The sequence below is a fragment of the Aspergillus oryzae genome, chromosome 2 (assembly GCF_000184455.2).
Source record: "Aspergillus oryzae RIB40 DNA, chromosome 2".
Taxonomy (NCBI): Eukaryota; Fungi; Ascomycota; class Eurotiomycetes; order Eurotiales; family Aspergillaceae; genus Aspergillus; species Aspergillus oryzae.
The window spans coordinates 4,289,782-5,168,576 of NC_036436.1; the positions used below are offsets into that span (position 1 = coordinate 4,289,782).

The 878,795-nt window shown below is 48.9% G+C and overlaps 263 protein-coding genes and 5 non-coding genes across 268 annotated transcripts; 134 read left to right on the plus strand and 134 right to left on the minus strand.

Moving 5' to 3' along the window:
* Positions 1–2,217: 2,217 nt before the first annotated feature.
* On the minus strand, positions 2,218–6,060 carry AO090003000821 (DNA-binding E3 ubiquitin-protein ligase SNT2; the record flags this gene model as incomplete). Its single annotated transcript, XM_023235050.1, has 1 exon — positions 2,218–6,060. One exon carries the CDS (start codon positions 6,058–6,060, stop codon positions 2,218–2,220), a length of 3,843 nt encoding a protein of 1,280 aa, XP_023090108.1.
* Positions 6,061–12,720: 6,660 nt separating this feature from the next.
* On the plus strand, positions 12,721–16,096 carry AO090003000822 (DEAD/DEAH box helicase; the record flags this gene model as incomplete). Its single annotated transcript, XM_023235052.1, has 10 exons — positions 12,721–12,777; positions 12,834–13,643; positions 13,701–13,883; positions 13,942–14,425; positions 14,482–14,653; positions 14,721–14,882; positions 14,933–15,379; positions 15,427–15,847; positions 15,896–16,010; positions 16,032–16,096. 10 exons carry the CDS (start codon positions 12,721–12,723, stop codon positions 16,094–16,096), a joined length of 2,916 nt encoding a protein of 971 aa, XP_023090109.1.
* A 310-nt stretch (positions 16,097–16,406) lies between these two features.
* Positions 16,407–17,494, minus strand: AO090003000823 (uncharacterized protein; the record flags this gene model as incomplete). Its single annotated transcript, XM_001819905.3, has 2 exons — positions 16,407–16,768; positions 16,927–17,494. 2 exons carry the CDS (start codon positions 17,492–17,494, stop codon positions 16,407–16,409), a joined length of 930 nt encoding a protein of 309 aa, XP_001819957.1.
* A 1,525-nt stretch (positions 17,495–19,019) lies between these two features.
* AO090003000824 (CORVET complex membrane-binding subunit VPS8) lies at positions 19,020–23,893 on the plus strand (the record flags this gene model as incomplete). The annotated part of the gene is made up of 3 exons (XM_001819906.3): positions 19,020–19,349; positions 19,399–19,834; positions 19,893–23,893. 3 exons carry the CDS (start codon positions 19,020–19,022, stop codon positions 23,891–23,893), a joined length of 4,767 nt encoding a protein of 1,588 aa, XP_001819958.3.
* A 323-nt stretch (positions 23,894–24,216) lies between these two features.
* Positions 24,217–26,373, plus strand: AO090003000825 (glycoside hydrolase family 16 protein; the record flags this gene model as incomplete). The annotated part of the gene is made up of 4 exons (XM_023235053.1): positions 24,217–24,587; positions 25,184–25,540; positions 25,610–26,033; positions 26,116–26,373. 4 exons carry the CDS (start codon positions 24,217–24,219, stop codon positions 26,371–26,373), a joined length of 1,410 nt encoding a protein of 469 aa, XP_023090110.1.
* A 129-nt stretch (positions 26,374–26,502) lies between these two features.
* On the minus strand, positions 26,503–29,227 carry AO090003000826 (putative capsular associated protein; the record flags this gene model as incomplete). Its single annotated transcript, XM_023235054.1, has 5 exons — positions 26,503–26,526; positions 26,950–28,261; positions 28,311–28,738; positions 28,788–28,934; positions 29,003–29,227. The coding sequence occupies 5 exons, from the start codon at positions 29,225–29,227 to the stop codon at positions 26,503–26,505; spliced, it is 2,136 nt and encodes a 711-aa protein (XP_023090111.1).
* A 2,116-nt stretch (positions 29,228–31,343) lies between these two features.
* AO090003000828 (ribosome biosynthesis protein KRE33) lies at positions 31,344–34,618 on the plus strand (the record flags this gene model as incomplete). The annotated part of the gene is made up of 2 exons (XM_001819909.3): positions 31,344–34,345; positions 34,414–34,618. 2 exons carry the CDS (start codon positions 31,344–31,346, stop codon positions 34,616–34,618), a joined length of 3,207 nt encoding a protein of 1,068 aa, XP_001819961.1.
* A 354-nt stretch (positions 34,619–34,972) lies between these two features.
* AO090003000829 (putative disulfide isomerase) lies at positions 34,973–36,512 on the minus strand (the record flags this gene model as incomplete). The annotated part of the gene is made up of 2 exons (XM_023235055.1): positions 34,973–36,230; positions 36,355–36,512. The coding sequence occupies 2 exons, from the start codon at positions 36,510–36,512 to the stop codon at positions 34,973–34,975; spliced, it is 1,416 nt and encodes a 471-aa protein (XP_023090112.1).
* Positions 36,513–36,948: 436 nt separating this feature from the next.
* AO090003000830 (F-box protein) lies at positions 36,949–38,499 on the plus strand (the record flags this gene model as incomplete). Its single annotated transcript, XM_023235056.1, has 1 exon — positions 36,949–38,499. The coding sequence occupies one exon, from the start codon at positions 36,949–36,951 to the stop codon at positions 38,497–38,499; it is 1,551 nt and encodes a 516-aa protein (XP_023090113.1).
* A 3,103-nt stretch (positions 38,500–41,602) lies between these two features.
* frdA (putative FAD dependent oxidoreductase) lies at positions 41,603–43,144 on the minus strand (the record flags this gene model as incomplete). The annotated part of the gene is made up of 1 exon (XM_001819912.3): positions 41,603–43,144. The coding sequence occupies one exon, from the start codon at positions 43,142–43,144 to the stop codon at positions 41,603–41,605; it is 1,542 nt and encodes a 513-aa protein (XP_001819964.3).
* Positions 43,145–44,268: 1,124 nt separating this feature from the next.
* Positions 44,269–46,488, plus strand: mfs56 (putative MFS multidrug transporter; the record flags this gene model as incomplete). Its single annotated transcript, XM_023235057.1, has 9 exons — positions 44,269–44,289; positions 44,340–44,493; positions 44,527–44,887; positions 44,940–44,952; positions 45,007–45,042; positions 45,089–45,485; positions 45,538–45,645; positions 45,718–46,343; positions 46,408–46,488. The coding sequence occupies 9 exons, from the start codon at positions 44,269–44,271 to the stop codon at positions 46,486–46,488; spliced, it is 1,797 nt and encodes a 598-aa protein (XP_023090114.1).
* A 1,289-nt stretch (positions 46,489–47,777) lies between these two features.
* AO090003000833 (cysteine-rich secreted protein) lies at positions 47,778–48,856 on the minus strand (the record flags this gene model as incomplete). Its single annotated transcript, XM_001819914.3, has 2 exons — positions 47,778–48,295; positions 48,358–48,856. The coding sequence occupies 2 exons, from the start codon at positions 48,854–48,856 to the stop codon at positions 47,778–47,780; spliced, it is 1,017 nt and encodes a 338-aa protein (XP_001819966.1).
* A 4,149-nt stretch (positions 48,857–53,005) lies between these two features.
* AO090003000834 (RNA-binding protein VTS1) lies at positions 53,006–54,986 on the minus strand (the record flags this gene model as incomplete). Its single annotated transcript, XM_001819915.3, has 3 exons — positions 53,006–53,062; positions 53,119–54,410; positions 54,485–54,986. The coding sequence occupies 3 exons, from the start codon at positions 54,984–54,986 to the stop codon at positions 53,006–53,008; spliced, it is 1,851 nt and encodes a 616-aa protein (XP_001819967.1).
* A 1,483-nt stretch (positions 54,987–56,469) lies between these two features.
* On the plus strand, positions 56,470–59,941 carry AO090003000835 (uncharacterized protein; the record flags this gene model as incomplete). The annotated part of the gene is made up of 5 exons (XM_023235059.1): positions 56,470–56,756; positions 56,821–57,844; positions 57,906–58,758; positions 58,791–59,006; positions 59,055–59,941. 5 exons carry the CDS (start codon positions 56,470–56,472, stop codon positions 59,939–59,941), a joined length of 3,267 nt encoding a protein of 1,088 aa, XP_023090115.1.
* Positions 59,942–60,583: 642 nt separating this feature from the next.
* On the minus strand, positions 60,584–61,495 carry AO090003000836 (glycerophosphodiester phosphodiesterase family protein; the record flags this gene model as incomplete). The annotated part of the gene is made up of 1 exon (XM_001819917.3): positions 60,584–61,495. One exon carries the CDS (start codon positions 61,493–61,495, stop codon positions 60,584–60,586), a length of 912 nt encoding a protein of 303 aa, XP_001819969.1.
* A 5,088-nt stretch (positions 61,496–66,583) lies between these two features.
* Positions 66,584–67,148, plus strand: AO090003000838 (uncharacterized protein; the record flags this gene model as incomplete). The annotated part of the gene is made up of 3 exons (XM_023235060.1): positions 66,584–66,588; positions 66,626–66,811; positions 66,962–67,148. 3 exons carry the CDS (start codon positions 66,584–66,586, stop codon positions 67,146–67,148), a joined length of 378 nt encoding a protein of 125 aa, XP_023090116.1.
* Positions 67,149–67,613: 465 nt separating this feature from the next.
* On the minus strand, positions 67,614–69,824 carry AO090003000839 (patatin-like phospholipase domain-containing protein; the record flags this gene model as incomplete). Its single annotated transcript, XM_001819919.3, has 2 exons — positions 67,614–68,327; positions 68,385–69,824. 2 exons carry the CDS (start codon positions 69,822–69,824, stop codon positions 67,614–67,616), a joined length of 2,154 nt encoding a protein of 717 aa, XP_001819971.1.
* Positions 69,825–76,263: 6,439 nt separating this feature from the next.
* Positions 76,264–78,766, plus strand: AO090003000840 (leucine-rich repeat domain-containing protein; the record flags this gene model as incomplete). Its single annotated transcript, XM_001819920.3, has 2 exons — positions 76,264–76,305; positions 76,403–78,766. 2 exons carry the CDS (start codon positions 76,264–76,266, stop codon positions 78,764–78,766), a joined length of 2,406 nt encoding a protein of 801 aa, XP_001819972.1.
* A 5,059-nt stretch (positions 78,767–83,825) lies between these two features.
* Positions 83,826–85,047, minus strand: sar1 (Arf family GTPase SAR1; the record flags this gene model as incomplete). Its single annotated transcript, XM_001819921.3, has 6 exons — positions 83,826–83,866; positions 83,946–84,245; positions 84,372–84,437; positions 84,547–84,586; positions 84,720–84,823; positions 85,029–85,047. 6 exons carry the CDS (start codon positions 85,045–85,047, stop codon positions 83,826–83,828), a joined length of 570 nt encoding a protein of 189 aa, XP_001819973.1.
* Positions 85,048–85,773: 726 nt separating this feature from the next.
* On the minus strand, positions 85,774–87,939 carry AO090003000843 (uncharacterized protein; the record flags this gene model as incomplete). The annotated part of the gene is made up of 1 exon (XM_001819922.3): positions 85,774–87,939. The coding sequence occupies one exon, from the start codon at positions 87,937–87,939 to the stop codon at positions 85,774–85,776; it is 2,166 nt and encodes a 721-aa protein (XP_001819974.1).
* Positions 87,940–94,692: 6,753 nt separating this feature from the next.
* Positions 94,693–98,800, minus strand: sha1 (putative calmodulin-binding protein Sha1; the record flags this gene model as incomplete). Its single annotated transcript, XM_023235061.1, has 6 exons — positions 94,693–94,730; positions 94,800–94,831; positions 94,981–95,081; positions 95,114–95,279; positions 95,774–96,089; positions 96,139–98,800. The coding sequence occupies 6 exons, from the start codon at positions 98,798–98,800 to the stop codon at positions 94,693–94,695; spliced, it is 3,315 nt and encodes a 1,104-aa protein (XP_023090117.1).
* Positions 98,801–99,881: 1,081 nt separating this feature from the next.
* AO090003000845 (cytochrome P450) lies at positions 99,882–101,378 on the minus strand (the record flags this gene model as incomplete). Its single annotated transcript, XM_001819924.1, has 1 exon — positions 99,882–101,378. The coding sequence occupies one exon, from the start codon at positions 101,376–101,378 to the stop codon at positions 99,882–99,884; it is 1,497 nt and encodes a 498-aa protein (XP_001819976.1).
* Positions 101,379–104,597: 3,219 nt separating this feature from the next.
* Positions 104,598–107,223, plus strand: AO090003000846 (proliferating cell nuclear antigen; the record flags this gene model as incomplete). Its single annotated transcript, XM_023235063.1, has 5 exons — positions 104,598–104,625; positions 106,244–106,284; positions 106,348–106,777; positions 106,863–107,149; positions 107,206–107,223. 5 exons carry the CDS (start codon positions 104,598–104,600, stop codon positions 107,221–107,223), a joined length of 804 nt encoding a protein of 267 aa, XP_023090118.1.
* A 1,823-nt stretch (positions 107,224–109,046) lies between these two features.
* On the plus strand, positions 109,047–109,748 carry AO090003000847 (M24 family metallopeptidase; the record flags this gene model as incomplete). The annotated part of the gene is made up of 1 exon (XM_001819926.1): positions 109,047–109,748. One exon carries the CDS (start codon positions 109,047–109,049, stop codon positions 109,746–109,748), a length of 702 nt encoding a protein of 233 aa, XP_001819978.1.
* Positions 109,749–111,032: 1,284 nt separating this feature from the next.
* On the plus strand, positions 111,033–111,686 carry AO090003000849 (uncharacterized protein; the record flags this gene model as incomplete). The annotated part of the gene is made up of 2 exons (XM_001819927.3): positions 111,033–111,070; positions 111,125–111,686. 2 exons carry the CDS (start codon positions 111,033–111,035, stop codon positions 111,684–111,686), a joined length of 600 nt encoding a protein of 199 aa, XP_001819979.3.
* A 1,154-nt stretch (positions 111,687–112,840) lies between these two features.
* AO090003000851 (alpha/beta hydrolase) lies at positions 112,841–113,873 on the plus strand (the record flags this gene model as incomplete). The annotated part of the gene is made up of 2 exons (XM_001819928.3): positions 112,841–112,997; positions 113,098–113,873. The coding sequence occupies 2 exons, from the start codon at positions 112,841–112,843 to the stop codon at positions 113,871–113,873; spliced, it is 933 nt and encodes a 310-aa protein (XP_001819980.1).
* A 4,524-nt stretch (positions 113,874–118,397) lies between these two features.
* Positions 118,398–119,574, plus strand: AO090003000852 (uncharacterized protein; the record flags this gene model as incomplete). The annotated part of the gene is made up of 4 exons (XM_001819929.3): positions 118,398–118,480; positions 118,544–118,982; positions 119,036–119,230; positions 119,284–119,574. 4 exons carry the CDS (start codon positions 118,398–118,400, stop codon positions 119,572–119,574), a joined length of 1,008 nt encoding a protein of 335 aa, XP_001819981.1.
* Positions 119,575–120,465: 891 nt separating this feature from the next.
* Positions 120,466–121,055, plus strand: AO090003000853 (SEC61-beta family protein; the record flags this gene model as incomplete). The annotated part of the gene is made up of 3 exons (XM_023235064.1): positions 120,466–120,522; positions 120,608–120,956; positions 121,021–121,055. The coding sequence occupies 3 exons, from the start codon at positions 120,466–120,468 to the stop codon at positions 121,053–121,055; spliced, it is 441 nt and encodes a 146-aa protein (XP_023090119.1).
* Positions 121,056–122,574: 1,519 nt separating this feature from the next.
* On the plus strand, positions 122,575–124,942 carry AO090003000854 (sodium:solute symporter family protein; the record flags this gene model as incomplete). Its single annotated transcript, XM_023235065.1, has 6 exons — positions 122,575–122,693; positions 122,766–122,938; positions 122,993–123,499; positions 123,553–123,651; positions 123,700–124,318; positions 124,378–124,942. The coding sequence occupies 6 exons, from the start codon at positions 122,575–122,577 to the stop codon at positions 124,940–124,942; spliced, it is 2,082 nt and encodes a 693-aa protein (XP_023090120.1).
* A 2,827-nt stretch (positions 124,943–127,769) lies between these two features.
* Positions 127,770–130,638, plus strand: mrd1 (RNA-binding ribosome biosynthesis protein MRD1; the record flags this gene model as incomplete). Its single annotated transcript, XM_001819932.3, has 4 exons — positions 127,770–127,997; positions 128,098–128,859; positions 129,095–129,367; positions 129,424–130,638. The coding sequence occupies 4 exons, from the start codon at positions 127,770–127,772 to the stop codon at positions 130,636–130,638; spliced, it is 2,478 nt and encodes an 825-aa protein (XP_001819984.1).
* Positions 130,639–131,806: 1,168 nt separating this feature from the next.
* AO090003000856 (uncharacterized protein) lies at positions 131,807–132,404 on the plus strand (the record flags this gene model as incomplete). The annotated part of the gene is given in 3 exon segments (XM_023235066.1): positions 131,807–132,035; positions 132,085–132,261; positions 132,277–132,404. 3 exon segments carry the CDS (start codon positions 131,807–131,809, stop codon positions 132,402–132,404), a joined length of 534 nt encoding a protein of 177 aa, XP_023090121.1.
* Positions 132,405–132,574: 170 nt separating this feature from the next.
* AO090003000857 (uncharacterized protein) lies at positions 132,575–134,059 on the plus strand (the record flags this gene model as incomplete). The annotated part of the gene is made up of 1 exon (XM_023235068.1): positions 132,575–134,059. One exon carries the CDS (start codon positions 132,575–132,577, stop codon positions 134,057–134,059), a length of 1,485 nt encoding a protein of 494 aa, XP_023090122.1.
* A 640-nt stretch (positions 134,060–134,699) lies between these two features.
* AO090003000859 (aldo/keto reductase) lies at positions 134,700–135,717 on the plus strand (the record flags this gene model as incomplete). The annotated part of the gene is made up of 2 exons (XM_001819935.3): positions 134,700–134,844; positions 134,903–135,717. The coding sequence occupies 2 exons, from the start codon at positions 134,700–134,702 to the stop codon at positions 135,715–135,717; spliced, it is 960 nt and encodes a 319-aa protein (XP_001819987.1).
* Positions 135,718–135,835: 118 nt separating this feature from the next.
* Positions 135,836–138,643, minus strand: AO090003000860 (putative protein phosphatase PP1 regulatory subunit Sds22; the record flags this gene model as incomplete). Its single annotated transcript, XM_023235069.1, has 7 exons — positions 135,836–135,879; positions 137,313–137,715; positions 137,772–137,846; positions 137,911–138,207; positions 138,282–138,353; positions 138,415–138,446; positions 138,508–138,643. 7 exons carry the CDS (start codon positions 138,641–138,643, stop codon positions 135,836–135,838), a joined length of 1,059 nt encoding a protein of 352 aa, XP_023090123.1.
* Positions 138,644–139,996: 1,353 nt separating this feature from the next.
* psrA (putative general stress response phosphoprotein phosphatase Psr1/2) lies at positions 139,997–141,402 on the minus strand (the record flags this gene model as incomplete). The annotated part of the gene is made up of 3 exons (XM_001819937.3): positions 139,997–140,209; positions 140,265–140,363; positions 140,419–141,402. The coding sequence occupies 3 exons, from the start codon at positions 141,400–141,402 to the stop codon at positions 139,997–139,999; spliced, it is 1,296 nt and encodes a 431-aa protein (XP_001819989.3).
* Positions 141,403–146,802: 5,400 nt separating this feature from the next.
* AO090003000863 (metallophosphoesterase family protein) lies at positions 146,803–148,376 on the plus strand (the record flags this gene model as incomplete). Its single annotated transcript, XM_023235070.1, has 4 exons — positions 146,803–146,832; positions 147,010–147,693; positions 147,747–148,057; positions 148,115–148,376. 4 exons carry the CDS (start codon positions 146,803–146,805, stop codon positions 148,374–148,376), a joined length of 1,287 nt encoding a protein of 428 aa, XP_023090124.1.
* An 856-nt stretch (positions 148,377–149,232) lies between these two features.
* Positions 149,233–151,695, plus strand: pxa1 (putative peroxisomal ABC transporter (PXA1); the record flags this gene model as incomplete). Its single annotated transcript, XM_001819939.1, has 1 exon — positions 149,233–151,695. One exon carries the CDS (start codon positions 149,233–149,235, stop codon positions 151,693–151,695), a length of 2,463 nt encoding a protein of 820 aa, XP_001819991.1.
* Positions 151,696–153,430: 1,735 nt separating this feature from the next.
* Positions 153,431–156,626, plus strand: AO090003000866 (uncharacterized protein; the record flags this gene model as incomplete). Its single annotated transcript, XM_023235071.1, has 7 exons — positions 153,431–154,865; positions 154,895–154,964; positions 155,038–155,106; positions 155,178–155,200; positions 155,333–155,491; positions 155,556–155,708; positions 155,773–156,626. The coding sequence occupies 7 exons, from the start codon at positions 153,431–153,433 to the stop codon at positions 156,624–156,626; spliced, it is 2,763 nt and encodes a 920-aa protein (XP_023090125.1).
* Positions 156,627–156,769: 143 nt separating this feature from the next.
* On the minus strand, positions 156,770–159,030 carry AO090003000867 (putative lysyl-tRNA synthetase; the record flags this gene model as incomplete). The annotated part of the gene is made up of 4 exons (XM_023235072.1): positions 156,770–157,512; positions 157,579–158,004; positions 158,061–158,264; positions 158,808–159,030. The coding sequence occupies 4 exons, from the start codon at positions 159,028–159,030 to the stop codon at positions 156,770–156,772; spliced, it is 1,596 nt and encodes a 531-aa protein (XP_023090126.1).
* Positions 159,031–159,270: 240 nt separating this feature from the next.
* AO090003000868 (putative Sin3 complex subunit (Stb2)) lies at positions 159,271–162,485 on the minus strand (the record flags this gene model as incomplete). Its single annotated transcript, XM_023235073.1, has 2 exons — positions 159,271–159,370; positions 159,997–162,485. The coding sequence occupies 2 exons, from the start codon at positions 162,483–162,485 to the stop codon at positions 159,271–159,273; spliced, it is 2,589 nt and encodes an 862-aa protein (XP_023090127.1).
* A 2,103-nt stretch (positions 162,486–164,588) lies between these two features.
* AO090003000869 (ubiquitin-protein ligase RMD5) lies at positions 164,589–166,074 on the plus strand (the record flags this gene model as incomplete). The annotated part of the gene is made up of 4 exons (XM_001819943.3): positions 164,589–164,709; positions 164,830–164,957; positions 165,029–165,796; positions 165,856–166,074. 4 exons carry the CDS (start codon positions 164,589–164,591, stop codon positions 166,072–166,074), a joined length of 1,236 nt encoding a protein of 411 aa, XP_001819995.1.
* Positions 166,075–167,229: 1,155 nt separating this feature from the next.
* AO090003000870 (BTB/POZ domain-containing protein) lies at positions 167,230–167,667 on the plus strand (the record flags this gene model as incomplete). The annotated part of the gene is made up of 2 exons (XM_023235075.1): positions 167,230–167,236; positions 167,351–167,667. 2 exons carry the CDS (start codon positions 167,230–167,232, stop codon positions 167,665–167,667), a joined length of 324 nt encoding a protein of 107 aa, XP_023090128.1.
* Positions 167,668–168,932: 1,265 nt separating this feature from the next.
* Positions 168,933–170,584, minus strand: csn12 (the record flags this gene model as incomplete). Its single annotated transcript, XM_023235076.1, is given in 5 exon segments — positions 168,933–169,019; positions 169,038–169,509; positions 169,559–169,830; positions 169,884–169,956; positions 170,013–170,584. The coding sequence occupies 5 exon segments, from the start codon at positions 170,582–170,584 to the stop codon at positions 168,933–168,935; spliced, it is 1,476 nt and encodes a 491-aa protein (XP_023090129.1).
* A 386-nt stretch (positions 170,585–170,970) lies between these two features.
* Positions 170,971–171,939, plus strand: AO090003000872 (60S ribosomal protein eL20; the record flags this gene model as incomplete). Its single annotated transcript, XM_023235077.1, has 3 exons — positions 170,971–170,974; positions 171,360–171,721; positions 171,781–171,939. The coding sequence occupies 3 exons, from the start codon at positions 170,971–170,973 to the stop codon at positions 171,937–171,939; spliced, it is 525 nt and encodes a 174-aa protein (XP_023090130.1).
* An 871-nt stretch (positions 171,940–172,810) lies between these two features.
* On the plus strand, positions 172,811–173,952 carry AO090003000873 (cytochrome b5 reductase family protein; the record flags this gene model as incomplete). Its single annotated transcript, XM_001819947.3, has 4 exons — positions 172,811–172,855; positions 172,917–173,196; positions 173,250–173,327; positions 173,384–173,952. 4 exons carry the CDS (start codon positions 172,811–172,813, stop codon positions 173,950–173,952), a joined length of 972 nt encoding a protein of 323 aa, XP_001819999.1.
* Positions 173,953–174,012: 60 nt separating this feature from the next.
* Positions 174,013–174,625, minus strand: AO090003000874 (uncharacterized protein; the record flags this gene model as incomplete). The annotated part of the gene is given in 3 exon segments (XM_023235078.1): positions 174,013–174,041; positions 174,057–174,137; positions 174,226–174,625. The coding sequence occupies 3 exon segments, from the start codon at positions 174,623–174,625 to the stop codon at positions 174,013–174,015; spliced, it is 510 nt and encodes a 169-aa protein (XP_023090131.1).
* A 474-nt stretch (positions 174,626–175,099) lies between these two features.
* AO090003000876 (uncharacterized protein) lies at positions 175,100–177,007 on the minus strand (the record flags this gene model as incomplete). The annotated part of the gene is made up of 4 exons (XM_023235079.1): positions 175,100–175,103; positions 175,190–176,377; positions 176,515–176,729; positions 176,789–177,007. The coding sequence occupies 4 exons, from the start codon at positions 177,005–177,007 to the stop codon at positions 175,100–175,102; spliced, it is 1,626 nt and encodes a 541-aa protein (XP_023090132.1).
* A 6,037-nt stretch (positions 177,008–183,044) lies between these two features.
* Positions 183,045–184,478, plus strand: AO090003000878 (uncharacterized protein; the record flags this gene model as incomplete). Its single annotated transcript, XM_023235080.1, is given in 9 exon segments — positions 183,045–183,063; positions 183,099–183,360; positions 183,374–183,594; positions 183,636–183,724; positions 183,752–183,907; positions 183,936–184,018; positions 184,052–184,068; positions 184,129–184,306; positions 184,358–184,478. The coding sequence occupies 9 exon segments, from the start codon at positions 183,045–183,047 to the stop codon at positions 184,476–184,478; spliced, it is 1,146 nt and encodes a 381-aa protein (XP_023090133.1).
* A 6,595-nt stretch (positions 184,479–191,073) lies between these two features.
* On the plus strand, positions 191,074–193,939 carry AO090003000879 (urease Ure; the record flags this gene model as incomplete). Its single annotated transcript, XM_001819951.3, has 6 exons — positions 191,074–191,094; positions 191,213–191,299; positions 191,368–191,772; positions 191,828–193,504; positions 193,559–193,618; positions 193,679–193,939. 6 exons carry the CDS (start codon positions 191,074–191,076, stop codon positions 193,937–193,939), a joined length of 2,511 nt encoding a protein of 836 aa, XP_001820003.1.
* Positions 193,940–194,256: 317 nt separating this feature from the next.
* Positions 194,257–195,090, minus strand: AO090003000880 (putative DNA repair protein; the record flags this gene model as incomplete). Its single annotated transcript, XM_001819952.3, has 1 exon — positions 194,257–195,090. The coding sequence occupies one exon, from the start codon at positions 195,088–195,090 to the stop codon at positions 194,257–194,259; it is 834 nt and encodes a 277-aa protein (XP_001820004.3).
* A 3,717-nt stretch (positions 195,091–198,807) lies between these two features.
* AO090003000883 (uncharacterized protein) lies at positions 198,808–199,686 on the plus strand (the record flags this gene model as incomplete). The annotated part of the gene is made up of 1 exon (XM_023235081.1): positions 198,808–199,686. The coding sequence occupies one exon, from the start codon at positions 198,808–198,810 to the stop codon at positions 199,684–199,686; it is 879 nt and encodes a 292-aa protein (XP_023090134.1).
* Positions 199,687–200,687: 1,001 nt separating this feature from the next.
* AO090003000884 (nitrogen permease regulating protein NPR2) lies at positions 200,688–202,489 on the plus strand (the record flags this gene model as incomplete). The annotated part of the gene is made up of 4 exons (XM_001819954.3): positions 200,688–200,730; positions 200,798–201,226; positions 201,298–201,434; positions 201,488–202,489. 4 exons carry the CDS (start codon positions 200,688–200,690, stop codon positions 202,487–202,489), a joined length of 1,611 nt encoding a protein of 536 aa, XP_001820006.3.
* Positions 202,490–202,836: 347 nt separating this feature from the next.
* AO090003000885 (histone acetyltransferase NGG1) lies at positions 202,837–204,975 on the minus strand (the record flags this gene model as incomplete). The annotated part of the gene is made up of 3 exons (XM_001819955.3): positions 202,837–203,823; positions 203,874–204,322; positions 204,447–204,975. 3 exons carry the CDS (start codon positions 204,973–204,975, stop codon positions 202,837–202,839), a joined length of 1,965 nt encoding a protein of 654 aa, XP_001820007.1.
* Positions 204,976–206,906: 1,931 nt separating this feature from the next.
* On the plus strand, positions 206,907–207,644 carry AO090003000886 (uncharacterized protein; the record flags this gene model as incomplete). The annotated part of the gene is made up of 1 exon (XM_001819956.3): positions 206,907–207,644. One exon carries the CDS (start codon positions 206,907–206,909, stop codon positions 207,642–207,644), a length of 738 nt encoding a protein of 245 aa, XP_001820008.3.
* Positions 207,645–208,273: 629 nt separating this feature from the next.
* AO090003000887 (uncharacterized protein) lies at positions 208,274–209,295 on the plus strand (the record flags this gene model as incomplete). The annotated part of the gene is made up of 2 exons (XM_001819957.1): positions 208,274–208,650; positions 208,845–209,295. The coding sequence occupies 2 exons, from the start codon at positions 208,274–208,276 to the stop codon at positions 209,293–209,295; spliced, it is 828 nt and encodes a 275-aa protein (XP_001820009.1).
* Positions 209,296–209,749: 454 nt separating this feature from the next.
* AO090003000888 (uncharacterized protein) lies at positions 209,750–210,597 on the minus strand (the record flags this gene model as incomplete). Its single annotated transcript, XM_001819958.3, has 4 exons — positions 209,750–209,943; positions 209,994–210,306; positions 210,360–210,505; positions 210,561–210,597. 4 exons carry the CDS (start codon positions 210,595–210,597, stop codon positions 209,750–209,752), a joined length of 690 nt encoding a protein of 229 aa, XP_001820010.3.
* Positions 210,598–214,487: 3,890 nt separating this feature from the next.
* Positions 214,488–215,432, minus strand: AO090003000890 (uncharacterized protein; the record flags this gene model as incomplete). Its single annotated transcript, XM_023235082.1, has 2 exons — positions 214,488–214,553; positions 214,848–215,432. 2 exons carry the CDS (start codon positions 215,430–215,432, stop codon positions 214,488–214,490), a joined length of 651 nt encoding a protein of 216 aa, XP_023090135.1.
* A 3,967-nt stretch (positions 215,433–219,399) lies between these two features.
* On the minus strand, positions 219,400–220,291 carry AO090003000892 (uncharacterized protein; the record flags this gene model as incomplete). The annotated part of the gene is made up of 2 exons (XM_023235083.1): positions 219,400–219,416; positions 219,631–220,291. The coding sequence occupies 2 exons, from the start codon at positions 220,289–220,291 to the stop codon at positions 219,400–219,402; spliced, it is 678 nt and encodes a 225-aa protein (XP_023090136.1).
* A 543-nt stretch (positions 220,292–220,834) lies between these two features.
* AO090003000893 (tetratricopeptide repeat protein) lies at positions 220,835–222,095 on the plus strand (the record flags this gene model as incomplete). Its single annotated transcript, XM_023235084.1, has 3 exons — positions 220,835–220,984; positions 221,157–221,263; positions 221,978–222,095. The coding sequence occupies 3 exons, from the start codon at positions 220,835–220,837 to the stop codon at positions 222,093–222,095; spliced, it is 375 nt and encodes a 124-aa protein (XP_023090137.1).
* Positions 222,096–222,305: 210 nt separating this feature from the next.
* Positions 222,306–225,839, minus strand: AO090003000894 (HECT-type E3 ubiquitin-protein ligase; the record flags this gene model as incomplete). Its single annotated transcript, XM_023235085.1, has 4 exons — positions 222,306–223,225; positions 223,275–224,336; positions 224,829–224,978; positions 225,425–225,839. 4 exons carry the CDS (start codon positions 225,837–225,839, stop codon positions 222,306–222,308), a joined length of 2,547 nt encoding a protein of 848 aa, XP_023090138.1.
* Positions 225,840–227,207: 1,368 nt separating this feature from the next.
* On the minus strand, positions 227,208–228,152 carry AO090003000895 (60S ribosomal protein eL15; the record flags this gene model as incomplete). The annotated part of the gene is made up of 4 exons (XM_001819963.3): positions 227,208–227,348; positions 227,411–227,637; positions 227,712–227,868; positions 228,066–228,152. The coding sequence occupies 4 exons, from the start codon at positions 228,150–228,152 to the stop codon at positions 227,208–227,210; spliced, it is 612 nt and encodes a 203-aa protein (XP_001820015.1).
* A 1,296-nt stretch (positions 228,153–229,448) lies between these two features.
* On the minus strand, positions 229,449–232,160 carry AO090003000896 (PSP1 family protein; the record flags this gene model as incomplete). The annotated part of the gene is made up of 2 exons (XM_023235086.1): positions 229,449–229,971; positions 230,029–232,160. The coding sequence occupies 2 exons, from the start codon at positions 232,158–232,160 to the stop codon at positions 229,449–229,451; spliced, it is 2,655 nt and encodes an 884-aa protein (XP_023090139.1).
* A 5,742-nt stretch (positions 232,161–237,902) lies between these two features.
* Positions 237,903–238,625, plus strand: AO090003000897 (uncharacterized protein; the record flags this gene model as incomplete). Its single annotated transcript, XM_023235087.1, has 1 exon — positions 237,903–238,625. The coding sequence occupies one exon, from the start codon at positions 237,903–237,905 to the stop codon at positions 238,623–238,625; it is 723 nt and encodes a 240-aa protein (XP_023090140.1).
* Positions 238,626–240,338: 1,713 nt separating this feature from the next.
* AO090003000898 (uncharacterized protein) lies at positions 240,339–241,334 on the minus strand (the record flags this gene model as incomplete). The annotated part of the gene is made up of 3 exons (XM_023235088.1): positions 240,339–240,408; positions 240,704–240,769; positions 240,940–241,334. 3 exons carry the CDS (start codon positions 241,332–241,334, stop codon positions 240,339–240,341), a joined length of 531 nt encoding a protein of 176 aa, XP_023090141.1.
* Positions 241,335–242,789: 1,455 nt separating this feature from the next.
* On the plus strand, positions 242,790–243,450 carry AO090003000900 (uncharacterized protein; the record flags this gene model as incomplete). Its single annotated transcript, XM_023235089.1, has 2 exons — positions 242,790–242,849; positions 243,103–243,450. 2 exons carry the CDS (start codon positions 242,790–242,792, stop codon positions 243,448–243,450), a joined length of 408 nt encoding a protein of 135 aa, XP_023090142.1.
* Positions 243,451–247,846: 4,396 nt separating this feature from the next.
* AO090003000901 (putative Ras guanyl-nucleotide exchange factor RasGEF) lies at positions 247,847–249,402 on the plus strand (the record flags this gene model as incomplete). Its single annotated transcript, XM_001819968.3, has 3 exons — positions 247,847–248,785; positions 248,836–249,264; positions 249,319–249,402. 3 exons carry the CDS (start codon positions 247,847–247,849, stop codon positions 249,400–249,402), a joined length of 1,452 nt encoding a protein of 483 aa, XP_001820020.3.
* A 402-nt stretch (positions 249,403–249,804) lies between these two features.
* AO090003000902 (LYR motif-containing protein) lies at positions 249,805–250,134 on the plus strand (the record flags this gene model as incomplete). Its single annotated transcript, XM_001819969.1, has 1 exon — positions 249,805–250,134. One exon carries the CDS (start codon positions 249,805–249,807, stop codon positions 250,132–250,134), a length of 330 nt encoding a protein of 109 aa, XP_001820021.1.
* A 429-nt stretch (positions 250,135–250,563) lies between these two features.
* AO090003000903 (putative PP-loop ATPase superfamily protein) lies at positions 250,564–251,817 on the minus strand (the record flags this gene model as incomplete). The annotated part of the gene is made up of 1 exon (XM_001819970.3): positions 250,564–251,817. The coding sequence occupies one exon, from the start codon at positions 251,815–251,817 to the stop codon at positions 250,564–250,566; it is 1,254 nt and encodes a 417-aa protein (XP_001820022.1).
* Positions 251,818–254,024: 2,207 nt separating this feature from the next.
* Positions 254,025–254,840, minus strand: erg2 (C-8 sterol isomerase ERG2; the record flags this gene model as incomplete). The annotated part of the gene is made up of 3 exons (XM_001819971.3): positions 254,025–254,362; positions 254,468–254,494; positions 254,558–254,840. 3 exons carry the CDS (start codon positions 254,838–254,840, stop codon positions 254,025–254,027), a joined length of 648 nt encoding a protein of 215 aa, XP_001820023.1.
* A 900-nt stretch (positions 254,841–255,740) lies between these two features.
* Positions 255,741–256,515, plus strand: xgeA (putative endoglucanase; the record flags this gene model as incomplete). Its single annotated transcript, XM_001819972.3, has 2 exons — positions 255,741–256,063; positions 256,116–256,515. The coding sequence occupies 2 exons, from the start codon at positions 255,741–255,743 to the stop codon at positions 256,513–256,515; spliced, it is 723 nt and encodes a 240-aa protein (XP_001820024.1).
* A 1,966-nt stretch (positions 256,516–258,481) lies between these two features.
* On the minus strand, positions 258,482–261,958 carry AO090003000906 (GNAT family N-acetyltransferase; the record flags this gene model as incomplete). Its single annotated transcript, XM_023235090.1, has 2 exons — positions 258,482–258,758; positions 260,526–261,958. The coding sequence occupies 2 exons, from the start codon at positions 261,956–261,958 to the stop codon at positions 258,482–258,484; spliced, it is 1,710 nt and encodes a 569-aa protein (XP_023090143.1).
* Positions 261,959–262,474: 516 nt separating this feature from the next.
* On the minus strand, positions 262,475–263,875 carry AO090003000907 (putative proline utilization protein PrnX-like; the record flags this gene model as incomplete). The annotated part of the gene is made up of 2 exons (XM_023235092.1): positions 262,475–263,367; positions 263,572–263,875. The coding sequence occupies 2 exons, from the start codon at positions 263,873–263,875 to the stop codon at positions 262,475–262,477; spliced, it is 1,197 nt and encodes a 398-aa protein (XP_023090144.1).
* Positions 263,876–264,569: 694 nt separating this feature from the next.
* AO090003000908 (uncharacterized protein) lies at positions 264,570–265,865 on the minus strand (the record flags this gene model as incomplete). The annotated part of the gene is made up of 1 exon (XM_001819975.3): positions 264,570–265,865. The coding sequence occupies one exon, from the start codon at positions 265,863–265,865 to the stop codon at positions 264,570–264,572; it is 1,296 nt and encodes a 431-aa protein (XP_001820027.1).
* A 911-nt stretch (positions 265,866–266,776) lies between these two features.
* AO090003000909 (DnaJ family domain-containing protein) lies at positions 266,777–269,809 on the minus strand (the record flags this gene model as incomplete). The annotated part of the gene is made up of 3 exons (XM_023235093.1): positions 266,777–267,955; positions 268,005–268,387; positions 269,779–269,809. 3 exons carry the CDS (start codon positions 269,807–269,809, stop codon positions 266,777–266,779), a joined length of 1,593 nt encoding a protein of 530 aa, XP_023090145.1.
* A 1,045-nt stretch (positions 269,810–270,854) lies between these two features.
* On the minus strand, positions 270,855–271,283 carry AO090003000910 (uncharacterized protein; the record flags this gene model as incomplete). The annotated part of the gene is made up of 2 exons (XM_023235094.1): positions 270,855–270,909; positions 270,952–271,283. The coding sequence occupies 2 exons, from the start codon at positions 271,281–271,283 to the stop codon at positions 270,855–270,857; spliced, it is 387 nt and encodes a 128-aa protein (XP_023090146.1).
* A 930-nt stretch (positions 271,284–272,213) lies between these two features.
* Positions 272,214–274,078, plus strand: AO090003000911 (F-box/WD repeat-containing protein; the record flags this gene model as incomplete). The annotated part of the gene is made up of 2 exons (XM_001819978.1): positions 272,214–273,289; positions 273,343–274,078. 2 exons carry the CDS (start codon positions 272,214–272,216, stop codon positions 274,076–274,078), a joined length of 1,812 nt encoding a protein of 603 aa, XP_001820030.1.
* Positions 274,079–274,527: 449 nt separating this feature from the next.
* On the minus strand, positions 274,528–275,999 carry AO090003000912 (nucleolar and coiled-body phosphoprotein 1 family protein; the record flags this gene model as incomplete). The annotated part of the gene is made up of 2 exons (XM_023235095.1): positions 274,528–275,625; positions 275,970–275,999. The coding sequence occupies 2 exons, from the start codon at positions 275,997–275,999 to the stop codon at positions 274,528–274,530; spliced, it is 1,128 nt and encodes a 375-aa protein (XP_023090147.1).
* A 660-nt stretch (positions 276,000–276,659) lies between these two features.
* Positions 276,660–281,353, plus strand: AO090003000913 (GTP-Rho binding exocyst subunit SEC3; the record flags this gene model as incomplete). The annotated part of the gene is made up of 4 exons (XM_001819980.3): positions 276,660–276,741; positions 276,969–279,175; positions 279,258–280,375; positions 280,426–281,353. 4 exons carry the CDS (start codon positions 276,660–276,662, stop codon positions 281,351–281,353), a joined length of 4,335 nt encoding a protein of 1,444 aa, XP_001820032.3.
* A 2,637-nt stretch (positions 281,354–283,990) lies between these two features.
* Positions 283,991–290,356, plus strand: AO090003000915 (guanine nucleotide exchange factor DCK1; the record flags this gene model as incomplete). Its single annotated transcript, XM_023235096.1, has 2 exons — positions 283,991–284,335; positions 284,462–290,356. 2 exons carry the CDS (start codon positions 283,991–283,993, stop codon positions 290,354–290,356), a joined length of 6,240 nt encoding a protein of 2,079 aa, XP_023090148.1.
* Positions 290,357–291,149: 793 nt separating this feature from the next.
* On the minus strand, positions 291,150–292,194 carry AO090003000916 (metallophosphatase domain-containing protein; the record flags this gene model as incomplete). The annotated part of the gene is made up of 2 exons (XM_023235097.1): positions 291,150–291,162; positions 291,203–292,194. 2 exons carry the CDS (start codon positions 292,192–292,194, stop codon positions 291,150–291,152), a joined length of 1,005 nt encoding a protein of 334 aa, XP_023090149.1.
* Positions 292,195–292,690: 496 nt separating this feature from the next.
* Positions 292,691–293,361, minus strand: AO090003000917 (40S ribosomal protein eS8; the record flags this gene model as incomplete). The annotated part of the gene is made up of 2 exons (XM_001819983.3): positions 292,691–293,219; positions 293,288–293,361. 2 exons carry the CDS (start codon positions 293,359–293,361, stop codon positions 292,691–292,693), a joined length of 603 nt encoding a protein of 200 aa, XP_001820035.1.
* Positions 293,362–294,254: 893 nt separating this feature from the next.
* Positions 294,255–294,932, minus strand: AO090003000918 (DUF2470 domain-containing protein; the record flags this gene model as incomplete). The annotated part of the gene is made up of 1 exon (XM_001819984.3): positions 294,255–294,932. The coding sequence occupies one exon, from the start codon at positions 294,930–294,932 to the stop codon at positions 294,255–294,257; it is 678 nt and encodes a 225-aa protein (XP_001820036.1).
* A 3,091-nt stretch (positions 294,933–298,023) lies between these two features.
* AO090003000919 (uncharacterized protein) lies at positions 298,024–298,851 on the plus strand (the record flags this gene model as incomplete). The annotated part of the gene is made up of 1 exon (XM_023235098.1): positions 298,024–298,851. The coding sequence occupies one exon, from the start codon at positions 298,024–298,026 to the stop codon at positions 298,849–298,851; it is 828 nt and encodes a 275-aa protein (XP_023090150.1).
* Positions 298,852–299,426: 575 nt separating this feature from the next.
* Positions 299,427–302,413, minus strand: AO090003000920 (putative plasma membrane phosphate transporter Pho87; the record flags this gene model as incomplete). The annotated part of the gene is made up of 5 exons (XM_001819986.3): positions 299,427–299,572; positions 299,629–300,406; positions 300,461–300,805; positions 300,863–302,093; positions 302,331–302,413. The coding sequence occupies 5 exons, from the start codon at positions 302,411–302,413 to the stop codon at positions 299,427–299,429; spliced, it is 2,583 nt and encodes an 860-aa protein (XP_001820038.3).
* A 1,332-nt stretch (positions 302,414–303,745) lies between these two features.
* On the minus strand, positions 303,746–305,021 carry AO090003000921 (mitochondrial 37S ribosomal protein uS7m; the record flags this gene model as incomplete). The annotated part of the gene is made up of 3 exons (XM_001819987.3): positions 303,746–304,168; positions 304,258–304,596; positions 304,683–305,021. The coding sequence occupies 3 exons, from the start codon at positions 305,019–305,021 to the stop codon at positions 303,746–303,748; spliced, it is 1,101 nt and encodes a 366-aa protein (XP_001820039.1).
* A 731-nt stretch (positions 305,022–305,752) lies between these two features.
* On the minus strand, positions 305,753–307,157 carry AO090003000922 (calcium/proton exchanger; the record flags this gene model as incomplete). Its single annotated transcript, XM_001819988.3, has 3 exons — positions 305,753–305,825; positions 305,876–306,714; positions 306,780–307,157. The coding sequence occupies 3 exons, from the start codon at positions 307,155–307,157 to the stop codon at positions 305,753–305,755; spliced, it is 1,290 nt and encodes a 429-aa protein (XP_001820040.3).
* A 2,582-nt stretch (positions 307,158–309,739) lies between these two features.
* AO090003000923 (glucan endo-1,3-beta-D-glucosidase) lies at positions 309,740–312,129 on the minus strand (the record flags this gene model as incomplete). Its single annotated transcript, XM_001819989.3, has 4 exons — positions 309,740–310,052; positions 310,132–310,193; positions 310,244–311,971; positions 312,022–312,129. The coding sequence occupies 4 exons, from the start codon at positions 312,127–312,129 to the stop codon at positions 309,740–309,742; spliced, it is 2,211 nt and encodes a 736-aa protein (XP_001820041.3).
* Positions 312,130–314,461: 2,332 nt separating this feature from the next.
* AO090003000924 (UTP14 family protein) lies at positions 314,462–317,444 on the minus strand (the record flags this gene model as incomplete). The annotated part of the gene is made up of 2 exons (XM_001819990.1): positions 314,462–314,644; positions 314,721–317,444. The coding sequence occupies 2 exons, from the start codon at positions 317,442–317,444 to the stop codon at positions 314,462–314,464; spliced, it is 2,907 nt and encodes a 968-aa protein (XP_001820042.1).
* Positions 317,445–317,763: 319 nt separating this feature from the next.
* On the plus strand, positions 317,764–318,202 carry AO090003000925 (mitochondrial 54S ribosomal protein mL41; the record flags this gene model as incomplete). Its single annotated transcript, XM_001819991.3, has 2 exons — positions 317,764–317,946; positions 318,011–318,202. 2 exons carry the CDS (start codon positions 317,764–317,766, stop codon positions 318,200–318,202), a joined length of 375 nt encoding a protein of 124 aa, XP_001820043.1.
* A 912-nt stretch (positions 318,203–319,114) lies between these two features.
* On the plus strand, positions 319,115–322,850 carry AO090003000926 (HECT-type E3 ubiquitin-protein ligase; the record flags this gene model as incomplete). The annotated part of the gene is made up of 2 exons (XM_001819992.3): positions 319,115–322,120; positions 322,179–322,850. The coding sequence occupies 2 exons, from the start codon at positions 319,115–319,117 to the stop codon at positions 322,848–322,850; spliced, it is 3,678 nt and encodes a 1,225-aa protein (XP_001820044.3).
* Positions 322,851–324,257: 1,407 nt separating this feature from the next.
* On the plus strand, positions 324,258–326,681 carry pab1 (polyadenylate-binding protein; the record flags this gene model as incomplete). Its single annotated transcript, XM_001819993.3, has 3 exons — positions 324,258–325,763; positions 325,823–326,454; positions 326,522–326,681. The coding sequence occupies 3 exons, from the start codon at positions 324,258–324,260 to the stop codon at positions 326,679–326,681; spliced, it is 2,298 nt and encodes a 765-aa protein (XP_001820045.1).
* A 721-nt stretch (positions 326,682–327,402) lies between these two features.
* AO090003000928 (transcription factor domain-containing protein) lies at positions 327,403–327,936 on the minus strand (the record flags this gene model as incomplete). Its single annotated transcript, XM_001819994.3, has 1 exon — positions 327,403–327,936. The coding sequence occupies one exon, from the start codon at positions 327,934–327,936 to the stop codon at positions 327,403–327,405; it is 534 nt and encodes a 177-aa protein (XP_001820046.3).
* Positions 327,937–330,076: 2,140 nt separating this feature from the next.
* On the minus strand, positions 330,077–331,213 carry AO090003000929 (uncharacterized protein; the record flags this gene model as incomplete). Its single annotated transcript, XM_001819995.3, has 2 exons — positions 330,077–330,906; positions 330,964–331,213. The coding sequence occupies 2 exons, from the start codon at positions 331,211–331,213 to the stop codon at positions 330,077–330,079; spliced, it is 1,080 nt and encodes a 359-aa protein (XP_001820047.1).
* Positions 331,214–333,173: 1,960 nt separating this feature from the next.
* On the plus strand, positions 333,174–334,672 carry AO090003000931 (putative aspartate aminotransferase; the record flags this gene model as incomplete). Its single annotated transcript, XM_001819996.1, has 5 exons — positions 333,174–333,500; positions 333,569–334,049; positions 334,120–334,362; positions 334,415–334,504; positions 334,560–334,672. The coding sequence occupies 5 exons, from the start codon at positions 333,174–333,176 to the stop codon at positions 334,670–334,672; spliced, it is 1,254 nt and encodes a 417-aa protein (XP_001820048.1).
* Positions 334,673–335,228: 556 nt separating this feature from the next.
* On the plus strand, positions 335,229–336,260 carry AO090003000932 (metal-dependent hydrolase family protein; the record flags this gene model as incomplete). The annotated part of the gene is made up of 1 exon (XM_001819997.3): positions 335,229–336,260. One exon carries the CDS (start codon positions 335,229–335,231, stop codon positions 336,258–336,260), a length of 1,032 nt encoding a protein of 343 aa, XP_001820049.3.
* A 2,040-nt stretch (positions 336,261–338,300) lies between these two features.
* On the plus strand, positions 338,301–340,991 carry AO090003000933 (5'-methylthioadenosine/S-adenosylhomocysteine nucleosidase family protein; the record flags this gene model as incomplete). The annotated part of the gene is made up of 3 exons (XM_023235100.1): positions 338,301–339,321; positions 340,410–340,624; positions 340,956–340,991. 3 exons carry the CDS (start codon positions 338,301–338,303, stop codon positions 340,989–340,991), a joined length of 1,272 nt encoding a protein of 423 aa, XP_023090151.1.
* Positions 340,992–343,498: 2,507 nt separating this feature from the next.
* On the minus strand, positions 343,499–344,425 carry AO090003000935 (FG-GAP repeat domain-containing protein; the record flags this gene model as incomplete). Its single annotated transcript, XM_001819999.3, has 1 exon — positions 343,499–344,425. One exon carries the CDS (start codon positions 344,423–344,425, stop codon positions 343,499–343,501), a length of 927 nt encoding a protein of 308 aa, XP_001820051.1.
* A 566-nt stretch (positions 344,426–344,991) lies between these two features.
* On the minus strand, positions 344,992–346,236 carry AO090003000936 (uncharacterized protein; the record flags this gene model as incomplete). Its single annotated transcript, XM_001820000.3, has 4 exons — positions 344,992–345,443; positions 345,499–345,885; positions 345,942–346,080; positions 346,132–346,236. The coding sequence occupies 4 exons, from the start codon at positions 346,234–346,236 to the stop codon at positions 344,992–344,994; spliced, it is 1,083 nt and encodes a 360-aa protein (XP_001820052.3).
* A 54-nt stretch (positions 346,237–346,290) lies between these two features.
* AO090003000937 (TFIIB-type zinc finger domain-containing protein) lies at positions 346,291–347,049 on the minus strand (the record flags this gene model as incomplete). The annotated part of the gene is made up of 3 exons (XM_023235101.1): positions 346,291–346,479; positions 346,594–346,665; positions 346,945–347,049. The coding sequence occupies 3 exons, from the start codon at positions 347,047–347,049 to the stop codon at positions 346,291–346,293; spliced, it is 366 nt and encodes a 121-aa protein (XP_023090152.1).
* A 652-nt stretch (positions 347,050–347,701) lies between these two features.
* On the minus strand, positions 347,702–348,467 carry AO090003000938 (Eukaryotic translation initiation factor eIF-5A; the record flags this gene model as incomplete). Its single annotated transcript, XM_001820002.3, has 4 exons — positions 347,702–347,772; positions 347,823–347,955; positions 348,018–348,284; positions 348,450–348,467. The coding sequence occupies 4 exons, from the start codon at positions 348,465–348,467 to the stop codon at positions 347,702–347,704; spliced, it is 489 nt and encodes a 162-aa protein (XP_001820054.1).
* A 583-nt stretch (positions 348,468–349,050) lies between these two features.
* Positions 349,051–351,241, plus strand: AO090003000939 (putative GARP complex subunit (Sac2); the record flags this gene model as incomplete). Its single annotated transcript, XM_001820003.3, has 4 exons — positions 349,051–350,224; positions 350,276–351,060; positions 351,110–351,145; positions 351,200–351,241. The coding sequence occupies 4 exons, from the start codon at positions 349,051–349,053 to the stop codon at positions 351,239–351,241; spliced, it is 2,037 nt and encodes a 678-aa protein (XP_001820055.1).
* Positions 351,242–351,638: 397 nt separating this feature from the next.
* On the plus strand, positions 351,639–353,010 carry AO090003000940 (NAD(P)/FAD-dependent oxidoreductase; the record flags this gene model as incomplete). Its single annotated transcript, XM_001820004.3, has 3 exons — positions 351,639–351,737; positions 351,802–351,927; positions 352,015–353,010. The coding sequence occupies 3 exons, from the start codon at positions 351,639–351,641 to the stop codon at positions 353,008–353,010; spliced, it is 1,221 nt and encodes a 406-aa protein (XP_001820056.3).
* A 1,669-nt stretch (positions 353,011–354,679) lies between these two features.
* On the minus strand, positions 354,680–357,588 carry AO090003000941 (uncharacterized protein; the record flags this gene model as incomplete). The annotated part of the gene is made up of 5 exons (XM_023235102.1): positions 354,680–355,614; positions 355,839–355,893; positions 356,225–357,302; positions 357,405–357,459; positions 357,513–357,588. The coding sequence occupies 5 exons, from the start codon at positions 357,586–357,588 to the stop codon at positions 354,680–354,682; spliced, it is 2,199 nt and encodes a 732-aa protein (XP_023090153.1).
* Positions 357,589–359,686: 2,098 nt separating this feature from the next.
* On the plus strand, positions 359,687–361,199 carry AO090003000942 (class I SAM-dependent methyltransferase; the record flags this gene model as incomplete). The annotated part of the gene is made up of 6 exons (XM_023235103.1): positions 359,687–359,755; positions 360,031–360,153; positions 360,209–360,366; positions 360,426–360,482; positions 360,560–360,914; positions 360,969–361,199. 6 exons carry the CDS (start codon positions 359,687–359,689, stop codon positions 361,197–361,199), a joined length of 993 nt encoding a protein of 330 aa, XP_023090154.1.
* Positions 361,200–362,057: 858 nt separating this feature from the next.
* On the plus strand, positions 362,058–363,796 carry AO090003000943 (3-oxoacid CoA-transferase; the record flags this gene model as incomplete). The annotated part of the gene is made up of 5 exons (XM_001820007.3): positions 362,058–362,319; positions 362,378–362,572; positions 362,625–363,011; positions 363,070–363,414; positions 363,471–363,796. The coding sequence occupies 5 exons, from the start codon at positions 362,058–362,060 to the stop codon at positions 363,794–363,796; spliced, it is 1,515 nt and encodes a 504-aa protein (XP_001820059.1).
* Positions 363,797–364,125: 329 nt separating this feature from the next.
* AO090003000944 (uncharacterized protein) lies at positions 364,126–364,644 on the minus strand (the record flags this gene model as incomplete). The annotated part of the gene is made up of 3 exons (XM_023235104.1): positions 364,126–364,240; positions 364,269–364,346; positions 364,505–364,644. 3 exons carry the CDS (start codon positions 364,642–364,644, stop codon positions 364,126–364,128), a joined length of 333 nt encoding a protein of 110 aa, XP_023090155.1.
* Positions 364,645–365,073: 429 nt separating this feature from the next.
* Positions 365,074–368,656, plus strand: AO090003000945 (uncharacterized protein; the record flags this gene model as incomplete). The annotated part of the gene is made up of 2 exons (XM_023235105.1): positions 365,074–368,022; positions 368,486–368,656. 2 exons carry the CDS (start codon positions 365,074–365,076, stop codon positions 368,654–368,656), a joined length of 3,120 nt encoding a protein of 1,039 aa, XP_023090156.1.
* Positions 368,657–369,355: 699 nt separating this feature from the next.
* Positions 369,356–370,114, minus strand: AO090003000946 (SDR family oxidoreductase; the record flags this gene model as incomplete). The annotated part of the gene is made up of 1 exon (XM_001820010.1): positions 369,356–370,114. The coding sequence occupies one exon, from the start codon at positions 370,112–370,114 to the stop codon at positions 369,356–369,358; it is 759 nt and encodes a 252-aa protein (XP_001820062.1).
* A 2,328-nt stretch (positions 370,115–372,442) lies between these two features.
* Positions 372,443–373,068, plus strand: AO090003000947 (ubiquitin-60S ribosomal protein L40; the record flags this gene model as incomplete). The annotated part of the gene is made up of 3 exons (XM_023235106.1): positions 372,443–372,456; positions 372,482–372,662; positions 372,871–373,068. The coding sequence occupies 3 exons, from the start codon at positions 372,443–372,445 to the stop codon at positions 373,066–373,068; spliced, it is 393 nt and encodes a 130-aa protein (XP_023090157.1).
* A 377-nt stretch (positions 373,069–373,445) lies between these two features.
* Positions 373,446–374,543, minus strand: AO090003000948 (Yip1 family protein; the record flags this gene model as incomplete). Its single annotated transcript, XM_001820012.1, has 4 exons — positions 373,446–373,548; positions 373,612–374,317; positions 374,392–374,443; positions 374,499–374,543. 4 exons carry the CDS (start codon positions 374,541–374,543, stop codon positions 373,446–373,448), a joined length of 906 nt encoding a protein of 301 aa, XP_001820064.1.
* Positions 374,544–374,876: 333 nt separating this feature from the next.
* AO090003000949 (TBC domain-containing protein) lies at positions 374,877–376,243 on the minus strand (the record flags this gene model as incomplete). Its single annotated transcript, XM_001820013.3, has 3 exons — positions 374,877–375,763; positions 375,816–375,938; positions 375,988–376,243. The coding sequence occupies 3 exons, from the start codon at positions 376,241–376,243 to the stop codon at positions 374,877–374,879; spliced, it is 1,266 nt and encodes a 421-aa protein (XP_001820065.1).
* A 1,263-nt stretch (positions 376,244–377,506) lies between these two features.
* On the plus strand, positions 377,507–378,079 carry AO090003000950 (uncharacterized protein; the record flags this gene model as incomplete). Its single annotated transcript, XM_001820016.3, has 1 exon — positions 377,507–378,079. One exon carries the CDS (start codon positions 377,507–377,509, stop codon positions 378,077–378,079), a length of 573 nt encoding a protein of 190 aa, XP_001820068.3.
* A 1,963-nt stretch (positions 378,080–380,042) lies between these two features.
* Positions 380,043–380,801, plus strand: AO090003000951 (uncharacterized protein; the record flags this gene model as incomplete). Its single annotated transcript, XM_023235107.1, has 3 exons — positions 380,043–380,090; positions 380,143–380,722; positions 380,788–380,801. 3 exons carry the CDS (start codon positions 380,043–380,045, stop codon positions 380,799–380,801), a joined length of 642 nt encoding a protein of 213 aa, XP_023090158.1.
* Positions 380,802–380,865: 64 nt separating this feature from the next.
* Positions 380,866–381,576, plus strand: AO090003000952 (uncharacterized protein; the record flags this gene model as incomplete). Its single annotated transcript, XM_023235108.1, has 1 exon — positions 380,866–381,576. One exon carries the CDS (start codon positions 380,866–380,868, stop codon positions 381,574–381,576), a length of 711 nt encoding a protein of 236 aa, XP_023090159.1.
* A 616-nt stretch (positions 381,577–382,192) lies between these two features.
* Positions 382,193–385,551, plus strand: AO090003000953 (putative mitochondrial translation initiation factor IF-2; the record flags this gene model as incomplete). Its single annotated transcript, XM_001820017.3, has 3 exons — positions 382,193–382,636; positions 382,714–385,247; positions 385,308–385,551. The coding sequence occupies 3 exons, from the start codon at positions 382,193–382,195 to the stop codon at positions 385,549–385,551; spliced, it is 3,222 nt and encodes a 1,073-aa protein (XP_001820069.1).
* Positions 385,552–387,734: 2,183 nt separating this feature from the next.
* On the minus strand, positions 387,735–389,568 carry erg5 (C-22 sterol desaturase erg5; the record flags this gene model as incomplete). Its single annotated transcript, XM_001820018.1, has 4 exons — positions 387,735–387,770; positions 387,827–389,066; positions 389,132–389,282; positions 389,409–389,568. 4 exons carry the CDS (start codon positions 389,566–389,568, stop codon positions 387,735–387,737), a joined length of 1,587 nt encoding a protein of 528 aa, XP_001820070.1.
* Positions 389,569–391,663: 2,095 nt separating this feature from the next.
* Positions 391,664–393,779, minus strand: AO090003000956 (signal recognition particle subunit SRP68; the record flags this gene model as incomplete). Its single annotated transcript, XM_023235109.1, has 4 exons — positions 391,664–391,673; positions 391,820–392,320; positions 392,375–393,514; positions 393,589–393,779. 4 exons carry the CDS (start codon positions 393,777–393,779, stop codon positions 391,664–391,666), a joined length of 1,842 nt encoding a protein of 613 aa, XP_023090160.1.
* A 501-nt stretch (positions 393,780–394,280) lies between these two features.
* On the plus strand, positions 394,281–398,141 carry AO090003000957 (putative translation regulator (Cya5); the record flags this gene model as incomplete). Its single annotated transcript, XM_001820020.1, has 1 exon — positions 394,281–398,141. The coding sequence occupies one exon, from the start codon at positions 394,281–394,283 to the stop codon at positions 398,139–398,141; it is 3,861 nt and encodes a 1,286-aa protein (XP_001820072.1).
* Positions 398,142–398,632: 491 nt separating this feature from the next.
* Positions 398,633–401,756, plus strand: AO090003000958 (MCM DNA helicase complex subunit MCM3; the record flags this gene model as incomplete). The annotated part of the gene is made up of 7 exons (XM_023235110.1): positions 398,633–398,705; positions 398,845–398,918; positions 398,997–399,043; positions 399,098–399,203; positions 399,264–399,527; positions 399,590–401,652; positions 401,720–401,756. 7 exons carry the CDS (start codon positions 398,633–398,635, stop codon positions 401,754–401,756), a joined length of 2,664 nt encoding a protein of 887 aa, XP_023090161.1.
* Positions 401,757–402,330: 574 nt separating this feature from the next.
* AO090003000959 (Spo7-like protein) lies at positions 402,331–403,716 on the minus strand (the record flags this gene model as incomplete). The annotated part of the gene is made up of 1 exon (XM_001820022.1): positions 402,331–403,716. One exon carries the CDS (start codon positions 403,714–403,716, stop codon positions 402,331–402,333), a length of 1,386 nt encoding a protein of 461 aa, XP_001820074.1.
* Positions 403,717–404,174: 458 nt separating this feature from the next.
* AO090003000960 (putative alpha/beta hydrolase) lies at positions 404,175–405,872 on the minus strand (the record flags this gene model as incomplete). Its single annotated transcript, XM_023235111.1, has 2 exons — positions 404,175–405,671; positions 405,729–405,872. The coding sequence occupies 2 exons, from the start codon at positions 405,870–405,872 to the stop codon at positions 404,175–404,177; spliced, it is 1,641 nt and encodes a 546-aa protein (XP_023090162.1).
* Positions 405,873–406,401: 529 nt separating this feature from the next.
* On the plus strand, positions 406,402–409,422 carry AO090003000961 (TatD family hydrolase; the record flags this gene model as incomplete). The annotated part of the gene is made up of 2 exons (XM_023235112.1): positions 406,402–406,445; positions 408,243–409,422. 2 exons carry the CDS (start codon positions 406,402–406,404, stop codon positions 409,420–409,422), a joined length of 1,224 nt encoding a protein of 407 aa, XP_023090163.1.
* Positions 409,423–410,477: 1,055 nt separating this feature from the next.
* Positions 410,478–412,943, plus strand: AO090003000962 (uncharacterized protein; the record flags this gene model as incomplete). The annotated part of the gene is made up of 3 exons (XM_001820025.3): positions 410,478–410,541; positions 410,616–411,789; positions 411,854–412,943. 3 exons carry the CDS (start codon positions 410,478–410,480, stop codon positions 412,941–412,943), a joined length of 2,328 nt encoding a protein of 775 aa, XP_001820077.1.
* Positions 412,944–413,728: 785 nt separating this feature from the next.
* On the minus strand, positions 413,729–414,890 carry AO090003000963 (nuclear transcription factor Y subunit beta; the record flags this gene model as incomplete). The annotated part of the gene is made up of 4 exons (XM_001820026.1): positions 413,729–413,980; positions 414,074–414,201; positions 414,268–414,378; positions 414,734–414,890. 4 exons carry the CDS (start codon positions 414,888–414,890, stop codon positions 413,729–413,731), a joined length of 648 nt encoding a protein of 215 aa, XP_001820078.1.
* Positions 414,891–417,370: 2,480 nt separating this feature from the next.
* On the plus strand, positions 417,371–422,520 carry AO090003000966 (putative mRNA splicing factor RNA helicase (Prp16); the record flags this gene model as incomplete). Its single annotated transcript, XM_023235113.1, has 4 exons — positions 417,371–417,465; positions 417,995–418,038; positions 419,620–422,114; positions 422,170–422,520. 4 exons carry the CDS (start codon positions 417,371–417,373, stop codon positions 422,518–422,520), a joined length of 2,985 nt encoding a protein of 994 aa, XP_023090164.1.
* A 1,715-nt stretch (positions 422,521–424,235) lies between these two features.
* AO090003000967 (putative C6 transcription factor) lies at positions 424,236–426,717 on the minus strand (the record flags this gene model as incomplete). The annotated part of the gene is made up of 2 exons (XM_023235114.1): positions 424,236–426,101; positions 426,175–426,717. The coding sequence occupies 2 exons, from the start codon at positions 426,715–426,717 to the stop codon at positions 424,236–424,238; spliced, it is 2,409 nt and encodes an 802-aa protein (XP_023090165.1).
* Positions 426,718–428,117: 1,400 nt separating this feature from the next.
* AO090003000968 (putative mannosylphosphorylation protein (Mnn4)) lies at positions 428,118–428,763 on the minus strand (the record flags this gene model as incomplete). Its single annotated transcript, XM_023235115.1, has 2 exons — positions 428,118–428,189; positions 428,527–428,763. 2 exons carry the CDS (start codon positions 428,761–428,763, stop codon positions 428,118–428,120), a joined length of 309 nt encoding a protein of 102 aa, XP_023090166.1.
* A 3,123-nt stretch (positions 428,764–431,886) lies between these two features.
* Positions 431,887–431,960, minus strand: AO090003t00007. The gene has a single exon. It is a non-coding gene; the product is annotated as a tRNA-Asn (tRNA).
* A 1,157-nt stretch (positions 431,961–433,117) lies between these two features.
* On the plus strand, positions 433,118–433,891 carry AO090003000970 (putative C2H2 finger domain protein; the record flags this gene model as incomplete). Its single annotated transcript, XM_023235116.1, has 1 exon — positions 433,118–433,891. The coding sequence occupies one exon, from the start codon at positions 433,118–433,120 to the stop codon at positions 433,889–433,891; it is 774 nt and encodes a 257-aa protein (XP_023090167.1).
* Positions 433,892–435,403: 1,512 nt separating this feature from the next.
* AO090003000971 (MFS transporter) lies at positions 435,404–436,959 on the minus strand (the record flags this gene model as incomplete). Its single annotated transcript, XM_001820031.3, has 3 exons — positions 435,404–435,981; positions 436,040–436,397; positions 436,447–436,959. The coding sequence occupies 3 exons, from the start codon at positions 436,957–436,959 to the stop codon at positions 435,404–435,406; spliced, it is 1,449 nt and encodes a 482-aa protein (XP_001820083.3).
* Positions 436,960–438,036: 1,077 nt separating this feature from the next.
* On the minus strand, positions 438,037–440,480 carry AO090003000972 (M28 family metallopeptidase; the record flags this gene model as incomplete). The annotated part of the gene is made up of 3 exons (XM_001820032.3): positions 438,037–438,093; positions 438,157–439,529; positions 439,601–440,480. 3 exons carry the CDS (start codon positions 440,478–440,480, stop codon positions 438,037–438,039), a joined length of 2,310 nt encoding a protein of 769 aa, XP_001820084.3.
* Positions 440,481–441,156: 676 nt separating this feature from the next.
* AO090003000973 (RTC4 family protein) lies at positions 441,157–442,738 on the minus strand (the record flags this gene model as incomplete). The annotated part of the gene is made up of 3 exons (XM_023235117.1): positions 441,157–441,430; positions 441,495–442,329; positions 442,393–442,738. 3 exons carry the CDS (start codon positions 442,736–442,738, stop codon positions 441,157–441,159), a joined length of 1,455 nt encoding a protein of 484 aa, XP_023090168.1.
* An 822-nt stretch (positions 442,739–443,560) lies between these two features.
* Positions 443,561–447,147, minus strand: AO090003000974 (uncharacterized protein; the record flags this gene model as incomplete). Its single annotated transcript, XM_001820034.3, has 2 exons — positions 443,561–444,910; positions 444,973–447,147. 2 exons carry the CDS (start codon positions 447,145–447,147, stop codon positions 443,561–443,563), a joined length of 3,525 nt encoding a protein of 1,174 aa, XP_001820086.1.
* A 2,762-nt stretch (positions 447,148–449,909) lies between these two features.
* On the minus strand, positions 449,910–452,295 carry AO090003000975 (uncharacterized protein; the record flags this gene model as incomplete). The annotated part of the gene is made up of 2 exons (XM_023235119.1): positions 449,910–451,194; positions 451,244–452,295. The coding sequence occupies 2 exons, from the start codon at positions 452,293–452,295 to the stop codon at positions 449,910–449,912; spliced, it is 2,337 nt and encodes a 778-aa protein (XP_023090169.1).
* A 2,233-nt stretch (positions 452,296–454,528) lies between these two features.
* Positions 454,529–456,763, minus strand: AO090003000976 (uncharacterized protein; the record flags this gene model as incomplete). Its single annotated transcript, XM_001820036.3, has 1 exon — positions 454,529–456,763. One exon carries the CDS (start codon positions 456,761–456,763, stop codon positions 454,529–454,531), a length of 2,235 nt encoding a protein of 744 aa, XP_001820088.1.
* A 2,326-nt stretch (positions 456,764–459,089) lies between these two features.
* On the minus strand, positions 459,090–459,684 carry AO090003000977 (carboxymuconolactone decarboxylase family protein; the record flags this gene model as incomplete). The annotated part of the gene is made up of 2 exons (XM_023235120.1): positions 459,090–459,092; positions 459,175–459,684. The coding sequence occupies 2 exons, from the start codon at positions 459,682–459,684 to the stop codon at positions 459,090–459,092; spliced, it is 513 nt and encodes a 170-aa protein (XP_023090170.1).
* A 1,812-nt stretch (positions 459,685–461,496) lies between these two features.
* AO090003000978 (DUF5427 domain-containing protein MTC1) lies at positions 461,497–463,090 on the plus strand (the record flags this gene model as incomplete). Its single annotated transcript, XM_001820038.3, has 2 exons — positions 461,497–462,061; positions 462,117–463,090. 2 exons carry the CDS (start codon positions 461,497–461,499, stop codon positions 463,088–463,090), a joined length of 1,539 nt encoding a protein of 512 aa, XP_001820090.1.
* Positions 463,091–463,482: 392 nt separating this feature from the next.
* Positions 463,483–465,285, minus strand: AO090003000979 (5'/3'-nucleotidase SurE; the record flags this gene model as incomplete). The annotated part of the gene is made up of 4 exons (XM_023235121.1): positions 463,483–463,552; positions 463,620–464,229; positions 464,886–464,929; positions 465,278–465,285. The coding sequence occupies 4 exons, from the start codon at positions 465,283–465,285 to the stop codon at positions 463,483–463,485; spliced, it is 732 nt and encodes a 243-aa protein (XP_023090171.1).
* A 2,775-nt stretch (positions 465,286–468,060) lies between these two features.
* Positions 468,061–469,895, plus strand: AO090003000980 (uncharacterized protein; the record flags this gene model as incomplete). Its single annotated transcript, XM_001820040.3, has 4 exons — positions 468,061–468,690; positions 468,750–468,858; positions 468,909–469,234; positions 469,293–469,895. The coding sequence occupies 4 exons, from the start codon at positions 468,061–468,063 to the stop codon at positions 469,893–469,895; spliced, it is 1,668 nt and encodes a 555-aa protein (XP_001820092.3).
* A 1,714-nt stretch (positions 469,896–471,609) lies between these two features.
* AO090003000982 (GPI anchored serine-threonine rich protein) lies at positions 471,610–472,398 on the minus strand (the record flags this gene model as incomplete). Its single annotated transcript, XM_001820041.3, has 1 exon — positions 471,610–472,398. One exon carries the CDS (start codon positions 472,396–472,398, stop codon positions 471,610–471,612), a length of 789 nt encoding a protein of 262 aa, XP_001820093.1.
* A 2,839-nt stretch (positions 472,399–475,237) lies between these two features.
* On the minus strand, positions 475,238–476,847 carry AO090003000983 (aldehyde dehydrogenase; the record flags this gene model as incomplete). The annotated part of the gene is made up of 4 exons (XM_001820042.1): positions 475,238–475,382; positions 475,434–475,876; positions 475,927–476,320; positions 476,384–476,847. 4 exons carry the CDS (start codon positions 476,845–476,847, stop codon positions 475,238–475,240), a joined length of 1,446 nt encoding a protein of 481 aa, XP_001820094.1.
* Positions 476,848–478,888: 2,041 nt separating this feature from the next.
* On the minus strand, positions 478,889–479,876 carry AO090003000984 (protoglobin family protein; the record flags this gene model as incomplete). Its single annotated transcript, XM_001820043.3, has 3 exons — positions 478,889–479,339; positions 479,406–479,676; positions 479,759–479,876. 3 exons carry the CDS (start codon positions 479,874–479,876, stop codon positions 478,889–478,891), a joined length of 840 nt encoding a protein of 279 aa, XP_001820095.1.
* A 4,795-nt stretch (positions 479,877–484,671) lies between these two features.
* AO090003000985 (LysM peptidoglycan-binding domain-containing protein) lies at positions 484,672–485,990 on the minus strand (the record flags this gene model as incomplete). The annotated part of the gene is made up of 3 exons (XM_023235122.1): positions 484,672–485,010; positions 485,066–485,318; positions 485,380–485,990. 3 exons carry the CDS (start codon positions 485,988–485,990, stop codon positions 484,672–484,674), a joined length of 1,203 nt encoding a protein of 400 aa, XP_023090172.1.
* A 389-nt stretch (positions 485,991–486,379) lies between these two features.
* Positions 486,380–487,507, minus strand: AO090003000986 (uncharacterized protein; the record flags this gene model as incomplete). Its single annotated transcript, XM_001820045.1, has 2 exons — positions 486,380–487,414; positions 487,481–487,507. 2 exons carry the CDS (start codon positions 487,505–487,507, stop codon positions 486,380–486,382), a joined length of 1,062 nt encoding a protein of 353 aa, XP_001820097.1.
* Positions 487,508–488,572: 1,065 nt separating this feature from the next.
* On the plus strand, positions 488,573–488,968 carry AO090003000987 (glycoside hydrolase family 18 protein; the record flags this gene model as incomplete). The annotated part of the gene is made up of 1 exon (XM_023235123.1): positions 488,573–488,968. The coding sequence occupies one exon, from the start codon at positions 488,573–488,575 to the stop codon at positions 488,966–488,968; it is 396 nt and encodes a 131-aa protein (XP_023090173.1).
* Positions 488,969–489,072: 104 nt separating this feature from the next.
* Positions 489,073–489,768, plus strand: AO090003000988 (uncharacterized protein; the record flags this gene model as incomplete). Its single annotated transcript, XM_023235124.1, has 2 exons — positions 489,073–489,088; positions 489,167–489,768. The coding sequence occupies 2 exons, from the start codon at positions 489,073–489,075 to the stop codon at positions 489,766–489,768; spliced, it is 618 nt and encodes a 205-aa protein (XP_023090174.1).
* A 597-nt stretch (positions 489,769–490,365) lies between these two features.
* Positions 490,366–492,434, plus strand: AO090003000989 (SGNH/GDSL hydrolase family protein; the record flags this gene model as incomplete). The annotated part of the gene is made up of 2 exons (XM_023235125.1): positions 490,366–490,794; positions 490,863–492,434. The coding sequence occupies 2 exons, from the start codon at positions 490,366–490,368 to the stop codon at positions 492,432–492,434; spliced, it is 2,001 nt and encodes a 666-aa protein (XP_023090175.1).
* A 1,296-nt stretch (positions 492,435–493,730) lies between these two features.
* Positions 493,731–495,012, plus strand: exg1 (glucan 1,3-beta-glucosidase; the record flags this gene model as incomplete). The annotated part of the gene is made up of 2 exons (XM_001820049.3): positions 493,731–494,169; positions 494,234–495,012. 2 exons carry the CDS (start codon positions 493,731–493,733, stop codon positions 495,010–495,012), a joined length of 1,218 nt encoding a protein of 405 aa, XP_001820101.3.
* A 295-nt stretch (positions 495,013–495,307) lies between these two features.
* AO090003000991 (putative C6 transcription factor Prf) lies at positions 495,308–498,182 on the minus strand (the record flags this gene model as incomplete). The annotated part of the gene is made up of 5 exons (XM_023235126.1): positions 495,308–496,363; positions 496,422–496,913; positions 497,004–497,523; positions 497,586–497,874; positions 497,948–498,182. The coding sequence occupies 5 exons, from the start codon at positions 498,180–498,182 to the stop codon at positions 495,308–495,310; spliced, it is 2,592 nt and encodes an 863-aa protein (XP_023090176.1).
* Positions 498,183–498,879: 697 nt separating this feature from the next.
* AO090003000992 (mitochondrial 54S ribosomal protein uL2m) lies at positions 498,880–500,557 on the minus strand (the record flags this gene model as incomplete). Its single annotated transcript, XM_023235127.1, has 2 exons — positions 498,880–498,924; positions 499,454–500,557. 2 exons carry the CDS (start codon positions 500,555–500,557, stop codon positions 498,880–498,882), a joined length of 1,149 nt encoding a protein of 382 aa, XP_023090177.1.
* Positions 500,558–502,307: 1,750 nt separating this feature from the next.
* AO090003000993 (B-type cyclin nimE) lies at positions 502,308–503,868 on the plus strand (the record flags this gene model as incomplete). The annotated part of the gene is made up of 3 exons (XM_001820052.3): positions 502,308–503,519; positions 503,580–503,718; positions 503,771–503,868. 3 exons carry the CDS (start codon positions 502,308–502,310, stop codon positions 503,866–503,868), a joined length of 1,449 nt encoding a protein of 482 aa, XP_001820104.3.
* A 1,112-nt stretch (positions 503,869–504,980) lies between these two features.
* AO090003000994 (uncharacterized protein) lies at positions 504,981–505,612 on the plus strand (the record flags this gene model as incomplete). Its single annotated transcript, XM_023235128.1, has 2 exons — positions 504,981–505,260; positions 505,344–505,612. 2 exons carry the CDS (start codon positions 504,981–504,983, stop codon positions 505,610–505,612), a joined length of 549 nt encoding a protein of 182 aa, XP_023090178.1.
* A 160-nt stretch (positions 505,613–505,772) lies between these two features.
* AO090003000995 (tRNA (guanine-N2-)-methyltransferase) lies at positions 505,773–507,443 on the minus strand (the record flags this gene model as incomplete). The annotated part of the gene is made up of 4 exons (XM_001820054.3): positions 505,773–505,933; positions 505,999–506,204; positions 506,265–507,154; positions 507,330–507,443. 4 exons carry the CDS (start codon positions 507,441–507,443, stop codon positions 505,773–505,775), a joined length of 1,371 nt encoding a protein of 456 aa, XP_001820106.3.
* Positions 507,444–508,031: 588 nt separating this feature from the next.
* On the minus strand, positions 508,032–509,714 carry AO090003000996 (putative histone deacetylase SIR2; the record flags this gene model as incomplete). Its single annotated transcript, XM_023235130.1, has 5 exons — positions 508,032–508,214; positions 508,280–508,459; positions 508,524–509,078; positions 509,135–509,448; positions 509,537–509,714. 5 exons carry the CDS (start codon positions 509,712–509,714, stop codon positions 508,032–508,034), a joined length of 1,410 nt encoding a protein of 469 aa, XP_023090179.1.
* Positions 509,715–510,189: 475 nt separating this feature from the next.
* Positions 510,190–511,443, minus strand: AO090003000997 (ACL4 family protein; the record flags this gene model as incomplete). Its single annotated transcript, XM_001820056.1, has 2 exons — positions 510,190–510,823; positions 510,887–511,443. 2 exons carry the CDS (start codon positions 511,441–511,443, stop codon positions 510,190–510,192), a joined length of 1,191 nt encoding a protein of 396 aa, XP_001820108.1.
* A 442-nt stretch (positions 511,444–511,885) lies between these two features.
* Positions 511,886–512,646, plus strand: AO090003000998 (RWD domain-containing protein; the record flags this gene model as incomplete). The annotated part of the gene is made up of 2 exons (XM_001820057.3): positions 511,886–511,952; positions 512,012–512,646. 2 exons carry the CDS (start codon positions 511,886–511,888, stop codon positions 512,644–512,646), a joined length of 702 nt encoding a protein of 233 aa, XP_001820109.1.
* A 2,236-nt stretch (positions 512,647–514,882) lies between these two features.
* AO090003000999 (E2 ubiquitin-conjugating protein MMS2) lies at positions 514,883–515,549 on the minus strand (the record flags this gene model as incomplete). Its single annotated transcript, XM_001820058.3, has 5 exons — positions 514,883–514,943; positions 514,997–515,076; positions 515,137–515,262; positions 515,330–515,409; positions 515,477–515,549. The coding sequence occupies 5 exons, from the start codon at positions 515,547–515,549 to the stop codon at positions 514,883–514,885; spliced, it is 420 nt and encodes a 139-aa protein (XP_001820110.1).
* Positions 515,550–516,075: 526 nt separating this feature from the next.
* AO090003001000 (putative endosomal peripheral membrane protein (Mon2)) lies at positions 516,076–521,465 on the plus strand (the record flags this gene model as incomplete). The annotated part of the gene is made up of 6 exons (XM_023235131.1): positions 516,076–516,153; positions 516,210–516,284; positions 516,328–516,511; positions 516,558–516,764; positions 516,824–516,912; positions 516,963–521,465. The coding sequence occupies 6 exons, from the start codon at positions 516,076–516,078 to the stop codon at positions 521,463–521,465; spliced, it is 5,136 nt and encodes a 1,711-aa protein (XP_023090180.1).
* A 438-nt stretch (positions 521,466–521,903) lies between these two features.
* Positions 521,904–523,719, minus strand: AO090003001001 (vacuolar protein sorting-associated protein 26; the record flags this gene model as incomplete). The annotated part of the gene is made up of 5 exons (XM_001820060.3): positions 521,904–522,112; positions 522,577–522,693; positions 522,807–522,831; positions 522,903–523,375; positions 523,500–523,719. 5 exons carry the CDS (start codon positions 523,717–523,719, stop codon positions 521,904–521,906), a joined length of 1,044 nt encoding a protein of 347 aa, XP_001820112.1.
* A 2,463-nt stretch (positions 523,720–526,182) lies between these two features.
* AO090003001003 (gluconokinase) lies at positions 526,183–526,928 on the plus strand (the record flags this gene model as incomplete). The annotated part of the gene is made up of 2 exons (XM_001820061.3): positions 526,183–526,410; positions 526,476–526,928. The coding sequence occupies 2 exons, from the start codon at positions 526,183–526,185 to the stop codon at positions 526,926–526,928; spliced, it is 681 nt and encodes a 226-aa protein (XP_001820113.1).
* A 1,003-nt stretch (positions 526,929–527,931) lies between these two features.
* AO090003001004 (uncharacterized protein) lies at positions 527,932–528,504 on the minus strand (the record flags this gene model as incomplete). The annotated part of the gene is made up of 1 exon (XM_023235132.1): positions 527,932–528,504. One exon carries the CDS (start codon positions 528,502–528,504, stop codon positions 527,932–527,934), a length of 573 nt encoding a protein of 190 aa, XP_023090181.1.
* A 163-nt stretch (positions 528,505–528,667) lies between these two features.
* On the minus strand, positions 528,668–530,335 carry AO090003001005 (uncharacterized protein; the record flags this gene model as incomplete). Its single annotated transcript, XM_001820063.3, has 1 exon — positions 528,668–530,335. The coding sequence occupies one exon, from the start codon at positions 530,333–530,335 to the stop codon at positions 528,668–528,670; it is 1,668 nt and encodes a 555-aa protein (XP_001820115.3).
* Positions 530,336–530,891: 556 nt separating this feature from the next.
* Positions 530,892–533,261, minus strand: AO090003001006 (FAD-binding oxidoreductase; the record flags this gene model as incomplete). Its single annotated transcript, XM_023235135.1, has 5 exons — positions 530,892–530,984; positions 531,066–531,241; positions 531,302–532,540; positions 532,791–532,960; positions 533,197–533,261. The coding sequence occupies 5 exons, from the start codon at positions 533,259–533,261 to the stop codon at positions 530,892–530,894; spliced, it is 1,743 nt and encodes a 580-aa protein (XP_023090182.1).
* Positions 533,262–533,807: 546 nt separating this feature from the next.
* On the plus strand, positions 533,808–535,022 carry AO090003001007 (lactate 2-monooxygenase; the record flags this gene model as incomplete). Its single annotated transcript, XM_023235136.1, has 1 exon — positions 533,808–535,022. One exon carries the CDS (start codon positions 533,808–533,810, stop codon positions 535,020–535,022), a length of 1,215 nt encoding a protein of 404 aa, XP_023090183.1.
* A 919-nt stretch (positions 535,023–535,941) lies between these two features.
* On the minus strand, positions 535,942–537,560 carry AO090003001008 (uncharacterized protein; the record flags this gene model as incomplete). The annotated part of the gene is made up of 4 exons (XM_001820066.3): positions 535,942–537,021; positions 537,085–537,156; positions 537,208–537,311; positions 537,386–537,560. The coding sequence occupies 4 exons, from the start codon at positions 537,558–537,560 to the stop codon at positions 535,942–535,944; spliced, it is 1,431 nt and encodes a 476-aa protein (XP_001820118.1).
* A 351-nt stretch (positions 537,561–537,911) lies between these two features.
* AO090003001009 (phosphatidylinositol-specific phospholipase C) lies at positions 537,912–540,042 on the plus strand (the record flags this gene model as incomplete). The annotated part of the gene is made up of 2 exons (XM_023235137.1): positions 537,912–537,947; positions 538,561–540,042. 2 exons carry the CDS (start codon positions 537,912–537,914, stop codon positions 540,040–540,042), a joined length of 1,518 nt encoding a protein of 505 aa, XP_023090184.1.
* Positions 540,043–540,485: 443 nt separating this feature from the next.
* AO090003001010 (mitochondrial 54S ribosomal protein uL10m) lies at positions 540,486–541,550 on the minus strand (the record flags this gene model as incomplete). The annotated part of the gene is made up of 1 exon (XM_001820068.3): positions 540,486–541,550. One exon carries the CDS (start codon positions 541,548–541,550, stop codon positions 540,486–540,488), a length of 1,065 nt encoding a protein of 354 aa, XP_001820120.1.
* Positions 541,551–541,896: 346 nt separating this feature from the next.
* Positions 541,897–543,254, plus strand: AO090003001011 (anthranilate phosphoribosyltransferase; the record flags this gene model as incomplete). Its single annotated transcript, XM_001820069.3, has 2 exons — positions 541,897–542,223; positions 542,286–543,254. The coding sequence occupies 2 exons, from the start codon at positions 541,897–541,899 to the stop codon at positions 543,252–543,254; spliced, it is 1,296 nt and encodes a 431-aa protein (XP_001820121.1).
* Positions 543,255–544,553: 1,299 nt separating this feature from the next.
* On the minus strand, positions 544,554–545,532 carry AO090003001013 (CDP-alcohol phosphatidyltransferase family protein; the record flags this gene model as incomplete). Its single annotated transcript, XM_001820070.1, has 4 exons — positions 544,554–544,728; positions 544,788–544,960; positions 545,016–545,392; positions 545,448–545,532. 4 exons carry the CDS (start codon positions 545,530–545,532, stop codon positions 544,554–544,556), a joined length of 810 nt encoding a protein of 269 aa, XP_001820122.1.
* A 643-nt stretch (positions 545,533–546,175) lies between these two features.
* Positions 546,176–547,939, plus strand: AO090003001014 (putative C6 transcription factor; the record flags this gene model as incomplete). Its single annotated transcript, XM_001820071.1, has 3 exons — positions 546,176–546,372; positions 546,440–547,460; positions 547,568–547,939. The coding sequence occupies 3 exons, from the start codon at positions 546,176–546,178 to the stop codon at positions 547,937–547,939; spliced, it is 1,590 nt and encodes a 529-aa protein (XP_001820123.1).
* A 133-nt stretch (positions 547,940–548,072) lies between these two features.
* On the minus strand, positions 548,073–549,887 carry AO090003001015 (sugar porter family MFS transporter; the record flags this gene model as incomplete). The annotated part of the gene is made up of 5 exons (XM_023235138.1): positions 548,073–548,983; positions 549,057–549,383; positions 549,487–549,597; positions 549,679–549,759; positions 549,815–549,887. 5 exons carry the CDS (start codon positions 549,885–549,887, stop codon positions 548,073–548,075), a joined length of 1,503 nt encoding a protein of 500 aa, XP_023090185.1.
* A 587-nt stretch (positions 549,888–550,474) lies between these two features.
* On the plus strand, positions 550,475–553,246 carry AO090003001016 (glycoside hydrolase family 78 protein; the record flags this gene model as incomplete). Its single annotated transcript, XM_001820073.1, has 1 exon — positions 550,475–553,246. The coding sequence occupies one exon, from the start codon at positions 550,475–550,477 to the stop codon at positions 553,244–553,246; it is 2,772 nt and encodes a 923-aa protein (XP_001820125.1).
* A 323-nt stretch (positions 553,247–553,569) lies between these two features.
* On the minus strand, positions 553,570–554,881 carry AO090003001017 (sialidase family protein; the record flags this gene model as incomplete). The annotated part of the gene is made up of 4 exons (XM_001820074.3): positions 553,570–554,001; positions 554,056–554,104; positions 554,173–554,289; positions 554,349–554,881. The coding sequence occupies 4 exons, from the start codon at positions 554,879–554,881 to the stop codon at positions 553,570–553,572; spliced, it is 1,131 nt and encodes a 376-aa protein (XP_001820126.1).
* Positions 554,882–555,889: 1,008 nt separating this feature from the next.
* Positions 555,890–555,978, plus strand: AO090003t00008. Its single transcript has one exon. It is a non-coding gene; the product is annotated as a tRNA-Asp (tRNA).
* A 1,147-nt stretch (positions 555,979–557,125) lies between these two features.
* Positions 557,126–557,214, minus strand: AO090003t00009. Its single transcript has one exon. It is a non-coding gene; the product is annotated as a tRNA-Asp (tRNA).
* A 544-nt stretch (positions 557,215–557,758) lies between these two features.
* Positions 557,759–557,847, plus strand: AO090003t00010. Its single transcript has one exon. It is a non-coding gene; the product is annotated as a tRNA-Asp (tRNA).
* Positions 557,848–559,296: 1,449 nt separating this feature from the next.
* Positions 559,297–560,160, plus strand: AO090003001018 (uncharacterized protein; the record flags this gene model as incomplete). The annotated part of the gene is made up of 3 exons (XM_023235139.1): positions 559,297–559,505; positions 559,565–559,688; positions 559,765–560,160. The coding sequence occupies 3 exons, from the start codon at positions 559,297–559,299 to the stop codon at positions 560,158–560,160; spliced, it is 729 nt and encodes a 242-aa protein (XP_023090186.1).
* A 643-nt stretch (positions 560,161–560,803) lies between these two features.
* AO090003001019 (nucleotide triphosphate diphosphatase NUDT15) lies at positions 560,804–561,465 on the plus strand (the record flags this gene model as incomplete). Its single annotated transcript, XM_001820076.3, has 3 exons — positions 560,804–560,912; positions 560,993–561,198; positions 561,295–561,465. The coding sequence occupies 3 exons, from the start codon at positions 560,804–560,806 to the stop codon at positions 561,463–561,465; spliced, it is 486 nt and encodes a 161-aa protein (XP_001820128.1).
* Positions 561,466–561,887: 422 nt separating this feature from the next.
* On the minus strand, positions 561,888–563,783 carry nar1 (iron-sulfur cluster assembly protein NAR1; the record flags this gene model as incomplete). Its single annotated transcript, XM_001820077.3, has 2 exons — positions 561,888–563,603; positions 563,676–563,783. 2 exons carry the CDS (start codon positions 563,781–563,783, stop codon positions 561,888–561,890), a joined length of 1,824 nt encoding a protein of 607 aa, XP_001820129.1.
* Positions 563,784–564,351: 568 nt separating this feature from the next.
* Positions 564,352–565,212, plus strand: AO090003001021 (uncharacterized protein; the record flags this gene model as incomplete). Its single annotated transcript, XM_001820078.1, has 1 exon — positions 564,352–565,212. The coding sequence occupies one exon, from the start codon at positions 564,352–564,354 to the stop codon at positions 565,210–565,212; it is 861 nt and encodes a 286-aa protein (XP_001820130.1).
* A 139-nt stretch (positions 565,213–565,351) lies between these two features.
* Positions 565,352–566,516, minus strand: AO090003001022 (putative formamidopyrimidine-DNA glycosylase; the record flags this gene model as incomplete). The annotated part of the gene is made up of 2 exons (XM_001820079.3): positions 565,352–565,868; positions 565,924–566,516. The coding sequence occupies 2 exons, from the start codon at positions 566,514–566,516 to the stop codon at positions 565,352–565,354; spliced, it is 1,110 nt and encodes a 369-aa protein (XP_001820131.1).
* A 1,881-nt stretch (positions 566,517–568,397) lies between these two features.
* AO090003001023 (peptide alpha-N-acetyltransferase complex A subunit NAT1) lies at positions 568,398–571,217 on the plus strand (the record flags this gene model as incomplete). The annotated part of the gene is made up of 4 exons (XM_023235140.1): positions 568,398–568,479; positions 568,544–570,502; positions 570,558–570,711; positions 571,202–571,217. The coding sequence occupies 4 exons, from the start codon at positions 568,398–568,400 to the stop codon at positions 571,215–571,217; spliced, it is 2,211 nt and encodes a 736-aa protein (XP_023090187.1).
* A 468-nt stretch (positions 571,218–571,685) lies between these two features.
* Positions 571,686–573,023, minus strand: AO090003001024 (Tim22-complex subunit TIM54; the record flags this gene model as incomplete). The annotated part of the gene is made up of 1 exon (XM_001820081.3): positions 571,686–573,023. One exon carries the CDS (start codon positions 573,021–573,023, stop codon positions 571,686–571,688), a length of 1,338 nt encoding a protein of 445 aa, XP_001820133.3.
* Positions 573,024–574,855: 1,832 nt separating this feature from the next.
* On the plus strand, positions 574,856–576,583 carry AO090003001025 (serine/threonine protein kinase CBK1; the record flags this gene model as incomplete). Its single annotated transcript, XM_001820082.3, has 4 exons — positions 574,856–575,013; positions 575,098–575,601; positions 575,731–576,207; positions 576,271–576,583. 4 exons carry the CDS (start codon positions 574,856–574,858, stop codon positions 576,581–576,583), a joined length of 1,452 nt encoding a protein of 483 aa, XP_001820134.3.
* A 749-nt stretch (positions 576,584–577,332) lies between these two features.
* AO090003001026 (spliceosome assembly protein PRP11) lies at positions 577,333–578,117 on the minus strand (the record flags this gene model as incomplete). The annotated part of the gene is made up of 2 exons (XM_001820083.3): positions 577,333–578,037; positions 578,106–578,117. 2 exons carry the CDS (start codon positions 578,115–578,117, stop codon positions 577,333–577,335), a joined length of 717 nt encoding a protein of 238 aa, XP_001820135.1.
* Positions 578,118–578,345: 228 nt separating this feature from the next.
* On the plus strand, positions 578,346–580,392 carry AO090003001027 (putative tubulin-specific chaperone; the record flags this gene model as incomplete). Its single annotated transcript, XM_023235142.1, has 4 exons — positions 578,346–578,517; positions 578,604–579,057; positions 579,108–579,201; positions 579,256–580,392. 4 exons carry the CDS (start codon positions 578,346–578,348, stop codon positions 580,390–580,392), a joined length of 1,857 nt encoding a protein of 618 aa, XP_023090188.1.
* Positions 580,393–581,102: 710 nt separating this feature from the next.
* On the plus strand, positions 581,103–581,787 carry AO090003001028 (putative formin binding protein; the record flags this gene model as incomplete). Its single annotated transcript, XM_023235143.1, has 2 exons — positions 581,103–581,595; positions 581,777–581,787. 2 exons carry the CDS (start codon positions 581,103–581,105, stop codon positions 581,785–581,787), a joined length of 504 nt encoding a protein of 167 aa, XP_023090189.1.
* Positions 581,788–583,440: 1,653 nt separating this feature from the next.
* On the plus strand, positions 583,441–584,695 carry AO090003001030 (uncharacterized protein; the record flags this gene model as incomplete). Its single annotated transcript, XM_023235144.1, has 2 exons — positions 583,441–584,430; positions 584,504–584,695. 2 exons carry the CDS (start codon positions 583,441–583,443, stop codon positions 584,693–584,695), a joined length of 1,182 nt encoding a protein of 393 aa, XP_023090190.1.
* Positions 584,696–585,079: 384 nt separating this feature from the next.
* On the plus strand, positions 585,080–586,101 carry AO090003001031 (putative C6 finger domain protein; the record flags this gene model as incomplete). Its single annotated transcript, XM_001820086.3, has 2 exons — positions 585,080–585,173; positions 585,236–586,101. The coding sequence occupies 2 exons, from the start codon at positions 585,080–585,082 to the stop codon at positions 586,099–586,101; spliced, it is 960 nt and encodes a 319-aa protein (XP_001820138.3).
* A 565-nt stretch (positions 586,102–586,666) lies between these two features.
* Positions 586,667–587,955, minus strand: AO090003001032 (D-mandelate dehydrogenase-like dehydrogenase; the record flags this gene model as incomplete). The annotated part of the gene is made up of 5 exons (XM_001820088.3): positions 586,667–586,765; positions 586,827–587,066; positions 587,153–587,562; positions 587,624–587,838; positions 587,903–587,955. 5 exons carry the CDS (start codon positions 587,953–587,955, stop codon positions 586,667–586,669), a joined length of 1,017 nt encoding a protein of 338 aa, XP_001820140.1.
* Positions 587,956–588,849: 894 nt separating this feature from the next.
* Positions 588,850–591,014, minus strand: AO090003001033 (putative cell cycle control protein (Cwf19); the record flags this gene model as incomplete). The annotated part of the gene is made up of 2 exons (XM_001820089.1): positions 588,850–589,677; positions 589,734–591,014. The coding sequence occupies 2 exons, from the start codon at positions 591,012–591,014 to the stop codon at positions 588,850–588,852; spliced, it is 2,109 nt and encodes a 702-aa protein (XP_001820141.1).
* Positions 591,015–591,346: 332 nt separating this feature from the next.
* Positions 591,347–592,628, plus strand: AO090003001034 (putative ATP binding protein; the record flags this gene model as incomplete). The annotated part of the gene is made up of 2 exons (XM_001820090.3): positions 591,347–591,389; positions 591,457–592,628. The coding sequence occupies 2 exons, from the start codon at positions 591,347–591,349 to the stop codon at positions 592,626–592,628; spliced, it is 1,215 nt and encodes a 404-aa protein (XP_001820142.1).
* Positions 592,629–593,173: 545 nt separating this feature from the next.
* AO090003001035 (uncharacterized protein) lies at positions 593,174–593,710 on the plus strand (the record flags this gene model as incomplete). Its single annotated transcript, XM_023235145.1, has 2 exons — positions 593,174–593,213; positions 593,418–593,710. 2 exons carry the CDS (start codon positions 593,174–593,176, stop codon positions 593,708–593,710), a joined length of 333 nt encoding a protein of 110 aa, XP_023090191.1.
* Positions 593,711–596,099: 2,389 nt separating this feature from the next.
* AO090003001036 (S8 family peptidase) lies at positions 596,100–597,476 on the plus strand (the record flags this gene model as incomplete). Its single annotated transcript, XM_001820092.3, has 4 exons — positions 596,100–596,423; positions 596,474–596,918; positions 596,978–597,066; positions 597,123–597,476. The coding sequence occupies 4 exons, from the start codon at positions 596,100–596,102 to the stop codon at positions 597,474–597,476; spliced, it is 1,212 nt and encodes a 403-aa protein (XP_001820144.1).
* A 1,983-nt stretch (positions 597,477–599,459) lies between these two features.
* AO090003001037 (putative MFS multidrug transporter) lies at positions 599,460–601,239 on the plus strand (the record flags this gene model as incomplete). The annotated part of the gene is made up of 3 exons (XM_023235146.1): positions 599,460–599,668; positions 599,952–600,281; positions 600,336–601,239. The coding sequence occupies 3 exons, from the start codon at positions 599,460–599,462 to the stop codon at positions 601,237–601,239; spliced, it is 1,443 nt and encodes a 480-aa protein (XP_023090192.1).
* Positions 601,240–601,776: 537 nt separating this feature from the next.
* AO090003001038 (uncharacterized protein) lies at positions 601,777–602,475 on the plus strand (the record flags this gene model as incomplete). The annotated part of the gene is made up of 3 exons (XM_023235147.1): positions 601,777–602,049; positions 602,161–602,348; positions 602,442–602,475. The coding sequence occupies 3 exons, from the start codon at positions 601,777–601,779 to the stop codon at positions 602,473–602,475; spliced, it is 495 nt and encodes a 164-aa protein (XP_023090193.1).
* Positions 602,476–602,702: 227 nt separating this feature from the next.
* Positions 602,703–603,772, plus strand: AO090003001039 (glutathione S-transferase N-terminal domain-containing protein; the record flags this gene model as incomplete). The annotated part of the gene is made up of 3 exons (XM_023235148.1): positions 602,703–603,044; positions 603,134–603,456; positions 603,520–603,772. 3 exons carry the CDS (start codon positions 602,703–602,705, stop codon positions 603,770–603,772), a joined length of 918 nt encoding a protein of 305 aa, XP_023090194.1.
* Positions 603,773–603,889: 117 nt separating this feature from the next.
* Positions 603,890–604,351, plus strand: AO090003001040 (uncharacterized protein; the record flags this gene model as incomplete). Its single annotated transcript, XM_001820095.3, has 2 exons — positions 603,890–604,238; positions 604,290–604,351. The coding sequence occupies 2 exons, from the start codon at positions 603,890–603,892 to the stop codon at positions 604,349–604,351; spliced, it is 411 nt and encodes a 136-aa protein (XP_001820147.3).
* A 155-nt stretch (positions 604,352–604,506) lies between these two features.
* On the minus strand, positions 604,507–605,529 carry AO090003001041 (uncharacterized protein; the record flags this gene model as incomplete). Its single annotated transcript, XM_023235149.1, has 3 exons — positions 604,507–605,134; positions 605,244–605,359; positions 605,464–605,529. The coding sequence occupies 3 exons, from the start codon at positions 605,527–605,529 to the stop codon at positions 604,507–604,509; spliced, it is 810 nt and encodes a 269-aa protein (XP_023090195.1).
* A 246-nt stretch (positions 605,530–605,775) lies between these two features.
* AO090003001042 (uncharacterized protein) lies at positions 605,776–606,411 on the plus strand (the record flags this gene model as incomplete). Its single annotated transcript, XM_023235150.1, has 1 exon — positions 605,776–606,411. The coding sequence occupies one exon, from the start codon at positions 605,776–605,778 to the stop codon at positions 606,409–606,411; it is 636 nt and encodes a 211-aa protein (XP_023090196.1).
* A 6,029-nt stretch (positions 606,412–612,440) lies between these two features.
* On the minus strand, positions 612,441–613,483 carry gldB (putative glycerol dehydrogenase (GldB); the record flags this gene model as incomplete). Its single annotated transcript, XM_001820099.3, has 2 exons — positions 612,441–613,010; positions 613,076–613,483. The coding sequence occupies 2 exons, from the start codon at positions 613,481–613,483 to the stop codon at positions 612,441–612,443; spliced, it is 978 nt and encodes a 325-aa protein (XP_001820151.1).
* Positions 613,484–615,183: 1,700 nt separating this feature from the next.
* Positions 615,184–616,644, plus strand: AO090003001046 (phosphatidyl synthase; the record flags this gene model as incomplete). Its single annotated transcript, XM_001820100.3, has 1 exon — positions 615,184–616,644. The coding sequence occupies one exon, from the start codon at positions 615,184–615,186 to the stop codon at positions 616,642–616,644; it is 1,461 nt and encodes a 486-aa protein (XP_001820152.1).
* Positions 616,645–618,122: 1,478 nt separating this feature from the next.
* AO090003001047 (uncharacterized protein) lies at positions 618,123–618,980 on the minus strand (the record flags this gene model as incomplete). Its single annotated transcript, XM_001820101.3, has 4 exons — positions 618,123–618,303; positions 618,367–618,473; positions 618,609–618,778; positions 618,938–618,980. 4 exons carry the CDS (start codon positions 618,978–618,980, stop codon positions 618,123–618,125), a joined length of 501 nt encoding a protein of 166 aa, XP_001820153.1.
* A 5,889-nt stretch (positions 618,981–624,869) lies between these two features.
* AO090003001049 (Leucine Rich Repeat domain protein) lies at positions 624,870–626,962 on the plus strand (the record flags this gene model as incomplete). The annotated part of the gene is made up of 3 exons (XM_001820102.1): positions 624,870–625,074; positions 625,155–625,484; positions 625,545–626,962. The coding sequence occupies 3 exons, from the start codon at positions 624,870–624,872 to the stop codon at positions 626,960–626,962; spliced, it is 1,953 nt and encodes a 650-aa protein (XP_001820154.1).
* A 702-nt stretch (positions 626,963–627,664) lies between these two features.
* On the minus strand, positions 627,665–629,072 carry AO090003001050 (cytochrome P450; the record flags this gene model as incomplete). The annotated part of the gene is made up of 2 exons (XM_001820103.3): positions 627,665–628,679; positions 628,744–629,072. The coding sequence occupies 2 exons, from the start codon at positions 629,070–629,072 to the stop codon at positions 627,665–627,667; spliced, it is 1,344 nt and encodes a 447-aa protein (XP_001820155.3).
* Positions 629,073–630,265: 1,193 nt separating this feature from the next.
* On the plus strand, positions 630,266–632,267 carry AO090003001052 (TFIIH subunit TFB1 family protein; the record flags this gene model as incomplete). Its single annotated transcript, XM_001820104.3, has 2 exons — positions 630,266–630,407; positions 630,520–632,267. 2 exons carry the CDS (start codon positions 630,266–630,268, stop codon positions 632,265–632,267), a joined length of 1,890 nt encoding a protein of 629 aa, XP_001820156.1.
* Positions 632,268–632,398: 131 nt separating this feature from the next.
* On the plus strand, positions 632,399–633,001 carry AO090003001053 (uncharacterized protein; the record flags this gene model as incomplete). The annotated part of the gene is made up of 1 exon (XM_023235152.1): positions 632,399–633,001. One exon carries the CDS (start codon positions 632,399–632,401, stop codon positions 632,999–633,001), a length of 603 nt encoding a protein of 200 aa, XP_023090197.1.
* A 917-nt stretch (positions 633,002–633,918) lies between these two features.
* Positions 633,919–636,085, minus strand: AO090003001054 (putative PHD finger domain protein (Ing1); the record flags this gene model as incomplete). Its single annotated transcript, XM_001820106.3, has 5 exons — positions 633,919–633,977; positions 634,033–634,593; positions 634,673–634,881; positions 634,948–635,630; positions 635,708–636,085. The coding sequence occupies 5 exons, from the start codon at positions 636,083–636,085 to the stop codon at positions 633,919–633,921; spliced, it is 1,890 nt and encodes a 629-aa protein (XP_001820158.1).
* A 600-nt stretch (positions 636,086–636,685) lies between these two features.
* On the minus strand, positions 636,686–641,108 carry kgd1 (alpha-ketoglutarate dehydrogenase KGD1; the record flags this gene model as incomplete). Its single annotated transcript, XM_023235153.1, has 3 exons — positions 636,686–637,224; positions 637,276–639,694; positions 641,007–641,108. 3 exons carry the CDS (start codon positions 641,106–641,108, stop codon positions 636,686–636,688), a joined length of 3,060 nt encoding a protein of 1,019 aa, XP_023090198.1.
* A 3,863-nt stretch (positions 641,109–644,971) lies between these two features.
* Positions 644,972–647,617, minus strand: AO090003001056 (uncharacterized protein; the record flags this gene model as incomplete). The annotated part of the gene is made up of 1 exon (XM_001820108.3): positions 644,972–647,617. One exon carries the CDS (start codon positions 647,615–647,617, stop codon positions 644,972–644,974), a length of 2,646 nt encoding a protein of 881 aa, XP_001820160.1.
* Positions 647,618–651,048: 3,431 nt separating this feature from the next.
* On the plus strand, positions 651,049–651,484 carry psf3 (DNA replication protein PSF3; the record flags this gene model as incomplete). Its single annotated transcript, XM_001820109.3, has 3 exons — positions 651,049–651,174; positions 651,246–651,354; positions 651,417–651,484. 3 exons carry the CDS (start codon positions 651,049–651,051, stop codon positions 651,482–651,484), a joined length of 303 nt encoding a protein of 100 aa, XP_001820161.3.
* A 997-nt stretch (positions 651,485–652,481) lies between these two features.
* AO090003001058 (uncharacterized protein) lies at positions 652,482–653,749 on the plus strand (the record flags this gene model as incomplete). Its single annotated transcript, XM_023235154.1, has 3 exons — positions 652,482–652,652; positions 652,697–652,911; positions 652,957–653,749. 3 exons carry the CDS (start codon positions 652,482–652,484, stop codon positions 653,747–653,749), a joined length of 1,179 nt encoding a protein of 392 aa, XP_023090199.1.
* Positions 653,750–656,172: 2,423 nt separating this feature from the next.
* On the plus strand, positions 656,173–656,679 carry AO090003001059 (uncharacterized protein; the record flags this gene model as incomplete). Its single annotated transcript, XM_001820112.3, has 2 exons — positions 656,173–656,242; positions 656,342–656,679. 2 exons carry the CDS (start codon positions 656,173–656,175, stop codon positions 656,677–656,679), a joined length of 408 nt encoding a protein of 135 aa, XP_001820164.3.
* Positions 656,680–656,745: 66 nt separating this feature from the next.
* AO090003001060 (uncharacterized protein) lies at positions 656,746–659,022 on the plus strand (the record flags this gene model as incomplete). Its single annotated transcript, XM_023235155.1, has 1 exon — positions 656,746–659,022. The coding sequence occupies one exon, from the start codon at positions 656,746–656,748 to the stop codon at positions 659,020–659,022; it is 2,277 nt and encodes a 758-aa protein (XP_023090200.1).
* Positions 659,023–659,864: 842 nt separating this feature from the next.
* On the minus strand, positions 659,865–661,325 carry AO090003001061 (uncharacterized protein; the record flags this gene model as incomplete). The annotated part of the gene is made up of 1 exon (XM_001820113.1): positions 659,865–661,325. The coding sequence occupies one exon, from the start codon at positions 661,323–661,325 to the stop codon at positions 659,865–659,867; it is 1,461 nt and encodes a 486-aa protein (XP_001820165.1).
* A 317-nt stretch (positions 661,326–661,642) lies between these two features.
* Positions 661,643–662,611, minus strand: sod2 (superoxide dismutase sodB; the record flags this gene model as incomplete). The annotated part of the gene is made up of 4 exons (XM_001820114.3): positions 661,643–661,730; positions 661,783–661,850; positions 661,904–662,310; positions 662,482–662,611. The coding sequence occupies 4 exons, from the start codon at positions 662,609–662,611 to the stop codon at positions 661,643–661,645; spliced, it is 693 nt and encodes a 230-aa protein (XP_001820166.1).
* A 356-nt stretch (positions 662,612–662,967) lies between these two features.
* AO090003001063 (putative G-patch domain protein (TFIP11)) lies at positions 662,968–665,277 on the plus strand (the record flags this gene model as incomplete). The annotated part of the gene is made up of 1 exon (XM_001820115.1): positions 662,968–665,277. One exon carries the CDS (start codon positions 662,968–662,970, stop codon positions 665,275–665,277), a length of 2,310 nt encoding a protein of 769 aa, XP_001820167.1.
* A 450-nt stretch (positions 665,278–665,727) lies between these two features.
* Positions 665,728–665,799, plus strand: AO090003t00011. The gene has a single exon. It is a non-coding gene; the product is annotated as a tRNA-Glu (tRNA).
* A 472-nt stretch (positions 665,800–666,271) lies between these two features.
* AO090003001064 (membrane morphogenesis protein VPS13) lies at positions 666,272–675,958 on the minus strand (the record flags this gene model as incomplete). Its single annotated transcript, XM_001820116.3, has 4 exons — positions 666,272–666,312; positions 666,378–666,794; positions 666,845–668,465; positions 668,525–675,958. The coding sequence occupies 4 exons, from the start codon at positions 675,956–675,958 to the stop codon at positions 666,272–666,274; spliced, it is 9,513 nt and encodes a 3,170-aa protein (XP_001820168.1).
* A 1,340-nt stretch (positions 675,959–677,298) lies between these two features.
* Positions 677,299–678,382, plus strand: AO090003001065 (DUF3429 domain-containing protein; the record flags this gene model as incomplete). The annotated part of the gene is made up of 4 exons (XM_023235156.1): positions 677,299–677,322; positions 677,424–677,648; positions 678,180–678,271; positions 678,337–678,382. 4 exons carry the CDS (start codon positions 677,299–677,301, stop codon positions 678,380–678,382), a joined length of 387 nt encoding a protein of 128 aa, XP_023090201.1.
* A 3,572-nt stretch (positions 678,383–681,954) lies between these two features.
* On the plus strand, positions 681,955–683,852 carry AO090003001067 (glycerol kinase; the record flags this gene model as incomplete). The annotated part of the gene is made up of 4 exons (XM_001820118.3): positions 681,955–682,226; positions 682,309–683,303; positions 683,362–683,528; positions 683,589–683,852. The coding sequence occupies 4 exons, from the start codon at positions 681,955–681,957 to the stop codon at positions 683,850–683,852; spliced, it is 1,698 nt and encodes a 565-aa protein (XP_001820170.1).
* A 1,964-nt stretch (positions 683,853–685,816) lies between these two features.
* Positions 685,817–688,497, minus strand: AO090003001068 (i-AAA protease YME1; the record flags this gene model as incomplete). The annotated part of the gene is made up of 3 exons (XM_023235157.1): positions 685,817–686,224; positions 686,277–687,973; positions 688,443–688,497. The coding sequence occupies 3 exons, from the start codon at positions 688,495–688,497 to the stop codon at positions 685,817–685,819; spliced, it is 2,160 nt and encodes a 719-aa protein (XP_023090202.1).
* A 2,895-nt stretch (positions 688,498–691,392) lies between these two features.
* On the plus strand, positions 691,393–692,736 carry AO090003001069 (mannose-1-phosphate guanyltransferase; the record flags this gene model as incomplete). Its single annotated transcript, XM_023235158.1, has 5 exons — positions 691,393–691,399; positions 691,458–691,501; positions 691,588–691,734; positions 691,787–692,663; positions 692,717–692,736. The coding sequence occupies 5 exons, from the start codon at positions 691,393–691,395 to the stop codon at positions 692,734–692,736; spliced, it is 1,095 nt and encodes a 364-aa protein (XP_023090203.1).
* Positions 692,737–693,469: 733 nt separating this feature from the next.
* Positions 693,470–694,922, minus strand: AO090003001070 (3-keto-steroid reductase; the record flags this gene model as incomplete). Its single annotated transcript, XM_001820121.3, has 2 exons — positions 693,470–694,769; positions 694,855–694,922. 2 exons carry the CDS (start codon positions 694,920–694,922, stop codon positions 693,470–693,472), a joined length of 1,368 nt encoding a protein of 455 aa, XP_001820173.1.
* A 566-nt stretch (positions 694,923–695,488) lies between these two features.
* On the minus strand, positions 695,489–696,428 carry AO090003001071 (alpha/beta hydrolase; the record flags this gene model as incomplete). The annotated part of the gene is made up of 2 exons (XM_023235159.1): positions 695,489–695,507; positions 695,539–696,428. The coding sequence occupies 2 exons, from the start codon at positions 696,426–696,428 to the stop codon at positions 695,489–695,491; spliced, it is 909 nt and encodes a 302-aa protein (XP_023090204.1).
* Positions 696,429–714,586: 18,158 nt separating this feature from the next.
* On the minus strand, positions 714,587–715,738 carry AO090003001075 (sucrase/ferredoxin-like domain-containing protein; the record flags this gene model as incomplete). The annotated part of the gene is made up of 2 exons (XM_001820123.3): positions 714,587–715,303; positions 715,385–715,738. The coding sequence occupies 2 exons, from the start codon at positions 715,736–715,738 to the stop codon at positions 714,587–714,589; spliced, it is 1,071 nt and encodes a 356-aa protein (XP_001820175.1).
* A 371-nt stretch (positions 715,739–716,109) lies between these two features.
* AO090003001076 (DUF4129 domain-containing protein) lies at positions 716,110–717,339 on the minus strand (the record flags this gene model as incomplete). Its single annotated transcript, XM_023235160.1, has 1 exon — positions 716,110–717,339. The coding sequence occupies one exon, from the start codon at positions 717,337–717,339 to the stop codon at positions 716,110–716,112; it is 1,230 nt and encodes a 409-aa protein (XP_023090205.1).
* A 344-nt stretch (positions 717,340–717,683) lies between these two features.
* Positions 717,684–719,450, minus strand: AO090003001077 (pyridoxal phosphate-dependent aminotransferase; the record flags this gene model as incomplete). The annotated part of the gene is made up of 4 exons (XM_001820125.3): positions 717,684–718,288; positions 718,341–718,626; positions 718,720–719,195; positions 719,369–719,450. The coding sequence occupies 4 exons, from the start codon at positions 719,448–719,450 to the stop codon at positions 717,684–717,686; spliced, it is 1,449 nt and encodes a 482-aa protein (XP_001820177.1).
* Positions 719,451–721,021: 1,571 nt separating this feature from the next.
* On the minus strand, positions 721,022–724,238 carry AO090003001078 (Rho family guanine nucleotide exchange factor CDC24; the record flags this gene model as incomplete). Its single annotated transcript, XM_001820126.1, has 4 exons — positions 721,022–722,361; positions 722,420–722,606; positions 722,951–723,199; positions 723,264–724,238. The coding sequence occupies 4 exons, from the start codon at positions 724,236–724,238 to the stop codon at positions 721,022–721,024; spliced, it is 2,751 nt and encodes a 916-aa protein (XP_001820178.1).
* A 3,740-nt stretch (positions 724,239–727,978) lies between these two features.
* AO090003001079 (F-box and WD domain protein) lies at positions 727,979–730,593 on the plus strand (the record flags this gene model as incomplete). Its single annotated transcript, XM_023235161.1, has 4 exons — positions 727,979–728,174; positions 728,285–728,590; positions 728,849–729,939; positions 730,474–730,593. The coding sequence occupies 4 exons, from the start codon at positions 727,979–727,981 to the stop codon at positions 730,591–730,593; spliced, it is 1,713 nt and encodes a 570-aa protein (XP_023090206.1).
* A 2,676-nt stretch (positions 730,594–733,269) lies between these two features.
* On the minus strand, positions 733,270–736,101 carry AO090003001080 (involucrin repeat protein; the record flags this gene model as incomplete). Its single annotated transcript, XM_001820128.3, has 1 exon — positions 733,270–736,101. The coding sequence occupies one exon, from the start codon at positions 736,099–736,101 to the stop codon at positions 733,270–733,272; it is 2,832 nt and encodes a 943-aa protein (XP_001820180.3).
* A 1,952-nt stretch (positions 736,102–738,053) lies between these two features.
* AO090003001081 (putative cell surface receptor/MFS transporter (FLVCR)) lies at positions 738,054–739,758 on the plus strand (the record flags this gene model as incomplete). Its single annotated transcript, XM_001820129.3, has 4 exons — positions 738,054–738,194; positions 738,293–738,405; positions 738,463–738,811; positions 738,916–739,758. 4 exons carry the CDS (start codon positions 738,054–738,056, stop codon positions 739,756–739,758), a joined length of 1,446 nt encoding a protein of 481 aa, XP_001820181.1.
* Positions 739,759–740,313: 555 nt separating this feature from the next.
* Positions 740,314–741,134, minus strand: AO090003001082 (cytochrome b-c1 complex subunit 6 family protein; the record flags this gene model as incomplete). Its single annotated transcript, XM_023235162.1, has 2 exons — positions 740,314–740,630; positions 740,834–741,134. 2 exons carry the CDS (start codon positions 741,132–741,134, stop codon positions 740,314–740,316), a joined length of 618 nt encoding a protein of 205 aa, XP_023090207.1.
* A 2,070-nt stretch (positions 741,135–743,204) lies between these two features.
* On the plus strand, positions 743,205–747,137 carry AO090003001084 (putative glycerol-3-phosphate acyltransferase Sct1; the record flags this gene model as incomplete). The annotated part of the gene is made up of 5 exons (XM_023235163.1): positions 743,205–743,265; positions 744,652–744,899; positions 744,969–745,563; positions 745,618–745,886; positions 745,938–747,137. 5 exons carry the CDS (start codon positions 743,205–743,207, stop codon positions 747,135–747,137), a joined length of 2,373 nt encoding a protein of 790 aa, XP_023090208.1.
* A 755-nt stretch (positions 747,138–747,892) lies between these two features.
* Positions 747,893–749,292, plus strand: AO090003001085 (undecaprenyl diphosphate synthase family protein; the record flags this gene model as incomplete). The annotated part of the gene is made up of 2 exons (XM_001820132.3): positions 747,893–748,117; positions 748,306–749,292. The coding sequence occupies 2 exons, from the start codon at positions 747,893–747,895 to the stop codon at positions 749,290–749,292; spliced, it is 1,212 nt and encodes a 403-aa protein (XP_001820184.1).
* Positions 749,293–749,693: 401 nt separating this feature from the next.
* lys9 (saccharopine dehydrogenase (NADP+, L-glutamate-forming)) lies at positions 749,694–751,526 on the plus strand (the record flags this gene model as incomplete). The annotated part of the gene is made up of 6 exons (XM_001820133.3): positions 749,694–749,745; positions 749,840–749,893; positions 750,076–750,362; positions 750,428–750,466; positions 750,535–751,359; positions 751,431–751,526. The coding sequence occupies 6 exons, from the start codon at positions 749,694–749,696 to the stop codon at positions 751,524–751,526; spliced, it is 1,353 nt and encodes a 450-aa protein (XP_001820185.1).
* Positions 751,527–751,956: 430 nt separating this feature from the next.
* Positions 751,957–753,185, minus strand: AO090003001087 (AHA1 family protein; the record flags this gene model as incomplete). The annotated part of the gene is made up of 4 exons (XM_001820134.3): positions 751,957–751,975; positions 752,096–752,751; positions 752,822–752,904; positions 752,963–753,185. The coding sequence occupies 4 exons, from the start codon at positions 753,183–753,185 to the stop codon at positions 751,957–751,959; spliced, it is 981 nt and encodes a 326-aa protein (XP_001820186.1).
* An 8,823-nt stretch (positions 753,186–762,008) lies between these two features.
* Positions 762,009–763,152, plus strand: fbp1 (fructose 1,6-bisphosphate 1-phosphatase; the record flags this gene model as incomplete). The annotated part of the gene is made up of 2 exons (XM_001820135.3): positions 762,009–762,136; positions 762,213–763,152. The coding sequence occupies 2 exons, from the start codon at positions 762,009–762,011 to the stop codon at positions 763,150–763,152; spliced, it is 1,068 nt and encodes a 355-aa protein (XP_001820187.1).
* Positions 763,153–763,792: 640 nt separating this feature from the next.
* AO090003001090 (H(+)-transporting V0 sector ATPase subunit a) lies at positions 763,793–766,563 on the minus strand (the record flags this gene model as incomplete). Its single annotated transcript, XM_001820136.3, has 4 exons — positions 763,793–764,692; positions 764,746–766,214; positions 766,285–766,363; positions 766,438–766,563. 4 exons carry the CDS (start codon positions 766,561–766,563, stop codon positions 763,793–763,795), a joined length of 2,574 nt encoding a protein of 857 aa, XP_001820188.1.
* A 564-nt stretch (positions 766,564–767,127) lies between these two features.
* On the minus strand, positions 767,128–773,137 carry AO090003001091 (proteasome activator BLM10; the record flags this gene model as incomplete). Its single annotated transcript, XM_023235165.1, has 3 exons — positions 767,128–767,190; positions 767,250–772,650; positions 772,707–773,137. 3 exons carry the CDS (start codon positions 773,135–773,137, stop codon positions 767,128–767,130), a joined length of 5,895 nt encoding a protein of 1,964 aa, XP_023090209.1.
* A 732-nt stretch (positions 773,138–773,869) lies between these two features.
* AO090003001092 (DUF409 domain protein) lies at positions 773,870–775,337 on the minus strand (the record flags this gene model as incomplete). The annotated part of the gene is made up of 3 exons (XM_023235166.1): positions 773,870–774,263; positions 774,320–774,884; positions 774,992–775,337. 3 exons carry the CDS (start codon positions 775,335–775,337, stop codon positions 773,870–773,872), a joined length of 1,305 nt encoding a protein of 434 aa, XP_023090210.1.
* Positions 775,338–778,870: 3,533 nt separating this feature from the next.
* Positions 778,871–780,423, plus strand: AO090003001094 (uncharacterized protein; the record flags this gene model as incomplete). Its single annotated transcript, XM_023235167.1, has 2 exons — positions 778,871–780,311; positions 780,368–780,423. The coding sequence occupies 2 exons, from the start codon at positions 778,871–778,873 to the stop codon at positions 780,421–780,423; spliced, it is 1,497 nt and encodes a 498-aa protein (XP_023090211.1).
* A 547-nt stretch (positions 780,424–780,970) lies between these two features.
* Positions 780,971–784,003, minus strand: AO090003001095 (aldo/keto reductase; the record flags this gene model as incomplete). Its single annotated transcript, XM_023235168.1, has 4 exons — positions 780,971–781,477; positions 781,578–781,934; positions 782,040–782,190; positions 783,975–784,003. 4 exons carry the CDS (start codon positions 784,001–784,003, stop codon positions 780,971–780,973), a joined length of 1,044 nt encoding a protein of 347 aa, XP_023090212.1.
* A 531-nt stretch (positions 784,004–784,534) lies between these two features.
* On the minus strand, positions 784,535–785,785 carry AO090003001096 (carbonic anhydrase; the record flags this gene model as incomplete). Its single annotated transcript, XM_023235169.1, has 2 exons — positions 784,535–785,163; positions 785,779–785,785. The coding sequence occupies 2 exons, from the start codon at positions 785,783–785,785 to the stop codon at positions 784,535–784,537; spliced, it is 636 nt and encodes a 211-aa protein (XP_023090213.1).
* A 632-nt stretch (positions 785,786–786,417) lies between these two features.
* aarA (L-aminoadipate-semialdehyde dehydrogenase) lies at positions 786,418–790,869 on the minus strand (the record flags this gene model as incomplete). The annotated part of the gene is made up of 4 exons (XM_001820142.3): positions 786,418–786,718; positions 786,780–787,104; positions 787,168–790,444; positions 790,498–790,869. 4 exons carry the CDS (start codon positions 790,867–790,869, stop codon positions 786,418–786,420), a joined length of 4,275 nt encoding a protein of 1,424 aa, XP_001820194.3.
* Positions 790,870–791,565: 696 nt separating this feature from the next.
* AO090003001098 (uncharacterized protein) lies at positions 791,566–793,440 on the plus strand (the record flags this gene model as incomplete). Its single annotated transcript, XM_001820143.3, has 2 exons — positions 791,566–793,262; positions 793,365–793,440. The coding sequence occupies 2 exons, from the start codon at positions 791,566–791,568 to the stop codon at positions 793,438–793,440; spliced, it is 1,773 nt and encodes a 590-aa protein (XP_001820195.1).
* A 619-nt stretch (positions 793,441–794,059) lies between these two features.
* Positions 794,060–798,313, plus strand: AO090003001099 (putative xanthine dehydrogenase HxA; the record flags this gene model as incomplete). Its single annotated transcript, XM_001820144.3, has 4 exons — positions 794,060–794,293; positions 794,351–794,554; positions 794,614–796,571; positions 796,630–798,313. 4 exons carry the CDS (start codon positions 794,060–794,062, stop codon positions 798,311–798,313), a joined length of 4,080 nt encoding a protein of 1,359 aa, XP_001820196.1.
* Positions 798,314–798,761: 448 nt separating this feature from the next.
* On the minus strand, positions 798,762–800,930 carry prm1 (pheromone-regulated protein PRM1; the record flags this gene model as incomplete). The annotated part of the gene is made up of 1 exon (XM_001820145.1): positions 798,762–800,930. The coding sequence occupies one exon, from the start codon at positions 800,928–800,930 to the stop codon at positions 798,762–798,764; it is 2,169 nt and encodes a 722-aa protein (XP_001820197.1).
* Positions 800,931–802,856: 1,926 nt separating this feature from the next.
* AO090003001101 (uncharacterized protein) lies at positions 802,857–803,389 on the plus strand (the record flags this gene model as incomplete). Its single annotated transcript, XM_023235170.1, is given in 3 exon segments — positions 802,857–803,130; positions 803,146–803,184; positions 803,337–803,389. 3 exon segments carry the CDS (start codon positions 802,857–802,859, stop codon positions 803,387–803,389), a joined length of 366 nt encoding a protein of 121 aa, XP_023090214.1.
* A 98-nt stretch (positions 803,390–803,487) lies between these two features.
* On the plus strand, positions 803,488–805,626 carry AO090003001102 (uncharacterized protein; the record flags this gene model as incomplete). The annotated part of the gene is made up of 1 exon (XM_023235171.1): positions 803,488–805,626. The coding sequence occupies one exon, from the start codon at positions 803,488–803,490 to the stop codon at positions 805,624–805,626; it is 2,139 nt and encodes a 712-aa protein (XP_023090215.1).
* A 379-nt stretch (positions 805,627–806,005) lies between these two features.
* On the minus strand, positions 806,006–807,755 carry AO090003001103 (kynurenine--oxoglutarate transaminase; the record flags this gene model as incomplete). Its single annotated transcript, XM_023235172.1, has 8 exons — positions 806,006–806,296; positions 806,366–806,812; positions 806,911–807,064; positions 807,116–807,188; positions 807,245–807,350; positions 807,408–807,492; positions 807,553–807,604; positions 807,668–807,755. 8 exons carry the CDS (start codon positions 807,753–807,755, stop codon positions 806,006–806,008), a joined length of 1,296 nt encoding a protein of 431 aa, XP_023090216.1.
* A 480-nt stretch (positions 807,756–808,235) lies between these two features.
* On the plus strand, positions 808,236–809,819 carry AO090003001104 (ssDNA-dependent ATPase MGS1; the record flags this gene model as incomplete). The annotated part of the gene is made up of 1 exon (XM_001820149.1): positions 808,236–809,819. The coding sequence occupies one exon, from the start codon at positions 808,236–808,238 to the stop codon at positions 809,817–809,819; it is 1,584 nt and encodes a 527-aa protein (XP_001820201.1).
* Positions 809,820–810,661: 842 nt separating this feature from the next.
* cdc31 (putative cell division control protein Cdc31) lies at positions 810,662–811,501 on the plus strand (the record flags this gene model as incomplete). Its single annotated transcript, XM_001820150.1, has 2 exons — positions 810,662–810,928; positions 811,019–811,501. The coding sequence occupies 2 exons, from the start codon at positions 810,662–810,664 to the stop codon at positions 811,499–811,501; spliced, it is 750 nt and encodes a 249-aa protein (XP_001820202.1).
* An 843-nt stretch (positions 811,502–812,344) lies between these two features.
* Positions 812,345–816,902, minus strand: AO090003001107 (uncharacterized protein; the record flags this gene model as incomplete). Its single annotated transcript, XM_023235173.1, has 3 exons — positions 812,345–814,609; positions 815,026–815,293; positions 816,469–816,902. 3 exons carry the CDS (start codon positions 816,900–816,902, stop codon positions 812,345–812,347), a joined length of 2,967 nt encoding a protein of 988 aa, XP_023090217.1.
* Positions 816,903–821,386: 4,484 nt separating this feature from the next.
* Positions 821,387–825,307, minus strand: AO090003001108 (C2 domain protein; the record flags this gene model as incomplete). Its single annotated transcript, XM_023235174.1, has 4 exons — positions 821,387–822,841; positions 822,902–824,386; positions 824,444–824,848; positions 824,990–825,307. 4 exons carry the CDS (start codon positions 825,305–825,307, stop codon positions 821,387–821,389), a joined length of 3,663 nt encoding a protein of 1,220 aa, XP_023090218.1.
* A 1,611-nt stretch (positions 825,308–826,918) lies between these two features.
* Positions 826,919–828,047, plus strand: AO090003001110 (uncharacterized protein; the record flags this gene model as incomplete). The annotated part of the gene is made up of 3 exons (XM_023235175.1): positions 826,919–827,054; positions 827,134–827,883; positions 828,043–828,047. The coding sequence occupies 3 exons, from the start codon at positions 826,919–826,921 to the stop codon at positions 828,045–828,047; spliced, it is 891 nt and encodes a 296-aa protein (XP_023090219.1).
* Positions 828,048–832,012: 3,965 nt separating this feature from the next.
* Positions 832,013–834,287, plus strand: AO090003001112 (acetate--CoA ligase; the record flags this gene model as incomplete). Its single annotated transcript, XM_001820154.1, has 5 exons — positions 832,013–832,051; positions 832,135–833,379; positions 833,452–833,712; positions 833,763–833,892; positions 833,950–834,287. The coding sequence occupies 5 exons, from the start codon at positions 832,013–832,015 to the stop codon at positions 834,285–834,287; spliced, it is 2,013 nt and encodes a 670-aa protein (XP_001820206.1).
* A 912-nt stretch (positions 834,288–835,199) lies between these two features.
* On the plus strand, positions 835,200–837,063 carry AO090003001113 (uncharacterized protein; the record flags this gene model as incomplete). The annotated part of the gene is made up of 5 exons (XM_023235177.1): positions 835,200–835,262; positions 835,327–835,421; positions 835,456–836,073; positions 836,128–836,466; positions 836,526–837,063. 5 exons carry the CDS (start codon positions 835,200–835,202, stop codon positions 837,061–837,063), a joined length of 1,653 nt encoding a protein of 550 aa, XP_023090220.1.
* An 852-nt stretch (positions 837,064–837,915) lies between these two features.
* On the plus strand, positions 837,916–843,410 carry AO090003001114 (uncharacterized protein; the record flags this gene model as incomplete). Its single annotated transcript, XM_023235178.1, has 4 exons — positions 837,916–838,006; positions 838,682–839,563; positions 839,915–841,814; positions 843,392–843,410. 4 exons carry the CDS (start codon positions 837,916–837,918, stop codon positions 843,408–843,410), a joined length of 2,892 nt encoding a protein of 963 aa, XP_023090221.1.
* Positions 843,411–845,620: 2,210 nt separating this feature from the next.
* AO090003001115 (NADH-quinone oxidoreductase subunit NuoF) lies at positions 845,621–847,270 on the minus strand (the record flags this gene model as incomplete). The annotated part of the gene is made up of 3 exons (XM_001820157.3): positions 845,621–846,778; positions 846,840–846,911; positions 847,010–847,270. 3 exons carry the CDS (start codon positions 847,268–847,270, stop codon positions 845,621–845,623), a joined length of 1,491 nt encoding a protein of 496 aa, XP_001820209.1.
* A 267-nt stretch (positions 847,271–847,537) lies between these two features.
* AO090003001116 (SET domain protein) lies at positions 847,538–849,795 on the minus strand (the record flags this gene model as incomplete). Its single annotated transcript, XM_001820158.3, has 3 exons — positions 847,538–848,784; positions 848,835–849,094; positions 849,161–849,795. The coding sequence occupies 3 exons, from the start codon at positions 849,793–849,795 to the stop codon at positions 847,538–847,540; spliced, it is 2,142 nt and encodes a 713-aa protein (XP_001820210.3).
* A 1,013-nt stretch (positions 849,796–850,808) lies between these two features.
* Positions 850,809–854,868, minus strand: AO090003001117 (SAPS family protein; the record flags this gene model as incomplete). Its single annotated transcript, XM_023235179.1, has 4 exons — positions 850,809–851,498; positions 851,984–852,661; positions 852,715–854,142; positions 854,203–854,868. 4 exons carry the CDS (start codon positions 854,866–854,868, stop codon positions 850,809–850,811), a joined length of 3,462 nt encoding a protein of 1,153 aa, XP_023090222.1.
* Positions 854,869–856,626: 1,758 nt separating this feature from the next.
* AO090003001118 (putative SNF7 family protein (Cta1)) lies at positions 856,627–857,358 on the plus strand (the record flags this gene model as incomplete). The annotated part of the gene is made up of 2 exons (XM_001820160.1): positions 856,627–856,692; positions 856,774–857,358. 2 exons carry the CDS (start codon positions 856,627–856,629, stop codon positions 857,356–857,358), a joined length of 651 nt encoding a protein of 216 aa, XP_001820212.1.
* A 234-nt stretch (positions 857,359–857,592) lies between these two features.
* On the minus strand, positions 857,593–859,442 carry AO090003001119 (NRAMP family metal ion transporter; the record flags this gene model as incomplete). Its single annotated transcript, XM_001820161.1, has 3 exons — positions 857,593–858,406; positions 858,467–858,738; positions 858,798–859,442. 3 exons carry the CDS (start codon positions 859,440–859,442, stop codon positions 857,593–857,595), a joined length of 1,731 nt encoding a protein of 576 aa, XP_001820213.1.
* A 1,630-nt stretch (positions 859,443–861,072) lies between these two features.
* Positions 861,073–863,782, plus strand: AO090003001120 (uncharacterized protein; the record flags this gene model as incomplete). Its single annotated transcript, XM_023235180.1, has 3 exons — positions 861,073–862,125; positions 862,215–862,795; positions 862,849–863,782. The coding sequence occupies 3 exons, from the start codon at positions 861,073–861,075 to the stop codon at positions 863,780–863,782; spliced, it is 2,568 nt and encodes an 855-aa protein (XP_023090223.1).
* Positions 863,783–866,190: 2,408 nt separating this feature from the next.
* Positions 866,191–867,577, plus strand: AO090003001121 (3-ketoacyl-coA thiolase peroxisomal A precursor; the record flags this gene model as incomplete). Its single annotated transcript, XM_001820163.3, has 3 exons — positions 866,191–866,200; positions 866,274–866,724; positions 866,779–867,577. 3 exons carry the CDS (start codon positions 866,191–866,193, stop codon positions 867,575–867,577), a joined length of 1,260 nt encoding a protein of 419 aa, XP_001820215.1.
* Positions 867,578–867,820: 243 nt separating this feature from the next.
* AO090003001122 (RraA family protein) lies at positions 867,821–868,843 on the minus strand (the record flags this gene model as incomplete). The annotated part of the gene is made up of 5 exons (XM_023235183.1): positions 867,821–867,997; positions 868,067–868,165; positions 868,229–868,545; positions 868,626–868,701; positions 868,787–868,843. 5 exons carry the CDS (start codon positions 868,841–868,843, stop codon positions 867,821–867,823), a joined length of 726 nt encoding a protein of 241 aa, XP_023090224.1.
* A 1,705-nt stretch (positions 868,844–870,548) lies between these two features.
* AO090003001123 (putative histone acetyltransferase) lies at positions 870,549–875,586 on the plus strand (the record flags this gene model as incomplete). Its single annotated transcript, XM_023235184.1, has 5 exons — positions 870,549–870,685; positions 871,911–871,945; positions 872,095–872,602; positions 872,693–872,772; positions 872,963–875,586. The coding sequence occupies 5 exons, from the start codon at positions 870,549–870,551 to the stop codon at positions 875,584–875,586; spliced, it is 3,384 nt and encodes a 1,127-aa protein (XP_023090225.1).
* Positions 875,587–878,795: the final 3,209 nt, after the last annotated feature.

An 878,795-nucleotide genomic window follows, 5' to 3' on the forward strand; every position in this document is an offset into this window, starting at 1 on the left:
AGACTAGAAACTCGACAGAACTGAGCTGAGCCACAAACGAGGGGACACGGACGCACAAATCGGGCGAAGGTTCGTAACAGGTTAGAAAAGGAAAAAGAAAATATTATTAAGAAGTGACCAACACTGGCGAGATAAAGTGAGCGGAGAGAGTGGAGAGGATGACGCTTAAAGCAAGCGATCTCATTAGCTCCTTGCAATATACGTGGGTTTTCTAGAATGCCGGCTGAATTTCCTAATCACCACTAAATCTATCGTCGATTCAATGAAGGATTGTAATTTCCATTACTGGGTAAATCGTTACCGGAAGCGTTTGGTACGGATTTATTGAGATCATCTACTTACCTAGGTACAGTACCAGTACTACCCTAAGGTACGTACTCTCAATCTTTCTGTCTGTTCCTCCCCCATCCTGTGGTACATTACAGATTGTAACTTAAAATTCTGATATGTAATCAACAGAAGTTGATCATCTTCTAGAACTTCCATGCGCATGGCACATAAGCACTTTCTGCGCTGTAAGGACTCAACCTTAGCATTGCACACGAAAAGAAAAGTGGAAAAAAAAGGGTGGCAACCAACCACTGACGTCGACCACCCACCTCAAGAATGTGGTTCCTATGATGTGATGGATGATCAACCGAACAAATAAATGAGATAACCACAATTTTGATTCCCTCAACCGTTGTGACAGGTGGCAAAGATTGCGCGCGCCTCCTCCTCTCTGCAGCCTCTTACGTGAGTAACCTTTGTCAATAACCTTATCGAAGATCCGGGGAAATTTTAGGATCCTCCTGTTCGTCTGAAGATGATTTTTGATGCGCTGATATTGTTTCCCTGCCTCTCGGCAGCAGGGTATCGGCCTGGCTGTTTTCCAAGTGACTCAAATGGAAATCCCGCCGTGCCCATTCGTTCGGAAAATCCACCAATCAAAAGGAATCCTTGGACATGGAAAAAGAGCCCCACGGGAAGTTGTCGTTGTCACATGGTTCCATTCCAGGTCGCGCATGGAACAGGTATGTATCTGTATTATGTATCAAGTGTCTCGCGTGAGCGAAATGTTGTTGGAATGCGGTTCATGCATTCTACGTAGGATCGACGACGTTAAAGTTCTGAGCTTGACGCAAGGACTGGGTCTGCCGTACATTTATGCATATTCATTGCTTTCTGGAAGTTGGAAGGTAACGGATATTTTACACACCGAGGGGCATTCCTCCAACCTTACTCCGTACACAATTCTAGAACTGTCATGGGGAACAGACTGCATGTAAGAAAGGAATAAATCGATCAAATGGCAGACCGGGTCCAGATTGTAGATTCCGTCCTTAGTGTGTGCAACTAACCTCCAACTAAGTGGGAATTGTCAACCTACTTAACTCGGGAGCCACCAATATCAAACTAACAATGGAAAGCACCACTAATAAGCACTAACCACTGACCACAATCCTTCCATTTCGCCTTTATCTGAGGCTCAACCGCAGACAAATCAAACAGCCCAGTGACGATCCCCTGGCACAGTCCCAGTGCATCAGCTGTCCAACAGTCAACTACCTTCGGCGCTCGGGTCGATGGGAATGACCAGGGTCCCATCGCTTCCTATTAGTCCCTCGCGTCCGGGATCGTCCCCGTCGATCCATACCACGAAAGTAGAAAAAAGACTCTGGGAAACGGCATACTAAGTATTATCATTTGTAGTCTCTACCCCGCTTCTCTTCTATCAAGGGTTCTGTCGCCTGCCGACCGCCCAACGGAGCCTCGTGTTTTCATAGGGACGATACATCGGAAACCGTGAAAAAACAATTCTCAACGCTAATATATGAAACGCCCAGTCCATGCCACCCTGAATAATCTTGGGCCATTGCGGACAGCGGTGTAACCCAAATATATCATGCTCATAATGTAGGAACCAAAAAAGAAAAAAAAAATAAAACAAAACAAAACAAAATAAAAGAGGCAAGGAAAGGGAAAAAAGATGCATACAGACGAACGGGGAAAGAATAATAATGAAAAGACAAAAGAGCAACGGATTAATCTAGAACCACGCTGATGGCAAAAACCCAAACCCCGTTTTTTAAATGCCACACGGTCCAAACAACACAAAGGAGATGCCAAAGTAGAGTAAGAAAAAGGAAAGAAAACAAGAACGTAATAGAGCTATATCATACATTCCCTAAAAGTCCTTCTTCTAAAGTTCTGCAAGCATAGAACCTGGAATAAGGCTTAAGAGAGTAAATTCTTGAGAGATGGGCTTGCGCTAGCGCCGGAGCCGCCATTTGTCCCGTTGACATTCGTATGCCTGATGCTGCTCGTCGGACCTGCGGGCGCGGTGACAGGTGCATCGTCTAACTTTCCGGGTGGCGTCCGACCTCGTGGATCAACATGTGCTTGCGAAACGGGAGGTGACTGCGTTGGCGCACTAAGAACGCGTTCGACAGAATAGACACGTGCCGGTGGTCCCCCGTTCAATGCACTGAGTGAGTGCTGTGGGGAGTGTCGAACCATTGTAGAGTGCACATCCGGAGGTGATGCCGATGGGGCGTATGGTCGAGGCCCAGCTGGGTGAGAAAGATGAGGAGAGGGTATAGAGACTGGCCCATAGGGGCTCTGATGAGTAGGAAACGGCTGGGGAGGTGGAGGAGGATGAGCTCCACTCGTGTAATGATGCGGGGGGGCATGGTGTGAAGGAGCGGGCTGGAAGCCATTCATATGGTGCGGTGGGGGTGGTGGAGGTCCTCCGCGGTAGGTAGCAACTGGAATGCCATTGCGAAGCTTATCCCCATAATCGCCGGGACGCTGTTCATATCCCGGATACCATTCAGGCCCATTGGAAGGCGGCGGACCAAGAGGCCTAGGCAGCACCCCGGTTTGTGGAGGATGGGCATGAGGGCCGTAAGAATGATTGTGATATTCTGGAAGACGGGGGGCGGGGAGGACTGGCCGCTGAGCCGAGTAAGGAGACGGCCGAGGCTCTGGAGAGGGCTGGGCAGGTATCTGTTTGAGATGGCATTTATGACACTCGTATGAGTCCTGGTTCTGTTGGTCCAATGACGCTTCGGGATTACTCGCTAGTCCATTCTTGTCTGCAGAATTGAATTCACCGTTGAGCTTCATGAGGGAATGTTGAGAGGGGTTTCGATGAATATATGGAGGGCTTGCTGAGGCCGCAGGCGGAAATCTTGGTTCATTCATCCCAGCTCCGTTGAGTAGAGGTGGCCTGTGATCAGCAGCTGTTGTTCGTCGTGACTTATCGATAGGCCACCACCGAGGGGTGTATGCGGTAGAGCAACGCGCACATTTTCTTGTTGCATCTGTGCCAGTGACCTGGGTCGGTGCATGATTTTCGGAATCAATGGCCATCTCGTCCGTAGCTTCCTCAGGGGGCACCCCTGTATTCTTAGAGGTATCCTTCGTTGTAGGCGGAGGAGCGGTAACGCCGTTGACAGCAGATGCCCGTCGGTGTCCGGCCGATGTCGCACTGTGTTGTGATGCGATAATAGACTGCTGAACATACGCCGCTCTACGTAGAGTCCCAGTCAAGGAAAGGTCGGCTTGTTTGTAGTTTTGGACGAATCGCTGGAGGGCATTGATGCCTTCTTCCTCCGTAGGCTCGCCTACTGCATGAACAACAGACGGTACTGTATGATGAGGGCACCAGATTCCCGCAGAGGCCACTCCAACCTCATCCTTGAGCCGCACACTCTGCACGGTATCTCTCCTAGAGCTCTTAACGGGCGTGATATCGAAGCCAAACGTGTACTGCGCCTGGAACGCGCAACCAACATGGAACTGAACATTGCAGCCACTGAAATGGCATGGTACACAAGCACCATTGTTTGACTTGCAAATTTTGCAAACCTCACGGTACTTGTCTGCGGAAATAAGTGCAAATCCTTCAGCAGGTTCAAGCTCTTTCGCGTTGGCAAACTTGATCTCGGGAGTCCAAACCGCACAAGCGACATGGACCCAGTTGTTACCATCAGTCCGCTTCAGCGGTTCCCGAGGACCGATCGGCTTGCCTACGGCTTCCTGCCTTTGTCGATAGAGTTTGATAGCTTCACTAACCATCTCCTTCTCTAACCTCTCCTTTTCCCGATCCCGCTCAGTCTTCTTCTTGTGCGTCGACCGTGGAGCTTCCATCAATTCATGCTCTGTCCAGGTCACAGGGCATAGAACACACTCGTAACATGTCGAGAACAACGGATTTCTGTCATTGGTACACATGTCGCACAGCCATTTAACGCAATTCCGTGACGGGCTGACTCCATAGCAGCTTCGGTGAACGGTTAGCCGACAGTCCCTACAGGACAAATGTTGATCACCCATAGGTTCCATCTTGTTACAGACGGCACAAGGAAGTGTCTTAGCCTTGGGTGGATCGGGGACAATCGGTGCCGGTTCCGGGGCCTTCTCTGGTGCTGGCTTCTTCTTTGGCGCCGGTTCCACGGATGTAGCAGTCGAAGTCGCGCCACTGTCTTTATCGTTGGTGCGTCCCTTCTTTTTTGTGGTCTCCTGCACTTGAGGGTTGGCTGCTACAGGGACACCAATCGAGGCAGCAGTCGCAGCAGTCGCACTATTGATGCTAATCGGAGTCTCGGTGGAAATAAGGAGCTGTGTCAGTAGTTCTTCATCAACACGCCGGCGCCATGACTTGTTGCCACTTTGGGAGATCTTCTTGGCGACTTCATCTACATTCTCCCACTGAATCCCATACTTTCTCCATAGTAGAGCGCATCGTAAGCAGAGAGCCACCGTAAGCTGCGGCCCCTTATCTCGTTGCTTCGATGATGGTTCGCTTGGGGTTGTAGTCCCGGGCGGGATCCCAGGGGCACGCCGCCATTGGCGTGAGGTACGTGTAGAGCAGAACTTGCACTGGAAACCACGCTTTTTCTCAACAGCCTTCTCATTGTCATAGGCTGAATCATCATGATCGTCTGCCACGTCATCCACGAGCTTTGCAGTGTGATTTCGCTTAGCTTCCTTCTTGCCTCGCCTACCTTCATAATGATCCCAGATCTGGTGACCGCGGGCTGTCTTCTTCCACATGTAGTAGAACCGCACGATTTGATAATGCGGTACAGTACCGACATGTTTCGTCAGGTTCCGCCACTCCGATCCGTACTTCGCAACGCCCTGCTCGAACGCTTTTACTTCTTCAGGTCGCAGATGGGGCTCCTTTAGATCCTTGTACTTGTTCATCTGCTTTAACTTGGAAAGAGCAGTCTCGACATCGAAACTATTTGCATAAAGCAGCTCCAAAGCCTTATCCAGAAAATTCGTAGAGTACTTTTCGACCCCAAGGTCAGGCGCTATCTCCTTTGCTCTAGCCATATAGTCGTCGATAAATCTCTCTCGATCCGCAGCGCTAAGATCCGCACCAGGCGCATCGTCTTCGCCCCGAGAGGGTATTTGGGTCGCAGTGGGCATCTTGAACATTAGCTCCGCCGTACGCACCTGCTTACCGTTGACGGTAACCGGCTCATCTTCACCGCGCCGTACATATCCCTGCGGCTCATCCATAACCCATTTTGGTCTGTTTGCCTTCTCTTGCTTCGCGGCCTCAAGTGCAGCTAGGGCCTCTTTCGAGAGCTTCGAGTCCTTGCGACCTCCAGAGCTCTTCATATATTTTTTCTTGATATCGGTTGGCTTGACATATTCCACAGGACGCCCTGGCCAAGGGTTTACGATTGCCTGGAATCGCGGTCCCAACCGAGAGCTCGCCCGAGGATATATCCGGTCGTCATAGTCTAGCGCGTCTTCAACACGGCAGTGTATCCCTAGATAACGATAAGGCCACATCCTGGCCTGCGCAACCTGCTCTTCGGTGGCTGGCCGAGGGGCTTCTTCTTCGACAATTGCAGGAGTGCTGCTTGATGTGCCGTTCGCACCGTTGGGTTCTTCCTCCTCCTCTTCGACAACTTCTTCTTCAACTTCCGCTTGAGATTCGCCAAGGATCGGAGTGTTCCGAGCCTCAAGTTTTCGCTCTTGGGCACGACTGCAGGCCGCACAGGCCCATGCGAACCCGCGGGCGGGCTTTTTGGTTAGAACAGGCCGTACACAATACATATGATACGTATCGTGGCACACAGCGCAATCCACGGAATCGGTGCTATAACATATGAGCATATGATAACATTGACTCACAGGTATACTCATACATACCTCGCAGCATACAAACTGCAGCGCTTGCAGGTTTTGACGGCGCTGGTCAATTCTTTTCTTTTGCCGATCTCGACAAGAACAAATTTCCAGCGATCGTCAAGGACTCTCTTGACATTCGCAGGGACGTTGATCACTCTTTTCGTAGGGATGACCTCATAGTACCGATGAATATATCTGTCAAACATCTTGTCATACCAAAAGCAGTCCCGAGTCTTTCTATACTCTTCAAGATCGTCAATCTCCGAGAGATGCTTGATTTGACACTTTCCCCGTAATGAAGTAAGTGGACATGTATCGGAATGCATGGATGCAAATACAAGTCTCGTATCTGCAACTTTGCGCTGTATATCACGAGGTCTGTAATACCAATTTACGCGCACTGCCTCGATGGGGCCAGAAGGCACATCCTTGTTTGGAATAAACTCCATGATACGTGCCAAGTAATACGGTTCTCCTGGGGGTTCACAGATAAGGTAAACGTGGTCTATATTCAAGTCTCAGTAACTCCTGTGATGTTGGATGGGTTCCATAAGACGAACGAATCAGGACCAAAAAGGAAAAAGAAAAATAGAAGAACTGACCGTTTATAGAAAAGGTTGTGCCGTCGTCGGCTGTCAGTTTGCCATCTTCCAGATGAGCTCCTCGATTCTCAAAAGATACCATATTCGAGTTTGAGTCATTATGCCCTTGACTCGCACCGGGAGGCGTGGTGAAAAGCTTCTTAGATGCGCTCCCATTTGCGGAGCTGGAAGTCGTAGCGCTGGCCGGTTGCTTTCGTTTTCTTGAATTTGAAGCACCATTGGCTTCTTCTAGTTTTGCAGAGAAGGACGATGTTCCAGGAATTGAATCTTTGGCAGCAGAAGCGGGACTAGTTCCATTCACCGCCGTTTGACTTTTTCGAGAGTTCGAAGATGGCGCTGATTTTTCGCCATCTGTTTTGGTGCCATTGGCAGATTGGTTAGGCACACCGTTAGTTCGCTTCGCAGCCTTTGTTGCGGGTTGAGCGATTTCCAGGTCCATGTCGATGTCACGATCCTCTGCGTAGTTGGGGCGGGGAGCCGCATTACGACCTCTGGAGCGCGTTCCATAGGGCGCAGGAGTGGCGGAGGCACTAGGCGGCTCCGTACCCGCAACTTCTGAAGCTGAAGTGCTGGTAGTCATGGGTTGGGACTGCCGTTCGTTGAGGGTGGCGAGCCCTTGGGGGGTAGGAGAGTCGGCAGAACCCGTTCGGGATGACTGGCCAGGGGTGGGCATGCGACGTTGACCCGCGGCAGTTGCTGCAGCGGAAGAGGAAGAATTGGGCCTCACGTGGTGTTGCTGCGACTTCTGGGGCGGTGACCTATCCGAGGCCATGGCCAACCCTCAGACGCGACAAAAACAAAAGCTAAATCAGGATGGGTTGGAGGGTGACATATAACCCCCTCAAGTGGCGGCGTCCAGGCCTTGCAAAACTGCTTACAACGCGGTGATGTGAAGTTCAGCAAGAAGCCGTGGCGGTTAGTCGAACCCTCATAAGCGTTGCTTTTGCAAATGGGGCGGAGGTAATGGTCGTATGGATCAACCGAATGGAATATGAAGGGGGAAAACGTAAAGTCGGAAGGGAGACGAGAAGGCCCTGTGGTGCGGTTGACCGCACTAAGGACTGAAAGTGATACTTGACGGCGGATCCCAGTTGTCAGCAGTGACTTTCCTCTTTTCTTTTTTTTTACCCGTTAAGACTCCTCTTATTCCCGCAAGGAAGTTTGGAAAATCAGTGGTTGTGCCAATGTCAGAAAATGAAATGCTCCAGATGTGCGGGAGGAATATCAAGATCGACAGGCCCCGAAGGATGACAATAGACTACTAAGTGGACGTAAAAGAAGTCCGTGGCAACAGTAGGGGAAGCGGAACACTAATGTGTGGAAGACGTAGAGAAGCAGATTGCGATAAGGTGAAGAAACCGAATGGCAATCAAGGAGGTACGAAGAGAAGGAGAGACAGAAGGGACGCTGAAGCTGTCAAAATAGTCAAATGAAGGTAGCGGCGGTAGAAGAATCAAGCCACTAGGGCGGACTCGTGGGGTGAGCGCTCCAGGTAGAAAATGGATAAGTAGGTCGTAACCAACAGGACGGAACTAGTTCGTAGTTCGGCCGTAGTTAGAGAGTTTGACCAGGGCTACCGAGACGACGAGGGCCGAAATGATATAGGCACAGGAAAGGGAGAAGAGAAGAACGGAAGATGGTAGACTAACATAAGTAGAATCGGGACGAGGGAAACAAGCAGAGAAAGAAGTGGGACAAGAATGGGAAACGCGACAAGCCCAGAGAAAGAGAGAGTAAAGAAGAGGGAAGAGAGAAAGAGACAAGAAGAATCAGGAAAGCCGTCCAGGATCCCGACCAGTCCACGTCCTCGCCCCTAGTCCCGATATGTTAATATGACGGATCCTCCATCCACCAAGAACCAGAGAAAAATCGCGATTACTCTCCTTTCCCTTTCGTTTTATGGTTTAATACATGGCCCAGTGTCCCGGTGCTCTGGCTAGCCTTCCCGCGCCGCTAAAGGTTTTTTTCTTTTTTCTTTTTTCTTTTTTCTTGGGGTGGGTAGTAGTGCCTATAGTATAGCCATTACTTTGTTCCCCTTACTCTATTAACGCGGCGTTGTGGCCCGCTGGGTGATCTACGTGGTTACTGGGTTTAGCGGGAATACATTTTAGCAATATCATGGATGCTTGTCGCTGGTCTCGTTAGAAAGGGATTGTGTGGGCCGAGCGACCCGATGTGAAGAATGATGTTGATACCCGGGAGGGGCCATGGAAAGGATCAATTAGGACGAGGATGGGGCTCGGTGGAAGGGGATAAAGCCAGGAGGACTCGTGGAGAGTGTCATGAAGGGGAATTCGAGAAGAACAAGAAAGAAAGAGACGAAAAAGAAAAAGAAAAAAAAAAAAAAAAAAAAAAGAAGGATGGGAAGAGAAATTTCTATGTTTAAATATAAAAGAGGGCCTAAACCAGACTAGCATTTCTGTTGTCCATTCATCAACGTATTCCCAAGTTTGAACTTTGTACACCATTGATGAAAATTGATAGGCTTTTTTTCGAAAATGAAGGAGAGTGGAGGGGACGGATGATCAAATAAAAATAAAATAAGGGAATAGAGAAAAAGCGAACGGACATTGGAGACACACAATCTGTGGCAGGAATGTTGTCACGTAGGGCAGCGCATGCGCGGATCTGGAAAATCCCAAATGCCAAGTCTATCGAGGGAAAAGCAGGCGCAGCAAGCCTTGAAGCGGAGGAGAGGCAGTAAGTAGGTAGGCTGACTCTCATGTTCATATAATTACGAACTAATATTACTACGGCGCACTAAGATGATACTAAGTTGTCTGGATCCATGATAATCCTATCTTACCGGGGATAAACTCCCAGAAGGCAGACGGTAAGATCGAAGTAGGGGTACTATACGAATAGGTGATACCGCATTATTACTGCAGGTCATTTTCCTTTTGGAAATCTGCCCACGTCTCAGAATTTGCAGAACAAACCAACTTGATCTCTCTCTTTTTTTTGGGAGGGGTTGATATCATCCGATGAATGACGCCGGGTCAGAGCACGGAGTGATGTTAGTTCGCACAGATGATTACCCTTGAGAACTAACTACTAGACACGTTAGGTATACTAAAGATTAACTAGGGACTTACGTATTGGTACGAACATGGCCATTTGGCCAAAGACAAAGTTTGTCGGACCTATTTTCTCCCTAGTTGTTGGTTAAGTGACGGTAATAACCACCTTCAACCAAACAACTAAACCGAATAGTACTTCGTACCTTGAATAATATTTTACGAGGGGGGATGTGGAGGGGCGTATTTTGTAAAGTGGTTTGTACAACCGAGCGATCAGAGAAGGAGGGCATGGATGGATACGTATCTCTGAAAATGGTAAGGTTCTAGCTACTACTTAGGTCGAGTGGACGACCGAAAACTCGGTTCAAAAAAAGACCATTAGAAAAAGGGAGCATGGTGCAGGTCCCATGGTTCCATTACCTGCAGGCTAGGCGGTTAGCGGTGATTAGCAGCTACACAGTAGATCCTCAAACATGGGGTTCTTTATGTAGACCACAGCTGATCTGCCACGACAATGAGATAACCTGTCAAGCATGATGGCATGCCGGTACTGACGGGAGGTAAAACAAAATCAATATTGGTTCGTTCGACTAAAAAGGGGGTGCCATTGCAGTAAGGTTGAGGTGATGATAACACATTCCGGTGGCCACGGACGAAAGCCCTTAGCGTCATTTATGATTATGTACGGAGTAGGGTATCGAAGTCTTACTGGGGTCTCCCCCGCGAGGGCGGACCTTTCCTGGCTCGACTTTTGTCTTGGCTTATCCTTCTCTTCATTATGCAACCCAACGGTCTTATCCACAAAGACAATCCGCATATCAATCGGGTTAACAGCCGACAGTCCGTTAATATGATCAGAATTCTATCTCCCCTGATCCAGTGCGCTCTGGTCGCTCCGGTCGTAGTCGTCCACTCAAAGCCGCGTTGAGCGACCTACGTTCCTTAGGTACTTGTTGGATCATATACCACCATTGACTCGGGCCAATGACAATCACCGTAACAAGAGAATAATTCTCCACGGCCGATGATTTGTTGCCCGGTGATTGTCCTGGCCTCTGCGTTGCCACATTACAACCTACGGCTAGTCTGCCACACGACCGAAACAAAATGTCCGTCTCGGGTAAGGGCAAAATTGGAGGGTGTGTCGATAATATTAGTAGTATCAGCAGCAGTCTAGCGCCTGTTGCATTTTCGACTAAGAAGAAGCCTTGACGCCGCGTATCCTCTTGAGTTTGACTGAGTGCAGCCTTACATCAAGCAGTAAGTGATTGAATCTATTACTCTTAGCTATGTCATGGTTCAAGAGGGCCAATGCTAGGCTGTGAGTATGATTGTACCAAAGAATATCTATGGTCGCTTACTGTCCGGTGTTGAATTATCTCTCGTCATCTGACAATCTACCCAATCACATCGGATCTTAAAAACCTTAGCTCGCTAGGCTTAAAAAAATAAAAATATGTTGGCAATATGAGGATCGTGGATATCCTCTCAAGCAGAGGTGATAGGAGCTTAATTGCTTCCGAGGAAAGAGAGGAGAATATAATTTTCTTTCAGCCATTTCCCCCTGCTTACCTTGGCAATGAAAGACATTTGATTACGTCTATGAGTCGTGCGAGCATAATAATAAAAATAATAATACAATGGAAGTGCTCCGTACGGAGTAAGAGTATTACCCAGTAGGACCTTAGTAAAAGGTTCAATTTGCTACTTAGTTTCGGCCGTGGTGGTCACATCTAAGTGGACCACGGATGATTTTTTTTTTCCTTCACCTTTTTTTTTCCCTCTTCTGGGAACCAGGGCCTTTCGCCCGACTCACCCGTATGTGGTAACAATAAATTTCCACTTTCCTTTTTTGCAATACCTGAGCATGCAAAAGGGAAAGAAAGAAAAGACCAATCTATCTAGATCCTTCTATATTTATTCACCTTGGGGAACTAGCAAGTTAGAGAAGTGAGGGGATAATGTAAAGAAGACATCCGGCGTCAAGGGGGATGTCAATAACTAGTACGGAGCACTGCAAGCCACTCGTGTACATAGTTGCGGAGCATAACAACCAGGGCAAATTAGTCAGAAGTGGGAGGGAAAACATCATCAGGTGATTAATGGCAACGCATTGTGCAGGGTATAAAGGGCCCCTTCAACCTCTCAACCCGAATAAAAGCGACGCAGAGGAAGACTGAGTAATATAAGAAAAAGGATATGGCAAAAGCCAAAGTTGTCTTGACACTCTATATTTACAAAATTTGATAGAATTGTTCGTTATTCACACACTTACCCGTGTAATATTTTATTCAATCTTCAGAGGACACGGAAAATAGAAGGCATGGCGAATGGATTATGTCTGTGCTTTCCAACTTACTGGATCCAAGGGTGGGAATCGGGTGGGTTCTCATTAGCCCTCTGCAAACATGGTGGACAGGTAGTTAGATTACCGCGTTGGGTACAACTTATCCGGGTGAATTATTGGACTAAAGCAGGCCAATCTTTGTTGGGTTAGGCGACTGCCGCGACTCATCCCTCAATGGGCTTGCTGATCACCAGGGCTCCGGTTAGCGGATGAGACGATCCAGGAACGTTTCGCGCTCGGAATTCGCTGCATTTCCGATCGGCCTTGAAGCCTTAGGCAGAAAGGACTGTTCTGAAGTTTGTTTGTTGAAGGCGTTCCGGAGGCCAATGATAGTCCCGAAGGCTTTTTGGCCTCAGGCTACGGCGGCTGGGGCTAGGTGCAATATCCTAAAACGACCGCTTGCGCGTTGCTGCCTTTCGTTGATCGTAATTGTTACCTAGTACCTGAGTACTAAATTTTCTATTATTACCAGCATCTTGCTTCCAGGGAGAGCAGGAAATTTTTTAGAACGCCTCGTTTAGGCGAACCATAAATACCCAGCATAGAATTTCTTTCAACTACTATAGGTACTAAGGTGAAATACAAGAGCACGCGCTGTTGGTATGTGGGACTACAAATGATTAACTTCCAAGCAGCTGTTGCCCTCCGTCTGCCCTACCTTTTCACTGAGGCTGTCATCTGTATTGGGCATTTTCATGGTGCCTTGTTTACCATCACACCAGTTGTCAGGTGATATCTGACCAAGGCATGTCAGCGCGGTCCGGTCAGCCATTTCAGTTCCATGGCTTCCAGACCACCATTGATGTTGCTCGTCAGCAAAATCATGATGTAGCTCCCTTAGCGGGGCAAAAACGACTTCCAGATCATAACCCGGATAATGCTCATAAAGTTTCCGTTCTAAGTCACCCTACCTCCACCAGCCACTTGAGTTCTCGTCCAGTCGATTTTGTCCGGCCTTCTGTGGCCCCTTTGAAGAGTCGTATAACTGCCAGTGAGATCCGTTCCGTGGCGGCAAGTATCCCAGAAAAAGAACGGGAAACAGCTACCACTGAAGACCATGTCTATGACCCTTGTCAATACTTGAAAGATCCCCGATATGGATTGTCACCGGCGCTGGTAGCTAACTTTGCTTCTGTCGGGGTCAAGAGCATCTATCCATGGCAGGCTTCATGTTTGCTTGTCCCAGGGCTACTTGAGGGTAAGAAGCATCTGGTCTATACGGCCCCTACGGGGGGAGGAAAGTCCCTTGTAGCTGACGTTCTGATGCTGAAACGTATCATCGAGAACCCTTCACGCAAAGCCATTTTGGTTCTTCCATACGTCGCACTAGTACAGGAAAAGTTGAAATGGCTTAGACGCATTGTTCAGGATGTTGAAAAACGCATCGACGACATCGATGATCAAGCAGCTGGCGTGGAGCCATATCATCAACGTTGGAAGAAGCTACAGAAGTCAATCCGAGTCACGGGTTTCTTCGGAGGTAGTAGGACAACTGCTACATGGGCCGATACAGATATTGCGGTTTGCACGATAGAGAAGGTCTGTCAGCGTTGTATGCAGTTATATGCAGGGTGAAGTTTAACAAGCATATATTAGGCCAACTCATTGATAAATACTGCTATTGAAGAATGCAACATCGGAGATCTGGGTGTAGTTGTCTTGGACGAGCTGCATATGCTTGATGATGAACACCGCGGGTATCTTCTGGAGCTGATGGTCACCAAGATACTTCTACTACAGCAGGATATCCAGATCATTGGCATGAGCGCCACTCTGTCGGTATGGCTATCCCTTTCACCAATGTCGACTCTGAGAAATCAGGCTGACAGACATCCAGAACACTGAATTACTTGCAGAGTGGATGAATGCAAACTACTACATCTCAACATATCGGCCCATTCCGATTGATGACTATCTCGTATACGAGAACGCGATTTATCCCGCAGCAACCTCGAGGCAGCTATTCCAGACGATCACAAGATTGGCATCGATGTCCACCGTATCCCTTACGGACACTATGCCTCCCCATCGTATAATCCAGCCCCCGGCGTTTCGAGAACTTGCAAATCCAACCACAAATGCGATGGTAGCTTTATCAGTCGATACGGCAGCTGCAGGATATGGTGCATTGGTTTTCTGCGGTAGCAGACAGGCTTGTCAACTTCATGCCTCTATCATTAGTGAAGCCATGCCAGTACCAGCCGCAGTAGATCCAGAGGAACTAAGCAGACGATTGGACCTGCTCGCTGAACTACGAAGCCTTCCTAGTGGTCTTGATCCGGTCCTCGAGAATACGCTGGTCAGAGGCGTAGGCTTCCACCGTGAGTAATCTGTGTCGACTACCGCCTCTCATTAATATGTACTGACTTTATTATAGATGCGGGCATGACAACAGAAGAACGTGAATTCATAGCGCAGGCTTACGATCAAGGCGTTTTGAGAGTTCTCGTGGCCACTTGCAGTCTTGCGGCCGGAGTCAATCTTCCTGCCAGGAGAGTCATTATTAATGGTGCTCGTATGGGACGTGAGTTGGTGGGACCGGCAATGCTGTAGGGACACCCCCTTGCACATTTCCAAAAAAGACAAAAAAAAAAAAACTCGAGCTAACCGTCAAAGGCGCCAAATGTGTGGGCGAGCTGGTCGCAAGGGAAAGGATGAGGCAGGCGAGACCTACCTCATTTGTGGAAAGTCCGAACTACAGGCAGTCTGTGATCTGCTGGAAGCTGATATGCCAGCAATCGAGAGCTGTCTAGCGCCAGAGAAGCGTGGTCTCAAGAGGTAGATGACCAAAACGAATGATAAATATTCATGAGCTCATACCTGCCCAGGGCGATTTTGGAAGCTATAGCCACTGGCCTCGTCTCTGGTTTAGAAGCGATCAAGGAATACGTGAAATGCACCCTTCTTTATCGGACCATGGACAAAAAGATAGCGTACAACATTATGAAATCTGCACTCCAAGAATTGGTCAGCGAAGATCTGCTGCATCAGAACGATGACGAATCATATGTTGCGACGCAACTTGGCCAGGCTGTTGTTGCATCTGCATTTACACCCGAGGATGGTCTCTTTGTTTACGAAGAGCTAAACCGAGCGTTACAGGCTTTTGTGATGGATGGTGACATGCATGTCTTCTATATGTTCACTCCTCTCCAGGTAGCGGCAACCACACAAGTCGATTGGCCCATCTTTCGAGACCAGTTAGACAACCTTGACGAAAGCGGACTGCGTGCTTTGCAATTTATTGGTGTTCAGCCGGGCTTTGTAAACAGAATGTATGTTGATTCGAACATGACGCAAGAGCGTACTAATAAGGCCACAGGGTTCAAAGCGGTGCATCTCTTAAAGAAGACACCCCCGAACAGATCAAACTGGCTGTCGTCTACCGACGTGCTTACACCGCGCTTCAGCTTCGTGATTTGAGTAATGAGGTTCCTCTATCGGTGGTCGCCAGTCGCTACCGGACCCCTCGCGGGGCAGTCCAGACATTGGCCCAACAGTGTCATGGGTTTGCCGCTGGTATGGTCAAGTTTTGCCAACGCATGGGCTGGGGAATGCTCGCGGCAGTCCTTGATCATATGCGGGATCGTTTGGAAGCCGGTGCTCGCGCTGATCTATTGGAGATGGCTCAAGTCACTTATGTCAAAGGCTGGACGGCTAGGTTGCTTCGAGACAACGGGTTTCGAAACTTGAGGGCGTTGGCAGAGGCCGATGCAAAGGACCTTGTTCCCATATTAATGATGGTAGGATGAATGTCGCTCTGAATCAGAACATTAATTGACTTGCACCAGGTAAATCCACGAAAAGCACAGAGAAGCCAAACCCACACCTCAGAAGCGGAACGATATGCTAAAAAACTGCTTGCTAAAGCAGAAGTAATTGTTGCGTCAGCAAATAAGATTTGGGGTACGTATTAACAGTACGCAGCATTCGGTGTCCAAGATCTTGACAATGCCACAGAACGTGAAATGCAAGTCGAATTGGATGAGTAAAGCATGATGATACTCTCGCGCCTATGAGAATGAATTATACGGCAAAATTTTGGAACTTTCACGAACACAAGATCGCTCATTCTTAGCTATTAGAGGGCATATTGAGAGGGATAACTAGCGTATATATATACAAGGCCATGGCGTGCATTCTCACGAAAAGTTGAGACACTTGGGTGTACAGTCATTTACTGTGATATCTAGAGTACTGAACCTATAGAAAGCAGATGTCTTCTAGCTAGTGAACATGATACATGACTACAGTAGTAATAGGAGCAACGCATTGATCCCAAGAGAATTCAATACAACTAATCTAAACCCCATTTAGCGCATTTTGAGCTTTCATCACCTCACCCTGATCTACAAAATCCGCAAGAACCACATTAGGCAGCCGTTTGTACAAGGAGCGACACAATTCGGACTGTGCCCCGATACTCCCATTGCCCGAGACAGCATTGGTCTTGGGCGCACGGATCCGATCGGGCACCAGGACCCCCAACACATTGACATCTAGGAAATGATTGACAATATACATGCGCCCGTCCGCCGATGCGCCAGAAGGCCGATCGATACTACAATTCGGAAACGAGGCATCCGTCACATCGTAGGGCGTCTCGAAGAAGTAACCGAATTCGTCCAATATATATGGAACGGACTTGGTGTCGGCGCCGTAATCTAGAAGCAGTATCCATGCTCAATATACACACCCAATCGGAGCAAGGCCAAAAAAAAAGGGTTTCAGACACATAGTGGAGATTATAAATCCACTACATATATAGGTACTACCTAATTGGTACATGAAAGAAAACGAAAGGAAAGACACGTGTACTTACCCAAAAATACCACAAGTCGCTTCCCTGTACTAATCAGATCTCCCAATGTCGGCCACGAATCCATGGCCAGCACATCCGGCGATGAGCTCGGTACAAACGCATAATCCTTAATCCTGGCACTGGTGAATACCTCGTCGAACCGTGATACGGGAAAGCCATCGCCGTTTGTAAGCAGCAGTGTTACCACTTCATCGGGGTGGCTGTCCAGCCAGGTCTTGACCGTGCCCAGGAAGGACTCGAGGGTCCCAGCGTCCTCGAGGAGACAGGATGTATGACATAGCTGGATGGTGTTGGCATTGTCAAGGGCTTTATGGGTCTGGCCCTGCAGGAAGCGGATCCCCAGGTCAAGTTGTTCTGTTACCTCCAGGTTTTGGTTATGCTGTGGGAGAGGGCCGACGAAGGGGCTGTCGTGGGCGCCCAGTTGGGTGATGTTCGAGTACTTGCGGGTGCAGAATGTGGATTGGCCATTGCAGGCTGATGGGGCGCATTGGACAATTTGAATGGTGGAGAGGGCGAGAAGGAGAGGTAATAGTATGTAGGAGAGGATGGGATGTTTGTTGGAAGGCATGCTTAAATTATATATGAAGAGCTACTGGTGTTGTGAGGATATCATGTCTTGGTGCTAGACTTGGAAGAATATTATCGTTGCTTTATCCATTTCTATATTAGTGAAGAAATTTTGATTATTTATATCTCTGAAATTTTTGTCAGAACTAGGATGAGGGCTGGATGCTACCAAATGATCAAATCATGCAGTGCTGAAGAACGAATGTATAGCATGTGGCCAATCAACCCCTTGTGACTTGCCTTGTGAGAAGCGCTATAGAGAAAGTGGAGGGAAACAATATAGATAAGGTTAATTAGTATATCTTTAGGAGGATTAGTGTCACTACAGGAATGGTACAGGGTAGTACTATGCCGTCGATGACACAAGGATATTAAATGAAAGAGTTGATCTTGTCCAGTCGATGTAACCCGGGGTCTGCGGGTGAGATGAATAGTAAATGGACTAAGGCACCACAAGGCACGCTGGTCACATGCTGACATTGATAACCCACGCTTGAGCAAATTGCTGAGGATATCCCTGGATGAAGTACATAATGACTAGATCACGGTAATGTCATTCATATCAATAAGGATAGTCATTTGGGGCAAACCCAATCAACCTAAGTTAGAAGCTCGCTTGATACATGCCTATCAAGGAATGCGATATATTCTAATCATTGAATGAGTGGTACAGTATGTACTGTTTAAAAGACTAGCCAAGATGACCCCCATCTGTAATAATTTATGGTTTACACTTAATATTGTGGTGAACCAACAGATTACTATCCTTTGTCATTGTTGCTCTGCAAGCTATTTTGTTTGCGGGACCTGTCTTACAACACACTGCTTTGCATACAACGATCATAGCATTTTGATTGGTGACTTTGGTATGATAAGATGCCCAGACTGCGGCAGATGAAGAGGGGATATCCGATAGAAGCATAATGATTGCGCGAGGATAAGGAGACGCTCACTTGGAACAAATTCCGAGCGCCATATAATGTGTCAACAATGACATTATTATGACCGACAAGCAAGAAAGGATGAGTTGTTGTTGTTGTTGTTGTTGTCGTTGTGTACTTGAGTGCCACCCGTGGCTTGTGGGGCACCGCCTCCCCCGGAAGCCAAGCAAAACCAACCAATGTTGACCTGAGGCCGGAAGGAACTCACAGCCTTCCAGCTTTCCTCGTTATCTCCCATCGATGATATTCATCTTCCCCGACTTGCGACAAAGCCGAGCTCGTGGGTATTCTTGCTCGGTTTACACTACCACTTGCCAGTTAATTGCATCCAGATCCTGACCCAGTCGTCCATCGGAAATATCCTCCTGCCAACCAGTCGGATTGTCGGCAACCGCTACTCCGTTTTGTGTTTCGCACCTAAGGTATCCATCTATCGGCCCGCACTCGGCCAGTCGTCCACTGAAGCTCTGTGGTCTGAGGTGACAGTCATCAACCAGAACGTATCGGCGCCGCTCTTAATCTTGATTCCTTGACCGCCTTTTCCTGCGATAGTGTCGAAGCGATGGTCATTCGAACATTTTGCTGATGAGCTCCATGATTGAGGGCAGTGATGACCGGGCACGAGAGGATGAGCTCGACTTGGGGGAAGAGGACGAGGGAGATGTTCAGCCAAAGAGTAACGGCGTCTCTGTCGATGAGGTGTCACCTGAGGGGTATGCGGAGGGCTCAATGGCATACATCGAAGAGGATCTCCCCGATGTAGCCAGCCCAAACAACAACTCGTTCGATAGAAGGAACCCCCAACTCGACGCCGGTACGGGCAATGTACCATTGTCGCCCCGTATCAGACAGCTTGGTACTCCCGGAAGTGTCGATGAGACAGCTTCCACACCGGATGATACTCCTTCTTTGCATGTGTGTTGCGACTGTCAGTTTCAGCCGTGCTATTCGCTGATCGCTATAGGATTCTCTCTTGTCGTCGCAAAGTAGCAATGCTTTGGTCATTCGAGGCTCATCTCGTGCCAGTCCAAGTCCGTCGCATCGCCCCTTCGATCTCCGCTTCCAGTCCCGCCTCTCCTCTCCGTCTTTGAGCGGGGCTCGACCGTCCTCGCCTTTCTTCGCTCACATCCACTCCCGGAAGTCGTCGCTTACGAGCCGCCTCACTCCGGGTACCGTGGATTCTGATGCCGAGACCCCCCTGGGTCCTTGGGATGTTATGCGGTGGACTAAATTAAGAAAAATAACTGGCCAGGCATTTTCAGAGGTCGGCAAACGTAATTTTGGCTATCCCACATGTTTGGCGGTCTCCACCACCATAGTGATAGGAACGTCTAAGGGAATTATCCTGGTGTTTGACTATCAGCAAAGTCTCAAAGCGATCATTGGACAGGGGACTAAAGGTACATTTGAAGCCTGCTTCGCCTTATTGTTCTGATCTCCGCTAACTTCTTCATATAGCTACCGAATGTGGAGCAATCACGTCGTTGGCACTATCCGCGGACCACACGACGATTGCCGGGGGTCATGTTTCGGGCGATATATTTACATGGGAGATTGTGAGACCGGCGCGACCTTTTCTTCAAATACCACCTCTCTCCGAAAGCCAGGTAGATACTCACACTGCCGATGGCCACGTTCCCGGGTCGTCTGTTATTCATGTAGGCTTCCTCGGTACAAGGCGCACTGCGCTCGTATCAGCCGATAAGTCAGGGATGGCCTTTTCACACCTGGCAACTCGAGGTTTGGGGGCGATGGGACGGACAGTGAAGACGACGAGGATCTTGGGTCGTTATCCTCAACATATAGCGCACGGCAACCGGCCGCGGAAGCCAAGCTCTGTCCTTGCATTTTCACCTCTCCCTCTCGGAAATGTCGATCAGCCAACCGATTCTTTGGGCTTGGTTGCGATGCTGACACCATATCTCCTAGTTATTGTCTCGACAACACCTGTAGCACAGACCCAACATAAGGCGCCACGCCCAAAAGAGGTTGCCGCTCATGGCGCAATGACCGGAGCCTTGGCCTGGTTTCCAGCGATCAAGCTCAAGGGCAAGGATGCGCAAACTTCGAAAACAAAACTTGTTTATTGTTGGTCAAATGTATTGACTATCCTAGACGTGTCTGAGATTGAAGCAGAGGAATCACCGAGTAGGGACAGACCACCTAGCCTGGAGTTTAAAGCGCGGAGCAGATGGAAGGCCGAGGAAGCAATTGTTGCTGTGCAATGGCTGAGTCGCTCGGTCCTGGCAGTGCTGACTATAACGCAGCAATTGCTTATTCTCGAAGATCATTCTATGCGTGTAACGGATAGCATTGATCTTCTTAACAAACATATATACCATGCCGATTTGTTCTCCTCCCAGCTTCATTCTCTGGTCGAACAGTTTAATGAAGAAGATACCTCAATGCATGGCGTGGTAGCCGATGCGTTTTATATGAGCTTTCGCTCTTATAAAGGGCGCCTGTTCTTGTTGGGCTATAGCGATGCACTTGTTGGAGCTCTCTCCAATTGGGCAGACCGATTGCTTGCACTCATGGAAGCCGGAGACTTCATCGGGGCCATTCGTCTAGCAACATCCTTCTACAAAGGCAGCGGAGAAAAGCTTACCATTGGACTGCCTGATGAGGATGCACTGAGACAGCCTATCGTGCAAGAAAAGCTCCTGGAAATGGTGTCAGCTTCGCTGAAGTATGCCTTTGGCCGGAACCAGGAAGCTAACACCGAGCAGCTGGGAAATCAACAGCTCGAGGAATTGGCCGAGGTCTCCATCTCAGCTTGTGTCTGTATGGATGATGAGGACTTCCTCTGGGATGAGGTATTTAACTGGTATGAGGAGCACGACTCTCAGGGTGTCTTCCTTGATGCCCTTGAATCATACATAGTTGAAGGGACAGTGCGCACTCTCCCCCCTACTGCCGTTAAAGCGCTTATCAGTCACTTTGCTACGAACCATACTGCCAGCCGATTGGAAGAAATAATCTGTCTGCTTGACACGGCCACGATGGATATTGACCAAGTGACGACTCTGTGTAAACATTATAACTTATACGACGCATTCATTTACGTCTGGAATCGCTGTGTAGGAGATTACGTGGGGCCACTGCAAGAACTCTTAGCACTAGTCCCACCTCAAGGCACTTGGGTTAACGGGGGCTCGGTGGATGAACTTAAACGATATACGAACGCGATGAAGATGTTTCCATATCTCTCTTTTGTCTTAACGGGCCGTGTATACCCTACTGGGAATGACATGGATGACGACGAAGCTACTCAGGCTAAAGCAGCCTTGTACGAATATCTGTTCTCTGGGAATCTCTCTGGGGCGGAATCAGGGGTTCATACCGAACCGAATGGCTTGTTCTCGGATTTACAAGCTATCCTGAAATTCGATACCCCCAGCTTCATGAGCATGCTCAATGAAGCATTCGAGGATAGTTTTCTGAACGAACAAGAGCCAGACGAGACACCTTTCAAAGGGATATCCATCAATCGGCAATACTTAATCAGCATTCTGCTCCAGGTCATGACACCATCAGCTTTTGCTCCATCTGATACCATTTACCTAGACATGTTCCTTGCTCGGAACCTTCCTAAATACCCTCAATACATTCTACTCTCTGGAAGTACACTCCACCAGGTTTTGGAGCGGTTGTGCCGATACCCAAGCCAAGATATGGCAGAGGATTGTGAACTCAGCGCGGAATACCTCTTATCTTTCTATCACCCTCCAGATATTCAGAGCATGATCCCACTCTTTCAGGAGGCGCGCTTCTACCGGATTCTAAAGTCAACCTATCGCTCCGAGAAGCAATTTCCTGAGTTAATTCTGACCTATCTGGAAGACCGCAGTGGGCAAGAGGCGATCTTTACCTGCCTACAGGATTGCCTGCGGGCCGGTTCCGGCTTAGGGAAAAGGCAAAGGCGAGATGTCATCGAAGTGATTAAAACCCACGCTGGCCAGATAGCAGGTATAGATGTCCAGAAGGCCGCTCAGACAATACAGGATTATGCTCCTGAAACGCATGCAATGTTTCTCCAAGCTCTGGAAAACGACCCCTATGAGCAGTACCAGTACTTGACCGTCGTGGTCGACCCTACGACGCATCCCGGCGCTGAGCGGCGGCCTTCTAAACCAGTAGACAATTGGATGATAGAGCGCTACGTGCAATTGCTTTGCAAGTACAACCCTTCACATGTCGCTGATTTCGTTGATGAGCTGCGAGTTGGCGACGTTCGGCTCGAGGAGCTGCTCCCTTCAATGGAGGAAAGTGGGGTAGTGGATGCAGCTGTCATTTTGCTGGCCAGACAAGGCCAGATCAGAGCTGCTATGGACCGTCTCATTGCGCATCTTAAGACACTCGAGTCGGGTCTCGTTGGCATTCTTCGAAGTAAACAGGAGACCCCAGACTCCGCCAGCACGGCAGAAGCGATTGACGATCTTGTTGAATCTCTTAACAAGTATGTGCGTGTTGGTACATGGTTGTGCCAGGGCCAGACGAAAACAGCTCAGAAGCCACGAACTGTCGAGAGGAATGGAACCGGCAAACATGCTGTTGACCAGCCTCTCTCGTTCGATGAGAATCTCTGGCTCGACCTTATTGAGGCTGTCGTCCGTACTGCCAGTAGTGTGTTTGCTCTGATCCAGAAGGAGCACGCGGAAAGTAAATTGACCCAACTGGCACCAATGACTTCGAGGATGGGGAACAATGCAGCTCAACTGATGTCATCTGTCCGTACACTGGTACAACAGGTGTTCACGGCGCTGCTCTCCAGCACTGTCCGGGTTGGGGGAGCCTCAACCGAACGCAACGATGTTGCTTTCCTCCGAATTCTACGAGCATTCCTCACTCGTGCGTCCCATTGGTCTCCTTCGCTTCTTGAACTCCGTGCCGTCCTGGCTTCTATATTCTCGGCTTATACTTACGAGAAGTCACTCCTGGCCCTGGCTAACGGGATGCTGGACCGGGATCTCTTTGTGCATGTGGACGAGGTAACGCGACTGCGTCAAAGGGGGTGGCGGCCGCGAGGCCAGGTGTGTGAGGTCTGCCGGCAACGCATTTGGGGACCTGGGGTTGGCTCTGAATTCTGGGAGGCTTGGAAGCAGAGGCAGGCGGATGCACATCAACGTCGAGTGTCACGACAAATTGAAGGGCGACTTGACCCTGCGGTCGCCCGTGGGAAGGGCAAGGCGGCGGCAGTGGCCGAGGCGGGTCAGGCGGCACACTACCATGACAGACATGCGGACGTGGAGCCAGTGGATGACATGCGGGGATCTCCAGAAAATGGCAGTGAGATGCCGATCGGGCCCGCGGTGGTCTTTTCCTGTCGCCACTTGTATCACCGACAGTGTTTGCTGAACTTGGACCATTCTGCGCATACTAGTAAACCGCATTTCCGACGCGAAGGGTCTGACTGGGAGTTGTTGTCATGCCCTATCTGTCCTGTACATAATGAATGAGGTCACGATTTCAATCAAGCCCTTGTATGTATCTTTGCTTAATCCCCACTATGTGATTTCATGAGTGTTTCCTTTATTCCCTTTTCTCGTCATGTCGGGTAGCAACATGAGGACTGTGGTAGTTGATAGAACCAATGATTGAAAATTCTAGAGGATTTAAAGTGAGACAAGTTTGGAGGTTAAACTTTATGGCGGCGGTTAATCGAGTTGCTTAATTAAGCCAAACAAGTCTCTGAAGTTCATGAAGATGGCCAAAAGCGGGACGATTTGGTTTCCAACTAATTTGCTCCCGATCAGCTGGTTTTAAAGTGATGTATCACAAGATGAGACGAGAAATGCCAATAAAACTCCCCAAAGAGGAACAGTCGACATCACATGGCCTCCTTCTCGATCTCTCGATGGACGTCCATCTTCAGCTTTCCCCACTCATCATCATCTTGACCGTTGAGAGAACCCTCGATCCTTGCGATCTGATTGACCCAGGTGTCTGTCACACTAATCCATGGTGCGAAGCTGACCATCATCGGAAATTAAACAAAAGGGAAAATTCCCTGATATACTCCGTGCACGGCGCGTCGCCTGTGCATCGATCTATAAACTTGACCTTTGTGAAACGACTTGCGATAAAATGGAGATCTTCTTTCCCTTCTCTAAACGCGCCCTCTGTTCCACGAACCTTGTGTCCATCCAACCAGTTTGAAATATCCACGCCTGATGTTACCGTTTTGGAACCGTCTGTGATCCAGGAACACCCCTTTTATCCATTCCATTCCAGTCCACACTGGCCGTGACTCCAATCTGCCGCTCACATGCTTCTTTCATCTGCCACTTTCGGTACCCACGCTACTCAAGAATATGTCTCTTCAATGGCTTCCCCTTAGGTCTCAAGGCCTAGTCCGGTGGGCATATCATGGCTGACGCCACTTTTCACTAGTTGGTGAGTTTTAAGTTTCTTTTTTGTCTCGGTGTGGAGTCGTTATATGTGTATGGGGTAAGGGTATAGGATATATACATTCTGCAAGGCTATATATTGAACCTCCGACACCAAGGAGGAAACCCAAAAGCATGAAAAGAAAGCCACTCTATAGCACTCCTTTATCCGTCCAGCGTTTTTTCACTCAAAGAGTGGCTTTGACGTTGCCCTTCCTTTATGTTGCTTGAACAATACACCTTTGAAGACAAAGCACATTGTTCGAACACTCCTTATATACCAAACATCACTCCCTGCCTCTTCACACAGCTTCTCACATACACTGTACATTCCTTTCTGTCGTGATCATTCAAGTCAAGAATGCACGTACTATCTACACTCACCCAGGCTCTAAGCCTCTGGGCTCCCCTCGCCGCAGCCGCATACACACTACAAGATGACTACGGCACAGACACAACTTTCTTCGACAAATTTAGCTTCTTCACAGGCAGTGATCCAACCCATGGCTTCGTCAAATATGTTGACAGAGGAACAGCTCAGAACACAGGCCTAATAAAAGCCGATGGAACCATCTACATGGGCGTAGATTACACAAACGCTGCTCCAGGCGGCCGCCAAAGCGTCCGAATCAGCAGCAACAAAGTCTACAATCACGGTCTTTTCATCCTAGACCTAGCCCACATGCCCGGCAGTATCTGCGGCGCCTGGCCAGCATAGTAACGTCTCCCCAAATGCCACCATCTATTCCCAACTCAAGGAAAGAAACAAGACTAATGATACTAAAGCTGGCTCCTAGGCCCTAACTGGCCCAATAACGGCGAAATAGATGTCATAGAAGGCGTGAACGACCAAACTAACAACCAGGTAGCCCTCCACACCAGCGACAGCTGCACAATCAACAATTCAGGCTTCTCGGGCTCCCTCCTTACAAGTAACTGCTACGTCAATGCCCCCGGCCAAGCCAACAACGCAGGCTGCGGTATTAAAGATAACTCGGCCCAGTCTTACGGGAATGGGTTCAATAGTGCCGGCGGCGGTGTGTATGCAACCGAATGGACTGGCGAGGCTATCAGTGTTTGGTTTTTCCCGCGTTCGAGTATCCCTGGTGATATCAGTAGCGGAAACCCGAATCCGAGTGGTTGGGGGACACCGTCAGCGAGGTTTGCCGGAGCCTGTAATATTGATTCGCATTTTAAGGACTTGCAGATTGTATGTGTTTCCTACTTTCCTTTCCTCCTTGTTTTTAAGGCGATGTGGGCTGTTGGTGGAATATTTACTTACCGACGTGTAGATCTTCGATACGACCTTCTGCGGAGACTGGGCTGGTGGTGTTTGGGGGTCGAGTAGCTGTGCCTCGAAGGGGTCTTGCAATGATTGGGTGGCTAATAACCCTGCTGCGTTTAAAGATGCCTTCTGGCGTATTAACTCGCTGAAGGTTTATCAGGGCGGTGCTGCGAGCGTTGCGAGCAATGTGACTGAGTGGAAGATGGATGTAGGTATCGGAAGACGTTCCTTTATCAGACAGCGGAGGGAGAATTGGGGAAATTGATCTTGTAGGTTTGAGGATGGTGTATATCCCAGGTGGGATTTGATATACCCCGTGTTTTGTATGGATTGAATTTTTACTTTCGTTTATTGATGTACATAGGGATTTGATAGCTGTAAATGGCGATATTCTTTATGCATTTAGCCCCAGTAAATACTAAACAATGAGGTAAACCATGCCAGGGTGTGAGGTATATCGAACGGTATATATACATTGTGTTGCAAATATGCACCATGTGCGCCTGCAATTACACCAAGGAGGCAATAACAGTCGATATGTTGTCCGCTTATTGCGTTGTCCAATCGTGGAATGTACGGGACGTCACTCCGTGTATCCAAGTATATCTCTCTGATCATCAGTCAGCCGGCCCCATTCTAGAAGCAACCGGAAAAAATAAATCTCCATATCTTCTTTTCGTAGAGCTCGTTCAGCCCATTTGCGGCCTTCTTCTGCTATCCAGCGCCCTTGAAGATTGTGTGGCTCCATCATGGCTTTGGGTTGACCATTGTCATCCACACCGACAGGTATGTTCACGCCACCAAAGTAAGCCAAGGTACTCCACATTCCGTGGAGACGAACATCGATGGGGACAAAATGTAGCCAAGCTGTGACCCGTGAGTCGAACCACTGTCGAAATAGGCCGGTTTTGAATGGCAGGCTGTGACTTTGCAGGAAGGGAAGAAATCGGCCGCTAAAGCCAGCACCGTCCGCATCAAAGAGAAAGCGATAATTCCAGTGACTTTGAAAGTCGACCCGACCTGCTGTGCCTAGCTCCTGCTTTTGGTCTTCGCAGTCCTTTCTGCAGCGCACGATCGGGTCGGTAACGTGGACAGAAGCATTCAAGCCGAGCTTCTCTGTGGGAGCCAAGCCATCTAGAATCTGATATGAATATGTACCAGGGTTGTCTGCAGGCAACAGCACTGAAACCTTGTTATATGTGTTGTTGTTAACTAAATGTGTCAGGCGTTGACGCGGCATTCCTTGCCATTGACCGTCGCGACTCACGCCTTCCGACGTGCCGCCAATCCAAAAAAGGCGGTTTTCTTTTTCCACATAGTCCAGATCCGGGTGCTCTTCAGAAGGCTCGTATTTTATCTTATCCACGTAGTTCCACGGACTAGGGAAAATGATGTCGCCAAATCCAGAAATTGTGCTCTGGCTAAATACTGGGGCAAGATCTTGGGTGACCTTGAATGATGCAGGCGACACAAAGAATCCGTGAAAGGATGCAAGGTCAGGTTGGTGGCATATATCAGTAGCCACCGTCCAGTTCGAAGGAAATTGTCCCATGGAGTGGGGTCGAATACAGCCTATGCATATGTGGTGTCGGTCCCACATTCGTCGAGATCGAGCCTTTGACGAGTGAGGACAAAGAGCGCCTACATAGCGATCAAATATATTCACAAAGGAGCTGTCCGTGAACATGGTCTCTGTCGTCTGATCTGCCGGCTCAATAGGCGCCCATCCTTTACTCCGGTCGCTCGACCACCCATTTGTTAAACCCTCACTAGGAGGAGGTGCTTGAGATCTGGCTTGAGCCCTCAAAACAGACATCTTCTCCCAGGGCACAGAAACTCGTGGCTCGTCGTTTAAATTGAAGGCTAAGTCCATGTCGGGGAGGTGCTCAGAGAATTTCTCAATTATCTTAGCAGCACCGATAACCATCCAGGCATGTGTTGGCTTGATACCCTCTTGAACTCTTGCTGTCCCATTACGTATACTGATTGCGCCAATGTCGTTGTAAGGGTTTGTGGCAAGTTGGTGAGTCAATTCCCTAATCTTTTCCGGCGGCAAGGCACGAAATGGCAGTAGATTGTCGTATATCTGATCGAACTCATCAATGACAACAGATGATCTACTAGTGGCATACTCATACCATTTGTCGAAGCCTCTATCTCGAGAGTCAGTACGCGTATGGTGTGTCTTCTTGGTTGACTTACGGTGGTGGATGTTGATTGTATCTCGCTCGGTACTGGGCAACAGCTCCTGCCAGATTCTTGCTGCCGTTGGCGCTGGATTTCCAGCGATCATGATGCTGTCTACCCTCATAAATAAGTAGGTCGATTGGGTGTACATTGGCTACACTGGGTTGGTGAGCGACCAGAATCAACACAATACCAAATATGACTGAGAAGAATATCCGCATGAACACGTTGAACCCGTAAAGGGACTGAGGTTCCTCTTCGGAAGCCGTTTGGCCATAGAGATATAGCATCACACCCAGGAAGGTAAGAAGTAGTGCAGCAAAAGCACGAGAGGCGAGTATCAGTGGGAAAGCCTGGCCGTTGAATAAGGCCGAGGCCAGCATGAAATTAATGGATACCGAGCCTGCCAATATAGAGATCCCAACCGCACCGTAAAAGGGCATCTGGAGCCAATCAGAGATAGGTTTATTTGAACTAACATATGATACTTACTAGTTGGAATGCGGACAGTACTGTAAAAGCAACTAATATGCCTTGGCCTGCTGCGCTTCGTAAATAATGGGAGTTGACAAAGCCGCCATCACCAGGCGCCACCTTTCTGAGGATGAACGCCGCGATTGTACAGATCACAGCTACCCCCTGTGGAGTATGGACAGTTAGGCGTCCATCTCAATCATGCACCGTCGATCACAATTAGGCAGACTTACAAGAAAGCTGTAGCCCCAAGAAACCAACGCTTGCTTTTTCCTTCCATCCCGGGATCTGTTACCCTCCCGACAAAGCTCAGCAGCACCGATTAGAATCAAGGTATCTAATGTAACGCCGAGAGACATATAGGCCCGGAACCGTGGATGTAGTCCAGAGATGATAGGGCAGATGTATGTCGATTGTCTGCCTTCATCGAACGAAGTCACGAGAAGACCACCTGCCATGAGGAATACGGCTGATAACACATTCCTTAAGCGGCTGCGACAAACATAAGAATGCGCGCGGCTGACTACAGCAACGAGCATGCGCAAATGCGCATTTGACGGCCCTTCCGGCGCAGTCCATTTCTGATTTGGTCGGCCACGCTGATTGCGCCAGTAATCGTATAGCGCAATGAGGAAAGGGATCATGTACTAGAAATTGGTCGCTCAATATTGGCATGTGTGTCGTGTGTCAGGCTCTTCGTAGGTATACTTACAGCATATCCCGCTGGCGCGCACTCATTGTTGACATTGACTTGGTGATATAGAGCGATTCGTATGCAACCCATGCCCGAAAGTATACAAACTCCAACCCACCGACTCGAACCGAGTATTTTTCGACTGGGAAAGTTACCATTGTGGTTACTCGGTGAAGATGGCTCTTCTGCGGTGGAAAGGCTAAGCTCCGTGAGGGGTATGGCGGAATACTTGTGTGCAGGAGACGATATCGTGGGGAAAGAGTCGGCGAATCTGCTCGTGATCAAAAGAGAGATAGCTGCTAAGAAACAGGCTAGGATAATTGATTCGAGTGGATGGTCTGGTCATTCCGTTGTGTTAGCCGCATACTTGCGTACTCCGTATATGCTATCCTTTTTAACGCCCAAATGCCGTGCAGTACATTCCATTACACCCCATTTCGTTCTTAGCGCGAGTATGCATAGGATTGACTCACCAAAAGCGAATGTGGTGGTGTAAGAAGTCGTAATGAAAGTGCAGCTCAATAAAAATGCCCTGCGCGCCTGGTTAGCTACTATGGGGTAAAGTATGCAGTCACTTACACCACAGAGGCCTTGAGCCCCGATTCGGCGGAGAAAAGATTCATTGAGACAGAATACGATTATGTGCAGTTAGCATAGGAAGCCATTACAGTGACCAATTGCCAATTTGCATCATGCTGCGCCGACCAAAAAGCGCACGGAATACTGAGGAACAGGAACTTGGAGCGGCTATGGAGCGACTATCGAACTAGTTTAAACTGACTGGGGAATTTTAAATTTGTTGAGTGGAGACGTCAAGGGGCGGGAAGGGTCGATTCGATTAAGTTGTAAGGCAGGGTAGTATGTGCTTTGAAGGTCATAACTGCGAAGCAAGAGACCCGAGGGAGGATATTGTACCTGACCCCTCCAAGGTTACTCCGTATTAGGGGTGCGACGGTATCAAGCCAGTGGGTGAATTGCGTCAACGAAACAAGATCGACCATGGGTGATTTGCCCGTCTTTGCTGGACTGGGAGAACTGAGACTGTCCGCCGTGGAGCCAGCCAGGAAAATCAAACGCACGCCAGTGACGATCATTGAACGAGGCCTCTTTTAGCCTTGGGTGCCGTGTCATGCCAAGTTATTTTTGGCTGGTGTTGAGCACCCGCTGAGCAAATCATATCACAGAATTGAAGCCCCAAAAGTTGTTTTCTTTGATGACGGTTGATCGGAAATGATAGGTAGTTCTCAAGTCTCAAAACTGCCGTGGCTGCCTAGTACTCCATTGCATTCCATTGAATAAATCTGTTAATTGACAGAGAACTAACCGATGAAAGAGAGACCAATGATAGGATTCATGTATCGTATCATATGCAGAGACAGTCGAATATTCGTCATCCAGATGATGAAGCAAGCTTCAGCGATTGATGGAGTCCAACTAAATTAACGCAACTTTAATGCCCGGTTCACTGACTTCCCTTCTCCTAATCTGGATCAGAGACTGCTCTATTCCTGAAGAGGAAAACCCACGGATTATGTAAGCTCACGAGGGCGGTGAATTTTTCCTAGGCGGTGGCACTTGGCAGTACGGTCTCCGCCTGATAACTTTTTTTTTACTTTTTTTTTGCTGCGTAGAAAAACGTCGCAGCACACGGACGACAGTTTACAATTCCAGACCCAGTCGCCGGAATCACTTTTCATATCACTCATAAAGGGTCTGGTCTGCGGTCTATAAAAATTCAGGGCTGTGTGCGGAGTGCGTGGTCAGTCCAGGAACTTTGACGATATCTCCGTACCCACACAGTTTTTACCTTCAAAGGATTCACTTTTTCTACTCATTCATTGCTTAGGTAGTTGCAATAGCCAGAGGAAGCTCCAACCACGATGCCGCGTAAGGCGATTGATTCGCGCATTCCTGCGCTTATCCGCAATAACTTGCAGGAGAAGAAACGAAGCTTTTTCGTCGTTGTTGGTGACCGCGCCAAAGATGCGATCGTCAATTTGCACTACATTATGTCGTCGCACGATGTCAAACAGAACAAGTCCGTTCTCTGGGCGTATAAGAAGGATCTTTTGGGATTTACCAGTCACCGCAAGAAGCGTGAGGCAAAGATCAAGAAGGAAGTGAAGAGGGGCATCCGTGAACCGAACCAAGAAGACCCTTTCGAATTATTCATCACTCTCAACCAGATTCGTTACGTCTACTACAAAGAGACGGAAAAGATCCTCGGTAATACCTATGGAATGTGTATTCTCCAAGATTTCGAAGCCATCACACCGAACCTGCTCGCGCGAACGATCGAAACCGTGGAAGGAGGTGGAATCGTGCTATTGCTTCTGAAGGGCATGAGTAGTTTGAAGCAACTCTATACATTATCGATGGATATCCACTCAAGATATAGGACAGAAGCACATGACGATGTGGTCGCACGTTTCAACGAGCGGTTCATTCTTTCTCTTGGAAGCTGCGATTCGTGTTTGGTTGTCGACGATGAACTGAATGTCTTACCGATCTCCGGAGGAAAGAACGTTAAACCACTGCCACCACCAGACTCTATCGATACATCTAATACTGGCACAAAGAAGGAATTGAAGGAAATCAAGGAGAGCTTGGCAGACTCACAACCAGTCGGGTCATTGATTAGCCTGGCTCGCACTGTTGATCAGGCGAAAGCACTCCTGACTTTTGTCGATGCAATTGCGGAGAAGACGCTCCGAAGTACGGTTGCTCTGACTGCCGGAAGAGGACGAGGAAAGTCTGCAGCTCTTGGTGTTGCCATTGCAGCGGCTGTTGCGCATGGTTACAGCAATATCTTCATCACGTCTCCTAGTCCGGAGAACTTGAAGACGCTGTTCGAATTTGTGTTCAAGGGATTCGATGCTCTTGGCTACCTTGACCATGTTGACTATACCATTCTTCAATCCACTAACCCCGACTTCAACAAGGCTATTGTCAGGGTTAACATTCATCGGCAGCACCGTCAAACTATCCAGTACATCCAACCCCAAGATGCCCATGTCCTAGGTCAGGCGGAGTTGCTGGTCATTGATGAGGCGGCAGCGATTCCTCTTCCCCTTGTTCGCAAATTGATGGGTCCTTACCTTGTTTTCATGGCGTCCACTATCAACGGTTATGAAGGTACTGGCAGGTCCCTCTCTCTGAAGCTTATTCAACAACTTCGTGAGCAATCGCGTGGAGGACTTAAGGCCAGTGGCGGAGAGGACATTGATGTCGCTGATCGTGCAACCGGGAAGGCGGCCAAGAACACAGATAAGAGCCTGGGTGGACGGTCTCTGAGAGAGATTACCCTGTCCGAACCTATCAGATATGCACCAGGAGATTCCGTAGAGAAATGGCTGAACAAGGTCTTATGCCTCGACGCGACATTGCCGAAGTCCAAGATGAACACGCAGGGCTGCCCGCATCCCTCTCAGTGTCAGCTGCTTCAAGTCAACCGCGATACCCTGTTTTCGTTCCACCCTGTTTCTGAGAAGTTCCTTCAGCAGATGATGGCTCTCTATGTTGCTAGTCACTACAAGAACACACCTAACGACCTTCAGCTCATGAGTGATGCCCCAGCGCATCAGCTCTACGTTCTTGTTCCACCAATTGACGAGGATGCCACCAAGCTTCCGGAGCCTCTGTGTGTTATCCAGGTTGCGCTGGAAGGTCGCATCAGCAGACAGAGTGTCCTCAACAGCTTGAGCCGTGGTCAACGTGGTGGAGGTGATCTGATCCCATGGCTTGTCAGCCAGCAGTATCAGGACGAGGACTTTGCTGGTCTCTCTGGTGCCAGAATTGTCCGTATTGCAACCAACCCAGAGTATTTGAACATGGGATATGGTTCTCGTGCTTTGGAGCTCTTGGTTGATTTCTATGAAGGCAAATTCACTAGTCTTTCTGAAGACATTAACGAGGCACAAGAAGAAATGGTCAGAGTAACGGACGAGGAGCTCACAAACTCCAACCTTCTGGATGACAACATCCATGTTCGTGACATCCGCTCCATGCCACCCCTTTTCGGGAAACTGTCCGAACGCCGTCCAGACGCTCTTGACTACCTTGGTGTCAGCTATGGCTTGACACCATCCCTTCACAAGTTCTGGAAGCGTTCTGCCTTTGCCCCTGTGTACCTCCGTCAAACACCAAACGATCTAACGGGCGAGCATTCATGCGTGATGCTGCGCACTCTCTCCTCCGGACCAAATGATTCCAGCTGGCTGGGTGCTTTCGCACGGGATTTCCACAAGCGTTTCCTTGCCCTGCTATCATACCAATTCCGCGAGTTTCCCTCCGTGCTCTCTCTCAGCATATGTGAATCCGCCAACGCAGGTGCCAAACTAGATCCCTCCATCACCTCAGCTCCCCTCACGAAGTCTGACCTCGACTCCGCCTTCTCCCCCTTCGATCTCAAGCGTATCGACAGCTACGCCAACAACCTCCTCGACTACCACGTCATCCTCGACATGGTCCCCACCATCGCAGAGTACTACTTCTCCGGCCGCCTCAACGGCAAAGTCAGCCTCTCCGGCGTACAACAGTCCATCCTCTTGGCCGTCGGCCTGCAACACAAGAGCATGGACGACCTCGAGAAGGAACTGAGCCTGCCCTCATCCCAGCTCCTGGCCATGTTCCTCAAGATCATCCGTAAGATGTCAACCCACTTCCGCTCTGTCATCGAGGGCGCCGTCGCCGAGACTATGCCATCTGAGCAAGTCCCCGTGACCCAGGCTTCTACCGATGCGCACGACGACGTGGTCGCCGACGAGCGCTTCAAGCCCCTGGAGACCGGTCTGGATGAGGAGCTCCGTGAGGGAGGACAGCAGGTGGACGCGGAGTTGCGCGAGAAGCAGCGGGCCTTGATTGACGCTCTTCCTCTCGACAAGTAAGTGATTCCCATTAACAAATATATACTCGTCATTGAATGAACAATAACTGATTTATAGCCTTCAGATACGAGATCAACAACGGTAGTGCTGCGTGGGAGGATGCTGAGAAGCAGATCCGGGCTGGAGGCGCCTCGACGGTTAGCATTAAGTCGTCCAAGCCCAGCAAGCGGAAGAAGGGAGAGTCGGCTCGTGAAATTTATGACCAGGAGATTGATTCGAAGAGACAAAAGATCATTAAGAAGGGAACGGAAGGCAAGAAGAAGCACTAATGATCCGCGACTGTTTATATAGGAGCCTGGCGTATGCGCCGTAGAAGCATACTTGTTTTCTTGCGTTGTTCACATAAAAAAGATGGTGTTTATCTGGCAGTTTGGGGATTCTGTCTAGAACAAAACTGATTTCAAGTGATCTCCTTACCCTCTTGTATATACATGACCGATTTCTATATTAAAAAAGTTCATTGGAATTCAACTATATCTGTTGAAAAGCTACATCCTATTGATTGACTAACCGTAACGCCTCCGCTCCAAGCTACTTGAAATAAACGGCCATCTGCTAAGAAAGGAGTGTAGACGTCCACCAACTCTAGCTACGGCCTAGATCCAGCTGCTAACAGCTTTGACTTACAGCTCGTCGTGATCGGCGGTTGGTTTCTCAGGCTCCGCCTCAGGCTCGACCTCAGTGACGATGACCCCTTCAGGAAGCTTGCTCTTAGAACCTTCGCCCAAGCGAATAGCGTCCACCCAGGACTCAACACGGGCCAAACTGTAGTCCGCGTTGTCCGATGGGTCGTACCTCCGCCACCAGCCTCTGCGTCCGTTCAACGCGATGATCTCCACTGACTTGCTATCTTCAGGAAGACCGAGACCAGCACGCAGAGTTGCGGCCCCGCTGTTAATAGCTGGGATACTGTAGAACGGGAAGAGGTGCGCCTGGCGCACCGCGTGCTTATGTACGATCTCGGATAAACTGACAACGGCCTCCTTGGCGGAGCTGGGGATGTCGGCGTCAGCTTCGGTGGATTCTGGAAGAAGAGCCAAAATACAAGTGCCGGATTTGGGGGTCAGACAAGCAGACTCCAGCGCTTCCACAGTAGGAAGGGAAGTAATGGGGGGTGCCTGAATGGGGACCTGTGCAGGTTTCGATTCCTGAGCATTGTCGGGGACAACTTTGGGGTCAGGAGACTCGGTTGGCTTCAAGTTCTCTGCTTCATCATCTAGAACCGTTGTAGACTGAGAGCGCGCGGACGATGACTTGGATGGCTTTGATGACTTGGAGCTTGTGGCAGAGGGAGCAGCGTTGGGGGCCGCGACTTGGCTGAGGAACTCAACCATTGGCTTCTTTTTGAGTTCCCCATCATACACAATGTGCTCCTTCTCGCCTCTGGGGAGGAGGACAAGTTTTGGGAACTCCTCAATGCCAAATCTCTCTACAGCATCGGACTCCTTGCTACGAATCTGGGCTACCTTGATTGATCCAAGGAAGTCAATCGCAAGGGCTCTGATGAGAGCACTCGTGGTGCCTTTCTCGGTGAAAAGGATAGCTTTCGGGGCTTTTTCATCTTCGGAAAGCCATTTGTCCAGGTCCTTGTCCGTAACCCTCTTCACATGGTTTGGGATGCGGTCCACCACTGCATCGACTATAGCTTTGGCGGTCCTCTGGCCCTGGTAATCTTCCACCCTTGGTGCGCCAGGTTTCTTGGAAGGTGTCACTATCTTGAGGGTCGGGAAGCCCTGTATACCCAACCGGCCACACAGAGGTTTGTTTTCGTCATCGTCACAGTTGACAGCGGCAACGTTGGCCAAACCGTCCAAGTTCTTGGCTGCTTTCTCGTAGGCAGGTTTCAGATTTTGGCAGTGGCCACACCAGGGAGCGTAAAATCTGGTGTAAAAGGACACATATTAGGAATTGGCGATCAGGGTAGGAGGGGGGAATAGAGCGCTTACTCTACGATCTGTGAGATGGTTAACACTGTTGTTAGCATTGATAGCCAGTAACAGTTCACCTTACCGATGCGTGATTGGACTTGGCAATGAGCCGATCATAAGACTTGTGATCCACCTGCAGCACAGGCGATTTTTTAGTGTACAGCCCATCAGCGTTGACTGGGAGAGCAGTGAGAAGTGACGCGACAAGAAGAAGTGCAGAGCTTGGCTGCCACATCTTGAGTACTAAAGCGAGTGACTTTCTTTGGAATTATATTGTTTTTGTTTGATGGAAATACTATCACTGGTGTTATAGTATGTAGTAAGTGATCAACTCCCCAGCAAGAGAGGAAACCGTATTTATGGTTGGGCAGAGGTTGAAAGAAAAGCAATGAAGCAATGTGTCCTAAAGACGCGCTCTTGGCATGTGACCGGGGAAGCTTCCGCTCCGCCCATAAATACCCTTACTTAATGATACAAAACTGCGACGTGGGGGTGCAGTCATGTCACCCCCATGCCCTCTCAGAAACCCTTCGCCTTTCAGGGGAACTTGAGAAGTTACTAACTCAGGATTGTCTCGCTTATACGTATGAAAATGAACTTGCATTTTCTCTATGCTTGACTCTCCTCTGCGCTCGTGAACAGAAGCTCTAGAGCCCACCCCCACGTTCACCATGGCAGGAGGCATGGTTGACACTCCAGCAACTGGTCAGGCCCGTGAGGCTCTGGGAATGTCCATGTTACCACGAGAGATTTTCTGGATGATCTTGAACTATCTCAGTCCCAGAGACGTTGTCCGTTGCCGCCGTGTTTCCCAATCTTGGAGTCAGAGCTTCGGAAACCCCGCAAATCTCATCCCACTCTTGAGGACGTTCTTTCCTTTGGCGAAAGAGGTCAGGGAGCTTCATGGTAAAGATATTGACTGCGTGCTGGAGACTATAGAAGACGAGATCTATTGGTGTAGGCTCTTCGATCAGCTTGCCTCTAGGTATGATCATCTTAGCCAAGGGAAACCCAAATCTATCCAGAAGCACAGACTTTGTGATGATTTCGGCATATCTGGGGAAAGGGAATGGTTCCACGTGCAACCCTGGGAAAACCATGCTAGTCACCTGATGCAGCGCGTTGATTGCCCTTTCCCAGAGTCGTTCTGGTCGTATGAGGATGGCCTGGTAGTGTATTCGAGCGCTGACCACTCATGCCTTGTGCTCTTGGACCTAGACAGTGACAGGAGATTCATGGTTCCTTTCATTATCACAGGCAAAGTGATTCGCAGAATTCGACTACAGAAAAGAGTTCTCGTTGTGGAGTGGGCAGAGCCCAAAGCCTTCCATTGGTTAAATGACAGTGACGGAGTGCATCGCCACTTTGCTTCGTCATTTGACGTGACAGAGACTGCGAGTGGATGGAGCGTCAAGTTTCGAAATGAGTGGAAGATCATGTTTCTTGGTCACCCACTCAGCGAGAGGGATCGCTTCTATTCCACTCACAGTGAGACACATTATGCTATCTATATTGGGCAGCCCAATCGCAGCTTGTACACTGCAGATGACGATGCTCCGATCGAGTCGCTGTCGGTCTGGGATATCTCAAAGCCATCAGATTACCGGCCTTCCTTGGACCCAACCGGACGTCTGCGAGAAGCAGGCCAAGACAATGGTCCGTCAATTATCACGCGTTTTGGGTTTAGGGAATTAGGGTTCTACTCTGTCAGGCAACGAGGGTTCCCGGGCGTGCAATGCTTGAACATCAGTGAGGACAACCAGTCTATAGATATCGTCGAGAACTTGTGTACAGGGCCAGTCGATCGCCTAGTTGCGCCGACAGAGTGGACATCACAGGTGCAAATTACTAGCATTCCGATATCCGGCGAGGGGCCTTGCTGGAGGCGGTTCGATGGTCAAGTTCTGCCTCCCTACCGTGGGAACAATAGTCTACAAACACAACCTCTTAGCTTTGCCATCTGTGATGAGCCATGGTATGCTGTCGTCTCTGAGGCATTTGATGAGAAGGCCGAGGTTGGATTTTGCCTCCATCTGTCACCTACTACATGGCCGTTTGATCTGAAAATGTTCCTGAGCATCCGAACTCCATCGTCAATTAAAACACTGAAGCATGAGGAAATTTTCGAGCTCATAGGTAAAGGGAGGATTTGCGGAAATGAAAGGCACTTGATTGGTGAGAATGCGAACCGCGAACTTGTCATCTATAGGTTTGATAGGTAAAAAGAGAAAAAAAAAAAAAAAAAAAAAAAAAAAAAAAAAAAAAAAAAAAAAAAAAAACCCGGAAAAGAGAGTTTTATGTCTATATTTGAAATGCATAGCCATGTTACATAAATGATATAGACATTGAGCCGAATAATTATCATCGGCTTTTCTAGTACCCAAGTCAGACCTTCAATCTCCCGACTTACGACCGGAAATGTATCATGAAGGAGTGAAAGAAAAGCACCGGTATTGTAACAGGGAGTTTCTAGGTGAATTCTTACTGATCAAGGATGCCGCATGGCCTCTTAAGGAAAGAATATACCTATCTACCACGTATAACTGGTTCATTGAGAGGGGGAGTCAATCATCGGAAGTGAAAACGATGTCTCTGGATAAGTTACTCAGAACGAGATAAGACTCTCATATTAGACCCTAAGATTAACTACTGGGGAAAAGTGTGCTACCATTTTATAATGTAACAGGTTGTATAAGAGGTGCTCCTTTCTGGAGGCTAATGGGGAAGATTATCAGTACATATAGAGCAAATGACACCCTTTGACGACATCAATGATTGAATTAATCCATGAGAAACGAATTCAGTAAAAGACAACTGTCGAAAATTTGTCCCTCTTCCAAATCTTTACCTTTCAGTGGTTTTCTCTTACCTCGTCCCATCCCCATGGAAAAAGTTTATTAGAGTAAAATCTTAGCTTTCGTCGAAGTCTCAGCATTTTATATCGGTTCTCATACCTGTGAACTGAACTGTAGGAAAAGATTATCTTTTCACACGGGTTAGACACGCGATGAGATTTAACAGATTTGCCGTCTGTAGTCGGATCCAACCTGACTAAACTTTCAGATCGAAATTCGACGATTTGATGTGCGAAGTGACTCATACAATTTTGTGGGGTAAGGTGTGACTAGTATAGAATACTCCGTAGTGAGTCAGTGACTACCATCTATCAATACAGCCTAGTGTACTCCATTTTCATCCCATCATCCATTTTATTTTACTTTCTGTTCGCCCATCAACCATGGACCACCTGATATTTTAACAACTCGACGGACCGCCAATGTTTATCTTATAAACTTGCCAATACAGTATATAGCCTAGTGAGATGATATATCACGTCAAAAGCAAGGCGCTAGTCTGAGTCTCTGTGACATTTCCATTGTCCTTCCTCCAGCTCCTGGCGAGACCTGTGATATGGCCAGTATATTAGCCTGGTGTCCACGGACCACAAGTATATCTGCTGCTGATTGACTATGCCGTCTGCTCATTGTCCACTGTAGCCGGAGGGAGCCTCGTAAAGCTCACCCAGGATCTTCCAGCCAACTGGAGGAAGACTTTGACCGAGCAAGTAGTCTAAAAGCTGATACTTACTAGTTTTAAAATGCTTCAGCTTGGGCTTCCGGACTTTCTGTAAATTAGAATATCGTGTTGTTGAGTCCTTAGTTGGTGAATCTGTGAACTGTTTGGATGGTCACATTTATATGCACGTTGGCTTGGTTTGTGAGAAACGAACAATTACCTAGGTGTGGCGATACATAGGGTCTAGGCTATGAGGGGGATTTTTACATTTACCTAGGGTAGATAGCGCAGGGCCTACTAAGAAACCCCGCCTAGTCTGATGTTACTACAAATATCCATCCTCTTTACTTCTCTTCATCTTTTCCTTTACCTCCTTCCAACCGGCGCCAGAAAGTCGGAATGGACCTGGACACGCTTTGGCAGCAACATAACATAGAGAAGCCAAGACAGAAGGTGTTAAAAGAGATTACGAGTCATACTGTAAGATCTTTGCTCCAGATAGCCCAAATTTACGACGAATTGAATGCAACGGATTGATATCAAACTAATAGGTAACAAAGATCGAGTCTTTCGCAGAACGCGACGTGACACCCCAAGATGTGAAAAAACGTCTGGCATGCATAAACACACTTTGAGGGCTGCTCAGAGAAATCATGTTAGGAAAGACAGGTCAATCTGGATAACATGGATAAGTTGACCTGTATAACGTCCTCTTGGCCTAGGGACACTTTGATATAGATCATGGTCCACTTCAGAGTGTCACGGAAGTCTCGGCCGTGGGCATGCCCTAAGTCCGTTAAGCCCGGCCCCGGTCCCCAAAGTGGCCCCAATCGCGGTGGGTAAGAGCGTACCAGGCTAACACAGTGCCAACTAAGATGCCACGGGGATAGGCACAGAAGAAGAATAGTGGCCCTTGGCAGCTATGTGGAAGAGTATATGAAGTTGAACTCCCCACTCCTCCACCTCTTCCGGGTCAAATCTTCAGATCAACACAGGAAACCCCGACTCGTACCACAAGCTAGTTTGTGACCTCACTTTATCACGCCCACGTCTCAGAGAATCCTACGACAATGACGCTCACTGTCCACCATCTAAACATCTCCCAGTCAGAGCGTGTTGTCTGGCTATGCGAAGAACTGGCCATCGATTATGAGCTGAAGACATACAAGCGGGCGCCCCTCCTAGCCCCACCCGAGTACAAAGCGTTGCATCCACAAGGGACCGCGCCCATCATCCAGGACGGCGACTTGACGCTGGCTGAGAGTGGCGCATGTATCGAATACATCTGTCACAAGCATGGTGGAGGAAAGCTGTTTTTGCCCCCGACGCACCCAGCCTATGCCGACTTTCTGTATTGGTGGCACTGGTCCAACGGTACCTTTATGCCCACCATAATGCAGACTATGTCGCTGCGCGCTCTCAACGCTAGTCGGGATAGCTTCCAGATGACCCTCACAAACAGCCGGTTTAAGAAGGCATTCGCAGCGCTCAATGAAAGACTACGTGGCAACCAGTGGCTTGCCGGTAGCAATTTCACGGTGGCGGATGTGATGGTAGTGTTTGTGCTTACTACGGTACGGTATTGGGTCCCCTATAGTCTGGAGGAGTATGAGAATGTGGTCAAGTATCTGAAGCGTGTTAGCGAGAGGGAAGGGTATCAGAAGGCTATGAAAAAGTGTGAGCCGGAGTTAGAGTTAGCATTGGGGGTGGAACCGCCGACAAAGGAGTAATGATTCTGCATGTATAATAATCATCGCTCATGAGTAAGAACTAGAAAAGAAATAAAACTCCACTACCTAGGAATCATTATCAGGAAGCATAGTGCTTCTTATAGAAAGCCGCGGCCTCATTGCCCGCTATCCTTCCGAAGACGACACACTCCAGAAGAGACGACCCTCCCAAGCGATTCTGACCGTGTAGGCCACCAGTGACCTCTCCTGCAGCCCAGAGACCCTTGATGGGGGCTCCATTCTTATCTAGCACCTGACTGCGCTTATCAATTGTAGCTCCTCCCATCGTAAAGTGGGTAACAGGAGTGACCTTCCCAATATAGACCACAGAATCCGGTGTCACATCCTTCAGAGTCCAGTTTCCGAAAGCTGCACGGCCAAACTCATCTTGTTGTTTGCCTGAGACAATGTCTGCATATGTTTTGATAGTTTCGAGCACTGGTGGATCAAGTTCGTGCACCGTTGTCTTACGCATTAGCCCTTTCCACAGATAGAATCCCATATGCGAGCCTAAGGCGGCAGCGGTCCCTTCGTCCAAGAGAAGGCTAACATCCCATTGACGCGCATCTGTCTCCAGTGGTTTCGCTGAGCTCATGATGACATTCGTAATGTGCTCGCGGGTCTCAAGCTCGTTCACGAATCGATTTCCATTATCCAAAAGGAGAATTCCACCTTCTCCACGGAGTGCCTCCGCCGCAAGAATCTTAACAGACGCCGAGGGTTCCTTCTCATCCACAAATCCGGTCGGATGGATTTGAACTTGTTCCATATCCACTAACCCAGCGCCTATATTCTCGAGAAGAGGCTGTGTTCCCTCAACAGCCTGGTTCGTCGAAGGTATCCCAGCCAAATCGGGCCGATACTTGGCAAGCAGTCCATGCGCATCTCCTGCAAATCCACCGCTTGCAAACACAACCGGCCCATTAAGCGTAGTGGTAGTATTGTCCTCCGTTTCAGTCTTCTCACCACCTGTATACTGGACCCCTAAGACCTCATCCGCCTCGCGCAACACCTTCGTAACCCTAGCCCCCGACCGAAGCTGAAACAGGGAACTAGTCTCCAAAGAATCCAAAAGCGTGCTAACGATAGAAATCCCAGGCGGTCGCTGACCAGCCCCACGATGCGTCCGCGGGCGACTATGTCCCCCCAACCGGCAAACCTTGCTCAAGTCGACACCTTTCTCATCCGTGAGCCAGTAAACTGCCTCAGCAGACGAAGCAGTGAGGGTGGAAATAAGCGATTCCCGCCTTTTTTGTTCCTCAGCCGGGGAAGATGCGAAAACATCTCCTGCCGATTTAATTGTGTCGGTGAGAAAAAGCTCTTGGGAGTCATTGGTATCTTCAGGCTGAAATTTCGTCGGCGCTCCGTTTATTCCTGATGAAGCTTTGATACTATTGCCACCGGGCTTTTCGGCCCTGTCGAGCATTATGACAGGGACTTGATGTGAGATGAGTTGCGTCGCTGCTGATAATCCGGCGAGTCCGGATCCAACCACGATTACAGGCTGGGGTTGTGCCAGTGACGACGACAGCGGGTACGGTGAGGTAGTCATTGTTGTGAAGAATCTGGAAATACTATTTTGTAAAGGGTGAAGTAGTAACTGGACTGGACGTATATTCATATTCCAATTGTCAAGATAGGAAGTATGGCTATGGTCGTGGTATAGATAATATACGAGCTGGTTTGGGGAGGACAAGAATCGTATGATATCAGATCATTCCACCCCCGCGGATCTCGTTTGTTCCGTGTCACCCATGGATCAGACGCATGCCATTCCACGTTTGGGAGATTCCTGTTCAGTTTAATTCAAGTAAGGATAACTTAATGTCAATTTGTTGGCCTGAGGCGTTTTATTCATATCATGATCTGGAAATTATTGCCCTAACGGTGTTCCCAACACCGTCTGGTCCGTCACTTTTCCTCACAAAAACCAGCTTGAGTAGTATTGATCCGATATGGTCAAGTGTACCAGATCAATCATTATCATGAAACGGACAAGCACTTCTATTAACCATCAAGGGTCAGTGACCAGTTAATGGGGTTTATGCCCTAGGTTTCTGCCTAAGGCGCGCATGGCAACACCTTAATGTGACTATGAGTTGTACATTACTAGTAGTATAGGCTGTGTCTGGTAGATGATATCACCTCGTATTCTCCTATCAACCAATAAATGACTAGAACCCTTCGTAGAATGCAGGTACATGGCTTGTAGGGCAACATTTAGTTCGTGATTCTAGGCCAATGGGGCTGTGCTTCGGAGATAGTCCGCCAAGAGCTGGAACCTTTCTACAGGTGGTATTCGGGCAATTCATCCTTCTAACTTTCTCGGGTTTAGCTCCGAAGAGCTTTCCAAATTCGTCAAGATCGTATCCGGTAATGGATCTCACGGACCAATCCGAGCCCTATCTTACATCTAAAGCCTCCACGCTGTGGCTTATGCTGACCCTGTCCGACGAGCATACCCAATTCAGTTTGATATCAAAATCTGCCTGGTGTTTTCAAATGGCATATAAACACAATGGTCATGCACTTTGTCTCTGGATCAGATCCAGAAATTCATCGCGTTTCGTTCTTGAAGTTACGAACTTGCCGAAATGTTCATAGCAGCAAAATATATACATCGAAAGATAAAATCAAGGAATCAGAGTCCGAACGATGATTCCCCAAAGCCTGTCACTGAGACAAAGCCATGCCCTCACTCGCGGCCTTTTCAGGTCGAGCTTAGGAGCAGGGCGTCTGTTGAGAATGCCCGGACTTCTTCTCAAGGTTCAACCATAGAAGAGGATAGGGTGTTAGTACCTCAAGATTTGCCAAAGAGCGACGAAAAGTGTCAAGTCTGCAAGAAACAGAAACATGATGCTCGCGTCTATCGATGGAAGCTCATTGCTGGGCTCTGTCTGCCGTTTATACTCGCAACATTGGACCTGACAATCGTCGCTACGGCGTTACCGTCCATAGCCTCCCATTTCAGTGAGTTACTGTTCAACGTCGATCAAATATGAGGACTGACGGTAATTATTGCAGATGAGTTTGACGAGCTAAACTGGATTGTTACTGCTTTTACGTTGACATCAACTACCTTCATTCCCATGTTCGGTCAGTTCGCCGATGTCTTCGGGCGTGGCGAGACCCTCCATCTCTCTTTGTTTTTGATGATCATTGGAAGTGTGTTGTGTGCGGCTGCGCAGACATGGGGCATGCTTCTACTAGGAAGAGCTTTGCAGGGTGTGAGCGACGCCGGACTGATGAACGTTGTGATGATCATTCTTTCAGACAAAGTGTCTCTGAAAGAAAGCGCAAAGACTAAGTCCCTCTTTACCCTTGTTGGGGGTATAGGCTACGCCGTCGGACCAACTGTCGGAGGGTAAGAATACCAGGACTCGACTTTATAACAGTATCTTGCTGACAATCACAAGATATCTAACAGATGTAAGACATCCACCAATGTGGTTCACACCATGCACCAGTAACTAACTAGACCAGGCTAACTGGAGATACTGCTTTGTGATATCTATACCTGTACGTTTGACCATTCTGTTCGAGACATAGTTGCTAATCTAAATAGATCGCTGTTATCGCCCATATACTAGTCTTCATCTTGCTACGCAATGAACTCGTCGAAGGGACAATGTTCAAGAAGGGCTCTCGACTGTCAGGGATTCTCCCAGCTCTCGCAACTGTCGACATCATCGGCTCCATTCTCTTCATCTTCGGTGTTGGACTCATCATCCTAGCCACTGCATGGGGTGGAGCTACTTACTCCTGGTCAGCACCTCAGGTCCTGGCACCATTGGTAGTGGGCAGTATTTGCTTCGTCTTATTCTTCGTCTACGAATATTTCCTCGAGCCAGGCCGCATATTCGCCCGAATCTTCCCAAAGCAGGTAGCCATGCTCCCATACAGCATGTTCGCTAGAAGAGACACGATCTGGCTGGCAATCGTGCAGTTCTCTACTGGAGCAGGTAAGCATTTCCATCGATCCCAAAAAGTCCACAAATATTCTGACTTCCACAGCAATGTACTCCATATTCTACTACATCGGAATCTACTTCTCCCTAGTAGAAGCCTACCCAGCCTCAAAAGCAGGCGTGCAGTTACTATACTACATCCCCGGAATGGGAGGTACGTATCTACCCACCAACCTGACCCCTTATATCCATTCCCCAACGATTGACTGACCCAACCACCGTATAGTCGGCGTCTACATCGCCGTCTTCCTCTGCAACGTCTGGCCAGCCCAGAGCTTCTTCCCCCTTAACATCGGCACAATCGTCAGCACCGTCGGCCTCGCCATGGTCGTATATGCCATCCACACCCAAAACACCAGTCTAATCAACGGTATGATGGCCATAACGGGCGCGGGGACAGGACTCCGCTTCATGCCCGCCACATTGCACATGGTAGGCGTGTGGCCGGAGAAGATCGCGCCCGCGCAGTCGTTGATGCGGTTCGCGCAACCGTTCGGCGGGACTCTCTCTTTGACTATCATGGGGAGTGTTTTCAATAACAAATTTGCGCGGGCGTCGGTTGTTTCTGGGGGCGGGGGGCTTGATGTTCATGATACGAACTCTTTGGCGTTTATTGCAGATTTGCCGGAGGAGGCGCAGAGGAGTGTGAGGTTGGTGGGCAGGGATGCCATCATGTGGGCTTATATTGCTGTTTTGCCGATTATGGGGCTGAGTCTTGTTACGGGGTTGTTTATTGGGAATGTGTGGATCAAGCCGAAGTCGAAGGTGGATGAAGAGCAAAGGGAGGGATTGGAGGATGAGGGCAGTCATAGTGAGGTGATCTATGTGCCTTATTTGTGGGCGTTGTTGAAGGTATGCTCCCCTTGTGTTTCCTCTCACTTATCGATTCTGTTTAGCAGGTACTAACGCTCTACAGGGCAATATCGACTCCTACAAAAAGACCAACAGGATCATACCAGAAAGCAACAGCAAGTCCGCCGATTTGAATAATTCATAATATCCTCACATTCAGGATACCAAATAGAATAAAATAGACAGATAGTCATATAATCAAACACATTCCACTAAGCAGAGCACCGCCTGCCCAGCTCATTAACCTCCACAAACAGTAGAACAGAAAAAGATCACCTCAAAACACCCCCAACACCAGCCCACCCAAGCACAAACCCGGACAGCGCCTCCCCAAAAACACCACCCCCAAGCCACACATCCCTCCACGAGTCCTTCCTCCTCATTTGCCGCCCAGAAGCCCACACCATACCCTTGTCATTAATCCCCTCGATCTCACCCACGTTCGGACCGGGGAAGAACACGCCCGCGCCCTGGCCCTTTGAACTCTGCAGTAGGAAGATGTGGAAAACGCCGGACACGAGAACCGTCCCGGCTAGGTAGAATAGGAATCCTGTGGCGGACTGCAGGGCGAGGATACCGGCTGTTAGACCGAGGAGGAAGGAGGTGATGGAGTGGAGGTTTGCGAGGATCTGGGTTTGTTAGTTTTCTTTCTCTTTCTCTTTCTCTGTCGTTCTCGTTCGGGTGGTTGGATATGTCTATCCGTGGGACGACATGACATCTCGGGATAGAAGAAGGGACAACGTACTCGGTTATTATGCTGCACATTCTCCGGAACCAGAGGATTGATCAAAAGAGAGATTTCTTGTTTTGTTGGTGGCATTTTCGATCCTCCTTTTCTCTTTCAATTGAATCTTCGTCCTGGGTGTTTGTTGTTGCTTGACGGAGTGGGTTTGCAGATAGTATGCACTTTCCCGGTATTTCCAAATTAAAAGCTAGCTATACGCCCAGTCTCAGGATGGGAGTTTGGTTCAATTGGCTGTAGTACTGAAATACAAATCGGAGTCGTGAGAATTAAGACTCGGGATCATCGCGGGATTGGTGATGATGTCGCGAGTTGGTCTGTATTCTGCTGCTTGTTTCCGCCTATGTGGGTCTGGGGTTTGCTTAGTCAGTGGTTTTATGGGTCGGTGCCTTAGGCTTGTTAGGGCTTCGTAGAATGTATATTCATGTGTTAATGTTGGGGTATGGTAGCTACGTCTTCCTTTTCGGATGCTTTTACTGTAGTTATCGTATGAATTGAGATATAGGCGAAGATACGCAAACATGTAAGTAGTAACTAACACCCTCAATTACTCATCCAACAGCTAACTACGACTATCACCTCGACTATCAAGACCCCGATAAAATCTCCAAACTGTGTCCCCCATTTGCTACACCAGTAAGACGCAAGTCACCTGTGGAGTACGTAGCTGATCACACCCGCTGTGTAGCCAATCACAGACCGCAATCAACCTTACCACAGCACTGGTTCTTCCCACTCTTCCAAATACAGTTATTGGCAGGCGCCTTAATATCACAAGGGATCTCAGTGAGATCAAAGGCAGTACACATCTGCGGATCCTGTGAGAAGAAGGTAATCGCAGGTGTCAGAGAAGGACAAGCGGGACCGACACCCCACTCAACGCCTCCAAGACAGTACTTTCCGCATGGCCACTTGCTCAAAGAGAATTTGCCGGCTGCGGCAAAGTCCTTGGTCTTGCCGATATGGGCGCCATCCTTTGCATTGTTGAGCCACTGGCCCTTGTTCGCGCCGGTCTTGACGTCGCCGTACAGGTCTCTAATGTACACTCCGTCCTGGGGGTTGATGGGGAGGTTGCCCTCGCACTTCTCGTCCAGACAAAGCTGGAATTTACCATAGTGGAAGTTCATGTCGTCGGGTTTGGCGTAGTAGATTCCGTCGGCGCCGGAGCCTAGGGTGTTGCCATTGGGTGCGGTGAAGGTGTAGCATTTACCTAGAAAAGTTGTCAATGAGTAGGTTAACAGAGTGTGAATGTTGGACATCGCAGAAGCTTACCAGATGTTAACCCGGAAGTGCAGATTTGTTCATGGCAGGCCCCGTCCAGACCTTCGACTGTGTCTTTCGGGCAGACACACTTGCCGTCGACAAGAACTTTGCCATTCGCGCATACCGGCTTGCAGATCAGGCCGTCATAGATCTGTCCAGTTGGGCAGCACCTATAGCCAACTTCTCCAGAGCCAGCAAGGTCATGGCCTTCGGCACAGCAGTCGAATGCTGTCTCAGGGCTACCAAGAAGGTTCAGTCCCTTCAAGCAGCAAGAAAAGTACTTCTTGTCGCCGGTGAGGGTGGGAACGGTACCCGGCGCGGCACAGGTCTTGCTTGTTCTGCATGTAAACCCGGGATCACAGTCGGGATCATCGTACTCAATCTTGTTGTCGGTGATGACCACATCAGGGCCAACTTCGAATGTCGGGACATTCTTCTTGTACGTCTTGGCCTGAATGGAGGAGGCCTGGAAGAGGAGGACCAGCAGGCTGAGTTGAGAAGGCTTCATTTCGAAGAACTGAGAGTGATGGTGTTGATTGAGCAGTGTTCAAGATGATGGTTGGAGCTTTGGAGTTGATTGTGCTGGACTCGAGACTCGATGCTCTTCTTATAGAATTGTGAGACTTGGATATTTGGAATTGTTGGGGGTAGGAACCCCCCATACCATACTCTCAGCTCCACAACATCTCGCACCCTTCAGCTATGAAGATGACAGGATGCATCTGTTCGTTTGAAGGTCAGCTGAAAAGATCCTGTCATGGTCAATGTGTCGTCTCTAGTAGTATAAGGCTAGACGCCGATGGACAGAACCAATTGAGAGCGCCACTAGCTAGACAGACCGCAGGCCCTTGCTTCATTCAGTCAGCAACTGTTGTCTATTTGTCACTATCACAGGGGTAGATACTTGATGAGGAGGACGGGGGCACTGGAAGACCGGCCCGCTTAAGAACCCCGTTTAGTCCAAGGGATTTTGAAAGGTCCAGACCGATCTAAGATTCTCCACTGGTACCCAGAAGAATAGAAGGATAGACTGAATACGCAAAGCAAATCATGCTGTGTACTGTAGCGCCAGTATGTAGAATATCATCTCAATATCGTGCCAGGAGAGGGGACGTTTTGTTTTCATAATGTCAAAAGGTGAGTTTTCGCTGCCAGTAACCCCAACGTTTCCCCTCAGAAGTAGAAGGTATGACAAGAACGGTATGCTTCGCAAACCAAGCGAATTCTGTCTTACTACCACGCTAGTAGGAGTGACACAAGCACAAGCCTAAATGTGAAGCACGAGATGTAAAGCATAGTCCAATTAGAAGCCCGACTGTCACTGCACATAAGCAAGCTCAGCTTAGCTGCGAATTCCGATTGCGTACTTCGGCAGGAACGGACCGATAGTTGAGTGGTTGTAACTGAAACATGGCTGCAGATTACTACGGCTATCGCCCCATGTACCCCAGACAGCGTAGTGCTCGGGGAAGTCCGAGTCAGATCCTTGCAAATCCCGCAAGCCAGGAACGACTTCTGCAATCCGTAGATCCCGCTTATGGGGCGAGATCGCTGCAGAAGACCGCAATAGTGGAGTCGACAAAGACACTATTTGCAACCCCGGTTGGGCACATGAGACAGTTGGTGCTACGGTTGTATGAGGCTGGCTGAGGTGTTTGTCAAATTATCATGAGTCCAGCTCTAACCGGTAACTATGCCCTAATTCAGTGTCAAAGTCAAGTGACAGCGATCCATTATTACCCCATGATTTCACTAACTAGAAGGTACACCCTGGTTATTAAAGTCCATGATAGTTATCTCAGAGTGAAGAAAGGCAGTGTATTTGCTACTGATCTGGTACTGTACTGATTCAAAGTTTGGGTACAATGTCAACAAGGGAGATAAATGTGTACAATATCTAGAAGCAAGAGTCAATAGACGCTGCTTTAGAATTCAGAGTACTTTACGCATAGGACCTTTGCAAATTTACATACTAAAGAAGCAAGAATAAGCCCTAGTGCTAGTCCGATCACTTGCAGATACGGTAATCCTGACCACCTAATTACCCCGCCTGAACATCATGTTCTTCAGCCGTACTGTTTTGCATGAAGTAAATCACACTCCGGACGCCCTTGCCCCTTACGATTAGAATATGCGCTTGCTTCACACCTTGACCTTTGAAACTAGAACTTTTCCGGATGGCGAAACCCCACCGTATGCGATTTTGTCACACACTTGGGAGGAGGAGGAAGTAACCTATGCCGACTTGCAGGATTTGCAAGGTACCCATGCCACAGAGAAAAAGGGGTTCGAAAAGATTAGATCAAGCTGTTATACAGCAAATACCAATGGCTTCGATTACATTTGGATTGATACATGCTGTATTGACAAGACATCAAGGAACGCTGATCTGACGGAGATAGTCGGTGCCATCAATTCTATGTATCGCTGGTACGGTGAGGCTACTATATGTTATGCATACCTAGCCGATATCGTGTCCAGAGACGAAATGGAGGGTAGTAGATGGTTTACAAGGGGATGGACCCTCCAGGAGCTTATCGCTCCGAGGAATATGGTCTTTCTAAATAAGCATTGGAAGGTGCTTGGAACAAAGTCCGAGTTACGAAACGAGATTTCTAAGCGTACTAGAATTCCAATCGACATCCTCATGGGAAAGATGGACTTAGAGCAGACCAGTGTTGCACAGCGAATGGCCTGGGCAGTAGGAAGACAGACGTCGAGAATGGAGGACCGAGCCTATTCCCTGCTAGGTATATTTGGAGTTAATATGCCACTACTCTATGGAGAAGGGCAGATGGCGTTCATTAGGCTCCAAGAGGAGATAATGAAGGCCACGGAAGATGAGAGTCTTTTTGCTTGGACTTCAAGGTCCGATATACATAACCGGCTTCTTGCAGCTTCCCCAGATGATTTCAACGAGTCATCTGATGTTATTCGCAAACCTGAGGGATATTCAATGACACCCAAAAGCCCCTGGGATGTGAGCAACCGAGGTGTGCGCTTAGAGCTTCCTTTTTTAGCAACGAGCGAGTGTGGAATAGGGCTTGCTATCCTCAACTGTACGAGACGAGGGAAAGAGAGCCAATCCGTGGCGATATATATAAGAGACATTTTTCTGACATTCGAGCGCTTTCAGCGCATTGATTGCAAGAGACTAGCACTAGTCGACCTGAGCCTATTCCGACCAAACCAATATCCATCGCGACTGATGACTTTCCAACACCAACGTGTCGCGGGTGCACGGATGCCGGACCTGAATTGGAAGCCCTGCCCCGACTTATCTTTATATCTGCAACTCAATGCTCGCTCCGAGGTGCTTAGCATGGAGGTGGTGGCCCCAATACCTCAATCACCGCGGCTGAAGTTTATCGATCATAAAAGGTTGCTACATGCGGTGGAAACGGAAAATGCGGGACAACTACTAGACCTCCTCAGCTATGTTAATGTGAAAGTCAACCCGACATATAACGAGGGTCGAACGCTGCTGTCGTACGCGGCAGAGAAAGGCAATATGGAGATCGCTTGGCTGCTGCTGTCTCGGCGTGATATTAGAGCCGATAAAGAAGATGATCAGGGACGGACGCCGCTATCATATGCAGCAGAAGCGGGACATATTAATATCGTCTGGCTGTTATTGAGTCGAAGCGATGTCAACGTATCCTCAAATGATGCCTCGGGCTCGACACCATTGTCATACGCTGCGAGAAGCGGCAATGTTCCACTTACCAAGATCCTTCTATCCCAGAGCGAAATCAGACGCCATATAAAAGACGGTAATGGACGCACCCCGCTATCTCATGCTGCTGAGTGTGGGAGGCATGACCTGGTTCGGATGTTGCTTGACATGAGCGATATCGATGCCGATGAGCCGTGCAAATCTGGTCAGACACCAATATGCCTCGCGGCTGCAAACGGTCATGCGAACATTGTCGACCTATTGATCACCCACGGTGTTGACGTGTATTCGAGCAGTAACGGCATCAGTGCAGCAAAGCTCGCCGCAGATCATGGGCATCTTGAGGTTGAGAATGTACTGATCAAGAGGGGTGCTTATCTACCACCGGATTTGGCCCGAATTCACGCATTACGGGATTTTTTTTTATGAGTTATTAACTGACTAGGTCGGATGGAATGAAAAGAAAGTGATCCATATGTGATATTGTTTCTATTTGGTCAGGTAGATATTGTCAAGACATGATCAGTGCAGTCATGGAATCACTTCCCACTCCGTATAGATGGTAGTCGTTAATTAATCAGTAATATACTTAACATAACATCAAAGCTTCAAGCCAATCAGTCAAGCCTCATTCTTGTCATAAACCATTTTCCTGGCCTCGTTCCATCTGGGACACAACCGGGTCTCCCATCGGCGTCAAGGGTTCGGGAACTGTTGAAGGCATCCCAATAGCCAATTCCATCAAACAAATACATACAGAGTTTCAGTCACTCATCCAAAGTCGGGTCAGACAACGTCTCGAATCGATTATTACACAACTCTCCTCCCCCAAGGGTCATCCAATGATTCGCTCATGGATATAATCGGATCCTGCCACTTATGCCCAATCTCAATCTAATCAAATCAAATTAATGCAATGGAGAGAATGTTAGAAGGATAAAAGAACGGAAAAACAAAGACAGAGGTACAGTACGTCCTCCGTCACAGAATGTTGTCGAGCTTGCCATCAGTCTTGGCCTCCCGGACCTGTTCGAAAACCTGTGCTTTTGTTAGAATACCGAACTGTACCATACTACATCTGGTGTTTAACTCACCTTGAGCATCTTGTTCCTAGCGCCGAGAGCATTAACGCCACGCTCCTCCAGAGCTTTGTCGTCAAGCTCAACTAGCTCAGTCCATTTCAGATCCTTCAGGTTCTCGGTATACTTATGCAAACGCAGAGACCTCAGCCAGCTGGGAATGTCCTTCAACAAAGCAGGGTCGGTGGGGTCCTCTGGTGGCTTCGAGCTACCACGACGGCCTCGTGGCGAGCGGCCGCGAGTGACCTCCGAGTGATCGGAGAGATAGCCTTCATGGCCGCCGAGGCCAAACTGTCCAATGCCAAGCGCGCCCAGTCCATTGCCCATGAGAGGGTTATTCGGGTCATACGCCGCCAAGAACCCGTTGTTCTGAGGCGAAGTGAATCCCATTGGACCGAGAGAGCCTCCTTGCATAGCAATTCCTGGGGAAGTTGGGCGAGAACGCCGACCTGCCATAGCGGCCTGCTGCTGCGCCTGGAGCGCTGCCAGCTGTTGTGCGTTCAAAAGTTGTCCAGCAACAAGGTGATTGGGACCTGGGAGACCGGGGCTTGCGAGGCCGCCTTGGGGCATGTTCTGATTGGCGTTGTGAGCGTTAGCATTCTTTCCCTGTCCGTCGTTGGAGCGGGCACGACGATATTTCCGAGCATCGTCAAGCGCAATACGGTTGTTCACAGTCGAGAGAGCAGCCAGCTTCATCGCCGTCGCATTGGCGACCATATCAGCCTGCGAGTTTTGTTGCTGCTGCTGCTGCTGCTGCTGCGCGAAAGTAGCTGTCATCGGTGTGTTGGTCATGGAAGCCCAGCTGGCATTACCAACATTGTATGGCGACAAAAGAGGAGCCTCAATTTCGGGTGCAGGAATCGTGGCAGTCTGCGGGAGGGGAGAACGGAGGCCAGAAGACGCCTGGCTGAACTGCCCCATGGGCTGATGGCCAGAGGACGACTTGGGTCGAGCAATTGGAGGCTGACTATCGGGACCCCGTTGGGCCCACGGAGATACAGGGGGCTGACCTAGGTTGTCCGTGTTGTTGTCTGGAGCGGAGATGGTAGGTGCAACGAACGAAGTCCGATCGCCGAATACAGCGCTGTTACGGTTTGAGGGGGGAGCGTTACCAGTCTGCTGGGTAAACTCGGCCTTCTTCTTCGCAATGGCTGCAGCGGCGTCAGGGAACATAGCATTGATGGTTGAGGAGTCCAGCCCCGAGTTGCGCTTGGCACCTGGAGAGGGCGGGGGACGACCCAGAGAGTTCCGAGAGCTGTCCACGTTCAGTTTGGACATAGCATCATTCAGGCGGTTAGACATAGCATCTAATCGGAACACGACAGAACGTTAGTGACGGACCTAAACATGATTCCCTAGGACCAACAAACAGTCAACTTACCCTTTTCTCCGAAGTTCGCAGGTGACAGCAATCCCGACATGGGGTGGCTCTTGGCCATTTGCTGCAAAACCTGGATAAAGAAACGGATCTGCACCTGAGTAGTTTGCTGAAGTAGAGCATACAGTGCAGCAGTGCGTTCAGCCTCGCTGAGCACACGGAACCATTGCTCGATCGCACTGAGCTCATCCTTGAAGTCCTGGTCAAGCGTTGCAGCGGCCATCTCTTCTAGCGTGGTTTCGTACTGATCGATATCCGCAAGCCACTGTTGGGCCGCACGATCCAGAGGGTCCTCTGCATTGTTCGACGCTTGAGACTGCTGATTGAAGTACACCTCCGATGAGGGGCGGATGCTGCGGGACGACAAGGGGGACGGAAATCCCGACATATCGGCCGACGCTCGAAGCTGATGCGAACCTAGGTTACGGGAGGACGACGGGGGCCGGAGAGTGGATTTGGAAGCGTCCGGAGTGCTATTGCGATTACCAATGATGTGACTGGCCATGGAGCAAGGAATGACGAGGGTGTCGATCAAGGAAAAGTCGGTTATTGGCTTCTCTTTCTTTTGCCTTCAGGCTTCGATGTATAACAAATACAAATAGAAGAAGAATAAGATATTACTGCAAAACACCTGCAGCGCCTGCTGAGTTTGCGTAGTATCGAGAGGAGCCTTGATCGAGAGGGAGGGCTCTAGATTGACAGTCGCACGGCCGTTAACAACAAAAACCGGTTTTGGCCGAAGAAAATTCGCACAATCTCTCTAAGGACGGAGACGGTCTTATTCTTTTCTGAAGCGTGATAAACCCAACCACAATTGACTCTAAGCGACGATGATCGAGGCACAGACCAGTCCAGTGGCTGCACTACGGGATTCGAGTTCTGACGAGGGATTCGAATCAAAAGAGCATCAAAGGATTTTGTCGGAAGGGTGAGAAACGTTCGGTGGGTTCGCGGAGTGGGCAAAGCGGAGCGTTTAACGGGTATAAATTAGGAAGTGTGGGCTTTTTTTTCCCTTCTTTTTTTTGGGTTTCTTTTTTTTATTGTAACGAAAGGATGTCAGGATCAACTGCAATAGTGTGTCAAACACAGCAAGCAGAATGCCTGAAGCATCAAAAGGAAGAAAAAAAAGGAAGGTGAGAAAAGAGACAAGAGGAGGATGGAAGGGAAAGGCAGCGATGAGGATGGGGAAACAAGATGAAGAAGATTGAGAGGAGGAACCGGAGAAGGCAAAGAAGCGAGAAGAAGTCAATGAAACGGCGCTTTGCCGTTTGGGCGCGGGCGGAAGTCACTGGACTTCCCGAAGGAGAAAAGACTCTCAAAGTGTCCCTCCATCAGAATCCAAATCCATCCTCTCGGTTGCTTCTAAAGACTCCACTGACAAGGGTTCTTGACGGAGTATTCGCACGACACCCTTAGTTCGTCTTTTTTCCTGCTCCGATTGCTCGAGTTCGAGTCCGACTCCATCAAAGGCGACCTTGTCCGCGTCTGCACAGACTGCTCTAGCCTCTAGCCTCTCTCTGCGCCGGTTGGTCTTGGCCTAGCGTTGACTGGCGCTTAATTGTTGCTATGAATAAAAATATTTTGCGCATCTGATATCTCTCTTTCTTTCATCTTTGACTTTTTACTATACTCCCCTTGATTTATTTATTTTTATTTTTATTTTCTATTCACCTCCCAATCCCGGTCCGAGTAAAAGGACCATCTATATCATACTCTACACGCACGAATGAGAGTGGACTCAAAATCAGCTATGATCGGCCCTCGTCCTCGGCATCTTTAAGTTCCACGCCCCAGACTATCGTTCTATTATTTTTGTGACGGTGCCGCACAAATTTTGTGCAACCAGTAGCTTTAAGACTATTTGTTCGTGAGAGTGCGTTGGGATTCTCGAGAGAATCCACCGTTTTTTTTTTATGGGCAATTGGCCTCAAAAAGCGTTAAGCAAGACAAGAGACCCTGGTGGATAGCCGAAGACCCAAATTGTAAAAATGGATTATCTTGACCAGTCCAACCATGATACCCAAGCCGGGGAGGTCGCGTACCCTGACATTGACGAGACGATACATTATCCGTGGCAAGGACCCCAGCAAACGGCCCAGTCCGACCCTATTCATTCAGTGCTGGATCCCCGTTTGTATAAGGACTTGTTCCCAAGCAATTCTTCGCAGTTACCAGAGGAAATACTCGATGAAGACGAGGGTGCCGAAGAATATGCTGAAATTGATGACTCTGCGGAGGATTCTACCTATGAGTTCTCACCAGAAGAAAGCTCGACGTCAGTATAAATCTCGGCTGTTGTTGTTTGTCGCCAAATCATCTCAAACTAACCTTTGATATAGCGATGAGGAACTGACCGATGAGGGTGATGAGGGTGATGATGATTCGTATTCTCGTCGGAGAAGACGCCGCAGAGGTACGGGGCCTTTCTCTGGTCGTTTCGGTGCGCGTGGTGGTAAAGGAATCAAGCGCGGGCCTCGCAAACCATTAGAGCCTAGCCCCGAATTTAAGATACTGCACTCGGAGGCTACATCGGCCTTTATTGATGGTGATTATGACCGTGCTATCGAGTTGGTAAAACAGGCAATTCAAATCAACCCGGAGATGTTTGCTGCCCATTCTCTCTTATCAGAGATTTGGTTAGCACAGGGCCACAAAGACAAAGCATTGACCGCTTTGTTTAGCGGTGCACATACGCGCCCTAAAGATCCGACAGTCTGGGCCAAAGTGGCACGAATGATCCTGGAGCGGGCTGGAGAGGATCGCCAAAGCGCACTCAATGATGTTGTTTACTGCTATAGCCGTGTCATTGATGTCAACCCAAAGAACTTTAATGTACGCTTCCAACGAGCGGCTATCTACCGGGAATTAGGCTACAATGGTCGAGCTGCGACGGAGTACGAGCGGATTCTCAAGGAATTACCACATAATGCCAGGGCTCTGCGACATATTGCAGAGATCTATATTGACCTGAACGATGTCCAAAAGGCAGTTGACCACTGGGCAGACAGTGTGGAGTATTTTCTATCTCTTGACCCGGAAGAAGCCCCCGAGTTTTCCTGGTCAGATGTGAATATCTATGCTGAGCTTTATGGCTACTTAAGCCAACCCGAGAAAGGGCTTTGGGCCCTGAAGACGCTCTCTAGATGGCTCCTCGGCCGCAAAAACGACACGATGTGGGAAGACTTCGATGAGGACGATCGCGAATGGGATGTGAGTGATTCGCCTCGGCGCATCAAAGCTGATGGATACGAACCCGGGCGATGGCCACGAGACTCCTATGGGCTGGGTCTTCCTCTAGAGCTCCGCATTAAACTTGGCCTTTTCCGTCTGAGAATGGGGTATCAACATAAGGATGAAGCTTTGGTGAGTCTCTTGTATGGATGGAATCTTTAGCACGCGTCTGGTTCTTAACACAAGCTTACAGCATCACTTCGGATGGCTCAATCCAGACGACACATCCGAAGGAGCCCGACTCTATGATTACGGGGATCTCTTCCGAGAGGTTGCAGACGCACTCAAAGAAGTAGGACTATTTGAAGATGCACTTCGGTTCTACATGCCACTACAGCAGACAGAAGAGTATGCGGATGTCAGTTTCTTCATGGCCACGGGAGATTGCTTCCGGCATCTGGACAGGCTTGAAGACGCCGAAAATTGCTATCTTACAGTCGCAGAGCATGACGCGAGAAATATAGAATCTCGTGTACAACTGGCGAAGTTATATGAGGGCATTGGCATGACCGAGCAGGCACTCAAGTATGTAAACGAAGCCGTTCTACTTGGAAGGCAAGAAACCAGGGGAAATCGCCGACGGAAAGACACAAGGCTTGAGCAATTAGTAATGGAGTTCAAGTTAGCTGACGGTGAAATTGCGGCGCCCGGCTTGAGTTCAGCTTTGCCACACCCTGTAGGTAATGATGGAACAGCACCTACACTCACCACTAAGCCTGCAGCTGTGTTCGGTCGAAAGGATTCCCCGGAGTCTGAAAATGAAAGGACTGAAAGCATCCAATTCCTCTACACTAAACTACTGCAGCTGCAGCCAAAGGTCAAGGGAGGCGATCTCGAAGCCACAGAGGATTGGCTGGATATTGCGGATGCACTGTTGCGCGAGTTTCGATCCAACCGAGTATTTTATCCGCTACAGCGCAATGCCATGTTTCTTGGCTATTCACGAGATGCCCACAAAAAGGCTGGAAAGAAAACGATGATGGATGAGATGCAGGAGATGGCTGGCCGTCTCCATGAGTCTCTAGGTACGATAAAACTACTAATGTGTGTGTCTCCTGTGCAACTAACATCCGGGCAGGCACTATCACCGAAGAACCTCTTCAAGGGGCTATACCGACCGACTATCATGGTATAACTTTTGATGAGTGGCTTGACCTGTTCCTTCAGTACGCCCTTGTTGTGGCAGGACAGGGTGAACCAGAAGAAGCGTACGACTCACTTGCAGCAGCAGCGGATGCCAGTATTTGGTACCATTCCAAACCCAGCACTCGCTTGATCCACGTTTGCTGGTTCAGTGAGTACCCCTTTTGCCCGTGCTCAGTTCATAGCTGACTTGATATAGCTTGTGCTCTTCGAGCGCAGGACGAGGAAACCCTTGCCAATGAGGCACGCTGGTTCATCAAGGAATATCAGTTCGTAACCGATACGTATCGACTTTTCTCCATGCTGAGTCGGCTTTGTGGGGACCCCCACCGGTCTCTCTTCCATTCATCAGCAAACATGAAATTTATGTTGCGACAGATCAAAGCTATGGACTACACGATCCCGGACGGGACCACAGGCTTGCGGTCGAGTAAGCCCGTGAGAGAATCAATCTATCAGGAGCGTGCACGTTTATCGACGCGTGATGAGAACGGAGAAGTCATTCCAGCAGAGGCTATGGACGTCGCTCTACTGGTACTGTACGGTCATATACTTTATTCTGGTAACAGCTTTCTGCCGGCTCTGAATTACTTCTTCCGTGCGTATGCCTTGGACGACCAGAATCCAACGGTGCTTCTTTCGATCGCCCTCAGTTATATTCACCATTCCCTCAAACGTCAGTCTGAAAACCGTCACTTCATGATTATGCAAGGACTCGCATTCATGGAGGAATATCGACGCGTTCGAGAGCGGCCAGGAAGTCTTCTACAAGAGCGACAGGAAATGGAGTTTAACTATGCCCGGGTATGGCACATGCTCGGCTTATCTAATTTGGCAGTAGAAGGCTACCAGCGTGTATTAGAACTGGGGAAGCAAATACAGGCCGAAAGTCGGGGCGCAAAGCCGGTGGTACAAATCACCAGGCATGTGGATGACGATGTGGAGATGAGAGATGCGGAAATGGACAAAGAACCTTTCGTCGAAGACTTCTCTCCCGAGGCAGCATTGGCCCTACAAACCCTCTATGCTCTAAGTGGGGATTTACACCTAGCTAAGGATGTGACCGCGAATTGGTTAGTTATATAGCAGGTTGCTGGACCGGAGGCCACCAGCAGAATTGATGCAAGAATGCCTTGCATTTCCCAGTGGCACCAATGTTCGTAAAATACCCCACAGGGTAAATCACTCATGGATTCAACGAGATGTAACGTCTAGTTAGTTATACATCGATATATGTAGTAATCAATCTCCCAATTCGGGTCACGCGACCTCCTTCCTTGAAGCGGTTAGTGTCCATTATGGCGGTTATGAATGCTGTCGAGTCATGCATCTCGAGTTCAATCAATTGTTCAGATGGAATTCATTCTACACGGATGGTGCTAGCATGGGTATGTTTACCGTTCCAGTAACTTCTATAGCAGTTGGAAAGAAATGGGTATATACATTGTTTGACCATTCATGCCTTCATTAACCCAACGCTTCTGTTCTTCGAGCATTGCACCTAGTGAAACTGGAGCTGATTATTCTCAGAGAACCCATATACGTGCACGCCCTAGTCTCTCCTTGGAGCAGCCTGTTAGGCAGGCACAGAGCGTCGGCGGTCATGGCATTGAGTGTCGAGCGAAGGAGGAACAAACACCGGAAGCCGCAAGAGCGAAGATATAATCATAACCGGGGTTTGTACAACAAAGACTGCAGTCGACAGTAATGATCCAACCACAAGATCACCTACCAAGGTGCGTCGTCCGCCGTCGCCATTCGAACAGCATCCGGATTAGCCTTCACGAAGTCAAGAATATCCCAGAAGGCATTCCTAGTACGGGCTTCATCCTTATAATCATGTTTCTGACTTCCATAGATAATCCCGTCAACCTGAGCGACACTCAGCAAATCGCTCACATATCTTGTATCCCCCTCCGTGCTAGTCCAAGCGAATATTTTCCCCAATTGACCCCTATTTCGAGCCGAGCGCCCATTGCGCAACTCCGAGCACGTCGTCCCCCCACGCTCATGACAATCTCCAAAATTCTTCTGAATATTGACATCTCCATGGTCCATGATCCTCTGCTTCACCGGCAGCGACCGCGAAGTTGTAAAATACATCTCAAAGACATCCCTGGCAGAGCCACTGAGAGAAATAGCCTCGTTCTCATTCAGCGAGTGCAGGATCTCCTTATAGCCCTGGCTTTCTTCGGTTTGGTAGAAGCCATACAGGGCTCGGATACCTACCGGCTCTAGAGTTTCGCGGACCAGATCCCGCAAGGCCTGGATGGAGCATGGTTCGTGCTGCGGGCATTCATCGGGGTTCTTGATGTCCAGCCAGATGAAGGTGATGTTGGCGCCATTCCTCCGCTCTTCGGCGATGAACTGGAAGAGCTCGCGGGCCGTGTCGCCGGCGCTGTTTTTCTTGCAGTCGTGATCAGCCCACCATTCATCCGTGCCGTGGAGATCAACTTCTAATGCGTTGGCACCGTGGGAGATCGCCGCTGTCACTGCTTCAGTTCGGAGAACTCTGTGTGCGATGGCGTAGATCGGTCGCGGGCCGTTGGTTAGAGTAGTCTGCACGGACGGGGCGGCGGCTGTAAGGCCGAGCAGGGCAATGGCACATAATGTACGTAACAGCGATGACGGTGAGGGCATTTTCGAGTGCTATCTACCCATATATTTCAGATATACAATCAAATAGGGCAGTAAGTAATAACAACAAGATTCACGACATTGAGACAGAATCAAAAAGCAGAATAACCGGATCCTCTTCGAACAACTCAGCCGGTGCGCATATACTAGTCCATATGCTAGTTTCACCCTAGCAACAATGAAAAAATATTATGCTAACATAAATCTTCCAAGGCATTGAACATAGGGCTGCGTGCCAAGCCCCCGGTACTTCTTCTACCCCAATGGGATTGCGTTTCACCAGATCTCTCCATCATGGGCACAGAATCCTCGAAGATCATTGCCTACTTCTCAGACACCATTACGGGTATGACAAGGGTTAGGAAAGCCAACAGGGCATAAACGACCATTTCCGATTGGACTCCCTCCGCTCCTCTATCTTGGCGTGGTACTGCACATGAAGTAACCAGTCTCCTATTTATAAACGGTGGTACCTGGGAACTCTTGGGTGACAATGGACAAGGCGCTAGAGTCGAACCATTTTGTTTTGGTCCTTCGGAAATCCGGTATTCTTAGTAGGCTCCACATTAAATGCGGTGCTATAGTAACGCCCTAGGCTGACCCGATCCCGAGCCCTAACATAATGCAGTCTCCCGGACTTTACGCAATGAGTTGGAGGGTGAGATGGAAAGAGGGGAAGTTTCACGGAGCCTGTCAGATTCACAGTAAGAATAATCCGGGGCTCCTCCTGAAAGACCAGAATTTGGAATAAAAAAGACATAAGACCAACGGAGGACATTTGCTGTTTCGAGTCACAAGTTTCGAGTAACTAGCCCTACCACCGAGTTGATTATCGTGTACTAGTAGTATGTAGTACCAAGTTCCAATATTGAAACACAAAGAACAACAACACAACACTGCCAAGACACCGGGCGCGCTTACGACAGAGGCTCAAAGAGAGACAATTAACATGTCGATGTCGCATGTCCATATTCCCGATACGGTGCCATAAATATCCAAGGAGTGTCCTCCAGTCCCACCCATTCGCAGTCCCCATAAGCATCTTATAACGCCATTTTCCTTCCAGTGGGCTTTGTTCGGTCATATAACTTTAGTTAATGATGACCAAATCGTGATAAAGATTGGCTACTATATCTACATACATTGCCAGATTCTGGCAGAATAAATATTAATATGAAACGGTACCGCAAAGGTTGCGAAAGGGTAAATGCTGTATCTCCGAATACTATAATACTGTCTATTCTCAACAGTTGTTGATCGTGCTCGGTACTGACGTGCTTTCGTAATCAGGCCTCCTAAATTCGAATGAATGGCTCAGGCTCAGGTGAAACAAGGATATAAGAATAGTATGAGCCTTGATTTAGTTTGTCAAATTGACTGCAGTATTTACTTTCCTCTCTGGTTCCTAGAAGTACTCCTGTAAGGGTAGACAAGTAGATGGACCGGTTATCCGCTAAACCAGTCTCTCTATCTCCTACTTTGCAGCACGATAGTAACCAGGATTCCATGTCGTATTGTACGAGCTATAAATCGAGTGTCGAGTGATAAAGGGACATTCAAAGGGACTTTCTTTCTTGCATGATAGATAATGATCGTCTTACGACTTACGAGGCGGGGTTGATATTGCCGTTGGAGATCGTTTGATCACAGGACTGGTTCCCTGATGATTGAATATCGAAAGTACTTATCAGGAGGAGTTCTGTAATATTTTGAAGGTCACCTATTAGAAAAGGTTAGGTGGGAAGAAGACGGTGCTAAACTCCTACATCCACAGCGGTTTGAGCCTATTCACCATATGTCACATATGCAACCAAAAATCTGGTGGGTATGTCCATCTCAAAGAAGCGATTATGTCTCGCCGAAATGTTTTGAAGTATATTATTCAGGTAGAAATATACATATGATGGCTACTCGTGACTTACTGTTTTGCTGTCTAGATCGGATGCTGTCGTCTAACATTCCACGTGTAGGTGGATTAGCCAATATATAAAATCCAACGCAGAGAAGCATTGACATACTGTAATACGAGTGATCTGCACGTCACATAATAAACTCCATTAAGAGGAATTCAAATCGAGATTCAGTCGTTGAGGGATTTTTCTAACCAATAATGTCCCCAGCTGGATTGAAGCTTATCCAGGATAAGCTCCTGTATCTAGTCCAGGACCTCGAGGATGGATCGTTTTTGCAACTTAATCGACACCACTAAAACTTATAGTATGAGACGCTTCACTGCAGGGGCATGTCAGTTTTTGTTTTATTTTGTACAATGTTTTATCAACAAGGGCTGATGTTGCAATACTTTGACAAGTCATGGGTGGGAGTGGCCAGGATTTGAGGTAGGGTTAGCTACGCTTTGCAGCTCTATTAGGTGAAGGTGTGCAGGCAGGTATCTGTCAAAATAGCTATAGTATAATTACTCAAGTACCCAATTACAAAATCATGGGAATACTCCACGCTTACCATTTCTCTGATGCAGTATATGAACCTCAAGTTCACACATGATGTTAATGGTTCTTTCTGAGTATTTACATATTTCTGTGCTTCACTCGTACTATGAATGAATGCGTTGAGTTATAACTAGAGACTATTCTAATCATGTCTCATTCCCCTATCATGGGAATGGAATGTTACAGTGACTCTAATTACACCTAGCAATGGAATATCTGATTCACGATCATCATACGATGCTATGTATCTTCAGTTTCCTTTTTCTCCATCCCATAGAGTCTCAATGTTAGTTTAAACCGCCGTTCTTACATACCTCTTGGCCAGCTTCAGGAAATCACTATATACTCCCTTCTCTATCTCTAAAAGAGGAATAAAACTATTGAGAAGAACTGGAAGAAACTATACAGCAAGCCGTGCTATGAAACAGTCTGCGTGGCCATAACCAGCGTCTAGAAGAAAAGACACCAAATAGTAAGACCAGCCCATGGATGTGACGGAGATTCTGACGCCGTTTGCGGAAAGTATGCAGACATACATCTAACTTGTGACAACTTTCATTTCCGTGCTCGTGCATGGTATGATGATGGAGGATAAGAGGAAGGCCAAGAAGAGGACGGTCCTCACGCTTTTAGTTCGCAAAAGACCTGAAGCCCATGGTTTGCAGCTGGTTGACAACTTCAGAGTGTCTTAGAACAAATACAGACGCACATGGAATTATACAAGCGCATGTGTTGGGGTCTTATGCAGCCTGGGACAAATGTCTCTCTATGACACATCACAACGATATATCGAAATTACTAGTGCAAAGCAGGATGACTCTCTCGGATTCCGGAACTCTGAGGACTGAAATCTGATCCCTTTACGATGAACGGCTTGCACGTGGCCGCAGTGGTGGTGCCGAGATTGGAATCCCACATGTATCGACGCACGAGGACGATGTCATACACCTTACCCTATTATGGAGGAATAAAGACTATCAGACTCAACGTCCGACGCTAAGGCCAGACCAGATACTAGGCCATCTATTCATTTACACATTTTCCCCACAGGCTCTGGACAGTTGAGTTCAAACACATCCAGCCGTTAATACCATTGCTTGGACGACACATGGCCGCTACATCGAGTCGGACTCAATCACTGAAATGCAAAGAGAGGCGGCAGCTAAATACTGTGATGAAGATGATCGCCACTCTCTATATGTGTATATACACATCTGAACGAAAGGAACGAATTGAATCGAAATAGAGGTTGCTATTGCGTTAAACTAAAAGAAACGCTATGGACCATCAAATCCCCCTACGCTATGCTTCTTCCTATTTCTTTCAGCTTTCTTTCTTTCCTAATAATACCCTATGGTATACAGATTTGAAGCACAACGCCGACCAGCAGTGGTTCATAGCCTGCTGGATCCGACGTTGTACAGACGCCATGCTTACTGCAACTAATGTCAAAAGAACTTGCTAAGAACTCAAGACCAGACTACCCAGTCTCGACGATGCATCAGCTGCGGATCCTAAAGACTAGCACGCAAAGTCGTCAATGTGTGGGTCGGGTGCTTGAATTTACGATACCTAGAACAACAGCGGCAAAAGATACGGTATTGCGATAGGATGCGGATTTTTACAAGCAGGGCAATATTAAACCTCACGAAGCACCCGTGAACGCTGCCTTGGTCTCATTGATAGATGAGCAGACACTTTTACCGGAGCTGCAAATCAATATAGACATCTTGATTCATAGCGTAATCATGCGGTATATATGACTGATGGGAGAACAGAGAAGTGCATCAACGCAATATTGTCAGGGGCTCAATTAGGATATGAAATGCTCTTAGAAGCATAATCTATGTCATAATGCATCGATGATGTTGTTGTTAATTTTGCAAACTATCTTAACAACGATATTGCCTGGAGGGGCCCTATGCGTGGATTTTGGCTACCCTGACTGGCTTTGTAACCAGTGAGGATCCCACTGGTGGTCAAATTTGAAGATAAGCCGTGACGACTCAGAGGCGCAAGTCATTCCTTTCTTTTTTATTACTATTGTTTCGTTGATCCTCCTTGGGGGTTCAAATCGAGACCTGAGGTGACAACTCAGAGGTGCGAGTCATTCCAGAATCGCATCACTGGAATATTTCGAATGGGAAGCGGACTATCTAATGGGACTATCCTTTCGAGGTATTTTGCCTCATAAAGCTTTATACAGGGGTATTCGCCGAAAACTACTTACAACCCCCGATCAGCATTTACATTGAGGATGCCGCGAATCCAATGAAATGCCGCATCGTGACGATGCATATCCATGATCTTTACTCCCTACCACGCTGGACTGACCCTTCTTGTACTCCAATGTGCCGATACAAAGATCAGTGTAAAGCAGATTTATTCGGACACAAATACCAGACGTTAACTAGAAGTCTGGGCCTAAGCTTAAGACTAGGGCTAAACTCAAAGCCAAAGTCAATGCTAAATCTAATCCAAGGCTAGGTTCAAGAGAGCAAGGAACGAATATATTACAAATGAAGTCTCTCATACACGATCCTCCCTGACCCAACCGATGGAGAAAGGAAGACTTGGGGAATCAGCGTCCTATGACGAGAAACCGATCAATTTGGCTAACTTGACTAACTAACTAAAAGATATGCGGTGAGCTCTACGTGCAGGCTGTACTGATGAAGGATAGACTCGATGCGTTGTTGGACAATGAACTCTTCGACTGGGACATTGGAAACGTCGCCGACGGAAGAGATCTCATAACCACGAATGCCATTCAAGGCGTTACTGCCGACAAGGATGAAATCGCAGTTTCCCTGTCCTTACAAACAAAACTTCCATGGATAATTGGCGAGTTTCCTTTCCTGTGGTACAGGTAAAGAATTGTCCGATACGCAGTTTGTGCTAGCACGAATCCTAGCCCTATCCGGAGCTAGGTAGATATGCCGCGGGCCCAGTGATACAGGCTGACTGAAGTCATAAACATCATCATCAGCTACTTATTACGTCAAATGGATTCATTTAGTATATCCCTATGCCGTGCTACCTCAACTCAAGACCAGGTATCCCTACCACTCGGAACAATCAGCACCATGCCTGTTCTGCGGAGGCCGTTCAGAGATAGCGTACATCTAACACCAGGAACCCTGGAACTACTACTAGTGCTCCGATACGGTACGAAACGCGTCAAAGTGGTCGTGTATTCGCTGTAATAGATATCGGTACTTTTTCGAAGATCCGGTATCTATGAAACTAGGGTTGGTTTTAGAATGACCCCCCATAAACATCTAGATATCTACGCATGATGGTCAGTACGACTGTCCCATCTGCCTCTGTTTCTTGTAGAGTGTCTTAGGGAAGTTATCGAAAGACGTACGATGATGGAAAGATAAACCATGGGATACTATGACCCTTGAATGTGACTGGTATTATTATAGTGACAGACTATATTTTTTAATGGAACGCCTATTGTGCGTGGCCACACCTTGAGAACATATGTATTAGGGAGAAGTACACATGGAAACTCTTCTCAACTCTAATACAAAATAACTAATGTACACAAAATCCAAGGGATAGTAAACACTGCTCTAGACAAATGTGGTGGTATGAGGTAGTTCAACGCCGCCTAATGCAAAGGGTGAAAGGAAATGATAGAAAAAGAAAGACTATATAAGCGATCACTCGACCTTCTTGTCATCCTCCGCGTATAGATCCGAATCATCGAAGAAGACAGCTGACTGTCGGCGCATCTCCTGGAAAATGTTGCCTGTGCTTCTCCGTCGGTTGCGTCGGTTACTCGACGGTTGTAGACAAGAATCCCGAGATGACACATTGGAGTCAATACCCGAGCTATCGGATAAATCCTCTTTGTTGTCGGGCTGACGATCGGGGAGATTATGGTCAAGACGTTCTACCATCGGATCCGAAGGCTTGCCGGCATGACCGCGTTTCCGACGGGACTGCGCCGGTGACACCGCGGGGGAGTATTGGTGTAGCCCCTTTAAGATCGCATTCTCGATCTTGAGCCGGTTCTTGATGAATTGTATCATGGGAAAGGCGCTCTGCTGGCCCACGTTAAGCATGCGTGCCAATCGCTCGGGGGTAGGGTCCGAAAGGATATAGTAGAAATCGGACGGGATGGTTTTTGGCCAGATTGTTATGGTCCCACTGAATTTTTGCAGCCAAATCTCGCTCCAATCTTGGCCCAGTGGTCGTGGTAACAGTTCTAAGTGTCGCAGGACTCTAAGCCATTTATTCAAATCCAGCTTAATATACTGTTCTATAGCAGACCCCAAGAAACCGCCGCGCCACCCTCGGCCTCTGCGATGTGTAACCGGGCGACCAACGGATCCTCGAGAGCTGAAGAAAAAGAGATTGATATGAGGGTTCACCTAGTAGATGTTAGTATCTCTCCACTTTGACGGGTCTTGCGAGAGCAATTGTCTTACCTGTGAAACAATAGGGAAGTTGACATTAAAATGGAGGTTTAACGCTCTAATAGGGATATCGGTGCGCAAGCTACCGTCTTTCCACTTATGTCCGAAGGAGTATGGAGCGAGTGTACCGTCGCGCTTCTTGGTCATAAGAACAACGGGATTGAGTATACCAGGGACCGCGGCTGAGGCCAGCACGGCGCTCCAAATGACGCAATTTGGAGAAGTCAGGTAATTGGCCAAGATTGTAGGAGAATGAGGGTCGGACGGCACACACGAAACGTTCAATATACGTCCTGTCCGTTCATATGCCTCTTTGAAGGTAGTGGAGCCTCTGCAGAACCAACTGCACTCACGAGCCCATGTAATAGTGTCAAACCGAGCTCCTGTCCGCCACCAACGCCAAATCCATGAGGCCATGCCTTCACTGCTCGCCCGTATACGATGTGCCAGAGCAGGGACAAGGAGTTGTTTCAATTCTTCATCGGTCCTGGTCGCGATTAACGCAGCAACCAAAGCTCCGCCCGACGTTCCCGTTATGATTTCAGGCAGGACTCCATTATCCAGCAATGCTCTAGCCACGCCGAAATGATAGTAAGCAAAAGTAGCGCCTCCAGATAAGCAAAGGGCAGTCCGTCCAAAATTGGTATCTAGATGCTTGAAATGGTGATACTTGTCTTCATTGCTGACCCATTTGTTGTTCGATACCACCTGGATGCACTTCTCCACTTCGTCAATATACTCTTGCACAAGGTTCTTAGTTCCAGAATATGTTTCACTATAGAGTCGAGGATTTTCCACCCCTGCGAAGTTGTTCTTGACACAGCCCTCCAGCAGCGCACATAGTTCCTCAGTCGCGGGGATCACGGTCGAGCTAGAAACTCCATTCCGCATCTGCAGTTCGACATCTGTCCGCGCCTTTCTTAACTGATTGACCAGTTTGTTGATAGTAAGATGATCATAGTACGCATATTCATCGATCTCCTTCCACTGTTGGTTTCCCAAGTGATTGTCGAGCGCTTGGGCGGCTTTCAACCAATTGTTGTAATCTGTCTGCTTCCAGAGTTCCCGCCTGAGAGATTCCTTCTTGCCCCTCCAGGAGACCCATCGCTCATATAATACAATATAAAAGCGAGTCAATGCGTAGGCAAAGCCAAGGACGGTGATCCAGCCAAACACAATGAAGAGAAATGGCCATTTTAGGACTGTGTACAGGACGCCTTCCCTCGTTTCATCGGTGGTTCGACGAGGCTTCTTTCGGCGACCGCGATTCTTGCGAACTCGTTGATAGATAGGTCGCCAGTCGTTGAGGGCTACCAAGGAGTTGGATTCGTTGTCGTTCAGCGCATTCTCGAATTGGCGCAAGTCATCAGGGTCGATAAATTCTCGGTCATAGTCCGGGATCGATTTGGGATCGTAGATGTCGCAAGCCGCAGACTTCTCCGGGGAGTTCATTGTTGGATATGGTTCATGATGGATGGTAAGATGATAAGTATGGTTCGAGAAAGGTGTTGGGATCTGGTTGAGCAACCAATGGATCCAATGGCACGGAATCCTTGTCAGACCAGGCAAAATGTACATGTACGTCGACGTCACGTCAGAAGTTACACCGCCTCATGGGGCCACCAGCCACAGGTCTCTGTGGCGAACGGGCTTAGAGGGGCTTGGCATTCTGGCTCTAATCGCCACGAATCTTCCTTAGAAACCGTTGGTGTCCGTTGTTGGTGTTGTTGACCCCGCGCTCGTCAAGACGGACCGAAAACAGAGAACCATGGGTCCCACCAGACATGGGTTTAATCTTCTTTGACGAACGGCTTCCAAAGTTACACCGAGTTTATAAGTGCCTGTACATAATTACGTTCATACATACTTACATACATACTTACATTACCTTCAAAAGAATGACCATGATGAATTATCAACAATAATTATTATCCTGGGTCCCTTTCTTTTCTTTTCTTTTTTCTCCCCGAAGGATTCTTATCACTTGCATTTCGCTTCCTACCGTTGAGACAAACAATATGCAGAGTCATACCGAAGGATCAGACCATCACTGCATGCAGATTTGGTATCTGCTCTATCATCATTTCAACTCCTTACCACAAAACGGCAATCAAACCTTAAGAGAAATCTGATACATCTTTCAACCATGGAAATCAATTCACCCCTGTACGGAGTACACAGTATTCTCCTACAGCCACCGCGACAAAACGTGCTGACCTAAATGGCCCGTGACGCTGATAGATCGACATTACAGTGAAGCGAAGGAGACAATCCTTACCCAAAGTATCGCATGATCACCGGGCGACGGGTTAAGTTCGAGCGAATTACATAACAAAGTGTAGCCACGTATTTCAATGGAATGAAGCATGTGTCGCTGAAATCCGGGGAGCATCGGTATGCGTCCTGTCCACGCACACCAACGTTCTGCGTGGGGGAGAAACACGCGGGATCGGCCCTATGGATTGACTGACCTACCACGTTCATAGAGATATTGAATCATGGATGATGTCGAATGCGCAATCAATGTTGACAACTCCGGCATTCCTGTACATACATCGTATCACCTTCAATAACGGAGGCCATGGAATCCCGATGGCGATAGGTAGGGAACACTTTCCCAGTCGTGTCTTCATGCTCAGTCTCGTTTCGACCATTTGGGAGAAGTACCACCTCTTCCAGAAGCACTTCACAGCATTAGCGGCCTGAATCTCAATAGTACCGTCCGGTTATACTGTATCTGCGACCGTGTGTATCACCTCTCAGGGTTCGAGACTGGGCCAACTATACGGCGTTGACTATATTGCAAACAAGCCTCTTGGAAACATCGAGCATTGCATTGCGGGGTAAATCTCCAGTCAATTCGGAGATTTTTACAAGTGGCAGTCTAGGAGGGGTCGTGTTGAAGGAAGCTCCTAATAATAGTTATAGAAGAAACAGTTGTTCGTCAAGATTACAGGAGATTTTTCTTTGGGTCCAAGGCGACAAAAACAAGGCGGGTGGATGATTTGCAGCTACTGCTCGATATGGTTGGTCTGACTGCACTCCAGCGGACTTAACCAGTCCGAGTATGGGACGATGGAGACTCAACTACTTAGTACTTACTAGTTAGTAGGACTCGCTTGGGTGCCGCCGGAAGACTTTACTATCATGCAATAAAAATGCATGGGGAACGTGACCACAGCAACAGTTGCCTGATGGGGACATTTTTGTAAAAACTCACTTCTGACATACAGTAGTTGCGATATTTTCTTCTCTCTTCTCTTTCTTTCTTTCCTGATTTCACTTGCCCTCGACTCGAAACTTTACCTCGGATTACCTTTGGTTGTGTTTCGTTCCACCAATATGCTCTTCCCGATCCAAGATGAAGCGATCCGCTCTACCAGGTTTTTTAAACGCCGAAGATTTGGATATCTCGGCAAATGAAGACAATGTTTGCCATTTTGGCGGTCTACCTAATTTATTTTCTTTCCAATAATAAAAATAATCATTGTAATAAAATAAACTCCTCGCGCGATAACCGCTTAATGTTTCATAGTCGGCTCGCATCCTTGGGACGTTCGCCCCCTTTGTCCTTGGGATGGAATTCCTGAGTGAATCAATCGCTCTCGTGGCTTTCCTAAAAGGGGAGGCTGCATCAGGGCTAATTTTAAAAAACCTTTTTACCCCAACACCACCACCTTCATCTTCGCCCTTGTTCTCCCGCATTCTCTCTAATGCATGACGATCGGGGTCGGTGTTTTTTTCCACTGGGTACGTGTGCCACACACACACACCCCCAGGGTGCACACACCAAGATACTACGCCCTTATCGACATCTCTGCTTGGCACTTTCTTAGCCCTTCGTCACTTCATGAACGCAAATGCCTACTCGGACAAATATGATTGGTAGGAGACTCGGGAGCCACCCGTTGATCATTCGAGCGGTTGACTGCCTTTCGGTGGAGACCCGCCTCGTCAGATCTTCCATATCCACCAATCCACCAACTAATCACCGGCTGGGTTGCCCCTTTGGAGGATTCAGTTTGAGATGGTTTCCTTTCCTTTCTTTCCTCCTTTCTTTGCTTTGCTTTGCCATGGAGACAACGATGTCATAAATTGATGATCATATGAGTGGCCCGGGGCTTGATTGGTGACGGGTAGAATAACGAGTCCCTATGACCCCATTCCTTCCTCTATGTATTGGATATACGGAATTCAGGATACGCATACGGAACCACCTATTGTTCAGCTTTCTGGCACTGACGTAGGTAGACGGAGGATGTAAGAAAACAAATTGCTACATCGAAAAGTGGAGGAATCATCAGCCCCAGCATTGGTGTTGTCGCCAAGAACATTCTTACCCCATCGTGTCTTACACCATGATGCAGGGATCTTGGTCAACAACCCCAGGGAAACCTACTCCTTGCTTCATGCATAATATCGAAAGGTTATATGCCAATCCGCCAATGCAGATTACTCTTCCTTTTCGTCCTACGCTCTTGTGCAGGACTCCTAGCTTGCTAAGCTATGCAGAACCCGACTTGAAAAACATTTTTCCTATTGGCGATACCGCAGGTCTCACGGTACAGGAGTGTGTACATGCTGCAAGTCAAGAACATACAGCTGTAGTTCGCTCGGCATCGGTAGGTTAGCCGTCCAGTTAAATGGCCATGCACGTCCACGGACAATAAAACTTGTTTAACACTTGATACTTCTTCGCCTGCCACCTCAAATCTATGGGAACATGTTATGTATCATGTTTGAAACATGGATGAATCGCCTGAGGTATCATGTGTATCCTCCATTCAACCTCCATCAGTCACTTCTGAAGATGCGGCACGAAAGGTTGTCTGTTTCCATATCCGGGGGGCGGGTTGCAGTCATGTACCAATCATGGGCGTCAGCCTTTCAAAGCCACTGACCAATATCCTTGCTACGATCGGTGTTTCTAAGAGATCACACGAACATGGGCCGCTGAGACGAAGACAAAGTCGAAGAAGGCCAAAGGAAGAGGATGGGTTGGACCCGTGGGTCAGTTATGATGTATGTTTAATGACCTATTTTCCGATTTGGGACAATGGAGGGATGGAATTACCAAAGAATGTGTGGTGTGATGATGGAGCATGAGCGGTGTGACTGACAGGCGGATCCTCTTTAGTAGTAGTATATCGATGATACGATCGGAACTAGTCTTATCGTTTTCTCCGATAGCGCTTGAGTCACAGATCTGTATCATGCTCCTTTATCAATCATGATTCTTGTCGATTGAGATATTAGTGCTAGAATGCACTGACTCAGATGAAAGATGTTGAACTCATGAGTCAAGGGCAAGAAAATAGCGATCGTCCATATACCATGACGCTTGATGGCTGAATTTATCTCGGTCCGAAGTAGGCTGAGGTCATTTGATACTAAAAGATTGAGGAACTAACAAATTAGCGCCCTCCACTTGAGCCTCCGAAGAATGTCAACGTCAGTGCGAGATACCGACGCAGTACTCCGGCACTGATAGGAAACAAAACTGCGGGAGGTACCTCCAGGAGCTTTTTGTTCCGAGTTTCGTTTCTGGTAGGGTAGTAGTAACCGTAGGATCCCATGCATACAAGCGCCATGGATCTGCTGGGACGTTTCTAGACCTCATCAAAATGAAGCCACTACTGTATGGTCTTTTTGCACGATACCTATACTTAGGAACGACAAGAGTACTAGGAGTAGTTGGTACTACTAAGGTACCTAAGTACTAGTGATACCTCTATTGGCGCCATTCCTCTGCATGCGCCAACTTCGAACACCCCCTAGAGCCTCTCTACCCGGTAAAGCGTCATGCAGGTGACCAGGATGTGTCCGTGATTCGTCCAGTACCGACCAACTTGAAATGCCCGCCAGGACGCTATCGGCTGCACGTTGTGCCCCACCACCAATCACGATGTGTACTACTCGTACCAACGGGTGGGTCCTCTCAACCTTAGGTAACGAAAGCACGGGTCACCCTACATCCTTCCAACCATTTCCCACCCCTCCAACACAAAAAAAGTAAAGGTTAAAAAACGCAGAGTGCAAAAAAAAAAAAAAAAAAAAGAAAAAGAAAAGAAAAGGAAAGAAAAGAAAAAGTAAAACTTTTCACCGACTTGCAAATGGAAGGTTGAAGCCTTTTTTGAATTGGTTACAAACAAGAGGAATTAATTGTTAATGATCAGCTCATCTGCCGTCATGGGAAACTACATATACGAATCATACTGCGAATTACGAATTACCCGTTAGCTTGATTCATCGATAGCCTTTTGGTCGTCTTCGTGTTAACCTCTGATCAATAAATTGTTTTTAATCTATTCTCGCATCATGGTATTCAATGTACGTACTGGAAAGCGTTGGCCGATCGGGATACCCGCTCTCGAGGGACTCGGAAAGTTACTCCACCTTACAGAGCCGAAGAATGTCACTTTCTGGGTTGGATGTTATGTTGATTGATGACATGACACTCCTTTCAATCTGAAACTGATAGATATTTGCCGTTCCAATGGTTCGCCAAAGGGGCCAAGAGCCATTCCCAATTTTCGGATTGCGATAGGGAGACCAGAGAAGGTTCGCAACCCCGCCATCGGAGATACCCTCATTCCCTTGGTCAATCTTCCAGAAAAGAATCGTCTTGATGATTTGATAAGGACAGATGAGCGGTCGACAAGCTGAGTAACGACTAATTTATACGAACCATTGTGGCCACCAGTGAGATTAACAGATAAAGGGGTAAAGGTTAAAAACAATTAAAAGAAAAAGAAAGAAAAGAACTAACCATGGATGCATACGAGGTATACCGCATACAGCGTAGTATTCACTGTACCCGGCTGCGGCCGTACCGTACGGTACGTATGCAAGTACGGACCTTGAGCACGGGTACAGCGGCTCGCCAACCAAAGGGAGATCAGAACACCGATAAGAGGGTATCATTTTATATACGATAATTAATTATATTAGTATATCGCCAGCCGCTGTTCCCTCAGCATTTTCCCTCTTCCTTCGCTTCCATCTTCTTCCTCTCAGCCCCCCTCTTCTCTCACAAGTATATATTCATATATCAATGAAAACAGATTGGGTGGTTCTTCATCGACATTGATCCGGATACTTTCTTGGAGTGTATTAAAAAATTACCTTGCTTCTGTTAAATTTTTACATCTATTTTATTTTTATTATACATTTTTTTCTCCGTTGCCTGCTTGACATTTTTCTTGTTCCCCATTTTAACTCAAGCTAAATTACCCTGTCATTCGCTGCTGACGCCTCTCAGCCCCTCTCAGCTGATTGATCGAGTGCACATCCATATCCACTGTTGCCCCCCATCATCCACCACCACTAATTCCACTAGGCAGTGGTTCTCGCATTTAGCGCCCTCGGATCCTGTCTTTTCTATCCCATCCCATCCCGTTTTCTCCTTTTGGGTGGTCACTATTTTCAGCACGCCTCATCTTCTCTATCCAGGCGACTACATCTCTCCCCAGCTGAGTACTGAGAATCAAATCGTGTCTCAGCTCTCTCCCTCTCAACTATTCATCAAGCATTGTCGTGGTTGGAGATCTTGTGAATTAGTTCCAGGTCTCTCCATCAATTATTTTAACCCCGGAGATTTTCCAGGTATGCTCACCTCTGCCTCAGCTTTTTTTTTTTTTTTTTTTTCTTTCTTTCACCCCTCAGTCCGGTTGCGATCCCCAATAGCCCTGGGGTCACTACATAGTCGTGCTTCAGTAATCGTTGCTGACTGTTTACTTCCCCTGACGTAACAGGTCCTCTCGCGTCTCACTTTCTCTGGTTGTCAGCAAAATGTCGACTTCTGTTTTGAACACTGCGAGTAGTTGTTGAGCGCTCCTCTTCAAAATCCGCCTGACGTGATCGTGTCTCGTTGGGCGAGGCATTGTCCGTAATGGAGAAGCTGAACAATGAAGATGGACAGCTTTTCATAAAGGTTCGTATCCCTTGCGTGACACGAATTTTGTTCATTCTTTGTCATAGCTCGTCAATAGACTGGCTTCTTTATCCACTAACTCGGGACTGTTATGTAGAATCTCGCCAGTTTTGTACGAACCCATGAGAAGGCACTCGCCAACGCGCTTCAGTTGAAACGTCAGCCTAGCAAAAATGCGTCCACTCAGTCGAGCTCGTCTACGAGCTCGGCCTCATCGGCTTTGGCAGCAGCCTTGTCATTCGGTGCCTTGAAATTCACCTCTCAAACTATCAAACCCGCTAAACTTACCCTGACCCCTCACCACCTCTTCTATCTCCTCTCCCGATTCGAAGATCTCTCTATAGCCGTGGGCCCTATGAATGTTAGACTGGAGAATATTCATACCGACGTGTCGCAGTCCTATGTTTCGTTCCTGAATAAGCCTCAACGGTCCAGGGGCGACAGGGATTCTATCCACTCTGTATCAAGTGTCCGTAGTGTCATGTCTGGTATGAGTGCTCTCTGGTCGTCATTTGGGCTAGGCTCGAAGGACTCCGTCTCCAAGTCAGAGAAGGCCAAAGCAGCCCTAGAAGCAGATCTTAAATATCTATACTCTGCTTTTACTAAAATTCCGTGCTTGCGTCTAGCCCCTGACCGTCGTGCCCGCCTGATCCGCGGATACGAAGAGTTTCCTTTTGATACCGCTGTCCCTCTCCACTCCTTTAAAAACTTGGGTGGACTAGAGATAATTGATATAGACTTTCGCTCGTTTTTCGGCTGGGACCGACTATCCGAGCAACTACGCACCCTTACTGTGAAGAGAGCCAAGATCGAGGACCCCGCGGATCTGTTGACGGGAATAGTGTTGGACGACATTGACAAGCGTCGGCGCCGGTCGTCCAAGAATCAGCAATCGCCTGTCCTGGGGTGGAGTGGGAATACATACCCTCAGCCGGTCTACAAGTCCGACATCCCTGGCTCCCTCTCTGCTCCCGGGTCTCCGGTGGCTGATACGGCGTTCGGTACCAGCACCAGTCCCCAGGCGGTCCCCATGCTTAGAGTAGGATCCGAAGGTGCTAGAGGCCATGCACGAACGGGAAGTATTTCGCCCACGCGCCCGACAAGCTCCAAACACTCTTCCCACCGCCATAGCCGGCGCATACGACGTACCGGATCTGGTAGTTCAAACTCGAGTGATAACACCGGTCATCGTAATGGAAGTTCTTCGAACCTCGCTGCTGGCGGTCTTCCGCCGTCCAAATGGCAATTTTTGCGGCATCTGGGTCTCCCAGATAACTCTTTAACCTCCGTCACGGCCGCCGGACTTGCTCCGGTTGCCAATACGCTGTACTCTCTTGATCTGTCGGCGAATCTCTTCACCGAGGTCCCGGACAGCCTCGCAACGCTAGTTGCTTTGCGAGCCCTTAATCTCTCCAACTGCATGATAGAATCTCTCCACTCACTGTCTCGCAACCCTCTTCCTGCTATAACTGCTCTTAACCTTCGCGGCAACCGGCTTCGCTCGCTTGCGGGCATTGAAAGGCTACTATCCCTGGAAAGACTGGACCTCCGAGACAACGACCTGACCGACCCCACTGAGATTGCCAGGCTAACGAGTCTCCCTGAAATACGGGAGATTTGGGTGTCTGGGAATCCTTTCGTGAAAACGCATTCTGGCTACCGCATTGTAATTTTCAACCTCTTCCGTCGTACTCCGGGATACTCGGAAGACATCATTATCGATGGATCCGGCCCAGGGTACACAGAGAGGAAGCAGCTAGTTGATCGGGTTGCCGAGCCCGAAGGTACACCGATCATACGATCAGCTGCCGCGGACCACTCGGCCGTCGTCAGCAAGCCAGCCACCACCGCAGTACCGGGAGCCGCAGCTGCCGGGCCCGCTGAGGGAGAAGATGGTTATGCACGACGAACACCACAAAATGAATATGGCGTTGGGTCTACTCGTCGGAAGAAAGGTCATCGAAGGAGGATCGTCAACACGTCTGTGGAGAAGGCCTCAACTGATGGTAAAGAAACCCCAGGTGCGATGGTGCCTTCTGTCCTTCCTATTCAGCATATTCAATTACCCGTTGATCCATTTGTGACACCGTCTTCCGACCGTCAACGGAGATCTGATGGTGGACCTCAGGTCGGACCTGCGAAAGTTCGAAGCCCAGAAAGGGTCGACAGTGATCCAGACCTCCCCAGCCAGCCGCTGAACGAGTCTCTTGTCATACCGCGGGTAGTCCAGGAGCTGGACTGGAACGCGGATGGCCAGTTCTACCGGCGGCAACTGGAGGCTCTGAAACACGACGTCGGCAACACCTGGCTCCATGCGCTGGGGGACCGTGGCTGGGATCAGCCACCACGGGACATCAACATTCCTCGCACGGGGGTGAACCTCGGGGATTCAGCAATTATCCCAGCGGAGGCACTTACCCGGGCAAACAACCTGCCCATTCTCAGCGGAGGCCGACCCTGAGTTGCCTATCCGTATCTACTGGTTGGCGTACCGCCAAGCAGCACAAAAGTCGTTCAAGTTGGCTCGTTTACCTGGTTCCTTTAGCCCATCAATTTTTTCTTCACTATTACCATCACCCCCGTCACGTTTCCTACTTGTGGCAGTGGCAGTTGGCCACTAAGTGCATTTGGTGGCGTTCTATGGCCTTTCAAGATAGTGGGCCGGATGTCTGAACATTTCTGCTTTTTACGACTACGATATTTTTATCCTCTCCCAACTCTCCTATCTACCGTACACCTTGCATTCGACCGTTTCAGGCTGGTCCATGTTATGGGAGGCAATTATTTCCCGAGATTCACCGTCTCTAGACCGCATGTATTATTGTATTTGGTGAAGGGTTTATGGTGTTCACTGGCGTTTCCAAAGCTGTTTGTTTTCTATTTTTTTTTTTTTTTTTATCGTGCCTTTTCATGATGTCCTGGCCCTTTTTTTTCGTCTCTTTTTTTTTAACTCTTCTTCTATTCTTCATCCTCTCTAATGATTGACTGAGAGGGCTTGACCGACGCATGTTGAGATGCCATTGTGTTAAATTGCTTGATGTATACCTCTTGCCTGTTGTTTCCTTTTCTCCTATCATTCCAGATTACCCCGCCTGCTCGAGTTTCGGAGTTACGCAGAGCAGTGATGAAGTTCGGATCTAATGCATGAGACATGAAAAGAGCAAATGTGCGACGAGTCATTGTGCGCGCGAGAGAAGAGAGGGAGGCAAATCTCTCCGTGAGTTCATACTAGCAGCAGCAGTAGTAGTTTAAATGCAATAGCGCGTTGAGCGTTGACGAAGATGCACTGCGTCATAGATATCGCGTAGGAGTAAGAAGTGTCGTTGGGATAAGAATGCTAGGAGACTAAGGCGTGGAAGTGGTGTATGCACAACATCTGCTGACAGGAGAAAATTCGATTCGATGGGCTGTCGTGGATCCTATGTCACTTTTCTCCTACTGGCGAGGGAGGGTCTGCGCCATTGATGAGCGAATGCGAGCGCGATCGGAGCAGGGTGGCGATAGAGGAAGATCAGAGGGGATCAGATGGGAATTGATCGCATGTAATCCATGTCGATGTCGGGTGGAAGAGATCTATTCAGGATACTGTTAGTGGGATGAAGGAAAGAAAGTCCAGTTAGTAGTCATATTCATGATTGTTGGAATGAGACCGTTGAAAGAATTCAAGATGAAGACCAAGTTGAATGAATGAATTGGAATGGATGAAGGAAATCCAACCACGATGGACCAATGAGAGGGCGAGGATGGGCGGGCGGGCGAGCGATTGAAGGAAACCTTTTCTTCTGCTTCTCTCGTCCTTTTCTCTCTCTCACTGGTCAACCTGCCCTCTCTGGTGAGCCTGCCCTTTGATCTCCTTCCCCGTCTCGACCCTTTGCCCACTCCTCCTCCTCCCTCCTCTTCTCGCTGCCTCGCTCTTCTCCCTGAAGAATTCAGCTTAAGGATAAGAAGCACAAGAAAAAGGAAAAATCCTCATTCTCATTCTGCTGCCCAAACAGATCCCAATCTAGGCCGAATTATCAAAAATTTTCAGCCGTCCGAGCGGAACAGGAAAAAGATCCCTTGATTGCCGACGCTCTCGCTCTCGTTCTCTCACTCACTCTCAACAATCCCTTCCACAACAACCCCTTCACGCCACCACAAGATCGCTTTCGCTTTCCTGGCAAGCGTTTCCATCTCAACCCTCCGATTTACACGGCTTTTCGGCCATTCCATCGCATCCTCTCTCCCCCCAAAAGGGAAAAATAATCGTCCCGTCGAGTTTTCCGCCAAAGGCTCCTGGTCAACAACTTATTTTTTCCTTTTTGCTCATCCACCGTCTTTGAGGCTTCGTCTCATCGCCCGGAATTTGCATCACCTCGTCCTCACCGCGCGTCATCTAGATCTGAAGGGGAGTGTTTGATTTTCACACCTTGTCTGGCTCCTCGCCAGATTCCCCGATTGTACGAGGCCGTTTGGCCTGTTTTCGTTTCCCTATCTTGTTGTTCCCTTTAGATCCGTTTGGTAAGCGCTCCACCCCTCTTTCATCGCTGCCTCAACCACGACGAGCCAGAAATCTTCCGAGCGCATTGTTCACGCGTTTTTCGCCGGGCCCTGACCAGACCCATCGAAATTTTCTATCCGTCATGACCGGAGAGGGATGCTAATAGTTTAGTTATCACAGTATAGACGCCGCGTCATCGTAACAAGCGCCTCGCGAACTACTTTATCCTTCCTTTTCTTTCCTTTTCTTCTCCTTTCTTTCTTTCCATCGTTGCTTACGCCTTGTGTGCATTATCTACTCTTTGTTTTTTCTGTCGCTCCCGCCGTCTCTCGTTAGAGCCCCGTCGCCATGGCTGATCAGGAAGTGGATTTGGACTCGATCATTGATAGATTGTTGGAGGTGAGGGGTAGCCGTCCTGGCAAGCAGGTTCAGCTGTTGGAATCGGAAATTCGCTATCTCTGCACCAAGGCTCGGGAAATTTTCATCTCGCAGCCCATCCTGCTAGAGTTGGAAGCGCCAATCAAGGTAACGCCGTGGCCCTGTCTCCTGAGCCGGAATCTCGGGTAACAATGGCATTGTTCCTGAGGGCTAACACGCTGGCGCGATCAGATTTGCGGTGATATCCACGGCCAATACTACGACCTTCTGCGTCTTTTCGAATACGGTGGATTCCCGCCCGAGGCCAACTACCTGTTCCTCGGAGACTACGTGGACCGTGGCAAGCAGTCCCTCGAGACCATTTGTCTACTCCTGGCATACAAGATCAAGTACCCTGAAAACTTCTTCGTTCTTCGTGGAAACCACGAATGCGCGTCCATTAACCGTATCTACGGCTTCTACGATGAATGTAAGCGGAGGTATAACATCAAGCTCTGGAAGACTTTCACCGATTGCTTCAACTGCCTCCCCATTGCGGCCATCATTGACGAGAAGATCTTCACCATGCACGGTGGTCTGAGTCCCGATCTGAACTCTATGGAGCAGATTCGTCGTGTGATGCGTCCCACTGATGTAAGTGCCCCCCGGTTACCCCACCCCCGCCCGTCCTGGTTCTCTGTTGGAGATCTTTCTGTGCCCTCTTGCAGTTCAACCAGGTATCACGATGGGTTGTCCCGATTTATCCGAATCCTTCTCGCCTGGCTCCTGAAGCTCAAGGCTTGGCCTGCTAACGAGAACAGATTCCTGACTGCGGTCTCCTGTGCGACCTTCTGTGGTCCGATCCGGACAAGGACATTACGGGCTGGAGTGAAAACGACCGAGGTGTCTCATTCACGTTTGGTCCCGATGTCGTCTCCCGTTTCCTCCAGAAGCACGATATGGATTTGATTTGCCGTGCACACCAAGTAGTCGAGGACGGCTATGAGTTCTTCTCCAAGCGTCAACTCGTCACGCTTTTCAGTGCCCCCAACTATTGTGGAGAGTTTGACAACGCTGGTGCCATGATGAGTGTCGACGAGAGTCTACTCTGTTCCTTCCAGGTATGTTGCAACTCGCGTTGCCCCGCTCACTGTGACGGTGCAGGCAGCTAACCCGTCAATCGCAGATCTTGAAACCAGCAGAAAAGAAACAAAAGTACGTTTACGGGGGCATGAGCTCAAACAGGCCCGTCACTCCTCCGCGAAAGCAAAAGAAGAAGTAAGACATACGAGCTTTTCCATGTGCAGCAGGTTCGGACGGAGATAAACACAACATACCCACCCACTCATCACCACACGAGACCGGATCCAGATCCCCGCATCATCGATGGCCAGTGCATTAGACGGTCGGAAGCAGCAGATACAACAGGTCACCCGAAAGAGCCTTACGATATGCAGAGCGTCATTTCCTCCCCCGCATACCACCTCCAGCGACTCCGAGTGATTTCTTTTCCTTTGCGCTGAATATGTTATTTTCCCTATCTCTTTATATGGAAGGTACTTGTGCTCCCGTCGGGGTCGGTGTTTTACTCTTTTCTTCTTTTTCTTTACTTTCCATTTCCTTGTTTATCTTCACTTCCTCCTTTTCTTTTCTTTTAACTCTTGTCTTGTCCGAATTATTTACAGAGGGAGGGGAAGCGACGGGCTGCATCTGGTGTTCTCCGTTTGCGCTTTTTTGAAAATCTTCCTGTGAGTGTAATGCCAACCAAATAAGCAACGACACGTCCATGTCTTTGGACTTCAAGACCCATCCCATCCTTCAATAGCCGTCCTTGCCTACTCTGCCCTTCTACCCTCCATAACCCTTCGCCCAATGGACCCGTAATGGATCTCTCGAGGTTCTTGTGAAGCGGCCCCGTGCGTGAACTCGAATGGATTGGATGACTTGGCGATAATGAACACCGCATGCCATCATATCAGCATATCATGTCTTCCATATCATGTTTATGATGAGCTCATGTTATCGATTGATTAATGTTTTCATCTAGCGGCAACAGAATATCGAAACTGGTGCGATAACAGTCTTTGTTACCCGTCTCCCTTCCTCTTCCTGGCTCGTCTGTGCAGAGGTGGTGGAGGATCTTCAGATCAGTCCGTTCCATTCAATGTATTACTGTATTTTAGAGGCATAATTATCGCACTTGTTGATCTCTTTCATTTTTTCTCACTTTGCTAAAGATTTCGTATTCGAAATGCTTTGTTCAGTACTACATGTATGCCTCTTACTGGTGGTATACTTTAGTACTCGAAAAGTAAGGGTTGTTTATCTTAGCTATCTACTCAAGTCTTTGAACTGCTACCTGGTCTTCAAGGCTTGAGAATCTGATAAGTTGTGGTATCAAAAGCTCATTGTATAACGATACGTTCGTACGATGATAGGAAGCAAAACGATTGGAAAGACCAAAGGAAAAGAAAATTAGACCTAGTAAATAGCTAATTCGAACAAGCTAAAATCGATTGACGATTGACCATAATCAATTACATGCCACCGAAGCCAGGAGAGACGATGTGCGAGATATCAAATATAGAAAGAAGTACTCCGTCCAGTCCATCTACTCGTGAACTCCCTCCCCCCTTTGTAATGTTTCCGCTCAAGCTTACCTGCGAGTTTTTGTTTTTCAAGCTTAAACGTATTGGGACAGCCACCTGATACCCTCGCCGTAACCTGTGATTGATTAGTTGTGTCTCCATGGGATGTGGCGGATAGATTGGGAACGGGGCTGAGAGGGCTTGGCAGGACTCACCCTGTCTCATCACAACACTGCACATGAAGACCTCGATCGGTCGGATGCCCTCAAGTGGCACCTTGCCCTTTCCTGTGGTCTGGTAGAGTCCCAGCTGGTGTCTCAGTTCGTCCTCGCTGACGGCGTCGGGGTGGTCGATCTTGTTGCCGAGAATGAGGAAGGGGACCTTGGCGAGCTCCTCCATGGCGAGGAGAGCGTCGAGCTCGGCCTTGGACTCGGGGAAACGCTCGTGGTCCTTGGCGTCAACGAGGAAAACGATACCGCTCACTTCGGGGAAATAGTCCTTCCAGAGACGTCGGGCTGCAGTCGGAGTACGTTGTCAGAAGTTGTTCTCGATGGAAGGTGTATATGACGAGGTGATTCGGCATAGAGCGTAGATATGAAGAGGGATAGACAGGTAAGGTAAACTGTGTCTTATCCACTTACCCTGCTGGTGACCACCCAAGTCAAAGGTAGTGAAGCGGTTGTTTCCGATAGCGAGCTCCTCCGACGCTGTTGTTGGTGCCCAGTTAGCCTTTGTGCCAATTCGCCACCCGATCCTATCCCCCCAGTAAATTGACCAGTGCCACGTCCACATCGTTTTCAAATCAAGGATACATACTCGGATGAGCGGTGGGCTGAAGAACGGCAACCCGGTCGTTCTAGAATTTCCCTCGCGTTAGCATATGATTTCCCATCTTTCGTTTCGTGGGCCGCAATTGAACGGCCCTGTCACACTGCGCCTAGGTGTACGAGGGCGACAGCGGGAAAGGACGTGCATGGGCAGGTACACACCTTCAACATGTGCAGAAGGGTCGTCTTTCCGGCATTGTCGAGGCCGAGGAAGAGGAGCTTGGCGTGCTTGTTGAGCAGGCCGAGGGAGGCCAGGACATCGTAGACTGTGCGGAGGGACCATCAGCGACTGTATTTCCTTCATAGACGGTGCCTTAAGGAAGAAGACGGCCAGGTAATGGACGGGACCAGAAAGAGATCCTTTCCGAAGGGGGCAGGTATAATGGAGTTTTGTATTTGGGTATGCAGATCGACTTTGTTCAAAAACAAGCGGCCGACCGGGCAGACAGAGAACGGGGGAGCAGCACGTACACCAGTTAATGATCCACATGGTGAGATCGATCCAGTCCGAACGGGTTGGTACTGAAGATCGGTGATATGGAGTGCGAGGTTTGCGAAGGCTGGAGCGCTGGCGGTGAGGTTTGAAGAAGATAAGACACGGTTGCGGTGGTTGACGTTGGCTTTCGCTTGCCTGACGCTTAGCGCTCGGCTAAGCCAACCAGAGCGCCGGGAGATCAGCCGGGACCACGTATGTATCTCCAGTTAGTAGTACCTGAACCCTGGCCTTTCTTTCTCGTCTCTTCCATTCCTACACAAGTCAACTACAGGGATGCAAGTAAGTCTCTTGTTTTGTATGTATATTTTTTCATTTGTTTGAATTTCGGATATTCTGTGGGATCAGCACACTGATCAGTCGGTTGGAACCTGTATCTACAACGTCGCGCGCAACAACCAAAAGGGGGTATACACTTCATGAACCGCCTCCATGCAACAAAAATAAAACAAAAACAGACCAAACCAGAGTCCCGACCAAAAACAGAGGCCGCCCAACAGAAGGGATGTCATAAAAATAGTAATAAAGGGAGTGCGGGTAACAAATATGTATCACAAGAAACGAAGAAGCAAAAGCGATCGCCCTGTAAATGCAAACAAATGTCCTCCGAAGCAGAAAGTCATCAGCCAGGTAGGAAACAACAGTCAACGAGTGGGTGATCGTTAAAAATAATCAATATTTACAAGAAAGGCATGTATCCCTTCTGATGAAGAAAGGAAGGGTCTAAACAGATAGGACGAGCTGTGCGTCTTCTCCGACGCCATAGGCTCGGCACCTCTCAGCAACTGCGAGGCCCAGGTCCTTCATCCGTTCAGCACCCTTTCCGGGAATGGGTCGCCGTTCCATCTGCTCCTTGGCAGCTTTGCGGCAGTGTTGACGCCAGTACTTTTCTTTGCGCTTCTGGCGCTTTTTCTCGAGACCCTCGACAATATCGATGGGGCCTCGAGTATGCACTTCACGAGTGCGGGATAATTCACGCTCAGGTGACTCTCGGAGGGGAACAATACCCGTCCAGCGATAAGAGCCATCCTGTTTAGCGAAGAAGGGGTTAGGTGTCCGAGGCAGCGACTTGGTACGAGCAACGTGCGGGCGTTGGACCAACTCGCTGATGTTCATGCCAGGGGCCTGAAGGTGGGTGGCCTCATCGCTGGCAGTCCGTTCGACTCTAACCGGGGACTTCAACTTCATCGGTGGTGGTGGGGAGCGTAGACGTCTGGGGGAGGAGCGGCCATGGCGACGAGGAGGTGGTGGAGAGACCATCCGCTTGGGAGACAAGCGAGGAGACTGCTTGCGCATCTGGTCAGCCCCAGATCTTCCTCGAGCCGGTTCGTCGACCATGGACTCCGCCAGATCGTCGTCCTCATCATCGTCCTCCTCATCAAGATCCGATGTCGGGAAACTAGGGTCGATGTCTTGGGGGATGATGATCTGTTTGGAGAGTCGACGCTGCTCGATGCAAGACTTGTAGGCAGCTTCTAGAGGTCGATCTTCGTCAAACGTGCCACAGACGAAGTCTGTACTGTCAGGCAAGTTGGGAGTCCTAGGACGCATCTTCATAGGTTTAGCACGGTTGATGCCTTTGCCCGAGAGCGCAGGTGGCCATCTCCGGCTCAGATCATCATGACCAGAGTCAAAGGACGTGTTCGAGTCCCTGCGAGGGAGGACAGTAGGAGGAACCTCGAGTGTCAGAGGACTGGTAGCGGCAGTGGTCGAGGCAGGTGCCCAGAATTCATACTCGGAGCCATCATCGCTCTCATCTGAATCAGCAAAGCCTGCCTCATTATCTGACTCGTTACCATCATCTGATGAGAGAGTTGACTCGTCGTCATCGTCATCCTCGTCATCATCCTCCTCATCATCGTCCTCTTCTTCGTCCTCAAGAGCCTCCTCCTCTGCTTCTTCGCCAAGTTTCCTAATCGCGATTTCTTTCTTCATACAATCACTCATGGTGATCTTGTCCGTGTAGTCACCAGACTTAGTGACCCATTCATCATCTTCCTCCTCGGAGCTAGCAAACTCATGGAAGCGAGTCGCCTCGGATTCTTCAAACTTGCCCAGTCCGCTCGTAGGTACACCCCTCTTCTCGGTGGCTGGCTTCTCCTGATTCTGGGCGACTGGAACCATAGCTTTCTCAGGGGACGCCTTACGAGCGATGGGGGCAGGTGATCCACGAGGACGTGATCGTACACTGATACCACGGCACGGAGACCGTTCTCGTTTCGTCTCCGGGTCACGGGCTGGGCAGACGAAAGTGAGGACTGTCCTCCGCTTCGCAGGCTCTGTGGAGGTAGGATTGGTATCATTCTTCTGCGCGGTCGGTCGTTGCGGTGTAGGTGGTTGGGCCTTCGACTCCTCCGTTTTACGACCGCATGCAAAGCTGATGCATCTCTTGCGTCCCAGGTTGGCCTCAACAGTCGACTCGCTAGTCTGGACAGTCAACTTCTTGCTGCTGCCCATTGACGGAGCTTTGCTGGATAGCTGAGCTGGCAGAGGTGGACTGGGGGTGCTGGACAGAGATGGACTGCTCAGGCCTTCGTCGCTAGTCAATTCAGCAGTCGACACACCGCTAACGTTGCTATGAGGGTACGAGCGGTAGAAGGACCTGTCACGGGGCGAGGGAAGCTCTTCGGACGGGCTGTGCCGGAGGGCACGGGTGAGGAGGGATTCTTTCTTATCACTCATGGCGGTGGTGGACTTGACGTAAACCACACCGTCGTCAACGTTCATTGGGGCGGTATTCAGAAACCGGTGATCGGGAGGTTCATCGATGTCCTCAGTCATTGTGCTTTCTTGCGGGGCAGACTTGTTGGACTGATGAGGTGAGAGTAGCATCTTCAAGATGTGTTGTATCGACGAGAAAGGTCGGTCACCACCACGGAAGTTGGCCATCACTTTACGATTAAATTAATACTGACGACAAAAGAGTATGTGAGAGAAACAAGGTAAGTGAGGATAGAGAGACAGTTCGGTAGGTAGTAGTATGGTGAACGGTGGAAAGGATCGTGGCGACGGCGAGGATTGGAGGATTCAATTGCTTGGAAAGAATATAATCCGATAATTTCATCAATCAAATATAATGAATAAGAAGATACTCTCTCAGTATCGATCAATCGTGTAACCGATCGAGCCAGAGGGCAGAAGAGAATGGGGTCCCAAAAAGGACGAAGACGGTCATGATATACAAGGCATGGTGTTGAGGTATGGCGCAGCAGGGAAAGGAGACAATGGCGTCTGGTATGCGGCCAAGATCTGCGATCTACGCCTTCTTCAATAGATGGCAGCTCAAAGAGCGCCAGAAGAAGACGCGTTCAAGAAAAACTCCAGAAAAAAACAATGTGTTGGCAAGGCTTTGAGTTCGAGATGGAGGAAGAAGGAATGTTAAGAGGAAGTCGGAGAATAAAAAATTGATATTTGGAAGGGAGGGGAGGGCAAAAACTGTATTTTAATAAAAAAAAAATAGAAATTAAAATAAGAAAAATTAAATAATCAGAAAGGAAAATAGAGGAAAAATTAATGATTCAATGGTTAGCAGCCGGTACAGTAAGTACGGCGTAATTTAGAGGGGTGGGAGGGTTTAATGGGAAAAAATCATAATTAAAATCAAAATAAAAAAAATCCTATGACGGGGCGCGGGAGAGCGGCACTGGGTTTGGCTTTTTGGGGGGGTGGGAAGCCTTGATCGGTCAGGGTAATCACTGGTCAGGAGTGGTCGCCACACTGTCAACGACACTTGAACAACTACAATTAGTCAAGGCAAAAAAAAAATTAAAAAGGGAAAAGAGATCTTCTCTTGGCCTTCTTTCCTTCTGCAGACGCTTGGTCCAACCAACCCCGCCAAGACGGACCCACCCTGTCGCTTTACTCGCCAAACTGATGCATGCTTCTGTTCCTGCGGCTACGTGACGCTGGCTGAAAATTACAGTATTCTTGTCATTTGTGTAAGCTGACGGTGTACTGCTTCGAACCACCTCGTTGAGGATAATTTGGCAAGAAATCCTTTCTCAAGATAGGCTTTCTCAAAGGGAATCTCCATATCCACTGGAAGCGAGATCATCTCGTCTAATTGTCTGAAACTGTGTAGGTTAGCCCTAAGATTCAAAGGACTGAAAGATTGATTGTTACGAGCCGGTTTCACCCATCGGGACCGGACTCATGCCGAGTGAGAGAGATGACTATGAGGCATTTTGGAAAGGTACCCTGGAATTACCTGAAAGGGAAAGGCAGCTGCCGAGCTGACTAACCCGCGCCGGTAATTTGCCCAACAAAAACTTCATCTTGAAAAGTACAGACCGAGTTTATGCTACTAAACTAAACACACCACACACAAATCCGTCGGAGAGTATTATCAGAAAAGCTATAGATCCTATTCTTCTAGAAGACTAATTGCTTGATCCTATTTCGATCTGACCCAAAAAGGGATGCTACTAAATCTCGACAAACTATTGATGGACCCCGATCCATGCTGTACTACTGTAAGTACATTTCACTTCACCCCCACGAGGACGGATCCCAGGGCGGCACGAGCTGCAGCAGCACTCGTACTCCGTAACGCCGTCCCAGATGTTGCCCTATCGCTTGGTCGGCCCTCTTGCTGGACGAGAGACAAGTAATGTAACCGTAAGTTACCCGACCATCGCAGCCCCAGGACAACGACAAAGACAGCCACTGGCACTTGGTTTCAGTGACGAAGGAGATAATGATGAAGAAGACCAGGATGACTCGAATACGCATATGATTATGGCTATTATGACTAACAGGCGAAGACAACTCTCCAAAGTGCCACTCAACCTCGACCGCTATTCTGACTCTTACCTAACTAGTTACTGGTAACGTACCAACCGTAGCTCCGTGTCTGAACCAAGACGGGAAGGGTAATGGTAACCAACCTGAACTCAGTCGAAACTTGACAGCCTGAGGCTACACTCGGCCAAACTACTTTCTTGGATTCAACCGGTCACTAGGACGAAACCGGCTCCCCAGCACTAAATTAGAATCAAAATCAACCCTGCAAACTCTCGCGCTTTGCGCGCCTTCATCTTCGAGTTAAAACACAATTTGGGTCTAGTTGATTTGACTCTCTCTCTCCTTAATCACTATGGCGTACTATTGGTGATATCTTCACTTCCAAGACTTGAATAGTTGATGTTGAAACGAAACCTTCAATGAATCATTACCTACGTTCTCGCCGAGCCCGTTCCTTACTTGACAGCACAGTTCATTCGTTCCTGATCCGTAATCTTGGCTCCTTTTTTCTTTTTTCTTTTTCCCTTTTTTTTTTTTTTTTTTTTTTTACCCCTGCTAATGTGGTAAGTTGCAGTCCTTCGGGAGCTTTACAGAGATACTACATGTAAATACCGTACCTTCGAACTTGTCAAACCTAACATAATTAAAATTAAAAGTACGGGGAAGGGATAAAAAGGTCACGACCGAGGAATGGAAGCTGCAATAGAATCCTCAAGGAATTTCTCGGAGTCGAAGGCCCCTTGCGTTGCGATGAAGTGTTACTTACTTACAGTACGATGAAAGTGCAACCATCCACAGAATCCACGGGTTTGGCCCGATCACCCATCCAACCATGACGCTATTGACTCCTGGATAATGCTACTGTGATGGCCAAGAGTCGCAGCCACCAGAATGGATGATGCTCTCTTCGACTCTCCCTCCCTCTGCCGAGAGAAATCAGTAGTACAGCAGAACAGCACACCCAGAATCGAATTTTGGGGAGGTGTGCTGGAAAACTATTACAGACTACCGGCTCTGGGCATGACATAGGCAGCTCTTGGCTATCCAGCGTGGATGACAATTTTAATCACCACATTATAAATAGGAAGGTGATCTCTGCTCCGAATGGACTAGTCATAAGCAAAGAGCAATAGAATCACTCTAAACAAGTCACTAGGGTGACTGACTGAGGGTTAGAACTCTGCTCTTTCGACCTCCTCATCCACTTCTCCACATTGATCACCGCAGGGATAGACGACTTGGAGAATTCTTCATTCCTCGTTGGGCAAGATTATGGGTCTCTCCTCCATGATATTGTAGAATGTGATTATAGTTCGTAGGGCCAAAATTAGAATAGGATTAGGCATTCATGACAAGAAAGGCGAAGCACAGAGGCAGTGTTGGAGCTCTGAAGATCACCGCCTCAACTTGAGTCTATCTGGATACAGGACTGCCTCCCGTACAGAGTACATGCACAGTACATGATGTGCCAAGTCTCGGCGCTCTATGCGAGCTATGGGAGAAAGTCTAAACGGAGTAAGAAAGAATGGTAATACATTTGAAAGTGGCCAAACCCTGATGCCTTCAAAGAAGACTCAGATAACCTGTCGCATGGAGCATATCAATAACATAAAAGAAACTGAGTTGGTGATGCCTGACCCAGCGAGAGAGGCGGTCAGATGGACTCCCGTGACATCGAATTCAAGCGGAGTCTCAAGGATCTTGGATCACCAACGAGAGAACCAAACGCCGCGGAAATCTTGAGTCTTGGTCAAGCTTCATGCGACTCAGGGATCCCCCCACTTATTCCAAGCCTTACTCGGTTTCTGTGGATTTTTCTTTCTCTTTGTTTTATTTACCCGTTCTTCCGTCTCCCCTCTCTGACTGTTCCACTCAATCTCATTTGGTCCTGTCGTTTCTGTTGCCATCCCAGCAAATCACAATGGTTGGAAACAATTACTCTTCCCTGCTCACACAAGCAGCCACCTTGCCTTGTGAACACAAGAAAAGAACGAAATACGAGCTACTCGGATTTCTAATTTCAGTAAGGTAACTTTTTAGCTTGCCGTCTCAGGGCTGAAAGGGACAGGGAAAGAGGCGGTCTTCTCCAACACAACGCATCGACATTGGACGAAGACTGATTGCGACGCTCGCTCTCCGCACTCAAATTTTGGAGATCCATGTCCTAGTCTGATATACGCAATGCATAAGACCGGGAGGAGGCATCTGACTTCTTGCGGTTAAAAATCCGACCAAAGTTTAACCAGATCGCTGCGGAGTGAGATCGCATGTGGCATTGAGCTCGTGGGCAGACCCTATCGAGCGTCCAACTGGTCGATGCGTTGTGGTCATCGCAAGCAATCAGTCACCGGTCGGCCTAAAGGGGTAGGTCCTACACTATCCCAACCTGTGTGGCAGGACTGCGGACAGAGCGCTATCCACACGGGATGATTTCACACCCCAGCGCCTTGGTTACTTGCCTCCCCAGCCCTTTCTGTGATGGGGATGGGAGCTGCGTCGAACTATCCACCGAGAGGCGACTGGGTGGAGGTCGTGAATTGCCAGTTGTTCGGTGGGTTACGTTAGCTCGTAGGCATTTCGGTTAAAGTCTGGGATCAGGAGATAGATGTTTGGTGGGAAATGGACACGCTTACTGTATAACGGGATGGAGCTATAACATAAACTTAGGATTGGATAAGGACTGCATAAACTCCAAACAGCTTATCAACCATGGGCCGATGGTGGCCGACAGCGGCAGAGACTTAGTGCTGGGGAGCGTTTGTATGAGGCATTTATGGGACTCGTTCATGCTGGTGGGGGAACGGACGTGCACGGGACTCTCTGGCTTCACGCCGGCCCTTTCAGGCCATTCAGTTACGATGCAAGACTGGCCCAATCTGGGTAAGCCTGAGGCAGTCAAGTCGGACAAACCCCATCCGGGTGTATTCCTTCCTGAGGTTCTCCAGACTTGTGTCTGCTATTACAGTAGGAGCACTACTATTAGTAGTATGCATGACTCCTATACGGAGTACACTTCCCCCTCATGCATGGTCAGCTTCCTCCAATCCCCCGGCAACACCCCCATCCATTGTCGAATCAACGAGTTTCAGACTACGAGAAACCCTCCCACTAGTGTGCGAACCAGGACGAGGCAATTCGACCTTTTCCGTTCTTTAGGGCATGACATCTGCATGGTGCTTTTTACATCGTCCTTTTGAGCGGGATAATTATAATCATTATTACTATTGCAGAGTAACCATTGTTATGCAAACAAATCATCGCTCCATTGTCTCACTGGACCCACGATGGTTTTCTTCATCAAACAGCGGTAATGCGAATACGGAATACCGGTGGTAGGTACAGGAGGTACAGTATTTCCCACCGTTCATGGTAATTTAATCTAGACCACACAAGGGGGAATTTAAAAATAAAAAGAAAGCGATTCTTGAAGATCAAAGATTGTGTAACCAAATCACACAAGGAATGACCCTTATTTGACAGCTCATTGGCTAACAAGTGTTTTCCAGAAAACAATAAACTCACCCCCTTTCACTCGGCCCGAATGCCACCGGAATGTACAGTATGTATGTATATGTATGTACATATCATTTACTTTCATCCAGAGGGAAAGAGGAGGACGAGAGAGGAACGAACCGATTGCATATCATGGAGTGGCACAACACTTGATCTGATGATCGACGTTCTCCCCCAACTTTACGGCAATTCAGCACATCTGCGTTCTGTATTCCCACACCCCCTGGAACTTTATGGGCAGCCAAGACCTCCGCCAAGAGCCGCCAAGATATAACCAGTATGTCCCTATGCATTGAGAGGGAAATTGGGAATGCTCTCTCTCTCTCTCTCTCCTCCAGCGACCCCTTACTCCTGCCCTTCTGGCTGGTCATGGCCCATTCCACAGCAGCGCTTGGCAACGTTGCGATGGCTGCGCCTCCCCTCCGTCTCACAGAGAATCCGCCAAGAACCATCTGACCTTCGTCTACTTGCATTCTTCTCTCCTTGCGCGTCCAGTGTGACTGTACTCCGTAGCGAGGCGGTCCTCTTCCCGAGTTACGCTGCCAAGTGCGGCCAAGCACTCCCCCATTCCCAAGATGTCGCGGCGGGCCTTTCCAATCATCTTCTCGGACCCCGCGGAGGCCCCCGTCCTCTTGAGGCAGTGGAAGCAGATCTCGTCGATCCTATGCAATAACCGGCTGTGATTAGAATGATAAATCATCACTACGTCGACGGCTCGGCACGCTGACTCGTTCAGGAGACGGACGAACTGCTCCCGGATCAAACTTCAATAGTGCTGCCTACTGGAGATCCAGACTCATACTGTAGACACCCCTAATGACTCAAATTCTAGACTGGACGCATGTTCTGCTTGGATGACGGCCTCCGACCGGCAGCATGACTCAAGTATGAGCCTCTTCGTCTGTCTAGACTATTAACATTGGCACATAGCAATACAAATATATTGAAACTATGAATCAGTTTATCTAAAATCTGCACTCAGATAAGAATGCATTAGCAAATCCGATGTCTTATCTTATAGACAGGCAGAATACTTATGATAGACATACATACAGATCATATCCACCTTCAATTAATCCACTTCGACATACAAAGTCGAAACCACATCCAAAAGATACTCTACAAGTCCCTACACCAACCAAAACAACTTCAAACAACAATGAAACCACCAAAAACCAACAAAAACTCTCAAGAAGAAATAAGTAAAATAAAGAAAAAGAAAAAGCGAAAAAAATCTAAAACTTCCCAAAAAGCAACCTTCTGGAAACATCGCCCCCCGCCAATAATTTCCGCCTAACCCACCAACTAGTGAGGTGGTTATTCAATCCGCCTTACCACATCCATTAAGTAACGGACCAAATAATCAACAAAAACAAAACAGTCCCATTAGTAACTTCGGTCTTGGAAGACTTGAATAATTGTCACTGTTATGTAATTTTATCCATTCTTTATACGTACAATTACTTTGTGAATAGACTCTGTATTACGCTTACTGTTAGGATGTATTGCGCGGTTTAACAGGATACTATGGAATATGAAATATATCCACCACCACAGTACGTAAGTATATCCATCCTATATGCAAACCACAAAGGTAATAATTATTAAAATAATCATAAGGAATACCTCCCAGTAAAACCATCAAAACATGACAATCTACCATCAACCACCCACCCAAAACAAACAACCCAGAAAACTATAACATATAACATAACATCATAGTCCCCCTCCACCACCACCAAACAGTCAAGTAAGTAAGCATATACTAATGCAAACTATACCCGACCCCATAATAAATGTTACTCACTGCGTCCGTCCACCCGAACAACTCCCAATCGTTTTCTAGGACCGGACGGTGATAGGCAGAAAGACAAATGAAGTGTTGGTCAGATGAATCGAGGAATGATGTCATGGTCAGCAAGTCGAATTCGTAGTCGGGAGTCAAAGTGGCGAGGATTAACAAAGCCTGGTAACTATTTCCGGTGGGTTGCTTGGATGGAGATTCTTCTTCTATTTTAAGGTTGGGGAGTTATTTTCAGTTCATTTATTTTTCTTGATGGTTGGGTTGTGAAGGGAACGGGTTTGTTTGTTTGTTGCTGACGTCAAAGGTGGAAGATGTCGCCGAGGGATTTTGTTTGGGCTTTTTCGTTTGTTGGATTGGTGCCTTGTTCGAAAGCTAGACCTTACGTATTAGGTGTTTGTTTTTGTTGTGCTTTCTATTTCTCATTATGCATTACTATAATAGTGATTATTCTTTTGATGACATAAGGCTGGACAAAGGCTATGTTTCATGGAGACGCCGAAAATAGTACAGCCAAACAAAGGGAATATCGATATTCCATACCAGAGTCACTGCCTTGCGAATGCCCAATATGCAGCCCCGGGGTTATGGAACGTCCAGGTTTAGTACGGAGACCACTGGCCACGTAGAGGGACCCCCTTGGACATGGGGATCTGCTCCTCGTACCGGCTGTCTGTGCTGTTGTGTCGTTGCTGCTTCGCTTTCAATGTTCTCCACCACAGGATGATGATGTCCTTGGCCCAGAGGATTCGGTCTCTTGTCTGCACGACGGCTGCGCATTGTCTAGCGACGTCCCGGGCGACTGTCCGCCGTTGGAGATTCCGGTTCGCGAGGACTTGTCGCCATCTCCTTTGCAAAACTGTCGCTGCGCGAGCACGCTTAGTTGCGGAAAGAAATCGAGAACAGAGGAAGGTGAGTGCTCCCAGTGTGAAGTCACTGTCGAGGATGTGCGACCTTGAAGAACCAGGGGAAATGAGATACGCTAGTGATTGTTAGTGTGCTCCGTGATGTGTATTAACCAGACAACTTACCAAGCTGTGCACTGCATCCCAGCGCCCTGAGGCGAGATTGCAGCGAGAATGGTAGCCCCTTGAGTTCCGTAGACAGGGGTTGATCCCCTTTGAGTATGTAGCTCTCGTACTCATCCACAATGCTTTCGTAAATCTTGCCGTCCGCGAAGCTGGTGCTGAAGTTCTCAAGACGTAGACCTTTCAAACATCCCAGGATAGAGGCCCATTGTCGAAGCAGCGATGTAGCATCGTCACTCTTCCCATACAATCCTTCAAAATCTCCATTGAACCAACCCTCATCCTTGACCAACTCATATCCATACTGAGTGACGGCCTTCTGCTTCAGACGGTTGATCTCCTTTCTCAACTCATACCAATCGACAAGCCCAGCGAGGCTCCATTGGCTGACAAGCCCCCATAGAAGTGCGATGGTCTTCTCACGATGTCCATCGACTATGTCTTCCGCACGGATACGACGAACCAGCTTGTAGGAGCTCTTACTGCAAGCCAAGGCATCCAGAGCAATTCGCACATTGAACAGCTTTACTGTGCGACTGAGGCATGGAAGCTTCAGCCCTTGTGAAAGCGGGCCCAAGCGCTCTCCATCTGCGAGGCTTAAGTCGGTCGGATATAGTAGTAACTCCACAATCCTAGTTAGCCGGACACCGTCTCTCATGTCTACAGCTAAGTTGCTTATCTGGTATTCGTACTCCTGCAGCGCGCTTTGCTCATAGACCAACTGACAGTCTAAATGACCAAGAGTCTTAGTAATGTCTCCGGAAGAGGGCAGAAGAAACCGAGCCAAGGCCTGGATCACAGCGGCAGAGGACTTGAGCTGAGACGAACGAAGAAAAAGGCAACGGGGAAGTACCGTCCCTGGACTTGACATTCCCTTGTCCAAGAGGATGACGATCATGATGCTGCGAAGAACAGTTCGATGATATGTCGTGCCTACCTCTAAATCGCTGGAGCTGAACTCTCTAGCATATCGCTCCATGTCTTGGTTTTGCAGCAAAAAGGTATTCAAGAAATTTTCTAGACCTCTCTTGAGTGCTCTCCCATTGCCAGAGTCCATGTCAGGATGGCTATGACTGGTCTCCTGGTCCAACTTGTTATCGGTCATCCTCCTTCCTGTGACTGTCTCCACCGCGGCTCGTAACGCCCGCGGATCATATGTTTGCATCCAAAAGTCCAAGAATCTCCGCTTCATTCCCACATCCTGCTGCAGCCGGTCATTGCGTACAAGCACATCCTTCGGGATACTCATGGCACCATATAGCAACGATGCTTGGACCCTCTTATAAAGATGTGCAAATGATGTGGTTTGGTAGAGCTTGAGCAGCTCTTGTCGAAGCACTGTTGGTTCTTTGAAGCTTAAACTCTCATTGGCTTGATCGAAAAGCCCATTGGCCAGTTGGGTTATCATGATCTCCTGATGGGAAAGCCAGTCCTCTTCATACAACTCCGGGTTTGTGATGTCCTCCTTCACCAGAGGATACTTGTCGTCAATGTGTTTCGATTTAGGGCGCACTACCGAGTCTTTGGAGGGATTGGCGCGCATCTCAGAGTTCCTCAACGTGTTCGCAAACGTCGAATTCTTTGAAACTGACGGGGTACGATTGACGTTTGTTCTTCGCTTTTCTACCTTGCTGCCTCGTGCATGGACAGATGGTGTTTTGGCATTGTTTCTATTTTCTCCTGTCACTGTTCGCTTTATGGTCCCGTTAACAGGCCTTGCTGCGAGTGGATTCATCGACTTTGTAGAGGGGTATCCACGCAGTTGAGTTTGTGCGGGTTTCGAAGCTGTACGAGGGTTTTCAAATTCGTCATTGATCTTCATGGACTGAGAAACCTTGCCCTTCTCCTTGTCGAGAAGACAAGTTCCAGGGGGAACATTTTCTTTTCCACCGTTCTTCCCAGCAATATCGACGTGAATACAAGGTTCCTGCTTGACTTTCGCGCTTGGTTGAAGCGGAATTCGTTGCGCGGATGAAGCCAAAGAACGTTTTGCCTGCCGCTTCCTAGCAATCTGTGACTCCAAGGTGTTAACCCGAGTGTCCTCCGGGACGTAATACTGAACATTGTTAGACTTGGCAGGGCTTGATATGCCCATAAACAGGCTTGCAACCGTGGTGTCATCCGTCGGTATATACACCGTGTTGCGGCGCACGTCGGTCCTCAAAGCATTCTTCGATGGAGTTTTACGTCCGTTTTCATTAATCTGCATCAGAAGCTCCCTGTTCTTTTGGGCGTCTAGCTTTGTATTTCGCAATCTCTTCTCGGGTTCTCCCAGTGGCTTCGAATTCCTGGGTGGACTAGCCGTGGAACTGGCCTTCGGACGGAACCTTTGGGCTGGTTGGGCTAGTAAAGACATCTTGCGACCTGAAGGGGCTACTGCTGGGCGGGTTTCCCTTCTCCTCGGGTTGGCTGTTTGCACGAGATTCTGTTCACCATCATGGTGGATAGCGAAAGAGCTGCCGGTCTTGGTCCTTCGGCGGGGCTTGACTCCTGTTAGAAGCGGTGCTTTGATCTCGGTGGTGAACTCGATGTTGGCCGTCTCGTCACAGTTTTCCAAGCTATCCTCCCACAGCTTGTTAGACGAGCTATCTCCTCCGCTGCCCCGGTCAAATCGAGAGAATCTTGATGGGCACGGGGTGCCGACTTCTCCTAATAGACCTGACATGGTACAGTTGAACAGTGTCTAACCGATCTGAAGTGAGTATGGTGCAATATAAGGCATAAGACCTTATAATAACATGTTTCTAGTTGAATGTTTTTGAACTGAAACAAAGCCTGTGATATCGTATCGAGGGGTACGTAGTTAAAGTAAGGGGCAACGCGGGGGCGAACAACCGGTAGTGCTCGGAAGATCGTCGCGTAGAAGATACGGTTTGTTGATCTGCTATTTTGGTAGCTGAAATTGTACCTTTCGTTGATAAGGCAAATGTAGCTAAATCTTTATTGGTTTACGGAGGTTGGAACCGTGGGTTGCGAGGTATGAAGATGGGGACGCGATGTTGATGGTGTGGTTGCTGGTGCAACGCATCGCTGCCTGAGGCATCATATAGTGTATGTCTCAGTTTGCGGCAGCTGCTGCCATTGTTTTTGTCTGAGCAGCCATGGCTTTTATCCGTGATGTACCTCGACTGTTGTGCTTTGCATAAGAGCTCATGATCTACAAAATGCGGATATAATGCCCTTCAACAATATATTTAGGGATCTCATCCTTCCACAGGGCAGCCGCCCAGGTAGAGCGGCGGAGGCTGCTAGGCTTTCCCTTATTAATCTCAAACACTGAGCATGGCAAATCTCTAATCTACAGAATGAGCCCATAGAGGACGTCATGGGGTCACATGCAGCCAGGCAAGGATTGCGTTGGTCAGACTCCCACCTGCTTTTTCTTGCCAGAGAGAAATGTCCTCGTCTTTCGCAAATCCTTCTACGTGTCAGGTGTGTCCTGTGTATTTAGGCGGATGCCCTGTGGAAGGATGAGACGCCTATATTTAAAGATTTTGAAGGACCTGAGATCATGAAGGCATAGATAATTAATTCCTCATAGAAGACAAAATACTTACAACTCGCGTATAGTTTAGAGGCTATAAACATGATATTGGAATATTTCGACCCCTTCACTCCTGAGATCTTAATCCAAATCTCATCAATGACTCACGTTGTTTTCCAGCCCAAAGTTCATAGCTGGATTTCAACTGAGACACTCTGAAGAACCGATGTTATTTTTCCATATGTAGATAGTTTTCCACGCATCAAATACGGTCTCGGATCCTTTCCAAGATTCGCTTTTCGTCTTTGTCAGACTCCTCCCACTCTTTCTTGATAACCTGCTCGTGCTTTACGCTCCTTGGTTGAAACACGGCTTTGACGGAAGAAGGACTATATTCGTCGCCAAGATCAGCGTCCCCTTGTGCAGATGTGATATCGTAAGCCCAGAGCAGACGTGAAGTAACGATCAGTAAGCTGCCCCGCGCGAGTCGGTGACCAGGACATATTCTCCGCCCAAAGCCAAAAGCGGAGACAGGAAGATCAGGGTTGTTGAGATATCTATCAGGATTGAAGGCTGCGGGATTGTCGAAAGTCGCCTCGTCCATGTTCATCCCAAACTGATTTGCGACTACCGTCGCACCGGCAGGGATACGGTAGCCCATGTACTCATCGTCTTGTATGACTGCATGAGGGACTCCGATTGGAGAGATAGGGCGCCAGCGAAGGAGTTCAGACACGATTGCTCGGATGTATGGAAGTTTTTCGAGGTCGTCGGGTGACGGCAATCGGTCCTCGCCGACAACGGAGTCTAGCTCCGCTTGTGCTTTTTGCTTCACCTCTTTGTGGAGCACGCATACCATAATTAATATCTCCAAAACCATCTTAGTCGTATGAATTCCAGCCACGTAAAGTTCACCCAGGGCGTAACAGACATCTTCCCAGGGGAGCTCTTTGGCTTCACTTCTCTGAGAGACCTCATGACTCCAGTTCCAGCAGTCGCCCCCAAGTGCAATGTTGCCGCATTCGGTATAAACTTCTTTGGTCTTATAATGGAGCTCCTCTGCCTTTTTTCTCCAGGTCAAGAAGCAATGTGGGAGCCAGTCGAGCATGGGGAAAAGGTCAAGTAAAATCGTCCCAAAAGAAGCTTTCTGAAGGACGAATGTGGCCATTTCATTTATTTGATACAACATCTTATGGTCGCTATCATCCTTTCCTCTTCCTTTTCCGTATACAAGCGTGAACATGATGTCCGAGGTGTAGCTGAGGAAGGCCTCTGAAAAGTCGTTCGTGGATAAGAACTCATGAAGAAGGCGCTTACTCTCGAAATCCTGGAGTTGACGATAGGCAGTAGATGCCCTTTCACTGAGGAGTGACGAGCCCAGTCGTCTATGGAGTCTCCACTGGGCACCATATGGCATGAAAGCAGATGCCAGCCCCTTGTGCAAGTACTTGTCCAAGAACTTTGACGCGGGGCGCGAGCTGTATATACTTGCTCGTCGCTCCAGTAGGTCTTGGGCTGCTCGACGGCTCCCCAGAATGATAAATTGCTGGGCGCCAATCTTTGCACTCACTATGGGGCCATATTTTTTATTCCATTTCTGAAATGTTTTAGCGATGTCTTTCTCCGGAAAGGGCCCGGAAAGTAATGTTGGGCCTGGAGGAAGTGGAAGTTCGGATGCATTCAAGCCGATGAAGCGCCTGAGAGGGGTATAGAGGAATAAAAGTGGCGCTAACAGGCAGAGGCCGATGATCAGTTCCATATCCTATCCCTCACTCTTATCGGAAAGAGTAGAAAATTGAAAAGAAATAAAAAAATATCTCGTAGGATGTAGAAAGGGATGAAGTCTACTATCTGTCAAAATAGCCGCGAAGCACAAGGTTTCTCCCCAGCTTATAGACAGAGCTGTGCCTTTTCACGGTCCAGCCATTTTCATGCACGTCCACGTCAAGCTGCATGTAACTATAAGGGAGTTACAATTCCAGCGAAGAGGATAGGTGGATGGCTAATCTGGCTATGACGAGTTGGTTAGGGAGCAGCGCTTTAGACGTCGCCAAAACTTGGTTTGACTCGTTTACTGGGTCAAAAACACGGCATTTCGGTGAAGTCCCGAATCTGATCCTCGAATGAAGTTCATGATAAATGTATAGAGCTGAAATATGCCGATCTTCATTGGATAATCTAACTGAGGCTGACTTTCACATAAGGTTCGGGTCTGAGATGTAAAGATTGCGCCTGTAGCTTAAACAAAGTCTTAGTCTGCCTTGACGAGATCCTCAAGAAAAGGTACCTTTCACTTGGAAGTATTATTACTGCTGTTGGGATACGATTACGAAGAGTTTGTTCGCAGCGAAAGTTCTCCACTTTGAGGGATATTGAGTGGTTTGCATATATTGCTTCATCTGGCTTAGTCGGGCCCTTAGTCATTTGGCCCGTGACTTAATCGGTAAATTAGGTTGGGACCGAGATTCAAGGTATCCATCAGTTTGAACTCTTCGAATATTCGGTGGAAAAGGCTTCCTGTTTAATTTGTCATGTGGTCTGACCATTATCTTTGTAGTTTGAATGCAGGGATATTTAAATTTGGGATAATCGGTCTTGAAAGTTGTTCCGCGGAAAGCCAGTCAGGTTGTGCCTCGATATGCGATGTCTATATTAAATTGCTAATTTCTAAGACAGCAAGCAGAACCGAAATATTAAACCCGGCACGATAACAAATAAAAAGGTACGGAGAACCTAGTTTATAGTCAACATGAAACGACAGTTTTCCGCCTAGTGGTGTTGTAGTAGTTAGGTAGTATGATGCATGGGCCTCGGCCAACCCCGCCGTCATCCGTCGGCCTTCACAAGACACGACGGCGGTTACTCGGTAGGACTTTTGCAAGAGAGCTGTTTCATAAGGCGTAGTGAGATTTGATGGTGTAGTGAGGAGAGTTTCAATTGGAATATTTACAGGTCTGACTCAGATACAACCAGATATAAGAAAAACAAAGCCTCGTGGTTGTCTGTACTCTGTAGGCAAAACAATTTACTTAAAGGGCTTTGACCGAAGAGCCCCGTTGAGAAGGGGGACAAAACCATAAATGGCCCAGAGTGGCTTAGTTCAGTGGACCCGTGAACACTGGCTTTAAACCTGTTCCGAACGGTGATCCGGTCTCCGATTCGACAATCGACGCATCCAAAACCTCCCCTTCCCCAGACACACATGGACCGGATCTTCAACGTGGCTCACTGTGCTTGCACTATTTTTACACTATCTGCCAGGGGTAAAGAACCTGGCTTGAACTCGAACCCACGCCCGCTGTGAACGTTGAATTTCCCTTTGTTTATCGGCGCTCTTTACCCTCCGAAACACATCTGAATCCCTCCGGTTGTTCCGCAATTGATTGTTGCCTTTCTCACACCACCACGTCCGCCACATCGCGCTGTTGGACTCTTACCCGGAGATGATCCTTCTATAGTCCGACTCCCATTACGTTCCTTACCATTTCCCTTCTTACGCTCCTTATAATACTTTTAAGAAAACGAAGCCATCGCCGCCGCCGACCAGACCCAGCACCGAGCAGCCCACATTACCCGCCCCCTCCCTATCGGCTAAGCCTACGGCATGCCCACCGATCATGGAATCTCTTGTCTATGAAAACTCGCCTTTGGCGGATTATCTCCAAGGTGAGATCTATCTTTTCATTCCATGAGTTTTGTGATACCTCTGGTTTTCGCGTCACGGAGGTCTAATGCGCACTAGGGGAGGGTGAGCACGACCCAAGCTGGCCCGTTAAGGAGACAGAGAATAGCGATATTGCCTCCGAGTCCACAGCGGCGGACTTCGCACCACGAGGAGCGTCAAAATTCCAAGAGCGGATCCGGAATAGGCTCCCCAAACCACTAGACCTGAGGTCTTCGCATCAAAAAGCGGCCCTAGGCAGACTTTACGACGCCTGTACGGTATGGGTTCCAATCACGTCGTTGTATTAACCATGATCACCCTTAGGCTGATGAGGTCTACAGTCAGCGTTGAATTCGCGTGTTGGACGAAGTGATAATGAGAGGTTTCTGGAACAATTCGGTTATGTCATCGTCGCGTCGCAGTTGCTGAACGAGCATAGCGCCCCTTCATATGCTTCGGCTGCAGATGTGCTGTCCAGTTCGCGCTCGGCCGATCTTCCGTCAATCTCCTCAACTTTCGGACTACAGGGTGCCGTTGTCACAGCTTCGACATCCTTCTCTATCGCTTGGTTGTTACACTGGAGTCGTCCTCGAACGGGCTCAGGTCTGAACCCTCGAAAAGTTGGCGTACTGTTAGTCTTGGTACCCGTGATCGGGGTTCTGTTTTACGCGTTCGCTAAACGACAATGGCTCAAGTATTTGCGGCATCAAGCTGTGGATGCGGCGGGATTTTTCATCGGCAACGCTCAAGGGTTTGATTCTGCTGCTTCGGCATCGGTCGTGTTCATACAGGAGGTCGAGCTAGTCTCCAGAGGCTACCGCATGTAAGTCAGCATTTCTCTTATTCCCCATCGGTTAAGCGGAGGATTTCGATATCTAACCCAATCATAGAAGCACGCCGTTGCCTCCGATATCCAGACTCGAGGACCAAGCGCAGACACGGCGATGTTTGAGACTACGTCGGACTGTGTCAGAATGCTTCTACGCCTTGTTAAAACGGTATTTACAGGCACAACGCTCTTTGCAACCCGTTACAGACAATGACAACCTGGCCAAATATTATGACATCTACGATGTCTCGGAGGAAGAGCTGGCGGAGGCTGAATTAGCGCTCGCTGAGCGGGCGACTGAAGATCAATATTCCTTACGCGCCCTTCGCACCCTATTCGGACGGTTATACATCGTGAGAAAGAGCATACTCTGCTGCCTATTGGCTTTGGGTGCTGATGGTGGAGGATCCGACATCGCGCGATGGACCATCGCTATCGAACAAATGCAGGATCTGGCCGAGGTAACCGGCAAAAACACAGAGAAGATGACCAACATTCTCAATGAGGAAGACAGTGAGTACGAGAGCGCACCTGTCAAAGACCTCACTAACCTATCTTTTAGGCAATCAAGTTCCTCGTTCTCCCTTACCTACAGCCTCTCCCAATAAGGAGCATATCCGTGCGCAATATCGGAAGCTTAACTCTCTCTCACAAGCAATCCGTGCGCTTCACGCAAAAATGCATCTCATCAGAGAAATGTCTAGCGCTAGTCTGGAACAAACAGATGCCGATGAGAATGACGAGAATGAAGCGACCCTTGCTTCTCACTATGAATCAATCGGGACGGACATTAAAAACCTTCTCCAAGAATGGGAGGATGGTAAAGCTGCCATGATCAGTAACACTCCAGACAAGCGATTGAACGTGGATCGCCTTTCAAGACCGTTAAGTGAGTGGAAGCTGCCGTCATCCCCCACTCCTAGCCTAGGCGGTGCCACCGCGGTGGAAGGTAGTCCAGCCGACGCGCTTAAAGCCTTGAATGGTGAAAGGCCGGATTCCAGCATCATTCATACCATCGATGACGAGGAAGAGATTTTTGAAGCAGTGGCTCTCCCAGCCCGTAGCAAGAGACAATCCTTGACGAGAGAGGAGCGAATTGCTCGGGTCAAGGAAGACCGAGCAAAACAAGCAGCGGCACGTGAGCGCCTTGATGCAAACACCAACATGCTGAAGGAGCTTGAGATGGTTATCAAGCAACGACCCCCAGCGGCTTCGAAGCGAATAACTAGTATCTGATACCCACATACCCCCTCTACTTTGCTTCTTCGCGTCTCCTATAATATCTTTTTTGTACCCCTACGTACTCCTGAATCCTCTTATCTGGAGTGAACTGCGACAGCTGGTCAGCAAACCATGCAGGTTGATACCCAATATATATAGAGTGGACTGGTGTCAATGGCGTTTTCTGGGCTGGACTTTTATCTTTCTTTTGGTTGTACCTTACGCCTGGGCTGTGTACCCTTTCGTTATCGCTGTACATTTTTCTTTCTTGCTTTCTTTTTGTTTCATTGTCCTTTTCTTGTATTTCAGCTTGACGCGCTCTTTTGGCAAGTTTCATTCTGTATTGTTCCTCGCTAACACTGGCCCACTGCCAGGTAATTTCCTATGTAAAGCTTGGGAAGTTTTGTATATAGTATATAATCATCCAAATGAAAGACATTCTTAAGCAGCTAATCGCAATTGGTAATAAACTTGAAAAGAATCATCCTGTGGGTACCTGTATACCAAGGCCTAGGTTATTGGAAGTAGTACTAGTCTTGCACCCTTACGTCAAAACCAGGCAGCAAAGGCTAACCCGAAACGTACATATCAGCCTAAGGCATGACGCGCGACCCGTGAACGCGTTTCCCCACTACGCGACCTCACCTTGTGAAATGGCAATTTCTCCTCTACTTGAGTTCTTAACTTCTCCCAATCCACCTTCTACTTGTAAGTCACACAAGAGTTTGGAATCATTCATTGAACAAACCAATTGATATATACAGGCTGAAATCCAGAATTTGCCTGACATTAAATTCCTCACCTAATTCTTTCACCTCTCACCATCACACGCACACAACACACAGATCAAGAGTGGGTTTTTCCACATGTTCGTTATTTTCGCTGAATTGCTATCTAACTGTTACCTCAGTGTTGGAAGCTCGCCTAGAACAAGCCTCTCTCCTCAAGCGCGTATGTGACTATAGTCTTCAGATAAGCCCTGCACTGTCACTGACCTAGGCCACGATCATTCAGGTTGTCGACGCTATCAAGGATCTGGTGCAGGACTGCAACTTTGACTGCAATGACTCTGGTATCGCCCTCCAGGCCATGGATAACTCCCATGTAGCCCTAGTTTCCATGCTCCTCAAGGCCGAAGGCTTCTCCCCATACCGCTGCGACCGCAACATTGCTCTCGGTATCAACTTGGTCTCCTTGACCAAGGTCCTGCGGGCTGCTCAGAATGAAGACATTCTTACTCTCAAGGCCGATGACTCACCGGACGCCGTTAACCTCATGTTCGAGAGCGCTGAGACCGACCGACTAAGCGAATATGATATTAAGTTGATGGACATTGACCAGGAGCACCTGGCAATCCCAGAGACCGAGTATGCCGCTACCGTCGAGATGCCTTCTGCAGAATTCCAGCGGATCTGCAGAGACCTGAACGCACTTTCCGAGTCTGGTTCGTGAACCTTATTCATTTCCATCGCCCAATACGTCCAGACTTGGGACAGCTATACCCGTGCAGTTACTGACTAGCATTTCAGTTGTCATTGAGGCTACCAAGGAAGGTGTCAAGTTCTCCTGCCAGGGTGACATTGGCAGCGGATCTGTCACCATCCGTCAACACACCAACGTCGATAAGCCCGAACAGAACGTTTCCATTGCTCTCTCCGAACCCGTTGCCCTCACTTTCTCCCTCAAGTACCTCGTCAACTTCTGCAAGGCTACCACTCTCTCCAGCAAGGTGAGCCTCTGCCTGTCCCAGGAGGTTCCCCTTCTTGTTGAGTACGGTCTCGGCAGTGGTCACCTGAGATTCTACCTCGCTCCTAAGGTAAATTCCTATGCTTCCTATCTTTTAGAAAAGGAGAGGACGCTAACGTGTCATAGATCGGTGACGAGGAGTAAATTAATCAAAATTAAAAGCCAAACATACCACTTACGACGAAGGGGCAGGAAATGATTTCTTTGCGGGTTTCTTTTTACATTCGGAAATATCCCACGTTGACGGAACAAAGGATTTTGTTATCATAATATCCCAGTTAGATATGAAGCGATTGTTTTTTTCACATTTCCATTGGGTATTGGTGACTTTAATGCAAGTACACTTTCATGATGAGCATGGGACGCAGCGGAGATACAAAGTAGACTTCGCAGGGTTTAAGATATCATACGAGCAGGAGTATCTACACTACACCGGACAAATCCCAAGAATAATCATCAAGAGCCAAATCAGTTCATTTCTAGAGCCTATATCCCTTCCAATTCTGGTATATCACCCACCACCGATACCTAAAAAAATGAAGGCAACGGGACCAAAAAGGACCCAACCCCCAACAAATTAGCCAGGGACACACCACTCTTCCCAGTCCAAGATTAGCCACTCACCTAGAAGAAAGAAAAAAGAAGCACCATCCCAACCAGAATGATCGGAATCGAATTCTACCATCCCCTCCTCCCCCAGAGGAGAAAGAGAGGTACAGCATGCCGCGTATTGCACTAAAGTGTCGCACAAGCATTAGCCCGCACACACAATCTTCGCAACGACTCTCCCATGGGGAAACCTCGAACAAAAGTCCGAGCCCCGATGTTTCTGATGCCAATTGCAGATGTGCGACATGCCTCCGACCGGAGTCAGAGGCTGCCTTGATTCACACCAGGCCCTTGCGGGCAGTACCGGCTCCCCCATCTCCCGAAAGAGATGAAAAGAGCGGGTTACTGGGTTTAAGTGAAGATTCCTCCGAATTTCTCATTTGCGGGTGTTCTCGGGCCGTTGGGGGTCAACGGTCGAGAGATCAAGTTTGACCTTGATCGTGTGTAGCAAAGAAACGCAGCATTGGTTGGGATGGTGCTTGGGAGGAAGAAAAATTGAGATCGGGGTTTGTTTTTGTGGGTTTTATAGGTGGTGGAGTGGGGGTTACCGCTTGCTGGTTTGGGTTTAGTGGGGTTTTGTTTGCATCTACATCTATATCTACTGAGTATACGGAGTATACAACTCATCGATCTTTTCTTCAGGGAGATTTTGCGTTTGGTACTTGATTGGAGAAAAATATTACTTTTTTTAAATTGAGACGTTAGTTTTGGTCTTGTTGTCCCCATCATGTACGCTGACGATCAGGACTGTACTAGTTCCTGGGCCTTGGGATGCTCATGAGTACTCGTAGTCAAACACAAATCGGAGAACCGAGCAGCATGGCGATTCTTTTTGACTAGAGGAAGACTCTAGTAGACTGTAGCGATACAGTATTGTAGTTTATCATAATACTAACTACGCTATAAGCCTACACCGCGGATAAAGCGGAGATAGTGACCACTCTATCAGTAACCCCGCGGAGTTCTCGATCAGCAAATGTCACACTGATTCCGTGGGAAATAGAAGATGTTCGTTGACCTTGTGTCTTTAGTTTGGTCAGATATACTAATATTTGAACAGGGTTAGCTCCAGGATATTCCCTGTTAATATACCACAGTCACCAATGCAGGTGGGAAAGCTTGATATCGACAGGACTATACCGTCACGAATGCACCAACGAGAGGGACCGGAAAACGATTACTTCTTACCCGAACAAGAGACCCCGCATCGACGCCCCGCACCAGATAGAATGACAGGATTCCTGTTGACTTATTTTCGTAAGCTATGTTGTGACTCATTATCGGCATATAAATACTACACTATCCCCAAACCCCAAACTTGAAGGCCATCACAGCAATTCCTCCAACCCGAGAACACAATGTCCGGAAACCCTACGAGTCTAGAAACAGATGAACGGGCAGCATACCTGCTAGACGCCCAGAACAAGGCCATCCAACTCTTTGACGAGATCGAGCGGGATCTCCTACGCTCCGGCGTCGGTGAAAAGCAACTAAGCAACGAGATCTACGAGCTGGCCCAACGACACGGAGTGCGAACCCACTGGCACAAACGGGTCATTCGCAGTGGCCCCAACACCTTGAAACCTTTTGCTGAGAATCCCCCGGATCGCATCATCCAGCCCGATGACATCCTGTATGTCGATCTAGGACCCGTCTTCGAAGCCTGGGAAGCGGACTTCGGGCGCACCTTTGTCCTTGGAGACGACCCGCATAAGAAACAGCTGCGCGATTCGCTCGAGCCCGTGTGGAATAAGGTCAAGTCGCGCTATCTGGAGAACACGGATATGACCGGCGAAGAGTTATATGAGATTGCGTGTGATGAGGCGAAGCAGTCGGGGTGGGATTTCGGTGCTGATATCGCTGGGCATATTGTTGGGTCTTTCCCCCACGAACGCATCCCGAAGGATAGGGTTACTCTTTATATTGCTCGCGGGAATAATCGGCCGATGACTTCTCCCGGAAAGGATGGGAAGAGGCATCATTGGATTTTGGAGATTCATCTTCATGATCGCGCTCGTGGACATGGTGCTTTCATGGAGCAGCTTTTGACTGTTGGGTGATACTGATTTTCCGGTTGGAGAATGGGTGTGTAGGATGATGAGATGATTAGAAATTTTGTGTCTACAATACTTGAGCTTATCAAAAAATATGGCCGGCTCCGGAGTCTCCCTCCATTGAATATTTCGTTGATTCCGGACACCGCAGCCGACAACTGGATAGCATATGTAACTGGCCTATAAGCGATGATTCTCATGTGTTGGAACGAGACCATAAGTAATCACATCTTCGGTCATTGTCAAAAGTAATGGAGCTATGGAATCCCTCATCTACCATAAGCATCGACTGTTTTGTTGAGTGATTTCATGAGAGACTCTGTCAACGGATATTGAACTTTCTACAAAACGTCAACGAAGTCCAGCACTCTCAGCAGCTTCAATGTCGAAGCGTCTTCCTGTTTATTCGAAACTGAGCCTGCCTCCAACACTATTCCCATTGAGGAAAGAATTAGGTAGTATCAAAATATGTGGAGTTGAGTACTCCACAGCAAACTACTCCGCAGGCACGAGTTATCATTGCCGAGAAGTTGACTCCCTGTTTATCTTAAATCCTCTTTACTTTCCTTACATGGCTTGATAGGCTTCCTGCGACTTTTACCGTTCCCAGAGTCAATCATGGCACGATTTTGGGGGTCAATTGCATCAATATCCCTGCTGGCAACCGCTTTTCCAGTCTGGTCCCAGCAGGTTTCCAAAGTCCAGTCTGTTGGTGCCTCTGTCTGGACCAGTAGCGGCCTCATCGTGGGCCATGCAGCGCCTCAGAGATCCAATGTCTCCGAATACCTGGGAATTCCCTACGCTACGCCGCCAACAGGTGATCTGCGATTCGCACGTCCAGTAGCATACCATTCCAATTCTACTGTGCGCGCAAGTGCCTACGTAAGTGAGGTGTTAGTGGTTTGTAAATGAGCTTTTCAGTTAACCTTTCCATAGAGCCCGTATGTGGAATCAAGTCCTCCAGCTGATTACTTGAGCAATAACATTTCTGTACACCAGAGACTGTCCTGCCAATATTGGAACGACCCCCGATGATTACCCCGGTTTTACTCTCCAGGCCCAAAAGATTATCCAAACATTTGCTCAGCAGTTAGGCACGCCTCAGAGTGAAGATTGCTTGTATCTGAACGTGTGGACCAAGCTTACAGCGCCTACCTTGAAGCCCGTGCTCGTCTTTATCCACGGAGGTCGTAAGTACATATCCTTCTCTTTTGCATCTTCTATAATGACTGAAGTCCTCCAGGGTTCTCCTTAGGTGGTGCGCACAGCCCATACTATGATGGTCAAGTGATGGCCGACGAGCAGGAGGTAGTGGTCGTAACTTTCAAGTCAGTTGTCATTATGAATATCTATATCCATATCCATTGACTAACAATCGAAAGCTACCGATTAAATATCTTCGGTTTCTCTGGCGCACCGGGGTTCCCCCAGAACGTAGCGATACTCGACCAGCGTCTCGCAGTGGAATGGGTCCATCGCAACATCGAAGCATTCGGTGGAGACCCCAATCGCATCACAATCTTTGGGCAATCAGCCGGGGGCGCATCGGTCGATTACTACTCCTACATCTGGACCGAGAAACCTCTCGTCAGCGGCTTCATCTCCCACTCAGGAACAGCACTAAGCTTCAAGCCCAACACACCCGAAGAATCAGCCAGCTACTTCTACCACGTCTCTCAAACCCTAGGCTGCGGAAACAGCACCACTGCCACAAACCACATCATCCACTGCCTCCGCCAACAACCCTACAAATCAATCCTGAAAGCCGTCGCCAAAGTCCCAACTGCGTCTTCCCCCGTCCTCCCCCAACCCGTCTTCCACCCAACAGTAGACAACATAACCATCTTCAACAACTACGCCGAAAGATCAGCATCCGGAAACTTCACCCACATAGTCAGTCCCAGACCTCCAAATCACCCCCAACAAGAAAGAAGCAACTCATAACTGACTCTCTTCCCCCCAGCCATATCTGGTAACCAGCAACGCCAACGAAGCAGGCTACTACCGCGTCAGCGCCTACGCCGCTAACATCTCCCACCCAGACCCCGTCTGGAACCTATTCAACCAAGCCGCCTTCACCTGCCCCTCGGGCCAAACAGCAGCCCACCGCACCGCAGCCGGCGTGCCAACCTGGCAATCGCGCTACTTCGGTGACTGGGATAATCTCCGCCTGTACCCGTTCAGCGGCGCATATCATGGCATCGATCTCCCCATGGTCTTCGGCACTGCGAGCAAGATCAGCGGGATAGCTGATTCGGAGAAAGAACGCGAGTTCGCAAGGTATATGGCGTCAGCGTGGGTTGCTTTTGCGGCTGATCCTGCGGATGGATTGAGTCGGTTTGGGTGGCCGAGGTATGATGAGAATGGTGAGTTTGGTTTAACCCTTTCCTTCTTTTGTTTCTTGGGCTTTGGGGATGGGAAGCTGATTGTGGTTTATAGAGGAGACGCTCGTGGGTCTTGCTTATGGGAATTCAACCGCGGCGAGGTTCTTTGTTCCTTCGGAGTTTGAATGGGGTTGTAAGGAGTTGGATGGTGGTACGATGCCTGGGAAGGGCGCTTTTTAGTTAGGTCTTGGTGGGTTGATTACCTTGTCGTAGTTATCACGGACCTTAACTTGGGGGTTCTATTGTGTGTCGTCCTTAATAGAATAATAGAGATCCTAGTAATATGAGAACCACATACTTCTACCTACACCGAGGCAAATACTGCGCATATACTACATAGTATATACCATAGGTAGTAACTTCAGTATACCTACTACCCAAAACAGAAATAAACGAACCAACCAATCAGTAACCAAGAACCCAACCAACCCCCCCCCCTCATTGGACACCCGATTTAGAAGTATGGTGTGTACTAGTGATCATCTATACCTCGGGTGTACGCGTAAGACAGTGCAAAGAAATAGGATTTATAAACTTATCTAGTAATCCCAAGTACCGAGGTGAAGGTGGGGTATTTATCGATTAGTGACTGACTATCTTAGGGACCCCAGTTATCGACCAGCATTACTCCGCGCAGTTCATGTAAATTCACACAACTCTATTGAACGATAGCATACATTGTACATACATATTTCTTTTCTTAACGTTGACGAAATGGCCGATTTCTCAGAATATACTACGCCCATTGAAGAATGGCTCGTGTTGGAGAAATCACTCCCGAAATTCCCGGAGGATATTACCGCGGAGCAGTTGAAGGCTGCGGCGAATCGGGATCGGGAGGCTTTGGCTGCGAAGGCTATGGTTGAGGAAGGTAGGTTTGTTGTTTCATTTCCATTTGTACTGTCTATGTGGTAGTGGGTTTCGGGGGGGGGAGTGTTGAAGAAGGTCTAAAGCTTACGGATGTGAAACAGGTCTGGCATCGCAGGTTTCGATGCAAGATTACAAGATCCCGACGCGGGATGGAGAGACGCTGGAGGCTCGCACTTACCGGCCGTCGTCGGTGCCTGCTACGCAGCGGTTACCGGTCTTTATCTATTACCATGGGGGTGGGTTTTTGATGGGCACTTTGAGTTCGGAGGATGCGATTTGCTCGCGCGTTGTCGTTGCCCAGGTGGCGGCTGGATCTCCAGTGGTGGTTGTGAATGTGAATTACCGTCATACCCCGGAGTACACGTATCCGACCGCATGGAATGATGCGGAGGATTCCTTTCACTGGGTCCATGACCATATTGATGATATCAATGGCGAGGCGGAGAACGTCGTCGTCGGGGGTATCTCGGCGGGGGCCTATCTGACGGTATCTTTGACACTGGCGCAGAATATCGGGAAGGATGTGTCGCTGGCTCAGAGGCCTAAGATCCGTGGCCAGGTGCTCATGATCCCGGCTCTTGTGACGGAGGACTGTTATGCGTCGCAGGTTGCGCGGCTTCGTGATCCCTCCGTCTCGAGTTATGTGGGGTGCGAACATGCGCCAATTCTCCCCGTCAGCAGGATGCGTTTGTTTATGAAGTTGCTCAAGCCGGCTGTTAATGGGTCGGAGTTGGAAACTGATAGACGGGTCAATCCGGGGCTTGCCACGGCGGATGAGGTCAAGGGATTGCCGCCTACAACGTTCGGGATCGCAGGGAGGGATCCCTTGAGAGATGAAGGGTTGTTGTTCGCGATGTTGCTGGCCGAGAATGGGTGAGCAGATCGAGCGGATTGCCTCGCGTGTAAATGATTGACCGCTGACGTGTCGTGTTTCGCAGGGTGCCTACCGATGTTACTGTCTTCAAGGGGCTACCACATGGGTTTAGACGTTATGGAAATAAGCTGTCTGCATCGAAGAAGTGGGATGAGGTTATGGCCCAGGGTATCCAGCATGCATTGAGCGATCCAGTGCCTGGTGAATTTGTGATTAAGGCTCATTGAGTCTCATGTCAAGATGGATTGACCGTAGCATGTCTTACAATGCCGCGCGTAGGGCAGGAAATAGAGAGACTAGTAACACGCGGTATTTTATTTCCATTTGCTGATCGATGGAGACGGCGTTCTCCGTCGATAGAGTAATCGGAAGCATCGGCTTCGCTGTCCGAACGCACGCACGACGCGAGGGATCGGCAAAAGCCTGTAAATAGTAACCGTTGGCCTTTCTGAGGCCCGATGAGCGACAAAAGTCCGTCGAGTTTCTCATTCTGCAGGGCGTGAAATGAGGAGCAGGATGATTGCAAACGGCACGTCAGGGTGTCATGTTGATTAATTGGCTTGGTTTGAGCCACAAGCAGGGAGTCCGGGGTGTGGCTCACCTGAACTGCGGATTACACACAGCCACAACCATCAATCTCATTGGTGCAAGAGCTGTCAGCCCAGGATCTAGCGGCTTACCCTGTTGACATGGCGATGATGCACGGTTGCGGTTTAGTTCCGTGGAATCACTTTCTTCTTGAAACGTTCCATGTGGAGTGAATTGTTGGGATCGGCCGTATTCGTCTTAGTAAATGGTCGCCTATTGTCCTGAAGTAACGCCCAACCAAAACTTAATGCGGCGAGCGAGAGAATTGCGGCTGAGCATATGGCGTTGGAAATCATTGGTGGTATCGTCTATGAGCCACCTGTACTGTGATCTCTTCATCGAGGATCATCATACTGTATAGCCACCGACTGTGGTAGCACGTTTTTCTTTGGTGGAGAACAACAGACTGGCCTGGTGGGACCGGGCACGGTGTCATACTCCGTACGACTTGCTAGGAGTGATACCAATTTGGATTTATCCTAAAATGTGCCCGTTCGTTAGCACCCAAGTATTTTTGCCAGGCGCTAGTTTCATCTTTCACGTAGTCTGGAAGAGGTAGTTTTGTGTGTTTACGATTCACGCAATGGGAAAGATGTCTGGCCTAATTTCCAACACAGAAGGCCCAAGCGTCGAGTCCCTCCCCTCGGAGAAAGGGAACTATTCCAACACTATGGAAAGCTTGATTTGCGATAATTCCGCGTGGGAAGGTACTTTGCATGATGCCGGTAGATTCCCATTGCCATTGGCACTGGCCTTGGCCGATATATGAAGCAAAGAGATCGCGCCTCTCGCAGCTCTAGTCCCTAGGCGCAAATAAGGAAATTATAGCTGTGACATAGGAAAGAATATATGGTGACTTTCAAGCAAGTAGATGACGCTTTTACGGTCCAAATCCAAGCGGGTTCTCTTGGAGGGTAGAGCTCGTTCCATCCAGGCGAGCACTGTGACATAGGGCACCATTGGCCTGAGTCGCTTCTGTGACGCTCCCTGTAGTGTAACCAATCCACAACTGTTGATGTGAGGGGTACCTGTGTGACAGTGAGACCGTCTCTTCTCGCTATGTACTTCAGTGCGTCCGTTTCCTTCCCACTTTCGACCAACCACTTTAATCTCAATTGCACTGGCTGTACGCTATTCATTCGAAGGCTATCATATCGAGGCGCTGCCCCCGGGATGCTAGTAATTAATCGAGATCGACGCAAGGGCGATTGGGGTCGTAGCGTGCGTATCTCAATTTCTCAAAGCCCAGCGGCCCGTACTTGGGAGCGGTTTCCGCCACTTTTAACCTACTTAATATGTCGTGTACCACATCAGTTGGGGAGCAAGATGTTGACTTGCCGCGTCCACAGATTGGAGAAGTCCAGATTCTGTTGATATTCCTCTCGTTTGATGAAAGGTAGTTGGAAAAACCACTGGTGCGATGTTTGTTGAGATGCCAGCCTGAGGAACCGTTGTTGTGGTTAGGTTATTAGAGGACTGCCACCTCTTTATTGGCCTGGTTTCAGTGGCATATAGCGGTGGCTTAGCCAAGTGCGGATGAGACAGCCACGGCTGCCGGTGAACAAGGAACTTTATGGTCTTGGAATGCAAGTTTTATAAGGATGTTATGCTCGGTGACATGGTGGCAGAGAGCGGCATGTGTAACTGGGGACTTTAATTGGGGGGTTGGATAATATAGTATCGACCGTATCTTTGTTACATGATTTTAGCTTTCAGTACAAAGGGAAATATGCATACCATATTAATAGAAATGCAGGATGGCTGCTTTATCTCCTATATCTGTTCTGCATGTCGAGCCTACTATATATAGTACAGAAGGGAAAGGTGACATCAAAAGAGAACATCGCCAGTCTTTTATGAATAGGGACATAGACAGAGTACAAAGCCAATGATCAACCACAACAATGATCTGGACAAGAAGGGGGTTGTGGAACGTTGCGGTGACTGCCTACAGTGCCCAGAGCTGTTGCTCTTTTCTATCTGTCTGCCTAGGGTGAAGACCCATGGAACGCGTAACTAAACGGACTGCAGACATTAAATAACCTTATAGTTGCCCTATCGATGCTAAGTCCTAACAGATGGGGATATCTAGTCTCCTAGCGACCCCGATCCACACACAATGGTATTGAAATCTCTCCTGCCCACTCCGGAGTACAATTCTGATGACTATCTGGCCGCTAGTGATCTCTGATCTATCATTCCGTTCGGATTGAGGGGCTTTACCAGTCAGTTTGTGTCCCCATCAGGGGTTAACCATGGGTAAACGAGACCAGGTCCGGAGTACACAAGCGGGTTAATTAAGCCAGAGTCCAGACACAATCCCCGAGGATTCTGGCCCCATCGCCATTTATCTTGTCTTCCGTCTCACAGGTTGAGATGGGTCCTCGACCCACTTGGAGTATACGCCGGTTCAGGAGAATCGAATTTAGTGGCCCCCAGGGCCTCAGGCACCCGGTAGGACTCGGATGTGATTGTTTGGAACTTTGGATACGTTACTCCATACGGGACCACTCCGTAATTTTTGAGGGAAAACTTCAAAACAGCCTGAGCAGAGCCTTTCTTGGCTGGCCTATACTTTGGGACGGGAAGTAAAAATGGTAACAATAGTAAACGGAGACCCAGTTCCTGGTGTAATAAAGTGTAAACAAAAATAAAAAGAACTATTAATAATAAACAATAAAAAGAAGAAAAAGAAAAAATATTGACGGGGAAATTGGTGGTTTTTACCGTTAACTGTCAAGCCAAGTGAGGCTATTAACTCCAGAGTTCCTTCTTTTTTTTTCCCCCATAAGAGAAGGAGAGTACCTGTACATTTGTATACAATAACATACTATTCGACTCTTCCGCGTGTCTGGATTGTTTCTGTCGATTTTCTTTTTTCTTTTTTTTTTTTTTTTCTCCGCCTCAAACCCTTGGACACCACAAATTCTCAACCAAACCAAACAGAAAAAATAAAAAAAAAGCCCCTTCTCCAGGCTCCAAATGATCGGTGGTTCTGTCAGTCAAATGACTGCGTAATTGCCGGCGAAGAATAATAAAAATCATTAAAAAGGGAAACGAACCTCTCAACTTCTCCTCCCGCAGCTTGAGGAACCGACCTTACCTTACCTAACCTAACCTTTTACTCCTCATTCCTCGTGATTACTGGTATTATTATTCCTTCTCACCCGCATCTAATCGGCACTCCCCTATATTCAAACCACCCATTCCTATCGTCCCTCGTTCGACCACCACCCACTTTCGTTTCTGAATTCTCCTTTCCCACCCCTTCTTGATTCTTGGGGGGTTCAGTCAACCCATCAGTCGCTTTTAGTTGACCCATTTCCAGCCACTCGCTGAGAAGGGTCCTCGCCTGACTCTGCATGTGCTCAGCCTTACACCAGTCCTGAACGATCAATCGGAGTGTGCCTCTCCGCCCAACACACCAACTTTCACCCGTGGCTTGGCAACCATCAAGCCTCCTTCTCTCGAAGGAGATTCCCAAGTCGCGCCTCCCCGTCCTCGTTCTCTATTGTCCTCCTCGGCCCATCTTCTCCCCCGACCATTCATCGCTAGGCTGAAAGAGGCTGTGGAGGCTTGTGCCTCAGGTCATCGTCGAAACCGCCAGGTTCGAGATCAGACCTCCTAAACTGAAATCCTCCCATAGGATCGTCTAAAATAAAACTCTCCGACCCTCCTTCCCCGCCCGTGGTTTTCGGTTCCTAGACTACTTTTCTGCGTTTTCGCCGCCATACGGTGGTCAGAGCCGTCATATTGTATCCCAGAAGCGAGACTCCGGCGGACACGAGCTCCGTAACGGAGCCTATTGCCAAAATTCAGACCAACAATTCACGCGCCTCCCTCCTTGGGGGTTCATTTGACCCGGCATTTCGACGAGGCGGCGGTTTTCGAGGGCGAGAAGGGTATGCAAATGTGCCTCCGCACCCTAAGAAAAGCAAAATGTATAAACCAAATTCAATGTGGACGTGGTCCTTCTGTATTGTGACCCTTTTCCAAGCAGTCGTCACACTCGCTCTAGAATGGTATGTGCTGTCACTGCGGTTCCTGGAAAGATATATCGCTGATGCTGACGGGGTACTTTGTAGTTATGTATTCGCAGACTTCCAGCTCAAACTCAAGGAGATAGCCGTCAACGTGACGGCATCCAAAACAATACCGACCTTTTTAGCACTGTACAGTTTCGGTTTTGTCTATGAATTGGTACTGGTCTACGATGCACTGCGCCTTAAGAATACCATTCAAATCATCGGGCTGTGTGTATGCAACGTTGGTCTACTGATTTACGGTGCCGTGCAAGTGGAGCAAATCAAAGATGCGATCGGAGTCTTGAATGACAATTCAGCCATTGACCCGGCTGTGTGGGGACAGATTAAGCCTTTTCTGATTATTATCCCATGTGTTGTGGCCATGGGCACGCTGCTGATGATGATCGTTGCTTGGAAATTATACGATGAATTTGCGTGGTCCATCTACAAGCACATCAGCGCTGATCTGCGAATGAAGCGCCGATACCTCACATATCAGGTTTGTTGTGAACCACCCAGTGGATAAGGAATTCTAGCTGATTGAACGGGCAGATTTACATTGCGCTCCTCAAGTTCGACTTCTTCTTCTTCCTTGGTTTTACTGTTCAGTTCGTGGTCATTGTCACTAACCGGCACGATGCTGAGTTTGCACTTACTCTGGCGGCTATCCCGGTTACGATCTTGATTTTGTTAGCTGCCGCTCTATTCGTTCGGCGCGAAAGTTCTGTTGGAATGATCGTAATTATTGTACGTGTTGAACGGTCACCCACCTGCGAGAAGTTCTCTAACTATTATCATAGCTCCTCTACTTTGCTGCGCTGGCGTATTTCTTGTTCAAGCTGTACCGCATTTACGACAAGAACACTTACCAGGAATACCTCCAAGCGCAACGATCCTTGACATTCTTCGCCGTCATCACCCTCGTTCTCATCGTTATGACTATCATCAACGCTTGCATGTGTATGCACAATTTCCACAAGGGCCTGAAACCGCACGTGAATAGGAAAAAGGCCCGCAAAGAAGCGGAGAAGACCACGGAGTTGTCTTCAAACATTACTGGCCAAGTGCCCAGTCGGATGGAGATCGATTGAGCTCGACCATGGTCGGTACAATTTTATGATTTCAAGAGAACGACCTTTCGGTTCAATTGTCCATATAGAAACAACCAAGCGCTTTATCGGGACACAAATATCCACGTTATACGTTTGCGAGCCGCGTACAATTCGCTCTTATATGTCGACTTGGATACTGTATTTTGAAGGTGTTTCCGGGATTTGCGATATGATACCTTTTACTGCATTGATCGATTTTAGCTCACGATTTCCATTATCTTCTCCGTTTGCTGTCAGGGTTTCCCTTTTACTTCATTTCTCTTCGTCGCCCTTCCACATACAGCCATATTAAATGGGCGCTGACAGCGTTCAATCGATGATTCCGACACTTGCACTTTGATATTCTTGCTTATGTCAATTTATTTTTCACGACTGTGCATCTCATATGTTATGTACTGTATCTATCATATAATTGGAATAAAATACATAGGAAGAAAACTGACGCTTTGGCTCGTAATTTGACTGGAGAAAGTAGGGATGCTGTTACACTTGAACCCTCCAAAAATGCAAGTATCCTCGATAGTATGCACCAAGTCCGTTTACAACAATCTGTGAAGTTCAAGACGACCTCTGTCATTTTGAGAGGGAAGGGGATGCATAGGCGGGCTGTGGTTGGTGGAGGAAACTGGGGTAGGTCGGCGTGACGATACGTGACAGTACGGCCAATGGGAAATCGTGAGCGTGGCCTCTTTTGAGTGACTTGCGACCTCAACTCTCTCTGCGAGCTACAACTTAATTCCCCTTCCACTTCCAAGCAGGCTTCCCTCCTTCTCCAACCAGCCCATTTGTTTTTCTTCGTCCTTAAATTTAATTTCGCTCAATTCTTTACGACATTCTTTGATTTTCTTCATTTGACTACTATTTCTTAAAATGGTGAGTGTCCTTCGTGCACCAACTGATTGTCCGTCGGCAGATGACACTTCTATCGTGTCTCGACATCGCATTGCTTTCTTACATCCCATTATGCTGGATCTCATTTCTCAATGGCGATGCTAATGTAAAGTAATTTAAGGCGTCTCCTCGTGCTGCCTCCCCCCTGACCTCTGGTGCCGAGTCTGGGCCAGACTCCAAGGCTTCTGGCTCTGGTGCTGGTGCCGCTGGCTCTGTCTCTTCCGTGGCCCGTACCTCCTCTCCCACTCCTCCCGGTGGTCCTCGAGCTGCTTTGCGTCGTCGCGCGGCTGCCGACCACAAGGAGTCTCTGCGCAATGCCAGACCCAGCTCGACTCGCGCTGCCGGTGCCGGTGGCTCTTCCGGTACCATGCTCAAGCTTTACACTGACGAGAGCCCTGGCCTGAGGGTCGACCCGGTCGTCGTCTTGGTCCTGAGCTTGGGCTTCATCTTTTCCGTCGTTGGTCTGCATGGTACGTAACGCCTGGGATGTGTCAATTCTAGCTATGATGGATACTAATACGTGTCTGGTTCTAGTCATCGCCAAGATCACTCGCAAGTTTTCCTCGTGATCAACGACGTTGCGTCTGCTCTCGCCATCACTCTCTTGCCTGCCTCCAGCGACATCTGGTTTGACTGAATGAGGTTCTGAGTGAGCAGGGATGTTTTGCTATGTATAGCCGGTCCCTGCTCCTGGAACGATTTTGGTTATTCTGTGAGAGTCGCTTTTGGCGGGTTCACTCCCGTACTCTCTTCTACCCTTTCGAAATATTATACCCCTTGGTGTCCGTTACCTATCCTTTGTTCTTGGTGCGCGGGGATCCTTAGATCGGATCGTCCGATACTTCGCGAAGTTGAGTGTTGAAAACCTATCTGCAGCATAGGTTGGGAAGGTGTGCTGGTTGTTACGTTACTGTTGGGGCTGTCTCCAACCCTTGTGACAGTTAATGAAGGATTCTCATGCCGAAAGTTTGGAAGGAAAGCTTTGTATAATATCAGTTGCTTTTTCAATGGGTACATGAACCTTAAGAAGTTGATTGCGTTGTAAGCGAGTCACGGCAGGACATGTGATATGTAAGCCTAGCCATTAGTCCAGGCAGAATTCTCTGCCTGAGGGAGAGGGCTAGCGCGGCCAGGACTTTCAATCTCATAAGCAGTCCGCTTTTCTGTGTATTTGCTAGAATCAACCCGACTTCCCACTAGGACTGACCCAGAATAACATCGACAACAATGAGATATGCACTATTGAATAGAGAAGAGAGACTAACTCCACATTGGCAAGTTGCGACTCCTTCTAGTTTCTCTTGTTCGATCGATCGAGATTAGATCCTCCAACGCTCCCCAGCTTCCGCACAATCAGGGCCGTGGGGAATGCAGATAATCCATTACTCGAAACCTGGAGTAAGGGAAAGCGTTATCACGCCCAGGGGGCTTATTTTCTAGCTTCTTTTTCGTTGTTGGTGATTTACCTAAAAGCCGGGTCAGCATCCACTATCTTGATATCAGAAAGGCCCGTGTTCCTTATCAACCGTTTGCCGTCTGGGAACCAATCGACGACGGCGTTGGTCCAACCTCCACTGATAAGGATGGGCGACGAAAACAAGACTAGCCAATGATAACGGGGGGATTGAGATCGACTATGATAGGGACCATGAGCCTTATGGATTGTCAATAAGCGATGGAAATAAGAAAACCGTGGGCCAGCTAGTCCATCTGTAACGTTGCTGGAATACGAACGTGAAGCCCTTATCAGGTCCCGGAAAGTTAGAATGACAAAGACTGGGTTGAGCAGTCCAAAATCCCGATTCAATGAGACTAAGGATGTTGATCAGTCTGAGGTCTGCGAGGTCGGAGCTCTCCTATGCCTATGGTTGTACTACATGAGATAGTATATGAATCAAGTCATCCTTCATTTCCCTACGGATTTTCTTACAGGAAGTATATCAGACTGCTGAAGATCATTGTTAGTGGATCATCACACCGAAGCTAGCCTTTGCTGTTATACTTGAACTACAATTAGATACCCCATATTAAGGAGTACGTGCATTCAGGTTGACCATCCAAGGGCCTCGTCCGACAAAGGCTGCAGTCATGTCGGAGACAGCCAACTTTGTTGCTCCCTTGTCCCAAGGGTTTGGCTATGGCATCATCGTTGGGTTAGGGTTCGCGTTTGCTTTGGTGATGGTTTTCATTACCTGGGCCCTTAAAAGGTAAGTGCTACCTCACTTTACCATGGCGTGCCATCGAACGAGGGACTGGGGCTAACGGACTGTTCGCTATAGATATCAGTATGAAGTCCAAACCTCTGAGATGTTTTCAACTGCAGGAAGATCCGTAAAGTCAGGCTTGGTTGCTGCTGCTGTCGTAAGTAGCTGGACTTGGGCTGCCACCCTTCTGCAATCTTCCGCAGTAGCCTACCAGTACGGAATTTCGGGGCCATTCTTCTATGCATCAGGTTAGTGTGACCGAAGGAACAGTAGGGTTTCATCACTCACAGCGTGGATCCCAGGTGCCTGCGTGCAGATTATTTTATTCGCAACGCTCGCCATTGAACTCAAACGGCGAGCCCCTAATGCACATACATTCCTGGAAGTCATTCGTGCTCGATATGGGACTGCTGTCCATGTGGTCTTCATTGTTTTTTGCCTGATGACCAACATTCTTGTCACTGCAATGTTGCTCACTGGTGGATCTGCTGTCTTGACATCCCTAACTGGAGTTAATACGGTTGCAGCTTGTTTCCTGCTCCCCATTGGTGTCGTGCTCTATACTCTCTTCGGCGGCATCAAGGCTACTTTTATCACAGATTATATGCACACTGTGGTTATCATCGTCGTTATTTTTATCTATGCATTCTCCGCTTACGCGACTAATGATACTCTTGGATCTCCGAGTAGAGTTTATGATGCTCTAGTTGCGGCGGCTGATCGTCATCCTGTGGAGGGTAATGCTCAGGGCAGTTATCTCACCATGCGCTCAAAGGAGGGTGGTATCTTCTGGGTTATCAACCTTGTCGGTAAGTAACTACATGCAGCCTTTTGATGTGGCTTAACGCTAACTATGATCTAGGTAACTTTGGGTGTGTAGATGTCTTGCTGAAGCTTAGTCAATATGTGCTAACAGTGTGTTTCAGGACTGTCTTCCTTGACAATGGGTACTACAACAAAGGTGTGTTAAACTTGAGATCGAATGGTGCTTAAGTACTGACTTTGATAGCTATTGCTGCGCACCCCGTGCATGCTTTCCCCGGATATGTTATTGGTGGCCTCTGCTGGTTCGCCATTCCTTGGCTTTGTGCCAGTACTATGGGAATATCTGCTCTTGCTCTTGAAGGTACTCAGCGCATGAGTTCGGAGGACGTAACTGCCGGTCTTGTCCTACCTTTCGCTGCTGTCAAGCTTCTGGGATACAGTGGAGCTGTCTGCACCACACTCATGATTTTCATGGCAGTCACATCGGCTTTTTCGGCTCAGCTAATTGCTGTTTCTTCCATCCTAACTTACGATATCTATCAGGCCTATATCAACCCCTCTGCAAAGGGCAAGAGATTAGTGTGGGTGTCTCACATGTCCTGTATTTTCTGGGCTACTGCCATGGCCGGCTTCGCAACAGGTCTCTACTACGCGGGTATCGGTATGGGCTATCTTTACTTGCTCATGGGTGTTATCATCTCCTCGGCGGTGTTCCCAGGGGCGATGACCCTCGTCTGGAAGGGACAGAACTGGGTCGCCGCAGCTGCATCACCTATCCTGGGACTCGCCGTGTCCCTCATCGCATGGCTTGTAACCGCTAAAAAGGAATCTGGTGTATTAACCGTCACTACCACCGGCGCAAAGTAAGTAATCTGCCTCTGTCTCACCCAATAAGGCCTCTCCCAGCTAACAGAAAGCCCAGCTACCCTATGCTCGCTGGTAACGTCGCCGCCCTCCTCAGCCCCATTATATTCTCCCCAGTCCTTACCTACATCTTCGGCCCTCAGAACTACGACTACGAATCTATGCGCGCCATCCGCAAAGTTGACGACACAGACGTCGCAGCAGCCGCACACGTCGACATCGAACTTATCCCCGGCGAAAACAGTCCCGCTACCATCAATGCCGCCAAAGACCAAGAGGAAGAGCGCAAGCTCAACAGGGCCGCGCTCTACTCGCGCACCCTCACCATCGGCATGGTCCTGTGCTTCCTGCTCCTGTGGCCGATCCCCATGTATGGCAGCTCATATGTGTTCAGCAAGAAGTTCTTCACCGGCTGGGTTGTCGTGGGCATCATCTGGCTTTTCTGTACGACTGTTGGGGTGGTGATTTTCCCACTGTATGAAGGAAGAGAGAGTATTATTCGTACGGCTAGACTTATGGCTCTTGATGCGGTTGGTAAGAAGCCGAGATTTGAGGGACAGGAACAGGCTTCGTCTGGTGCTGCGACGCCAATGGAAAAAGTGGGTGCTAAGTCAGATGTGTAGTCTGGCTGCTTGGTATGCAAGATTCTGTTTGGGTTGGGATCGGGTAATGCCCAGATGCAGGTTCATCCATACCTCCTGATGTGATTGGGATTTTGTGATTTATATACCCCATTTGTTCTACGCCAGTTATGCTATTAATGTTGTTAATAATTTCTACCAATCGAATGCACATATCACATGAGAACAATCACCATAATTAAAATAAAAAAGTCAAGTAGAAAAAGAACCAAAGGTATCGTACAACAACAGAATATACACATCATTAACATCGCTTCTCAACCAGACCAAAGTTCCATCCCCCATAGCCCTCAGCATAATAAAATAAGAAAACAAAGGTTAGCACCAACACAGACTCACTTATATTGATAGTTCTGCGGCGGTGCCCCGGCCTGGGGCTGGGGATATCCACCTCCCCCAGAAGCCTGGGGAGGAGGTCCCCAATAGGCTTGTGGAGGTGGTGCCGGGCCAGCCGGTGCACCTGCCGGGGGCCTGGTCTCTGGCGTGATATCGGGGCGATCACTTATCTTTGTTAGTTGATTTGATCTGATAAGGACTTTCCATTTGGAATACTGATTGAGGGAGCCAGCTTACCGGAGGTCTTGGGTGAAGCGGCATGTGTAACATGTGACTTCCTGGGGGGTTGTTAGTATTTATTATCCATTTGGCGTTAGCTGGGAATTGGTTGCGGGAGAGATTACCTTGTACTTTTTTGTTGCGAGTGGGATCATGGGCTGATGGGTTACGGTTCATGTTAGCTAGACATTCTGGATGATGATAGAAAGAGAGCTTTTGCAAGCCAATCGGGAATGCAACATACAATGAAGCAGACGGTAAACCAAGGCCTAGGATAATCAGCATCATCGTCCCTTTTTTCCAAAGCGCCGATTAAGTTAACAGAGAAAGCAACATACCATCGCGTAATACAATGTCCATTATAGTGTTGGCCTAATCCAACATGATTAGTCGGGTCAGGTACAAGCTAACCGAGCACCTAGTAAGCAAAACTGGAGTAAACATACAGTTATAACAGTAAGCCCTGACATTCTCGTAGCCTTCCAGCATGGACGTAAACTCTATTTAACCTGTTAGCCTAGTGCTTATGAAGAAGAGAAGATGTCGTGCTTAGAAATCGGCACATGGGAGTTTATTTCCGGTCGGTGCGGAGGATAGATATACACGGAGGAATCATTAGTATGCAGACGTACCATGCGTTCCGAACGTGATGCAGATTGCCATGGTGGATGGGGTTTTCGCGGTTCTTGATCTATGATACTAAGTGAAGGTATGGCTTTCTGATCTTGGGGGTTTATGATCACGGTAAGTTGAGTTGGTGAGGGTTGAATCCAGGGCGAAAGGCAGCGCTATTATAAAGTCCCTTATTGGGGGTGACGTGTGGCGCTGTGGCTTGGCACTTGGCGTTTGGGTGTTTTCTTTCTTCTGGAATGCGTGGCACGTGGTTGGTGGTTTTTGGGAAATTTTATGAATTGGTAGAGGTAAGCTGAGACTTGATTTGAAAGTTAGATAGGTGAGGTGAGTGAGTTGCGTGTATTCATTCTTGTGGTGGCTGATTGGGACGCTCTACAGTTGCTAAGGCAGTAACTGTTACGAGCCTACTACTACTTTTACAAGGCACTCCGTTAAACAGCACACAATCTGCTTGGTACGACCAATCTAGCTCACATCAAGATACAATGGTGACCATATTGAATCATGTAAGAGTCGAAATTGTAAATAAATACCGCTGAAGGGAAGGGAAGATTATGCAGCAACCAATTGCCATGACGCCTGATCTCAGGGGCCTGTCCATCGTGTCGCGAGTTTTAGATAGATACGTCGCCGGCGTCTATTTTATGGCGGTAAGTCCCAATTGGCAGTCAAGGCCCAATCGCCCAAGGACTCGGTCCTCTTTTTATTTCCAACCATGTATGTCAGGGCGAGTTTATTGGGTCTTGAAGAGGAGAATGGCGCAGTGTCCGAGGTAGAAGTAGATGAAGTGTTTCGTCTCTAGACGGAGTTAGCGACGTTCTGGGAGACTAGTATATAAGTCGTACCGTGTGTAACAAAGCTTCCGAAATTCCTCCCTACGACACAATGCCATGTAGCTCCTTTGCGCGAGTCAAACTGTAGACTGTGAGTGACGGACGGTGGTTTTATCGAAGGAAGCGCTAACCTCTCGCTTGATGTACTGGGCAATGTCCTAGTAATAATTAGCATCCTACCGACTTGGGGAGCAATCATTGTGACCAACCTTCTCAATGTGGTACTTCTCCATTGCCTCGATCGCTAAACAATTAGTCGCAATCACCTTCATCGGGATACCCAATGAATCATACCAACTTCGACAGCTTCCTGCTGCATATCCTCCGTCTTTCATGCCATAAGCAATTATCTTTTCAATTATGGTGGCGACACTCTTACCATATCGACGGACTTGATTTGCGCTGCCCAATAATGTTAGTCATTGTGAAGATGCCGTTGAAGTTGCACTCACGCTCGAGCTTATCCTTCTTTTCGGAAGACATTTTGTCGGTTGAGTGTGCACGAAAGGGTTCAAAAATAGGCAACGGAGTAAATTGGAGATGTGCGTCTCTAAGGTAGTTCAACAGTACACAACGTTCCGCCGAATTGCCTCCGAGAGTAGACGTTGGGCTATCGTAGTTGCTGAGGAGCAACCGTGTGGATACGCACGGGCCATGCCCACCTTCCTCACCGCCTTCGTCGGCACTATAAGGAAGCGGCATAAACTAAAAAAATTTTGGAGCTTTTTTTTTCTTCTATACATTCCATTCCCTGCTGGCTTTGGGAAAGGCAGCCACAGGACACAATCATGGAAAGCACAAGAGTATTTGTCTCTGGCCTTCCGCCAACATTCTCCAATGATCAACTTAGGAAGCACTTTGCTAGTCGCTTCCAAGTCACCGATGCTCATGTATTACCCAAACGCAGGATTGGCTTTGTGGGCTTGAAGACCCCCGAAGCAGCCAAGGAAGCTGCTAAATACTTCAACAAGACATATGTCAAGATGTCAAAGATCTCTGTAGATATTGCTAAACCGGTATGTGGCTTCTTCCTGGCGATCTGGCTTCCTGTTTCCTTTTCCCATTGCGCACGCTGACCGATAAAGGTGGTCCTGAGACTGACCAGAATTGCTTTAGATCGACTCCGAACCTATCAGTGCTGCTCACAAGTTTAAAAAGGGTGATAAGCCTGACTCTGCAGAAAATACACTCAAACGTAAACGCGATGGGGAGCCCACCCAGCAGGACCCTAAACTGCAAGAGTATCTTTCCCTCATGCAGCACTCATCACATACAAAGACATGGGCCAATGATGATGCCGTGATCAACTCTGTTGCAAATGACTCACCTGCCAAGGATCCCCAGCCCGTTGAAGCAGATGAGGTCCCTCAGGAACTTACCTATGCTCAAAGGAAAAAGGCAAAGCTCGGGGACACATCTGGAGAAGATACCCATGTGTCACAGCACGATGAGTCTGAGCCTATGGTTGTTGATGCAACTGTGGAAGGTGATACTACTGAGCAAGCAATGGACCAGGAACATCCCGCTGTTCATGAGGAAGAACAACAACCAGTATCTGACACTGACTGGCTTCGGTCGAAGACAAGCCGTCTTCTCGGTCTCCTAGACGAAGAGGAGCAGGCAGAGTTTGACTCTGCAGCGCAAAGACCTACTGATTCAGCGGAGCCAGCAGCTGATGCTGAAGTCGACACCAAAAATGCAGAGGCTGATCCTTCCCCAGCTGCGGCTGATGCTGCAGAGCCGACAAGGGCCCCGGAGGTTGACACCAACATTGAGAACATTCGCATTTCTGCGCGTTTATTTGTAAGAAACTTATCTTACGATACAAAGGAGTCCGATCTCGAACCAGTATTCGCTCCCTTTGGCAGGATTGAAGAGGTTAGTCTTTCCATTCTCCTTCTGCGTGCCCCCTGCCTTTCCTTCCCTTCCTTTCATGCAAAGTTGCTCGCATGATGAACATCCTGATAGGGACATCAGATGCAAAGCAAATGATGTGACCAGGTGAAGAGAATTTTAGTAGATGCCTCTTAGTATCTGAAGAGCAACATATCCTCAACTTGACATTGGATTCACTGTGGTTTAAAATTTGTGGAACAATTGCTGATTTGTTTAGATTCATGTTGCCTTTGATACTCGGTTCAGCTCCAGCAAAGGATTTGCTTACGTTCAGTATGTTGAATCCGACGCTGCCGTAGAGGCCTACAAGGCCCTTGACGGAAAACACTTCCAGGGTCGTTTATTGCACATCCTGCCAGCTGCTGCAAAGAAGACGTATAAGATCGACGATTATGAGTTGTCTAAGTTACCTTTGAAGAAGCAAAAACAGATTAAGCGAAAACTTGAGTCTACTTCTTCAACTTTCAGTTGGAACTCACTTTACATGAACGTAAGTCGGTTTGGGATGTGGTCTAACAGTATCGTATACTAACGAGCCACTTCTAGGCCGATGCAGTTATGTCGTCAATGGCTGAGAGACTCGGCATATCAAAAGCAGATCTCTTGGACCCTACTTCGTCGGATGCCGCAGTAAAACAAGCGCATGCTGAAACGCACGTTATTCAAGAAACGAAAGCTTACTTTACTGCAAATGGTGTCAATATCGATGCCTTTAAAGAACGAGAGCGTGGAAACACTGCTATCTTAGTAAAGAACTTCTCTTATGGCGTCAAGACTGACGATCTTAGGAAGTTGTTCGAGCCGTTTGGCCAACTCACAAGACTACTGATGCCTCCTAGTGGTACAATAGCTATTGTTGAGTTTGCAAGACCAGATGAGGCTCAAAAGGCATTCAAAGGTTTGGCATATCGGAAACTCGGAGATTCCATCCTATTCCTAGAAAAAGCCCCCAAGAACCTCTTCGATGCATCTGTTGCCCCGCAGAAACCAATTGTGGAGACTAAAGCCATCTCTCAAGGATTCTCAACTGCTGACACGTTCGCGGCCGAAGAGCCTGAGGAGGCTATTGCTACCGCAACTCTTTTCGTAAAAAATCTCAACTTTGACACGACGAATGCACGTTTCGTTGAAGTCTTCCAGCCGTTGGATGGGTTCGTTTCGGCGAGGATCAAGACCAAGCCCGATCCCAAACGGCCTGGCCAGACCCTCAGCATGGGCTTTGGCTTTGTTGACTTTAGGACCAAGGATCAAGCTCAGGCCGCTCTTGCTGCAATGAATGGATACAAGCTCGATCAGCATGCACTGGTAGTTAGGTCATCGCATAAAGGTATGGACGCTGCTGAGGAAAGACGACGTGAAGATACTGCGAAGAAAATCGCAGCCAGGAGGACGAAGATTATCATTAAGAACTTGCCGTTCCAAGCGACCAAGAAGGATGTCAGATCGCTCTTTGGAGCCTACGGCCAGCTTCGCTCTGTGCGTGTTCCTAAGAAATTTGACCGGTCGGCTCGTGGTTTCGGTTTTGCAGACTTCGTAAGCGCTCGCGAAGCGGAAAATGCCATGGACGCGCTGAAGAACACCCATTTGTTGGGCAGGAAACTGGTATTGGAATTCGCGAACGAGGAGGCTATCGATGCGGAGCAAGAAATCCAGCAGATCGAAAAGAAAGTAGGGGAGCAGATGGACCGGATGAAACTACAGAAGCTCACGGGTGCCGGACGGAAAAAATTTACTGTAGGGGCCCAGGACGAGGAAGACTAAAGTCCCTTGTCCTTCTGCCCTTCTCCCTGTTGCTAGGGTTAATGAATAGTAATGGTGCTGCTATCTTTGTGTTTGTGAGATATACCCCCTTGCTTGGCGGAACTCGTTGGGCTTTTTCACACGTTCCTGCTGTCAGGACTGTGCCTGCAGACGCGTCCTGCAAAGTTCCGTCGCCTCGTGCATCTGAATGAAGCTCTATCTTTTTTTATCCCCATGTATCCTTGTTCAATCCTAGCATCTCGTCTACCCCTCGACCTCTACTGTGATCGTTCGTATGTTTGAGCCCTGGATATCAAGTTGAGAGCAGGGTGAGATGGTTGTTTTCCACCTACATTCCGGTCGCTCTCTCTGTAACCCACCGAGCATTCTTGGATGATCGCCTCGGGCGATGTTGTTGGAAGTTGGGCATTCCAACGAGAGGCCTTTGCCACCATCTCGCCCATCATTGCTCATCTGTACCTGCTTTAGTACTGACAGTGAGTGATCATGTCGTGCAGGCCAAAAATCCCCGGGCAGCGGCTCGCTGAATCGTGCACCCTGGAAGTCCCCTTGCATCGGTAGCCGGCGTCCACAGTGCATCGCCCTTCCTCCTGATTTGCTGCAACAAGGCGGCACCTGCTCGTCCCTCCCTCATCGCCCTGATCGACGCGTGAAGCTCAGGTCAAGGGTTCCCCGCGCCTGTGGCTACTGACGCTGCCCTCGAGGGGGTTCTCCCAAACAAGCAGCGTAGTCCAGCAATGTAGCTGCTGGGGCTACCCTCGCGCTCCTTCACGAGGGGTGGGAATGGATTCCCTATAAACATGATGCTCTTCGCCCGAACATTCTCTTTCCCAGGTTCTTACATTTTTTCCAGTAACTGCGTTCTTTGCCAGGCAAGAAGCATTTGTGGCCCTCAACATCCTACTCTTGTGGAATCTGTCATTCTTCCGAGAGCATATTCGAGGTGGTCCGCTCCATGGCTGAGTGGCAGACCGAATGTATGTTGCCTCCAACCCAACCTGGTTTTGAAGGTGTAGGGCCCCATCCAGGTCGAGTGCTTCAGAACACCTCAGGGAACATACAGTCCTACTCGGACACCCTGGCGCACACTGATCCCACCGGGCGTGACGACCATTTTTCACATTATGGTTTCAAGTATCCTCACCAACCCCCGGTCCCAACTCACCCAATGCCTACCACTACTGGCCTTCATCCCCAACAAGTGATAAACAACCGGTTCCATACAAAGAAACTGCGGCGTCTCCAATCACTTGGTCCTAACCTGATTGGACCCCGCAGGACAAGAAGTTATCTCAAGTCCCAAAAGTACATAGAGTACAGGGCACGGCCTCGCCGAGATACTGGAAAGGATGGGGAACCTGTTTGGTCAGATGAGCTTGAGGATGCTTTCCAGCAAGGTGAGACGACAACAGCTGCTACACAAGGAGAATTTTCTAACAATATCAGCCCTTGAGGCGAATCCCCCAATGGGGAGAAGGAAGTGGTCCGAACGCGGGAAATCCTACGGTCGAAATGAACTCATAGCCGAGTATATCTACAAAACTACTGGCAAAAGGAGGTCGAGAAAGCAGGTGTCTAGCCACCTGCAAGTCCTTGATTCTTTTCTCAAGGGGGATCCCGATTGTAAGTCCTGCCTAGACAGCTTCGATGAGACAGACCCAGGTCTAACCGGGCAATTGCAGGGGAGAGGCTTGTACGGGAGCAACCAGCAGACCGTTCGAATGGCCAGCCGCCATCAGCCGGTCCTCGCTGGAGAAATTCACTAGAGCTTCCATTCTCCAGCCATTACAATAGTCACAATTATCCCTCCTATCATGATTCGTTGAGGCCGGTGCAATCTTACTCCGGGGAGTTGCCCCCTCCACACGTTGTTTTCCATCCAAATTTGCACGCCGAGGCAACGAACATTAATAAGATCTATGGCCTCAGCTTTGACATGTGGGTGAGCGCACCGAATCAGCCAGGCGGGATCGAGAGTGCATTCCATCTCTACACCCGCCTCCAAGGGGACCAACGTCATCCTGCACCCCCAAAACGCTTGGAAAATATTCCCAATTGGCGGACATCGTTTCCCCATCTCAACTCAGTCATGGCAGATGTTAACAACCCACTGAACTGTGATATCATCCTACTGGAGGCCAATCTTCGGTTGATGGATGATTTCCCTCCGTCCGGCTCGAAACTTGGGATCCAGCTAGAGTTAGACTTCACCCAGCCTCCCAACGGCGATGCACTGACGAACCAAATGGAGAACTGGTCGTGCAGCACGTATATCTATGAGGAAGGTCAAAACATATATAGGGCACGCCAAGACCTCCCTAAACAGCAATCGAACAAAGTGAAACCTCCATTTGAATCTACGTGGTGGGCAAAACGTTTCACGGAACTCACGGAAATCGCCAAAGACAGACAATTAAACGAGCTTGCCGATAGGCAAACGAGAGACTACTTCCGCACCTTAACAGCAGTCCAAGAAATACGGGCTACTCCTAGTTCTCGTCGCGTATCGAACCAGTACCCTGATAACTCCCAGGATGACAGCAAAAGAATGGCCATCCTACTTTGGCAATTCCGGCAAACGCGATCGAACGAAGTTGGCACTACCACATGGCGCCGGGTGACCTCGCCATCCTCCGACCGTAATACAATCCCTAGCCCGAAGCCCGTAACGGGGATCGACCTCCCTCCCCTGTCCTTTTATGCAAACTCTCTAGCTAGGCCTGCCCCAAGCATTTACCAAGCCCCTCAGTCACACGACTTGGTGCATCATAATGGTACTTCGCAACCCCAATGGTCGATGTACCAACCACCACAGGACAGTATATTCAATGCAAACGGAGGCTTTGACCTTCTCAATTCTATCACCAAGCCAGAAGGTGGCCTTCATGACAAGACTGCCGTCACCTCAGTGCTAGACACCTACCCCAATCTCCAACCTGAAGTCAGCCAGCCCACGAGCCTCAATGGTTCTAATGGAGGACCAGGGATGCTTAGCATACCCGATATGTCCCTTTCACACACTAATCTCAATGCGTACAACCTTAGTGGGCATGATAACCACTACGGCACGCCCCAGCATCCTGGGGTGAGCGTGCCTGATAACAGCCATGTCTTAAACAATGGCATATTTGGATCCAGCACCCAATCGATCGATGACATGAGTCAGACCCATGCACCTTGGCCGACTCCTACTTCGAGTATCACTGATGTTGGCTCGAGCAACTATAGCCACCTGCAGTTTTCTGATCACCATGTGCCGTCGGTCTCACGAGAGTCCCATCAGCCCAACCACTTTGAGGTGTTACTGGGCCCAGACGATCTCATTGTGGGGAGTATGCCTGGTGATCCTGGCATCAATGGGGCGGCTCATGGTCACATGAATCACACCTATACTGAGAACAATGCGGTTGAGGCTGCGTAACGAAGAACTAATTTATAATATGGACTGTAATGATAATAATGGCAAACAAAAGTGTCGCTGGGTTTCGGGACTTTTCTGTTTTAGTTTCTGGCATAGGAGTTTACGGGGAGGGATACTGGAGCATGCTCTGCGGGGGACTTATTGGTTTTTCTCAACTTTGTGATGTACTTTTAGTCTGATACCAATTTTGTAGTTATACACAATATGGATCTAATGTCTGTTTCATACTTACTACTTGTTCCTTGAGTAATTGGTGGGATTTGGGTCCCGTGATGGATCCAACACGGACAGTGACCAATTGGGTTTGGCGCTTCTCTACATTTACCCGGCGACTCTCATTTAGCCGGAATGGGATCTTGTTGAGCGCCACTTTAGCCTCAAGACAGGGACATTCCTCCTCGTGTGACTGGCCTTTTCGGCCTAGCTGGCCTGGATCACGTCGCATTTATCCCGAGTGGGTATGGCCGTACCCCAAATGAGTGCTTTTTGGAAGAATATGCGCGGGGGCAATCTCCAAAAGTTGATTTATGCCCCTCCTTTTCTTTGCGGATACTTCTCTCATTTCTTTAACACTCTTTACTCTCCTCTCAACTGCAGTCGCTCTTCTCATTAAGCGCAATCTCTACACACAATAATCACAATGGCTTCTCCCACCGTCAAGCTGAACAGCGGACATGACATGCCCCTCGTGGGTTTTGGCCTCTGGAAGGTAAACAACGAGACATGCGCGGACCAGGTTTACGAGGCCATCAAGGCAGGATATCGTCTCTTTGACGGCGCATGCGGTATGTTACCACCTTCTGCTGTGAGGTTTTCCAGGAACGATCTAATATGGCCGTCCAGACTACGGCAACGAAGTCGAATGCGGCCAGGGTGTCGCCCGCGCCATCAAGGAGGGCATCGTCAAGCGCGAGGAACTCTTCATTGTTTCCAAGCTGTGGAATAGTTTCCACGAGGGCGACCGCGTCGAGCCCATCTGCCGCAAGCAGCTGGCTGACTGGGGCGTCGATTACTTCGACCTGTACATCGTGCACTTCCCCGTTGCGCTGAAGTACGTCGACCCGGCTGTCCGCTACCCCCCGGGATGGAACTCGGAGAGCGGCAAGATCGAATTCAGCAACGCCACCATCCAGGAGACCTGGACGGCGATGGAGTCGCTGGTGGACAAGAAGCTCGCTCGCAGCATCGGTGTTAGCAACTTCAGCGCCCAGCTGCTCATGGACCTCCTCCGGTATGCGCGTGTCCGTCCCGCTACCCTCCAGATTGAGCACCACCCCTACCTTACCCAGCCTCGTCTGGTCGAGTATGCCCAGAAGGAGGGCATCGCTGTCACCGCGTACTCGTCTTTCGGACCTCTGAGCTTCCTCGAGTTGGAGGTGAAGAACGCCGTCGATACCCCTCCTTTGTTCGAGCACAACACCATTAAGAGCCTCGCCGAGAAGTATGGCAAGACCCCGGCTCAGGTGCTGCTGCGCTGGGCCACCCAGCGCGGCATTGCTGTCATCCCGAAGAGCAACAACCCCACCCGTCTGTCGCAGAACCTGGAGGTCACTGGATGGGATCTGGAGAAGAGTGAGTTGGAGGCCATCAGCTCGTTGGACAAGGGCTTGCGATTCAACGATCCTATTGGATACGGTATGTACGTTCCTATCTTCTAAGAGGACGTTACGCCTGGGAAATGTGTGATGATTTGCGATGTAAAATGTACATGATTTGAGTAAATAGCTATGATAAACCCATTGATAAAGACTATAAATGATATCTACATCCCTAGTACTAATGGTAGCGTAATTCCTTCCGGACTGTACTCCATGCCGTACCTGATAAAGTCAGTGCCACGCCAAGACCAAGCTCCCTTATCAACACTATCAATCAATCAAACCAATCCATCAATTATTTTCTCTTAACTCCACACCCTCAATCCCCAATCCAACGACAACCACAACGCCCAAAAACGAAAAACCAATCCCCAAAAGAGAAAAAGCAACCAACCAAAAATTCAAAATGGCCGCCCGCGTCGCAGCGCAATCAATCCACATAACAACAACCCCAATGCCACGCTCCCTAACGGAAAGCAAACAGATCCTCTCCGCGCTCCAGAAATTCGGCGAAGTAGTGACCTTCCGCAACCTCAAGGTAAATTTACCCCCCAAATACCATACCACCCTCCCTCAAAACCACCAACTAACAGAGAGATAAAAAAACAGTACGACACAACAAACACATCCCAAAACCCCACCTCCCGATCTATAATCGCGATATTCGAATCCCCCTCCTCCGCATCCCAAGCCATCGCCGCCTCCCCGCTCACAATCCCTCTCGTCAAACCACCACCGTCACAACCCCAATCGCAATCACATCTACCGCCTAGAGAACCGGGGACGCCGTCCCCGGATCCCTGGGCCTCGAGTGAAAGTGCCGCTGTCCAGTCCCATATCACCTGTACTATCCAGCCGTCGCGACATAATCATGAGTCTGCGCTGCGGCGGAACCCGTTCCATTCGTTGTTTCATGTTGATGGGAAGAGCTGGCAGGCGAAGGATTTAGTGAGGACGGGGATTCCGTTGAGGGAGCTGGCGGATGTGCCGATGGCCAGGAAGGGTCATGAGCCGTTTAGGGTTAAGAGGAAGGTGCAGGCCGAGAATGAGCGGTTGGGAGCTACGAGTTTGATGGCGCTTTATGAGGGGGGTCTTAGGGGGGGAAAGGATGGGGATGGGGATGCGTCGAATTCTGGGGAGAGGGAGGTTAAGGGTGAGGAGATGGAGGTTGACTGAGGACGGGTTGATTTGGTTCTGTGCGCTCAGGTTTATTTGGATAATTGTTGGCTGGCTTGGGCAATGCAACATGCGTATGCACATGCCCGTGCGCATTAGGATGCTCTGTTGGTCCTGTTGTGCGCGATATTGCGTCGCTGTCCAGGGCGGGTAGTGAGGCTTTCCCGGGGCGGTCGTTGGGCAATGCTCAGCTGGTGCCGGTCAGGTTACGGACGATCTGTAGATCGTCCCCAGAGTTCGAGCAGGCTCGAAGTATACCTCCACGAGCAAGGTATAGTACTATAAATACAGAGAATGAAGTTTCTCTTAATCTACATGTAATATAGGAGATCGACAGGAATGAAATCCGCTTTCCATTAACCATGATTGCCATTGTATCATCAGCCATGCCTTTCCTTGCATGGTAATTAAGCTATTCTCACAAACGCTACAACTGTCAGTATACACGACCACTCCGGAGCCTGGAAGACTACACTTACTAGCGTCGATCTGCATAATATGCGGTATCGCTAAGCGCACCTTATTCCGGTACACCGCGGGTCCCTTCGTCTGCAACGGGTTGCCCTCAAAGTAGACCGTCTGTAGCTTCTCCTTGTCCTTCAGCTCCTTCTCCACCTCGTCGAAGCTAGATAACTGGTTGTTCGACCCCCAGAGCTCCTCCAAGTTCTCCAAATGCGACAGATGCTCCAGCTTAGAGACCTGGTTATTCGAGAAGTCAAGAACGCGCAGCTTGGTGTTCGATTCGAGACCACTGAGCTCGGTAATAGCGTTATGAGAGACGTAGAGTTCTTCGAGGTTCTTGAGGGAGGAGAGTCCGTTCAGACTAGTAAGTCGGTTCGACTGAATAGAGAGGATTTTGAGATTCTGCAAAGCATCCAGATTCTGTAGAACGTCAATACGTCAAACCCCAAGCTCCAGCACCCGAGAGCACAACATACCTTGAATTCAGTGATCTTATTCTTTCCAAGCCACAGCTCCTCCAGAGACGTCAACGACTCAAGGTTCTCGATTTCCTACCACCCGGTTAGCATAAACCCTCCCATGCACACCCATTCTCTCAATCGAGGCACCACCCACCCTGATCCGATTAGCGCCCAGCTCCAGATTCCTCAATACCTTCAACCCCTCCAACCCTTCAATCTTCGAGATCTTGTTCTGCACAAAATACAAGTCCGTCAACTTGACCAGATGCGAGATATTCTTTATATGCTTTATCTTATTGAAGCTCAGATCCAAACTAGTCAGATCCTTGAACTCATCCAGACCCTTGACATGCGAAATAAGGTTATCGTAGAGATCGAGTTCGACCAGCGACCCGGCGACTTCAGGAGGAAACGCGATCCGCGTTATTTGGTTCTGCCGCAGACATATTCTCTAGAAACCTCGCCGTTAATCCTTACTTTGATCACCAACCCCCCACTTTCCTTCACGGAACACCGATATCGTACCTGTACTTTAGGGAATCGCTCTAGATGTAAAGCCGGGATGGACCCAATACGACAATGGACGAGGTCGATCTCCTAGATAAACAACTCACTCGGTCAGTTTCGCATGAAGCAGCAGGCCAAAAGATTCACGTACCTCTGTATCCTTATCCTCATCCTCTAGCAAGTCTGTAACAAGATATTCCAATTGAGCACCCGCCTCCTAAAGCGTACTTAGTCGAACACATACCTTCGTCTGCCTCGATCTCCTCTACCGGCGGCGCATCCTCGTCCGAGTAATCCGGGTCCTCGATTGCCTCCGGATTCGTGATGGTCGCTTGGGGACCAACTCTCAGTTTTCCGTCCCACCCTTTGCTGTCCTTCATCGTGGCGGGGAGGTGTGTAGAGTATGTTTCTCTGTTATTTTACCTTTTTTTCTTGCGCGTGGTTGGAGGTGGTTTGATGCGGGGAGCTTTTTTGGCCAGTGGGTCGAATGACGGTATGTATGTAATTTTCGTACGTATCTTGTAATTTGTAGATCGGTATCGATGTGCCTAATTTAGGAAGGATGTTAGTAGATTAAGGGGGCGCATCAGGACGACGACGACGACGACGACGAGGTCAATGGGCGGGGAGAGGCTTAATTGATGCTCGGAATCAACGGTTTCCTCTTCTTCTGATAGTGTTGCCTGAGGATTGTTCATCATGCGGTATTTATGGTTTCCTTTGTGCATTTATTCACTGAATTAGAATTGCTGGCCTACTAAGCCCCTCTGGTAGAGTCTCACAGATGCACATGCCGAGGACTCGATCTCATTATTCACTTCCTTCTACTCTCATTTTAAACAGTAGTGTGCTTTATTAGGATCCATTCGGGCTACTAGAACAGGTGGTGCGGTGTTGAAGGACGACGCTTTTATGTACATATAGCACGTACGCCAATGATACATATACATTGGTGGCAATCGATAGTCAAGATCCTGTATCGATAGGAAACTATGGGGTAGTACCGGAAACAGTGACGCGCACACATATATGACGATGCCACTCGCGAGTGAGGTCTCCAAAACAAATCATGGCTGACAAGATGACAAAACACGCTGGGGTTTTAGTGGTGATCACACATACGAAACGAAACAGATAGGAAATCGAGAGCGACGGCAGTGTCAGGCCCCTTAAGGGCGATGGGTGGTTTAGACAAAAATTGAGAAAAGAAAGAAGTCAGATAAAAAGGGAATGTAAATTTGCGTATACATGAGATCAGCGAAAAGGGTTTTTAAGCTGATAGCCAAGACAGACGCCTACAGAATGCAAAAAAAAAAGGGGGATCACAGGGGAGCTTCGAGGAAAATGAATCAAAATCACAGGGGATCAGAAAGGTACTCGCTCACTTGGAGCGTAGACAAAAGGACATAGCTAGAAGTCCAGCAGATGCGAACAGGAAAGGGGGTGTAAGAAAGAATAACAGAGGAAAGGATAAGAAACACAACGCAAATAAAAAGCACACATGCACTATTGAACTGTCGGGTCTCACGAGTGTCTTCAGATGCGCGGTTCGCTCACGAAGCACTCTAACTCTCATCTGGCATCTCAAAGGCGAGAGGGCTCGACGTATTGGCGGGTATTGAACAAAGGGAATCGACCGAATTTTATCTTTTTATGACCTGATGGTGCCCGCAAGGCGAAGAATAACCAAACCAAGCACGCTGAAAATGAAATGCCGGGCTAGTGTACAGACATTACAATGCAATGTCAAGAACCAGACTAACGTCTTGCACTTGTGTACCAGCGAGATCTTCCAGAACGGGAATCAGATCAAGAAGCTCATTATCATGGGCGTCAGAGAACCAGCTGCTGATGGGTATCGCGTGTTGAGGGTGGAATATATATGACGTGGGAGAATTATCGATAATTATCGTGTCTCGAAGGTCGCGACCGACTTGAGAAAGATCCTATAGATGAGTTAGGTGATTGAACGAGCAATATAGAGCTCACGAAAAAACCGACCTTCACATAGTTGCCTTGATGGTTGTAGCAACTGTCCCTGAAAAGTCGGTGGTGGACAACATTATGGATGTCCAGTTGATCCAACAGTGGATCACCGTACTGAGAACAAGTTAGCGTGAGGCGATTTCATAAGACATATGTTAGCAGGGCTCACCTTCGAGACAGATGCCGTAAACACAACAACTTCGTACAGCTCCCCGACCCGTTTCATGAACTGATCGACCCCGGGCCGCTTGATCACATAAATATTATGGTATTGACCCTCGATCTCGACGGGGATAGTGAAATCGGCGCGCTCGAGAACCTTAAAACTACTATGGACCAAGGTTTCATCCAGGTCGAGGACCAGGCATTTCCGGTCGCGTAGGTGAGGCTGAGGTGGGGGGAGCAGCCATTGTTGCCCCCTGTCGTGACTCTCATTTTCTGGCTGTTGCCCTGAAGGAACGAGTGGCGGCGGCGGCGGCGGTAGCTCGGCTGGTAGATCAACTGCCTCTTCTTCGTGCGTAGAGTACTTCTCGTCCTTTGGGCCAACGCTATCGGGTACAGCTGGCTTTGCGGTGGACTCGTCCGTTTGGGCAGGAGAATCATCGACTCTCTGTGGTGGCACTGAGAATGTTACATGTTCCTCAGGTTTCTGAGAGGGCTCCTCGACTTTCTCTGTTACAGTAGGCGGCGGAACTGCACTGGATTCATGCTGTGCTGTCACCATATCCCGTGCTTCAGACTTCTCCTTCTGCGAAACCTCGTGACCCGATTCGTGCTGGGCCGGAGACGACGCCGTGCCATCGAGCTGCGAGCCTTGATCCGGGCCACTGACGGTCTGCTCTTCGTCCACCTGCGACGGCGGCTGGTCGGACGTCACAGTCGTATTTGCCTTCTCATCCCGATAGTAGCTCGGCTCCTTGGACTCCGCAGTGCTCGAATCACCCTGGTGAGTTTCAGCCTTTTCCGGGGTAGGCTGAGTACTTGGGACTGATGGTCGGCGAGTCGTCCGCTTTGCGGGGATAGCCGTATCCTCGGGGTCGACATTGGAAGATGAGCAACAGCTCAAGAATGCGAACAGCCGGGATGAAACCCTACTCTTCTTCTCCACCTTGGCAGGCTCTCGCAAGTCAGGATCCGTCTTATTCTCTTCCATGACCGTGCTCTCCTCATTCCTCCGCCGTGATCTCATGCTGCTCCCTTTGCTCCTATCCCTTCGTCCCTTTAGAATACTTCTCCTCGAGCCTCGAAGCGTGTTTTCGGAGTCGTCATTGGCAGTATCCTGGGAATTGTCTAATGTGGATTGTCTTTCGGCTTTCAAGGACGTCCGTGATGGCACGGGAAGCAGGTGCTGTTTCTTGGATACGTCGGCAGAACTGGCGGCAGAGGCACCTTCGGGAATCGGAGTCGATTCTACGGGCGCTGGAGCCGTCCCGGAGGACTCGAACGAGTTGGACGTAGGCGACGCATCGGTACCGGTGACATGAACCTGAGGCGACGATTCAGGAACTGAAACATTATGTTAGCGATGACTTGCGCAAGGCGACCAGGACGCGAAAGAAGCAGGCTTACTAGAGCCGGGTTGACTCGTTGCGACAGGCATGGACGCTTCTCCCGTGCGGGTGTCAGAATTCGATGGCAGAGAATCCCGCTCCGAGCTCCCTCCGAGCATTGAGGGTAGCAGAGCGAGGTTCACTCGAACAACAAGAGACTAGGATCGAAAAGTCTAAGATTAACAAAAGAGGCGGTTGATACCAGAACACACGCCTAGGGACCACCAGGATGCCGCCGATATGGGGAGGGGAGAATGGGCGGAGACAGAAGGGAGTGCGGAAATCAGCCTCCTGGAACTGGACTGAAAGCGGTGGTAAGGCGTGGAGGCAGGTCGTAGTAGTTAGTAGTAGCGCTTTTTAGCTCTCTGTCTGACTGTCTCTCGGGGACCCGTATCACCGCCTTAATTGAGGCTAGTGCACAGCACTAAGGCCCGTCGCAAAAGAATCCACCCTCCAAGAACCTCGAGAGTCGATCAACTTTGTGAATAAACAAATCACATGCGACCGTGGTGCTGGACTAGAAATAATCGTAGGAACGGGGGGAAATCGACCGTAAAAGGGAGAGGAGTTGGGGACGTCACGTGGCGGGTCAGGGTGCAGTTCCTCGAAATTAGTCGGTAATTATTGATACCTTCTTGATTTGGGAGGAGGAGAGGTGGGTGCTCTTTGGTTACTGGCCGATGAAGGAGACCAGACTTGTTAAGGTAGAACAAGTTAAAAAGGGTACGGAGTAGACTAAAGAGAAATGCCAAAAAGATAAAAAAAAAAATCGAACTTTAAAGGATTACCTAGGAATAACCCGATCGGCGATAGTAGATACTTCTCACGGGTTTGTTCGCTTAATAATTGAAGGAAAGAAAAGATAACTAGTTCCTTTTTCCTTCTTGTTTGTTGAACTTGATGGTCTCTTTTTGCCTGATAATGTTGGAAGGTAGTCCGGGTGGATGTGAGTCTCAGAGGATTAAAAGAGACCCAAGGTACACTTGACCGGATTACCGGGAGTTCAACACAGAACGAGGAGGATATTGAAGGGTGGCTTGTCCCTAGTGCCTTGACAGTAACTGGCTAAACCGGGTTAGGAGAGGGGCCAGAAAGGGGAGAAAGAAAGACCGACGGGGGAAAAGAATGAGAACGAGATGGGGGTTGGTGGAAAGCAAAGCGCTAAACAATCCCAGAGTGCTAACTGCTAGTAGTATTAGTAGTAGTAATATTACGATTTCGCCTCTCCAGATGGGTTTTAGTACTCCGTAATGGTGGTGTTAAAATAATATTTTGCATTATTATTATTGCTATTATTATTATCATTTATTATTGCTCCTTGAGGGGTAAAAAGGGAAAAAACGAACACAAAAAGTCAGGTTAGTCTCTCGGTCTGGACCAAGGATGCAGGGCTGCAGAATTGGGGCCGTCGAACCAGCAGCAGCACCGGCACTAACAAGCACTGCGCCCGCTTTGACTGGTGGCTCCCAAAGCAGGTTCAGAAGCTGCTGAACCTCACCGAGCTTGATATTAAAGCAATCTGACGGGGAGATATACCAGGTACTTTCGTAGGTCTAGCATAATATCATACATTCTCCGGTAGTTGTTGATACATAGTGATCGTCACAATTCAAGGAGGAAATTCCAAGATGAATGAATGCATGGGTGTATGTATGTATATGTATGCATGCCCTAATATTATTATTACGCTAGCCGGTACTACATTAGCTGGTCTGAGGAAAGGTACTGTAAGTGAGCTACTACCTACCACCTTAGACTCAGGGAGCTTGCATCAGCTTGCATCCACACCTATTATTACTCACTAAATCCTGTCTTTTCTCCTGTCATTCACCAATAAGAGAATCTCGATCCTGTCGTTCATCAGGAATGAGCTGTCGAGGTCTCCGGTTTGCCAGGTTGTTTATTTCTTTACATCTGCCCTGCTTGATGTATGTGTCATGTTTGTGCTCGGACTCCACGGCCCATGAACATACGAACAGACAATATACTAGACATACCTCCATCAGCCTGGTGGGCATTTTATTCGCATTGTACCTGAGTGGGTATTGGTATGGGCGGGGGCAACAACCAGGGGTGACAATTCAACGTTGGCTTAAGATTGGCTCGTTCTTACGGTGATGGCTCCAGTTGAGCGCTTAACAAGGGGAAATCTGGGAAATTGCTATTCGTTCGTAGTAAATAAAGATCTTAATAATACATGTAATTCTTCGATTTTTTTTTTTACTTTGCTTTTTTTCTTTTTTCTCTTTTTCTTTTCTTTTTGGTTATTCTATGGCGTGCTAAACTCGACTAATTTCAGTAGAAATACGTACATACGTATGTATGTTCAGTAATTGGAGGGTCAAGTCACGGTTTGTTTAAGTAATACCACTGCCACCCTCCACCCTGACCCCCTCACACCCTCCAACTGCGCCCTGTACCATTCCTCATGATCTGATCAACCGCAAAGATCTTCAACTGTTACCCGGATTCAACCCTCCATCTCAGTTATTTGACTATCACTTCCCGACCAGGTGACAACTCTCATTCCAAAACCCGTGGGTCACATCCGGTACGAGAAGTCAAATAGTTTACAGTTATCATGGAGATCGTTACCAGTTCGGTGATACGGGATCTTAAATTAACTTCCCCCTTCTAAGATCCCAAGCCCAGCACCTCCACTCTTGAGGTGTGTAGGATAACCCGGCATTCATCCTATTTGTCTTCGTCTTACCTGAAGGACTATGTGTTCCGCAAATTTGCGCCTTGAGCTAGTCGTGTTATATGCAGTCTACTCCTTTTGCAATTTCTCATTGGACCAAACTTACATCCGTCCCATTAAGGTACCCAACCTAAGGATTGCGAAGTAGACCTGACTTTAGGGACTACCGCTGTCGAAGTATGTACCATACTGTACGGAGTACGAAGCTCGGAGCCCTGAACTCCACTTAACTTTCCTGGTTGATAGCCTTGAGCTCAGTAGAGCTCCAGTATCGGTGCAATCTTACACCTAAGCTCGCACCACTAGCCTAATCACCTAACTGAATGTGCGAGCCTGACAAGGTAACTGCCAAGGTCTCCGTGGCTAATTAGAAATACCCATCTCAGCCTCGGCGTTACCTCGTATCTTCCCTATAACATACTCAATTCGCTAGAAATGGCGTTACTGTTCCCTTTCCACATTAAGGAGGGTGAGTCCTATACTCCGTAGAACGCCTTAAATAGCGCTACTGCTCAATGGAGATCATCTCGGTTATTCTTGAACCAAGGAAGCTGTCCGTAATAATTGTTGAGCTTAGCAGTACTGGGTCTCAGGGCGTGGTTCAGCAGACCAAATGATAGCAACTATAGCAAGTGGTATAAATTCTACCAATTCGTTGATATCCAAATGGATTAGTATGTTTTACGGCTCTTTATGCATCGTATATTATTACTTGGCTGATATCCCATCATCTCACCACCCACTACCGAAGGCAGAGCCGGCATTCATAGCTGGTCCCATTCCAGACGGATTTCTCCATACATTCCATTCTGTGGAAGGCATGTGGGGAGATGTGGGATGATCCGTTGACAGGGAACGTCACGACCGGAGGCATTAATATCTTGGCAATAATAGGTATCTCGATCTCGGTTTTTGATATCTGGTATTCTTTCTATTTCATTAGTAGTTTCTGTTTTATCGCCCGACCGTGTAAAATACCTAGATTATGGGATAGTGGTATGTACAAAGGTAGGTATATAAAACAGTGCCTCTTGACGTCCGTGTTCATTGGCTGCGACTTAAAAAGTACTCCCTGTAAATCAAGAAGAACTTGACAACGCATCTAGACTATAGATGCTGCCACTATTGCCAGGTATCTAATGTCTGTATCAACTAGTTTCTCAGTCACTGGGCATGTTATCACGCAGTGCAATCAAAGCATGAAGAATGTGGAAATTGTGATAAGGCCCTTCTATGACTTTGAGCCTTTTTACCTACCCGCTTGCCAAGTAGATACACTGAGGGGTAACGGTTACTATTTTTACATGGCAAGGACTGCCATTTGGTACTTGAATAGCACCAAGCTGCACGGATAAAGAGCCCTGGCGCTTACGCGGACGTAAGGCTACAAGAGACGGCGATCAATTCCATAAATCCCGGATGTGATACCGGTGGAATACCGGTAAATCACCTCGTCTACTTTTTACAGGCTGTGCTCTGATGTATAAATTTTAAGTCAGGTTCCCAGATAAAATAGATATTATTTCCTAGGATCTTGAGATAGCTCTCTCTAGAATAAATATGTTGTTGGGAATTAAGATTATGCGCTACTATATTGATATAAAAGCAAGAAATACTTCAAAACGCTCCTGAGATCATAATACATAAACCTTTGGACTTGCTGTATAGATCAATATACTTCTTTTTTCCAGGCCTCGCCCGATTGATTAAGTATACAGCATTATTTCTGACACTTTCCGTTTCTTAATTCAACCGGGTCCTTGTCTGACCAGATGATCTTATGCTACTCCGTACTGCTTAACACCTTAATTTCAGTGAGCTAAAGTCTATTCTAAACGCTCGTGAGCATACATATCTTGCAATCCAGGCCTTTTTGTATCTTGGCTATAGAGGCCCCGGTATAGTGCAGATCACATATAAAATCCCTAGAATAAGGACTCAATTGGGATATGGTTTCCCTATTCAGGCTTATTACCCCTAGAGGCGTTCTAGGAGCCATTGGTTGAAGAAATAGAAAGTAGGTAGGAAAAACACGTGGTCACCAGTGACGCGTTTCCCCACCTTGATTGCTGGGTGATATAGTAGACATTCGGAAGCATTTAGGAGTTCAACATTTTATGTGTCAATTAAGTCGCTATTATAAAAGGTTACCTCTTCATGAATCTTTTCTATACCCTCAATCGGCAATGAAATGGTTGTGTGGCGGGAATGGAGTCTCCGCAGCAGGAACGGCGGTAATTAGGGGCCCACTGGGGTTTGTCTGCTAAAGCCTGTCATGGATAGGAGTGCCACAACGTGCTCAATGCAGAGACGCAAATGCGGAGATCGCTTAGTGAATATCGATATTAATTCCCACAGCACAAGTAGTGTGTCGACTTGATAGGTGCATGCCTACAGGACAGTTTGCCGACCACGCAACCGACGACTGAGCTATATAATACTATCAAGTTCTCCTTGTCAAGCCCTAAGGTTCGCATCACTATTACATCTGAAGTGAAAAATGCTTTAGACAAGAATCATGGTTTGTGGTATTGTTCTGGTAGCCCTGAGCTTAGCCTTAGGTGCCTCTGCGCTCCCCGGGGCGAAATCGAGAACAACCACGGAGAAGCGCCTTCAGTTCACAAAGAATGGAACTTTCCAGTTATCTGTCTTTGAGGACCTACACTATGGCGAGGGTAAGCTAATCCCTCGGTCTCAATACGGCAGCACCGCTAATCAGCTTTTAGCGGAGGCCACCACTTGGGGACCAAAGCAAGATGTTGAGACCAATGCTGTGATCAACACCGTCCTCGACAACGAAAGCCCACAGTTGGTCATTCTAAATGGCGATCTCATCACCGGAGAGAACACCTTTTTGTCAAATGCGACCAACTATATCGATGAGATTGTAGCGCCTCTTGTAGATCGCAAGCTCCTCTGGGCTTCTACCTACGGTAACCATGACAGCGGTTACAACTTGTCACGCAGTGCTATCCTGGAGCGAGAGAAGACCTACTCGAACAGCTTGACAAAAAGTATGGTCTCGGGAGCGCTTGCTGGTGTATCCAACTATTATCTGCCCGTGTACCCGTCGGACTCATCCAAAGACACTCCAGCCTTGATCATGTGGTTCTTCGATAGCCGTGGTGGGAACTACTACCAGCAACTAAAGAATGGGAGTGAAGTTCCGCAGCCTTGCTGGGTTGATGAGTCGGTCAGTCATACACCTTATTTCTTGAGGGTTATTCTTTAACTAGGTGGTTCCAGGTGGTTGAATGGTTCACTCAAACCAACACGGAGCTTAGAGAGAAGTATGGCAGAGTGATCCCTTCAATTGCATTTTATCACATTCCCGTCAACGCAATGCTTGCCTTCCAGAAGCAGGGGGTCAATGCAAATTATGAGCCAGGAATCAACGACGATGATCCCCTAGACCAGCAAGGCGAGGCAAGCGGGCAGGGAGGGGTCTCGGGAACTGTGTTCAGCTACACCGGCCAGGACATTCCATTCATGGAGGCAATGCTGAACACTGAGGGTCTCCTGGCGACGTTCAGTGGCCATGATCATGGTGATGACTGGTAAGCAGCTGCATTATTTCTGCCTTGTCCGTTAGTTCATGCTAAAAAAAAGGAAAGGTGCTTCAAATGGGATTCGAAGCTTCCCGGTATGAATCTCACTGGCAACGGGTTGAACCTATGTTTCGGACGTCATAGTGGGTACGGAGGATACGGCTCATGGACTCGGGGATCACGGCAGATTCTGTTGGATGAGACGATTTTGGAAACACAAATCTTGACCTGGGTTCGGTTGGAAGATGGGTCAGTCTCTGGCAAAGTTAACCTTAACTCTACTTACGGGGAGGATTGGTATCCCTCCGTTGAGACAACGTATACATGAACTATGGACAGGTTGACGAGCGAGGGCATGTAGCCAAGCCGATGGATTAACAAATAAATCAAATATTATAATATTATAATCTATATGTTTTATACAGTTTTCAAACTACTTAGGCTTCTTCACGGGCTTACTTAACCCTAACGGCCATAAACCTAGCCTAACCCGGATAGCTGTCTCGGTAGTTACCTAGAAAAGATGATTATCTTACAATTTATACAGCACGTATACCCTATATAGTTGCTAAATATTATATATAGATTCGAATAATATAGCGGACTGAGGACCCCTAAGTGATTTCTGGTTTAATCCTAGTGTAGTTTTTCTTGAGATGTACATGGCTTAGTACTACACGGATAGTGGTATCTTACTGCTTACTGGCCCCAAATGCGTTCAAGCTAGCTATCTCCTGTATACCGGAAAAGTGCTTCTATATAAAATAGAATAGTATATTCTATAGCGTAGAGCAATACTAAATAAGGTGCGTGGGCTTAATGTAAACACTTAAGGTTTCGGTAGTACAGTAATCCGTACTTAAGCAAATCTGGGGAAACAAGCCCGCACGTGAGCCCTCCACCACTCCGCAATTGCACAATTGACCCGAGGTCTTCACATGCAACAATGCGATGCCGTCACCCATAATGTGACTTGTTCCGCTGATCGGTCAACTCGCCAACTCTCCGTGGACGAACCTCTTCCCTTAGTATACTCACTCACGATCTTGACTGAATACACACCGCACAATTTTCAGACGCGTCCCATTCAGACGCTTTCCTCATGGCCTATGTCGCCTTGGTTTAAAGAAGGGCGCTGTGTGAGCTACCCGCTCGACTTCAAGTGCCCCGGTAACTAAGTCACAATGGCCGCCCAGTCAACACTACGCTCACGGGAGGATCCCCTCGCCACACTATACCACTACTACCTCAACTTGTTTCGTTCTCGGTTCAAGCGTTCATCGAAAACAACCAAGCTGATTGCTACAGTTGCGCTATTTCTCTCGATCGTAACAACTGGATATGGAGGGTACAAACGACTACGGCAGAGGGCGAAGGAACGCGCCCAGGGCAGACGATTGTTACGGCGAAACTCTGGAATTAGGGGAAAGGACGGGTCTCGCACCATATACGTGCCTTACAAAGATTCTCTGACATCCAAAGTTACTATCCATCCAACGAAACCTACGACGTTTGATGCACACCGAAGGCTTTTCTTAAACCCCCCAGCTTCGGCTCGCGCTGGAGATGGCGAATCAAATCAGATTCCACCACCGACGACTAAGCCGGGCCTAAATCTTGCTTTTCTTCACCAGTTTCTGAGTCTTGGGAGTATTATGGTCCCTAGATGGGGTAGTAAGGAGACCGGCCTTCTTATGGGTCATGGCGTCTTCTTACTGCTACGGACGTACTTATCGCTGTTAATTGCAAGGCTGGATGGTGAGATCGTGAGAGATCTTGTTGCAGGGAAAGGCCGAGCGTTCATGTGGGGTATTGTCAAATGGTGTGGCATTGGCACGCTTGCTTCGTATACAAATGCCATGATAAAGTTCCTGCAGTCGAAGGTGTCTATCGCATTTCGAACGAGACTCACCCGGTACATCCACGATCTGTATCTCACCGGTGATGACAATTATTATAAGTTGATGAACCTGGACGGCGGCATCGGTCAAGGTGCGGACCAGTTCATCACGCAGGATCTCACACTCTTCTGCTCTGCAGCTGCAGCACTGTATTCCTCCATGGGGAAACCGCTGGTGGATTTATTCGTCTTCAACTATCAGCTCTACCGCTCTCTGGGGCCTTTGGCCCTTAGCGGAATCCTCACAGGCTATTTCAGCACTGCAATTGTTCTGCGTAAACTGTCACCTCCGTTCGGCAAGCTCAAGGCTGTTGAGGGCAAAAAGGAAGGAGATTTCAGAGGGCTTCACTCTAGATTACTCGCGAACGCTGAGGAGATATCGTTCTATGGGGGAGCTGACATCGAGCGAGTCTTTTTAACGAGAAGCTTCAAGGATCTCCAGCGCTGGTTGGAGGGTATTTACAGCCTGAAGATCCGCTATAATATGCTCGAGGATGTTATCTTGAAGTATTCATGGTCTGCCTTCGGCTATTTGATCACATCTTTGCCTGTATTTCTCCCTGCGTGGGGTGGCCTAGGTGGAGCCCTGGAGTTAGCCGATACGCCTGAATCAGTCGGGAGAGAACGGGGCCGTATGAAGGAGTTCATCACAAACAAACGTCTGATGCTCTCTCTAGCAGATGCCGGCGGTCGAATGATGTACAGTATCAAGGACATTTCGGAACTGGCTGGTTACACCTCTCGTGTCTATACACTGATTTCAACACTCCATAGGGTCCATGCTGACGCATATTACCCTCCACGCGGCTCCCATGCGGAGTTGTACTCTCTAGCAGATGCTCAGGGCACCATCCACAATGGCTTTGATGGAGTGCGTCTTGAAAATGTTCCAATCGTTGCGCCATCTCTCTATCCTCATGGTGGCGATGAGCTTCTTGAGTCACTGTCATTCGTTGTGCATTCTGGAGATCACCTTCTTATATCTGGACCGAACGGAGTTGGCAAATCTGCTATTGCTCGTATCATAGCAGGTTTATGGCCGGTTTATCGTGGGTTAGTCAGTCGACCAAGGGGATTCGGACTGGATGGAATTATGTTCCTTCCACAACGACCCTACCTCAGTGTGGGTACTCTGCGTGACCAAGTCATCTACCCTCACACGGAGGTCGACATGCGCAAGGGAGGTATATCAGACGCATGTCTACAAAAGATCTTGGATGACGCCCACTTAGGTTACCTCCCTACCCGCGAGGGTGGATGGGACTCCCGCAAGGAGTGGAAGGATGTCCTGAGCGGTGGTGAGAAGCAAAGAATGGCTATGGCACGTCTATACTACCATGAGCCCCGTTACGCCTTCCTCGACGAAGGAACCTCTGCGGTCTCCTCCGATGTTGAGGGCTTGCTGTACGAGCGGGCCAAAGAGCGCGGAATTACACTCATCACGATCTCTACGCGTGCGTCTCTCAAGAAGTATCACACTTACAACCTCACCCTTGGTCTTGGCTCCGAAGGCGAACAGTGGGAGTTTGAGCGGATTGGCACCGCCAAGGAGAAGATGAATGTTGAGAAAGAGCTGCAAGAACTTCGTAAGCGGCTGGATAAGGTCGATGAATGGAAACAACGCCGAGAGGAGATCGAGAACGAACTACGTAAGGTTTGGGTTGAGGAAGGAGAGCTGGCCCCGCCACCATATACGGAACAGCCGGAAACAGCTGAAAGCCCAACGGTCGAGGAATTGTCGAGCTGATGAGTGTGGTTTTGGAAAGAAGTAAGAGCAGGGAGTATATAAATATCTCGTACGTAGTAGCATGAGCTTGAGATAGAAGTCAAGGGGTACTGTGGTGGGTATCACCTACCAAGCCTTACCACTCAATTTTAAGTGAGATTTAGTTATTTTTGGTAGTTCTTTGAGTTTTTGATTCGCCTGACTGCAGTGGGATTGATGAATCACCATCCATGTCCTCAATGAATCTATTGTTCATCTGTAGTCACATGACCTCTGTCCACTCAGAAGGGGCAAAGCAAATCATCGCAACCGTGACTTACGGAAATCAAAATAATTATTTATATTTTATTTTACATCTACCAGAAGATCCGCCCTTATACTTCAACTGAAACTAAAGGTCATGAACTATCTGTCCGCTCAATATTTTTTTTCTCTATTTAAGAATGGCATGTCTACGCCGCTTCTAGATTAGTTTCCGATACTCCAATACCTAAGGGTGTCAGCTTCTTCACTCTCTACTAAAATGTCCCTGTCACAATTACCACACCCGGTAGCGGAAGGGAAAGAGAGCGAAAATGTAATAATAATCCCTATAGGCGAATGTATCAGCGATGGGGATAAGTACACTTGGCCCACCGAAGCCAGGTTTGGCATGCCAGATGATAGCAGTTACCGGGAGAAATTGGCAATGTTATGGATGCAGAAGCTTGGAGCATTCGAAGAGGGTATGACAACCTTTATTTTCTAATTTCTATGATGACTATTATCATGTATCGATTTCGGTAGCTGTCATGATTGTTTCAGTTCTATTACATCAATCTTTCCCTACAACAATCTTTCCCAGCATCAACGCCAGTCCTCCTTAGTACCATTGTACTCGCCCCTAGTGCTCAAGACTCGCTGACTATTATTATACCACTCTGTTTACTTCACTGCACCTGAATCTGTTTTAAATCATATCATGTATATTCTTATCCATTATCTCACCTAATCCTGTCTTTCAGTGCGTGAGATAGATCCGGGTTCCAACATTGTTCCTGTGATACCTTTGAACTGGGGTCTTTTTTTTGTCGACTAAAATTTACACATGGTCCTCAAGTTCTTTCTAGCTAAGCATTGATTTTCAGGGAGGAGATATATGATCGACCGCTTGCCAGATGGTTACGGCCTCTTTGATAGACCGCGTGGGACGGACCCTACCATTGTAAGTCATTGTCCTACTATGGTACAAAACTTTTCTAGGTCTAACAGTATTCACCTCAGCGTGATAGATTTCTTTGGGGTCATCCAATTGGGCAATACTTTCCCTCGATACTCCAGTTCTTTCCACATTTTTACCATCTGATGACAGGCGCGGTTGGGACTTGCCATTGCATGCTTTGTGATAAACTAGCAAAGCGTGAAAAAGGTTCAGCGCTCCCTCCGTAATTCACTTTCAACCCTATTCGCTAATGTACTCCCAGCGATGTTAAATGGTTCACAACGAGGACGAGCACGAGGGAGGGCACGAGGGAGAGGAAGTTCCAGTATTGCGAGGCCGATCGACATGCCCACCGGAGGGACACCAGGTCGACCTCCAGGACGACCGTATGGGAGATTACCTGGTAGGCCACCCGGGAAGCCATCTGGTAGGTCTGCTACCGCCGGAGTGCGCGCTATTCTTGACAGTGAAGGAACACCGGACGTATTCAAGATGGCCGTCAGGAGGCTCAAAGAACAAGGTGTTCTGGATGAGAGAATAAGAGAGGATGGCAGCATGGACTGGAGGGCTGAGAGGGCAGCACTCGACGAGTATATTGAGCAGTTAGGCATGCAGCCTTCCTACGTTCCTCGACCCGGAGAAGTCGTACTCTGGGCTCCGGAGTATCAGGGGGAACTAGCCTGGAACCACGAAACCAAGCGCGTCGAAATGTACGCGCCCAATCAAAACGAATGGTTGGGAACCCCCGCATGGCGGGCTGGTATTGTAGGCCAGACTCCAGAAGAAGACACAGTCCTTCAGGACTTAGTCATTACAGCGCCCAAAAAATGGGGTGTCAACTACTCCGGCTTTCGCGTGGAAACTTTTCCTGATCCTCAAAGCTACGATAAAAGTTACTCATTGCACTACAAATATGTCCATTTGTTGTGTATCAAGCCCTTCAATGCATACGAGCTCTTTCTGCAAGGAATTCCGCCCGAAGAGTTACACCCCTCCATCGGGTATGCGATGACGATAATGTCGTCGTTCAGTCTCCTGGACAAATATCACTTCAAAGGAACTTGGCCAAACGCAGCCATTTATTGCCGGGGTATTTTCATCGGAGCGGAGCTCTTGGTTGTTGGAGATGCTGTCCGCTTGAAACCAGCCCTCCCGTCTTACTCAGAGGAAGTCCATAACGCCGTTGAGGATGTTATGGTCATTGATGAAATACGCCTGGAACTTGTCAACTGCGTGAACGATCTCATGTCGGATCAACTGGCAGAGCGATATCAGGTTCGAGTGGCAGGAAAGGTCTATACGAACGCTCCCCAAAGAGCTAGTGCTGGGACCCACGGGACGAGCCAACCCTTGCCTATGAAGCACGAGGAAGTCATTGACGTGTTTCAATCGATTGGCATGGGTGGTTATGGGTCTTGGTACAGGGTGTGGGAAGGTGCCACGGTGGAAGTCTCACAGAATATGATAATTGGTCGTTGCTACGAGCCCGATGCTATGAACCTCTTGTTCGGGTCTTGCTCTTTGGGTCAGGATCTGTCGGGGGTGACCAAGGCGAGGGAGTATTCACGGAAAGTCGATGAACGTATTCCCGAAGGCAAAGACTGGTTTTGGGGCGACTTTCGAACTCAGACCCTCGCGATCGATACTCTCAATGGCCAGGATGTGGGCCACTACAGTGACGCACGCGATATCAAGATGTGGAGAGCGAATCTCCACATTCTTGATGGCACAGCGGATTCAGCCGATCTTCGCTTGGCTAAGCTTCCCGGCAATGTTGGTCGGCCCTCCACGAAGGCTCGGTCCAACTTCTCAGAGATTGGCAAGCTTAGCAGGCTGGTCAGTACAGGTCTTGGGGCCGCGGACGTGAGCAACCCAGTAAGCTCCGAAGAAGGGCCCAACCTGCCAGACGAGGAAGATACCTCTGAATCAGATGAAGTTTTCACGTTAGCCATGAATCAACTCCCAGGGGGGACGGACGAATCAGAGGAAGGTGATTACAGGCCAAGCCCTGAGCCCTAGGGCAAACGGCCGAAGCACGATATTTGATCACGGATACTCTGAAGCTCCTTCTTGTCGATACTCTTGACCCGTTTTGTGAGTTCAGGCGTCAGGGGCTTCCTCAACATTAATACCTAGCGCAGGACCTAGGCTGATACGAGTAGGAGGTTCACTTATGGCGAGGAAACACTTACGTTCTGGTCTTTGACATACTTTGCTGATTGCTATTATATGTAACTACTGTAGGATTAGGGAAAGACATACATAAATAAATACGATTAAACTTCTACCACGGTCTTTTTAGTCTTTCTCCCAATAGTATCCGATGTTCTTATCAAGCGATAAGAGGAAGAAATGCCGCAGATAACCGGCACTCTGAAATGCATCGGATTGGCCCGCCAGCCAAATACTACATTACCTTGACTAAAAGGCGGGGAATAAAAAAAATAAAAAGAAAAGCATTTGGAGAGGGGCAACAACAAGTCAACTGTAACTCTCTTGTATACTCCTCAATCGATCATCCTCTCACAAGCCACAAGAATACTATCGCAACAATGGGTCTAGACGGCGTACCTCAAGCCCAAGCCGTAACAGTGAGTCTCAAAGACCTCATCAACGGTAAGCCAACATATATATATAAACCCACCTCCACAACAACCATAAATCTAACCTTGAACACCAGGAACCGTCTCCTTCGAGACCCTCACCGAAGCTTTCGGCCCCTCCTCTCTAGGCATAATCGTGGTAAAAGACCTAGACCCCGAATTCCAACGTCTACGCACCCAAGTCCTCTCCAACGCATCCTATCTCGCAGCCCTCCCCAACGACGAACTAGGTACAGTACACATCTACACTCCCCGGTCCAAAAACCCAACTAACCACCCCCCGAAACAACACAGAATCCCTAACCAGTCCCTCCGCAAAATACCTCGTAGGCTGGTCCTGCGGCAAAGAAACCCTGCGATCCGGCCACTTCGACACCCTCAAGGGCTCCTACTACGTCAACTGCGCATTCTACCAAGACCCCACCCTCCAAGGCGCCCCCGCCGACAACTTCCCCGATCTATCCGAGTACACAGCCCCGAATATCTGGCCGCCGGCGGACCGATTGCCTACGTTCCGGCCCGCGCTGGAAGAGCTCTGTAGGCTTGTTATTGATACTGCGGCATTGGTGGCGAGGGCGTGTGATCGGTATGCGACGGAGAATATTGAGGGGTATAAGAGTGGGTACTTGGAGCATGTTGTTAGGACGAGTTTGACGACGAAGGCGAGGTTGTTGCATTATTTTCCTGCCGAGGCTGGGGTGGGAGAGAGAGATGGGGAGGGAGAGGGAGAGGGGGATGATGATTGGTGTGCGACGCATTTGGATCATGGGTGTTTGACGGGTTTGACTTCTGCTATGTTTGTCGATGAGGTTGCTAGTCCTCCTGGGCAGGGAGGCGAGCTTGTTGAGTTGGGGGCTTCGCCGGATCCGAAGGCTGGGCTTTATATTCAGTCGAGGACTGGGAAGGTGGTTAAGGTTAATATTCCTCGGGATTGTTTGGCTTTTCAGACCGGGGAGGCGTTGCAGCTTATTACGAGAGGGAAGTTTAGGGCTGTGCCGCATTTTGTGAAGGGCGCGAAGCCTTCTGCGGGCAAGAGGATTGCGAGGAATACGTTGGCCGTGTTTACACAGCCGAATTTGGAGGAGGAGGTGGAGAGTGGGAAGAGTTTTGCGGAGTTTGCGAGGGAGGTGGTGGCGAGGACTTATTAGGGTGGTGTGGAGATGAGATGTTTATTATCATGATTGGTATGTATATAGTCTTGAGTTTCACATATTAAGGTTGCTATTGTACAGTTGAAGTTGGGTTATCCAGATACCTATAGGTACAGCAAGCATTTCCCAGCCTGGAGGTTTCATCGCCGGGTTACGGCACGTAGGGTTCCAAAAGGTAAAACATCTGCAATCCTCTTTGCGCCGGTAAAGAGCATGCAAAGACGGTCGATTCCGCATCCCCAGCCACCTGTAGCGGGAAGGCCCCATTCCAGCGCCTCCAGGTAGCTCTCGTCGATTTCTGAAGACTCGTCTGCGTCCTTGCTGTAGCGTACTTGGTCTTCAAACTTGCGTCTTTGTTCAGACGGCGAGTTTTCCTCCTCGTATGTATTCACCACCTCCTTTCCTTCGATGAATAGTTCTCCCCGTGCAGCAACACGCTGGCCAGTGACTGGATGAATAAATGATTTGGACAAGGGCGATAGACATTCGGGAGGGTTGATGATAAAGGTCGGGTTTACACATTCGGGTTCAACATAGATGCTGCAGAGTTCATCCAAAAGTCGGGGGAGTGTTGGAGCCTCGGGAATCTCGAGTGATAAGTCCTTAAACAGTTGTTTCACTTGGGCCACGGCATCCGGAGACGTGAGATCTGGGAGCTTGCGACCGATCTTTTCTTCAATTCCAGTGAGGAAATCAATACGACGGAACGGCGTTGAGAAGTCAACTTCGGTGGGCTTCAGAGTACCGTCTTTGTTAGTATCGCGGATATGTTGTGCCATGCCGGACAGTAGACTCTCCGTCATAGACAAAAGGTCTTCCAGGTTGGCATAAGCATGATAGAATTCACATGTTGTAAACTCAGGGTTATGGGTCTTGTCAATGCCTATAGAAAGTCAGTCGTCCATGACTACTTTGTAAGAAAGCATTGAATAGATTGAGAGCAACGAACCTTCATTGCGAAACGAGGGTCCAATCTCGAAAACCCTATCAAAACCACCAACCACCAGGCGCTTCAGCCACAGTTCCGGTGCAATCCTGAGAGACAGCTGGCGGTCGGGAAATTCGGTCGCGGAAGTATAGAAGGGACGAGCGATAGCTCCACCGGCGATCGAATTGACGATGGGAGTGTTGACCTCCATGAAAGACCGATCAAGGAAGAATTGACGCAGATACTGAATGATCGCCGAGCGTGCCTTTATAATATCGGTCGTGGTTTGGTCTGCGAGGAACTGGACATGACGGGGGTATGGCGAGTTCTCGTGCTCTTTCGCATCCAGAGGGACATCATGGAGACAGGGAGACAAAAGCTGGGGCAATTCAGTGGCCACAACCGTGAGCTCTCCTCGTCCGGTGCGGTGAGGTCTACCTGTTACAGCTATGGCAAGGGTTCAGCCTAAGCGAACATACAGACGTGGCTGTAGAAAAACGTACAGAAAGCGTCACCGCGACGGAGCAAACGGTAAAGCTTCTTAAAGGCTTCCGGGGTTATCCCGGGCAGTTGACGAAGGTTGCACATAACTTGGACTTTGTGGCCATTTTGGACGATATCGAAGAAGATCAATTTGCTTCCGGCAAGTCTATACGTACGTATCCTACCTACTAACCTAAGTACAAAAGACAACAAGGTAGAGCCGACTAAGGCTGAGACCTACCACAAACGACGACGGAGTCGCCTTCTACTGTTTCATTAATTTCTAGGTGGTTGTATCGGTCGCGGAATTCCGAACAGCTCACGGAGCGACCGTCTGCTGCTAAGCGAGGATACGGATCAGGACAGACATTTTGAACCTCTTGTAGCCGTTCCTTGAAAGCCCTTTCGGGCGAAGCTGCACTGCTGCTACTCCTAGTGCTGGTGGAAACAATGGAGGAATGGTTAATTGCTTGAGCCAGCTGAGCTCTGGAAGAGTAAGACCATTTTACATTCGTGGAGACGGACAACCCTGTTCTGATCATTCAAAGTTAGCACAGGGTCGAAGCGATAATGTGCGTACAAAGAAGAAAGAAAACAAATTCGAGCAATTGAATCCAGTCAGAGTCAAAAAGTAGCTTCCGTTGCGTTCATTGCCTACAAAGCAGGCATCATACTGCAGCGGTTCTGAATTGGAAGGGATCTGATTCGTCCTCGGATGGCTTTGCAGGGGAAAAGAATATAAGAAAGGCACAAGCGATGGTTCTTACCTTGACCAAAGTCTCCCAGAGACCAACTGTGAAGCCCACCTGGGGCGAACTGAATGCATTTGCAATGGATACGAGGTGGAAGACTACGAAGTCGTCCGTCACATCGCGGACGGTAAGAGAGTGTGTGGGAATCAAAAAGCAAAACGAGCGAAAAGCCGAAGAAAAATCGTTCGAAGGCGGTGAAGGTGGTCCAAGCTTCCGACAGGAACTTCCGATTAACCATCATTCCAGACAACATTTATCTCCATCCTCTATACCAGCATCAACCCAACTTCTTTCTAGTTTTGTCAGTAAAAGTCCATGGATTAGCTAACTATCAACGCTAATATCTTCCTAGTGTATATTCCGATTACCTTTTCAATAACCAACACCATGTCTTTCCTCTTTGGCGGTCCCCCCAAGATGTCCTCGGCAGAGAAGATTGCTGCCGCAGAGACCGAAGTTGAGATGATTTCAGACATGTTCAACCGGTGAGCTCCTTGATACAATCCCAGTTCGCACTCAAAATCAATATTGCTTTGGAATTACCCTTCGAATCTCCGTTCACAAATGCAACTCGATATCTAAATGACAGCGATGCTAATGCCGACAATCTGCTTAGTCTGACCGAGTCTTGCACCAAGAAGTGCATTCCCAACGACTACCGTGAAGGCGACCTGAACAAGGGCGAGTCTGTCTGCCTCGACCGCTGCGTCTCCAAGTTCTTCGAAGTCAACATCAAGGTCAGCGAGAAGATGCAGGGCGAAGCCGCCAACAAGCAGGGCGGTGGTATGGGATTCGGCATGTAAACGGATGAGAAGTCTGCTGCCTCATGGGCAAAACCTCCCTTCCGAAACATAATTTATGTTCTTTTTACGCTCGAGTTTGCCTTTATGTTGCTCGTGTCAGGCGCGGATCTTGCCTTGGTTTCAGAGATCATCTTTTGCCGGGAAGCGTTGCATTTGGGTTTTAGTTCTCAAGATTGTCGATTCCGGGGCACTCTATGCCGGCTGGTTATGATCGCAGTCTGCTAGATGGGTGCTGGGGTGGTGAAAATGTTTGGGTCTTGGTCATGGTTCTGCGCATGGCATGGTTAATTGAATCTTTTTATATTATGTACAATAGAAGTGAATATATATGTCACAGTATTACATTACAGGTGTCGGTTCAAAACAACAACTACGAAGAGAACCCAGTGAATCTTCCTAACCGTGCAAGCCAGGAGCAGTTTTGCTTTTCTTCTTCCCCACGGACCAACGTCTTAACCCTTGTTTCTATCTCCTCAATGTGTCTCTCAAACTCACCTAGCCCAGTCTCGACTTCCTCGACCTTGGACCCGAGGACATTGAGCTCGTAGTCTAGTTTTGCACTCATCATCTCGACCCGTCTCATGTGGTCCGTCAGTGAGGAGTGTTCCTCAGACAGGAGGTCACTAGATCTCTCTCGAATCCCTTGATAATGGTTGAGCTTCTCCAAATAGGTTGTGTTGACCCTTTCATGAGTTTCGTAGAACACTCGATTCAAGTCATCCACTGAACCCACTTGTTTTTCGACCCAGGGAACAGTGCCCTCGCTCAAGCCTTGAACTCTGGAGCTGAATATTCGTGCGTCAGACACTAGCATATCCTCTTCAGCAATAGCTTCTTCCAAGCTGGCGTCGGGGTTTTCGGAGTCTTCAACCTTCCCCTTCAAGTCTTCCCATCCCAGTATAACCTCTTCGACAGTGCTGAACGACAGATGTCGCGGCCAGTAATTATCCAAATGTTCACTGTCGTCTGCACGATAAAGCTCAGCACTGCTCTGCGGCCGGCGCAATGACATGATGCCAAACTCTGACGTCTGATCTTCGGCGGGTGCGTCAGTTGATCGCGTCTTCCACCGCTCTAGATCTTGCGACTCCTCATCTTCCCGAGTTAAAGACACCTTCTGGGAGCCATCGGAGGGTTCGTTTGATGCTACAGATTCGATTGTTATAGCTGGAAGTTTGACATCGGATGACTTTGGCACAAGGTTGTTAAGCGGTGTTTCGACACTCAGTTCGTGAGGCTGGGTTGGCATCTCGGTGTCAGGAACGCTCTCAGGTTCGGGTTGTCGACCGCCGTCAGAAGCGATCTTTGAAGGGGCTATCTCAGTGTCGCTCTCTAATGGAGGAATATAAGCTGCATCACCAACGAGATCCGCATCGTCCTTTGTCTTCGGGAGGTGTGACCGCAGACCCACTGCATCCTTGAACCTGCCAAACCCAGCTCGCGCATCTGACACTTTCCCACTAACTCCTCGCCGTACCAACCTGCCTATATTCTGATCTTTATCATCAAGGGTGTTACCAGATTCGAGAGGCTTTCCTGGGCGTTCCGACCCCTGATAAGAACGTTCCGCAATCAAATCATCGTGGGAGCTTCGTTTGCGACTGGTCCACAGGTATCCACCTTGATCATCTGTAGTAAACATCATGTCGGCACCTGGATGTCCTCCAGCAAAGCTATCTCCAACGCCGCCCTTGCGTGGTTTTCCTCTCCAAAGCCACTTTGCTCTTTCACCCGTGACTAGATGTGCGAAGTTGTCAACATCTAGGGTTTCAATATCAGCGATGCCGCCCTTTTCCCGGCCCCGCACCATACCCATGACCATTTCGCCTCCATGGCCACTCAACTCAGCCATGGTGGACTTAACGGCATCGGTCCAGCCCTCCGCATTTGCGGCCTTGGCAGTGACCCGATGGAGTCGGTCCAATGTTTGACGGTCCAATCTGCGGGTGCGTTTTAGCTTTTGAGATTTCTGGAAACTACTGATTCCTCTTTTTAAGTTAGAGATATCAAAGGCATCTTTGCCAACAGGTGCACCAAAAGCGTGAAGCCGATTTCGGGCCCCCATGAGCGTCCCGAGAAGCGCAGCCACAGTAGTTGGCCCCAAGACACCATCGCTGGGTTCGATATTGTATAGATCCACGCCAATGTCCGTCCACCAATCGCTAATTGCTGCTTCTGTCACATCACATAAGATCCCATCAACATACTCCGGAGCCAGATTTCCAAACATCATCAAGGCAATCTGGCACTGCTTCACAAGCTCTATGACGGCCGAATAAAGCGGGACTCTCTCGCTGGTCCGGTAAAGATGGTAGAACTTGGCTTCAGTTGCGGCCGTTGGTGGTTGTAGCTTTAATCCCGCTCGGCCTGAACAGTTCAGCCGTTTCAAGTTTTCGTTCACGATAAAATCGTCCTTGTGTTTATGGATGTCACCATCAGGCACCGGGATGACAGTAAGAGCTGAAGGAAATGTGCTCAAATAAGTTACGAACAGAGTCCCAAACGGTGTCTCTTTTCTGCGTGCTTCGCATTCTTTGACTGCATCGAAATATAGTTTTAAGCGGGGGGACCAAGTGGATTCATCCGTAGGAACGCTTAGCAATCCTGCTACCACTTTGTGCGAAGGCTCTCCCGTATAAGTCGTAATTATAAAAGTAGGGTGAATCCTCGAACAGGCCCATTGTTCAACAATGTATATCTCATAGCCCTGGAGAATCAAGCGTCGATGCAGCACAATCGTCGAAGGATCTTCTTCAAGGTATCGGAGCGCGACAGGATCGGTGAAGACGATCCTCTGGTGACCAGGGAGAGGCGGTTGCCCATCGGGGCCGCTATGGGATGAAGGGCTTTCTTTGGGGCCAACTGATTGTTTCGTAGTCTCGCGCTGCATAGTAGTAGTAGAAGGCGCAGCCTGTGCGCCGTGTTGCGTTGCGGATTGCGACATAGTAGAAACAAGGAGCTCCTACCGAGGTGCTAATGAATGGAGGTTCATGTCCTTGAGATTCGAACTGAAGAACCACGAGGAACGTAACCTCGAGGGGGGTCCAGTGACCAAGCACAGCGTAAGGGGAAGGAAAAGGGCTGACCCTCCTGGGGTCAGTGTCGTTCTGTACAGCAAGCAGGAGAAGATCGGGACATATCCGAGGGGTGTGTGTGGAGGTCTTTGCGGGTTTATAGTCTGGAACGTGGGAACGAGAAGCGGGAATACGGGTCAGCCATGGCGCTTGTAGACAGCTTTTAAAAGTATCGGTATAGAGAGGGGGGTTTTGTTGCCATTGTCTTCGGCGACGTCACAGATGTCCATATTTATGGAAGCGGTGAGCGGCTAAGCCACAACAAATATCAATCCAACCGTCGTCTAGATAATCCCAGGACTTGAGAGATTGATTGCTACTCCTACCTCTGGCTGATGCGCTATCACTAGTCAGCATGTGAAGACGCTTCTAGCCCAGGGTATAGAACGCCACAATCTTTAGCACCCGATGGGAAAAAACAGCTGCCTAGTTGCATTTCAGCCACACACCAATATGTAGCTTAAAATTAGAGTGTGAATACACCGCCACGTATGGCAGGCGAGACAATCAGTTTCGACTGAGGACCACTCTGTACTACCGGACAGAACTTCCACAAGGACCACGGTTCGTACAACTTATGCAACTATCTATTTACATACATGCTATCTACAAGCTCTGGCAAACTCCTCTTCTCTACAGGCCTCCAACATGGGAGGCAAACAGCAGTGAAAAGAAGACCGAGAATCTCGAGTACTTCCCAAATGGGCCGTGACATGAAAGATGCCACAAGACGCACTCTTAGACTAACTCATACAAATATGAGCCAGGGCAGTTTGTTTTCAAAAATTCCTAGCCGACCCGAAGGCCAACTAGAGCGGTCAAAAAAATAGTTTTCAACTAGCAAAAACACGATCTCGGATGTCTCCTCACTGATACGTGTATTGCCCGTGCACTAGGATGGAGAGGAAAAGAAAAAAAAGGCTAAAGTGTTGGCGGGTGTCCCGGCCTTTTATAGACATGCCAAGACCTGACGGGCGCGCTAGCGTAAGCGAGCTGCTTATCGGGTATACCCTCGAATGTGATTGGTGGTTGAGTGTTGAGTCAACACGTCCATCAGTACAGAGTAGTATGGCGGAAGTCACCTCTCAGAAGTATCCATACTTTGTAGATATCCCAGGACAGTAGTACAATCAAACAGCCTGCCATGTTGCTGAGCAAGCGACTGATCCTTGTATCGCCGATATGTTGTAGCCTACTCGTACATATATTAAAGTACTATGTGGAACAAATGCTAGGTAAAACCCGGAGGTTACGTCTTTGGTCCATGTTGTGTTCATCTACGAGGGCTACTCAAATTACCATGACTATGTTGGTTTACAAGTCGTCAACTCCGCGCTGGGCTTTTGCTCCGCTGCAGTACTTATGATTTTTTGCTGAAAGTCCTGAAAAGAAAAACAGTTGCTTCAGAATGTGGTCCTTCTTCACCTTAGGCTTATGTATAGGACTGCGAAATTCGATCCGTAGACTAAATACAATGGTTTGGACTTCGGGGCAAAGGAGGGACACAGTAAGCGCTTTTAAGTATCATCCAATTCTCAACTGTTCTCGCAGCAGCCCCTTTAAGGTTAGCATTGTGCCTGATATGTTGGCAGCGTTGTCAGGAGGGGTAAAGGAGAACCACGCCCGCCCCCGGAACACGTGACTGTCCATGTCGTAATGCCCGTCCCTCCGACGATAGAGCAAATGACCATCCAACCGACTCACACAACCTCCACTGCGTGAACCAGATGACCTAGCTAGCTGGATCTACTAGAGGAACTGCTCCTTCGTACTCTTTGCTACCTCATCATATATCCATATACTGAAACTTCAACTATAGCTCCCGTATGGCTATCGCCTTCTCACGGCGGTAACTTGTCGGACTCCGCTTTTATCACACTACTACTCCCAGCTTATCACGGACCTCCTGCTTCACCACCATGGAGCTTGTTAAAAAAGAACACGAACGACTGGCGAAGAAGATCAAAGCTGCTCAGGGCATCAAGAATGTGCAGACAACTATAGACCTGCTACAGTCCGCACGAGACGCTATTGCTTCCGGTTGGTTCACCTCTTTTAATGTTTCAGATGCCCGCAATTAGCTTTCACATCCGGCTTAACACTCAAACCAATTATGACCAAATAGTTCTTGACTACTTATAAATACTTATAAATATTTAGATTCGAGTCAGACGTCTATAACATTGGCCAAGCTTCAAAACTCCGTGAAGTCTTCCTTCGACTCTATAAATGACAGTCTCAAAGACACTCATAGCAGCCTCAACAAGTATTCAAAGGCTTTAGATAAGGTATCACCGCCAAAATTCCAGCCACAAAAAAAAGCCGAGAGATCAAAAGCACATAGCTTACACCCTCATAGCTCTTTAAAGATAGACCACTTCCAAGTACCGAACATGATGCCCTCGCCTCCCAAGAGCACCTCATCAACCGAGCTATCGCCATGCATCTCCTCCGAGAAGGACAGTTCTCTGTCGCTGCAACATTCCTCTCCGAAATGGCGGAGAAAAAGGCCATGGAGTCACAGCAACAAGCGAGCACGGGCGCCTCGGAAAACGCAGCGACGCTCTTAGATATAGATGAAGTCCCGTCGAACGAGGTTCGGAAACAGTTTGCTACCATGTACTACATATTACATGAAATGAAAGAGAATAACAACTTGCTCCCGGCAATCCAATGGTCAAGGGATAATCGGGAAGCACTGGAAGCCAGAGGAAGTAACCTTGAATTCGAACTGTGCCGGTTGCAGTTCGTCTGGCTTTTCCATGGTGGGCCTGATAGGCAGGGACCTATTCCCACAGGGCGACAAGAGGCTTTGGAGTACGCCAGGCGCGAATTTCAGAGTTTCTTACCCAGGTATCTCCGGGAGGTTCAACAGCTTATAGGAGCAATGGCTTTCTGTCCCAATCTGCAAGACTCTCCTTATAAAGCCATCTTCAACAATCCGTCTGCGTGGGAAGATGTGGCACACTCTTTTACTCGGGAATTCTGCTCTCTCCTCGGGTTATCTGCTGATTCGCCTCTGTACATCGCTGCTACAGCCGGTGCGATAGCCCTGCCGACGTTATTAAAGCTGCAAACCATCATGAAAGCAAAGCGCACAGAATGGACCACAGAAAATGAGCTTCCGGTGAGTGCAGCCAGTCCTTTTTTTTTCGTGCTATCTTTCGCTAATTGTGTACAATCTAGGTCGAAATTCCGCTTCCACCGTCGTACCTCTTCCATTCCATTTTCGTCTGCCCCGTTTCCAAGGAACAAACCACTGATGACAATCCCCCGATGATGATGCCATGTGGTCACGTTATCGCAGAGGAATCACTTAAACGGTTATGCAAGGGCAGTAGATTCAAGTGTCCTTATTGCCCTATGGAAAGTCATCCCCGGGAGGCGAGGAAGGTCTTCCTGTAGGACATGATAGATATTGGCTTTTCTGTTTCGGTGGTTGAATGGCGTAATGGTGAGACATCTCTACACACATCAAGTTTTGAATTGCAAATGGAAATCGGAATTGGGAGCGTGGGCATGTTATGTTACCTCTGGCGTTTGGGGTAATCGGCAAATTCCGGACTGGACATGGTTTTTAAAGGGCTATACATATTGACAGCCCAAGCATATATCTTTATCAATGCTATAATTAAACTACTGACTGGAATGTGATGTCTTCGAAAGTTCCACGAGCTAAATTCACTAGATAAGAAAGAGAAATGAAAAGGGGCTAAAAAAAATGCCGAGATGCGATTACCCCCACGTTGTCCCCATCAATGATAGATCCAGTTCTCTTACAAGTTTTACCACCAGGGGGATCTGTGGTTGCATAAACCCATGAAACATGCAAGTAAGAGATCGTCCAAATTCAATTGATGTATCAAGTTTCCAGTCCAACTGAAGCAAACAATTCGTCTATTGCGGTCTTGGGATCCACACCCCCTTTCCCTTTTCCGTAACGTAATTGGGCAATGGCTGCCCCGTGACTGCGCGAGGATTTGGCGATGCACGAAACCACTTTACGCGTGCATTACCCAGCCTTACGCGTCTCCAATCATCGTTGCAGATAATATTCTCGACAGACAAGAGACGAAATCCTGGTCGAGCTGATGGTTAACAAGATGGATGCATCAGAAACCATACAAAAGGCCCTGTTTGCCCCCGGCGCCTTGATCACAAAATGACTCGACTCCCCCGACCCCTTTTCTTCTATAATCCGTACCGACCGACGTTCATACGGTAGCAGTACATGTATTCTCCATCCGTTTCATGGTTGCCCTGAGCTTTATTAAAGCAAAAGAACCCCTGAATCCATTCCTACCTATTCCTTCCATATCTCTCCCTCACTACAAGAGAAACCGCTCCTGCCAACGCCAACCGAACAACACTAGCGTAGTGATCCCAGAAAAATGCTCTCTACAAAACGCACACGCACACCCCCAGGCAACCCAGATAGTCTATCCTCGAAGTATGGAGCCGGGAAAATCGTATCTCGGAGCAGAAAACAGCAGCTGTTAAGAGACAGCCCGTCAATATCGCGACGTCTAGACAGACGTCAGGGCTCATCCAGCCCTCCAAATGGACGGTAAAAAACCCCTGACCAACACATACTTATCTACAATTATTCTTGCAAACTAAAACTAAACCGAGTCATATACTACCAGATCACATTCGCCGGCCGTTATCACCCTCTGCGTAGGTCCACAAAAACGCCTCTTCGCAGCTCACAAAGACATCCTTTGCGTATCCCCATTCTTCGCCGCAGCATATACCCAAGCACAGCCGTCGGACTCTCCTAACAGACGAGTGAATCTTCCCGATGAGCAACCGGAAGTCTTTTCGTGTATTCTCGAGTACCTCTACAAGGGCGATTATTACCCCCAGCTGGTGCACAACAAGCAATTAAATTCCTGGGAATTGGAAGATACGGGAACCGATAAGGATGGCCAGAGTAATGGGGCGACTTTGTTTCATCATGCTGCTGGAGCGGAGATACTGAGGGATACGGCTGTTTAGTATGCTTTTTCTCTTTCCCTTTTGCTTTCCACTCCTGTTTCCAAATAAGTACCCCTCATAAATGGATATACTAACCAACATACTTCCTGAAACAGCTGCGCGGCAGATAAATACGGGCTAGATCTCCTCAAACGCCTAGCCCTCCGGAAACAAGGCCTACACTCCGGCATCCAATGTAGTACCATCCTTACCAGCGCACGCTACGCCTACAGTAATACCCCCGAGAACGAGTCGAAGCTCCGGGCGCATTATCTTGCCTTGATCATCCGGAGTCGGTCGACGTTTAAGCGGAGCGGTACGATGCAGATGGAGATGGAACAAGGAGGGAAATTGTTTTTTGATCTTTTTGTAGCGATGTGTAATCATATGGTGAGTTCTCCCTCCCTCTCTGTCTCTTCTCTCCTGTAATTGCACTAACGTTTATGATAGGATGATCTTACGTCTAAGGCTGAGCCTTCTCCAGGTTATTGATATCCACTGGTTTGGGGTCTTCGTGCGACTTGGTTATCCGATATATAATGTATGATGGGATGTTATGCGGGTGGTATTTTTGTTGAATGGCCGGTTCTTTTCAGCCTGCTACTTGTATTTCTAGGGCTCTTTGTTAAGAGTCGATGCAGGCCATCTTTGACCTACGCTAAACAGCGTATTGTTCACCTCTAGCGGAATGAGGTGCTTTTATTGTGCTAGTTATATAAATATAATTCTATTGGTATTTTCAATCCTTCGCATCTTGTAACAGGCATAATAGTGTAAATGTAAGCCAAAGATAGACTATCGCCCACGATATGAGAGACTTAGGTATAATGTTGATGTTCTAAAGCCAATGCAGTGCATCTGATTGTCGTAAATCATGTAAACTTCTAATCTATAGCCATTGGAGACGCTATTTCTCTCTCTTGGCGTAGTTGTTGAAGCTATCAACAGAGCAAGAAGACTCTGAGTGACTGGTATTCCATAGTCCTTTATGATGCCTTCCTGTCCATGTAGCAAAAGCAATGTTGTGAATCTAGCCATCAAGGGTCGTGTAGCAGTTGGACTAGAGTTGGAATTTGTATGCCAAGTGCGAGGCGCTAGAAGCTCTGGTGGGAAGGTCGTAAACGCTGAGCAGCACAAGTTGATAAATAGATCATCTGTACCCAGGACCGTTCGGATGATGACCCTCTGGTGGCCGATGGTTTTGACGGAATATGCAGGCAATATGACAAGACAATGTAGACAATCGGCGCTAACATGCCTCTCGTCTTAAGCTGGCTGTGTCGCTCTTAAACACCAGTTCCCGGGAACGCAGTGCCACCCTTGCTTAAAACCACCATGCCGCGCTCCCGAGCAATATAGCCTTTCATAAGACCCTATTCGTTGTCAGTGACCAATGGTCTTTCGCGTAGCATAGACCACATGAGAAATATTTGCGAACTTACCTTGTAAATGAGGTTCGATAGCAAACACTCAACCTCGTCGATATCAACACGAGATCTATCATCTGCATGTGTACCTATCCTCAATGCTGCTGCAAACTCAGCAACGGGAACACGTGTACGTCGGATTGGCGGCTGGCCATCCTTGGGTTCTTCAAATCCTCCAGCGATGAAGACCTTTCGGAATAAGTTTCGCAGTGCTATATCACGTCCTCGTTCGAGGGGCAGGTAGATACGCCGCTTGACAAATTCTTCCTCCGCTGCTGTCATAGCATTGTCAAAGCCATTGAGATCGCCCTTCATGATACAGTTGCAAAGCGGACGGAACAGCTTCTCGAGTCTGGGAAATGGCGCAAGAAGCTTCTTGCTTGGTAAAGTATGTGTCGTGACAAGGTGACAAGGGATAAGATAAGAAAGAATCATCCTCCAAGAAATTAGTGTTAGGATATTTGAGCGGGGGTTACTGTACTCACTCCTTGTTCTTGACTGCATCTTTGTGACACATGTTCCATGCGTACGCCAGATGCTCTTCGGCCTGTCCGAACGCAAGAGTTAGTCTCAGAGGCCGACAAAGCCCGGGGCTACTATTTACCTCTGCATAATTCTCATCCAGAAAGTGAATTAACCCAACATAATATTTAAAGGTGACTATGTGAGACTTGGGGAAGACCTCCATATCTGGAAGGTCTGCCGATGAAGCGTTGAGCGCGCGAAGAAGGTTTTTGGAAAGTGAAACAGAATTGATCTGATACACCGTCAGTTGCATACATACTGCCGTAGTGGTAATATTCTCCGTACCTTGAAATAAGTTTTGAACAACAAATTTGTCGTATTATATATGCCCCATTTGCGCGACTCCTCAATCGGGGCTCTAGTTCAGTGGTTAGCAACGTGCTACAACCCATGGGGCCGCCTCTTGAAACCCACCTGTCGCTTAGACACAAAGTGAACATTCGGTTGATTATACGAGCCGATTCCTCAAGCTTCGCGCTCTTTTCGAAATCGGCCGCTATGTCATCCTGGAAGTTGTCTCCGAATGCAACCGAATCCTGGGACGACAGCTCGGCGTCTGCTTTCATAGCGAAGATTCGCAAATATTTCCCAACGATGTATAGACATGGAACTGTCCATGCCTGAAGACCGAAGTTCGTATAGCCCCTAATGAGAATATTTGCCAAGTCCTTCCAAGAGTTGAAGACCTTAACCCAGCTCGCGCTTGACGGAGAATCAGTGAATTTGGTGATCTCTCCGACGGCGGTCCAGTACGTTGAGAAGATATCGATCCATGCATTTTGTTCTTGCTTTGGTAGCTTCAACCCATTGGCCTGAAAGAGAGAATAGCGGAGGTCTGAGGATACTCGTGCGGCATTGGAGAAGCGGTAGAACGATTGGAGTCGTTGGGGGTACTCGGCGGGGGCAACGGGAGTGAGAGCAGCAGCAAGGCGAGGGCCAGAGCCAATTCGCTGGCCTTGAACGAAGTCTTCAAATATGGTGGCCATGGTAATATGTTCACGGATCAATCATAGACTTTCAGTATCGGGTTAGCAAGTCGAGCCCATATCGCGGGCATTTGGAGATGGAACCACGATGTGCTTCCTCCGTACAAGTGCAAGCATGAGGTGGGGAACAATGCCTCACCGCCGACGGGACCGATCTTATCAGCCACAGTGGCTGCGTGCCCAATTGGGAATGGTGTCCCGTGCCAAGCCTCAAGGTCGCTTAGGGTGGCAGCCCTAACTCAACGGAAATCACAAATCCCCAATTTCACGAACGAGACCCAACCGGCATACCTCTCTCGAGCAACCACAACAGTCGACAAAAGTGAGTCCTACCCTGTCTATTTACCCATTATATTTGAAGGCTTTGTTGCTAACAGATTTACCAGATGGGTAAGTGAAAAAAATTTCCCTCTTCGGACCCCTTGACCCTGGCGAATCGGTGCGGTGTATCCCCTTGCGAACGTTGAACGACACGATGCCGGAGGAAGAATGTATCGAGGAGGAGCATGAAAATTATATGGACCCGATTCAGCGAAGGCGATAATGGTGGATTTTGTGAAAAGGATTTTATTTTAGTACGAATGGACGTTACGCACGGTCGGAAAATTGGAATTTTTACGGTCGCATATCGTGGAAAATATTCTCGACTCTCGAGCATCGAAAGGATTGACAACGTACCGCACGGAATTCAGCGCACCGATTCTCACCGCTGGGATGATTGAACGCCACTAATTGAAGATTTTGAAAGTGCCAAATGACTGACTGGTTATTATAGGGCGTCTCACCGAGTACCAGGTCATCGGGCGTCATCTGCCCACCGAGGCTAACCCCACGCCCAAGCTTTACCGCATGCGCATCTTTGCGCCTAACACTGTCGTGGCCAAGTCCCGGTTCTGGTACTTCTTGACCCAGCTCCGTAAGGTCAAGAAGGCCAACGGTGAGATCGTCAGCCTCAATGTCATCCCCGAGAAGCGTCACCTGAAGGTCAAGAACTTCGGTATCTGGATCCGCTACGACTCTCGCTCCGGTACCCACAACATGTACAAGGAGTTCCGTGAGATGAGCCGTACCGAGGCTGTTGAGGCTCTCTACCAGGACATGGCTGCCCGCCACCGTGCCCGTTTCGGCTCCATCCACGTATGTTTCTGCTGATCGTGAACGATCCCTGATATGAATTGTCTAACGATACTGTGCAGATCCTCAAGGTTGTTGAGGTCGACAACGCCGACTCCATCCGCCGCCCCTACATCAAGCAGCTCCTCCAGAAGGACCTCAAGTTCCCTCTGCCTCACCGTGCCGCCAAGTCCGAGGGCAAGAAGATCTTCGCTTACTCTCGTCCTGCTACCTTCGCTTAAATGTGAAATTTTGGGTGTTTGGGGAAGGAGTGTGCGGATGAAATGACTATGTTATGGCCATAGCATGCATGCAGGACAGAGCACGCAGAGAACATGGCGTGTATCTACAACCCAGATAATGGGAGAAATGGTTTTGATGTCTCACTAGTCCTCTGCAGCGACCTTTCTAGTTAAATCTCTTAAAAATACCGGGTTTGTCTTCTGAATGTGACGGTTCTCTACGAGGTGAATGAAGTAAATTTCCTGCTGGTAGACAGGTCACCCCCTTCGTACGTAGTATTCATGCTTTGGTTGTCGATGAGATGTCGAAACAATGGTAGGCCTAGCGTCCCTATCTATGGACTATATGGTGTGCGATGTATAAACATATACCAGCCCTGTCAGTTGGATTGACATGCTTCAAGGCTAGTAGGGTTCCATTGCGGAGGTCTGGCTTTATTTCTGCTTTATTTCTCCTAGTTCATGTACTTCGGAGAAGAGACTTGAAACACTGGGCCATTGCTTGATCGGATATATTTCTAATCGGATCGGATATAAGGTTCGGACTCCATGACAGGGAAAATTATCTTCCACGCACTCTAAGCACTACGTAACCGCCGGCCCTATAGCAATCAATTTCAATCTTAGTTGTCCCCATAATCATGCAGCGAAATGCGACGGAATTGGAGTCGCACGTTAGTAATAGGCACGGAATACAGGCCAGGGACCCTAGGGCAGGCATTGCGTCATGTGGAATCGGCGAGGTCGGAGGGCGGGTCCCGAAAACGAAAAGAGCTCAATTAAGGTACTTAGTCTCCAGCCGCCTTTCTAATCTTCTCGCTTTCTCCTCTTACACCATTGAACACCCCCTCCAATCTCATTCACTCCAAAAATGTTCGCCCGTCAGACCTTCCGCTGTGCCCAGCCCTTGAGGCAGGTAAGAAATCACTGCATCCTTCTCATACTTGTTCCAGACTTGTGCTGACCTGTGTGCGCAGAGCTTCCGCAAGTACTCTACGGAGGCCCCCAAGGCCAAGTCGTTGGCTCCTATCTACACTGCTGTCGGCCTTACCGGTCTCAGTGTGGGCTTGTACCGCTACTACTACGGCGCTGGCGCTACCGCCGAGGCTCCCGTTGAGCGCGCCAAGGTTTTCACTGGTGGTGACCAGGGATGGGTGGACCTGAAGCTGTCGGAAATTGAGGTCCTCAGCCACAACACCAAGAGACTGCGCTTCGAATTTGAGGACAAGGAAGCCGTCTCCGGTGTCACTATTGCTTGTGAGTGGCTCAAACGATGGTCTGCCCGGATAGCCTTGTTGACATAAGATTAGCTGCTCTCTTGACCAAGTTCAAGCCCGTTGGCGCCGAGAAGGCCGTCCTCCGTCCTTACACCCCCACCAGCGATGAAGGTAACCATTGGCTCTTTCATATTTACAACGGAATCAATACTTATCATCCGTGGCAGACCAGCCTGGCTACCTCGACCTTGTCGTCAAGGTCTACCCCAACGGACCCATGTCTGAGCACCTGCACAGCATGAACGTCGACCAGCGTCTTTCCTTCAAGGGCCCTCTCCCCAAGTACCAGTGGGAGACTAACAAGCATGAGCACATTGCCCTGATTGCCGGTGGTACCGGTATCACTCCCATGTACCAGCTCATCCGCCAGATCTTCAAGAACCCCGACGACAAGACCAAGGTTACCCTTGTGTACGGTAACGTCACCGAGGATGACATCCTCCTGAAGAAGGAGCTCCAGGATCTCGAGAACACCTACCCCCAGCGCTTCAAGGCTTTCTACCTCCTCGACAAGCCTCCCAAGGAGTGGACCGGCGGCAAGGGCTACATCAACAAGGAGCTCCTGAAGACCGTCCTCCCCGAGCCCAAGGAGGAGAACCAGAAGATCTTTGTCTGCGGACCTCCTGGCCTCTACAACGCCGTTAGCGGTAACAAGGTCAGCCCTAAGGACCAGGGTGAGCTGTCTGGTATCCTGAAGGAGCTGGGCTACAACAAGGACCAGGTGTACAAGTTCTAGATGGATAGTTGTTAGATTTAGAGATGAAGATATCAGTGTATTTTTGAATCTAAAGCATGTTCAATTAGGGATATCCCTTGGCAGGCAAACTAGTCCATACATACCAATGTATACACATCTAGACAAGTAATATAAACTTACCGCCATGAGAATAAATTTAGCTCTATAAAACCAAATAATCCATACTAGCAAAAGAAGATAAATATATACATTCATCCAACCAACCCAATAAATAAATGAAAAAATAAGTTTATTGATCCCTCGCCTCCAAACATCCCTCCACCATCCCATCCACCGCCCTCTCCCTCACCTCCGCCGACAAAACCCCCTTCTCAACCAACATCCTCAACGCATCCCCCACCCAATTCTGACAATTCCAATCCAAATCCTCCCTGCCATTCCTCACCGGCGTCGCCGACACCGCCCGCCGAATCGTCTCGGCGCTCACGCCCCCATCGATCTCCCCAACAGGTACCGTCTTGGACAACTCGCTCCCAAACTCGTGCGGATCGAGATCCACGTCTTCTTGGAAGATGAAGAGACCTTGCGTGCCGACTACGTGCATCGTGCTGGTTGTGCCGGTCGCGAAGGTGAAGTGTAAGGCTGTGTGGCGGTATTCGGGGTAGTCGAGGGGGGAGCCCGTGTAGATTAGGATGGTGGTTTTTGTGGACATTTTTGGTTTTTTGGTTTGGGTTGGGGTTAATTATAATTAAAGGTATTATAATTAGATTATTGTTATGGTATTGGGTGTTGGTTGTGTATTATATGGTTTTGGTGGTGAGGAAACCGAGAATGGAAAGTTGTTTGTGGTGGGGTTGTTGGTTTTTTTTATCTTGGGTTTATATATAAAGAAGAGTGTGATGGTGAGTGTTGTAGGGGTGGTTGGTTTGTTGGATTTATTGTATTGTGAGAGTGGTAGATGGTGCCAAGACTTGTTATCGTGTCTTGAACAATCTTAATTTACTTTCTGGAGTTGTTTTATGGTGTTGAGATTGGGTTGTTGGAGTGGGTATTTATTCCCTGTGGAGGTTATTCCTGGTGTTCCTGGCGTTTGGGTTGGATTATATCATTGTGTACTACTGTTCTCGCTATTCTATTCTGAAATGGGTGATATATTCATCCATATATTCATTTGTTTATCCCTATATCATCTAACCCGTAACCGTCACACATTATATACCCAAAAAATATAATAACAAAAGAAGAAAAGAATCTGTATCTCCAGTCTTCAACTTACATCCACTTCCTCTGTACACCCTTAGGAGCATGCTCCGACCGCCAGCACGGGAGCCACTTCTTCAAGGCAAGACTGAACAACTTCCGCGACTTATCAGCCGGCTTGTAACTCAAGTCATAGTCAAAGCAATGCTCCGCCCTCGGAATGACATAGCCGAAGAGCACATTCTCAGGTGTCTCGACACCACACTTGGGGATATTGGTGGAGATCTGCACGCCCTTCGGCGCGAATGTCTCATTCGACAAGGGCGTCAACGTCCGCCAGGGATCGAACTCGCCCGCGCTCCAGAAGACATTGGAAGGACGGATGGTCCATCCGCCTGTTTCGGCGTTCGTCTCGTTCGCCTCCGGGTGCTCGGGGAGCAGGCCACTCTCCTTTGCGCCGGGGAACTGTCGGTAGCAAAGGGACTGCTGGTACTCCAGGGACTGGTACTTGGAGAGTAGGGAGTGAGGGCCCACGTTGTCGGCCTGGAGATAGCCCCATTCGGTGCAGTACTGCCAGGTCCAGCTGATGGTGTCGGGGTCGGTGAACTGCCCGCCCAGCTCACAGACGGTCTCGGTGGAATTGTTCTGGCCCTTGCAGTTGGAGTCGCCGTTACCGACCTGGCTGCCCCACTGGTTGATGAGGTACAGAAGCGGGGGCCAGGCGGCGAACTTCTCGGTCAGTTCCTTGACTCCGATTTTCCGGGCGATGCCGTTGGGGCTGGCGCCTTTGTCGAGGTAGCTGCAGAGCTGGGAGAGACTTTCTTCGCCGCCGTCGACGCCGTAGCTCTGGAAGAGGTTGTAGATGCTTCCGAGCGCGGCGGTGAAGTCGCCGTTGGAGTTGTGGATGCCTTCCTTACCGAGGAAGAGTGTCTTGATGGCGTCGGCGGCTTGGCCCTTCTTGTCGAGTTGGCTGTCGATGTAGTCGTTGATGGCCTTGAGGTCCTTGGCACAGCCGCCCAGTCCGTTCGCGACCATGCCGCGGTAGACTTGCTCGAAGTAGATGGTCATGTTGACCCGGGCTTCGACGGGCGCAGACATTGCGAACGAGGCGAAAATGGTGTCCGGGTACTCGTTGCGGGTGAAGGCCGCGCGCATGCCCGGGTATGAGCCACCGAGCATGATCCAGGGACTGGACTTGGGGCTCAAGTCTGTCCCGTTGAGAGTGAACTTCTCAGCGAAGTAAGGGAGGTCAGCCAGTGCCTGGCTGTTGGTGAGGTACTTGAAATGCTCGTTGGGGGTGCTAGTGTTGACAGGAAAGGGCAGAGAGTCACCATAGTAACTTCAATCGGACCGGAGGTTAGCGGTCAATCATGACAATGATGACTAGGGTAGGTGGCTCACCGATGCTCCCACACAAGACCCAGCCCATTGAATTCCTTGAGGTACTCCGCGAAGAAGTTATCCGATCCGCCGAGATACGATTGCGCCACGGAGTAGGCATTGCCTTCACCGGCATCTAGTACAAAGACGGGACCACCGGGCTTGTAAAAGTCTGCTGAAACCCAGTAGCGGTTCTGATAGGTGCCCATAGATGGATCCTCATGGTCAATGGGGATCTGAACGCCGAGTTAGATTTTACCTCATATACTAGAAAGCTTGACTGGTAAAGACATACCGATATCCGCCGGGCAGGGACTTCTGAGCCAGAACCGCGCGAGATAGCGGTCTCTGCGATCTTCTCAGGATTGAACCTGGCGGTATGGCCATCGATACCTAATACCGAGGCGAGTTGGAGATTATTGGCCTTGATGCCGGGGAGAAAGCTTAGGGCAGCAGACTGGCCCACCAGCAGTGTGAGGAGGGCCTTCGAAAATATATGCGTGAGGGACACCATTGTGATCAAGAACCCCGGCGAAGACTCGCTATGGCGCTTTTGGATCTTTAGCTTACAAGATCTCGCCGAGGGCGAACTCACTTACTTATAGCTTATCGGCCGCAGCTGGGCCTATGCATCTCGTTCCCTGTTAGTTCCTCATTCAGCGCGGAGAATATGACTAGCGTCCATTTTCATGTCATGCTAATTGATACTACCCTGCACGGAAGAGAAATTGCCTGAACAGTGATCGGCGCGAGGCTTATATTGACACTGGGCCCACGTAGTGCGAGTGTCCATTGTGGAACGAATTACCATCTTCGTTCCCAAGAATGGACCAGTCATACGGTGCTCGTTCACGCGGTGGGGCATCAGTAGTGTGAGATGGTCAGTTGAGCGAGAGTTGGGACTGTTGACCAGACCGCCTCTGAGCCTCACGCATGCACAAGGCTGTGATATCGGATTTCCCTAAAGCGGATGTGATTGACTCAGCCCAGTCCATGAGATGCATGGCCTGGGGCCAAAAGAGCCTTTCCTTTAGCCCGATTACTGGCGTAGAATGAGAAGAATCTGCCTGATGTTGGCGAACAGTTTCCAGGGTCCAGTACCTGCCGATCTCTTGACAAATTCGGGCAATTAATATCATTGTAACGTTGTTATCGGAATTGACTTAATCAAGCTTGATGGGTCGTCACTAAATCGTATTTAGTTAGCCCTAATATACTTGCTGGTGCATACTAAGACACGGCTTGTTCGGAATCCCATCTTATCCGAATGAAGCCTTGTGTAAATGTCAATATACCATCTCAAATCCAAGTCCATGCTCACCACCCCCGTGCTGGGAAATGAGATCGACATGAAGGATGTCGTGGGGGCCATGCTGGGTTTATTTTTAATTCTGACTGTACACCATCCAGCGAGGCTGTTCAGCGAGTCCCCAAACGTATCTTCCGAGTCCCCTCACTAAAAGACTTGGCAGTTGAACCCGCCCAATCGAACGGGGATACTCCACAATAATCCGAGAGAAAAAAGGTCCTCAGGGTTCGGGGCAGAGCCGGAGTCCGAGTCCATTGCTCAGCAAATCATCGATGCTCTCTCCTTCCCCACAATGCAAAAATGTCGGTCTTTGGAAGCAGTACTCCGTATGGCGTACTGACAACGGACATTATCTGCATCGAGCTGAGCTCAGGGAGCTTAGTATGGGATGACATGGACGGCTATGATTTGTCTTCCAGTTGCGCACAGCCTCCACGAGGTTTTTCTTAGCTTATGCTTTTCTCTTATTGGGCACGTGGCAGTGAAAGTGGAATTCCCTTTGCTGTTGACATCTCTTCAAGGATAGTGACTGGATGCTTGATGTTGCCCAGAGGATGATGTCCAACCTATCCGTACAGGAATCTAAAGTTATCCTGCGTATCTGGGATAGTGTATCTTTAACTCTCATAATCATCGCGCGTATTTTAAGGTATTACCCGCTGATTTCTCATTTGTGGTATATCTCACAAAGGATTCACGGCGAATGAGCTCAAGGAGAATTGTATCTTATGTGGGAAAGTCTTGCTTAAACTGCCGTCGTGCTCACTAAAGGGTCTATGTTGACCAGATAACGCCCCGTTTTTCTCAAGGCATACCCGGTACCTTCAGTCTTTCGAGCAGGGGGAAAGTTACGCACAATGCTTCTAGAACTTCTGAGTTGTAAGCCTTGCGCCGATCGTGACGATCTGGTCCACTTCCAACCCCGTGTCTTCAAGTAAGAACGATACTGTTCAGAGTCTCTCGGTCAATATCGAGCCAAATGACGACCCGACTGTTCATGCCTCCACAGGGACTGCTTTGGTGGGACACCAGGTTCCCGGCCTGCGAAGTTAAGGTAACTGCTGACTGTGAACGGCCTTTGAGTTAGGGTATCATGGCCCGCAGTCTATGGAGAGTAGACAACCTTCTCAGCCTCCCAACACCCTTTTGCTGCGTTTGTGCTTGTGCGGCTTATTGGAAGTAATGCTATGATTGGAGTAAATTGTCGATCAGTCCATATGATACTCCATTATTGAGGAAAAGTTTATTATCTCGCTTCTACTACCTGGGCTGCTAGACGAGTCCTTTTGCACATATAATCCTGCGGAGAATGAAAACGCTCGTGGTACAGACACAACTAACAATATCCTCTGTTTTGTGATAGGTGAATAATCTTTGTCCATTTGAGAAAATCCATTTCTATATGTGATTCTCTCTCTCCCAAGAAGGCTTTTATCTCTTCTATCTCATATCCAATTTACTTCATAGTCTCTGTACGGAAGGAACTTCTGTCAGTTCACAAGGTAGTAATATCTATATTAGCCTGACACCATGACTTCTCGGATTAACTAACTGTGTAGACCTTCAACTCGTAGGTAAAATACAGGGAAATGCATAAAGAAGCAACAAGAATAAGATTGTAATAATACCACCCTACCGCTGTTCCCTTGACCCCTGGTTGGGACCATTCAGGACAGTCCGGAATGCCTGTCAGATCGTGATCGTCGCTGTCAGGAAAAAGGCGTGCCGCTACACCGGGCAAGAACCATATTAACGGATATCTCAGTTCACTATCATCTCCGTCAGGTGGGTAGGTAAGTATCTCAAACTCCAGCAGCTCGTCTGCTTTGTCCTTAGACGTCTTTTCCTGTGTCTCCTTATCGTGACCGGGGGGGACGGTCCGGGCGTTTTCCTGCAAACATATCGGGTCCTTTCGATTCGCCGAGCAATCATAATGCCGTCTCTTGTCTCAGATGTCTTGGGATTTCTGCCCAACTGCTTGGTCTGCTGTGCCACACTGAATATGTGCACATAATGACATTAACACTGGAGGTTCAACCCAGCTGAGTTGACAAGGTAGCTCATTACCAAGCCCATGATCCTGTCTCTATACACCTTAAATGTACGGACAATACTAGCTCTCATAGGTGGGTTCTTGTCCTGGATGCCTTCCTCATCGCTGCTGATGATATGCACCTTTTGAAGCAGAGACGCTTACTACAAAGACACGTTCTTTGTGGACGGCGAGTAGAGTTAACAGGTCGCCATCCCATGTTGGTGAACACAAGATGCGCATGCCCCAAAGTGAATGTTTAGCGCAACGACACAATACTTGGAGTAATTGGCCCGGATTTGACATCATCCAAGTATAGCATGGGTAGCTGCTCTTTATCTTTGGGGCCTTCCCTTCATGTCGGGACAGCCTCAGTAGGTAAGTGGTGTCGTCCTTTAAGTGCTCAGCCACTTTCAACGTATAGCATATAGTACACGCTGTCTCGAAATACAGATGTGCAGACCATGATGGTATGCCAAAGGACCCCCAACACCATCACGACACCCCGCATCCATTTTGAACCCTCGGATACAAATCCCATGGGGCCGGAATATCTGATCGATACACCAGATAGTCCTGTGCCCAACCTTCAGTGAGCTTATTCTGCCATTGTGGGAACATGAGTATCAGAAGCTTTGATAAGCTTAGAGCCGTCAACAAACTAAAAAAAAACGGTGTCCTCGGCTTTGGCCTTAAAGGCCTTAAAGTAACAGGCTGTTATACGCTAACCCAGCTGATTGAGCCAACCCTAGTTGGTGCCATTGTTGAAGCGACACCCACGACTATAGAATCTAGGGTAGGAGAAATCCACTTTGGTGCAAAAGGTATGTCGGAGATATCGTGTTTCTCATTCACATTGAACGGACGACTTGCCTCTCTGCCAGATTAATACAAAATCATCGCCAGAATTAATACTTATTATAATAGAGAAGACAGCTATTAGTCGAATGGACTTCTACTAAGCCACGTTCAATCATGACACTTTCAGTGAATGTCCGAGGTGTTTTAGGTGATCGGGGAGGTTGTCAAGGCTGTCTCGGTACTTACTGTCGCCAAAACGGGTGTAATCGAAAGGCCATGACCTCGTCGAGAGGTTAAATGATGTCCATGGCATTGGGTGGCTAATTGACTTATTGATAGCCGGATCAGGGCTTCTGATGATCAGATTTTGGTCAAGGGAGATAGGCATGCTGTACCCCTGATCTTGAAGAAGGCAGTCTGGATAGATACATCCGTCTTCACGATGCGGGAGCTTCGCAGGAGAAAAGCCCCAAGCAAGGGTCACCATCAGTATTCTGTTTGATATCGACGTATAGAAAGCATATAACCGAGTCAACTGCGTTCAAGGTCCACGCCTGCGACCAAGTGGCCAGTTGTAGCAACGAAGACCTAATAATCCCATACCGAGCACGATCTAAGACGGGCAGCCAACTAGCATTATTGAGTTTCGTTTTTGGCTCAGGCCACTTGCTGTCAATCGGATTCCATAGGTCCCGAACAAGAACCAGTAACCTTGTCCAAGCCCCGCGATCACCCCCTGCCGACCCGCGTCGATTGGCTCGTCATATAGACGTTTCCGGACTGTATGGGTTTGCAAAGTAGTGGAACCAAATCTTTACCAATCGGCGGTGTTGGATCTAAGGAATCCGGCATGCTTGTTGTGGCTTGCTAAGAAAGAACAATACAAACAGTTGTGAGCCACACCAGGCCGCTCCATTAAAACAAGAGTGAATGTTGTTCGCGGTATAAGACGCCCTATAGGCATGTATGATTGTATGTAGCCCTCATTGTATGAGGCTATGCGGGAAGGGGGGAAATGCAAGATATAGATCGTCAGAAAACGAATGCTGCAGGGAGTCTAGCCCACAATCCAATACCTTCCATGATCTAGGGTTATTCCCTTGACCTCTCGTGCTACTAGACTATTAACTGTGAATCTATGAATACCAGCATTAACCTATCCTTCTATAATATCTTTCCCTGGAGCTATGACAATACCTTTAATAGTACGGGTGAGGACTACATATCGATTGGATGCAGAAAAACAGGAAAAAAATGAGATTGAAGCGAATCTACCAAACGAGCATTCTTTGGAGAATAAATGTTAGACACCCGAATCACCTCACTTCTTTCTCCGTTGGTATTGTCAGTGAATATCATGACACTAACTTTCTGAGGCACCTGGGCTAGAGACATTGTGCTTACAGGTCCGGATTCTTTTGAATAAACTAATGTAGGGCTAACGATGGCTGTGAAAGTCTTACAGTTCCAGCTATCGGTCGTGCTGGGCAAAAGAGGAATTGTTGATTGACATGCTAGATCTAGATGAAAAGCCCGGGGAGAAAGTAAACGGCAGATCAACATGTGGATTCAACTACAGAATACGAGGCTTCTACATAGTAGATCCATGCTGATCCCTGTTTGTTCCTCATGCATTGCAGCATTCTGTTCACTATCTGGTCCCGGGAAATAGTATCTATTTCATTTTTATGCATTGTATTGTTATCTTGGTTACTGTATTAGGTGGGTTTGCCAATAATCTGGGCTCTTTGTGCTTCATGCGAGGCCTGCGTGGCATTGGAGGCGGGTTGATAATCCCAAACATCGTCGCCTCTCTAGCATTTACGCTTCCACCAGGCAAATAGCATCGAAGGGTTAGGTATCTTAAATGTGTTGTATACACTACTCACAGCAGTAGGTAAGGTTCTAGGTATCCCCGGTGAGTGTCTGGTGCCTTTATGGAATTGCGATCGCGTGACCAGCCTGGATATAAAGTTATAGGAGTTTAACAATAAGAAAAGAATAATAGTATATGGAAAGATTGTGAGAAAGTATTGATGGTTCAGAGTCAGAGGGAAGACCTGATTTGGCTTCGGATATCTTGGAAACCATACCACACTTAAAGTCATAGAGTCAACCTACCAGAAGGCATGGAATGCTATTCGCTTGTTTCCGATTGGGAGCAAATCTAGTACACTATGCTCTGAAATGTTCATATGTTGAATTGCTTCTTTAACGACTTAAATAGTCGTATCTAGCCTACAACATGGGAGACCTCGGCTGCCACCCCGTCCTTGACGGCGATGCCCGAGAGCCTCTGGTGAACATATCGCCCTCCCGCCAAATACCAATTTAACTAGGTTTAATGCTTTTATTTCACGGGTAAAAAGTGTCGTTAATGAAACAAATGTTTAAATCACCAGAGTCACAATGGCATTGCTCAGGAAGAGTAGAGCCCATGACATGTTCCACATCCTCGACAAGACGTGTTTATCCCTTCGGCTGTTGTTGCACCTGAAAATGTTACTGATGACCAAAAAAAAAAAATAAAATTGACCAATGAATTTGAGATCCCCATCTGGCCTTTCTCCAAGGGTAGAAATGTCGGCTATGGTGGCACTGCCCCGAGAGTGCCCAGCAGTCTTGATATCGACATGGCCAAAAATATGAATAGAGTGTTGAAAGCTGATCCTGAGAAAGCCTATGTCTTGCTCGAGCCTGGGGTGTCTTACTTTGACCTCCATGAGTACTTGGTCAAGCACAACCTCCGATGGTCCACTCATCCACACTGGGATGGATTCTTCGCCAAACCCAAAAGCGGACAAGAGCAAGCCGCCCCACGGGCAGGAACCAAACGAGAGCTGGCAGTTATTTGACTATGGTATTGGCCCGCATAGTGCTGGTATATTATATCAGTCGTCTCTCGGAATCGTCGTGAAAATGGAAATCTGCTTATGCCTAAACCTGGCGGGTATCAGGCGTACATAATTACCTTCCCCAGAGACAAATGACTTGGATCAGATCGTGGAAATACTCCGACCTTGGAAATCTCCGGGGTAATTCAGAACACACCCAAGCTGGAGAACGTCCTAGTTAGTACCGTCCTGCAGGTATGTTCGCTAAGCTATTGAATACAGTTTATCGGTTTCTCACAATCAATCTCCCAGAGCCAATACACCAATTCTAACAAACCCCTGACCGACCTCGAACTAGGTGAGATTTCAGAAAACCTCAATGTCGGTCGCTGGAATCTCTATGGAGCGATGTACGGCCCACCTGTCATACGCTCTTTGGTCCGTCATCAAAGCGTCCTTCAGCAAGATCTCCGTCGCCAAATTCTATTTCCCCGAGGATCATCCCAACGACATCATTCTACGGATCCGAAACGATACAGTGCAAGCTTGGTATCCCATCCACTACTGAGCTTCAATTATTAGTCCTGGCTCCCCAGGGGGTACATCTATTCTTCTCTCCGATCGCCAAAGTAATGACCGAGATGCCAAAGCACAGTAAGATCTCACCCGCCGCTTAAGCGAGGAATACGGATTTGACTTCATTAGCATGTTCGTCGTCGGGGCTCGTGAAATGCACCACATCGTCTGCATTCTGTTCGATCGGAAAGATCCCGATTCAAGAAATCGGGCTTATAAGCTTATTCAGGCTCTGATCGCCGAGGCGGCGGATTGGGCGGGGTGAATATCGCGCTCATCTCACATTGATGGACCGATTGCCGAGACTTACAGCTTCAATGAGAATGCTCAGATGAAATTGAACGAGAAGGTGAAGAACACGCATGATCCGAAAGGGACCTTGTGTCCAGGAAAGAACGGTATCTGGCCTGCCAACTATCGCAAGGAGGATTAGTGCCTGCATAAATCATAACATTACCCAGCCAAGATATATACTCCGTACGCAAGGTTTAATGTATATTGAAGACTAGTATAAGCTAGTACTTGAAGCTAAAGACCCTGATCCGAGCAAGCCCTGGATAGTCCGACGGGCCGAACCGATCCACCGAATCAGAACTTCCCATGGCACCGTTGGCACTTGGCAGCAGCAAAAGAAAACTGGTTTTTGTCGGATACTGAAACAAGGAAATTTAAACCTCATCTGAAACAGTAAAGCATTTATTAGTAGCTACTGTGTATTCATCTCGTCTTGCTGTTCGCTTGTTTTACTGCCTAGGGCATATTTGTCCACCCCGCCCTTGCATGGCTCGTAGCCAAGCTTGAGTTACCTAATCTCTGAGTGGACTAAAAGACGATCAGCACGAAGTGTTTTTTGTACTTGTTTTTTATTCTTTTCATGTACCAAAACCATCGTGCAACGCAACCAGCCGCGCATATCATTCTATGCCTATGTCTATATATTAAGTCAAATTTTTGTTTGCTCGTGGGTCCTAAGTTCCTATGACCATTAGTTCTGCCCTCAGCTCAGTCTAGCTGGGGAGTTTTTAGCGACTTCCTGAAAGTAGAAGTACTGAACATGCAGATCTATTATAAAGCACGTGATATTTAACCTGAATAGGAAAGTAAGTATCCAAACTCATCATTGTCTTATTCTTCTCAGTAAGTAATCAAAGCGACAGTCGCGTCTCTATCAACTCTGCCTTTTTATACTACATAGAGCCAAAGCAGGCCAGATGCTCAGAACATCTCCGAAAAGGAAAGCAATCAACAAAGCAATTCCTGTATCAACACCCCACAGCACCAGACCTGTTAGCTTACTGTCTCAGCCGCCAAGGCGAATATACTCCGTAGGGTCTTTCCTCCTCTGATTAACGCGGATACAGGCCAGGTGTAGGTTTGCTGTGGGGGCACGGAGCTGAGTTCTTTCTTTCAAGTTATTAGCTATACTTCGTATAGAGCATGGTGTTCACATTATTGATCTTTTTACACATCGTAATTCCATTCAAGATATGCTTTGGCACTGTGGTCATTTTCACAAGGCTTGAACAAGGCTTGAACAAGAAGGGACTATATAAAATTTTGTTCTTGCACTATTACTGGAAAGCTGTGACCAACAATATATGTCTATTACGTAAAACAATTGACGGGGCTTCCAGAACCCTAAACGTTGGCGTGCGGTGGGTACCTTAGTACCTTGGATCGCTTTGTCGAGGTTTTCTAGTATGAGAAAGTGTATATCACCCGGAAGGGATGTATAACTCTATAATTTGGTTAATGTTAACCCTTCCTAGATGATGGTAGTTGCTGGGATTGCGTTGCTGATTTACTTCTATACTCTGTAAGTGGGTTGCAGTACTCGATCACTGGGTGGATTACCTCTTGGTCTTCATGGTACAGAGTATGAGGCTTGGGTATTTGTGGAGTTTGGGTGGATTAATTAGATGGGCAGTCTGAGAATTAATCTGAGCCATTGAAGGCGTATCATGTCTCGAGGTGATTAAACGTCTCTAATTTACAAACTGTATCTTAGTGTTTATTGAATGCTTGCCACTGTAGGTACTTGAGTAGCATTGTGACTGATTGCAGCTTAAGTGGAAGCGGCTCAAACTATACCTGAACTTCAAAGCGAGGTAGACAGTATGGCTGATAGTGCCTTGGCCCATACGATCCAAATCCTTGTATCAGACAAGGGCTCATAGCGATATATCTCTTTCAGTGAGTTCCTCTTACGATTATTGATTTGCTTATGCGATTTAAGGAGACTAATTTTGAGTACTAGCTGCCCCTGGTCATAAAGTCGAGGTGCTGACAAGGTAATGCATACCTTACCCACTATACAGCATGACCAGCCTTTGTCCAAGCCACGAAATCGTGGAGGCCACGACAGAGACGCTCAGATCATGGCTGATATCTATCGCTCTGACGCATAAAACCCGAAGCTCCATTATTGGGTATGTCCACAAGAAGTGGAGACCATGGCACAGACAAAAAGGGTATGCAGAGATTGCGAACAAGGCCGTAGTACTATGGCTTGTTTGATTAAACAGTGTTTGATGTCAATGCCTTTGCTGGATTATACATAGACTTGTCTAATAGATGCTAATGGCCCATCAGGACTCTGGAAATGACTTTAGCGATCTTCCGTCTACACGGTCTGCTATTGATCGAATCGTAAAAATAGATACTAGTGGGGTTTCTCTGAATCTGCATTGTTGCTTACGCCGGGGCTGTAACCGCCCACTAACAACAGCAGGAAGCTATCGCTACTTGAAATTGGCATGACCATAGCGCTGTGCCCAGACAAGGGAAAATTGTTCATTCGAAATATTCATAAAAGAGACGAAAAGTTTAGAGGAAAGAGGTACAATCATAAGGAAAGTATTTAGATGAGCACTGGAAAACAAATTAGAAAATCAGCAGCCAAAAAAGTGGCTACCCTGCAGACCCCGATTTGTGCCAGAGGGTTGTAGGAAGCCCGGGACATGGGGGGAAAAGGAGGGTAGACCGCCATTTGATTGGGAGTGCCCGCTGGGGTGAAGGCGAAAAGTAAGCGGCCAAGGTGAGTCGAGACCCGCGCATGCCGCTGAGCCATTATGTCATGTTGGTTAGCGACCGCTGTGGCGACTGCGCCATTTGTTTACCCCCCCCAAAAGACTGTGAGGGCGTGAAGCGGATAGCGATGGCCTTTTGTTTCTACGTACAGAGCAGAAGGTACTAGGATATATGATGTTGGTCTTGAGACTGTAGTCCACATATGAAAACCACAGGTTCCAGAATTGCAAAATCAGCTAGATTCGTTGAGAGGCATAGTAGGTCCCTCCAAATCAGGCAGAACCTTTCGTCAGTGTTGCGTGGGCGAATGCGCCTGTCCAGCGGAACCTTTTGCGTTTGAGTTCATGTATCTGCTACTTGTGAAGTGTGCGTTTCTGATTTAAATTAACCGATTCGACTTTTATCAAGCTAGCAGACATCCTCACGAATCTGCCAGAGAAAACGCGTGGTGAGGGAAAGAAAGCAGAAAGCGCCTCAGTAGATGAGAATCATTTCCGGGCGCAGTGGGGTACATACAGCACAGTAGCTCTGCAGTCCCTCTCGCGGGCGCATCCATGGAGGGGCAAAAACAAAAGTACTCTCTACCGGGACACGACAGCGTGTTGGCGGGGTTCAAACAAAGGTAAAAAGAAAGTAAAAAAAAAAAAAAAAAATGAAAGAAATGAAAGAAAAGAAAGCAGAAATATATATACTCTCTAACTAAATATTTTTTTTGCCCCCCAAAAGAATGGCCGATTAATCCATCCAAGAAAAATGTCAAAACAAATCCCAAAAATCCCAAATCCCGGGCTTCGCGGTGGAAAGATGGGCGGTGCGTTGGTTACGCATTGCAAACAAAAATCAGTTGGCGACCTTGGGAGTGGACATTGACCACCGTAGGCACAGCACTAGTGGGTTTCAAGTATTCTTGGTGTGCGACCTCAGGGGAGGGGCAAACGAAGAAGCCTTGAGAGTAGGCGCCCGGCACCCGGGTGAGCATGTGTAGGCCTTGGGGGTGGTGAAGAGATTTGGGGCCGGGACAGGCTGCAGTGCAACCGAGAGTTGGCCGGCGCTTACAGGAGAGGACGGGACTCAGCTGAGCTCCCCGGTAGCCGCAGAATCCTAACGGGAGCTTCTGAAGACTCCCAGGAAGACTGAGCTCAACAAGGCCTGAAGCACACTAGTGAACTCCCCGTGCCCACTGTCCTAGGGCCCCTAAGCCTAAAACAGCGACGCAACAGCACTTCAGGCTTTCAGCGCCCTTCAGCGCCCACTATTTAGTAGGGTCTAATCCCCCCTCTACCGCGACCCCGCTAGCGAAAATTTCTTTTTCCCTTTTTCCTCTTGTCTGAAACCCATTATTCCTCTCTTCTCTCTCTCTCCGTTCCCTTCTCCCCAGAAACAAAAATTATCCGAGTCTCTTTCTCAGTGGTGTTTCACTAGCCCTGGAATCATGTCGCGCAAAGACGACACTGTCACCGTCAACGTTGACGATTTCACTAGAACCCGCGATAGCGTAAGTCGCCCCTTGTTTACTGTCCGCCGGTCGCGCCGGACTGGGTGTCCGGCGCAACGCTCAGGTCTTCTCCCTGCTCATCACGCGTCCTACATAACCATGCCCGCTTTGTGGCTTACTACTATTTCCCCCTTTGGAATGCCCCCCTTTGCAACTTACATCTCATGTTTGTAAATTACTATCGACCCAATCTGGGGTAGCTTCACGTCGGATCGAATCCTGACCTTGCTCGTAACTTTATCGCGTGTTTGCTCCCTTTGTTCTTGTTTACCTTGACCGGGGTTATTTCTCCACACACCTTCAACAATGGCAAAGCGCGCCTCGATCCCTGATCGGGGCCAGCCATCCTTGGACCTCATTACATCTATTGCCCGTGCTACTCATTCCGTCAATGCGGCCACCTCCGGCATCCGCGCGGTCACTTCTTTCGCGCCTAGTCAAGCTCAACTAACGTACGCGCAGGTGATCGTCAGTCTCGCGCAACTCCAGGCGGCTGTCTCCAAGCTGTCGGAGGCTTATATCAACCATGCGAACACCGTACTAAACCGCGGCCCGACGGTCGACATCGGGAACATCGCCAGCATCACCAACTCGCTCTATGAAAGTGGCTTGCTGGGCGCCCTCGGCGGTGGTGCTCGCGCTACTAGCCCCGGCGCAAAGTCCGAGGTGGGCGAGAAGAAGAAGCGCAAGCGCGCTCCCCCGGACCCCAATGCGCCCAAGCGCGCCTTGACTCCTTTCTTCCTTTACATGCAGCACAACCGCACCAAGATCAGCGAGGAAATGGGTCCCAGTGCCAAGCCCAAGGATGTCTCTGACGAGGGCACCCGTCGCTGGGCCGAGATGCCCGAGGAGGAGAAGGAGGTGAGTGTTCATTTGCGCCGGCTCCCAACTCGTCGCATCGTCATGACTAACCAGCGCGGTACATAGCACTGGAAGAAAATGTATGCGGACAACCTCGCAGTCTACAAGGAGAAGATGGCGGCCTACAAGGCTGGTCTTCCTTACACTGATGACGCGAAGGCTGCCAACCAGCTGCAACAGGAGGCGGACCGTGCGGAAACCACCCCTGCTGAAGAGTCCGAGGAGGAGGAGGAAGAGGAAGAGGAGGAAGAGGAGGAGGAGCCCGAACCAGTCCGGGAGCCTACCCCTCCACGCGCTGGCAAGCGTCGCCGCAGCGAGGCTGCTAAGGCTGCCAAAGATGTAGCCTCTCCTGCGGATACCAAGAAGGCATCACCCGAGAAGAAGAGGACGCGCACTCCCGCTTCGAGGGAAAAGAAGGTGCAAGAGGAGACCCCCGCCTCGACTCGTAAGTCGGCTGCGACAGAGAACAAGCGTGGCAAGAAGAAGCGCAAGAGCGAGGCTGCTGCTGAAGAGTAAAGATGATACTACGAGCGTATCTTTGGACATTGTTGTGGTGGATGGCCATGCGGGTTGTATAGGCATTCGGCGCATCTCTGTTTCTTCTCCTTTTTTTTTTGGGAAGTGAACCGTACTCAGTGGTCCCTGTAACATGAAGTGCTATTTGCAGCCGGATTACTGTTAGGTGCTCTGGGGTAGGGCGGTTTGGAGTCTGATTCCTTTACTTTTTTTATTATCTATTATTTTCAGGAGCTTCGGTTTTGCTTTTAGGTCTAGCTTTACTCCAAGGGAAAATGGATCTTTCCGATTAGCGAAAGTTGAAATGGAAGCACTTTGAATGGCAGTTAATTTGCGGAGTATTTGAAAAAAGGTATTACGTGTATTGCGAAAACCTCTTTCTCTTCACTGTCACTCTTTTACTTCAACTTAATCACTGCAGAGTGGAAGCGATACCGGAAACGGTGATTCCTAATATACCCGATGGGTAATTTTGCAAGCCACGCGAGAACTGCATGCTTCGGCAGTACCCCAGACGTGCAGGGATGAGGTTGCAGTAGGGTGAGTCTGGGGCGGCTTTCCATGGAATGGCTCGTGGTTATCGATCGGACGGTTAGCCGGCACGGTTCGTGCAGGATTTCTATCGTTTCCAGAAATCCAAAAAAAGCTGTTAGTCAAATTGATGAACGAATGGACAATTGGGCACGGCCAACCATAGGCCGAAGGTAACCCTTATCAGCAATGCCGGCAGCGTATCTCGGCGAAACCCCACATCAACATCCGGCCTTCGCCTCTGGCTTTTGGGCTTCATTTATAAAGACCGCCCCGGAATCCCTTCGTGCATGTCGCCTTCCGGTCTCCCTTGCCCCAGAAAAGGTCATCGCCGTGCGATATCACCTCCCCCAAGAGATTTGTGACATCAGACTGGCCATTGGTCGCGTGTATACACCTCTCGCCCCCCCCGGTCGCATCGGATCCAGTCGTTTTTCTTTCTTTTTATTAATTCTTTCTCTCGTGTCATCCACTCCCTGTTCACTGATTGGCCCGTCAACTCCCGATCGCCTGCTGCTGGATTTTTTACAGCGTCGGTGATTCGCAGGCCAAGAGACATCCATTGAGCTCCGCTTTTAAACTACTGTCAGCGAAGATGCACCTCATCCCTAAGGAGGTACGTTCTAGACAGGGATCCGTTGGGGAGATCGAGATCTATATATATATAAACTATTCGATCTAGATATTTACCTCGTTTCCCCGCTCTGAATGCTGACATTGGTGCGCTTGTGTAGCTCGATAAACTCGCGATCTCGCAATTGGGCTTCTTGGCCCAACGGCGTCTTGCACGTGGTGTGCGACTGAATCATGCAGAAGCAGTGGTATGTTATTGGCCATTGTCAATTGTGTATCCCATCGAAGTGGACCGGCACTGATATCCCTTGTTTAGGCTTTGATATCCTCGAATCTCCAGGAACTCATCCGCGATGGCCTCTACTCCGTCGCGGACTTGATGTCCATCGGCAAGACCATGCTTGGTCGTCGTCATGTCTTACCGTCCGTTGTGTCCACCCTTGTAGAATTACAGGTCGAAGGCACGTTCCCGACCGGCACATACCTCGTAACGGTCCACCACCCCATCAGTAGCGACGAAGGAGACTTGGAGAAGGCTCTATACGGGAGTTTCCTTCCGATCCCCCCGGCGGACGCGTTCCCTGATCCGGATCCGAACGACTTTGAGCCCGAGAAGATGCCCGGTGCGATCATCCCCGTGAAGAACGAGCGCATTACCTTGAATGAGGGACGACGAAGAATCAGGCTCAAGGTGATGAGTAAGGGCGATCGGCCAATTCAGGTGAGTGCGTTTCGGTCCCTTTGGACTATACGATACTTACATGATGAATTTGTAGGTTGGGTCCCACTATCATTTCATTGAAGTCAACCCGCAATTGCATTTTGATCGTCTTCGCGCGTATGGTTATCGCCTGGATATTCCTGCGGGAACATCGGTACGATTCGAACCTGGAGACACCAAGACTGTGACGCTTGTGGAAATTGCCGGCCATCAGGTTATCAAGGGTGGTAACTTCATTGCGTCGGGCAAGGTCGATTTGAGCAGAGTGGACGAGATCATGCTGCGTCTGCAAGCTGACGGTTTCGCTCACATTGCTGAGCCCACTGCGGATGCCGCCCTCGTCACCCCGTTTACGATGGACCGAGAAGCCTACGCTCGGATGTTCGGGCCCACCACTGGTGATCTGGTTCGCCTGGGATTGACAAACCTGTGGGTCAGGGTTGAAAAGGATTACACGTCTTACGGTGATGAGTGCAGTTTTGGCGGAGGCAAGACTATTCGAGATGGAATGGGCCAATCGTCGGAGAAGTCCCACCAACACTGTCTGGACACGGTTATCACGAATGCGCTTATTATCGACTGGAGTGGTATTTATAAGGCCGATATTGGAATCAAGAACGGTATCATCGTCGGCATTGGCAAGGCTGGAAATCCCGATATTATGGACGGCGTGCATCCGGACATGGTCGTCGGCTCCTCGACGGACGTGGTCGCCGGTGAGAACAAGATCATCACTGCTGGAGGGTTCGATACCCATATCCATTTCATCTGTCCTCAGCAGGTGGATGAAGCGTTGGCTTCTGGAATCACTACATTCTTGGGTGGAGGAACTGGCCCTTCGACAGGTTCGAACGCGACTACTTGCACCCCGGGACCTACCCATATGCGCCAGATGATCCAGGCTTGCGATCACCTCCCCATCAACGTGGGTATCACCGGTAAAGGAAACGACTGTGGTGGAATCAGCATTGAGGAACAAATCGTGGCCGGAGCAGCGGGACTGAAGCTCCATGAAGACTGGGGCTCCACTCCTGCGGCCATTGACACCTGCCTGGATATGTGCGACAAGTACGACGTGCAATGCATGATTCACACCGATACTCTGAACGAGTCTGGTTTCGTGGAACAAACGATCGAAGCCTTCAAGAACCGCACAATTCACACCTATCACACGGAAGGAGCCGGTGGTGGCCATGCTCCCGATATCATCTCCGTCGTTGAGCACCCGAACGTACTTCCCAGTAGCACCAACCCCACCCGTCCGTTCACGATGAACACTCTAGATGAACATCTTGACATGTTGATGGTGTGCCATCACTTGTCCAAGAACATTGCCGAGGACGTTGCGTTTGCCGAGAGTCGTATCCGTGCCGAGACCATCGCCGCCGAAGATGTTCTCCATGATCTTGGCGCCATCAGTATGATGTCCTCGGATTCGCAGGCTATGGGCCGCTGTGGTGAAGTGATCCTGCGGACATGGAACACAGCGCATAAGAACAAGGAGCAGCGCGGCCCGCTGAAGGAGGACGAAGGCACAGGCGCAGACAACTTCCGAGTCAAGAGGTACATTAGCAAGTACACCATCAACCCAGCCATCGCCCAGGGCATGTCCCACATGATTGGTAGCGTGGAGGTCGGCAAGATTGCCGATTTGGTTTTCTGGCACCCCAGCTCTTTCGGTACCAAGCCTACCCAAATCATGAAGAGCGGAATGATTACCGCTGCACAGATGGTATGCGTCAATTACTTTCCCTAGTAGAAAACAAGACACTAATTTACTCTTCAGGGTGATCCAAACGGCTCCATTCCCACCATCGAGCCGGTCATCATGCGTCCCATGTTCGGAGTAAGTCCCCTTCACTCTGTCCTATCACCCCCAGGAATCCCTTCTAACATGATATCCCAGGCCTACGTCCCCAGCACCTCAATCATGTTCGTCTCCCAAGCCTCCATCGACGCCGGCACCGTCCAATCCTACGGAATCAAGAAGCGCATTGAAGCCGTCAAGAACTGCCGCAACATCGGCAAAGCCGACATGAAGTACAACGACACCATGCCAAAGATGCACGTCGACGCGGAAAGCTACGCCGTCGAAGCCGACGGTGTCCTTTGCGACGCCCAACCCGCAGTAAGCCTGCCGCTTACGCAAGATTTCTTCGTTTACTAGATGATGATAAAACCTCTCTCTCTCTCTCGTTTTTACTTTGTATTTCCGTTTCTGGTTGTGTTGAGATACCTAACCTGTATGCGTGCGCGTGTTTTGGCACATTTCCTTTCTTAACTTTCTCTTTGTATAGATTAGGGTATAGGTTGGTTTCTTTTGCATTTGGGGAAATGTGCTTTTTACATTGGCATGTGTTATGAATGTGTGTAATGATATCCATTTTATTCTATTTTTATGATTAATAACTTGGTGTTTGTGTTTTTATAATTATATTTTTTATTACAGTATACAGGACAATTGTAAACTCAACGGGGTCAGAATCACAGCTCAATCTCCTCTTCTGTGTGATTATCCCCCGCCGAAACAAGCCCCATCGACGCCCAGGCCTCGTAACTATCCGCTTTAGCAGCTAGATACGCGGCTCTCCGTACTCGAGACGAACTGCTATTTCTCTTTAGGGTATTGGCCACCTGGGCATCTGTTGATGAAGAGGCCGCTGCCTGAGCCTCTGGTTGTTCCCGGGCTTCGATATGCTCATAATATGCACCATCGAAGCTCATATCACTGGCTGGCTCCAACGGCTGTTCTTGGGATGCAAAGGCGGAAGACGAGATGGAGTGTGACTGACTGAAGTGGCTTTCTGGCTCTGGATCTGGTTCTTCTATGTTGTTGTCTGTGATATCGACGTTATCGTTGAGTTGCCCAACGATGTGATGCGATGTCTCTTCTTCTGTGGTGGTCTTTCCCTGGTACTCGTGGTCCTTGTCTTCTTCGGTAGACCATGAAGAGGGGAGAGAGCCAAGGTGGAATGGAGTTTCGTCGGATCGTGCGTTGTTCAAGAAGTGCCATGCTTGGCGGATCTCCTTCCGCCTGGCTTTTTCTGCTGCTCGGGCTGATTCTGGGGTAGGGAGTGGCGAGTTTAGTGCTTGGTTGTTGTCTTGGATAGTCTCTAAGGATGAAGGCATGGGAATGCGATCTGAGGATGAATGTGATGATGAGGGTATTATTGCCTTTGCAAAGTGAGCTTTGTGGAGTCTTGGTTGCGGCTCTGGATGCTCTTGTGAATTTGTTGGGTCTCGTTGGGGATTGGGGTGATCTGGCGCTCTTCTATCTGGACTTGTATCGTCGCCGGGGTTGCTGGTGGCAAAATTCATTGTGGTTCTGGGTATGCTGTCCAGTGTACTGGACAGCTGGCTTGGTTGCGATGCGGGCTCTTCGTAGCGAGCTCGCTTCCTTGAGCGAAGGTCTTCGTCGTTTTCCAGCATGTCGCGCATGTGGTGGTCGTGAGTGAATTCTGTTCCTGAGCACAGATGGCCGAAGAGACTTTGCATGGAGACGTCCTCGTCCCATGTTAGAGGGTCCACTGTACAAGGGTATACGTCTTTTGGTTTGAATGCGGAAACCAGCTCACATAGCTCTGCATAGGACGAATGGCGCGAATATGGAAAGTGCTACTGAATGTTAAAGCATATTTGACTTAGTTTATGCAACCCCACTCACGATAACTCTTGGAAGTCGACTTCCCGACTTATAATGTCGTCCTGTTGATCCTTGATTGTTATCGGACCGATCTTTGTCGTGGAAACGGCCCCGGCTGAGGATGTTCACTAGGTTTTCTAGGGTAATGTCATGAACGTCTTTCATCCCATAGCTATCAAGCTGGAGTGCTTTGCTTTTGGACTTGAATGCCTTGAAGAGCGCTTCTCGCGTCTCCGAGAGTGTTTGAGAATCGTGAATCCTCTCGAGACAAAGTTTCTCTAGTTGCTCTAGTGCCAGCTCGTTTGGGATTTCGAGCTCGTGAATCTGATACAAGTCACCACCTCCGCCTCCAGCTCCAACTTCGGGTATTTCCGAGCCGTCATTCGTTCGACTAACGATCGGGATTATATAAACCGGGTTCTTCGATGAAATCGCCGAGCATTGTACGCCTGGCTCACAGCTATGGATGCGGCATCCTTCGTCTTCGCTCAGACAGCCAGGAACAAATCTATTCCCGAGCTCGAAGCCACAAAGAGCAGATGCTTCGCCGCTCCTCCCCTGTTGAGCGGAAACGAGCGACCTATACAGACCTATTTGGTACCGATCCACATGGATCTGTTTCGTTAGCATAGAATCACAGTAATGGGGATGTAACGTATGTATACTTTTGAGTTGAGAGCAGCAGAAAGAGCCATCCAGACTTCCTCATATCCGAAAGTCCATGCTCGGAAGTAGAATGTAGTGTCCTCTGAGTAGGATGCCACTTTCTGCAGAAGTTCTGCCAATCCGTTTGCCTTGGATGGGAATGTACGGTATATAGACGAGTGACGGGCAAATGTACTATCGAGATAGATCTTATCCAATCGCCTACCACCTAGAGTGTAGGGAATGAGGACTGGATGTCGGATAAGGCTGTCGACCCACCAAGACTCCGCTGTTATTTGTCAGAGTTATGGATCATCAAGTGAAGTGCTTTGTGAGGATACATACCACGAATGTCACCGGTGTAGAGAATGGATTTTCCACTACCTTCGATGAGAAACATCACCGCGCCCGTACAGTGATTGGCGTCTAGCAGGGTAACTCTGATGGATAGCCGAGGGTTGAGTTCGATCTCCGTCGGCGTGTTTAGAGGGATCGGCCGCTATGTGATATTAATAGGAACCAGAGAGTATCATGGGGAGAGAAGTCACCAAAAGTTTGGATAGATGTTTGTAATGCAACCTCCGGGATTCAAGGATGCCTCTACTGAAATTCATGCGGTGAGGATATTTTTCGATGTGCAAGAGCAGCTATGAATGAATTTAGTACCCCATATGCTCGGGGCAGGGGTAGGGGTGAATTGATGGATCAATACCTCTTTAGTTGCTGCCGAACAGTAGATGAATGGAGCTCGGAAGGACTCCAAGCCCTGGAGATGATCACTATGGACATGGCTAAGGAAGCCGGCCAGTGGAGGAGGCCTCTCTGGGTTTTTGCGAAAGTAATCGACTTTTGTCCTTTAGTGGCTACGGCCTTTTACAATGTGCGGTAGTGTTGCTCACTCTGGATATAAGGGAATTCTATCCGGTTATTAGATTTTATGAATCTGAAGTAATGGACCATCCACACGTACCTTGGACGATCCCGTCAAAAGTCGACATGGGGATATAGCACAATTGAATGAGTATCTAAGGTCATTATACTTCGGAGTGGACCGTTAAAGCAGTACGTAGTTCGTGAAAACCATGCGATAAGAAACAGATGATGATAAGGCAGCCTGTTATCCTGAGGTGTCGAAGGCGGAGTGGGATTGGTACGTATAACAAGTGCCGGTTATACCCCAAACTCCCCCAATGGAGGAACGGATTTCGTAGACCGATTCTTGGGGAAATCTTACCGCTCCTTCATGCTTCCTAGTGATCCAATAAGAGAGAAGAAACCATGATGATTTGCTAAGTTCTCTTCTGCTTCTTTTCCTAATGGGTCATTTTCGTTCATCTCCGCTAATCGAAGCGGTGACTTAGTAATGACAACAATTTTCTCCGACAGTTTTGAAATGCAACAAACAGTATTCCATGTCTAGACCTTCTATCAATAGCCCTTTCGCCTCTTCACCCCGTTAGGACTCCTCCAGTCGAGTACCTACATGGGCCCCTGCCTGAGACCTAGACCACCCGAGTCGGATCGTCGACCAAGTGGCCTTGCAGGCGACCAGCGCGAGGCGAGAGTGGATGAGAGACCCGCTCGCCAACGCAGTCTTGCTCAGGGCGTTTTTGGATGGAGAAGCATTATTCTGTTGTCCCCGAATTAAAGTTGGCTAACTCACTCACAGTCACTAGTCAAGAATACTCCACGCAGTTGTTCCTTATGCGCTGTTCCATGCATGCATGACGGTGTTGTCAGCAGACATCATGATTGTTCATTTTCAGATGAAAATTCTCATATATAATAGACATCTCGCTCCATTTTTGGTTTCTTTTTCTTCTAATTTGTCTCCCACCGTTTCAACTACTACTATAGTAATTCATAATTTCCAATCACTCGTCTGCCGGCTGCATTGATTGACATCCTCCTCTTCTTAGTACCGTCATGGGCATTTCTGTCTTCTAGTTTCAGGAGACGGAATTTTTTTTTAGCTTTGGGTCGCCACTTGTGCCTGAGGCCAAAGCTCTCTCGGAGAAGTTTCACCTTATCCTGTCCCAGGGGCTAGGAAGGTCCTTTTCATTTGTGAAAGAGAAAATAATAGAACAATAAAAAGAAAAACAAAAGAAAAAGGAAGGGAAAGCAAAGTCGGCTACCGACATACAACTCTTCCTCCAAGGCATTCATCACCCGACTCTGTTTCTTCCCATTGCCATCACCCAATCTATGGGCAAAGAAGTGAACTATTGACACATCACCCACCACTACTGCACGGTTGTATGCGTTGGACGTCCGCCCATTGATCTCTCCGCTTGCTCATTGGAAGATCCCGTATTTGTTGTTTCTGGTTGAGGTACTCCTGACGACGCGAATCAGCCAGCTGAAACTCTAGTGAGATCTGCTATTCTAGATCGCTATTTGTCCGTCATTTTCCTACTATTGAATTGGCGATCCCCATCTCGCTCCCTTCCGCAAACAGGGCAGTTGGAATCTGGAATTTGCTATTTCACTTGCCCTTCCCGTTTCTATTCCTTTTCTCCTAAATATAGCAGGCGGTTCTAATCCCTGTCAACTAGGACTTTTTCTCTTTTTTCCTTCTTTATCTCTTTGTGGAAATTACCAACCCTTGAAGCCGTGTCTCTCAGCGGATCCCCTATCTTTTTACCCCAGCTTTGACTTCTAACGGATATTTGAGACGGTTCAATCACCAACTACTTCTGTCGCATACACTCCGTACGCAACATCGTACACTTTGACATCCCTTCACCATGCACAAACCTTCCCTAGCTCAGATTGTGCACAATGCAACCTTTCCGCGCCCGCGCACGAGCGATCCAGCGACATTCTCAGCTCATATCACCCGTAACCTCGTTCCCGAAGTTCGGATCGAAACCTCGACTTTCTATGGATCGCTGGACACCGTTGAAGCTCAATATCCTGGTCTTGATTATTTCTATGGTCCGCATCGCATGAGGCTGAGTCGGTTTCCTTGGCATCGTCGGCTTTTTAGAGTCTTCGACGAGCTCGGTTTAACGGAGGCCGAGATATCCTCGCTGTGTCGCTGGGAAGGTACCAAGTCGGCACGTGAGCGGTATGAGAAGGAAGAGGGCGTCAAGGTACAAGATACAACGGCCAATGGTGTCCGACCCGCGTCGCCATCCCCGCTACCTTCGGTTGAGGTTCATTTCGAAGATGGCCCAGAGCGGGTGAGAGAACCAGAGGTCAAGGTTGAAGCACGCGAGCACTTCGTTCCCGTGACTGACACCATTGATGACCGTGGTGTCGACTGTGATATACCTCAGAAGGTTGAAGAAGAGTCAAGCGACGAGGAAATGGAAAGCTGTGGCGTGGAACTGAATCATCGTCTTCTTGCAGCAAGTGCCGCCCGCGAACGAGGCGCCAATGTTCCGCTGGACGAGGACTGGGAGCAATGGTTGAAGGAGGCTGGCGAGCGAGGAAGTTACGTCGACATAATCAATGCGATCCGAAGAGGCCAACCGTTGGATTTCTTGTATGACATGCCGTACCTTAGTAGTAGGACAGGCGCTAGACGATCCGTGTCGCTCTCGGAACGTACGTCCACCTTGCTCGCGGCGAGCACTTCTATTCGACGCCCTCCTCATTCTCCGTCAGGAACAGCACGATAAGACCCACACGGAATGATGCTCAGTTCGATTTGTTTTTTTGCGTATCCTTGCAGTTTCTCAAGTTTTAGCAGGCAGGCATGTTTTCCATCTAGGTGCATTTATGGCGCATCAGCGGCGGTTTCTTCTCTCTTTTCTCCAACTCTGCGGGACGTATTACTCTGTTCGATCGTTACTGTGGACCGCGATTAGGCTTCTTTCTCTCACTTTTCCCGACCGCTGATTGTTATAGAATTCCTTGCGTTTAGCCCTCCCGTTGATTCCTTTAATACCCCTCCTGTCTATGTCGTATCTCGTTGCAGCATTGCATAAAATGGCCATTGGTGTTTTTCGTCCAGAAAGTGACTTCGCCGAGATGCATTCATAATATCCGTAGTTCTGGCTTCAAAAGTTCGTTGCGTCCTATGTTCTTTTCGGTCCTTTGGTCTCGCCATGAACGGTCTCCTGGCTGATAAGAACAATCTGAAGGTCCATACTTAGTTCACTCTCACTCGAAAACTAACCCAGTACGATTTGTTTAACTACCCTCGTCTGGGGATTACTAAGTTACTTAGGAGACGCCTCTTTGGGTGACAGCTGCCAGGCACACGAAGACTGGTGGTCGACTTCACTTAGGTATATAATGTTATCTACTTCCTAGGATAGGGATAATGACTAGTCAATGAAGCTTAGTTTTGGTGTTGCTCTTATTGATACCTGTAGATCTAGGTCGCACGAGGATTTCCTTGTTCTAGTATAGATCTAGATCACCGGTGATAACGTGAGTGCTATCTTTGTCACGGGGTACTACTGGAGCTTCAAGGCTCCACTTCTAAGTAGAGCTCCCCGCCATAGTCCCTCTCCACTCCCTTCACACCGCAAACATCTCCCCAATTCTTTGCGCCGGTAACAGAGAATGTGCTTATGCTATGATGCAATTACGCTCTTAAAATGATGCTCTCTAGCTTACTATAGCACTTGCGACCACACTCCTCCCCCACTCACTCGTCACCCCTACAACCACCATGATCAAAGCGATCTTCTACAGCAAGTTCGACACTCAGGAGGGTAAGCAAATAATTCAACCTCACTTGGATCTCAAGTAAGGTAGTCAATTGACCCATACAATCTTTAGGACCTAAGGTCGTTCACCAAGTTCCCGATGGCGCGATAGTTCCCTCCGCGACCGCTCCGTCGCAACCCCTCTTCCTGACCTTTTCCGACATCTCCTTCTTCGTGATTCCCCGTCAAGAGCTATGCGGAAACTTGATGCAGGTTTGCACGAATGGATACCGGATACTTGGTTACCCGATCTGCATGAAGTCCCTCCGCTATGACCGCAACGAATTCATCTTTAATTTTTGCATCGTGCTGGCGGAGGAAGAAGATTTTAGCACGTACAAGAGTGTAGTCCAGAAACTTGCGGACCTGATGCATGGGCTGGAGGAGCAAGGTCAATTTTTGTCCAGAGATCATTCAAAGAGCGGCGAGGGGAAGGTCTACAGCTTGTGTGAGACATTGATGGAGGATCTAAATAACTATTGCGAATGCATGATTCCCATTGGTACGCGCCTTACTACACTCAGCAGGGAGGGGGGGAAGATGAAAGAAGGCTAGATGCTAACTTGAACACAGACGAATTAAACACCTTGAATATCAAGCTGTTCCCTATCTACCCCTCTCCTCCGTCTGTCAAAGCCTGGCACGTCCCCTTGTTCACTGTTCGATACCAAACCTTCATGGATGAGAATTGGGATCTCACCATGCAACGAGTATGCCTCCCATAACATTAAGATAGCTCTGGTACAGTTTTGACATAATATAGATCGTCCCTCACATCAATGGTGTCAACAGTATCCGCATAATTTCCATCCTTGCCGACACAGACTTCTCTCTCACCTGCCGCGCAATCCGGCATTTGCTCTACTACAATTGTCTCTTCCTCCTCGACATCTTTTCTTTCTCTGCAATTTACGCTCCCACAGCTCAATTCAGCTCGACGATTGCCTCAAACGAGGACATGCAGCGAGAATGCGCACGCTATGTCAACACTCTCTTTGCATCCCCTGCTGCCGTATCAACCTTCGCGAATCCTACCCGAAGCTATGACCCAGACGCTGTATGGCCACCCCTCGGTGAAATCGTCACAGGCACTACCGCCAACGTCGACATAGCCAGCAGCATTGGCAGTGCTAGTTCCAGGAGCCCTAGCCCAGCTCCTACCATCACAGCGCCAGGTAGCACAGCAGCGACAATAGAGGACCAACCGGAAAGAGAAGTGGTCGACGGGGTCGGGCTAGTCGAGCTTTACGCCAGCCTCAAACAAGGCCAAAGCGTCAAACAATGGTATATGCACCATAGCCGACAACTAGCCCACATCGACATCCGTCGCTTCATCACCTTTGGAATCATCAAAGGGTTCCTATACCGTGTACACAAGTACGCCTACGCGACAGGTTTTCCCGCTCCACCCTCGAAATATCACCATCACCACCATTATCACAGTCAGGTAACCAGCGGTCCATCATCCAGAGGTCCCGGAACAGGGACCAATAGTCCCTATGCGTCAAGTGTAGGGGATGAGCCAGCGCCCATCGCTGCGCATCAGCATGATGGACCTTCGACCTCCGTGCACAGCGGGAGCCGTCCAGGGACGGTGATCGAAGATGAGGATGATGAAGACTACATCGACGATAAGACTTTGTCCAAATACCTCGATGGAATGCATTGCTTTGATCAAATATGCACTGAACTGGAAATCAGCGAAAAGGAATTTACCGCTAGGCTGAAGCGGTATCCCGGGGAGGTGTTAATCATACACCGATGACCTATTTCCGGCGAAACCTATCTTTTTTTTACTAGGATTTAATGATACCCTATAAATGAACGCATTAGATTAAGGAACATCTTTTAAGTGTGAATTTTCGTCATTATTGAGTACTTCTGCGATGATCATGTACCCTCCTTCTAGTGTAAACCCCAACGCCAAACACATAAAGCCCTCGTAATCGACGCTCAAATCAAACCTTTTGACTTCAACAATACCCAAGCCCCGGTTTGAATGATCGTGCAAAGCAGACATAATCGAGATCAAAAAGGACATCTGAAATGTGCATGGAAAGTAGAAAATATAAACCGTCATAGTAAAAACTGCATGAGGAGCAAGCGAAGAAATCACTCCTGCTCCTCATCCCAACCTTCAACTTCCGCCTTCTCGTACTCCGCCATGAGCGATGGGTCAAAGACCGACTCATTATTCCTCGGCACAGAAGTCTTGCAATCTTTGAAAATCGGCCCAATACAGTCACGCCAGCGCTTGCGTCGGTCCATGAGAGTGCGAGCGACGTCGCCGATAGCGGGACGACCCACACCAGCGGCACTGACAACGTGGCTGCCGCCGCCAGCTCCGCCCGGCCTGTGCTTGGCCTGGGAGCCCTTCTTGCTCTTCCCTAATGTCCGGGTACGCTTGAGATAGGCCTGTTGTACCTGGGAGTCGAGATCGTCGTGGATGGTCATGTACTCCTGGTATGCCATGCGCTCACGGGCAATTTCTAGGAGTCTTGCTTTTCGGGCGCTGTTGACGATCATTTGCTTTTTAAGTTCGCTTTGCAGGAGACGTAGTCGCTGAGCGATGTCGTCGTCATAATGGGCGTCGTAATCGGGATTGTCCTCAGCGCCGAGGAAGCCTACATGGCGGAGTTCTGCTTTGAGGCGCTCGTCGAGTTGGGCGTGGTCTAGCTTCGCGGCGGGCACTTTGAAGCCGCTTGGGGATGCATCAGGGAACGATGTCGCGGAAGGTTGGGGCTTGCTTTCTGAGTCTCCTCCTCCTATTGGGTGGTCGAGGTCCATTGCGTCGCCGAGTGAAGAGCCGTTCGGTAATTCCCCGTTGACTGTGCCGTTGGTGCCAGGGGTTTCGTCGGGAGCGCGGTGTTCGTATCGTAGTAGAGAATACAGGCGGCTAACTAATGGACCAACTGAAACCTTGTCCGTTTCCATAGTTTCGTCTGTCACTTGGTCGATGTTTCCACGTCCCTGATTCAAGGGCAGACGTTCCTTGTTACCGTTCTGGTCAACATTCATCAGCCCATCTTCCTCGGCCCAGATCTCGTTGTAGTGCCTCTTCCCACGTCGAGGCATGATGAACGGTGTCGCTCGATCGCCCTGTTATCGTTAGCTACGAGGCGTATTAAGCATCAACTAAGGGAACAAACTTTCTCTTTGAGGAAAGCAATGTCCTCCTCCATCAACGGGCGGACATATGGTTCGACGTAGGCGAGGAATGTATTCGCGCTGACCTGGTTTGTAGGCTTGGAATTGCTATAGTCTTTATCTGGAGCTACTCCAGCCATCATATGACTTAGATCACTGGCCGGGAAACGAGTGACGCTGTAGATTTCTTTCCTTTCGTCATCGGTCATGTCAGGAGTGACATCACGTATATGGTATATGGTCGGATCGTCGAATTTCACGGGATTTGGACCGAAGACTTGAATTTGTGGCACAGCAGGAGCTGGTTCAGGCTGATGCGAGTCTGAGCTATCGTCCGACATGGGTGATCCAGGAGCTTGAGCTTCTGTGTCTGCCTTCACTTTGGGGGAATTGGGTTCCGGCGGTGATAGTGACGATGTACTCTTCGACTTTTTAGAAATAGGCGATGCAGCTAAAGTAAATGAATATTAGCCTACGACTGCAACATACAGTGCCATGAATTCGAAGGGGGTTGTCGGCCTATGAGCGACGGGGCTGGACTGCGGTTAAGGTGAATGTGAGAAGTGTCAACTTACCACCCTCCACCTTGGTTTCCGCACCATCTTGTCGAGAAAGTTCATGAGCGCCATGAGCTAATGGGCGATCTTCCTTTGAACTACTGCCCCGTTCTTTGCGCTTCTTTAATTTCCCTCCCTTGGGAACTTTCGATTCCTCCTCTTCATCATCTGCCTCGCGCTTCATTTTCGGACGGTCGGTGTCGTGCTCAGGTTCCTCCACTACCTCCTTTCGCTTTTGAGACAGCTCTCTGATGCCAGCATCGCATGCATCGCTACGAGCTTCTGCCAGCTGACTGAGTGTCTTGAGATGCTCCATCAATGTCTCCAGGGACTTCGAGTCGGGTATAGGACCGACCCCGCCCATCCGATCCAATATCTCTCCATATTGCGCGGTGACTGGAACGAGTAGTTTCGATACATCATTGTCGAGGTAGCTGGATACAGGGGCGGCGGTCGGGGCACTGAAACTGGAGTTGGGTGTGGTGTTTCGGCTTCGAGAGGGGCGCGCTTCACGGCCTTTCCCTTTCCCTTTGCTTGCGGATGGCATGATGTGATGACGGCCCGAAAAGGTGTTTAAACTTGAGAAGTGGGTTGTGCAGCTGTATGTTTGTTTTGGATGGCTTTAATATTCCATTATTTTCGGTTTCCGGGCAGGGTTTGGCGTTTCAATTGTATGGCTTATGAGGCTTCATGAAGCGCGCTTCGGCAGCTGGTCGCAGTTCGAAAATATAAGCCCTGCAAGAGGCTCTGGCCGTGTTCTCTTCTGTACTCCATCATTATCAGGATATCGCGATGTTTCCCCAGACTTGGCACGTGAGGTCACATGAATACACGTGATGAGATAATCGGTGATCTGGATTAACGATTGCCGAATATAGTAAGCGATTGGCAAGTGGAGATCCTTCATTCGATGTAAACTGAAATTCTACTGCTTATCTACCAATGCTGCCAGTATCACCACGAGTTGGCCCGTGTTACCTATGGGCATCATGGCTAGACGTTTCATAGTCCTCCCTACGAATCAAAGCCACTCATAATGCAATGCAGGTGGCTTTACTCTCCCTATGCCGCTCGCTAGGGATGCGCATACATACATCCATGGGTGGCCGCATTCTTATCTACTCGACGAGATAGGTTTCTTCACCCGTCAACATTCCGGGTGGCGAAGTGCGTTGCTTCCATTTTTCTATCTTTTTGTTGTGGGTATGTAAATGGCTCGTCACACTGACGGCGGAGATATCCGAAAACGTCATGCAGTCCAGCTGCGAACGGCAGCCCGAAGGCAGTGCCATGGAGAAAAGTCTGAATTCAACAAGATATCAAGGGAGGAATACAACCACTATACAGGAACAGGGAGAAAATTTTTCTCTTCACCGCAACCACTTTATGAGGTGTGGCAGCAGTGGAAGCGACTATCACGGCCAACCATGCGACCTGTCAAACATTCCGCTTGAAACCATCGAATTCAATCCTTGCATTCCATGGATTTAGCTGCAATACTTTAGATTCTGTCTCGACCGCGCAATTTAATCAAGATGTTTTGTTCATTTCATCTCTGAGCCCCGATTTTCTTGTTGTAAAGCAGTTCCTGTTACTTCGCCATGTGTATGGTCCATATGAGTGTTACTTTCGAAAACGCCGTGTTATTGTCCTCGATACCGTTGATTGGAACCGAATCCACCTTTCACAGTATATGCGAGAAACAAAAAACCAATAATGTCTCCACCTGCTGCTGCGAAATCTCTCACCACAGCTGCCACGCTCTTTCCAGGTCCAGGGAGAGCGATAAACACTTCTTCATCGGCCAACGTACGTCTCAAGGGTCTCCACATATTGTATGAAGGGAAATTCTTACATTGAACGACAGGACAGCGCGAGCTTCCGTTTCGTAGTGGATGGTACGGTTCGAACACTGTCCTCCCAAAGTACTCCAGGAAATGCCCCAATACGAGGACTCTTGTTCGTTCCTAGTCTCGATGTTGAGGATTCGTGCAACAATCTCACCGCTCCATTCATACCTCCCAATGTCACCCGCCATCCCGACGTGGATAGATTCAGGTTTCAGACCATAGGCCTTGCGCCATGGGTGAACGCTAAGTGTGCTGAGTCGTTCATTGACGCCTCGCAGCGCGTAGGTTCCGATGCGCTAGTGTTCTACTTGCCTGCGAGCAATAATACCAAACCGCCGCCAGCTGAAGATCCGGCGTGGTCATTGAGGGACGGTGGGGATTGGAAGAACCGAAACATCCTCCCCGTGTATGCGATTCCTGGTCCAGCGGGTGTGACTCTCATGAATCAGCTGGCATGGTATTCGGGGAACACAAGCCATGCGTACAATGGTCACAATGCTTCCGCCTCTGTGACAGGTCGGCCTGACATACGGCTGCTTAGCCTTATTGATTTTGGTAATACTAAGTGTACCAATTGTCATCCGTGACGAATGCTAATAAGTGGTCTTTAGAGAGGGATCAAGGTAAAATGCCCAGTCTCTGGGGGTTCATTCTTGCCATCTTAGGGACAATCTTGGTTCTCAGCATGATTGTTCTGCTTTGTTACCAACTGGTACAGAAGAGGCGTCGGGAGAGGCTGCAACGGAGGATTGAGTCTGGAGAGGCAGACATGGAGATGCTGGGTCTGCACCTCATGAAAGTCCCACAGGAGATCTTGGATACACTGCCGATATACACATATCCGGATTGGAGCGCATTGGGTGACACCCCCGAGTCCAACGACAAGAGTTCCTTACGGTCCAAAGAAGTCCAAGAATACACGGAGGAAAAGGAGAAAACACTCACAAATCCCGACGCCATCACAGCGGACGGGGTACGGGATGACAAGCAAGAAAGCCAAGAAAAAGAAGAGCCGGGAGACGAACAATCATCGGGCGATGCCAACAACTCCCCCAGCGCGCCGTCCCGTTCGTCGTCAATCAGCACCTGTGCCAAAGGCCGCCCTCCCAAGCTCAAGAGGCTGAGCCATTCGCAGACCACATGTGCCATCTGCCTCGAGGACTTCGTCCCGCATGATTCTACTGTCCGCGAGCTCACCTGCAGTCATATTTTCCACGTCGAGTGCATCGATGCGTCGCTGACGCGGAATAGCTGTCTATGTCCGATGTGCAAGAAAAGCGTTTTTCCGCCAGGGTACTACCCGGTGCCCATCACCAATAGGGTAGTCCATCGAGATTTCATGATGCGGAGGGCGAATTCGGCTTGAGTTGGACTTTGTTCGGGCGTCGGTTTGTGTGGCTGTCTTTGGTGGATATACGTTATGATACCCTGCGTGTTTGGTTGTTTGTTTTTTGGTATAGGTCATATCCTTATAAAGCATAGATCTCCAGCTGTTGAATTTGGGTCTTGAGGATTTTTATCGTGTTTCCGTACATTCTTGTTTGGTAGAACGAAAGATAGCATTCAGTACTGGGGAAAGATCTAAGGGTAACAAATATAACATTATTTATCGTTATCTCGTACCCGGCATATAGAACAGTTAAAAATATAGTTACGCGAGGATAAAGAGGCGTTTTGTATAGAACAGAATGCTCTCAAAACTCTCAAACGATGATCATCATTTCACTATAGGTTATTTTATTGACTCCAAACTGCTCAATGTGATATTCAAAACATGCATTGGGGTATATACACCTCAGAAATATAGAACCGACTCCGTCTACGTCACTCAACACCCTTATCGATAAGACACAATAAATCTTCTCCACCAAAACTCACTCCCTCACCTCCAACACCCCAAAACACAACTATCTCCAAAACCTCCTCCCCTCAATTCCTCTCTCCTCCTCTACCCCCGCAACCAACCAAAAGAAAGAAAAGAAGGAACGAAAAAAGATGGTAAAACCACTAACCTTCAAAGGCGACAAGCCCAAAAAGACCAAAAAGCGCAGCGCGCCCTACCCACCCAGCAAACCAACCACAACGAAACTCACACAAGAAGAAACCGCCGAGCAAGAAAACACAGCCGAAGATCAGAGCTGGGTGTCAGCGGACGCGCCCTCGGACATCGCGGGCCCCGTTATCATCGTTCTCCCCTCCGACCCTCCGACCTGCATAGCTAGCGACGCCAATGGGAAGGTCTTCGCGAGCGAGATCGAGAATTTGATTGAGGGGGATCCGGGCACGGCGGAGCCGCATGATGTTCGGCAGGTTTGGGTTGCGACGAGGGTTGCGGGTACGGAGGGGATTAGTTTTAAGGGGCAGCATGGGAAGTATGTTTCCCTTCCCTTTCTTTTTTTTACCCCTTTTTCTTTGTTTTGAAGGGAGCTTTGGTGTGGATTGGGTTTGTTGAGAGTTGTCGTTGTTATTGTTGTTGTTATTGTTGATGTTGTTGTTGATGTTGATGTTGTTGTCTTATCCCCATTTGGGGGGGAATGAAGGAACGTTGGCTAATGTCTGAGATTAGGTATTTGGGCTGCGACAATTATGGAATTCTGAGTGCCGCGTCATCGGCTATTTCGCATCAGGAGTCGTTTGTTGTTATTCCGTCCGAGATGCCTGGATCGTTCTGTTTACAGACTGGTGGTGGTGATAAGGAGACGTTTGTTTCTGTTACGGAGGGGAAGTCGAGTAAGGCGGCAAGCGGGAGGGTGGTTGAGGTTCGGGGCGATGCCACGAGTCTCTCGTTTGAGACGACGATGAGGATTCGCATGCAGGCGCGGTTCAAGCCGCGGATTAAGGCGAGTAAGGAGACGAAGGCGAAGGAGAAGATTAGTCGGAAGGAGTTGGAAGAGATTGTCGGGCGGAGACTGGATGATGATGAGGTGAGGAGGTTGAAGAGGGCGAGGAAGGAAGGGAATTTCCATGAGGAGGTGCTGGATGTTAGGGTTAGGGGGAAGCATGATAAGTTTGCTTGAGTTGGTTTCCTTTTTTCCTTTCCTTTTCATGCTGTTGATTCTTTGGGGTGGTGCATTGTACCAGGTCAACGGTTGAGCTTTTATTTGGATGTCTACTGGGTTTGGGTTGCCTGTGCAAGCTGGCTTGTCCGTATTACATGTTTCTTATAACAAATGGAACTCTGTGTTCTTTCATGTACCATATAGGGTTGAGGTAGCTAATTCATATGTGAATGTGGTGGTCGTGTACTAGCAATTATTGTGATATCAGGCTCTAAGATGAACTCAGATGTCACTTGGTTATCTCAATCACATCAGGCCCGGGTGATGGGTAAATAACGTCATGATAAGGTCAGTCAGTACCTTGGGGGTTGCCCTCAGGGTCCTCAACCCACTACTATTTAAGATGGAAAGCCCCGTACATCACATAAACATTCATTACTCATAAATCGGTGGTATCTCTATATACAAGAATCTAGTCAAAAGTGATAGCCGCCTTGATGGCAGACTTGTTCCTCATCGACTCCAAGCACTGCTCCCACTCTTCAAGCTTAAACACCTTATTCACGATGCCCTTGACCTTCACCTTACCAGAGTCAAGGTAGTCAATGGCAGCGGGGAACTTGTAGGTCTCGGAGAAACTTCCGAGAATAGTGATCTCGTCGCCGACTGCACCAGTGTTAGTCGCTACATACCGCATGAGCGGAAGGGGTACTTACAGATCTTGCTAGGAGGCCAGGAAACGCGGGCCTCGTTATTGTACACGCCGTACACGACGAGCTTACCGCCGCGGCGGACATAGTTAATGGAGTCCTCGAGGATCTTGACACTGCCGGTGGCTTCCACGACAATGTCGAAACCGTAGGGGTTCTCTTTCTTCAGCTTCTCGAACTGTGCGCTAGGGTCCTGACGGGACAAAGCGACATATTCATCACCAGCTTCGAGGGACTTGGCCAGGTCCATCTTCAGACCTTCGGGAGCGGCCACAACAACACGGCATCCACCGCACTGGCGGAGCAACTGAGCAAGGATCTGTTGCGTGTAAGAAAGATGCGGACCAGTCTCTCAGATATAGGTCAACTTACAAGGCCGGTGGGACCAGCACCGAACAGCAAAACGGAAGAGCCCATCTTAGGAGCGATCTTGTCCAAACCGTGAGCGGCGCACGAGGCGGGCTCGAGGAGGGTGGCATCGACATCAGAGAGGTTCTTGATCTTGAATACCCTGCCAGCTACAGAGAGTCAGCAATGGCATGGCAGTGGCTCCCAGATTCTACCACTACTTACCAGGATACGCGCAGTACTCGGCAAAGCCACCGTTCATGGTGACACCGTGAGCCTCGAAGTGTTCACAGAACAACTCGTCTCCACGGCGGCAGTAGAAGCATTCACCACAAAGCTCCGAGTTATCGGCGACGACCCGCTCGCCGACTTCAAAGCCCTTGACCTTGGGGCCAACAGCCGCAACGACACCAACAGTTTCGTGACCTGAGCACACCTATCAGTATATTATCTACTACCTCGACGGGACATGGCGACATGGAAGTCCTTGACATACCAGGAACCAAGGGGAACTAGCACAGAGTCAGCAAAGGCTCAATTGATTGAATGTTGGACAGCTGGAACCATACCTTGGCAATGAATTGACCCTCATGGATGTGCAGGTCAGTACCACAAACACCGCAAGCCTTGACCTTGACCTATAGTAATCCGTCAGCAAACGATTTGCATGGCCAGCCATACGACTATCAAGGACGACTGGCACATACCAAGACATCATTGTCACGGAGCTTGGGAAGGGGAACGTCAACAACAGCATGTTTCTCAGGCTGCTCATATCTGATATGGGAGGTCAGCTTTGACCAATTGGTTGAGCAAGGGTGCTAGGGGTCAGTTGTTACCTGAGAGCCTTCATGGTCTGAGGGAGAGACATGGTGGATGATTGTCGTTCTAAAGAGCGTCAGTGATTGCCTGTTGTTGATTGCCAAGGGAGGGGGTTCTTACAAGGATATCGAAGAGGGAGAAAGACAGGTCAGGAAGGGAAGTCTTGAGGATAAGGATATGATGATTGATTGAGTGAAGATGATAATGAAGAAAGAAAAGCGAAAGGAGGGGAAGCGAGGAAAGAGGAGATATTTGAATGTATCGATGGAGCCATGAGGATGGAGGGGGAACTGAGGGGAATGAAGTCAGTTTCACCGGAAAGGTACGAGTCCATACATCTGATCTGATACTATCCAATCCCCTACTACAATACAGTACCAAGCAGTATAACTTCTTACCAGGTTCACTGTCCTCCGGGTCCACTCGGCCAATGCCAGCAGGACCTCACCGAGTGGGTCCCATCAGTTGACTGTTTCTTTAACGTCAGAAAGCGCTGGAAGATGCGCCCAATTCGGTCTTAGCCGTATCGATGCCTTATTTACAACCCCTTGTCTGGTCAAAGTATAATACCGCACCTGACCGGGGTGATACTCCATTCGATACGATACTACTTGATCTTAACTTCCCCCGCTTACCGTCTAGTGTGGTGGTTGAGAAGACAGTCCAAACAACAACATTGAGGGTCAAAGCTACGACCAGACCAGAAAATGACTTCATAGAATCAGCCAGAACTCGGCCCCACTCGGTCCGTCGCAAACAAACAACGACTAAATCAATTTACCTACGTATTTAGGGACGGGTGACTTCACTCCCCCCCACTTCGTGTCCCGCAATAACCTCATCAAACCCCCAAACAAGGCACACGACGAGAAAAGCCAGCGAAAGGAGAACAGAGAGAACCTCCAGGAACCACCCTATCGAAACAATTTGGTTCCTGATGGGGCTGAACCTGGATTTCCATGTCAGAAGCTTTTTTCGAGACGGCGGACCCTGACCACCATCACTGATATCATCCATCCACGGAACCCGTCCATGGTTCTGGACAAGGGACACGCGCGCACTTGTATGTATGCATGTATGTCCCTCCGGAAATCCAAACCGCAAACACTCTCCACGGCTGCTCCACTTTTTTTTTTTCCCTTTCCCACCACAACCCTAGCTGTTAGGTCGGTCCTTACTGCTACTTCCCGTCAACAGAGGTTATTCCTCATTGCCTTGAAAAGGACTGAATTCACGCATCAGATGATACAGTACTTGGCGCCCATGGAAAACATGCAATATTAGTATGCATAATGGCGTTTCGAGCACGTTGCCGAGGTCGATGGAGAAGGAAAGTAGAGTGAGAAAGACCAAGAATGCTGCCAAGGCAACAATGAATCTAGCCCTTAGTGTTGGCCCTTGCTAGTCAGTCTCAGCTTTTCAGTCAATGGCATTAGGACCAGAGCGAGATCCCTGAAAGCAGTTGCGATAATATTGCCAACAGGACAGGTAGAGCAGCCTCGAATTAAATAAAGCTTGTGGCTTGGGTTGTATGACCCCAGGGCCCCCAAGTTTGCGAAATAACTTTGTGCGAAATATATATTCAATTCGAGTACTGAGAAACCCCGTTAGTTGCAAGGATATCAGCCAGGAATTCGCCTTGCAACTAACAGGGTATTGCAACTAACGGGTTTTTTACTATGATTGGCCGATAGGCTCACCGCCTGCAACACCACTAAATAGAATATATATATATAGAAAATGAAGCTACATAAGAGCTTGGAACTAGAGGAACTTTAAATCAATATTATTCACTTAACATTCCATCAGCTATCCCAGAGACCTGAGATATTACTACAGTCGATATACGAAGCGCTAAACCAAGTACCACACACATATCGTCAAGACCTTTGCTTCCTGCTCGCGAGCCCACTCAGCGAAGAGATAGATTCCCGAAGCGGAATGAGAAAAGAAAGCGTGCGAGCCTGGCATGCACTACATATCGAATAAAGAGGAAAAAGGTGAGCATTAATTTCAAGCTATTTATACAGGATACTAATTAATTATAGGGTGCTAGTGGAAGGCCGTGCAATAAATATATTACATTAAATCGCGTCTGTCTTTTTAAGCCTTTGGAGGATAGGCGTCGCAAACTATTTCAAAAACACACAGAAAGCTAAGTCAACGATCTCTCGAACGTCCTCGAATCGTTATTGAGCGTTCTTCGAGACGATACAAATAAAAATGTGCAGGCACTGCGTCTCAACATACGACAAAATGTCTTAGCACAGAATACCATAGAGGATCTACAGAAATTGCTAGTACTGGTTAAGTCCACCCGCGCGGGCGGGCAGTGTAACAAAGAGTGGCAGAAGATAAGTGTTAATCCGATCGTAGAGGGCCCAGTATAGAGGCAATAATAATCTATACAATATGAACTGGAAAGCGTGATTGTCCTGATAAGCATCGTGGCTAGCCTAGCAAGATATACAGTTGCAAACGCCCATTTCATAAGATTATCGTGAAAAATCTCTTCATACTGATGTCAGTGCGCCATACAGCCACAGTAGTTTATATGCTGTAAGTGTAATCAAAGATACTGGGCCCTGGCCCACACCGGTCTACATTGAATGGATATTTCAATACCGAGTGGGTTTGTAGTCTTACCTAGCGGAGAAACATATTAGATCTGGATGTTGACCTACTGCATTTCGTACGGTGATCAATATATCAGACTAGCGGGAATTCCAATAGACAGCAGGGTGAGACAGACTGCAAGGTAGGGACCGACTGCAGAGCAGAGACCGACGACAGAGTAGGAACCTATTAGATGGAAGGAATTTATTACAAAATAGGAACCGACTTCAGAAATAGAGACCGATTGACGAGCAGGAATACACCGTAGAGAAGGAACATCATGGAGTAGGGACCGACTGGTTCGTAGGAATTGAATGCAGGGTAGAAACCGACTGGAGGGTAGAAACCCACCATGGAGTAGGGACCGACTGGAGAGTAAGGACCGACTTCAGAGAGTAGGGAAATCCACTAATAATCGGCTAAGGATAGGACCAAAAAAAGTGAGGATCGACTGAGAGTTTATGCGGCACCAAACTGTATCGCACAGTTCCGAGAAGATACTGACAGCGGAGCAGACACCTTCCAGAACGGAACCGTGTACAGGGTAAAAATCCATGGTAAAGTAGGGACCGGCCGAAGGTGTTGGGGGAGTGAGAATCGCCTGCAGGATAAACAGTGACAACTGAGTATGGAACAGTTGAAGGTGAATGCCACGGATATACATGAAGCTTACATGATGAGCGGAGGACATACGGTGTGGCGGACCCACATAGCTCATCTGGGTTCCTCCGAACGCGAGGGAGCTTCTTTTCTTTCCCTTCCTCGCGCTACGTCTTGTATCTAGAGTCGACTATAGTTGCTCTTAACATTGATCTTCATCTTGAGACGCTATCTACCTCTACGTATACGAGAGACCCTCACAGTGAAATCCGGATCAAGTCGAGCTCCTGGGAGTTCATGGGCCAGACTCTGGGAGCGTCTGCGTGGTGAACTGGGATCACGAGGTCAGCTCTGAATCGTGAAACTTCTCGAAGTTCCGTACAGTGCCCAGACACTTTAGTTTCGTGGATCCAATTTGAAACCCCCTGTGCAGCCACTCTGAAATAGCCCGTCTGGATCATACTTTCTACTGACCTTGGTCAGGAAGCGCAGGTTCTCCTCGCCGTATCCTTCTAACGGTCGTTGCCACTGCGCACAGTAGTTCAGGTAGCGGAAACGATGACCCTTCCCGTTGGCCGTGGCGACCGCCTCGATAGCCTCAATAGTCTCACGAATAGTCGCATATACATGCCTATCATCCCCTGCTCGTTGCCAATACACGGAGAAACTGAGGATGACGAGCGCATCATCCGTTTCCTCGTGAATACCGAGCACATTCGTATCACCTTTCGCGGCCCACGAAGGCAGAAGCGGTTGCATGACAATCGTCCAGATCAGCCCCTTCACCCTCCGTAGCGACCCAATGGCCTTCTCATGGGCGGCACGTGCGGCAAATATCGTATGCAGGTCGTTCTTGATGGTTGTCGTACCGAAGGACCATCTTTGGCCTGGCGGGGAGGTGCTGCTCATTTCAATCACGGCGGAAGTCACTGTGCGGGGTCTGAACGTGCTCCACAGGCGCCAAAGAGACGCGAACCTTGAAGTCTTCCAATAATCTGGCCAGCCCTTGGGTTCTTCCGACAGATTCGTATAGGCCAGGTGAACCGTGACTATCTGCATGCCTACCGGCTGTACGTATGTGAAGCAGGTAATGGGGGGTGCCGCGTGGGGATCGACATCTGCACGACCGATCTTGGGATCCGAGCGTTTTACGCTGTCATGGAAGGCTACGATTGCCTTGGCTGACTGAGAATTGGGGGCGTACAAAAATCCGCTCCAGATCTTTGTTGACGGAAAACATCGCACCGTAAAGCGCGTGACAACGCCGAAGTTGTTTGAGCCGCCTTTCAGGGCACGCCAGAGGTCGGAATGTGACTGGGCGGTGGCCGTGACGATGTTCCCGGACGCAAGAACAACTTCGTAGGCGAGGACATTTGAACACGCCAGGCCGAAGCGAGGTGTGAAAAAGGATATCCCGCCTATATAGATGGTCAGCTGAAACGCATCGACGGGGAACAGTTATCTGACCCCCCAGTGTATACCCAGCCACCCCAACGTCGGAGCTTCTGCCTCCTACCGCCGTAAGACCCTCACGATCTAGGAGGCGCAACACATCGACCCACCGGGTCCCTGCTCCAAGGGCTACGCTTTCTCTGTCATCAGAGACCGTGACCTCCCGCATCAGAGTCAGGTCGATCAACACGCCTCCTTTGGCGCTTGCACCTCCAGGAACAGGAGACTGACCGCCTCCCCGGACAGCGAACAGGACATCGTCACAACCCCCGGTTGACGGCCTTTGTCTGCCATGTTCCCGCTTGAGGATGTTGATGACGCTGGCTACCTCACTAGCCTCTCGTGGCTGAACGATGCAGGCTTGCCTGACCTCGCGCTCCTGCTGGGCCCAGTAGGAGTCTATAGACTTGCGGAAGGCGTCCTTATCACTGTGTGAAAGTACAATGTGTGGCAGCGCCTCTACGAGCTTCTGACTTATCAGACTCTGGTTCGTTGGAAGCTTGAGCTGCCGTTGCGCTCCAGGGGGGTATTTCGTCCTTCTAAGAACCCAAAGAACCGCCGTCACGGCTGATGCAATCCCCAACAAATACAGAAGATTGGCCATGTTCTTTTATGGCTGGAGTCACAGGGGGTAGTTTGACCGACAGGGCCCCCGTCAGCTGCCATGACGGTAAGGGGCCGCAGACGACTTCGAATCTCACGTGCGTTGGAGGCTGGGGTCGTTGGGTCAGCGTGTAGCCACTAACTTGATTGGTATCAATGTCGCCAAGAAACTATCGAGCCAGTATGCGACGTGGGAGGCGATCTGTGAAACTTCTATGGACGTCAGCATTAGAAGCGCTCCGCCGACCCAAAGGTGGGGCTAGCACGACTTGAGACGGCGAACGCGACTCACCCGTGGTTCTCTCCTGCGTCTCCGCGAAGTTGATCCGAGATATAAAAATATTCTCCGCCTTACCTCGACAATTGTGAAGAATCTGAAGATCAGGCAAGCTGTGGACCGGTAGTGTGTCAGCTTTATGAGCTCCACCTGTCATCAGGAACAACGCCAGAAGGTCTATTCGCTTGCACAAAGCTACATTTTTACATTTTGTTTTCCCTTAGGGACTCTTTCCCCCTCAGGGACTTCGCCACCAACCCCTTCTTACAACCCCCCCCTCTTCTCCCCGCGGACTTTTTTCCATCATATCGCCATATCTCCTTATTCTGATATATATATATATATACCGCTTTTCTATTCGCCGATTTGAGTCCCAGATGGGATCCAAATCACCCAATCGGCCTCCTGCTCCGTTGGACGTGTTGGAGGCTTGAGGTGATTGGCAGAGACGCCGATCATGTGTCATGGTCTGAAACGCCGTGGCCTTGGGTTGTAACTATAAGAAGCAGGGTCACCGCCGTGGATGGGACCTTCAGCGCGCCCTTTAGTGAGCCACTGACTGTGGAAAATGATGCGCCAAAACGGAAGTCTCCTTATAAGCCCTTCCAACCCCGCAGCCATGGCTAAGTCACTCCGCAGCTGCTATTGTTTCCATCTACTTGCCAATTTCATCCCCTAACAGGGTGTTCACGTTGTTGTCTAATATATCGCCTGCGTGTATACTTCCGTCTCCTCCGTACACTATGTCTCCCCCAACACGGTTCTTTGGATTCTTCCAGGCAAAGCAGGCCCCCCAGAGCCGGCTCTCGCCGGCGGAATCGAAACAGGCCGTGGATGAGGTAAATCTAAGCTTATTGTTGAACTATTCTACGCAGGCGGTAATCTCTCCAGGCCTATGCTAGTTGCCTCGATCTTCATGCCCGCCTCGGGTCTCTTGACGATACTCAGTGGATTGAACTCTCGCATCGTTGTTCAGATCTAGGATTCGGGATTGTCGACATCCCGACAGAAGTGGGCTGTCCCAACGACTGTGCCAAGCATCGGGATAATAGCGGAGGTGGTGGAAACTTATCTATCGATAGTTCTTCCAACCCGTCGACAGTGCCGTCATCCTGCACATCTTCATGGAAACCTCAGTTCGAGAGAATCGCAAGGCAGGTCCTGGATTCGACCGGACTGCCACATATACAATCTCGACACGGCAGTGATACTCCCAGCTCAGGTCACGCGCAGGAGCACCTTCCGCTTCCAGCTTTGACCGATAATGGAATCCATGACTCGCAATCACAGGTGGATATTGTCACGGACTCTTTCTGGAATTGCCAGGATAGCTCTCAGATCCAAGACAACCAAACATCTTATGGACCAGGAAATGCTGCCGCTCTTAGCTCGATCCAGGGACTGCAAAATGATCTCATAGATTTCCATCGGAGCAGTACCCTGGATGGTATTAACGCACCCCCAGCAAATACGAACTACCACAGCCAGCTAATCTCCCCAATGATAGCAGAGGTGGACGCCGTCGATCCCTCTGAAGTAGTAACATTTCCTGTGTCGCACAGCCAGCGCTGCTCTACTGACGGTAGCCTTGCCGGGGTGAGTGGCCATGACAGGGATGTCGATCAAGTGATGACAGACGGTGATGGCGCATTCCCATGGTCACCAACGCCGGCGTCAATGTCTCTGGCGTTTCACCTATCCATCCACCCCCCTTGTTGGTGGCTATTGGCCCAGGAAACGATAATATTGTAAATTTTCAGCACCATTTAGCATCATCGTTTGAACCGGTTCGGTGTTTGTGCCTAGTTGGCACCGTGGATCTGGCGCTCTGCTTGTATCCACGAGTTTCTCGAAAGCAGGCGCTATACACGGTTCTACTGAAGTCTTAGTATATCGAATGGTTCCTTATCCTGGAGGTCGAGTCACATCTACGGCTCGGAGTGTATCGTATTTATATTGAATTCGGTTTCTCGGATCCTTCACAGTATACATAGGAGTCATTTGGTTGGCCGGGTCTCGGTCACTATTTTAAGGGAGGGTTGACTTCTTGCGCGAGCCTGAGCTTTGTAGCGCCTCCCACAACGGTCCCATAGAAAGCCTCTGCGTGATTCAGAAGCTTAGACTTCTGTTGCAATGGCTTTCCGTCATAGACTGTACACGTTATCTCTTTGGCTGGCCATGAAGGGTTGACATGTTTTCGTAGGACGTGTCTTGTAAGTGAACCGCGCGTCGAATGCTTTAAAAGGCGGTGTTTTAAAGGGAGGTCAGGGTTCCTAAATAGAGAAAGCAGATCTGAGGCCGTTGCTTTAGAGAGTTGATGCGCACAGATTCCATCGCTTGCCGTAGGGCAATTTCGGTCTCATCCTCGGCAGGGGATTGATGCCGCTTGGCAACAGGGCCAGATTCGTTATCGTCCGGCAGTGACCGCCGGCGTGATTTGAGTCGTTCGACGGGTAGGGCGTCCCTCCTCAAAGTTAAAGTCCTTAAGTGGATATATCGAGAGAATAGCGGAAGACATACGACTACTAGGAAGCCTGAATGAGATTAAATAGGAATTGGGTGTTAGAATAACCCTTGAATTGGTCGGCAATCGCGAGCTCACTGAGCACGCTAGAGTAGTGACTACTTCTGCTTCCTTCCGCCGTCTTCATTAGGAAAAAAACAGTTGGCTGTATCAGGGCAAGGGGGCATTCTCTAGGGATAAGACATAGCTGTTCATTACGCGTTATGTGTGGAATTGAAAACAATCAAAGTCTACTGATGAATAATGGAGAAATACGTGTCCATAGTGTAAATTGGTCCTCCGCTCGAATATACATTCCGAAGCCAACAAAACCACATTTTAAACACTCTAGCCCAAAACTAGTCTAGGATGTTAACTCGGCAGAGTATAGAATTTCTCCCCGTTATGTATACGAAACCAACCATGTTGATCAGGATCCGCAATCACTCCCTGGCCACATGAAGCAAACTTGGTCACCCCGAGAGCTGGTGTCTGGTCTTGATCCCGACTTTCCAGCAGCATGCCCAAACAGTGTTCTGTGTGGTGAATACTTGCTGTATAGCCATCAATGTGACTAAGATCCCCGCTAAAGAGTGACCGGTGCAGTTTTTTCCACGCGTATGCGCAATGTGTAACATGGTAGTCCATTGTAGTGTAGAGGCTCTCAAAGTCGCCTTCTCGCGCGAAACTTTCGTTCACCTGCTGTATTCCCAACTCATCCAAGGACCAGGTCCAGTTTTTTGAGCCGAGAAATTCCTCCATTAGCGGCTCGTCAAAGCACGCTGGTGGCACCCAAGTGAACGTGGTCAAGTCAAAGCGGCAACCTGCAGCTCGTGCTTCAGAAGTTGAGCTGCCGCAGTTGAACTGGAATTGAGGTGCTGATGTTGTCTCCGCGGGTTTCATCTGGTCGTAGGCCAAATCGAAGAACATGAATACCCCCATGCCAAAGCACAGGGAAACTGCCACCAGTGCAAGAACGATGTTGATATCGCACAATCGGCCCGACGGATCCCTTGTCTTTATAGCAAGCTGCTCCGCATCTGGGCTATCATGTTCCTCTTTTGGGACGCTGTCGTAGGACATATGTCACGGTGCTGATAGCGGTGATAGATTTGGGGACGGGAGTCTGATGCGATGAGTTTTGCTAGTAGGGCGCAGACTTATAAGCAAAACCCAATACCGACACCTAGGTTCAACTATATGCATAGAATTGAATTCCCTTACAGCCCCTTTCGATGGTGGATAAATGGTATGTCTACCATAATTTCATGCAAGCAAGGGGGTCTGATTTGGAATTAACCGTCCCGGAAATCATTTCCTTCAAGGCCCAGTCGTACAATAACAAGGACACTCATTCATATATTTAGCACATCGCGATCAATCAATCCAAATCTCACTGGGACACAGTGGTGTAATTGGGTGCGGCCATGGCTGCTGGACATTATTTCCCCCCTTGCTTAACCCCCTTGCTCCCCTTCCTCCCCCCACTTTTCTCAGAGGTATTTGTCTCATGGCTTAAGTAGCAATATAACAATGTAATATATATATGGCCATCTTCAACCTCTGTCACAGATCCTCAAGAACAATTCAAGTACTTGGAAACATTGATCTCTCAACTCCATCCCAATGAATATGAAGGTTTTCGCTATACTCTCTGGGCTGTTTGCCACCTCCGTGGTAGCAGGAGTTATGCAGAATGCCAACGGTCAACCTGATAATCAGGTTGTAAAAAGAGAGGCTGCACTCGAGCCCTGCTGTGGTTTTAAGTGCTATAAGGTAAGTGATTGACCCAATTTGACGAGAAAACTTCCAGGACATAGGACTGACTGATGGGTAATATGTACAGTACGGAAACGGGGTAAGTGGTTGGCCTAGGCTTTAAAGGAAACTCTCAGGACTGACTGAAATGTGATGCGGTATGAGTAGGAGGTAAGTAATTATTAACCAGGGGCTAGGGCTAACCTCTCGGACACAAGGACTAACAATGGATAGTATCTTACCAACCTTGAGCCCTACTGTTGTAACGATGGTGGCCTTTGTGGTGCAACTGAAGGTGTAAGTAGTTGGCCTGTTCTTGAGAAGAGGCTTTCAGTCTACAGTGCTGATTTGATGTGCCATGCAAATAGTGTCAGAGCTGCTGGCCTATGTGTGGTGATTGCAAAGGGTTGGTGGACGAGAACGCGAAAAAACAATGTCTCGAAGGACGTTGTCGCTCCAGCAACCCTAATGCGTTTTAGGATATTTTTACCTACGCAGCAGAAAAAGGGTTCACAAACTGAGTCACAGAAATTGGGAACAGCATGTATCAGCTAGAAATGTTGTATCAGTTGGCTCTATATGTGGGAATGGCTAGAGGCTTCCTCTTGAAAAATATTCGCTTCGTATCTTCCGTTTTCGATTGCTATGTGATACCCGTCGGGTGTCGATAACTTCCCGTTGCCAGGGAGATGGATCTTGTTGTGCGACTATCTTCTGTAATCTGATCGTTGATCCGATCCCGTCTCCAGTTAAGGATCCCGATTGTCCTCTCCTTCGATAGCGACGACTTCGCACATTAGCAGGCTGGGGCTGTAGAGGAATATTCTGCTCTCGTGGAGGAGCCGCAACGGGGTCTACATTAGGCAGGAGTAGCGTAGGGTTTGCGGAACGCAAAAATGAGAATAGCGTATCCAATTACAAAAGGACCAATTTATCACGCCATGATCGAGGAGCATCGTGAATCGGCGAACAGTTATCTGCGACAGTCAAAAACCTTGGGAACCTCTACAGGGCTCAGGGCAAGTCAAAAGCGGCCGAGGAGATGTACCAGCGAGCCCTGGCAGGCAAGGAGAAGGCATTTGGTCCTGACCACTCGGAAACCGGTACAGCGGTAAACAATCAGTTCTAGCCCGGTCTATGTTTCGAATCCTACAGGTTGATGTCACCTACGGAGTATACTGTACAATGGAGGCCCTCGCAAAGAAAAAGCAAGTTAGCGGGCAGGCAAAACTATTAGTTATATTTTGGCCAAGGAGGATAAACGCCCCGAGGATAGGAATATGGTCATCGCAATGTCGGAACAAGTCATGGCAGGGATACCAGCCCATTAGTGACACGTCTATTTCAGTCCAAATCCTTCACTGTTGAGCACTGCTCCCCAGAGCCGCTGCTCTAATTGTTCCCGTGTAGTATACCGATACAACCCTAACATATTGAAACATGTACGTGCAGTAGGGAATCGCGACGAGTCGTCTCCCAGACAGGCCACCCGGATTATGAGACTCGTTGCCCCCATGGCTGGAATACGATCACTGCCGGTAATAAACGATAGTATCTTTCGCTGTGCCTGCGGCTGTGTGTGTTCGAAGAAATCCCAGAACCACTGCACGACCGGCACCATCTCTGGTCGGGGGTCCGACCAGTTGTCATACGTAGCAACTGCCCGTAAGGACGCCACGTCCAACGGTTCATCTGAGCCACGTACAAGAAGTTCAATCTCTTCGGGCCGAAAGAGGGATAACGCATTACCGCCACAAACAGTAAAGAAGCCACGTTTGAAGGGCTCGAACTGTCTGGTAACGGCCGTATCCAACAGGTAGTGAACATACAAGTCTACAAACTCCCGTCGGTTCGCATTTGTAACAGGCCGCTTATCGCCCCCAGTGCAGAGCGGTACCGCAACTACTTCACCATAGCGATCCATTTGAGCGACAAAATCATAGCAAAAGGTCTCCGCAACGTCTCCTTCGAAATCCAGAAGGGCTTGGAGGCCCTTCGCGAGTGGAGGTCGATACTCGGCCAGGTCATCGAGGTTACACTTGTACGTTGACCGTGTTGTTGCAGGCTGTGGTCCAGTCGTTTGCGGCGCGGCAGCCAAAAGCTTCTTGAACGCGAAGGGCGGAAGGTTTATATCAAGAATGGTGGAGTTGTATATAGCTAGTCCCAGTAGGACTCCGACCAAGAAGAACTGCTCCGATGATTCGAAGCAGTACGGATTGAAATAACAAAACTGCGAGTCTTCGTCGTAGATAAACAGTCCTGCATACATGTCAATACAAATATGAATCAAGGTCAACGATTGTCTTACCGTGATGTGGGTCAAAGATCTCCCGGACCAACAGCAAGAACCATTCCTTGCGGAGACCACCTGCGTCCACACCCTCTTCACCGACGAATTCTATGCGGAGGCCCTTCTTGATCTCTTCTTGACTCGAACCTACAACCTCACTAACACTTCGGAGGCTGTCATCGACCAAACAATCGCGTCGCACCCGTAACAAAAGATACTGGCTGATCGCTTTCCGACTCAATATGCTATTGAAGAAGGCTTCGCGGGCTTTGACTTCCATTTGCCGGCGTGCATCGTGCTCAAGTATATGAATCTTGGCCCAAATGTTAAGGAAGAATGGGTATTGACAGAAAGAGAACTTTGTGCTCTTAGACTCCCAGGCTTCAAAATCAGCCACAAGGTCCGAGTAGTCTAGCAGTGTATTATAGAATGCGCTGACTGGGACAATTTGCCCTCGTCGGTATCCTTGAGGTTTGGCCGCAGAGCCTGCTTCCTGACCGAGTATTCCATCTGGTTTTCGAGCAACGTTCGCGTTGTTGGCAGTGAAAAGAAGTGACATTACTCTCGCTGCTGCCCGAAGCTGCCAGTCGTCACTATAGACCACTGGCTGATCGCGTTTCTCGGTGGCCTGTTTGCTGGTGCTTCTCCCATTAATGGCCGCATGCAATTCCGCTGGCGTATTGCCGGCGGCGCTGGAAAAGCTTGGAATCAAATCGTCATCATGCTGTGCCGACTCGCTGCGTTTCCGCCCATGTTGACGTGTCAATCGATATGTCACGAAGCTGCCGACGAAATCGACAAGCTTTTCGAATTGCCCTGCTGAAAACCGCGAAAACCAAGAAACAAGATAGTGATGACAGTCATTGGGTAAGTTCGCCAACAAGCCCAGTATCCGCTTGACGATGCCTGAATGGTGGCCGGGCCCTCCGCTCCGATGTCTGGAGGGAGATTTGATATCAGGGGGCACTGGTTTATGACCGGTATCTTTCGTATTAGATGGTCTTCTATCACTGCGCGCTGCAGAAGTAGCTCCAGGGTGGAGCGCGACGTGCTGACTCGACGAGTAAATCAATGGATTCACTAGGAGCATCAAGAGGAACCTAACATCCTCGGGTCTCTTCAAAGGCCGCCGGGGCCGCTTCAAGAGATTCTCGGTAGCTTTCATAAGCGTTCTGTGCAGGTGCAAGCGCGACTCCATGAATTCTCTTTCAATGAGGCTCATGTCAGCAGCATCCCACCTCTTATTCCTCGTACAATCATCTCCGTCGCGTACGTCAAGAGGCTTCAGCCCTGACCACTGCTCGACCCATGACGTTCCTGCCGTCATGATCAATTGGTACCAGTGTGCCAATTCAGCCCAATTTATACGGGGACTCCTAGAGCTGACAGGCCTTGCAGAACTAGCTGGCTTTTCTTTTAGGTGATGAGAACTAATTTGTTCGGTTTCGTTCATCCACCAAGAGGAATTTTCGGCTAAATCCCCTAAGAGAAGGGTCTTTGCATCTGGTTCAAACACCGGGTGTGCATGTGTAACACTATTGTCCGGTTTTTGTTTAGGAGGGCTGCACTCACTTGTAGACGGTAGTGCATGCTGTACCGTAGTGAAGGAACTGTTGAGACAATCGCAGCCTTTGAATGAAGTTATGATGTATTCTTCTACCGCCCTAAATATGTAAGGGCGACTTGGCTTATCCCTGGCTGCTTGATCGCATGATCGCCCAGCTTCACGTGGAGAACGGTCTCGTTTTGGCGTGTTCTGTACATCCCGATTTCTCATATGAGAATCTCTTCCTTCGGTTTGTAGCGAAAACGGAGCAGCATTTGGTTTCAAGTAATTTGCCGTACCATTCGTCATATCCGGCCTTCCAGACCTACTGGACGCTGACGCACTACGACCCCGAGGGTCTATCGGTCGGGGTTCAGTGAGATATCCAGATGGTTTACCCGGGAATCTTGATGAATTTTCGTCTTGTCCGTTGATATGCCTGTCCACCTGGCTTCCCACGGGGGACACTCGTGGGCCCCGCCCATCCAAGAGTTGTCGGAGATAGCTCGAAGTGCATTCATCGATGATGGCCTTCGTTCGTTCAACGGACAATGGAATAGCTGAAACATGCAGACTGAAGTTAGACAACAAGCATTGAATAATGTTTGACGTTAGAGCGCACCTTTCCTGGGGATCGTTGGCAATGGTTTGTCGTCCTTTCCTGGATGAGCATGCCCGCTCGACTCGGGGGACCCCCTGTGCGGTTCCATATCATTGACGGTGAGGCATTCTGTACATCGAAAGACTTTGAGGTTCCGGGGCCATCGGACAGAGCAGTTGCATGTCATGCACTTCCCTGTCGTCAACTCCTCCCCGGGGGACAAGCGCGGGGCACCTTTCCGGGGACTGCTGGAAAGGGGATCAGGTAAATACGTGACCTCGTCGTCATCGTCGTCGGAATCCAGAAAGTCGTGCTTGGATATCGACTTGTTTCGCCTTCTGCTGGAAAATGGCGACGGGAATGGATGGCTAATCGAACGAGAATGTCCTCGACGCTGAAAATGATGTGGGGGCGAGGTTGCCGGATTTGCGACCATAGAGGGCGGAAATTGAGCTTCATGGGGCAATGAGGATGGGGCACCCCTCTCCGTCGGCAAAGGAGGGAGGGGCGCATTTAAATCGACGACATTTGAATGTGAAGTTGAAGGGTGGAATGGATTACGTGTAGTCCGCGGCGGCATATGGGCGCATTTGTTAAATTAAGACTTCTGCTGTTGAGTTTATTTAATCCCCGGAATGGAACGAAAGTTACCGGGTGGGTGGACGATATAAAAAGGGAACAAGATCTTGGTTGTCGCCCAGAGATGTGGTTCGAGAAGATGCAGCAGGGGGGTCACGTTTCGCAGTTCCAGGTCAAGCAAGTAGCAGTAGTAGTAGTAAGAACCGGGTCCGGATACTGCCGAGAAATAAACGACTGGCAAACTAACTTAGGCACCGGTGCACTACCTAACTTTGGCATGGGAGGAAAAGGTTAAGAGTGTAGTCCACCAACCGAAGTGGAGATTCAATTACTGTAGTTCGCCGCCTGAGTCGATGAGTAGGTAAGTAAGTAGAGGGGTAAGAAGTAGTGTGTAGCACAAGCAAAGGCAAACCCTGCAGGTAAAAAGAAAAGAAAAGGAAGAACCGGTCGGACTAGTGAGGCAATATTTGAAGTTAGGTAGTAGAGAAAGCACGACGGATTAGGGAGGTCGCATGGGGTGGAGGTGAAACCGTGACTTACTCCGTAGTTGTAAGTTGCAATCCGGAGGGGACAGGCTGCCTTAGGCAACCCACCTTCCCACGCTCACTTGGCCCTATGAGTGGCCGGTCCAAGAACGCTGGGGCAATTAGTTAGGCGCCAATGTGACGCTGATGCTACTATTTTGGGCGTCTCGAAAGGTCTCCATAACGGTAAAACCTGCGCACCTCACTGTCTGTCAATCCCCGCTACAGATATCACTGTCATGCTTGATTAATTGGACCGGTGTCACCGTGCAATTAAACCTGTCTCGCAATTGAAACGCTAAATTTGCTACCGCCATCTACTTCTGCTTCTCCATCCGCCTGAGGCAATTTCGGAGATTCATTCTCCTTGGAGCAACTTTATCTGACAGCGTCTTCCTATTCATACCGCTGCAAGGTGATATGCCGATACCCTGAATTTATTTCAGGCCCTCTTGCCAGTTTACATGACCTACGAGATGCTCCAAGCGGTTGAACAGAAACAGTCATACTTCGTTAGGGGAATATAAAAATTGAACCAGTGAAAAGATTTTTGCTAACATCCGATCCGAAAGATCTGTTGCATTATTCTCGCACCCATTTCAAGGATATAGTCATAGAAGCGAGTTTTGATCGAGATAAACACATCCTCAGAATGAGATTTTTTCCACGACACACAACCCCAGCTATCCACCAAACTACGCTTAACGGTATCTCCAGTAGCTCTGGGTGTTGTGGAGCTTCCAGGTGTGGCGGCGGCCAGCCTTGGTGTTGTTGTAGCGGTGGCCCTTGTTGATACCACGGGACTTCTTGCCAGTGGCGGTAAGACCACGGGCCTCGCGGTGCTGTTCGCAGAAAGCCATATCAGTAATAGGCCCCCAGGTAGCACTGGACAGGAGAAACGAACCTTGTGGACAGCGTTGCAGATCCAGTTGATGCGAGCATCACGGCGGATGGCCTTGTGCTGGGGGTCGACAAGGATAACCTCGAAGTACTTGTAGGTGGAGTCCTGGTTGATCCAGTAGGAGTTCAGGACACGCAAGTTGGCGCAACGGCGGCCAACACGCTCCTCAGCGGTAGCACGGAGAGCACGCTGGTACTTGAGCTGGTTGATACCCTGGTTGGTGGGCTTGCCTACAATCGAAACCTGTTTAGCCCTTGTCCCTCCTGACCTCTGTCGCAATTCGGCTAGGGAATTTTCTGCATACCGTAGGTGGCACCCTTGGGTGCGGGCCTCTTACGGCCACCGCGTCTCACACGGATACGGTAGACAACATAACCCTGCTTGGCCTTGTATCCGAGACGACGAGCCTTATCGGGGCGAGAAGGACGGGAAGCACGGTGGATAGCGTTCAGCTGACGGAGCTATATTGATGCACTCTCAGCAAAGTTCAACGAGTGTATAGCAAGACACACGAAGGAATGTGCCACATCCATCCGCCGGCGAAAAAATCGGATCGAGCCGCCCAGCAACACCCTCTGAAGAAAAAGGTATCCTATGGCATAGCACACGAGTATCCGGCGGGATGTTAAATAATCGATATTGAGGGGGAAATTCTCACCTCCCAGCAACGGACACGGAGAAGGAAGCGGACCACATCGGACTGCTTCTTCTTCTGGATTTCTTCCACGTACTTGAGGGCACCCATCTTGAAGAACACGGAAAAGTCAGCGTTAGAGAATTGATGACTCCCGATAATTCCAAAGCCGTTTGTGAAATCGTCTTGAGAACTCAGGAAGAGCTGGGTATTATAAACATACCTTGTCGGCGGTGGCAGGTCGTCTGTTGTCGTCGAAGTCACTGCTGAGGTGTTGAAAGAACGAGATCTCTTCAACGAGGTTGTGTGTGGGACGCTAGGAAATTAGGCGAGATCTTCCGCATCCACCAACCAGCGTCCATGCAAGCCCTTTAACATGCCTGAGGTGTCAAAAGTGCCGAAAGTGGTTAGAGTAAAGAAAAAAAAAACCCCCTTTAGTTTTCTTCTTTTATCGGTAGTAAGGAGTACTCTGTAAAGCTAAAACCTGAACTTTAAGGCAGCAAAGTTGCTCTTGTGACCAAACCACTTAGCTTTTTGCTACAATACTTTCCAGAATCAGACAGTAAGGCTCACTATTTTCCTTGCCAGTCTCCTTCAGTAGAAGAACACAATTCCAATAGTAGATATTCAGGACCTCGAAGATTCATTCTGTCAAATCATGCATTCACTATCCCCTTGTATTATAGACACCTATTCTCCATGCTCTCAATGAAGTTGACAGAACTTAGAACCATTTCAGATAAGTATCGCCTCAACTAGTACTACGAGATTCAAAAGAGCACAGATAGCAGGATAGTACAGTAGCTAAAAGAAAGAAAAAGAACATTCGCGAGTACAAACATGGAAATCGCGCCAATTCCTGAGAACATCTTGGAAATCAAATTCAAGCAACCGAGCATTTAGGTCATGAAGCTGAAAGTCTATTAGGTATCAGCACTAGCGACAGATCATTATCTCCGTTGATCCGTGACATGCATTTTCTAATTCTTTAACAGGCAAAAAGAAAAGAAAAATAGAAAAAAAGCACATTACTGGCAAAGGGGAATAGGTAGATAAAGAGTGGCGGGGAATTAGGGGATGAAGTGATACAAGGCAAGTATGAGAATTTAGTCAAAGTCTTGGCTGAAGAAAGCATTTGTGACCTGGGGGAGAGGGGTGTATAAAAAAAAAAAGTGGAACGAATGGCATAACGAACAGCTGTCTTACGCTATTTCGTTCTGTCAACTAAGCCCCATAGAGGAATGAACGTATGCAACAGGTGAGGCTTTGGTCGCAACAATGTAACACTCTGGAGAAGACTGAAAGGATGTAAAGGCATCATCAGGCTAGACTGTTTCCATAATCGAACACTCTTCTTCTCAAGCTCATACGACACCACTATGCGAATAGCAGGGTATAGGGTCAGCCTCAAGAACCTAGAGACAGTCCCTGGAAGCGGCCCGCCCAATCTGCAGGAGACTGGTGAATACGAGGACCAGCAGCTGTTCCAGGACTAGTCGCATAATCAACATAGCTAGACTCTAAGCCACCATATGCTGTTGGTGGGTAGGGAGAAAAAGGATCACCAGTAGCGAGCGCACCCAAACCAGATTCCGGCTGGCGAAGACCCTGCCCGAAAGGTTGATAGGACTCTGTGTATGCGTTACGCAGCGCACCCATCTGATTGGTAATAGCTTCTCTGTCAACCCCATCACGAGCATGACCGTATGCCCTGCTTTCTGGGTGATGAGATCGGTCTGTTTGGCTCTCGGTATTGTAGCCCAGAGGGTTTGGAGGCTGCAAACCAGCAGTTGGGGGCGTGACAAACGAAGCAGGATTAATGGCTGACATCCAAATCCTAGTCTTGTAAATCTTGAATAAATCAGTCACAAGAGAGTTGAAGTTGATATATGAGTCCGCGAAGTAATAGAAAGTGAGCTTCTTCCAATCCCTGCAGAAAATTATTAGCATCAGGGGTCATCCATAATAATTATCATACGATACTGACATTTGGAATTCCGCATCAAGTATCTCCATGTTGAGCCGATGTTCAGCAACTTTCTGCTGGCAGACCCGCTTGGCCTTCGCCTCGTTGCCTTCTTTATCACGCAATGTTAGAATCTCATGGTTCTGAGCAAGTCTCTTAATCAATTTTGGCTTTATGTCTGCCGCCGACTCCTGCACTCCATGAGGACCATGGGGACCCATGCCACCAATGGCGCTTCGGCTGTTCAAGCCCCCCGAGGGACTGATGACGTTGGCGGCTCCACTCTGGCCTTGTCTAGAAAACATCATCAACCATTTGTAATGTTCTTCAGCATACTGTTGTTTCAGTTCACGGGCCCTTTGCATCGAAACGTTGGCATGCTGGATGGTTCCGAGATCGGTGCCGCGGTCGGCTTCAACGATGACTAAATCGCCAGGTTTCACTTGAAGGCCCGTGTCTTCTTGGATGTAGAAAACATCCGCACGATGGCACTTGAACGTCACAATGTAAAGAAGCTGGTTCTGGTGCGAATGCGCGAGGCCTGCCTGATGGCGGGCATAGGCAGTCGGCATCGTATATGCTTGGTGAAGGGACGTTGGCACTGCGGAGGGAGCCTCGGCAGCACGAAGAGCTTGATCTCGAGCAAAGTAGGATTCTGCAAATTGACGAGCTCGTAAATACTCCGTTTCCATTTCATGCTCCTCGGGACGAGGGGCCATATGAACACGATAATACTCACGATTCTGGCCTTGCACGTTTGAAAGGGCAGGTTCAGTGACACCAACATAGCTATCCTCCCGGTCTCCAATCCCAGGTCTCGAGGTTGCGGCTACTTGTGATTCACCAGAAATAGAACCGTGGCGAATAGGGATATCGGCAAAAGAGTGCCGTCGACTCTGAGGAATATCGACCATACTGCCAAAGCCAAGGGAGGTTTGCCAGTGGGCCTTCCTGACATTATCCAAAGCCCGGTTTTCCAGTGAAGTGAACGGTGGAAATTGTTTTTCGAGGTTGGCCGAGTGCTCAGAAAACCTCCTCCTGGCACTGCCATGGATACTGTTGTAGCCAGGGATGTCGCCCACTTCGTCAAGATCTTCCACTGCCAAATCTGCCTCTTCTGGGACACCGCCACGGATGCGGTGCAAGTTATGAGCACCTGCGCCAACCACGTATCCGCCGGTCGCGGAAGCGGACGACATAGCACGGTCTCGGAAGCTGCTATCCATCTGCCCGGCAGCCTTACGCAGAAGAGCGTTCTCTCGAGACAGTTGTTCGATGGTGCGGGCCTGGTTGCTGGCATAGTTGCTGAGACTATGATCCGAGCTGTTGGGGCTTCCATCCTCGCCGTCATCGTCTTCGCGAACCTGACCGAGAGTAGCAGGATCATGTCCTAATTCAAGAAGGCTAGGCCGGGATGAGCGATGCTGCAACGCAGAAAACTGACCCCCATTTCGAGAGCGAACGCCGGAGTAAGTTGCACCGGGCTTATTTGCCATTAGGTTTAGGAATTCTGGATCTAACTGGCCCACCGAGTATGACTGCGAACGATAGGTTTTAGGGGTTGGGTGAAGCGGAATTGAGAATGGAATAGCCGATTCGCCAGATGTCGTGCGGGTTGTAGGGCTCAGCAACTCATCATTGAAATAGTTGCTAGCTGTTGAAGGATTAGACATAGTGGGCGACGGGACGATTTCAGCCAGACGAGGAGGTGGTTCTTTTCGAGATTCACTGTTCCAGATTCCAGTGCCCCATGGGAATGAGCCACTCCCAACATGATTCCAGTTGATGGAACTACTCATTACGGGGCTCGTGCTAGGCCATCCGGACTGGTCAGTCGCGGGACTACTCGGATTTGAAGCACCGGAGGACAAGGGGCCAGAGCTAGTCAAAGAAGCTTTTCGATGGATGTTGACAGGCACTTCATTGAGCCACGAAGTACGACGAGCAGGCTTTGGAATGGGTGCAATGGTAGATGTAGATGTAACCTGGGTGTGTTCTACGTCGTCATCGGACGACGCCAATGCCTCTGAATCAGGAGTCGAGCGGCGAACTCCTGGGTGAGTCTTCTCCAGTCTGACAGAAGCAGTAGCATTTGGCGTGGAAGAAGTGCTAGACTTGGTTGCCTGCACCGGCTTATTGGCTTGCGCAGCCATAGTGTTATAGAAGATGATGAAAGTCTCTCCCTAGTTGTAGAGAAAACCAAGTCTTGCCAGACTTCTAAGTTATAAAACACAAGAGAGACCTAAGTACAAGCTAGTTAGTTAATCGTAAGCGGTATGCGGTGGCTAACAAGAAGGGCTGTCTATAAGGTTCGCAACAGCACAGTACAATCAACCAGTGGCTAGGAGAAACACAGATTATTCACCCGGGATTCGTAGGATCAAGATCAGCGATTGTATGCTGATAAGAGAGATGAAATATTTGTGTTTAACCTTAGGGTTGGTTGGAACGATTCACCGGTTGGTAGTCGAAGCAAAGAATCAAAGTTCAGGAAGCGTGTTCAACTTTCGAAGATGAAAACTGAGCAAGGTTAACAGACGATGTCGAAACAATCTATGAATTCTCAATGAAAGTCTTTCAAAGAAACAGGCAAAAGCAATCTGAGATTTATAAACTCTCTTGATGTACTAAGGTCAGTTGAATTTGCATAAATATTGCAATGGGAAGGTGTGCAGTAAAATGAACAGAAACACAAGACTAGAGAAACCCATGGGAAATGATAGCCGACAAAAGGGGTACATATATCTGGAAGAAGGGAAACAAGCTGTGTCGGAGGATGACGAAGGAGATGAGAGGGTATATACACCGCCAACAACTGCGGGTGGCGATATTGGGAGCTGGATGTGGTGAATTGACGGGTCATAGCATGTCAGATGACTGCCAACCCTATGGAAAGAGAACATTCGTCTCTCTGACTACCAACGGAAACTGGTGAATCTCTGGGAGTATGACGATGTTTGCTTGGGGTTTCTGCTGTAGTTGACTCGTGGAGTTTGAACGACATTGAATAACAGATACAAGAAGGATATACATCCCAATGGTCTGTGTTCTTGGTATGCTCCTCTCGGCAGTCAAAGCGCTTTGTGCATATTGCTTGAATGCAAGGCTGATGCTACAACATGACAAAAGCCTCCCCATTGGGTCTGGTACAAATCGCGGGGAAAGGGGAACAAAAAAGCAACGTAAAACATGCAGTGGAATGCGGGCTGCGGGGGAGAAATTGCGGGTTGCTCGAAATTCATCTCGGCAGCCTTAAAACATCCAATATAAGGAATTCACTTTGCACATACCTTTCGAAAATACAATTTCGGATCAAACCAGTAACCGATGTAGGAAGCGTGAAATCCTGCCGGTCAATTCGACAGGTTACTAACAAGCAGACGAAGGTCGTGATCGCGTCTGTCAAGATGGCCGGCGAATGTGAGCAATTATGCGTATTCCATCATATGATGTCTGGACTTACCAGTCTAATAAAAACGAAACTTTTCTTAATAGTCTATCCAATCCCAAATAACAAGGCAGTCTTTGAATCAAATGGGCATCTCCGTTGCAGTATAAACAAGGGTAATGATTGCGCTGAAAGAAGCGACCAGGCTTCTATCGATAATATGCGTAGAGGGCGTCTTGTAAAAGGCCGTAGGCAAAGAGGTCGGGTAAGAGGGGCCCCTATCCGAGAGAATAATCGTTCTGATTCTTTTTTTTTTCCTTTTTTTCCTTTTTTCCCTTTATTTCTTCGGGGGATTTTTTGTCTTTTTAATTTAATAAAGAACGTTATTACCCAGCTCGATTCAAATTGATTCCGTTCACGAGGAATCTAGAGATACACTCGATGTCGAGTTGCGACAAAAGAGTTGGTCCAGAAAGCGCGGGTTCGCAGATGGTAGCGTGACCATTTAACGGATGACGTTGGAAATCAGTGTGGCTCCAGTACAGTAACTTATGGGTAGATCCCCTTAAGAGTAGCGCATCTTCGAGGCGGGCGCACGCGAGATCACTGGTGAGATAAGAATGAACCGTCGCGATTCAATCAAGCAGAAATCGGACTTATTACGAAGGACGTTTTCTCTCTTTTTATGCGTCTCTTTTTTTTTTTTTTTTTTTTTTTGTTGTTGTTCTTTCGATGGTTGTTGGTCGCTGCGACGAGAGGTTGGAGGCGTGAGGGCGAAAAGTTGAAAGCGGCGTCGCAGCTTCGTAAAGGTGCTTTGGAGAGAGCCGGAGTGTGGCTTCTGCAACGTTGCTGGATCGATCTGTCGCCCCAAAATGCGGGAGGTGGGCCAGGGGCACAAGGCGGGTGACAGTGCTCTAATTGTTGAGTACGGAGAAATGTGAGGCAGAAAGATCAAAGTTCAGAAGTAGTATCTGTTCCGAGTAGAAGAAGATGCGGAAAAAAGAAAAAGAAGAAAAAACGAGAAATCTCGAGGGAGGCGAAAAGAAAATGTAAAAAAGGAGGAGAAGTTGTACAGTGATGAGAGAGGATGGATAGATAAAAAAAAAAATGCAAGCTAACACCGTCGCAGCAGCTAATGTACCTAAACCTCAGGCCACTGAGAGTGGACACGAAGGAGGAGAAAAGACGAGCCACGGGTCGGGGCACCGAGAGGCAGTGGCGCAAGTGGTCCGTCAAGCTACTACCATAATCGTGGTTAGGTTCAAGGAGTCAGTTCATTGAGATGGTTGGTTCATTGGTCGGTGCCTCTGAGCGACATTCATACATGGGTGTAAGGACCAACCAATATCGAATTGAGCCCGGGAGCGTTTTTAATTACTTTGGAGGCGGGGTAAGTTATTTTGACAGAAGAGCCTAGATAAACCTCGCATGGAGCCACAGGTCGAGTGCAGAAGGTATGAAGAAAGAGGCGGAACGAATTGAAAGAAACTACTGCGCCGGATTGATTGGAGGGGAAGGAAATTCTACCAGGAAGGTATTCGTCGGTTCCGACCATTCATCAGTCCCAATGATGCCTTAGGTATGGGATCAATGTAGCAAAGGTCATGTAATGGAATGAGTGGTGGCGGCAATCAAGTGGTGGTCGTACTTAGCGTAGTATGACAGACAGGCAAGACAGGTGCAAGGAACTGGTCGGCCATCGATGGAACGCTTCAAGTGGGTCGAGTGGAGGCCAAGTTGAAGATCCTCCGGGGTGTTCAAATGGGAATCGGATGCCCCGAGCCACCTCTCAGCGTCCTTGGATTTCCCCAAGTCCTGTCAGTGAACACGACACAGGTGATGCCTTTCCATGTATATGTAACCTATCTATACCTTCAATTTGAATTGTAAGAAAAACTCTCTGTCACTACGATCTGTTCCACGAAATTATGCTGAGGAAGCGAGCTTTGAGAAAGGGTTTGTCAACTCATTCAATTGCATCATCCCCTTGATGCTTAATACGCAGCTCATGCGACCAAATACCTATACTAGCGCTTGACTACGGGGGTCCCAACCGTAACAAAGAAATGTATAGCCCAGAGAGTGTGTATAACTGGAATTGAATTGAATCGATTCGAATTGATTGATTGATTGATTCATATGAAAATCGTCGGCTGACATTAACACTGGGTGTGTGTGGTGGTCTCTTCCCAGTTGCCCCACCATTTGGTATGCGCTACGATTTGTAGAGGTTTGCAGAGACCACCTGGAAGCAACCCGAACAGGGAGCTATTCTCTTGCCCTCCATATATATATGTACAATAGAAAAAGGAAGAGAACAAAAAAGAGAAAGGTCAAAATTGAGTCACTCATAACCTTATATTTATTATAAAATCTTCTTTCTTCCTCCTTTCCCTTTCGTTTTTTTACTTTTTCTTCTTCCATCGTTTATTCCTGGAAAGTAGAAAAAGGGTCACGGGTGTCAGACCACTTCTTGTATCATAACGTCATACTGTCGTTACGTTACACTCCACCATACCCGACAATCTTTGGGTAAAAAAAACACCAAAAGCATCCAGGAATTAATTGTTCGAAGCAAACATCCTAGGTCCCAGTACATGATTAACCCTTCCATACTTTCCATCCATTTGTCGAAGGAGGTCGAACATCATCTCCCCTCTTTTAGGGATCTCTTCTGGACCAACCATGTGCCACACTAAAAAGAAGCGCATCCGAATTGCGGGGGAAGAAGGACGCAATCAAATCATATTGTCCTGAAAAAGATGACCTCCTCACCAGTAAAGTTGGGCCGAAGGAATACCGTCCAATTACGAGACGCAAGTTCCCATGTCATGCAGGATCTTCTGCCGTCCAGATTGCGGAGAGAGCTTTCCCGCATTGGTTCTTTCAACCCACGAGCCGCCTTTGCATTTGCCTAGGTTCTTTTTCCTTCCAGCCATACGAGTCCATATCATATTCCCCGTCCTCAGAGGAGATCGTTTTCCGTTACTCACCGATATCCACAAGAAGTAAGTTCACTTCACAGTGACTGTCCGTTTAGGCCCCTGGCTACCCCTTTCGTTAGTCCAAGGGGGTTGCAGCGTAACAGACAGTTCAAGTACTCCAGGAGGAAGAGCTCTGCGGTCCCACCCATGGTTGATAGCTTGTCGGACCCTTCTCTCGGCCACTGGGTCAATGATGGCTAATGACACCAAAAATCAGATGGTAACCCACGGATTGTTGGAGGCGCATTCCAGCCTTCAAGTCCATTCATTATGAAATATTTCAACTGAGACCAGATTGGTGACGTGGGGATGTTGCACGATTACTCTCATTGATCATCATCTGATACCGTTTTGACAGTATTTCTTTGATCAAAGTTTTCATTTTATTTTTACTTTTTTTCCCTTTCCTTTCCTTCTTTACTTCGTTTCTTTTTTCTATTCGGATTCTTCTCGTTGTCAGGTTTTGTTTTGATGCTTATATTCCCCGAAACGTGGTTTACCTTCCCTGACTGGTAGTCTCTACCCGATCACGTCGCGGTACATCACTGTACACAAATATATATGCAGAACGGCAGACGGAAAGAATCAACACCATACGATACACCCTGACTAACACCTCAGCCACACACAAGCAAGAAACCAATTATTCTTTTCCATCCTCCACTACCCACCGGCAATATCTGAATGCCGATCCGATCTCACAGTTGTCAACCTCATCTGGGTAGACTTTATGATTTCGACCCACATCTAGAACCCCGCAGCCCCTTCCAGGCAGGTCCGACCATGTCTACCCTTTCTTGTAAACCTCCAGCTCTCAAAAGTCAGGTGCTTCACATCCCCTGCAGTAAAATCTGAATATAACCCTTAGCAACTCGAGGGATATGTTAGTAGCCCCTAAGACATTGACTAAATTAGCCCGACCTAGTCCCTACGCTTGAGCCCCCCCCCCGGCCGAAAGAAAGTCCATTGCATCCTTTAGGCCTCCCTTCTCCAATTTGGAACTCCACCTTCCGCGCTCCCACCCGACGCTAGTATCTTTGTTTTTTCAAAATCCCCTTGTGGGATTGGGCTTGCTTGATTGGGGGATGTCGTTGCGACATGTGCCTTTTCGGTTTTCGTTGTGAGGGTTCGGCTCTCGGCTCCTCATAGCCGACGCCCAATTTGCCTGCGTTTTCGTGGCGAGAGGCTGGGGTGGTGGGTGTAGGGTTGTGGCGAATTTGGGACCTTTCCGGCTTGGGAGGGTGCCTGGACTGTCGAAATAATGTGTTAATCTAGATAGATGTTCTTGGTCTATGTCTTGTTGGGTTGTTGATTAGTCTTGCCCATCAGAGTCGTCATAGAATACTATAGAGAGGGGTATGTGTTTATAGTTCATTCGATAGTATTGTACAAGTCCCCATTACGGAGAGACGTAAACATGAGCATTTCCATACGCAAAGCTCTTCTATCCACTCATTAAAACATTGATATGCAACCAATGGTATATAAACGAAACAAACGAACAAAGACAGGGACAAAATACAATGCTTTTATGGGGCCGAGTCCAGAGTTCCCTTGCCTCCCGTAGAAGCGGTGGCAGCGGCACCCTTCTGTTGGCGCAACTTCTCTTCAAACTTGGCGAATTCGTGCATCGAGATCTCCTCCTCCTCATCCATCACTTGCTCAACTCCCTGCACTTCCTCGATCTGTCCAGACATACACCATTAGCCACCTACCCCAACAAGCAACCCCGAGGGGAAAATAAAAGACGGGAAACTTACGTAGTGCATAAGCATAGACTCAATGCCGTTCTTCAGAGTGACAGTGCTCGAGTCGCAGGTCCGGCAAGCGCCGCGCAACTTCAGCATCACAATACCGTTCTCGAAGCCCCGAAGCTCAATGTCGCCTCCATCTTCCTGGATTGCCGGCCGGATTCTTGTCTCCAAGAGCTCCTTGATCATGCTGACAACTTCGTCATCTTCTTCATTGTAGCTGAGCGATTCCTCCTCGCCGCCCTCCTGCGCGTTCTCTCCGGATTTAGCGACCGTGTTGACGATCGGCTCGCCGGAGGTTACAGCCTGCGTAATCAAGCTGAAGATTTCGGGTTTGATATGGGCCCAGTTTGCATCGCTTGCCTTGGTCACAGTGATGAACTCAGGTCCGAAGAAGATGGAGGTGACACCGTCAACATTGAACAGGTTCGCAGCCAAGGGGGAAGGGTGAGGAGGAGCGAGAGTAGAGCGAGGGGACAAGTACTCGAGGAATGATGTCGGGAAATCCTCTGGGAGGACACGATGGTTAGGAATGAACTTCAGAGCCTAAATTCAGGTCTCAGCATCAGTATGGGTCCAATCAAAATGGTCTGAACAGTGATTGACCTACGTCGGGATTGGGTGTGTTCTCGGTTTGGATGAAGATTGAGCGCTTGCTGACTGGCGATGGCCCATTCACACGGGTCACTGCAGACTGTTGGTGAGGCCGCAAAGTCGGCCGATGGCGAGCCTCCGAGGCAGTAATAGCGGGCAACCGAGCCGAACGGTGGATAGTTCTGTAAGATGCAAAGACATTGGGGATGACGGTGCGCGAGGAAGGCTCAACCACGCCCAAGCGCTGTGCCGTGACTCTGGAGTTCAAGACAGTTCGCCTAAGCATGGTACCTGATACTGAGCTGACAGACATATTTTGAACTTAGTAACCTAGTACGCTGGCGTATCTGGTTTGTCTGTTTGGGGATTGTTTCTGGATAGTTGATGGAAAGTACAATACTTTCTTCCGACCGCCCGGCACTCTGACGCAATGGGTTTCACGTGACCCGGGAAACGAACTTGCTGATAAATCGGGAATTGACTTTAGCCAATCACAAGGTGGCAGTTTGACATACCCGACATTCCAGTCCACTGCCGAAGTTGCATTGCATTCGGAAAAAAGCGAGACATCGGAGTGTCCCCAGGTATCTATGCTTCGAGCATTCCTAATAATGGTAGTCGTATCACCCTTTTAAGGAGCTACTGTTCTCTGGATCGTATGTATATACAGTACATGTTTCACTATCTAAAGGTAGCTCGACATGTATTTCTTCCACACACCCCCTCATACAACAACTTGTATATGTAAAATCTAAAATCACAACTCATGATATGTGTGGTGATTGTTCGTTTCTGATAACGTACTAGCTAATTAAGACAAAAAAAAGCGGACTATCGTGATAGAGGGGATACCCTCGAAGTATAGCAGCATGGGGCGTAAAGCTGATGACTACATATACTCGTATTATGTATAATAGACGACACGTTCAGAGCTTTGGAAGCTTGGGCTCAATGGGTATTAACGCTAGCACATAGAAGCTGGTCTTTGGAGGAAGCTTAGCCAAGCTTTTGTGCTTGCGCGGTGAGCTAATCCTCTGTATTGTTTGCATAGCTGTTGAATGATGTAATCGCCGAAATCGCTCTCACTCAGGCGATATCGATTTGGGAGTCAAATATCTCCTCTGTGAAGAACGGTACTTGGGCCAAACCATGTCCTTTAGAAAATACCCGATACCAAGACCTAGCTGAGGCAGAAGCACAAACACTTCCTGGCACCACCGGTATTTTTCGGCTAATTCATGTACGCTATAAAACTGTGCGCTCTGACTTAAGGGAGCAAGCAGGAACTGGGCGCCCAAGGTTTTCAAATCTGGCTGTAAGCAATAGAGAACGGAGCGACAGACCTGGTCAGCATAGTGTTCAGCAAGGGTAGTGAAATCGGCTGTGATTTCGGAATTTGCATGTTCGCCAGAAGGTGAGTAGCAGCCAGCCAGAGAGACGTGGCCTGCCGAAACTTGGAGTACCTCGAGTAACTGGTCTATTAGAGGATAGAGCAATACTAATGCAGTCCAGTATATTAGATGAGCTTCTGCACAAGTGAGAGACGGGAATTGAAAGGGCTTGGGCAACAAGTCGGTGAAGAGAGAGCTTCTAAAATCCTTTCGACAAGTCACATTAGCAGGTGATACTGAAGGCTTCCCGAGTTCCTTCTGCATCCTGCAACAGATTCGATGGAGTTTCTCCTCTAAAGAGAAACAAGTGAATAACAATTCTCGCCCAGAGTTTTGAATCTGGTCGTGGACTTCAGCCCCCTTCTTGAGAAAGCCGTCAACTTGTTCCATCAAAGCGGAACAGTCCGCCAGCCGATCAATAAGCTCATCAATGGGCTCAGGACTATCTCTGTCCTGCAACGAGTTATCTTGCCAGGCCGAGGGGTTGTAGAAATCTGGCGCTTTGCGTTTTCCAATTGCATCGCACAACTGGTTTACTAAGCATCAGCAAGTAGAAGCGGTCGACTAATCGAGGATCAGAACACTAACAGTGACGAACTTGAGTTGACGACGAAAGAGCCTTGAGGCAGCGGTCTCATCATCTTGTCCAGAACACTGGTTGATGATCGCACTACTGCCTTGGACATGGGCAATCCACGCCCCAAATCCCGGTGGGGAGCAGTTGATTAACTGCTTCCCTGTCAGCTGGTGCGATAACAGTGGGACCCAGTGCAAGTATATCCGTGAGACATACTTCATATATTTGGAAGATTATCGTGGTATACAAGGCATCTTTGCCGAGAGCTCTTCCCGAGCTTATCTTACCATACAGCATCTGAATGGCATTCCCGTAGATTTTAGTGCTGTTCTGCAGTAAATGTCTATCTTGATTTTGTTTTGCCAAAAAAGCCGTTGAGAGAGCGACAACCGCTTTGTCTAGAAGCAGGCTGCTCCCAGAGAGATCTGGAAGGGTCTGAAGAATATTCTTCCCCGTCCTGTCGCGTATATATTGTGACTGGGGCAGATATCTGTCTATGAAGGACTGGAACAATTGAGATCGGACCTCCACATTAGTATTCAGCTGAGGCACTCCAGGTTCCACCTGGCCTACTTGGTGAGTTATAAGATCGTTCAGAAGAGCTTTTGGGCGCCGGGTGAACTTTTGCGCACCATCCTCCATTGCATTGGAGGATTTGTGTATGAAAACCCTTGACCGCTCATAACCGGTGCAGACATGGCCGTTCTTGACGCACCGGAGGCATTCCGGTTTGGCTTCATCGCACTAAACATGCGTTATATTCCAACGGTCAGGAGTCTGCTGGTTCGTTGCTTAGGAAAAAGGGTTGTGTTCGGCCTTACCTTGACCTTTCGGCGCCGGCATGTATTGCATCCGGTGGACTTAAACGGTATGCCGCCCATTTTCGTGACCCGAGGTCATCTCGGTTACCGCGCACCGCAGAAGTGAAAGAGGTGGGCCAGATTAGAATCTGTTTTGAATTGGCTGCGCATAGGCTGAACAAGTAAACAATGTCTCTAATCAAGATCCTACGCACATCGCTTTCTACCTACGAAGTGCACACACCAGGAGGATGAACCATGGTATGTGGATCACATGTGACCGTTAAGCTGCTGATCTTTTCCCCACTCACTGGGACTTTGTTAGTCTTAGTTTTCGGATGTTCGAGTCTTCGAGAGCCCCAAATGCAGTCACAGTGAGAAAGCGGTGGCCGGAAATGTCTACAAATCATGACACAGCTTCTCCCGTATGGAGGCTTATTGAGGGTAGGAATCCTATTATGTTATCCAGTGTCAAATGATGTTGAGATCTAGTGTAATGTAACGGTCCATCTTCAATGACTCTTTTGGTGCTGTAAATCAATCCAGTGACGTTTTATACATCGATGTTTAACACACAATGCAGCAGCTATCGGGGTCATGAAGCTACTAGACGATGAAGTCGATGGTATTTCGTACAAAAGAGCTCTTTAAGCTCTTATGGGGTTTGTACAAACATGAAACACAATACTAGCCCTATTAGCGCACGCGAATTAGTGTTCGGTCAAGCCCAAAGGTATCATCATCTCCATCGAAGGTTATAACCATCTGTCCTTCCCAAGGAAGTATCTGATATGTTCACTATTGCCATTATATTCAATTCATGTAAAGGATCCTCCGGGAGAGCATTAGTCGGAAGCTTTGATGTCTCAATGGACAATGCTATTTGCTGCCTGGGGTGTTGGCTTGCGAATACGTTTTATGTCATATTGCGTGCCATGGAGAAGTTGAAGTTTTGTATTAGGAAGCTTAGCAAAGATGTTTAATGTTGGCAATCAATCAGTATGAAGACAATTGAGCAATCTGAAGCATCTAGGTAGGATGGTGCAGAAACACTAGTACTTTTCAGGTATGGTCTGATGCTGACACATCCCTTTCAGAGCTCTTTTTGTTCTCGATTGGCATTTTCGACCGCTTCCAGCCCATCCCAGGTGTTTAAGATTGACAAGCTTGAACACCTAAGGCTGAATTTAATAAACCCATTGTGGTTGGATGCTCAACCATGCTTGAGGGGGTCTGATTGAATGCTGCGCAGCTGCGAAAGCTCCAAGGCTGCTCATACTAAGAAAATGCCTAATACATGCGAGGTTTGCGCCTCAGAACCCTCCAAATACCGATGTCCGACATGTGGGCTTTTGAGGTAAGTTTCAAGAGTTACTGAAAAGAAAGAAAAAGAAAGCTGTGAATTAATCCACAGATGCAAAGATAGCAAACAAGAAAAACAGAACCACTAATATGCATCCCCCAGTTGCTCGCTCGCCTGCACTCAGTCCCACAAAATCTACTGCGCGCCCAAAGAACCATCGTCAAAGACATCCGAAGAAGTGAATGGTACCGGACACCAACCAGAAGAAGTCAATGGGCATACTGGTGAAAATACACATGAGTCACAGAACGATACCGACCCCCATGCTTTAGGGTCTTCACCCCAGCTTAAGGAGCTGTTCGATCGTTATCCGGCACTACGTGACCAGTTACGAGATATCTATAAGGCTACCCTTGAGGAGGAATGGGTTGAGACTCAAGTTCATGGGGGCCGACGTCCCTTCGGACGGGGAAAGGGAGCTCCTCGCAGCCGAGGACCTTGGACTCGTGAGAAGGGCTTCAACAGAGGGTTGGGAAAAGTTAGAAAACTAAGGGAGATGTGCGAAGAAGGCTCCGAGGTCGGGAAAAACGCCGAAGGCTACATGCGATTCGTAGCTTTGGTCAATGGAGAGCGATTCCCCCAGGAATCTACATGACGTGTACTTTGTCGTTTGCTCTTCTCCCTTCTGCCTTGGGAAGCATCACGCGTGCATCAAACGGGAGTTTTAGATTCATGTGTTTGTCAGTCATTCTCGACCTCGATTAACTGTGCCGAGGCTGAACATGTTGGGTGAAAAAAACCGGACAATAAACCGACAAGCCTTCACCTCGGAAAGTTTTTTAGCAGAGGGCCCAGTATATTCGTGGTAACCTTGACTGATGTATAGTACACTTTAGCAACCTATGAAGAAGAAATTAAACAACTAGAGCAATCAAGTATGAGGTTATAAGGTTTGCATATTAGCTGATCCGACTATGTCAAACCCGCCCTCCGTTCCGCTGCTAGGTTATCAGACGAGAATTTTTTTTGTGTAGGCATATAAGCTTAAAACAATACCACCCTGGAAAGGCTGGGATAAATAAAATAACTATGGCCTACATAGCCATAGCGGAGGTACGTACTCCGTTCGAGGACTTATGTTGACACTCGGGCCATCTTCGGCAGAAGCCAACCAAGTCAGCAAGCACGATGTTCCCCATAAAAATTTAATGAACTTCGTTTGACTGGCTGTCTAATGGAGACTAATGCAGTTTTAATTGACAGATCCGCTTGAGGCTGGACCACACAAAGCCGCTGGTGTTGACGCGAACTAGGTTGACGCCGTGGAGCTGAACCAGAGTTTTGTGTGATATGTGTGATAGATAGCCCTGAGGTAGGTACTTACTTCGTTTGGTGCTTGGATGTTGGTGATAGGCGATAATACCTATCCGTGCGGTCTACTCCGTATGGAGCTTCGGGATGTTATTGAATGAGTGCCTGAGTACTGATGAAACAGCAAGTACCGAATCAATTGGATCCTCTGCTTTCATTGATCCAACCTTGGAAAGGTACACAGAGTCACAGACCCTCTGGAGAACAAGAGTTGAGCAGTCGGTTCATTATTGGCCTGGATCTAAGCCCCCGTCTACTCGTGGGGAAGGTCGTGCAACGCGGCCTTCATTTGACGAGGTGAAACCGTCCCGAACTAACTATGGTCTTAGCGTATCCTTGACCACAAGTCGATACTCCGTACTCCCATCATAGGACACCCAAAAGTAAGCAAGCCCTTGGATAAGAAAAAATGGAGGACTTGAGAGATGGTTTATTGGGCGAGTCTAGTTGCCTCGTGAGCATCCCATGGAGGAATAGGATCGTAGGTGAAAAGAGGTTGTTAACAGGTGGCGGTCATGGTCATACTAGGAGGTCCGGAGTAGTAGGGTTCGGTACGGACTTTCCTATGGAGAACATGTGTTGTCTTAATATATATGCCTAGGTATAGGGTACTTACTACCTATATTAGGCTATTAGCAACACCTAGGTTGTTGATATCTCAGTATTTCTGAGTACTATATGGCATAGCATGTTTCTACTAGTATCAGCTATGTAAAAGTCCATGGAAATGATCACACCCTAAGGGGGGGGGGGGGGTTTTGCAGCAATGAGATGTCTGATTCCAAATCTCCTATTCTGATTCGGAGAGGCCGTAAAGCTACCGTCTCATTGTTTGTATCACACATGGCCATTAATGTTTCCCGGTGCCCTCCGAAGCTCTTTCTGCACTCGAGTCATTTTACGGAGTACCTCTTCACTTGAGTTTCCTTATTTTTTCGTATTTTATTTATGTTCTATTTTAGCCGGTCCTTTCTTCATTAAGTTTCAAGCTGACTGTAGTTCTTCACTATTTATTCTTTATTTCGCTCCTCCCTTACATAGAAAACAAAAAAAGTAAAAGAAACAAGGCCCAAAGACCATGTTCCTCCCTATAAGACGAACTTTTTGAAAGGGTCCCGTCGGCTTCCCACGCGGTGTGAAGATCCCAACCCGGACGGGCGCACAACGCCTTTGAAGTACGCAGAAGTCAAACTATCTTTTCCTGTACAAGGTATTTCCCTGGCAGGTCGACATCGATGGGTCTTCTTTGTTTTTCCCTCTCCATCTGATTGATTCGCCGACAGGGTACTCGTGCGTGCGTGTGTTTCTAATTATAATAACTGTCCAGCTTTCTTCCGACCAGCTTCTCCATCGTTTTCTGGGGCTCTGTCGGGCCAGTGACATCGCTCCGTCTGTTGCGCGCAAACTCGCCTTCGGCTGATCTTACGACCACTGAAGCTCCTCCCAGCATAGAAATATTTGTTCTCAACGTCACGAGAATTCTCTTGTGAGATTCTGTCCAACTTTTCCCTGCGGATACTGAATTTTCCATTGCTAATTTTGGATTTGTTTGCGTCTAGTTTCTCCCTCCGGTGTTCGGCTTTAGAAGCATCACAGAATAAAAAAATTAAAAAAATAAAAAGGAAAAAAAAAAGAGGAGAGAGGAGAAAAGCAAAAGGAATTGACACCTGTGTCAGAGGAACTCAAAGGGTCAAATTGCCGACCGTCCTTGGTATCGCTCTAAACAGTCCCTTCGATTGCACGTACTCCGATAACTTCCAGTCTGGGTTGCGAGCGACAATGGATGAGCTGCCGTGCCTGCTTCACTTACTCACGTAGCAGCAGTTGGACCTTGCGCTGTCGGACCTTGTTTGCTGTATCGGATATTCCCTAACGCCGCCGCGCTGAGTTCGCGCGAGCATCACACATTATGAACTCCCAGACACCGCGACGAGAGCGGTCATCTAGCGATAAAGCCCAAGCCATGTTCGTTCCGCAGCGGCCGGGCCTTCCAGGTCGAACAATTTCTGCCCCTGCCGGTGGTCTGCATAAACTTGATTCTTCTAAAGTGGCGATAGAGACCGGGAATAAGATTGAGCCGTCTGTTATAGAAGAAGAGGAAATCATGGTATCCTCCAGAAAGAATGGGGTTCCATCTACTCGTGCTGGCGATGAGGTACAACCAAAACCATCTGTGTTGCAAGATCCAGGAAAGCGCATCGTTTCTAACCATGATGCACTGTGCAGACATCGTCGAAGCCAAACTTTCCACTTGTTACCATTGCTGTCGTTGGCCAAGACCAAGTAGGTAAAACAACATTTATTCAGAGTGCTTTGGATATGAAACAGCCCCTTTCATCACGAGCGACTACGAAGAAGATGTCGTTAGACGGGACTGTGTATCTCGTCCGCCTTTTGGAGATGAATACGAATGAGATAACAATCGGGAACGATGGCCTCCTAGAATGGCCACGAGTTGGAAACGAATCCCCGCCAGTAGACGGCGCTCTTGTCGTCCATGATATGACACGGTCTGTCGGTCTTCCTGAACTTACAAGGCTGTTAGGTATGCGGTTCTTCTTTACTATCCCCAATACCGTCTACGTGGTTGTGGTGCTTCGCCGGCGCATTTACTAATTTCCTGTATAGACACCTTAGCAGCATTTGCATTCCCGTCTGTATTGGTCGCCAGCAAATGCGACATTCAGGCTCCAGATGGGCCGCTCGAGCCTGCGTTGAAGAACTACCAGATTCACAAGACATCTCCGGAGTCGCCGCGGTCGCAAAAGATGTGTATATCAATGGTCCTGCGTGAAGTCATTAACAGTAAATATGGTAAGCCATGCCAACTACTTCATTCCGCCAATACTGCAGTGCCCTTTATTTCACGCAGCCCTGAAAGAGGAGAGAATGAGACCAAGAAGAAACTTCTGGACTGTACCGTTGCTTTCTGACTTCTCATCTCATTTCTTGGCCAAACCCCCTTGAATGGTCCGCCACGTTCTCGCTAGTTCCGTGGCGCGGCCTGAGACTAGCGTTCGCGTCCTCCCTATTCGGCCGCCGATCTTCAGGGTGCTGGCGTCGCAGCGTGCAATCCGCTTTTCGCTGCCTACTACTCGCTGGTTCAGAGCAGACTGAATACTAACAATATTTTAGACTCCATTGAAAACCCCTACTCATTCAAAACACCCTCCGCGCAGGACTGGCATCACAGCCGTGCCAACTCCGAAAACCCCACGGCTGCATCAACTGGAGCCGCGGGCGGCCCCATCACCAGTACCTTTGATCCGGGAGTCGATGGGTACGGTGAAGACCGTCAACCCACCGACCCCTCGAATTCTTCAAACCTGGCTTCCACTGCGCAAGGCTTGCGATTCTCCCGGAGCAATACGTATCCGGTGCGACCACACACACCTCCTTCAGCGACTCGGTTGAATCCACACAAAATAACAACGGCGGAGGAGTCACCGGGAAAGGATGACAGTCGACAGCAGCAGCTTCATGCCACCTGGCGAAATAGCGGTGGCTCGGATGCCTTCAACAGCTTTCTAGATATGGATAACGGAATGGAAGGGCCAGCTAGCGCTCCGTCGAGTCCGGAAAGCAAAGAAAAGGCGTCGAGCGAAGGATCTTCCAATGGATCTTCGAATGATACCGGATTCACGTTTGATGAACTCGTTGATCGGCTTGTTGCACAACCGATGTCGAAACAGGACTCCAAATTCGCGTCTATATTCCTCTGCCTTTACCGCAAGTTTGCCGCACCGTCCACCTTGTTGAATGCACTTATCAACCGATTTGAAAGAAACGAGAAGAATTTTACCGATCAATTGACTCGCATTGCGGACCAGTTGAGGTTACTCAATATTATGTCCACCTGGGTATCGGAGTATCCAGGCGACCTAGCCTACCCTAAGACCCGCAAGCGGATTACGGATTTTGTCTCTACTTTAGAAAAGAGCCACTTTTACATGTTTGCTGCAAAGGAGGTTGGGTCCTATCTCGAGAATCACGCAGAAGACGATGATGTAGGCTGGCCATTCAGAGATGGCGACGTTGATGAATTTGACGGGCACGAGACCTTCCTCAACAACTCCGGTCGGAGCTCCCCATCCTTGTTCCTTGGCGGATCAACGATCGACGAAGGCGAGGACAACGAAGAGGAAGAAGACCCTATATACAACATGAGCGCGTTGGATCTCAGTGAAGGCGCGTCAGACCCATCTTCGAAGCTGTCGAACTCGGCTACCTTCGAGAAACCCGGCACCGTGTCGAGCCAGTCGTTCACGTTTTTGAGCATGGAGGCTGCACAGAAAGAATCTCAAAACTTAGAACTTACCCCTCGACTATCATTATCAAAAATGCAATGGCGGCAGTTCATTGAGATTCCCGACGAAGATTTCGCGCGCGAATTAACCCGTATTGACTGGATCATGTTCAACTCTTTCCGGCCACGAGATCTTGTGCGGCATGTCAGTATCTCTGGGCCGGATAAAGACAAGATCAAGAGTCTAAAGCATGTCAATCGAATGATCAAGCAGTTCAATCATCTAGCATTTTTCGTTGCTAGTGTTATCCTCTTCCGAGACAAGCCCAAGCACCGAGCGAAGGCATTAGAAAAGTTCATGAATGTTGCACAAGTGAGTTTCTATATCGCTTGCATTTTCTTCTTGCACTAACCCCCGACCAGAAACTGCGTCGATTAAATAACTATAATTCCCTCGGTGCAGTAATCGCCGGAATCAACGGAACACCAGTGCATCGACTGTCGCAAACGCGCGATTCCGTGCCTGTTCAAACGCAAAAAGATTTCATGAGGCTGGTTATCCTCATGGGCACACAAAAGAGTCACTTTGCGTATCGGCTAGCATGGGACAATACCTTTTCAGAAAGGATCCCATTCCTACCACTGCACCGACGAGATTTGGTCTCCGCTGAAGAGGGGAACAAAACATTTGTAGGAGACACGAAGTCTAGGATCAACTGGCGGAAATTCGAGGTGATGGGGGAGGTTGTCTTAGGTATTCAGCGCAGCCAGAAGACGCCTTATCCCCATCTGCATAGGTATGAGGAAGCAGCCAGGCTGGTACTCGATATCAAATTATCGGGTGACGATGAGGTTAGTTTTGTTCCCCTTCCACATTTCATCTCTGCAATTTGCTGACCTGTCTAGGATTTATATGCACGCAGTTCCCAGGTCGAGCCCTCCGCTGGCGGCGAGACGGGGCGCAAAAAGTTCGGCTGGTTACGGTCGTAAGGCGCGTGATGGAAAATTTCCCTTTTCTCATATTTCTGTTGTCACCCATGTCCATGAGGGTAACGATTATATGACCCAGTCATACACTTGTACTGACGAGATGCCTGATGAATGATGATGATCGTCTGGTCTATGTTGTACATACATACATATTGACATGTCTAAATATATTATTACTGCAACACCTAACATAGCTCTACGTATCTCGAAGCACATAACTTGCCCCAGATGAATCACGTGATCACATACAGATTGTAGGCGGAGGTAAAACGGAAGTAGGATCCACCAAACCACCAACCAGATAAGCTCTTCAACAACACCTCTAAAAAGCATCTTACAGACAAAGACAAAGAATAAAAAATCAAGACGCGACACCATCAATTAAAACGAAGAAAACCCAAAATGTCCCTCCAAGCCCAAGCAAGATCCACCTACCGGGCCCTCCTCCGCGAACTCCCACGCCGCAGCCTTTCAAACCCAACGCCTCTCCACAACCGCATCCGCGAGCTCTACCGCGACCAGACCAAATCTGCGGATGAAGAAACACTGAATGCTCATATCCAGGAGGCGGACCAGTTGGCGCAGTATGCGCGCGCGCAGCGCCAATATCTTAAGCTTGTTGAACGGTATAACCCGGGCATGACGATGGATGAGCAAGAGAAGATTAGACTTACGGCTAGACGAGTTGGAATGGATTTACCTATTGAGGCTAAGGATCGGAAGGAGGAGTGAAATGGTTTAGGGGGTATACTGGTTGCCACGGGATGGATGGGAAGGTATGGTGGGAAACGGAAAAGTTATGTGGTAGACCTTGTGGGACTATATATGTATGTGGAGTTTGGGTCTCTTGTATCAATGTGTGGTTGTATCATTTATAGATTGTATATTATTCTATGGTATCTGATTCACTGACTGTGTATAATTCATGTGAAGTCCGTTCATTCATTGTGCGTCTGTCTTCGTGATGTTTTTGGCTTTTGCACCATGTATATATCGTGGGCCGTGCGGTGCGCGGAGGGTACTCTCTGCGCTGGTTGATAGGCCTTATGTGTGGACGACGTTTTTCGGCCGTTTGTGAAAGCTGTATGCTGCACATATGTCTGGATGTAGCGATCTGGGGATCTACGACGGAAAGAATCGGTTGATACCAGGTTGACTATATCAGCCACCCAGTTGGACCCGTTCCATCTGTCGCATGAGTGTGCTGCTGCTTTCTTCATCTTCTAACCCCACGCCCACTTCGATTGCGGTCTTGGGCCGATTCTTATTCAGTCCTTCAAGCAAAGTGCATGCCTTGCAAATCTTCTGACTCGATATATATCCGCACCGTTCGCATGTGCCCATCGTTTGCGTCTTTATGGTCTTCTGTGTTGAGCCCTTGATCCCCTTGTTCTGCTTCTTACGAGGGAGGGGAACACTCTGTGCTGGCAGCTTGATCTCAACCTCTCTCGACTCCGCCGCTTCATCATCAGCCAACTTCTTCTCCATCTCCGCCATCTCACCACCACGTGTCCGACCATTTTGGCTTCCACATCCACCAGTCGACTCATCATCCGCAGCTCTAGCACAGGCTTTACCCTTAATCTCCGCAGGGACAAGTTCCGCCATGTCCTCACCACTTTTAACAATATCCAAAATCGAGCTGGGCCGAATCTTCTCCAAATCCTTAATCAGCGTCCGCGCGCTACCCCGAAATGCCTCAGGCGAGTAGATACACTCGGTACTGAAATAGTCCAGCTGCTTATGATGGGCATAGAGCACAATCTCCTTCTCATACGCATACTTCAAAGGCTTACTGCGCTTGATATCCGACGCAGCCGAATCCGTAACGATACTCGTGCCCCTCGACAAGCGCGGCAGGTCACCCCGCAGCAGATTCATCATAACCGTCTCTGCAACATCATCCGCGTTATGCCCCGTAACAACATGCTTGATACCCAATCGCGCCGCACCGCGGTCTAGCGCCTGGCGTCGGAACACCCCGCAGTATGTGCAGTTGCCTTTCTTACCCACCTGCGCGACGACCTGGTCCATCGTCCACCCGTATAACTCGTCGTATCCGACGATCTCTAGTGGCATTTCATACTGCTCTGCGTTGCGTTTGACTGTCTCTAGACTGTCGTCGCGATAGCCTTTAATTCCCTCGTCGATGGAGAGGAGACAGAGATCGAGACCATAGTTGTAGCGCTCGTTCAGAGTCTTCAGAACGGAGGCAAGGACGGTGCTGTCTTTTCCACCGCTGGCACCGATGGCGACCCGTTCCCCGGGGTAGAAGAGGGAGGTGCTGGTGATCGTTTCGTGGACTTCAGTTTCGAAAACGTTGATGAAACAGGTTCGGCAGAGCTTTTCGCGATTCTTTGGTCGGATGATTACTGCCCGGTTGGTTTGGCAGTGAAAACAGGGTGAGGGCGCCATTTTCAATTGATTTTTGAGAATTAATTCAAATTGGCTTCGGGTTTGGAGGGGAAGAAAATCAGTGATAATCGATAGCCGTCTCTTAGGTCAGCAGACCCACCACGCACTTCGGCGTGTTGGTCTGCCTCACCCAAACGATAATTCCCATCTAAACGATAAATTTGAAGCTATTCAAGCTCCTATACAACATCGCCTTGAGTATCTATCCAATAAGGTAATCTAGGGCCTTCCCTATCCACCTGGCCAGCTTCTGTACTAGGCAGATCCCCTGTATTTGTCGGTTGTGGTGGTTTATCGTATTCCAAAGCTCCCGTCTTTCTAATTTGCCTAAGACCCTGTAGTCTTTCCACCTCAGTACGATCCGCAATTCGGCGTTTTGCATCATATACAGTTAGTGGCCCGTGGTATTTAACCCTTTTCTGTGATTTCCGTCTATCCTGAGGCTTCCGGTATCGAAGATGCTGCTGTAGATCATCCTTGAGCTGAGCGGCTAATTCAGTAGTTTCAAGCGAGCTTTGGAATACACGGTCAAGGCGTCGTACAAAGCTTTGATCAAGCTCCGGGCTATTATTAATAAAGCTCTGCGCTTTACTAATACTTCGACGAAGACCTCGTATTGTAGATGGTGGCGATGAGCTTGATGGTGGTGGTGATGGTGTTGTAATTATCTCAAGTTCTGGAGCAGTTTCCAAAGCCTCACGTAGAGATTTCATCACCTTTTCTGAATCTAAGGGATATAGACCTCGCTTTTCAAAGGTATCCCGGATTGTACGTTGTTTGAAGGTCATCGTACGAATAGAATGGATCTCTTTTAAAAAATCACTCTTATCGTCCATCTCAGCACCTCTTTGAGCGAGCTCATTGTTTCTCTTGCGATAAAAGTGCTTATAGACTTGAAAAGGTTGTCCATCAAGAGGCTGTACAAGATGTGTTGTATGAGGAGGAAAGCAATATGGTATAATATAGTGTAGTCCACAGAATTGAAGAAATTCATAGGTAAGATGGGACTCGTGGCCATCGAAAAATAGTAATCGAACCTCTTTTTTTGTAGAGATACGGTGTTTTGTATGACGGTGGAAGTGCTGAATCCAGTCAAAACTAATCTTATCTGTAGTATAGCCTTTTGGAGATAGAGATATTCGATATTCCTCTGGAATATCTGCATCGTACCACCGCTCAAGATGATATGTTCCTTTGAATATAAAGTATGGAGGAAGAGTAAAACCGTCCGCTGCAATACACTCTATTGCAGAGATCAGTTCCCCTACTTCTTTAGAGGGATTTCCTCTTGCAGCTCGTAGAGGCATAGTAGTTACAACTTTTTGAGTCTTTCCCTGTCTAAGTTGAAAGCCAGTTTCATCGAAATTGTATATATTTTTGGGAGGTATATTCTTGATAAAGGCCTCTAAGCAGTCGTACCAGTGTTGGAGAACACCTATATCTTCTGCATCAAGACGCTTCTTATCTTTCGGCTTCTGCTGAATGAGCTTAAACTCCTCAGGAAGACGTTTAATAAAGCGATAAACCCAGTTCTTGTCAACTGTACGAGATTGCCCGTCGGTTATATTCCGCTGCAGTATTTGGTTGGCACTCTGCTCAATCATTCCGGCCGTAGGTGGACTATATAGATTATCAAGCTGACGAATCCAACGAATTAGTGCCTTTTCTTGTGAATCATCAAGTGTCTTGGTTGAGATAGGACGTGAGGAAAGATTTGCTCGGCCATGAATACGCGCCCGGAGTCGTTGGTAAGGAACATTAAATTGACGCGCTAGCGCAGAGATATTGGGCTTTTTTTGGCCTTGGGCGATTGTACAGGCCTGTACGATCCGTATCTCGATATCAGAATAAGAATCAGGCATGGTGGTGGTATATAGGAGCCTGAATAGCTTCAAATTTATCGTTTAGGTGGGAATTATCGTTTGGGTGAGGCAGACCAACACGCCGAAGTGCGTGGTGGGTCTGCTGACCTAAGAGACGGCTAACCATGATAGGCTCGAGAGTTTGCTTTGTTTGCATTGCGGAGAAGAAAAAATTCAAATGTAAGCAGAACAAGAAATATTATTTTGCACAGGAAATTACAATCACAATTTGATTCTAATTAAAAATCTTTGTATCTTTATACCTGTAATATACATAATCATAACCCAATCAAAATCTAGATATTAAGGGCGTGGTAAGGGAGTACAAGAAACACCGAGAAGACTTTACAGCTTCCCCTTGAACAAGTTGGCGATCATCTCCCGGCCCGTGATTCTAGAAGTTGCCCACAGGGTAGGGAAATCTAAAGTGCTGGAGAAAGTATCGGCATATCCAAAGAAGAGCATGGGAGGGATCCAGCCACGGGCATATTCCAGCGCGAAACAGGACGCATCCATCTTGTATTGCTTCACCTCACCACGCTTGAGGTGGTGCACGCTGCCCTGAGGGTAGACCTCGGGTTCGTAGGATCCAGGGACATAGGCAAGCTGGGTACCCTGAAGGATGTTGAAGTAATCATCCGCAGTGTGACGGCCAGTGTGGCCTTCGGTGCCGATTGCGGTTCCTGAATTTCGATGTGGTTAGCAAGAGGGGCATTGTATGGGCGCGCCGTTGGAAATGGGCCTGAATAAAGTGGACATGTGGAGAGGGAAGAGTTCGAGAGCCGCACCAAAAATAATCAAGTACTCTGTAATACCTGGTTGAATGTTAGCATTTTGTAGGATTCGGAGGACGGAAAAAGGAGATAGATTCCGCTTACTAGCATGAATAATATACATGGCACCCATGGCACCACCGGCGTTGTTGAACACCCATTCCTCTTCCTTGTTCAGGTGGCTTCCGGGGACCTTCTCATCTAGCTCCGAGACAATGTAATTTACAACGGCGCGAGTATCGTTTCCGTGGGCAGCAATTGCACGCTGAGAGAGGTCATGCAACTGGCCAGGTTCGAAGATGTAAAACTGCTCGAGACGCGCGTTGAGGTAGTTGTACAGGCCGGCCAGAACGGCCAGTAAGGTGGCCAAGAGGGTGAGGGTACGCATGACGAACGAATTGGATCAAACGGGGTTTCAGAAGGATTGGTTAGGCGACAGGAGATGGAAGGAATGTAAATTGAATCGGAGAAGTCAGATGGATCAGGAACAACAATAACAAACGTCGGTAGCCGCGGAGTGCGGTACCGAAAGGGTTTAGCGCGACCCCAACTGGGCGTTTTAGCCTTGTGGGGATTTTTTACTGGAAAGGCTCCATTCACTTCTTCTACTCTATTTCTTGCAAAGCTACTCCAGAATATCCCCTGACCATCCATGACTACCGGTATCACATTTCACGAATGCCGACTGAGCAAGGTCAATCTCGGGATGCCTCTCTGTTGGTCAGATCTTATATTAGGCTATATCTGGCCTATCGTTCCATATCACTTTCAAGACGGAGCTGTCTCCGTCCGGTTGGCATGTAGATCGTCATTGTGCAGTCTTTTTCATTAAATCATGACAAAATGTCATTCAACTTAACCTGTCTCTCCGATGTTCACCCGTATGGTGGCTCACCGGATAATTAATTTCCTTTACGATAATTGATGGAGTTGACTGTCTCAGGATGAAGAACTTTTAGCTCTATGGCTCCACGCTTCAGCGGGTCCGCCGGATACTTCAAACACCGGCGCATCGCATTCAACGCTTGATTTAGGCCACCATTCAGCGCTCGTTCCCTCCGGCACGGGGCTGAATCCTCTAATCCCAATGTGCCGAATTAACCGGAGATTAAACCACGGTTCAGTGTGTTTCTAGCTGAGGGCATATCCGACTGTGAGAGCCAAGGTGCCACCAAAGGAGCAGGTATATATACCGGCTTCTAGCTCCGGATAGTCAGCGAAAGGAGTCTATCCAACAACGAGTTGATAACCTAGACACTAAGTTTTAGCCATCTTTAATATACATAAAATGAAGTTCCTCACTCCTCTCGTTCTCAGCTCTCTCGCCTCGGCTGCCGCTCTCAACCGCCGGGCGGATATGTGTGGCCAATGGGACACCACCACTACCGACAAGTTCACCTTGTATAACAACCTCTGGGGTGAGGGCAATGCGGACAGTGGTAGCCAATGCACCGGCCTCGATTCGGATGACGGAAACACCATTGCCTGGCACACCAGCTGGACCTGGACCGGTGGAGCCGGCCAGGTCAAGAGCTTTGCTAATGTTGCCTACAACTTCGAGGCCACTCAGCTGAGCCAGTTGAGCAGCATCCCCAGTACATGGAAGTGGGAGTATGTCGTCATATCAACTAAATGTGTTTAGTCGGGTACTAACTTTCCTTAGGAACACTGGCTCCGACATTGTTGCTGACGTCGCATATGACCTCTTCACCTCGTCCAGCGCAGATGGAGATGAGGAGTACGAGATCATGATCTGGTTGGCAGCCTTGGGCGGTGCTGGTCCTATCTCGTCGACCGGATCTGCGATTGCTACCCCCACCGTGGGCGGACAGAGCTGGTCCTTGTACAGTGGTCCCAACGGCCAGATGACAGTATTCAGCTTCGTCGCCTCATCCACGACCGAGGACTTCTCGGCTGACCTGAACGATTTCCTCAAGTACCTGCAGGAGGAACAGGGCATGCCTTCCAGCCAATACCTGACCCATGTGCAGGCGGGTACTGAGCCCTTCAGCGGAAGCAACGTCAAGTTCACCACCTCTTCCTACTCTGTGTCTGTTGCCTAATCGCCATCCTGTCAGCCGGTTTGGCGACGGGTTTGTAAATAGTTTGGGGCGATGTTAGGCGCCGTGTTTCAGGGACCGTCAGGGATAGCGGGATAAATGGAGGGGGAAAGGTTCGGGATATACATACCTCAGGAAGGAGACTGAATCATTCCATGTTTTAGCGAGAGGGGTTACAGACTATCTGTTGCCAGGTTTATTGTGAATATTCGTGATTGTCTTCTTCTACCTGCTCACTCCAGTGGAGCTGAGGCGGCTAGCTTGTTGAGTAGTATATAAGTTTTATTTAGAAATCAAACTCGAAAACGTCTAAATATAACTGCCCAGCGTTTAATGAGACAATCGGATGGGACGAAGCGTTAGAAGTGGTGCCGTATAAATTTAGAAAGGCAACTAACTCGTACTAGTATACCCAGGTAAGGTACGGAGTGGTATCATGATCTATCTTAAGATCTTAAGTCGAGGGATTGCAGCGTCTGCACCTCCCGGCGCTTAACCGCCGCAGGAACCAAACCCAACCAAACCAACCAAATCGCCCAACCTCAGGCTACAAACCTCCACTTCAGCAGTAAACTTGTGACCAACAGTACATCTGCCAGGCATCAATCACCACCACCCCAGGACAGGATCGTCACTAGTCTCTCCTTCTCCGGCATAGGGAGCATGACAAAACTCCTCGGGTGTCAATTGTCAGGAATCGTACCCTATCCTGTCATACATACCATCGCATGATTCTTGACAGGATGCGCGCCATAGGATCGTGTCAAATCCCGCCACGATGTAGGGGAAAAAGACGCGACCGCCGAAATAGGCCTTCGTGGCGAGCCATCCACTTGACGAGAAAAAAGGTCCATAACCCTTGATTGAATCCTATCTCGTGTTCGGAGATCTGATTGACGGAGAGCTTATTGCCAATCATCCACCTCCCTGGGGTCGCGCGCCAAATGAGATCATGGGGGAGTGGATGGCCGGTATGCACGATGCGCGTCCAACCACCGTCCTTGCATACTGCATTGCCAGCCTTCACCTCTGAACCACTGAACCGCTGAACTAACTATCCACTAGCAGGGGATGTCTTGCCCTCACTCTGAGTTTCTGATAGATACTTATATTCAGTCACTCACTCGCTGCCTTTGTTCAGCATGGCATTCACACACTTCAGGCTGTCTCTCTCTCTTCTCTTTTTATATATCGATCGGTCGGTCTCTTCATAGGTCTTTCCTTATCGTATTCTCTCTATTAATTGATCGATTTGATTATCACTGAATTAATTTTTTTCCCCGTCCAATATTGTCTTACCGTGCATCACTGCCGCCGCTCCATACTTCGGAAGGTGATCCATCAGGTTGACACGACAACCTCTACATTCCTCTTACTCCTGCTGGCAGGAATTTTCGCGACTCTACCAAATATATTTAGTTTTACATTCCTTAGATTTTGTCTACAAGGCAAACATTGCCTCTTTTTATCCGTTGCTCTCGCTCTGTTCTGTTCCCCTCTTTCCCTCGACTAAATGCACACCATGACCTACCCTCCGTTCTATACCACCACCACAATGGAACAAGTCAGCCAACCTGATCAAATGAACCACTTCCAACATCTCAATCGAATTGCTCTCCATGAGTTTGTTCGACTGCCAGTCTCTCGTGAGATGGTGGCGCATTTGGCGATGCAAGCATCGCAGGTCATCCGCTGCGAGCCTCATGTGACCACGGCCTGCGCTCATGGCCAACCAACACCTCCTAGTACACCTCCATTGGATGCAGTTGATTCTCAACTACCGCCTTTGCCTTCAGTCGAAATGTTTATCGCTTCACTAGTCACCCGCTCGCAGGTTCAGGTTCCCACCCTGATGACCTCCCTGGTCTACCTGGCCCGTTTGCGTGCTCGTCTCCCACCTGTCGCAAAGGGCATGCGCTGCACTGTTCATCGCATCTTTCTTGCTTCCCTCATCTTGGCAGCCAAGAACCTAAATGACTCTAGCCCGAAGAACAAGCATTGGGCCCGTTATACTACCGTCAAGGGCTATGACGGCTTTGCCTTCTCCCTCCCAGAGGTCAACCTGATGGAGCGACAGCTTCTGTTCCTCCTGGATTGGGATACCCGCGTTACTGAAGAAGATCTTCTCTGTCACCTCGAACCATTTTTGGCTCCCATTCGTTACCGCTACCAGGTCCAAGAGCGTGAAGCCGAGCTGCGCCAGCCCCGCGAATGGCGCCGTCTTCAGGCCTCCGCTGAACTCCTTGCTTGTCGTCTTCGTCGTCAGAAATTGGAAGCTCGCCTTGAGGCTCGTCGATCAGACTCCATACATCGCCGCCAGAGACTACCCGCAAGCCCTGCATCGTCTGTGTCGCTGTCCTCAATGTCTTCCATGTCTTCCAACGCATCACCAGCGTCCCTGGCGGACACTGATCGCCACAAGCCCTATCGCCCGCGGAGGCGCCCGTCGACCCGCAGTGGTGCTTCTGTCTCCCCTCCATCTGCGCAGGATGTGCCGTCATTGACCCGCGTGGATACAGTACCTTCGTTGAGCTCGCGCGCATCTAGCATTGCGCCAAGTTCCCGGAATGCCACCCCGGCTAGTCTGCGCCCATCCAGCTCAATCACCAGTATGGAAGCTGATATTCGAGTGGTTGACGGAGCGCGTAGCCCGTCTCTCAGCTGCGGATACGTTCCCGTATCTTCGATGATGGCGCCTAACCCCAAGATGGAAGAAACTCAGCAGCCTACCAAGAAGGTCCGAACGAACGGACATGCTGGGCACACTGGATTCGTCGCTCGATTCCTGGCCTCTGCCGCGGGTTCTTACATGGGTGGCCGCATGCGCTCTCACGTTTAACTATAATATCTCCCTGCTGAGCTGGTCTCCGCTGTGATTAATACCTTCTTTCCCCTCCCATCCTAGCACCCTGCTGTTACCTAGAATGATAATCTGCTTCTCATGTCTTGCCAGAAAAGTGTCCCCCTGATGTCCAGCAATACCCCCGGTAGGTCTACGTTCGTTTATTATTGCATTGCACTGGCGTTGTTTTTTTCTTATGTTTGATTCATGTTTAAGCCAACTCTCGTTCATAACTCCTATTTCCTGTGACACTTTTCGTTGGTACAGATTGCTTAGATATCACGCACTACCTAAACCTGCTATGCACGTATGTATGATGCCCTCACTTACAGACTAGTTTATGCTATAATAAAATCTCTTTCTACCACATTCTATAAATAGACAGCCGAGTCGCCGTGCATCCCTGTTAGTATCTCAGAAGCCCACTATAGGCGCACAACCATTGCAACCCCCACAGCTAAACCTTACACACCCACATTACCCATCCTATATCGTGTACCCCTCAGCGCGTCGATCCCCGATCGACAATGATCAACATAAACAAACCGCGCGAGGAATTTCAACCACCACGCTCCAGCAACAGCGAATGCACACCACATGAGTCAAGGAATGTGATCCGCACAGTCTAGAATCTAGTAGATTCATCGGAGCTGAAATGTGCAATTATACGAGGAATTTCACTAGCGGACGATCAGTTCACAATTGCGAGATCGCCATCACAGACTTTATTGATCAACACATCGATCTGTATGTATGTACAAGGGGAGTGGGGTTCATATTCTGCGCTTTGGGGCTTAGATTAGCAGTTGGTGACTCTTGACTCTCTTCTAATCTTATCTTTACTTCCAGATGTTTTTGTAGAAAGATGAGATATCATGGGTGGGTTGATTAATGCTGATTGTCTTATTTTGACCACCAAAATTGGTGATTGTGTGCTCTTCTTCATTTTTTTAATATAAATTTTTTTTTTGGCTTCTTGAAATTGTGCGTTTTATATGGCTGGGGCTTCCCAGCTGTCGCGTTTGATTTTCATCAGGTTGGACTGTTTGTGCGGGAAGCTTACTTCGCCTTCTTTGTAGAAGCCTGCCTTTTGGAGGTATTCGAGGACCCTGTTATTTTTTTGTTAGTTTGTCTGTGGGTATATCGGTGGGTTGAAGGACGGGTAACTTACTTTGTGTTGTCCACTCGAGGTTCTAGCATGACTGTTTCGGTGCGTTGGTCGGAGAGCCAGCAGTAGTGCACCAAGGCGCTCAGCCAGATTTGTACCCGGTGCGCGCCGCGGTACTCCTGCTCTCCGACTAGCAGGTGAATTCCCCGGTCGTAATTGCCAGCGCCCCCGATGAGCTGTCCCAGACGGTCTTCTTTGACCCAGTAGATCTCGAAGTACCCGAAGGGTTTGCCGTCCCAGCATCCGATAACCGGGAAGCTATGTCGGCTTTTTAGGTTGTTGCGGAGGAATTCCTCCTGGTGGGAGATGGGACCGGCCTCTCCCCATGCTGCGCTGACTCTTGGGTCGTTCATCCACTTGTGCAGATAGTCGAGGTCCGAAGGCGTGGTCGAGACCATTGGGTCACTGGTTGAAGCTGAAGAGGTATGTGCTTTACTTGGTGCTCCTCCCGGTGCCTGAGTCTTCTGTGAAGGGAGATACGGTACACGGAATGAAAGGTATTGCCCGACACTGGGGATGTATCGGATGTAGAATACGTCTCCCTGGTGTGGTGGCTTGGGCCTGATTGGGTGTCGGACTCCATTTGTGAAGATGTACTGGGTGGCTGGCGGGGGGTAGTAAGTTGGAAGATTGGTACTGGAGGCAAATGGCCCTTCGTTGGGTGCGTAGTGGCCAGTGTCGCTGGGTGGAGGACCAGAATCAGCGAGGTACATCGTCTCGCGGGTTGGAGACGACAGCTGGCGGGTATGATGCGAAGAGCCGGGTACATTCTGCCCAGGATTCAGAGGGCTCAAAGAGAAGACGAAAAGACGGGGGTCGATCTGCCAGAAAGAGCGTCGGCTCACAAACATCGACTCCCAGGACTCGTTATCGAAGGCATCCGGTCCCACGGATGAATCCTCGGTGGCAATCAGCCCCATCCGTTCCAGCTTCTGAAGCACATTTCGTCCCTTGAAGATGCCCTCGCGCTTGATATTGACCCGCCATTCGCCCTTCGGTCTGCCCGCTGCGGGAGTGCGCGACGAAGCCTCCGTCTCCATGTGGAGGTCAGGTTCGGGCTCGTGGAAGTACCACCAGAGAGTAACCCAGAGCATCATGGCGATCTGGCGTGAAGCGGAGATGGCCGGTTTATTCTCGCTGTTTGGAGGACTGATGATGGCTGAGAGGTACAGACAATCGTCGTGCAAGGTCGGTGCTGTGAATCGAGAGCTGTGCGACTGATCGTCACCCTTTCCGGCCTCGCGAGCACGGTCAGGCGCTCCATCCGATTTCTCCTTTTCCTGGTTATGCTGTCTCGTATACAGAACGATCGTCCATCCAGGAGGGAGTAAAGAGCGATCCAGGTGTGCATCGTGGATCCTGAAGGTCAGACCACCGAACACAGGCGAGACTGAGATTAATTGCCCGTTAGGCAAGTGGCAGGCGTTGTGGCGCATGACGAGGGATGACCTTTCTAGAGGATATGGGGAAAGAGACAGACGAAGGACCGACAGGCCTTTTAAAAAAAGGTGTGCAGAATTCAGAAAAGGTCCGGCGTGGAGACGAGTGGGATGATCCTCCCCATTGCCCCTCAACTGATCTCCCCCGCTAAGAGAAAAATAAAATAAGAGGAAGATCTAATCAATCAATCAGTCAACCAAACTATGAATTGCAGATCAGCAACATCGTTTTATTAGGATCACCACGCCGATATTCCTCCGACGATGTTCATTTATCCCCACGCCGGAAAGATGTAAATTGTCTGGAGTTCGAAGAGATCCTGCAAAAGAAAATGGATTTCACAATGGATGACGCAAACAACATTAAGCTTTCCCCATCAGACCCGAATTCAGTATTTTTGTTTAGAGAAAAAAAAAGAATATAAGCCATCCATTAGGTATGGTAGTAATAAATTAAGCTACACAGGAAAAAGAAAGTACACTCGAGAAGAAGAAAAAAAAAAAAAAGAGAAATCAGAATTCTTCCACCATGGTCCCGATATTCCGTTGCCGCGCCAGCTGAACGAGATCACCGCCAGTGACCAAGTCCATCAATCCCAACCCCACCCCCTTGAAAATCACATTGCCTCGCTCAGCCCACTCGCGTAAGCTTTTACCATCGTCGGTCTCTTGGTCCTTATCTTGGGCAGCACAGCGCACCATCAACAACTCGCCCAGCTCGACAACCTGATTCGGCTTGATCTCGGCTTGAATCAGCTCTCCGGCCTCCTTCAATGCTGCCTCAAGACTGTCCACAACCACAACCCCGCTACGCTTGACGTGTTTGTGGAAATGCCGATGCGAACCGTGTGCCTTAACCTCGTCACGTATGATCTCTGGGGGCAACTCCGTCATGTGTGGCTTGTATGAACCAATCGCGCTGATCAGTCGGCCTTTGCGGCGGGCTTCGTGTGACGTGAGTATCTCCCCAGGAAAGAGTGGCTGAATGGAAGGGGTGCAGCAGAAGATCGCATCGGCTTTGTTCAGGGCGTCCTGCAAGATGCGTGAGTACTCGACGAAGTCGCTACTAACAGCCGAGAACTTCACGTCCCCGCGCCAACTAGAGTTCTCCGGTGAATAAATGTCTCGCAGAAGTTCTGCTGCCCGATCGAAAGACCTATTAATGATGAAGACCCGTTTGATTTCCGATCCCCGCAATGTCAGTGCCAGTCGGATGTGCCAGTAAGCCTGCTTGCCTGCCCCGAAGACTACCACTGTGCGCACTCGCTTGCGTTTGTTGAAGATCATTGTAGACGTTAGTGCAGTGCGGAATGGAGTGAGCTCGTGCGCATTGATCAGCCCAAATGGCATGCTTTGCTCGTCAAGTAGTGTCACGCTGCCTTGCGGGGAGGTGTCTCGGGAACCAGCTGAGGGCCATGCACCCATGGTGTTGGATAGTCCAGGGTTGACCGGCTGTTTATTCACACATCCCGCCGGCAACGACTTGCTGCTGGAGCTGACCGATGAACTTTCGTCTTCCTGCGACGAGACGGTCAAGTCACTCATGTCGGATGACAGCGAGCTCATGGAGTTCCTCGACCCATGCCGACTCCGGGACGATGTCTTCTCACCCTCGGATATATCCAAACCGGTTTCTACAGCACACCCCGCGGTGCCCCCATCCTGGAGCGAGATCATTTTCATGCCGATGGTGCGGCCGGTACTGGCGGGCATAAAAAGCGTTGTGGAGCCATTCTTGCGGGTGATTGCAGTTCTCTGGGGCTGATAGGTAGCAGAGCAGCCCTGTTCCTGGTTTCCCGTCGAGTATTCTCGCAACGCCTGCGCTAAGTTTTGTTGCAGCGATATAATCTCATCGCGGGTCAGCGACAGCAGGAGAGAGCGGAGCTGTGCCTGAGAGAGGATAGTCAACGGCATGAAGGTCGAGTGTATGCAGTATGATATTCTTGTCACCACAGATTACAAAATGATTGTGAACATCGAAAGAAGAAAAAGCTATTGTTGTAGGGAAAAGTTAATTGAACCACGGTTGGAGGGAGGAGGGACCAAGTTATGGTGGGCGGGCGGACTGATAAGGTCTGACGGCTGCGAACGGACATTCAACAATTCACCTGCCATCCAAAACGGAACTAGGCGGGTGGCGGAGATATATTAACATACTATATAAAGATCCGCGACCATTAGCAAAGAAATAGCAAAGAAAAGCAGCCCATCTCGACCAACCTTGGCATGAGTATCGCATCGAATGAAGAGGTCCGAGAGGGTCGGAGAGTCGGCGTTGAGGACCGTGATGACGACAGTCAAGACTCCGGCTGGGCGAATAATGAAAGCGGAGCGGAGACAAGACCCATCTTTTACTTTTCGGTAGGCACAATATGTTGTTGTTATGCTTATTCAATGATTTGTGCTTGGTATGGCATATGTCGGATATCATTTATCACACCGGTCTCTACAAATATCCCCTATCACCATTTCTAAACGTACTCAATTCCGCCGCAACATCAAACAGGCTTCGGGAGAAAAAAAAAAAAAAAAAACAACAACCTCCTCCTCCTCCAAGCCAAGAAAACAAAGGCAAAAGGTAAAGAACCAATCAATATGTCGTGACTCGTTATAACCCCCACATATCTTCGTTATCCCGGACTACATCATCCTCATTAAGAACCCGTAGTCCGCTTTCCTTGGCTTCTCGTTTCCTCTGCCGTTTGGTAACCATCCGACTGGGTGTAAGCGGAGTCACTGGCGTAAACGGCATATACGGGCTGTATGGCGTGGGCATCCCAGTTCGAGGACCATTCATAGGTTTCAAGGGACGCTCCAGGACGGTCGTCTTGGTAGCAGGCGCACTTTGCTGCGGGTAGGCATCACGGAAGGGCAAGGAGGATGAGCCGTGGCCAGCCACGGACATACTCAAGGGCGCTGGGGCTGGCGCTCGCGAGCCCTTTGACACTCTCTTCTCCCCTGGGCTCTGGATTGTCGCCACTGGCGGTGTTGGCGGAGGCGGTGGGTTGTAGAATCGTGGTGTTAGAGGAGGCTGATCCTCTCCATATGACCTGGACACTGTCACATCTGGGGAGCCCATCGGGGAGGAGATTGGTAGCTTCCGGAGAGGAATGCGAGGAGTACGGGGAGTACGCGGCTTGCCGGTGTTCACCTCAGGGCGAGAGTTGCTGTTGAAAAGGGAGAGTGACGAGAGTCTGGACAGGCGAGAACTGGCCCTCGGGCTCGTTGGCATCTTCGCTTGAGGAGGGGGAGGTGGTGCTTCAGACAGTCTCAATGAAGGGTCGGTGAACGGGTTCGTTTGAGCACTATCCGGAGAATGAATCTCACTCTCTTCTCGGGTAGCCTCCTTCTCAGCTGCCCTCCGCTCATCGTGTTCCATAACAGCGGCGTACAGCATTTCCATCTCTTCTTGCGCTCTGCGCCGGTCCAATGCAACCACTGACTCGTCGATGGTAGACACACTGCTGTTATTGGCTATGTGAGACCGCGGGCCCTTACCCAAGCTGCTCCAGGATCGATTGAAGCCATTTGGCATACCCGGACTGGGAAGATTGGCAGAGATTGGGGTAACTGGACTTGGATCCATACTGGGTAGAGGCTTGGCAGGCTTCATCATTTCTACTTGCAACGTGAAGTTGGACGATTGCACTGTCCTTCTCAGACGACGCCCTACAAAGAGGAGCAACGTCAGGAGGATCGCGACAAAGATCACGTATGCTCCTACAATCCCACCGATTTGGATGGCGAGGAGAGACTGATCCAAGGTATAAGTAGTGGGGTGGCCGTCAGCCCGACGGTTCAAGTTCGAGATATGAATCAGGAGATTTGACTGTTCCTGGGATACTGATCCAGCAGTAACCACAGGAGATAGTAGACCAGCAAGGATTATATGAACCGGCAACATTGCTTGTTCGTGGGCCCCAGATAACAAACCTAGTGATTAAGTATCTTTATTAAACATAATGGCGGATCGCAAAGGAGACTGCAAATCCCTTACAGAAAGAGACAGAGTCACACACATCCTGAAAGAAGAGGGGGATATGAGCGACATATGGAAAGACGGGTATTGAGTGATTGGATGTGATAGTGTGAAGCGCCAGCCATGGAGAAGGTTGAAGTGCAATGGAGATCCTCCCGTTCTGTGGCTCTATTGGTGCAAGTTACGCGCCCATCTGCACATCCGATCACACTCGAATTACTGGACCACTCACTTGCCAGACCTCGATCCTGGCGTTAGTTTAAAATTTTTGGGGTTTTAGCACAAATAATATTGAAGTGCTTCGTATATCTTTAGGACGGGTGTGTTGATTGGTACGTTCTCTGTATTACTACTTCCGTTCTTATAACCCACGTAAGTATACCTGTCACTTGCACACTTAGGGCAAACTCAGGGACAGCATTGCTCGACTGTGATTAGCCAGATCCTGCCCTGTATCTACAACATCTGTTTCTGTTTCAGAGGCGCTCGATAAGCTTAGGTTGCGTCTGCAGCTTCTGACTAGTCTTAGGGCTCCCTGTCACTGCGAAGGAACTAGAATCACATACAGCAGTATACCGTCAGAGGCTACCATAGGTACATCACATCACATCATATCACAACCTAAAGAAGTCCAAACTCAAACGAGCCGCTTTTCAACTGTGCAAGTGCCAGCGTCCAGTGACGGAGAGGCCCATTATCTTCTAATGTGAGGAAGTTTCTCTTGGACGGCCTGGTCTTACGACGCTTATTAGACGAAAGCACGGCCCGTCTATCATACATGGCAATATCATACAATATATATACATCAAGCATATATACACATGGCTATCCAGCCACTAATCTTTCTTTGCAAATAGGTCCCGCCAGAATTCCTTGAATCCATAGCCTTTAGTTTTATCCTCCTCGTAAACTCGTGTGGTAGTTGATGTGCTTAGAGACTCGATAATGCCGGGCGCTTTGGAGCCCACAGACTTAGAGCTGGTCCTCTCCGTCGCGCGCCGTTTAATCTCCTCGGCTAAAGTTGGCGCTACATCGGCGTAGCATGTAGATAATTCACGTTCCAAATTGATGTACGGCTTCTGGGCAACGGGTGGTGCTTGCAGGTTGTAAGAGCGGGTGAGATTATTGAGATTCTTGACTGCTAGCTCATAAAAAGAGCGCTCTGTTGAAAGATACTGAGGGTCACGTAACGGTGAAACATATGGTAGCGAAGGGTTTTCTTTGGTTTCGACTTCAGGCGACGTAGAAGCTATGTTTTCGTCGTTGTTCGGGTTCGCTGCGGATGGCTCGACATTATAAAGCTCTTGGAACGATCGCTCTATCTTGACTTTCTCTGCTAAACGAGCTTCTGCAGCGGCATAAGCCTGAGCACGCCTCATCTGAGCTTCCAGGGATCCTCCTTCACTCGCAATCAACCTAGCAGCTTGCCGCCTCCATTCGGTTCTTAAGCGCTGACGAAACCGATCAACCTCCCTCGCTAGCTCCTGTTGTTTCTCGATCCACGGAGGAACCAACTCTTGTTTTTGAATCATTTTGTTCATGAAATATTCAGTTGTATCTATGAATGCACTATTTGCATTATGGTCGGTCTGTGTATTGACACCTTTCCCTCGTTTTATTCGTTCGAATTGACCGCGCGACATTGCATCCTCTATCCGTTCGTTCGCAAGCGACGCTAACCCTTGAATCGTCATCGGCATTGGTCGACCGCCAGGGGTAAATCTCTCTCGCATCTCTCGCCGCATTGCCTCACGCTCTTCATCCGTTACCCCAGGGCTTTGACTTAAGGTGTATGTAGATGTGCGGTCTTTGGCTTGAGCGAGGCGGAGACCAGGCGATTTCGAAGGCTTCGGAGAGATTCGCATATCAACGGGGTTAGGTTGTGGAATTTTGTAGGGTACGCGCATAGGTTTCTTCGAGCTATCGAGCATGCGCAGCGTGACATCCTGAAGGCTCTCTGTTCCCGACCATGGCTCAGCCGCGGCGATATCTTGAGTTCCTTGACCTGCACTCGACTTGAGAACATTAGTTTAGAATCTCCAACATTATTAAAAAGGTACATACAGGCATGTTGACGATTGAATGGGCAGTCGCATGGTCACTTTTGAATGCCGTTGCTGTAATTCTCTCTTCGAGCTGTTTCTTCAGATCATCCGAGAACCCCGCGTGTTCTATATTTTTGCGCGCCGAGCGACCTCCTTCAAGCATAGCTTGTTCTGTCATCTCCGACAACCTTCGCGCCATAGCGCTTTCTTCTTTAGATTCATCCTGTGATTGCGTAGTCTCGTTGCTTTCATTCGCCTTCGAATCTGCATTTCGCCGCTGGCTTATCGTGGAGAAACATCTCGATCTCGGACTCTTCGTTGTAGATAAAGAGGATATGTTATTGAATTTGAAAGCTCCCACATGCCGTTTGCTCATATCCGCCAATATAAAAGAAGACAACCCTGAATGAGTGTAGTGACAGTAGCAGGTAGCTCTTATCTTCAAAGGTGGCCAAAATGTATAGTTAACTGACAGGACTATAGGGTGTTATGTCAGCCACTTCCGCGGGCAAAATTGCCGAATATGTCTTGGCACCTCCGAAGGCTTTCCGACAACTTTTGGAGCCAGAGCCCAAGACTATACATTGACCTGCACCGGCGCTATTGGTGGCATTTCGTCTATCCAATTAATTGAACTAGGGTGCTTTGAGTGGTAGAAGTTCACTGAACACCGGAAACACCGTCAATATGCCCCCGAAAGGTGCCACGACTCGTCTCAACCCGGTCCGTCTGCAGACCATCCCTCATCTTCGAGTCCGTCGTCCGAATCAGCATGAGCAGAACCCCTGTGTGACAGTCATGTCTTCGATGCTGAGTATGTTTACTTCCTGCTTTCAATCTTTGTCGCCGGCACTTTGCAGATGGACTTTCGTTGTGTCCGATTGTCGAACGTCCCTGTTCCGGAGAGCTCATGCAGATGTCAACAATTTTTCTACCGCGATATGTTGCTAACTCTGGTTTCTTGCTAGGTTGCTGGGCGTCGGCTGGATATACTGCAGAGGGATGCGCAGCCCTTGAGCAGCAATTGAGGCAATGCATGGACGCACCTGTACGTATCTTGATTTGCTGTTCTCCTACGCTTCTTCGTCAACTCCATGGCGCTTTTCCGTTTCGAGTTAATCGTGCTAATGATGTCTTTTCCCTTGCCATACAGAAACCGAAGACCAACAAGAAGAACACCATCAACTACCACCTCATGAGAATGTACCCCAAGGTCGTCGGGCCCAAGAAGAGGGAGGGTACTCTTGGTTAAGGATTCGTTGACTGCAATTTTCGTTGATATCCCGAAGCGTCGCGCATCATACCGGTTATGCGATGATAGAAAGCAAGGTTTCTATATTGGTTGTTGGGGCCCGGGATGGGTGATAAGCGTGGAGGCTCTGGATTGAGTCTTGACGGGCTCGGAAAGAAATCTTTATGTATCTGGAGTTATAGGCTTTTCGTTTGAATCGGGTGGATGTGAGCTTGTATTACGAACATCCCCTTCTGTACATTACATGTGCTATGTTATAAAGAAAACACACGTTTCAATCTTGATCATTCGGAAGACGTAGCTAATGATCTTGGTGGTTATGGGAAAGTTAACACTGGGTTACGATTTACGCGGCTTCAAATTTCAACACCAGTTTATCTCCGCGGGGCTTAACCGTATAGGCGTCGATTGGTTCAATGTTGTCGTCGTCTACGATGGACGTCCTGTAGTTGCTGTAGATGGCCGCCGTTACTAGTTTGATTTCTATAGTCAAAGATGTCAGCTTGGGGAAACTCTATATGAGGTACAATGGTCAACTTACCCTGCAAAGCCAGATTACTTCCAACACACATCCTTCCACCACTTCCGAAAGCCCAGAACCACCGCCTTCTTTCTTCAAGGTCGGAATCCGAGTTGACACCCTTAAGCCACCGCTTAGGTTGCCACGTCTCAGGATCCGGATATACGTCAGGGTTGCGATGGAGCGAGTATGCCTGCGCATTAACTCTGATGTTTGCAGGGATATCGCTGTAACCAGCTAAGGTACAGGATGGATAAGGTGTGACACGAGGCTGTATTCCAGGAATTGGGGCATGGAGGCGTAACGTTTCCGTAACTATGGCCTCAAGAAGAGGTAATGAATCAACTGCTTTTGCCTGAGGCAGGCCCCTCGACGCACTAGATCGGGGAAACAGAATCTTTGGCTCCAGTGTCAAGAGCTCTGCTCGCAGCTCTTCCTGCACGTCTGGATGCCGAGAAAGCTCCCAGAACAGGTAAGTGAGGGCGACGGCACTGGTTTCAAAACCAGCGGTGAGTTGATCGTACAATTCACAGGCAATGTCGAGTCTTTGTTGCTTCAGGCTCTCGTCTGTGTTCTCCTTTTGTGACGACTGCTTTATCATTGCTTGTTGGAGCTGTTTGTATACCACAGGCTCCACGCTGACCTCGGTTGATTGCAGGCATTGTTCGGCTTTGTCGCAAAGGTCTAGACACCAAGCATCAAGCATTTCGTTGGCCTCATCGCACCATCTAGGAATCAAACGGATACCGAGGGACTTAGTCCAGGATACAAGATTAGGAACTTCCTGGTGGTAGAACTCATAAGGTTTCCTGCCCTGGTAGTAGTGGAGCATCCTGCGCCGAAAGGGTGCATCTTGAAGCCAGTTGGTTCCATTCGCCAAGCCAAAGAGATAAGCTGATACAAAGTCTATGGTGAGTCCCTGATTGAGATCATGGACTTCAATAGGCGCATCAGAGGAGACTGCTTCCTGGATTATTGGCAAGAGGCGATCGAACAAAATACTCTCCGAGATCAGACGCATATGAGGTGAGGACTGCAAGTATGACTTGCTATAGATATTAGACAACATCCTTTTGCGAACAGAATGAGGCTTGCTGCTAATCATGGTGAACATGCTGACGGTCCTTTATAGGGTGCAGTCCTTTATCAGCTCTAGTCAAAGCAGTCACAGTTTGATAGAGTGTATCGCCTTACCCGAGTGATCCGAATACTCGTGGATACCATTCATGCTTTTCGAATCCGCCTGTGTAGACGGTTTTGATACCACCTTCAACACAATTGATGGAGATCTCGGATGGGGAAAGCCGCACGATAGGTCCAAGTCTCTCATGGGCAGCCTGGATGGTCCGGTTGTTTTGACTCCGGAAACGCTTCCAGAGCATCCAAGCAGGAGATATTGGCGCTGTCCAGTGCGCATTTGGGATCTTGGACAATGGAGAGAGGAAGACGGGATACACAATACATTTATATAACAATGTAATTGTCAAGACAATCGCTGATATAGCCACTATAGGCGATCCGGCCATTTTTGCGACTGTTCACTTGGCATCAAGACCAGACAGTGGGCGTGTTAAAGAGGGCTTCAGGAGACTTGTGTGCAACAGAAAAGAGGAACGACTGTTAGCAAGGATGAAAGGCACTGAAGATCTTATTTTAATTGCAAGACTCGACTACCATTATCAGGTCGAAGGAGCGGTCGACTCCAACGGACCCTTGCTACAGGGTGGACCTACCATTAGGAGAAGCTTCCCCCGCATATAGAAACTTTTGACGAGAGGAGTCAAGTTGGCAATCCTTTTAAGGAAAAGACACGATAATGGCCTCCGTATTCGATGAGTACCCCAGTGAGTCAAGAAGACCACTACGTATCTCTTTAGTAATAAGTGGAGTCTCTATGGTTAAATTGCTCCTTCAGTGCTGCAAAACACCCCACATTTGAATGAGACCTGATAAGGAAAGGTGAAGAGTGCGGAGATAAGATTTATTAAATCGGGCTGATAAGCGCAGGATCTGATTGGGAATGACATAATGACCGAAATCCCACAACGCAACATCACAATCACTATCGTCGTCTTGTATCTTTTAAACTACTAGATCTTCTTTCTTAATGTGTGTGGGTGTAAAATATCTCCTCTGCGAATTTTTGCCATGAATCATTTGCCGTCTCAAGAGTACTCGAGTGACTCACACCATGGCCTCACTACTATGTTCCCAGGCTGATGGACCAAAACAGCCTTCGCGTTATTGTTGATTGCAGCATGTCCTAAATTTCCGTGGAAAGGACCTTAGATATATATATTCACAGACGAATTATGATGTCGCTAATGCTTTAGACTGGAGTACATATGTGAGTCGTGGACATCTACAAACAGTTTCGGATACTCATGTACTTTCAGGGTAACCGCCACTAGACCTTTTAGCATTCTTCGCCCTTAGAAACAGTTTAGATCTTCACTATGTTGTCTAAACTGCCCGTGGAGATAATCTATCTCATTGCAACTTATCTACCATCTGCCAGTGACTTGGTACATATCGCACAGACCTGCAAGCGTTTGTATGGAGTTGTATCTGCCGAGGATGGGCGTGTTTTCCGGGCGTTTATTGAGCACCGGTTTCCTGGCTTTGTACCGTCTTCATGTTGGAAAGATGTGACCCAAGCTCTGACTTCTCGCTCTCGAGCTTTGGACAAAAATGCGGTAGTTAGTCGCTTCGTTGCTAAGCCCCCTACTCGCGCTGAATTGGGGATCACAACGCGAACCGACAGACCCACCCTTGGATATCGCCCTGCAATTGATTCATACGAAATCTGGAACGGAAGCACATGGGCGGACCGCAGGGAGGTGCTCGCTTGGGGCGGCGGGCATGAGATTGTCATGAAAATCAAACAACATGGAAAGGCCCAGAATTCCCAATGGGCCATTTTCGATGATTTGGATGTCGTCAGCAGCCACGATGACGTCTGTGGCCTGCATATCCTGCGACCGGGGCATCATCGCAAAGTGGAAGATAAGGAGCATATAATCTTTGGTCGAATGCGCGGTGAGCTTCTCCATGTTGCGCTCAAGCCTAACGAGGACACACACGACTACGTGCAGCGATTCCAGACATCCAACTCTGGGCTCGAACATATCGATTTGAGTGAAGGACCAGACCCGATTCTGGCTGCGCACGACAAAAAAGGAACAATCACATTTTATAGTACTACTAAGGACGATGACGTGGTTGAACCCTTTGGGAATATTGTAATCGGATCAAGGCTTGCAGCACGTAACAAGTGCTCTAAATTCCTGTCTCCGACCCTGTTTGCTATAGGTACAGGGCGCTCAGAGGATGCACTGGCTATCTCTTCCATTTCATCAGAACGGCTGGCGCTGGAACGTGAAATCAGCGTGGGCTCCTTAGATCAGGATGTGCGGCTTGGGTCTACTGCAAGTGTCATTGTCAATGCAATGGCGCCTCTATGCGGACAGCAGGTCACCACGGGGTCTCCTGGTAGTACATTTCTCGCTGCTTGGGGTGATCGTCGAATCAGGTACGATCTTTTCCCCCTATGATCGCTTGTCCATACAGCTGACGATTGCGCAGACTTCATGACGTTCGCTCAAACCGGGCATCCGAGTCCACTTATAAAGACCCAACCGACCAAAGCCAAATCTACTCCCTTCACCCTTTTGGCCATGACAGATTTCTCGCAGGAGCCGGCGCAGACGCCGTTGTGAAGATCTTCGATCTCCGGATGCCAAAAACCTACAGTTACACAGATTCCAGGGCTTCTTCCATTTACCAGCACAATGTGCCCCGTCGAAAAGCCTCTGGAGGAGAGATCGCACCCCCAGTAGAGAGCATCAGGTACCCCCGCAAAGATTTCTCCATGTTCCTATTCTACGCACCACCATTGTATCCAAATGCACCTCGGAGGCGCCAACGTGAATCCACTCCTTACCGCGGTGCCATATACTCCCTGTGTTCACCGTCACCTCTGTCGCCCACGGTATACGCCGGAATCACTGACGGCGTCGTTCGATTGGACTTCATGTCTACTGATGACTTAACTGGCTCATGCGGGGATTGGTATCGGGAAATGATTGATATAGACTTAGAAATCCAGGAGGACAGGACGACTTACAACCCCGAGCGAGTTCTGGATTTGTCTGGCTACGAACGACCGGAGCCTGATGACACGACTACAACATCTCCATTGAGAACACAGAAGCGATTCGCGTATATTGATGAGACTAATATCAAAAATGAGCAGCTAACGGGCTGGGACCGGAGGTGGAACCCAATGGAAAGATTTGCTGCTTGGAGACGTCGGGATTGAATTGGATGGCTTGATGGCTTCTATGCTTATAATGGTTCGTTCCTCTGCTGGCATACGATCAAGGAGTGTTGGTTCTTGGCGCTTGTTTTGTTGCGTGGTTGTTTACTATCAATGTAGGGTGGTCGATGTTGGTAGATACTAGTAGATGGGAACTCTTAGATAGGGAAGTATTCTATTGGTTCATGGGTTCTTGAGTATCTGACAGGAAAGACGGTTGATAAAAATTTTGACTTTTTTTGTGATAGTTTGCACGAATAATTAAACAGAAGTCCCAGCTCCATCAGCGCCTTGCTTGTAGTTGTTAATAAAGAAATGGGTAACAAGATCTAAATATGCAAATCTAGATCTAAGGGTCTAAACTTTTGTAACGTGTTATGGGAGAAAGGATAGCATGCTGAGCATGACGGCAGTCGGCACAACGCAACTCAATCCACTGCAGTGGCCTCAATTTAATCCTCGAACTTGAACGACTTGCCTCCCGAGATATCAATGGGACCACCACGGTAAGAGCCGCGCTTCTTCTTGTTCTTCTCTTTCGTAAAGCCCTTGCCACGAGTGACGGAGAGATCCTTAAAGGCTCTGTCAGCATAGGCATAGGGGACGTAGTCGTTGGAAAGCAAGTGGTCGGTAGGCTGTTCACTAAGAAGAGCCAGAGGAGTAGGGCGGGCACCGGTGTGCTTTTTCTGGGCGGGGCCATTTCGGGGGGCTGGGCTAGCACTAGATGAACCGGTCACGGGTGTCGAAATGTTAGTGGACTTCTGGACACCCGAGTCGGAGTTTTGAACTGTTTCACTGCCGGAGGAACTTTGAGAGGATGATGAAGTCTTGTTTTCCTTTCCATCTTCCTCGTCGGAGTCGGAGGAAGAGGAAGAAGAGTCACTAGAGTCGGAATCCGAGGAATCAGAGTCGGAGTTGGAATCGGATGACGAGTCGCTAGAGTCGCTAGCCGAGGACGAAGATTCAGAGGATGAAGAGTCAGAAGAGGCAGAGGAGTCAGAAGACGAGCTCTCTTTCTTAGCAGCGATCTTTGTCTTCTTATTTTGAGGGGCTTTGTCGGAATCGGACTCAGACTCAGAAGACGAGGAATCAGACTCGGCCTTCCGCTTGGTACCCTGAGGTTTGGCAGGAGCGGGTGCTGCCGTCTCCTCCTCGCTCTCATCATCAGCATCGCTATCGGAGCCGGACGAGGAAGAGGAAGACGAAGAAGACGAAGATGAAGAGGAAGAGGAGTTCTTGGATTGTTTCTTCGACTGCGCTTTCGGCGCATCGTTCATCTCAACGTCAGAGTCGCTCGACTCATCCGAGCTGCTGGAGCTTTCTTCGCTGCTGCTGGAACTGCTGGAGCTCTCTGATGAGCTGGATTCAGAAGACTTCTCGGTAGCCTTTTCATTATCTGCCCAGTTTTGGAAGATTTCGAGCAAAGATGGCGCATTCTTGGAGTCGGACAGCGACTTGCTAACGGATTTGCTGGCCTGTTCTTTCGCAAAGGCCTTACCGGTACTGGTGAAACCAGACTCGGTAAGAAAAGCTTCAATGGAGGCGATCAGCTGGGGAGGAAAAGAGGGCGCACTCTTGGCCTTTCGAAGCCGAAAATTGTCAGTAAATCAATCCTTCCTGAATGATTAGAACCCTCCCACCTTCTTATCCTGAGCCAACTTGGCAGGAGAAGATTTCTTTCCAGCCATGATGATAGTTCTGAATTCGGTGTCTCTCAGATACAATGGCTGTGCTATCACTGTACGAAGTACGGAATCTTCGTCTACAGGTCTTCAAAGGTTTCTTTGGAGCAACAAAAAAAAAAAAAAAAAAAAAAAAAAAACTTGCAAAAACGCGCTAGGAAGGCGGTCAACAATAGCGCACTCTGTGATTGGCCAACCAAAGTATCACAGACAGTTGCCTTCACGTGGGCCTCTCGTGACATGACGAGTTTTAGCCAATCTATGCGAACGACAACAATACTCCATCGGAATTGTGAAGAGACCAAAGTAAGAATAAGTTGAGGTTATTAGATGTAATCAATTGAAAGGATTTGATGTATAGAGAATGTGGCTACGAACTACCGATTTTAGATTCTTCAACTTCGAGTCTATCAAATAGACGGTAGTTGGCTGCACTATGTCAACCTCCGTAACGCAGTACATTCTCCGTAAGTATGCAGTAACCACGAGCTCTCCGCCCGTTGGTTACTAGCGCCCGCCGTCCATCCCCCCAGTAGCTACTGTACATCTACCGGCTCGCTCCTCTCTGTGGGCTTTTGATTCAACGCCAGCAATCCATGCTGTACTTACTCAGTTTTCTTTCTAAACTCTGACATTTATATTAGTTTTTCCGAGTCAACTACCTGACCGGCCGTCCTCCGAACACGGCGCGCACCGTGTAGCCTATCCCCGATACTCCCGATCATGTTCACCTGGCTTCTGGTACCTCCTGAGTGAACCAGGCTTTCGGCAATTGAAAAGCAATAATGAATGGTCGTGATCGCTCGCGGGGCCCGCATCCTGGCGAGATCCCGCCTCAAAGAGATCCGCGTCGAGTCGGCGATGGTCGCAATGCAGGTCATACCGGACATGGTGAAGCCTCAATGTCGAGGGCCGAGAGATTCGAAGACGAGAAGAGACGGATCATTCAAAGCTGTTTCTCAAGGAAGGATGGCGATGGCTCTTGTATGTATTTCCTCTTGTTGCGCACTGTTGCTTTAGTCGCCTTGCCTTGATTGAACTGGGTTTTATCATGTCAAACCGAGGGACCTGTATAATAGGTGGTCGCTTTCTGCTCTGGCGCGCCTGCTAAGACCTGGACGAAGATCTTTGCACGGCGAAGGATAGGACCAAGCGCAAAACGTGGTGGCTGGATTCGTGGATTGCTTGCTGATATCTCCTACTGCTCCCAGTGACTGAATCCTATATAACACACGTTCGCATCACGGAGGATGCTGCGTACCCGTCTACACCCCCTCCGCCGAATTCCCCACCCGACAACAAGAAGCCTCGAGCAATAATTGTTGCTGTGAGAAAATCAGGTAGGGTGCGTGTGCACAAGGCTAGGGAAAATAATGATGGTTCGTTTTCTATTGGTAAAACGTGGATGTTAGACGACCTGTCTGCGATACAGTCATTCAATGCTTGGATACCGTCGTCTCCATTGGAACAACAGCAGAAACAATGGGCCTCGAATGTTGGCTTTGTGGTGACCATTGGGAAGCCCTATTACTGGCAAGCTAGGACATCTAAGGAGAAGGATTTCTTCATCGGTAGTTTGGTGAAAATCTACAAGAAATACACCGGCGGGAAGGTACCGGAGCTGATAGGCTTCGATGATCGTGAGCGACAATTGCTTGCGGGCATGCCCCCTCCGGGCCCTAAACACCCTGGCCAAGGACCCCCGAGACCTGAAGTGACACTTCCTCCTCCAGGGCCACCATATTCATCCCATGGTAGCCGGCCTCAGTCTCCTTACTCGAGTCGTGCACCTAGCCGTGATGGGCCTCGCCGGCTACCCTCTGAAGAGCAATCCCTGAGAGCCCAACGCAGTCGGGATCAAATGGGTAGACCATCTACTGCCCAGTCTGGTCAGTCCGGGAGAAGCATTCCCACTCCTCCTGTACCGCCTCAGCACCCCCCGCCAGTTCCTCCTGACCAGCGAGACCAGCCACCTCCCCGCTCAACTGAGCGTCTGGCATCTGAAAACCGAATGCCCAAGTCCCCAGTATCACCGGAATCGAGGGGCTTAGACATTCCTACTAGTTTACTGGCCGCTTCGGCTTCGAGTCAGCGGGATCGACCAAGTGGAGAGTCGGAACGTAACGTAGTCACACGCCCCGAGGTCCAGCCACCGCCATCGCGGGATGGGAAAGGTGTGCCAGAGCCAAAGCCTCGCACCCAGGATCTGGCCTTCAGCTCACCTAGGCACAACAATGACGGTTCCCGGCCTACCACAGCTCAATCGGTTCCGAGTGAGAGTCCGAATGTCAACCCAAGTCCAGCTAGTAACCCGGGGCCTAACTCAGCTTTCAATGAGGGTAGTATTAAGGCATCCAGTCCCGAGGTTCCCACGGAGCCTTACGACAACATTGCATCCGAACGCACTCCCGACACGCAACCTGTCGAGGTACCACCAGCGTTAAAGCTGGCCACGTCAAACGCTGCTAACGCTCAAATGAGAGCCGTTGTTACTGAAACAGCAGCACCCGTATCCACTATGGAATCGCAACCCAGCGAATTGGTCCGAGAGGGTGGGCCGATCTCTCCGCCAGCCAGTCCCCCTGAGGTGCCCACATCACCTGCGGAAAACGAGGCGGATGCACATCGCCCTGGTCTTGGGCCTATGATCAAGAAAAAGCAGAGCAAGGAAGTTGTAGGTGCACTTCGCAAAGCCGCTACCGCTCATGGTGCTTTCAAGCCGAGACCTGGTGGTGCTGGTGAGAGACTATTAGCGGCCGCAAGGAAACAAAAAGCCGAGGAGCACAATGGGCCTGATGGGATCACTGGAGTCGTGCCCGCGCCCTCACTTCGTACAGCTATTGAACCTGTGGTGTCCCCCGAAACGCCGGATAAAGAGATACCAGCCCTTCCATCTCCAGCGAAGGAAGTGCCCTCTCCAGCCAAGTCTCCTATACTGGAGCCACCTACAGTTGAAGTAACACAGGCTGCCGCCGAAGAAGTTACTGTTACCTCTGTTGAGACTCAAGAGGAACCGAGAGATACTTCGAGGGCTACCGTGAAAGTCGGTGCGGACGAACGAGCGAGGTCTGTGTCTCCATCTCCTGACGGTCGACGCCGCAGGCGCCACGAAGACAATACGATCAAATACTGTCAGGCGCTTGGGGTCGATCCCAGCAGCATAGGTGGGCGTGGTGCGGACTTTGACGACATATTGACTGACCTTGGGTGGAATGGACGCTTGAATGACGAGAAGAAAATCGAGGATCTTGAGGCGGATATCCGCCGTGAGATCGGTCGTGTCGAGGCTACTAGCTGGCTGGGTAATCTTGAGCAGCAAGAAGGAAAGATCGATCAACTTGCCAAGTTGATTGACAAGACTATCGAAGAGTGTGAAGAGCTGGATAATCTTCTAACACTGTACTCGCATGAACTCAATGTAAGTTATCAAGCCCGCACAACCAACTTCCGTCCCCTCTTTTGTATATGCTAGGCTACATGTTTGCTAACTCCGTGGACAGACCCTTCATGATGATGTATCCTATATAGAAACGCAGTCTCAAGGTCTGCAAGTGCAGACCGCCAACCAGAAACTACTCCATAACGAGCTTCAAAATCTGCTCAAAACTCTTTCTATCTCCTCGGTGGAGTTACGTTCCTTGAAAGAGGCGTCTCTCAGTAACCCTGATGGGCTGAGGGATACCGAGACTGCATTATCAACTCTGTATAAAGCTATGTTGATGATTGATTCTGATATATTGCAGAATAAGAGGCGATTGGCTGATGCGGCTGGGGATCACGGCAGTGTGGGTGTGTATGCTGATACGGAAATTGGCCAAATGCGTGCGATCAAGGAGAAGAAAGAGGAGTATCGTTCGCAATCTCGGTTGTTCTTGCAGCGGCTCAAGCAGTTCATGGCCATTGCTTACAAGGTTGCTGAACAGAAAAGGGTCGACACTGCTACTAATAGCTCAAAAGATCCTATGAAGCTCGACAGTAGAGCACGAGAATACTTCCGCCGAGAGCTGTGGATGTATAATGCGCTGATGCTCTTTGCAAAGGAAGTCAGTGGCGCAGAGTGGCATGGGCTTATCAACCTGTACGAACAACAGGCTAAACAACCTTACCAGAATGAGTTTCGGGACAATAGTCTTGCTTGGAAAAAGGCGTCGAGAAAACCCTCTGGAGAAGAGCACGAGCTTCTGTTTACACATCAGGAGAAAGAAAAGGAAAATGAAGGCATCACGATGGCCGCCAGGAAGTTAACCGTGAAACGAGGAAAAACTATGAGGGCTGCAGCGGGCCTACGGCTGCCTTCTGGTGACAAGCAGCATGGACATCTGGAGCCTTATGAATCGTTTGCAGGCGCACTTCATGAGACCTTGAGCATGATATCAGAGGAGCAGAACTTCCTAGTTCAATTCTTCCATCTAAGCTCACTGTCGCACGTTGATTTCCCCGACCTCGTTGCATCTGTCCACCCTGAGGAGCGCCGGTTACCCGACTTTGGCGTCAAGCAGTTGCACGATACCGATCGAGGAATGGCAAGGAAAGTGGAACAGATTATGGACGAACTGTTTTCATTCTGGCCGAACGATATGCAGAGCCTTGTGGATTCGTCCATTCAGGCCGATCCCTTGTAAGTACATCACGAAGCAATCACGTTCGTGCCACGCTAACTTGTTACAGACAAGGGATAGGTATCCTGTTTGCTTTGGAAAAGGCGGTTCTGGATTTTGAAGATACCAACCAAGACTTCATCGTCCATTCACTCCAAAAACTCCATTCCCGATTGATTGGTCTCTTTAACCGCTTTGTAGACGAGCAGATTCGTGGAATTGAAGACACCAAGGTTAAGGTGAACAAGCGGAAGGGGGTCATCTCCTTCATGCGAGTCTTTCCCCATTTCTCCACGGCTGTCGAGAACATGCTGTCACAGCCCGCACAAGAGTTCTGTGACATTCGAATCAGCGTTAATGAAGCTTACAACCGCATCAACCGTGCCATGTGGGAGTCACTTAAGTTTATCGCCAAAGAAGCCCCTGGCCAACCTAACGGTGCAGCGGCAACTTCGGGCGACCCAGAAGATAAGGAGGCACTGAACTATCACATCCTTCTGATCGAGAATATGAACCATTACATTGAGGAGGTGGATGTTCGAGGCCTACCGGTCCTAGAAAAATGGCGCGAGCGGGCTTACCAGGATTATCATGAACACATGAAGCTCTATCTAGACTCTGTCATTCACCGTCCACTGGGCAAGTTACTTGAGTTCGTTGAATCCGCGGAAGGCTTATTGGCGACCACAAGCAACCCGGCAGATATCTCGAGCCGCCCTAGCCACTCGCGCTCGGTAGCGAAGAAAGTTTTAGCCACGTACGATGCGAAAGAAATGCGGCGTGGTATTGAGGCACTCAAGAAACGGGTGGAGAAGCACTTTGGTGATGCTGACGACCCTGGACTCAGCCGCAGCCTTGTGTTGAAGGTACTGCGAGAATGTGAAAGTCGGTATGAGGGGGCGTATGACCGCACCCGACGCATTCTTAATACGGTGTACGAAGGCCAACTAGACCTCGAATGGCGTAAGGAGGATGCAATCGCCATGTTCAAGAAATAAATGGATGCCCAGTGTACTACGGTTCAGCGCCTTTTCTTTGTTTCCCTGACTGTTCATTTTTTCCCTCCGAGTTTCTGCCTTATACAAGTACCCTTTCTCTTTTCTGTTCTATTTGCACTGGTTTGCTGGGTGGGGAGCAACGGAAGCATATATCCATGTCCATGGATCATAGAATTGGGGCGTCTGGATTGAATAATACTGCGTTATATCACCGATTTCATTTTCGTTTTTACCTTAGCTTATCATTCTCCTGCATGACCCCTCATTATTGATGGTATATAGGTGCCTTGGACATCTAGAGAATGGTGATATGAATGTATTATGACCTTGTCACCAGTTTATTTTGAAGCTTCTATCCTCGATAGTCGGACATCTGCGTATAAAGACAGGTTGTTTCAACCACGCGGATAGACTGGCGAACCAAGATAACCTTTCCACTGGAAGGGCAACCCAGCGAACCAGGAAACTCAACAAGGCAGAGAGGCAATTGATAGACGATCACAGGTAAGACGCGTATCGTTTTAGCCCTTCCCCACATACGTAATTACATGTATTATGACCAATTCCTCTTATCATGACATAGAGAAATAAGCGACGGGGATTATTTGAAGACAAAAAACGAGGGTATAGGCATGATCGAAAGGACTGGACGATGTCAGCGTACAATGGCCCTGTCGGTAAGCAATTCTTATCTTACTACTATTAGTGCAATACAAGTAGAGTAAGAAAGGACTAACAAGTAAAAAAAAAAAAAAAAAAAAAAAAAGAGGAAAGCAAAGGAATACGGCACTTGCAGCAATATGCCGGAAGGCTGGAAAGACGTTGTCCGGTCCGGATTCCAATTTGCAGGGAACCCAGCCATCTCAACAGGAGCCGAGCATGCATGGATGGAGAAAATAAATATTGAAGCGGCAACGCCTGCAGGAGTTTGGATTACTCCACTACCTTATATTGGTATTACTTGATATGTCAGATTCTTGAATGTGAACACTCCAATCATCGTCTCGTGCCTATCTCTCTCCTTCTACCCCTGATAATACATCTCTATGGGGAGTCATGGGGTCAGAGCCTGTATTAGAGCAAACTCAAGTATCAACGAGATGAATTTCTAAATTTCATGTATCGGCTCCATGATCCTTGGGCTCCGCTCCTATTCGTAACATATTAGGCTTTTTCTCTAGTCTGGTCTACGTGTATTTTTCCAGCCACTTCGGTGCCATTAATTGCCAGATACTGTTTATTTTCGGATTAAGAACCTCTCGTTCTTCAGCTAAACTCACCTTCTATCTTATGCTTCGTATTAGAGTTAATTAGACCGTGTGTTTCTGCTGCTCAGATCGACAGGTAGGTGGAGGCCAGATTGTACTCTACTCAAGCGTCGTGAAGTTATATATATGTATATAGTACGGGGTATAGATTGACGGCTTTGAGACAGGAGAGGTTGACTTGTGGGGTGGAATGCCCCCCATACCTTTGCAAAAGTTTATATAAATATCACTTTAAATTAAGTCTATAATATTCCTTACTAAGTAAACCTTGGACCCATTTAAGTACAGAAAGAAGAACCTAAAAAAGAACAAGAGGAGACAAAAGAAAGACAGCCTGTCTTAGTTCGGAATGGGCCTTTGTTACTCGACTGTGACTACCCTCGATCTTTGGCGTAAACTCGATGAGATTGGTATATCGATATATATAAGCCACATCCAATTGAGATTGTGTGTTAACCAGGAAAATCCCCTATTTTAGAAACCCCCACCTCAAGTCACTTCATTCTCTTCAATCAATGAAACATCTCATCTAGGGGACGAGTCCAGCCTCAGGCACCACGCACTAACCCTTAAGTTCTCCGCCTCCCGCTCCGCCCTTTACCCTTTCGAGGTCCTTTTAGTCTGTGGCCGGTCATAAAGTAGCCTCTTAGTACGATCGCGGTTCCTCCGTCTCGATCATTCTTCCCCCAAGTCTTTGGGATTACGCTCTCTAATTCATCCCCCAATCTCTTGCGATCCACCACGTCATCTTCGAACTTGCTTTGGGGGCAATTCTTTTGGAACATTTTTCTCGTGGTAAGCTCCTTCTATCCCCTCCCCCTTCATTTGTCCGCTTCTCCACAGTTCCCGCCAAGATGAATACAGATGGTTGGGCTCCACAGTACAAACCATCTGGCATCCACTGCTAGGGGGAGGAGAAATTGGGAGAAAAAAAAGATCAATTAATCAATGGTCTCACTTGCGTGACCGTTTTTGTTAACCCTATTGTATTTCAGCACCGCCATGTGGAGCAGTCCTTCCTCAATCGCATCTAATTTCTTAAATCACCGTGTCGCCTGAATCTCGAACGCGGTCGTCGCTGGAAATTACAGCTACTAACAGAGTGGATTTGGTCATAGACTTTTAGTGGCCCTCGCACCCCCCTTTAGGGATACCAATTCAGTTACTTACTCGCAACCCGTCTACTTCGAAACTCCCACAATCCCCTCTTTTCGCAACAATAGGGAAGCTGCATGTAGCGTCCTATCCATCGATCAATAGAGAATCCATTCCTTCTCTCGCCCCCGCTTCGCCGCTACTTCCATTCCTCTGACGGCAGTTGTGACGACCGCTGCGGGGTGCGCTCCAAACGGCCGCCTCGATAGCAGATATGCCCTGGCGGCCTCTCTCTCGAATCGCTTTTGCCGTTGCTATATACCCGTTTCAACCCTCGACCCCGGCCGATTTACCTCTGGAGCTTGGTGATGAGCTATACATAATAGAACAAGGGGGTGCCAATGGAGAATGGTGTCGCGGTTATCTCGTGGCTCCGCCATCATTGTTGGCGGGCTTAACGAGCACAAAAGGACAGACCCTCGAAGCGAGGGTCTTCTCCGGCATTTTTCCCCGCAACTGTGTTGAGATTCGTGAGGTTCTTGGCGATGCAGACGGGCAGCGAACTTTGACAAATGGAGATAGGAGGAGTATCGAACAAGGGGACGGCCCAGATGGCGATGTGAGGAATAGTGTGGTCTCTTTGCATGATGACGAGTTCATGACTGGGGAAGTATCAAACGTTGTGATTGCTAAAAAAGGGAAACCCTCTCAGATCTTCATTCACAAACTGGATGATGATCAACAGAGCCCACGCTCACTTTGCAGTACTACTTTGAAGTCGCCGTCCCTGCCTCACACTCCCATCACAATGACACCCCGAGACCCGCACGGTCCCAAACCAGCAGCTCCTGTACCTATGCTCAAGATCGGTGACGAGACTCCAACCTCCCTGTCGGAACCTCTAGTGGACGAAATTGCCTCGTGCTTGCGCGAATGGCATTCGACGAACCTTCACCAGCTCCTGCTCAATCGACAATATGACGTTATTGAGGAGATGTCGGCTATCGTTCAAGAGCTTGACCTTGCCAGGAGACAGCTTCTCTACAATGTGCTCACCGCACAGGAGAAGGAAGGGTTGCGACAGGAGGTCGTGTGGAAACTGGTGCGGGCAAATAAAATGTTAAGCGGAGACGTCATCGTCAGAGATCCCGAACAGCGTGGCCGTTTATTGACCGGCGAAGATTCCGCCGTCCAATTGACAAAGCTCCAGTCTGAGATGAGCATGCTAGAAAGCAGTCCTACAAATCCATCCGACGCCGCAGCGATCCATCACCTACTCTTAGAAGTCAATGCAGTTTCTGGCAACTCTCCTGGGCCCGTGACGCTTGCTGTGAATTTGTGCTCTCAATCGGAGACCGGTGGCCTCAACCCTCTGTCCGAAACATACATCTTAGACATCCCATCGCCGGAGAAATTTGCAAGCATGGGGCAGAGCAGCAAGCTCAAGACTCTTTTCACCGAATTGTGTGCCACAGATATCGGCGATGGATCTGCGAACGGGCCCAAGCTATACTTGGTCGTCGCAGTCCGAGCACCAGAGACTGCTTCGACAGGCGCCCCGTCTCAACCAAGATCTTCGGTTTCTAGAGAGGGATCCTCCGCTTCCAAAACATCAACGGGGGCCAATCAACAAGGAAAAAGCAGCTTGAAGACCCGCCGCAGCATGATGTGGACGTCGAAACCACGTGGCATTCCAAGCGCTGAGCAGGGTAAAGAGAATTCCAAAGGCCCGCCTGAATCTGCGGAGAGCACGTCCAGCAACAGCAAAGAACCAGCCAATAGCCAGCCGGCAAAGGAAACCACTCAGATCCGCACAATAGGCGTGGGTATCTTAGAAATATCACAGATCGTTGGCCAAGACAAGGATACTGAACAAGTAATAAACATCTGGTCTTCGTCAGAAGAAAACGAAAATGGGGATGAACATTCGGATGGCTTCGATGAAGTAATTCGCACGTTGCTTCCAAGTCCCAGCGGGAAGTATGTGAGATCCCCACGAGCCGCACGGCTTCATCTACACCTATACCCTTTTGTGGGCAGTGATTCAGATGCCTTGGTTCGGAAAAATCCTACAATTATGCATAACGTCGTCCAAACTAGGAGAATTGGGTTTTCCCAAGCTCCGACTAAACCTAGATCTGATATCTATGTAACAATATCCCATGCTACTTTTCCTCCCGAGGCCTTACTTTCGCATCCTCAAGCGGGCCAAGTTCCCGTGCCGACAAATTCAGGACTCCGCAATCTACAGTTGACCCTGGAGGTACGTGCCTCGTCAGGAGCCCGGATAGAACGATGTGTTTTCCCCTCGTCCAACAATACGGCGCACACAGCTTGGCGCACCACGATAGCCGCACGAGGTGTGCCTTGGAACCAGACCATTCGCCTCAACATCCCTACGGACCAAATTCCAGGGTCCCATCTGATCATGAGCATTGCAGATGCGCCTGAGTTTCCATTCGCTCTTGCTTGGATGCCGCTATGGGATAATCAAGCCTTTATGCGAGACGGCCCTCATTCGTTATTACTACATGCCTACGACAAGGTAACTTCCAGTATCGAGAATGGTAAGGGAGCCTATCTGTCGCTCCCCTGGAGCTCGCTGGGCAAGAATGAGTCTGCCAAGGACGAGGCTATCACCGGACCGTTAGCTACGTTGCGCTTAGAGACCAGCCTCTGTAGCACAGAGTACTCCCAAGACCAGGTGATACTAAGCCTCCTAAACTGGCGTGAACGTCCGGTAGATGAAGTCTTGGATACGCTGAAGAGGGTCCTTTTCGTGCCAGAAATCGAAATTGTCAAGCAACTTAGCAGTGTCTTCGACGCTCTCTTTGGGATCCTGGTAGAAAACGCTGGAAATGAAGAATATGAGGACTTAATATTCAAGAACCTGGTCACGGTTCTGGGAATTGTCCATGACCGACGATTCAATCTTGGCCCATTAGTCGACCATTACGCTGAGAACCAATTTAACTTCCCGTTTGCCACTCCATGCCTCATTCGAAGCTATCAACGTCTCCTGCAGGGTGCTTCTGATGGGCAGCAGTCTCGTAACCTTCGTGCCACTTTTAAGGTGGGACGGCACGTCCTTAAATTCATCATCAATGCTAGGCAGCAACAAAAAGTGAAGGAGGAAGGCATCGGGATCACCCGTGTTCAATCGACTTTCAACCGGGACCTGCACATGATGTTCAAGTCTCTTGAGGCTCTCATGAAGAACCCTTCGCCTGCCATGATTGGAAGCAAGACGCTTGTTGTCCAGCATTTCCACACATGGCTGCCCGAGCTAACAAAGGTGCTTCCCAAGGACGAGATAATCATGATAGCCCTCAGCTTTATGGATTCGTGCAAAGATGTCAAGGGCATGCTAATCCTTTATAAGCTAGTGCTGATACAGCATTATACACGTCTCGAAATATTCAGTACTGGGCCGGAGAGGAAAAGTTTGGTCTCCAGTTGTATAGGCTGGCTGGCACCGTATTGGGGGGCTATCGGACCTGTTTCTGATTTGTACCGTGATCAAGTTCGGTTGAACTGTGCAATAGTCGCAGAACTCGCAAAGGAGCCTGACCCATACGTGTACGACTTCATGCCCAAGATCGTCTCTTCATATTACACCATTATACCCGACGGTGTGGAAGATACCAGTTATCTCTCCCTGCTCTTCAGCAAATCCTTCCCGTTCCAGGTGAAACCGTCCAAGCAAACGCAAAAGTTTGATGAAGCTTTGGTGGAGCTGTCCGCAATCATGGCTGCCACCGCAGCAATACCTAACCCTAAACGACCTCGGTTGAAAGGCTTAGAGCTTGCTACTTTTCTCTCTCAGGCTCTTGAGGTCCATACGTCGATCTTGAATTGCGAGGCATACCCTGAGAGCTGGCTCAGTGTTCACGTATACAACCACCGGGCGACGGTGAAGAGTCTTGAGTATCTCTCTTCGCTTTTGATCGCCAAATTCCTACCGGCGCCAGAAGATGCAGAGAAGTTTGATACACGACTATGGGAAAGCTTTTTCATGACTCTACTAAAGGTCGTGTCGAGCGATGTCCTAGCTCTTGAGACCTTCCCGGAGCAGAAACGGCGTGCTATCTGGAAGATCGCTGGCGATGTCCGTGAGCAAGGCGCCGAGCTGTTGCATTCCAGTTGGGAAGCCATAGGCTGGGATACCACAGAAGAAGAGAGGGAGCAGTATGGCCTGAAAAAGCTTGGGGGATATCAGGTTCAGTATGTCCCTGGTCTCGTGGCCCCTATCATCGAGCTGTGTCTCAGTGTCCATGAAGGTTTGCGACATGTGGCGGTTGAGATTTTGCGGACAATGATTCTCAGTGAATGGAGCCTTAACCAGGACCTGTCCATCATTGAAACGGAGATCATTTCTAGTCTGGATAATCTCTTCAAGACGAAGAATATGAACGAAGGCGTTGTCCAGAAGCTCTTCATTGCTGAGTTGACGGAGCATTTCGAGAACTGTTCTTCCTTCGACGAAAGCCTCTCAAATGCGGTCAAAGCGCTTATCGCAACTGTAGATGAGCTTCTTGATCTATTCGTAGCCTCGCAAAGTGGATCTATGGCTGAAAGTTTGCATTCCCTCAGGCTGATGGAGTACATGAAAGACATGGGCCGTGAAGATATCTTCATTCGCTATGTTCACGAATTGGCTCAGCTTCAAGCCGCAGCAGGTAATTTTACTGAAGCTGGCCTTGCACTCCAATTTCATGCCGATCTCTATGAGTGGGATCCGAGGCGGTCCCTTCCTGAGCTTCTCAACCCCACTTTCCCAGAACAGACATCGTTTGAGAGGAAAGAGTCCTTGTACTTCTCAATTATTCAATTCTTTGAAGATGCTAAATCTTGGGCACATGCACTTGTCTGCTACAAGGAGCTAGCTCAACAATATGAAGATACTATCATGGACTTCGCCAAGCTCTCCCGGGCACAAAGCTCAATGGCCAAGATATACGAGATCATTGCAAAAGAGGAGAAACAATTCCCCCGTTACTTCCGTGTGCTGTATAAGGGACTCGGTTTCCCAGCAACCCTACGAGATAAAGAATTCATCTTTGAATGCTCTCCAACCGATCGTATGGCCTCCTTCGTCGACCGTATGCAGAGGGAACACCCAGCTGCGCAGATTGTATCGCCGGGAGAAGTTCACGATTATGAGGGCCAGTTCTTACATATTAGTCCGGTTACTGTTCACCGTGATATGACACATCCGGTCTATCAACGATCTAAAGTCCCGTCATCTGTAAGGGATCACCTCTTGATTTCCGAGCCTTGCCGCTTCAGTTCGACATTAAAACGACATATTCGCGGTGCGGATGTTCAGGAGCAATGGGTGGAGAAGGCAATTTACACAACTGCGGAGCCATTCCCTAATATCCTCCGGAGAAGTGAAGTTGTTGCAGTTGAAGAGCTAGCACTTACCCCCATGCAAACCGCCCTTGAACGAACTTGGCGCAAAACTCAAGAACTAACATTGCTGCAAAGGCGCGCCGCATCTGGTGAGGACATGAGCTTGTCGAACCTAACAGAGGCGCTAGAGCAGTTATTAGAGCTCAACTCGTCTTCGGCCGGCTGTGTAGCCCTTTATCGACAGTTCTTGTCGCATCCGCAAGGCGATGCTGAGCACGATGATACCCCAACACCAGTTGATCCTCTGAACCAGGCTCTAGCTGTCGCTCTGATTGATCATGCCTTGGCAATCAAACAAGCCCTGGCCCTCTTCTATCGACCAGCGCACCAAGCCACGCAGGCTGAATTGATGCGCCGCTTCGAAGAGGCGTTTGCCCCGGAACTTGCTTCTCTTAGTCCTGTCGTACAAGAGACACCCCATTCAGCACCGCGTCAGTCTCCTCGCTCTTTACAAGATCGTAAACAGCAGGCAGCTCTGCGCTCCAACACACCGGAGCAAGAACTGATCCGTTCTTCACGGCAAAGCCACACTCGCAAACATTCCCAGAGGCCATCAGTCATCAGTATCATGAACCCCTTCAAACGTGTAAATTACGCAGCAAGCGGCTCGGTCACCAATGGCAATGGAGATTCAAAGTCGCCACTGGATGGGAACGATAATGGTCCGGTTGAAAACGGCCGAGTCGAGGATACAGACCGTGAAGACGCAGCAACAATAAACAGCCGGACCACCAGTCAATCACGGGATACTCAGAGTCGGCGCAGAAGCTTCTTTGGAGAAAAGTTGCACAAACATACTTCGTCGTTGTCAATCACGAAACCTGTGCCTGAAGATACCCAAGCGCAGATAAGTCAACGTTCAAGAAGCGCTTCCCGGGATGCAGGTGCGAAACCACAGAAGTCGCGGGAGACCCTTAGTCGGACAAGTTCACAAAACAAAGGGGTCTCTGGGAACGATCGGCCGTCAGTCGTCAGCCCCAGATCGGGATGGTCCACGATTCCTTCTATTAGTGACTATCCTCGCCCAGTGACACAGAGCAGCAGGACCTCAATGAGAAGCCCTGACCTGGGTAGCCCGAAAATTCCCCAGCAAACCCACTTTCCTACCGGTGGTGTTCGGGACTCTGTTATGAAAAGATTCAGCCTGCTTAAGGGTGTTGGGCGAAAGAGCAGTCGCCTCGATTTTAGATCTGATACACCTGGCATGGCAGTCCGCGAAGAGTAGAATCGCCGGCCTCTGCTTATTTTCTTACTTTCCCCCTTCTTGCCCTTATTATTCTTTTAATGTCAGGACATTAATGCTCGTTACTCTCCTCTTTCATGTTCTTGCTCTTGATTGAAGCATTTTTTCTTTGTATCGCAGCGTACCTGTTCTTTGCTATACCTCCCTCAGGATTTCCGCCTTATCATACTTTAAATTCTCTTTTGCTTTTCCTTTCTTGAGCCCGGTACGTACCGCATGTTGGTGACGGTGACTTCTTTGCTTATCTCTTCTCTCATCTGCCTTTTTTGATCTTTTTGACCTTCTCCTTCTTTTCCCTTCTTCATTTCTCACTTTCAGGACATGATACATCAGAGATTCCTCCCAGATACCTATCCCTACTCTCATCTCCCTTTTCGTGTGTTGCTGATCGCGACGTCTCTTTTGTTTGTTCAGATAAACATGGGCCACTTTGTAAATTTCACTTCTACCTTTCATATGGTCACTCCCTTTTTCAACCATTCTTCTACCCCTTGTTATGTATGGACCCCTTTATACCCGTAGGTGCAGGATGGCTGGTGGTCCCGGGAGTTGGATATTTTCAAAAAAAAATTGATCCATGGAAATTATATATAATCAAAACACGCCGCTTTGTTCAACCATATTGACTCACCTACCAAGCTATGTAAAGATATTTCTATTTTGTAGTAGTTGACCTGTCTTAAATTCGGTCTTGATTCATGGCAAATTAGGTCCATTCGTTTGAGATGTAAAACAAGGACACTATGTACGCCGAAGAGGATCTATAGATGCAATTTCAAACAACCACCCTACATGAACGAGTATAACAGGCAATCAATAAATATCTACTCAGAAGGAAGCTCCAGATCCACCAACCACGGTGGGTTCACAGCTTGGTACTGAACCGTCACCACGCTCGCATTGACGAACAGCGTCTCATCGCCCACCCTCAGCGGACTCATCGACTGTCCACTGACATCCGTATACGCACACCGATCCTCCAGCGTCGTCTCCTTATCACACTGAATGATCGACTGATTGCGCGTACTCCACTCCAGCCGCGCCGCCCCATACGCTTCATGTATATGTCCGAAAACATGCAAGCGAGGCTTCGCCCTCTCCACAGCCCGAAACAAATTCTCACAGCCCACACTAGCATGCGTCCCCACCACCTTATCCAAGATCCCATACGGCGGCCCATGCGTCAACATAATATCCACCCCATCATCCGGCACCGGATTCGGCGGCACGAACACCCCCTCCGACATCGACTGTGGGGGGTTAAATCGATCCGTATCCCGATCATACGCAAACGCCCACTGACAAAATTCCGGCGTATACGGCGACGCATAAACAGTGAACCGAGCCCCATTCCCCAACGTAAACGTCTGCACCCCTTCTTCCATATACCTGATCCCGGCGTTCACGGCCTCCTCGCTCGTCCATAGCGCCTTGATCTCCCGGACGGATTCCACCCGCCCTTCTTCTTCGGAGGACGCACCTACGTTTTCCTTCCCGGCCGTCGCGGATGCCGTCGTGTGGTCTGTTCTGTACCGGTGCCGGTAGTGGCCGATCCGTGTGTAGTATTCTTCGTCCAATGTGATGTCGTGGTTCCCGGCTACGACGAGCTTCAACTCCGCGGGTGCCACCTTGAGCATGTCCAGGATCACTTCGTGTTCGTCTTTTAGCCCTACTTTGGTTATGTCCCCGGCGTGCAGGAGGATGTCGGAGCTGGGGAGGGGGTGTCGGTAGGGGTTTGTGGTGTTTTGGGCTGGGTTGGGGGTTAGAGTGTGGGTGTCGGAGATTATGCAGATGCGGGTTTTGGTGGTTGGTCTGGTCATTTTGGTAATATGTTCTAGATTTGGGGGGGTGGTTGAGGAGGTTTAGGTTGTGTGTTTTTATTGTAGGGAGGTAGAGGTAGGATATAGAGAGGTAGAGAGGTAGTGTAGGTGGTTGTGTTGTGTTGTGTTAGGGCAGACTGGGTGTTGTGATGGATGTTTATAATGTCAAGATGATTAAATGGCGGAGGGGCCGACATGGCGTCATAGATAACCGACTGGAAACTTTGAAAAAATGTCTGATAGGGGGGGCAAAAGAGTGTGATCGACTGACAAGAACTTTACGGTATCTATTGTGGGGAAAGTCCTCTTGAAAACTCTAGAAGAAAAAAAGGAAACGATTATTCAAATTCGACAGAACATAACGAGGATCATTCCATTGCTGACAGCTCAGAGCTCTACACACAATGCACCCGTAGTGCCCCAGAGATCATAAATGTATTCTGGAAAAAATTGCTGAAACTCCGATACCACCCTTTTACAACACGATTTTCCTTTTTTACTTCCTGATAGCCTTCTGGTAGAAAGCAAGCTCCTCACCCTCCAGGATGTAACCGTCAACACGACCGCTCTGGCCAGGGCGGGAAGCAATGACGGCGTAGAGACGACCGGCCTCGAACTGTCTCTCGATGGCGGACTCGACCTTGCCGCTCTCGGCGAAGCGCTCAGCCTGCTTCTTCACAACGCTGTTGCTCTTCTTCTCCTCAGTGGTCTCGGTCTTCTGCTGGCGTCTGCGGCCGATGGGCTGGCCGTAGTGGGCCTCGTACCATTGACGGAAAGGAGCAGCATCAATCTGGACGACGGCCGACTTGGTCAGGGTGTTGGTACGGACCAGCTCGTTGTTGGAGGGGTGGTAGGCGACAACGATGACACGGGTCTTGCGGGAAATACCCTCGGAACCCCAGGAGAAGTTACCGGACTCGAGACGGAGGGCACGGAACTTGCGGTTACCACCACGGGTGCGGACCAGGTGGATTCTCTTGGTACCGATACGGGTGTTGGAGGGCTGGCGACCCTTCTCGAACGCCCTATTGGAAATGTGTAAGAATTTGGGCCTCTTATCTCTGGGTTCCTCAGAGCTCAAGTTCATTCATACCTCTTCTTGCGGTAGGTGGCCCTCTTAGCACCGGTAGCCGAGCGCTTGTGGCGGGAGTCGCGAGAAATACCCATGTTTGCTGTTTCGAGGGGACTGTGGACAACAACAAAGACAATTAGCTATCAAGAACCCGTAGACGCAGTAGTTCCGTTTTGTTTTGATTTCCCCTTCAAGTTTCCCGTTGGATCGTGAGATAGCGAGCGGTCAAAAATCGAATGCACTGATAGCGGTCGCAAAGCCCAAGCAGATAGTTTATGTATATCGGAGACAAGACGATGTGTGAAAAAATTTTTCCGTTCTTCTTTTTCGTCGTTGATATTCCCCTTCGGTTTCTCCTTTCTTTCCTCTGATTGTGTCCTGTCCCTTAAACTAATCCGATCGACTTCAATCGCTAAGCGGCACACGGCACGATAACCAACGCTCAAGACTCGACGCAACGGTGAAACCAGAAAGAGGAGATCGAAAACACTTGGAATGACGATAGTAAACTCACCTCTAATCCTGCAGCCCTTCACCAGGAACGCAGCGGGCAAGGGTCGTTGGGTGGTCGTGGAGTTGAGTGCTGTCGTCGGACTATCGTGAATTTCGCACTGTGCCTTCGCTTGAGAAGTTGCCCTAGTCCAAAGTGCGCGCTAGCCCCAATACGGCATAGCACCCATTCCCGTGACCTTTCGGCTAGACCGTTTTTGAACAAATCTTATTTTCCTTTTCTATAGAATTTCCCTAAAAATGTCCAAATTGTTTGAAGATTAGGACTAGTCTACTCAGGTGAATGTCTTTTAATAAAGTAATCAACAAGTATCTGTGCTTTTGACACCGCCTGAAGAGCAGTTTGTACATATACATCCATGTGTCATTTCCGGCCATAAACCCTTTGTCCACGAGAGAAGAAGAGAATGAGCCATCAAAGACTCTGTTAGGCTCTCCCCTATGTGGACCGTTTTGCCACATGTAGTGCATCCTCCGACTACTTGCGATGCTCCTTCTTCACTTGCTCTTCCTTCACCATCCGGTCAAATCTCCGGAATGCAAATACCCCCTCAATCATAATGGTGGCTACCCACGCAATCCATACACCAGACAAAAATGGCACACCGTGAGGTTTCAAGCGCTTCACTGCCAGCAGAACCACTTCTATAGCATGAATTCCCAGCAGAAGCGTACCTGGGATGGGCTGGACGGTGTGGCAAAACCGAGTGAATGCTGGGAACCTGTCAAGACCAGCTGTTTCGTAGAGCAATGACCCTGGCTGGAAATTGCTGCCCCGAGAGAACACAATTAACGTAGCTACGACCACGGCAAAGTTTATCGCCTCCCAGCCTCGGGGTGCTCTATATTCTTTGATGATGATATCCGAGAGCCCTAGCCGTTCGAGACACTCCTTGTGCATTGCCACCACGCGCTGTCGAGTATCGGAAAATGTTTTCATGGGTGGATCTAGGGGCACGCTATAGCGGATGCCCTTGGCGCTGATGAACAGATCAGACAGAGTGATGTCTTCCAACCGTGCGGCTTTGGCTTCTCCATCGGCGACATTGCAATAGACGCGGAGATACATCGCCAGCGATTTCTGGTGGTCCGCATTCATGTGGTTGATAATGAAGCTTTTGCTAGACGCAGATTTGTCGTCGTTGATTGCGGCCATTATTGCTGCTGGGGTGTCCTTTCAATCGCACACTGGTACTTTTCAGCCCTTGAGACAGTATGAATGGAGGTTAGAATGTATGTACCTTCAGTTCGTCAGGTACTCCGCTTCAGGAGTTAAGTACTTGACTCCGTTTGGTAATGCCAAGCTTCTACCTCGGCTTCTGTAAAGAGACTAACGTCGGATGGTTGCGATGCTCATGTGCTTCCCTTTCTCAGCAGTCTACTTAACTTTTAAGCTTCGGGGTAGATAAGCTCGGTTCCAGGTACTTGAGATATTTTAGGTATGCAATGCGATTGATCTGCTACATAGTATACAGAAGGTAAGCGCACGTGATGTGTATTTCCCAGTTAGGAAACGCTCTGCCCATCATCTCTCCTTCGACCCCCTTCTAGAGTAGAACTTGAATTCTCCATCAGCCTTCTCTTTGCGCAGAATCGAAGACAAATTTTGCTGCTCATCAAATCTGGACATTTGCATGTGCTTCATACTATATATACTACACACTTCCGTGATAAATTGTTGGTATATATCTGAAGCAGCTCCACATTACTAGTTGCCTCGTAAATTGGCGCAAGACCACCTGATAACTAACTCCTTATGGCTGCTATATCATTTTCGAGCCATTTCAGGCCTCAAATCCAGCAATCATTAGGTCTTATCATTTCTACACATGGCGAAATCGAAAAGAAGCATTGCACCATCCTGCAGAAGGGCCGGACGCCCTTCTATATCACACCTCAACCGGCTATACTGACTGCACGAGAGCTTACGCGACTTACCGAGCCTTGTTAGGATATTCGTGGGTGAATTAAGCCGCTTTAAGTCTAGATGGTGCTGTTGATCTCTAAACCATCCGCTATATTCTGCACTGGATCACACATATCTGCACGCTTGAAGTTCGCAATGCGAATAACTAACATCGGGAATCAAGTATGCATGTCTGAAACACATGGAGATATCAAAACGACCAGAAGCCAACATTTTCAAGCCGGAACGCAAATAACAATATCGGACTCATGCTATTAATCATACTAACAGTTGGAGTATAGTAACTATGCGCCAGAAAAAAGTAAAAACATTACCTGAGCCCAGGACTCTATTCAACAAACAGGAAACATGCGGAACGGATTGCTGTTTTCCTGGAACATTTTCATAAACTTCATGCTAGACATGTTCATCGATCGGAGGGACGAGGTGGTCAAGAGCTAATATAAGAGGCGAAATTAACATTTTCCCCAATCATGCACTGCGATTGTGAGGTTAGGTCCTATTCTATGTTGAGTCGGGTAAAATTGACTGATGGTGCTTGGGTCTGTTCTGAAAACCAAACGAAGGAGATACTTACAGCAACGACAGTGTCAAGTCTCCGTGAATGTGGGCTTTGAGTTCTACCTCGATGTCGAGGTTCAGCTCCAGTTTCAGTTTGAGGCCATCCTGCTCCTCATCGTTTTTCCCTTGTCCTGGGGCGTCCGTCATGGCTCCGTTTGTGATTGTGCCTTGTGTTAAGGACTGGGTGCCGCGCTTATATGGCTGCATGGCATTGCCCTGACCCGCATCGTCATCGTCATCGTACTCATCTGAATCGTATTCGTCGGAAAAATAGTCACTTTCATCCTCATACTCGTCGTTTTGACGTTTGCGTTGTTGTTGTTGACGTCGTCGAGCTTGCTGTTGTTTCGGACGTTGGGGTTTCTGATCCTGCTCGTCTTCGGACAGTGAATAGTCATCCGTATCGTAATCGCCGTCCGAGTATTCGTCCGGTTGAATGGCAGGTTGTTCTTCTTTCTTCTTCTCTGCGGTGGCCATGCTGAGAGATATCGATGAGGGCTTGGGAGAGGGTCAAACTGCAGGCGAGGAGAAGGACGCGATAATCGGTGATGCGCTTGAATACCAACACTGGGTCAAAATGAGAAGAAAAGACTATAGTCCGAAATACTACCGGAAACTAAATACGTCTAGAAGTGTATGGGGGGAAGGAAACTATTGAACAACAGAGGAACTTGGGAGGATATTTGCTGGTGTGGATAGACGATGAAGTCGTTCTTCTGTACGACGGGGCCAGCGAAGAACAGCCACCTACGAATTACCCCCCTGGCCATGAGCATGACGTTGCCAGTGTACCTCTAACTGCAAGATCTCCGCTACTGCAGCTAATCAGCGTGGCGCTACTGTTCTTGTGTCTGAATCCTGGAGGGTCAGACGACGGGAGAAACTCTGGGGACGATAACGTAGCCCATGGAGGGTGATTGACAGCAATATGTCGTCGAGAGGCGGGTCCCCCCTGTCACCGTTCCAAGGATGTGCTGTTCCAGAATTATCGCAGCCACCGACGGAATTACAGTGCGTACGACATTTGATGATTCAATTGAGAGAACCGGCTTTTGGTCGGGTGCGAACCGCGGATCAACGCTGCTTTCTTACTTTCCCACGCGAAAAGAAACCGCTGGATCCAGGGAATCAATCGCCAACGGCTATGCATCTCCGTCTTTCTTTGACAGTACAGAATATGGTCTATCACGATCATAACATCAAAGGCCGCTTCTGGCCCACCATTATCCCGTTAGATTGTATGACGATCTGACGTGCGTGGCGTCATCCTCCCACTTAGTGGTCAAGGGCTCAAGTGGACCAGCCAATATGGAGACAAGCGGTAATTCTCCGGCCCCGTTTCATTGGCGTATCTGGCAACACATCTAGCGCTAAAGAAATTAAATACCACCTGCGGTTGCCGGTGATCTCCCACCATTGCCCAACTTCCAAGGCTAAAAGAAAAAAAGACTGAGACACCCTTGCCTGGGTCGACGTCATTCTGAACGGGCTTCAATATACAACGCTTCAATCATGTCTGGTTCCCACCCTCCCCCCTTTTGTCGCACGGATGACGCCGTTGATCTACGCCTCGGCTTTTGGTCCAATCCGATTGATCAGAGATGGTCATAGCTGACGTCGACTGTGGGCGGACGGTTACCAACCATGCAGGACGCTCGCATCATATAAATGATATTGGACGATGTGACCATGTTTAAGCACTATATTACGAGCACTAGACCGCTAGCACAGAATATAATCCCTTGCCTTCCTTCTCAACATGTCAGACAAAGAGGATAACCCTCAAATCCCTCAGCAAGAGAACAACAACCCCCAGGAAGAGAACAACCAGGGGTCCCCTCAGCCCAAGGAGGAGCAGGACGTTGAGCCAAAGCAAGAGTCTAACTCTGACGACGCTGAGCCTAAACAAGAACCCAAGTCGGACGACGAGTCTAAACAAGACCCCCAGCCTGACTCTAAGCCACAAGAAAAAGAATTCAAGCCCGAAGCCGAACCCAAGCAAGAGCCTCAGTCAGAAGCTGAGCCCGAACCTCAACCCCAGCCTCAGAAAGAAGAACCTCGGCGGCGCCCACGGAGACCCCGCCCACAGAAGTACCAACAGGACTCGGACACAGAGAACATCGACCGCGGCGATATGGATAACACCGCTGTTGAGAAGCCTCGTCGTCAGCGCCGCTCACGCCGCCAGCAACAAGACGGCGGTCCCCTCGGCGGCCTCGGCGGTATAGACCAAGCCGGTGACCTCGTACAAAACACAGCCGGCAATGCCGTCAACGGCGTGACCAACACCGCTGGCAAAGCTGTGGGAGGCATCCTAGGCGGCAACAAAGGGGAAGGACAGGACGACAGCGGCGGCAAGGACGAACAGCTGCGGTTGCGGCTGGACCTGAACCTGGATATCGAAGTGCAACTCAAGGCTAAGATCCACGGTGATCTAACCCTTGGCTTACTGTCAGTTCAGCCCTCCCCTCCTCTTACCATCTTCCCTGAAAACATCAAGCTAACCATACATAAACAGCAACTAAAACCGAATGTGAATGCGCCTAATAGAAAAAGCATTTATCCCACGTCGTCGGCTCTCGTTTAAAATCTTTCGATACCATGTTGCCTTTCCACTTCCTTCGTCTGCGTCCTCCTATGTTACCTCTTCCTGGTTGATAATCGCAGATTAGATGGTCCTTTCTCCTTTCCTTTTGTCCCCCTTCGGCTATATATTGATTAGCGCTGGTTATATGATGGCATGAACAATCTTCTCCTTTTCTTCCGTCGGTGTGATGCTTGCATGTATAGTAATTCCAGGCTTGACTATGATCATGGATTAATCGTTGAGTGCATGGGATGGATAATTAATGAATTGCAATTCTATCTTCTTGAACCTCTTCGAATACAAGAAGAACTAGAATGAAACCAGAAAACGAGGAATTACTAACAAAACAATTTATAAACTTTGATTTAGTATATGCATATACTCAAGTATCTATTTGAAACAAGCAGAGCCTTTCTACCGTTCTATCTGTACTCCTTCTAGCACCTTGTGAATGCCCTAATTATACCTTATATTGTCAAACAGGTATCACATAATATCACATATGTAACTATGTATCGTAACTCAATCGGGGAGAGGGGAAGGAGAAAAGAAAAAGAAGGGGGCGAGAGTCCATATCATAGCCCAGCTATGTACATGAGAGCATAGCCGAGCGTGATGATGACGGCCCATGCCATCAAACTGGCAGGGATACCTCTGGTGAAGAAGTGGTGGACCTGGAGGTACCGTTGGCCGGTTTGAGGAACCTCAGTCATGATGGCAGCTAAGATGAGGTTAGTAAAAGTTATTGCCAAACCTTAAACTGAAAGGAGATCATACTCATATTAGGGAAACCACTGGTCGGCAAAGCCATAGCAACGGAGCACATAAGGGCGCTAGCCATCACCAACAGGTTAGGGTGTGGGTCTTCCATGCCAACGCCGATCTGTCGGACGAGAGGCAGAATGATAAGTGCCGCAACAGTATGGGAGATGAATGTCGCCATAATAAGAATCAAGACGGAGAACACAATCAGGACGCCATAGAGGCTGAGATGTTCCACACGGGCGGTAATGCCATTCGCGATAGTGTGTAACAAACCGGAAGACGTAACAGCCTTTCCAAGACAAAGGCCACCGGCGGCCAGGATGATAATGGTCCAGAGAAAGTTGTTGAAATCTTCCTTGTTGAGAATGCCAGTTCCGAAGAAAAGTACCATCGGGATAATGGCTATTACGCCCATATCCCCGAAGACGTGCTCGAGTTGATGGCTACCGCACCACAAGGCGATGGTAGACAGAGTTACAATGCTGATGAACCATTGAACCCCAGAAAATTTATCTTTAACCGGTCGAATGGGGACAAGCGTGGTGCCACGACCGGGATGGAATGTGAACACCAAAAGACCCCATATCAGTAGGATGGAGATAATACAGACGGGGAGTGATACAAAGAACCATGTGCCCCAGCTGATACTCGGGTGCATGTTCTGAAGCGCGATGATATTTTGTGGTGACGCGATCGGTGAGGCTGCACCCCCGACGTTCGCAGCCAGGGCAATTCCCAACACGAGAGCTTTGGCGAAGTTTGAGTCTGGGGGAAGGTTCCGAAGCAGAGGCTAAAAACGCTAAGTTTAGCAACGATGAAGTGGGAAGTTCGGGACTAAAATTACCTGAATGATTGAATAGCAGAGGACGGGCGAAGCCACGTTGCTAATCCACATGCTCAAAAACATACTCACAAACATGTTCGTGAGAAGGACCACACGGGGACTGGATCCAGCTTTACTCAAAACGAACATTGCCATCCGACGAGCAATGTCGTATTTGGACAAGGCTGCAGCGATAGTGAACCCGCCAAGCAAGAGCATTATCACTGGAGTCCACATGGCACTGAATGCAGCACTCGTGGCTTCTTTAGGTCCCAGGCGTTTGTAAGGCTTCTCTTCCGATTTCATGATGCGTAGCAGGACAACAAGAAAAGGGATCAGGAGAGACGTCACAAAGAGAGGAATGACCTGTGGTTGTGTACTCCGTCAGTAAAGTAATATGGGGTAGTAGAGCACATTAGTTACCTCTGTAGCCCATAACAAGCTGACGAAGATAAGCATGGCCAAACAATTTTGCTGCTCAGGCTTATCCATTATCGGAACTGCGAGTAATGTCACGAAAATAGCCAAAACGAGAACCAAAGTTCCAAAACTCAAGCTGCATAGCCACTGTGGAGGATGAAAGACGCCCAGAGGCGTCTTAAATTCCGTGAGAGAAATCTCCTGCTCGTCACCCTGTCGTCGTGCAGCTGCGGGGTCCTCGTCTCCTCCCAAGATCGTTCTGCGTATACCGACGTTTGCAGCTTGTGCTTTCCTTTCAATACCAATCATTTCCCTCCAGACCGTGTTTCTCTCCCAGACTACATGTTCCCTCAGGTGTAGCCGAAGCTCACGCCTTGCGAGCGACAAATCGCCGGTCGTGACGACATCCGCGTAGACCTTTTCGATCTTGCGGATGTCCGCTTCCACCTTTGACATAGTCGACTCAGTGAAGGGATAAGCCAAGGAGACGGTTGAGTTCATGTACTCCCGTCGCAAGCTGCGGTCGAGAATTTTATCGTACTTCTTCAAAGCCTTTGAGAAACCGGTTTTATTCAACTGAATGTACGACTTCAGCCCACAAAGAGAGACGTATGCGTCCACTGCCCGTTTCTTCAGTGAAAGCCCAGAATTGTACAGGTCTAGGACCTTCGGGTCACCGAAATGCTCAACTTGGGCCCTGTTAGATCTCCAGCCCCTCGAATCTCCCATATAGCCAGATTCGCCCATGTAGTCTGTACGACCATCATCAGGATTAGTAGACCCGGCGCCGTGAGATAGACGTCTGCCGCTGTGTACCGACAGATGTTCGTCGTCACTATCGGCGTCGTCATCATCATCATCCACAGCGGACTCGGTAACACTGCTACGGCGCCGATCCGGATTTAGTGGGAAATCGTGATACCCATTTCCAGAACGCCGCCGAGAGCCGGAACTCATCGTCCTTGTCTTGGTCATATGCTCGCTCATTGGATCCACATTGATCCCATCGGCCTCCGAAGCATACTCCTCCGCATCTCTAATCACGTCTTCAACTTCCTTAAGGATCTCTAGCTCTTTGTCCTGATAGAAAGTGCATATTTTCTCTAGCTCTGCATCTAGAGCTTTCCGAAATATCGAATCGGTATTCGGGGTACTGTCTAGCAAAGGAGCCGACTCGACATCAGCTTGAGCTTGCCCACCGGCTTTACGGACTTGTTGTTCCAAAGAGTAGATCCTAGAATATAGATAACACAGTGAGCAATCCATACAGGCAATTTCTTTCAAATCAAAGAAGCGTAACATTTCCCGGGTGTAATGTGACATTTGCTCTCCTGTGCATGCAAAGTGATCCCAGCCGGAAAGTAGCTCTATTCCTGGCCCCGAAGACAGGGTAGAAGAAACGGGAGACAGGCATGGCAATTGAGCCAGAACGAGGGGGGGGGGGGGGGGGTGGGGGGTAATGAAGACCTACAATTTCTTGAGGTTGCTGTACGCAAGATAGTACGAGCTCCATTCGGGAACCGCATTGAATTGGATACTATGGGAGAACTTCATCTTGGACTGGGGTTCCGGAAACAGTGAGCGACGATGAAGTGCCTCTACCCAATACTTGAGGCGAATTGGCTTGTCCCACTGGACGTGCCGAAGAGTTTGGCGGGAATTTGGATTCGAATGCTCGAGCGTTCCCGGTTGAGAGGTACGATCAAGTAATTGGCGCTGACCGATCGGTCGAGAATAAAATCCCTGAGATCCGGTGTGCGACTGGCAGGCCCTGGTGGAGGGTGGGACAGGATACTCCACGAGCTCGATATCCTGACCAGATAAGCGGGGGTGAGTGGTCACGTCGATATCGTCGGGTGAGGCACTGGTCGCAGAAGCGATGCGTGCCACTTTCGGCCCACCAGCATGCGACGACACGGTGGACAGGTAAAGAGGAACCGAGCAAGGGGAGGGGATGGGATTCGCTGTCCAATGTTGTGCGGGTGTTAGGCCGCTTGAAGTGTTTGGTGGCACACTAGTAGATAGTGAATCCCATCACACGTTGTACGTCGGAGAATATGTACAGTAGCAGGAGGATGGCGATATCGGGGGGGCCAGACAGTACATACATCGATACTTAATGTAGTAGTATCATAGTTTATTAGGAAGGACTATGGTTTGCTCCCCTCTTGAGTTTCCACGAGAGATAGATTGCAATCGCGGGAAGAGTCCCGACCAAATGAGGATTCTCGAGATGAAGTCACGTTCCTGCAGCGGACAAGGGGATTACTCAATCAGGGTTAGCCTCCTCGTCATCCGTTTTAGTGAGTCGACGAATAATTGACCTGGAAAAAGTAAAAGCGTTCAAGTTCCGATAACCAAATGGATTTGACCCATAGAATGCAAACATATTACGAGAAAGATTCCCTTTGCTGGGAGGGAAACCATCACGTCGGACTTGACGTGTCACCCAAGTCATGACGCTCTCCAACTTGTCCTTCCCAAGTATTTGTCGCTTTTAATGTCATCACTTGACCACAGTTGGGCTTACTAGGGTCACAGCATCTGCACAGTTCCCTTACATACATAGATTTTGCACACCGGAGCCGAGACCACTCGAAAAATATATACCTCTACAAACTAGCCACCATGGTGAAGTGGCAAACCACAAGAAGCACTTTCACTATGATAAAAAAATAAAATAATAAACATAAAAACTACCTATACAGATGCATCAGGTGCTTGAAAAGGTCCATAATAATAAAATACAGAAAGGAAACAGATCCCGCATCGTTCATCTAATTCCCAAAACGAAGGAGAGTAATCTCATTAGATGCAATGCCGGGATAACTTGCAATTGTAATGCCCAGCCCGTCACTGCGTCTGTATGTATGCATGTAAGTCAGTCTACCGACGACCACCGACCATGCCGAGATTCGACCGGCCTGCGATACCGAGCTTGTGCTGCTGCTCTCTCTTGTCCCACACACCACTGCGGCCTTCTGCAACCGCAACCAACTCGTTCGCTACTCGCTGGGCAAACTTGCTGTCACGTCGTTTATCAGAGCCATCGATAATCCATTTAATCGCTGTCCTGCGACGTTGTCTCAGCGCGAGCGGAACCGGAATCTGCACCGACGCACCACCACCGGCGATACCTTTCTGCTGGCGAATCTTGATCAGAGGAGCAACGGAGTCGACAATCAAGGTGAGATATAGGACAGGGTTCAGTGGAAGCTGTGGGGCGGGGGGTCCAGGAAGCAGAGGCCGCTTGGGGTTGGGCTGAGGCGGAGGAGCAGTCCGGAGGTGGTCCAGAATGAACGCCATATCCTGCACAACAATGGAGCTTAGTATCTACACCATATATCTTATACGTAAATGTAGAGCAGTGATCTAATACCACCAAGGGTTTCACGTACCTTCTGCGCCCTACTCAGCTTGCCATCCGTCATTAAGAGTTTGGTAAATTGTTCGAGCAGCGAGTCATATCTCGTGCGGAAGTTCTCTGTCTTGGGAAGGGTCTCGACTGGGTCAAACTTGATCCCATCATGAAATTCCTCAGCCTGCTGGTTGACCTGAGAGATCATGCTGGCCATCACTGCGGCCGTTTGCTCATCGAAGCTCTTTCCTTGGCCATGTAATTCTGCCTGGCTCCGGCGAGTGGATGTCGAGAACGAGCGAGTACCAGTCGATGATTTGATCTGGTCTTGCATGACCTTGGGCATATGTTTCTGGGCTTCTTTGTCCCGTTGGAGGATCTACATGGAAAAAAAGTTAATAGGATTGTCCAATTTCCCGTCAATCGGAATAATAGAGGCATAGAGAAATCACACCAGGCGCTTACCTCTGAGATAGGCGTTCCTTGCTCCAACTCCGGACTCGCGGGAGTGCCATCGCATTTCTTGTCCATGATCTTGCTTATCTCCGCGGCCTCCTCGCTAACGTGAGGTAACGGGTCCTCTGTGGGAGCCTTGGGCCGCTCCGAGTTGTCTCCCCCCGACGCTGAGGAGTTGTATCTCTTCTGCATTGGCGTCGAGGACGACAAGCCAGTCTTCAAGCCATGGCGGGTGGATCGGTTGCTGTTGATAGTAGTAGCGATACTGGGTCGAGAAACGTTGATTGAGGTTTGGCGAAAGACCGGGACAGCGGTCCTCGCGTTGAAAAGGTTGAGACGGGGCGGCATGCCGAAACGCACTCTTCTAATGCTGAGCTGGAGTTAAAAAAAGGGTGGGCTACAGCTGAACCGACGATGGTCTCGTTCGCCCTCTGCTTTGGGAATTCCGGCGAACGATTTTCCTCTGCACGAGCGCTTAGTCATCATCCGCCAAGAATCGACAGGCTCATGAAAGATGATGAAGTCATACCGCTCCAGTACTAGTATAGAATAGACAAGGAAAGAGCATCAAACAGAACTCCAGTCTCTTGTTGGCAGGGTTTTTAGATTCGTTCTTTTATCCTATTCTCTCAATGCCAAAGCCTAAGATCTTAATATTACACGAACCTAACTGTAGCATCAAAATTTGCTGTGTCCAACGATACATGACCTGACTCGATATGACCAAGAGAGTTCAAGGTGAGACAAAAAGAAAGCCACCGAGCACGACCAAATCAAATGTGCCATTTTCTCGCGAGATACGCAACAATATAGACCAAAGTGACTGACCCGCAGTACAGGTCCTTCGGATCCCGTATGAAAAGATTAAAGGGTAGCCCGGGAACCATCCAAGGATGAATTACAACAAAAATGAGAATCAAAAAGGAGGGACAGGAGCATCACATAGATAATTTAGTGGGTGGACAATGCAATCCGCCTTTGTCCTCGTCGTATCTTCACGTTTCTCGAAAGGGTAGAGATGAACACGCGGAAGGGGAACGGTAGATGCACCTTATCACAATCCACACTAATGCGCGTATCTAAATGTGAAATAGGGCGTCGTCGGTGGCCTGATCCGGGTATACATAGAATGCCAGAGCCAGAATCACGTACCTAAGAAATGCGTTAGTGAGAATCAAGTAGAAGGAACAATGACCACATACATTCCCAGACACAAGCCGCCTTCAAGATAGTTTGATTTTCCATCCTGGATAAGGAATGTTACAACCAAGCCAGAGATAAAAAAGGCAACGGTCTCGAAGATGTGGAAGTGGAGAGTCATATCCACATCCAGGATCCAGCCCAGAATAACGAGGAAGGGCGTGACAAAAAGAGCGATCTGCAGACTGCTGCCGATGGCAACCCCAATGGCAAGATCCATCTTTCCTTTCCAAGCGACCACAACCGCTGTCACATGTTCCGCAGCATTTCCTACAATGGGAATGAGGATCAAACCAATGAAGGTTCGGCTCATACCAGTCTTCTCCACGATAGGGTCAATGCTTCCAACAAGATAATCGGCACATACGGCGACGAGAATTGTCACCACAACCAAGACAACGCAGGCAGCCCATGGGGAAAGGATATGCTCTTCCTCCTCTTCCGCCACATCATCGCCTGAATTTTCCGGGTCGGGGGTGGCTTCCTCAAAGAACGACGCGTGTGACTTAAGTTGGAAATAAAGGTACATCACATATAGAATCAGCAAAATGATAGCAGTGCCATGTGACAGAATGAGAATATTCTCGGTTCTGGTCTTTTCATCACCAGTTGAAGACAGAGATGCGTAAAGTGTCGCGGGGATGATCAAAGAAGCAGATGCAACGGTCATCAGTGACGACATGGTCGACGCCACCGTTGTGTTGAAGGACTGTTCAGAGTAACGAATACCCCCAACAAAGAAGCAGCATCCTAACACCAGGAGGATATTAGACAGTATACTACCGAGCATACTAGCCTGAACGACACGGATCTGCCCATCCTTCAGGGCAATGATACTAACCTACCATCCCCCAAATTGTTAGCCCAAAACCAGAGAAAGGCTCAAGAATAGTGGATGGGACTTACGATTAACTCCACAGCGTTGCCAAAGGTAGCATTCATTAATCCGCCTAGGGCCTGACCCATCGCAGCTGCTAGCTCCTCGGTCGCGAAGCTCAACAGAGATGCCAGCGGCACGATTGCTAGGAAGTTCAATGTGAAAACAGCAGTACTATCCCAGCCAAGAGCGCCAGCAATAATGCCAAATGGCACGAACACGAGGAGGAGATTGACATAATCTCGTACAAGGGTAGCCCATGTCAAGTGGACGACTCTTACCGGCCAGTAAGCCCACGGCCTGCGTTTATGGCGTGGAACAAGGCCGGAGTTGGCCCGAATAGTGTCACCGATCAGGGCATCTCTTTCGTTGGGCTCCCTAGAGCCATTCTGCGAGCCGCCAGTCATGCTTCTTCTCGAACCCCAAGTGTGACTGCGGAAACTTGTACGGAAATTTTTCGGCGCTGTACAAGAATTTCGTGAGCTTGAATTAGCCTGATCTCATCTTCATGTCTCATGGGCCTAATCCTTCAAGTTCAGGGAGTAATGACAACGAAAGATGAAGTAACATTGACGCAGAGATAACGTACAAACTTAAGACTGTAGAAGAACAAAGAGACGAATTCAAGGAGAAAGAGGGCTGGGATGAAATCAAAGGGATCCACTCATTGAAGAAGTGACGGGGAAAGGGAAACAAGAGGTGGGAGAGGAAATTATACGAAAACGCGGACGACTCGAATTTGAGACAGGAGGGCAAACACACTGTTGAAAGGAATGATTGTATCTCCAGAGAATACAATCGTAAAGTGAAGAGGTAGGAGGAGTGAGATTGACGAAAGTACTTAAAAATGAAGGAATCACAAGTGGGTAGTGTGAGAGAATAAAGTAGTATAGTTAAACAGAAAAAGGTGAAGAGGGAATGAGTTTCCACCTACACATTTGAGTGGTGGTGTGGTGACAATTCGGCACCGCAACCCGCAATTACTCGAGAGAATGAGAGTCGCAAGATATCGACCAGTTTCTTGGACCTTGGCACGGGATTCAGTGAAGAACCGTTCGAAATTTGGCGCACTTAATGGAGCAGCAACGTATCCGGGTGGAGGTGACGTTATGCTGTGGCTTGTCGGCTGACGATTTCGCTGTAGAACCGTGTCAAGACTCAAGAGCAATTTATCCCTTAATTTTCTTCCAGGAATTAGACTTTGTTCTTCTCCAAGCTCGACCAGAGAGAGTGAGAGGCCAAGAAAACTAGAGAGCTAGGAAGGGTTGTACTGGGGACAGCAGCCACAACCATGGACCAGTGGACAAGGAGATAATAAAGGGCCGTGCGGAGTTTTAAATTCCAGAAAAGAGTTTTGCCCTCTCTCAATGGCGGTACCAGCGGTGGCTGGAAGTTGATCGGACCAAGCTAAGACGATGGGGTAATTTGGTGCCAGGACCGAATTGGCTCCAGCTTCTTGTCCCAAGACGTGCACAGCCTCAATCGGCGATGGTTAGAAACGGTCAGGGGATGGTTTGTGGGAAGCGAAGGGTTAGCAGGCGATTGGTAGTGGTTGCTACGCGAGGTCAAGGAACGGGAGGTTCGGATACCTGGGAGCGTTAAGGGCAGCAATCCCAGACCTTTTTAATCTAGGGGATTGGGGGGATCTATCCAGTGGTCGTCAAAAAATGATGACGTTGACACGCTGGGACTGGACTATTAGTACGTACTCCTTACTATTCAACCTTAATGGAGTCCACGCTTGATGCCCAAAAGGATTGGAAATCGCCGATTGGGGATTCCTTTAATTATTGGTTGAGAGAGATGATTGTATGGTATGAGCTTGAAAGGAAACTTTTCGTCAAGATGAACAAGTCGCATAACTCCGTGCCATTCCATGACTACTACTAATGAACTAGTAGTGGGGCCACATGCAGGAAAAGCTTCATTCCTTCTTTGGGTTTAGTGGCCGGAGCTCCCAATTGATTACCCGAGCGTCAATCAGTTACTCAATACAGAGTAATACTACAGTGATACGAGTATTGGGTATAAGATGAATCAATGATAGCCAGTTCTGTACGGAGTAAGTAATTTTGGATGCATCAACAACTGGAACCCCACCTCATGCGACACACAATGACTGCGCTGAAACTTGTGCTGTTCTCAGTGTCCACTCGTGGATCTCATGGATCCCCGATCCTAGAGATACCCGCCAAGACTAAACACTGCCACAATTCTGTCTCCACTTTCGTCCCGTATTTTAGACTCCGAAAATCGAAGGAGTAGTAGTACGGAGTCGTAGATATATGTAAGTACGGTACTTGAGCAATCGTACAAGTACCTATTCGAAAGACACAGCCCTGGCTGGTGTACATTGTAAACCTTCTAGTCCACGTCATCGCCACAGGATATGAAAGTTCGGTGTGGCGCACTCTCCCACCTGAACGGGATATTCGTGGCTGGCTACCAATACATCCATACATGCATCTTTAGTAGGACTTACTAGTACTATCATCACACTGCAGAGGTACTAGCCTCCATTTGTGAAGAAATACTACTAGCGTCGGGAGTTGGACCATACCCGGCTGACAACTTTCCCACCTCGCATCTGAAAACTTGGGTGATCAATGGATCATGGACAAAAAGATCACATGCGGCAGTCAGTGGATCAAGGCTTGCTCAGCCGCACCTGAAGCAAGACTTCTCGACAATCGAGTAAACTTGCGTACGATGCGGGTAAAGGAACCTTGAGCTACGACCAAAGAGATGTCTCACAAGCTTGGGAAAAGGCACGCGGATTGATATCTATAGCTACTGCTGTGCTGCGAGCACGTTCAATATACACACATGTAATCACTCAATTAGGTTCGACATGAACATGAAGACACCGACCTCGAACATTGCTGAACATACTATACCGCCCCGTCCTAAAAATTGTGAGGACTGAGGTTATATCAACTAACTCATTCCCCGAGAATGATGGTTTGAATACTCTATGCGCCGCCGAGTCCTATATATTGTTAGTGGTGCTAATGAACCCTGAAGAATGGGTGGTTAACTCACCTGCAGCAAGCGCGAGGTACCAAATCCGTGTCGCTCCCCCATCGATCACGCTATAGTCGAAGTTCGGTTGCGCGAAGAAATTCCAGGCTGACACTGGATCGATAAGGGCAAGATTTGCATATAAGACACCTTTCCATCCAGCTTGCACCTGCTCGGCCGGTGCTGCAGCATTAGTTGCAAAAAGGGCATCCCACTCTTCCTTGACGAACTTTTGGCTGCGTGTGTACGGCGAGACCGGTAAGAGCGGCAGCATGTGAATCCTATCCAGCACATTAGCCTCTTGTTTCTGGGCGATTGAAACAAACCACACGCAAGGATAGATGGACAAGAAATTCATACCCGTGAATATACTCTAGGTTGGCTCCAAAGTAGGTAGTGTGGTCCACCTTGTTTTCGAATAACTAAGTCGGTGTTAGTATGCCCCTTGTGATACTATAGGCCTATCACTTACTATGCCCGTCACCTTATTCGGAACAAAGACCGGGGGGTGATTCTTGTTGTCAGCCTCCAAGAGGAAATAATTATGGAGGCTCCGTCTCAAAATGCCCAGCATCAAGTTCCCTCTTGCTTCCATACTGGCATCTCCAATGGTCTTACCCCACATCTTTAGAGCATAAGCAAACATCGCATCTTCCGATGTCGACTCTTCGTCTTTCCCGTCAAAGGATTCAAAAAGCCCTTTCGCCCATGAATGACCATGGAACCAGTCGAACCCACGAGAAAAGGGGAAAAGTGGATCATTGGTAGCGGCATTTCCTGCATCACGGACAAGCATATTGACCCAATCTTTGTTGCCTTGAATCCAAGATGGATCAAGGGACCCGATGATTGCAGCGGCATGGATGAAGTAGCCGTAGTGAAAATGGTGGTCATTGTAATATGTGTTTCCGAAATCAGCCCCAGAATCACCACCGTCATAACTAGCCGAAGACACTACTCCCTTCCATACATTGTCGTACACCAGGGGAAATTGCTGCTTGTTATCAATAAATCGAGCGAAGGCCGTCTTTAGGTCCTTCAGAGCAGGGGCTGCAAGGTCGGGCTTGCCACCCAATTTGTCCACGGCGTATACGAGCGTAGCGAATTTGCTGAGAGCTTTGCCGCTGTAATACATGCTATTCAAGTTGGATTGATTGCCGACGTCCTGTTGCAGCTCTGTTGGTGCCACATCTATGATGACTTTTTGGGCCGCCGGAGAAATCGTGTCGACGCTGCCTGCGGACACAGACCACGGGGCAAATCCCATACCAACAGGCAGATCCTGTTCCACCATTGACCAAGTCTCCCCGATGACTGCTGTTGCATTGCCCTTTGTGGTTGTGCGCATCGTGATATTTGTCAGGCGGTCGTGGGTAGTTTTATCAAATGATTCCACGTGGTGCGGCAGAGCATACATCATCAATGGGGTACCGTCTTTATCTTTGCCCTCCTTCCCCCACGTGAGGCTGTATGTTCCCGTCTGACCAGATACAGCACCTTTCACCCAACCTTGTGTGGCATAGACACCAGACGAATTGTCGAATAGTTTCTCTCCCAATGTACCTGCTGGGTTTTTGGCCACCTGCACTGTTCCTGACCAGCCAGGAGGCCCACGCAGGTTGGTAGTGGACTCCAGATGGAGATTTGGATCTTTCCCATCATTTGAAGTTAGGTAAAGAAGCCAATTGGTCCCATCTGCAAGATCCACGGTATATTTGAAAATACCAGGTCTTGGAGAACCAGCAGAGACTACTTTGCTGAAGAAAACACTGCTCTGAATAACGGGCTGAAGGTTCGAATATATCCCGGTGACAAAACCCATGCCCTGTACTACGGGAAAGGTGATCCTCTCAGATGATCCACTCTGAGGTTGCAAGACAGCGTTCGCCGAGAATGGCAGCGGATTCTCTGTCATAAGCACAGTAGAGCCCCCCAATTCAGTTGCCGATAATATAATGGACTGGATACCAATAGGGTTCACGTAATATTGAACTGGGCTGCCTGGTATCTTGTCATTTTTCGGCCCCAAAGCAAGCTTGTCTGCCTCAATATGCGAGATAGCCATGCCGTAGCTTTTCGCATTCCCGTTCCCCTTTGCCCACGCAATCCCATATGGATGTGTGAAGGTTGTATTGGTTTGAGTCCCTAGGAACAATCCGGCGTAGAACTTGTTTGTTTCAATCGGGTCCGTGTTGTTCATCTGATAAAGTTAAGCTGGGTGCCAAACCTCATATACTAGGAAAGTCTTACTATGGAGGCCCTGGGGACTGGGTGGTCATTCCGTGACTTCACTGTTCCGGGAATTGGGCCGGTAGATACTGGCAGAAACACATCTTGACCGTTTGCCATTGTCGCCATGATTGTGCTGGTTGCTGGAATTGACTCAACGGATGTAGAAGTATCTTGAGGCTTAGCTGAGTGACTCGTGAGGCTACTTGTGCTACTCGAACTTGTAGACACTGGAACTGAGATAGAGGTTGGAGCGGTGGTAGGCGATGAAGTGGCCTCCGCAGGCCCGTTTATTGTTTCCTGTGAAGGCAATGTGACAGATGGCACAGGTGTCTCTGCTGGAGCGGTACTGGGTGCGTCTGAAGTAGCCGGTAATAAGCCGGGAAGTAGTCCTTCTAGCAACGAGACAGGGCCATACAAGTCGTTAATAGGACCGCCGAATCTATATGGGACCTCCTTCGGGTCCGGAGTGGGCTTCTGCAATTGATGGCCCTCCCGCTCAAGGCTGGTTGGGTAGTACTGTTTTATGTCAGTAGGTACATCGCTAACGGGTTGGTATGCGCTTACACCTTGCGTCTCGGGCAACAGTAATCTGGCGTTTGCAGCAGACGGGGGATACTGAGTCTTGAAGGAAGTGGTCGCTTCCTGCGTAGGTGTTGGGGCTGAATATACCGTTTCTGCAACAAGTAGCCCGGTTAGTATGAACGCAGACTGCCACCTAGATCTTGACTGCATCTTGAATGTGCCACAACCGACGTAGCCCGACGAACATATACCAAAATGACTAGATATGCAAGCACAGGCAGACAACCAAGGTAGACAAAAGAAACAGGAATCAGAGCTGTTTGGTAATGCAGAAAGAATAAACCCGAAGTCCTTTTTCCACGTCCCGTAATGGGGTATCTTTGCTACAGATTCAGGAGCCCTCAAAAGTACGCAAGTATTCACAAAAGTCCAACTGACATAAATCTCCCAAAACAGCAAGCAGTTCCAGGCATTTAGCGGCAACCCCAGTGGTAACTATCAAAGTTGATCATGAAACCCGCAGGGGCTCACAAAAGTCACCCGAAGTATACGGCAGCCCAGGCTTCTGGTGCTCAGGGAATGTAGAAAAGAAAAAACGACAAAGGCAAGACAGACGAAGATAGTCCCGGAGCGAGAAGGTCATTCATGAAGAGATTAAGAACACTCACAATCTAGATGTGGCTTCCACAAGGAATATAGCTAAATTCCAGTCGCACCTCGCAAGAATGTAGACAAGTCCGAGCAGACAACTCCGTTACCGTGTGAAGGGATACCAGATGACACAGCTGTCTGCAGTGCGTTGCCTGCAATGTGTAACGAGAATGCCGATCTACATGGATGTTAGTATAGGAAGTGAAAACAAATAACGCTGGTGGGCGCCCAAATAGGAAGAGCAATGTAGGAGTCAACAATGGAATGCGCCGATCTAACTACTACCCGCGTTATGCTGTAGCGAGATTCGTGTTCTGCCACGCATCTTTCCCCACCAGCGGGTATGTATCCAGTGTGGATGACTTACCTAGATGATAAATTAGATCGCCTGATTGGGTTCAAGTCAATAGTAGTTATTTGATGGTGGGATGCATAGAATTGAATGATCTTGCATGTTGCCCAAGGAAGCGGGAGCAGATGTGGAGCAAACTAGGCGACTAAAATACTCTAGGCTCTTGGTTGTGACTGCAAACACACGTGAGTCCTTGAATAGCATGAGAAAGGTCTGCAGTGTCCAGTACTAAATCAGACTTTTTCCCCATGAAGAACGATTACTATGAAGGATGTCGTGAGATGCATTCCAATAGTATTGTTCGGGAAAGCAATGAATGAATGAGTGAATGATACGGAGTACACGGGGACAATTCCGAAATCTTGCAGTTGATCGACTTGACCGTCCATGTGGCCGACCACGAAGGTCGGTCTCCACCAATTCCCTTGCAGGGTGAAAATTAAAGTGTTGGGGTTATGTTACATGGAAATCGAGGCGTTACGCGACGAAGTACAGATGACGCTCGTGGCGCCTGACGGACGACAGACGCCTCAGGCAGGCAAGAGCTCACCCGACCCGATCATTTGTCCCACTATGATTGATATAGGGCTCACTACCTCCCTAGATAGCTACTTCACTACGAAGTGTATTGTATAAGAAGTTTCACAGGGAGCTCCGCAGTGATTGTCCTGGCGGTCTATACACCGGATATATACAGGGGGAGCATAGACTCAAACTTTTATCGCCAAATGTAAACCAAATTGGGAATCATAACTCTTTTCCTTCTTGCTGGTCATCTAATCGAATGATAGTGCATCGTGACGTAGGCCCTGCAGTCTAATTATTAACACACCAGAAGGCAGAAATGACAAGTAGAATAGAGGGCCACCGGTGTCAGCGACCGCCAATTGCATTCTTGACGCCAACAGCCGTCCTGTAGCCAACGTATTGCGATTAGATCATAGGCTTCTCCATGGGCTTGATGATGCCCTGTTTGATCATCACACGAGGCTTGGTTGCGTTCTGCAAAGTTTCCTTCGTCGACCACTCGGGGCCAATAGGCAAACGGAGAGATCTCTCGTACTGTTGTCTGGACTCGAAGGGGTGAGGGAGCTGGGTGGCCAAATATTTATTGTTCTAGATGGGGGAGTGAAATATTAGCATCTGATGATCAATGGTTAATGGAACATTGCCTCAACAAGAGTCGTCTTACCTTCTTAACCCGTTTCTCGTTGATGATGACGCGGGAGAGTTTGGCGTCTTTTCTGTTCTCAGGCTTAACACCCTCAACAGTGGTAAGGAACCGTTTCTGTCGCTTCTGCTGCTTTTTACTGATGCCATCACCCGCCCAATTGCCCCAACCTGGCAAGGTATTATCAATCACTTGGTCATCTTCCTCCTTGATAGTGTCATGTTTCTCTTGTTCAAAGTCTTGCACAACCTCATCCCCAGCAAATGCTCTCTTAACGAGGTCATGATTCTTGAGAAGCACTGGCACGTTGCCGTCATCATCACTATCATCGCCCTCGTCCATATGTTGCTTTTTGGGAGGTATGACCGGCTTCTCTTTCTGATTGTGGGGTATGGACTTGGACTTTGTGTTATCAGGCTTCCCTCCATCCACAGCAATGTCAAGCCCTTGCTGTGAATCATCCGCTGTTGTTCGACGGTTGTTCCTACTCGTCTGAATTAACCAGGGATTCTCATCTTCAGCAGCATCTTCTTTCTGGCTGGAGGACGCAGATGTGCCACGTGTACGAGACTTCTTATCAGACCCTGCCGGTTTTCTCTTGTCAGGCCGATTGACTATAATGTCAACATCTTGGTCCACCTCGGAAGCTCGAGCATCTTCATCATCTGATCCTGGGGCCTCTTCGAACTCATTACGAGCGTGTGATTTTGATTTGCTCTCTGGGGCTGACTTCGAATCCTTAGAATGACCAAATTTACGTCGGCCAACCTCGGATTCGGCTTCTGAGTGGGATTCTTCTCCATGGAGTTCACGATTGAGGCGTCGGATTTCAGCGTCGTTCTGCGCTTTGCGCGCAGCCTCCGCGTTCTGCATGAACTTCATCGAAAGCAGCTTGGCGTGAGGGCCCTTCAGTTCTGATTCGACATCACTGCCATGTTCGAGCTTATCTAGCTTCTCGCGAAGTTTGCGCTTCTCCGCATCAGAGCTATCTTCTTCGTTCCAAGGATCATCATCCTCAGATTCCGAACTGGACGAACCCAGATAGTCTTCGTCCCCATGCGATATACGCTTTCCCTCGATACGCCGCCGTAACTCCTCCTCCTTTAAGGCCAAGTCAGCTGTGCCGAGTCGGGCTTCCTCATCCCATGCAGTTCGACCCGTCTGCTTAAGGCTCTTTGCCCATTTGCTCTCCTTATGTTTTGAGCCCATTCTCGCCTCTGCCCTGCGCCGTTCATTTTGTTCTCGCTCTTGTTCATCAATGTCCACACCGGCTTCGAGAAGGGCCTGCCGTTCTTGCTGCTCCAACTTCTCTCGCTCTTTACGATGCACTCGACGGTATGACTTGCTCTTGATCTTCTTGATCCGTTTAGCTCGCACTTCTTCTCGGAAAAGTAAATCACGTCGTTTCCGCAACTCTGCTCTGCGTGCCCGAATCTCCTCAATAGGCAGTTTTCGCGCTTGTAGTTCCTCGAATTCCTGTACTTGGTCTTCGGCTGATTTGCCGTTTGCTTCTGCCAAGCCACTCTCGATTAGGATATTTTGGATAGTGCTTTCGAGATCCGTTCGGGGCTCTGCAGCACCTAAGCGGTGCGTCTGATTGCCTTCAGGATCGGGAAGGGGAAACATAAGGTGTTCCGCCCTGCGATTTGCCTTAACAGTCTCTAGCCAGCGATCCAAGGTTTCCTTGCTCTTCTCATACGCAGCAGCTCGGTCCAGCCGGTCTTGTTGACGCTTTGCAAGAGGAGCATCTAGTTTTCCAGGTACGCCGGACGATTTGTGCGTAGAAATAGCTGAATCTACATGTTTCAGGGAGCTCTTCAAGCGCGAGTCTGTAATAGAGGGTAAAAGGTCGGCCACAGTCAATTTCCGTGTAGATGACAATCCGAATTCCGTTGGATTGCCATGTTCCTGTCCACCGTTTGTTTTGCGCGTTGACTTCTTAGCAGAATCTGTTTCCATAGAGTTGACAAAATCTTGTAGTTTCGAAAGACCGTGCTCATTACCAGTATCCTCGTTGTCAGAGAGCTCCAGCTCGCTCTCATCACCGAAACTGCTATCATCGTCGTCCTCGTCACTTTCGGAGCCGCCTTCCTCTGAGTGATCATCATCATCGAATTCCTCGGCTGCTTTCTTCGCCTTCGAGGACTTTCGCTTTTCTGCTTCTTCCTCTTCTGCTGTATTCATATCCCAAGCTGTAGTCAAATCCACTGCATCTTCACCAAGATCATCTTCATCTTCGTCCATTTCGCCATCTTCGGAATCTTCCACATCTTCGGACAAGTTAATCTGGCGACCACTTTTCTTTGGTTCGGAGCCCTTTCGGATCGGTTTGGCCGAAGAGCTTCCCCGGAAACTGAAGCCTTCGAATCTTTCCTCATCACTAGAGCCCATGGCCTCATCACTGTCCACTTCGCTATCATCGTCACTATCGACTTCCCCAAGTCTCCACTTATGGCCTTCTCCATCACTACCACCGTTTTCACTTAGGTCGGAGGACTCGGCACCTGTCCGACGACGCTTGTTATCGGGCTCGTCTGAATCGTCCATGTCGCGACCGGAATGCCGCTTCCGCTTGGATAGGTCATCATCATCGCCTAAACGGTTCCGTCGAATCTTTGGTTTGATGGGAAATTGGGCCTCTGCGATAGCAAGAGCATTCAAAGCTTTGCTAGATTTCTTCTTTTGAGGTTGTTTTTTAGGTGCTTGATCTCGAGGACCGCGCAACTGGGTTTGCTTGCGGGGCATTGTTGCGGGACCTTTATATAAACGCTAAGAGGCAAGATCGTATAAAGAATATATTCACGATCTTAATCATAGCCCTGAAACCTTCGTATGCACTGCTCAACAAGTAAGAGTGTGGAGTGTGGTAGTTGGAATTAATATTTTTTTTTTTCTTATCCGCAGATCAAAAAAAAGTTCAGGTTCTTGGCGGATACGGACCTAAGTTGGTCTTAGCGCCGCCGACTTTCAAATCCTTCCTCCGACTCCGACATTGGTATTATTGCACGTCTCCGCAAATCTATCCAGTAGGTTCTGCTGGCCAATTGCTCACAGCATCGCCACAATGTTCAAGCCTTCACAACCGATGATGGCGCGACTGCGCTTAACGACTAAGCAGGTCAATGGTGGCTACTATAAAGGAAACCGCACTGGCGCGATGGGTTACTTCGCGAAGAACGGCTCGTATGTGATCGACTGGAAAAAAGTCCGAACCTTTGTTGTTCCTGAAAACTTGGGTGAATTTAAGGTATGGCCGTTGATCGTTTTCACAAGACTGTTCCCAAACCTGGATGGTTGACATTTCACTACAGCTTACCCCCTTCGTCACGCAACGCATGGCCCCAACAAAGTCCAAATACACCAGAGACATGGAGAAGGATAGCAAGTTGATCACAGTCGAACGAGCATTTGGTGGGAAGGACTATCTTGACATGTGGGCTTCGGACAATGGCCAAGAGGTACTTGAGCAGGAGCGACTCGAACAAGAGACATCCCGTCAATAGTCTATCTCATCCAAGGATTAGGGTGATATCGGTGGGAGCTAAGGCAGGCCATTACGTGGGACTGCACGAAGAAACCTTCAACCTCGTTTCAGGCTCTCGCTTGTGCATACCACTGGCTCACATAAGGCATCGCAGTTATCCGCGCCTACATCGCTTGATTTGAACCCTTTTGTATTATTATTATATTGTACTTTATGTGCGGTGTATGGTGATTTGAACAGGCTCATGCTCTTTTCAGGGAAAACCACCTTCGCACTTTTGCACAAGATACCAAGTGGCAGGGAAGCAGGCAATGTCTCTTGGCTACTGTCACTACACCTCTTGGATGTTCTTATACTCTTTTGCGGGCGCATTTTTGGGTTTTGCATCTCAGCCTCTTCATTTATCTTTCTTCAGCATGTCGTATAGAAAGACTTTGTCAGAGTACCAAATGAATTAGATGATCTGATGAATGCCCTTTGGCGGTGTTTGCTGCCATGGCCAGTATATCCGTTGACTCAAGACTCCTCCAAGCATGCTCTGGCAAGTAGGATGCCTCTCTCCTTTACCGATAAGCGAGACACTTGGGAGACAGGTATAAATAGTAACAATGCCTCCTTAAACAAAGCAGGTCTTCTCATTCATTCCATTAATTATAAATCCCGCTGATGGAAGTTTCGGTGGCGTCCGAGTGCGTGGCAATATGCACTTTTCGCCATATGGTACGTGGCAATACCCTGAAGCTCAAGCGTATGTCATAGCGCAACAACTCATCGGACTTCCACCATCTCTGAGGTTCAAGCCAACTCTGCCCGTTTGCGATATGGGGGCTCTCTTATCTTGCTCCTCATAGTTTGCAGCAGCTTTTCAATCCGGTGAACCTGGTCTTTTAAAAATCCCTAAAGCCTGAGCGAAATAACCAAGCTACGGACTATGTTCCAGTCATTCACGGGTAACTCTCGCCGTCCGCGGCAGGTTAATCTCGGAGGTCGCAATACGAACCCTTTCGCCGCATTTCCTTCCGGAAGGCAACACCCTCATGGCACAGGGCCCCAGAATACTCTGGCAGTTGCACAGCAAGAGCGTCTACTAAGGCAACAAGAGAGAGAACGGTTGGGCGCGACCAGGATCGTGCAGCGGACATGGCGGGGTTATCGAAGTAGGAAGATAACGTGCAGTGCATGGCGAGCAGAGTGGGATGCCACTGAGCAACAGAGGTCGGAACTCCTCCTATCATTCGATGAAATAGCCCACGATGCTGTGCAGACTTCGCCTCACTATGTTACCGCAGCAAAGTGCCTGTCGCAGTTGCGGCTGTTGGTACAGTTCCTGGAGCCCCGAAACAGTGGTGATATACTCCGACTTGCCTACTTTTCAAAAGCATTCCAAAAAACTCTACACAAGGTGCCTACTATTGCAACCGAAGGAGAGTGGATAACACCTTTGAAACGCCTGGCAAGGTTGACTCTACGTGTGCTGCACTCAGCTACCGCTCCGACAGTGCCAGCGATTGCCTTGTGGCCTCTTCTCGAGTTGTTGATGTTTTTAACGGACCTTATCCCGAAGCAAATGGCTCGCTTAGCCCAAGAGTATTACTCCGTAATGGTTTCTCTCACGAAAGATATAGATGCAATCTCCTCAAGGTGTCTTCTGTCGAGAGATAACCTCGTTCAAACAGTTTTAGCATTGCTTCGACCGATAACTGCCGAAACGCTCACTGCCTATGAATGGTTTGCAAGGAGCTACTTGACTATTCCAGATCTTCAAACGTACCTAGGGACACTGGATGGGCTTGCTAATAATATCAATTATAAATTGCTGACGTCCGCGTTCGAGCCCTTACAGTCTCATTTTAAAGATAGTCCTCAAAACTCCGATGATGTGGATGCCCGCCTTTGGATACTTTCATATTTCATATTCTTCCACAGGTATGCTCTGGGAAGCCAGGCCGGATATAAAGCACCTGAGTCTGGTTTTGTGAAGGTTGTCTCGGACCTACTCAACTCTACTGCTGTGCATATATCGCGACGTCTGGAATCTGGGGAGGTCACCGATTTTGACGACACACCTGACAGAGCACCACTGCATCCATTTATCAAGGAACAGCTATTCAGTCTTGTCAACCAGGGAAGTATAACCGGATTGCTTTCTGATTTGCAATCTAGTCATTTGTCTCAACGTGACCTGGCAAATTCACAATCTGATGCGTCGCGGGAGGCGAAAATCCTTGCGACATACGCCCTGACTCTTTTGAGGGTATTTCCTCGGCGAGGCGATGATATTCGAATGTGGTTGTATCTGGGATCTGCTGTCTCGGATGATCGATTGGCAGGCCAACCTGGGTCGAGAATACCGGCTATCAAATATTTCTGGCAAGCATCCAGATCCAGTAAAATATTCAATACAATAAGCGAAGATTCAACCAAGGTGTTGACCTTACTGAAACCAGCCAGCGATACGAATGAGGCCAGACTACCGAGCATATCGCACAAAGAGCGTGACGAAGAGTGGATGATTATTCTCCTCTTCCTTGAGCTGTATACGTTTGTCCTGAAAGTTATGGATGACGAAGAGTTTTTTTCTAGCGGATCTTCGTTTACTGCTTCGTCGAATACTAGGGTTTCATGGACCAAGGAGAGCGCTCTTCCTTTGGCAGATATCAAGGATATGACGATATTCTTGAAAAACCTGGCATTTACTCTGTACTGGAACTCTGCAGATTTGAATGAAGATGAAACTGTTCATGACAGTGGAGGGATTCGGAGTTATTTCAGCTCCTCTGTTACCCCATCTGACACCGTTTCAAGCGTTCGGGATCTCGAAATGAAAAATAAGGAGAAGGGGCTATCTGGAGTGACGGGAATTCCGCTCGACTATTTCAAAGGCCTCGTGACTGGTCTGTTGAGGATGATCCATGAGCGTGATTCGCGACGCAAGTTCCTTCCTGACGGACACTGGCTGATGACCAATCGCTTTGACATGGAGGGCTTCATCCCTGCAGTTGTAGCGGAAGAAGAGAATAGACACCAACTCCAGGATGAGGAAGAAGGGGAAGGACAAGATGATTTAATGGATGATGCTTATTATGAATCGTCATTGGGACTAATCGGTACAGGCCGTGCTCAACAGACACGGCGAATTGAGGCTCTTAGACGACGTCAACAACAAGCAGCTCGCAGGAAACAACTGGAGGCGGTGGCTCCTAGACTCGAAATACTGAGAAACATGCCGTTCTTCATTCCTTTTCATACCCGGGTGCAAATATTTCGAGAATTTATTTATCGTGATCAGATACGCAGACGGCAAGGGTACATCGATCCGGATGCTTGGCGTATGTCTGTAGCCCAGGCCTCAATGGGGCGTATGATCGATGGGCGACCTGCGGTGCAGGATATTCTTGGCCGGCACCATGCAAACATCAGGCGCGAGAGTGTGTTCAAAGATGCATTTGATCAATTCTATGAACTCGGCGAAGGCCTCAAAGAACCTATACAGATCACATTCATTGACAAGTTCAACACACCGGAAGCGGGGATTGATGGCGGCGGTGTGACGAAGGAATTTCTAACCAGCGTCACGAATGAGGCATTTAAATCGATAAGTGACCTGAACTTGTTTGAAGAGAACGAACAACATCTACTCTACCCGAACCCAGCTGCGGTCGAGCATCGTAGGGAGCTCTTGAGACAGGTCGGGCTTGCTGAGAATAGCCCGGACTGGAATGACAATATCCGTGATTTGCTCAGGCGGTATGAGTTCTTGGGGCGTGTTATAGGAAAGTGTCTTTACGAGGGAATCTTGGTCGATGTGAACTTTGCGCCGTTTTTCCTGCTGAAATGGGCTTTGACGGGAGGCACGGGCTCGGCACAAAAGGAAACAGCATATCGAGCCAACCTTAATGACCTCAAAGACCTCGATCAGGGACTATATCAAGGATTGGTAAGTGATGATGGACGAAAGAGACAACGTTTCTATCTGCAAGCTAACTTTTCTATAGTTGCAACTGAAAAACTACCCTGGAGATGTGGAAGACTTCTCTTTAAACTTCACCGTCACTGACATCATACCTCTTTCGGACGGGAGAAGTCGCACAATCACTCGGGACCTCAAACCTCACGGGTCAGATATACCTGTAACCAACCAGAACCGGCTCGTGTATATTTCATATATTGCTCGGTACCGTCTACAGGCACAGCCCGCGCTGCAAACGAACGCCTTTCTCCAAGGCTTGGGGCAGATTATACAACCTTCGTGGTTGTCAATGTTCAACCAGTCGGAACTGCAGACCTTGGTTAGTGGCGAGTCAGGGGATATTGACGTTTCGGATTTGAGGCGCAACACTCAATACGGAGGGGTGTATACCATTGGCGACGATAGGGAAGAGCATCCGACGATCCAGCTGTTCTGGGAGGTCATGCATAAGATGACCAACGAGGAGCGACAGAAGGTGCTACGATTTGTGACGTCCACTCCGCGAGCCCCTCTACTGGGATTCAGTCATTTGAACCCACGTTTCAGCATTCGTGATTCCAGTGAGGACCAGGAGCGGCTTCCTAGTACAAGTACCTGCGTGAACCTTCTGAAGCTGCCTCGTTATACCAACGCCAACACCCTACGAGAAAAGCTTCTTTATGCCATCAACTCTGGCGCCGGTTTTGATCTTAGTTGAGCCAATTGTGTTATTGCTATAGAGAACCGGAATGGAGGGTACGATCGCACATACATAGACGTACAGATTATATATTGCGCACAAAGTGAATAGTTACTGGGTTGCATAGCTGTGGCGTCCTGGCGGAATTACCTTGATGTTTGTTATTCTCTGTTTATTCGCTTCTCTTTGTATCTGGGACCTTTTGCCCCTCGCATATTTACAGTTGTAAAATCTCTGGACCGGTATTAAGGCCCATGTCCAGTTAGTAATTTACGCATCAGGCAGGAACATTGAAACCATGGATAATATAATTTTATTTTATTTTATTTTTATTTTTATTTTTTCTTTTTTTCACTGAAATGTTTGTATGCACTCTTGGAAATGTGACGGTTGAGCGATGTTGGGTTTCCATACCATAAGGATCCAATGAAGAGAGGGGAAGGGATGTTAATCGCGATAAGCCCTATGCGCCTATGATTGCAGTCTCGTGATTTGCCGGTAAGAGAGCCACTGCACAATACACAATCCTCAATACGTAACTGACAATCAGAACAGTAGCCCTGGATTCTTGAAGCGGCAACAGACGCTAGGCCTATCTGGGATTAGTTTCATATTGGGGCCAAAGAGAGAAAAGAAAAGTCCTCTTGACTTTTTTTGCAGAAAAGGAAAAAAAGAAAAAAAAAAAAAAGGAAGAAGGCGGTCATCGCTTTCTTCTTACTGCATCCGCTTTTTCTCTTTCTTTCTTTTCTTCTCTTCCTCCAAAAAAAAAACCCTTTCTGCTGCCTCAACCAGCAATCCTTTTTTTCTTCTTATCCCTCTTCTACATCCCTCCCCTTTTCTTTCGAAAATTGTCGAAGAAAAAAATTTAAAAAAACCCGAAAAATCTAGAAAAAGACATCGCCCGGTTTCTATACTTTGAGGCGACTATTTTCCCAACTTTCTTCGGACTGTGCGGTGTGTGGAAGAATTTCCTTTTGCCGCCTTTTCTCTATCCCTCGTGATCGCGTCCTTCGCATCGCCATTCCTCTCCATCTCCTACCTTCTATTTCAGATCCTGTGTGGATTGTTGACTTAGGTCGTACGTCTATCGCGCTGACCCCAGTCTTGCCCTTTGATTTCCTTGCCGTGCCCAGCTGGTCTTGCCGATAGTGTGACCTCACACAAGACAAGAGCATCTCATCTCTTCTATTCTACCACGTACACCGTCTGTGGTTCTTGCTTCCTCTCACTCGGACCTCTGCATCTACGTTCAGTGTTTGGCTGGTCATTGTAATTGCAGAGCACATCACCGAACTGGAGGAGGGGCACATTTTCCACCTACCTTTTCCCACTCATCATTTGTCCCACTTTCGATAAGGGTTATCTCATACTAATCTTATCCTTGCACCTGTAGCTCAAAAGAAATAAAACCTAAAAATCATCAAAATGTCTGCCGACGCCTCTACCACCCCCGCTGCTGACAGCAATGTCACCAGCACCCCCGAGACCAGCACCACTCCTGCTGCTCCTGCTCCCGAGGTCACTGCTGTTGAGAGCACCACTGCTCCCAATGCTTCCCAGCCCCACTCTGCCTCTCTCTATGTCGGTGAACTCGACCCCTCTGTGACTGAGGCCATGCTCTATGAGCTTTTCTCTTCCATCGGCCAGGTTGCTTCCATCCGTGTCTGCCGTGATGCTGTTACCAGACGCTCTCTGGGATATGCTTATGTCAACTACAACAACACCGCCGACGGTGAGCGTGCTCTCGAAGATCTGAACTACACCCTGATCAAGGGCAAGCCCTGCCGTATCATGTGGTCTCAGCGTGACCCCGCTCTGCGTAAGACTGGCCAGGGCAACGTGTTCATCAAGAACCTGGATAGCGCCATCGACAACAAGGCTCTTCACGATACCTTTGCTGCCTTCGGTAACATCCTCAGCTGCAAGGTCGCCCAGGATGAGTTCGGCAACTCTAAGGGATACGGTTTCGTCCACTACGAGACTGCTGAGGCTGCTAACAACGCCATCAAGCACGTCAACGGCATGTTGCTGAACGACAAGAAGGTCTTCGTTGGCCACCACATCTCGAAGAAGGACCGCCAGAGCAAGTTCGAGGAGATGAAGGCCAACTTCACCAACGTCTACATTAAGAACATTGACCAGGATGTCACCGAGGAGGAGTTCCGTGAGCTCTTCGAAAAATTCGGTGAGATCACCTCCGCCACCCTCAGCCGTGACCAGGAGGGCAAGAGCCGTGGTTTCGGTTTCGTCAACTTCTCTACCCACGAGAGCGCGCAGGCCGCCGTTGACGAGATGAATGAGAAGGAGATCCGTACCCAGAAGCTCTATGTCGGCCGTGCTCAGAAGAAGCACGAGCGTGAGGAGGAGCTGCGCAAGCAGTACGAGGCTGCCCGCTTGGAGAAGGCCTCCAAGTACCAGGGTGTGAACCTTTACGTGAAGAACCTCACCGACGACGTTGATGATGAGAAGCTGCGCGAGCTCTTCGGACCTTATGGCACCATCACCTCTGCCAAGGTCATGCGCGACACCAACATTGAGCGTACTCAGACTCCAGAGTCCGACAAGGAGAAGGAGAACAAGGAAGCCACCAAGGAGAACGAGAAGGAATCCTCAGAGGCTGAGAAGGCCGAGAAGACCGAGGAAAAGCCCGCTGACTCTGGCGATGAGAAAAAGGAGGACAAGGAGTCGAAGAAGGCCGATAAGAAGGGTCTCGGAAAGAGCAAGGGCTTTGGTTTCGTCTGCTTCAGCAGCCCCGATGAAGCCTCCAAGGCTGTCACTGAGATGAACCAGAGAATGGTCAACGGCAAGCCTCTTTATGTTGCCCTTGCTCAGCGCAAGGACGTCCGCAGAAGCCAGCTGGAGGCCAGCATTCAGGCTCGCAACACTATCAGACAGCAGCAGGCTGCCGCTGCCGCTGGCATGCCCCAGCCCGTAAGTTTTCCTTTGCCATGTAGTCACAATTTTGCCCTCCATACTAACGCCAGCTCTAGTACATGCAGCCCGCCGTTTTCTACGGACCTGGCCAGCAGGGCTTCATTCCCGGTCAGCGCGGTGGCATTGCCTTCCCTCCTCAACCCGGTATGGTGATGGCTGGTATCCCAGGTGGACGCCCCGGTCAGTACCCTGGTCCTTTCCCTGGTCAGCAGGGTGGTCGTGGCATGGGCCCCAACCAGCAGCTTCCTCCTAACTTCCAGGGCATCCCCATGGGCGCCATGCAGGGCCCTGTTCCTAACGGCATGGGCTACCCTCAGGGCATGGCTCAGGTGCAGTTCGGACGCGGTGCTGGTGGCCGTGGTCAGGTTCCCGGAATGCCCAACATGGGTCAGGGTATGCGTGGCCCTGGCTATGGACAAGGCCGCGGTGGTGTGCCCGTCCAGCAAGGCCAGATGCGTCCTGGTCAAGGTGGCCGTGGACAGAACGCCGCTCAGGCCCCTGCCGGACGTCCCGAGGAGGCCGTTGCCGGTGGTCTCACCGCCCAGGCTCTCTCAGCCGCCCCCCCTCCTCAGCAGAAGCAAATGCTGGGTGAGGCCCTCTACCCCAAGATCCAAGCTCAGCAACCTGAGTTGGCAGGCAAGATCACTGGTATGCTTCTAGAGATGGAGAACACCGAATTACTTAGCTTGTAAGTGCCACATTGAACCGCGAATCTCTTATGCTGCGGAGTAAATTGCTGATATTGATCAATCTAGGCTTGAGGATGAGGAGGCCCTGCGCGCCAAGGTCGACGAGGCCCTGAACGTTTATGATGAGTACATGAAGAACAAGGGAGGCGAGAGCGAGGCGACCGGAGAGGCTGCCAAGCCCAAGGAGGCTGCCAAGGAGACCTCTACCGAAGAGAACAAGTCGTAAATTTTGTGTCTCAATGTGTGATATCCACGGTGGATTCGGACGGAGTTTTGAACTGGGTCTCCCGACACGGAAGTTTTGATTCACCATATTTTTTTTTTTCTTTTTTGATGACCTACCCTTATCCCCTTTCTCGAATTAACGATACTCTTCTCTTATTTCCTCCTACCATTTTTCATTATTTCCTATTCCCCCTGGTCCTGATATCCCTCGGTTTCCAAAAGTTCTTTTTTTAGCGGTGTCACCTGCCCGTATCTAGTGAGCGACACAGTTTATCGATCCCGATGCTTATGCCTACTCCTTTGTGTCGGTAGTTGTGTTATGGTGATGCTGTGCAAACGCACACTGGAAGAAGGGGAAAACAAAGGAGAGCACCACACATTTTGGGATCGGAGAAAAGTTGTTCGGATGCCATGACTTCTCAAATATTCATGCCACGAAGAGGGAGGAAGTTGTGATGTCTTTGAGCTTCCTATTCCCTAACCTTACATACCTCGTCCTGCTATCTGAAACGAGTGTAATATAGACTTATGACTTCCTCACGGGATACGCTTCTCTGCTGTAGCTGTGTATATCTTTATTCTTCTCCACTCTCGACGTAGTAGTGGTCCCTGGAGACAGCGTAGTAAAATAGATTAGATCATTGATTCCTATCATTAGCCATAAAACTCGTCATATCAACCAGATAGCCATATAAAGTATATATACACAATCGCCAACCCGTTCAGAAACTCGGATACTGCTGCCCAAACATGTCAAACAAATTATCAAAGTTCGCCCCCTGCAACAAATCAACCATATTTAAATCAAAATCCATCATACTGTGCGAACCACCCTCCGAAAAGAAAAGCCGGTCCTCGGGACTCTGAATGGTATCAGGAGACAATAGCAACCTAGTCCCACCCTGTACCAGTTCTGACGGATTATTCGACACTTGGATGTCATTAGAGTACGACATATTCTGGACACCCAAACCCGGGTCATTAGTATCCTCGTCATTATCACTAGGATGCACCGTTCCATCAAGGGTCATCTCGAAGCTCGAAGACCCTAGTCGAGAAGTCCTCGTGACGGGATGGGAATTTAGGCGGCGTTTCTTGCGCGTGTCGAAGTCGTTATCGTCCTCCGGTCTGGTTCTTGACAGAGGGGGTTCGGAGGGTCTGTGTAAGGTTGGGACCGTGCTTGAGTGTTGAATGTTTCGAGATAGGAGGGTTAATGCTCGGTGGCAGTTTTTGGCGGTTTCCCATTGTGGGGACATGAGGTGGAGGAAGTCGAGGCATTTGGAGATTTCTCTGTTTGGGTTGGGTTAGTTTTCAGTTGACATAGGGTTGGAAGGGGGTGAGGTTACCGTAATCCTTTGGATAAGACGTATTGTCGAAGTTGACAGGCGAAGGCGAGAACAAGACCTGACATCCACGCGGCGGATAAAAATCCGGGCCAGAATAATGCTTGCTTTGCATCTATTTGGGCTTTGAGTGCGGTGAGGATTTCCCGTGCGGCTCCGATACAGGTTTGTAGGCCGGAGCAAAATTCGGGCGTGGAGGGGCTTAGGGATAGAGATGGTCGGTTGATGAGGAGAACGAGGTGTTGGTATAGGACGGTGAAGAAGGGTCCGAAGTTGAAGGGCTTATCGGCCATGGTGTCTTGGTCGACTGGGGGATTTAAGGTTTGGAGATCAATTGAGAGACTGTTCCACCATTTGTGGACGTCAGTGATCAGGAAGAGGACTGAGCTGCGGCGGATGGAGCGGACGAGGATGGATTTGTGGAAGAGTTCTAGAGCTCTACCAGTGAGTGTGCCGGATTCAACGTAACTTGCGAAAGTGATTTCTCTTTTGTTTTGGAGTGGCTCGGAGTCACTGGGCGTATTTTGATGGGATTCATGGCTAGCAGATTGCTCAGCCGGTAGCTGTATTGCATCGGCACTTCTCTCTGGTACAGAAGATGCTCTATCATTGAGGTTGCAAGTAGACAACCCCATTCTGAGGCCGTGTGCTCTATGTGATCCAGGGAAATGGATTTCGTCGGCCCCTGGGGCGCAGACGTCGATATCAGAATCTTGTATGCCAAGAGGAAGGCCAAGAGCCTGGCTTAGATACCGGTCAATAGCGTATGCACACCAGAAGATCCTCTTGCGTAACTGCCGATCATGCGATGAGAGCTCCCTATATCGGAATGGACAGCGATGGAGACCTGCATGCATCATCGATCGTAGCATGCAACCGCCTACCGTCGATGCTGTTCGAAGCGACATTTTGGTTACCAAATATAACTGGGATGCTAGTAGTGCCTGTAAAGATGAGAGATCGTTTCTGAAAGTAAGAGTACTGAGCAAGGACTGCATATTGCTCGAGGACTCAATGCGAGACTCTGACGGAAGGCGCAGATCAGGCCTCAAATGGCTAGCTAAATTGAACACGCACTGAAAGATCACCGTCCAGCATGTATTTCGGTGGTCTGGTGATGGTGGAATAGAATGACTTTTGCGGTGATCGGAATAGAGCAGTTCCATTGCTTGCAGGAAGGTTGGCCCATGCAGAAAGGGAAACAGTGGGTGCCAAACTTTGAAATATACCATCATGAGTTCGCGTGCGGTGTCCAGCGGCGGCGCTTGGCCCAGTATAGCCGCCATTGCTGGGTCATATTCCCATTGGCAAAAGGGTTGATCGCCTCCCGGCATCGGTGATGCTTTGACGGAGGATGGGGCAGAGCGCTTGTCATAGTGCGAGCCATCACTGCCAACGAGGGTGTCCTCTGGATGCGGAAATTCTTGCCCGGAGGATGCATCTAACGTATCCAAGTTTCTTGAAAAGGCCTGTCGGACCGTATTAATAAAGTAAACCCCGCTGGAACTCCCGACAAATTGGCTCTCTTCGTTAGATTGTGCCGTCAAGGACCCGATTTCTGACGGGCCAGACGTGAGATCCGTAGACTCCATTCTGGCCAAAACATTGTGTTTGCCAGACGCTGGATGAGGCGTACCAGAGCTACAGTGAACTCCTGAGGAAGGAGGTGTTTATTGTGATCTTTGGACAGAAACCCCCATTCAGGGTGAGGGTCAGACTTCATGACTCGAACCCCGGTTTAGTTCCTGTTTTTATGAATACTATCCCAGCTTAGTCAGCCACTTTCATACAGTCTGCACAACTCTCATATAGTACTAGTATAAGGTCGATTCTCTTTCACTCGTTACACTTGACCCCTGACTCTGAAACACTCTGGTAACCTCCCACAAGTTGGTGTTTACTGAACATGCTCTACAGGAGTATGCAATCTTCATGCTGCTACTTTGTTTAAAGTCACGAAACGTTACAAAGGCTGAATGCATTTGGAAGAAATCGCTATGAGGTATTTCTCAGAATAGAACGAAGGCGACTTGTAGGAGACCCGACAGCTTAATTATACCAGACGCTCGATCTCCTTCTTCACAGCATCTACCACTCCTTGCGTATTCGACGTGCCTCCGAGATCCGGCGTTAAGATACCAGCGGCGCAGACCTTTTCTACGCAATCCATGAGCTGCTTCGCCGCCTCCTTTTCACCCAACCATGACAGCATCTCCGCAGCGGACCAGAAAGTAGCTACGGGGTTGGCAACACCCTTTCCGGTGATATCAAATGCACTGCCATGTACTGGTTCGAAGATTGAGGGATTCTTCCGGGTCGGATCCAGGTTACTGGAAGGAGCCACACCGATAGAACCTGCCAACGCAGCCGCCAAGTCGGATAGGATATCCATGTGTAGATTTGTTCCCACGATGGTATCGATAGATTGGGGCTTTGCTACCATGCGGACCGTCATTGCATCCACCAGCATTTTGTCCCACGTAACATCGGGGAAATCCTTAGCAACTTCCGCCGCAACCTGGTCCCAGAGTACCATGCCGTTTCGCATGGAGTTACTCTTCGTAACCACAGTCAGTAGCTTACGGGGTCTGGATTGAGCGACTTCAAAGGCAAAGCGCATAATCCTCTCGATCCCGACGCGGGTAAACATAGCCACCTCTGTCGCAGCTTCCCACGGCTGACCGACGTGACTGCGTCCGCCCTGGCCGGAGTACTCTCCTTCGGAGTTTTCGCGCACAAGCATCCAGTCAATACCCTCTGTCGCGGTGTTGAGAGGGCATTTGGTGCCCGGGAATGTGCGCACGGGACGGACGTTAGCATATAGCTGCAGCGGCCCGCGAAGTGCTAATAAGAGACCCCAGAGGGAGATGTGGTCCGGAACATCTGTCTCGCGTATCAGCATACGGATCCGAGTGCAACGTCGGCGACTCTAGTACTGACCTGGGGCACCCACGGCACCAAACAGCCCAGCGTCGAACTTGCGCAGCGTGTCTAAACAATCTTCGGACACATATCGACCGTGTTCCTTGTAGTACGCAGTTCCCCATGGTATGTGAGTGAAATCGATATTGAATGTTCCAAGGGTCTTGGCGAGCTTTTCTACTACCTGGATGGCAGCGTCGACGACTTCGATGCCTATCCCGTCTCCCGGAATGGATGCGATGCGGTAGGTAGGTTTCTGAGAGGCCATTTTGTATAATATGCGTGATTCTAGAGATCTAGCAGAACTTGTCAGATCAGAGACCCTGCATCTACTATAAATAATGTTTGTGTCCTTAATCTTCATGACGTGGATGAAGCTAAGCATACTTCATCGGCCATGTTCTGGCTGAAGGTTTACCCGTTGCGGAGTAGGGCAGCTGCCCCACGTATACTCATACTCATTCAACAACTCGATCAGGGACTAAGATAGTAACTCCTTAGTTCTCTGGGAATCTAGTGGACAAAGAGCAGAATGATAGGGGGTTTGTTACCGCGGTTCGTTCCGCTTTCCCTGGACGCCTTCATAGCAGTTATCTGGTTACACTTATGTGTTTGTTAGTACAGCAATCAACCCGCATGGATGAATATATGCTTGTGTTACCCAAGGAGCGTAGCTGTGGAAAGCAATCTACGCATTAGATACAGTCTTTTCTGCTGTACGATTTGATGTGTACAACCTGGGCTTGGATCAAAGAGCTCGACCTGCCCTACTGGAACTGTAAACCCCAAGAAATGGACATACCGTGTTGACCGGGTTGCAACTTATAACGCTATGCTGAGTGTGACTATGTGACCAGTTTGACCGGGAAAGCTACATACAGAGCCATAGATGACATGTCTTACATACTGTCATATTGCACAGCTTCTCGGGCCCGGACAACTCAAGATTGAGACGTACAACGGTACACCCGGGAGGGGAGCTTGGTTAGCTTGAGCAACGCTACACGGATGATATCATACGTATAACTGCATAGACATCTTTCAAGCTTGATTGAGGGCGACGTCTCACAATCAACGACGCGGAAATCAGTGGTGAGAGTATGTCTGTGACGTTGGTTCATATCACATCTCCATAGCCAGGCAATATAAAGGCTCAATACCTACCACTTAGTATCCCATCGACAAGCTAGTTGGTCACGAAATAATTATCATAAAACCCTAATTCACTCATTTACAAACCCATCTTTCATAATGAGGGCGACTCTTCCCTTGCTTGCGCTGTTTACTGTTCTCCCAGCTGCCCTGGCAGCTGGAAGATGCAGAGAGGGTCTGAACTATTGCGGATCCACCTTGCTCTCGCTGGGTTTGGTTGCCAATCTCCTGATGTTGCGTCCACAAAGCTAACTGTGATCTTCTAGGATGGACACAGAGCGAATTGCTTGCGATCGTGGATGGAGACGCCAACATCGAGAAGGCTCTCTTTTACTGCGAGATCGATGGCATCGTCGAGTACTCTGGACCTTGCACGGTTTGCCAACGGGCACCGGAAGGACAGTCTGATGCTTGTGTATGAGACTCTGAGACAACCTGTGAATGACTGGAGCTGATAATGGAATAGGATGAGGGTCAGGCCCGTTGACGCGATGAGCTATCGAGTAGAAGGTTGGAAGCAAGTCACTGTTGACTTGAGTACACTGTATCATGACCGGATATTGTGTGCCTTCCAGTAGGGATGTTCAAACCTTGGCAACATCCCCGTTGTACCCTTCCCACAGATGTCCTAAATACTTTTCGAAGACAAACTGCAACTAAGGTATTGCACTAAAGTGATGTATAGTTCTCGAACCTAAATTATGCTAGAGATTGTTCGAGAATTAGGATAACGGCTCTTTTGTAGAACACATTCGTATGTCACTGCGTAGGGTCAAACTGATAAGACGGATAAGTCAAGTAGCCCCCGCATTTAAAACCACAGAGACCGGGGTTCGACCCGATAGATAACAGAAACATGAACTCGAAATCAATTGATAGAAATGCGTAAATCGGATTTCCATCCGATGTATAATGGATTTGACAAGTCGGATGTGGAGCCGACAGCTCGGGTCTCGACGCCGAGAGAAAGTCACTTAAAAGCCGTTGAAAGCGCTTGAATCGCAGCGATACCCCAGATTCTCTTATCTTGTGTTTGGTTTCCGAAAATGTTACTTAAAATCAAAAAGCACTTGAGTATGGCGACCCAGCCCGCCACAACAGAAACCGAGGCTTCTGCCTCATTTTTCGAGGCCGCATCATATATCCCACCTGATGCGATCTTCGCTCTTACGGCAGAGTACAATGCTGATACCTTTGCCCAGAAGGTCAACCTGGGCCAGGGAACCTACCGCGACGAGAATGGACAGCCATGGGTTTTGCCTTCTGTTCAAAAGGCTCGCGAGACTCTTCTTTCCAAAGGGTTAAACCACGAATACCTGCCAATTCTTGGTCTCCAGACCTTCCGCAATGAAGCCACAAAACTGGCCTTAGGATCGGAAATATATGACAAGAAACAGTCTCAGGTGTGTTCTAATAGACTCTTGCGGATTTTGCTTGCCCAATAGAACACCAAATACTGATAAAAAACCAGCTTGCCATTTGCCAAAGTTTGTCAGGAACGGGTGCTCTACATCTGGCAGGATTGCTTCTTAGAAGCGTTCGCAGCCCGCTGCCAAAAGTGTACATTCCTTCTCCAACCTGGTCAAACCATGGTCAAGTTTTCTCGTCACTGGGATTTCAGTGTGAAACATTCCAGTATTATGATGCAGAGAAGAGAGATATTGATATAGAAGCGTATTACTCTGCCCTAAGAGCCGCGGAGCCAAACTCCGTTGTTATTATTCACGCTTGTGCTCATAACCCTACGGGTTGCGATCCCAGCAAAGAGCAATGGAAACAAATTGGATTGATAATGAAAGAAAGAAAGTTGTTCCCGCTATTTGATGCCGCATACCTGGGTTTCAATTCGGGAAATGTCGATGATGATGCATTTGCTATGCGTTATTTCATAAACGAACTACAAATGGAAGCCGGTGGCTGTCTTTCCTTCGCGAAGAATATGGGACTCTACGGTATGAAAGATTGACACCTCCAAGGTTGATCAGTCCATGACCCTGTGCTTTGCTAACACTAAGAATGTAGGTGAGCGTGTGGGCTGTCTTTTCTTCGCAGCCGGCACAGAAAAGGCCGCGACAAACACACAGTCAGTTCTTGAAATGCTCCAACGCTCCGAAGTGTCAAATCCTCCAGCCTATGGAGCGAAGATAGCAAGTGCTATTTTGGGCGATGAAACATTAAAAGAGATGTGGTATGCGGACTTGATCACGATGAGCGGACGCATACGTTCCATGAGACAAGCGTTATATGATGGACTGATTAAATTTGGTAAGTCTCTATTCCCGGAAGATTGAGCATCCTCCTACTCACACGAATATAGGAGCCCCCGGCACATGGGACCATCTAATTCGCCAGTCTGGAATGTTTGGATTCCTTGGACTTTCTCCTGCTGTCGTCCAGAAGCTCAAGGGTGAGTCTACTTCTGAATTAGTCTGCATGTGGTGGTCCTAACCCCTTCTCTACAGACAAGTATCATATTTATATGGCGAGCAACTCTCGGGTTTCCATTGCTGGACTTAACCCGTCGAATGTTGAATATGTGGCACGCTCGATTGCTGAATGTCTAAATGAATCCTAGTGCTCTGTATAGTCTGCTACTGGCAATGATAGATGAAATGTAAAGATTCCCGCATCTAGTTAACGATGAAGGTTATAGTTGTATATCAAACTTTCAATTCCTTATCAGTATCTAGTCACATGAACCGAAGCCCTACCCCTCTCTCTCTGTTGCGGGGATACTTTTTTTACCCCCTCATGGACAGACACTCCCCTAGTTACGCACTCCGAAGAATCAAACTCTTCCCGAAGAACTTATTGTTATGGGTAGCTCGAATCTCATTCCTAAGCCATGGGTACCACGCGATCAACCCCCGGACATTACCCTCATCAACATCAACGTAATCGATGTGGAGGCTGGCCATGTTATCCCCAATTGTAGTGTTCATGTGCAAAATGGAGTTATCGCACGCATTATGCCAGCGTCATCTCTATCTAGAAGCTCAGAGGCGCCGTTTCCTACCGGACCAAGGACAAAAACCAAATTCATCAACATGCGAAACCAATATCTGTGTCCTGGATTAATTGACTGCCATGTCCACCTCACAGCCACCCCCGGAGGTACCTCCCTCAAGGACATGTTCGCCGCCAGCCCGAATACAATTGCATACCGCACTACCTATGTCGCCCGGAACATGCTCCTCCGAGGCTTCACCACTGCGCGTGATACAGGCGGCGCTGATGCGGCATTACGCGATGCTATCGCAGAGGGACTGCTATCTGGACCGCGCCTCTTCATCGCGGGCAAGGCCCTCTCTCAAACCGGGGGTCATGGGGACTTACGAGCCCCGTATCAGGGTGACGAGCATAAATGTTGTGGTGGACACTCACCCGCGCTAGCTCGGATCTGTAACGGCGTCCCAGCGTGCTTAGAGGCCGTTCGAGATGAGCTCCGGCAAGGGGCAAACTTCATCAAGATAATGTGTGGAGGGGGAGTCGCAACGCCCACCGATGCGCTAGATATGCTTCAGTTCACGGCCGAAGAAATCCAGGCCATCACAACCACCGCCGCATACTCCAAAACTTACGTTACCGCTCATGCCTATAACGCGGAGGCAATCCGCCACGCGGTCGATAATGGAGTGCGTGGTATTGAACATGGCAATTTCATTGACCCCGAGACTGCCAGATACTGCAAAGAGAAAGGGGTGGTCTTCACCCCGACCCTGATCACCTATCAAGGAATGACGGAACCCCCATTCGATAACTTTCTTGACGAGTTTAGTCAAGCGAAGAACCTCGAGGTTCTGGCCAGTGGCCTTCAGGCTCTGGAAATTCTACGCGATGCTGGCATAACAATGTGCTACGGATCTGATCTTCTGGCAGGCCTCCACACGTTACAAAACCGTGAATTCAGTATTCGATCAGCCGTTCTCAGTCCGCTGGAGATCCTCCAGTCGGCGACTATCAACGCTGCCACATTGGTTGGTATGGAGGGCAAATTGGGCTGTATAAAGGAGGGGGCGATTGCGGATTTCCTGATTCTCAATGCTAACCCGCTGGAAGACATTACAATTTTGGATCATGTAGACAAGTCATTAATGGCGATTGCCAAAGAGGGGCGGATTGTTAGTAGCAAGATAGCGGATTTATCAGTGGACCCTCTTTAGGATCCGTATAGGATTCGGTCCAAGTGATGAGTCTGGGCCGTGAAGATCGACAACAACTAATACTCTGCATTTGACCGGTCAGAACCGTTTCCAGAGACTTATGCAGAGGGTCCTTATCCTGCAGGTTGTATTTGTCAGGGCTTGCTGGCTCAGGAATTATGCTTAAATAGACTCGACACCACACGACGTGAATGTTACCACTCCAATCTATAAGCCTGCTATTGATTATAGAATGCTCTAATATTCAGATAGCCCTCAGCGCCTCCAGTAAAGGATTTCTTTCCTCAATAATTCCAGAAGCGGGGTCCCAAGCACGCAGAGCAAGAGTTCGACTAAAGCTGCCATGCACGTATGCGCTGGACATGCATAAGCGCACTTACTAGCTTCTAAAGTGAACAAGACCGCCAGATGCCCCGCCAGATACCCCGCCAGCGAATACTATACGCGTATATCGAAGTTATCCCAAGTCGAAGACCCCGTGGTTGCAGATCTCCTCATCGCTTTTAAGCTTCTAGCCACTTTAGACTCGACAAGACGGTGTAGAAAACTTACTTAAAGATCCATTTCCCCCTTTAGTTCCTGTCCAGAAATCCAAACACCGTTCTACATAAACCCAAAAGAAAACACAAGTACCACAATTCCAATAGAGAATCTCCAAGATGAAAGCCTCCATTGGAGACAGGATCAGGTTTAAAGACTCCCGTATGTATCCCTCATTAACCTCGACATTCCCCATCAACAGGTACATGGACACTAACTCCCACCAGGCGTAGTCGGTAAAGAGCAAGTAGCCGAGATTATCGATGTTCTAGGGCCTGATGGAGCTCCCCCATACCGAGTAAGTCGACATTTATATCGAATGGTTATTCTCTGGGGGAAGATCTGACCTTGGGTGCTTTGGATAGGTTCGCTTTTCGGATGGTCATGAGACGCTGGTTTTTCCGGCTCCTGAATCTGAAGTAATTCCTAAAGGGAGTGATTAGGGTTATATGACTTATTGTATGGGTGATATGTGGTCGTGTTCTCAGATTGGGATTGAAATATTTGTTCTCTTGAGGGTGAAGCTGGATGTTGGCTTGAGAGGATGTCTTGGGGAGTTAGGGCATGGGTATAGCTCGTGACAATGCCTTGATTCATTGGTCCTTTGGCAATGACTTGTAGTAGAACTGTCTGGGTACTATATCTGGTTACTGTGCATCGATTGTGTCTCGGTCTGTATTTCCTAATATGATATAACTTGGTTTATTAACATGTGGACAGACAGTCAATATCCAAGATTCACTAAGGGGACTGTGATTTCAGGTATATGTCTTTGATGATATCAATTTGCAGTCTATTATTACACTTTTCCCATTTGTTAACAGTAGTAAAAGAGAAAATGGACCTTACGTATTCTTGAACCTCTATAGAGTACAGTAACCAATTCTAACACCTAGACAAGTTAAGCCACTCACAAATAAATCTGTCCAAGAGCAGTATAGAGCAATGACCTGATGTAATCTCCAGCCACCTATCTCATAAACAAGACAAACGCCCTAGGATGCAAAAAGTTCAATTTAAAAACAGACTACCTAGTCCGGTTTGCAATGTCCATGCGCTACCAGACCACTCAGGTGTTAGTTATTCTGAACCTAACCACTAGGCACAATGAGAGAGGGAAACCAGAGTGTAGGGCTACACAGTTATCACGTTATAGCTCTCGTAATGATATGGTCTTGCTCCTGAATGCTTGATGTCTGGTATGCATGCTCGCCTCCGTAGCATTGGAAATATTACCCCACCATGGCTATCCAGTGGGCGAGGAAATGAGACGACATATCCTTGCAGCATTAGTGTCTGACTACTTACCCCTCCAATTGTCGAGCTGGAGAAGCGAGTGGCTGGCGTCTTCTGTAAGCAAGACACTCGTTCTCATACCACGCTATCATTCCCCACTCTAAGCGGCTATTTTAAATCAACCATTTTACTTTTCGACCAGACGCGCCGGATCCTGAGTGTCCCCTCAACTCGTAACTCGTCCTTTAAAAAAACCCCATCAAAATGCGCCCGAAAGACCGCAGCGGATTTAGCATCGCCATTATCTGCGCACTTACCGTAGAGGCGGATGCCGTGATATTGTTGTTCGATGAAGTCTATGACAGATACGGTGACGAGTACGGCAGACATCCCGGGGACACCAACAGCTATACAGTGGGAACAATAGGCAAGCACAATGTTGTCCTATGCTATATGCCCGAAATGGGGAAAGCAAGTGCAGCAGGTGTGGCTACAAAAATGAAGTTTAGCTACCCTGGAGTCAGTCTCGCCTTGGTGGTTGGGGTCTGTGGGGGAGTTCCCCTGCTGCCATACAGCAATACCCCAATTTTTCTAGGCGATGTCATTATTAGCCATGCGGTTGTCCGATACGATTATGGTAGGCAGTACCCAGATGGGTTTAAGCGAAAGAAAGGCATCCCAGAAAACCTAGGAAGGCCAAATCAAGAGATCCGGACCCTGTTTCAGCGATTGCAAACCAGCATGGCACGCAGCGACTTGCAGAATGACATTGCCCAGTATCTTGAGGTACTGCGACGATCAGAACCACGCTGGCAATATCCAGGCAAGGCATGCGATGTTCTCTTTGATGCTTCATATCACCACAAGCACCATCAACAGGCTACTTCTCTGAAATGCTTATGTTTCAATAGTGAATCCCCTGGTCAGATATGCCAGGAGGCTCAGGAGAGTAGTTGTGATAGCCTAGAGTGTGACGAAAACCGTATTATCCGTCGTCGCCCGTCTGATGCAGCCGGGGCGTCAATCCACTTTGGAAAAATTGCCTCTAGTGACACGGTCATGAAGTCTGGAGAGCATCGTGACAAGCTGGCAAAGGATGAGGATGTTGCTGGCTTTGACATGGAAGGAGCAGGAGTATGGGATGAACTTCCTTGCATCATCATCAAGGGCGTATGTGACTATGCAGATAGCCACAAGGATAAGAAGTGGCAAGCCTATGCCGCAGCAACTGGCGCGTCAAGCGCAAAAGCTTTCTTGCGGTATTGGAATCCTGCCTCGAGTGAAGGTCAGCCAACTATACTTGATATAGGCTTTGAATATCCTGCTAAGTATAGCAAAGTATAGGTGCAAAGCCAAATAATTCTCACTGGATGGTCCCTTTTGACAGGAACCTACAATTTGTTGGGCGTCAGAAGGAGATTGCGGATCTAGAAGATATGATCATTGAAAGGCAGGGCCCAGGCAAGATTGCTATTAGCGGATTGGGAGGGGTTGGAAAGACCCATGTTGCATTGGAGCTAGCTTATCGTGTTCGAGAAAGAGATGCTGAGTGCTCGGTTTTCTGGATCCCATGCACTGGCCCTGAAATCATTGAGCAGACTTACATGAACATCGCTCAGATGCTTGGCATGCAAGATGTTAAGCCGGCAGAAGTAAAAGAGCAAGTCAAGGAATATCTTAGTCATAAGAGCGATCTCAAATGGCTTCTTATCTTTGACAACGCAGATGATATGGATATGTGGACCCAAGGGAGCAAGAGTGCCCCAGCACTTAAGGACCTTATGCCTCGAACTGAGCAAGGTCGAATCATCTTCACTACTCGCAATAGGAAGCTGGCTGTCAAGCTGGCCCCCTATGAAATTTCGGTCCTCAAGGTAGATGAAGAGACTGGTATAAAGATGCTCCAAATGGCATTGCCTGGAGAAGACTTGTCCGACAACCGCGAAATCGCCGTTGCCCTCTTGATTCAGCTGACCTTCCTGCCCTTAGCAATTATGCAAGCAGTGGCATTCATTAAGGAGAACAGCATCGGCCTCGAGGACTATCTAGCTCTGCTACAGGAGCAGGAACAAGAGGTGGTGGAGCTCCTAAGTGAAGACTTTGAGACAGAAGGGCGTTATCAGGATGTCCCAAACCCGGTAGCAACTACCTGGTGGGTCTCATTCCAACAAATCCAGCAGATTGATCAACTGGCTGCTGAGTATCTGTCATTTATGGCTTGCATCAACCCTCAGAATATACCACAGTCCCTTCTGCCACCAGCAAAATCCAAGATAAAGATGGTCAAGGCTCTAGGGCTTCTCAGTGCCTATTCGTTCATTTCCGACCAAGCTAAGGATAGCCCTCTTAACCTTCATCGACTTGTACATCTAGCGACTCGCAACTGGATGAGGGGAAACCAGCAATTCACGCTGTATATACGTAAAACAGCAGAAAGGCTAACCGAAGCTTTTCCCAACAATGATCACACTAAGCGGAATCTGTGGCGGTCATATTTACCCCATGCGTTATCCTTGTTGGAGGAGGACGAGTTTAAAGGTCAACGAGAACAATATATTGACCTGCTCGAAAATATCGGAGACTGTCTGGTTAGTGATGGGAGATACAATGAGGCAGAAGCGCTGTTTTGCGACGCCAGGGACATACAGCAGAAGCGAGATGGGGAAGTACACCTTTCAACCCTGGCCATCATGAGCAAACTAGCATCAGTATACATTGGCCAGGGTCGATTCACGGAAGCAGAAACACTCAATGTTCAAGTGTTAGAGACCAGGAACCAAACACTAGGTCCAGAAGACCCTGCGACTCTGAAGACTATGGGTGATCTATCACGAGTCTACTCCGAGAAAGGACACTACAAACAAGCAGAAACACTCAGCCTGCAGGTCCTTAAAGCCATGAGAAAGGTACTAGGTCCAGAGCACTCTGATACTTTGTCGAGTATGGCATGTCTAGGAAATATCTTCCACAAGCAAGGGAAATTAAAACAGGCAGAAGAGCTCAGTCTACAAGTCCTAGAGCATCAGAAGAACAAGCTGGGCCCTGGGCATCCGTCAACCTTGACCAGTATAACCAATCTAGCATCTGTGTACCGAACCCAGGGTCGATACAAAGAAGCAGAAGAGCTTTATAAGCAGACAATAGAGAAAAAGAAGAACATGCTAGGTCTTGAACACCCAAACACGCTGACCGATATGCTTAATTTGGCTGCTGTGTATCGGAATCAAGGTCGATTAGGACAAACAGAAGAGCTGGAGAATCAGGTAATAGAGATCCGGAAGCAAACGTTAGGCGAAGAGCATCCTACGACTTTGCTCAGTATGGCCAACCTGGCATTGACTTACTGGCAGCAAGCGAAATTGCAGCAAGCAGAAGAGCTTGGGGTACGTGTGCTCGCGGCCAGAAAGCAAGTGCTAGGACCGGAGCATCCCTCTACTCTGACCAGTATACATAACCTGGCATTGACGTATTTCAGTCAAGCCAAGTGGAAACAGGCAGAAGACTTGAGGACGCAGGTGCTAGAGTGCCAGAAAAAAATATTAGGGCCAGAGCATTTCCTGACCATAACCAGCATGGTGAATCTTGCCTACGTCTGGAAATGCACAGGCAGACACAGTGATTCCATCAGCCTGTTGACTAAGTGCGTGCGCCTTCGTGAGAAACGCCTAGGTCCCAACCACCCTGACACATTGGCCGCAAAGGAGACACTCAGACAATGGGAAGAAGAGGGAGAAGGGGAAGAAGGGGAAGAAGGGGAAGAAGGGGAAGAAGGGGAAGAAGGGGAAGAAGGGGAAGAAGGGGAAGAAGGGGAAGAAGGGGAAGAAGGGGAAGAAGGGGAAGAAGGGGAAGAAGGCTGGTGTCAAGCTTCCGACGAATATCAACAAATGTCAAAACAAGTGGATAACGATTCATCAAACGAAGACCCAACTGTGCTGTTGCCGGCCGGTTCCCTTAGCTTTCGAAACAATAGACGAGCTGATGCCAGATATGAGGGCTAGAAAGAACCGAAGAAGAATTGAACTTAAGTGATGAACAGAGATATGCCCCACAGCTGATAGAGTTTGTTACAATGTAGTGGCCATGACGGCTCCATGGTTATATCGGATTCGAATTAATCCATCGGGTAAACCTTCTACCGCACGTGATGTCCCATCCACTCAAAACCCATGCGATTCTGAACACGATGGGTAGTTCACCATGTTGCGTTACGCGAATGCACAGCAAACATTTAAACTTACCTGAAGAACCACTGTGAGATGGCTCCCCCAACCAAAGCGGGAAAAGCGTCCCGCATCACAATCGCTTGCAACGCTTGTCGTTTCCGGAAGCAAAAGGTACGACACACATTACTTCGAACTTCACTATGGGCCATAGAGCTAATGTATCGTGTAGTGTAGCGGTAAAAAGTAAGACTCAATTCTTAGCCACAACCATGTGTACCGCGTTGGAGCTGATTCTTGTCCAGGCCGGTGTGTACGCAATGCCTCCAGCACAATCGAGTATGCGACTGGCCCGAACAGCTTAAACGGTTTGTCTGAGGCTCAATCCTAGTGTTCAGGTGCAGAGGACTCACGTTCCTTCAGTGGCCCCGCGAAGGGATACATAGAGTCCTTAGAGCACCGTCTACATGAAACAGAAACCGTGCTGCTGAAAGTGCTCTCTCGGATCTCGGACGCTCAACTGTCCGCCAGTATAAACCCTGACAAGCAGCATAGAACCAGGAGCAGTATTGGAGACTTGTTGTATTCCCCATACCCCCGACTGGGGAAAAGAGGGGCAGATTATTGGAAAAGATTCCCTCTGGATACTGCCCACAATGTTCGGGAATGGCAGGATGATTGTCTAAGTCACCAAGACTTGCGCCCATCGACCCCTGGCTCTTCTGATCGCAATACCACTCTTCTGTCACCAGGGACTGGGGTTACTGAGGAAACAATTCTTGGGCCTCATGGGCAACGCGAACCGTCCGATTACCAATCTTCGGACATATCTTGCACAGATATGCCTACTGATCGTCGTGAAGAAAAAAACGGTTCATTATCTCCGGCGTCCGCCAGTCCGTCGACTCACAACGCCGCTGCGAGATCTGGAGCACCGCGCCTAGAGAAGTCCATTCGATCATTCCACAAGGATACAGGGCGTCAGGCGATGGGTTCCGTGGCCCAGACCCAACTAGAGATTGCGATACCACAGGAACCAAATATTTGGAGCGGAGCTCCCTCAATACACTTTCAACGACAGTTTCTTTGGTAGTCAAGAGCTTGAAGGCACAATCTTGGAAGTTAAGGCGACAGCATAATGCTATGGCTGATATATTGGGTGGCTATCAAGGATTCCAAATTCAGTTCCAAATTTATTTGACCGATTCCAAAGTAAAATTGCGATAGTAGTAACCACCGTTTCAACAACAATAGCTCCCACATCGAATGACACTATCAATCGGGCATACATTATTGTGTGGACTATGATTTCCCCGACGCCACATGGACCTCAACGCTACCAGTTCCAGTGTTTTGCGTCTTGATATACACTAGATCCAGGACACCATCATGATTAAAGTCACTCAGTTCCCAGAACCCATTACTTTCTGGATAGAAGGTCGTGCCGACTTCCTGGACGCGAGTATTGTAAGTGGACGAGCCCGACGCAACATGCACCTCGACTTTTCCAGTTCCCGTATCCCGAGTTTTGATGTAAGCAAGGTCCAATTTTCCATCCCTGTCGAAGTCGACCATCTGCCAGACGCCGTTATCTTCTGGGTAGAATGTCGTCCCGACCTCCTGGATTCGCCTCTGGTAGTTTGACGCTCCAGAAGCCACGTGCACTTCGACCTTCCCTGTGCCCGTATTACGGGTTTTGATATAAACCAGATCGAGTTTGCCATCGTGATCGAAGTCTGCCATCTGCCAAACTCCATTATCCTCCGGGTAAAAAGTGGTTCCAGTTTCCAAGATACGTGTCTGATAGTTGGATGATGCGGACGCAATGTGTACCTCCACCCTACCGGTTCCGGTATTCCTAGTTTTGATGTAAACAAGATCAGGTCTGCCGTCACCGTCTGCATCAATTAATTGCCAAGTTCCGTTATCCTCAGAGACAAATGATGTTCCGACTTCAAGGCTGCGAGTCCTGAATCCCGATGAACCCGAGGCGATGTGAACTTCTACCCTCCCAGTTCCGGTGTTGGTAGTTTTGATGTAGACCAGGTCTTCGGTGGGAATGCTGGGGATCATTTGCCATGGGCCATATGGATCCGGAGCACCGAAAGTACTGCCGGTCTCAAGAATACGATTCTGATAAGGAGCCGCATGAACTGGGTTCGCGAGAATAACAAAAGGTAAAAGAATGTAGAGGGAAGAAAGGAAGTTGTGTAGATTGAAGGCCTCCATTGTGTCACGTTATCTGCAATGCTGAGTGTTGTGGTTCTCAGTCCAAAGTCATGTTCATCTTTTTATACCCCGTTCTTGGTACTTTGTCACATCGTATGATAGACCAAATTCCTTGGGTCTAGATCAATGCTTCTTGATGAAACGCCACCGGATGTCTAGATATTGCTCTACAGCTCGTATCTGCATGCATGTCTCTTCACAGTACAGGAACTGGTTCATCGCTAGCGCGAAAAATAAGTAAGCATGACAATAAGCATAATGCGTTTCCGACATGTGATTAGATGATGCAACGATAATTGTAATTTGTCAGACTGTCGGAGGCGAATCGCTTCATATTACCTGTCGCTCTTCGGGTTCGAATGCTTACCCCAACGTCGTATTGCAGGTGTCCTTCATGGGCGCAGGGATAATAACTTGTTTGAGTAGATTAAACCGTTCCCTTGACCAGTTATCGGAACGTGTCATGCGGTCGTAAGTTGTTCCGCTGGTTATATATATATTTTTACTGACATTGAGAGCATCGAACGAGAGATATAACAGGGAAAATTATACCCAATATGGAGGTTTTAATATGAAGGACTGTCATCCGAATCGGTCATATCTTGTTCACCCATATCATCAGAGCTGTCGAATTTCGCAAACTCTATGCCTGAAGCATCTCCATAGAGCTCAATACGTCTCTGGTCTTCAAGCCATCGCATAATCTTATATTCTGCGTGGGATACAGCTCGTACGAGGGTAGATAATGATACTCCGACCACCTTTGCTGCCGTTTCGTAGAAAGGTCGCGCATTCTCGGGCAAATCAGACTCCATTTTATACCGCACATACGATGATCCTGGTCGAGGGACATCCAAGTTACCCTCCGTGATAACTTTCCGAGGCTTGAGTCGTTGTGTAACTGTTCGTAGCATTGAGCCTATAGCCTCCTCATCATCTTCATCCGGAGGACCTGCTGCTTCTTGAGAGTCCGTGCCGGTTGGCTCAACGGGAAATAAATCGCTTAGTGGATTTGACGCTTTTGTAGAGGGTTAGCAACACGAACAAAACAATTTGTCACCATGCCGCCATACCTTTGCTATTGTCGAGCCAGTTATTCTCGTACCAATTCATGTACTCATCCAGTTGACTCGGTGTCATGTTAAACACATCATGCTCATTCACTAGAATTTCATTGCCTTTGCCAATTCTGCCCCTAGCTGTTTCTCGGCTATCAAACTGTTTCTGGGCTTGAGCCCAGTGCTTCCAATCGATGACTTGCGTGGCGGGTTCCTTTGCCGAGGCAGGGTATCTTTTAAGGTCGTCGAAGGGGAAAAGTAATTTAGTAGATATGACGATGAGGGTGACCAATTGGATTTCAGGTAGGTCATGAGGTCTACTTCTGCTGGCAAGACCTTTCGGGAATTCGAAGGAAAAACCAAGAAGATCCTGCAGTCTCTTCACGGCGGAGTAGATGTCAACTAAGCAATACGTTAGTATAGGGGTAGACCACTCCCGCACTGTGATTGCTTCTTACCCGGAAGAGCTAGTCTCCTAATATAATGATATAGTATCGGCGGCAGATTTAGAGCTGGGAAGTGTACGCCAAATTTGTGGCGATAAAGAAGTGACAATTGCAAAACAGCCTTATGAAGATGCTCGGCTTTCAGCAACCTCTTAAGAGACGTTCAGCTGATGATCCTTAGAAAGAGGACAAGATTGCTCACCGTAGTCTCCATTATTGAGAGATACTCCTGGGGTAATTTATCTCTCATTTCACGAGGGATTGAGCGTGTTATGCGAATATAAGGGATATCTCCGTACATGATCATCCTGGAGCGCGGGAGTCAGATCATAATTACCATCCGATACCCATGCTAGGAGTTTTACCGGTGAAAGTCCCCAATACCGACCGGAAGGCGCATTAATAAAGCCCCTAAGTAGCAGAGGCCGACGGAGTCCACGAGTCGAGGCCATTGCAGGTGCTTCCCTCCAAACTTGACGATATCTGGCTCCTCCTGGTCCGCGGTGGGCTGTGAGCTGAAGAACTCTATCTCACCACCGTCGGAAGAATCCTGTATCTTGTTCAAGTAGGTTTCCAGACGAAGAGCCCACAAGTCACGGACGACATGCTGTACCTCAATCGTCAGCCGACAAGATGGGATAAGATTGAACCAATGAGGGCGCACCTCGAGTTGCGGCGGAAAACCTCGGCTTTGCACCAGGGCATGGCACTGCTTCCAGAGGATCAACTGATACACCTGCAGAAAGAGTCTGTAAGCCTGTCGGCCACGATACGCTGACAGAAAAAAATTAGCACCTGATGGGAGTTCATCCGGATTAGCAACGCTCACTTACTCTTTGCACCCTTTTCGGTCACTTCCTTCTTCACCCGATTTGTCTTGCCTTGCGTCCCAAAGTCGTCAGGCTCTTCTTCGACTTGTCGGCCCTTGTTTTACTTCGTAAGCATGACTCTTTCCTTTTCATTGATTCTCTTCTGTTTACTGAGCGGGTGAGGTAAAGTTGGGCTAGAAGCATACCTCTTGCTGATGACCCCGGCGGCAGAACCAGAGCCCATTATCGAGATAATACCGAGTTTCACGGCACCCTTCCTGCCCACAGACTCCTCGGGTAGTGTACTCCATGGAGGGCACAGGTGTTCTTCATTCTTAAATCATTAAGGTATTGAGTATAGAGGCCATGGGCACGGCCTTTTCCTTGTGGTGTTGTGGTTGAGTGTTGAAAGCGGGTAGATTTAAGCTGTTTTTGAAAATTTCCTTTTCTTCCCTCTTCAGGCATGGAAAATCATTAAATTGCAAACACTGATGTTTATCTCCTACTGAAACTTTACCAACGAACTGTCGCTTCACGGTCCCCAAAAATGATTTATTTAAGGAACCATTACAGAATTACGCTGGTCTCCTGTCTTGTTCATACCTTTCTTATTTGGTCTTTCGTTCTATTCTTTCTCTTCGACCCTTATAGAAGCTTATCCTACGAGTTGGCGATGGTACTGGGCAAGAAAGAAGAGCTCTTGCATATTAGGTAGAGCCACTGAAATTTTTGGAATTCGTCAAAATATCGTGAAAGCTAGACTCAGACCGGTTCCCGTCATGACAAAGCATGCTTTACGCTGCCAACTAAACGCAACCTTCTCCAAGGCTAAGTGGTCAATATAAGAGCCAGGTCGGATCTCCAAAACGTGACATCCTTCACAATCGAAGGTGCAAACTTCAAGGATACCCTGGAACACACAGGGACCCAAGGAGCACAAATAGAGTCCATGACTATGGTTATTTAAGCACCCTTGGGGGCTTCCTTGACATCCATAGCGCACTCCTCACCCATAGCAGTGAGGATAATAACGTCTAGTTTCGTTAGTAACGACCAGACGGTGAACACAGCGTTGGATACTTACTGCAGTCCTTGCCCTCCTCGGTGAACATGCGGTTGATCTTCTCACCAAGCTCGCCATCGGGGAGCTTGACGTCGTCCTTGGTGCCACCATTGTCGTCCATCAGGGACAGGAAGCCATCATCGGTGACATCAATCTACGCGAGATCAGCAAAAACGATCCCTACCGGACAGCCATCAACTTTTTTCAGCTACTTACAAGCTGGTATTCGGTACGCTTGACGAAGGGAACGTCCATGTTGTGGGTGGAGGGGGACAGATCTTCAAGCTTCTTGCCGGTGAAGATGTCGAGAGCGACAAGGTGAACCTTAGCGTGACCGTGCTTTCCGGTCTTGGAGGTGGACATGTCGACGATCTTGCAAGGGCGGCCCTTGATGACAACGTGACCGTTCTTCCTCAATGCAGAGCACTGCATGGGGAAGGTGGCAGAGGCACCGGAATCGGTACCCTGGATATCATCGAATACCTATGTAGAGAAAATGCCGTCAATCAAGTGAAATGGGCCGAAAAGGCGTAGACGCATTTGCGTGCAAGAACGAGGGGAGGGGGTCATGATGCGGGGCTGAAAATGCCCAGCAGCGCAGGTACATTAAGATTAGGTGGAGAGAAGTGTAGAGGGGCGATTACATACGTGCTGTTCGTCAGACATGGTGAGGGTTTTGGTTGGAGTGAATGACAAGGGAAAACCAGAGATGCAAGCAGGAAAGAGGCAGAGAGGAGGAAGGAGATTGAGTAGGAGGAGAGAGGGGAAAAGGAAGAAAAATTAGAAGGTTAAAAGAGACGAAGAGAGAAATGGACGAAAACCGCCGAATTAAAAAAAAGTATTTTGTTGTGGCGGGGTGTTGATGTCGCTAGACCGCAACAGGTTTAGTTTCGGATATGCTGTGTCTCTGGTCTGCTTCGTTTGCCGTAGCGTCTCGACCACCGTCTTTATTGGTGAGCTTCCGAAAGGTACCTCATGGATGTCAACGGCACTCTCCTGAACAACGGGGACTTTATACCAACCTCAATCCTTTCTCTCCTTCCTTTGTTCTTGCACGCTTATTCCTTCCCGTCGGAAGTTCCTATCCATCGTCTTTCTTTCTTTCTTCCTTCCTTTTTTTTGTTTTTGAGGCTGCGTTATTCTCTCCCTCGCCACAAGTGTGGTCTTATTACTCTTGGGCGGCCCTTCTCAATGAGGCCGGTGAACCCCTGCTCCATACTTGAACGCCTCTCCGGGCTGGCCTTTCACGATGTGGCTTGACCGCATGTCCGGTCATTCGACCCCCTCAGGACCTCAAATTGATAGTCGCAGCAATTCCCCCCTTCCTCGACGGCCCACTTCTCGTCTGTCTCCCTATGCACAGAATAGTCGTTCTCAGCCCAGTCGACCTGGATCGTCATTGTCCAACTTACTCACTCCTAGCGACTCTACTACTTCTCTTTCCGCCACTCAACGTGCCGACGACACGGCTTTGAAACAGTTCCCTGCGAAGGCTCGGCCATCTAACGTCGCGGATCCACTTGATGTGCTAAATGATATTATTGGAAAGCGGAAGGAAAAGCTGGCGGGAGCAGAATCGCCTGTTCTATCTTCTACACTTAAAACAAAACCGTCGCAGCTGGTGGCGGAAATCGACTTTGGAGGTCTTAGCCTCGAGGAGTTTGTCACGAAACCCGATGAGCCGAGGAGGGCTAAATATAGCGACGTTGGCGCGCAAACAATCCAACAATTCGAGAAGGAAAGAGATAAATTCCAGGATCTGCATTCGGCTATCACAGGCTGTGACGATGTTTCTAGGTCGGTAGAGAAGTACCTGAATGACTTTCAGACTGAACTCGGTGCAGTTTCAGCGGAGATAGAGACCCTCCAGACTCGATCCATACAGCTGAATGCAATGTTGGCTAATCGACGCAATGTAGAACAACTTCTGGGGCCCGCTGTGGAGGAGATTTCCATCTCTCCAAACGCTGTCCGACTAATTGTAGAGGGACCGATTGATGAGAATTGGGTCAAAGCGCTGAATGAGATCGAGAGCCGGGCAGCCACTATAGAAGCCAAAGTTACTAGCCCTAGTAGCGCTAAGTCGGTCGAGGACGTTCGCCCACTTCTGAGCGATATCAAGAAAAAAGCAGTTGAAAGGATCCGGGACTATTTGGTCTCACAGATCAGAGCCTTGCGGTCCCCAAATATCAACGCTCAGATTATCCAACAGCAGCGCTTGGTAAAATTCAAGGATTTGTATAGCTACCTGTGCAAAGCACATCCAACCCTTGCGGGGGAGATCACGCAGGCTTACATCAACACGATGCGGTGGTATTACCTATCTCATTTTACCCGCTATCTGCAAGCGCTTGAAAAGATCAAAGTGTACCCTAGCGATCGGAATGAAGTGCTAGGAGGAGATCCCTCGGCTCCAAAATCAGGTTAGTTCTCTGTTCCTTCTCGCTGCGCTACGGAATCTGACATCGCTATAGGAAACTTCGTCCCTGGTGGGCGGGCTGGTGCCGCGGCGCATGACCCATTCTCGCTAGGAAGGAGAATTGAAATCTTGCGCACTGGCAATCACATGGCCATATCTTCATACGTAGCAGAGGAGGACACTTCTTTCCATGGAATTGAGGCTCCGTTCCGAAACTTCAACCTGGCCTTGATGGACAATGTCTCGGCTGAATACTCCTTCATGACGGAGATGTTCTCCACCTTGTCCTTCCAGCAGATATCCCGCAAAGCTACCGAAATATTCGACCCGGTCTTTGCTCTTGGTCAAGGATTGACCAAGCGATTAGTCGAGCACACGACCGACTCTCTAGGAGTCCTGATTTGCGTACGATTGAATCAGCAGGCCGCTTTTGAACTCCAACGGCGGAAAGTACCCGTTGCTGACGCGTACATCAATGGTGTAAACATACGGCTCTGGCCTAGGTTCCAGGTGATCATGGACCTTCACTGCGAGTCTTTAAAGCGGGTAGCTTCGCACACGGGCCGAAGTGCTGTATCCGCCCTATCTCTGGCTGGTGGGGATGACTTGAACCAATCCTCAGCGCCCCACTTCCTTACGCAGAGGTTTGGTCAGCTGTTGCATGGAATTTTAGTGCTGAGTAGTGAAGCTGGAGACGACGAGCCGGTGTCTAACAGTTTGTCGCGGTTAGCAGCCGAGTTTGATAGCCTTTTGGCGAAGCTGAGCAGGATTGGCGGCGATGCGAAAAGACGGGAAAGATTTCTATTTAATAATTATTCTTTGATTTTGACTATCATCAGCGTATGTTGATTGCCCTCTTGGAAAAGAGCTTTCACTGACGTTCAGGCAGGATACCCATGGCAAGTTAGCGACTGAACAGAAACGGGTAGGTAGGAGACTCTTTGCCCTCTACACAAGCAGTTAAACTAATGGTATCTAGCATTTGGACGACATGTTAAAGAGTGTTGGAAAGCGTGGTTAGAGTCTTCGACTATAGTTCAGGTTGCTCAGGAGATACATAGAGCACAGAGTACTATTGACATACAACACCTGCACATCACACAAAACACCTCATCTAAATACTATAGATATTACTGCATATGCGTTCTAGTACCTAATTCGCGTAACAAAGTATGACTGGCTCTCGATGGTCTCTCTTAGGCATGTACGGAGTATACCTTTAACCTAATGCAGATTGAGAGGTCGCCTGAACCTTTACCCAATCCAGACACAAAGACCTTTTCTTATCGCCGCGCCCTTATCGCCGGTCGGCATTTCACCCATGTGGGGAATTGCGCCATCGACAAACAATTCCCCCTACCTAACAAGGCCGTGGTCAATGGACCCCTAGATTAATTCAACTCCCTATCTCAGAGAACATGGCCATGCGCACAAGTCTCTCGATTTCGAGGAAATTTCTCCACCCGCGGCGCAGCTTGTCCAGCTCGCGACCAGCCAATGCAGATGTCACACATGCGGTAAACACCTCTCCTTGACTCTTCTCAGCGCACTTTCCAAAACAAACGCTCATTCAGCCAAAAGGTCATTGGTGCGGGGGTCGTCGGTCTCGCAGTAGCCCGGGAATTGGCATCGCGAGAGGGCACGTCAACAATTCTTCTAGAGAGACACGATGCGCCAGGCACGGAGACGAGTAGTCGCAATTCGGAGGTGAGTAGTACTCCCCCTTCCGATCAGACGTCTTCGCATTGAATCAACGCATTAATTGTAATTGTGGTTTTTTTCTGTTGCATACAGGTCATCCATGCCGGGTTATACTACGGAGTCGATACCTTGAAGACCAAGCTCTGCATCAAAGGAAAAGAGATGATGTACGATCTATGTGCGCGGAACGGACTCCCACACCGCAACACCAAGAAATGGATCGTAGCGCAGACAGAAGAGCAATGGGCCGCAGCGCTCAAGACCCACGAGCATGCACAGAAGATAGGCGTACCGACGCGACTCATCGGTCGCGCAGAGGCTCAGGCTCTCGAACCTGAGGTCCAGGCTCTCGCAGGGATCGTCGAGAGTCCGACCACGGGGATTGTAGACAGCCACTCCCTGATGACCTATCTACAGGGCGACTTCGAGGACCGCGGCGGCGACTGTGCGTTTCTCACGAATGTAACGGGAATTGAGGCGTTGAATGGAGGAAAGAACGGATACCGGATCACGGCTGTGACGAGCGACGGCACAGAGACGTCCATCACAGCCGAGACGCTGGTCAACAGCGCCGGGAACTACGCTTGCTATATCAATAACATGGTCCTCCCACCCGAGCGACACCGTACCCCGTACTACGCGAAAGGAACATACTTTTCGTACGCGGCGTCGTTCCCGAAAACCTCCGTGCTGGTCTATCCAGCCACACTGCCCGGCCACGGCGGCCTAGGCACCCATCTGACTCTAGACCTCGGAGGCCGCATACGATTCGGCCCCGACGTGGAATGGGTGGATGATCCGAATGACCTCGTGCCCAGTCCCGCCCGGTTGCAGCAGGCGCTCCGGGAGATCAAGACCTATTTACCCAACGTGGACCCCGAGGCGATCAGTCTAGACTACTGTGGGATCCGACCCAAGCTGGAACGCGGTGGGGCCGTGAACACAGGCAAAGGGTTCCAGGATTTTATCATCCAGGAAGAGGAAGGCTTCCCTGGGTTCATTAACCTGCTTGGAATTGAGAGCCCAGGGCTGACGAGTTCGTTGGCGATCGGGGAAATGGTGAAGGGTCTTCTGTATGGGAGGAAATGATCGTCCATATGTGCCTCGCATATAGGAAGGATCTATAAAAAAAATAAAAAAAAAAAAAAAAAAAAGCCATCACGTATATACCCGCTGTACATACTGCACTGCATATGCATATGCATAACATAGACAACTGCATTGATAAATCCGAATCTTCAAAATCTAAATTCTCCCGCCCTAACACAAAATCCCGTCCTTCCCAAGGTCTATACAAAGAACATGAGCATAATCCGCTCCTCGGTAAGAGAGTTGACGAAAGACCGTTACTCATCACTCCACCTTAATAAGCTTGTCGAGATGCTTAATTGGTAGCCAAGCAAAGACAATTCGCCATCCTGCCTCCGGTTACGTCAACACTTTTCCCAATTCTGTGACTGGTTTTCCAACGTCCCCCAACCATTGTTCTGGGATTGTTCGTTGGAAGTTGTACTGTTGGTTCTGGGCCAGGTTCGAGCTGGGTTCTGTTCGTACAATGGCTATATATATGTACTCTGGATGTACTCGCCACGAAATGCCCCTCCTATGTATCCTATCCATCTACATCCCTTTTACTCAAAACAGCATCCCACTTTCTCTACTGTATTCAATCCCCCATTATTCAAGTCCCTCCTTTAGAACCTGAGAGCTTTACAATCTGAATCACAGAACAATGCCGCATTCAACCCAAGCGCCAAACCATCACGTCTCAAAACACTCCTACCGTCATCAACCGTACTCTCAAACCAAGTCATCCATAGAGTCCAAGTCCCAACCAAAATCTAAACAATCCAGTACATATAATAGATGCTGGGATTGGATTGTTACAGGTGGTAACTGCCACTACGCCAAGAACCGTGCAACATTCCGAAGCTACCGACGAGCGCCGGGGAAGATCGGCGGCTCACGGGTCCTCGGTGTAGGGAGCGTCGAACTGCGTGTCCGACGACGCTCGGGCGATGGTGAGATCAACACACTCGTGCTAGACAACGTGCTGCATATGCCGAATGCGCGGTGTAATGGTCTGAGTCTGCCGAAATACCGTGAAACACACCCGTTAACGGGGGTAGATGATGATGGTGACCATGTCGAAGCGCGGAGTGACGATGGGTCAGAACCGGAGTGGTATGCGGAAGGGTACCATGGACTATCAAGAGTTGTGCTTGCGGGTGAGCCCCAAGGAGAATCACATTTGAGCGATGATGAGCATTATATGCTTTCTGTGATGGCTTCCAATGAAGAGATGGAGAACCTTTGGCAGAGGGTTAAGAATAGAAGCTGGGTAGCCTGAGGCGGTTGTGGTGCGAAGTGACACGAGATATAGCTTATATTTTCTTTGCTGTTCAGCGTATTTTCGTTCCTTTTGAGGTGAAGATATCCGGTGTATGGTCATTGGTGTAGAAATGCGATGTCTTCATGTGTATATCATACCGCCCGTATGTGGCTGAATATAAAGTTTCTCGCTCAACTTGGGATTCGACGCAGGACTGATAGAGTCCTAGTTTGGGAGAGACCGACTTGTCCAAATATAAAGAGCGTTCTTCTACGTGGAATCTAGTCCCACTCCCAACTCAGGTTTCCACGGCCTCGTGGTTAACCGCTCGAAGCGGCTTCCCAGACCCCTTCCGCAGGCCAGCTGGAATGTAGGAAGGATCATTGCGCGGTTAGTAATGTTTGAATACGACCGACGTTAGTACGCTCAATCCATATCCATCAGGACGTCGCTCATGATATAGAGCACGTGGGAAAATTTGCGAACGCTCCACTTTCCAGTATCCTTCAACAGGCCCGCATAGTCCAGCAAAATGCGTCGCGCCGAGTTATAGCCACTCTGAAAAGGGACCCCACGGAAATATACGGTGCCCCCGTTTCGAATGAAGTTCACCGCTGCCTCATCCGACTCTGTACAAGATTGAGCCCCGTTAGGCTCCATAAAGCTGGTGAAGCCCTCGCCACACAGACTATTCCAGTCTATATCATCTAGGATGTCGATTGGCGTGCCTCCAGTTTGTGGCTCAGTGCTACTGGGCACCATGTATATGTACAAACCCAAGACGAGAGCTGCGGTAAAAAGCGAAAAGACTGAATGAAACGTAATGTGATCCGATGCTTTGCGATGTATCATAATTTTGTACACGTGGGCTGCGTGTAGACAAGCCCTCCGGGCGGCTGGTGTTTGCGACCAAGCAGCAATATCGTTGAGGGCTTTGCGCGCTGGACCTGGACCTGCACGTCCCGCAGCCAGTTCAAAAATCTGAACATCCGCTGTGAGGTTCATACACATGTTGTGCCACAAGATACTAGCGTTTGGGTCCAGACGCCCTAGGATATAACCGTACTTGCTAGCTATCTGGATTTGAAGAGTTGAGAGACATCTGGCACGACCATCCATGGCATAGGTGTGACATGGCGCAAATGGGTAGCTTGCGCGATTAGACAGGAGGCGATGATACGACTCTGAGAGCTTAAGCTGCACCATCGATAATACTGCATACAAGCCCAAATTATCGACACAGCTGTCCAGTGGTGCGATCTCCACATTTTCTGACGGTGATAGCACAGTGGGCATTAACATGCACTGGCCCCCACGAATCAATTGAACCCACTGCGTTGGATCTCTGGCTTCGAAGAGCACTTCACTACATGGTAGAATGAGCTGAATATTATCGGAGACGATGATGGGGCTCGTGGATAGGAAGGATGATAGCCAGGCATCCAGGACGAGCAGTGCAATAATTAATCTGCTTGGTCAGTGTGTTTGGGCTTCCGGTTATATCAGGTAACGAACCGTTTAACAGATTCTACTTTGCTCCAGGCTTTCCATCTTAGAACATTGTCTTTAATGCTTTCAAACATACTTTTGTCGAGCAATTGACCTTCGGTAGCCGAAAACAAACCGTGCCTTTGTGCAACCTATATTGAGTTAGCGTGAAGAAGTATGGATAGTCTTCCATATTTACCGATATGAGGTTGACATAGAGCATCTGGCTTTTCTCAATATGGCCCTTCTCCTACATGTTGATCAGTATCTAGAAGCGCCTCGGGTGAGACACTACGTACCCCAGTCAGAGCAGCTAGATTAAGGAAAAGAGCGGCTGCTGCAAATGCCGACATAGCGTTTCCCGAGCTTTCAGTGCCAACAGAACACATGGCCAATTCAGCCGTAAGTTTCTCCAGGACGAACTGGTAGAAAATCATATCAGTAAACCAATGGTCTGCGGGATTTCTCTAGGGCGCATCTTACAGTGAAATTCTTAGATACGAAAGAAGCTGTACCCTGTGTTCCTAGGAAAGTCATCCCGATTAGACACATGACATAGAGCACCGAAGGACTAGTGTTTTTGGCGGAAAAGGTTGGGACATGGATAAAGGGTACAAGCGGATGAAAGTTGCGAAAGTAGAGGTCAAGTGCCATGTCTAAGATTTCAGCGGGAGGAAACTGGGCAAGAGCTATCAGTGCCGAGTCGTAAGCTGGAGGAGCGCTGGAAGTACGATTTCGTTGGCTGTATAGTCGCATGTATCCAAACGTGGCATGAAGGTGTCTTCTGCAATCCTCATCAAGACCATATCTTGACTTCTGCAGTAATACAGGCGGACTACTTGGTGATTGCCCAGGGTGCGCCGCAAAGATATTGTCTATGCTGCCGTACGCCACCTCCCGCCAAATACCATTGATGAGGCGCCCGGTGCTATTCGATGGACCCAGCCAACAGTTCTGAACTTTGGCAAATCTATCATTCGGAATAGTTGCACCGGCTTTTGTATCGTCTGTATCAGCAGAGGGCCCGTCATGTCGCTGGGGGCGCTGTGTCGTGGAGGTTCCTACGTTCTCCTCGGTCAGACCGATATTAGAGTCATGCCCAAAATCCAAAGAACCAGGATATGAAGTTGCATCAGAAGGGTTCAGCCACAGCTGGAGCGAATCATTTGGCATAGGATCAAATACAGGCCCTCTGTAGGACGGTTGGTATACCGTTGGTTCCTCGAAATACGTTTGTTGGTCAACCACAAGCATTGAATTGGCATCCGGCTCGGTGCGCGCATGATGGGACGAGACGTCCGCCAGAAAGTCCAGTGATGATGGGAGACCTGCTGCCGCAGTGGTGGGTATGTCGCGAGGCCCTACCGCTTGCGTGTGGATTGAGTTAGAGTAAACGCCGGCATCCACATTAGGAAAGAATTGTTGACCATTGTCAGGGATATTGGACGGTTGATAATGGAAGTCCTGGGCCGATGATGCGGGGGGCTGTTGGTCGAGTGCCTTGGTGGTTGAGTGCGCAGCTGGACCATTATGGCCCTTAGCATGACGGCTTAAAACATCGCTGGAGTTTGTAAGTTATAGTCGCTTACCCGTCGAATGCAACCTGTGTATGTGCAGGCTATCCAATGTTTAAAGAATGCTTATCGCGTTAGAAGCTGCATACCTTCGAGAGAACCGTTTGTGGCAGACATTGCATTCGTAGGGCTTTTCTTTGGTATCTATGATATATTAAAACCCATTCTGGAGAAAGATCTGGGCGCAGTTGACTGACGGGACCGTTCATGGCGCTTGAAGTGCTCTGTCTTTTTGAAGCGACGGTCACAGATGTTGCACTTCTTGATAACCATCGTGAAGCTCGCGGAGCTGCAAGGACAGATAGTCGATTAATCTCTCGGACTGCGAGAGCATTGCACTCAGTCAAAGTTGTCAAGATGAAGAGGAGTAAGGAGTAGGCACAAATTGAGTTGTAGTAGAAGCAAAGAAGAAAAAAAGAAATGGGGGCATGCGGGATGGGGAAATCCATTTGGGTTTCTAATCTCAGCTAGTAACAATACATACATACATTACTGAAGGTAGCTAATGGCTGGATATCATGTTTGTATTAAAAAGTACGTACTCTTGCTGACTGTCAGTGCAGACAATCTGACTGCAGTTATCCCATACCTTTCTCTATACTATACTCATTAAGACCTATGGTAGTTATATTATTGTTGTACGTAATATGGATGTTGCTGCAGTGACCCGTCTGGCATAAATATTATACATAGTTTACAACCAGCTGCAGCAGTGGTGCCCCATTTTAGTACCCCGTGGGGAAGCTAGATAGATGTAGTACCTCGTTATCAACGCCACGATCAGAAGCAATTACAGGTACTGTAAATAGTCACCTCTAGGGATCTCAGCAACTGACTCAAATTTCCCATACATTGAGTATTCAGGTATCTCAACTGTATTCAGCCTTGATAAATTACAGTCCTCTCCTTGGCGGCAAGCGGGGGAAAAGTCGGCATTTGCGGCGCCATTCAATTGCCGATCGCTCTGTTTGCCGCAACCCTATTTACTAGTCCTATCGAATAACGACTAACTATATTACTAACAATATCTTTGCGATGTGTGCACTCTATGGGGAATTAGTTACCAGTGTCAACCATCTTTTGTCGTGGTACTCACAAAGACTGCAATCATTGAACAAACAAGTTAGTCAGGTGTGTGCTAGAGTCAAGCGATTTAGGCAAGGGAATCAACGAATTCTCCACTGATTGAAAGAGAATAGACAAAGATAGCTTCTATATGTGATCAAAGCTGCTATGGTCTATGTGTCTTGTCCATACAGTCTAGGCCTAGCAATTAAGATGGGTGATTAGACTCAAACACATCGGCCTCCTCTTGGCTTGAGCTTCCTCATGGCATCCAAGCATAGTGACGGACCACAACTTGCATGTGGGGCTCGGGACAACTACTCCGTAGATTAGACTTAACTATAGTATAGCCTTATAAGCTATGGTGGAGATTGGAACTCAAGAACATAATGTGGAAAACGATGCATTGCCATAGTTTAGTCGTATTTGGTGCTATCAGGTCCGACCTACTATCTGGATTACCTCCCGCCATAATACCCTCGGCTCAGCGTCGGATGAGGATTCATGAGGAGAACGTTCTCAAATCGGTCATTGGCATCATTCTGCAAGCTCATTTGATTATCGTCATCATTAGGGTGACCAACATGTCGTACGAGCTCGTATAGTTGGCAAGCAAACGCTGCAACTCTTGAATGCTCACGGAGATAGGGCTAACAGAAGCAACGGCACTTAATATTATACCCTAGAGTCTCCAAATGACCTTGCTGAGACCGTTGGACAAAAACTGTCTCTCTAGATAGTGTCGACGATACAATCATGTGATTTTGCAAATATATGGGCTCCGGTGCGCCAAGATTGATCGGAGCCATTTGATGCGGCGACAAAAGTACGATAACGACGCCTTAACATCTACGTTGCGGAAAGTCAATCACTAAGTTTCTACGCTACAGCGTTGACCGTTGAGACTAGCCCTATTGATCCAATCAGATTACCAGGTTTAATTAACTATCCGATCTGGTCTGCCGAATGCTACGCTAAACACCCAACTGCAGATGGCTCCCTGTGCGCTCTCGCATGTTAGGTAATGCTCCACTAAGCGTTACGATTAGTGGCTTTTTGCAAATCAGGACTGCACAGGTGGCAGCATGAAGGAAAGAAAAGTGGGCACGATACCTCTGACACAAGCCATTGATCGGTTCATCATACCATTTGATCTGTTCCCCGGTCCACTGACAGGGATATCTCAAGGATGAAGCCTCGGTAGGGGCAGCTGCTTTAAACCACAACGCCCGCCCCCCTCCCCAAAAGAAAAAAAAAAAATCTAGTCAACATCTGCTTCCGTTTCCCATTTTGCTTTGTTGACAAAATGTCCGAAGAAACGTCCCAAAAAGCTCACTATTCGTCAATACTCGGAGCAGATCCTTTACTAATTGATGTAGGTGCCCTAATGTAGGGTCCTTACGTTGCCGACTGACATAGCCCAGGACAGCTCCTCCGGCGAAGAAAAGAGTGCTGGCGATGACTACTCGTTAGTCTCCTGTTTATTCTGGTGGATCAATAAACAGCAGGGGATGGCATACTAACAGTGCATTATAGAGCTCTTACCTCTGCAAGTGGATTGACATCTATAAGCGCTAGCATTACCGATTACAGGTATGATCTCCTGATGCTTTTATCGCAACGCCTGTAGGTTAGTCCGGCTGAAACAAGGCCTCTGAAATGGCCAGATATGAGGTATGGGCAAGAAACACTTCAAATGATGTGTTTAAGCTACTGAAACCTCAACAGAATGGACGTCGCTATCACGCCTATCGCGAAGGAATTTATATCGGGGTAGCTAGTGCATCCCATAACCACCCCATTATATGGATTACTAAGTCTCTTATAGCCGAATGACGAAGCAGAACAAGACCGCATGGGCCTAGTGCACCATATATACTCTCTGTTGCTGGAAAGAAAGCTCCATCTGGCGCCTCTTAGCGAGAGCCCCAAACGTGTTCTTGATCTGGGCACTGGGACCGGCTTGTGGGCCATAGATTTCGCTGAGTAAGGATGCATGATTATCGCTCAATTTCTCATGCGTTAACATCCACATTACCTTATAGTGAACACGAAAATGCTCAGGTTATTGGTAATGATTTGAGTCCTATCCAGCCGAAATGGTATAGTGTCTTTTTCTTTTCTCCCTCCTCTTCGTTACTGTACTTCAGGGAGTGATTCGAGCTTATAGCTTTTATAGGGTACCGCCAAACTGTCAGTTTGAGATAGACGACCTCGAATCAGACTGGATGTATAAAGCGCCATTCGACTATATCCATGCGCGTGAACTGTCCGGGTGCATAGGCAACATCGACAAGCTTTTTCGGCAAGTATTTGACCATACAAGTTCTGGAGGTTACTTTGAACTCCAAGCTGTCAGCGCCCATTTCTTATCCGATGATGATACTGCTGAGAAGGCTGTCACTGCTCAAGGGTGGATGAAAAACATCCGTGAGGGTGGTCGAAAATTCGGTAAGCCGTTGGATGACGCTTGTGAATGGAAACAGAAATTGGAAGATATTGGTTTCGCGGACGTTACAGAAACGTTACTTAAGGTTAGTGAGCGAACGGTATACCGGTGTGGCAATCTAACTCGGCATGGAATACAGATACCCCTAGGTACTTGGCCTAAGGACGCGAGAATGAAAGAAATCGGGAAGTTCGGGTTCGTTGGAGAGTTGCAAGCTATTGAGGCTTATACACCTGCACTATTCACGCGAGTCCTTGGTTGGAGTGAAGAGGAGATGCAAGTAATGATGGACAAGATCAAGGAAGAGCTCTTTGATCGATCACTGCATTTATACCTTCCAGTCCATGTTGTATATGGTCGGAAACCTTGATGCGATAGGGGCCATAGAAACTGAGGACAGACCTGGTCAAGTTCTTAAAGCGAGGTTAATATTGTACATACAGACAGTCGGTTTGACATATATACATTTGTTGGTTTGGCATCGGCATCAATGTCCAAGTAGCATGGTAATCTCAGCCAACAAAACTCAACCAAAGTGTAGTTGATCAGGAGTATAGGACAATATTAACATCACGATTAGACGCGATTAGGACGGCGTAAAAAAAACACCCATTGCCGATGTGACTCCCGCTGTCGGAATGGTAACTTACAATCGATACGTGACATTTCCGACCAATGTCTGTACCGCTTTTATCCAATCGATCTGATCTAACTAGTTCTTAAGATCGGAGATCTTTAAGTGTTCAAATGGGTTATATTAGTACTTATAGGTCCAGTCAGGGGTTAGTTCATAATAAGAGATTAAAGCCCGCACTGACAGCTGAACTAGAACTTGAACTCATCCGATGCAAGGCCCAAAGTTGTCTCCAATTCCCCGCGGGGATGAGGGTTCTTCCCTCCGCGATACCGTAGTTCGAAAACTTTGAATACAGTCCCATACGCGGCAGTACCCCAAACCTCAGCCGGCGGTGGGCCCGGCTTCGGAAGGCGGCAAAGCGGTCTACGAAGACCGGGCGGATAAGCACTTTGTCGGCTTTTGTATCTAACCGAAAATGTAGCTGGTTACTCCGTATCGACCCTCATGTTGGGGTCGAAGCTGAGGTCGCTACTGTGGCGCCGCCGCCATGGATCTCTTTTTATTGCCCTCTCTTCTTCTTTCTTCTCTTTCCCTTCCTCAGTTTCATACTCCCTGCGGTTTTGAGTCAATTGTCAAAGGTTAGTCGACACGATGTCGCGACCTTTCCTCTCCATGTTCCGCCCTGTAGGGCGGCGGAACTTCTCCGTCTCAACCTCAAGAAGAGCAATCGATAAGCTATGTGAATCAGCTCAGGAAGCCGTTAAGGACTTGAAGGGCTCCTCCACTCTCCTTGTTGGAGGTTTTGGTTTCTCGGGTGTGCCCAATACTTTGATCAACGCTGTGCGTGATCGTCCGGAGGTCACTGATTTGACCGTGGTCTCCAACAATGCCGGCATGCCGGGTGCTGGTCTTGGTACGTTCCTAAAGGATAGAGCTGCGACACCAGCAGAATGACAACTAATACCAAACAGGACAGTTACTGGAATCCGGACAAATTGGTAAAATGATTGCTTCGTTCATCGGTGAAAACAAGGTCTTTGAAAAAATGTATCTGAATGGTGACCTCGCGTTGGAACTCACTCCCCAGGGTACCATTGCTGAAAAGTGTGCTGCTGGTGCAGCTGGTGTCCCTGCTTTCTATACTCCCGCGGCTTATGGAACAATTGGTTGGTCTTCTCCAATCTCTTTGCCAGGCTAGACGAGCTGACGTTTGGACAGTGCAAACTGGTGAACTCCCCGTACGTTACAACAAGGATGGCACTGTGGCGGAAACGTCCAAGCCTAAGGAAACCCGCGAGTTCAACGGCAAGAACTACATTCTGGAAGAGGCAATTTTCGGTGACTACGCTCTGGTTAAGGTTCACAAGGCCGATAAGCTTGGTAACTGCCAGTTCCGTAAGGCGATGAACAACTTCAACGAGGCCATGGCCAAGAACGCCAAGTACACCATTGTTGAAGCGGACCACATTGTCGAAGTCGGAGAGATCGACCCCGAGGATATCCACCTGCAGGGAATCTACGTCAACAAGGTCATTCAGAGCCAGGGTGAAAAGCAGATTGAGAAGCTCACATTCGCTAAGGACCCTAGCGAGATGCTCAAGGCCGGTGAGTCCGTTCCCGATCTTCTTCCTTTAATAGAATCTCATTTCTCATAACCACCTAGGTTCCGGTGAAGCCACCGCCCGTCGTGAGCGTATCGTCAAGCGTGCTGCCAAGGAATTCCGCGACGGAATGTATGTTAACCTGGGTATTGGAATGCCCCTGATCGCTCCTTCGTATCTCCCTGAAGGCGTGGAGGTTGTTCTCCAGGCCGAGAACGGTATTCTGGGACTGGGTGGTTACCCTAAGCCGGGTGAGGAGGACCCTGACCTCATCAACCCTGGTAAGGAGACTGTCACCCTGGCCAGTGGTGCTTCTGTGTTCGGCTCTCACGAGAGCTTTGGTATGATTCGCTCTGGTCGTATTGATCTTACTATGCTTGGTGCTCTCCAAGTGAGCCAGTACGGAGGTATGTCTTCGATCATGTTCCTGGATTCTCCTTCAGCCTCTAACAACTGCCCATAGATCTCGCGAACTTTATGCTTCCTGGTAAGGTGAAGGGTGTTGGTGGCGCCATGGACTTGGTCGCCAATCCTGAGAAGACCAAGGTCGTTGTGACTATGGAGCACGTCGACAAGAAGGGCAACCCCAAGATCTTGCCTGAGTGCTCTTTCCCCCTGACTGGCCCCCGCTGCGTGTGGAAGATCATCACTGATCTGGCCGTCTTTGAAGTCAGCCCCACCGAGGGTCTGACCCTTGCTGAACACGCTGAGGGTGTCTCTGTTGAGGAGATCCGCAGCAAGACTGCCGCTCATTTCAAGGTTGCGGATGACTTGAAGCCCATGTTGTAATTATAGATATCCATGCACATATAGAACGTTAAATTGATTTTGTTTTGGCTACGAAGATATTCCATATCATGACATTCTAACTCAAGTCGCAACTCATTGTGCATGGTCCACTGCGCCTCAATTCCTCACTAGTACCAGTCGCTACATGTTATTGGTCTCTGGCTGCAACTAGAGGCCATGGGTTTTGAACATACACGTCGCATGAAGCTGTAAAGTTTGACATAAACCTGATACGGAGAAGCGACCCGCTGGCGCTTATGACAGAAGTACTTCTACTCCTACATCATTTGGCCTCCGTCTCACTGCTGCCATATTCTTTTCTTGTCTAGCTAGGCCTGGCCATCCTGCCAAGCAAGGGTTTCTTCAGTCCAAATAACGTCATGCATTAGTTGCCTTCTTCGTTCATCTGCAGCGCCTGACACGCCGATCCACTGACGTTTAGCCCTATAGTTTTTTTATGTTGCTAATTTACGACTTTTCGGAGTCCAGGGTCTGGAATCCACTCTGTCTGTGAAGAACCAGGAAGTCACGCTTCAAGTGGTCAGAGTTTCTAGTTCCCGGAAAGTATAATTGATTGCCTGCAGAAGCCCGATGCTCTGACCCTCAGCCAGCGCAGCGGCGAGGATGCTGTACTACTACATCATTAGACCCACTCACCCATGAGCGTCAGGTCGATTCTTCTCCGGAAATCAAGAATATGCTACAAACATGAAGCTCTTTGGTGTAAAATATCCAATGCGACGTCGGTACTTTTCTGATTTAACTTTGGAACTGCTGACTTTCCTGGCCGTTAAACCCTCAAAATCCTGATGTCGCTCGTATCTATCTTGATTTGATTGAAGCTTCATTCTCAAAAACCCTCGTAAGTAGTATCCTCTCTCATTCTTGGACAACAAAGGGGAGCAGATTTGCTATTGGATGGAATACGATCCCTCGAATGTCGAGCTGCATTTGCTGTTGCCGTGTGACTGTGTCGGCAAAGGCTTAATGCAACCATTTCCCACCTTAAATAATGGCACATCCCATCATAGGTGGTCATTGAGCATGGAAATGACGATTTCTATCATTGTCAATGCATATATGAAGCACTATTGTGCGGTTGGAAAGGCATATACGGTCGTGGAAGACTTCGAGATACAGTACAGGATTCCCAGACAGAAAACACGAGAAAGAGCATTGCAAACATAAAGAGCACAGTATTCAAGTCCGTTCAAATCAAGTATCTACTCGCTTTATTGTTCTATTCAAAGCATTCGCTACTTGTTGCATTTATCAAAATGGACCGCTACCTCTCCACCCACGTTGGCCACAGGCCGGACGCCATCGCCATCGAAGACGATACCCAGAAGTTGACTTATAAGGACCTAGACCGAGAAGTCGACAGGCTAGCCTCCGTGTTGAAGAATTACCACTTGAGCCCCGAGGAGCCCATTTGCATCATAGAAGGAATAAACTCCAACCTGGTCATTGCCCAGCTTGCGGTCATTAGAGCAAGACTGACCTGTGTACCGATCGAGCCATCGACCCCCAAGCTTCGTCTGAGTGATATGCTCACTGATATCGGAGCCAAATATATCCTGTCTGACAAGGAAGATGTTGCCGATGGTATCGAACACATTGTGATTCCTATAACAGGCCAGAGTCCTCATGGTGCTTCTGAGGCGCAGAAAGACAACCAAGTGAACGGTTCAGTCCATGACCCAGACCACGAATACCGCAGCCATATTCTATTCACATCAGGATCAAGCGGAAGACCCAAAGCTGTTCAGATACCTGAAAGAGCTATCATTCATCTAGTGACGAAAACAGCTTGTACGCCGCTGGAACCCTCTGACCGTGTTGCACTTATAAACAACCCTGGCTTTGATATTTCTCTCTTTGAAGTGTTCGCTCCATTGGTCGCAGGCGCAACGATGGTCCCCGTGCCTCGCATGGTTGTGACTGATCCGTTCGCGTTCCGAGAGTTCATCGCAGAGAAAAATATCTCAGTGATATTTTTGACGGCAGCATTGCTTTCTATTACTGGCCACACCTGTCCTACGGCTTTTCGCGGTGTCAGAATTGTCTTGAGTGCCGGAGATGTGCCCAGTGTCGCTGCCGTAAAGGCCATCTTGAAATCCTCTGCACCTCCAAAGCATCTCTGGAACACATACGGCCCAACCGAGACAACGACCTACTCCACCATGCACGAAATTAAAGCCGAAGAGTTTCAACATGATTTCTTAGGCATTGGTGGGCCAGCTGGGGACACTCAATTGTGCCTTGTGGATGAGAACCTGAAACTTGTAACAAAGCCCGGTAAGGTAGGCGAGATTCTTCTCGGGGGGCCCGGTATGACTACAGGATACATCAACCGCCCGGAGGAGAACAAGAACAGCTTCGTCACCATACATGGAATCAAATATTACCGGACCGGCGATCTCGCAAGGTATCGCGTAGCTACGCCTGATGTCCTTGAATTTGTTGGCCGCATAGACCATCAAGTAAAACAGGGTGGTTTCCGCGTGGAATTAGGGGAAATCGAACAAACTCTCTATGCGAGCGGTTGGTTGACTGGTGCCGTCGTACAGCAAATTGCTTCACAAGATGAAGGCAAAGAATCGTTCCTTGTCGCATTCGTGATACCTGCTGTTGCTAATACAGTTCGTGCTCGTACACTCTCTGAGTTCTTGGGGCAGAGATTGCCATCGTATATGATTCCGAGCGATTTTATCTTTTGCTCGGAGTATCCCATGACGGCGCATGATAAGGTCGACCGGAAAGCTTTGGAGCAGCAGTACCAAGAAAGTCGAGAGAGTCAAGGCGCTGCCAATGGCGAACAGTCAAATGACCATGGAAATGACACAGAAAGTGTAGTGAAGTCTCTTTGGTCATCCTTATTGAACAAGGACAACATCGACAACGATGATGACTTCCTTGCACTTGGAGGAACGTCCCTTCAGTGTGCAACTCTGATAAGTAAACTGAGGCAGCATCTGGGAAAGACAATCTCCATGGGATCACTTCATGACAACTCACGACTCGGTGATTTGGTCAATTACCTTGATGGATTTGCTGAAGGGGGAAATGCACCGGACGAAGCAGACAAGTGGATCGCGGACTCCAAGATCGCTGACTATCTGCACGCCGTTCCTGATTGGCAAGCGGAGAATGAAGGAAAGGTTTTCATATCGGGTGTCACTGGATTTGTCGGTGTCAACTTTCTGAGCCGATTCTTACGGATGCCCACAGTCAAAGAAATCGTGTGCGTTGCACGGTCTAAAAACGGCATTAACCCCAGAGACAGGGTGGAGGCGACTTTGGAGCAATATGATCTGTGGGATCAATCAAAAGAACACATGCACAAGCTAAGGGTCTTAAGTGGAGATATATCTCTCGACTTACTCGGACTCCCAGCAGAGCAGTTCGACTGGCTGGCCAACTGGGCAAGTGTGGTCTTCCATCTAGCCGCCAAAGTTAATTTCTGCGATCCATACCAAGCCCATGTTGACTCTAACATATTGGGAACGAAAAATATGTTAGATCTTGCTGCTAGTGGACGGCGAAAGGCCTTCCATTTCATGTCCAGCATTGACGCATGGGGCCCAACAGGCCTAGTATTTGGGACCCGCAAATGCCTTGAGGACGAGCCTCTTGAGCGCCACGTACGAGGCTTACCATTTGACATCGGCTACGCGCAAAGCAAATGGGTTGCTGAAATGATGGTGCGTCGAGCTCGCGACCGTGGGCTTCCCACTGCTATCTATCGGCCTGGATTCACCATCGGAGACTCCCGAAACGGGGCAGGGAACCCGGATGACTTCTTTGCACGTTTGATAGTCGGCAGTATCAGACTGGGCGCGTTCCCGTATCTTCCACGCCAGAGATTGGAGTACGTGACTGTTGACTATGTACTCGATGCTACCCTGCACATCGCCTCTCATAACGAAAACCTCGGCCGATCATACAGTCTGGTTGCTCCGGACCCGAAGGACTCGGTGAACCTCGAACAGACGGTTGGTGTGATCAGGGATCTCGGATATCCATTGAAGCATATCCCCTACAAGGACTGGGTTCGGATGCTACAGCGAACAAGTGATATGGATAATCCCTTGCTCCCTATGATGCCACTCCTTCAGGAGCCAGTGTTGAACGGACTGACCAGGTTTGAGACGAGTAGGAATACGCCTCACTATGATAGTTCCAACACTGTTGCTGCCCTGAAGGATGCACCGGATATTCGATATGTACCCTTTGATTCCAAGATGCTGGATAAATTTTTTGATTTCTGGGAGAGCAAAGGATTTTACAAGATGCCACGTATAAATAACTAATGGTGGCATTTCAGGCTATTGCTAACGGCTTCTCTCGCGGTCGTTCAAAAGAAGGTACAGAAATATGCAAGCTACCTCCTTCTTCGTGGTTTTTATTGTCGCGGTAAAAGCAATTCTTTCTCCAAACAAGTAAAAGTTTCTCTTCTTTTTCCATCACATCACCATGATTATTATATGTTGGTTTCTTCGACTCTTCTATAGTGAAGAGGACGAACAGATCTACAAATTACGAGAAGAGAACTATCCATACGGTCAAGAAACCTCGAGCCCTATAACCTTCCCACATCGGCCTAGCGTGCTCTCTGAAAAAGGATAATCTAACTACATTAAGTCTAAGCGAGACCCGTCGGGTAAGTTACCTTTGAGTTTACTACAGTACGGAGTACATTCTCAAAACAGTTTCTCAAAATATAAAAAGATTGCATCACGATCTGTTTTATACATTACCAGGTACTCCGTACAGGAGTCGATAGACTCAAAGGCTTGGATCCAATTCCAATTTGCTAACCTGAAAAGAGTATCGTTAAAGTCACAGAAAATGATATAGATATGCATATAAAACCCGACTGATTACAACCATCACTTATTCCAATACCGGTTTGATATTGGGCGCTTGTTTTCCCTTTGGTCCAGTCTTCACTTCAAATGTAACCTTTTGAGTTTCTTTTAGAGATTTAAACCCCTCCTAAATCAAATTAACAGGAATTGTATATGAGCACGCGATTCCTATATATTTCTTGCTCGGTTATCATGCACATACTGTCCGAATTTCAGAGAAGTGGGCAAAAATATCTTCCCCGCTGCTGTCTGGGGTAATAAACCCAAGCCATACAGGCAAACATGGGGGGGGTGAACACCGGGAATAAGGGAGATTCGTAGGTAGGGCTTGGACTTGCTGACCCTTTTGGCATGGCCGTTAATATGACTCCTATGCTGAGTTCATGCTACAACATGATCACAGTTAGCACAGCGGGCAAGACATGCTCGTCGTAGAATATGTGACTGTCATTATCTTTTTCTCATCCTTGTCTTGATTCTAATTGGTATTCTTGTAATGGTCACAACTGACTACCGATACGACAACACTGGACCTAATTATAGAGAGTGGGGCAGCGGGGTGTACAACCGTATATAGAAGTCAATAAACTACACCTAATAAGACGCTCCAACACCGTTTCCAAGTCACATTCTCTCTATCAAGGCAGCAACATATTTGAATCCATTCACTGGCCGAAGCTACGAAGGTCTACCACGACAACTCTTGTCCCTGGTAGGTAATGAACTTGCCCGAAGTTGCCTCTCGAGTAGCCCCGTCAATCACCTCTAGCATTCCCTTGACGCTATTGTCAATCGTCTCCGGAGGGCCAGATTCGTATCCCCACTGCTGCGCGACAAAGTCTCCTGCCCGCGTCTGTACCCATCCCGGATGCAGTGCCACGACAATCAAACCCGGGTGCTGAAGATGAAGTGCGCGCGTGATCCAGTTTCCCGCCGCACGGCTGGGTCCATAAGCGCCGCCCGGGACGGGTTCTTGGTCGCCAATGGAGCCGACTGAAGAAGAAATGTTGATGAGCTTGGGCGTGGCGGTAGACTTCTGGAGCAAGGGCCACAGTCCCTGGAAGACGAGTAAGGGGGCAATTGTGTTCGTTTCGAAGGATGCCCGCAGATCCTGAGCTGAAATCAAGGCGGCTGGCACCATGGGGGCTGCGTATCCGGCGTTGCAGATGAGAACGTCAATGTGGTCAATGCCAGCGGCAGCATTGAAAGTCTCGGCGACCTTTTCGGGGGCAACAGCCGATGAGAAGTCGAGCTGGAGGATGTGGAGGCTGCTCTGTTCGCCTACGCTGACAGCTTGGGTTTCCGCCTGGAGACTGGCGGCAGCCTCCTCATTGCGGACAGAAGCAATGACAGTGGTAGCTGGGCGTGCTAGGAGCGATTTGACCAAGCCGAGACCGAGACCTCTATTCCCGCCGGTGACAACGTAGACTTTGTTGCTGGACGCCATGGCTAACGTAGTGAATAGAAGAAAGTAGCACGGCAGAGTGCAGGATATGGATCCAAGAGCGAAGTGTCAATTTGGAAATCAGTGGTCAATTTTCTAGTGTACTAAGGCAAAGGGGGAAGGGAAATACAGAGGGGCAGTGCCGGGGAAAGAACAGGGTTTATATAGTCGGGCCCCTCTCCTGATCCTTCTTTGCTTACTTTTCATTTGCACTCAGTACACTTCTCTCATCAGAACTTAGGGTTTCCTCCTTGGGTTGGGTTGGTGGCCTTAAAGCCTGAGACATGCCCGTCTAGCTGAACCGCCTGATTGGACAGGCCTAGGACATACATCCCCACTACTACGAGGCGTCGTCATCTGCCAACTCACTTCGTAATCCATGATCTCTAACAATATTGGAACTTATATACAATAGCTAAGTTATGATTACTGGTCAATATGCAATTTAGTCGAAGCCCTGTTTTTAGTGGCGGCCGGTTGCTCTATTTCAGCTGGGTTGGTGTAGTGAAGTCATTCTCGATCGCGGACTGGAGCTATAGAATGGATGGTGGTTGAGTCTGGCCGTTGATTGTACTGGAGGTCCACTTGACGAATGGCAAATGCGCACAGTAATGCGATATATATATATATAGAGAGAGAGAGAGAGAGAGAGAGGACTACCAGAAAGGCTTGGGATTTCATTCAGTGGAAAAAAGAGAAAACAGTGAACTCTCTGCCGGATAAGAAGGCCTCGATGAGGATCCCACTCGATGAAACGGCACTTGCTCTCACGGCTTGAGTAGCAGGATATAATTGGCTTGCGTTCCTAATCTTGTTGCTAGCTTTCATCCCCTTTGAAGAGCCCTCAGCAAGTGGATTTGCAAATAGCGGATATTTTGAGGGACTTTTTTGGCGTGTTGGTAATGGTCTATAGTCTTCTGGATCTTCTCAGGTGTGAGTTCCTCTTCATCATCGAGGTGCAGCACGACGAGTGGGGCTGTCGGGACACCGTAATGCTGAAGGAGCATCTTGTTTTAGATTATACATTGTTAGTACAGCACTGTCAACATCTCTGTCACCCATGCTCATGAAAAGTACTTGTCCTTCCCTTACCCAAACACAATTTCATAGTCGCCGCATCAGAAAATATAAAAGGAACACGATACGCCTCTAACCGAGAAGGTGCCTGCCCTTCCCTGGCTGTCCCGTACAAGCCCTCAGTCATATTGAAAGCTAGACTCCAGGTTTCGCTGTCTCCTGCAGCAAGTCTCTTGACGAGGGCATGAATGCCTGGGACATGCGTGACATCATTTCCGAGTTTGGCTAGTGAAATCAGCGATTTAGTCTGCAGCTTCATCCACCTCTAGCGTTCTGCAGTCTTCTTCTGAATATCCCAGCGAGCGAAAGATGGCGCAGGATTCGTAGACAAGAGCTATTGTTTGCTTGTGGTATGTCATTATTGGGGGTGGTTTAGTATCGGTGTATGCCTGATCAGTCGGTAGGCAATGAGGATAACTGTATACCCTTATAGCGGTGTGATTCCTGCACGATTAAAAAGTGACGCAAAGATCTGCATGGTGGATACTCGGCCAACCCTGCTCAGAAGGGTTGCCTGCAGATATTCCCCATGCAATATGTGTTATGTTTTCCGGAAAGGAGGCTGATATGGTACAATCAGAATACATCCTCAAAAGCCTCCCTGAGGTAGAGCACATAGCTAGGAAGGTTTCTGTCATATATTGAGGGATTTTGGAGATCAGATGTTGTAGATATACATTTCTCAATATATAAAGCTGTTATAAAGCCTGCAGTGTTCTCTAGCAGCCGTACATGCAGATTGTAGTGAGCACTACTCAGTAGGTTCCTATAAATAACCTGGAAGAGTTTAGGGTATGCTAAGTTGCTAACCAGTCTCCATATCAAATGGTGGAGTGGAAACTGTGGAGACGGAAAGGTCGGGAGTCGGCGGCAGAATGTAGGGAAATCATGATGAAACAGGACGGATACGCACCCGCAAGCTAGGGCTTAGGGTACATCACGTGCAACTGGTAGACATCACGTGGGCCACTTGTTTGCTAAGCGAGAAATGGTGAAATTGAGTGTCATCGCCTCTTCCGACCAACCGGACCTTTCAGCGATCGTCAGCCAGCAACAACGAAAAATCGCAACCAGTATGTTATTCCAGTGTTATAAGTGGTGTCGTTATTTTGATATGGGGTGATGAGCTAATTTGTTCTTTTTTTCGCGCGTCTACAGTGCAGATGTAGGTTTCCCTCGTACTCCGCACCCATATTGAACCTTTAAACCCGCCGATGCGACCCAGAACCGGCTGCGAAAGATATGAAATGAACGATGACGGGGGAAACGTTGCTGACAAGATTCCGATGATAGTTTCGTCAAGACCCTCACGGGTAAGACCATTACCCTCGACGTTGAGTCGAGCGACACCATCGACAACGTCAAGGCCAAGATCCAGGACAAGGAGGGTATCCCCCCCGACCAGCAGCGTCTGATCTTCGCCGGTAAGCAGCTTGAGGATGGCCGCACCCTGAGCGACTACAACATCCAGAAGGTATGAAGGATCCCAATCTCGAGGTGTTTGATTCGGATGGCCTTTCGTGATCGGATATGAGAAACGTGCGATGCGGTTTGTTCGCGATGGAGATGTAGCAGATCCGATCGCACGGGCAACATATTGGGGACGAATTTGAGGCTCAGAATCTGGATATATACATTGTTGAATGAAAGGAATGGTCGGCTGATGGGCATCAACCTTATAGGAGTCCACTCTCCACCTCGTCCTCCGTCTCCGTGGTGGTATCATCGAGCCTTCCCTTAAGGCCCTCGCCTCCAAGTACAACTGCGAGAAGAACATCTGCCGCAAGTGCTACGCCCGCCTTCCCCCTCGTGCCACCAACTGCCGTAAGAAGAAGTGCGGTCACACCAACCAGCTCCGCCCCAAGAAGAAGCTCAAATAAACGATTCGCCCTATCTATCTTGTTACGGTTTTTCTACGTTGCTGTGGTGGAGACTTGCTGGGGGTTATGAGTCGATTGCAGTCTGGGAGGTTTTGTACGGCGTTAGAATGATGAAACATTACAGCCAAAGTCAAATGTTATTAGTTGACTCCCTCTCGGATCAAGTTGCAATCAAAAGAATTGTAAAAATTCAACTTCGCTCATAATCCCTTGTTCTGATAGGTACAGTTTTACAAACACATGCAAGACCATTGGACGTAGAAATGAAAACAAGAAGTCAATACATAGTTAGGAATATAGCTCTGCTGCCCGAGCAGATCCATCAAGTCATCTAGCGGATCCAAGATATATTGGAATTGGGAGGAACCTCAGGTCCTCTACATGCCCAACATGCGTCGCTTGTCGTCATCGTCATGCTTATCGTCATCATGGTCCTTCTCGTTGTCGTCCTTGTTCTTCTTGGAAACAGGGCTTCCATGGCTGCAAGTGCGATTGATCAGCAAAGGAAATAAGTATCAAGAGAAATATTGAGGGGACTCTTACGCAAAGAACAGGATCTTGATCGCGATGGCGAAACCTGCGTGCAGCACAACGACCAGAATCAATAGAATCTTGCTGGCCTTAGCGTCCGTAGCACTCAGCACAGGATACAAGTTCCGCAGCAGGAAAAAGACGGTCCAGCCAAAGCCAACTCCAACAAGCGCCCAATTAAGCGCAGTCAAGGGGCTCCAGCTCACCAGCGCAACGGCAATCCAGACCAAATTCGAGTATCCATACAACGCCCAGCACTCAATCAAGTCCGCGGTGGAGCTACCGAACCAGCGCAGTGCCCCCCACAGGGCAATTGGTAGAACGAACGTATATCCGTAGACCAAGCCCGCAGCCCCAGAGAGAAGCGTAAAGTCGTACGCGAAATGCTCCTCATCGTTGTTTGAGAGCCATTGCGAGATGGTGCCGGTTAAAAAGAGGATCACGACCACGGTCGTGGCGATCCAAAATGGGCCGTACAGGTCCGCGTTGCCTTCCAGGACATCGAGGAAGTTACTGCGCGGGTACACTGCCGCGACGCATCGTCTTAGAACCTCGTTCGTATCGACATCGAAGAATTGCGCATAATAATGGATCGACCACCAGGTATGTTTTGAAGGGGTGCCGCCAGGTGACCTGTCACGACCGCGGGAGGAACCTCCGCCCAGAAAAGGTGCCGAGTCCTGCTGCACTTTGGCGTTGCGCTGATCATTTTCGAAATCTTGTAGAAAGCGTGGGTTAGTTACTCCCGATGGTGAATCCCATGATGGCCTCCTTTTAGAGAAACAAACATACTGGAGGGATGAAATTCAAGGTCCTCCTGAAGGTCGGTATGGCCAAGGTCGCCCTGGAACCAATATTAGGTCGTCTCGAGTCGAGCAAGCAAAATTGTGAAGACGTACCTCGGTGTCCGCATCTACAATCACATCATAGCCCCGGTTCGCCATGTTGGGCTGTTCGATATGTCTAGAGAGCTATTGTTGGTATGGGACAATGGAGATAGAGAGTTGCGGAAGAGTACACATCAGCGGCTGGCGGCATGGTCGTAATCAGCCACGCACTAGCCACCACTTTGTGGGACCGGCGGGTACCTAGCAAGTATTAAATGTTTTACTTACCAAGTTTCTACCACTAAATGTTATCCTACGTCGAAATGAAACCAACTTGTTAGGAAGTTTGTCCACTGAAATAATTAATACACAGTAGTATATTAATATGATATTGTACACACTAACGCCATCTTAACCCAATATTCTCCACGCCAACTATGAAGTGGAAGACTAGGAAAGGTCGTGGGATTGGAAAGCCAGCTTGAATCGATTAAAATACGACCATATAGTCGTGTCAAAGCCCTTCTTCCTCATCCATACTGACAAGGCACCGACCAAAATTGTGACAGCCACGGTTCCAATTGTTCTCCTGTGCTGCCACAAGAAATCAACCGCCTTCTTTTTCCGCTCTTCGTAGCGCAGTTGTCGCACTTGTCTATCAAAAAGAAATATAGCTTCTCCAATTGCTTGTTTCGCGAAGATATCTCGAGTACTTTTCAGCACACTAGTCTGAGGAATTTTCTTCCAAGCCCCAAGCGGGAGTGATTCCGGAGGGTAGTCATTGAAGAGTTGCACAGCGTTCGATATCAGACCTTCAAGATCTAGAGGACATGGTAGCTTAGAAAGTGTGAAGTGTAGCATCTCAGGTTCGTCTTCAGGGATTTCTAGCAGCTCCTTCTTGCGGGAAAGAATGATAGCAACAAAAAGATAAATAGAAACGACTGGTTCCCGAGCCAACAGGAAGTCAAATAATCGAGCGATGTCGCTATACTCTTGAATATCGTGAGCATACAATGTAAGAGTCGCTGCAAGCGCAAAGAATGGCTTGATATCCGCAAGATGGCGTCGCAATACAGGGTCAGCTCTTTCCATGATTGCTGGGATAAGCTGTAGGTGTTTCACTGTCGGGGAAAGAGAGGGCAGCATATAGTCTCTTATCCGGAAGAGGGACAGCCGCGTAACTGCTGAGGCCGCCATCTGCCCCCCAAGTACTAGTAGTAAAACTTGCACGATATCATGATAGCCTTGAAAATAGCACAGCATTGGATAATGCCGTAGCACTTGTTTTATCAGAAAGGACAGCTCATCTTTCTTTGAAGCTAGCTCTTCGTCACTGCCTATACCAAAAGGATTAGTGTATGTAGAAGCTTGGGAGGCAAGGATACCTACAATTAGGATAATACACAAACGACCTGTTCACGTCTAGTTGCACTTGGTCTTCATCTACATGCGGTGATAGGTCTTCCCAGTCCCCGAGCTCCTTGTCTCGGTCGCTTTGGAGAAGAATAGGCCCTATTTCTTGGTTATCAATGTATGATGGTCATTCATGTTGGTGACTTACAAGCTTGTCGTCTAATGTCATCGCGAAGAAAACCACCTTCTGAAGTGGCATAAGAGACCAAAGCATCCAAATCGCGCATCTCGCATGCCCGGCGAATTTTATCCTCCTTCTCTGCTATGCGAGCTGCAGCTTCCTCATTTTGGATTCTCTCCAAAACTTGAGATGCATTTTCAGATACAGAATCCTGCGCTGTTTCAAAACATGTTTCCGAGCTCTCACTCTCATGATTGTCTTTGGAATCAGAACGATGCTCCATCTTTGGGCTGAAAAAAGAAGCGGTTCTTTCCAATGTTCGTCCGTGCTAACGGAAACTTATAGGGGTAGCAAATAAAAAAAGCGATGGTCGAGTTGCAAATTAGGATTTATCAGTATTTTTCGTCTGCTAGGCTGGCCATGGATGATAAAGATTATTGCTATTATTATGATTACCAGCTGGCAAGGGCCCCACGAGCTACGTGCCAAGTCAGACCGATGCGGAATTGGGTTGATAGTTGACAGCGGGCATCAGGAGAGGATTGGCATTTTAGCGCGGGCGATTTGCATGCCAAATGAACTTAAGGAACACTATGGAGTAAGGTAGATGCACGCTGAGTCTAAAGCGGACACATTGCTGCACGCCTCAGGCTAGAAGCTGTGATGTCCCGTGATTTGTTGTTCATTGGGTTTTATCCGACCGCCCCCAATACCGCAAACAAGGCATCAATCCTATCAGCCCCTCGGAAGATATGCAGTTGTTGTCAGCCTCGAGAGATACCCTATGCCTCTCAAACAATGCTGCCATGACCTAATGTCACAGATCCTGCACTAAGAGGCCAATACTGTGTATTTCGGTGCCCAAAGGTGGTGCAAGAGTTCCTGTTGAACTTGCCCGCAGCTTGAGTGACGGACCCATGCGTTTCTTGGCGGTTGTATTCGCAATTCCCACATAGTTCCTTTGTTTGTTCCGCTCAAGCCTGAATGCTCAAGGGGGAATGGCCCTGCCTTATTGAATACATGCTATTGGTACGGAACATCCTTGTATGGCGATCCATATGCTGTAGTAAGTCCTCAGATCCACTCGTCTTCCTAGGAGGATATTCTAAGCACATGCAAACAGGTACATTGCCCCTCAGTTAGAAATTCATCTGTTACCAGGCGCTTGCTTCTCGATCATTTGCGACGAGGTGCAATTCGTGGTCAATTGCATCCTGGGTAGTTGCACTCGGGACACACCAAAATGGGATATTGTCCTTATACAGCCTCAATGAGCATGTTAAATGAAGAACTGCCTTTTGGACCCTAACACTTTCCTATTCGTCACCAAGCCTGTTCTTCTTTCTACCCGAACAAATTGTGCCACTGCGAGGGCATCGTGTCATTCTACGAAATCCCAGGCGAAACGCTGGCTAAATAAAACCAACCGATCTTCCCTCGAGGGGCTTTACTCACCTTTCTCGCATTGATTCCTTTGCCTTCAATAAATACTTTATTCGCCGCGGTATCCGTCTTTAGGAAACTGCAACTTCTTCACTAAACCACTATGTCTTTCCCAAGAAACTACCAGGACACTAACTCCAATTATGCCAATGCCTCCCTAAAGCGCCACGGTGCTGATCAGATGGAGATAGAAGATAACTTATTCTCTTCTGATTCCCACCCGAGAATGGGTCTTTTGTCTCGCACGCTGATACCAAGTCCAATCATTCAGTGGATACTACCTGCGCGCCTGAGAAGTGAACACCAAAATGACGTTGTTTTTATCGGCGAGCGAAGTTTGCAGATTAAGGAGGCCGTGTCCGGTTTCCATTTAGAGGACGTCACTTCAAAGTCGGACTTTGATTCCAATATCATGGCAGCAAAAGTCATCAACGTGGGCACAGAATTACCTTGGGAGGCACAGATGAAATTGGGAGCAAGCGCTGCACCTGTCAATTCAGAGCCGCAGATAGGGTTGCCTCCCCAGATATTGCTGCTAAGTCTCGCCTCAAGAGAACTAGTTTTCCTTTATTATTCGATGTCGAGTGATCAATTCATCCACCACCATCGGCCCTTACCGAGTGATGTCAGTACATTCGAGCGTTTCGGTCGGAATATTGCGGTGGAGCCAAGGTGATGATCCCTTTTGACTCGCTTGGGCATGACTAACAGGCTTGTCAGATCTCGTGCTATAGCGGTTAGTGCGTCTTCTGATTATTTTGGTGTCTTTACTTTGAAGCAGCCACCAGTTCTCCAGTCACAGATGGCACATCACCAGCTAGACCCCATATCGGAGGTATGTGCAAAGTTGTAGTTTTCACCTGCATGTACTAAGCTACGATTTAGGAACGCTTCTTTCGTGTCGATGGTGATATCATATTCATGGAATTTCTCTATCCAAGACCAGAGGATGACGGCAAGATTCTCCTCCTTCTTTTAGTCGCCCACGATCAGATTACCCATGCGATATGTTATGAGTGGGATGCGAGCGAACATCTGCGCCAAGCTTCTCCAATAGTCACCAAGAGACTACTGCCACCTGAAGACAGACTACCTACAATGCTCATCCCCTTGACCAAAACGTCCTCTTTCATGCTTGTTACAACGAGTACAATGGCTGTATATAAGAACAGGCTAGATCCTCGCAGACAGCCTAGCAGGTATCCGCTTGGTCTCCCTGATCGAGAGTCTCGAAAGTCTCCATTGTGGACTCGTTGGGCAAGGCCATTGCGCAATTGGCTATACAACCAAAAGCACGACGACATATACCTTTGCCGTGAGGATGGTCAAATCTCTTACTTGGGAATCGGCAACGAGGGTGAAGTCGAAAATCAAGCGCATCTTGGACAACTTTGTTGTGACGTCGATGCTGCATTCGATATTTTACACTTTGGTAACGAGGGTGGTGATCTCCTCCTCGCCGCTGGCAACACAGGAGATGGTGGTCTATTCGTCCAAAAAGCTCGAGATCATCCTAGATGTGTCCAAAAATTCATGAACTGGTCCCCTGTCACGGACTCTGTAATTGTGAAGTCGTCTAATCAGCAATTTCCGTTGTCTGCAGACATCGCTAGTGATCGACTGTTTGTTTGCTCCACTTCATCTTTCGCACAGGGTGCAATCGTTGAACTGCGTCACGGGATTGAGGCGCAGATAGGCTTGGTCGTCTCTTTAGAGGGACTGTCGGGAACAAGAGACATATGGACAATGTCGACTGGCACAAATGGCGGTGTTATCGTGCTAACATCCGATCCTATGTCTTCGGTCCTCCTGGACCTACCGGCCGATTTCGATGAAGAGATATGTGCTATTGATGAGGCGGATTCCGGCCTGGACTGTGGCTCCCAGACATTGGCGGCAGGAAGCACCGATATAGGTGTTATTGTTCAGGTGACGGAAAGGGCGATTCATCTGGGGGCAACCTTTGCATCGATGCGGAGCTCTCGTTTTGAGTATGGTTATGACCAGAGTATCACTGTTGCTGCCGTAAATGGCTCTGCATCTCTTATTGTCGCCGCAGTTCGCGACCAAGATGGACTGCACCTTCATGCTAAAAGGCTAACCCCATCTGGCGACCAACTTTCTTTAACCGATGTGGGTGAGCCGTTAAGGATGCATTTCGAACCCGTCTGCATCTCTGTCCTAACTTTCGACTTTGGGTCTCTCATATGCGTGGGTGCGGGCAATGGGAAGATATTTCTCTATGTCATAGAGAATGAATCTATCACGTTCATGTCCGAGAAAACCATGGACGTAGCGTATAATGAGGACATATCCAAGGCAATTGATAGCCTTGCAGTTATCAACAAAGTAGAAAACGGGCCGTTGAAGAAGTTTGTCTTGCTTTGCGGTCTACGAAGCGGCATCCTGGTTCCATTCGGTGTGACGTTAGACAGTGTTAATGCCGTGTCTTCTATTGGTATGTCTACCTCATATCTGGAGAGTAGATTCTTACTGACCTATGGTGTGCATCAGTGATGACCCAGGCGACCCCGCAAAGATTAGGGCATACTTCACTCAATGTACAGAGCAGAGGAGACCTTGCATTGTTGACGTGTGGGCAAGGATTTTGGCAAATATCATGTGCACATGACAGTATGATGCCGGACTGTACTCTTCAGAGGATTTGGATCACGGACCAGAATAATGTAAGTCTCAGTATTCCCCCACATTCCTAGGAGCAGCAGCTAATGGTCGCAGCCTGCCTACCACCCAAGAAGTATCCACAGCTTTTCAGTCGCCAATTTTGCGAATTCAGACGTGGAAGGTCTCTCTAATACGCTTTTCTGCATTGCAGACGGGCAGCTTATGGTTTGTACTATACAGCGGGAGGAGAAGACTGTCCCCAGGAGAATAGGGTTGCCAGGCAGCGCCACTAAGCTGGCATATTCTCAGTATCTGAAGAGCTTGGTTGTGGCATACAGCCGAACTGAATTCGACACTGACGCGGATCCTATCAAGCGCTTCACGCGGTCTCACATTGAGTTCGTCGATCCTGATTCACAGCAAGCCATCTGTGGTCCGGAGGATAAACTCAGGCCCTGGAGACCGCATGGAGCAGCTGGAGAGAAAATCAGTTGCATTCTAGAGTGGACACCCAAGAAAGGTGATGAGGAATATCACTTCATTGTTATTGGTACGGCCCGTAAAAACCAGCAGGACCGAGGCCGGGTCATTTTTCTACAAACGTCAAGGATGTCGTCAGATCCTTCGCAAATCGAATGTAACGTGAAATATGTTCACAAATTTGAGGGACCGGTTTATTCGATCGCACCATATGGTAACTTTACTCTAATGGTTTCAACTGGGCATGAGATCGTACCATTAGAACCCAAATTTTCACAGACCAGATGGCTTAGGGCAGCAAGGTACCCTGTGCCGTCTCCAGCGGTTTCTATGAGCTCTCATGAGCCCTACTTATACATGTCAACTTCAAGGGAATCTCTTATGATCCTGAATGCATCTGAGGAAAAACTGGTGCTCCATGCTTACGATCGGCAGAAACATGACGGGCTCTCCCATGTCCATATTGGAGGAGATATGCAACTCACACTTGCCTCCAGTAGAGGTGGTCGGGTCAGTCTTTTGACTGGGAGAAGAGTAACTGAGAATGATAAGATGATGCCTGTAGCATTTTGCGAAGCACATCTTTCTACGTCTGTAACGAAGCTCAGCCCAGGCACCCGGCACTCCACTATGCCTACCAGCTCCCAAGTTATCTATGGGACAGCCATGAACGGTACAGTTTACCGCTTCTTGACACTGAAGGAGAAGGAATGGCGTTTGCTGCATTTGCTGCAAAATTTGTGCATCCGCGACACAGTCATATGCCCTTTTACGTCGAAAAGGAAACGGCAGCGGAATCCTGCAGGATACGAATCCCTTGAATTCCAGCCTTCTCAGATGCACATTAATGGGGATATATTGAATCGTTTATCAATCCGAGGGCCGAGCTATCTAATGTACATGCTGGTTACGGAAGAGTTCTACAGCCCCTCGACTCCAGAAACTGGCTCGCCACAGGCCATATATGAACGGTTTTTGGAGCTGTCGAAGGATCTCCTTGGAGAAACTTCGAACCCGGTTGAAGATGTAATGATGTGGCTCAAGCGCACACTACATGTGGGATTCTAGACGGGAAATGTTAGGTGAATTAAAATGCACATATGCTGTACATTGAGAGTAAAACACAAAGTAAGGCCAATAAATCAGAAATTTTTATTCTTATTGGAGTATATGCAGGAATGTATGAATCTCAGCGTGACGGAAGAAAGGAAGGACAAAGCGGAGAAGTACCTTGACGGCCTGAGGCGGCCAAATGGCACTCGGATATCAAAGCTCAAGGATTTGTCCCCACCAAAACCATCCCAAAATTCTTATTACCCACTCAAAGGCACTCGTCGAGTCTCCAGCCTTGGACCTTATCAACCACAGGGGGAAAAGGTGCTCGTTATATCTTTTCACCTCGGTCTTTCTTTTAAATTTCCTTGTGGAGGAATTCAGGCCTAATTTGCCACTCTGTTCTTCTTCGACGGCCGCAAGTAGCTGCCGGAGATTCTGATATTCTTGTTCGTGCACCTGCCTACTCTCCATTCACCCATCTCCGACCCTGGTGGCGCTCTCTTCCTTCCTGTTACTAACATATATTCCTTAGGAGTACGCAGGGATATCTCTACTGTCTCCTGTAAAGAGAGACGATCCGCTTTGATTGAATCCTTATCCGTCCGATCAGTAGCTCGATATCACCAAGATGGCGCCTAAGAAGAAGGGAAATAAGAGACAGGAGGCTGATTGGGAAGCCGAGCTCGGTGAGGCTGCCCCCGGAGTCGAGCCTACCCCCCAGGAGGATACCGCTCCCGCCGAGGAAGAGACTGGCGGCGGTCTGCTCGCCGCTTTGAGGAAGAACAAGGCCAAGAAGGGAAAGAAGGGAAAGCAACAGAACGATTTCGTTGAGGGTGAGGATGCACCTGCGGCGAACGAACCTGAAGACTTTGCCAGCAAGCAACCTGAAGAAGGCACTTTCGAGGAGGAGGATGACGTCTTCTCCAAGAAGAATCAGAAGGCTGCCCAGGCCGCTGCAAAGGCCGCTGCTGCGCCCAAGGGGGCCGAGGGTGAGGGTGAATTCCGTGTGAAGTCTAAGAAGGAGAAGGAAAGGGAAAAGAAGGAGAGAGAAAAGCAGCGGAAGAAGGAACAGGTATCTATCGGCCTTTTAGTCCCTGTCTCGGTCTCGGTCCCATTACACTTGCGCTAATTATTGAATCTACTATCTAGGCCGCTAAGAAGAAGACCGAAAAGCCTCAGCAGCCTGCTAAGGCCGAGCCTGAGAAGAAGCAAGAGTCCACGCCTGCCGCTGCTGCTACCCCCGCCCCCGCTGCCCCAGAACCTACTGGTGGCAAGAAGAAGAAGGTCCCTGCCCACCTTGCTGCTCTCCAAAAACAACAGGAGGCTCTTAGGAAACAGCGTGAGGAAGAGGCGCGTCTTCTAGCCGAGCAGCAGGCTTTGGAAGAGGAAAGGAGACGCGCGGAAGAAGAGGAAGAGAAGAAGAGAGAGGAGGCTCGTCAGCGCAAGAAGGAAAAAGAGAAGGAAAAGAAGGAGCAGCTCAGGAAAGAAGGAAAGTTGCTCACTAAGGCCCAGAAGGAGGCAAAGGAGCGCAATGAGCTGCGTCTGAAACAGATGCTTGCTGCAGGTGCAGGCAAGGTTGCCGGCTTGGAAGAACAGGGTGCCGAGAAGAAGAAGCCTGTTTACGATAACAAGAAGAGGCAGAAGAAGAAGGGCCCAGCTAAACAGGAAGAAGACCTGGAGGCTGCCGCCGCAAGGGCTAAGGCGCAGCGTGAAGCTGAAGAAGAACGCCGAAAGAAGGAGGCCGAAGAGAAGGCGAAGGCTGAGGCTGAAGCCGCCGCCGCCGCTTCCTCCGCTGCTGGTGGAGAGGAGAGCGAACTGGACGACTGGGAGAAGGCTGCTGACGCAGAAGATGACGTGAAGGACTCATGGGACGCTCCTACAGATGAGGAAGACAATACCGAAAAGCCAGCCACAAATGGCGCCAACAAGACCGAACTCCCTGAGAGGCCTGCTGCAGCTCAAAAGAAGACCGACACCAAGGAGGAGGACGAGTCTTCTGAGGAGGAATCTTCCGAAGATGAGTCGTCTGATGAAGAACAGTCTGCGGCACAGAGGGCCATTGCTCAAAGGAAAGCGGAAGCCGCTGAGCGCAGAAAGAAGCAGCATGAGGAGGCGATGGCAGCTCGCTCAAAGGACAACCTGCGCTCCCCCATCTGTTGTATTCTGGGACACGTCGATACCGGTAAGACCAAGTTGCTGGACAAGATTCGTCAGACAAACGTCCAAGAAGGCGAAGCTGGTGGTATTACTCAGCAGATTGGTGCTACTTACTTCCCTGTGGATGCTCTGCGTCAGAAGACTGCTCCTGTGAACAAGGACGGTTCATTCGACTTCAAGATTCCTGGTCTGTTGGTCATTGATACCCCTGGTCACGAGTCTTTCTCCAATCTGCGTTCTAGAGGTTCTTCGCTTTGTAACATCGCCATTTTGGTCGTCGATATCATGCACGGTCTCGAGCCGCAGACCCTCGAGTCTATGAGGTTGCTCCGTGACCGCCGCACTCCCTTCATTGTTGCACTGAACAAGATCGATCGTCTGTATGGCTGGAAGAAGATTGACAACAACGGCTTCCAGGAGAGTTTGGCTATGCAGAACAAGGGAGTCCAGAACGAGTTCCGTACGCGTCTTGAGCGAACCAAGCTCCTGTTCGCCGAACAAGGTTTCAACTCTGAGTTGTACTGCGAGAACAAATCCATGGCTCGCAATGTCTCTCTCGTGCCAACTTCCGCTCACACTGGAGAGGGTATCCCCGACATGCTGAAGCTGCTGACCACTCTGACTCAGGAGCGTATGACTAACTCGCTCATGTACTTGTCAGAGGTCGAGTGTACTGTTCTTGAAGTGAAGGTGATTGAAGGTCTCGGTACGACCATTGATGTTGTCCTTTCCAACGGTATTCTCCGGGAGGGTGACCGAATCGTACTATGCGGTCTCAACGGTCCTATATCAACGAATATCCGAGCGTTGCTGACGCCCGCACCTCTGAAGGAACTTCGTCTGAAGTCGCAGTACGTTCATAACAAGGAAGTCAAGGCTGCCCTTGGTGTTAAGATCGCAGCCAACGATCTCGAGCATGCCATTGCTGGTTCTCGGTTGATGGTCGTCGGACCTGATGATGATGAGGAGGACATCGAAGATGAAGTCATGTCTGATCTGGAGAACCTGCTGAGCAAGGTTTCCAAGGATCAGCGTGGTGTCAGTGTCCAAGCCTCGACCCTGGGTTCCCTGGAAGCTTTGCTTGAGTTCCTTCGTGTCTCTAAGATCCCCGTTGCCAACATCTCCATCGGTCCTGTTTATAAGCGTGATGTGATGATGGCTGGTACGATGTTGGAAAAGGCTAAGGAGTACGCCGTCATGCTGTGCTTCGATGTTAAGGTTGACAAGGAAGCGGCTGCGTATGCCGAGGAAGTTGGTGTCAAGATCTTCACCGCAGACATCATCTACCATCTGTTTGATGACTTCACGAAGCATATCGCTGAATTGACGGAGAAGAGAAAGGAGGAGAGCAAGATGCTTGCTGTCTTCCCTTGTGTTCTTAGTCCCGTCGCCGTCTTCAACAAAAAGGATCCTATCGTCATTGGTGTCGATGTCATTGAAGGTAGCCTGCGGATGCATACACCACTTGCTGCGGTTAAGGCCAACCCAACGACTGGAGCCAAGGAGATTATCGAAATTGGCAGAGTGTGAGTCGCTTTTTCCCCGTTTTTTTATATTCCTGGCGCCTTACTAATATCGGATTATAGTGTATCGATTGAACGTGATCACAAGGCAGTCAGCGTGGTCAAGAAGGGCCAACCCTCTGTTGCTGTCAAGATCGAGGGAGCTAACCAGCCCATGTACGGACGTCAATTGGAAGAGAAGGACACCCTGTACTCCAAGATCTCCCGTGCCAGTATCGACACTCTTAAAGAGTTCTACCGTCCGGACGTGTCGATGGAGGAGTGGGGTCTTATCAAGAAGCTCAAGCCCGTGTTCGATATCCCGTGATTGTGTACGAGGTTATGACCATCATAGCCTGGGGACCTATGAATCATTCCAACAGGTCCTCGATGGTAACCATAAGGCATTCGACACTTGGCCGTTTGCTGGAGTTCCGGACAGACTCAACTATCGGGTAACGAGCTATCAGGCATGTGCCCATATGTATAGGTTTACCATATAGCGATGCGATTTCTTTATGTGCCGTGATGATTTAATGTACTGCGTTGAAGTAGTACATGACGTGATGAAATAAAATATGGATAACGTGTGTTTAAAAAGATGGACCACGGTTATCTCCGGGGTTAGGCTGGGATGGAGAACAAGAATAAAAGTCACTTAAAAGACCTGCATGCATGAGGAATGATCACGACTGGATTGTCCAAAAGCAAGATGTCTGTACAGAAATGGATTTCAAGTGGCTGTGGTCGATGCCTATAGTTATGCTTGTTAACGATACTTGCGATTGAGTTCAATTCATTGGATTTCTTTGACTTCTACCGTATGTGATTAACATAGACGGTCTTTGCAGTAACATATCACTGTTCCAATAAACCGCATTTCCCCTTCATCCAGAATAACCATAACCTACTATCTAATACAATATATACAACCGCCCCTCAACCCTTTCCCTAACCCTCCCATGAGCCCAGAAGGGAAGTAAGAGAGAGAGGGGGGAGATAAAAGAAAAAAGAAGAGAGAACTACTCCGACTCCCCCTCCCACCTCTCAACCTTACCCTTCCTATCCGCCCAATCCAACCAACTTCCGTCATAAACGCCAATCCTCTCCGCGTCATACCCAGCCTGCACCGCCAACTGCGCCGCAGCCTTCGCCCTCACCCCAGCCTTACAATAAAACACAATATCACCCTCCTCCCCAGCCCCAGGCTTAGGATATCCAAACCTCGTCTCGAACTCCTCCGGCGTCAGGAAAAATGCATCCGGCTGCGACGCAAGCGGCACGGAGACAGCGGACGGGATAATACCCGTAGAACTCAGCTCGGCGGGCTCGCGCACGTCAACGAGGATGAGGTTCTTTTGGGGCTTTGTTCCGGGTGAGTTTGGGAGGGCGGCGTTGATCTTTTTGGTGTTGATTTGTGGGTTAGTCTTATATCTTTTTCTCGAGTAGTGAGCGGTTCTTGATGGGTGGTTTATTGCTTTGGGGATGTGATAATGGGAGGGGAAGGGAAAGGGAATGTATGTAAGGCAAGGGCAAACATACCTCTTCAAACCCCCATTGTCTGAATGTGGGTTCACCGTCACTTTTCCACCGGCGGAAGCTCTGTTGGGCTAGAGCCACCTTCATGCGACGTACGGAGGGGATCCCGCGAGCGAGACATGGTGATGGTGCTGTTCCGAAGGCTCGGGTTATTTCTGGGACGGTGCGGAATGCGGATCTGATTGTCGCGGGGGCGGAGATTTGCTTTGTGGTGCGGGAGGTGAGGGTTGCCAAGGGGCGTCGGATGGATTGTATTGAGGCCATTTTGGTTTGTGATTGGGTTTATTAGTAGTATGGGGTTTTTCAATTGCAGTCCTCGGGATTGATGATGGTGTTGAGGTGATGTCAGTATGTCTGGGGTTTTACCGCCTGCCAAAAGGAGAGGATGGTAGCAATACGACTCGTGGATTATGGCTGGATGTTAGATTACCGTATTGGTTCCGAGAGAGGAATTAAGGGCAGGGATTCCCTCGGCGATCGGTGCAGGGGTGTTCCTTGTAAGCACTTAACCTCAGAACCTTATCTTCTCTACACACGCTTCGGCTTATGCTGAACATGATTGAAAGGACTCAAAATTATTATTATTCTAGGTAGCGTAATCTAAAAATGGCACGTCCTTCACCGCTTCACTGGTCATGAAGCTGACGACCCTGCATGAATCGTTCAATATCATGTACGCCCGGACGGCTCGGCCTCATATATGGCAAACGCGGGAGTCCCTGTCGCTCGTCATCGGCACAAGCACAATCCTGATTTTCATCCGTTAAACAAGAAATGGTAAAACGAAAAAGAGCCACCACCGAAAAAAAAACCCAAGGTGGAAGAATGGTACAAAAAAGTAGATACAGGTATAGAAAGTAGAGAAGAAGGGTTCGGCCATTCTATCTCCAGGATAGAGAATATAACACTGGAGGAGCAACAAGAAAAGAGGAAACGAGAAGAAAAGGGAAGAATAAAATCAATTATAATAGTTTAGGCACGAGGGCGGAATGTAAGCAAGCAGTCATCCTAAGTTGCATTAGCGCTTTGGAACGGCGTCTGTCGTAGGGTAAATCTATACATACCTGAGGGAAGATAGTGGCAAACACCTTGATGTCTTCCGACTTGGGGGTGGTGGTGTGCTCCCATGTCATCTCCATACTGGCCTTGCCAATCATGGCCATCAAGTTCAGTTGAGCGTAGGTCTGACCCAGGCAGTAATGGGGTCCAGTGCCGAAGACCAACCAGTTCTTTGGGTTCTGCTCAGCGGTGCCGGTGATCCAGCGATCCGGGTCGAAGGTGTCCGGATTGGGGTACGCCTCCTCGTCGTGGGTTGCAGGCCAGACGGATGGGATGATCATAGAGCCCTTCAGCACGGTGATCTTTTCAGTGATGGGGAAATCCTTCTTGACCAGGTAGGGGACCATAATAACGGGTGGGCGGTAACGCAGAGTCTCCTTCACCACAGCACGAGTATATTCCATCTGATCGAGCAGTTCCATGGTGATAGGCGCGTTAATATCACCGTTGCGGAGACGCACATTTTCCTCACGGACCTTCTCCAAGACCTCGGGGCGGTCGGCCATGAGCTGGAACAACCAGGTAGAGGCGGCGCTGGTGGCATCCTGAGAGGCGAACAAGAAGGTGAAAACAGTCTTAGCGATTTCTTCATCGGTAAAGTCCCGAAGAAGTTGAGGAGGCTTCTCCGCGGGGATACCCTTAGCGACGTCCTCCCTGTACTTCGCGGAGACCTGCTGAGCCTTGACCCAGGCGTCCATAATACACGAGACTTCTCCACCAGCAGCCATGCGCGCTTTGCTCTTGGCGGCACACTTGGCGAACTCCTCCATAACCATATCCGCGGCCTTCTTTCCGTACCATGTCTTGGTGAAAGGAAGGATAATAGGGAAGTTGACCAGCTCCAAGGCAGCCGTGATCAAGTAGTAGTCATCGTTGATCTTCTGGATGACCTCATCGGTCATGTAGTGACCCACAAAGGTACGGCAGGAGATGGCGGTCATCAATTCACGGAATTCCGGCATCCAGGGGGTAGGCTTGTAGCCATTGGCTTTGGATTTCTCGAGGAAGTGCTTGAAGTACTGGTTGAAGGTTTCCTCCTGGCGGGGAAGGTAGCAAGAGAGCGCGGAACGGGTGAAGAGGCCATTCAAGCCTTTGCGGAACTCAACATGATCCTTGCCATCCAAGAACACCCAGTTATCCTCGCCGAGCAGCTTATGCGCCGAATCGACGACACAGGGTTTGACATAGGCAGGAGAGTTGAAGATCTTCCTGGACATGTCACGGGTGGATGCGATGACGACGAACCTATGGAGGTTTGGTATCAGCCATTGTCCCAGCGGAGAAATGTTACTCGCTTAGGGAACACTTACTTGTGGAAGACAGAAACACAGCTAAGTTCTCCGCTGTCCCACTTGGCCTTGTACTCGTGGAACTTGGGGTTGACCGACTGAAGGAAAGGTCCCATGAACGGCAACTTCCATCTTGGTCCCACAATGGATCCTTTTTGATAGAAGTATCGGACTGTACCGAGTCCAAATCATCAGCCATTATTCACAACGAATATTCCAGAGAAAGCCGGGGAGGGCCCAGGAGTCGTAGACCAAAGGACACGATGGGAAGTATTCGAGGACAATGTAGACGACTTACATTGATCGTAGATTACAGCCGCGATAAACAGAGTCAACAAACCCTTCCAGACATTGAAATCGCCAAGGAGGGACCCGAGCAGTCCGGAGGGCTGGAAAAGCTGAGGGACAACGGTGGCATCCGCTGAAGGGGAGACAAAGCTCCCAGTGACGTTGGCCATGATGGAATGGTAGTGGTGCTGGGAACTCTCTCGCTCTCTCTCTCCAACAGTGAGATCAAGGAGAAGGAAGAGAATGAGTGATGGCGACTCCGAGGACAGACACACCACTTCTTTTCGGAAATTGGCGAGAGCACGGCCAAGAGTACAAGGAGAAGGGGAGGTGGGAAAAAAAAAATATAGTAATAGATCGGCGGACGGTTACGGATACATTACTGTCAAGAAAAAACCGCTACGGAAACACCGGAGAAACTCCAGACGCAATTAGAGACACGCGGTGGTCTCCACTCGGGTGTCATTAATCAAGGGAATCCTATCCAGAAATTACGGACGGGACAGGCACTTGAACTTGCTGGTCGAACACACGCGTGGGGAACGATTGAGCTTGAAGTATACAAAGATTACAATGGAATAGTATTCGTTACTAGTGACCAGGGTCATCCGGAATGCTGGGTTTCCGTTGGCCACTAGTCGAAATTTCGGACCCTTACGGTGTCTGGTATTGACAGGGACCCAATACGAGTCGTCAATTAAGCCTATCATGATTCCTGCTCGTTACATTGCACGACCTTCCCCCCTGACTTCCTGGTATTGGGATAGTACTAGTATTTGGTAACGAACTTCTGCACCTTTTCTGCAGTCGCATCTCCAGACTTCTACCACTAGTACTTGCTAGTCCTAGTCTAGCGGTTGGTACTCTCCGGTACCATGATACAATGTACATCGTAAATGAGAGTACAATTCTGACTTTTTCAATGTTTCCCCCTTTTTTTCCTGGTGCTGTTTTTTTCTTGTTTTATTTCGAAGAGTTGAAAGCAATGACCGGTTAGGGTTCTAGAATCGAGTCAGCAATTCCTCGTTCAACAGGAACCATTGAATAATTCTGATCCGCGATAACAAAGTAAGGTTCACTATTGGGTCTATAACCCGATTATTTATTATTATTATCGTTATTATTATTATACTCGAGTTATATGGCTCAACCAATTAGTTAATTCAGACTATCGAGATTATTCCATACATGAACGTCACCTTATACGGTAGACTGGTATGACCTATTCAGTCCTCATGGTAGAACCCCATAGATACGTGCACATGGGTGGAAATCAGTGTCTTACCCTTGCTTCGGGAATTTGTTCGAGAAGCCTGCCTCGAGACTCGAGTACGGAGTAATCAGCGAAAAGGTGATTCGGTTGTCGAGGTCCCGAGCGTTCGTTTCCCCTTGGCCTGTGCACGTGTCTGGTTTCTCAGGCCAGTTAGCCACTAGTTGCCTGGGGCAGGCAATCACAACTCTAATGGATGGATGAAATGATTGCCTGATTGAATGCCTAATCGAGCAACATCAATGGACAGCTCGGTGACCTCACTGAGGTTCTCGGCATAGACAATAGCCGGTGGCTCATGCTCTATTGCATTATGGATCGTTGACATAGCTTCAACTCCAATCCTTCTGTGCTTCCGAGTTGGGTTGTTAATTCATAAGCTTCTGATCTTCTGAACGGCCACTCTACATACTCCGTACAGAGTAGGACTTAAAGTCAGTTGACCCCAGTGGCCAATCACGATGTCTGAATGTAGAGGTAAAACTATCACCCAATTAGACCCATATAGTAACTACTGATAATTAGTAGGACTTACTAGTATATATATGCTCTATGGCTTTCCCCTGTTTTTTCTTCTCTTTCTTTTGTTGTTCTTGTTTCGAGTATGAACTCCGAAGTCTTAGCCAACAACATATATTTACACCCAATACCATCAATCCTACATAGCAGGTACAGCTCACTAGTGATACATGAAAATCGGGTAACTAGCTCCCGTTCCTCGAGAAAGATAATAGTGAGAATCCACAGCGGTAATATATTTTAGCAAACTTGGAGAGAATGAAATCAACAGCCACATGCACTGCGATGTGTCTCCCCATCGCCATCAGAGGGAGCCATCTCTTTAACATGTACTATGCTCAAGGGGAGTTACCTGCGTCGGGTGATGGTGGTTCCTCAACGGTATGCCTAATCCGAGAATGGGATACACCTACTAGTAGGTCCTGAAGCGAACTGCCATGGTCAGCCCGTTGCGTTGCGTTGCACTTGTTCAATATTTACTCAAAGCTTTTAAAGTATTGATTGAGCCTATCAATTAACTGGACCCATCCAAGTAGAAGTAGAAATGTCCCTGACATCCAGGCTCTATGTGCATCAAATAATGAAGGGTCGTCCGACTCATATCAAACGTAACCACCATATCCAAATCTTACCGTCCAAAGCCAAACCAGCCGCGTCGGCCTCCCTTCTTTTCCTCTGTGGCTGGCTCAGCCGAGGCCGGAGTCGCACTTTGGGTGTTCGCGTTCTCACGGGGGTAGTCAATGTAGTTCCAAGCGACGTCAAGGAATAGTGGCTTCACTGGCACTGGCTGCATCTGAGGTGGGTATGGGACGAGGTTCTTCAAATCCAAACCGTCGCCGGGGTACTCGTGCAACCGCTCAACCATCGGTCGCTCACTGGCCGATTTCGATTGCTGCTCGGAGATCTTCTCCAGAGTGACAAGCCCGCGGTATTGTGAAACCAGGGCGCGCAAGGTTGACTCGAGGGTCTGGATTTGGTTGCGTGTGATATCAAGCTTTGGCGGTTCTTCCGCTTCGGCCGTGGACTGAACCGGGCTCGCAGACTCCTGACTAAGCGCCAACGCTTGCGAAAACAACGCAAGTGCGTTTTTATATTTCCCAAGAATACTGTGAGACCGCCCAATGGTGAGACATCTAGAAGTTCATGTTAGAGGATTCCGTGTCTGGAAGGGGAACGACAAGCCTTACCTCAAGGCCCGGAAGTAGGATCGTTTAGCTCCAAGCTCCTGAACGAAGGCAGAATCTGCTGCCACACCGGGTAGCTCGAGGATGAACTCAATGCTCTGCAATGTAGAATCATACAAAACAACCCTTTCACGCAGACGGGCCAGCTTCTTGCCCTTGGTTTCTTCGCGTTTGGCAGAACCCTTGCTACCCTTGGTTGCCTTGGCCTGGTCGGTCTCACCATGTATGCCGTCATGCTCGCCACACAATACGCGATTACGCCCGACTCTCCATCCTACCAAGGCAAAATTGACGGCGGTGCGGGTAATCTGCAAGCTCTGCATCCTTTTATCACCAGGATCTACACCCTCACTGACAAGGTCGTCGATGGCCGTCTTTGTAGCATCCACTGCATCTTGGCTGGCAATAATGACGTTATCGTAGGCAGCTGCCTTGTCCTTCGATGATGCAGATTTGCCCGAGGCTTCTGCGAGCCACGAGGCGAGGCGAGACTCCGCCGCCGCTGCTGCCGCGAGGGCCTGGGAGATTGCGGCGTCTTCCAGAGCAACGGTTCGTGACCTCCATGTGATGGTTTCAGGAAGTTGCTGCACCTCCCCGTCCGCAGTTCTCCTTGTTCCAGCAGCATCCTCTTTAAGACAGTTAGGATCCACCTTTTCGACTTCTGACCTGAGGTTGGCGTCCGACGGGAAAAAGCTGATGGCCAAAGAGGGTAGAGGCTTCGATCGTGGAAGCTTCATCTGGTATGCAGCATATCTCAAACTCGGGTCGACGGTACCAGAGAGGAGATCCCGAAATGCATCTTTCTTATTGTTTTGACCAAGTGCTGCATATATAACCCTAGAGACGGAGAAATCCTGCATACACTGCTCCCATTTTCGCTTCTCCAATGAGAGGGCCCCCGAGAGTGTGGCATGGTATGCACGCGCCTCAAGAAGATCATTATCAGTAGCGCCAGAAGCTTGGTCTTGTAACAAGAGAACAAGTTCATTTGCATAACCGGCGGATTTATGCAGTCGCGAGATGATATGACGCCGGGCGGCACCTGTGATTCCCTTTGCTGACGGATCTGCAGAATGCGCCGACTTCATTTGCAGCGCTTGTGCCCATGCTCGTTCTGAGCTTAGGAGTAGGGTGTGGACATATCTATGGAACAGTACAAATCAGCCCAAGAGGTATTAGGGAGACCGACAAAGGAGCTGCAACTTGGAAGAACATACGCAACATTGCCGTTGACATTCTCTGCGCTGACGGGGGGTTTGGCAGTATATTTCCGGCCTTTGGGTGTGGTCTGCCCGAGCTTCTTGCGGAGTTTGTGCAATTTACGGGTGGTATGGGCACGGTAGGCATTGTAATCACCGGCCAAGAGGACCTCTTCTCTCTGGTTGAAGATGTAATCTGTAATATCCATTGTGGTAGTAATTAAGAGGTACCAAGTGGATTGATTGATGCCCTCTGTACTAAGGTGGGTAGGCGTCGGTCTGGAGAGTGCGGGTTGCTGGCGTGGTCAGATTTCGGCCAAACGAATGACCGGCTGATTTCGCGGGATTCTCTTTTCCAGCATCGGCCGAAGCTCTTTGCTACCACCTTCTCAAAATTTCATTCCACGTCAACTCCACGACATTCGGTCTGCGAACGCGGTCTCTGCTCCTCGTTATCCTGTCGGGGTGTCAAGCATAGCTCAGACTTTTTGCTGGATATTCGGAGCGACTGTTTGTCAGCATTTTGTGAGCTTCGTGCACAAGACACACTTCACGGTTCGCCTCTCCTCTCTTTAGCACCTAACAGTACCTTATAAGAGCACCGGTCTGACTTCGTTTTCTGGACCACTAGGATATTTAGAATCGATATGCTACGCATTTTTGTTAGATTTCGGTGATTTCAGGGTTTGACGCCGCAATCTTTCAAGGTAATGCTGGAACGGGCTGCCGGATGCCTTGAGAGCGCAGGACGGCGTTTCTTCCGGGATTCTAATGGCGCTATTCGAAGTCCAAGACCGCTGTATCCTAGCTTTGGGCAAGCCAGTGGCACAAATTCGGACTCCCTGCATTGGCTTCCTATCTCGCCAACTTCAACCCGAGGAGTCTCGAATACAGTAAATGGAACTCCGACCGCAGGCAGAGTTGCACCCGAACCACGGACTCCCTTTTTGGACTTTTTGTATCCTCCACGCACACAGGAATTTGCGGCGTCCTGTCTCATACGATCCCCGAGAAGGCTCACCGCGCGCCGGAGGAAAAGGGCCATTACAACTCTTTCTAGAACATACACGTCGGGAGCTGCGAGTCTCTACCAACCTGCTAGTGCAGATAGGTCGGGTCCCGTTATTACTAGTCGCAAAGATCGAGAAGATGAACGGAAGCGGGCAAAGCATGATCTGTTATCATTGCTAGGAGATGGCCAGCTTGGGGAATACGACAAGGCATGGTCACTTTACGTGACTGCAGGCCACCCACTCGATACGAACCCGGCCCTCCTCGCGATTCTAAGCAATTCAGAGGAAGATGTCAATCACAGACGGGTTAAGAGATTGTTTGAAGGAATCCCTGCCGATTCTCGGTCCGCGGAGGATTACTTGCATATGGCGAAGTCGTACTTGGCGACCGAAAGACCACTGGAGATGAACCGTATATGCCAGGTAGCACTGGAGAAGGGTCAAGGAATCCCGTGCTGGGCTTACAGTTTGGCGCATTTTGTGAATACTAAGCAGTGGGATTATGCGCAACAGGTCTGGTTATCGAAACCGACATCTGATGAACAAGGGTTATGGGATCATGTTACATCCTCTTTAACCTTTTCAAATGTACCGAACGCTTTGATCGCCCTCGCCACATGGTTGCAAGATGAAGTCAACAATAGTTCAGCACGCGATCTCGCCCGTTTCCTTCTTGGCCACGCCTTCTCCACGCCCGGGATCATTGTGAAAACAGCCACAGAACCTCTTCTCCTGCTTTTGAAAGAATACAACGCCTTATCCATACTTACCCCTAAGCATTACTTCAGTCTTATGAAGACTCTTCAGTCATCTGAGATCCGATCAATTTTCATTCGGGCTATTGTGGTGTACCGTAATTTTCGTTGGCAGATGGAAAGTGAAGTGCCACCCGCAAGGCTGTTAAATCAACTCTTGAGACGCTTATCTACCTTTGAAATTACCATTGGTATTCGGTATCTCTTGGATGAGTTCAGCCTGTTTTATGGCAAGCCCTCAATCGATGCATATAAGCACGCGCTGATCGCCTTCTCAAGAGCTGGTGACGTGGTGAATGTCAACGAAATATTTGAGAGGTTCCTGTCAGACCACGGGAAGCCGTTGAGTCGGAGGCTTCTGACACCCCTGTTATATGTACATGCGAGATATGGTAATGTGCAAGAGACTCTCCGCCAATTTGCAAGGATATCGGAAGAGTTTGGCCTGGTGCCGAATGCTGTATGCTGGAATATCCTTCTTACGGCATATGCCAATGCTGGTGATTTGTCGGGAAGCTTTACCACATTCAAGAAAATGATTCAGCAGGGCGTGGAACCAAGCTCTCACTCTTTTGGCACATTGATGGGACTTTGCGCTAACAGAGGCGATATTGACACTGTACGTCAGCTACTCGCTTTAGCGAAGCACCGCCATGTGCAGATCACAGCTCCGTTCCTTGATACCATCGTGGAGGCGTACTGTAACAATCAGCAGTTGAACATGGCTGAGAGTGTGGCAGAGACTTGTCTCGGCTTAGATGTAAAGGGTTCACGCGTGAGAATGTGGAACGTGCTTCTTTGGAATTATGCATTCCGAATGGACTTGGAATCGATCTCTCGGGTTCGCTCGCGTATGGATGCCGCCGGCCTGCAGCCTGATGGCATGACGTATGCTGCCCTCATGCTTAGTTTGGTACTCATTGGACAGACGGATTCTGCGCGTCGCATTCTCAGGACGCTTCACCGAAGCCATCGGATGTATGCCACAGAGTTCCATTACGCCATAATTCTGTATGGCTATGTAAAGGACCGCAATCGGGACATGGTCCATATCATCTTCCGCGAGATCAAAGAACGTTTTAACCGACCTGGGTTCAGCTCAAGTTTGCTTGTTCTGAAAAGTCAGCTTCAGCGCGATTTACAGCTTATAAAAAGCGGTAATAGCCAGGTGGACAGCGCCAGTGTTCGTCTTGAGAATGCTGAGAAGTTCCTTGCGGAGACAATCGCGGAGTTCGACACCACCAAGCTGGCCACGAAGCTTCCGATGCCCGGTGTTGGCAAACAAACGATTAGTGACGCTTTCCCCGCTATGTACTATGAATACATCATCACGGCATACGGCAAAAGGGGAGCTTTTGCGAAAGCCCGAGAGCTATTTGATCAATTCATTAAAGATAGGCAGGCGTCGACCACCTCCGAGAACGTCTATGACAAGGCACCGTTACGTCTACTTTCCGCATTGATGCTTACCTACTTAAAGGCGGATCAACACAAAAAAGTTGAAGAATGCTGGAAGATGGCATTTTCTCGTGCCAAAAAGTTAGCCCGACGCCCCACGGTTGATGAATGGCTAGAAAGCCAGCTACCCTCCACGGAGATCATTGAACCACCTCGGCCAACTCTGCCTAATTCTGTCAGCCATCATAAGGATATCTTGCTAGATCTGGACGGTTGCATTGCTGAGCGACCGAAGAAGTCATCAATTTTGCCGGCATATCAATTCTTGCTGTCCCGACCACTATCTTTGTACATGCGTTCCCTCGCCTATCGGAACGAAACCTCAAGAATTCCTCAAGCCGTAGCGGACGTCGAGAAAGCAGGCTTTATGTTGACCACTTACAATTGGTCCACTTTCGTCCAAATGCTTGCATCGTCAGAGAGAATTTCGGATCAGACCGAGGCATTCACTGTCTTTGAGCAAAAGTTTATGCCGAATTTCCCTGGATGGAAAAGCCTTCGACGAGGATATGGACTAAAACCCCCTGGTGTGCCGCCTAGCATTGACATCATCGAAAACCCGACGCGTGGAAAACATCCTAACCTTCTCGGCAAGGAAGGTCGCAAATATTGGAGCAAAATACAGCCCGAGTTCATGCAGCCTACTTATGTCTCCATGGTATATCTGGCTTCTGCCTTGCTCGGCGCCCGAGAAAGAAGCATCTTTGATGGAGGGGCAGAACTCGGCTCTCTTCATCAAGCAGCCCCCAGAACTATCGAGGCAATTGCTGATATGCCTTATCTACGCGAGAAATTCCAGGGTGTCTTGCTCCGACGTCGTCAGGAACAAGGAGACAAGAAGGAAGATATGGACGGTCGTGAGCATTTCGTCTGGACTGGCGGCATCCTTGGAGTTGGCGGTCAACGGAGACCATTCCTGGGAATTGATGAAACGACTGGTGAGCCAACCAAGCCGTATGATATGGCTGAAGAACGAGCGCAGCGAGACGTCAAGTCTCAAGGAGCCTCAGAAGATCAAACCGAAGTACATGCAGCCGATGGTGTACAGATTGCCGAGGGTGCATCTACACCTCCAGTGAAGACCATTGACTACGAAGATGAGTACGATATTGAGGCCGAATCGCTCTTAGAGACAAGACGCAATGCGCAGCAAGCCAACGATGACTTGTTGGACAATGAGCATCGCGAAAACATCGACAGTAACCTCGCAAATGATTCCTCCACCTTGACTGAGGATCTACTCGCCATGGACGAGGATGTTTCAGATGATGACTATGACCAATGGTTGAAAGAAGTTATTGATGAAGAGGCTATGTCTTTCGAAGAGTTGGAAGAACGTAATTAGTAGGAAGGAGGAAGTTTGTCTTGCATTGTATATACCAGAACACAAAATGTACCATACTACATATGTATAAGAGATCTCTAGAGAGTGTACGAATATTATTGGATATAATTCAACCCAGCGCCTGTATAGTACCTAAGTACCTATTGTTGATATTTCCCAGTTAGGCAATCCAATAGTTTTGTCCTGTCCCGCTGAGTCATCACGCACTCCGCGTGTGAGCGCGTTGTGCAAGAAGAACAACGCGTTCCAATTATGCCCGATTGGGACGGCGTGTTTCCACAGCTTTCAGAAAGATCCATCCGCCATCCCACTCGCCCTCAAGGGCGCAAGGAACCGAATCATCCCCCCTCTCTCCGCGTTTCTGTGATTTAGCGGGTGTTATCGAAAATTACAAGGATCATTCGTTGCACTGAAATCACATCGACCAATTTGAATTTTCACCAATATATCCTCACCCCGTATAATAATTGTCTGCGAAGCACACTATCACCATGGACGGAGTGCAGCTCCGTGATGAGGCCGCTCAGGATAGAGTGCGTGCCGCTATTGAATTTCTCGATCCCCGTAAGTCACCATGGGCAGGATTGTGTGGCCTTGTAGTATGAGAACTGACCCATCCTTTCTTTCAGGTGATGATGCCAGAGCAAGAAGGTCCGTCAAGTCGAAAAACATCCCTTCCTGTTCAAAACACCGTGTTAGAAAGTGGCTTCTGACCTACAGAATAGTTATCGTGCTGATATCGTGTTGATGCTAAATCGAGGACTTCGGCGCTTAATAGTACGTTGTTGCATACCTGCCTTGACATGACGATTGGCGGACAAGGAGCTAAGAAAAATTCTTTTTTTTCCCAAATAGGTCAGCATTGATGAGATCAGAGCACATAACCGTGAACTAGCTGATGGGTATGTGATAATCCTTTCGGAAGAAGCCCACAACATACTAACCTTTGAATGAAGGCTTCTTACTTCCCCATTCGATTATTCCCAAGCTTTCGATAGAGCATTGAAAGACGTTATCAAGACAATACCTCACCGACCTTCCAGAGAAACAGCAGACGAAGTGGTATGTTATTCTAGCTATATGCGCGCATACACATAGACATGGGAGCTAACAAACGGTCAGAACTACTACTGCGCCTATGTCGGAGCTTTTGGAGAGTTCTCTTGCAACCCACGGACCTTGGGTTCAACCCATTTGAACCGCATGATCTCCCTTGAGGGAATTGTGACAAAATGCTCTTTGGTCCGGCCAAAGATTATACAGAGTGTCCATTACAGTGAAAGGAAAGACAGGTTCTTGTCGAGGAAATATAGGGATCAAACAATGACGGCCAGCGGAGCGACAAGCTTGAATGTTTATCCCCAGGAAGATGATGAGAAGAATCCGGTATGTCCAAAGTTGTCAAGGTGTACTGATTATAGTCAGCTAATCGTTTATTTGTCTTTCAGCTCATCACGGAATACGGCTACTCGACATATATGGATCACCAAACCATCTCGATTCAAGAAATGCCAGAGAGAGCACCGGCCGGTCAACTGCCCCGGAGTGTTGATGTGATCTTAGATGACGATCTCGTGGACCGAGCTAAGCCTGGCGACAGAATTCAGTTGGTAGGAATTTACCGGTCTCTGGGAAATCGAAACGCAAACTCGGGCTCGTCGACATTCCGCACGCTTGTTTTGGCAAACAACATTATCCAGTTATCATCGAAATCCGGTGGAGGAATTGCGCAAGCCACCATTACCGACACTGATATTCGCAACATCAACAAAGTCTCCAAGAAGAAGAACGTCTTTGAGCTGATGTCTCACTCTCTCGCGCCGAGTATCTACGGTCACGACTATATCAAGAAGGCAATCTTGCTCATGCTGCTTGGTGGTATGGAGAAAAACCTCGATAATGGAACACACTTGCGTGGTGACATCAACATCATGATGGTTGGTGATCCTTCGACAGCCAAATCTCAGCTCCTCCGTTTCGTCTTGAATACTGCACCCTTGGCAATTGCAACAACCGGACGAGGCTCATCGGGTGTCGGTCTTACAGCCGCTGTTACGTCTGATAAGGAGACTGGAGAGCGCAGACTGGAGGCTGGTGCAATGGTTCTGGGAGACCGCGGCGTGGTCTGTATTGATGAGTTCGATAAGATGAGTGATGTGGATCGCGTTGCGATTCACGAAGTCATGGAACAGCAGACCGTTACTATCGCGAAGGCTGGTATTCACACGAGTCTGAATGCTCGTTGCAGTGTACTAGCGGCCGCTAACCCCATATACGGACAATACGACCCCCACAAAGATCCGCACAAGAACATCGCCTTGCCAGACTCTCTCTTGTCTCGTTTCGATTTGCTTTTCGTGGTGACAGATGACATTGAAGATTCCAAGGACAGGATGGTGTCCGAGCACGTCCTTCGTATGCATCGTTACCGTCAGCCTGGCACCGAGGAGGGCGCTCCAGTTAGGGAACAGCTCAATCAGACCTTGGGTGTTGGGCTCGAGGATAATCAGGATTCCAACCAGCCCACAGAGGTGTTTGAAAAGTTCAACGCCATGCTTCATGCTGGTATGGCTAACACAGGTCGGGGCAAGAAGAAGGACGTTGAAATTCTGAGTATTCCATTTATCAAGAAATACATTCAATACGCCAAGTCGAGAGTCAAACCCGTGTTGACTAAGGGAGCTGCTGACCACATTGTTACCACCTACTCGGCTCTGAGAAACGATGAACTGTCTGGTAATCAGCGCAGGACATCACCTATCACCGCGCGTACGCTAGAGACATTGATTCGTCTGGCTACCGCACACGCCAAGTCCCGTTTGTCTAACAGAGTTGAAGAACGGGATGCAAAGGTTGCGGAGTCCCTTCTGCGTTTTGCTATGTTCAAGGAGGTTCTCGAAGACGAACGCCGTAAGAGGAGAAAGGTTACTACATTCGACGAGGACTCGGAAAGCGAGTCAGAGGAGGACTCTGATGAGGAGGATACTCCCGCGCAAACTGCAAGTGCCACCCCGCGGTCAAGCCGGAGAAGCGGAACACTGCGCACTCGTGCAGCTGCGAACCGTTCCACTACTGATGAAATGGACGCTGATGGAGACGATGCTTCGGAAGATGGCGACGGTTTATACAGCGCCAGTCCTCGTGGTCAACGGTTACGGTCGAGCCAGGGCACGCGTACTCAGACACAAAGCCAGTCTCAGATGTCTGTGGCATCTTCTCAGCCAGCCTCACAGCTCATCGACTCCCAGACAGACACTTCTCAGCCCCAGGCATCGTCTGCCAGTGCATCCCAGCCGATCCAGCCTGCTCGTCTGACGGTCTTCCGCCAGGCTCTCGGCCCGCTCATGGGTACACGGCTGTTTACCACCGGCGACACCGCTGACGTGGAAGAGCTCATCGGGGCTGTGAACACGGCAGTACGTGGAATACCATCTCTCGGAGAGAGCCATGTGTTCCAACGTCCTGAAGCAATCCAGGCCTTGAGGGCCATGAATGAGAGAAATGAATTGATGTAAGCACCCACTACCCCAAGACACCCACGTCAAGATCTCGTAACATGACTAACATCGAATCTATAGGTTCCTTGAGGATGACGAGACCGTTTACAGAATATAATAACATAGAAATCTGGTGGAGTTTCAGTTGTATGGTCGACTTTTGATTGGGAGCTGGAAAGGGATTTATGTCGGACACGTTAACTTCTAATGTCACTTTCATCCCCATTGACGGGCTAGTTTGGCGTTTCAGGGGTTTTTTAGTCTATACATTGCAGATGTCAACTGGCCCTCGCATCAAGTTCTGGTCCTGGCATTTCGTGCAATAGAGTTTCGTACCTTGCATAATACCTCGAAGTATAAATCTTGGAGCTCCTTGTTCTTTGTCCGGTACGATTTCAATACATCCACGACCATCGACGTAATTATAGAATTTTCTAAAATATATCACTGTATAGTATGCCAATCTTCTACTGAGCAGTATGCCTTGTTATCGATCCACTTTTGTAAGCCAGGTAAGATCATTGAAGATATAGACAAAAAAATGATTCATTAAACCGAAATAAAGAAGTATGATGAGAGAAGAGTGTAGAAGAAACAGATGGCATAGAACATAGTCACACTTTTTGTACGGACATGCTATGATGCATCCAATATTAGAAACCGGGGTATAGATTCAAAGCTTGAATTACAACTTATACGCTAGTTTGCTCATCTTTGACTTTATCGGACTCTGCTAAGAAACCGGAGTCGTCGGAAGAGAAAGACGATGTACGCACACCCTCACTGATCTGTGCTTGTGTGAGGGGTGACACTCCCCGTGAAAGAGTCTTGGACTTCTTCTTGCGATGTTGATGTCCTTGCTCGGAGCCTGATGCCGTGGAATTAGGGGTTAGGCTTCCCCGACGGGGACGGCCACTCGCAGATGACCTCGACGGAGGACGGTCATCGGTATCTACGGGGGTGGTACTTCGGGACGGCGTCCGTGAGTGCGATTCCGAGCGCGTGCTACGCCGGGCGGGCGATTTCGGCTCATGGCTGAGCCTAGAGATGCTGGAGTGATGGGAATGGCGATGGTGGGCTTTTTCGTCGGCGGACTTGGTGGTTGTCGCTGCGGCGGCTCGCCGACGCTGCGACGCCTTCCATCCAATGCCAAACCACCAGAACCAGCCACCGTCCTGCTGAGCTAGTTGGCGCTCCTTCTGGCGCAATTTCTGACGCAGTTGAGCACGCCGTTCGTTCTCCTTTTCCCAGAACTCGGTGCGGTAGTCGTCCCAGTTCCCGCGGAACTCTGGAGAGAATGACTTGGGGAGGAGGAGTAGTCGGATATAATCGCCTCCCGGACTGAGGTCTTCCTCCACCAGGCCCGACTCCATGTCCATGTTGTAGTACGGCTGGTGGTGCTGCCGACCACCAGCGCGTTTCTCTGACGCAGAACGTTCGATGTAGTGGAATTCTCCGACCGGAGAAGGGAAGAGTGGAATTGAAAAGGGGAAGAGGAAGGATAGGTAGGACAACAGCTCCTGCCACCAGGGACCGCGGATCACAACGATCTTGGTGTTCATCGTGCGAAGGCCGCGGTTGGCGACGGCGAGCCAGCGCCGCGGCCAACGTACTCCACGCTCCCATTGCCCCGTGCCCCAGACCAATAGTGCGGTGACTACTCCTCCAAGCAGTGCAACCTTCTCCCACATCTCCACCACCCAGTACACGGAGCCGCCTACCCCGCGGCCATCTTCGCGAGGACGGAGGAACAGCGCGTAGGCAAAGTAGGTGATCCAGGCAGCAAGCAGTAGAAGAAAGAACGTGTTCTGCCGCCGGCGTTCTCGCAGCGCAAGGTATTGAGCCCGAAGGGAGCTTTCTAGGATAAGCAGGTTCAGGTAGATCTGAGGTGGAGAGGATGGCAACGTGGACAGCGGGTCCGGTGTTAATGGGCGTGGCGGGGAAGACGGATCGGAAGAGTTCTGAGGGTACGGCCGTGGAGCAGAATTCAATGTGTCGGACGATGTTGATGAGGACGAAAGATGATTTGCAGGAGCCGGTGACCCTTTAACCAGGTGATCCAGGCTTGCGGAGGCCATGTCCGCGACAGTAGTAGAGGAGGAAGAAGGACACTCAAGAAAAAGAAATACTTCTTAAAGCAAATGGAAAGGGGACAGAGAACAAATACACTGAAGGATCAGAACAGCACGGCCGTCACGGCCAGGCGCTATCTCACAGCATGGAAGTAAAAGAGTGAGAGCACGAAAGGCGCAGACAAAATGGACTGAAGGGAAACGTTGAACTGTTGGAATGATGGATTTAGTTTGACGCTGACGATGGATTACCGTCGGTATCGTATTGGTTCGGTATCGCCCTCGGAACAATTCGACTGTCACATGATGATGATTTACAATCCCTTGATATTCATAGTTCTAATTGTATACATTATGCATATTCACTTGCCACGGCCATTGACACCGTGTAATCCCGACATCAGTAATCCAGAATCGCTCTTTATAAACAGTAAATCATGAAAAAGAAAGAAATCTATGCCGTCTTATTTTGTATCCTTGCGACCAACATCTTCCATCTCGGACAGAACCAGGCTGTTAAACTCTTCCCATCCATCTAGATAGACATGGTGGCCCGAATTCTTAATGACCACAACCTTGGCCGAGCCTTGGTCCGCCTGTCGCTCTTCCGGTGTTGCGTTCTGAAGCACCCGACGCTTCTCTTCTTCAAGCTTAGCTTTTGCTGCCATTCCACCTTTAACATCCATCCAGTCATGATCGCCATACATGAAGATTATGGGGAGGCCATTTTCGCGCTTGACGGGCGTCGACAAAGATGAGCCTAAAGCCATGGTAGAGTCGGACTGGGACAAATTCTGGCTAGATGACTGTATGGCTTGGGGAGGTTCCTGCGTAGAGGATGAGGGCGTCTGAAGCACCTGTCTTCCCACCCCTTGAATGCGCCGGATTAGAGGGCTGCGTGCAAAGGCACCAGGGGCGAGAATGTATGCGAGAGCATACTCTCCACTGCCCCGTTGACTGAATATCGAATATGAGTAATCATGGAGAGCCTTGGCCTCATCCGCAGGCAAATGCGAAAATCGTCGGGATGTCCAGCCCGATACAAGTCGCGGGCCTAGGGGACCCGCCCAGCGAATCAAGCTGAAGGGAGAAATGTTGGCCTCCCACAGATAGGCAAACCACTTGGGAATCATTCGTCGGGGAGGCTGATCGGGAGCAGCAGTACTTGTCGGCGGGCCCTTTAGGAGGATATTGTTGTCACCTTTCTGGATTGTCTCCGGTGGTACTGATGAAGCCGACTCTGCGATGTTGCGTTGATCCTGGGAAAATTCCTTGGCCATCGTGGTCTCGGACGGCATATCTGCTGACATAGCATATGGGTCTTCTGGAATCCCAACCGGTGATGCTAGGATGAGCTTGTTCAAGCGACCTGGATATTTGAGGGCATAGGCGACCGCCATGTAACCTCCCAAACTATGGCCGAGCAAGGTAAAGCGGTCGATTTTGCGTTTGACGCGCCATTCCTCTAGGGCGTCCACAAACCAAGCCTCCGCCTCTCTGATAGCATCTTCACGGTCTTTCGCCTTGATACGGAACGGCGGCCGTGTGCTACGACCCATTCCTAGCAAGTCTAGCGCATGTAGTTGCCACCCTTTCAGTCGGCTCAGAGGCTCAAAGTTCTTGTAGAAGAAGCCCAACCCGGCCCCATATCCATGAACCATAACCAAGTGTTGGTTTGCTTCCTCCCCAATTCGCTCCACAGAAAATTCGTTGAGAGCTCGATTTTTGCCGCTTAGCTCGACCATGCTGGAGCGCCACCTCCGAGGACCATAGGGATCGTTAAGTGAATTGGCCGCCACCTCACCCTCCTGGCTATGATCAGCCGATTGTAAGCTCCCTGGTTCGCCACTTGGGAGATTACTCGTTTTTCCGGTTTGCAAATGCGTAGGGGGTTCGTGTTGAAGGTAGGGTAAGTATGACAGAACCTTATGCTCGGCTGCAGCAGCAGGTAGACTCGACCACTGAAAATCCATCTCAGTGACTGACACTTGAGCTTATTTCTGGGTTTGACAACATACCCATTGACTGAAGCCTTCTCTGTAACCTAGTGGGAACCAGGCTGAGGGTGGCGGGGTTGCGCTGGCTCCGCGAGCCGCATGAGGGGTACCGCCCTGGTGGGAGGCTATATCGTCCTTGGACGATTCCAAGGATTGCGAGGCCATCGATGAGGCGTAGCGACCAAGGAAAGGGGGGCTAGATGACGCTAAGAGATGTGAATGTTCGAATGGGGCCCAGGATCGAGAGACCTGAGAGGTAAGCGAAGAAAGTCGCGCGGTAGACACCTTGTCGCGCAGAGCAGGGAGTGACAGAGTAAGGTTCTCTGTCACCCGCAGAGAGAGAGACGAGGAGAAAAGCAAGGGCAGCAGCGGGATTTATATGAATGGTAATCGAGGCCCGTAGAGACCAGCAAGGCAAATATCGGGCGGATGAGAGGCCAAAAACCGCTTATGTCCGATCCAATCGAACTAACCCCGAAGCAGGCAACGATGGATGACAACAAGCACGAAGGAATAGAGGACGAAAAAAAAGAATGTCGATGGATTGAGGCTCGGCGAGGAGTTAATCTAGAATAGAGAGGTGGCGGAGGACTGTAGACAGATGTAAGTAAAGTACTATACATAGAACATAAAACAGACATAATTGCAAAGGAACGATTGGGCGGAAGTGAGAAGTGGAAACCCCAACAGGACGATGACGCTCAACTGTCCCGTAATGGAACATTGCGGATCCCGAGGGTATTGTATTGTATCGTACCAGAACACGACTACAGTACGTGCTGAAGTACGTACCTACATACTACTATTCTATATACTGTTTGTATGTGCTCTGCCTGACCTTCTAGCAATTTTGTTCTCATTGTGAAAATTCACGGAATTTAAGAGATTCTATGCTCTCCTCTGATGAATCTACCTAGAGAAAACCTCGGTATATGATCACAACAAATCGCTTCCCATCACTAACCCGCTCAAGCCCTAGGAAGACCTCACGATTCGAGCGCTTGAATTTGGACCAGATATGCTCCTCCGACGGTATCTCACACCACCAGGGTAGTGCACCATGGTTCTACCCATAGCTCTCGGAGACCTGTTTTCTTCAATTGGTGTCGTACTCCCCGGCGTTGTGGTTCTACTACTAACCCCACTGCTAGGTCGTAAACTGAAGTAACCGCCAGAGCCATCAGCCGGGCTAACAACGTAGTTGTTGGTATTGGAGGAGCTCAGCATAATGGAATGAATGTCTCCTATTGATTGTCGAGGCTGTGAGTGTGGCGATACCGCTCTTGACCGGGATTCAGATGCAGGATTCTCCGACCGAATCGATAGAGACAGTGATAATGAGTTCGGAGTGCGCATGTTTAGGCTCGACAAAACCGATGTGGTAGCTGAGCGGCGATGGTGGAGACCGTGGCTCTCATCGGGGCTGGCCAATATTTGTCTATGTCTCCAGGGTAGCGAATGCTCCGAAAGCTCGTTATTCCTCATACTGAGTGGCTGCGACGGTAATTCCAACCGATTATTGATAGAAAGCCAGGCCCTCTCGTCTGCCTCCTCACTTACGCTGTTACTGGAAGATGAAGACACGGATCTTGAATGAAGTCCATAGACTTTAGAGGATGACGCCCAACAGCGCCATCCACCTACGCCCTCGAAGTCCCTCCTCTCATCGCCACTAATCAGGCCGAGAAAGCCCCGCAATGACGGGTAGTAACCATTCTTATGATGCTCTCCTCTTCGTGTTCGCCGTCCGTCAATGTCGAGGAGCGCACTGTCCAGGTCATTTGATTCTTCAACATGTGAACTGTTGCGTCGCTGGCCGCGGCCTGGTCGGCTATGGCTGGGGGAGACTGGGTTGGACTGATGGCAACTGGAGTCTGAGAAATGGATGGACCTGCCGTAATCCAATGACCGGCGCTTTGGTGTTGTAGCAGCTAGTGGTGTCGTGGGTTCAGAAGGGGCAAAGTTTAAGAGGGACGTGGTGTTAGAAGTGGGAATGACAAAGTAATTCGCGATGATCGCATAGCATAGTTCGATGTAGATCACAGAAAGCCGTAGAAACAGAGCCAGTACAGAAAAGCAGATAGTAATATAAGCCGATATGACGAGAGGTATGGAGACGAGGGCGAGAAATGGTAATGTAAAGAAAGTGGTGGTTGACATGAAGACTGGTAGAGAATATATAGTACTTGATTTCTAAACTGAGGGATAGATGTAGCAGATAGCAAGTTAATAACGCTATGCAATACCAAACTGTGTGATACGAATCGTCAAGAAGAAGACATTTTAATCATTGAAGAGGGAGGCAAAGAAGAAAAAGAAAAGGAAAATCCTTGTCGTACTCGATCCATCGGCTTACTTTGGTGAACAATAACCATAAAATGCGGAGAAGCAGCATGTGACGAGCCGCCGCCTCAGGCAGCAATTTATAGGGCCGCGGACGAAACTAAACGATTCATTACATCACAGTCCCAGAGCCGGTATTTATTGGGCCTTTCTGACCTCATAAAACATTTCTGTCAACACAATTCTAAATAGCATGGCACATCAGGAAACTCAAGATGGGACAGGTTTTCCCTGGGATATTGGGGTGTTCGATGCCCATTGTCATCCCACCGATACTATGTCATCCATTGCGGAGATTCCTAGAATGAGGGCAACCACGCTCACAGTCATGGCTACTCGGGGAGAAGACCAAGAACTAGTACACCAGACTGCTGCAACTCTCACAGGTGGACAGTTACCATCCCTTCCGGGACAAAGTATTGGACGTGTGCTACCTTGCTTTGGCTGGCATCCTTGGTTTTCCCACCAGATTCTTGACGATATGGGGAAGACAGAAACCGAAGTCACATCGGCATCTGACAAGAAACAGGCGCACTATAGCAACGTCTTGACTCCACCACCAGCGGATACTTTTATATCAGCTCTACCTAACCCCAAACCACTTTCGCAGCTTATCTCAGAAACACGCGAGCGGTTGCTAAACCATCCCGCCGCTCTTGTGGGAGAGATTGGCCTTGACCGTGCTTTTAGACTTCCCCAAGCCTGGACGCAGCATGAGAAGGAGGGTCGTGATCCACAGATGACCCCCGGGTCTCGCGAAGGTCGAGCCCTTTCTCCCCATAGAGTTCAGTTAGAACATCAAAAGGCAGTGCTAGAAGCTCAGTTGCGCCTGGCGGGAGAACTCCAGCGGCCCGTCTCTGTACACAGCGTTCAGTGCCACGGAGCAGTATTTGATCTTTTCAAGAAGTTGTGGACAGGCCATGAGCGAAAGAAGCCGTCGAGACGGGAGAGGGCACGGCGTCACAGTGCTGCAGATGCCCACACGCAGAGTGATGCGGAGGAAGAGCAACAAAACTTGACCATGGCCAAAGAGTCACCGCTTCCTTTCCCGCCAAGAATCTGTATGCATTCGTATTCAGGTCCCGTTGAACCTCTAAAGCAATTCTTAAATCCGTCAAACCCTTCAGACGTGTATTTCTCATTCTCCGCTGTGATCAACTTCAACGGACCGTCGCCCCAAAAGATCGTCGAAGTCATCAAAGCCTTACCGGATGACAGGATCCTCATAGAAAGTGACTTGCACACCGCTGGGCAGCAGATGGATGACTTGTTGGAAGAAGTCGCTCGGCAGATCTGCGAGTTGCGTGGATGGGGTTTGCGCCAAGGTGTTCAACAGCTTGCCGAAAATTGGAAGAAATTCGTGTTCGGTTGATCATATTGGTATACCTGAGCAGCGTTCCAGGGTGCGTGCCTGTCAATAAGTTGGTACCACTGTACATAGCATCCTGTCGTGGATGAGGTTATCAAGAGTAATGGACGTGTAGAACATAGAGCCAAGATGACTTAATAAAAACCTAGATGACAGCTCACTGATATAACAAATGGGTAGGTATGCGTGTGATCCAAGAATTATGGTTCGCTTGGTGCGACTAGTCTATGTACAGTACATAGCACCATCTCCGTCCAGAGGAAGTCTCTAACTGTACGTCTCATTAGAGGCATGAGGTGTGTATAATCACTAAAGCTACTATTAATATGGTATACTGACACTATTATCAGTGGTTGTAGTTAATAAGGGTCTCTGGTATAGAATCCTAAGAATAAAAAGGGGACTAGGCCGGTCTACGTTGCTTGGTAGCGGCGAGCATAAAATAAGCGTGACATCCGTGGTACGGTCGGTTTCCGACAGCCGATAAGTGGAAAGATTAGTAGGGAACTCAATTAGTACCTAAGTATAGATCCAGCGATCCTGATTGGTGGATGGTGGCTATCAGTCAGATACTATCTCTTGGTTGAGTCCCACCAGAAGAATAAATATTTGAAAGATTAGAAATAGATAATAATGATAATACGAGCATACAAACAAGTATGACTTGGCAACGAGGGAACGGACTCACAACCGGGTTCATTACAAATTTACAAGCTTTAGTTAATCTGCACACCAAGGCAGGTTTTGATCAAAGTACCAGTAAGATCAATTAGGATTATGTATTGAATACTTGACATCTCGTGATCTTTTCCCAATTGGAACTTCTCCGCACACACGTGACCTGCCCCAGACTCGCCGGCAGATGCCCCACCACTAGTTCTCCGGCTCTATCGATTTCTCCTCCTCTTTCCCATTTTCTTACGTTTCACAATCCCCATTGCTCCTCTCTCCTTAATCATGTCTTGAAAACAAGCAATTCCTTCAACCCTAGGACTGCTCCGATTATCAAGGATGAAGTTGCTAGTCCTCGGACCTTGAACCCGCGTCGATGCTTTGCTATGTCCTCCACCGCGCATAACAGCCAACCATCCACCGGCAATGGTGTGACTAAACGCAAGTCAGGTACGCAGCACAGTCATCACCCATCATGATACTTCCGTGTGTGTGTGTGAATATGCTGACACACCGCGATTTAGGCTCCGCAGCCTGTATTCACTGTCATCGGCGCAAAGTCCGATGCGATGCTCGCATTGTCGGCTTACCTTGCTCGAATTGTCGCTCTGCGGGAAAGGCCGATTGCCGCATCCATGAGAAGAAAAAACGCCTGGCTGTGCGCTCCATTCTTGATCCAGTCCCCATTCGCTGTCGTCCGCCCCCTGACTCCGATTCTACTCCCAAGCTATTACCGTCCACACCTATCCAGCCGAATGCCTTCACAACTGCCTTTCGGGGCGTCCAACCCGACGTGACGAGTCCTGTCGCAGCCGGTGCCCAAATCATTCAATCACCACACTCCAGCTACACCAATGGTAACCATCTATCCAACAACCGTGGTTCCCAACCGATTACGGAAACCCAAACCTTCACTCGCCAACCGGGTGCCGACCGGTCCATGGAACTAGAAAACAACGCAGATTTGGAGAAGCGACTCGTGAAGCTGATTGATGAGGAGGAGTCTGGCAGTCGAGAAATCCAAAGGGGTGTGAGGGCAATCTATGTTGGTCATGAACTTTCGAATATGTCATTCTTGATCCGGCAACAGCGAGATAAAGACGACGATGTGTATCACTTTGCGGGCAATGAAATTCCTCGACGGCAATTGAGAACAGGTCATGACCAGCTCCTTATGGATGCCCTCACACTGCCAGAACCAGCCCTTGCTGATGAGCTGGTAGAGGCGTACTTTATGCACGTAAACCCAGGGTATCCCATTATTGAGGAGGATCTGTTTATGACTCAATATCGTAATCGTGACCCCGCCGATCCGCCTCCAATATTACTTCTCCAAGCCATTTTGCTTGTCGGGGCCCATGTCACACGTCCAAAAGCAGAGCGAGATGCGCTGAAGGAAATCTTCTTCCGTCGTGTCAAATGGCTATTCGACAGTCGTATTGAACGCAATCGTGATATTATGGTTCAAGCTGCATTGCTCATGACATGGCACTCGGACAGTGCTGATGACGACGTAGCGGCTAATGCCCACTACTGGGTGGGAGTAGCTGCTAGAATCGCCACAGGCCTTGGTATGCACCGTAACCCGGTATCTAGCAAATTTGTACCTCGCGATCGCCGGATGTGGAGAAGGTTATGGTACATTCTGGTCCAATTTGATGTGATGGTGTCATTGTCATATGGCCGACCACAAGCTATGTAAGTTCTATTCGTTTATCGTCCGGATCTGGGAATTCGTACTCTAACCCAAAGCTTACATTAGCAACCTTGAGGACTCAGATGTCTCCCCTTTGACCCCTTCTGACTTTGAAGGGTGTGGTTCTCGAGTGCAAGCTGAGTATGTTATTCACTTCTCAGAACTGTGTACAATGATCCCGTATATCGTGCGAGAACGATTTGGGTTGAGAGTCAGCGCTGAGCGCCGCAAAGCCGCCTTGCAAGAAGCAGACGAAGCCCTAGCGAATTGGTCCCTCAAGCTGCCAGACAGTTTACGCTTACGAGCCTCCGATATGGATCCGTGGTCTGCCATGCTTCATCTGACATATAACAACTTCCTGATTCTTCTTCATCGGCCACATCCAAGAGCTTCCGCATATTCAGACGACTACGGTCCGCATGACGCAGAAATCTGCAGTGCAGCCGCTGGAGTCATCGCTTCCATATTCGAGGAACTCCGCCTCAACGACCGGCTGAAGTTTTTGTGGTACTCTGGAGTGCATACGCTCTTCACAGCAATGATTCAAGTTCGGGTGGAACTTCGATTCTCAAATCCTGTCCTCGCAATCAACGCCTTGCGCCGCTTCGACTCGGCCTCATATTCTCTCCGTGAACTTGCGGAGTATTGGTCTCACGCCAACACCATCTTAAGGTTATTTCAAGACTCTAAACGACTCCAGGAGGACTTGCGAATGGCTACCAGCGAAAGACCAAGACGATTCAGCACACATGATCAAAATAAAAACACAACTAATCCCTCTAATCCTCATCCCACCCCCACCCCGAATCTCAATTCAAATACCACTATACAGAGCGCCCAGACCGAGCCGCGACCTCCATACGAAGTTCCTACCCCTGAATCTCCGCGTATGCCCCCAACCACCATGAGTCCACATCAGAACCAGCCATTCGACAGCTGGATCCCGTCTAGCCATCTGGCTTCTGTGGACCCAATAGACCAACCTAGAGAGTTCCTGGATTGGCGACAGCTCTTTTCCTTTACTGACCCGGATCAGTCCGTTCTTCCCGTTCCCATGGAAGGATTGCCAGAGTTAGAAGATGAATGGCGCCAAATATATTGGCAGGAAACTCCCATGTCTGATCTTCTCCAGGATGGAGGATGGATGCATGGATAAATACATACTTACCCGGCGGACATATCTCGGTTCTTTTTGTTCCTTTGGATTTGACTAGAATGGCGATGCTTTATGATACCTGTTTCGTCTTTGTTGATGATCATATGACTATAATGGATTACACATGATACATACAACCTTTCGGATAACTACACACAAGTGCAAACTACATCGAGCTCTTGAAATTCAAATGTAAAAGTTTGCTCAGGTATTCATCGAGGACCGTGAGGTCCTAATTCATTCTCTCTATCGGTACCTCCTACACTGTTTCATACTTTGAGAAAAAAAAATAATCAACTGGAATCACTAAATACAATCAGAAGCTGAGTCGAAGCGATGTGAGCCCGACACGTCACCCAGCCCAAGCACGCAAATGAGGGATATGACTGTAGAAGAAAAACGTAAAGGAGTTTTGGAGTGGCCCACTTTACAAGCAATGGTACAAGTCTTGTTCTGAGTCCAAGAAGACATCGCATAGGCATTGACCCCCAAAAAAGAAAACAAGAACACGCGCCGACCCTTCGCAGCTCTCTTTATACCTCTGTACTCGTAATCAATCCATAAATATCCCATAAATAACCCATTGCATCGTACGACGTCATTAAGATGCTGTACAGGGAGACGCTCCAAAGGTAAGAAAAGACCTTTCGCCCGGTCTAAAAGATCTGGGCCTGGCAATAACACAAGGTTGGCTTCCTAAGTCCTAAAGCTGCGTTGAGTGCAACGTCAATCGATCTTTGACTGGAGAAAAGCTGTTGGTTCCTCAGATCTCACGTGCACAGACATTAATAGGAATCGCCAGCCGTTCCATTGTGCGGCTGGCCCACCATGGGCGGGTACCCATAGGCAGAGGGATCTTGTTCAGTGGGATCTAAGCTTGGATTCATGATGCTGTTGGTGTTATCAGCAGCATCGGGGAATCCTCCCGCGGTTGCCGGACGTCCTCCTGGAGCAGAGCTTACGCCTCCGACCGGTCCGCCAGAGGCGTATCCGCTGCTGGTTGGCCTGTTCTGATGCTCACCCCTCGCAGATTGGGTCTATGAAGTTAATCAGCATTGTACATCCTGCCCGAGAACACTGCCGACGGCTGGTGGAAGGGCAGGGAACTCAGAGCGTTGCACAGGTCTCACCTCACGGTACTTCGACAAATAGATTTTAAGGGCTTCCGCATAGTTTTCAAAACCCAGCGAGGTCATGGCAAACAGGATGTCCTCTCCATTGACGGTTTTGCGCTTTTCCTGTTGGCACTTCTCGGACGCTGTGACTCCAGTCAGGTTACGCCGGCGAATTTTTACTGGCAAACTGATAAGACAGCCATACTAACCTTCACTGGTAATGAATGAGATGAACTCGCTCACACATTCTTGCATACATTCCTTGGCTTCTTTTGCAATCTTGGCATTGTCCGGCAGGGCCAATTTCATGATGCGGGCAACTTTGAACTATACGTTAGCACATCCCCGTTGCAATCAATTCCGATAGCACGCAAAATATCCGTAGATGCGCATCGAGTAAAAGACTCAATTGGCGCATCAAGGGAGAGTAGGCATGCTTGCCCTGCAAAGAGGGGAGAATCAAAATAAATAGGAGCAAAGGACGACGACTTTTGACAAAAGGGAGAATAGAGTATGAGGGAGAAAGGGAAAGAATTGAGAAGTAAAAGGAAGGGAAAAAAATTGTAATATGACTTGTATGGGCGGTGGGCAAATGTAGTCGGGAAGACCGCTGTTGACCAGCAGGCAAGCCGTAAGGTACGCGCAAATCAGAAGCTGCAGGGGAACGCAACTAACCATTGGCAATGGGTAACCACCTATCCTGCTCCTTCACTTCAAACTCTCCCTGGTTCTGTGCCTGGTCTTGTTGTTCCTTGTCCATTTGTTCCTGCTCTTCACCCGATTGAACTTCAGGTTCCACTTCAGGTTCTTTCGAAGGAGAGGTCGACGACATGATTTTTAGCTGTTTTCAGGGCGCGCAGCGGGTCCTGGATTTAGAATGGAACGACTGATGCTATTTGCTCTGTTGGCAAACCACGTCACCGATGCGGGCGGCGCGCGATGAGTTTCGGCCCTGAACGCGAGGATAGCTTTGCGCCAAGGGAAGAGGGTACCTGGCTGGGCAGCGATTGGATTCGCTTCACAGCAGCCTAAATGGGGAAGGATGAGGAGCAAATGTCAGCGCGTGTGGGGGATTGGCAATGCTTCCGCGACAGCTCTGCTGGCAGTATGTAAGTTAAGGTCCACCGGGATGGTTATTCGACGATGATCATATGAGAAGCGCGGCAGGAGAGCTTGTTTTGGGGGGATTATTATGACTGTTTTGGGGTATTTTGGTAATTTTGGGGGTTGGACTAAATCTGATTTGATGCCCAGAGACGAGGATGGCGCACCGATCTTCTGGAACCTCCAGGGCGTCGTTGGGGCCGAGTCAGGAAAGAGTTAGACTTACAAACTGCAGCAAGTGGTAACGTCCACTCCAATACGGGCGAGATCTGGGAAAGCGGGACGTGACGCGGGTAATGCAACACGAAAGGTAACCAGTGGGTCACAGTACAGTGGCACGTTGCTCAGATGGGGGGTGGAAACGTTCAAGGAACCAGGACGATTCGGCGATCGGGTTATTTTGCTTTAGGGAGCCACACGAATGCTGGTTGAGAGGGTGTGGTTGGTTCTCTGGACCAGTAGATAACAGTGATAATTACTGGGGATGCGCGCAGGCAATCAATTGGCGAACCAGGAGTTCCTGACAGTCAAGCACGATCACTGGCTAATACTAAAAACCAATGAGAGTGGATGATATTATGGAAAATGATCCTCTCCTCCACACAGACCGCGAAGGAACGGGGAAATGGAGAATTGCCGACGGGAAGAAAATATGGTTTGATGATGGTTCGGATTGAAATCGAGTGATAGATTGACTGAGGGGGAGGACGAGAAAGGATGCAGAAAGAGAGTGTTGCGAGTGAGGAAGAGAGAGAGAGAGAGACAGTGACCGTGACGGGAGATGGACAAGGCCAAAAGAAGTGGATGGCCTCAGGATTCCATCTCTCTCTGCGAAATCAATACCATCCTCATACAGAGAACTCCGGTATCAATCTTCTTCTTTGGCTATGGCTCCACCCAGGATGCAGAGGGGTGTGTATTAGAAACGTAACACACGTGATGTATGATGACACCGGGTTCATCTGTGGAGCAGTACCAATACTACTACTTCTTGAAAGTACATACTACTGAGAAAACCTCGCTTTCAGCGTCTTTATTGGCCAGTTTTGGTTTGACCAGAGCGGTACTTAATACTCTCTCAAAGTACTAGGTTGACTAGAGTATCTCCTGTCACCAGATCAAACCCTCGGATCCTCTGTTCCTAGTGGCTCAGTCTGTCATTTGGGTTCTGTCTATTACCTAGTCTGCCCCGCTTATCACATACATCCGATGCAAGAAAACGAATGGAATACCGGATCAGGCATCCAAATCAACAACAACTTTGTGAATAAAGACAAGGTGGACTAACAGTTGGCCTTGTATGCCTGGATATTTTTATATCAGGCAAACCTGCAGCATCCAGCCACCCACCTGCAGCCCAAGACCAGCGTGGTGTTGCAAGGCATCCATCCATCGACTGTTTCTGGAGCCGGTGGATCAATCACATTTTTCTACCCAAGAGTCGGTCATGTATGCCCTATCTCAGGGTCCCCGCGCGAAACCTGTACATGCTTCATCACCCATGATGTATGGACTGAAAAAGGGCATGTGGGATTGTCCGTCCAGTCTGCCTTCTACTCCAGAGTATGCAGGTTCATCGGCAAGTTCGCCGAGGCTGACATGAAGCAACCAGTCAGAATGTGGGGGATAGAAAGTGATCAGACGAGATCTTACCGGAGTGGTAGACCGGCATGTCATTCTGAAACAACCTACTTTCTGACACTATCTCCCTGCAGTCCCATGATTGGCTCCTACTCCAAACACTATACAGCTGGCAGTGTATACCTGTCGAACTACATGATATGTGGTTGTTTGCCATTTACATGCAAACCCAACAGTACGCTATTGCCGTGGCGTCATCAACATCGCATTGCTCTGTATCTCGCCGCATATGTCTCCGAGGATCTGTTTGTCTCATTTACAACAGGACAGTGGTCATATCTTTGCAGTAGCCAAGTCTGGTTGACCACTGCACAGGATTATTTTAATCTCTAATATGCCCCTCCCCCCCTCTGCAAAGTAACGATAGAATGCTGTATTTTGTGATACCTTTCTCGACAGATGCCCTGCAGAGTTTTGAGCCTCTGTGGGCTTCTGAAGAGCAGAACATGGAGTCCTTCATATGCATCTACGTAAAGTAGTAAAACCAGCCACCCCAAGGCTAGCATAGCTCATATTATGACGAGATAATACTTTGAGGCTAACACAGAGACCGTCAATGCACTAATAATGAGGAACGATAGAAGGAATATCTCAATCTACACTATTCCTGTACTTCGAAGCAAGCCACCTCTCATGGCACTTCCGAACCAAGGGCATCGTCTGTATGTAACTCTCACTACGAGAACACTTCACTATCTCGTCTCTGATCCGTGTCCTCACTCTCGTACTGCCGTCTGCTGTCCCCTTCAACCCCACACAATATTTGACTCCCTCGGACCTATTCCACTCCTTCCCAGAGCTATTACATCCACGAACCTAGCTGTATTCATACATCTCTTCATGACCAAGCACCTCTCAAGTGAGCACTATGCTAACAAACAAAGCAAACAAAGTGCACAAGGCGAAAGCTCGAAAGGGTAAGGTTAAAAAAGGAACTCGTGCTGTTTGACCTTGGACTCAAAAGCAAAAAAAAAAAATACAAGGCTTCTAAGAGCTATCAGGCTCGGAAACTAGATCAGAACGCGAATTACTGGGAGAAAATGGCGAAAGGCTCAACGAGAGATGTGACAAAAAGACGCCGTCGATGGAGGACTGCGCCAGAATGAGTATTATTGAGTCCCGCTCGGTGGATATGAAGGAAAAATAAAATTCAAGACGACAACGAGAAGGCTCGACGAGGTGTCTATAAAGGGTTCGGCGTAGCAGGAAAACCAACGAATGCTACAACAGGCCTGGTAAGCATTGATAAGAGATGTTGTTTTGGAAGAGACCCGATCCGAACTCATCGTCACCAATGCTTTAGATATGCAAATGTTTTCTAGTTACGCGGATCTATATTGGCTAGGTCCAAGGTATCTTTTCAGGGAATAAAAAGCCCATTCAACCGGGTGCAGATAAGGGCAACGATAATGGTTGAGAAGAGATGGATAGTCTACTGAAAAGGCTGGTTTGATTTGCTCTGCTAGAGCATCTAGAAAACCGAGGAAGAATAGTTTACAATGACAGATTTCAATCCACGAGCGTCAGTTCCTGCCTGTGGTATAGGCAGAGGAGCGAGTAAGCATATATATCCAGTCGTTTCTCATACGCCTACCTAGTTCCATAGGCTGGCGTCGTACACACCACTGGACTATGTGGCCGGTTTCGCGACGTAGGTGATTTCCATCGCGGCTCTAGCGCAAAGGCTACGAAGACCTGTCAAGACATTCGGACCTTTTTCTTTTCAGACTCCTGGTAACGCCATTTTGTTCACCCTCTATTTCCCGATGAACCAATACAGACATTAGGAAAGGGGCGTAGAAAGAGATAACGAATCGCTAATACAAATCAAATTGGGTTCAAGGTTGTACGACTTGGATATTGTTCTTTTTCTGTATAGTAAGACAGGTTAGCCCCCATACTTCATTCCCCAATGGAGACCTCTGTTAAATCTCGAACAGCGATCGAAAATAAACTAACCTTCCAGTTGTCCAGTTCCGTCTGCTTAGACTTGTATTGCTTCAACAGCTCTTCCAACACTTGCTTCAGGCCATCGGAGTTGGTCTTCAACGTGGGTAGGACGTCTTTGATTGTCCGCTCAACCAGAACACCATTCACCATGCGGAAACACTTTCTCTCTTCAGGGAGGGGTTCGAGTGTCTCGATGACAAGCCTAGATGTAAACGTCAAATGTCAATATTATTAGACAATTCTAAACTATCTATAGTTCGCCGATGTATTCGAAGAAAAATAGCCAGGTAGACTCACTTATGTTCCTCAGCTTCCTGCTCAATATCTCCAATCTTCTGCGCCATCTGTTGCAGTGTGTTTTTGTAATTCGAGTATTGGAGCTGGAGCTCTGCGCCGCATTAGCTTCGAATCTCTCGTACTCTCGCAGTCATAGAAAATTGATAAGCATACCCTGTTGCCTCTTAGGGTTTACTTGCTGTTGGCTGGCCATTTTTGTCTGCGAGTCGTAACAGCGCGTTGTTGCAAAGCTGGAGTTGCGGGGCGGGGCGTTTGATATCGGAGTTGATGTTTCGCGCAGTGTTCTTGTCCGCGAAGATCCCACTATACTATGGGGTACCACCAAACTAAGCCAGATTGAGACCACCACAGAGACAATATCTCTACACTAATGATACGCAGAAGTTGCCAACTACATTTTACGTGAATCTAGTGTGTGATATCATTTTTCTTTTCCACTGAGCTTGACCCCCTCAATGTGGTTACTGATAGCACGTGACACTACGCATCTGTTTGCATAATTTGTTCGTTTATCGGCGATAATCAATTGTTTCCTATCAATCATCTCTTCCGCTTCAACCTCACCACAGGGCTTCGGGCAGGCAACCGGCGGCCCTTTGCGAAATTTTCGACACCTTTCGGGGCCCCTCAATTCGGTAAATATTGTTATAACTCGACATCGAGTTACATCTTCACAATGGCAAGCAACGACATGCCCCCAGCCAAACGGCTGAAAAGCTCCAACCTACCGCCACCGCTTCGCGACGCGAAGCGCAAAGACATCGACAACTGGGAAACGAACCGAATGCTCACATCTGGAGTCGCCCAACGACGAGACTTCGATGGGGATTTCATGCCCGAAGATGATGAGGGTACTCGTGTACACTTGCTCGTCCATGACCTCCGCCCGCCTTTCCTCGATGGCCGCACGATCTTTACCAAGCAGCTGGAGCCCATTTCAGCCGTACGTGATCCGCAGAGTGATATGGCTGTATTCAGTCGGAAAGGAAGCAAGGTCGTGCGGGAGCGTCGTCAACAGAGAGAGCGACAGAAACAAGCGCAAGAGGCGACGACAATGGCGGGAACGGCACTTGGGAATCTGATGGGGGTCAAGGAAGACGAAGGTGACAGTGCTGTCGCGCTACCTGTGGAGGAAACATACAAACATGGTAATAAGTTTGCAAAGCATTTGAAGAAAGATGAGGGTGGTCAGAGTTCATTTAGCAAGAGCAAGACGCTTCGCGAACAGAGAGAATACTTGCCGGCTTTCGCCGTGAGAGAAGACTTATTACGAGTCATACGGGATAACCAGGTGATTGTGGTTGTTGGTGAGACAGGTTCGGGAAAAACAACCCAATTGACGCAGTTCCTACACGAAGACGGCTATTCGAAGTTCGGCATGATCGGTTGCACACAGCCTCGTCGAGTGGCGGCCATGAGTGTCGCAAAGCGTGTTAGTGAGGAAATGGAGGTCGATTTGGGTGACCTGGTCGGTTATGCTATTCGATTTGAAGACTGTACGACCGATCAGACGGTCATCAAGTATATGACCGATGGTGTTCTACTACGAGAGTCGCTAGCCCAACCTGACCTCGACAAATATTCATGCATCATCATGGATGAGGCACACGAAAGAGCTCTGAATACCGACGTGCTGATGGGGCTTCTGAAAAAGGTATTAGCTCGGAGAAGGGACCTGAAGTTGATCGTCACCTCAGCCACGATGAATGCAGAACGCTTTTCAAGATTCTTTGGTGGTGCCCCAGAGTTTATTATCCCTGGAAGGACATTCCCGGTAGATGTCCACTTCTCCCGTACACCCTGTGAGGATTACGTCGATAGTGCGGTCAAGCAGGTCTTGGCCATCCACGTTTCTCAAGGTCCCGGCGATATCCTTGTCTTCATGACGGGCCAAGAGGATATCGAGGCGACTTGCGAGTTAGTCGATGAGCGGTTGAAGTTGTTGAATGACCCACCGAAGCTTAGCATATTACCCATTTACAGTCAAATGCCGGCAGAACAACAGGCGAAGATTTTCGAAAAAGCGGCCCCAGGCGTACGGAAGGTGATCGTTGCCACGAACATTGCTGAAACCAGCTTGACGGTGGACGGTATCATGTATGTCGTTGACGCCGGTTTCTCGAAGCTGAAAGTCTACAATCCCCGAATGGGTATGGATACACTGCAGATCACGCCGATCTCACAGGCCAATGCCAACCAGCGTTCCGGGCGTGCGGGACGGACAGGGCCTGGCAAAGCTTACCGTCTCTACACCGAGGTGGCATACAAGAATGAGTTGTATATACAGACTATACCTGAAATCCAGCGTACCAGCTTGTCCAACACGGTTCTTCTTCTCAAGTCTCTTGGGGTCAAGGACCTTTTAGACTTCGACTTCATGGATCCGCCGCCACAGGAAACCATCTCAACGTCACTCTTCGAGCTCTGGTCTTTGGGTGCGCTGGATAACCTCGGTGATCTCACGCCGTTGGGACGTCAGATGACACCATTCCCCATGGACCCACCGCTCGCCAAGCTTCTCATAACGGCCGCCGAGAACTACGAGTGCAGTGAGGAAATGCTGACCATTGTATCTATGTTGTCTGTGCCGAGTGTCTTCTACCGTCCCAAAGAGCGCATGGAAGAGTCGGATGCAGCCCGTGAGAAATTCTTCGTCCCCGAATCAGACCACTTGACGCTGCTCCATGTTTATACCCAATGGAGAACCAATGGCTATTCAGATGGCTGGTGTATCAAACATTTTCTTCACTCGAAGGCCCTGCGGCGAGCCAAGGAAGTCCGCGAACAACTTCATGACATCATGACCGTGCAGAAGATGCCGCTCGTCAGCTGCGGAACAGACTGGGATGTGATCCGTAAATGCATTTGCTCTGGATTCTACCATCAAGCTGCGAAGGTGAAGGGTATCGGCGAGTTCATCAATCTGCGGACCAGTGTGACCATGCAGTTGCATCCAACCAGCGCGCTGTACGGTCTGGGATATGTGCCCGAGTATGTGGTCTACCATGAATTGATTTTAACCAGCAAGGAGTACATGTCCACTGTCACTGCCGTGGATCCTCACGTAAGTTGCTATCCAATCCCCCGTTTCAAAAGCGTGAAACTAATATCTGTACTAGTGGCTCGCTGAACTCGGAGGCGTCTTCTACTCTGTCAAAGAAAAAGGATACTCGCAGCGGGAACGCCGCGTAACAGAACTTGAATTCAATCGCCGCATGGAGATCGAGACTCAGATCGCCGCAGACCGTGAACGGGCTGCAGCAGAGAAGCAGAGAGAAATCGAGCGGAACGACCCATCAAGACGGAAGAAAGAAGTCGAGGTGGGGGGTTCTGCCGTGCGACGTCCAGTCATCACCGGCAAAAAGGTTGGCGGTGTCACAGCATCGTCCACATCGCGGAATGGCTCTGGTGGTGGTGGCAGCGTGGTCAAGAAACCACAGGTGAAGAGACGACCCGGACGAGCATTTTAGAAGGTTGCAACTTGCATGGACTGTACAGTATACGCATAGACTACACTACTACTATATACCCTGATTAGGCATTGCATGAGTCGGTTACGGACTGGACGGTATAAAATACAAAAGGCGTTATGGAGATTGCATCAATAGCTTCTCACTCCACACCCAAACACCCAACCAAACACCTATCGAAAAAGAAAGAAAGAAAAGGGAACCAACCACATCAATGGATTCCCCATCTAATCTAACCCTAACAAACCATAATAAACACAAAGAATCCACCAGGGAAACTAACTAAATCCCTTCACAACCACCAACCACCACAACCCCATACCAAAAGCCCATTCAATCAATCAGTTAATAAAATTAATACAGAAGAAATGCAAGATCAAACTTCCAAAGATATAATCCGCAAACGCCCTACCCAGCACCCAACGTCAGCATACATACCCAACACAACCAGGACCAAAACCAAGAACCAGATAAAGACAGAAAAGGAAAGAAGTAAAATGACTCAACTCACCTCTCATGCGAAACCCCACCCTTATCAACACTCTTCCCATCCTTTCCCTTCGAAGGCGTCTTACCGGAACCCTGGGAAGGAGAGGAACTCGTCTGCATACGCAAGCTAGCCGTGAGGACGAACTGACCGACAGCAGCACAGAAGCCGCTTAGGAAGGCATTGAAGGGCTGTTTTGGATTATCGATTAGCATATCATCTTTATCTCCTTATTCCAATAATAACGATTGTATATCAATGGCCCATCGGAAATAGTCAAGACACCGGTAGCAATGATGTATGTATGTATGTAGTATATCGTAGTCTGAGGGAAAAGTAGAATATATCAAACGTACATGGTTGCCCGCAACAACACAGTAGACGAATTGGATACCACCGACAAGAACCAGGAATGCCATGAAGACATCCAGGAGCATTGTTCGTTGCGGCGTGGTCGCCAGGTACTGCTGCCAGACGGTGTGGATGATGTCGGAGACGGAGGAGTTGGCCGTGAGGGTCTTGGGGCCGGAGGAGAGGGATTTGGTCCCGGTGGGAGTCGCCGTGGCGGCGGTGGTGCGTTTCACAGGCATGGCGGCGTTGGTGGTGTGTATGTTTCTCGCGCGAGGAGCGGACTGATGGCGTTGCTGGGGGTCGCTGATGAAGCTACTGTGTACAATACTGTACACTGTGGCCGCGGCATTGGTTCCGGTTTCAGATCACGTGATTTATAGTCCGAGACGCGTACTACGTAAGACGTTGCAATGATCGGGAGGATAAGTGTATCTTTATTTTCTTTATTGAAGATAGGTGGCTATTTGTTATTGGAAAGTATAGGTATCATTTTTTTAGCCCATGGGTTCAATGTGGCATACTATACATTGCACTATAATACAGGGAATCATAGACTGCGGGCCACTATGTCATAGAGCGTGTAACCCCCTAAACCCAGATCAACTGGACAGAGCACCACGCAGTCGTACATCGTAGATCGTATATCATTATGATTGGAGAGTTTTTTCATGACGTGAACCAAGCCAAGAGGTAGAGGTGAGAGGCATTCGCATTACAGGAGTTAAAGAGGTGAGAGCTGGTATAGATAACCATCATGCAAACCAGACTTTTTGTCAACCTGCACCTGAGGAGGATAGAACGTAAGAGTGACCGCCAGGGTCACAGTCGAGGCATCAATGAGGCACACCCAGGCCCGGTAACATTAGGTGTCTATTCATCAGGTAAACCAGCCCGAAACATTGTTTGGGATGTTGCCCATAGGATTTGTGGGCTGTACATCTTGCATGTCCATCTGAAAATCGCGCATCACTTGATCCCATTCGTCCCAGTTGAGCTGCAAGTTAGACGAATCTTGTTGGAACTCAGGTGGCAGAGTAGTTCCCTCGGGAATACTAATCGCTGGCGCCGGATTGGCAGCCGGTTGCTGACCAAGAGAATCTCCAGGCGTCGGCAAAGAAAGCCAGTCCACCTCAGGGAACAAGTCACTCATCACTCCCATTGGTCCTCCTTTTCTGAAATCGATGTCACCCAATGATGGGTTACTCGATGTAGTAACAGGCAAGGTGCTGGGTGAAAACTGGAAATCTGGGATGCGTGGCAAAACTGGGGGATCCATAATCTTCGGCCCTTCAGGAATGCTGAGAGATGCAGTACTGGAAGACGTGGCCGGGCCGGGCCCAGGCTGAGTATGCATCTGTTGCTGTAGCTTAGCTCGGTGATCGGCTGCTCGTTTCATCAGCCGGGCGAGCGGCCGCCAGAGCATGCCTTTTTTATGTTTTGCTGTCTGCAACCATCTCCCATAGAGTGTGCTCACGGCGGACCAAGCCCGCTCAGTCAGAGGATTTATGGGACGCACACAGAGTTCGGCCAAGACGAAGGCAATCGCATGCCACTGCATATTAATTGCAAACATCCAGTCCCATTTCTGTGTGTTCTTATCGGACGTTAACAAACATGCAAATTCAGCTACCTCAACCGAAGTAAGAAAGAGACTTTCGCGAGAAGAGTTGGTCAAGTTTATCCCCTGATATGGCCTTGTCATCGGATGGTGGACCACCAGCCACAACTTTGTCAGGATAAGGCGAGCAACTGTCGCAGTGACCCATTGGATCGGAACGTTCATATCGCAATGTTGGATATACCTTTCCTCGATACGCTTGTTCACGATTTGGATCAAGTTGCCGCATTTCTCAGGGGAGGGCTGTTGAGGTCCTGGAATATTAGTATTTGGACATGTATAGCTCACCCGCCGAAGGGCAACAGTGATCTCAAAGCGCATGAGACTGAAACTCATTTCGGTAAAACTATTCCTCTCTTCAGGTGGCTCCTGCATCTCAGGGTAGATGTCATCATCATTGATATTCAATGGAAGCCGCGTATCGTACATTCTTTCGGTAATTTGAGTCTCGGTGCCATGATCCTCGGATGACCGAATGTCCAGCAGTCCGATATGCCACCACAATCGTCGCCGCATCTCCGTCTCAAAGGGTTTGAGACCAAAGTTCGTTCCATCTCGGTGCAGTCCTAGGCCTTGGGCCAGTCGGATGACGAGAGAAGTCATAGACCAAACAAATTTGGTATCATCTTCTCGGCGTACCGCAACCAGAAAAATCACAGCAGCTTGCAGGAGCATCAGGCTTTGAGTATTTAAAAGGTTCGCCTTAGAAAGTGCCTGTTCGACAGCGAACCGATATCGACTCACGGCAGTGTCGCGCTCTTCTCCTAGCAGAGTAAGGCATTGTTCCGGTGTCAAACTTACTATCGTTACGAAATACATCGAGAGTAACAAAGCTTCGGAGTTTTTGTCCAGCGAGTCGGGATGGTCAGTGGCGTTCGTAAATAATTGCTTAGCCGACGGCTTATGAACAATGGGTAACAATGGATCCACATTCTCCAAATAGGCCTGCCAAAGCAAGGGCACTTTCATTGGTGGGGGATGGAAGCTACGAAGTGAATGTGAAAGCGAGTAGAATCCAAACAGGAACCCATCGTGGTTCGTTGAATGAGTCGAAGAAGACGCCGGGGAGGGATGATCTTCATCCTCAGACGATGAAGGGTCCAACAGGTCCTGAAGCTCTTCAATCTAATGCCAAGTTAGTATTGAGTACGCTGAAGTGAAACGAGTAGACATGGTTAAACCAAGGGTACAAGCCTACCTCGTCTCCCAAGCTTGCCCAAAGCCGGTTGCTGACGTATCGACTCCGACCTTCTTCGATAACCAATCTTCCAAACTCATGCTCCAAGTTTCGCGGCTTTCGCTTCGGGTCAAATGGACACCCATCGGGCTCTGCACTTTGGGGTTCGGCGCTTCCAGGGCATTCAGCTGTGGGAGCGGACCCACTGCGCTGTTGCGTCGGAGAAGGCACTGTTGAGTGAGACGCATTTTTCTCACTGAGGTGCTCAATTACACCCTCTAGGCGCTTCAGTCGCAATAGAAGTTCCGCATCATGGGGCCGTTTCGACTTGCGCGGTGCCCGCCCTGGCGGAGGGAAGACACACTCAATGCCCGCCTTCACACAGTTGACACACGGGCATTTTTTGTTGCAGCGGACTTTCCTCCTCCGACAGGTTATACAGCTACGCTGGCCATTGTCCTGCGAAGCATGAGAGATCGCCTGGGGGCTTGTTCTTAGGAGGGGATCTGAGCCATAGTGGGAATGATTCGCAGATTGTGTGGATTCAGCAGGCGGGAACGACATGGCGGAGAAGTGGGTATAGCAGAGAAAACATCCACCAGCTGTGACATTCTCGGCCGGGTGGGAGAACCTAGGGGATATAATATAGGAGGAGGAGCACCACGCATAAGTCGCGACGAAAAAAAATTATAAATAAAAAGATACGATGCGAAGGTATGGCTTATCCAGAAGCAAGTGAGACGGGATCTTCAGTCTTCGACTCATAGTGGAGCTTGCGTGGGGTCTCTCGTCCCTTTCATTGGCTCCACTGCCCACCGTCCAGGCCGAACGGTAGGATCTTGGCTGATCTCATTGGTTGGGACACCTGGTGAAATTACTAATCTGCAACATCCTTCAGGGTTTCGAGCGTGTATCGCTAGTTACCGTATTATTACCAGATGTTCCAGGGTTTAATCTCAAACAAAGAAATCCAACTTAAAAGTACATACTAATGACGTATCAGATCGTGTCTGAAATAGCTACTACTTGTACTGTACTATCATCTCAATTGACACTGATAGAAGACATTCTATATCAGAGACGAGAGGAAGTAGACAATATACAGGATACGTTGCTCCAACCTAATTATACGAATGCCCCTGACGTCATCTCCGCCCATGAAGCTAAAATTATGGCAGCCTGAGCCCTGAGGTGCAGGTCAGCAGATCCCCCCGTTTCTTATCTGATCGAAATTTAATCGGATGTGGAACTCCTATTATCGGCTCGACTAGTATTACCTTCATGAGTCAAACGTCTTCGTACCGGGCAATCCCGTATTGGCCCCCAGTAAGGTGAAGCCACGAGAGTTTAGGTTCACCAAGACAAGGCTTAGACGGACATCCATAAGCTTGACATGATTTGTCCGTTCGTATTGCGGGACAACTCAAGCTTGGGACAATACTAGTAGCTGGCCTAGAATGTTTGCTGCTCTATTGATAGAGTTTTCGACTCGAGAATTGGTGGTAGAGAAAACCAATGTTCAAAGGTGGTCGCGGACACTCATGTCGACCGCCAGACACACCATAGAAAATGTTGTATTTATCCAATACCACATATATACACATATCATGTACATCCATTAACCAACCATATCGATACAAACCCATACAATGAGGCTCGAGAGCATGTGTGTACCAAGCCTCAGGATATCCACGTCTATAAAGCGCATTCGCGGGAATCTTCGATAAGAAGCAAGTATAGCCAAATATGTGCTATAAGAACCAAACGCCAAGTGCAACCCATGCCGGAAGAATGCACAACCCTAAATAGTAGAAACGCCGGAAATATGAAAAGGGGACTCTTGCCGAATCCAATGCTAGCTCACGTCGTCATGATTACAAGGTAAATCGAGTGGAGGTATATAGCTCGTCGGGCGAATATAAAAGTAAGATTTTTTTTGGGGGCGTTGGCGAAATCATGTCATCTTATATTTGAGAGGTGTCGTTCGAACGGGAAAAGCGACGGCGCCTCGTCGTCGCAGCGACCGCTTTCGTTTCCTGCACACAGTATAAGCATGAGTTCCACCAAGCACGTTACCATCTGCGACTTACGAAACTGGATCCCAAACTAGAGTTTCTTCATTGAAATGGTGACTACGAGGTGGATGTCAGTTGACCAACAAGATAATCATAAAGAAAATGTCGCAAACATACTCTTGGAAATCCGTGGCGGTTAAGGCCTTGGATCCATATTCATCTTCAAGAAGCTTGACATATTCGAAGGGAATCTTAACGGGGAAGTCTTCAAAGTGACTATTCCGGAGCGGGAATATATCATTTTCCTTGAACAAGAGTCAGCCATACGGGCGTACAACCCTGAGCGCAAGCTACTTACATCGAAATGATGTTTGTCTTTGCACATTAAGGCTCCGGTATCACCCTTTTTTCTCTTGGCATCGTCCGGACGCACTGCGGTAATATCGATAAACAGTCCCGATGAGGTATCAATCCACCGTGCATCAATCACATTCTTTTTGTCTTCGATGGAACGGAAAACGTAGTTCGGGTTGATCTCGAGTAGATAGGTTCGCCCGCCCTCGACGCCTGGAATATCGAAATGGTGCTCAGTCATATTATAATACTCATCAAGGAAATGAATGGTCGGCTCCGAAATCTGGACGTCGAGATCATTGTCCCATGGAAAGATCTAGCCACCGTTAGGAAACGCCGTGTGTGGTTATATCTCAATAGTCTCACGCTACCTTTTGGTTCCACCACCACGCCAGAAGAGTTCCGTGCATTATCCACGTTTCAGCACCCAGATCGTCCATGGTTGACAGGTATGTTCGAATGAGTTGTGATAGGTGTGGCAGCGTCTCTTCCTCCGAAAGCTCTTCATCGGCGAACCTACAAATGACAGGACTTAGTACGTGCGCAACCCGGAACAGAGGGCGCAAAAGCATACCTTCCATCATAGTGATAGTTGAAACTTGTCGAACAAGTTAGATTCGAAAACTTAGAGAAGCGAAATCGATGACGTCGCAAGCTTACCTAGACTCCTCTAATAACAGGTTAGCAGTCGCTCAGAATTTCTTGGATAGGCAACACTTACGGAAGTATTTCTCTGTCGCCGGTTCACTTGGACCTGTGCCGCTATAGTCCTTGACAAACTTTGTCCTTACACTTCTGAAATCGGGTTCGGTGTCAGAGACGGATAATGCACCCACGGCGAACACGAGCCCGTAGAGACAAGGAAGCCATCGGGATGTGGAAATCCACATTGCGTAGAGAACGAGTTGTGTCTCAAAGTTTCCTCCAATTTCTCTCCTTTTTCGATAATTGCTTTTCTGAAACTTTATGATGATTTTGTTTTCCTCCTTTCCTAATTTAGTTCAATGACGAACAAGCCTGCATAACCAAGGTGGTACCCGGTGGCACAGGGCGATTATAAGGTAGGCCGGGGTTGCTGGCGCGGGAAGGACGGAAGTCCGTCAGAAATCCGATATGCGCCCGGGGGGATCTAGGTCGAGATCGGCGAAATCAATGTAAAAGCGAGCGAATTGAAGTATAGAATATCGTTTGGTCACAAAGGGGGGTCGGAAGAAATATTGTCAATCACGGAAGAAATTGGGACCGTCCAGCATATATGAAGGGGATCTGGAATGCGAGATCAGCGGGTAAATTGGATTTTATCTCAGTCAAGTAAGTTCCAGTCGCGTGCTCAGTTACTTGCCGAAATGGTGGCAAGGCTATGGCCTAGCCTTAAAACTAAGAACACTTTGTTGCTGCTGCCATGGAAAGCCCTGTGGACCTTGGCGCTGTAGATTAGTGACTTTGATCGGGCCACTCAGAGCCGCTACTGCTTTACTATTATTATTATTATTTTGATATTCCGTACTTCCGTGCATAACATAGTTTCTCATAAAAATTTACTTGGAATTCAAGGCATCCCACACCCAAAGCACTGCCCACAACATGCACCGGCTTCTAAAATCCTCCTTGTCGCGGTAATTCCACCAGTACCAGGCCCTTATCTGCACAGATACCGCGAGAGATCTCGAATATTTTAGTGGCATTGGCTGAAGGGGAAGTGATGGGGATGAGGCCGCGTCATGGTCGCGTAGTAATCCCGCTTTCTCCAACACCAGATTAGCCAGTGATTGGGGTGCAACATAGGTCTCCCGTATTGTATCGCCAGTCCTCGGCCCCCTATTCTATTCTTCTACACGAAGAAAAAGACACCGAGAAAGGAAGCTCATGTCTGTCTGCGCACCGATATGCCCACATCCCTGTGCAACATTGTGTAGTATGTTCCTCTTTTACTATGTATAGTTACGAAGTGTGGAGACTCAAGACCCCACTAGGTAAACAGAGCCCTAAAACAGGAACCGGAACACCCGAAGAAAAAGAACGATGGGGAAAACGAGGGAAAAAAAGCACAAGACCAGACTCGATAACGATAGTGATTGTATTTAACAAAGGTTCATAATTAGCCCCTATCGCGCAATTGCTTCCCCTTTTCTAGAGACGTGGCGGTATACGTATCCAGCATCGAGACCCATAGCATAGGCAGCAACGCAACGTGAACTTCAATCCCCTCCAATGCAGCATTGCCAAGGAAATTAATCCAGTGGAAGGATTCGAACATGCTGCCAGTTGAAGACCGTCGGGGTTGTGTATTGACGTCAGCATGTCTACTGCGAGACAACTCCATGGTTCTGCACGGAATGTCGAGTCCTGCTCCCTATACACGATGTTGATTGGCTAGCTATCTATTTTATGTAGCCTTTTTATTCTATGTGTACAATGATAATGGCGGCATTTCGTACAGTGCAGATCGATTTTATTACTCCGAGTAGACACCACGAATGCCACTGTGTATTTGGGGGCATAATGTTCGAGATAGGACCCGCATGTCTGACCTTGAATGCCATATATACTCCAGTACTCTGTACCCCGGGGGTCTTAGCATGGATGTAGCCGCAAGAAAATATACCCCAGGCTATATATCCGTCGTATATTATCTGGTCCCCCTACATGTACCCACCCGTCTCCCTCGTCACCGTGGAGTTGCACCAACGTTGCACTCGGAATTCGTCGGTTCTGATATCCGACGGGTTGGAAGGACTCCATATGGAATCTCAGTAGGGTATCAATTCTACAATCGATACGTACATAGTATTGTATAACTATACCCCCGCAAGTCTTGGCCCCTTACATCGTCGACGTCATTTCCGGCCAGTCAGTACCGTGCCCTCTTATTCCTGTACCTAGAGAGGCCTATACCCATACTGCAGATACGGTGTGTTGAGCCATGCCCAAGCTACCGGGAGTGCCTTAATTTAGCCAGCCCCTGTTCGATCTCTGTCTACTAGTAGTACCGCCGATTGTGCCATACTGCAGCAGTATTCTCTTGATTAATTCCCCGGACAACAACCTTCTAGGATACGTATAAAAAGATATATATCACACTGCAGCAAAAGGCTGGTGTCTTTGAGACTGAAAGTGGTATGATGAGCCTTGCATCCCGGTTGACCAATGTATGGCTTGGGGTTTCAATGATACATGGCAGTGCGAATACCCTATCCATGGTTTCAACGAGCGCTAGATCCCGACAGCACATTTTTTGGGAACGGCAAAACTGCATGTAGCGTAACACATTGTCGTTGAAGACCAAAAAAACAAAAGGAATTGAGAAAAGGTACAAGTGATAATACCAGATATCGAGAAAGATGGTCCAAAAAAGAAATTGGGTCGTCCCAGGTGAGGATCGAACTCACAACCTCCTGATTAACAGTCAGACGCGCTAACCAATTGCGCCACCGAGACGATCTTGTTGAATGCCTCAGCTCAAGGTTGCAATATAAGCCATCGATGTTTGACCTCAAGTAATTCAAGCGTATCAATGTGAGCAGAGGTGAGCAGGGGTGATTCCTGATACACGTAGTCTTTCTTGCCCGCTATTTGAATGCATATTCAAGAATTGCTAGTTGATAAATGCTGCTCTCAATCAAACCATCAGACCCATAGAACAATAATCCTTGGAATACTCATTTGCAGAACTGTCGTGTGTCCAAGATGGCAATTATATCACGTGAACACCATCGAAGTAATGCGCTAGTATTGGATACGTCACAGGAAGGAACACCCAGATAAATCTGCTCTGCACGTGACGAGGCAAGCCTCACCTCAAGGCACGACAGTTGTTCCACTACCGGCGCCTGGTCGCAAACGCGTCGACCTTCCCCGGCAGCGCATCCACCATCATCGTCAATCGGACATCGCATTCGCTCTAGCTTAAGCGTAAATCGACCTCAAAAACCACAGCCACCATGGGAAAGAAGAGACGTGGTCCGACCCTGGATGAGCTCTTAGCTCGTCCTTGGTGCTACTACTGCGAACGTGATTTCGATGACCTCAAAATCCTCATATCGCATCAAAAGGCAAAACATTTCAAATGTGAGAGGTGTGGGAGAAGGCTGAACACTGCTGGAGGTGGGTCGCGATGTCTTTGTTCTACTTTGATGGACCGATTCTAACACCGTGCGAACAGGATTGTCGGTACATATGAGTCAAGTACATAAGGAACAGTTGTCGGCTGTTGATAATGCGCTTCCCAATCGGCAAAGTCTGGATGTTGAGATCTTCGGCATGGAAGGTGTCCCCGAAGATATCATCCAGTCTCACAACCAGCGGGTCGTAACACAGTTCCACCAAGCCGAGGCGGAGCGACAAGCCCAGACTGGTAACCCTCCTCCTGGCGCAGGTGCTGGCGGACAGCCAGCGAAGAGACCGAAGCTCGAAAACGTATCGGATCTGAAAAAGCGACTGGCAGAACATAAAGCCAAAAAGGCCGAGGCTATGACTGGTGGAAGCAGCGGTGACGTGACGCCTGTTGGTGCAGGACAAACACAGAATGCAGGTGCCTTTGTAAGTTTGATGTAGTAAATTCGTCAGTTCAAAGTTCTTTGACGCTAACGTTGGCGATGCAGAGCCAATCACCGTCGACAGCCGCTCCAAACTCACAGTACACATATCCTCAACCGTATGGTGGTGCGGGCTCTCCCTATCAACAAACGGCAAGTCCGGTCTACCAGAATTTCTCACCTGGCGGACAATCGCAATTCCCTCCTAGTGCGCAGTATACTCCAGCGGGATATTCCCCGCAATCATTCCAGGGCACGCCCGGTCAGACCGGCGCAGCTTACGGAACACCACCGCCTTTCCCTCCACAACAGCCACAGCAACCAACCCCCCAAACCAACACACCTCCACATGCTACCGCATTCGCGCCACGATCTGGGAGCTTGCCAGCCGCTCCCGGTCTCCCTCAAAGGCCTGCCGTGGGTGCTCCACAGGTCAATGCCTATCAGCTACAGCAAATGCACATGGGCCATCCGGTTCCGGCCACCGGTGCACCTGTTACAGCTACCAACGGCGAGAAGCCCCCAGGAGCCGAAGCCACACCGATCTCATCGTCTATTGACGACCTCATCTCCGGTGCTGCCAAAGAAGCAGACCAAGCAGCCGCAAGCGCTGCCCCTCCCACAGAAGAGAAGCCCACCAAGAAGGACAAATCGAAGCAGTCAAGATTGGTGTATTCTGACAATGAGACCAGTCCGGAGGAAAAGATGGCGAAGTTGCCCAGGTACGCAATCGTTCCCGATCGTTTAGGGGAAACGGCGCTCCAAGAACAAGTTCCTGCGGCCGTAACGGGGGCCGAACGGGGCCCGGATACCGTATTCGACGCGACGGATTAGTTTCCCTACCGAAGAACTAGAATGGTTGGCGACAGGAGATAACCGACTGTCTCGATGTTCGGCACGATTGAGCGCAAAAGACTCGCGAGGTCAACGGACAGGGATGGACCACAAAAAATCCAGCTAAGTTCGATTGCATGTCAAAATTCTAGATACACGTTTTGATGATATGTCTTCTGGTCATGCTTTACTGCGTCCTACCCTGATCTTCTATCAGTAGTTGGCGGCCTTTGCATACACGGGCCTTGCAGCAGGCATCGCATGCATGTCCACCGTGGCTTTTGTTTCTGACCGTGCGCCCCACGCTATGGTGACACGAAATGAGCGACGATAAGAGTTGGTGAGTTGGTCGTCGATCTTTACTGAAGGAGCTGATCTTCGCGAAATGCGTTTCTTTTACTGTCGTCGGTCCGAACCGGTCTACTTAACTGTAAGTTCTGGTGAAGGTAGGCAATCATCCATTTGCAAATAAATCTCGGATAGTTCAGTGTATCATCTTTAAGACCAAGGGAAACCCATGTAATGACACACACAAATATCAGTCAAATGACATTTAGAGAAAAAAGGACACAAATGGTATAATCATACACAGCCCACTATCCGACCACCCTACAACCACTCAACTACTTCAAAGGGAGAGAGAGAGAATCAGTTCTTCCCCAAAACAGCCTTCCCAAAAACCAAAAGCCCATAAATAGCCACCAAGCTCAACCCAATAGGCACCGGCTTCCGGGTCTTAATAGCCCTCGGAATCGAGCTCCCGCTCAGAACAATAGAGGCCAAGAGACCCAGCTCGTCACCGTAGGTCTGGCCCGTGCGCAGACGCTGGAAACTGTAGAGGTAGAGGGCGCCGACGGAGAGACCGGCTGCAATGGAGGGGACGGAGCCGGTGCGTGCGTAGCCGATCACTCCGCCGAGGGAGGTGAGGATGGAGAGGGAGAGGGCGGAGTTGATCTCGAGGGTCTGTTTTTGGGGTTCTTGTGTTAGTTTGGTTGCAGGTTTGGGATGTAGGGGGTTGGGATTGTGGGAGAGACCATTTTGGGTGGTTTGAATGCTTGGGTTCTTTTGTTGGTTTGTAGGGGTTGTTGCTGTTGTTGTTGTGGGATTGTGATGAGGAAGAGGGAGATGGGATGAGGTGATGGTATGGTGGTATGGTATCGGAGTTAAGCTTGACTGGGGGAAAGCTCCGGATGGCAGTTGGTTTGGAGTGGAATATGCTTGCTATGATTGGTTAATGAGTAGGTCTCCACAGTAGGGTAGTATACAATGTAACAGTGTAACTTAGTAGTATATACACAACTGATGTAGGTAGGTTCATTCTATTATAACAACTGAAATGACAATTTTAACTATCGTTTTTATACGGCCATCACTTGCATGTCTTTCATGATCACTTCTATAATCTGTCGTGAAATCCCGTTTTTGCAATGGGCGGTTATGAGTTTAGATGCGATTGTCAGGCACCGAGATAAGTAGTCTGGACTTTTATAACAGCTTTTGAGTTAAACCTGATTAGTTACCTGTCCTGGCCCCGGAAGACCGGCGGTGATCAGCTGCCCCGTAGTCGCTTTCCTGTGGTTCGTCCTGCTCTTCTTCAGCGTCGTTGCCTTGGAATCCATCCGGTTCAACGGTCCAATAGATAGGGAGAGCACTCAAAGCGCCGAAAATGGAGAGCATCCACCAAGGTAATATGATGTAGCCTTTCTTCACACCGAATGAGAATGCCGCTCCGCAGATGGCGGGCCCTGCGGCTCGTCCCACGGCGCTGACACTCGTAGCAACTCCGTTCAGGGTTCCCAGCACGGTAAGGCTAGTGGCTGAGTTGGTCAGCAGGATCGTGATGCAAGGGAAGCCAAAGATGGACGCCGCAAGCTTGGAGAGCATGAGAAGAAAGATTGTTACGTGACGCAGAGACTCCGGTACCAAAGCAGTGAACGGGGTTACAAAGTAGATAACGGGAAATACGAGAATCATGGCCTTCAAGCAATTGAGGACACCATATCGCTTGGCAGCGATTGGGAAGACCAGGAATTGTAGAAACATTCCGATGATTCCAATAAGCGTGTAATAAATACCGATCGTTTGGGAGCCTGAGAAAAGAGGTTAGATGGTGGATGTGAGAAAAGCTTCGGTCGTACAGGAGCTTACCGACGCCAAATCCTCCGATGAATTTGAATGGTAGGTGCACATCTGGATTACCATGAAGTTGTTGGACAGGAGTGTGCAGGAACACTGGGAGAAGTGAGTCGAATGCCATCGTGTGCAGTGCCATTAAGGCATACGCAATGAGTACTAGTCTAGACTGCGGCGAGAACACGTCCTTCCAACTCGGTCGTTTGACCGGAGCTTTCTTCTGCTGAAGCGGGCTTCCACCCAGCAAAGGTGTGTTCTCATCGTCCTTCACAGTGTACTGCGCTTTCTTCTCTCGTGAAGTACAGCAGCTCGTCAGCATTTTGCCCAATACCAAGCCGTAGTCGCGGCTGTCTTTCTTCGTTGCCAGCGTTTCCTGTAGTTTGTTAGATCCTGTCCATTGGTTATCTATGCGGCCATCTTACATGTAAAAACAAGAACCCCGTCGTGATACCAATGATAAAGAGGATTGCAGACGCTATGTTAGGCAAGATGAAAGGATTCCTTTTTAGAAACTCCGAGTTGCCAAAGATTTCCGGGTGCTTCTCCGCCGGATGTGCTAGGGCACCTCCAAAGGCAGGGCCAAAGATAGTACCAATAGTCCACACCAAAGGCATGATACTAAAGGCGTGCGGCTGCAGCTCCTTCTCTGGGACCATTTCGGCCACCATTGTACGGATAATGCCAACATTACCGTTCATGAGCCCGAGCAGTGCGCGGGTGACCACTACCCATGTCAGTGTCTGCGAGAAACCGAATAACAAAGAAATAATCATGGTGCAGGTCAGGCCCGTCAGGATGATCGGCTTGCGACCGAAGCGGTCCGAGGCAGTACCCCAAGTTACGGCCATGATAGCCTGGCTGATGGACGTGACGGCGGAGGATATGCCGACCCATTTGGCAACCTCATTCTTCGGAACGCCGACATATTCGATCATTTCCGGCTGTACAGCAGTCAGATACCTGCGAGATAGACATGACCACCGCACAGATACAGGAACGGAGTGACAACGCAACCCAAACAAACACAAGGTAAGGGGAAGATATTATCTGGAAAAAAAAGGGCGGCGCATACAAGATACGGTAAAACAGAAGTCAAAACAACTGTGGACGGGAACAGATCATTTTAGCACTTGATCGCGCAATCATTGACCGATCTAGTAGCTAGAATCGGAAAACTCTACAAGACGAGTTGAGTTTCAATGAACGTACCAGGCTCAGCAAAGCGACATATTGCTATTTGAGGCGTAAGAAGGAACGAGACACGCGATCAGTATAGAATTGAGGGTCAAGGATTTCACAGATCGGCGACTTACAGAGAATGATTAGCTGCCGAACCGGCAGCCTTGGCTGTTTTTCTTGCATGAAGAGCAGTGGCAAATGTTATATTCAAAACCTTATATAAAGGAGTTCTGGATAGCAGTCGATCTCGCTCGAGAGCCGTAAGAAAAGAAAGAAAGAAAGACAAAGAGAGGAGAGGAGTCAAACGCGAAAGAGCGGAGAGGAAGAGGTGAGACATAAATTGATAACAGCAGTAGTAAAAGAAAGCAAGTCGCAGCAGTGGAGACCAAAAGACGGGCTGGTGGGTCAAAGACGATCTAAACAGGAGTCATGCCTTGCCCTGACCCGTGACTGTCTCCATTCAGCAAGGGCTTCGACTACGGAGTAAATATCGGATTCTTTTCCGATCTTTTAGTCAACAGATCTTTTACTCCGCTTTTAAATCACTCGTATTGACGACCACAGCGTCGCATTCCTTTGTCTGACGCCTCTGGGTAATAGGCTCAGATCCTTGTAACGTGCATCTGTAACCATGACTGAGAAGGTTTAGCACCAAACTGTGCAGGAGTATGTATTGGTGAAGTCCTACTACGACGCATCCCAAGGTCAGCTGCTATATACATTCCTAACAACTAACACTACGTCGCATTCTCCCCATACTACTGGTTCTAAAACCAAATGATCTCAGCTCAGCTTTCTCCTGTCATCTACCCATCCACGTAAGATCGTCTATATCATTGAAGCACTTTTGTAGCGGCGTCCAGGCGCTCGACAATGATAGAGCGCCATTTCTAATAGAAAGATCGCGTTAGCAGAGTCACCATAAAAGCTTAGCAAAGCCCTTTCTTTCTTACCTGGGCGTTTGCTGAATCACCGGCATCAAAACTCTCCACCAAGCCAGGGTACGTCGCACCCGAGTATCCGGTCCACAGACCAGGCGCAAACACCACATGTTTGAACCAATTGCGCCCATCGAGTCCGGGCTCATACAAGAATGCCCGTTCAAGGGCCTTGTACTTGTCGTTGACCACACGGATCTGAAAGTAGAGTCTCACCTTCTTCCACCACAGATACCAAGGAAGATCTTCACCCAACTGAGAAGTCAAGTCAGCGGCATAGGCGTCAAATTTCTTAGCCGTAGCCTGGAACTCGGCGACTGCTCTGTCCAGAGACCCAAAGTCGAATTCGCCGCCACGCAATTTCTTTGCACCGGGCTTGATCTTCTCCAAATATTGACCGAGACCAGTACTATAGTCAGACGCACTAAATGACAGCACAGGGGCCTCGACCAGCTTGGCAGCAGCTAGAGACCAGAGCTTGGTGCAGGCTTCATGATAGAGCCAACCAGGGTCACCAAATCGATCCATCCAGTCGAAGCTGTCATAGTTGGAGTGGTAGTGGTACACGGGGTCCTTGGGGCCACGGCCGAAGCCCAGGTCAAGGCTGGCCACACCCGCAAAGTCCTGGAAAGCGGTGAAGTCACTGCCGCTACCCATGGTCGCGATGTAGCCATCCCAGACATCGCGAACTGTTTGGCCTTCAATGGTCTGGTTGGGGGACTGGACGAGGCTAGTGACCTCATAGATTAAACTATTTAGGAGTGGGGCCGCCCGAGGACCAAGGACAGTTCCAGAGGCAGCTACGTCGACATTGAGATAAGCAACGTTGGCTTTTTTAAGCCAAGGAAGCTTATCTTCTACCCACTCGGTTGACCCCAGCAATCCATACTCTTCTCCGTCCCAGCTGGCAAAGACGATTGTGCGCAATGGCTTCCACCCTGCCTTAAGAGCTTCGCCAAAGCTGCGAATAACCTCATTGAGGACAGCGGAGCCACTGTTCGGGTCTCCAGCGCCACCAGCGATCCAAGCATCACGGTGGTTACCCAGAATGACCACCTCGTCCGGAATAGCACCCTTGATGGTGCCAATGACGTTCCACAGGGGGGTAGTAACGTATTCTTGTTGGTTGTCCAAGTTGATTACCACATCATCCGGTGAAGGCCCAATGTTATATTCAACGCCCTTGCTGCCAAGCTTTCCGCCTTGCCATCTCTTAGGGAAGTCCGCTGCTTTGGGACCATGTCCATTAAGGGCCTTCAAAAAGGGGATGGCCTCCTTGTATGAGATTGGAATCGAAGGAATGGATGGGATTGCATCACTAGGGTCCTTGCGGTCACATCCGGGCTTGGATGGCCAACCGGGTGTAGTAGGATCGCCGGGCGCAAAGCCTAATTCACTCAAATAGTTAATCAACTGCGACTAGTTCTGGATATCACATATAGAAAGCGAAGGGACTTACTCAGGAATTGGGTGCTACCCCGTTGTACAGCGCTAGGATTCCGGGCCGGACCCTCGGGGTACGGCTTGTATCCGTTCTCCTCTGTTATCTCACCATCATCCTCTGGATCATCATACAAGATCACACCAACCATGCCCAACTCCTGTGCGCGCTTCACCTTCAGCCCACGGAAGATGTGGCCATACTTGGCGATCGCAATCTTGCCAGAAAGACTGACATTGGCATCAACCAAATCTTGGTAATCTTGATAAGAGCCGTAGTTGACGTATACGAATGAAGCAGTGACATTTCCAGTGGCCGAATAGCCATGGAAAGTAGGCACGCGATCAGGCAGACCACTGGTGCCATCCTCTTCTAGGACGTCTTCTTCAAGAGTAGCCTCGAACGTAACTTCGGTCGTGTCCTTGGACTTCTTTAGCAGAGCCAGGCGGTGATCCAAAGGATAGTTGATGTAGACATCGTAGGCCACGATGTCAGTGTCGTGGATGCCAAACTCTTGCCAGCGCTCCTGGGTCCAGATCGCCTGGCTCAGGTTCTTGCCGGCGAGATGAGGCCCCGCCGTATAGTAGCTACTCCACTCCCGTGCCTTTTCAGCGGACGGGGTCGTTTGAAGAATTGCCTGCAGCTCTTCATACTTGAGACCGTGGCCCTGCGGCCACGCTTTGTGGGGGAACGGACGCGCCCCAGGGAAGTAAGACCAGATGGAGCCATGCTCCCGGGGGAAGATGGCTGAGGGAAGGAGGAACAAGAACAGAGAAACCACGAGCAGCGTCCCGAGAGTGAAGCTACAGAACTGTCGTAGCTTGTGGTGGGGGTACCGGTGCCGCTGGGGACCGACGCTGACCACCTGCAGAAGAGGCGTGGATTCGGAGGGCGCCATGGTATGTGGCATGGACTTCTCCCTCATCTCGGGGGGCATGGTTCAACTAAGTGAATTGAGGAAATTGGAGGAAATAGCGGTCAGGCATGGAACAGACGACCGCTCGCATTGATCAGTCTGCGTGTGTTTAAGTGACAGCTTCTATGCGGGATTGGAGAAAGGGCGAGGATTTCAGTTTGGGGGCGCCTGGAGGGCTTTTTATCTAATCGGAGCCCCTACGTAATTGACAGTCATTGGATCTCTTTATCGGTCCCGTGCGGAGTCCGGAGCAAGAGCGGAGCCCAAAGCTTATCACCTTTCAGTACTTTACCGTATTAGCCGAACTCCCGTTTGACAGCTAACATGGAACCCCATCTTTCTTGCTGGAACCGATATACTACACCACACTGTATAAACACTACGACAACAACTACACAAGCGACGACCCGTCGCATTTTTGGTTGCATTGGCTACGCTTCTAAGAATAAAGTTCGTACATTGAAACCCACCAATCGCACGCCATCTGTCGCGTATATGAGGCAATCTTCATAATCAACATCATCGAAATCACAAAGACAAAACACAAACACAAGAGGTATCACGTGCCACGCTTCTCTTATTTACAATCAAGACCAGACACATACTATGCGAACATGAAGGGATAATCAACAAAGAAAGAAAGAACATAAAGAAAGAGTTACACATCAACTGAATGCCCCACAAGTGCTTCGGGAATCGGAACGTTGTCGTTCAATGCGAAGTTTAACTTTTCACCTAGATCGATGCTGTCGCGCAAGATCTGCCGAGCGTCTTCGTCGCTGACACCCATGTCTTCCTTGACCAGCCGGACCGCCAATTCAGGCACGAGCACTGCTTGTGCGTAACCCACAACGCCCGCCGACTTCACAATGTGGTCGCTGGCCGCCAGGCGGCGTAGCTTCCGCGAGAAACGTGTGGTCAAAGCTTGTAACCTGTCCAACCCTTGCATTAGTCTTGGATATATCACAATTGGATGAATACCGAAGGACGTCTCACATTTTACCAGAGCCTCGAGTACCGTAATAACCGCAAGAGATGGTCTCCAAACCATCTCCCTCCAGTGTCAGCCGAAAGTTCTTGGCTTTTCCAGCTTTTAATGTCGAATCCAGGATGTTTCGGTAGTAAGACCGGCTATCGGGAACCAGAAGGTTCTCCAAGTCCTCAAAATAGCTATGGATCCGGTTGTCGAACGTATCCCAATCGATAGCTGGGTAGCCCTTATCATGCCACTCTTTCTCGGCCGCGGTCTTCTTATGAGAATCGCAGAACCGCTGCTGTTCTCTAATGCGCTGTTTTGGCTGTGACTGAAACCGTAGCAAGAGTTCTGGGTCTACAGGTTCTTTACACCAGGGACACAAAGACTCCTTCGGATTCGGCACATCGCCCGCCTCATCTAGTAGTATATCCTGTAAACCAGTTTCAGATAACTCGCTAAGCGGGGAGCTGAGAGGCGAAGCATCTTCATCATCGGTGTCAAAGATAGCAGGTTCTCGAGCGGAGGAAGGCGCAAAAGAGGAGCTAGAGACAATATCATTTGGAAGAGGAGGAGGGGCCTTGAACTTGGGAGATGAGCGCGATTTAGATGGCGGACTTCTAATGTCAATATCCTTGGGGACCTTAAACCCATCATCCTTCTGAGATTCCGTATCCACATCCTTTGTTTTCTTCTCAGCATTCGGCGAATTACCTGCCGACTTCGGCTTCGGTCGACTGGAAGGAGGCGAGTCCGTTTGTAAAGGCGTGCTCGGTTTTCTTACATAGACTTCGGAGGTGCGTTTCTTTCCATAGTCGGCCCTGGACTTCTTGACGGGTTGTGATGACCACCCACACTCTGAAAATGGATCGCCATTGTCATTCTCGTTGACAGTAACTGTATCTTTCAACGTCCTCTTACGAGTCGAGCGTTGAGCTCTCGGACTATCAATTCCTCTCTTCGATCGCGGGGTTCGCGATGGCGTTCCATTTTCTCTCGAAGTCTCAGCTAGTTTCTCCTCCAGAGTCGGCCCTGACCGACGCGGCGTGCGCTCATTCCCGATATCGTCATCTAGACCGGCATTGCTTTGAGTTTCCTCTTCGCTGGAGCTCAGAGGCTCATCGTCCGTGGCCGGTTCGGGCTTAGTAACAGGCTCTGGAGCTTCATTATTCTGGAAAGTCGAAAGAAGATGTCCTCCGCGGTAATTCTGCCTCGTCAAGCGGTTCGATGCGTAACTAGAATCGGGCTTTGGCTGAGGGGTGACCATAGTGGCTCGGGTCCGGGAGGGGTTTGGAACGTGCGGCGTGTTTCGGGACGATTGCGCATTTGTTTAAGTAAGTAATTATTGCATAGGAACTGTTGTATTTCATTAATGAGTGGGAACAAAGAAAAGACAATCGCTCGTGGAAATTGGGGTGGTGGCAGGAAGAAGAGGAGAAACGCGTGTGGTGACACGCTATCGGTAACTCCGCATTAAATCTAAAATGCTGATCCTTGGCTTCCACTATTGAATAGGGTTGACTGTCTTTGATGGTTAATTAAGTTTAGCTCCATTAGTCCTTTATTCGGTAGTTATATTTGAAAAAGAATAATTATCTATATCGAATGCAGCTAAGGGTTGTTGACAATAGTCTGGGCCGCGTCGCAAGACTCGGAACATCGTAATGGCTTGCAATCCTGACAAGAAATGAAGAAGCGCTCAAGAATAATATAAAAGAAATTAAGGGAAAGAAAAGGGCTTATGAAGTGATCATTATGCTGCATCATGCCCTGGATTGAACAATATGCAAGAACGAAAAGATATGCACTCCCGACCAGAACTCAATCAACAATATGAAACCTGGGGTCTCCAATGCAGAATACGGTCAACGATCCGCACTTCTATGAGCGTGAAAGAAGTAAGTGAGAAAATGTAGAAGGAAACTTGGAAAAAAAAAGAGGATAGAAAAAGGGAAGATATAACAAAGGCAAGCTAACATAAGACGAATGAAGCAAGAACTATTCGTACTTCACTGAGAATCAGACAATAGCGTATAACCAAGCTTGACAAATGCGTCTTCGTTCTAATCTTTATAGTCGTGGAACCACATCACTCAAAACTCATATGAATCTCACCTTCTTCCCCGTCCCCTATGTCGTGATCAGCCCAGGCATTGGGCTCAAGAGCCAATGCACCAAGTGCACTGGCACCGACACCGACGCCAGCAGCAGCGCCGATACCAAGACCAGCTGGCGTCGTCGATGATGACCGCAGCTCTGGCCGCGTAGAATGGGCATCGTACGAGGTAGCAGTTGTAGGCTCAAAAAATGAATGTGAACGCTGTAGTGGCTCATGATAGGAGGTATCGAAAGTCATTTCTATCTCTTCTTCTTCTTTATGGGTAGAAGGTTGTTGATCATGGGAAGCGCTGGGCACGGAGTAAGGCTCAGGCGGCGACTGGGGCGCGGATTTGGTGAGATTGACAGCCTTAGTAGTATCCTTGCTATCTGACGGAGTCGGCGTAACTGGGGTTGAGCTGGACGGGGAATTCAGATCAAGCTTCATGGGAGGCAACGTCGACTCGAGTTGTTTGACTTCGATACTTTCGGATGCGAGTTCGGCTCTGATCGCATCGATGTCAAATAACACGCTCCCGGTTCCGTTGCTGTCGCTCGAATCTCGCGGCGTGGCATTGTTTCGCTCCACATCATATGTTTCCCAGCCTTTCTTTTGAGCCAACTTTCCTCGTTTGAACAAGCCAAACCGTTTCTTCTCCGGCTTTGCCTCGGCTTCTCGTCGAGCCTCGTCGATCTCGCGGATAAGCTCTCTTTGTCGCTCGGCGTGGTTTTCTGGATCGGGGTCCTCAAGCTCTGCGAACTCGTCACCCAAAACTTCCCACCCAACCTCTTTCAACAGTCGGGGCATTGCCGCTCGATAATCCATGTGACCATTCACAAGCTTGGTAACGTCGAAGTTCTCGAGGCCGGGAATCCCTTCCACTGGAGCGAGACCAGCCACACGCATGATTCCACCGCTTGTTGCACGAAAGAGATAGCCTAGGATCCAATCATTTGAGGAATACCCGTTCACAAAGCGGCCAGATACTACACTGCGAGCCTTCAAATACTCATCTTTGTTGGCCACAATAGGCGACCCGAATAAGTAGACGTTCTGCACGAGCCCGTGGGCACCTCGATCTGCAAGCTCCTTCAGACAAGAAAAAATAAGCCGAGAGCCGAGAGAAAAGCCCAGGAGCGTGACAGGCCGCTTCCCAAGGTTGCGTTCCATCAAGGAATCAGCCATAATCAGCCCGGCTGCGTTCGCGCGAGCCAATGAAACGATCCATGGGTTATCAATCAGGTACGAGAGTTTTGTAAGGACAAGTGGCAACTGCAGAGACGACATAAGAGCTACTAGAACAGTGCTTCCAAGGACTTGTTGCAAGCCTTGAGTTAATGCCTAGGAAACAGTGAGCAATTACCCAGCGATAGCTGTACAAGATAAACACGCCCTATACCTACCTCTGTAGCAAGAATATTGATGGTGTCTCCCATACTCCGAAGCATTTCAGGCTCCCAGAGAACCGAATATAGATCTCCCATTATAGGATCCACCGTACTGAAGGGCAATCGGACGTCATCCACCTTACCAGTCATCCAACCGGACACGGTGACAATCAGGTTGACTCTTTTGTTGTTGTGCAGGGGACGGTACTCGAAAGTCTGGACAGCCCCTGTGCGTCGGTTGGAAGCCCTCAACCCAATCGTTCCTCCGGTCAAGGTGCCTCCAGAAGCAATAATCGCTGTACCACCCACCCCTCCCAGGAACGCGCCAGTTCCTGAGATTCCTACAGTGGTAAACCCAGCTGCAAGACCAGCACCAATCACTGGGGCCAACAACCCAGCAGAGAGACCAATGACCAGCCCACCACCAACAGTGGCCAAGCCCATAACGATGTATTTTCGTTTCAAAGCCATCTTTCGGCGTCTTTCCATGTGATCCGACTCATCCCAAGTTTCTTTGTCCGCCTCCTCCTGCATTTCCAGCGCATCAACTACGCGCTTTTCGAACCGGGCAATCTGTAGCCAGGACACTTCCATAGACTCGCCTACTTTTTCCAGTAAGGACCGGGACCGCGCATCATAAGCCGAATCTGCAATGAGGACAAGGAAGAGATCACAGAGCACCGTCCACCGAAGATCAATATCAATCTTTGTCGAAGTAGGAAGCTGGGAGGGGGTTCGAACTTCGGGAAGATCTTCGCCCTCGTGTGTCTCATAAGGTGGAGGAGAGGTTGACCTGTCAAAATCAGAGGATAGGCTGCTTCGATATTCGTCCTTTAAGCTCGGAGTCGTGGGCGATGATAGGGATTTCTTCGGCGTGTCGAGTTCCTCAGCTAAAGGATTCTTGACTCGAGCATTCTGCATGAGGGGCCGGACAAGATCTGCAGGTTGGACACCATGTTCCGCCAATTGTTCAATCATCACCTGCTCAGCGGCGTCGATATCCATATGAGCATAGATCCTAGCCATTATTGTTTGACCCCATTTACGCATCGAGTCAATGGTCTTTTGTTTCGCCTTGCGTGTACCCTTAGTGGAGGGAACCCGGTCCAGGTCTCTAGTCATCTGGAATATAGCCAATCTGGTTACCCCGACGTATGCTATCCGTTGACTCTCGGTCAGCAGATCCTTTGTGGCCTGCAATTGGCTGACAGCGTCGCGCAGCTCTTCTCCTTCTACACCCGTAGAGTTGTGAGCGGCTTCTCTAAAAAGATAGCTTGTATCTTCATCTAGACTTGTCGCCGACTGAGCGTCTTCATCAAGCTGCACCCGGGTATAGCCCTTTCCGGCACCTCCCAAGCCCTTGTACACTGCGTCATTATCCTCCGGTTTGGCACCACGAGCAACTAGCCTACCATAATCATCATAAACATCAAACTCGTCAATAGCAGGCATATCTTGCCATCCGCCATCACTTTCCGCTTCATCCTCATCCTCCGAGTGCTTAGACTCATTAAGTCGCTGATGTGACCATTCCGATGCTTTCAGACTCGACCGTTTCTTTTGCACGGCGTCCGACTGTGTAGAAGTAGAGGGGTTCCCTGCATTTGGCTTCTCTGTGTAAGGAGGTGGCGGAGGACAGTCCTCCTGGTCAGGGAGTGAGCCGCTAGAAGTAGCATGTTTCTCATTGCCCACAGGTACGCTTGAATCCTTCTCTCGGGGGGACTCAACAGAATGCGGTTCGACTGCCGGTAAAGATTCTGTCCCTTTCTCTTCGTCCTTTCCTTTGTCAACTGGTTTTGTGCTTTCCTCCTGGGGTGCTTCTAGCTTTATTTCGTTCATCACGGGCTTGCTGTCTTGTGAAGTTGGTTGCTTATCAGCCGGGCCCGAGGCAGCCTCCTCAACATCATGAAATTCTTCATTATCTGATGATTCACTCGAGCGTACAGGTCTAGCGCGAATTCGAATTGGCAGACCAAATTCATCTACCTCCCCCGTCGTCGATTCTGCGGTTGGCTCACTCCCCGCATTGCCCCCGACCGGACTAGCATTCTCCTTCTGAGATTTGATGTCGGGAGATCCTGTACTGTTCTCTGCGGCCGCGGTCTGGGAATGCTCCGGTTCGTGCGAAACAGCTTGGGAATGATCGACAGCGGGGTCGCGAGAGTAATCAACAGTCGCACTGGAGGTCATACTTCATCGGTATTCCTAGGTTGAAATCCGTTTCAAATCAACCAGATCCTTTCTTGTCACCCTTTAACCACCGTGAAGATTCCCGCATAAACCACGCATAAGATGACCCATGCGCGCGAACGCACCGCCACGAATTTCCTAAGCTGCAATGTCCTCGCACTTTCCGAGCACGGACCGTGACGAGCTCGAAACCGTTAGGGGAGCTCAGTCGTACGCTGACCGTTCTCAATATGGTTTGGGGAAATTTTATACAGACGGTCGGTATAGATTCAGGGGAACGGAATTCCTCGTATGATGGGGGGCCACCGATAGGCAACAGGGAGGAAGGAGTTGGGGGTCGTGATGGAAAGTCGATCGGGTTTGTGGGGATGTTTTTCTTCTTTTCTTCTTTTCTTTACTATCGAGGTGTTTATCGTGGACAGCAACGATTCCGGGTCTTGGCTGGGTAACAGGCCTCTCTGCGACCGGGAGTGTGGTGCAATCGTCCCGAAAGCGGCAATGGAGTGGAATGAACCCGTGGTTTGCGGAAGAGAACCTTAACATTGAGAGACATGGTCAGTGAGTGCCTGTCACGTCAGTGGCTCTTTAGTGTGTCTCGGTGGGTTTCAATGGGTATTTTTAAAACAATCGGCCCCCATTGTCGTCAGCATTTGGACCTCTTTATATGTCGTAAGAGCACCATTCCAATCTGATACATGATCGAACACCATTATGAATTAGGTTACATCCGACCAGATCGTGGTCTTCTTGGTCTGTCGGCAGTATTGGATACATTACCAATTGATACAGCTCTGTGACAGATCGATTAGCTAATCCGTCCTCTGCGGAGTTAATTTCCTTGACTCGCTTGTGTACTATGGAAAGGATGAAGATTTTTAAGTGGACTAGAGTACATGATCTCAGACAGTAAGCTTATATATGTACTCGACCACTTGAGTTCTTAATTGAACTCTATAGCCAAATCTGGACATCACACCCACCAACAAACGGGGCTGTATGCACGTCCAAGACGACATCCTGAAAGAATATAAAAAACGTGACACAAAAAGTAGGGCTCTCAATAATCCATAAAGCGAAGAAGAATACAGAAGCATATACAAAGCAAAATAAACAAACTCGAGCAGCCACATACGACATATCATCTAATGAATCCCAGAAGGACCCGTCATTCTCTCCACCCTGACAGAACCACATTAGCACCATTTTCCCACGACGGTTAAAAAGCCCCAGTCACAGTGGAGAATCACTCACATTCTAGAAGAATGGCCTCCCTCCACCGATGTCTTCGCCGTACCACCCTTATCTAGATCTTGTCGGGCATTTCGACTCTGGTCGTTCTGTACGCCGGCCACCGGTTCAGCATGCGGATTCGAGAGGTCTTCTCTGGCGTTGTCGGCTCTTGATCTAGCCTGCTCCATCAGGGTCTCTGGTTACAAGGTTATGAGTTAGTTATTGTTTGACTTGGCAAAAGTCACGTCGGAGGTTATTAGGGAACTCACGGGCCGAGGGCTCTTTGTGAGAGAGATCGGGTAGGCCTGACATATTGCCTGTTGCGTAGTTACCGTGGATTCGTGACTGTCTGTTAGTATAGTAGCTGTTTACTCTGGAATCAACCTAACCATTTGAACGGGTTTATGTATGCCTGTAGAATGTTAGGGTTGAGGTTTACGAAATTCTACGTCATAAGGTGCTCATCAGCCTGCCCTTATTGGAAGTTGGGGATGAGAAACATGGAAGCTTTCCCAGATTGTAATATCTTAATACAATGCTCCAATTGTTCCGGATATAAGTTAAGGTGAGTAGTAGTTGTTTCGCCTTTACCCCGAGTAAAATAGTCTGCATTTTCTTCCAACCTCCTCCCCGAGAGCGGAGACCCAATCATCGATGCATTATAGTGGAATCCGCACTGACTCGCCTTCACAAGGCTATTATCTGCCGACGGAATGCCGAACTCGATCGTGTTTTTACTTTTTAGTCAAATTTTAACTTCTCCCGGGTCTAAGAAACTCTAAGTTTACAAACTATGCATATTTTAGGTCCTGAGATCAGACTCTATCTCGAGGACCAATTCTAAAGTCGAACATTGTTGTATAACTTGAAGATTGCGACAGGCGTAAAGGCGTATTCGTTGTTACCGACAGGTTGAGACGAACCACTTTTGCAATTCATGAAATTACTCCGTACAATGAACGACGGGAAATACTACGACCCTAAGTAACCTTGGGGCTGTTCCTCCAGTCCAATAGACAGTCGAAGAGGTGCCTTCTGGTCAACTTTGAATTCTCCCGGAGCGACCTCCGTATTTGGCCAGGCAATTTAGCCGTGCAAAACTTCCGCCGATGCTCTGGAAGCCTTCCTAAAGTGGAAACATCCCCACGATCGTCGGATTTTCCGTGTCGACCGAGCCTCCGAGAATGGAAACGTCGAAATACGGCCCCAAATACGCGTTGCTACGAACTAAACCGTTGGGGGCCTTCCTCCGAAGTTTTCCCACAGGTTTCACCTGGTGATTTCATTTCATTTCATTCCCACCCCTCCTTTCTTCCGCTGTTCTCTAAGATTTCTATCTGATCTTGGATTCGGCCATCTTTCAGCGGTGCTGGTCATTGTCCAGAATGACCCATTCCACTATGTGCAGAGAGAAGCGACTATGAACATTGAATGCTTGGCCGCACGGAAAACCCCCATGGCGCCTTCCTGGAAAATATGTACACCAAACTAACTCCATCCCTCCAAGTCGTCTTACCTGATTTTGGACCCCTCTACATCCCCGGTAATGGGGGCATCCCGCAGATACTTCCATCGGGAAGCCAGCCATCTAGCTCCATTCCTGTTCGAGGAGGAATGGGTGGCTGGCCTTGCTGCGGGGGGTCCATTGCAACACCTTGCTGCGAAAATTCTCCGTATGGATACTGGGTTGGTACCACAGGCGAGTGGTAGCCAGCATATTGATTCATGAGAAAAACTTGCCGGTTGGCTTGATCAGCCTGCCAGATCGTGTTCGTGGCTGCTGATGCTCCATAGGCCCCATCCATAGGGTGCATAACTGCGATCTGCGGCACTTCGGCATTCATTGCAAGGGTTCCTACTGGCTGCGATGAATCGGCCGAGCTGAACTGTGCAGTTTGCATAGGCGCCGGGCTCGCAGAGCGCTGTGGACTTGCACTCAGCGGTGGAGCGAGGCCGACTTCTGTCTGCATCTGCCGCTGCTGGAACCGGTCATACCAATTTCGAGCCTTCACCCCGACGATGTATAACCACCGGCTTGGGACCTTATACTTCATATTTCCGCTTGCCTCTGTTAGCCTTCGCGTCATGGCCTCTAAGTACATCTCCATATTGATGGATTGAGGGCTCACGAATTCGCCTAGGGCTCCTGATTTGACCGAAAAGTAAACCTTCAGAAGTGACATGACTGCTACGCCGACTCGTGTGTAAATGAGATTGGGGAGTTTCCGCATCAAGTCCGTGTCACAACTTAGGAAGAAGTCGAGCATCTCTTGAGCTGCATTCATCCATTTGATCGTGATGTCTACGCGAATAGCGCTCAGAGGGGCCTTTGCCGGCTGGTTGCCATCCTCCGGTGCTGGAAGTGCATAATATTGTTGCTTAATCGCATCGGGATCTCGATAGCCTTCACCAACACCGAGCTCGTAAATGGCGAGGTTGGTGAAATGGTATTCAAATGTCATGGTCACTAACAAGAAAGAGAAACGGTCAGCCTTTAACCCGCTACCATTCCGATCTTCCAGATACCGAGGAAAATTACCTGTGAGCATGTCCGCAGAAATATTCTTTTTCCAATTCTGCATTTGGTTATCGAACCATCTCAATATGGCCTGGACTCGCGATTCTGTCAGCGGGGTCGTTGAGCTGGTGTCATCAAGACCGAAGGAAGCCATAGCTTGGTCAACGATCTTCTGCAATTCGAACCAGGTAGCCATGTGTCGATCTATCATATTGGGTGAGCGCTCCAGGTGTTTTACACATTCTTGCATCCAGTCGTTGAAGAGGAGCAAGTTGGGCCGGCGCGTTTTCATGGCAACGCTGTGTCATGTTAGCAATTGCCCGCTACGCACGTGTTCATTATCCTTACTTAGAGGCCAAATGATAACACCCCAGAATTGCTCTGGCCTGTTCCGCCATGTGTTCATCGTACGAACCACGCTTGCTCGCTTTGCGACTTGCATTATTCGGCACCTTACGTTTTGAGGCTAGCCCGATCTCCAGGGCCATGGTAGCAGCGATGTGAGTATACTGATAATTTTGCAGTTTCAACGGAGATTCTGGCGGGTAGTAAAAGACGATCATCAGGAGCAATGCCTGAACCAACTCGAATGACTTATCGCCATTGATGAAAAACCGTTCTGCGTAGAGTCGGACCAATTCGCGGTTGAGGACAGCAGCCAAACTATCATCTATAGCAATCGCAGCGGCGGCAATCACGGAAAGAAACAGCATGGGCTTCGACCGACGCAGGTGTGAGGCTGTGGTATTTGGAGGGAGCAGAACCATAGGGGCAAAAGCGGTTAGCTCGCTGATATAAAATGACACCAATTCATTGGCAAATTCCAGCGAGATTAACCCCCGATCGATAATGTCGCCGCCTGAGGGTCCTTCGAGACCATAGCAGGGTGGGATCGGCGTGGCAGATGCGAATGCATCAGAACCACTGTTCAAAGTGTTTGGGTATGAAGAAGATGCTGGAGCGCCCGGCGAGAGCTCCATGTTTCTGAAGGATCCCGAAGCACTGCTCGGGGCATCCGGCACAATGGATAAGGTTTCTTGGGGATCAGCCCCAAAGTCAGGTTCCTCTGATTCCTCGACTTCGCTACCCGAGCTTTCCGAGCTACTTTCTTCCTCGATCCGGAAGCGGTCCTTGAGAAGGGAGCGCATCTGTCGCATCTCCCTCTCCAACTGAGCAACCCGCGAATCGGTTCGCTTGCGTGGTCGTCTGCGTTGGGGTGCCACGAATACGCAGGCTCTCTTGGCTTTAGCACATCGCAGACACTGACTGGGAGATTTGGGGTCAGGAAGGCAGCGGACCTTCAGACCTCGACATGATTCACAGGATCGGTTTAATTGCTGGGTGGGGGCCGGTTGTTGGAGTATACCCGGTTCACCAGGCGTTGAGGGAGTAGCCGACATGGTCTGCCGGCTTTGGTGATTTCGTGAGCTAGCGTAAAAAAGGGATACCCGAAGTGTTATTGACGGAAGCGCAGCGAAAGATCTGAAAAGGTCGGCGACGATAACTGACAGAAACCGCTGAAGCTGCTAACGTGATAAAACCCCATCTCTTCAAGATGACCAGGGATAGGACATAACGATGGGGCAGTCAAGGTTATTGAAGAAGCGATGATAGCGGCACCCTGGCCGTCACAGTCCAAACCACGCGATGGACCAGTGGCTCCATCTAACGGCCTAGGAGTTGTATTTCCGCACCCCGAAAAGGGGAACGCCGAGTAAGCTGCAGAACGACTAAATCCAACACGTTTTCTCACCCGCTCGTGCATCCAAGCCGTACAGACACACCGGTAAGCTTCCAATTGGAAATCCCAGTGGCACCGATCCCTTGCACTGCAGAAGTTGTCACCCATGCTAAAGAAGGATTCGGTGTTGACATGGATTGCACGCGAAGTTCGTAGTGGGCCTTGAACAAGCCCCAATCATGTGATCTTCTAGCCACCAAGTGGGATCGAAATCTTTTTTTTAAAGTTTCCGCTGGGTCACACACACGAGAGGATAAAAAACCCATAACGGTTTTATTTTAAAACTGGGGCCGTTTTCTGAAGTACGTACAAGAAAGCAATTAGGCAGCATGTAGCAATTGCTTGGTCTACACTCTATGCAATGTAAAATATTACTCTTCTGTTATCCGCACATTGTCCTCCGTTCCCATGATCAGACCCTGAAAAAGAGCAACGAGCAAAAAAAAGAGAAAGTAAAACAGGGTATACTCCACCAGCGGAATCAAATTAATAAGAGCGCGGAATATATGAAGCACTCCTCCTACTCCTAGTTCGATTCCCAGGACTCGGGGAAGGTCCACGAAAGTGGGAAAATCAGATACGGACCTAAATATTCCCAAACGAAAGACGATCATGGATGCGTGATCGCAGACTAAAACCTGGCGAATCACGACGATTGAGTCCCCGCAACGCTACGGGACCCTGACCAATCACGACGGCCAGTCTTGGCATTGACAGCCCTGTATATCCATTACTGAGTTGGGTAATTTTTAAGATCCTCCACCTGGAATTTTGGCGGATGTCGGCCCTGCCATGACGGAAATTCCCCAATCGATCCCTAGTACAACTGACCACTTTGTCTGTAATGATGATCGACCCTGTTGCATTGGTTGAGATCCTGACATCCTGTACTAGTCTTAAACCTAAGTTAACTAAAAGCCCCCTCTCCATTGTTTCCCCCCCGGCATTGATGATGTTGCCTCCGTAGCGAACTGTTTCACCATCTACGATATTAGGTTAGATGGGCGACTTCCGACTACTGTAGAACTGAGTTCTCCGTGATTCTTCCGCCCTCTAGGCCTGATGGGGAAGGTCCCTATCGAGTCATTCTCTTCATTGCCTCCTCTCAGACTAGCGTTCTGACTATGATATCCTGGTTCCTCAACGCTTGATAGACCGGCATACTGTGTCGGGTAACCATCCAGTCTTCCCCCTTCAAGTACTCCAATTTACCTCCGCAACACGTGGACTACCAGCAAGGTAAGGCCCCTGCAGGCATCCCTTGCTGGCCAATCTATTTCGGCAAGGATCCGACGCACTGCCTGCTCAACGGTTTCTCATTGATTGTCCTGGCTGCAGTTGCTATATTAAGTCTACGCGGGGCCGTGAGGTTGGTGTTCGATCACTCGCAAGATTTGGGGTAAGGGGGGGGGTTAAATCGAATTGTACTTTTTTTCATTTTGATATTCCGAACATCTGATTCCCATAGCAACATGAACCCATTCAGGCTTTTTTTTCCCTTGTAGACATTGACCCCATATCATCCTTACCTAGGTTTCCTCCAAACAGAAACAAGTAAGCGTACAAGTACCACCCGTCACCCGGCGAATGCTGTCTAGTGACGACAACGAGCAAAAATCACAAAACTATACAAAAAAAAACTCAACCCAATTCCCTGCGCCGATTGCTGGCCCAACACGCTAAGCAAGAAGACAATGCAACCCGCGGAACAAAAGCAGTAATTAAGACACGGTTGCTCAGAAGCTAAAGTATGATGCTCAAGCCATGGGGTGGTAATACATATTGACCGAAATCCAAAGTGTACATTGTTCATATCTCTCCACCCAAAAGAAAAGTTATTCAAAGCTGTACAAACGTGAAAGGAGGTTAAAAGAAGGGAAAACAGGCAAACCTCATGCAGGCCGTGTATGGCCTGGGGGAGGCAGTCCAGCAGCCGCCGCTCCATACGGGAAGTAAAGCTCGGGGTATGGAGTGCGGTAGGGTTGGGGCGGCGGTGGCGGCTGGAGACCGTGAGGACCATGGGGAGCCGGAGGGAAGGATGCTACAGCCCGGGGATCGATGGGTGCATACGGCGCCATTGACCGCGCTGGAGGCATTGGTGCCAGTTGAGGGTGTGGACCGGGAGGGCCGGGCGCCAGCGCACCCGGCCCAGGGATTCCGGGTGCTGGTGCAAGACCGTCGGCTCTCGTGGGTCCCCCAAAAACTGGGCTATCCGATTTCTTCTTTTTCCCTACAGTCTTTGGAGGCTCGGCTGCCTTTCTGGCAGCTTCAGCCGCCCGATCGGCCTCAATCTGAGCTTTAGAACGTTTCGGGTTACGGGTCCGGCCCTCCCGGTTGAACCGGGCCCAGTGATTAAGCATGGCCTCTGTCCGCTTTGGATTCTTGGAGTTGGCGATCTTCTCGCGGCGAGCCTTTTCAGCTGGGTCAAGTAATTCGTCCTGGGCAACCCCTGCCTGAGTGCTGACAGGAGTCGCAGTTGCTGAATCTCCGCGGGGCGCCGGTTCAATTGGCGCCAACTGAGCCGTTGCAGGACGTGATTGTAACGGCCCAGCGGACGCTGCAACCTCACGGCCGTGGCCACGGCCAAACGATCGAGCTGGCGCCACGGGCGCCACAGGCTGCGGAGCCTCAGAACCCGCACGAGACATTCCTCGTGCAGCTCCCCGCCCACGACCCCGGCCCCGGCCACGAAAAGAGCCTCGTGATGGGGCCGGAGACCCTGCGGGTTGAGTATCCAGCTCCCCAGCACGACGGGTGCGAGTGCGCCGCTTGGCAAATGGCTCTTCCTCTATGGGCGCTGGTGAACCGTTTAGTGCCTCGTCGGTCTCGTTGGCTTTGTTCGCCGCTTCCAACTCTGCGGCCTTGCGCTTGCGGGTTGCCTTACCGACGAACTCCTCTCGCGGAGGGTTCTGGAATTTGGGAACATGCTCAACGCCGAATTTCATAATTGTTGGCCAGCCGTCAGGATTAGGGTTGTTCGGGCCAGCTTTGGCAGTCATCTTTCTGAACTGAGCTGGCGTAGGCTTGAATCCACCTTGAACGAAGGGGTTCTGGTTGCGAACTTTATCTTCTTTCGTTTCATGCTTGTAGCCATAGAGCATCGCCTCTTTCTTGTCTTCATAGACCTCGGGCCTTTCGAGCTTCCGTGGATCGCTGGTTGGCTTTACATTTTGTCGGGTTGCGTGTTTGCAGAGCTTTTCGATGGCCAAGTACTCGTCTTGCCATACTTTCAGAACATTGGCGATGTTTTCGGTTATGGCGTAAAGCTCATCGCTTGAGCGTAGTTCTGGATCACGAAGTTGGACTAAGAAATTTTCCAGAGGCGAAATTTCAAGGAATTCTCCTCTAGAACTCTTAGAACTTTTGTAAGGTTCTGGGCGTACTAGTAATTCAGATGTGTCACGTTTCTTGACACGTTTGGGGTCATCGAAGACTTTCATCCAGGTTCCACTGATGTTGGTCGATGTTTCTTCAAAACCTCCGGAAAACTTGCTGATTTCATGGAGGTTCCAGAGGTTATGAATGCGTTTGTCTAAGGACACTGAGTCCTCTTGGCGAGAGAACTCATGGAGTTGGTTGAAAAGAGCAAGATCTGACTCGCCTTCATGGCCTTCCCCGTCACCTTCGGCTTCAGGACCGTCAATGTCGTTCTGGTCATTTTCGTTGTCGAAACCTTCCATGGCTTCACCACCTTCATGCCCACTATCATCACCGGCTTCCATTAGACCATCTTCTTCGGCCTCTGGAGCCTCGTCTGCTTCTGACGCAGGAGCTGTGAGTACAGTGTCATCCCCATGCTGTTCATCCACGTCATATGTCTCTTCTTTCTCTTCATCAGCGACGCCATCATACAAAGAGAATTTGGCAATGTGCGGATGCATCATAGCAATGTGTTCTTCAAGAGCCTCATTTTGAGAATATGGATCGTCATCCGAGGACTCGAAGAATTTCCCACACCATGCGCACTTAGCTCTAGGAGTGGTCATGGGTGAAGGGGATGGTGAGTGAGTAGATGTAGAATGGGCATGGAGTGGTTCGGAGAATTGTCGGCGCAGCTGCGAGTCGTGGCTGGCCATGTCCGAAGTATGGCTGTCCATGTCAACGTCGCTTTGAGCGACAGGAGCCATGGCTTAAATAAAATGACTTGAAAAACTCGATTCCGAGTAAAATATTAAAGAAACAAGATGTAAAATCGGTATCAACGATGAGAGTTGATGCAATTTTCACTCTTCAGGAGACCCGAGAATGGGGCCTAGGTATACCGTGTTAGTAGAACTTGGTTTGAAAAAGTTCGCTTCTGGTGCCAAGACACCCGGAGTACGTGCGGCGCAGCGCAATCTTGAACAACAGAGGGCAGCATGTGCAATGGTAGAAGAGGAAAAGAAAACCACGTGTGGTAGGTTAAAAAACATACAGGTGGGCCGCTAGAAGAAAAGCGACCTTTCAACAGGGAAAATAAGAGTGGTAAAAACTGAGTAAAGGTTCGAAGTAGGTACTTCTGGTGGCCAGACTAGAGGAGTATTGCCGGCCAAATACGCGGAATGTAACATACCTTTCGAACTGAAGAAGTAAAGAAGCCGTATGTAGAAAATACGGACAGAAATAATAAGGGGTGTGGGGATTGCGTGTGGTGTTGGACAAGTTGACGACGAAGAGATTGTTTGGGTCTACAGTAGCTTGCAAGTCTGCGGGTTGGTCGCGAACGGCTGCCAGGGATAGTAGTAAATTGAAGTCGTAGTCTTGCCTTCTTGAAAGGGAAAAGTCGAACGCCGAGCCGGTAGGCAGAGTAGACTCGGTATAGTGCCAACCACGCGCAAGGCAGAACAAAAAGGATGCCGGAAAAGATAAGGTGTAGAGTTGATGATGAAGGACAAATTGGCGACTTCGGAGTAGTGTAGTAATTTTAGATGTCCGCAAAGTAGAACTTTGTCGCGGTAAGGAATTCGGGCGGGTATGCAGAAAAATAAAATGAGGGAAAAAAAAAAAGACTATGCTCTGAACCACGGGCGAAACCGAAATAACCAAAGGGTCTCCGAGCGTGACAAAGCACAAGTCAAGACGTGATAGAAAGGGAAATTGGAAGCCTTTAGAGAAATCCTCTGCCGGTAACATGCAGCATGAGGCTGTCGAAGTGGTAAAATCTTGAGCGAATAAGCAAGTTTTGCTTCCAATTACGCTCGTGAAAGAGAAGAAAAGCGATGGGTACAGTAGAGGACAAAGCGCAGATGATCAGTGATGAAGAAGAGATTGAAGTAATAGACGGTGGAACAAGCTGTTTAAAGTAAACGTTCCTGGATGGAAGGACGTTGTACAGGCCAAGATGGAGTAGTTGTTGTCAAGTAGTAGTAGAGGAAGTATGAACGTCTGACGAGAGGTTGGTAGACAGACGGAAGAAGAGAAATGGGAAGAGACAAGAGAACTTGACGCGCACAGAGGGGGATATCGAGGGAAAACACAAAGGATAACAGTGGGAGAGGATATAGTATTCAAGTAGGAGGAAAGGAAGAGATGCCGCGTAGTGTTGTAGTGAAAGATGGCAGATGAAAAAAATGACCCTACTAACAGCCCGACAGCAACAAACCTCTTCTCTGTATACAATAGGAGGTAAGGTAGTGAATTTACTATTAGTACCATACGGTATGCGTGGTACGGAAATTAATTACCTACCTAACCTGACCTGGTCAAAGCATCGACGGGCATGGTTAAGCCTGAAGGCCCTATTTTACTCCAGTACGGTAGTGCCATATTTCATACCTTATTTTACCTGGCCGGACCCACCGTGGGAAAGTCGATTATGATGGGCCTCCGGAAAAAAATCGCCTCCGGACAGATCTTCCGCCTAGCCGCATTACATAGTGCTATTCAACCAATCCGAGCCACTGTATAGTTGTCTTGTTACCTGTCTGTAATTTAATGTATGGGCACAGGTCCCAATCTGGCTTTTCCTTTGAAAGTACTGTACACGTACCTCAGCTGTCTCTCGAACAAGAGAAAACCAACATCCCGATGGTCAATCCTATTTGTTTGGTATCTTCCACCTGATTCTAAGGGCCATCGGGGTCTCACAAAGAATAAAGATAATATCATTGGAGGCTATCAATAGCTCCCTGTATCAATGGACGTTTCACAGACCCTGCCAATTATTATCTGCCCTGCAATGTTTCTCAATGGACAGCGAAAGGCTGTAATTCTATTCGGTTCTGTAATCTATGATACTGAGCCTTGACATCATATCTGCATTCGGTAATCACAACATAAGTTACTCCATAATTCGACCTCTACTTCTTGACATAGGATTTATAGCATATTCAACTCAATAAAAATAAAATTCATGCTCATTGATTGGAAGAGATGCTGAGTAGTGCTGATGTCAAAAAACTGCAAGTTACATACGCAATCCACAGGCGAGCAGTGGAAATTACTCATAGGAAAATGCAGTATCTCGGTGCGTCGTTACTGTATTCATATGTACAAAACATCATGTGGTCCATTAATGGTTTTTCTCTCCAACATCCAGTGCAACCAGAAATCGACTAACACAGTTATAAGCTGCTGCGGTAGCAGTGATCTCCACAACCTCTCGATCATTGTAAAGTCCTTTCAATTCTTGAAACACATCCTCGGGCACAGTAACAGTTTTTGTCATGGCGTCAGTATACTTCAGCACCGCTGCCTCCTCGGGACTTAGCACCTTCTCTTGTACTTTCTGGGGGATATCAGCCTGAGCATCACGAACGACCTCCACCGCTTCTGCACTACATCCACCCTCCATGAGCAAGGGTGAGTGTTGATCCCATTCGAACCAGGCTCCGTTGATCACAGCGATGCGGCAGATGATCAGTTCACGAATAGCTTGGGAGAGGCTAGTGCGGGTTCGGATAGCCCCAATGAACGAATTCCACCCATCGGCAACTGGGAATGAATGCAAAAGGGCGAGATCGAGAGGTATTAAGCCCTTTTCACCGCGTCGGGTCTGCACCCGATTGAGGATATCTGCCTCTTCGGGAGTAGTAGTAGGGGGCGGGTTGGGGACATATGGAAGACGCATGTCGAAAAGAATTCTACTTAGTAGCTGTAGTTCTTCGGGCTACTAAGGATAGGGAAGCGGAAGATGGTTGTCTTGTTTGACTATCGAAAGGTGAGTTTGGATTAATCAACTAATCTAGAATGGGTATACTAACCTTCTCTGACGAATAGAAGCGGTGCCCTTGACCAAGACAATATACGGGAATTATGTTCAAAGAAAAAAAAGGTCTTTAATTTTGTCAAAGGCTAAGGCAAATGGGAAGATACCACAATTTATGCCGAGTCATTTATCGTCTGGTCGTACCCCACGAGTCGCGGAAAAGTACGCGGGATGGAAGCCGCAGCCGCGGGTTGAACTATAGTCTCCCCGCAGACAGCTCCTTCGGTTATCAACAGCTGCCGGATACGACTTTTACGTGATCATAAATTAACTTACTCGTAACAAACCAGGCTAAGATCTTCTCTATCACCTAAATTCCTAGCAAGGGGCTCCGTGTCTACTAAAAGAAAGCCATGCTGCTAGGATGATGATTGCATTATATATAATGTTTGCTACGCTTCGCTCCGCTGCGCAATCAATCCGGAAGGAGGGGTACATACAAAGTAGCTGCTATAGTTCTATTGAGCACAGGAGCAAAGTTCTCTTATAATCTTTTATGGTCATTGTCAGCTCATGAAATGAAGACAACTTTTTAGTTTAAATGAAGCTCAAGGATATATCCACCAATATATATGCTAACCAACGTCTTGCCAAAAATACTGGTAATGGCACTTACATGATGTGCTAATATTGTACAGCGAGGAATGACCTCTGGATTCCTGTCAATAGTTTGGCAATTTGGGGTTGATATGGACGAATGCTATTTTTTGTGACAGTCTGATATACTCCTCGATTATAGTCATTCACTTTTGTCGATTAATCTCAAATTGCTCACGAGTCTATTGCTCCGATAGTAGCATACTTTCTACTCGCGAAAATCGGTGTACTTCTCATCTGAGCCATGTGGCTTCAAGATAGTGACAGGGTGAGTATCTTGTTAAATCCCAGATAAATGCGACTTCACAAGGATTCAGTTATGGGGAAGTTGTCGAGGCAATTATGAATACACGACCTAGGATATTTGCTTGTTTGTGGTTCACCAGACTACAGGATATACTATAACGAGTACTGTGACTTTAAATGAGGTCTACTTTGATACATATGCTCAAAGAAACGTTCTCAATTGTTTGTCTGACCGTATGGGAAGATGGGGCGTTCGAACTCGTACGTGGTTGAGCCTACTACTAAAAGCACTATCAGGGGGTACAATGAATTCAGCCGTCTTACTGGCGTGATATCAGAATTATATGAAATCTGTCTACTCTCAAGATTGTACTCTAATGTAGTCAGGTCCTATATGACTCTCGTTCTCTATAGGTCACATTATCATACCGACCACTTTCACCGAGGAACTATGGCCAGCGGCGATGCCATCATGCGGTATGGTTACTATGATGAAATATTGCTTAAGACACTTGACCCGAAACGGTCACCAGCGACCAATGTGAAGTGACTGTGAAGCGTAAATAAACAAAGATAAACTGCATGTTCCTCAGGAGTGACAGGAAGATTTATTATGATATGCATTTGCTATGCAACCGAGTCTAACTGTATTTACAGTGGACGCTAACGCTTCTTGGCACAGGTCATCAGGTCTCCACCGCCCAAAACACTGAATTCCCTCAGGGAGCATACGCTAGATTACTTAGTCCAACTCCATACAGTCTCCGCTCTCCAATTCTCAACTGATGGTAAACACTCACTCGTAGTGAGAACGAGAATTAGCGACACAAGATGCCTCCGAAGTCCGCGAAACCAACCAGCGATGAGCTTCTCGCTCAATTTGACGACCTAGGGGTCGACTCGACCGCGGACCAGCCTACCTCCAAGCCAGCTACAACAGCTACCACGGCGCAAACTGAAGACGATATTCTTGCCGAACTTGATAACCTAGCCTCCCAGCGTCCTAGCAGTGGACCCGGTACCCCACGTCTATCGACAAATGAGCCCAGGCCGGCCATCAAATCCCCTAAACCTGCTGCAACTACCCCCTCAACTGGGCGTTCTAGTGAGGACAAACCCGCGCCCCGTAAGTCCACGGAGAGTGCCCGGGTTTCATTTGCAGTAAACAAAGATACGGATGTACAGCCATCCAAGACCGAGAAACCAGCAGCCAAAGAGCCCGCCTCAAGCGGTGGTGGTGGTGGATGGTGGGGAGGCCTTTTCGCAACTGCGACTGCGACCGCCAGTGCTGCAATGAAGCAGGCCGAGGCGGCCGTGAAGGAAATTCAACAGAATGAAGAAGCACAGAAATGGGCTCAGCAGGTGAAAGGAAATGTCGGTGCACTGAAAGACTTCGGTATGTATCGTCCGTATACAGCTAGCACAATTTTCTGCTAACGAATGTTATCAAGGTGGTGAGCTTCGAAGCATGGCAATCCCTACGTTTACCAATCTTATCCACACTCTTGCGCCCCCGATCTCGTCCCATGAACGCCTTCAAATCCACGTCACTCACGACATCTCGGGTTACCCGGCCATTGATCCACTTGTTTACGCTGTCTTCGCTCGCGTGATGTCCCAGGTAGAAGGTGGGGATCTTCTTGTGATTCAACGGGGTCAAGAATCTGCGCCAAAACGGGGGTTAGATATAACAGGTAGTCAGTCTACCCCTGGCTGGCGCGATGGCCCGTGGTGGCGCACAGTGCTGCCTGGAACCCCTCGCAGTATCTCGGCTGTGCGTGGCTCTGTTGAGGCCAGCAAGCTCGCTCGTGCAAGCGCAGAGTCTTACGCTACCGAGTTCTTCTCTGCAAAGGGTGGAGTTGAAGAAGCTGCGAAACAAGCTAGCCAGGTTCTCAGCGAATCCAACCCCGTCCGGAGCAGTGATATTTTCCTTGCCATCCAGGCTATCAGCCAATCCTCCTCCACCGAGCAGTTCCAGGCTGGCCCAACCACCGACCAGACCCCGCCGGGCGTGGTTGATGTCCCCAGCGCTACAGAAGAGGAAGTGACCTTCGCTCTCTACCTCCATGACCCCATTCACGGCATCGCCTTCCACACCATCTCCCAGGCTGTCCCACAGAAATGGATCGACTGGCTTGATGCAGCTGTCCCAGCCACTGAAGACACTACAGCCGATGACATGTGGCACCGAGCCCCTGTTCCGGAAGACATTGCTGAGATCATTGAAAGTGGCGGCGTCGACCCTCGTGAATGGGCTGCTGAATGGATCGAAGAAGCGCTCACTTTAGCTATCGGTGTTGTGGCGCAACGCTATGTCGCTCGGAGAATGGGTGTTGGTGAGGCGGGAGCTGGAAAGGGCAAGATGCGTGCTGAGCAGGCTTCAGTCGTGGAAAGCGGTGCAGGAGAGGTGGCGCGGGCGCTCTAGGGTTGTTTCGTTCCATACCTGTCTTCTTCCAGTTGTTCTACTTGCGAGTGCTATTATTAAAGACCACGATCAGATGATACTCTAATGCCGTTTTCTTCCTTGTTCTTCTGTGTTGTTTGTCTGCGTTTCCTTAATACAGTCATGCCCACCAGAACTAATTTGCAAATACATTTGCCGCCTAAGGCGTACATATTCCTCACCGAGCTCCCGGTCCCAATTATGTATATAAAAAAAATCATCAAGCGATGCAACAAAAGCATATATGCGACAGCCGGACGTTCTCCCAATGCAATGATTGAATCCAACAGTGAAGTCTCTGGCGCTATAAGCCGAACGAGAGTCTTCGCGGGTATCTAGTTATCTCATCATCTCATTTTTGTTCAATCCTCATATCAATCATCAAGATTAATCGGCCCCTCCAGATCAGGGACATGCCAGAAATTGGCACGAAGAGCCGTAACACTAAGACAAGTCAGCTCTTATCCAAAGTCACTCTCACAGAAGAAAAGCGGGAAGATCAATGTCATACCTTGTATCACCATTCAACACCGTATGCGCATCCGTCCCCTCCCGACTCGACTGTAGTGTCTTCTTCATCTCCGATAACTCCGCAGCCCAGGTAAAATCAATCTCCTTGAAATGTGACCCGCTCGTCCCGTTGACGGCGGGCTCAGTGTGTCCATTCACCTTCTTGTCCGCGGTCACTTCTCCATACATACAACCCCGCGGCCAGTAGTAGGGCAAGGCCTCCGTCCAGCGCACAGGTCTGCTCTCCACGTCCTCCCGCATCGGCACGTTCAGATTATATAGCTCAACATCCGCATGCCAATGCTCGTACAGGTAATTGACAACCTTCACGGCATGTCTCGCCGCTGCGCGGATAATCTCATCCGGCTGGGGATCTTTACTTCCGAAGGAGATGGCGATGGCGCGCTTGCTGCAGGTGGCCGCCTCGAGGGCGCCACCGACCGTTCCAGACGAGAGATTGTATACGGTTGAGGCATTGCGACCATGGTTCGGGCCGGAGATGACTAGATCGACGGGGGGACGATCCTGGAAGAGGTTGAACAGGCCCAATTGGACGCAGCTGGCCGGGGTGCCGTTTCGGATGACCACCCATTCGGGCTGGGTCTCGGTGTCTGCGGAGTCGGCAGTTTCATCCCACGTTCCGTCGTCCCGGAAGGCAGAGGGGGGTACGTAGGTTGCCTTCAGGGAGGCTTCTATCAGGTGGGCTTTGCCGATCCAGGATCGCGAGGCGGCAGGAATGGCTACGGAGACCAGGTGGCCTGCGTCTTGGAGGGCGTTGACGAATGGGCGAATGTAGGGCGAAAGACGCTTCGAGGGCGGTCCATCATCGTTCACCACCTATTTTCTTGCACATCCGCGGGGGGTTTTGGTTAGTTTCTTGTCCTATTTGCTCTCCAGTTTGGGTTGGTTGCATTGAATCTTTTTTTTTTTTCAATGATTTGTCCGCAGTGGTCTTGTGACGGGGGTGAGCCATTGGGGGGGGAAAGGCGACAAGGTTAAAAGTTCCATACCAAGATATGCATGTTGAAGGTAGTTTGGTCTGTCGATCTATAGGGCTTGGCGGAGGGAGGAAAAAAGTGGTGATGAAATCGGGATTCCGTCGGAGCTTCTTTTTGGAACTACAATCTTTGAACAGCTTTGGATCTTCTTCTTCTGGTTCCGCGTTGGCATGCGCATAGTATTTATAGGGCAGACTCTGCTGGATAAGAATTGAGCCTGGAGGGCCATTTTTCATTACTGCATACCCCGACTACTACCGAAGACATACCGGGGAAAGTAGTCTCCAAAGTGGTCACGGTGAAGATGTTGGAGCTGCGGGGAGTTCCATCTCGGAATGTGGTATGGTATCTTGGTCATGACCGAGACCGTACCACCCAGAGGGACACATATAACTAGATGAATAGCGAAAGATTACCGTACGCAGGGGTACAGAGCCAGACCACGGGTATCCCAAAAAGAGGCTGCGGTGAAGAGTCCATCGCACTCGTGGAGAACGACAATGTCACCGTCCGCAAATAACGGTTAGTGAGCAGCTGGAAAACTAATCAGAGCCGCGGCAATGGAAATTCTCGAATGGTCAGATGGTCTCTATCGGAAGACTCTGTCTCAGAACCATCAGGTGACGTGGGAGAGGGGCCGGGTTGGGTGATGTTTATATACTCCTGCATATCGTCCTTTGTTCCAGATGGGGATTGTCAGCACAATCGACGGTATATATGCGATACACAATGCTAGACTGATATGGACTCGACCCGGAAGGGACACATCTTTTGTGTCCTTCTAGGGTTTGTTCGCCGGGCGTTGTGTTCTTCTTGAGATCTTGTCTCACATCACTAGTCCGATCTCAATTGCGGTACGGAGTACTGTATGTACATTCTTGGGGATGCAGCAATCAGTGATAAGATATGATTTGGCCAACAAGCGCCCTCCCTGCCCCAGAATACTTATAATTGACTGTTAAGGGCTATATGCATGAATGCATATTGGCGTCTGTTAAGGGCTTCAGCGTTCGTGTGATGCCTTCCTGGATAGGTCTAGCGCCTGGAGACCTTGGAAGCGACGTTTAATGATTCATTGATATCCACCGAGTGAGGATCCAGGTTTTGCTTCAGGAGAAAATCAGGAGACGCTGAATTCGAAGTCAGAGTTTTCTTAGCTAGTGATTGAGTTCAACAAGCCTCCCCATCATCTTTTCTCTGGGTAGACAGAGAGAGATATTAAACTATATCAATTGCAGGGATACTTTTCTAGATATATATCGATCTTCCTGGGCGATATGGAAGGTTCACGTGGACCTTATTTTATTACTCCTCCGCAGTGGGAGTTATTGCCATGTGTACGGAATATGCAATGTGTTAATTTTTTTTGTCCTTTACTTTCTTTGTTCTCGCATCGTGAGGCGACTTTGGACCCGGTGGAAAGAGGATCATGATCATCTAAAATAGGCTGAGGTTGAAACCTTGTGGACCCATCCCAAGAGGACACCAGAAAGGGTCCTTCTAGAATAGCGTGATCCCTGTTCATGATTGACTGACTGCAGATGATTTTACTTAGTGTTGTTCAAACAATGATAATCGGTTATTGATTCCTTTTCTTATTCTTTTTTTTATTCTTTTTCTTCTTTTTTACTTTTTGTTGCATTTCCAACCACGATAGCGGGTCAGGGTTTGGATGCGCGAGTCAGAAAGCCGAACCAAGGGCACATGGGGCAATGCACGACGGACACCGAACGCCCCGTTCCACCATTCCTCGTTTTCCATGAGATGATTCCGTCGCGTAATCCCAGTCTTGTCATCTTTAAGGCCCTCCTCAATGCGCTCTAGTCTCGATAAACTAGTGGCTTCTTTGGCCTCGCTATCGAACCAACCAACCAGAAAGAGGATGCGGATCAGTCGGATGCAGCGGTGGTACAGAAATTAAAAAAGAAATTTAGATTATAGTAGCAGATGGAGTCCAGTCAACCTACTGGACTAGCCAGTCTGACTAGTACTGTGTAGGACGGAGTACAGGAAATCATCTCAGCGTCGCTGGACGATCACCGCGCATTAATCAATCCCGTGTCGGTGCCTGTCGATGATCTTTTCCCCTCCTCAAAGTCAGAGCGAGAGAATTAAGAACTGATACTTTCTATATAACCGCTTGCAGGACTTTTGATCTGAAGTACAAATAAAAAAGGGACCTTCCCCCCAACCGCATTTCCTGGAATCAACCAACCAAAAGTGAAACGTGGTGAAAGCACACAATCAGCCTTTGGTCTGTGCGGGCCTGAACTTATCAGTTTTAGTACCGGAAGGCCGATCGCCGCAAAATCTTTGGTGGGGAAACAAGTCAGCGCATTCGAATTTCTACCATCCCAAGTCACACCATCATCTTTTCATCATCTCACCTCTATCGCCTTCTTGCCGTCTTCCGAAAAGAGTCATATCGTCCGCTATTTATTGATTCCGCGTCGCTGTCGGTGCTCTTGGTTGTTGCGAGAGTCTCCGTCCCTGAACCACGACGCATCCCCAACAACACACGCGCCAAGGCCTTGTCAGCTCCCTCGAGGTCAACCACATCTCTCCCTTTCCCCCCCCCCGACTCCGATTCCCCTGTATGGACTGCGGGAGTACTGGTACGGCTGCGGGCATTGACCCCAAAATTCTGGATAATTGGCAAACCGACGCTACTTTTTCGATCTCTCCGTGGGAACATCCGCCATACGAGCAGCCGCTAGAGTGGGACAACAGCCAAGACTCGACCCAGGACGATGCTGATATCGTCGAGTTGAATGCCCTTCATGGGTCTCTGGCGAAAAACCATTCCAATGCCGCCTATTTAGATCAATCCTGTGGTTTCCGCAGTGGTGAGAGCAGGTGCGGTCCCCCTCACCCTTTCCATCCCCTGCATCAAGCTGATGGGTTTGCCCTGATAGCAAGACTACCTCACCGGAGAAATTTAGTATCCCTGATGGACCGATCGAGGGCACAGTCAGCGGCACCGTCAGTCCGAGAACCTTGCCATCCTCGGCCGACGATAACTTCCAGCTGGATGAGTCATGGCCACATTATCAACTGTTCAACGCCATGACCGCTGGAATCCCCATGGAAGCACCGCCGCTCCTCTATCCCTACAGCAAAGAACCCGCCACCTCCAACACCGTCATTGTCGATGATGTTGGGGAGCTCGCACAGGGACATGGGATGCCTGACATCCCATCGGAGCACTTTTTGGCGTTTCAGGGCATGCCTCAGCCCTTCACTTTTGATACCCCGGACGTGTGGACGGAGCCTTCTACTAACCCTTCCCCCGAGAGCATGGCGAATCACACAACCACAGCGTCGATTTCACTGGGATCGGAACTGCCAAACAAGGAAACGAACCCAGTCCGCGATTTTCAGACCCCTTTGAGGTCCCTTGAATCGCGCTGGCTTGACAGTCTGGAGTCTCAACTTCCCTCGAACATGACTTCGCCCGCCTCACTGTCAACTATTCCGCAGGGCCCAGGATTTTTCAAAGAAGAAAAACCGGGACAGGATGGTTTTCAGTATAAGTCGGAGAGTTCGTCGGTGTCTGGTGACTTCTCTACTGGTGTATATGAATGCTCCTATTCTGCGACGAGCGATGATGCCCCGGCATTTGCTGAGCGACAGCTGGACGAAGAAGATCCTTGGAAGGGCGTCCAGAAGGATGAGCCTGAGATGGCGCAGCCCCTTCAGAGCGCGACGGCTTTTATGGTGAGCGAGACGCCGTCAGAGTCATTCTTTGTTTCGGTCCCGTCACGATCTCGGGCATCATCGTCGGCAGCACAACGGTCGACCGCTCGACCACAGGCGCTCGCACTGCAGTCGGTTGCAACGGTTCGGAAACGTAAACAGCGCGGCTCGAACCATTCTTTGGATCTCGGCCAGCCCAAGCCTCTGCAAATTGTACAAGAGGATGGTCAGGGCGGATCCATCGCTTCAGCGGACTTCGTATCCCCGCCACGCGGGGCGCGACGTAAAGGACCTCTGAGTATGGTCGGTCGGGCAAACGCTGGATTGCGAAGGAAGAACAAGGACACCTGCGTGCAGTGTCGTCTGAACAAGCGAAAGGTATGTTTCCCTGGGATCACTCTTTTAACTCGTAGTGAGTACTAATGAGACTGGAATAGTGTGACGGAAACGCTCCATGCGATGCTTGTCGTCCTACGCTCCACGAGCAACCATGTGCACGGGCGTGCTTTGCAAACATTGTGGAGTATGGAACATGCAACTATGTCTGTATGTAAACTCTTTTTGTCGTCAATTTGGCTATATACTAATTCACCTAGCTCAACGAGCCGTCAACCATCCTACATTGGATAGGACAGGCCGTGTCCGGATGGATATTCCGGTAGAGTTCGACTTGAACGATCTCATATCTTTCCTCGGTGAACGGCAAGGACGATTCAACATCCGTGCCAGCCAAGCCTGGGGTTCTCTATATGTTCTTGACCTGGGAGAAACTTACAAATTCCTGAGGAGCTTGAGCGATTATAATGGCAACTCTCGGTCGAACTTCCTCGAGTTCATCGACCGACGGATAGTCGAATCGAAAGATAAGTCGAAGAACTGGCTGACCTGTGTCAAAGACTGTGACCCAGTGAACAATTTCTATGTGAGTACCACAATCGCCTTGTCATGTGAAAGAGACCACTGACGCTCTTTCACCGCAGACCTTACTCTCGCGTTGGAACAACATGCCCAGTCGTGCGAGCTATAGTTTTGTTCCTCTCCACCCAGGAGCCCAAGAAAGGCCAATGGATATCCATAATACGGAAGATCGACGCGAGATTCTCCTAGCGGCGCAGCTCTCCCGGATTGTGTGCCGGATGCTGGAGGTTGAAGGATTCCGAAAGTTGGAACGAGACTTCTACAACATCAAATGGAAGCAGATCTCTCAGGAGACGCACTTGCGTTTCCTAAACGAGCTAGGGAATATTCTCCTCACACTTCGCTGGCGAGTTTCCTGGTGGAAGCGCCTTGGAGACGGTGGCCAAGAGCCCGACCCAAGCAAGCAGCACTATGTGGATCGGGTCGACCTGCTCTGTAGGATCCTTTATGTTTATTACACCTGCGTGTTGGCTAAGCTACCTTCCTGGTGCGCTGCCGATGTTCCCAAGGGGGTGTGGTCTACATACGCCGATACCGATAATGCGGTCTGGGATGACTTCCCAGTAGATCCTACCGATGAAGGTTTCCAGCGATGGATCGATAGGGGCAAGGAGCTGGTCGAACAGGCTGGTGCCCCGAATGGTACCTCCAAAATCGCACACTAGACGATGCGATAAAAAACCAAAAAAGGCGAAATCAGTGGTGGATTGGCACGGAAACAAGATTTGAGATACCCTTTACAGCGTCTTTATCATTCGATTAACATATTTTCTTTTTTTTTTTTTCCTTTATCTATCTAATTTCCTTGCCTGGCGTTGTCTCAGTTTTATGATTTACGATGATTCGGTGATTTATCTTGGGCTACGATTTTATAGATGGCGTGTATGTATGTGCCTACAGATAGTACATACTTTCTTTCCCGTGAAGTACATAGCAGATAGACATAGACCCTAGACCGTCCGGTTCAACACAGGTCTCCTTCTCTATGCGCCATAGCATTCACTCAACCACAGTTCAACAGGGTATCTATAATATCATTACTCGTATCGCTATAGTATACTCGAACAAACCGCACCCAACCATTGTCATATCAAATCTGACAAGCCCATCTCAAGTCCAAGAATAACATGCCTAGGAATTGCGAAAGAATCCACCACACCACGTTCAAAACATTTATTTCCCACCCTTATTCCCATTCTCTTTCTTCTTATCCTTCTTCCCCCCAGCAAGCAACTCCAAATGTCCCGCCTTCTGCGCAAGATTCCGCTCCGTCTTCGAGATCAACCCAGCCGTAAGTTTCTATAAAAGGAAAAGAAAGACCGCGTCAGCAAATCCTACTCTCACACACTTCCCCATCACCCACCACCATAGAAAAGAAACCAAAAAAAGAGAAAGACAAACCTTCGTCATCTTCTGCTGCTTAATCAACGACTGTTTCTTAGGAGCAATCTGCCTCGGACCCGGCTTTGGGCCCAGAGCACGCGGCCTAAATTTCAACCAAATCAGCCTCTTGCGCAATACTACATATCATATCATCCGGGATCACATCGCAGTTACTCCCACAAGAAGGTCCCATTTGACCTCACTGCGATAAGAAAGATTTGTAGAGGAGAACTGTAGCGTACCGTTTCGGGCCCGTACCGGCTTTCTTCTTTAGGGAGCCTTGGACCATGTTGTTCTTAGGTGTTTTTGGGAGGTTTAGGGGATGGATTGGGAATGTACTGCCTGCAGCACTGTGAGTTGTGGGTTGTTTTGGAGTTTTTTTTGCTTGATGGTTGGAAAATCCTTATCGGGACTTTATCTGTCACGTGAGGGGTTTACTTTTTGGGGGTTGCGGGTGGGGGGGCTTGGCTTTTGTTCTTATGTTGTATGGGGATTATTATGGTTTTTGTTTTTTCAGGCTCTGGGAGGTGGAGAAGGATTTCTTTCTCGTTAAGTGGTAGGATTATGGGGCTTAATAGTTATATTAACCAACCAATCAATCAAAATTCATTAACCTGATAGAGCCGAACTATTGAAACGTTTAGCTATGGCGTAATATTGATATACTACTGTGTACTCTACTGTCCGGGATTAAGTGGGAGTGGAATGACTAGGATGATCGAAATTTCGAAAACATATGCCATTAGATAAAAGAAAATGCTAAATCATGTCCATGGAAAGAATACATGAGAAGTTCATTACATGAAGAGAAGGTATCAAGTGAGCTCAAGCCATCGACTCGAGTAGTGGGGCGTGTTTATGGTCCGATAAAACACACCTAGGTGAGGTGTAACGAAAAGATGATATTACTATCTGCTGGAAGGCAAGCCTTCGGAGAATGAAAATTCATAGGAATTCTTGTGTACAAGACTGGGCTGGTCTAAGATCGCCAGGCGCTTAGAAAGCGAGGACAGCAAGAACACCAGCGGCGGCAGCACCGAAGCTGATGGCGTTGCGGTCAGCACCGCTGGTGAACAGAGGAACACCAGGGGTGGTGCTGGAGGCAGTGCCAGAGGGAGCAGAGGAGCTGCGCAGGGTGGTGGGGAGGTAGGGGGTGTTGGTAGGAGAGACGACAGGGACGCTAACACCGCCAGTGCCCCAGGAGTGAGACTGAGCAGGAGGAGGGATGACAGGAGCGCTGGTGGAAGCGGTAGGAGCGGCAGTAGCGGGAGCGGTCTCAGTCTCGGGGCAGATAGTAGTGGTGATCTCGTAAGTCACGTAAGAGGTGGCGGAAGAAGAAGCACCGGGGTTGGCAGCGGTCGAGGTGGGAACCTCAGGAGCAGCAGAGGAAGAAGAAGAAGCGCCGTTAGGGTTGGAGATACCGAACTGGGTGGAGTACTGGTACTGGCCAGTTCCCTCGACGACCAGGAGGAGACCGTAGTGGGTGACATCGGCCTCAAGGCTGGTGCTGGGAGTCCATTCGAACTTGCCGTTGTTGGGGATCTGCTCGGCAATAGTCTCGAGAGTCTGCATGTTCGTGCTCTCGCCACGGAGAAGGACCAGAGAGACGGTGCCCTCGGTGGTAGGACCCCAGGTGATGGCGTAGGGCTTGCCAACGGGCACGGCCTCGTTCAGACCGGGAGTGTAGATGGGGTTGCCAGTAGGACCCTGGCTGTAGTCAGGGTCGGTGTGGGCAGTAGCCAGAGCCGCGAGGGCAGTGAGAGCACCGAAGATGGAGAAACGCATTTTTGCTTTCTTTATTTTAATTGGTCAGATATCGACGTGAAAAGATAGAGTGACCTCGAGGTGGTGCGCAAGAGCTGGAAAGCTGTGAAGCTGTAGATCAAGGAGTGACTGGAGTGGGATGTAGTGTCTGAGACAAAAGAATGACTGGTGTGCGAAAAGAACGACAACACTGAAGGAAGGAAAAGAAGAAGAGAAAGGAAGGATGAGAGGAGGGGAGAAGGGGAATAAAAAGGAATCCAGCGGAGAGTCACAGCAGCTAAGCCTTGGGGTGGCCTTGTCACTGACCCCTTGGGGAGGGAAATCCTGCGTCTTCTTGCGGCTCATTTCAGCGACAGTGGGGCCATAAGAAATGAAATCAAGATGGAGTACAAGAGTTTCCGTCCAATCCTGACGGGCGCGTGCCTGGCATTCGTTGAGACATCCTAAATTGTGGAATGCTGGACGCTAACGTCGCCTTCCTCCGAATGTTCAGGCTCCTGAGAGGAATCGAGGATGTTACCTCACTGGACCGGACGGCCGTTCTGACTGGCTTGTCGCAATTTTAGTGAATGCTAGTTCAACAAGATCTTGGATAAACTAACAAGAACTTTGTGAACAGGCCTGAACTCTGGGACGTTCCCTTAACCTCATGATTGGCGGATGATGGGTTCAGTGTCCAGCAATTAGGAAGCACTAACAATAGGAGATTTGACGAAAGTGCATCAGAGAGGGGCGGAAAATGTAGACCCTCCCCTCCTTGAGTCTTGTGGATCTTTCGCCATTTTGGTTAGGGTCGTTAGTATCAAAAACTAAGGACTAACGGTGCCGAGCTTATGAAGTATATCACAGCCCTCCTTGTGCACCCTGGAAAGCCACAATGCATGGTCGTGGGAGAGGCGTTGGTGCAGTATCTCGTCGAATTTTTTTTACTTTTTCCTTTTCCTTGTTTAATTCAGAATCAGGAATGTGGCATGTCAAACTGCCAGAGAACGATGTGGAGTTTGTTTTGTCGAGGAATGAATCGGCATAAATTCTGATCGACAGAGAAAAAAAAAAACCAACACAACGCGGGGGGCGTGATTAATTCTTGGCCTTCAGGCACCCAACAAATAGGGCGTGACTTCTTCCCTTTCAGCCTCTCCGCCGTAGATACAGTACGGAGTACCGAGTACATACAGTCAACATACCGCGTACATACAGACAGGAAGTACCTTGCCTTCATCCCTGTCTCATTCTAACTTCCGGAAAATGTCCGAAACTTTCAACTTCAACACGATCAAATAGATGGGATCGTGTTCATCCTCCATTTTCTGTCCATTTCTCGTGGGCGAGTGGTTTCTTTTTCACATCAATTAATTTCCACTACCTTCGTATCTTTCACAGGAATTGTTCTCTCTCTATTCCAGACGTCAGATGAGATGAGATGGGCGCCACAAGGCTGTGTCGGTCATCTTTTAGCCGCCAGAGAATGAGATTTTTAATTTTAATTGTCGGAGTAATCAAACTAAGTACGTATCTCGTGTCCACTCTCAAGAGGGGAGTGAAAGGGAAAAAAAATAATATTAACAATCATAATGAACAGTGGATAATTTTACTCTGCATTATTGTCCCCCACCTACATACACAGTGTGCTGTCACGACTTCACCACACAGTTGCCGATCAATTTGTCTCACAAATCTTGTGTTTGAGACTTGAAAGGGCCCCTGACTCTGATCCTGATCCTTGCGATAAGCCGACACTGATAATCATCTCGGATCCCCGCAAACAGAGAAGATCGCAACTTGGGATAAACTGTATGAAGTCATCCCGTGTCTTTTCTCGGGAGGGATGTTCGTTGGCTTTGTCGCTCATTTCTTGTTCCTGACTTGGTCGGTGGAGCCGACCGACGCTTCTTCTGCCACTAACATCGTTCCAACGGGCTGACATTTTGATTGCACGTTTAATTACGGTGCACCCCGAGGGAAATTACCCAATGGCTCAAAAAACCAACCATGTCAGGTACAAAGCCAACTCATTGGAAAAGGAAAAAGTAAAAATCTCCGAAGTAAAATCGCCGCAACCCAGACTCCGTGGCCAAGCCAGGCACCGGACCCTGTGACTCAGGTCGGTCCAATCCGAAAGGCTGGAAGATGTCCGTTGTCGCTGCAAAGTGCTACAGTGTCACTGGCCATGTGCCATAGACTGCAGTGGCGTCGGAGACTAGTGCAGGTGTCTCGGAAGCTGATTGCTGAGCGCATGGTGCCTATCTACTAACTAGTTCTGCCTAACCCATGGTTCAGCCGGGGTGGAGTTCGCCGGGGCTAAAATTAACATGAACAGGTCAGTGGTACGAGAGCCAAGCATGGCCTCTATGGCTGGTTGTTGGAGTTGGATTTATCCAATGTCTGACTTGCACTGCCCGTCAGCTATCTTTAGCTTGGATGCAAATTCCATGGCTGGTGTATTTGGTGGTGAATTTCTGGTGGATTAACTATGATGTCTAGTGCACGGCCGTATACCGAAAAAGGTACTTGCGCTCTTTCCATTTGGAAATAGCGGTCAAAATTGGGACCATGACATCCGAAAGCACACTGAAATACCGAAGATGGCATTCGTGCTTTCGAGACGGCCGATGCAACCTTACAAAATCGCTTCCCAGCTCCTTCTTCGGAAATTAGCGTGCTGATTGGTAATTTCTCGTTTTGATCAGGTCTAGATGCGGTGCTACTCGTGAGACAGGCCCGGAACTATTGAAATTGGCTTCTTGGATGGAATGGGATATCTTATAGTGGACGACAATTCCGAATGGATATCTAATTTGGTACCTGGGGCACGGATAAATGGTACCTTTCGGGGAACCAGCGAATGTCTCAGAGGTATCTACTGCACCCAGGTAACTGTCTTGGTTTGCAACCATTCATCGTACGCGGCGGGTCCTCCGAACCGGCCATACCCGCTGCTTTTCCATCCACCGTGTGGCAAGACCGGTTCGTCGTGCACGGTAAGGGAGTTGATGTGGACAGCCCTAAAAGTTCATCAGCAAGTGCCACGAGTAACTCGTGCGAGGGGTACTCACCCAGATTCAATCTGCTTGGCTACCCGTAGTCCCCGGAAGAGATTGTCTGTGAAAACTGCAGATGTGAGGCCGTATTCGGTGTCATTAGCCAGCGCCACGGCGTCTTCTTCAGTGTCGACGACCATCAGGGAAACGGTAGGGCCGAATGATTCTGCAGAATAGAGGTCCATGTCCTTGGTGACATTGCCCACGATCACAGGCCGCAGGCTATTGCCGGACGCCTCAGAGTCATTGCGTTCTCCATAAACAAGCTCGGCACCCTTCGAAAGCGCATCGGACACCAACTGCTTATTTTTCTTGACTGCAGGGGATGCTACAAGAACTGGTGCCGGTGTGTGTTTCCCGAATACTTTCTCGGATGCATCTGCCAGCATGGTGCGGAATCGGTCTGCGACGGATTGCTGCACGATGATGCGCTCGGTGGACATGCAGATTTGACCGGACTAAATCGTGTCAACGACACTAGTGACGACCATCAGACAAGTGCACTTACATGCATGAATGCTCCAAGACTGCAACACATGGCGGCCCTCTCCAGGTTGGCATCATCTAATACAATAGCTGACGCCTTGCCGCCCAGTTCGAGGACAACGGGCTTCACATATTTGCCGGCGGTTGATGCAATGATTGATCCTACTTGAGTGCTGCCGGTAAAGCTGATTTTGCGAACGGCTGGATGGGCAATAAGAGCAGTGGTAACAGGCGCTGCATCAGAGGGTCGGTGGTAAACCACATTGAGACACCCTGCGGGAAGACCAGCTTCCCGGAAGATATCGCCAATAGCCCAGAAACACTTGGGGGACAGTTCAGAGCCCTTTAAAATTGCTGTATTGCCTGCGGCAAGGGGAAGAGCGATGGCGCGGGTCCCAAGTATATAGGGAGCATTCCTACATGCAGATGGTTAGTAACGATAACCCGAACCTCTGTGCTGATCGATGGGAAGTCCATACCATGGTGCAATTCCCAAGACCACACCATAAGGCTCTTTAAAGACCATCGCACACTCTCCCTCTTCGGACACCGATGGGACTGAACCCTCGATGGACGGAATCCGTGCGGCGAAATCCTTGATGAATCCCGCACCCAGCTCGAATGTCTTCTCCACGAACATTCTGCCCGCGCCTGTCTCCTCCATTTGATACTTGATCAACTCCTCCCTTCGGGAAAGCATAATGTCTGCCGCCCTCATCAGGATATCCCTGCGATCGTACGGCTTTGTCTTGCTCCACGCGGGGAAGGCTGCCTTCGCCGCCTCCACCGCACGGTTGACATCGTCAACGGACGCACTGGCACAGCGGTCAATGACTTCACCCGTCGCGGGGTTATGCACATCGAAGACAGTTTCCGTCACGAGCGATTCATTGTTAATGATGAGCGGGATTACCCCTTTGCTGTCCGTACCGTTTGCAGACATCCTTTTTTATTTTATGTTTTCTTTCCCCTTTCTGAATCAGCGACACCCGTGAAAAAGAATCGAATTACTCTCAGTCAAGTGAACGGCTTTATAAAGGAACTAAAGTAGGGTAGCGAGGGGGGAGAGGTGTATTATATACAAAAGGGGAAGAAGGGCGGGAGAGCAAAGGATGATCACAGACCGACGGCGCCACCATAAAAGCCATAAAAGACAGACGGTTCGCAATAAGCATACCCGTTGGAGACACTTCTGCAGCTGCTAAAGTGAGGGGAGAGAATTTCGGTAACTTTCCCGGCAGTGGAGCCGAGCCTGTGCAACTCCCGGTCAAGGGAGACGACGATCTGGAGCCTTCTTCGGGGCTCGTTGTGGGTGTTACAGCCTTCTCATTCGCTCCTGGGTGTGGTACACTTTGCAGCCCAATTGGGAATTTGAAAGTTCGTCTACCTCGCGGAACGTGATGGTCACTACTTGTCTTTGTTCATTTCGTCTTCTCCAATGCAGATAAGATTCACAGGGATGCAGGAAGACAGCCAATCCAACTCCACTCTCGGGGACGATCCTGGCTGTTTATGCATGACAACACCATCAAGTTATCAACACTGTCCGACTATGACTCGTTTCTTTTTGTTCCGATACCCTTGATGTCTGCGCTGCTGGCCAGGATGATGTTCGAGGCACGTCACTGACATACAGTAGGCTATGCATGATTGGAGAACTGCATTGGAATGCGGCCACGGTGGGGTTGGACACAGCAGTCGGGTCCAATCACAACTTGCTTCCACTGCATGGTTCATTATGCCCAATTTGCCGCCATGCTGCTCCACGGTGTCTCCTGTAAGGTACCCCGACCCTGCTGTAACCCCCCTAAATCCCTAAATCCGAGAGAGCGATTGGGGTATTCCTGTGAGTTCCGTTGGTCGTTACCAAAAATTGCTTATTCCGTAAAACCGAGGTGGGTCTTCCAGACCAATAATGTTGGCAATAAGATGATCTCCAGAAGCGTTTTCTGATATATTGACGCCCCTGGACTCGGGAGTCGGGAATCGGGACCTCCCACTGAAAAGATGTCCGTTCAGGTGATCTGCGGTATCCCGTGATTTCACCAGAAAGTACGGAGTGGCTGCGTCGTATAATCTATGTATCTCTTCTGCCTACAACATGTTTGGAATAACAACCAACTTGCTAGAAAATCCTATCAGAGTATTGCGGGTGTCGTCAAAGTTTTCTCTGTCCCCCAAAAAGAGAAGAAAAAAAAATCCCTCATCTCCTTCGGCAATCTCCAGCTGTCATTGTCTTGGCCCAATAATTGATAGCAATAAAAACTTAATCTGAAAAAGGTTGAATCCTGACAACCTGTCTTGCTGACTGCTGCAGTTGACTGTGAATAACCGTGGATCTACCACCGTGCATCGAATTCTCTTCTCAACGTCCACTCAAAGTTCTTCGAAACTTCGTCGGGGACCTTGTTGCACGCGACGTACCTGCCCGAACCTTGGATATCCTCTTTCTCCTGATGATTCGGGCTTCAAGTAAAGTTTGACTTGCCTTCCCATGGCTTTGGCGGTTCCAATTTCGATCTCGATTGCTGTATCTATGGAATGATCTTCTCTCTCTGTTTGGACTCTGTAGGGCAGAGGAAGGTTGGGAGCGACGAAGGATCCACATCACACAACCACCAAAAACTCATATGAAAAAACCGAAATCTGTCTGTTGCTTGCTTCTATGCTAAGTATGGATAGAGAGGGGATGCCATAGACCAGTAAGTGGATATCGTTGGATTATATATTGCAATAGATCAGAAAGCCCAAACACCCGCCATGCATGCTTCTAGACGAGCAAAAGCCCCGTCAACACTCTCGAAAAGAAATAAACAAAAGAGGAACCAAGAATAGAAAACGGAGAAAATCATCTAGTCCCTTACGCCAGCCATGCCTTTTGATCCCTGAATGCTTCCCTTGCCGTGGCGCATCATAATTTGCTTCCCAGATAAGCTTTCTCGACCGAGAACCAAATGATCGATCAATTACTTCCCAGCCCAGATCTAAGTCTCCGACGTCGACGCCGCCGAATTGCTCATGACCATATCCGCGAAGGGACACGCCGAGATCGTGGAGGGCGCAATGCTGGGTGCTATACTGGGGTTGCTGTGCACACTGGAGCGATCATCGTCGCTCGAGCTGGCGGATGTGCTGCTGCTGTCGCCCAGGATCTTCTTGTCGCCGAGGAATCCCTCTCGCTCGTCCAGGGTCATTTGCGACATCTCTTCGGCGTATTCTTCGCCGTCGCGGATCCGCCATTTGGCGATGAGGTCGTTCTGGATCCAGATGATTTTGCCGATGGCGCGGACCAGGGCCACCTTGCGCTGCAGCTGCAGACGCGGGTGTGACATCAGCGCTTCGGTGAAAATGTCTTGGATGAAGCCCAGGCAGGCGCCCATGTGAATGTATTCGATGTTGAGGGGGTGCATGCGTTCCTGTGCGGCGTGCATCATACTAATCAACCACGGTTAGACCTTGATATCAACACCGAAGGCAATGGTCACGAATGAGGAAACTCACCCCACTTTATTCAGATACCGCCAGAAGTCCGTCTGCGTGGGATCCGAGCAGAGCTTGGTCAAGTACCACCGGAGGAACATCTTCCGGCGCATGATCTGCGGACTCTCCTCATTGTAGAACTCCTCGATCGGTCTCTCGTCGCTAGTATCCCGTGTGTGGAAGGCCCGGGCCGTGATATCCTGTTCCAGGAGCTTCTTGTAGACGATGTTGACGACGGCGGGGATGAGAGCTTTGATGTACTTGGAGCCGGTTGTCAGGGCTTCGACGTCAGCTGACGGCGATGACCGCGTTAGCATTCGTTCACGACCAATGATTTGCACGAGATATAACATAACAACCGCAGAAGAGCATACCGGAATTGAAGTCCAGGAAGTCCTGGAGATAGTTGATGCGGGCTTCGAGGCGGGTGTAGATTGCCTTTCTGTCGACATGCTTTATAGGTCGACTGGAGTCGAAGTATAGTCCTTCCATTTTGGGCTGCTTGGAGTAGAGTAGGGGGGAGAGATGGATGATGTAAATGGGGGTTTGGTTTCCTTCGAAGGATTGAACTAAGAAGTGGGAGAGATCTCAGTGACGAACGCCTGGGGTTGGCTTGGAGTTATAGATGGGAGAGATAGAATTATAGTAGAAGAATCTAAGAAACGATGATGACTCAAGACCTGGAGGGAGACGTGAGGTATTGCATGATTATATAGATCTATGGAGACCTTGGTTCTCAGGATGAAAAAAAAAATATATAATAATAATAATTAAGGATTAAATGAAAAAACAATAATAATTGAAAAAATAATTAATGACAGCAAAGCCAGGATAAGGGAGCATCTCCTCCACACGGAAAGCTCCCATGGTAGCCAAAGCGGGAAAAAAAGCGCTCACAGGCAGATCTTTTTACCCTAAGAGACAGAAAAGTCAAAAATACTGATAAATTCAGCTCTATTACGAGGCGCATGTCGTCAGGCCAGAGAAAAGAAAGGATCCCGAAGCCTGGCGATATTCCCTACCGAGGATAGCAGTTTTTTTTTTTTTTTTCCCTCTTCCCCAGTGGTCTGATGCAGGGCCGCGCGACGGGGATACGAGTATGCCCTAGCATGTCTTTGCTATTTTTTCTTTTTTTCTTGTGATCCATTCCATGGGAAGGATCTTCCCTGTCTTCTCTCCGGAATGAGCGCCTATTCTCTTCATGAAACACGTGGTGTGGTGGGTCAGAGGATGTGCCTATTAATTTTCGTTTCGACGTGATTGGACTTGAGGATTGAAGCTGATCCTGATTTAGATATTCAGAGATGGGATTTATCGGAGATGGAGATGCGAATGACGTGCAGTTCACTTGTCTGATTCTCTGATGCTCGGCAGGATTGCATCCTGATTCCTGAGAATATCGGTCTACGATCCTCCTCGTCCTGTCCTTGTCCCACTCTATACCGACTCGGTATGAGGCCATCGAATGGCAGTTCCACTGAACGACCCCCTTTTACATGATGCGTAGCTCGCTTAATTGAAGTCTCGACGACTCTCGAGGCAATCTCTTTCTACCGACGACGTTCCCCATGTCTCACACCGTCTACAGGGCATTCCGTCCTGCTAGTTCAAATGTCAGACAGAAAAGGACGTTTGGATGGGACTCGTCCTAAACTAACGGACCCGAATGGTTCGGGTCCGATTCCCGACCGAGTCTAAAGGAGGAGCTTTTATATTAATTTGGTGGACTACTGCACATATCTAGTAGTTTATTCCGGTTAACCCTAAACGGTTTTCTTGCCAGGCTGACATCATCTCCCAGCGGTGTAGTTGTTTCAGAATCCTCCAGGAGGTCAATCGTATAAAATTAGCAGAGCTACGCGTGGCTATCGGGAGGAGAGAAGATATCTCAGCCTCGATCGTTGATATCTAACCGGTATAGAAGCCGTGGAAGGATTGGAAGAAAAGGAATAGGAATACGATCCCAGCCCGACCAGGGTCTCAACCAGGGATGCGAAGGGAGAAAAAAAGATGTCGTGTGATCGGAAAAGACAGCCAGAGGTCTTTCTCTCATTCCTCCCATCCACGGGTAAACTAAAGAGAAGTGGACCAAATGGGGTGATTTTTGACCCCATCGAAAGTTAATGCTGCTGTGGCCTGATTCTGGGGCTCTCCCGACCCCCGTGACTAACAACACGATACTCGTTCTGTCTTTCTCTGCATCTTCCGTGTTTTTTCCATTAAGCGACCTGACCTCGGTTGAAGGTTTAAGGAACGCAATCAATTTTGTGATCTTTTTGACTTTGGTCATGTTCTCGAAGGATTCGCGGACAGTGGAAAGTCCCAATTGTTGTGCATTTAAACTCGCAGCGAGAGGTATATTAACCAACGAAGTTTGGTTGTGGCTTGTCAAATACGAACCTCTTCATTCGCCGGTTCCTTCGGTACCATGATCGGCATCATGGAGTCATTTCGAGAGGTAAGTTACAGGGAATGTGGAATTTCGTAATAGAAGGATATTCCTTTTTCTTTGCTTTGCTGTTTCGATTTATTTTTATTTTTATTTTTCTTCTCTAATCTCTTTTCTGGTCTTGACCTGCCCAAATGCCGACCACGATGGAGCACACATGCCAATCGACCTGCCCCATGAAGGCCCTGGTTAATCAAATTGGATGTGAGATGTGGCATTAGCCTGACACCTTCGGCTTCACTCCCGTAACCGATTTTGCCCGGGACGGACACCTAACGATTCTCGGATGTTAACGTCCCCGTTCGCTCCACTTAAAGCAGTTTGACAGATCCACCGGCGTCATCGTATCATTCGGCGTCGTCGTTAATTGCTCCTGCTCACCGAGGCTGCCTTCTGCTCCGCCGAGGAATGACTGTCTAGGCCTTTGACGCGACAGGCAGTGGTTGGGACGATGCTCCACCGCGTATATGTCCAGCATCCGGACGAGTGCTTAACTTTTGTGCTCGTCTCTGGGAACCCGGCGGAGGATACGGAGGCATGTAAGACATTCCTGTATGCGTTGTTTATGCCGGAGAGATGTGTTTCCGCGCTAAATACACATTGTACCTTGAATCGTGAATCTCTGGATGGATCTACAATGCGTCTCTACCAGACCTCCTTATAGATTCGTATTATAGAGCCCGTGCAGCATCCAGAGATCTAAAATCAAGTTATCTACATGATTCAGATAACAGAGAGCTCTATTGACCTGTTCCGGTGTCCAAAGCGCCACATACTCTTGAACTCCCCGGTTCCCAGCCCAGACAAACCTACCATCACCACAGTGCACACAGGATACTCAACACTATTACCTATTTTAGCCTACAACAGCACCTCCCAATAACCCCATACAGGCCTCCCAAATCCTGACCCAGCCCTCAAAAACCCATCTAAACCCTAACTCAGGCAATTGATGCGAGCAACCCATCACCCTCTAACCCCAAACAAGAAATAGACTTGTCTCCCCCCACCCACACTACAACTAGGAGAATTAGCTCAAATCACCACAAAGTGGGTAAACAACCTCTCAAAGTCGAGATGTGTCATTAATCAGAGAAACCTCCAGCTACCAGATACAAGCCGTGAGTAGTCACTAGTCATCCTCTATGCAAAGTGGTCCATAAGTAGATCCGAGATGGGCAGTCACTTATCAGCTGTTCGGCCCCTCTCTGCCACCCATTTTTTTCTTTCTTGATATGCTCGGGACGGCAATGTGGAGTCTGCTGCATCTATGCGACGATATCTGCAGAACCCATGATCCAAGCTGCGGGCTAGTGGTCCATAGAACTAGACTCAGATTGTTCATTGGTTGGCAGGCGCTCGGTTGGGGTTAAGGAGGGTTATTGACCTATAGTGTATTAATTGGGTTAGGACCCTTAATTAGGTGGTCTTGGTGTTGTTTCTTTTTCCTTTTGTGGGATTTTGGTGGTTATCTCTGTCTTGACTGTGTAGGTATTTAGCTTGATTTATGGATGTTGGTTATTTTAAATTGCGTGTGTATACTCAGGTATAGTAAATTGTGATGGTGATCCCCGAATCTGGGAAAACTTGGCTTTATCTCTGCTGAGATTATTCTACTTGCATATCCTGGTCTGGCTCTCACAATCTATTCTCTGTTTCTTCAGAAATTCAGGTTAATTATCATGCTCATGCACGTAACCCTCAGGACAATCATAAAACCAATTCCTCCCCACCTACTAGTTCCAGATCTACATATACGAGGTAGCACCACCGAACAATCTCCGCAGATCCCATTACAACCGAATACAAACTACTACCTGACTAAAATCATACACGCATAATAGTCATCGAAGGCTCACTTGCCGTCTGACTCTGCGAGGTACTACCCGAAGTCGAACACCAAGTCGTCATCGTAGCAGTTACCACTGTAGTATCATCTGGTTCACTCGTATTCACTGTAGATGTAGTGGAACATTGTGTCATAATAGTCGTAGTCACCGTTATTGTCGAGGAAACCTCAGGTGGTGGAGGCCCCGTTATGGTCCCGTGGCCGCCAGTTGGCCGAGAACTACTTTCTACTGGGCCTTTCGTGGACGGGGTAATTGGCGTGGAGCTGTTGGTGAAAGGAGGAGGAGGTAGAGTTGACTCTCCCGAGCCTGATGAAGACGAGTTCCCACCCTGAGTCGGGGCTGTTGTGGTAGTCATGAACGTGGGATTAGTCGGCACGGTTGTTGGGGGTGGAGATAGAGTCACAACTCTCGTTGTGGTTACTGTTGCCGTGGCGCAGGTGGATGAGGAGGGGTCCTCGCATTTAGTAACGAGCGTTGTGGTGGTTAGGGTCTTGTGCCAGGAGGTCCTCGTTGGCGGGTATAGTGTTATGTTGGACGAGGTTGTGGTATTTGTGCTAATTGGTGCGCATCCGGGGATGGGTGGTTTGGGTCGTATGCGGACGCAAACTTCGTAGTCCACGGGTAGGACCCTGCAGTCGTGTTCGCCCACGCGCACGTCGGGGTTCCATGCCAGGAAGTCGTCGACTGTGATACCGTTCTTTCGGGCGACGTCGTAGCAGTCGTCCTCACTAGAACAAACCAGCCTTGTTAGAATCTAATTGTGGGTATTGGGGTGATGCTGGATTACTGACTCGGATACGTGCCACCATTGGGTGCAGTTCTTGATCACATTTGGCTGGCGTGGGACGCTTGTTGGGAAAGCTGGGACAGGCGCCGTGCGTGTGGAAGGAGTACCAGGCACGGCGACACAGTACCAATTCCCATTCTATCAGGGACATTGAAGGTTAGTTGGCGCTATAATTTATTTCAATTTCAGGAAAGGGTATTCTTACGATAAGCCCTGTACATTTCTGGCCCACAGCAGGATTCCACGCCTTGAAGTCCTCCTCCGAGAATGTACCAAAAGAGAGTACAATATCGGAGCACGTCTCGGTCTGATTCCTCCGCCACCAAGCCTTGCAGTTGCTGGTGATCCCGGTTTGAATGGGAGCCGGGGTTGTGGTGACGGTGAGTGGCATGGGCACGAACCCACTGGGAAGGAGACAGTAATAGTAGTTAGGCAGTAGGCCCTTGCAGTCTGGACCAAGAGCCGGATTCCATTCATGAAGAAGCTTCTCCGGCATGTTATATTGTGATAAGATCTTGGAGCAGGAGTCTCCCTGGATAGCTACACGTTAGCAGGACAGAGTTGATAAGCGAGGTGGATAGTTCGAGTTGCTTACAGCGGTAGCATGATAGTATACTTGACATTTGCTGGGCATCCCTGACTGTGTTGGCGAAGGTGGGAGCTCAATGTCAGTGGTATTAGGGCAAACTGGAGGCGGCGACGTGTAAGGCGTAGGGTCCGGAATGACCACCGGGGTTGAACCAGTTGGATAGGTGATGCTGTAGCCAGCCGGCCTGACCATGACACATAAATAATAACCCACGAGAGGGGCGTCGCAATCTTCCTGGAGGCCCGGATTCCACTCCAGTCTGTATATGATATTAGCTGCCCAACCTGTTCTAATGGCTTTGAGAGCTTGGATTGACTCACAGATCTTCCTTCGACATCCACGAGCTGTAGAGGCTTGTAATGATGTCACAAGTATCACCGATCATGACCTCATGCCATTTGGTGCACGATGTGGGCTGGCCTGGCTGGGTTTTGGTAGGGGGCCATGCTGTCTCTGACGGAGGCGGAGGCGGAGTCCAGGTGGTAGTGGGATGATTAAACGTGTAGGTGGCCTTGCCTGTTGAGGTCCCATTGTCGCCTGGGGTAGAGATGATAGGCGTAGTCTTTGTGGTCTGTATAGACGTAGTCGTCGTGGAGCTGCCATCTGCGGTTGGGACCGTTGGAGTCGGTGTCTCGGTGGTGATAGCTGGCCCGACTCCAACGCAGTACGATGTATCTACCCAAAAATTCTTTTTACAGTCCTTAGAAACCGAGGGATTCCAACGAAAGAAGTCATCGGCGGAAATGCCATAATCACGCTGCACAGTGGAACAGTCGTCGTCCTTCTTCGCAGTGTACCATTTGTTGCAGTTGGGAGCGGTTCCTGGCAAGGTTGGGTGAGAAGGATGAGCTTCCCAGGTGGTGCTCACAGCATTGGCAGAAGCTGTTATCACGGCGAGGAGGAGAGAAAGAGTCAGCTGAAAGGGTGCCATGGTCATCAATCTGGAGGGGAAAGAAATGTTTAGGCATAGTCTGGGAGAGAGAGGACTAGAGCTTAGGCGATATTTATAGAAAGGCATCCTTTGACGGTACATGAATGTTAGTAGTGAATGAGCATATTCACCCTATGGTAGAGAATTTGACAGTATTGATATCTATTCACCTTTCCTCCTCACTAACCATGGTTCTTTAAATAGTAGCAAGCATAGGACATTCACACGCGTGGGCTGTATTCAATACTAGCAACGTGAGAGGCCTCCATTGAACCACTACAGAGACTCGCCGTGCATTATCACAACCCCACTATATTGAAGACAACTGTTCAAAATCGATAAGATAGTAAAGGTATTACCCAGTACAACAGTCAAGTACCACTCTTGCCTCAGGATCTAATTAAACAGCTCGTGATCTTCTCTTTGAACAAGCCATACCACGGGCTATCTGGATCGTTGTGAAACACCTCCCGGAACTTCCCATATACGGGATGATAGATATGCTGCAACCCCTTCACGTCCAGTTGAGTAGGGATTAGTGGCTCTGGGATCTCCTGAAGTTCGTGAGTCCGTACTAGAGTAAGCTTCGGAACGTCATGCTCATCCTTTCGTCCAAAAGTGTGTGATGCGTAAATCATTATAGACTCCCAATCAACGTCAGAATCAAGAGGCCACAAGCGATGTGGCTGTTGCTTTCGCGCCGCCCATGGAAGTATGTCGGCTGCAAGAAAATCGAGGTCAATAGCCCGATCTTGATTGCGACAGGGGCCGTTCTCGCTCCAGAGTTCCAAAGTATCATCACTGAATTGACGCGCTACCTCATCATAACCCTGGACATTCGCGCAATAGAACTGGACGAGTGAATCAGTTCTGGTCTCCCGATAGGCGAACTGCCACAACAAGGGATTCTGATGTTCATGTATGAGACCCCAGGCATGCCCGATCTCGTGGGTAATCATGAGGGCTCTGATATATTCTTCATCCTGTCCTTCGAAGTTTAAGTACATGGCGATCCTATCCCAGGGCTCGATGCGGCTCCTTCCAAGACTAGTGAAGAGTGAAGGTGGGTCATCATCTTGAATTATCAACAAACAATTGTCTGGCGTTGCGTCGCACCATGCCTTTGTAGTCTCGACGAATCTGTAGGTCTCTGGCAAGCCTGCAGCGAGCCAGAGTGACCATGCGGCCTTTACATCATATTCCACGTTCTCTTTCGTTTCAGGGCTGTTGAAGGCATAGCGGATGGTCTGATCTTCCCAGGTGCGGTATTCCGGAGACGGATCCATGTGTATCCATTCAGATGTGACAGTTGTAGCGCCTGCCTCCCAGGCTGAGTGACCGGCGTTGCTAAGAGATGCAAAGAACAACGATAGAAGAAACAGGAGATTCAAGACGAATCCAGTAGCCATGATTCCCATAGAGAGCTGTCACATAGTGTTAATACATACCGAGAACCTGGGGGGGGGGGGGGAGGGGAGTGGACAGCTTACCCAACGCAAGGAATAGTTATGGGTCATTTGTCTAATACAGAACAACGGCAAGCAGCTTCGTTGGTGAAAGGTTCAGCATGAGGTTTAGGGGCAAAGAAGGAAGACAGCAGTATTCCTTAAATAGTGACCAACATAGGTAGTTGCCACCAGTGCATGGACAAAGTGAATACCCGTATTTTCAGAGAGTGAATAAGACAGCTGGAAGGGAATGCATGTCAGAGCCATCCAAGAAGTGGTCATGATTGTACTAAGCGGAGTATTTAAACAGTTCCAACCCTCCCTCACTGAGACTCCGCTTTATTGATACCAGGAGGTTCTTGATTTTACTCAACGGAACCCTCAAATTAGGTCTTTTTCCTTCTGCCATCATGCTACCCAACAGATCAGCTACCGGTCTTTTCTTCTTATTCCTTTGCCAGATCGTGGTAGAGACGTTGGCGTTCCATTTCTCAAGCCTACAGCTCCTGCCTCTCCCAAACGACGATACGACTTGTTCTAAGTCAAAGCCTTGCCGACTGGGTTGCTGTGGGCCAATGTGAGAGTCATAATATTGTTATGTTTAGAAATCATATCAAGCGCTGATCAATACTCCCAGAGACTCGACTGGTACAGGCTCCTGTGGCTTTGGACCGGAGTTTTGTGGATCAAAGTGTACCTCTAATTGCGATCGAAAGAGTGAATGCGATGCAGGCTGGGGCAAAGAATGGTCGAACATGTCTACTTGCCCCTTGAAAGTGTGCTGTAGTAAACATGGGTTCTGTGGTGAGAACTCTTGTTCCCTGGATCGTATCCGCTGTGGCTAAGGGAAGACTTCAGGAACCACGCAAGAGTTTTGCGGTGACAAACAGGTACTATCTCCCGAATGCAATGGGCAAAGCTCAAAGGCCAAGACGATTGGATACTACGAAGCATGGAACCCCGAGAGAAGAACTTGTGGACGTAAGTACTTGCTACACCTAGCTCCATATATTTTACTGATCTGGCCCGATTGCCGCTCCAGAGGTGGAACCCAAGGATATCCCTCTAGGAATATACTCCCACTTGAACTTTGCTTTTGCTCTGATTGACCCCAAGACTTTCCGAATTGCTCCCATGACAGATGCAACTGCGAAGCGCTACAAATCTCTCACATCGCTGAAGAGTCGTCAGAATGGTCTTCAGGTATATATTGCGATTGGAGGCTGGGACTTCAACGATCCGGGTCCCACGAGGACTACCTTCTCGGACCTTGCTGGCTCACAGTCTGCACAAGATACTTTCTTTGAGTCACTGGTCAGTTTCATGCTTCATAATGATCTCGACGGGGTTGATCTCGACTGGGAATATCCTACCGCAGACGATCGAGGCGGCAGACCAGAGGATTTTGCCAACTATGTCACTCTAGTGAAACGACTAAGGGAGCGGCTGGATCAATTGCCGCGGCACTTTGGGCTCACCATAACCTTGGTAGGTTTTTTTTTTTTCTTTTTGCTTGTATCAAGTGCTTGAACGCGTAATGGCTAACCTCTGGTCCGATACAGCCGGCTAGCTATTGGTATCTTCAAGGATTTGATATTGTGAACTTGGAGCCATACGTCGATTGGTTTAACGTCATGGCCTATGATATACGTGAGTGGTCCTAGCTTTGGGGATATCCTTACAGCATTATTCTCGAACGACGATGCTAAACTTGCTCTTTTCTTTTAGATGGACTTTGGGACGCACATGGCAAGGAGGTTGGACCGCATGCGTTGGCCCATACCAATCTGACAGAGATTAACATGGGCCTTGAACTTTTCTGGCGCAACAACATTAATCCCGCACGGGTTGTTATGGGACTAGGTTTCTACGGCCGTAGCTTCACCATGGCAGACCCTAATTGCATGGAACCTGGTTGCCTCTTCAAGGAGGGAGAGGCCCCCTCCGGAGAGTGTACCAATGTTCCGGGGGTTATTTCGGCAACAGAGATCCACGGAATAATCAAGAAGGGTGCTACTGTGACCTTCTATAAAGATGCCGCAGTGAAGGTTGCTACGTGGAATACCAACCAGTGGGTCAGCTGGGATGATGTCGAAACCTTGAAGCTCAAGATCGACTTCGCCAACAAGCGTTGTCTGGGAGGGACCATGGTTTGGGCAGTTGACCTGGATGATGGCACCCTTGTTGAAGCATTGGGGAATGCCTCGGGGAAGAAGAAACAATGGACCAGCGATGGCATATTCAAACCAATGCCTTGTTTCGGTAAGAATTGGCCAAAGGGGTCCAACAAGACGTGGATCGGCAAGAAGGAAAAACCGAAGAAGGGATAGGTATTCTGCTTTATCTTGGTGAATCCTAGTATCTCAATATGGAGTTCGAAGTACTATGTTTAACATGATATTGTTCAACCTTCATTTCCAAGACAAAGAACTGCTGTAATCAGGGTGAATGGTTTACTGGCATCATGTACAATATATGCGGACAAGTGCATCCTGTCTGGAAACATAGCTATCAGGTGCACTCCAGTCTATGCCGAGGTACATGGATTCACAATGACTTCAAACAAAGAGCGATATAGTGCATATCGATGTGGCAAAGGCCAGACTCTAGTCTGTACGGAAGCTGTGAAATAGTGTGCAGCTCAGCGGGGTAAGATATATATAACTACACTATTCACCATCAAAGGCTCTTGAATTCACGGCATGATGGTTATAGGCTCATTAAGGTGCAAGTCCCTGCAACCTGTACACAATTGAATTCACTCACGTTCAATGACCCACATTATATAAATCTTTATATGTGCTATGGGAGCATCTTCCCTTCCTCTGGATTCACACTTCATGGAGCATATCCTCAAACCCAACTTATTCCCATTTGATGAAACGAGTCCCTTGTATTGATATCACCAGAGCCAGATCTCCCTCATGATGGCAGCTTTTGCCATGCTCCTGCTGGCACTATCGCTGCTGATGGGATCCTTCGGCAGCTGTGCTCTCAGTAGTAATGCTAACCAGAGCCTCGACTACACCATCAGTCCTCAGGGTGAGAACCTTGCCCGCAGAGAGCCAATGAAAGACCCCACCGACATGACCTGGATCCAGAAATGGGGTGCTATCGGGGACAGTTTTACTGCTGGCATTGGAGCTGGCCAGCTGTGGGATAAAGATAAGAAATGTGCTCGATACGATCGATCCTATGTCACAATACTCGATCGTGCCATTGGATTATCTCCCCTCACCTTTCAATATCTGGCCTGCAGTGGTGCCAAATCGAAGGAAATTCTTGAACAAGCCAAGAAACTCGGCGGCGGGATGGATTTGGTGGTTCTGACGGCGGGAGGAAACGACCTCTGCTTGGTGAGGAGAGCCTTGAGACACCTTGAACATTCGCTTAGAAGCTGGAAGCTAACATGAAAACTTGCTAGATTGATGTTCTGAAAGACTGCATCTTTCTGGCTTACAATGAGAAGAGCTGTGAATCATCTATCAGGAGAGCTAAGCTCAACGCAGAATACATTCTGGAGCCAGTCCTTGAGGAGATCCTCGTTGAACTGGAAAAGCATATGAGGCCATCCGCCGGCATTGTGGTCTTCGTTAGCTACGCTCAGTTCTTCCATGATAAGGACACGGACTCGGATAGTTGCGCAAAACATAACAACTGGGCTTTCCCCCCTATCGGGGGTCCGTTTGAAAATCTACCGGTGGACCTAAGGAGACGCAAAGAATATAATGAATTGGTCCGGATTACCAATGCCGGAATTGAGAGGACCATTGACAAGATGAGAGAGAGAGGTGTGAAGTACAGGTTACGCTTTGCGAACTGGGATGTATGGCCCTCTGATGAACAGGTTGCTGGGCAGTTTTGCTGGCCTGGGTCTACCGGGGCATACCCCGACCCCCACCAGGTCAATTTGCAGTTCTTCAAGCCCGACACGAAGAAGAAATCTATACATGATGAGATCAAAAAGGGGGACACAACCGTAGGCAAAGGCCAACTGGAGCCTGAGGTCAACTATGGGGTCAATGAGAGCCTCTATGGCATGCTGGGCGACAGGAGTCCGAACCCTGCGGTGGAAGCCATACACATGCTCAACGGTAGGGATTCAGTTCCTAGGGATGATGCACACGGTTGCTCGGCACACCTCGACACGCGCTCTTGGGGATCCAGACTCCCAGCTCGATGGGGAAAGTGGTTTCACCCGAATGAGAAGGGCCACATCACGATTGCATCGTTCGTTCTCAACGAAATCATCTCAGCACGGGCACAATTCTTGGGGAGAGACAATCCGATTTGCAAGGATGAGGATCGAGACCAATTTCATTGCAGAGGGAACAAGGGCGACCAACTCAGTCATTATGTCCAAAGCCACATCGCGGATGAGACCTACAAGACATACTGCAACGAAGTACAGCCACCCGAAGGCCAAGTGAACTGGCACGACGAGCGCGTTTTCTACGAGGATACCCCGGACGAGCACAAGTACATGATAACCCTCACAAAGGGAGCTACGCAATTCAGTAAACAAGAATGTCTCACCACATTCATGCGAATTATTCACGGCTGTGACCTATATCGCCCGGAAAACCCGTTAAACCTCAAGCACGGGGGTACTTGGAAGAAGGGGAGATATAGATATGAATTGAAGACGGGCCACATAAGGCGCCCCTGGCCTGTTGCAAGACCTAGCGGCACATGCGAGGGATGGTATAAAGTGTTTTTTTCAAGATATACTATCAGGGGTAGATTGTGGGCTAGTCTTGATCATGGGGAAGAGCTCCGCAAAAGTGTGAAAGATTGTATTGGAGGTGGCCTGACATCTTGGAGTTTCAAATACTTCAACAGAGCCGACAGTCATGATATGGAGTGGGAAGCAGGATTTTCAACGCCCATCTGGGTGATGAAAAGGTGTTTCCAGAACAACAAGGTCTTCAACAACATGGGGGGACCAAATATTGGATGTGAAGGTAATGACAATCCATGGCCTTTCAACTATTAGTATCTATATGTAGGAGGTTAGGGTTGAGTTCTCTTTCACGGGCAACAGGAATTCATTGTGGAATGTAGATGAACTCCATCTGCAAGGTTGGATAACAGTTCACTTGTTGAAAATGAGCCATATCACAATCATACCAAAGCAATATCAAAGTAGGGCCTGCGTTAGTCAAGGAGAATGCACGTGTGCCCATGGGCCACGTGACGCCTTCCGAATCCGGCAGTGATTCGTAACCCTCAAGCTCAACCCCATATTTATTCCTCTGTGGTTTTTAGAATCTGTCTTCATCCCATCCGAATGCGGTACTGGACAATAATAAGCACTGCTGCAGTCATTATGTACCAAAAGATTCCGATATTTGGTCCCACTGTCCTACCAAGGGCTGTGCGTTTTACGGGACGACGATTCACCCTTTTGGAAAGAGTCTAGATGCATACCGAGCAACGGACCTAGCCAGAGCAATTCTATACTCCCAAATTCGCTTTGAAGGAGGTGAAGATGCTATCGGCAACGGCTATGTACTCCCGATCAGGTACCCGGTGGCCGATGGGTCCCTGGTAGACAAACCCTAATAAGGGTCGCTCTTCCCCGGATCCGATAGAAAAGATCTCCATAGACCCATGGAACTATCGTTCACCGCAAATATGGGGTTCGCCATCATCTATGACTCCACATCGCGCTCAACAACTCCGCGCTCGTCAACGTGACCCTACGCTCCTGATATTCCATGGGTCCTCCCCAGATTCCGTCAGACGGATCCCTCGATTGAGGCGTCGCTCTGAGACACTGGCACGATCGAGCCCACGACGTTCCTGGACGAGGACCGGGAGAAGAAAGCTATTGTTGCTGTGTTAGCGTACGCTATTCTATTGTTATTCTATTCTTACCCCCTGTTTTCGGAGCTGTCACAAACGCCACCGCGCGGATCCCTCTCTATATGCCCGATCAGATCTGGGATCGACACTGCCCGAAAGCAGTGGCGAGTCTGGACTTTGTTCCAAAATTTGTGTTTGGTTAAGGTCATCTGTTGGTTGCGTCCGGTGGTCAAAACCAGCTTGTGAGCACTCCTTACTTAAACCAGGTGATTTCCATTCCAACTGACGCTACATCTCACACAGCAAACAATCTCTCAACTCTCAACTCCAGCCTCCTCCTATTTAGTTCCTAAAGATCGACATCAGACATCAACAACAACAAAGTTCAAGAAAAGATGTTTATTAAACTTTTAAACAAAGCGCTTCTAGTGCTTGGTCTGCTGTCAGCTGGCACGCAAGCTGCAACTATGTCAGTATAACCGTGATGTTACCCCTTTTGCTCTGCATAGTCCCTTACTGTTGGAGCAGTCGCTTGGACCCTCGCGCAAGTTCGTTCGATTACAATGGCGAAAAGGTCCGCGGTGTCAACCTGGGTGGATGGCTTGTGCTTGAGCCTTGGATTACACCTTCAATTTTCGATGCCGCTGGTGCCGAGGCCGTCGACGAGTGGTCATTGACTAAGATTCTGGGCAAGGAAGAGGCTGAAGCCCGCTTGTCCGCTCACTGGAAGTCTTTCGTCTCTGCGGGCGATTTCCAGCGAATGGCTGATGCCGGACTGAACCACGTCCGAATCCCCATTGGCTACTGGGCTCTTGGACCCCTCGAAGGAGACCCTTACGTCGATGGTCAGCTAGAATACCTTGACAAGGCGGTAGAATGGGCTGGAGCGGCGGGCCTCAAAGTTCTGATCGACCTTCACGGTGGTAAGTGTCCTTTGGGCTGAACATCCAAACATGGGAGTCTAAGCATGGCTAACAATCTGGCCAGCACCGGGATCTCAGAATGGATTCGACAACAGCGGTCGGAGAGGAGCCATCCAATGGCAACAAGGGGACACTGTTGAGCAGACCCTTGATGCCTTCGACCTGCTGGCCGAGCGGTACCTTGGCTCCGACACCGTGGCTGCCATCGAAGCTATCAACGAGCCCAACATTCCTGGTGGAGTAGACCAGGGCAAGCTGCAAGAGTACTACGGTTCCGTCTATGGCATCGTCAACAAGTACAACGCTGGCACATCTGTGGTATACGGAGATGGTTTTCTGCCCGTAGAGAGCTGGAACGGCTTCAAGACCGAGGGCAGCAAGGTCGTGATGGACACTCACCATTACCATATGTTTGACAACGGACTCATTGCCATGGATATCGACAGCCACATCGATGCCGTCTGCCAGTTCGCTCACCAGCACCTGGAAGCATCTGACAAGCCTGTTATTGTGGGTGAGTGGACCGGTGCCGTGACTGACTGTGCCAAATACCTCAATGGCAAGGGCAACGGCGCTCGCTATGACGGTTCCTACGCCGCTGATAAGGCTATTGGTGACTGCTCCAGCCTGGCTACTGGTTTTGTGTCCAAACTCTCTGACGAAGAGCGATCGGACATGCGCCGCTTCATTGAGGCTCAGCTAGACGCCTTTGAACTCAAGAGCGGCTGGGTGTTCTGGACCTGGAAGACTGAGGGTGCCCCTGGCTGGGACATGAGTGATTTGCTCGAAGCTGGTGTCTTCCCTACTTCTCCTGATGACCGGGAGTTCCCTAAGCAGTGCTAAGCACACAGTCGCTAGCTTTTTTTTTTTTCTTATCCTTTAGCCACTATTCTTTTTCTCTCTTCCTTTCTTTTCACCCTTTGTCGCTCCCTTCTTGCTCAACATCTTTATGGGCAGTGGAGTATCTAATCTTGTTCATTTCGGGAGTATTATTTGATATTGGCCTCGCATGGTTTAAGCTAATGAATATATCTTGATATTGTTTCACATGACTTCCGTATAACAAAGCGCCGCGCTCCAAATCGGGGTATTGAGAAATATACACAAAAAAGGGTACCAACCGGAAAATTAGTCTAGCCTATACTTGATTTCGCCATGAGTCCCATCCTGTCCCGGTCCCTGTCCCTGGAGCTGAACCTAGTAATTGTGCCCACTGTGCTTCTAATGATTCCATGCCGGTAGTAATCATGTCGACATTTTCACCGTTCGAAGTTTGAGGCGCGCCAAAATCCCACGTAGGCATGGGAATAGACCCTTCCGAACCGGTAGAGTCGAGGGGAGTCACCATGCCCGTTTGATATAACTGGGAAGAGAAGCCCATATCAAATGCACCGAATGGGCCGGCACCCATACTCATGTTTACTGCGCTACTAGTATCGAGAGAGGTATGTGATTGTTGATGGTTGGTTTGGTTGAGAGATGATGAAGTTGATGGCTGCTGCTGCTTCAGGGACGAGGACGGATCCAGGGATATATAAGTAGTAGAAGAAGGATCGTGTATGGTAGTCTGGTTTAGTATAGATGTATCATTAGACACTGGACTGTTGTTGGAACTCTTGTCGGTGAACTCGGGCGAAAGTCCTTTGTCAGTTCCCGGTCCAGATTCAGTTCCCGAGCTGAGATTGAACGGCGATTTTGCGAAAGGATCCGAACCTGGAGGGTTCCTGTTCTGTAATTGTGGAAGACTCTGTCCTTCACGAGAGGGTAGAGATGAGGGCGTGTAATAGTGTTGCTGTGGGCCAGCCGATGGCCTGGCGGGCACTTCTTCAATTGCAGATTGATGATTTTGGTGTTGCTCTACTGGTACGAGTGGTGTACAGCCGCGACCCTGTTGATCATTAGAGATTGTGATAATTGGAGATCGTTCTGTGCGGAGACTTACCTTTTTTTGCACATTGTTTGTGATACGAGGCCTTTTCGCTTGTCGAATGTCTCGGAATGGAGTACCTTCAATATCGACGTCCAACTGAACCAGGAAAGATTCAGTCAAGGGGTTCTTGTTCTTCATGGCATCGAGTGCGGTGAAGACAAATCCGAGAGAGGAACGAGCAGCTGAGTCGTCGGGGCGGGATTTAAGATACTGTACGAAGACGCGCGCAGCGACATAGACAGAGTATGACATGAAAGGATTTAACTAGAATCGATCAGCCCATGACAATAGCAAAGTGACGGGACAATGGTCTCAGACTTACAGCCGTTAGGTCCATGTGGCTGATCATCTTCATAATATTAGAGATTTGATCAGCAGCGACAATACACCTTCGTTTACTTTCAGTGATGATCTGCTCGGGCATCCGGTTTTTCTCCGCCTTGAAGATAGCGGCTTGATGAAGGCATATCGTGGAAGTATGGATCGCCATGTTACAGAAGATGACATTAGGATCAGACATTCCAGCCGGTAGTCGGAGATGGTTGGGCATTGCTAGGGCAAAATGCAGTAGTACGTTATCGTGCGATCTGTGCCGCTGCCAGTACAACCCATTCAGGTCATGGTCGTTGTCTTGAGGATCAGGGCGATGCAGGTGCGAGAGATTCCGTCCGAACATGTATGCCATGAAAGAAACACTACCGAAAGACGACAAGGTGGAGAGTCCATCACCCGCCAAAATGTCCTCAACGCGTAGAGTCCTCTGTGGTTTGCTCTTGACGAATGCTTCTTCGGTAGCAGGTAAGTTCGTCTTGACCTACTCAGACGAGATTAGCCATTGGACTTGAACAAAAATAAAAAAAAGAAAGAAAGAAAAAGAAAGGATATTAGAAGAGGCATCACTGACATCTCTCTCGTCGATAAGAACTGGCCACCCGGTCCCGACGCTTGCAAAACGATCGATACAGAAAGCCATCCAGAACACCCTACGTCGTTCTTCCTTCTCTGTCCAATCTCTTGCTGGCGGTAATGACTGTTTTACCTCAAGACCCATACCATCCAATCGATTCAGGCCGAGCATAAGTGCTAACCTTGCTGCTTTACCAACACTGAGCCATGCCCGGGGGAAGAACATCATTCTGAATTCATACGTGCCAATGAGCAACCAAGTTTGGCAGTAGGGCAAGGACAAGATGTTCTCCCCCAGTCCTTTCATTTCGTCCAATTCCGCATATTTGCGGGCTCGCTGGTAGAAAAGCGCATGCAAATTCGAATATTTCTCGCTGACAGAAGCGGCTTGGCACCAGGTGATATACTGTAAACACACGGGAGGTCGTACACTTGGAGCAAGATCCATTGCTGCCAAATGCCTGGGACGGTGTAAAATCGGCATATAAGGATGGATTTTCTCAAAGTATATCTGGTTTCTGTTATGATATAATCAGCACAACGCAAAATACCTGAATTTGATATCAAGTTCAATACGTACAGTTCATCGATGATTTCTCGGTCAGGCAAAGGTTCCTCCAGTCCCAAACTAATCATATCCCATCCAAAATTACCCGTGCGATCTAATCCCGGTGTCAAGAATGTCTGGCTTGACTGGATATTGTTGATTTCGCCTTCGGGGGATGACATAGGCGCATCAATACTGTTTGTGAACGGGGCCGTCTCCGGGATGCTAACGAACTCTTGTGGTGCTGCGACGTTGGTGCCATTTCCTTGGCTGTTGTGGGAGGGGTTCACCTCCTGTGTCTTCAGTAAAGTTTCGACTTGGGCTGGGGAGAGCACAGCGTTAGCACTGAAACAGTATATAAAACGCATAGGCAGGTATGGCCATCTATCACATACCTAACCGCGCCTCCAGCTGCTTCACATAACCCCGCTTTGGGCCACTTTTCTTGCGCACTTCATCGTAAGCACATTCGTGGCCCAACCTGGAACAAGTACCACAGCTTGGTTTCCTCCCGTCGCATCTCAGTTTTCTTCGCCGGCAGACGACGCATGCAATGCGCTTAGGACGGGGAACGTAGTTGCTGTCCGGATCTATATGCCCGGTATGAGTCGCTGCGGGATCGTGATCCATCGAAGTATGAAGTGGCTGTGTAGAGGAGGATTGGGTGGTTGGATGAAAGAAATGACCGTCGAGGGAGTCTGCCATGGTCTGCGGACGACACAATGAACTGCGAAGGGTGTAGACCGGATAATGATTTCAATTCGGATTGCGATTAAGTAAAGGTTGGATACCCGTCGGCAGATAGGAGGCGCCAAACCCCAATAACGCAACTATTAAAGACAGGCAGCGCCAGGAGCATTGGACGGCAAGAGAATCAAGATCATAGAGGTATCAGAAACATTCCAGACGCATAACCTGGGGGGTAGCTCTTTAGATAGAACTATTTGACCTGGATCAGATTGATTTGATGTTGTTCGAGTCCAGCGCCACCAAGACCTCAGGTTTGAAGGATTGTTGTGCAGGGGATCAGAGCAGCCGCATCACTTCAGGTACGGGGAGAAGAGATGGGAATTATGAGTAGTATATCAGCGAGCTTAGGACGTCATTTGCATATCGGAGTTGGTATCGGTAGTAGTCTTGGGACGATAAGTCACTACGCCGGCGTCCTTCTAGTCGTTACTCTTTCTGGAAGAGTCCAGACATCTCCGGCTTACGTAGTCGTTCGCCGCACCAATCAGAGCTCGCACGTCCCGTGGATCCCGACGGAGCACTTTTGACCCTGAATCTAGGGCAGAGAATAGCTATCTATCACCTCAATTCATATGAATCAATTTACTAAAACAGAAACCTCTTTCCATATTCCATATTGAATCTAGATACTGAGTGCATATAATACAAAAAATCAACGCCGCGGTATAGGACAAGTGAGCAGCATTGGAGAACAGCAAGAGAGACATGCAGAGCCCCCCAGAGCATTCAAGATCATACACCCTACGGCCAATCTAGAGATGATGTATAGTACAAAATCAACGAACCTGTCATCTCCATGCAGTCCCAACGAAAGCAAGTACAATGAGAAAAGGTATCTGGACAGACATCATGAACGCGATAGTGGTGAGGCTGTGAAAAGGAACAATCGAGCCTTGGTGGACACTATTCGCAAAGGAAGCATGGGCGCACTTGCGTAAAAGGGAAGAGGAAGAGACGAAAGAAGGACAATGGGATACGTTTAGCTGTATCCTCTACGACGCTTGCCCTGGTTCCGGACTCTGGGAACAACCACAGCCTTGTTGACCTTCCACTTGGGACGAGTCTTATAACCGGATTTCGCCTAGATAGAAAACGTCAGTCTTACCAGAATCGAAGACAGATATTAATAGTATTAAAAGTAGAACACATACCGGAAGACCCCAAGGACTCTTCGGATCAACGTTACCCTTGGACTTTCCTCGTCCACCACCATGGGGATGGTCCATGGCGTTCATGGCAAGACCACGGACAGTAGGACGAATGTTCAGCCAGCGCGATCGGCCAGCCTTTCCGAGCTGGCTGTACTGGTAGTTCGGGTTGCTGGCCACGCCGACGGTCGCGCAGCAATCCTTATGAATCAAGCGAACTTCACCACTTTGAAGACGAATGGTGATATGCTGCGCAACACGTTCCTGCTTCTGCTGCTCGCGCTGGGACAAGGGCTTCTTCTCGGCACCATCTTCTTGAGCCTGCTCGTTCTGTGCAGCCTGAGTATTGCTGCCCTTCGCAATGACGGTTGCAAAAGTACCGGCGCTACGGCAGAGCTGGCCACCCTTGTTCGGCCGCAAGCCGACATTGAATATCAATGTACCAACGGGAATCATGTGTAATGGCAAGCAGTTTCCTCTCCAAGCAGTCCTTGCGGCGAGCACACCAGGATCCACGACACCTCCCATACTTTTCCACAGGTCTTCAGGGATACCGGACATATAACTCTGAACAACATCACCAGCTCTCATTCCTTCCGCGGCCAGAATGTAGCTCAGGCGCTGGGTTTCTTGACTGCGGACCAACGCGATGTGAGCGCTTCGGCCAGGGTCATGTTCGATTCGTTCCACCAAATGAGGACCAGGAGCGGTTCGTGCAAAATCGACGATTCGAATACGGCGTTTGTGGCCACCACCACGATGGCGGATGGTTACTCGGCCAGTGTTGTTACGACCACCCTTACTTTGTCCTCGCTTGGGAAACGTCAACTTCTGTACTGGCCGTCCTTTCCAGAGGTGATCGTTGATCGGCCTCCGCAAATGCCGAATACCGGGAGTCCGGGGCTTATAAGATCGAATGAGAACGCCTGCATCATCTCGCGTAGGAGGGGGAGCAAAAGCAATGCTTGGGTCGAAAGTTGACGTCGAAGACTCCGTCGGGGGAGTCTCTTTTTCGTGCACGACACTTGAGTAGGACCTAGAAGACACCGAAGGCAGGCATCTGAACGGAAGGCGAAGGCCCGTCAAGGCCAATCGAGGTTGAAGCATGATGAGATAGGGGGGTATTAAGAGAGAAAATTAAACGGAGCCTCCAAGAATTGATTCGGCGGAGGGTGTTCCAAATTAGGACCGCAAGCCTTCGCAACAGTGTATGCAAATGTGCCAACGGATTACTGCTTACACATGCCTGCCTGGACAAAAATGTAAAGATCAAAACACCGGTAACAAATTGACTTGACACCACCCAAAGCCCAGTCGGAGCGCTGTCAATGGCCGGTGATGAGACGTCGTCGGCCGATTCTTGCGTTGCGGAGCAAAATTGTCTTTCGGGCTTGGGTTGCTGTTGTGGCTCATGCTCCTTCACGTGATTGTATATGCACCGCCACCGTACTGTCAACGGTGGCTGAAAGAGGAGCTAGTCACGGGATGCCGCGACACGGTAACACGTCGGGCGAGATAACACAAAAGCGAAGAAAAGGGCGTAGTTGCCGGGCAACGGCGCATTGTTTAGGGCGTCGTGGCCGCGCCGCCTCACGTTTTGCTCGCGATGGCGTCTTCTTGCCTGGGCGAGTTCAGGCATCGACCATGGATGACGATCTACTCCCTCCACCACAGCCAGTTATTCTTTCCGACCGTGACGGTATTGTTACCACCTATTTTAGGTGTGATACATGGTCAATTGTTGTACAAGTCATCATCTGAATACATACACATACGATGCTATAAGTTCTTTGGAACAGAACTTGCATGACCTCAGTAGTCGTCTCGCAGTAGTTCATATTACGCTTGCATCCCCCTTTCTGCATCTTTCCCTTCGAACTTACTCTTTCTCCCCTCCTCCTCCTTTCTAAGAAAGCACTCTTCCCTTTCCCTTTCTTCCCGTGTCTCTCCACTTTCTTCGTCGCGTACATAAACTTTTCATAATACTTTTTTTGGAGGACAGCAAATCGACCGTTTTGCTGGCGTCTGCATATAACCACCATTTAATTACGATACGCTGTACAGACTATCGGCTTTTGGTTTGATAATCCACCATTCCACGCGACTCGACTGGCTTGGTGGTGCTGTGGGGCATCTTTTCTCTGATTTCCACGCTAAGAGTAGGGCCAAACATCCTCTTTGCCCTGTCAAGTTTACCACCTCTTTCTCTGCCAACCACCCCATCAAACACCTCGACGGGGATCCTGACTTTTAAGGGAGGAAAATCACCTCACATAAACTCGCATTCCTCGCGTCACTGACCATAACTATCTCTGTTTTATGGTCTATATCTTCTACTGTACAGATCTTAACCTGGAGGAGCGCGCCGTTGCAATTAACGTGATCCGGATCACTTGTCAACAGCATCAACAAAAGTCATATATGTCCCTATTTTAAGACTTCCTCACGCCAAATTCTGCTCAAATACCCCCCAATCCTACTCCTGACACCTTGCATTATCACCCGTTGCTAAGGTTAGTCAAGTATTCACGCGTTGTACGCACTGAGTGGTTCCCCCAGGCCGTTGGTATTTTAAGCTCCACTCACCAAGGGTATCTACTTCATTGGAATGCTGACGAGACGACAAGGACAGGAACCGCAGTAACCATAATCAACCCTTTTATACTTTCTTCACCTTTGGACATCCCTTTCGCCTTTCTTTTCCCTCACAATGCCTACGGTAAGCTTTTCACAACTCCTATGACGCATTGATTCTTACCAGACCCTCACCTCCCACCGACCATTGCTTGCTTCTGTCCATTACAAGGTCTTCTAACATCCACCGCAGCAGGCTCGCAGCCTCCGTACACGGAGCACCATGAACGAGAATGACGAGAATAGACCTTCGACGCGTCTGACACGGGCGAAGGCTGCCGCTCTTTCCGCAGGTGACGTCTCCACTGCCGCCACTAAGAAACCTCTTGAGTCCAAGAAAGCCGCTACCTCGACCGCGACCGCTGGTACCACAAGGAAGCGCGCTGCTTTGGGTGATGTCAGCAATGTCACCAAGGGTGAGAACGGCGCCGCGAAGGAGGGAAAGAAGCCAGCCGGGGCCAAGGTCGGCTTGACTTCGAAAGCCACAATGCAAGCTGGCGGTGTTGCGAAGCTCACCCGCACCAACTCGTCGCGTACTACTGCCCTGACAAACAAGACCACCAACACGAAGAAGCCTACGGAGGACAAGGAGAAACGCTCGGGACCCGGATCTATCAAGGATAGTGCACAGAAGCGCCAAAAAACCACGAAAGACAACGCGTTGGTCGAGGAGCCACCCCGCAAGAAGGTGGAAGTGGAAAAGAAGCTTACCGAGAAGAAGCTTGTCGCTGAAGAGGCTCCCGCCAAGGAAAATGTCGAAGCCCCTGTCGAGCCAAAGACGCTGCAGAAGCCTTCTCAAGATCTCGTGGAGGATTTGGATACCGAGGATTTGGACGACCCCTTGATGGTGGCAGAATATGTGGTGGAGATTTTCGAATACATGAAGGACCTTGAACTGGAGACACTACCTAACCCCCATTACATTGACCATCAACCTGATCTGGAGTGGAAGATGCGTGGTATCCTGGTTGACTGGCTCATCGAGGTTCACACTCGTTTCCGCCTGTTGCCTGAAACCCTTTTCCTCGCTGTCAACATCATCGACCGTTTCCTGTCGGCCGAGGTGGTGGCTCTGGATCGTCTGCAGCTTGTTGGAGTTGCTGCTATGTTCATCGCGTCTAAATACGAGGAGGTCCTCTCGCCGCATGTGGCCAATTTCAGTCACGTCGCCGACGAGACTTTCACCGACAAGGAGATTTTGGACGCTGAGCGCCACATCCTGGCGACTCTCGAGTACAACATGAGCTATCCCAATCCGATGAACTTCCTGCGTCGTATTTCCAAGGCGGACAACTATGATATCCAAACGCGTACCCTTGGAAAGTACCTTATGGAAATCAGTCTGCTAGATCACCGGTTCATGGCTTACCGTCAAAGTCACGTGTCAGCTGCCGCTATGTATCTGGCACGTCTCATTCTGGAGCGTGGGCCTTGGGTATGTTGTTGTTGTGGTTATTACTTCGTGGGGATACTGGGAATTGCTAACGGGATGTAGGATGCAACCCTGGCTTATTACGCCGGATATGATGAAGAGCAGATCGACCCTGTCTTCCGTCTAATGATCGACTACCTTCACCGCCCGGTCTGCCACGAGGCGTTCTTCAAGAAATATGCCAGCAAGAAGTTCCTCAAAGGTAAGCACATCTCTTGTCTCTACGGGTTCGCAGCTCCTGACATGTTCCATAGCGTCCATCTTGACCCGCCAATGGGCCAAGAAGTATCACCACCTGTACATCGACAGCTCCCTCTCAGAACCGTACAACTATATCAAGGATCACGAATAAATCAGAAGGGGGAATTTGCGGCACCCATGATGAGCCAAGATCTCGCTACTTGGCGGGATGGGTGTAAGGGGAGGAGTTGGTTGATTCCATATATGGCATTTCTTCGGTTGTGATGGTATAGGACACCTCTTGCATATGTTTACGACGGCATTTTTCTGTTTCAGCTGCGGATGTTTGCATTATTCACTTGTACTGGGGCGTCGGGCGCTCTTTTCAAGCTCTTTCTTCATTTCCAACTTTGCTTTCTTCGATTTGGCAGTGTCTCTGGGTTTTCTTCACACTTCGCTTCCTCTGATACCTTAACATTCTCCTTCTCCCCCTGTTTGTATTACAGGCGTCGGATGCCCAGGGTCGGCAATGTATTTGCAATTCTTTTTTGGTTCCACTTGTCTTCTTCTGGCGGCACATTCGCTGCGTCGTCGCCTTCGGCGAACGGAGGTGACGATGTAAGTGCTGCTGCATTTCCAAGGCCACAGATTACGGGGTAAATCATGTCTCGCATGGAAGGGAAAAAACCGAAAGGAAGGAAGAAAACTGTTTTTGTTTTTTTGGAGTTATCTTTAGTTTGTCTCATGTTTTAGTGGCGATAAATGGGATAGAGGGGGGAGAGGAGGGTCATCGTAATGTGTGTTTAGGGAATTTAATTTACAATGGAGCTGCTGGTTTCTTCAGCTTTCAACGACGGTTACCAATTTGCTCTTGTTAGGATTAGTCGTGGATTTCGTAGGTATAGCGATCAACCTTGACGAACCGAGGTCCGGAGAGATGCTCTGCCACTGACACTTGCTTGCATCTCAACTCTTTCTTTCTCGCAACTCCAGCGTCTAAGTAGATACCTAAATCATTTTAGACCTCTGGCTGATCACGCAAACTACTTAGCACGCAAATACGCCACCATGTCAACACCGTCATCATGTCCCTTCTGTAACATCGCAAGCACATATCCGCCCATGTCTCCCACAGCCTTCACTCCAGAAAACAACTGCCCCAATTCCCAAAATACAAAGAAACCATATACTGCACCAATCTCACTACCGGACTCATCCGACCCAAGCCAGCCAACCGCACATCTTATCCTGTCCACTAAACATGTACTAGCATTCCTGGACATCATGCCTTTAACCCGGGGCCATGTACTAGTGATCCCGAGGGCGCATTACGAGAAACTTGGCGATGTAGATATCAAAGTCAGCCGCGAGGTACGTATTGATCCCATATCGTTCACTTCTATTCTTCCTGATCCCCGAGCAATACTTTTAAATATCCTAACAAAGAAAACTAACCACATCCAGCTCGGCCAATGGCTTCCCATCCTCTCGCGCGTCGTCATGCGGACCATCTTCCGTGAAGACGACAGCTCCGATTGGAACTGGAACGTGGTACAGAATAACGGTACGGCTCATTCTTGGTTCCTACTCATATCACTTACGTATCAAGAATTCAAGATCTGATGTATTGATGTATGTACACTACAGGAATCAGGGCCGCGCAACAGGTCCCTCATGCCCATTTTCATATCATTCCAAGGCCGTCCTCTAATCCGGCGGCTAATGCTGCCAGGGCCAGCTTTGTGATGTTTGGGCGTGGGCAACGGGAGGAGTTGGATGATGATGAGGGGGAGGAGCTGGCCGGTTTGTTACGGGGGGAGTTGGCCAGCGAGGTTCTCAGGGTTAGGGAGATGGGGGTGGACTTGGAGTGTGAGGTTCATGGTGACGATAGTCGGAGAGTGAAGGGGAAGCTTTGATGGTGTGGTTTTTGTTTATTTCTCTAGGTATATGCTGCTTTTCCTTTTTTTTCGTCTTATATCAGCTTTGTTGTGGTGCAGGGCTTCCTTTTTCGGATTTTTTGTTGGGGTTTTTGGTAAAGTACTGAAGGCGTTCTCGTTAGTTATGATCTTCATGACTCTATGGGGCATATGATAGAGTATATTGATGGCATACCTTTCTCCTGAACGCGTTCAGGTCATCGGCGCTGATTCCCTCCGAATCACCCTTCTGTCGTGCCTTGGAGATGTCTGAGACCTGCCCTTCTGGTAGTCTTCGGTAAGTGATCAATCGGCGGGACCCTAGATTAACAGTTAATAAGAGATACCGATGATATCAGTTTTCCAATGGGAGATGCTCTACTAACATTGATTGAACGGCTGCACAGAAACGCTGACAACTTCCAAGTGTGGGTGCATGGGAATTAGCAACTCCACATCCTCGTCGATGGAGGTGGGCATCCACATGCATAGGCGACCATCGGTGACGAGAGTTCTGGATGCGAAAGCGAGGATATCATTCTGCATTGCTTCGAAGCCGTAAGGTTTCTTGGGAGGAATGTAACCAGGTCGACTGGAGTTCTCATATCAGCTAATTTTGGACCAAAAGTGGGCATTCAAAGCAAGAACGTACTAATGTGCTGGGACACCATCGATAATAACCTCTTCTCGACCACTACCATCTCGAGTTCCCAAAACCCTAAGGCCTTCACGAACACCATAGGGAGGGTCACAGACAATACCATCCAAGAACTGGCGGTTCAACAGCGGTGTATTCGTCAAGTCCGAAGAGAACGCATCCATGAACTTGCTCTCGATGCCATATTGTTGAAAGTTGGTAAACAACCCCATAGGCTCCTTGTCATTCTTCTCCCTACCCTTGAAACTCCGGGGATCAATATCCGACCCACAGGTCAAGGCTCCAAAATGCGCCGCCGCAACACAGAAACTTCCTGTTCCTACGAAAGGATCATAGAACAATCTCCCAGGAGCTGCGTGAGCCATATTCGCCGTGACCAGACTCAGCTCAGCATCCATAGACGTCGTACTGATATACCGACGCTTCTTCAAGTCGTATTTGGAGACGATATTGCGACTACTGTTAGCAATCCAGCGACCGAGATAGATCTTCCTAGGCTCCAGGGCCTCGCTATAGGCATGTGTATTACCTGGCGTTCTTGTGGCGACCTCAACGTCCGAAACGAAATCTTCCAGGACCCAGAAGTCCTCATCTGGATTCTTCATTCGGATTGGGCCGTCAAATCCCACATACGAGAACGACTGAATGATAGCTCGCTTGGCCTCTATCTTGCGCTTCCCGCAGAATGAATCAATAGTGAAGCGAAAAGAGACATTCTTGAACTCATCCCAGCGGTGCTGTGTCCGCCTGCGGACGTCGGCGTGCACTTCCTCATAGTTGGTGCCTTGGCCCCAGAGTTCGAAGATGTCTTTGGCTAAGATACTGCGTGCGATCAGAGTGCGCGCATCTGCTTCGGTTGGTACTCTTATTACGCAGTATGGTGACTAATGCGCGTGTTAGTTCAATTTTATATAGCGTTGGGATAGTATATGGTCAGTGAGGTGGGGAGAAAATCTGCGGGACATTTTGTTGCCCCTCAGTGCTTGTATTTTGGCATTACGGCGTAAAAGATGTATCAAGGGTGAACAAGAATCATATAGTATAATTAGAGAAACATACAAACTGGTCATAATATAGTATTTCCAGATCAATCCCGGCCAAAGCGGCCAGAGACTCGATTTCCGGTCGTCGAAAGGTTTCGTGGACCTGCGCGAAGCGGATCACATATTCCATAGTGACTGAAGGCCACCACACTGGATCGGACCTGTTGAGTCTTAATTGACGGTTTTAGAATAGCTCTTGTTCCTAGGGTATTTCTTCGTGTGAGAAATATAACGTCGACTATTTGCTGGTGGGTTGAAGGCGTCAATGGCTGTGTGGTACGGGGTAAATGCGATGGATTTTTTTCTCTTTTCATTTTTCTGGCCGCTCAGATTTATGTTACTGATGTTGCAGGCCACGGGAACCCACAAGGACTCTTCATATTCTTCAACCTACATTTTAGGACTTCTTTATTACTCTAATTACTAATTACGGTGACGATTATTTTTCACCGCCGACACGGACTTGGAAGGATATTCTTCGTAGTGTTCATGCTCAAGTCAATTAAACGCAGAAGCCGTAGCTACTCAATCTCTAAAAGAAAAGCATTCAAGAAAAGCGCAACAACATGTCTAAACGAACAAAAGAAAAGTCCATCCTTACGTACAAAACCCTCCAAACAAGAACCCACAGCAACAACTTCATCATCATGAGAAGAACCGTACAGTACGCCGTCCCTCAATAGACAGGAACCAGAGATCCTATGACCGAACACCGTCGCTATGCGCCGACAACCTTAAACACATGTCGTGACTCGTATCCTTCAGCAAGAGTGATTTCGACCTTCTCATCGGGGGGAATCATCTCATGCTTGAAGTCCCATCCAGCCCGTCGACAGAGCTCAGATACTACCACATCACAATCGCCTAAGAGATCAATATCAAAGCCTGTATGTGACACAGGCTAAGATGGGTGGTCAGCACTTGAACTGGGGTATGCAGATGGTTGACACGCAGGGAATAACCTACAGTCCGGGAGATATAGATCTGAGGCACACGACGGGGCAGCACGCCCGGCACTTCTGCTACAGGGGCGACTTTCAACGAAGTACCAATGACAATGACCAGATCTACTTTGTCACGGTCATGGCGAATCAGGCGCTGTCCGAACTCATCGGGAAGATCTTCGCCAAAGAAGGTGATGTCAGGCTGAAATAAATGTCAGTTAGCGGATAAATTGTAGATGGGAATGAAAGGCTTCAAATGCACGGACCTTCATCACCCCGGGGGTAGGGAGTTCGTAGTCTTCCTCTTCAGAGCTCTCGTCCCCATCGGATTTCCGGCTCTTGTGTGTGCCATTAGTGCTTCGTTTGCGCTTTTGCCCCTGTGGCCTCAAAGCGTCTTCCTCAATATCCTTCTGGCAGGAAGTGCATTCAGGAACGTTCCCCTTCTTGATGTCCTCGAAGAGCGCATCGCCTGACACCTTATACTGGCACTTAACACACGTGGCCGTTGCAAACGAACCATGACACTGCACGATCTTCTCGGGAAGAATGCCTGCATTCGCCTCGATATTATCGATGTTCTGGGTGTAGTTGGTCAAGAGCTTTCCTTTATCCTGCAGGAGTCGAATGAACCCATGAGTCGGTGAGTATTTCTTCTCAGTAGGAAGAATATCCTTCGCAATCGAGTAGAAGATGCCCGGGTCCTCGCGGAAGATCTGAATGTCGAAGACTTCCTGCGGATCGCTTAAACCCAAATGCGCCAATTGCGAGTAGAGTCCAGTGTCCTTGGACCGAAAATCGGGAATACCGAGACTCGTTGAGATCTGAGGACGCCGTTAGTGCATAGGTACATCACAAATGATTTAAAGCCGATACTCACACCAGCGCCCGTCAAAACAATGATATTCTTAGACTCCTGAAGTAACTTGACCGCATCATCGATCGTGTTATACTGTGGAAGCTTCTGACGGCGAGAGAACTCTTGCGATATCGCAATCGCCAGCAAAGGATGGTAAGCCTCGTCCGGCGCGCCCTCGAGGAAAGCCGGGGGCATGATCCCAAATGCAGTGCATAGTTTCTTCGCCGTCACTTTGTCCTGAGCAATAGTTTCCTCAACGAACGCGGCCTTACCAACTTCATGTAAGCGCTTTCGGAATGCAATGGCCTCGTCCAATGTACAAGCATCAGGTACTACTAAAAGCAGAAAAGGTCAGCGAACGAAGATATGAAATTCAGACCATGGAGAGGCCCAGGCGCATTGCGCCAAGTATGAGACGCTTACCCCCTTCCCGAAGTTGGTCGTCACGAAGGACTTGGATAGCGTCTTCATAGAGAGATTGTGTTTCCCATTCGTCTCCAGATTCACCGCTATCTGAGTCCTCTTCCGACGGAGATATATTGCCTTGCGCAGAGACAGGATTCTCTGTCGCAACGGTCCCTTCCACTTCCGCGGAGGTCATATCGACGGCTTCCACTTCGACCACCGGATTCTTCAACGAAGAGCTCTCCCCGCCGGGCGCTGGTACGAGGTCCATCCTGTATGGGAGATAGGACACTTCCAGCAACCTCTATAACAACGCCTCACTCACATTGAATTTTTCGCCACGTGAATGTTCGATCTGCCGGGATAAATTTGGCTCTGCGAATCTCCGGGGAAAGCGGTCGGAGCGGATTTATCCGACACCGGCTCTGGGGCGATAAGTCGTTAGTATCAAGTGACAAAGGAGGATCGATTCATGGGCCAATAAGTATCGCATGGCATTACGAGCGATGTGCGCTTACGGCGGAGGAAAACAATGACGGTCCGCCAGTCATTCCACCACACCCCCCTTGCACCTTGCACTAAAGCCCCATTCTTAGTATATCGTAAACAGTAGTGACTTTTTTCTATAGGTTGGTATCATGACAGGATTCTCATAAGATCATGCAATTTTATCATGAATCGGCCATCTCCTGATCGCCGTCCGACTCAATTTCGTCCTCCCAGCCCTCGTCTCCCTCCTCACCTTCCATGTCATCCTCCATATCCTCTCCCAATTCTTTGTTCATTGTCTCTACCAATTCATCCGCATGTTCCTTGAGCCTCACATCTTCGTATTGAATCGATTCGTAAAGGGTCAAGCTCTGCTTCAGCCATTCACGACTAGCGACCAGTGAAGCATGGCGTTTTGCCTCGGGAGTTTCACTGTCCAGCTCATCGTCCTTGGGTGCTTCCTTCTTCTCTGCAAGAAGATAGAGACACCATCCACCTAGATACCATGCCTCTACACTCTGATCATCTTCTAAGATCAAACGTTCTAGGACTTCAAGTGCCTCGAGCTCCATGGTGACCTCCATTAACAGACGAGCCAAACTGATTCTCGTAGCGAAGTCTGGGACTATCGGGTCCTCGGGTGGTAGGTCTTTCCATAGCTCCAGACTTTTTGTGAGTGCCGCCCGAGCATCATCAGTTCGCAGCTGTGAGATTCGGATAGAGGCGAGAGTTTGTAGCACTTCCGGTGCATTTGAGTTGACCAAAAGAGCCTCTGTAATGAGAGTTTCGCAGCGGGCTTCAGCATCTTCTTCCCACCTAGTCACTGTTAGATTAAAGGAATCTCCACAGGCAAACCGAGAACATATAAGAATAACTCACGAAAGATCGGTCATGTAGATCTCAGCAACGGCACATAGGGCATTTGCCATCTTCCGTTTCTTCTCCTCCAACTCAATAGCTTCCGCAGGGCCCGGGTTTTGTTCAAGCTGTTGAATAACTTGCCTGAGACAAGAAACACCCTTCTCAAACCATTGAACACTGTCCTTTCCTCCGAGCTCACTCAATTGAGCAAGCCATAAGAACTTTTCAGCGCCACCTCCCTGGCTTTCAGGAATTGCGCCAGTCGGATCCAGCTCAACCGCGCGCATAAAATGCTGTCTCGCAACATCAATCTCTCCCAGCTCAACGTAAATCTCCGCGACTATGTTCAACGCCGAAAGCTGGGCGGGGGAATTGGCCGGCGTAAGGTCGAGCGCCCGTTGGGCGACCGGAAGCGCTACATCTGGCTGACCTGTCTGGAGGAGCGTTGTCGCTTGTTCGAGCAGCTTTGAAGGATCTTCGTTCATTTTCTGTTTCGAGACCGAGCCGCCAGCGCTGAGAACGGACTTCGACTTGGATTTGGATGCTTTCTTTTTGTGAGGTCTGGGTTTACCCATGATCGCCGTTTAGATTATATAAGAAAGATTTTCAACGTACTCTAACAGCCCAAGTAAATGGACCAACAAGGAAGAAGAATATCTATGACAGTAAATTTCTTTAAGAAGGTAATATATACTTGGAAGCTTTGGAAGGTCAAGAAAGCGGAGCATTGAAATTCCCTTTTCGGATCAAATAATTTTGGGCATTTTCTTATCTGTTTGTCTGGTTTGCATGTGGGACTGCAATATTATACATGGGGTCATGACCGAATCCTACGCCAGCCAGCTTTAATTCACGCAGCGAAGGAATGCTCTGCTGTCTTGTCGCATCTTAGATCTACAGTGCTATATACTCGAAGTAGCCATCCTTTTGTGGGTGCAGCAATTTGGTCGTTCTCGCCTTGGAACACACCCACTACTAGTACCCCTCCAACTCCGTCCGCGGCAGAATTAAAGCAGTATGGGCCGTGAAGATCAGATTGAAGAGCGCGAGGTGCTCGATTCCATTTTCCCAGAGGAAATCACAGGTGAGATTAAGGCCCTCATTTATGCGCACCGGAGGGTCATATGTTGTTGACATTTCTAGATCTATCGGATACATCATACAGGATATCAATCGCCCTCGACGCGCCGGATGATGACGTCGAAGAAGCTGAACAGCCCGTGTTGCTCTTGCAGGTCACGTATCCTGCAGATTACCCCGATGTTGCCCCGGAGCTCGAAATATCCGCTCCTCCAAACGCTCCCAAACACCCTCGGCTAGATGTCCAGGAAGATCGGGACCGACTTCTCGAATCTTTACAGCCTACTATTGAGGAGAACCTGGGGATGGCCATGGTTTTCACTCTCGTCAGTGCCCTCAAGGAGAATGCCGAGCAATTAATGTCCGAGCGGGTTAACGCTGTCCATGCGCAGAAAGAGATGGAAGCCGCTAAGGCTGAAGAAGAGGAGAATCGAAAGTTCCAGGGTACAGCCGTGACCAGAGAGACATTCATAGAGTGGCTAGAGAAGTTCAAGGCGGAGATGGAGGAAGAGGAGAAGAGGCAACGAGAAGAGAAAGAAGCAGAGGATAAGAAAGCCAATAAGAAGACTCCGGCTAAGGAAGAGAAGAAGATGACTGGGAGACAGCTATGGGAGCGAGGTTTGGCTGGCAAGGCAGACCTTGATGAGGAAGGCGAAGATGCTTTGCCTGCTGTTGAGAAGATGAAGATTGCTGCATAGCGTATCGCTATCTTGATGACTTTCCCTGCTATGAGTCCTTCAATCTTATAATCTATGAAGTTCTGTAAATACCACTACCCTGCCTATAGCAGCTGGCGTGCGTCCATAAACAGACGACGATCCTATATCTTTAACTTATTCAATCCCGCCCACGGTTTTGTAAATCTACCCTAGAAATGAGAAACGATATTGAAAAGAACCTTGTTTGGCAACTCGGATGCAAGTATGATTTATTCATATTTCAAAGTATTATGAAAGTTAGCTAAACGCATGTCACTTGATTCTAAATGTCACAGCCCCATGTGCAGAGAAAATGCAGACTAGACGGACGAGTGGTGGACGACACCCATCTTAGTTTGCAATGAATTGCGCTTAGTAGGCATGTGGCTCGTTTCTGGGGATATTCTACCCCTGAAGAGAGTCAGAAAGTGGTGGAGGACGTCCGCGTGTATCCCAACTCATGTATGACTTGTACAACATGGATGATGCAACTGCTGCTGTTCACCATGCAATAACTAAAAGACGGTCTGGACTCGCTTTCTTCTGTCGTTCTCTGTTCCGCAATCGATGCGGAGCAGAACAGCCTGGGTGGCACATCGTATAGTATCTTACCGCATCAGGACATAGACAGGAAATCAAGTGTCACCTGGCTTTTCAGTCGACCTCTGTTTTTCTTCCTCGGCTGCCAACTTGCGCTCGGCAAGAACGACTTTCCACATGGCCTCTGCAAGCTCCATGTTTTTCTTGTCGGAGTCATGGAGTTGCTGGTTAAGCGTCCCTAATGCGTCTTTGACCCCTTTAGCCCATGTGTCGGACTCAGGCCCAGTCGTCAAAGCGTCCCAATTATCCTCGTCATTGGCAAACAGTAATTCACGGTCCAACCTATCCCGGCGTTCAATTCGACTCCATCGGTTTTCAAGTTTTGACCGTATCACGCCGCTTAGATTCTTGGGTTGGGGTTTTTTGATGCGCAGGAAGGGCACTCCCCGCGCGTTCACAAGAACGGGCACCCGACGCTTGCCGCTCACGACAGGTCGAGGACGGGAAAGGATAGAAGTGGCATCCGGATGTCGTCGGGCGGTTTGGTCTTGTAAATGCCGGGACTCTTTTGTCCTTTGCTGCTTCCGAGATAACGGCTTCGGCTCCTTCTTAGAGAGCTTTCTCTGCAACACCGATTCTTTCTGTTTTATCGACCGGATGTCTGATATGAGCTCCACAATGCGATTTGTGTTGCGTTGGTTTCCTTGGGAGGCAGAATGGAGTAGGTCGAGAGCCTTTTAGGGTAGGATAGAATTAGCCACGGAGCTGGTTCCTTGCTGAGAAGATCGCGCAACGTGTATATACCTCATATCCAGCTTTTAAAGCATTTACTGTTTGCGACGGGCTCTGAAGCTTCTTGTATCTCTGAAACTTTTGTTGTATGAGTGGCTTGCAGGTGCTAAGCTCCGGCGCAGTGTTCGGTAATTTTGCGCATTGTCGGAGAAGTGCCCGATAAAGTGCTAAACCTGGGGAACGAGATTTGTGTTAATTCTGACATGGTACAGTTTTAGTGGCATGGTTTGTGAACTTACAGGCAAATCTATGCACCCCAGACTTTCTGGGAACTACGTTTTTATGCATTATTCGAGATAGAACATCCGTTCTAAGAGGATTACTAGGGGGACATGTGACGATTAAGCCTATCAAGTGATGTCACGTGCTATAGGAAAATCACGCACTCGACCATGGCCAGTATGCGAAGAGAGACCGAACAGGTAACTCTTATAATTGTGGTCAATCGTTCTGCCAATTGTACATAAGCTAAAGAATCCTCTTTTCATTAGGACATCAAGCCCTGCACGAATCACTTGCATTTGTCTTGAAATTCTCTTAAATCTGCCTGTTGAATCACGCACAAGTGACAATCAGCTAAATCTAGCATTCAAATCACTCCTAGTTCAATTGCTACCGTATTGGGGGCAGTCGTGAAGTTTTGCTTCCCCTCAAAACAAGACTCGAGGGTTTAACCCACCTAGGCCTATCGAGGTAGTAAGTCCATCACTTAGAGGCATATAGATATTTCGAGATATTTCTAAATAATAATGAACTGAAGACTCGGAAGGAGATCACGCCATGCCTGCCGTTATGCATAGACTGTACACGCTTCAATGATGAAAGAAGAGAAAGGATGAGATGACGAGACCTGACGCAAAACTAACCACAATACTCCGATCATGTATCCTGCAAGATCATCAACTCAGAAGTTCGAGCCTTCCGGAGGCTGAGGAAGCTTCTTGTGTTGCGGAAGAGCCATATATCTGAGATGCTAAGCCTTGGTTTCATCTGTTGGGATAAATGGGATTTTTCATACCTTCTCAATTCAAGCAAGATGGTCTCCATAGTATAGTCGCGCTTCCATTGAGCCAAGCACGGAAGCTTCGTAGGGTCGACCTAAGTACGGATCAATGTCAACGGCTATCAGAATGATCAAGTATATAATGGAAGCCGCACCTTGCCAGTTCGTGGGTCTACACAAGGAAGATTGACCTTTGAGATGAATTGGATCTCAGGAGGATTGTCTGGGTAATCGGGACCGCAATGGATGTTGACACTGTATATCCTGTTTTCATGGACACTCTGGATGTCGCTGCATTAGTGATGTTGCCATATTGTACGACATTGGCTGTACCAGTGGAAGACGAACATGAGGAGGGCCGAGAATAGTTCCGTTCCAGTTGCTCATCATCATATCTTCTCCATCTGCAAGACCATAGGAGCAAGCCTCTGATTTGTGAACGCAATGTACATCAGCGGGATGCGCATGTAACAGTAGGTGGGATGTCACGCTTACCTGCTCCTTGGCCTTTCTCGCCCTTCTCGAGCTCCTCAAGGAGCCTAAAGTTTCTGGGAATTTTAGCTGACATTGTTGTATAACCAAATTTGTGAGTTATAAGGAAGGGAGATTGCACAGATAGCTTTGGCGGAATATAAGGGATGGGGTTTGGAAATCGAATTATTTGACCGAAGTGGAGGAGGGGCTCAAATCCCACCTTCAAAGCAACAATACCGGTTTGCCCGCCCTGCGTTATCGGCCTGAATAGTCCCCTCACGTGACGATAACGGATTGAGTGCGTCACGTGTGGAGCCTATCTCCGCTAGCGTCTTGGCTTTCCCGGAGATGCCACGCCTGATGCTATGGTTGATTGTTGTTGAAAGGCATACACATTGCGATCTAGTGTCAATTAAAGCACCGGTGGTCCGCTTGCCATTCCTGGGAACGCGCACGGCGCTATTGCTCACGTGGTGCCGAGCTATTCTTGTAGTTCTTGTGGTTTTAAACCAAATATCAGTCAACATCTTCATGAAACCATATCTGTTTTCTACTTAACTCTGAGCCCCAGGCAACTTCAAACGACGGTTGCCATGATCTGACCCAACAACTAGTTGGAAATGTCCTCCCAGCTTCTACAGACGGAACTCTTGAACCTTATTCAAGAGTCCAAGAGAAAGAATTCTGACCTCCGACATGTGAGCTAACTGCCGATTAGAAGGGATATCCTAGGCTCTAGCTGACTGAAAGATAGGCGGCCGAAGAGTCTCTCAACGAGCTGAAGGCTTTGCCCTCGACTTCGGAGTCTCAAATTGCTGCCGGTGAGTCGGTATTACATTCTATCTCTGTCAATTATCGGCGGATTTACTGAGAGCCTAAGAGATCTGGTACGCAAACCTAAATTTGTCGATCCGTTTATCTTAGCTTGCCATACGCGCCATGCAAAGCTCGCGGGCATTGGAGTTGTTTGTCTGCAAAGGCTGGTGGCATCCCGAGCGTTACCATCTGAGAGGTTGAAAGATGTCCTTAGTGGATTAAAGGAAACTACAAATTTAAGTAGGTGTTAGTCCCCTTGCGCCGATCTAATACTTATCATACCCAGGTCTGGATATACAACTCAAAATCCTACAATCTCTACCTTCTCTGCTACAGCACTACTCAAAGGACTTAGGCGGGGAGCTTCTTGTAACTACATTAGAGATCTGTGCCACTCTACAAGCAAGCAAGACCCTTGCACTGTCCAGTACAGCAGCTGCTACCTTGCAACAGTTGATAGTATCGACATTTGAGCGAGTCCTCATCGAAGACAGTCAGTTCTCAAATTCTAGATGCAGGCCTTCTATACTTAGCCGCTGACACGGTTTCTAGAAACTCCCCAGGAGTCCAGGCCGAAGGTAACCGTCAAAATTGATGGAAACACTGTAGATGTTGGATACTTTGCGCACGACGCCTTACGAGTGAGCACCTTGCCCGATGCCGCATTTCACCCTACTAATATGTGTTCAAGGTCCTGGACGATCTTTGTCGACTTGCGGATGGCGAGCAGCTGCAATTTCTACGAATCAAGTCACTATCTCCAACATTCACTCTAGAACTTATCGAAAGTGTTCTGGTCAACAGTGGCCGTCTCTTTGTTGGCCATGCCGAGCTTGCGCATGTGCTGCGAACCAGGCTTATGCCAATGACTGTGAGATATTTATCCGAAAGGCACTCTTTCGCTCAGACGATTCGAGTTGCTCGGATTCTTCTCGTCCTGCTTAAGCGTCATATGTCTCTTCTTCCCGCGGAATGTGAAATGGCTCTTGGCTTATTGACACATCTTCTTGAACCTGACGGGAATCTGCCATGGAAGCGCGTCCTTTGCATGGAAGTCTTTCGTGGACTGTATGCCGAGCCTGGTTTAGTCCGAATAATCTACTCGCTGTACGATGGTGACGAGCGGAGGAAGAATATCCTCAAAGAATACATGGCTGCTCTCGTTCGTTTGGCATCTGAGAAGCCGTCGTTGATTGGCGTCAGCAGTCGGTCAACTGTGCCTTCGAAGGCCGCACACTCGAGATCTATTACTGAAGAACAGATCACTCTTGAAGCGGGTGGTGTCGCTGGCGTGATTGGAACGTCAGTCTCGTCTGCTGACACAAATGTCCCGGGTATCAGTAGTCAGTGGAGTATAGTTCGCACGCCTTACATGGACCTACTTGACAAGACTGATCCTCCACCGCCCCCAGACACTTATATTTATAGTCTCGTGCTCAATTGCATTTCTTCGTTTGCTGAAGGTCTTGCCAAGTTCATCCTTCCCCTGACTGTGCCCGATCTGAAACAAAAACGGAGAAGTCGGATTGGAAACCCAGACCAAAGTACGGATTCTCCTAGACCCTCTCATGACCTTCAAAGGACGAACTCGTCAAAAAGTGCCCACAGGCTGAATACTAAGAAATCCCCTGTGCCGCTTAACCCTTTGGACTTGGAATCTCATTCTCAATTTCCGGCAATCAAGACCTGTGCCGGAATAATTGAGAATTGCTGGCCTGCTGTCCTTGCGGCATGCTCCACCTTCTTGTATGCTTCATTAGATGACGATTTCTATCACAACCTGGTTCGATCATTTCAGAAACTGGCACATGTTGCTGGCCTCCTTAGATTATCTACCCCTAGGGATGCTTTCCTGACAACTCTTGGAAAGGCAGCTATGCCAGTTGATGCAAGCGGCATGGTCCCAGCGGTAGTCGCATCTGCTCCCCACCATAGCCATACAGCAGAGGATAAAAGGAAAAGCAGAGAGATGCCCCTTGCATCTCCAGTATCTGAGGCACCGCCAGATGCCCCATCGGTATCTATCAGCACGAGGAATCTGTTATGTTTGCGTGCGCTACTGAACTTGGGGATCGCTCTGGGGCCTACTTTGGACCAGCCGGCCTGGTCTATAATCCTCGGTACGCTGCAGGATACGGGCCTCTTGACAAATGCATACTCAACCGGAGCTGAAGCTCCAAGCGCGCTTGATGGTTCGAAGGTTAGCCTCGGGGGTGAGATCATTGCTGTTCAAACAGCCTCTGCTAAGATGCTTGAGAGCACGAGTGATTACCCGAGTGATTCGTTCCGGGAGCTCTTAATTGCACTCTTAGATCTTTCTGAAGCAACGGAGGTGCCTCAATCCGGAGAAGCATCTGGGAAGACAACTGGTAATGTCCCGTCACAGTCCCGACCCGGTTTCGTGCGCAGAAGTACCCGCCGTGTTTCGCTAGTCGTGGGTAAATCTAAGACCCAAGATGAAGAACTAAAGTTTGTCTTGGACAAAGCGGGTGAGCTATCAAGGGCAAACTTAGAACGCTTGTCATCACTAGTTGAGAGCGATCACGAAGCTTGGCAAATCCTGACGCAAAGACTTATGTCGACCGCGGCGGATGCATCGATTAGCCAAAACCTCCGGTTACGAGCCAACAATGTACTGAATACTCTCGTATTCCAAACTATGAGACAGATGGGCAGCGACGATGACCAAGCGCGTAACTCTCGGCAGATGAGGAACCTCGGAACGTTGAGGGATCAAATTCAAATTCTCTATGACAAAAGTGCTTGCCCACTTGGATCACCGTCTGCGCCTGTTACTGAGATCCACGAACAAAGCCTGGAGACCTTGAAAAATATCTTAGAACAATATGCGGAAACCTTCGCTGGCGGCTGGGCCGTCGTATTTGACCTTGTTTCTAGCGTGTTTGGATATTGTCCAGTGGAAGAAAAAGGGGAGATTGGGGCTGCTGGCAAAAGCCGCAGAACCACTCTAGTTGCGGATTCGCATCGCCTTATCCGAGTTGCTTATAAGTCCCTGCAGCTAATCGCCTCTGACTTCATTGCACTACTTCCGCAGCCTTGTCGCTTGGATCTTGTGGAATCATTTTCAAAATTTGCTCTACAGCAACAAGACTTCAATATATCACTGACCACAACCTCGTCGTTCTGGAATGTTTCTGATTTTCTTCAGGGACAAATCGAAAACTTTTCCATTGAGTCTCGAGTCGATGCCTCCGTAAGTGAAGAGGCACTCGTGGAACTGGCTAACGGCGATGACTCCTCCATCTCTAGGAATGCGCTGTGGCTGTTACTTCTGTTGAGAATCGTAGATCTCGCAACTGATAATCGGGCTGAGATTCGAAACTGTGCAGTTCACACTCTTTTGAGGATTTTCGATGCTTATGGCCAACAGCTATCTCCTAAAGCATGGCGTCTATGTCTCAATCGCGTGTTATTTCGGATGACGGAAGCGATTGAACTGGGATTGGAAGAAGTACGGGGCCAAGGCACTAAGAAAGATTCCGACGAACTCAAGTCATGGGTGGAAACGTCTGTTGTTACTATCAAAGGACTGTCCGACCTCATCACGAACTTTTTCGAAGCAATCATTCGGGACGAGGAATTCGACCGGTCCTGGGAACGGCTCTTAGCCTACTTAAAGAAGCTAACCGCCTTGCAGATACTAGAGCTCAGTGAGGCGGTGTACCTAAGTTTGTCCAGTGTACTCGTTCGTGTGCAGGCTCCAGATATGTTTAGCAAATCGTCATTACAAACTACCTGGGCGCTATGGCTGAGCGGCCACCCTGCGGATAGGGAAGATCTTCTGGACCTGGATCGTTCGAACCAAGCCGCCGCAATCGCCTATCTACAGGCCTTTAAGGAGGTGTATCGCTTATACAAAGATGACTTGACAAGCGATGATGTTGGCAAGGTCCTCTACAATATGCGGTATCTTGCTTGGAACTCCATCTCGCCACGATATTCTCCGGATATTGATCGACCATCTGACCTGCAGTCATCGATTGTTGATTGCATGAGAACCATCTGTTCAGATAAGGAAGATTCTCAGGCAGAAATCATGGCATGTCTTGCAGACTTCGCCGACTCTGCGTTGACGAAATGGTCACCAGGGAGCGATCCGAGGAAACCAACGTACGTTGCCTTCTCCAAAAGCATAGTAGACCTCTTGAACTGGTATATCACCGAATTTGGTATCAAGAGGGATATATTTGGCAATGGCTCTCTGGCAGCTGTTCTTGAGCATCTCGCCAATCCAATTCTGCAAAGATATGAATGGCCTGGAAAGGACCGCGAGCCGATGTTGTGGCAAAAGTCGACAACCACATCCCTAAACACCCTCCAAGTAGCCATTCCTTATGTCGAGGAACAGTACGGAAAGTCAAATCAGCCAGAGATCTCTCGCTTCTGGAAATGTGTTGTGGACATCGTAAATGGCTTAGTCTCAGCCAGGGGTTACCGAACCGTTCCTATTCCCAGGGAAACCATATTTGCAGACGAATCCTTCGATATTGCTTCCTTCAGCCGACTGAAAACCCTCATCATCCCAGCTCTGGGGGCATCTACCATCCCAGACGCCATCCGACAGGATTTCGCACGTGCATTATTGGGCTCTTCCTTCATCTACTTGCCCCAACGATTTGATCTCCCGGGGAAAGGCCTGGAAGATGATCCTCTTAAAGGGCTATACGACATCCGTCCCGGAAGGACGTTTGACCCCCCACCGACATCCCGAACTAAAATGGCGTACACCGTAACCGACACATTGTTTGAACTGGCATCGGCTCCTTCGAAAGAAGATTCAAAACACGCTTCATCACGCATTGCACTCGCTCGTTCCATCACGCCGTATCTAATCCTTCGCTGTGCCGTATCCCTGAAGGGCTATATTGCAGACCAACCCCTGCGCGGGCTCATGCCCCAGCCTACACCCGCGCGAAAGGTACTCCTGCACCTCCTCAAGGGGATGGTGTGTCTGCGAAGCGAACCTTCAGCCATTCCTTCCCCACCAATGGGCATGAGTACAGCTGTGCTGGTTAAGGAATCAACTTCTTCTAGCGAGCAAAACTATAAAAAGCATCTCGAGTGGATATACCCGCTTGTCGTGCGGGCTGTACAGGTAGCGGGGAGAGAAAGAGACGATGGAGAAGTTCTCCAGGCTCTTGGGAAAGTGTTACATGAGGTTGGAGGCTTTTAATGATTAGCATATAGACTCGGCCTACGAACCGCAGGAGTTACTCAGAATTATAGACTTTGGTCTTATTTTGTCTTGTCTTATTTTGCAGTTCCCTACATCCACTTCCATTACGTTGTAAACATGAGAAGCAGCATTAGTCATGTCTAGTTTATAAGTGAAGGCTTTGTTCTTTTGCATCATACGTTACATCGTTGCATCGAAGCCCAGCTTTTTCGCTCAAGAACTTGGGCTAGTTGAAATCAAGGAAGCGACATCCCTTACGCGAGTAATGCGACGTGGAAATAGGAATTGAACGATAGGTCAAGATGGGCAGATAGGTGAACAGGGCCAGAGTACAGCATTAGACTGGGTATATGGAGAACACAAGACAATTCGGCAGTCATGGACACGGTATCATATCTGGAAACGACACAGCATAACCAGATTAGTTTCAGAACACTATGCCACAGGAGGAGCGACTGTCTGGTTAGGTAGCGGCTCCCGTCCAGGGCCTGCGGTGGCCGAGCCCGGCGGCAGTTGTTGCTGATGCTGGTTCTGGAGTTGCTGCTGTTGGATCAATTGCTGCTGGGCGATCTGCGGCGTGGTAGCAATCTCAGGAGCCTGACGGTATAGGACGATCTCGGACTGTTTGAAGTACCGACGGGCATCTATTCGGGAAGCACGTAGGGTCAGTATACTGGACTAGAAAAAAATTCGGTAATCCGGCGTTTCTTTCTGCAAAATTGGTGGAAACTGGGGGTGGGGCCGACCACGCGAGGAAATTTCCAGACGTGGATTAGTGTGGGGGCAGCCAACCGGGGGGAGCGTCGGGAGAGAACCCCCTCAACGCAGCCGACCTCTTTGGCGAGTTCCCGGCCCGATTAGCCGCTCTTGAATGGCCCGACGACTGGTCAATAACCGGTCGGTTATTGACCCAGAGAGTGGGATGCCGTGGGATGTTGGGTAGAGAGAAAGTGGTAGCCTGAGGTTTTCAGGCCCCGCGTACCCACCCACCCAAGACGTCGAAGAAGAAGATTGATCGGCATGTGAGGTGAAAAACGAATTCGTGTATTGAAAGGATTAAAGGTGAAATGCATGGAAATATAAACAATACGGATACGCGCAAACATACCTTCGTCAATAAGCACCAGACTCAGATAATAACGAGTTGAGTATTTCTTGTTAACGTCTCGGAAGGTTGGAGTCAAGTCAAACCCTCCGAGGAATAAACGAATGGGGATAGTCTCGCCTGGTCTTAATTAGTACAAGTGCTGTGACACGCGGTCCTCCGTAGGCTTTCTGGCCAAAGGCACAAGAAGCTATCAGATAACTCAAATTACGGGGCAAACTCTAATAACTCACCTCTGGAGGGCGAACCATCCATGATCTATCGCAAAGCCAATCAGTAAATGTCCTGTCGTGTAATTCGAGGTTTGTAGAAAACTGTCGCAAGCTTACCTCAAACCGCACCAAAGTCTCACTTTCATTATATTGGTTCGGGGGCGATCCGGTCGTTTCACGTCGAATAATAGAGAGCTCCATATGCTTGATCTTTAATCGCACCAGAAGGAAGTAGATGCGCCCCACAATAACATCCTTGAGATGATATTTGGACTTGGAATATTCGAACTCGATGTGCAGGCAATCCTCAATACCAACATCCATCTTGATAGGACTGTTGGTCTCCGGGGGCATGCGATAGGAGTACACCCATAAATCTTTCTCCCGGATTACGTCGGCCATCCGCCTCGAGACCGTCACACGGACAAAGTATCGCAGCTTCACATTGATACCATTGTAGGACTCGTATTGCTTTTCGATGTTCTTGAAGTTGAACGGGAAGGTTTGAGGGTGTTGCAGCTCTCCAGGTGCTGCGAGCTCTTGCACTAAGGAGAGGAACTCGTAATGGTTACCGCGATCATAGAACATCTCTGGGAAGAAGGTTCGCGTTAGCGTATGCTGAGCGTAGCATGGTTGACTGGATACTCAAGAGGCACAGGGACCATGATGCGTGGGGATGCGCAGGACGTTGATGACGAAACCAGTATTCCATACCAATCGTGCCAATGAATTGCACCTTAATGCCCGTATGCTCTAATCGCTTTCCATCCTTGGGTCTCACAGTGACGGCACCCTTCACCGATTCTCCATCCATATACAGTGGGACTCTCTCGCGACGGCCCTTGTCGAGCTTGACATCCACGGTCTGACGTTCATCGCTATCTTCGAGGACGACGTCAATGTCGACAGGGGTGGAGAAGAAGAGAGAGGTCATCGTGGGTCAAGGGGTCAGATAGACGGCTCAATGACCACTGCAGGATTGACAGGACGACTAAGCTAGATTGGAATTCGTGCAGTCGTTACGGTCACCAGTTAGAATTGGATATTCCAAGTATGGCCATTGTCGCGGACCGCCGCTTTCCAACGGCTCGGGCGTGACTTGGCATAATGACGGCTTATGTAATTCACCGCCTTCCCCAACTGTATGCTTATCTACTGAAAAGGGCCAGAAGAAGCCCTACCTCACCACCAATACCCTATCCACGATGCCTCATGATATCATTGCTCATTTGGAATACGACGCATGAATCTTTGTAATACCCCATCGTTCGTGGTCAAAGCTCCTCCCGAACCGTAGTTCTGCTGCCCGATGCCATGGCGGCGGTCACACCGTTCATGTAGAACTGTACCAATGATGGTTTCTGCCCTCCCCCATTTAAGACAGACATTATGATAAGATTGATAAATCACTGGAGGAAAATCTAATTCGAGCGGGGAGCACTAGTTCAGATATGCAGTATAAAATCTCCAGTATCATCTGACGGTCAGCCCCAAGCGAAACGAAAATGATCCGGTCAACAACAGATTCATCGACAGGAGCCACGACGATTGTACATCCATACTCTGTACTACTTGCTATAACTCAATGCCTTTGAGAAAGAGGGGTCAGGCGCATTAAATCTGGCATCCGTGCCCTGTCTTTCTCTCATCCAGGCTGGCTTTGGCCCTTGTGACGCGGGTTATGTGAAGCAGCACTGTTGGGCACATACACATTGGAAACGCTCGGATGATCATTGGCGGGACGGGAGGTGCAGCCGCTGGAAACAGATTTCCGGCGTACATGAAGATGAACAACAAATAAGGTTGCACTGTCGGAATACGACCTACGTCTGCGAAGATTTGACCTGCATTACATGTCCAGTGTCTACAGGCTTCCCCGGAATCTGCCCTGTAAATCTGCTGCATAATTGTCACGTTCTGGGGATGCTTTAGCCTTTGACAATCGACCATCTGCAAAATGGCGGTCTAAGACTCTAAGCCTGTTCGTGTCACACGACTGTAGTACTGTTATGAAGATGGGAAAAAGAAGCGGAGAAACTTCCAGGGATGTTTGTCCTCTCTTCCCGTGTCGAATTGATCTATCGACCTGATACAAAAGTACCTATCCGTTAATTTCGCCGCAGTCTGGTACCTCCGAGTTGGTACCCCATGTTTCCTGGGTGGAAAGTTAAAAGAAAAAAGGGTAGAGAATAGGGCAGTCAGTGGCAGAAGCTTGATTGACACTGAGCTTGTCCTGACCGTTCAGAGTATCTTTAGGTCCATTTCCCCTTGATTTATTGTACCCATATTTCCCAAGTAGGGTTCGGGCTTGACAATGTTCTTTTTATTTTTATTTTTCTTTTTTCTTTTCCATCCCCTGGAAACATCATCGAAGACAACGGAAGGTGACCCCATACTCAAGATGGTATAGCGTGGGGGAACCAACCCCCATCCATTGGCCTCGTATTGTAACATTACACCGATACATACGACCGTACGGTATTGCCTTCCGAAACCCCGGGGCTGGGTGTGTAGTACATGACATCATTCTCTCAAGACCGGCGGCTTTTGAACCTCGTGGAGAATTACCGCCATTGCCGAGTACGACTGGCAGTTGAGTTGGAGGTTCGTATTCCTCTTTGTTGAAATTCAAAATCAAGCAGGGAAGTAGTCGGTAGATATTCTTTGAGTTAGCATTCTAGACCCTGGTCTTCACGTCAGGAAAATTGTAGTGGCCTTTATCCGGAAAGATACCGACTGATACGGATATGTATGGACGTGTATGGAAAGTGGGTAAATAAGGTACTAATCGTTGACACTATATCGGATCTCCCGCTAATGACCAGACCGCCGGACTCTCTTCCAGTTTCAAATTATGGGGGTTTGGTTGCTTCGTCCCTGCTGAATATTTTTCCCCCACTCGAGGGGTTTTTCTTAGAATTAATATTGTTATTACTGCGCATTACTGCCTAGGTGTTTTTTATCCCATAATAACTGGTTTTATGAAATCTCTCCTTGCCCCCGTAGATGTATGACCCAATACCAACGTTCCCAATATAAAATGAAAATACCGTCCCCGGCCTCTGACCCACCGACCCAAATTTGATACTTACGTTTGAAGGAGATTTATGCCCTTTCATTCCCTACTTTTCTTTGCTCTGTGATTCTCCTTTTTCCTTCTTCTTCACTTGCTAGTTCAAAAGTACTCCCATACTTCTTCGCGGTTTCCAGTCCCCTCGCCTTCCCAACCGCCCTTTCACTATAGCATCTATCTATCCATCCGCTCACCTTACGTATACATCCGCAAAACAACTCATTGGTCGAACCGTTCACACCTATCCCACGAATTGCGCCCATTGCACAACGTCATACACTCCCTCCGTCTTGCAAAAACCAATCTCCTCCGTTCGAACTCACAATGCTCTCTGCCGGAGAAAGGCCCCAGCCGGCTATCGGCAAGAATGCCGCTGCCACTCGCGCCCAATCATCCCTGAGTCACTCGCCCGCCCCGATGTGGTCCGTCCAACCCAAGCCGGAGCAAGTCCAACACATCTGGGTCGTAACAGGTCCTGCCGGTTGTGGAAAGAGTACGGTTGGACGAGGCCTGCAGGCCGCGCTGAACGTCCCATTCCTTGAAGGAGATGATGTAAGCCGAAGACAGCCTGGAGATTCGCATAGTTGACTAGATCCCACAAACTAACGGCTACATAGTTCCACTCGCAAAAGAACAAAGAAAAGATGGGCAGCGGCATCCCTCTCACAGACGCAGACCGCTGGGACTGGCTCATCTCGCTCCGCAATGCAGCCATCAAGGCCCTCTCGCCCTCGGAAGCAAACAACTTCCACCCCCCGTCGGGCGTGGTGGTTGCCTGCTCGGCCCTGAAGCAAAAGTACCGTGATGTCATGCGTGTGGCTGCTTACGGCACGCCATCCGTGCAGATCCACTTCGTTTACCTGAAGTTGGATGAGAATGCCCTTCTGCAACGTGTCGCCGCCCGCCAGGCTCATTACATGAAGAGCACAATGGTCCAGTCGCAGCTGCAGGATCTCGAGGAGCCCAAGGGCGAATGGGATGCGCTGACCATTGATGCTCATGTGCCACAGGAGCAGGTTATGCGGGAGGTTCTGGAAGCGGTGAGGGATAAGCTTGCTGAGTATCAGTAGCTTGCGTTCCCTCTCTCTCTCTTTTGCCCGTTTCTTTGAGTCTCCCCCGCTGTTCTTTGTGAGCGTTCTTTACTACTGCTCTTGACTTTGGTTATGCTTCGAGAAGCTTTGGTTATGCATGGATGACCTCCCGGTCTGGTGTCTGTGGAGTTTATTATCTTGCCGTGGTTCTACGTGTTGGAAAATGTTTCGTTGAAACTATGGATGGAGTTACTTGTTGGATTCGCTTTTCCTCTTGTCATGGTTTATAAATATTATACCTATTGTATTTGTTAGATCTACATATGCCTTGTCGTCTTGTTTTGGGACAGAGCTACAATATTTTCTGGATAAGCTCATTTTCATTATTCCATCGTTATCTCTTTGGTATACGTGCTGATCAAGCAAGAACATGACGTTGGGTAAACACAGGATGTGGACTTCCCAGTGACGTCATGTCAATCTTGCCAGTTACTAAATAGTGACTGAATAAGAGGTCATTTTAAGCATCCTTGATCCAGCCCATAGGGCCATAACGTTGAACTACTGTGTACTATGACAATACCAGGCTAGAATCAGACCCACAGCCAGCCAGATCTAATATGCAAATGGAGCCGAATAGTCAAGCGGCTTACAACCCCAACCCTATCCCCGATCCGTGATATCAGACTCACCATATGCCGATACCAACCGAGCAAGAACCGGGTCCGAGGCCATCCGATAAGATCCTTGCTAGCCCTAACATTGCCCAGTCCCAAAAGGTGCCGCTCGGTGGTTCTGGCACTGGTGCATGAAACCAGATACTGCGCAAGTATACTTACGTCGGTCGAGGGTCTCTGTATCCATACCAATAGTAGCGGAAAGAAGACTTCAAGGTTGGCTAATCGGCATAACCAACATACAGGGAGAGATTTTAAAAGAAAGAAAAAAATCAAATTCAATTTGTTACCGACTACTACTACTACTATTACTATTGATTTTGCCTAACTAGTAAGAATTGAACATCATGCTCTGCTACCGCCTGTTACTCAGTATTCCCGACTTCCCGAGCCATGGTGATGTATTCTCCAGTGATCGGATCCCATTCTGTTTCTAAATCCTCTTTGTCGCAGAAGACTTTGAACCAATGTTCAAGCTTTGCGCGGTCATCTTTGTGATGCAAGTCGATCGGCTCGCTCCCAGGAATAAGCTGCACTAGGCGATGCTTCGGCTCCAGGTCGGTACAAGATGCCGCAAACTGAATACTGGTGGGACTTGCATTCTGTGGGACAACAGGTGCCTCTTCACGGTGATAGATGTAGTAAAATAGTTTCACCCTCGTACCGAACGTTATAATCGCAGGGCGCCCTCGTACAATAAACACAGAGTCGGGCCACTGTTCTAAGTGACTAAGCTGGTGCACCGCATATTCGATTGTCTTCCTCCATTCCTCATGACTTTCGTCTTGTGGGTGGCGCAGAAAGGCTTGGAGGCCATTGCAGAAACAGTGGTACATGCCCAGCTTACGGTACCCTGGCGGGAGGAGGCATCGGTACTGGGCGCCACTTATCTGCACAAATTGTGCCACCTCAGGGTGTCTAGTCTCACGTTGGATCATACTCTGAATGTATCTGCCCCATGCGTCCTCGACGAAGCCGATATACTGGTAATTAGGTATTTTAAAAAGCTTCGAAGAGTCCAAAGTTCTTCCGAAATGGTAGCAGAACCGCTCCCTGGAGTTGTCAGGAACCCTCAGAGGTAGGATAAGCAATAAGTAAGACTTACAAGATGGGCTGCTGGACTTCATTGGTACAGGGCGTGTCTTTCGGAAGCAACTTTGGGAACTGCAAGGCTGCCAAGCTTATGACACTCCTCCTGGTAGTTTCTTCTCCAATCACAATATACAAATCTAGCATGCCCTTGTCGGTATTGCGACAGAAAAGTAAATCCAAGTGCTGTACTTCGGAGTAGAACCTCTTCCCCGTTTGTATATCTTCAATAATGAGCCGACGGGGGGATCCCATGTTTTGGGCGTCAATACCGACCACATCGTAGCCATCATTTAGACGAAACTTGCGATCACTCAATTGCCGACAGCTGGCAGACACATTGGCCAGGTTTTTGTATGTTCGAGTGTCTGTAAAATGCATGACGGAAGTTAGAATTTCATTGGGGACTCTGCGTGACTTCGCATCCGCCAAATGCAGTCGGGCGGCTATATCCAGGAAACGTATCATCGATGTGAAGGTAATATCGACATTTTTATGTTCATCCTCAATCACAGTCTTCATGTCATCACTGCCGTCGCTCGCCTCGCTGAAACGAGAAGCATCACCCCCCTTCTGTATCTTACATTGCAATGCATGATTGGCATTGGTTCCTGGCGTAGGCGGCTGGGTATCTTGCGCTGGCCTTGTGCGAGGTCCATTTAGATAATTGGAGAGCTCTTCATCGAAGTAGAACAAAGGCATCAAGTCTGACCTCTGAACACGCACCCTACCACCCCCCTTCTGAACATGAACAAGGATAACGTCCGAAATTGAGAAGACCATGGCATAGAATTCATCCAAACCTTGGTCAAGTCCGGCGTCTACCACCTCGATAACCGCTGCCTTTTCAACATCGACTACGTCCAGTCTAGAAGCTAGGTGTACGAGGACATTGCTGAACCAATAGGTACGGTTTCGAGGTGCTGATCCAGGCTCAACACCGGGAAAATGGCGCTCATATAGGAAACATGGAAGCAAGTGACCATCTGGAAGTATGTAGTAGCCCTCCCTTTCGTAGCTTTTATCGAGAGCGCGGATGGACTCGAAGGTCACTTCACCAGCAGCAATTGACAGAAGCGCAAATGCTATTTCCTGGAACGAAAAGCTCTCAGGTGTCCACTCCAAGATGAACGGATCCAGGAGTTTCTTAAACGATTTATAAATACATGAGAAAGTACTCAGCAGCAGAGCCTCGCGGGGAAGCAGCATGTCGATTGAACCATGGAAACCCTTTAATGACATTGGTTCAATGCCTATGGATGTATATTTGGCCGTTAAATCGCTGTTTACGCTCGGTTTCAAGGCAATATCGCCAACAATACTTTCTGGGGTCTCCTTCTGGAATACCCTACGGCGGCGATTCTCGTCTACATCAAGGTACTGATGCCACCGTCCCTCACGTGGGATCTTAGATAGTTTGAGATACACTGAGTGGTCGACGCCCAGAAGCTCACGGTCAAGATCGATTGTGTACATCCACTCGATGTCGCTTCCCCACAGATGAGGTAATAGAGTTTGCATTGGTGGCATCTCAAGCCTGTCATCAACGGCAAGGAAGCTCTTCATGTACCTCTCGGCAAGAGAGGATGTAGGGCCGTCTTGCTTGAGAGAATCAGGGATGACAAGTGGAATATACTGTTCTTCGAGCTTTTGGACAAATCCGGTGAATACCTTTCGCATGGCTTCGAGCCATTCTAGAGAAAACTGGACCAGACAACATGTATGTATAACGGTAGCACTCAGTCTAGCTTAGCCTACCATGATATTTTTCATCATTTTCAGGAATCTGGTGTACGATGGCTTCCCCAAGGCCTTCAGGATAGCTATCAAACTGGTTCCAGTAGACGAAGTATCTACCGTGGCAACGGATGAATACAAGGCCTCTAGTTCCCATTTTGGCCAACGGGTGACAGTAAATAACAGTCTAGGGCACCAACATATATAGCCACTGAAAGTGAAGGAAGAGTGGAGAGGAACTGCAAAGGAGATTTAAGGTGGAACAAAGGATGTTAAGGTGGTTGAGGGAAAGAGGGGAAGAGGGGAAGAAAGTAGGTGACGTTAAACGCGGCGAAAATGGCAAGGTCGACGAGGCAACAATCAGGCAGGCAGCAGGCATTCACTGACTGTCCGCTAGACATGACAAGCCCCTCATAGGGACCCAGCACGCTCATATGTGACTAGTACCAGCATGTACTACAAAGCCTAGATACCAGTTCTTTTAGGCTATCCTTGACGCTTACCACTCGGGAACTTCTCCCTGCTTTGGGACTTGAACTCTCACAACCTTATCACAATTGAGCAGGCAAAGAGGGTCAAGAGCTTGTTTAAACTGTGAAAAGTTCAATCATTAGTAGATAGAATAGTAGAAGGCGAGGGATGACGCGAAGACATTGTGAAGGTTGTAACATACTCTGCGCATAGTATCGACTGTTGTCTTCCCGACTTCATGCTCCAGATAGTCCCTCTTCACCATTCCCACTCCATGCTCCCCAGTTACAGTCCCCTCCATTTCCACAGCACGCTTAACCATGTTGTGAACAACACTCTCTGCTACCTGGCGTTGATCATCATTAAAGAGGAGCATTGCTATTTCAGGGCGTGGTTAGTGAATATTCCAAACACCCTGGCATAAGTGTGAGTGCCTACCATGGAAGTTGCCGTCACCTACATGACCAACTATGCCTCCAAGTAACCCGCTGGCAGAAATCTCCTCTCTAGTTTGCTCGATGATATCGGGCAGTCTGCTCATTGGCACAGCTACATCGGTAGTCCAGACATGATCCGTTGGCTGCTGTTTCATCTGCAGAATACTCCACAGCGCGACTTTTCTTGCACTCCACAACTCATCAACCTCCTCCGAATCGCGGGCAAATGTGAAAGTCTTCTTATTAGCATTCTCAGCTAATTCCTGAACGATCGCAATCTTCTCCTTCACTTCACCGGGCGCTCCAGAGAACTTGAAAAACAATGTTGGGGCCTCGTCCCACGAACGACTCGTTGTTTGACTCGTGTTGATGCACTTCATCTGAACGTCATCAAGGAGCTCCACGGCGGCAATATTTACCCCCTTTTTGACCACTTCGGATACACAGCTGGCTGCATCCCGCACGGACGGGAAAGATGCAACTGCCACTGCTTCATTCATCGGCTTGACAGCTAGCTTCAATGTCGCTTCTGTGACCAGGCCAAGTGTACCCTCACTGCCGATGAATATCCTAGTCAGATCATAACCGGCGCTAGATTTCCGTGGCCTCTGCCTGGTCTTGATAATTGTCCCATCGGCCAGAACAACAGTCAGAGACAGTACCCAGTCACGCATTGTCCCATAATGATAAGCGTTTGTTCCGGAACAGCCAGTACCGACCATACCACCGATCATTGCGCCGGGGCCAGGGTCTGGAGGGAAAAAGAGCCCATCCTTGGCGAGCTCTTCGTTCAATACTTCCCACTGCACTGCAGGCTGTACTACAACATCCAGATCATCTTTGTGCACAGTTAATATTTGGTCCATGCCTTGGAAGTCAATGCAGACCCCTCCTCTAGTCGGCGCAAAGTGTCCCTCCAGACTCGTCCCCCCTGCATATGCTGTCACTGGAAGTCGGCGTCGGTGACAGACTTCCATCACGCGGGAAACCTCTTTTGTAGTCGAAGGGCAAACAACTACTGAGGAGACTTCGGTTTTACTGGGAGAATAAGATGACCACTCGGAAGTGGAGTAGGGTGCCAAAGCTTCCTTGTCACTGATGACGTTGTCCTTACCTAGGATACCAACGAACTCTTCAACTGCTCCTTGGATGTTGGAGGAAGAAGTATCGTGGCATGGTGCCGGAAACTCATTGAGCGGCGTAGTAGATGCCACTGCTGGTTCCGGGGGTTTTGCAATGCCTAAGTAATAACCAGTAAGACCTGAGAGAAGGAGAGCTGAAGGGGGTTTGCTTAGTTAGTCAAACTATATCCTCCATCATAACATACTAATGCTGGGCAGCAGATATACTGCACATACCGGATGATGCAATAGCAATACCAACACCTGTAGTCCATTGCCTACGGAGTGGATAACTGGACGCCCCCTGTTTATGATATTCTTTGGCTAGTTAGCAGGAGTATACCCTGGAGGTCAAAGAACAATGCTCACCAGACTCCTGCCCGCCTTGAGGACCCACCGACATGAAAACCCTTGAGACTAAAGGCCCGCTTATCTTTTGCGAGCGAAATCTCGACCCGGTAAGACCGGAAGAGGCGGCCTGCCTTAGAGGGCGACCTGCCCTTGCGCCAACCCTTAACATGTTTTGCGTTTGTTTTTTTCTCGCTTCTGATGTGTAGCTTATGACAACAGGAGGGGAAAGAAGTGCCTATTCGCGCGCTAGGTATTGCAATGCCTTCCAAGTGCTGGTACCATTTGTGAATGTGGGTGCCACTTTATCGGCTGAAGCGGGTGACCTTCATATAATCGTCCTCGTCGGCCGAATGGATCTTTTATTCGATTTCCATAGTGTTACCGAAACTAGATATGTTAGACGACTCAATTCTCATGGACAGACAGTACGTCTCTCGGGGTTAGACTGGTTCTCCCCGAAAAAATGGTACGAAAGCTCGTTGACGTCATGCCACTAAAGGGCAACTGAGCGCAACGCCAGTAGTATGCATGTTCACATCCAATTGGACTTCCGTCCGAGGTCGTACGATTATCAAGGCATCTCCATATTAACCCTGACATTATTGGTTAATGTATAAGAGACAAGCTTCTTAGAACACAGCATGACTATAGTCATTTCTATCGGCCGAAAAGAGATCTCCGTCCCTTGCGGCAGCTAAGCTGAACCCTGAACCCACCAGGCGGGTCTTAAAGTGACATAGTTCGCGACCGTGGTACTGTACTTACGTCAATCGTACAGGGTTCGGCCGGCCCGAATCGATTATTCTTGGTCTGCCTTGATCGATGAAAAACCTCTGCTGAACATAGCCGGTTGACCGGGTTCATTGTCATGGAAGCCGGTCTTGTACCGAGACATGCCCAGAGTTGCTCGAGTATAAATGGGAGTGAGAGCATTCGCTTCTAGTTAGAGCTCTATACGCACAGCATATGAATTTCATACATCAGACCTGAATACGCAAAGAGCCAAAGAGAAGGAGTCAAGCACACTTCGCAACGATGTCTACAAACCAGCACAATCCATTGCCATACACCTACGAGACGAAAGTTTATACCGAGGGACTCAACGACAAAAAGCCCGCTATCACATTTGATCCTTTCAAATGGGAGGGACTGGCTAAAGAGCGCCTCTCAGCAGATAGCTTCGGCTATGTCTGGGGCTCGGCTGGAACGAGAGAAACAGATGATAACAACCGGAAGGCATTCAGGAAATGGGGCATCGTCCCATCTCGTCTGGTTAAATCGGACTTTCCAAGTTTGAAGACGACGCTGTTCGGTGAGGATTACGAGTACCCGATCGCAATCGCACCAGTGGGGGTGCAGCGGATTTTCCACCGCGATGGTGAGGTTGCTGTTGCTTCCACCGCACAGAATGAGGGGATAACGTACATCCTGAGTTCTGCATCTTCGACTAGTATTGAGGACGTCGCAGAAGCCAATGGAGATGGATCCCGCTGGTTTCAGTTGTACTGGCCGTCAAATGAGCACAACGACATAACAGCCAGCTTGTTGAAACGCGCCAAGGCTGCCAACTATAAGGTCTTGGTGGTCACACTCGACACCTACATCCTTGGATGGCGCCCCTCGGACTTAGAAAATGGGTATAATCCATTCCTCCGGAAAGACAACATCGGGGTCGAAATTGGCTTCTCCGACCCTGTGTTTCAGAAGAAGTTTGCGGAAAAGCACGGCAAAAGCATCCAAGAAGACATGGCGACTGCGGCGGCCGAATGGGCTCATATGATATTCCCTGGGATGAGCCATGGGTGGGAAGACCTCCAATTCCTTCGGCAGCATTGGGATGGCCCAATCGTACTGAAGGGTATACAAACGGTCGAGGACGCAAAGCTGGCAGTTGAGTACGGAATGCAGGGAATAGTAGTATCCAACCATGGCGGACGCCAGCAGGATGGGGGAGTAGGATCTTTGGACATGCTTCCAGACATTGTCGATGCGGTGGGAAAAGATCTAGAAGTCATCTTCGATTCTGGCGTGCGTTGCGGTGCTGATGTAGCTAAGGCTCTAGCGCTAGGGGCCAAAATGGTCCTTATCGGTCGGCCCTACGTGTACGGACTTGCCATCGCTGGTAGGGAGGGTGTCCGCCATGTACTACAGAGCACCTTAGGTGATCTACAGCTTACTCTTCATCTGTCGGGGATCAGATCTGTGCAGCCAGAGCACCTTAATCGATCTAGACTACGACGGATGGATTAAGCAACATACAGGTACTAGCTAATAAGGTTGAACTTGTGCCTAAGTTCAAGATAAACATATGTACATAACCCTAACCTGAGCTCTACAGGATTCAAGGTCAAAAACTAGTTATTTGATTATTATAGAATGGCCATCTTGTATTTAGCCACGCCAAGTAGGCTCAACTGGATCAAATACTTCACAAGAGCAGAGCATAAACCGAACTGGATCCTAAAAAGCCTCGCCTTCAAGGTCACAGATACATATCTTTCGGTGAGCCAAAGCTACCCCAGCACGTGAATGCTACATGTCTTGAACAACTCCTCTACTATTTGAAATGTACGAATTCATCCATAATGCACTCTTACTGTTAGACCAGTTACCCATTTAATGATCACGATATGTTTTATTGTTGGGGGCACAAAGAGACTCACCAAAGCGCAGTAGCTCACATAATTAGCTTGGCACATACTAGTGAGGGAGCAAATAAGGTGCAACACACCAGCAAAGAAAGACATGTGCCAGACAGAGATAACTCGCCCCGAAGGGACCTCGCTCGCTGTTGAGCGGACCATTCAGGACTTTTGTTTCCAAAAATTGCTTGCGTCTGACCATCGAACATATCGAAGATATGAAAGCAAGATCCCCTACTCCAAGTCCCGGCGTATAGCCGGGGTGAGAGCAGCCCGCACTATGGAGGAGGAAATGGAAGAAGAGAAAAGGGGGAAAGCTCCGTCTTTATATAGTTTCCTTTTACGTCAGGATTGCAAGGGAAGGACCGGAGTTGGTTTGTGTCTAGTGGTAATGATGAAGGCATCGTCAAAGTAACCAATTACACTTTTGACAATGCATGACAGGAGGTGGTAGTGTGTCAGGTCACGTAAGCCTACTAGTAGTTTATTTAACGGTCTGAATAACAACTTCTATCTATATACAAGAACTACCGTAGCTTTAGAAGCATCAACTCTGGGGATTCGATACATTCCCGGACTTTATTGGCCATCCGAGCCATAGTCGCGCCGTCCACGACTCGGTGATCTGCACTCCAGCTGAAATTTACCAATTCACCCTTGGTAACCTGACCCGCCTCATCGAAGATTGGTACCGTCTTGGATTTTCCAACACCCAGGATAGCCACTTCATTGGACACAATCACTGGTGCGACATAGGTACCCCCAATATTTCCTATATTTGAGACGGTGATTGTTCCGCCACTCAGGTCGGCTGGAGTGAGCTTCCCTTCTTTACCTAAGGCGCTCAGACGGGAGATTTCTGCTGCAACATCTTCAATAGACCGGTTGGCAACATCTTTAACATTTGGCACAATCAAGCCTTGCGGTGTATCCATTGCAACACCAATATTGTGTCTGGGCCGCATGATGAGTTGTGGCTTGTCGGGATTGCTTGTGTCAACCTTGGCGTTCAAGATTGGATATTCATTTAGGGCTAGAGAGACGGCTTTAATAACGAAGGAGAGGAAGGTAATTCTCCTGGGGTCCTTCGGATCATTGGCCAGTTTCTTTCTCAGAGCAGTGATATTGTTGATGTTTAGCTCATCTGCAAATAGGAAGTGAGGGATGTTGAGCGACCGTGTCATGGTCTTAAACATTTGTGACTGAATTGGTGTCAGGTTGACCGCTGTATCTGACTGCTGTGACACAGGGGTTGTAGGGATTGTAGGGGTTGTAGGTTGCGACGTAGGTGCAGAGTCCCGCACTGTCACAAACCGAAGGACATCTTCTTTGAGGACTCGTCCGTCTTTCCCTGTCCCTGGAATGTCTAGTATATTCACATTATGGGCCTTCAGCATCCCGCGGACGGCCGGGGTGGCAAGAGTTGCATATCGTGAACCATTCTTCGGAGCTTCTGGCTTCTGGGTAGTAGCAGCCACTTCTACCGAGGGTTGTTTTGTCTCAGCCTGTGCAGGAGCAGGGCTAGGTTGCGCCGGTGCTGGTGCTGGCTCAGGTGGTGGGTTATCCTCTGGATATTTTCCATCCTCAACCTCTATATCACACAGAGCCTACAGTGGAATTCTCTCAGCGATCATATTTTCGAAGTATAGATGTAGTGCAATTTTACGTACCCTTCCTGTGGGGACAGTGTCATCTGCTTGGAAGTGAAGCTTCTTAACAATGCCTTCGTACCTCGAGGTAATCTGATACTGTTAGGTCTCTATTTGCTGGTCATTGGTGCAAAAGCGACTCACATCATCCACTGCCTTATCCGATTGATACTGGCAGAGAGGTTTCCACTCCTCTATATGGGCGCCTTCCTCGACGTACCATTGGATGATCTGAACTTCCGTGATCCCTGAGGAGCGCAAGTAAGGTGAGTAAGCATATGATATATGTGTATAACACAGGTTACGGGATGTTTTGACGTACCTTCGCCAACATCCTTCAGGATCTGAGACTTGACCCCCCACAGAGCCGGAGCAGCATGGAATGTGCGACGGGGAAAGGATATTGTTGACGGGGAGCGAGTTATCGGCAGGACTCTGCGAGATTGACAAGAACGGAGAGCCCAAGAGAGGCCTCCATTGCAGCGTAGAATGCTCATCGTCGAGCTGAAGTCAACCCACGGTTATGGAGGAGGAAAGAATACTTTTCGAGAGGGGAGAGCGCAACATTTCATTGTGGAATGATGGTGGTAGTCCATTATTATTGCTCTCCTTCCTCCGCATTCTGAACCCCGAGCGCCGACGATAGCCGACCCCAGCGTCATCCCACGTGACTGGCTCTCCGCATTTTACGAACGGGCATTTCGGTCCATATTTGCTTCCGCGATGTGTTGCGGAGAAATAAACCACTGGTGTCGAGCTACCTGGTTTTGTGTTGATAAGACTGGGCCAAGATGTGCGATAAAACGAAAAAGTTAGCTAAGGAGGGTCCAATTGGTTCCTCTCCAGCTATGTTCTCCCCTAGACAGGCATTTTCACTTCAATTGGTGAGGAAAGATCTTCCTGAGCGGTCGCGCACTGTCAGAGAAGCCATACTTGAAAGGTGACAGATTTTTAAGACTCGAGAGGACCTCGGAGGGCGTTGTTGGTGACCAAAAACAATATATTGTCGCGCAATGAAAGTAACATTGGCAGTCTCAGCCTTACCACACCTGTGCAAAGTGCGTGGGGGTTTATGGATTCATGAAAGAGATTGAGTCTACGCCCGGACGGGTCTCAGATCAATGGACCAAGTCTCCTGCGCCAATAATAGACAGTAAAACATGATTGCCTGAGGAACTTGGCAATCAGGTACTACAGTCGCCCATACTCCGAGTACGCTCGAGACTTTTTGTTCAGGTGGAAAAGGTTTGGTACCACCAGCGCGGAGATCCCAAAAAAAGCCATTCAATTGCCGATCACGATTGGTGCGTATCGCATCGTGGCTGATTTAGTGCCGTCGCCATTCTCCAGCGCTACCATACAACCTGATCCATCCAGACCAATAATGAGCACCAATTTAACCTTGTAGCCTGGTACTCAGTTCATTGAAGCAGCGTCCGCGAACTCTCCAGCCTTATTTACCTCTCCGAGTCTCTCCCTAGTACCTTAATCCCTTAGAAACCCATGGGTTGTTATCCTGGACCGTGGCCTAAACGATCACGTACCACAATGGTGGCCGAACACTTGACTCTTCGCAATCTCACCTCCACGCCCATTACCCTGAAGCGCATTGAGCGCTTTCATCCGCATCATGGTCATAATATCCAACATATGGCTAGAAACTTCACCAGAGTCTTTACCAATGTAACCCGCACCCGTGCGCCGGTGGCCGCGATCACGGATGACAACGAACCCTTTGTTCATGAGGATTTAGATATTCATATCGAACCTTTCCAGACAATTCACACCGAGCTTCGCACATTTATAGACTCGGATAAAGAGCGCGTGCGCTGGTTCTTCGAAGTGGAGGGAGAGAGGCATCAAGTCCAGACTCCTGTGCCCACCTCGGAGTCCGCCACTATGAAGGCATTGTGCGACGAGCCTCGATTCAAACTCACTGGTATTTATGTGACGCCCGAGTCCCATCTATCAATCTACTCCTCCGCCAATCTGAACGCGTGGATGGGCGAGCTGAAGGACGACACTTTGCTCTCCTCTCTCTCGATCCCAGGCACCCACAATTCTCCTACCTGCCATGTTGCGCCACCCTCCGTTCGCTGCCAAGCAGTCAGCCCACGGGAACAGCTCGAAAACGGTGTGCGATTTTTTGACATCCGTGTACAGCCCCAGTATCCAGAAGATGCTGACAAGGATGAGCTTGCTTTGGTGCACAGCGTTTTCCCCATCTCTTTAACGGGAAGCAAATATTTCCGTGACTTGATGCGTGAAGTAAATGAATTTCTCGACCAGAATCCGTCGGAGACCCTGATCATCTCCCTCAAACGAGAGGGACCTGGCGAGCACACCGACCAACAGCTCAGCCGGATTCTCAGCGACCACTACGCACGTCCAGACAGTCGGTGGTACACAAACCCCAAGATCCCCACTCTCGGCGAAGTGCGCGGTAAGGTCGTTCTTATCCGTCGATTCGACATCTTGGACCATCTCAAGGATATACATGGGGGCGCAGGCTGGGGAATCTGTGCCTCGGGCTGGGCCGACAACTGCTCCAACGCGACTTGCCCGAGTGGACAATTATGCATCCAGGATTTCTATGAAGTCTTAGAGACAGAGAACATTGGAGAAAAGATTAAATACGTGCAGGAGCATTGCTTCCGAGCCGCTGAGACCTGTTATCCGTTCGGCGTGCTTCCTGATCACGAAGCAACCAAGGCACATCCATTCTATATCAACTTCTTGAGTGCGAGCAATTTCTGGAAACTTGGCACTTGGCCGGAGAAGATTGCAGGTAAGCTGAACCCGGCGGCAGTTGATTATCTCTGCCGGAAGCATGGTGAAAAGGATGACTGTGACTGGTCCACCGGTATCCTTGTCACGGACTGGGTTGGCTTGGATGGCGACTGGGATCTTGTGCGATGCATCGTGGGCATGAATGCTCGGTTGAAACTGAGGCAAGACAGACATGAAGGAGACAACTAAATGGCACTGTGTATTGGCTCTATAATGTTTTGCTTTTATTAGGGCATGGGATATCTGGTACATTCACCCAGACTGTTGCCATCTACAAAACCCACAACGATATCCACAGCTGCAACTTTGGGGTTTGACGAATTAGTGAACATATATATACTTGTAATTAATCTCGCAATATTGGTACATTCATACATATTGGCGCGGTCCTGATTATGTGTATGGCGTGTATCAGAAGCTAGTGTAGCCCATCTAATCTAAGAAGCATGTAGCCGAGGCCACGAGAGATACGCATGGATGTGTATAAGAATTTCGCATTCTATAGTTTGGCATGTGTTTTTAAAAGTAACCCTTCATGTGCTAGAAAAAAACCCATAGCCTTCAACAACCGAATAGGAAAAGTACAAGTGTAGGTAGTATTATACATAGAAATCAAACTGGTCGCGTTACATTTAAGCTTCAGTCTTCTCATCACTCGGGCCCTTCTGCTCCTCCTCCAGAACGCTCCTCCTGCTCTCAAGAGTGAAGTACAGGCTCTTACCAGCGCCCTCCAAAGTGTTGGTGACACTAGATGCCATGCTTTGCAGGGCCATGATAAGTTGTGACCGCAGACCATCCATACCACCCTCGATGCTACCAACCCATTTGGTCTGGTCGACATCGAACACCTTACCGTCCACACGCGCGGCAAGAAGAGCCAGCTTATTCAGACCGTTCTGAACGGGCAGCTCATGCCATCCTGGGTTGGCCTTGCGAGTGGGAACCGGGAAGCCAGCTGCCTTGGGAGCAAGGACAGTCAGCGCAGCTTTCAGATGTTCCGGAGACATCTGAGGAATGCTCAAGACTGCAATTGGTCCAACCAAGACTGGCGACAATTCGTGCTTGCCCTTCATATGAAGGACGGCATCATGAGCCGCGCGGGAAAGGTCGTGTGACAGAGTAGGATCATCCCTCGACCCAGATAGAGAGACTTCGGCAGACGTTTGCGTGATGGGGTCGACGGCGCTGGGAGTCTGGCCGGCTTCAATTGTGGAGGTGTTGGGTCGGAAATACTCGACGATACGGAGGGCAACCTCAAAGATACTGGTCTGAACAATTTGCACCTTGACGTGAGGAGCAAGCGGGGGGACGGAGCGTCCCTCGGAGGCAATTTGCTCGTCCACTTTCTGCAAAGCCTTGCTCAATTCTCGTCGGATGGCAGCCCACTCTACAGATTGAAGGTTATCGTGCTGCAGAAACACCATAAGAGGTGTAGTGCGGATAAGCGACGTATATTGTCGGAGAAGCTGAGACCGACGGTACTCGGGATTGCGATGTGAAGGAGGTTGGGACGGAGGAAATCTAGCAATGGGGGCAACGGAGTGTGTCATCTGTTCAGGCGATGCGGCGGGGGTCGTAGCTGTCGCAGCGGTACTCGCGTATCTCGTGAGAATGGGCAGCTCATATTGACAGAGGAGCCTTTGCCGGCGGAGCGGCTGAGGGATGCGGCCACTTGAAAGGCGAATTCGTGGAGGCATTGTGAGGAAATTAGAAGGTGTTAGGAGAACTTGAGTTTTTGCACGGTCAATTTATCCTAGGAGCAGCTCCTGAGATGGACAAGGGCGCCTGAGGCCGGTGATATTGGAGATACCGACGACAGTGACTTCCGGAATATACAACTTGGACGAAAATATGGCACGAAATCTTGAGTTCCCGAAAAGGTATAGCGGGATCTCCGGGCGGTGAGGTTCTGCCTACGCCGATGACGGATTCTATATGAGGGGTGCATTTTGAGTCAGAGATTCTTACAATCGCGTCTGTGTCTTCATTTTCGGAATTTTCAACGGTTTCGGGGAAAGTATTTGCGGTTCTTCTATAGCCAAAATGTCCGCCGCTCCTTTTGACCTGCAACCGGGTCAAGTCTCTATCTCTCCCCTCCTGCAGAAGCTCGCCTACCCCTCCGAGAAGCTTCCTGTAGAAGCTGTAGACATTGCTTCAGCATTCGCATTGATTTTCGAGGATCGTCTCTCTGCTATACAGACGGCAGCTCTTTTAACACTTTTACACTCTACTGGAAGGGATCGGGATGCAGAGGTCATTGCTAGATGCTCTCATCGCATGCGAGAGGCCGCTACTCAAGTCGACAGGCCCACCTTGAAAAAGATCATCAAGGCCCGCGGTAAGAAGGAGGGCACTTACAATGGAGGCCTGGTGAGAATTGCTATCGGTCCACAACTCATAAAATCCATAACCTAATATGTGGATTGTCTTAGTGCGATATTGTTGGTACTGGCGGAGATTCGCATTCCACTTTCAATATCTCTACCACCGCTTCTATCATCGCCTCGCCGCTTATCCTGATGGCCAAACATGGCAATCGCGCGCAGACCTCTTTCTCTGGATCCGCAGATGTCCTCAATGCTATTCCGCCGACTCCCCCGAATATTTCCGCTGTTAGCGCCGAGAACCTTGCGCAGGTGTACGAGAAGACCAATTATGCATTCTTGTTTGCCCCCAACTTCCACCCAGGCATGATGTACGCCAATGCAGTGCGCCGCGCATTGGGACTACGGACAATTTTCAACCTGATGGGCCCACTGGCTAATCCTGTTGATTGGGCCATTGAGGCTAGAGTAGTCGGTGTGGCCTACCAGAGCCTTGGTCCTGTTTTTGCCGAGGCCCTGAGACAGAATGGATGCAAAAAGGCAATGGTCATCTGCGGTGAGGAGGACCTAGATGAAATCAGCTGTGCTGGAAAGACCAACTGCTGGAAACTCACGGAATACCCTAACCCTGCCTACAAGGGTTCGGCAGATGATGAATGCTCAAGTGACGAGGACGAGCATGAAGTCCCCCGCACTCTGGTCAAATTTGAAACTTTCCAACTACACCCATCAGACTTTGGTCTGCCAACTCATCCATTGACTGCCGTATTCGGAAGAAAGATGCCCAAAGACAATGCAGCCAAGATTATGAGCATCCTGCGGAACGAACTGCCTCGCGATGATCCGATCCTCTCCTTTGTTCTTATGAACGTCGCTGCCCTTCTGGTTATTTCGGGTGTCTGTGAATCCGAGACTAGTAATATGGGACCCGGCGACGATGGCCAAGTGATTACCGAACGTGGACCAGGTGGTGGGCGCTGGAAGGAAGGTGTCCGACGAGCCAGATGGGCCGTCGAAAGTGGCGCAGCCCTTAAGTGCTTGGAGGGATTTATTGAAGTGACGAACAACCTTCAGTAAACCATTTATTTAGCAGTGGTCTAGATTCTCTCTTTCTCTTTTTTTCGTTTTTATTAAGAATATGTTCACAGATTGGCCGAGGTAGAGGTATAGGGACATGTGTATTGAATGACGAAATTAATAACGTTACTCATGGAAAACCTCAACACGAGTACCTTCCGCCGATGCACAGATATAATTAGTCCCTTTCAAACAAAGGCTATCTGCAGAACCATCGTCGCGTCGCAATATTCAATTTTTTTTTTGTCCCATCAAACTCCCAAAGCGCCACCTGAATGCATATCACGATAAGATCGTAAGAAAAAATATTAAGCTAGCATCACGCAACCGGTCTACTCCATTTCACCGAGCTTCGAACTGAACCATTCTGTATAACCAAACAAAGTCAGCGAACTTTCAAATAAAAACTCTATCAAGAAAACTCACCTCTTCGTCCTCTCCTTGTACAACACACGATGACCGCATTCCTTGCAGCGGATCTGGTCACCCCTCTTCAGCGAGACACGGGCGTTGCACTCGCCGCATAGATAGGCAACCATAGGGCCATCCATGGAGCCAGCACCAGAGTCAAAGGCATTCTGTCCGCCCAAAGAGGAAGGAACCTGGTACGCTTCGCGAGACATGGTGGGCGAGAGCTTTCCGACTTTTGCTTTTTTTGAGAATATGAAGGTAGGCAGGTGTGGGCGACTGAGGTGTTGGCTAGCGACTTGGATTGCGAGCTGGAGGGAGGCTTGATTGCGGGTTTTGAGGAGCTTTGGATTGTTCTGGATATTCTTTGCGCAAACCTAATTTTGCTGAGTCAGGCTTTGGAGAATGACGGTCGATTCTAGACTAGCCTTTTTGGGCTAAGCTTCTACTGAACCTTGGAAGGTTCAAAAGTTCCTGTCCTTATCAGTACTCAGTATCAGTATCTACTCAAATTCTTATGTAGTCCATAGTCCGTCAGACTTCGTCTATTATAGGTTACGCCAGCCTTGAAATGAACTAGTCAATCATCAGAACTAAATAAGCAGGTGATAGGAGTTTCCCAGCTCTTTCGAGCAAAACAAAACGAGGAGACGACTCCGCTAGGACCTATGTCTTCACAAGATAGCCATATATATAACAGCATTCTGGATATTCAATTGATCTATAATATTTAACGACACCTTAGCTTTGGATAAGTACGAAACAATAGAGGCCATTCTCCGTATATCTGCTAATCATTGCTATGTCTATACTCCCTGTCCTATTTTTATTAAATCCAAAGTACTCCGTACGAGCTACTATAATAAAGCTCGACTTTGTTAGGACGGGGCGTCACTGATCTCTTTTCTGCGCAAGCCGTGCATTCCTTCTCATTTCATTGTCACCTTGGACAAGCCACTTGCTGGCCTCTATTAATTGAATCATGTTCACATATTGCTTAAAGAGCATAACTGGCGTCGAGACATAAAGTAGGCACCATGGAACAGTTTCGTTTAATTTATTGGCACTGAAATTGATGTAAGTATAGGTTACGTCACAGCGTATATTAGCCGCTCAAAATCTTACCGAGCCATCTCCATTGCCCCAGCACTCCAAGAGGAGCTCCATAGTCTTGAAGGATCGAATTGTGATACCTTGAGGCTCGCGTTGTCCATCAACGATGGCGATGATGAGAATGAGAGTAAATACAACGCAATAAAGAAGAGCTCGTTCAGCGCGCACACCATGAAAAGGACTTTCTAGATGTATTGTTAGTTTTGGAAAAAACGTATGAGCGGGCTAACACCAACGCACCGTGTTAGAGTAGTAGATCCGCATGACCCATGGCCGACTCTCATCGATCTGTTTGTGGCTCTGACGGTTTCCACCCATTGCCAAGGTCGCATACATATGGATGTAGTGACTTGAATAGTCCAAGCTAATCAAGCTCTGAAAAACAATACTCCACCTGGGGAATGCACTCGCCAAGAAAACTAGCAAGCAAGTTGTTGTACATCGGTCTGTAACCATATCCAGAACCGCACCGAATTGCGTTGATTGCCCTAGATGCCGGGCTGCGGCTCCATCTAGGGCATCAAGAAGACAAGAGACGCTATATAATAGCGAACATGTTCGTGGGTGCAGGGGCATGTAATAGAGGGATGTGATGGCGAGAACAACGCGGGCGTACCCTAGGAACTTTAAGAACTACTCAAGGGAATGTCATCAATGATAAAAGAAACATACCGATCAGGTTGGGAACGAAGAGGAAAACATTCTCTTCATAATCTTTATGCTGTGCAGCAGTGCCTTGTGCTGAATGACTGGCCATGTTCGTGGGCTTTCTCGGCGTTATCCGGTGAATGGATCAATAGAATTCTGGTAGATCGGAGTTGTGGTAGCGAGGGTTGATTGGGCTCGGAGCATCGATAATATATCATGGAATTTATTTATAATGGTTGGGGCACGCAATGAATGAAAGGAGAGAGGTAAGTTATTATATACTAGGGTCCTTAGTACTTGTCCCGTGACAGGCATGGTGCCAACGGTAAGCCCCGAGGCTAAAATCGGACCCAGTGTCCGCAATCGAACATACAACGACGATATCATCCACCTGTAACAACTTACAAGAGATCATTATCTTCAATAGAAAATTGCTAGACTCTACAGAGTACCAATTAGGCTCATTAATATGACTGCCCTTGATGCCAAAAGGGCAAGGGCTGGCGCCTGCTCGACTTGCCGGTGAGTGCAGCAGTGCAATCTTCCCTTCGGTTGATGGGTTGACATAAGGATAGCACTGAATGAGCCTCGAGTTTAGCATCCGAAAAAGACGATGTACTCCAGGGAGTAAAGGAGATACTTGTCAGCTTTGTCACTTGCTGTCGGTGCCCTGCAGCCTTGATTATGCCAGAAGGCCAGCCAGAGTGGCAGTTCAATCGGCATCAGGGAGGGAGAATCCCACACCTGATCAAATGCCACTATCTTGGGAACCGGACTTCTCGGAAGCACTGAAAACACATGAAGTCTTGCATGAATTAGTTGGCTTATATTTTCGCCACATTCATAACATTGCCCACACCATGTTTCACGAGCCCAGTTTCATGCATCATATGAGGGAAGGTACAGCATCCATGAAACATGTCTATGGCATGTGTGCATTAGCTGCCAGGTATGTTCTCACGCACTCAAACTAGTTGATCACTAGGCTACTCAGATCGATGACTGTAGATTAACAGGTTCTCTAAGAACCCGATTTTCCATGGTATCTCACCTTGCTCCCGTGGAAAAGTTTACGCCTTTCAGGCCGTGCGACTTTGTCGCCAATGTACGGATACTCCAAGCCTGGAAACAATTCAAGCATTGCTTTTGATTGGATATTTTTTTAGTGGCGAAGTTGATCATCAAAGAAAACACATATATGTTGGACTCGCGCGGTTACATGCCGAGGCTCTGTCACTCTGGGGTTCTGCCACGCAGTCAAGTTCTGATGCGGTAATTCAAGAGGAGTATCGCCGAACCTGTTTCTCCGTTCGGATTGCCACCCACTGGTCTGCTTCTGACATGTTCATGGAGCCTGAAGATACGTGTCACAGCTCAGAAATGGTACCAGAAATAGATGATGTACTCTTCCATACCTTGACTTCCGCCGAGTTGCTGCGGAAACCCCCATTAGCACCCACATTTCGGTGTGACATGTGGGCTCAAATGGCACGGACGCTTGATATCTTTACCAAAATTAATGGATTACTGAGACAGCTCAGCCGAGGGGTGATTACCCTCAATGACTATTGCCAGGAGGCCCCTATACTGGAAGATCGTCTTAACCAATGGTACGAGAATCTGCCCGAGCACTTGACATACAGCTATGACCACCTCATTTTCTTCTTGGAGAGGCACCTTGGTCGAACCTTTTTGTCCATGCATATTGGATACTACCATTTTCGCCAAATGCTCTTCTTTCCCTTCCTAAAGGCGGGTGTAGGTCGAGAAGCAACCACCACCGAACCTAAAGCAGCCAAGTGTAATGAAAGTGCAGCTACAGTTTCGGAGATCTTAAACTATGCCACAAGCCTTGAGAACTGTGAGTTGGACTACTTTATTTATGGACATATTGCTGTGGTCAGCTCTTGTGTTCATCTTCACTCTTTACTTTTCAGCGATGATCTCTCGGAGCTCTTCATGGCACGGCAACGACTCATTCTCAATTTTAAGTTTTTGATGAGAGTGAAATCATATTGGCCTATAGTTGACTCCTCTGTAAGTCCTTTTCGTGCCAAGCGTTATATATATCTCTGTTTTTTTCTGTCAAGTCATTAAGAAATCCTTGGATATTGGTCAAAAAAACTGATCATGAAAAATTTTAGGTGTCTCGTCTACGAACTTTCCAGAACTCTTGCCGTAATTCTATGTCCGACCCATTTGCACTAGATAATTGGATGGCCCGTTTCCTTACAGAACATTCTTCTTGTCTTGCAGAGAGACAGACGCACGACTCACTGTCATCGAGTTTCGGTGTGGAAAGGATATCTACACAGTCTGCCGAATATAACGCGGAGCTTTCTGGTATAGCACAAAGTTCGGGGATTCTAAATACCCCCAATCCGGGGGCACTAGAAGGATCTCAATTGAAGGAACCGGAGAATGCCTGGGACGGCTTGTCCTATCTTATGAATGACCAGAGCATCACTAATGAGGCCCTTGCTGATAATGCAATTGACTGGCTATTGAAAGAATAGGAAGGGTAGGAAGTCGTGAAGGTGAAGTCATAGACAATTTGTTAGGCAAGCATCGATGACTGGCTACTATATCAATGTTGACATGAGAGGAAAGGGCTACTAGCAGATACGCTAACCTTTTTTTACCACATAATCATACAACCGCTTCCACATGAGTAGACTTGATGTCCTTCGCCTCCACCATGCTTTGTCTATCATCCGCATCCTCGGTCTTAACCCCAGTACTTAAGGCTGAAGGAGGGTCGCCAAACAGCTCAGCAATCTGTTCCAATGTTTTGCCTCCAGTCTCTGGGAGAAAGAAGAAATAGATAAAAGCAGCCACAAAGTTAGTGGCAATGAAAAGTGAATAATATTTCCAGCTGACATTCTCCAGCGCGGTCGGTGTGATCTGCGATAGGACAATTGCTGCGACGGATTTGCTGAACACAGCAAGCCCAAGCCCGGTCGAGCGAAGAAAGAATGGGAAGAGCTCAGAAGGCACAACCCAGACCATCGCATTGAAGAAGACTGCATAGGCACAGGAATAGAGGAAGATCATTGCGATAGCTGCACGGGCACCACTGAGATCGCCACCGCTTGCGTCTCCGTACACGGCTGATAACGCCATACATATGGCAATCAAGATCGACAGAAACAGTGAGCCTGTCCACAATGTGCGTGTGCGCGGCCACTTGTCTGCTACCACGAAGAGGTAGATGATCTGGCCGATGACGCCCATGAAGCCATAAACGCCACTAATCAAAAGTGAAGTTCTTCCGGTAAACCCTACCGTCTCATAGAAGCTGGTCTGGTAATTTTGAATGACCTGAGACCCGCTAAACTGACCCATGACAACAATGAAACACGCAATAAGTGTGCGGTGAAGATAACGACGGGAAAATAGCTTGGCACAAGCAACGTGAAAGCTTGTAACCTCGGTTGCTTCTGCCTGTATCTGTTCCCGGATGTGTGCGAGTTCTTGAGACAAGGAATCCTCATCCCTTTCAGATCCCTGCAGCATTGTTAGGACGGCGCGGGCTTCTTCATAGCGCTCTTCTTGGATTACTGAAGGAGGTTGATCGTTAGACTCTTGATTTAAAAAAGGGAGTCCGCTACAAGATGGTACGGCGTGACTTACACCAACGAGGGCTATAAGGTATAAAGCAACATCCAACGGCCAATAGCAGAGGACCAGGGATCTGCATTGCCAACGGAATTCGCCATTGGGCGTCGTCCTTGGCAAATGCGCCCCCATAACCGATCCAGTTGGCTATGCAGAAGCCAATGGCAATCATGAAGCCCTGTAAGCCAACAATGAATCCACGTTGATGGGGAGGGGACGCTTCGGCGATATAGATGGGAACGACGGTCAAAAGCATACCGCAGCCGATTCCAGCGAAAAATCTTCCTGCAATCATCATTCCTGCATTGACAGCGGCGGACTGAAGAACGGCACCGATAATTGCTGGAGAAACACATTCGGTTAGCAACAGGTTCAAACCATATAGTACCAACAAAAGTTCAAGGGTTATGGTCAGAGTATGGAAAGGGGGAAAGAGAACACTTACCTACTACGGCACTTCCGCAAATAGTCCATCGCCTACTAAACTTGTTGGCTGAATACCCTGCTGCGAATGTACCGAGAGCCTGACCAACATTGTACAAGGAAACAATGGCCCCTAGCAAAGCATGTTTTTAGTGCCATGTCTTTCCGACGTCTTAGAACGAAATGGAAAATGGAGCAGAGACATATTGCTTACCTTTCAACCCAGCATTCTCACCGGTAGGACCGAACATGGCATATTTGAAAGTTTCATGGCCCAACGTTGTTGCGATAATCCCTGGTAACTGTCAACGGCCATTGATGATCTCCCATTAGATTCAAAGGGAATGTACCTGAATCCACCCCATATACGAAGCCTCCCAGAGCCACCACCAGTGTGATCAGGACAAGGTTAAGGGAAAGCATCTCTGTAGTATCCAAATAGGGTGAGCCTGCTTGTTGCGGCACATGAAATCGCTGTACCCCGAATCTTCTGGTCCTCTTTATATACTGTCGACTGTTGCCTTCTCCACTTAGTTATACAGTCTATACCGTCTATGCGGTGGCTATACCATCAGTACCCCATGGGGTAACGTTAGTCTTAATTCGGTTACTACAATTAGCCCTAATCTGCAACTCTGCGGGGAGCGGCGGCGACTCTCCAATGAGAAGCCGAAAACGCCGCCGGCATTCTAATGATTGTTGATTGTCCCACTTGCACTTCGTGTGCTCTGGTCACTTGCAGCCTGGGTCTCGGGTTCGCCGTCCAGCTCTTCGTCTAACTGGCCACATGGCATGCATATTGGTCCATAATTCGGGTTCTCGGACGAACATATTGCGAGGCGACCCATACATCGGCAATAGACACATCGACGGCGTTTATGAGAACTTTATAAGAATGGACGACGAGGGTAAATATGAAAGTCCAGGAGTACTTCCCTTCCCACACTTGTGGAAAATCTTAACATATTCTTCTTTCCTGCGATCGCCTATATTCACCACATACCCTCATTATGATAAGCCGACTGTCTATCGCACCCCCCTCAGCCGAACAACACCCGACTGGCTTTGGTGTGGGCAACGCGACTCCCCGCCTATCCTGGCGGTTTCTTAACACAAAGGAGGCTTGTCCGCTAGGATGGGAGCAGACTTCTTACGAAATCCAAATCCTCCGGTCCCAAGACTCACCCATAGAGACATATGAAGTGGCCAGCGATAAATCAGTCCTGGTGCCTTGGCCAAGCTCCCCTTTACAGTCGCGGGAAAGCGTTCAGGTGCGAGTTCGAGCTCACGGTACATGTATTAAGGAGGCACGAGCGGAACCTACAAATTGGTCTCCTTGGTCTACAATTGAATGTGCCCTGCTCCATCGTCATGACTGGAAGGGCCTTCCCATTGCAAGTCTAGAAGCTCCACCCCATGACGCCCCCTTGCGGCCAGTACGATTTCGGAAGTGCTTCCATATCTCGGGTGCAGACGCTATCAGTCGGGCTCGTCTATACATCACTAGTCTAGGGGTATATCGCGCCTTTATCAATGGTCAGGTGGTCGGCGATCAATGCATGGCTCCTGGCTGGACAAGCTACCGGCATCGCCTCAATTACCAGGTGTTTGACGTTACAGATCTGCTAAATCCAAGCGGACCAAATGTTATCGCGGTTGAGGTGGGTGAAGGATGGTATGCTACACGTCTAGGATTTCGTGGGGGTCGCCGAAAACTGTATGGCGATAAATTAGCAGTACTGGCCCAGCTAGAGGTGCAGTCTGAGCAGGACAAATCCTTTTCATTGGCCACAGATTCTACCTGGACTTGTCACCCAAGTGCAATCCTGCGGAGTGAGCTTTATGATGGCGAAGTCTACGATGCGAGAGAGGAGAACCCTAGTTGGAATAGTGCTCTTGAGAGTAAGGATTCTTCTTGGAATCCCGTGCAGGAGTTAGAGTTCCCTTCAGCAACTTTGGTAGCTCCGGACGCGCCACCTGTGCGCGTTACAGAGGAGATCAAAGCTGTAGAAGTTCTACACACTCCATCAGGAAAGACCGTTGTTGATTTCGGTCAGAACCTCGTCGGTCGGTTGCGTGTCCGCTGCATAAACAAACCCGAAGGAGAGAGAGTCACATTCACACATGCAGAGGTCTTGGAGCACGGTGAGCTAGGAACTCGCCCATTGCGAGCCGCAAAATGCAGAGATGAATTTATCTCTGCGGGAAAAGAAGTCACTGATTGGACCCCACAACATACCTTTCACGGATTCCGATATGTACAAGTAGAGGGTTGGACTGATCAAGATCCACCCTTACTTACAAACCTTGTGGCATTGGTAATGCACACTGACCTAACTCGTACTGGCTGGTTCCAATGTTCACACCCGATGGTCAACCAGTTGCATCAGAACGCCTGGTGGAGTATGCGCGGGAACTTCCTTTCCATCCCAACGGACTGTCCCCAGCGAGATGAGCGCCTCGGATGGACAGGAGACATTCAGGTTTTCTGCCCTTCGGCGAATTTTCTCTACAATACGGCCGGTATGCTGGGGCACTGGTTGGAAGATGTGGCTGCAGAACAGCTCAAAGAAGGGAACGGCTGCGTTCCACCATTCATAGTACCAAATGTGATCAGCGAGGAGTTGTGGCCGCATCATGTACCCCAAGCAATTTGGGATGATGTAGTTGTCTTGACCCCTTGGATTCTCTACCTCTCATACGGGGACACCGACATCCTCCGCCGACAATATGCTAGTATGCTGGCCTGGATCGACCGAGGAATTCAACGGGGTCCTGATGGGCTCTGGGACCCCGAAGTGTGGCAGCTAGGAGACTGGCTGGATCCGACAGCACCGCCAGTTGAACCAGGAGACGCCCGAACAGATGGCACACTAGTCGCCGATGCCTATTTGGTCCATGTCACTTCGGTCATGGCCCAAGTCAGTGAGGTCCTAGGCGAGACGGCAGACACCACCCGATTCCAGGCCGACTCTAACCGACTGAAGGCTACTTTCCAAGATAAGTATATCGCACGGTCAGGCTTACTTGCTGGAGACACACAGACAGCACTAAGCCTGGCACTTATGTACGAGCTCCATGCAACGACCGATCAGGCCATAGAAGCTGCAAAGCGACTAGTCCGGCTAGTCCGACAAGCTAAGTTCCGAGTAGCCACGGGGTTCGCTGGTACCCCGATCATCGCCCATGCACTAACGAAGACCGGCCATCAACAAATCGCCTACCGCATGTTATTGGAGAAGAGCCGGCCGTCCTGGATGTACCCGATCACCATGGGAGCAACCACGATATGGGAACGCTGGGACAGCATGCTCCCCGACGGATCCATCAATCCGGGTGAGATGACTAGCTTCAACCACTACGCTCTCGGTTCCATCATAAACTGGCTCCATTACAGCGTGGCTGGCGTGCGTCCCATCGCTCCCGGATGGAAGCAGTTCCGGGTTGAACCCATCCCTGGCGGCAGTATCGATTCAGCTGAAGTCGCATATGAAACTCCCTACGGGAGGATCGAATGTCGATGGGCCTTCGACGCGGCTGAGGACCGCTTCAGTTTGGATCTGTTAGTCCCTCCGAATTCGCGCGCGCTCGTCATCTTGCCCAGCGAGGAGAGATGGGAAAAGAGGGTCGCCCTGAAGGCCGATGACGAGGACGGTACATGGATCGGATCAGGGCACCACCAATTCTCATGCCGATGGAGCGTGGGCAGTCATCGTGGTGAGTGGCCTCCTAAACCCATTATTCCCATCATGCGGAAGCCGGGGCCGGAGACCATTGCTTGACGTGGGTATATACACTTGGCTTTTTACCTTTAGACATGCATGTTAGCGATAGAATCAATACAGTACGTTGTTTCAGTAACGGCAATATGAAGACGCTAGACACTTTGGTAATGTGTTTAACTAAGTATATTATGATTTTAAGACAAATAAACCAAGGTCCTCCCCTAACGAATGACGAATACCTTGAAAAATTGCCTAGAGGAATATGCTTACTGGACACAAACGAGAGTGGAAGAGCAACATAAATTTAGAATTCGATGACCATCTACATGCTAAAATCGTCACAAGAAGGCAGCACAACCATATCTCCAGAAAGCGGACATCTATGCCAACGCAGCTTCCAGATCCATCACACTAACAGTAACCTTGTTTGACTCTCCCTGAAGCACACCACCACCGTTCAGCAAGAGATAGTTCTCCTTCTCTTGCAGGATGCGCAGCGACCGAGTATAGCTTGCGCTTTCTGGGGTGGAGATCTCCGTCCACTCGCCCTCACCCAGGGCCTGGTTGACAAAGACAGAGCCCAAGTTGCCGCAGCTGACAACAAGGGTGCCATTGTCACCGCCGAAGGGAGTCCACACATTGTAAGGGGAACCTGTGGGCTGAGTGCCACTTGAAACGACGAGCTTCTGGTGTGGGGCCGCGAGGAAGTTCTCGGGGTCCGCTGAGATCCGGTAATAAACAGGGAAGGAATAGTCGGAGGTGCCGAAGAATGACCCATATTCATATGTCATGATGAATTCACCGGTTGGCAGCTGTTGGGATGGAAGTCAGTGGTGTATGTGAGCGAGGGAAAGACAGCAACGAACCTTGGTGACAACGGGCATGCCCGGGCGATCAGTGTAGGTAGGATACGTGCTGTAAACAAACAAATCGTGTCAGCCATGAATATCTTCTTTTGGATCGAAAAGAGCCTGCCAACTTACACATCGTCAATTACATCACCCCAATTCTTCAGGTCGGTAGTGGTTTGGTGAACGAGTTTCTGGCCATAGGTTTCGTTTTGTCTCTGGTCCGAGTAGAAGCAGATCAACTTTCCATTGCTATTGAACGAAAGTTAGATATTGTTTAGGGATAATACACGATCTGGTATCACACTTACTGAGCAAGAAGGAATGGTTCCCAGACTGGGGTCAATCCGTTGTTAGGAAGTGCTTCACCGCCAGCAGCGATATGGCTCACGAACTCCCATGTGACGCCAGAGTCGCGAGAAGCATAAAGATCGATCTGTGTGGTCGCGAGGTCTGTTGGGATGCTGCTCCCAGCTAGCAGGATGGTACCGGCCTCGTATGAACCAATTGACTCTTCCAGGTAGTAGAGGAACGGCTGGTAGCGCAGGCCCAGTCCATTGGCTGTATCTTCTACGCGAGACAGTTCGCTCCAAGTCTTACCGCTATCGGTTGAGCGATAGATTGGGAAATAGACCGCTGGTGGCTCGGGCGAGTAGTTTTCCCAGGTAGCTAATAGATCTCCATTGGGCAATTGAAGGTTGCGAGCGTAGAGGGTACGAGGAATGACATAGTCGGATGGTGGACTGAAGATAGTTACCTCGGAGAAAGTAGTTGGGGTCTCGGCCCTGGGGATGCTCGCCGCGAGAGCCAACGGCGCGGCTAGAAGGAAACGTAGGAAACGCATTAGTGATGATTGAGATTCTATACAAGTCTAGTCAGAAGCATACTTCTCTCATAACAAAGACAGGGGTTTCTGAGCTGCCTTTTATAGTAGTACGGTGATTCTCGTGACAGTTGAACTGAAGTATTTCCCCAGACCCCAGATCGATGTTCGTGCTTGTGTGGGGAAATGCCATGAACTCATCCCACCGGAAATACTCCAAAAATGGCCGCGACAAGTCTTTTGGTCTTGTATAGCTTCATGAAAACCCCACCAATCGCACAGCTGACCAGGTGCAATGGCCATCATGGAAATGCATCTAAGAAGTTGAAGGTGGATAGAATGTGTCATATTATTTCCTTGGTGATCGGAGAACATACGCAATCCAAGGTCTTCCATATTGACGAGTGGGACACTGTCTGACGTATGAGGATTTCTATCGGTATCATGCAATGCTAGGTTTGTACCTTATACTATCTTCTTTGGAATAGTCCAGCTGTTTCTTGCTGCGAGACTGTCTGGAGATACTCAGGTGGAAGTTGATGGAAGAAACAGCAAACAAACATACCTTCAGTGTCACATGGCAGCACCTGATCTCTCTCACATGAATAGTATTAATATTGGGAAGTATTGAATGTTTTCTTATAAGCTTTTTATTCCATTTATAATGCCATATTCAATGCCATTAGACATCTGTATCAGTGCTATTCTTGTGATTGGCATACTAGGATTGGAGACCTGTTTATCAGTATCTACAGGGGTCGGCCTATTTGGGTGACTCCCTAGATGTTGAACTGGATTGTTGCTTGGTCTTGCGCTTGTTAGATACACGATGAGCCAATAGACTGTCTTTAACAGTGTACAGTGGGTTATTCAAAGCCATGGAGATCGCATAGATGCAAATTAAGCTATGGTAAAGCAAAAGAAACAACTTTGAGAGGAGTACAAGTTTCTGTGGCTGGGATGCCTATATTTCTTATTAAATTAATTATTGGTTTATATACCCAAATAAGAAAACTCTATCAATCTCAATCCTCGATGGTCTAACGGTCATGATTTCCGCTTGTCATCCCTTACAGGAACAAGCGCGGGAGACCTGGGTTCGACTCCCAGTCGGGGAGATTCTTTTTTGTCTTTTTTGTGACGTCCTCTGCTTGTTTCTGGTTCCTATCGGGATTGTTCCATCTGATGGCGCCAGGCCTCTGACCTAGTTTGCCAAAAGCTCTCATTTGCTGTCGTTCTGATTCATTTTTCTCATCAGCTGTGTAACATCCTTGCTAGGGATAATGATTTTTATCAAACTCCTAGTGTTGACTCGGCTTAAATTGTTATATTCATGTAGGTTGAATAAGTCTTTCATGATGATGCCGAAAAGCAACGGGCTAGTTCGATTTGAGAACAGACCACAGCATGGATCGAGGACATGTGAACAATCTGAGACATCGCCCTGACTTCAGATTATAGGAGGGTTTATGACTAGGCCTGTCACCGGGTCAATTATTTGCCACTTGCAGAAGAATTGCTGCGGTGAGAGTATGGTCCGGTATATCCTGGACTATGACGCTGCCAGATGACACTGCTCTTTCGTATAGCCTTTCTCGACATCATTGAATGCTGTGGGAATTCACCCGAGTCATCCTTGTTCCATGGGAACTTCGCGGGCATCCAGTCCAGTCCGTTTTTTAAGTCGCTGGGAAAACCATGTTCAGGCCGTAGTGTTGGAGGTACTGGCGAAGTATAGTGGCTGATTCATACATTCCTGCCGGTTTCAAGGTGCACCAAGTCTACAATTCGACCACCCCCAGTAGTGCATGAACCGCGTGGTAGGGATATCGATAGTTAAGGGTTAGTACCGGGTTCAGGGGTTTCCACATGGGCTCTCAATCAACGTCGGAGGTTTCGATATCGTCCACGTAGAAAACTGAGACTGACAAAGAGTACCACTGATCTCCCGCGCTACGCAATCGGACATACGGCCCCCCAGCGAGGGTTTCTGATGGGTGCAGCAAATTCACACAGAACCTCTTTTCGGTACCAGTGGTGCCTTTAGTATCGAAGAGGGAATAGAAGGCGCAACTGGGGACATGGCAGCCGTAATAGACGTGATATCCCGCGCTGTCCTAGAAGGTCGACGGTGATTAGCTATTGCATCAGCAACCAGTCAGTCTATGTAGTAAGCCTACGCCAAAAAGGAGGATGACTTATAGGGAGAAAAGTACGGAGTAAGGTTGATTGACACTGACAGGATGATAGACAAGCAAAAAAGATCTCCCCGACTGGGAGTCGAACCCAGGTCTCCCGCGCTTGTTCCTGTAAGGGATGACAAGCGGAAATCATGACCGTTAGACCATCGAGGAATTGATATATTGGAGGTGCTTATGTTTGACATCATCAGCAAAAACAAGCAAGACGCAACGCAATCCGAGCAGATCTTGTTGGGACTATGATACAAGATAGAGGCTCGAGTTTGACAGGGATTTTCAAAGTTGTACATGCTCATGAAGCCATTAAACAATATTAAACAGAGTTTTATGAGCCAAAGCTAATTTCCGTCGAACTACAGTCTATACTTGACTCTTCAAGACCCATCGACACTAATTTATCCGTGGACCTGACTGAGCACAATGATACCTTTCCAGGATTCTGCCTTTACTAACGGAGTACACACAAAACACATATCATAGGCTACACCGCAGAAAGCTGCAATCTCAATATCCAGAAGAACAATTACCACTGATTGACTGAGAAAAATTTATGGGAAGGAATCAAACTAGCTTCATAAAACCAGTGCCAGAAATACATTCTATAGCGAGCCTCGGACGATCCGTCCCAGTTGTTGTGCCCTCTGGAACCTTTCCTTGCCTTATGTAATATAATTGAGGATGATAATCTCATTGCTCATCCTCGATGGTCTAACGGTCATGATTTCCGCTTGTCATCTCACACGAGAACAAGCGCGGGAGACCTGGGTTCGACTCCCAGTCGGGGAGCTCATCTTTTTGTTTTGCTTCAGGATTCTATCTCTTTTCTCGTTAGTTTTTGCAAGATCACTTCAGACCAGTTCCTCCAGTTGCTGAACAGACTTTCAAGTCTGTAGGAAGTGACAAGAGTCAAAAATAGTTACTATAATGGACAATATATCCTTCGGTCGACATAGCCAAATGTGCTCTGATACAGGAACGGAAAGGGGATTGCCGCCACAATACGAGGAAGGGATCTTGCTGAACTGGATGCCTTTGGCTTACTGAAAGAGGCAGGTTATTGAGCACCTGTTCAGGGGCTTGGCGTATATTGTTCTTGCTGTGCGACTCGGTGTTCTCGGAGCTGTACCAACACAGCATAGAGATTCGCCGTGATAGGTAAATCTTGTTGAGCAACGGAGATAGAGCAGGGCTTGTTTTCAGTACCCCCGCATAGGATAGATCGTTGCATGGATAATGCCCTTGGCCAATCTCTGATATGGAGTAATTAACCACTCGATAATTTAGTGCAGTTTCTCCCTCGTTTGGCAGTGGACAGAGTATGTGAATTGTAGTACGTACTTGAGGGAGTGAATTGTAGCAGTATTGAGACATGGTTTGTGGTTGGCCAGGCTAGTACAGCATCTGATACCTAGTGTTGAGGGATTAAAGTATTAGATAACTTGGGAGACCTGAGCTAGACGAGGGGTAGACTTGACTCCTGTGATATCTTTAGCATAGCCACTTCAGTATATATATACGGGAAACGAGCACTTTATATACTAACTGTTCCAAGGCCTGCACAAATCATGTACAGTCCATGTCCATCTGTATAGTGCTTGTTACTATGGTAACTATAGATTTAATCTCTCTGTTTAGTTACACAAGCCAAAAAGTCGATCAAACAGTCGAGTTAATGCACCAAAGCCAAGCCAGGAGTAATTTAGACATGCATTAACTGCATTACTTGGTCAAAAGAAAGGCAAAAAGAAGAAAACCTAAGTGCATTTTCAGGCAACCACCCGCTCTGAACAGGCAGACAAGACTTACCAATTCAACCAGCATAACGTCTGAACAAATCTAGCTGCAGTCTTTACCATGAGCCCCCATCCAAAATTTGGTTACGTCTTGACTGTAACTCGATGCTGTGATCAACTTTAAGCTCCATATTACCTCGTCAGCAATACCATGTCAGCGACCATCCACTCATCAATCGTTAATATTGACAAGCTAATACCTAGACCCGAGGACATGGACCGCGAAGGTAGCACTTCGTGTCACCCCCATACGCCCATTGGTACGTTATATTGCTGACACACAGACTAAGACAAGGACGTGGAACAATTAACTCCCTGGATATTCCGACAAACTGATAGCGCAAAAGGAGACTGTACGCATGATTGGCCGAAACAAGATGATGCTTTTCGCAGACTGTTCCACCTTCTTAATTCCTACCACGTCCACATGGAACACCCAAGAATGGCCGATGGATGTGATTCCAGAAACACAGGCATTGCGGGTGCCCTGAAGGCAAGCGAGGCAATTACCCTACCTAGGAAAAACTGGAAAGTATCTGAGAGAGAACATCACCGAACCTTCATCATGTCACAGGCTGTGATGTTAGATGCGCTGACGGTGGATGTTTATCACAATCTTGAAGGCATCAAAGATCATGGTCTTGATGTTAAGTGGGTTTTCTTTTCGTCTTCCCGGTTGGTAGTGCCTATGCTAACTACGTCACTTGAAGCTTTACTGCTTTGAGATACAAGACGCTATATGTGATCGGCCGTAGACAATATGCTACAAAACCGGAGGGCGCGGTCACCGTTGGGCCCAGAACTGAGCACTTGCCGATTATATCGTATACCGGGGTATGTACTATCCGCATACTCATGGCATGGCTTCTTCCGCCCTTTATTCGGTGACCATCCGTCTAATATTCTCTAGTGGTATGAGAGACAAACGTGGAACGAGTTCCTAGGAGAGACCCTCAGCGTAATGCTGGGGCAGCTTGCCCAGAATATGACCGTTCGCACAGGCAAAGCAGGTGTTCAAGACCAAGAGGTCTTCGTGGTTGGGTTTCATGGGCCTCAATTTCATATCGCTCGAACATTATTCGCCGCTGATTTAGTTGCCAGAGTACATCCAAGAGGGTGTTCAAACAACGAAGTTATTGAACTGCAATTCACTCGGGGCTATGATCTCTCTCTGAAGAAAGATTGGCTCGAAGCCACACGTGCTTTGGCGAGGCTGTTTCGATATCTGCTATGTGGGCGTGCAAAGGTTGCTGCGGTACAGGGCTACTTGAACAGGCCAGCTAAGACAGCAGAGAAAAGTATGTAGGCTGATGATATTGCCTTTGAACTATGTTCGAAAGGGTATTGACTGGTGCCACACTTGCCATTGACCCCAAAGACTAATTTGTACTATGTATCTACATAAAAGAGTTTCTTTACAGTTTTCTTCTGGACTGTAGTAGAACACACGCAATCTCCTTGATATGTCTCGGGAATGGAGTATATTTAGTTACTTGCCTACTCTCCGGCTAATCACAATATCGTGCTACTCACATAGTTTCTAGTGTCACTTTTCAAGCTGTATATCTCTGGATAATAACAACAAAAACATTTGAAAAAGGAGACAAGGCACACACACACGCATATATACTAACCAATATAACTATAAACTTTTCAATTCTGGTTCGTATATAAACGGGAACGTTACATTAAATCTCGTATTACGCTAACAGGGTACAGCCGACAACAGGGTCCACTCCGCAACAACATCTTCCAATGCCAATGTGTGTGGCAGTACATACATTAGTACATCTACTTAATCACTTTCTCTTCTGAGTCACACTGTTTCACTAGAGCACTGCCACCGTCTACTGTTGCATATCTACCCGTCAAAGGCCAAAAGATCTCCGAATAACCAAATTTCCCTCCACGGAATATAATTATCCCCCAAAGAAACAACCCCAACCACAATGCCCCAAACCATAACAACCCCAGATCCAAGAGTAGGCATCGGTGCCTTCATTCTCAACAAGAAGGGCGAAGTCCTCCTAGGCAAGAGAAAGGGCAGCCATGGTGCAGGTAAGTCTTTCTCTATACTTCCCGAAACATTATTGAGATATTCCCCCGAGTAGGTACACAAAACTAACATGGTAACTTAGGTACCTGGGCTCTAGCAGGAGGTCATCTTGAATTCGGCGAGACTTTTGAGAACTGTGCCGAACGGGAGGTCTTGGAAGAGACGGGGCTCACTATCCGCAACGTTCAATTTCTCACGGCTACCAATAATGTCATGCTAGATGAGAATAAGCATTACGTGACTGTCTTTGTGAGTGGGGATATTTGTGGTGATGCTGTGGAGCCGAAGGTGAGTCTGTGCTTCTCTCCCTCTTTTTTTTTTTTTTTTTGTCCTTGGGGTAGATAGGTTGGTATATGGTGATAGGTGGACTGATTTTGGGAACAGCTGATGGAGCCGGAGAAATGCGAGGCGTGGGAGTGGGTGGCTTGGGAGGAAATTGTCGCGTTGGCTAAAGACGCCATGGCTGGGAAGGAGAGCGGCGAGAGGAAAAAGCTGTTTTCGCCGTTGGTAAATTTGGTAGAACAGCGGCCTGGATTTCGTCCAGTTGTGAACTAACTGGTGCTTTTATTCGGGTGATTCCAGTCCTCCTAATGGATGTTATGAAGTCCTTTAGAGTATATGTTGATATTGATAAATGATGACTATGAGATCCATGTTCCAAGAAGTCCGAGGGTTCCGCATATATTTATTGACTGAATTTCTTTTCACAAACGGTTGGCTATTTCATGGCAATGGTTTATTTCGGAGTTTCGGCATGCTATTTACAATCCCTTCGATATGAATGCTGGAATAGAACAAGAACTTGGTATCTCTCTAACCTTGTAAATGCAACCAACAATGTAGGACCCGCAGACTTTTGGCCCACCCAAAAAGAATATATAAAAATGAAATCCATCATAGATCCGCAAGCATCACAGGGTATACAGGTCATTAACATCACTGAGCGGGAAAATGAGCGAGTACAAGAAGAAAGGCAACTACCAACCACCACCGATCTTCCCGGCCAGCTCAACGACGCGGGTAGTATCAATAGGGGCGTCTTTGGGTTTGCCAACATCGCTCTCAACCTCACGATAAGTCGTGTAGACAAGTTTCGAAAGAGGGATATTCATCAGGTTAGACCAATACTCGAAAGCTTCATGGACCCTAGCCTCCCTCTCAGGGATGGTGAGGGGCTGTGCCTGACCGTCCATTTCGCCTTCGGCATCAGACTCTGCCGAGAAATATGCTTCATCGACACGAGCGAGCCAGGCCCGCTGCTCGTGCGGAGTTGGCTTTGATGGATTCTCTACCGCCGTTACGGACTGTGTGCTAGTACTGGCTTCCCTGGCATCTTCGATACGTATCTGCCCTCCCCCATTAGTACAGCCACCGGGACATGCCATAACTTCCACATAAGCAAAATCCGTCCCAGACCCGGCAGAGGCGCTGTTTCTTGAGATTGGTTGTCGCCGATTACCGCCCGCTGAAGCTGCAGGCACTCTAGCCCCTGGAAGTCGTGACACCCGTGCAGGCTTGAGCTTCCGGACAAGATTCTGGATGTTCCTGAAACCATAATAACGAGCGGCTTTCATGAGCGGTTCGCCTCCAGGGGACATAAGTGAATATTCCACAACATCAGCATTTCTCCCCCTTTGGGTCACAATCTCACTTCCGGGATTTTTAGCTTGGAAGGTCTTAAGGACGTGATGAAGGTAACCGCCAGATGTACCGGCCTCCATAGACTGTTCCGACCCATTTTGCTTACGGAACAGGAACGCGTTAAGTGTTTCGTCTGGGAAATGTGGGGTGTATGATGGCGCAAGAGATTTCAGCGGTAATGTAGGGAGAGAAATCCCACGGGACGAAGCCAATGTAAGTAGCTCTCGAGTGGTAATGACACAATCGACATCACGGACAGGCTTGTTGGACTCCGTTAAAGGCACCCCACCGTCAAGCGGGGACCACGACACATCAGTAAGTTCTTCTCGACTGGCCTCAAGCTTTTTATCGAAGCAAGGCATGATCGCGAGATGCCATACACGGGAAGGCGGCACACCCAGAGCTTTGCTCAGCACCGTCTTCAGAAAAGTGCCCGTCAATGCTTGAGGGGACTTCAGTCGAGAAAGGTGGGGGAGTACGAAAGGGTGTGTTTTCTCAGCATAGCAAATCCATCCCGGACAGGCTGATGACAGAACTGGCCGCTTAGGGAGAGTATCTTTTGAAATAGCTCTTGCAGATGGTTCCTTCAATGTCTCGCTGACTTCGTCTGCTGTAAGAACGAGTATTGCGTCACGCATAACGTTGGTATCAACGACCCAACTGAAGCCGCTACCATGTTTTCCTCCAGCACGTAAGCCATGGGGACCACTTAAAAATTGATCGATCATGTATGTCGCTTCCTTTTCTGAGATGCCATAGGTAGCAGCCAAGCTTGCTCTCACTTGAGGGCTAACACTTGCCACGAAAATCCTGCTTTCTCCGTCAAGCGCATCACTACTGCCAGTGTAAGGTCCGTTGTGGTTCTGCGTCAATGGTAATTCGGGATATGCGTCAAGGGTATTGAGGACCTCTGCATGCGATTGCAACGAGATCAGCACCGCTTCAGCAGAGGTAACGCAGCCGGAACAGGCAAGACAGTCGGTCAACGATATCTGTGCTGGGGGAAGGTTTTCAGGCTGAACTTTATCTTCCGTGGTCACTTCGTATGGGTTCTATAAGCAAAAGAAGTTAGTGCCCATCAGGTTTGAATGTGAGGGGAGAGGTATTGAGAATATTGAACATACCTGGGAATTTGATGACTCATTCTTCGGAAGCGTCTCTACCGGTTTGATGCAGGCAACACCTGGAGAGATAAAATCGTTCAAGTCGTCTGCCGATAAAATGGCACTCATTGTGGCGGATGCCGCAGAAGCCCCGCCAGAGGATTATCAAGGGAAGAGATAACGCCACTCGGAGGAGCGCTGCGATGGAGTTTCTAAATTGCTCTTCTAAGACTCAGATCTAATATTTCTAGACTGAAGTCAAAAGGAGCGGATCGGTACGAGTCGTAACCTGAGTCAAAGAGAGAAGGGGAAGAAAAATAGTTATATAGATTGGAGAAGATGGAAAGGCGAATAAATCGTTAGTAATGAATTAACAGTGAGATAGCAGTGCTTTGTCATCCTCCGTGGCGAATCCCAGGCCACGGATTAGAAGAGCACCCCGCGATCGGCGCTGATAAGCTCACCGCCTACCCGCTTCCGCCTGATTGCCCTCGTATTTTGCCGCTCGTTCGTGTTGACAGTGACTCAGGTACAAAAGTGTATCGAGGCTGTGACGTATAAGAAGAGGATCGTCTCCTCTCTAAAGGTGCCACAAGAAAGATTTCTTTGAAAGACTATCTATTTGAGATTGGCCGAAGTAGATTGATTTATTTTGTCTTGTCTACGTACTACATCTACTATCAACTCCACTATCAATATGTCCAGCTCCGAGCCTTCGAAGAACCTCACCGGCTCGAATAGGAGAGCTGTCTTGAGTTTAACTGCAAAGGAAACCAAGGCACTCCTCCCTCAGATCTTGGCTGTGGTTCCCCACGCTCCTCCTACTGGGATTCGTTGCTCGCGGGATACGATGCCGGTGCTGGACTCTAAGTATAGTCCAAATCTCAACACCCAAGTGGAAGTTGTGAATGGCGACGCTTTCAATATAGCTATCAGCCTCACCAGCCCCACGGACACCAAAAGCGTCTGCGTACTGAATCTGGCTAGCGATAAGAGTGCAGGTGGTGGTTGGCTTCGGGGAGCCTTGGCCCAGGAGGAAGAACTTTGTTATCGCAGTAGTCTTAGTTTCACGCTTAAGCTACGATACTACCCTTTACGGAATCACGATGCTATTTACTCCCCAACGGTTATAGTGTTTCGTGAGAATTTCACAGACGGACACAGATTAATGGACCTACAAAGGCCCGAGTCTCTACCCATTGTCAGTGTGGTCAGTATGGCCGCACTGAGGAGGCCGGACGTAGACCGGAGCACACAGCCCCCACGGTACAAACACATCGCGGATCGCGCATTGACGAAGGACAAAATGCGTGTGATTCTCCGTGTTGCAGCCTACAACAAACATCGGAAACTTGTTCTAGGTGCCTTTGGCTGTGGTGCTTTCGATAACCCAAAGGAAGAGGTCGCGAATTGTTGGGCAGAGGTTTTGCAGGAACCGGAGTTTCAAGGATGGTGGGAGAACATAGTGTTTGCGGTTCTGGAAAACACAGGCGATCTCGCCAAAAGCAAGGGAAATTTCAACGTTTTCCACAACAGGTTGCATGGGCTGAGAGTGTAACCGAATTAATGACAGATAATGCAGTGCTCCACTAAGGCATGTCTCATGAAGCGGTAGGTCAATGCTTTGTGAGGAGTTCAGATGTAAAGTACATGATTCAATCATGAGGAATTGTAAGAGCGAAACAGTATCTCAGAGCTCATTTCTTGAGCCGAGCAGAACGCCTTCTCCCAGCCGATGTACCGTCTACTTCGGGTTTCTTCTCGTCGTCGGCTGTCTTGGTCGGTTGGGCTCCTTTTTTTGATCCTGCTTTCTTCGCCTTTGGCTCTTCCTCGCTTGCCTCCGCATCACTTTCAACTTTAGGCACTATTCCTCGCTTCCGTTTATTCTGCGTACCGTCATCCTCAGTCTTGATGTCCTTCGATACAGGACCGGTCTTTTTCTGCACACTTGGGACCACAGCACTTGTCCTACCACCGACAGTAAGGAAGGTAATCTTATCACCATTCGGTAGAGTGGGAGAGGCATTCTTCTTCCCTTTCGACCATCGGTATTTGAACAGCCAATCCTCAGGAAACTTTTCGGAATCTGCTAGCAAATCCACTGAGATTGAGCAGACGTAATGAAGGGCTGAGTGAAGTTCTTTGACTTGATCGTCAGTCAAGGTGTTGCTGTATTGCTCTGGGTGAATTCTTGCATGGTAGAGAATCTCATCTCTATGTGACAGTCAGTTCCCATCCCAAAATCAATCAGCGTTAGTTGGTTACAAACCCCATCCAATTCCCAATCCCGCTTATGTTCGCTTGGTCCAAAAGTAAAGCCTTGACGGGGACCTTTTTGCTCCTTAGCTTGCTCGCCAGCCAGTCTTCTGTCACCGTGTCCTTATCCGCTACAGGGTCTGGGCCGTTCTCTTTGAGGGGGCTGAACTTCCGAATCTGCTCCGCAGGACAGTCCACCAGTCTTATCCTGCCTAGTCTGCGGAAGTCAACAAATGCAGCCTCTGTCTTTGGGTCCTCATCCGTTTCCAGCAAGAACTTCCAGTACTTTGGGGGCCATTCTTTGTCTTGTGGCTTGTCAGTCCGGTAGTAGTATGTATCAGCATTTCGAATTTTCAGCCAGCCTGCCATGCCAAAATGCATTACGACATGCGGCGGCGACGCCATGGCTATCCAGAAGTATTTGCCTTGCTGCCCTGCACCAACGATCTTCTTTCCTTCCATTGCTTTCTGAAATTCCGAGGCACTCGTCCCCGCTTTACCATAGACAATGTCATCATTTTGCGTAGATACCTTGGCGAGGGTCTTGCCGACAAGATGCTGGCGTATGAAATGGACGATACGTGAGACTTCGGCTAGCTCAGGCATGATGTTGATAAAGGTAGATTGCACGCTTGAATGTCCACTCTTAACAAATGTTTATATAGATGGATATCTATCTGGATGGAATGCTAATAAATATCGCTTTCTGATACAATTTAAGATACAATGCAAATGTTGAAAGGACGTTGAAGTTCTCTTACAATGCATGAAACGCGTCACGGGTCACGAAGTCCCGTGATCGAGAGCTATCGATAAGAATCTAGCCGTTTTAGGCAAATACCTTATGATTCCATCCGTTCCATCCAACACCTTCTCTGGGACTCTCACCTGCAGATACTCCTCGACTTAGAGCTAACCGTTATTTATCTCTGCCAGACCCCTTATTTTTCGGTCGCATTGCATCGCAGTACCTGGCTAAAAAAATTTGAGACCATCGCAGGGCTTTGGATACCATTCGATTACTCATCGTGCATCCCCCGCCACTTATCTACTGCTTTGGTGCATCCCTTCAACGTGGTACAATCTGGAGTGGTTCTGGACTGAGAAGGGCAAATCGGGACGGGAGTCTACAAAAGCCGAGAATCCAAAAATGTCTCGGGCAACGTCAACATCGGCTCCCGAACTGAGCCCCCAATTTTGCTTCAATGAGAAATTGCTCCGAGGTATGCCTTAGTGCTAACCACCGTTTAATTATGACAATGGATTCTCAAGCTCATCGACCATTTCCCCGCTTTATAGATTTCCTACGTCTATCCAGATCGACAATAGATGATTCAATTACCCAGAACCTCAATGCTCTGTTCACTCCGTCGCGGGAGGGCTTCGATCCCTCGTCGACTGCGGTACGTCAAACAGATTCAAAAGCTGGGCGTACAATAGACCCTGCCGCTTGTCAGAGTTTCAAAGACAACGTTCTATTCCCCTCATGGCAGACACGGTCAGACGTGCTCAATTACTGCGCCGGCGTCGCTACAAGTCCCGACCCGGACGACCCGGATCTTGTCCTTCGACAGACCGAATCTGCCAGGGACCGAGAGCGAGTCGTCGATGAACGTCTAGACCCGTACTCTGCGCGGTTTTTCCCTCGCGAGGCACGAACCGAGTCACTAGCGAATCTTGTCCGGAGCCAGCGCAGCGTTGAGGAGATCATTCGCGCACGAACATGGGGTCTCGTGACCGAGAGATGCAATGGTTCATCAACAGGCTGGGAAGAAGCGCTCAATAGCTGGCGGGAAAGGAAACAACAATGACCGCAGACAGGAAGGGCTGATGCCAATAGCTCCTTCAATCTTGTGAAGAACTATCTGGGAATATTACGAAAGGCCGATATGTTCTTGGCCTTGCTTATACTGTCATTCAGTCATGATCCAAGATAATGTATATACTCAACGTGTACACTAGTTGCATTTATAAAGCGTTCCGTGATGATGAAATAATGAATCCTAGAGTGCGAAGCCGGTGTCGGTATAAGAAGTAGTATATAGAATCCAGGACAATATTCGTCTCACATACTATTGGCGAAATATGAGCCAGTATAATACATAAGTTGCTCGAACTGGTTGTTGGGCATAGATCCGAATTTAGGGCTGTCGGGGTTCGATTTTATGCACGCAAGCGTTCATCTCGGATAAATTATTATTTCGTCCATTTGCCGTTCTGTCCTCGAGAACCTGCGATCGGGAAGAAACATTGAGCTTGAATCGCAGTGGGCATAACCCCTCTGGGCTGCAACAAGGACCAATTCAGAATTAGTCTATTTGTTACTATTTCTCTGGGAGTTGCGTTGGTCATAGCTTATCACTGCCTAATCGCTCGGTCCCGAAGGAACGATTAAATCACCCCCCGCGCACATCAGCTTCAATCCGTCGACACACAAGTCAACCTACTTGCAGTCCCTCACCTCCTCCGCCTCACACACCACCCATCATGCCACAACCATTGAGCTCTAAGGACGCTTCCTTGTTCCGTCAGGTGGTTCGCCACTATGAAAATAAACAACATAAGAAGGGTGAGTTGCTGTGCGGAATTGAAATGTTCGTGCCAGACAACTAAAAGTTGCTTGTCCTCAATAGGTATCAAGACCGCGGAGCAAATTCTTCGGAAGAACCCCAACCATGGCGATACCCTAGCAATGAAGGCCTTGATTACCAGTAACCTTGGTCAGCAAGAAGAGGCCTTTGCGATGGCTAAGGAAGCTCTCAAGAATGACATGAAATCGCACATCTGTTGGCACGTTTACGGTCTGCTATATCGAGCGGAGAAGAACTATGAGGAGGCAATCAAGGCATACAGATTCGCATTAAGGATCGAACCGGAGTCTCAGCCTATCCAGCGTGACCTTGCCCTCCTTCAGATGCAAATGCGGGATTACCAGGGATATATCCAGAGCCGAACCACCATGCTCCAGGCCCGGCCTGCTTTCCGCCAGAACTGGACGGCTTTGGCTATCGCACATCACTTGGCAGGAGACCTGGAAGAGGCGGAGAAGGTGTTGACGACGTACGAGGAGACCTTGAAGTCCACGCCGCCAGTCTCCGACATGGAGCACTCGGAAGCCGTCCTGTACAAGAATTCGATTATGGCCGAGGCAGGCAAGCTCGAAAAGGCTTTAGAACACCTTGAAACTGTGGGTCACAGGATTACGGATGTGCTGGCCGTCATGGAGATGAAGGCGGACTACCTTCTGCGGCTTGACAGGAAGGCAGAGGCAGAGGTCGCGTACACTGCCCTTCTCGACCGCAACCCCGAAAACTCGATGTATTATGATGCTCTGATCAGAGCTAAGGGTATTCCCGATAATGACCACAAGGCTCTGAAGGCTGTATACGACTCTTGGGTCGAGAAGAACCCTCGTGGTGATGCTCCTCGTCGAATCCCCTTGGACTTCTTGGAGGGTGAGGATTTCAAGCAGGCTGCGGATGCTTACCTGCAGCGTATGCTCAAGAAAGGCGTCCCTTCTCTTTTTGCGAACATCAAATCCCTGTACACCAACACATGGAAGCGTGACACAGTGCAAGAGTTGGTGGAAGGCTACGTTTCCGTACCTCAAACCAACGGTTCTACGGAGGGTGAGGCGAACGGCGACAACAAGGACTTCCTTTCTTCCTCCCATTACTTCCTTGCACAGCACTACAACTATCACCTCAGCCGTAATCTGACCAAGGCCATGGAACATGTCGACAAGGCTATCGAACTGTCTCCTAAGGCCGTAGAATACCAGATGACTAAGGCCAGGATATGGAAGCATTATGGTAACCTCGAGAAAGCGGCAGAGGAAATGGAAAAGGCTAGGCAGCTGGATGAGAAGGACCGTTATATTAACTCCAAGGCCGCCAAGTACCAACTTCGCAATAATGACAACGACAAGGCACTTGAGAACATGAGCAAGTTTACTCGGAATGAGGCTGTCGGTGGTGCGATGGGCGACCTTCACGAAATGCAATGTGTCTGGTATCTGACCGAGGACGGCGAGGCTTATCTGCGCCAGAAGAAACTTGGGCTTGCGCTTAAGCGCTTCCATGGCATCTACAATATCTTCGACACTTGGCAAGAAGACCAGTTTGATTTCCATAGCTTCTCATTGAGGAAGGGCATGGTTAGGGCATATGTTGACATGGTCCGCTGGGAGGATCGCTTGCGCCAGCATCCCTTCTTTACCAGGGCGGCACTTTCTGCCATCAGGGCGTACCTGCTTCTCCACGATCAACCAGACCTCGCTCATGGACCCTTGCCCAACGGTGCCGATGGTGACGCTGACAGCGCTGAGCGGAAGAAGGCTCTCAAGAAGGCCAAGAAGGAGCAAGAGCGACTGGAGAAGATTGAGGCCGACAAGAGAGCGGCAAGGAAAGCAGCAAGCACCAAGGGTGGTGATGGTGAAGTGAAGAAGGAAGACCCTGACCCACTTGGCAACAAGCTTGTTCAGACCCAGGATCCACTCAAAGAGGCAAGCAAGTTCCTGACTCCGCTCTTGGAGTTCAGCCCTAAGAGCATTGAGGCCCAGAATCTTGGATTCGAGGTCTATCTCAGGAGAGGTAAGCACACTAACCCATACGATATCACGGTGACTTCAGCTAACTTGGTTCGCAGGCAAATATGCGCTCGCGCTCAAGTGCCTCTCGGCCGCCCATGCAATTGATGCTTCCAACCCAACCCTTCACATTCAGCTTCTCCGTTTCCGCAAGGCATTGGATGGACTCTCCGAGCCACTGCCACCTCAGGTGGCCGAGGTTGTAAATGCCGAGTTTGAGACTCTGCTCCCGAAGGCTCAGAACCTCGACGAGTGGAACGAGTCTTTCCTCTCGACACACAAGGACAGCGCCCCTCACACACAAGCAGCCCTGACATGCCGACAGCTGCTGAAAGCCGACTCGAAGGCGCAGTGCGAGAAAGATCTCACCGCCACCCTTGACTCGCAAGTTGATAGTATCGAGACCGCTCTTGCTGGCCTGCAATTGTTGGACGAATGGAAAAGCGACCAGGCCGCAAAGGCCGCTTACGCTGAGAAGGCCAAGAGCAAGTGGCCTGAGTCGTCAGTATTCCAGCTGAACTAAGATGAATCCATGGAGAAGAGTACAACCAGTCTCTTTCAATACCTCACAACTGCGGGGAATATTTGCAGTTGGTTTTCCAGACCCGAGTATAGAAGTCAAGAGTTTTACGGCCTAAGAATGCGGGTGGAGTTACACTGCTATAACGATGAAAGAAAAAAGCTCCAGTTTTTCTGATATAAGATTTCAAGCGATCTAAACACGTGGAGATGATGTACCAGTACTAGTATAGTTGAGATTTCACCAGTCGAATTGGGAGCTAACCAGCTAGTCTGTGAAAGGATCAAAAGCAAACTTTCCCTTCATGTTCTTTCATGTTTCTTTCTTGCTCAACCAGGTTGCGTAAAGATATCCTGCATTGCATAGAGCGCGGATAGAGCCAATGTTAACTATTAGACCACTTCTCACAGCATAGCCGAAAGTATAGTTATACCAAGAGGGCAGTTCACCTGATGGAGAGCAATAACAACACATCTTATCCAGTATGTACGAGTAAAAATTTAATGCCGTAACTAGACTAATATACAGTATAGATAGATTTGTTGGTACAGTAGATATGAGATATCCTATGTTCACCATCCCTACCAATGCTGGCGCAAATAAACCAAACACATGTCTATATCCGTTCCATAACCATGCGCAATATCAACTTGAACCGGGGCGTGAATCACTGGTCGTCCTCTCCGTCAATGTTTCCGATAATAGGCTTCCTCTTGAGGGTTTCCTCGTCCTCGCCGTATCCGTATTTGATCCACATGCGCTGCCAGAAAGGAACCGGTGTGGGCCGTTCCTCACCAAGGATGTATTCTGCGCCCTCGGCAATCCGTTGCGAGCGGGCTTCATCTTCGGGGGAAAGGACGTAGCGCTGCATCCGGGCTGCGATGCGGGGATCCAGAACGACAGAGTCCACCCACTCGCGTTCCTTATCAGGGTTCGCCTCGTCCTTCTTGTGCGCGGATTTGTGCCAGTCCTTTTCTTCCTCTTCGAGAAGGGTTTTTTGTTCGTAGTTTCCACCTAAGAGGTTGTCGGAGGCCGGAGCGCCGTCGATACCCGCTGGGGTAAGTTCGGAGTCTGTGCTGAATGAACCGTCGCTGTATGGCCGGGTGGTCGAGGCGAGAACGATGCCAGCAACCTCTCGTCCGACGCTATCAGCGAGGTAGCGTTGGTTCAAGTATCGGTAGATTCTGATAGGAGTGTTCAAGAATCCCAGAATGTGAGGAAATTGGATCGGAACGGAGCCGTCTAAGGACTGTGGGAGAGATCGTGGGAGGCTTTGCGACGAGTAGTCGGCAGGAGTGATGTATGCTGGGGTCGGGCCGGTAGGCTTAGAAGGCTTCTCATCCTTCTTCTCAGGTTCCTCTTTCTTCTCGGAGTTCTCTGCGGTAGGGGTGTCATCTGGAGAGCCATTGGTCTCTGCTCCCTCGGAAGGTGACGGCACATCTGTCGAAAGAGGCGGCTGGGGAGGGTCGAGTGGTCCAAGCCAGCCCTCATGGAGACCTCGGATATACTCTTTCCAGGTATTACGTCCGATAATCAGATCGCCCTTGGGAACTGGTTCCTCTACCACTCCGATCTTCTCCCGGGCATCCGCAACGACCTCTTCAATGCCAGTTTCTTCCACCACAGTGCTTGGCTCGCCAGACTTCCTTCTAAACTTGCGAATTCGCTCCGCAAGCCCGGCCCGAATCTCGCCTTCTCGCCGTCCTTCGATCACCTGGTAGTCCAAAGCCGCGGCGACCAGTATGGGCTTGACATATTCTTTAAAGTGCTCACGGGCAACGCGGAGACCATCGCCAGGAGGGGCCGACAGAAAGACTGTGAGTTTCCGCCGTGTTTGATCAACTGGGAGAGACTCCTTTGAGAGGTGCGCTACCAGGTCACACCATTTTTGTTGTGCGCGCTTCTTCTGTTTGCGGTCATAGACCAGGGCAGCGGTGAAAGAGCCGGTTACTGTGAGAAAGATCATCCAATTGCGGGAAGGAAGTTTGAGACGGAAGTTAGGCATTCCTGGAATAGAATGGTTAGTGCCAATTGACATGAGACATAGGACGCAGTTGGGAACCTACCCATCATTTTCCATACTGGGTTCGGTGCCTTCGTAGGCTTTGCCGCGGTTTGAGTCTGGCCAGAGGCCGCAGCGGAATTGGAAGATTCCGCCATGGTCTCCGAGTGTTGCGGGAAATTTGACTAGATAGGTCACGGAGGAGATTGAAAGGTATGATTAAGGATGTGGATTATAGCCAGATTGGAAATATATAGCACTAGAGAGGAAGTATCCCTTCCGCTTTGATGGGTATCATATAGTCCATTTGCCCAAAAAAAGTTCGGGATCTCTGCGCCGCTCCGTAATCGGAACATGGTTAATCCGACGGAAGAGTGTTTGTTTCTTTTTCTCTCTGCCCAGCATTCTAAAGTACTGTATATATATGTCCCGCGCTTATAGCTACTTTCTCAAAGTAGATCAGTCCGTTCAGTTCAATTCACCTTTGGCAACTCTGGTTGAGGGTTGAAGCGAATTATCAATGACAAAGATGGGGTGCTCCCGTGGCCCACCTGTTTGGGAGATGGATACAGTAGTTCATATTACCTAAGGGGGATTAATGGACTAGTCATCCCTCCAGAAGAAGCATTCATATGGAACTCCGGGCAATAGAGTTGAGACGAAGATCTTCTATTTATAATTAACTCGGGTCGACTATTCCTCACGATCCAAGTCTATCTCATTGAAGACATGGAAACAATAGAAGTATATATGGATGAGTCAGCAGTTGAAGGGGCTTCTACACCAATCGGGGCATTTCGGCGGGTGGGAATCGAAGTGGCGCCAAGCCAGTGAAGAGCCGACCAGGTGCCTGGCAGCCCCAGGCCAATAAAGCCAACCCCCCCTGTTCCGCACTCGTGGCACCAATGGTCAGCCGTATGAAAGGAATGGCTAATGAACCCAAAAGTCCAGACTCCAGTAAAAAAGTTACAGACTTGGACTAGTCGGACAACAGGAGGAGCGACTGGCTCACGCTACTACTCCTGGTCTCACACCACGGGCGTTTCAACTTCTCCCCAGTCTTTCCCCTTCTTTTAGATCTCTTGTCTCTCTTTCCTGTGGTAACAACCCCTTCCTTAACTCATACGGCCAAAGAGTGAGAGAGACCGTAGAAACCCGTGTCTCTCCTTTGTCCGTGGAGTACGGAGTTGTCCACTCCCATCCCACTCCACTAATTGTTCGGCCCTCTTGACTATTTGTCGCACTCGACCTCCTGAGCCACCGCTCCTTTGGGCAATTCCCCTCCCCCTTGAAGGTCTTCACTTCTCATCTCAACCCGCCTCCTGACCAATTTTTAAGACTCCTCATCCGGTACGGTTTAACCACCGGAAGGATTTTGTTTGAAGATGGATCCCAATAATAACCGTCTCCACCTGAACTTCGGGTACAACGAGCGTGGTTTCAATGCGGCGGCCAACAACCGCGCATATCCCACAACTCCTTCCGCTTTCCCTCAGCCGATCTACCAGAACCAAGGCCCTCAGGACTACATGGATGCTCAAAACGGAGCTTACAACCAGGGATATTTCATGGCAAACCCATACCCTCCTCAAGCCGCCTATGCTCAGCAGCACTATGGACAATCAAACTTGCAGTCCCCGCAGCCCGCATATCAATCACGCATGGGATACAGCGCCAACGATGGAACCAACGGCCTCATCCAGCAGTTCTCCAACCAGGACCTGAACTCAAACCGCACTGGCTTCTTCGGTCGCTCTGCCTCTCCTGCTCAGAGACCTCGTACGGCTGGCTCGTCTGCCCCCGGACAGCAACAGCCTGGCCACCTAGCCCCGCCAATGCCTCGCAGCCCCCGTACTCCCGCCGAGAACGAAGAACTCCAACGCTACCCAGAGCGATACTCAGAGAATATCCATAAGCGTGGTAAGGCCGCGAAAGAGCTGGTGAACGTTTTCTTCCACGAGAACATTGAGCGTGCGCGCGATCGTAACATGCGGTAAGTCCCACGTCAAAAGGAGATGAGCAAGGAACTTTTGCATACCGGGACTCGGTCGACTAATATTCGTACTGGAATCAACAGTTCAACGAATCTGGACAAGATGATCCAGGACCCGAGTATCTCCAAGGATGCGAAGCGTCAGGAGGGAGAAACTATTGCGAAGAAGGAGTCGAACTTCCTCCGATTCCTCCGGACCAAGGAGACACCGTCGAACTTCCAGACTATCAAGGTTATTGGAAAGGGTGCATTCGGTGAGGTTAAGCTTGTGCAAAGGAAGACCGACGGCAAGATCTATGCGCTCAAGTCTTTGATCAAGACTGAGATGTTTAAGAAGGATCAGCTGGCTCACGTTCGCGCCGAACGTGATATCTTGGCTGACTCCAAGGATAACCCATGGCTTGTGAAGTTGCACGCTTCGTTCCAGGACTCCGCATACCTCTACCTGTTGATGGAGTTCTTACCTGGTGGTGACCTGATGACCATGTTAATCAAGTACGAAATTTTCTCCGAAGACATTACTAGATTCTACATGGCAGAGATTGTGATGGCTATCGAAGCAGTCCACAAACTAGGCTTCCTTCATCGGTAAGTTGGCCGCTCGTCATTGCTTGTACCATCTCTGTCGTCCCGACTTTCTTTCTTTTGTTTCCTTTTTCCATGCGTTCACTTGTGATTAAATCAATCTACCATATACTAACTGCGACTCGATTACAGTGATATTAAGCCTGACAATATTCTTCTCGACCGTGGTGGTCATGTTAAGCTTACCGATTTCGGTCTCTCGACTGGTGGCAAGAAGACTCACGACAATTCGTACTATCAAAACTTGTTGAAAAATTCTACCTCCAAGGATAAGAACCGTAACTCGGGATACTTTAACGATGCGATTAACCTGACGGTATCAAACCGTGGCCAAATTAATACCTGGAGAAAGTCCCGTCGAGCCATGGCTTATTCAACGGTTGGCACGCCTGACTACATTGCGCCTGAAATCTTCAACGGCCAAGGATATACTTATCTTTGCGATTGGTGGTCAGTCGGTGCCATCATGTTTGAATGTCTTGTGGGATGGCCACCTTTCTGTGCCGAAGACACCACCGATACCTACCGGAAGATCGTGAACTGGAGGGAGTGTCTCTACTTCCCTGAAGAGCTTACTCTTTCCCGCGAATCCGAGGGCTTAATCCGAAGGTACTTACCCCTACCCGCTCTTCACACTTTCTTCACGTACATCGGTCTGACTATTATATACAGCTTCCTTTGTGACGCAGAGCACCGTGTTGGCAACGACGGCGGCCAATTCGGTGGTGCCACACAAATCAAGAACCATCCGTTCTTCCGTGGTGTTGTTTGGGAGCAGCTTCGCAATATTCGTGCTCCATTCGAACCTCGATTGAGCTCCAATATTGACGTGTCATACTTCCCTATTGACGAAATTCCTCAGGAAGATACCAGTGCTATCCATCGTGCTCAGGCCCGTGCCATGCCCGAGGAACAGGAGGCTGAAATGAGCCTTCCGTTTATCGGATACACATACAAGGCATTCAATGCCTTCCAGAACAACTGAGAATCGCACTGATACTCGAGATGATCGATGTATGCAGGATGAGCGCCTCGGAAAGCCGGTCCGCGGGCAGGCTTGCGCGGAAGTATTTCCAGCGGCTCATCTAAGATCTATTCTCGAAATATCTTTGTTCATTTGATTTCATCTAGCGTCTAGCGCATTTGGCATTTCATGTCATTGATAACGACCTGTGCATCTTCCTTACTGTGTTTGCATGTCGCAAGACGACCCCGGCTAGTTGCACACCGTGTCTAGCCTTAAAGAACTACAAACAAGTGCATTATTTGGTTGGAAGTTCAGAGCCTGTGACACCTACAAGTGCGGATCACGAATGACTGGCTACTTTTGTTTCCTCTAGCATGATGCATCAATGCATTTATCAGGAAAAATACCCAAAGTACAACGTTGTACCTTTTACATCTCAGACTAGTTTGCATATAAAATGGTTGGTGGTAATCCCATTAAATGGACTCGGTAATAGGCTTCAATCCTTGTAAATTCCTATGGCACTTAATAATGTGGATGATTGTATCAGGTGAGTCGGAGAAAGAGTAAGATATAGTAATGGACGCCATCGGAAGGCCTGCTCTCGGCCAAATTACAATGGCTGGGGTAACATGAATTTGAATCACATAAAGCTGCAGTAAAAAACAGATCCTCAAACGCCCTATGCACCTCCGTTGAATGGAAAGATATTTTCGTCAACTTTTCCTTCTCATGCACACCCATGCGTAAACACCACTTTAGGCAATTTACACCTTGGGGTCCATCGGTGCCAGACCCGGCACACCACTAAACCTTTCCTCTCGTTCGGTCTTGAACATGATCTGAACCCAGAATTCCTTGCTATCTTCGTCGAACCAAGTCCAGTAGCGACCATCCCTGCGGTCAATCTCCCGAGCCTGAAGCTTGAAACCACACGTCTGATATGGCTCCGCAGCTACGACAAGATACTGGAAGTTCTTGTCTGGGGGGTCATCAACCTTCTGCTCAAATGCCGACATAAACCGTACTCGAGGCTGAACACCCGGTGTAATCTCCTGATACTGCAGCTGAAACAGCAAACCCAGCTGTCGCGTCAATGGATCCCTGATCTTCGTGATCTTGTAACCCGGTCGACCAATCTTGATTGTCTGCTTCTTAACTTGAACGCCCATCGCACCCGGCAGCGTCGACGGATCTTGATTCTTTCCTTCTCTCTGCTCCCTCGCGGCACGTCTAGCCAGGTTCGTCTGATGCTTGCGGCCTTGGGTATGGGCGAGGTAAGAGCCATCGTTTTGGTGAACCGTCAAACACAGACGGCACTCAAAGCTTCCTACATGGTTCTTAAAGAAGTACGGGTCCTTGTCCAGGTCGATCGTCTCAAGAGCGAGCTTGCGAAGACGCTCGCGACGGTCTGCGTTGGTCGCGGATTGCGATGCGACACCACCGCCACCGAATTTGGATCCTGCACGGTTCTTCAACGGTGTTAGCATACAGCACACGCACCGGACAAAACAATCATAGGAGCAGAATATCAACTCACCTGGAAATCCATTCTGATCTGCCTTGGAAAACTTGGGTCCGGTAGTAGGGGACAAGAGCGCGGCGGGTGATAAGCTTCAAAGGGAAATTCTATGGAAATATTATGTCAGCAATCTCGTCGACTGTCATTGGATGAGAGGAACTCTTTGTCCTAATTGACAGCCCATGGGCTTCAAGTCAACTATAGAATGTCCATTGAATGCCTGCGAAAAGGATAGTCTGCACGGAATAGCTTACGATTATGGATTCAACAGGCTGTGTGAATCAACGGCGATCCTATAATGGTGAACTATGCACCATTCGCTACGCGGGGAAAGTTGCAGGTACCACCGGCGAATGGTTAGGCGTGGAATGGGACGACCCAACACGGGGGAAGCACTCTGGAGAGCATCAAGGAGTGAGATATTTTACATGTACAGCATCCATCTCTTACTCTTGACAATTAATCTGTTCTCGGAATTTGTTTCCATATTTCTGCATTTGCTCATACTTATCATAGGCAAAAGCAAAAACCCCACTGCAGGGTCGTTTGTGCGTCCGTCTCGAGCTGCGGACAAACCCAGAAGCTTTCTAGAGGCTCTGCGTGAGAAGTATGCATCTGAGTTTGAAGAGGAAGCCGCCAGGAGAAAGCTTGGTGATGCTGCCTCCGGTGATTCTCTACACAAGCCAATTGCAATCAGCGGCAAGATTGTAGAAGAAGTTGGTTTCGACAAAATCCGAAAACAACTTGCAGAGCTGCAAGAGCTGAAGATCGTTCTCTTAGATGGGCTACGGGTCGCAGGAGTCCTTGCTCATGAGGGTAGCGCAGAGCAATTCCAGTCAGCTTGCAAAGAGATTGAGCAGACCTGCCCTAAGATCGTCGAGCTTGATCTCAGTCGAAATCTTCTGAATCGTTGGCGTGATGTTGCAAGTATATGTGACTCACTCAAGCGCCTAAAAACATTGAAGTTGAAGTAAGTAGCGCTTCACAAGTTTAGTTTATTGTGACTGACACAATGATTAGTGGAAACAGAATGGATCCCCCTGTTGGGGAAGGCTTGAGATTCGAGAGGATTACGGAGCTCCAGTTGGATGACACACTTCTCTCTTGGGATGAGGTATATTGAAGTTACCTGAATCTCATTTTGCATAGACTAACTAGTCATTCACAGATATCAGCTCTCACATATCAATTTTCGTCCCTAACTACTTTAATCGCCTCGGCTAATCAGATTTCATATATCTCATCACCCCTCTCGAGCACAATCACAACATTAACCTTGGAGGATAATGAAATCTCCTCTCTATCTTCCCTCAGACAACTCGTGTCCCTGGATAGTTTGAGCTGCCTTTCACTACGCGGAAATCGAATTAATAAGATTTATGAATCCAGTCCAGACGAAGCATCCCCTCTACGGTTCTCAAAAAACCTTCAGTCGGTCGATCTATCCAGGAATAGAATCGACAATTGGCTTTTCGTCAATCAACTGTCACTGGTATTCCCCGGGCTACAAACTCTGCGCATATCTGGGAATCCCCTCCATGACCAATCTGTGGGCCCATCAATAGTCACTGGGTTGCCAGAGAAGACAATGACAATAGACGAGGCCTATATGCTAACTCTTTCTCGAATTGCCTCTTTGAAAATGCTCAACTATGGTACAATAACAGAAAAGGATCGCAGCAATGCAGAGCTCTATTACCTCTCTCTCATTGGCAAGGAATTATCTGCTTTTCCGGAAAGCGCAGCGCGAGAGATCCTCCCAAAGCACCCCAGATACAGTGAACTTTGCGAAATATATGGGGAGCCTGTGATTAGGAGAGCTACAGCGTTGACAGGGTCAGGGGTTGCTGTGAATCCACGGTCTGTTGCTGCGCGATTGTTGAGGATAGCGTTCTGCTTACGCCGAGAACTACCGAACCCAGGCAACTCAGTCATGAATCAAGACAATGCTCTAAAGGAGGAAGTCAAGGTGAAGGAGATACCCCGATCCTTTGATACCTACCAAGTTAAGGCCATTGTTTCTCGTCTGTTTGACCTGGCGCCTTACGAGTTCAGACTGATTTGGGAGACGGACGAGTTGGACCCCGTCAGCAAACAGAATATAGATGATGAGGACGGATGGGACAGCGAAGATGAGAGTATCAATCCATCGGAGCCAAGAAATAGCTCCGCATTCGTCAAAAGAGAGGTTGAGCTTGTGGATGGTACGAGGGATATTGGGTTCTTGTTCCAGTCTGATCTTACTGAGGCGAGGATCAGAGTGGAAGTAGCGACTCAGTCCTACGTTGAACATAGAAATATGTGATTAGAGCCTTCAGCATGGATGATTTACGATAAATATCTTAGTGATACCAGATATAGCATAATTATGTTGATACTTGCACTTCTAACTGAATCAAAAGAGAGTGAATATATTCTTCCATGTGACGGTGACCAACCCCGTGATTACTATATTGGGTTTAGCTCCGATCGCGCCTAGGAAGCATCATTTATCGCCGAGTCGCAAAGTGATATCATTAGCTCTGAAATAATAACTCATCTAACACAATAATATTTCACACGCTCGACGAAGGACAATCCAGCCAAATATGGCAGAACATTGGAAGTCAGCCGTAAGTTTTAAATACACTTTCCAAATTCATTCACATCATTCTCTACACTTTCCCTTGCGACACCAACCAGCTAACAGAATTACAGCCCAGATACTGGTGCAAACAATGCAAGATTTTTATCCGAGATACAGCATTCGAAAGAACCCAACATGAAGCAACGGGCAAGCATCAAGGAAACCTGAAGCGATTCCTCCGGGATATACACCGAGACAACGAGCGCCAACAGCGGGAGACTCAGAGGGCCAAGAGTGAGGTTGAACGACTAAGACAAACTGTATCCGGCAACGCTGCTGGAAAGAGCGGCAATGCAGCTTCCTGGAAACCAGCCGCGCCAGCTCCCCAAGCGTCACCGCGACCAGTTTCTCTGGACGAGAGGAAAAAGCAGATGGCGCAATTGGCGGAGATGGGTGTTGCAATTCCAGACGAGTATCGTGGTGATATGGCCCTAGCTGGGGAGTGGCAGACGGTTTCTGAGAAAGTGATTGGTGCGGATGGAGAGAAGACGGGTCCTTCGCTTGGGGTTCGCAAGCGCAAGCATGAGGGGGATGAAGAAGAAGAGGAGGCTAAACGGGAGGCGGAAAGGTTTGTTAGCAAGGGTTGGGGGTCGAGGACTCGGGAGTATCCTGGTGCGCAGGACGATGCGGATTTGGATGCCCTTTTGGAGTCTACGAAGGATGTCAAGAAAGCAAAGCCTTCGACTGCTGAAGCGACTCCTAAGGAGAATGATAAGGAAGCTGCCGATGTCCCGTCTAAAGGCGAGGGTGACTCTGCAGCTGCAGATTCGGAGCAGATGCCGCAAACTGAAAAGGAACAGTCTGAAGCCGCTGCTGTGCCTCCTGCGCCTATGGCTAAGAGTGAGCCAGAAGAAGCGAGTACAGGCGTCATTTTTAAGAAGCGTAAACCAAAGGTTATGAGAAAATAGACCAACACTGGATATGCTCTATAATTCGTCTACGTTGCGCTGCTTCACGTACCAGATGAGTGGCTCATGCGCAAACTCATGTTGATCTCCTGGTCCACAATCAGTGCATATCTTGACCATGCTTGACCGAGAGGTAAAGTATGATGTTATCTCAGCTATTGCTTAGTGAAAGCCCGCTGAGAAAGGAAAAGAAATGTGCCGGAAATGACTACAGAGCGATACGGCCCTAGTTATGCAATGTGGATGGCTTGTTTACAGAAAGAGTACCGAGTCAATTATAGGTCACGCTCACCTGCTGGGTCAACGTTATTCTCCGCTACTCGTGGATGGATAGGTTTGGCTAACAGAATGGATCCTGGGCGTGGGTTAATCTGAAGAGGGCCCGGGCCTTGCCTATACATACTCGACAGTGGAGTGTATCAAAGCACTGACATCTACTCAAGGGAATTGAGGTTTCTCTTTTCTATATTTATATTCCAAGGGAAATTGTACCAAGGAGAAATAGACATGGTGTGAAAAATGGGTGTGATTCAAGGGACATGATTTGAACATATCGAATTCAGATGGTGGCTACTATTTAATTCTCCGAGATTGATCAGAGTACCTCGTATTGGGTAGTATGGCAGAGAGAACTGTTTTCTTGGGAGAATATTGGTGAATTAGTTTGATGAAATAGTACTATTCAAATGAATTCACAGTATATTCCAACATTGAATGGAAAACAATTAAATGTTGTGTTGTTGTAGGAAAGATCTACTGTTTTTATATAAGAAAAGGAACGTGGTGTTGTTGTATTGCCACTGTCTTGGTCGATTTTTTTTTCTCTTTTCCCCTTCCGTTGCAACTTTTGGGAGCGTTGACAAAAATCCGGGGAGGAGACTTTCTTTCCCTTAAGCTAAGTCTCACTTTTGTCGCGCAACGACCTTATCGCAACTTTCCTCGTCACAACCCACTACAAATGCGGAGACTGTCTGGTCCCGAATTCATAGTTCTGGTGGCATAGTATTTCGGCTCGCTTCTTTTCGCTTATTTGGACCAGTACATGGTAAGTAAACGAGAAAGCTTCGTTTCATCGCTTGTCCCCGGTCACTCGCATCCGAGACACGTCTCTTCCCCTCTGTCAGCCCCGAAAACCTCCAGCCATTCCACTCGCTGCATTTCTGGAGATTTAGCCCTTCACTTTCTGTTTCAGTGTCGCATATGGAGACTGCACCTGGTGATGCGCGGTGGTTGTTCCGTGCTGTGGAACACTGCGGAAGATTTCAATCAGTCGCGTACAATACCCAAAGACATGGGTCACCATAATGTCAATGGCCCTGGCTGAGTGTGATTTCTGGGAAGAGTAACCGTTTATGCTCTACATTTCTCATGGAATAGTGAGATGCATATGGGCCTGCCATAAGCAGACAGTCCTCGCGGTACAACTTCACAAAACATATCCAGCCACTGCTATGCGCAACCCGGAAGAAGCCATGTCTTTTCTGTCTTGCTTTGGAATACCACCGTTCCCACCCCTGAGACTGATGCCTCTGGGCTTAGATACATATTATTGGCGGATTGATTACGCTCAACTTGCGTTGTAATTTGTTGACTAACAGTGCCTTCAAAACCGCAGCTAGAGCGCCGCACTTGTTGACAGGCACACAGCATTTCTGTCTACGGTGAAGGTTATCGACCATCGAGGATATTCTCTTTTTTTACCCTACAGTGAGGGCTTGCGACTGCAAAATAATTTCATCGATTCCGCCCGAGGCCAATCAACACCTGGGATCATTTTCGCGCGACAGCACACTTTCCAAAGATCATACCACAAGGAAAAATGGCGGAGACAGCAGATCCTGCAGGCACACCCGGCGAGCTGCCAAAACAGGCCACCGAGCCAACCGATACGCTGGCTGCACCGACGAGCACCTCTGCCGAATATTCTACGTTTTCAGCTGTAGACGTTTCTCTTCCTCCTATAGATAAATGTCTACCAGCAATGGATACCCCTATAGACACAACGCTCCCACCATTAGACCCGTCAATACCGTCTCTACCGCCAATTGACACATCCTTACCTCCGATAGACACTACCTTGCCAGCTACGGACGGAGGTTTGGGTACAGATACGAATTTCTCGTTTGACGATACGGACCCAAAACCTGATGACGGAGGACTTGGCGGGCCGGTGTCTACTGCACAGGTTTCGGCGACACCTGGTAGTAATATTGGGGAACAACCGGGACCTTCACCTGCCCCCGACTCTTCATGGCAGCTGCCGTCCAATGGTACACATTCGCAACAGCTACCTCCATTGCAGAACCAATCAGCGCAACCGCAATCACAGCCGCAGTATCAGCAGCAGCAGCCGCAGCAGCAGCAACAGCAACATGCACCCCAACAGCAGCATGCGCCATCACAGCAGTATCAACCCCAGCAGCCACAGCAACAGGGTCAAATGCAAGCGCAACCCCAGTCACAGCAATATCAGCAGCAGAGCTCCGACATGTATCACAACCATCAAGCTGGCTCTGCATCGATGAACACACCCTCGATGCAGACAATGGATCATCACTCTTCCCAGGGACAGACGTCGCATGTCCCACAAGCCCCCATTGGATCGCCTATGCCCCCAATGGCTTCAGTAGGCCAATACATGACGGGATACCCGAACAACGTTGGGCAAATGGGAATGAATTCGAGTGCGCAAATGCGATATCAACTACCAGGAGATCCGAACAAGATGCTCTCTGGTGGCAGACACAAGAAGGAGGTCAAGCGCAGAACCAAGACAGGTTGTTTAACATGTCGAAAACGGAGAATTAAGGTACGTGATACGAAATATAAGATCAAGAAGCTGTTTGTCCATTTATTGTTGGATGAGGAACTTTGAGCAACAGGTTGGGGTGGGCGTCGGGGAAGGAAATGTGTTGTGGTCGCTTCGCTTGTGTCGCAAGCTCTGCCTTCGGCTCGCCTGCAAGAAACCCCGCCATTCACGGTGTCGCTTGTTGTTGCCCACTGTTTTCCTCCCCGCCCGACAGCCCAATCCCGTGGCCTTTATTATTGTTTTCTTTCCTTATTTTTTTGCGTGAAAAAATATTCAATACAGTCCGGTGTCATTCTTTTCCCCTCATTCACGCTGACGGTGGGCAATACTTTAGTGCGACGAAGGCCATCCCGTCTGCCGAAACTGCGTCAAAAGTAAACGTGAATGTTTAGGTTACGATCCGGTGTTTAAGCAACAGCCGACTCCTTCTGCTATACAGCCAGCTCCGAACCCACACCCGTCGCTGGTGGTTAACCCGCAAGATCCTTCTACTTCGTCGTCGACACCCACATATCCTGCTGCTCCTCCGGGCTACGTGCCTGCGGTCTCTCAGCCTTTTGCTCCGTCCGAGTCTCCCAGCACGTCCACCGACAGATACGACTACGGCGCGCCCATCGATCCAACATTAGACGGAAACAACTCTTCGAACATGGCCAGTGTACAGAATGCTGTAGAGGGTGGCTTGCAGCCGACTGTCAATCCAGCGAACACCACGACATCGTCGGACCCTACAAGCTTCAGAGGTGCGTTTTTGATCTAAGATTCCTTGGCTTCACGCCCGTTCTTGTGCTTATATTCGGCTTAGTGAAACAAGTCCAAATTAGCGATCTTCTGGCGCTGAGAGGGATTCCTCCTCCCCCACCCCATCCTATCACTACTATTCAACCGAACCGTCTAGAAGAAATCAAAGCCGTCTTCCTTGCCACATATGCTCCTGCCATTGACAAGTTCTTCGAGACGCGTTGGTTCCAGGATACGGCTTTGACTCACCTTTTGGCCAATGCCCAGCTTATGGCCGAGTATTCGGCGTTAATCGAGGCTTTTAACGATCAGAACCTCAGTGATCCGAATGTCATCGCACGGCTAGAAAGCTTTGAAGCGTCCGTGGTTTGGAGTTCTATGACATTGTGTCGTCATGTTATGAATGTATCGAATGGAAGTCATGGCCAGGATTATGATTTACTAGCCGCTTCGAAACGACTGGATGTTATTGAGTCCATGATTACAGGCGAACATCTGGACTCGAATCCCTTATCCCAGTTTCCTCCCAGGGACCCGCCCACAAATCCCCCCGGTCTCTCAGATCAGTTAGCGCAACGATCGCTGGATTTTTGGTGCGCAATTGGCCACTTTCTTACTCTTCATGATAACGAGGCTAGTTCAGCCAAAGAGATTGACGATACTCTTGGCCGTTGCCGCACGCTGTTGGATACGTTTGAAAACCGTGATGTGATCTATTCAATTGCTATCGCGCGTCATCTCGGACAGCGCTGGGCAGATTTTCCGCGCAGCTTCCCGCAGCCCATCACAACGAACGAGAAGGATGCCGGGGCTAAACTCTACGTTGCCCAAAAGTTTCTCGAACAGGAAGCGGGTGGGAAAGGCACCACACAAGTCATCAAACGTATTTGCGGCATGGTGGTGCGTTCCTGGTTCGTATCACGGGAGTAAAAAGTTATCGAGATATGTCTGACTTGCATTTGATGACTCTGGCGTGGATTTTGTAATATGGCAAAAAGAGCCCTCGCACACTGCTGGCGAAGCTTTTTGGGCTTTTTTAACGATGTTTAACTAGACTTGTTCTTTTTGTTTTCGACCCATATCCCTTCACTTCAAGTGACTATATTTTTTTTTTTCTTTATCTTCATCTTGGTTTTCCTTTTATGGAGGACGTCATGGCTCAGGAGTTGATTGCTATTCTTAGTCCTGTCCGCAATTAGGGCACGACAGCACCATGGCGTTCAGGGTGCATAAGTTTTTACGAGACACAATGATAAGAAATCTCTTGTACAGGTTTCCAAATTCTAGCTTTTTGAACCATATCCAATGTAAAGTTTCACTGGAGCATGTCTCGCGACAATGTCATTTATGTAACCGTCCCGCATTGAAAGCCACCCTGTGTATGTACTAATATACCGACGCAACCAGACGTTCCGGCCCTCTATAAAGTCCATGTACAAGTCCAATCGAAAAGTCAAAAAGGATGCAACGTAACGTTTCACACTATCATCCATATCTATAGATCAACCTGTTCGGGAACAGGACTCTTCAGCTTCCCAGTTTCAATCGACAAGCGCACATTTTCCATAGCCCATTCTTCCATGGCGGTTTGAGTCTATAACATCGCCACAGGTCAGTCTTAATCAACATTAGATGGATCGTACCAGTGAACATACCTCAACAGTCCAAGTACCCATATGGGGAACCAGCATCACATTGGGGTTCCGGACCAGACCAGGATGAATCTTGGGTTCTTCCTCAAAGACATCCAGACCGGCAGAGTAGACCTTGCCGCTGTCCAGAGCGTCAACGAGGGCTGCTTCATCGATAACGGCACCACGGGCAGTGTTCACAATGACGACACCATCCTTCATCTTGTCGAATTCGGGCTTGCCGATGATGTGGCGGGTGTTTTTCTGTGAGAGACCCATCTACGTCAGCCCGTCTGGCCATACAATATAGCCACTGTATCAGTGGACGATCACTGAAGCGGAAAACTCACATTCAAAGGCAAGTTCAAACTGATCACATCACTCTTTGCCAACAGCTCGTCAAACGTCACATAATCAGCACCACCGGCGAGCTCCTCCGTCAACTGTCGCCGGTTATGGTAGATGACTTTCATGCCGAACGCGTCGGCCTTCTTCTTCAGGTTTCGGCCAATACCGCCCATTCCCAGAATGCCCAGCACTTTGCCCTCGGGGTCATGGCCCAGGGCAGGGAGCGGTTGTCCGCGCCACTTGCCTTCGCGCAGGGCGAGCATGCCCGTGTTGAAGTTGCGGAGAGCTCCGATGATAAGGAACATATTTACGTCAGCGGTGGCATCGTCGACAGCTGTGGGGACATTTGAGACACGGATGGGGGGTGAGCGAGCGCTGCAAGCGTGAACGTCGACTTGGTCGTATCCGGCGCCTATATCGCCTCATGAGTTTCTATTCAATACAAATATTAGCATGAGATGGGGGAAACAAACCGCAGTGGGCTAGGTACTTCAACGAGCTTGGAAGGGCGTTCACTACTTCCTCATCTACCAGGCCTGTGATACTCACTGAGTCGAAGGTGCGGTATGCGGCGACTACGCCGTCGAGCTTGCCGTCTTTACATTCTTGGATGAACTCAGCACGGTTGGTTGCGGTTGGTTCGACTAGTTCCGCGATATCACTCAGGGATTGCCATGTTGTATGTGCGCTGGATCATGTTAGATAGGCACATATTAAGATTGTCGCATAGTATAAAGTGGGGTTAACCGTACTGGATGATCTTTCCCAGGAGCAGAACCTTGGGTTTAGTATTGGATAAAGCCATTTTTGCTACTTCTGTAAGTACAGCAATTGTTAGCAAGTCTCCGAATAGAAAAGTTATATATCCAAGGGAAAGAATGAGTCAGAAGTCAAGTACGCACTTGAATTAACCCGAGGGGAGATAAGGCGCGGGGAAGTTGATATAATGTTTGGCCGAGGGCGAGTCTCGTCTCGTCTCAATTGCTGTTGCCACAACAATCGCAAAGAGGTGATTCAGGTCAGTATAAGACCGCAGAAGTGCACTTTACCAGGGACTAGAAGAATAGAAGGATAAAGGAAGAGAAAGAAGCGAAGGAGGGGAATCGACGAAGAGGAAGGACAAGAACTCAACTCCCCACGTGCCCCACTTCTTTATCATTTAGTATTAAATTTCCCTTTTGGTTGGAATTTCTTCTCCAAACTAGATTCGCAAGGATTTATGCCATCTAGTGATCGAGATTCCTCCGCATTTTCACCTTCATTCTTCTCGGCCGTAACAAGAGAGTTGCTATCGCGATTGAATATCTCGAAAGAGGCTCATGTCGGAGATATCCGCAATGACAATGGCTTATACATGGCCATCTCCGATTGAGTACCCGCGGGTAAAGAGAATCACCCCCGGCCTTATTCAAGGTTCGGAAACACGCCGATACGAGGCGAAAGACGGATAGTACAGCAGCATAAGCATTGATATCTGGATTGGTCACAATTTTCCAGGGTTGTTCTGTAAAGGTATTCTGATGCACAAAGCGTTGGTGACAAATTCATACAGATCAAGGCGCAACGTTGTGAAATACAACCAACGCTACAGCCGATAACGGTGTGCATGATTAATCCGCTTCAGGAGAGAAGAAAATTATATAACAAAAAGCTCCTAGAATCCCTACGTTACGGTCAAATGAACTTGGAGAGCAGGAACTTAGGTTTGCCCCTCAAAAAGCACCCTCGTCCAGTCGAATCGCCTCCACCGTTTCTTAAACCCATCGACTCGTCGATCACCTCCACGGTTCCAGCGGCCCTGCCGCTTGATCACGTCTGGTGCTAAATCCAACATTCCCCCGATGATTTCTCGTGCGAAGAGGTCGCCCCGGGGCCAGCGGTTCTCATCCTCGACTACATGCCCTAAACCTCCATCAAGTTCGAACCAGACATGGAAGTATGGCATCTCTTTCACCAGCGTGCGGCGGAAGGCAGATCGGCCCAATCCTTGCTTAGATTTAGCTAATGTGTCGATTAACTTTTTGTGTTGAGACCATTCTGCGTCTGCGGCGAGAATAGCCTCTTTGAAGAAGGCAGGAGAAGTCTCCCCCAGCTCATATGGCAAGGGCACTACCTCCATTGCCGCGTGCCTCTTTCGGTGAGGCTGGGCTGCGTTCTCATAAAAGATAACATCGCGGCCTTGATCGTGATACATGCGGGTCAAGCTCTTCATGAAGTTGCGGATTTCCTCCCATTCATCATCATCACATTCTAAAAGATTCGTCCGATGTTGAATGGGGACAATGGTAGCACACCCTTGATTGAGTTCAGGTTCTGTGGGAAGAGTAAGATAGACTCTCGTCGCCAGAGATACCACAGGGGCAATAGGCGGAGTATTAGTGTCCTCATGATGGCAAAGAGGACAATTATCCAGGATTCGGTTCATCTTTTGGAATTCACTGATAGACGTATTCTTGAGGTTGATTTCTGACTGATGCACCCGTCGTGCTAGTTTGGAGGCATTGTCGTCCATGTACTCCAAATCATTCTATTCAAGTTTATTAGTCTCTCAGATGCGGCTATAATTTCCAGTTAGAGCCTTACCTCGAATTTGGCATCCTTTGCTATTCTCTCAGCTAGCCGTTTCCCTTCTCCTCCTAATTGATCCCGGGTTCTTCGCTCCTCGCGAAGCATATCTTCAATGCTCATATCCTCGTTCTCTTCCACTAGGCCCCTTTCTCGGCCTCGTTTAGTATCCACGGCTTTGACTTCATTTCTCTTGCCAGCAAGCATTCGGTTCTGCTGGACCCCCAACACCACAACACCAGGGTCCTTCCGGTTCGCCATGGCTGCCGCCGCAGCATTATATCGTTCTTCAAGCTCCCCAGCATCAGGGGAGCCTTTGAGTTTTGCCTTCATCATCTGCGCCTTAAGTCGGTTGAGCGCTGTTAGGTCAAGGGGCTGCGTAGTATTCTGTGGCGGTTCTGTAGCGATCGGTTTACCCTGGCCGTGGGCTTCTAGTTCCTGTTCAGGGTTCCGGATATGCTCGTGTGTATCCCGATGGACGCCCTCCTGTAGCTTTCTCTCTTGGAAAAGCTCACCCGATGGCTTTTCTTTACCTACATAGCCCTCACCGTACCGCTCGCGACGATCTAGTTCCGCCTCTTCCTCGCGCGCATCATCAAAGGAACGTAGATCTCCGAAGCGCTCGATAGCAATTTCTTCCACTGGCTTCCCGCTTTCCTCGGCCTCTCTGTAAACGGCATTGAGTTTTGTCATCCTCCATTGTGAGCCAGAGTCGCCGAAAGTGTAGTCAACATCGTGTTGCGCCTGCTCTTCTTGGATTTCCTCTAATGCCTTTCCATCCTTAAGATCGTGCAAGTGTTGATTAAGTTCCCTGCCGTGGATTTTGAGCTCAAAATCTGCTTGTAGCATCGTGGGCTTTGGCTCCTCCTCCAAGCGCGTCGTATCACGCCGATGCACATAGTCAATGTCCAGCGCCGACGGAGCTTCCATCCACGCATCTCTCTTTAAGTGAGTTGGTTCCTCCTGGATCACCTCCTTCGCGGCCGACGATTCGTCGTCTTTGCTTTCATCTCGATGTCGGCGTTTATGGGCATGGCCGCGATCGTCTCCGTGGTCGGTAGAATGGCGTGATCGTTTATGATGATGTCTATCCTCATCCCTGTGTCGCGAATCTCTGTGTCTATCGGACTCACGCTCTCTGGATCTGGACGAATGGCGACGATGGTGGTGATGGCGGTGATGTCTTGAGCGATCCCGACTGCGGTCTCGGTCGCGATGTCGATGCCGTTCTTTGTCGCTCTTCTCGCGCCGCTTCTCCTGATCCTCCGCCAATGACTTTTCAAAATCCTCCAAAGTCATGTTTATCGGTGGTAGGAGTGACCCGTGCGGTTTGATCTATGCAGTGCAGTGAAAGTTCGAAAGGCGAAACTGCCGAAACAAAAGACTAAAGCGGAAAAGGCGCTAATGACGTCTGGCCGGCCTTTTGGACTCCACCCCGAGCAGATCCTCAAAAAAGTACTCCCCGCGCGACTGGAAGAAATTATTTGATTTTCTTATCCTCGACCACCACACAACTCTTATTCTCCCGTGTTTCACCCCGGTGATACATACTAGAGGATCACTACTATCCGAGCGATCTTACATACGGGAAAGAGCAGCACTGAGAGAAATTTTACTTGACGCTATTCATCATGGCGCAGTCTCCCGTGGCCGTTGTCTGCGTGGGCATGGCAGGTAACAAAGACAGATGGTTTCTTAATCGGTGCTACAGCAACACTAACTGGGTTTATCTTAAATTAAGGCTCCGGAAAGACGACCTTCATGCAGCGAATCAACTCGTACCTCCACTCGCAGAAGAAGATTCCCTATGTTCTGAATCTGGACCCCGCCGTGTATTCCGTACCGTTTGAGAGTAACATCGATATCCGTGATTCCATCAATTACAAAGAGGTCATGAAACAGTACAACTTGGGCCCCAACGGTGGTATCTTGACGTCGTTGAACCTCTTTGCAACAAAGGTGGATCAGATTATCGCACTGCTGGAGAAACGCACCGCGCCGAACCCAAGCAACCCAAGTGCGAAGCCTATCGAGCATATCCTGGTCGACACCCCCGGGCAGATCGAAGTCTTTGTATGGAGTGCATCGGGTAGTATCCTGCTTGAGACCCTGGCTTCCTCGTTCCCCACCGTGATTGCATATGTGATTGATACCCCGCGCGCAAGCTCCACGAGTACCTTTATGAGTAATATGCTTTACGCCTGCAGTATTCTCTACAAGACTAAACTACCAATGATTCTTGTGTTCAACAAGACCGACGTTCAGGATGCCGAGTTTGCAAAGGAGTGGATGACCGACTTTGATGCCTTCCAGCAGGCTTTGCGGGAAGAAGAGGAATCGGGAGCCTTCGGAACCGAGGGTGGTGCTGGAGGTTTTGGTTCAGGAAGTGGATACATGGGGTCGCTACTGAACAGCATGAGTCTGATGCTCGAAGAGTTTTACCGGCATCTGAACATCGTGGGTGTGAGCTCAATGACCGGAGATGGCATTGACGAGTTCTTCCAAGCCGTTGAAGAGAAACGTCAAGAATTCGAGCGTGACTACAAACCGGAACTGGAGCGTATGAAGAAGGAGCGCGAAGAGGCACAGGCAGCCCACCGGGAACAAGAACTGGGTAAGTTGATGAAAGATATGAATGTCTCTGGGTCTAGCAAGGGCAAGCGTGCCGAGAACGAGGCGGAAACCGTCAGTGAAGCGGAGGAGGAGGAAGAGGAGCTCGCGGCTGCAAAGAAGAGGGGAGACTACGAAGAGGAGGAGGACGATAGTGAAGACGAATCGGGTGTTCCTCCGGCTGCCGATAATGATGGCCTCTCTCAGCGGTATCAGGATGCACTTGCCGATTCCAAGGCCGCGCCATCCGATCAGGATCTTAGCTTTGCCAGATACTTGCGAGCAAGCCAGATGAACCAGTGATCTTGAATATCCTTTGTTTTACTTGTCTTGATCGATTTCCCCGGCTTTGGTTTATTGCACGGCGTTAACCCTGCCCATCTGACATCTCATACTTTTTCCAACATATGCATGAATAAATGAACTAGACACAAGATTAATTAGTCCAACCGAAGGTATCATACATAAAGAAGAATATAAACTGAAAAGTGGCCATGTTTATTGGAGGGTAAGCTCCCAATGCAAACAAGACAAAAATAGGGGAACTTATGATGTCAGAGCTAAAGCTCCCCGGGTTGATTGTTGCCTGCTCTTTTTCCTTCTTTTCACATCAATATTGGCACAAGCTGTAACAATTCTTGTCAGTACTGAAAAGTTGCTATTGATTCATGATCTTTTGATTGATCCAACCCCGTCATGGACGTATGTTCACTGATGATCTGCCAACCCCGCGTTTGAATAAAGAGTAGCTAACGATCGTCCCACGACAGGTATTCTATGCTTATACCTACTCCACAGCGGGATGGCTCTCGCTGCAGAGCATATCCTTGATCACCGTCCCGCAGATCATGACAACCTTGCTGTTGGATGAGTCCAGATCGGCTTCTGGTAAGTGCCAAACTATCCAGGTTACTCAAGACAGCGTGTAATTGGCTCCATGGTTTGAAAGAACTCACTTTGACCCGTCTATAGAATTGGAAATATACTTCGCACGCTGTCTCGGGTTTAGTTTACTCACCATTGCCGTTCTAACGGTGATGCTGACGGGATCGATCCCTTTGAACTCCACGGTGTCGGAACCGGTGACCACAGAGGACAACGATCCCAAGGGACCATATGCCATCCCCACATTGATCGTTACAGCCCTTTTCCAGGGATTTTCCGCCTTCTACGCTTATACCCGGTACTTGTCCTCGGGTCATACTGCCTTTGCTATAGGAATGATCGGGTACTCGGTGGTGGCCGCCATTGGGCTCTGGTGTGCACTCTTTGCCAGCAGCAATGGGAAGATTAGTCGGAAGACGGGTGCAGACAAGAGAACGACGGGATTTCCATTCAAAAACACAGAGGCAGCCAAGAAACATGCGTGGAAGAAAAGCTCTTGAAAAATTGGGCATCCTTAGAGGGCAAATAGATGGATGACTCGGTTATGTCGGATACTACGGGTGATCGATCTATCTGGATCCATAATGAGCACACTTGAACCTCGCATGAGTGCTCCATATCTTAGATCCATTTGAGTCACGAGGGTCGAAGCCAAGGCTAAAAGAAAAGGGACCAAGACCGGCGCCTATCGGGGTGGCTGAACAATCGCTGCTAGTGTGTACACAGGATACATAAATTAATCAAGAGCCAATGACGTTATCGAAGACATGATATTACTTACTTGATTTGTTGCGGTGCTCCGACTCAACTGGATTCAGATGGAAGGGAAGGGATTCTTGATCAGGCTCGTCCCGAGGCATGACCATTGCTCCTCTCGAATCCGAGACAATGTTGAATGCCCAGGATGACGATTGAGAGCGAGATATTAAAAAAGAGATTAAGGGTTGACGATTGCCAACGGAAGCCCGATGGAAGAAGAAATGCCAAGAATTTGGCTGCCTGGATGTTAGTGCCGTTTAGCCTCAGGCCCCAGCTGAATCCCTGCCAATCACGAGGCAGGGCTCACCACCTCCAACCCTTACACAAGACTCGCCCTCGCTCTTTCCTGCAGGTCCTCTGCTTACTTTCCCCTCTTTTCCCTCCTGAAATGCCCCGAGAATGCCGTCCGGAGCTTAGGAAAGCTACGACGGCTTAATGTTCTAATTTCCCCCACCGACCTGCCCTGGCCAGTTAGACCGCCGGACCCATCGAATGCAACATCACCAACACTAATTTACCTGCATCTCTGTCAGCCCACTGGGTTTAACTAGATATGCCAAGGACTTGCTTGGCTGGTTTATGCATGAAGAGAGATGGGCACTAGTGCGTGCGGGACCACAAACCTCACCTGCAGAGGGCTCATGCACCTGAAAGACTGCCAATGATCATTTGACTGGCCAGGTCAAGGGGTTAGGCTTAGAGCCCTTTGCTAATGCCGATGCCGCCTCTTTGACTGCCACATTTCTTGGCTTCCCCTCTTGGCCCCTCCCGTCCCTTGATGCCAAGGGCCTTGGTGGCTCGGACTCCCGGCGGTAGGCTGGCCACCTACTCATGGCGTGCGGAGATGGGCCATTCAGGTTGTGCCTAATGAGATACTCTGATGCCGACGGGAAGGCCGGCTGCTTGCTGGTGTCATTGGCTTCTCGAATGACTCGGAGTATTGTCGTCTTGCAGGACTTTTGTGTAACAACAGGGGCCGACAGTTGGCGTGGCTGCCGTGGCATATGCTTTTACTGCGAGCCATGGTTATTCTGCGGAAGCGAAACCACCCTCCCACCCAAACAGGGCTAATGTGCCCAGGTCCTGATACCATCAGAAGACCTCCAGGAGCACATGCCTGTTCGCATAACCGTGGTGTAGCACCAGGAATTGCTTAGCTTAGCTTCTTCGACTGGGGGGCCAGAAAGTGCTTATCGCAAAGATCCCACTTCTTTGTGTGATAGCCCCTCCCGCGGCCCTTGATCAAGCCGTTCTCGCTCGCCCATACCGAAACCGCGATATTATAGGTGCACATGGTTATTATTCTTTTTCTTTTTCTTTTTCTTTGCTTCTCATGCAGCCCCATACGTTGCCGAATTTGGCTACACCTTGGGGCTCATTCTTCGAAGTTTAGATTCCGACAAGACCTCAGCACCCAATCAAAACCCTTGATTCCTGATAAAAGACGTGGAAAAAAGCGGATATCGCGTGAGGATGCCAAGCAAAGGGAATGGGTCACATTGATCTCTGTCGCGCTGTTAGGATGATCTTCACTCCTAAAGGCATCGCCCGCGGCATTAGGCCCTTCCTGTCCAAGATATCGGTTACTCCTCTCATTATGGCGAGCTACTTTGTGAATTAATTGACTGAGGGATATACCACCTTCCCTTTGAAGGTACCGAGCCACTACCTTGAGCGTTAGTTACTTTTTCGAGGAAAGCATCCTATGCTAGTCTCTGCCAATCACTGCAGCGTCGACAACTTGCCATAGCCTTGTGTTCTTCACGGTCTATCGGAACACCCGTTCATGACTGAAAGGGGTCAGCGTCCGTGGTGGTCAACATCATTCTCATCTTTCATCATGCCCGCTGATTGATAGAGTAATTTCCGGTGGAGCACAACGCCGTCCTCTGAGATGCAATGTCACCCTGTAAGTTTCAACTACAATCTGTAGTACAGAGCATCCTTGTCATTGCATGCTGTGCAAGTGATCCAAATCCGTAGAACTTGCTCGAGAACAGGGAAATATAGAACTCCTGAAGGTTATAAATACCACATGCATCCCTCGTCCATCCTCACTTCCATCATCAAGCCAGCGGTTTCTATCCTCCGACTTGAGTTGTTCTTGCGCATCTTTACAATCTTCTCATCATGCAGTCCATCAAGCGTACCTTGCTCCTCCTCGGAGCTATCCTTCCCGCGGTCCTCGGTGCCCCTGTGCAGGAAACCCGCCGGGCCGCCGAGAAGCTTCCTGGAAAGTACATTGTCACATTCAAGCCCGGCATTGACGAGGCAAAGATTCAGGAGCATACCACCTGGGCTACCAACATTCACCAGCGCAGTCTGGAGCGTCGTGGCGCCACTGGCGGTGATCTTCCTGTCGGTATTGAGCGCAACTACAAGATCAACAAGTTCGCCGCCTATGCAGGCTCTTTCGACGATGCTACCATTGAGGAGATTCGCAAGAACGAAGATGTTTGTGGTCATCCGCTCGCATTTTTGAATGACAGCTAACTCGCGCCCAGGTTGCCTACGTCGAGGAGGACCAGATCTACTACCTCGATGGCCTGACTACCCAGAAGAGTGCCCCCTGGGGTCTGGGCAGCATTTCCCACAAGGGCCAGCAGAGCACCGACTACATCTACGACACTAGTGCCGGCGAGGGCACCTATGCCTACGTGGTGGATAGCGGTGTCAATGTCGACCATGAGGAGTTCGAGGGCCGCGCCAGCAAGGCCTACAACGCTGCCGGTGGTCAGCATGTGGACAGCATTGGCCATGGCACCCACGTTTCCGGCACCATTGCTGGCAAGACTTATGGTATCGCCAAGAAGGCCAGCATCCTTTCGGTCAAAGTTTTCCAGGGTGAATCGAGCAGCACTTCCGTCATTCTTGACGGCTTCAACTGGGCTGCCAACGACATTGTTAGCAAGAAGCGTACCAGCAAGGCTGCAATCAACATGAGCTTGGGTGAGTTTACATTGTTCTTCTCTACTTGGAACGCGCGAGCGCTAATTTCAAAAACACAGGCGGTGGCTACTCTAAGGCTTTCAACGATGCGGTCGAGAACGCATTCGAGCAGGGTGTTCTCTCGGTTGTCGCTGCCGGTAACGAGAACGTACGTCTCCCCTCCATCGCGCAAAGACGAATTCGTAACTGACTTGATTTTCTTAGTCTGATGCCGGCCAAACCAGCCCTGCCTCTGCCCCTGATGCCATCACTGTTGCCGCTATCCAGAAGAGCAACAACCGCGCCAGTTTCTCCAACTTTGGCAAGGTCGTTGACGTCTTCGCTCCCGGTCAAGATATCCTTTCTGCCTGGATTGGCTCTTCCTCTGCCACCAACACCATCTCTGGTACCTCCATGGCTACTCCCCACATTGTCGGCCTGTCCCTCTACCTCGCTGCCCTTGAGAACCTCGATGGCCCCGCTGCCGTGACCAAGCGCATCAAGGAGTTGGCCACCAAGGACGTCGTCAAGGATGTTAAGGGCAGCCCTAACCTGCTTGCCTACAACGGTAACGCTTAAGTACCAGGAGTACGTCGCAGGATTCTACCATTGTTACTGGAATACAATGATGATTAGAAAACGAAGAGCGTTATGATTCGGACGGATATATGCATGGCACCCATACAGCGTGATACATAGGCTGTTTGCTCAAGAATTAGGATTTTATCTGAATCCATGTACAGAGTATACTTATGTTAGTAGTCAATAAAATCTTGGCTTTCTAATTTTGTCCGATCTACAAGGGGTCGTCGATCACAGAACGAACTAGATGTGCAGGGGACGATGATCACCCGTTCTTAGCAAGACCTCTAGTAGTTGTCGACCATAGCTTTGACGCGAATCATGACCCTACTACTTCTAGATTGCAGACCAAGTCGCATGACAATGTCCTCTTTGGATTAGGATTAGTAGTTGATTAGATTCCGGAAAATGAATTAGGGCTGGCGTTCCAACTCCTGGGGAGTGCCGATGTTACTGTACTTTATGAAAGAAAGTAAGTCTATTGGTACACAGCTGCAGTAATCATTCTACTCTGTATTATATATTTAAAATAATTAGTAATCTAAGATAGTAGATAGTCCTATGATATACTAGCTTGGGGTTCGAAGTCGGCAAAAGATTTGCAATCCCCTTTCGGGATGATATATATCTGAAGTACCGACATCTACCATCCAGTCGGATCAGCTAAACGAAGTATCACTTCTTTCGCCACTGCCAATTACTACTCCTATTAAAGTTTATGCTACAGTACAAGCCACAAGACTTATCTCCAGAACTAACTTGTGCGTAGAAGCTCTGCCGATAGCCGGGCGGTTGGAACGGGGAAACGTGCACCGCTACGAAGCGAAGACAGCCGGGGAATGAACCCTCCATATTTTGGGATTTTTTTTATAAGATAAGGACGAGAGTTGTGTATATCTTGACTACTGACTGGTGGGAGCTCATTTTTCTTATCTTGCCACTGCTTGTATTGAGTTTGGTGGGTGTGTGTGTGTGTATATATGAGTGATAGCAGTGAGGATATCCTATCGGAAGCACAACCTTTTGGATCACGCTGGTTGATTCCTTGAGCTAAAGCCTGGACCTAGTTATGCTATGTTAGATTAGGTAACAGTACACGGTACTGTTGGTCGAATTAGGAAAACCTACATAGCTTTTCCTCGGTTACGAGTCGGAAGGGGGAGGGGTGGACCTAGGTTATACATCTACAGGGCAAGGCTAGTTCGGATGATTCTACGTAACATAATTCGTCCCACGTCCGATTGGAGGCGCATTCTCCACGATGATACATAGGTCATAGGGTGTAAGGGAGAAAACCCGGAGAATTTCACGGTTTCGAGCTAGTCAACCTGAAGCTCCATGTCTTAGCCCTATCGTCGACGAGTAATGCCAGTTTGGTAAAAGAGCTCTGGGAGCACCCTGCGACAATGAAACCTTTCCTTGTCCTTATCCAGTTGACGCGTAGGCTACGGGGCAAAGCAGGCCCCAAAAAGGGATAGAAACGCTGACGAACATTGCTGGCGACGCCGAGCATTCTAGTAGTCAGTCTTCCGTCAGGTATGTAGATCATCGTCTCAAACGAGAGGTATGGCCACCAAGGGGTAGCTTTTGCAAAGTTTCTAGGACGCTATATCGCCTCAATGTACGTTGGAGGAGACCAAAGAATTTGGATATTGGCCGTTGAAGTGACTTCAGGAGCCCCCCAAAATGACCAACTGTGGACCAGGTGACTAAACCTGTGCCACTGGGAATAGCATCATACCTCAACTCGACACTTAGCGGGGATCTGCGCATCCAGCCCCTTGCATTCTGGGGAAAAGAGGAAAGCTTGCAGCTACGTATGTCTGTTTGATATCTGTTTGCTTCAGCAAGATGTAGTTCGCGGATTATTAAGTCAAATCCAGATGCTGGGGCCCTACCTGATATTTCATGCTTGCTGCTTTCAGCGCGTCCAAGTTTATTCATTCGACTTGGTCTATTGGATATTTTTTGCCGCCCAAGATGAACGACAAAGTGCCCGAGATCGCCATGTCTCAGTTTGAGACAGACAAAGGCATTTTGGAGCCACATTTGAGACAATATGGTCTGGAGTTCGCGACTGACGGGTTCCATATCCGATGGGCGAAGGGAAATCAGCGTCATCCTCGCAATTGGAGCATTGTACGGAAAGCTTATGACACTAGTCTGATCATCTTCTTAGAGCTTTTCACGTATGTTGACTGCCTGCTGCTCTGTACACGATGGGGCTCCTTGCTAATAGACGATTGTATACAGGACCGCCATCAGCGCTTCCGGCGTACGTTCCTCTTCCCTCCCTGCCCCTTGAGAAATATGCTGAGTATGACAGTCCACTGCTGCCAAAGATGCGTTACGTGAATTCAACATCGAGAAGGAGTTTTCTATATTTGTATTTGTATCAATGTCCGTTCAGCACCTTTCAACCCTGTGGACCCTCACCTGAATTGCGTTTTCTGATGGCTTGTTGGACAATAGATATTTGTTGGGCCAGGGCCTCGGTTCCATCGTTTTCCCTCCGTACTCAGAAGCGTTCGGACGCAAGAACCTCTATGTACTCAGTACAGCGCTGTACAGCATCTCCTGTGCCATCGTGGCTGCTGTCCCATCTTTATCTGGCGTTGTCATTGGTCGTCTTTTCAGCGGAATTGTCTCGGCGATCCCGACAACGGTTGTGATTGGCAGTATCGAGGATATGTTCAATGCTAGAGACCGAGTCTGGGTACTTTGTCTCTGGGCCATAGTGGCCAACCTAGGTTTGGTGACCGGACCCATATTGAGCACCTTTATCGTTGCAGATCTGAACTGGTAATGCTTCCACCCCCCTTAAACTCTGGTACTGGTGCTAATAGGAGCATCTAGGCGGTGGTTATTCTATGTGGCCGCCATTGTGACCGGTATCCTCACTTTCATCCTACTGACCCTCCGCGAGTCCCGTCCGTCCTTGTTGTTGGCACGCGAGGTTGAACAGCTGCGCAAAGTTACCGGAATCGAAACGCTTCAGGGATTGAACCCAGACCGCACGCCAGACCTGAAGACCTTTGTGCGTACGGCGCTGTTCCGCCCAGTGCGCCTCTTCTTCACCGAGCTCATTGTCTTCTTTGTGTCCGTGATCAGCGCCATCGCTGTTGCTCTGGTTTATCTCTTCACCGAAGCCTTGCCTCCAGTCTATGAGGATTTCGGCTTCAGCACTAGACAAGCATGCCTCCCTTTCATTGCTATCGGGGTCGGCCTGAGTTTCGGGTTCTTTACGCGCTATATCGATTTGCATATTATCGACAAGCACCGCCTGAAGGGCCAGCCACTCCTCCCCGAGCACAAGCTGACGGGCTTTTGGATTGGGGCCTTCATCCTCACAGTGGGACTCTGGGGTTTTGCCTGGACTATTCCACCATACAGGACTGACCTGCACTGGATAGTGTCGGTCTTTTGCCTAGTGCTGGTGGGATATTCTTTGAATGAGATCGAATACGTGCTGGGTGGGTACTTGACAGACAGCTACCTCAGCTATGCAGCTAGTGGACTGGCTGCCCTTGCTATTGTCCGAGCCCTCTTATCTGCCATCTTGCCGCTCATCGCTCCGCCAATGTTCTCGAACCTCGGAAACAACATGGCTATTTCGGTGTTGGCGATTATCGCGACCATGTTCTGTGCAATCCCGCCCCTGTTCTCACGGTTTGGGAAGCAGATCCGGGCCAAGAGCAAGTTTGCCAAGTACAGCTTGCGCATGTATAATGAGCATAGTGTTGACGAGGACGGATATTAAGAATGATGGCTTCTGCTTTCAAGCTAGATGAACGATTCACGGCCTTGATATCTTGTCGATGTGGTATAGATGATGGAGCAAGAGGTGATGAGGAGAAGGAGGACAAGTGAAGGAGAGGAAGGGTTGCCAACCGAACCGGTAGTTTGCTATAAATACGCTGGGCGAATTCACGATTACTATTTCATGTGGTACGAAACGGAGGTATCACAAAACACGATGATTGCTTTTTTTTTGGCGTTCTGTGTCCTGTTTCCCCCCATGATTTTGGAATCTTTTTTTAAATAATATAGGAGCAGTTTCAGAATAAATAAATAGATCTTATGCAGTGTTCCGTCTTTTATTTAGTAATTCATTTCTCTGGTTTTTCAACGGATTTTCTGCCAGTTAAAAAGCCCCTGCCGCTTCAACCTCCCCGCCATTTCTCATTTTCCCCTTCGCAAAAGCAGCATCCCTTTCCATCTACAATTATTTACTTCCACCATTGATATTGTTTGCCCTCTTGCTCTGTGAAAATTTTATTCCCTTTCTCAGCTCAGAATGAATAATCCGGGAATTCATTCCTCAGATATTCCCCATTCGCTACATCTTGACGCGCTATCCGGTGTTGCTGAGGATGCATCCACATTGGCAGCAGCACAAGCACAACACCACCAACATGATATACAAGAACATGTCCCGAGTGCCGAGTCCACCGACGCACAGTCATTGCATCCCCTACAAACCGCCGTTGGAGTCTTAGACTCATATTCAATCCAGCAACAAGAGGAGCAAAATGATGACCGATCATTTCGAGAATCATACAATCTGCTTGTAAGTATTGATACACACATACATGCCCATACATAAGCTGGGTATTCCCAGTAGCAAGCCCACTTTCATACAAAATCCGGCAAATACTCGAACCATGGCTAAATGGAAAAGGCCCGCGACGATTCCCATTCTCTGCGCATGCAACCACAGTGCAATACCTTCTCCGAGGCCTCGATCTTCTCACCCAAACAGGGCGGGTACCTTCGAGACATGCCATCGGTCTTGGATCCCCCTGACCTGGACCTGTGGAGAGAAAGGTTATTTAATGTGGATGAGACGATCGTGCTAAGTGAAGAGCAGTATGTTTATTCCCACGTCAGCTTTTTCTATATATGTACCTACCAGAGCGAGAGCGGAGGGGAATGGGGAACTTGCATAAAATCATGCGGTAGACAACGATCTGATAAAAGCACGATAGATTCCTGACTTATTTCCCACATGTGGATAACATCTATTCTCACCGTTCTACGCAGCATTACAAACGCAAGCCGCTCATATCTCATTACTGGGACTGTCGACTGAAAGGTCGTCCGCCCGGGACTCCCAAGTCCGATGATCCGAACAAGAAAAAGCGGAAACGAACAGCGCGCCAACGGGATCTCTGCGATGTGAAGATCAAGATCACGGAGTATTTCCCTGGGTACAGCCCAATGATGATTGCGGAAGGCGCCGCCAATGACGCCGGGGCGGTTCTGGGCGCGGAGTCAATGTCCAGCGGAAATGCGGTGTTTCCTCCACCTGACGATCCGGAGCCTCGAGATCGCCAGCCATTTGGTGTGCTGACGCCTAATCCGCCGTTGCCTGAAGGTCATCCTGGGGCCAATGGACAGCGGTTCTTTACCATCCAGCGAGTTAACGGCAACGGCGCCAATGGGAAGAATGACGGGGTCAGCGGTGGGCATCGGCATACATTAGAAGAGAGTGATCGGGTGAAGAAGAATAGTGTTCAGCGGTATTTGCTGAAGGAGGCGAGAGAGAAAAAGAAGGCAAGTTCGGTAAGTTAAAAATTCTCTATTCGTTGAATTTTGGCTTTTGTTTTCTATCCCAGAAAAAGCCAGAGACGAGCCTTACGTCACATCAACAGCAATCAATCATTCCTGCGTCTCTCTTTCCTTTTCCCCGCTTTCTCACAAGTTGTTGCATGGTTTCATTTTCAATGTTCCTCAGATCCCTTTTCCAAACACAAAGACAGCGGCTGTTATCCTACCTGGAATTTCCCGCCATTTGTTTACCACCAGCTGTCTATTCTCGGAGTCTAATTCAACCCGCCCAAAAGGTCAGGGCAATGTCTACCCAAAACCAACCTTCGCAGAAGACCTATCACACAAAAGCCACCGGCTTGGCTGCCCTGACGGTGTCTAACCATTCCAGCGAGAATGAATTGAAACTGTACGGCAGCTGTTTCTGGTACGTACTACAGATTTAGGAATCTCCAATAATCTGAATGTACTTCAAACTAATTTCCCCCAGTCCCTTCGTGCAGCGTGTATGGATAGCCTTGGAGGCCAAGGGCATTCCGTATCAGTATATCGAGGTAGACCCCTACAAAAAGCCTCAGTCCCTATTGGAGGTGAACCCAAGGGGCCTTGTCCCTGCCCTGCGGCACGGAGATTGGGGGTCACATGAAAGTACTGTTTTGCTAGAATATGTATCAAACCCCACAACTTTGAAGCGAGTCAAACCAGATGAGACACTGACACTTTCATGCAGCTTGAAGACTTGAACACCGGGCCGCCTCTGCTCCCTCCAGGGGATGCGAAATTGCGAGCCTATTGCCGACTCTGGGCAGACTTTGTAAGTTTCGTGCAATTTAATGCCCGTAAGGGGCATACACTAATGAATGCAGATCAACCGCAACATAGTGCCCAACTTCTACCGTGTCCTTCAGGAACAGGATGAGCAGAAGCAGATTTCAAATGCGCAAGAACTTAAGGATGCATTCGCTACGCTAGTGAATGCCGCCGACTCACAAGGCCCATTCTTCCTGGGAGCTAATATATCATTTGTGGATGTCCAGGTGGCTCCCTGGATCATCCGATTGAGCCGCGTCCTGAAGCCCTACCGCGCTTGGCCGGACCCCGACGCAGGGAGCCGATGGGGCGCCTGGGTTAACGCGATCGAAGCTAATGAGCACGTCAAAGCGACAAGTGACGATGAACTCTATATTGACAGTTATGAACGATATGCCCGTAGGTTCCCTTAATGAGGAATCTATTGTCCTGAGGCTGACGCTCGTCCAGAAAACCGCCCCAACACTTCTCTGCTGGCGAGTGCGATCAACTCTGGGAGATCTCTTCCATGATCACTGTTTAGGGGACTGGATTAAAAATATCTTGGAACAGTCTGCTGAAGGGGTGTGGCACGAGACTGTTGGAGGGATACCCTCCAAGTGATCAGTAGTCCTAATGGGTCGTGGCCAGACCCGTCCCAATGAGAGAGCATTTCCCTTTGCGTCGATTATGTCGATCTGGCGCCTCTGTTGAATCGGAAACCGCCTCTACCACTGCTGTCCGGGCCCCGAGGGCTGCGGATGGGCTGCCGGAGAGGTTGTTGGTCGTTTCCAATTTGGTCACTGGTCGGTTGTTTCTCTTTCCTCTGTACATAACTTGGCTTTGGGGATTCGGGATCGTAGAGCTGTTTAGATTTCCCGGATGCCGCCGAAGAATCTCTCTTATCCCGATTGTTGTCTCTTCCACTACCACGGCTTCTCCCTTTTCCTCTACCCTCGTGCTTTGGTGGGGTCCCACTGCGTGGCGACGATGCGCCTGACGTAGTGCCAGAGGGGCTCCCGAACAATCTTTCACGTACTTCTTCGTACTTGCGTTGCTTCTCTTCCCGATTCCGCAGCGCAATGGCTTGGCGTTCCTCGGGAGTAGGCTCTGGTGGTTTGTTGTCATCGTCGGAATCGTCGTCATTGTCACTGTTCAGAGCCAGTCGTCCAAGACCAGCGGCTGTGGCGTTGACGGATGACGATTGCCGGGAAGAGTGTGGATTGCGACTCAGAAGAGTCACAGTCGGTTTGAACTCCTGTTTGAGAGGGACATTGGAGCGCGATTCCAGGAAATGAAACGTTTGCGGAGTTTCGCTGTTCGTGAAAGAACGGTCAGAATGCGATTGCTCAGGACATAGACAGCACAAGAGACCAGTTGTGAAGAAGAAGAAGAAGAAGAAGAAGAAGAAGAAGATATACGTACGCTTCCGCCCATAGTTGCCGGTTGAATTCCGCTTGCTGCGCCCTGCGCTGCGCTTTGGTCACTTTGGAGGATACTTTCTTTTCCGGTGGAGGCGGGGTGGGGTCGGACGCTAAGGTCTGCAGAGGAGTTCGAGGTCAAATCAGTGGATTATAGAAAGTGAATCCAGAGCGGTTGATTCGATTCTAGAATACGGCTATGTATAGTGAGAAGGAAGGCATACATCGGCTTGTCTTTCCCAGTCTTCTTCCCAGGCATCGGGTGTTTCAGCGGAGGGCTTTGCGCTCATTGTTACACGATTAGTCTATGGCAAAAGAGGAAAATGCAGATGCAGAAAGAACAAGGGTTTCCAGATGCAAATAATGTATATAAAGATAAAGAAATGCGACCAAACTCTCTCCAAGAGTAAGAAAATTGGGGGAGTAAAAAAGAGTGACGAGGGAGGGGAAAGAGAAGTGAGAGCCATTAAATTCGAATGAGGGAAAATCTGCTGTTGCTTAGTTAAGGTTCTTTCGGGGTTTACTCCGCCTTCCGCATGAACCACCACGTCAAACCAGCTCACAATAAATCCTATTGCCCTGAGCTGAATATATCAATCCCCGCTTTCGCGACTCTTAGCAGGAGATACTCGTGTTCACTTGCAGTATGGCTACTGGTATGTACATTCACTTTTCTCTTTGTGCACCCTCCTCCCGCCATCGAGTCTCTCTTTCCATCACTCTTTTATCCCCACATCCGCTTCCCCAAGCCCGGAATTCTAGATCCCACTAACCAAACCAACCCAGATCCTGACGGAGACTCCCAAATGGCCTCTTCTCCCGAATCCTCCCACATGCACTCCGAAGATTCCCCAGTCGGATCCCGTACCCCCACGAACATGCGTAGCGCCACCTCCCAGTTCCCAGGCACCTCAGAGCTCTCTCCGCCTGGATCGCAGACACAATCAGTATCAGCTGACGTCGGAGGGCTCGCCGGACTGGGGAATACTAATACGTCTGGAGGGTCGGCGGAGATGACATCCGCTCAGCAGCAGCAACCGGGGGCATCGTGGATGAACAAACGGGCGGAGGAGGAATACCACCGGGCAATGGAATATGTGATTGATCAGGACTTTAACCTAGGTGGGTTCTACTTCGCGTTCTGGCTTGCTGGCTGGGGTCGTTACTTCTAGGTGTGGTTTGGATTACGGCTGACCGTTGTGGTACATAGATGAGTTCGGGGACCCATTTGATGATAGGGATATGGAGGAGAAATTATTCTAGGGATATGGGTTACAGGTGAACATGGTGTTCATGGTGCTTTTGTGTTCTTTGGTGCTTCTTTGCTTGGGAGATTTGAGTGTGATTCCTGGTTTGAGACATGAATGATTTATGAGATATGATTGTCGACTTTGTGGGGGTTCCCAAGGATATACTTGGAATGGGATGGGCGATCGAATCTAAAGCGTTTTACCATCCATAGATGTCTACTAGAATAAAGAAAAGTGAGGTCCGAAATTGCAGTCAGTCCAAGTTGGAGGCGGTGATGGTGGTTCAAGTTTAGTCAAGGATGAACATCCAACGGCGATCTAAACATGGATCATTATATCATAGACATTTAAGTTAGCCCACATACAAACCTAATGATCCATTCAAGGTAAAGAAAACATTTCTTAAAGGACCAGAACTCCGTTCTTCATTGGTCAAAGTTGACATTGGGCTCTTCAACCTTTGTGATCTAAGCAGTCGTTGGCACAGCAACGGCCCGGGCGAAATCCAACGAAAACAATTCACTCTAGTCCATCATTTCATTTATTTAACTCCAGTCTCCACGCGCACCTCTATCGCTTACCACGAGTCGACCTCACTCTGCATTACTATCAGATCCCTTCATATTTATGAGATTGTGTATCGACATATCAAGACATCAATAGCGCCCATAGTCAGTGCCTATACCGTCGCCGTTTGACGTCACGATTGTTTCCATTCCTCGCATTGGTGAACGAAATAATGTCAACCACCGACTCGCCTGCGATGCGGGCAGAACCTGATTTACAAAAATGGTAATTATATCTTCCACTTACACATTCCGCGTATCAAGTTTTTGGGGGACACAAGTAATCTTTCTATCCCAAGCCGAGGCATTGATCTGTTTGCCTTGAACCCCCCTTTTTTGTTCCCGATGCTGTGACTGTCCCAACGGGGAAATCTCAGTCACTTGACGCAAGCCCTACACATACAACGACTGTCATGCTACCTGAAACAATCGCTGACCTTTTGCAAATCGCGCGGTTCCTACAGTTCCTTTCCAAATCCTAAATTCCAACAACTCCAAGAAGAAAGGTTCCGATTTACTCCTGTCAAAGTTGCGAAACCTGTCCCGCGCATCTGGGATCGTCAACCGTCCACCCCGTTTCTGGCGCGTCCCAAATCGCGGAAAGTGTGGAAGCGCTTCCGCTCCTCGTTCAACAGTATGAAGGCGCTGCAGCGCTTGATTTCCGCGCAGAGTGGTCCTAATGACCACGATGACCTCTACACTGAAATCAACACGTCGCGGAATGAAGAGTATATGCGCGGCGTCAAGAGACGGTGTCTTGTGCATAATTCCGAGGAACAAGGAGAGGCAACGACATCCCGAGGACGCTCTTTTCTAGAGACAAAATGGGAGTCAGAGGCCAGTGGGAAAAGACGTAAGTCACCATCGCGTGTCCATATCATGTTGTTGTTCTGAGGGAGCCGGATTTGACTTTTAGTAGGTAAATTTCCCGCCTATCGCGGTCTCGTGGACGGCTCCGAGCCTATCGTAGCCGATTCTCAGCCGCTAGGAGCCAGCGACGACGGCGACAGCGACATTAGTTATCCAAACGCACACGATACTGCTACGTCAGGTGATGAAATTTTGCCGGATACGGTTGAAAGTGACGAATCGCTGGATCGTAGCCCAGACACGCCTACCAGATTGGCTGCCCCCGCGGCCTATCCCCGCACGCTACATGGTTTACAAAGTGGGATGGATGGAACCACTGCCGATATAAAGGAATGTGATGATCTCGGTCAGCCCCAGGCTGACCTGCCTGAGTCTAGCTCTCTGGAAGCTGGTCCTCCGGAGAATATAGAGGAGCAGGAAAATGATGCTGTTTTGGATGCCACTATGACGGATGATCTACAGTCTGGACAATGCGAATCACAGACCTCTGCAACGGTTTCCCCAGAGAGTGTGCAGCAGACGGACGCCACAGAACCGCCAGCAGCGGCACCCGTGCAGGACCTGACTGCAGAACAGGAGTCGACTTTGGTTCGATCGGCACTACGTAGCTCTTTGGATGGCGAGGATGCCGAGTTACTCAGTAACTTTTTGTCCAAAGCGAAAGCCAAGCGAGAGGCCAAAGCCGCAGCAGCCGCGATGGTTACAGAAGAGAAAGCCGACCAGGTATACGTGGAGATCCCCGATATTCCCACACCGCAAGGTCGTCGGGTCCTGGAGGATCTGGATGCCAATTCACCCTCACCGCTGAAAGCCCAGTTGTCTCCATCCAAGGTTCCGGGCAAGGACATTGACGAAAAAGAAGATCAATCGCCTTCCAGTCCCCGTCGGAGCACCCGAACTCGTAGTGTCAAGGCCCCGCCGCGGATGACTACGACGACTACGGCGGCTCGCAACACGTTAACGCTTCGTCGTGCGAAGGGAACCGAATTCGTCTTTCTCAAAAAGACAGAAGCCCAGGAACTGGCACTAGCGACTCGTCGGAACACGCGACAGAATAAAGGAGATGCGATGTTACCGAAGTATACGCTACAGACCTTGGCTCAACAAACAACGGACTCCGAGGCCACTTCAGATGACAACAAATCTGCACGCGATTCCAGTCGACGATGCGCATCCGCAAAGAGGGTGTCATGGAACGACGAGCGACTCGTTGAGTACGAAGGTGAGAGTGGAGAGGGGAGTAGCGATGACGCTACTGGCCGGGGAGGGAAATCTAAAAATCCAGAAAAAAGGAAGGCGACCAGTAGTCGCACTACGCGTTCGCAGGGCCCGTCGAAAACTGGTGGTGACACCGTGCCGGCTGCATCGACTACTGCAGCGACTACTGCAACTCCTCGCGCGCGGCGTGTGCGGCGACTGGGAACACCCAAACCTACTGCAGCCGTTGACACCAGTGCATCACCGTCCACCAGCATGAGCCCGCCCGAAACACGCAAAAAGCTGACCCCCAAGTCTCCCCGGACGACAATAGCGGGGAGTGGCGCATCGAAAAAAGTCTCCCGTGTCAGCACCCGGAGTGACACTCGAGCGTCATTAGACAGTAGCTCGCTGAAGAGCTCCAGTCTTTTCAAGGCCCATGCCGGGTCAACCCCGATGCCAAGGCGAGTGCGATCGTGACCTTGACGGTCCGTCCGAGCATTTTTAACGTATCTTCATGAAGGCTATTTTTCGGCTTGTTGCCCTGGTACAAAGTGTAATAGAGTGGGACTGAAGGGCTGTACATATTCATAATGCTGTCAATATTTGCTTTCGACCATTAATGACCTCGGGATTTGGATGGCGTTGGGTTAGACACGGGGTTTTGCTATTTACATCCACAATAATGTTATTCGTGTTGTTTTTCTGTTTCTTGCTGTCTGGGGCGATGAAGAAATCCGGGGCAGAAAATGGAGTAAAAACGCACAGAGCCTGATCGGCGGTGTTTGTGTCGGGTTGCATGTGATTTATGCATCCACTTACATTGAATCCTGCTCTGCTGTTGTTTACTCTGTACATACCCCCGTACATGAACCCCCGGCTTTCATTCACTCCTCGGGCCTTGATGCCGATCTTTGTCAGATCAACTCTCAGATCTCGCTTAACCTCCTCTAAGAGAAATGCTCTTTCGGGAGAAGGCAGCATTCATCATCCTATCCGGCAGGTAGGCTACCGAGTCTTTCCGTAGAGGGGCTCGGGATGTGGGATCATCACGAAAAGTAAACCCATTATTATGGAGCAAGTCTTATTATCTGGACTCCATCTACTCCATAGTACGGTGCAATCATGTTGGTGATGATGAACTACCTGCAGATGTGGTGAAACTGATATCCAGTGGTGTATGTTATGCCACCCTCGTAATACCTTTACTGGTATTGATACCCGACGTCCAGTTAATACCTCATTTTCCAATGGTTATTATTATTATTATTATAACTGCAGCAGCAAAAAGAACAAAATGAATGAATATAGCCAAACCCCCTCGATGCAGAATGATATCATCTTCCCCTCCCCACTGCTTCCTAACCAAATTCGACCGAGATATCTCCAACGAGCAACCAAAACCCGACCACCATCAAACCATCTCCGGAGAACTGTCTACCTATCGATCTCCGATCTTCACGGTACAGAACTTGGCTACTCTTAGCAGAATTAGCATCTTCAGTAGGAAAAGGAAAGTTTACCTTTTCTTCACTTGAATCCCTGTCGATAAAAAGTGTACCTCTGTGAGAGATCTGCTGCACTGCGGCATGTATGTATCAACCATCCTTACTCTCAACATCCAGGTTTGTCCCTCTATCAGAACGCCTCTGGCTTATCTGGATCCAATCCCTTGGGAGAGCGCACCCTCCAACCGTCTATCATGAAACATTCCTTCCAACTCAACTCACCGGGTATCCATTACCTGAGATAAAACCAAATAAAGAACGACCAACAAGCCAACCATACTTGGCGCAATGCATTATCCTACAGAAAAGGAATATGGAGCGGGCTGTCCCTCGGTTCCTGAACCATACTTTAAGTTTGATAGAACAAGGACGAACCACTCAGTTACATCCATCACTGTACCTAAGTATACTACCACCGACACTACCACCGTATCAACAGGATAAGAATAGAGCCGACGCTACCCATGCCCATCTGCCCCAAAATTGACCAAAAGAGTAAAAAGTCAAATCAAACAATGCCCCAAATTTAATCCCTCAAAAACTTCCAAGTGGGAATCCATATCCCGTCCTCCATCAAATCATCGCAACGCACCAATTGCAAATGTAAGTCGTCTAAGGTACCTGTACCCTTCCACCTAAGACTAAGTGGAACCCCCCTTCTCCATTCATATTCTACACCTTTCCCATTTCATCGGTTTCCCCACCGCGGAAACCCGAGTTTATGATTGCATCCCACGTCATTCCCGACATGCTGGCTGGGAGAAAAGAAAAGGCTAGGGTTACGGTTTTGTAGGGTTAGGTTTTGGAATGGTCACGGTTCCACTTGGGGGGTTGCACGGTGCTTTACCGCATTGGGGGGTTCGGTGTTTTAGGGCTTTTCCGGATTTGCCCACCGGAGAGGGAAGGGGAGAGACTCCGGGATTTTCCGATCGTTTTGTTTTTTGAGGCTTTTTGTTTGATGGGCCTTCTGCCTTCTGCCTATCTGGTTGGTACATGTAAAAGGTCCTTCCTGTATTGATGGTGGTTGATGCTCAATATATGAACTACTGTTGTATATCTATTTGCTTTTTTTTGTGTAGTTTCAGTTTCCTCACACTGCGAAAGTAAGAACTCTACTATCAACTCTGTGTAACTATCAAAAACTCAATTGAATTCCCGAACTCAATAGGATATGACATGAACAAGGGTAATGTAGTATGGACATGTAGTAATTATGGTTGTTGTACTCAGGTTGTAATTTCCCTTTACTTTCCCGGCATAGCGTCATACCACCTAACTTACTAGAGCGTTAGCCGACCTGTCGCATGTCATGGAGGACAGTCCTCCGAGTCCACCTTCTCACCTGTGCTAATTACAGTAGTAGGATGCAGGTCGCAGGGGTAACTGCTTCGAGGCATGGTTCCATAGAGCTTCAACTTTTATTGTATTGGTTCTTCTCTCACTTTTCTTGCCAAAGGGGGTGTGTGTGTATTCCCTTGGCGGCTAAAAATTAATTCAGAAATAAATCGGTCTCTATTGAAAATTTAAATTTTATGATTTTTGGGATTGTTTGGTTTGGTTTATTATTATTCTATTTTGTGTTTCTTGTATGGTACCTGGTAAGTTTTCTATGTTATGTTCTTTACAAAGTATTCCATCCAAGTTGGTTGTGATATCGTAGGCCGTTACATTTCTTCGTTTCATACTATACTATGGGAATATGTAGCCAATGTATACTATATGTTTTGGACCTCCTGAACAACTCCAATTGTTTATGTCCCGCATAAAGAAAAGAAGTCTATTGTCCCCTCCAGAGCCCTGGTCTGTTTGTTCAAGCAGACAGGTTCTTGGCGGTCTCCTCAGGCCAGACATCGTAGCCGAAGGTGTCCTTCATGTTGACGAAGCGGAAGTGACGACCCTCGGCGACCTTGTTGACGGCCTCGAAGTCCTCGTCGGTCAGCTCGATGCTCTTGAAGTTGGACTCGATACGGGCGGGGTTGGAGCTCTTGGGGAGCACCACGTAGCCGCGACGCAGACCCCAGGCAATGAGCACCTGGGCCAGGGTGTTGCCGCCCTTCTGGGCGATCTCGTTGAGGGTCTTGTTCTCGCTGACCCGCTCGCCGGTGGTGGGCACCTGGTTCTGGGAGCCCAGGGGCGAGTAGGCCTCGGGGAGGATGTCGTTCTTGAAGCAGAACTGGACCAACTCGTTGTTGGGCAGGAAGGGGTGGATCTCAATCTGGTTGACATGAGGCTTGATCTCGGCGAACTTGAACAGCTTCTCGAGACCCGGGATGGTCCAGTTGGAAACACCGATGGCCTTGGCCTTGCCGTCCCTGTAGATCTTCTCCATGGCGCGCCATGTGGGCTCGGGGTTCTCAGTGAGCTCCTTGAGGATGACGTACTGTGATGGTTCGGTTAGTTGTACCGGACGTCAAACTAGATGGCAGAGGATGATGTGCTGCATACCTTGCCGTCAGGGCCAATCTTGGGTTTCTCCTGGTCCTCCTTCTCGGAGGCAATGGGCCAGTGGACAAGGAAGAGGTCAACGTAGTCCAGTCGGAGTCTCTTCAGGGAGTTATCAACGGACCACTGGACGTCCTCGGGACGGTGGAGGTGATTCCAGACTTTAGTGCAGACGAAGATGTCTTCCCGCTTGACGGAGGGGTTCTTCTTGAGGAAGTCATGGATACCATCACCAACCTCATCCTCGTTGAGGTAGAACCAGGCACAGTCCAAGTGACGGTATCCGGTCTCGAGGGCCTTGGTGACAGCCTGGTAGGTCTCGCCCTTGGAGCCCTCACTGGCGAAGGTACCGAAACCGACACCGGGGATCTTAACGCCATTGCTCAGCGTGAAAGTCTTTCCGTTCGACATGTTGGGTGGTTGTGATAATGAGAATTGGGGGTCTATTGCAAGAGAAAGGAACTCAAAAATGAGAAGCTTTTAGGGAAATCAGGGGAAGAGGGGTTTGTGGTGGTATAGTAGGAAAATATAGAGGAGGGGTAGTATATTGGCGAGAGAGAGAAGCTCCCAGAAAAAGGTGGGGTGGAACAACAACTACAGGGAGGGGTTTAGTTAAGTTCCATTAATTAATCTGGTTTACACTGGCTAGCACCCTACACACTGGTTGATGGTTTATTACACTTTCTACCTCCGACGATCGAGTTCTCTTCTTTTCGGCAGCAGTTTCTGTATCTTCATCTTCTATCATTCTATACCTTCCTCATCGATATCTTTCCAGAAATGTCTCTCTGTTGATGTGAGAATGATGTGATGTGAAATTACATACATGCAGTACGGTACTCCGTACACTACAGCTATACACAGTAAGTATACCTGCTACTAGTCTTTCTAGTCCATCCGCAATCCCCACTCCATGACGGCATCGTCGACAACAACAACAAAACCCCAGCGGTTGCAGCGAGAAATGAAATGAAATGAAATGAAATGAGAAATGAGCAATGAACGGGACTCCACCAGCCGAGAAAGCCGCCATGACATCACTCGCGTTCAGAGTCGAAACGGCGCGAGCGTTTGACCCGCCGTCGCCCGCTCGATCGTCATCGTCTCCATCGATCTCAAGCGCTTCCATGGGTGGAAATCTTTGACGGCCAATTATTCGCCACTCGAGAGACCCACTGGAACCTCTCCTGTCCAGTCATCGTGCAGGATGGCTTCATGCTGGCTCGGAGGGATCAGCTATTTGGATGCTCGTTCGTTCAGTGAGGGAGGGAAGAAGTCGGAAGGAGGGTGGTTGGAAAAAAGAAAGAAGGCGTTCAGGGCCAATGGAGCGGAGGAAGAGGGACTTCTACTGTAACCCTCCCGCCCCGCTGTCCTGCACTAGCCTTAGGCAGCTTTCTCTCTGATGGTGGCAGAAAAAAGCGGACGGGGGGACTGAACTCCTACCTACTCCGTAGTAGGCAAGTACCTTTCAGGTAAGGAACTGGAGGTATTACACTTTCTCAATACCACAGGGTCCTTGGGTGGTCAGTAATTTTACAATACGAGGGCCACGATCCACGGATAACTTCCCTTTGCGAGGCTGAAAGGGGTTTAGTGAGACTCCGCCGTACCCGCAGCCAGCGTATCTCCGGCCATCCTCGAATCAGGTCTATGCAAATGCCAAATTCGTTGATGACGATAATTCTCAGGAATTCATCCATGATGATACGCCTTCGAAAAAAAAATCCAAAGTGGATCCCCCTGGGTTATGATGGTTGCGTGCAGGGTAATAAAAAAAATCCCAGAATTAAAAAAAGAGAAATAATACATCTCTTTTATGGAATTGGAATTGACCGCCACTGGCACGGTGTTATATATTAGTATCCAGACTGCCCTCCTCCAAGTCAATGGTTATCATCTTTCATCTTCTACCTCTCACAACACTCCCAGGACACTGCCCTATAGCTTGAGGAAGCTTGTTGGCTGTCGATCCTTGTCTTCTTTCCAGGAGTGATATCATCACCTCTTATATATACATCATCATATCACCCCTCCTTCGCTCCCTATCCTCTCCTCTCTCCTAGGGAAACTCCTTATCAATTCCATCTATCTATCTCGACTTATCTTCCACAATGCCTCGCTTCGACGACGCTGACTTCGCTGTTGATCCCGCCCCTGCGGCGCCCGGTACTGCTCCGGCCCCCGCTGCTCGCTCCCCCAGAGATGGCCGTGGCAGCATGGCGGGTTCTCTGCCCATCCCCAACGATGCGGGTGCCACCATTGAGATCCCCGCAACCCGCAGCTCCATCAGCGATGCTGCCCAGTACATGCACAACCTGAGCCTGGCTCCTTCGACACGGGACCGTCGTGGCTCTCGCAACTCCTTCGGCACCTCCCTCCCTATCCCCAGATCTCCTCGTGTGTCTCGTCTGGCATCCGTGGTCACCGCTGATGGTAACTCGGTGTCCCGCGATCTCTTGGCCTCTCAGGTCCAGGACATGTCCAAGGAGAAGGTCGCTGCGGCCAAGAACATGGCCTTTGCTTTCGACATCGATGGTGTCCTGGCTCACGGTAACCATGCCATTGAGCCGGCCAAGGAGGCCCTGAAGATGCTCAACGGTGACAACGAGCTGGGCATCAAGATTCCTTACATTCTGCTCACCAACGGTGGTGGTAAGACCGAGGCTGCCCGTTGCGAGCAGCTCACCGAGGTTCTCGGTGTTCCCATCTCGACCGACCAGTTCATCCAGTCTCACACCCCAATGCAGGCATTGGCTGAGTACTACGACACGGTGCTTGTCCTCGGTGGTGAGGGCCAGAAGATCCGTGAGGTCGCGGAGAACTATGGCTTCAAGAACGTCGTCCACCCCAAGGACATTGTCGCCTGGGACCCCACGGTGTCTCCCTGGGGACACTTCACAGAGGAAGACCGCGCTCAGGCCAAGCCCCGCGACTTCTCCAAGATGAAGTTCGACGCGATCCTGGTCTTTGCCGACTCTCGTGACTACGCTACCGACATGCAGCTGATCCTGGATCTCTTGCTCGCCGAGGACGGCAAGCTGTTGACCCGTGCTAAGGACCCCGTCGCCTCTCGCATTCCTATCTACTTCTCTCAGGGTGACCTGATCATGCCTACCGACCACCAGGGACCCCCGCGTCTCACCCAGGGTCTTTTCCGTATCTCCATTGAGGCTCAGTACAAGGCTCTCACCGGTGTCGACCTGGAGCGTGTCGTCTACGGCAAGCCCGAGCGTGCCACCTACACCTACGCCGATGAGGTCCTCAAGTCGTGGATGGAGCAGATCCACAACGAGAACCGTCTCCCCCAGAACATCTACATGGTTGGTGACAACCCGGCTTCCGACATCTGCGGTGGTAACATGCACGGCTGGAACACCTGCTTGGTCCGCACTGGTGTCTTCCAGGGTGGTGACAACGATGAGAACAACCCCGCCAACTTCGGTGTCTTCCCCAACGTCTTGGAGGCCGTCAAGGCTGCCGTCCGCAAGGAGCTTGGCAAGGAGTTCAAGTTCAAGTGGAACCCCAAGGTGAACCCCGTTACCGGCGGTGACAGCGGCTCCGCTGTCGAATAAACGACGATCATGCCCAAAACTTAAAAGGAACAAGGAACTCACGTTTCCCTGGCGTTTGGTTGATTCCTTTGATTTTCTTTTATCTACTCTATTTCTTTTCTCCCACTTTGATGCTACCCAACAGCGTCTTTCATCTTTTTTCACGGGTTTGAACTTTTGATATCCATTGTCACCATTTCGCCTGAAACCACAGTGCGATGGTTGATTCATTTCCTTTACATTCTTCAATTTAGACTGGGATTCTTTTTATGTGATGATGCAAGGGCATCAATGAACAAGTCTTGTTTAAAAACATCATGAGGTTCAACTGGGTTTGGATACTACACTATAGATTTCTTTGGCTTAGATTCTTAGCAGCAATTGAAGCGCCTGTGGCACGACCGCAAGCAAAACTCTGTTCCAAAATCTTCTCGAGTCGTTGACGACATTCTGATGTAGTCGAACTTAATCCTCGACCCAATGCGTAGCTATAGTCCAACCATAGAAAGAAATTATACTCTAAACATTACAAGACTTAAAAGCTCTCGAAACACGTAATCCCAATCTCCCAATTCCACCCATTCCCACCCCAAACTCCATTCAAAATAACCATCTAAGAAATAACCTCCATCTCGGCATCTACAGTAGAAAGAAAGAAAGAAAGACAGAGAGAAAAAACTCTACCACAAAGTTTTCGCCGACGGGAGAACTCGGCATATACGGATACCAATGGGCTAATGTATGGCATGTTTCGCCTTTCGCTTAGACGCCAACCTAACCACAGCCACACCCGAGGAGGTCAAAACATGCATTCCGAAGGATGCTCGGGTATATTTGCCATCCCGTGTTCGGGGTCGGCGCGGCTGACCGGAAAAGATTAACTAGTAGGGTTGCATCGGTATCTTTCGTGTATGTAGGCTTTATGGGGTTTGTTGCCACGAGGGGAAATTGTTTCTTTGATGTAAGGTGTTTATGTACTGTGAGGTAGGTTTTCGAAATACAGAGATCGCAGGAAATTGTAATTGTGGTTGGAAAGTTTAGTGGTTGTTGTTGGTTAAATATCCTGGTTTATGATGAATTAGCGTTGTGAATTAGTCTTCTATGTCGTACTCCGTACGAATATAGGTTGATTGATCTTACTATATATTATACCCCCTATTCCTATATTACCAGTAATTGTTATTCTATTGTTTGGGATATAAGTAGCCAGTTGAATATTGTCTATTACTTAAGGGACTGCACTTGTCGCAGGACAAACTACAGATATACCTGTGGTGCAAATTATAGGGTAGCCTACTTATATGAATTCGCAATTATGTATCCAATAAAGAGCCCGTGATTAGTAGAGATTGATCAAGTAGATAATGGCACCTTTTAGTAACTTTAACTTAGTTAAAGGTTCTATATAGTAGGCTCAGAGAATAAGACCAATAGAATTTCCGTCAGCTAAGCTAACTATGAAATATACCGCCCTGATTGAGGAGAGTATAAACTTGCATTTACAGCTCACCAGCTTTGACAATTTTGATCGGCTTGCTGGGTTTACCAGAGCTAGAGCCAAGGGCCTCAATCTCCTTAACAACCCGCATTGACTCATCGTCGGCAACCTCACCAAAGACGACGTGCTTGCCATCAAGCCACGAGGTTACAACAGTGGTGATGAAGAACTGAGAGCCATTGCTGTAATAATTAATCAGAACCTGAAACAAGATACATAGGAACTAGAGACAAGTCTAGACTCACGTGTTGGGGCCAGCGTTGGCCATAGAGAGGAGACCAGGCTTGTTATGCTTATACTTGAAGTTCTCATCCTCAAATTTTGTACCATAGATGGACTTGCCACCAGTGCCCTGTAGCAAAAATTCAAATCGTGAGTCTGGATATAAAAACAAACAATAGCAAGATTGGGAGCCAAATTGCCTTCTCTATCAAGCAATAATAATAATAATAATAATAGTAAATAAAAAAAAAAAAAAAAGACTCACATTATGGTTGGTAAAGTCACCACCCTGGAGCATGAATTGAGGGATCACACGGTGGAATCCAGAGCCTGCATAGCCAAAACCGTGGACTCCGGTACAGAGCTCTCGGAAGTTTTTGGCAGTCCTGGGGACGTCCTTCTCAAAGAGATTGAAGTTGATACGGCCAGTCTTGCCTAAACCAAGTAACAATAGTTAGTGACTAATATACTATCAGGATTGAAAGACTCTTGCTGGACACAGAGGGAGAATTGGATCCAAGAAGATAGAGGGGTAGTAAACCCCGCAGTGTCTCTAACTAAAGGTGAGAAGAACATAAAATGGACGACACATACCGTCATATTCCACGTCAAAGTAAGCCTTGGTATTACCTGACATTTTGTAGGTAGATTGCTAGAAACCACGAAGAAACAAATCCTTGGATTGAGTGTTGTGAATGAGAGTAGAAGAGAGGACAAGCAAGGGTAGATTTATTGTTAGGTCAGGTTAGCTCCGGTCAAGGAGGGGCAGAACGTGACGTACAAAGCGGGGTATCAAATGATCGAAGGTCATAGGTCCGAAGGTATAAGAACCCACAGTTCGGTCCCGAGAAGCAGTCTTCAAGAAAAAGAAATCTAAGAGAAGACATTAGGCTAAGTTAAAAATTGCGTATTTCTCAAGTAGGTGATTATCTTTATCAGAAGGTAGGCAATATTATAATATCAGCCCGGTAACAAAAGATCAGATAAATAAAACAATGAAGTACCCCGCGCTCTGCAAGGATCAATAACCGACAGATTATAAGAAGTATATACACTGGACCTATGTCGGCATATTTGTTTTTATACTTCTTCCCTAGACTCATGGTCTATAATTCCAAGTATGTCCGAACCTTACTACTGGCGTTATGGTGTACTCCAAGTTATAATACCATGTACGTTGAATCTAAGTGAGTCTAGATCAATTATCTCGGCAAGTGTATAGCGATACACTGCTCTTTACATACGATATACAAACCACCGGAAACCACCCATCTCAGCCTCAAGAGAGAAAACACCATGGTCGAACACTTACCCAATCACCCCTAACTAATTACCAAATCCTCCGAAATGTAAAAGGGCACGTACACACAACCAAAGGGTAGCTCCCACAAGCTAACCTCCTACCCCCATATTCCGTTCTCCATGAAGCTTGCCAAACTCACCATTCCCAAACAGAGATAGGTAACCTAGATCTGCTGTTATCAGTTTAGATCCTCCAATTAGTGCCATGCAAGATAGCGATAACTAATCCTGAAACGCGTTAGCAAGATCAAAAAACGCCACGATGGAGATCTTATCAATCTGGCGCCCCCACAGGCCTAATCTCGATCTGAGGATCAGCAGTGGGCAATGACATAAGTTCCGAATGTCTTATTATATGACGTGCGTTTTGCTGTGGTTCCTGGATGGTTAAGAGAAGCCGTGTTAGAGTGAAGCAGGTATGGATCAATGGCGAGAATTGGTGTCCTTGTGGGCATTGTGAAGGTCCATACTTTCTGGGTGTCTAGAAGGTTTTGTAGGCTTACTTGGTATAGTTAAACTTGTTTTATTTCGCATTGGTGTTCTGAGATCCTGTTTTCCTGGCTTTGATTTATATGGGTAGTCTCGTTCGAGTATTTTACCTCGTCATCTTGACTCTGTATGGATCGGTTTCACCTTGCAAATGTGAAGAAAGGACAACCATTGAGTGCGGAAATCAATCTTGTCGAGTACATACCTGAACTACACAGTAGCCAGCAATTATTGACTATATTCCTCCCTCTCCGTTGTACTGGATCTTGTCAGTTACACAACAATTTGTGTCTTCCTTCCTACACCATGTCACACCAGGCTACCTTGCTTGACAAGCACCATAATAAGGACGAACTACTGTGCTACCCTGACACCACTTCGTTCAGGATTCGATACTAGTTGCTCGGCCCATGGCAGAGAACGAGGTAGTATCCGGTTTCTTAGAAAATTTCCTCCAAAGTGCTATGCTAGATATTAGGGCTACGAGTAGCACAGCATACTGGATATACCTGTCTGGGGCAACAAAAAAATATTCGAGTGGGCTTTTCATGTCCGAACTGATATTTCAACAGTCATTATACAAGTAGAATATAAGGCAAGATGGTAATACTCCTTGTATTTTCTAGTCCTGGCGATATGTAGAGATCTCCATAGCTCAAGGAGTATACATCTAAATAACTTTGGCTTATATACCAGTCGAGATAAACATGTTGCCTGTGTTTTCATCCAGAGATACGTACTTTCATAGAAGTCTAAGTTACTAGTGAAGTATGTCAACAATATTACCTCAACAGTAGAACGCTTCAAATTGCCAAGTTATGCATTGCCAGCCGCTCAACGGATACAACCTTGACGTTTCCCATTCACTTCAACAAGATAATCGGTATGAACTTCGTAATCCGATATTGGGATGTTATACATATGGCAGTAATTCCATCGGGAAAACTGACCGAACCTACTAAACAACGAGGTAGCTCTATCTGGGGGTATGTAGTCCTTGACCAGGTTCTGGTAAGTTCAGCAATAGATTGAGAGCCAGGATACTGGGGAGACGACTGTGGTCTATGAGAGAAACCTCCTTGGCCATCCTAAGTAATCACTAACGAGGTGGGAAGCAGTGCCGTTCGATTCGAGTATTCTTTGTAACTTGGAGTTGATGATTGCAATCAAGGCTTTTGGCAAGCCTTACTTTGGCTGTTACTAAGATTAGAATTGACATACTCAAGACTCTAACATTGTTCCATGGGGTTTCCATGAGCTTAGAGTACATGAATTGCCGAGGATCTAGACATTCTTAGGTCAAGCACCCATCATGCAAGGACTCTTCAAGGCAAACAAGGATCAAGCATCCGAAACAGGTTTCGCCAACTTTTTGGTCAACCGCGTCTAATTCATCTTGGACTTATGCTTAAGGTTTATGTTCTATTTCTTCCAGTGAGCCTTGGGTGGGTGGGATATTGGGCACTTCCGTGGTGGGTGTCTTCATGTTCTTCGTGCAGCCTTGTCGGGAAGTTGGTGTTACGTGCTTGGTTGGTTTGATAGGTTCTGTCTATCGAGGTACGGTGTAGATAATGTGTATGCGTAGTTGCCTGTTTGTCGTAGTTGGGTCACTCAAGATGTTGTTTGAACGATGTAATGCATTGAACTCCAACAAGGCACTAGTGGGTGCCGGTGTATGTACCTCGTCCATCGCGTATAGTAGACTCAAAGAATGGAGTTAACTAGGAATGATTCAAGAAATCTGGAAATGTTCCTGATCTGGATGGAAAGATATCCATCATGCTAATCCTGCTGCCGGGGAGCTCGGCTTAGCATGCCTGGCACTTACAGAAACGCTGAAAGTTTCAAGGTTGTTTACAGGGGAAGGCCTGGAACACTAGACCATCTTTTGGTTGGCTCAGGCTTAATTGAGAATATGTACAGGCGGTACCTGTGCAGACGCACTTCTACAGCCTCCGTTAAGTAGTCTGATATAGTGCCATGGGTGCAAAGGCCTACAAGTCTATAGCAGAGAACGTAATCGGAAGAGGTGAACCGCCCGAGTTATGGAGGTTGACATGCGGGTGCCACCCGGGTTGTGCCATGGGACCTCGAGATGGTGTGATGGTGGATACGTCGTTCATAAGCACATGACACCCTTGTAGATTGAATTTCAGCCAGCATTGGAGGACAGTCATTCCCCAAATATGTTGCCGTTCAGTGAAGCGACGCCAGCATGCCAATACCTGCCAAGAAAGCCTGTCACATATGCATTAGGGCTTTGAGGCTCCAGCGTGATACCGATGATGTAGGTTTCAGTCACACAGGAAAGGTCTCTCAGACGGTAGTGGAATTCGTGTTTCTTTCTCTGAGCAGTGGCTGTGACACGGAATCGTGGAATCACCAGTAGGAGGTGTCAAGGAGGGCTGGATGCTCGGAGCAAACAAGGGGTCTGGGCAAACAGCGGTGATCAACCCAATAGAAAGTGGAGGTGGTTAGGATTCCCAACAGCTAGGCATACATGATCGGGACTCTTGGCAGTCTTGACTCAATATTGGACTATGGTCCAGCGTACATATACTATACTCATACTCATTCTCATTGTTTGGGTCGTCTGTGTCAATTCACGGCCAGCAAGGGGTCAAAACGACCCGAAGGAGTCAGACGATAGCAACACTAGGAACCGAACCGCACTAAGTACGTTCCATCATTAGTGATCTCAAATGGGTGGGGGGGAAGGCGGGTGGGATTTCTCCATGTTGATCGAGTCGGATGCTTTGGAAACTTGGGGTTGTCAGCTTCACTAATGGAATCCATTATTAAAACTGTCAGTCCGATATGCCGGGGAACAGGGGGGACTAGTTTTGGACTCGATGACCGGGAGCTCTCAAGCGTTTCCCCTCATGGAGGGAATTGACCAATCCGAAGTTGATTAAACTTGGGAGGACCAACAATGGAAGCGGAACTATTCACCCTTGGGGGGTACATTAGTAGGGAGACCATGGGTTAGCGAGATGACGAGTCTTGACAGAAGGAGAGTTACGACTTATCCAGGGACATCAGTTGCAGGCTTGCAGCCCTTTCGCAGCTTAGCTCTCTCCGCACCGGTCACGGGACTCCTCCGAAACCCTGGGCGGCCAATCACAGTGCAGGACTGGGAGTAACTGTTAGGTAAGGAAAATCATCGCGTTGAACGTGGCTGCATTTCTGGGGTATTTTTTGCTTTTTGGTGACTGGGGACCAGATCACAAAGGTACTATTCATGGTTTTTGTGACTAGTCAGTGGTACTATGATCTGATTATCCTCCCCATTTCACGAAGGAAACTCAGGAATGTCCTAAATACTGATTGGATCTGTTGGTCGCCCCCCCCCTCCCTTTCAAGACCATGACGATGTAGTATGATACAATCTATTCGGGCATGGTTCTTCATCTGTACCGAAGGGCATCGGGTCACGGGGCCGGTCAGAGGCGATTTTCCATTATGTCATAGAATTTCCGGGCGGCGATCCCGAAAAAAGTAATCTGCCGCTTATTTGGTTTAGTATTTGATCTCTTTTTCTTCTTTAATTTATCATGGTCCCAGACAGAGACCATCCATCTTTCTGAGTTGTCTCGACCGAAAGGGGGTGTGGACAGGGGACAATCTGCTGAGCTGGCGATCTCGTTATCCTATCGAAATGGTATTTAAAAAAGGTATCATTAAGGAAACTAGGGTTTATTTTTTTTTCTTTGTTTTTTTTATTTTTTCTCTAGGTCCATTGACATCAGATAAAATAAAAGTAGGGTAAAATAATTCCGCGCTGACAAGGATCTCCGCGCACCAACGGCTTCCCTGGGCCAGAACTGCATAAGGAAGTCTCTCTCTTCGATTTTCTATTGTAGTTACTTTTGATTCGCTCTATTTTTAATAATAAGAAGAAGTCCAGAAGACCGATCGTGGAAGCGCAATACCTTAATAGTACCTGTTAGGAAATTTAGTTTACCTTTCCAGCGGATTCGCCGCATTCATCATTCAGTCATCCTCATTCACTCTCATTCATGGCTCCTCTTTTTTTTTTCCCTCTCTTGATATTTCCATTATTCATGGTTTTACCTATTTAATGCCATTTACTCCGCTGGTACGACTAAGGTTTTTTTTTCCTTTGGAATCTCCATTACGCCTTACTTAATAAAATTTGACGTTCTTTTTTTATTTGATTTTATCTTTTATCTTTTTTTTATTGTGTCTCTCTGTCACTCCGTCCGGGCTTCTTTCCTGATTCCTCGTCAACCACTGATCTCACCATCCTCTCTCACCACTTCGTCAACCTTTTAACCAACAAGCTCAACTCAGGAGACCTTTCTACAAATCAAAACGATCGTCACTACTCCGTGAGCTGATCAGCTAACGTCCACTTGTTAACGGATCCTTCTGCACCCATCAATAGTGTGCCCGCCTCTCGAGGAGGCGCGGCAGTCGTTCCATCCATAGCATTCTGTGACTAACAGCTTCACTTTTCCCTCTCCTCTTCCTATAGTCTTCTCTTGTTCCCCCCCCTCGGCCTTAATCTTAATCGTCCACCGGGAAAGTCTGTGTGGAATCCGGGGAAGGAAAAGCTTTTTTTCTTTTTTCTTTTTCTTTTCCATTACCTGACATTCGGATATTTTTTTTTTCTTGTGCCCCCCTGGTCTTCTTCTTTTTCCACCCTCCCCTTGTAACTTTACCTCTCCGGGACTGTGCCCTACAAGCTATATAGAGGCTTCCGCTGTCCACCATGTCCTCCGCCGCAGTCCCTCCTGCGATCCGCATCAACAAGCCTCCCTCTATTGCACTTCCATCTGCTCTTTCCGGAGATACTTCGCCTTCCACTTTATCCCGCGACTCATCGCCTCATTCGTCCGCGTGTTCCTCGCCAGACGGTTCCAGATCGACCAGTCGCCGCCGTCCGTCGGTTGGTTCGATCAAAGAAGACGTTGACGGTATGTCACCACCGCGCGCTCCACTCGGTCGCTGGGACGCAAAGAACCGTCGCTGATCTGTTGTCATGGTATTCCTATAGGCATTGCTCAGTCCTTCGTGGATACGCACATCGACCAGCCTTCCCCAGAACAGCCGAAACCGATCCCGGTCGAGATGCAGCAAACCCCCGACTTTTGCTGCCCCTGTGGTGGCTTTCTCGGCTGGAAGCAGATCAGACTAGGTGGAAAGAGTCTCAGTAGGAGCTACAGCGATTTGCGGGCTCTCGGTAATTTGCATGCCCGCGGCTGGGCCTGGGAAACGTCTCCGCCGCCTGTAAAAAATCCGCCACCTACTAAGACATTGCAGGTGGAACAGCCGAAACCGGCCGCTGGCTTGTCTCGTCTTGAGACCCTTCCCTCCGAAGTGCTCGGTAAGTGCGACTCTATCCTGCCATGGCCGTGATACCGGTCTGCTAATGAACCGCTGTTAGACCAAATCATATCTTGCTTGGCGTTGGACGTACCGCCAAACGGCTACACGCCGCGAAATGTGGACCTGATCTCGTGCTTGCTGACTTCCCGGACGTTGCACGCAGCCACCCTCGCCGTGTTGTACAGAAACATGACCTTCCCGCACTCCATCATCTTTTCGAAGGCGCTCAACCACATGTCTCATTATCCCGCGCTGGGCACGCTGGTTCGTCGCCTCGACTTCTCCCATTTCACCTCGGTGGGATTGGGACGTACCAAGCAGATGAATGCCGAAATCCAGAACTTGACCTCCAAGACGCTGCTGAAGTGCCTGGACCTTTTGCCGAACCTGAAAGAGTGTTTGTTGCAGGAGCATGTGGAGGGTGATCTTAGTGTGGAGGTGGTACAGAAGCTACTCTTCGGCCTTCCAAACCTCTTCGCCGTCGATTTCTGTGGCTGCTCGACCCAGTCCTTCTCGGCAGTTTTTCAGGAAGCCTTGTTGGCAGGGCCTGCTCTGCCATCGGCGTTGCCAAACCTGAAAAGGGTCTCGCTGCACGAGTGCAGCAGTCTTCCAGCATCGGTTTTTGAGGCACTCCTCCCCCGCTTGGTGAACCTGACTCACCTGGATGTTACTCACACACAGATTAGTGAGGCAGCCCTGTTCTCGATCCCGAAAACTGCGAGAATCACCCACTTGAACTTGTCTCGATGCACTCGTCTACAGGGATCGAGGGTAGTGGAGTTCTTGGTCACTCATCCGGCTGTGTGCGAGTCGTTGGTTTCCTTGAATTTGATGACGGACCCTACGCGGAACCGACTCCTGGAAGAAGATGACGTCCATGCGCTACTTCCCAAATTGCCTTCCACTCTTCGCTCCCTCAACATTGGAGGTGCGAAGGTCACCTCAGCCCACACGCAAGCGCTGATCCCCTTGACCAAACATCTGGAAGAGCTCGGACTCGGTTCGGCCGAACTATCTGCTCAGGACATCAACCTATTCTTTAAACCGCCACCCCGGGCTAACATGGACGTGGATGGATCGGCGGAAGTGAAAGAAGAGGACTGGGTCCCGCCGACGCTTTGCTATCTGGACCTCACCAAAGCTCCTCAGCTGTCGCTGGGAACAGTCTTCAACCCTAGCTCGTGCTTGCTACTTTCGCAGCAAAGCTATCCGCTGCAGGTCATCGAGTTCCACGAGAAGCTTATTGCTCCTTTGCGCGAGAGAACCAAGAATGCCCGGACATCCCTCGGCTGGACCGTTCGTGAGCTCGGTCGGCGGGGATGGTACGTTCGTGATCCGGCTTCCATGCCCCTTCAGGTGCCCGATGACGGTTCTCGCTCCTGGAAAATGGGTGCCAGGTGGTGGGGAGCGAGAAAGATTCCCGTTGCCATTGGGGAGGTCGGCGGCATCTACGGCCACTACATGTTCAAAAAATGAAGGCAGAAACTACCTTTGCTGTCCCAATCCTTCATGGGATGAATGATTATACCCTACTGTGTTACAATTTTTGTTTGTTGGTGGCGCGCTTTGTTCATCTATTTCCTCTCCTATCATGGGCGCTTCTTGTTTGGCTATATCCGGGCAAATTGTACAGGGAAGCATGAGCGATCAAAAGTCGGTGGATTCGATGTTATGCCTCATGTTTAGCTTTTGCTTGAGTTGTCTGCATAGCGGGAGCGATGTTCTTTTGAGCGTTAGGATTTGTCTGAGTGTGGTCTTGTGTTTACGTATTTTCTGGTGTTGGCGATATCCCCATTCTTCTGGTTGCGTTTGGGTATCACTTGCTTTTGCTCATTTGTTTCATTGTTTGGCAAGGCGAAGTATGGCTGTTTCTGATATTACTGTATTCTGGTCGCGTCGATTCAATAATGCATTCAGGTTATAATTAGTCGTACACTGTTGAATCCGTGCAAGTAACGTCCCTACAACACTTTAATCGGTACATTGCACAGCTGTGTATCCCCTTCTGTGCGGTGGCTACACATCGCTGGTGTTAAACCCCTTCTCCTGGCCAAGTGAGTGCTGACGAAAAGGTGACGTTTAGAGGACGAGTCAGATAGCTGACACCTTTGGCTTCTCTCTCTCTCTCTCTCTCTCTTATATATCAGTGGAAGCAAGCGCATCATGCCCATGAAAGGATCAACGTAGAGTAACTTTACAAGGGAAGCCCTGAGCTGGATGACCCGCACCCTTCTGAATCATATAGGCACGTTCCCCGAACATTGTCTTGAGGCCTGTCGATGGATGCAAGCGGTCATATTCAGCATACGCGTCGTGGAAGTCGAATTGGCGCACAAGCATAGCCAGCGAGGCTTTAATGCCTAGGAGAGAGATATTCTGGCCAATGCAGTTGCGGGGGCCTTGCTCGAAGGGTCGCCATCCGCCCGCCGGGGGATACAAAGGATGACCAGGTTCCACCAGCCAACGATCCGGGATGAACGCGTGCGGCTGTGGCCAGGACGACGGGTTCCGGTGAACAGCTGTGTGCACAATCCAAATTGCACACCCTTCGGTAGGGAATATTCGGCCCTGTTCATCACGGAGAGAAACGCCCGGGAGGCCGCCGCGGAGCCCGTTGGCTGGGGGGAAGAGTCGGAGAGTCTCCTTGATAACAGCATGTGTGTAGGACAATTGATTGATCTTCTCTGGGTGATCCGTGAGCACGTCGTATGCGCTGGATACACCAGCGCCAAAGACCCTGTCATGTTCCGCGCGTACTTTGATGAGGACCCCGGGATTCTTGGAGAGGAGATACAATGAATAGATGATAGTGGTGGCTTCGGAATCGTGACCGACGAACAGGAACAAACGGATTTGAATGGTCGCCCAGCGTTTGAATTCCGGATCCAGCTCTTGTTGCTGCTGCGCTTGCGGTCGAGTTTTCATATACTCTGCAATTACCATATCCATAATGGACTGGGTCCGAGGGTGGCTTGAGGACTTGGCGGTTTCCCTCCACTCCTTGTAGCGCTTGTCGAGCTCGACGCCGATGAGGTAGTCCATGGTGCGTCCATTCTGCCACTGTCGGTAGAGTCGACGCGGATTCCACCGGCTTAAGAAGTTAGATGTCTCAATTCCACATTCCAACTCAATTGTATCTCGCATTGCCGCTGCAATCGGATTGTGTTGCTCCTGAAATCGGAAGCGCGTGTTCCTATCAAGTTCAAGTCAATCATCTACTTGTATTTCCGGGCCTGCTTTATAAGATGCGGACTCACAATGCGACATTCCCAATAATATCCATGACATAGCGGCAAGTCAGCGCATCAAGGGAAAACGTGTCCCCCTTGCGAGCGTGATCTTTAAGCATCTGGACAAACACTTGTGCCTCCTCCAGAATATAAGTCATGTGACTCATGGCGGCGGCCATGCTGAAGCCATGATTGAACAGTTCGCGGGCCTGCTTCCAGTGGGCACCATTAGAAACGAACAGGTTGTCCGAACCTCCCGCCATCGGATTGATAAACGGCTGGAGAACATCTGGTTTCGGGAGATCATAGGTCTGGCATGCCTGCACGGCCAGGGCCGGAGAAGTCACCACCAGCATCGGGATACTAAACGGCCAAACATCGACGTAGAAGCCGGCCTCACACCCGGGAGCCTCGGTCGAGAGCAGAGCAAATGATTCGGCTTCGCGGGAATCGCTTGGCCATTTTTTCTGGAGCTGGGCCATCACGGCCAGGTTTCCTAAGATAGGGTTCCAGGGAGGGGTTGGCTGGAATTCTCCATCAGTATCAATGACGTTCTGGTCAGAGATGGTGTTGGCGTGCATACCAGGCCTTTCTTTCTGAGGCGATAGAACATTAATCGCATTTTGATGAGCTTGTAGACGAATGAAGTGAGGCAGACAGTTGCAACTGCCACCGCGATGCGGCTAGTCAGCCCATCCCATCCCAAGGTGTTAGCACCCATGATCGCGTTGGGTAGATGGAATAGGAGATGGCAGATACAATGATTGAGAAGGAATCAAATGTGTAGATGTTAGAGTGGACCAGTAGAGAGAGGGAGGAAGAAGGTAAAATCCAGTCCACGGGAGGTCTGTTCGTTTCATTTCAGAAATGAACCACAAAGAATCTGGTTAGTGCAGATACGGTAAGCCTAGCTGGGCAAGGATTCTGGGGGAAGAACCACCTACCTAGGTAATTGACAGGAATCTCCGCCCCCACCAGATAGTTTAGCGCACATGGACCCAGAAATCTGAAGCCACAAAGAGTACCCAGTGGACGAATTCTGGCCGGGCCGATTCTTGAGGCCGCCAGCTAACGGTACTGGTGTAGCATGGGAGTTCATAACGGAGATGGCCCAGGGGGCGTGGATTCCCTATGGGGGCGGCCAATTCGGTGAGTAGGTAGTCTGGTAGAAATGCCTCACAGAGGCCCGGCTCAGCATTTGTAGATGATTGTCAGTTTTGACGATGGCTATGTTTTTGATGTAACTTGCGTCGTCAGACAAGCAGTAGAAGATGGCCAGATCAAAGAACTTAGGGCTAGGGGAAGGCGGAGATGCGGTCACGTGTCGATGCGGTCATGGTCAAGGCTTAACTGAACTCGTTGCGGAGCTTCAATTTCTCCGTGTGGCCTCCGTACCTCTCGCTTTTTCCCTTTCCCACCCCAAAGTGGTCCCCTGTTTAGAAGGCCTTCGACCTTCCGCCTCTCGGATTCTCCGTTGGGACTTCTCCCTCCCGATGGGTGGATCCCGATACGCCGCCCTGGACAGTGGACGCTGTCGAGTTCGAAGACGATGGCACCTCCGAGCGGGTCGGCGGCATACAAGAAGAAAGATGGCACCCTGACCATGTCCCAGGATCGCCAGTCGATCTCTTGGATCCCGGCGGCTGGTGGTGCGACGGGAACGATCACGCTGTCTGTTTCCCAGATTACGAGTGCGTACCATCTCACCCTACCTTGCCTCAACGTTTGACATCTGAGGCAATTTTGTCCACCCGAAGCTATTTCTGAGATGAGGCGGGACTTTTACTGACTGGCCATGGATAGATCTACAACAGACCCCAGCAAGTAACCCAAAAGTCATGTTGAAGATCTTTGTCCTTCCCCCAGATGCGCCAGATAATTCTCCCGAGCAGTACGTCTTCAACTTTACCGCTGGAGCCAACGCGCGTGCGGAAGCGGACGCTATTAAAGATGCACTCAGCGCGGCCATCCAGGCAGCAAAAACGGCACAAGCTGCGCCTACACCGTCTCCTGCCCCTGGCGCGGGCGAAGGTATGTCTACGGCCATGGCGTTTGCAAGTGCCGTTTCGTCCAAGAGCACCTGGGATAACGACAAATGGCTAAAGGGCGATGTGGAGCTACAACAGTCATTACTCAAGTCGGATCCGAACCTGCAGCGCATGTTCATGGAGTCGCTGCATACCAAGCCGGATACCTTGACCGCGGGCCAATTCATGTCGCAATTTTGGTCGACCCGTATTCATCTTCTGCGCGCTCATGCCATTGAACGGTCGCAGACGAGAGGTTCTTACAATGTGCTATCAACGCTGAAACCGCGCGTGGAAGATAATGTGACCAAGTTAAATATCAGCAAAGAGCAGATTCAGTTGATTTTCAACCAGCACCCTCTCGTTAGGCGTGTGTATGATGAGAACGTACCCAAGTTGAGCGAGGCACAGTTCTGGTCCCGGTTCTTCCAGAGTCGATTGTTCAAGAAATTACGCGGAGAGCGGCTTTCGGAAACTGATGCCACCGATGCCATTCTGGACAAATATCTGCAGGCGGATGAGCACGGTAATCTCCCACGGGAAGCGCATGTTCCGCATTTTCTTAACCTAGAGGGCAATGAGGTGAATAATAGTCAGCGCCGGGGAAATCGACCTGACCTCGACATGAGGTGGTCTGCACCGGACAAGGTGCCCATCATCCGAACCTTGAACAGCTTAAGTGAGAAGATCATGGCGAATGTCGCACCGGCTGATGGTGATCCGCATGCACCAGTCGGTATGGATGAGGATACATATAACGAATTACAACTACGCGACCTGCGCGGTGATGAGGAGGCGGACCGCGTCCTGTTAAATATTCGAGACCAAAGCCGGTTTTTCTCCGCCCAAGCCAAGGACTCCGAAGACGAACAAAACAGGCTGTTCGCTCAGCAAGATCCGGAAAAGATTCTAAGTGACCTACGCAGGGAAATTGAACAGAATCTACCTGACGATGGTACCGCGCCGCTGGGCAGACTTGTCGAGCCGGACGAACTCGGTGACGAGAAGGAAAGCAACCAACAGCCGGGGTCTAGAGTCAGTCTGCAGAAGTCTTCGGCTCAGATCATTGCCGCGATTCGGGATCGTCGAGCCCAGACGGATGTGTCCTCCACTACTGGCACATACGGTCTGTCGAGCGGCCTCTACGACCGGTTAAACTTGACGCATGCTACTACGACGGAGTTTCTGCACCAGTTTTGGCAGGCGTTCCTATCAGGTAACCCTGATCGTGCGGCAGAATTATCATCCTTGGTCGACTCGTTGAGTCGGGCCATGGAGCGAATTAAAGCAGTAGCACAGGATGCAGAGGCAGAGCGACAGGTGGAGGTAGATCGGAAGAAGCGTCATGCGCGAGAGGTCATGGAGGCCACTGGCAAGAAGCCTCGACTCAATCTGTCAAGCATACAAGGTGGTGAAAAGGTGGTCAACCAACTGATGGGACCCACTATTCAAGCACTAGAAACAGCGCAGGCGAAGTATAAGGCAGCGTTGGCGGAAGAGATGAAGGAGGCATCCGCGCAATGATGTATAATAGAACCCTTAGATGAATAATCAGTATCTTTGAAGAAATTCAAGTTGCATATGGGCGACCAAATTGATTCCGTCATTGCAGCGGAAACACTAGTGTAAACGGGAGAATTAAACCTGCGCATCATATGGAGTGCATCTATGCATTTCTACGTCACTTAGAGTTGCAATCGGCATGCCGAACAACCCCACAGAACCCGCAGCCTCGGCCCGGCCTCGAGCTCAACGCAACGTGTTCACGCATCACACCTTCCTCTCCAACTCCTCGATCTCCAATCACCCCAATTCAACACCACCACAACTCCCCTCCCACTACCCAAGAGGGAATCCAGAACCCTCAATGCAACAAACACCCCAATAACGCCCATCACGAACCCCCAACCAAAAAGCTCCAAAACCCCACTCGAACATTCGCCAAACCCTCACCCACCAAACGCAAACCCCAACCAACCTATCCCCAAGGAAAACAAGAAACAAACGCAGAGAGCGAAAATGCATACCTCCGGCCTAACAAACACGCCCCTAACGAAAACCCTCCTAATTTACACCCTCGCCTCATCCATCGCCCTCTCCATTCTCGACATCAAACATTTCGCCCCGATCCACGTCTCCCCGCATTTCTGGCCCTACGGCCAATTCTGGCGCGCCCTGCTATGGCAAGTCGCCGGGTTCACCAATTCCACGGAGGCCTTGTTCGCCGCCATGCTGGTCTATCATTTACGGGTTGTTGAGCGCGCTTGGGGTGCGAGGAAGTTGGCTGTATGTTATTTCTTATCCCTTCATTCATTTAGTCGGAATGAATTTCCAAGAAGTATTACCGGGTCAAAAGAAAGAAAAGATGAAGCTAATGATTATAGACCTTCCTCCTAACAACACTCCCCTACACAACCCTCCTCCCACCTCTACTATTAACAATCCTTCTCCGTCCACTCTCACTCACAAAACTAAACTACCTGCCCTCCGGACCAACGGCCTCCATCTTCGCCTTACTGGCGCAATACCATCTTTCCATCCCCCATACATTCCGCTACCGGATCTCGACGTCCAGTTCCAAGCCCGCCGATGACGACGCAACGGCACAGTCGACGGGGAAGTCCCTGACGTTGCTTTTCTCGGATAAGTCGACGACGTATCTGGTCGCGGCGCAGTTGGCGCTGTCGCAGTTTCCTGGTATGGTGTTGCCAGCTGTTGTTGGGTGGTTTGTGGGGTTGGCGTGGCGGATGGAGATGTTGCCGGGGGTGGGTGCGCGGTGGAGGGTGCCGGCTTGGGTTGTGGGGGAGAAGGAGAGGACGAGGAGGGTGGTTGGGTCTTCGGGTGGGGAGGAGAGGTATGAGGATTTGAGGAGGAGGTTGGAGGGTGAGGCTGCTGCGGCGGCGGCTGAGGCGACTGGTTCTTCTTCTTCTGCAGGGCAGGGTTCGGGGATTGGGTTGAGACAAGGGAGGAGGGTTTGAGAGATGCTTAATGAGTGTTTTGAGGTGGAATTGGGACCGGCACAGAGTGAATTTGGTTCTTAATGGGCGTTGGTTGAGGTTGAAACTATCAAGTTTTGCTTCAATTCCATTCTATATATCCCTTTATGTACTCATACGCCTGTTCAAAGCAACCCGTCCGAACTCCGTGAAACATGATATGCTGCAATGCTTTTAGGTTATCGGCCACTTCGACTTCGTCGCATATTATCCTTGCACTCGTTACAATACCATTTGACTGCATCGGTTAGCAAAGCTCATTGTAGATACGAATAGAGGAGCACGCCACTCACCATTCTTCCCAGGTGGTTTCGTCAACCCCACACAGGACAAGTGGAACCATTCGCGGGGACAAGCGTCGTTGTCACATGCCACCATCTCACCAAAACTGATTTCATTACAGTAACAATATCGCGGTTCTCCCTCTTCATCTTCGTCATCTCCCTCATGGTAGGACTCTTCCTCTTCTGAAACCGCCCTCTGTTGCACGACTGGCACACTTCCATTCTTCTTGTGCGATCGTTTGGCCGGTGCAGCGTCCGTACTTCGTGTTGGTCGGACCCGCGGCGCGGGCTCTGAGAATGTAGGCAGGACGGGAGTCGATGTCTTGGACGATCTACCCTTCGGTGCTGGTGGGTTTGGTGCCGGAGGAGCTGGGGTTTCCCCAGGCTCAATTGATTCGGCGGGTTTTCCATCCATGTCTTCACGTTTCGTACTAACAGGTGCCAGTACCTTAGAGGCAGCTGGTTCTGTAGTCTCGTTTTCCATTTCCCGATGCGTGTCCTGGTTCGCCATGACGAATGTCTCCATCTTCGGCGTATCCTTGGGTGTTGTTTTGGCTTCGGTGATTTTATCTGCATCGCACATGTTAGTATAATGATTTTGAATGGGTCGAAATCAAAGGGCATTGAACGAGATGTCCGGCAAACTTACTATTATTAGCCACGCGGTTCGACGCCGAAGACGATGGTCTTTGGCGTCCATTTGCTGTTTGGGTAGAATTCTGTTGAGCGCGAGAAGACTGTGGTCGGGTCGCCGCATTAGGCCCAGGGCTTGCTGCGCTCCGCGGAACGGTGGCTGCCCCAACCAGAGGGGATGGTGCTAGAACAGGAGAATTTGCAGCAGACGCGGCAGTGTTGTTCCTACGTGATCTAGTCAGCCCATCGAAAGCTCAGGAAAGCACCAAAACAACGAAATATGAGGCATACCTCTTTCGTGCCCCAGCCGCATTCGCATTAGGTGCCCGAGACCTTTTCTTGGTAGCATCTGTGGCATCCTTTGACCCAGCACGGCCAGAAGCACCAGCACCACTTGCAGACCGTTCCATCGCAGCCCCAGTATCCACGGTTGGCGGCCGCTCAACTTTGCGTCGTTTCGTCTGGCCTGATGCACCAGCCTGACCAGCAACTGCAGAGGCATCATTCGCAGCAGCGCCTCGTGCCTTGCCTGATTGTCCCTTACGGCCGCTGGCGCGCGCATCGTCGAAATCAGAATCGGCGTGCGTCCGACGCTGCTTACGTGCCAGAACAGCTTCACGTCTCGCTTCACTCCTCGAAGCAACTTCTGCTTCGTGAAGAGCGTGGGCTAGATCCTTATTGGATGCAGCTTCCCGGCGAGGGCGCTCGTTGGTGGTGGTCTTAACAGCATTCCTGTTTGAATATGCCCAATGTGTGAGACTACCCAAGCGTGCCTCATCACTGATCTCGCCTGCGATGAACGGAAAAATGGTATCGAGGCGAAGGAGCTGACGATCTAGCTCATCGTTGGCGTTGGAAATGACGTGGTTCTTCTCGTCCGCGGTCATCATCAGGTCTTGGAGGGTCTGCCGTACTCGACCGAGCAGATAACGCCGGTTGGAGTTCTCCTGAGGCTCGACCGCTTGCGAAGCACCCTATACATTAGACCCGCATCTTAGTATACAGTTTCTGCATGTATCTACTGCCCGCGAAAACTCTTGCATGGGCTTACCGTAGCCAGATCTTCTTGCAACACACCAGCATTGTCAGGCGCTTGGGCCAAAGGGGGATCTGCTTGTAGCTCTGATGAGGCCTTAAGTAGCTGCTGGAGGTTATCCTCAAGAGCCCACGCTTTAGCATCGACCTCTTTCAACAGGGAATTGTGACGGCGAAACTCTCGTGGGAGGGCGGTGATGGCGTCAGTGAAATGTGTGAGAGCGGGGTAGAAACCATGGGCAACAGGCGGAGTAGGAGGCGTGTCAGTCAATGAGCCATGACCATAGGCAAAGGAGGACCGTCCAAGGGTCTTAGAGGTTCTTGATGGATTTGTCCGTGTCTGGCGCACCGACTGCCGGGAGTTGACGGCCGACGATGAGACAGCGGAAGACATTGTGATGGCGTGTAAGGAACACGGCACCAAAGACCCAAATCAATCAAGAAATAGGCAATCACTGCTGACGACCCGCCAGTAACGCGATCACTGGGGCATGGACAAGTGAGGGACGAAGCGATGAAGTCCTCCCAAGTGCGGAGAACGGCAGAATCGCTTTCCCCTTTGGGTCGGCGTCAGGTGATTGGTGCCTGTGGATAACCTAAGGCTCCCCAACACTGCTGATTAACCATAAATACCCTACATATGCTCTGACGTCATCACAACAACCCTAACTTGGTCTTCTCGTATACTTTGTTTCCACCACTACGGAATACGAATCAACACTTGTAGAAAAGGAAAAAGTAAATTGTATATGAAATCTTTAATTTACATGCACACACAAAAGACACTTGCTAGGTATAAACAGGTCGGACCATGTAACATGTGTCAGAAATCAGAAATCTAACGTTCCAACACAAACACGACTGTAGATTAGGATGTTGTCAACAAAGGAAATCGTACAAAGGAGACCAGAGCGAGTATTCGCTGCCTCATTTCTCTGAAGACAAGGCACCTAGTACAGGCTATAATATCCCTTGCTCTAAATTATCCACAAGCTTACTCACCCTTCAACCGCTCCTGGTGAACAGAGAAGGCCTCCTCGAGGAACTCCTGCTCTTCCTTGAGATGAACACCCTTGAGACCAGTGGCCACGGATGCACTGGGGGAACGACCAGCGTAGAGGACATGGCGACGGTTGTGGTGCTCGGTCTCGTTCAGCAGAGTCTCAATGCGAGGCTGGGTGTAGCTCCAGGCACCCGCATTCAGAGGCTCTTCTTGAGCCCAGACAATGTTGCGGGCGTTGGGGTAGCTGTCGAGGTTCTCCTTGAGCTGTGCCCAAGGGAAGGGGTGGAGCTGCTCGATACGAGTGATAGCAGTGTTGCGGATGCCATTCGCCTCACGGTGCTTCAGCAGAGAAGCGTAGACTTGTCCGGAGCACAGGATGACACGCTCAATCTTCTCAGGTTCATCAATGGCAGAGCCGTGAGCGGGGTCAGGGATGATACACCGGAAGTGAGAGTCGCCAGAGAAGTCCTCAATATCAGAGCGGGCAATCGGATGACGGAGGAGTGCCTTCGAGAAGAAAATCACAAGAGCTGAGAATAAAAGTTAGTGCAGTTCATGTAAAACAGGGGGAAGTTACATACGCTTGCGGAACTGGCGGTGGATTTGACGACGCAGGATGTGGAACAGGTTGGCGGGTTCGGTCATGTACGCAATCTGCATGTTGCAGTCTTGGTGCTGGCGGTCAAGCTTGTCCTGAGAGGGGAAGATACGAGGTTCCTCGTTACAGAGCTGCAACCAGCGCTCCATTCTGCCGGAGGAGTGCTCTGGGCCCTGGCCATCGTAACCATGAGGCAGGGAGACAACAAGACCGGAGCGTTGCAACCACTTGGATTCTCCCGAGGCAATGAACTGGTCAATAATGCACTGAGCGTTGTTGGCAAAGTCACCAAACTGCGCTTCCCACATAACGAGGGCGTTAGGGGAGGTCAAGGAGTAACCGTATTCGAATCCAAGGGCTCCAAATTCACTCAGAGAGGAGTTAGAGATGACGAAGCTGCCCTGATCCTCGGAGATGTGCTGCAGAGGGGTATAAGTGTTCTCGTTCTCCTGGTCATGCAGAACGGCATGGCGCTGGGAGAAAGTACCACGCTCGACATCCTGACCGGAGACACGGACATGGTAGCCTTCCGAAACGAGGGAGCCGAAAGCAAGAGCCTCGGCAGTAGCCCAGTCGATGTTCTTGCCCTCATCCACAGCCTTCTTGCGGTTGGACAAAATACGCTTGAGGTTACGGTGCAGAGTAAAGCCATCCGGAGCACCGCTAACCTTGTCAGCAACGTGCTTCAGAAGAGGGCCCTCAACACCAGTGGGCAGGTGAGGCAGAACCTCGGTGGCCAACTCCTTGGGGGTCTTGAATCCGTTCCATGCGGAGGTCAACCATTCCTTGCCAGTAGGCTGGTAGTCCTTGCTACGGTCAAAGCTGTCGTTAAGCATTCCCCAGACCCACTTCTTATGCTCATCGATGTCCTCCTTAGTGAAGGTACCCTCGGTGATCAACTTCTCGACATACTTGTCAAGCTGATTCTTCTGAGCGGCAATACGCTTGTACATCAAGGGCTGAGTGAAAGACGGCTGATCGGTCTCGTTGTGACCCTGCTTACGGTAGCAGACAATGTCAATGACGACATCGCTCTTGAACTCCGCACGCCAGTCCGCGGCAACCTGGCAGACATAATTCACGGCCTCGACGTCATCACCGTTGACGTGGAAGACAGGGGCATCAATCGACTTGGCGATGTCCGAGCAGTAGGGGGTGGAACGGGAATAACGAGGATCGGTAGTGAAACCAATCTGGTTGTTCACGATGATGTGAATGGTACCGCCAGTGGAGTAAGCAGGCAAGGAGTGGAAGCCCATGGTCTCGTACACGACACCCTGGCCAGCAAATGCAGCATCACCGTGCAGCAACACTCCCATAGCAGAGTCGAAATTCTTCTCATCCTTGTTGTAGTGCTGGATAGAGCGGGTCTTTCCGAGCACGACGGGGTCTTCGGCTTCCAAGTGGGACGGGTTGGCAACCAGAGACAATTGGACACGCTTACCAGAGGGAGTAGGGCGCTCGAAGTTCATACCCAAGTGGTACTTGACATCACCAGAGCCTTCATCGGATGGCTCAGCGGAGCCAGCGAACTCACTGAAGATGGACTCGTTCGGCTTACGGACGACGTTGGACAGGACATTGAGACGGCCACGGTGGGGCATACCGATGACAATGTCCTTGATACCGTAGTCAACACTGCGGTCGATCAAGGCCTTCATACCAGGGACGAGCGATTCACAGCCCTCGAGACCGAAACGCTTGTCGTTGGGGAATTTGGTGGCAAGGAAGGATTCGAAGCTGTGACTCCAAATGAGACGGTCGAGAATGCGGCGCTTGTCATCAACAGAGTACTTGTAAGGCTCGGGGATCTCGAAGCGATCACGGATCCAGTCACAAGGCTTGCGATCAGGAATGTGGATGTACTCAACGCCGTAAGAGCCACAGTAGATACTCTCACAGGTGGCGATGATTTCGCGCAAGGTCATCTTCTTGCGGCTCTCGGTAGCGAAACGCGGCAGAATACCGGGTCCAAGGGTGAACTCCTCATCCAGATCACGCTCGGTAAATCCATAATGATCAAGCTCGAGTTCCTTAGGCTTGTTGTAGCCAAAGGCCTCAGCCTCGCCACGGATACCCAGAGGGTCGATCTTAGCCTTGTGGTGACCACGTGCCTGGTAGGCGCGAACGAGTAGCTGAACCTTCAAGTGATTCGTGACGTCGGTACCGGCAGCCATGGACAGACCAGCGCCAGGCATGGTTTGGGGAACACCACCGGTCGGGGTAGGGACAATTGTCGGGGGTGGTTGGAAGGCCTGTGAGACAGGCATGTTACCGTCCTCCATGTTTTTGAAGTAGGTCTGCCACGAGATGTGGACGCTTGACGGGTCCTTCTTCCACGCCAGGTACATCTCGTCGATATAGTTTGCAGTGTTGCCCGAGAGGAAGGAATCATTGGGATCCTATAGAGACCACGCGCGATTCGCGCCAAGCGGGTCAGTCGGAACTACTTCACTTTGTAGTATATCAATTCGAAGACATTATATAGCTTACCACACCCTTATTCGTATCCTCCGCGGAGACGGCATATGCTCTCCTGCCGTTGGACAGACGATCAACAACGGCGAGAGGTCGTCTCGTGGTCAAGCCAAATTTTGAGCTCTGGTTGGAAGAGGCATGTCTGGCAGTAGAAGCAAGAGAAATAGACCTCCTAGAGGCCGAGGAGGCAGCACCGCGCAGCATACCGCTGCCGGTGGCCTTGAGGGCTGTGGTACGAAGCATTGCGGGATTTTTTTTCACAGCGTCAACAGAAACAAAGAACCACAACGAAAGATGAGTTGGAAGCGCTTCTATTACGAAGGCTCTAGAGTTGAAAAGATTTAGGGATGCAAATCAAATATTAGGGACCTAGTCCGTCCGTTAGCATATTTTTCTCGTCGACTGTTGTTGCCAGAGCTGCCGAGAATTTCAGACGGGCCAAGGGAAGGGCAGACGCACGATGTGTCACAGAAAACAGGTGTCGACTAGAATTGCCGTAGCACCTGCACAAACACGGGACTCATCAGAGAGCGCACGCACTCTGGATAGAAAAATAATATGGGGGAGAGGAGAGCTAGGTTGTAAAAGAACCTCGTGTCGGGAGACAGGAGAGGACAAGGAAGCAGGATCCTAGGAGCGAGAGGGTTTGCCGAGATCTACGGCTATGACGGCCTTGTGGCTGTGGCTGGCTGGTTTCCTTTTGCAGAAGCCACGTTGCTGACTCAGCCACACCCTGCCAAGCGGGCCGAAGTTACCGGCTGCGACCAGCGACGTACCGCCACACCTGGCCGGCCGGCTATGACCATTTCCCGGTGCGGGTTTTTGCGGATGACCACGTCGGCTGGCCAATCACGCATACGTCATTAGGTGAGAGAAACAAACCGTAAACCAATTGAACCGTCCTATTATAACCAAGATCTTTATATTGAAATAACTTCAAGCGTATGCAGTCCGACAAGCTCACTGTAAGAAGCATTGGACGCAGTAAATAGACACACATGAGGCAATCAATCATCTTATCATTAAAATTGTACAGATTTTCGCTTTCCGAATCACATCTCAAACATTAAGGTAGGATAGGTCAACCGTAAGTCAGGCAGAGGCATTATGTAAGTAACTCGAACTGGAGGAAACGCTATATATACCGTTGCAACGGCATGTCTATTGGTTGTTGTAACTGTCATTCCGGGGCCCTGAAACGGTCCCGGACGTGCACAGTCCGCGATGTTCATTCACCTTCAATACTGTTTTGTTGCTGCGAGAGGTTATGTGGTGGTCCCCACTTGTCGATTGGAGAATCAGTCGCGCTTGTGCCACCGAAGGCATCCGGGGGAGCATTGTAGACTGTTGGACTCACGTCAGAAAGACCAGTGAAACTTCCACGGTTCGACGAAGGGTGCGGATTTGGAGGTGGACTTCCGCTACTGCTGCGAAGGCTTCCATTGCTCCCGCCCCAGGCACCACGCCGAAGCCTCAATAACGCGCTAAGCGTCATTTCGTCCTCGATACTCCCCATGTCCACCAGTTGGGCCAGGCCGGGGCTCGACAGTGGATTCGAGTGTGCCGCTCCGTGAGCGGCTAATGAGATGACCGAATTGCGCGTACTCCACTCACTTCGTTCGGTGATGGGCGTTAAACTGGGTTCTCTGAATTTACCACGGCTGCTAAAGCTGCGGGTGATACCTTCAATCCCGCGTGGTCCAAAATACCCGCCGTTTGTGAGCTCCGAGGTACAATTTCCATATGCCTGTGCATAGAATCCGAACTCCTGGCCGTAGAACCCTTCATCATCATTCTCCAACGCCTCCGCATTGGCAGCGGCAATGATGGGGTCATCATATAGAGCCGAATCATTGTCGTCATAATCGAAATCCTCAAATACGGACTCGACGCCTACTACGTCGGCTAGCTGGCTCAAGTGACTGTCGTCTGACACTAGCCCCGAATGAGAATCCACGGTCTGCGTGACACTTTCATGGCCCAGAGACTGTTCACTAACACTGACACTGCGTCCGAATCTGTCATTAGTAGCTGAGTCATTGGCTGCCTTAGCCAGAGCACTGTGCAGCGCCTCGAGGTTGTGTTCCGACAACACACCCCCATACGACTTGGCTGGCCCTAATTCGGGTATTACTTCTTCATGGCCGTACATCCGAGGGACCACTTCTCGATAGTCACTCGCCATGCTTGGGACATGCTTAAGGCCACCATCATGTCCGGATAGTCCATCACGTTCATTCATAGCATCTCCAATGCCAGGATTTGGCTCCTCCTGTCGAACAGAAGCGGCTCTTTGGCCTGCTGGCTTTCGCTCATACAAATGACTTGTCTCGTCGTCAAATATTGATTCATCAAACTTTTCGCCTTCAATATCAGCGGTGAGATCGCCAAATTCTCCATCATCAAAGTACAAGTCATCGTCTTCCTCGTCAACGAGTAATTGTGAGGTATTCAGGTGAGTGTTAGCTGTCATTTGTGGGGCCACCGAAGGAGACGCAGCCGCAGACTGCGGAATGGCTTCCGCTTTATGATTGGAGAGAGTTTCGTTGTTCAAATGCGCAGCTGCTGTATCATACGTAGAAGAGCTCTGGCTCCTCTCTAGCTCAGGAGCCAAGGTTTGGCCACTTTGGGCATTTGATGAAGGAACCATGCTCGGAGCATTGGGGCTACTTGGACTAGAAATTACCGGAGACAAGCCAGGGGCAAGCCACGATTTGTTCAGTATGTCCCCCGGCCCGGAGAAGTCGTCGAAGTCATATTCCTCATCTGCATCAACATTGACGCCTGGAATCTTTTCTTCAAGATCGTCCATGTCGTCTATAAGATCATTATCGAAATCGTCTTCTGCATCGCTAAATTCTCCTTCAAGTCGGGCTTTGGCCCTTCGTGCAGCTTCCTTCTCTTTATGCTTTTCTTCTAAGAGCTTCTCCTGCGTGGAAGATTCCACGCCATTCATATCAAAGCTGAATCGAGACGCGTTACTCTTGAGATGTTTTGGTAGGCCCAGTGGTTGATGCGGTACTATCTCGACAGTGTCTGCATCCAGTGGCGCACCGTCGTTTGTCGGTTCAGCCTCTTGGCCTTTAGTAGACGCATTGTTATCAGTAGTAGGGGGTTCTCTATCAGGGTCTGGAAGGCTCGATGGTAGGTTCCGGGCAAAAACAGGAACAGATTTCGCATCATTCTCATGATTAGATGGGTTCGTTAATAGGGACGACTGTAGATAGGCCTTATTCTCAACCTGGAGTGCTTTCTGGTCTTCCTCAAAATGCTCTCTAAAGACAGGAGAGTATTCACTATGTCTCTTTCTCTGGTCATTTAGAGGGGCTGTCCAATCGTTAGTACAACTTTGTGTCCCGTTTGCTGCCTGAGACGGTTCGTGCGAACTATGTCGGTTAGTCACACCATGTAGTAGAACAGGTGCTGCGGACAGGTTCCGACGAGGTCGAGGAGCGGAGAAATCATGAATAATGTTCCCACGGATTCTGGGGTCATAGTCGTCTGGTATGGCAGGGATTACGCTACGGGCCCTGATGTTCGCATCCTCCGTCCGGCCCGCTACCTGGGAAGAACGCCTTCTAGCCAAGAGAGACATGGGGTTCAAGAGATGAAGCATCGCCTTCCCCGATTTGTGGTGGACAGGTTCTGCAGAAACATCCCGATCCCCTTGGCGGCGGCTAATTGTACTCTCATATCTGTGGTCTCTTCGCGGCGCTATTATCCTTTCGGTGGCGGATTCATCAGGGGGCGCCTTGAAGCGGGAATGGCCTGATTGCGCCATGTCGGGGGTAGATGAACGCTTCAGATGACTGTCAGAGGACTGTGAATGGGAGTTCAACAGTCCTTTTCCGAACGAGAGCCGGAAGGGCGAATTCGGCTTAGATGAGTCGCCCTCAACATGGTCTAGGCGCGAACCAGCGAAGGATGGCTGCGAGTAATTCGATTGTGGTGTTAGGGACAAATCTCTTTCTCGTTCTTCAGGGCTTGAATGGGGGCGAACATCTTTATCGGAGGAGGATGGTACCGCAAGGGTGGCGGAAGAGGACGACGGAGCATTGATTGCAGCAGTAGATACGGCGATATTGTCTTTGCTCAGATCAACTTCTGCTTGATAATCGCTCGACACCTGAGTACCCAGTCCTTCCGAACTGAAGGTAGTCGGTAGCGCCGTTGAATTAGGGATAACTGGGAGCTGTGGAACGTTGCTAACGCCGTTAACCCTCGCAGAAGAGGAGACGGGGGAAGCACTTGACCGGCGATGATCGCGGCGCCAGTATGAGAAGACAGTAGAAGGCGGCATGATGAGAGTTGCGATTCAAGCTCATAAGCACCCACGGTGCTTCGAGAAGAGCGCGCGCTCTGTTCAGAGACCACAAAAGTCTTCCATAACGCTTGCAATTCTTTCGCACGCACGCTCTGCGGAGAAGATTACCACCAGGTGCGTGGGGCAAATTAAATTGGACTGTCCCACACGGGCTCGGGCGGTGCAATACAAATGTTCACCACTACTCGGCTTTTGTCACGGGGAAAAGATGAGATTTTAAAAATAGTAAGTAGTTTAAGTATAACTAAGATAAGAGTATGCGTAAGTATGTAATGTAGATCGGCGTTGACAAAAGTTGTCAAATCAATGTTACGTAGTTGCTTCAGGCAAAGGGGGTTAAATGGAATAATAAAAAAGGTACGTCAGGGACGGGAACAATCCATATCTCGGGCCTTCCGAACGCGGACAATATTGGCACTAACCGCCTTTTCTTCACTGAAAGAATGTCGCAATGGCACTCCCATGGAATTCAGCTGATGCTCAAATGCAAAGGCTCAAAAAGAAAAGAAAGAATTCTCAGGGGTGCCGGAATTGGTCTCGTTCCAAACAGGCCTGAATTGGCAGGCACTAAAAGCTTGGCATCCTTCAAGATATGATAAGACTCCCCAGTGCAAGATGTCAAAGGATAACAGAGCTCAGAAACAACAGCATCACACCAAATCATTCACTCGAATTACTAAAGAGTAAAATAACGAGATATTATACATACTTGTAATGCAATGCGTTCGCTAATCTACAGGACACCGCAACGACCCATGCTTCCAATCGTCATGAATAACGATATGCGCTCAAGAAACCTATTCATCCTTCAACCAACGCAGAGAAAATTAAAGGTATGTTAATAATAAATAAGAAAATGAGAAATAAAAAGACGAGCTTATACTATACTCTGCCTCCACCGGTCAATAATCTCCCGCTGGCCCGTCTCGACGCCGGGTCGTACGGCCTTATGTGGCGCAACATAGCTCAGATGATTCATTCCCAGTATAGCATCGCTATAGAATGTATTTGGGTGGACTACTCCGTATCCAAAGGAATCGGTCCTTGCGGGTGCTTGGTACTGGGCAAATCTCGATGGCACCGGCTGTCCTGGGTGCGCCGAGAATTGGAGAGACGTTCGACTATCGTAGGGAGGTTGGTAGGTCGAAGTACGATGTAATGCGGCCTCCCTGGAAGCCGGTCTTCCTCCAGGGGCCGGTCGTCGGGCATGAAGTAGGTCCGCCATACTCCTTCGGTACCTAGGCACCTTCAGAGTCGAATTTCGTGACTCCGCTTCTTTCTGAAGACGTGCTCGGCGTTGAGCCAAGGTTTCCTCTTCTGCCGCCCCTTCGTCTCCTTTCTCCTTGTCGTTACCATTCATGTGGTCGACCTCCGCAAGTATCTCGTCGGCAAACTCACTTCCCGTTACAGATTTACGGCGGTCCTTACCCTTCAAGCGCTTCAAGCGTTCGGCCAGAGTCTCCCCTTCATCGCCACTATCACCCCCGGCGGGTTCCTGTGCGTTCTGCGCGTACATGGTAGTCGGACGGTGGTCAGGGGTGCGTGGCGGAGGCGGTGGTTCACCCCGCAATCTCGCGCGACGCCTGCTCAACGGCTCGCTCTCTTCTAACTCGCGTCTCTCCATAAGACCCAAGGGCCTGTTATCATCAGCTGCAGTAGCCTTCTCGGGGAAGAGCATTCCGAGGGGCACATCATCATCGCCATCATCTTCTGGCTTGTTGACATCGGGACCTTCCCAGGCAAGGGTAACAGGCCGATGTTTTCTATGTTCACTCTGCTTCTGGGCAACAGCCTCTAGCTGAAGGAGCGTTGAATGCATTCCTGCAGAGTTGGCTGCAGTCCGCGATCGCTGCCGCAGCTCGTGTTTTCTCATTTCAAGTTCCGCTAATAAGGTAGAAGGTGGCCCTGTAAATGGAACCTCCTGTTCGTTGGTTTCTTCCCCTTCGTCTTTCTGGGGATCATGTTCAACATCATCTCTATCATGGGCGCCTTCACGTAATGAGGTACCCTCATGCATGTCTGCTGCATCGGCTTCTGTTTGGTGGTACAAGGGATGTGACGCGATTGAACTTGCTCTGGCATCCGAGTCAGAGGAGGGATGGTCGACTCTGAGGGTACTCCTTGACATGTGTTTCTTCTTCTGCGCCGCCAAGTCCTTAGATGATGCCTTGTGTTTGGCGTACACTTCTGAACCGACAGGACCAGCGTACGGATGGTCCGTGAAGGCAGTGACTGGCGCATTTGTTGAGGCATCGAGAATGCTGTCAAGTGTCGCAACTGCGGAAGCCTCTTTGACCTCTACGTCAAGTGGTGTGGCGGGCTGTTCAAAGAAAACACTAGCACGAAGCTGCGGAGGCAAATTCGCTGGCTGCTTCTCACGCTTGGGATCGGTTGCATCGCCTAGAGCCCGACCAGACAGCCAAGGAGCCGATTTTCTGTTTTCGGCAGTGACCGAACCAAGCAACTGCGTCCGACGCTTTTCTCGTTCAGGGTTAGGCTTCTGTGATAGCCGCGGTGGTAAATTAAGCATCATAGGCACCGGAGCGGGATAATAGACCATATCCTCCCCCGTCCGCGGCTCCTTGTATGTCTCCGGTCTGCTCGCCAAGGGCGGCCTTGTCAAAGGTACTTGTCGCCCAAGCTCTTGGCCTTTATCGTGGGGAACATAATGCACGCCATCAAAGTCGGTGAACAGAACCCTGGCCTGTTGAAAGGTGTCTCCTGACGCAGCCGAGGATGGTCGTTGGATTTCACCCGGGATATGACTATACTGGTCATGGTAGGTAAAGTCGGGCTCCGTGGGAACAGGTGGTTGTGGAGGGAGGGTAGAATCGTTAGTAACGTACATCATCGACTGGGTGAAACTTTCTTCGGGCATATGTTCGGAAACTTGGGCCAGTCGAGATGCAGACATAATTGACCCTTGGCTGGATGGCACCGTTCCCTTCATGGGGTTGCTTTCACGCAAGGAATTGGAGACTGAGCTGACCGAGCGCCTCTTCTGTTCACGATCCATCTTGCGAATTTCGCTGCCAATATCCGCCGAGCTCGAGCTGAGTTGTTCGGCACTCCTTTCCAGCCTCTCTACATTATTCAAATAAGCACCTTGTAGCGATTGAAGATCCGGAGTAGGATGGCTGAGAGGGACGGGTGTATCAGTGGTCGGAGATCGCAGGGGAGGTTCAGGGGAGCCGGCGTAGGCAGCTCTAGTGTCTAGCGGCGCAACGCAACGGAGACTATTAGACCTCCGGCTTGTCGGAGGATCGGCGAGGTCGTAGTCATCTTCCTCAACCATGTCATAGCTTGTGGAGGTCATGGACCGGATCAACGAACCTAACCGGCCCATGCTGGAATCCTCGGCAGTTTTGGCTGGCTGCAGATAAGTCCCTCCACCAATATGATCGACATCTAAAGGAAGTTGTTGGAACGTCGACTTGTGCGGCGACGGGCTCTGGGAGACATCAGAATCGGTCGCGTTGGAAGCCACCTCGTGGTCGGCTTGAGAAACGGCGTTGTACGCCATTATGAGATGTGGTTGAGGATGGCAGGGCGCAATCAAGGGCCATCAAGGGAAAAGCACTTTTGTCGTGTGATCCACCAAAAAAAAAAAAAAAAAAAAAAAAAAAAAAAAAAAAAAAAAAAACAATTCCAAAAGAGGGGAAAGCAACTTAAGGGAGTTTGGGGTCCCTCGAGGGAGAGATAAGGCGGGAGAGTCCTTCCACAAGGTTATCGCAATCAAATCGGACGTTAGGGATAGAAAGGAAGGGCAAGAGAAATTTTTGGGACACAAGATAAGAAATAAGAAGAGAGAGAAGAGGGTAAGCAGGTGTGAACAAACAAAAACGAAAAGGAAAAGGGAAAAAAAAAAAAAAAACTTGGAAAAGTAGGATTAGGATGACGGATTCAGATTAACAGTACTACTAAAGACGTGCAAAACAGGGCATGAGAGTTGTCATCTCATACATACAGTACCATACTTACTGCTGCTGGATGGTGAACGGAATTGGGTAAATCCAGAGGGAATGAAGTACAGTATACTGTACGGAATACTGTGTGTATCACTGTACAGTATGTACCTATTTTTGTGTATGGTCAGTGGAATGTAGGTATCCACCAATTCCCCCCTTATAAGACACTTAAAGTATAGTAGTAATAGTAGTATTGTCCATTCTTGTTATGTTTCCACCGTTGGTTCCTTTCGCACGGTTGATTTGTATTTTTATATTTATTTTTCTCTTTTTTTTCTTTTTCCGTTTTTTCTTAGGTGAGCTAAATTTGGATCATGAGGGGAAAACAGACTAAATTATCCGCCACCATGTTTACTTTCAACCCTAGGGCCTATTAAGCCCGATGCGACAAGTACATATCTTTACCTCACCCGCACTTGGGAATGCAAGAAAGGAAAATAATCTCGAATCGTAATACTAATTTACAATCCTAAAACTATATTGACAGTCAGTCACATTCACACGCATTAAACTTGTCACCTTTGCAGGGACTGCCTGCTTGCAGACGATAAATCTCTGCAAGATATGATACGTCAGGCTTGAGACACCGGATATAGCAATTAGTACTCAATTAGATCGACCATAAATCTGGGTCATTAATCGACTCCTGATTTGAGGACGCAGAATTTTATTAGCACAACTACTAATTACAATTAATTGTCTTATCCTCCGCACTACTCCAGAGTACGCTATCGAGTTGCGCCTCGGTCCTGCACGATTAGTGGAAAAGTTTAAATCGAAGTACTCCGTAGTACCTTATCTTACCAGTCTTGTATAGTGAAAACTGAGCATCCAACAGATCAAGACGCTTCATATACATAAGACACTCTAATCTGAATGTTTGGGAATATTCCTGGATGCAGTAAATCCACTCGGGAGTAGCGGCTTGGCGCTAGTGGTTTATGGAAATTCCGTGTTCTAGACCCTTTCCTCCTTGAACTGGTGTATTACTTGACTCCACTGCACATTTTCAATCGTTCCTCTTTCAAGGGACACTTACGGAGCACAGAGTACAGCATCAACAGATATGTTATAATAAATACGGCAGAGGTATACATTAGTCTAAAAGAGGACTACTTAAGACTTGCAAGGAGGACGAGAGAGCACTTACTGGTATCTACTGAAATTCTATTATACACTATGCAAGGGTCTGTTATTTTCCACTTACCAGTACATCCATGTCCACACTATATGACTACTAGTGGCATTAAAGTGCTTATGAGATGTATATTTACTTTTTATATTCTGAACCACAGGCATTATCCTCTATTCGAGAACTGTGATACAATAGCATCAAACTTGTTCTTCCGCTGTGTTTTGTCCTGCATTGGACTGACAAGCGGGCATTACTGATGACACTTCTTGCAGACGATGTACAAGTTATCTGTCTTTAGTCGGCCATACTTGCAGCAATGAGGGGTTTACTCCACAGTGCTATCTCTTGATGATATCTGCTTGGCCTTGGCTAAAAGCACTCGGTTACAATCTATACCGTATCAGTCGTCATATTTCCACTAGTATAGTCAAGATTGATACTAGGTAGGATAAGTATAACTATATCGAAGTACAAGCACATGCAGAATAGTAGCTTCGTAGCCCGTCATTGAGACAATATACAGAAAAATAAATAGATCATGCAGGTTGATATAAAGGTAACATGCAATAACGATAGGTAACAACCCCTGAGCATGCAGCAGACATGCTCAATAAAAAGCGCATAATATCTAGGGTTTGGGCCCTGGGAGGCATAGGAAAGGGTTGCCTAAGGAGCGATACAGTACAAGGTAGCCCATAGGATACCCTTTTAAGTTGCTGATATCCCTTCTCATGTATCAAAAGAGTGCACAGATTTAAGCCTAGTGAGCTTCAAAAGTAGAAAAGAACCTTTGGGCAGCTGGTTGAAGATCCTTGCAAGGGCTTCACTAATGATTATTATGTTTTTCAGTATGATGCACGTACATTCAACCACTCTGGAAAAGGGTGGGTTGTATCAAGAAAAATATCGGATGTACTTCCTTTCTAGGCTCGGGGCATTTCCACAGGTTATACACAAAGTGACAAGGACAATACGTACTATTTCGATCATATAAATGAGGCCAGGTATAAGCGAGCCTGTGCACCTGGGATAGACTTGAGTTTTCTGCGGTTAACTTTGTTCACCTGTATGGAGTGAAATTAGACTAAAAAAGCCATCAACACATATCTGTATAGCAAAGGCAACCAAGTATGACAATGACGTCACCGGAGTCAGCCAAGGCCGATATCTGAATTCTTATTCTATAACAAAGAGGAAACACTAGAAGCGCCAATGGCTTATAAAGTTTAACTATCACTATAGTGCATGTCAAGCCACGGGGTCCGGGCTCGAAGTCGGGGTTCTTAATTTACCCTTAAAAAAACGATAACGGTACACGTGACATCGCGAAATGCGGGACGCGCCTCAAAGCAAAAGGCGACTTAAAGACGTGGAGGTATCTGGTAAAATTGAAACTAAACTTAGGAGACAGTAGCCAGTTGCACAGTCTAACTACTTCGAGATGTCATACTATGATATTGACTCAATCTTAACAGATGCCCAGGTACGTCAAAAAAATCTACACGTACCAGTCGGACGTGTTTCTAATGCTCCATGGTGATAGAAATTGCCTTGCACATTTGAGCTCGAGGTGCCAGGGCTTGGCATTTTAGAGGGCAATCCGGGCGACAATGTAAGCTTATGATTTGGTTCTACAATGAACGAGGATGGCCGTGGACTGACAACGTTAGATCAAAGCTGGTACTCGCATCGACCTACCACTATGGCTAGGTGAAATGCTCTCTATCGGGTGAGACCCGAACATGAACCCCCCAAACCACAATCAGACGGTATCTAAATCAGCAAAGAGCTCGGTTGGGCACTTCTCGTTTAGTCACACTAGATATCCCCTCAGCATTATCAGAACGGGTTATGAATGCCTTAAAAGCAGACCCTCGGACCGTCGATCTGCGGGCATTAGCGCCGCATTTCTATAGTCTGAGCGAGCGAGTTTTGGAACTTTTCGAGGAAGAGGAGATGGTTGATGTTCTTATTAATGTTCGTTAACCTTCTGCACATCCGAGAAGAAGAAAAAAAGAGAAAAAGAAAGTGACTAATAGCTCCTATAGACATTTAAGAAGCGCGCTTCAGAAATTGCTGACCATGCCCACAACCCAAAAGGTGCTCTTGGCGACGGCGTTGAGTTTCTGAGAGGGTTAGATGAAACGGAAAGGCAGTGTATGTGGAAATTAACTTTACATCTTACAACGTTCTGGCTTGTTTCTAATCGCGTGATCTAGTGTTCCGCGTGGCCCATGATAGTGCCAAGGAGACACGGATATGGGCTGGCGAGGCTAAGAAGAGGTAATAAGGATTAACATCCAAATTTAACAGACTGAGCTGTGCTCGTCATATGAGCTATGTCTATTGTTTTGCCAGTCATGTGCTTAGGGTTTGCTGTGTTAGTGGAGTTATATGGAATTAGCACTCGCATAAAAAGGAGCTTGCGAGCTATTTGGCCTTTTAAGAAAAGTAGACATGAAACTAGCGATTCGGGCTACAATATATATGGCAGGGATGCACCTACAGTCGGAACTCATGCGGAGTATTTGTAGTATGAAGTCGGAGAAGTGTGCAGGGCCACTTTTGAATGTCCAGACTTATATGCTTGCGATTTGTGCGGTGAATTACTAGTTAATGTACCTTGGAAGCGTAAGGCGTCCTTTACGTGGGGCTTTGTTTACGTAGCGGAGAAGAGACATGGCTCGGTCCTCCCTGTGCTTGGGGGGCTGCAGGCCACATGTGGGGCCCGTTTGGAGTGTCCATAACGTGGAGGTTCAGTCCTAGTGAGTGGGATGTATTCGATTTAAGTCGGTCGACAAGGTCCATGTACAATATACAGTAGTATACAGTAGTATCTCTAATCCTAGGTAGCAAATACTAGATCGCTCCAGTAATTGACTCGTTTAGATTACTAATATTAAATATTACTTACTATATAAGCTAACTATTCTATAGTCTTGAATAAGAATATAAGTAGTTGATAAGAATCATAGACTTAGTATTTAATGATACACCGGCGGCTCGGCTCCCTCCTTATGCTAAAAGCGATATATATAGCTCTCGGTGCGCCTAGCCTTTAAGGCCAATAAATAGGATTTCCGAGATGTTGGGAATTTTACCTAGTAGTACCTAGGTAAAGCTGCGCCATCCCCGCATCCCGGTCGTTTATTTTCCGACAATAGTCCTCATGTCTTTACAGAGTCCACCTACTCATCCTCTAGCCTGCGGAAGTTTCCCTCGTCAGCGGTTCTGTGAATCAACAGACTCGGAGTAAACAACAGCAAGGTACCAGACCCGATACGATGTCGCCGGATGTTATTTCCACCCTCGACGCAATTCAGCCGAGCCAATTCACAGCGCCAGCTGACCGCTTTGCTGCCAAAGAAGCAGCTCGTCGCCTTCTCGCCGCCTTGAGACGCCCTTTGAGCAAGGCTGGGCCATCACCTTCGAGGGCCCCGGCCTTGTTGCCGGCCGTCAGCCGCTTCAAGACCTTGGCATCTGGACGAAATGGACAGAGGCCGATAGACAAAATCCAGGCGCAGCAAGGACGCTTGACGAGCTTCTAAGCTGGGCTCATACAACCTGCGAGCCGAATCTGTTGCGTCGCTTTCTCAGGCACATCGCTGCCCTTTACGTGATCCAGGAGATGGGCGTTGATACATGGCAGTCCACGCCCACCTCCTTGGCCCTGGGGGCCCAAGAGACGCATGCTGGCGAAGTAATCAAGGCTGGGTACGTGTGCAAGGCGGGCAATATCAATGCCTAGACTGTGACAAGGGAGCTCATAGGGACTGACTCGCAATGCAGCTTGGATCATTCCATTCCCTGCGGTCGTAACCACGCGCGCTTTCTGGCCAAGAATGGCTACAAAGAGCCACTTGGCATCTCTTCCTTTGACAACTACCGTGATGTCTTCGGGCAGGACTTCTTTAACTACGTTCAAGATCACCCCGAGGCGGGCGGCTCGTTCCAGGGCGTCATGACATCGTTGACTCAATACAAGATGATCTGGACGGACGTCTATGATACCCAGCACCTCGTGGCAGGCGCCGACCTGACCAAGCCCCTTTTTGTCGATGTTGGTGGCGCTCAAGGCTTCGACGCTCAACGCTTGCTGGACCGCCACCCCGACCTCCCTGTCGGCGTCCTCATCGTTCAAGACCTGCCTGAAGTGGTCACCACTCATGGCAAGGAGAAGCTGGACAGCCGAATCCGCAAGATGGCCCACGACTTCTTCCAGCCCCAGCCCATCACCGGCGCGCGCGCCTACTTCTTCCACGCCGTGCCACATGACTGGCCCAATGCCGACGTGGCGCGCATGTTTGCCGAGGTGAAGAAGGTCATGACGCCAGGGTACTCCAAGCTGCTGATCTATGAAGTTGTGCTGCCTGCGCAAGGCGCTACGCACTTGATGACAACGCTAGACCTAGCCTTGATGAGCTGTACCAGCGGGCTGGAAAGGACGGAGGAGGCATGGAGGGCGTTGTTGAAGGAAGGCGGATTCAAGGTCACGAGCATCTCTAGGCACCCCATGGCTGTGGAGGGTGTCATCGAGGCTGAGATTGAATAGAGCATACGCCGTAGTAGTGGCCGTAGATAGATCACTTATATGGAACACACATAATACCCGTATTCATCACTAAGGTTCTACACCTGAGGCGATAAACGGCGAAAAGACTACACAAATATCGTCCCGGGTAGCAAAGCTGACTAGGAAGCTGGCTTCTCCGAAGGACGAGGACAAAGACCAAGATCAAGACACAATGAATTACTTTCCCCTTCAACGTGCTATTGGTCCTCACCCCCACGTTCGTTTGACCTCCTGATTGATACTCCTAGAGCGCACATCATGTGCCCTTCACTAACACTCGATCCATGTTTCGTAGAAGGATCTTAATAAGTATTGTGTAAGGCCATGGGAAGTTGATTATTTCTTGCGAGCTATTTGACTTTCTCAACAGTAGACTTGGATTTATCAAGTTTCATGGTGTTCTATCTTCGTCTAATATACCTATAAATTGAAACCCTAGACAGTTAAAAACAGCTGTAAACGAGCGATCCAGGCTATATATATATATGATAGAGGCAAGGGTGTACCAATAGTCTAGTGTTATATAGAGTATTGTATGAAATTGGAGAGATCTGTAGGACCTACTATCAAAGTCTAACCTTACTGTACATGCGATAAATACAGTAAATTACTAATTAACATCGAGCATATTATATATAAGATACAAGACCGTGTGAGTATAATTAGGAATAACGTCTGGCGGTGTACCTGGAAGTGAGAAGCGGCATCGTGGGCTGATCCTTTTGTGGGGCTTTGTTTACATAGCAACTTAGTAGCTTCTAGTTGTCGTGGCTGAACTGGAGCATCGGGTCTTGAGTTTGAAAATCTGTTTCTTGGGAGGATTTTAATAAGTATTGTGGAAGGCATGGGATGTCGATTATTTCTTGCGGGATGTGACTTTCGAATACCTACCAAAAGAAAAGTCTCCCTTCCAACCTTAACATGATCAGCTGGATAGGTAGAAGAAGGTTGAAACGGCTGGAATGGAAAGAAGGGAAACCTTCCAGCATTGAACTCCTTTAACTAGTCGAACTAGCCAAGTCCAGCCCTTACGACGGTTGGAGTTTTAATTAAATGGAATCTGCAATGCTCATTGGTGAGCAATGAAACAGCCGAGGAAGGTGGCCTTCCGATTGGTCTGCTTAGAATGAACCCCTTCAACAAGACTGCGTTGAGTTAGCAGGAAAGGATGATCAACCGACGGCGGGACTACCGTAAGGTCCCGACTATGCCTATAGTGGTTTTAGTGCTTGTCTTTGCCGGGGACCTATCACGCTTGATTGTAGACTTGAGTCCGGAGTACTAGGACGACAAATTGGGGGTTGTTGAGAGAGTGGAAACTTGCATGAACTGAATTCTTGGATAAAGGAATGAACCACTGGGAACGCAACTAACCAACAATCAAGTGTCAAAAGGTGTCACAGCATTCACTTCCTCTCTCTTGTCAGTGATTTCAATTGTTGTCGCATGGTAACCAGACATTCCGAACTGAGGGGAATAATACTCCGTTCGCAGAAATCAGGACTAACCAGAAAGAGAGTTGTAATGGGATCGTGCAGTGTGGGGATTCTTTTTTTTTTTTTATTTTATTTTACCTACTCTTCCTCTCTGTCACCCTCCCTTTCTTGGCTCTGAAGATCGACTCGTCATACGCTTTCCCGTCACATTTTAATCTGTTCTCCTCTCTCTCCCCTCACATCCAAAGGTTTACGTACTGTCCTCGCTACCAGTTTTTATGCGCTGCACTTTCGCTGTATGTGAGTTGTTACCCTGCCAATTCCCTGCAGCTCCTGCGATTCACGAGAATCTATTCTCGACTTGTATCGCTGCTCCAAACTCCTCGCATCGCCACTCAACCAATAGCGAGTGTGAATCTAGATTTTTTTTTTTCTCTCTCATTCGACCTGTCGATTTAAATTTCCGCCTCTAATGAAACGCGCGCATTAGGTGGACACAATCGTACTGTTCTACTGCACTCCAAGTCGTGTCGTGCATCTTGTCAATTATGCGCGTTCGGTAGCCGAGTTCGCCATCTAGGGATCTCGAACCGGCATGGACAAAACACCCCAAAGGCGAAGCACCGCCTCGGTGCACTCGGCCACCCCTTCGTCATTGCGACATTGCCTATACCCTTCCCCGGTCACGGCTCTCCCAACTGGTGATACACCCCCGAGACAGAGTCCCAAACTGAAGAGTTGGTTAACCCAACCTCCCCTCCCTTGAATCATTCAAGGGATACCAGACTTGATAGCAGTATACTAACCAGTCACTTGTTTCTTCAAAGGTAACTCCGAATCGCCAAAACCTCCAGCGCTCACTCGGGCCAAGAGACGGATCAGGATGGATACTCCGTCGCAAATGAATACTGGTACGATTGGTGCAGGTCGTTGGAGCTTCTGGTGATGTTAATGTATCATACAGAAATGTCATGGCCGCATGATCTATCTTCTATGACCGGCTCGCCCAAGCCGAGCTCACACACCTCTAGATCAAGTATGTCTGCAATATGATTGGTGTGGAATCAATAAGTCATTGGGCAACTCCATGTCTAATACATAATGCCTGGAATACTAACATAATGGCCCTCTGTAGAAACTCCCGAACCTGGATCAACATCGCTGGTGAACCCATCCTCCTCTCTGCTACAAGACCTGTTGAAAGAGCAGCGTGCGACTCGCGGGTCGCGAGGAACAGCTTCAGAAGATATGGATGATAATGGACCCCGTACGCCTCGTACGCCAGGCCGTTCCCGCGCCAATTCCCAGAACCAGTCACAGGAAGAGCCGGGCTCTGATCGGCAGCGAAAGATCAATAATGCTCTGGCTGCGGGTCTAAAGCAACCCCGGGAGATGGGGATGAGAGAAATGGACCAAGTGGGTGGCACTATGATAGCTTCTATTACGCTCCTGCAGTCGCTAATAGAATGCTAGTATATCTCAAAGATGAATAAGCAGAATTTTGACTTGAAACTCGAGATCTTTCACCGTGCCCAACAAATGGCGGCAATGGAAAAGAAACTTGAACGGATGTTGGAAATGGAAGAAGAGCTTCAACGTATGCGAGATTTAGAGGACGAGCTACAGGAGCTGCGGGATGCCGAAGAAGACAATCAGAGGTTGCGGGAGTCCAACGAGCAATTACGGCAGGAAATTGATAAACGAGATCAGGCTGTCACGGAGGCTGTTGAATTAATCTGTCAGCTCGAAGCGAGGGTGGAAGAGCTAGAAGCAGTCGGAGACCATTCTAGACCCTCTACAGCCCGGCCTCCTACGCGTGATGGCCCAGGCCCAGCTATTGAAACGCCCAATTCCCCTACCCCTGTGGATATTCCAGAACGGACATCCTCGAAGAGAGGTGTAACACCTGGTGACCAGCATCGCCGAAGGTCGTCGGGCACACGCCATCTCAAGAGAGCACCGTCGTTTCTCCATAACGAGAATAAAAACACGGCAGCCCTGCGAAGTGTCTATAATCCTGCCGATGACCAGTCTCGCTCTGAAATGAGTATACTCACGAATTCGGAAAGTCTCCACTCGATGAACGAGACCGGCGAACCCGACTCTCCGAGGCTTAGCGCACTGAGTGAATGCAGTGAATTACATATAGGTGATATTACTGGGTCATGTAACGACTTTGATGAAATCGAAATACCCGTTCGCAAAAGAGCGTCGACAGCGCAGAGTTCCGTGTTCTCACCCCTTACGAGAGAAGATCGGGAAAGGGATCGGTTACGTTTTAGCTCATGGACCCCGCCCAAGCCAGATATTGATCCAGAAGACACCCCGAGAATGACTATTCGGCCTGTGTTGGATGTCTTCAGAGACACCGCTAAGCCAAGCTTTGAAAGTGTCTCATGTGATAATAGCTCCAGCCAAAAGACACAGATAGACAGCGTCTTTGGAAGTTCCAGGCTACCTCCTACCCCTGACACGATGAGTACCGCACATGCATTCGGCACCAATAGGTCGAATGGCAGCGCCACGGAGAAGAGCCAGGGTGATCAGATTGCGATTCTTAAGCGGGGACTCCGCCGTCCTCGTTCCGCAGATGAACTGACAACCAGGCAAAGTTCCGGCAATAGCAGGCTGACTGACGGTACAGATACTAATGTCAGTGAGGTTATGCATCCGCCGCTTAGTCCCAACGAAGGAGATGAAGCGCCTGCTATATTTCCCTTGAACAGCATATCATCGAGAACCGGCTACATGCAAAGCCAAATGCCGGTCCATGGACCCAACATTGGCTACTATGGAAACGGAGTGCTGTTCAATCAAGATGACCTGGAACATGTTCTTTCGAAGATAGATAACAATTATTACTCATCACCTAGGCGTGACGAGGCTGAAGAGTCCACTTTGGATACGCCATCTACATCACCACCCCTCACCCCTCAAGATTGGGTGGAAGCAGCGAAATCCGGTAACCACGCTGGGAAGAATCGCGCTCTCGCCCCAGCAATTGGCACTGTTCCTACCAAGTCTCGACTAGGTGGTACTAGAGCTCCAAGCCAGTCCTCCTTCCTTGGGCGTCGCCATAGCGTCGACTCGACTGTTCCGGACGTTCCGATTATACCCACGCTCGATCTAGGCTCATTGGAACCTGTTCGCCAGCCCGAGCCGGACCCAGAACCTCGACGAAAAATCAGTTTTCGGCCTCGATTTTTTGGAAGCTCAAAAGCGACCCGCCGACTCCAACCATCACCCATCCCTGATGCCACGAATGAACAAGATGGAGCACCCTCTCCAATCATTCCAAAGAGTAGACAAATGGGACCTTCGAAGCCGGGTAGAACAAATCAAAACGATAACTCGCCCACATCATATGATAATGGCCGTATACCTGCCCCTACATATGCCGATACAAAGGGTGACGATATGCGCAGAACCCTTCCTCATTCATTTACGGATTCCAACATGTTGTCCCATAGTACCACGAGCAAGCCACCCTCGTCTCCCGGCAAAGGACACAAAAGACGGAGTTCACTTGGAATTTTTGGCTGGATGAAAGGGGCCAGCGGTTTTGGGTCGTCCAATAAGAAATCCGACCCGGATTCTTCTGCGATGTCCACGCAGTCCAATGCGTCAGTCAAGGACAGAACCCCCTCCCGTCTAGCCTATGAGTTTCCCGTTGCGAACGCTGAGGCTAGGGATACCCATTTAGCCTCCATGAACATTGCAGTTGAAGACTTCGCGTCTAGCACGAAACGGATCTCTTGGGTAGAAGAAGACGCGGCACGACGACCTAGATACGTGGATCGTCGCCGCCGTGTTTAGTCGGATCTTGAGAGCCCGCGTACACGATATACAACAAGAAAAGCAAACGGAAAACATCAGCAGCCATTATCTCTTCACCGCTATACGGTCTATTCTAGTTCTTTTGTTTTAATGCGTCACGATACCCCACGAGCTCTAGTCTAACAGATGGCATGGATTGTACCAATATTTGCATAGCAGTCGTGTCTGAGAAGTCAGGAGTCTTTGTCTGGATTTCTTTTGTCTTTTGGTGTCTGGTTGGTACAAGCTACCGTTGTCTATCCTTACTTCGTTTCCCACGTTTTGTTCTCTCCCTCCATTTCTCTTTCTTTTCCTCCTTTTATCTTACCCTCACCCCCAGTCACTCTCTATCAATTTCCTTTTTGTCACATTTCCTACAGTGGTTTGCATATTCAAGTGATTTTTGAGTCTTGATGATTGATGTCTAATTATTATGTTTGCATCTTGGGGGTTCCACATTCGTTGGCATCTTTTGTCTTTAATCTCTTATTGTTGGTGGATCATTATTATTCTTTTTCTTTTTGTTGTTTCCCTTTCTCCTCGAAGCATCAATTATCTATTAATTTCGAGAAATGTGTATATCTTATGAAGTTATGTATGAGTTTCAAGATCGTCTTTTTCTTATCGTTGTCACATACACTATCTGAACGTAGAAGCAATACTGGTTTATGAGTCGGCCAATGAATCCAATCTATATAAATCCGCACAAACCTATCCAACCAACCCATCCAACCCAAACTCCTACTCGAGTATAATACAGTACAATACAAAAAATCACCCCCGAAAGAACCCCAAGCTTTCCACCGCAAATAACGCCTAGAGCAAAGTATAAATAAGGAACCTCAATACCAATTATTCCCAGCCTCACCCAACTTCTTTCCCTTAGGATTCATTGAAAGAATCCTCTGCCCAGGCAAAGTATCATCGGTAATAGCCGACTCAAAAATCCCCGAAATAGCCCTCTTCCCTATTTTCTCAAAAGAATCATACCCCTCACCCGCCTCGTCCCCATTAATCGCCGCCCACTCCTTCGATAGCCGCGGCGACCGCCCATCCCCCAAATCACTCCACCGTGTCACCACAATCGCATGCCGGAATAAGTTGCGATGCGAACCACTCCGGTCCTCGGTGAGCTTGACCTCGACCAGATACTCGGAGGGACACTCGGGGCAGCGACGCATAGGTCGACACTTACCGCAGAGCGACGCGAGGGCGTTGGGATTGTGCTCTCGACGGTGGTACATATCTTTTGCGCGGTGTTCGAGGCCCTGCAGGCCGTTCGTGGTGCGGGGGACGGGGATGTGGCCGAGGGCGCATTTGCAAACGTTCATAAGTTCGCCATCCCGCCAGTGCGCGCAGACGGAGAAGTACGGCCAGTAGTCGTCGCGCGAGTAGAGGAGGAGTCGCTGTTGGCTGGCGCTGAGGCCTGGTTCGGCGAAGCAGGTGCTCACGACTCGCATGAGCAGTCGACCCTGATGGATGTGGTATCGGGTTTGGTGGGACCAGCCGTCCCGGCGCCAGCGACGGGATAGAGAGTCGGCTGAGATGCCGTAGCGGGGTCCAAATCGGTATGCGCGCATGACTAGCTGGTGGAAGGTGAAGTAAAGGACTCGGCCGTGGGTGATGCGGTGGCGGGGTGCTGGGAGGGCGTTGTTGCGGGCGTTGGGGCAATCGAAGAGCGGGTTGATTATGTCTGCGGGTTGGAGCTTTTCGTAGCCTTCTTGTGTGCGGCGGTGGTATTTGCCGCAGGGGAAACAGAGGAGATGGTGAGGGAGTAGTCTATCTTGGGAGATGAGAAAGTCCGCTTTGTAGTCGTGGTTTTCTGGGAGGTTTATTGTTATCCAGGGCTCGCGGCCCAGACGAGCGTATAGTGTTCGGCTGGAGAAGGCAAGACTGGCTCTTTCGGCGGGATTGAGATACTCGGTGACCTTGGCCCAGAGGTCCGATGTTAAGCTCGCAATCATAGGCTCGCCTGGGGGTCTATTGTCGAATTCGTGTAGTTGCGCGTGTGGATCGGACGGATCGAGCTCTCCAACACCGATTGAATGCAGCATTGCGGTATGATCGTGGGTTTCGCCTAGCTGTGTGTCTTTCTGAAGATTTACTTCTCGGTATTTGAGTCGGTGGGCCTCCAATGGGGTCAGTGAAGGCATCGCCGGGACGTCATCTTTGCTTTGTAGACCTTCCTTTAGATTCGGTGTCGATGCCTTTCGGAGGACCTGACGGGATTTCTTAGGTCGGAGGGCGCCGGCGAAGAACGCCCGAAACCCACCGCGCTTTTCTCCCGGGCTTTCTGCAGACATTTCGAGAGAATTGATCGCTTGAGAGGTGAGATGAGGGAAGAAGATCCGGAGAGGGCGGAGCGGATCCCAAACTAAGAAAATAAGCTTGCCGGAAACTGCGGGAATGCTACGGGAGCATGTGATCCAGCCACTGTGGCTGGTGCAGCTTCCCCAAAATTATTTACGTTCAACGAACATGAGTTTATATATACACGAGGCGTATCCAATTGCATTAGGGCTACAAGTACAGCTTGATCAGACATTACACAGTATCACTCTGGGCACAACTGAAACAAAGCGCTCATCAAGCTGCGTCAATTCACAACACTTTTGCACGCTTACGAGAAGCGCTTCTCAACCGCCTTCCAGTTGATGACGTCCCAGATGGCGCTGAAGTACTCAGCCTTGCGGTTCTGGTATTGAAGGCTAACACGGCATTAGTTATTGCTTGGTAGATATCTAGTCCAAGAAAACTTACTAGTAGGCGTGCTCCCAAGCATCAATACCGAGAAGAGGCTGGAACTGACCAACGACAGGGTCCTGGTTCTGGTCGGGAGTTAGCTACCTGTATCCTTAGGCGCTCACAAGGAGGAACTTACGGCATAGGTCTTGATGCCGATGTTTCCGGTCTGCTTGTCCTTGACGAGCCAAGCCCATCCGCTTCCCTGAATACCAGCGAGGGCGGCGTTCATCTTGCTCTGGAACTCTCCCAAGCTGCCGAAGCTTTCGTCGATGGCCTTGGCCAAAGCTCCAGATGGGGGCTCACCACCGCCCTGGCTCTTAGGGGCAAGGTTCTCCCAGAAAAGAGTGTGGTTGATGTGGCCACCACCGTGGAAGTTGATCAGGGGCTTGAGGTTGATCTGAGTGGTGATGTCCTCCTTGGCGACGGCCTCCTGGAGCTGTTCGATGGCGGTGTTGTAGCTGTTGACATAGGTCTGGTGGTGGTTCTTGTGGTGAAGCTCCATGATCTTTCCGGAGATAGAGGGCTCAAGGGCGCCATAGTCATCTGTTATTCAGTCAACCAACCATTGCATTACGTGCTTCCGGGGCGTCATGAGCGACAAGCGTAACCCATCTACTCATTCGCACTGCCAAAATAGCCGAGAAAGATGACAAAACGGAAGATAACACAACAGAGGGGCAAATTGACGACATCAAGGGAAGGGGAGAGCCATACAAGCCAGGTCAGGCAGAGTGGCCTTGCCACGGGCAAAGGTCAAACCCGCAACACCCGCAGCTTTAGGAGTAGCCGAAGCTCCAGCGCGAAGAGCGGTACGGGCAGAGGTACGGATAAGAGAGGCAGCCATAGTTGATATGTGATTTTTATGTATCAATAGAATTGAGTTACGTTACAAAGTAGTGACGAAATGCCAAAGAGAGGAGAGGGTAAAGAAGAAAAGAAGAAGAGGAGAAGAAGAGGGAAAAATAACCGGAAGGGAGATTCGATGCAACGAACGTCATTGTTGCTCGGCCCCTCGGACTTGAATTTTCCCCGCGCCGAAATGTCCGATAATCAACTTTCCTTTCTCGTTATCGTGCGTATCTCAACCCACAGCTCCTTCGTGGCTCTCAAACGTGTCGTTTGACCGTTTCATTGCCTTTCGAACCTCTCCGACGACTCTGAGTTACTACTTACACCTTATCCTGACATCTGCGATCGGTCATGGATTCGGATTCTCCCCCGGCCTCACCATCCGCCGGCCAAAAACGTAAAATCGCCGACATGAGCTCCGACGAAGAAGATTTTCGCCCCACGATGGGCTTCCGCGGGTTCGCTAGGGCATCGTCACGCTCAGAGTCGCCTCCGTCGCACGGTGGCTTAGGAAGTGCTCGTCGCAATCCCTGGAGTAACAACACGCAGTCAGCCAATCCCAGAGGCGGCGCCAGCAATGCCGGCAAAGGGATGAAGGGAGGAAACTCCTTCGCCGCACGCATGATGGCCAAGATGGGTTATGTTGAAGGTCAGGGTCTCGGCTCGACTGGTCAAGGTATCGTCAACCCAATTGAAGCCCAGGCCCGGCCACAGGGTGCTGGGTTGGGCGCTGTTCGAGAAAAGACGAAGCAAGCACGGGAGGAGGAAAAACGAGCGGCAGCCTTACGAGGTGAAGTGGTAGAGGATAGCTCAGATGAAGAACGAAAGAGGAGGCAGAAAAAGAAGGAGGCGCGCAAACAGGGTAGTCGAAGCGGTACTGGTACGCCAGTACCACGCGCGAAGCCTCAATTCCGCACAGCTCGAGAGATGGAGGAAGATATGGCTGGTCTCGAAGTACCAAATGTCTTGAAGTCGTTGGTCGATGCCACAGGAAAGGAACAGCGAGTGTTAACCTCTACTGCCGGCTTGATGACCCCGTCCGAATTCGTCAAACCCGGTGAAGGGGAAGCTCTCAAGATTGCACAACGGGCGCGCCATGACCTAGAAGCCTTTGCAGATGAATGGAAAGGATTGGCTGAAAGGAAGAAGTTTATCGATCTAGAGGAGGCGCAGCTTGTGGAGCAAATGGATACACAACAACTCCGAATGGACCAGCTGACAGAGTTGGTCGCTGCCATCGGGGGCTTGGAAATCTTCCAAGAGGACAGTACGCGGGGACGCTTCGACGAAGTCACAGAGAAGCTGGAATCCTTGGAAATCAAGTATAGAAATGAAATCGATGAATACCGTCTCCCTGAGACAGCTGTCGCGGCCATTCATCCTCTGTTCCGCCAAGCAATGGAGGAATGGGAGCCTCTTCAAGATCCGACATACCTGGTACCAAATCTTCGTCGCCTGCAGCCCCTTCTATCCCGGAAGAAAGACGATCAAAATGCACAACGGCAATCCACTTCACCTTACGAAAGTATGATATACACGTTGTGGCTACCTCGTGTGCGCTCAGCACTCCTCAACGACTGGGACGTTTATGACCCGAGGCCGGCCACCTCTCTCGTTGTTGCGTGGAAAGAGATTATACCACACTTTGTTTTGGCGAACGTTCTTGATCAACTCGTGGTTCCGAAGCTCACTAGTGCTTTGAAAGAATGGAAACCTAGAAGCAGCAGTAGACGCCATACTTCCTCAAAGCATAGTTCTCGCTTCCCATGGTGGCTATTCACATGGCTACAGTATCTTGATGAACGACACACAAACCCGAGACAGCCTACAGGTCTGCTTTCAGATGCGAAGAGAAAATTCCGCGTTGTCTTGGATTCCTGGGACCTTAGAAAAGGCTTGGTTGATGGCATTGAGTTGTGGCGCGATGCCCTGGGCTCAGAGTTTGACGTCTGTCTACGAAACCACCTCTTACCACGATTCGGTCGTCATCTTCGTGAAGATTTCGAAGTGAACCCACAAGACCAAGATGTCTCAGCACTGGAAAACATCTTCAAATGGAAAGATTTCTTCAAGCCTAACGTCTTCGGGATATTACTGGTTACCGAATTTTTCCCTAAGTGGCACAATATTTTGTATATTTGGCTCACCAATGACCCGAACTACGAGGAGGTTGGCGAGTGGTTCTCCTGGTGGCGAACCCAGATTCCCGAAGATGTCAGCGAGCTGACGATCGTCGATGACGAGTGGAAGAAAGGTTTGCAGACCATGGACCTTGCATCTCGCCTGGGCGATCGTGCTGCTGCAGAGCTCCCACCCCCATCATCCACCACTGCAGAGCAGATTCCCCAGGAAAAGCCCCATGTGCCAGCGGAAGCACCATCCACGAAAGCTCGCAAGCCCAAGGTCGTGGAAGAGGTCGCCTTCAAAGACATCCTCGAAACCTGGTGCACAGAACAGGGGCTCATCATGCTCCCGTTGCGAGAAGCCCATCCGCAGAACGGCCAACCTCTCTTCAGGATCACAGCAAGTGCTACCGGAAAGGGTGGTGTGGTGGCCTTTGTCCAGGGAGATGTTGTCTGGGTGCAGAACAAGAAAGCAAAGGATGTTTGGGAGCCGATGGGGCTGGAAGATCAGCTTGTGGAGCGTGCAGAGAGCAGATGATATCCCTCCTTTTTGTTACATTAGCATGGTCTACAGTTTTGGATTGGTTTTCACGATACCTTATCTTTAGATATCCACTTATCATGGTTACATTGATATATATATATAATTATAGAAGTGGCCGAACACACCTTCAAACCATTGAACAGACCATCCAGTTGCATGTATCAGAAAACAGTAAACGTTCGCTAGCCCAATGCGGTGAGAAGAGACAGGACACCCATGCATCAAAAGTCGCGTTACCACGCCCCGTCGAGCAATAAATCTTACATGCAACGGTTTTTCAATATGGAGAGGAAAGAGATACGTCATAGTAATGGCATAGAGGAGGCTACGAAGTAACTGTCAAGAAGGAGTGCAGGTGGAGAGCTCCGAATTAGGGCAATGGCAGTTTGCTCCAAACTGGTTTTTTTTATAAGCAGCTTTACGAAACTTGTATTCAAGAACCACTCCGATGTGGTGTAATGGTTAACATCGCTGTCTCTCACACAGCAGCTCGGGGTTCGATTCCCCGCATCGGAATTACTTTTTTGTTTTTGGGCTCTCTCTATCTCTCTCTCCTGATATTTGGTAGTCTGGTTGGTTCGTTCCTTTTCTTGTTTGTTCTAATACTACTTTGAATATTTTTCAGACCATGATACATATGAACGTATGGTGGCCGTATTTGAAACTGGCAAAACTCGGCCAGCCTGCTGTATACTTTTGATACAATCCCATATGCATTAAGATAAAAATGGTGCGAAAGGTTACAAAGACCCGACGTATATATGTACATATTTCGAAAACATGTCAACAAGAATAGAAAGAGAAGAAAAACGGCCATAATCATTACTAATTAACCACTTTTTGCATTCAATGGACACATAACCATTGAATGCCTGGTATCCATCAAACATAGAGCCACCTTCTGGTCCCCATTTTAGCCTCACTGGTAAAGCAAACCCCATCTTTTAGCGTAACGTCGTTATGAAGGACATAAGCTCAATACTTCTATTTAACCCTTGCTGTTGTACTTCTCGTTGAATGCATTCACAGCTAGCACAGAGAACATTAATACTGCCCTGAAAGAAAGGTATTATGTCATGAGAGTTGTCACTTACCAATGGCAATCTGGCGGTACAGCCAATTCCTCGAACTTTCATCCTGCACCGGGATAAATGGGCCATTAGCACCCCCCTTGAGTGTAATACTCATGCCAGTGCGCTCTTTAGATATTGTTTGGATGTCGGTCAAGCGTATATCCCACTCAGTCTGGAGCTTCTTGGTGCGCACAAGCATTATACGGTCGTATGTCAACATGACCAGCATGTCTCTGCCGGGAAGTTCTAGATGCGCGATATAATCCTCGCTGAAGTATTTGCCGTCGTCCGCTGTTTTGAGCCAGAACTGACCCAGTGCCTCCCGCTGTGAATATGGTCGCACAATGCCGTCTGTTGCAATGAAGCGCGTGAGACGAACACGGTCTAGGCCCTCTGCATCAAAGACAGTAGTAGTGTTCCGTACACCTTCAGCAAGATCTATAAAATCGTCAGTAACTGAGATTTATGAATCGCACAAGTGTACATACTTGAAGCAAGATCAAAGGCGCCAATGGCCGGCTTCGTAGCAAGACCTAAGACACCCTTTCCAACACCCTTGAAGAACCCTTGAATACCCTCCTTTTCAGCACCCTGTAGTGGGTGACGTGCGAGTCCCCCGATACCGCTTGCTAGGCTGGTTGCGAATGCATTACCGCCAGCCGTGATACCATACAGTGCATGTTTCGGCCGGTTTCGAGATTTAGACATCCGCCGCTTGTCCTGGAACTCCTTGTCCAAAGTGGCAGCAGCAAGACCTTTAGACATGCTTCCGGTAAGTTTGGCCATGCTGTCGGAGAATCCGAAAACGGACTTCTTAACAAAACTTGTAGCCCCCTTGGCAATGCCGTAACCAAGTTCTTGAGGCCTATCAGTCATAACGAGTCCTTGGTATGGCTCATAGAAGATTGCGGCAACGCCGGAGCTGACGTTATTGAACAAGCCAACAGGGTTTCCAAGGAAATCTGCAGATCCAAGGACAACATGCACTTGCCGGAGGAACTCCTGAGTATAGTGTCTCTGAACGTTGCCAACAAGAACCCCAAGCGACACACGAGCATTCTCCAGCATTAGTGCGTTAAGACGAACAGGTGCATCATTGATGTTGCCCATCGACATGGTCATGACATTAACAAAGAACATTAGAGGATTCGATGGTTGCATAGTGTCCTCGGCGTTCACTCGCTCTGTCCGCATGAAAGAGATGTCAAGTTGCATGGGTTGCAGATGAAGAAGTTCGAAGTAGACATCCTGCCCAGCACCTTCACTCTGAGGCTCTGGAATCCTTAGATCTTCATCACAAAGCTTTCCTTCCTGTTCTTCGGACCACGAGGCACCAGGGACTTTCACGAAGTCCAGCATTGCGAACACAAAGTCCTCATCAAGCTCTAGTGTCATTTGTTGCAGAAGCACGGTGGCATACTTAATGTAGAGTACGCCATAGGAGTCATCCTTCACGCGTGTAATCATGGCGTGGAAAATTGGATGTGCCTCCATTTCCTTTCCGGTCTTTGGAACAACGCTGGGGTACAACAAGATGGGGAAAATACCTCCATAAAGCTGATTGTCAAACTGGATCCACTTGATTGTGGTATTCAGCGTTTGATAAACCATGGACTCTCTGTACTTAATATCAATCTCGCGGAAGGTCAAGTACAACAGCTCCCTCATGTTCTGGTTGATCAAAGAGATGCCAATACCACCAAGGCGGAGTTGAGCTTTGAAGTTAACGTCCGAATCCAACTCCTTAACTTCGAACCCGGTGCTCAAACTGCTCTGAGAGGTCTGTCCTCTTTGCTGTCTGTACATGCTCTTCGATGCCTTGAAATTCGATGAGACTAGAGTCTGAGTGGGGCCGTCGGCCACAATATTGATGTCGACAATCTTTTGGTGTTCACCATATTGCGTTGGCGGTATTCTCATTGGTATCAGATTACCAATCTCGGCAAGCTTGATATGCCTTTCTTTGCCATTACATGTCAGAACGAGGGATTTGTTCTTCGTAGCTGGATAATCCCAAGCATATGGCATGATACTTCGTGGTGGAAGACGGTAGCGGATGGGCCGCCAGCCATTTGTCCTGTCGTCCTCGTAATCTTCCACGTTTGGATTCTGAGAGGAAATATTAGATTAGTACATGAGCTTTATCTCGATTTTGTCCAGCTACTTACGGCTTGATAGAATATGAATTCCATGTCGCTCTCGTTCCGCATGGAATACGGCCAATTTCGTGTTTCAAGGTTGAAATGCAGGAAGAGAGTTGCATTTTCCATGATAACGTCCACTTTGATGAGTTTCTGGCGTTGATTTGCCTTGGCAAGCTTGACATGCACTGTACCAATGTCTGCGATGTTGAAAGGTGAGGACCATTGGTTGTTGACTCCGGGGAAGCACAGGCAAAGTTGTTTCTCGGCAACCTGGCGCAAGAAATGCAGAGGTACAAGATCACCGCTCTTGATATCAAGAACATTGGAAGAACCCGGTTCTCGAACCAAAATATCCTCATTAAGCTTGTTCTTCAAAACGAAACGAGGCGCAATGGTGACAACCTTGGTCATTTTGTATTTGCCTTCACCCTCAGCAACAGTCACGCCGGAATGGAACTCAGATCTACCATGTCTATCTGGAAGAACAACTTCGAATGTACTCCCAATGGCTTCGAAACTCTGAGGCTTGCTCCAGGCAGAATCGCCTATCCTTAGTATGGATCGGTTCTTCTGATCCTCGCTTGGATAGGAGTACATGTAAGGGAGTGTTCGGCCACCGTGCCTTGGATCAGCCCTCAGCCCTTGTCCAGCTGCTGATCGAGCCGATTGTAAGAAGCCTTTGCTTTGTATTTCCATCGAGAGGCCTGTCTTGTTTAGGACGAGATATGGACTGTAGATCGATACTTTGAATGCGCCTCCACTATCAGGCACATTGAAATAGTGAAGCTTCAGTCTCAGTTGGATGCCTCTTTCATCTTTCAAAGGCAACACGTGCTCTCTTCTGAAGTCTTGTGCGTTGCCATTGATTATAGCAAAATCACTTTGTTTGAAGACAGTATCCTCCAAGTCGATGCTGAGAAGTAGTAAGTGGGATAGTTCTACGACATGGACTGGGCTCACGCCCCCTTTCCGCAAGAAATTAGTCCAGTCCTTCCTTGTATTCTTATCATAGATGCGGTATTTGAAATCGTACGGGAGAAGATTTTGTATCTCCACAGGGGCAAATATCCGGACGCGCATGTACGGATATGTGCTCGTCAGAGGATCCCGTGAATTGAAAGTAGCATTCATTTGGAAGTAGAATGGCGGCGCTTGCTGTCCACCCTCACTTATGCATTTGATTGTCCGAGTTGGTCGCCGCATAAGGTCTTTCCAATGTAGTTGCTCGTTCGACCACTCATACCCAAAGCCTTGATCAGGTCGAATAAGAAGAGAATGCATGTATGCAGCTCCCACAGGTGCAGGCCGTGAGTCCCCAGGGAGGATCTTCTCTATTTTTAGAAGATGGCCGTCACGAGGATCGAAAACACCTAATTCCACTGGTATCTGGGTATTGTTCTCCACAACCAGAGGAGAGCGGATAGTGACGTATTTAACGTTGTCGGTGCCCAGCTTAACCTCAACAAGAAGTCGATGAAGAATGCCATCTTTCTTTGGCTTCAGATTGTACAGAATCTCCCCTTCCCGAACAACAGGAATACGGCTCACGCTCTCAAAGCCACTTCCTTCAAGCTTGATACCGACAAGACCGGCATGACCTTCGGGTGCGAGTGTTTCACGCATGGCAGTCGAGTCTTCAAACCTCCAAGGATATTCCTCACCATCAGCCAATTTGGCCGCTGGTCCTTCTTCATCTGCATTAACATCAGCCCAAACGTGAAGGTCAAAGCCTGTGTGGTTACGGATTCGGTATGGGGCGTCGGCTCCTCGTGGCTTTGAGAGAACATCTTCATCAGTAGAGAGGAATTGGAACGACTTTGACGCCAGTGCGATTGTGGCAGAGGTGAGGGTGAGCTCCATCGTCTTATGAGAATAGGCGTCTATCGAAAGCACATCAGGATTGACCTCCTTTGCCATATGGAAGCCTAACTGCCATGGTTCTATAAGCGGTTCCCAGGCTGACTTAGAGAAGTTATACACGTTAAGGAAGGTATCGAAGCTAGTGTCAGCTTTCAGCGTCGATGACCAGTCACGGACGTCCACAGTGAACTTCTTGACACTCCAGTCGAGTAATGGCAGGTCGTGTAGGTCTCCTATAAGGATTACCCTTACACCATCAATCTGGGCATTCATTTCTTCTTTCTTGAGGATGGCTGAGCGATGCGATATAAGTTCTTGTTCTGTCGTATCAATCACCCCGGTGGAGTTGCGATGTGACCTTGGCGCAAGTGCAGTCGAGGTCGGCCTGCCGACCGACTTCCTTCTTGCGGACTTCGCACTAGTTCCTTTTCCATCAGATATTCTCTTCACCTCGCCGGTTTCACCTTCATTGGGTTTCTGAGCTCTCATCTCAGATGCCTTGTTGACAATTTGAATGGCCATCAAAATGTCACGGAGAGAAAGGCGGAGGACAAGGGGCTCAAGATGAACATTAATAGAGATCAAAGCAGAGCCTTTTTCCTGTGGGCGGCTGTCCATGGACATTTCCAAAGTGAAGTCATCTAATATGCGAAGCCTACTGGTTTCAAACTTGTCCATACGGCACAAGAACATACCAACCTTGGATATTTGTAGGGCTGAAACATTCTGATGAGAGAAGAGTAATTGCTTCGTTCCCAGCACAATCGCCTCAGTATGAGTTATAGCGGGATTTGCGATCATGATCACCTGGGCATCAACGAGATTCAATCGGAACGACACCGTCATCTGCCCAGCAGGAGGAGCTGCAGTGTTCCCACTGGAGGGCGTAATGACAGACTCATCAGTATCATCTGCGGTACTCGATCTGGGTTCTGACCCCTCCGGTGTGTCGTCGCTTTCCTCTTCTTCCACTGACTCTTCCGTCGCAAACGCGGAATTGGCAAATGACTGCAAAGCGGACAAATAGTCCAAAGCAACTATTATTCGCGGGCTATCAATGGTCAGCATCGCTATCAGGTGCTTGGCTGGCCCAGGAGACATTGAAACGCTGGCCATGAATTGCTGCTGGACATCATTGTTGATTAGGGACATTATTTTCCTGAACTTGTTCGTGTCCTTATTGCGACTATCACGGATCGAGAGAGAGTGGATCAGGAGTTCCGACTCCAGAGAACCATCCGTCAACATGCGCAATTTTACTTTTGTGTCATTGAGGGAGAACTTCGAAAGGCTCGAATCTTCCAGACGGCCGACCGGCTCGTCGTCATTCGAGAGGATGAGCTCCAACCCAACACCATCTACCTTGAAAACCATATCAAGTCGGACCCATGTTTCGTCCGTCTTTGCGCCCTGTAATAGATTATCCTGGTCATTTCTGCTTTGAATTGCTCTGGAATCTGCCTCCTTTGTTGGTTCCGTCACAGAAGATGGAAGCGCTTGCATGGCTTCAAGCTCCTGCTGTTCCGTATCCGGTGCAAAAGCCCCAGGCACTGTTTTAGACAGCGCCAATAAAAACTTAAGCTGTTTCTGCGATATCCGAAGATTGATGGGAGACATTGATCCCTCCACTTCCATATCAGGCCGCGAATTTCCTGGTTGATGCTCCAGATAACATATGCTGAAATCGAGATTGACTTTCTGTATCATCTCAAGCTCTTCAACTGCACCTCCCTCAAAATGAAACTTGGATGTCAGTCGGATGTTGCGAATCCCAGTAGATATTACATTGACAGCGGGGCTGTCTTTCTCATCCTCTAGGGAAACAAATTCGTTCTTGGCGTATATTTCACCGAGATGGGCCGTAACCGTATCACGGGGGCGATCTTCCTTCACGACTCCAGGGAATACCAAAATCGGAGTCATGACGACGACGTCGAACCTCATTCTGGACGCATTTTCTTGAAGCTGGTTTGCTTGATTCGCCGCAGCTTGGCGGGCAGCATTGAAGATCGCTTGCATCTTGCCAAACTTGACCAAGAAGTTGATGATCTTACGGTACGGTTCCTCTAGGAAGTTGATCTTCATTGAACCTGACCTTAAGAAAACTTCCGAGTCATATCCAGGGTAGTTCGCACTGTCCGGGTCAAACGTCTCATACTTGAAGTCGGCAAAGTTATCTCCCTCGATCGTTAAGAGTCTTCGAAGATCAGAACTCTCTGGAGCACCGGTGTTAACATCGTCTATCAAGGTCAAGCTTCCAATACGGGATTGGATAAGCATCGATCGGCCCACCAGGAATATGCCAATATCGGCAGTGTTGAGGCTGAGGGTAGCGAGCCTTACACCATCATTGTTCAAAATGAGCGCGATACTCTTTAAGTCGGCTTTGATGCGGATTTTCCCAGCCTGCTGGGATTCTTGATCAGTTGTGCTTGTGTTCTGGATGGTCTGGCCTGACTGAAGGTCTTGGTTGCTTGGCTGTTCTGGATTGGTGAACGTGAGAAGGATAAAGTCCAGAAGTGTGAGGAGCGTTTTCCTGGTCACAACAAGATTGATAGTTGAGACGGAAACATCAAGGTTCATTGCTATTCCTTCATAGGTGGACTGAAATTCCGGGGATTCAGGTTTCACACGAACAAACTTGAGATGAAACAGGTCCTTATCTTCATCTGCGTCGAAGCCTTTGGAGGATACTATTCGTTTGAATTCAGGCGCAGGATTCTCCTCAATATAGTCATCCACACTTAAAGACTTCAGAACTATTTCTGCAACCATATCAAACGGGCGCATATAGTAGTCCAACGCAAACCCTTCAGCAACCAATTCGACTAGCAGGTGATCATGGAGCTGGTCGTTCGGGTCGGAGCGAAACAATGACCCACGAAGGCGACCAACGGTAAACTTGAATTCAAAATCACGACGATGGAGATTCGTCGGACCCTCAACACTCTTGCTCATGTTCTCATCGTCGGAGTCCTCGTCAGAATCTTCATCGACGGCAGGGAGTTCTCTCATAACTGACGGCTGGAAAGATGAAGATCTTGCTCTTGTTCCAGGAATAGACGACTCTTCTGGACCTTTCCCAGAGACGATGGATTCCTGGCTGCCCTCATCAAAGCGGGGGATAGCAATATCGATCAGTTTCATCAGGCCCTTATACTTGGTATCGGACATAGACGCGTGCAGTTCTGGAAGATGCCCGGAAATTCGAGTTCTTGTAAGCTCAGTGACCTTCGGAACAATGCACATCTCAAGTACGAAATCTACATTTATGCGGTCGATAATATGCAAATTATTCGAGGAGACATCAGAGCTAAGTTGTGACTTGGTGATGTCAATTCCAGGGCCTATAAGGACTTGGGTGGAGTCCAGTTTCAGCAAGAACCTGTCATACAACAAATGCTCAAGTTCCTTATAGTCACCCTCATCATATTGGCGTTTCTGCTTCGACTGGAGGTCTCTCATGGTCTGCCTGTCAACCAGTTCACTGTTGACACTGATGTGGCCTGCATCGAGAATCAAGCAAAGTGAACTCTCTTGAGTTATACTCTCCGGGACGATTATGAGGGGTGCATGTATATCGAACTGCGCATCGACCTTCTTATGCTCTTGCAGAGCGAATTCTAAGCCAGCCCGAGTTTGCTGTCGAATTCCCTTTACTGTAGCTCCTGCAGTATCCATAAGAGCGCCAATCGACTCCATATGCCGCTCCGGGGGTTCGAAAAACTTGACGACCTCCACAAGGAATCTGGGGTTATAGATGACTTCGATACTCTTCAACTTGACTTTGACTACCGAGTCCGCGTCACTTTCAAGAGGATTCTTCTCGAGCTGGAGATGGAACAGACTATCTTCATCCTCTATACCATCAGCCACCCCTTCAGAATCTAGCTCTTCGTTCCCAGATATCTGTGATAAACGGTTCTTTGGCACCGGGAGAGTATCTTTAACTTTGACAATCTGAGGAAAGAGCGTCCCCTCTGTTGTCCCGTCGTATACTCTAAGTCCTCCGAGATTCACATCTATGAAGAAAGAGTCAGGGCGCTGTAAGGCCTTTGCTCTGAAATTGTCAAATACTAGCTTCATAATTTCGTTTGCCTTTCCATGAGGGTCGCGCTTCAATGTGAAACTGCCGGCTCTAAGGCTGGAGTTGACTTGGAGTTTTACCCACTCCCTAGGCTCATCAACGCTTTCCGTGATAGCCTTCTTTTCATCCCAGTCGATGGCATTGTAGAGCTCCTGTCTCTGTTCTTCGGTCATTGCTTCCTCCTCGGATTCCTCCTTTGGAGCACCCCAGAACCATTCTGACCAAGTTTGTTGTCGTGCAGGCTTCTTAACACCCACGTTTTCTTTGCGCAACTGGTTCCTTGCCAGCGATCTCCAGAATCGTATATCTTCATAGCTAAGTTTCCGCTGCAGTCGGTCGAACTCATCCGCGTCTGGCCCTGATAATGTTCCTTCCCGTTTCTGCTTTTTGAATAAATCGATATAGGCTATGCGATCATCCCGTCGTTCTTTGATATAGTCCCAGGTCCAGCGCCTATTGCGTTCATGAATTTTGCTGAGGACGGCGTTTCCAGCAAACTTAAACCAAGCCCGGGGGTCCTCTTTCGGGCGGCACTTCGGCTGGAATTTCTTATACTCTTGATGACGAATGAAGTAGTGGAAGAGATCCACGAGCATCAATGCATCTCGGTATTGGTCATCATCTAGAACGAAGCTCAGCTCATCAAACAACAAACGTGCCTTGATGGCCGCTCGATCATGCTCTCCTGATTTGTCTAATTCCAATCCAGCACGACCGCTAACAGGGCGGAGCATGAATTGGTTATTTCCCTCGTTATCAATACCAGACTTCAGCCTCTCCATCAATTCCGCATGATTTATGCCCTGCGCTTTTGCGCCCACGTCGGAACCTCGACCCGTACCTAATAGTTCTGCATCTGTGTTCCAGTAGACGGACAGAGCGCCTAGGACAGCCAGTTTGTGTGTTGTGCTTGAGGTAGACTGTATGAAGGTCGGGTTCCATTCAGAATCAGTGCTGACCGCGCTTAGCTCTTTCAGTGTGAACCCAACGGCGAATGGGTGGCCCGGCGAAGCGATCGAGTCCTCGTAGCGGAAGTGGACATTCTTGATTGAGATCTGAAGATTATCAACTACCGCGGTAACCAGGCTTTGGGTGAAGCTTTGATTTCGTCGTTGCTCTTCCTGGCTCATGCCCTCCGCGTTTCGCTCTTTAATAAGCTCTGCACTCTCAATCTTGTCCATTTTGAGAGCATGCGCTCTTCTTGCCTCTTCTTTGGGATCATAGTCGGCATCTTCCTTCGGGGCCGCCAGGAGAAACACATCTTCGATATCGACCTTGACAGGCTTTCCCCTCAAATTCGACCAGGGGATGGACAAGGTGAGTTCACCGAGGTGGCCTTCGACGACATTGAGGGGGAGGTGTAGTTGGTCGAGCGCTTCGCGCCGAAGTTCTAGGTTACGAAGCTTTACATCACCGGACCATATACCAATGTTGAGCTGTTTGGCATCGAAGTTTTTAACGTAGATACCCAAGAAGCGATTGAGTAAGTTGGCCACCACCCCTTCCAACATGATGGCGAGATGTGGCTGTCGCTAAGGTGTAGGGGGAGGCAGTCTCTAGAGCAAAGACCTTGAATATTGTCTATCCCCGTAACGCCGGCCTAGTTGACGAAAACGGGATAAGAAAGTCAGCACGAAAGCGTTCGTGGTATACAGTAGCAAGCTCAACGATGATCCAGAGACAATGACGTACAGGCGCGAGCTCTAAGTTCACTCGCAGAGTGAATGAATCAGAGCCATCCAGGAGGTTGAATAAATGTGCACGCGACACCAATGGGGCCCGTGAAGTTGCCGGGTAAAAAGAAGATTCCCTCTAAATATAGAATAGATTGAAAGAAAAGAGGGGCGGGGTGGGAGAGGAAATGGTGTGATGATTTAGATATGATATCGAGATAGAAGATAGAAAACCTGAGGTGAGGGGAGCTTGAAGTTGGGTACCAAGAAGATGGTTCCTCCAATTGTTGTTCCGCTGGTAAAGGTCCCCGAAAAGGTACCTGGGGAAAACATGCGTTGGCTGATAAAGAGTTAAAGGGGGGGCGCTGCGTCAACCTCATTGACGCCGGGTGGGCATCGCCAAGCAGTGACGTCGGTTGTCCTTCCATGGCTGGACCCCATGCCTTCTTGGCCGCATTCATTCAGCTCTGTACTCCGTACTTACTGTAGGGTTACAGCCCTGCCTCGTGGTGATTTGACCTGCCTGAACTGTCCCGATCCCGGCCGATGTCCGGCCTGAGGCATCAGTATGACACCTGCGGGGTTGGTAGCTATGGCTTCCCCGAGCAAGTCATTACCGCACCTCATAATATCACCTCAGTTATTCGCTGTCTCCAGGATCGTTCGTCTCCTCGGCCTTTCATCTCCACTCCCACGAGTTCATCTCGACCAATTTCTGGGTGAATACCCTCATCTCCACTCTTATACCTTTTCTTCCTTACTTTCCCGCCTCAATTGGGTTTGTCTACCCCCCCGTACATCTATCCGGGCCTTCCAGTCATCGTTGCTAACCCGGCATCGGAAAAAAAATCAGCTGCCTTAGTTGACAATGTTCTACCGTAACGTTGCTGCCCGCTCTGCTCTCAGGGCTTTCTCTAGCTCCAATGCCTCTGTGGCTCGCTCGGCCCTTGCAAACAATGTGTTCAAGGCCCCATTGACCTCTTCCGCTCGTTATCCCGCTCGCCCGACCACTTCTCCCAGCCTTGCTCTGGCTGCTCGCAAGCCTGTGACCACTGCTCTTATCCGCCATGCCTCTACCGCTCCCAAGGTGAGAGGGCTAGAACTCTTGACATCTTACTTCGTCAATCGCTGATCATTCCGTACAGGAGGGCAAGGAAGGTGAGGAGGATACTGATATGATGGCCGGTATCAAGAGTGAGGCGGTATGTGCCGAATTGAGTTCATGATATGTATCACTCCGGCACACTCAATGCGCCTGAGTGAAGTATGTCGCAATTGACTAACTGTGCCTACGTGATTGCAGAAAGTGATCAAGGATACCTTCAGCCTCAGCGATGTTCCCAAGGAGGCTCTTTACCTCGGCATGGCGGGTGTTATCCCCTACGTTGCCACTTCTCTTGAGACTGTCTACCTCTCCTATGAGATCAACCGTGCTGCTTCTCTCGGTGATGGCCTCATCTTCTCTGGCCAGAGTGCCGAGCTGATGCTTCACATGCTCGAGCCCATCCAGGTCGGCTACGGTGCTGTGGTGAGTACAATTGAAATCTACAGTTCCATTGAAGACGATCTGACGATGAGTTGGAATAGATCCTTTCCTTCCTCGGTGCCATCCACTGGGGTCTTGAGTGGGCCGGATATGGTGGAAAGCTCGGCTACAAGCGCTACGCTGCCGGTGTCATCGCCCCCGCTGTCGCCTGGCCCACTCTGATGTTCCCCGTCGAGTATGCCTTGATCAGCCAGTTCCTTGCTTTCACTTTCCTGTACTACAATGATGCTCGTGCCGCCGCTGCCGGCCGTGCTCCCGCCTGGTACGGCATGTACCGCTTTGTCCTGACCTTCATTGTCGGTGCCAGCATTGTCGCCAGCTTGATCGGTCGTGAGCAGATCGCCAATACCGCCACCGAGCACAGCTTCAAAGACAAGATCAACGCTCTCCTCTTCTTGCAGAAGAAGGAGAAGGAGGAGGCCGAGGCCCGCCGCAAGGCCGAGCTCGGTGAGGAGGACTCTGAGTAAATGATGATTCCCCAGGAACCGCGGTGATTGTATAAGCGTACGATAGTCTGTGCATAGTCGCGATGCTTGTCAGGTTGTGTTAAAAGTTCTCACTCATGAGAGAGGATGGAAAGAGATTGAGCTGTCAGTGGCAGCAAGGTGTGATAGTAGATGCATTATGCTTTGGCTCTATTTTTTTTGGTTGAGTTTCTTGTAGATTACAGGCGGAATCAAGAACCCAGCAGACGCTGGTGCTTTTCCTTTGTTTAAATCTAATATCGTCCTACGAGAGGGGAGGGAAATAAACGTGGCGCCCAGCAAAGGCTTATATTCCCCACTATATATTCTAGGGCACGGCCAGCCCACGTTCCTGCAAAAGTATAAATAGAGCCAGCCAACTCTGGTTGTGGGGATATGAAGGAGAGGGCTAGTTCGATCCAGGATCTGGAGTTAGTCTAGCAACAAGGATAGAACCGAGGAAAGTCAAACGAGGAAGCTAAACGGCGGTCCCTGTAAGGCGAATGCCAAATGGAGCCTGAGTGCCTGGAAGCCTGAAGGTATGGGTACGGTGTACCGTATACCTCATCAGTTTAGTTCCGAGGAAGGGAACGGGTTTGTACAAGTCATCCGGTGTAGATCCGACGGGTGATGACGTTGGAATGGAAACAGGTTTTGCTATCTTTTTAGCAGCCCATATCCGTACCTGATAGGTTAGGCATCAAGGTCTTGTTTGCTTGTTATTTTCTCATGCTTTGGTTAGTAATAGATTGTAGACCTCGGTTGGAAGAAATCAGCCTTCGAGGTTCCTGGTACTTTTTCACAATAATAGATTATTGTATAGGAGAGTATATTCATTCGATTGGACAGGGGGGTATAATGAAAGATATTATTGTCCAGGTACTGTCTCCCTGGAATCGTTCTTGGTGATCGACTGCCTTGCATGATTTATATCTGTCAAACCACCCAATTGGAACAACGGTCCCGAACAGTGTTCATGCCCGGGGAGGAAAGTAACCCATGCCGAGCCTTTTTGGAGACAGAGCTCCATGTGCTTAGCAGCGGTCTAGCGTAGAGGTCAAGGGTCAAAGAAAAAAAAAGAGCTACTGGGTAAATCGACGTAAACGTTGGAAGAATCCGAGGAAATGAGGAAAACCAAGTCTGGTCGACGACGTCACCACCCGCTCACAACCGGGTCGTGGCGACCCAGTTACCCTACGAAAACCACGAATAATGTCATATCTGCAGCGATTTAGATATAGAACAGTGGGAAACAATGTATCGGGATTGTTAATTGAACACATTTTTGGGTCAGATTGAGGTGTCCTTCTTCCCAAAGCACAGGTAGGAGAGATGCCGTACGTCCGTGTGTTGTTGGTCGGTACAATTGATCCCGTGGCCAAGGGCAGCAGGAGAAAAGGGCCCTCAACTGGGCCAAGCCGAACCGACTATCCGGATTGCAGAATTTCTCCGTAAATCACAGGGCCGAACGGAATCGATTGTTCTGGCTTCCAAGATGACTAGTGCGTTAGCTAGACGGGGACTGAGAGAAAAAAATAAAATAAAAAAACAAATGCAATCAAAACAGGGAAGAAAATCATTTCCACATTCTCTTTGAGTAATGAATAATACCCCAGAGATCTACCACTTAAAATATGAAGGGACAAATAGCACAGCTGAAAATATCCAACATTGCAGACCACAACTCGGCCAAGCAAATACAAAAAAGCAAAAAAAGAAAAAAAAAAAAAAGAAAGAAAGAAAAAGATTAGATAAAATAAAGTAAAATTAAATAAAATAGAAACCCAAAAAAAATTAGCAATAAGATAAAATCAAAAAGACCCGTGAAGATCTAAGGCAAGATATCCGAGTGATCAAAAAGAAAATTGATCCAGGGGTAAAAAGGACCTGGGTCTAGATCCATATTAGAGGGGCGAGAGCGTTAAACGGGAATGGTTGGAGAAAATTGAACACTGTCATGTGCTCGATCGGCAAGCGTCTAGTAGATGAGAAAACCACATAGCGGAGTCAGATGAAAAGCCGCAGGGCCCCTCTTCTCTCTGCGTGTTATTCTATCTATTGTCGCAATGACTTGGCAGGGATTTGTTACTAAGAACGACCACGATGGCTGGGGTGTGTGTGTGCCAGGGATTCCGATCTGAACGAAGGTAATTAAGAGATGAGGTCTGGATGCACAATAGTGTCCTTTTCGACACTCAATTGGACCTCAATTGATTTTGCATGGACTTGATCTTGTTGATATCACGAAACATTTCCGGCTCGCACTTATAAATTAAATGAAACCAGTGATAGCAATTGCTAATGAATTTCCCGAATCAATTCAAGACAATGAAATTGTTACATCCGTTTGGAGTCCAATGGCTTATCGGGCATTGAAGTCGACTGTTTGCGGGTGGTCTAGGCATCGAACTAGCTGATAATGTGGACAACAGAAATCCATGGAAATTCCCTTGCGATGGGTCCATGATCGATGTCATGTGGAAGTCTAGTGACTATTCTTAGTTTAGCCTCTGCCACTTGACCTATAGAGAGGGCCGGAGGCCTTGCCGATGCACATGTACGTACTACGTACTCTACTGATAGTCCAGAAACACCTGCGTTCCAAGTCCAAAGCTTACCAGTGTCACGGGAATCCGGTGGAAATTCCATCGAAAGAGAAAAGGAAGGACAATCGAACCAAAGGTCAAAATAAGGATAAGAAGCTATTCTAAACCAGGGGGGGGCCAGTAGGGTCCAATCTGAAGGGAATGTAAAACCCAGGATTCCCCAGTTGAGTAAGGGAGGGCTGATGGACCAGACCCAAGAAGGGAAAGGATGTCGGTGCTGACGACTGGTGTGTGGTCGTCTGATCAGAAAAAAAAAAGTTGAGAGAGAACTAGAAGGAAAAGAAGGCGCAAGAAAAAAGTGCTTCCTCCCCCACGCCCCCACTTCTCCGCCATGGACGAACGGGGTCTTGGTCGTAGGGACGACCCAACTGGGTAGGTCTTCATTGACTCCCGTAGTATAGCAAGTTCTGTAGTAGTAGTAGGAGTAGTAGTAGTCGTAGGGGACCTGCACCACAGGTACATCCTCCCACAGGGACCTAAAAGCGATCACGGGGGAGAAAATTAAAAATGGAGGGATAATCCCCAAGCTTATGCACACCTAATAGTATTCCTTAACCTCCGTGCTGGGAAAGATCCACCGTGCTGGATAAAGAGTCTCCGTTTTCCCTCTTGATGTTTCTTTGAGTGATCCTATTCTTCTCTCCCTTTTCCTTCCTCCTCCTCTTCCCAACTTTTCCCTCTCCCTCGCCACTCCACTAAAGCGCACCCATTCAGTGACCTCATACCTTCCCCCGATCTTCCAATCCACTTTCACTTCCACCTACTCCGAACCACCAAGACTCTTTTATTTTCTCCAGATCTTCGCGGCTGACTACTACTTCCTTACTTACTATTCCTGGCTCTGTGTTTCTCACTCCTCACTCCACCCGACTTCCGGTCACTTGTACGTCATCATCCGCTTTTTCGACTCTGGGCAACTTGGACTTGTATCATTATCAACCCCGCCGCGCGCCCCGACTTGCTTTCGTAGTCCAATTCCATCATTGCTCTCCCTCCCACTTATTCCTTTTCCCCTCTTCCGCTTTTTAAGTACCGGATTAGGGACGTAAAACTCTCCCACCCCAATCTCAAACCATCACTATTTTTGCACCAATCAATTCTTCATTTTCCCGCCACCCCGTTCTCTTTGGCCCAATCTCTCTCTCTATTTTAGAGGCCAACGAGAAAAGATAGATCTTTGCGTCACCAACTGAGAAAGAAAAAGAATATTCTATCACAATGAGGAACCCTTTTGATATGTCCGACCTCGACTCTCTTGTCGATGAGCAAGAGGAGCAGCCGTATATTGACATTCACGCCTACCAAACACATGACGGCAATCGCTCTCTCCTGCAGCCGAATGAAAACCGTCATGGCGACAGCTTGAAGGATCGGTTTATTGGTGCCATTGACACTGGCACCACGAGCTCCCGCTTTATCATCTTTGACTGTACTGGTGTCCCCGTCGCCAAGTACCAAATGGAATTCCGTCAGATCCACGAGCATTCAGGGTAAGTGGCAGCCCCGATTGATTGTACAATATTCCTCCCATTCTTCCCTCCATTCTGACTCGAATTTTTTTTTTTTTTTTAGATGGCACGAACAAGACCCGTTCGACTTGGTGGATTCGGTTTACACATGTATCGAGGAGGCGATGAAGTCTTTCATGGCTCTTGGCCACTCACCGTCAGAGATCGAAGCCATCGGGGTCACCAGTCAGCGAGAGACAACGCTTGTTTGGGATTGGGAGACTGGCGAGCCGTTGCATAACGCTATCGCGTGGCCCGACACCAGGACCAAGGGTCTAGTTCGGGAGCTGAAGGCCCAACCCGGAGCGGATGAGTTGAAGAACATCTGCGGGTTTCCCCTCTCGACTTACCCCTCCTCCGTCACCTTAGTATGGATGCTTCGGAATCTACCGGAAGTCAAGAAGGCATATGATGAAGGAAGGCTCGCTTTCGGCACTGTTGACACGTGGCTCATGTATAACCTGAATGGTGGTCCTGAGGGAAACGTCTTGGTGACTGATGTGACGAACGCATCAAGAACGATGTTCATGAACCTGAAAACGCTTGATTATGACGATAATTTGTTAGAGTTCTTCGGCATTGACAGGAAGAAGATCAGACTTCCTAAAATTCTCCCATCATCCGACCCGGACGGATATGGATGGGTCAGAGGGGGACCGCTTGATGGTGTTCCGATCACCAGCTGCCTTGGCGATCAGTCTGCGGCGTTAGTCGGTCATTGTGCCTTCACACCTGGAACAGCGAAGAACACATATGGCACAGGATGCTTCCTTCTTTACAACGTTGGCGAGGAGCCCGTAATTTCCAAGCATGGCTTGCTCAGCACAGTTGGATTCCAGCTGGGTAAGCATCGGAAAGCCGTTTACGCGCTTGAAGGTAGTGTGGCTGTTGCCGGAAGTGGTGTTTCCTTCCTGATGAACAACATGGGTTTCTTCCGTGATTCGCGGAAAGTAAGTGAAGTGGCAGCAACGGTTCCAGACAGCGGAGGCTGTGTGTTTGTCACCGCGTTCAGTGGTCTGTTTGCACCTTATTGGATTGATGATGCTAAGGGAACTATATGTGAGTCAATGCTGTGTCAGAAGTAGTTGGTACAGAATCAGTACTAATGCTGGCTTAGTCGGAATAACTCAGCACACGCAGCGTGGACACATTGCTCGTGCCACCATGGAAGCTGCCTGCTTCCAAACTAAGGCAATCCTCGATGCCATGGAGATGGATAGCGGACACGCATTGTCGGAACTCGCCGTCGATGGTGGTATGAGTAATTCCGATATTTGCATGCAGGTATGTCGCACTTATTTCACTTAACACAATAAGAAGCATGAAATTAACTTGTTCCCTTAGACCCAGGCAGATATTATCCAGATCCCTGTTGAACGGCCAGCGATGCACGAGACTACCGCTCTAGGTGCTGCAATCGCGGCGGCATTCGCCATTGATATCTGGAAGGACTTTAGCGAGCTCAAGAACATGAACCGCGCCAATCGCACAACATTCCAACCCCATATCTCCGCCGCGCAGAGCTCTAAGTTGTATAAGCGATGGAGCAAGGCAGTCGAGATGTCTCGAGGCTGGACAGATCCCGCTGAAGAGGCAGAGGAGGAATGATTGCATACATACACAAGCGACAAACGAGACCCACCTATATACATAATTCTGGGATGAAACTTGCGATTTAGCGTTGTCTTTCTGTTCTTTTTCTCTATTATTTTCATGTCTTGGGGTTCTGGGTACGGGCCAACTCGGCGGTGGAGTGTCTTTTTGGATACCCGATCATTACATCAGGTAGTTCTTATAAATATATAGAAATTCAATGCATATATCAGCAGGCTAACTTTGCCCACCGTTATTCAAGTCGAGTAGGTATGGCTCTGGTGACTAATGACAAACTATAGACAAAGGTATGTCCCCTTCGGTAAGGACAATAGACAGGGGTTTCAAGGTGTTTTATACCCGAAGATCTCATGCATCATATGATGCACACGGCTGTCTGTGCATTATTAGAGACAAGGCAAGGTGGGGTGACCTACAGCCGATTTTGGGACTCAGGTACTTACTACTACCTACTAAGTCCCAGTAGCCTTGTCCTACTCTGCCTGAACATTGCCGCTTTAGCAGGTGAGTCAGGTGGTCAAGTCACCTGTCAACGGCAGTTCCCCTCAACATTCCAGTAACAATACCCTTGAACTTCTTCTTGCCTCTTGATCTACTATTCTCTCGTCCTCCTGGTCTTCCCTACTTCCATTTGATACACGTTCTCCAAGCACAAGGCACCAAGCAGGACTGCGGCCATATAGTACGCGAACATGGCCCTTAAGGAGTCCTGTATCCTTTCATCAGGCACGGTTGGGTCTTTCTCATTGGTACTACCTTTATGAGCTGTTGCTGCTCCGTGGCTAACAGCTGATTGGGCCAAAGTAGGGAAGATGGCTGTAGAAACCCTCCACTCAGACTGCCATTCAAGATGTGCTACAAGCTGGGGTTATCTGGACCTCGATTCTTGGTCTTGGATGTGTCCCATTGTTTATTGATGGTATGTCTCAGCTCGAGTTTATTAATACCAACCCAATGTTCTCCTTCAGTACTATACACATAAAGGAGAGATGGTTCCCTAGGCAGAAGATCTCCGCGCACCTCTTAGCGATAGCCTACACCTCGAGCGTCAAATTCGGGGTAAGGCAATATTGCCGGCTTTCTCATGCACATATTCACAGTGTATATATCCCTGGAGACGACGGAAAGTGACCAACACGCTCCGTTGAAAGCTACGATTGTCGACTTGGTGTAGCCAGATTGAGTGCACTAGGTCTGTAGGGCGAACTAGCGAGATAGGGTACTGAAATACCTTGTGATTAATCTCCAAGGAGGCACATTGATAGAAAATGAATCAATAAACACCAGAAAACCTGGATGGCTCGTAGTCGACTTCGAAAGAAGCATTCAAGCATAAATAAACTGATCAAGAATCGACTCCATTGAGTAGTGAGGTGTTTCACGAGCCATACTGTAGCTTGAATTACAATTGGTCTCACAAAGCATATCGGGTCTGACCAGCGTGGATGCTCGCGCGACTTGGTCAGGACTATCTTCCTAGGCAGGCTTAAGCAAGGCGGAACTCCATTATACAGGGATCGTGGGTTTAGACCACGCATACTCGAGCAAGATCTGGATATGCTTAGGATAGATCGAATATAGAACATGAGGTTAGCATACAATTTCTCATTGATATCCATGTATGTACACTACAATACAGCCAAATCATTCGCTTGCCGTCGCTCACCTCCCAAACCCCATATGCCAGATGTCATATGCACGGTTATTTAGTATTCCATAAAAAATAGATATCAGGAACAGAGACGAGTAGAAAAATGAAGAAAAGAAGACGCAGGAATTAACACCGGATACACTAAAAATATAACGGTCCAAGGAACTGGTCCATGAAAGCACCCAAGAAGAAGGATCTTCATCCTTGATGCATTTAACAACCAACAAACGGAGAGGAGTTATAGAGGAGGAATAATGAAAAAGGGAGGGTTCCCTATAAGCTAGGAGGATGATGAATCGAGAACCGCTTAATTGACATCCGACGCAGTCGACGTCGGCGGCCCTTCAGCCGAGGTGGACGGATTCAACCTGGCCGCCTGTAGGGCCTCGGGCAGTTTGAGTGGCGCCGATGCTCTTGATTCCAGCTTCTCGAGCTTCTCGCCTTTCAACACCTTTTCCATCTCCTCTTTGGTCAATGTTTCGTATTCAATCAACGCCTTGGTCAGCAATTCCAGCTCATGGCGCTTTTCGGTCAGAATGTTCGTAGCGCGCATGCGGGCTTCCTCGACAAGGCGTCGAACTTCGCCTTCGATCTCCTGCTTAGTCTCAGAGGACAAGCTGTCATAGTTGGTGGAAAGATCAACATTTCCGAGTTTCTTGGAGTACCCAAACCGGGTTACCAGAGTGAAAGCCGTCTCTGTGGCTTGTTGGATATCCTACAGATGATTAGCAAATAGTCCCAAATAATGAAGAGTATGAGAAGCTTACCGCTGAGATGCCGCTAGTGACCTTGTCAGGCCCAAATATAAGCTCCTCTGCTGCCTTGCCGCCCATGGAAACGTCGATGTCAGACAAGTATTCGGTATAGTTCCTAGAAACCGTATCCATCTCAGGCAAGAAATGAGTTACACCCAAAGCCATCCCGCGAGGGACGATGGTGATCTTGTAAAGTGGCGTCGACGAGGGCGAAAAGTAAGCAACCAAGGCGTGACCAGCCTCGTGGTACGCGGTAAGAAGTTTGTCCTTGTCTTGGATAACCCGGCTGCGAGCTTCTGCGCCCATCATGATTTTGTCCTTAGCCCAGTCAAAGTCTCTCGGGCCAACCTTTGCCTGCTTGTTCCTGCTTGCGAAGATGGCAGCCTGGTTAACGAGATTCTCCAGGTCAGCACCTGAAAAACCAGGGGTACCGCGCGCAATGACAGCAACATCAACATCCGTGCTGATTTGGACATCTTTCATGTGGTGTCTGAGGATATCCATACGGCCCCGCACATCAGGAAGATCAACAACTACCCGTCGATCAAATCGACCGGGTCGAGTCAATGCCTTGTCGAGCAACTGAGGGTAGTTTGTTGCGGCGATGATGATCACTCCACTGGTCTGCGAGAATCCGTCAAGTTCCGTGAGAAGCTGGTTCAGTGTCTGTTTAACATAGGCCGCATCCCTTTCGTTCCTCTTCGCACCTATGGCATCCAGCTCATCAATGAAGATGATAGCAGGTGCCTTGCTTCGTGCTTGAGTGAACAGTTCACGGACACGCTTGGCACCTACACCAACGTACACTTCGTCGAACTCAGAACCAGACATGTAGAAGAAAGGCACACCAGCCTCTCCTGCTACGGCACGGGCCAGCAGCGTCTTTCCGGTACCAGGAGGGCCAACAAGAAGCACGCCCTTCGGCAACTTGCCACCAAGAGAGGAAAATCGTTCTGGGTTCAGCAGGAATTCAACCAGCTCCTGAAGTTCTTCCTTAGCTTCGTCGCAGCCATGCACATCGGTGAATCGGACGGTCTGTTGCTGAGGCTGAGCTTCGTTGTTCTGAGGACCTTTGATATTCTTCAGAACACCAGTAGTTTCCACAAGGATAGTGACCAAGACGAGAGACATGTACGTGAAGAAGCCAAAATACAACAAGAACTTGACCCATCGGAATACGGCGCTGCCTAGCGACTCCTCCACAACGACATATAGTGGAGCCTCTTTGGCACCGGTGCCGTTTGCCTTGGTCGACATACCGGCATTGCCACCGTGGTTCTGAGCCGCAACAGCCTGTCCGATAGCTTGGAGTTGTTCAGAATTGAGATTCGAGTTACCAACTTGGGCCGACGCCGCGGCCGACAAAGCAGCAGCATCGGTTCCACCGACACGTTGTAAGGCCTTGAAATAAATCGCTTCCGAAAGAGCATTGGTAGCAAAATGACCACTTTTATACCGTTCAACAACAATCGCTGGCATATTGGCCCGAAGAAGGGCCTGGTAGAAAGCATTTTGGGCGTTTGCACTATTGGGGTTGCTGTTCGCAGTTTTCTCTTTCTGCGCCAATAAACCGTGGGATGGTCCTCCAAATATGAAACGCTGTTGCTGCAACCTTGAAAGCCCTATAACACTAGGCGCGTGGCGAAGACGGTCCAAAGAAGTCAACGTAGAGTAGGAGCGAAATGACGACGAGTGGGGCTGACGGGAGACTAGAGACGGCGCAATCCAAAGTGTAGATTCTGAGAAGCCCACCGTATTAAAACGATTTACCGGAAGTGGAGGAAAGGGAGAGCGAGACTTACCTTTGGAGAAAGAACGTGACCAGAGATGGTGCACGGGCTTGCTACGTATCCCCAGTCTCAAGGCTTCGGAGGGCACCGTGTCGAGAAACTCCGGCAGCGAAACATGACTTGATCCCTACAGTATCGTCAGTAAACTCCACTCATCGTACATAACGCTAAATCAGCCCTAAATGGTATGCCGTGTGCCGCTGAAACTTACTTCCCCAGCCGTGCGTTGAGAGAGACCCTGGGAGGCGGCGGGACCGGAGGTAGCAGGGCTGCGCTCGACGTTCTTCCAAGGCGCATTGAGAAGTTTTGACATCGAAGGCCAGATATCCGATGTCACAGCCGAGATATTCTGGTTGGTAGTTAAATAGTTAGACAAAACGATACATACAAGCACGGAGGCAGATGGTGCTTACAGGCTTAGGAATCGGAAGTTGAAAGGCCATGGTAGACCGAAGGTGCGGCGCAGGGCCGCGGAGCAGGATCTACCCCTCGGAGATATATGTGAGAACAAACACTAGGTGAGACGAGATTATCTCTTAGTGAACGCAAATGCCATCACTGATCAGATCAGGAGCAGATGATGGCCAAGATAAAAGCGTCGGGTGGATGAACAATAACGATGATGGTACCTTCATCGGTGGATGCGGCGGCGAAATTCGCCCGGCGGAACATTGCCACTTCGACTCGAATGCTCGGCCGTAGGGGGAACCAGATCACGTGGATTTTATGTGCCTCAGGCAGAACTGGTCTTGTAAAGCAACTTTGGCAGCATATGGTGACCTAATATTAATAATGTCTATCCATTTTACTTAAAAATCACAAAACTTTGTCCTTTCGATTCGAATCTTGTCGTGCTTGTTATTCAGTGAAATCCGTGTTACAGTATCGTAAAATCATGAAGGTCTGTTTGGCAGCAATCCATGGTTCAGATCGGTTCCTTCTGAACCACCGGACATCATAGACCGTCCTCGTCATCGCCAGCTACTTGAATGTTTATTTATTACCACAAAGACTGCAGTGTTGAGACATATAATTAAGACTCAACACTCCTGCTCTCAATGTTCCCGTCATTCCTAGGCTGGAATCTATTCACAGTTGGCGAGTTCGTCATCTACAGAAGCAAAGCACCGCCATTCGAGGTTTGAAGCTGGCCGGACACAGAACATTCATAAAGCTACCATTCTTTGATTAATGGCCATTTTCCGGCTGAATCCCTACAGCTATGTCTAGAAAGCTCATTTTTCTCATGGGAGCCCCCACGATACGAAGCCTCCAGTGGAACGAAGATGAGCTTCTCACGGCACCTATCTCTCCATTTCATAGTTCGGATACTCACAATGGAGACGAATTGCCTTTCACAGATCCTGGATCTGTAAAATGGAGGCTATTACAGGATGGGAGATCTTTGGAGGCACTTGGCGAAAACCTGGAATTAAGTAAAGATAGAGGCGCCCGCTTCCTCACGACTCAAGATCTTGTAACGCCTAGCGGCTTATTAACTACCTCAGAAGATTCAACTCTGACTCAGTTTTACGACCATTCTTTCACCGTTCATGAGACGTTTGAGATTACTGCCCCGGGCATCCACCTCGGGGATTCCATGAAAGAAAGTGACATATGGCCCGACAGCACAGGGACTTCTATCGCAACAGAAGAATCCCTTGTGTTGGAGTTGCCCATCCAAGGAGGTATTACAGATCTTCAAAACGTTCCGAGCGCTGCGTACCTGACATCCATCGTACCACAAACTATGACGGCGAATCTCATCGTCGGAATTGTTACAATTCGACCACCGCGTCGCATTGTGACGCGGCGATGGAAGAACGAACTAGACCTTGTCGAAATGGTAGTGGGGGATGACACAAGAAGCGGATTCGGAGTTACGTTTTGGCTTCCCCCCATGGAACAAAGGATCGCCCCAGGTCATCATGACGAGAGTCATGAGCTTCGCCAAACGCTGGAGACTTTGCGGCCACGAGACATTGTTTTGTTGCGCATGGTAGGATTAAGCACCTTCCGGGAACGGGTTTACGGGCAGAGTCTCAGGAAAGGGACCACCAAAGTTGATCTACTCCATCGACAGCGGGTCGACGTAACAGACGCAGGTGGTATGTACAGTGCAAGGAGTCTCATTAACCATGATACGACAACCAAGAACGATGAACTACTGCGGGTGAAAGCGAGAAAGGTGCGCGAGTGGATCAGACGTTTCGTGAGCACCACGACGGAATCAGCAGGCGGTGACGCAAGGAAGCCCACGAAACGTGGACCGACTTTACCTCCAGATACGCAAGAGGATTCGTCGAGTTTATAATTAGAACAACTCTGTAGGAGGAGGTATTTGACATACCTGAAGGTAAGGTTACAGAAAGGTCACCAGAAGCGCATTCTTAACCTTGATTCTTGACAACTGATCAGGAGATACAGGGACGGGATGCCGACTCCGAATACCCCGTGGTACATACTACTTACTTTTCGCAGTAGTACCTATCACAAAGTTGAGTGCAACGCTAAGGAGACCATAGTCGTGTAGGGGGTAAGATTGCAGGACGTTAATAAAGTTTATCCGCATATGCATCCATCCACAGTATAAGCATCATGCTCTACATAAAAAAGAAAGTACATGCTGTAAGGAAACCGGGGGGACCCATTACAGTCAATTGGAACTCATTCGTGTATTATAATTTTGAATGCCTCCTTTTTTTTTTGATTATGTTGGGTAAGAACTTTGCTCCTTACAGGATGTTCCTTTAAATTTAGGGGGCGTAATGTACTAATGGCCCCACGAAGCACCTGATCCGACTTCCCAAAACAGATCTAGGCCCCGAGGCTGTACCGGCAATACTGTACAATTATTCGTCGGGGATGGTGCATTGTGGCGCTGGCTGCAAACGTGCAATGGCGGACCTCTATTCTTGGTGGTACCTGATACCTTACCATACCATCTCCGGCACCCCCTAAACCATGTGCATCTAATACAGGTACATCTCCCATACATACATGCTGGGCCTCCAACCGCCAGGTGTTCACTGCTTGTTATAATTGATCTTTATTTTCCTCTCCTCCTCCTCCTTTTCCTTTCTTCTTCTGGTTGACATCGTTCGATCTGTCAACGGCCGTTCCCTCGACCGATTGATCTCAGTCCCCATATTCACTTTACACTGTCATCGTTATCTCCCTCGTGCGGGCTTTAGAATTCTTTATTCCCCCACTTCCTTTCGCTTTACCCCCCCCCTTATCCCTCGGTCACTCGTTCAAAACAACCATCGCCGCCGGTTCCTACAATATACCACCATATTAACACTTCTCTCTCTTAACTTCCGTCCCACTATATAATCATGAAGGGTATGTGCTCCTCTCCGCACAGTATCCACTCCTCTTTGCTAACTTGATTTGATTGCAGCTCTCATTCTTGTCGGAGGGTTTGGTACCCGTCTCCGTCCGTTGGTGAGCATCTCCCCCGCCGACGATCGTGACGTTGAACATACTGGCTCCCTACGATCCCATACTGACAGATATGGTCGCTCAACTAGACATTGACCCTTCCCAAACCCCTGGTGGAATTTGGGAACCGTCCCATGATTTTGCACCAAGTCGAGAGCTTGGCTGCTGCTGGTGTCACGGATATTGTCCTGGCTGTTAACTACCGCCCAGATGTCATGGTTTCGGCCCTCAAGAAGGTTCGTCCGCTGAAAAATTGTCAGCCCTCATGCTCATGCTTACCGCAACTAGTATGAGGAACAATACAATGTGAAAATCGAGTTCTCCGTCGAGTCCGAACCCCTGGGCACTGCCGGTCCCCTGAAGTTAGCGGAAAAGATTTTGGGCAAGGACGACTCTCCATTCTTCGTTCTAAACTCCGATGTCATCTGCGACTACCCCTTCAAGGAGCTGGCTGAGTTCCATAAGAAGCATGGCGATGAAGGTACCATTGTTGTTACTAAGGTCGACGAGCCCTCCAAGTATGGCGTCGTTGTTCACAAGCCCAATCACCCCTCGCGCATCGACCGCTTTGTCGAAAAGCCTGTTGAATTCGTTGGAAACCGCATCAACGCCGGTATCTACATCATGAACCCTAGTGTGTTGAATCGCATTGAGCTGCGCCCGACATCCATTGAGCAGGAGACATTCCCGGCTATCTGCAAGGACGGACAGCTCCACTCCTTTGACCTGGAGGGTTTCTGGATGGACGTTGGTCAACCTAAGGACTTCCTCAGCGGCACCTGTCTATACCTCACTTCTCTCGCCAAGCGCAATTCGAAGCTGCTCGCACCCAACTCCGAACCCTACGTGTACGGTGGCAATGTTATGGTTGACCCCTCCGCCAAGATTGGCAAGAATTGCCGCATTGGTCCCAATGTAGTCATTGGTCCCAACGTTGTGGTCGGTGATGGAGTTCGTCTGCAGCGTTGTGTGCTTCTAGAGAACAGCAAGGTCAAAGACCATGCCTGGGTTAAGTCAACCATTGTCGGATGGAATAGCTCCGTAGGCAGGTGGGCTCGTTTGGAGAATGTTACCGTGCTGGGTGACGACGTTACTATCGCAGACGAAGTCTATGTTAATGGTGGATCCATCCTTCCTCATAAGAGCATCAAGCAGAACGTTGATGGTACGTGGTCACTTCGCTTTTCTAACGCGTATCGATTCTAACTTTTCTACTAGTTCCCGCCATTATTATGTAAAACCCCTCTTCTCATGTCGACATGTCTTCAAATACTTTGCTTCCAGTCGCCTGCACCTCGAAACCGTCCGATGCAAAGGACCGAAGTCGGTTTCTTTTACTTAAATTGATTTCAAGCAGGCCTGAGCCTGCCAGGCTTCCTTGGTCAAGGTCTTGACCAATTTTTGGAATACACGACGGTCCTGACACCTTTCTATTTACCTTCCCTCTTCTTGCATAAATCTTTTATTCCATTTCCTTATCTTGCTCCACCGTACGCAACTGCTGAATGCCTTGATGGCGATAGCGCTGCCCTCTACAGAATTTTAGTAATCATGCTTCTTATGTTTCTTCACTATACGTGTTGCTGCCGACCCGTCGACTGCCTTGCGCCGAATCTTTTCATTTATGTTCTATCTTGTTTGACATTGCTCTGAGACCATTCAATTTTGTGTTTCTTCATTTCAGCCCTGCGAACACGTTCGTGCTTTCTTCGTTGCACCGTGTCTGCTTCCTCGGGGGATGATGGGCAATTGGGCTAATACTTTATCGGATTCTAATGATGTATGTGGACACGGGGTTAAGGAATGTAAATATGGGAGGCAGAATCAGGAAAAAAAGAATACAATGCAGTTGTGCATTTTCAAAGAAAGGACTAGCGAACGGCCTGCGCCTTGTATTAATATCACACATGCAAAGACTGACATGGTATCTATCGTATAATATAGAATCCGAGCTGAGACCTATATGCGACCTTAGAATCCCAGACCAAAATCATCAGGGCTTACTTCATCCAGATCAAGAATTTTATCCCACTCGATTCTCAACTCCTCCATTTTCTGCCAGCACTTTCTCCCCAGCTCTTCGAAGTTCTCCTTGTCTTCCGCCGTGAGGTCCACCGCGCCTCTTTTGCGCCGACGCAACCGATCCTCATCCACAATAGCGGGGCCAACAACACCACCATACCCCCACCCGTCAGTTTCCGTAGATGCCGGAGTATCCTTGCCGACCCAGTTGGTAGAGGAACCCCATTTGGCTCTACCCCCACCATTCTGCCGATACAGCGATTCGGCCGTATCCAACACAGACTGAGCGGACAACGCCAGCCACACAGGAGCACAGGCACCCAGATAAGTCGACACCGTATGCCAGGGGGACCCAAGCAACCGGGCAAAAAGGCAGATGGCAAGCATTGAGTAAAAGAGCGGCCAGGAGAGCGGGATGATACCCGTGCCACAGATTCCGGGGTGAGAGAGGTACATATTCGGAGCTAAGTTATCGTCATTGGTGATTCTAGGTCTTCCGAATCCACTATTATAGGTTCTGTTATCGTCGACGGAGTAGAAACTCTTCACGAAGGGCTTGGTACTGGGGAGATCGGCCGTTAGCGCTAAGACGTCGGTCAACGCCTTGGAGGATTCGTAGGGCGCCGTGGTCCGGAGACCCTGGATATCGTCGACGTCGAACATCTTCACCGTGGCTTCCAAGCTTGAGACCCAGATGACGCGGCCGGGGCCGTTGGGCTGTCCTGACCGTCGCAGCAGGGGCATAACATTGTGCGCTAGCATGTAGTGGCCGAAGACGTTTGCGCAGAAGACGGAGCCTAGGCGGGGCTCTTGGGCTGCTAGCGTTGTGGTCTGGTAGTCTGTTACCATGCCGGCGGGGGCGATCTTGTACGAGGGCCAGGAGACTTCGTGGACGAGGTCGGTGAGGACGCCCCAGATGGCTCGCGGCCAGTTCAGGGTTGACCAGCCGCCAATGCCGGCGTTGAGCATGATGGCGTCGAGTTTGGGGTATTCATCGTTCAGGCGGCGGGAGAGGGCGCGGACGGAGACGAGGTTGTTTAGGTCTACGCTCTCTGGGACGAAGGTTACCCGTCTGGTGGGGGAGTGTGTTGCGGAGGTTTTGCGGAGATGGTCCTGGAGGCGTTGGAGGGTGTCGTTTCCTTTCTTGGGACTTCGGGTGGTGAAAATGACGGTCAAGGATTGGTTTGTGCGCTGAGGAGAGTTGAGGAATTCATCGACTAGACGGCAGCATATCGAGAATCCGAGACCACTGTAGACCGAGTTAGGGAGCTGAACATGATATAGGGGTTGATTGATGCGGGAGTTTGGGAATTGTGGATAGAGGGGCGCAATACCTGTTTGCACCAGTGACGAGGATATAGACCTTGTCCTGGAGATCCTCGTCGGTTCCGTAATTGAACATGATGGGCCAATTGATTGGTTTGACGTCCGTCGAGAGGAAGATTGATGAAGGATGGAAACTAATTGAGATTCACGGGGATGTGTTCCTGTGCGCTAGGCCTGACCGGGAATAGTTTCCTAACCTTATGTGTGCCTGGATTCATTGGCTAATCCATTTTCGATTGGCAATCAAGAGTCGATTCTTTTATAAGATCCCAATATAAAACCGAGTCTCTATCGAGAGTGACTCTCGAGTTTCGTCTGGTATGAGACACACCTTATTCTAGTTGGTCTACTATACCGATAAAACCTAAACTAAACTTCTCAGTCGCTTTTGATAGAGCGGAATACAAAACTCCTTACAGCTAGCTGAATCTATATAGATCAACTTTCCTGCTGGACCATTCCATAACGTGTAGCAAGTTAACTATTCAAGTAGAAAGTACAGGAAAATAATACCGAATACATCGAAGCTATATACAGTTGAATCAAAGGAAAGATATCATCACCACCCCATCGCCACATGATGCGTCAATGCTCAAATTAATAACCCCAATTAGGAGTTTTCAAGCACTTTTTTGAGCCAAGTCAGACGAACAGCCCCCGCCTGCAGACTAATAGGCGCATCTGGCACAAACGCATCGAAGCCATGCCAGCAACCAGGCCATACGTGCAACTCAGTGGATACACCAGACTTCCACAAGTTCGCAGCATAAGACACATCTTCATCACGGAATGCGTCCGCCTCACCGACGTCAATAAATGTGGGTGGCAAGCTGTGGAGATTCGTAGCGCGCGAGGGAACGGTATATATGTCAGCATGCTCGTGATTCTCGCCAAGTGCGTATCTCAAGGCATCGATAGTGTTCGACCCGGTCCACGGAGCAAGGTCACCAAATTGCTGTACAGAATGCCCCTGATTACTATCATCGAGTAACGGATACATCAGTACTTGAGCGCAGATTTTAGGTCCTGATCGGTCGCGGGCAAGTATCGTAACCCCGGCGGCGAGATTCCCGCCTGCCGAGCCACCACATACAACTAATTTGTGCGGGTTGAATCCGAGTTCTGTCGAGTGATTGTTCATCCACTGGAGTGCTGCATAACTGTCCTCTAGCGCTGCGGGCTGGGGATGCTCAGGAGCGAGGCGGTATTCGGCAGTTACAAGGATAGCACTGAGGGGCTCGACCCAATCCAACATGCCAATGACTCCCACAAAGCGATTCCCACTGACCAGCCCACCGCCATGCAAGCACAGAACTCCCGGTCTGTCTTCTATTCGCCGAGTCTGGTTCTTTGGACGAAAAATCGTGGCCCTCATCGGTCCGGCTGGCCCTGGGATGTCTCGTTCTTCGTAAGAGAGCATATCCTCTCTGCCTCGGATCGCATCCTCCAGCGAGAAGGACGATCCTAAAAATTGACGGTAAGATTCGAGCTCTTCCTTGGTGCTCATCCCAATCTTGGGGAGGGCCTGATGCACGTGAGCAAGCTCTGGATTGAGCGCAGGTCGCGGAATTTGAGAAGACATCTTTGGATTGGTGTGTAGATACAAGAATTCTTTATGCGGCAAGATGGAAGGAGCTTAATTGAACTGGGAATCGAATAGTAATGGTTGTTTTGGTGATGTATACGATGTGGTGACTTGAAGCTCCGTCCGTGTATTCCATCCTCCCCCAGGCTTTATGTCGGAACAATCCATGGTGACTGATTCAACAGAGATTCCATAGATACTCCGCAGCCCGATAATGTATACGCGTAGTTCGTCAGATAGGAGTTGACTGTAGGAAAAAGTCTCCGTGGCTAGTACATTTTGGGTAATGCCACATAAGCAGGCACAATCAACCCGACTCGGAGATTTTCGCATATTCTATTGTAATCTCTCCGCTCCTAATCATTGCAAGGCGCTCACATTTAGAGTCAGAATTAATGGGTGAAGTCAACAATGAGAATGTATGGTGATATCGGCTTACTAATTACGACTTGACATCAATTCTTTTGCCTTAGTTGGCGGTTTTATCTGTTCGCGTTATAGGGGCAATCTCAGGACATGTAGATTCACGCCGCGGTGTTGTAGTCGCGCTGTCAGGCAACGGGCTGCGACGAATTAGTCGTTAAAAAATCCGATAAGCTGTCTTGAGGAAGGGGCGATAAGTGGAGTAGATGCTGTGCATTTGAAACATCTATGTAAAATCGCGTGGGCTTTCGTCAAGCTCGAAACTCATACCAAGGTATTTGCCTTATTAATTCCACCCTTTCTCCCAAAGATTCCACGGTACTCCTGCCTCGCCGTCTTGTTCAAAGGTCCAGTGATTGCTCAGGATAATAGCTAAGCGATATTGAGAGTGGCCATTCTCGACGATCACTGTTGCAATCGAAGTCGAGGAAGTTATTACTCATAATTTGGTCAAGCGCCTCTTGGGCTGATTGTCCTTGTCTCTGAGGCATTTGATCGTCACTTTGGGGATCTGCTTAATCAAAAAGTCTTAAAACATATCCTGATAGTTATTCCATATGGGATAAACTTATTCTATTTGCATAATCGAACACTTTGATTACGCATCTGCGTTTCTGTTCGAAGTGTGGCCAGTCAGAATTTGGGGATCGGGGAAACTGTCAATGAATGAAGAGATCCAGTTTTTCTAGGATCAAACCACTGACACAACGGTGATAGCACGCGTTCTGGCGAAGCCCAGAATACCTGTTTGTCTCCTTCAGGACCAAATAACTCTTCAGAAACCTGGACTGCGACGTAAGAAAGGGCCTTTCAAATGTCATCCCCGGCAAGTTAAGGTGCAAAACGGTGCCTCGATATAAGTAAGACTCTAGTCAACAGCGACCTTCCATGGTCCAGCGTCAATTAGAATCCATTGACCGACAGCTTTAGCCCCTCCAGGTTAAGAGGTATTGAAACACCCCCGGCGATCCCATCTCGAAACTCCAGGACAGATCTTGTAGCTTTTGATTCTTATAGTCACCATTTGGAGTGATACAGGACCTTGTAACGTAGTCCTGGAGTGTGCCTGGGTAGCTGAAGGGTCGCTTCGCCGCGATTGATCACAGAATCGACTGGGATGATTAACGTCGCTGTTATTCTAGGCTTTCTAGGATGAATAGATTAGAATTAGGCATGTAGATCAACTACCGGTCTTTGATATGTATATATGCATGTACGTACCTCTTAGTGGACATTCGAAAGATTGAGGGAATGCTGATGTACAACGAGGATGTATACCGAGAGGCTTCTGGCTCTGAAGGAAACTGGTTGTATTCATGATTGGAACCAGAGAGTAAATTACATACAGACAAGCCCCGTGACATTAGCTGCACAGTGCTGAGATATGGATTCCACTGTCCATGGGGCTCACTGATGTATACCGCCAGTATTGATACAAAACAAACGTTACTTCTGCAAGTAGGCTTCCTTATTCTACAGCAAACTTTATCGATAAAACATATTTCAAAGCAAAAGGCACATAGACATACTCGATAATGAAACAACTAAACTAATAACGTATTTTAGAATCTTTTGCTTCCTGAAAAAGTGGTGTGAACATAAACAAAAATAAAGGATAGCCTATGTGCCTACTACTGTATGAAGCCAGCGCAAAGCGAGGGTCATACCTCTAGTCTATCTAGGCGATTATAAGGTATGTTTATCTTGTTACGCGTATGATAGCTAGAAACCTGCAGGCAAAAGCTATAGAGGAACGTTAGACATCATATCGCCTTTTCTGTCCTGTTACACAAGAAGACCGGTGGGCTCAACGGTGATCTGCTTGGCAGTGAAGGATTTATACAGGTCAACTGCGGCTTGCAGAGCAGCAAACGTCCTACATCTAGACCACTTCGTATGTAAAACGTCAGTTTTAGTATACGAGGGATATATTGTAGAGGTCTCTCTATATAGCCGTGCTCATCAAGTCAGGAAATACATGTATGCGGTATCTAACTAGCAATTGTTGTCGCTATATATACTCCATATATATATATATATATATATATTCAATTTCCAGCAGATTGTTGAGGCAAATATATAACATAGGCAAAGTTTGGGACCGCTCGCATACGTGCGCTTGAACAACAGATGCTTAGTTTATAATAATACTTGAGTCAACATATTAAGTGACAAGGTTGAAGCTGGATAAGGATATTTGAGGATAAACCTGTAGTGTAGTGAATGTTAAGAATCCCCAGCAATAGTTAGTACACCTGGTATATTGAATGCAAGAGAGCGAATGAAGCTATCGACCACTAAATTCTGGTCTCAACTAAAGAGATATTAGTACACACCGACAATCAAAGGGGCCACTGTGAAGAAAACCTGTTAATCAGAGAATCATTAGCACTGAGCCTGGGGTTTGAAGATAATAGCCAAGCCATGTATAATGTAGATATTAAAGCCGTAAAAATTAAAGCGGTAAGAAAGTGTGGCACAGTCGACTCCAAAACAAATCACCAGGGAATGAGATGATCAACATGGGATACTACTTCTAAGTCATTTCTATCACGGAGCAATACATAGTGTCGTCGTAATGAAACAGCGACATGGCAAGAATGACCGGAATAGCGGCGGTATATAGCTCAATAACAATGTTCTCATTATTGATCAAGGTACCTCCTGCTGTCCAGGTCCGGATGCGCAAGGAAAATAGTCTCCTGTATATACGGAGTACCTGGCCTCGAGATCATCGAAGTTCCCACATGCTTTGAATGCATCGATGATGGCCATCCCTGCATGCATCTTCTCCTATCTGCAGCTACGAACTGACAGAGTTAGATTGCTTTTACTCGGGATACCCCCAGCAATTAAGGTCCAGTTCCCAATAACTACGGGTCACTTGAGGATGCTTAACCATGTTGTATGGCTTCCCTTCCATGCTACCATGAAACAGGAGAGGCAAACCTTTGCTACTGTGACATCCAACCCACCACGTTATCAGATGCTAAGCCTATAACTCGCTTCCAGCAAGCCACATGCAGTTCCATCCCTAACAATAACTGACATAAAAGGTATAGTAGTATCAGTTTTCTGGGCGATGTACCGACAGTTAAGACAGTTTTGGTAAAAGGGGGAACAAATGCTGGTTGATAATATCGTATCTTATGCCTGTCAGCAATCACGCTTAGCAGCGAAGCTCTCTGAGCACAAATCGCTGCTCGAGCTCCTCCCAGGGATGTGTTAACGCAGCACAAGAAGAACTCATAAAACATTGGCGGTATGAACAGTCCCCGGCTATAGTGTTCTACATATACAAGGGGCTGTCAATGTGGATTGGATAGTGTATAAACCGCACTGTATTATTCTGACTGAGGGCTTAATAAACAGTACAATGCATAATCTAACTAAATATAATGGAGGGCTTACATATGACTGAATTCATTTCTTGGGTTGGCACAAGATCAAGTCCTACGGACTGTATTTTGCGGTACCACAAAAGGCTACATAATCGTAGTACGTATGCCACTGTCCACGAGGTCCTCCCGAGCTAAAGATCCACATAGCGACAGTCACTATGAAGGTGGGAGAAAAAGAGGGAAAAAGGAAGATGAAAAAAAAAAAAAAAACCTAAAAAAAAAGGAAAGAAAATCAAAAACATCAAAAACAAAGCCAGAGAGGCAGAACTCTACGAACAGCTGGTGGTCATTATCAAAGGCAATCTGCCAAGGCTCCAATGCCAAGGTGCGATAGAGCAAGAGGGAAACCAAGGAAGTCTGGCCATCGATCAGGAAGCCCGTCAGCATAGAAGCGAGGCTACCTGCATAAAGAACAAATAGCTGGATGGAACACAGCCACTCCGAAGGAAGATCCATGTCAGCACGAGTTCGTGGCTATTGCTAAGAAACTTAGTAGGCTTGGTTAGTCTGGCTGTCAGACGAAATGCGGTCTCGTTTGTAGTTTAGCTACCATTTCGAACGTCGTTTGAGTTTCCCTCTTTACGAAGCTCGGTCATGACTGATATCAGCACTAAGAAATCAATCAGACTGGGCAAGCCGAGAAGATATGGAGAAAAAGCGAAGAAGCGAAAGAGCGAAACAAATCAAAAGTACAAGTCTTGAACAACGATTACACATGACTGACTGACTCAAGATGGAGCCTCGAATGCCTCAATTCCATGACTAGTTATCCAGTGTTTCTCCGCGAAATTCCGCGAAATCGATGGCGCCAGTGACTGCAAGGGGGCCAAAGAAAAGGTTACCACAATGCTGGAGATTTTACCGAGCTTTTTGCCTCCCCGGCGCCCTAGTTTAGTATTACCATAGACAATGGAATTTAAATAAATAAGAGAAAATAGGAAGGATTGAAATAAAATACAGGAAAAGGAAAAGGAAAACGACCAGGAAAAGCCAAAGTGCTCCTCGTCCACTTACTCACCGACAATTCTTCGGTGGGATTCGGTGTTTGAGGTTGAAGCTGTCATTCAAAGGAACTACTAATTAAAGCAGATGATGAGAATTGTGCAGTGATTACTACTTATTAATTACGACTACTGTCATGGTTTCTCGATTAACAGCCACAAGGTACAGGATTCGCTGGCGTGTGATTCCACTTTTGGCTCCATAGGGCCAATTCATGTCTTTCTTCCTGCCGTCCATTTTCCTTTTTTTGTTTTTCCTTGTATTTTTCATTTTTATTTTTTTCATTTTATTTTTCTTCGATCTATCGTACCTATCATCATCCGATCGTTAATTAAAAATAAGTATGCAATCGTTTAGCCCCCTCTCAAGCCCACCCGGGCCGTTTTGACTAGAGTACTACTAGTAGTGTGTCGACATGGATTGCAGTGGAAGGTTGCGACGGAAAACATGCAAATCGGAGATTTTCTTTCTGGGGCGCCACCCTATCGAACGTTTGCATGGAGCACACGTATGTATGTATGTATGTATGTCTTAACACCGCCAAAAGCATGAAGGCATACCTCTCTATTGCTTAGCTTCTCCCTCTACCCCCGGCCTTATGCACGATGAAGCAATGGGCTGGTTTCAAGGGCGGAGTAATCCTACAATCAGAGATAATGCCGCGGCAAGACTGAAATCCCAGCTCTTTTTAATGCCAAGGGACACATGATTCTGTGATTTGAAACCTATGATGCAGTAGTCGCAACTAAATGGAGAACAAGGTCCGTCGAGGGTCTAGTCGGCTTGCGGGAAAGTGCTGCGAGTCATATGCACATCTGGGGAGCAGAGAAACTGAATGCGGTACTCCGCCGTCACTTCCCCCATTAGCTCGCAGGCTGTCTGCATGGTATCTCTGTTCCTACTTCCACCAAGAAAGGTGGTAAGGTACCCTGGGGGTCGACGTGCAGGAGAATTTGATCTAGTGATGGGCTGCGGCACTCGGTGAATGGATCGCTTCATTCCTTTCCGTTTCCGCGTGTGACAATGGAAACTAAAGCCACCCCTCGTCTTATTTTGAACGACCGAATTCAAATGAGAAAGCGATGCGGGGTATGGGAGGTTTAACTCACCTGTGCCTGTTACTCGGATATGCAGCCAATGACGCCCGATGTCAGTCGATAAGACCCAACGAAGAGACGGGACGGAGGGAGGATGATAAACGAGTCAAAAGTGAAGGAAATTGTTTCCCCTTCTGATACCTGTAAATCAATCAGCATTTGACATCAGGATTCAGGGATCCCTTCGGATCCTTTCCTATTCAAAACAAAAAACTGAGAGGAAAAGGTCTGGGGCTGGACTTGGGAACCTAGACTAAAACCGCTAGTGCGATGGTCAGTAAATCGGTCAGTTAACTTCGTCGACTTGGCGACACTACTACTAAAGATACATTAGCTAGTACTTCGTAGATAGAGAGCTATTCTCCGTTCACAATCCACGTTGATTGTTGGTTTCTGATTTTGGAGTTTCTAGCCCAAGAGCGTATCCATCGCCCGGAGCTCCAAATCCCCTCATACGATCTATCGATTACGAATCTTGTGTTTGATCCATGTCAGACTCGCTACCAGACTGTTGGAAAGAGTGTGGCATCAGCCAAACTCCTTCGACCGCGCTGATAGGTAGAACATGAAGTACATCGTGTTGGCAATCATGGCAATATGGATAATACGAGGGGCAACAGACTTCATGTCAGGGTTTTGATTTGACACATGACCCTTTTCCCTCCCCTCTTCCCCAAAAGCTATGTACGGCAGTGGGCTGCAAGAGAACCAATGACCAGGTCGTTGGGTTTAACTCACAGAGGAAAAAGCTGTGCCCGTCGCAGCACAATGACGTTATGGTCAGCCTGGCCGTATGTATTCCATATTCCCACGCCTGGTTTATCTCTGTTATGTTCTAGTTCTTGTTTATCAGCAGTTGCGCCAGTTGACGACAAGTGGACGAGGGTAAACTGTAGGAAGCACTAACGTGTGGGATCCACCGCCTATGCCCAACGCCAGGTTTAGTTCTATCATGCGTGCGATTGTCACGCCATTCGTATTTCTTTAATTTTATTTTATCTAATTTACAGTCTAAATTTAACACTTTACGTTTTGTTTTAGATGGCTTGGTAGATAGCAGGTGTACCATACCATTAATAACAACTTGAAATTCAATAGCACGGAGAGCTCATGGCGGAGAGTGACGCAGCGTAAGGTAACCTTCCTTACATCTTATGAGGGTCTACATTGATCTGGAACGTGTAGTAATATGTGGAGAACCGTGAGAGTGTCATACAACGTGCAGTATCGGCGCATTAATTTGGGTCAGTTTAACCTGTCGCTACATACAGAGAGGAGCAAAATATGGTACCTACAGGTAGATTAGAGAGCCTATCATGAGATATCATGTGGAAGGAGAGTCACAGACGATCTTCAAAGGCCGAGCTTACGGTACTGTGTAGGGGCAGATTCTTTCCACTTGGGGGAGCCACTGTGGGAACTTAGACGTACCCTTGCTAATTGTAGCTGTTCACGTTCCAAGATCTTATTTTCATTCCCCCCGTATAAGACTTTATCCTTGGTTCTTGGACTTACCCGAGGATATTGTATCTCTCGGAGGCGATGGTTAAGCCAAGGAAGGGGAACTTTGGTACGCTAGGAAGAAGATCATCTGGGGAGCCCAATAGTAATTAACCAGCTGTACTATTTACATACATACATACATACAAATGCGAATATATATATATGCGTACATACATGCTAGCCCGAGACCTAGGCAAAGCACGACAGAACCGGAAAAGAAAGAAAGGAAGAAGGAAAGAAAGGTAATGCTTATTGGAAAAATATCCCGCAAACAAAATATTGTTCCCAAGTTGGTAATGAATGGGAATCTCGACGAGGCGAAAGTCTAAATCCCCAGGATGACTGATCTATCAAAAGGATCGCAATCCTTTCAGTGGGGACGAATTACGACCCTTCATGTTCAAGATTCTACGATCCCGGTTTAACCAAACCATGGTCTCCAATCAAAGCTAGTTTAGTGGAAAGGTCGCTAAAAGCCGCCAGAGTACGATTCTCAGTAGTCTCCACCGTCATGCATTTGCCCTTCCAAGTTCCCACCCTTACGTTGCCCATCGCTGATATTGAGATCTACAATTCACCCCAGATAGGATTTACAGCCTCATGGGTCTTCTTATTCCCTTTTCTTTTTCTTTTTCGAATCGCTTACTAATCCCTTTCGTTGCTGTCAGAAATAGCACAGGTATGGGTCTGAATAGGGATACGGTGTTAGAAAAACTAACTGACTGGCTGCTAAACCATGTGGGTAGAATCGAAAGCCACGGGGTCGAGGAGGTGCGATGAAGGGTGGTTTCGGCGTCCAGCACGTTCACCGCAGCTGCAAACGCCATGCAGTGATCATCATAAGTTTGATTGTCCCTTGAATCACAACAATCGTGACCCCTCAGTAAGTGGACGGCCTTGACTCTAGACTGCACTTATCGTACTTCTTCCCATGTCATCGGGCGGATGTCTGATGGCATCTTGAATTTCAACCACGTGGGGTGGGAGCTTCAGGAGCTGATGCATCTGATGATACCTCTAAGAATGAATGAACAAATGGAAGAATGAGTGATAGATGGCTTCATTGCAATCCTCTCGGGATTTGAGTTTCAATTTGATTGCGAATTCCTGGGATCACACCATCGTACGGAGTACAGAGTTCCTATGGGTATCACAATCTGATCTCCAGTGTACATTCATTGAAGCAGCCCTGAGATCTAGTACGAGGTAGCGAGCATCTCCAGTAGCGTATGTACCAATACCTAGGACATACATACGGACGGACGTAATGATGTACTATACCTTCTAGCTTCTCGGCAATGACGGGTGGAAATCTTACACCCCCCCAAGGGTGATTCGATTCTTACTCCCAGTAGGTGAGAACCATGCAGTTACTTACTCAGTGGTCTTCCTCCTTCAAGGGCTACTTGTACCCCGTACTTTGCACATCCAATGAGGTATGAACATCCGGATGCACTCCGTATTGCTCTCTCGTTATTAAAGTGTATCCCTTGCTTGTGATTTTCCTTTCTGCATTCTTAACTCTGTTTTCCAGTCTCCCCTCTTCTAATTCGCTCACCGTCCTGTCGACGGCCTCCTATGTGCCGGGTCGTTCGCCTACTACAGGTATGTACCAGGGTCTGCCTCAGTCTGTCGCTTCCACTGGGCTCTGACAGGCGCTTGTCAACCGTCCGTACCCTAGTGGTGGCGATCGTAATTGTAATACGGAAAACTCTGGGTCTAAATTAGTTCCTGCTAGCTAGCCCGTAACCCAATCATACTTGAATTCTCCGTGGGTGGTACAACCGGAAGCTCCTAAAGAGAGGGTGGTACTGGGTAACCCAACCTTAGGAGAACACCGACGGGTAGTAACCTGGTACACCCGAAGAATAGCCCCTGTAAAAGATGGGGCATTAGATTAGAATTTCCTTTTGAGTTAGGGTGCCGAGGACTTGTACTACTACTACTACTACTACTACTAGGGGAGGAGAAGGGGGGACCACAACCCTTTTATAGCTCACCTCCATAATTTATACCCACGGCTATCGGTCGGTCGGCTCCGGAAGCTTTCCTGGTAAGGCGCCTATAACTCTGAACTAGTATAGGATAGAGTAACCAACACCCTTGCCCTGGGGCGTTTCCCTCTCACACGTCCACCACTGGGACTCCCCATGAGGACCACATAATCTGAGAGTGCGTATATAATACCAATTAGTACTGTAGCATCAACAATGTGGGATCCCACCATGCAGGGCACTAAACCATCCATAGGCTAGCGGAAATCTTTCCAAGGAAAAGGGCTGTACGCCCAGTCGGCAATGATTGGCCAAGCCTCTAATCTAGAGCCCAAGGCACAGGCAGCTGGAGTGGGGCTCTCCGTTCCCCTCTCCAAATAATCTTGAGCGGAAGAGTGTTCAGTCGGTGGGCAACAAACCTCAGACTAGTCCTTACCCCAGTTGTTATCGACAAGCCAGACCCAGAAAATTGCCTGCCTGTCATTTTTTTTCTCACTCAATTTTTTCATCCTTTTGCCTTTTTTCTTTTTTTTCTTTTTTCTAGGAGACTTTTAAATCTACAGAGTAGTATGTAGTACTACCTTCCAAAGGTCTTTTTTTTCTCAACAATCCTAGTGCCCTGAAAGTATGTACCTAGTAATAGCGATCATATTTCTAGAGTATCTAACAACAACACACTTATTATATTGCTCCTCTGGCATACTAACTATTTTAGGTGGTAGTCTCTAACAATCGGATCAATCCGCTAGATCAGTGTATTGCACATACATTTGTAAGCTTGTACTGTTGTACAGTATGCTCCCACAAGGTGTCTAGCCTCGTTACTTCGTCCGTTCCTATGTCTGGTAATGCTTTGTAAAACAAGTCCAGATTGATATGTGAATGACTTGCAAAGATAATTCCTTTCCACCTTCCAAGCTGTATCTCCGTACGGTACGAAGGGTGTACACGAAGCGTAGGTAGGGACATGGATTCTCGATGTACGTATTCATGGAGTATGCATCGTTTAAATTACAAAACGCAGAAAATCTCATCCACGAGAGCAAAGGATGTGAGGCAAAAACGAAAGGGAAAACGAAAAAAAAAAGGAGAGGTCGCCAGAGGCTACCTAGTAAGTGCTGTCAGCTCCTAATTCTTTTTTTCTCTCTCTTTTCTTTTCTTTTCAATCTTTTTTTACTTTGAGAATTATTGCCTCATTCCCTTTTCACATTTTGTATCTAAATCCCGTTTCATCGTCTTCTTTGGCTTCGTTATCTAGTTTGTTTTTACTTCTTCCGGTTGTCGTCTCCATACCGGACTAGAGCGAGATTGGGGACCGACGTTTGTCTGTATCACCGTCGCAGGACGACTCCACCGATCCCGACAGCTTATTATCGTGGCTATTATTATTAGTTTTTTATCATTTCTTTTCGATTTTCTAAATTTCCCTTTTTGCTTTTTGTATCTGTTTTTTAATTTTTACTTTCTATTTTCTTTCCTTTTTTTTTTTTTTCTTTCTTTTTCTGTAATCATCATTTCCTTTCTCCTGTCTGTCTGATGATCTGATCTGTGTCTCTGGTGTCTCCCCGTCTATATTAGATTACTGTCGGTATTATTGTGACCTCTTCAATATTCAGGTACTCCTTCCTACCTGCCTTAGGAAATCAAACTTACCAATGGTTTGTTCTAGTGCGACTGACTACTACGACTTCTTCCTATATTGCCGGGACTACTCATAATAATAATAATAATAATTATAATTATAATTATAAATAATCAATATATTATTATAATTATAATTATTATAAGTATTGCTCCAGCCTCAAATCAGCGACTGCGGTTGCTTTTCCCAATTCGATCCATCGGCCTTCCTGTGACTCGTTGGCCAGAACCTCCCCCAAGTCATCGAAGCTGCTGCATGCCTTCTCGGATTTAATTTCTGTGACAGTCTCTCCACTTAATCGAGATTTGACTCCTCTCCTGGTCTTTCTCTTTCTCTTTTTACGCCCTCCCCTTCCGTCTCGCTTTTCGATCCACTAGTTTTCCACTCCCGAGAAGTTGTTTTTATCTATCTACTCCATCGTCTCCGTCTTCCTTCCCCCCTCCTAAGTTGTTGTCCATGTAGTTATTCGTTTGGATTTCATTTCAACGCCTTCGATGCCTTGATTTCGTTTGATTTTCTTTGGATTTTATTACCAACTCCCCTTCCCGCTTCATCCTTCTTGTGCTATACCCACTTCCAATTGTCTTGTTGTCCACTTAGATCTGTCGTTGTTTATCCATCTTGTGTCCCCGGTATCCCCACCGCTGTCCGCTCCCCGCTGTCCCTATCAGCGGTTGTCCCGCATCTCAAGATAGCCTTGAATATCCACGCCTTAGACAGCTGCAGCTATGGCGCCTGGCGGTGGACGAGATTTCAGCTGCTCCTGGGAGCATTGTGGAAAGGTGAATTTATTTTCCAGCTTTTCCCGCCCCTTACTCTTTCATAAAGTGACCCAATCGTACTGATAATCCATACAGTCGTTCAATCGCAAGTCGGATCTTTGCCGACATTATCGCATACATACCAACGAACGGCCTTACCACTGTACGGTGAAAGATTGCAACAAGAGCTTTATTCAGCGGAGTGCGTTGACTGTCCATTCGCGAACGCATACTGGGGAAAAGCCTCATGTTTGTGATCATGAAGGATGCCACAAAGCATTTTCCGACGTAGGTCTTAACCTTAAACTCCTGTTTGACTATGAGAGAAATGCTGACGCGGCGCAGTCCTCAAGTTTAGCCCGTCACCGGAGGATTCATACGGGAAAGCGGCCATATATCTGTCAGGAACCAACATGCGAGCGAAGGTAGTATCTCAATTTGCCCGTTCAAATTGCATGAGCGTTAACAAACCTCTATAGCTTTTGTCGGAAAACGACACTTACTAAACACCAACACCGTTCACACCCTCCAGGCACAGTAACTCGCCCGCCATCCGAGGATGCGACTTCCGAACATTCCTACCAGACACCTGTTCCCGCCTCAGTACCGAACGATCAATATCTCCTTGCTCAACAACCTTACTACCCCCACACGCAAACTCCATCCCATGATTTCTATCCACCACCGAGCCTCCCAATAACGCCTGTTCCTGTGCAAGATGCGCCGCCGATCGTAACTCAGAGTGTACCGGTAACGTCGCCCGTCGATGTACAGCAAGCGCAACAGCAATACATGCAACTCATGCAGCAACGGTACGACCCAAGTCGTCAGGGGTACAGTATTCCCCCGGAATTCCAGCAACCCTTTCCCGGTGTTCCCACTGTGGAAGGCCACCCGCTGATGGTCACCTATCCCCATAATTTCCAATATAAACAACACCAAACTCGCATTCTTAACCAACCCGAAGGAACCGACTGGGGCTTCTTGGGAGTGGGTTAAATAGTACTATGGGCACGCTCAAGCCACCAATGTAACCATTAGCCTCTTTTGCGGCCATTGTGTTCGGCCCGTTTGGAAAATCGCCAAGATGAGGCCAGCAGAACTTTTCAGTGTACTTCGATAGTGTTCCAGACTGGGACCATGATACTAACTGTATCGTGTGATGCCTATAACGACAGACTTACGAGCGTTTCGACTTGGGCAGGTTGTTCATTTCATTTTCCCATATACGAGTTGATTTTCTGTTATTATTTTTTGTGCTGCAATCTTCGTGACCGATGATATCACTGCTCGTTTCTGCTTCCATTTTCTTGCAGCTTCTGCGACTTTTTGGATTGATTCCCCCTGTTTAAAAGGCTAGGGTGAGGCGTTTGTGATACTTGATACCTACGACGATTCCTTGGCTATCTTTGTGATACGTGTTAGTCTACATTGTCAATCTTGCAGTGAACTGGGGCTAAAGATTTCGCCCCTTGTCGACGAGATGGAGATGGGTCTGGTGTATTTACTGAGGTCTAACTAATTCGAGAACTCTCTCCCTCTTCCTGGACGAGCATCTAATATGTGCCTAAGGCAGCAATCGGGAACCCCACCTGTCATTGCGTGTTTTGCCCTTTTTGCACCCAACTAGTATCAGTATCAACGACAAACTATCGACTAACGTGCTGAAGCCTGAAGCACGACACAGGAGTAAATTCCTACCACTCAGTGGCTAGTGGGGTTTTCATCTTATTGGGATGGTTGATGGTAATCCCATGCTCGTTTTGAGAGTCAGTCCCATTTGCTGCCAACGTCAGCCAAGGATCGACAGTCAGAACGGTCGGTGACTCCACTCAGATAGCGTGTGAAGGCAGGTCCATTCAGGTCTCTGAACATCTCGATATGTATAGAACTAACGCGAGCTAGTGCTCCTGGACCAAAGGCCGTCAAACTTCTTGAACAACACACTATTCGATGCCACCGCCACCTGCATGTCGAAAAAAGGATCGACCCTACATACCTGCACCGTTAACCGGTTTTCCCTTTGGTCAGGCCACAACTACAGAGTGTAAATCAAGATAAGAGCAATCCCTGGAAAGTAAAGGGGCGCAACTGTCGGAAAGCGAGCAATCAGATCGTCGTGGATATAGTTTCCGAGGCAAAATCCTTGGTTTCCGAGCGGCTATTCCACTTCTTTACTATTTTAGTCAGGCTCTACCCACTCATTCGACCAGGGGAGATGACTAATGCGGGTCAATTTTAGTTAGTTAGTCCCTGTGAAATTACCGAGGACAGAGAGGTCTCCATATGTTACAGCAGAACAGCACCTCCTAGGCTCCTACTTGAGTCGGGGCCACTTAGTCCCTGCACTAAGTCGCTGGTCCCGATATCCTCCTTTTAGTTGAGCTTTGGTACCGAGATGAAGCAGCTAGTAACACACTAACCCACTAGCTATCGGGGATTACACCGGGATCTAGCAGCCATGACTGCATTGGATGACGACGACGACGACATGAATCCCTGGTCATCACAAGATGAATGTCTTTGTTAAACTTATGTATTCTACCTTGGCGCCTCGACTGCGGGGTTGATACGTCTACTCTTTCACCCTGCTTTAAACCGCCGTGGACTACTTATCCGTGGGTACAACATGATACAATACGGACTTTCCAAGTAGACATGGACGCAGTCTAAGGTGCTTCAGATAGAAAGCAAGGTATTCTTTGGCTCGTCAGTCTGACTATCGGACACGGCTATCCGAACACGAAAGCGATATATATTGAATACAGGGACCCCCGTACCACCCTCCCGACCCGAAACCTCACCCAACCAACAGAAAAGGCATATCAACCCCTTCTCACGAAGGACATGGGAGTTATTCCGGTCTTCCACGGAGCAACCCAACCCGCCTTCCCGCGAGGCACTAGAACACGACGGTCAGGGGTACTAAGTGACTTAGAAGGGTCACTGGTCATATCATATTTTTCTACTCCGTACTCAAGAGAAGAAACCAAAGTAACCTAGGAGCTTGGACCAAGAAGGGGTCTGAGGTAGACACCGTACCACTACTACGACAGTATCTTCGACGAGAGAACAGGACATACAGTGGCCGGTGCAGAATTGACTTCAAGGGAACCGTCACATAACCCACCCTGTTCCAAGGTACAAACATCACCTCCTACCTATTTTGAATTTGACGTTCCCTACTTGGAGTGGTAAGGTTTCCCAACAGTTCGGGCGCCCGTAGAAAATTCCCTAACCGCCTGCAGTTGCCTCCTCATTGGGAATTGTCGGCCCAAGGAATGCATGCTGCGGGTGATTTATGTCTGGTTGCCTTTTTTGCCTCCCACGGTCTTCGATTGGGGTGTACTGTACCGCGCTGTATCATGCAGTCAGCATTCACCGAGACATGCATCAGTCACTGATCCTGTCTTGGAAGTATATCAGAACATGAAAGCCAACACTCGCATGTAATCAATTCCTGATGCACTATCTTAGTTCCCCCACTGACACTGAGAGAATAACAAACACCTTCAACCTGCCGTCTGCAACCTAGCTTGACAGTCTAGAAAAGAACAGATCCTATTCTTCTTTCGGCGTCACTAACGACGATCATCCGGACGATCTCCCTATCTAGACCAGTCTATCTGACAGTGGAGCGCCAAATCAATTGACAGACGCGCGGGAAACTAGCTAGAAGACTGCCCATCGGGGAATTAGCGGCTCATCCTATTCTCTCACCCGCGACATTTCTTTCTCTGGTTATGTGGAGAATGACGGCTCATTTTAGCTGTGGGGCTTGTGGCGGTGACTTTGTTCTCTCTGGGGTGAAGTCTGATTGTGTGTGTGTGTGTGTGTGTGTGTGTGTGTGTGTGTGTGTGTGTGTGTGTGTGTGTGTGTGTGTGTGTGTGTGTGTGTGTGTGTGTGTGCGCAGAGCATACGCAACTACGTTGAGCTGACCGTGATTTTTCCCAGTAGCGTGTCGTACCTATACAAGAGAGGCGTACAGGCAGACAGGCCTATGTACAATGCCGCTACCTACCAGGGGACATACGGTCGTCAACCAAGTCACCGAGATGCAACGAACACATCACAAATCAACCTCAAGCTCCATCTCCACGGAAAAACCCAATAAGGTTGACCGGAATGAACTCTCTCTCCCAGGCTTTCAATATGATACAGTCAGTCAAGCACACCGAAACAATTATTGCCTTTCTCGGCCTAGTGGAAGAAAAGATCATGAACAGTGGTCTACAAAGAACATGGTATATCCGTGGGTAGTCATTGTCATCCAAGTTTCATTTTCATTTCCCTCTGTGGGTTGGAAATGAAATGGAAGATCAACACCGACAAAGTGGGTCAAGAACCCAACCCAACCAGTTCGTGTCTCCCGACCAATAACGGAGGGCCCACTGGAGTGCAAATGCAAAAGCCTTTCAAAGGGTTGTTGTTTCTCCTGTATCTCCGGAAGTGGATCCTTTACGTACGGCGTACTGGTGCTGGAGTATTCCAGCGCTCTTGAGACTAATTTAGTAGTACTACCCTAGGGAAGCCTAGTTCGATGTTCTACGACGACTTCTAATCTGTACTGCACACAGTGCCACACACCCTACCACACTTTCTGGATTGGGATAATTATGGGAGGATTGACACTTGGTCTTAGGTAAGAAGATGGGAACAACTGGCCAATCAGAAAGGAAGCATTAGTCATTTATCTTGGTCCTCTCGTGTTCTCCATCTTGCTAATAAATCTTCATCCTCGGTAGTTTTCCATTCCGATACGCCGGAATCCCCGGCCTCGAATAGAAACCCCTAAGGTCAATGTCCAACATGCGCATATCCGTCCATAGAGCCCCCGTTGTTCGTAGGCAAATGCAAATCCAGTCACTAGCTCAAAATGAAGTACTACATCAGTTCAAAGAACCAAGAACGATCACTATACTAATTTGGGCAATTTTAAACGAAAGCGTTATACGTTCTGGGGCAAATATCAATGGCATATGCTCCGTCCTTGTGGATGATTAGACTCAAATACTAGTCTCCGCCGCGTCGCCTCTATGGACGATGCGTTTTCCCATGGACCATTTTCCTGATGTGGCAGGTACCTAAATACACAACGACTCCGGACGGATGGAACTAGCATATGGTTCTATCATCTCGTACAATTTTCTGGCCCTTAGTGAACGCGATGGCATAGAAAGCGATTATCCCGAAAACAACATGTCTAGATTCAAGCGGGTATACTCTGTGCCGGGCAATGGGTCAAGGACAAGCACCTCGTTTAGTTCCTATCTAATGAACAACTCGATGTGCTGACATTTTGTGTCTAGACCTCGATAGGTATTAACGGAGTTTAACAGATCTCAATATCCACCTCATTTCATACACCGAGCATCTCCGCTGATCCATTACCTGTCCCATGTCTTTAATTGGCATAGCCCTCGAGCAGTATTGGCCATGTAGACATGGAGAACTAGGGTAACCTCGACATGGCGACTAATACGATCAGTACGCGATGGACCTTCAAGAGCGAATTGCGATACGGAGTAAACGCATAACAAATACACCACAAGAAAGTGGCAGATTCCCGACAAACCAAGCAATTCCTGGTTTAGAGGCTGGGTACAAATGACACACGATGGACCTAGGAGATACATGCTTGCGACTCAGAAGGCTCCAGGCATTGAACTATCTGCTCAAGAAGAGGACAATGTATGGATCTCTGTACCAACAAACCCTGTCTCTCTTCTCTGTTTCCTGGTGTCTCTGTCTGGTGATTGTCGATCTGGTTTGCCTGGGATCCCTCTGCCTATTCCTCACTTCAGGGATAATGCACGGTGTCGGGATCTGTCCCTCATGATATGAGGGTTTGACGATGTCTGTCCTTTTACTAACCGAAGGAGCTTTCTGAGTGAAGGTTCATTTGCGCCATTGGCTTAGACTTTGACTAAAAGAGATTTCCTTGTACCAAGCGCAGGGCTGATGCCTCTTGTACTTTCATCGTCGCCTTGAGTGCTCGGGATAAATCACTTTGGCGTGATAATTCCCTTATCCTACTTACATAACCTAGAATGCCAACGTTCGTAGTCAATTTAAACATCGTACTGGGGTATATCCAGCGCAGTATGTATATAATCTTATCTGCCGAGACCATCAGAGTATACGACAGTTTACAATATCCAATCGCATAGCTCCATGAATCAACTGTCCGCTAAATGAACATATCAGTGGAACATACATAAGTCTATTCATATACCATATAACTGACATCACACATTTATATCCATACCCGTAACCCGATGTATATATGTACTGTATCGACAGTTCACCGACCAAAATCAAAACCAACCCAACTACCAACTCATCACCCCCCGTTCCCGATCAAAGCCTCCTCTAATCTGCTCCGGCTTCACCACCTTCCCCTTCAACACCGTATACCGGATAATATTCTCACAGTCCTCCGGACGAACGCGCGCCAGCCAAATACCCTGCGCCGCACCTTCCTCTCCCTCCGCCGATGTCTCCTCTTTACTGTCCTGCTTGCGATACCACTCCAAATCGCGACGGCGGTACACAATCACATTCGCAGAATACTTGTGACCCCCAACGTGGCTGATGAAGTAGATACCAACACCACCGGGTCGCTCATCATCAAGGTCACGATACAGTCCCAGCGGACGCAAATGGCGTTCAAATTCTTTGCGGAGGAGCGGCGCAGACTGGCCGCAGCGGGCGTCTCGCGTGCGCTGAGAACAGAGGAGGATCACCGCAGCATGAGGACAGGGGCGCGAGCGGAGGGGCGTCTGCGATAAGAGGTCTGAGATGGGTGGTTGTTGTGTCTGGTCCTCCGATTCAGGTATGGATACCGGCTCCGGGATAGCTCCCAGGGGTGTGGTGGTTGTGGGTGCGGAATTAACGATGTATTTGATCAGGTCTGGGGCCAGGGCTGGCGTGACGTGGTCCACGATGGTGAAGCTGGGTAGGAGCAGGACGGTTGTTGGTTGCTTTCCTGTGTCGTGGTGGTGGTATTCGTCCGGAACGGGCATGTTGGAGGCCGATAGTTTCAATTTCTGATTTTGTTCGTTAGTATTGTACGTGTGACGAGATCGAGATGGTAGTAGTAGTATTAGTAGTGATCGATAGAAACTTACCCCGTTACTCGGCTCGAGCCCGCCCTTCTCAATCGCTTCCATCACACTGCCCTCTTCGTCCGCTACATCTCGTACCCAATCTGTTTTCCCGGTCGCGACGAGCAGATGTGTTGACCATCCGTTGACATTTCCATATAGGGTGTCTTCCTGATCCACATCGAACTTAGCCGGGTACCGAACGGTACATGTAGCGCAGTCGTGGAGACATTCTTCTCCGTCGACGGCGGGGTCGACCTTGGTGAATAGCTTGTCGGGGGTTGAAGCTGTCCGGAATTCTTCGGCAGCCCCGGAGTCTTTGGGGGACCCCGATGGTGTTGAGAAGAGAGATGTGCCGCGTCGCCAGAGTGCCTGCATAGTGTTGGGGGGGATATGGGGAAAGAAAAAAAGAAAAAGAAAGAGGTCGGAGTGACACAGTTACCATTCTGGAAAAAGCAGATCTTATCAATCACTAATGCCAAGGACGGAATCCTTTCCGATCTGCCCGACAGGTTGCGAATAGCCCATGTCCTGATTGGCTATTTATTATCAATCTCCCCTCCGCATCAGGTCATCCGTTTGGAATCCCATATGGAGATATTAGTAACTACTGTTCATTACTGGGGAGAATAAAGGCCGAAGAGATGTATTATACGTTTATTTATTGTTTCTCTCTATTCGATTAAAAGAGAAAGAGAAAGGAAAGCGCGGTTCACTATTGCAATCCAATTGGGTTATCCCAAAAGGTTTCACGTTCTATTAAAATTAATCGCGTAGGGCAAATCAGTTGGCCCATGGGTATCTACCAAACGAATAACACTTCCTCCAGAACTGCCCGACGCATTAGACTGTACCCGCCTAAGCGATCGCATCGATGGCGTTCGGGGCGTCGCCAGCCGATGCGGGTCAACGTTTCTGGACCAAACAGGAGACCTATAACTCTGATTTCCCGATGCAGCGTAAGTGGAGCGACCCTCCCATGTCGATGCATTCGAAGGTTGTAAACTGTTGCTCCGGCCTCGAGAGAACGCCTCGCTGTCATCGTGGAAATCCATCGTATCAGTTTCCCCTTCCTCGTCTGAAGGTCCAATGACAGACTCGCTATCGCCGCGAGAGCCTTCAGCATATATATCATCCATAATGTGCGTATCAAGCGACTTCATCCCTCTTAGAAGCCCGGCAAATATGTGCATCAGATCCCGAAACTCGGTTTCGTGAAGCTCGCGCGACGAGAAGCGCGCGCGTTCATATAGTGCGATGAATTCTGCTCCAATCTCGGGTGGCTGAATGACGTTCAGGCTAGCAAGATGTTGCAAATATTCCCTCAGACCCATCGACACCGGTCGCCGTAAGATATCCACCACTCGTGTGTCCGGGATTGATTGTTCGGCGCCAGGAGAGGAGGGGTCAAACGAGCGGGTCGCTGTCAAAAAGGGGTCAGGGGGAGCGAGCGAGACCGCTTTAGCTTCGATCAGGTTTGGAAGTTCCTGAATGACCGTTCGGTACGGCAGGTCGGGCAAATCGGGGGATGCAGGAGAAGACCATCCGGGGTGTTCGACAGAGCCCCACGGCGGGCGGTCGCAGTCTATCAAGAGCATGGGGTAGTCGGCAAAGGTATCTCCATCTGCAGCTGTGTCCCGTGGCCTAGCTTGATAAGCAACAATAGCGCTGCGAGCAAGACCTTCAACCACCAGCCGTCGCACACTCTTTCCGACATCTTCCTTCTCGATTGGGATCCATGCTTTGGGGATTCCAGCTAAGGCACTGCGATTGGTATAGATCCGCGTTGCATATATCAGCGCCGCTAATATAAAAGTCACGATGTAGCCACCACTGATAATAAAAATGTTCGTGAGTCGCGAGGTTACGTAGCACTGGTAGATCGCGTCGGCCGGGGTCAGAACTATAAGACAGAAGAGGATGACGGAGAGAACGATAAAGATAGTGTAGTTGAGGATGCGATAGAAATTCCAGGCCATAATATCGAGCGCACCATATTGCGCATCGCAGCCTGGGCTCGTCGCTGCCTCGACCGTCTATGATCATGAAAGGAAGTAGTTTAACTGGGGGTCGCTGGCGGAGAAGCCGACCGAGAGTGGGGTCACGTGCAAGACGGAGCCCAACCATAAAGGGGCCGTGTCTATAGGAGAGTGTTATATTAGGGCTCTACTCCCTACGTTTAGTACAAAAGCATCGCCATTTAATATGGGGGTGGAGAGAAAGAACAACACGGGTTTTGCATGTACAATGACCTCTTTTCATAAAATATACTAGTAGCGATAAATCTATATATGCATGTGCACGGATCCGCTCGACTGATCTCTTAGTCGTCAGCAATTGCTACCTCGTCCTCCCATTGCGCTTTGAGAGCCTCTCCACGAGCCCGGCGGATAACTCTTTCAATGCCGTCCAGGCCCTTCTTCAGCACATCCATCTTAGGCCCGTAGCTCAGACGGACGAAGTGATGGCAGGGGCTGTCAAACAGGTCTCTTCTCTTGGCAGGGTTCAGATCGAAGAAAATACCGGGCACCACAATAACCTTCTCGGAAAGAAGGGCGTTGAAGAAATTCAGACCGTCGGAGATGTTAGCCTCTGCGGGAAGAGGAGGTTCCAAGGCAGTCAGATCAAGCCAAATATAGAATGTGGCCTGAGGAACATCCTTAATACGGAATCCAATCTCAGTCAGACGCTTCACAACGAAGTCTCTCTTTTCACGGAAATGATATTGAAGAGCCTTCATCTCGGCGCGTACAAGGGACGGCTCGAGCATGGGAATGGCAGCCTCCTGGAACGGTACGTTGGCACCTCCATCCAGGTAGGAACCAGCTGAGCCCAGGGCGTCAACAAATTCCTTGGGGCCGACAATCCAGGCGATACGCCAACCAGGCAGACGGAAACGCTTGGTCAGACCGTCGATGAGCAACACATCTGTCAGGGTTAGCATGAGAAAAGCATCTATAGCTTGGGAGTCTTGGCCCACCGTCTTGGTTGACATCCTCCACATTCGTAGCACCACTGAGAGTTGTGCCGTCACAGTCGGTGGTGTAGTTGTAGCCTCCATAAAATTCATCCAAAATCAGCGTCGCCCGATCCCTACAGATGTCCTGGATCTTAGCCAGCTCCTCGCTGGAAACAAAGTGTCCGGTCGGGTTACGAGGGTTCGAAGTTAGGAGGACCTGGGTACCACGGGCAATTTCTTCGGCGATCTTGTCAGGGTGGATATGATAATGGTCGTTCTGGGAGAGGGGAATGGGGATGGGCGCGATCTAAAAGATAATTTGTGAGCTATCGCGACACAGATCAAGGACCCTGCTTGTAGACTGCGCTACTCAGAAGTCTACGAGTGACCCCGCACGTACATTCTTGAACAAAGTCAACATCTCTGAGTACGCAGAGTAGTCGGGAATGGGGAAGGAAAGGTACGAATTGCCCAGAATGGCTGCAATTCGAATCAGACCCGCGCGTCCACCGGGCACAATGCAGACATTCTCCCAAGTGTACTGGCTCTCTTTGCCCTGGCGGTAATGCTCATTGTACAACCGAGCGACAGCAGCGCGGAGGGGCTTGATACCGGCCGTGGGGCCGTACTCACGAGCAGCAGAGGTGATGGGAATGCTCGTGGGGCGAGGGAAACTGCCTTCGATCTCATCGTCGGCTTCGGGAGCTCCTTGACCCAGATTTGCCCATTCGGAAGGATTCTCTGCGTAACCGTGTTCTGTCGCACGTTCTGTACACCAGACAACACCTGTCGAGGCACGCGAGGCATCGAGGCCGGCGTGAGGACGGTGACCTTCGTGAGCGCTTCGGAATTGACGATGGGTTTCCGATCGAAGTTCTGTATACAAAGGAAGGTGTGTTTGTCAGTGAAAATGTGTGTTATGATTGATTGACTTTTTTTTCTCTCTTTTTTTTTCTCGTTTGTTGTACCCCTCATTCCGCAGGTTCTACAACGTTGCCGATCGCAAACGTGCAACTCCAATCAAAAACTTGCATAGAAGAACAACGCACCATTCTCCGACAACTCCTTGCCTAGGGAGAATCGCCTGTTGGAAGGGCGCAAAATGCTCACGCGGCGGCCAGAGAACGACATATTTGCTGCTTGGCAACAATATCAGAGTTGATATGGAGGATAAAAATAGTTTAGCAGATTGATACGTTTCTTGGCTTTCTCGTAAGTATAAAATCAAGGACGCCAAGGATGCGTGCGATCTATACGTAGAAGAAAAAGAAAGCAAAGGGAAAAAGGAAAGAGACGTCAAGATAGGTGACAATCTGTCACGGTATCGACCGCGTCAAGCGCTGTGAATATGACGAGAGAGGAAAAGAAAGCGCACGGCAAATGGAATGGTTTTAAGGCTCTCTTTTTCAGGCATCACTCTCACCCTCTCTTGTTTTGTTACCTCCAATTTTGACTTTCGAGACTCAGCCCAACCCCAAAGTACTAACGTTCGAACCAATGACGAAAAAGGAAGGGCGAAATTATATCCCGCACCTGATAATCCCTCAATATAAAACACAATCGTTCCAAGGCCGTTGGGCCCCTATTCGCCGCTGGAGGGTCGATCACCATCAGCACTGAGCGTACCACTTCAACAAAGGCTGGAAATGCCTCAACCAACAGTATTGCCCCGTATCCTGTGGTTATTGTTACTATTATTATTCCCTACATACTTCCTGCCTTCGACGGAAGAGTATCGGCACGGAAGTCCGTTTGGATCGGATCTGAAAAAGCGGTCGAGGTGCCGACGGTCTGGATTGGGTCCCGACCAGGGGGGAACGTAAGAAGCCGGTGGGGCTCCTTCGGATTCCATCCGATGGGTGGCTATAGTTACTACGTATATATACTATGTACAGTATGTACGGATAGAACGGAGTGCTCGCAGGCAATGTCGTATACATCACTTGTCCTGGGAAAATCTTTCCTATTAACTCTTAGAATTAAACAATTCGCCTAGTCTATACCAACCCACCCAAACCGAGCCGAAACACAGAAAGCCCAACACAAAATAGCGCTCAAACCCGCGACCAAGTCCAACAGAAGAGCCAGCCGTGGGAATACAAGTTCACTATACATCTCATCTCTTATAAGCTGGAAACTGGTCTGTTCGATGGAACAGCGGTATACGTACATCATGCAGTCATTGCCCGCGAATAGGGACGGAAGGGGCCCGAACAAGAATAAACAAAGTCAGTCGTCGTAAGCATCTCACCCGACAAGCGAGCTCCGGATAAAATGCACATGGTCAAGATGAAGATAAACATAAATCGGCTTCCGGTAAAACACCCCATATAGGTTAGAAGAAAAGAAAAAAAATGAAGAGAATGGAAGATGGATAATGAGAAACAAAGTATGAAGGAAAAATGAAACCAGCCCTTTCTCTTCCCCTTTGTTCATGGATGAAACAATGGCTCCTCAATAGTCTCAAGCCAATCCAGTTGGAAATGAGTTGTAGAGAACCTGATGACAACGCCGGCAACTTCTTAATAGACGCCCCTTCTTTTCCTTCCATCTCCGTAGACAACCAGAGCGAAAGGGGGAATTTCAAACAGCAAAACAAAAGGGGGAAAAATAATAATAAGTGAAGCAAAGAGGACGAGAAGAGAAGAAGAAGAGTATAGTAAAAACAGGATAAAGAGCGCTCCACCTCGGTTGCATTGCGTCTAGTTCTCAACTGCTTGGCAATAGAGTTGAATCTCTCCAACTTGGCCTCTGGAAAGCATGTCACGATGTTGCTCCCGCCATTCCATAAACGCCAATTGGACGGCCTCATCGCTGTCAATGGTGACGAAATCTCCATCCTCGTCGCGGTAGCGTAGCCTGACCGATTTGCTGCCTATTGATCGATTGGTGAACCGGGCCAATTTCGCATCCACTCGGTCTGTGAGCGAGCGGAACATGATGTTGCTGGCAATCACTAGAGTGACGTAGTTATCATCGAAATTAACCTTCGCTTTGAGTTGGGTCGGCATGAGAGGCTCCTCCTCTGGTTCTTGGCTGAGAGGGGATGTAGGCTGATCTGACACAGGCTGAGTCATTCGAGATTCAGAGTACTGGGGTTCATGGAAATGCGTGTTTTGTCCGTTGGGAACATTTCCGTTTCGGCTAGGTAGACTGGTGTTGGTTGGTGAATTGGCTTGACTTCTATTAACAGGCGCCTTCATGCTGGCCATGTGAGCAGGGATCGGTGGAACGGGCACGTTGTCGACCGTCTGCATTGTGTGTGCGCCCATATACCGACGCGATTCGGGGTTGTGGTGGTGTATATCTGGGCTACTCGCAGAACGCATCCGCTGTGCCATGCCATTAGAAGTGCCAGACATAGGAGGTAGTGAAGGACGCTGAGCGCCTCGCCCATTGGGTGCACCGCTGAAATAGGGATTCGAGTTCGAGCCATCTCTAGAAACGCCGCGAGACAACGCAGGTGCGGTATACCGATTGGGCTCTTCGTTCCATGTACTGCCTGGAGTCGGCTGACGGCCGTACGAATAACCAGCAGTAGACTGCGAGCTTGACCTTGTGGACGGAGTTTCGGCAACAGGCGAAAAGTATGAGTTACCGTTTCGCTCGGCTGGGGACATACTACCACCGGGGAACTGTGTATGCACAGAAAGGTTCGGGTCTGGCATTGGGAAGCGAAACTTATTTGACAGGGGCGGGCCTGAACCACCACTACCACCGGTTGCGGACCGTGTCCGGAGACTAGTGCTTGATGCATTGCGACTCATAGGAAATTCGGAGAAGAAGCCAGCCTCCTTAGTTGCTTGTTCATCGGCATCATGTTCAAGGTACGGATTGGGCATATTCGCCATGTTCCTCATGTACGTGAATTCTGTCTCCGATGTACCGGTATTCCGTGCGCTGCGGTGTTCTGCTTGAATTGCTCGTTGGTTGTCAATGTCCCTATACCATTTGCGCATGGCATCTTCATTTTGATAGCGTATGATAAAGTTGTCCACTACGCCCGGGTCACCTTTCCAAAAAATTTGGATACGATAAGAACCTGTAAAACAGTGTCAACCCAGCACAAGTATTTTTGAGAATCGAATATAGTCTCGTACCTGGCTTTTGATAGCAAGCTATATCCGTTACGTTTGCCATGTAAATGCGACCCTTAAGCTGCAACCGTGGTTTTCCTTTCACAGTAGTAGCTGGTTTATCTTTGCCGACAATCAGTTTCGTTTTCTGCTTGTTCGGATTGATATCTTTGCAGCAGAGAAGGATACGTTCGAAAAGGTAGATGTGGTACTAGACTCAGAAAAGGGACAAGTCAGCAATCATTTGCTCCACAGTGGAATTTTTGTTTTTCTTGTTTTTTTCCCCTGGGACCCGAAGTGATCTTTGATGTTAGATCTGGACACATGAGCCTGACCAGATGATGAGGGGTGGGGTGTTCTGATCTGTGTGTCTTGTAGCCAATTTTGTGGCAACCATGTACATGTCAGATTTCTAGCTAACATGACTGTTCTTGCGAGGCATTTCATGGACCAGAAAGTGTCATAAGAGAACAGCATGGTAGTAAGGCAGGTTGGGTAAGATGAATGGAGCTCACAGGCCGGAAATATCAAACTAGTGTCTGGGAGGGAACAAACCTCTCTTTCTGAATCCTTGCCATTGTCTCCCTTCAAAACGGTAAATGTGCCGAAGCGAAGCAGGTCACCAAATGATTCTATTTTAAGCGACTTCCAATCGTCTACTCGTTCGTCTAGCTCTGTGAATGCCGAAGCCAGGTGTTCTTTGTCGATAGCATCGTTTGCAGAATCAAGGACAGACTGAATGGAGTCGATGGCACGGGTAATGTCCGTCTGCAACTCTGGGTTTTCGGTCTGCTTGCGGAGTTCCTGGGAAAAAAAATTTAGTACGTCGCGACGGACAATGGCTATGAGGATGACACAGAACACTCACGGAAAGCATCAAAGGATATTTGGTCAGACGTTGAAAAGGCTTGACAAAGAACCCATTAAGTGTTGAAGGTTGAGCCACCATCTGCCTCAAGTCAACAGTCCTAGGGGCTGCATGGATTCTGTCCCATTCCTTCAGGCAGACTTCGTCGCAACGCATTTGATTGGCGATAAACGGTTCATACTGCCGGAAAGCATCCTCGTGCTGGATAAACAACTCGCCCCAGTTTTGCCTCTCTTCCGGCAAGGCATAATGCTGCTCAATGCGAATCAAGAATCGTTGGGCGAAATCAAGGAGATTGTTTAAGTTCAAAAATATTTGGTGGCTAGGGTCGCCGGTAAGAGCCCCAGTCTCCTCCAGCTCTTTCTTGAGTAATTGTAGATTTTGAAGATGGTGGACATAGTCGCGCTCCGTCTCCAACAACTCCTTAAGGATGTGCTCCCTCTTGGTAAGTTTCACAGTTCCTTTCTCCGGGGCGCGGGATGAGACATCGGATGTTCGCTTCAGCTGACCCTGCATTTCTAAAATGTCCAACACACGATTCACCATCTTGATCACTTTGATAAAGCCGGTTGTGCTCTCACCATACAAGTCGGTGATTAGGAAGCAGTCTTGTTGAGGAAAGCCCAACTCTTTGAGGGATGCCTGTAGGAATTTGAAGGTGGCAGCCTTGGGACGTTTTGCTTCGGGGACCTTTTCAGGGTCGACCTCGAGGACCTCTTCAGGGCTTGAGGCGTTGTAGATGGTCAACAAGGGGTAACCTTCCCGAAGGCAATTCCATAGTGACGCCACAGGGTCAGTGTTTCCCTGTGCGAGATCCTCCTCATCCATCTCTCGCAGGTGCGATTCGAAGTTCGGGAGTTCCGCGAGGCGCTTTTTGAGATTGACGCAGCTCTGATAGATCGACTCACCGCCGCGGCGGTTGATGATATTGTCCTCGGCGATAGGACCGCTTGTCATGACTGCGGTCTCCGCCATTTCGACTGTCGGCCGACTGGGACCGTGCGGGGAAACACCGACAGCTTTATGGGGAAGATGGTTCAAATCTGCGCAGCAGACTAACAAAGGGAGTGAGTGGATAGCGACGATAGATGTGGTTGTACAAGAATCACGTCGAGCATGGATTACAGATTGCGAGCCGGTGGACCGATGCGGGATGGATGGCGCAAGCGAGCAGCTAAGGAGTGAGTGGAGATAGTGGTACGTTAACTATCCCTAAAGCTGAGTCAAACGACGGTTCCGTGTCTCGACCTTTCAGTAGGTTTGGTTTTAGAAAAATGAAAAAAAAAAAAAAAAAAAAGAAAAAGAAAAAGAGAATAAATATGTCAGGTGTATAAATACCCTAGTCAAGGGGATCGAGCGATTGTCTTTTCTAGGTTTTCTTTGAATTTTCCTTTTTGGCTTTTTTTTTGGCTTTTTTGATCTTTTTTTTACCTGAAGGTCAAAATTTCTGGCCCTTGCTGGCAACAGCCTCCAAAGACCAGGAAATTTGGGAGGGTTCAAAGATAGAAAGGGTGAGTGTGGGGTTTGCCGCTGCAACCAGGCAAGCGTAATAGAAAACCAGAAGGAAAGGATCAAGAGCCGTCTTCTGGTGTAAGGCTTATAGTTAAATAGTAAAATTGAAAACTGGTGAAGGAGTGCAAGGCGCAGAGGAGAAAAAGGCAGGAAAGAAAGAAAGAACCATCAAGATCGATCAGTATGAAGGATGGCAAGAGAAAGGAGACATAAGAGGGAGGAAGAAGAGCGAGCGAGCGAGCGCGCGAGAAAGAGAGTGTGAGTGCAGTGAGTGAGAGTCCAGGCCACCAGCCAGTAAGGAAATGAGGTGGTTCACTTGCCAGATCGGGGTAGCGCGCGTCGGGCTCCTTAGGTTGGCTGGTGAATGTTCAATGGTTCAGTGATTTGAAAGGGGGCATAAGGGGAGGGGGGAAGCACAAGAGAGGTGGAGTGGAGGGGCCAAAGGGCATTTGAACAGTGATGGACTAGTGCCCAAGTCAGTTAGTCTGCTGTACAACGGGAAGTATGTATGTTGTATCTACTGGGAAAGTATGTACAGGATGAAGTATACTACATAACTTACGCTGTAGTGGTTAGGTTTAGCACATACTTCAACATTGTACTGACCAGTAGTACTCTGATTCAGATACATGAAGCACATTTATTATAGAACAAGGGGGCTAAATATGACCTTGATTTCTCATCAGCCCCCAAAATAAAAAAGAAATCATTGGTACTCCGTATGGTGGGTGAATTTCAAACTTGGTGCGGATGTACGGAGTAGGGAATCAATCAATCCCTCGAGACCAATGCAAGAACCGGGGTTGGGTTAAAGATTCCGTGACTAAACTCTTCCCAGGTTTTCCAAACAACCGACAGTAGGGGCTGGGGCATGAATGTCGGATGCACATCGGGTTGCATGAAGACTCATCTCTTACATGAAGTGTTTGAGATTTTGACTAGTCTGAACTAGCGCGATAATTAGGCACGGGTCATATTATGATTTCCCCTGCCGAAGTATCAACTACTTTGGGTGCGTTTTATTACGGAGTGGGGGTTCAGTTACTAGTAAACAAGACTTTTACAGCCGCTGTCATCGTTCGATCCTGGTGTGATGATACTGCACCCCCCAACATGATGTTTTCTTTTTTTTTTTCTTCTTCTTTCTGTCCCCCCTACTTCTACTTAATCTTTGATTTTTCATACTTAATTGTGTAAAAAGAAAAAGGAAATATTAAAAGGTCTTCCTCTACTCCTGCAGAATGGGGCAAGGAAGGGGCGCCGGGGCGAGATGAAAAAATATAAATAGAATAGAATAAAATTGATGGTTGTAAGTATATTCCGTTCAGCCCTAACCTATTGGACAGCGGACTATCTCTCAGGCCCGACTCGAGGATTCATGTGAATCACCAGAATTAGTCGCATTTGTCTATGATTCACAAGGAAGTTCACAACAGTATATTCATGAAGCTTTGAAGTGCTGTCAAAAGTACAACACGGTTATCTCCCTGAGAGTTAGTTTGATCTTCTTCCCTCCTGGCAGTGGCTGTTCTCCACTGAAGGAGCATTTGTTAGGTGTTGCTTAGCCCTATAAGACAATAACAGTCTATTCCACTCAGACTATGTATGTATAGCAAGCAAGAGCAACCAACATGACATTGCCCGTCACGCGCCAGGTGTGAGAATAATAGAACATTGGATATGAATGCCCCTGGGACGAAGCTGATCAAAATTAACTAATTAGTATATCTAGCCTTGCAAGACTATATGACCTTGAGCCGGGCAGGTTTGGACCCTAAGTAGCAGTTGGACTATTATTCAATTATCTTTTCCCCTATATAGTGAATAGGAAGGTAGGCACTAAGTATACGGCGATCATATGTAGTCATTAATTGGTTGTCTAGTCATTGCTGACTCAGCCCTGTACATTCCTGAAGTTTCTCCAGATAATCTGGATGGAACCTGGAACAAGCATATTGTAACCGTGGCTTGCTAATTCATCTTGGTATCCTGCTCTCGTTAGCAACTCCAGAATGGGTATACCCACTAGTCTCAAGGAACCTAGCTGTTTCAAGTAATGATAATCTATGGAGTTCCATGTCGGCTATGGATTAAATTGAGATTGCGCCATCGCTCCTACTGGTACTTAAACGTACACAACCAATCCACAAGGTTATGTGGACCGGTGAAGAGAAAGAAGGTCGTCAAATCTGGATCCTTTGGGGATTGCTCGTTAACCATTCTTGACAGTTGATGGTGGTACATACCGAAGTAATCGAGTCTAACTCTTGGCCAACAAGAATCGGACCTGTGAAAGGGTTTAGGATATACTGGGTTATATCAGCAAAGAGAGCGATGAAGGTTACATTCTCAATCCTAACAAGTTTTCACCGCTACATAAAACTAAGCAAGTTGTATTACTGGATGCTTGAACCCTCGGCCTGGTTTCTGAGAGGCTTAGCTGTCACAGAGGAAGTACACGTACAGGTTCGTCGGTGTAGCTGCAGTGTTGGAAGGGATACCGCTGCACGTTTTCTGGAGAAGAGCCTGAAGTATGAAGTACCAGTATCTAGATCGGGTGTATCTATAATCAGGAAAATATTGGACCAGGAAGGTAACCTTGATGTTCTAGATACAGTACAGCGGTACCGAAAGTGGAAGGTAATCTTGCTTTCCATACTACTAGTATGTACATACATATGTAGTAGGTATGGATTTCAAGGTCGAATCTTCTATCAGAGTAGGTAATGTTTGCTTCCTTCCTGGCCTGGTAAATACCCCAGCCGTACTCAAGAAACTAAAAATCTGACGTGACCCGTACCGTACTTGGAAGAAACAAACAACAACCTGTGTAAGTCTGACTAAACCCGGTTGGGTATCGATAGTCAAGTCACCTATCAATCCGCCGCCAACGCTCTCTGACGACAGTCCCTGCCCCAACTTCTTTCAATATGGCGTTTAATCACCGTCTCTAAGGCCCTTCAATGCTAAGTTTCGATATAAGTCTCGTTCATGCTTGCACTTGAAAGCGTGACGCGGTCGACTTACAGGGACACAAGCAGTCCAATATCCGCCTGTTTTGCTGCCAAGTAAGAAGACAAACAACATCAGCTAAGCTGCGCGCCGAGTGAGCTGAGGCCTGGGGCACCCCCCGTGTCAGTTCAGCAAAAAGGTGGATCTGACTGCTGCACCTCGACCCTCTTGTTGCTGTGACGAAAGGACTCATGGCTGGAGAGACTACCGCCGCCAATTATTCCCCCGACCTCACCGCCCCCTCATTACCTGCACCTTACAGACTAGACGAGGGTTACTCGGACGAAACTAGAAGCCAGGTGGACAAGGAACTTGCGGACCTGCCCTCGGATGATGTGATGCCTCTCCCCGATTGGCTTCTAGCGAATAGCGAAGAAGATAGGGCTGGTGCGTTGAACCTTCCCGCCAGCCAGCGCCGTTCGCGTCTCTGAACGGCCAAACTGATGTCTTCCGCCTTTTATTTGTCGGCATTGATGCTTACTATTCATCATGTATAGAGATTGCCTACAGTTTATTACGCACACTACCCACTTCTACCGTGGCCGCGGTTGTCGACCGCCTTGCGCCTGTGTTGCACATGGATCCCGTTGTCAAGCTCCCCCCCGAGATCACCTCCGAGATCTTCTCCTACCTTGAGCCCAAGACTCTCTTGACAGCTTCATTGGCATCTCGTGCCTGGCGGGGCCGTATAATTGACTCTGGTCTGTGGCGAGGAAAGTATATCGATGAAGGCTGGCGCGTTGATATTGATGCAATCCGTTCGTTTGAGGAAAGACAATCCAAACTTTCGTCCCCGAGTCTTCGTAAATCCCGCTTAAGGAACGCCGATACAGATGATGGAGAACCGAAGAATAAGAAACGCGTACCTCCATGCTGGTTAGACTCGCGTTCGACAGGATATGTGGGCAGTTACATAATCGGGCGGCAAGATGGACAACAAACCTCTGCGGAGGCTGATACTGAGGGTGATCACCTCATGAGCGATGTTGCAAATGACCAGAGCGGGTCAACTTCCTCTGAACACCAGTTACGCTCGAGCAGCATTCGAGAGACTCAGACAGAGCTCTCTCGCACCACGCCTGGACCCATGCCATCATCAGCTCAGTCGTCCCCAAAATCCTCTATTTTGCTGCGGATGCCCAATGGTGGTGTCAGAATTAACTGGCTTCATCTCTATAAGCAACGTAGACGACTGGAAGAGAATTGGAATAGAGGTCGCCTCACAAAATTCCAGATTCCCCACCCTGAGCACTTGGCGGAGTGCCACAAAGAATGTATATATTCAATCCAATTCTGGGGGAATTGGCTGGTGAGTGGTAGTCGAGATAGGACTGTCCGAGTTTGGAATATAGATACGCAGAGACTGCGTTATCGCCCTCTTGTGGGCCACTCCAAATCGGTGCTCTGTCTCCAATTCGATCCCCGACCCTCTGAGGACATTATCATGACTGGGAGCAGCGACAAGAGCGTCATCATGTGGCGATTTTCCACTGGTGAGAAACTCAAAGAGATTGCACCCGCTCATCAGGACTCTGTGTTAAACCTCAGATTTGATGAGCGTTATCTTGTCACATGTTCTAAAGATAGGTTGATAAAGGTTTGGAATCGGCGTGAGCTAATGCCCGGTGACAAAGAATATCCTGTGGTCCATCATGGATCTGGGGTTATGTTTCCAGCGCACATCGTTGATATAAGCGAGCTTCCTTCCCCTATTACAGAAACAGAGCTAGCTAAGCGTCAAATCCGAAGCCTAGCTCCGTACTCTCTTTTAATGACGATCGCAGGGCACGGCGCTGCAGTTAATGCTATCCAGATAAGCGAAGATGAGATTATTTCCGCTTCAGGTGACCGGTTAATCAAGATCTGGAACATCCGCAGTGGTATCTGCAAGAAGACCCTTGTGGGCCACGAGAAAGGTATCGCATGCGTCCAGTTTGATGGCCGGCGTATCATTAGCGGAAGTAATGATGACTCCGTTCGCATCTTCGATCACAGCTCCGGTGCGGAGGTTGCTTGTTTATCTGGTCACGCCGACTTAGTAAGAACCGTCCAAGCTGGCTTTGGCGACCCACCAGGAGCTGAAGAGGCTATGAAGATGGAAGCTCTGGCTGTTGATAACGAGTTCCGTGATGCTCGACGCTCTGACGAAGCTGTAGACTACGGTCCAAGAGCTCTCAGACGTGCCGGCCACCACCAAAACACGGCTGGTTCCAGAAACCCAAAGGATATCAAGGCTCTGGGTGCTCATATCCCACCAGGAGGAGGCGGAAGTAAGTGGGCTAGAATTGTCTCTGGTTCGTATGACGAATTAGTGCTTGTCTGGAAGAAGGACAGAGATGGCGCCTGGGTCGTCAGCCAACCACTGTCTCATGTGAAAACTTTGAAGCAAATCAACGGAGAGGATACCGATGATGAAGCTCCTCCTCGTAATCCACGAAACGCCTTTGCCCAGCAAGCTCAGAGAGTTCGACCGCCCAACCCGGCTGCCGGCCCAGCAACAAATCATCCTTTCACCCCTCAGCTTCAACAGCATCCACCAGTTGTGCAAGCTCCAGGAGCGACGCACCACAATCACCATCATCACGCAGCGCGAAACCAGCAAGCCCGTGCAAATAATAATAACAACAATAACAACAATAACAATAATAACAATGGTAACAACCCGCCATCCTCCAGGGTCTTTAAGGTCCAATTCGACGCGCGGAAAATCGTCTGTGCCACCCAGGACCCAAGGATAGTGGTATGGGACTTTGCGGACGACGACGAAGAGATAAAGGAGGCTTCTCAATTCTTTACAGGGCTTTAACAATTTACTTTTTTTCTTTTGGACTTCTGCATATGCAGTTACCGACATGACGTCGGTCTTGGGGCTTTTTATTCTCCATTCTATATTAGCATCCTTTCTCTTTCTTCTCCCATTCTTGGTCTCTATTTAGCCCAATTGGATATTGTTATCGATGTTCATTATTGCATGTGAATATTAGGGTCTACGATTTCGATGAAAACTTTCTGAACTCATCATGAGCGTCATATGGAATGTCTTTGAACTTGTTGTTTACTATAAAACGTCTACCGTTTTCCGAGCATTATTGCATTGAGGAGTAACGGAGTTGACCGGTTCATATCTTTGCAGTATCAAATATGGAAACTCGTATGACTAGCCTTCAAGCCATGGATCTCTTAGCTAAGAATATAGTAAAAAGGTGGCGTAGAAACCTCCCTTTTCTTTCATCGAATCGACATTATCATCCACAGCTCTCTAAAGGGTTACTTCACAAAGAAGTATAACAATAGTGGACCCTGATGAATACAGACCAGCGTGTACCGATAATCCAATATCCGTTACATCTTTTATGGCCGTGGAAAAGGTTTCCTGAGTGAACCATATGGCTTACACAACGCCTGATATCCAAAACCACAAATCGCGTCAGCCGTTAAAGGGGCTCCTGGGTCTGTTCTAACCATGTGGAGGATCCATAATTTCGAGAGGAGATAAAAGCTTGAAACGACGTCCACATGTCCGAGCAATAACGCCCAAACTCCTGCACTATGCCCTCCCTGGCACCCAAGTGAGCCGCGCTGTCGTCCGAGACCTGGCTCCTTGCAGTAGCATATGTGTCATTAGAGGCAGTGTTCACGTACACAATGGTATCCTGCTCATTCCTGGCTTCCAGACAGCAGCATAAAAACGAATTAACAATCTTTGAGGCCTGTAACCAACGACCATGTTGGCTCTCAAGCATGATACATCCTTCATGGACAGAAGGCTCCGCTGTTGATCGTGTTTGTGTGAGGGAACAGCCGGGGGGTTCGGAAGCTAGTAGAGCGGGCATGTCCACCACCGGAGTCCTCCTCGCCCCTGGCTCTAAGGGACGTCTATCTGCGGGACTAGCAGAGGTTGTTGCTGATTGAGTGGTCACCGAGCAGCTTTGCCGGCGTGAGATCCTGCTTGGTAGGTATTGTGGACAGGAACTAGGTATGTGGTCTCGGTGGATTGAGTTCTGCCGCTTGATATGGAAACAATGCTCCGTGCCTAATGGTCTAGTCTGGATAGCGGAGCCGTCACCCTCGTCAATGTGACCACACTGAGCCATAGAAAGGTTCCTTCGATGAAATGGATGTTCGTTTAATCTACCATTCGCACCAACTCCATGGGCACTATGCCTCTGGGGGAAGCGCCCTTGGACCACAGCGCTATCAACTGCCCTCACAGCAGTGCATCCTCGCCTATTAGGCCGAGTGGAAGAGGTTGAAGAGATACCAAAGAATCTTCGAAATGACTCCCCGTAGGATTCGACCCTATTGCTATCAGCAGCGTTGCTGTAACGGTCACGGTGCTGGGATTGCCCATTGCTCGGTGCTGAATGGACAGGAAACCGTGCAGAGGAACGGACTGCCTCTTCGGTGCCGAAAGATGGAAGTCCCGGAGGTGTGGGCATCCTTACCGGTGGTGGGTACGTGGGTAGAATCGGACTCGCAGGGGACACTACACTTCCCAGCCATCTGGAAGCTCTCACTTTTGCATCTGCATCATTGACACTCGCCGTTTTGCGGTGTCGCTGTTGACCCAGCCGGTCTACTTCTGGTGACTCCTCTGGAATCGGCATGTCCACTCGTTGTACGTCATTTTTCGGCAGTATATGGCTTTCAGATGTATTCGGCTTTGATGAACGACCTGCCGTGTACTCGGACGTGGGAGCGACAAACATTGCCATGTTGGCTGCCATTCTGCTATTAAGGGTACCACTCGACCTAGGCACAAGGTCTTCCAAACCTGAGCTTACCCTCGCGGCATTATATATTGAGCTTGCATCGCTTGGACTCGATCCAGATGACTCTCTGGTCGATGCCGGGTTGAATACCGCTCCCCCCCGCCGCAGGGCAGAGTCCGGACTGGTTAAAGGAGAGTGACATCGCAGATCCATTCTGAGGCATGACAGATCTGAGAACTGGCATATGTAGTCAACGAAAGGCACTAAGTGACTTGTGAACACGGGATTTGAATGTCACCGTGCCTTCCAACTTGCTCTCAAGTCCAATTGAGAAGGTGCAGCACTAAAGTGAGTTGGAGGGAAAGAACTACCTGCCGAAGTAAGTGTTTGCGAGGTTCGTTAAAGTCCGTACTGTAGGAGGTATGAGCATCACTGAATCGCGCGCTTCGAATAGTACATATACATTTATCAAGTCCCTTAGAATATAAACAACAAGAGGGATCAAAACCGAACCAATATATACCCAGAGTGAAAAAACATTAATATGTACAATGAAGAAATTATCGGCAGGATGAAGTGAACTCAACCGATATTGGGTGGCTTGAGGTTGAACAAGGAGAAGTTTAGGATATCATCATCGTCATAAAGCCGTGACGGTCTGATTGGGACCAGCTTTGCTGGCTTGCTCTTTTTTCAGATTCCTGAGCAGAGCCTCCAGCCTTCGGCGTTCCTCTTGCTCCGCCTGTATTTAAATCAGCTCGAGGGCGTTACTAGAGAAAGGACAACGATGTACTTACCTTCAGTATCTTCATATTTTCAGTCCGCGTGTCACGCATCATCTTCTTGAATTCATTCTTCAGCACCATGGTTGATGTGGTCTCATACGTGGTTCCATCTCGTCCCATTGACGCTGAGTGCATGCCCATCCAGGTGATCCGCTCTTCGTTCAATTGCGTCTCCAGTTGCTCACAGCGATCCCGAAGCGCGTCAATGAGGCTCTCAAACTTCTCGCGTTCTTTCTCAAATTCGATACTAGCCTTGGTCATGACTTCATAGTCGTCAATCGTCTCGCGCAGCTCCTTCTCCAATGTCTGTACACGCCGCTGTGTGTCACTGTTTGCAGGCTTGCCAGCCTTAAAAGTGGCAAGCTCCTGCGCCAGCTCGATATTACGGGTGGTCAACACCTCGAGCTCCTTCTGAAGGGCAGGGTCGACAGCGGCTGCCCGTTGAGACCGGCTACCATAAGCGCCATCGAGCTCAGCCTGAGCCATTGTAAGCTCAGTCCGAACCCTCACAACTTCACCTTCTAGCTCAGTTAATTCCGCCTGCAAGCGCACCGCATTCTCCTCAGCGTCTGTCCGAGCCTTGGTTGCCTCGCTGAGTTGAGACTCCACGTCGGAGCGTATTTGTTCTATCAAAGTTTGCAACCGAGTAATTTCATCCTCGGCCTGTGTGCGCGAGTCTGTGGCTTCCTTCAGCCGAGCGTCAGTTTCAGTACGGATCTGCTGAATACTCTCCTCCAGAGTCGAGATCTGTTTTTCTGATCGCTCACGGGACTCCGTGACCTCCTCTGCCTTTGCGTCGACCTCACCGCGAAGTTGATCGATCACAGCTTGTAGGCGTGCGATCTCCCCATCTGCCTCGGAGCGTACCGCAGACAGTTGCTCTGTGTGACCGTTGGACTCGGATCGAATCTGTTCGAGTTGAACTTCTAAGCGGGCAACTTCAGTCTCGGCACGGACGCGTGCTTCATGGGCATCCGCTTGAGCCTCGTTTTCTTGTTGAAGTTTCTGCATGATAGCCTGCAAGCGGGTGATTTCAGCTTCGGCCTGAAGGCGTGCTTCATGAGTCTCGGCGTGAACGTCTTTTTCGCTTTGGTGCTCTTGGATGACACTCTGCAAACGTGCGATTTCAGCTTCAGCATGAAGGCGTGCTTCATGAGTCTCGGCGTGAGCATCTTTCTCGCGCTGGTGCTCTTGGATGGCAGCCTGCAAGCGAGCAACTTCAGCCTCCGCACGAAGGCGCGCTTCGTGGGCTTCGGCATAAGCATCTTTTTCGAGTTGGAGCTCTTGCACAACGTTCTTCAAACGAACAATTTCACTTTCCGCGTGACGATGCGCTTCCTGGGTTTCATTGTGCATATCTTTCTCGCGCTGGTGTTCGTGCACGACAGCTTGCAATTGGGTAATCTCAGTTTCAGCGCGAAGACGTGCCTCTTGAGCTTCAGCAAGGGCATCTTTCTCGTGTTGAAGCTCTTTTACGACGGTTTGCAGACGAGACACCTCGGCTTCTGCGCGTGTGCGAGCTTCTTTTTCAGATGCGAGGGCCTCCGAATTGTCCTCTGGGATGGCCCGCTGCTGGTGATCGGACAGTTCCCGGCGTGCAGCCTCCAGCTGCTCCATCGTGTGGTCCAGCATATCTTTGGACTGTTGCCCTTCTCGCTCAGCTAAATCGAGCTCCTTGCGCACACTAGCCAACTGTTCGACCAGGTCGGCAATATGCGCATCCCTCTCCGCGTCTGATTTGGAGTTTAGCTCCCGTTGTTGTTGAATTTGGGTAGTTAGGATGCCCTTCTGCTCAAGAAGTCCCCCCAAGCGCTCATGGAGGCCGTCAATACCTTCGTTTAGGTATGAAAGGTGTTCCTCAAGATTCCCGTTAGATATATCAGGTGGTGGTGGAAGGGTCCGCGAGCGCGGCAAGCCCGACTCATTCACGATCTGATATAGTCTAGTGTTGACTCCCACTAGCTGTTGATCGCTCCCATGGTTCATGCTTCTAGTGCCGGGGGTGCTATTAGAGTGAGTTGTGAGTGCGCCGAGCCCGTTTTCAATGTATGCTATGTAAGCTTCGATGGTTGCCGTAGGGTTGGGCATGGAGCCCTCCGCCGAGAGTTGTGGAATCGGAGCGAAGTCATTGTCAGGATTGGACTGTAGAATCATGTCACGCATTTGCCCACTTAGCATCTCTAGTTTTTTCTCGGTATTTTGGATCATATCGCGGCCGACTGCCGGTTGATTCGAATGAGCCAGCGGACTTGGCCCTTGAGGCCCATGCCCATTGAGCTCGTTGAGATGATCTGACGTTTTGTATAAGCTCCTATCATCGAAGTCATCGATACTACCACGGGGGTTATGGCTGGAAAGGCTCTCAGGTGTATTGGGCACATTGTTCTTCGGATATTTCTTTATTCCTTTATGGGTCATCTGTAGGACGCCAGCCGTATGCTCCAGTAAACGTTTTTGAATCAGCTGAACTCTACTTTCCAGGTTCCAGACTTCCTGCGAAAGCTCCTCGCACTTCCGCGTGCTCACTGCCAACTCTCCATCCGTCTTGTCGAGGGTACTTGAAGCGCCATTGCGACCGAACATGCTCCTGCGACTCCGATTGGATTTCGGAGAACCTCCCACATCATATTCTTCGCTTGACCTGGAGCTCTTTGAGTTATATAGTCGGCTGAGGGACATGGCTGCATCACGAAGTTTTGTCTCCAAGGCCAGTTTCCGTTTGGCAGCCTCCAAGCGACCCGACAGGAACTTGAATTCTTTCTTCAGCCCTTCAACCTCCTCCAAGGACAGGACCTCATAATGCGCACTGTCACCCATAGCAGTTTCGGTCAATAAATACATCGTCACAGGATCATTGCCGTTGAGTAAAGCAGAGCTTCTTGGGTGGGCCGTATTCAACTATGGATGAGCGAAGGCGTCAGCAAATGGCGGACTTGGCATGAGGTTGAGGAACCACTCACTGGATTGTAGCGCGGAGTTTCCACATTTTTTAGGATGGGAGCGCCATGGTATCCGTCCATGAGTACCTTCGTCGGGGGAGGCTGCGGAGCGCCAAAGGAGGCGCCGGAAAAGTGCCTTGGATCGCCATAGGACGATTGACTGGATCGTAGGTCGAAACCACTCATTGTAAATACAAGTATGCAGAAAAATCAAGGAGAGAGATTGTGCGTAATGGACCGGTGATAGAGAGTCGTCGCAAATAAAATACTAGACAGTATACATCCTGAAGGGGGTTACTCCGTGTTTATTGTCACAGGAGGTGGCCGGGATTAGACAAGCGGTAGAGGGAGGCGAAGTGAAACAGAGTTTCCAGTTGGTGGAGGGATAAGAGCAAGAATAGGTATCAAATAAGACGAACCGGCGGAGTAATAAAAGGAGGGAAAGGGAAAGAAGGTTGGGGAGACAAAGTTGAAAGCGAGGACGGAGTCGAGACGATCTGCAAACTAAAGAGTGTCGATGCTCAGCCGCCCAGCCAGTGGACACGAACCATTATGGGACACTTTTAAATCTTCAGCGCCACTAGCGAAGTAAAGAAAAGAAGAAGAGAAGAAGAGAAAAGTAAAAAAGCAATTTCGATAGATCCAATGCATTGTGTGTCAGCATTGGAGATGGGTGAACCATGAAGAAATTATTGGAGTTATAATATTAGGGGGGAAAGGTAAAAAAAAACAAAAAACCAAAGTACAGAGAAAGTGACGATAAGCAAAGAGAGAGAGAGGTTGAGAATGATCGTACGTCAACCAAATCACTTGCAATGGAAAGGTCATGATTCACAACTCTTTGTCCTTTTCCTTCCGTCCCTTCCTTTTTATTTTAATTAGAACATCTTGAATGGGTGTGACGGATGAAAATGTCCCGGAAGGTAAACTCAGCACAAGAGTTGTCGCGAACATAGAAAGTCGATAGAGACCGCGCAGGTCTCAGAGCAATCAGATTGATCTTCCGTACTCTGCTGCAACCTTGACACCCAGAAAGTGATGCATAATGTCCGTCGAAGGCATGTTGAATTGACTGCAGGTCAGTCAGCACCATCTGGAAGAATATCCTCCGAGACTTTGTAGATCGAAAGATCTCCGGATTCGGGAAGGATTAAAATAGTTCTTGCGAAACTGATCTGTGATGAGCCATGGATTGTGAAACATTCATTGCAATTTAAAATGCGACTGGCGATTTATACGGGACGATGATTGGACGGTCATACATCAAGTGCCTGAGACAATCTCCATTCAATCAATTCCTTTGCATGAAATTCTCGAGTTGGTTCACTTTTTCCATACTGGAAAAATCCACTACCATCCAGAATCCAGCACCAGACCACTCCCTCATCATGTGATGGTGATTCACCTGACTGCGAGAGATGGACAAGCAAAAAGGTTACATTGAATTCGTCTCTCTTGTCAGCTACTACTCTGCTCGTATCTGCACCCAATTATCGGGCTTCTTTAATTTAAACGGATGCTCAAACCCCGCAATCGATCTTCGGGTCTTAAGCCTCGGGTTGATTGAACCCCAATAATGGGTGAGACTGACTTGATACGACTGTTCTCAGTACCCTACTCCAGAGACTTACCTAGGCTTGTCCAGATTATCTCTGGGGTACTTTTATTAATGCGGAATTGCGCCACATATGCGCTGTAACCCTCGTCGGATCATTCCCAACGGCGTCCTCCGGCTCTTCAAGAATACCTACTTATAATTGATTGCTAAAGATCACTTTCTTCCATCTTATAGAGGAATTATGTTGAAGAGAAATAACTAGCCCTCCCATCATGACTTCCAAATCGCGAGATGCACACCATACCTCAACCCCGTCGGATTTCCCTCCCTCGGGGCCTGGCTATAAGGTCTACAAGCGTCGCTTCTGGGGACTAACCCAGTTGGTGTTATTGAACATTGTGGTCAGCTGGGATGTATGTGTTCCTTAATCTCGTAATCACTAGTGCGGCGATATCGTAGCCTTTGAAGAAGATGAAGCAGCAGCATGTTGGGCTAAAATTCCATACCACAGTGGTTAACCTTCTCATCCATATCCACCACTGCCTCTGAGTATTTTGGAGTCTCCGAAAGCGCAATCAATTGGATGAGTACAGGATTTCTGTTTGCCTTCTGTGCCGCTAGCCCGTAAGTCTTCCTGTACCTTTATTCAACCATGACATGAAACTGACGATATGTTGCCAGGGTCGTCGTTTTCACTCTCAATAAAGGCGGCCCGAAATCCGCCATTATCACCACTTCCACCCTCCTGTTGGTGGGTAACTGGGTTCGCTATGCAGGTACCAAAGCCCGTGGGGGCATGTTTGGCGTCGCCATGTTCGGCCAGATCCTCATCGGTTTGGCTCAGCCGTTCTGTCTCAGCGCTCCCACCCGATACAGTGATCTATGGTTCTCGGACCAAGGGCGCACCAGTGCCACGGCCGTGGCCACCTTAGCCAATCCATTGGGAGCTGCTCTGGGCCAGCTAATCGATTCGTTCTGGGCGACCAAGCCTAGCGAGGTTCCCGATATGGTTCTGTATATATCCGTCATTGTAGGTGTAACCCCCAGAGTGAAGGCGAAGAAGAAAGACGAAAACCCCAAACCTATCCTTGAAGGTCCTCTTTTCTTCTGACAAGATCCAATGCAATACCACAGGCAACAATCGCCGCCATTCCCTCCTTTTTTCTCCCATCAAAACCACCCACACCACCCAGTGCATCCTCAGCAACAACCCGCACGCCTCTCCTCCCAGCAATCGCCCAACTTTTCAAGACGCTAGAGTTCTGGCTCATCCTCATCCCCTTCTCAGTCTACGTCGGCTTCTTCAACAGCGTCTCCTCACTCCTCAACCAGATTCTTGCCCCCTATGCCTTCACCGAAACCGAAGCCGGAATCGCAGGCGGCATCCTCATCATCGTCGGACTGATCAGCTCGGCCATCGTCTCCCCAATCACAGACCGCTGGAAGCACTACCTGATCACCATCCGCATTCTAGTCCCCATCGTAGCAGTCTGCTACATCGGCCTGATTTTCGCCCCACCCAGCCCGGCGGGCATCGCCCCAGCCTACGTCGTCTGCGCCCTTCTCGGCGCCTCCTCCTTCGCCCTCCTCCCCGTCGTGCTGGAGTATCTCGTCGAGATCACGTATCCGTTCTCCCCCGAGATCGGAAGCACAATCTGCTGGACAGGCGGTCAGCTCCTCGGGGCCGCCTTCATTCTAGCTCAGGATGCGCTCAAGGCAGGTCGTGACGCCAACCCACCGGAAAACATGAGAGATGCGCTGATATTCTCGGCTGTTATTGCTTGTGTCGCGGCCCCGTTTCCTATCTCGATCGGGCTGTTCGGGAGGGATGTTCGACGTCGGAGATTGGACGTGGATAGAGGGCTTGATCTGGAGGGCCGTGAGTATACTGATACCGGTCTTGCGGGGGATGATACCCCTGCACCTGGGACTGAGTCGAAGTTTAGTCTCAAGTTCTGGTCGAGAAACAATAGTTAGCAGAGGGGAGCTTCCTGGGTTAAGCCAGGCATTTTGTATGTTAGCAGTTATTATCGTTCGGATCTTGAGGGATATGTGTATATAACTGTCATGCATATGGTCCAGTATTTGAGGGCCCCAACGGAAGAGTACGCGTGGTATAAACCTAGTGCAACCCCGTCTCTGACAAGATCCAGTACGAACCAGCGGTAGCAGCAGCAGTCTAAGAGACAAATGCCATTCGTTCTAAACACAAGGAAAATTAAGAAGCACAGTTCACGAACAGGCAAAAACCCAGCTATCTGTACATACACAGCGAAGGATTTCATTCCCCCATCCTCCGCTTTTTAACACAAATCCCACATTGGAGAGGAGTCTATTCCCATTCTATGCGAGACACTTTAGGCCGACAAGCGGAAACAGCCAGCCGCCATGACGTTTTTTCTTCTGTGAGTTCCCTCCACAGTTCCCCCTTCGTATCTCATTCGGATGGTCCATACATGATGTGCCATCGTTAAACTCGTTGCCATTGAACCATAAGAGAAACGTGGCAGGAATTGTTTCGGAGCGAGACGCTTATTTGAGGGACTTCCAGAGCTTGGGGGCGGCGCACTCGGAAGCGCAGTGGGCAAGGTGGAAGACTAGAGCAGGGGATGTCAGTTTCGTTATAACGATTGCTTTTTTGAGGTATTCGATATGCGTAGGCACGTATTGTTGGCACAGCCACCAAAGTAAAAGTCCCAAAGTGATAAAGAAAAGAAGCCACTTACACTCCTCAACGCAGTCCTCCTTGGGGCCCTTGTAGTCGGCGTCCTCCTGCTGCTGAGTGACACGCTCGACGCACTCATCGAAGTGGTGCTTGTATGGGGCGCACTGAGCGGAGTTGGCACATTCTAATGCCGTCAACGTTAGTCACCGCGAATACGAGAGGTGAGATTAGAATGACAAAAGATGATTTTGTGTCAATGGCATATGCGGAAGCGGACAAATGGAGATCAGGCGTATATTGGCCGAATCGTGCCATTGCCGCGCAACATGGCAGTCTAACGATGCGAAAAGATGAAGACGCGGGATTTAACTTGAACAATCGACTCACCCTCCTCGAGCTGGGGCTTGATGTCCTCAGGCTCCTCCTCCTCTTCCTCCTCCTCTTCCTCCTCTTCTTCCTCCTCCTGCTCGGGCTCCTCCTCGGCAGGCTCCTCAGGAGTCTCCTCAGCGGACTCCTCAGTCTTTTCGGCGGTCTCTTCACTATTCGACTCTTCGGTCACAGCGGGCTTCTCCTCGGTCTCGGTCTCCTGGCTGCTGGGCTGCTCAACGTTCTCAGCGGGAGCCTCAGCCTGGGCCTCGGGGAGGCTGAAGGAGGAGATAATGTCGGAGAAAAAGTCGGAGATACCCATCTTGGACTATGTGGAAGTATCAATTGAGGGGATTGGAGGGCCGGGGTTCCAAACTGTGGGGGGTGCAAGCGGCAGTGACGAGCGAGGTTGATGAGGTTGATGGTTTTACGAAGCTTTGGCTCTGCCGTTCAGGAAAATCGGAACAGCCCGGCCGCCGGCGAATGTTCATTTATCGCACACGTGATTGGCCGACGCTTCGGTAGGGGATTGACCAATGCAGTAATCCTATCTTTTTAAAAAATAACAATTTGATACTGAGCCTTTCTAGTTGCTACAAATGACTAAAGTTGTTGATCCAATAATATATATCTCGAGACTCGGAATAGGTCCTCCGATCCTGTTTTTTTTTTTTTTTTTTAAAAAAAAAGAAAAAAGAAAAGAAAAGAACAGAAAAAGAGAAGAGAAACATAATGGTGTTTGAACACGCTAGGTACCAGACCGACCCTTTAGCTATAGTAAGCAACAGATGTACTGTACAAGAACGGATTGTTTATAGTCATTATGATTCATGGAAGAAGGCAAAAGAGATGAGATATGTCGAGGTAAGAAAAATGCGTCTAATTAGGTCCAGACATTAATATGCTTTCTCAGCTGGCACGACGTAACCTTTCTTCAAGCTCATCGGCGACACTCTGCTGCTGAACTTCTTCGTAGCCTGGCGGCGGTCCCATGGGACACGATTCTGCAGTAACACGGCTGTCCTGGGAGTTTGATGGAGGGTGCTGATTATCATGATTGGAGCCAGTCGAATTATGTACTGGGCCGGAGTAAGCAGGCAATTGATCCAAATGAACAGTAGACATATCAACATTCCCAACACCTCGGCTGCTTTGTCGAGTGTTTTCATGGGCCACTCGTAGGCGTTCTTTGATCTCTTCGAATTTGTTGTGATAATCGAACGCGCCTCCCTCCTTGAAAGTCACCTTCAACAGTACCGCTGGAAGCGACGAGGGTATCCCTCCACCAGGGACCGGCTGGACAAGAGACTGCCACACATTTGCACCAAAAAGGGGGGCTGATACATGAGTATCATGCAAGTGAAGCAGAGGTGCAGAGAAGGATTGGAAGTCATTGGACTTCTTGGCAGGTATATATACGACCTGAAATGAATTTACTTTGTAAGCTCAGGAAAAGATGTACAAGAAATCACTAAAAGATAATGTCAAAAGAGAAACCAAACAAGGGGAATGTACCCGATGGTTTGTAAGATAGATTCGGCCAGAATCGCTTTGGAATGATATGGCATCCTTGCCTTTGTATGAGTCGAGTGGTTTCAAAGAAAGGCAAGTGCGAGGTGGGGACGTATATATCAAATGCTCATGAGGAAGACGGACAAAGCCTTCATCCTCATGTAGCATCACCCAACTGCTCGGCAGAGTAGGTTAGAATCAATCCCATATCCTATCTTATTCCTTCTCCTCTCAAAATCGGGTAGGGATGATACAGTGATACAGTGATAATTGCCCGTAAGGACTAAAAGGTGGGGCTGAAGCCAAGTGGGAAAAGATAAAGAACAGCAGAATTGTCTAAGGTTCATGCCAGATACATGCCCGGGGTCAAGATATCTCGGAGCGAGAAGTATGCACCAACAATAATGAAGACTTAAGGAAGTTGCAGTCGTGAGGGGTCATTGACATACTTGATCGACATCTTTACCCAATCCGTTCCGTTAGCAAGTCCGGTATGTGGCCAGTAGTGCCTTAAGTATGGAATATCGTGCAAGGTACAGGAGACTGATCGCCACCGATAATGATTGATCTCGGCTGGGAACTAGTGGCCTGCAGGTTAGGCTAGTGCAGTGAAGACAATATATCTTGTCAATTGATATCGTTGAGACTCTGAAACGGGAGAGGGCGAAATATTGGTCGATGAGGCTTGTCCAATACTGATTGATAAAATGAGAAGTGACCAGGAAGACGACACTAGTGGGTATAGGTAGTCAAGCCGTATTAGACCCTAGCAACCCGTAAGGGTATATCAACTCAGGTACTTGGAGGTGGACAATGGATTGGACCCGCTTAACGTAGGTAATCGCCACGCTGCAACGTGGAGCGGCGAATGTATGTAGGAATGGATAGTGGATCGCCAGACGACTGTCGTCGGTTTGGGGTGACAGCAAATATTCTTCAACGTTAGTCCGTTGAGATAACCTACTTTAGACTTGGGGAGTAGCGATACTAGTGACGATGATAAGGATGAGAAAAAGAGTTGGGGTCACTTTTTTCTCCTCCGCGGGGCTGATGTCAGGCGGGAGAAACCCAAAAAGAAGGGAAAAAAAAAAAAAAAAAGGAACAGAGAGAGGGGAAGTAGCTCTCGGAACATAAGAGCAGCAACAATATTTTCATACTATGCCAGAACTATTTACAATGGCCACTATGGAAATATGTCATGCAATTCTAAGGCACAGCTTAGACCTCACTCTAATACGTTAATGATATATCCCATTAAACTTAATGCGCACTCTCGTCGTCAAACCTACCTACTATTTCTAGCCTGGATGTTATGTTACCGAGTCAGTACCTAAGGTCGTACATCAACTGTCCTCCACCTTTGAGCACGTCCTATGTAATTATTTACAATTGGACGGAACTGGAGATCAGAATGTTCTAGGTTGATGACTGTACAGATAGACTGGACTTCTGACTCGAGGTACCGAAGAGGCTTGCTAGGCGATGAAGTATGGTTCCAACCCGAACAAAAAACAAATAAAATAAAACAAAAAGAATTGGGATAGAATACTAGTGATTGCCTTACTAGTTTCTACTGATATACTCCGAATCTTCCTAGAACCTGGAAGTGATTTCTTGAGAACAAACCAAGCACAGACTGGGGAGATTTCTCGACCCTTACCCCACAAATTCCGTCAAGACGACTCATGTTCTGTGGTTCTGTATGGGTTCCGCTGATACTGATAACAACACACCTGCAACTGGTGCAGCTCCTATATGTGCTATTTCCCTGACTCGGGAGATATTCATGTGGTATGACCTGGTACATGTATGGATATACACAGTACAAGGACGGAGTTTACGCGGTTCTAGAACCTGCTACGCGGAAATGACATAAACTTTCCACTAGCTGTACGGTTCTGTCATACACTGGGTTGCGGTCGGACCGTTTAAATTACAATGGGGTTACCTCACTTTCCTCCCTCCCCACCCAGCATTTACTAGTACTTTCCCGTAGTACTCCAGTTCCATGTCATCCATCGAGCCAAGGCCTCTGTCACATGGCTCTGGTTGAACTCTCGACGTTTCTTCCCCCCCCAACGATGTGTGCTTCTGGACACATGTACAGAACTTGACACAATCTGCGCAATCTGTCTGGAAAGGTTCGTTACACTGTGAATTCCCCAGGTAGACATTTAGCCTCTCCATTGCTCACGATCTTTGGAAAACTAACTTTGTGCCCGCATCATAGACAGGCTGGTAGCAGTTCATGCCTCTCTTGATCGCAACCACGCGCGCTCACCATCTCGTCAAAGAATAACGCCACTGAGCTATATAACCCTACCCAGCCTTTGCTTCTAGCCGGCCAGAGTACCAGCCTTTCCTTTCAGCAGTGAAGAATATTGCCAAACCCTCTAACGGCATCATGGCAAAACAACCATATATTCCCCCGTTGATCGGATGGCTGTATGATTTGGTTCTATGGCTTTTTTCCGTTCTCGTAGACCTCTTCTTTCGGGAGGTGCATCCGCGCGGTTCCTGGAAAATACCTAGAAAAGGCCCGGTGATCTTAGTTGCAGCTCCTCATGCGAACCAGGTAGGGTTGTCCGGTCGATGTCGCTTTAGTCTCTCGTGTGCAAGCTGGCTAATTGTCTGGCACCATTAGTTTGTGGATTCGTTGATCCTGATGCGTGTAATGCGCAATGAAGCTCGCCGCCGAATTTCATGGCTCATCGCAGAAAAATCGTTCCGTCGCAAGTTCATCGGCTTGTTGGCCAGGTCTATAGGTACTGTACCTGTGGCCAGAGCAATGGATAATATGAAGCCGGGCCAGGGAACCATCTATATGCCCGACCCTATCAACCAGCCCACTTTGATTCGCGGAATAGACACCGATTTCGAAGGACCCGGCTTCGAGAAGGATGGAACAATAGCTCTCCCTACCATCAATGGTACTTCACATAATGCGGCTATCGCTGAAATCCGCGGCCCGGCAGAGTTAATCATAAAGAAGCCGTTCAAAGCTAAGGATCCACTCTATCAGCTCACCGGGAGGAAAGACATCACGGATGATGGGCAAATCATTGGAGATGCATTAGATACGGACCCCGAATTCAAAGGCTCAAAGTTCAAAGTCTCCCCCCATGTGGACCAAACAGCTGTGTATGAAGCAGTATTTGCTAGGCTGAACGCTGGAGGATGTGTTGGTATTTTCCCCGAGGGTGGTAGCCATGACCGTACAAACTTGCTTCCGTTAAAAGGTATTTCTACTTGTTCGACCCTGCGAACCTTGGCCCTTGTCTAACCTTGCTTAGCTGGTGTTGCTTTGATGGCCCTTGGTACGTTGGCAGATAATCCGGATTGCGGCTTGAAGATTGTGCCCTGTGGAATGAATTATTTCCATGCCCATAAGTTCCGCTCGCGTGCAGTTATTGAGTTCGGAAATCCCATTGAAATCCCACGGGAGATAGTCGAGCAATTCAAAAGAGGAGAAAAAAGAGAAGCGGTTGGTGCTCTTTTGGATACCATCTATCAAGGCCTGCTAGCGGTTACTGTGACGAGTCCTGACTACGAGACACTAATGGTGGGTGATTATCTGCTCAAGCTAAGATATCTGCCGCTAATGAACCCTTAGGTTATTCAAGCGGCCCGTCGCTTGTACAATACCAAGGGGAAGAAGCTCCCGCTTCCCATGGTTGTTGAACTCAACCGACGACTTGTGAAAGGATATACCCATTTTAAAGACGACCCGCGAATCGTGCATCTGCGGAAGTCTATTGCAGAGTATAACCGAGAGCTACGTCTTCTGGGAATACGCGATCACCAGGTTGGATATGCGAGGTTTTCTTTCATCAAAGTAATATTCACTTTGATATCTCGCCTAATCAAATTATCTCTTCTTACGATTGGAACACTGCCTGGCTTGCTCCTCTTCACCCCTGTCTTTATTACAACCAAGGTCATCTCCAAACAGAAATCACAAGAGGCATTAGCTGCCTCTACAGTCAAGCTACAAGGACGAGATGTTATGGCGACCTGGAAGCTCCTCGTTGCCCTGGCATTTGCCCCAGCTCTCTACGCCTTCTATACGGTGGTTTTCACCATATGGGCCTACCATAATCGGATTCAAAATACTGTCCCGGAATGGATGCCGCTGTGGCTGATTGTACCCATTGGCATGGTTCTGTTCCCTTCTATAACTTTCGCGGCCCTTCGCATTGGAGAGGTTGGCATGGATATACTGAAATCCCTGAGGCCACTCGTGTTGTCCTTGAATCCGTCCTCTGCCAACTCTCTGGTGAAACTGCGCCAGAAGCGTGCAGCTCTCGCCCAACAGGTTACAGATGCCATCAACACATTGGGACCGGAACTGTTTCCTGACTTTGATGCTGCAAGGATCGTCACCGATCCTTTCCGCGAGATCAATAGGCCGGCCGATAAGGCCGATGGTGAGCCTGCCCCGATCCCAGAGATCAGGAGAACTACCACCACGGACTTTGAACGAGGCTCTATCTCACAAGAACCTCTTCCTCGGAACGAGTCATTCCATAACCTTGCAAACATCGGCTTCTTCTCCACTCGGCCTTCAAGCCGTAGCCGCAGCCGCAGTAGTTCATTTGGAGGTCGGCCTGGTTCGTCTGGGCAACAATTGAAGCCACTTAGCCAGCTTACCTCAAGTGATGGCTTTGAGCAGGTTAGTTCAAAGATCCGAGACGCCATGCGGCAGCGCGGTGAACAGCGCCGTCGCCGGCACAGCGAAGACAGTAATAGCTGGGACATGGCTAGCTCTGGTCCAGGAACACCTTACAGCGAAGAGAGCCGAAAGGATATTTAATGGGTCTGCTCCTGTCATGTTCTTTATCTATTCAGTTTACCATCCGGTGGCAGCGGTGTTTGGCGTTTTGTTCTCGTATTGGACGTTTGAGCGCTCTTTGACAAGGGGAGAGTTAATAGCTGAATACCCAGTGTTTGAAATGTAGAAACCGTGATATATATATTGATATACAGAAATAATTAATTTGACTTGAGTTAACACTCCTCGATCCTCGGTCAACGTGGGCGGGACGTTTAATTCCGTACGGTAACTCTGGTAATTTACACGTGGGCCAAAGGAGATGGACCGATGAAATGGATTTCCGACCCACCAGCGTTCTTTGAAGGTTACGTCTCCCAAATCACAGTCCATGAAGTATCCTTTCCTTGCTTGAGCACACTCCTGCTGGCTTTAATTGATCTCCCGAATCCATTGGCTCGGGGAATTACCGCTCGGTTGTCTGTGTCCACGCACTGTTCACTTTCGCCAACCAAAATTAGAACAACTTTGCATGTGGTGAAAGAAAACAGTGTAGCCTGATGAACACAGCCCTACAACAGAGGATCTCCATCTCGCGCCGTCTCTAGTCAACCGGTGGATTCTAAGACCCCGAGAGACCTGTTGCCGCTCAATCTTACCCTTCAGACCGTTCGCTTTTAACCCCTGACAACTGTCGACTTCGTTCTTTGCAACGCCTCTCACCGCAGTTTTCCTTCATTTGCCCCATAAGCTCCCAAAGTCTTCGCTAGTTCGTCCTCATAGTTTTATCGACCAAAATGGCAACGTCAATGCACCTGTCAAAACTTCGGAAATGGTTCCTTGCATCTCCGCCCATCGAGATGGCTATATCGAAACTCCGAGAGCTGCTGATTGGAGCAATCAGGCAGGGGCCAGTTCCACAACATATCGCGTTCGTGATGGATGGAAACCGAAGGTTCGCAAGGACACACGGGATTGAGACAGTGGAGGGACACAATCTGGGGTTTGAGGCACTGGCAAGGGTAAGCACTGATCTTCTTCTATTTTTTTTTATCATCTTGTTCTTTTAATTCCTTTCCGCCGCACTTCTGGGTTCGGCGAATATCTAGCTGGTCTTCTACAACAAACGATCCTCTGCGTTCTCCAAACTTATTGCTCGCGGCTCCATCCTACGTGCATGATACAAATACTAACGGCATTCCACAACTAGATTCTTGAGGTCTGCTACAGAAGCGGAGTCAAAGTTGTCACAATCTACGCATTCAGTATCGAAAATTTCAAACGCTCCAAGTTCGAGGTGGATGCCCTAATGGAAATGGCTAGGGTGAAGTTGTCGCAAATGGCCCAGCATGGAGAGATCCTCGATCGATATGGCGCAAAGGTCCGAGTGTTGGGTCGGTTGGACTTGCTCAGGCCTGACGTTCTGAAAGCAGTGAATCGGGCGATGGAAATGACAAGTAACAACGGCGACCGGGTCCTCAACATCTGTTTCCCGTACACATCGCGCGACGAAATCACCAGTGCGATCCGTGACACCGTTGCAGACTACAGCCAACCATTAAGACCGCGCTCCTCCTCCCTACGGACTCCATTCTCCGAGAGTCATATTGCGCTTAATATCCAAGCACGGAACCAAAATACAAATCCCGAGGATACGAGTAGCGATATTGAATCTACTTCCGAATCCTCAGCCCAGGGAGAAGAAGGAGCTGCGAAACACGATCGTCCAAATAAGGTCTACGAGACCGGATCTGCTTTCTCATCATCTACGACCCTCGATCTCGCTGGCCACCAGGATAGTACGAATTTGAAGAAAGCAACTCAGGGAGCTAGCGCCGAGTCGGAAAACCCGGCTTACTTGTCACCAGAGACCATCACGCGGCAAACTTTATCAGACCATCTGCACACGAAAGACAACCCGCCCCTGGACTTGCTGATCCGCACGTCTGGAGTGGAGCGTCTTAGCGACTTTATGCTCTGGCAATGTGATGAGGACACGGATATTGTCTTTTTGGACGTCCTCTGGCCTGAATTCGATCTGTGGCACTTCCTACCAGTTCTGCTAGGGTGGCAGAGAAGGGTTTCAAAGTCGAGGAAGAATCCGGATGCGGAAGGTGATTTCGATGGCGATGCTGTCGGATCAAACGGCTTGAGCGACCAAGTCTTAAGCCCAAGTGCAAAGGTCAAGGACTTGTAAAGCACCAACTATATCTATCACCCCTGGCCTGGGGAATCCAGGCCCAGCAAGCATTGGAACATACGGAGTTTGGAGTTCACTCCTTTGGCACTGATTGTTAGACTGATATCCATGTCTCAAGTTTTTGTCATTCATTACCCACCACTGCATTTTCTTTTGGGGAAGCGCATCGATACATAATAAACATAGAGCCAATCCACATCACTCAAATGCGATAAGCACATACTTTTAGTTAATATGATAATCCACACCTCCGATACCGCCGTCCCCAGGTGGACCCACGTGACTGAGTCATCACACAACTGCCGGCGGGGAAGACCAGCGAGATCACTGACTCTCTTTCTTTTCCTTCTCAATCCTTTGACACATACTACTTCCTATCTTCTTCCCTAATCGTCACAATGCCTGGTCAGGTCGCTGGTTCCAAGGTTCTCCTCCTGGGCTCGGGTTTCGGTCAGTCTCCCGTCGCATTGGACTCCGTTCATAAATCGATCTTTCCGAACTATGAGGAGCCCCGCATTGAGCTCAATGACTAACTGATTCCTAGTTACCAAGCCCACCGTTGAGGTTCTGAGCAAGGCCGATGTTCACGTCACTGTCGGTATGTACCATTGACGCTTCCATTCACTCGGACCTCTCTCCTCTCTCTATATCTTCATCATTGCCCCACTGTCGCATCGGCGGAGGGGAGAGACCTTTACCACCATCATCTCTGGTCAAATCCCGACGGACGCCTTCAGAATTATAGGATCTCTAATATCTGGTTTCTACATTACATTATAGCCTGCCGTACCCTCGAAAGCGCCCAAAAGCTTGCTGAGGGTTTCAAGAACACCACGGCCATTGCCTTAGATGTCAACGATGCCGACGCTCTCGACAAGGCCCTCGAGCAGGTCGACCTTGCTATCTCCTTGATCCCTTACACCTTCCACGCCCTTGTTATCAAGTCCGCTATCCGCACCAAGAAGCATGTTGTTACTACTTCTTACGTCTCTCCCGCAATGCTCGAGTTGGACGAAGAGTGCAAGAAGGCCGGTATCACAGTCATGAACGAGATTGGCTTGGACCCTGTATGTCATTCTCGGACGGGTAACATTTGCGCATTAGCTTACATTCATGACTAACCTACAATTAGGGTATTGACCACTTGTACGCCGTCAAGACTATTGACGAGGTAAGCTTCAACTAACTACACTATGGTGGGCCCCCCATAGAACTACTGCTGAAACGTTAAAACAACAGGTTCATAGGGAAGGTGGTAAAATCACCTCCTTCCTCTCCTACTGTGGTGGTCTCCCCGCCCCTGAATGCTCCGACAACCCTCTGGGCTACAAGTTCTCCTGGTCTAGCCGTGGTGTCCTTCTCGCTCTCCGTAACGCCGCCAAGTTCTACAAGGACGGCCAGGAAGTCAGCGTCGCCGGTCCCGACCTTATGGCTACCGCCAAGCCCTACTACATCTACCCTGGCTTCGCCTTCGTCGCGTACCCCAACCGTGACTCGACTCCCTACAGCGAGCGCTACAACATCCCCGAAGCCAAGACCATCGTCCGTGGTACTCTCCGCTATCAGGGCTTCCCTGAGATGATCAAGGTGCTGGTCGACATCGGCTTCCTGAGCGATGAGCCCGCCGACTTCCTCAACTCCCCCATCTCCTGGAAGGACGCCACCAAACAGATCTTGGGTGCCACAACCGCCGCCGAGAAGGACCTCGAGTGGGCCATCGCCTCCAAGACCTCCTTCGCGAACAACGAGGAGCGCAACCGCCTCATCGCGGGTCTCCGCTGGATCGGCATCTTCTCTGACGAGCAGGTCATCCCCCGCGGTAACCCTCTCGATACCCTCTGTGCCACACTCGAGAAGAAGATGCAGTACGGCCCCGAGGAGCGTGACATGGTTATGCTGCAGCACAAGTTCGAAATCGAGCACAAGGATGGCTCCAAGGAGACACGCACCAGCACCATGTGCGAGTATGGTGTGATCGGTGGTTACTCTGCCATGGCTAAGACTGTCGGTGTCCCATGTGGTGTTGCTGTCCAGTTGGTGCTTGATGGCACTATCAACAAGAAGGTACGTTTTTTGTTTATTACCCAGCTCCGAGACCATGTTATGTGACGGCTCGACTAACAATTTTTTCTTAGGGTGTCATTGCTCCCATGACCTGGGACATCTGTGCTCCCCTCATTAAGACTCTTAAGGAGGAGTACGGCATTGAGATGATTGAAAAGACTTTGTAAACTCGCTCGTAGGGCGTACACGATTGAACTGTTTAACGATCTAAAATGTTTATAAATGGTTAGAGAAATACTCAAAAGGGTTAAGGAAAATTCGATTTATCGTGAGTAAGTGTAGTTATCCAATGCCATACAGACAGATATAGTGTATCCAACCGTAGGTTTTCGTTATTGATTCGTTTTACATTGATCTAATCATGAAATTCTATCGTGGAATCGTCGGACCATACCCTCGAATGCAAGAGGGGAAGCTGTATCACAAAAGGCACGGATGTGATGTACAGAGTGTCTGCTTTCCAAGAACGCTATTCAGTCGACCCAAAAGATAATTACGCCAGCCCCGAAGGGCGCGTTGATCGCAGACAGCATCAGGTCATCTGTATACCCCAAGCGGAGTTCAAATCGTCAAGCTTCTAAATACGGGCGCACTAGATCAGAGAATAGTGCCAAACCTATAGCGAAAAGAAGTACGAAGAGCGAGATCAGCAGCTGCCTCCAGAATTGAAAACGAGATCTGGGAGCCAAGGTAAGGAAGATTTGGCTACGGGACAATGCAAGGCGGGGGAACATACCCGAAAGTCTGCTTGATACTGCGAACATAGTACATTTCCCAGTTCTGCTTGGTGACATCCTCCTGGCCAACGGGAACTCCAGTCCACGACACACGCATTTGGGTAACGCCGTCGACATCGTTCTGGTCAAAGTTGATCTCGAGGGAGCTGAAGTGGCCCTCGGGCCACTGGGCCAAACGCCACTTCTGCACGATTTGAGTCGGTTTCTCCAGCTTAGTATATTCTCCGGTGACGTTGCCATCGAAGATGGCGAACTTTCCGCCAACCTGGGCACCCTCGAACTGACGAGGCGCTCCGCGGGTGAAAGCGGCAATGCGCTGAGGGTCTGTAAAGGTATTATACAATTCCTCAGCGGTGGTACGGAACTCATCCGAGGCAATCACGGTAGTAGTGTTGACAGCAACCTTGCCGCTGGTAGAAGTGGTGATCGTTTTGGGGGCAGGTGTGTCCTTCTTAGTTTGAGGGTGATAGGTTGGGGCGGTAAAACCCTTGGACGGGTTCTCACCGGGGGCATGCTGAATATCCTTGCCATGCTCAGTGATCAGGGCAGGCGCAAGTTTGACCAACTCCTGTCTGAGTTGGGGCAGAAGCTTCGACCGCACGAGGTCCTTCACCGGCTGCTTGGAAGAGGATTCAGAGTAGATGTCAATCTCAAACTACAGCAGACAGGAAGCGTCAGCACTACCATCCCCAGTTGGCCGTCTGAGAGGGAGAAAGGGAACATACAACATACTCGTCTTCCTCTGTGTCGTGGGCAACCTCGGGGATGGTGATAGTACCGCTAACAGACTCCTCGTCCTTGGTCTTACCTGTGCAGGAAATTTAGTTGTGCCCCGGACAAGGGAAGCACACAATACGTTCACGAACCTTCATACTCTAGCTGTACTTTGACATCGAACAAGGTGATGACCTTGCCTTTTCTCTGGCTGACGTCTACGTCGCCATCCATAGACAGGAGGTTGGAGATCTTGGCGGTGACACCATTTTCCTCGACGGAGAGCGCGCAGAGCTTCTCCTTCAGGTAATCCTTGGCCCATCCGGAGGCATCCTTATTCACCCAGTGCCAGTTGTTGGGGTTGTGCAGAACCATGATGTTGGTATATTAAATAAATTTATTATGAACTGCTAGTGGGTCTTGATGTAAAGATAAAAAAGGAAAAATCTTCTCTATTGCAGGGTTGACAAAAGACACCCAAGCCCGAATGGATGGATGGGAGGTCTTTCCTTTAAGACTGTTCCAATGCTAGGTTCTGTAAAATCCAAGTCAGTCCATCTAGTCTGAAGAACCAATTGAGGTATACAAGACGACGTGTATAAGACATTTCTCAGTGATCATGGGTAGCGTTCCCAGACCGGAGCTAATCAACACAAAAGACAAATCGAAATCCATCTTTTCTCTGACTGGTGCCAGCTATATAATCTCATCATCGAGGGGGCAGACCCTATCCAACCGTGGGGTAGTTGGATGTGGTTGTGTGGGTGGGAAAAGAAAAAACTCTGCATTGGTGGGGAGGTAATAAAGGAGGGAATGGGATACTCACAGTTTTACGATGAGACGTCTCGAATCTAAGACGCTGCAAAAAGTAGATCAACCAGATCCAATGCGGTAGAGAAGGGAATAATAGGAAGGGAGGTACCGCGGTGGAGTTGGGGAACCGGAGTTTACTTAAATAATACAGTTGTATCCCCCTCAACCGAAGTTGAAGGCGAAAGAGAAAAAAAGGATTCGGAAGGAAAGCTCTAGAAGGTAGTCGGGGTCACGTGTGGCGCTAGTCTAGAGTGGGAGGCAGGATGCATATAGGTAGATTAGTCAGCCAACCCTAAGTAGTTATGTACAGACATTAAGTAGTGATCAACACAGTAGCGAACGAATAATTTGGGTATCTTCAACTGAACAACATAAAGCAAAACAAATCAAAGAGTGGAGCAGAAGTCCATCAGGGCAATATAGTCATCACACATAACTCGTCCAACGTTCATCACTCCTGCAATTGTTCCAGCTCCTCCCATCCATTTTCATCTATAAGCTGTTCTTTCACACGCTCTCGTAAGCCTTGTATAGCACTTCCCAAAGCCTCGGCCCATTGCCCTTCCACTGTAGCGACCTTATCCTTTAGATCATGCGTCAAAGACCGCTCCTCATCCGCACGGGACTCTTGCATTTCCCGCCGGACGTGGTCTTCGTCTTCTCCCAATCGGACCCGTTCCGCTACCATAAGCTTGCAATTCGCTCTCATGACGGCAGATTTAACCTCGTGTAACAGGCAAAACAGGTTGGTCTGCGATTCGATATACTGGTAGCTAGACTTCTCCGCATGAGAAACTAGAGTGTAGAGATATTGCAACGGATGATTCTGGTAACTGGGATTTTCCTCATACTCATTGGTGGGAATCTGGACCTGAAACCCGGCAAGGCTCACTGGAACCTGCTGGACCAGAGTGAGGAGAGATGGTGCGATATCCCAAAAGGCGGACAGCTGTATCTCGACCCCTCGAACTACGTTCTCTTCAATCACAGTCAAAAAGGATTCGAGCCGAGCCAGTGCGCTTGCCTCGTGGTTAACGCGGCGGTTCAAGGCATCTTTGGCAAAGAAGCTGCTCGTTTCCTGCACTTTCTCCTCGTTCGCGTTCTGCTCATAAGGGAGTATGACCACAGCCTTGTACTTTTCATCTCGGTCACTCACGAGGTCGTAAATTTCGCGATGTAATTGCTCTCGAGCTTCGAATAGCCATTTGAGCTGCGTGAGTTTCTCTAACAGTTCAGGCTTCTCATCCCCTTCCTCCTGGGTCTGGTCGGGGCTCTCATTCTGAGCGTCATCAAACAACTTGCTCTGTAACTCATCAATGGAAGCAGTGGCCTTGTTGATTCGTTCTGTGAGAATTGCATGCATCGGCTTTAGCACTGATTCTTGGTAGCCATCCAGCTCTTGTTTTGCCAACTCTCTCGCAAGCTCATTCTCTTCCATAATCAGCGCGGCCTCCGCCTCCGCGGCTTCTGCAAAACTAATACTGCCTTGTTCGATCTGGCTCTGAATATTGGCCTTAAAGCATCGACGGCCGTCCTGCATTCTCTCCTGGTGGTCTTGCTTCAAGCTCTTGATTTCCGATTGATGTCGTTCTCTGGTGGATTTGACAACAGAGAGGTCACTAATCGAGCGAACTAGAGTTCGATAGTTGACAAGATCCGGATGGCTATTGTTGACAGCCGGATGGTGCCGAGGGTAAGGTGGTGGCAGAGTAATCAGCCTCGAAACATCCATTTTGTGAGTTTCCTTGGTATATCCGTAATTATTGTGCCCAACTGTACTTGAATAATCCGACGAGGCTGGCTCTTCATGCCAACCCACCTTCTCAGGCGGGTATTCATCCGGGCCATAAGCTGCATATTGGTCGATCGATTCAGATGCATTACTCATACCGTTGCCTTCTGCAAGATCTCGTCCTTGGGGCCAGTGAAGAGATTCGCGAGGCAATCCCATATATTTAGATTCACGCTTTGAACGCTCAATTCTTCGTTCGCCTCCCTCGCTGCTAGATTTTGATTCCCACCAACGACTTGGTGCACGGCCCCGGGAGCTCATTCCATCATTGCTCATGCTAAGACTCGCTATTGGCGACAAGCAAGGCTGATAATTGTTCCACCAAGCAGATTCGGGACGTGATTGGGGTATATCAAGCCTCGGAGCAACCCTTGACGGGCGCCTGGAGAGCGGTGCAGGCGAAGCCTGTGGTTTTGGGGGTTTTTCAAATAGCCTACGGCGCACAGGTTCGATATCCAACGAGCCGGAGTCCCATAGTTTAGCATATCTCTCACGCCTGATCTGGGACTCAGAGATAATAAACTCCGTGAAAATTCTCAGGGCATCCGCTTCATTTGTAGCGCCTGCCTCCTTGTCTATAAAGGCCTTATGTCTTTGTATGGCGTTCTGAACAAACTCCACATCATGGTTGACAACAGAATCCAAAGAGGGACCTTTCTCTGATGGGGCTCGTCGTGGGGCTAACGCTGAGACGGTAGGCAGAGTATCATTGGGCAAGTGCAATGGACGAGAGACCGGTCGGTCCTCCCTCGAACTAGGTCGAGAAGGTGGCCTTGTGTCTTGCCCAGGTTGCAATGGAGGAGTCGGAAGGGCTCTTGGGGGCAAGGCCTGCGAGGCCGTCTTGGAGTATCCTGATGATTTCTCACCACCAGGGGAGAACGGCGGAGTATGTGCAAACCCTCGGGCCGGTCCAAGGGGGCTGGGCTCGCCTCTTGGGGTCGAAAAAGAGGACCGATTTGAAAATAATCCCGTCGATGAGGCTCTAGGTCGTGAGATGACATATTGTCCATCAGATCCCAAGCTATGACTACTCTTGGGGGTAGCTCTTGTAGATGTTTGGTTCCGTGCACCATCAGGAATAACATTCGTGTCTTCAAGGACAAGATTGGACGGCTTTACTTGGTCGAAGGAATCGGCCCACGGGTTACTGTTGGTCGATACTGCGCTGAAGTCATCAAAACCTTGACTCTGTCTGTTCCTGCGCTCGATTCGCCTTTCTCGAATTCCTTTGGTGTTCGGGTCTCGAAGAGCCGGGCTGCGAAACAGGCCATTACTAGTGGAGCTTTGGGGCGCATGAGTTCTAGATCCATCGGTTTCAACGCGAGACCCTGTGATGTTCGCCGTGTCAATAACAAGGGGTGCTTGGCCTCTTGGCTTGGTCACTGCGGGCCCTTCGTCCACCCAGCCAGCTGGAGTCGGGGGAATACTGTCCAAGCCAGTTCCCAGGACTGGGGGCGGTCGAGTTCTGGTGGTCCTTGGCTGAGCCTGTGAGTGTCGCAAAGACGTTGTATCGGACAGGCCACTGACACTCTGTGATCTTGTAGTAGGAGGAGGGCCTGGGGGCGGTGGTGGAAGAGGCATACCAGGTTCCCACCCACGTCCTTGGGGTGAGCTACCCCGAGACTGGCTTGCAGCCCGAGACGTACCTGCGCTGTTTACAACGGGCCCTGCAGAAACGGCTCGCCTGGAAGTTGGGGCCCGCATGAGATCACCCTGTTGGGTAGCGGCCGCCATATAATTATAATTACTCGACTGTGACGGACGTAGATTGTCCTGTTGAGAAACCATAATATAGGGCCTCGATCCTGCGTTCAATGAATTTTGTTCTTGATAAACATCAGCTCTATGTTGGGACGATGATCTGGAAGACGACACTCCTTGTGATAATGGCGGAGGTGGTGGAAGCGATACATGTCTATTCTGGCCGGTGTCGCCCATTTGAACCATGGATAGCGGGCGGGTGCGAGGAATGGGATGCTGTCGATATTCCACAGGGGCATCAGTATTGCCGTGGATTACTCCATTATACGAAGATACCGCCCCCGGAGATGCTGAGCTTCTGCCTGATGTATTATGGTTGGCATTATCTCGCGAATGATGTTGCTGCTGGGGCTGGCTTGGCGGCGAGTATGGCGGCGGCGGAGGCGAGAGGGAAGCATCTATATACATCATGTTAAGCGTGTCTTGATAAAAGACCTTTGGAGGTTTAGATAGGGACCCATGTATCCATGGCGACATATAATGACTCTGAAGAGAAGCAGAGAGGGGTAAAAAAGCAAAAAGAATTAGAATGAAAATGAAAATGAAAATGAGAATGAGAATGAGAAATGAGACATGGGACATGATACATGAGAAAAGGGCCCAACTGACCTGAATGAGACCCAGCTTGTCGCGACTGTGAAATGATTCGAGTCATGCTAGTTGTTTGCGGATAAGTGGATTGCCCCGAACCACCCACCGGCCCCCAATCCTGAGGATTGTAAGGGACATTATACTGCCTGGAAGTCATCGATGATGACCCGACTCCTACGCCCCCCGGAGTATTAGTTGCGGGAGACTGGCCTTGCGTAAACGGGCTTGATAAGGAGGTCGTTGACAGAGGTGTCGACGAGTAGTTTCCACCGAGTGCGACACCTAGCCCATGAAACTGAGGACCATTCAAAGTCGTTGTCAAAGGTGGCGGCTGCAGAGCATGTTCTCGACGGCTGGGGGATGGCTGATTGCTAGTTCCGGCATGAGGTGTTGGCCAGGACAGTGGCTCATCGCCTACGTTATTTGGAGGCCACCAGCTATTTGCAAGTCCCAATCAGTACTGCGAGACGCTGAAAGCAGATCACATCAAGGGAAGAGGGACAGTCTCGTGGGTATGAGGGGCCCGCGCACCTATTCATACTGCCGAAGAGGTTAAGAGCCAACCGGACGTGAAGCCATGGCTAAAAACCGTGCGCAGCAATAAGATTAGGAAGAGGAGCAAAAGGAAAGCTCGAGCCTACCAGACGTGACAGGTCAACGAGAAGGACAGAGAGGAATGCGAATTTCTATTCTTTGCAACACGTTCCATAGGCCAACCAGTGGCGGCGGAGGCCTGCATGTCCCAAGACAAATCGGCTGTTTGACGGGGATAACGCGATGGATCCACCTGAGATAAAAATAACACCCTCAAGACTTGGCTGTCTGGGGCCACCGGCCGCCACCCGGGTGGAATCTGGAAGAGACAAGACTCTCCAGACACGAGAAGGGTATGGATATGGTTAGCGAGCTGCAGCCTGGAAAGTTCATCACAGCCGGCGTCTTGTTGGCGCTTAGGGCACGGGATCTGCGGCCGCTCACTGGTCAAACACCCCGGCTTTCCCATACCGCTCTAGCAAACCAGAGCCCTTATCACATCTTATTAAATTGGTCCTGTATTTAGAACCAAGCTTGCAGTCGTTTGAAACATCCCAGACTGTCGCGTTGCATCCCAAAGTCAGGGCGGACGCCAAGGGAAAAGGAACCGCAAATAAAAGAGTCATGTCTTCAAGTGATTTGGGGCCATGGTACGTTTTACCTCTGCCTACATGGGAAGATAAGAGTCCAGTTATTGGACAAAAAGATCTGGTTCATTTTTCAGTATTGCTAAACTTCAACTACTGCATATCCTAATCCTTTCCACGAACGTATGTATGTGCCCAAACGGCGAAAGGCTCTTTCACCTAGGTCAATCACCAATGAACCAAGAAAGCTTGAATGGCGGTAAGGCCTAGTCTTGTAGCACCGGACCATGCTATACCACGAAGTCACTAAAGCCAGAGTCAGCACTGGAACAATCAATTCCTGAAAACTGACAAATCGAACTGATGGAGGGTATTTCAGATTAAATGCCCTGTCACAGGCGGTGGTCATCAATGTATTTGATTATGTTGACCGTCGTGATTAAAATAAAAGAAAATCATCATTGTACAGGTATCAATGCAGCGTGAACTCGAAGAAAAGCAGATTCAACTTACATCAATTGATTCATGCCCTGCCAACATTCGTTGGCCAAGGCGATGTGTTCTTGTATGCGATCTACAAAATCTGCACATACAATCAGCTTCGATTGCTTCAAGGCTGTGACAGACGAAGACAAGTTGTTGACTGATCAGTCCTGACAGTTGTCGTCCTCGCCAGCAATGCTGACTTGGACATATGCTTGTCATTTGTTTTAATGTCGATTCATCATGATGTCGAAGAGAACTGGATTCGGGGCGAGGTGATTACATACAAGTAACTTGCCTCATGCGAGCCACGACACCAGAGGTCTGGTAATATAAAGGTCTTAATTGTCTGTGATGGCAACAGAGTTAGCAACGTTCACAGAAACTCCGTTGAAACTTATTCCAAAGGTGGGAGTCAGAAATGCATGAATGGTAAAAAAAAGATGGTGTCAGCATCGATAACTCGAATAAGACTCGTCATCTAGGAAATCATCATGTGAGGCTTGAGAGCTATGAGACAAGTTGATATTTACCTTTTAGCTAAAGATGTTTGATATATTATACATAGCGTATTACGCGACACTATCCATGACCATTAGCCCCAGGCCCAAGTCTTGTAGGATCAATATATTTGTGTAGTTGTATGATCTCAGTGGGCGAGGTTTTCTAGGCCTGCCGCAAAAAAGGCATATCCATCAAGACCGGTCGTCTGTCGGACGCCGTCGGAGCCCAGTGCCATTTCATCTTCGAAAATGATGTAGGGAAATAGGATGGTCGAGTCTTACCATCTAGAATATGGATTTAAAATGATAAGCACTTAAGAGTGCATTACTGGCCACCTGCTGAAACCTTTTGACCGTCAGCATACAATCACACATGTGCGAATAAGAGATCAAACAGATAGATGAGGTAGCAGATCAGAAATGTGCCATAAGTGTTATCGCCAACAACCCGAAGGTCTCAGTCGGTAATTTCCAGCGTATATGTTGTTGTGAAGCATCATGCTAGACGGGGTGAAACAAAAAGGAGTCGGTACGTACCATTGGTGGAAGTCAAGATCGGCTTCCCTGGTTTTCGCATGTCATTTAATTGTTAGTCCTGCGGCACATCAAGTCAGCAATGTGCTTTCGTATTGAAATGCAAGCGAGCAGAAAGCTTTCTTTGCAAGCAGATCAGACTGACGTGCAAAACCGAGTTTTCATGCCAAATAGGTCAAAGACTCTAGTTTGTAAATGGTTGTAGGTTACATCATGATGGAAGATGTGGAAGAAAATAAGAATAGACAAAAGTCAGACAAGAGTGAACTTACCAAACAGAGTATCCCTGCGACACAAGTTGCTAGTGATTAGTTCACGCTCAGTATGAGCATATGAAATCATTGAGCAATTATATTTGTTTGTTTATACTAGGTCTGATGGAAGTTGCAGCCCAACCATTTCAGGTGAACAGCCATCAGCCAGGATTGTTGTTGTTGCTGTTGTGTGGGAAGGTGAAGTTTCTAAAAGGAAAAAGAAAAAGCGTGTCGAACTTTTTCAAGCTGCTCTCGCACCGGAGCTAACTTTACCGAGGCCTAATCCGGTTAGCCGGGAGCGAGTCACGGGATGTGAGTAGGTAATGGCTTAGATAAGCTCAGCCGTTCCAGTCAGCTGACCTGAAAAAAAGGGTGCGATCGACGGAGGAAAGAAACCCGAACAAGAACGAGAGGATTGCTTCACAGAACGGCCGAGACTCGAATAGTTCAATAATAGTTTGACGTGGGCGATCAAAAATTGTCGCGTCTGCTGACCAGGAGATATCCACTTCCGGCTATAGGTTTAATTTGCGCGACACGACAACGCAGACCAGAGCTATCAGTTTTTGCGGCATTTCTTTGGGCAATAATGATAATATGGTTTCAATCGCATTGTGTTGCTGATAAGAGATCTGACCTGGCACATGGTACGTTACATACCGAGGACCAGTACGGAGTATTGAATCATTGATATCATTCATGTCATTGATATCATAAAATTGGAGATCCAAGAATCGTACTGTGTAGTCCGATCGACTTGTTAGTACTCCGTACGTAGTAAGTAGTTCTATTAGTACGTACCTGTTCTTTACTGCGGGGGGAATCGGAGGCGGACAAGAATAAAACAGGGAAAAGCCGGGAGAGCAAGAGAGCGGCGGGGACTGCGGGGGAGAATTGAAAGATGACGAAAACCACCAGATACCGCATTGCGTCAATGGAACCCGTATTGTCAGTGACCCTGACGTTCTCCTTACTCAACTTGGGCTCCACCGGCAAAATATTATTGCTCCTATGACCCTTTGCACGATGATCTTAAGATGCGATGATACTATATATACTTACTCTCTCGACGGAGTACTCTTGGTATCTTCGAGTTTAGTGTATCCTATCTTACGTACTTGAATCCGACATAAAACAAATCCCTCCCCCCTCCTCACTTGTCAACCCGGCCATTATCACCTCACATCCATTGGTGCCCTAGCCTTCCTGCTTTCTCCGCTGAACCGAGGTTGCGCATTACTTTAAACCGGTCCATTGCGCCCCAGAACCACTTGATCTCCCCTCCTGAACAATCTGCGCATATCCTCTCTGTGCTGAAGCATCCCAAATCAACATCAATCATCATCATGTCTGGACACGAGAACAACGGTGCTCCCCCCGTGGGACAGGAGAAGATCAACACCGACATCGTCACCCTCACAAGGTTTCTGACAGAAGAACAAACCAAGGTGCCAGAAGCCACTGGTGACTTCACGTATGTTCAAGCCCATTGCCCCAGTAGAATCAACATTGGAAATAGGAACTAACCTTTTCATGATCACCCCCTCCAGACTCCTCTGCCACGCTCTTCAGTTCTCCTTCAAGTCCATCGCCTACTATATCCGTCGCGCATCCTTAATCAACCTGACAGGACTGGCGGGTTCCTCAAACACCACAGGCGATGACCAGAAGAAGCTCGACGTAATCGGCAATGATATCTTCATCTCCGCCATGCGCGGCTCAGGTAAATGCCGTATCCTCGTCTCGGAAGAAGAAGAAGAAGCCATCATCTTCGACGAGCACCCCTACGCCCGCTACGCAGTCGTCTGCGACCCCATCGACGGATCCTCCAACCTGGACGCTGGCGTCTCGGTAGGAACCATCTTCGGCATCTTCAAGCTGCCCGACTCCGTCCTGGGTCCCGAGAACAAGGTCTCCCCCAAGGATCTCCTCCTCCCCGGTACTGAGATGGTCGCCTCCGGTTTCACCATGTACGGTGCCTCCGCCCAACTCGTCATCACCATGCGCAATGGCGGCGTCAACGGCTTCACCCTGGAGAACTCCCTGGGTGAATTCATCCTCACTCACCCCAACATGACCCTCCCCGCCAAGCGCGCCATCTACTCCGTCAACGAGGGTAACAGCAGCTACTGGGAGGAGTGGACCAACGCTTACTTCCACTCGCTGAAGTTCCCCCCCGAGGGCCAGAAGCCTTACAGTGCTCGCTACATTGGTAGCATGGTGGCTGATGCTTACCGGACACTGCTCTACGGTGGTGTCTTCGCTTACCCGGCCGACAAGAAGGCCCCCAAGGGTAAGCTGCGTATTTTGTACGAATGCGCGCCCATGGCTATGCTGTTTGAAAACGCCGGTGGTCTCGCTGTGAACTCCCGCATGGAGCGCCTTCTGGGCGTTGTCCCGGAGCACATTCACGACAAGAGTGGTGTGTTCCTCGGCTCGAAGGATGAAGTACAGAAGATCATCGACACATATAACAAGTACAAGAAATAAACTGGAAATATATCGGCCCATATGTGGCCGGCTTATACCCGTGAGAGGCCTGGAGATTCCACCACGGGATGGTATTTAATGAGGATGGTCATGGGTATTTAATGTATGAAAAGCGTCCTAAACTAAATAAATTTTGAAATAAACATTTGAAAATTTATATAACTGTGCATTCTTTCTCGGGTTGATATCCCTGGTCGAATAACCTTGTGTTCCATTTGCCAACGCCAGGTATATTTATAGAGCGCGGATATGTATCTAACCTACTCCGTTGATCGGCACTCACACAAACTTTATAATTTCATAAGGGGGTTAAATGTTCCTGACTCTAATTTATTACCAGTTAGATAGCAACAGTAGTACTTGTTGGACATATATTCCAGCACAAGGGACTGTTAACGTTCGTTTTTTAGTTCAGAGAAAATATGACTATTCACACAGCACCCCAACAATACAGGCATATTTCAAATGGGTAGGATTATAAGTCTCTAAGTTTACAAATGCATCGGTGGTTTAGGAGCGCAGGAGAGATCAGATATGGACAAGCTAATTGATGTCTAGAATTTAATTGATTCCCACAGGGAACTAAAGTACATATATTCCAAAATCAAAGGAAGGAAAAGAACGGACCAAGACGCTCAAATCAGTCAACGGGATCCTCTTCGAGGAGCGCCTTGAAGCTGAAGGGAGCAAATGGTATACCCTCGCCCATGAAATGCTTGCTCATAGCCTCGACCCAGTGCAGACGAAGCGAATGGAGCATAGCGCTAGTTCCCTCCATGACACAGAGAATGGCGATTGTCAGAGTGAACCACAAGTAGAAGGTGACGACAATCATAATTACACGAAGGGTGGGGTTTTCCTGCTCGAAAGCACCTCCAAGAGTCATAGTCCACAAAACGATCGAAAGCTGCTGATGGGCCAGAGAAAGAGCCCACAGACGCAGGTAGGATGCAGTGTGGGAAATACAATTCAGACAGAATTCAATGGTATGAATGACCTGATGGATCATGATTTCAGAGAAGTCGAATTCTTCGTGCTCCTCCTCTCCAAGGTCCTGGGCAATCATAGCCACCCCCTCACCCTCGCTGGCCATGCTGCCGCGGCCCCCATTGAGTCCGCCATCCATATCGCCATCGTCCTCGAGCGCGCTAACTCTTGACTGTTCTCCAAGACCTCTGTATCCATGAGCACGAGCACGGTTATGCTCCCAGCGAAGGTACAACGGCTTGAAGAGGAGCATGACGGGTACTTGCGCGACGGCAAGAAGCAATAGGATGACCTGAACAGAGCCTTGACCGGGGTACAGTTCCTCCTCAACACTACCAGGGGAGAGGAACATGAAGATGAGCATGTTCAATAAACCTGGGGGTGACTGGCCCCTGGCTGGCCAGTCCACTGACCACTTATAGATGACAGTAAGGACAAGGTACCCAAAAATAGACTGGAAGAAGATCATTCCCGGGAGGAAGTTGCCGATAATATCAACCTTAGACTTGAAATGGCGCGCGTTGACATACTGCAAGCAAAGAGCATATGTCATCTGTAGATTGGTTAGTTTTTGCGGTGGACAATCGATTGAATGGAAGGACTTACGTGAGACCAGCCCAGCAAAATACTCATTTTCATCTTCAAACTGTTCGTAAACAGCAAAGAGTTTTCAGCCTCATGCCAATTCCAGTCAAGTCCAAAGGGAAACCGATAGTCGCCCTTCAGGGAAGCCTCGACTGCTTGTCCTGGATGAATGATCTCAGGCCACTTCCATTGACTGGAGAAGATTGTGAACGACTTGGAGAAGATATCATTGTATATAAGACCAGTGTACATAGAGAAAAGACCCATCATTAGCATGATATAACGGCCATAGAATGCCATGTAGGTCAGTTCATCTAACTTGGTCTTCTGGAGCTTCCTCTCCCAGAAAATCATCGCAGCAGCACACAAAGTCATGAGAGCACCGTGACCAAAGTCACCAAACATGACGGCAAACAGGAATGGGAAGGTGACGATCGTGTACAATCCAGGGTTGGCTTCCGAGTACTTCGGGATACCATACGCATTGACAATGGTTTGAAAGGCCTCTGTGAACTTGTTCGTCCGCACATAGGTAGGGGGTGTCTTGTTAGTTCGGATCTGATTGACAATAGTAGGCACACTTAAGCCAGCACGATCGTTCACATCTTGCAACGTTGACTTGATCAATGGCAGCGAGTTTGTTGGACACCAGGCCTCCGCAATTAGCGTTTTTCTCGCTTGATCGTAGGAGAATCTGTTGAGTGTATCATAGACAGCCTTTTCTTTCCTGACGATGATCATCCAGGCCGCAAGCGAGCGGGCAATCTGTGTAAGTTCCGCATCGAGTGTATTCTTGGTGTTGCGCAAGACGTTACCCACATCACTCAAGCGTGTGTTCACCTCATGGATCTGATCACGTCTCAGCTCACTGTTCTCGTCAACGCCGTACAGTGAAGCACCAAGGGATTCGGATATTTTCCTGATTTTCGCAATGATGTTCTTTCCGTGGGCGAAAATGACAAACACGTTCTTGTGAGACTCCTCGTTGGTCGTAGGGTCAATGATAGCCTCGGGAATCTCCGACTGATTCATGTACAAGTTACCACGCAGGGTTCTCCATAGAATACGTTCAAAGGCACCGATACGGTCACGTGGAATGACACCCGCGACAAACCCAATGTTCATCTCGAGGAAGGATTGTTGACCCTGGGCTTCGCCGTTCTGACCGCGGTGGGACTGCTGTTCGACATCACGAAGGAGAGGAGCTTCATCGTTATCAAACGATTGCCGTATCTCTTCCGTATGAGTGTGGGCGCGATCGAAGAATCCACCGGCTTCCCTCAGAACCCAACGCCATTCCGTGAGCTCCACCTCCCGCTTCTTGAGTGTCTCGTAACTATCGTTGAGTGAGGCAATCCTCTGTTCCAAGCTCTCGCTCCGTTCGGCAAGCTCATCAATTTCGGATGCCAAGGGTGCAGCTAATGTATCGGTGAATTCGGATGAAGACCGCATTGGGATTCCTGCCTTGTCCATCTGAGAATGGAAATAACCTGTAGAGGACAACACAGCGTCAGTTGCCTTTCGGTCTAAGAACATAGTATTCCATATGGGTAGCCATACGCAGCTGCCGTTCCACATTATCCAGGCGGCGGATCTCTTTGGTAAAGGTACGTTGAAAAGCATTAGTGTCGGGGTTAAGCTATTTGCAGGTCAATCAACGTCAGCCCGGGTTATTATCGCGCTGCTTTTCCCGGGTTTCGATTTTCGACTCACATCTCTAAATTGAACCTGACCGAGTTCTCCCAAGGCACTGACAACTTCTCGTCCGATTTCATTGGCGATATAGAGCTGGGTCAAGCTCATATCCGACGAACGGAAGAAGGTATCCTTCGGAGCCATGGTGAAGAGGCTGCCTGGAGCAGGTTCCTTTCACCACAGGGATAAAGACTGCGCAACAGTACCACAGTTGCGAACGCACTAGGATGGTAAAATAATGATAAGGATGCCAAAGATGGGCGTCGAGGCAGTTGAGTAGAAGCGCCTGAACCACTGAGACCCCTTAGGTGACGGTGAGCTACGATTGCGGGAGAGCCGCGTGGCTGTTGTATCACGTGACTACAGAAGACGGTGCTTATCTAATCACCTGTCTATCCCCAGAATATTGTATGGGGTATGAAAGATTGGCTGCTGAGTAGATGCCATAAAATGCTTTTGTAGTGAATGTCGCTGTGCACTGTGGTATATGTGCATGTGCCTTCAATTCAAGAATACCACCCAAAACTTCCACATCAAATAACAACTCAAGAAGAATTATCCCTCCACCAAATCCAACATTATTCATACCGAATGCTCTAGTAGTTACCGATTCTCATACTGCCACATACCGAACGACCAAGCTTGCTGCAAGTGGTGTATATCTTTTGGATGAGCCATGGATACATGCCCATGCCGTTCCTTTCTAATCTAAGCGAAGTAACTCTTCCAAAGCACACCAGAGAGGTCTTCGAGCTGATCTGGAGTGAATGCCTAGACACAATGTTAGCTTATAAAAGATCATTTTCTTTCGACGATGAATATCTACCAACCTTCGCATCAATATGCCAAGTATCTTGTCTTGTCTTTTTGAACTCGCTAATAATAGACTTCACACTCGAGCCCACAACGCCTGGGTCGTTTGCAGCCCGAACGCTCAATGTAGCCAGGGCTTCAGGCATCCACGTGGGCGGCGGGCTATTGTACGGGAATGCTTGGATGAGTGCACCGAGACCTAAAACTGCACCGTGTCTCGTGATTATGAGTCGAGCATGCTCGGGTGTTGGGGTTCCAGCCCCAGATGAAACAGGGGTTGACAAGCCAGACCGAAGGATTTTGGGGCGTTTTGGAAGAGGGTTGTCGATCAGGATTTTCGAAAATCGCTGCCTGAACCGGCTAACCATCTCTTCGCGCAGGAACACGGGTGAGCAACGGATCATGCCAGACAAGGTGGCTGATGCTCCAGCCCTCACTTCGTGCTGAGGGTCTTCTAGCATGTTCGCCACGCACTCAAAAAGCTTGTCTCTATCAGCGACAGAAAGCAGGAATAGACGGCGGAAGTAAATGATCTGAATGTTGATCATAACTCGTAGACGCTGATGCCATGAAGGTGACGTCTGTCCGATGTGAATGAGGGACTGGATGAACCCAGAGTTCTGCTCAGCGGGGTATGGGATATTGGGTAAATGTCGGAAGACATGATAGGCCAATGATTGGAGCTCTGGATCTTCCTTTACGTCCATCATGTGTAGCAGTTGTCCCGTGAACACGTCTGGGAAGAAGGGAACCAACTGCGTGCACTCATACGACGAAAGAGTGGAGTCCAGCCACAGAAGCACTGTTTTGCACCCTGAAGTATAAGATGATGGCGTCTGCTGACCTGGGATCCTCTCATGCCGCCACTTCTCAATGTCACCGAAGATATCATGTATCATCTTGGTGAATTCTTCGGTAGGCTGATATGGATATGTACCCACCGATGACGCTGCTTCCTGCGCTGCAAGGAGAGTCTTAACATCGGCGTATGATTCATGATATCGTGTGCGATAGATCGTCGCAATTGTCTGGCCCATCGCCTCGCGGACGCCCTTGTATGGATGATCAAGGTGTGACAGGAAGTCTTGAACGATAGGCTTTTCGAGTTGGAAATGCCACCCTGCATCTATGATAGTTTGATGGAGCAGATTGATCTTGGAGCTTTCCTTGAAAGCAGCGTTCGTCGACATATCTAGTCGGAAGCTTGCAAGCCAATCAACCAAGGGCCACGCTCTTCGTGGGTCACGACATTGAAGGATCATATGAAGGAAAGTCGTCCAGTAGCCAGAGTTTTCCGGAGTGAGTCCATCAGTAAAGATCTTACGCACAATCGGGAAGGCGTATTCCCACACCAATGTCCGTTTCTCCACACTTGTATCGGCAACAGAACTTATAAGAGCACCCAGGATCTCCGCAGTAGCTCTGTGTTGGTGCTTATCACTACCGTCTTCGAAAACAGCCTCGATTTCTTCTTGGATGTCCTTGAATGTCGCAGCGGTCAGCCCATCCCGGAGCATTAACTCGAAGGCATACAGAAGCATCATTGCGCAGGGCATGCGGAACTTGTCAGCAGTAGGGTCCCGTGGCTCTTGTTTCAAGTACATGAAAAACTTGTTGAACCATGCTCGATCAAACAATTTTCCCATGTGAGTCCGCACTTTCCACTCGGTTTCGTCATACTCGATGTCGCGCTCAACGTTTGACTTGTACGCAGGCATGCTCTCGGCCCACACAAGCCATCCAGGGAAGTCATGATCAACATAGTACTCAGCCTCTGGTTTGGCAAAGCTCGATAGATACTCCTCCGTCCAACCCTTGTTGTGTCGCTTGGTAGCCACATTAATCTTAGAAGGGAAGTGTTGATGGCCCAGGATGTAATTCTTGTAGTCATGGTTGCAAATAGCCCTAACATCAACCATGGTGAATAAGGCGATGAGAGCTTGGGAATACATGCCACGCAATCCCGGATGGTCATCGATAGACCCTTGGGTTACAAGGTCTATTAGATTCTCACTTGCAACGTAATCAAATCTAAGACCCATGGTGATTACGATGGTGGCTGCTCGGCTGGCGACTTTCCAATGCGATACTCTGGCCAGATTTACCAGTTCTTCAGCCAGGTCAGCTTTCTTCTTTTCAATGATGGCTCGCTTGCTGTTGATATTCTTGCGCTTATGCTGGATCTCGTCCTGAACATCCTTCTTCGGAGCGATCGCCTCAACGATGTTCCGGTCAAGAATGGCCATCCTTTCCATAGCGCGGCCATAGTCCATGATCTGATAAACCACGCCCGAGCAGATCTTTTGTACGGAAGGTTTGTCGACTGCACTTGCGTCGATGAAAGTTCTTACCAAGGTGGGGGCATACTTCCAATGGCGGCCTACGGTCTTCGCGACGCTGCTCAGAAGTAAAGAAAACAATGCACCTTTGATTCGGGCGTGGTCGTTTTCTTTGATGCCTTTCTGCAGAGCCTGAATTAGAGGCGGGATAACAAGAAGGCGAGCCCCCCACACAGCTTTGAGAGCAGACTCCCCTGCACTTTGAGCATTGCGCCGAGTCTCAGTGTAGAGGGAGACGCAAGATTCTGCGATATCCAGGAGCAGGATCTCGTCTAGCTGAGACCGCCGTCGAGGTGCTGCATTGTGCCTCAGGCGCTGTAAGTGGTAGACATTGGCTCTGCGAACCAATAACGGACGAGGGTAGTCTTTGCGGATGCCACTCATTTTGTAGGGATGAATGTCTGCAGCGAGGAGACGCGTTACCCTGTCAAGGACATGAGCAGACCTTTCAATGCCGACGTCCACAAACCATGACCGATAAGCTGAGTACAGAGCGCTGAAGCAAGGCACATCATCCTCTTGCTTGTCCGACAAAAACCTATGCACTTCATGAAGAACCCAGCCTGCTCTCTCCCGTATGTCATGGATGGTAGTGTACATCGCATCGGTTTCTTTTAGTGGATAGCCGGTAGGGTACGAAAATGATTCTCTAACTGTGGCTTCATCCGAACTGTCAAGTAATGAATCAGGGTCTTCCGCCTGGGAGCTCCTATCTTCACCATCTACCATATCAATATCGGTTGATGATTTGGATGATCCATTTACTCCATTCGTTTTCGTCTGCGACGCGGCCTTTGGATCAAATAGCACAGAAATACCAGAAATGATAAGTCGTAGTAGAACCAAGTTCCTAGAAACCTCATCCGACCACGCTTTACCACTCCCATCTCTTTTGACACTGGATGTCTCATGGGTGAGATCGGTCAGTTGCTTGAGGGCAGACTCAGCCTGGCTCTTGAATAACTCGACGGCAAACTCGAGTTCTTCACGTTTTGGCACATGCCATTTTACGGTCAAATTATTGGGATCTGGCTGATAGCTCCAAAGCTCAGGTTGTACACCCCGAGCAGCGACGTCGGGCTCATACAAGGAGTAGTCCGCAGTGTAAGTGCCCGTGAGGTTTAAGAGCAGGTGATGCACAAAGTTTGAGATATGAACAGTCGGTATGCCCCTACATTTCTGTTGCATATACAACGCAATGTCGAAGAGCTCTTTCCTGTGTGCTAGCACAGCATCGCCGACATGAACAACGCACATGCTCAGCATACTGACATTCCAAACCAAACCGCGGTCTCGGGGAAGGACATCCGTTCCAGTGGTCCTGGTTGAGCCTGCACCATTGTCGTCGATCTCGGTACGGATAGCCTGGATCAGCACCGGAATAAACCGCTTCAAAGCTTTTTCTGGGTTGACCTTGCAAACCGAGTTACAGATAAAGGCCATCGCATCACGCGCTTGATGAATAACGTGATTGGACACGAAGTCTACAACCTTTGACAAGGCAATATCGTAATACTCTGGGGAAAGGGACGACAGAAGCGGCATGAATGTGGCAGGCAGCGTATTCACAATGTTCTCTTCGGGAGAGCCATTGCGTACCCTGCTCACGTCTGGTAGATTCTCCAGTAGAGTGAAGACTCGCCCGAGAAACGATATGATGAAGTCACCAAAGCCGCAGGTTGAAGAACGGAGTATCATTTCTTCGGTTTCGTCATCCAGATCCCGATCATAGTTGAGTTGCACCTCAACGCCCTCTGTCTCCATACGCTCCATTTCACCCGAGATCCATTGCATCGCCAGCATGTTACAGTTTACGTCCTCCCTCCCTTGCGTTAGGTCGGCCAAGGGTATGTTATAGCAAGCAGATTGGATGAATGACAAAGCATGCAGAGATTTCTCAAGGTCATTGGCATCGACACCGGGCAGCGCAAGTCCCAATAGAGTTGTCATGTGGCAACGATAGCCCTTCGTCCTCGAAATGATTCGTGAAAGAACTTGAAGGGCGCGGAGCGATGACGTTGTGCGGTGAACTTCTACTAAGCCTTGCAGGGATGGATATATACGCTGCAAAGCACCGGGAAGGATGAGATGTGGCTCCAGGAAGGCCAAACTTTGTAGCGTAGACAATGAGAAGCTCATTGCCGTACCACTTTTAGCATAGATACCCATGAATATGACATCACGGAGACAGAGTACAAAGCGACGCTTCAGAGGTTCCGTCAATCTTCGCTCCGCCGGGACTTCCATCTCGCCGCTTTGCTCTCGATTCCATCGCATGATGAAAAAGTCGGCGAGGTAGTAGACGAGCTGTGACAACGTTTTTGTCCAACTGCCAGAGTTAGATGGATGGAAGAAAGTTTCCACTGCCTGTATAAGGCCCTCTAGTTGTGTCAGAATAGATTCTTCGGCGTCGAGGCATGCGGGAGAGAGCGACATCACGACCCAGCGAGCAATGTGATGCGCCACTGGATGCTTCCTGGTATCTCGGTCAAGCATGATGCCTAGTCCAGACGAGATATCCACCAGCGCACTGTAAGGAGAAGTGGATTGTCCTACGGGAATCTCCAATAATCTTAGGATAGCCGTGAAGATGAGGGACGACTGTTCCTTCGTGAAAAGACCAAACTCGGAGAACGGTATATGCTGAGCAGGCAATGAATCACGAGCCAGCCTCGAAAGGTAGTCAAGGAAGGTGGTATCAAATGTTTTTGACCGATTGACTAATGCCCAGAGATGGAAGTAGGTTGGTAAGTAATGATGTGGCAGTAGGTCTTCCCTGGTCTCGGGCGGAGGTGACGTCGGGAGTAGTAAGTTTATCAACCCAACTACGACAAACGCACCCTCCGAAAAGGACGTGGTATAATGAGGTAGAAACTCTTCCAGCATCGCTGGCAGCTCACACGGGTCAATGTACAGCTGGACGAACGCACAGAGCTTCGTCAGGGTCTTTACATTCCTCTTTAGATTCGTAGAATGCACCAATCCCGACTCTGTAGGTAACACAAAAGCTTTTAGCTCCCTGTAAAGAGGTTTCCAATCCAGAATCAGGTCTTTGACGGGCCTCAAATAATGCTTGCGTCTGTGTCGATGTCAGTACCATGATAAAGAATAGTAGTCATGGCAAGTCTAGCTTACTTGGTAAGGAGCATAAACATGCTAGCAAATCGCTCCGAAACATTGGGATCGATCCCCGGTGCGAGAGAAAGCTCATAATAGAGCCTCACGAGGTTTATGCGGTCCGTACGGGACGGATCAAACTTGAGCGACAACCATCCTCTAAGCTCCCGAGTCCAGTGCACGGCACCGGGACTGAAATCACCCGCCTCCACAGCAACATAGAGCTGAGTGAGGATCTCCCGTAAGCTCTGTTCCCTCTCGGGTTCATCTTCGAGCGAATATGGTAGATATTTGAAATAAGGATAGGTGCGAGGACGGACTCGTGCCTTGGGCTCGCCATTCCCGTTCATCCCTGTAGGCCCACCACCCGGTGAGGTGGCTCGTGATGCTTCGTGCGCATTATGGAAATTTTCTGATGTTAAAATGGCCTTCCCGGCTGCTTGATCCATCGCCATACAATAGGATCGATGATCACTGCGGTGCAGGTGTTGGGAATGAAGGAGGTTCGGAAGAGCTCTGGAAAGACAATAAGTGTTAACTACTTTCGTTCAATAACATTGGAATAATGACAGCGCGTAGATGGGCGTTTAGCGGTATGAACTTACATCGGACATGAAGATTGTAGCCCAATGTCCGGCTGTGAAGATCGATGACAAAGAGTGACTTACTGCCAATTATGTCTGCATGGGTAACAGGAAAGGTCTTGGCTAGTAGGACGACCGGGTACAGCAATAGAAGCTTTGGAACGTCCAAAAGTTAGAACGAATGATGGGGAAAGCCCTCCGATGAAGATAAATTTTGTAGACGGGGCCGTAAGGAGGAGTATGTGCTGTCCGTGTCGTTAAAAGATACAGCTCTGGCAGTTTGGGGAATCATCCAGATTTAAGCTCAAGTGTAGCAGTTGAAAGAAGGTAGAAAGAGGTATTATCGCTTCAGTGAGTTAAGTTTCTGATGACATAATTCCACGTAACTGCACCGCAGCCTAACTCTCGACACTAAGCTCCTTCCGTCCGCCTACCCAAAATGGGAAGTCTTCCATGAGAACAACTTTATATAGGATTCTTTCACTCTATTATATTGCGTTCGTATATAGGCAATAGCGATAAGACTAAATATTAGATATTAAGCTCTTATTATTGATTCATCCTTCAGAGACAGGACCTTTGCAGTATCGGTAGATCCTAAGCTGGCGGCAGAAAGGATCCAAAAAGAACCGCCTGAACAATGGCATAGATCACCATGCCTTGTATAGCAATCGAGAAAGTTTGGCTGCGCTTGACCACGCTACTAGAGTCCGCAACATGGCTGGAAAGCTGACATATGATGTACCAATACCAGAGAGGATACCCAGAAGATATCCGATTGATGATCTGAACGTGATAGCTAGTAAAAGCCATCACGGCAAGCAGACCATTGGGTGCCGCAAGCCGTGTTAGTACTGCGGTTGCTGTATCTAATGGCCATGCCGTATTTAATGCCCAGATAGAGGAGCGGCACATCAAGAACAACATGGGGAAAGCCAGGATAAAAAGAGGCAGATTGGAAAGTGTCCAGTATCGTAGGAACCCTACATTCCTGCAAAGAGTGTCAGTGATTGATTACTCCTAGATCATGACGTGTTGGCCACTGACCAATAATGAACCTGAACCCAGCCATAGATACTAGGTATGAGCTGTTCACACCACGGTCGCAAAGGCTCGTCAGACATGCAAAATGTCGTGTACGCAATCCACTGTGGCACAATGAGCCCCAAAGCTATTACACAACCACCAACCACAATGACACCGAGGCGAAGCAAAATATCCCCCGATATACCTTGGGTAAAAATCTTGCGCAACTGTAGCAGCGCGTCAAATGCGAACAGGGCTCCGCTAAGGATCCCATTGCTGCGGACGGCTGTAGCTATTGAAAATAATGCAGCCGCAAGCAACAGTTTCGCATCACTGGACGCCCGCTTACCAGCGTTGGCATCAAGTAGGGAAGACGAATATAAAAAATACCCAGTAATGTTGAGAAAGGAGAATAGGGATTCTCCGTAGGGTGCAGAGAGAAATGCCCCTGCAGGGCAGATAATGTGTAAGGTAGCAGAAAGGAAACTAATTAACGCCCCTGAGGTGTTGTCATGACCAAAAATGTTGATGGAGAGTCTGTATAGAGCCAATACCGAAAAGTAATGGGCAATATGAGAGAGGGCAACTGCAATCAGTGCGACTCTGGCAACACCGTCCAGGCCACTGAATTGAGGGAGAACTTTGCCTACTATTAGCAACCGTTTGCCTCAAGACATGAAGAGATGTATATACCAGATGTTAGAAAGGAGAGGATTCTAGTGTACCCGTAGCCAAATGCCCATTCTTGTTCAAAGACATAGTCATCGCGCACAATATGCACAAAGTATATTGAATCCCACCTGACAAGCTTCAAAGGAAATGAGAAGGGTGCATGCCTAATGGCTTCCAACTTGGCACCAGAAGCAGCGGATTCCTGGTAAGGTAGCAGCCCTGTGGAAGTATCATAACCGGGCCCCGGGCAACCAATGATAATCAGAAAGACAAAAGCCTTCCATAACCAGAAAGCTAGTGATAGACTCCTAATGGGATTGTTGGGATTCAAGAGGTTTGGGCGGGCTAAGGCCAGCCCGGCAGCCATATCTTACAAGATCCCTCGGGGACTTGAGGTTGAGATAGTCTAGTATTAGCTTAGACCCGTTTCTTCGACCTCATGCCATGTATAGATAGATAATCTATGAGGGGTTTTTCGGACACCAAAACTAAGGGTCCACCGGCGCAAAACCCGTTAAAAAAAAAGAAATTAATAATGATAGGGATCACTATCGCCGGCCGAGGTACACTTGCTGAACTGGTCCCAGTCACGTAGACTTAACTGAAGATTGTTGAAGTCGAACGGCAAGTGGGGATTCGGGTTTTTCGGCAGAGAAGCATAACTTAGCGATGCCTTATTCAGCATTCTGATGCATAACTTGGAACCCGACTTACGGAGTAACGTAACCAAATTTACGAAACTAATTAAACTAGTAGCTGAAATCCTTGCAGTCGCCACAATGACGGATCATGCTTAAATCTGATGGGCTGAAAAGCTAGAGGGTCAGTATGTAATTGAAACGGATGTGTCGATGTCATCTTTCTTTTGAACTCATGATTGAGTTGGATGAATGGCCACTTATCACTTCCTTACCCATGGCATATACTAGGCTACAAGATTATGTATGTCATAAACATCCGAGGTGTAACTTTTACCCACCAAAAGAATTCTGGAAAGCGGATTAACATGTCACCAACCCTACCTTGGGATCGATTCAGCCCTACGAAAAGCCCAGCCCACTGACGGATCCGGAATGTATTTCAGTACCTCTCCCTCCAACACCACAATTAGCAGTCATACATCTTTTACGAAAAAAATAAGACACAATAAAATAAAATAGCTTCAAGGCAGACGCAAAGGAACCATGCTGTACTGATGGTAATAGATTTATTCTGGACAAATCCTTGGTTTGCCAACAAGTAGCACTCTATTTTAAGTTGCATCATAGCTCTTGGAGATCATCTCTGGGCGATATCACCATATTCCTCCGGCTTGATTACGACTCCGAGTCCGAGGACGACGGGTCCGATTCCGAGGATGGATCGATTAGAGATTTTCTTTTAGCGGGATGGAGTCGTGAACACGCAAATCTAATCTAGTCCCATAGACTAGAGAATGAAATTTAATTTCCCTGAATCTAGAGGCTACGTTGCAGGCCCCGTTTTGGGTCACGCGCTCGAAATGTGGCACTCCACAATGACTACACAGTAGCAGAATGGATGTATTGTACAGACTACAGTAAACCTATAGAGATGTCTGCTTGTCTGATGTCGCTGTCGAGTCTTGGTCTTTCCAATAAAAACCTCTCGAAGGGCCTAGGGGATTTCTTGTCGGTGGCGATAGCACCTTATGATGATCACTATATGATCGTATGCATAGAATCCCTACCGCTCTGTGGAGTATCGTCTGCACCTTCACCGTAGGGCTGTCACATGAGATTAGATAATTTATGCTTATGATGACCGTTCTGATTATTCTTCTGCTGAAATAATCATCTTAAGGAAAGAAGAGACAGAAAAATGGGCGCACCACCCACTGGTGGGGTGGTGTTTCCATCCAGATAACTATGGGCCCTCTTTTTCCCTGGCTACTACTACTACTGTACAATGTACCGTAATAATGCCAAGGCCAAAAGTACCTCAGGTTACTTTGGCCAAGAGGAACCCGCGTTTTGAAAGTGGCTTTTGACTCTAAGTATAGAATCATGAGCTACGGAAGGAAGAAGGTTCCAGAGTATTATCAATCTTGTACAGGGGCAGGGTTATTATCATTTGTTGGGGATCAGAGACGGTGCAGCTACTGATGGGAGGGAAGATATTCCGTACCTCAACCAGTAAATGGAGCTCTAAAGAATTACTAGTCTGACTGGGGGAGTGGATGCACTGGATGGCTCGGTATGAGTTGCCTTGCCCGGGCCAAGACTTTTATCCATGGACAGACACATTGACCGGCAAGTCGGAGACTCGGACCTCCGCTTGCACTGTATGTATGAGGTTTGTTCTTTCGTGTTCGGTGTACGGAGTGAGTACTAGTAGTACTGGTGTATTGTGTAGTAGTAGGTGGAGGGTTAGTAAGCGGTAGTATAAGTGATGACTGATGTCCGAGAAAGAGAGTGAGTGTTGTGAGACAAATGGTATATGGAGGCATACTAGTACAAGTACTAGTTGAAAAGTTTCTTTGAGGGCTGAGTTGTCCTCGTGCCTTATAGGGTAACGTTTCTTTCCCAGATTGAACCTGGAACGACGGAAATGGTTTCTAAATGAAAAGAGAAACACACAAAACTAGAAAGCATAATTGGATGGTCGATGACGGAGGTGGGAAGAACCGAAAGTTACGGATACCCGGTACCACGGCGGTCCCGGAAGTTGATAAATCAATACTAGCGGTACTGGAGCCTCGGGCGTTGTTTAGTCCCGAAGATCGCCGTCTAGACTGGTTTGAGGCATGACTGCGAATTGCAGTGCCATAGACAAACATCCATGGATCGCCCCCTCAAAGGTAAGTTCCGCTAGGAGTGGGGACTCGTTTTTCATGCAAATCCAGCATTTGTCGGGTTTTAGTAAATATTAGTCCTTACGGCACATACGTATCTGCAAAGAACGACAGCTCTGCGGAGCTTCCATGGAACTGTCGCCGAGGTCTGAATACCTTATGTGGTGATGATGATTATATTATTACTATTTCTGATTCTTGAGGAAGTGGATCACTGACTCTGATTTAATCTTTTTCTTTTTCTTTTCATTTTTTTTTTGTCCTGCCTCCATAATCCCTTTTCAGTTCATTTTTCGATTTGATTGATCGTATTACAGTACTTGACCGCTATATTGACCCCATCCATCTGACATGCAACCCGATCTTGAATTTTTTTCCCTTCATTTTAGCTGCATCCACTCTTTTTTTTCTTCTTTCTTTCTTTTTTTGTTACATACACTCCACATACCTGAATATTAAGGCTTCGGTCACCCGCATTGTTGTTCCCAGTACAATAGTTCATACAATTTAAACGTTCTGCCCCTACTTACACGTCCCTCCCTTGCATAATTTCCCCCCGTTCCGACAGTTGCGTTGCACATTACGATACCTAACCTTTACATTGTACAACAATACAAGTTGTGCCCCATCTGACTGCATCTTCTACTCCTTCCTCATCTTCAGCCTCGCCTCGTCTCTTAACAAATTCTCCAGAACAATTGCTGTGCAGGTCACACCTGAAATTCTCACTCATCCTCTCCTTACAACCCGCTTTTTCTTTATTTACTGACTCCATCACCTTTGCGCGTCATCTCCCACTCCGTATATAGCTTGAGAACAAGTGATCAGCGTGAAGCGTCGTGATCTACGGGTGATATAACTGGGTTTCGGTCCGCCGTTGTTTGTCGATCTATCAATACTCGTCTTGATGGACGGTCAGAGAGGGTTTCGCATCTCATGAAATAATAATGCTGTTTAATTTGGGCCTGACAGCACATGCAGCAGCGGCCCACGAGAACGACGCTGGCCTTCAACCTGAGTCGCAACCTTCGGGAAATTTAAATCGTCATTCCTCCCCGCCGACGGTTTCATTTGCGACATTACCGACAATGGGCTTGGGGAGTTTTTATGGCCGGTATAAGGGCTCAGAGACAGAGCGACCCCAGAAGGGACCGCCGCGAGCAATGACTGCGAGCCCGGTGGCGTCGGTGATTTCGAGCGATGGGGAGTACTCGACAGCAGGCACAGTGCTCAGTCAATCTCGGAACGCCCGGCCGCAGACATTTAGGAAACAATCGTCGCGGCCTAAAACAATCTACCAATTAGCTCACCCCGCGTCCCATGCACGTCATAAGCGACTGAGGCTCCGTCCCAAGCTTCTTCTGCAGCTACAGCGAGTATCACAAACCCCACGCCCCTTGCCTGTCCTGGATGTATTACCGTCGACCGTATTTTTACCTAGATTGTCGCGCAAGTTCCCCACGATTTTTCGAGGCAAGAAGGGATTAGGCCCAAATGATTTGATTATCGTGACCAGCGATCTCTATGAACGGTCGGGTGGGGACATTGCCGACAAGTATCTCAGCTCGGACGAGGAACACGGCGAACATCGTGAAGTCGTCGCAACAATTTGCCAACTTCTCAAGGAGGATGCGTTGTCGAAAGGGAAGGCGGAAATTTGTCTCAATTACGGCCCGGTATGGGAAGCGACACCCCTTCCCAATGGATCCTACGAGTTCGTGGCCAACACCGAAAATGGTATTCAGATCCTGCGATGGGTGCTTCGCGGAGCACGGAATCGCCGCGTCTCTGCCCCCCCAGGGACTACGCCTCAGGCGGACACAAAACGATTTACTTTCAGCGTCATCAACCCTAACACCCGTCGTCACCCGGTCATCGCGACTATGGCTCGTAATCACCTGGAAATCTTTGATGAGTACGCGATGCCCACGGCATCCGGACTGCCTCTATCGCCAACGTCTACGATGTCTGTGATCAGCGATGATTCAGAAATGGACGCCTCTTTGGACAAGAAGGTCATTGAGACGGACGATAATCTGCGGACGTTGATCATCATCACCAGTATTTGGGTGGCATTCAGAGAAGGCTGGTCGCATAATTTCACTTATGACGATTCAGCCGTGACTTTTAACGCGGGGCTCTCCCCGTCTCGACAGCCATCTCCATCTGCAGCCAGAGCCGAGAATGAACCGATACCCGCTGGACGGGATAATCGTTCGGAACGGCTGGTATCGAATGGCTCGAAGAACCGTGCATCGGTGCCAAATGGCTCATCCTCCCAACCAAATGCACCCTCAGACCGGTCCATAGCATATGGTAGTCTGACTAAGCGCTCGAATTCAACCGGCGCAGCTTTTATGGAGCGAACCAACCGGCGTGCTTCTGGAATCACTGGCCGACCCAAAAGACATAGTTTGCGTTCCAGTCCTCGCGAATTGGACCAGAATGGAAACAGCCCAGTGGAACAAAGTATTAGAAGTCCCACAAGGCAGTCTGCATCCCCAGATCCGCCACTGGATAGCTCGCGAGGTAACGATGGTTATCAACTACACCAGCTTGAACCGTCCGATCTAAAGGCTAAACAGCTGAGTCGAAGCAGCTCCACAAGGAGATGCCGACGCCGGCTGAGCAGTATTTTTGACTTCCTGACCCGAAAGCACCACTAATGAAGCCCGGTGTTTCTACGCTGGCTGGTGGACCAGGTTTCATACGGTTACATGACACTTAATTCGATTCTACGCTCCCTCTAGTAGAGGTGAGGAGGAGCCCCCTTATGGGCTCATTTTTGAACATACTTTCTTTCCCGGTGGCCAGGTGCTATGAAGGGATTTTAGGGAAAAGCTCAAAACAATTTGCTCACGGTCTCCGTGGTTTCTGTCTTTACACAATACTCTCACCTCTTCGCAGCGCTGTGATCTTTGACGATCAAGAGCGACTGTGCCCTTCATTTTCGACCAAATCAGCATTTGTATATAGAAAGATCAACAACCAGTGGTAAATACACTCGAGATATAGGGCCTTTTACTAAAACATCCTTTTGTCTCCGAATTGCATGTACCTAAGAGTATCGGATACCCACGGATTTAAGGCACGCACTGATGTAGCTGGGTTTATCATTGACTTAGATACATTCTGATAATGAATTATGAACACATATACCCTGCATATGTTGTCTTTTGTTTCCTAATTTACCGTTCCAGAGCAGACAAAGCCTTAGGAATATACGGTTCCTCCAGATACTTGATCTCCTCGTCGGTCAACTTGACCTTGATACTAGCAACAGCTTCATCAATGCGCTCCTTGCTGTTCAAACCCAGGATGGGATTTTCATTAGTGTGACTCAAGGACCAAGCAATGGACACCTGCGCCATGCTGACACCCTTCTTCTTGGCAAGCTCCTCCACTCGGTCGACGATCGCCTTGTCGGCCTCGGACTCTCGGCTCCGGACAAGGAGTTTGAGCGCCGCATCGGTGGACTCACGGGTTGTCGAACGAGAATTCCACGGCCGTGCCAGCACACCACGCGCCATAGGAGACCAAGGGATCAGACCCACCCCGGAGTCAACACAGTAAGGGATCATCTCGCGCTCCTCCTCCCGAGCCAAGAGGTTATGATAGTTCTGCATAGAGATAAACTTGTGCCATCCGTTCCGTTCCGCGATATTTTGGAGCGTTTGGAACTCCCACGCGGCCATCTGATGCAGTTAGCATAGCGTAATAGAAAACCCAATGAGTCAAAGAAACAATACAAAAAAAAAAAAAAGAAAAAAAAGAAAAAAGAAACAAAACACATACAGTACTAGCCCCAATGTATCTGACCTTCCCGCTCTCGATCACATCGTTGAGCGCCCTCATGATCTCCTCACGGGGCGTGTCCCGATCCAGACGGTGGATCTGCAATACGTCGATGTAAGTGCCCAGTCTGCTCACGCTGGCGTCCACCGCATCGAAAATGTGCTTCCGGGACAGGCCAACCCGGTTGACCCAGTCGCCGTCGTTCCGGCCTGCGGCGGAGATAGGAGGTTGCTTGCCTCCGTCGTCGACTCCAAAATAGCACTTGGTCAGGATGACTACACGGTTGCGCGGGATGTTGTACTTTGTCAGGGCCTTTCCGATGATTTCCTCGGAGCGACCGTGGGAGTAGACGTCGGCCTATTTTTCATTCGAGGGGGTTTACGGGTTAGTGTGATGCTTATGCTTTGCTTGTTTTGGTCGTGCAGAATGCGTTCCGTGATCCGGGGTGGGAAAGTTACGCACTGTGTCCCAGGTGTTGATTCCACGCTTGTATGCGTGCTCGATCAAGGGAAGGGCCTCGTCCTCGTTTAGCACCCAATCCTGCCATTCCTTGGTGCCGTAGGACATGGCACCGAGGATGACCTTGGAGATCTTGAGGCCGGAGGTTCCGAGCCTGGTGACTCAAATTGTCTGTTAATGTGTATTCTTGTCTAGATGCTGTGGACGTACCGGGTGTATTCCATTTCGTTGGCCATGAGTATTGTCTGTGATGGTCAGTAGTCAGTCACAACCAGCTTTTTATGTCTACTACTCCGTATGTCAAACAAAGAGGGCGGGAGGACATCGCGTCACTGTCGTCACTGTGGGTCACTCTCATTCAAGGGGTGTTTTTACACACCTTTCAGTAATGTGCAGAAACGCAGAAGAAAAGATACTAGTTAGAAAAACAGACGAAGCTATCGCGATAAAAATGACTTCAGGATAAGGGGGGGGTAGAATGGCTCTCCGCCTTGATTTCTCAGCATGGTGCTTCGCAAGCTCCACTTCTGTCCATCTGCCGAATGTATGAAGCGATAGACGGCAAAGCCGACGGATAACCGATTCCACCTGCCACCCCCAGTGGTAACGTTCGGTCTTTGCCTGGATGACTTCCGTGAGTCGGGGTGTGTTGTCGGCATCGTTGTTACTGCTTTCCTCGCCATGAGAGGCATGTTGATCTTGGTGGTTGTGTTGCATTCTCGATGAGGGGGTACGTGGGGCTTTATCGGTATTGGGTTGAACTATAGATACACTTGGGTGTATACAACCGCTATATCAACTACGAAGTACAGAGCTTCGGGAGGTCCGCCATCCTCGTTCCCTATCTAAGTATGTCTCATAAGCATGTAGGGGGCTTCACTGGTTCATCTTGCTTCGATATAAGAACACTAGCTAAACAACTAAATCAATATAAACGCTCTCGCATAGTCCGCCGAGGAAGCGAACGATTCTAGATCCAACTAGAGCATCTAAAGTAACTTGACTGAGGAAGAATATACCCATCTGGGTTATCGGGAAGAATTGAATGTTTGCTGGGAGGGTGGATACTGTGAAGAGAATCATCTCGGTGGGGTGATCAGCACTCCTTGAAAGAGACATTTTTGAGGAATTAGTACGGATATCGTACTGTCGGGGCAAGCTAAACGTGATCGTCGACTAGAATTGTGGCCATGAGTAGAGTGACTACGCCAGGCCCAACTGCAAGTGTCTGTACTTCCACGTGGGATAGGACCTTCAGCATGCTTACTGAAGGGTGAAGTATTCCATGCCATCCAACGAGTCCCAACTAAGAAGCGCTTCTCTGAGGTATGAAATTAGTAATGGGCATCAATCGTATCTATGAAGATACCACCTAGGACTATTCGAGGAGCGTAGCTGAGCGGCGGACCCATTCCATTCATGGCGAATTCAAATACTACAGCAAAGAACCCATCGAGTAAATTTCCGACAATTTACATTAGCTTTGCGCCAACGATGCCGGCAACTGTTCTGACAATAAGAAGCCAGCCTTCAACCTGGTACATCTGATGAACAACGATATCTTGTTAGTAAGTAGTTGGGAGAGATGATTCCAGGAACATCATTGTATTGGGAACAAGATGTAAGCCACCGGCGAGGGAGGATTTGCACCAATAGCAGTGGAATACTCGCTGCATTTAATTTCCTATGACCCACGGCCGATACCTTGAAGTAGCCGAAGTGATTTAGGTAGCCCGTACTCTCCGTACCCTGGAAAGACTCCTACCGAGGACCGGTTGACCCTCCCTAACTTTCCGAATTTCCGTCCGTTGATTCAGGTACACTCTTGGGGAGTCTTCATCGAAGTACAGAGAGTGCCTGGTATCGACAGAATGGAACAGAATTAGAAGTAAAATGACTGATGCTTCCAGATGGATGACCAGATAATCAGGCACCAACCGACGCATCTCCGTTTCGGCCGGGACCATACCGGATTGGGCAGCAGAGCGGATCCGCAAGGTTCCCTTGGCTTCCCCCATTAGGCAATGAAATCGCTCAAACCGCTGGAATTGCAAAGTGAAACGAGGCTACGGACTGACTGACTCTTTCTTTCTCCTCTTCCTCTCCCTCTTCTCTCCTCTTTCACTCTCTTTTCCCTCCCCACTCATACATACATACATACATACATACATCCTCTTATCTCCTGTCAACGTGACGCTTCATTCCCCTCCCGTCACAGTTTGTTGTTGACTACGCGTCTCTCCCCTCTCTCATCCTGTTTGCTCTTATGTGATTTCAAAAAAAAAAAAAAAAAAAAATTGACAACTGACGTCGATGAGATTCACAGTGCTGGAATATTTACAGCATAGTCGCTGAGCTGAGATGATGCTAAGATCGTTCAGACAGCCACAGGAATACCCGTCCAAAAACACTCCAAATACACCCGGATAATCGCTGAAAGGAACAACGCAAAAAAACATTGAAAGAAATGGCGGAAGACCTATCACCGATTTCCTTCCCTAAGCCTCTGTCTTGAAGGCCACTAGTCTCCTCTTGATCTCTTCCTCCGAGTCCTTGGTGTCGATATCCCGGAGCATACCACAGGCGACATCATAAATGAGTCCGTGAACCTGGAGACCCCGCTCTTGCATCGCTTCAAGCACTACAGCCTTCGACTTCAATAACTTGACACCTTCCCGGACGTTTAGCTCCGCCATCCTGACGGTCGCATCCTCCGGTGACAATGTCTGCAACTCAGCAAGGTTCTGCTCACGGATCTGGCGCAGAGGCAACAGCCAGGGATCCAGGATACCGAGTTGCTTGTTACCAAGGGCAGCTGCGATACCACCACACTTGGTGTGGCCGGAGAGCACGATGTGGTTGACCCGCAGATGACGGACGGCATATTCAATGACTGCACTCGAGCTGAGATCGCCGGCGTGCAAGATATTGGCGATATTCCGATGGACAAAGACATCGCCAGGCTTTAGTCCGAGAACGACCGTCTCAGGGCATCGAGAATCGGAGCAGCCGATCCAGAGAATTTCGGGGGACTGGCCATTGGCAAGCGTGGGGAACAGGTCCGGATGTTCCAGGGCAGTTCTGGCAGCCCACTCCTTGTTTGCCTGCAGCGCGGTAGTGAATCGGTCTGGAGAATAATTAGTCTCCGCTTGCGACATATTGCGTTTGTCGCACAATAATGATGCAGAGGTTGACAGTGAAAGACGCTGAGATTGGCCGATAACGGGGTTGGTGCGGGCTCGGACTGGAGGAAGATGGACGCTTCCACTGCAGCCTTGAAACTCCCTCACCGCCGCTAGGGGACGAAACAATGTTTGAGACCGCGGTAACAGCCTTGCGAGTTTCATGATGGCAGATATGTTACAGATAGGTTGTCGCAGGGTGGAAAAAAAAGGTGTCAGGATGGGCCCGGCAGCGAATGACTCAACGGACTCAACGGGACGGGGAAGGGGTTGGGGCAAAAAAAAAAAAAAGGAAAAAGGAAAAAGAAAAAAGAAAAAGCAAAAAGCGGCCAGCAAGCAGAGTCCAGTCACCACCAGTCCTCAGCCTTTCTTTGCAACGATGCGCTCAAGTCAAGACTTATCGACAAAATGAAGAAATGAAGATACCCCGCCAAAGAAAGGATACTGAACACGAAAGGAAGACAGGGGAAAAAGGTAGAAAAGAGAGGGCCCGTCATTCAGCGACGATATCCGAAAATGCCAAGAAGGAAAACGAAAAGGAACATAACCCGTGAACATACCTGGCATGGTGCTTGAAGGCGACGTTATTCTAATGCGATATCGAAACTGGTTTACAACGGATGTCGAAGCAGAGGATGTTAAAGAAAAGAGTCGTCTAAGAAGAAGAAAGGGATCTTGTTGGGGAAGAAGAATGTTGTTCTGTCTTGGCAGATGGTGCCGCGGAAAAGCAACGCAAAAGAAGGCGACTTTATAACGCCCGGTGAGCGGCACAAATCGGGAAATACGGCAAAGCCTGTGGGCAGATCCAATCCCCCCTTTCACGTCTATCTATCGACGTTGCGTGATTGCACGAGTGATTTATCTCGCTTTTCCCCATTTGAGATATCTTCTACCAACTCTTGGGGGTAACTCTCGCACCGACAGGAAACTTCTTTTGTCCCCTGAGGCATTTTCCCACGTGGATCGAAGATGTGGGGTGTGACCTGAACTGATCGGGTAATACAAAGCAGCCAACTGGATTCCAATGAACATAATCGATGTCATATTTTTCCCCACCCCCTATTCGTTTCTTTTCTATATATACATAGTGTTTTCTACAAATGCCGCATCCGTAGCTTTTATCACCCGAAAATATGAAATTAAATTGAACCGGAACATGCATCGTAAGAAACAGAAAAAGGCGCTACGCTTCAATAGATTCATGAGCTGCCTCCACGGCCACCAACATTGGCCAAGGCCTGCTTCTGGTCGTCGCTGAGCCGGATCGTGGGTAACGGCCGAGCTGTCGAGGACGCAGGCGGCGCAGGCAAGAACCCGATCGTGGTCAGGTAGGCCGCGTACAGACCGACCAACTCTTCGGTCACGCCGGCCCCAGCGGAGGCATCGACGCCGGACCAGGCGGCATCTGCGCGAAGGGCAGCAGCGGCATGGACATCGTCTAGTTCAGGGGCCTTGGTGTTGGATGGGAGATCAGCGGTTACAAAGTGATAGAGGGGCATACTAGAGCCAGTCATTAGCATTGGATCTCAAAACCTTGCTGCGCGATTGATAATGAACTTACAGTGCATGCTGGGACTCTGGGTCGTCGTGCTGTCCGTCGTTGACATATTGCTCAAGCGACTGTGCCCACGGGACATAGTCAACCTGGGGCACGTTGTAGCCATACAGCTGCAGTGCTCCCAGAAATTGGTTGAAACGAAGACGTGGGTGTCCAGTCACCTGTGCGACACCAATGGGCGTGCATGGAGGCTGGAAAGCACCTGCGATGACAACGCGGGCAACGTGATCGACAGGGACCATATTGACCGTGTTGTTGATGTTAGGGCGGGCAGACAGCTGAATACATCCCTTGATCATACGGATAAGGAAGTCATCGGTGTTCGTAGCTGGTGAAATGCGTGGTCAGTCTAGAGAATTAAAACAATGGTGTGAAGCATTTGGATACTTACTTCCGGTCTGAGAGTCACCGAGCACGTATCCAGGACGGATAATGGTTCCCTTTAATCCTCTCTTACCCGCCTCTCGGACAAGGTACTCTCCTGCCCATTTGCTTTGACCGTAACCGGTTCCAAGGCCTACGCTGCTGCCCTCCAGATCATCCTCCTCGCTGATCCCGGCACCTCCGGCTGCAACAATACGTTCAGACTCCTCGACATAATGATCGCTGTCAAGCACGCTAGTAGAGCTGACAAAGGAGAACTGCTTAGGCTTTCCACTGGCGCAAAGTTTCAGGGCGTCGATAGTACCCATAACGTTGGCAGGCTTGAGAGTGGAATAAGGATACACCCAGTGAACAAGGGCGCCGTTGTGGATCACCGCATCGACACGATTCGTCAGGTCATCCCACAGCGCTTGAGAGAGGCCGAATTGAGGGTCTCCTAGGTTACCGCAGACACACTGAAGCCGGTTGGTCCACGCTGCATCCCAGAAGCCGTATGCTCGGCAGGTAGACCGGATCCGCTCCAGTGCTTGCTCCTCAGACTTTCCTCGAACCAAAGCCACAACCTTTGCTGCGGGAGTCTTACGGGTAAGGAGGTCGCGAAGAATATGCGCGCCCAGGAATCCAGTACCGCCCGTAAGGAAGATGGTTGGTTCTCCAGAAAGAATAGGCTCTGTCCTCTCGGGGAATGCCTTGGGCAGAACGTCTACTAGCTTCCGAGCGTCCTTTGAGTACTCGTCATCAGGTGCACTGGAGGTATCTGGAACTTCGGCAGCTGCCTTATTGTCACTGGCGGCGAATGATTCAAAGTTCAACAAGCGGTCGATCTCGGCAGCGAACCCTCTAAGGGTAGGACTGCGGAAGATTGCGTTCATACTAATGTCAACGCCACGCCACTTGCGCCGAAGATCGAAGAACATCTGCTGTGCCAGAATACTGTGTCCTCCAAGGTCAAAGAATGAATCGTCAGGGCCAATCATGGAAGAGGTCACATTTGGAATGCGCTGTGCCCAAATCTGAGCCAAAGCTTGCTCTGTCTCGGACAGGGCCTCCAGGACAGACGACTTGCGCTGCGGTGCAGCCGCACTGAGCTCCGCAGTATCTGGGAACGGCAATGCAGGTTTATCGATCTTTCCGTTAGGGTTAAGAGGCATTCGCTTGAGCGGGATGAACACTGTTGGCACAGCGTATGTCGGGAGCTTACTACGCAGAAGCTCTCGAGCATCATCACGAAGGGGTCTGAATCGTACAAGCATACCGACCATTCCTTCAGCGGAAGTGTCGTCTTCAAGGCCTCTTTCTTGCAACCACGAAGCCCACTTGCTCATATCTGGCACAAAGTAACTGACCAGAGTTGGCTCCTCGAATTTGTCTCGCCTCACCAAAGTGACATTCTCTCTAACCAACGGGTGGCGTGAAAGATGCGTATCGATCTCACCAAGCTCGATACGGAAACCACGAATCTTCACTTGGTCATCCGCGCGACCGGAACATTCAACGTCACCGGAAGGTGTGTATCTACCAAGGTCTCCACTGCGGTACAGGCGGTCTCTTGGTCCAACATAGAATTGCCTCCAGGGCTCGTTGGCACTTTGCGATTGGGCTTGATCCTTCTGAACCCAGAATTGAGGATCAACAAACCAGTTCTTAAGGAACTTCTTCTCGTTCAGCTCGGGGGAGCCCAAATAGCCTTCTGCCAAACCAGCAGCGCGAACATAGATTTCGCCCACTTCTCCGATAGCACAAATACGGCTTGGGTCAAACCGGTTGACAACCAGCATCTGCACATCAACCATTCCCCGACCGGCTGGAATGACATCCTTCATAGTGTCCAGGAACCCTTCGTTGCTGGAGTAGCTAGGAATTTCATAATAACTAACCGCACGCTGGGTCTCGGTTGTACCATACATGTTCACAATATTGACATTCGGGGCCAGTCCTTGCAGAGATCGGCAATCTCTTTTGATCAAGATATCACCGACGAAGAAAGCGTGGTGAAGAGCTGGGAACTGTGCGGAAGCACCACCGACCAGAATCTGACCCATGGCGGGTGTAAGATGGGTAACACTCGCACCGTATTCCCGCATCCACTCCGCAAGTCGCTCATTCTGGATGTCTTCACGTGCCGGGACCAACAACTGTGCTCCCAGGAAAAGAGGAGTGAAGATGTCTCTTTGAATAGGGTCATGGGCAATACCGCTGAGCATCGTGAAACGGTCATTAGGAGTCAGCTTGAACGTTTCGGACATCCAGTCGAAATAGTATGCCAAGGAGAAATGACGTCCTCTCACACCCTTGGGCCTTCCCTCCGATCCAGAGGTGAAGGACAAAGTAGGGATCGAGTCTGGACCAACCACAACACCGACAGGCTTAGATCCCAAAGGCACCTGGTTGGCTAAAACATCTTGGCCATTGATCGATCCTCCAAGGAGCGAACCGTCATCGTGAAGTGCGAGCGCGGGAACTTCTGTGCGAAGCTCGAGGTTTTCGTTAATGAAGGAGCGGACTTTTTCGGAAAGCTCACCAGCATCCTTGGTGGCCTTCTCAATATTTATGAGCGCCCGAGGGCGAGCGACGTCAAGGTAGATGCACTGTCTCTCTGGTGGATACGCAGGGTCGATGACGGAGAAAGTTGCCCCAGCTTTAAGGATACCCATAACCGCCACCACAAGATCGACACCACGGTAAGCGTACACCATGACGACTTCTCCTCTCTCAATACCTGATTGGACCAAGTGATGTGCCAGGATGTTGGAGGCCTCGTTGATCTGCTTGTATGTGAATTCGCGGTGGGGAGAACGATCGGACTTGGTTTCGACCACACACAGCTTTTCTGGGTGTTTCTCAGCGTTCTCGGCAAAGATATCATGAATTGCACCCCGGAACTTGGACCAATGCAGGTCAGCTGTCGGGTCTGGCAGAAGTGCCCGCTGATCATCGGTCATGAAGTCAAGGCGGCCAATTGCCTCTTCTGGGTTGCTGGTCGCATTTTCAACGATCTTGCCCAGCTGCTTCAATATCGTGGAGATCCTAGCGCTTGAGAAGAGTCTTTGGTTGTAGTATGCGCCCAGTTCCGCTTGAGATGTTGACCCTCCTGCTGCAGGCGCAACATTGACGACCAGGTCCGTGGTCTCAAATGTGTTGGCAGGGTATTCCTGAGACGCGGCTGGTGCATCGTAGGCTGCGAAGCGGAAAAGAATCGGGGATCGTTCCGATTGGGACTTCTGCTGGATGTAGGATCGTAAACTGCCCAAAGGAACAATGTCGGAGGACCCTTGGTCAAATGCCTAGAATAAGAGTTAGGAAATGTCAATTGTTGCTATAGCAGCTGCAACCATACCTTCTGAACCTTGGCGTATAATTGAAGGAAAGTCTCCGAGGCGTCAATTGGGACCCTCAGGACGAATGGACGGCCGTCTTCGGCCGAAGTGGTACCGATAGCAATGTCCTCATCGCCGGTAAGACGAGCAACAAGTACGACAAAAGCTGTCAAAAAAATGGTAAAACCAGAGGATGAGCCCGAAAGCTTCTGTAGTTTTCCCTCCGTGTCTTCCGAGAGCTTGAAGGTTTCGAATGCCTCAATGGCTCTCTTGGGAAGCTCCTGGTTCTGGGTATCAGGATAATCCCGAGTCAGAGGACTAACAGTCAAGTTTTGTAACCTTTGAGCCCATCGCTCAAGGCGATCCTGTAGGGAGGCTGTTTCAACACCCATGATTGCAGTGACAATGCCCTCTGAATGTCAAACTGCAGTGTAGATTGGGGGGGATATGGACGATATTCTATTGTGACTCAGTCAATTGGAGGGGCACTAAGAGAAAAAGTGCCGATTTCGCAGCCAGTCATAGCGGCCAAGCTTCTGAAACCCCACACTCACATCATCACCACTTACCGCCTTCCACCTCCGACTAGGCCGATCCCGGTTAGACCCAGAACGGTGAGGCATTCAGGCACAAGTGGTTGTGCGCATACCAAATGCATCCATTGCTTTGCACCTTTCCTAGTCCGTCCAGCAATAGGAGGTACTGGAGGTCTCCATATTACTACCACTAAATCCAACGTACCGTCAGTGCTTTTTTCCCTCTTGAAATCACGCCCACTGCAACCTACTCAATGCCAACAGTTACTTGAACTGCCATTCGTTTTTTCTTTTTCAAACCACCCCAGTTGACAAGACCACCCCTGGTTGTACACTCACTTGAAATGACTAGATAATATTCTAATTTATTGTTGTTCGAACCCGCAAATGCGATTCGTTTTTATTGCTTGCTATAATACGACTTCTCGTCTATCCCTGAACTACTAACAGGGACATTTAAGGCGGCTAGAGCTTTAGCCTGTCTGCCTCCTATCCGCTGTACCCTGCATATTTGAACCTCCGATTCCCAAAGTACATACATCTCTTGTCACGATGATTCCTCACAGGAGTACTGCGCTTCTCACAATCATCGTTTTTATCGCGCTTCTTTTGGTGATATTCTCAGCATCTCCGCGTCCAGACTCTTCATCTGAAGTCACCGGCCCAGCCAGATATGTACCCCGACCGAAGTTGCCTTCGTTGAGCGATCTTCATCTACCTTCATTTCACCCAACGGTTCATACGCCGCCCGAACCACAACCAAACAGTACTAGCGGCGAGTCGAAGTGGTTTAGCAATTGGGCTTGGATTAACCCATTCTCATCTTCCATAACCCTCGACGAGAACCGCTCAGTACTGCCTCCTTTACGAGACCGACCGTTTATATACACATACTACGAACCAACCAAGGGCGATGATGAAAAGGATACGCAACAAGCCGATGCTCAGATTCTTCTTGCATGGCGCAGAGCTTGGTTTGCGCAAGGATTCCGGCCTGTTATTCTGGGTCGCGCAGAGGCTATGAATAATGATCTTTATTCGCTGATGCAACCCATGAAACTTACCCCTAAACTTGAGAATGAGCTGTTCCGCTGGCTCGCCTGGGGCCATATGGGGGATGGCTTACTTGCAGATTGGCACTGCTTTCCGATGGCGCGTTACGATGATGACCTCCTGTCTTCTTTGCGACGCGGTACCGATCCGGCTGTGATTACCCGGTTTGACCGCATTGATAGCGCTCTGTTTGCGGGAGAGAAAACACGGATCAATAATGCGATCAAGGAAGCAGTCAAGAAAGCCTCTGAGACTTCGAACTCTATGTTAGATCTGGTTCCTCCAGAGTTCTTCAGAATCGAGTCACCACCGACTTCTCTAGCTTTCTATGACTCTGCTACTATCCATTCCGACTACCCGACACTTTCAGAGAAATCATCATCAACAGCGGGCCGACTCGCGTTGGCAGAGCTCATCAATGCGCATTTACATAATACTTTCCAGAACGCATTCCCAGCCGGCATAGCTGTCTTAAAGCCATTTACTGAACATACTACTGCTTTGGTAGAGCCAGCCTTGCGGCTCGCCAAAGCCCTCGTTCAATGCCCTAAATCCCCTGTGCCATCATCTTGTCCTCCAAACCAGCCGAAGTGCCATCCCTGCGATGCAGGAAAGCCGATGCAGGTTAGCCAGCCGGCTACCTACCGAAACACGACTCGAGTGTTCACCATAGGGACTCTTCCCCATCCATACACTCTTATTAGTTTGCAGCAGGATTCGGCGGAAGTTACCACCCGGCACATCCGTCGCGAGACGGAGCGTGACCCATGGCTGACAGAAGTCACTAAGGAACAGTTGGGCGTTGACATTGGTGGATCATCACGCGCCGTGGTCTTCAAAAAGGCCGTCGCCGATGACGCCATGGTCGGTACTTCCTTGTGGATGACAGTCGAGTCCTTGCCTTCCGAGGCCGGCCAGTCCCTCCCATCTGACCTTTTAGACGAATTCGAATGGCAATTTGGATTCCAGATTCCTCGGGAGGATAATAATGTGGACTCTAAGAACGAAGGTGACATCAAGGAGTCCGTGCAGAATGCCAACCCTAGCCGACAAGGCGTCGCAAAGGAGTACGACATCCTAAAACAGGCCAGGGAAGTCTTGAAGAGCAAGGAGACCAATCGGATTGGCATCAAAGATGTGGCAGAAGCCTGGAACCTGGCAGACACGGAAGTATGGCGATTTGTGAGAGCGTACCGGTTCGTATTCCTAGCCTAAAATCATCCCCGTCTCCACACCCCCCTACCTTTCCCCGCAGGAGAATCAATGTGAGCCGAGCTAATTGCATGCGTGATTTCCAGGGCCCGAAGTGTTGTGGAACGTAAGAAGTGGCAGGAGGACGAGAAAGACTTCGTTGGCGCTAAACTAAAGGACTAAATTCCATCCTTGTGCACGTTCCTGGACGAATCGATTTTATGTACCGCTACTCCTATTTCCTCGATACGGCCTTTTCTTGCCTCCTAATGCGGATTGATGTAAGTCTCTTGATCTTGTTTGTATGTAAACCACCGGTTGGAGCATGTGGAGCGGGCGTTGGTCTGTTATTCTGATATCTATATTGCGAAAAGCACAATGGAAAGCCAAGTTACATTACTACTAGTAGTGCTGTAGTAGATCAGCATCACCAATGATGGAGAGGAGATTAGAGATCACATGAGGTATTGCCGATGGTTTCCGCTCGGCAGGGTTAAACGTGGAAGCGGATGGTGGCGATCCCCGCGCAAGGGGTCTTGATAACGACTGCGGGGTTTCGCCTCCCCAGATAAGGAGATCGCCCATCAACACATACCTCATATCCCTGTTTCGCTGTACGGCATGAATACTACCCTATGCCTCCTCGATTCTCTCCCCACTTATAAATATATGTCCTTCGTCAGACCCTCGTGAACGTCTTACAGAGTTTGTTCTAGCTGGATAGACAACACGTCTCTGGCTTGGCATTCGGATCAGCTATCCCCGCACCAGACCGTCGAACTGTTGGTTATAACAACTCACAATGGCGCCCGGCATCTTGACGTCGCCGGGGCCTGAAGTGTCTCCTCTAAAGACTAGCTCACTGGCCCAGTTAACGGAGGAATGGGATGATACCATTCGCTTCTACTTGAATGGCACGAAAGTGACCCTCGACTCTGTGGATCCGGAGCTCACCCTTTTGGAATACTTAAGGGGAATTGGTTTGACAGGAACAAAGCTAGGCTGTGCAGAGGGAGGCTGTGGTGCTTGCACCGTGGTAAGTGCTGTTCTTGTTTCACCTGTACTAGGCTATCGAGGATACTGATTTCGGTAGGTGGTGTCGCACGTGAACCCTACGACCAAGAAGCTCTATCACGCGTCGGTAAACGCTTGTCTTGCGCCAGTCATAAGTGTGGATGGAAAACATGTTATTACTGTTGAAGGCATTGGAAATGTGAAGAACCCCCACGCGGTCCAGCAACGAATTGCCATCGGTAACGGAAGCCAGTGTGGTTTCTGTACACCAGGTATAGTGATGGTATGATCCTTGTGTTCCTATATTGAGTAACGGCAGCGCCTAATCTCACGTGCTTGTAGAGCCTCTATGCGCTTATACGCAATAATCCTGAACCATCAGAACATGCTGTGGAAGAAGCTTTTGATGGAAATTTGTGTCGTTGCACCGGATACAGGCCGATACTAGACGCCGCCCAGAGCTTCAAAGCTAGTGGTGGCTGCGGGAAATCAAGTGCCAATGGTGGAACTGGCTGTTGCATGGAAAAGCAGACTGGCTCTGGAGGATGTTGCAAGGGTTCGTCCGAGGTGGCGACAGCCAATGGCGATTCTTTGAAGCTTACGGCACCTGAGTTCATAAGTCATAGGCCAGACACAGAACTGATATTTCCGCCCACTCTTCACAAGCATGAGTTTCGGCCCTTGGTTTTCGGTAATAAGAGAAAGAGGTGGTACAGACCGGTTACTCTACAGCAGCTCTTGGAGATCAAGCATGTGCACCCAGATGCTAAAGTTATCGGTGGCAGTACCGAGACTCAGATTGAGACAAAATTCAAGGCGATGCGATATAGTGCTTCGGTCTACGTCGGTGATATTCCGGAACTTCGCCAGTTCTCGTTACAAGACGATCACTTGGAGATTGGGGCGAATGTCTCTTTGACTGATTTGGAGTCAATATGTGATGAAGCCTTAGAGCGATATGGGCCGGTGCGAGGCCAGCCCTTTACTGCTATCAAAAAGCAGCTTCGGTATTTTGCCGGGAGACAAATTAGAAACGTGGCGTCTCCGGCCGGTAATTTGGCTACCGCTTCCCCCATCTCGGACTTGAACCCAGTCTTCGTGGCAACAAACACTGTACTGGTTGCCAAATCACTAGGAGGGGATATTGAGATTCCAATGACCGAATTCTTCAAAGGTTACAGGACTACGGCCCTTCCACCGGATGCTATAATCGGCAGTCTGCGCGTCCCTACTGCATCAGAGAATGGGGAGTATATGCGGGCTTACAAACAGTCCAAAAGGAAAGACGACGATATCGCTATTGTCAATGCCGCCTTGCGGGTTTCGCTCTCGTCTTCACATGATGTGACGAGCGTAAACCTCGTGTTTGGCGGTATGGCCCCAATGACTGTGTCTGCACGAAAGGCAGAAGCTTTCTTGGTAGGCAAGAAATTCACGCATCCTGCGACCCTTGAGGGCACCATGAGTGCTCTAGAACAAGACTTCGATCTGCAGTACGGAGTGCCCGGTGGTATGGCTAGCTATCGTCGGTCTCTTGCTCTAGGATTTTTCTACCGATTCTATCATGACGTTTTGTCGGGGGTCGAGTTGAACAGTACGGACATCGACCACGACGTGATTGGTGAGATTGAAAGAGCTATCTCTTGCGGGGAAAAGGATCATGAGGCTTCAGCGGCATATCAACAGCGAGTATTAGGGAAAGCTGGCCCTCATGTCTCGGCGTTGAAACAGGCCACTGGCGAAGCGCAGTACACTGATGATGTACCTGTCCTACAGAACGAGTTGTTTGGTTGCATGGTTTTGTCGACGAAACCGCATGCAAATATTATCAGCGTTGATCCATCTGCTGCTCTCGATATCCCTGGAGTTCATGACTATGTGGATCACAGAGATCTTCCCAGTCCAGAGGCTAATTGGTGGGGTGCTCCTGTAGCCGATGAGGTGTTTTTTGCAGTAGATAAGGTTACAACTGCTGGACAGCCCATTGGTATGATCCTCGCAAAGTCGGCCAAAACTGCCGAAGAGGCTGCGAGAGCTGTAAAAATCGAGTATGAGGAGCTGCCGGCTATACTAACCATTGAAGAGGCCATTGAAGCCGAATCGTTCTTCGCGCACAACCACTACATCAAAAACGGCGATACAGAAGCGGCTTTCAGACATGCTGACCACGTTATCACTGGCGTATCGAGGATGGGAGGCCAGGAGCATTTCTACCTGGAAACCCAAGCGTGCGTCGCCATTCCCAAACCTGAAGACGGGGAAATGGAGATCTGGAGTGGCACACAAAATCCCACCGAAACGTGAGTTCGGCATCTCAACATTACAAAGAAAAAAAAAAAAAAACTAACCTTGCCACAGTCAAACATACGTCGCTCAGGTCACAGGGGTAGCAGCCAACAAGATAGTCTCAAGAGTTAAGCGACTAGGTGGTGGATTTGGTGGTAAAGAGACTCGATCAATTCAACTTGCTGGCCTATGTGCGACGGCTGCAGCTAAAACAAGACGGCCCGTTCGGTGTATGCTTAACCGTGATGAAGATATTATAACTTCAGGTCAGCGTCACCCGTTCTACTGCCGTTGGAAGGTTGGCGTGACCAAGGAAGGGAAGCTCCTTGCCCTCGATGCTGATGTATATGCCAACGGTGGACACACACAAGATCTTTCTGCCGCAGTTGTGGACAGGTCCTTGTCACATATTGACGGAGTGTATAACATCCCGAACGTTCATGTCCGGGGTCGTATTTGCAAGACAAATACAGTCTCAAATTCCGCGTTCCGTGGATTCGGTGGACCACAGGGCATGTTCATGGCGGAAAGCTTCATGTCGGAGATCGCGGATCATCTGGATATCCCAGTCGAAAAGCTTAGGATGGACAATATGTATAAGCACGGAGATAAGACCCACTTTAACCAGGAGCTCAAAGACTGGCATGTTCCCTTGATGTATAATCAAGTCTTGGAGGAGAGCTCGTATATGGAACGTCGAAAAGCCGTGGAGGAATACAATAAGAAGCACAAGTGGTCAAAACGTGGCATGGCTATCATTCCGACAAAATTCGGCATCTCCTTTACGGCCTTGTTCCTGAACCAAGCTGGGGCTCTCGTTCACATCTATCATGACGGGAGCGTTCTTGTCGCCCACGGTGGTGTTGAAATGGGCCAGGGGCTGCATACTAAGATGACTATGATTGCGGCAGAAGCACTAGGCGTTCCTCAGTCAGACGTGTTCATTTCCGAAACAGCCACAAACACAGTCGCAAATACCTCGTCTACAGCTGCGTCGGCCAGTTCCGACCTCAATGGTTACGCTATTTTCAATGCCTGTGAGCAACTCAACGAGCGTCTTCGGCCTTATCGGGAAAAGATGCCGAATGCCCCAATGAAAGAACTCGCGCATGCAGCTTACTTTGACCGAGTCAACCTCTCTGCTCAGGGGCATTATCGTACCCCAGATATTGGCTATGTCTGGGGCGAGAACACAGGCCAAATGTTTTTCTACTTCACACAGGGTGTGACAGCCGCCGAAGTTGAGATCGACACACTAACCGGTGATTGGACTCCGTTACGTGCAGACATCAAGATGGATGTCGGCCGCACCATCAATCCCTCTATCGACTACGGACAGATAGAGGGAGCCTTCATTCAGGGTCAAGGTCTCTTTACGACAGAGGAAAGCCTCTGGCATCGTGCCTCAGGCCAGGTTGTCACTAAGGGACCCGGAAACTACAAGATTCCCGGATTTCGGGACATTCCCCAGGTTTTCAACGTTAGCCTTCTCAAGGACGTTGAATGGGAAAATCTTCGTACAATCCAACGATCTCGTGGTGTCGGTGAACCACCCCTTTTCATGGGAAGCGCTGTTTTCTTTGCTATCCGTGACGCTCTGAAAGCAGCACGGAAGCAGTACAATGTTCACGAAGTTCTCAGTCTACGAAGTCCGGCCACCCCCGAACGGATTCGGGTCAGCTGCGCTGATCCCATTATCGAACGGGCAAGAGTATTGCCTAAGGAAGGAGAGAAGAGCTTTTTTGTTGAGATTTGAGTGTCCCCGTGTTACGAACTATTTTAACCTTTTGTATCATTTAGCAATAAAGTCTACAGCGTCATGACTTGGATGAAATCAGATTGAGAAGACTTTCTTTCACGAATATATCCCCTGTTAACAATATAGAGTGTATAACCTCTCTGTCTCTTAGGAAGGTGTATACCTAGGTCTACTGCATCTACACTGTCTAGAAAACTTGGTATTCGTACAACTACGCGGCTCAGGTATTATTTGATATGTACTTAGCAATCGACAAAGAAGGATGAAAAATTATGCCAAGGGCCTGCAAATCTATATGGTCTTCATATAAAATGGAGAAAGAGACATGACTTCGCTTGTGGATGTACCCGTATATCCAACGCCGACTTGTGCTGGAATAAACAGAATACAGGATCAAAAAGGAAAGACAAAGTAGCTGGTACAGCAATTGTAACTACCGCGGGTATCAACGTTTCTCGATTCCGTACTCAATATAGCTACTTCCACGCAGATCAGACGTCCCATCAACCTTGAGCGCCCTTTGACCAGCGTATCCCATCTTCTCATCTTCATGGAAATGACCGACGACGGGCGGGGTTTTCAGGGCGACTTCATATCGAGGAGCAGGTAGCGAGGCGGCTTGTGTATTGGGAATAGCAGTCAATGGGACCTCGGTGAAGCCGTTGACATCTGGATTATTGTTTATGGGAGCGCCACCACCCTCGCCTCGGTTCTTATCCCGGCCCCAGAAAAGAATCATGGCGCGGATGAGGCCAAAAAGAAAGTTGATGAACCATATGCCCAGTACGCAAGCCGATATGATGGTTTCTGTTCGGACGCCTTCCTTGATTTTATTGAGGACCCGCATGACGACTTCGGTAATTTTGTCGGACGTCTTGTCGCCTGGGTTGGCGAGGAAACTGTCGGATGCGCTTGTGCTGTTGTTGATGCTGCTGTCAGCACCCTTGGAGAGAATATCGTTGGGTACATGTGGGAAGTCAACGTGAGCATGGTCATGGACCCAGGTAAGGCCTTTTTGGACAGATGCCACCTTGAGACCGATCAAGCAATTGAAGACGTCCTGCAGTGGGCTATACAGGATGGTACCTCCGAACGTGTCGTTGAGGACTCCTGTTGTCTTGTCGACAAAGGCGTTCAAAGTATCATTCACGGCTGTTGTACTGGTGTTTACCCAGCCGAGGACGTTCTTGTTGATGTCATTGCTCATGCCATCGATGACTCCGTTGGTGTCGTTCGCCCATTTGGCAGATGTATTTTGTAAAGAAGTGACCACTTTCTCGGCAAACTCGCCGACTTCGCTTGTTAGTTCCGGTACTGTCCTCTCAATAGCCTTCAGTAGCAGATACTGGCAAAGGCAGGCGAAGAGTCCAGCAAGGGCAAGGCACAGGACGAATAGGGCGGCCGGTGAGGTTGCGTATGCAATGGCCCACCGCACCAATATTTGTCGACGACTATTGCTGAACCTGCTTGCTGCTTTGATGCCTGCACCTGCGGTGTGAGGACGAGAAACGATGTAGACAACGTCCATCGGATCATGCGCATCTTTTCGGACGATCTGAGAGCGCTCTTTCATGGTGCGCCAACGACGTATCTCCTGCCAGGCTACCGGGACACAAACAAGAGTTGCAGCGATAATCAGAACAGCGAGGAAGATTTTGCGAGCAGCTACGATGGTTTCAGCGACCTTCCTGAAGAACGTATTGATCCCGTTGTTTTCATCGCAGAAGGTCAGCTGTTCCTTCGCAGGAACAGGTAACGCTGAGCGGTCGAAGGTGTAATTTCCCAAAGACCCATTGATGAGGCTCTTGACTTCCTCGAAAGGGAACTTCAAGACGTCTGTGACAAATTTGTCGACCTCATCAAACGTTGGGATGGAACTGTTGATCTTGTCGATAGTGTCGTTGATTGATCCTGGGAGGTGAATGTCCTTCAACTCGTCGATGTTCTTTGAGATGTTAAGCGTCGGCACTTCTCCACCGAAAGCGCTCGCAACTTTGTTGATTCCACTCAAAAATTTGTTAAGACCAGATTCAAAAGTTTCGACGGCCTTGCCGATGTCTTCACCGACTGTTTGGACTGTTTTGTTCAAGAATTCGGTGGTATCTTGTATCACGCCGAGCGCAGCTTGCGTACTACCTCTAACAACCATCGTGAATAAACAGAGGTACGTCTGATACATAACTTTGATGAAAAAGATTATCAGCGCTTCGACTCCAGTGATTGTGAGCAACAGCATAGATATGAGGCCGTTAACTGCTGCCTCAACACCAGAGGCTGTAAGCTCATTCACTCCCCGTGAAAGATAATGGGGCATTGAAGCCATGGCGCTCCCCATCGTCTCAACTGACGTGCAGGCAGATTGGGCTTCGCGCTTGGCTGAGTCCATGTCCGACTGCATCCCAGTTGCCGCTATCAAAACTCGGGCTAGGACAAGGAGTAGCAAGATCGTCCAACGATTTAGCCACACTTGTGATAAACGAGCTCGCAGTCCTAGATACGGTGTAATACCATCGGGGTGCAGCGGTACTGCACGCCCGGGACCGCCATTTGGATCATGCGCGCCGTACGGTGGGAGTAGCGGGAAAATAGATCGTCCAGACCTCGAAAACACCATGTCGACAGGTTGAGTTGGGGTACAGAGGTGGGTTCTGAAAGGGACTGATGCCTCCTAGATGGCACAGGCTAGAAAAGATACGTTGAGCAGTAGTGTTGACGAGTCCGAAGGTGGAATTCTATTTTTCAGGAACGTTAAGGTAGTTGTATATCAAAGAGTAAATGCCGGCCAGCAGCAACCTTTTTCAGTTGAATAGGGGACAGATTAAAGGAGAGCCATAACACAAAGTCGTATGTATATACTGCTGTTTCAAAAGAGGGACGGATGCAGTGACAAGGGAACGTGTTGGTGTTATGCATAGAATAGGACAATAGCTCAATATAATGGATCCAACAATAAAGAAGGGGCCCACCTTTTTATTATTCTTGAAAGGTCAAGCGATCTCTTGGATTTTCTGCGAAACAAGCAAAGCGAAAAAGGCGAATGGACTGGGGGGGTAAAGCCGTCTTTGGGTGTAAACAGACAGCGATGTCCGGGGACATGCTATACGGACCACTCATAAGCCGTAAGCACGAAAATAGAAGTCTATCGACACAGGGATCAGCAGTAGACTCTGCAGAAGTTTGTTTCACTTTGTGCATGATTAGCGGGCGGCTCTTCTCAGTGGTTTCTGCAGAGCGCTGGCAAGAACCAAGATTAGTACACTCGAAGCCGGCGCTTAGAATCCCGGCATTGTCAACCAATCCTTTATCCTCAGTCAACCGTTGCCAAACAATGCTAGATGTTTCTTCTAATAAAAGACACAGTCTCCCCATTATGTGGAGTAATGGGTCAGGCATGGATGAAGACTTTGTTGCCTTCCAAGGCTTCAACATCTGCGACACTTCTTGTTCCATCTCGCGCTGGGGTGCCAAAGATGGGACTGCATATTAGCATGTCGACTGGATGCAAATTAGCCGCCCTACATTTCTGAGTCTTGCTATCTGACGCCATGAATAAAACTCTGGTGCTGGTAGTTGTTAAAAATAAAATTGAGAGCAGTGGTAAATCGTGGATGGAAACTTGAGAAAGCCAGCGGGTAAAGAAATACTTATGGCAAATATCTTCGGCCACACGTGATGGGCACACTCGAGTATTGGTATATTTTGAGAGGTACAAGAGAAATTCTAATTCTTGAACATTTAGAATAGGGACTAGACAGAACGATCTTCAGAAATACTCTTAAATGATATGCCACAGCCACAGAAGTCGACACAGCATGGTCAGGATTCATTAGTTCTCTATACATTGATTGCTCTAGCAAAGGAACAGCCCATGCAACCAGGTAATACTGTCTTTACAATTATATCCTACATTTTCCTTAGAAGCCTTTGTCTTAAATGATATCTATATCTATAGCTGTATTCATAATTATAGTTTATTCTTTTGCTGTTATTGGAGAGTAGTATAATGCCCTCTACACTGATATGTAAGGTACTCTCTACTGGCCATCCTGTGCAAAAGAGTTAGTGCAAGAATATTATAGAGAGTAATATGTGCAGTCTATATGGACCATTTCACAGTCACCTTTATTGCTACTGTAGTTGAACAAATGTGACATGGATGAATAGACTCTTCCGGAATCTGTTAATCAACACGATCGCCATGGACGCAGTTCAGGGCTCGGCGACACAAGTAAAAAAAAAAATGATCTCCATCCTGACCACAGTTATAGCAAGCACTTGTTGAAATATTTATCTCAAGGAGATGTGAAAGACACTTATTGGGAAGATTATGATTTCTATCAAGCTATAGAACAGGCCATAGAGTACTCCTTCGATATACCATTAATCCCACCGTGAAAGATACTCAACTTTTTCTCTTTGGAGCTACCTATTACCTACAGCCTCTTTGGAAGTCTACTCTATCGGCTTTTCCTCCTTTCTTTCTTTTTTTTTTTTTTTTTCTTTGAACCTCCATCTGAGCAGGTACAAAGATCTCGTTGGAATGGAATTGCCCCCAGTCTCCACAGATCGGGTTACATACCCGGGAAACAAGACAGATATTGAAGACCAAGAACAACCTCTAGAAGAGGAATCACAGTCAGGGGATATGGACCCTTTAGAAGATGTAATCACTTCACGTGGACTTCAGGAAAGGGCAGGCCTGCAATTAGACCAAGTGCTGAAAGTGCAGCAACTGAATGAGGCTTCGGACTTCACTGTCACGGATCTTGACAAAAACGTGACAACAAACACAAGTCAGGAATCTACCGATATGAGTACTTCTTCTAAAGACGAAATGGTTCTTTGTTCTGGTCAATTAATTTACTCCAGTAACTTTTCATTTCTTTATTTGTTCTGACCCCTCTAACTCTGTATGAATACAGGAATGCTAACCAGAAGGCTACAAAACAGAAGAAAACCAACAAGAGCCCCTTGAGAAGAAGAAGATCCGCACAGAAGCTATTGCTTTCATCCGTGCTAGGACGCAGGCTCGCCTGGCCCGGTTGGAAGCATTGTCTGAGGAAGTTTTGTTAAACCCAACGAGCGAGCAATATCAATATCACCCCAACGAGAGTAACCGCTTGTCAATCCCTCTGCAGTTCCCTGCCGGACCGAACATTACATCTACCGTCATGATGGAGCCAGTTCAAGCATCTAAGAAAAAGAAGAAGAAGAAGAGCAAGAAGAAGCCTAAGAAGCGTTTGCCTCTTGATATTGGAAACATTGACTCTCCCAGCAATCACGCGTTGAACCAGGCTGGTCTAAGTGTGCGTGTGCCTAATGTGCAACTCTTAAGCGAGGAGGCACCTCCTAGTGATGACCCGTCTTGTTCGACTCAAAGTCAGGATCTGTCCGAGCCTAGCCCATCCCCATACTCGCAGGAAGCTGACCCCAAGACTGAACATCCTATCTCTACTAAGCCGGGAAAGGACTTCACAGCCCCTTATGCGACTCAATATGAGGACAGATTGCAAGTCGAGCACAAGGATACGATAGAATGCCACGAGGGTCACTCGACAGAGCGTGTATTGGGTACTGGTACTCGTGAGCAGACCTACCGGGATGCACTTCTGGGTACAATCGATCGTAGAGACAAAAGAGTCTCATGTACAGATCCAACCACAAAATTTGACACAGCAGAGCATAACGCTGCATTACATGCACATCCAGCCCCGCTGGCAATCGAAGAGTGGCCGAGTATCACAGGAGATACGCCAGCTGAGAGAGATACACGTGAGAAAATGCCCAAAGCTTCTTCTTCGATCGATTCAGGACAAGATGAGGAGGTATCAAGCACCATGTCTTCCGCCTGTGCTCAGCCATCCCGCCTTGGTCAATCCACACGCAAAACCAAGGCTTCTTCAAAGGAGAAGCTGCCTCCTATACAAGAAGTGACAAGTGAGGCGCTTCAGGGTTATCCGCATGTAAACCCGCATTCTCCTCATGCTGAGCGAGGTAGCATATCCAGCGAGATTCAATGTCACCTTACATGTACACCGAAGTCCTCAAAATCTACCTCCACAGGTTGGACTAGCGCCGAACCTCAGGGCACACCACAGACCGAATCCTCCGAGATTGAAGCCACGGAAACCAAGAACCACCACCAGAAGATCTCCACCGAGACAAGAAATGTTGTGATCTCCCAAACTAAGGGCAGCCATGCACATCCCTCGTCATCTCTGAGCTCTGAGAGACTAGGTCGATGCACCACAACCGTACAAAAGTACATATCGACCCAAAAACCAGAAGGATTTTTCTGGCAGCTCGATAGCCACGGATTCTCCTGCGCGAAGGCAAGATGTGAGAAGCGTTGCAATTTATGGGATGGTGCAACTGTCATCTGCCCCCGATGCGGGCCATTCTCAGAAATTCGTTATTGTTGCAAAGAGCACCTCCTGGAAGACATAAAGTATCATTGGTTGTACTGCGGACAGATGACCTTTGAGCATCCTTGCCGAGAGAATTCGATCCCCCGGGATGTGAGAGATGGGCCACCCCTAGTTCCTTGCCTTCACCCTTATGATACACCTGAACGTCATCGTCAGGCCGTTTATTTCAATGTGAAGGCTCGTGAGGGGGACTATTTCATCTTCTCAGACTGGACCGATTTGGTGACAGCCGGCTTCCCAGAGAGCAACGTCGAGGTGCGGTGTTCAAGCCGGGTCATCTATACCATCAGGTTCGAAGATGCAAATGAAAAAGACCGGTTTCGTCGTGTTCTAGCGACATGTCTCTTCAGTACGTCGACTTCCTTAATCTACCATCTATACCTACTAATCACTTATTTCCTTGCAGTGACCATCGAGGTTACCGAACTTATTGACTACCTATTCCGGCTAATTCGAGACAAACTTCGGTCACAGTCCGCCCCCATAGAGCTTGAAGCCGCACTCAAGTATCAGTTCCAACAGGAATACTGCGTGACCATACAGCAACATATCACCGGAGAGAGGCACGCCTGTGTGACGGATTGGGATGGAAGGAACCGTCGTAATTGCCAGGATGCTATCTGCCGGGCTGAATATCGTCGTTTGCTTGGATCTCTTGGGGGAAAGGGCCATTGTCAGCTCATTGATCACTTGGAAGGCAGTTACTGGATTCTTCGAGCGGCGAGAACCACCCATCCTGATGTAACTGATGCCAAAGCGCGTATGCGTGGAGAGGGCTTCAGCGACGTCGCGGATGAAGATAGGAGAGAGTTCCGCCGGGGCGCAGGATGGGATGGTGCTGGAACTGGGGATTTGGAGATTGAGGGAATCAATGATGATTAACGAGTTCTTCATCCAGCGAAAGGGCTTGGACCACTCGCCGTAGTCCGGAGTCTGGAACTCTAGACGCAGCTGCAATAGTCGACACCCTATTCCAGGTTTGTTTTTGGTGATCCCTTCCGTCCTTCTAAAATTGATCTGTTATCGATCGGTCATTAGAAGTTTCAAGAAGTGGATAGAAGAGGAATTTAGGAACTGTTTGATGCAGGTCGTTGAAGATCTTGGGGCTGTGGGACAAGGGGCTATTGTGGCCATCTCAACCAGGGTTCTATGTTAACTTTCTCTATGTAATCTAACGCCATAAATCTAGCAGGGATAGCTCATGCCATTATGGTTCTCTGTTCTACGGCTCAACAAAAAGCTTTTGCACTGAGTGTTAACTTCACTGTACAATATACTTCTTCAGACCGCGCAGCCTCTCCTTGGCGGTCTCCAAAACATCATCATTCTTGCATACGGCAAACCGGAGATAATCCTCCGCAATGTGGGCATTGGCGTCAGTGTAGAACTCGGTTGGAGGAATGGCCGCAACGCCAACCTCATGAATGAGGAACCAGCAAAGCTTGAAGTCGCGGGGGCGGCTTGCAACATGAGGAGGGAATGGGTAACCTTCCGGCAGCTTGACTGAAGACATGTTTGCGAGAACAAAATAGCCACCCTCGGGGTCAGAGTACTGGTGACATTTGTTAGGGGTCGTTCAAGATAGTTTGAGACTCGAGGTGTTTATCTCGCTAGAACATACCGGAATGTTAAGCTCATCAAATACCTCACAGAAGCGCTCCATCTTCTTCTTCATTTCGGTGCGGCTCTCATCCCAAAAGCCAGCCTTGTCGGCTTGCTCAAAAGCAACAGCTGCAGCTTCTTGGAGGGGAGACACGCTACTGTAGCAGATTCGAGTGTGTGCACCAGCCACGTACTTGATCAGATGCTCAGGGCCAATGAGGTAACCCACCCGCCAGCCAGTAGCATAGAAGGCCTTCCCAGCCGAGCCCACGGTGAGAGTCCGCTCATAGAGCTCAGGCGACAGTGTAGCGATCCTGGTAAAGGGAACATAGTAGAGACGGTCGTAGACCTCATCAGAAAGAATGATGAGATTGTGCTTGATACAGAGCTCGCCGATTTTCTCAAGCTCATCACGAGAGAAGACCTTTCCTACAGGGTTGTGGCTGTTGTGGCCATTAGTAATCTGCTAAGGCGTGGTCACTGGGGGCAGTAATGCTCACGGCGAGTTCAGAACCTAATGAGTCAGATGAAATGTGTCGAGAAGGATAAGGGAAACTCGCTTACAATCATTCTGGTCTTGGGATTGATAGTCTTTTCCAACTCTTCGAAGTCTATAGACCATTCTGAAGCTGGGGAAGTCCTTGTAGCTCCATCCTTGGGAGGGTGAAGGGGGACATATCGAATGGTACCACCGGGCATTTCAATGTTGCTGATGTATCTGTTCTTGGGTGTTAGGCATATGCAAGTTGTTGTACCTTAGTGTACTCACTGATCAAAGAAAGGTTCAAAGATAATAACCTCATCGCCAGGCTCAATAAAACCCATAAAAGCACTTAGCATTCCTTTGAATTGTTAATCAAGTACAGCCCAAGCCGCATCACACCATGATGTCTATTACCTTCATTTGCACCTGTGGTGATTGTAACCTCAGTATCCGGGTTGAGCTTTCGGCCAAACGACGGAGAATACGCATCCGCAATAGCTTGCTTAAGGCGAGGACGACCCTGTGCGCAAATGAGCCGGTGTTTGGGTGCATCAGTGCCCTTCGATCATATTCGTACCTTGGTTGGGGAGTACTGGTTACATTCAACTTTGTCGAGAGCCTCTTTTGCGGCGTCAATCGCAAACTGGGGAGGGTTATAGCCACTGGTAGAGGGTATAACATTAGCAAGACAGGTCACTCCCCGGATCAGAAAGCACACTTACAAGAACCCCTGGCCCATGTTCACGATAGGCTGAACGGGGGAAGCCGCAGCGGCTTCATTGACAATTGACCTGGAAGCCAATTAGATCGACGTTACAGCAACAGTTCGGTTCCAACGTTTATCCCCATACCAGACATCCTGTCTTTGACCAGCGACCCGTTTCGCCGGGCGAAAAGGGTCCGCACGAGCGGTGGTAGCGGACATTGCTCTGGCGCGGGGATCGAGAAAGCGGGGTGACGTATGTCTCGAGAACACGGGCTGTTGTGCTGGAGTCTTGAATCTTGCGATTGCTGTAGAGATGGAAGTCCGGTAGCCCGAAAACATAGGGGAAAGAAAGATCGAGGGTGGAAACGGTGCGGGGAGAAAGTAATTTAATGATCCGTCGCAATCGCAGGAATGGTTGACTCCAACCGGCCAAAATGATAGGGTGCCTGAGGCTGCTGTTAATGGGGTAGGGCGTAAATTGCGTGCTTGCGCTTTTATGTTCCATCCTCAGGCATCCAGGCATGGGTCCCGCGATTACTCAGAGACACGAAACCCCACTCAATCAATTAATTGCCGTATCAGGAGACGCGTAAGATCACGCGTCTGGCCATTGTTTAATTGACAGCTTGATCGAAGATGATCGCATTGCTCTGACTCCCAACAACCTGATTTCCGATCTCCTTTGATGAGTCAAGCGCTATGGTGTCTTGTCCGATATGCGGAAACTCTGTACCATCTCTGAAAATCAACGACCATATTGATTCCAATTGTCAAAACTTTATTGATGAGCCAACGCCCAGCACTGGGGACCTGACTTCCTCTCAGAAGACACAGGTCCCCAGCTTTTTCCAGCCTACCTCTGCTCGAAAAGCATCCACCCAATCCAACTCGCACCCCGATTCCTCGCCTTCGCAGAATGCTACCCGTAAGAGACCCTCGGCGCCTGAAGCGGAAATAGTAACAGATGGCAACAAGAAGACGAGAAACGATACAGAGCAATTTGTGAAGAGGCCGAAAGTGAGCGCATTGCAGAAGGCAGCGCCGTTAGCAGAGCGCATGCGGCCTCGGACTCTCGATGATGTCTGCGGTCAAGACCTCGTTGGTCCCCACGGCGTTCTTCGTGGGCTCATTGAACATGACCGGGTCCCAAGCATGATATTATGGGGTGGTCCCGGAACGGGTAAAACAACAATTGCGAGGGTTATCGCTTCAATGGTTGGGAGCAGATTCGTGGAGATCAACAGTACCAGCAGTGGAGTTGCAGAGTGCAAGAAGATATTCTCTGACGCCAAGAGCGAACTTAACCTTACGGGAAGAAAGACTATCATCTTCTGTGACGAGATCCACCGCTTCTCTAAATCACAACAAGATGTCTTCTTGGGGCCGGTAGAAAGTGGCCAAGTCACTCTTATCGGTGCTACAACGGAAAATCCTTCCTTCAAAGTCCAGAATGCACTGCTGTCCAGATGTAGGACTTTCACACTGACAAAGCTTACTGATGAAGATGTCAAATCTATATTGGACCGAGCTTTGCAGGTGGAGGGGCCAAATTATTCGCCTTCTGCCCTGGTAGATGACGAGTTAATCAACTACCTCGCAAAGTTTTCTGACGGGGATGCCCGGACCTCCCTCAATCTTCTGGAGCTCGCTATGGATTTATCAAAACGCCCGGGGATCACTAAGGAAGAGCTAAAGCGATCTTTGACGAAAACTCTTGTCTACGATCGTGCGGGTGACCAACATTATGATACCATTTCCGCCTTTCACAAGTCCCTCCGGGGCAGCGATCCGGATGCTGCCCTGTATTACCTCGCCCGCATGATTCAGTCGGGAGAAGACCCACTCTACATTGCTCGCCGTCTGATCGTAGTGGCATCGGAAGACATTGGTTTGGCAGATAACAGTATGCTCACTCTGGCTATTTCTACCCATTCGGCCGTTGAGAAAATCGGGCTCCCAGAGGCGCGGATCAACCTTGCACATGCGACCGTCGCTATGGCGTTATCAAAGAAGAGTACCCGGTCATACAGAGGTCTCAACAATGCGTTCGCGGCATTGGCAGAGCCAGGTATTGCCGGGCTTCCGATTCCAATTCATCTACGGAATGCTCCTACTCGGTTGATGAAGGAACTAGGATATGGGAAGGAGTACAAGTACAATCCGAACTATTTGAATGGCGAGGTAGCACAGGAATACTTGCCTGAGGAGCTCCAAGGCCGGAAATTCCTTGAAGATCTCGACCTTGGTCATCAGGTTGACCAGGATCTCAATCGTCAGCGTTGAGAAATACGTCCTTATCAACTAAAGTACCTACCTTGTCTCCCAAGCTGAGGCATTATGCACATGAATGCGACAGCCGAGCATTCTCAGTTGGAACTAAGATCTTTATAAGCCAGACACCGACTTTGGTTGTTAGACTACAAAGCCGCTCGAATTGCAGCCTCAACTGTCCCGAAGGATGAGCCCCCAATGGTAGTAACTGGTCTGGCTGGAAATTCATTCAATGGCATGCCCATTGACAGACAGACGAATGAACGATTTTGGCGAACCCGGCGCGGACGAAACTACAAGCTCGACCAGCACTCGCTGAAGAATATGAAGGCATCTTTGGACTGCGATGTGACAGTCGCAATAGGGTATACTACCATTGCTTCACGAGTGGTACAACCTTGGGTTTTTGGAACTCCCAGGCAACGAGTATGGTTCTGGTACGGGCTAACTGAACCTGAAGGTAACCAACCTTAGGATGTAAAAGTGCGGAATGTAGATAAACAGACTTATGTTCAGCTGTAAACAAATCTGATCCGTTTGTAAGATCTGAATGTGTTGATGTAGAAAGTTCAGTGTCACAGTAAACAAACCACCGCTTTGATTGACTTACTTAGTCGCGTCTCCGCAGCCCGACAACTTGACCGTTAGGCAATCAATCCTTCCATCCCCACAACAACCACACGGCTCAGAATAATTCTCCGACCTAATTCACTACAACCAAAACCATTGTCACTTCTACTTTGATTCCATAGAACATCTGCCTCTTTTGACAAATTCATCGCATCCCGGTGCTTTTCACCGGCGAATCACCCACCGCGGGATCTCCCTCATAACCATCAACAACAACGACGACCATGGCGTCGCAAGGGTTCGGCTCGCGCTCATTCGCCTCCACAAGGCTACCTGACCGATCTATGAACGCCAATCCAACTCCCTTCGCCGCGTCTACCTTCTCCCGTCAACGACTAGCTCCAGGTTCAGGCGACCAAGGAGCCGACGCAGCAAGATCATCGCAACAGGCGCCACAGCCACCAGTGCATTCACAGACCCACGGCCCTTCGCAGGACTCCAATCCCCTGAGTCGATTAACAGAGGAACAACGGGAAGAGATCAATGAAGCTGTATGACCCCCTTGTTACACTCTCGCAAGCAAAGGGGGGGGAAGGCCAGCAAGAAAGCTAACATAAACACACTTCTTCTCAACTGAACAGTTTACCCTCTTCGACCTCGACCGCGACCAACACCTCGACTATCATGAACTTCGCGTCGCCTTTCGCGCCCTAGGCTTTACTCTCCCCAAGCAAGAACTCATCTCCCTTCTCACCACCTACGGCGTACCCCGTCCTCAAGTCCAGCAGCAATCCTCAGCCCAGCAACAACAACAGGCCAAGACCGCTCCCGCCACGAATCCCCAGCACCCGTCCAATCTGCTCATGCCCCTCTCTGCGTTCCAGGCCGTGACGGCGCTGAAGATCCTGGAGCGCGACCCCCGGGATGAGATTTTGCGAGCGTTCGAGCTCTTCGACGAGGGTGGCAAGGGGTACATCGATCTGGAGGATCTGAGACGAGTTGCGCGGGAGTTGGGCGAGACAGGCCTCGAGGAAGAGGAACTCAGAGCTATGATTGAGGAGTTTGATCTGGAGGGTGTGGGTGGTGTCACCCGGGAGGCGTTTGTGAGTATATGTTGGCAGTGATTCCGTTTCTTTTATCTTTCTTTTGCCCCATCTCCTTTTTGTTTACGGTGTAAAATTTTTGATTGTGTAGTGCCTTCTGTTGCGAGATTTTCTTTTGTTGGTTGGACTTGGCTTTGTGGCTCGATCCTGGGGATTGATTAAAGCCTACTTACGTTGTGTCCGGGCAATAACTTCTTATGCCCTGAGAATCACTGGATTGTGCGAACGGATAGTATCATTCTGTACATTCGTTCTGCATTGTCCGTTTTTCTTTTTCTTTTTCTTTCTCTTGGCAGCATTTCGTATTTGTTGGATGTTTCCCTTGGGCATTGGATGGGCGCCTATCGGTTGTGGGATTTCCCCCTTTGGATGAATTATATACGATTCCATTGAGTCTTGATTTATTGTGTGTTGGTGTCGGTCATTGTAATTGAAAGATTGGTGCTATTATAGACTTGTGTCTGTAGATACGCAGTTGCTTGGACTCCTAATGGTGGTGACTCATAATTTACAGCAATCAATATCTATCGTACTCCCAACACCAAAGGAGTGCGTGTCTCAATTATACAAGGGCACTATTTATGAACCAGCCCGATAGCAAACATGAGAAAGAAAGAACACCAAATCCCAAGACCATTGAATACCGAAAGAGGGGGGAGAGAGGTAGAAGATGAGGAAAATAGGTATAGAGCAAACATGATATGTCACCAAGTCTTTCATGCAGGTGCCACATATTACTATACTCACGCCGGAGCCAAAAGAGAACGGAAAGAAAAATGCCATCAGTATGCAATATTCGCAGATTCGTCATGAGAATTCGTGTCAGATGAAGTGTAAATGTATATATAACAACATATAACTCAATCAAGCATATCGAGGTGCCTGGTTACCATATGCTGGGGGGGGATATGGGGGCGGAGGGTCTGCAAGCCCCTGATATCCACGCGACGGCCCACTGGGCCACTGATTCATGGGGATCGGTTGCTGCATAGGACGAGCCCAGGGTCCATATGGACCGGCAGGTGGTGGTATGGGCTTTGCAGTCGGTCGTGCCCGACGACAGCGGTTGATCAAACACCAGAGAATTGACAGAACAATTAGGCCCCCTACACCACACGCAACGCCAATGACTAGGGTCTTGTGGTCATCAATCCAGCCCTTGACGCTAGAACCGTCGCATTTTCCGTTCTTGCAATGGCCACCACCGCTACAAGGGGTGCCGTCCAAGAAGTTTTGGTTGACGCCGTAGCATTGACCAAATGTGTTTGAGGAGCAGACCACTTCACAGGACGAGCCATATGCAGAACAAGCGTACGTCTCGTTGCTGTGCAGCAAGCTACCCATGACGGACCGACACTGGTAATCTCGACTAGTACACTGTCCGCTGGCGCAAGTTAGGCCGGCCGAGGAATCGCCACATTTCGTTCCATCTTTCTTGAAGGAATCAGAAGGGCAAGTACTCGAAGTACCGCTGCACGTTTCTTCCTCATCACATTCACCACGGCTGGCTCGGCAGACGGTTCCAGCAGAGGAGAATTGGCACTTCGAACAGCAGCTGTCATTGGCATCATCGCAAACCGCGCCGCTCTTGAACTTACACGTTTTGGCATCACAGCAGCTATTGTCTCCGCAGGATTCTTCCCCGCCACAGTCGCAGTCTTCGCCCGACTCAACAATGCCATTGCCACATTGATGGCCAGTATAGGTGGTGACCCCCCGGTTGTCAGAAAGGCAACTGGACTTGACACTATTGCCACCCAGGGCCGAGCAAATGTTTCCGATCGTACACTTGGAAAACTCTGTGATATCTGTGCCCGTGGTCGGGTTCATAATATACTGGCCCCTTGCATCACAGGAGGACGCAGTCAAAGGACAGCATTGCGATGACGCCTCAAGATTCTGTCCACATGTCTGAGTATCACAATCATGAACCGCTCCGAAAGTGTGACCCGATTCATGGGCAAAGATCTGCCATCCGCCACCTGAGGAGCGGACAACGACGTTGGTACCACTGACTGCGTTCGCGGCATCTGATACAACGTCTGCATTACACAACTGCCCAAGCCATGCCAATCCAACCTCGCTGCCTGTGGGACAGTTGCTCATCAGGGTCCAATAAGCATTGGTGTCCTTTTGCTGCCCACGCCACTTAGAAAACTTATCCAGTCGAGATGAGATATTGCCCTCGGAACACGGCATGTTCCACTCTGCTGAAGCGGGAGGAGTTTCTGGACAATCCTTTTCGGTGATGGTTAGATTGCGTAGACCAATGGAGATATTGAAGGACTTCTCGTAGACATTGGAAGCGCTGTTGACAGTATTTATGATCCATTTTTGAGCGGCTTCTTTGTCATCAAACGAGCCTGTGAAACCACAGTCCGTAGCGATACCGATCAGCGCAACTTTCTTAGTGTTCGGGCAACCAGACGTATCACCAATGGTCGACTTCAAGCTCACACCACCACTGTTGCCCGACACACCCCCAGTGTCAGATTGCCGCTTGGTAAGTCCGAACAGTGAATTTAAAGACATAGCACCCCATTGACTTATGTCCTCCTCGACTTGGAGAATCGGGTGACTTGGGTCGGCATTAAAGCTAAGCTTGTCGGCTTCGCACGACGAGGAAACGGGAAATGAGCGCTTCAAGTCGGTACGTAGTTCCCGGATCATGTCGGAGTCTCGATAGAAAACCATGTATTCACCTTTCCGGTCTGGGATGTCCACATCTTGCTGACGTTTGTTTTGCAGATACGTTGATTTCAACTCGACATGATGCTTATCGTCGTGGATGCTGAAAACTCCTTCGAATAGAGGCTGTGACCCGTCATTTTTCAAGTATATCCGGGCCCATCCTACAGGATCCCACATGCCTTTGCCCCTCCCAAGCAACGCACGGCCTTTAAAGACTTTGTGTTCATGTCGCTGAATTGGCTCTTCACGTTGAATGTTTCCATGGCGGTCTAGGTACTGTACATAGGCGTCTTCGGCTAGGATATCATGGTTCGGTTCTAATTCTAGTTTTATTCGTTGGTTTTTGTCACGCAGGTTGAACGTGACATCAAAATGAGAAAGGTGGTCGACTTGATGCGCGGACGTATGGATCTTGGGATGATCTAGAGTCGAGACACGCTGAATAGCATTTGGCTCTTGCGACCGAGCTGTTCAAAGGTTAGAAACCGGCATAAGCTGAGCAGTTAGGAAAGGAAAATATATGTAAGCCGACCTTCTACATGAGCTGCAAGGAGTGAGATTGCACTGGTAGCAAACCAAAGCGATTGTTTGAACAACCTCATGGCCGCTCTTTGTGGCTAACGCCCAGGGTATTAATCGAATCCGACCGACAGGTGGGCAGTAAGGCAATGTAGTGCGCGGAAAAGTTTAGAGGTCCCTTTGACCAAGTAACATTAACAGCATCAGGCAACAACAATAAAAGCGAAGCCGCCGTTTTAGTGCACCTGACCGAGTTCAATATAAACAAGGTAACTTGACAGTCGCTCTTCCGCACCTCACGGCAAACGGTATAAGCACGCAATATGCAAGCGAACGATAGGGGGATCCTGCCAGGCAACGAGCAATCGGTCAACTCGAGACGCCACGGCGAGACGCTTGGCTGGGGCGCAGCAGTCTTGGCGAATGCGACGATGTGTTGCTGTAACGAGCGAAATCAACAAACCGAACGAGCGTTGTGAGGTAGACGGAATCGGAAATGAAAGGGATAGACCAAGGTTATGGAAGAAAAGAATAGAGAACGAATGGAGGGGGATAGGGAATGGGTTACTGAGAGAGGTTGTCGTGGCGATCAAGCGGCGAAAGCTGAGATTCGGAAGTCGGATTTAATGTCAACACGATGCGGGAGGAATGAAAGAAATTCGGGGTTCACCAGACTAGGCTAAGAGTGGTTTAGGGACGGTCCCTTCGGCTGATTATTGAACGAATTAATTGGTTGTCCGCAGCCTCAGGGTGGTGATCGGCGGGGGAATGGCGCTTACCGTGGCTGGAACTTTTAGTGCTGACAGTATATAAGGAGAGATTAATGGTGTCGGGAGGGACAGAGGAAATGAAGGTATTTTGAAGACAGAATCATCATTGGATAACGTCTCTCCAAGAGTACATCCAATGCTGTCGCGGAGAAATTCCAACCAGGGACCAAGTGGATCAACAAAACGTTCTGAGACGGTAAACAATTCTGCCAGGGTCATGTGTTAAGAAACAGGGTCTAAACTCTAAACGAACAGCCCTACATCACTCACTAGTTATCACTATTGATTAGGCATCGAAATTTCGGCGAAACAGATAAGAGAGAAGAAGGAAAAACCATGGTCTGAATCACGCCAATCATCTTCACTGGTCGGCCCCTGAGACAAGTGATGCAACAACCAAGATCTACAACCATGGTACAACGCGCTTTGCGACTTGACTGAACATCGCATACTATATCCGTCATCCACTCCGGATCAACGAAGTAGATCGGGATTTAATCGATGTCTCACTAGTATTAGTCCGGTGCGGAATGATACACTTCGTGCGCAACAAGTGCAAAGTGTGGAATCAACGCTCCACAACTGGTACAGGCTACACACGGCATGTCCTCGTCCTCATCACTTTCCTCCCAGGAATCACCACCGGTTTTATACGCATTTCTATCCAAGCCCACGATTATTTGAGAACTACTAGAGGTATCGCTGGATGACAGGCGAGGACCCCTGACGTATTGTGTACCAGTTTCTGGTGATGACCGTCCCGTCACTGAAACAGGGAAGTCCGGCCTGCGTCCCATGTCCTGCCTCTGGAACATCTTCTCGATATCTCGTCCACTACTCTGCTTACGCTCCCCAGCTGCATCCACCATGTTGGTCACGGCGACGTTCAAGAGACGGATGTTCCAACCAGCCTTCTCGGGGTGAAGTTTTCGGAACATGGAGGTCACAAGTTCGTGCACAAGCTGTTCCGCCAAGGCGTCAATACTCGCATCGAGGTAAAATACATACTGGGGGAGCGGCGCCGAGCGTGAAATACGGTTGAAGCTGTGAGATTGTGCCTCGCTGGATGTAGGAGGTGGCCGAGGCCTTGTTGACAAACGTAGAGTCCTTGGACGGGCAATCCATCGCATAGTGGATGTTGTTCGAGAAAGGGAACCTTTCGATCGCGAGTCCGCTGCAGCAGCGACATCAGGTTCCTCCTCAGTGAGGTCTGCTCGCATTCGACGGATTAAACTAGCAGTTAGGGAGACCAGCTCTCTTCTAACTTCTTCGAAGGTGCTCAGACCCCCATACGAGTCTTCAATGCTAATCTGGGTCGGTAGGTCCCGAGCTTGGAGCACCTCTGAATTGTCTACACCATGTATTAGACTCCATACCTTCGTACCAATACCTTTGGGGGACCCTGGACCGCCTAGGATCTTATCCAAGAGCACCGGGCCCATCCGAGGAAACAAACGAACGTCTCGGACAGTGACGGTATCATCCCTGGCCGTATCAGAAGCACCCTGACTTAGACTTGACTGGGCCGGATTTTTAAGGTAAGACGTTAATTTCCGAGAAAGTTTAGAACCAATCCCAGGAATTTTTCTTATGTCATGGGCATCAAGGAAGTTGAGCACATTGCTCTGAGCGCCTTGCTCCGCCGCAGTATAAGGCGGAAGAAGGGTTGTTTGATTGTTGGGCTTGTAAATATTACCCACTAATTTGGCGAGGATTTTCGAGGTCGAAATGCCTACTGTGGCAGTGTAGCCCTTTTGTTCTTCCAGTTGCCCACGTAGGTAGGCTGCCAGGTGGGAAGCAACAAGTAGTCTAATATGTAGCGAGTGAGGATCATTTCCCGCCGGAACACATGGCGAGGCAGAATCTGAGGCTACGTTGGGAGCCGCAGGGTAAGTCGAACCATGGAACCCAGTGGCATCGAATGCGAAACCGAGTGTGGGATCCTGACGGTTGAGATGAAAGAACGAGTGTTCTAGATCGTTTCGATTCAGAAGATCCACATTGTATGTAATCATGTCTGTGACATCCAGAAACAACTGTTGTTCTAACATCAGAGATAGGGTTCAAAATTCCACAAACCGTGGGGACGCGACAGCAACCGAAGAGTAAAATAGGAAACCAACCCACCTCATCAAATCCCAGTTTTTCCACTTGCCCGCTCCAGCAGAAGGCACGGAGGAACAGGTAGAGACTCTTTGACGCATCACGAAATTTAGTTAGGTCTTCACCAAGGACGATGACAAGCTCTGGACAAATCTGCCGGGCTTCCTTGATCAGTTGCAGCTTGCGTAATCCCCTTCTACGAGCCTCGTAGTTACAGGTCACTACGATCTGTTTCTGTTGAACGGCTAAAGGAAGGGTCTTCAACACCGGCTGCTCCACCTCAAAAACCGAAGCATAGAAACAGTCATAGTCCTGTTATGAAAGAAGCGAATAAATAGGTAAGTATATGATTAATCCTGTTCATTACCTGGCTGGTGCTGGGCTGGACTAACAAAGTGGATTATAATTCGGTGATCATCACGGGGCGGTACCACAGCCATTCAGTCAACTGCGAGTGACAGCGAAGGGATTCTGTTGGTGTGAGTGAGTGGAAATAATCATCATGCAGGATTCGTGCATGATTGATAGGCGTAAAGAAGGAATGTTCTCCATGTGATCCCAAAGTCTTGATTGGCTTGGAAGAAAAGGCTGGGGAGGTTGTGGCTGGACTCTTCTTTTTAGGGAGTGCTTGCTCAAGTCAACCGGAGATACATTTCTCCTGGCCTAAAGAAGACTAGTCGCGTCTCAGTGCCCCACTTAGCCTCGTGTCCCAACAGGGATCTTTTTATAGTACCTCATCATACCGTCCGGTGACAATACCTGAATGCTATAAATATCCTTCACTGCCGTTGAATCCCACTCGACTTTAAATCGTTGTGGATAGAGGGTATATAGAAAGAAAAGAATCCACCATGATTCAAATCAGACGATCAAACTGGATCGGTAGAATCTTTCCAAATGGATCAGCCACGCGTTCAGAGTCAGATTTAGACTATGTAATCTTATTTAAAAAAAAAAAAAAAAAAAGTTAAAACATGGATCTAGTCTGTCTACAGCGGCGGATCCTTCGTTCACCTGTTGATACTGTGAATGGGTCCCGACGAGCAACGATTGCTGATGCGGCGTCAATAGTTCTATTTATTATTAGAAGAGTCGCAACGCTGTGTAGTACCGCAGCATTATTATTATACGCCGGTTTTTTACGGAGTATGATCTCCAATTTTTGAAATTAATTTTGTAAATCCGGAAACCTCATTGCAAGCGGCGTTGAAGGTAATTTTTTTTTCCTCTCTTTTATTTTTAATTTATCTTTTTAAGCTCTACCTTTTTTTGCTTTTCTTTTCTCACGTTTAAATTTTTTTTTCTTATATACATATTGAGAAGCTGCCACATGGTGTAGAAAGAAAAGAAACTCTCTCTCTCCTCATCTTCATCTTAGGATGACCCGCCGTTGGTGATCGACAGTCCAGTTCCAACCCCTCCAGGCTCCGATGTGGTCTTCCTAAAATAGGAAACTCTCACATTGGCGCCCACGTCGTCTCCTCTTTTTACTCCAGTGCTATCCGCCACTCATCTTACTTACTTAGGCCCTTATACCTTGCAACTGTGATCACTCTTAGTTTGATGCATTAGACTTCCTCTTATTACCTAGTTACCTGTCTTTCACATCACTTCTGGTCTTATTGAGTGCGGGGCGCACCTAATCCTCGTCCGTCGGCCTCTAGAGTCACCACTTCTTTTGCTCCTCTATTCATCGACCCTGTCTTCTTCCTTTTCTTCTTCTTCTTTCGTCTCTTCCTATTACCCTCTCTCCATCTCTGTCCACCTTGAGCTCTTTTGCTGAAGGACTCATCGCCATGCTTCTTGCCCCCATGCAACCGCCAATGTCACACTATCCTCCTTCTGAAGCAGGTCGAACGACCTCGCAAACAACTATGCCCACAGTCCCTCAGACCTCACCATGTCCGTCGACAGTCTCTCACTCGAACCTGTCCTGCAGCCTGTCATCCAATGTGACAAGTAACCGACGACCTACCATGAGACCCAAACTTACCCTCCAAACGACATCACTTCCCATGACTTTCGGCACTTCTTCAACGGGATTGTCTCTTTCGCTTGCTACCGGACCGGCAGCGTCTCCCACGGTTCGCAACACTTTTAAGAATGCCTATGAAGTCGCTGTACCATCCTCTGCCACCGCTTCCCCCTCAAGATCATCCAGTCACCGGTTCAGCAAACCCTCGTCACCATATACCACAAATAGCCCTTATCAGCTCCCTCTTGGAGTCAAAAGCATTCTTCGCAACTCGCCGTTAGAACCCACCTGCAGGCGCCGGGGCTCGGTGGCCGCGAACGGGCCCAATGGAGGACCGGGCTCACGCCGTGTTTTTTTCCCCGCCAAGAAACAAGTAAGCTATCGGCAGCCACTGGAAGAGGAAATCCAAACCGTGCGCTATACCGCGCGCCACTCCGATATCACAAATCAACCCAATCCTGAATCCCACGAAGCTGGCTCCGAGGAGGATTCAGATTCGAACACGAGCGCAGAGCCGTCCGATGCGAGCACGTCGGATGACGATACGGAGGCAAAATCGAGCAATAACCCCTTGAAATCAGTCGGAAAGAAGAAGCGGAAGCACTTGAGTGCGGAAAAACAAATCCGGGCAGTTGCTCTAATGGATGGGATTGACAAAGATGGCGCCTCCACTCCGCAAACACCATGTCAAAATCGAGCCAAACGTCGCTGCGAATGGAGATGGACCTTAGGACCACTAGAGATACGGGATGGAAATGCTCAACCTTCGCAGGCTGAAGAGAAGACAACATCCAACCCGACGGAAACTATATCGAATATATCCCCTGCCTCTATTGCCACAACAATATCCCCGGACAACGAGAATGACAGTCCTAGATCCTGGGTCTCGAACCTTACGTCTTTGTCCAGCATCTCAGAGCAAAATCCCAGTCCAGATTCATCCATCGCTTTCGAGGTCGTCGCAAATGATGATTGCAAGAGTAACATGTCTCACGAAGCTGAACGAGCGCACGCGAATCCAGTCCAATGACGAGCGACGAAATGGAAACCAAGCATGCATTGATGAGTTTAGGAATTCCGATTATGATTTATGCATATAGAAGGCATGGGACCATGAGCCTTTCAGCAATCATCTCTCCATACATACATACACATGTTTATATACCTTTCAGGTTGAGTTTGGTTGATGTTTCCAGAGCATTCTTGATTGATTTTTCTTTACATTGGGAGTTACACGAGAAAGCCTTTGCTTGTTTGATACCAACAAGGTTGGCGGCATGATGCCATTGCATATATATATACATTTCTGTTTCCCATTACAGCATATACATACCTATACATTACTACTTACTATTCTAATAAATATCTACGGAGATACTTGAGAAACCATCACTATCCTACCTTACTTCGTACCATGTTTGACTCCATCTCAGATCCTCGTGCGACACGAATACGACTGCCGATCAAGTCGTATTAATAGAGAAACATGTGGATCTGGGAATCCACATTCCGTATTTAGACTCTACCGATCTGGTATTTCATGAATAAGAATACGCACACCGTTGAGGACAAATAAACACTTTCAGCGGTGAATCAGCAAAAATGCCAAAAGAAACAAATAGTTCAAGTAGACTAATGCAGTGTACGAATTTAATTGCCAACCCAACTCCGTGACATCATAATCATGCAGCGTCAGCAAGCCCTAATGTACAGCCAAAACTCAAAAGATTGAAAATAAATAAATGAAAATTTGAACACTCCATACACCATACAGGTAAAATCATTCCATGATTCGTGAAAGCATCAAGAATAGATAAATATGGATACAGTAAACACATACACCGCACTTTAATTACCAGTCTCGGTCTCAATATCGGGCTCCCGGCCAGTCAGATTGCCAGTGAACCTGTTCCTCACTTTCCGCAGCGCAAACTTTGCCTCATCACGCGCGAAAACCGCGTTACGAGCCGGTTTCCACTGCATCATGCCGCGCTGTTGTCGTTGCTCACTGCGTCGATTGGCCTTCTTCGTATGCTTATTCTCCTTACTTGAGCCAGCGAGACTATCTTCGGTGGTGGAGGGTGGAGTATCCGTAGAGGTGAGCTGAGAGCCATTCGCAGTAGAGAGTCGTTGCTCTGTGGAGGTCTCAGTCCTGCTGGATGAGGAGACGGAGGAGCCCTCGTCATCGTCGTCCTCTTCTTCGGGGTGTACAGCCTCCACGGAATGGCCATCAGCGGAGTACGGTGGCTTGTCGCGGCCGGGCTCGGCGACCTTGTGTCCGTCGTGATCCATGAATGCGCTAGGGTCGTTGCCGAATGCGCCGCTCCAATCCTGCCCTTGTTTGTCAATCCATTGGCGGCGTTCTTTGGGGTCGGCGTGCTTCAGGACGTCGCGGCCGTCGACTAGTGATCTTTCATGCATTTGTTCCGTTTCTTCTGGGACCTCGAGGGAGATGCTTCGGGGCCGTACGCCCTCCGCGATGCACGCTTCCCATGTTTCGTAGGTCTCACGGGAGTGGTTGTCCACGACGTAGTGTTCATGAGACTCGTCGATGCCGGGAGTGAAGCGACATGTGAACTGGAGTCGACCGATGATCTGGAGGTCTTCCAGTCCTGGCTCTCGTTTGGCTTCCCAGTTTTCTTCTGTGATGTAGTTCTGTGTGAGTCGCTTTCCGTTCTTCGTTGACCAGAGGGGTAGATCGACGGGAGTGTCTTCGTTGTCGACCAGGTGCTGGAGCCAGAGGACTGCGTAGGCTGCAGCGCCATGTTTTCCTGGTGAGTAGAACTCGAATACAACTGGAGATCTGTAGCGATGCTTTACGGGGAGTCGGATACTCTTATGGAGAGATCCGTTAGTCAAGTTGAAAGAAGTATCCTGCCCTTCGATTGAAGCCACGTATCGTGGGATCTTGCCGCTGCTGCCACCCGTCCGTAGCTTAATCTTAGCGCGATGGTTGAAGTTCTTCGCGATGATTTTATCCGAGGCGAACTCAAACGTACCGACATCCCATCCAAGCATGTTAGGAGGTAGCCGGGTTTCAACATGCCGTAAGAGTAGTGAGATGCGAATTCGTCCGTATCCAATGCCGCCATCAAGAGGGTACCATCGGGTAACTTGCGAGCTCGTCTGGAGGATTTCTGATAGCTTTAAAGGTACCACGCCCAGAATCGGATCATGCTCTCGGTAGCGCTGATCCCTAACAGTCACGGTGACGATGGCCGAACGCCAGTCTCGAACAAATCGCTCCGTGCCTGCGTTGAATATAGGCTTTGAGCTGACAGCTTTCGGCCGGGTACGATAGACCTGCAAATTTACTATTAGCTTCAGTTATTCTTAAGTAAAATAGGTGGATTCAGAGATTACCAGCTGATCATTTAAGATAATCTTGCAATAGCTGGTTGGCAGGTCTCCTCCCTCTTCTTCCGTATTCTCTCCATATGGCTTCGCCGGTTCATATTCTCTTCCTTTTCGATACCGGCTACCCTTGATATTTGCAAGTTGCAGGTTCACAATTTGATGAACCACAATACTAAGAATGCCACTAGGCCAGAGCGGGTCCGGTGGCGTGTGAGTGACAGCATCCTCCTCCTCATTGGTGATGACTCCTTTATCATCTTGAAATTGAGGGTTATCCCTGAGGTTCTCGGGTAAGTCTTTCTTTTTGCCGTCAGTCCTTAGCTCTGGCCTCAGTTTCGGTTTTCCAAAAAAGCCGACTTCCCAGTGTAGCTCACCGGGCATCTCGCTGCCCTCGTTGAGACCCTGCAGCTTAGATACTTGGGGATACATCCGCGCTGGATGTTGGATCATCTCACGGATCGGCAGCTCAACCTTACCAACAATATCATCTGCTGTGTTGCGGTCTGAATCCCATAGCTCAACACTTAGATTCTCGTCCGCACTGATAAGTTCCGGATTCACAAGTAGTGCTGCAGTTTCTTCCCAAACTGGATTCAAGTCGTCTGTGATCACCCTTGTACAATACATAGGCTTGCCGTACTTTGAGAAAGAAAGATTTATGTATGGGTCGCTACCACCACCGTAGCTGCCACGTCTATCTTGCTTGCTTAGCCCAATTGCACGGTGAATACGAACCCACATGATACCCAAAGCTTGAGTCTCCTTGATAATATCGTCGCCTTTGAGTATCATACTGAGGTCCATTGTCATCGATTTGGGAGCCGCAAAGAGACCGCACGCCGTACCAATGGCATAGTTGACGAAATTCGAGATAAGAGGGAGGTTCAAAATATTGACGCCAGCTTTGAACATCGGCATACATCCGGCTCTGACATGAGGAATTCCCACAAGACTGAAAGTCATATCCTTCATAAAGGGTGCTTCGGGCATCAACTGAAATCTGATCCGGACAGTGCCCACCATCTCAATCAACTCCACAAAAACCGGGAAAGGAACCCCGAAAAGGCCTCTGATACCCAGATAAAAGACCAACTGCATATGCATGTTACGTGCTTTGGACGAAGCGGTTTGGCCGGTCGGCTTTGCGTGGTAAGCAAAGGAAGCTTCTATATTATAATAACTGCCGCCCTCCTCCATAGCGGCGGCTTCTTGAGGGTCTTTATTCTTGAGATTCTCTTCACGGACGTTGTCCTTGATGTGCTGTACGTGTTCGTCCGGAAGAGCTCGCAGACTCAATATTCGTAAGGGATTGTTCCCTTGGTCAATTTCGGCAATCCGAACGTTCTCAACCACGCTAGGAGCGGACGCCTGCATAATATCCTCGATGGTATCGGCAATAGGCGACAACATTTCCGGGTTAATCAAACCCCAAATGACTCCAAGAAACGAATTCATCCACTCAACAGATTCAGGCAGGAGATTAGCAATAGCCTAGAGCATGAAATATCAGTATTTTGAGTATCAGACGAAGACAGAAGTTCGACCTACTATTTGCCCTCGAAGTTTCTCGCTGCTCCATTCCATCTCTCGGCCACTCCGAATGACTTCTTGTACCCAGAGCCACACACCACTTGCAATGCAGGCAGCCAAGGGGAAGAGAGCCCAAAGCGAGCCACCAAACATCCGGCCCACGAAGAGGATTCCAAATACGATACCTATACATAGTCCAGTCCCTCTTTTCTCTAGTTGGTCATACATAGGCTTGTAGGAAATGGACGGGGTTGGATGAAAGAGGACATTCGTGATTTCTCCGTGGAGTGGGACGTCGGAAGTAGTACCCTCTGCGATGGGGTCCGGGGGTGCCGTTATATCCTGGTTTTCTTTATAGTCCTTGAGGCTTTGGCTTGGGGAGGTCCTGACATCCTTTATTTTTGCATAAGCTGTCAGTTTGGGCTAGTCATGAGAGAGTTAATCCGTGTTGGATACTAACCGTTGGCTTTCCAAGGTTGGCATTGGGAACTACCAACTACGGCCAGATTCAGCAATTAGAACGGTTTTCAAACGAGTAAGGACATGGCATTTTGTAATACATACCTTGGGATTCTTCACCACTTCCATCGAATCCGCATCCTGATCTTCAACCTCTATCTCGCGACCAGTTGTCGGGTCCGTAACCATACGGGTTTTACCTTTGCCAGGTCTCTTCCGCGGCTTATGAGGCTTCGCCTCTCCGCGGGCATCTTCTTCCTTTTCCCTCGCAGTGACAGCCTCCTCATGGGCTTTACGGTCCTGCTTATCTTTTTCCAAGTGCTCTAGGAACTTTTGGATGGTGGGAACCGGGTTGTGTGTACCATAATGTTCTCCTACGCGATGGTTTTTGGGAGAATCAACCCCGGAAGTATGGGGTCCCATGCTGACGATAAGCTTAGCAAGGGTGTCTATGAGTAGAAGTTATGGATGAAAGTCAAGAGGAAAACTGAGGAACAAGGCAAGTCAAACAGTGACCCGAGCTTTCATTCTAGATTTGAACGCTCTCGAGTCCTGTGTTGAGCGGAGATCAAGGGGGGCAGAAGGAATTGAGTTAAACGGAATTAAAGATGAAAGAGTATTTGAAAGCAATGAGTGAGTTCTAGTCTGTGTCTTGTGTGAGAGGAACAGCCGCTCTGGTGAAGTAATGGCATCGTTCCAGCCCTACCGTACGAAGAACTACGTCATTGTGGAGGAACCCCCAAACGTCAGCCAATGTCCGGTGGAGTTGGAAGATGTATGGACGGTCCAGTAACAGGAAATAAGAGTCGCACTAGAAGTTAGAAACAGACTGAAGGCACCAAGGTATACACAGGACAGATGCCATGTGGATGTCACTGATTAGGACCGTCTCTCATCAAGGCCGAGATGGTCTTGGCATACATGATGAATTGGCCCATTGAACTTGGCCGATATCGCCAATAGCTGTTGGTATCCCCTCCCAAGTAAGCTTTTATTTCTCTGAAGTGTAATAATATGAGACGACTCATCATGGGTATGTCCAGATCACTTCCGATAGAACGGTTGTGGTTTGATTTCTTCAAAAGAATTGCTCTGTGAAATGGTATCATCCCGACTGGTCGCAAGCTTGTCGACAGCACGGGACGATCCTTGAGTGATGATGTCACACAGCGACTATCTATATTTATATCTTCATTATGGGTTGAGAGATCAACCATTTAAATACCATGAGATTGCGTGTACATAGCTATACATCCTTGAAGTGATCGAGAAAGTGGTAGTGTACAGTTAGTAAATATATCCCCAAGCAATATATCTATCCACCGTAGAGGGACATCGAGTGAACAAGGTAGCCGAGACTTTGTTTATTGCTGTGGTGCTACAAATACAAGAAGGACATCACCGTAATTTACTCTGTTTGCATGAAACTCTGAATATACAATATATTAAGCCACATATGAGTCTAAGAATAAACTATCGACGCCTGTAGCTTTATCCTAGCACTAGGCAATGAATGGTTTATACTAATGTCTCCTAGGAGGGAAACCAAATCCTTCTCAATGCTTAGAACATATATGCACTCGCATCTCGCTAATTGAGTCAAGGCCCTATCCAGGAAATTGCGTCTCCATATTACCTACCTAATATCTGTTCCAGGTAAACTGCCCACCCATGGGGTCAGTCACCGTCCCTCCAGGGGCCCATACCAAAGCATTCTAAAACAGGTTAGAAAGCTACCACCATCCTTACTAAGCAAGCAAGCCCCACAGTAGCACGCCCAGCGAATAGGAAAAGGGATCGCTACCAACAAGCGCCAAGAATTAGATTACCTGACATCAATCACTTTCATGTGGCCGAAAGACCAACAACATCATACGCAACAGGTCGTTATCTATAAGGCTGTGCCAACTCACTAGCTGGTATAGCATATCGTGCACATACTACCTATCTATCAATACAGTAATTGAAGTTTATCGTGGGCACCAAATTGTACTCGAAGTCGACTAAAAGAGTCAATTCACAAAATCCCAGAGAATGTCTTCAGCAGAAGAGTCGCCGGCCCAGCGAGCAGCTCGTCTCCGACGCGAGCGCCGTGAAGCTAAAATCAAAGAGGGCGGTGCAGCGCGTTTGGATAAGATTACTAGTCTCAGCGGACGCACACCCGCAAGCAGTACGGATTCCCCTTCTTTTGTCTCTGTTACACTCACCCCGCCGGGGTCGAAGAACGAAAGCTAACTTCAATTTTGCAGCGCGTGAAGAGGTCTCGCCATCACCATCGCCATCTCCCCAGCCTCCTGCACAGATTTCATCCACGGAAAGGCCTCAACCGACACCGGGACCAGCACCAACATCAGCATCAGCATCAGTACCAGCACCAGCACCAGCATCAGCACCAGCCCAACCAATGTCGAACCCCGAACCTCAGTCTCCCGAAAACCTACAAGCACAACAGGAGTTATTCCGTGCCCTTCTTCGCCAAGGCGGACCATCATCCTCTGAGCAAGGCCCTCAGGAAGAAGATCCTACAATGCAAATGCTCAATACCTTGATGGCAGGAATGAATGGGCAAGAACAGGTTCCTGGCGGAGCGGCTGGCGGTCCATCACAAGCTGAACTCGTGTCAGCCTTGGGATTCCCTCCATTTGTCGCGGATCTTCTTGGAGCTGCAACTCACAAACCGACTGATGAGGAGAAGAAGGACGTCCGGACATGGAAAGTCCTGCACATACTGTTCGCGGTCGCTGTTGGAATTTACTTGCTCATGCTTATCGGAACTTCGGTTTCTACCTACGGTAGCCAGCCACCACCCCCTGCCACTGCACAGAATCCATTCCTTTACTTTACGACGGGAGAAGTGGTGTTGACTGGCGCGAGGTTAATGAGCAAGGGCCGGACTGGGAGAGCTGCTGGGATAATGCTCGGGCTTCAACTCTTCCAGGACATAGTCCGGGACGGTAGCCTTGTCGTGTTCTTGCTGGGGATGGGCGCTTGGTGGAGCCGTGAGTGGACGGCCTATTAAACATGATTGATGTTGTTGGTAGTTATGCATGTTACTACTATTATTTTGTTTTACTTCTCTTCTGATTTTGCATTGTAAGCTGTGATGGTGCTCGTATGAAAAGCGACGGCAACTGAAGCTATGACCTCCTGTTTTATAGTTTGAAAGTGTCAATCACTACTTGTCCATTGTTGGCACTACCGTGTCATATACTTCGTACTCACTTTATAGATTACACTCCGTTGTATATGACTGATTATTTGCACACCAAACTCCTATTTCCTCACCAGCCGTGGCGTAGCCATTACTAGCTCATCTCATGATAGTCTGTCAATGTCTCGCGGAACCAGCAAGATCAAGTTGTCTAAAGGATAACCATTCATAGTCTTCCCTGCTTATTATATATAATCTGAAATATGACAAATTGCAACAAAGAGTACGACACCTGGATATCACTCTATGGTTTGTCATGTCATTTCTGTATCTACTGGCAACAGATATCGATTGGTGGTATACCTAGACTGCCCCGTGACGCTTTTACTTATCCATCCTTTGTTCCCAGCAGACTGTATAGTATAATTATATTACAGAGTTGTGATAGAACAGTTGCCGTTATACCTTGGTGGATCATCCGAAGTTGGTGATCTAGTGGCTTCGGGGTGACGTAAACATACTTCAAAATAGGTAGTTGTCATGCAAGAGGTTGTTTGTTCAGCCGTGTCTAGAATCACTACCTGTAACTTTGCAACAGGTCGGGTTTTGGGGTGCTAGCATGCATCGAAACAAAAATCCCCGCCACCTGGCTCCAGACAGTATCCTAACTCGTGTCGCAGATAACTGAGGTTATGGGTACCCCGGAGTATGGACTACTGGTGTAGCGGCGTGTTGCTGTATGATCAAGACAGGCTATAGAGACTGATGTTCAGAGCCCGGGTATTCCGAGGCGACTGTAACTAAGCAACGCTAGAATCCCAACAGGGGTATCAAACGCGCCATCAATTAGTGTGAAATAAAGATTGCGAAGAACAGGGCTACCAGTATGTCCATCCTCATAAGTTGTGGTCATTAATTCGTAGATAAGCCGTCAAGTCAAACCAAACCCACCCTCAAAGTGGTTCGCGCTTTACAGAGTAGATGAGCGGTGGAATGGAAATCAGGCCCACCGGGTGCGGCACAAGAGTCAACCGAACCTTGCTGTTTTAAGCAAGTCCAGTCAGTCGAGATTTGACGAGACTGCGCTATGTTACACTAAAGTTGCAGTCACTGTGGATTGCGACGACCAATGTAGTCTCCGGAGTAAGCTCCGTACCCTAAGCTGTGACAATGGATGTAGGTCCGACGTAGTAGGTAGTACCCACGTAGTATGAGCAAGGGGTGCTCTATTTGAACACAGACGGAGGAACGAAGAGTACTCCGTAGAGGCTAGCGCAAGTGGTAAGGGGGAGTGGGTTCGAAGTCTGTACCGAAGTCAACTAAGAAATAAGATGGTGTGAGTTTTAGCGAGTTAGATGATCCTCAGTAGCCACTAACCACCACTAAATCAGTACCTAGTTGGACTGCTGGAGGCGTGCCTGAGGCCGCGCAGAAGAGGTGATTATCCGTTTTCCCGACGTAGTGTGAATGTGGAAGAGCAAAGTACGCAGTCGGAACAGGAACAGGCATAGGATGAAGGGAAGATAACCTTATAAACAGCGACGAGTAACCATAACCTCGGTGTTCGTCACGGTTAACAGAGATGCCCGGGTTTCCGTGTAGCCGTCTCGGTAGAGGCGATTCAATGCCTGGAAACCCAGGCAAGGAAGCCGAGCGTTGATCATTCTATGGACCGGAGGTGGTCGTAGACTCTTTGATGTTCGCGTTGCCGACCCTCTCTCCACATTGCCCCTCCCTGCATTATGATAATCCTGAATCCTGATAGGTGGCCGTAAGGACCACAGTCTTCTTCTCGTTCGCAACATGGTCTACCCACAAAATCTCCCCACAGTCGTGGAGAAGTATTTGATCACATTTTGCTACTTGGCCGAAGCTTGGAATCAATTCCGTGATGATCAGAGAAGAGCGATGAACCATGATTTACTCTCTTAGGCAAGTTAGGACGATGCCCAATGGAATGGAATAAGTTGTCCGACAAGATCTCATTACCTACCAGAATAAACTCTAAGCGATGAGCATAATATATGGATGAAGTAATTAAACCAATTGATTTATTAAGTAAGTGGCGGGATGAGATAATTTTCACCTGTCAGTCGTGGTAAAAGTTGGGCTGTCATCAGCTGGCGCTTTTACTCCCTTCGGTAAGTGACGGTCATGGTCGGACTCTTAATTTTCGAGGTTTATTATGACTGCCCAATACTGTACCTTGTTTCTTATTTCTTATTACCACGTATTATTATCTGGAAATCTTAATCTCGCCCACGACAGATCTCTAGGCACGTCTAGATATTGCCTACCGAATCAGGTACTATCCATACTACTTAGTAATTACTTAGTAGCTTCCGCAAACGGCATTGAATCATCACGTTTTCAACACTACTATTGGGGTGCTACCATAATATATTTTCTTTTCTTTTCTTTTCTTTTCTTTTTCTCCTGTCCGTTGGCTAGGTACACCTTGACTCAAGCCTAAAGCAGTAGAGTCTGGAGTAGTGTGAGGTCCCAAGAGAGAAAGTTTCCACCCCGCAGATGATGAGAAGTTACGAGATTACCCCTCCACTTCTATGGCTCGGCACCTGCTCTTGTGATAGCGTCCCAACCAATAACCAAACATGTGGGATATCCGATCCGCTGGGGCTGCATCACACACTGACTCCCTGGGTAACACTTGAACGACTCCAGACTCCAGATCCATTGATTACTGGTCTGGCCCCCATGGTGATGGGAGCATGGACCCTAGGGCACTGTACAACCATAACAAAACGGTAACCAAGGAAATCATAAACGGGAGAGCGGGTTCAGTAGTAGAACAGTTAGTTGACGGATGATCTTGATCTGCTCTTCTCATGGCCCTTAACTTTTGAGTACCCAAGGACGAACTAACTGCGATAACGCTGACGGGATCATCGAGATTCCTTTCCCCGGAGCAACGGAAAGAGAAGCTGTCAGGCCCTCTGCGAGCCCCGCATGGCCGAGTCTAACCATTTTCGACTTGCCGCGTTCGGACCAATGCGAGTGGTAGGTTTAGTTTGGTTTAGACTGTAGGTACTGGTACTAGCTAGGTACTACAAAGGTATGGAACTGTACTTTGGTACCTACAGTAGGTAAGGTGGATGCTGTTATTGGAGGGGAAAAGAAAAAAAGACACCACTCCAGCAACAAAAAGTGCAGGGGTCAAAAAAAAATAATAATAATAAAATAAATAACAATTCCCATGGGCTTTAACATTGATTAAAATATGCAGAAAAAAAATTACTGTAATAGAATTCAACCTTCTTTCCATAAACATATTTCTTATTTATCTTCCAGTAGAAAAGGTACCATAACAGGGGATGTATACGGACGAGCGTATAGGGTACACTGTGTTCCATGAGCGGGGAGAGGAACAGTAAGGCTCATGATTTTCCCTACGCCCTCTGAAAGAGAAACAATTGAATTGCCGGCAAAGCCAGAGCACCGGTCGCGCGGAAGGATGAATGGTGGTTTGGTGGACTAGCAGATATAAGGTGGCCGAGAAACCTCCACCGGACTGCCGGACTGCGGGACCTCAACATTGTCTGTTGGTCCATTTAGTTTGTGTGTTGGATTCAATTAAATAACGCTCTCTCCTCCCCCCGGCCTGAGACAAAAGTCTCCATAAGCTATTTCTCTTTCCATCCTTTCTTCTTTTCCGTTTTCATTTTGCTCCTTCCCCTCCCTTTCCTCTTCCTCTACTCTACTACCTTACTTTGGAGGGGTTCTTCGTATTATACCCACCTCTCTAAACATCCATCACATACAACCGTAATTAATTCGTTTTGGACTGTGAGTTCAAATAGTTCCCTTGCCGCCGCCACTTCTCACCGATTGGCACGCTCATGCTGACCTTCCTTTCCGGAACCAGAAACCCTCTCTTTCCTCTTAATCCTCTTCTTAAGACTGTCGTGTCTCGACGTCTCTCGTCTAGCTCAAGCATCTCCCTGACGCGCAAACGAATCATGGCTGACGGCAACGTGATGCCCCCTAAGCCCTCTGTGGTATGAGCAAAAAAAAAAAAAAAAAAAAAAAAAAACCCCCAGATGATATACGGTTTGACGGTTGGCTAATCGCATCAATTCAGGTGCTGGAAGCCCACGAGGTCGATACTTTCCATGTCCCCAAGGCTTTCTACGAGAAGCACCCAACTGGCACTCACTTGAAAGACCTGGATGAATATAAGAAGCTCTATGACGAATCAATTCGCAGTCCTCAAACCTTCTGGGCCCGCATGGCCCGTGAACTCCTTTCCTTCGACAAAGACTTTCAAACTACCCACACTGGTTCTCTGGAGAACGGCGACAGTGCCTGGTTCGTGGAAGGCCGCTTAAATGCTGCCTACAACTGCGTGGACCGTCATGCTCTCAAGAACCCCGACAAGGTTGCGATCATTTACGAGGCTGATGAGCCGAATGAGGGCCGTACTATTACCTACGGGGAGCTGCTTCGTGAAGTATCTCGAGTTGCCTGGGTGCTTAAACAGCAAGGTGTCAAGAAAGGTGATACTGTAGCTATCTATCTTCCTATGATTCCGGAGGCCGTTGTAGCCTTCTTGGCCTGTTCCCGCATTGGTGCCATCCACTCCGTGGTGTTTGCAGGATTCTCGTCAGACTCGCTCCGTGACCGTGTTATCGACGCCGGATCTAAAGTGGTCATCACCACCGACGAGGGCAAGCGTGGCGGCAAGGTGATTGGCACCAAGCGTATTGTTGACGAGGCTTTGAAGCAGTGCCCCGACGTTACAAGCGTGTTGGTCTACAAGCGCACCGGTACTGAGGTCCCCTGGACCCAAGGTCGTGATGTCTGGTGGCACGAGGAGGTGGAGAAGTACCCCAATTACTTCCCTCCCGAGTCCGTGAGCTCCGAAGACCCCCTGTTCCTGCTTTACACTTCTGGTTCGACAGGAAAGCCCAAGGGTGTTATGCACACCACCGCTGGATATCTCCTGGGTGCCGCTATGACCGGCAAGTATGTCTTTGATATCCACGACGACGATCGCTTTTTCTGTGGTGGTGACGTCGGTTGGATCACTGGTCATACCTATGTTGTGTATGCTCCTTTGCTCCTGGGATGCTCCACCGTCGTCTTTGAGAGTACCCCAGCGTACCCCAACTTTTCTCGCTACTGGGATGTTATTGAGAAACACCAGGTGACTCAGTTCTACGTCGCTCCTACAGCATTGCGGTTGTTGAAGCGCGCTGGAGACGAGCACATTCACCACAAGATGGCTCACCTGCGTATCCTGGGCTCCGTCGGTGAGCCTATCGCTGCAGAGGTTTGGAAGTGGTATTTCGAGAAGGTCGGAAAGGAAGAGGCACACATTTGCGATGTATGGAATCCGCTGTTTATTGTTTTGATTCTTTCTTGGGCGTAGTACTGACCATTCTTTTCCCCTTGTTAGACCTACTGGCAGACCGAAACTGGTTCGAACGTCATCACACCTTTGGGTGGAATTACCCCTACGAAACCCGGTAGTGCCTCGTTGCCGTTCTTCGGTATTGAGCCTGCCATCATTGACCCTGTCTCCGGAGAGGAAATCTCGGGCAATGACGTGGAAGGTGTGCTTGCCTTCAAGCAGCCCTGGCCTAGCATGGCCCGCACTGTGTGGGGTGCCCACAAGCGTTACATGGATACCTATCTGAATGTTTATAAGGGCTACTACGTAAGGAAATGCTCGAGTCATTCTGATTGATTGTGGCTAACTGGTGGTAGTTCACTGGAGATGGAGCAGGACGTGACCACGACGGATACTACTGGATCCGCGGCCGTGTTGACGACGTAGTTAACGTATCCGGTCACCGGCTGTCCACCGCTGAGATTGAAGCTGCCCTGCTTGAACACCGTAAGTAACAGAAAGAATCCGAAGCCATAGACGTTCGACACTGACATTCCATGACAGATATGGTTGCTGAAGCTGCCGTGGTCGGTATTGCTGACGAACTCACTGGCCAAGCGGTCAATGCATTTGTGTCTCTGAAGGAGGGCAATGAGACAAATGAGCAGGTCCGTAAAGACCTTGTCATGCAGGTTCGCAAGTCGATTGGACCATTCGCCGCTCCCAAGGCCGTCTTTGTCGTTGATGACCTCCCTAAGACTCGCAGCGGCAAGATCATGCGACGTATCCTGCGGAAGATCCTGAGCGGTGAGGAGGACAGTCTGGGTGATACTTCTACCCTGTCCGATCCCTCGGTAGTCGACAAGATCATCGAAACCGTTCACACCGCCCGGGGCAAATAGGTGGACGACGACATGACTTATGAAAAGAAAGACAAAAATCAAAGAAAAAAAAAAGATTGAAAACAGCGATAGTATGACATGATATTCTTAATTCCTTTGCACTGGACTGCTGCAGCGTTTGTGAAGGGCAGAATTATCCTCATGTGCGCGTATTTCGCTTTGGCTTTATTCTGTGATTCCCGTGTTCTGTCACTTGGAGAAGCGATGTTATTCTGTTTGATATATGTATCATGTTCCACTTTCTCAAGATAAATATATATATCCCCTTTTTCATTCATTCCCTAGAATGATAGAAACTACTTGTGCTTATAATCGTAGGCTTCCGACGAAACGTTCCTGAGCTTCACATGGTCTTAACTTCCCTGCTAGCTGATTGATGGTCGACAACAACTTTAAAAAGAAGTTGAGGAGGGAGGAACGCCACAAAAAAAGAAAAGAAAGAAAGAAAGAGAAAGAGAAAGAGAAAGAAAGAAAAATGAATAAAAAAAGAAAAAAAGGGGCGATCTTCACTAGTGCTAAAGACTGGGTGAGGTAAGGACCGTAAGGTAGGGCTTCAGCTGAATACGCTCAGTGGGCCAGTGGAGGTCAAGCATCTGCTCAGATCCAGTGCCCGCCAATAACACCCGGCCATTCCATTCGTCAACTTGGAATTGGACCAAGCTGGGGGGCATCATGGATGCATGAGGGTTACAAGCCCCTGCCAAATTAGCGAATGGGTGTTGCATTTGACTCGTCTTCATTTCCAATAAGGTGACCGCTATAAGATATTCTCTCGTCATTGTGTTTGGACGATCTGCATGAATCCGGCCTTATAAATAGACGGACATACAGCCCTAGCACTAGGGTCATCGCTCTGAATCTTAATTCTTTTCAACTCCTTACTACCGTTGCCTTTGCCTTAAATCAATAAAGATGAGGTCTATCTCGCCGCACATGCTCCCAGTGGGAGAGCCCAACCCACCCAACGAGAAGCATGTGAGTGCAAACTCGATATTGGTTCAATGCTCTCCTGGGCAGTACTGACGAGGAAGAGCAATAGTCTGTAAGCGTGTCTCTGCCGACGTGGGAGTCTGTCGCTGCTTGGGGCCGTCGAGAGCAATGGCTGTTGGACTCAATGCATACCTGCTATCCACGGTTAGCTATCCCTTCCTGATACCTTGCATTCTAGGCTCAGTCGGGATAGATTTGGCATGCATCCATCCGTACGCAAATTGATGGATGCTGTATGTGCTCGACTGCGCACCCCCGAGGATTTGAGCTGTCTGATCTTTCCCTCGGCCGATGCCACCGCCAGGTGTACAGCCCGACTATCAGCTGAACATCCCGACGAAACATGTCACACCGTCAAATTTCAATCACACCAACCAGCAGACGAGGAAGCTCTGCGATGGGCCGCTTTCTTTGTCGTCCTGTTTCCACAGGCATGTCTCTCCACCGCCATGCATTTCTGGAAAGTGTTTGGGGACGGAATCGCCGGTCGTCATGCGGAGTATTGCCTCGCGGCGCTTCCCTCAATGGATTCTTACGCAAAGGACACGGTCTTTGAATCTTCAGCCCCCTGCAGGGATCATCCCACGTGGGATCTGCAATGGGTCAACTCGGCTGCGGCCGAAAAGGAATCTATCCGAAGCTTGATTGCACGTTTGGTCAGTTCCGACCAGCCGGGCTATCGCCCTGTCAGCAGTCACGACGTCTTTCTCTACCCTAAGGGAATGTGTGCCATTGCAGCAGTGGCTAGGGCCTTGGTACCTCATTCTGCAGAACTCTCTGAGGCGGTGATCTACGGGTACGTCAGATAGGCTCTCATATTCGATTCTCTCGGAGTTGATGATGAATTTAGATGGCCATACGCCGAAACTCCGCTCTGTGTCAAAGAGAGCGATTACAAACGATCTACTCTGCTCAGCGCTGGAAGTAAACAGGAACTTGATGAGTTGGAGTCCTCCCTTGCCGCCGGTCGTCGCATTCAAGTTTTGTTCTGCGAGGTTCCCTCCAATCCACAACTGCGGACCCCTGATCTGCCACGCATTCATGCCCTGGCTGCACAATATAATTTCATTGTGGCGGTCGACGACACGCTGGGCACTTTCGTTAACATCGATGTCTTACCCTACGTCGATGTGATCATGACTAGCTTAACGAAGATCTTTAGCGGCATGTGTAATGTGATGGGGGGAAGGTAAGCGTCCTGTACAGCTGAGACGATCCGAACTGTTTTCTGACGAAACTGTATTGCAGCGTCGTTGTGAATCCCCAGTCGTCCCACTATACCACGATTCACTCAGCTCTCACAGCTCTTTACGAGGATACGTATTTTCCTCTCGAAGCCATGGTTATGTCCCAGAATGCCTCCGACTTTGAAGAGCGAGTCAAGCAATGCAGTGCCAGTGCCCTGACCATCGCCAACTTACTCGCGAAACATCCTTCGGTGGCCCAACTGTACTATCCTAGCTTAGTACCCTCACGACAATTTTACGATCAGGTGCGACGCAAAAATGGTGGCTACGGGTATTTACTTAGTATTGTTTTCCACAAGCCCGAGACAGCTATGCGCTTCTATGACGTGCTAGACCTTTGTAAAGGACCTAGCGTTGGGACCAACTTCTCTCTGGCGATCCCATACAGCCTGCTAGCGCACTTTCGGGAGCAGGACTGGGCAGAATCCGAGGGTGGAATAGACAGACATATGGTCAGAATCAGTGTTGGGCTAGAGAGAGAAGAGGATCTGATTGCGAGAATCCAGGATGCGTTGACGGCAGCTACAGCAGATTACTGAAGTCGTAGCATTACTAGGATGGGTGCAGCGGTAGACCAGGGAGACCAGACTTGATTCAACAATATCTCCGTGTTTAGTAGTTATTTTGATCAGATTGCATAGCAGGGAACGTGAGCCGTTTATGTTTCTTAGTTGATAAAACGAGCATAGACTCCCTAATACTCAGAGACGAAACACTAATTGTAGGTCGCATCCTCTGTACATACATTAACTGAATGCGGTGACATTAATTACGGTGGATTTTTCAGGTTAAAAGGAACGTAAGGCCAGTGCCGTTCAGGCATCAACCACACGTGACTATATAGTCAGTATGACAGTACCATACCAGAATTACCAGCGTTAGCCTCGAGTTGACCGGTGAACAGACGGTATCAGTGACAGTCCCGATGTTCTGCTGCCGTAAGCGAAGGAGGCAGCGGTAACTTAATGACTACTTCTCCCTCGCCCATCTCTCTTCGCAGCTCTTTTCCCTTCACCGTCGCGTTTGTCCACTCTTCTTTCCTCCCACCTCTCTATCTTTCTTTCTCTTGATTTCGATTTTTGCAATCGAGGACTTGTGCACAGCCTATTTGAGACGGTGATTACCCGTCTTAAGCCGGTGTGGGTCCTTTTTTGTTTTTCGAGAAATCAAAACAGATTTTCTTTGCTTTCTCTTTCAGCGCGTCGAGCTGCTTCTCTGAGCAACACACGTTCTTCTCTACTTTGCGGAAGCGCACGGTAACTGAGCATATCGCCTGCTGTCATTTCCTGGTATAAGCTTGTTCATCACCTTTCGCGCAATCTTGCCAAGTTTTCGGTCTCCGGACAACTTCGAACGAATGAACCTATAAGCATCAATTTATACCAAGCATCATGTCTTTCGGATTCGGAGGATTTGGTCAAAACAACCAGAGCTCCGGATTTGGAGCTGGCTCTGGCTTCGGTGGGACGAGTTCTGGAGGAGGTAGGTTTACAATCCATCATATCGCTGCGATTTTTTCTGCCTTGGACCTGTGACTTTTATCTTTCAACCTTGGAACTTCCACTGGCTCTACAATCGGTCCTTACTGGTGCTCCTGACGTCGACCCGCGATGGTTCCACTTGACTCTCGACATACCAACATCCCGCGGATGTTTTCGACTCTGGGCAACACAGTTGGCGCCGCAAGAGAAGGGATCGCAGCTTGATTACAGTCTCTGACAGCATCTTCCACCGTCATCTAGGCTTTGGATCTACAACGTCCCCATTTGGTGGCGGTAACACATCAGGCGGTGGCCTGTTTGGGAATACTTCCAGTAGCTTTGGTTCCGGAGGAGGTACGTGTCCAATGACGATGTCTTCATGAGCTTGGCGATCCTTTCTCTTCCTTGCTCGCCTCATAAATGGAACTTCTGGCCTTACTTTTGCTGCCATTCATGGAAACTTGGCTTCAAAAATCACCACGACCTGTTGGTGAATGCGAGTTTGTGCGATACCTCTGATGCAGCGAGGAAAACGATCAAGTGAACAAAATATCCTCTCTGGCCATCGGGGATCTGTGTCCAAGGACGAGCTTTCTTACATATATTCCAATTAATTCCTTCATATATTGTTTTTAGCACAAGCCTGGCAGTGCAACTGACGTTTTGATTTGCTTAGGATTTGGAACGGGCGCGCAGAACCAGTCAAATTCACTTTTTGGAAGCCAAAACCGGACTGGCGGCTTTGGGACTGGGACTTCAGCAACAGGTGGAAGTCTCTTCGGAGGCAATGCAGGAGGTACAACAGCAACAACAACTACTACCGGTGGTGGCTTTGGTGGTTTCGGTTCAACCGGAAACACTGGAGGCTTCGGTAGCTCCAATAACACCACCGGTGGAGGCCTCTTCGGCAACAAGACTGCTACTGCTACTGGCACTGGCACCGGCTTTGGCAGTTCAACTGGTGCAACGGGTGGCTTTGGCACAAGCGGCGGCGGCTTTGGCACAAGTGGCACTACTGGTTTCGGTAGCGGAAGTGGAACTGCGTTCCAGCAGGCTGTTCCTCCTTCAGATGGTACCGGTAGCACGCCATTCAGCGCTTTCACCGAAAAGGATGGAAACACGAGTGTGACCAACCATTATCAAAGCATTTCTTTCATGCAACCGTACAACAAATACTCATTTGAGGAGCTACGTCTGGGTGACTACCAACAAGGCCGAAGATTTGGGAATGGGAGCGGACAAGCCGGTGCTTTTGGTACGTCAGCATTTGGCGGAAGCGGTTTTGGTCAACAGCAGCAGTCGACTGGGTTTGGAAGTACCTCTTCCCCTTTCGGCGGCACCAGCGCCCCTGCCTTCGGCCAGACTCAGACCCAGACTACTGGTGGGTTTGGCTCCACCCCTAGCAACCCTTTGTTTGGGTCAAATAAACCGGCGACCTCTTTATTTGGAGGAGGGGCTACTTCAACGGGGACATCACAGCCCAGCTTATTTGGCGGGGCCACCGCGACTTCCGGCGGCTTCGGTAGCACAGCCAACACCGGAACTGGCTTTGGAGCTGGTGGGTCCGGTGGCCTCTTTGGCAACAACAATAACAACCAACAGCAACAACAAAACAAGTCCTTGTTTGGCGGAGGCGGTACGTCTACCGGCACAGGCTTTGGTGGCTTTGGACAGCAAAACACCAGTACGTCTACGCCGTTTGGTGGTACTGCCGCTACCTCGTCCCCGTTTGGCGGCGGCCAACAACAGCAGCAGACTGGGGGAAGCGCATTCGGTGGGTTTGGTCAACAGAACCAACAGAACCAGACTCAGACTCAGAACAAAGGGCTGTTCGGCGGTTTTGGACAAAACAACCAACAGCAACAGTCCTCGACACCCAGCCTGTTCGGAGGTGGCGGTGCTACTACAGGAGGCTCTTCCCTTTTTGGCCAGAATAACCAGCAGCCATCAACTGGCGGTTCCTTGTTCGGAGGCGCGAACCAGCAATCCGGAACTGGGTCTCTCTTCGGCGGTGGGACCCAGCAGCAAGGCCAAAAGCCTGGCCTGTTTGGGTCTAGCACCACTGGTACACCAACCGCAACTAACACATTCGGAGGCTTTGGTAATACTCAGAATCAGCAGACCGGAACCGGTGGCCTGTTCAATGCACAGAACCAGCAACAGCAAAAGCCTAGCCTTTTCGGTGGGAGCACCGGCACCGGCGGTTCCTTGTTTGGAGGCGGTGCTACAACTACCCAGAACACAGGCTCCTCGCTGTTTGGTAACACACAAAACCAGCAGCAGCCGCAGACTGGGGGTCTCGGAATGGGTACATCCAGTCTCTTCGGTAATACGCAGCAAACGCAAGCTCAACAGCAGCAACCTCAGCAACCGGTGCCTGGTAGTTTGCAGGCCTCTCTCCTTGACCCAAACCCATACGGGAACCAGTCCATCTTCTCTGGTCTGCCCGCTCCAAGTGCTCCTAGCCCTGGTCCATTGGCGACGCCGCTTGCTTCATCTATCAAGCAAAAACAACGCACCCCATTGCCAGTTTACAAGATTACACCTAGCGCTGCTAACCGTCTGGTCACGCCGCCAAAACGCCAAGGGTACGGGTTCTCTTATTCGACCTACGGGTCACCATCCAGCTCTACTGGTACTCCTAGCGGGCTCGGCAATAGTCTCCTGGGCGGCAGCCTGCGTGGAAGTGTCAATGGTGGCCTTGGGCGCGCTAGCTTCAGCAAGAGCTTTTCTACGAGCAACCTTCGCAAAACCTTTGACCCGGAGACTGACAGTATATTGTCTCCAGGAGCCCTTTCCTCTGGCTCCTCTCGTCTCTCCAGCGGTAACCTGAAGCGCCTTACCATTGACCGCAGTTTGCGGAACGATCTATTCTCACGGCCTGCCAGTACACCTGCCGCTGCAATCACGAATGGCGAGGATTCTGCACAACCGACGGATAAAGCCAAGAAGAAGGTCAGCTTTGAATCTACCTCGGATACTACCACAGGAGGTGAAATTGTGCCGGTACAGTCTCAAACCTCCGAGCCCACACCGGAAGAGCTGGGTTTCCTCCGCTCGATTCGCAAGAGCAACACCGTCAACGGGCTCAATGGGATTAAAGAAAATGGCACACGGCCCGAGATGGAATCTGTCCGTGACAAGGATCTTCCGGCTGTCCCTGAAGGCTCTGAGCAGACCACAGTCACTGATGGTCAATCGCGGCTGGCTTTCGTCCCTAGCGGCGACCCACAGCCTGGCGAATATTGGATGAAGCCCAGCAGGGCTGAACTGAACAAGATGGGCCGTGACCAGCTCAAGCATGTCGTAGGCTTCACCGTCGGCCGCCAACATTGTGGTCAAGTGACATTTGATGAACCTGTTGATTTGACGAACGTTGATCTGGACCAAATCTTTGGAGGTCTTGTTGACATCGGCGTGCGGAAAATTACAGTGTATCCAGATGAAGCAATCAAACCTCCTAGGGGCAAAGGGCTGAATGTCCCATCTATCCTTCGAATCGAAAATTCCTGGCCGCGTGGAAGAGACAAGAAGTCCCCATCACCTCTTACCAGCGGGCCTCTTTTTGAAAAACACGTCGATCGCCTGAGGAAGGTACACAACACCGATTTTATCGATTACGAAACGGAAACGGGAACATGGGTTTTCAAGGTGCCTCATTATACTACATATGGCCTTGATTATGATAGTGATGATGATGATGAAGGTGAGAGCCTCAACCAAAGCACTTTGAGTGCTGCTCCTGACACACCGACTCCGAAGGCTCATACCCCTACCAATCTCGATAATACTGTGGCCTCGGAGCAGATGTCCACCTTCTCGACAGATGATTCTTTTCTCGGTTCGGTGGCTGGCGTTGATGATGACACGTTCGATTTCAAAAAGCGTAAATTAGTCCCAGGGTCGTTTGGTAATCAAGCCATGGAAACAATGGAGGATGAACACTCGAATTCCGGCGAAGATGAGGAGTCTTTTTTAGGGGAAGGCTCCACGGGTTCAACTACTGAGCAAGAAGGTGACGATGTCACTGAAAGCCAGCAGTCTGGCGAATCAGAAGTTGAATTAGATGAGGACGAGGAAATGGACATGGCGGGCACCTTTCCCTCACTTCATCATACCGTGGAGCGTGATGATACCAAAAGCATCGTCAGCTTAAACGAAAACACACAACCATTTCTAAAACCATGGAGTACGCCACCCAAGGCTCGTCTTGATCTTAGCGGTGACTGGGCTGCGCAGCTCCAACGAACCATTAGTCCCAGGAAGCAGGACCGTGACGCACTGCGTGAAATCCAGGCAAATGCCTTCACGGACAGGCCTCTCCACGATGATGACACCCAAGAGCCTGTTGTAGACACTCGGCAGAAAGGTTTCGCAACTAGTATCGACTTAATGAACTCATTGTTTCAACAACCGCGGAAACAGCAAACACAGTCCCCTTCGAAGGCACGCAATGCACAGCCGAGAGGTTTCGAGGTACGACTTCCCTTTTCTTTCATTCCGTTGCTTTTAATCTCGCGTGTCTTAACCGCAGTGTTGTTACAATATGCCGAATGAGTCAAGGTAGAGATCGATAGGGAAAGTAGACTAACATAACATTAATCACAGTGGCCGTATAATAAAAAGCCAAAGACATTTGCTGGCGACTCTAATGAGCTGAGCCAAGATGACCTTGCTTTCCACCACTCGTTCAAGCCGCGGTGGGGCCCGGAGGACTCGATAATATGTGTCAAGAACGGAATTGGGGACATCCATTCCGCGGATGGTCGTTGGGAGCAAAGGTTTTCTATCACAAGTGAGGAGAGGGACATCACTCTATTAGCTTCGAACAAGACTCCAGAGTCGAATGTAATGCTCGATGCGCAGAAGAACCAGACTACAATAAGCCGCGTTGATGATGTTCCTCTCGCTCGATTGACCAAGGCTGATTTCCAGCAGTTCGCACAAACATCTTCTAGCTTGGCGGATTCTGACCAAGAGCGATTACTGTGGCAGCTAGCCAACATATTGTTCAATGACGATGTTGAAGATGACATTTCTGCCGGCGTTCCACCCCAGCTTCGGCCAAAGTTCATTCACCGCATCAAGAAGGATCGCTTGAGTCGACTGTGGGAAGGCATTGTTCGAGAAAGGCACGCACATACGCTGGGCAAAGCCAACTCAGCCGAGGAACAAGCTATTTACTTGCTCTGTTCGCATCGGGTTGAGGAGGCCTGCAATGTCTTGATAGCCAGTCAAAATCTTCATCTAGCTACTCTTATCGCGCAAATCGGTCGAGACCCCACCAGCCGTGCAGATATGGCGAAGCAAATTGAGATGTGGCGGCAGCATAACGTTTATTCGGAAATGACTGAGCCTATTCGAGCCATGTACGAACTTCTTGCAGGCAACGCCCTCCGCAGTGAAGGTAAATCAGGCGGCGCACTGGAGGATCGTGCTTCTACTTTTACTCTCACTGAACGTTTTGAACTCGATTGGATCCAAGCATTTGGTCTTCGTCTGTGGTACGGAGTCACGGATGATGAACCTATTGAGGCCGCGGTTTCGAAATTCCTCAACGATCTTAGTACCGGTAACGAGCCCTCTTTCCCACACCCATTCCGTCAGGAGAGTGCCCAGGAATTATCGCTAGAGTCCCCTTTGTGGGTTCTGCTTAAGCTCTACTCAATGACTCTTGGAGCAGCAAAGGATATTCCGGCAATGGAATTCCCTGCTGCTCTGCTCCCCGAGTCCGTGAGCGGAGATAAACTGTCGAACCGACTCTCCTTCCAGCTGTATCAGCTCCTCGCCACTGCTGTCGGTCAACATGACGGCTTTCAGATTGATACTTTCCGAGTGGATCAAATGGTATGCGACTATGCCTGGGAGCTCAGTCGTAGTGACCAGCTCGACCGGGCTCTATTCGTCTTACTCCACCTTTCGCGACCTGGAGATCGTGAGCGTGCCGTGAAAGAGACCCTAGCGAGGTTCGCTTCGCGGCTGCCTGACCAAACCACTGCTGAGGGAGCCCCAGATACTACCTGGCACTATCTCACGACAGACCTGCAGATCCCAGAAGGATGGATCTGGGTTGCCAAGGCACTTCACGCTCGGGATACCGGAGACGCCGCCCGCGAGGTGGAATGCCTTGTCCGTGGTAAGAATTGGAACGATGCGCATGCCACTTTCTGCCGCATTGTCGGTCCAACCGCCGTTATCGAACGTGACTACGCAACATTGGAGACCTTGGTGTCGGGTTTCGGCGAGGCCCCCGAGCGCAAGGTCAGAGGATGGACCAATGGTGGCGGTGTATACGAGGACTTCCTGCGCTTAGCGACAGCAAAGAGCGGCAAGCGGGATCCCACTAGGTTGAATCGCTTAGTGAATGCGCTGGTTGCGATGGGTAGTCAGATCAGCCAAGGATCGGGCGTCGAGGGATTGGAGGAACGTGTAGCTTTCAAGGAAATGAGCCGGGCGATTGCTAGCTGGACAGCGCACGAAGATAGCAAGGTGAGTTTACATATCCTCGCTTCTCGCTCGACGTCGTTTGAAGGTATACTAACTTATTATGTTTTCGTAGGCGGTCGAGTTTTCTAGCGTGCTCAGTTTACCTTTGACGGGCGATGCGCGAATCATGCAAACCGCCGAATTGAGTCGACGGTATTACGGTATCATCATGGCGGGTGCCTATTAAGCGTCTTTTCTCTTTCTTTTCGTTTATGCCGCGTTTCTTTACTTGTCATCCCTGTAACTTAGTGTAAATTCTTCCCCCGTTACAATCCTTCTTGGGTTCCGCATTCTGCAGCCCTTTCGTGGTACTTCATGATTTCTGTGTGTGTTAGGTACTTTACGACAGTGTGTCAGTATGTGAAATGCATCTAATAAGTCTCCAAACTATTCTATATCACTCTCAATATCTCTCTATCAGTTGCGTTCCATGACCCTCTATCCGCCTTGAAATTAGACGGAACAGCCCCAGTATGTCGCTATACCACATAGTTCTAGGACAAAGATAATTGGTATTCCTTTCAAGATTAAATAGCACCGGAACCCACAAAAAAAATCAAGTGTCTCACACTACGAAAAACATCCATCCAGGTCCGAGTTCTATACCCTAAACAACAAAAGTCAAGTATAGTGCAAAAAGAGCCAAACCCAAGTGAGCCTAGCCTAACTCCATTGAATACGGCCTATGAATAAAACCACCCTAGTGACACCTCATCATGTCCAGGGACTTGTTTGAGGAAACTTTCAAATTATTCTGCCGGTGGTTTGGGGTACCGTCGCTGCCTTGTTTGGGTTTAGCTCTCTTGTTGGTCTGTTTTGATGAAGTCATGGACGGTCCTCTTAGCAGTATTCACACTATGGTGGGGGTTATAGTGGGGATGCATTACGAGTATTGTTAATGAGTATTTTCTTCTGCATTTATGCTTGTAGAGAGAGGTATTGTGCCCTTCAGGGGTTTAACAAAAGAAAATAGTATGATTGCTAGCGGGAACTGTACATGATTGGAAATCCTAAACTGAACATGAAAAAAAGAGAATACTCCTGCTCAACCATCTTTATCTAGAGAAACAGGTTTGATTATTTCCCCCCAATCATCCTATCATCAGTCTACAAAAAGCGGAATGATAGTTTACATGCCCGGGGAAATCAGCTTGCCCTCGGCCCTGCTGTTAGGGTGCCAGCCACCGGCATAAGGGGCCTGTCCGAGCTCCTGAGCATGCTCCCTGATTTTAGCCTCTAGTTCGGGGCGGAAGTGACGGATGAGACCCTGGATGGGCCAGGCAAAGGCCTCACCCAGAGCACAAATGGTGTGGCCCTCGACCTGCTTGGTCAGCTCCTGGAGCATGTCGATTTCACGCTCACGGGCCTGGCCAGTCTCCATACGCTGCATAATCTGCTGGGTCCACTTGCTTCCCTCACGGCAAGGAGTGCACTGACCGCAACTCTCGTGCCTGTAGAAGCTAGACAGACGGGAGATGGCGCGGACAATGTCGGTGGACTTGTCCATGACGATCACGGCGGCGGTACCGAGACCGCTCTGGCTGTCCTTGAGAGCGTCGAAATCCATGAGCTGGTCATCACAGACAGACTTGGGGATGACAGGGGTCGAGGAACCACCGGGAATGACAGCCAGGAGGTTGTCCCAGCCACCGCGGACACCACCGCAGTGACGATCGATCAGCTCACGAAGAGGGATGGACATCTCCTCCTCGACGGTAACGGGGTTGTTGACGTGGCCGGAAATACAGTACAGCTTGGTACCAGCGTTGCGCTCACGACCGAATGAGGAGAACCAGCTGGCACCACGACGCATGATAGTGGGGGTCACAGCGACGGTCTCAACATTGGTGACGGTACTGGGGCAGCCGAACAGACCGACAGCAGCAGGGAATGGGGGCTTAAGACGAGGCTTGCCGGCTTTACCCTCGATGGACTCGATCAAAGAGGTTTCCTCACCACAAACATAAGCACCCATACCACGGTGGATGTAGACGTCGAAATCGTAACCGGTTCCGCAGGCGTTCTTGCCGATCAGACCAGCCTCATAGGCCTCGTTGATGGCCCGCTGGAGGACGGTAGCTTCATGGTAGAACTCGCCACGGATGTAGATGTAGGCAGCGTTGGCGTTCATCGCACGACCGACAACGAGACAGCCTTCAATGAGCTTCTGGGGGTCCTTGCGCATAATCTCACGGTCCTTGCAGGTTCCGGGCTCACCCTCATCGGCATTGACGACCAGATAACGGGGTCTGGGGTCCTTATCCCAGTCCTTGAAGTTCATGAAAGACTAAAGGGTCATTGTATGTTAGACCCTAGGGGTCCGGAACCGTCTCTCGATCAGTACTTACGTATTTCAATCCTGAGGGGAAACCAGCACCACCACGACCACGAAGACCAGAAGCTTTGAGTTCCGAGATAAGCTATAATTTGACAACAACGAGCCTGCATTAGCATTGAACCAATCCGAGATAGAACACGCCACAGGATGATGGTCCATGGCAAATGGGCGAACGCCTACCCAGTCATCGCCCTTCAGAACAATATCCTTGGTCCTATGCCAATCACCGTACTTCATTGCCGACTTCAGATCGGCGCCATGGTGTCCGTAAAGGTTTGTGAAAATCCGGTCCTGGTCCTGCAGACCGCCATGATGCCGTACTGGGGGGGCGTTGTCCTGGACGGTCGCGAAGGTGCGGGCAGCCTGGCCCTGGACTCGGAGGGAGCGGGAGGAAAGGTTGGCGAGGGAGGAAGACGAGGGAGCCGCCGCTCGAGATATCATTGTGATAGCTGGCCCAATGGCTGCGGGGAGATTCGGGGGAGAGGGAGGAGTGGAAAGGGTTCAATGATGGAGACTCGCTGTCGTTGAGCTTCACGGGCGCGGCAATTCCTGCGCTTGCTGAATATCCGCCTTTCGCCCGTCGCTGATTGGCCCCGATTAAGTCACGTGGTATGTGCTGAGTCAGATATCCATCGATATGTATTACTAATCATTATTGTTTTACATTGTATAACCTCAACTATACACACCAAATGTACACGCTCCCTTCTACTGCGGGATATACAGACATGGCGCCGTAGAGAGCATCACTTGTCCTTGCCCGGGCTGCTCTGCGGCCAACAAAGCCAGCGGTTCCTCTGGTACCTGCACGCTTTCTTGCTCCGTAATCATCCATGCCCATCGGAGCCAGTTAGGAGAAAGCCACCAGTTATCTCCCTGCCATTCTCCTGTGAATTTCTCCAAGTCGGAGAAGATAGCACCGTTCCGTGTTTTCATTCCCTCAAGCACGTTATCAAACATGTCCAGCAACTGCTCATCATCCTCATCTTCGAGCGCCCATAGTACATCTTCAGGAGGAGCTGGGTAGTTCTCGAGAAGGCATCTGGCCCATTTACTGAGTCGAGATGAAAGAGAAACTGTCTCACTGTTAGATTCTCCAGCGGTGTGAGCCGCTCTGATAAAGCAGAGGAACATCGGGAAGGCAAAGGGGGATGTTTCAAGGCTTCCCCTCAGCATCGGGATAGCCCTTCCAGCGTTCTGAGTGACGCCCTGTAAGCACGCTTTGCAGGGTTGTTGCATCTCAACGGGAAGTATTTCGGGCAAGTCATCCAACACAAATAGCTCTCCATTGTTTGCAAGAACTGACTGGCGCTCGAGAATGCGCACCTGTATCCGAGACCGTATTTCCTCTGGGAACTTTCCTGGAGGCACACGGACCATATGGGAACCGAGAAGCTGTTTTGTCTCCTCCCAGCTTCCTCCAAAGTTGTGCTGTCGCGCCCGGTTTAGAGTCCATGCTGCAATGACCAAAGCCGTTTCGGACAGCATGATTTGACTGTCGCGATAGATTTTTGCATGGGTCTGCTTGAGATTACCAGGGTTCTGTAGGTCGGCCGCTGAAGATCTTAACTTTACAATATGTGTGATCAACTCGATGATGATCTGGCTGAGGGCGGCAAGAGTGGTTCGCGAGTTCCCGTAAGTGTCTGGGATTCGGATGCTTTGCTCCGTGACTTCAAGAGTCTCCAATTCCCTATTGTTAGCTGCCAATATCGAGACAGCGTCGAAAAGTGCCGGGGAGAAGATCGAATGCTCCATCGGCGTATCAGGAGCAAGAAGAGGGTAAAAGACATTAAAAACGTAGTACGGATCATCCGTCTCTTTAGCCAGTCCCGGGAACATCTGTAGCTGCTGAGATCTTGCCATCTGAAGTGGACTGCCAGGTGGTGCTCGTAAGCTGACAATACGATAGTCACAAGGATTATTCGGAAGGCAAAAGCCATAATTCATCATTACTAGCAAAGAGTTAGCTACCCACACAGGCCACCTATAATGTAACACTTACACTGCTCATTATTTCGGGGCCCGTAATTGTTTGAAATCTCCTGACCGGCGGCGACGTCTTCCAGGACTAAAAATGCAACATTCCCCTTGCCAGCGCGCCACTCTACCTTTGCAAGTGGACGATGATTTAGAATGTCAATGAAGGGTAGGAGCACAGAAACGTTTTCCTCAGGGAGCTGTGTATCGGGAATCACACCAGAGAGCACTTTAGCGGAGAACGCCCGCGAAACAAAGATGGTCGACGCCCAAAGATAAAGATCCCTATATGAGATTCGTCAACTCCGTGCCGTTGGCCATGAGCAGACACAGTTGTGGCTTATTACTTACCAAGTGTACTTCTCAGCACCATCGAACCCAGCCTTACAGAGCTCAGTGTATACAGTTCCATACTTCTCCTTTAGTAAATTGGCTTTCTGTTGTCTCGCTGGGGATAGACTTGTGCCTTCCAGCCATTCCAGGTCATCTCCTTCATAGTAGAGAGGAGTGGTCAAAGCACCAGGCTGAGGAAGCGTCCTGATATACGGGTACCAGAAACCCTCCTTTCCCTGGAGGTACTGCCCCATCAAAAAAAAGATTGATGATTCTTCCTGTCCCACCGCTTCCGCAAATCCGCGAGGGAAATGGACTCCGTGCTCAGGGAAAGAAATGAAACTTCCATCATCTGTGTTGAAACTGTAGCCGATAACATTGAAATACGACATTGTGGAAGTCAGAGGCGTTTTGATGATATGGGTATTACTGGGAACACCATCTTTCCAGTCATTCTTAACCTGGAGATGCACGCCGCGCCGTTCATCCTTGGCTATTTCAACGCTTTCGTGAAGCTGACCACCCTTGCTGACCATCCAATCCAACAGTGCGGTATAATGTTCCAAACTGCTGTCATTGTTGGGCCTATACCGAGTCAGACACGATGCCATGTAAGCCGGGCAGGTCAATAGTGGCGGGAAATTGACAGGCATGAAGCAGAAAAACGATATATGACAAATAGCCACATAATTGAGGCGGGGTTAGGATTCGAGAGAGGTTTGAAAGCGCTAAGTACAGTTTGAACCCAGGAGTAATAGTGGTAAAGCCAAGTTACTGTTTTTTTCCTTTTTTCCTCTTTTTTTTTTTTTTTTTTTTTTTTTTTTTTTTTTTTTTGGCTAAATAAATCCTTTTCAGCAACTTCGATCCGCCGGGTCATAAGTTACTTCGCGATAGATGGCTTGGGGTATCGCGGTAAGGAAAAAGGGAAAAATAGAAAGAAAAGACTTCTGGAAGCTTACCCTTGGGCAGCCGCGCCTAGGGCTGATGTGTCAGACATTCTGAGTTCTTCCGGGATAAGACACAGGCGTCCCCCTACTTAACCTGTGGTGATTTTTAAGGTTGCTGGAGAGTTGGGCGGTTTCTGATATTCAAGAGGAGGGGCAGATAAATGTTCGAATGCGGTGTCCCACTTTTACCCGAAGAGCAGTATTGATAAGTTTTTATACGTACAATCCAGTAAAATACTACTAGGACTACTTAACATGGAAACCGTGGGAATTGAAATCAATGCTTCTAACTCAATATCGTACAGTGCACGTCTCTGCTGAAAAAGAATCCTCCCACCAAAGACACAGATAGATGTCAACAACAAACAAAACGCCAACGAAGCGTCCCAAGAAAAAGGGAAAAAAAAGACGAAGAAAATAAAGACAAAGAAATCACCATTCCGCAAGAGACCGATGCTTCTTTTCGGAAACACTGCAGGACAGAAAACCCAATGTTACCCAACCTCTAGTAGCGAATCCCAAATGCTCCAGCCAGAAGTCACAGCAGTCTAACCAACGCTAAGTCTTCTCAACGTGCTAGAGTCTGTAAGCGCTATGCAGTCAGTAGTGTACAATTTTTCGGAGGACTCGTTTCGCCAGGTTGCCAAACACGACCCCTCCAACACTTCAATCAACGGCTGGCCCCAAGGCTTAGAATGACTTCACGATCACGGTGTCACTCAAGACTTCTTCCCTGGAACTAGGATTTCCACCAGTCCATCGTCTTCACCATCACTGCTGTCATTCTGATCGTCATCACCAAAAGGGGAGACCCCAAAGCGAGATCGTTGGAAGCTCTTATATCGTCCAGGTCCAAGATCCGGGTAGCCTAAGGATTCGTTCATAATAGCTTCGTCTTCTTCGTCCGAGTCCATCATGTCGGTCCCGCCAGATGGACCCACCATTTCGCCCATGTCGTCATCATCATCATCGTCTACCTCGAGAGGGATACGTTCTTTGCGTCTCAAACCCTCACTTCTGCCGTCGACGTCGTCCTCTGATGAATTGGTTGAGAAAGAGTCAGGCGGACTGAATCCTGAATCGGGGAATGTAGGTGACGAGAAAGGCTCGTCCTTGTTCGCTGACGGAAAATCTGTTGAGGGAAAGGCATTGGAAGGGGAGCCCCCACCGTCGCCATCGTCATCTACACCAGCAACTACAAACGGATTGGCAGGCCACTGGGAACTCTCGTGTGCGTTCGTTTGCGCCTTCTCTTCGCCGCCATTCTCCTCAGTGCCTTCAGCCGCCTGCTGCTTTTGAGCGGCGAGTCGCGCAGCTAGCTGCCGCCGTGCGCGAGAGGGGCCGAGACTAAGAGGAGCCGGAGGAGGAGGCAGAATCGGAATAGGTTGACTTGTGGAATTAGTAGATGTCTGTGATCGAGATTGGGTTAGTGAAACTGCAACATCAAGCATACATTAAACATGTAAAGTGTATGCGGGAACTATAAAAGCACAAGGATACTGCGGAGAAAGGGACAATGGTGTACAAAAACGAAGGAGTCGACGTCTAAGCTGAAAGCCAGAAGACTACTTCTAAAACTCGTAGAAACTGTTTGGCATCGAACAAAACGTCACATGACCCTTGGGAGTTGCGGTTTTTCTTGAATGACTTCATACTTGAATGAAAAGTGCTCCAAGCCAAGCGCGTTATGTGCATGGCCCTCATGTAACCACCACTATTCCCGTCATCCATCATGCGCTGACCCTCTGCAGCTGGTTCACATAGAACAGTTGGGGAAAAGGCAAAACAAGATGCAACAATGTATACAAGAAGAGAATCAAAGGGGGAAGGCGAAGATGAATTCCAAGACTTAATAATCCCGCATATCGACGTCACTAAAGAAATCATCACCCACATTTTCAGAACCGCCTTCGGCAGATTGATCAGCGAGGTTTCTGTCATCCTGATCTTCCATGTCTTCATCCTCGTCGTCACTTGAGCTGGCAAACCCGCTTAGGAGAGAACTGCCTCCACCGCTGAGACCGAAAGCCCCGCCAGAGACACTTCCTTGACTCATCATGTCAAAGCCCTGGAAAGTAGATCCTCCAGTCGCCCCGTTTAACCCAGCATCTGCAAGAGCCGATGAGCCAGTCATGCTTTGACCCGAGTTAAGCATGCCCTGGCGGTGTCCAATGGACATGTCCGGGCGTACCCCACCAAGAATGGCATTATCGCGCTCTCTAGTCTCCGAAAGCGTTTGCTCGACATAGTCTATCCACTCTGGGTTTAAGACGTTCTCCATAACAGTTGGAGAAAGCAATTCAGGTGGGTGTCGCTCGCTGAACTTGACAACCTCCTCTGCGATCAGGGTTAAATGGCCCATGTAGCCAAGTCTGATCTGCTTGGTCCGCTGCGTTTCATCACTCCGCTTCTGTCCTTCTACAATCTCCTGGGTTATCCGCCCAGTTTCGAAGACGTCAACCGCCAAGACGCGGTTATAACCACGTTCCATGGGTCCATTAAACACTTGCTGTATAACGTCGTATACAACATTGTGAAGGAAGTTGTTCCACGGGAATCGGAAGAAGAAGCCCTGGCGTGCAAGGTTAGTAATGGAGGATAACTGCCTTTTGGCGCAACACTTACCAAAATAGTAGGTACAACTCGATTCTCCACAAACATCAGCTTGAGATAATCCCCTACAACAGGCTGACCGTTGGGGTCAAGTTGAATGTCTGGGTGCAACTGTTTTCGTGGTTCACCCTCAGTTGTTTGTACCTCTGCAGCAGAGTTAGTGGGGCTTGAAGCATCACGGGCCTTTCCAGCAGTTTCAGGGTTCTGTGAGCCTGGTTGCTGATTCTGTTGTTTGGAAGCAAAGAGAGGAGGTGGAACAGACTCCGACACGGAAGAAGTTGGAGTAGTTTCCTGTTCTTGATTATCTTCCAAAGCAACCGGAGACTCCCTAGGTGCTGCGTCTGTAGATGATCTGTTATCGTTCGCGGTTTGATTAGTGTCGAGTGTCACCTCTCTGACCCGATCAGTTATTCCCAATGCAGTAGGAGACATTGGGTCTGAAGAAGGAGGATGCGTTTGCATGGTCTCATCGTTTGTTGCATCTTTCTGGTCTTCATCTTTGTGTACTGGCACACCGGACCCTTGTTCCTCTGCTGGTGCAGAGCCCTGTAGTTCTGACGAGGGTATGCGCTGGGATTGCACTTCTTGGCCAGAGGTGTCCTTGGATTCAGCAGTATCTTTCTCCTTATCGGCAAGGACACCCGATGAGCTAACATCTTCGAATCCATCCTCACCTGTATTCGCGACCTCAAAAACTCTAGAGTCCTCGGGAGAGCCATACCCAACCATTGACCCATTGACAAAATCCACCGTAGAGTCATTACCATCGAAAGCGGAGGTCTCTTCTCTGTTTGCGTTGAAAGCGCCCTCTCGTAATAACTTTTCGCGTTCAGCATCCCGCTGTTGTACATACTCCTCGCTCCCGGGTTGGTTCAAGAGAGCCATGTTACTGCAGTGTAGCAGCTCAGCCATCAGTTCGCAAGTCTTAAATCGGTCGAAACCTAATGGTTCGATCTTCGCCCCCCAAGCTGAACTTAATTTGCCCCTATCTACGCTCTTAAGTTTCTCACCATCCTTAACAGTGTGCTTCGAACTTTGAATCAACTTCATAAAGTCGGGGATGTGCTTAGCGAAGATTCGAAGGAGGTTACCGAGATAGATAGGGTCGTATGTGGTGGGTAGCGAGTCAGGGCTATTGATAGTGTCCGGATCATAGTCAGAGTTATTCTTGCGGATGACCTCAATGACAATACCCACGCCCACAGTTAAAGGGTTGCCACCCTGTAGCATAGCCTTGATGAGGCTTTCCACACAAGGTTTGGAAACCAACTGACGCGTCAAACTGTTAGGGCCAATGCAGGTCTGATCATTCTGCGTTGCGTTCGCGGATATAGTGATTATAGCTTTGAGAAAATCGCCGGCCGAAGTTTGAACCGAGGCTGGCCAATCCGAAGATAAGAATGAAAGAAGCTTAGGTATCAGGTCTTGTGTTTTGAGCCACTGTGAACTGCGCGTCAGCAATGGGAAAGTCTAGGGTGGGCTTTTCCACTATGAACTTACGTCGACGATACCTTGGCCACCTTCTACCTTCTCGAGACTGATGATCTTAAGCAAAAGGTCCATGACCATAGGGTTATCAATGTGCTGCAGGATCGCTGGGATAATTCCTTCCAGAGATTTGAGGAAATCCAGCATCTCGCTAGTTTTCCTGTCAAAGAGTGTCTCATTCACTTTAGTGAAATAGCTCGCTTGAAGAGAGTCTAGAGGCGGCGATCTTCGCAGAAAACCCCAGAAGTCTCGGAGATGATCAGGGTTCAGCATGATAGAGTCCAATATCGACCATACTTCAGCGGAGAGAATCTCGCAAGCGACGTATGCACGCTTGAGCCGTTCCTTCTCTGCTCTTTCTAAGTCTTCAGGATCCAAGATATCCTTCAACGGATCTCCCCGCTTTTCTTCCTCCGTGGTAGTATCCTTATTCCCATTAGTGTCATTGACATCATCCTCATCATCATCATCGTTCACTAGGCTAGGGGCGGTAACATGGTCCATAAGGCGTTTCAAGACATTATCATCTCGTAAATACTCTATGAGCTTCGTATTATGTTGTTTAAGCTCCTGAATCAGCTCCGACTCATCCAGTAACTCTTCAAGGCTGACATCAGGCTTGTCAAGAAGGGTATCAATTGAGGAGATACTTGCATATCCACCAAAGCGCCAAAACATGTTGGATTATATAACTGGACGAACAGATTCATGGAAAGGAACAACGTATCACAAGCACTTTTGGGGCGGTTTTTCTTCGCCGAGGTATCGTGATGGGAAGATCTATATGGTACAGAACCGCGGGAGCGACTAGGGCGATTTAGAATGCTCGTGCGGAGCGCAATGATCAGGAATACACGGCGCAATATGTCTGTAGATTGATCGCTTCCAAAGACGTTAAGTTCGTAATATGCAAGTCGTCTCAGAATAGAAAAGGGTGACAATGGTGGGCAAGACAAAACACGGTCGGAGCGACCAAGCGCTAAACGTGCAGAAGAGCTAAGTTAGTAATCGTAACTCATGGGCTAAGAGCATAAAACACCAGGTCGAAGGACCATGACTTCCGGCGGCAATAAGCATATGAGGTTCAACAACGTCACGGCCGCCCGGGAAGGGAAAAAGCAACAATGACAAATTAGGGGACATCCAGGCTCGCTGATAAGCAGTCGCTACATGCGTCGAGGGGTCATCAGTAATCCAGAAACATACCTTCAGAACCGAAGGGAGTGACAATGAAGGGAAACAGTCGACAAACTCCTGATTATAGGGAGTAAGGTCGGACTAATTAAGTTCGTCAGAGGCACAAACAGTGAATGATGTGCGTAGGCGAAACCAGTCCGTCAAGTTGGAGGGGGTAAAGGTGGAGGATTCGGGTCACCTCCATCCGTCAATCGATCAATCAAAACAATGAATCAAGCAATCAGTCAATCAATCCGGTAGACAGGCGGACTGACGGTCGAAATAGCAAGACAAAGATGACGGGCTGACGCTGGGGAATCACGTTGGATGTGGTGCGCTGGCGGCTGCGTCTGGATCGGCCGGCAACTTTGATCCCTGGAAGTTCGCTGAATCAAAGGCAGGGCGAAAAGTACCCAACGAGCCCGACAAGCGGCGGCGGGGAAAATCACATTTAATACGCGAGAGGAGGGGGGGAGGAAACAAGAGAAAGAGAAAGTAGGCAGCCGAGCGCTTCAGATCTGGGGGTTTTAATTATTTGAAACTTATTAAGCTTACTCCACAGTATCTTACAATGATCATTATTACTCTTAAAACTCTTTCTCAGGTCACTGACTCTTCAACAATTTGATCAGTCCATGCGTCCTGGTGTAGTTTTAGGTAGTTTGTTCAGCTGCAGACGCACGAGACTCTTTTAATTGTTGCTGGGGACCACCTTGCAGCAAGTAAGAACTTGTATCACGTATCCGGTATGGAGTAAGGTACTGGGTACTGGATACCCGCATTGGCCATAGCTGCCCGTGCGTATAGTAAGTACCAGGTACTTTCATTCTTACCGTACCAAGATGAGATACCCATGAGTACCGTCTGTAAGTTTGCCTTGTTCATCCAGTGACCCTCATTCCTCTCAGTGTAATGTTCCTTTGGCAAATAAGCACCAAATTCCCCCAAGGTCACACGTGCTACTCGTCTGCCTAACAGATCTGACACCTGTCAGGTGATGCGAATCCTTGAAACCTATGGAGTTGCCAGTTAATCATATGAAACAGGCTACTCCAGTGCTAATACTCCGTAGACTACAGAGTACCACTTAGTATTCGAAGCCGGTTTGTTTGCCTGAGGCAGCAACAGAAGGAGCGCCACCTTAAGAAATTACGTTAGCTTTCATTCCTACTGCTGAGATAGAGTCACCTCCGCAGCTAAGTCGCTGAAATACCTCTTTTTGCAACTCGCTACCTCCTTTCCTTTTGAATAGCCATCAAAATGAATCGCCTTTTTGGAGCTAAGAGTAATGCTCCCAAACCCACCCTTGACGGCGCTATCGCAAATGTAAGTACTAAGCACTATTTGTTTGTTACCCATTTCCCCGGTGTGGTTGCCCCGCATGATTAACATCCCGCTCTTTGGCAGGTGGACAATCGTGTTGCAAGCATAGACGTGAAACTGGCAGCTCTCAACTCAGAACTGTCTACCTATCAAACAAAAATCTCCAAGATGCGCGACGGACCAGGCAAAAATGCCCTCCGGCAAAAGGCGCTTAAGGTGCTGCAGCGACGGAAGCAATACGAAGCCCAACGGGAGCAGCTGTCCCAGCAATCATGGAATATGGAACAGGCTGGGATGATGCAGGACAACTTGAAGAATGTGATGACAACTGTGGACGCTATGAAGACGACTACCAAGACCCTTAAGAAGCAATACGGCAAGATCGATATAGACCAGATTGAGCGGATGCAGGATGAGATGGCCGACTTGATGGACATCGGGAACGAGATCCAGGAAAGTATATCGCGTGCATATGATGTTCCTGAGGACGTGGATGAAGCGGAGCTCGATGCGGAATTGGAGGCGCTGGGAGAAGAGACAATGTTTGAGAACTCCATGGGTGAAAGCGCAATGCCTAGTTTCCTCCAGGATGAGGTGGCACCACCCCAGTTCATTGATGAGCCCCCAGAGCAAACCAAGGTCAAGGAACCTGCCAGTGGTCTAGGATAATGATGATCATGGAGATACAAGGTCGTTGGAGTTCTTCATCATGGGAGCATGGGAGTCGGGATCTTTGCATATTCATCTTTAGATTGATTTAATTTGGCGTCCATTTCAAGGCATTCGTTGCTTTACGGTTCAAACTTAATAATGGCCATGTATATGACTTCTTTTCCTTCCTGTCTACCTGTTCTTTCCCTTTGAGCCATATGATTTCCCAGCGTGTGTTTTTGCAATTGGTCGTTAGGCTTTGCCGAGACCAACTAAGACAAGCAAAGCCACATTCATGACAGCAATAATCAACCATATCACGATTGCAATTACAGTGGTAATGAGATTGTTTTTCATTTTCACCCCTTCGGTTTGGGTCTGGTCTTCACCGTGCATAACTCGATCGGATGGGACGGTCATATATCGGTTGCGGCAGGTAAAGTAGACCAAAGGGGCGCTCACAAAGGGGAGAATCACACTCAACACCACTTGACTAGCAGTAAGGGTCTTATCTAGACCTTTCCTGCCAACGGCACCTGCAACGACGATACTGGGTATTATGCTGACAGACCGAGTGATCAATCTGCGGAGCCAAGGTCTAATGCTCCAATTCAACATACCCTCACTCACCATCTGTCCTGCCATCGTGCACACAATCCCGGCTGATATTCCAGAGAGAAGCAGGGCCAGTCCAAAAATGAGGCCAGCAGCTGGAGCAATAGAAGTAGAAAGCAAATCGTGGATACCCCAGAGATCAGCCTCGCCAACATCCGGGTTTCCATATAGCGCAGCGCCTGCGACGATCAAGATAGAACTGTTCACGAAAAGAGCAAATGTGAAAAGCGACAACGCAAGTTCTACGATGGAATACTTTAAGCATCCTCGGATAGCATGAAGAGAAGGTCTATATTCAACCTCCCCGTTGGTGCTTCCTAAACAAACGGACGGGTCGACGTAGCCTTCAGTTACATCAAACTCTTTCAGGCGCGACTGGACAACACCACTGCCGAGAAACATCGAATGAGGCATAACTGTAGCACCGAGGATTCCACAGCTTTGATATAAACTGTCGAAACCAACACCTTTAGTCAAGCACACCACTCGGTAGGCGACCAATTCCACTTACCCTGTAGACTCTACTATAGCAGACGATGGCAAGTAACCCCTGAATACATCCCCGACTGACTGGTCCCTGATGAGTGAGAGCTGTATGCAGAAGCAAACAACGACTCCTAACACCAAACCCATGACGAAGAATTCAAACAAACGTAAACCCAGCATACTGCCATCAGGTTTGTAGAAGATGAGAATGAAAAGCACATCAGCAAGTGTGATCGCACATCCAGCCACCAGGGGGATCTTCAAAAGTAGGTTGAGTGCAATTGCAGACCCAACGACCTATAGGGACTTGTATTAGTACTTCCTCCGGGAGATATGTCAACTTTAGTAGAACATACCTCTGCAATATCCGTTGCAACAATGGCTGCCTCCGAAAGAAAGTAGAGGATATATACCAGCCATCGAGGAAGGTGCTCTCTGCAGTTCTCTGCCAGATTCAACCCAGTTACCGTACCAAGCTTGATGCATAACGATTGCAGGAATATGGCAAAGAGATTGGAGACAAGAACGATGAACAAGAGAGCATATCGATATTCTGCACCGGCAGCGACATCAGTCGCATAATTTCCCGGGTCAATGTAAGCTACGGCGATCAAGAATCCGGGGCCCACAAAGCGAGCGAATTTCACGATACTCTGCACCATATGAGAAAAGGGTGCTGTGATAGAAGTTTTAAGAGAGCGGCGAGGTGATCTACTGTTCCTCTCGGGTGTTTGATACCCAGAGGCTGCAGAGACCACTTCGCCAGGCATCTTCTTCTCGGACTCGGTATCGTTTCGATCCCGACCATGTAGTTGAGGCTCTACAGTCGCGATGCCTTCCCCCATTGCTGCTCCCACACCAGAAGCATGTTTCCTATGCACTTTGGAATTGGCAATACCGTTGAAGTCGTTGCGAGTGGTTACGTCTGCATTCAAGTCGGATGGATTTTGGTTCCAACCCGGATGCTCCAAAGTGTCATCGGTTCGCGAGGGGCAGTTCATCGTGGTTGTGAACCAGGCGTCCGTGTAAGCTATAAAGAAGGGGACAACGTGGTCAGCTGCAGAGAATTCTCCGTGAAGTACTTGTGATGTATTCTAAATCGTAAGTACCACGTCGGAAACCAAATCAAGAGTAACGTGCGGGAACGAATGGCCGAATTTCCCCGGCTACGGTAGTCCCAGTCCCAGTGCGACACATTCACTACAAAGTGGGTACATGCAGTAAGAGGACAACCTAGCCAAGTTGGTTCCTCAACAATTAAACCTGCAGAATCACAATTAAGAAGTGTGTGAGTACCCTAGCAGAAAAGAAGTAGAACAAGTTCAATCTGTGCCCATGACGGCATCTTGACTAGTACTGGCCTGTTCTCGGCAGGTGAGTGAAGAGAGAAATGGGTCTATCTTATTCAGCATGTCCAAGAGGGTAGACGGTATTCTCCGCTAGATTTTACCTGACTACGCAAGAGGAGTAAGAGATCAAGATCAACTGAGGGACTTTTTGATATATAGATCTAGAGACACCTTTATAATGTGCAACCCCCACGGGCCCAAGACTTTCCAAGAAAGCGGATCTGCCTTGGCAGGAATTTATGCTCACAATGGTCACTATGAAAGGTCCCGTGATCGAGCGGCTTATCTAATCACATTGTTCGCTTTCCCCTTGCACAATGTTCATGTATGCTCTCTTCAATTATTGGAACCTGGATACAATAATTGATCTCTTACCCAGCAAATAGGAGTGACTCCTATATCATTTCTTCACATTTCTTAGCTGGTTTCCAACCATCTCAATTTTTCACTTAGTGGAGACACCAACACCCGATGTAGGTATTCAACTTGCATTGCTAGGTCCGATCATACAAGATCTGAAGAAAAGGAAAAAGCAAAGAAAAACTGTTGTATCATATTGGGATCTATCGTCGATACTACATTGTATGATGATGCCCCATTGATGACAAGAATGGGGGAAAGATATCCACTTTTCTACATTGAATTGATGGGGACTCAATCTGCATACATCACAAAATGAGAGCGATCAATCAGCTGATGGGGACTGATTGATAATTGATAAGCACCCGCCACCAGCAACAACCAGGTGGCTGGTTGCCTGGCAACCCCAATGACGGCAATGTGTTTACATCCTCCGCTTTCTCTGCACTGCAGCTCCAGCCGTTTGCCACGACCGCCATTGACGAATTAGTTTAGGCTGGGGGGAAGGATGATCATGCCCTTAACTTTCCTCCGTCGCTACGGAAGACTTCAAATTCCCGGTCTGCCCACCTGTTGTTCACTACTGCAGTGATCGTTGTTGCCGTTGTCTGATTCCCGCGGGCGTTTTTTTCCCTCCTTGGTTGCCTTCTTGCTTTTGATAATTACTATTCCCCAATGCCTTTATTTTCTATCTGAATACATATTGTTGTTTTTCCTGCTCCACTTAATACCTTTGTATCCGCTTCTTCTTCTTCTTCCGTCTATAAATATCCTGCATATTGGTGGTTGCGTTGGAGCGCTGTCCCCGTAAGTCCTCCGTACCTACCCGTCACTTTGTCGACACCACCAGAGTGTTATCTTCAGTCAGCATGCTAACTTGGCGCCTATCATTCTAACAGTCCCGGGTTAAAGGCGATCAGATATGGCTCCCAACATGCAAGGTCCCAATATTTTCGACGATGCTAGCCGTGTCCCGACCAAACCATCCGTCTTCCGAGGAATTTTGTCTTCCAAAGCTCACAAGAGGAACCCCTCCGCAGACGATGCCGCCTCTTGCAGGTCTCCCTACCAAAGCCAGCCCCCTCGCAGTACGTTCTGGTCTCCAGTGGATCAGGCCTATGCCGCCCTAGACCAACAGCCATTGACCGAAATTGCCCCGAATCGAGACGCCGCAGAGTATGGCTTGCCTCGGCAGAGGTCGCCTGGTAAGCAGGAAAAGAATACGCTGCACAAGAAGACGAAAAGCGCTGTATCCCTGAAGTCTCTAAGGAGCTACATGGAGCGCAAAGACAACCGATCAGAGTCTCCCGAGAACGAGTCCGAAGATTTGAAACCTAAGAAGGCTAAATCAGCCAACAGTCTCTCAGCAATCTTGAAGCGGTCTCAGCGCGGGAGAAAGGCTGAGAGCTCGAAGAATAGTCGGGATAAAGAAAATCGGAGCCCGACGGATCTAGTCGACAGCATGCCATCACCTATATGGAACCAATACGCGACTGGGTCATACTATGACCAGATTCCAGCACCGCCCTCCCCCTCCAACCGTAGAACCTTCCAAGAAGAGGTCTCACTTTACACCCCTAAAGGGTATGGACCTGCCCAGCAGCGTAATTTTTGGGACTACCATGAACCCTCTCTCACGAACCGCGCCGACCCCAAGCCTCGTCCGAAATCAGAGTTCCTCTCTGGCAATCGCAAGGTACGGGAGCTGTTTGGAACACTGCAGAATATGTCCTCAGAGAAGCTTTCGCCCTCTGACCCATCAGAACCCTCCTCTCCCTCTAAACGAAGGAGACGGCCTCGGGCACTATCCAAGCCTGAGTCGCGCCAAAGTGCTGAACCGCAGCCAGAACAAAGCCCAAAAAAGGTCTCGCGTGTTCAGGCAGCCATATCCGCCTTCAATGCGAAAGAACGAGAAGCGGAACTGCAGAGACGCTTGAACTCGAAGGACCTCGAGAGTGAATTCGAGAAGCTTCTGGTTAGTACATCTCACAAGACTCCTGATCTTTCAGAAATGGACAAGAACACAATAATAGAAAGAAAAAGACACAGCTAACGCAATTCTAGGACGCAAGAAACATTCCTCATAATATGAGGGAAAAGATGAGATCCTTGGACACTAATATCAAAGCGGACTTCATTCAAAAGGACAAAGCAGAGGGCGCCCATAGTGCCGGTACAAGTGTGCATACCAATGACAGCACAGGCCGCCGGGGCCGGGGAAAGGAGCAGAAAGAAGACCAACATAATAATGACAGTAAAGGGTCACGGCCGCGATCCAGAAGTCGCGGGTTCAGCTTTTCCAAGGGCTCATCTCCCACAAAGAAGCGGCCGGAGAGCGGAAGCTCCCATCGACGTCCAAAATCTGCTGATTTTTCACAGCCAGGGCTCTCAAAGTTATTGACACCGTCAACTTCCACAACATCTCTCTCTGCGACAGCTTGCCAGGACACCGCAGCTGATCCCTCGGACTTTGTTCATTATTTGAGGGAGATCCAGAAGCCGGAGATGATGGAAGTGGGCAAAATCCATAAACTTCGACTTCTCTTGCGGAATGAAACAATCAGCTGGGTCGATACATTTATTGCGGATGGCGGTATGGACGAAATTATACAATTGCTTTACAGGATCATGAAGGTTGAGTGGAGGTATGCAACCTGCCTTTAGTTTAACAAGAATATGCCCGCTGACACTTCTGCAGGGAAGAACATGAGGATAATTTGCTCCACGAAGCCTTGCTGTGCTTGAAGGCGCTCTGCACGACTTCCGTTGCATTACAGCGTCTTACAGCTGTTGAAGGAGAAATCTTCCCAGCGCTCCTGAAGATGTTGTTTGACGAGGAAAAGAAAGGACCAAGCGAATACACAACGCGGAGTATTATTATCAATCTCCTTTTCACACAACTTTCAACAGCATCATCAGCTGAGGATGCCAGATCTCGTGCCAGCCGAATCCTGTCGTACTTGCGAGACCCTTCACCACCTGAAGAAAACCAACCCCTTTCATTTATTGCAAACATATACCAGTCACGCCCGTACCGTGTCTGGTGTAAAGAGGTTACCAACGTAACTAAAGAAGTCTTCTGGATATTCCTGCATCACTTGAACGTGATACCGATTGTGAAAAGCGAGAAGCCGGGTCTGGAAACTTATCGAGAGAGACATTTCCCAGCTCCTAGGCCTCCGGTACCTGCTGCGCCCTATGTTGGTGGAGTTGAATGGGATGCAACCAATTATCTAGCTGCGCATTTAGATCTTTTGAATGGGCTTGTGGCATCATTGCCGTCAGCGGAGGAGCGCAACAAACTGCGTGCGGAACTCCGAGCTTCTGGATTCGAGAAGGTTATGGGTGGCAACTTGAGAACATGCAAAGAGAAGTTCTATGCCTCCGTCCACGATTGTTTGCGGACATGGGTTGCTGCTGCTGTGGAAGATGGTTGGCCTTATACCGCTGTCCGCGAAGGTCCACCTCGGCCTGAGGCCGGATCCCCTGCCAAATCACCGATCAAAGCGGCTGGGGGGAGCCCTAAGAAGGGCCTTCTGGGTGAGAAGCCTCCTCGGCTGGAATTGGCTTTGGATGTTCCTGCCAACAATCGGGTGTCTCCGAAGAGCGAAGGCCTAGGAAATTGGCTGTGAAGATCATTCAAAATTATTCTTGAATAGCGGGTTGTATATAACGCTATTCGGCTCGTGTACTTCGCCCTCACTGCCAAGTGTTCCATCAGTCCCCCTGGACGTGTGCGCATGAGCCAGTGATGCGGCTACTATTTCCTTTTCTTCTTTCTCCCTTTCTTGTTTGCTGACTTTTTGGTTTTCTATCCTTTTTCTTTTCGCTTTTTGCCTTTCAATCATTGGTCCCCTTGGTTCACTTTCCTCTCATTATGATGGAGTCTTGGACAGGACGGCGTTGGCTCTTTTTTTGCTTTTGGAGTTTTGGGAGCATTTTCCGTTGACTAACGGCCACGGCGAAACGATTTAATGAAGGAACGGAGCCATAACATTGACGAGATTTGACGTTCCTGCGCAAGTGGGTGCAAAGCGAAATTCGTTTTTTCATTCCTTTGCACAAACATGTTATAGTCCAGAACACTTTGGTATGACAGTTGAGATGAATTGTTATCTTTTAGTAGATTATCCACAATATCCAAACACTTGCCCTAGATTTGTCTATCCGACAGTTTCTAAGTGTGGTAGAGTAATATACAGTATGTCACAATAGAGAGAGGGCAAGTCTAGGGAGATTCTCGTGCCCTTCCGGGCGTCCTGCACCTTGCTTTGTGAGTTACTGACCCTCACAGAGCGTATTTGTTTAAGCTCAATAGAACAATGCTTACGCATGCCTTGCCCAGCCACTCAGTTATCATCCGACCTCTTGACCGGTCCAGGAGGTGGAGGGGTAGAAAATGCCCCCTTGACACCAGCAAAGAAAACCCTTCGAAACTAAACGATATCCCCAGGTTAGAGCACACCCCCTAATTGAGAGCCAAACAACATCATCAAACAGGGCACCTACCTCATCAAACGGGCTCCCCCTCTCATCCCACTCCATAAAAAGCGCGGCATACACAATAACGACTGCCAGCATCCGTCAGCCCGCAAACTTCAATTGCGATGATCCTCAAGCCAGCACTTACATCCGATCACACCCCACTGGACCAACTTCGTTGCCTTCACCCACTTCGGTCGAGCAAACTTGAGTGCCGCACGCCGACGGTATTTACGCTCGAGTCGGAACTGGTGTTTTGGTGACAGCTTGGACATGTCTGGGGGCCATTGGCGCTTAGGTTTGTAAGGACTGTAGTAGGGCATGGGTTCGCCGTTGGGGTATTCTTCGGGAGATGGAGGGTGGTCATTTTGGGTGGCTGTGTTGTTGTTCGAGGATAGGCGGAAAGGCGAGGAATATGTGGGAATTGTTTGCGAGAATGGTCGGGTATGTGTCAGTAGAGAGGTACTCTGAAGTGTAGGCTTTCGTTAGCTTTGCGCGTGGGGTTGGTGTTACATGGCTAGAATTGGTATATACATGAGATGAGGGCTGGAGTCGGTTGAGGAGACTGGTGTTGCATGATGCGACAATTCGAGTGGAAGATGCGGATGGTATAGAAGCCGGGAGTCGGCGTAGGAGGATTGTTGAGGACATGTCGATATCACTGTAGCACAATATACCGTGATGTATGCGGCCAGGAACAGGTACGGAGTGATAACTCAGTGTGGGTTCAAGGCGGAGAAAAAAAGGTTGTTGTCTGGGGCGCAATTCCGCCGCCCAGACTCTTCCGCTCTCGGGCTTAATGGTGGAGCGTAGCTTAAAGTCCGGGCTGGCCTCAGGGATTGCTCGTAAGTTTGTATGTAACCTCAGGCTGTTCCAAGACCTGCAGTAATGCCTATTCAAGTGCGTAGTAGGTATAGCCTGGCAAAAAGACAATGTGTATCTGATGAAAGATAGCTGCTGGTTATTGACTACCTATAGTTCATGGTTTCTATGGAAGATTACTGGGCCAGGGCAATGTTATTTATTTGTGATACGGCCAATATTTCAGTTAAATCTTCAAGATCCAGGGCATATATAGTTTACGGAGTACTGCTAATGGAATGCTCACATATTATTTAGAGGGTAGAGCTTAACCCAGATGCAAGCTTTGTCTTCACACCTGGCGAAAGGTGTAACCAGGAGATCCATATAGCTCGGCTTTGCCAGTATAGGACATCATTGTCACAAGATCAAAAGCATAGGAAACAAGACGATCATTCGGACATTCTTCTTCACATGAAAGCCTGCAAGTGCCCTGGAAATCCCGTGACTGACCTTCCCCCGGAATAACGATGACGCGGGTGAGCCTCGGTACTTTCACAGGACCGGCGATGAGCATACAAAAAGGCAACAGAACCGACCAAGTGGATTCTACTCCACGTTGTCTCCCCCGGGTTCACGATATAAAGAGGAATCCTGTCGCTTCTCTTTTCTCTCTCTATCCCCCTACTATCTATTTGATTGTTGATACCCATTTCATTCCTCTTCTGTATTTTCTCAAAATTTCACTGACGTCATAATGTCTTCTGGTAAGTTAAGTTGAATATCTTCGTGTTAGCCACTAAATCAATATAACCTAACGCATGTCCTCTTTCATTTTAGCTCAGCAGCGTCTTACCCAGGTGGCTTCTCACTTCACCCCTGGTGGCAAGAAGGGCGTCGCCGCCATCACCGAGAAGCACCCCGATGACATTGTCGTGACTTGTGCCCTTCGTTCTGCCCTCACCAAGGGTGGAAAGGGTGGCTTCAAGGATACCGCGGCTGCTGATATCCTGGCTGGCGTTTTCAAGGGTGTTATTGAGAAGAGTGGCATCGACCCCAACGTCGTCGAGGATGTTGCCGTCGGCTCCGTCCTTGCCCCTGGTGGCGGTGCCACCGAGTTCCGTGCTGCTGCTCTGGTTGCTGGTTTCCCCGAGACTACTGCTGTCAAGAGCTTGAACCGTCAGTGCTCCAGTGGTCTCCAGGCCATCGTTGACATTGCCAATGCTATCAAGTCCGGCATGATTGAAGTTGGTATTGGTGCTGGTGTGGAGAGCATGTCCTCTCAGTATGGGTAAGTGGAATATACGTTCATTGGTCCAGTCCTTTAGTATACTGACATTCTTAGTCCTGGTGCTGTCACCGAATTCTCAGACCTCCTCGAGAACCACCAAGAGTCTGCCAACTGCAAGGTTCCCATGGGTGTTCTGTCGGAGAACATGGCTAAGGACCGTGGCATTTCTCGTGCTGTCCAAGATGCTTTCGCCGCCTCATCCTACCAGAAGGCGGTTAAGGCTCAGAAGGCTGGTCTCTTTAACGAGGAGATCTATCCTCTTCAGGTGAAGTGGACTGACCCCAAGTCTGGCGAGGAGAAGACCATTACCGTGAAGGCCGATGATGGTATCCGTGACGGTATCACCGCTGAATCCCTGGGCAAGATTCGCCCTGCTTTCGCCAAGGATGGCTCCATTCATGCTGGCAATGCCTCCCAGATCTCCGACGGTGCCGCTGCTGTTTTGTTAATGAAGCGTTCCACTGCTGAGCGCCTCGGTCAGAAGATCATCGGCAAGTACGTCGCCGCTAGCGTTGTGGGTGTTAAGCCCCTGCTCATGGGCATCGGCCCCTGGAAGGCCATCCCCGTGGCCCTTGAGAAGGCTGGCATCACCAAGGATGACGTTGATATCTACGAGATCAATGAGGCCTTTGCCTCTCAGTGCGTGTGGTGTGTCAATGAACTTGGACTACCTCAAGAGAAGATCAACCCTAAGGGAGGTGCCATTGCATTCGGACACCCTCTTGGCTGCACCGGTTCTCGTCAGATCAGCACCCTGCTGACAGAGCTGAAGCGCACTGACAAGAAGATCGGTGTCACTAGCATGTGTGTTGGCACTGGTATGGGTATGGCTGCCGTTTGGGTTCGCGAATAAAGGAGCTGGCTCTAAAATTGTCTTTGTGTCTCGCTTTTCTTCGATTCTCTTCCTGTACAGCGATTATATATACGCATGATGATTTTGATTTGTACGCATACCTTCCAGAATACCAAGCATGAAGATTGAGTTTCGGATTGGTTAATAGATCGCGGTTCAACTATGAAACAAGCACCATGGCTCTCCATATCAGATGTAGACAAACACAATGTAGGGTACCTCCAACTAGGCCGAAGTGATCCACTAAATTTTAGTTCTGAACTTCTTGAAGGCATCAAAGACATTCGACCCCTGAAGCACAGCCTCCTTGACTTTATCATCCATGGCAACCAATTTAGGCATCAGATCGAGCACTTGATCAAGAAGCTCGCGCGGAATAGCAACCACGCCTTCCAGCGGATCACAGAAAATAATATCACCCTGAGCGCAACACAAAATTCAGCAATGTTCAATAACACGACCAACAGCTTACAAAAGAGAAAGACATACCGGAGACACCGTCACACCACCAAGGGAAACAGGCACATTCCGAGCCCCCGGTTTAGCCTCCGCGGCGGTTCCAACCGTAGAAGTAGCACGAGCCCAAACCTAACCGACCCGGATCAGAGCCAAGGACGCAACACAAACAAAAGCAACAAATAATAAACTTACCGGAAGCTGACACTCCCTAATCTCACTTAGATCTCGCACGCGCCCGTTCACTAAGGCCCCTTTGACTCCGAGATACTTCATCCGGACCGCCATAATCCCACCCAGGACGGCGCAGTGCTGCCCCTCAGGCTGCTCAATCACAGCCACGGTCCCGGGCTCTGCAAAGTCGACCCAGTGCGTCCCCGCGGGGAAACCATGGGTCTCTACCGACTCGGTGGACGGGACGGGATCTGATTTGGGGACGAACTTGAATGTTGACGCCGGGGCAATAACTTTGGGGGTGTTTTCGTTACGACCGATGGTTGGTGAGAAGGGGACTTGGGATGCTGTTAATCAGGGAGTTCTCTGTCTCTGTGTGTATCGTGTAAAGGCATTGTTGTGTTAAGTATTGGCTTACCGAAATCAGCTATATGGCCAGCACGAGCTGTGGTTCCCTCGGGAAGTTTTTGTAGCTTGAGTAGCGCATCTGATACCTGGATTTAGTTGTTAATAAGTTGGGGTTTTTTCGGAAGACGTTGTAGTTGTGTAAATGATGAGTACTCCATGCGTTGTACATACATCACATGCAGAGTAGTTCCGCAGAACGTCCAGCTTTTGTTCGATTGATGTTGACATGTTGCGTTTGGCAGTTGAGATGGAGGGTGCGGTAATTCCTCTACAAGGTAATCGGGGAGTAGTCGTCCTGAGGTGGGGGAGAGTTCTGGAGAGGATCCTGGGGATGGAGTCCATTCGATGCTGATATATATATACTTGGTAGGGTTTCGGTTGATCGGAGCTTATAGAAAGGTGAGATTGGCGCTGGTGCGACAATGGACTTGTTTTTTTGCGATAAGGTGGGAATCTTGGATGTACTACTGGGGGCTTCGATTTTGTAACCAACCGATTGATATGATCGGATTGTTTAGTCTAATCAGATAATCATCTCAGGCTCAGTCCGTGGTTGGATCTCGTGATCTATGGGAAACAAAATAACCGAGGATCGGGAAGACTGACATCATCGAATTCTATACTCCTTCAGTTCTTGGCTCAGGCACCTTCAGGCTTTAACTTTCAAATGAACTACCGGGAATTTCCCCCGCCATCTGCAAGAATGATCAACATATAGTAAGCTCAATCTAAGCATAGTTATAGAGTTCCATGATCTCTTGACGAATTACAGACACTTCGTAAAGCAACAACGAGATTCCGATGACCAATATCTGACTAAAGCCCTTCGTATTGTTATAGTTAATAACACTAATGGCCATACAATTGGTCAGTGCCGCGGTTCCAAGCCGTCACTAAACAAATTTTTAGAACAGCCGATGCCCCAGAATAAACCATAATAGAGTAGCACAATTAATGTACACACAAGCATCATCCCCGCAAAACCCCCTATCCTTATCCTTGTATCCTCGAATTTTATAGAGTATTGTACATATATACCATCATGGCTTCCCCATCCCAGATATACAACTCCGAACAGCTGGAACTCTATCTGGAGCGAATCGGATATGCCGACTCGGTCAACGCCACGCTAGACAACACCACAGGTAGGCTTGACCATGTCTTACAATCGATCCAGCAGGATCGCCTGGCGACCCTGACAAAGTTGCAACGACGGCATTTGGCCTCCATCCCATGGGGAAACTCGGCCTTGCATTACTCGCAGCACCAATCCATTTCTACCCACCCCGCGTGTATATTTGATAAATTAGTCGTGCGCCGCCTGGACGGGTATTGTATGGAAAATACCAACTTGTTCTATATGGTGCTACGGTGTCTGGGATATAATGTTTATCCAACTGGTGGACGGGTGAGCCAAGCCGTGGCCGGTGGAAACCAGACTCCCGGTAGTGAGTTGTATATGAGTTTGTAAGTGGTTGCTGGTCAGTGGACATGAAGGAACACTGCTAAATGTGCTACTCAGGGGACATATGGTTCTCATTGTGATTATCGACGATCAAAGATATATGGTAACTTCTACTCCCCGATCGAGTGAATGTCGGCCATCTCTAATTGCGGAAACGAATAGGTTGACGTCGGGTTCGGCAACTTTGGCCCTACAAGTCCATTGCCGCTCAAAGAAGATGGCGCCGTCGCTGTATGCATGGCGCCGGCTGAGATGCGTCTAGTCAAAGATACGCCCATCGAATTCATTGATAGAAGTCAGAAGCTCTGGATTTACCAGATCAGATACAATCCGGAAAGTAACTGGATACCGCAGTACTCGTTTTCCGAGGTGGAGTTTCTACCGCAGGATTTTGCCGCTATGAACTACTCTACTAGTCACCGGCCGACTAGTTGGTTCGTGCAGGCTTTGGTGTGTACACGGGTCATCATGGATGAGACAGGGATTGAGCCGGTAGGCATCTATATCCTGTCCGGGAAGGAGGTGAAGAAGAGACTGCGTGGGGAGACAGAGACGGTGGCAATTTTCGAAAAAGAAGAGGATAGGGTCAACGCTCTGGCGAAGTGGTTTGATATGCACTTCCTCGAGCACGAAATTGAGGGGGTTCGGGGCTTAGTATCTCAGATTAAATAGAAGCTAGATAGTCCAAATTAGAATTTCGGAGTTCGCAACTACCCTGCAGCTTTTTGCTAGCCTGATAATATAATACAAGGAGGCTTCTTCTAATCATTGCATGGTATTTATTGAAAAGTTGCAGGCGAATAAAGAGGCAATATAAAGGACAAGATTGTGACAAGTTGGAGTGACTTAGAAGATCCGTTTTTCCAGCTGTTCGATTTATTAGACCTCTCTCGACACGTTCAATGGGACCTGAGTATGTATCATACCTTCCATGGGTTGCTGAGCTCGAATCCCTTCGGGGCTTCGGCGTTGCCCGATTGACCTCTCAAAGTTCCTGTGATTCTCAAATCCCGCTCCATCACTGTCGGATAGTTGACTAGTCGTTAGCATCCAGTCCGTTCGACTGTTGAAACGGGGAGGGTAGTCAATTGATGGGTAAGTCACATACTTTGCTGAGCGGGTGTTAGCCGACCTGGTTAGATCACATCCTATAGGATTGGGAGGTACGTACTCTGTCCCACAGATCCCGGTTCCAGCGGGCCTTCTTTCCCTCGTTTCCAAGCCACTTGACAGCAGTAAGACCAGCGCCGGTCACGCCAAACATCTGTTATAGCATCATCAGTGGGTCGATCGAAGTTACTGAGAAAACGCTTGACGTACGCCGACGATGATCCCATAGGGGATCAGAGCCTCAAAAGGAACACCCATGCTGTGCGATTGAAATAACGAACAAGGCGAGAGCTAAGAGAGGAATGAGGATTGACCAACAAAGCCGAGGGGAAGTCGTCGTTTCTTGTGGCCGCGGGAATCCGCCGACGTCGAGGTCTGGAGGTTGGCCTAAAGCGGCTTAGCGTGGGACCGGGGTTCCAGCCGGCTGAGTCAGCTGCGGCCATCAACCTCACGGGCTGGAGAAGGGGCGAGAGGCCGCAGCTGAGTGCTCTGAATGCTGGATAGGCCTTCGGACGGTGTAGCCGCTGCTGATCTACGCGTTGGGCTCTGCTCTATTTGACGTCTCTGACCTGTTGGTCTGTGCGGTATGGTTTCCATTGCGTCCTTCTACGCGCTGTTTGTCCTTATCGGAGTCGTCCGTTCAGCTCCTTAACTGACTGTCGCTTCGGTTGCGCTGTGTTCAGGGTTTATCGCTTGCGCTACCATATAGATACTCTTAAGCTCGCTATTTGTTTCGATCATCTGTATCCAAGGTCGTTCGTTTCTGTTCCCGATGCCTATTACGTGCAGCGCCAGATGATTGTCTACTCTTGCGGCGAATGAATAGCCTCAAACCCCAGGCTATCTTTGTTCACGAACCTTCTTACTGGAGACAAGCAGGAGCTGCTCAAACTGGCGACCGCAGTGACATACACCATGACGGCAACTGCGCCGCCGGCTGACGATGATACCGAAATGAGACTACCCCCGGATCTGGTTGACAGCGATCAGGATGCGGAGGGAGAGGAGGAGACGGATTTGTATCAGATGGATCAACAGCTCCAGGATGCTGTACATAGGGCATATTCGGGAGAGGTTGCAGAAGAAAGCAACAGTGCTAGCCGCGAGGACGATAGAGATGCGGAGGGGGAGCCGGATTCTGATCTGGACTCTAACGGCGAAAATGATGAGACTGAGCCGGTGGGAGCTGTGAAGTTACCGAAGGGGAAATCTTCCTTGGATAACGAGGATGCGGCCGACGCAGAAGGTGACGCAGCTTTCGAGAACCAAAGTGACAGCGACCAGGACGCATCCGGCTCTAGTTCAAGCAGCCGGGGATCCGATGAGGAGGATGACGATGAGGAGTGGGATGGTGAGAGTAATGACCATGACGATGCAGAAGTGGATAACAACACGGTGCGCGGTAACTGCATGTAAGTTACCCTCTATTTAATTACCCCAGCTTCCTCCCTATTGCATGCTTGATATTATTCGTCAGTTTGATATGCTAACATAATGAATAGATTTTGTGGTCAAGATGAAGATCACGATCCGAGTGAGGACTTTGAGGAGTATCTGACATGCACAGTTTGTGGCGATCACTGTATGTGGATTTGCGGCCCCATTAAAACATGGCGTAGCCACCCCCAAAACTCTCGGCGATCGTTACTGACTCGGCGACCCGACAGCTCACCGGCAATGTGCCCGCGAACAAAGTGCATTAAATGATGCCGAAGGTATGCCTAGTGTCTTAAGTTAACTTGTTTATAGACATTGAGACTGACCCAGTCTAGATGCCAGCACATGGAGATGTCCTACATGCGTTCGGGAAAAACTGGAACCAGACGCTGAGGGCAATAATTCGTCCCATCGAAGGCTCGGCCCGAAGAACATGCAAAAAGAGCTCTTGCCAGCACACACTGGAGAGGAAGGCTCTGGCTTTCACTCAATTTTCAATACAGTGGATATTGATGATGATAACTTATTGAACAGCTCGCGATCGCTACGAAAAAGGAAAACCTTGTCAGCAGATGTACAGGAACATACACCCGTGCTTCGAAAACGGCAGAGACAGACATCATTACGGTCCGAGCGGGCTGAGTCGAGAGACCATTTGGGCGATGCTTCAGACGCCCTATCTCCGGTACGGACTCGTTCTCGCCGTGTGCGGGGAGGGGAAAAGGAAAATTGCCGCGTGGTATTAAGGCAGTTTGGAAGGCTTATGTTAGCTTTTCGACTCAACGAGACCAAGCTATCTAAAATCCTCGGTTCTCGCAGTCGGTCACAGCACAGAGGTCGAAGAACCCCTAAGCCGCCTCCAGTGGCACATGAACCTCCAGCACATTTTGCCCCTATTGTCCCCGTGTCATACGTGTCTCCTTTCTATTCTTTCAACGATCGCGAGATGGACGAATCTAAATCCAAACCGTACGGTGGCATTCTGTCAGAAGCAGACGCTGACACCACCAAGACTCTTCCGACACAGCCTGACCGTGAGAGGTTCGAAGTAGCGCGACAAAAGGCTGAAGAAGAGTGGCAAAGACGAGTCATGGAAGCCGAGAGCGGCGGAGAGCCTGTACAGCATGCAGCACAGAAGGTCTCGGGTCCACCGTCCAGGATAAAGTACATCAACTTTGGTGGCTATGAGATTGAGACCTGGTACGCGGCGCCTTATCCAGAAGAATACAGCCGTAACCGTGTGCTTTACATCTGTGAGTTTTGCTTAAAGTACATGAACTCGGATTATGTCGCATGGCGCCACAAACTCAAGTGCCCGGCAAAGCATCCTCCTGGAGATGAAATCTACCGCGACGGCTCGATTTCAATCTTCGAAGTCGACGGAAGAAAGAACCCGGTATACTGCCAGAATCTCTGCCTGCTTGCAAAACTGTTTCTCGGTTCAAAGACCCTATATTACGACGTCGAGCCGTTTCTTTTCTACATCATGACCGAATTTGACGACTTGGGCTGCCATTTCGTTGGCTATTTTAGCAAAGAAAAACGGCCCAGCTCCGCAAATAACGTTTCCTGTATCCTTACTCTGCCTATTCATCAGCGAAAAGGCTATGGTAACCTTCTCATCGACTTCTCATACCTACTCACGCGCATCGAAGGGAAAACGGGGTCTCCCGAGAAGCCGCTTTCGGATATGGGTTTAGTGTCTTATCGGAATTACTGGAGGCTTATTCTGTCATACCAACTTCATAAGCAGAAGACGCCACTTAGCATCGTGGAGCTTTCGGAGCGGACAGGCATGACAGCGGACGACATTGTTTCTGGCCTTGAAGCTTTGCGTGCACTTGTCAGAGATCCAGTGACGAAGACTTATGCATTACGACTTGACTACAAATACTTCGAAGAATGCATACAGAGCTGGGAAAGTAAAGGCTACGTTCAGCTTAATCCCGATGCTCTTGTGTGGACGCCCTACATAATGGGTCGAAGCAACCAGTCACAGTTCGATAGGGCTCCGTTACATGCAGTTGCCCCACGGGAGGGTTTAGAAGACGAGGAGGTCGAGGACGTGAAGGATTCTGGAAACGAGGAAGAGCAACAACTTTCAGAAAGTCTGGGCAAAGTCAATGGAGATGATAGCCCTCAACCGACCATTAATGGTGCTGCGCAAGCTGTGTCCGGGGAACTTTCAGCTGAACCTGCCGGACCTCCTTCGACTGAACTTTTGACTAATGGTTCTGGCCTTCATCGCACACAACTAGCTGCAGACTCTAAATCCACAGAATCAAACCCAATCCAAGATATACCAGCCTGGCGATTTGAGGTTTATCCTCCTGTTCAGGCGCCTGTTGTCAAACGACGCCCAGGTCGTCCCTTTGGCAGCAAGACCACATACAACAAGGTAGCTGTCACTCCGACAACTGCTCGCACTAGTGGTCGTAACACACCTAGAAGATCATCTGCACTAGCCTCTATGACCCCTACTGCAAATGCATCTAGCGTCCGGCGCGGTCGAAGTGCAAAGTTACTAGACTCTCCTGCAGTTGAATCAACTGGCACTGAGGCCAACGGTGTCGAAAATGATGGCCAGCTGCCAGATCATGAGGGTGACAAGGGCGGGGAACAAGACCCAGCTCAGCCTGATGGATTATCGGAGACAGATGTCCAAAATAACCACACGGGAGATCATGACGCGCCGGGTCAACTTAATGGTATCAACGGGGTGGAAACCGTGGACACAGAGCTTCATGTTACAGAACAAGTGACGCCTACCAAAGAAGTAAGTGCTGAGAATACAGCCAAACTTACTAGATCCGTGAATCGAAAGGCGGTGGTAGAAAAGTTCGAATTCGTTATTCCGGCAGAAGATCACGGTACTACGAACCATAATGCGGTGGTGGAAGAGCACACAGATGGGCCTAACGGGGTGGATAAAGATGGTGATGCGATCATGGAGACATGATTTCCGAACAAACCTGGAAGAATGCCTTAATTGGCGAAGCATTTAAACGAGGCGTTATCTTGTGGCTTTGCAGGGGACATTTTTGCGTTCAATTTCTATCCCTCGAAGGGATAAATTTCATGACTTGGCACTTTATCTTTCTGTTTGCGCTGTTTTACAAAGCAAGGAGTGGGCAAGGAATTTGGAGTTCTGGCTATTATTCGATGCACTGTTATCACGAATTGCGCTCTGATTCTCCGACCTTGTGCGTTCCCTCAGCGATTTTCTGCTTCCCTCGTCTTCGTTCTTGTCATGAGTGAAAATGGTTGTTTTCTTTTTTTTTTCCCCCTACGGTCTTGGTCTAGAGGACTTGTTCTCTCTCTTTTCTGCCTTTTCAATTCTCCCTTCCACTTAATGTAATCCAGGACTGAATTATGGTGTCAGCGCATACACGTCCCCGATTGCGCACCATTGTATTAAGCATGACCAATATCCACTTTGCGAGCATAGTTCCGGAGAGAGAGTACATGAAAGAGCCGCTTTCGTCATCATATTTTTGCTGCCCAATGTCTTAGAACCCTTGCACTTACGTAGCTACATGATACAATCCAAAACCCTGAGTCACCTCATCTACTCAGTAATAGGTCATGTTTACAGACTTAGATGCGCGATAAACAGAAACCCGAACCCAGACGTGGTTTGCGGATGACATTTAGGTTTCAGATGAACACGTGAGTTGAGACGGAAAAAACAAAAAGTAATGGTGACGCAGAGGAGTCATCGCCTCTGTGCCTCTTTTTTTATTTTATTTTATTTTATTTTATTTATTTATTTATTTTTTTTAATTTTGGTTTCACCTAAGTATTACAGAATACATATTGAATCAATGATATGTGGATGCCCTTGCAGCTTTATGAACTGCAATTAGCGTCTGCTGACAGTGTAATCCTGGTCGATGAGTGGGTGCTATATGGTTGTGGATGTATCGATTGTGCTAGTGATGCATCTTATCGTCACAGTCGGAATTACGCCTCTCGTCACGAAAGGGACGACGTACTAGTGGATAGGGAGTGGAGGATCACATCCATGCTGGATTACATTATAAGTTAGGTTGCATTCTCTATTACATGGGGAAAAGGCTGGAACGAACTAGATCGACTAGCCGCAGATACGAAAACCGGGAAATGAGGTGGTGTTAGAGATCGCGATGCATGCAGTAGTACAGCTAGATACTGTATTAATGGGGGGAAGATTGGAGGGAAGGTTTGGTCAGATCGGGGGGCCAGTGTACTGACCGACTATGTATGTCCGTAGATAGTCCGTAAGGTGTGGATGTATGCAGGTACGGACTTGAATGTGATTAGTGGAGCCACGATGAAGCAATGGTTGATAATAGTAAGGAAGCGAGATCAGATGTGGCGCTCTTGGAATGCACAGTATGTATCCGCACATCTGTATGTATGTACTATGTACATCCTCTGTGGCGGAGTTCCCCTGTGCATATGGGAATAGCAATTATGAATCCTTCTGCCCCAGGGGACTCCGTTTTTGGTCTTATGCACAAGAGGTATGTGCTTTGCCTGTTTTGGGTGTGTTTGAGATTTGGAATTCTGGATGCTTCGTCTTTCCTCGGCGGTTCTGGAGTATCTAGCGGTCAAGGTAGCAGATTAAATGGAAATTAGATGCCGGAAAAATTCCTGCAGTGAGTAGGTATTATTGATCATTCAGATGAGAGATCGTATGCCCAAGTCATTGTTTGTGGAGAAAGAGTTGTGAGCAAATAGGGTTGGACCAAGAGAAAGTAATAGGATCGTCTTTTGTTCTGCTTTTCCCTCTAAAGAAAAAGAAAGAAAGAGAGAATAGGAAAAGGATAAAGGACCAAAGAAGACGATTATTGTTGGGCGTCTGCCAAAGTGGTACGAAGATCGATCGCCTCGTACTGAATATGATCTGTCAAGAAGATTCCTCCTTTGCGTTCAATGTAATCATTGGCTTTCTTTCTTTTTTCTTGTTTTGACTTTTTTGAATGGAAGGCGACAAATAACAGAGGCTTTCTTTTTCTTTTCTTTTTCCTTTTTTCGCTCAGGAGTTTCACTCGATGTGGATCCCCCGTTCAATCTCCATGAATAGATACGCACACACACACCCACACAACTTCCAGAAGCCGAGGTTGTAACACGGAAAATACAATTGAAGCTCAATTATTCAAGGTTGCTGGAAACCGAGGACTTTCTGGCCCCTTTTCATGTGTAGGACAATATTTAGGACTGCTGTGACGAAGGATATTATTCTTCATTGGCGTACTTTTAGACCAATCCTTTTGGGGCGTTAGGGAGCTGTCAGCAGGATCGGCATGGATTCCAAGGCCCCCTAAACTCAGAATATCGCCCGAAAACTTGTATACCCATGGATCTGGAATTTTCATACCCGGAACCCATCCCCAGGTCGGGGATAAGCATATCTGTAGCGTAGAATAAGCGCCTGCGAAAGTCTGGTTCGTGATGGGGATGCCCGACGGACCGCTGCTGCCAGTCGTTCTGAAGGAAATCGTTACAAGTATTGAACACAAAGGGCAACCGCTAAGGCCCGCGAACACTTCATCGTGCATCTTGTTGACCCCCACCAAGCCATGTACGGAGACAAAAAGAGGTGGTCCAATATAAAGACAGTGAACACAGAAAAAAAAAAAAAAAAAAAAAAGAGAAAAACTTTTTTTTCCCCTCTTCTCTACTCCTCACCTCAATAACGTACTTCTGGTTTCTTTGCGTCCTCCTTAATTCTTTTATACCCCTCTCCCTTGAAAAACAACCCTCTTCTCTGATTTGAGCATTGATGGCCGTGGCAGTAAGATAATCTATGTTTCTCTCGACAACTCCACAATTCGCTTCGTTTGGCAGACCCTAAGCAAAGTGGGTTCCCGGTGTTGTGTACGATTGACAGGTACTTTCAGCATCCCGTTGATCAGCAAAGAACCCGGCATCGTCTTCTTGACTGAGCGACTCCAACTTTGTTAGCCACCAAAACGTGGCATTACTTGAATGTGACGATGCAGGAGAATTTCTTTGGCTTGTTGCAATCGTGGTAACGCCCGGAGACTTGCTGACAGACCTCCGGGATGGCGTCGATCGAACCTAGCAAATAAGCATGAAAATCGTGATTGATCCATGTCGCTCGCCTTTAATTTTCTTTTTTGGTATCACAATCTTTCTCCCTTTCACATAAGTTTAGTC